This window comes from Cupressus sempervirens, chromosome 4, assembly GCF_028749045.1.
Source record: "Cupressus sempervirens isolate cs-2001-9-10 chromosome 4, ASM2874904v1, whole genome shotgun sequence".
NCBI classification, from domain to species: domain Eukaryota; kingdom Viridiplantae; phylum Streptophyta; class Pinopsida; order Cupressales; family Cupressaceae; genus Cupressus; species Cupressus sempervirens.
Window position 1 is genome coordinate 276,922,236 of NC_143121.1, and position 1,153,433 is coordinate 278,075,668.

At 33.9% G+C, this 1,153,433-nt stretch overlaps 2 protein-coding genes across 3 annotated transcripts; both read left to right on the forward strand.

Annotated features, from left to right (window-relative positions):
• Nucleotides 1-476,148: 476,148 nt before the first annotated feature.
• On the forward strand, nt 476,149-478,826 carry LOC149561080 (uncharacterized). The gene has a single exon (XM_089824953.1). It carries the CDS (start codon nt 476,323-476,325, stop codon nt 478,549-478,551), a length of 2,229 nt encoding a protein of 742 aa, XP_089681079.1. The 5' UTR covers nt 476,149-476,322; the 3' UTR covers nt 478,552-478,826.
• Nucleotides 478,827-484,479: 5,653 nt separating this feature from the next.
• LOC149561081 (uncharacterized) lies at nt 484,480-486,958 on the forward strand. Of its 2 annotated transcripts, XR_016363394.1 has the most exons (5): nt 484,480-485,978; nt 486,061-486,123; nt 486,217-486,297; nt 486,398-486,484; nt 486,854-486,958. XR_016363394.1 is itself a non-coding variant. In XM_089823745.1 (4 exons), exons 1-3 carry the CDS (start codon nt 485,932-485,934, stop codon nt 486,425-486,427), a joined length of 303 nt encoding a protein of 100 aa, XP_089679871.1. In that variant the 5' UTR covers nt 484,480-485,931; the 3' UTR covers nt 486,428-486,484; nt 486,854-486,958. The 2 variants fall into 2 exon arrangements, 1 of the variants encoding a protein (XP_089679871.1); XM_089823745.1 differs by having other exon boundaries at nt 484,480-486,123.
• The last annotated feature ends 666,475 nt before the right edge of the window (nt 486,959-1,153,433 follow it).

The window sequence follows — 1,153,433 nt, forward strand, 5'->3', positions numbered from 1 at the left end:
TAAACCTTTGAAAAATATTAGAAAAAACATTAGAAAATATTTTTAAAAACATTAGTCTTGAAAATTAGAAACAATAGAAAAATATTTTTAAATATTTTTTAAAAAAATTGTGTAGAAAATTGACTTTAGAAAAATATTTTGAATATTCATATAAATTTATTAATGTTAATGTACATGTTATTGATTTTTTAATACTTTTTAATCTTTTATGTAAGTGTATATGTTTTATTCATGTTTATGTATATGTTATTCATCTTAATGCCTTATTCATGATGTTTATGTATATGTGATTTATCTTTATGCACCTTAATCTAAACTATGTAATTAACTATATTTAATGGCATACATCTTAAGGGGACATCGTAAATTATACATAAGAATGTAGACTAAAATATACATATTTTATTTCATAGATATATCTATATATGTTAATGTTAAATGTAGACATGTGTGTTTTCAATATTCATGTTTATGTATATGTCAAATTCATCTTAATGTCTTAATATTAGAAGTGTAATCAAATGACATGTCTTAAGGGTCCAGATCCTAAATTATACATGTAAGAATGTAGATTAAAATGTATTTTTCATTTTGAACATAGATGTATGTATATCTGTTCATGGTTAAATTTAGGTCCATGTACATGTTTTCAATAAATTCACATTTTTATATGTACACATGTTAACTATTGATCTTAATTTGTCTTATAACTAAGTGTAATTAACTATATTTAATGACATGTCTTAAGGGGAGATCCTAAATTATACATAAGAATATAGATTAATTTATATTTTATTTCATAAATGTATAGGTAAATATGTTCATGTTAAATATAGACACATGTATGTTTTCAATATTCATGTTTATGTATATGTTATTATTTTTAATGCCTTAATCTAAGTATATAATTAACTATATAATTCAATGACATGTCTTAAGGGAAGATCCTAAATTATACATATATAAGAATGTAGATTAATTTGCATAGGTAAGAATATAAGATACATACATACATAAGAACATATAACTTAGAACATGTATGACCTAAAGAATACATGTTACAACATTTAATTAATAAAAGTTAATTATAAGAACATAACTTGATTATATACAAACATAAAGAATGTACATCATATAATCTAACATGTAAAGATTATATATAACTTAAATTTTAACTCTTAAATATTAATGCTAAAGAATAGTCCTAAATACTAAACTTGGTCATAATCCTAACTGCAAAACCCTAATCATAAATTATAACCCTTAATCTTAGATGCTCAACCATAACTCCTAAATCTCAATTTGAACCATAGACCTAAATGATAAACCCCGAAAATAAATAGTAAATCATAATACTTGATCCTAACTTTAATTATAAATATTAAAAATGTGTGTTAAAACCATAATCCAAAATCTTATCCCTAATACAAATCCTAACTCTCTAACCATACTTCTAACAACATGATGTAAACCCATATCCTAACCCTCTAACCATACTTCTAACAATGATGTAAACCCATAACCTAGAACCCTAATCATAAATCATAAATCATAAATGTTAAACCATGACCCTAAATACTAAACCCTAATCTTTGCACACTAAGATCCTAAAAGGTTAAATTTAAATGCTAAACTCTAATTCTAAAAGCTATAAACTAATTTTAAGTACTAAACCATAATTCTAACCCTATTCATAAATTATGGTAAACCATTATAATAGATCATAAACCCCAACGCTTATCCTAAATTATAAGCCTAAATCATAAACTTCATATGCTAAACACTTATCCTAAATTCTTAACCACATATGGACCTTAATATTAACCCCTAAATAATGCTAAATTATACTCGTATAAACTCTAACAATGTCATAACGTATCCTAAATCTTACCCTAAAATTGAACCTAATTATAACCCTTACACTAAAACCCTATTTCAAAACCTAATTGAGGTCTAATTACATAAAATTAAAACAAGTTGACCCTAATCCTAAATTATATTATTACATTTGAGATATATGAATACATAAACACATGTACATGTACATGAAGTATGACCCTTACATTTTAAATGATCTATGTAACCCAACTTGAAACCCAAACCTCAACATTATCCTTTAAGAGTAATATAAATAATTTATTACCCTAATTGAACTCTAATAATACCTCCCAAAGGATAATAAAATCTGAACAATAAATCAACTCTAACCATAACCAAACTCTCAACTTTAAAGTTAACTTCACCCTAACTATAAATCAAAGACTTTCCCTCTAATTTGCACCTTATCCTACTTGCTAACCTTAACTCTAACCTTAATTTTCCTTAAATCATAACATTAATTAAACTAATATATCCCTATTTTAACCCTAACTATAATATAATCTAAACTATAACCATAACCTTTAACCTAACCCTAACATTCATGATAACCATACCCTAAGTTGAATCCTAACTAAAACTCAATTTGAATCATAAGGACCAAAATCATAATAGCCTAGAGGTTGTTTGAACCTTAGTAGAAACATTAATAAAAAATTATTTAGCTGTCATATTAGAACTTGGACAACATATCTCGTGATAAAAGATCAATTGAGATTCTTGTAAATGATTTAAAAACTAGTTTGGATAAAAGCTTGAAAATAAGGGATTAAAAAAGGTTTAAAACTTGACTTTTTTTCCTCAAGATAACCTACACTTGAACATCTATATGAAAATTTGCAGATACATGGTTAAAAAATTGAGTGCACATGCATTGTTTATTTCATAAATCTAAATTATAAAATTTACAACATCTTTAATCAAATGATACTATTTTCACTTATTTGAAAACAACACGCATCAAAATACATTATTATATATTATGACATTGTGTTATTTCTATTTAAAGAAAATATAGAAAATCTGGCTAATTAATTTAAAACATTTTTATTTAATAATAAGTAAATATACTATTGAACTTTCTTATTATATGATTGAATGTTTATTTTGAATAAATTATTGTTAAATGAAACATAGAAAACCTAAGTTTACTTATATTATTTACTTATTATTAATTAAAAATGTGTTAAATTAGCTAGATTTTCTATATTTTCCTTATAGAAATAACGTGCAATGTCATAATATATGATAATGTATTTTAAGTGTACCTAGTAGACTTAGCTAATTTTTAATTAATAATAAGTGTATATATATATATAGCTAATTTAACACATTTTCATGTTTGAAAACTTTTATCTTGAATAAATTATTGTTAAATGAAATATGGAAAATCTAAGTTTACTTAAATTATTTACTTATTATTAATTAAAAATATGTTAAATTAGCTAGATTTTCTATATTTTCCTTATAGAAATAACGTGCAATGTCATAATATATAATAATGTATTTTAAGTGTACAGTAGACTTAGCTAATTTTTAATTAATAATAAGTAAATATATATAGTTAACTTAACACATTTTCATGTTTGAAAGTTTATTTTGAATAAATTATTGTTAAATGAAATATAGAAAATCTTTCCAAAACATGTCATAATATTGATAAACTTAGAAGATATTCTCGTGAGAAATGGATTCATGTGAATCACTACTCTTGAAACATGGGTCAATGAGATTGACTCATAAACTATATGATTAATTCCTTATAGAAATAACACAATGGACCATAATATATTAATGTATTTTCATCTAGAAAACTTAAATCAAGGTCTCATATAAATTTCAATGTTTTGAATTGCACTTCTTATAAAATTATAAAAACATTTTACTTAAATATCTAATAAGATGAACCCTTTATATTTCTTATACAATTAGTAATCAAAAGTTACAAAATAGGAGAACTATTATCTATTTTTAAAATTTTATCAGATCATATATGTCCATGTTACAAATTATCTAGACATGTGTGATGTACATTCAATTACAGGTATAATTTAAAAAAAAAAAAAAAAATTGTGTATACAATAGACAATTTAACTCTTGATGCATTTCTATAGATATGGCTTCACACAATTAGCTTGTTGTAGCTCCTAGTGTGACACCTAATGTAGTTCTTGCTACGGCTCCTACTGTAGTGTAGATTGATATGGTTCCTGTTGTAGTGCTTGATGCAGTTCCTATTCTGACTCCTCATGCAGCTTGTTGTGTTGCTCATGGTGGGGCTCATGGTGTACCTCAAGATAGGGCTCATCATACAGCTCATGTTCCAGCTCCTGTTATGGCTCCAAGTGGTGTAGGTCCTCCTGTGGCTCCTGGTGTGGCTCCTATTCTAGGTTAGGTTGCACCTACAACTCCTATTGGAGTTCCTACTGCACCACCTCCACACATTGATATCGATGCTTTATTTGCATTTTCAAAGTAGGAGGTTGGTAGACTACAACAATTTATATCGTCCTATGATGATGGTCTTTATAGAGACATATGTGCTACGATATGTAAGAGTTTATAATATCTAATAGCTAGATTTAGAGCTCACCATTCATTTACTCCTGACATATTAGCTTCCATATCTAGGTAGCTTAAGGTTAAGATTTCAAGAGATGCATCTTTTGATGACATAAGGAGGGTGGCCCCCAAAGATGTTATCAAAAGAGAGCTCTTTCCAAGATATGAGGGAGCACATGGTAGGGCAAGAGGCTACTAAGTCACACAATGCATAGATCCTATTATTGCTAGCATGATCTACCCTCAAATTTTAGCTGCACGTGGTCGTTATCCTAATAACGACCAGATACCTCTTTATTTTACACAATAGTTGTATGTTGAGTCCTGCATGGGGCTCAACATCAACTACTTGGATATTCTTGATTATTGTGGATAGGGGCATGGTTAGATCGCAGATCATGACTAGTATCATAGTGCATATTGTCTGCCACCTCTAGATGTAAGACAGTTTTTTGGATAGAGACTGCCTCCCGTGACTCCAACACATGTGCCTATTGCAAAAAGAGTTTTCATTACTTCCTAGAGGGAAGCAATTGATACTAATAGACACAATGCATCTATGACCGCTAGTATCACATCTGATTCTATTGGTTGATATATTCATAGTTGATGTCCTCGTCCACCTAGTCAACTATCTTCAGAGGCATCTAGTAGCACTTCAGGCACCTCTGATGATGCATATAGAGCTACTGGGCTACCACTACTAGGTTATGTTGGATATAATTGGTTAATTGAGTGTTGTCTTTGATGTTACAAAAATGTCATATCAGTCATTAGACAGAGTCTACCGAGCTCAGAAGGTAAGCGTAGCAGTTTACAGAGTCTACCGAGCATTGCTGAATATTACACTATAAAGTTAGCTTTTACCGAGCTAACTTGGTTAACAAAGGAAGTCTAGTGCTTACCGAGCTCACTCGGTGATAGAAGGAAACTGTACCGTGCCAGGAAGGTAGACGAAGAAAAGACAATTTTTACCGAGCTGGGAAGGTAAGCAAAGAAAAGTTAGTATTTACCGTGCTGGGAAGGTAAGCAAAGAAAAGTTAGTGTTTACCGAGCTGTGAAGGTAAGCGAAGGAAAGTCAGTGTTTACCGAGTTAACTCGGTGACCAAAGGGAATTTGCCAAAGACAGTTTCTACCGAGCTTATTCGGTCATCTATGGAAACTCGGTACTTACCGAGTTCTCCCGGTGATTGAAGGGTTGTCACAAAATTTGCTGTATTAACTGAGCTCAGTCGGTTAACACAGGAATCATTTTCTAAATAGTATTGACCAAGCAGTGTCAGCCAGTAAAGGGATTTGTTAGTTTGTAATTCTAATTATTTCTAGCCGACTATCGTATTTGTTTGATTATTGGTCAGTGATTTGAGCCGACTAAGATAATCTGTAAGGTATATATGAAAGGTCAAGTTGAGAATTCATAAGATGTAAGAGTTATGGAATAAGCAAATATTGAACATATGACCGAATGTTGAAGAAGTGTGATGAAGGATCAGATGCATTGAAGGAGCTGCAAAGTTGTATGTGATCAGCAAGGATCCAGTCAAGCATAACAGAGATCTGCAATCAACAAAGATAAGTTGCACATTATGTCAGGTCACTTCATTGTTACTTTCTAACAATTGTAGCAGTGATTTCAAATCTCTTAACAGAGTGGGTTTAATAGCCTTATTGTAAATCCTCTAACAAGGTGACAGTTCAGTTGAATTGTTCTAAAGACCTCTGACAAGGCCACTCCTAGTAGGGTGATTAAATCCACTAACAGGGTCACACCTAACAGTGTGTTTTGTAACCTTTAACCGAGTTGGCTCCTAACAGGGCTCACTTCAGAAGAGTGAAAAACAGTAACTAGTTACATGGTGGTTTTTCCCATATTGGGTTTCCACGTTAAATCTGGTGTCTCTAGTGTTCATGTTATTTCCTTTACTCATGCATGTTAGTCACATTAAATGCTTAATAAGTTAACTACACTTATATCAAGTTTCAGCATTTATCTATGTGATTACCAAGTGGCAGCAGTAACTAGAATTTAAGACATTTAAGGGAATTGTGGTAATGTTTTGTAGTAACTGATTCACCCCTCCCCTCTCAGTTACTCCACTTACATTTCCAACAATTGGTATCAGAGCTTCTGGTGCTTGCAGGAAAAGATTTCAAGGATCTAAGCTAAAGATCAGAATGTCTTACAAGAGGGAAATTCCAAGGCTTAACAGGAATAACTTCTCAGCATGGCAAGGACTGATGAGACTTCACCTAGCATCCATTGGTGATATAGGACTGAAGTACCTTGACGAAAAATATGAAGAACCAGCAGGTACACTATCTGTCAATGACATTGCTGAAAAGAAAACTCACAACATTATGATGATAGATATAGCATCTGCTCTGAGTTATGAAGAATTTGATGATATCAGGGATTGCAAAACGACTTTTGATATGTGGGAAAAGATGAAAGAAATCTATGGAGGAGATGACAATGTTAGAAGAGCCAAAGCAAAAAGTCTGAGAGGACAATTTGATCAAATGAGGATGAGAGAAGATGAGAACATTGCAAAATATGTTGAAAGGGTCAAAGCATGTGTTAGTGCAATCAAAGCATCTGAAGGAGATATCAAGGAAGAGATGGTTATAAGTAAAGTTCTCAAAACTCTACTTCCCATCTATGCAATCAGAGTTTCTGCAATTCAAGAAAGAAGATGTGAAGCAAATCATAAAATAAATCTAGAGGCCATAGTTGGAAGATTGACTGCATTTGAACTAGAAAAATTTGATAACTATGTTCCAGCTTCCAAGAACATTGAATCAGCATTTTAAGCCAAGCTTTCACTCAAGGAGAAAGGGAAAAAGAAAAAGGAATTTCAGTCAGAAAGTGAAGATGAATCAGACCAAAGTTCAAATAGTGATCTTGAAGTAATTGAAGCCCTTCTAGCAAAGAAATATTCTAGAGGTAGAGGAAAATACAAAGGTAAAGTTCCCCTAATCTGTTTCTCATGTGAAGAAGTTGGTCATATTGCTGCTAGGTGTCCAAACAAGCAGAATAAAGATGAGAAGAAAGATCACAGATGGAATAGCAAGAAAGATTTCAAATCATTCAAGGACAAAAGTAAGAAAACATGCTTTATGGCTAAAAACTCTAATGACTCTGATGATGAAGAAGAAGATGAGATTGTCTACATTGCTGTGAAAGATGAATCTGATAATGATGAGGAAATGGCACTCATTTCTCATCTAAGCAAAAATGATACATGGATCATAGATAGTGGTTGTTCTCATCACATGACTGGTGACAAAAATAAGTTTGAATATTTTGAAAACTATGATGGCGGCAATTTAAGATTTGGTAACAATGAACCTTGTTGTATAAAAGGAAGAGGAAGAATCTCTCTAACCAAGGAACTTATATGTGATAATGCCTATTGGGTAGAAGGACTAAAGCATAACTTGTTAAGTGTGGCATAGCTACTCAATAATGGATTCAAAGTAGAATTCATACATGGTAAAGAAAGACTGATGAATGGCCAAGGAAAGCTGATTGGATCAGGTACTCAAACTAAAGGTAACTTGTTTTATCTTGAACTAGGTGAATGCTCATGCTTTATTGCCCAATTTGAAGAAAGTTGGTTATGGCATAGAAGGTTGTGTCATGTAAATTTTGATAACTTGGTAAAGATAAGCAAATTCAAGAAAGTAAGAGGCATTCCTAACATAAAGAAACCTGAGGTTGGTCTATGCAAAAATTGTCAGATTGGAAAGATGGGAAAGACTAGTTTTAAAAGCAAAAACTACCAGTCTGAAGATATATTAGAAATTGTGCATACTGATCTATGTGGGCCCATTGGAATTGAAAGTTATACTGGAGAAAAATTCTTCATTCTTTTTGTTGATGATTACTCAAGAATGATGACAGTCATGTATCTAAGAAACAAATCAGAAGCATTTGAAAAATTCAAATGGTATTTGGCTAGAGTAGAAAAAGAAACAGGAAAAAGATTGAAATGCTTGAGGTCAAACAAAGGTGGAGAATTCATTTCACATGAATTCAATAACTTTTGCATTGAAAGAGGAATCAAAAGACAGGTATCTGCCCCTGGTACACCCCAGCAAAATCGAATAGATGAAAGGAGGAACAGATCTATCATTGATTGTGCAACAACCTTAATGATTGAAAAGAGCATTGCTATCAAATAATGGAAGGAAGCTATCAACACTGCAGTTCATACTTTAAACCGAGTACAGCTGAAGGACTCATTCAAGACTCCCTATGAGTTATGGTATGGCTACAAACCTAATGTAAGTTACCTAAAAGTATTTGGAAGTAAATGTTACATTTTAAAAGAATCTAGAGAAGGAAAATTTGATGTAAAAGGTGATGAAGGTATATTCTTTGGATATTCATGCAAGAGTAAGGCATATAGATGTTTGAACTTGTCTACTCACAAAGTCATAGAAAGTGCACATGTGAAAGTTGATGAGTTTGCTGAAAGAACTATAAAAGAAAGCAAAAGGGAACCAAAAGATTATAAAAGGTTTGTCTTCAGTGAACCTGATACGGTATCAGTTAATCAGGAAACTTCTACTCCCGAATCATCTGTAATCGAGTTGCAGGAAGTTCAAACCGAGCAAGCATCTACCGAGCAAGCATCTATCAAGAATTTATCTATCGAGCTAGAACAGACAGAGCCTAAAGTTGAAATGCAAGAAGATAATAATGAAATCCATTCAAAAGGAAAGGAACCTGTATTAGCAAGATATGTCAGGAGACATCATTCAACAGATCAGATCATTGGAAACAAATCTAAAGGAACCATGACAAGAAGTAAGTTGAAAAATAATTGTTTACTTGCTGATTTTGAACCTAGAAATGTCAAAGATGCATTAGGAAATGATAGTTGGATTGAGGCCATGAATGAAGAGATAGAGCAGATAGAAAAGAACAAGACATGGACTCTTATACCCAGGCCTAAAGATAAAAATGTAATTGGAACTAAGTGGGTGTTCAGAAATAAGTTGAATGAAAATTGTGAGGTGTCAAGAAACAAAGCTAGACTAGTATGCAAAGGATATGCTCAAGAAGGAATAGACTATGGAGAAACTTTTGCTCTTGTTGCAAGATTGGAAGGAGTTAGAACCTTACTTGCATATGCTGCTCATAAAGGATTCAAGGTCTATCAAATGGATGTAAAATTTGCATTTCTTAATGGTATACTTAATGAAGAAGTTTACATTGAACAACCTGAAGGTTTTGTTGATTCAGAAAAGAAGGACATGGTCTGCAAATTACATAAAGCATTGTATGGTCTAAAACAAGCCCCTAGAGCATGGTATGAAAGATTGCATAACTATCTTGTTCAGATTGGTTTTCAAAGAACTAATGATAACAGTAGCTTGTATATAAAGGAAGGACCAGATAACAAAATTGTCTTGACAGAAATATTTGTAGATGATACTGTTTTTATAGGAAATGATGATCTTTGCAAAGAATTTTCAGAACAAATGAATAAGGAATTTGAAATGTCTATGTTTGGTGAAATCAAATTCTTTGTTGGTCTTTAGATTCAGCAGAATAACAATGGTATCTACATTACTCAGTCAAAATACATCAAAGAAATACTGAAAAAGTTTGGTATGGAAGATTGTAAACCAGTTGGGACTCCCATGTGTACTGGATTGAAACTTACCAAGGAAGATAAATCAAAAGAAGTCGATCAGACATTGTATAGATCCATGATTGGAAAATTGCAGTATGTAGTTCATACTAGACCAGATATTGCCCTTGCAGTTGGTATTGTTGCAAGATTCTTAGCTAAACCAAGAGAAAATCACATGATGGAAATCAAAAGAATCATGAGATATCTGAAAGGAATAGAGGATAATGGTTTATGGTATAAATTTGGAGGTAATCTAGATTTGAGAGTGTTTACTGATGCTGATTGGGCAAGAAACCTTGATGACAGAAAAAGTACTAGTGGAGGAGCATTCTTTCTTGGAAAGAGGTTGGTTTCTTGGACAAGTAAAAAGCAAAATTGCACATCCCAATCTATAGCAGAAGCAGAGTATGTTGCTGCAGTAGTAAACTGTTCTAATATTGTTTGGTTCAAACAGTTGTTGGAAGGCATGAAGATGGAAATAAAAGAACTTGTTGTTATGTTTTGTGATAATACTAGTGCAATCAATATATCTAAGAATCCTGTGATGCATTCCAAGACCAATCACATAGCAATAAAATATCATTTTGTCAGAGAATTGGTGCAGAACAAGGAGATCAAACTGAAATATGTGCATACAAAGGAACAAATTGCTGACATATTCACAAAGCCATTACCTAAGGATGCATTCCTGTATCTCAGAGGTAAGTTAGGGGTCATTCCCCTATCTGAAGTTCACTAAAATAAAGTTTTAGTAATGCATCAACCTATGACAAGTCAAAAATCTATCAGTTGATGCAGCAGAGTATTGAAGTCATTGCATATGAATCTGTACATAAGGTACATTGTAATTCAATTGAGAGTACTTTTGGCATAAGAGCTTTTACTGTATTATATTGTCTTTGGCATGTGTTGTCAAAGAGGGAGAGTAAAATTGTAATATCTATTCTGAAATTTGTAAGCACTTGTAAAAGGAGAGCAAAAATATCATATCTTTCCTTCACAGAGGGAGATTACTGAAAGAGGGAGAGTTTCTATCTAAGAGGGAGAAGTATTATATTGTGCTGCACCAAGAGAATGACTTGTTTTCAAATTTCATTCTTCTATGACATGTTGTGTTGCCATCAATGCCAAAGAGGGAGATTGTTGGATACAATTGGTTAATTGAGTGTTGTCTTTGATGTTACACAAATGTCATATCAGTCATTAGACAGAGTCTACTGAGCTTAGAAGGTAAGCGTAGCAGTTTACAAAATCTACTGAGCGTTGCTGTATATTACACTGTAAAGTTAGCTTCTACCGAGCTAACTTGGTTAACAAAGGAAGTCCAGTGCTTACCGAGCTCACTCGGTGACAGAAGGAAACTGTACCGTGCCAGGAAGGTAGACGAAGAAAAGACAATTTTTACCGAGCTGGGAAGGTAAGCAAAGAAAAGTTAGTATTTATCGAGCTAGGAAGGTAAGCAAAGAAAAGTTAGTGTTTACCGAGCTGTGAAGGTAAGCGAAGGAAAGTCAGTGTTTATTGAGTTAACTCGGTGACCAAAGGGAATTTGGAAAAGACAGTTTCTACCGAGCTTATTCGGTCATCTATGGAAACTCAGTACTTACCGAGTTCTCCTGGCGATTGAAGGGTTGTCACAAAATTCACTGTATTAACCGAGCTCAGTCGGTTAACACAGGAATCATTTTCTAAACAGCATTGACCAAGCAGTGTCGCCCAGTAAAGGGATTTGTTAGTTTGTAATTCTAATTATTTCTAGCCAACTATCGTATTTTTTTGATTATTGGTCAGTGATTTGAGCCGACTAAGATAATCTGTAAGGTATATATGAAAGGTCAAGTTGAGAATTCATAAGATGTAAGAGTTATGGAATAAGCGAATATTGAACATATGAGCGAATGTTGAAGAAGTGTGATGAAGGATCAGATGCGTTGAAGGAGCTACAAAGTTGTATGTGATCAGCAAGGATCCAGTCAAGCATAACAGAGATCTGCAATCAGCAAAGATAAGTTGCGCATTATGTCAGGTCACTTCATTGTTACTTTCTAACAATTGTAGCAGTGATTTCAAATCTCTTAATAGAGTGGGTTTAACAGCCTTATTGTAAATCCTCTAACAAGGTGACAGTTCAGTTGAATTGTTCTAAAGATCTCTGACAAGGCCACTCCTAGCAAGGTGATTAAATCCTCTAACAGGGTCACACCTAACAGTGTGTTTTGTAACCTTTAACCGGGTTGGCTCCTAACAGGGCTCACTTCAGAAGAGTGAAAAACAATAACTAGTTACATGGTGGTTTTTCCCATATTGGGTTTCCACGTTAAATCTGGTGTCTCTAGTGTTCATGTTATTTCCTTTATGCATGCATGTTAGTCACATTAAATGCTTAATAAGTTAACTACACTTATATCAAGTTTCAGCATTTATCTATGTGATTACCAAGTGGCAGCAGTAACTAGAATTTAAGACATTTAAGGGAATTGTGCTAATGTTTTGTAGTAACTGATTCACCCCTCCCCTCTCAGCTACTCCACTTACATTTCCAACAGGTTATGTTCGTAGTCTTTCAAGACATCAGACTCAGTATTTGGAATTATATTTTTTAGAGGATATGTTGCACATTATCAGTTATATTTCTGATACACAGGGGATTCTAGTTCACTCAGTGATGGATGTTGTTAGACAACATCAGACTCCCGACATAGTTCCACAGACATAGGCCACCACACCAGTGACATACGATACACCTATGTGTAGCTCACAGAATTCAGCACTAGGCTCACAACACTCTATAAATGAGTCGAGCATATGAGTTGGAGATGTCCATATCACAGCTGAGAGTCTTGATGATTTTGGTGAGGAGTTACAAGGCCTATCTAAGATCGATACTAGTTTGAGCCTAGGTATTTCATCGTACATGGACCTATTGTTTGGATGACTTGGAAGCACTAATTCTACACCATTACCTAGCCAGTTACATAGTCCACTTCACTCAAATTTATTAGTAGTTGGACATGGTGCTAAGGGTGGTTCAGTAGGTGTCAGAGTTTCAGGCTCAGGTGCATCAATAGATGATACGATGGAATCTGTTGATCATCCTCCACCTTTGGAGGCCCAGGTACATATATAATTTACTTTTAATTTTAAATATATATATGAAATTAAAAAATATGAATTTATTAAAAAATTCAGTTCAGATATATATCTAGATATTTAATTTAATTTTTAACTATAATAAATCATGCAGGCACAGGTCACTGAGCACATGGTTACATGTAGTGTTGGTTTAGGGCATCATTTACATGAGAGAGATGATTTTATTGAGGGACCTAGTAGTGCTTAGATACTTGAGTTTTAAATAGTTTGTTTAATGTTATTTAAATGTTTCAAACTATATATATATATATATATATATATATATATATATATATATATATATATATATATATATATATATGCAAGTTCATATTTAATTTGAATGTACATGTACATGCATATATGTTTAGATAGAACTCTAATGTATGTATATGTATATATATTTGTAAGGCTTGGTTGATGTGCCTTGGCAAGAGGATGTATAGGAGACTCGATCAGAGGGTCGTTCTGTTCATATGCATCTTGAGGGGTCCCTCTAGTAGTAGATCTTTATATATTTTTTGATGCATTTATATATTGGAGATAGTTTACATACACATATGTGTATTTTAGTACCTTGATGACATACATGTATACATATGTTTAACTATTTATTTGATTATTGAGTACTTCAGTAGTTAGATGGTCACATGTATATATGAAGTTTTTTATATTTTTCTATGTACATGTATTTATTCGAGATTTATAGTTTGCATATGTATGCATTTTAGTTGTAGAGATATATTAGACCTGTAGATGTTTATTCTTGAGACATGTATATGTGTATGTGTATTATTTTTTTATAGCTATAGAACATATTTTTTTATACCTTTTCCATGACCACTCTCGAAGAAATTCCATATGTGTTTTATATTATCATTGCAATGATATCTACATAATGCATAAAATGGTCTAGATGATTTGAACTATGCGGCACATCCATCAAACCAAACATCATGTTTATCAACATTTATGTTTCTTTCTTTAAAATAAGAAATGCAGATATTGAAGCAATGTTCGACATAGTGAATGTCATGTTCTTTATCAGCACATATAGAAATGATATTCCTTTTTAATTACTTGTGCTTGAACTGTACTCTGAACAGCATCCAAATCTAACTGTGCATGTCTATATCAAACATGTACCATAATAGTGACCTGCTTAGAAAAGTAATAATCTGATTGAATTTCTTTCTAATCAACAAAGGAATTGTTCTGTACAAAATCAACAATGGATACAATCATTCCAAGTGGGAAATTATCTCTTAAAGTTCTAAACTATTGTGCTTTCTACTTTGCAAAAAACGCATAATGAATATAAGGTTGAATCAAATTCTTAAATTTGTTCATAAATGTTAGAACAGGTAACTCCTCTTCAACATATTCCATCCTTTTTGTCTCTTTTCCCAACTTTGTTTCATTTTTGACATACTTGTAACTTTTCCAATTCAATTTTTTTGTTGCATCAATAATTTCCATTTTCAAAGGAAATAGAGCCAATTCACTGCATGTTTCACATAATACTTTGATGCAATTTATTTGACCAGCTAGATCATCTATTTTGTCACATAGAATGGATGATATAAACTCACTTCTCCTACTAGGTGGAGGATCATGAAAACCATATGTGTCTTCTACAAACTTTCAAAATACCTGATAGCGGAGGTCAAACTCAATATGATGACAATAACAACATGTTTCAAACACTTTGTTTGACCTCACAAATTATGGCTTCAATTTTTCAAACAACATTTTCCCAACTTTTACATTAGAATGTTCACTACAAAATGACAAATATAACTCATGCTGTGTTGTGTTCAACCAATGCTTTGCGTGATGTTCATATTGACCAGATGAAATCCTATGCCTAATAACATCTCTACTATTTGATGAAGGATGAGTATTATCAATCCAAAATGATATGACTAAATCTTTTAATGACTCTTTAATCCTATCAAAATGAGGTGCTCTACACATGATTGCCCAATTGCCCCCCATAGTACTGTCATCGATAATTAATCTTCTCTTAACATATTTTCTTATTGTTTACCTACTAAAACCCATTTTAGACGAAATTGAAGATATTTGCTATTTTCGGTCATATTCTTATTTACAACAAACATCAACATCACTTTTCTTGCCACGGACTTATCTTTAGTTTGAGAGTATTTTCCTATGTTTCTCAAACCTTGTTTAACATTTTCAATCAGATCAGTTTGCATGCTAGAAAATCTTCTCTTCTTTGATGTTGTGTCTACACCTAACAATTTCAATCCAACTATAAAATTAAAAATAAATAAAATTAAACAATTTTCTCTTCACAATTTTCCTTTCTTGTTTCCCATTATAAAATTAAAAATAAATAAAATTTACCGCTTGTCCCAAGATAAATTTCATGCAATAATCATATAAAAATTTTAATGTACTAATGTACTTGTTGCTATCAGTAATTTTAAACTGCTTGTTAGAAGCTGACATCAATTTTTCTATTTTTCTACATGTTCACAATAAACATATCTTGTTAAATTTTTGGTGGGTGGGAAATTATAAACCATATGTTCAATGCAAACATTTGTTTGCAGCAAACATATTTTATATGTTCTCTGTGAACAAATGTTTGCTTCAAATGCTCAAAACTAAGAAAATTTTGCCCCCTTTTTCTTTTTTTTTTTTTGCTTTTTTGACACACATAATTGAAGAAGAATGATCTCCTACTATAAAATAAAAAATGTCAAAATGTGTTGCTCAGAGTAAGCTTTCCAATGACTATAATTGTAATACATATTTTAATCATTAAGACTTTCAAATATGAGTTTAACTCATCATAGGTTCATTACCGATTGAACATCAACTGACTTTGACACTTTAGGAAAATTAGTAAATTAGATCAATTTTTTTTTGAAAAATATGTAGGAAATAGCTTATTGAGATAGCTTTCTATTAAAAAAAAAGGTTATGATAAATTGACTTCAAATTATCTGTGTCAAAATGAACGTATGTCTAAATTATGATTGGTGTCACTTCAAAACTTCATGAACTATACAATATTCAACCAAAATGAATCATACCAAATGCATCCTCTAGATATTGATGTTACAAATCTAAGCCGAAAGAATTACTTCATTATCATATCTAGATAAAATGTTATGTGTGTCAAATGGACTGTCACTCTTTTAAAATATTGAATTTTATTATGTACCACTTTTTGGAGGAGATGAAATAATTGACATAAATAAAATTTTTTTTTAGATTAAAAAATATGATTACAAAGTAGGAACAAAGTGCTAAAAATCACCAGTTTATGTCATCTTAAAATTATTTATATTTTTACAGATATAGTCACTCAAATATGAGGTTTGTTGCAAAAATATTAATTTAAGTGTCAAAATTGGCCAAAAAGTGGAAGCCATTATTATGGGATCACCCACCAAACAAATAATAATGCACTTAGAGAGGAACTTAAGCATATCGGTTACACAGCTACATAAGAACCCAGCTCAGAGTGAGAAGCAGTTTAATGCATTACTTCAATCGCAAAGTCAATTAGTTGTGTTAACAATAGAAGAGGCTAATACAAGAGCCAAATTGACACAAATCCAGGCCTCTTTCACCCCACACATGGGAATCCTCTACAAAGAATTAGGCTATGTAGAAAATTATTTGAAGAAAGACCCCAACATTTCTACATTAGATGGCCTAGTTCACCTTGTAGCTAAGCTCGCCATCAAAGTGAAATCATTAGACATTGTGTGCGACAATTGGGATGCAACTATGACAATAATTATGGAAGTCCATCATTCCTTTTTGGACAAATACACTATTCATGTATAGACCCTTTTACCTAAGTGTCAAAAGGGGGAGATAAATAAGCAAGGGGAAATAGAGAAAGGGGGAGATATGAAATTTTTTGAGAAACATAATGCAGAATAGAAACAGAGCAGCATAGATTAGTTGCTAAGGCAGAGCATAAATAATACAAGTGCATTGAAGAAAAAGAGTATCAGTCAATAGAGACAAATCTAATTAGAATAGAGAATAGATTTTGGATACAGAACAGACACATTAAATTAAGGGGAATTATATATTTTGAAATTTTGAAGTTTTGTATATAAGCTGAGTCATGGTTATGTTATACTCAAGAAGATTAGATTTATTATGTATAGTCAAATGTTTTTGACACTCATGTTTAAGGGGGAGATTGTTGATCTCAGACTGGTTTAGACAAGTAAGTGTCAACACAATAAAGCTATTTACTTAGTTCATGCCAAACTAGTAAAGCATGTTGAGTATAACATACAAATGTTAGACCATGTCAAGTTGTAATGATTGCCGAGTCACTCAAGTGCCGAGCCGATAGACCATGCCAAGTGATTTAGGTGCTGAGTAACATAGTGGATGTCAAGCAGTTTAGGTGTTGACTCAAAACAGAATTAGAGTGTATGCCAAGCATAAGTCACTTCATATACCGAGTGACACAAAATTGACATATTTGTTTGTAATGTCACAAACACATACATTTTTCAGCCAACCTAAGGATAGATTATGATCTTTTGGAGATATGGATGAATCTATATGCAAATTCCCTATGCAATTACATGCAACCAATTAGAAAATTGGAAGGTTTAAGAGGCAATATGGATGAATCTCAGTCATAGACTAATATCTAGCCCTAAGTGTTCCATTCTTATTAAGGAGGACAAAACCCTAAATTTCAAAGGAGCATGAAAGGGATTGAAGGAGAAGTTTTCATGCTGAGCATTTATGGAGACATAGAAGTTGTTGAGAAGGAATGAATTGCAAAATTAGTTAGAGAAGAGTAGAGGATAGTGAGAAGGATACAATAGTGAGACATCTGATTGAGAAGGATGAAATATTCTAGTGTTTATAGGTGACCTATTATCAGGCAAGCAAGTGTCAATCGCAGGATCTATGCGAAGGAGTAAAAGTACAAAGTTCTGTCACCTTCCAAAGTGACTTATCAAAATGACTAAATTTAAGTATTTCTATCTAATTTTTTTTTTTTTCAAACATATGATCTTGATAAAATTATTCTAGCTAAGTTAGATATGGTCTCACACTCTTCCAATTTGAATTGTCTATTAAATGCATGTTTTATACTAGTTACTATCCAATTACTAAAAAAATATAATTATTTTTTAAAACTAACATTTCAATAACTCTTACTATTTATTATGATATTTTTTTAATAACATATAAACACCATTTTATAGAGCTCAAAGTCAAGAATATTCTCATATAGAGTTCATAGTGTTTTAATTAGATAAAATATATTGTAATAAAAAAATTCTACAAGTATGTATTTTAACACTCGAGAAGATGTCGATTTTGAGAAAGAAAAAAAAATTAAACAATATTAAAAAAATTAAAAACTATATGACATTCTAGAGCAGAGAGTCCTCTTCCAGAATATATAAATTTTCTTTTGTTTGGAATAGATTTATTTCAAAAAATGTGGTGGGAGTTGAAAACTATCCATTTGAATAAGATGAAATTTGAATCGTTATAAAAGAGAAAATATAGGTCTAAACCCCATTTTTCTTTTATCCTTCTAGCTACATATATTATCAAGAACATAATCTAAGATCAAAGGGAAATAAGTTTATTTCCATATAGTTTTGTGGTGGGAACTAGACTCCTAATTTCCAACATTTTTTAGCAACTAAAATTTACCTTTAAAAAATAAAAAAATATATAATTTCTTATTCCAAATAATTATTAAAAATTATAATACTAAAACTCATCCATTTCTACACTTATTATTAGTTTACTTCATTTTAAATTTTTAAATAATAATACCAATTTTATATCATTGAATATGAACACCTACACTTTTGTTAGCCTTTTTCTTTGTAAAAGGGTGACACAGGTTTGTGCTTTTACCTTGAGATATTTTAGGAGGTGATTTTAGTAAAATCTCTTAACATAGTAGTCCTAGCAAGCTCTATGAAATCCTTTAATAGGGTGCTTACTTAATTGTAAGTTAAAGTCCTCTAACAAGGCACATTTCTAACAACGTGTTGAAATCCTCTAACAAGGTGGGACTTAACAATCTTTGTAAGCCATTAATAGGGTAGGCCTTTCACAGGGAAGATCATGATTCATGGTCAAACCACTGTAACCTTCATTCGATACACTTTACAACTGTAGTAGTGAAGATTTGTGGGTGTCATCCCCAGCCCAGTTTTGCCTTCTCACATGGAGGGTTTCTGGGTAATCATATCTGGTGTCAAATGTATGATTGCTTATATGTTTACATGATTTAGTTTTTGTTTATTTACATGTTATTTCAATTTATCTATTGAATACAAGAGATGAATTTGTGGCTAAAGTTTTATGGGCTCATCTTTTAAATGCTTAGAAGTTTACTCTTTCTACTTGTAATTCCAACATTTTCCATCAATGTAACTATATGTAGATTGTTGGAAACTATAATTTGAACAATTTTTGTTTTGTCATTGATGTCAAATCTACTGATGAGACATGTTTCTATCTAATCTAAGTGTCATATCTATTTTTATTGATGAAGAGGATTTGAGAAATTGGTCATAATAGAAACACCTATAGGAAAGATTGAGTTATGAAGAGAAAGTTATAATGGACATCTGATTAGCTAGACATTGACAAACAAAAGAGATTGTTTATCTCATTGATGTAAAGCTTAACTGAGTAATAAAGTACAAGATTAAGGAATGTCAAGTGATGCTATCATCAGCCGAGCTAGAATAAGTTCTAAGAAAATTCAGTGTTGAATGAGCATCACTATTGACTGAATGATAGTTGGTACTAAGCATTACAATGATCAAGTGATTAAGTGATGACCGAGTGCAAGAATTTTGTAATTTTCAACAAATAATATTTTGAATGTATAAGAAGAATCATAATTCCTAGATGACTAGCTAAATTTCTTGGCATATGAAAATTGTGTTGAAGATAAGATTGATGAGTTGGAGCATCTAATTCTGGGTGAGGATTAGGTATCATATCTAGGATCAAATTTGTTAGATGAGAAGTTTCTAGAAATAAAGGAAGATGTACAAATACAATGAACATGATGAACCAAACTGTAAACCCTAAGAACTACAGTGATCATGAAAAATGGTGAAGCCAGAATAACCTATTTAGGGAGGTATACAGTCAATGAGATAGAGAGAGTGTCAAGAGTGAAGAAAGAGAAAGGATATGATTGTGAAGATGTTGTTGAATTTGATAAGTGAATCTAAGAAAAAAAATTATGTTTGTTGGAAGGAGAATTTTTATTGCTTGAAGGGTTGTCAGGCGATTAAAGATATAGAGTTGACAAGGGGAAACTTATCAGTGAATCAATATATGAACTAAACAAGTGATCTAAAGCTACAAAATTGAGTTAAAAACATATAGATCAAAACACAATTGTTTTCTTTCTAATAATTGTAAGTAGTTTGTACTGAAATTATTTTAAGAAAAGTTTGACCTAAAAGTTAGTAAAGGACTTAATAGCATGTGAAAGGGTAAAAGCACAAACCTATGTCACGCTTTTGTAAAGGAAAACACTAACAAAAGTATAATTGTGCATATTCAATGACATAAAAATAATATTATTATTTGGAATTTGAAAATGAAGTAAACTGATGAAATGTGTAGAAATGGTTGAAGTTTAGGATTATAATTTTTAATAATTATTTATAATAAGAAATTATATATTTTCTTAATTTTTATAGATGATTTTTTAGTTGCTAAAAAATGAAAAAAAAAAAATAGGGGTTTAGTTCCCACCACAAAACTATATGGAAATAAACCTATTTCCATTTGAACTCAGATTATGCTATAGATAAAACATATAGCTAGAACCATAAATAAATAAAAAAGACTTTAGACCTATATTTTTTCTTTTATACTGATTCAAATTTCAACTCACCTAAAATTGATAGTTTTCATCTCCCACCACATTTTTCAAAACAAATCTATTCTAACTATAAGAAAAATTATACATTTTGAAAGAAGACTCTATCTCCTCTAGAATGCCATATAATTTAATTTTTTTTTTGATATGATTTAATATTTTTTTGATTCTCAAAATTGACATCTTTTTGAGTGTTAAAATATGTGCTTGTAGAATTTTTTAATTACAATATATTATATCTAATTAAAATGCTATAAACTCTATATGAAAATATTCTTGACTTTGAGCTCTATAAAATGGTGTTTATATTTTACTTCAAAAATATCATAAAATATAGTAAGAGTTATTGAAACACCAATTTTCTAAAATAATTTTATTTCTTTAGTAATTGGATACAAACTAGTATAAAATATGCATTTAATAGTTATTTCCAATTGGAAAAGTGTGAGACCATATATAACTTAGCTATAATGAATTTATCTAGATCATATGTTTGAGAAAAAATGATTTTTGGATAGAAATACTCAAATTCAATCATTCTGATAAGTCAACCTGAAAAGTGACACAACTTTGTACATTTACCTGTAAATCATTTAGAAAGGTGACATTCTAAATGGAATGATCAAAGTCCTCTGACAAGGCCAATCCAAACAAGGTGATAAAATCATCTAACCATGTCACATTTAAAAATGTGTATTGTAATCTTTAATAGGATTGGGTCCTAGTAGAGCTCACTTTGAAAGAGTGAAAAAGATGTGAGAAATTGTTGGTGGTTTTTCTCAAATTGGGTTTCCACGTGAAATGCTAATGTCAAACTTGTGTTGAATTTTTTGTGGTGTTTTACATTTAGAAAAATATGTTATAATAGGATAGTGAATTTATAGTAATTTTTTTTTAACATTATTCAATAGAGATCAAGCTACAACAAGACAAGCATAACAATGAATGTTTAATGTTTGATTGTTCAAATGGTACTTATGGACCTTGAGTAACTGATTCACTCCGCCTTTCAATTATTCTAAACATTCTAACACACTTTTAGGTGTGACTTCATTAGAGAATTTCATCACCATATTAGGAGTGGCTTTGTTATAGGACTTAAGATCATTTCACTATTTAAATGTCACCTTGATTAAAGTATTTATAAAATGATTGTTATGTCAAACTTGATTAAAGGATTTTTACAATTATAATGATTAGAAACTAACAATAGGTTTGATTTTGTCAACGCAAACTCATTTTGTAAATTCATATTTTCATTTGGCTTAAATATTGGTTCATTAATTAGGCTTCATTAACATCTCCATCACTAATCTACTTGGAAACCCTTCAAGCAATCACACTTCACCAATATTCTCACTTCTCCTCCACTACTCTATTCTTAACAGGTTGTCCATAAAATTTCCAATAAATAATGAGCCAACCTTAGAAAACATCTCTTACACCTCCTTAAATAGGTAGTTTTGATCTTTTGCCACTTAAACACATTTGTAGAAGTTAGGGTAGATTCATTGAATATCTCCATAACTTTTTCCTTATACTCCATTCTAGAAATATCTTATTTAATCCATTAATTTGATCACTTTGAAAAATCAATTCAGGTATTAAATATGCTAGCTCAATAATCCTTATTATACACACATTTTAAATAATTAAAAAATTCATATATTTCTTCACCAAACATAATTCTTTCTTAAACTATTTTTTTTCTAACACTCGATCATCATTGTATTCTTCTACTTAGACATCATTTTGTGGCATGGTTACTATAGTTCTATCTCATTTGAATTCCATTATCTTGCTTGACAATATTTTTCACTCAACATATATTGTTTTACTGAAGTTCTACTTAAGTTCCTTAATCTTCTTCATTACTTAGTATAATTATTAAACAACAAATTATTGCGTGAAGGAATAACTTATCAAATGTCCATTGTAATTCCATCATACTTTCTCCTCATCACCCGTCAACTTCACTAGTTCATTTTGTTATCTCTATTTTCAAATCGTCTTCATCAATCAATAGATATGGCATTCAATAGTATTAGTAAATATCTCTCTAGTAGGTTTGACATCAATCACAATATAATAATTATTCCAATTGTAGTTCACAACAATATGGACCTCTTTGTAATTTATGGCAACACGTTGTAAGTTACCATGCAATCCAAAAAGTAAGCTCAATCAGATCCATATCATTAAATTTTTATTCTAAATCTCATTCATGTAATCTCTTTGGATTTCTCCCTCTATGATACCAATTATAAATTTCTTCAATGCTAACATGAATTGTAAGACTAACTGTATTGCCAACACCTCTTTCATATTTCTTCTTATAATTTAGATTCTCCCTCTTTTGACAATAATAATAACTTCTCTCTCATCTCATGGTAACTTGGAAATATCTCTCCTTCAATATCTCAATATATACTCTGCATATGGATATGAATGGTAACTTGTATAACTTCACCATATTTAACAATAATGTTGAAGACATTAACCATTCAAATATATCTCCTTTTTACTTTATTATTGTTTTAATAGAAATATCACATCTTCTATCATCAGCACCTTAACTCCTTGTAGTCACATCCTTTTATGCTTTTGTCCATCTTTTCACAACTTTTCACACCTTTAGCCAACTGCCAAACTATGACCTCCTCCATCAATGTATAATATTTTATGATCATAACGTTTGATGCAATGTTGCATCTCTTCTTAGCTTTCTTCAAATAGGGGAATAGTGCCTAAATTACCTCATAGTTAATCAAAAAAATCCTTAGGTAAAGCCTTATTGAATGTGTTAGCTATATGATACTTTATGTTCCTATATAATGTTAGGATTAACCTTAAATAGAAATAACAGTTACATGCAAATATAACCAATAGGAGAAAATATTAGATCACACAAAAGAGAACACATGACACCAAGATTTAACGTGGTTCACCCAATCCTTGGGTTGTGTCTACCAAAAACAAGTCCAATATTATTATTATCTAGTGATTACAATCCTCAATCCCTTAGAACTCAATATCATTGCAGCAAGATACAATATCACTATTACATTATGAAATCCCTAACCCTACAACTTTATACAAGATTTTTCCACTTACAACTAGAATAATTCATCCAATTAGAAAAATAGCAATCGATGCCTTTTACAATATAAGGTCATTTTTGGCTTTAGGGGGACTGCCCCTAAAAACCCCTATGGGGGCATTGCCCATCAACCCAACCTTGTATTGTGATAGGGAGTGCACTTGGGGCACTATCCTAGGACCCCACAAGGGCATTGGCCCTTAACCCCATCTTGGGGGCATTTCCCCCAAATCCCCATAGAAATAATTTGGGGAGAAAACCATGTCAAATAAACCTCTGAGCCTCATTAGCCTCCACATTACAACAATCTCCCACTTGGAGACTGATCATAGCACTGCTAAACCTATAGCTCCCACTAAAATATCAAACCACCCTAGACTCTACTATTCTTTTAATTTGTTTAGTCTAGAAGACAAACCAAAACTAAAGAGGAGTTCAGCTTCTCCCTTGTTACTACCTTGGTAAACATGTTTGCAAGATTATCATATATATATATATATATATATCTTCTCCATCTTTAACTGTCCATCATCTAAAGCTAACCAAATGAAATGGTACCACAACTATATAATTTTTGTCTTTGAATGTAGAGCTGAATTCTTTGCAAGATGAATGGTACTCTAGCTATCTGTGAACAAATAGTTATCTCTCTATGGTTGTCCCAACTCTTGCATGAAGAACTAAAGCCATATCACTTCCTTGGCTACCTCTGTAGTAGCAACATACTTTGCCTCTATAGTGGATAAAGCATTAACCTTCTGTAACCTAAAAATCTAACTTGTAATGCCCTGCCAAGGGATCAAAAAGAATTAACCTAATGTTTTACTAAGTTTGCTAAACATATTTTTTTTAAAACAAGAAAGATAATCATACACATCAAACACATAGTAGCAGAACCAATAACATGTAATCATCAATAAACATACATAACAAGTTACATTCCTTAAGGATCCCAAGACTTTAAGACACATTTAAATTTAATTAATTCCAAGTCTATCAACTACCATATCCACATGAAAGAATAATTAGAAAGTCCAAAGTCCATTTAATATACATTTGTTCCGAATGCCTCTTGGAAAATTAATTCAAAATGCTCAAACATCCATTGTACATGTCACAAGGTATGAAAGGCTTAAAAGAATATACATATGTAAAAATAGAAATACACCATCCTCTTCAAATCCATGATGCAAATGCAATACAGTAAAATAGATGAAATCATTCACCACACATGATACATCCATACATCAAAAGGATATAACATCCATCATAAAATATAACCATTCATCATAATGATCCATGAATAGAATGAAGATAAATGCCAAGAATGAATTCTCCAGCAACGGTGACCATGAACGGATCTCAATGGTAAGAGTGAAAAAGCACTACCACCCAACTGCATGGAACCTAAATGGCCCACTTCCACCATGCTGAGGAGATAGTCTCAAGTCCCAAAAAGGATATCAAATCACATGACACAGATACTCTCTAAGTCTAGGATTCCTAGAAGTATACTAACTCAAGGTTCCAACATAGATCAACATCTAGTCACAGAGGCACACAAAGACACGTAGGAATCTACTATATAAGTGGGAAAGTGTCATCGTACCAATCACGTTCAAAGTTACCCGAGCAATACCTTAGGAATCCCAAGTCCCTAGTAATCCTTGTAGCCACTACTATCCTCTCATACTAACGAGGCATACTACGAAATGCAAGGTCATAACCAGGCATTCTCTCTACTCCCATCCTAGCCTATACTAGCACTAGAGGCATGGGTGAGAACATAGAATTAATCTTATTAGGTTCATTTTACTCTCATTTAGTGCATATGTTATCACTTATTAAAACAAGTTATAATGAGTTACCTTGGCAGCCACTTAGGGCCCCGACCCTCATTGCAAGCCACTTCCTAAAACTACATATAGATTACCTACCCTAAGCTCATGAAATCACAAATCAAAGAATCATAGTAGAATCACCTTAGTCCTGTACAAGTGACTGGAAAGCATCATAAGTATAATCCATAATAATTACATTAGTTCTCTATGAGCAACTGAATAGCATCAAATGATAAATCACAATATCCATCGATTCTCCAACAAGCAACCAAAAAGTATCCCACAATATCCATTGGTTCTCAAAAAGTAACTAGAAAGTATCCCTAAATAATACTGATCAAAGACTCCAAAATGGTCAAGTCAAACATGTCACAACATGACATCATCAAGAACAAATCATCCAAAACATCTCAGTCCTCTCAAAGCGACTGAAAAGCAATAAAATATAACTGATCAATGACTCAAACATGGTTAAGTCAAGTATCTCACAACATATACCTCAGCTTCACACAAGAAAATTGGAAACCAATAACAACTAATAAAAACATCCATCATAGAGCATATCAACACATCACCATGGTTGGGTTTAGAAAGATAAAAAAAAATCATTATATCATCACAATCACATAACCCCCAAGCCCCTCTTAACAACCTAAGAATGGTCAAGCTAAAACAACCCCAACACCCCAAAACATAAACAGTACATAGAAAACATCAGAGTCTCATAGTTTGGTTGGAATGATAATATATTGTTAAATTATTTTAAGGTTTAAGTACCAATTTCATGTCTGTCTCAAGTAATAATTTTTGATAAGTAACCCTTACAATTAACCTGTTTCTATATTTAAATGATTGTATAATTACCCTATATATAATCTAAGGACAATCTTTTATTTTATTAAGTTATAAAAAAATAATTTCTTAATGATTTTAAATAAAATAATTACGACTTTATTAAAATCATTAATTATAAACTTTTAACGTCCTTAATTAAAATGTCATTAATAACTTCCATTATTAATAAATCTTATTTAAAACATATTTTATTAAATTAATTAACACTTTATCTAAATATATTACATTCATTGTTATTATATCAATTTATAAAATATTAATATAATTTAACAATTGAATTATTAATAAATAAAACATAAATTTAATTTAATTAAACTTAATTAAAAATTAAAATGCAATTTATAATATTAAAATTACACCACACTAAAAATCGAATTTGAAAGGGGCATATGCTAAAGTCTACGACTAATGTTTGCAGCACACGGCTACTGTCGTAGCCGGCCTACATTAGTAGGTATGACTGCTGACAGTAGTGTGCCTGCCAATGATATATATAAGGGGGTAGGGGGTGGTTAAGCTGCCCCTCCCCAATTTCAACTTATTATTATTATTATTTACTTACATTTTAATCACACTTTATCGATATTAAACACATCCTTTTAAAATATAATATGTAAAATTATATTAAACAATCTCTTTTTTAATATTTATTTATTTTATAAAATTTATAAATAAATAAATTCATTTAAACAATTTACTTCTTTTTTTAATATATTTTTTTTTGAAATTGATTTCATCCATCTCTAATAGAGAAACTATTATCAACCATCTAATTATTTTTTTTAAAATTAAAAAATTTCATCTTTAATTTCGAACCCTTCCCAAATTTAATCCTACTATCTTTAATCTAGGAAACAAGGGTTCTCTAATTGATTTTTTTTTTTTAATCATATTATAACAATACACTTATCATAGATTCAGAACCAAAGCATAAAAGATTCACACAATGAAATCCAGAGACTTGATTTAAACAATCACAAAGAAGACAAGAATCTAAAATTGCATAATTTAACCAGTGATCAAGCATAAGACCCTACCTGAACCTGATGCTAGCACGCAAATACCCAGAGGATTTTGCAAGAGAATTTACTCCTATCCAAGAATTTCTCTATAACAATTTTTCCAAAAATTTCCTTCAATAATTTGCTTCTCAAATTTGCGTCCAAAATTTGTCTCTTAAAATTTGTATCCAAAATGTCATTCCCAAAATTCATGTGTTTTCGAAAATGAACCTTCTAATTGTGATAAAGGGTTCTCTCTCCTTAAATCAGGGAACTAACTATACATTCACCCAAGAGAACTCTGTGTTTACAAGACTCAACTCCAAACTAATCTTTCTTTTATCCTTTCATTCACATTAAGTGAATTATTAAATTACTTTATTTAATTTTCACTTAACTTCTATTTTTAATTAATTCATTACTTTTATTCCCATGCACACTTTATGAAATTAAAATAACATTATTATTTTTACTTATTTTATCTTTTTAATTAATTTCTTTTATTTTCAACTCATGCACGCATCATGCAATCTAGAATCTTTTTAATAATTTAATATCTTTTCACTTTTGAATTTATTTTCAATGATTTAATTTGATAATTATTTATTAACATAAATCACAATAATATTTAGCATCTATTTAAAAATGAACTCTAAATATATTATTATTAAATTACATAAATATTATCACGTTCTAAATTTATACTTACAACTTTAATCTCCAAATTTAATTCTTTTTATTTAATTAATTTCTCAACTAATTAAATATAATTAAATATTAAAGATATCATATTAATTTTCCATTAAATTAAAATTACTTTAATCATTTTAATTAAACTTAATTAATAGAAAAATACTCCAAGGACTCATAAAATAACATATGAAAACCCATCATAGAAAAACACATACTGAATCAAACAAAGGGTCATAATCATGAATTAATGTCATTTGACATATTCAGAGGGTTCTCAACTTAGATAATTGTCCTAATTATCAGTTAGGACAAATGGGTAAAGGGTTTAGGATTTGGACTTAAGATTTATCTCCTGTCTCTTACCATTGAGATAATGTGATAGGGTACGCTCATCCTAGCAATTTAGGGAAGTTGATACCCGGTACCTGCAACCTGCATAAAATCCATGCATGTACATCCACAATATTCTAAGCTAAAAGGAAATGGCAGCAAGTGGTGCATCGTGTAGATCCCGACTAGCACATGTCTACAACTCCCTTCCTTAACCACATTAGAAATGCCATACATAAAGAAAAAAAACACACACACATACACATGTAGTATGGGGTAAGTATCCATAAGTCAAACACATATAATCCATCTAACTAATCATCATAAATAACTAAAAACACTGAATCATCATCATGCATACATGAAATATAGAGTACCAAGTAACCTCATCATATAATAACTAGATGTAAAACAATATCTGATAATCTCAAAACAATGCCACTAATCATAAAACATAAAACTGACATAAAAGAGTTTGGCAATGATAACTAAAATGCAACTTAGGGCTAGGCACTACATAACTCACTCCTACTCCACCAATAGTAAATACATAACCTATAGTACTCTATCTGGTATCAGTATCTCTTGCCAAATCTAAGTCAACAAAGCCCTGTAAATTAGTAGTAGAGCCCCCAAAGTGTAAAAACTTATTGGATGTACCTCTCAAATATCTCAGAATTCATTTAATTTCATTCCAATGCTCAATTCCTACATGATTCATATACCTGCTAATGACTCCCACTACATGTGCAATATCTAGCTTTGTACATAGCATAGCATACATCAAGCTTTCTATAGCTAAAGAATAAGGTACCTTGGACATCTTATGCTCCTTGGCTTGTGTCTTTGGACACATCTCCTTAGTCAACTTCAAATGACCAGGTACAGATGTGCTAACATCTTTAGCATTCTCAATAGAGAAACATTGTAACACCTTCGCAATATAATTAGCTTGAGATAATGTCAATTTCATGTTCTTCATATCTTTGCAAATCTTCATACCAAGGATTTCTTTTGCTGCCCCCAAATCCTTCTGGTGTTTTAGCCCCTTAATGTGATCCATGTTAGACCTAGCTACAAGCATATCATCAACATATAAACATAAAATAATGTAGCTGCTATCATCCAACCTCTTAAAATAAATGCAATGATCTAAATGACACCTACTATATCCATGCTCATTCATAAAACTATCAAATTTTAGATACCATTGATGAGGTGCTTGCTTCAAGCCATATAAAGTTTTCTTCAATCTAGACACTAATTTCTCCCTACCTTTGACCTCAAATCCCTATGGCTATGCTATATATAGATCTATTCATCCAAATCACCATGGAGGAAGGTTGTTTTAACATCAAGGTACTCCAAATGCAAACCTTCAATAGCTACAATACTTTAAAAAGTGTGAATAGAAGTCATTTTAACAACAGGGGTGCTACCCCTTTACCCTACCTTGGGGGTGCTGCCCCCAAATCCCCTTAAAAATAATGTGGGGAGAAAACTTAGCCAAATAAACCTCTAAGTCTGATTAGGCTCCACATCACCACATATTCCCATCTCACTTCATTTTCTTGTACTAACTCTCTCAGGTAATTATACTTTGTAGCAATATGTTTGGTCTTTGTTTGGATCACATGATTCTTAGATATGTTTATAGAACTTGTGTTATCATAAAATATCACAACTAATTCAGTAATCACTTCCCTCACACTTTTAAACAAATGGTAAATCCACACAATACTTGGACAATTAATTGTTGTAGCAACATACTCAACCTCTATCATGGATTAAAACATATGGCTTTGTTTCTTTCTTGTTCATGAAATTAGTCTCCTTCCTAGAAGTAAATTGCCTCCACTTGTATATCATTAATATTTCTAGCCCAATCAACATTTGCATAAACTTTCAACTTAAAATTTTCACTTTTCTTGTACCACAATCCATAATATTTTTTTCCTTTTAGACATCTCGATATTATTTTTATAATTATCATGTGATTTTCTCTAGGACTAGTGAAAAACCTAGCAACAATACCAACTTCTAATAAACTTTCAGGTCTTCTATGTACAATATCTTACAATTTTCCAATCATTGGCATGTATATTTTTTGATTTACCTCACTTGAATTAACATTCTTTGAAAGTTTGTAACTAGTAACCATAGGTGTTCCAATAGATCTTGAGTCTTCCATTCCAAAGGTCTTCAATATTTTCTTGATATACTTAGATTATGTAATGTTGATTCCTTTCTTCATCTAATGGACCTACAAGTCAACTAAGATTTTGATCTCTCCAAACATTGATTTCTCACATTCTTTCTTGATTTCATTAGAAAGTGATTTTCACAATAGATCATGTCCTCCAAATATGATATCATCAACAAAAAATTGAGCTAACAAAATCTTTCTCTTAGATTCACTCTTCAAGTATGGATTTCTATTGTCATTAGTTCTTGAAAAATCAATCTTCGCCAAATAATTGTTTAACCTTTCATACCAAGCTCTAAGAGCTTTCTTCAAACCATATAAATCTTTGTGTGACTTGCATACCATATTCTTCTTTCTTGGACCAATAAATCCTTCAATTCTCACATTAATAATTATGGAGGATGAACCCTATCATTCAACTTTAAGTCTAAAATTACAAACTTAGATTGTAAATTTTACAAAACTTAATATAATCTAGTTGTAAAGAAATATTGAATCTAAAAGTCTATAAGCCTAATAAATAATTATCTCCATGATTCATATGATATAAGAGTAGGTGTAAGCTAAGACCAGATGAGTCTTTGAACATGATAAAGATCAATTCAACCTAAAAGATTAAATATCACCAAGAAAGATTATGAGATATAAATTTAATCTGATAAGTTGTAAATTTAATTCATCAATTGAATTTGTACTCATTATGGATTTGTAAACTATGTAGACCTTATGAACTACACCTCTTCTTAATTTACTAAATAAATTAAACTACAACCTACCTTTTTATGCTTTATTTAGATAGTGGCTATGTAGATGTAAAAGAAAAAGTTGTGTCATGCTTTTATAAAGGAAAATGCTAAAAAAAATATAACTATTAAACTTCAATGACAAAAAACTAGTATTATTATTTAGAATTTTAAAATGAAGTAAACTAATGAAATGTGAAAAATGGATGAATTCTAGGATTATTATTTTTAATGATTATTTGGAACAAGAATTGACATATTTTCTTGATTTTTTAAGTATAATTATTTAGTTGCTAAAAAATGTTTAAAATGAGGGGTCTAGTTCCCACCACAAACTATATGAAAATAAATACTTTTTACTTTGGTCTTAGATTATGTTATAGATTAAATATATAGCTAGATTAATCAAAAATAAAAATAGGCTTTTGAGCTATATTTTCTCATTTATAACAATTCAAATTTCACCTTGCCTAAAATCGATATTTTTCATCTCCCACCACATTATTCAAAATAAATGTACTCTAACCAAAAGAAGAATTATATATTCTAGAAGAGGATTCTATCCTCTAGAATGTCATATAATTTTTATAAAAAAAATTGACAAATTTAATTCTTCTTTTTTCTTTCTCAATATCAACATCTTCTCGAGTTCTAAAATTTCTGCATGTAGTATTTTTTAATTATAATATAGTATATCTATATAAAACACTATAAACTCTATATGAGAATATTATAAAATTTGAGCTCTATAAAATGGTGTTTATATATTATTAAAAATATATCATTAAAAAGAGTAAGAGTTATTGAAACATTAGTTTTCAAAAATAATTTTATTTCTATAGTAATTGGACACAAACTAGTTTAAAACATGCATTTAATAGACATTTCCAATTTAAAAAGTGTGAAAACATATGTAACTTATCTAGAATGAATTTATCTATATCATATGTTTGGACAAAATTGACTTTTAGATAGAAATACACAAAATTATTCATTTTGATAAGTCAACCTGAAAGGTGACTCAACTTTGTACTTTTAGTATATAAAAAATTATATACATGAATAATATGAGATCAAAGTAGGTATAAGCTAGGAACATATTAGCATTCCAACTTGATAAAGATCAATTCAACTTGAAAGATTAAATATCACCAAGAAACATTCTAAGTTATAAATTTAATCTATTAAGTTGTAAATTTAATTCATGATTTGAGTTCATACTCATTACTGATTTGTAAACTATATAGGCTATGAAATGCACCTATGCTTAATCTACTGAATATAGAAAATTGCAAACCACCTTTTTATCCTTTATTTAAATAGTAGCTATGCAGATTATTTGATGATTTCTTAATGATCAAGAGTCTTTAAGATTATTTTAAAATCATATATGAATATTAATGATTAATGTGATCAGATTTCCACAATCCATCTTAGTTATGTTGATCAGTTTTCTGGATTAGATTGTGTGGAGATTTTTGTCATCAATGTTTCGAATCACACTACGTGATCCATCATCAGGATGAGAGAGCAGGAGATGCCAAATGAGTTCCACCAACACATCAATAACATTGCACCTTCTATTTCTTTCACCAAGGAGCTCGAGTCTAGCAACCAATTACCATTCCTTGATGTTCTACTCATCAAGAAGCCAGATGGCTCCCTTGGTCGCCGTGTGTTTAGAAAGGCCACACATACTGACCTGTACATTCAATCCTCCTCCCACCATCATCCGAGCCAGAAATTGGGCATTCTTAAGACCCTAGCTTTGAGGGCCCATAGGATCTGTGATGATGATCACTTAAACCTTGAGCTCAACCATCTCTGCCAGGTCTTTAAGCATAATGGCTACTCTTCAAGGCAAATTTCTAGAGCCCTCAAGCAAGCCAGGTCCCTTCACCTTGCTCCCTCGAAACCTTCCTCTTTGCCTCTCCCCCCTCGCATCTTACATGCCTCCCTCCCTTTTGTGGAAGGCATATCCCATAAGATTGCCAAGATCCTATCAAAAAATGGTCTACGTGTTGCCTTCAGACCCCTCTCCAAGATCAGGAATCATGTCCCACCTATCAAAGACCCTAGAGATAGGTTTTCTAACTCAAGGGTCTACAAGGTGGTTTGCTCCTGTGGCACCCCATATATAGGGGAAACGGGTCGCTCTTTCCACACTCGTATCAAAGAGCATGTAGCGGACATTAGGCATGATAGGGTTCATAAGTCAGCATTGGCCGAGCACTCTTTGTCTACCAAACATCACATATGTTTGGAGAATACGCAAATCATTTCCAATGAGGATAATTTTTTCAAAAGGAAACTTAAAGAAGCCATCGTAATCAACAACCACCCCATCAACCTTAATCGGGATGATGGCTGGACCCTCAACCCCTCTTGGCTTCCCATGTTGTTCTCCTAGGTCTGACACCCGTGCAGTGTGGTTTTGTTTTCCCCTTTCCCTCCTTCCCTCATTGCGTTGCTGCTCTTTCCCTGCCTTGTTTTCCTGTCCTCTTCCCTCCTTTTCTTCCGTCTTGATTGCCCTCACGGGCCGTGTTGTTTTTTCGGTCTTCTCTCTCCTCCTCCTCTCGTCAGGGGCTTTGCTTCCACTGCCTTTCTCTTTCCTTCTCTTTTTTGGTTCCTTTGTCTGATTTTCTCTTTTTAGTGTGCTTCCTTTCTTTCTTAGTTCTTTTCTTGCTTCTCTTTTCTGTTTCCCTAGCTTATCTCCTTGGTTTATTTATTTATTTATTTATTCTTTCTGGTTGTTTTTATTCTGTCCACTCATTTGTGTATTAGTGGTCTAGATGATAGGCATTTTTTCTTCTTTGCGTAGATGCTTCTAGCATATAGTATAAATATATTAGATGTGTTTGTTATTTTTATTTGTGTTAGGTGTACTTAATATTTTAGTGTTCTCCTTTGGCTTTTCATTGTCTTTATTTTTTGGTTACTTAGTTAGGTAGTTTTCCATGTTTACTCATCTAGTCAACATTTTAGCCCTTGCCTCACCTTTGGTTTTAGTTCTTATCCATTCATTAATATTTATTAGCTTCTTTGGTTTTAGTTTTCCATATATATATTAGCACATATATATTTTTTGGGTACGTTTATAAGTATGTGTACGTATATATATATATTAGCTACCCACTTGCATATGTATTGCGTGTATTACATATATTCCTCAAGTATTTGTTATATTTCTCATTATTTTCTTTTTTAGGCTTTGAAGGTGTTAGGGTATTTCTTAGTTGCGCTGATATTTTCACTTATATTTATATATAGTGTTGCATATATGCATCTATTTATATAGATATACATATATATATATATATATATATATATATATATATATATATATATATATATATATATATATATATATATATATTTATATATATATATATACATACTTATATATCTTTGTTTGTATTCTTGTATATATATATATATACATTTATATAACCTTTTTTGGCTTTGGTTGTCTTGGTCTTCGTTAATAATTTATTTATGTTTTATTTATTTATTTATTTATTTTATTTTATTTTTTTAATTTTTAATTTCTTTATTCTTTGTTCATTTCTTTTCATCTCTTTTTTAACTTTTTCTTGTGGGTTGACTTTGGTTTTAGTCTTTCCCCCCCCATTGTCTTGTTTTGTTTTTATATTGTTTTATTTATTTATTAGGTTTTCTGTTTTAACTTTGGGGTTGGTGCTTTCTTTTCTTTTCTTTTCCTGTTCTCCTATATATGGTGAGTCTTTTCTAAATCTGCTACTTACTTCATTTGGCATCTCCTGCTCTCTCATCCTGATGATGGATCACGTAGTGTGATTCGAAACTTTGATGACAAAAATCTCCACACAATCTAATCCAGAAAACTGATCAACAATATTAATGATGTTTAAAAGAAGGAAACTTTATGAGCTTAATGAATTCATAAAATATTATTTGAATCTAAACATTATAAAGTAATTTATTTTAAAAGGAAAGGTCTATGTGGTTAAACTAGGTGTATTTTATTCAAGTTTCATTCACATTTCATTATATATCTGGTTAGAAAACAAATTCAAATAGTTTTCCCACCCCTTAATTTTACAAAATTCCCTTCTTTATGTTTAAGAATTTTTGAATCTTATGGCCATGACAAGGGGAATTAGTGAGTTAGATTCTTTGTTGGATTAAGACATTAGTACCTGAGCATCAACTTTCCTTAATTAATTTAGAATTTACATATTTGACATAAAATGATTGTACTCTTAAACTAGTTTAAAAACTAGATACTATCATCTACCCTACAAAAAACAATAATGCAAAGAAAAAAAGAAGAGGAAAAAAACTCAATGTAACAAGATCTAATTGAACAGTTGAGCTACAAATCCTTTGACTCAAGGACTTCTTTTATTAATATTTATGAACATTATACAAGCATAGGGATTCAATTAATACGTCCAATAGAGAAGGACTAAAATAGTTTGAAGATTTACCTATAATATTAGGCCTAATGGAGAGATAAGTTGGACAAAGAGGGAGAGAGCTACTCAAAACTAAGATGATATTATAAACATAAGAGGACTCGAATGCCATACTAGGGCCATTAGCCAAAAAAGCTGAAGGACGGAAACAAAGACAAGAGTTAACTAAATACATCGAAAGAATAAACCGAAGCCCACTAGGAAAGAATGTATAGAATAAAACTAGGACATATATGTATGACCAGATACCAAACAGAAGCATTTGACAAGAAACCACTCATAGAGCCAAAACGAGGGCAAAGTTGAGCTAAATCACATAATAATTATTGTTGCAATGAGAGTGAAGTAGTATTAGTGAATATTTTTTGAACTACTGTCTATTTCTTACAATCATAATGCATCCTTATAGGTGAGAAGCTAAAACTTTAGCTTTAAACAATGCATTCTTGAACAACAACACAAAATTAGTAAATTTTGACATCATTTGGTACCTCAATTGGTCAAGGAAGGTTAATTATGCCCACTACTATGTATGTTCCCCATGATGAATTTTGAGAAACGTCCCTCCAAAAAAGATATAAAATATTGGAACATCTTTCATTATTATGAAAAAAAAAACTATTTCTATTGGTGAAAATCTCAATTTGTTTATTTTAAATATTATTTATATTTATGATTATTTCAAAATCATAATTTTCATGTGGAAAATATTGGTGAATATCAATAATAATATAAAGTTCATTAATGATCATAGAATATTAAAAATTAGTATTCAATATTTTTCACTTCATGGAATATCATGAGGATCGTTACATTATATTTAAATCAAAAGTCAAAACTCTATACTGGCGATATATCTAAAATGAAGCAAATAATTATGATAAGTATTGGTGAATTAATTTTTAATTTTTGCAATGATATATAATATTTAAGTGAATCAAATCTAATCATGTATCGAATATTGTGGTAAATCTTTGACTTCAAATTTTTTAATACAAAGAAATTTTTATTATAGACTAGATTAATTGGTAGTAGGAATAAAGGACAATAAAGTGCAATAACCTAAACTCTCCATCCCACTATAGTGAAATGAAATTAGCTAGTGAAAATATAAACTAAAGAAAGACATTTCACAGAATCAAAAATTGAAGGGGTGAATCACAAACTAAATAAAGGGCTTAGAATACAACTTTAGAGACCAAAAAGTGACCATAGACAATAGGTTAAAAACTAACTATAGAAAATAAACATAAATAATAACTAATTTTAGTCATTTACACAACATATATGAATAAGTTGACGGACACTCCCCCCAACTATCGTCATGTTGTTTTTCATGCTCTTTGTCCTCCTGCTATAGTCAATGCATGGATCTCTATTGCATCTCCTAATGGGTCCTCTAGGAAGTCTTAGATGACCCTATCTAAGTCTTAGGTTGATGTAGGGAGATCTAAAATTTCTTATGTAGATGTCATTGCTTTTGAGGCAAGCAATAGTGAACCTACTACAAGTCAAGGTCCTCTTTCAGCTATGCTTATCTCTATAAGTAGCCCCATTGTGATTAACTTGGATTTAGAATCTATTAATGAGATTTCAGAATATGTGGAGGATTACTCTTCTACTACCGCTATTTTTTTCATTAGGGGTTTTTGGCCCTCTCTTTCAGATTTTCATGCTTGGATTTCCAAATATTGGGAACCAATCATATCAGATTTAGTTCATATTTACACTTTGTCAATGGGGTCCTTTTATTGTGAAATTTGCAAATGTTGTATATAGGAAATCCATTCTATGTCATTTTTTCTCTTAGGAGGAGGAGCTCCCCAAGATGGCCAAACCTTGGTTGTAGGGTTTTGATCTGACTACTAAATCCTTTAATAAGATACCTTTATGGGTACGATTGTCAAAACCTTCCCCTTCACTTTTGACTAGATTCAATGATGGAGACTGTGGGGGAGGCTCTTGGAGATTTCAAATTGGTGGATTTAGAGTTTACTAATGTGTATAAGATGATGTATGCCCACATGCTTGTGGAGATTGGCGTGTCCAAGGGTCTCCTTGAACAGATTACTTTGGTTTCTCCAAATGGTTCTTGGACCTAGGTTCTTAATTATGAGGGTATTCCTTTCAGGTGTAGGAAATGTCATACAACTAGTCATCTCATTGTACGATGCTCCTCTAATAAGGTTAGACTGAAGAAATCACCTTTTTGGTGGTCGAGGGGTTTTGGGTTATCACTATAAAACTCAAAATGCTTCCAAGGATGAGGATGACAAGGATAAGTCTTCTTAGAATGATTCTTTGACTAATGTTTTTGTTGCTATCCTTGATGATATAGATGTTGTCTCTAGGGTGGGTTTGATTTAGAATGTTGATGTTGTCACTTGTTTTGCTACTCACTATGTCTAGAATTTTGTTTCTAGTGTTGACTTAGCTATCTTATCTCCTGTTGTTGTGGGTATTGAGACCCATGTTTCTTTTGCAGGGGTTTTGGGTGTTAGTAGTAAGTCTTGTTGGAATTCTTTAGAATAACTGAGAGTGGGGGTGAATTAGCTATCCAAGGTCCAGATGCACAAATAAAACTTCTCACAACTTAGTGAACTCATGCCCAAAAAACACTTAAGCTTTGTATGCTACTTTCCTAGGTCAAAACAACTTTACAAAAATGTAAACATGAAAAATAATAGATTCAATAACACATTTGACATATGGATTTTTTGTGGAAACCCAATTTGGGAAAAACCACTGGTAACATACTACTAATTCTCACTCTTCAAAAGTGATGCCCTATGAAAGGCCAATTCTGTTAAAGGTTACAAAAAACATTGTTAAACATGACTTGGTTAAGCAACTTCAATCACTCTATTAGGAGTGAGCCTTGTTAGAGGACTTTATACCATTCACTTGGAATGTCACTTGGTTAAAGGATGTAAAAATGACTATTAAATGGTCAACCTTAATCCAAAGGATTTACCCTAGATTGATACAATGATTAGAGAGTAAACAGTAAGGCTTGATTTAATAAAAAATTACAACTCACTTGTAGATTATAGATATTTTTTTTAGTCCTCCATTCTGCTTGGCTTTCACAAACTTGAGCTCTGATAGCTTGTTCACCCTTCAAGAATTCATAATCTTAAGTCTTCTTTCTTTGCTTACTAGTAACACTCTTTTATTTTTGGCCACTAAATGAACCAGATACCCTAGACTCTTCATCTTGAATAGGATTCTCACACATGACAAACTTTTCTTTTGACCAAATTCCTATATAAATAGAGATTTTAGATTTTTTTTTGTTCAACCTCAATCATCCATTTTAGTGTTGTTACAGTAACTTAAGATCATTTCTATCAATGTATTTTCATTTCCATTTAATTGATAATTCTAAATGTAGATATGGATCTCATATAAATATGAGAGGAGGAGACATGTCTCATGAAGAGATATATCTCTATAGATAATAATCATTGGTTAGTATATTTTAATACAACGAACCATATGTATAACATATATATAAATTATTATATATATAATATAATGTGTAATATATATATTATATATATAATAGTATGTAATATATATAAAGAATATTTATCTAATGATGATTTACCATTTAATGAATCTTATGAATATCAATCTAACTGAAGTACAATTTAACACTCCCTCTTAGTTAGGAAGGATTGATATAGAACATACTATGTTCTTGAGTATAAGGAGATATCATCTCACTATGATATCCCTACAATGGCATATTAGTATGAATTCATCAACACACGTATATAAATTAACATATTTAACATATGGAATTTTCTTCAACTCAATATGAGGTTAAATTTATCAACCCCCCTTTTATAAAAAGAATTGAGGCAACTACAATACATAAAATAACCACCACCTTAAGTATAGTTTATGATAGTTTTAAATTATGGTGTCCAACAAGATCCAACCAAAAGAACCATAATTCATTTTCATGGTGTCTAGGAAAATCTAGCCCAAAGAACCATGAAGGTCATCAATGTGTCCAAAAAAATCTAGCCTAAAGAACAAGGATAACCCTAACTTCAAATATTTCTATTCAAAGATAGATCAACTATAATAAAGTTGTCAATTTGAATAGGATCAGAACACAAGAAAGGTCGTCACTTTTCACAACACAAGCTTGGAAGCACAATTTTATATTCATGAATATATTAGTTAACAAATGCATTTACAAAAATGTCATACCAAGTTTACCTTTGAAGTACACAATTTTGAACTTCACAAGAGGCTCGGTAAAAATATGAACATTTTTCTCCTTTGTACTAATATAACTTAATTTGATAAGATCTCTACTAACCATATCTCTTGTATAGTGATAAGGAGTCTCAATATGCTTTACATGCTCCCATTGAGGCAACTACATACTCAACTTCAATAGAACTCAAGGCAACAACTAGTGGTTTTCTACCAAACCAAGATGTCGTAGCTTGAACCAAGACTGAAACAATAATAAACAGGAGTGCATTACTTAGAACTTCTTCTCATAGAGAGGATATCATCCATGAAGGATTGCATCTTAGAATTTCTCCCTTTGAATATCGATCTTGGGAGGTGAGGTCCTCTAGTTACTTCCACAAGAATTTCTTCCCCCAAGGATGCTTGTGAAACTCCCTCTAAATTTGATATCAATTTTCTAATTTCTTGGTGATAAGTCATCACTTCGTCATGATGTACATAGAGGTATGGGCATAAGGTAGTTACCCACGTGTATTTCTAGACTCCCTCTGAGTATCAATCTTCTAAGCTCTAGCATTGCCTTCAAAGAAGTGTCATACTTCCTCTTAATGCAGAAGAATCTCATAATCTTAATCATCAAAGATGTTTTCTTCAAAAGCCTCAATTTATCCATCTTAATCATTAGGGTCTTTAGAACTACTATCATTAGATTTAGTCTACACAATATTTGGTAGCATATGTAAAGTACAAACCTTCTTTTCCTGTATGAATATCCTCAAACATAAAGGAAAATATCAAAGTAACTATCCCTTATATTTGTATAGAATTAAAAATAAATGAATAGATAAATATAAAAGATATAAGTACTTATCTACCCATGAGGGTCATAGAATATCTCCATTTCTAAGGATGGTTCAAGTGGAAATGAAACATTTCCTATTATTGCCCCCACAATGTAAAGTTACAACTCTTATATCATTGAACACTTTCACATCACATCAAGTTTGACAATTTCTTTCTAAGTTCCAACTTGCACTTTCATATCATGTACACAAAGGGTCGGTCCATTAATATCACATAGTTAAATGAATTATAGTCCTCTTTACTATTACAATTTATCGATCATTGAAGATTCTAACACAACATGATTTACTTCCTCTAACTTAATATGATCGAGATCACTGAAGGTTGACTTAATAATATCATCTATCTATTCCCTCTCTTTTAAAGTTGCTTCCTCTAATGAAATGTTAGGCTCCATATGAATCTCAATCTCCCTCTTCTTGCAATAAAATTCTCAAAGGAAGGTGAAGGAAATAGCTCGTATAGGACATAAAGAAATGCAAAAATAAGAGAGACAACTATAATACTCCAGGATAATAATAATCAGGTATTCATCTTAATAGTTTAATATTGAATTTTTTTTATTTTGTTTTATTTTTCATTGAAACTATATAATTTTTCTATTCTTTAATGTCCAAGTGACATTCGGAATATAAATATGAGTAGCACTAATATAATACTTAACTTAGTCATTTATATAGAAAAGATCCAAAATCTTAAACTAGCACGAAGAATTTTATTCTGTTACATCAAAAATTAAAATTCACTATTATAATTGGATTTTATTTCCTCTATATTCCTAATAGAAATATTAGCAAATTCACAAAATCACTAACTCTGTTATCACAAAGTGAACTATATTCGTCATTATCTTTAAGTTCCATTCTATTTCTCATAATATTAGGAATTCACTTAAATTAATACTAATAATATTACTGATCCCTAATTTAAGTAATTTCAATATTCTCCATTTGAATTTACCTTTTATATACATGTACCTCATTACTTACCACCCCATTGGCATCAAGGACTACTATTTAATAGGATGAAACTAACATTTTCCTGTACACTATCTCCACAGTGCTTGCCAATGGTGTCCACTTTACCTCTACTATGTTTTGAGAGTCTTCCATTTATTTATAACTCTTTTTGAGAAGAAAATCATGCCTCTCCATAAATAAATATCTTTTATAATGAAGACATGATGATTTCTTTTCCCAGAATTCATTGTCGGCTTCAGTTTCACCCCTCTATACTACACATGCCTTTAGTTCCCAATTGCCCAACCTGGTGAGTGATGCATATCATTGTCTAGGAATTTGGCTCAGTTTTTTTCCTTTTTGGAATGAAGGCAACCATCATCCCTATCACATGGAAGCATCACTTGATATAAAGACTTGGCACTCCCCTATGATACAACTCGACTACAAGTTCCTTATTCTCTTCACTGTATTTTCTCATTACTTTGCCCAATATTGATAATATTTTGGGGAAGCATAAATATTTGATTATCATTTTCTATTAATCACAAGTTTCATATAATTTCTTACAGATAGGGGTAGGTCATCCGAATACTTATCGTTGACCCCATATTTCCCATTTCTCCATTCTAGAGTAACAACTATTGATTTCATATCATCTAAAACTTTTAATTCCTTAGGCTTGATTTTTGAATCAACAATGACATTTGTAATCCTTGTGTAATCTCATATGGAAATGCGAATAACATGAAGGAACCACTATCAAATAGGATAGACTAGATTAGTGGTTACTATGTGCCCAATTCAATATTCAATGAAGTGCCTACTAAACGTTGGTGGAAGTTCGCAATTGTGTACAATAGTTAAATGAATGTTGGGTAAGCTTTATTTCCTCATACCATTACATTGCAAGGTGTTGGGTACCATAAGATTAATCATGCCCAGTTTAAAAATACAAGATTATTTATGCCAACCTTTATTTTGCTCCAATGAAATTTTGAAATTTCATTGTTACCTAGGACTTTCAAGATTCACATTTGGCGTCTAACGTGAATTTGTTCTAATGTTTCAAGCACCAGTAATTTAGAGGTTTTGGAAATGAATTCTATTTTATTTCTATAGTCTCACAGATGTGGGAGGATGACTTTCTCTTATGTCTTTTCATGAGGCAGATTTAAATAGATCTAGGATGTACTCTGCCAATATACATCCTACTCATGAAGGTCATTGTAGATGTTGGTACTCTACAAACCAAGAAGTTCTTAAAACATTATTGTATTTGTTTTTATATAATCTCTCTTTCTTTCTTACATTTACAGCCTACTCTAATACCATGTTAAACTAACTTAAGATAGTTTCTGCAAATGTATTTTCATTGCCATTGTAATTGATAATTTCCAATTGCAGATTTGGATCTCATATAAATATGAGAGGAGACACGTCTCTATAAATAATCATTATTAGTTAGTATATTTTAATATAACTAACCATATGTATAACATATATATAAATTATTTTATACCTTGAATTCTATGCCACCAGCTCATCATAGTTATCTTCCAAATGCTTCAAATAATTCAAGAAAAAAAAATAGTTAGCTCAGATTCATCAAATCTACGATTTAGCATGAATAGGGACACTCGACATCAATATGTTGTCACTTTAATTCCATACTATTTTTTCACTCGGCTTCCACTTGTTCACTCAGTGAACACTAAAGTTTACTGATGCTCGATACCAACTAAACTTTACTTAGCTTACACTATTTCACTAGGCATACACTGAAACTTCACTTTTCTTGGCTCCAACTGATTTTATACTTAGGTTTCACTAACTTTTCTCAACATCTATGGTGCACATGGTCAGCCTTGGCAGACTCAATTATTCTTACTTTCTCTTCTAGACTTAATCAATGTATCCAACCCTTGCAGCCTTAAGTAGACAATCAATACACTATATCATCACTGTCTTAACAGATCTTTGTACTCATTTTTCATACCATAACTTAACCTTTGCTCTAGGTGCTCTTGTTAACATATTTCTTCAAATCCTCTTCATCAATCAAACAAATGATAGTACTCAAATTAACTAAGTACTTTTCTTACAAGCAAGTAGCAGGTTTGACATCAATGACAAAACAATGATTAAAACACTTTCTCATACTTATAGGAATCTTTTCTCAACAATATCCCTCTTTGGAATTGATGGAAACCCAATACCAACCACAATACCAAAAATAAAATAATTCCTTATATTGAAATCTCTCCCTCTATCAGCAGCTTTCATCTTCTATATAGGCTACAAAATTCTATTTTGATCAACAAACAATCAACTCTTCCTTATGACTCCATCAGTACTTTCTCCATCTTACTAGGTAGATGTATTGATTGTAGTTATTTATCCCTTTTTAGTAAACATCAGGTACACTATCTTCCTTTGAGTATATATTCCATATTTCTCATTCCTTCAAAGTATTTCTCCCTCTTTCTCACTTTGTTTGGTATTTTTTTATATCTCCCTTTTTGAAACTAATACCAAAAACTTGTCATCTCAACATGCAAATGTTTAGAAACTTCAATTTCTCCCTTGGTTGTTGTGATGTGGAGCCTAATTATACTCAAAGGTTTATTCTATGTGATTTTCTCCCCATATTATTTCTATGGGTGTTTGGGAGCAGCACCCATGTGGGGTTTGTAAAAGGTGTCAGCTGCTATTTTTCCTATTGGATGACTTATTCTAGCCCTAATTTTGTAACTAGCAAAAGCTTGTATAAAAAAGGCTTAGGCTTAGGGATTTCATAATCTAATGGTGATATTGTAGCTTCTTGCAGTAGTATTGAGCTATAAGGGATTGTAGATTGTAATCATTGGATAAAATAATAATATTGGACATGATGTTCGTGGATGTAGCCTAGGGATTGGGTGAATCACATTAAATCTTGGTATCTTGTGTTCTCTTTTATGTGATCTAATCTTTTATGGTATTGTTTGTATTTGCACAAGTAACTATTATTTTTGTCTAAGGTTAATCCTAACAAGTTGTATCAAAGTTCAAAGCCAGATGGCAGCATTTTTACTTTTTAGTGAGATTGTCATCATTTTTTAAACCAGACCATCATCATTTTTTTTAGCGATTCTCTATAGGAAGGTCTCAAATTTGAGTGGGAGTGATGGAAGACAAGGGTAAGCTAAGGGTTGAAAAGTTTAATGGGCAGAACTTTTAGTTATGAAAGATGCAAAAGGAGAACTATATTTATTAGAAGGATTTATTGAAGTTGTTGGAAGGAAAAACAAAGAATCAGGGAACTATGAAAAATGAGGACTAGGAGATAGGTAGAAAGGAACTTGGAATTATTCAATTATGCCTAGGACCATCGGTGACATTTAACATTACAAAAGCAAAGATGATAGAAGAGTTGATGCAAACCCTAGCAAAACTATATAAAAAGTCCTATGCTTCAAACAAGGTATTTCTCATGAAGCATTTATTTAATATGAAGATGACAGAAGGTGGATCTATTGTAGATCATTTAAATGAGTTTAATACTATTACTAGTTAATTATCTTCTGTGGTTATTAAATTTGATGAAGAAATTAGGGCTCTTTTGATTTTGTATTCTTTGCCTAAAAGCTAGAATCACTTGGTAATGGTTGTGAGTAATTTTGTTTCTAGATCTAACACCCTAAACTTGATGTTGTGATCAGTGCTATATTGAGTAAAGGATCTCATAAGAAAACCTCAGGTGGAACTAAATTAGGAAGTGCTTTGAACACACAAAGAAGAGGCAGAACAACTAAGAGAGGAAATATTTTAGGAAATTGTAGAAAATCAAAAGGAAAGACAAAGAGGAAGAAGTCTCAATCTAGAGGATTGAGATATTTTTGGTACTATGGTAAACTAGGCCATAAGAAGAAAGATTGTTGGACTTGAAAGAACAATGAAGGAGATAAACCAGAAGGGAACAGGGAGGCAAATGTGGTAAGTAACAAATCAAAAGAGGATGCTTTGCTTCTTTCTTTAGAAAGAATTGATGATTCATGGGTTTCAGATTGCGGTGCTTCATTTCATGCTACCTCATAGAGGTTATTTTATTGATTATGTCCAAGGAGATTTTGGGCTTGTTTATTTGGGGGATAATGAACCCTATCAGATTGTTGGAAAGGGAAAAGTTAAGATTAAGTTGTAGAATGAGAATCATTGGCTACTACATGAGGTAAGACATGTACCAAGGCTGAGTAGGAATTTAATTTTAGTAGGACAACTTGGTTATGAGGGTTGTGTAGTTACTTTTAATGATAAAAATTGTAAGGTTTCAAAAGGCACTTTATATCTTTGTTCATGGCATATTGTTCCTTCTACTTTGATTGTTTGAGAGAAAAATTAAGGTTCAAGAATAGTCGTTCTAGTTGAGCAAGGAGAACAAACAAATGCAGTATATTCTGATATAGCACTATGGCATAATAGACTTGGGCACATGAGCGAGAAAGGTATGAAAGGACTTCATTCAAAGAAATTATTACCAGGTTTGGAATATGTTCATATGGATTTTTGTGATAGTTATCTGTATGGAAACCAAGAGAGAGTGAGTTTTGTGAAGACTACGAAGGGAAAAAAAAATGAGAGATTAGAGCTCGGGCATACAAATGTATGGGGACTAGCTCAGGTATTTTCCCTTGGTACCTCTCATTATTATGTTACATTTATTTATGATGCAACTAGAAAAGTATGGGTTTATTTCTTTAGACATAAATCTTATGTATTTCATGCTTCTAAGAAATGGAAATGCTTTCTTGAAAATAAGATTGGTAAGAAATTAAAATGTCTCAGATATGATAATGGTGGTGAATATTGCAATCATGAATTCCATGATTATTGCTCCACTAATGGTATTCATAAACAGAAAACTATTCCAAGGACTCCATAGGAAAATGGAGTGGTTGAATGCATGAACATGACTATAATGGAGCATACAAGAAGCATGAGGTTACATGCAGGGTTTCCCTTAAACATGTGGGAAGAGGCTACCAATATTGTTGTATATTTGATTAAAAGAGGTTCCTCTACTCCTTTGGACTATGTTATTCTAGAGGAAGCATGGATTGGTAAGGAGATGAGTTATTCTTTACACAAAACCTTTGGTTGTGAAGCATTTTCTCATATAGATTATGACAATAGAACCAAGTTGCAAGCTAAGTTAGAGATTAATAAATTTCATTATAGGCTTTGGGATTTTGCAAACCATAAAATTGTAAGAAGGGATGCCATATTCAATGAGAAAGTGTTGTACAAAGATTTGTTGTAGCAACATGAGAAGAAATAAAATGATAAAGTAGTGCTAGATGATACTCTAAAAGATGATGTTCTAGTAGTTCCTCATGATTTGCAATAACTGCAACAAAAAATACCACACACTCCAGTGAATGTTAGATGGTTAACTGTTGAGAATGGATTGAAAAAGCTGATCAAACAAGGAGATTGTTGAAAGAGGGAGATTGTATGCTTCAATCATTGTTTTGTCACTGATGTCAAACCTGCTATTTGTTAGTAAGACAAATGCTTATAATATTTAAGTACTATCACTTAGTTGATTGATGAAGATGATTTGATCAAAAGATGTAACAATAGCACCTAGAGGAAAGGTTGAGTTATGATTATGTAATGAAGTACAAGGATTAGTTAAGATACTAATGACATGATGTATTAGTAATCTACTTAAGGTTACGAAGGTTGGTTACACTAAGAAAGTTTAGAAGAACAAGTTATACAAAGTTTATCTACCAAGCTTGACCGAGTGGATAATAGGTGCCAAGCAAAGTCAGTGCAAGCCAAGTACAAAATTAGTTGGAGCCAACTAAATGCTTAGTCTAGTGTATGTTGGGTATAGTTTAGTTGATGCTAAGCACCATTAAACTTTGGTTTGTGCCAAGTAATTTCATAGTGGATGTCATGGAATGTAGTATGTGTTGAGTATCAGAAGCCAGATAATGTTGAGCTACTGCACTATTTGAAAGATTGTGAATTTGATGAATCTGAACCGACAAGTTTGTTATCTTGGATTATGTGACCTAGGTGGAAGATAATGTTGATGACCTAGTGGCATAGAATTCAAGGTGAACCATTTTTAGGTGAATTCAAAGAGGATTCTAGGAAAATTTTCTAGAAGAGTTAAGGAATGTGGGTTATCTATACATTGTATCCTACCTAATCCATCCTAACACTAAATTAGACGATGGAGAATGAGCAAAAAAAAAAAATTACTTTCCTATTTATAGGAATGTTTGGTCAGAAGTAAAGGTTGTCATGTACGAGAACCTAAGGTAGACAAGGACTCAAGAGTCTTGCTTCACCAAGTGACCTAAGAAAAGAGTTTGCAATGGCATGTTAAGCAAGAAGGCTTAAGGAGATGAATGGTTGAAGGGTGAACAAGCTATCATAGCTGCAATATATGAAGGCCAAGAAGAATGGAGGACTAAAAAATGATCTGTAATCTGCAAATGAAGTTGTAAGTTGTATCAAATCAAAGCCTTATTGTTACTCTCTAACAATTGTGACAATCTAGGGTAAATCCATTGGATTAAGGTTGACCCAATAGTAATTTGTAAGTCCTTTAATCAGGTAACATTCCATGTGAATGGTCTAAATTCCTCTAACAAGGCTCAGTTTTGATAAGGTGATTGAAATTCTTTAACATTGTGTATTGTAACCTTTAATAGGGTTGGCCTCTCATAGAGCATCACTTTAGAAGAGTGAAAAGAGCAACATGTCACTAGTGGTTTTTCTCAAATTGGGTTTGCACGTAAATAGTTTTGTTAATTATGTTGATGAAACTATTATGTTTCATGCTTTACATTTCTACAAGTTGATTTGACAGTAACCTACAAGTTCTAAGTGATTGCTTAATCTTATGGATGCATGCATAATGAATAAATTTTTATAGGTTCACTAAGTTGTGAAAAGTTTTTTTATACATCTAGACCTTGGATAACTAATTCAACCCCCCTATTAGTTATTCTAAAGTATTCCAAGAATTGGTATTAGAGACATGTTCTTAAGAGGACTAGTTTGAAGGCACTAAAAGCACAAAGATCAAGATGTCTAAAGCATAAGTACCCAAGCTTAACAAAGATAACTTTGTTGCATGGAAAATTTTGTGAAGCTACACTTTGGAGGACTTGGAGATCATGCACAATCTTTCATCACCACTGAGCATGTTAATCTTGCTGGAGCCCCAACTACTGAAGATATGAAAATGAAGAAAGAACACAACCAAACAATGCTTGAGATTGCCTCTGCCCTAAGCTATACTAAATTTGATGATATCAAGGATCTTGATAGTGCAAAGAAAATGTGGGATGCCCTAACCACTATCTATGGAGGAGATGCAAATGTTCTAATGGCCAAAGCTGAGAGTCTAAGAGGTAAGTTAGATGATATGAGAATGGAAGAAGGTGAGAATATTTCTTAATATGTTCCTAGGATAAAAGAAGTTGTTAATGCAACAAGAGGAGCTACTGGTAAATTAAATTATGACACTTTGCTGAGTAAAGTCTTCAGGACACTGTTGCCTATATATGCTATTAGAGTTTCTAAAATTCAAGAACTAAGATGTATTCCAAGAAATGATCTATCACTTGAAGGTTTGATAGGTAGGCTCGTTGCTTTTGAGCTATCTAACTTTGATAATTACAGACTTGAGAGTATTGAATCTTCTTTCAAAGCTAAGGTATGAATAAAGGAAATTGAAGAGAAGAAAAAGAAGAAAAAGAAGAAGTATGTGACCAGTGATAGTGATACAAATGAGGAGGATGTTGAACAGATTGAAGCACTATTGTAAGAGGATTCCGCAAAGGTAAAGGAAAGTTCAAAGGTAAGTTGCCTATCATTTGTTGCAATTGCAATGAAGTTGGTCATATTGCTTCTAGATGTCTAGAAAAGAAGAACTACAGAGGTGGTGACAAATACAAAAGTAGAAAAGATGAAGAAAACAAGGACTACAAAGAAAAAAGAAAAAAGTCATGTTGCATTGCTGAAGAGGAAACAAGGGATGATTCTGATGAACATGATGAAAAAGCAGTGTATGTTACAATGAAGAATGAATTTTATGAAGATGAGGCAATTGCACTTGTTACCTATGTGAACAAGAATGATAGATGGATCATTAACAATGGATTTTCACATCACATGACTAGAGACAACCATAAGTTCATTACCCTAAATTGTTATGATGGAAATAGTCTAAGATTTGGTAATGATGCACCATCTTTGATAAAAGAAAAAGGTTCTATCAAACTCATAGATAAGATTTGATGTGACAATACTTACTATGTTGAGGGACTTAACTATAATTTGTTGAGTGTGTCACAACTAAATAAATTAGGATGTAAGTTTGAGTTTGAAAACAAGATTGCTCAAATATATGATACTAATGGGAAATTGATTGGGAAGGGTGACCAAACTAGACGTAATCTATTCTATCTTGATATAGAGGATGCTACATGTCTTGTTGTAAAATTTGATGATGTATGACTATGGCACAAGAGGCTATGTCATGTTAATTTTGATAACTTGGTTAGTATAAATAACATGAAATAAGTTAGAGGTTTTCCTAAGTTGAAGAAGCTTGATAATGTAATGTGCAAACAATGTCAGTTAGGCAAAATGACAGTCAATTTTTAAGAGTAAAATTTATACCTCTAAAGGAATATTAGAGATTGTTCATACTGACCTGTGTAGACCAATTGATGTGCAAAGCTACAAAGAAGATAAGTATATTATGCTACTTGTTGATGATTATTCTAGAATGATGATAGTTATGTTTTTGAAATAGAAATTTGATGGTTTACAAATATTTAAGTAGTAATTAGAAATATTTGGAAAGGAAATAGGTAAAATTCTGTAGAGTTTGAGATCTGACGGAGGAGGAGAATTCACATCAAATGAATTTGAGATGTTCTATAATGATAGAGGAATCAAAAGACAAACATCTACCCCCAAAACACCTCCACAAAATGGGATTGCTAAAAGGAGGAACATATCTATAATGGACTATGCTAGAACACTCATGATGGAGAAGAATGTTTCTTTTAAATACTGGAGAGAAGTTGTAAGTACACCTATCTATACCTTGAACCATGTGCAAATCAAGAAAGGTACTCATTCAACACCTATTGAACTATGGTATGTATACTCACCCAATGTGAAATATTTTAAGGTATTTGGAAGTAAGTGTTACATTATTAAAAATATCAAGAATGGTAAACTTGATGCAAAAAGTGAGGAAGGTATATTCCATAAGAAGTAAAGCTTATAAGTGTTTGAATACTAACACTAACAAAAATGTGGAAAGTGTAAATGTAAATTTTGATGAATATATAGAAGTGTATGAGGCTAAACCTATGAAAGAACTAGAAGAATACAAATCATTTGTATACTTTTATGAAGGTATACCTACTGAATAAAATGTTGTAAATCAAGCTACAAAACAACAAGTTTCAATGATTGTCAAGTCACATCCTATGAATGTTGAGTTGCATTCAAGAACTGAGATACAATTAGATGTCACGTTATAGGATAAAGTGGGTGCACATTCTGATTCTAAGATTAGTATATATGAAAGAGAAGTTGAACTACCTGACAGAGATGCACACAGTGATTCTGAAGTCATAAGGAACAAAGCAAGATTAGTTTGCAAGGGATATGTACAAGAGGAAGGAATTGACTATGGAGAGACATTCGCTCCTATTGTTAGGTTGGAAGGAGTAAAAAATCTACTTTCTTATTCTACATACAAAGGTTTCAAAGTCTATCAAATAGATATTAAATCTACATTTATGAATGGCATATTAAAGGAAGAAGTTTACATAGAATAGTTAGAAGGTTTTTTTAATGTTAACAATAAAAACATGGTATGCAAATTACACAAGGCTCTATATGGTTTGAAACAAGCACCAAGAGCATGGTATGAGAGACTTCAAAACTATCTTGTGAAGATTGGATTTGAAAGAACTGATGATAACAACAATCTATACATGAAGATAGAGAAAGGAAAAGGTATTTTTTTATCTAAATTTTTTGTTAATGATATCATATTTGAAGGTCTAGATGCTTTATGTAAGGATTTTGCAAATTAGATGAAGCAAGAATTTGAGATGACTATGTTTGGAGAGATCAAATTCTTTGTGGGTTTGTAAGTACAGTAGATGAAATGTGGTATATACATCACTCAATCAAAGTATGTTAAGGAAATATTGAAAACTTTTAGATTGGAGGATTCCAAACTAGTAAGTACACCTATAGTGACAGGACATAAGTTGTCAAAGAATGATGATTTAGCTGAGGTGAATCAAACATTGTATAGGTCTATGATTGGAAAATTGCAATATGTAGTACACAGCAGACCTAAAATTGCATTATCTGTAGGGATACTTGCAAGGTTCTCTTCTAGTCCTAGGGAGAATCATTTAATGGTTCTGAAGAGAATACTGAGACATCTTAAAGGGACAGAAGTGTTTAGACTATACTATAAGAAGAATGAAAATTTTGAATTTAGAGCCTACACTGATGCTGATTGGGTTGGAAACATTGATGAAAGAAAGAGCACCAGTGGAGGAGCATTTCTCTTAGGTAAGAGGCTACTTATATGGACTGGCAAGAAACAAAACTGCACTTCACAATCTATGTTGAAGCTGAATATGTTACTATTGTTGTAAATTGTACAAACATTGTATGTATCAAATAGCTTCTCAAAGGAATGGAGGAAGAGATCAAAAAACTAGTGATATTTTATTGTGATAATACAAGTGCTATCACTATATCAAAGAATCCAGTGATGCACACAAAGACTAAGCACATCAAAATCAAGTATCATTACTTGAGAGACTAAGTTCAAGATAAAGAGGTGAAGATGGAATATGTTAACACAAAAGAGAAAATTGTTGATATTTTCAAAAAAGTATTACCTAAGGATGCTCATGAGTATCTAAGAGGTATACTATTGGAAATATAGATGGAGTAACCCAGTTACCAAGAAAATAAATCCACAGATCCCTTGGATGTTAGATAAAACTATTTACTATTGTCACTCAATAAACATACAAAAATTGTTGTAACTCAGTAGATGTAGTGTATGTTATACTTATTACTAATCTTTAAACATTTATAGTGATTAACATGCAAGCATAAAATAAATAACATGAACACATGAGACAGTAGATTTAATGTGGAAACCCAATATGGGAAAAACCACCAAGTAAGTAGCTATTGATTTTCACTCTTCTGAAGTGAGCCCTATCAGGAGCCAACCTGGTTAAAGGTTACAAAACACACTGTTAGATGTGACCTTGTTAGAGGATTTAATCACCCTGTTAGGAGTGGCCTTGCAAGAGCTCTTTGAACAATTCAATAGAAATATCACCTTGTTAGAGGATTTATAACTGGCTGTTAAACCAACTTTACTGAGAGATTTGGAATCACTGCTACAATGGTAAGAAAGAAACAATGAAATGACCTGAATGAGATGCAAATGAATTTGTTGATTATAGATCTCTGTTCTACTTCATGCTAGATCCTTCCTGATTGAATATAACTTTACTGCTCCTCAAGGATATCTAACCATCCTTCAAATTAGCTCACACTTTCTTCTTCAAATAAGCAATACACTTGCATACTCACTCATACTATTTTAGAATCCCAACTTGACCTTTCATTTATACCATTTAGAATGTCAACTCGGTTTAATTAAAATTTACAATTACCAATAATCTTTACTGTAATTGGTTAGAATCAATACTTGAAACAATTAAACTTCATTCTTCAAATCAACAAAATCCTTCATTCGCTGACCCTACTTAGTAAACACTAATCCTAAGTGCAGCTCGACATTTATTGTATGTGGCTCAGCAGTCACTCAAAATTTTTGTTGATTTGCAACTTGATTTACAGCATCATCATCAATAGGCATACTTGCATACAAGTATACAAAATATTTTAATTCCTCTAGTTCTTTCATAGGTTCAGCCTCATGTACTTCTATATATTCAACAAATTTTACATTTGCACTTTTCACGGCTTTTTTAGTATCAATATTTCAACATTTATAAGCTGTACTTCTTGTAGAATAGCCAAGGAATATACCTTCTTCACTTTTAGCATCTACTTTACCATTCCTGAAATCTTTAAGAATATAGAACTTGCTTCCAAATACCTTAAAATATTTTAAGTTGAGTGACTATGCATACCATAGTTCAAAATGTGTTGAATGAGTACTTTTCTTGACTTTCACACAGTTCAAGTTATAGATAGATGTACTTACAACCTCTATCCATTATTTCAAAGTGACATTCTTCTCCATCATGAGTGTCCTACCATAGTCCATTACAGATCTATTCCTCCTTTCCATAATTTGATTTTGTAGAGGGGTCCTAGGTGCAAATGTTTGTCTTTTGAGTCCTCTATCATTACACAACATCTCAAAGTTATTTAATGTAAATTCTCCTCCTCTGTCAGATCTCAAACATTTATGGCTTTTGTCTTTCTCCTTCTCAACTCTTGCTAAGTACCACTTAAACATTTGGAAAGCATCAGATTTCTATTTTAGAAATATAATTGTCATCATCCTAGAAAAATCATCAACAAATAGCATAATGTACTTGTCACCCTTGTAGCTTAGCACTTCAATTGGTCCACACTGTATGAACAATCTCTAAAATTCCTCTAGAGGTGTGAGTCATACTTTTGAAGCTAGAATTTTTCATTTTGCCTAACTGACATTGTTTGCAAAATATATTGTCAGGATTCTTCAATTTATGCAAACCTCTGGCTCTTTTGATGTTATTGATACTAACCAAGTTATCAAAATTAACATTACATAACCTCTTGTGCCATAACCACACATCATCAAATTCTACAACAAGACAAGTAGCATCATTCATATAAAGATAAAACAAATTACCTCTAGTTTGATTACATTTCCCAATTAATTTTCCATCTGTATCATATATCTTAGCTATCATGTTCTCAAACTCAACCTTGTAACTTGGACTATTTAGTTGTGACACACTAAAAAAATTATAGTGAAGTCCTTCAACATAATAAGCATTATCACACATAATATTTTCTACGATTTTGATATATCCATTTCCTTTTATTAGATAGGGTGCATCATTACAAAACCTTACACTATTTCTATTATAATAATTCAAGGTAATGAACTTTCTTTTATTTCCAATCATGAGATGGGAACACCCACTATCAATGATCCATCTATCATTCTTGTTCACACAAAACACAAGTGCATTTGCCTCATCCTCATTAGATTCATTTCTCATTGCAACATACACCACTTCATCATCATGATTATCATATCCTTCTTTGGTTTACTCTTCTCTAATGTAGCAAGACTTTGTACCTTTATCTTTGTAATCTTTGATGTCTTCATCTCTTTTACTTTTGTATTTGTCTCCACTTCTATTCTACTTCTTCTATAGACATCTAGCAACAATATGACCAACCTCATTATAATTATAACACATAATAGGTAACTTACCTTTGAATTTACCTTTGCCTCTATGAAATCTCCTTGTTAGCAATGCTTCAAGTTGTTCTAGATCCTCCTCATATGTATCACTATCACTAGAAAAATATTTGACCTTCTTCTTCTTCTCTAGGTTCCTTCAATGACAGCTTAGCTTTGAAAGTAGATTCAACATTGTTATATTTGAAGTTATCATAATTAGATAGCTCAAAGGTAGTAAGCTTACCTACCAAACATTCCAAAGTTAGATTAGAACTTGGTATACATTTCAGTTCTTATATGGCAGAAACTCTAAGAGAATACATGGGCAACAATGTTCATAGTACTTTATTCAATACAACATAATCATCAATAATACCATTATCTCCTCTTATAGTATTAACAACATCTTTTATTCTAGAGAAATATTGAGCAACATTCTCACCTTCTTACATTCTTATATCATCAAACTTACCTCTAAGACTTTCAGATTTGGCTCTCAAAACATTTGTGTATCCTCTATAAATAGTGCACAAAGTATCCCACATCTTCTTTGTAGAATCAAAACACTTGATATCATTGAAATTATCATACCTTAGGGAAGAGACAATCTCCAAGATTGCTTGATTGCACCATATTCTTTCTTCTTTTTCAAATCATGAGTTGTTAGGGCTCTAGCAAGATCAACATGCTTAGTGATGATGGTAGATTGTGCATGGTCTCGAAGACCTCCTAGGTGAAGTTTCATTAGACTTTTCCATGCAGGGAAGTTGTCCTTGTTAAGCTTGGGTACCTTTCCTTTTGACATCTTGATCTTTTGCTTCTAGTACCTTGAAACTATTCCTCTTAAGAAAATGACTCTGATACCAATTGTTGGAATTCCTTAGAATAAACTTGAGGGGGGTTGAATCAGTTATCCAAGGTCCAAATATACAAATAAAACTTTTCACATCATAGTGAACCCATATCCATAAAATACTTAAACTTTGTAGGTTATTGTCCTAGGTCAAAACAACTTTACAAAAATGTAAACATCAAACATTACAAATTCAATAACACATTTAACACATGGATCTTACATGGAAACTAAATTTGGGAAAACTATTAGTAACATGCTACTAATTCTCACTCTTCTGAAGTGATGTCCTGTGAAATGCTAACCTTGTTCAAGGTTACAATACACACTATTAAATGTGACCTGGTTAAAGGATTTCAATCACCTTGTTAGGAGGATCTCTATTGCATCTCCTAGTGTATCCTCTAGGAAATTTCAAATGACCCTATCTAGGTCTTAGGTTGCTATGGGGAGATCTGTAATTTCTTATGCAGATGTGGCTACTTTTGAGGCAAGCAATGGTGGTCCTGCTGCAAGTGGGGATCCTCGTTTGGTTGTGCCTATCTCTGTAAGTATCCCAATTTTGATCAACCTAGATTTAGAAACTATTGATGAGATTTCCAAGTATGTGGAGGAGTACTCTTTTAGTTTTGCTATTTTTTGCTTTAGGGATTTTTGACCCTCTCTTCCAAATTTACATGCTTAGATTTTCAAATATTGTGAACCAATCATAGTGGATTTAGTTTAGATTTAACTTGTCAAAAGTTCTTTTATTATTGTGATATTTGCAAATGTTGCAGACAGGAAATCCATTCTATGTCATTGTTTCTCTTAGGAGGAGTAGTTCCCCCTGATTTCCAAACCTTCATTGCAGGGTTTTGATTTGACTACTAAATCCTTTGATAAGATACCTTTATGGGTAAGATTGTTGAACCTTCCCCTTCACTTTTGGCTAGATTCAGTCATGGAGGCTATGGAGGAGGATCTTGGGGATTTCAAGCTGGTGGATTTAACGTCTAATAATGTGTATAAAATGGTGTATGCCCGCATGCTTCTAAAGATTGATGTGTCCATGGGTCTCCTTAAACATATTACTTTGGCTTCTCCAAATGGTTCTTAGACCTAGGTTCTTGATTATGAGGGTATTCCTTTTAGGTCTAGGAAATGTCACAAGACTGGCTATCTCACTGCACAATGCTCCTCTGATAATGTTAGATCAAAGAAATCACCTTTTTGGTGGTTGGGAGTTTTGGATTATCACTATACAGTTCATAAAGCTCCCAAGGAAGAGGATGAAGAGGATAACTATTCTTAGAATGATTATTTGACTAATGTTTCTGTTGTTGTCCCTGATGATATAGATGTTGTCTCTAAGGTGGCTTTGATTCAAAATGTCAATGTTGTCCCTTCTTTCACTACTGACTCTGTCCAAAATTTTGTTTTTGGTGTTGACTCAACTATCTTATTTCCTATTGTTGTGGGTATTGAGGCCCATGTTTCTTCTGCAGTGTTTTGGGGATTATTAGTAGGGCTTGTTGGAATAACTAAGAGCGGGGTGAATTAGTTATCCAAGGTCTAGATGAACAAATAAAACTTTTCATAGCTTAGTGAACCCATATCCATAAAACACTTAAACTTTGTAGGTTATTTTCCTAGGTCAAAATAACTTTGCACAAATGTAAACATGAAACATAACAGATTCAATAACACATTTGACACTTGGATAGAGATTTTAGATCTTTTGTCGCTCAACCTCAATCACCCATTTTAGGGTTACATAGGATTAGATAGAATACAATGAATCTACCCACTTTTCCATTTGGTTCCTTTAGAAACTTCTTCTTAAATCCTCTTTGAATTCACCACAACATAGTTTACCTTGAATTTTGTGTCACTAGCTCATCATATTTATCTTCCACACGCTTCACACAATTAAAGAAAACAAAATAATTAGCTTATATTTGTCAAATCTATGATATAACATGAATACTCGCACTCGGCATCAATATGTTGTCACTCATCTTCCACTAGTTCACTCAATGAACACTAAAGTTTACTTATGCACACCAACTAAACTTTACTCAGCTTACATTGTTTCACTTGGCATACACTGAAACTTCAATTTTCTTGACTCAAACTGATTTTCTACTTGGCTTGCACTAACTTTTCTGAAAACCTACTGTGCACTCGATCAAGCTTGGCAAACTCAATTCTTCTTACTTGTTCTTCTAGACTTAATCAGCATATCAATTCTTTGTAGCCTTACGTAGGTAATCAATACACTATATCATCACTGTCTTAACATATCTTTGTACTTTTTTTTCATATCATAACTCACCCTTTCATCTAGGTGCTCTTGTTAACATATTTGATCAAATCCTCTTCATCAATCAAAGAAATGATAGTACTCAAATCAACTAACCAGTTGTCTTACCAACAAGTAGTAAGTTTGACATCAGTGAAAAAACAATGATTCAAACACTTTCTCATACTTATATCAATCTTTTCTCAATAGGGCTACCCTTTCCCCACTTTGGATAGTTCTGTGACCTGCCTTGGTTCTTTAGGTGTATCCTTCAATTGGTAGATGGCTGCTGAAAAGGTGGAGGTTGAATGGACTTCAACTAAATGAGAAAAAGGCAAATCCTCCAAACCTTTGTTTGATATGTCTTTACATTCTCAAAAGACTGGAACAAAATGTAAATCTTGATGGTCCTTGGTTTTATTCTAGGCTAGTTTTTAGTGCTCTTGTCAGGATCTTTGGTTTTTCCATTTAATTTGTTGGGTGGTGTTCCACAACCATATTAAGATCATTCATTGTTATATCTTTTCATCTCTTTCTACAAGATTTTAGGTCCTTTCAAAAGTTATTTTTAATTAATCAAAACATGTATGAATAAGCATTATTTGTTTATAATATAGATCATTTAGAGCTATATGAAAAAGCTAAAATGAACAAGATAATTAAGAGAAATTTATAATTTGGTGAAATAAACATATAAATAGGTTTTGCAATAATATAATATAATAAAAAGAAAAAATATCTCAAATTTTTGTTGTTGTTTCCATGTTTCTTCAAAATTCCTTGTTCTTTCAAAACATTCTTAATCCTACATCCGGTTTGTTGATCCATAATCTTATTAACTCATTACCTTCCTTTGAGTGATTTGTAAATTGTTAAATTTAGTTAAATTTGCATAGTTGATCCATGCCCAATTCACCCATCTGACATAAGAGAGGAACAATTACAATGTAGAAGAGTGTGCTTCTCCAAGCTTATCCTTAACAATGTTGAGTGTGTTTGCAACCTCAGCAGATCTTGACTAAGTTCATTGTTATCTTTTTAGGATAGTCTATGTCTATATATATATATATATATATATATATATATATATATATATATATATATATATATATATATATATATATATATATATATATATATATATATATATATATATAATTGACTCAATTTTTAATAAATTATAGTTTTTCATAAATGTAAGTTAAAATGTAATGTGTCAAATTAAGACCACTTCTATTTGGAGATCAACCCAAAATTGAAAGGATGCTAACATATAATTTGTTGGGTGATGTTCCACAACTATATTAAGATCATTCATTGTTATATCTTTTGGTCTCTTTGTGCAAGATTTCGAGTCCTTTCAAAAGTTGTTTTTACTTAATCAAAACATCTATAAATAAGTATTATTTTTTTATAATATAGATCATATAGAGCTATAGGAAAAAGTTAAAATGAACAAGATAATTAAGAGCAATTTATAATTTGGTGAAATAAACATATAAATAGGTATTGTAATAATACAATATAATTAAAAGAAAACATATCTCAAATTTTTGTAATGACATATAAAGTCTAAAAATACAAGTAGCGATATGTTTTTTTAGGTACACAAAATAACTAAGAGGTTGTAATATACTATATTTACATAGAAGGTGTTCCTATATGAACATGTTTGGCTAACTTTAAAGATTAACAAGGAGATTTGTTTAAATAAAAAAAATTAGAACAAATAAATGTTTTATTAACGATAATTCTTTTATATAAATTAAAATAAATGAAATATAAATTTTACATTTCTGACTATATTTAAAGGCAGTAAACAAAAAAATTATAGTATATAGGTAATTGCTTCGCGGCTTACTATATCTATCCCATACAAGCCGAAACTTGCATGATTAATCGATGTAAATTTAATAGTAATTGCAGGTTTATTTTAAGGACCAAATTTCCATCGTAAATCCAGATAATCGATGGAATCTAATAATGGATGTTTTCTAGTGTTGTTTGAGTGGATAAGAAGTGCGTTAATATCGACTCCACGTACGGCTGTGGAAGTCAAGAGTCTGAGGAAATGGATAAGAAGTCTAGTTATATTGTATATTTTGATAACTCTAAAAGTGGACAAAAGCCGATGCTTCCTCACTCTGATCTGTTTTGCGTTAAACACCAAATTTCCATCTTCCCTTTTCCGTGCAATGCTTTTTATTTATTTTATGTGATTATAGTCAAGATTCCTTTGGAAATACGTGAGAACAAGATGCACTGAAGATTAGAATTGATGTCATGGAACTCTCGCGGAGTGATCTTTGTATCTATCGACACCAAATTTCCATCGTGCCTTTTCCTTGGAATGCTTTTTATTTATTTAATGTGATTGTTCACATGTTGTAGTCAAGATTCCTGATAACAAGATTGACTCAAGATTATAATTGATATGACTCGAAATAATTGCACGACTCTCGACGAACAATCATTTTCACCGACGTCTGCAATTTCATGGACAATCACTTCGCATGTGGAGGTCCACAGACCCTGGAAATTCAGTGGAAAAAAGATTCACTAAAATATTACTATTACAATCAGTGATGTCACAGAAAGAAAGTCATATAAATCATAAAAAGATTAATTTTAATAAAGTTACAGCGTCCAAAATAGTTAAGTGCAATATATAAAAAGTGATGATATGATAGAATATACCAGAGCTTCCTACTGCGTGGCATGCATGATATGTATAAATAATAAACATAACATCTACAGTAGTGATATGGATATAATAGAGACATAAAACATTAAGGCTCCGTTTGGTTGGGAAAGAGGAATTTGGTTCAAAATTTTATTATTTCATAATCAGGTTTTCGAAAACCTGGTTTTGCATTTTGGGAAGACAGTGGACGGTTTGGTTGACACAGAAGATGAATATACAAATTCATATTCTGCATTTGGTTCCCAATTTAGAAATTGGAATTGGAGATGTGATTAAGTTGCCTGTTGTCCAAACCAGAGAAACCCCACAACCGTCAACCAAGAACTAAGTCAAAAGATTCGAGTTCGAGTTTGAGTTCAACTACTATGAGGTTCAGAAGAAGTTTGACAAGGTTAAAGAATGCAAAAAAAATTGACATTAAATTCGCTTTATATAATTTATTATAATATTTTTAAAATATAAGTATATCCAATCAACGATTAAAATAGATTAACATTACAACATAGATTTGAATTTTTTATAGAAGAATATCAGATTTTAAAAATAAATACAAATAAAACTGACTTTCAATTTTAAAAATATTAAATTTATAAAACAAAAATACTAATTTAATAGGAAAGAGCCTACAACACAACGGTAAATTGTGAGCCTCTTATTGAAGAGGTCTTGGGCTCGAATCTATTCACAACAACACATAATAATTAATCTTGGCTTTGGCCTCGTACCAATCCAAAAAAAAAAAACTAATTTAACCTCATTATTTTAAAAGAATAAAATCAAATGTAATGGTAATTAGTTTAACTTAAAAAAGAAAAGAAAAGAAAAGAAAACTTGAAATTATTACATTTAAAATTACAAATAAATTAAGATAATAATGAACAAACTATATTTAATATTAATATTTAGAAATTCATAAAAAAATATTAATATTTAGATATAAAAATAATACACTTATGAATAATAATAATTTTTCTTTCATACTAAATAAATTAGAAAAATCATAACATACAAATCAAAAATACGAATTGTAAAACTATAAAATAAATATTAATCCTTAAAAAAAAATGTTGATCAAACAACAACGAAGTTCTAAGTAGAACAGATAGACATAAGCAACCAAACGCCTATTTTTTGCTCCAAAACCTGGTTTTAGCCCTCATACCCTAATTTTGACCCTCGTCTTCAAGAAACCAAAGTAGTGACACAGATATAATAGAAAGATAAAACATTAAAACTTTATCCTGTCTATTCACCTTGTTAGAAGAGCTGATGAGGTGTATAGCATGTTGTGGCTGATGTCATTCATGGCATGCATAGTATTCAATACATGTTTTTTTTTAAAAGTTGTGTTTTACGAAAGGTGATGACCTTATTTGTTTGGTGGATAGTTATGTAGTTTACCCATCCACTACCCAACATTACATCATCGTAATGTGATTTCTGGTAACAACGAAAGTCATTAAATTGTCATTCCTACAAATACAAACTCTCTTGCACACCTAATAAATTTGTTACTTTGGTTTATAAATATTTTCAATGATTGATGCGTAATTCCATAGAACATTAAATTTACATCCAATTTGCCAACAACCATGGGATGAATGTTTTCAAACTTTTTTTTAATAGTACACCCTTATTTAATAAGATAGAATAAAATTTTTTGCCTCACCATCTCTATAGTTTTGAGCCCTCAAATATTTTTCTTTCTTTAATCATAGTTGGCCTTAAGAAATTTTAAAAGTAGACAAGTGCCCCATAAGAAGCATACTTTTAATACAATTTTTCTTTTACCAATGTTTAGATTTTGTCACCATGCAAAATGTTTAAATAAATGAATGTATCATGTGATGTAAGGTGACAAAATTAATCCTTATTATCCAAGCAACTACCTAAACCTCATGATTTATAAGAACTCTTTTTAAAAAGAAAAGTGTGCCTTTGGTAACCTATGATCTTTAATTTGTTGTTTACAAGTGTCTAAATATAGATTTTTTTATTAAGAAATTTGTAGTAGTTTAAAACTTTAACTTGTATAGTAGATCAATTTAATGATTATTTAATAATATATTTTAATTATCTTAAAGTTATTAATAAAAAAAAAAATTATTAGTAAAAGGATGAGGTGAAAACTTTTCTTAATAAATTACAATTATACAAAGACTTTGTTCTGTGCAAGCACTCATAGAGAAGAATGGAAATGAAAACCTCCAATCTTGCCTATGACTAGGTGCATAATAAAAAATACATAAAGCTTAAGAAGGCTTACCTCCTTAAATTACATAATCTTATTATGGCATTCACTTGCTTTGAGTGATTTGTAAATTGTTAAATTTAGTTAAATTTACATAGTTATGCCATGCCCAATCCACTCATCTAACAAAAGAGAGAAACAATAAGAATGTGATAAAGTGCCCTTCTCCACCCAAGTTATCCTTAAAATAATGTTGTGTGTGTCTGTAGCCTCAATGCATCTTGACTAAGATTATTGCAATCGATGTCACTTTGAAATAAAGTCATATAAATCATTGAACGATTAATTTTTAAAAAGTTACACTATCCAAAATAGTTAAGTGTAATATATATAAAGTGATGATATGATAGAATATACTAGAGCTTCCTATCGTATGGCCTGCATGATATGCATAAATAATAAATATAACATATTAATCAAAGTACTGCTTCAATAAGTTGAATAAGTTGAATAAGTTGGACATTGATAATGTATTGCTTCAAAGTATTCAAGAGTACAAGATTAATCAATTTACAAGCTTAATGAAGGGAGAATCTAATCACCGAGTGACTACAATATTTCCCAAGTGATGGACAAGGTAAAGAGGAACACAACGTTGCTCAAGAAAGTTAGTATAAACTAAGTTCTATGTTTCCTGAGTAAATATTATGTTTACTAAATGATAGGAGGATGAAAAAGTTTGGAAATTTGGAATCTAAGGGTAACTTGTGATGGGAATTTGGAAAGTTTGAGATGGTCTAAGGAATGATTTAAATGTTACAAGATCTCTAGCTAGGAAAATTCAAGAAGGATCTAATGATGGATACTAAATGACCATAAGGATTTCGACAATGTTCTATACATGTTATATTTTTAGAGTGTCTAGATTCATTATATGAAGTTTTTGAACATGTTAATTTTGCATGAACTTAAGATCAATATTGTTGTTTAAGATACAAACAATGGAAGGATCTAGATGCATTGAGAAAACTCTTGAAGGAGGAGAACAAGACAGTTCTTTGCTGTTGATTTCATTTTGTTGGTTAGAAATTTATTATGCTAGAATATATGGAAGAGAGTAGAATAAAGTGTGAAGTTATAGAAGGAGAAAGGAAGATTGTTGAGCCAGATGAACCAAGAAGTGAAGGAGAAAGAGAAGGCATTAAATAAGAAACTCAAAGGACAGAGTGAAAGAAGATTATAGGGAGAGATCGCATAGAGAGAGAAAAAGATTAGATACCTGAACAAGAAAAGTTAGTTGTTATTCTTAACAAACCATTTATACTATTACTATTTAATCATTATAGTGAAAAATAATGGAGGAGTCGAGTGGACCTAACAAGTCTGTAAAATCCTATATGATAACATCGATTACTGATGTTTGTAAGTCCTTTCAAGCACATGGAGCAATAAGTTCTAGATGATCTTTTGGTGAAATCCTTTAACAAGGTAACATTGCCAATGTGTAGGAGAACTTTAACAAGGTTGGCTCCTATAAAATCTCACTTTAGAAGAGTGAAAATTGAGGGTTGCCTATCCCAACTATTTTTTTCCCTTCACAAGGTTTCCAAATTAAAATCATGGTGTCAATTGTGTGATTATTATTTGTGATGCAATTTGTTTTTTATATATTTTATTTTACTAAAAGTGGGTAGTAAAAAATAAAAAGTACAAATAAGGATTGTCTCATTGTAGAGTTGTTGTTTGTGAAGGCTTGTCTCTTATCAAGTTAGTCATATGAGCTTGGCATGTTCTAATTTTAGAGGTGGATATTCATCTTGGATATATTAGCCTACCATTTGAGGCTTAGTACCATATCAAGTGTATTTATGGATTTATTGTGGATTTTTGGTGTGCAATCCTAGTATAAAAGATTTAGGCTTTCCATTGAAGACCTTAGAGGCCCTAGATGGGCTCCTCAATAGGGTCGAATAGAGCTTGCATAAGTTAGGCCCTATAGGTCAGAAGCCGAGGATCCTACAAAGTGGTTATAATAGTCAATCAAAACAATAGTTCAAAAGTCATGGCCTTCCAAAGTTGGGTTGACCAAAATGTCCAAAGTGTCAAAGATGGGTTAGGATGACTCTATATGTAATTTTAGAGTTAGTTAGTCTCATGATGTCTAGAAATTTCCTAGATAGTGTACAAATTCATATTTAAGGAATGCTCACCCATTATCTAAGACAACTCTCAATGATAGTTTGCAACTTTCTGTTGCAAATTATTTTAAGGAAGGTGCCCATGTGGGTTTTCATATTATATTTCAAAATTATGTAATTCTTCATTTCTGGCACTATTAAGAAGCCCATAAATTGTTCTTGTCAATTGTTGTTATTTCTTTATTTATGATATGTGTTTTTGGTATTAAGGGGAGAACTCTTCATTTGAGTAGGTAATAACTAAGTGATTTTATTGATATATGGTTATGCATAAATAGTGGGTGAACAATTTGAGATATTTTAACTAATAGAGTTGATTGATATTTACACTCAGTGACTGTTGTCAACATATTGGCTTGGCTTGTCCCTCGCCTATGGAGAAAATGAATGAGAAAATTGATCACAATCGTCTAATGATTGAGATTGCATCTTCTCAAAAATGATGTTGAATTTGAAGATATCAAGAAGAATGCCAATGCCAAGAAAATGTTAGATAAATTGAAACTAGTACATAGAGGAGATGATAATGTAAGAAAAGCCAAATATGAAAGTCTGAGAGGTAAGTATGATGACATGATAATGATAGAAGGAACAAATGCTACATAATATGTAAATCAAATCAATGATGGTATTAGTGCAATTAGACATGCTAGAGGAACTGCCATGGATTCTAAAATTGTAAATAATGTTCCTAGAACTTTTCTACATGTTTACGCTATTAATGTTTCTACAATTCAATAAGTAAGAACTATACCTAGAAATTGTTTGACACTTGAGAGTTTGATTTATTGGTTGACTATATTTGAGTTGACCAATTATGACAATAATGTGAATACTATGGGAAATACATTGAAGTCTTCACTGAGCATCAATAATTTAAAGAAAGAAAATAAATGTAAAGAAGGAAGTGAGACTAAAACTAAAGTTGATCTGGATAAGCTTGAAGCATTGCTTGAAAGAAGTGTAACAAGAGGTAAAGGTTTAAATAAAAAGTTAATCTTCCCTTGATCTTTCTAAAATATAATGTTGTTGGTTAGTTACCTAATGTCCCTTCAAAATAACCACTTGGTGTTACATCAATCTCAATGAAAACTAACTGTACATATTTTAAGGTTGTTCCTTGACTGGTAGCTCACAATGTTATTTTTCCCTCGACATCTATGATTTGAACAAAAACTCACATATGGAACTCCATAGACTCTTGAAATGTTGTTGAAAAAATATTCACTAAACACTCATTATTGCAATCAATGTCAATAATAGAAAGTCATATAAATCATTGAATGATTTATGTAAAAAGTTAATATTGTCCAACATAGTTAAGTGAAATAAATGATGTGGTGACATGATAGAATATCTACAAGAATCCTAATATGTTGCATGTATGATATAAATAAATATAACTACTGAAGTAGTCAGATGATATTTAATATATAGGTAAAGTATCTAAAAAGTTATAATGTCAAATTCATTAAAAAAAATAGTACTATAATATAAATGATTGAAAAAGTACCTAAATGATTGTTTAGCACCAAATTTAATTAGGTCAAAGGTGTTTCATATGTAAAATGAAGTTAATGAATATTGAGATTAATGTTTAAAATTTATGGACACATGTGCAAGATGATTAATGTGTTTTGAACCATAGATTGTTTTCTATTAGTTATCATTTGTCCATTTATTTTTCCATTTATTATTTTTTGTAATCCTTCTTTATTTGTCACTTTCTTGTGACATGGTAACTAAAAAATAAAAAATTGTACTATGAGGTAACCCATAGACCAATTTGTATCAAAATGCTCACAAAGAAAAGAAAAAGTTTTTATTTAGATGCCTAACCAAAATAAATGATGCAAAAACAACTATGTTCAATTGTGTAATTCAGAGAAACACTACTCTATTTTTTAGTATGTATTGCAACTCAAACCCATCAAGTTTAATGTTCCAAAGTTTTAAACCTTATCTCTTACATTCACCATTTTACAAAACATTATGAGGTGTATAATATGTTGTGGCTAGCATTATTTGTGGTATGTATAGTATCCAATATATAGTTTGGAACTATAATTGGAACAATTGTTATGTTGTCATTGATGTCAATTCTAATGCTTAGACATTTACTTAAATAGTACAATACCATATTAGTTTATTGATGAAAATGATTTGAAAAGAGGTATAACTAAATTCAAACTAGTCAATTTAATAAGTGATGAGGACCAAGTATGATGGAATTATAATGGGCATTTGAGAAGTTTGTCCTCAAAAAGATAATGTATTATTTAATTATTATACTAAGTAAAGAAGACAGTTTGATGAAGCATGTATGTGATAGATTTGAAACAAGTCAAGAGGCGAGGCATTACCAAGTTTCAGTTTTAGTCAGTCATTAAAGAAGAAGATTAAGGAACTTAAGTAAAAGCTAAGTAAAATAGTGTATGCTTAGTGATAAATAGCCAAGCAAGATAGTGAAAGTTGAGTGAGATAGAACAATAATCACTGAGATACATAATGATGAGCAAGAAGAAGAATATGATGATGATTGAGTATCAGAAAAATAATAGTTTGAGAGAAAATCAACTTTGGGACTGACATATTAGCATTACTGGGTTGCTCTATTTCACATGAATATCACAGTCTTATATCTCCCACTCTGGTAGCTATCACCTCAACCAATCCATGACAAAATATCTTGTATTGTTAGGGGTTCTAATGATAGTGCATCATGTTCTTGATTATTTTGATCCACTGGACATTTTGGAGTTTACTAATGCACAATATATTTTTTAGCATAAGATTAATTATTTCAATTGGTCAAAAGTTTCTAATTAAAAAATGTCAAATGATTTTCTAGTAGTTTTAACTATATTTTTCCTCTAAAATTTGATCTTTCCTCATAGTTGGAGAGAAATGTTTCTACATCAAAAGTAGAAGATGGAAATTTCCTTGCATTTTTAGTTGTTCCATATTGGTCATATTTTCCCAAAAATTGTTTTTCTTTACAGTTAGAGAAAAATGAATTGATGTTAGAAGAAAAAGAGAAAAATCTAACTGCAGTTTTAACTATACAATATAATGCCTGGAAATAAAAGAATGATACATAGGCTTTGGCAAGTTTGGTGGTTGAGATTAACAATGAATTGGATGGGATCATGACCCTAGCTCAATGGTTGAACACTTGTTGGTGATATAATTGGGAAAGGAGGAAAGGATTTAAAACAAGTCAAGAGGCTAAGCATTACCAAGTTTCAGTTTTAGTATTCAAGAAGAAGATTAAGGAACTTAAGTAAAAGATGAGTAAGATAGTTTATACTTAGTGATAAATGGCTAAGCAAGACAATGAAATTTGAGTGTGATAGAACAGTAATAACTGAGCTACACAATGATGACCAAGAAGATGAATACAATAATGATTGAGTATCAAAATAATAATAGTTTGAGAAAGAATCAATTTTGGGGCTGGCATATTTGAAATTTTGGATTAGTCAAAATAGGTGGATAAGAAGGTTTGATGAGCTAGCATATTTAATGCATGAATTTAGTTTGTTATGTGATTAAAGGAAAGAATTTAATGAGAGTTTTCTAGAATGAAGTAGAAGGGAAAAATGATGAAGAGATCCAATGAATCTAACCTAACCCTAAGATCTACATATGTGTTTAAGCATAAAAATATATAAACTACCTATTTAAGTAGGCATAAGATATGTTTTTTTAAGGTTGGTTCATTGTTGATTTCTGATTTTATGGAGAACCTATGAACAACAAAGTAGTAGAGGGGAAGTGAGAAGATTGATGAAGTGTGATATCTTTAACTCTTGCAAAGCAGATCAGTGATGGAGAAGTTAATGAAGTCTAGTCAATGAACCAAGAATTGATTCCAATAGAGATCTAAATTTACAAAATCAGTTATATTTTAATAGATCGAACCTTCTATTACGTTTTAACCATTTTGGTAGTAAGAATACTTTAATCAAGGTTGACCTAACAATACTTTTTAAAATCCTTTAATCAAGGTGACATTCTAATGGAATGATCCAAAGTCCTCTAACAAGGCCACTCCTAACAAGGTGATTAAATACTCTAATGAGGTCACACCTAATAATGCATTTTGTAACCTTTAAAATGATTGCGTCTTAACCTGTTACTTGGTATTTTTTATCGAATTGGGTTTCCACATTAAATACAGGTGTCAAACATGTGTGGATTTTTTTGTGTGATGTATACTATTTACCCTTGAGTATGTTCTATTAGTCAACACATATAATGTATAGAGAGTTAAATAGTTCGCATAATGTTAAATTGTTGATGAGTTTATATATAGACTAAGAAATTTAATGAGTTTGTTTAATTTTTTCGAAGTCAGTAAAAATTGAATTGGCACTAGTTAGTGGTAAAATGAAAGCTATGTAATAAGATGTGTGTGCTAAAATGTTGACACAATTCTATGAATCATTATATCCAAGATTTCTCAAGAATCAAGTCACAAATGGTGACTCATAGCTCTATATTCACATAGTGCAAGGGTTTATAATCGAGGTCCTCAATTTAGACCTAGTTTGTGGCCATGTAAGTTCACCATAAAATGAGAGATTCGAAGAGGAAAATAAAGAGTTCTAGTCTCCATGACCATCAAATTTGAATGCAAATCAAAATGGAAGCTATTCTATATGATAACAAAAGACGAAAGCAAACTAATCTATGAAAGGAAATGCAAATGCAAGATTATTCTATGAAAGGAAATATAAATGTAATATAACTTGCAATTGCAAGAGTAATCTAAATAGATTCCCATGGATGCATGAGAGAAGAAGACAAGAATAAAGAAGTTTCAATGTCCAAGCTCAAGTGCTCAAACTCTCCTCGAAAATCACTCTCCAAACCTACAGCATAACAATTAAATCTTGGTATCTGAAAATAAGAAGGAGAGGGCTCATTATGAAGGAAAGTGTGGAGAGGAATGCATCCTCAAGAGAAATGTGGGATAAATCCCTAAAAAGGAAAGTGAGAGGAAAAACCCCACCACTTAGAAATATGTGCAAAAAATGAATCTTTATTTATTTTTATTTGATTTATTTAATTTATTTCTTTTTTTTCATCAAAAAGAAAGTTTTAAGTAGGGCTTTATTTATTTAATTAAAAGAGGGATTTTCTTTTAAATAAGATAAGATTATTTAATTAAAAGATAAATTTTAATTAAATACGATAAAATTATTTAAATAAAAGAGTGATTTTCTTTTAATTAAATAGCATTATTTTATTTATTTAAAAGGGATTTAAAAAAAAAATTAAATAAGATTATTGATGAAATGATCAAACCTTAGAAAATATAGAAATAATTGAACTAATTAAGATTTGATCAAGAAAATTGATTTGAATTGAAACTATTGTAAGGCATTGATTCAAGAAATTGATAAATTGATTCCATCATTTGATAAATTGAAGAATGAAGGCCCATAGTCTAGGAGACCATTTTAGGGTGCATACATTTTCCCCTCTTTGAATAATGTGTGATCTTTATGGGAACAGATGCAGTCAAAGAATGTAGCTGAGGTATGAGATCGATTTGGGATCACAAAACAACATAGACGTGTAGTTGATGGATGGGAACACATTAGGAAAAAGAAAAGTTGATTGAAAAAGAGAAGGTCAACACCCCTATAAATATGTAATTGACATATCTAAGATAAGAATCTCAAGAAAGGTTGCCACAAATAGAGCAATTGATAGGATTTATAAATTTGAATCCAAGATTGAATTTTGATAGGTACTACCCCCTGTTGATCAAAATTGAAATGAGATGGAGGAGAAACAAAAAGATAATAAATTTGATCAAATCAAACTAAAGATAAGGTTCCTGATTTAAGGTGAAGAATATAAGGATCATAAAACCGAGGCAGATCATCAAGAATGAAATAGTATGCCCCAAGGTTGAATTAGAAGAAAAGAAGTGGGGTGACAGAAAATGGAAGATAGAAGTTTGGAAGAGGTGGAATGAAATGGAGAGAAATAAAAGAACTTTTCTTTAAAACAAAAGAGAATGCCCCAAAATAAATCAACTATTTAATATAGAAAATTTTGATTAAGATCATGAAAGAAGATAAGGAAATGAAGATCAAACATGACCATAGTTGATTAAAATTCCACAAGACAGATGAAGGAAAAAAACATCTAAAACTCATAATGCAACCCAGAACTGCAAATTAAAATGAAGTCTAACAATGCAAGCTACATGAAAGTAAAAAGATGTACTTTCAATAGTGCAATTGTAACATAGGATTTTGTGTTCATCATTTATTAGAGAATTTTAAGGAACTTATTTTCATCATTGGGCCATTATTAATGAACAATAAAAAATCACACAATCATCACTAGTCACAAGTGCAACTATGAAGATATGAATGCGATTTATATTGGATTGGAATGTGGAAAGATTCTAACATAAGAATCAAAGAAATAAAGGTCAAGATGACTTTGATGTTAACTTACCCAATTTAATGTAGCAAAACCACACTCACATCAATGCATAGATGTCAGGATGACCATAAGAATGACTATGCAATAATAGTCAAGGATGATGCCTAAAATCTCCTAAGTGTTTGAAGGGGACAACAAGAGAAACTCTATAGTTTCAAGACCAGACCCACAAGAAAAAAGAAAAGAAAAGCATGCCCCATGTCCAAAGTCCTCTGGATATGCATCCCAGAGAGACTTATTAGACAATGACACTCAATGAAAATAAGTAATAGTCAACACAAGGAAAAGATCTTGACATAGCTCAAGCATTAAGTGTTGTGCTTAAAAATTTAAGTGTGTTAGTAGATATTCAATTTTAAGGATAAGCATCAAATACTTAAGAGTAGGTACGATCACATGAAAAAGCTAGGTAAGACCAAACCAATAAGTATTGGAAAACTCAATTCTAGAGGTTTTATTGAAAAATACAATTGGGGTGGTGTTAAAGAAACACCATTTGTGAGGTGGCATAAAGTCTAACACATCTAAGAGACCAAAGCTAACATAGTTATGCCCCCTAGACAAAGACAAAGACCAATTCCAAATCAAGGCAACAAAAACAAGGCATGAAGGAGAAAGGCTAAGTGTCAAGGACACATGCTCAGAAACAATGGTACAAAAACATCAAGTAGCACCCTTTTCCTAGTTTTCACCACTTGGATTTTATTGCAATTTATTATTATTATTACTTTTTACCTTTTTATTTTGTGAATATTTTTTTTTTTTGGAGATACATCAAGGTGCCTATTGCTAGGTTTTCACTAAGATAGTCATTTTTTAAGGAAATTTTTTGATTTTTAGAATTTTTGACAATATATCATTTTTCGGGATTATTTTAGGATCAATAAGTATGTACAAAGGATGCCCCTAGATAGAATGGGAATTGTGGATAGAACCTCTTCAAGTGCAAGATTTTGATAGGATCAAAGAGCTGCTCTCCCACTACTGTAGATAGTAAATAAGCACTTGACCCAAAAGCTAATGTAATGATGTAAGGTCCAAGCCAATTATGTTCAAATTTTATCTTTTGATCTCCATGTTGTTGATTCTTAGGATTTTCATGTAGGACAAGATCTCCAACTTGGAATTCTCTAGGGTAAACCCTTTTGTTGAAGGTTTTGGACATGCACTTTTCATAAACCCTCATATGGTCAAATGATGTTTGATGTTTCTCAACTTGAAATTCTAACTCTTGAAGTCTCATGGCATAGTAGTCTTCATCTATAACTAGACCTTTGAGGGAAACTCTAGGTGAAGGAATCTCAACCTCTAAAGGTAACACTACTTTAGAGTCATATATAAGGGCAAAAGGAGTAGACCCGGTAGGAGTATGAATACTCATTCTATATGTCCACAAAGTCAGATTTATTTGTAAGTGCAAATCTCTACCACTCTTACAAAATGTTCTATTTATGATTTTAAGAATGGTTTTGTTTGATGCCTATGCTTGACCATGTCCTTGTGGGAAGTAAATGGAGGACCAATGTTGTTTAATCTTGAATTTATTGTAGAGTTGTTTAAGGTCTTTGGGTTTTAATTAGTCTCTATTGTTAGTGATAATCATGGAAGGCAATAAATATCGATAGATGATATGGTTCAGAATGAATAGAGAGATTGTCTTGCCCAAGGCACCAAAATGTGGAATAGCTTCTACCCATTTAGTAAAGTAATCAGTAGAGGCAATAATAAACTTGTGTCCACATAATGAGTTGGGATGAATCTTCCCAATAAGATCAAATAGCCCGCACTAAAATGACTAATGGGATATAGAAGGAATACGCTTCTTGCCTAGAGCATGTATCACGTTACAATGTTTTGACACTTTTTACATCACTTTGCGAAACCTAATGCATCAATATGCATTGTAGGCCAATAGTACCTTGCCCTAAGTAACCTTTAGGTCATGGCAAGACAATTGGAATGTCCCCTATAGATGCCCTCATGGATGTCCACTAACGCTTGGTCAGATTTTTTCCTTTTCCAAGCATCTAAGAAATGTTCCATCTAAACCCCACACATGTAAAAATAACCAAAGATAAGGTAAAGATGAGAGGAATTTTAGGTAATGTTTTAGCTTTCAGATCGGTTAAAGGTTTCAGGTATAATACCACCACAAAGGTATGAGTAAATGGCACCATAACAGAATGACTCACAACCAACAAGGGTACAAATGACATGACTTTCTTGGGAGTCATATATAGGGTGATGTAGCACTCCCACTAGGAATTCAAATCTAGATTCATGTTTCTCTAACTAAAGGAGTGAGTCAAGTTTAGCCATAGCATCAGCTGCTTTTTTTTTCTGCTTTAAAGATTTGATGAAATGTGACAAATATGAAGTATTATTTCAAGGAATCAACCATTTTCTTGTAAGATACTATTTTCTCATTTTTTGTTTGATATTCATCATTGACTTGGTTGATTACTAGATGTGAATCCCCATTGATGTGTAAGTCTATGATTCTTCATTCTATGGCCATCTTAAATCCATTTGTTAAAGCTCCATACTCAACAATGTTGTCTATACATGGGAACAATAAGTTGTAAGACTTAGGAATCATGTACCCATGAGGAGAAACAAACAACACACCAACTCGTGAACCATTTTGCATAAAGGATTCATTAAAGAACATCTTCCATATTATTTTAGTCATATACATGAGGTGTTCATTTGGGAAGTCAACTTGAATAGGTGCATTATCTTGTATTGGGAAATTAGCCAATTGATCTTCTATGGCTTGTCCTTTGATTTCTTTACACTTAATGTACTTTATGTGAAACTGTAAAAGGATCATCATCCATTTAGAAAGCCTATCGGTCAATACTTACCTAGTAAATACTTGAGTGGATATATTTTTTCTATGAGGTGTATAGTGTGCACATGCATGTAATGTCACAACTTTTGGGAAGCAAACACAATTACAAGGCAAGCTTTCTCAATGTGGTGTAGTTAACTTCATATTAAACAAGAGTGCAACTAACATAGTATATTTCTTTTTCTTTCCTATGTTCATCAAGTTAAGCTAGTAACTCCCCCAAGGAAGATTTTTTCGCTAATATATATAGAATAAGTGGTTTCCCTAGGATAGGAGACATTAAAATAGGAGGATTTGCCAATTATTTCTTGATTTAATCTATGCTCTTTTGAAAATCCTCATTGCAAACACATTTGACTCATTTGTGTATGTTCTTTTTGAAAGGTTGAGCTCTATCTGCTAACTATGAAATGAATCTCCTTATGGATTGCAAATGTCCTTGAAGGCTCGTCATTTGACTAATGTTTCTAGGAGGTGGCATGTCTATGATTTGTTGTACTTTTTTATGATCTACCTCTATTCCTCTTACTGAAATGATGAATCCTTGATAGTTTTCCAAAGGTGAAACCAAATGCTGCTTTTTAAGATTTAACCTTAATTTAAAAATTTGCATGTGATCTAGAATGACTTCTAAATCATCTAAATGTCTGTCTCTTTTCTTAGACTTGGCCAAAGTGTCATCTACATAACCTTTAATGTTTTATGCATCATGTCATGAGAAGTGGTTGTCATAGCTTGATGATAGCTGACTCTTGCATTTTTTAATCCAAAAGGCATAATGTTACAATAATAAGTACCCCATACATATGTGAATGCAATCTTTTCTTGATTGTTAGGAGCAATCTTAATCTAATTGCAAATGGAAAAACCATTTATCAAGGAATAAATCTCATAACCCATAGTCATATCCACTATCATTTTTATGCTTAGAAGTGGAAAATCATATTCTGAGCAAGCTTTGTTAAGATCTCAGAAATCTATGCATACACGAATGGATTTGTCATGTTTAGATTTATATACTATGTTTGCATTCTTCATAAGCTATAGCTCATATAAATCTACTGCTCAATAGCTTCTCTAATTCTTCTTTGAATAGAAGCGCTATGTGAAGATGCATCTTTCTCAATTTTTGTTTAATTGGTTTGACACCTAGAGTTATGGACAAGTGATGCATGATAAGATTATTATCCAACCCTGGCATATCTAAATAACTCCATGCAAAGTATAAGCTTATTTTTCTCATGGTGATAAGAACTAAGCCAAGTGTGCTATCTGTGGAACCTCATCTGTACCCAAATTGACCACTTATGTTGGTTCAATAAGCATTGAATATTTATCTTGAAAGTAGCTAGAAAGATGATCATGTACCTCATCCTTAGGCGCCTTAGAGAGGTTTTCCCCCTTGAATACGTCATTTCTTTTTACATTTTTTTGGTTCTACCATTGCCACACAATGGTTTTCTCCATCAAAACTTTTATTCCTTTTATTTTATTTTCTTTTTATTTTGTGACTAAGGTACTTGATGTCTGCATCTATCATGCTAGTAGCTGGTTCACTAGTGGAAGAGACTATAGGTTATATGCCTTTTGAGTAACATGTTATCTCATAATCATTTCAAAATGTTAAGAGCTCGGGCTCCTAATAGTGTTGGGGCCAATCAATGAGGTTATGATGAACAAGAGGTAAGTTAATGACTAGTTCAAGGTTGTTAAGGTGAATGATATAATCTCTAGTGACCAAAGAGATAGAGTCCATCAAGTATCCCACTAAGTTAACAAAATCAAGATTTGTCCTGAGAAGTGAAGAATAGTCCACTAAGGAAACATGTTGGTTCTAATATTCTAATCCTACAAGTGACTCTTTGGCTACCTCAAGTCAAGAACTATAAGTGTGGATGACATCAACATCCATGTCAACTATGGAAGGCTTTAAGAAGGAATCTCACTCAAACTCATATGAACTTGCTTTTGAACTTCGACTTGGGTGTTTACACCATGAAGGTTTGGAACATCTTGATATGGACCATTTGGTTGACACAGAAGATGAATATACAAATTCATATTCTACGTTTGGTTCCCAATTTAGAAATTGGAATTGGAGATGTGATTAAAGTTGCTCGTCATCCAAACTAGAGAAACCCCACAACCGTCAGCCAAGAACTAAGTCATAAGATTTGAGTGTGAGTTTGAGTTTGACTACTATGAGGTTTGCATGAAGTTTGACAACGTTAAAAATGCAAAAAAATTGACATTAAATTCGCTTTATATAGTTTATTATAATATTTTAAAAATATAAGTATATCCAATCAATGATTAAAATAGATTAACATTACAACATAGATTTAAATTTTTTATAGAAGAATATCACATTTTAAAAATAAATACAAATAAAACTAAATTTTAATGTTAAAAATATTAAATATATAAAACAAAAACACTAATTTAAGTGGAAAGAGCCTACAACACAATGGTAAATTGTGAACCTCTTATGAAAGAGGTCTTATGCTTGAATCTATTCACAACAACACATAATAATTAATCTTGGCTTTAGCCTCTTACCAATCCAAAAAATAAAATAAAATTTAACCTCATTATTTTAAAAGCATAAAATGAAATATATTGGTAATTAGTTTAACTTAACAAAAATAAATAAGAAAAAAATACTTGAAATTATTACATTTAAAATTACACATAAATAAAGATAATAATGAACAAACTATATTTAATATTAATAATTAGAAATTCATAAAAAAAATTAATATTTAGATATAAAATTAATACACTTATGAATAATAATAATTTTTCTTTCATACTAAATAAATTAGAAAACTCATAACATACAAAGCAAAAATACAATTTGTAAAACTATAAAATAAATATTAAACATTTTAAAAAAATGTCGATCAAACAACATCGAAGTTCTGAGTAGAACAGATAGATATAAGCAACCAAATGCCTATTTTTTGCTCCAAAACCTGGTTTTAGCCCTCATACCCTGATTTCGACCCTTGTCTTCCAGCAACCAACGTAGTGACATGGATATAATAGAGAGATAAAACATTAAAACTTTATCCTATCTATTCACCTTGTTAGAAGAGCTAATGAGGTGTATAGCATGTTGTGGCTGATGTCATTCATGGCATGCATAGTATTCAATACATTTTTGTTTTAAAAGTTGTGTTTTACCAAAGGTGATGACCTTATTTGTTTGGTGGATAGTAATGTAGTTTACCCATCCACTACCCAACATTACATCATCGTAATGTGATTTTTGCTAAGAAGGAAACTCATTGAATTGTCATTCCTACATATACAAACTCTCTTGCACACCTAATAAATTTGTTATTTTGGTTTATAAGTATTTTCAATGACTGATGCATAATTCCATAGAACATTAGATTTACATCCAATTTGCCAACAACCATGGGATGAATGTTTTCAAACTTTTTTTTAATAGTACACCCTTATTTAATAGATAACTATGTTTATTATTCCATAGTTCTTGTTTCTCTCTTTCCCTTTATATCCCATACTTAGTTGAAATATATATATATATATATACATACATACATATTATATATATATATATATATATATATATATATATATATATATATATATATATATGTATATATATATATATATATATATATATGTATATATATATATATATGTATATATATACGTATATATATATGTATATATATACGTATATATATAAATGTATATGTATATATATATATATGTATATATATACATACATATATATATACATATATATACGTATATATATACATATACTTACATATATATGTATATATACATATATATACATATATATACATATGTATATATATATATATGTATGTATGTGTATATATATATATATATATATATATATATATATAAGATTCAATAAGATAGAATAAAAGTTTTTGCCTCACCATCTCTCTAGTTTGGAGCCCTCAAATATTTTTCTTTCATTAATCATAGTTGGCCTTAAGAAATTTTAAAAGTAGACAAGTGCCCTGTAAGAAGCATGTTTTTAATACAATTTGTCTTTTACCAATGTTTAGATTTTGTCACCATGCAAAATGTCTAAATATATGAAAGTATCAGGTGACGAAAGGTGACAAAATTAATCCTTATTATCCAAGCAACTACCTAAACCTCATGATTTATAAGAACTCTTTTTAAAAAGAAAAGTGTGCCCTTGGTAACCTATGATCTTTAATTTGTTATTCACAAGTGTCTAGTATAAATGTTTTTATTAAGAAATTTGTGGTAGTTCAAAACTTTAGATTCTATAGTAGATCAATTTAATGATTATTTAATAATATATTTTAATTATCAAAAATTTATGGATAAAAAAAAAACTATTAGTAAAAGGATGAGGCCAAAAATTTTCTTAATAAATTACAATTATACAGAGACTTCATTCTGTGCAGGCACTCATAGAGAAGAATGGAAATGAAAACCTCCAATCTTCCCTATGACCAGGTGCATAATAAAAAATACATAAAGCTTAAGAAGGCTTACCTCCTTAAATTACATAATCTTATTATAGCATTCACTTGCTTTGAGTAATTTGTAAATTGTTAAATTTATTTAAATTTACATAGTTATGCCATGCCCAATCCACTCATCTAACAAAAGAGAGAAACAATAAGAATGTGATAAAGTGCCCTTCTCCACCCAAGTTATCCTTAAAATAATGTTGTGCGTGTCTATAGCCTCAATGCATCTTGACTAAGATTATTTCAATCGATGTCACTTTGAAAGAAAGTCATATAAATCAATGAACGATTAATTTTTTAAAAGTTACACTGTCCAAAATAGTTAAGTGCAATATATATAAACTGATGATATGATAGAATATACCAGAGCTTCCTATCACATGGCCTACATGATATGTATAAATAATAAATATAACATCTTAATCAAAGTATTGCTTGCAATCCTGCATGTTGCAGGGTTTTTTGGTTTCTAGTTGGGGACTTGGTCACCAAAGAAGTGGTGCTCGATCATTATTGGCTATAGTTTATTCTTTGGGAGATCGACATGCTTTAGAAGCTCAGTATACACTATAGAGCTCAACATACTCTATGATGTTCGACATGCTTTGGGACCTCAACATGCTCTATGGTGTTTAGAAAAGTCTTGGTGTTCGGCAAGGTCTTGGAGCTCAATGATGTTTGTGGAGCTTGCTAAGGTCTTGAAACTCAACAATACTTGGGAATTTACTAGTGCTCGGCTTGGTTTTGCTGACACTTGGCTTGGTCTTAGTTTTTTTTGGTGTTGACTTGTCTGTGAGCTGACTTTTGACATTTAATTTAGGTATGGGTATTTAATTTGTGTTGTAGTTGACTTGTGGCATGACCTATATTTAATGTGAGCGATTTAATTTAGTTTGTAATGCACTAGGCTGACTTCTATCTTAGGTGGGTATTAGTAAGGGGTATTGTGGAGTCCTTAGGTAGTGTGAGAAGTGTAATCATCTAGCTTTGAGAAGAGGATGAGAATTTTAAAGAGCTAGGGATGCGGCATGAGAACCAAAGGATTACTTGGTTGACCAGAGGGGATAAGTATGGATTCATCTTGTTGTTCTTATCTAGTTGTCAATTTGGATTACCTAGGATTGAGATTATAAGTTTAATCTTGTGGGATCTTGTAGAGCTGATATTGTAATTGTTGTTTTATATTTGTCCCTAACCTGGAAGGGCTTACAGCTAAGCACATTACACATAATTAGTTATTTCTATGAATAAAGAGTTGTGATATGGTATTAGATCATGGATTATTGTTTCTTGTTATTGTGTTTCCTCTATGTGGTGATTTCTTTGGGGCTTGGACATATCCTTTGGGGATTCTCCTACCTTGCACTATGTTAGGTGGTATTAGAGTGATAGTTTCCTAAGTGTGTTGATAGATCGCCGACACTATGGTAGTTTATATGAGGATGTGTAGAGAAGATTGATCTAGTGGAGCTTATTGATATTTTGGATTGGTGGATCTATTTCTTAGGATTTACAAAAAATTTAGAAGATTCATTCAAGAAGATTGGACCCTAGGGAAATTGATGATCTTAGTGATGCTATGGAGGAAAGGATCTCAGAAAAGATTAGAGCAGAGTTCAGATCTAAGATTGCATTGATGAACAGTGACATTACTACTGAAATTATGAGTGTATTAGGTGGTGTACCTAGCCATGTGGGTACTGAAGATAGCTATGAGAAAGGTGCTAAAAACTTTGAACTTAATGGATCTAGTGGTGAGGACAAATCTAATTGTGTGGAGAGACCTATTGGAACTAGGGATGGTCAATTTGCTAGACCTAGATCTGAGTTGAAACTGAAGCATAAGATGGAGGTTTATAATTTCTCAAGTACTTTAACTTGTGAATACTTGATTGATTGGATTGCTAAATTGGAAGACTAGCTTGAGCTTGAGGATATTGAGGATCCACTAAGAGTAAGGTTGTGACAAACTAAGTTGAAAGGACATGGTACTCTTTGGTGGAAAGAACTGCAAAGAGACAGAGAAGAGGAAGGTGAAATGAAGATCACTAGATGGAGGTTGATGGTGACTAAGTTGAAAGCTAAGTTCATTCCTACCAATTATGAACTTGAGTTGTTTAAAAGGTTATAAAATCTAAAGCAAAAAGATATGATTGTGAAAGATTATACTAAGGAGTTCTACAAGTCAACTATTTGGTCTAGTCATAGAGAATTGTCAAAGGAAAAGGTAGCTCGATACATTAATGGTTTGAGATTCAATATTTAGGATGAGGTTGGTATGCTAAATGTTTCTTCAGTTAAGGATGCTCATTATTATATTCTTAAGGTAGAAGATAGATTGAAGAGGAAAAGTCAAGGTAATGCTAGAGAAAAAGAGAAGTAGGATAGCTCATCAAAGTCTAAACCAAGTGTAGAAGGTTCACCAAAACCTACTAATCAGAAAAGGAGGAGAGGTGGAAGTGGGTATAGAGGTAATTATTTCAAATGTGGTAAAGAATGGCTTAAATCTTTTTAGTCTTTGCATGGCAGGACAACTGTTGTTGTGAATGAGGTTGCAGTCTAGGAAAGTCAACATGAGCAAGGAGATAGTTTGCTAGCTCGATGAGTACTAGTTGGTTAGAGGACAATGTATTCTTGTCAAAGGAATAGTTCATTTAGGACTTGTTGTAAGTGTGGTGGTAAAGTCTGCAAGGTGATTGTGGATGGTGGTAGTACTGATAACCTTGTTGCTAAGGAGATGGTTTAGAAACTTTGTTTGAAGAGAGTGATATACTCTTATCCTTATAGAATTGGTTGGTTACAAGGTGAACATGCTTTGGAAGTGAGGGAGCAATGCCTTGTTGATTTCTAGATTGGGCAGTATAAGGATCAAGTGTTGTGTGATATTGTGGAAATGAACAGTTGTCATGTGTTACTTGTTAGACCTTGTCAATATGATTGTTGGGATGTGCATAATTGTGTCAAGAATGTATTTACTATTGAGAAATATGGTAGGAAGTTTTCACTTATTCCTTTACAAAATGAAGAACTCAGTAGGAGGAACTTGAGAATTGATAGTTGAGTTGAGTAGATAGATTTTGAGAAGGTTGGAGATCAACATGGGAAGCAAACGTATAGCACACCAAAGATGGATGTGAAGATGGAGAAGAAGAATAAGAGAAAGAATGTACTAGTTGCAAACTTGGAGGATATCTATGTGAAGAACTAGTTTGGGATTTATGTGTTGAATCCCAAAAGATGTTTTTCCACTTACTAGGAAATCTTTGCAAACCTAGGTTGTCTGATGTAGGAGCATCCTAGGCTTGTTTGCAATCATGCATGTCAGAGGGTATTTTGGTTTGTATTTGGGGACTTAGTCAGCAAAGAAGTGGTGCTCAATCATTATTGGGCATAATTTATGCTCTGGGAGCATGGCATGCTCTAGGAGCTCAACATACACTATGGAGCTTGGCATGCTCTATGACATGCTTTGGGAGATCAACAGGCACTATGGTGCTCAACAACGTCTTGGAGCTTGGTGATGTCTGCAGAGCTTGGCAGGGACTTGGAGTTCAACGATACTTGGGAATTTACAGGTGCTCGACTTGGTTTTCTTAACACTTGACTTGGTCTTGTTTTTTGTTGGTGCCAATTTGTCAGTGAGCCAGCTTTTGACATTTAATTTGTGTATGGGTATTAAATTTGTGTTGTAGCTGACTTTTGTCATGACCTATATTTAATATGAGGGATTCAATTTAGTTTGTAATGCACTAGGTTGAATTGTGGCTTAGTTGGGTATAAGTAAGGGGTTTTTTGGAGTATTTAGGTATTGTGAGAAGTGTGATCATCCATCTTGGAGAAGAGGATGTGAATTTTGAAGAGTAAGGGTTGTGGCTTGAGAACCAGATAATTACTTGGTGGAATTAAGGGAATGAGTGTGGATTCTTGTTGGTGTTCTTATCCAATTGTGGATCTACACTAGCTAGGATTAAGATTGTAAGATCTTGTGGGATCTTGTAGAACTAATATTGTAATTGTTGTTTTGTATTTGGCCCTAAACTGGAATGCCTTACAACTGGGCATATTACATGTAATTAGTTATTTCTATGAATAGAGAGTTGTTATTTTGTATCAAATCATGGATTATTGTTGCTTGTTTTTGTGTTTCCACTCTGGTGATTTTCTTAGGGTTTTGACATCTCCTTTTGAGATTCTCATACCTTTAACTACATCATCATAGCCTTTGATAATGATCTTCTTGTTGGTATCTATGATGTTTTCACAATAACCCAACTCCTTAAAAAAACTCAAGGAACAAATATTAAGCCTAACACCCCACCTATCAACACATGCCTAGCACAGGTTTTGTGGATCAAGACCTCAATATGAAAAGCGAGATTGTGTGGGTTGCTCAAACCTTTATTGCCATCCTTCAAAAACGTAAGGTAATGAGGGCTAGCAATATGGTTAACCATTTTTTGGAATTGATCAATGTCTAAGTTGTTGGATACATTTGTTGCATGCAAAGCATCTTTTACGACTTTCTTGTGTCTCAGTAAGAACTCAAAGAGCTCAAAGACCAAAATATGAGCTGGGGTTATTTACAACTAATCAATATGATTATAGCTTAACTTAAGATTGATTTTTGGTTTTGAGGTGACATTCATGGATATCACTTTCTTTGGTTTACTTAGTTGACCTGAATTGTGTCCTCTAGTGACAATGGGACCTTGACTTTGTGTGACAACATTGAGAGTTTGAGAAGACATTGTAGTGTTAGCACCCATTAGCACCACAATGGGTTCTTCATAAAAGATAGGAGAAGAGTCTATGTCTAAATCACAATAGGGATTTGTACCCCTCATCATGTTGATGTTTTATTTTATGACTTTAATCACGTTGATAGTATTCTATGCATTTATGTAAGTGGAATTGACCTTATCCTTGTCATTCTTAGGTTTATAGGTTTTCTCTTTCTCTTTCTCATACTTGGGAAAAGGTTCTTTGAATGTCTTATGATCACCATTGGTGTTCAATCCATCTACCTTAAGTTTTTCAATCTCAATGAGATCTTGGATGATATGTTTGAGTTTCCAACAGTTTTCAGTATCATGTCCAATGCCATCATGAAACTTACAAAAGGGTTTTTCATCCCACTAGTATGGCTTAACATCAAGTATATAATGCTTTGCGAGATCTAAAGGATGTGCAAGGTTATTAGCACTGAGTATTTTCAAGATATCACCTAGTTTTGAAAATTGACGTGTCTCTTTCTTAGGCCTATCTTGGTATCTGATGTAGGAGCATCCAGAGGTATAAGGGAAATCCTATATCACCCAAAAAAATGTACTTACACTTAGTTTCTATTTCATGTGTTTTCATTTCTAGATACCCATTTGGGTCAAATAAAAGTTTCAACTCTCACAGTTCAACTATCAGTGTTCTAGGTTAGAGTATTTGAACACCTTGGGATACGTGTAAATTCCAAAAAAATAGGAGTATGTAATTGAGCCACCATTTTGGTTAACTATAAGGTTTAAATTGGTTGGATGATTGTAATTGTAATTTAGAGCATTCTAGAAAAAGAATCAGGTCAAAAGGCCCCACAATTTGAAAGTTATCGCAGTTTTTTGGTTTCTAGAGACCTCCTAAGAATGCTTCAAAGTTAGGTTAGGGGCATTAAATGACCTCGAATAGGGCCAAAAAATGGGGGACAAGCAAAGCTGTCCATGGGGCTATAGAGTGCTTCGAAAGCTTTCCAAAAATGTAAATAGTTCGTCAATCGGAGCTACGGTTCAAAAGTTATGCCTCCTGAAAGTTCGGTTACCATTTCTGGATTCTTCTAATTTTGTGCCGACTTCTAATGTGACTTCTGGAGCCTTCTATTTGGTCGGTGGATTCCTACTAGCACTTTCTAGAATGTATTCCTAATCCTTAACCCTCTAGGGGTCTATTTATGAACATTTTTGGCATTGTAAAAGGAAGTTCGGAGTGGAGTTTGAGAGGAGGTAGTGAAAGGAGAAATTATCTCCAGATTTATGCTATTGTAAGCCCATAGGGCATGTTTTGAAGTCTATTTTCTCTCAACTGAATGTATTAGCTTATTTACAAAGTTAATAAAATTTCCCTTTCCTATTGTGTCCATTCTGTGCTTGGGTCGTGTCTCCATCAGTATCTTGGTTTGTTCTCCTATTGATTAGATGCATTGAGTTTCATGTCTTGAACAACTCTAGACAAGTGGAGAACAACTTCCACAACTCCATTATTGACCATTGTTTTGTTCACATTCCAATGTGAGTTATTTCATTTATCCTTGTTAGGTTGTTGTTATTTTGACCACTATTGTTGTCATTGTTTCCATGTTTCACCAAAATTCCTTGTTCTTTCAAAACATTCTCAATCCTACATGTGGTTTGTTGATTGTTAAACTTATTAGCTTATTTCCTTCCTTTGAGCAATTTGTAAATTGTTAAATTTAGTTAAATTTGCATAGTTGATCCTTGCCTAATTCACCCATTGGACATAAGAGAGAAACAACTAGAATATGAAAGAGTGTGCTTCTCCAACCTTATCCTTAACAATGTTGAGTGTGTCTACAATCTCAATAGATCTTGACTAAGATCATTGTTATCTTTTTAAGATAGTCCAAATAATTACACACACACACACACACACACACACACACACATACAAGTTTCATAAATTGACTCACAATTTTAATTAATTATATTTTTTCCTAAATGTGAGTTAAAATTTAATGTGTCATATTAAGACCACTTCGATTTGGAGATCAACCCAAAATTCAAAGGATATTAACATAATTTGTTGGGTGGTGTTCCACAACTGTATTAAGATCATTCATTGTTATATCTTTTGGTCTCTTTATACAAGATTTTGGATCCTTCAAAAAGTTGTTTTTACTTAATCAAAACATGTATGAATAAGTATTATTTGTTTATAATATAGATCATTTATAACTATCTAAAAAAGTTAAAATGAAGAAGATAATTAAGAGCAATTTATAATATGGTGAAATAAACATATAAATAGGTATTGTAATAATATAATATAATTAAAAGAAAACATATCTCTAACTTTTGTAATGACATATAAAGTCTAAAAATACAAGTACTCATATGTTGTTTTAGGTAGACAAAATAGCTAAAACGTTATAATATACTATCTTTACATAGAAGGTGTTCCTACATGAACATGTTTGGCTAACTTTAAAGATCAACAAGGAGGTTTTTTTTGAAAAAATAAAAAATTAGATATAGAATAATTATTATTAAACAAATTAATTTTTTTAATAAATATAATTCTTTTTTATAAATTAAAATAAATGAAATATAAAATTTACATTTTTGACTATATTTAAAGGCAGTAAACAAAACAACTATAGTATATAGGTAATTGCTTCAGACCTTACTACCTTTATCCCATACCAGCGGAAACTTGCAGGATTAATCAATGTAAATTTAATAGTAATTGCAAGTATATTTGATTGATGATCCTAGTTTGACTATGTTGGTCTTCAGATCTATATTCTATTTTAGGGATGAAATTTTGATCTTAAATCCAAATAATGGATGAAATCTAATAATGGATGTGTTATGACAAGAAATTAACTCAAAGATGATACAATCTTACTCTATGAATTTGAACCCAGATTAGTGAAGAATGCTCTAAAAAATGAAGATTGGATTTAGGTAACGAATGAGGAAATTGATCTGATTGAGAAGAACAATACCTAGACCCTAGTTGCAAGACCAAAAGACAAAAATATTATTGAAGAAAAATGGGTTTTAAGGAATAAGTTAAATGAAAATGGTGAAGTTACAAGGAACAAGGGAAGACTAGTATGAAAAGGATATACTCAAGAAGGAGTTGATTTTAGAGAAACCTTTTGTCCTATTGAAAGACTAGAAGGACTCATATTTTTACTTGCATAATTAACCTACGAGAATTTCAAGGTGTATCAAACAAATGTCAAATCTATATTTTTAAAAGGTATACTTGAGGAGGAAGTGTATATTGAATGACCTAAAGAATTTTTGGACCCAGATAAGAAGAATATGTTATGTAAACTAAAAAAATTTCTTTATTGAATAAAACAAGCCCTAAGAGAATGGTATGAAAGACTACAAAATTATTTTTTGAAGATTGGTTTTGAAAGGACAAATGATAACAACAACCTATATTTGAAGACTAGTAAGAACAATGAAGTACTACTATCTAAATTTTTTTTTGATGAAATAACATTTGGAGGAAAAGAGGCACTTTGAAAATCATTTGTTGATGAAATGAAGAAGGAATTTGATATGTTGATATTTGGTGAAATAAAATTCTTTGTTGGATTGTGAGTATATCAAATGAATTTTGGTATTTTTATTACTCGGTGAAAATATATCAAGGAGATACTAAAGAACTTTCGAATGGAAGAATCAAGACTAGTGAGAACACCTATATCTACCAGAAATAAGTTATCTAAAAATGATGAATCTACTAATTCAAACCAGACACTATACAAATCAATGAGTGGAAAATTGCAATATGTTGTTCATAGTAGACTAGATATTGCATTAGCAGTTGGGATACTTTATAGATTTTTAGAAAATCCTAAGGAGACTCATATGATGGTAATGAAGAGGATATTGAGATATTTGAATGCTATAGAATACTATGGATTTTATTATGAGAGAAGTGATCAGTTTAAACTAAATGTATTCACTGACTATAATTGGGTAGGAAATATTGATGATAGAAAAAGAACTAGTGGAGTTGCATTCTTTCTAGGGAAGAGATTGTTGTCATGGAAAAGAAAGAAATAGAACTATATTTCCCAATCAACAGATGAAGTTGAATATGTGCCTATTGTACTAAATTGCTCAAACATTATGGGGATCAAGAAATTACTAAAAGAAATGAAAAAAGAAATTATAGATCTAGTGGTTACCTATTGTAACAACACAAGAGCTATCAACATATCAAAGAATCTAGTGACACACAGTAAGACCAAGCACATTGTTATAAAGTATCACTACTTGAGCTCAAACTAGTTCAGGAAAAAGAAATGAACTTAGAATATGTGCCCACCAAAGAACAAATTGTTGATATATTGACTAAAGCCTTACCTAAAGATGCTCATGAATATCATAGAGGTAAATTAAGGGTGATTCCCATAAGAAAAGATTCTTAAGAAGAAAAGGTGCATTGCATCAAATATGCTAATCAGAATACCTTACACATTAATGCAAAATAGTTCTACTTTAGATGATACCTAAGGTAACGAAGTTCAGTAAGGAGACTAGCCTAATAGATCAGTCATATGCATATGAAAAAATTTAGTTAGACATGCAAATATCTACATAATTCAAATGCATGAAGTAATTCAGTGTCTTTGGCATTATTCTCAAAGAGCAAGAGAATTACCAAAGAACTATGTGAAAGAGGAAAGATAGAATTACCAAAGGATTATTACAAAAGAGGGAGAGAATTATAAAAGAGAGTGATAAACCTAAGAGGGAGAGAATCATGGAAGAAAGATCTAAAAGATATGAATAATGACACAAAATGATAGATGGATTTTTCTAAAATTGTATAGATCAAAATTAGAATGAAGCTAAGGATGTTGATCACTAATGGAAGTGAAATCTTTTGGATTTCATGGTAAAAAAGCGAGAGATTTTATTCCTTCAAAGATATGAATTTAAAGATATTTTGTGGTGTTTACTATTTATCTCAGATTGGTTTTGACAGAGTGTCAACACACTAAAGCCATTTAGTTAGTTCATTCTGAACTAGTAAAGCATGTCAAGTATAACATACAAATGTTAGACTATGCTGAGTTGTAATGAGTGTCAAGTCACTCATGTGCCGAGTCACTCAAGTGCCGAGAAGATAGACCATGCCAAGTGATTTAGGTGCTAAGCATCATAGTGGATGTCAAGCAATTTAGGTGCTAAGTTAGAATAGAATTACAGTGTATGTCAAGAATCAATCACTTCATATGTTGAGTGACACAAAATTGACATTTTTGTTTGTAATGGCACAAACACATATGTAAACCATGTTTGAGCCAACCTAAGGATAGATTATGATCTTTTGGACATAAAGACAAATCTATATGTGGCTTCCCTATGCAATTACATGCAACCAATTAGAAAATGGGAAGGTTTAAGAGGAAATATGGATGAATCTTAGCTGTAGATTCATACCTAACCCTAAGTCTTTTAGTCTTCTTAAGAAGGAAAAAACCCTAAATTTCAAAGGAGTGTGAAAGGGATTGAAGGAGAAGTTTGCATGCACAAACTAAGAATTCATGGAGACTTAGAAGTTATTGAGAAGGAATGAAGTACAGAATAAGTTAGAAAAGAACAAAGGATACTGAGAAGGATACAACAGTGAGACATCTGATCAAGAAGGATCAAATATTCAAGTTTTTTGATGTGATTTGTTATTAGGAAAGTAGGTGTCAATCATAGGATCTATGCTGAGACATTTTAGTAGGCAATTTTAGTAAAATCTCTTAATAGAGTAGTCCTAGCAGGCTGTATGAAATCCTTTAATAGGGTGCTTACATAATTGTGTTGAAATCCTCTAACAAGGTGGGACTTGATAGTCTTTTTAAGCCTTTAACAAGAAAGCCCTTTCACAAGGAAGATCATGAGTCATGGTCAAACCATTGTAACCTTAATTGGATACACTTTACAACTACAATAGTGAAGATTTGTGGGTGTCATCCCCACCATAGTTTTACCTTCTCACTTGAAGGGTTTCTAGGTAATCATTTTTAGTGTCAAATGTGTGATTGCTTATATGTTTACATGATTTAGATGTATGTTCTTTATATGTTATTTTAGTTTATCTATTGAATGCATAAGATGGATGTGTGGGGAAAGTTTTATGGGCACATGTTTTAAATGTTGATTCATCACCCCCCCCCAAACCCCCCCAACTCACACCCCCCCCCCCCCCCCCCCAGCATGCTCCCCTCTTACAAGTTTACTCTATCTACTTGTAATTCCAACAATTGGTATTAGAGCTTTGTTCTTTGAAAGAGAAGCTTTGTAGCTTTGAGGAAAGATCTTGGAATTGAAGTCTACAAGTTGGGAAAGACATCTTATACTACATTAGTTGAATGAAGCTAGATATTCTTTGAAGAGTTCCTTGAAGAAAAGGAAGGAAATTGTTGTTATGAAGAATGACACACAATACAAAGAGATAGACACCACTAAGCTATTTGTAGATGGAGACTCTAGTGAATTTGATGTGTTTGTAGACCTAATGGAAAAGAACAAGATCCAAGCTAAGGAAATCAGAAATCTCAAGTTAGAACAAGAATCAAAAGCTATACTGGTATGTGAGGTGGTTAAACAAAAGAAGAAAGCCATGGAAGACAAAGCCATGATTGAAGAAGACAAAAGAATACTAGCCAATAGATTGGAAAAGAAGTCAACTGAGCTAACCAAGATTTCCAACATGCAATTGGATACTTTAAGTCAAATGATGAATGCCAACTATGAATTGAATGTCAAGGACATTGAGATAACTACATTGAAGTTGTAGAATGAACAACTACAAAATGACCTAAAGAGAGAAAAGGAATTTGCTGAAATTTTCAACAAACCAAATGAAGTTATCAAATACTTTGAGCAAATACTAAAATCCCCTAGATCTAACAATGATACATCTGCACTGGGGTATACAACCACTAAAGAGGGAGAGTCATCTAAAAGTGCTAAAGAAAGGAACAACAAAGGTAAGAACTCCAAAAAAACTTGTCATAATTGTGGTAAGAAAGGAGATATTGCTAATGTGTGCAGGAGCAAGAATACAAATTAGAATGCTAAGCCCAAGAGCATGGTTCATTGTCACAAGTGCAACAAGCAAGATCATCAGGCACATGAATGCCGAACTAGGACCATGAACACAAAAATATTTGAAGCTTATTGGTACAAGTGTGAGAAGTATGGACATAAAGCTTTTGAATGCAGATCCAAGTCTACGTGGTCATCAAACAAGAAAGAATAGGTAAGGAACAATGACAACTCTTATTACTGGGATTATTGTTAAGAATAAGGTAGAATGACCATTATTGTCAAGAATATGGACATGTTCCTAAGAATTGTGTTAGAACACACTTCAGTGGTAACTACAAAATATGGTTGAGCCAAACCACATGCTTTAGTTGTTTGAAGACTGGTCATATTAGCAACCATTGTCAAACTAGGTCAAAGACACCAAGTTGTGAATTTAATAAAGGTAAAGGCAAGGTAGATGTTGAACACATTACAGGTTAGGTGAATAAGACATGGAAGAAGAAAGATGGTTGTAGTACATCAAATGAAGAAGGGATCACTTCACCCAATGGGTCAAGAGATCACACCTCATCAAACTGAGCAAGTAAAAGGTATGTGGGATTTATACTTAGAATATTATATCATACATTAGTTCCAAAAGAAGCTAGTACTGAAAGAACTACATTACCATGAATGAAGATGCAAGATCTTGAAAATTCAAGTTAAATCTTTTAGGTTTTCATGCTATTGCCAAGCATGAAAAGTTTTCAATGGATGTCAAGTGGAATGCTAGTTGATGTCAAGCTAGTAGACTGGCTAGTAGATGCCAAGCTAGTAGTAGTTGTCGAGTGATGGTAATACCTATGGATACTAAGTGAACCTAAAATCCTCTTGATGCCAAGTTTTACAACTGTACTAGCACTAAGCATTAATTGCAAGGTTTTTGTAAGCTATATGGTTGTTTTTCACTCACTTCTCATCATTTTGAATTTGAGTAAGAGCTAAATGTGCAGAAGACAATTTAGAAGTTAGAAGTTTGATTGAAGCAACTACAATGATCTCTACAATGATTTCACTCCCATTCTTAAAATCTTAGAGGTACTTATTCACAATTTGAGCTATGCAGATTTCACTAGTAGAAACCTTAGTTTGTCTTAATGGCTTCAAGCTCAAGAAAAGGAGAAGGAAAAGAGGTCTTGAATGTATAGTTAGTTAGCAATGAGGTAAGGCAACCAAATTTCAAGGCAATTCTAGATGTTTGTTTTAAACTATACCCATCAAGCACGTTATCCATGATTCCCTCATATGTGATTATGGTTTAGGATGTTAGAAAGTGTTAGAACTACAATATAGGTGGAATTGGTGATTTACAGATAAGGGAAGCATATGAAAAATTATGTGAAAATAGTGTCTTGAAAGAAAAATTCAAAATTGTTGAAAGAAAGGGTTTGACGTCTGCCCTAGAATTCCCCAGTACTTTCAAGACTGAATGCATAAGATTAGTACTAAGAAAAATTCGTGATGGATCCCTATGGCTAGAAGGAGGGCCAATAAAGATAACTAAGAGGATAATTAACAAGATTCTTGGATACCCAACCCTAGATCAGCCAAAGAGTTTGTGGAGTGCTTCAAAAGAAGTAATATAAAAGAACATAGGTGCAAAGTGGAACAAGAATGGAATGACAAAAGACACTATCACAAATCCACTAATAAACATTTTAGTAAGGGTTATTTCTTATACAGTTTATCAATCAAGTAGATTGAACATCATACCTTGTATTGTAGTTGTTGTTGGTTAAAAAATTGTAAAGAAAGTTCATACACATGATCTAGCAGAACTCTGGCTACAACAATTGATGGAAAATCTTGGAGCTATAATGAAGACTAAGAGTGCATAGTGTAATTTTGTTTCAATTCTTGCTTGCATATTCTTTTATGTATAGAACACATTTCCATCCTTCAGTCCTTTAGGCTGGAAGACCAATAGGTCAATTGTGATGCAAATCATTGAGTTTATTGAGCAAATGGGAGATAATTTTGAAACACTCATGACAAGTTACTTCAAACATTTTAAGAAATCCATGAAAGAAAGAATGAGAATACATGTCTCATTGGTTGAGAAACATTTTCATGATATATGTTTTCTTGTAGATATTGATTATACATATGTACAAGTTTCCACACCTAGGGTAAGATGGCTAAGACCCTTGGGTTATGAAATAAATTTTGATGAAACCTTTGTAGCCATTACTACACTTCTTACTGAAGAAGTTGATAAAACAACCAAAATTTTTGGAAATTATGATGTTATGAAATCAAAATTTGAGACAGAGTTGAAGACAACCTCCACACTAATAAAGAAGGATAAACGAATGAAGAAACTTAAGGAAAAATTTGGTGAAGGTTTTGAAGAGGAAGAAGAGGAAGCTGATGAAGAGGATGAAGAGGAAGAACAAGAACAAGCTCCTCTTGCATTGACCCAAGGCATGGGTGAGGAAAAAGAAGAAGAAGAAGGTGTCAAGGGAGAAGAAGCAAATGAAGTACCAACACAGGCTGAGAAAAAGAAGAAAAAGGCTAAGGAATAGCCTTTAGCCAAAGTAGAGAAAGTTTCCAAGCCAAGTGCATCAAAGCCATTAGCACTAGCCACTAGAGCTAGAACTAGAGCCACCACTCAAAAGGCCAAGGAGAAAACCAAGCAAGCATAACAAAAAGGCCAAGAGTAGAAAAAATAGAGAAGGAGATATGTTTCTCAACCTAAGTTAGATGAAGAGAGAACTAAATCAGATGATATCAACCAATTTCAATTGGTAAGTCAAAAACCAGAATCTGATCTTGAAAATATATGTGAAAATATGAAAAGTAATGCACACCTGTCTGGTTTGAAGAATATTAATTTTGAAAAACTTGGAAGAGTGGAGAAGAATTTAGTTTAAGATGCAATATATGTAACAATGTCTAAATTCAAGAACAGTCCACTTGAATTTGACAATACTTTACCAAAGGGCCTATCTGATATTGTAGAACAAAAGTGGCATTATTGTTTAAATCTTGAAATTTTTTTTAGAGATTTAGCTTTAGCTCAAGTAATGCTAGAGCTAACAAAGGGACATATTACTAAGGTAGTTAAGAAATATGGTCTTAGGTTTGCAGCCAAATATAGAGCCCTTAGTAATCTTCAAAATAACATTAATGATGTGGTTAAAAAGTCAACCCAAATCTGGAAAATAATCTATGGGTTAACCCTTGTAAAGCAAGGTGAGGTTGATCCGTATGAAGAAAAGCATGATGACAAAGATGAAGGGAAACAAGATGAAAAGGATGATGATAAAGAAGATGATGATGATATGTAAGAAGATGAAAGAATAGATAACACTGTTGGGGAGGAACCAGTAAAGCAAGATGATGACATGACAATAGCTAAGCAACAACAAGATGAATAAAGTGTTCATGACACACAAGTGCCAAGTGTCAACCCCCCACATGACACAATTAAGTCAACTAAAACAATTATTGTTAAGGATGTTCTAGATGCTTCAGCTTAGAACATTGATTAATTAATTGTAGATGACCTAAAGAAGATATTGGACCAATCTACACTCCAAGAAAAATTATGTGAAAACCCAATCTTGGTGAGTGTAGATGAATTCCAAAAGGCAGTAACTGATTCCACAAGGGATAAGGTGAATCCACAAGAACCACCTTTTTCCATCCCTTTAGTTAACCTTTAATACAAACACTAGTAGATCCATCTACTAAGGTTGACACACTAGTGAAAGTTGACACTGTTGAGTAGAAATAGAGTGAAGCAGAGAAAGAGAAATCAGGACATATTAATGCATGTGTATCGGAAGCACAAACACAAGGTGCAAGTCCAGTTATTGTCATAGATTAGGATAAATCTGAAAAAGGTTAACAAACACTGAAGGTAAAGGAGTAGGAGGCCATTCAATCATCATTAATTTTACCAGCATTAGGCTTCTCATCTACCAAAATCATTCAAAAGTTGAACATAGAAGCTGTACCCCTACAAATTTTAGCACCAAGCTAAGGCTCTACAAAATATGACAAGGTAATTCACTATGGAGATGTAACTTTAGATGAAGAGATAGTGATTCCTAAATTTTATTATGACACAATGACAATTGATCAAATAAGAATCTTACAACAAGCACTAGAGAAGAAGAAACGCCAAAAAATGCTTAGGAAGGAGTACAGACAAAAGAAACCACTACAAGAAATTAAAGATATCTCTTAGATGCATTTAGGTTGTGTACTCCAAAATAAACCAAGTCACTATTGGAACAATTGTCAAATATTGTGGAGAGCAAGAAGACCTAGATATAAATGTCAAGCTTTTGGAATGGTGTGAAAGAAAGTTTTAGAGAAAAGTGAATGAAAAGATATCTAGTGTTATATCACTGTCACAAGTTGCTTTAGCAAATAAGATTGAGGATGTGAAGAAGGTACTTGAGAATATTTGCTCATTGTGCACCAAATTATGTGATCCCACACTCTTCACTCAAGACATCAGACAAAGAATAATGCACTTAGAGAGGAACTTAAGCATATCAGGTACACAGCTACATAAGAACCAAACTCAAAGTGAGAAGCATTTTAATGCATTGCTTCAATCACAAAGTCAATTAGCTATGTTAACAATAGAAGAGGCTAATACAAGAGCCAAATTGATAGAAATTTAGGCCTTTCTCACCCCACACATTGGAATCCTCTAAAAAGAATTAGGCTATGTAGAAAATTTGTTGAAGAAAGACCCCAACATTTCTACATTAGATGGCCTAGTTCACCTTGTAGCTGAGCTCACCATCAAAGTGAAGTCATTAGTTGTTACATGTGACAATTGGGATGTAGGGGTGAAAATAATTATGGAAGTCCATTAGTCCTTTTTGGACAAATACATTATTAGTGTATAGACCCTTTGACCTAAGTGTTAAAAAGGAGGAGATAAATAAGTAAGGGGGAGACAAAGAATGGGGGAGATAGAGTAAATAATGAAAGAGGGAGATATGCAAAATTTTGGGAAACACAATGCAAAGATAGAAATAGAGTAGTGTAGATTAGCAGCTAAGGTAGAGCATAAAGAATACAAGTGCATTGAAGACAAAGAGTACTAGTCAGTAGAGAAAAATCTACTTAGAATGGAGAATAGATTTTGGATATAGAATAGACACATTAACTCAGGGGGAATTATAAATTTTGAGGTATATAGGTTATTACAAAATTTTGAAATTTTGAAGTTTTGTATATAAGTCAAGTCATGGTTATGTTATACTTGAGAGGATTAGATTGATTATGTATAGTCAAGTGTTTTTGACACTCATGTTAAAGGGGGAGATTATTGATCTCAAATTAGTTTTGACAAGTGAGTGTCAACACACTTAAGCCATTTACTTTTTCATGTCGAACTAGTAAAGCATGCCGAGTACAACATACAAATGTTAGACTATGCCGAGTTATAATGAGTGTCGAGTCACTCATGTGTCGAGTCACTTAAGTGCCAAGCCAATAGACCATGCCGAGTGATTCAGGTACCGAGTAACATAGCGGATGTAGAGCAGTTTAGGTGCTATGTCAAAATAGAATTACAGTGTATGTCGAGCATCAATCACTTCATATGCCAAGTGACATAGAATTGAGATATTTGTTTGTAATGTCACAAACACATATGTAAACCATTTTTCAGTTGACCTAAGGATAGATTACGTTCTTTGAAAAATAAGGATGAATATATATATATATATGCAAATTCCCTATGCAATTACATTCAACCAGTTAGAAAATGGGAAGGTTTAAGAGGTAATACAGATGAATCTCAGCCTTAGATTCATATCTAACCCTAAGTCTTCTAGCCTTCTTAAGTAAGACAAAACCCTAAATTTCAAAAAAGCATGAAAAGAATTGAAGGAGAAGTTTGCAATCACAAACTGAGCATTCATGGAGACTTAGAAGTTATTGAGAAGGAATGAATTGCAAAATTAGTTAGAGAAGAACAAAAGATAGTGAGAAGGATACAACAGTGAGACATCTAATTAAGAAGGATCAAATAATCAATTGTTTAGAGGTGATTTGTTATCAGGCAAGCAACTACCAATCATAGGATCTATGCTGAGGGGTAAAAGTACAAAGTTGTGTCACCTTTTAGGCTAACTTACCGGAACGACTAAATTTCAGTATTTCTATCTAATTTTTTTTTTTTTCAAACATATTATCTTGATAAAATTAGTCTAGCTAAGTTAGATATGGTCTAACACTCTTCCAATTTGAAATGTCTACTAAATGCATGTTTTATACTAGTTACTATCCAATTACTAAATAATTATAATTTTTTTTCAAAACTAACATTTCAATAACCCTTACTATTTATTATGATATTTTTTTAATAACATATAAACAGCATTCTATAGAGCTCAAACTCAAGAATATTCTCATATAGAGTTCATAGTGTTTTAATTAGATATAATATAGTGTAATTAAAAAATTCTACAAGTATGTATTTCAACACTCAAGAAGATGTTGATTTTGAGAAAGAAAAAATATTAAATAATATAAAAAAAAATTAAAAGTTATATGACGTTCTAGAGGAGAGAGTCCTCTTCCAGAATATATAATTTTTCTTTTGGTTGGAATAGATTTATTTCAGAAAATGTGGTGGGAGATGAAAACTATCAATTTGAATAAGTTGAAATTTGAATCATTATAAAAGAGAAATTATAGGTCTAAACCCCATTTTTATGTTTTATCTTTCTAGCTACATATATTTTCTATAATATAATCTAAGATCAAAGGGAAATAAGTTTATTTTCATATAGTTTTGTGGTGGGTAAAAGGCCCCTAATTTCCAACATTTTTCAGCAAGTAAAATTTATCTTTAAAAAATAGGAAAATATATGATTTCTTATTCCAAATAATTATTAAAAATTATGATCCTAAAATTCATCCATTTCTACACATTTCATTAGTTTACTTCATTTTAAAATTCTAAATAATAATACCAATTTTATGTCATTGAATGTGAACAACTACACTTTTGTTAGCCTTTTCCTTTGTAAAAGGGTGACACATGTTTGTGCTTTTACCCTAAGACATTTAGTAGGTGATTTCAGTAAAATCTCTTAACAGAGTAGTCCTAGCAAGCTATATGAAATTCTTTAACAGGGTACTTACATAATTGTGAGTTGAAGTCCTCTAACAAGGCACACTTCTAACATTGTGTTGAAATCTTTTAACAAGGTGGGACTTCATAGTCTTTGTAAGCCTTTAACAGGGTAGGCCTTTCACAGGGTAGATCATGATTCATGGTCAAACCATTGTAACCTTAATTTGATACACTTTACAACTGCAGTAGTGAAAATTTTTGGGTGTCATCCCCAACGTAGTTTTGCCTTCTCGCTTGGAGGGTTTCTAGGTAATCATATCTGGTTTCAAATATGTGATTGCTTATATGTTTACATAATTTAGATGTATGTTCTTTACATTTTATTTCAATTTATATATTGAATGCATGAGATGGATGTGTGGTTAAAGTTTTATGGGCTCATGTTTTAAATGCTTATAAGTTTACTTTTTCTACTTGTAAGTCCAATAATTTTCATCAATGTAAATACAAGGAGATTTTTGGAAACTACAATTTGAACAATTGTTGTTTTTTCATTGATGTCAAATCTACTAATGAAACATGTTTTGTATCTAATTTAAGTGTCATATCATTTTTGATTTATGAAGAGGATTTGACAAATTGGTCATAATAGAAACACCTATATGAAAGTTTGAGTTATGAAGAGAAAGTTATAATGGACATTTGATTAGCTAGACTTTGGCAAACAAAAGTGATTTTTTATATCATTGATATAAATCTTAACTGAGTAATAAAGTACAAGATTAAGGAATGTCAAGTGATACTATTATCAATCGAGCCACAATAGGTATTGAGAAAATTTAGTGTTGAACGAGCATCACTATTAACTGAATGATAGTTAGTACTAATCATTACAATGACCAAGTGCAAGAATTTTATATTTGTTGAACAACTATATTTTGAATGTATAAGAAGAATCATAATTCTCGGATGACTATGTTAATTTCTTAGCATATGAAAATTTTGTTGAAGATAAGATTGATGAGTTGGATCATTTAATTCAAGGTGAGGATTAGGTATCATATCTAGGATCAAATTTGTTAGATGAGAAGTTTCTAGAAATGAAGGAAGATGTATAGATATAATGAACTTGACGAATCAAACTGTAAACCCTAAGATCTACAGTGATCATGAAAAATGGTGAATCCAGAATAACCTATTTAGGGAGGTATACAGTCAATGAGATAGAGAGAGTGTTTAGAGTTAAGAAAGAGAAAGGAAATTCTTGTGCAGATGTTGCTGAAGTTGATAAGTGAATATAAGAAAAAGGATTATGTTTGTTGGAAGGAGAAGTTTTATTTCTGGAAGGGTTGTTAGGAGAGTGAAGATATAGAGTTGACAAGGGGAAACTTATCAATGAATCAATATATGAACTGAATAAGTGATCTAAAGCTACAAAATTGAGTTGTAAACATACAGATCAAAACAAAATTGTTTTCTTTCTATCAATTGTAAGTAGTTTGTATTGAAATTTTTTAAAGAAAAGTTTGACCTAATATTCAGTGAAGGACTTAATAGCCTGTGTAAGGGTAAAAACACAAACCTATGTCACTCTTTTGTAAAGGAAAACACTAACAAAAGTATAACTGTTCATATTCAATGACATAAAACTAGTATTATTATTTGGAATTTGGAAATGAAGTAAACTAATGAAATCTGTAGAAATGGTTGAAGTTCAAAATTATAATTTTTAATAATTATTTGGAATAAGAAATGATATATTTTCTTAATTTTTATAGACAATTTTTTAGTTACTAAAAAAAGCTGAAAAGTAGGAGTTTAGTTCCCACCACAAAACTATATGGAAATAAAACTATTTGCATTTGAACTTAGATTATGTTATAGATAAAACAAATAGCTAGAACAATTTTTTTTTTAAAAGACTTTAGACCTATATTTTATCTTTTATAATGATTCAAATTTCAACTCACCTAAAATCGATAGTTTTCATCTCCCACCACATTTTCGAAAGCAAATCTATTCCAACTAGAAGAAAAATTCTACATTCTAAAAGAGGACTCTCTCCTCTAGAATGCCATATAATTTTTATAAATTTTTGGTATGATTTAATATTTTTTTGTTTGTCAAAATTGAAATCTTTTCGAGTGTTAAAATACATTCTTGTAGAATTTTTTAATTACAATATAATATATCTAATTAAAATGCTCTAAACTCTATATGAAATCATTCTTAACTTTGAGCTCTATAAAATGGTGTTTATATTTCACTTTAAAAATATCATAAAATATAGTATGAGTTATTGAAACACCAATTTTATGAAATAATTTTATTTCTTTAGTAATTGGATACAAACTAGTATAAAACATGCATTTAATAGTTATTTCCAATTGCAAAAGTGTGAGACCATATACAACTTAGCTATAATGAATTTATCTAGATCATATGTTTGATAAAAATTGATTTTTGGATAGAAATACTCAAATTTAGTTGTTCTGATAAGTCAACCTGAAAAGTAACACAACTTTGTACATTTACCTGTAAATCATTTAGAAAGGTGACATTCTAAATGGAATAATCAAAGTCCTCTGACAAGGCCAATCCAAACAAGGTGATAAAATAATCTAACAAAGCTCACTTGGAAAGAGTGAAAAAGATGTGAGATGTTGCTAGCTATTTTTTCCAAAATGTGTTTCCACGTAAAATGCTAATGTCAAACTTGTGTTGAATGTTTTGTGGTGTTTTACATTTAGCAAAATATGTTATAATAGGATAGTGAATTTATCGTAATTTTTTTATAGAATTATTCAATAGAGATCAAGCTATAGCAAGACAAGCATAACAATGAATGTTTAATGTTTGATTGTTCAAATGGTACTTATGGACCTTGAGTAATTGATTCACTCCCCCTTTCAATTATTCTAAACATTCTAACACACTTTTAGGTGTGATTTGGTTGGAGGATTTCATCATCATATTAGGAGTGGTTTTGTTATAGGACTTTGGATCATTTCACTATTTAAATGTCACCTTGATTAAAGTGTTTACGAAATGATTGTTATGTCAAACTTGATTAAAGGATTTTTACAGTGATAATTCTTAGAAAGTAACAACAAGTTTGATCTATTCAACAAGAACTCACTTTGTAAATTCATATTTTCATTTGGCTTAAATATTGGTTCATTGGTTAGGCTTCATTAACATCTCCATCACTAATTTTCTTTGAAACCCTTCAAGCAATCACACTTCACCAATAATCTCACTTCTCCTCCTCTTCTCTATTCTTCATAAGTTCTCCATAAAATTGCCAATCGATAATGAGCCAACCTTAGAAAACATCTCTTACACCTCTATAAATAGGTAGTTTTGATCTTTTGCCACTTAAACACATTCGTAGAAGTTAGGGTAGATTCATTGAATATCTCCATCACTTTTTCCTTATACTCCATTCTATAAATATCTTATTTAATCCATTCCTTTGGTCACATTGAAAAATCAATTCAGGTATTAAATATGCTAGCTCAATAATCCTTATTATACACGCATTTCAAATAATTTAAAAAATCATATATTTCTTCCTCAATCTTGATTCTTTCTTAAACTATTTTTTTTCTAACACTCATTCATCATTGTATTCTTCTACATAGATGTCATTTTGTGGCATGGTTTTTGTAGTTCTATCTCATTCAGATTCCATTATCTTGCTCGACAATATTTGTCACTCAACATATATTGTTTTTGTTGAAGTTCTACTTAAGTTCCTTAATCCTCTTCATTACTTATTTTAATTATTAAACAACAAATTATCTTGTAAAGGGATAACTTATCAAATGTCCATTTTAATTCCATCATACTTTCTCCTCATCACTTGTCAACTTCACTAGTTCATCTTTTTATCTCTATTTTCAAATCCTCTTCATCAATCAATAGAGATGGCATTCAATAATATCATTTCCTTGGCTGCCTCTATAATAGCAACATACTCTGCCTCTATAGTGGATAAAGCATTAACCTTTTGCAAACTAGAAACCCAACTCTCTCATACTCCACAAATAGTAAATACATAACCTCTAGTACTCCATTTGGTATCAATATCTACAATAATTTAAAAAGTGTGAATAGAAGTCATTTTAACAATAGGGGTGCTATCCCTTGACCCTATCTTGGGGGTGTTGTCCCCAAACCCCCTTAAAAAAAATATGGGGAGCAAACTGAGCCAAACAAACCTCTAAGACTGATTAGGCTCCACATCACAACATATTCCCATCTCACTTCACTGTCTTGTACTGACTCTGTCAGGTAATGATAATTGGTAGCATTATGTTTGGTCCTTGGGTTATCATAAAATATCACAAAAAATTTAGTAATCACTTCCTTCATACCTTTAAACAAATGCTAAATCCACAGAATATTTGAACAATTAATTGTTGTAGCAAAATACTCAACCTCTATCATGGATTAATACATATGGCTTTGTTTCTTTCTTGGCCATGAAATTAGTCTCCTCCTAGAAGGAAATTACCTCCACTTGTACTCTTTCTATCATCAATATTTCTAGCCCAATCAACATTTGCATAAACCTTCAACTTAAAATTTTCACTTTTCTTGTACCATAATCCATGATATTTTGTTCCTTTCAAACATCTTGGTATTCTTTTTATAATTATCATGTGATTTTCTCTAGGACTAGTGAAAAATCTAGCAACAATACCAACTTCTAATAAACTTTCAGGTCTTCTATGTACAATATCTTACAATTTTCCAATCATTGGCATGTATATTGTTTGATTTACCTCACTTGAATCATCATTCTTTGAAAGTTTGTAACTAGTAACCATAGGTGTTCCAACTGATCTTAAGTCTTCCATTCTAGACGTCTTCAATATTTCTTGATATACTTAGATTGTGTAATGTAGATTCCTTTCTTCATCTGATGAACCTGCAAGTCAACTAAGATTTTAATCTCTCCAAATGTTGATTTCTCAAATTCTTTCTTGATTTGATTAGCTGAATTTGTACTCATTACTGATTTGTAAACTATGCAGACCTTATGAATTGCACCTCTTCTTAATCTACTAAATAAATTAAACTACAAACCACCTTTTTATCCATTATTTAGATAGTGGCTATGTAGATGTAAAACAAAAACTTTGTGTCACCCTTTTATAAAGGACAATGCTTAAAAAATTATAACTATTAAACTTCAATGACATAAAACTAGTATTATTATTTAGAATTTTAAAATGAAGTAAACTAATGAAATGTGCAAAAATGGATGAAGTCTAGGATTATTATTTTTAATGATTATTTGGAAAAATAATTGACATATTTTCTTGATTTTTTAAGTATAATTATTTAGTTGCTAAAAATTGTTAAAAATGAGTGGTCTAGTTCCCACCACAAAACTATATGAAAATAAATATTTTCTCCTTTGGTCTCAGATTATGTTATAGATTAAATATATATAGCTAGATCAATCAAAAATGAAAATTGGCTTTTGACCTATATTTTCTCATTTATAACAATTCAAATTTCACCTCACCTTAAATCGATATTTTTCATCTCCCACCACATTTTTCAAAATAAATCTACTCTAACCAAAAGAAGACTTATATATTCTAGAAGATGATTCTGTCCTCTAGAATGTCATATAATTTATTTTAAAAAAAAATTGACAAAATTTACTTCTTCTTTTTTCTTTCTCAAAATCAACATCTTCTCGAGTGTTCAAATATGTACATGTAGTATTTTTTAAGTACAATATAGTATATTTGTATAAAACACTATAAACTCTATATGAGAATATTATAAAATTTGAGCTCTATAAAATGGTGTTTATATATTATTAAAAATATACCATTAAAAAGAGTAAGGGTTATTGAAACATTAGTTTTCAAAAATAATTTTATTTCTTTAGTAATTGGACATAAACTAGTGTAAAACATGCATTTAATAGACATTTCCAATTTGAAAAGTGTGAAAACATATCTAACTTATCTAGAATGAATTTATCTATATCATATGTTTGGAAATGTTAGAGTAAATTATTTATTACTCTAGCTGCTTTAGCTCTCTTAGGTGCATATAATTAATATTTTATATTAATTATATTGTGCAAACCTAGCTTTCTTTCCTTTAGGGTTTCATTCACCTTAAAAGGTTGAACTTTTGTATTTTGTTTTTCATAACTTAGAATACATTTTTTTACTCTCATATTTCTGAGAACTTCAAAGCTCTGCTTTTTCTGTTTTCTGGCTTGTCTTCATTGCAGGATATTTGCATGCAAGTGTTCTTGAGGGTCTATGAAGTTGGATTTCTCAACTTCTACATGGTATCAGAGCCTCCCTGCTGCTTCCTCATCTGAAGATTCTTGAAGCTACAATTCGCGGTCAGAAACCCCAACTTTTTCAGAGTTTTTTTCTTCAACAGGGTGAAGGGAAAATTTTTGGGGCACTTTGGGCTCAAACGAACATCGCCATTGGATCCGAAAGGCGGTTTGCAGTCAAAATACATTAAAAACTTGCTGTTTTTGGCCTCAAGGCGTCTGGGAAAAATTTTTAGCCCCTCCGAAGGTAGTACAGACAAGTTTTTCAAATTTTTTTTGTTTTTTTTTTTAAAACAGTGTTTTTTGGGCGCTCCACCCATGGGCCACCCTGGCACCACCACGCAGCCACTGGAACGTCACTCGTGCCCGGCCTGCGCTCAGCCACCTCTGGCGCAGCACAAGCGGCACCTCCCGTGCCCCACCGCCTCCAACCGGCTGCTATCGCTCCACCTCTACCAGAGGGCGCTACTGGGTTCTCCTTCTAGGTGCCTCCTCCGCTAATAAAAAGCTGGCTAACATCAGCATCTGGTAGGTGATGTCAGAAAATTGACAGTTAACGTCACTTTATGGCAAATTTTTTCGGCAGTTAGTGACGTCATTTCCTGGCACAATGATGTCAGTTACCGATTGTTGAAATCACTTTCTCGATCATCAGAAATTTTCTTGGCAATAGCCTCTGATGACCGTATGGGCGTCAAATTTAAGCCCGTGTCTATAATTTTCAGAGAGCTCTTTTTCTGGACCTACAGTTAGTGTTTTTCTCATAACATGAGCATACAGATGTAATTTTGTGATCCGAAAGAAGCGCCAGAAAGATGACTCAGAGATGGAGAGAATGGTGCTAGTTTTGTGTGATTTTGACTTCATTTAAGCTTCCAAATTTGGCATTGAAGTAGAGGCTTCTATTTTCATCTTCTCTGTATCCGAATTCTAGGTTCTTTTCTCAATTTTTGTGTTTTTTCATAGTTGTTGCTTTGGTTTTGGGAGATATTTTTTATTCGTTGTGGGGGGGAGCATTTTCTATTCTATAATTTTCTTTAGAATTAGACCCTTCTACTTCTATCTTTTCTTTCTCTCAATGTCGGATCTTTCTGTGATCCGACTTACGCTGCACAACTATCACACCTGGATAACACAGATGACCAGGCTTCTCATGTCAAGAGGCTTATGGTCCTACCTCGATGCAAACCAGCTAGCTCTTACGCACCCTTATGAGGTTCTTCAGCATAGAAACAAAATGGATGAAGCCATGGGACTGATTGCACTAAACATCTCTGATAGTCTATTGTTTCATTTGGATGGTTTGACCACTCCACGGGCTTATTGGCTCAAATTTCAGACTTTGTTTGGCCAAGTGAATGAGTTCCAGGCACTTCAACTTGATGCAGAGTTGACTTCTTTGACACCTGACAGCTTTCCCACCATTAAGGACTTCTGGATGAAGTTCAAATCTCTACGCACAGTTTTGCAGGGATGTGGTAGAAACAAAATAGATGATGTGTGTATTTTTTTGATACTCTCAAAGTTGCGAGGATAGTATCAGATCTTTTCTTCTACTTTCTACTCCACTATGGATGCCTTGGGTAATAGACATCAGATGCCCTCTTTTGAGATTTTTTGTGACAGGTTAACTCATGAGCAATCCAAGCTCACTCAGATGGATTCACTTACAGGTTCACCATCACAGGCATTACTTGCCAAGGATACACAGGAGCAGAAACCAAAGTAGATATCTGATTCCTCTTCTCAGCACTCTACTAATCCACCCTCTTCTTCTAAGAAGAAGGAGAAAAAGAAGACTGAGACTCCTTCTTGTTCCTATTGTCAAAAAGGAGCTCATAATGAAGCTCATTGTTTTCAAAAGAGATTTGATGGCTATGAGAAACAGATTGCAGATTTGCAAGCCCTTCTTCAAAAGAGCTCTATTTCATCCCCATCCTCTTCTATCTCACAGGGGTCTACTTTTCAGTCTTCTTCCACCTCTTCGACATCTTCACCAAATTTTGGATAGGGTCATGCCTTATGGGCTTCCATTGCCTTCCCTTCCCAGGTCTCTTGGATACTGTATTCTGGTGCTTCTCACCATATGGCATCTTCTCAAGAGGTCTTCTACTCTATTGAGGCTTCTCTGATCCCTCACATTCTCATGAGGAATAACACTACTCTAATAGTCTATGGGAAAGGTTCAGTTCACATTTAGGATGGCACATTCCATGATGTATTGTATGTTCCATCTCTCTCTGCAAACCTTCTCTCGATGTATCAGATTACACACAATGGATCAGGGAAGATAGTTAAGTTCACTACAGATTTAGTCTACATTTGGGATAGTGCAATAGGAGGCCTTATTGCTTTAGGGACAGTTGATCATACCACTCATCTCTACACCTTCTCGCACTTTGGTCCACCATCTCCATCATTGGAGCATACTTCTCTTTCATGAGAGCATCATGTGGTGTAGTTAGGACATGTGAACCTTTGTATTGTTCCTGAGATCACCACACCTCATTGTGTTGAAGTCTTTTCTTCTTCAACTCTGCCAGACTCTCCAGCTCCACTCATCGAGCCTTCAAGAGCACTTGTTGCAGATTCCATAGAGGATGTTCATCTCCTCTTTCATGACAGTGTCAACACACCTGCTTTTGGGATTCCTTTTCAAGATCCTCATGTCTACTCCTTTGAGCATCAGTTAGGCCTTCCTGTCATTCAGTAGTTTCCTTGTTCTGTGCCCTTGTTTCTTCTACATTGGAGTTCCATTGGTTCATTTATTTCTACAGGGACTTCATCATTCTGGGGGGGCTCTTTTGTCCCATCTCTCTCTCATGGGGGGGTTGTTTATGGTTTTGAAAGAGTCTCTTGAGCCATAAAATTCTGTTATTTTTTCAGGATGCTTATTCTATCTCTTTTTGGAGAGGGGTTTTCCCCACTGGGTTTTCTACCTTGTCTCTGGTTCATGGAGATTTCCTTGTATTGGGTACCTGATCAAGCCTTGTTGCCAGGACCCATTTTTCCTACTTTCATAGCTTTTCTAGGTTAGCTTCCTCCTAAGCTTCGCTTAACGGGGGGTGTTAGAGTAAATTATTTATTACTCTAGGCGCTTTAGGTCTCTTAGGTGCATATAATTAATATTTCACATTAATTATATTGTGCAAACCTAGCTTTCTTTCCTTTAGGGTTTCATTCACCTTAAAAGGTTGAACTTTTGTATTTTGTTTTTCATAACTTAGAATACATTTTTTTGCTCTCATATTTTTGAGAACTTCTAAGCTCTGCTTTTCCATTTTCTTGCTTCTCTTCATTGTAGGATATTTGCATTCAGGTGTTCTTGAGGGTCTGTGAAGTTGGATTTCTCAACTTTTGCATTATTGAAACATTAGTTCTCAAAAATAATTTTATTTCTTTAGTAATTGGACATAAACTAGTGTAAAACATGCATTTAATAGACATTTCCAATCTGAAAAGTGTGAAAACATATCTAACTTATCTAGAATGAATTTATCTATATCATATGTTTGGAAAAAATTAATTTTCAAATACAAATACACAAAATTATTCATTTTGATAAGTCAGCTTAAAAGTTGACTCACCTTTGTACTTTTAGTATATAAATAATTATGTACATGAATAATATGAGATCAAAGTAGGTATAAGCTAGGAACATATTAGCATTCCAACATGATAAAGATCAATTCAACTTGAAAGATAAAATATCACCAAGAAACATTTTGAGTTATACATTTAATCTATTAAGTTGTAAATTTAATTCATGATTTGAATTCATACTCATTACCGATTTGTAAACTATATAGGCTATGAACTGCACCTATGCTTAATCTACTAAATAAAGTAAACTCCAAACCACCTTTTTATCCTTTATTTAAATAGTAGCTATGCAGATTATTTGATGATTTCTTAATGATCAAGAATCTCTAAGATTATTTTAAAATCATATATGAATATTATTAATGCTTAAAAGATGGAAACTTTATGAGCTTAACGAATTCATAAAACACTATTTGAATCTAAACATTATAAAGTAATGCATTTTAAAAGGAAGGGTCTATGTGGTTAAACTAGGTGTATTTTATTCAAGTTTCATTCACATTTCATTATATATCAGGTTAGAAAATAACTTCAAATAGTTTTTCCACTGCCAAATTTGACAGAATACCCTTCTTGATGTTTAAGAATTTTTGAATCTCATGGCCATGTCAAGGGGAATTGGTGAGTTAGATTCTTTGTTGGATTAAGAGGTTAGTACCTGAGCATCAACTTTCCTTAATAAATTTAGAATTTACATATTTGACATGAAATGATTGTAATCTACTAGATATTTACATATTTAAAAAACTAGATACTATCATCTACCCTACAAAAAAAAAAAAAAATGCAAAGAAAGAAAGAAGGAAAAAAAACTCAATGTAACTACATCTAATTGAATAGTTGGGATACAAATCCATTGACTCAAGGACTTCTTTTATTAATATTTATGTACATTATACAACTGTGGGCATTCAATTAATACATCCAATAGAGTAGGACTAAAATAGTTTGATGATTTACCTATAATATTAGGCTTAATGGAGAGATAAGTTGGACAAAGAGGGAGAGAGCTACTCAAAACTAAGATGATATTATAAACATAAGAGGACCTAAATGCCATACTAGGACCATGAGCCAAAGTTGAAGGACAGAAACAAAGACAAGAGTTAACTAAAGACATCAAAAGAATAAACTAGAGCCCATTAGGAAAGAATGTATAGAATAAAAGTAGGACATAGATGTATGACTAGATACCAAACAAAAGCACTTGACAAAAAACCACTCATAGAGCCAAAATAAGGGTGAAGTTTATCTAAATTAGATAATAAGTATTGGTGCAATTGGAGTGAAGTAGTATTAGTGAATATTTTTTGGAATACTATTTATTTCTTACAACCATAATGCATCCTTATAGGTGACAAGCTAAAACCTTACCTTTAAACAATGCATTCTTGAACAACAACACAAAATTAATAAATTTTGACATCATTTGGTACCTCAATTGGTCGAGGAAGTTTAGTTATGCCAACTACTAGGTATCTTCCCCATGATAAATTTTGAGAAACGTCCCTCCAAAAAAGATATAAAATATTGGCACATCTTTCATTGTTTTGAAAAACAAAACTATTCTATTGGTGAAAATATCAATTTTTTTAATTTAAATATTATTTATATTTATGATTATTTCAAAATCATAATTTTTGTGTACAAAATATTGGTGAATATCAATAATAATATAAAGTTCATTAATCACCATAGAATATTAAAAATTAGTATTAAATATTTTTCTCTTCATGGAATATGATGAGGATCATTACATTATATTCAAATCAATAGTCAAAACTAAATATTGGTGATATATCTCAAATGAACCAAATGAATATGATAAGTATTGGTGAATTAATTTTTAATTTCTGCAATGATATATAATATTTAGTTGAATCAAATCTAATAATGTATCGAATATTGCGGTAAATCTTTGACTTTAAATTTTTTAATACAAATAAATTTTTAATATAGACTAGATTAACTAGTAGTAGGGATAAAGGACAATAAAGTGCAATAACCTAAACTCTCCATCCCACTGTAGTGAAATGAAATTAGCTAGTGAAAATATAAACTAAAGAAAGACATTTCAAGGAATCAAAAAGTGAAGGGGTGAATCACAAATTAAATAAAGTGCTTAGAATACAACTTTAGAGACCAAAAAGTGACTATAGACAATAAGCTAAAAAACTAACTATAGAAAATTTTCTTAAATAATAACTGATTTTATTCATTTACACAAAATATATGAATAAGTCCACAGACACTAGCTTCATGTTGTTTTTCATGCTCTTCATCCTCCTGTTGCAGTCAATGTGTGGATCTCTATTGCATCTCCTAATGGGTCCTTGAGGAAGTCTTAGATGACCCTATCTAGGTCTCAGGTTGATGTGGGCATATCTAAAATTTCTTATGTAGATGTCATTTATTTTGAGGCAATCAATAGTGATCCTACTACAAGTCAATGTCCTCTTTCAACTGTTCTTATCTCTGTATGTAGCCCCATTGTGATTAACCTAGATTTAGAAACTATTAATGAGACTTCCAAATATGTGGAGGATTACTCTTCTACTACTACTATTTTTTGCATTAGGGGTTTTTGGCTCTCTCTTCCAGATTTACATGCTTGGAGTTCCAAATATTGGGAACCAATCATATCAGATTTAGTTCAAATTTACCCTTTGGCAAGGGGTCTTTTCATTGTGAAATTTGCAAATGCTGTAGATAGGAAATCCATTCTATGCCATTATTTCTCTTAGGAAGAGGAGCTCCCCCAGATGGCCAAACCTTGGTTGTAGGGTTTTGGTCTAACAACTGAATCCTTTAATAAGATACCTTTATGGGTAAGATTGTCGAACCTTCCTCTTCACTTTTGATAGGATTCAGTGATGGAGACTGTGGGGGAGGCTCTTGGAGATTTCAAATTGGTGGATTTAAATTTTTCTAATGTGTATAAGATGATGTATGCCCACATGCTTGTGGAGATTGACGTGTCCAAAGGCCTCCTTGAATAGATTACTTAGGTTTCTCCAAATGGTTCTTGGACCTAGGTTCTTGATTATGAGGTTATTTCTTTCAAGTGTAGGAAATGTCATAAGACTAGCCATCTCATTGGACAATGCTCATCTGATAAGGTTAGATCGAAGAAATCACCTTTTTGGTGGTCGGGGGTTTTGGATTATCACTATATGACTTAGAAAGCTTCCAAGGATGAGGATGAGGAGGATAGGTCTTCTTAGAATGATTCTTTGACTAATTTTTTTGTTGCTATCCCTGATGATATAAATGTTGTCTCTAGGGTGGATTTGATTCAGAATGTTGATGTTGTCCCTTCTTTTTCTACTGACTATGTTTAGAATTTTGTTTCTTGTGTTGACTCGGCTATCTTATCTCTTGTTGTTGTGGGTATTAACACCCATGTTTCTTTTGCAGCATTTTTGGGTGTTAGTAGCAAGGGTTGTTGGAATTCTTTAGAATAATTGAGAGTGGCGGTGAATCAATTATCCAAGGTCTAGATGTACAAATAAAACTTTTCACAACTTAGTCAACTCATACCCATAAAACACTCAAGCTTTGTATGCTACTTGCCTATGTCAAAACAACTTTGTAGAAATGTAAACATGAAACATAATAGATTCAATAACACATTTGACACATGGATTTTAAATGGAAGCTCAATTTGGGAAAAACCACCAGTAACATACTACTAATTCTCACTCTTCGAAAGTGATACCCTATGAAAGGCCAACCCTGTTAAAGGTTACAATACACATTGTTAAACATAACTTGGTTAAATGACTTCAATCACCCTATTAGGAGTGAGCCTTATTAAAGGACTTTAGACCATTCACTAGGAATGTGACCTAGTTAAAGGATGTAAAAATGACTGTTGGGTCAACCTTAATCCAAAGGATTTACCCTAGACTGATACAATGATTAGAGAGTAAACAGAAAGGCTTGATTTAATAAAAAATTATGACTCACTTGCAGGTTATAGATATTTTTTTAAGTCCTCCATTCTACTTGACTTTCACACACTTTAGCTCCAATAGCTTGTTCACCCTTCAAGAATTCATATTCTTAACTCTTCTTTCTTTCCTTGCCAATAACACTCTTTTCTTTCTAGCCATTGGATGAAGCAAATACCCTAGACTCATCATCTTCCATAGGTTCTCACACATGACAAACTTTTCTTCTAACCAAACCTTTGTATAAACGCAGATTTTAGATCTTTTGTTGTTCAACCTCAATCATCCATTTTAGTGTTGTTAAAGTAATTTAAGATCATTTCTAAAAATTTATTTTCATTGCCATTATAATTGATAATTTCCAAATGCATATTTGGATCTCCTATAAATATGAGAGGAGGAGACATCTCTCTATAGCTAATCATCATTGGTTAGTATATTTTAATATAACTAAACATATATATATATATATATATATATATATATATATATATATATATATATATATATATATATATATATATATATATATATATATATATATATATAAAATATAAGGTGTAATATATATATTATATATAATAATATGTAATATATATAAAGAATATTTATCTAATGATGATTTACCATTTAATGAATCTTATGAATATCAATTTGACTAAACTACAATTTAACACTCCCTCTTAGTTAGGAAGGATTGATATAGAACATACTATGTTCTTGAGTATAAGGAGATATCATCTCACTATGATATCCCTAGAATGGCATATTAGTATGAATTCATCAACACACATATATAAATTAACATATTTAACAAATGGAAGTCTCGTCAACTCACTATGAGGTTAAATTTATCAACCCCCCCTTTTATAAAAAGAATTGAAGCAACTATAATACAAAAAATAACCACCACCTTAAGTGTGGTTTATGATAGTTTTAAATTAGCAAGATCCAACCCAAAGAACCATAATTGATTTTCATGGCGTCTAGCAAAATCCAACTTGAAGAACAAGGATAACCCTAACTTCAAACATTTCTATTTGAAGACAGATCAACTATAATAATGTTGTCACTTTAAATAAGATCAGAACACAAGAAAACTTGTCACCTTTCGCAAGAAAAGTCATCACTTTTCATAGAAAAAGCTTTCAAGAACAATTTTATATTCATGAATATATTAGTTAACAAATGCATCTACAAAAATGTCATACCAAGTTTACCTCTGAAGTACACAATTTTCAACTTCGCAAGAGGCTCGGTAAAAATATCAGCGTTTTGCTCCTTTTTATTAATATAACTAATTTGATAAGATCTCTACTAATCATATCTCTTATATAGTGATAAGGAGTCTTGATATGCTTCACATGCTCCCATGGAGGCAACTACATACTCAGCTTCAGTAGCACTCAAGGCAACAACTAGTGGCTATCTACTAAACCAAGATATTTTAGCTTGAACCAAGACTAAAGTAATAATAAATAGGAGTGCATTACTTAGAACTTCTTCGCATAGAGAGGATATCATCCATGAAGGATTGCATCTTAGAATTTCTTCCTCCAAGGATGCTTGTCAAACTCCCTCTAAATTTGATATCATTTTTCTAATTTCTTGGTGATAAGTCATCACTTCATCATGATGTACATAGAAGTAGGCACATGAGGTAGTTACCACACGTATTTCTAGATTCCCTCTAAGTATCAATCTTCTAATCTCAAGAATTTCCTTCAAAGAAGTGTCATACTCCCTCTTAATATAGAAGAAACTCATAATCTTAATTATCAAAGATGTTTTATTCAAGAGCCTCAATTTATCCATCTTAATCATCAGGGTCTTTCAAACTACTATCATTAGATTTATTCTACACAATATTTGATAGCATATGTAAAGTACCAACCTTCTTTTCCTGTATGAATATCCTCATACATAAAGGAAAATATCAAAGCAACTATCCCTTATATTTGTATAGAATTATAAATAAATAAATAGATAAATATAAAAGATATGAGTACTTATCTACCCATGAGGGTAATGGAATATCTAATTTTCTAAGGATGGTTCAAGTGGAAATGAAACATTGCCTATTATTCCCCTCACAATGTAAAGTTGCCACTCTAATATCATTGAACACTTTCACATCACATAAAGTTTGATGATTTTTTTCTATGTTCCAACTTGCACTTTCATACCATGTACACAAAGGGTAGGTCCATTAAGATCACATAGTTGAATGAATTATAGTCCTCTTTACTGTTACAATTTATTGATCATTGAAGATTCTAACACAACATGATTTACTCCCTGTGACTCAATATAATCGAGATCACCGAAGGTTGACATAATAATATCATCTATCTGTTCCCTCTCTTTAAAGTTTCTTCCTCTAATGAAATGTTAGGCTCCATATGAATCTCAATATCCCTCTTCTTGTAGTAAAATTCTCAAAGGAAGATGAAGGAAAATAGCTCATATAGGACATAAAGGAATACAAAAATAAGGGAGACAAATATAATACTCAAGGATAATAATAATCAGATATTCTTTTTAATAGTGTAATATTGAAATTTTATTTATTTTATTTTATTTTTCCTTGAAACTATATAATTTTTCTATTCTTTAATGTCCAAGTGACATTCAAAGTATAAATATGAGTAGCACTGATATAATACTTAACTTAGTCATTTATATAGAAAGGATCCCAAATCTTAAACTAGCATGAAGAATTCTATTCTGTTACTTCAAAAATTAAAACTCACTATCATAATTGGATTTTATTTCCTCTATATTCCTAATAGAAATATTAGAAAATTCACAATATCACTAACTCTGTTATCACAAAGTGAACTATATTCATCATTATCTTTAAGTTCCATTCTATTTCTCATAATATTAGGAATTTGTTTAAATTAATACTAAGAATATTACTAATCCCAAATTTAACTAATTTCAATATTCTCCATTTGAATTTACCTTTTATATGCATGTACCTCTTTACTTACTGCCCTGTTGACGTCAAGGATTGTTATTTGATAGGATGAAACTAACATTTTCCTCTACACTATCTCCGCAGTGGCTACCAATGGTGTCCACTTTACCTCTACCATGTGTTGAGAGTCTTTCATTTATTTATAACTCATTTCAAGAAGAAAATTATGCCATTATATATATAAATGTCTTTTATAATGAAGATGTGATGATTTATTTTCCCATAATTCATTTCCTTCAACCAGAACTCATTGTTGGCCTCAATTTCACCACTCTATACTACACATGCCTTTACTTCCTAGTTGTCCAACCTAGTGAGTGATGCATATCATTGTCTAGGAATTTGGCTCAGTTTTGTTCCTTTCTAGAATGAAGGCAACCATCGTCCCTATCACATGGAAGCATAACTTGAGATAAAGACACGACACTCCCCTATGATGCAACTCGACTACAAGTTCCTTATTCTCTTCACTATGTTTTCTCATTACTTTGCACGATATCAATAATATTTTGGGGAGGCTTAGATATTTTATTATCATTTTCTATTAATAATGAGTTTCATCTAATCACTTACAGATAGGGGTAGGTCATTCAAATACTTATCGTTGATTCCATATTTCCCATTTCTCTGTTCTAGACCAACAACTATTGATTTCATATCATCTAACCCTTAGGCTCAATTCTTGAATCAACAATGGAATTTTTAATCCTTGTGTAATCTCAAATGCAAATGCAAATAACATGAAGGAACTGCTATCAAGTAGGATTGATTAGATTAGCTATTACTATGTGCCCAATTTGATTGTCAATGAAGTGCCTATTGAATGTTGGTGGAAGTTTGTGATTGTGTACAATAGTTAAATGAATGTTGGGTAAGATTTATTTCCTCATAACACTACAGAGCAAGGTGTTGGGTACCAGAAGATTAATCATGCCTAGTTTACAAATATAAGATTATTTATGCCAACCTTTATTTTGCTCTAATGAAATTTTGAAATTTCATGCTTACCTAGGACTTTCGAGATTTGGATCTGGCCTCTAACGTGAATTTGTTCTAATGTTTCAAGCACTGATAATTTAGAGGTTTTGGAAATGAATTCTATTTTATTTCCATAGTCTTGCAGATGTGGGAGGATGACTTTCTCTGCTGTCTTTTTGCAAGGCAGATTTAATTAAATCTAGGATGTACTCTACCAACATACATCCTACTCATGAAGGTCATTGCAAATGCTAGTACTCTACAAACCAAGATGTTCTTAAAACCTTATTGTATTTATTGTTATATAATCACTCTTTCTTTCTTACATTTACAACCTACTCTAATACCATGTTAAAGTAACTTAAGATAGTTTCTACAAATGTATTTTCATTGCCATTTTAATTGATAATTTACAAATGCAGATTTGGATCTCATATAAACATGAGAGGAGGAGACATGTCTTATGAAGAGACATGTCTCTATAGCTAATCATCATTGGTTAGTATATTTTAATATAACTAACCATATATATATATATATCTAATGATGATTTACCATTTAATGAATCTTATGAATATCAATTTGACTAAACTACAATTTAAAAAGTGTTAGGTAGGATTAGGTAGAATATGATGAATCTACCCACTTTTCCATTTGGTCCCTCTAGAGACTCCTTCTTCAATCCTCTTCAAATTCCCCATAAAATGGTTTACCTTGAATTCTATGCCACCAGCTCATCATAGTTATATTCCAAATGCTTCAAACAATTCAAGAAAACAAAATAGTCAGCTCAAATTCATGAAATCTATGATTTAACATTAATAATGACACTCGACATCAATATGTTGTCACTCAAATTCCATAATGTTATGTCACTCAGCTTCCACTTGTTCACTCAGTGAACACTAAAGTTTACTAATGCTTGACACCAACTAAACTTTACTTAGCTTACACTATTTCAATCGACATAGACAAAAACTTTACTATTCTTGGCTCCAATTGATTTTCTGCTTGGCTTTCACTAACTTTTCTCGACATCTATAGTGCGCTCAATCAAGCTTGGTAGACTCAATTATTCTTACTTTCTCTTGTAGACTTAATTAATATATCCAACCCTTGCAGCCTTAAGTAGATAATCAATACACTATATCATCATTGTCTTAATAGATCTTTGTACTCATTTTTCATACCATAACTAAACCTTTGCTCTAGGTGCTCTTGTTAACATATTTCTTCAAATCCTCTTCATCAATCAAACAAATGATAGTACTCAAATTAACTAAACAGTTGTCTTACAAGCAAGTAGTAGGTTTGACATCAGTGACAAAACAATGATTAAAACACTTTCTCATACTTATATCAATCTTTTCTCAACAATATCCCTCTTTGGAATTGATGGCAACAAAATACCAACCACAATACCAAAAATAAAATAATTCCTTATATTGAAATCTCTCCCTCTATTAGTAGCTTTCATTTTCTATTTAGGCTACAAAATTTTATTATGATCAACAAACAATCAACTCTTCCATATGACTCCCTCAATACTTTCTCCATCTTACTAGGTAGATGTATTGCTTCTAGTTATTTATTGATTTTTAGTAAAGATCAGGTACACTATCTTCCTCTGAGTATATATTCCATATTTCTCATTCCTTCAAAGTATTTCTCCCTCTTTCTCACTTTCTTTGGTATCTTGTTATATCTCTCGCTTTGAAAATAATACCAAAGACTTGTCTGTTGGAAATGATCAAATTGATCATAAGAGTTGTTGGAATGATAAAGAATCTTCTCAATCATTGTTTTGTCATTGATGTCAAACTTGCTACTTGCAAAGAATGACGATTGCTTTAGTGATCCAAATACTATCAATTAGTTGATTGTCAAGGTGGTGGCAATCAATAAGATGTAACTAGAACACCTAGAGAAAGGTTGAAGTTATGATGTTGTAATGAAGTACAAGGATCAGCTAAGCCATTGATGAAAAAGTGTATTTGATAACATACTATAAGATACAAAGAAAGGGCACACTGAAACATATCAAAGAGGTAAGGTATTAGCTAAGTCTTTTACAAAGCTCAACTAAGTTTATTGGAGAGAAGGAGCCGAGAAAGCCAAGTAAGAGCCGAGTAAAATCTTAGTTCAAGCCAAGCAAGAATCAGGGAACAGGTGCCGAGTGATAACAGGTGCCGAGTGATAACAAGTGCCGAGTGCAATAGGTGCCGAGTGATAACAAGTGCCGAGTGCAACAGGTGCCAAGTGATAACAAGTGCCAAGTGCAACATGTGCCGAGTGATACAATTTTGTTCAAGTGCTGAGCTATCCAAGAAACAAGCATGTTCCGAGCACCAGTAACTAAATAATGCCAAGTTGCTGCATTATTTAGAAAATCGAAGATTCACTAGATCTAAGCCGACAAGATTGTTACTTAGAAGTTTTTAAATTAAAAGGAAGATAAGAATGATGAGCTGGTGTCACATAATACCATGTAGAACATTTTTGAGGATACAGCTGGCGAAGTTTCTAGAAGAGAACAAGATATGGGGTAGATACATTGTATCCTACCTAATCTACTTTTGAAACCCTAAAATTAGAGAGGGAGAATTGAGTGGCAAAGGAAAATCAGACTTGTATATAAGAAGAAATAAGTTAATGGAAAAAAAAGTGGAAGAAAATATACAGGATGAGAGAGAGAGGTGGTCAAGCATAAAAGCATGAAGTGCTGAAGGAGGTGCTAAGGAAAAGATAGCACAGGAACTCTATTTGCAGAAATGACCACAAGGATGTTTGCATTGACAGAATGAGTAAGAAGACTCAAGGAGATGAAGCTTGAGAAGAAGACAAGCAATCAGAGCTGAAGTGATTAAAGTCAAGCATAAGGATTGAACTGGAAGTGTGATCTGAAATCTGCAAAGTATGTTGTAAGTTATATCAGATCAAAAGATCATTATTGTTACTTTCTAGAAATTGTAACAGTTAGTTTAGATCCTATGGACTTAGGTTGGTTTGATAACCATGAGATAAATCCTTTAATAGGGTGACATTCCAAGTGAATGTTCTAAAGTCCTTTAACCAGGCCCATTCCTAACAGTTTGGTGAAATCCTCTAACAAGGTCACATTTAATAGTGTGTTGTAGGCCTTTAACGGGGCAAGATTTTAACAGGGCATCACTTCAGAAGAGTGAGAATCAAGTAGCATGTTACTGGTGGTTTTTCCCAAATTGGGTTTCCAAGTAAATCATTGTGTCATGTGTTGATCTTGCATATTTTATCTTTGCATGTTGATTTACAGTAATTTGCTTATATGACTGTTTTAAGTTTGAACAGATGAAAAGGGTATAAAAGTATTAGAAAGGTATTAATTGGGCATTTTGGACCTTGAATAACTAATTCACCCCCCCTCTTAATTATTCTAAAGAATTCTAACAATTGGTATCAGAGTTGGACTACTGATTTAGTTTAAAGGGACTACTAGCAGAAAAGATCAAAATGCCAAAGAGAGAAGTTCCCAAGCTCAACAAAGACAACTTTGTTGCATGGCAAAGTTTGATGAAGCTACATCTTGGATCCATAGGAGATTATGCCCAAAATTTAATTGTTACTGAACATGTCAATCCAACAGGTGCTCCTACTGCAGAAGATATGAAAAACAAGCAAGAACATAACCAGACAATGTTGGAGATTGCCTCTGCACTCAGCTATGCTGAATTTGATGATATCAAAAGATGTCACTGTGCATTCAAAATGTGGAAAGCCCTATCAGACATCTATGGAGGACATCAAAATGTACAAAGAGCAAAAAGAGAAAGTCTCAAAGGAAAGTTTGATGATATGAAAATGGAGAAAAATTAGAACAATGCTCAGTATGGTGCAATAATAAAGGAAGTGGTAAGTGCAATAAGATGTTTGGGTGGTCAATTGGATGAAGATACTGTTAATAGTAAGTACTTGAGAACCTTGCTCCCTATCTATGCTATTAGAGTATCAGCAATACAGGAACTAAGATGTGTGCCAGGAAACAATCTAAGCTTTGAAGGTATCATAGGAAGACTCACTGTATTTGAGTTATCTAACTTTGACAACTATAGACCTAATAATGTTGAATCTGCTTTCAAGGCCAAGCTATCACTGAAAGATGCTGAACAGGTGAAATTTAAGAAGGGAAGAAAGATGAAATATGTATCTAGTGATAGAAGCACAAATGAGGAAGATGTGGATCAATTGGAAGCTTTACTAGCTAGAAGATTTCACAGAGGTAAAGGAAAATTCAAAGGTAAGATGCCTATCATTCGTTTCAATTGCAATGAAGTAGGTTATATTGCTGCTAGGTGCCCACAGAAAAAGGATTCCAAGGAAGGCGACAAGTATAAGTACAAAAAAGATGATGACAAGAGAGATTACAAAGAAAAAGGTAAGAAGTGTTACATTGTTGAAGAAAATTCTGATGACAATGATGATGAAGTTGTTTATGTAGCCATGAAGGACCAATCTGATGAAGAAGAAGCCATAGCACTGGTGACATGTATAGACAAGAATGACAGATGGATCATAGACAGTGGATGCTCACATCACATGACAGGAGACAAAAGTGAGTTTTTTAACTTTACTCAGTATGATGGAAATAGTGTTAGATTTGGTAATGATGCTCCATGTCAAATCAAAGGAAAAGGTTCTATTAAACTCACAAAACAAATCTCATGTGATAATGCATACTATGTTGAAGGATTAAACTACAATTTGTTGAGTGTCTCACAGTTGGGCAATATAGGATGCAAAGTGGAATTTGGAAACAAAACTGCAAAAATCTATGATACTGATGGTAAACTAATAGGAAAAGGAGATCAAACAAGGAGTAATTTTTTTTACCTTGATATGGATAATGTTTCTTGTTTTATTGCAAAATTTGATGATGAATGGTTATGGCATAGAAGATTATGTCATGTCAACTTTGACAATCTAGTCAACATTAGTAAAATGAAGAAAGTCAGAGGTTTACCAAAACTGAAGAAGCTTGATAATATCATGTGCAAACAGTGTCATCTATGAAAGATGACAAAGTCAAGTTTCAAAACCAAAACTATACATCTAAAGAAATACTTGAGTTAGTTCACACTGACTTATGCGGTCCAATGGAAATGCAAAGCTATAGAGGAGACAAATATATAATGTTATTTATTGATGACTATTCCAGGATGATGACTGTTATGTCTTAAAACAAAAATCTGATGCTTTTCAAATGTTTAAATGGTATGTGGCTAGAGTTGAAAAGAAAACAGGAAAAAGCTTGAAATGCCTAAGATCAGATAGAGGTGGTGAATTTACATCAAATGAATTCGAGATATTCTATAATGACAAAGGAATCAAAAAGACAAACGTCAGCTCCTAGAACTCCCCCACAAAATGGAATTGCTGAAAGAAGAAATAGATCTGTGATTGACTGTGCCAAAACATTAATGATGGAAAAGACTATTTCTCTAAAATACTGGAGAGAAGCTGTAAGTGTAGCTGTTCATACACTGAACCGAGTAAAAATCAAGAAAGGTACAAATGCAACACCTTTTGAATTATGGTATGGTCAGTCACCCAATGTAAAACATTTCAAAGTGTTTGGTTGTAAATGCTTTATCCTTAAAGATGTTAGAAATGGAAAATTTGATGCAAAAAGTGATGAAGGTATATTTCTTGGTTACTCCACAAGAAGTAAGGCATATAAGTGTTTGAATGTTAACACTAACAAAATTGTGGAAAGTGCAAATGTAAATTTTGATGAGCACACAGAAGTTCAAGCTGAAGAACCAAAGAAAATGGAAGAATACAGAACCTTTGTGTATTCTTATGAAGGAATGACTGTTGATGAGGATGATGTCAATCGAATTGAAACTCAACAACAAGTATCAGTCTTAGCCGAGTCTCAACCAGTGAATGCCTAGTTGCATTCAGAAGTTGAGTTGCAGAATGAAGGAAATAGACAATTTGATTCTGAAGTCAGTTCACATGATGAAGAACAACTTGACAATGAAGAGCATAGTGATCCTGAATCTGAAAGATCAAACATAGAAAACAGGACAGAGGAAAGATTATCCAAATATGTAAAAAGACATCACCCTGCTGAACAAATAATTGGTGACAAAGATGCAAGACCAATGACAAGGAACAGACTAAGACATGAATCATGTCTGATCAGCAAATTTGAACCAAAGATAGTATATGGTGCATTACAAGATGATGACTGGTATAAAGCTATGGAAGAAGAAATTGATCAAATAAAGAAAAACAAAACCTGGAGTTTGGTTCCCAGACCAACTGACAAGAATGTGATTGGCACCAAATGGGTATTCAGGAACAAGCTAGATGAGAATGGTGAGATTACCAGAAACAAAGCTAGACTAGTATGCAAGGGTTATGCTCAAGAAGAAGGAATAGACTATGGAGAAACATTTGCTCCTGTTGCTAGAATGGAAGGAGTAAGAACCTTACTTGCATTACCTACAAAAATTTTAAAGTCTATTAGATGGATGTAAAATCTGCTTTCTTAAATGGTATACTAGAAGAAGAAGTCTACATTGAACAACCAGAAGGATTTGTTGATGAAAACAATAGAGATATGGTGTGTAAACTACACAAAGCACTCTATGGTTTGAAACAAGCACCAAGAGCATGGTATGAGAGACTTCACAAGTATCTAGTGCAAATTGAATTTGAAAGAACAGATGACAATAGCAACATGTACATCAAAGCAGAAGAAGGTAAAGACATTATTGTATCTAAAATTTTTGTGGATGACATAGTATTTGGTGGTAAGGAAGTACTTTGCAAAGGCTTTGCTGAAAAAATGAAACATGAATTTGAGATGTCTATGTTTGGAGAAATCAAATTTTTTGTTGGATTGCAAGTACATCAACTCAAACATGGGATATTTATTACACAATCAAAGTACATCAAAGAGATTGTTAAAATGTTTGGACTGGAGGAATCCAAACCAGTCAGCACACCAATGGCCACAGGAAATAAGTTGTCCAAAAATGACGAGTCAGCTAAAGTCAATCAAACAATGTATAGATCCATGATTGGAAAACTTCAATATGTTGTACACAGTAGACCAGACATACCTTTAGTAGTTGGAATAGTGGCTAGGTTCTCTGCTAATCCTAAAGAAAATCATCTCATAGCAGTTAAAAGAATAATGAGATATCTTAAAGGAACTGATGACTTTGGTCTATACTACAAGAAGAATGAGAAGTTTGAACTCAATGCATATACAAATGCAGACTGGTGAGGAAACATTGATGATAGAAAAAGCACAAGTGGAGGTGCATTATTCCTAGGCAAAAGGCTAGTTACCTGGACTAGCAAGAAACAAACATGCACATCCTAGTCTACTGCAGAGTCAGAATATGTGGCCACTGCAGTCAATTGCACAAACATTGTATGGCTCACACATCTATTGAATGGAATGAAAGAAGAGGTAACAAAACCTATGATATTGTATTGTGATAATACAAGTGCTATAAACATATCCAAAAATCCAGTTATGCATGCAAAAACCAAGCATATCGCAATCAAGTATCATTATGTCAAAGAATTGGTATAAACAAGTAAAACTGGAATACATTCACACAAAGGAACAAATGGCAGATATCTTCACCAAACCATTTCCCAAGGATGCTTATGAATATCTTAGAGGCAAGTTGGGGGTAATGCCCCTAACTCAAGCAGTTTAAGGCAACAAGGAAGCTGCCTTGCATCAACAGGAATAAATCATTGAAATAGTAACAGGTTGATGCAAAGGATGACAGCAGGAACAGAAACTCCAAATCAGTCACAAGCATGGTGACAGAGGGAGAAAGACAACAAGAAGCCAAAGCTTATATTTTGCATAATAAAGATGCCACATCTTTGGCATTTATGTCAAAGAGGGAGAAATATGCTAGAACCTAATCAATACAAAGAAAGAGGGATATATATATGAAAGAGGGTGATATATGTGATCAGTAGTGAAAGTAGTGAAAATGCAATAGCAAAGAAACATAGCAGACAACATATACAATCTTGGTGGTAACTAAGTTGATTAATTGATCAGTTTGGTTTGCCATCAATGCCAAAGAGGGAGATTGTTGGAAATGATTGAATTGATCATAAGAATTGTTGGAATGATAAAGAATCTTCTCAATCATTGTTTTGTCATTGATGTCAAACTTGCTACTTGCAAAGAATGACAATTGCTTTAGTGATCCAAATACTATCAATTAGTTGATTGTCAAGGTGGTGGCAATCAATAAGATGTAACTAGAACACCTAGAGAAAGGTTGAAGTTATGATGTTATAATGAAGTACAAGGATCAGCTAAGCCATTGATGAAAAAGTGTATTTGATAACATACTATAAGATACAAAGAAAGGGCACACTAAAACATATCAAAGAGGTAAGGTATTAGCTAAGTCTTTTACAAAGCTCAACTAAGTTTATTGGAGAGAAGGAGCCAAGCAAGCCAAGTAAGAGCCGAGTAAAATCCAAGTTCAAGCCGAGCAAGAATCAGGTAACAGGTGCCGAGTGATAACAGGTGCCGAGTGATAACAAGTGCCAAGTGCAACATGTGCCGAGTGATATAGTTTTGTTCAAGTGCCGAGCTATCCAAGAAACAAGCATGTGCCGAGCACCAGTAACTAAATAATACCGAGTTGCTACATTATTTAGAAAATCGAAGATTCACCAGATCTAAGCCAATAAGATTGTTACTTAGAAGTTTGTAAATTAAAAGGAAGATAAGAATGTTGAGCTGGTGGCATAGAACACCATGTAGAACATTTTTGAGGATACAGCTGGCGAAGTTTCTAAAAGAGAACAAGATATGGGGTAGATACATTGTATCCTACCTAATCTATTTTTGAAACCCTAAAATTAGAGAGGGAGAATTGAGCGGCAAAGGAAAATCAGACTTGTATATAAGAAGAAATAAGTTAATAGAAAAAAAAGTGGAAGAAAATATATAGGATGAGAGAAAGAGGTGGTCAAGCATAAAAGCATGAAGTGCTGAAGGAGGTGCTAAGGAAAAGATAGCACAGGAACTCTGTTTGGAGAAATGACCACAAGGATGTTTGCATTGACAGAATGAGTAAGAAGACTCAAGGAGACGAAGCTTGAGAAGAAGACAAGCAATCAGAGCTAAAGTGATTAAAGTCAAGCATAAGGATTGAACTGGAAGTGTGATCTGAAATTTGCAAAGTATGTTGTAAGTTATATCAAATCAAAAGATCATTATTGTTACTTTCTAGCAATTGTAGCAGTTAGTTTAAATCCTATGGACTTAGGTTGGTTTGATAACCATGAGATAAATCCTTTAACAGGGTGACATTCTAAGTGAATGTTCTAAAGTCCTTTAACCAGGCCCATTCCTAACAGTTTGGTGAAATCCTCTAACAAGGTCACATTTAATAGTGTGTTGTAGGCCTTTAACAGGGCAGGCTTTTAACATGGCATCACTTCAGAAGAGTGAGAATCAAGTAGCATGTTACTGGTGGTTTTTCCCAAATTGGGTTTCCACGTAAATCATTGTGTCATGTGTTGATCTTGCATATTTTATCTTTGCATGTAGATTTACAGTAATTTTCTTATATGACTATTTTAAGTTTAAATAGATGAAAAGGGTATAAAAGTATTAGAAAGGTATTAATAGGGCATTTTGGACCTTGAATAACTAATTCACCCCCCTTCTCAGTTATTCTAAAGAATTCTAACATTGTCATCTCAACATGTAGATGTTTAGCAACTTCAATTTCTCCCTTAGTTGTTGTGATGTGGAGCCTAATCAGACTCAAAGGTTTATTCTATGTGGTTTTCTTCCCATATTGTTTCTATGGGGGTTTGGGAGAAACGCCCATGTGGGGTCCTATTGTAAAAGATATTGGCTGCTATTTTTCCTATTAGACAACTTATTCTAGTCCTAATTTTGTAAGCAACAAAAGATTGTATAAGAAAGACTTAGGCTTAGGGATTTCATAATCTAATGGTGATTTTGTAGCTTCTTGTAGTGGTATTGAGCTATAATGGATTTTGGATTGTAATCACTGGATAATAATAATAATATTGGATTTGATGTTGGTGGACATAGCCTAGGGATTGGGTGAATCATGTTAAATCTTGGTATTTTCTGTTCTCTTTTATGTGATCTACTATTTTTTGGTATTAGTTATATTTTCACATGTAACTATTATTTATGTCTAAGATTAATCCTAACAAGTGGTATCAAAGTTAGATGGTCATCATTTTTATTTTTTAGCCAGATTGTCATCATTTTTTTAACTAGACTGTCATCATTTTTTTTACTGATTCTCTGTAGGAAGGTCTCAGGGTTGAGTGGGAGCAATGGAAGACAAGGGTAAGTTGAGGGTTGATAAGTTTAATGGGTAGAACTTTCAGTTATGAAAGATGCAAATGGAGGACTATCTTTATTAGAAGGATTTATGGAAGTTGTTGGTAGGAAAAACCAAGAATCAGGGAACTATGACAAATGAGGACTAGGAGATAGATAGAAAGGCACTTGGAAGCATTCGATTATGCCTGGCACCATTGGTGGCATTTAACATTACAAAAGAAAAGATGATAGAAGAGTTGATGCAAACCCTACCAAAACTATATGAAAAGTCCTATGCTTCAAACAAGCTATTTCTCATGAAGTGTTTATTAAATTTGATTATTAAATTTGATTAAGAAATTAGGGCTCTCTTGATCTTTTGTTCTTTTCCTAAAAGCTAGAATTTCTTGGTAATGATTGTGAGTAATTTTGTGTCTAGATCTAATACCCTAAATTTGATGATGTGATCGGTATTATTTTGAGTGAAAAAACTCATAGGAAAACCTCAAGTGGAACTAAATCAAGAAGTTTGTTGAACACACAAAGAAGAGGCAAAATGAATGAGAGAGCAAATATTTCTAAAAATTGTAGGAAATCGGGAGGAAAGTCAAAGGGGAAGAGGTCTCAATCCAGAGGACTGAGATATTGCTAGTATCGTGGTAAATGAGAGCATATGAAGAAAGATTGCTAGACTCAAAAGAACAATGAAGGAGATAAACCAAAAGGGAACAAGGAGGCAAATGTGGTAAGTAACAAATCTAAAGAGGACACTTTGCTTCTTTCTTTAGAAAGAATCGATGATTTATGGATTTTAGATTATGGTGCTTCATTTCATGCTACCTAATAGATGTTATTTTATTGATTATGTCCAAGGGGATTTTGGGCTTGTTTATTTGAGGGATAATGAATCCTGTGAGATTTTTCGAAAGGGAAAAGTTAAGATTAAGTTGCAAAATAGAAATCATTGGATACTACATGAGGTAAGACGTGTACCAAACCTGAGTAGGAATTTAATTTTAGTAGGGCAACTTAGTGATAAGGGTTGTGTAGTTACTTTAAATGATAAAAATTGGAAGGTTTCAAAAAATTCCCTTGTAATAGAAAAAGGTGTGAAAGTAGGCACCTTATATCTTTGTTCATGGCATATTGTTCCTTCCACTTTGATTGTTTGAGAGAAAAATTAAGGTTCAGGAATAGTTGTTGTAATTGAGCAAGGAAAACAAACAAATGTTGTAGATTCTGATATAGCGTTATGGCACAAAAGACTTGGGCACATGAGTGAGAAAGGTACAAAAGTAATTCATTCAAAACAAAATTTACCAGGTTTGGAATATGTTAATATGGATTTTTGTGATAGTTGTGTGTATGGAAACTAAAAGAGACTGAGTTTTGTGAAGACTAGGAAGGAAAAGAAAAGTGAGAGATTAGAGCTGGGCCATACAAATGTATGGAGACCAACAGGGGAACTTTCCCTTGGTGCCTCTCATTATTATGTTACATTTATTTATTATGAAACTAGAAAATTATGGGTTTATTTCTTTAGACATAAATCTTATGCATTTCAAGCTTCTTGAAAATGGAAATGCCTATCTAAAAATGAGAATGGTAAGAAATTAAAATGTCTCGAATATGATAATGGTGGTGAGTATTGTAGTCATGAATTTGAAGATTATTGTTCCACTAATGGTATTCAAAGACAAAAAACTATTCCAAGGACTTCATAGGAAAATGGAGTGGTTGAACACATGAACAGGACTATAATGGAGCACACAAGAAGCATGAGGTTGCATGCAGGGTTGCCCTTAAACATGTGGAAAGAGGCTGTCAATATTGTTGTATATTTGATTAAAAGAGGTCCCTCTACTCCTTTGGGCTATGATATTCTAGAGGAAGCATGAATTGGTAAGAAGGTGAGTTATTCTTTACTCAAAACCTTCAGTTGTGAAGCATTTGCTCATATAGATTCTAACAATAGAACCAAGCTAGAAGGTAAGTCAAGGAAATGTTTATTTATTGGATATGGCATTAATAATTTTGGTTATAGGCTTTGGGATTTTGGAAATCATAAAATTGTAAGAATGGATGTCATATTCAATGAGAAAGTGTTGCAAAAAGATCTGTTGTAGCAACATGAGAAGAAAGAAAATGATTATGTAGTGTTGGATGATACTCAAAAAGATGATGTTGTAGTAGTTCCTCATGATTTGCAACAACAAATAGCACACACTCTAGTGAATGTTAGACGGACAACTATCGAGAATAGATTGAAGAAGCTAATCAAACAAGGAGATTATTGAAAGAGGGAGATTATATGCTTCAATCATTATTTTTTCACTAATGTCAAACCTGCTATTTGTTGGTAATAAAAATGCTTATAGTACGATCACTTATTTGATTGATGAAGAGGATTTGATCAAAAGATGTAACAATAGCACCTAGAGGAAAGGTTGAGTTATGATTATGTAATAAAGAACAAGGATTAGTTAAGATAGTGATGACATGATGTATTGGTAATCTACGTAAGGTTACAAAGGCTGGTTACACTAAGAAAGTTCAGAAGAACAAGTTATACAAAGTTTGTCTGCCAAGCTTGACTGAGTGGATAGTAGGTGCCCAGCAATGTCAGTACAAATCGAGTAGAAAATTAGTTGGAGCAGAGTATAGTTTAGTTGATGCCGAGCACTAGTAACTTTAGTCCATGCCAAGTAATTTCACATTGGATGTCATGCAATGCAGTATGTGTTGAGCATCAGAAGCTAGATAATGCTGAGCTATTGCATTATTTGAAAGATCATGAATTTGATGAATCTAAGCTGACAAGTTTGTTTTCCTGGATTCTATGAGCTAGGTAGAAGATAAGGTTGATGAGTTGGTGGCATAGAATTCAAGGTGTACCATTTTTAGGTGAATTCAAAGAGGATACTAGAAGAAGTTTCTAGAAGAGATATGAAATGTGGGGTAGATACATTGTATCCTACCTAATCCATCCTAACCCTAAATTGGTCGATGGAGAATGAGCGGCAAAAAGATATTAATTTCCTATTTATAGGAATGCCTAGTCAAAAGCAAAGGTTGTCATGTACAAGAACCTAAGGAAGACAAGGACTAAAGGGTTTTGCTTCACCAAGTGACCTAAGAGAACAGTCTACAATGGCATGTTAAGCAATAAGGCTTAAGGAGATGAATGCTTGAAGGGTGAACAAGCTATCATAGCTGCAATATATGAAGGCCAAGAAGAATGGAGGACTGAATAATGATTGGTAATCTACAAATGAAGCTATAAGTTGTATTAGATCAAAGCTTTACTGTTACTCTCTAACAATTGTATCAGTCTAGGGCAAATCTTTGGATTAAGGTTGACCTAATAGTCATCTGTAAATCCTTTAACTGGGTAACATTCCAATTGAATGGTCTAAATTCCTCTAACAAGGCTCACTTCTAACAAGGTGATTGAAATCATTTAATAGTGTCACATTTAACAATGTATATTGTAAGCTTTAACAGGTTTGGCCTTTCATAGGGCATCACTTTAGAAGAGTGAAAAGAGTAGCATGTTATTGGTGGTTTTTCTCAAATTGGGTTTACACATAAAACATTGTGTCAAGTTTGTTGATGAACCTATTATGTTTCATGCTTTATATTTCTGCAAGTTGATTTGACAGTAACCTATAAGTTTTAACTGATTGCATAATCTTATGGATGCATGCATAATGAATATATTTGTATGGGTTCACTAAGCTGTGAAAAGTTTTATTTATACATCTCGACCTTGGATAACTGATTCACCCCCCCTCTCAATCATTCTAAAGTATTCCAACAATTGGTATCAGAGGCATATTCTTAAGAGGACTAGTTTGAAGGCACTAAAAGCACAAAGATCAAAATGTCTAAAGGAGAAGTACCAAGCTTAACTTAGATAACTTTGTTTCATGGAAAATTTTGCAATGCTACACCTTGGAGGACTTGGAGATCATGCACAATATTCTATCACCACTGAGCATGTTAATCTTTTTGGAGCCCCAACTATAGAGGATATGAAAAAGAAGAAATAACACAACCAGACAATGCTTGAGATTGCCTCTGCCCTAAGCTATACTGAATTTTATGATATCAAGGGTCTTGATAGTGCAAAGAAAATGTGGGATGCCCTAACCACTATCTATGGAGTAGATGCAAATGTTCAAAGAGCTAAAGCTGAGAGTCTCAAAGGAAAGTTTGATCATATGAGAATGGAAGAAGGTGAGAATATTGCTCAATATGTTGCTAGGATAAAAGAAGTTGTTAATGAAATAAGAGGAGCTACTGGTAAATTAGATGATGACACAGTGTGAGTAAAGTTTTGAGGACACTATTGCCTATATATGCTATTAGATTTTTTGCAATTCAAGAACTAAGATGTATTCTAGGACTTGAATATTTGGTAGGTAGGCTCACTACTTTTGAGCTATCTAACTTTGATAATTATATACTTGAGAGTATTGAATCTACTTTCAAAGCTAAGGTATGATTAAAGGAACTCGAAGAGAAGAAAAAGAAGAAGTATGTGTCTAGTGACAATGATAGAGATGAGGAGGATGTTGAACAGATTGAAGCACTACAGGTAAGAAGATTCCACAAAGGTAAAGGAAAGTTCAAAGGTAAGTTGCCTATCATTTGTTGCAATTGCAATGAGGTTGGTCATATTGTTGCTAGATGTATATAGAAGAAGAACTACAAAGGTGGTGACAAATACAAAAGTAGAAGAGATGAAGATAGCAAGGACTACAAAGAAAAAGGCAAAAAGTCATGATGCATTGTTGAACAGGAAACAAGGGATAATTCTGATGAACATGATGAAGAAGTGGTATATGTTGCAATGGTGAATGAATTTGATGAAGATGAGGCAATTGCACTTATGACTTGTGTGAACAAGAATGATAGATGGATCATTAATAGTGGATGTTCACATCACATGATTGGAGACAAAAGTAATTTCATTACCCTAAATTGTTATGATGGAAATAGTCTAAGATTTGGTAAGGATGCACCATGTTTGATAAAAAGAAAAGGTTCTATCAAACTCACATATAAGATTTTATGTGACAATGCTTACTATGTTGAGGGACTTAACTATAATTTGTTGAGTGTGTCACAACTAAATAAATTAGGATGTAAGGTTGAGTTTGAAAACAAGATTGCTAAGATATATGAAATTAATGGGAAATTGATTGGAAAGGGTGATCAAACTAGAAGTAATCTATTCTATCTTGATATAGAGGATGCTACATGTCTTGTTGTAAAATTTGATGATGTATGGCTATGGCACAAGAGGTTATGTCATGTTAATTTTGATAACTTGGTTAGTATCAATAACATGAAGAAAGTTAGAGGATTTCCTAAGTTGAAGAAGCCTAATAATGTAATGTGCAAACAATGTCAGTTAGGCAAAATGGCAATCAAGTTTTAAGAGTAAAATTTATATCTCTAAAGGAATACTAGAGATTGTTCATACCGACTTGTGTAGACCAATTGATGTGCAAAGCTACAAAGGAGATAAGTATATTATGCTACTTGTTGATGATTATTCTAGAATGATGATAGTTATGTTTTTGAAATAGAAATTTGATGGTTTCCAAATGTTTAAGTGGTATTTAGTAAGAGTTGAAAAGGAAATAGATAAAAGTTTGAAGTGTTTGAGATCTAATAAAGGAGGAGAATTCACACAAAATTAATTTGAGATGTTCTGTAATGATAGAGGAATCAAAATATAGACATCTGCCCTTAGAACACCTCCACAAAATGGGATTGTTGAAAGGAGGAAGAGATCTATAATGGACTGTGTTAGAACACTCATGATGGACAAGAATGTTTCTTTGAAATAGTGGAGAGAAGTTGTAAGTACAACTATCTATACCTTGAACCGTGCACAAATCAAGAAAGGTAGTCATTCAACAGATATCGAACTGTGGTTTGGATACTCACCCAATGTGAAATATTTTAAGGTATTTGGAAGTAAGTGTTACATTTTTAAAGATGTTAGGAATGGTAAACTTGATGCAAAAAGTGAGGAAGGTATATTCCTAGGATGTTCCACAAGAAAGACAAAATGATGAAACAAGAGCTAAGCCAAGATTGTCTAAATATGTGAAGAGACATCATCTTGTTGCTCAATCATTGAAGATAAAGATACTAATCCAATGAAAAGAAATAGACCAAGAAATGATACATGTTTGTTGAGCATGAAGGAACCCAAATCAATGACAAATGCATTAGTAAGGCCATGGAAGAAGAGATTGAACAAATTGAGAAAAACAAAACATTTAGTCTAGCTCGTAGACCAAAAGACAAAAATGTGATTGGCACTGAGTGGGTCTTTAGAAACAAAATAGATGAAAATGGTGAAGTCGCAAGGAACAAAGAAAGATTAGTTTGCAAGGGATTTGCACAAGAGGAAGGAATTGACTATGGAGAGACATTTGCTCTTGTTGCTAAGTTGGAAGGAGTAAGAACTATACTTTCTTATTCTGCATACAAAGGTTTCAAAGTCTATCAGATGGATATTCAATCTACATTTTTGAATGTTACATTAGAGGAAAAGGTTTACATAGAATAGTCAGAAGGTTTTTTGAATGTTAACAATAAGAACATGGTATGTAGATTACACAAGGATTTATATGGTTTGAAACAAGCACCTATAGAATGGTATGAGAGACTTGATAACTATCTTCTGAAGATTGAATTTGAAAGGACTGATGATAACAAAAATCTATACATGAAGATAGAGAAAGGAAAAGGTATTTTTTTATCTAAAATTTGTGTTGATGATATCATATTTGGAGGTCAAGATGATTTATGCAAGGATTTTGCAAATCATATGAAGCAAGAATTCAAGAGACGTCTATGTTTGGAGAGATCAAGTTCTTTGTGGGTTTGCAAGTATACTAGATGAACTATGGTATATACATCACTCAGTCAAAGTATGTCAAGGAAATATTGAAAACTTTTGGATTGGAGGATTCCAAACTAGTAAGTACACCTATAGTGACAGGACATAAGTTGCCAAAGAATGATGATTCAATTGAGGTGAATCAAACATTGTACAGGTCTATGATTGGAAAATTGCAATATGTATTCATAGAAGACCTGACATTTCATTATCACTAGGGATACTTGCAAGGTTCTCTGTTAATCCTAGGGAGAATCATTTAATGGTTGTGAAGAGAATAATGAGATATCTTAAAGGGATAGAAGATTTTGGACTATACTATAAGAAGAATGAAATATTTGAATTGAGAGCCTACACTGATGTTGATTGGGTTGGAAAAATTGATGACAGAAGGAGCACTAGTGGAGGAGCATTTTTCTTAGGTAAGAGGCTAGTTACATGGACTAGCAAGAAAAAAAACTATACTTTACAATCTATTGTTGAAGCTAAATATGTTGCTATTGTTGTAAATTGGACAAACATTGTATGAATCAAATAGCTACTCAAAGAAATGAAGGAAGAGATCATAGAACTAGTGATACTTTATTGTGATAATACAAGTGCTATCAATATATCAAAGAATCTAGTGATGCAAACAAAGACTAAGCACATAAAAATAAGGCATCATTACTTGAGAGACTTAGATCAAGATAAAGAGGTGAAGATGGAATATGTTAACATGAAAGATTGTTGATATCTTCAGGAAAGCATTACCTAAGGATGCTTAAGAGTATCTAAGAGGTAAACTATTGGAAATATAGATGGAGTAAATAAGAGTGGGGGTGAATCAGTTACCACAAAAAAAAATCCACAGATCCCTTGGATGTTAGAAAAAACTATTTACTGCTCTCACTTAGTAAACATATAGAATTTTCTATAACTCGGTAGATATAGTGTATGTTATACTTATTCCTAATCTTTAAATGTTTATAGTGATTAACATGCAAGCATAAAAGAATAACATGAACACATGAGATAATAGATTTAACATGGAAACCCAATATGGGAAAAAGCACCAAGTTTCACTCTTCTGAAGTGAGCCCTATTAGGAGCCAACCTGGTTAAAGGTTACGAAACACACTATTAGGTGTGACCTTGTTAGAGGATTTAATCACCCTATTAGGAGTGGCCTTGCAAGAGGTCTTTAAATAATTCAATGGAACTATCACCTTGTTAGAGGATTTACAATTGGCTGGTCAACCAACTCTGCTAAGAGATTTTGGAATCACTACTACAATGGTAATAAAGTAACAGTGAAATGACTTGAATGAGATGCAACTAAATTTTTTAATTACAGATCTCTATTTTGCTTCACACTAGATCCTTCCTAATCAAATATAACTTTGCTGCTCCTCAAAGATATCTTACCATCATTCAAATTCGCTCACACTTTCTTCTTCATACAATCAATATGCTTGTATACTCACTCATACTCTTTTAGAATCCCAACTTGACCTTCCATTTATACCATTGAGATTATCAGGTCAGCTCAATTACAACTTACAATTACCAATAATCATTACCTTAGTCAGGTAGAATCAAGACTTGAAATGATTAAACTTCATTTCTCAAATTAAAAAAATCCTCCATTTCTTGAACTTGCAAAAACCTTTGGAAACCGATTGAACTCAGTAAACACTAACTTCTAACTAACTTTCCTTCATTAACCATGAGAGCTTGGTAGACACTACTTTCTACCACATTTTCCTTCAACACCCAAGAGAGCATGATAGACACTATCTACATAGAGTAATTTCCAGGAATGCTTAGTACACAATGAAAATTGCCTTATTGGCCAATAAAGCTCGGTACACACTATTTTCCAATTGATATGACATTTGTGTAACATCAAAGACAACACACAATTAGACAATTGAATCCAAAAATCTCCCTCTTTGGCATTGATGGCAACACATGTTATAGCATAATCAAATTTGAAAACAAGTCTTTTGCTGACAGAAATTTTCTCCCTCTTAGATTTTATGCCAAAAACTTCTCTAATGCAATAATCTCCCTCTGTAAAGGAATTACATAGCTTCTTCTTCAAAGTAAAATCTTCCTCAAACAAATTTTAGAAAGATATGATAGTAAAATCTCCCCCTTTGACAACACATGCTAAAGACACACATACCAAATGAGTATCAATGTACCTTGAGTACTGATTCATATGCAATGTTCCCTTGACTATGCTACATCAACTGATAGATGTTCAACTTGGTTCCTATTGATGCATTACTAAAAATTTATTTTAGTGAGTTTTAGATAGGAGAATGACACCTAAATTACCTCTTAAATACAAGAATGCATCATTAGTTAATGGCTTGGTGAATATGTCTGCAATATGTTCTTTTGTATGAACAAATTCCAATCTGATTTCTTTCTCTTGCATCAATTCTCCGACAAAGTGATATTTTATAGCAATATGCTTGGTTTTGGAATGCATCATTAGATTCTTTGATATGTTAATTGCACTTGTATTATCACAAAACATGACAACTAGTTCTTTGATCTCAACTTCATGCCTTCCAACAATTGTTTAAGCCAAACAATATTAGAACAGTTCACTGCTGCTGCAACATACTCTGCTTTTGTTATAGATTTGGATATACAATTTTGCCTTTTGCTTGTCCAAGATACCAACCTTTTTCAAAGAAAGAATGCTCCACCTCTTGTACTCTTTCTGTCATCAATGTTTCCTGCCCAATTAGAATTAGTAAACACTTTTAAGTCCATATTTTCACCAAGTTTATACCATAAGCCATAATCTTCAGTGACTTTCAAGTATCTCAAGATCCTTTTGAATGCCATCATATGATTTTCTCTAGGTTTTGCCAAGAATCTTGCCACTATACCAACTGCAAGAGCAATATCAGGCCTTGTATGAACTACATACTATAATTTTCTAATCATTGATCTATATAAGGTCTGATCTAGCTCTTTTGAATCATCATATTTGGTAACCTTTAGTCTAGTACACATGGGGGTTCCAACTGGTTTTGAATCTTCCATACCAAACTTCTTGAGTATCTCCTTGATGTACTAAGACTGAGTGATGTAGATACCATTCTTGCTTTGCTAAATCTAAAGACCAATAAAGAACTTAATCTCTCCAAACATAGACATTTCGAATTCATTATTCATTTGCTCTAAATATTCTTTGAATATATCATCATTTCCTGTAACTAAAGTATCATGCACAAATATTTTTGCTAGAACAATCTTGTTGTCTGGTCCTTCTTTGATGTACAAACTACTATTATCATTAGTTCTCTAGAAACCAATTTGAATAAGATAGTTATGGAATCTCTCATACCATGCTCTAGGAGCTTGTTGTACACAATGTCCCTTTTGTCTGGATCAACAAAACCTTTAGGTTGTTTAATGTAGACCTTTTCATCAAGAATACCATTGAGAAATGCAGATTTAACATGCATCTGATATAGCTTAAATCCTTTATGTGCTACATTTGCAAGTAAGCTCCTCACACCTTCCAATCTTGCAACAGGAGCAGAAGTTTCACCATAATCAATTCCTTCTTCTTGAGAGTAACCTTTATATACCAATCTAGATTTGTTTCTTGATACCTTACCATCTTAATTCAACTTATTCCTTAATACCTATTTTATTCCAATCACATTTTTATCTTTAGGCCTAGGTACAAGAGTCTAGGTTTTGTTCTTCTGTATTTGCTCTATCTCTTCATTCATAGCCTCAATCCAACTTTCATTTTCCAATGCATCTCTGACATTTCTAGGTTCAAAATTAGCAAGTAAACATGTACCTTTTAGCTTACTTCTTGTCATAGTACCTTCTAATTTATCTCCAATAATCTGATCTGGTGCATGATGCCTCTTGACATACTTGGCCAATATAGATTCCTTTCCTTTTGAATGAAATGCATTCTCATCCTTTTGAACTTCAACTTTAGGTTTTGGTTCCTCAGACTTAGTACACATTGGTTTAGTAGCTTCAAAATGTGATTCGGGTCCTTGTTACTTGGTTTCAACTTCTTGCAACTCGAAGACTAAGGAGGACACAAGAGTAGAAGTCTCTTCATTTACAGATGTGTTTGGCAATGTATTAGGTTCAATGTAAACAAATCTCCTGTAATCTTCTGGTTCCTTTTTGCTTTCTTCCTCAATCCTTTCTCCAAACTCATCAACTTTCACATGTGCACTTTCTATGATTTTTTGAGTAGACAAATTCAAACATCTATATGCCTTAGTCTTGCAAGAATATCCTAAAAATATACCTTCATCACCTTTCACATCAAATTTTCCTTTTCTAGATACTTTCAAGATGTAACATTTACTTCCAAATACTTTCAGGTAGCTTACATTGGGTTTATAGCAATACCATAACTCATAGGGGGTTTTGAATGAGTCCTTCTTCAACTGTACTAGGTTTAAGGTATGAACTACAATGCTAATAGCTTCATTCCAGTATTTGATAGTAATCTTCTTCTCAATCATTAGAATCCTTGCACAATCCATGATAGATCTATTTTTCCTTTTAGCTATTCCATTCAGCTTGGGAGTTCCACAGCTGATACCTATCTTTTGATTCCTCTTTCAATGAAAAAGTTATTGAATTCATTAGAGATGAATTCACCACATCTATCTAATCTCAATCATTTCAATCTTTTCCCTGTTTCCTTCTCTACTCTTGCCAAATACCATTTGAACTTCTCAAATGCTTCTAACTTCTCTCTCAAATACATAACAAGCATCATTCTAGAGTAGTCATCAACAAAAAGAATGAAGATTTTTTCTCCAATATAGCTTTCTATACCAATAGGTCCACACAAATTAGTATGCACAATTTCCAAGATATCTTTAGACTGATAGTTTTTTCTTTTAAAACTAGTCTTTCTCATCTTGTCAATTTGACAATTTTTGCATACACCAACATCAGGCTTCTTCAAACTAGGAATGCCTCTTACTTTCTGAATTTTCTTATTTTCACCATGTTATCAAAATTTACATGACAAAACCTTCTATGCCATAACCAAATTTCTTCAACTTGAGCAATAAAAAATGAGCACTCACTAAGATCAAGCTAAAACAAGTTACCTTTTTGTTTGTTTGCCTGATCTAATCAATTTTGCCTTGTCATTCAACAGTCTTGCTTTGCCATGCATGAATTCCACCTTGAATCCAATGTTGATTAGATGTGCCACACCCAATAAATTATGTTTTATTCCTTCAACCCAATAGGCATTATCACATACAAGTGTTTTGGTTAATGATATTTGTCCTCTTCCTTTTATGCAACAAGGTTCATTGTTTCCAAATCTTACACTACCACCATCATAGTCTTCAAAGTGTTCAAACTTTGTTTTGTCACCAGTCATATGATGTGAATATCCATTGTCTATGATTCATGTATCATTTTTTCTCACATGAGAGATAAGTGTCATTTAATCTTCTTCATCATCATTAGATTCATATTTCATAGCAATGTAAACTATTTCATCTTCACTATTATCAGAATCCTTAGCCATAAAACATGTCTTCTTACCTTTGTCCTTGAATGATTTGAAATCTTTGAAATCCTTCTTTTCATCCTCACTTGCTTTGTTTGGGCACCTAGCAGCAATATGATCAATTTCTTCACATGAGAGACAGATTAGGGGAACTTTATCTTTGTATTTTCCTCTGCCTCTAGAATATTTCCTTGCAAGTAGAGCTTCAACAATTTCAAGATCACTATTAGAACTTTCCTCTAATTCTTCTTCACTTTTTGATTGAGTATCCTTTATTTTCTTTCCCTTTTCTTTAAGTAAAGCTTGGCCTCAAATGCAAACTAAAAATTCTTGGAAGCTAGAACATAATTGTCATAGTTATCTAGCTCAAAGATTGTCAATCTTCTTACTAAGGTATCCAAACTTATCTTATGATTTGTCTCACACTTTCTTTCTTGAATTGTAGATAGTCTAATTGCATAAATGGGAAGCAATGTTCTAAGAATTTTACTTACAACTATTTCTTCCTTGATCTCTCCTCAAGAAGCTTTGATTGTACTAACACTTACTTTGATCCTTTCAACATATTTGGCAATGTTTTCATCCTTTCTTATTCTCATTTGATCAAATTGTTCTCTAAGGCTTTCTATTTTGGCTCTCCTCACATTGTCATTACCACCATAGATATCTTTTAGCTTGTTCCATATTTTAAAGTTAGTTTTACAATGCTTGATATCATCAAATTCCTCATAACTTAGAGTAGATGCAATGTCTATCATCATGGTGTTATGAGTCTTTTTCTTAGCAATGTCACCAATAGATAATGTACCCAAAGGAGTTGTGTATTCTTCATTGAGGTATTTCAATCCTAAATTGCCAATAGAAGCTAGATGAAGTCTCATGAGACCCTTCCATGCTGAAAAGTTATCTCAAATAAGCCTTGGAATTTCTCTCTTGTAAGACATCTTGATCTTTAGCTTAGGTCCTTGAAACTTTTCCTACAAACAAAAAAAGCTTTGATACCAATTGTTAGAAATATAGATGGACTAACTGAGAGGGGGGGTGAATCAGTTATCATAAAAACAAATCCATAGATCCCTTGGATGTCAGATAAAACTATTTATTGTTGTCACTAGGTAAACATGCAAAAATTGCTATAACTCGGTAGATGTAGTATATGTTATACTTATTACTGATCTTTAAACATTTATAGTCATTAACATGAAAACATAAAAGAAATAACATGAACACATGAGATAGTAGATTTAATGTGGAAACCTAATATGAGAAAAACCACCAAGTATTTAGCTATTGATTTTCACTCTTCTGAAGTGAGCCCTGTTAGGAGCCAACCTGGTTAAAGGTTACAAAACACACTATTAGGTGTGACCTTGTTAGAGGATTTAATCACCTTGTCAAGAGTGGCCTTGCAAGAGGTTTTTGAACAATTCAATGGAACTATCACCTTGTTAGAGGATTTACAATTGGCTGGTAAACCAACTCTGCTATGAGATTTTGGAATCACTACTACCATGGTAAGAAAGTAACAATGAAATGACCTGAATGAGATGCAACTAAATTTTTGATTACAAATCTCTATTTTGCTTCATGCTAGATCCTTCTTGATCATTTATAACTTTTCTTCTCCTCGAGGATATCTGACCATTCTTCAAATTCGCTCACACTTTATTCTTCAAACATCAATACACTTGCATACTCACTCATACTCTTTTAGAATTTCAACTTTAGCTTTAATTTATACCATTCAAAATATCAAGTTGGCTCAATTACAACTTACAACTACCAATAATCATTACCTTAGTTGGCTAGAATCAATACTTGAAACAATTAAACATCAGTTCTCAAATCAACAAAATCCTTCATTGGTCCACCCTACTTCTTAAACACTAATCCTAAAATGATCTCCTATGTTAACTAACCGAAGCTTGGTTAACACTGCAAATTTGTGAAAACCTTTGGAAATCAAGTGAACTCGGTAAACACTAAATTTTGACTAACTTTCCTTCGTTAACCATGAGAGCATGGTAGACACTACATTTTGCCACATTTTCCTTCGATGCTCGAGTGAGCTCAGTAGACACTATCTATGCACAGTAATTTCTAGGAATGCTTGATAGACAAGGGAAATTGCCCTGCTAACCTACTGAGCTCGATAAGCATTGTCTGCCAATCGATATGACATTTGTGTAACATCAGAGACAACACACAATTAGGCAATAGAATCCAACATAAACTATGCGTGATACCCCTATCAAAGGCTATCTAAGTAATAAGAGGAGTGCCCTACATCCAACAAGTTGAATTTCATATTATACAAATTGATTCAATGGATCTTATTTTAGGAGCTACCTAAAGTAATCAAAGAGTTGAAACTTCATCAGTCACAAGCAAGGTGATAGAGGGAGAAACTGAATAAACTAAAAAGCTTATATGTACATGGTTAAGATGACATGTTTTTTGCATAAGTCTTTGGCATTTTTGTCCAAGAGGGAGATAACATTTTTTGATCAATAGTACAATTACTGATCATGGGAGATAATTGTTGATATTGTTGATCAGAGTGAGGGAGATAGAGAAAGAGATAGAGAAATATATGAAAGAGGGAGAAATCCTAATCTACCTAGTAAGAGGGAGCAATAAGAAGAAACTCAGAGGGAATTATAAGAAAGAGCTTTATAACCTATTCAGAAAATGGATGTTGTTGATAGAGGAAGAGATTTCAATACAAGGAATTATTTTCCTTTTGGTATTGTCTTACTATTTTAACCTATTCAGTTTGGTTGAACAAAGGTGTTTATCATCTGGTTGATTTGGTTGATAAGATTGGTTTGTCATTAATGCCAAAGAGGGAGATAGTTAAGAATAGATTAAAGAAGCTAATCAAGGAAGGAGATTGATGAAAGATGGAGATTGTATGCTTCAATCATTGTTTTGTCACTAATGTCAAACCTGATATTTGTCGGTATGACAACTACTTATAAGATTTAAGTACTATCACTTAGTTGATTAATGAAGAGGATTTGATCAAAAGATGTAACAATAGAACCTAGAGGAAAGGTTGAGTTATGATTATGTAATGAACTACAAGGATCAATTAAGACAGTGATGACATGATGTATTGATAATCTACTTAAGGTTACAAAGGCTAGTTACACTGAGAAAGTTTAGAAGAACAAGTTATACAAAGTTTGTCTGCCAAGCTTGACCGAGTGGATAGTAGGTGTCGAGAAAAGTCAGTGCAAGCTAAGCAAAAAATTAGTTTGAGCTGAGTAAATGCTTATTGTAGTGAATGCCAAGTAGAATAGTGGATGCTGAGCAAAGTTTAGTTGATCCTGAGCACCAACGAACTTTAGTACGTGCCAAGTAATTTCATAGTGGATGTTGTGCAATGCAATATCTACCGAGCATCAGAAGCCAAATAATGTTGAGCTACTACATTATTTGAAGGATCATGAATTTGATGAATCTGAGCTAACAAGTTTCTTTTCATAGACTATGTGACGCAGGTCAAAGATAAAGTTGATGAGTTGGTGGCACAGAATTTAAGGTGAACCATTTTTACGTGAATTCAAAGAGTATTCTGGGAGAACTTTGTAGAAAAGATATGGAATGTGTGGTAGATACATTGTATCCTACCTAATCCATCCTAACCCTAAATTAGATGATGAAGAGTGAGCAGCAAAAGGATCTTAATTTCCTATTTATACGAATGGCTCATTAGGAGCAACGGTTGTCATGTGCAAGAACTAAAGGAATACAAGGAGTCAAGTGTTTTTCTTCATCAAGTGACCTAAGAGAAATTTTTGCAATGGCATGTTCAGCAAGAAGGCTTAAGGAGATGAATGCTTGAAGGATGAACAAGCTATCAGAGCTACAATGTATGAAGGCCAAGCAGAATGGAGGACTGAACAGTGATTTGTAATTTACAAATGAGGTTGTAATTTGTATCAAATTAAAGCCTTACTATTACTTTCTAACAATTGTATCAGTCTAGGGTAAATCCTTTGGATTAAGGTTGACCTAACAACCATTTGTAAATCCTTTAATTGGGTGACATTTCAAGTGAATAGTCTAAAGTCCTCTAACAAGGCTCACTTCTAACAAGGTGATTGAAATCCTTTAATAGGGTCACATTTAATAGTGTGTATTATAACCTTTAATAGGGTTGGCCTTTTATAGGGCATCACTTTAGAAGAGTGAAAAGAGTAGCATGTTATTGTTGGGTTTTCCCAAATTGGGTTTCCACATAAATTATTGTGTCAAGCTTATTGATGAATCTGTGTTGTTTCATGCTTTATATTTTTGCAAGTTGATTTGACAATAACCTACAACTTTTAAGTGATTGTATAATCTTATGGATGCATGCATAATGGATAAAGTTTTATGGGTTCACTAAGCTATCACAAGTTTTATTTATACATCTGGACATCTAGACCTTGGATAACTAATTCACCCACCCCCCTCCCCCCCCCCCCCCCCCCCCCAGTTTTATGCACGAACATGGATATAGTAGGTGTCATTCAAATAATTATGTTTATTTTAAGAGGTTGGAGAATGATAGCTATATTATTTTATTTTTATATGTTGATGATATGCTTGTAGTTGGGTCTAAAATAGGTCACATTAAGGTGTTAAAAGAATAGTTAGCACATTCATTTTCTATGAAGGATTTGGGGGTAGAAAATCAAATCCTTCATATGAATATTTGTAGAGATAGGAAGAATAGGAAATTGACATTATCTTAGGCTGATTATATTGCGAAGATATTGTAACATTTCTCTATGGAGAATGCTAAATATGTTAGCACACTTTTACTTGGTCATTTGATGTTGACCAAGGAGATGTGTCCCAAGACATAAGAAGAGTAGGATAAGATGTTTAAGGTACCTTATGCTTCAATTGTAGGAAGTTTCATGTATTTTATTGTATATACTAGGCCAGATATTGCACATGCAGTGGGAGTTGTTAGCAGGTATATGATTCATCAAAGAATTGAGCATTGGAATGCAGTTAAATGGATTATCCAATATTTTAGAGGAACATCCTATAAGTATTTAAATTTTGGGGGCTCTACTACTAATTTATAGGGCTATGTTCACTCAGATTTCATAGGAGATATTGATACCAAGCAGAGTACTATAGGTTATTTATTTACTATTCGTGGGGTAATAGTGAGTTAGGTTTCTCAATTACAGAAGGTTAATGCTCTATCCACTATAGAGGCAGAGTATGTTTTTGCTATAGATGCAACTAAGAAGATGATATGATTTTAGTTCTTCATGGAAGAATTTGGACACCCACAGAGGGATAATTATTTATTCATAGATAGCTAGAGTGTCATTCATCTTGCAAAGAATTCAGCTTTGTATTCAAAGAAAAAACACATATAGTTGTGGTACCATTTCATTCAGTTCATTTTGGATAATGGATAGTTAAAGCTGGAGAAGATACATATAGATGACAATCTAGCTAATAAGTTTACAAAGGTACTGACAAGGGAGAAGCTAAACTCCTCTTCAACTTCAGTTGGTCTTCTCGACTGAACAAAATAAAAGAATAGTAGAGTCTAGGGTGGCTTGATATATTCAGGTGGGAGCTACAGGTTTAGAAATGCTATGATCAGTTTCCAATGGAAGGTTATTATTGTGGAGTCTGATCAGTCTCCAAGTGGGAGATCATTGTAATTCAACCCTAGTTTACCTCTTAGATACTGATGAGAATCCTTATGTAATTCTTTTGTGAAGATATCATCTATCTACTCTTTTGTATTCACATATTCCATCTTCACTTCTTTGTCTCAAACTAACGCTCTAAAGAAATGATACTTGATTGCAATGTGCTTAGTCTTTGTGTGGATTGTTCTTGGATATATTTATAAAGCTTGTATTATCACAATAAAGTACCATCGCATTAGTGTTTTCCTCCTTCACTCCTTTGAGTAGTTGTTTGATCCATATAATGTTTGTACAATTTACTGTAGCAACAACATATTTAGTCTTAGCAGAAGATTGAGATATACAATTTTGTTTCTTGCTAGTCCATGTAACTAGTCTCTTTCCTAAGAAAATTGCTCCTCCACTACTAATCTTTTTGTCATCAATATTTCAAGCCCAAACAACATTAATGTAGGCTGTCAACTTATATTTATCATTTTTCTTGTAGTATAGATCATAATCTTATGTTCCTTTCAGATATCTCATAATTCTCTTAACAACCATCAAATGATTCTACTTAGGATTAGCAAAGAATCTTGCAACTATCCCAATAGATAATGCAATGTTGAGTTTACTATGTACTACATATTGCAATTTGTCAATCATAGACCTATATAATGTTTGATTCACATCATCTAGCTCATCATTCTTTGACAACTTGTGTCATGTCACCATAGGTGTGCTAACTAGTTTTGAATCTTCTAATACAAAAAGTCTCAATATTTCCTTCACATACTTAGATTGAGTGATGTATATACCATATTGCATCTAATATACTTGCAAACCAATAAAGAACTTTATTTCTCCAAACATAAACATCTCAAATAACTTTTTCATTTTATTTGCAAATGCCTTACATAATCTATCTTGACCCCTAAATATGATATCATCAACAAATCTTTAAGATAGTAAAATACCTCTAGCATTTTTTGTCTTCAAGCATAGATTGTTGTTATCATCAGTCCTTTCAAATCAAAACTTCAAAATATAATTGTGAAGTTTCTCATATCATGCTCTTGGGGCTTGCTTTAAACCATATAAAGCTTTATGTACTATACATATCATGTTCTTATTGTTAGCAATAACAAATCCTTCCGATTATTCTTTATAAATCTATTCTTCTAATATATCATTCAAAAATGTTCACTTCACATCTATTTGATAAACTTTGAAACCGTAGTATGTAGAGTAAGAAAATGGAGTTCTTACTCCTTCCAATCTTGCAACATGGGTGAATGTTTCTCCATAATCCATTCCTTCTTCTTGTGCATATCCTTTGCAAACTAATCTTGACTTATTCCTTCTGACTTCACCATTCTCATCTAACTTGTTTTTGTACATCCACTTGGTTTCTATAGCATTCTTATCTTCTAGTCTGAGAACTAGAGTCCATCTCTTGTTCTTCTCATTCTGTTCAATCTCTTCTTTCATGGCTTTACTCCATTCCTCATTTTATAAGGAATCTTTCACTATTTTAAGTTCATCCATGCTTAGTAAACATGTATCACTTCTCATTTTGTTCCTTGTCATTGGTCTAACATCTTTTCTCAAATAACAACTTTTCATCTAGTTTACCATTCTTGAAATCTCTAAGAATATAGAACTTGCTTTCAAATACCTTAAAATATTTTACATTGGGTGACTATGCATATCATAATTCAAAAGGTGTTGAATGAGTACCTTTATTGACTTTCACATGGTTCAAGGTATAGACAAATGTACTTACAACCTCTCTCCATTATTTCAAGGTGACATTATTCTCCATCATGAGTGTCCTACCATAGGCCATTACAAATCTATTCCTCATTTCAGCAATTTGATTTTGTGGAGGGGTCCTAGGTCCAAATGTTTGTCTTTTGATTCCTCTATCATTACACAACATCTCAAACTTATTTGATGTAAATTCTCCTCCTCTATCAAATCTAAAACATTTCTAGCTTTCGCCTTTCTCCTTCTCAACTCTTACTAAGTACCACATAAATATTTGGAAAGCATCATATTTCTATTTCAGAAACATAATTGTCATCATCCTAGAATAATCATCAACATATAGCATAATGTACTTGTCACCCTTGTAGCTTTGCACTTCAATTGATCCACATAAGTCAATATGAAAAGTCTCTAGAATTCCTTTAGAGGTGTAAGTCATACTTTTGAAGCTAGACTTTTTCATTTTGCCTAACTGACATTGTTTGCAGAATATATTGTTAGGATTCTTCAATTTATGGAAACCTATGACTCTTTTGATGTTATCGATACTAACCAAGTTATCAAAATTAACATTACATAACCTCTTGTGCCATAACCACACATCATCAAATTCTACAACAAGACAAGTAGCATCATTCATATGAAGATAAAACAAATTATCTCTAGTTTGATTACCTTTCCCAATTAGTTTTCCATCAGTATCATATATCTTAGCTATCTTGTTCTCAAACTCAACCTTACAACTTGGACTATTTAGTTGTGACACACTCAAAAAATTATAGTGAAGTCCTTAAACATAATAAGCATTGTCACACATAATCTTTTCTACAATTTTGATAGATCCTTTTCCTTTTATTAGATAGGGTGCATCATTACAAAACCTTACACTATTTCTATTATAATAATTCAAGGTAATGAACTTACTTTTATTTCTAATCATGAGATGGGAACACTCACTATCAATGATCCATCCATCATTCTTGTTCAAACAAGACTTGAGTGCAATTGCCTCATCCTCATCAGATTCTTTTTTCATTGCAACATACACCACTTTTTCATCATGATCATCAGATCCTTCTTTGGTTTGCTCTTCTACAATGTAGCAAGACTTCTTACATTTGTCTTTGTAATCTTTGATGCCTTCATGTCTTTTAGTTTTGTATTTCTCTCTACTTCTATTATTCTTCTTCTCGAGACATCTAGCAACAATATGACCAACCTCATTGCAATTATAACACATGATAGGTAACTTATCTTTGAATTTACCTTTGCCTCTATGGAATCTCCTTGTTAGCAATGCTTCAAGTTGTTCTACATCCTCCTCATATGTATCACTATCACTAGAAAAATATTTGACCTTCATCTTCTTCTCTGGGTTCCTTCAATGAGAGCTTAGCTTTGAAGGTGGATTTAACATTGTCTTATTTGAAGTTATCATAATTAGATAGCTCAAAGGCAGTAAGCCTACCTACCAAACCTTCTAGAGTCAGATTAGAACTTGGTATACATCTCGGTTCTTATATGGTAGAAACTCTAAGAGAATAGATGGGAAAAAATGTTCATAGTACTTTACTCAATACAACATCATCATCAATAAAACTATTATCTCCTCTTATAGAATTAACAACATCATTTATTCTAAAGCAATAGTGAGAAACATTCTCACCTTCTTACATTCCTATATCATAGAACTTACCTCTAAAACTTTCAAATTTGGCTCTCAAAAAATTTGTGTATCCTTTATAAATAGTGCACAGAGTATCCCACATCTTCTTTGTAGAATCAAAACCCTTGATGTCATTAAAATTAACATACCTTAGGGAAGAGACAATCTCCAAGATTGCCTGATTGCACTATGTTCTTTCTTCTTTTTTAGATCATTAACTATTAGGGCTCCAGTAGGATCAACATGCTTAGTGATGATGGTAGATTGTGCATGGTCTCCAAGACCTCCTATGTGAAGCTTCATTAGACTTTGCCATGCAAGGAACTTGTCATTGTTAAGATTGGGTACCTCTTTTTTTGACATCTTGATCTTTTGCTTCTAGTACCTTCAAACTAGTCCTCTTAAGCAGATGACTCTAATACCAATTGTTGGAATTCCTTAGAGTAAACTTGAGGGGGGGTGAATCAGTTATAATATGTCTAGATATACAAATAAAACTTTTCACATCTTAGTGAACCCATATCCATAAAATAATTAAATTTTGTAGGTTATTGTTCTAGGTCAAAACAACTTTGCAAAAATGTAAATACAAAACATAAAAAATTCAATAACACATTTTACACATGGATCATACATGGAAACTGAATTTTGGAAAAATAACTAGTAACATGCTACTAATTCTCACTCTTTGAAGTGATGTCCTATGAAATGCTAACCCTGTTAAAGGTTACAATACACACTGCTAAATGTGACCTGGTTAAAGGATTTCAATCACCTTGTTAGGAGGATCTTTCTTGCATCTCCTAGTGGGTCCTCTAGGAAGTCTCAGATGACCCTATCTAGGTCTTAGGTTGCTATGGGGAGATCTACAATTTCTTATACAGATGTGGCTACTTTTGAGGCAAGCAATGGTGTTCTTGCTACAAATAGGGATCCTTGTTCGGTTGTGCCTATCTCTATACGTAGTCCCATTGTGATTAACCTAGATTTAGAAAGTATTGATGAAATTTCGAAATATGTGGAGTACATGCTCGGATTTCCAAATATTGTGAACCAATCATATTGGATTTAGTTCAGATTTAACTTTTCAAAAGTGGTTTTATTATTATGAAATTTGCAAATGCTGCAAATAGGAAATTCGTTCTATGTCATTGTTTCTCTTAAGAGGAGCAGTTCCCCCTAATTGCCAAACCTTCGTTGCAGGGTTTTGATCTGACTACTGAATCCTTTAATAAGATACCTTTATGGGTAAGATTGTTGAACCTTCCCCTTCACTTTTGGCTAGATTCAGCCTTGGAGGCTATGGAGGAGGATCTTGGGGATTTCAAGCTGGTGGATTTAAAGTCTACTAATGTGTATAAAATGATATATGTCTGCATGCTTCTAGAGATTAACGTGGACAAGGGTTTCCCTAAACATATTACTTTGGCTTCTCCAAATGGCTCTGGGATCTAGGTTCTTGATTATGAGGGTATTCCTTTCAGGTCTAGGAAACATAATAAGACTAGTTATCTCACCGCACGATGCTCCTTTGATAAGATTAGATCGAAGAAATCACCTTTTTGGTGGTTGGAGGTTTTGGATTATCACTATACAATTCATAAAGCTCCCAAGGATGAGGATGAGGAGACTAACTCTTCTCATAATGGTTCTTTGACTGATGTTTCTGTCGATGTCCCTGATGATGTAGATGTTGTCTCTAAGGTGGCTTTGATTCAAAATGTCAATGGTGTCCCTTCTTTCACTACTAACTCTATCTAGAATTTTGTTTTTGGTGTTGATTCAATTGTCTTATTTCCTATTGTTCTGGATATCGAGGCCCATGCTTCTTCTACAGTATTTTGGGGGCTAGTAGTAGGGCTTGTTGGAATAACTAAGAGGGGGTGAATTAGTTATCCAACATCCAGATGTACAAATAAAACTTTTCACAGCTTAGTGAACCCATATCCATAAAACACTTAAATTGTGTAGGTTATTTTCGTATGTCGAAATAACTTTGAACAAATGTAAACATGAAACATAACAGGTTCAATAACACATTTGAAACCTAGATTTTATGTGGAAACCCAATTTGGGAAAAACAACTAGTAACATGCTACCAATTCTCACTCTTCTAAAGTGATGTCCTATGAAAGGCCAACCCTGTTAAAGATTACAATATGCACTGTTAAATATGACCTCATCAAAGGATTCTCAATCATGCTATTAGGAGTGAGCCATTTTAGAGGACTTTATACCATTCACTTGGAATGTCACCTGGTTAAAGGATTTACAAATGACTATTAGGTCAACCTTAATCCAAAGGATTTACCCTAGACTGATACAATGATTAAAGAGTAAATATTAAGGCTTGATCTGAAAAAAATTACAACTATCTTCCATACTATAGATCTTTGTCTTAGTCCTCCATTCTACTTGGTTTTCACACACTTCATCTCTGATAGCTTGTTTACCCTTCAAGAATTCATACTCTTATGCCTTTTTTCTTTTCTTGCCAATAATGGTCTCTTCTATTTGGCCACTAAATGAAGCAAATACCCTAGACTCCTTGTCTTCCTTAGGTTGTTTCACATGAAAGCCTTTTCTTCTGACTAGCTCTCTCTATGAATAGAGATTTTAGATCCTTTTTTGTTCAACCTCAATCATCCATTCTAGGGTTACGTGGGATTAGGTAGAATGCAATGAATCTACCCACTTTTCCATTTGGTTCCTCTAGAAACTTCTTCTTCAATCCTCTTTGAATTCACCACAAAATAGTTTACCTTGAATTTTGTGTCATTAGCTCATCACATTTATCTTCCACACGCTTCACACAATTAAAGAAAATAAAAAAGTCAGCTCATATTTGTCAAATCTATGATTTAACATGAATACTGGCACTTGACATCAATATGTTGTCACTCAGCTTCCACTAGTTCACTCGATGAACACTAAAGTTTATTGATGCTCAGTACCAACTAAACTTTACTCGGCTTACATTGTTTCACTTGGCATACATTGAAACTTCACTTTTCTCGGCTCAAACTGATTTCTATTTGGTTTGCACTAACTTTGCTCAACACCTACTGTGCACTCAATCAAGCTTGACAAACTCAATTCTTCTTATTTGTTCTTCTAGACTAAATCAATGTATCCAACCTTTGTAGCCTTAAGTAGATAATCAATACACTATATCATCACTATCTTAATAGATCTTTGTACTCTTTCATCTAGTTGCTCTTGTTAACATATTTGATCAAATCCTCTTCATCAATCAAACAAATCATAGTACTCAAATCAACTAAGAAGTTGTCTTACCAGTAAGTAGTCAGTTTGACATTAGTGACAAAACAATGATTCCAACACTTTCTCATACTTATATCAATCATTTCTCAATAGGGCTACCCTTTCCCCACTTTGGATAGTTGTGCAACCTTCCCTGGTTCTTTAGGTGTATCTTTGAATTGGCAGATGGCTACTGAAAAGGTGGACATTGAATGGACTTCAATTAAATGAAAAAAAAGGAAAATCCTCCAAACCTTTGTTTGATATGTCTTTACATTCTCAAAAGACTGGACCAAAATGTAAATCTTGATGGTCCTTGGTTTTATTTTGGGCTGGTTTTTAGTGATCTTTTTGGGACCTTTGGTTTTTCCATTTAATTTGTTGGGTGTTGTTCCACAACTGTATTAAGATCATTCATTGTTATATCTTTTGGTCTCTTTGTACAAGATTTTAGGTCCTTTCAAAAGTTGTTTTTACTTAATGAAAAAATGTATGAATAAGTACTATTTGTTTACAATATAGATCATTTAGAGCTATATGAAAAAGTTAAAATAAACAAGATAATTAGGAGCAAATTATAATTTGGTGAAATAAACATATAAATAGGTATTGTAATAATATAATATAATTAAAAGAAAAAATATCTCAAATTTTTGTTGTTGTTTCCATGTTTCATCAAAATTCCTTGTTTTTTCAAAACATTCTTAATCTTACGTGCGGTTTGTTGATCCATAATCTTATTAGCTCATTGCCTTCCTTTGAGCGATTTGTAAATTGTTAAATTTGCATAGTGGATACATGTCCAATTCACCCATTTGACATAAGAGAGGAACAATTAGAATGTAAAAGAGTGTACTTCTCCAGCCTTAACAATGTTAAGTGTGTTTGCAACCTCAACAGATCTTGACTAAGATCATTGTTATCTTTTTAGGATAGTCTATATATATATATAATTGACTCACTTTTTAATTAATTATAGTTTTTCCAAAATGTAAGTTAAAATGTAATGTGTCATATTAAGACCACTTCTATTTGGAGATCAACCCAAAATTGAAAGCATACTAACATATAATTTGTTGGGTGATGTTCCACAACTGTATTAAGATCATTCATTGTTATATCTTTTGGTCTCTTTGTGTAAGGTTTTGAGTCCTTTCAAAAGTTGTTTTTACTTAATCAAAACATGTATGAATAAGTATTATTTGTTTATAATATAGATCATTTAGAGCTATATGAAAAAGTTAAAATGAACAAAATAATTAAGAGCAATTTATAATTTGGTGAAATAAACATATAAATAGGTATTGTAATAATATAATATAATGAAAAGAAAACATATCTCAATTTTTTGTAATGACATATAAAGAATAAAAATACAAGTAGCCATATACTATATTTACATAGAAGGTGTTCCTATATGAACATGTTTGGCTAACTTTAAAGATCAACAAGGAGGTCTCTTTAAATATAAAAAATTAGAACAAATGAATTTTTTAATAACTATAATTCTTTTATATAAATTAAAATAAATGAAATATAAATTTTACATTTCTGACTAGATTTAAAGGCAATAAACAAAACAACTATAGTATATAGGTAATTGCTTCACGACTTACCATATCTATCCCATACAAGCCAAAACTTGCACGATTAATCGATGTAAATTTAATAGTAATTGTAGGTCAATAAAGGATGAAATTTCCATCGTAAATCAAGATAATCAATGGAATCTAATAATGGATGTTTTCTACTGTTGTTTGAGTGGATAAGAAGTGCGTTAATATCGACTCCACGTACGGCTGTGGAAGTCAAGAGTCTGAGGAAATGGATAAGAAGTCTAGTTATATTGTATATTTTGATAACTCTAAAAGTGGACAAAAGCCGATGCTTCCTCACTCTGATCTGTTTTGCGTTAAACACCAAATTTCCGTCTTCCCTTTTCCGTGCAATGATTTTTATATATTTTATCTGATTATAGTCAAGATTCCTTTGGAAATACGTGAGAACAAGATGCACTGAAGATTAGAATTGATGTCCTGGAACTGTCGCGGAGTGATCTTTGTATCTATCGACTCTACGTACGTCTGTGAAATGACAAAACAATAACATCGTCTGCGGAGGTCAACATCAGTCTGTGGAAATAACTTTTAAAAATCTCACTAAATTTAACAATTACTATTTAGTTTGAAGTAACTTTGTATAAGATATTAAAATATCATACTTCGCGAAAGGAAAATAATCTTTACCATTCTATCAAATCACAGTCCAAAATTTACAGGGAAGATTAAAAAATCATAAATTTGATTGACAGAAGACGGTTTGTTTCTACTGGAGCGAGGGCATACGGAATGCTTGATGTGACTGACGACTGACATACGACAGGTGGATGCTATGGGGTGGCATGGATGCAGATGGCTATCCATGGCAATGGGCACTGGCTAGCCGGTGCAAATATTCTACTATTTAGTTTTGAAAAGAATTGATTGGTCTTTAGATCGGATGTATTCTATTAAAGGACGAAATTTCTATCCTAAATCCAGACAATTGATGTAATCTAATGATGGATGTTTTCTAGTGTTGTTTGACTGTTAGAGCAAAGCGTTAATATTCACTCTTCGTACGTCTGTGAAATGACAAAACAATAACATCGTCTGTGGAAGTCAAGTTATATTATATATTGCTGATCTGCTGTATTGTGTTAGACACCAAATTTCCATCTTCCCTTTTCCGTGGAATGCTTTTTATTTTATTTAATGTTGTAGTCAAGATTCCTGAGAACAAGATGGACTCAAGATTATAATTGCACGACTCTTGACGAACAATCATTTTCACCGACGTCTGCAATTTCACGAACAATCACTTCACATGTGGAAGTCCACAGACCCTGGAAATTCAGTGGAAAAAAGATTCACTAAAATATTACTATTACAATCAATGATGTCACTGAAAGAAAGTCATATAAATCATAAAAAGATTAATTTTAAACAAGTTACAGCGTCCAAAATAGTTAAGTGCAATATATATAATGTGGTGATATGATAGAATATACAAGAGCTTCCTACTGGGTGGCATGCATGATATGTATAAATAATAAACATAACATCTAAAGTAGTGACATGCATATAATAGAGACATAAAACATTAAGGCTCTGTTTGGTTCGAAAAGAGGAATTTGGGTCAAAACTTTATTATTTCATAATCAGGTTTTTGAAAATCTGCTTTTGCATTTTGGGAAGATAGTGGATCATTTGGTTGACACAAGATGAATATACAAATTCATATTCTGCGTTTGGTTGCCAATTTAGAAATTGGAATTAGAGATGTGATTAAAGTTGCCCATCGTCCAAACCAGAGAAACCCCACAACCGTCGGCCAAGAACTAAGTCACAAGAATATCATATTTTAAAAATAAATACAAATAAAACTGAATTTTAATTTTTAAAATATTAAATTTTTGAAACAAAAAATTCTAATTTAACCTCATCATTTTAAAAGCTTAAAACAAAATGTATTGGCAATTCAATTTAACTTAAAAAAATTAAATAAATAATAAATAAGAAAAAAATACTTGAATTTATTACATTTAAAATTACACATAAATTAAAATAATAATGAATAAACTATATTTAATATTAATATTTAGAAATTCATTAAAAAGAAATATATTTAGCTATAAAATTAATACACTTACAAATAATAATAATTTTTCTTTCATACTAAATAAATTAGAAAACTCATTACATACAAAGCAAAAATATGAATTGCAAAACTATAAAATAAACATTAAAGATTAAATAAAATGTCCATTAAGCAACAAGAAAGTTATAAGTAGAATGGATAGATATAAGCAGCCAAATGTCTATTTTTTGCTCCAAAACCTGGTTTTAGCCCTGATACCCCGATTTTGACCCTCATCTTCCGACAACCAAAGTAGTGACATGGATATAATAGAGAGAAAAAACATTAAAACTTTATCCCATCTATTCACCTTGTTAGAAGAGCTAATGAGGTGTATAGCATGTTGTGGTTGACTTCATTCATGGCATGCATAGTATTTTAATACATGTTTGTTTTAAAAGTTGTCTTTTACCAAAGGCGATGACCTTATTTGTTTGGTGGATAGTTATGTAGTTTACCCATCCACTATTCAACGTTACATCATCGTAATGTGATTTCCGCTAAGACGGAAAGTCATTGAATTGTCATTCCTACAAATACAAACTCTCTTGCACACCTAATAAATTTGTTATTTTGGGTTATAAATATTTTCACTGACTAACCTGTAATTCCATGGAACATTAAATTTACATCCAATTTTCCAACAACCATGGGATGAATGTTTTCAAACTTTTTTTTAACAATACACCCTTATTTAATAGATAGTTCTATGTTAAATATTATTCCATAGTTCTTGTTTCTCTCTTTCCCTTTATATCCCATACTTAGTTGAAATATATATATATATATATATATATATATATATATGATATCTTAGATTCAATAAGATAGAATATAAGTTTTTTCCTCGCCATATCTCTAGTTTTGAGCCCTCAAATATTTTTCTTTCTTTAATCATAGTTGGCCTTAAAAAAATTTAAAAGTAGACAAGTGCCCCATAAGAAGCATATTTTTAATACAAGTTGTCTTTTACCAATGTTTAGATTGTGTCACCATCCAAAATGTCTAAATAAATGAATGTATCATGTGACATAAGGTAACAAAATTAATCCTTATTATCCAACCAACTACCTAAGCCTCAAGATTTATAAGAACTCTTTTTAAGAAGTAAAGTGTGCCCTTTTTAACCTATGATTTTTAATTTGTTGTTTACAAGTATCTAAATATAGATTTTTTATTAAGAAATTTGTAGTAGTTCAAAACTTTAACTTGTATAGTAGATCAATTTAATGATTATTTAATAATATATTTTAATTATCTAAAAGTTATTTATAAAAAATAATAATTAGTAAAAGGATGAGGCCAAAACTTTTCTTAATAAATTACAATTATACACAGACTTCGTTCTGTGTAAGCACTCATAGAGAAGAATGGAAAAGAAAACCTCTAATCTTGCCTATGACCAGGTGCATAATAAAAAATACATAAAGCTTAAGACGGCTTACCTCCTTAAATTACATAATCTTATTAGGGCATTCACTTGCTTTGAGCGATCTGTAAATTGTTAAATTTAGTTAAATTTACATAGTTATGCCATGACCAATACACTCATCTAACAAAAGAGAGAAACAATAAGAATGTGATAGAGTGCCCTTCTCCACCCAAGTTATCCTTAAGAATGTTGAGTGTGTCTGTAGGCTCAATGCATCTTGACTAAGATTATTGCAATCGATGTCACTTTCAAAGAAAGTCATATAAATCATTGAACCATTAATTTTTAAAAAGTTACACTATCTAAAATAGTTAAGTACAAAATATATAAAGTAAAGATATGATAGAATATACCAAAGCTTCCTATTGCATGGCTTGCATGATATGTATAAATAATAAATATAACATCTTAATCAAAGTGTTGTTTCAATAAGTTGAATAAGTTGGACATTGATAATGTATTGCTTCAAAGTATTCAAGATTACAATATTAATCAATTTAAAGGCTTAATGAAGGGAGAATCTAATCACTGAGTGACTACAATATTTCCCAAGTGATGGACAAGATAAAAAGGAACACAACATTGATCAAGAAAGTTAGTATTAACTAAGTTCTATATTTCTCAAGTAAATATTATGTTTACTAAATGATAGGAGGATGAAAAAGTTTGGAAATTTGGAATCTAAGGCTAACTTGTGATGGGAATTTGGAAATTTTGAGATGTTCTAAGGAATGATTTAAATGTTGTTACAAGATCTTTGGCTAGGAAAATTCAAGAAGGATCTAATGATGGATACTAAATGACCATAAGGATTTGGACAATGTTCTATACATGTTATATTTTTAAAGTGTCTAGATTCATTATATGATGTTTTTGAATATGTTAATTTTGCATGAACTTAAGATCAATATTGTTATTTAAGATGCAAACAATGGAAGGATCTAGAAGCATTGAGAAAACTCTTTAAGGAGGAGAACAAGACAGTTCTTTGTTGTTGATTTCATTTTGTTGGTTAGAAGTTTATTATGCTAGAGAATATGGAAGAGAGTAGATTAAAGTGTGAAGTTGAAGAAGGAGAAAGAAAGATTGTTGAGCCAGATGAACCGAGAAGTGGAAGGAGAAAGAGAAGGCTGTTGGAAATATTCAGGATGAAATGTGTTACTGAGAGGGGAGGGGTGAATCAGTAACATATAAAATTTTATGCATTTTATTCATCATTCATTCATCTAATCTACTGCATAAATGAAAGATCAATCATTCATAACACATGAACACAATGATTTGGTGACCTAGAAACCTGCCAATTAGAAAGTAAAACTGGGGTGCGGATGATGCCCACAAAACTTCATTACTGCAGTATGAAGTTGGCTGGTTAAGGCTTACAATGATCACTTCTGGTGATCTGCCCTGTTAGGAGCAAGTAGGACTGCTAGATCCACCTTGTTAGAGGATTTTGCAAACATCCAGTGAAGTATGCACTCTATTAGGAGATTTACAAAAGATTGTTAAGTCTACCTTGTTAAAGGATTTAAAAAAACTGATTCACCTGTTAGGATGAAACAGTGGATCTACTTACAACTTGTTTGCTGATAAGATCCTTTTGCATTGATCACCTGATGTGATAGATATAACTTTTTTGCTCCTTATGCTAACCTTGCTGTATTCCTTTTGCTCTGCTGCTGATTGCAATACCTTCTTCACATGCGAATAATACTTTCTTATTTCATGCCAATATGTTCATATTCCTATTCATATATCAAAAATGATATCATACATTACATATATACCATTCCAATATTTTACAGTTACAAGGTCAACCAAAACACAAGTGAACAAAACATTACTGAGTCGGCCCATTAGTAAACTCGGGTTCACTGAACTGACTCGGTGACCTTCTGATACTTAGCATCCACTACGTTACTCGACATCGTCATGCACTCAATAGAAGTAGAGACTCGGTTCATACTAGTCACAGAACATTGCTTGGAACTTGGTAGCCATTGGTGACTCGGTAGATGTAGTGTTACTCGGTAGAAACTATCTTCTTCGTTTACCTTGCTTAGCTCAGTAAACACTGAATCCTTTGTTTACCTTTTTCACTCGGTAAACTCTTATGTTCTTTGATTCACTCGGTAAAAACTATTGTACTTCCTTTACCTTTTTCACTCGGTATCTTCTAGAATGCTCGGTGAGAACTGTTTACCTGTTGAACTTCTCATTCAGTCGGTATCTTTTGGAATGCTCGGTGAGAACTGTTTACCTGCTAAACTTATAAGGTAACCACTGAATGCTCGGTATATACTTGAGACTAAGTGATGAGCAAGATAAGTATTCAGGAGAGAATAAGTGTTTGCACTAATGACAAATATATCATAATTCCAACAATCTCCCCCTTTGGCATTAGTGACAAAAACACTTATGAGTAAAAACTTATTGTACAAAATCTTATGTACTGATTTACATATATCTCCCCCATACAATATGTTCGGAGTATTTACAGATATCTCTATCTTTTCTAACTCTATCTTCCCCTCTAAACTCTATCTCCCCCTTTAAACTCTATCTCCCCCTTTTTGACAATAATGCCAAATTAAGCAATATATATTTACATAGAGACACCAAAATGGGAGATGAATTCAGAATGTACCTTGAGAATAAGAACCAAAGTCTTATCCCAATTTTCTTGCAAAATTTTGTAGGAGGAGAGTGCTATTTGAACTTCTATGGAAAGTTCAATCATATGATCTGCAACTGAGAAATTATTGTCATGGATCAATGCTTTGGAGTGGACAATGTGTTTCTGCATTGTGTCCATGATAGGAAGGATCATATTCTGGATGTCTATTAGGGTAGACCTATTCCTTGCTTCCTCTCTCAGCAATTTTGCCTATTTTTCTAACAAAAATTTGATTCAGAGATGATGGGATGAACTTGAATTGGGATCAAGTTGCAATATTCGGGCACTGCCCTTCATATCCTCATCAATTTTATTTTATTTTTCTTTGATCTCCTTTTTGTACTCGGTAACATCACAAAGTTTGGCAAATAGTGAAGTTACATTATTAAAAGAATTTTCAAAATTGGCCAAAACTGTAGACAATTCTACCTATTTTATTGCAATGTGCTCAAGCACCTTATTATCAAATTTCCTTTCAACCTTCTCAATTAATTTTTCTTCACCGGAGGTGTCCTCATTGAATTTATTTACAACATCTTCTAATTGAATCAAAATGTGTTGAGTAGAGTCTACTTCAACACCTATAGCCTCTGTAATAATGTTCTTGGCATCCTCTATTATTTTGTATTCCTTATCCCTTTCAGATCTTAACTACTTCTATGTAGCCTTCATCTCTATTAATTGACTAGCATACCTCATTTCTTCAATGGTAGCATTTTCATAGTCAATTTTTGGAATAACTATATCTGTGTCTAAATCAATTTCTTCTTGTATTTCCTTTCCAGTTAGCAAAAGTCTTAATGGTTGCTTTTGTTTGACTTCGATGGTCATTGGTTTAATCTTAGGAATAGACACAATAGTAGAGATGGAAGGGCTAGTAGCAAAAACTAGGATAGGACTTGAAGAATGAATGCCAATAGAAGTATTTACCGGATCTAGAATACTTCCCAAAAATGATGATATACTCGTTATAGCAGTATCTGAACTAGTTATCCTTGAAGTAGATGCAGATAATGTTGTCAAAATTGCTGGAACTGACAAAATTGTAGAACTTACTGATGTGTCACCTAATGATATTGGAACAGAGGAGGCTGGCTTGGTGACTAAAGAAGAGGGTTGCAGCTCAGTAGATGAAGTGGTAGACACTTCCACTGATGATGCCTAGAGTTGTGAAGTGGCAGGTGTAGATGATAAATCTGATGAAGATGTTATCAAACCTGCGGAAGCTGACTCCAACCTTGATGATGTGATAGTTTTAGGTGGAGAGTGAGGAAGAGATGCAATGACTGCTGCTGCAATTTTTACTAGATCATCTTCCTCCTTATTTTCTTCTTCAGCTTCTTCCTCTTTTTCTTCCTTGTCTTCCTCCATTAATGCATGCAGCTCTCCTGGTGAGACTGTGATGGATGGAGAGGCAGTTGTATCATCACTGTCACTGCTGTCATCATCCTAGATTTCTACTGGATCTTCACTGGGCTTATGCACATGATAGATAGTTTTCCACATGTTTGTTGCATCATTTACAACATGCTCAATGTCTTTTATTAAAATCAAACAAGTGTGGAATCTGATCATCATTTTGCTTTCATGAATTTTCATTGCAGCCTTTATTTTTGCTCCAATGAGATTTGGTTGAAGGTTTTTTAGAGATTGCTCATAGATATCTTTGACCGATTTGGTGGTTGTTTCCCATCTTGGTTGCAATCTCTCTAGTAGTTCCTTGGAGATTTGAGAGGCAAGCTGGTCTGGGGAGTATTTCCATTTTCCCATCTTGGAGAGTACCAGTTCCTCTATTTGCATTTTCTTAGCATCTGTTCTTTTTTCAAATTTCAAAGCTTTGAAATTTGTGATGCCTACCCCTTCTTCCAATTGTTTGAGCCTTTCCTCAAATGTGAGTGGAGGTCTGACCAGTACAGGTTCCTATTTTCCTTTTCTGATCCTCCTTGAGAATACTGCAGTAGGCGTCTTCTTAGGTTTGGTAATGGTTACCTTACCTTTCTTCTTTAGAGGTTCTACTTTTGCAGATTCTTGTTGTTCTTCTTCTTCTCCTCCTCCTTCTTCTTCATCATCTTCTTCATCCACGCCTTTACCTTCAGTTAGCATAAGAGGACCAGTAGCAGTTTTCATTTTGGCTATCTTCCTCTTGCCTTTGCTTATTGCCTGAGGTAGCTTGATTTCAAGCTCTATTCTGGCCTTTGCTTCATCATAGGTTCCAAAGGCAGGAATGTTGGGGATACCTAGTTCATTGACCAGTGCCTCAATGATATCTCTTGCATCATCAATATTTAATTCATAAGGCAATGGTTTTACCCATGCCACTCGAGGTATGACGGCCTGTATGTACACATGATCACAGTCATTTATGAAACAGATATCATCTTTGTAATCCTCGACAAGCTTAGGAGGAATTCTGAACCTGTTATTCATCCTTTCCTTGAAATCTTCAAAATAGTTATCCCTAACTTTGTCAAAATTTTCACCCATTTCTGTTATGAACTCATTAATCTGATATAAAATTGGAGTGTCTTTCCTCCATACTACAGATCCTTTTGAGGGAAAAAACTTTTGTACATAAAAGAATAAACAAATTAACAAAGAACCAAATTTACAGGGGTTATTCTTGGAAGTCCTTATGCTTTCCATATTTTTATTCAACTATCTTAACAGCAATTCTGACAAATCAAATTCAAGATTTTTCTTTACAATCTTAAATGCTAAATCCACAGCTTCACACGGTACACTATTTAATTTGCTGGAACTGTATAACTTATATGCAATCACATAAATGCCAAATCTGAGTTCTACGTCAGATATATTGTTAAGCTTTAGTCCTCTACCATCCCACTCTGCTAGGGTTTGCTTCTGTAACTCATCCCGACCTAGGGTTTTAGTGGTTTTAGCTTTGCTTAGCATAGGAAAACCTGTGATTTTATGAATCATCTTTTTGGTTAACAATACGGGTTGTTCCAACCACAACTAACCATTATGAACATGGCTCAGAACATATCTAACCCATTTAACCTGGAAACTTCTTGGTAGGTGCGGAATATGGGTCAAGCCTTTTTCTTCTAGGTGATTGTGCTCAGGTTTTAGGGCTCCATTAACAAACAATTGACCTAGGGCATTATCCATATCTAATGTAACAATTTCTTGAACAACACATTTGAAATGAGTGCAAATATCATTAACAAGAAGTACCTTAGGAGGGATTTTCAATTGAGCTCCATGAATGTCAAGTGATTCTGCAACTGCGGGCACTACCTTGAATTTTGGGGCTTTCCATTCAACTCCTTTTACGAGTATTTCAAAACCCTTCTTCACCTTGCTGCTACTAGTGCTTGCGGATGCCATTGATGCTCGATGGATGAAAATATTTTCAAACAATTACTTCATAGGAATTTTGCTTCAAATCGCTTGGCATGCAACTGGAAATCCTTTTTGCTCTGAGAATTTTAAGTCGCGGTGGAAAATGAAATCGAATTCTGCCCTTTTTAATGAAATATTGTCATTAAGGCTCGGTACGAAGGTAGATGAGATGACATAGTGTGTGCCAGTCTATCATTGAAATACTCGGTAGAACCTTGCAACTCGGTGGACTAATAAAATCTTTGATACTCCCGACCTAGCTCGGTAAGGTCTTTAGTCAGCCTTGCTCGGTATATGCAACTTGGTGATTGATACCATTTCTATGATCCATGTATCTGAAATACTGTATTGATCATTTGCACCCATTTTATAATCTGGAACTGTTTAAGATGTGGCTAGAAGATGCAATTCCTGAGTCTTCTTAAGTCTCAATTGGAAATGATGGAGTCACCCACTTCTTGAGTGACATGATCATTATTTGAACTATCTTGATCGGTAGATTTAGGAATCCACTGTTGTCTCATTTGCTTTCGAATGTTATTAGCTTTTTCTTTCTTTTCATCTTCAATTCTTCCAGTATTCATGCAATTTTTAGCTATATGACCAAGTTCAGTACATGTGTAACATCTTATGGTTGTATCCTTCTTTCTTAGATGATGTCTTGCATAGTTTATCCCGATGTGTCCATATTCTCCACAATAGTGACATCTGCACCAGGTATTGTAGTCCCAACCAAATATTGCTTTGATAATTTGTTTTGCTAGATTAAATGCCTTTGATTTGAATTGAGATGCCTTGTGACCTAATTTCTTGCATTTGTGACATTTGCCTTCAAATTTTTGTTTTTCTTTGGATTCATTAGCTTTGCGACCATATTGATTGCAGTTGAAGCATTTGCCATTGAATTTTGCCTTTCCATTACTCCAACATTTGTTTGATGTATGACCTATCTTACCATAGTGATTACAAGTAGTCCTTTGATTTCTTTGAGCACCTTGTTTGGAAGTTTCACCTTCTTCCTTGTAACCAAGTCCAGCTTTGCCTTTTTGTCTATGAAGATTTTGCTCACTTAGTTGATTTAATTGAGTCATGTCTGCTTGTGATTTTATCATTCTCTCATTGACTTCCTTTTTAGTGTTTAGGTCATTTTCCAAACTTTCATTGATTTGTCTTTCAGATCTCAAGTCACTTTTTAAGCTTTCATTAATTTGTCTTTCAGTGATCAGATCATTCCTCATGTCTTCATTTTTAGATCTCAAATTCATAATTGCTTCATTTGCATTGGAAAGTTGATTTATAAGATCTTGATGCTGAAGGGATTGACTATTTCTTACCTCTAAGTCTTCATTTGCCTTGTTTCTTTGTTCCAAGACTTCACATAGCCTGATTGATTGGATTGCTTGTTCTCTTTTGAGTTTTCTTACTTCTTCCTGCGAGGAACCATTCTTTGCCAGGAGTTCCTTGATTGCCTCATTAGCTTCATTTGAACTACTTGAAGGTAAAAGGTCTTCAATCCTTTCTTCAACATACTGATGATCATTCATTTGTCTTGCAAGTTCCTTCCTTCTTTTCAGGGATTGAGAAAGATGCTCCTTAGCTTCTTTGAGTTGAGCCATGATCATTTCCAGATCTAACTTTTCATTTTCAATAGCTTTGTCAAGTTTGAATATCTCCATTGCTCTTGATCTTTACTCAAGCTGTCAAACTTTTTCCTGTGAACCAAATGCTCTGATACCAATTGTTGGAAATATTCAGGATGAAATGTGTTACTGAGAGGGTAGGGGTGAATCAGTAACATATAAAATTTTATGCATTTTATTCATCATTCATTCATCTAATCTACTCCATAAATGAAAGATCAATCATTCATAACACATGAACATAATGATTTGGTGACCCAGAAACCTTCCAATTAGAAAGTAAAACTGGGGTGGGGATGATGCCCACAAAACTTCGTTACTGCAATATGAAGTTGGTCGGTTAAGGCTTACAATGATCACATCTAGTGATCTGCCCTGTTAGGAGCAAGTAGGACTGCTAGATCCACCTTGTTAGAGGATTTTACAATCATCCAGTGAAGTATGCACTCTATTAGGAGATTTACAAAAGACTGTTAAGTCTACCTTGTTGAAGGATTTAAACAAATGATTCACCTGTTAGGATGAAACAGTGGATTTACTTACAACTTGTTTTCTGATAAGATCCTTTTGCATTGATCACCTGATGTGATAGATATAACTTTTCTGCTCCTTATGCTGACCTTGATGTATTCCTTTTGCTCTGCTGCTAATTGCAATACCTTCTTCACATGCGAATAATACTTTCTTATTTCATGCCAATATGTTCAGATTCCTATTCATATATCAAAAATGATATCATACATTACATATATACCATTCCAATATTTTACAGTTACAAGGTCAGCCAAAACACAAGTGAACAAAACATTACTGAGTTGGCCCATTAGTAAACTCGGGTTCACTGAACTGACTCGGTGACCTTCTGATACTCGGCATCCACTACGTTACTCGACATCGTCATGCACTCGCTAGAAGTAGAGACTTGGTTCATACTAGTCACAGAACATTTCTTAGAACTCGGTAGCCATTGGTGACTCAGTAGATGTAGTGTTACTCGGTAGAAACTATCTTCTTCATTTACCTTGCTTAGCTCGGTAAGCATTGAATCCTTTGTTTACCTTTTTCACTCAGTAAACTCTTCTATTCTTCGATTCACTCGGTAAACACTACTAAACTTCCTTTACCTTTTTCACTCGATATCTTTTGGAATGCTCGGTGAGAACTGTGTACCTATTGAACTTCTCATTCAGTCGGTATCTTCTGGAATGCTCTGTGAGAACTGTTTACCTGCTGAACTTATAAGGTAACCACTGAATGCTCGGTATATACTTGAGACTAAGTGATGAGCAAGATAAGCATTCAGGATAGAATAAGTGTTTGCACTAATGAAAAATATATCATAATTCCAACAAAGGAATTAAATAAGAAAGTCAAAGTATGGAGTGAAAGAAGATTATAGTGAGAGATCACATAGAGAAAGAAAAAGAATAGATACCTGAACAAGAAAAGTTAGTTTTTATTCTTAACAAACCATTTATACTATTACTATTTAATCATTATAGTGAAAAATAATGGAGAAGTTGAGTGGACCTAACAAGTCTTTAAAATCCTATATGATAACATCGATTACTGATGTTTGTAAGTCCTTTAAATCATATGACTCTTTTTAGTTAGGCACATGGAGTGATAAGGTCTAGATGATCTCTTGGTGAAATCCTTTAACAACGTAACATTACCAATGTGTAGGAAAACTTTAACAAGGTTGGCTCCTATAAAATCTCACTTTAGAAGAGTGAAAATTTTGGGTTGCCTATCCCAACTATTTTTTTCCCTTCACAAGGTTTCCAAATTAAAATCATGGTGTAAATTGTGTGATTATTATTTGTGATGCAAGTTGTTTTATATTTATTTTAGTTTACTACAAGTGGGTAGTAAAAAAATAAAAACTACAAATAAGGATTGTCTCACTGTAGAGTTGTTGTTTGTGAAGGCTTGTCTCTTATCAAGTTAGTCATACGAGCTTGGCATGTTCTAAATTTAGGGGTGGATATTCATCTTGGATATATCAACCTACCATTTGAGGCTTAGTACTATATCACATGTATTTATGGATTTATTGTGGATTTTTAGTGTGCAATTCTAGTATAAAAGATTTATGCTTACCATTGAAGACCTTAGAGGCCCTAGATGAGCTCCTCAATAGGGTCGAATAGAGCTTGCATAAGTTAGGACCTATAGATCAGAAGCTAAGGATCTTGCAAAGTGGTTATAATAGTCAATCAAAACAATAGTTCAAAAGTCATGGCCTTCCAAAGTTGGTTCCACCAAAATGTCCAATTCAAGTGTCAAAGGTGTGTCAAGATGACACTATATGTAATTTTAGAGTTAGTCAGTCTCATGATGTCTAAAAACTTCCTAGATAGTGTACAAATTCATATTTAAGTAATGCTCGCATATTATCTAGGACAACTCTCAATGATAGTTCGCATCTTTGAGTTGCAAATTATTTTAAGGAAGATGCCCATGTGGGTTTTCAGATTATATTTAAAATTATGTAATTCTCCATTTTTGGCACTATTAAGAAGCCCATAATTTATTCTTTCCAATTGTTGTTATTTCTTTATTTATGATATGTGTTTGTGGTATTAAGGGGAGAAATCCTCATTTGAGTAGGTAATAACTAAGTGATTTTACTGATACATGGTTATGAATAAATAGTGAGCGAACAATTTGAGATATTTTAATTCATAGAGTTGATTGATATTTACACCGAGTGATTGTTGTCAAAGTTTATGATGTTATATTGATATTCAAAATATTTGAACGGAATGTATAATAATTGAACATAAGTTATTCACCTCATAGTTATCTAATAATTTGGTATCAAAGTTGAGTCCTTGGAAAAAATTATAGGAAATTTGACCTAAAGATTGAAGATGTATAAGAGGGATGTGCCAAAGATAAACAACTAGAAATTTTCCTCATGGGAAGATTGAATAAAGTTGCATATTTTTGGTATTAGGGATGATCTCACATAATGGATGGAGAATAAATATACTAGCTTGGCTTGTCCCTCGACTATGGAGAAAATGAATGACAAAAATGATCACAATCATTTAATGATTCAGATTGCATCTCCTCAGAATGATATTGAATTTGAAGATATCAAGAAGAATGCCAATGCCGAGAAAATTTCAAATAAATTGAAACTAGTACATAGAGGAGATGATAATGTAAGAAGAGCCAAATATGAAAGTCTTAGAGGTAAGTATGATGACATGGGAATGATAGAAGGAAAAAATACTACATAATATGTAAATCAAATCAAGGATGGTATTAGTGCAATTAGACTTGCTAGAGGAATTGCCATGGATTCTAAAATTGTAAGCAAGGTTCTTAGAACTCTTCTACATGTTTATGCTATTGATGTTTCTACAATTCAATAAGTAAGAACTATACCTAGAAATTGTTTGACACTTGAGAGTTTGATTTTTTGGTTGACTATATTTGAGTTGACCAATTATGACAATAATGTGAATACTATGGGAAATACATTGAAGACTTCACTAAGCATCAATAATTCAAAGAAAGAAAAGAAAAGTAACGAAGGAAGTGAGACTAAAATTGAAATTGATCTAGATAAGCTTGAAGCATTGCTTGAAAGAATTGTAACAAGAGGTAAAGGTTTAAATAAAAAGGTAAGCTTCCCTTGATCTATTTAAAATATAATGTTGTTGGTCAGTTAACTACCAAATGTCCCTTCAAAATAACCGCTTGGTGTTAAATCAATCTCGATGAACACTAACTACACATATTTTAAGGTTGTACCTCAACTAGTAGCTCACAATGCTATTTTTCACTCGACATCTATGATTTGAACAAAAACTCACATATGGAACTCCATAGACTGTCGAAATGTTGTTGAAAAAATATTCACTAAAGGATCATTATTTCAATCAATGTCACTAAAAGAAAGTCATATAAATCATTGAATGATTTATGTAAAAAGTTAATAGTTTCTAACATAGTTAAGTGAAATAAATAATGTGGTTATATGATAGAATATCTGAAGGAATCCTAATATTTTGCATGTATGATATATAAAAATATAACTACTGAAGTAGTGAGATGATATTTAATATATAGGTAAAGTATCTAAAAAGTTATAATGTCAAATTCATTAAAACAATAGTACTATAATATACATGATTGAAAAAGTACCTAACCGATTGCTTAGCACCAAATTTAATTAGGTCAAAGGAGTTTCATATGTAAAATGAAGTTCATGAATATTGAGATTAATGTTTAAAATTTATGGAGACATGTGTGAGATGATTAATGTGTTGTGAACCATTGATTGTTTTCAATTAGTTATCATTTTCCCTTTTATTTTTCCATTTATTGTTTTTTGTAATCCTTCTTTATTTGTCACTTTCTTGTGCCATGATATCTAAAAAATAAGAAGTTGTACTATGAGTTAACCCATAGAACAATTTGAATCAAAGTGCTCACAAAGAAAAGACAAAGTTTTTATCTAGATGCCTAACCAAAAAAAATGATGCAAAAACAACTATGTTGACTTGTATAATTCAGGGAAACACTAGCCTATTTTTAGTATGTATTGCAACTCAAACCCATCAAGTTTGATGTTCCAAACATTAAAACCTTATCTCTTCCGTTCACCATATTACAAAACATAATGATGCATATAACATGTTGTGGCTGACATTATTCATGGTATGCATAGTATCCAATATATAGTTTGGAACTATAATTGGAACAATTGTTATGTTGTCACTGATGTCAATTCTAATGGATAGACATTTACTTAAATATTTGAATACCATATTAGTTTATTGATGAAAAGGATTTGAAAAGAGAGATAACTAAATTCAAAGTAGTGAATTTAATAAGTGATGAGGACCAAGTATGATGGAATTATAATGGGCATTTGAGAAGTCTATCCTCGAAAAAAGGATGTATTATTTAACTATTATACTAAGTAAAGAAGATAGTTTGATGAAGCATGTATGTGAAAGATTTGAAACAAGTCAAGAGGCTAGGCATTACCAAGTTTTAGTTGTAGTCAGTCATTAAAGAAGAAGATTAAGGAACTTAAGTAAAAGCTAAGTAAAATAGTGTATGCTTTGTGATAAATAGCCAAGCAAGATAGTGAAAGATGAGTGAGATAGAACAATAATGACTAAGATACACAATGATGACCAACAAGAAGAATATGATGATGATTGAGTATCAAAAAAATAATAGTTTGAGAAAGAATCAAGTTTGGGACTGACATATTGGCATTACTAAGTTGCTCTATTTCATGTGAATATTGCACTCTTATATCTCCCACCCTAGTAGCTATCTCCTCAAGCAGTCCACAAAAAAATATCTTGTATTGTTAGGGGTTCTAGTAATAGTGCATCATGTTCTTGATTATTTTGATCCACTAGAAATTTTGGAGTTTACTAATGCACAATATATTTTATAGCCTAAGATTAATTATTTGAATTGGTCAAAAGTTTCTAATTAAAAAATATCAAATGATTTTCTAGTAGTTTTAACTATATTTTTCCTCTAAAATTTGATCTTTCTTCGCAGTTGGAGAAAAATGTTTCTGCATCAAAAGTAGAAGATGAAAATTTCCTTGCAGTTTTAGTTGTTCCGTATTGCTCGTCTTTTCCTAAAAATTGGTTTTATTTGCAGTTAGAGAAAAATGTGTTGATGTCAGAAGAAAAAGAGAAAAATCTAATTTTAGTTTTAATTGTACAATATAATGCACAGAAATAAAAGAATGATACATAGGCTTTGGCAGGTTTGGTGGTTGAGATTAACAATGAATTGGACGAGATCATGACTGTAGCTCAATGGTTGAACAGTTGTTGGTGATATAATTGTGAAAGGAAGAAAGGATTTGAAACAAGTCAAGAGGGTAAGCATTACCAAGTTTTAGTTTTAGTTAGTCATTAAAGAAGAAGATTAAGGAACTTAAGTAAAAGATGAGTAAAATAGTGTATGCTTATTGATAAATAGCTAAGCAAGACAATGAAAGCTGAGTGAGATAGAACAATAATAACTGAGCTACACAATGATGACCAAGAAGATGAATACAATGATGATTGAGTGAGAATAACAATAGTTTGAGAAAGAATTAATTTTGGGACTAGTGAATTTTTGGATTAGTAAAAAAAGGTTGAGAAGAAGGATGGATGAGCTAGCATATTTAATGCATGAATTCAGTTTGTTATGTGATTAAAGGAAAGGATTTAATGAGAAGTTTCTAGAATGCAGTAGAAGGGAAAGATGATGAAGAGATTCAATGAATCTAACCTAACCCTAAGATCTACATATGTGTTTAAGGGTAAAAATATATAAAATGCCTATTTAAGTAGGCATAAGATATGTTTTTTAAGGTTGGTTCATTGTTTATTTCTGATTTTATGGAGAACCTATGAAGAACAAAGTAGTAGAGGGGAAGTGAGAAGATTGATGAAGTGTGAAATCTTTAACTATTGCAAAGCAGATCAATGATGGAGAAGTTAATGAAGCCTAGTCAATGAATAGCGAATTGATTCCAATGGAGATCTAAATTTACAAAATGAGTTATATTGCAATAGATCAAACCTTCTATTACATTCTAACCATTCTAGTAGTAAGAATACTTTAATCAAGGTTGACCTAACAGTCATTTTTTATATCCTTTAATCAAGGTGACATTCTAATGGAATGATTCAAAGTCCTCTAACAAGGCCACTGCTAACAAGGTGATTAAATACTCTAACAAGATCACACCTAATAATGCATTTTGTAACCTTTAACATGATTGGATCTTAACCTGTTACTTGGTGTTTTTTATCGAATTGGGTTTCCACATTAAATACTGGTGTCAAACATGTGTGGATGTTTCTATGTGATGCATACTATTTACCCTTGATTATTTTCTATTAGTCAACACATATAATGAATAGAGAGGTAAATAGTTAACATAATGTTAAATTGTTGATGAGTTTCTTTATAGACTAAGGAGTTTAATGAGTTTGTTTATTTTTTTTAAAGTCAGTAAAAATTGAATTGGCACTAGTTAGTGGTAAAATGAAAAGTAGTGGTAAAATGAAAAGTATTTAATAAGATGTGTGTGCTAAAATGTTGACACAATTCTATGAATCATTATATCCAAGATTGCTCAAGAATCAGGTCATAAATGGTGACTCATAGCTCTCTATTCATAAAGTGCAGGGTTTATAATGGAGGTCCTCAATTTAGACCTAGTTTGTGGCCATGTAAGTTCACCACAAAATGAGAGATTCAAATAGGAAGCTAAAGAGTTCTAGTCTCCATGATCATCAAATATGAATGCAGATCGAAATGGAAGCTATTCTATATGATAACAATGCATGAAATAAAACTAATCTATGAAAGGAAATGCAAATGCAAGATTATTCTATGAAAGGAAATATAAATCTAATATAACTTGCAACTACAAGAGTAATCTAAATAGATTCCCATGGATGCATGAGAGAAGAAGACAAGAAAAAATAAATTGCAATGTCCAAGCTCAAGTGCTCAAACCTTCCTCGAAAATCACTCTCCAAACTTGCAACATAACAATAAAATCTTGATATCTAAAAATGAGAAGGAGAGGACTCCTTATGAAGGAAAGTGTGGAGAGGAATGCATCCTAAACAAAAATGTGAGATAAATTCCTAAAAAGGAAAGTGAGAGGGAAAAGCCCACCACTTGGAAATATGTGCAAAAAATTAATCTTTATTTATTTACATTTGATTTATTTAATTTATTTCTTTTTTCATCAAAAAGAGAGTTTTAAGTAGGGATTTATTTATTTGATTAAAAGACAGATTTTCTTTTAAATAAGATAAGATTATTTAATTAAAAAAGAATTTTTTTTAATAGGTAATTAGCCAAAGACTTGATTATTTATCATTTATTTATTATTATTTGTGAAGATTAATTATTATCATTTGTTAAACTTGAGTAGTTTTGAACCCAAGACCTCCCCAGTGAGAGGCTCACAACTTACCATTGTGTTGTAGGCTCTTGCCTTTTTTATAAAATATTAAAGGGATTTTATTGTTTTTTTTTAATTAATAAGAGGCCAAAGCCAAGATTAATTATTATGTTCATTATTATTATTTTTTAAGCGCGAGTAGATTCTAACTCAAGACCTCTTCGATAATAGACTCACAATTTACTGTTGTGTTGTAGCTTCTTGCCTAATTAAAAGAGAAATTTTAATTTAATAAGATAAAATTATTCAATTAAAAGAGAGATTTTCTTTTAATTAAATAATGTTTTTTTTAAATTTAAAAGGGATGTTTCCTTTTAATTAAATAATATTATTGATGAAATGATCAAACCTTGGGAAATATAGAAATAATTGAACTAATTAAGATTTGATCAAGAAAATTGATTTGAATTGAAAATATTGTAAGGCATTGATTCAAGAAATTGATAAATTGATTCCATCATTTGATAAATTGAAGAATGAGGGCCCATAGTCTAAGCAACCATTTTAGGGTGCACAAATTTGCCCCTCTTTGAATAATGTGTGACTTTTATGGGAATAGATACAATCAAAGAATGTAGTTGAAGTATGAGATTGACTTGGGATTACAAAACAACATAGACATGCGATCGACGAATGGGAACACATTAGGAAAAATAAAAGATGATTGAAAAAGTGAAGGTCAACAGCACTATAAATAGGAAATTGACATGTTCGAGATAAGAATTTGTGTTCATAATTTATTAGAGAATGTTAAGGAAATTATTTTCATCATTGGGCCATTATTAATGAACATCAAAAAATCACACAATCATCACTAGTCACAAGCGCAACTATGAAGATATGAATGTGATTTATATTGGATTGGAATGTGGAAAGATTCTAACATAAGAATCAAAGACATAAAGGTCAAGATGACTTTGTTGTTAGCTTACCCAATTTAGTGTAGTGAAACCATGCTCGCATCAATGCATAGATGTCAGGATGACCATAAGAATGACTATGTAATAATAGTCAAGGATGATGTCCGAAATCTCCTAAGTGTTTCAAGGGGACAACAAGAGACACTCTTGAGTTTCAAGACCACACCCACAAGAAAAAAGAAAATAAAATCATGCCCCATGTCCCAAGTCCTCTAGATAGGCATCCCAAAGAGACTTATTAGACAATGACACTCAATGAAAATAAGTAATAGTCACCACACAAAGAAAAGATCATAGCATAGCTCAAGCATTAAGTGTTGTGTTAAAAAATTTAAGTGTGTTAATTGATATTCAATTTTAAGGATAAGGATCAAATACTTAAGAGTAGGTATGATCACATGAAAAAATTGGGTAAGAACAAACCATTAAGTATTCAAAAACACAATGCCAAGGGTTATATTGAAAAATACAGTTGGGGTGGTGTTATAGAAACACCATTTGTGAGGTGTCATAAAGTCTAACACATCCAAGAGACCAAAGCTAACATAGTTATGCCCCCTAGACATAGACAAAGACCAATTCCAAATCAAGGCAATAAAGACAAGGCATGAAGGAGAAAGGCTAAGTGTCAAGGACACATGCTAAGAAACAAGGGTGCAAAAACATCAAGTAGCACCCTTTTCCTAGTTTTCACCACTTGGATTTTATTGCAATTTATTTTTATTATTATGTTTTACATTTATTTTTTGGAATATATAATTTTTTTGGAGATACATCAAGGTGCCTATTGCTAGGTTTTCACTAAGATGGTCATTTTTTTAGGAAAATTTTTTATTTTTAGACTTTTTGACAATATATCATTTTTTGGGATTTTTTTAGGATCAATAAGTATGTACAAAGGATGCCCCTAGATAGAATGGGCATTGTAGATAGAACTTCTTCAAGTGCATGAGATTGATAGGATCAAGGAGCTACTCTCCCACTGCTATAGATAGTAAATAAGCACCTGACCCAAAAGATGATGTAATGATGTAAGGTCCAAGCCAATTAGGTTCAAATTTTCCCTTTTGATCTCCATGTTGTTGATTCTTAGGATTTTCATGTAGGACGAGATCTCCAACTTGGAATTCTCTAGGGTAAACCCTTCTGTTGAAGGCTTTGGACATACGCTTTTCATAAACCCTCATATGGTCAAATGATGTTTGACATTTCTCATCTTGAAGTTCTAACTCTTGAAGTCTCATGGCACAGTAGTCTTTGTCTATAACTAGACCTTTGAGGGAAACTCTAGGTGAAGGAATCTCAGCCTCTAAAGGTAACACTACTTTAGAGTCATATATAAGGGCAAAAGGAGTAGACCCAATAGGAGTACAGATACACGTTATATGTGTCCACAAAGTTAGATTTATCTGTAAGTACAAATCTCTACAACTCTTACAAAATGTTCTATCTAGGATTTTAAGAATGGTTTTGTTTGATACCTTTGCTTGACCATTTCCTTGTGGGAAGTAAATGGATGACCAATATTGTTTAATCTTGAATTTATTGTAGAGTTTTTTTAAGGTCTTTTTTATTTAATTAGCCTCTATTGTTAGTGATAATCATGGAAGGAAATAAATATCGATAGATGATATGGTTCAAAATGAATAGAGAGACTATCTTGCGCAAGGCACCAAAAGGTGGAACAACTTCTACCCATTTAGTGAAGTAATCAGTAGCAGTGATAATAAAATTGTGTTCGCGTAATGAGTTGGGATGAATCTTCCCAACAAGATCAAAGGCCCAACACTGAAATGGCTAATGAGATATACAAGGAAATAGCTTCCTACCTAGAGCGTGTATCACATTACAATGTTTTGACACATTTTAGATCACTTTGCAAAACCTACTGCATAAATCTACAGTGTAGGCCAATAGTACCCTACCCTAAGTAACCTTTAGGTCATGGCAAGAAATTTGGAATGTCCCCTATAGATGCCCTCATGGGTGTCAACTAACACTTGGTCAGATTCTTCCTTTTCTAAGGATCTAAGAAGTGTTCCATCTAGACCCCTCCTATGTACAAATAACCAAAGATAAGGGAATGAGGAGAGGAATTTTAGGTAAGGTTTTAGCATTCAGATCAGTTAAAGGTTTCATGTATAATGCCATCACAAAGGTATGAGTAAATGACACCATAACGGGATGACTCACAACCAAAAAGGGTACAAATGACATGACTTTCTTGGGAGTCATAGATAGGGTGATGTAGTGCTTCCACCAAGAATTCAAATTTGGATTCATGTTTCCACTTTAGAGATTTTTTGAAATGTGACAAATGTGAAGTATTATTTAAAGGAATCAACCATTTTCTTGTAAAGTACCATTTTCTCATTTTTTGTTTGATATTCGTCATTGACTTGGTTGATTACCAGATGTGAATCCCCATTGATGTGTAACTCTATGATTCTTCATTCTATGGCCATCTTAAGTCCATTTGTTAAAGCTCCATACTCAAAAATGTTGTTTGTACATGAGAACAATAAGTTGTAAGACTTAAGAATCATGTACTCATGAGGAGAAACAAACAACACACCAACATCTGATTCATCTTGTTCTAAATTTGCAACTGTCTCATGAGTGACTAGACTATCTAAATCTCTTGAAAGGAGATTAGTGGTAGGGATTGAATCTTCACACATATCTTGTTGATTTGTCAAATTAGGTATGTATTCTGGTACACCTTCATTGTGTGACTCATCAAGAATAGTAGTAGTGTTCTTTTTGTGATTCACAAATCCTATGCCATACGTGTCCTTAGACTTGCATCCAAAATGAGCATGATCAAGGGATTTAGCTCTTGCATCAAATATGTGACTAAGAGGTCCATGTCTAGGATAGCCCATCTATTTAGAAAAAAGTATACCCTCTTTCATAAGCCTTAGGAGAGGGAGAAAATTTCTCATTGTGCATCTATTTCTCTTCTCTAAAAATCCAGTCTCTAACAATCATCTCTTCTTCCTCATATTGAATAGACATTGAAGATTCTAAAAATATTCCAAATAAAGTCATAGCTAAAGAGGAAGGTCTCATTTATTGTGAAGGATTTCCATAAGACCTAGGTGAAACTCATAGTGTTGTGAGTGAGTTGAGTTGATACCCCCCATGCCAAGGTCTATTGACTTGAACTTGTCTTTACATTCAACTAAGGTTGCATCAAAGTCTTCTGCTTCTTTGTTTAGGGGAATATGAGTACTCACTTAAATAGTGTTAATAGATAAAGTGTTATCCCTAGGTATACAAATCTGTATTCCATTGTAAGGGAACTTAACACACTGATGAAAGGTAGATGGCACTGCTTGCATGTTATCAATCCATGGTTTACTGAGTAAGATATTGTACACAAGGGGATTAGCATCAACCACTTGGAATAAATTTTTTTTTTTCAATACGGCCAATCATAATAGGAAGGATGACCAACCCATTGGAACTTCTTTCCACCTCATCATTTGATGTAGGAGCATCCTATGCTTGCTTGCAATCCTACATGTTGCAGGGTTTTTTGGTTTCTAGTTGGGAACTTGGTCACCAAAAAAGTGGTGGTCAATCATTATTGGGTATAGTCTATTCTTTGGGAGCTTGGCATGCTCTGGAAGCTCGGTATACACTATAAAGCTCAACATGCTCTATCATATTTAACATGCTCTGGGACCTCAGCATGCACTGTGGTGTTCGTCAAGGTCTTGGAGTTTAATGATGTCTATGGAGCTTGAGAAGATCTTGAATCTCAACAATACTTGGGAATTTACTAGTGCTTGGCTTGGTTTTGGTTTTTGTTTCTGTTAAGTTGTCTATGAGCTAACTTTTGACATTTAATTTATGTATGGGTATTTAATTTGTGTTGTAGCTGACTTGTGGCATGACCTATATTTAATGTGAGGGATTTAATTTAGTTTGTAATGCACTAAGCTAACTTCTATCCTAGTTGGGTATTAGTAAGGTGTTTGTGGAGTCTTTAGCTAGTGTGAGAAGTGTGATCATCTAGCTTTGAGAGGAGGATGATAATTTTAAAGAGCTAGGGCTATGGCTTGAGAACTAGAGGATTACTTGGCAAACCTGAGGTATAAATGTAGATTCATGTTGTTGTTCTTATTTAGTTGTGGATCTAGACTAGCTAGGATTGAGATCATAAGTTGAACCTTGTGGGATCTTGTAGAACTGATATTGTAATTGTTGTTTTATATTTTTTCCTAACCTGGAAGGCCTTACAACCGAGCATATTACACATAATCAGTTATTTCTACAAATAAAGAGTTGTGATATGGTATCAGATCATGGATTATTGTTCCTTGTTATTGTGTTTCTCTATGTGGTGATTTGTTTGGGGCTTGGACATATCCTTTAGGGATTCTATTGCCTTGCACTATGTTAGGTGGTATCATAGTGAGGGTTTCCTAAGTGTGTTGATAGATCGTCGATGCTAAGGTAGTTTACATGAGGATTTGTAGAGAAGATTGATCTAGTCGAGCTGATTGATATTCTGGATTGGTGGACCTATTTCTTAGTGTTTATAAAAAAAATTGGAAGATGCATCCAAGAATATTGGACCCTAGGGAAATTGATGATCTTAGTGATGCTATGGAGGAAAGGATCTTGGAAAAGATTAGAGAAGAGTTCAAATCTGAGATTGCATTGATGAATAGTGACATTATTGCTGAAATTGTGAGTGCATTAGGTGGTGCACCTAGCCATGTGGGTACAGAAGATAGCTATGAGAAAGGTGCCAAAAACATTGAACTTAATGGATCTAGTGGTGAGGAAAAAACTAATCATGTGGAGAGACCTATTTGAACTAGGGATGTTCAGTTTGGTAGACCTAGATCTGAGTTGAAGCTAATGCGTAAGATGGAGGTTTCTAATTTCTCAAGTACTTTGACTTGTGAATAATTAATTAATTGGATTGCTGAATTGGAAGACTACTTTGAGCTTGAGGATATTGAGGATTGACTAAGAGTAAGGTTGGCATAGCCTAGGTTGAAAGGACATGGTGCTCTTTGGTTGAAAGAACTGCAAAGACATAGAGAAGAGGAAGGTGAAATGAAGATCACTAGATGGAGGTTGATGGTGACTAAGTTGAAAGCTAAGTTCATTCCTTCCAATTATGAACTTGAGTTGTTTAAAAGGTTATAGAATTTGAAGCAAGAAGATATGATTGTGAAAGATTATATTGAGGAGTTCTAGAAGTTAACTACTTGGTCTGGTCATAGAGAATTGTCAAAGGAAAAGGTAGCTTGATACATTAATGGTTTGAGTTTCAATATTTAGGATGAGGTTGGCATGCTAAATATGTCTTCTATTGAGGATGCTTATTAGTATGTTCTTAAGGTAAAAAATAACTTGAAGAGGAAAAATCAAGGTAATGCTAGAGAAAAAGAGAAGTAGGATAGGTCAGCAAAAGCTAAACCAAGTGTAGAAGGTGAACCAAAACCTACTGATCAGAAGAGGAGGAGAGGTGGAAGTGGGTTTAGAGGTAATTATTTTAAATGTGGTAAAGAAGGGCATAGAACTTTTTAGTGTCTGCATGGTAGGACAACTATTGTTGTGAATGAGGTTGTAGTCTAGGAAGGTCAGCCTAAGCAAGGAGAGAGTTTGCTAGCTTGATGAGTACTGGTTGGTTAGAGGATACTATATTCTTGTTAGAGGAATAGTTTGTTCAAGATGTATTGTAAGTGTGGTGGTAAACTCTGCAAGGTGATTGTGGATGGTTGTAGTAATGATAACCTTGTTGCTAAGGAGATGGTTTAAAAAAAATTTTTGAAGAGAGTGAGATACTCTTATCCTTATAGAATTGGTTGGTTGCAAGGTCAACATGCTTTGAAAGTGAGGGAGCAATGTCTTGTTGATTTCCAGATTGGGTTGTATAAGGATCAAGTGTTGTGTGATATTGTGGAAATGAATAGTTTTCATGTGTTACTTGTTAGACCTTGGTAGTATGATTGCAGGGTTGTGCATGATTGTGTCAAGAATGTGTTTACTATTGAGAAAGGTGGTAGGAAGTTTTCACTTATTCCTTTACAGAATGAAGAACTCATTAGAAGGAACCTAAGTATTGATAGTTGAGTTGAGTAAAAAAATTCTAAGAAGGTTGGAAATCAAGATGGGAAGTAAACTCATAGCACACCAAAGATGGATTTGAAGGTGTAGAAGAAGAACAAGAGAAAGAATGTACAAGATTCAAACTTGGAGGATATCTATGTGAAGAACCAGTTTGGGATTTATCTGTTGAATCCCAAAAGATGTTCTTCCACTTACTAGGACATTTTTGCAAACTTGAGGTGTCTGATATAGGAGCATCCTTGACTTGTTTGCAATCCTTCATGTTGGAGTGTATTTTGGTTTCTAGTTAGGGACTCAGTCACTAAAGAATTGGTGCTCAATCATTATTGGGCATAATTTATGCTCTGGGGGCATGGTATGCTCTAGGAGCTTGACATACACTATGGAGCCTGGCATGTTGTATGATGCTTGACATGCTTTGGGAGATCAACAAGCACTATGGTGCTCAGTAATTTCTTGCAGCTTGATGATATCTTTAGAGCTTGGCAAGGTCTTGGAGCTCAGCGATACTTGGGAATTTACTAGTGCTCGAGTTGGTTTTCCAGATGCTCAACTTGGTCTTTTTTTCTATTGGTGCCAATTTGTTAGTGAGCCAACTTTTGACATTTAATTTATGTATGGGTATTTAATTTGTGTTATAGCTAACTTGTGGCATGACCTATATTTAATGTGAGGGATTTAATTTAGTTTTTAATGTAGTAGGCTAAATTGTGGCTTAGTTGGGTATAAGTAAGGGGTTTTGTGGAGTATTTAGTAGTGTGAGAAGTGTGATCATCCATCTTGGAGAAGAGGGTGCAAATTTTGAAGAGCTAGGGTTGTGGCTTGAGAACGAGATGATTACTTGGTGGAACTGAGGGTACAAGTATAGATTCTTGTTGGTGTTCTTATCCAGTTGTGGATCTGCACTAGGTGGGATTAAGATCATAAGATCTTGTGGGATCTTGCAGAACTAATATTGTAATTTTTTTGTTGTATTTGGCCCTAACCTAGAATGCCTTAGAAATGGGCATATTGCATGTAATTAGTTATCTCTATGAATAGATAGTTGTGATTTTGTATCAAATCATGGATTATTTTTTCTTGTTGTTGTGTTTCCACTCTGGTGATTTTCTTAGGTTTTGGACATCTCCTTTGGAGTTTCTCCTACCTTGAACTGCATCATCATAGGCTTTGATAATGATATTTTTGCTAGTATCTATGACTTTTTCACAATAACCCAACTCCTTAAAAAGGCTCAAGGAAAAAATATTAATCCTATCACCCCACCTATCAACACATGCCTAACATAAGTTTTGTGGATCAGGACCTCAATATGAAGAGCTAGATTGTGTGGGTTGCTCAAAGCTTTATCGTCATACTCTCAAAAGGTAAGGTAATGAGGGCTAGCAATATGGTTAACGATTTTTTGGAATTTATTAATGTCTAAGTTGTTGGAGATGTTTTTTGCATGCAATACATCCTTTAGGACTTTCTTGTGTCTTGGGAACAACTCTAAGAGCTCAAAGATCAAAATATGAGCTGGGGTTGTTTACAACTGATCGACATGATTATAGCTCGACTTAGGATTGACTTTTGGTTTTGAAGTGACATTCGTGGATACCACTTTCTTTGGTTTACTTGGTTGACCTGAACTGTGTCGTCTAGTGACAATGGGACCTTGACTTTGTGTGACAACATTGAGAGTTTGAGATGACATTCTAGAGTTAGCATGCCTTAGCACCACAATAGGTTCTTCATCAAAGATAGGAGAAGAGTCTATGTCTAAATCACCATAGGGATTTATACCCCTCATCATGTTGATGTTTTATTCTATGCATCTATGTAAGTGTAATTGACCTCATCCTTGTCATTCTTAGATTTTGAGGTTTTCCCTTTCTCTTTCTGATACTTGGGAAAAGGTTCTTTGAATGTCTTATGATCAGCGTTGGTGTTCAATCCATCTACCTTAAGTTTTCCATTCTCAATGAGATCTTGGATGATATGTTTGAGTTCCCAATAGTTTTCAATATCATGTCCAATGCCATCATGAAACTTACAAAAGGTATTTTCATCCCACTAATATGGCTTAACATCAGGTATATAATGCTTTGTGAGATCTTAAGGATGCACAAGGTTCTTAGTAGTGAGTATTTTCAAGATATCCTGATATGAATCACCTAGTTTTGAAAATTGAAGTGTCTCTTTCTTAAGCCTATCTTGGTATCTTGGTTTGTTCTCTCATTGATTAGATGCATTGGTATCACACATGCACACACACACACACACACACACACACACACACACACACACACACACAGATATGTGTGTGTGTGTGTGTGTGTGTGTGTGTGTGTGTGTCTGTATATGTATATGTATATGTATATGTATATGTATATGTATATGTATGTATGTATGTATGTATGTATGTATCTTTTAGAAAAGTTTTGCAAATTGACTCACAATTTTAATTAATTATAGTTTTTTGTAAATGTGAGTTAAAATGTAATGTGTCATATTAAGACTACTTCTATTTGGAGATCAAACCCAAATTGAAAGGATACTAACATATAATTTGTTGGGCATTGTTCCACAACTGTATTAAGATCATTCATTGTTATATCTTTTGGTCTCTTTATAAAAGGTTTTGGGTCCTTCAAAAAGTTATTTTTGCTTAATCAAAACATGTATGAATAAGTATTATTTGTTTATAATATAGATCATTTAGAGCTATCTAAAAATGTTAAAATCAACAAGATAATTAGGAGCAATTTATAATATGGTGAAATAAACATATAAGTAGGTATTGTAACAATATAATATAAATAAAAGAAAACATATCTCTAATTTCTCTAATGACATATAAAGTCTAAAAATACAACTAGTCATATGTTGTTTTAGGTAGACAAAATAGCTAGAAGGTTATAATATACTATCTTTACATAGAAGGTGTTCCTATATGAACATGTTTGGCTAACTTTAAAGATCAACAAGGAGTTTTTTTTAATTTTTTTTTTAATTTTTTAATTTTTTAATTAGATATAATTATTAAACAAATGAACATTTTAATAACTATAAATCTTTTATATAAATTAAAATAAATGAAATATAAAGTTTACATTTCTGACTATATTTAAAGGTAGTAAACAAAACAACTATAGTATATAGGTAATTGCTTCAGGGCTTACTATCTCTATCTGATACAAGCCAAAAATTGAAGGATTAATCGATGTAAATTTAATAGTATTTGCAAGTATATTTGATTGATGATCTCAGTTCAACAATGTTGGTCTTCAGATTTGTATTGTATTTTAAGGATGAAATTTTGATAATAAATCCAAATAATCGATGGAATCTAATAATGGATGTGTTATGACAAGAAATAAAATCAAAGATGATACAATCTTACTTTGTGAATTTGAACCCAAATTTGTGAAGGATGCTCTAGAAAATGAAGATTGGATTCAGGAAATGAATGAGGAAATTGATTAGATTGAGAAAAACAATACCTAGTCCCTAGTTCCAAGGCCAAAAGACAAAAATATTATTGAAAAAAAATGGGTTTTAAGGAATAAGCTAAATGAAAATGGTGAAGTTACAAGGTACAAGGAAAGACTAGTATGCAAAGGATATACTCAAGAAGGAGTTGATTTTGGATTAAAAAAATTCCTATGGAAAGACTAGAAGGACTCATATTTCTACATGCATATTCAACCTACAAGAATTTTAAGGTATATCAAATAGATTTCAAATCTATATTTCTAAAAGGTATACTTGAGGAAGAAGTGTATATTGAACAACCTAAAGAATTTGGGGACCCAGATAAGAAGAATATGGTATGTAAACTAAGAATTTTATCTCCTTATTGATTAAAACAAGCCCCAAGAGAATGGTATGGAAGACTACATAATTATTTTTTGAAGATTAGTTTTGGAAGGACAAATGATAACAAAAACCTATATTTGAAGACTAGTAAGAACAATGAAGTACTGCTATTTGATTTTTTTTTTTGGATGAAGTAATATTTGGAGGAAATGAAGGCTTTGTAAAACATTTGCTGATGAAATGAAGAAGGAATTTGAAATGTCAATATTTGGTGAAATAAAAAATTTTGTTGGATTGCAAGTATATCAAATGAAGTTTGATATTTTTATTACTCGGTACAAATATATCAAGGAGATACTAAAGAACTTTGGAATGGAAGAATCAAGACTAGTGAGAACACCTATATCTACCAGACATAAGTTATCTAAAAATGATGAATCTACTAATGCAAACTTGACACTATACAAATCAATGATTAGAAAACTACAATATGTTGTTAAAATAGTAGACTAGATATTGCATTAGCAGTTGGGATACTTGCTAGATATTTAGAAAATCCTAAGGAGACTCATATGATGGCAATGAAGAGGATATTGAGATATTTGAATGCTACAGAACATTATGAATTGTATTATGAGAGAAGTGATAAGTTTAAACTAAAGGTATTCACTAACTATAATTGGGCACGTAATATTGATGATAGAAAAAGAACTAGTGGAGGTGCATTCTTTCTAGGAAAGAGATTGGTGTCATGGAAAAGAAAGAAATAGAATTGTATTTCCCAATCAATAGCTAAAGTTGAATATGTGCCTATTGTAGTAAACTACTCAAACATTATGTGGATCAAGAAATTACTAAAATAAATGAAAGAAGAAATTATAGATCTAGTGGTTACCTATTGTGATAACACAAGTGCTATCAACATATCAAAGAATCTAGTGATGCACACTAAGACCAAGCACATTGTTATAAAGTATCACTACTTGACCTCAAACTAGTTTAAGAAAAAGAAGTGAACTTAGAATATGTTCCCACCAAAGAGCAAACTACTGATATGTTCACTAAAGCCTAACCTAAAAATGCTCATGAATATCATAGAGGTAAATTAAGGGTGATTCCCATAAGAAAAGAAACTTAAGAAGAAAAGGTCCATTGCATCAAATATGATAATCAGAATAGCTTACACATTAATGCAAAACAATTCTACTTTAGGAGATGCCTAAGGTAGTGAATTTTAGTAAGGAGACTAGCCTAATAGATTAGTCATATGCATATGAAAAAAATTAGTCAGACTTGCAAATATCTACATAATTCAAATGCATGAAGTAATTCAGTGTCTTTGGCATTATTGTCAAAGAGCAAGAGAATTACTGAAGAACTATGTCAAAGAGGAAAAATAGAATTACCAAAGGATTATTACAAAAGAGGGAGAGAATTATAAAAGAGAGTGGTAAACCTAAGAGGGAGAGAATCATGGAAGACAGATCTGAAAGATATGAATAATGACACAAAATGATAGATGGATTTTTCTAAAATTGCATAGATAAGAATCAGAATGAAGCTAAGGATGTTGATCACTAATGGAAGTGAAATCTTTTGGATTTCATGGTAACAAAGAGGGAGATTGTATTCCTTCAAATATATGAATTTTAACATATTTTGTGATGTTTCCTATTGATCTCAGATTGGTTTTGACAAGTGAGTGTCAGTGTAGTTAAGCCATTTACTTAGTTCATGCGGAACTAGTAAAGCATTTTGAGTACAACATACAAATGTTAGACCATGTTGAGTTGTAATGAGTGTCAAGTCACTCATGTGCCAAGTCACTAAAGTGTCCAGTAGATAGACCATGCCGAGTGATTCAGGTGCTGAGTAACATAGTGGATGCTGAGTAGTTTAGGTGCTGAGTCAGACTAGAATTATAGTATATGTCGAGCATCAATCACTTTATATGCTAAGTGACACAGAATTGAAATATTTGTTTTTAATGGCACAAACACATATGTAAACCATTTTTGAGCCAACCTAAGGATAGCTTATGATGTTTTAGAGATAAGGACGAATCTATCTATGGATTCCCTATGCAATTACATGCAACCAATTAGAAAATGGGAAGGTTTAAGAGGCAATATGGATGAATCTTAGCTATAGATTTGCACCTAACCCTAAGTCTTCTAGTCTTCCTAAGGAGGAAGAAACCCTAAATTTCAAAGGAGTGTGAAAGGGATTGAAGGAGAAGTTTGCAGGTACAAACTAAGAATTCATGGAGACTTAGAAGTTATTGAGAAGGAATGAATTGCAAAATTAGTTAGAGAATAATAAAGGATAGTGAGAAGGATACAACAATGAGACATTTGATTGAGAAGGATCAAATATTCAAGTTTTTAGAGGTGATTTTTTATTAGGCAAGCAAGTGTCAATCACAGGATCTATGTTGAGACATTTTAGCACTTAATAGAGTAGTCCTAGTAGGCTATATTAAATCCTATAACAGGGTGCTTACTTAATTGTGAGTTGAAGTCCTCTGACAAGGCACACTTCTAATAAGGTGTTGAAATCCTCTAACAAGGCGGGACTTAACAGTCTTTGTAAGCATTTTATAGGGCAAGCCTTTAACATGGTAGATCATGATTCATGGTTAAACCATTGTAACCTTAATTGGATACACTTTACATATGCAATAGTGAAGATTTGTGGGTGTTATCCTTGCCCTAGTTTTACCTTCTCACTTGAAGGGTTTCTGGGTAATCATATCTAGTGTCAAATGTGTGATTTCTTATATGTTTACATGATTTAGATGTATGTGCTTTACATGTTATTTTAGTTTATCTATAGAGTGCATGAGATGGATGTGTGGTGAAAGTTTTATGGGCTCATGTTTTAAATGTTGATTCACCCCCCTTCCCCCCTCTTGAAAGTTTACTCTTTCTACTTGTAATTCCAATAATTTGTATCAGAGCTTTGTTCTTTGAAAGAGAAGCTTTGTAGCTTTGAGGAAAGATCTTGAAATGGAAGTCTACAAGTTAGGAAAGACTATTGATGACTAGGAGATTGAAATATATCTTATACTACATCAGTTGAATGAAGCTAGAGATGCTTTGAAGAGTTCCTTAAAGAGAGGGAAAGAAATTGCTATTGCAAAGAATGACACACAATACAAAGAGATAGACACCTCTAAGCTATTTGTAGATGGAGACTCCAATGAATTTGATGTGGTAGTTGTAGACCTAATGGAAAAAAACAAGATCCAAGCTAAGGAAATCATAAATCTCAAGTTAGAACAAGAATCACAAGCCATACTAGTATGTGAGGTGGTTGAACAAAAGAAGAAAGCCATGGAAGACAAAGCCATGATTGAAGAAGACAAAAGAATCCTAGCCAACAGACTAGAAGAGAAGTCAACTGAGCTAACCAAGATTTTCAACATGCAATTGGATACTTTAAGTCAAATGATGAATGTTAACTATGAATTGAATGTCAAGGACATTGAGGTAACTACATTGAAGTTGCAGAATGAACAACTACAGAATGACCTAAAGAGAGAAATGGAATTTTCTCAAAGTTTCAACAAACCAAATGAAGTTATCAAATACTTTGAGCAACTATTGAAATCCCCTAGATCTAACAATGATACATCTGGACTAGGATATACAACCACTAAAGAAGGAGTGTCATCTAAAAGTGTTGAAGAAAGAAACAACAAAGGTAAGAACTCCAAACCAATTTTTCATAATTGTGGTAAGAAAGGACATAATACTAATGTGTGCAAGAGCAAGAATACAAATTAGAATGCTAAGCCTAAGAGCATGGTTCATTGTCACGAGTGCAACAAGCAAGGTCATCAAGCATGCATGAATGTCAAACCAGGACTATGAACAAACAAAGATTTGAAGATTATTGCTATAAGTGTTAGAAGTATGGACATAAAGCTTTTGAATGTAGATCCAAGTCTGTGTGGTCATCAAACAAGCAAGCAAAGGTAAGGAACAATGGAAACTCTTATTACTCGGATTATTTTCAAGAATAAGGTACAGTGGCAATTATTGTCAAGAACATGGACATGTTCCTAAGAATTGTATTAGAACACACTTCAATAGTAACTAGAAAAGATGGTTGAGTCAAACCACATGCTTTAGTTGTTTGAAGACTGGTCATATTAGCAAGCATTTTCCAACTAGGTGAAAGACACCAAGTTGTGAATTTGATAAAAGTAAAGGCAAGGCAGATGTTGAACACATCAGAGGTGAGATGAATAAGATATGGAAGAAGAAAGATGGTTGCAGTACATCAAATGAAGAAGGGATCACTTTACCCAATGGGTCAAGTGTTTCACACATCATCAAACTAAGCAAGTAAAAGGTATGTGGGATTGATACTTAGAATATTATATCATACATTAGTTACACAAGAAACTAGTATTGAAAGGACTACATGAGCATGAATGAAGATGCAAGGTGTTGTTGAAAATTCAAGTTAAATCTTTTAAGTTTTCATGTTGTTGCTGAGCATGAAAAGTTTTCAATGGATGCCTAGTGGATTCCTAGTTAATGCCAAGTTAGTAGACTAGCTAGTAGATGCCAAGCTAGTAGTAGTTGTCAAGTGATGCTAATACCTATGGATGCTGAGTGAACCTAAAATCTTGTTGATGCCAAGTTTTACAACTGTACAAGCACTAAGCATTAATTGCAAGATTTTTGTACGGTATATAGTTGTTTTTCACTCACTTATCATCATTTCAAATTTGAGCAAGAGCTAAAGGTGCAAAAGGTGATTCAAAAGTCAAAAGTTTGTTCGAACCAACTACAAATATTTCTACAATGATTTCACTCTGATTCTTCGAATCTCAAAGGTATTTATTCAAAAGCTGAGCTATGTAGATTTCATTGGTAGAAACCTTAATTTGTCTTAATGACTTCAAGCTCAATAAAAGTAGAAGGAAAAGAGATCTTGAATGTATAGTTAGTTAGCAGTGAGGTAACGCAACCAGATTTCAATGCAATTTCAAATGTTTCTTATAAACTAGACCCATCAAGCACGTTATCCATGATTCCCCTAACTGTGATTATGGTTTAGGATGTTAGAAAGTGTTATAACTATAGGATAGGTGGAATTGATGATTTAGAGATAAGGGAAGCATACAAAAAATTATGCAAAAATAGTGTCTTGAAATTGGCATTCAAAATTTTTGAAAGAAAGGGTTTGACATGTGCCCTAGAATTCCCTACTACTTTCAAGACAGAATGGATAAGATTATTACTAAGCAAAATTCATGATGCATCCCTATGGCTAGAAGGGGGGCCAATAAAGATAACTAAGAGGATAATTAATAGGGTTCTTAGATACCCAACCCTAGATCAGTCGAAGACTCTACAGAGTGATTCAAAAGAATCAATCTAAGAGAACACAAGTGCAAAGTGGAACAAGCGTGGAATGCCAATAGACACTATCACAGCTCTGCTAATAAACTTTGTAGTAAGGGTTATTTCTTATAAGTTTTATCAATCAAGCAGATTGAATAGCGTACCTTGTGTTGTAGTTGATGTTGGTTACAAAATTGTGAAGAAAGATCATACATATGATCTAGTAGAACTCTAGCTACAACAATTGATGGAAAATCCTGGAGCAATAGCAAAGAGTAAGTTTGCACAGCTTAATTTTGGTTCAATTCTTGTTTGCATATTCTTTTATGTGTAGAACACATTTCCATCTTTTGTTCCTTTAAGATAGAAAATGAGTAGGTCAATTGTGGTGCAAATCAATGAGTTTATTGAGCAGATGGGAGATAATTTTGAAACACTCATGACAAGTTACTTTGAAGATTCAAAGAAATCCTTGGAAGAAAGAATGAGAACACATGTCTCATTGGTTGAGAAACATTTTCATGATATATGTTTTCTTGTAGATTTTGATTATACATGTGTACAAGTTGCCACACCTATGGTAAGATGGTTAAGACCCTTGGGTTATGAAACAAACTTTGATAAAACCTCTACAACCATTACTACACTTCTTGCTGAAGAAGTTGATAAAACAACCAAAATTTTTGGAAATTATGATGTTATGAAATCAAAAGTTGAGATGGAGTTGAAAACAACCTCCACACTAAAAAAGAAGGATAAACTAATGAAGAAACATAAGGAAAAATTTGGTGAAGGTGTTGAATAGGAAGAAGAGGATGAAGAGGAAGAACAAGAACAAGCTCCTCTTGCATTGACCCAAGGCATGGGTAAGGAAAAAGAAGAAGAAGAAGGTGTCGATGGAGAAGAAGAAAATGAAGCACCAGCATAGGTTTATTAAAAGAAGAGAAAGGCTAAGGAACAACCTATAGGCAAAGAAAAGAAAGTTTCCAAGCCAAGTCCAACAAAGCCATCAACACCTACCACCAGACCAAGCACTAGAGCTACCACTTAAAAGGCCGAGGACAAAACCAAGCATGCAAAACAATAAGGCCAAGAGTAGAAAAAGTAGAGAAGGAGATATGTTGCTCAACCTGAGTCAGATGAAGAGAGAACTAAATCAGATGATATCAATCAATTTCAAGTGGTAAGTCACAAACTAGAATCTGATGTTGAAAATATATGTGAAAATATCAGAAGTAATGCACATTTGTCTGGTTTGAAGAATATTAATTTTGAAAAACTTGGAAGAGAGGAGAAGAATTTAGTTGAAGAGGTAGTATATGCAACAATGTCTAAATTCAAGAACAATCCACTTGGATTTGACAATACTTTACCAAAGGGCTTATTTGATATTGTAGAACAAAAGTGTCATTATTGTTTAAATCCTGAAAAAAAATTAGAGAGTAAGCTTTAGCTCAAGTAATATCAGAGCTAAAAAAGGGACATATTACTAAGGCATTTAAGAAATATGATCTTTGGTTTGCACACAAATATAGAGCCCTTGGTAATCTTCAAAATAACATTGACAATGTGGTTAAAAAGTCAACCCAAATCTGGAAAATAATCTACGGGTTAACCGTTGTAAAGCAAGGTGAGGTTGATCCCTTTGAAGAAAAGAAGGATGAAAAAGATGAAGGGAAACAAGATGAAAAGGATGATGCTAAAGAAGATGATGCTGATATCCAAGAAGATGAAAGAATAGATAACACTGTTGGGGAGAAACCAATAAAGCAAGATGATGACACAACAATAGCTAAGCAGGATCAAGATGAAAAAAGTGTTTAGGACACACAAGTGTCAAGTGTTAGCCCCCCACATGCAACAATTAAGTCAACTAAATGATTACTATTAAGGATGTTCCTGATGCTTTAGCTCAGAACATCAATTAATTAATTATAGATGACTTGAAGAAGATGTTGGACCAGTCTACACTCCAAGCAAAATTATGTGAAAACCCAATCTTGGTGAGTGTAGATGAACTCCAAAAGGTAGTAACTAATTCCACCAGGGATAAGGTGAATTGACAAGAACCACCTTCTGCAATCCCTTCAATTACTCAAGTGCAACCTTTAATACAAACACTAATAGATCTATCTACTAAGGTTGACACACTAGTGAAAGTTGACACTATTGAGCAGAAAGTTGACACTATTGTCATAGATTAGGATAAATCTAAAGAAGGTGAACAAACACCAAAGGTAAAGGAGTAGGAGGTCATTCAAGCATTGGTAATTTTACCAACATTAGGTTCTTCACCTACTAAAATCCTTTAGATTCTGAACATAGAAGTTGTACCCCTATAGATTTCAGCACCAAGCTCAAGCTCTACAAAAGATGATTAGGTAATTCACTATGGAGATGTAACTTTAGATGAAGAGATAGTGATTCCTATATTTGATTATGACACAATGTCGACAATTGATCAACTAAGAATTTTACAATAAGCACTAGAGAAGAAGAAACACCAAGAAATGCTTAGGAAGGAGTATAGATGAAGGCAAGCACTACAAGAAATTAAAGATACCTTTTAGATGTATTTAGCTTGCCTACTCTAGAAGAAACAAAGCCACTATTGGAACAATTATTAGATATTGTGGAGAAGGTTAATAATGAAGACCTAGATACAAGTGTCAAACTTTTGGAATGGTCTGAGAGAAAGTTTCAGGGAAAAGTGAATGAAAAGATATCTAGTGATATAGCATTGTCATGAGTTGCTTTAGCAAATAAGGTTGACGATGTGAAGAAGGTACTTGAGAATATTTTCTCATTGTACATCAAATTGTGTGATCCCACACTTTTCACTCAAGACACTAGGGTGAACCCACAATAATGGGTTCCCCTTCAGTGGGATGAAGAAAATGGAAAAAATTTGCAAAACACAAAATCAAGTTTATCATATGTTCGCAATGAACATACTAAATATCTTCACTGCAAACATATATTAAAATTATGTTCATAGTGTACATATTAATATATAATTATGTATGTTCACTACGAACATACGTAATTAATATGTTCGAAGAGAACATCCAAAATGTCAATTTTTGGAGTTTAAAAGCGTCGTTGTAACCCTTTTTTGTTAGATTTTATGGCATTAATTGTTCACTCAAGCGTTCAAGAAAACATGTGCTCTTTGTTAGTGTCATCCTATCATTTTCCTTCAGATTCTCCTCTTCAGGTATGTCTATATAATATTATTTCAATATTTTTTACATTTTTAATGTTTTGAAAACATTTTTTAATGTTTTCAAAGCATATTTTAATGTTAATTTAATATTTTTATTGTTTATTTATATTAAACTTAATTATATTAATTTAGAAAATATTAGAAAAATATTAGATACAAACATTAGAAAACAAATTTAGAAAACATTATAAAAAAAATTAATTTAAAACAAAATTAGAAAACATTAGAAAAAATATTAGAAAAACATTAGAAAAAACATAAGAAAAACATTAAAAAATTTATAATAATATAAATTTTAGAAAACAAATTTAGAAAATTTTTAGGAAAAACATTAGAAAAAACATTAGAAAAACATTAGAAAATTTATAATAGTATAAAATTTAGAAAAACATTAGAAAAAATATTAGAAAAACATTAAAAAAAATTAAAAAATTTATAATAATATAACATATTAGAAAACAAATTTAGAAAAACATTAGAAAAGCATTAGAAAATATATTTAAAAATAATAATTTAGAATTTTATATTAGAAAACTACAAGAAAATAAATTAGGATTTAAACATTAGAAAAATATTAGAAAAAACATTAGAAAATATTTTAAAAAGCATTACTCTTGAAAATTAGAAAACATTAGAAAAATATTTTAAAATAATTTTAAAAAATAGTGTAGAAAATGAACTTTCAAAAAATATTTTCAATATTCATATAAATTTATTAATATTAATGTGCATGTTATTGTTAGAATCTGAAAAGATTAATAACCCAGAAAACTAGTGCAAAGAGTAAATATCTAAACTATGAATGCAAATGATACAAAATCAAAATAGCATCATAGAGTTAGTCTCCAAGAGAGTAATGCAAATGCTGGAAGCAAAATAGCATTAAGAGGATGCAAAAATAAGAGATCCAAATACAAGCCAGGTAGCATGCTTATATAGGCTAGGAAGAGGGAGGAGGTGGCAACACCAACCAATGAGGAGCAACCATCTATCAGACTAAAGATAGCAAAGTATCTTCCTAAGATAGCTAATCGATGCTCACATGTAGGAAGGTGACACGTCACAACCATTCACCTAATAAGACATGCTTTATAAACCTAAGCGAAATTATTAAAAGTTTAGGAAAAACCTAGCAAAATAGGAAAAATAAAAAAACTACACTAACACCCCCCCATAAGCGAAGCTTAGGTGGATGCTAACCTAGCAAAGCTATGAAAGCAAGAAAATGGGTCCCAGAAACAAGGCCTGATCATGTACCCAATACAAGAAAAAGAACTAGATGAAGGAAACTAAGCCTCCAATCTAGGAAATGTCCCAAAGAGAGAAACAAAAAAGAGCATGAAGCATCTCCGAAGCATGAAGCTGCAAACTCTGTCAAAATGTTGATCTGTAGAACCTCCATGGAAATAGAAGGCATGAACCATCAACCAAAGAAGCATAGAACAACAAGTGAACCCCCCCATAATTTTGAACAGGGAGAGGGGTGACAGGAACACTGAAATGCAATGCCAATAACATCTGCAAGAAGAAGAATCAGGAACGCCAATAGTGCAATAGAAGTACAAGCACAGGATAAAGGGCAGTGTCACCGACACACTGCATGGGCTAATGTCGTGGAAAAAAAATTCACTTGACAAAGGTGGATGAGCACAAAATGGCAAAACATCATGACCCCCCATGGCACTTTATAACTGAGTGCGAGTACAGACAAACACAAGGTGTACAAGATCCCAGATATGCAAAAGTAGGCACTTTATCTCAGTGCATTTACAGAAAAAGGAATGCAACAGAATAGAAGCATACAATGCTCAAAAGTCAGAAAGAAGAGTGAGCCAAAATAACAGAAGAAGAGATTCCAGGACCTGTAGAATCCAAGTAATCCGCCAGAGTGCGAAAGTGCAAAACTCGGAGAAGAAAGAACCTGGAGTAGAATCTGGATAAAAGATCTCTGTAACTGAATAATTCATAGAACCAGCTTTCCAGTGATATCTAGCGAGCCCAGAAAAGAGTCCGAATGAGTGAGATATGGCTCCCGGAAGGTAAAATAGAACATCTGGCTTTGACTGCCAAAATAGGCAACCAGACTGTAGCAAAAATCAAAAACACCTGTACCATCATCTCCATCTCAGAACCATCTTTTTGATGCATTTTTTGGATCGAAAAAATACGTTTGTATGCTCAAGTTATAAAAGAAAAACCGACAGGGCCTCCTCATGAAGAGCATATGCTAAAAGTGAAACTTGGGCACAATAATCAAGAAAACATATAGTACCACTGCGATCTACTCAAAAAATATGCACTTTCAAAAAAAGAATCACCTCAATACGAGGTCGTATGAGAAAGTTATGATCCTCCGAAGTTTCCAAAATGAGAACTGTGCACAGTCACGGCTGAGAATCTGCAATTTCTGAAGAATTCATGCATGAAAATAAAAAACCAGCTCCACTAGTGGATAGAGCACAAAAAAATAGCCAAGTTCATAACAAGAATCATCAAAATTGGAGTCCGTATGAGCAAGAACGAGACATTTAAAAATTGCATTCAAATCTGCGACTGCCAACGGAGAGGGGTATCGCTGTAGCTTTGCATGCTCGATTCTGAAAAATATACAGCTTGCATGCAAAATCTAAAAGATACCCAGATGGTTTTTCGGGGCTGCAAACAAAACCCAAAAAGCGTTTTTCTTGCTGATAAACAGAAGATGTTGCTGTGGTGTAAATCAGACGTCTTTAACAATAAAAAATGGCTCTAAAAATCAGAAAATGACCCCAGGAACCAAAATATGACATGCAAATGCTGGATTAGCTTCTTAAGTCCATCAATGGCATGCTGGAACCTGCAAAACTGATTGAAAACTCCAAATATGCAAGCTGGTTGTCAGATTTGAGATTGAAACCCCAGAGAAAAACTGTTTTTGTCAAAACTTTTCTGATTCTCAGGATCATCCAAAGATGCAAGAGAAGAGCATACTTCATTTTTCAAAAAACTACAATAAAGTTTATTTGCCCCCCTCGAATCTCTCAAATAAGGAAACTAAAAGCTACTCTTGCACATAGAAAAGCTCTGATACCATGTTAGAATCTGAAAAGATTAATAACCCAGAAAACTAGTGCAAAGAGTAAATATCTAAACTATGAATGCAAATGATACAAAATCAAAATAACATCATAGAGTTAGTCTCCAAGAGAGTAATGCAAATGCTGGAAGCAAAATAGCATTAAGAGGATGCAAAAATAAGAGATCCAAATACAAGCCAGGTAGCATGCTTATATAGGCTAGGAAGAGGGAGGAGGTGGCAACACCAACCAATGAGAAGCAACCATCTATCAGACTAAAGATAGCAAAGTATCTTCCTAAGATAGCTAATGGATGCTCACATGTAGGAACGTGACACCTCATAACCATTCACCTAATAAGACATGCTTTATTAACCTAAGCGAGATTATTAAAAGTTTAGGAAAAACCTAGCAAAATAGGAAAAATAAAAAAACTACACTAACAATTATTGGTTTTTTTAATACATCTTAATCGTTTATGTTGGTGGATATGTTTTATTCATGTTTTTGTATATTTTATTCATCCTAATGCCTTATTCATGATGTTTATGTGTATGTTATTCATCTTTATGAACCTTAATCTAAACTATGTAATTAACTATGTTTAATGGCATACATCTTAAGGGGAGATCATAAATTATACATAAGAATGCAGATTAAAATATACATATTTTATTTCATAGATAAATGTATATATGGTAATGTTAAATGTAGACACGTATGTTTTCAATATTCATGTTTGTGTATATGTCAAATTCATCTTAATGTCTTCATCTTAGAAGTGTAATCAAATGACATGTCTTAAAGGTCCAGATCTTAAATTATACATGTAAGAATGTAGATTAAAATATATATTTTATTTTGAACATAGATGTATGTATATTTTTTCATGGTTAAAAGTAGGTCCATGTACATGTTTTCAATAAATTCACATTTTTATATGTACACATGTTAACTATTGATCTTAATTTGTCTTATAACTAAATGTAATTAACTATATTTAATGACATGTCTTAAGGGGAGATCCTAAATTATACATAAGAATGTAGATTAATGTATATTTTATTTCATAAATGTACATGTAAATATGTTCATGTTAAATATAGACACATGTATGTTTTCAATATTCATGTTTATGTATATGTTATTATTTTTAATGCCTTAATCTAAGTATATAATTAACTATATAATTCAATGACATGTCTTCAGGGGAGATCCTAAATTGTACATAGATAAGAATGTAGATTAATTTGCATAGGTAGGAATATAACATACATACATACATAAGAACATATAACTTAGAACATGTATGACCTGATGAATACATGTTACAACATTTAATTAATAAAAGTTAATTATAAGAACATAACTTGATTATATACAAACATAAAGAATGTACATCATATAATCTAACATGTAAAGAATATATATAACTTGAATTTTAACTCTTAAACCTTAATGCTAAACAATAGTCCTAAATACTAAACCTGGTCATAATCCTAACTGCAAAACCATGATCATAAATTATAGCCCCTAATCTTAGATGCTCAACCATAACTCCTAAATCTCAATTTGAACCATAGACCTAAATGATAAACCCAAACATTAAATAGTAAATCATAATACTTGAACCTAACTTTAATTATAAATATTAAAACTGTGTTTTAAAACCATAATCCAAAATCTTATCCCTAATACAAATCCTAACCTTCTAACCATACTTCTAACAACATGATGTAAGTCCATATCCTAACCCTCTAACCATACTTCTAACAATGATGTAAACCCATAACCTAGAACCCTAATCATAATCATAAATCATAATTGTTAAACCATGACCCTAAATACTAAACCCTAATCTTCGTACAGTAAGATCCTAAAATGTTAAATTTAAATGCTAAACTCTAATTCTAAAAGCTATAAACTAATTTTAAATACTAAACCATAATTCTAACCCTAATCATAAATTATGTAAACCATTATACTATATGATAAGCCCCAACCCTTATCCTAAATTATAAGCCCTAATCATAATCCTATCCATAAATTTTAACCCTAATACAAACCATAACCCTAAAAATAATACTAATGGCAATGTCAACCCATATCCTAACCCTATAAATAATACTAATAGAAATTTAAACCCATACCCTAATCCTAATCATAACTATAACCCTAAAACCTAAATGCTAAAGCCTAATACTAACCCTAATTGATAGACTATAATTTGTACTCCTAACCTCTGACCATGATCCTAACCCTAATATTGGTCTCAATCCTAAATCATAGCGCTAACCATAATCCTAATTCTAACCCTAAACCTTAACCAAAATAATTATCCAAACCCTAACCCTAACCTTGATTTTAAAATTTAATTTCTAAACCCTTATTATAAATGATAATTTACCCTAAATCATAATCTTGAACCAAATCATAAACTTCATATGCTAAAAATTTATCCTAAATTCTTAACCACATGTGGACCTTAATATTAACCCCTAAATAATGCTAAATTATACTCGTATAAACCCTAACAATGCCATAACCTATCCTAAATCTTACCCTAAAATTTAGCCTAATTATAACCCTTACACTAAAACCCTATTTAAAAACCTAATTGAGGCCTAACTTACATAAAATTAAATCAAGTTGACCCTAATCCTAAATTATATTATTACATTTGAGATACATGCATACATAAACACATGTACATGTACATGAAGTATGACCCTTACATTTTAAATGATCTATGTAACCCAACTTGAAACCTAAACCTCAACATTATCCTTTAAGAGTAATATAAATAATTTATTACCCTAATTGAACTCTAATAATACCCCCCAAAGTATAATAAAATCCTAATAATAAATTAACTCTAACCATAACCAAACTCTCAACTTTAAAGTTATCTTCAACCCTAACTATAAATCAAAGACTTTCCCTCTAATTTGCACCTTATCCTACTTGCTAACCTTAACTCTAACATTAATTTTCCTTAAATCATAACATTAATTAAACTAATATATCCCTATCATAACCCTAACTATAATCTAAACTATAACCATAACCTTTAACCCAACCCTAACATTCATGATCATCATACCCTAATTTGAATCCTAGCATAAGCTCAATTCGAATCATAAGGACCAAAATCATAAAAGCCCAAAGGTTGTTTGAACCTTAGTAGAAACATTAATAAAAAAATATTTAGCCATCATATTAGACCTTGGACATATCTCATGATAAAAGATCAATTGAGATTCTTGTGAATGATTTAAAAACTAGTTTGGATAAAAGCTTGAAAATAAGGGATTAAAAAAGGTTCAAAAGTTGACCTTTTTTTTTTCCTCAAGATAACCTAAACTTGAATTTCATAATTTGGAGATAAATGGTTAAAAAAATAGTATGATAAAAAATTGAGTGCACATGCATTTTTTATTTCATAAATCTAAATTATAAAATTTTGAACATCTTTAATCAAATGATACTATTTTCATTTATTTGAAAAAAACACACATTAAAATACATTATTATATATTATGACATTGTGTTATTTCTATTTAAGGAAAATATATAAAATCTAGCTAATTAATTTAACAGATTTTTAATTAATAATAAGTAAATATATTATTGAACTTTCTTATTATATGATTGAAAGTTTATTTTGAATAAATTATTGTTAAATGAAACATAGAAAATCTAACTTTGCTTATATTATTCACTTATTATATTTGCTTATTATTAATTAAAAATGTGTTAAATTAGCTAAATTTTCTATATTTTCCTTATAGAAATAATGTGCAATGTCATAATATATAATAATGTATTTTAAGTGTACTTGGTAGACTTAGCTAATTTTTAATTGATAATAAGTAAATATATAGCTAATTTAACACATTTTCAAGTTTGAAAACTTTTATCTTGAATAAATTATTGTTAAATGAAATATAGAAAATCTAAGTTTACTTATATTATTTACTTATAATTATATTTACTTATTATTAATTAAAAATGTGTTAAATTAGCTAGATTTTCTATATTTTCCTTATAGAAATAACATGCAATGTCATAATATATAATAATGTATTTTAAGTGTATAATAGACTTAGCTAATTTTTAATTAATAATAAGTAAATATATATAGTTAATTTAACACATTTTCATGTTTGAAAGTTTATTTTGAATAAATTATTGTTAAATGAAATATAGAAAATCTTTTCAAAACATGTCATAATATTGATAAACTTAGAAGACATTCTTGTGAGAAATGGATTCATATGAATCACTTCTCTTGAAACATGGGTCAATGAGATTAACTCATAAACTATATGATTAATTCCTTATAGAAATAACACAATGGACCATAATATATCAATGTATTTTAATCTAGAAAACATAAATCAATGTCTCATATAAATTTCAATGTTTTGAATTGCACTTCTTAGAAAATTATAGAAATATATTACTTAAATATCTAATAAGATGAACCCTTTATATTTCTTATACAATTAGTAATCAAAAGTTACAAAATAGGAAAACAATTTTCTATTTTTAAAATTTTATTAGATCATATATGTACATGTTACAGATTATCTAGACATGTGTGATGTACATTCAATTACATGTATTATTTTTAATTAAAAATAAAAAATTGTGTGTATAGTAGATAGTTTAGCTCTTGATACATTTCTACATATATGGCTTCACATGATCAGCTTGCTATAGCTCCTAGTGCTGCACCTAATGCAGTTCCTACTGCAGGTCTTGTTGTGGCACTTGCTACAGCATAGGTTGATGTGGTTCGTATTGCAACACCTAATGCAGTTCCTGTTCCGACTCCTCATGTAGCTCATCATGTTTCTTGTGGTGGGGTTCATGTTGTAGCTCATGGTGGGGCTCGTGGTGTACCTCTAGATAGGGCTCATTGTGCGGCTCATGTTCCAGTTCCTGGTGTGGCTCCAAGTGGTGTACGTCCTACCATGGCTCTTGGTATGGCTCCTGTTCCAGGTCAGGCTGCACCTACAGCTCCTGCTAGAGTTCCTGCTGCTCCAGCTCCATGCATCAATATCGATGCTTTATTTGAATTTTCAAAGTAGGAGGTTGGTAGACTACAATAGCCTATATCATCCTCTGATGATGGTCTTTATAGAGACATATGTGCTACGATATGTAGGAGTTTACAGGATCTGATAGCTAGATTTAGAACTCACCATTCATTTACTCCTGACATGTTAGCTTTCACTATTTATTTGATTATTGATTACTTCACTAGTTAGATGGTCACATGTATATATGAAGTTTTTTATATTTTTCTACATACATGTATTTATTCAAGATTTACAATTTGCATATGTATGCATTTTAGTTGTAGAGATATATTAGATCTGTAGATGTTTATTCTTGAGACGTGTATATGTGTATATGTGTATTTATTTTTTATTATAGCTATAGAACATGATCTTGAGACGTGTACATGTATATATACATGTGTGTTATTTTTTTTTATAGTACTTATAGTAGAACATTCTTCATCAATAAGATTATAGCTGTTAAACTTTAGATTTTGTTGTCATCATCATAAAATAATGAAATTAACTTCTCTAAATATAGGTACTTCAATAGTTAAATATTCAAAGAATTTTCAAATTGATCTATGAACCTAATTTAAAATTTTGAAAAAGAATAATAATTTAAATAGGGTGATTGAATTGAATTAATATAGGTGTTTAAAACTACTAAATTAACCCATATGATTTAGATTATAAATTTACAACATTATATTTAATTGTAATCTTTATATGAAATAAACAATTAGAAGGACTAAAGATACATAAATTTGGTAAATCAATTAGTCCCTGAATAAAGATGCAAATTTGTTATATCAATTAGTAGGAAGTTAGAAAGATACATATTTCTTTAATTATCAATTACTATCCTGCTAAAGATAAATATTAGTTTACGTGGATAAAAATATGTTATTTAGGTAAGCCAATACATTATTTTAGAAAACTTTTACAAAATATAATATTTAAAAGCATATTAATCTATATCAAGTTGTTAAATTATTAAATTCATCCATGGTACAATTAATTTATTGTTAAATTATATAGTTTTTCAATAAACTAATGATAATGAAGAACTTATGATCATACAATTAAAATCACATTTAATTCAAGATGAAATTCACTAGTTTTAAAAGAAATTGATATTTAAGAATTGTAACATATTAAATTATTTTTGTTACATATCTATAGATAATGATTGTGTATGTTTGAACTAACTTAGCCTATTTTTATCAAGTTGTTAAATTATTAAATTCATCCATGGTACAATTAATTTATTATTAAATTATATAGTTTTTAATAAATTAATGATAATTAAAAAATTATGATCGTACAATTAAAACACATTTAATTCAAGATGAAATTCAATAGTTTGAAAAGAAGTTGATATTTAAGAATTGTAACATATTAAATTATTTTTGATACATATCTATAGATAATGATTGTGTAAGTTTGAACTAACTTAGCCTATTTATATCAAGTTGTTAAATTATTAAATTCATCCATGTACAATTAATATTATTAATTTATATAGTTTTTTAATTAACTAATGATAACTAAGACTACATATGATCGTACAATTAAAAACACATTTAATTCAAGATGAAATTCAATAGTTTGAAAAGAAGTTGATATTCAAATTATTATAAAATAAATCTCAAATGTCAGTTCAACCATGATGTACACTTATAACATGTAATATCTTCTCATGATCTTCATTGTCTAGTCTCCACTTGCGACGTGCATGCTTAACTTTGACTAGATGTAGACAAAGCCCAGTAGATGTTTATTCTTGAGACATGTATATGTGTATGTGTATTATTTTTTTATAGCTATAGAACATGATCTTGAGATTTGTACATGTATATATACATATGTGTTATTTTTTTTTATAGTACTTATAGTAGAACATTCTTCATCAATAAGATTATAGCTTTTAAACTTTAGATTTTATTGTCATCATTACAAAATAATGAAATTAACTTGTCTAAATATAGGTACTTCAATAATTAAATATTCAAAGAATTTCCAAATTGATCTATGAACCTAATTTAAAATTTTGAAAAAGAATAATAATTTAAAGAGGGTGATTGAATTCAATTAATATAGGTACTTAAAACTAATAAATTAACCCAAATGATTTAGATTATAAATTTGAAATATTATATTTAATTGTAATCATTATATGAAATAAACAATTAGAAGGACTGAAGATACATAAATTTGGTAAATCAATTAGTGCCTGAATAAAGATGCAATATTGTTATATCAATTAGTAGGAAATTAGAAAGATACATATTTTTTAAATTATCAATTACCGACCTGCTAAAGATAAATATTAGTTTATGTGGATAAAAATATGTTAATTAGGTAAGCCATTACATTATTTTAAAAAACTTTTACAAAATATAATATTTAAAAGCATATTAATCTATATCAAGTTGTTAAATTATTAAATTCATCCATAGTAGAATTAATTTATTATTAAATTATATAGTTTTTCAATAAACTAATGATAATTAAGAAGTTATGATCGTACAATTAAAGACACATTTAATTCAAGATGAAATCTAATAGTTTGAAAAGAAATTGATATTTAAGAATTATAACATATTAAATTATTTTTGATACATATCTATAGATAATGATTGTGTAAGTTCAAACAAACTTAGCCTATTTTTATCAAGTTGTTAAATTATTAAATTCATCCATGGTACAATTAATTTATTATTAAATTATATAGTTTTTTAATAAAATAATGATAATTAAGAATTTATGATCGTATAATAAAAAACACATTTAATTCAAGATGAAATTCAATAGTTTGAAAAGAAGTTAATATTTAAGAATCGTAACATATTAAATTATTTTTTATACATATCTATAGATAATTATTCTGTAAGTTCGAACTAACTTAGCCTATTTATATCAAGTTGTTAAATTATTAAATTCATCCATGGTACAATTAATATTATTAATTTATATAGTTTTTTAATTAACTAATGATAACTAATACTATGATCGTACAATTAAAAACACATTTAATTCAAGATGAAATTCAATAGTTTGAAAATAAGTTGATAATCAAATTATTATAAAATTAATCTCAAATGTTAGTTCGACCATGATGTACACTTATAACGTGTAATATCTTCTCATGATCTTCATTGTCTAGTCTCCACTTGCGACGTGCATGCTTAACTTTGACTGGATGTAGACAAAGCCCAATAGCAATGACCAGGTGGTTGTATTGTAAAACCTTGTTGTTAGGTTGATAATCAAAAAAGTGTATTCCATGTTAGACTATTTTTTCTTGCTTCAAATATATTCCCTCTATCACAACAGAACCTGCAACACAAATATAAGTATTTTAAAATTTGATAAATATAAAGTTACCAATATATATATATATATATATATATATATATATATATATATATATATATATATATATATATATATATATATATATATATATATATATATATATATATATATATATATATATATATATATATATATATATATATATATATATATATATATATATATATATCTAAAGTTATCTATGGGGAACAAAATTCCATCACTTTCTTCAAGGTCATATAACTTTGTCCTCTCTACAGTACATCACAATAATTAATAACTGACACCTTCATAATTTGCAGGCTCATTAATCATTGCAAAGATATCTCCTACATAACAAGTATACATGTGTTTGTGTATAGTACATATATAAGATAGTTCTAATTAATTTTTATGATGCTTACCCACTTTTACCAATCTAGAGATATGATCATAATCATTAGAAATCAATGGAATATCATCAAAATTTTCATCATCTTTATCAAATATATCAGTAACATCAAGTGGTACTGAAATCCATGCACCTGTATATCCACATGCTTGATTGATGCATTCTTCATAATCTTCATAAATGCAGCTATCACAAAAACATGAATATTTTCTTATCTTCAATGTCCAATTGCAATTATCTATACTCATGATTGAATGTAAGGAATGTGTGTTTTCTATCCTCTTGCAACTATGCATGTTTTTTCTATTAACACCTAAAAGTTCATTAAATTGAAAATATGGACAAATTAAATTTAAACTTCAATGAATTGAAAAATAAAACTTAACAATTAAATTTTATAGCTTAATTGCATAAAAATTAAATAGATGTACACATCCATACCTATTATCTCCCAAAAGACTCTATATGGTACCTGTCAACTCATTGTTGATGATGACCCTACCTCAACTAATGTAAAATGTGTCTTACACCATTCAACAACATCATGTGCATCATTTAAACGAACTCCCTAATAATTCATTTGATACTTTTGCTGAGCACATTTGATCCACAGTCCAACACCATCATGTTCACCTTTTCCATGACCACTTTTGAAGAAATTCCATATGTGTTTTGTATTCTCATTGCGATGATATCTACATAATGCATAAAATGGTCTAGATGATTTGAACTGTGCGACACACCCATCAAACCAAACATAATTTTTATCAACATTTATGTTTCTTTCTTTCAAATAAGAAAAGAAGATATTGAAGCAATGTTCAACATAGTGAATGTCATGTTCTTTATCATCACTTATATAGAAATGATATTCCTTTTTAATTACTCATGCTTGAACTGTACTCTGAACACCATCCAAATCTAACTATGCATGTCTATAAAAAATATGTACCAAAATAGTGACCTACTTAAAAAAGTAATAATATGATTGCATTGCTTTGTAATGAACAAAGGAATACTTCTCTGCAAAATCAACAACTAATACAATTGTTCCAAGTGGGAAATTATCTCTCAAAGTTTGAAACTATTATGCCTGCCACTTTGCAAAAAACGTGTGATGAATATAAGGTTGAATCAAATTCTTAAATTTGTTCATAAATGTTAGAATAGGTAACTCCTCTTCAACATATTCCAACGTTTTTGTCTCTTTTCCCAACTTTGTTTCATTCTTGACATACTTCTAACTTTTTCAATTCAATTTTTTTATTGCATCAATATTTTCCATTTTCAAAGGAAATAGAGCCAATTCACCGCATGTTTCACATAATCCTTTGATGCAATTTATTTGACCAGCTGGATCATCTATTTTGTCACAAAGAACGGATGATATAAATTCACTTCTCCTACTAGGAGGAGTAGCATGAAAACCATATGTTTCTTTTACAAACTTTCAAAATACTTGATAGTGGAGATCAAACTCAATATGATGATGACAACAACATGTTTCAAACACTTTGTTGGACTTCACAAAGTATGGCTTCAATTTTGCAAACAAAATTTGCCCAAATTTTACATTAGGATGTTCACTACAAAAAAAACACATATAACTCATGTTGTGTTGTGTCCAACCAATGTTTTGTGTGATGTTCATATTGACCAGATGCAATCCTATGCTTGATAACATCTCTGCTATTTGATCAAGGATGATTGTTATCAATCCAAAATGATATAAACAAATCTTTTAATGACTCTTCAATCCTATTAGAATGAGGTGCTCTACACATGATTGTGCAATTGTCCTCCATAGTACTATCGTCCATGTTTTCCTACTAAAACCCATTTCAGATGAAATTGAAGATATTTGTCTATTTTGGATCATATTCTTATTTACAACAGACATCAACATCACTTTTCTTGCCACGGAATTATCTTTAAAATTTTCAATCAGATCAGTTTGCATGCTAGAAATTCTTCTCTTCTTTGATGTTGTGTCTACACCTAACAATTTGAATGCTTCTTGCAACTTCTTTTGTGTAAGAAAAAGTGAAAGTAACTAAGCTTGTTCAAGTGTTTCAGTGTTATCAAATTGAGTCATAATTTCTCTTATCTTCTTATTCATTGACCTTTTCTTAGACAAACTTAATGGTTCAACAACAGTTGCAAGTCTTCTCAATTTATCCACATCCACTTTAAGTAAATGATCTAATTTTTTTGAAGAAATAGCATTCTTTACAGATTGAGCAATATTTAGAAGTTCATCCATACCAGCTCCTACACCTGATCCCGACCCTTCTCTAATTGTTCTTACTAGAATTTCTACAGGGAGAAATCTTGAGATTTCTCCAACATCCATTGTTTGAGATTCTACAGGGAAAGATTCTAACCCTTCTCTAACCTCTATTATTTGAACCTCTGTAGGGAGTGATCTTGATTGATGTAACACCCCAACCTTGCTTTCAAACCCCAAGCTTTCTTAGGGCTTCCTTAGGTCATTCACCTGACCCACTAGGGCTTCTACACACCCTATGCTTCCTAGGATCTTGCTCAAGAGATCCTATTCCTTCAGTTGGAGGCACACCAACAAAGTAACATCATTGCTCACTAGCCTTCCCCAGTCCACCATCAACCCTCAAGTCCACCTAGACCTCCAGGGGTGCTAACTAGTCATCTATGGTGTCTTTGGACTCCTTGTAACATCCAAGATCCCAAAAACTTCTGATTTAATGGGCACATTCAACCCACAAGGCTTCAAACACCAAAATGCTCCAAAAAGGCTACTAGGGATTAGCCCTCCTAAATAGCCGGCAACAAGATTTCTTGGAAAAATTCTTAACAACCCTGCAAAAAATTATATTTATGGATACCCTTTTCGGAGTACCTGAAGATTCTGTAATTTTCCAACCCTCAAACTATCCATACAACCAAAGTACAAAATTTGGCTAAAATGAGGATTTCAAAGGCTTTATTGCTGTTGTGATATAAAACCACCTTCGAAAAAATTCCAAGACCTCTCCCTTGGACTGGAGCAAGGTTAGACCTTCTCCTTAATCACTATGTAGCCGGATTGAGGCATTTGCACTCTCAATCCCCTCCATAGCTTGTTTTTCCGACTGTGATCCCTAGCCAAGTTGCATTTGGATTGCCTAGGGCATCACTTTAAAAATGCTTGCTGATGCTTCCAAGGGCCCTCCTTCCTGGTACATAATATACATGGACCTTAGTTCCAAATCCCAAAATACCAGAGGTTTCCAATGGTGAGAAGAGGCCCTAAGATCCCATTTTCTAAGTGCAACCTTGTTTAGATCAGCAACTTGGCAAGAACAAAAAGATTTTCTAAACTAATAAAAAACGAATTGAAATGATTAAACAAACACTACAAAAAGATGAAAAACAATATTTCAGAACTTTTCCAACACAAAAATCAGGCCATTCAATCCTCCTCTATTAAAAATGCCTTCAAATGCATAAAACCGGCAACAAAACACTTGCACAATTCGTACAAAATGCAAAACCAACTTGTCCAACCCATGAAAATGGTTTTCTTCACCTTTTTAAAGGCTCCTCCATCAGTTACATAACTTTTCTAAATAGTTAGGACATTGCAAACTCAAAAAAAATGCAAAAGGTTGCTTTTTGCAAGAAAATGTTGTCATGACAACTTGACAACATTTTAGCAACTTTTGTTCTAAATGGAGTTAGACCTCCAAATTTGGAACAAAGACCAAGTAGGCATATAATATGAATAAAATGACTTCAAATAAACTATTTAAAGCCATTGGAACCTTTCTAGACCATTTTAGCCTTTACCGGACCTAAGTCACCTAGTTGACAATAGTCGGCAACTTCTAGCAACTTGGTCACTTTGGGTCTTGCCAAGTCTCCTAAACACACCTAAGGACCACATAGGACCTATTATTAGAATAGTGATGTGGCTAGCATCACTACAAGACAAAAATAAGGAAATACCTAGGTTTCACCCTTAGCCTGACTAGGTGCTCCTGCACCATACTCCCCCCTCCAACAAAGAACTCAAGGTGGATCAGTTTGCAACAAATCAAGAGGTATGCCAACCTTCTTGAACTCTATCTCAGCAACCCATGTAGCCTCTGAAACTGGTTTTTCCTTCCATTTGATGAGGTGTTCCATGTACACCTTGTGCCTTGTAATCTTCTTTACCCTTGAGTCTACTACCCTTTCTACCTCCAACTTGTTGTTTATAGGTGCTGCAGCAGGTTCAAGATCTTCATGAACATTTGGAATGATCTGAGATGAGTCATGTTTGTATGGCACCAAGTCTTGCACATTAAAAATAGGGGATATGCCCAAATCGGAAGGTAAATCTACCTTATAGGCATTTGCTCCATATTTAGCCAATATCTTGCAAGGCCCTACCCTCTTCATCTGTAGCTTGGTAGGAATACCTTTTTGAAGCCTTGCTTTGTTCAAATGGACCATCACATAGTCCCCAATAGCAAACTGAACATCCTTCTTCTTTTCATCCACCTTGGCTTTGAGTTTTAGAGTGTTGTCTTGGATAGTCTTCTTGACTTGCTCCTGAATCCCTTTCATGGTTTGTACAAAGTCTTCAGCTTGACCACTAATCTAATCCATTTTTCCAAGACACCTTAGTTCACACACACCTCTTGGATGCATGCCATAAACAATTTCAAAAGGACTCTTTTCGGTAGTCATATTCTTGCTATCATTGTAGGCATATTCCGCTTGTGAGATGATAACATTCCAAGCCTGACCATACTCCTTAGTTAGGCACCTAAGAAGGTTACCTAAAGTCCTATTAACCACCTCAGTTTGACCATCAATTTGAGGATGGTAAGCTGAACCAAAAGACATGTTAGTGCCAAGCTTCTTCCATAAAGTCTTCCAAAAGTGACTCATGAATTTCACATCTCGATCCGACACAATGCTTAATGGAAGTCCATGAATCCTTACAACCTCTTTGAAAAACAAATGACCTATATGACTTGCATCATTAGTTGTCTTACATGGAATGAAATGCCCCATTTTACTGAATCTATCAACAACAACATAGATGCTATCATATCCTTGCTTAGTTTTAGGCAAAGCTACAACAAAATCCATACTTACACAATCCCATGGCCAGTTGGGAATTGGTAGAGGCTGATAAAGACCTGCATTGCTCATTCCTCCTTTTGCCTTCATACACACCATGCATTGCTCCACATACTTGGTTACATCTTTGACCAATTTAGGCCAATAATAGAACCTTTGCACTAGTTCTATTGTCTTGCTGATACCAAAATGCCCACTCAAGCTGCCATTATGCTTCTATTGTATTAGGTTCTCTCTCATGGAACCTCTTGGAACACACAACTGATTACCCTTGAAAAGTAATCCATTTTGCAATGTGAATTCTAAAAATTTTCTATGGAAGTGATTCTCAAAATCAGTACATACCTTGTATGCATCAGCAAAGTCACTGTCTTCTTTATAGAGGTCCTTAAAACACTCTATTCCAATGCTTTGGAGTTGAATCTCTTGAACAGTCAAGACTCTTCTACTTAAAGCATCAGCAACCTTATTCAATTGCCCCTTTTTACGCTTTATGGTGAAGGTAAAAGCTTTCAAATACTCCATCCATTTCAAGTGCCTATTACTTAGCTTCTCTTGTGTATTAATATAACTAAGGGCTTGGTTATCAGTAAAAACAACAAAATCTTTAGGCAGCAAATAGTGTCTCCACTTCCTAAGACACTGGACTAAGGCATACAATTCTAGATCATAGGATGAGTATTTCTTCTTGGCTTCATTTAGCTTCTCACTATAGAAGGCAACTGGTCTACCTTCTTGACTCAACACCCCACCCACTGCTAGGCCACTTGCATCACACTCTAAGGTGAACAACTTTTCAAAGCTAGGCAATTTTAGGATGGGTTGAGTAGCTGCTTGTTTTTTCAACATATCAAATGACTTTTCAGCTTCTAAGCTCCACCTAAACTTGGACTTAACTACCCCCTTTATGGTATCAAGTAAGGGTGCACAAATACCACTAAAATTTCTAATGAATTTCCTATAAAATTGGGACAATCCATGGAAGCTTCTTACCTCAGTGCTAGTGGTAGGTGTAGGCCAACTTAGGATAGCAGCAACTTTCTCCTTGTCCATCTTCAAGGTTCCTTTAGACACCACAAAGCCTAGATACACCAACTCTTGTTTGAAGAAGTCACACTTCTCAAGGTTGATAGCTAGCTTCTCCTCATGAAGCCTCTCCAAAACTTCTTCTACATGCTTGACATGTTCCTCTTTGGTCTTGCTGTAGATGAGGATATCATCCAAGTACAACACCACAAATCTGCCTGTGAAGTCTTTGAGCACTTCATTCATGAGCCTCATGAATGTGCTAGGGGCATTGGGAAGACCAAATGGCATCACAAGCCATTCATAAAGACCATCAGTAGTCTTAAATGTTGTCTTCCATTCATCTCCCTCCTTTATTTTGATTTGGTGATACCCACTTTTCAAGTCCAACTTAGTGAAATACATAGCACCTCCTAGACAATCCATAAGATCTTCAATTCTTGGAATAGGAAACCTATACTTGATTGTAATGTGGTTAATGGCCCTTGAGTTAGTACACAACCTCCATTTTCCTCCCTTCTTGGATGCCAAAACCACTAGGACTGCACAAGGACTTATGCTCTTTTGGATCAGACCTTGGTCCATCAACTCTTGGACTTGTCTTGCCACTTCAAGGTTCTGATCTAGAGTGAGCTTATAGGCTGCCTTATTAGGCAAAGAGGCACTTGGTACAAAGTCAATTTGATGACTTATAACCCTCCTAGGAGGTAGTGTAGCTGGGGTACCATCACTCACTATATCCTTATACTTTTCAAGCAAAGTTTGGACTTCAACCGGTAAGGGTTCCTTGACTGATTTTCCTTCATTAGTGGACTTCAATATCACTGCAAATCCTTGGCTCTCCTTATGCTTAAGGTCTTTTACAAACTCTTTCTCTCCACATAGCAGCACACTAGGTAATTGGGACAGTGGTTCTTCCCCTTCCAACAAAGACTGAATTTTGAAAGTCTTGGCTCCTTTTTTGAATGTTATGGCATTAGCCCTTCCATCATACACCACCTCCCTATCAAATTTCCATGGCCTCCCTAGAAAAAGATGACAAGAATCCATTGGCAAAATATCACACAACAATCGGTCCTTATATCCTGCAATTGAGAAGTCCACCCATGCTTGCTTGCTCATTTACTAGGATGCTTTGCCCTTTGTTAAGCCATGTGACCTTGTAAGGGTTGTCATGAGGTATCTTCTTCAGTTTGATCTTTGTAATAGCCTCCTCTGATATTAAATTATCAGTTGATCTGGAATCAACCACCACCTTGCATACTTTTCCGAGGATCTTACACTTGATCCTAAACAATGCCCTCCTATGTCTAGGCTCATCAGGAGCTGGTTGCTTGATCAGCACCCTCCTAAACATGAGGTTCTCACCTTTTTCAGACTCAATATGGTCTATATCAGCATCCTTGCAACTTGTATTATCTTCTTGTGCATATGCTAGCCTTTTATCTTGGCTTGAGGAAGAGGGTTTGTCTAGGCACCTATAAGCAGGATGGCCTAGTTGACCACAATTGTAACACTTCATTGTTGCAAAGTAAGAGCTGCTCCTACCTCCTCTACCCCTTCTTGATCCTCCTTGATTGCCTCTCCCTCTATTATAACCACCTCTTGAAGAGTGGTCACTAGTTTGCTCCATGGGTTTGCTTTCTCCTTGGTTCTTTTGATCACTACCTTTGCCTTGGTAGCCTCCTCTTTGATTTTTCTGATTTCTGCCTTTGCCTCTATCTTTGAAGTTAGAATATCCTTTCCTCTTGTTCGTTTCTTCTACCTTCAAAGCTAGCTAATGACATCTTTGGACAGTGGTAGGGGCCCATAAGCTAAGCTCCTCTTGAATGTTCCACTTCAAGCCACCGAGATACCTTGCCACCTTGAGTGACTCCTCTTCTTGCTTCTTGGATCTCAAAAACAACCTCTAAAATTCTTCAGTATAGGAGGTCACATCAAGATCTTTTTTCTTCAGTCCTTGCCTTTTTTTATGGAGTTGGATCTCAAAGTCTTCAGGTAGGAAGTTCTCCTTGATTTTGCTTGCCATAGCACTCCAATTTGCAATTGGATTCTTTCCCATGCTGACTCTTTCATCTTGTAAATACTTCCACCATGTTAAGGCTGAGCCTCTAAGCCTTGACTTAGGCACCTTAACCTTTTGTGCCTCTGAGATACCCTCACACTCAAAGTGGTTCTCCATACCCTCTAACCAATCCATAACTGCATCAATATCCATCTTACCACTAAAAAGTGGAACTCCTTCCAAGGCTTTACCTCCCAAGGCTTTGATTGCCTTCAAGAAAGGTTCTTCTTGCAAGATAGGATTAGGTTCAGGTATGATTTCTTCCTCTACTACCTTCTTACCCTTCCCATCTTCTTCTTCTTCCCTTTTCCTAGCTTCCTCTGCAACTGCATCCAGTTTTTGCTTCACCTCTTCCAGTGCTTCTTCAAGAAGCCAGTTTCTTTCCTTTTGTTCATTAACTTCTTTGGCTAACTCCACATTAGTCACCATCATAGATTCTCCTATTGATTCTTCAGTAGCTTCAAGCATCTACTACCTTTTCCCAAATCTTTAACTTTCTCTGATACCACTCTGATGTAACACCCCAACCTTGCTTTCAAACCCCAAGCTTTCTCAGGGCTTCCTTAGGTCATTCACCTGACCCACTTCTAAACACCCTACACTTCCTAGGATCTTGCTCAAGAGATCCTATTCCTTCAGTTGGAGGCACACCAACAAAGTAACATCATTGCTCACTAGCCTTCCCCAGTCCACCATCAACCCTCAAGTCCACCTAGACCTCCAAGGGTGCTAACTAGTCATCTATGGTTTCTTTGGACTCCTTCTAACATCCAAGATCCCAAACAATTCTGATTTAATGGGCACATTCAACCCACAAGGCTTCAAACACCAAAATGCTCCAAAAAGGCTACTAGGAATTAGCCCTCCTAAATAGCCGGCAACAAGATTTCTTGGAAAACTTCTTAACAACCCTGCAAACAAATTATATTTATGGATACCCTTTTCGGTGTACCTAAAGATTCTATAATTTTCCAACCCTCAAACTATCCATACAACCAAAGTACAAAATTTGGCTAAAATGAGGATTTCAAAGGCTTTATCGCTGTTGTGATAGAAAACCACCTTGGAAAATGTTCCAAGACCTCTCCCTTGGACTGGAGCAAGGTTAGACATTCTCCTTAATTTCTGTGTAGCCAGATTGAGGCATTTGCACTCTCAATCCCCTCCATAGCTTGTTTTTCCAACTGTGATCCCTCGCCAAGTTGCATTTGGGTTGCCTAGGGAATCAATTTAAAAATGCTTGCTAATGCTTCCAAGGGCCCTCCTTCCTGGTACATAATATACATGGACCTTAGTTCCAAATTGCAAAATACCAGAGGTTTCCAATGGTGGGAAGAGGCCCTAAGATCCCATTTTCTAAGTGCAACCTTGTTCAGATCAGCAACTTGGCAAGAACAAAAAGATTTTCTAAACTAATACAAAACGAATTGAAATGATCAAACAAACACTACAACAAGATGAAAAAAAATATTTCAGAACTTTTCCAACACAAAAATCAGGCCATTCAATCCTCCTCTATTAAAAATGCTTTCAAATGCATAAAACCGGCAACAAAACACTTGCACAATTCGTACAAAATGCAAAACCAACTTGTCCAACCCATGAAAATGGTTTTCCTCACCTTTTTAAAGGCTCCTCCATCAGTTCCATAACTGTTCTAAACAGTTAGGACGTTGCAAACTCAAAAAAAATGCAAAAAGTTGCTTTTTGCAAGAAAATGTTGTCATGACAACATGACAACATTTTAGCAACTTTTGTTCTAAATGGAGTTAGACCTCCAAATTTGGAACAAAGACCAAGTAGACATATAATATGAATAAAATGACTTCAAATAAACTATTCAAAGCCACTAGAACCTTTCTAGACCATTTTAGCCTTTATCGGACCTAAGTCACCTAGTTGACAATAGTCGGCAACTTCTAGCAACTTGGTCACTTTGGGTCTTGCCAAGTCTCCTAAACACACCTAAGGACCACATAGGACCTATTATTAGAATAGTGATGTGGATAGCATCACTACAAGCCAAAAATAAGGAAATACCTAGGTTTCACCCTTAGCCTGCCTAGGTGCTCCTGCACCATTGATCCTTCTTCAAAATTCATTATTTGAGATTCTCTAGGGAGTGTTTCTGACCTCTCTCCCATCTACACTTCTACTTATGTTGAGCCTTCTTCAACATTTCCTTCACCTTGTTTAATTCAATGATAATGTTTCACAGTCTTTGGAAGATTTCTTTGTTCTGCTTCATCAGATCTCTTTCTTGCATATTTGCTTTGCCTTCCTTTATTGTTTCCCATTATAAAATCAAAAAAAAAAATATTTACTCCGTACCTCAAGATAAATTTTGTGCAATAATCATATAAAATTTTTTTTGTATGGATTTACTTGTTGTTGTCAGTATTTTTAAACTGCTTCTCAGAAGCTGACGTCAAGTTTTTTGTTTTTCTACATATTTGCGCAAACACAATAAAATAGATATGTTCGTAGCAAACATATATTGTTAAATTTTTGGTGGCTGGGAAATTATACCGTGTATGTTCGATGCAAACATTTGTTCACAATGAACATTTTTTCGCAACGAACATATTTTATATGTTCGCTGTGAACAAATGTTTGCTGTGAACTCCCAAAACTAAGAAAATTTTGCCCCCTTTTTCTTAATTTTTTTTGTGCTCTTTTGATACCCATAATTGTAGAAGAATGATCTCCTACTATAAAATAAAAAATGTCAAAATTTTCTACTCGAACCAAGCTTTCCAATGACTATAATTGTAATACATATTTTAATCATTAAGACTTTCAAATATGAGTTTAACTCATCATAGGTTCATTACCGATTGAACATCAATCGACTTTGACACTTCAAGAAAATTAGTAAATTAGGTCAATTTCTTTTGAAAAAAATGTAGGAAATAGGTTATTGAGATAGCTTTCTATTCAAAAAAAAAGAAAAAGGTTTATGATAAATTGACTTCAAATTATCTATGTCAAAATGAACGTATGTCTGAATTATGATTGGTGTCACTTCAAAACTTCATAAACTATACAATATTCAACCAAAATGAATCAAACCAAATGCATCCTCTAGATATTGATATTACAAATCTAATGCTGAAAGAATTACTTCATTATCATTTCTAGATAAAAATTTATGTGTGTCAAACGAACTATCACTCTTTTAAAATATTGAATTTTATTATGTACCACTTTTCGAAGGAGATGAAATAATTGACATAAATAATTATTATTTTTAGATTAAAAAATATGGTTACAAAGTAGGAACAGAGTACTAAAAATCCCTAGTTTATGTCATCTTGAAATTATTTATAGTTTTAGAGATATAGTCACTCAAATGTGAGGTTTTTTGCAAAAATATTGATTTCAGTGTCAAAATTGGCCAGAAAGTGGAACCCATTATTGTGGGATCACCCACAGACAAAGAATAATGTACTCAAAGAGGAACTTAAGTATATTGGGTACACAGCTACATAAGAACCCAGCTCAAAGTGAGAAGCATTTTAATGCATTACTTCAATCACAAAGTCAATTAGTTGTGTTAACAACAGAAGAGGCTAATACAAGAGCCAAATTGACACAAATTCAGGCCTCTCTCACCCCACACATGGGAGTCCTCTACAAAGAATTAGGCTATGTAGAAAATTTATTGAAGAAAGACCCCAACATTTCTACATCAGATGGCCTAGTTCACCTTGTAGCCAAGCTCACGATCAAAGTGAAGTCATTAGATGTTGCACATGACAATTGGAATGTAGCTGTGAAAATAATTATGGAAGTCCATCATTCCTTTTTGGACAAATACACTATTCATGTATAGACACTTTGACCTAAGTGTCAAAAGGGGGAGATAAATAGGGAGATAAATAAGCAAGGGGGAGATAGAGAAAGGGGGAGACAGAGTAAATAATGAAAGGGGGAGTAAATAATACCAATTTTATGTCATTGAATGTGAAAAACTACACTTTTGTTAGCCTTTTGCTTCATAAAAGGTTGACATAGGTTTGTGCTTTTACCCTGAGACATTTTAGCAGGTGATTTTAGTAAAATCTCTTAACACAGTACTCCTAGCAAGCTATATGAAATTCTTTGACATGGTGCTTACTTAATTGCAAGTTAAAGTCCTCTAACAAGGGACACTTCTAACAGGGTATTGAAATCCTCTAACAAGGTGAGACTTAAGAGTCTTTGTAAGCCTTTAATAGGGCAAGCCTTTCACAGGACAGATCATGATTCATGGTCAAACCATTGTAACTTTAATTTGATACACTTTACAACTCCATTAGTGAAGATTTGTGGGTGTCATCCCCAACCCAGTTTTGCCTTCTCACTTGGAGGGTTTCTGGGTAATCATATCTGGTGTCAAATATGTGATTGCTTATATGTTTATATGATTTAGATGTATGTTCTTTACATGTTATTTCAATTTATCTATTGAATGCATGAGATGGATGTGTGGTTAAATTTTTATGGGCCCATGTTTTAAATGCTTAGAAGTTTACTCTTTCTAGTTGTAATTCCAACATTTTCCATCAATGTAACTACATGAACATTGTTGGAAACTACAATTTGAACAATTGTTGTTTTGTCATTGATGTCAAATCTACTGATGAGACATGTTTCTATCTAATCTAAGTGTCATATCTATTTTGATTGATGAAGAGGATTTGAGAAATTGGTCATAACAAAAACACTTATAGGAAAGATTGAGTTATGAAGAGAAAGTTATAATGGACATTTGATTAGCTAGACTTTGACAAATAAAAGTGATTGTTTATATCATTGATGTAAAACTTAAATGAGTAATAAAGTACAAGATTAAGGTATGTCAAGTGATGCTATTATTAGCCGAGCCACAATAAGTTTTGAGAAAATTCAGTGTTGAATGAGCATCACTATTGACCGAATGATAGTTGGTACTAAGCATTACAATGACTGAGTGATTAAGTGACAACTGAGAGCAACAATTTTATAATTGTCAAGAAACTATATTTTGAAAGTATAAGAAGAATCATAATTCCCAGATGATTGGGCTAATTTCTTAGCATATGAAAATTGTGTTGAAGATAAGATTGATGAGTTGGAGCATTTAATTCAAGGTGAGGATTAGGTATCATATCTAGGATCAAATTTGTTAGATGAGAAGTTTCTAGAAATGAAGGAAGATGTACAGATACAATGAAGTTGATGAACCAAATTATAAACCCTAAGATCTATAGTGATCATGAAAAATGGTGAAGCCCTATTTAGGGAGGTATATAGTCAATGAGATAGAAAGAGTTTCAAGAGTGAAGAAAGAGAAAGGAAATGCTTGTGCAGATGTTGCTGACGTTGATAAGTGAATCTAAGAAAAAGGATTATGTTTGTTGGAAGGAGAAGTTTTATTTCTTGAAGGGTTGTCATGCGAGGGAAGATATAGAGTTGACAAGGGGAAACTTATTAGTGAATCAATATATGAACTAAACAAGTGATCTAAAGCTACAATATTGAGTTGTAAACATATAGATCAAAACATGATTGTTTTCTTTCTAACAATTGTAAGTAGTTTGTATTGAAATCCTTTTAAGAAATGTTTGACCTAATAGTCAGTGAAGGACTTAATAGCCTATGTAAGGGTAAAAGCACAAACCTATGTCACCCTTTTGTAAAAGAAAATGCTAACAAAAGTATAACTGTTCATATTCAATGACATAAAACTAGTATTATTATTTGGACTTTGAAAATGAAGTAAACTAATGAAATGTGTAGAAATGGTTGAAGTTTAGGATTATAATTGTTAATAATTATTTGGAATAAGAAATTATATATTTTCTTAATTTTTATAGATAATTTTTTAGTTGCTAAAAAATTTTGAAAAATAGGGGTTTAGTTCCCATCACAAAACTATATGGAAATAAACCTATTTCCATTTGTGAACTCATATTATGTTATAGATAAAACATATAGATAGAACCAAAAAAAAAAAGACTTTAAACCTATATTTTTTCTTTTATAGTGATTCAAATTTCAACTCACCTATAATCGATAATTTTCATCTCCCACCACATTTTCCAAAACAAATCTATTCTAACCAGAAGAAAAATTATACATTTTGAAAGAGGACTCTCTCCTTTAGAACGCCATTTGATTTTTAATTTTTGTTGATATGATTTAATATTCTTTTTTTCTCAAAATTGACATCTTTTTGAGTGTTAAAATATGTGCTTGTATAATTTTTTAATTAGAATATACTATATCTAATTAAAATGCTATAAACTCTATATGAAAATATTCTTCACTTTGAGCTCTATAAAATGGTGTTTATATTTTACTTTAAAAATATCATAAAATATAGTAAGAGTTGTTGAAACACCAATTTTTTGAAATAATTTTATTTCTTTAGTAATTGGATACAAACTAGTATAAAACATGCATTTAATAGTTATTTCCAATTGAAAAAGTGTGAGACCATATATAACTTAGCTATAATGAATTTATCTAGATCATATGTTTGAGAAAAATTGATTTTTGGATAGAAATACTCAAATTTAGTCATTTTGATAAGTCAACCTGAAATGTGACACAACTTTGTACATTTACCTGTAAATCATTTAGAAAGGTGACCTGACAGGGCCAATCCAAACAAGGTGATAAAATCATCTAACCATGTCACATTTAACAATGTGTATTGTAATATTTAATATGATTGGCTCCTAGCAGAGCTCACTTTGAAAAACTGAAAAAGATGTAAGATGTTGCTGGTGGTTTTTCCCAAATTGGGTTTCCACGTAAAATGCTAATGTCAAACCTGTGTTGAATTTTTTGTGGTGTTTTACATTTAGCAAAATATGTTATAATAGGATAGTAAATTTATAGTAAATTTTTTTTAGCATTATTGAATAGAGATCAAGCTACAGCAAGACAAGCATAACAATGAATGTTTAATGTTTAATTGTTCAAATGGTACTTATGGACCTTGAGTAACTGATTCACTTCCCCTTTCAATTATTCTAGACATTCTAACACATTTTTAGGTGTGACTTGGTTAAAGGATGTCATCACCGTATTAGAAGTGGCTTTGTTATAGGACTTTGGATCATTTCACTATTTAAATGTCGCCTTCATTAAAGTATTTACGAAATGATTGTTATGTCAAATTTGGTTAAAGGATTTTTATAGTGATAGTGCTTAGAAAGTAACAACAGGTTTGATCTGTTCAACAAGAACTCATTTTATAAATTCATATTTTCATTTGGCTTAAATATTGGTTCATTGATTAGGCTTTATTAACATCTCCATCACTAATCTGCTTGGAAACCCTTCAAGCAATCACACTTCACCAATAATATCACTTCTGCTCCACTACACTATTCTTCACAAGTTCTCCATAAAATTGCCAATAAACAATGAGCCAACCCTAGAGAACATCTCGTACACCTCCTTAAATATGTAGTTTTGATCTTTTGCCACATTTGTAGAAGTTAGGGTAGATTCATTGAATATCTCCGTCACTTTTTCCTTATACTCCATTCTAGAAATATCGTATTTAATCCATTCCTTTGATCAATTTGAAAAATCAATTCAGGTATTAAATATGCTAGCTCAATAATCCTTATTATACACACATTTTAAATAATTAAAAAATTCATATATTTCTTCATCAAACTTGATTCTTTCTTAAACTATTTTTTTCTAACACTTGGTCATCATTGTATTCTTCTACTTACACATCATTTTGTGGCATGGTTACTATAGTTCTATCTCATTCGGATTCCATTTTCTTGCTTGACAATATTTGTCACTCAACATATATTGTTTTACTGAAGTTCTACTTAAGTTCCTTAATCTTCTTCATTACTTAGTATAATTGTTAAACAACAAATTATCTTGTAAAGGGATAACTTATCAAATGTCCATTGTAATTCCATCATACTTTCTCCTCATCACTCTACAACTTCACTAGTTCATCTTGTTATCTGTATTTTCAAATCCTCTTCATCAATCAATAGATATGGCATTCAATAGTATTAATAAATATCTCTCTAGTAGGTTTGACATCAATGACAATATAACAATTATTCCAATTGTAGGTCACAAAAATATGGACCTCTTTGTAATTGATGGCAACACCTTGTAAGTTACCATACAATCCAAAAAGTAAGCTCAATCATATCCATATCATTAAATTTTTATTCTAAATCTCATTCATGTAATCTCTTTGGATTTCTCTGTCTATGATACAAATTGTAAATTTCTTCAATGCTAACATGAATTGTAATATTGACTGTATTGGCAACACCTCTTTCATATTTCTTCTTCTAATTGAGATTCTCCCTCTTTTGAAAATAATAATAACTTCTCTCTCATCTCATGGTAACTTGGAAATATCTCTCCTTCAATATCTCAACATATAATCTCCATATGGATATGAATGGTAACTTGTATAACTTTGCCATATTTGACAATAATGTTGAAGACATTAACCATTCAAATATATCTCATTTTTACTTTATTATTGTTTGATAGAAATATCACATCTTCTATCATCAACACCTTGACTCCTTGTAGTCACATCCTTTTATGCTTTTGTCCATCTTTTCACAACTTTTCACACCTTTAGCCAACTGCAAAACTATGACCTCCTCCATCAATTTATAACACTTTATGATCATAACGTTTGATGCATTGTTGCATCTCTTCTTAGCTTTCTTCAAATAGGGGAATAGTGTCTAAATTACCTCATAGTTAATAAAAAACATCCTTAGGTAAAGCCTTATAAAATTTATTAGCTATATGATACTTTGTGTTCACATATAATGTTAGGATTAACCTCAGACATAAATAATAGTTACATGCAAATATAACCAATAATAGAAAATACTAGATTGCACAAAAGAGAACACAAGATTTAATGTGGTTCATGCAATCCCTAGGCTCAGTCTACCAAAAAAATTCCAATATTATTATTATCTAGTGATTACAATCCACAATCCCTTAGAACTCAATATCATTGCAACAAGAGACAATATCACTATTACATTGTGAAATCCCTAACCCTAGGGGTTTTTACAAGATTTCTCCACTTACAAAATTAGGGCTAGAATAAGTCATCCAATAGGAAAAATAATAGTCAACAACTTTTACAATATAAGGTCATTTTGGCTTTAGGGGCACTGCCCTTGAAAACCCCCATGGGGGCATTGCCCCTTGACCCATCTTGGGGACATTTCCCCCTAATCTCCACAGAAATAATTTGGGGAGAAAACCACACCGAATAAACCTCTGAGTCTAATTAGCCTCCACATTACAACAATCTTCCACTTGGAGACTGATCATAGAACTGCTAAATGTATAGCTCCCACTAGAATGTCAAACCACCCTAGACTCTATTGTTCTTTTATTTTATTCAGTCTAGAAGACAAACCAAAGCTGAAGAGGAGTTCAACTTCTCACTTGTTACTAATTTGGTAAACATTTCTGCAAGATTATCATCCATATATATCTTCTCCATCTCTAATAGTCCATCATCCAAAACTAACCAAATGAAATGGTACCACAACTATATATTTTTTGTCTTTGAATGTAGAGCTGAATTCTTTGCAAGATGAATGGCACTCTGGCTATTTGTGAACAAATACTTATCTCTCTATGGTTGTCCCAACTCTTGCATGAAGAACTGAAGCCATATCACTTCCTTGGCTACCTCTATAGTAGCAACATACTTTGCCTCTATAGTGGATAAAGCATTAACCTTATGTAACCTAGAAACCCAACTCACTCCTGCTCCACCAATAGTAAATACATATCCTGTAGTACTCCATCTGGTATTAGTATCTCCTACCAAAGTTGAGTCAACATAGCCCTGTAAATTAGTATTAGAGCCCCCAAAGTGTCAAAACTTATTGGATGTACCTCTCAAATATCTAAGAATCCATTTAATTGCATTCCAATGCTCAATTCCTAGATGACTCATATACCTGCTAATGACTCCCACTACATGTGCAATATCTAGCCTTGTACATAGCATAGCATACATAAAACTTTCTATAGCTAAAGAATAAGGTACCTTGGATATCTTATGCTCCTTGTCTTGTGTCTTTGGACACATCTCCTTAGTCAACTTCAAATGACCAGGTAAAGATGTGTTGACATCTTTAGCATTCTCCATAGAGAAACATTGCAACAGCTTCGCAATATAATTAGCTTGAGACAATGTCAATTTCATGTTCTTCATATCTTTGTAAATCTTCATTCCAAGGATTTCTTTTGCTGCCCCAAAATCCTTTTGGTGTTTCAGCCCCTTAATGTGATCCATGTTAGACCTAGCTACAAGCATATCATCAACATATAAACATAAAAAATTGCAGCTGCTATCATCTGACCTCTTAAAATAAACACAATTATTTGAATGACACCTACTGTATCCATTCTCATGCATAAAACCATCAAATTTCAAATACCATTGCTGAGGTGCTTGCCTCAAGCCATATAAAGTTTTCTTCAATCTAGACACTAAGTTCTTCCTACCTTTGACCTCAAATCCCTCTTGCTATGCTATATATAGATTTATTCATCCAAATCACCATGAAGGAAGGTTGTTTTAACATCAAGCTGCTCCAAATGCATATCTTTAGTAGCTACAATACTTAAAAAAGTGTGAATAGAAGTCATTTTAACAACAAGAGTGCTACGCCTTGACCCTATCTTGGGGGTGTTGCCCCCAAACCCCCTTAAAAATAATGTGGGGAGAAAACTGAGCTGAATAAACCTCTAAGTCTAATTAGGCTCCACATCACAACATATTCCCATCTCACTTCATTTTCTTGCACTAACTCTCTCCGGTAATGATAGTTGGTAGCAATATGTTTGGTCTTCGCTTGCATCTCATGATTCTTAGATATGTTTATAGAACTTGTGTTATCATAAAATATCACAACAAATTTAGAAATCACTTCCTTTACACCTTCAAACAAATGCTAAATCCACACAATACTTGAACAATTAATTGTTTTAGCAACATACTCAACTTCTATTATGGATTAAAACATATGGCTTTGTTTCTTTCTTATCTATGAAATTAATCTCCTTCCTAAAAGGAAATTGCCTCCACTTGTACTCTATATCATCAATATTTCTAGCCCAATCAACATTTGTGTAAACCTTCAACTTAAAATTTACACTTTTCTTGTACCACAATCCATAATATTTTGTTCCTTTTAGACATCTCAGTATTCCTTTTATAATTATCATGCGATTTTCTCTAGGACTAGTGAAAAATCTAGCAACAATATCAACTTCTAATAAACTTTCAGGTCTCCTATGTACAATATCTTACAATTTTCCAATCATTGGCATGTATATTGTTTGATTTACCTCACTTGAATCATCATTCTTTGAAATTTTGTAACTAGTAACCATAGGTGTTCCAATAGATCTTGAGTCTTCCATTCCAAAGGTCTTCAATATTTTCTTGATATACTTAGATTGTGTAATGTTGATTCCTTTCTTCATCTGATGAACCTGCAAGTCAACTAAGATTTTGATCTCTCCAAACATTGATTTCTCACATTCTTTCTTGACTTCATTGATTTGCACAATAGATCATGTCCTCCAAATATGATATCATCAGCAAAAATTGAGCTAACAAAATCTTTCTCTTAGATTCACTCTTCAAGTATGGATTTCTATTGTCATTAGTTCTTGAAAAATCAATCTTCACCAAATAATTGTTTAACCTTTCATACCAAGCTCTAGGAGCTTTCTTCAAACCATATAAATCTTTGTGTGACTTGCATACCACATTCTTGTTTCTTGGACTGATAAATCCTTCAATTCTCACATTAATAATTATGGAGGATGAACCCTATCATTTAACTTTAAGTCTAAATTTACAAATTCAGATTGTAAATTTTGCAAATCTTAATATAATCTATTCACAAGAATTGACATATTGTCTTGATTTTTTAAGTATAATTATTTAGTTGTTAAAACATGATAAAAATGAGGGGTCTAGTTCCCACCACAAAACTATATGAAAATAAATATTTTCTCCTTTGGTCTTATATTATGTTATAGATTAAATATATAGCTATATCAATCAAAAATAAAAATTGGCTTTTGACCTATATTTTCTCATTTATAACATTTCAGATTTCACCTCACCTGAAATCGATATTTTTCATCTCCCACCTCATTTTTCAAAATAAATCTACTCTAACAAAAACAAGAATTATATATTGTAGAAGAGGATTCTATCCTCTAGAATGTCATATAATTTTTAAAAAAAAAAAAAAGACAAAATTTACTTCTTTTTTCTTTCTCAAAATCAACATCTTCTCGAGTGTTAAAATATCTAAATGTAGTATTTTTTAATTACAATATAGTATATCTATATAAAACACTATAAACTCTATATGAGAATATTATAAAATTTGAGCTCTATAAAATGGTGTTTATATATTATTAAAAATATATCATTAAAAAGAGTAAGAGTTATTGAAACATTAGTTTTCAAAAGTAATTTTATTTCTTTAGTAATTGGACACAAACTAGTGTAAAACATGCATTTAATAGATATTTCCAATTTGAAAAGTGTGAAAACATATCTAACTTATCTAGAATAAATTTATCTATATCATATGTTTGGACAAAATTGATTTTTATATAGAAATACAAAAAATTATTCATTTTGATAAGTCAGCCTGAAAGGTTACTCAACTTTGTACTTTTAGTATATAAATAATTATGTACATGAATAATATGAGATCAAAGTAGGTATAAGCTAGGAACATATTAGCATTCCAACATGATAAAGATCAATTTAACTTGAAAGATTAAATATCACCAAGAAACATTCTAAGTTAAAAATTTAATCTATTAATTTGTAAATTTAATTCATGATTTGAATTTATACTCATTACTGATTTGTAAACTATATAGGCTATGAACTGCAACTATGCTTAATCTATTGAATAAAGTAAATTGCAAACCATCTTTTAATCCTTTATGTAAATAGTAGCTATGTAGATTATTTGATGATTTCATAATGATCAAGAGTCTTTAAGATTATTTTAAAATCATATATTAATATTATTGATGCTTAAAAGATGGAAACTTTATGAACTTAACAAATTCATAAAATACTATTTGAATATAAACATTATAAAGTAATGCATTTTAATAGGAAGGGTCTATGTGGTTAAACTAGGTGTATTTTGTTCAAGTCTCATTCACATTTCATTATATATCTGGTTATAAAATAAATTCAAAAGGTTTTTCCACCCCTGAATTTGACAAAATATCCTTCTTTATGTTTAAGAATTTTTGAATCTTATGCCCATGACAAGGGGAATTTGTGAGTTATATTCTTTGTTGGATTAAGAGGTTAGTACTTGAGCATCAACTTTCCTTAATTAATTTGGAATTTACATATTTGACATAAAATGATTGCAATCTTAAACTAGTTTAAAAACTAGATACTATCATCTACCCTACGAAAAACAATAATGCAAAGAAAAAAAGAAGGAAAAAAAACTCAACGTAACTGGATCTAATTGAATAGTTGAGCAACAAATCCTTTGACTCAAAGACTTCTTTTATTAATATTTATGTACATTATACAAGAATAGGGATTCGATTAATATATCTAATAGAGAAGGACTAAAATAGTTTGAAGATTTACCTATAATATTAGGCCTAATGGAGAGATAAGTTCGGCAAAGAGGGAGAGAGCTACTCAAAACTAAGATGATATTATAAACATAAGAGGACCTAAATGCCATACTAGGGCCATAAGCCAAAGCCAAAGGATAGAAACAAAGACAAGAGTTAACTAAAGACATCAAAAGAATAAACCAAAGCCCACTAGGAAAGAATGTATAGAATAAAACTAGGACATAGATGTATGACCAGATACCAAACAGAAGCACTTGACAAAAAACCACTCATAGAGCCAAAATGAGGGAAAATTTTATCTAAATTAGATAATAATTATTGGTGCAATGGGAGTGAAGTAGTATTAGTGAATTTTTTTGGACTACTATCTATTTCTTACAATCATAATGCATCCTTATAGGTGAGAAGCTAAAACCTTAGCTTTAAACAATGCATTCTTGAACAACAACACAAAATTAGTAAATTTTGACATTATTTGGTACCTCAATTGGTTGAGAAAGGTTAGTTATGCCCACTACTATGTATCTTCCCCATGGTAAATTTTGAGAAACATCCCTCTAAAAAAGATATAAAATATTGGCATATCTTTCATTATTATGAAAAACAAAACTATTTCTATTGGTGAAAATCTCAATTTGTTTATTTTAAATATTATTTATATTTAGGATTATTTCAAAATCATGATTTTTAGGTGGAAAATATTGGTGAATATCAATAATAATATAAAGTTCATTAATCACCATAGAAAATTAAAAATTAGTATTAAATATTTTTTGCTTCATGGAATATGATGAGGATCGTTACATTATATTTAAATCAATAGTCAAAACTAAAAATTGGTGATATATCTCAAATGAAGAAAATAATTATGATAAGTATTGGTGAATTAATTTTTAATTTCTGCAATGATATATAATATTTAGGTGAATCAAATCTAATCATGTATCAAATATTGTGCTAAATCTTTGACTTCAAATTTTCTAATACAAATAAATTATTATTATAGACTAGATTAATTGGTAGTAGGGGTAAAGGAAAATAAAGTGCAATAACCTAAACTCTCCATCCTACTATAGTGAAATGAAATTAGCTAGTGAAAATATAAACTAAAGAAAGACATTTCAGGGAATCAAAAAGTGAAGGGGTGAATCACAAACTAAATAAAGGGCTTAGAATACAACTTCATAGACCAAAAAGTAACCATAGAAAATAAGCTAAAAGACTAACTATAGAAAATAAACTTAAATAATAACTAATTTTAGTCATTTACACAACATATATGAATAAATCCATGGACACTACCCCCAACTATCTTCATGTTGTTTTTCATGCTCTTCGTCCTCCTACTATAGTCAATACATGGACCTCTATTGCATCTCCTGATGGGTCCTCTAGGAAGTCTTAGACGACCCTATCTAGGTCTTAGGTTGATGTGGGGAGATCTAAAATTTCTTATGTAGATGTTATTTCTTTTGAGGCAAGCAATAGTGAGCCTACTACAAGTAAAGGTCCTCTTTTAGTTGTGCTTATCTCTATAAGTAGCCCCATTGTGATTAACCTAGATTTAGAAACTATTAATGAGATTTCCAAATATGTGGAGGATTACTCTTCTACTACTACTATTTTTTGCATTAGGGGTTTTTGGCCCTCTCTTCCAGATTTAGATGGTTGGATTTCCAAATATTGGGAACCAATCTTATCGAATTTAGTTTAGATTTACCCTTTGGCAAGGGGTCTTTTTAGTATAAAATTTGCAAATGCTGTAGATAGGAAATCCATTATGTGTCATTTTTTCTCTTAGGAGGAAGAGCTCTCCAAGATGGCCAAACCTTGGTTGTAGGGTTTTGATCCGACTACTAAATCCTTTTATAAGATACCTTTATGGGTAAGATTATCGAACCTTCCCCTTCACTTTTGATTGGATTCAATGATGGAGACTGTGGGGGAGGCTCTTGGAGATATCAAATTAGTGGATTTAGAGTTTAATAATGTTTATAAGATGATGTATGCTCGCATGCTTGTGGAGATTGACGTGTCCAAGTGTCTCCTTGAATAGATTACTTTGGTTTCTCCAAATGGTTCTTGGACCTAGGTTCTTAATTATGAGGTTATTCCTTTCAAGTGTAGGAAATGTAATAAGACTAGCCATCTCATTGTATGATGCTCCTTTGATAAGGTTAGACTCAAGAAATCATATTTTTGGTAGTCGAGGATTTTGGGTTATCACTGTACAACTCAAAAAGCTTCCAAGGATGAGGATGACAAGAATAAGTCTTCTCAGAATGATTCTTTGACTAATGTTTCTATTGCTATCCTTGATGATATAAATGTTGTCTCTATGGTGGGTTTGATTTATAATGTTGATGTTGTCACTTCTTTTGCTACTGACTATATCTAGAATTTTGTTTCTAGTGTTGACTCAGCTATCTTATCTCCTGTTGTTGTGGGTATTGAGACCCATGTTTCTTTTACAGGGTTTTTGGGCATTAGTAGTAAGGCTTTTTGGAATTCTTTAGAATAACTAAGAGTGGGGGTGAATTAGTTATCCAAGGTCTAGATTTACAAATAAAAATTTTCACAACTTAGTGAACTCATACCCATAAAACACTTCAGCTTTGTATGTTACTCGCCTAGGTCAAAACAACTTTGCAGAAATGTAAACATGAAACATAATAGATTCAATAACACATTTGACACATGGATTTTTTGTGGAAACCCAATTTGGGAAAAACCACCAGTAACATACTACCAATTCTCACTCTTCAAAAGTGATGCCCTATGAAAGGCCAACCCTATTAAAGATTACAATACACATTGTTAAACATGACTTGGTTAAACAACTTCAATCACCCTATTAGGAGTGAGCCTTGTTAGAGGAATTTATACCATTCACTAGGAATGTCACCCGTTTAAAGGATGTAAAAATAACTATTAGGTCAACCTTAATCCAAAGGATTTACCCTAGACTGATACAATGATTAGAGAGTAAACAATAAGGCTTGATTTAATAAAAAATTACAACTCACTTGTAGATTATAGATATTTTTTTAGTCCTCCATTCTGCTTGGCTTTCACACACTTTAGCTCTAATATCTTATTCACGCTTCAAGCATTCATACTCTTAAGTCTTCTTTCTTTGCTTGCCCATAATACTCTTTTCTTTTTGGCCACTGAATGAAGCAAATACCCTAGACATGTCATCTTCCATAGGTTCTCACACATGAAAAACTTTTCTTTCGAAGAAATCCTGTATAAATAGAGATTTTATATATTTTGTTGTTCAACCTCAATCATCCATTTTAGTGTTGTTATAGTAACTTAAGATCATTTTTGCAAATATATTTTCATTTCCATTTAATTGATAATTTCTAAATGTAGATTTGGATCTCATATAAATATGAGAGGAGCAGACATGTCTCATGAAGAGATGTGTCTCTATAGCCAATCATCATTGGTTAGTATATTTTAATATAACTAACCATTTATATAACATATATATAATAATATATATATATATATATATATATATATATATATATATATATAATATAATGTGTAATATATATTATATATATAATAATATGTAATATATATAAAGAATATTTATCTAATGATGATTTACCATTTAATGAATCTTATGAATATCAATCTGACTGAACTACAATTTAACACTCCCTCTTATTTAGGAAGGATTGATATAGAACATACTATCAGTTCTTGAGTATAAGGTATATCAGTATGAATTTATCAACACACATATATAAATTAACATATTTAACATATGGAATTTTCTTCAACTCAATATGAGGTTAAATTTATCAACCACCCTTTTATAAAAAGAATTGAAGCAACCACCTCAAGTCTGGTTTATGATAGTTTTAAATTATGGTGTCTAGCAAGATCCAACCTAAAGAACCATAATTGATTTTCATGGTGTCTGGGAAAATCTGGACCAAAGAACCATGAAGGTCATGAATGTGTCAGGCAAAATGCAACCCAAAGAACAAGGATAACCCTAACTTCAAATATTTCTATTTGAAGACAAATCAACTATAATAAAGTTGTCACTTTAAATAGGATCAAAACACAAGAAAGGTCATCACCTTTCACAAGAAAAATTGTCACTTTTCACAACACAAGCTTGCAAGCACAATTTTATATTCATGAATATATTAGTTAACAAATGCATTTACAAAAATTTCATACCAAGTTTACCTCTGAAGTACATAATTTTCAACTTCGCAAGAGGCTTGGTAAAAATATCAGCATTTTACTCCTTTGTACTGATATAACTTAATTTGATAAGATATATGCTAACCATATCTCTTATATAGTGATAAGGTGTCTCGATATGCTTCACATGCTCCCATGGAGGCAACTAAATACTCAGCTTCAGTTGAACTCAAAGCAACAACTAGTGGTTTTCTACTAAACCAAGATATCATAGCTTGAACCAAGACTGAAGCAATAATAAATATGAGTGTATTACTTAGAACTTCTTCTCATAGAGATGATATCATCCATGAAGGATTGCATCTCAAAATTTCTTCCTCTGAATATCAATCCTGGGATGTCATGTCCTCTAGTTACTTCCACAAGAATTTATTCCCCTAAGGATGCTTGTCAAACTCCCTCTAAATTTGATATCAATTTTCTAATTTCTTGGTGATAAGCATCACTTCATCATGATGTACATAGAGGTAGGCACACGAGGCAGCTACCCACATACATTTCTAGACTCCCTCTGAGTATCAATCTTTTAAGCTCTAGCATTTCCTTTGAAGAAGTATCATACTCCCTCTTAATGTAGAAGAATCTCATAATCTTAATCATTAAAGATGTTTTCTGTAGGAGCCTCAATTTATCCATCTTAATCATTAGGGTCTTTAGAACTACTATCATTAGATTTAGTCTACATAATATTTGGTAGTGTATGTAAAGTATCGACCTCCTTTTCCTATATGAATATCCTCAAACATAAAGGAAAATATCAAAGCAACTATCCCTTATATTTGTATAGAATTAAAAATAAATGAATAGTTAAATATAAAAAATAGAAGTACTTAACTACCCATGAGGGTCATGGAATATCTCCTCTTCTAAGGATGGTTCAAGTGGAAATGAAACATTTCCTATTATTGCCCCCACAATGTAAAGTTACCACTCTTATATCATTGAACACTTTCACATCACATTAAGTTTGACAATTTCTTTCTAAGTTCCAATTTTCACTTTCATATCATGTACACAAAGGGTAGGTCCATTAAGATCACATAGTTAAATGAATTATAGTCCTCTTTATTATTACAATTTATTGATCATTGAAGATTCTAACACAACATGATTTACTCCCTCTAACTCAATATGATCGAGATCATCGAAGGTTGACTTAATAATATCATCTATCTGCTGTTGGAATTATAGATGGAGTAACTGAGAGGCTAGGGTGAATCAGTTACCACAAAAAAAATTCCACAAATCCCTTAGATGTCTTAAAATTTAATTACTACTGTCACTTAGTAGCCACATGGGAAAATGTTGTAACTTGGTAGATTAACTTGTTACTAATCTTTAAACATTCACAATTATTAACATGCATGCAAAAGAAAATAACAAGAACACAAGAAAAACAAGATTTAACATGGAAACCCAATATGGGAAAAACCACCAAGTAACTAGCTATCAATTTTCACTCTTCTGAAGAGAGCGCTATTAGGAACCAACCCTGTTAAAGGTTACAAAACACACTATTAGAGGATTTAATCACCCTACTAGGAGTGGCCTTGATAGAGGACTTTAGAAAAATTCAATGGAACTGTCCACCTTATTAGAGGATTTACAAAATGGCTGTTAGACGAATTCTGTTAAGAGATTTAGGAATTACTACTACAATGGTTAGAACGTAACAATAAGTGACTTGAATAAGATGCAAGTAAACTTTTGCTGATACAAATCTCTTCTTTTCTTCAATAGATCCTCACTGATCAAATGCAACTCTATTGCTCCTCAAGGATAGCTGATCCTTCTTCGAAATTTGCTCACAATTCTTCTTCACAATCCACTCACTTGCATACTCATTCATTCATACCTCCATCCATACATTTGAGAACACAACTTGACCTTTTATTTATACATTACAAATTGTCAAGTCGGCTCAAATATAGGTTACATTTACCAATAAACCATAAATCAGTCAACTACAAACATTACATTAAACAAATAAACTTTATTCCAAAAATAATGATATCCTTCATTGGTTGACTGTGCTCGGTAAACATTGCTCCAGAAAATGATTTCTAGTGTTAACCAAGTGAAGCTTGACAAACACTACAAACTCTACAAAATCCTTTGGAGACCGAGTGAACTTTGTAAAACGTAACTTTCCTTCGCTAACCTTGTGAGCTTAGTAGAAACTAATTTCCCTTCCCTAACCTTCCTAGCTTGGTAGAAACTGATTTCTACCACAGAAGCCTTCAACGCCCAAGTGAGCTTTGTGGAAACTTTCTTCATGGTGTAATCTCTAGAAATGCTCAGTAGACTCTACAATTCGCTTTGCTAACCTTCTGAGATTAGTAGACTCTATCGTTTGCCTTGTTGACCAACTAAGCTCAGTAGACTCTAACTGATAACTAATATGACATTTGTGCAACATCAAAGACAACACACAATTGAACAATTGTATCCAAAAATCTCCCTCTTTAGCATTGATGGCAACACAACATGTCATAGTAGAATGAAATTTGAAAACAAGTCTTTTTCTGATAGAATGCTTCTCCCTCTTACGTTTCATTCCACAAATTTCTTACATATAGTAATCTACCTTTATGAAGGAATTACATGGCTTCTATGCAAACATCAAACTCTTCATAAATAGATTCAAATTTCAAAAAGATATCACAGTATACTCTCCCTCTTTCACAACACATGCCAAAGACAACACAAACCAAATGAATACCAATGTACCTTATATACAGATTCTTATGCAATATTTTCACGATTATTATGCATCAACTAAAAGTCCTTCAACCTTGATATCTATTGATGCATCACTATAACTTCATTTTAGTGAGATTTAGATAGGGGAATGACCCCTAACTTACCTCTTAGATACAAAAATGCATCCTTAGGTAAAGGCTTTGTGAATATGTCAGCAATTTGTTCTTTTGTATGAACATATTCCAATCTAATCTCCTTATCCTACACCAATTCTCTGACAAAGTGATACTTTATTGCAATGTACTTGGTTTTTTAATGCATCACTAGATTTTTAGATATGTTGATTGCACTTGAATTATCACAAAACATAACAACAGGTTCTTTTATTTCTTCCTTCATACCTTCCAATAACTATTTGAACTAAAAAATATTAGAATAGTTTACTACTACTGCAACATATTCTGCTTTTGCTATGGATTGGGATGTACAATTATTCTTTTTACTTGTCCAAGAAACCAACCTCTTTCTAAGAAAGAAAGATCCTCCACTTGTACTCTTTTTTTCATTAATGTTTCCTACCCAATCTGCATTAGTAAAAACTTTCAAATCTAGATTACCTCCAAATTTGTACCATAATCCATAATCTTGAGTGCCTTTCAAATATCTCATGATTCTTTTGATTGCCATCATGTGATTTTCTCTTGGTTTTGCTGAAAATCTTGCTACAATACCAACTGCAAGGGCAATATATGGCCTTGTATGCACTACATACTACAAGTTTCCAATGATAGATCTATACAATGTCTGATCTACCTCCTTTGATTCATCATCCTTCGTAAGTTTCAATCCAATAAACATAGGAGTTCCAACTAGTTTGTAGTCTTCCATACCAAACTTTTTTAGTATCTCCTTAATGTATTTAGATTGAGTGATGTAAATGCCATTCTTACTCTACTGAATTTGAAGACCAACAAAGAATTTGATCTCACCAAACATTGACATTTCAAATTCCTTGTTCATTTGTTCTAAAATTCTTTGCAAAGATCATCATTTCCTGTGAACAAAGTATCATCCACAAATATTTTTGCCAAGACAATGTTATTATCTAGTACTTCTTTGATATACAAGCTATTGTTATCATTACTTCTTTGAAAACTAATTTGTATATGATAGTTATGCAATCTTTCATACCATGCTCTAGGGGCTTGTTTCTGACCATACAATGCTTTATGTAATTTGTAGACTATGTACTTCTTGTCTAGACCAGTAAAAGCTTTAGGAAAATCAATGTAAACTTCTTCATCTAGTATACCATTGAGAAACGTCGACTTGACATCCATCTGATAAACCTTAAACCCTTTGTATGCAGCATATGCAAGTAAGGTCCTAACACCTTGCAAACTTGCAACAAGAGAAAAAGTCTCTCCATAGTCTATTCCTTCTTCTTGAGAGTATCCTTTGCATACCAATCTAGCTTTGTTCCTTGATACCTTACCATCTTCATTCAACTTATTTCTAAATACAAACTTAGTTCCAATCACATATTTATCTTTAGGCCTGGGTACAAGAGTTCATGTTTTGTTTTTCTCTATCTACTCTATATCTTTATTCATAGCCTCAATCCAACATTCATTTTCTAATGCATGTTTGACATTTTTAGGTTCAAAATCAGCAATTAAACAAGTACCTTTCAACTTACTTCTCATCATAGTACCTTTAGATTTATCTCCAATGATCTGATCTAGTGCATGATGTCTCCTTACATACTTAGCTAATATAGGTTACTTGCCTTTTGAACACTTTGCATTCTCATCCTCTTGTGTTTCAACTTTAGGTTCTAGCTAATTTGTCTACTACTTGAGTCCTTCAGACTTAGTAGGCATTGGCTTGGTAGCATCAAAATGTGACTCAGGTTCTTGTAGCTTAGTTTGAACTTCCTACGACTCAGTTACTGAAGACTCAAGAGTAGAAGATTTTTGATTGACAGGTGTATCTAGCACCGTATCAAGTTCAATGAAAATAAATCTCCTGTAGTCTTCTAGTTCCATTTTGCTTTCTTCTTTAGTTCTTTCTACAAACTCATCAACTTTCACAGGTGCACTTCTATGACTTTATGAGTAGACAAATTCAAACATCTATATGCTTTACTTTTGCAAGAATAACCCAAAAATATTCATTCATCACCCTTCACATTAAATTTACCTTTTCTATATTCTTTCAAAATGTAACATTTGCTTCCAAATACTTTTAGTTAGCTTACATTGAGTTTGTAGCCATACCATAACTCATAGGGGTTTTTTAATGTGTCCTTCTTTAGTTATACTTGGTTCAAGGTATGAACTACAATGCTGATAGCTTCCTTCAAATATTTGATAGCAATGCTCTTTTCAATCATTAGGGTTCTTGCACAGTCCATGATAGATCTATTCCTTCTTTCAGCTATTCCATTTTTCTCAGGAGTTTCAGGGGTTGATACTTGTCTTTTGATTCCTCGTTCAATACAAAAGTTATTGAACTCATGGGAAATGAATTCACCACCATTGTAAAACCTCAAGCATTTCAATCTTTTACTTGTTTCCTTCTCTACTCTGGCCAAATACCATTTGAACTTCTCAAATGCTTCTGATTTCTCTCTCAGGTACATGACATTTATCATTCTTGAGTAATCATCAACAATAAGAATGAAGAATTTTTCACTAGTATAGCTTTCAATTCCAATAGGTCCACACAAATTAGTATGCACAATTTTTGAAACTCTTCAGACTGATAGTTCTTACTTTTAAAACTAATCTTCTCTATCTTGCCAATTTGACAATTCTTGCATAGACCAACCTCAAGTTTCTTTATGTTAGGAATGCCTCTTACTTTCTTGAATTTACTTATTTTCACCAAGTTATCAAAGTTCACATGACACAACCTCCTATGCCATAACCAACTTTCTTCAATTTGAGCAATAAATCATGAACATTCACCAAGTTCAAGATAAAATAAGTTACCTTTTGTTTGGGTGCCTGATCTAATCAGTTTTCCTTTGTTATCCAGCAATCTTGCTTTTCCAGCATGAATTCTACTTTGAATCCATTATCAAGTAGCTGTGCCACACTTAATAGATTGTTTTTTAGTCCTTCTATCGAATATGCATTATCACATACAAGCTCTTTGGTTAGTGAGATTCTTCCTCTTCCTTTTATGCAACAAGGTTCATTATTATCAAACCTCATACTAGCACCATCATAGTCTTCAAAATGTTCAAACTTAGTTTTATCTCCAGTCATATGATGAGAGCAACCACTATCTATAATCCATATATCATTTTTGCTCACATGAGAAATAAGTTCCATTTCCTCATTATTATCAAACTCATCTTTTATAGAAATGTAAACAATTTCATCTTCTTCTTCATCATCAGAATTATTAGAATTCTTAGCCATAAAACATGTTTTCTTACCTTTGTCCTTAAATGATTTGAAGTCTTTCTTGCCATTGCACTTGTGACCTTTCTTCTCATCCTTGTTCTACTTATTTGGACACCTAGCAACAATATATCCAATTTCTTCACAAGAAAAATGGATTAGAGGAACCTTATGTTTGTATTTTCCTTTGCCTCTTGAGTATTTCCTTACTAGTAGAGCGTCAACTACCTCAAGATCACTATTAGAACTTTGTTTTGATTCTTCTTCACTTTCTGACTAAGAATCCTTTATCTTCTTGCCTTTCTCCTTGAGTGAAATTTTGGCTTCAAATGTTGATTCAATGTTCTTGGTAGCTGGAACATAGTTATCATAGTTATCTAGCTCAAATGTAGTCAATCTTCCAACTATGGCTTCTAAATTTATCTTATGATTTGCTTCACATCTTCTTTCTTGAATTCCAAAAACCCTGATTGCATAAATGGGAACTAATGTTCTAAGAACTTTACTTATAACTATTTCCTCTTTGATATCCCCTCCAGAAGCTTTGATTACACTAACACTTGCTTTGACTCTTTCATGTTCAAATTTTGCAATGTTTTCATCCTCTCTTATCCTCATATAATCATATTGACCTCTTAAACTTTCTACTTTGGCTCTTCTCATATTATCATCTTCTCCATAGATTTCCTTAAGCTTGTTCCACATTTCAAAGGCAGTTTTGTAGTCCTTGACATCATCAAATTCTTTATAGCTTAGGGTAGATGCAATGTCTATCATCATGATATTATGAGTCTTCTTCTCAGCAATGTCATTTGCAGATAATGTACAAGTAGGAGTTACATATGCTTCATCTAGATATTTTAGTCTTGTATCTCCAATGGAAGCTAGATGGAGTCTCATGACACCTTGCCATGCTGAAAAGTTATCCTTGTTAAGCCTTGGAATTTCCCTCTTGTAAGACATCCTAACCTTTAGCTTAGATCCTTGAAATCCTTTTTGCAAGCACCAAAAGCTCTGATGCCAATTGTTGGAATTATAGATAGAGTAACTAAGAGGGGTGGGGGGGTCTGAATCAACTACCACAAAAGAATTCCATAGATCCCTTAAATGTCTTAAAATTTAATTACTACTATCACTCAATAGCCACATAGGAAAATGATGTAACTTGGTAGATTAACTTGTTACTAATCTTTAAACATTCACAATTATTAATATGCATGCAAAATAAAGTAACACGAACACAAGAGATTCCAGATTTAACATGGAAATCCAATATGGGAAAAACCACCAAGTATCTAGCTACCAATTTTCACTCTTCTAAAGTGGGCCTTGTTAGGAGCCAACCCTATTAAATGTTATGAAACACACTATTAGGTGTGATCCTATTAGAGGATTTAATCACCCTGTTAGGAGTGATCTTGCTAGAGGACTTTAGAACACTTTAATGGAACTATCCACCTTGTTAGAGGATTTACAAAATGGTTATTAAACCAACTCTGTTAAAAGATTTAGGAATTACTGCTACAATGGTGAGAAAGTAACAATAAGTGACCTGAATGAGATGCAACTAAATTTTTTTGATATAGATCTTTTCTCTACTTCAATAGATCCTTACTAGTCGAATACAATTCTATTGCTCCTCAAGGATATCTGATCCTTCTTCAAAATTCACTCACACTTCTTCTTCGCAATCCACTCACTTGCATACTCATTCATTCATACCTCCATCCATACATTTAAAAACACAACTTGACCTTTTATTTATACATTAAAAAATTTCAAGTCGGCTCAAATATAGGTTATATTTACCAATAAACCATACATTAGTTGGCTACAAAATTATATTAAACAAATAAACTTTATTCCCAAAACAATGAAATCCTTCATTGGCCGACCATGCTCGGTCAGTAAATACTCCTCTAGAAAATGATTTCCAGTGTTAACTAAGTGAAGCCCAATAAACACAACAAACTGTGCAAAATCCTTTGGAGACTGAGTGAACTCAGTAAAAACTTTCCTTTGCTGACGTTGTGAGCTCAGTAGAAACTAATTTCCCTTCGCTGACCTTGCTAGCTTGGTAGAAATTGATTTTTTCCATAGAATCCTTTAGTGCTTCAGTGAGCTCAGTGGAAATTGTCTTTATAGTGTAACCTCTAGAAACACTCAGTAGGCTTGGTAATTCTCTTTGCTAACCTTCTGAGCTTTTTAGACTCTATCTTTTGCCTTGCTGACCAACTGAACTCGGTAGACTCTGACTGATAACTGATATGACATTTGTGTAACATCAAAGACAACACACAATTGAACAATTGTATCAAACATCTACTCCTTCTATTTTAAAGTTGCTTCCTCTAATGAAATGTTAGGCTCCATATGAATTTCAATCTCCCTCTTCTTGGAATAAAATTCTCAAAGGAAGATGAAGGAAAATAGCTCATATAGGACATAAAGGAATAAAAAAAGAGAGACAACTATAATACTCAAGGATAATAATAATCAAATATTCATCTTAATAGTGTAATATTGAATTTTTATTTATTTTATTTTATTTTTCCTTGAAACTATATAATTTTTCTAATCTTTAATGTCCAAGTGACATTCAAAATATAAATATGAGTAGCACTAATATAATACTTAACTTGGTCATTTATATAGAAAAGATCCCAAATCTTAAACTAGCACGAATAATTTTATTCTATTACTTCAAAAATTAAAATTCACTATAATAATTGGATTTTATTTCCTCTATATTCCTAATAGAAATATTAGCAAATTCACAAAATCACTAACTCTGTTATCACAAAGTGAACTATATTCATCATTATCTTTAAGTTCCATTCTATTTCTCATAGTATTAGGAATTCATTTAAATTAATACTAAGAATATTACTGATCCCTAATTTAACTAATTTCAATATTCTCCATTTGAATTTACCTTTTATATGCATTTACCTCATTACTTACTACCCCATTGGCATCAAGGACTATTATTTGATAGGATGAAACTAACATTTTCCTCTACACTATCTCCATAGTGCTTGCCAATGGTGTCCACTTTACATCTGGTACATGTTGAGAGTCTTCCATTTATATATAACTCTTTTTGAGAGGAAAATCATGCCTCTCTATAAATAAATATCTTTTATAATTAAGACGTGATGATTTCTTTTCCCAAAATTCATTGTTGGCTTTGATTTCACCCCTCGATACTATGCATGCCTTTAGTTCCCAGTTGCCCAACACGGTGAGTGATGCATATCATTGTCTAGGAATTTGGCTTAGTTTTGTTCCTTTTTGGAATGAAGGAAACCATCATCCCTATCACGTGGAAGCATCACTTGAGATAAAGACTCAGCACTCCCCTATGATACAACTCAACTATAAGTTCCTTATTCTCTTCACTATGTTTTCTCATTACTTTGCATGATATCGATAATATTTTGGGGAAGATTAAATATTTGATTATCATTTTCTATTAATCACAAGTTTCATATAATCACTTATAGATAGGGGTAGGTCATCTGAATACTTATCGTTGACTCCATATTTCTCATTTCTCCATTCTAGACCAACAACTATTGATTTCATATCGTCTAACCCTTTTAATTCCTTAGGCTCAATTCTTGAATCAATAATGGCATTTGTAATCCTTGTGTAATCTCATATGGAAATGAAAATAACATGAAGGAACCACTATCGAATAGGATTGATTAGATTAGTGGTTACTATGTGCCCAATTTGATTGTCAATGAAGTGCCTACTGAACATTGGTGGAAGTTCGTGATTATGTACAATAGTTGAATGAATGTTGGGTAAGCTTTATTTCCTCATAACATTACATAGCAAGGTGTTGGGTACCATAAGATTAATCATGCCCAATTTACAAATACAAGATTATTTATGTCGACCTTCATTTCGCTCCAACAAAATTTTGAAAATTCAAGGTTACCCAGGACTTTCAAGATTTAGATTTGGCCTCTAACATGAATTTGTTCTAATGTTTCAAGCACCGATAATTTAGAGGTTCTGGAAATGAATTCTATTTTATTTCCATAGTCTTGCAAATGTGGGAGGATTACTTTCTCTAATGTCTTTTCATGAGGCTGATTTAAATAGATCTATGATGTACTCTGCCAACATATGTCCTACTCATGAACATCATTGCAGATGTTGGTACTCTACAAACTGGGATGTTCTTAAAACATGATTGTATTTGGTGTTATATAATCTCTCTTTCTTTCTTACATTTACAGCATGCTCTGATACCATGTTAAACTTACTTAAGATAGTTTCTACAAATGTATTTTCATTGCCATTGTAATTGATAAGTTCCAATTGCATATTTGGATCTCATATAAATATGAGAGGAGGAGACATGTCTCTATAGCTAATCATCATTGGTTAGTATATTTTAATATAACTAACCATATATATATATATATATATATATATATATATAATATTTATCTAATGATGATTTACCATTTAATGAATCTTATGAATATCAATCTGACTGAACTACAATTTAACAAGTGTTAGATAGGATTAGGTAGAATATGATGAATCTACCAATTTTTCCATTTGGATCCTCTAGAAACTCCTTCTTCAATCTTCTTTGAATTCTCCACAAAATGGTTTGCCTTGAATTCTATGCCACAAGCTCTCATAGTTATCTTCCAAATGCTTCAAAAAATTCAAGAAAATAAAATAGTCAGCTCAGATTCATCAAATCTACGATTTAAAATGGATAGTGACACTCGACATCAATATGTTGTCATTCAAATTCCACACTGTTATGTCATTTGGCTTCCACTTGTTCACTCAATGAACACTAAAGTTTACTGATGCTCGACACCAAATAAACTTTACTCAGCTTACACTATTTCACTCGGCATACATAGAAACTTCACTTTTCTTGGCTCCAACTAATTTTCCACTTAGGTTTCACTAACTTTTCTCAACATCTATGGTGCACTCAGTCAGGCTTGGCAGACTCAGTTATTCTTACTTTCTCTTCTAGACTTAATCAATGTATCCAATCATTGCAGCCTTAAGTAGATAATCAATACACTATATCATCACTGTCTTAACATATCTTTGTACTCATTTTTATTACCATGACTTAACCTTTACTCTAGGTGCTCTTGTTAACATATTTCTTCAAATCCTCTTCATCATTGTGACAAATGATAGTACTCAAATTAACTAAGCAGTTGTCTTACAAGCAAGTAGCAGGTTTGATATCAGTGACAAAACAATGATTAAAACATTTTCTCAACAATATCCCTTTTTGGAATTGATGGTGACCCAATACCAACCACAATAACAAAAATAAAATAATTCCTTATATTGAAATCTCTCCCTCTATTAGCAACTTTCATCTTCTATATAGTCTACAAAATTCTATTCTGATCAATAGACAATCAATTCTTCCTTATGACTCCCTCAATACTTTCTCCATCTTACTAGGTAGATGTATTGCTTGTGTTTATTTATCCTTTTTTAGTAAACATCAGGTACACTATCTTCCTTTGAGTATATATTCCATATTTCTCCCTCTTTCTCACTTCATTTGGTATTTTTTTATATCTCCTTCTTTGAAAATAATACCAAAAACTTGTCATCTCAACATGTAGATGTTTAGCAACTTCAATATATCCCTCAATTGTTGTGATGTACAGCCTAATCAGACTCAAAGGTTTATTCTATGTGGTTTTCTCCCCATATTATTTCTGTAGGGGTTTGGGAGCGATGCCCATTCAGTGTCCTATTGTAAAAGGTGTCGGCTACTATTTTTCCTATTGGATGACTTATTCTATCCTTAATTTTGTAAGCAGCAAAAGCTTGTATAAAAAAGGCTTAGGGTTAGGGATTTCATAATCTAATGGTGATATTGTAGCTTCTTGCAATGGTATTGAGCTATAAGGGATTTCAGATTGTAATCACTAGATAATAATAATAATATTGGACTTGATGTTGGTGGAGGTAGCCTAGGGATTGGGTGAATCACATTAAATCTTGGTATCTTGTGTTCTCTTTTATGTGATCTACTATTTTCTATTATTGGTTACATTTGCACATGTAACTATTATTTATGTCTAAGGTTAATCCTAACAAGTGGTATCAAAGCTAGACGGTCATCATTTTTTATTTTTTATCCAAAATGTCATCATCTTTTTAACTAAACTATCATCATGTTTTTTTTAGTGATTCTCTATAGGAAGGTCTCATAGTTGAGTGGGAATCTCAAAGTTGAGTGGAAGTGATGGAAGAAAAGGGTAAGCTAAGGGTTGACAAGTTTAATGGGCAGAACTTTCAGTTATGAAAGATGAAAATGGAGGACTATCTTTATTGGAAGGATTTATGGAAGTCGTTGGTAGGAAAAACAAAGAATTAGGGAACTATAACAAATGAAGACTAGGAGATAGATAGAAAGGCACTTGGAAGCATTTGATTATGCCTAGCATCATCGGTGACATTTAACATTACAAAAGAAAAGATGATAGAAGAGTTAATGCAAACCCTAGCAAAACTATATGAAAAGTCCTATGCTTCAAATAGGGTATTTCTCATGAAGGATTTATTTAATATGAAGGTGATAGAAGGTGGATCTATTGCAAATAATTTAAATGAGTTTAATACTATTACTAGTTAGTTATCTTTTGTGGTTATTAAAATTGATGAAGAAATTAGGGCTCTCTTGATTTTGTGTTCTTTGCCTAAAAGCTGGAATCACTTGGTAATGGTTGTGAGTAATTTTGTTTCTGGATCTAACACCCTAAATTTGATGATGTGATCAGTGTTATTTTGAGTGAAAAAAATCATAGGGAAACCTCAGGTAGAACTAAATCAGGAAGTGCTTTGAACACACAAAGAAGAGGTAGAACAACTGCGAGAGGAAATATTTTTGAAAATTGTAGAAAATCAAGAGGAAAGTCAAAGGGGAAGAGGTCTCAATCCAGAGGACTGAGATATTGTTGGTACTATGGCAAACTAGGGCATAAGAAGAAAGATTGTTGGACTTGAAAGAACAATGAAGGAGATAAACCAGAAGGTAACAAGGAGGCAAATGTTGTAAGTAACAAATCCAAAGAGGATGCTTTGCTTCTTTCTTTAGAAAGAATTGATGATTCATGGGTTTTAGATTATGGTGCTTCATTTAATGCTACCTCATAGAGGTTATTTTATTGATTATGTCCAAGGGGATTTTGGGCTTGTTTATTTTGGGGATAATGAACCCTGTCATATTGTTGGAAAGGGAAAAGTTAAGATTAAGTTGCAGAATGAGAATCATTGGCTACTATGTGCGGTAAGACATGTACCAAGGTTGAGTAGGAATTTAATTTTAGTAGGACAACTTGGTGATGAGAGTTGTGTAGTTACTTTTAATGATAAAAATTGTAAGGTTTCAAAAGGTTCTCTTGTAGTAGAAAAAGGTGTGAAAGTGGGCACCTTAAATCTTTGTTCATGGCATATTGTTGCTTCTACTTTGATTGTTTGAGAAAAAAATTAAGGTTCAAGAACAATTGTTCCAGTTGAGTAGGGAGAACAAACAAGTGTTGTAGATTTTGATATAGCACTATGGCACAATAGACTTGGACACATGAGCAAGAAAGGTATGAAAGGACATCATTCAATTAATTTTTACCAGGTTTGAAATATGTTAACACATGGATTTTTGTGATAGTTGTGTGTATGGAAACCAAGAGAGAGTGAGTTTTGTGAAGACTAGGAAGGAAAAGAAAAATGAGAGATTAGAGCTCGCACATAAAAATGTGTGGGACTAGCTCAGGTATGTTCCCTTAGTGCCTCTCATTATTATGTTACATTTATTTATGATGCAACTAGAAAAGTATGAGTTTATTTCTTTAGACATAAAACTTATGTATTTGAAGCTTCTAAGAAATGGAAATGCTTTCTTGAAAATGAGATTGGTAAGAAATTAAAATGTCTCATATATGATAATGGTGGTGAGTATTACAGTGATGAATTCGAAGATTATTGCTCCACTAATGGTATTCATAGATAGAAAACTATTCCAAAGACTCCATAGGAAAATGGAATGGTTGAACACATGAATAATACTATAATGGAGCATACAAGAAGCATGAGGTTGTATGTAGGGTTGCCCTTAAATGTTTGGGAAAAGGCTGTCAATATTGTTGTATATTTGATTAAAAGAGGTCCCTTTACTCCTTTGGGCTATGTTATTCTAGAGGAAGCATGGATTGGTAAGAAGGTGAGTTATTATTTACTCAAAACCTTTGGTTGTGAAGCATTTACTCATATAGATTCTATCAATATAACCAAGTTGCAAGCTAAGTCAAAGAAATGTGTATTTGTTGCATATGGCATAAATAAATTTGGTTATAGGATTTGAGATTTTTTAGATTATAAAACTGTAAGAAGGGATGTCATATTCAATGAGAAAGTGTTGTACAAAGATCTGTTGTAGCAACATGAGAAGAAAGAAAATGATTATATAGTGCTAGATAATACTCTAAAAGATGATGTTCTAGTAGTTCCTCGTGATTTGCAACAATTGCAACAACAAGTACCACACAGTCCAGTGAATGTTAGATGGTCAAATGTTGAGAATAGATTGAAGAAGCTAATCATACAAGGAGATTATTGAAAGAGGGAGATTGTATGCTTCAATCATTGTTTTGTCACTAATGTCAAACTTGCTATTTGTTAGTAAGACAAATGCTCATAATATTTAAGTACTACCACTTAGTTGATTGATGAAGAGGATTTGATCAAAAGATGTAACAATAGCACCTAGAGGAAAGGTTGAGTTATGATTATGTAATGAAGTACAAGGATTAGTTAAGATAGTGATGACATGATGTATTGGTAATCTACTTAAGGTTACAAAGGTTGGTTACACTATGAAAGTTTAGAAGAACAAGTTATAAAAAGTTTGTCTACCAAGCTTGACTATGTGGATAGTAGGTGCCAAGCAAAGTCAGTGCAAGCCAAGTAGAAAATTAGTTGGAGTCAAGTAAATGCTTAGTCTAGTTTATGCCAAGCAGAATAATGGATGCCGAGTATAGTTTAGTTGATGTTGAGCACTAGTGAGCTTTAGTTTGTGCCAAGAAATTTCATAGTGGATGTCATGCAATGCAGTATGTGCTAAGCATCAGAAGCCAAATAATGCTGAGCTATTGCATTATTTGAAAGATTGTGAATTCGATGAATCTGAGCTGACAAGTTTATTTTCTTGGACTGTGTGACCCAGGTGGAAGATAAGGTTGATAAGATGGTGGCATAGAATTCAAGGTGAACTATTTTTAGGTGAATTCAAAGAGGATTCTAGGAGGATTTTCTAAAACAAATATGGAATGTGGGGTATCTATACATTATATCCTACCTAATCCATCCTAACACTAAATTGGATGATGGACAATGAGCAGAAAAAAGATATTAATTTCCTATTTAGAGGAATGGTTGGTCAGAAGAAAAGGTTATCACGTATGAGGAGATAAGGTAGACAAGGACTCAAGAGTTTTTCTTCACCAAGTGACCTAAGAGAAGAGTTTGCAATGGCATGTTAAGCACAAATGCTTAAGGAGATGAATGCTTGAAGGTTGAACAAGCTATCATAGCTACAATATATGAAGGCCAAGAAGAATGGAGGACTAAACAATGATCTATAATATACAAATGAAGTTGTAAGTTGTATTAGATCAAAGCCTTACTATTACTCTCTAACAATTGTAACAGTCTAGGGTAAATCCTTTGGATTAAGGTTGACCTAATAGTCATTTGTAAGTCTTTTAACCAGGTAACGTTCCAAGTGAATGGTCTAAATTCCTCTAAAGAGGCTCACTTCTAATAGACTTATTGAAATCCTTTAACAATGTGTATTGTAACCTTTAACAAGGTTGGCCTTTCATAGGGCATCACTTCAGAAGAGTCAAAAGAGTAGCATGTTACTGGTAGTTTTTGTCAAATTGGGTTTGCACATAAATTAGTGTTAAGTGTGTTGTTGAACATATTATGTTTTGTGTTTTACATTTCTACAAGTTGATTTGACAATAATCTACAAGTTTTAAGTGATGGCATGATCTTATGGATGCATGCATAATGAATAATTTTTTATAGCTTCACTAAGCTGTGAAAAGTTATTTTTATACATCTGGACCTTGGATAATTGATTCGCCCCCCCTCTTAGTTATTCTGAAGTATTCCAAGAATTGGTATCAAAGACATATTCATAAGAGGACTAATTTGAAGGAACTAAACGTACAAAGATCAAGATGTCTAAAGGATAAGTACCCAAGCTTAATAGAGATAACCTTGTTGCATAGAAAATTTTATGGAGCTACACCTTGGAGGACTTGGAGATCATGCACAATCTCCCATCACCACTGAGCATGTTAATCTTGCTAGAGCCCCAACTACTGAGGATATGAAAAAGAAGAAAGAACACAACTGGACAATGCTTGAAGCTGCCTCTACCCTAAGCTATATTGAATTTGATGATATCAAGGATCTCGATTGTGCAAAGAAAATGTGGGATGCCCCAACCACTATATATAGAGGAGATTGAAATTTTATAATAGCCAAAGCTGAGAGTCTTAGAGGTAATTTTGATAATATGTGAATGGAAGAAGGTGAGAATATTGCTCAATATGTTGCTAGGATAAAAGAATTTGTTAATGCAATAAGAGGAGCTACTAGTAAATTAAATGATGACATTGTGCTGAGTAATGTCTTAAGGATACTATTTCTTATATATGCTATTAGAGTTTCTGCAATTCAAGAACTAAGATGTATTCCAAGAAATGATCTATCACCTGAAGGTTTGGTAGGTAGGTTCATTGCTTTTGAGCTATCTAAATTTGATAATTATAGACTTGAGACTATTGAATCTACTTTCAAAGCTAAGGTATGATTAAAGGAAGATGAAGAGAAGAAAAAGAAGAAAAAGAAGAAGTATGTGTCTAGTGATAGTGATACAGGTGAGGAGGATGTTGAACAGCTTGAAGCACTACTGTAAGAAGGTTTCACAAAGGTAAAGAAAATTTTAATGTAATTTTCCTATCATTAGTTGCAATTTCAATGAGGTTGGTCATATTGCTACTAGATGTCTACAGAAGAAGAACTACAGAGGTGGTGACAAATACAAAAGTAGAAGAGATGAAGACAACAAGGACTACAAAGAAAAAAGCAAAAAGTCATGCTATATTGCTGAAGAGGGAATGAGGGATGATTCTGATGAATATGATGATGAAGTGGTGTATGTTGCAATGAACAATGAATCTAGTGAGGATGAGGCAATTACACCTGTAACATGTGTGAACAAGAATGATAGATGGATTAGTAATAGTGGATGTTTACATCACATGACTAGAGACAAAAGTAAGTTCATTACCCTAAATTGTTATGATATAAATAGTCTAAGATTTGGTAATGATGCACCATGTTTGATAAAAGGAAAAAGTTCTATCAAACTCACAGATAAGATTTTATGTGACAATACTTACTATGTTGAGGGACATATCTATAATTTGTTGAGTGTGTTACAACTAAATAATTTAGGATGTAAGGTTGAGTTTGAAAACAAGATTGCTAAGATATATGATACTAATGGGAAATTTATTGGAAAGGGTGATCAAACTAGAAGTAATCTATTCTATCTTGATATAAAGGATGCTACATGTCTTGTTGTAAAATGTGATGATGTATAGCTATGACACAAGAGGTTATCTCATGTTAATTTTGATAACTTGGTTAGTATCAATAACATGAAGAAAATTAGAGGTTTTCCTAAGTTGAAGAAGCCTGATAATGTAATGTGTAGACAATGTCAGTTAGGCAAAATGACAGTCAAATTTTATGAGTAAAATTTATACCTCTAAAGGAATACTAGAGATTGTTCATACTACCTTGTGTGGACCAATTGATGTGCAAAGCTACAAAGGAGGTAAGTATATTATGCTACTTGTTGATGATTACTCTAGAATGATGATAGTTATGTTTTTGAAATAGAAATTTGATGGTTTCCAAATTTTTAAGTGGTATTTAGCAAGAGTTGAAAAGAAAACTAGTAAAAGTCTAAAGTGTTTGAGATCTAACAGAGGAGGAGAATTCACATCAAATGAATTTTAGATGTTCTGTAATGATAGAGGAATCAAAAGATAAACATCTGCCCCTAAAACACCTCCACAAAACGGGATTGCTCAAAGGAGGAACATATCTATAATGGATTGTTCTAGAACACTCATGATGGAGAAGAATATTTCTTTGAAATACTGGAGAGAAGTTGTAAGTACACTTGTTTATACCTTGAACCATGTGCAAATCAAGAAAGGTACTCATTCAACACCTATTGAACTATCGTATGGATACTCACCCAATGTGAAATATTTAAAGGTATTTGAAAGTAAGTGTTACATTCCTAAAATGCCAAGAATGGTAAATTTGATGCAAAAAGTGAGGAAGGTATATTCTTAGGATATTCCATAAGAAGTAAAGCTTATAAGTGTTTGTATACTAACACTAACAAAATTGTGGAAAGTGCAGATGTAAATTTTGATGAATATATAAAGTGTATGAAGCTAAACCCATGAAAGAACTAGAAGAATGAAAATCATTTGTATACTTTTATGAAGGTATACCTACTGAAGAAAATGTTGTAAATAAAGCTACAAACCAATAGCAAGTTTCAGTGATTGCCGATTCACATCTTATGAATGTCGAGTTGCATTCAGGAACTGAGATACAATTAGATGTTGAGATATAAAATAAAGTGGGTGCACATTCTGATTGTAAGATTAGTGTACATGAAAGAGAAGTTGAACTACTTAATAGAGATGCACACAGTGATTCTGAAGTCACAAGGAACAAAGCAAGATTAGTTTACAAGGGATATGCACAAGAGGAAGGAATAGACTATGGAGAGACATTCGCTCTTGTTGTTAGGTTGGAAGGAGTAAGAACTCTACTTTCTTTTTCTACATACAAAGGTTCCAAAGTCTATCAAATGGATATTAAATCTACATTTCTAAATGGAATATTAGAGGAAGATGTTTACATAGAATAGTCAAAAGGTTTTTTTTAATGTTAACAATAAAAACATGGTATGTAGATTACACAAGGCTCTATATGGTTTGAAACAAGCACCGAGAACATGGTATGAGAGACTTCATAACTATCTTGTGAAGATTGGATTTGAAAGGACTGATGATAACAATAATCTGTACATGAAGATAGAGAAAGGAAAAGGTATTTTTTTTAATCTAATTTTTTTTTTAATGATATCATATTTCTTGGTCAAGATGCTTTATGTAAGGATTTTGCAAATCAAATGAAGGAAGAATTTGGGATGACTATGTTTGGACAGATCAAGTTCTTTGTGGGTTTGCAAGTATACCAGATTAAATATGGTATATACATCACTCAGTCAAAGTATGTGAAGGAAATATTGAAAACTTTTGGATTGGAGGATTCAAAACTAGTAATTACACCTATAGTTATAGGACATAAGTTGTCAAAGAATGATGATTCATTTGAGGTGAATCAAACATTATATAGGTCTATGATTGGAAAATTACAATATGTAGTACATAGCAGACTTGAAATTGCATTATCTGTAGGGATACTTGCAAGTGTCTCTTCTAATCATAGGGAGAATCATTTAATGGCTATGAAGAGAATAATGAGATATCTTAAAGGGATAGAAGAGTTTGGACTATACTATAAGAAGAATGAAAAATTTGAATTGAGAGCCTACATTGATGTTGATTGGATTGGAAACATTGATGATGGAAAGAGCACTAGTGGAGGAGCATTTCTTTTAGGTAAGAGGTTAGTTACATGGACTAGCAAGAAATAAAATTTCAGTTCACAATCTATTGTTGAAGTTGAATATGTTAATATTGTTGTAAATTGTACAAACATTATATGGATCAAATAGCTACTCAAAGGAATAAAGGAAGAGATCACAGAATGAGTGATACTTTATTATGATAATACAAGTGCTATCAATATATCAAAGAATCCAGTGATACACACAAAGACTAAGCACATCAAAATCAAGTATCATTACTTGAGAGACTTTTTTCAAGATAAAGAGGTGAAGATGGAATATGTTAACACAAAAGAAAAATTGTTGATATCTTCACAAAAGCATTACCTAAGGATGCTCATGAGTATCTAAGAGTTAAACTATTGGAAATATAGATGGAGTAACTAAAAGAGGATGTGAATTAGTTATCCCAAAAACAAATCATAGATCCCTTGGATGTCAGATAAAACTATTTACTACTGTCACTTGGTAAACATACAAACATTGTTGTTACTCAGTAGATGTAGCGTATGTTTTACTTATTACTTATCTTTAAACATTTATAGTGATTAACATGCAAGCATAAAAGAAATAACATGAACACATAAGACAACAGATTTAACGTGGAAACCTAATATGGAAAAACCCACCAAGTAACTAGCTACTGATTTTCACTTTTCTAAAGTGAGCCCTATTAGGAGCCAACCTAGTTAAAGGTTACAAAACACACTGTTAAGTATGACCTTGTTAGAGAATTTAATCACCCTATTAGGAGTGGCCTTGAAAGAGGTCTTTGAACAATTCAATGGAACTATCACCTTGTTAGAGGATTTACAACTGGCTATTAAACCAACTCTGCTAAGAGATTTTGGAATCACTACTACAATGGTAAGAAAGTAACAATGAAATGACCTAAATGAGATGCAACTGAATTTTCTAATTATAAATCTCTATTCTACTTCATGCTAGATCCTCCTTGATTGAATATAATTTTTTTGCTCCTCTTGGATATCTGATCATCCTTCAAATTAGTTCACACTTTCTTCTTCAAACAATCAATACACTTGCATACTCACTCATACTCTTTTAGAATCTCAACTTGACCTTTCATTTATACCATTCAAAATGTCAAGTTAGCTCAATTACAACTTACAATTACCAATAATCTGTACCTTAGTCGGCTAGAATCAATACTTAAACAATTAAACTTCATTTCTCAAATCAACAAAATTCTTCATTGGCTGACCCTACTCAATAAATACTAATCCTGAAATGATCTCCTGTGTTAACTGACCAAACCCTGGTTAACACCATGAACTTGCAAAAAGCTTTGGAAATTGAGTGAACTCAGTAAACACTAACTTCTGACAAACTTTCCTTCGTTAACCATGAGAGCTCGGTAGACACTACTTTCTGCCACATTTTCCTTTGATGCCTAACTAAGCTCGGTAGACACTGTCTATGCAGAGTGATTTCTAAGAATGTTTGGTAGACAAGTAAAATCGCCTTACTAACCAACTGAACTCATTAAGCACTATCTACCAACTGATATGACATTTGTGTAACATCAAAGACAATAAACAATTAGATAATTGAATCCAACAATCTCTCTCTTTAGCATTGATGGCAACACAACATGTTATAGAACAATGAAATTTGAAAACAAGTCTTCTCTGATAGAAACTTCCTCCCTCTTATATTTTATGCCACAAGCTTCTCTATTGCGATAATCTCCCTCTATGAAGGAATTACATAGATTCTTCTTCAAAGTAAACTCTTCCTCAAACAAATTTCAAAAAGATATGACAATAACTCTCCCTCTTTGACAACACATGCCAAAGATAACACATACCAAATGAGTATCAATCTACCTTGAGTATTGATTCATATGCAATATTCCCTTGACTATGTTGCATCAACTGATAGATCTTCAACTTGGTTCCTATTGATGCATCACTAAAACTTTATTTTAGTGAGCTTCAAATAGGGGAATGACCCCTAAGTTACCTCTTAGATACAAGAATGCATCCTTAGGTAATGGCTTGGTGAATATGTCTACAATCTATTCTTTTGTATGGATATATTCCAATCTGATTTATTTGTCTTGCACCAATTCTCTGATAAAGTGATATTTTATAGCAATATGCTTGGTTTTGGAATGCATCACTGGATTCTTTGATATGTTAATTGCACTTGTATTATCAAAAAACATGACAATTGGTTCTTTGATCTCAACCTTCATGCCTTCCAACAACTATTTAAACCAAATAATATTAGAATAGTTCACTGTTGCTGCAACATACTCTACTTTTGCTATAGATTGGGATGTGCAATTTTTCTTTTTGCTTGTCCAGGATACCAACCTTTTTCCAACAAAGAATGCTACACCACTTGTACTCTTTCTATCATCAATGTTTCCTACCCAATCAACATCAATTAACACTTTTAAGTCCAAATTTACTCTAATTTTATACCATAAACCATAATCATCAGTGCCTTTCAAGTATCTCAAGCTACTTTTGATTGCCATCATATGATTTTCTTTGGGTTTTTTTGAGAATCTTACCACTATACCAACTGCAAGAGCAATATCAGGCCTTGTATGAACTACATACTATAATTTTTCAATCATTGATCTATATAAGGTCTGATCTACCTCTTTTAAATCATCATCTTTGGTAAGCTTTAGTCCAATACACATGGAGGTTCCAACTAGTTTTGAATCTTCCATACCAAACTTCTTGAGTATCTCCTTGTTATACATAAACTGAGTGATGTAGATACCATTCTTGCTCTACTAAACTTGAAGACCAAAAAAGAACTTAATCTCTCCATACATGGAAATTTGAAATTCTTTGTTCATTTGCTTTGAAAATTCTTTATGTAGATCATCATTACATATAAACAAAGTATCATCCAAAAATATTTCTGCCAAAACAATCTTGTTGTCTGGTCATTACTTGATGTACAGACTACTGTTATCATTAATTCTCTAGAAACCAATATAAATAAGATAGTTATGTAATCTCTCATACCGTGTTCTAGGAGCTTGTTTTAGACCATACAATGCCTTGTGTAATTTGCAGACCATGTCCCTTTTGTCTAGATCAACAAAACCTTCAGGTTGTTCAATGTACACTTCTTCATCAAGAATACTATTGAGAAATATAGATTTAGCATCCATTTGATATACTTTAAATCCTTTATGTGTTGCATATGCAAGTAAGGTCCTGACACCTTCCAATCTTGCAACAGATGCAAAAGTTTCACCATAATCAATTCTCACTTCATGAGAGTAGCCTTTACATACCAATCTAGCTTTGTTTCTTGATACCTTACCATCTTAATTCAACTTATTCCCTTATACCTATTTTATTCCAATCACATTTTTATCTTTAGGCCTAGGTACAAGAGTCTAGGTTTTGTTCTTCTGTATTTGCTCTATCTCTTCATTCATAGCCTCAATCCAACTTTCATTTTCCAATGCATCTCTGACATTTCTAGGTTCAAAATCAACAAGTAAACATGTATCTTTTAGCTTAATTCTTGTCATAGTACCTTCTAATTTATCTCCATTAATTTGATCTGGTGCATGATGCCTCCTGACATACTTGGCCAATATAGGTTCCTTTCTTTTTCAATGAATTGCATTGTCATCCTCTTGAACTTCAACTTTAGGTTATAGTTGCTCAGACTCGGTAGGCATTGGCTTGGTAGCTTCAGAATGTGACTCGGGTCCTTGTGAATCGATTTGAACTTCTTGCAACTCAGTGACTTAGGAGGACTCAAGAGTAGAAGTCTCTTGATTTACAAATCTCTCTGGCATTGTATCAGGTCCAATGTAAAAAAATCTCCTATAATTTTTCGGTTCCTTTTTTCTTTCTTCTTCAGTCCTTTCTGCAAACTCATCAACTTTCACATGTGCACTTTGTATGATTTTATAAGTAGACAAATTCAAACATCTATATGCCTTACTCTTGAAAGAATATCTTAAAAATATACCTTCATCACCTTTCACATCAAATTTTCCTTTTATAGATTGTTTCAAGATGTAACATTTACTTCCAAATACTTTCAGGTAGCTTACATTAGGTTTATAGCCATACCATAACTCATAGGGGGTTTTGAATGAGTCCTTCTTCAACTATACTTGGTTTAAGTTATGAACTATAGTGCTAATAGGTACCTTTCAGTATTTGATAGAAATGTTCTTTTCAGTCATTAGAGTCCTTGCAAAATCCATGATAGATCTATTTCTCCTTTCAGCTATTCCATTTTTCTTGGAAGTTCTAGGGGCTAACACCTATCTTTTGATTCCTCTTTCAATGAAAAAGTTATTAAATTCATTAGAGATGAATTCACCACCTCTATCTAATCTCAAGCATTTCAATGTTTTTCCTATTTCCTTCTCTACTCTTGCAAAATACCATTTGAACTTCTCAAATGCTTATGACTTCTCTCTCAAATACATAAGAGTCATCAACAAAAAGAATGAATTTTTTTCTCCAGTATAGCTTTCTATACCAATAGGTCCACACAAATTAGTATGCAAAATTTCCAAGATATCTTCAGACTAATAGTTTTTTCTTTTAATACTAGTCTTTCTCATCTTGCCAATCTAACAATTCTTGCATAAACCAACATTAGGTTTCTTCAAACTAGGAATGCCTCTTACTTTCCTGAATTTTCTTATTTTCACCATGTTATCAAAATCCACATGACATAACCTTCTGTTCCATAACCAAATTTCTTCGAATTGAGCAATAAAACATGAGCACTCACCAAGATCAAGTTAAACAAGTTACCTTTTGTTTGTTTGCTTGATCCAATCAGTTTTCCTTTGTCATTCAATAGTCTTGCCTTGCCATGCATGAATTCCACCTTGAATCCAATGTTGATTAGTTGTGCCACACTCAACAAATTATATTTTAGTCCTTCAACCCAATAGGCATTATCACATACAAGTTCTTTGGTTAATGAGCTTTGTCCTCTTCCTTTTATGCAACAAGGTTCATTGTTTCCAAATCTTACACTACCACCATCATAGTCTTCAAAGTGTTCAAACTTTGTTTTTTCACTAGTCATATGATGTGAATATCCACTATTTATGATCCATGTATCATTTTTTCTCACATGAGAGATAAGTGCCATCTTATCTTCTTCATCATCATCAAATTCATCTTTCATAGCAATGTAAACTCTTTTATCTTCACTATTATCAAAATCCTAAACCATAAAACATGTCTTCTTACCTTTTTCCTTGAATGATTTGAAATTTTTGAAATCCTTCTTGCCATTGCACTTGTGACCTTTCTTTTCATCCTTGCTTGCTTTGTTTGGGCACCTAGCGGCAATATGACAAATTTCTTCACATGAGAAACAAATTAGGGCAACTTTACCTTTATATTTTCCTCTACCTCTAGAATATTTCCTTGCATGTAGAGCTTCAACAACTTCAATATCACTGTTAGAACTTTCCTTTGATTCTTCTTCACTTTTTGATTGAGTATCCTTTATTTTCTTGCCTTTTTCTTTAAGTGAAAGCTTGGACTCAAATGCAAATTTAATATTCTTGGAAGTTGGAACATAATTGTCATACTTATCTAGCTCAAAGGCTATCAATCTTCATACTAAGGTATCCAAAGTTATCTTATGATTTGTCTCACACTTTCTTTCTTGAATTGTTTATACTGTAATTGCATAAATGGGAAGCATTGTTCTAAGAACTTTACTTACAACTGTTTCTTCCTTGATCTTTCCTCTAGAAGCTTTGATTACACTCACACTTGCTTTGATCCTTTCAACATATTTGGCAACGTTTTCATCCTCTCTCATTCTCATCTAATCAAATTGTCCTCTAAGGCTTTCTGCTTTGGCCCTCTTCACATTGTCATCACCACCATATATATCTTTTAGCTTGTTCCACATTTCAAAGGTAGTTTTACAGTCCTTGATATCATCAAATTCCTCATAGCTTAGAGCAGATGCAACATCTATCACCATCGTGTTATGAGTCTTTTTTTTAGCAATGTCACCAACAGATAATTTACTCGAAGGAGTTGTGTATTCTTCATTGAGGTATTTCAATCATGAATCACCAATAGAAGCCAAATGAAGTCTCATGAGACCTTGCCATGTTAAAAAGTTATCACTGCTAAGCCTTGGAATTTCTTTCTTGTAAGACATCCTAATCTTTAGCTTAGGTCCTTCAAATATTTCCTATAAGCACCAAAAGCATTGATACCAATTGTTGGAAATATAAATGGAGTAACTGAGAGAGGTGGTGAATCAATTACCACAAAAATAAATCCACAAATCCCTTCGATGTTAGATAAAACTATTTATTGTTGTCACTTGGTAAACATATAGAAATTGTTGTAACTCAATAGATGCATCATATGTTATACTTATTACTAATATTTAAACATTTATAGTGATTAACATGCAAGCATAAAAGAAACAACATGAACACATGAGATAACAGATTGAACGTGGAAATCCAATATGGGAAAAACCACCAAGTAACTAGCTACTGATTTTCACTCTTCTAAAGTGAGCCCTGTTAGGAGCTAACCTAGTTAAAGATTACAAAAAAAATTGTTAGGTGTGACCTTCTTAGAGGATTTAATTACCCTATTAGCAGTGGCCTTACAAGATGTCTTTGAACAATTCAATGGAACTATCACCTTGTTAGAGGATTTACAGCTAGATGTTAAACCAACTCTACTAAGAGATTTTGAAATCACTACTACAATGGTAAGAAAGTAACAATGAAATGACCTGAATGAGCTGCAACTAAATTTTTTGATTACAAATCTTTGTTCTACTTCATGCTAGATTCTTCCTAATTGAGTATAACTTTGCTACTTCTCCAAGATATCTAACCATACTTCAAATTTCTCACACTTTGTTCTTCAAACAATCAATACACTTGCATACTCGCTCATACTTTTTTAGAATCCCAACTTGACCTTTCATTTATACCATTCAGATTATTGAGTTGGCTCAATTACAACTTACAATTACCAATAATAATTACCTCATTCAACTAGAATCAATCCTTGAAATAGTTAAACTTCATTTCTGAAATCAACAAAATCCTTCATTGGTCAACCCTGCTCGGTAAACACTAATCCTGAAATGATCTCTTGTGTTAACTGAATGAAGCTTGGTTAACACCATGAACTTGCAAAAACCTTTGGAAACCAAGTGAACTCGGTAAGCACTAACTTTTGACTAACTTTCCTTCATTAACCATGAGAGCTCGGTAGACACTACTTTCTGCCACATTTTCCTTTGATGCCCGAGTGAGCTTGGTAGACACTATCTATGCAGAGTAATTTCTATGAATGCTCAATAAATAAGAAAAATTGCCTTTCTGAACAATTGAGCTTAGTAAGCACTGTCTGCCAACTGATATGACATTTTTGTAACATCAAAGACAACACATAATTAGACAATTGAATCCAACATAAACTAGGGGTGACGCCCCTATCAAAGGCTATCTAAGTAACAAGAGGAGTGTCTTGCATCAAAGAAGTTGAATTTCATATGATACAAATTGATGTAGTGGATCTTACTTTAGGAGCTACCTAAAGTAATCAAAGAGCTAAAACTTCAAATCAGTCACAAGCAAGGTGATAGAGGGAGAAACTGAAGAAATTGAAAAGCTTATATTTGCATGGTTAAGATGACATGTTTTTGGCATAAGTCTTTAGCATTGTTGTGAAAGAGGGAGATAATATTTTTTGATCAACAGTATAATTACTGATCAAGGGAGATAATTGTTGATATTTCTGATCAGAGGGAGATAGAGAAAGAGATAGAGAAATACAAGAAAGAGGGAGAAATCCTAATCTACCTAGTAAGAGGGAGTAATAAGAAGAAACTCAAAGGGAGTTATAAAAAAGAGTTTTGTAACCTATTTAGAAGATGAATGTTGCTAATAGAGGGAGAGATTTCAATACAAGGAATTATTTTCCTTTTGGTATTGTCTTACTATTTTATTCTAGTTAGTTTGGTTGAACAAAGGTGTTTACAATCTGGTTGATTTGGTTGATCAGATTGGTTTGTCATCAATGCTAAAGAGGGAGATTGTTAAGAATAGATTGAAGAAGCTAATCAAAGGAGGAGATTGATGAAAGATGGATATTGTATGCTTTAATCATTGTTTTTTCACTAATGTCAAACCTGCTATTTGTTAGTAAGACAACTACTTATAAGATTTAAGTACTATCACTTAGTTGATTGATGAAGAAGATTTGATCAAAAGATGTAACAATAGCACCTAGAGGAAAGGTTGAGTTATGATTATGTAATGAAGTACAAAGATTGATTTAGATAGTGATGACATGATGTATTGATAATCTACTTAAGGTTACAAAGGATAGTTACACTAACAATTTTTAGAAGAACAAGTTATACAAATTTTGTCTACCAAACTTGATCGAGTGGATAGTAGGTGTCGAGAAAAGTTAGTACAAGATGAGGAGAAAATTAGTTGAAGTCGAGTAAATGCTTATTCTAGTGAATGCCAAGTAGAATAGTGGATGTCTAGTAAAGTTTAGTTGATGCCGAGCACCAGTAAACTTTAGTTCATTCCAAGTAATTTCATAGTGCATGTCGTGCAATGTAGTATGTGCCGAGCATCAGAAGCTAGAGAATGTCGAGCTGCTACATTATTTGAAAGATCATGAATTTGATGAATCTGAGCTGACAAGTTTATTTTCTTGGATTGTGTGAGCTAGGTGGGATAAGGTTGATGAGTTGGTGGCATAGAATTCAAGGTAAACCAGTTTAAGGAAAATTCAAAGAGGATTCTAGGAGAAGTTTCTAGAAGAGATATGGAATGTGTGGTAGATACATTGTATCCTACCTAATCTATCCTAGCCCTAAATTGGATGATGGAGAATTAGGGGCAAAAAATCTTAATTTCCTATTTATACGAATGGATCATCAGGAGCAAAGGTTGTCATGTGTGAGAACCTAAAGAAGACAAGGAGTCAAGTGTTTTGCTTCATCAAGTGACCTAAGAGAAAATTTTGGAATGGCATGTTAAGAAAGAAGGCTTAAGGAGATGAATGCTTGAAGGGTGAACAATCTATCAGAGCTAAAATGTATGAAGGCCAAATAGAATGGAGGATTGAATAGTGATCTATAATCTACAAATGAAGTTGTAAGTTGTATCAGATTAAAGCCTTACTGTTACTCTCTAACAATTGTATCATTCTAGGGTAAATCCTTTCGATTAAGGTTGACCTAATAGTCATTTGTAAATCCTTTAACCAGGTGACATTCCAAGTGAATATTCTAAAATCCTCTAACAAGGCTCACTTCTAATAGGGTGATTGAAATCCTTTAATAGGGTCACATTTAATAGTGTGTATTGTAACCTTTAACAAGGTTGGCCTTTCACAGGGCATCACTTTAGAAGAGTGAAAAGAGTAGCATGTTACTAGTGGTTTTTCCCAAATTGAGTTTCCACATAGATTATTGTGTCAAGTTTTTTGATGAATCTGTGATGTTTCATGCTTTACATTTTTGCAAGATGATTTCACAGTAACCTACAACTTTTAAGTGATTGCATAATCTTATGAATGCATGCATAATGAATAAAGTTTTATGGATTCACTAAGCTATGAAAAGTTTGTTTTATACATATGGACCTTAGATAACTGATTCAACCCCCCACCCCCCCTCCTCTTAGTTTAATGCATGAACATGGATATAGTAGGTGTCATTCAAATCATTATGTTTATTTTAAGAGGTCAGATGATGACAACTACATTATTTTATGTTTATATGTTGATGATATGCTTTTAGTTGGGTCTAACATAGATCACATTAAGGTGTTAAAAGAATAGTTAGAACATCCATTTTCTATTAAGGATTTGGGGTAACCAAAAAAAATCCTTAGTATGAAGATTTGTAGAGATAGGAAGAATAGGAAATTGACATTATCTTAGGCTGATTATATTGTGAACATATTGCAACGTTTCTCTATGGAGAATGCTAAATATTTCAGTACACCTTTACCTGGTCATTTGAAGTTGACCAAGGAGATGTGTCCCAAGACATAAGAAGAGGAGGATAAGATGTTTAAATTACCTTATGCTTTAGTTGTAGGAAGCTTCATGTATCCTATGGTATCTACTAGGCTAGATACTATACATGCAGTGGGAGTTGTTAGCACATATATGACTCATCCTAGAATTGAGCATTGGAATATAGTTAAATGGACTATCTGATATTTTAGAAGAACATCTAGTAAGTGTTTACATTTTGGGGGCTCTGCTACTAATTTATAGGGCTATGTTGACTTAGATTTTGTAGGGCATATTGATACCAGGAAAAGTACTACAGGTTATTTATTTACTATTAGTGGGGCAATAGCGAGTTAGGTTTCCAAGTTACAAAATCTTAATGCTCTATCCACTATAGAGGAAAAGTATGTTTTTGCTATAGAGGTAGCTAAGAAGATGATATGACTTCAATTCTTCATGGAAGAATTTGGACACCCACGGAGGGATGATTATTTGTTCATAGATAGCTAGATTGTCATTCATCTTGCAAAGAATCTAGCTCTACATTCAAAGACGAAACACATACAATTGTGGTACCATTTCATTTAGTTCATTTTGGATAATGGATAGTTAACGCTAGAGAAGATACATATAGATGACAATCTAGTAGATATGTTTACAAAGGTAGTGACAAGGGAGAAGCTAAACTCTTGTTCAACTTTAGTTGGTCTTCTCGACTAAACAAAATAAAAGAATAGTAGAGTCTAGGGTGGTTTGATATATTTGAGTGGGAGCTATAGGTTTAGCAATGCTACAATTAGTGTCCAATGAGAAATTATTGTGGAGTTTGATCAGTCTCCAAGTGGGAGATCATTGTGATGTGCAACTTAATCAGACTTGGAGGTTTATTCGACATGGTTTTCTCCCCATATTATTTCTATGGAGTTTTAGGGGTAGTGCCCCTAAGACAAGGTTAGGGGCAATGCCCCTGTGGGGTCCTGTGGCAACACCCCAGGTACACTACTTATCATAGTATGTAGTGGGGTCGATGGGGAATGCCCTAGTGGGGGTGTTGGGGGCAATGTCCTTGAAAAAAAAAATGCGCTTATATTGTAAAAGGCATCGGCTACTATTTTTCCTACTGGATGACTTATTTTAGCCCGAATTTTGTAAGGGATAAAAGCTTGTATAAAAAAGGCTTAGTGTTAGGGATTTCATAATGTAATGGTGATATTGTAGCTTCTTGCGGTGGTATTGAGATGTAAGGGATTGTGGAATGTAATCACTAGATAATAATAATATTGGACTTGTTGGTGGATGTAGACCAGAGATTGGGTGAACCACATTAAATCTTGGTGTCTTGTGTTCTCTTTTATGTGATCTACTATTTTCTAGTATTGATTATATTTGCATATAACTATTATTTTCTTGTATTAAAAATGCTTAGGGTTAGGGATTTCATAATGTAATGGTGATATTGTTGCTTCTTGCGACAGTATTGAGCTAGAAGGGATTGCAAATTGTAATCACTAGATAATAATAATATTGGACTTGCTATTGGTGGATGTAGCCCAGGGATTGCGTGAACCACATTAAATCTCGGTGCCTTGTGTTCTCCTTTGTGCGATCTACTATTTTTTGGTATTGTTTATATTTTCATGTAACTATTATTTTTGTCTGAGGTTAATCCTAACATCTGTCACCTCACTTGTGACTGTATATCAGCTAATTTCAAATCCATCATTACTTTAGGCATCTACTAAAGTAATATCCACTACATCAAGTTGTAAGATACAACATTCATCTTCTTTGATGCAAGGCACTACTCATGATTTTAAAGTAGCCTAGGAAAGGGGTATCAACCCTAGTTTACATCTTACATACTCATGAGAATCATTACATAATTCTTTTTTGAAGATATCATCTATATACACTTTTGTATTCACATATTTCATCTTCACTTCTTTGTCTTGAACTAACACTGTCAAGAAATGACACTTGATTTCAATGTGCTTAGTCTTTGTGTGCTTCAAAGGGTTCTTGGATATATTTATAGAGCTTGTATTATCACAATAAAGTACCATAGGGTTAATACTTTCCTCCATTCCTTTGAGTAGTTTTTTGATCCATATAATGTTTGTACAATTTACTGTAGCAACAACATATTCAATCTCAATAGTAGAGTGAGATATGCAATTGTGTTTCTTGCTAGTCCATCTAACTAGTCTCTTTCCTAAGAAAATTGCTTCTCTACTACTACTCTTTCTATCATCAATATTTCAATCCCAATCAACATCAGTGTAGGATCTCAGCTTATATTTCTTATTTTCCTTGTAGTATAGATCATAATCTTATGTTCCTTTGAGATATCTCATAATCCTCTTAACAACCATCAAATGATTCTCCTTAGGATTAGTAAAGAATCTTGCAACTATTCCAATAGATAATGCAATGTCAGGTTTACAATGTACTACATATTGCAATTTGTCAATCATAGACCTATACAATGTTTGATTCACATCATCTAAATCATCATACTTTGACAACTTGTGTCATGTCACCATAGGTGTGTTAATTGGTTTTGAATCTTCTAATCCAAAAAAATTCAATATTTCCTTCACATACTTAGATTGAGTGATGTATATACCATATTGCATCTGATATACTTGCAAACCAACAAAGAACTTGATTTCTCCAAACATAAGCATCTCAAATAATTTCTTCATTTTATTTGTAAATGCCTTACATAATCTATCTTGACATCCAAATATGATATCATCAAAAAACCTTTAAGATAGTAAAATACCTCTACCTTATTTTGTCTTGAAGTACAGATTGTTGTTATCATTAGTCCTTTCAAATCCAATTTTCAAAAGATAATTGTGAAGTTTCACATACCATGCTCTTGGGGCTTGCCTTAAGCCATATAAAGCTTTATGTAGTATACATGTCATGTTCTTATTGTTAGCATCAAAAAATCCTTTTGGTTGTTCTTTGTAAATCTATTCTTCTAATATATCATTCAGAAATGTTCACTTTACATCTATTTGATATACTTTGAAACCTTTGTATGTAGAGTAAGAAAGTGAAGTTCTTGCTCCTTCCAATCTCACAACATGGGTAAATGTTTCTCCATAATCTATTCCTTCTTCTTGTGCATATTCTTTGCAAACTAATCTTGAATTATTCCTTGTGACTTCACCGTTATCATCTAACTTGTTTTTGTACAACCACTTAGTTTTCATCACATTCTTGTCTTCTGGTCGTAGAACTAAAGTCCATGTCTTGTTCTCCTCAATCTCTTCAATCTCTTCTTTCATGGCTTTACTCCAGTCCTCATTTTATAAGGCATCTTTCACTATTTTAAGTTCATGCAAGCTTAGCAAACATGTATCAATTCTCATTTTGTTCCTTGTCATTGGTCTAACATCTTTATCTCCAACAATTTGTATAGCAGAGTGATGTCATTTGACATATTTTGACAATCTTGGTTATGTTCTATTTTCCTCATTAGGTCTATCAACTTTTGAATCACTATGTACATCTCTATCAAGTAATTCAACATCTCTCTCATGTACACTAATCTTAGAATTAGAATGTGCCTCATCTTCATTCAGCAACTCGGCACATGACTGAAGCTCGATCCCTAAATGTAACTCGACATTTAGTGTATGTGGCTTGGTAGTCACTCAAACTTGTTGTTGATTTGCAACTTGATTTACAACATTGTCATCAGTAGGCATACTTTCATAAAAGTATACAAAAGATTTTTATTCCTCTAGTTCTTTCATAGGTTCAGCCTCATGTACTTCTATATATTGATCAAATTTCACATTTGCACTTTTAACAACTTTTTTAGTATTAGTATTTAAACACTAATAATCTTTACTTGTTGTAGAATAGCCAAGGAATATACCTTCTCCACTTTTAGCATTTACTTTACCATTCCTAAAATCTTTAAGAATATAGAACTTACTTCCAAATATCTTAAAATATTTTACATTGAGTGACTATGCATACCATAATTCAAAAGGTGTTGAATGAGTACCTTTATTGAATTTCACATGGTTCAAGGTATAGACAGATGTACTTACAACCACTCTCCATTATTTCAAAGTGAGATTCTTCTCCATCACGAGTGGTCTACCATAGTCCATTACAGATCTGTTCCTCCTTTCAATAATTTGATTTTGTGGAGGGGTCCTAGGTGCAAATGGTTGTCTTTTGATTCCTTTATCATTACACAACATCTCAAAATTATTTAATGTAAATTCTCCTCCTCTATCAGGTCTCAAACATTTTTGGCTTTTTCCTTTCTCCTTCTCAAGTCTTGCTAAGTACCACTTAAACATTTGGAAAGCATCAAATTTCTATTTTAGAAACATAATTGTCATCATCCTAGAATTATCATCAACAAATAGCATAATGTACTTGTCACCCTTGTAGCTTTGCACTTCAATTGGTCCACACAGTATGAACAATCTCTAGAATTCCTTTAGAGGTGTGAGTCATACTTTTGAAGCTAGACTTTTTTATTTTGCCTAACTGACATTGTTTTCAAAATATATTATCAGGATTCTTCAATTTATGCAAACCTTTGACTCTTTTGATGTTCTTGATATTAACCAAGTTATCCAAATTAACATTACATAACCTCTTGTGCCATAACCACACATCATCAAATTCTACAACAAGACAAATAGCATCATTCATATCAAGATAACACAAATTACCTCTAGTTTGATTACCTTTCCCAATTAGTTTTCCATGAGTATCATATATCTTACCTATCTTATTCTCAAACTCAACCTTGTAACTTGGACTATTCAGTTGTGAGACACTCAAAAAATTATACTGAAGTCCTTCAACATAATAAGCAGTGTCCCACGTAATATTTTCTACAATTTTAATAGATCTATTTCCTTTTATCAGATAGGGTACATCATTACAAAACCTTACACTATTTCTATCATAATAATTCAAGGTAATGAACTTACTTTTATTTCCAATCATGAGATGGGAACACACACTATCAATGATCCATCTATCATTCTTGTTCACACAAGACACGAGTGCAGTTGCCTCATCCTCATCAGATTCATTTTTCATTGCAACATACACCACTTCATCATCATGATCATCAGATCCTTCTTTGGTTTCCTCTTCTGCAATGTAGCAAGACTTCGTACCTTTGTCTTTGTAATCTTTGATGTCTTCATCTCTTTTACTTTTGTATTTGTCTCCACCTCTATAATTCTTCTTCTCTAGACATCTAGCAACAATATGGCCAACCTCATTACAATTATAACACATGATAGGTAACTTACCTTTGAATTTACCTTTGCCTCTATGAAATCTCCTTGTTAGCAATGCTTCAAGTTGTTCTAGATCCTCCTCATATGTATCACTGTCACTGCAAAAATATTTGACCTTCTTCTTCTTCTCTAGGTTCCTTTAATGATAGCTTAGCTTTGAAAGTAGATTCAACATTGTCAGATTTGAAGTTATCATAATTAGATATCTCAAAGGTAGTAAGCTTACCTACCAAACCTTCTAGAGTTAGATTAGAATTTGCTATAGATCTCAGTTCTTATATGGCAGAAACTATAAGAGAATACATGGGAAACAATGTTCATAGTACTTTACTCAATACAACATAATCATCAATAATACTATTATCTCCTCTTATAGCATTAACAACATCTTTTATTCTAGAGTAATATTGAACAACATTCTCACCTTCTTACATTCTTATATCATCGAACTTACCTGTAAGACTTTTAGATTTCAAAACATTTGTGTATCCTCTATAAATAGTGCACAGAGTATCCCACATCTTCTTTGTAGAATCAAAACCCTTGATATCATTGAAATTAGCATAGCTTAGGGAAGAGACAATCTCCAAGATTACTTGATTGCACCATATTCTTTCTTCTTTTTCAAATCATGAGCTGTTAGGGCTCCATCAAGATCAACATGCTTAGTGATGATGGTAGATTGTGCATGGTCTCCAAGACTATGTAGGTGAAGCTTCATCAGACTTTGCCATGTAGGAAAGTTGTCCTTCTTAAGCTTGGGTACCTCTCTTTTTGACGTCTTGATCTTTTGCTTCTAGTACCTTCAAACTAGTCCTCTTAAGAAAATGACTTTGATACCAATTTTTTTTATTCCTTAGAATAAACTTGATGGGGGTTGAATTAGTTATCCAAGGTCCAGATATAAAAATAAAACTTTTCGCATCTTAGTGAACCCATATCCATAAAATACTTAAACTTTGTAGGTTATTGTCCTAGGTCAAAACAACTTTGCAGAAATGTAAACATGAAACATAACAAATTCAATAACACATTTAACACATGGATCTTACATGGAAACTGAATTTGGGAAAAACTACTAGTAACATGCTACTAATTCTCACTCTTCTAGAGTGATGTCCTATGAAATGCTAACCCTATTAAGGGTTACAATACACATTGTTAAATGTGACCTGGTTAAAGGATTTCAATCACCTTGTTAGGAGTGAGCATTGTTAGGAGGATATTTGTTGCATCTCCTAGTGGGTCCTCTAGGAAGTTTCAGATGACCATATCTAGGTCTTAGGTTGCTATGGGGAGATCTTCAATTTCTTATGCAGATGTAGCTACTTTTGAGGCAAGCAATGGTGGTCCTACTACAAGTGGGGATCCTCATTTGGTTGTACCTATCTCTATAAGTAGGCCAATTGTGATTAACCTAGATTTAGAAACTATTGATGAGATTTCCAAATATGTGGAGTACTTTTCTACTTCTGCTATTTTTTGCTTTAGGGGTTTTTGACCCCTTCTTCTAAATTTACATGCTTGGATTTCCAAATATTGTGAAACAATCATATTGGATTTAGTTCAGATTTAACTTGTCAAAAGTGCTTTTATTATTGTGATATTTACAAATGCTACAGGCAAGAAATCCATTCTAAGTCATTGTTTCTCTTAGGAGGATTAGTTCCCCTTGATTGCCAAACCTTCATTCTAGGGTATTGATCTGACTACTGAATCCTTTAGTAAGATACCTTTATGGGTAAGATTGTTGAACCTTCCCCTTCACTTTTGGCTAGATTTAGTCATGGAGGCTATGGAGGAGGATCTTGGGGATTTCAAGCTGGTGGATTTAAAGTCTAATAATTTGTATAAAATGATGTATGCTCGCATGCTTCTAAAGATTGACATGTCAAAGGGTCTCCTTGAATAGATTGCTTTGGCTTCTCCAAATGGTTCTTGGACCTAGATTCTTGATTATGAGGGTATTCCTTTTAGGTCTAGGAAATGTTATAAGACTGGCTATCTCATCACACAATGCTCCTCTGATAATGTTAGATCAAATAAATCACCTTTTTGATGGTTGGGGGTTTTGGATTATCACTATACAATTCATAAAGCTCCCAAGGAAGAGGATGAGGAGCATAACTCTTCTCAGAATTATTCTTTGATTGATGTTTCTATTGCTATCCCTAATGATATAGATGTTGTCTCTAAGGTGGCTTTGATTCAAAATGTCAATGCTATCCCTTCTTTCACTATTGACTCTATCCAAAATTTTATTTTTTGGTGTCGATTCAACTGTCTTATTTCCTATTGTTGTGGGTATTGAGGCCCATGTTTCTTCTATAGTGTTTTGAGGTTTTGTAGTAGGGCTTGTTGGAATAACTAAGAGGGAGATGAATTAGTTATCCAAGGTATAGATGTACAAATAAAACTTTTCACATCTTAGTGAACCCATATCCATAAAACACTTAAACTTTTTAGGTTATTTTCCTAGGTTGGAATAACTTTGCACAAATGTAAACATGAAACTTAACAGATTCAATAACACATTTGACACCAAGATAGAGATTTTAGATATTTTTTCATTCAACCTCAATCATCCATTTTAGGGTTACATAGTATTAGGTAGAATACAATGAATCTACCTGCTTTTCCACTAGGTTCCTCTAGAAACTTCTTCTTAAATCCTCTTTGAATTCATCACAAAATAGTTTACCTTGAATTCTGTCTCACTAGCTCATCACATTAATTTTCCACACACTTCACACTATTAAAGAAAACAAAATAGTCGGCTCATATTTGTCAAATCTATGATTTAACATGACTACTGGCACTTGACATCAATATGTTGTCACTCAACTTCCACTAGTTCACTCAATGAACACTAAAGTTTACTTATGCTCGGCACCAACTAAACTTTACTCAGCTTACATAGTTTCATTGGCATACACTGAAAATTCACTTTTCTTGGCTCAAACTGATTTTCTACTTGGCTTGCACTAACTTTTCTCAACGCCTACTATGCACTCAGTCAAGTTTGATAAACTCAATTCTTCTTACTTGTTCTTCTAGACTTAATCAATGTATCCAATCTTTGTAGCCTTGAGTAGATAATCAATACACTATATCATCACTTTCTTAATAGATCTGTGTACTCTTTTTTCATACCATAACTCAACCTTTCATCTAGGCACTCTTGTTAACATATTTTATCAAATCATCTTCATCAATCAAACAAATGCTAGTACTCAAATCAACTAAGCAGTTGTCTTACTAGCAAGTAGCGGGTTTGACATTAGTGACAAAATAATTATTCAAACACTTTCTCATACTTATATCAATCTTCTCTTAATAGGGCTACCCTTTCCCCACTTTGGATAGCTGTGTGACCTGCCCTGGTTCTTTAGGTGTATCTTTGAATTGGTAGATGGCTGCTGAAAAGGTGGAGGTTGAATGGACTTCGACTAAATGAGAAAAAGGCAAATCCTCCAAACCTTTGTTTGATATATCTTTGCGTTCTCAAAAGACTGGAGCAAAATGTAAATCTTGATGGACCTTGGTTTTATTATGGGTTGGTTTTTAGCGCTCTTGTTGGGATCTTTGGTTTTTCCATTTAATTTGCTGGGTGGTGTTCCAGAACTATATTAAGATCATTCATTGTTATGTCTTTTGGTCTCTTTCTACAAGATTTTAGGTCCTTTCAAAAGTTATTTTTAATTAATCAAAACATGTATGAATAAGTTTTTTTTTTTAATAATATAGATCATTTAGAGCTATATGAAAAAGTTAAAATGAACAAGATAATTAAGAGCAATTTATAATTTGGTGAAATAAATATATAAATAGGTATTGTAATAATATAATATAATTAAAAGAAAAAACATCTCAAATTTTTTTGGTTGTTTCCATGTTTCATCAAAATTCCTTGTTCTTTCAAAACATTCTCAATCCTACATATGGTTTGTTGATCCATAGTCTTATTAACTCATTGCCTTCCTCTAAGTGATTTGTAAATTGTTAAATTTAGTTAAATTTGCATAGTTGATCCATGCCCAATTCACCCATCTGACATAAGAGAGGAACAATTACAATGTAGAAGATTGTGCTTCTCCAGCCTTATCCTTAACAATGTTGAGTGTGTTTGTAACCTCAATAGATCTTGACTAAGATCATTGTTATCTATATAGGATAGTCTATATATATATATATATATATATATATATATATATATATATATATATATATATATATATATATATAGTTTTTCCTAAATGTAAGTTAAAATGTAATGTGTCATATTAAGACCACTTCTATTCAGAGATCAACCCAAAATTGAAAGGATACTAACGTATAATTTTTTGGGTGATGTTCCACAACTAAATTAAGATCATTCATTGTTATATCTTTTGGTCTCTTTATGCAAGGTTTCGAGTTCTTTCAAAAGTTGTTTTTACTTAATCAAAACATGTATGAATAAGTATTATTTGTTTATAATATAGATCATATAGAGCTATAGGAAAAAGTTAAAATGAACAAGATAATTAAGAACAATTTATAATTTGGTGAAATAAACATATAAACAGGTATTGTAATAATATAATATAATAAAAAGAAAACATATCTCAAATTTTTGTAATGACATATAAATTCTTAAAATACAAGTAGCCATATGTTATTTTAGGTAGACAAAATAACTAAAAGGTTGTAATATACTATATTTACATAGAAGGTGTTCCCATATGAACATATTTGGCTAACTTTAAAGATCAACAAGGAGGTTTGTTTAAATAAAAAAATTAGAACAAATGAATGTTTTAATAACTATAATTCTTTTATATAAATTAAAATAAATGAAATATAAATTTTACATTTCAGGTCCATTCAAAAGTTCCTTTTACTTAATCAAAACATGTATGAATAAGTATTATTTGTTTCTAATATAGATCATTTAGAGCTATATGAAAAAGTTAAAATGAACAAGATAATTAAGAGCAATTTATAATTTGGTGAAATAAACATATAAATGGGTATTGTAATAATATAATATAATTAAAAGAAAAAATATCTCAAATTTTTGTAATGACATATAAAGTTTAAAAATACAAGTAGCCATATGTTGTTTTAGGTAGATAAAATAGCTAAAAGATTATATTATACTATATTTAAATAGAAGGTGTTCCTATATGAACATGTTTGACTAACTTAAAAGATCGACAAAGAGGTTTTTTTCAAAAAAAAATAGATATAGAGTAATTATTATTAAACACATGAATATTTTAATAACCATAATTCTTTTATATAAATTAAAATAAATGAAATATAAATTTTACATTTCTGACTATATTTAAAGGCAGTAAACAAAACAACTATAGTATATAGGTAATTGCTTCGCGGCTTACTATATCTATCCCATACAAGCCGAAACTTGCATGATTAATCGAGGTAAATTTAATAGTAATTGCAGGTCTATTTTAAGGACGAAATCTCCATCGTAAATCCAGATAATCGATGGAATCTAATAATAAGAAGTGCGTTAATATCGACTCTGAGGAAATGGATAAGAAGTCTAGTTATATTGTATATTTTGATAACTCTAAAAGTGAACAAAAGCCGATCCTTCCTCACGCTGATCTGTTTTGCGTTAAACACCAAATTTCCATCTTCCCTTTTCCGTGCAAAGCTTTTTATTTATTTTATGTGATTGTTCACATGTAGTCAAGATTCCTGAGAACAAGATGGACTCAAGATTATAATTGATATGACTCAAAATAATTGCTCGACTCTCGATGAACAATCATTTTCACCGACGTCTGCAATTTCATGAACAATCACTTCGCATGTGGAAGTCCACAGACCCTGGTAATTTAGTGGAAAAAAGATTCACTAAAATATTACTATTACAATCAGTGATGTCACTGAAAGAAAGTCATATAAATCATAAAAAGATTAATTTTAATAAAGTTACAGCTTCCAAAATTGTTAAATGCAATATATATAAAGTGATGATATGATAGAATATACCACAGCTTTCTACTGCGTGGCATGCATGATGTGTATAGATAATAAACATAACATCTAAAGTAGTGACATGGATATAATAGAGACATAAAACATTAAGACTCTTTTGGTTGGGAAAGAGGAGTTTGGGTCAAAACTCTATTACCTCATAATCAGGTTTTCAAAAACCTAGTTTTGCATTTTGGTAAGATAGTGGACCATTTGGTTGACATAGAAGATGAATACACAAATTTATATTCTGCATTTGGTTGCCAATTTAGAAATTGGAACTATAGATGTGATTAAAGTTGCCTGCCGTCCAAACCAGAGAAACCCCACAAGCGTCAGCCAAAAACTAAGTCACAAAAATATCGCATTTTAAAAATAAATACAAATAAAACTGATTTTTAATTTAAAAAATATTAAATTTATAAAACAAGAAAAATACTAATTTATCCTCATCATTTTAAAAGCATAAATAAAAATGTATTGGTAATTCAGTTTAACTTAACAAAATTAAATAAATAATAAGTAAGAAAAAAAACTTGAATTTATTACATTTAAAATTACACATAAATTAAAATAATAATGAATAAAATATATTTAATATTAATATTTAGAAATTCATAAAAAAATTAATATTTAGATATAAAATTAATACACTTACGAATAATAATAATTTTTCTTTCATACTAAATAAATTAGAAAACTCATAACATACAAAGCAAAACTACGAATTGTAAAACTATAAAATAAACATTAAACATTAAAAAAAAATGTTTATCAAACAACACCGAAGTTCTAAATAGAACGGATAGATATAATGAACACATAACAAACATAGAAAATCACCTAGCAAAAAACCTCCAAAAAATCATCGACCCCACAATTTTATTAAAAAACATTCATGAAACTCAAAACAAGGTTTTAATTTCAAATTCCACCTTTTTGTAGAAGACACATCATCCAATTTTTCCCAAAAATTGGAAGATGAAAGTGAAAATTGGGTTATAAATTTAAGCAACCAAACGCCTATTTTTTTCTTCAAAACCTAGTTTTAGCCCTCATAACCTGATTTTGGCCCTCGTCTTCTAGCAACCAAAGTAGTGACATGGATATAATATAGAGATAAAACATTAACACTTTATCCCATCCATTCATATTGTTAGAAGAACTAATGAGGTGTATAGCATGTTGTGGTTGACGTCATTCATGGCATGCATAGTATTCAATACATGTTTGTTTTAAAAGTTGTGTTTTGCCAAAGGCGATGACCTTATTCTTTCAGTGGATAGTTCTATAGTTTACCCATCCACTACCCGACATTACATCATTGTAATGTGATTTCCACTAAAATGGAAACTCATTGAATTGTCATTCCTACAAATAGAAACTCTCTTGCACACCTAATAAATTTGTTATTTTCCATTATAAATATTTTCAATGACCAACGTGTTATTCTATAGAACATTAAATTTACATCCAATTTGCCAACAACCATGTGATGAATTTTTTCAAACCTATTTTTAATAGTACACCCTTGCTTAATAGATAACTATGTTTATTATTCCATAGTTCTTGTTTCTCTCTTTTCCTTTATATCCCATACTTAGTTGGTATATATATGATATCTTAGATTCAATAGGATAGAATATCAGTTTTTGCCTCATCATCTCTCTAGTTTTGAGCCCTCAAATATTTTTCTTTCTTTAATAAGAGTTGGCCTTAAGAAATTTTAAAAGTAGACAAGTGCCCCATAAGAAGAATATTTTTAATACAACTTGTCTTTTACGAATGTGTAAATTTTGTCAGCGTGCAAAATGTTGAAATAAATGAATGTATCATGTGATGTAAGGTGACAAAATTAATCCTTATTATCCAACCAACTACCTAAACCTCATGATTTATAAGAACTCTTTTTAAAAAGTGAAGTGTGCCCTTAGTAACCTATGATTTTTAATTTGTTGTTTAGAAGAGTCCAAATATAGATATTTTATTAAGAAATTTGTAATAGTTCAAAACTCTAACTTGTATAGTAGATCAATGTAATGATTATTTAATAATATATTTTAATTATCTAAAAGGTATTGATAAATTTTTTTATTAGTAAAAGGATGAGGCCAAAACTTTTCTTAATAAATTACAATTATACACAAACTTTATTCTATGCAGGCACTCATAGAGAAGAATGGAGAAGAAAACCTCCAATCTTGCCTATGACCAAGTGCAAAATACAAAATACATAAAGCTTATGAAGGCATATCTCCTTAAATTACATTATCTTGTTAGGGCATTCACTTTCTTTGACTGATTTGTAAATTGTTAAATTTAGTTAAATTTACATAGTTATGCCATGTCGAATCCACTTATCTAACAAAAGAGATAAACAATAAGAATGTGACAGAGTGCCCTTCTCCATCCTAGTTATCCTTAATAATTTTAAGTGTATTTGTAGTCTCAATGCATCTTGACTAAGATCAATTCCAAAAAGAGCTCAGTAGGAAAAAATTGATGGAAGAGACAAAAATGTGTTTAGAGATGAGGATTAAATCTTGAGAGCCAAGTTTGATGACATGAAAATGGAAGAAGGTTAAACTATTGCATAGTATTGCAGCCAAATCAAAGAAATTATGAATGGTATCAGAGGAGCTAAATGAGACATATCTAATGAGATAGTGATAACAAAGGTATTAATGAATTTACTTCCTATTTATGAAATTAAACTATTTTTAATTCTAGAATTGAGATGTACACCTAGTAATGATTTCACCTTGAATAGTGTGATTGATAGACTCACAACATTTGAATTGTCAATTTTTAATAATTACACACAATCTACTATTTGTTGTATTTTCAAGTCACAACTAACCCTTGAAGGATATGAGAGAAAGAAGAAGAGCAGGCATGTGGATAGTGATGGCTAGTTAGATGATGATCTTGATGATGTTGAAATATTATTGGCTAGAATGCTACCAAGTGAAAAGTAAAATACAAAAGTAAACTTTGTATTATTTGTTTTACATGTAACGGAGTTGGTCATATTGCTACAAGATTACTTGATAGATATGAGAAGGAAGAAAGGAAGGAAAAAAAATAGAAACAAAGTTGAGGAAAAAAAAACAAATGAGGGAAAGGTAAGAAATATTGTTACATTGCTAAAGAAGATGGTTTAGATAGTGAGTCTAATGATAATGATGAAGAAGTTGTGTATGTTTCAATGGAAGACGAATTTGATGAGGATGAGAAAAAGTTATTGATTTCACACGTGAATAAGAATGACAAATAGATAGTTGATATTGGTTGTTCCCATCATATGATTGGTAATACAAGTAAGCTTCAAAATCTAGAGCATTATAACAGAAGTAGTGGTAAGTTTAAAAATGATGCACCATATTATGTGAAAGGAAAAGGATCAATTATATTGAATGTGAAAATACATATTGGGTTGATGGTTTGAAGTATAGCTTGTTGAGTGTTCCACAATTGAACAATTTAGGCTACTGGGTTGAATTTAAATTTATGATGCTACTGGTGAACTAATTTGAACTGGTGATCAAACAAGAGTTAACTTGTTCTATCTAGACCTATATGATGACACTTGTTTATTTTCACAATTAGAGCATATATGGTTATGTAGTAAGAGGCTATGGTATGTTAACTTTGATAATTTGGTGAGCACTAGTAAGATGAGAAGACTAGGAGGATTACCAAGACTAAGAAAACTTGATAAAGTGAAATACAAAGCTATTACGGTGATAAGTACTTTATTTTGTTTGTTGATTATTTCTCTAGAATGATGACTATAATCTTGCTTAAAGAAAAATATGATTCATGTTTCAAATATTTAAGTGGTATTTAGCTAGAGTTGAGAGGGAAACATGAAAGATTCTAAAATGTTTGAGATCAAATAGAGGAGGTGAGTTCAAATCAAATGGGTTCGATACATTCAAAAATGGTAAAGGAATCAAGAGACAAATGAGTGCACTAAGGACTCCGCCATAGAATGGAATATCTTAAAGAAGGAATCAATCAATCATGGACTATATAAGGACAATGATGATGGAGAAGAATGTTTTACCAAATTACTGGAGAGAAGTTGTAAGTACTATAGTCTATGCTTTAAAATCCATACAAGTCAGGAAAGCTATAAACAAAACACCTTTTGAATTATGGTATATGTATGCACCTAATGTGAACTATTTTAAAGATTTTGGTAGTGAATGTTATATATTGAAGGATGCAATGAGAGGAAAACTTGATGCGAAAAGTGATGAAGGTATATTCTATAGGTATTTCACTAAAAGAAAGGCATATAAGTGTTTGAATTATAACACTAAAAAAATTATACAAAGTACAAATGTCAGAGTTGACGAATTTATAGAAAAGAATGAGTAGAAATACAAGACTCAACCTAGAGATTACAAAAACATTTTTCACATCTATGAAGGAGAACCTAGTACAATACCTGAACCATAGAAAGAAGTTGTTGAGCATTAACATCTAGGCATTTTTTAGGTTCAACATAAGAGCTCTATCAAGTATCAATAGGATACCAAGCAACATTATTTAGGAACCAAGTCATAGACAATCAAAACTAACCATTAGAGAGATGATACCAACCATTAGACAGACAATGTTGAGTTGCTTCTTGAGATACCTGATGAATATAAAGAGATCGAACTTAGCAAAATTCCACAAGAACAAAAAAAAAAACCTAAACCTATGGGTATGTGTAGGATCATGGCATGCCAAAAAGTGGTGATCTAAAAAATGTGTAGTTCTGAAATGGCTCAATGCATTTCAAAATCTATCATGACTTTTTTCCCACCCATCTTGATACCAAACCAAAATATAAATACCTTTATAAGACCTAGTATTTCTTTGGATACCAAGCCTACACGGTCAACTTTAAAAATGTCTCAAAAACATGTTTTTGGCCTATTATTGTATGTATTTTACTTCAAACATGTGTTTGATGACTTTGTTTTCACCCAAATTTGATGACATGAAAATGGTTTCTTTAGAATGTTTTTATCTTTACATAAATGTAATGTTTGTCAAATTACAAGTTAAGAAAGTAATTATTATTCATTTTCTCATGGAGTTACGAATAAAGTGTTGATTGACACACTAATTGAAAAACATATTTAACTTTTGAACGGTATGACACTTTTTAAATCCAAAATCCAAAAGACACATCATTATATACTTATTCTACTATAAGCAAAATAAAAGAAAAAATAAATTTTGTAAAGTTTTGAATTAGTTAAGATGGTCAGACACGTGAGTTTTTTTATTCTAAAAATACTATAGTAGAAAATTCATAATTGATTTTTTATTTGGAATAAAAATACCCAAAAATATGTGTCACATTCGAGCATGAGTCTACTTCTTATATGTAGAATCTAATAAAAAATAAATCATTGGATATTGATTAAGGTGGTTAGACATACACCTATTTCTTATTTTTGTCCTAAATTTTTTATACTATTGCATTACAATTCAAAATTTTGACCAATCAATTTTTTCTTTCTTTAGATAAGGCCTAGTAGTTTAGAAACTAAATTCAATTTCCTATAGATTCTTTTCTTAAAACATTTTGATTGAAAGTTCATAAAAAGTTTAAATTGGCACGTCAAGTTGGCATAACCCTGATTTGCTAATTTTTGAATGCCACTTAAGGGCACAGTTTGGCTGACCATGATCCTACACATACCCCTACACTAGAAAAGTATTTAAGAAGATAGCATGCACCAAAACAAATCATTAGCAACAAGTAATCAGGATTCATGACAAGAATTAAATTGGAAAATGGCACATGTTTACTCTATGAGTTTAAACCAAGAATAATTAAAGATGATTTGGAAAATTAAGATTTTATAAAGGAAATGGATGATTAGATCAATCAAATAGAAACTAATAAGACATGGGAATTCATACCTAGACAAGAGTACAAGAATGTAATTGGAATAAATGAGAAAGGTGAAGTCACAACAAACAAGGCAAGACTAGTTTGTAAGGGATATGCACAAATAGAAGGAAATGACTAATGAGAAAAATTTTCTCCACTTGCAAGGCTTGAAGGAGCGAGAAATTTTCTTTCATATGCTTCTTAGAGGAATTTGAAGGTATATAAAATGGATCTTAACTTTGTACTTTTGAATGGAATCCTAAAAGAAGAAGTCTACATTGATAAGTGACCCACATTTTTTTTTAGGCATGAATTCCTTCACATTATCAAATTCAGCATAACTTAGGAAAGATGAAAGACATTTCATCATTTTATTGTTCTCCTTCTTTCTATTGTATTATTTTCCTGCCCAAAAAGACATATATAAGGACACTTAAGGGATTAATTTTCATAGGTCATCTCATCTCATTGATGATATCTCATCATTAAGACATTCAACCATTCAAGATAAGGAGTTCAAGCATTCAAGAAAGAAAGCATGTTTTCTTTATGCATTTAAGGACTCTTTATGGGTATTTCCTCTTCTAGATATATGATTTTTTTGGCCATCAAGGGAGGAGATATATAGTAAGGAATTTATTATCTTCTTCATTGATTCATATTTACATCCATGGCTCCATGATGTGGTTATGGTAGATACATTATAATTGCAGAGATATCCTACATCCTTCGTACCAAATTCAAGATCTACAACATACATCACACCAAATCCTTATTAAGAAGAGTTTTCCATGAGAAAGGTTAGGAGCAACAAGGATTACATATTTTGAGCGTACTATTTGGAGATTGATTGTAAAACTACATCAAATTGGTTGTAAGACATCTTCCCAAGTTCATCTAGTCCTTCAATCTCAGATTCTAAGGAGATTTCTAGGTTTTGTTGCTTTTATCATTTCATTCTAAGATCTGTGGATGAATATTCAAATATAGTTTAGATCTATGATTTTTTGAGAAAAATTTATCTTCCTCTATCCATTATAATGTGAGTCTTTAGTATTTATTTTCCTCTCATATATTTACCCTAGATTTACATCTTAATTGAACTGATTGACTTTACATAACACTTAGATTTACCTTATTTAAGAAATTAATTAGTTCAATTCCATATTCAAATTATCCTAGTAAGGGCCTAAGAGAGTATATTTCCTTGTATTGTGTTCCTCTTTATAATTAAGATCTAGTATTAGATCCTTTCTTCCTTTAGGTCCTAGCTAATCTATTTTGAATCATAAGTAAAATCATACTTGGGGATTCCTCTTTTTCACTCACATACATATTTGAATGGCTTAGTGACCCCATAAAGTGGAAATCTATATCTTGTATGCACCCTAAAATGGTCGCATACACTATAGGCCCTCACTTTTCAATTTACCAGATGATGAAATCAATTTGTCAATTTCCCAAATCAATGTCTTACAATATTTTCATTTCAAATCAATTCTCCTGATCAAATCATAATTAATTCAATTATTTCAATATTTTCTAAGGTTTAATCATTTCATCAATAATCTTATTTAATTAAAAGAAAATATCTCTTTTAAATAAACAAATAATCTTAATAAATTAAAATGTAATCTCTCTTTAAAATAAATGATTGTATCTTATTTAATTAAAATCTCTTTTTTAATTAAATAATTTTAACTTATTTAATTAAAATCTCTCTTTTAATTAAATAATCTTATCTTGTTTAAAATACAATCCATCGTTTAATCAAATAAATAAATCCCCACTTATAGCTCTTTTTTTGATGAAAAAAGAAATAAATCAAATAAATCAAATAAAAATAAATAAAGATTCTTTGTCAGCACTATTGTGATGTCAAGCCTAATCAAACTTAGAGGTTTATTTGGCATGGTTTTCTCCCCATATTATTGCTATTGGGGTTTGGGGGTAGCGCCCCCAAGACAGGGTCAAGGGGCAGTACCCCTACAGGATCCTAGGGTAGCACCCCAAGTGTGCTCCCTATCACAATATAAGGTGGGGTCAAGGGGCAATGCCCCATTGAGGTTTTTTTGGGACAACACTCCTGAAGCCAAAAATGACCTTATATTGTAAAACGCATTAGCTACTATTTTCCTATTGGATGACATAATCTAGCCCTAATTTTGTAAGAAATAAAAGCTTGTATGAAAAGGCCTAGGATTAAGGATTTCATAAAGTAATGGTGTTATTGTAGCTTCCTTCGGTGATATTGAGCTATAAGGGATTATGGATTGTACTTACTAGATAATAATAATATAGGACTTGTTGTTGGTGGACGTAGCCCAAGGATTGGGTGAATGATGTTAAATCTTGGTGTCTTGTGTTCTCTTTTATGTGATCTACTATTTGTTGGTATTTGTTATATTTGCATGTAACTATTACTTCTATCTAAGGTTAATCCTAACAAGTGGTATTAGAGCTAGGTTAGTGGTAAAAGGATTTGCACAAAAAAAGTGCATTGATTTTGATGAGATATTTTCTCCTATTGTTAAAATGACTTCTATTCACACTATTTTAAGTATTGTGGCTACTAAAGATTTGTATTTGGAGTGTCTTGATGTCAAAACAACCTTACTTCATGGTGATTTGGATGAAGAGATCTATATGGCCCAACCACAGTGATTTGATGTCAAAGGTAAGGAGAACTTAGTATGCAGATTGAAGAAAAGTTTATATAGCTTGAAGCAAGCACCTCATCAATGGTATCTAAAATTTGACAATTGTATGCATGAGAACGAATATAGTAGGTTTCATTTAGATCATTGTGTTTACTTTGCGAGGTTGGATGATGACAACTACATTCTTTCATGTGTATATATTGATGATATGCTTGTAGTTGGGTCTAACATGGATCACATTATGGGGTTAAAAGAACAATTAGCAGATCATTTTCTATGAGGGATTTGGGGGCAGCAAAAAAAATCCCTGGTATCAAGATATGTAGAGATAGGAAGAACAAGAAATTGACATTATCTTAGGCTAATTATATTGTGAAGCTGTTGCAATGTTTCTCTATAGAGAATGCTAAAGCCCTTAGCACTATTTTAGCTTGTCATTTGAAGTTAAGTAAGAAGATGTGTCCTAAGACACAAGAAGAGGAGGATAAGATATCAAGGTACCTTATGCTTCAGTTGTAGGAAGCTTGATGTATGCTATGGTATGTACTAGGCCAGACATTGCACATATAGTGGTATTCGTTAGCATGTATATGAATCATATAGGAATTGAGCATTGGAATGCAGTAGAGTAGATTCTTAGATATTTGAAAGGTACATATAGTAAGTGTTTACACTTTGGGGGCTCTACCATTTATTTACAGGGCTATGTTGACTCAAATTTGGTAGGGGATATTGATACTAGGTGGAGTACTATAGGTTATGTATTTGCTATTGGTGGGGAAGGAGTGAGCTGGGTTTCTCAATTATAGAAGGTTAATGCTTTATCCACTACAGAGGTAGAGTATGTTGCTACTATAGAGGAAGTCAAGGAGATGATATGGCTTTAGTTCGTCATGGAAGAATTGGGACACCCCACAAAGAGATAATTATTTGTTTACAGATAGCCTAATTGCCATTCATTTTGTAAAGAATTCAGCTCTACATTCAAAGGCAAAGCACATAGAGTTGCGGTATCATTTCATTAGCTCAATTTTGCATGATGGATAATAAAGCTAGAGAAGATAAATATAGATGACAATCCAATAGATATATTTACAAATGTAGTGACAAGTGAGAAGTTGAACTCCTCTTCAATGTTGGTTGGTCTTCTTGACTAAAAAAAATAAAAGAATAGTAGAGTCTAGGATTCTTTGATATATTCTAGTGGGAGCTATATGTTTAATAGCGTTATGATCGGTCTATAAGTGAGAGGCTATTATTCTAGAGTTTTATTAGTCTCCAAGTGGCAGATTTTTGTGATGTGGAGCCTAATTAGACATAGAGGTTTATTTGGTGTGGATTTCTCCCCATATTAATTTTATGGGGGTTAGGGGGCAGCACCCCAAGTGTGCTCCCTATCACAATATACCGTGGGGGTGAGGGGTAATGCCCCTATGGGGGTTTTTAAGGGCAACACCCCCAAAGAAAAAAATGACCTTATATTGTAAAAGGTGTCAGTTACTATTTTCCTATTAGATGACTTATTTTAGCCCTAATTTTGTAGGTGGCAAAAGCTTGTATAAAAAAGGCTTAGGGTTAGGGATTTCATAATGTAATGGTGACATTGTAGCTTCTTGTAGTAGTATTGAGTTGTAAGGGATTGTGGATTGTAATCACTAGATAATAATAATATTGGACTTGTTGTTTATGGATGTAGCCCAGGGATTAGGTGAACACTTTTGTAGGGGTTTTTGGGGGTGGTGCCGCCGAAGCCAAAAATGACCTTATATTGTAAAAGACATCGACTGCTATTTTCCTATTGAATGACTTAGTCTAGCCCTAATTTTGTAAGTGGCAAAAGCTTGTATAAAAAGGCTTAGGGTTAGGGATTTCATAATGCAATAGTGATATTGTAGTTTCTTGCGATGGTATTGAGCTGTAAGGGATTGTGGATTGTAATCATTGGATAATAATAATATTTCACTTGTTGTTAGTGAACATAGACCAAGGATTGGGTGAACTACATTAAATCTTGGTGTCTTGTGTTTTCTCTTATGTGATCTACTATTTTCTAGTATTGGTTATATTTACATGTAACTATTATTTTTGTCTAATGTTAATCCTAACAAGCACACATTTCTAAGTGGTGAGAATTTTCCTCTCACTTGCATTTTTAGGGATATAGCCCACATTTCTCTTGAGGATGCATTCCTCTCCATACTTTCCTTTATAAGGAGCCCTCTCCTCATTTTTAGAGGTCAAGATTTTATTGTTATACTGTAGGATTGGAGAGCAATTTTGGAGGAGAGTTTGAGCACTTGAGCTTGCAGATTGCAACTTCTTTTTTCATGTCTACTTCTCTCATGCATCCATGGTAATGCATTTAGGTTACTATTGCATTTGCATATTAGATTATATTTGTATTTACTTTCATAGAATAATCTTGCATTTGCATTTTCTTTCACAGATTAGTTTGATTTCATGCATTTTTATCATATATAATAGCTTCCATTTTCATTTGCATGCATATTTGATGGTCTTGTAGACTAGCATTTTTTATTTTCCTCTTTGAATCTCTCATTTTATGCTATGTACTTCCATGGCCACAAACTAGGTGTCAACTGAGGGCCTCCATTATATACCCTTTCTCTCCATGAAATGAGGGCTATGGGTCTCCATTTGAGACCTTATTCTTGAGAAATCTTGGATATAATGATTCATAGAAGTGTGTCAAAATTTTAGCACACATTTTTGGCACCCATATTGTGACAACCCACCTGTACATGGTGGCTTTGGTTATTTTTAGAGCTAATCCCCTTTTGTAGATTTGTCTGGAGATGAAAACCCTAGATTTTAAAAGATTTTACCATATCTACCAAATGGCTTGAATGTTTGGTCTAAATTTTGTTTTCTAGGTTGGCCACATATCAGAGAAGCTTTAGTAAAAAACTCAAATTTTTTTGAGGTATTGTGAATTTTTTTATAATTATTTCTTTATTTTTCATTAAAACTGATTTTTTGCACAAATCAGATTTTTTTTTTGAAAATTTTTACAGTTTTGGAAAGGTCTTTAACTTCTATAGTGGGTACATTTTTTGTGTTTCAAATTTGGACACAATATTATAGATGATTTGGTTGATTTATGAGAACTAGTCTATTTTTTAAAAATGGCTCCATAGGGCGAAAATGAAAAGATCTTTTTAAAATTTTGACATTTTTAGAAATCTCTCTATTTTTTAATAGGGATCTCTTTTCTACATTTAGGGTTTGGGATCCAAATTCATGTCATATAGGTCCAATCTTGTTGACTAGGTCAAAAATTTTAAAATTAAGAAAAGGACATTTAATGATTAGCTTGCACTTATTTTTCACATTTTTAATACATGATATTAGTTTTCATTTGGATTATTTGCTTGTTATTATTGCTCCTAACATTTGATTTTCATAGTAGACGAGATATGCATTATTTGTTGTGACAGTGGCAAGATTTTCAGCAAACCGAAGAGAAAATCATCTTATGGCTATAAAGAGAATAATGAGGTATTTGAAAGGTATAGATGATTTAGGTTTATACTACAAGAGGACTGAAAATTTTGATTTGAAGGCCTACATTGATGTAGATTGGGGAGGTAATATAGATGATAGAAAAAATACCAATGGAGGAGCACTTTTCTTAGGTAAAAGATTAGTCACTTGGACTAGCAAAAAGAAAAGTTGTACATCATAGTCCACAGCTAAAGCTAAGTATGTAGCTATTTCTATCAATTGCACCAATATTGTATGGATCAAGCACCTATTGAAAGGTATGAAGGAAGAGATAATTGAACATGTGATACTCTATTGTGATAACACAAGTTTCATCAACATATTAACGAATCTTGTAATGCATGCCAAAACAAAGCACATTGCAATTAAGTATCACTATTTAAGAGAACTAGTGGATGACAAACAAGTGAAGATGGAATATGTCAACACAAAGGAATAAATTGATGACATCTTCACAAAACCATTACCTAAAGATGCATTTGAATATCTTAGAGGTAAGTTAGGGGTAATACCCCTAACCAAGGCCGCTTAAGTAATAGCAAGACTGCCCTACATCAAATGAGTTGATTATTGAAATGATATAAGTTGATGTAGAGGATACTTATTTTAGGTTTTTCTTGAAGTAATCAAAGTACTGAAATTCCAAATAAGTCACAAACAAGGGGATAGAAGGATAAATTGGAGTTCTTGTTAATGTTACACTTGCATGTTAAGATGCTAAAAAAATTTGTCTTTGGCATTTATGTCAAAGAGGGAGAAATAGCAGAAACTGATCAAATCTAGAAGATCAAAGTGAGATAGCAAAAACTAATCAGATCATGAAGTGGGAGAAATAGTAGATCAGATATATAAAGGGAGAAACAACACAGAGGGAGATATGGAAGGACAAAGTAGAAGCAAAGAAATCAAGATGACAGATATCAGAGGGAGCAGATCAGAGGAATTAGTATGTATCAGCAAAGAGGGAGATATGAAAATTAACAAGTTTTCTTTTTGGAATTTGACTTACTATTTTAGCCTAGTTAGCATTTTGATAACTTGTTTGATCAATTTGATTTGGTTGATCAGATTAGTTTTCCATCCATGCCAAAGAGGGAAATTGTTGAAATTATATTGAAAAGATAATTATTGAAGAAGTAAAGAAAGAAGATTGTTGATAAAGATTGTTTTCGCTCATTGTTTCATCACTGATGTCAAACCTACTATTTACTGGAATGACAATTTCTTATAAGATCCAAGTACTATCACTTAGTTTATTGATGAAGAGGATTTAATCAATAAGTTGTAACAAAAGCCCCTAAGGAAAAGGTTGAGTTATGGTTTTGTAATGAAGCGCAAAGATCAGTTGAGACAATGGTAAAAAGAATTATTGACAATATACTTGAAGATGAAGAGGTTGGCCACACTTAGAAACTTTAGAAGAATAAGTTGTAACAAGGCTATCTGTAGAGCTTAACTAAATTCATTAGTGGGTGCCAAGAAAGTTACTTCATGCTGAGAAGATTATTAGTAAGTGTTGAGCAAATGCAAAGTTTAGTGTATGCCAAGTGGAATAGAAGGAGCTGAGTGAAACTGAAGATGTTGAGCAAGTTCATGTGCTGAGTTAGACATAGGTGTCAAGCATTAGTAAAAATTATTTGATGTCGAGTGAATCCTTAGTAGGTGTCGAATAACATAGTATGTGCCAAGTGTTAGAAAGTCAATAGTGCTGAGCTGCTACATTATTTGAAAAGTCAAAGATTTGCCAAATCTCAGCTAACAAGTTTGTTACCTTGAAGTTTGTGAACCCGATGGAAGATAAGGATGCTTAGCTAGTGGTATAGAATTCTAGGTGAACCATTTTTGGGAAAATTTAAAAGGATTCTACATGATAATTATAGAAGGAACAAGATAAGGCATAGATACATTGTATCCTACCTAATCCACTCAAACCCTAAAATAAGAGAGGGAAGAAAAGAGAAAAAAAAGTATTCTAGACTTCTATTTAAGGAGTCATAGGTCATAAAGCAAGGGGTTGGTTAGAGAGAGAGCATGTAGTGTCAAGGATAAGGCATTGAGAAGGAAGAGAGTATAGAGAGTTTTCTTCGATAGGTGCCCACAAAAGCAATTGCATTGGCAGAATGAGCATGGAGACTCAGCAAGACAAAGCTTAAAGGGAAGACAAGTTGTCAAAGCTACAAAGACTAAAAGTCAAGAAAGTTTGTGAACTAAACTATGATCTAAAATCTGCAAGTTATGTTGTGAGTTGTATCAAGTCAAAAGTCCTTATTGTTACTCTCTAGCAATTGCAATACTTAGGAAAAATCTTATGGACTTAGGTTGGTTTAATAGCCATGTTATAAATCCTTTTACAGGGTGACATTCCGAGTGAATGTTCTAAAGTCCTTTAACCAGGCTCACTTCTAATAGGGTGGTTGAAATCCCTTAACTAGGTCACATTTAACAATGTGTTGTAGCCTTTAATAGGACATCACTTTAGAAGAGTGAGAAAGGAGTTGCATGTTACTGGTGGTTTTTCCCAATTTGGGTTTCCACATAAATCACTGTGTTATGTGTTGATCTTTTGTGTTTTATTTATGCATGTTGATTTTATAGTAACTTGCTAAGATGATGTTTAAGCTTGGATGCATGTATAGTTTAATGGGCTCACTACACTTAGTGAACAAGTTTTATTAGGGCATTTGGACCTTGCACAACTGATTCACCCCCCTCTCGATTATTCTAAAGAATTTCTAACACTCGACATACACTAAATAGTAAAACTATGAAAATTTGTGTAATATCAAAGACAATACACAATTAATCACTTATTTTAATAAAAAATCACCCTCTTTGGAATTGATGGCAACTCACCATGTCATAATACAATGAAATTTTAGAGAAAAATAATAGTAAGGATAATATCCTTAGTTTCATTCAGATTCTCGTCCATGATCACTCCCTCCATTAGTGTGAACTCTGCCTAACTTCAATTTTCTCCCTCTATGAGCAAACTTTGTCTTCAACATCTTCTTCTGATAGAAAACTCTACCTCTTTGACATCTTCAAACAAATTTTTTGTGATAAGTATACTCTCCCTCTTAAGAAAATTTATATGATATTACACAACAAACTCTCCATCTTTGACATCTTATGCAAAGACAATAATCAGTGAATATCAATGTACCTTATGTACAAATTCATATGCAATCTATTCTATTATTACTACATCAACTGACTAATCTTGAACATGCTCTAGTTGATTCATCACTAAACTTCATATAGTGAGCTTTAGATAGGGTAATAACCCCTAACTTACCTCTTAGATGCAAAAATGCATCCTTAGGTAATGACTTAGTGAATATGTCTACAATTTTTTCTTTGGTATTCACATGTTCCAATCTTACCTCTTTATCTTGCACTGATTCTCTTGGAAAATGATATTTCATTGCAATGTGTTTGGTCTTGGTATGCATCACAGGATTCTTTGATGTATTAATTGCACTAGTGTTATCATAGAAGATAACCACTAGATCCTTGATCTCTACCTTCATACCTACCAACAGTTGCTTGAAGCAAACAACATTGGAACAATTAACTATTGCTGCAACATACTCTGCCTTTGGTGTGGACTAAGAAATGCAATTCTCCTTCTTATTTGTCCAAGACACTAGTCTTTTACCAAGAAAGATTGCTCCACCATTGGTGCTCTTCCTATAATCAATACTTCTACCCAAATCAACATCTATAATGACTTTCAAATCTAAACTACCTCCTTTCTTGCACCATAATTTGTATTCTTCAGTACCCTTCAAATACCTCATGATTCTATTGATTTCCACCGTATGATTTTCTTTAGGATTTGATGAGAATCTTTCCACCATACCAACTGCTAATGCAATATCAGGCCTTGTACACACTACATATTTCATTTCTCCAATTATTGATCTATATGTGGTTTGATCTACCTCCTTGGAATCATCATTCTTTGAAAGCTTATGTCTAGTAGACATAGGTATTCCAACCGATCTTGAATCTTCCATTCCAAACTTGTTTAGTAGCTCCTTGATATATTTAAATTGAGTAATGTAGATACCATCTCTCTTCTACTAAATTTTTAATCGAACAAAGAATTCTATTTCTCCAAACATGGACATCTCAAATTCTTTACTCATCTCTTCTAAAAAAGTTTTTCATAAATCATCATTTCTAGTAAACAATGTATCATCCACAAAGATTTCTACCAACACAATCTTCTTATCTAGTCTTTCTTTGATATATAGAATGTTGTTATCATTTTTCCTTTGAAAACCAATCTTTATCAAGTAGTTATGAAGTCTTTTATACCGGGCTCTAGGAGCTTGCTTGAGACCATACAATGTTTTGTGCAGTTTACAAATCATATCCTTTTTTATAGGATCTAAAAAACCTTTAGGTTGTTCTATGTAAACTCCCTCTTCAAGAATTCCATTCAAAAATGCAAATTTCACATACATTTGATAAATTTTAAAACCTCTATGTGCAACATAACAAATTAAAGTCCTAACACCTTATAATCTTGCAATAGGATCTTGTCCTAACCCAAGTGTAACCTTAATGAGTTGAGTACACCCTTAGCATCTTGTCACTCAGATATGGATATGAGTTACACAATGACTCAATGAGTGAGGGAAGAAATGGATAAATGTCTTAATGACATATTTGAAAAACATAGAGATACTATTTCATTTGGTAGTCCCTCCCATGAAAATCGATTAGTCTCACACCTTATCTCAACTAGATATCTGGATGCACACCAAAGGATGGAAAGAGATAAGAGGAAAGCCTATCAAGAAGAATAATAACAACATGAAGACTAAGATGATGAACCTTATAGAACTCATTTGAATGCAACATACACCAATGACTTGTTTAGACATTCAAGAGCTTGTTCACTGCTCAAAACAACTTAAATATACATGAGTGAAAGACTTAAGAAAATTGACCATGAAAAGAAATCCTTCCTAGAGGGTGTGTGCACAATCATGGTCAACCAAACTATGCCCTTAAGTCACAATGAAAAATCAACAAATCAAGGTTATGTCAAATTGACATGGAATTTTCAACTTGTTATGAAATTTCTATCAAAAATTGGATAGAAAAGAAGAAGTTGAATTTACTTTCTAAACTACTAGGCCTTATGCAAAAAAAATAGAAATTGAGTAGTCAAAATTTTTAATTTTAATGCAATAGTAAAAAAAATTTAGGATAAAAATAAGAAGTAGACATATGTCTAACCATCTTAAGCAAAATCAAATGATAATATTTTTAATAAGACTCTAGATATAAGAATTAGACTCATTCACAAATGTGACACATATTTTTGGATATTTTTATTCTAAATAATTAATTAATTATTAATTTTTTACTATAGTATTTTTGGAATAAAAAACTCTTGTGTCTGACCACCTTAACTAATTCAAAACTCTGCAAAATTTTAATTTTCCTTTTTTTCCCTTATAGGAGAAGAAGCATAGAATGCGGTGCATCTTTTGGGTTTTAAAAATATTTTATCATTCAAAAGTTATAGTTTTCTTTAAAATCAGTCTGTCAATCAACACTTTATACATAGCTCCATTAGAAAATAAGTAGTAATTACTTATTGAACTCATAATTTGATAGACATTACATCTATGGAAAGATAAGAACATTCTTAGGAAACCATTTTCATTTCATCAAGTTTGGGTCAAAAAATTGTCAACTACATGTTTGAAGTATAAAACATACAAGAATAGGCCAAAAGCACATTTTCAAAACATTTTTTAAGTTTGCCATGTAGGGTTGCTATCTAAAGATATAATAGGCCTTATAAAGATATTAGTTTTTGGGTTTGGTATTAGGATGGGTGGGAAAAAAGTTGGAATAGATTTTAAAATGTGTTGAGGCATTTCAGAACTACATATGTTTCAGGTCACTACTTTTTGGCACACCATGATCCTGCACATACCCTAGATGAATAAGCTAAAAAGGAAGAGCAATTTAGACTCTTAGAGTTGGAGAGAAAAACCTTGTTGGAGATAAAAAGGAAATTCTACCATGATGAGCAAGAGAGACTCTTGGCTCAACAACTTAATGATCAATTTAGCAACATGCGTATGGGTGGTGGAAACAACTATCCTCCATCCACCCCTCCTAAGACTCCATGAAGTGGAAGACATTCAAGAACACCTTCACAATCTCCTAGGCCTAAAAGAAGGAGGGCTTCAAGAAATGATCATTATATGAGACAAACACCTCTTAGAAATTCAAGACAACCTTCACAACATGCTCATAATGTTTGACAATATGGGGAAAGTAGCTTGAGTGTTGATCTCAACTCCCAAGACTTCACAAAGATACAACAAGAACCACTCTTCTAGAAGTATGTGGAGAGATACTTAGAGAAAAACAAAGACAAGTTCCTAGAGAGTTTAATAAACAAGGGTGCTAGAGTCCCGTACAACTTTGATGTGGACAAGAAGATTAAGAAGTAAGGTCCATCTCAAGAAGAAGAGATCAACTAAATTAAAAGTATGATGGAAAAGATGTTGGCACCCAAGAGCTCATTCTCACTTGAATCAACTTTTTCTATTCCTTTTGAAAAAAGTGTTAACATGAAAGAATTCCCTAGAAAGGTTGAGATCCCTCAATATGACAAGTATGAAAGGAATGGAGATCTAAATGATCATGTGCATATTTTCTATATCATGATTTTTGAGTTCCATCAAGATTATTTGTACATCACAAGATTGTTCCCAAGGAGTCTTAAAGGTCAAGAAATGGAATGGTTCATCAACATAACTCCCCTCATTAAACTTTCAAAGTGCTCATCCATAGATTTTTCCAACATTTTGCATACAACCTTTCAAGGTCTATAACCATGTTGGACGTATGCAACTTAAAGAAAAATCAAGGGGAATTCTTTGTCACTTTCTTGCAAAGGTGGAGGAGACAATGCTCTTGCTACTCTAGGACCATCCCTAAAAATGAGACGATTGACATCCTTATTAGTAACTTGGTTCTTTAAATGTGGTAGGAAGTAAGGAAGATGGTTTTTGATTCCTTTGACACCATGGTTGAACCCGCATGTAGGATTGAGGATGTTTTGAAAGAACAAGGAAATTTGATGAAACATGGAAACAAAAAAAACAACAATGGTCAAAATAAAAACATACCTAACAAGGATAAAGGAAATAACTCACATTGGAATAGGAACAAAGAAGTGGTCAATGATGGATTTGTTGACTCCTCCAAACCCAACGGTCAAGTTGTTCTCCACTTGTCTAGAGCTATTCAAGCCATGAAACTCAATGCATATAATCAATAGGAGAACATACCAAGATACCAAATTAGGCCTAATAAATAGACACATAAATTTTAAAAGTTGGGTGATTCATATGAAGATATCTTGAAAATACTCACTGCTAACAACCTTGTGCATCCTTAAGATCTTACAAAGCATTATATACCTGATGTTAAGCCACATTGGTGGGATGAAAAGACCTTTTGTAAGTTTCACGATGACATTGGACATGATATTAAAAATTGTTGGAAACTCAAACATATCATCCAAGATCTCAAAGAGAATGGAAAAATTAAGGTAGATGGATCGAACACCAATGCTGATCATAATGGTATTCAAAGAATCTTTTCCCAAGTATGAAAAAGAGAAAGGGGAAACCTCTAAACCTAAGAATGACAAGGATGAGGTCAATTACACTTACATAGATGCATAGAATACTATCAACATGCTTGAAGTCATAGAATAAAAAATCAACATGATTAGGGGTACAGATCCCCATGGTTATGATTTAGACATAGACTCTTCTCCTATCTTTGATGAAGAACCTGTTGTAGTGCTAAGGGGTCCTAACTCTAGAATGTCTGATCCAGTGGTGTAGGGCCAATCTTGTATCACCCAAAAAATGCTTAGAAATAGTATCTTTTTAATATGTTTTCATTTCTAGATACCCATTTGGGTCAAATAAAGGTTCCAACTCTCACAATTCCACTATTAGTGTTCTGGGTTAGAGTTTTTAAGCACCTTGAGATATGTGTAAATGCCAAAAAATAGGACTATGTAATTGAGCCACAATTATGGTGAATTAGAGGGTGTAAATTAGAGGGATGGTTATATTTGTAATTTAAAACACTCTAGAAAAAGAATCAGGTTAAAAGGCTTCAAAGTTAGAAAGTTATTGCAATTTTTCGATTTCTAGAGAACTCCTAAGAGCACTTCAAAGTCAAATATGCGGCACTAAATGGCCTTGTATGGTTCTGAAAATGGGGGAAGAGAAAATTTGGTCCATAGGGCTGTAAAGAACTTTGAAAGCTTTTTGAAAATGTAAACGGTTCGTCAATCGGAGTTACGGTTCAAAAGTTATGCCTCTCGTAAGTTGGACTACCATTTTTGGATTCTTCTAATGTGATTTTTGGAACCTTCTATTTTGGTGGTGGATGCCAATTGGCATGTTCTAGAATGTATTCCTAAACCTAAACCATTTGGGGTTTATTTAAGAGCATTTTTGGCATTGCAAAGGCAACTTTTAGTGGAGTTAGAGAGAAGGTACTATGTGGAGGATTTCTTTCTCCAGAATCATACTGTAGTAAGCCCATAGGAAATTTTTCATTGATAATAATATTTCCCTTTTTTTGTCCGTTCATTATGGTCTTTGGATGTGTCTCCATCAAGTGGTATCAAAGTAGGTTTTCTTGAGTGTGTAGACAAAGCATCGAGTGTGAGGCAGTTAGCTCAATGTGTTACGACCTAGCATTCAGGAGAAGTTAAGTTTGGTTAGAATGACTAGCATTGAAGAGGCATACTAGTTTGCCCTATGAGTTGAGGAGAAGCTAAATAAAAGGTTTGAAGGAAGGAAAAGAGGGTGTGGTCTAGGAGGAAGGGGTGACAGTAGGCCATCTGGAGGCTGAAATGAGACCCAAAAGAAAAATGATGTGGCTACTAGCAGAAATCAAAGAAATGAGGGTTTCAACTGCTCCTATGATCAAAACTTTTGAGATCAAAGAGGAAGAGGTAGAGGATGTGGAAAAGGATTAGGAAGAGGAGCCTTCCATGGTACCTATTTTCATTTAAATGAAGAAGGTCATTGTGCCTTTAAATGCCCTCAATGATAAGGAAGGATAGATAGGAGATCTGATGGTCAAGCAATGGTTTCTCATGTGGATGAAGATGCACAATCATTGCATTCTAAGGATGTAGAAAGGGGAGAAGTTATCCTAAATAAAAGGATCTTACTAAGGGGTGAGACTTAACCTGGATGAAGGAGGAGTTTCTTTTGTACCAAGTGCAAGTGCGAGGATAAGTGTTGTGATGTGATTATTGATAGTGGCAGCACTAACAACCTAGTATCCGAGGAGATAGTCTCTAAGCTAAAACTCAAAAGGAAGAAACAACCCCAACCCTATCAGATTGCTTGGGTGAAGGATGATCATAAAGTCTTGGTTAGTGAATAGTGTTTGGTGAAGTTCAAGATTGGGAGTTACCATGATGAAGTTCTTTGTGACATTATTCCAATGGCTGTCTTCCCTTTATTGTTGGGAAGACTATTCCAATTTGACAGACATGATGTACACGATGGTCGTGCATATACATACTCTTTGACAAAGGATGGAGTTTGCCACAAATTGAAGCCCATGATAAAGGAAGCTGAGAAGGTATGTAGTAGTGCTAGGATATGTCTTGTTGATGGAAGAAATTTTTTGGATGGTATGAAACACCAGTGTATGTGTTATGCTTTGATTCCTAGAAAAGATAAAGAAGGTAGTAGTGAAATTCCACATGAAGTTTTAGGCCACTAGGAGCTAAATAGAAAAGTTCAAGAGCTATTGAGGAAGGGTTTGATTTGAGAGAGTGGAGAATGTGCAAAGACTCTCAAGCTATAAATAGAATAACCATCAAGTATTAGTTTCCTCTACCAAGAATGGATGATCTTATGGACTATTTGAGTGGGGCTCAATACTTCACAAAGATAGATATCAAGAGTGGCTATCACCAGATATGGATATGAGAGGGAGATGAGTGGAAGACTACATTCAAAACCAAGGAGGGTCTATATGAGTGGTTAGTCATGCCTTTTGGACTGACCAATGCGGCAAGCACCTTCATGCGGCTTATGAATGAGGTACTAAAGAAATTCTTGGGAAAATTTTTTATTGTCTATTTGGATGAACATTTATTGCACATTCGGAGAGTCCTTGAAAGGTTGAGGGAAGAGAAAATGTTGATTAATTTGAAGAAGTGTAGCTTTGTTAAAAAGGAGTTAGTCTACTTGGGGTTTTTTGTATCATCTAAGGGTCTCAAAATGGATCTAGAGAAGGTAAAAGCCATCTTCGAAGGGCCTACTCCAAGGTTTGCTACTGAAGTGAGATCATTTCATGGTTTGGTTAGTTTCTACAAAAAGTTCATTAAGAATTTTAGTGGCATATGTGCACCCCTGACTTAAACAATAAGGGGGGATAGGAAAGAGTTCAAGTGGACTACAATAGCTGCAAGGAGTTTTAAATTGTTGAAGAAGAAGGTGACAGAGCAACCTATGTTGGCACTTCTAGATTTCAGTAAAGTGTTCCAGGTATATTGTGATGCTAGTGGTAGTGCTATTAGGGCTATATTGAGCCATGAAGGTAAGCCTATTGCATATTTTAGTGAAAAATTGAATGATGCAAAGAAGAAGTATTTTGTTTATGATCAGGAGTTCTATGCAATCATTCAAGCCTTAAAGAAATGGAGGCATTATTTATTTCCAAAAGAATTTGTTTTGTATACTGATCACCAGGCATTGCAGTACCTAAATAGGCAAGGTAAATTGAACCAAAGACATATGAAGTGGGTAGAGTTCTTGTAGAACTATACATTTGTGTTGAAACATAAAAGTGGAAGGTCTAATAGGGTTGTAGATGCATTGAGTAGGAGACAATTATTGCTTACAATAATGTAGGTTGAAGTGGTTGGGTTTGATGAACTCAAGAATCTGTACCCTCAGGATCCTGATTTTGCTAAAGCATGGAAGGTTTCCAAAGAACCTATTATTGTAGAGTTCTTGTAGAGCTATACATTTGTGTTGAAACATAAAAGTGGAAGGTCTAATAGGGTTGTCGATGCATTGAGTAGGAGACAATTGTTGCTTACAATAATGTAGGTTGAAGTGGTTGGGTTTGATGAACTCAAGAATCTATACCCTGAGGATCCTGATTTTGTTAAAGCATGGAAGGCTTGAAAAGAACCTATTATTGTAGACAGAACTAGGTTGCTAGATTATTTGGTTCAGGATGGTCTGATGTTCTTGTAGAGTTCTTGTAGAAGTCGGTAGAGTTCTTGTAGAGCTATACATTTGTGTTGAAACATAAAAGTGGAAGGTCTAATAGGGTTGTCGATGCATTGAGTAGGAGACAATTGTTGCTTACAATAATGTAGGTTGAAGTGGTTGGGTTTGATGAACTCAAGAATCTGTACCCTGAGGATCTTGATTTTGCTAAAGCATGGAAGGCTTGCAAAGAACCTATTATTGTAGACAGAACTAGGTTGCTAGATTATTTGATTCAGGATGGTATGATGTTCAAGGATAGTCAATTATGCATTCCAAGGAGTCTCATGAGGGAAAACTTGATCAAAGAGAAACATAGTGGGGGAATGACAGGACACTTTGGTTGAGATAAGATCATTTCCATTCTTAGAGAACATTATTTTTGGGCTCAAATGTCACAAGACGTGAAGAAATTTGTGCAGAGTTGTTAAGTATGTCAAGCAGCCAAAGTATTTAGTCACAATACTAGACTTTATCAGCCATTACCTATTCCATCAAGGCCTTGGGAGGACATAAGTATGGATTTTGTTCTTGGATTGCTAAGGACACAAAGGGGTAATGACTCAATATTTGTGGTGGTTGATAGGTTCTCCAAGATGGCACATTTCATCCCATGTCACAAGACTCATGATGTTGTACATATTGCAGATTTATTTTTCAGAGAGGTGGTGAGACTACATGGTCTCGCAAAGACTACATGGTCTCCCAAAGAGACTGACAGAGATACTAAATTTGTGGGATATTTTTGGAGGACTTTATGGAAGAACTTGAGGATAGAATTGAGGTTCAGTTCTATACATCATCTGTAGTTTTTTGGACAAACTAAAGTGGTAAATAGAAGTTTGGGCAATTTGCTGAGGTGTTTAGTGGGAGATAAGCCCAAGGGGTGGGATCTGATTCTACCACAAGCAGAATTTACTTACAATAAATCTGTAAACATGAGTACTGGTAGATCACCATTCCAAATTGTGTATGGAAGTAGCCCAAGGACTACACAAAAATTGAGGAAGATGGATCAAGGGGAGAGGAAAAGTGCCAAGGCAAAAGAATTTGCTGAACGTATGAAGCAGCTACATGAGGAGGTCCATGCACACATTACCAAGATGAATCAACAGTATAAAACTAGAGTTGATCAAAGGAGGAGACATAAGGAGTTCCAAGTAGGGGATATGGTTATGGTACACTTATGAAAGGAATGGTTTCCGGTGGGTACTTACAACAAGCTAAAGATGAACAAAATTGGCCCCTATAAAATTATGAAGAAACATGACTCGGGAAATGAATATGAGGTGGAGTTACCAGATGGGACTCATATTTCTCCTATCTTCAACATTGCAAACTTAACAAAATATCATGATGATGGCATAGATGAGGGTTTGATGCTAGAACCATGTCCAATTCCTACCTCTAAGAAGGAGGAGATAGAAGAGATTCTGGATAGTCATGTGGGCAGGAGTACTCGAATTAGGCAATATGAAGAGTACCTGGAGAAGTGGAAAGGATGACCAATAGAGGAATCAAGTTGGATATCAACAACAAAGGTTGCCCATTTGGGTTTTCCTCTACCATAAAGTGACAGGGTCACTTTTCAATCTACCTTGGGTGTCTGATGCAGGAGCATCCAGTGGTGTAAGGGCAATCCTATATCACCCAAAAATATTCTTCAAAATAGTTTATGTTTAATGTGTTTCCATTTCTGGATACCCATTTAGGTCAAATAAATGTTCCAACTCTCACAATTCCACTATTAGTGTTCTGGGTTAGAGTTTTTAAGCACCTTGGGATACGTGTAAATGTCAAAAAAATAGGACTACATAATTGAACCATAATTATGGCGAGTTAGAGGGTGTAAATTGGATAGATGGTTATATTTGTAATTTAAAACACTCCAAAGAAGGAATCAGGTCAAAAGGCTTCACAGTTAGAAAGTTATTGCAAATTTTTTATTTTTGGAGACCTCCTAAGAGCGCTTAATAGTCAGATATGGGACACTAAATGGCCTTTTATGGTGCCAAAAAATGGGGGATAAGCAAAGCTGGTCCATAGGGCTCTAGAGCACTTCAAGAGCTTTCGAAAAATATAAACGATTCATCAATCAGAGTTACGGTTCGAAAGTTATGCCTCTCGGAAGTTGGAATACCATTTCTAGATTCTTATAATTTTACACCAACTTCTAATGTGATTTTTGGAACCTTCTATTTTGGTGGTGGATGCTAACTGGCATGTTCTAGAATGTATTCCTAACCCTAAACCATTTGGGGCTTATTTAAGAGCATTTTTGGCATTGTAAAGGTATCTTTCAGTGGAGTTAGAGAGAAGGTACTATGTGGAGGATTGCTTTCTCCAGAATCATACTGTTGTAATCCCATAGGGGCATTTTTCATTAATAATAATATTTCCCTTTTTCTATGTGTTCATTCTAGTCTTTTAATCTGTCTCCATCAATGTGATCTCAAACTCTCAATGTTGTGGCACAAATTCAAGGTCCCATTGTCACTAGAGAACATAGTTTAGGTCAACCAAGTAAACCAAAGTAAGTGGCATCCAAGAATGTCACTTCAAAACCAATAGTCAATCCCAAGTCTAGATATAATCATGTTGATCAGTTGTAAAGAACCCTAGCTCATATTTTGATATTTAAACTCTTAGAGTTGTCTCTAAGACACAAGCAAGCCTTGAAAGATGCTTTGCATGCAACAAACATCTCCAACAACTTAGATGTTGATCAATTCTAAAACATGGTTAACCATATCACTAGCCCTCATTACCTTACCTTTTCAAAGGATGATGATAAAGCTATAAGCCACCAACACTATCTCACTCTTCATATTGAGGTCATGATCCACAAAACTTGTGCTAGGTGCATGTTGATAAATGGGGTGTTGGACTTAATATTTGTTCCTTGAGTCTTTTTAAGGAGTTGGGTTATTGTGAAAAAGTGATAGATACCAGAAAAAGATCATTATCAAAGCCTATGATGACATATTTCAAGGCAAGAGAATCCTCAAAGTAGATGTCCAAACCCCCAGAAAATCACCACACAATGGAAACAAAACAACAATAAAAAATAATCCAAGATCTAATACCAAATCACAACTCTCTATTCATAGAAATAACTGTTTACATGCAATATTTTTGATTGTAAGGCATTCCAAGGTAAGGCCAATTACAAAACAACAATTACAATATATGTTCTAAAAAGATCCCACAAGATCTAACTTGGAATCTTAATCCCAACTAGTCCAGATCTACAATTTAATAAGAACACCAACAAGAATCCACACTTGTACCCTCAAGTCCACCAAGTAATGCTCTAGTTTTCAAGCCACTGCCCTAGCTCTTCAAAATTTACATCATCTTCTCCAAGCTGGATGATCACACTTCTCATGCTACCTAAAGACTCCACAAAAACCCTTACTTATTCCCAACTAAGCCACAAGTTGGTCTAGTCCATTACAAACTAGATTAAATCCCTCACATTAAATATAGGTCATGCCACAAGTCAGCTAAAAACAAATTAAATAACCACACAAAGATTAAATGTAAAAACTTGGCTCACAAATAGCTTGGCACCAATAGAAAACAAGACCAAGCTGAGTGTCAGCAAAACCAAGCTAAGCACTACTAAATTCCCAGGTATTGCTAAGCTCCAAGGCCCTCCTGAGCTCCATAGACATCATTGAGCTTCAAGACCTTGTCAAACACCAAGGCCTTGCTGAACACCATAGTGCATGTTGATCTCCCAAAGCATGTCAAGCATCATAGAGCATGCTAAGCTCCATAGCGTATGTCAAGATCCCAGAGCATGCCAAGATCCCATAGCATAAACTATGCCCAATAACAGCCAAATGCCACTTCTTTAGTGACTAAGTCCCCAACTAGAAACTGAAACACCCTTCAACATGAAGGATTGCATGCAAGAATAGGACGCTCCTACGTTAGACACCCTAGGTTCAAAATGATGTTCTAGTAAGTGGAAGAACATCTTATGGGATTCAACAGATAAATCCCAAACTAGTTCTTCACATAGATATCCTCCAAGTCTTTAACTTGTACATTCTTTCCCTTGTTTTTCTTCTACTTCTTCACATCCATCTTCAATGTGCTATAGGTTATGTTCCCACGTTGATCTCCAATCTTCTCAAGATCTATCAGCTCAACTTGGCTACCATTACTCAAATTCCTCCTATTGAGTTCTTCATTCTATAAAGGAATAAGGGAAAACTTCCTGCCACCTTTCTCAACAGTTAATACATTCTTGATACAATCATGCACAACTCAGTTTATCCTTTGCCAAACTATCCTGCTTCTCTTTTTCTCTTGAATTATTTTGAATTTTCCTCTTCAACTTACCTTCTTCCTTAAGAACATACTAATAAGCATCCTCAACTGAAGAAATATTTAGCATGCCAACCTCATCCTAAATATTGAATCTCAAACCATTAATGTACCAAGCTGCCTTTTCCTTTGACAATTCTCTATAACCAAACTAAATAGTTAACTTGTAAAACTCCTCGATATAATCTTTCATGGTCATATCTTCCTACTTCAAATACTACAACATTTTAAACAACTCAAATTCATAATCAATAGGAATGAACTTAGCTTCCAACTTACTTACCATCAACCTCCATCTAGTGATCTTCATTTCACCTTCCTCTTCTCTGTCTCTTTGTAGTTCTTTCCACTGAAGAGCAACATGTCCTTTCAACTTAGTGTATGCCAACCTTACTCTAAGGAGATCCTCAATATCCTCAAGATCAAAGTACTCTTTGAATTCAGCAACCCAATCAATTAGGTTTTCATGAGTCAAAGTACTTGAGAAATTAGAAAAATCCATCTTATGCTTCAGCTTCAACTGAGATCTAGGTCTAGCAAACTGACCATCCATAGTTCCAAGAGGTCTTTGCACATGATTAGTGTTGTCCTCAACACTAGATCCATTAATTTAAAATTCTTCAACACCTTTCCCATAACTACTTTTAGTAGCCACATGGCTAGATACACTAGCTAATGCACTTTCAATTTCAACAATCATGACCCTCTTCATCAATGTACTCTTAGATCTGAACTCTGCTCTAATATTTTTTGAGATATTTTCTTCCATAGCATCACTAAGATCATTAATTTCCCTAGGGTCTAATCTTCTTGGAGGTATCTCCCAAAAATTTTGTCAACCCTAAGAAATAGATCCACCAATCCAAAATAACAATTAGCTCCACTAGATCAATCTTCTCTGTAAATCCTCATGTAAACTACCTTAGTTTTGACAATCTATCACAACACTGAGGAAACCTTCACTTTGATACCACCTAACATAAGGTAGGAGAATCCCCAACGGATATGTCCAAACCCCCAATAAATCATCAGATAGCTAAAACACAATAACAAACAACAACAATTGAAGATTTGATACCATATCATAACTCTTTATTCATAGAAATAATTGATTATGTGTAATATGCCTGGCTATAAGACCTTCCAAGTTAGGGCCAAATACAAAACAATAATTACAATATTAGTTCTACAAGATCCCATAAGATCCAACTTACAATCACAATCCTAGCCAGTCCAGATCCACAATTGGATAAGAACACCAAGAAAAATCCACACTTGTACCCTTAGGTCCACCAAGTAATCCTTCGGTTCTCAAGCCATAGCCTTAGCTCTTCAAAAATTTCATTCCCTTCTCCAAGCTGGATGATCACACTACTCACACTACCTAAAGACTCCACAAAACCCCTTACTTATACCCAACTAAGCCACAAGTCCACCTGTGCATTACAAACTAAATTAAATCCCTCACATTAAATATAGGTCATACCACAATTCAGCTACAACATAAATTAACTAAAAAAATAGAAATTAGATGTCAAAAGTCAGCTCATAGACAACTTAGCACCAATAGAAATCAAGACCAAGCTAAGTGTAAGCAAAATGAAGCTAAGCACCAATAAATTCTCGAGTATCATCAAGCTTCAAGACCTTGCTAAGCTCCAAGATCTTGCCAAACACCACAATGCATGTGGAGGTCCCCGAGCATGTTGAGCATCATAAAGCATACTGAGCTCCATAGTGTATGCCAAATTTCCAAAGCATGCCAAGCTTCCAAAGCATAAAATAGGCCCAATAATGATCGAGCACCACTTCTTTGGTGACTGAGTCCCCTATTAGAAACCTAAAAACCCTCCAACATGTAAGATTGCAAGCAAGACTAGGATTCTCCTACATCATATGATGAGGTGGAAAGAACTTCCAAAGGCTTGGTCATCCTTCCAATTAGGATTAGCCCTGTTGAAAAAGAAATTTTAGTCCAACTGGTTGATGCTAGTCCCCTTGTGTAAAATATCTTACTCGGTAGATAGTCGATTCATGATATGAAAGTAGTGTCATCTACTTTCCATCAGTGTGTTAAGTTCCCTTACAATATAATACATATTTATATACCTAGGGATAACACTTTATCTATTAACACAATTTCAGCAAGTGCTCATATTCCCCTAAACAAACAAGTAGAAGACTTTGATGCAACCTTAGCTCAATGTAAAGACAAGTTCAAGTCAGTAGACCTTGGCATGGGTAGGTATCAACTCAACTCACTTGCAGCACTACAAGTTTTACCTAGGTCTTATGGAAGGCCTTGACAAGAAATGAGACCATCCTCTTTAGCTATGACTTTATTTGGAATGTTTTTAGAGTCTTTAGTGCCTATTCAAGATGAGAAAGAAGAGATGACTATTAGAGACTAGATTTTTAGAGAAGAGAAATACATGCACAACAAGAAATTTTCTCCATCTCCTAAGGTTTATGGAAGAGAGTATACTTTTCTCAAATATATGGGCTATCATAGACATGGTCCTCTTAGTCACATATTGGATGCTAGAGTCAAACCCCTTGATCATGCTCCTTTTGGATGCAAGTCTAAGGAGATGTATGGCCTAGGATCTATGAATCACAACAATAACAGTACTCCTATTCTTGATTAGTTGCATAGTGAAGATGAACTAGAATACTTACCTAATTTGAAAAACCAACAAGATATGTGTGAATATTTTTTCCCTTCCACTAATCTCTTTTCATGAGATTTAGATAGTCTAGTCATTCAGAATATAGTTGCAAGCTTAGAACAAGATGAATCAGATGTAGAAGATCCTATCAAAGAATCTCAATAAAATAATCTTATTTGTTTGATAGAAAGAGAAGGTGTTACCCTTTATGACAATAGAAATTCCACAACAAGATGTTCCAAACCTTCATGGTGTAAACATCCAAGTTGAAGTTTAGAAACAAGTCCACACTAATAGTTCTTGACCCAAGGTAGCCAACATGTCACTTTTAAGATTAGAAGATTTGAACCCACATGTTTCCTTAGTGGACGATTCTTCACTTGTTAAGACAAATCCCAATTTGGGTAAATTAGAGAGATACTTGATGGAATCTACCTCTTCGATCACCAGAGCCGATATCATTCACCTTAACAACCTTGAACCAGTCATAAACTTACCTCTTGTTCACCCTAACATAATTGATTGGCCCCAACTCTATCAAGAACCTAAGCTCTTAATGTTTTGAAATGATTATGAGAGAACATGTTACTTTAATGGAATTGAACCTATAGTATCTTTCACCAGTGAATTGACTACTAGCATGACAAAGCCAAACATCAAGTACCTTAGTCATAAAATAAAAAGAAAAAAAAAGAAAAAAGAATAGAAGTTCTGATGGAGAAAACTTCTATATGGAGATGTCAGAACTGAAAAAAGCAAAAAGAAATGACGTATTCAAGGGGGGAAACCTCTCTGAGGCATCTAAGGATGAGGTAATTGTTCATCTTTCTAGCTACTTTTAAGATAAATATGCAGTGCTTATTGAAACAACACAATTAGTCAATTTGGGTACAGATTTGGCTCTATAGATAGCACACTTGGCTCAGTTCTTGTCACCACAAGGAAAAAAATCTTATACTAAGTTATTAAAGAAAAAGAAGATCAAATTTTCATGGACTTATTTAGATATGCTAGGTTTGGAAAATAATATTATCATGCATCACTTGTCGATAGCTCTAGGTGTCAAACCAATTAAATAGAAATTGAGAAAGATGCATCCTCACATAGCTTTCCTAGTCAAAGAAGAATTAGAAAAACTATTGAGTGTTGGATTTATATGAGCTATAGTTTATGCAGGATGGATCTCAAATATAGTACATGTATAGAAACATAAAACATCCATTCGTGTATGCATAGATTTATGAGATCTTAAAATAGCTTGCCCAAAAGATGATTTTCCACTTCTAAGCATAGGCATGATAGTGGATATGACTATGGGTTATGAGATTTATTCCTTGATGGATACCTTTTCTGTTTACAATTAGATTGAAATTTCTCTTGTAGATCAAGAAAAGATTGCATTCACATGTGTATGGGATACTTATTGTTGGAACATTATGTCTTTTGGATTAAAAAATAAAAGAGCCACCTATCATCGGGCTATGACAACCAATTTTCATGACATGATGCATAAAATCATGGAAGATTATGTGGATAACACCTTGGCCAAGTCTAAGAAAAGAGACACACACTTAGATGATTTAGAAGTCATTCTAGATCATATGGAACAAAGTGTAAATTTTGATTCACCTTTGGAAAAATCCTGGGATTCATCATTTCAGTATGAGGAATAGAGGTAGACCCTAAAAATGTCCAAGAAATCATAAACATGACACCTCCTAGAAACATTAGACAAATGAGGAATCTTCAAGGACATCTTCAATCCATAGGGAGATTCATTTCAGAGACGGAAGATATAGCTCAACCTTTCAAAAACAACTTACACAAAGGAGTCAAATGCATTTGGAATGAGGATTGTCAAAAGAGCATAGATCAAATCAATAAATAATTGGAAAATCCTCCTATTTTAATGCCTCCTATCCTAGGGAAACCACTTATTCTATGCATTTCAGCAAAAAAATCTTCCTTGGGGGAATTACTAGCTCAACTTGATCAACATGGGAAAGAAAGAGAAATATACTACATTAGTTGCACTCTTGTTTCATATGAGGTTAACTACATGAGCATTGAGAAATATTTCCTTGTAGTTGTGTTTGCTTCCCAAAAGTTGTGACATTAAATGATTCCATACACTATACACCTCATAGAAGAAATAGATCCACATAAGTATTTGCTAGGTAAGGTTACCCTCATCGGTAGGCTTTCTAAATGGATGATGATCCTTTCAAAGTTTGACATAGAGTACATTGACCATAAGGAAATAAAAGGACAAGGTGTAGAATATGAATTGGATGATTTTCCAATACAAGATAATGCACCTATTCAAGTTGACATCCTAGATGAACACCTCATATGTATGACTGAAATAATATGGAAGATGTTCTCTGATGGATACTTTATGAAAAATGATTTAGAAGCTAGTGTGGTTTTTGTTTCTCCTCATGGGTACATGATTCCTAATTCTTACAACTTATTGTTCCCATGTAAAAAAAACATTGCTAAGTATGGATCTTTAACAAATGGACTTAAGAGGGCCATAGAATGGAAAATCACAAAATTACACATCTATGGTGATTCACATCTAGTAATCAACCAAGTCAATGATGAATATCGAATAAAAATTTAGAAAATGGTTGATTCCTTGAAATAATACTTTACATTTGTCATGTTTCAGCAAATCTCTAAAAGAAAAAAAAGAATCAAGTTGATGTTATGGCTACACTTGCTTTACTCCTTCAATTACATAAATAAGAATCTAGATTTGAATTCTTGGTGGAAGAACTACATCACCCTATCTATGACTCCCAAGAAAGTCATGCCATTTGTACCCTTGCTAGTTGTGAGTCATCTCATTATAGTGCCATTTACTTATACCTTTGTGATGGCATTATACTGGAAACCTTTAACATATCTAAATGCTAAAACCTTACCCAAAATGCCTCTTACCATTCCCTTATCTTTGGTGATTTGTATAGAAGGGGTCTAGATGGAACACTTCTTAGATGCTTAGAAAAGGAAGAATCTGGCCAAGTGTTAGTTGACATCCACGAGGGCATTTGTGGGGAACATTCCAATGGTCTTTCCATGACCTGAAGGTTACTTAGGGTAAGGTATTATTGGCCTGTAATGCATATTGATACAACAGGTTTTGCAAAGTGATGTAAAAAGTGTCAAAACATGGTAACCTAATATATGTTCTAGGCAGAGAGCTTATTCCTTCTATATCTCATTGGCCATTTTAGTGTTGGGCCTTTGATCTTCTTGGGAAGATTCATCCCAACTCATTAGGTGGACACAAGTTTATTATCACTACTACAGATTAGTTCACTGAATGGGTAGAAGTTATCCCACTTTCTATTGCCTTAGGCAAGACAGTGTCTCTATTCATTCTGAACCATATCATCTATCGATATGGAGTGCCTTCTATGATTATCACTAACAAAAAAGGCCAATTAAAAATAAAGACCATAAACAACTCTGCAATAAATTCAAGATCAAACAATATTGGTCCTCCATTTACTTCTCACAGGGAAATGGTCAAGCAGAGGCATCAAACAAAACCATTCTTAAAATCCTAGATAGAATATTTTGTAAGAGTGGTAGAGATTGGCACTTATAGATAAATCTAGCTCTGTGGGCATATAGAATGAGTATTCATACTCCTACTGAGGCTACTCATTTTTCCCTTATATATGACTTTGAAGTAGTGTTACCTTTAGAGGTTGAGATTCCTTCATGTAGAATTTCCTTGAAAGGTCTAGCTACAAATGAAGACTATTTCACCATGAGACTTCAAGAGTTAGAGCTTCTAGATAAGAAATGTCAAACATCATTTGACCATATAAGGGTTTATCAAAAGCATATGTCCAAAGTCTTCAACAAAAGGATTCACCCTAGAGAATTCCAAGTGGGAGATCTTGTCCTACATGAAAATCCTAAAATTCAACAACATAGAGATCAAAAGGGAAAATTTGAACCTAATTGGCTTGGATCTTACATCATTACATTAGGTTTTGGGTCAGATGCTTATTTACTGTCTACAGTAGTGGGAGAGCAACTCCCTAATCCTATTAATATCTTGCACCTAAAGAAATTATATCCATGATGCTCATTCTGTCTAGGGGCATTCTTTATACATACTTATTGATCCTAAAAAAATTCGAAAAGAATGATATATTGTCAAAAAAATTAAAAATTAAAAAATCTCCTGAAAAAATGACTATCTTAGTGAAAACCTAGCAATAGGCACCTCGATTTATCTCCAAAAAAATTATATATTCTAGAAAAAATGAAAAGAAAATAATACAATAAAATTTCAATAAAATCCAAGTGGTGAAAACTAGAAATAGGTTCTACTTGAGGCCTTTGTAACCTTGTTTCTTAGTGTGTGTCCTCGACACTTAGCCTTTTTCCATCATACCTTGTCTTTGTTGCCTTGGTTTGGAATTGGTCTTTGTCTTTTTCTAGGGGGCATAACTATGTTAGCTTTGGTATCTTGGATGCATTAGTCTTTATGACACCTCACAAATGGTGTTTCTTTAACACCACCCCAACTATATTTTTCAATACAACCCCTGGCATCGAGTTTTTTTCAATACTTATCAGTTTGGTCTTACCAAATTTTGTCATATGATCATACCTACTCTTAAGCACTTGATCCTTATCCTCAAAACTTTGTATCAATTAACACACTTAAGTTTTTAAATACAACACTTAATGCTTGAGCTATGTCTTGATCTTTTCTTTATGTGCTGGTTGTTACTTATTTTCATTGAGTGTTGTTGTCTAATAAGTCTCTCTGGTATGCATATCTAGAGGAATTGGGACATGGGGCATGTTTTTATTTTCTTTTTTCTTGTGGGTGTGGTCTTGAAACTCTAGAGTGTTTCTTTTTGTCCCCTTGAAACACTTAGGAGATTTTAGGCATCATCCTTGAATGTTATTGTATAGTCTTTCTTATGGTCATCCCAATATCTATGCCTTGATGCAAGTGCGATATTGCTACATTGAATTGGGTAAGCTAACATCAAAGTCATCTTGACCTTTATTTCTTTGATTCTTATGTTAGAATATTTCCACATTCCAATTTGATATAAATCACATTCATATCCTCATAGTTGCACTTGTGACTAGTGATGATTGTGTGATTTTTCAATGTTCATTAATAATGTCTCAATGATGAAAATAAGTTCCTTAACATACTCTAATGAATGTTGAACACAAAATCCTATGTTACAATTGCTCTATTGCAAGTGCACCTTTGTATTTTCATGTAGCTTGCATTGTTAGACATCATGTTAATTTGCATTTTTAGGGTACAATATGAGTTTGAGAGGGTTTTTTTCCTTCATCTGTCTTGTGGAATTTTAATCAAATGTGGTCATGTTTTGATCTTCATTTCCTTATATTCTTTCTTGATCTCAATCAAAATTTTCTATCTTAAATAGTTGATTGATTTTGGGGCATTCTCTTTCTTCTCTCCATTTCATTCCACCTCTTCCAAACTTCTATCTTCCATTTTCTTTCACCCCACTTCTTTTCTTCTAATTAAACTTTGGGGCATAATCTTTCATGCTTGATGATCTACCTTGGTTCTGTGATCCTTGTATCATTCATCTTACATCAAGAACCTTATCTTTAGTTTGATTTGATCAAATTTATCAATTTTGTGTTTCTCCTCTATTTCATTTTGATTTTGATCACCAAGGGGCAGTAACTATCAAAATTCAATTATTGATTTAGCTTTATCAATCCTATCAATTGCTCCACTTGAGGAAACCTTGCTTGAGATCCTTATCTTGGACATGTAAATTACCTATTTACAAGGGTACAAACCTTGTCTTTTTCAATCATCTTTTCTTTGTCCTGATGTGTTCCCATTTGTTGATCACCTATCTATGTTGTTTTGTGATCCCAAATTGATCTCACACTTCAACTACATTCTTTGACTACATGTGTTCCTATAAAGATCACACATTAGTCAAAGAGGGGCAAATGTATGCACCCTAAAATGGCCTCTTTGACTATGGGCTCTCATTCTTAATTTTATCAAATGATAGAATCAATTTATTAATTTATTGAATGAATGCCTTACAATATTTTGAATTCAAATCAATTTTCTTGATCAAATCTTAATTAATTAAATTATTTCAATATTTCCTAAATTTTGATTATTTCATCAATAATCTTATTTAATTAAAAGAAAATCTCTCTCTTAATTAAATAATTTTATGTTATTTAATTGAAATATTTCTTCAAATTAAATACTCTTATCTTATTTAAAAGAAAATCCCACTTTTAATTAAATAAATAAATCCCTACTTAAAGTTGTCTTTTTGATGAAAAACAAAATAAATTAAATAAATCAAATAAAAATAAATAAAGATTCCTTTTTTGCACATATTTCTAAATGGTGGGCTTTTTCCTCTCACTTTCCTGTTTAGGGATTTATCCAATGTTTCTCTTGAGGATGCATTTCTCTCCACACTTTCCTTTATAAGGAGCCCTCTCCTTCTCACTTTTAGAGATCAAGATTTTACTGTTATGCTGCAAGTTTGGAGAGCAATTCTAGAGGAGAGTTTGAGCACTTGAGCTTGGACATTGCAACTTCTTTTTGCTTGTCTTCTTCTCTCATGCATCCATGAGAATCCATTTAGATTACTCTTGCAGTTGCATGTGATGTTAGATTTATATTTCCTTTCATAGAATAATCTTGCATTTGCATATCCTTTCATATATTAGTTTTCTTTCATGCATTGTTATCATATAGAATAGCTTCCATTTTGATTTGCATGCATATTTGATGATCATGGAGACTAGCACTCTTTCTTTTCCTCCTTGAATCTCTCATTTTATGATGAACTTACATGGGCACAAACTAGGTCTAAACTAAGGGCCTCCATTATAAACCCTTACACTCCATGAATAGAGAGCTATGAGTCACCATTTGAGACCTCATTCTTTAGCAAGCTTGGATATATTGATTCATAGAAGTGTGTCAACATTTTAGCACATATGTCTTATTAAATAGTTTTCATTTTACCACTAACTAGTGCTAATTAAATTTTTACTAACTTCAAAAAACTTTAAAAAACTCATTAAACTACTCATCTATATAGAAACTCATCAATGATTTAACATTATGTTCACTATTTAACTCTCTATTCATTATATGTATTAACTAATAGAACATACTCAACGGTAAATAGTATGCATCACATAGAAACATCCACACATATCTAACACTACTATTTAATGTGGAAATCCAATTTGGGAAACAATACCAAGTAATAGGCTACCACATTTTACTCTTCTAAAGTGAGTTCAATTAAGACCCAACCATGTTAAAGGTTACAAAATGCACTATTAGGTGTGACCTAGTTAGAGTATTTAATCACCCTATTAGGACAAGCCTTGTTAGAGGACTTTTGATCATTCCATTAAAATGTCACCATAATTAAAGGATTTTAAAAATGACTATTAGGTCAACCTTGATTAAAGTATTCTTACTACCAAAATGGTTAGAATGTAACAGAAGGTTTGATCTATGAAAATATAACTCATTTTGTAAATTCAAATCTTCATTAGACTCAATTCCATCACTAATATGCTTTGCAACCATTCAAGATATCACACTTCATCAATCTCCTCACATCCCCTCCACTACTTTTTTCTTCATAGATTCTCCATAAAATCAGCAATCTACAATTAACCAACCTTAAAAAACATATCTTATGCCTACTTAAATAGGTAGTTTTGATATTTTTATGCTTAAACACATCTGTAGATCTTAGGGTTAGGTTAGACTCATTAAATCACTCCATCATTTTTCCCTTCTACTCCTCTCTAGAAAATTCTCATTAAATCTTTTCCTTTAATCACATAACAAACTGAATTCATGCATTAAATAATCTATCTTACCAATCCTTATCATCCACTTATTTTGACTAATCTGAAAATTCAAATATGCCATCCCCAAAATTGATTCTTTCTCAAACTATTATTATTCTAATACTCAATCATCATTGTATTCATCTTCTTGGTCATCATTGCGTAGCTCAATTATTAATATTCTATCTCACTCAACTTTCACTATCTTGCTTAGCTATTTATCACTAAGCATACACTATTTTAGTCACCTTTTACTTAAGTTCATTAATATTCTTCTTTAATGATTGACTGAAACTGAAACTTGGTAATGCTTCCCCTCTTGACTTGTTTCAAATCCTTTCTTCCTTTCCTAATTATATCACCAACAAGTGTTCAACTATTGAGCTGGGGTCATGATCCTATCCAATTCATTGTTAATCTCAACTGCTAAACTTGCCAAAGCATATTTATCATTCTTGGGAAAAGACAAGCACTATGGAACAACAAAAACTACAAGGAAATTTTCATCTTCTACTTTTGGTGGAGAAAAATTCTTCTCCAACTACTAAGAAAGACCAAATTTTAGATGAAAAATATAGTTAAAAATACTAGAAAATCCTCTGATATTTTTTAATTAGAAAATTTTGACAAATTCAAATAATTAATCTTAAGCTAAAAATATATTGTGCATCAATATACTCCAAAATATCCAATGGATTGAAATAACCAAGAACACGACACACTATCACTTGAACCCCTAACAATACAAGACATTTTGTTGTGGACTGGTTGAGGAGATAGCTACTAGAGCGCGAGATATAAGAGAAGGATATTCACATGAAATAGAACAACTCAGTAATGCTAATATGTCAGTCCAAACCTTGTTTCTTTCTCAAAATTTTTTTTTTTTTATACTCAATCATCATCATATTCTTCTTCTTGGTCATCATTGCATAGCTTATTGATTATTGTTCTATCTCACTCAAATTTCACTATCTTGCTTGGCTATTTATCACCAAGCATAGACTATTTTAGTCAACTTTTACTTAAGTTCCTTAATCTTCTTCTTTAATGACTGACTACAACTAAAACTTGGTAATGCCTAGATTCTTGAGTTGTTTCAAATCTTTCACATGCATGCTTCATCAAACTATCTTCTTTACTTAGTATAATAATTAAATAATACATTATCTTTTTTAGGACAAACTTCTCAAATGCCCATTATAATTCCATCATACTTGGTCCTCATCACTCATTAAATTCACTAGTTTGAATTTAGTTATCTCTCTTTTCAAATCCTCTTCATCAAAAGCTAATATGATATTTTATTGTGTAAGTAAATGTATCTCCATTAGAATTGATATGAATGACAACATAACAATTGTTCCAATTATATTTCTGAACTATATATTGGATACTATGCATGCCATGAATTAATTCAGCCATAATATGCTATACATCTCATAATTTTTTGCAATACAGTGAATGGAAGAGATAAGGTTTTGATGTTTGGAACATCAAACTTGATGGGTTTGAGTTGCAATACATACTAAATAATAGACTAGTGGTTCCTTGAATTATACAATTCAACATAGTTTTTTATGCATCATTTTTTAGTTAGGCATGTAGATAAAAAATTGTTCTTTTCTTTATGAGTACTTTGATTCAAATTGGTCTATGGGTTAACTCATAGTACAAATTCCTTTTTTTTAGTTATCATGTCACAAGAAAGTGACAAATAAAGAAGAATTGCACAAAACAATAAATGGAAAAATAAAAAGACAAATGATAACTAATAGAAAACAATCAATGGTTCAAAACACATTAATCATCTCGCACATGTCTCCATAAATTTTAAACATTAATCTATATATTCATGGAATTCATTTTACATATGAGACACATTTGACCTAATTAAATTTGGTGCTAAACATTTGTCTAGGTACATTTTTAATCACGTATACTATAGTACTATTTTTTTAATGAATTTCACATTACAACATTTTAGATACTTTACCTATATATTAAATTTCATCTCAGTACTTCAGTAGTTATATTTATATATATCATGCATGCCACATATTAATATTCTTGTATATATTCTATCATATCACCACGTTATTTATTTCACTTAACTATGTTGGGCACTATTAAGTTTTTACATAAATCATTCAATGATTTATATGACTTTCTTTTAGTGACATTGATTACAATAATGATACTTTAGTGAATATTTTTTCAACAACATTTCGAGAATTTATGGAGTTCCATGTGTGAGTTTTTGTTCAAATCATAGATGTTGAGTGAAAAATAGCGTTGGGAACTACCAGTCAAGGAACAACCTTAAAATATGTACAACTAGTGTTCACTGAGATTGATGTAACACCAAGAAGTTATTTTGAAGGGACATTTGGTAATTAACTAACCAAACACATTATATTTTAAATAGATCAAGTGAAGCTTACCTTTTTATTTAAACCTTTACCTCTTGTTACACTTCTTTCAACCGATGCTTCAAGCTCATCCAGATCAGCTTCAATTTTAGTCTCACTTTCTTCTTTACATTGCTTTTCTTTCTTTGAATTATTGATGCTTAGTGAAGGCTTAAATGCATTTCCCATAGGATTCACATTATTATCATAATTTTTCAACTCAAATATAGTCAACCAACAAATCAAACACTCAAGTGCCAAACAATTTCTAGGTATAGTTATTACTTACTGAATTGTAGAAACATCAATAGCATGAATAGGTAGAAGAGTTCTAAGAACATTGCTTACAATTTTAGAATCCATGGTAGTTCCTCCAACAAGTCTAATTGCACTAATACCATCCTTGATTCAATTTACATATTATGTAGCATTTTTTCCTTCTATCATTCTCATGTCATCGTACTTACCTCTAACACATTCATATTTGGCCCTTCTTACATTATCATCTCCTCTATGTACTAGTTTTAATTTATCCCACATTTTCTTAGCATTGGCACACTTGTTGATATCTTCAAATTCAACATCATTTTGAGAAGATGTAATCTTAATCATTAGATGATTGTGATTATTTTTCTATTTCATTTTCTCCATAATCAAGGGACAAGCCAAGCAACTTCATTCAGTCTTCCCATGAGCAAACTTTCTAGTTGTATATCTTTGGCACCTCCCTCTTATATATCTTCAATCTTTAGCTCAAATTTCTTTTAATTTCTCTTTCAAGGACTCAACTTTGATATCAAATCATTAGATAACTAAGAGATGAGTAACTTATGTTCAAATATTTCAATATCAATAAAACATCATAAACTTTGACAACAATCACTCAGTGTAAATATCAATCAACTCTATGAATTAAAATATCTCAAATTATTTGATCACTATTTATGCATAACCAAGTATCATTAAAATCACTTAGCTATTACCTACTCAGATGAAGAGTTCTCCCCTTTATACCACAAACACATATCATAAATAAAGAAATAATAACAATTGGCAAGAACAAATTATGGGCTTCTTAATAGTGCCACAAAGGCAGAATTACATAATCCTGAAATATAATATGAAAACCCACATGGACACCTTCCTTTAAATAATTTGCAACACAAATTTGTGAACTATGATAGAGAGTTGTCCTGGATAATGTGTGAGCATTCCTTAAATATGAATGTGTACACTACCTAGGAATTTTTTGGACATCAAACCCTAACCTGTGAGACTAACTAACTCTAAAATTGCATATAGAGTCATCCTAAAACACCTTTTACACTTACTTTGGAAATTTTGGTCGACCCAACTTTGGAAGGCCATGACTTTTGAACTATTGTTTTGATTGACTATTATAACCAGTTTTTAAGATCCTCATTTTTTGATCTATAGGGCCTAACTTATGCAAGCTCTATTCGATCCTATTTAGGAGCTCATCTAGGGCCTCTAAGGCCTTCAATGGAAATCTTGAAACTTTTATATGAGAAATCCACATCAAAAATCCACAATAAATCCATAAATACACATGATATGGTACTAAGCCTCAAATGGTAGGCTGATATATCCAAGATGAACATCCACCTCTGTAATGAGACAATCCTTATTCATAGTTTTTATTTTTTTATTACCCACTTGTAGTAAACTAAAATATATATAAAACAACTTACATTACAAATAATAATCACACAATTGACACCATGATTTTAATTTAGAAGCCTCATGAAGGGAAAAATAATAGCTTGGATAGGCAACCCAAAATTTTCACACTTCTAAAATGAGTTTTTATAAGAGCCAACCTTGTTAAAGTTTTCCTACACGTCGCTAATTTTACCTTATTAGAGGATTTCACCAAAAGATCATCTAAAACTTATCATTGGATGTGCTTGACTAAAAAGAATGGTATTATTTAAAGGACTTACAAACATCACTAATCAATGTTATCATATAGGATTTTATAGACTTGTTAGGTCCACTTGACTCCTCCATTATTTTTCACTACAATGGTTAAATAGTAATAGTATAAATGGTTTGTTAAGAATAACAACTAACTTTTCTTGTTTAGGTATCTATTATTTTTCTTTCTCTATGTGATCTCTCACTATAATCTTCTTTTACTCTGTCCTTTGACTTTATTAATTAATGCCTTCTCTTTCTCCTTCCACTTCTTGGTTCATTTGGCTCAACAATCTTCCTTTCTCCTTCTTCAAATTCACACTTTAATCTCCTCTCTTCCATATGATTTCCAACTCTAGCATAATAAATTTCTAACCAACAAAATAAAATCAATAGCGAAGAACTATCTTGTTCTCCTCCTTAAAGAGTTTTCTCAATGCTTCTAGATCCTTCCATCATTTTCCTCTTAAACAACATTGTTGATCTTAAGTTCATTCAAATTGACATATTCAAAAACTTCATATAATGAATCTAGACACTCTAAAAATATAACATGTATAGAACATTGTCAAAATCCTTATGGTCATTTAGTATCCATCATTAGATCCTTCTTGAATTTTCCCAGCTAGAGATCTTGTAATAACATTTTACTCATTCCTTAGACCATCTCAAATTTTCCAAATTCCCATCACACGTTATCCTTAGATTCCAAATTTCAAAACTTTTTCATCCTCCTATCATTTAGTAAACAGAATATTTACTCAGGAAACATAGAACTCAATTAGTACTAACTTTCTTGAGCAATGTTGTGTTCCTCTTTACCTTTTCCATCACTTGGGAAATAATATAGTCACTTAGTGATTAGATTCTTCCTTCTTTAAGCTTGTAAATTGATTAAGCTTGTACTCTTGAATACTTTGAAGCAATACATTATCAATGTCCAACTTATTCAACTTATAAAACTTATTGAAGCAATAGTTTGATTAAGATGTTATGTTTATTATTTATACATATCATGCATGGCATGCTTTAGGAAGCTCTAGTATATTATATCATATCATCACTTTATATATATTGTACTTAACTATTTTGGACAGTGTAACTTTTTAAAAATTAATCATTCAATGATTTATACGACTTTCTTTCAAAGTGACATTGATTCCAATAATCTTAGTCAAGATGCATTGAGGCTACAAAAACTCTCAACATTATTAAGGATAACTTGGGTGGAGAAGGGCATTCTATAACATTTTTATTGTTTCTCGCTTTTGTTAGATGAATGGATTGGGCATGGCATAACTATGTAAATTTAACTAAATTTAACAATTTACAAATAGCTCAAAGCAAGTGAATGTCCAAATAAGATTATGTAATTTAAGGAAGTGTGCCTTATTAAGCTTTATGTATTTTTTATTATGCACTTGGTCATAGGCAAAATTGGAGGTTTTCTTCTCCATTCTTCTATACGAGTATCTGCACAAAATGAAGTCTATGTATAATTATAATTTATTAAGAAAATTTTTGGCCTCATCCTTTTCCTAATTTTTTTTTATCAATACCTTTTAGATAATTAAAATATATTACTAAATAATCATTAAATTTATCTACTATACAAGTTAAATTTTTGAACTGCTAGAAATTTCTTAATAAAAAAATCTACATTTGGACACTTCTAAACAAAAAATTAAAAATCATAGGTTACCAAGGGCACACCTCACTTTTTAAAAAGAGTTCTTATAAATCATGAGGTTTAGGTAGTTGGTTGGATAATAAGGATTAATTTTGTCACCATACGTCACATGATACATTCATTTATTAGACATTTTGCATGGTGACACAATCTAAACGTTGGTAAAAGACAAGTTGTATTAAAAATATGCTCCTTATGGGGCACTTGTCTACTTTTTAAAATTTCTTAAGGCCAACTATGGTTAAAGAAAGAAAAATATTTGAGGGCTCAAAACTAGAGATATGGTGAGGCAAAAAATCATATTCTATCTTATTGAATCTAAGATATCATATATATATGAACTAAGTATGGGATATAAAGGGAAAGAGAGAAACAACAACTATGGAATAATAAACATAGTTATCTATTAAATAAAAGGTGTACTATTAATAAAAAAGTTCGAAAACATTCATCCCATGGTTGTTGGCAAATTGGATATAAATTTAATGTTCTATGGAATAATGCATCAATCATTGAAAATATTTATGACCCAAAATAAAAAATTTATTAGGTGTGCAAGAGAGTTTGTATTTGTAGGAATGACAATTCAATGACTTGCCTTCTCAATGAAAATCACATTATGATGATGTAATGTTGGGTAGTGAATGGGTAAACTATAGAACTATCCAAACAAATAAGGTCATCACCTTTGGTAAAACACAACTTTTAAAACAAACATGTATTGAATACTATGCGTGCCATGAATGATATCGGCTACAACATGCTATACACCTCATTAGCTCTTCTAACAAGGTGAATGGATGGGATAAAGTTTTAATGTTTTATCTCTCTATTATATCCATATCACTACTTTGGTTGCTGGAAGACGAGGGCAAAAATCAGGTTTTCGAGCAAAAAATGGACGTTTGGTTGCTTAAATTTATAACCTGGTTTTCACTTTTGTCTTCCAATTTTTGGCCAAAATTGGATGATGCGTCTTCCACAAAAAGGTGGAATGTGAAAGTAAAACCCAGTTTTGACTTTTATGAATTTTTTCTTAATAAAATCGCAGGGTCTACAATTTTTTGGGGTTTTTTTATTGGGCAAGTTTCTATGTTTGTTATGTGTTCATTATATCTATTCGTTCTACTTAGAACTTCGGTGTTGTTTGATCAACATTTTTTTTTAATGTTTAATGTTTATTTTATAGTTTTACAATTTGTATTTTTGCTTTGTATGTTATGAGTTTTAAAGAAAAATTATTATTATTCATAAGTGCATTAATTTTAGATCTAATTTTTTTTATGAATTTCTAAATATTAATATTAAATATAGCTTATTCATTATTATTTTAATTAATGTTTAATTTTTAATGTAATAAATTCAAGTCTTTTTTTCTTATTTATTACTTATTTAATTTTGTTATGTTAAATGGAATTACTAATACATTTCATTTTATGCTTTTAAAATGATGAGGTTAAATTAGTATCTTTTGTTTTATAAATTTAATATTTTTAAAATTAAAACTTAGTTTTAATTTCATCTCCAATTCCAATTTCTAAATTGGCAACCAAACACAGAATATGAATTTGTATATTCATCTTTTGTGTCAACCAAACAGTCCACTCTCTTCCCAAAACACAAAACTGGGTTTTCATAATATACACTTAGTGTTATCAAAATATACATTTCCTTAGACTCTTGACTTCCATAGATGATGTTATCATTTTGTCATTTCATAGCCATACATGGAGTTGATATTAACACTCTGCGCTACCACTCAAACAACAATAGAAAACATCCATTATTAGATTCCATCGATTATTTGGATTTACGATGGAAATTTCATCCTTAAAATAGAATATAGATCTGAAGACCAACGTTGTGGAACTGGGATCATCAATCAAATAGACCTGTAATTACTGTTAAATTTTTAGCGATTAAAACATTCATTTGTTTAATAATAATTATTCTATATCTAATTTGTTTTTTTTAATTACCTCCTTGTTGATCTTTAAAGTTAGCCAAACATATTCATATAGGAACACCTTCTATGTAGATATAGTATATTATAACCTTTTAGCTATTTTGTCTACCTAAAACAGCATATGTCTACTTGTAATTTTAGACTTTATATGTCATTACAAAAATTTGAGATATTTTTTCTTTTAATTATATTATATTATTACAATACCTATTTATATGTTTATTTCACCTAATTGAAAAGTGCTCTTAATTATCTTGTTCATTTTAACTCTTTCATATAGCTCTAGATGATCTATATTATAAATAAATAATACTTATTCAAACATGTTTGATTAAGTAAAAACAACATTTGAAAGGACCCAAAACCTTGTACAAAAGACCAAAAGATATAGAAATGAATGGTCTTAATATAGTTGTGAAACACCACCCAACAAATTAGAGAGAAAAACAATTTTTTCTTTTAGTTGAAGTCCATTGAACCTCCACTTTTTTAGCAGCCATTTGCCAATTCAAAGATAAACCTGAAGAACCAGGGTAGGCCACACAACTATCCAAAGGTGGGATTGGGTAGCCCTATTGAGAAAAGATTGATATAAGTATGAGAAAGTGTTTGAGTCATTATTTTGTCACTAATGTCAAGCCTTCTACTTGCTAGTAAGATAACTACTTAGTTGATTTGAGTACTATCATTTGTTTGATTAATGAAGAGGATTTGATCAAATATGTTAACAAGAGCACCTAGATGAAAGGTTGAGTTATGGTATGAAAAAGGAGTAAAAAGATCTATTAAGAAAATGATGATATAGTTTATTGATTATCTACTTAAGGCTGCAAAGGTTGGATACACTAATTAAGTTTAGAAGAACAAGTAAGAAGAATTGAGTCTACCAAGCTTGATCGAGTGCATAGTAGGTGTCCAGCAAAGTTAGTGCAAGCCAAGCAGAAAATTAGTTCGAGCCAAGAAAAGTGAAGTTTTAGTGTATGCCAAGTGAAACAATGTAAGCTAAGTAAAGTTTAGTTGGTGCCAAGCATAAGTAAACTTTAGTGTTCATGGACTGAACTAATGGAAGCCGATTGAAAGAATAGTATGGAAGTTGAGTGATAACATATTGATGCCGAGTGCTTGTATTCATGTTAAATCATATATTTGATGAATTTGAGCCAACTATTTTATTTTCTTGAATTGTGTGGAGTGTGCGGAAGATAACTGTGATGAGCTAGTGACACAAAATTTAAGGTAAACAATTTTGTAGTGAATTCAAAGAGGATTAAAGAAGAAGTTTCTAGAGGAATCAAATGGAAAAGTGGGTAGATTCATTGTATTCTACCTAATCCTACCTAACCCTAAAATGGATGATTTAGGTTGAACAAAAAAAGATCTAAAATCTCTATTCATAGAGAGAGCTGGTCAAAAGAAAAGGTTATCATGTGCGAGAACCCAAGGAAGATGAGGAGTTTAGTGTATTTGCTTCATTTAGTGGTCAAATAGAAGAGACTATTATTGGCGAGGAAAGCAATAAGGCTTAAGAGTATGAATTATTGAAGAGTGAACAAGCTATTGGAGATGAAGTGTGTGAAATCTAAACAAAATGGAGGACTAAAAGAGAGATCTGTAATATGCAAGTGAGTTCTAATATGTTATCAAATCAAACCTTACTGTTTACTTTGTAATCATTGCATTAGTCTAGGGTAAATAATTTGGATTAAGGTTGACCTAACAGTCATTTGTAAATCATTTAACTGGGTGACATTCCAAGTGAATGGTATAAAGTCCTCTAACAAGGCTCACTCCTAACAAGGTGATTGAAATCCTTTAACCAGGTCACATTTAGCAGTGTATATTGTAACCTTTAACAAGGTTGGCCTTTCATAGGACATCACTTTAGAAGAGTGAGAATTAGTAGAATGTTACTGGTGGCTTTTCCCAAAATGGGTTTCCATGTAAAATCTAGGTGTGAAATGTGTTATTGAATTTTTTATGTTTCATGTTTACTTTTTTTGCAAAGTTGTTTTGACCTAGGATAGTAACCTACAAAGTTTCAGTGTTTTATGGATATGGGTTCACTAAGCTATGAAAAGTTTAATTTGTATATCTGGATCTTGGATAACTAATTCAAATCCCCTCTTAGTTATTCTATGGAATTTCAACAAGCCCTACTACTAACCCCCAAAAACCCCATAGAAGAGACATGGGTCTCAATACACACAACAACAAGAGATAGGATAGTTGAATCAACACCAAAAATAAAATTTTGGATAGAGTCAGTAGCAAAGGAAGGGACAACATCAATATTCTTAATCAAAGTTTCCTTAGAGACAACATCTATATCATTAGGGACAACAACAAAAACATCAATCAAAGAATCATTGTGAGAAGAGCTATCCTCATCATCATCATCCTTGGGAGCTTTATGAATAGTATAGTGATAATCCAAATCCCCCAACTACCAAAAAGGTGATTTCTTCAATCTAACCTTATTAGAGGAACATCATGCAACAAGATAGCCAGTCTTATGACATTTCCTAGACCTGGAAGGAATACCCTCATAATCAAGAACCTGGGTCCAAGAACCATTTGGAGAAGCCAAAGTAATATGTTCAGGGAGACCCTTGGACACATCAATCTCCACAAGCATGTGGGCATATGCCATTTTATACACATTAGTAGACTCTAAATCCACTAGTTTGAAATCCCCAAGAGCCTCCCCCATAGCCTCCATGAATGAATCTAGCCAAAAGTGAAGGGAAAGATTTAACAATTTTACACATAAAGGTATCTTATTAAAGGATTTAGTAGTCAGATCAAAACCCTACAACCAAGGTTTGGCAATCAGGGGGAACTACACCTCCTAAGAGAAAGAATGACATTGAATGGATTTCCTATCTACAACATTTGCGAATTTCACAATTACAAAAGCCTTTGCATGTGTTGAATTTGAACTAAATCTAATATGATTAGTTCTCAATATTTAGAAAACCAAGCATGTAGATTCAAAAGAGAGGGTCAAAAACCCATAAAGCAAAAAAAAAAGCAGAAGTAGAAGAGTAATCCTCCACATGTTTGGAAATCTCATCAATAGTTTTTGAATCTAGGTTAATCACAATGGGACAACTTATGGAAATAGGCACATCTGAATGAGGACCCCTACTTACAGCAAGACCACCATTGCTTGGCTCAAAAGTAACCACATCTGCATAAGAAATTGCAAATCTCACTGTAGAAACCTAAGACCTAGTGTCTGAGACTTCCAAGAGGACCCACTAGGATATGTAATAAAGATCCTCCTAACAAGGTGATTGAAATCTTTTAACTAGGTCACATTTACCAGTGTGTATTGTAACCTATAATGGGGTTATCCTTTCATAGGATATCACTTTAGAAGCATGAGAATTAGTTGAATATTACTAGTGGTTTTTCCCAAATTAGGTTTCCACATAAAATCTAGGTGTGAAATGTGTTATTGAATTTGTTATGTTTCATGTTTACATTATTGCAAATTTGTTTTGACCTAGGACAATAACCTATAAAGTTTAAGTGTTTTATGGATATGGGTTCAGTAAGATGTGGAAAGTTTTATTTGTGCATCTGGACCTTGGATAACTGATTCAACCCAACTCTTAGTTATTCTAAGGAATTCCAACAATTGGTATTAGATTCATCTACTTAAGAGGACTTGTTTGAAGGTACTAGAAGTAAAAGATCCAGATGTCAAAAAGAGAGGTACCCAAGCTTAACATGGATAAACTTCCTACATGGAAAACTCTGATGAAGCTTCACCTAGAAGGTCTTGGAGACCATGCACAATCTACCATCATCATTAAGCATGTTGATCTCGCTAGAGCCCTAATTGCTAATGATCTAAAGAAGAGAAAACATGGTACAATTAGGCAATGTTGGAGATTGTCTCTGCCCTAAGGTATGTTAAGTTCAATGATATCAAGGGTTATGTTTGTGCAAATAAGATGTGGGATACTCTATGCAGTATTTATAGAGGAGACACAAATGTTTTGAGAACCAAATCCTAAAGTCTTAGAGGTAAGTTTGATGATAAGAGAATGCAAGAAGGTTAGAATGTTGCTCAATATTGCTCTAGAATAAAAGATGTTGCAAATACTATAAGAGGAGCTAATGGTATTATTGATGATGATACTGTATTGATTAAAGTACTAAGAACATTGTTGACCATTTATGCTCTTAGAGTTTCTCCCATAAAAGAATCGAGATGTATACCAAGTTCTAATTTGACTCTAGAAGGTTTGGTAGCTAGGCTTAGTACCTTTGAGCTATCTAATTATGATAACTTCAAATATGACAATGTTGAATCTACTTTCAAAGCTACGTAGTCATTGAAGGAACCTAAAGAGAAGAAGAAGAAAGTCAAATATGTTTCTAGCAACATCGATACAAATGAGGAGGATGTACAACAACTTGAAGTTGTGCTAGCAAGGAGATTTCACAAAGGGAAAGGTAAGTTACAAAAGTAAAAGAGATGAAGACATAAAATATTACAAAGACAAAGGCATAGAGTCTTGTTGCATTGCAGAAGAGGAAAACAAAGAAGGATTTGGTGATCATGATGATGAAGTGGTGTATGTTACAATGAAAATTGAATCTGATGAGGATGAGGCAACTACACTAGTGTCTTTTGTGAACAAGACTGATAGATGGATTATTGATAGTGGGTGTTCCCATCACATGACTGGAGATTAAAATAAGCTCACTAACTTGAACTATTATGATGGAAATAGAGTAAGGTTTGGAAATGATGCACCCTGTCTAATAAAAGGGAAAGGATGTATCAAAATCATAGAAAAGATTATGTTTGACAATGCTTATTATGCTGAAGGACTTCACTAAATTTGTTGAGTGTGTCATAATTGAATGGTTCAAGTTGCAAGGCTAAGTTTTAGAACAAGATAGCTAAGATATATTATATTGATGGAAAACTAATCGGGAAAGGTAATCAAACTAGAGGTAATCTATTTTATCTTGATATGAATGATGCTACTTGTCTTGTTGTGGAATTTGATGATGTGTCGTTATGGCACAAGAGGTTTTGTCATGTTAATTTTGATAACTTGGTTAGTATCAATAACATCAAAAGAGTTAGAGGTTTGCATAAATTGAAGAATCCTAATAATATATTTTGTAAACAATGTCAATTAGGTAAAATGACAAAGTCTAGCTTCAAAAGTAAGACTCACACCTCTAATGGAATTTTGGAGATTGTTCATATTGACTTATGTGGACCAATTGAAGTGAAAAGCTACAAGGATGACAAGTAAATTATGCTATTTGTTGATGATTATTCTAGGATGATGATAATTATTTTTTTGAAACAAAAATCTAATGCTTTTCAAATGTGTAAGTGTCACTTAGCAAGACTTGAGAAGGAGATAGGCAAAAGCCTAAAATGTTTGACATCTGATAGAGGAGGAGAATTTACATCAAATAAGTTTGAGATGTTGTGTAATGATAGAGGAATCAAAAGACACACATTTGCAACTAGGACCCCTCCATATAATGGAATTATTGAAAGGAGGAATAGATCTATAATGGAATATGTGAGGACACTCATGATGGAGAAAGAATGTCACTTTGAAATACATGAGAGAGGTTGTAAGTACATATGTCTATACCTTGAACCATGTGCAAGTCAAAAAAAGTACTCATTCAACAGCTTTTTTATTGTCGTATGGATAGTCACCCAATGTAAAATATTTTAAGGTATTTGGAAGCAAGTTCTATATTCTTAAAGATTTTAGGAATGGTAAATTAGATGCTAAAAGTGAAGAAGGTATATTCCTTGGCTATTCTGCAAGAAGTAAAGCTTAGTGTTTAAATACTAACACTAAAAAAGTTGTGGAAAGTGAAAATGTGAAATTTGATGAATATACTGAGGCACATGAGACTAAACCTATGAAAGAACTAGAGGAACAAAAATATTTTGTATACTTTCATGAAGGTATGCCAACTAATGAAGATGTTGTAAATCATGTTTCAAATCAACAACAAGTTTCAATGACTGTTGAGCCACATACAATTAATGTCGAGTTGCATTCAGGGACTGAGCTATAGTTAGGCGTTGAGTTGTAGACTGAAGCTAGGGCATATTCTAATTCTATGATTAGTGAACATGAGAGAGATGTTGAATTACCTAATAGAGATGTAAATAGTGATTCAAAATTTGATAGACCAAATGAGGAAAATAGAGCAGAACCAAGATTGTCAAAATATGTCAAAGGACATCACCCTACTGCACAAATTATTGGAGATAAAGATGTTAGAACAATGATACATGTTTGCTGAGCTTGTATGAACTTAAAATAGTGAGTGATGCCTTATAAAATAAGCACTAGAGTAAAGCCATGAAAGAAGAGATTAAACAAATTGAGAAGAACAAGACATGGACTCTAGTTCTTAGACCAGAAGAAAAGAATGTGATAGGAACCAAGTGGGTGTATAGAAACAAGTTAGATGAGAATGGTGAAGTCACAAGGAATAAGTCAAGATTAGTTTGCGAAGGATATGTAGAAGAAGAAGGGATATACTATGGAGAAACATTCACCCATGTTGCAAGATTGGAAGGAGTAAGAACTCTGCTTGTTGACTCTGCATACAAAGGTGTAAAAGTTTATCAAATGGATGTGAAGTCAAAAATTCTAAATGGTATATTAGAAGAATAGGTTTACATAGAACAACTATAAGGATTTGTCGATGCTAACAACAAGAACATGGTATGTAGATGACATAAAGCTTTATATGGTTTAAAGAATGCCTCAAGAGCATGGTATGAGAAACTTCACAACTATCTTGTGAAAATTTGATTTGAAAGGACTCATGATAACAACAATCTGTACTTGAAGACAAAAAAAAGGTAGAGGTATTTTATTATCTTAAAAATTTGTTGATGATATCATATTTGGAGGTCAAGATGGATTATGTAAGGCATTTGCAAATAAAATGAAGAAAGAATTTGAGATGTCTATGTTTGGAGAAATCAAGTTCTTTGTTGTTTTGCAAGTATATCAGATGCAATATGGTATATACATCACTCAGTCTAAGTATGTGAACGAAATATTGAATTTTTGTCATATCTCCATTTTAAGATAGAATTTTAATAATTATTAGATAACACAATGTTATTAAATAAATAATAAAGTTATATTAGGACTAATACTAAATTATAAAATAAGAAAATAATAATTATTTGATCTATATTTTTATTAAAATAATATATAGTATGATATTTTAAACAATTAAAAACAATAATTAAATTTCAATGATTAAAGAAATAAATAAAATTAAATACAAGAGACAATATTGTAGAAAGTGTATTAAATTTCTAAATAGAATTTAATAATAGATAATAATAAACACAAGTAAGTAAGTAAGTAAATAATATAACATAGAATGATATAAATTAACTAAATCTAATGAATAGTCAAGAGAGATTTAACAAATAGACATGATTCCTTAAAATTAAGATATAAAAAGGAGGAGAGTTTATTTTAGAGAGGGAAGAAAGGAAGATGAGAAGAGAGGAGTTCAAAAAGGAAAAATGGAAGAGGAAAGTAATATCATGAAGAAAATAAGTAAGTGACTTTTTGAAAAGGTATGAATGATATTGAAAGGATGTGAACTTTTGAAAGGGTCACAATTATGAATGGTTGTGACTCTTCGAAAAATATTTTGATTATAAAGTATTGGGATTTTTCCAAAGGATTTTAGTTATGAAGTGTTGTGATTTTTCAAAGGATTTGTATAATGAAAGGTTGTGACTCTTGGAAAAGAAAAATGGTAATAAGTTAAACATTTATTATTTTAAATGTTGTTTAGTATTAATTATGATAATAATGAGGTAACATAATTATATAGAAATATCAAGGTAATAAGAATGTAGATTTTATTTCATTTGACATAATTAAATAAAAGAAATAAACATCTAATCAATATAATTGATTAAGAAATGATAATGACTTGAAAAAATCCCAAGAATTACATTTAGTAAGAGCAGAGGTGGGTAAGAGGGTAGAAGCTGAATCCTAACGCAAGAGGAGGGGAAAATGCCCTCTTGAGTTTAGGATTTTCGAGCCATGGAACCCCACCACAATGTTCGAGGACTGAGGTATGGTATAGAAACTAGGCATGGTGAAGATGAGAGGCTTACATTTGAAAGGCAAGGACCTAGGGTATTGTTAAGCCTTTAATGTATTGTCTTGGCCCAGTCTTTGGATGACCTAGCCTATACGTACAATGTAATAGTCTGGAAAGAGAAAAGAAAATATAAAAGAAAAAGAAGAAGAAAAGAATATATAAAGAATCATGTTATTTTAATACAATAATAAAACTAGGACTGATTATCTGGAATGTACAGGGTAATTTGATAAGTCCTTACAAGGAGGGACATTACAATTTTTTTGGATTAGAAGATTCAAAACCAGTTAGCACACCTATGGTGACATGACACAAGTTGTCAAAGAATGATTATTCAGATGATGTGAATCAAACATTATACAGGTCTATGATTGACAAATTGCAATATGTAGTACATAGAAGACCCGAAATTGCATTATCTATTGGGATAGTTGCAAGATTATCTACTAATCCTAAGGAGAATCAATTGATGGTTGTTAAGAGAATTATGAGATATCTGAAAGGAACAAAAGATTATGGTCTATAATACAAGAAAAATTAGAAATTTGAGTTGAGAGCCTACACTAAATGTTGAGTGGGCTAGAAATATTGATGATAGAAAGACTACTAGTGGAGAAGAAATTTTCTTAGGAGAGAAACTAGTTACATGGATTAGCAAGAAACAAAATTATATATCTTAATCTATTATTGAGGCTAAATATGTTGTTGCTATAGTAAATTGTACAAACATTGTATGGATCAAACAACTACTCAAGGGAATGATAATACAAGCTCTATAAATATATCCAAGAACCCTTTGATGCACATAAAGACTAAGCACATAGCAATCAAGTGTCACTACTTTAGTGCATTAGTTTAAGACAAAGAAGTGAAGATGGAATATGTGCATACAAAAGGGCAGATAGACGATATCTTAATAAAAAAATTACCTAAGGATTCTCATGAGTATCTAAGAGTTAAAATAGGGTTGATACCCCTATCCAAAGCTACCTAAAAAGCATGAGTAGTGCCCCACATCAACTAAGATGAATGTTGTATCTTACAACTTGATGTAGTGGATATTACTTTAGGAGATGCCTAATGTAATGATGAAACTTAAATTAGTTGATATATAGTAAAAAGTGAGGTGACACGTTAGGATTAACCTCATATAGAAATAATAGTTACATGCAAATATAACCAATACTAGAAAATAGTAGATCACATAAAATAGAACACAAGACACCAAGATTTAATGTGGTTCACCCAATTCATGGGCTATGTCCACCAACAAGTCCAATATTATTATTATCCAGTGATTATAATCCACAATCCATTACAGCTCAATACAACCATAAGAAGCTACAATATAACCATTACATTATGAAATCCCTAACCCTAAGCCTTTTTTGTATAAGTTTTTGCCACTAACAAAATTAGGGCTATAATAAGTCATCCAATAGGAAAAATAGCAGCTCACACCTTTTGTAATAGGACCATGTAGGGGCACTACCCCCAAACCCCCATAGAAATAATATGGGGATAAAATTGTGCCGAATAAACCTTTGAGAATGATTAGGCTCCACATTACAACAACAGAGAGATAAAATAAAGTTGCTAAACATCTACATGTTGAGATGACAAGTCTTTGGCATTGTTTTCAAAGAGGGATATATAACAAAATACCATGCAAAAAAATTAAGAAAGGAGAAATATTTTGAAAGAATGAGAAATATGGAATATCTACTCAACGGAAGATAGTGTACTTGATGTTTACTAGAAAGGGAGAAATGACTACAAGAAATACATCTACTTAGTAAGAGGGAAAAAGTACTGACGGATCCATAAGGAAGAGTTGATTGTCTGTTGATCAAAACAAAATTTTGTAGCCTATATAAAAGATGAAAGATGCTGATAGAGGGAGAGATTTCAATACAAGGAATTACTTTATTTTTGGTATTGGTTTGCCATCAATTCCAAAGAGGGATATTGTTGAGAAAAGATTGATATAAGTATGAGAAAGTGTTTCAATCATTATTTTGTCTTTGATGTCAAACTTGCTACTTGCTGGTAAGACAATTTCTTAGTTGATTTTAGTAGTATCATTTGTTTGATTGATGAAGAAGATTTGATCAAATGTGTTAACAAGAGCACTTGGAGGAAAAGTTAAGTTATGGTATGAAAAATGTGTATAGAGATCTATTAAGACAGTGATGATACAGTGTATTGATTATCTACTTAAGGCTACAAAGGCTGGATACATTGATTAGTTCTAGAAGAGAAAGTAAGAATAACTGAGTTTTCCATGCTTGACTAAGTGCACCATAGATCCTGAGAAAAGTGAGTGAAAGCAGAGCACAAAATTAGTTGGAGTTCAGAAAATTGAAGTTTCAGTGTATGCCAAGGGAAATAGTATAAGATGAGTAAATTTTAGTTGGTGTCGAGCATCAGTAAACTTTAGTGTTCACTGAGTGAACTAGTGGAAGCTGAGTGAAAGAACAATGTGGAATCCAAGTGACAACATATTGATGCCAAGTGCTTGTATTCATGTTAAATCATAGATTTGATGAATCTGAGCTAACAATTTTGTTTTCTTTAATTGTGTGAAGCATGTGGAAGATAACTGTGATGAATTGGTGGCACAAAATTTAAGGTAAACCATTTTGTGGGGAATTCAAATAAGAGAGAAGAAGAAGTTTCTGGAGGTACCAAATAAAAAAGTGGGTAGATTCATAGAGAGAGTTGCTCAGAAGAAAAGTTTCTCATGTGTAAGAACTTAAGGAAGAAAAGGAGTCTAGGGTATTTGCTTCATTCAATAGCTAAAAAGAAGAGACTATTATTGGCAAGTAAAGAAAGAAAGCTTAAGTGTATGAATGCTTGAAGGGTCAATAAGCTATTAGAACTGAAGTGTGTGAAAGCTAAGCAGAATGGAGAACTGAAACAAAGATCTATATTCTACAAGTGAGATATATTTTTTTATCAGATCAAGCCTTATTGTTTACTCTATAAGCGTTGTATTAGTCTACGGTAAATCCTTTGGATTAAGGTTGATTGAGCAATCATTTTTAAATCCTTTAACCAGAAGAAATTCAAAGTGAATGGTCTAAAGTCCTCTAACAAGGCTCACTTCTAATAGGATGATTGAAGTTCTTTAACCAAGTAACATTTAACAATGTGTATTGTAACCTCTAACAAGATTGGTCTTTCACAAGGCATTACTTTCGAAGAGTGAGAATTAGTAGTATGTTACTGGTGGTTTTTCCCAAATTTGGTTTCCACATAAAATCCATGTATCAAATGTGTTATTGAATCTATTATGTTTCATGTTTACATTTCTACAAAGTTGTTTTGACCTAGGACAATAACCTACAAAGTTTAAGTGTTTTATGGATATGAATTCACTAAGCTATGAAAAGTTTTATTTGTACATCTAAACCTTGGATAAGTGATTTAGCAACCCCCCCCCCCCCTCTTAGTTATTCTAAATAATTCTAACAAGTCATACTAGTAACACCCAAAACCCACCACAAAAGAAACATGGGCCTCAATACCCACAACAATAGAAGATAAGATAGTTGAATCAACACCAAAAACAAAATTCTAGACATATTCAATAGCAAAAGAAGGGACAACATCAACATTCTAAATCAAATTTGCCTTAGAGACAAGATCTATATCATCAAGGATTGTAACAGAAACATCAGTTAAAGAATCATTCTGAGAAGACCTATCCTCCTCATTCCCCATCCTTGGAAGCTTTCAGAGCTATATAGTGATAATCCAAAACCCCCAACCACCAAAAAGGTGATTTCTTTGATCTAACCTTACCAAAGGAGCACTGTATAGTGAGATGGATAGTCTTATGACATTTTCTACACCTAAAAGGAATACCCTCATAATCAAGAACCTAGGTCTAAGAACCATTTGGAGAATCCAAAGTAATATTTTCAAGGAGACCCTTGGACACATCAATCTCCACAAGTATGTGGGCATAAATCATCTTATACACATTACTAAACTCTATATCCACTAATTTGAAATCTCAAAGAGCCTCCCCTACAACCTCCATCACTGAATCTAGTCAAAAGTGAAGGGGAAGGTTCCACAATGTTACACATAAAGGTATCTTATTAAAGGATTTAGTAGTTAGAACAAAACCCTAGAACAAAGGTTTGGCCATCAGGGGGAACTACTCCTCCTAAGAGAAATAGTGGCACAAAATGGATTTCCTATCTACAACATTTGAAAATTTCACAATAAAAGAACCCTTGCCAAAGGGTAAATATGAACTAAATCCAATATGATTGGTTCCCAATATTTAGAAATCCAAGCATGTAAATCCGGAAGAGAGGGCCAAAAACCCCTAAAGTGAAAAATAGCAGCAGTAGAAGAGTAATCCTCCACATATTTGGAAATCTCATTAATAGTTTCTAATCTAGGTTAAACATAATGGGGCTACCTATAGAATAAGCATAGTTGAAAGAGGGCCCTAACTTGTAGCAGGTTCACTATTGCTTGCCTCAAAATCAACTACTTCTACATAAGAAATTGAAGATCTCCCCATGAGACCTTGATAGGGCCATCTAAGACTTCCTAGAGGACCTACTAGGAGATGCAATAGAGGTATTGCACTGGCTACATCAGGAGGATAGAGAGCATGAAAAATAGCATGAGGATGGTGGGTGGGAGTGTCCATAGACTTATTCATATATGTTGTGTAAATGACTAAAATTATTTATTATTTAAGTTTATTTTCTATAGTTATTTTTTTAGCTTATTGTCTATAGTCACCTCTTACTCTTTGATGTTGTATTCCAAGCCCTTTATTTAGTTTTTATTTACCCCTTCACTTCTTTATTCCCTTAAATGTATTTGTTTAGTTTATATTTTCACTTGCTAATTCCATTTCACTACAACAGAATGGATATTTTAGGTCATTCCACTTTATTGTCCTTTACCCCTACTACCAATTAATCTAGTCTATCATAAAAATTCTTTTGAATTAAAAAAAATTAAACTCAAAGATTTACAACAATATTCGACACATGATTAGATTTGATTTACCTAAATATTATATATCATTGGAGAAATTAAAGATTAGTTCACCAATACTTATCATATTTATTTGTTTCTTTTGAGATATATCATCAATATTTAGTTTTGACTATTGATTTAAATATAATGTAATGATCCTCATCATATTCCATGAAGCAAAAAATATTTAATACTAATTTTTAATATTCTATGGTGATGAATGAACTTTATATTATTATTGATATTCACTAATATTTTCTACATAAAATTTATGATTTTGAAATAATCATTAATATAAATAATACATTTAAAATAAAGAAATTAAGATTTTCACAAATAGAAATAGTTTTTTTTTTCAAAATAATGAAATATTAGCCAATATTTTATATCTTTTTTTGGAGGTGCATTTTTGAAAATTTACCATGGGGAAGATACATAGTAGTGGGTATAACTAACCTTCCTCAACCAATTGAGGTGCCAAATGATGTCAAAATTTCTTGATTTTGTGTTGTTGTTCAAGAATGCATTGTTTAAAGCTAAGGTTTTTTAGCTTCTCACCAATAACGATGCATTACGATTGTAACAAATAAATAGTTGTCCAAAAAATATTCATTGATACTACTTCACTCCCATTGCACCAATAATCATTATCTAATTCAGATAAACTTCGCCCTCATTCTAGCTCTATGAGTGGTTTTTTGTCAAGTGCTTTTGTTTGGTATCTAGTCATACATCTATATCCTAGTTTTATTCTATACATTCTTACCTAGTGGGCTCTAGTTTATTCTTTTGATGTCTTTAGTTAACTCTTGCCTTTGTTTGTGTCCATTAGCTTTGGCTCATGGCCCTAGTATGGCATTTTGGTCCTCTTATGTTTATAACATCATCTTAGTTTTGAGTAGATTTCTCCCTCTTTGTCCAACTTAGCTCTCCCTTAGGCCTAATATTATAGGTAAATCCTAAAACTATTTTAGTCCTTCTCTTTTGGATAGATTAATCGAATTCCTGCACTTATATAATGTACCTAAATATTAAAAAAAGAATTCCTTGAGTCAAAGGATTTTTAGCTCAATTGTTTAATTAGATCTAGTTATGTTGAGGTTTTCTTTTTATTTCTTTCTTTGAATTTTATTTTTTTAGGGTAGATGATAGTATCTAGTTTTTTTTAACTAGTTTAAGATTACAATCATTTTGTGTCAAACATGTAAATTCTAAATTAATTAAGGAAAGTTGATGCTCAGGTACTAACCTCTTAATCTAACAAAGAATCGAATTCACCAATTCGCCTTGTCATGGCCATTAGATTGAAAAATTCTTAAACATAAAGAAGGGTATTTTGTCAAATTTAGGGGTAGAAAAACTATTTGAATTTATTTTCTAACTGGATATATAATGAAATGTGAATGAACCTTGAATAAAATACACCTAGTTTAACCACATATTCCTTTTCAAATACATTACTTTATAATTTTTTGATTCAAATAGTATTTTATGAATTCACTAAGCTCATATAGTTTCCATCTTTAAGCATCAATAATATTCATATATGATTTTAAAATAATCATAAAGACTCTTGATCATTGATAAATCATTGAATAATCTACATAGCTACTATTTAAATAAAGGATAAAAAGGTGGTTTGTAGTTTACTTTATTCAATAGATTACGTAGAGGTGTAGTTCATAGCCTATTTAGTTTACAAATAAGTAATGAGTATGAATTCAAATCTTGAATTAAATTTGCAACTTAGCAGATTAAATTTATAACTCAAAATGTTTCTTGGCGATATTTAATCTTTCAAGTTGAATTGATCTTTATCATGTTGGAATGCTAATATGTTCCTAGCTTATACCTGCCTTAATCTCATATTACTCATGTACATAATTATTTATATGCTAAAAGTACAAAGTTGAGTCACCTTTCAAGTTGACTTATCAAAATGAATAAATTTAAGTATTTCTATCTAAAAATCAATTTTGTCCAAACATATGATATAGATAAATTCATTCTAGATAAGTTAGATATGTTTTCACACTTTTTAGATTTGAAATTTCTATTAAATGCATGTGTTACATTAGTTTGTGTCCAATTACTAAAGAAATAAAATTATTTTAGAAAATTAATATTTCAATAACTCTTACTCTTTTTAATGATATTTTTTTAACAATTTATAAACACCACTTTATAGACCTCAAAGTTTATAATATTCTCATATATATTTTATAGTGTTTTACATAGATATAGTATATTGTAATTACAAAAGACTACATGTACATATTTTAACACTCGAGAAGATGTTAATTTTGAGAAAGAAAAGAAAAAAATAAATTTTGTCAAAAAATATTATAAATTATATGACGTTCTAGAGGAGAGAATCCTCTTCTAGAATATATAATTCTTCTTTTGGCTAGAGTAGATTTATTCTTAAAATGTGGTGGGAGATGAAAATATAGATTTTAGGTGACATGAAATTTGAATTGTTATAAAGGAGAAAATATAGGTCAAAAGACCATTTTTATTTTCGATTGATCTAGCTATATATTTAATCTATAACATAATCTGAGATCAAAGGAGAAAATATTTATGTTCATATAGCTTTGTGGTGGGAACTAGACCCTTCATTTTTTAACATTTTTTAGCAACTAAATAATTATCCTTAAAAAATCAAGAAAATAGGTCAATTCTTGTTCCAAATAATCATTAAAAATAATAATCCTGGACTTCATCCATTTCTACACATTTCATTAGTTTACTTAATTTTAAAATTCTAAATAATAATACTAGTTTTATGTCATTGAAGTTTAATAGTTATAAGTTTTTAGCATTTTCCTTTATAAAAGGGTGACACAAATTTTTTCTTTTACATCTACATAGCCACTATCTAAATATAGGATAAAAAGGTGGTTTGCAGCTTACTTTATTTAGTAGATTAAGAAGAGGTGTAGTTCATAAGGTCTACATAGTTTACAAATGAGTAATGATTACACATTCAGTTCATGAATTAAATTTACAACTTAACAGATTAAATTTATAACTCATAATCTTTCTTGGTGATATTTAATCTTTCAGGTTGAATTGATCTTTATCATGTTGGAATGCTCATTTGGTCTTAGCTTATGCCTACTTTTATCTCATTTGATTCATGGACACAATTATTTATTATGCTTATAGACTTTTAGACTCAAGATTTATTTACAAATAGATTATATTAAGTTTTGCAAAGTTTACAATATGAGTTTGTAAATTTGGACTTAAGGTTAAATAATAGGGTTCATCATCCATAATTGTGAGACTTGAACAATTTATTGGTCAAAGAAAGAAGAATGTGGTATTCAAGTCACACAAAGATTTATATGGTTTGAAGAAAGCTCCTAGAGCTTGGTATGAAAGGTTAAACAATTATTTGGTGAAGATTGATTTTTCAAGAACTAATGACAATAGAAATCCATACTTGAAGAGTGAATCTAAGAGAAGATATTGTTAGCTTAATTTTTTGTTGATGATATCATATTTGGAGAACATGATCTGTTGTGCAAATCATTTTCTAATGAAATCAATAAATAATTTGAGAAATCAATGTTTGGAGAGATCAAAACCTTTGCTGATTTATAAGTTTATCAAATGAAGAAAGGAATCTAAATTACACAATCTAAGCATATCAAGAAAATATTGAAGACCCTTTGGAATGGAAGACTCAAGATCAATTGGAACACATATGGTTACTAGTTACAAACTTTCAAAGAATGATGATTCAGATGAGGTAAATCAAACATTATACATGCCAATGATTGGAAAATTGTAGGATATTGTACATAGAAGACCTAAAAATTTATTCGAAGTTGGTATTGTCGCTAGATTTTTTATTAGTCCTAGACAAAATGACATGATAGTTATAAAAAGAATACTAAGATGTGTGAATGGAAGAAACTATTATGGATTGTGGTAGAAGAAAAGTGGAATATTTGAGTTGAAGGTTTACGCAAATGCTGATTGGGCTAGAAAGATTGATGATAGAAAGAGTACAAGTGGAGGCACTTTCTTTCTAGAAAGGAGACTAATTTCATGGACAAGAAAGAAACAAAACTATATCTTTTAATCCATGATAGAGGTTGAGTATGTTGCTACAACAATTAATTGTTCAAATACTGTGTGGATTTAGCATTTGTTTAAAGGTATGAAGGAAGAAATTATTGAATTTGTTGTGATATATTATGATAACACAAGTTCTATAAACATATCTAAGAATCATGTGATACAAACAAAGACCAAACAAATTGCTATCAAGTATCATTACTTGAGACAGTTAGTACAATACAATGAAGTGAGATAGGAATATGTTGTAATGTGGAGCCTAATTAGACTCAGAGGTTTATTGAATGTGGTTTTCTCCCCACATTATTTTTACGGGGGTTTGGGGGTAGCGCCCTTATTGTTAAAATGACTTCTATTCACATTGTTTTAAGTATTGTAGCTACCAAAGATTTGCATTTGGAGTAGCTTGATGTTAAAACAACCTTCCTTCATGGTGATTTGGATGAAGAGATCTATATATGACACAAGCACAGGGATTTAAGGTTAAAGGTAGGGAGAACTTAGTGTGCAATTTGACAAAAAAATTATATGGCTTGAAGCAAGCACCTCAGCAATGGTATCTGAAATTTGATAGTTTTATGCATGAGCATGGATATATTAGGTGTCATTCATTTCATTGTGTTTATTTTAAGAGGTTGGATGATAGAAACTACATTATTTTATATTTGTATGTTGATGATATGGTTGTAGCTGGGTCCAACATGGATCACATTAAGGGGTTGAAATGCCAGTTAGCACATGCATTTTCTATGAAGGATTTGGGGGCGTTGGGACTCAAAATTGAAACCTTGATTTTGAATACCATTCTAAAAATCAAGCCCCACAAGTTCTTTTTAATGCATGTGTACCTAACTATCCTTTTGAAGCCTAAGAGGTGTTTAATGTTTCTAAGACCTTGCATTTAGTATGTATATACATTGTATGAAGATAAGTTTCCATTTCAAGTCATTCTGTGCCATTCTGTTTTCAACAATGTCCAAATCTGCATTTTTGCCTAAGTGTCAAAAAATGATAGGAGGCCTAGTTTGCATTTGAATATCTTGCACCCAGTATCATTTCATGACTCGCCATTTTGGAAGTGTTTAGTATCCATATCAAATAACTTATTTTTAGATTTTGAGTCTTTTTGATATGTTTTGACTAGGTTTTGAAACCTTCAAAGTCAGTTGTTTATTATTGTCATGCCGATGCAAATTGTTCAAAATTCTAGGAGGCCCTATTTGACTTGTTATAACTTTGACTCAGTTGACCAAAATGAGAAAACTCTTATTGCATTGCATTTTAGAGGTTAGAGACTTGCTATGTTTCAATTTTGAGCTTATGATGAATCCGTTTGATCAATTTTTGAACGTGATTGCAAATGCAATTTGTAAAGTTTTGTTGGTGTCATAAAGTGTAGATTAGTTGATACCCTTCTTCATGATGTCATATATCTAAATCCATGATAGATGAGATTGAATGGATTGTACCATTGCATTCCACACTAAATATTCCTTAAGTGTGCAAGTTTGGAAGTCTTAACAAATCCATCTGCACACTTTCCTAGGTCCATTCCATTTTCAAAAATCACTTTTCTCCCAAAGTTCCTAGTCCTACAAATCTGAGTAACCCACTTTGACCATTTTCCAAATGCATCCAGTTATCCATCATGAGCTTAAATCCTATATTTATATTCTCCTTGTGCTAGTGAACCAACACCCCACTTTTGGTTTCCCTAATTATCAATTTGCCTTGTTTTTGAAGCCAAATCCAAATGAGTTTTATGGTTTTCTGACATGTTTTCTTGCAAGCAGTTCTGAGAGGGCAACTTTGAGAGTCAATATCATTTGATTGAGAATTTGTCATGAGACAAGATTAAACATGGTGCAAGAATGTGGAATAGAGAATCAGTGCATCTATTTTCAAAGCCCAATCAAGTGTTTTGGTCAGTTTTTAAATCTAGTCAAAGGACCTTCTAGCACTAAATTGACAATTTGCATATTAATCGTAAAATGAGTTTTAATTGATTGTTCAGTGGTCAAAATTGATTCTAATTAGTATGATGGGTTCAATGGATTAGTTTGGAATATCAGTTGTTCAAAAACAAAAAAAAATTTAGCCGACCCATTTTGGGCCTAGCTAAATTCATCAAATTATTAAAAGGGGTGAAATATTCTTGGTCTGAAGGATTTCATCAAAGTATGCACTTATCATCAAGTATTTTTGCACAAGATGCTTTGATTTTTTCTTTAAAGTTCTAGAAGAATTGATGAAATCAAATGTTAATATACAATATCAATGAAAGATTAGATTGTGGGATTAGAATGTCAATAAGATCAAAGACATCATGTTATGGTATTGATTGTGTAAACAAGCAATCAAGAATTTCAAGTGGAAAACCTAGGAGGAGTCAATATAATATCTCCACACATCCCACGAATCATATTTGTAAAAAACTAAGGACATTGGAAACAATCCATTTGTTTCTTGTACAAACATGTGCTCACCATGATCTAAAGGAGGGGACTGATCTTAGGAAAAAGACATATCCGTTTTGGACCAACCACAGTCTATTTGAAAATGGTGCTCTATCCCATTTTCCTTTTACACAGCACTCCTCAAATCATCATTCCCAACTTTGATCTATGCTTCTATACGTGCGTGGACTCATATTTTCAACCATAGGTCTTCACTACTCAAGTTTTCTCTCTGTAACCCATATATCGGACTTTGCAAATGGATGAATGGATATCTGAAATTAGTGCAGGTTGTAGCCAGCGTCAACAGCCCATTCCTTAGAAAAATGGAAGCATTTGTTAATGTTGTCTTTGGCAATGGTGAGGCACTTGTGGTGGATGTTTGTTGTGAGGAAATGAGTATAGGAGGTAATGCAATTCGTCCTCTTAGTTGTTGATTTCTGAGTTAAACGTCAGATGGAAAAGAAATTTTACATGAGAAAGGGAAGACGTGGCTTTGCCCTAAGTAACCCATGCTGGAGCAGTGAGAAGAGGATAGAGCCCTAATTGCACCAGCATTTGCAACATTTCAAAATGGATTGACACCATGATATTGAAGTATGGAAGGGTTCTTCCCGCACTCCTTCCCAATCCGCCTGCACGTTGCTACTGAGATGGAGAGTTTCAAAGTGCACGAGAGATTAGAGACAGCAAAGGAATAGGAAGTTCTGCATAGGGTAGCACCAAGGAATAAAGGGGAAGAAATGGGAGTGAATTTTGAATTCTAATGCCAGTAGTGTGCACAATATTCTTAGGCGGAACCAAACATCTTTCCACAAGCACATGTTTTGTGCATTAGAGGAATTCCAACTTGTGAGTGACATAGTGGGATCGGATGAGATGGCGTTCTGAAAGAAAGAAGACCTCGCAGGTTCCCCTCATGAAAATGAGTTCTCGCAAAAGAAGAGTTTGCATCCATTGTAGGGTTATGTAACCCTATGACACTAGAAGGGTACTCCACATCCAGTTCAAATTCGCAGTAAAAAACAATGTAAAAACATTGTCCCACATGCATTGTGGTGCTGTTCTTTCTAATGTTTAAATATAACCATACTCACACTGTATATTATGTATTAAGACAATGCATTTTGAAGACAAATCTTGGCACTTGGAGCCCATTGTGAGCTATAGGCAACTTGTCATAAATTTTGATGAACACATGCAAACCAAAGATGTTGATGTGAACCTCGAGCACGCAAACCAAAGATGTTGATGTCGACCTCGAGAATGAATCGGAAAATGACAAGTGGCATTGACATGGCAAAGGAAGGATGAATTAGGAAGTGACACATGGCAAGAAGGCCCCAGCTTGGTGTCGGTTCTTGTGTGCTAATGTGGCACAAGGGGGATACATGTCACGAAGGCGCATCCTCACATGCACAGTCAGCACCTACTGACTGTAATGCAGGAATGCGCCTAGATGCCATGTGGTAGTGGGCCCCAATCAGGGGTGAGGTGGCAGATGATAGTCAAGCATTGATGGGGTAGTCTAAGAGCTAGTGAGAGGTTGACATGTAGTGGTCACCAATCAACCTATCAGAGGGTGCCATGTTGCACTTGGGTGGAGGATGATGTGGCAGATGCCAACCAATGGCATGCTACCATGTGTTAAAAAAAGTCAAACTCAGTTGACCCAAAATGCATAAGTGAGGGAAAAAATCAAAAATGATAAAAAAGTAATTTTTAATTATTTTATCCAAAATTCACGTGCAGGGTTTTAAATTTTTAAAAAGATATAACCTAAAGTCTTAACTTAAAGAAATATATAAATTTTTGCATAAAATTTAAAGATGCAAGTGCTAACTAGAGAGCCTTAATTGAACCTATTTTTCAAAATGATATTCTAAGAGTTTATGGTAAGAAAATATAGAAGTATTATATATCGCCGGAATTGGGAGAGAATGAACTTTTTGTTTCTAGAGTTTATTTTCATACATGAAACCATCTTCTCAAGTTATACAAGGGTTTCTCCCAAATACCATATTTGCAGCCACATTTAGGTATTGAAGTTTAGATTTTTTTTCTAGTAGGGTGATGACTTGAATGTGTGTAAAAGATAGGGAAAATGTAGTCAAGTCAGTTGAATCTAGATATTATCAACATTTCATGATGCATTTCAGATATTTGAGTAACATAAGGGTTTTCATCATTCATAAGAGATATTTCCAAGTTTGCTATAGAATAATGATGAAAACCATATCAGATTTCATGGGTAGAAAGAGGAAAGAAATTTTTACAACTGTAGGGAATGAACATTCAAGTGGACAAATGTCACTTCCAAATGAGATCTGTGATTTCATTCTTCTTCTATATCTTTCTCTTTCTCATTTATGGTGGTAGTTGGCAGTTTTCACTATGAAACTAGTTGATTCTAATCTTGAGTTTTCTCAGATCTGTGAGACCAAGGGTTCCAATTTTGAACATTTTTCGCTACTATGATACCATTTTCTTCAATAATTCTGCTTGTAATGAACAACAAGAAATAAGAATATAGATAGTTTTGATCTATTAGACAGTTTTACATTTCAATTTCATGCATCTTATTGTATTTGTTTCAAAGAAATGAATGAAAATGCAACAATAAGTTAATCTTCATTCTGATATCTTGTCTCCCATTCATGTTGCTTGTGATCTTTTATGTTTTGTAAACAAAGAGTATGAAACTCAATTGTAGTCTGTTGGTTGTATATGTTAATTTATTTTTCTTATAACTCAAGGAGTTACGTAAATGTTTGATTTATCATCATAGGATTGTAGATCTCATAAAAGGATAGGTCAAGTATGAGGTTCAAAAAGATGCAGATGTCTAATTCACAAAGTGAATAGATAGATCAAGAAGTCTTGATGTATGGGATATGTCAATTACTTTTAAGGATGTGTGTTAGGGGTTTGTGTGATTGCCCAATAGATAAGGCACTGATAAGTTATAGGATTAGAATGCTATGTTGTTCATGTCATGCTTTACTAAAATCAACATCAAATTAATCAAATATGCTTACCTTTAAAGTTCAATGAATTGAAAAGGATGCCCTCACTTAGCTTATCAATTTCTTTGGCCATGTTATTAGCTATTCCATATCTGAAATCTTTGCATAAGTATTAGAAGACTAAGGGTTTTATCTACATTGTTAGATTCAAGTGTATGCTTTAGCACTGGTACCATATAAGTGAATTTCAGGTCCACCCACCTAGGTTTTGTAGAGCCTGAAGTAGAAGAAGGGTCAAGCCTTATATTTGGCCTCGTGTCTGAAAGGGTATGTTGAAGATGGGAAGTAGTTGCCCCTAGATGTATCTTGTCTCATCAAGGTAATTTGAAACTAAGATGTTTCAAAACACCAAAATGGGGCAGCAAAATAAATCCTTGTTATGAAGATTTGTAGAGATAGGAAGAACATAAAATTAACATTATCTCATGCTGATTATATCGTGAAGGTGTTGCTACATTTCTCTATGGAGAATGCTAATGCTGTTAGCACATATTTACTTGGTCATTTGAAGTTGACTAAGGAGATGTGACCAAAGACACAAGGTGAGGAGGATAAGATGTCCAAGGCACCCTATTCTTCACTTGTAGGAAGCTTGATGTATGCTATGGTATGTAGAAGGCCAGATATTGAACATGTAGTGGGAATTGTTAGCAGGTATATGAGTCATCTAGGAATTTAGCATTGAAATGCAATTAAATGGATTCTCAGATATTTGAGGAGTACATCCGATGAGGGTTTACACTTTTGGTTCTCTACTACTAATTTACACGGCCATGTTGACTTAGATTTGGTATGAGATATTGATATCAGGCAGATTACTACAAGTTATGTATTTACTGTTGGTGAAGCAGGAGTGAGTTGGGTTTCTAGGTTGCAGAAAGTTAGTGCTTTATCCACTATAGAGATAGAGTATGTTGCTTCTATAAAGGTAGCCAAGGAGATGATATGGCTTTAGTTCTTCATGGAAAAGTTGGGACATCCATGAGGGATAAGTATTTGTTCACAGATAGCTAGAGTGCCATTCATCTTGCAAAGAATTCAGCTTTGCATTCAAAGACAAAACACATACAGTTGCAGTACCATTTCATTCAATCAGTTTTGGATGATGGAGAGTTAAAGCTGGAGAAGATATATATAGATGATAATCCCTTAGATATTTTTACCAAGGTGGTAACAAGGTAGAAATTGAACTCCTCTTTAGCTTTGGTTGGTCTTTGATACTGAATAGAATAAAAGAACAACATAGTCCAGGGTGGTTTGATATTCTAGGGGGAGTTATAGGTTTAGCAGTTCTATGATCAGTCTCCAAGTGGGAGATTGTTGTGAAGTGGAGCCTAATTAGACTTAGAGGTTTATTCAACATTGTTTTTGTTAGAAACAATAGTCCACCAAGATAACTGAGAGAGTGGGGGGAGGGTGAATCAATTATCTAACAATTAAAACATTTATCTTCTTTAAACAAACTTAACCATTCAACCAAAGTAAACAATAACCATAATAAGATGCACATACACCAGATATGTTGACTAGGGAGACCCTTGATCAAAGGGAGAACCCTAGTGGGAATGATGCCCACAAGATGATGTACTAATATAAATATTCCTTGTTAGAGGATGGAACTTGTTATGAGTCTATTACAACATTTAGTGCATATGAGTCCCTTTTAGGATAATTTGAATCCCTATTAGGAGATTCCAACCCTATTAGTAGTTGTGCCAACCCTGTTAAGAGTTGTGGTACAATGTATGCAAGATGAGCCCACTGCCCAAACATACAATTTCAACTACAAGAAGAGCTCACTGCTCAAACATACAATTTATTGTTATGTTCTTCTTTCCTTCATTCTATCAATTAAACTAATCACTGTCAAACCTTGTACACTAGGTCACAAACCTCAGTTTCAAATATCAAACCTTGGCAATGAAGTTTCCTTCACTTCTGCTTTGCCCTACTCAACTTTGCATTCTGCTCTCTCTACTACTTACAATCAATCCAAATCCATACCATATGATAAAGGAAAATGTCCTTCCTTTATACCGAGTCCATAAAATAATTCCCTAAGTCAGCTGTTAGACCTTCTCAATTAATCATTATAGGACCACATCAGGAACACGTTACACTTAGTGATAACATTAATCTTTTGTCTTGGAACTTGAATATCTTTCTATATACATAATATCATTAGGAACAAACTTAGCCACTTCATCACCAACATGTCTTCTTTATATCCTCAACCTTGATTCTCAGAATAATAATTATTCTAAGAGATATAACAAGCTTACTAGAACATGCCTTTGTAAACTCTATCTCAGAACAAACACCACCAAAACTTACATAACTTCTTCTAGACTTATCATTTCTTCTTCCAATGCTAACTACATATACTATATACTCAGTTGTGTCTCCCATAACCTCAAATAGTTAGAATACTCAACTAGCCATCCATACCAACTTAATCTTTCTATTGTTCTTATGTCAGATACCACAGAAAATTGCTATGTTGACATCAATGACAAGTTGAGTCATGAATGTAACATATCATCATAGTAACATATCTATAATATTCCCCTATAGGAATATCATCAGCATTCATGCTTCCAAAAATATCTCAACAATTTTCTCCCCACATTATTTCTATAGAGGTTTGGGGGCAGTGCCCCTACAGGGTCCTAGGGCAGCACCCCAGGTGAACTCCCTATCACAATATAGGGTGGGGTCGACAAGCAATGCCCCCACTAGGGTTTATGGGGGCAGCACCCCTGAAGCCAAAAATGACCTTATATTGTAAAAGGTGTTGGCTATTGTTTTTTCTACTAGATGACTTATTCTAGCCCTAATTTTGTAAGTGGCAAAAGCTTGTATAAAAAGGCTTAGGCTTAGGGATTTCATAATGTAATGGTGATATTGTATCTTCTTGTGGCGGTATTAAGCTATAAGGTATTATAGATTGTAATCACTAGATAATAATAATATTGGAATTGTTGTTGCTAGATGTAGCCCAAAGATTAGTTGAATCACGTTAAATTTTGGTGTCTTTTGTTCTCTTCTATGCAATCTATTATTTTCTGATATTGGTTATATTTGTATGTAACTATTATTTCTATCTAAAATTAACCCTTACAGAATATGTGAACACAAGGGATCCAAGGTGTTTTTTAGTGGCTAATATTCGCAAATTGCTAATTTTAGAAATTTTTGGCTAGTAATTTGGCTAATAATTTAAGATTTGACTCAACCCAAATTGTCATAGTTTTATAAAATTTAGTTCTAGAATATTTAAAATTGCTCAATAATTTATTTTATTGAAAAGTTTAAACTCAAACATTCACCACAATATTCGATACATGATTAGATTTGAGTCACCTAAATATTATATATTATTGGAGAAATTAAATTGAATTAGCCAATAATTATCATAATTATTAGTTACTTTAAGGATATATCACCAATAATTTTTTTTCACTATTGATTTAAAGTATATGTAACAATCCTCATAATATTCGATGAGGTAAAAAAATTGTTCAATTTTTATTTGTAATATTCCAAGGTCATTAATGAACTTCCTATTATTATCAATTGAGATTCGTTAATATTTTATATAGAAAAAATATGATTTAGGGTAAAAGTACAAAGTTGTGTCACCTTTCAGGATGACTTATCAGAATGACTGAATTTGAGTACTTCTATCTAAAATTCATTTTTTTAGAACATATGATCTAGATAAATTTATTCTAGCTAATTTATATATGGTCTCACACTTTTCCAATTAGAAATGTTTATTAAATGTGTGTTTTATACTAGTTTGTCTCCAATTACTAAAGAAATAAAATTATTTCAGAAAAGTGGCATTTCAATAACTCTTACTATTTTTTATGATTTTTTTAAATAATATATAAACACCATTTTATAGAGCTCAGAGTCAAGAATAATCTCATCTAGAGTTTATAGTGTTTTAATTAGATATAGTATATTGAAATTAAAAAATTCCACAACCATGTATTTTAAATCATATAAAAAAAATCTAAAATTTATATGGTGTTCTAGAACAGAGAATTCTCTTCTAGAATGTATAAATTTTATCCTAGGTAGAATAGATTTTTTTTGAAAAATATTAATCATATTTAGAATGAAAAATTGAGAGATTCACCAATATAATTTTTTATCTTCGAAATAACAAATGATTTGCCTATATTTTATATCATTTTTTAGAGGTGGCTTTCTTAAACTTTACCCTGCAAGGGATCATATAGCTAATACATTTAGTAAGGCTTTTCCTAAGGATGTTTTTGATTACCTATAAGGTAATTTAGGGGCCATTCCCCTATTTGAAGGAAGATAGGAAGAGATGCAACATTGTATCAAATGTTATGATCATAATATGTTATACATTGATGGAGGCTTAGGTCATAGTTTATCACTTAACTAAAGGTGTGAAAAGTTGTTAAAAAATGGACAAAAGCATAAAAATATGTGACGACAAGGAGTCATGGTGCTGATGATAGAAGATGTGATATTTTATCTCAAACAATAAAAAAGTAAAAATGAGATATATTTGAATGGTTAATGTCTTCAACATTATTGTCAAATATGGTGAAGTTATACAAGTTACCATTCATATCCATATGGAGAGTATATGTTAAGATATCGAAGGAGAGATATTGCCAAGTTACCATGAGATGAGAGAGAAGTTATTATTATTGTCAAAATAGGGAGAATCTCAATTAAAAAAAGAAATATGACAGAGGTGTTGTCAATATAGTTAGTATTACAATTGATGTTAGAATTGAAGAAATTTACAATTGGTATCATAGAGGGAGAAATACAAAGAGATTACATGAATGAGATTTGGAATGAAACTTTAAGGATATGGATATGATTGAGCTTACTTTTTGGATTGTATGGTAACTTAAGAGGTGTTGCCATAAATTTCAAAGAAGTCTATATTGTTGGGAACTATAATTGGAATAATTGTTATATTGTCATTGATGTCAAACCTACTAGAGAGATATTTACTAATAGTATTGAATGCCATATCTATTGATTGATGAAGAGGATTTGAAAATAGAGATAACTAGATGAACTAGTGAAGTTGACAAGTGATGAGGAGAAATTATGATGGAATTACAATGAAAATTTGATGAGTTATCCCTTTATAAGATAATTTTTTGTTTACTAATTATACTATGTAATGAAGAAGATTAAGGAACTTAAGTAGAACTTGAGTAAAACAATATATGTTGAATGACAAATATTGTTGAGCAAGATAATGGAATCTAAATGAGATAGAAATGCAGTAACTAGGCCATACAATGTCATCTAAGTAGAAGAACATAGTGATGACACAGTGCAAGAAAAAAAATTGTTTAAATGAGATATTTCTAAAATGGAGTATAACGACAAAGTGATGGAGATATTCAATGAATCTATCCTAACTTCTACAAATCTGTTTAAGTGGTAAAAGATCAAAAATACCTATTTAAGGAGGTGTAAGAGATGTTTTCTAAGGTTGGCTCATTACTTATTAGAAATTTTATGGAGAACCTATGAAGAACAGAGTAGTGGAGGAGAAGTGAGAAGATTGGTGAAGTGTGATTGCTCGAAGGGTTTCCAAGTAAATCAGTGATAGAGATGTTAATGAAGCCTAATCAATGAATAAATAAGCCAAATGAAAATATGAATTCAAAAAGTGATTTATCTTTGAATAGATCAAACATGTTGTTACATTCTAAGCATTATCACTATAAAAATCCTATAATCAATTTTGACGTAACAATCATTTTGTAAATACTTTAATTAAGGTGACATTTTAGTTGAATGATCAAAAGTCCTATAACAAAGCCACTCCTAATAGGGTGATTAAATCCTCTAACCAGGTCACACCTAGAAGTGTATTAGAATGTTTAGAATAATTGAAAGGGGGAGTGAATCTATTACGCAAGGTCCATAAGTAGCATTTGAACAATCACACATTAAAAATTTGTGTTGTTCTGCTTGTCTTGTTGTAGCTTGATCCCTATTGAATAATGCTACAAAAAATTACTAGAAATTTACAATCCTATTGTTAGTAAATAGATTTTTCCTTCAACAATAAATACAACACATTATTCAATATGCTCAACAAGAAAGAAAAAACTTACTAACAGTTGGATAAATTATCATTAATTGATAACTCTCCTCTAAATTGAGAGGTAAAACTCCCTCATAAAACACATATAGTGAATAACAACATGTATCCTTAACCTGAAGACACTAAATGGATTTTTTGACATTCATCAATCACCATGAGATGAATGCAATTATAAGATTAATAAGTTGATAATGAGAGAAAAGCCAACAAACAACCATAGGACTATCTACCAAGTCTTTCACAGTACAAAGAAAATTATGGAGATTAGATCACTTGTTCCACAAATTGGAAATTTTTCAACAAACTATTTTACAAACATGCACATCTTTGACATAATACTACAAGATCATATCCTAGAATAAAAAGAGAAACAACTATATAATTGATTTCAATTAGAAAAATAAATATTTAGACCTCAAGATCTAATATGAAATATTTCTCTTTATTTCAAAGAAATGTAACAAAATAACTATAGAATCATTTTGTCCCTACCAGTACAATCAAATTGTAGGAAAATAAGCTAATTATCCTAATTTATTTGTTACAAAATAGAACTATCTTCTACCTATAGTAGCTATAGAACTTGCAGACTAGAAATGAAGAACCTCCACTACATCTAAAACTTGCACTAGATAACGCATTTGGGTTGTGTTTAGGTTTCTATAACCATTTCTTGAAAATCATTTTAATCATTCTCGTGAATAATCCTCTTCTTATCACTTTAGAATATTTAATAGTTGAGCCATTTTAAAGTTTCATAAATAATAACAAATCTATTTACCAAATATAAAATGAATCCCATGTGCATTCTTGGATAGGTGGCATTATATGCTGGTAACAAATTTTTATGATATGAATATCAAGATTTAACTGTGTGATTTTGAGTCAAACTCATGGACCCATGTTTCATGAGTAGTGATTCGAAATGAATCTATCTCTCATGAGAATAAATGGAACTTTTAGCACTCATTGGATCTAGGTGATGCTCACAGGGGTGAAGCACCTGGACTTCCCAAGAGGTCACCCATCCTAGTACTACTCCAGCCTGAGCGCGCTTAACTAAAGAGTTTCCTCCATAGTTAAACCCAAAGCTTGCAACCCCATTTGAAAAACCTTCACCAAGTGTTGTGCCTTATGAACCATTCATTAGAAATCCCCTTAAGCTCATCAATTGATAAGTAGGAGATAATTTCCACAGCAAGTCAAATTATGATATGAATATCAGGATTTAACTGTGTGATTTTGAGTCAAACTCATTGACCCATGTTTCATGAATAGTGATTCAACATGAATCTATCTCTCATGAGAATAAATGGAACACTTAACACTCATTAGATCTAGGTAATGCTCATAGGGGTGAAGCACCGAGACTTCCCGGGAGGTCACCCATCCGAGTACTACTCCAGCATGAGTGCGCTTAACTACAAAATTTCCTCCATAGTTAAACCCAAAGCTTGCAACCCCATTTATTCTAAGTGTTCCATTTATTCTCATGAGAGATGGATTCATGTTGAATCACTACTCATGAAACATGGGTCAATGAGTTTGACTCAAAATCACACAGTTAAATCCTGATATTCATATCATAATTTGACTTGCTATGGAAATTATCTCCTACTTATGAATTAATGAGCTTAAGGGGCTTTCTAATGAATGGTTCATAAGGCACAACACTTGGTGAAGGTTTTGCAAATGGGGTTGCAAGCTTTGGGTTTAACTATGAGGAAACTCTATAGTTAAGCGATCTCAGGCTGGAGTGAGTAGTACTGGGATGGGTGACCTCCCGGGAAGTCTTGGTGCTTCACCCCTATGAGCATCACCTAGATCCAATGAGTGCTAAGTGTTCCATTTATTCTCATGAGAGATGGATTCATGTTGAATCACTACTCATGAAACACGGGTCAATGAGTTTGACTCAAAATCACACAATTAAATCCTGATATTCATATCATAATTTGACTTGCTATGGAAATTATCTCCTACTTATCAACAAATTTTTGTCATGATCTTGTGACTGTCATTGGTAATTTATATGCTGTTGCACTTAAATAGTCATAACTTTTGATCTGTGATGAATTTTATTAAATGGCTTGAAGAGAATCTAGATAATTACGTTTCCTTAAACATATCCAAAATTTAGCTCAATTCAACAGTTGGATTAAAAGTTGTGGCACCTGCAACATGACTATTTTTGACTACAACACATTTGAACTTGCTGGTATGTTGATAGACTAGCATACAATCCATTATAACTTTTGACCTTGGCCAACTTTTGAAGATCGCTTCAGTAAAGTTTTAGAAAACTTGATTTTGGACAACATTATATCCAAAATTCAATAAGATCCAATGGTGGAGCTAAATGTTATGCCCGCCACATTCTAACTGTTAGTTTTTTTATTCTAATAGAAATCTATGGTTATAGGGTGTATTAAAACTATAACAACATATACAACAATACCTACACTTGAATCACATGTTGGAGTTTTCCTACTGTATATATCATTATCCACCACCACCTTTTGACCTTAGATCTTGGACTTTGAGAAACTTATAACTTTGAATTGAACATTGCACTTTTCACGGATGATCTTTGGGATTTTGAAATTGAACTTGAACTAACTTGAAGGTTCAACTTCAACTTTCCCATATGCGAATAGTAATACTAATAACTAGGAGAATGACTGACCTACTTTTAACATTTCACTAATAACTTGAAGTTGAACTTGAGCTAGCTGGAAGGTTTGACTTCAACTTTGACACTCGAAAGTGCATTGTGAAACCATTGAACTTGAGCTATTGTATCAAGATTGAATTTTGATATTGAATTGAGCATGGATTCTGAACTTTGCTTGTTCATTTCAATCTTTTTTGTTTGAACCATTTGAACTTCGAACTTGAACTTTGACTTTGTAGACTCGAACATGAACTTGAACTTTGAAAATTTTGATTCAAGTTCAAGTTCAATCTAGTCTTAGAATGCTAACTCTTTCACAAATTAATCTTTTACAAGGACAATGTTAGTCATAGAAATTCACAAGGCATCAAAAAAATTGGAGGATCTTTTCCCACAAGACTGCCTCTTAAAGTTTGAAATTTAAGTGTTGTAAACAGCCTAACAACTAGCTTTGACTAGGGATGTGGGCTAGAAGGGACACAAAGAATCCAAGAATCTCTAGTAAATGACCAGTGCTTATCCATTGGGAATAGAATCATTAAAGCCTAGAGGATAGAGGAACTTCTTGCAAAGAGGAGTGAAAGACAAAGAGAACACCAAAACACCACAAGAAAGAAAAAAAACCAACCAACTACACTAAACACCACAAAAATCTCAGAGAGAAAAAATATTTACAAATATACATAGGTGAGAAAAAATTGCCACAGAATTAGACCTGAGGAAAAACTTATACGAAGCCATTTACTAGTTGTGAGAAGAAAGAGCCCTTTCTAAAAAATGAATAGCACCGACATGGTGCAATCCAACACCACTTCAATTTGAAAACTCTCCATCTTGGTATCTTAGACTAATCATGCATAGGAACCTTATCAACTAGTCATTACGTCCAAAGAGCCACTCTCATCATAAAATTCTGAGTTTTTCCAGGCACATTGCAAAGAATTTCCAAGTCCTTTTCCAACAATCCACTAAAATAAACCTTGTTCAAAAATTTCTAAAGTAGGGATTATTTCATTTTCAGTAAACATACTCTTGGGATCAACACAAGCAAGAAGCTTTTCAGAATTCAAAACGCCCTCAAGATAGAAGTGAGCCTTTCCAAGCATAGAGTCCATCTCAATCAGGACAAATCCATCATCCTTTGTTGTTAATAAGTTTGAGAGCTCTTTATCTAAAACAAAGGAATTAAAAAAGCTTATACCCTGAGTTTTCATGAGAGCAATTCCTTCCTTGTTTGCCGGGAGAAAGTGAGAAAACACTTCTTCACTGTGAGATCATGTGTTTATTGAAACCTTCCATGGTCTTTGTGGCTTTCCTTGTAGTATACCTACGTCAATGTTCTCCATGCCAAAGAGAAATAAATAGTCTTTCCCACCCGAAGGTGATTCTTACATTCGGAAAAGAGGGTTTTCTCTAACAATGATATCCTCATGGAACCCTATTGGAAGGTATAACAGGTTAAGCTCATTCCAAGTCCACTTATCATCCAACTCTTCAAACTTTTTTTTTGTCTCACTTACTAATCTATCGATTGTTTGTAGAGTATCTCGTTTACTTGAGCATGTGAGTGGTTTTCCCTTTTGGGAATCCTTGCTATCTTGAATGAATGTGATTGTCTCTAATTCTTGAAGATTTCCTAGTTGGGGTCTAACCTTAGGCTACAAATCATCATTTGAGCCTATTAAGTAGTACTTCACAAGAGTGTACAAGTCCTATTATTCCTTTTGTATTTCAAGTTGACAACATTTCCCTCAAGATGATGAGTCATGGAATAAAAAGGTTTCATATTCTACCTCTCCATCAGCTTGATAGATGCCCTTTGCTTCTTCTTCATGAATCCTTCTTTTGTCATATGGATCTGCCATGCATTCTTGATTAATGTTGATGGCTAGAACTGCATTAAGAAATTCAAAAGAAAAAGATTCAAAACTAGGTGAGAGGTAGCCATTAGTAAGATTGCATTCAACTCATCTTTAGCTGACTCTTCCTCTATAGGAGGCATACTTAGATTCATCAGATCATTTGATTGGGAATGATCTTTATTATCCTTAATGTGTGGGTAGCAACATTCTATCATATTAAAGGAGTTATTTTCTTCATGTATGACCTTTTTAGAATCTTCATCTTAATATTCAACACATAGGTGGTATGCTCCTATTGTATTAGGAGGATTTCTTTCAAATAAAGGAGGCATTACCAAATCTTTAGCATCAAAGATTGTCATAATTTGACAGTTAGAAATAAAGGGTGTTGGTTTTACTATTTTGAGGAAAAGCCTTTTCATTCTGTGTTTTACCTCTAGATGATACTGTTGTTCGTAGAGGAAAATTATTTTCTATGAAGGTTTATCACTTGTATGCTCATCTTCTAATTTCAAATCTAGACTTGAGACTTTTGCAATGTTGTCTTGTTGAAACCAACCAGATAAAAATAAATCATCTTTAATTTTAATAGCCTCCTACTTAGCAATTTCAATGTCATGTATCTTACTACTTTTGAGATGAAATTTGACTTCTGGATGCAATGCTACAATAAAGATCGACAATAATTTAGATTAGCTAGGCTGGTCAACTTGTGGAATTTTTGTCAAGGTTTGGGTGAATCAATCCACAAAGCTTCTTATCTCTTCATCCTCTTCTTTCTAAATTTTCAAGAGTTGGCATAATAGGGAAACCACATTGACTACTAGTTTAAATCTCACGAGGAATTTATTTTCTAGCACAGTCCAACCAATGATGCACCCATCTTCCAAATGCTGAAACCAAACAACGACATCATCAATAAGGGATTTAACAAATAGGCAGACATAAACATCTTCTTCTAAAACACCAAGAAGCCTGCAGGCTATATTAAATGCTTGAATCTAGCTTTCAAGACCTTGATCACCTTTAACAACATACTTAGGAAAGTATTTCTTTGACCTGTTGGGCATGATTGTGAGATGAGGTAGACCAAAGGGACCAAAATGTGGCAGCCATGATTGAGTCATAGCCAATGCCATGTTTATACTAGACTTCTTTTACCCAAAAGATCAGAGTCACCAACCTCCACCTCAGGGAGGTAACCTTCAAATACCCAAGGAAAGGAAATGTTAGAAATAGATAATAGTAAGAGGGGGGGGGGGGGGGGGGGGGGTGTGGGGTGAATCAATATTTTCAATGTTTTTACCCACAACTGAATATTATTAATTACTTTATCATGTACATAAGAAAATAAACCAATAATTCTGAATAGTGTAAATGACCATACACAAAGAGAGATCATGACACCATATTTTGTTAACTAGAAAAACCCTGGCCAAGGGAAAACCTTAGTGGGGATGGAACCCACTAGATGATTCACTATATGAAGAATCAGGTTAAGGATATTGACCTATTAGGAGTCTCTAAAGCATGTATAGTGTCTCGAGTCCCTGTTAGGAGACTAGGCCTTATTAGAAGCCTCAACCCTATCAGGAGTTGCTTCAACCCTATTAGGATTTGGTGAACCATATACACATGCATGCAAGAAGAGCCCACTGCCCTAACATGCAAATTTACAATAAGTTCTTCATGAAATAGGTATACATACAATACCGAGTTATTTGTTGTACTTTGCAAATCTTTTGATTGATGATTCTTCACACAAAAGTGAATACGCACATATTAGTCTACATCATATCTTTGCATCACAAAACAAAGTATCACATTCACTTATCACTCACATTTCACAAGATCATATTAACTCCGCATTTACTAATCATCAAATCATCATCCAAATGCTCACAGTTCTTTTTTTGACTTTGCAAATAATGTTCTTTACTTATACAAAACATTTTAGTAAACTCTTCCTTAATCGACTCATATAACATCATTAGAGTCAGCTCAACAAGAAATTATAACTCAAAAAAATAAAACAAATTGTTGAACTTATTCTGTTGATATGCTCTATTTTGTGCTCTGTCATTACCGCACCAATAGTTCTTTCATAACACAAACTTGGTTGACTGTATAGACATGTGCACTAGTATATGTCATCATTATAAAATCATGCATCTCTGGTCAACTATGCAAGAGAATATTCCAAGGGAATATTTTGTAATCATCAAAACTGTACCATTGTTGTAACACTGTCTAATACTTGGACAATTTTCTTCTACAACTGAATGAGGCTAATCTGTAAAAAACTATGTTGCCATAAATGAAAGCCATAGCTTACCTTATCTGATTGATTGGACATTTTTTCAACAATCTCCCCCTTTGGAATTGATGGCAATATTTTGATAAAAATTGGCTAAGTCCCAAAACATGTAGTCATGCCAATCAAAGAAAATAGCCATAACATAAAAATATTAAAAACATTTGTATAATTTATATTATGAAAGATTACATACCTTATAACTTCCTATTACAACTTATTTCTCCCCCTTATATATTATACATATTATAGTATAATTTTCCATATATCTCCCCCTTTGACATCAATGGCAAAGGTATCAAAAGGACTCCCAAAATCTGGTAGTTGCATATCAAAACTTGGAAAAACAATTGCTAAAATTGGTCTACAACTGCTCAAATTGTTTCTTCCAACTATCCTTCAGTGCATCAGATACACTGATAAGTGCACATAAAGCATATGCTGCCAATTCTGCTACATTCAAGTCTGTAGCCACAAACTTGTCATACAAAGATTTTGTAGACAAGCATTCTTGCAATTGATTTTCCAATAAAGCTATTTGAGGGAATAAATGTACTCTTAAAAGAGTGAACCTCTTTAGAATTTTCTCCTTCTCTACTTGTATTTTCTTTTATATTATCATGAAGTAGCTGAATTATATGCTCAATGGTGTCCACTTTTTGATTTTACTTCAAAAAGTTGTCAGTGGTTGTCTGAAGCTCAGTCACTTTGTTCTTGATCTGATCATCATATTCTTTCAGATAAATGTATGCTAAGTTGCACTTAGCATATGCATGTTTTCCTTCCTCTATGAACTACCTTAGTCCTCTAATACACATATTCAAGGTTTCTATATCATTTCTCATGTTAGTAAACATGGTGTTTAGAAGCTTACCATCGTGCTCATCCTGTGCTTGAATGGTAGCCACATTCATGAGTGTAGTGAACTCATCATCAAAAGCCTTGCACAAAATTGTTGCACGCTATTGAATATCTATTGGCATGTTAACAGGGCTTACTACCTTTTCCATCTTATGCAAAACTGTGATCAACATTTTCTCAATTGACTTAACTGATTTCTTCTTCTCAAGAATTTTGCTCAAGGACGATATAAGATTCTTCACTTCATCTTCTTCATCAAATTGAGCTATAGCTACTGTTGTTGTTATTTGGGTAGGAGGAGTGGAAGTTCCTACTACTACTATTCCTATTAAAGGCACACTTGAGATACCTGCTTCAGTACCAATTTCCATATTCTATGTGACTTCCTTAGTAGTTCATGATTGTCTTCATTGTCAGAGCTAATATAATCCACAACATTTCCAACAATGCTAGCACTAAAATCCTTGAATGGAACCTCTAACTTGTTAACAGTCACTTTGGTGTTGTGTACTTGCATAGAGTCACTAACAATAGTGATCTGTGGAAGAGAGCTTGGTGTAGCTACTAGTTTAGTACTGTGAGGAGGGTTGTAAGCTGTAGGACTATCTTCCTTTATTTGCACACTCTCCTTGGGTGTCTAGCTGGCTTCCTCTAGCTGTGCATTAGCTTCAGGCTTTAGGATTCACTCTTCTATCTATGCACATAATGGACATGAAAGAAACTATAGCCTCCTGAGTTTCTTTAGTGACTTCCTCATAACTTCCTCCCATAATAAGAATGGATCTTTTCTTATGCCTTAGTAATGGCGCTATACCTTTCAAAATTTCTTTTATCTCTTCTTCACTATTTACAGAGCATAAATTTCTCACCATGTTTATTCTTATCTATTTATCTTCTTCTATAACTTTGCTCTTCCTATTTAGCAATCTATTGTACAAATCTTCTGCTATTTTCCCTTTTATAGTATCAAACCTCTTATCTTTTAAGATCATGTTTCTAACCAAAATATTTTCTAGCTATCTCCTATCCATGTTGTTATATAAGTCATAGTATTTATTTAACTATACAAAATTGTTATCATTAATAATTTTCATGTTAAGGTTTTCTACTTTTGGCTTCCATGCTTTGTGTCTTGCTAACGTCTTAACTTCTTGATCAGCTACTTCAACTAGTCTATCAGTAGTCTCTGCCTCAGTTCCAGATGAGCTAATCTATATATTTTTTTCTCCTTTTCCTTTGGCCACTAATAGTATGCTTTACTTTCCTTTTAGGAGGGGTTGTGATTCTTGCGGACTTTCTTGTAGCAGATGTTTCCTCTATCTTTACTGGTTTTCTTTGTGGTTGTTGCTATGCAACTACTACATAAGACATAGAAGGAGTTTGCGCACTTGTTTGGGAAACTATGACCTCTTCAGTAGGTCCTACCACTACAATGGGTGTAGGAGTTAATAGCTCAGTTTGGCCACTGGCCTTCAGTTCCATAGCTATTCCCTTTACCTCATCAAACTCTTTCCTTGTCATTCCAGATTCTTTCAAGATAGAATCAAAAGCTTTCTCTAAATTTTTCTTGGAGTCCTTCATAATTTTACTAGTTTTCACTTCTCTCATTTTATTTGAATATTTTCCCCATCTGGGACTGTTAGAATCAACTTCAAAATGAAGGATTATCTATGCATACCCTTCAATTAGATCCTCACTCATCTCATATCCCATAGGTTCAATAAATTTCACCTAAGGAACTACTACCTCCATGCATGTAAAATCTGTCTCAACCATGAAACATAACTCATCCTTGTATTTTTCCACTAGTGTTGAAGGTATTCTATAACTTTTCTTCATTTATGTTTTAAAAGACTTCATGATCCTATCCAAGTTACTGTCTCTAACTACTTTAGATCTTGACATATAAGCTCGAGTGATCTTTTACATAGCACACTCATTTTTATTCCAAATTGTGATACCAGGAAACTTCTTGATAGCATAGAAAAATATGTGTGTTACAAGGCATTCAAATTTGAACACTGCACTTCTTGATTTCTTGATTCTCAAGATTTTATCCAATAGTTGTGTTCTGATAATATCACACATGTTCACTTCTTCACCTCTTACTGCAAGGTAAGTTGCATGAAGAAATCCTATAGGGATTGAATCTATTCTTGATCCATGATTATACATGTAATCCAAAATTTTGTAAATAAGTCTCACTCCATCATCTTGGATTGACTTGACTTTCATGTTCCTTCCATCAAAATATGTGTTGAGATTTTACTCAACAATTTTGTACACATTCTTGATGTTTACTAGCTTGCTACCTTGATTACTCAATCTTGTGACCTTGTGAATTAGGTCATTGTCAATGCTAATGATAGAATCTCTGAGCCATAGAAGATCATCATGTACTCTGCTAAGGATTATTCTTGTCCAATCATTATTATCAAAATCCATGTAGAACATATGCTTAACTGGGTTAAGACATTCTAGATATCTATGTTCAAATCTCAATGATAAATCATTGTTGCACATATTCTCCAAATCCTTGTGAATCTCTAAATCACCTATACTCTCAATCTTGTAGTGAATATAACCTCTAATATCTTCCATATGAAGAACATTTTCTAGTACTCGTGAAAATTCTCCAAGGGGGTCATCGAGCAAAGAAACAAATGGGTGTTCCTTGAAAATGTACCTAGGCCTATTGCTTACATTATTAACTTCTTTCCTTGCCATTCTTGAAGGATTATGCTCAATATTTCAAAAAAGTACCTCAAATTTGTGTACTAGGGTTTTTGACAACTTCACATGCTTACAAGGCTCTTTAATTATCCAAATCTTGCCTCAATGTCACACACAAACTTCACACAAGTAAATGTTGTATGCAAGTTAGTTCATGTCCTTTAAATATTTCACAATCTGTACTGTGCAATAAATGCATATTTGCCACTAGTTTAGTATATTGTCTCTGTGCAATAGAGAGTTTGATCCTTTTATATATCCTCATCTTGATCATGTCAAGCAATGTGCACTTTTCTGTAGACTTATTTCAATGTCTAATACCTACTATTAACTGTGCAACCCTTAATACCTTCTCTAGCATCAGTTATCAACAACTAATACTCTATTCCACTAAGAATGCTCAATTTTGGTGAGAGGAGTCACAGATAATAAGTGACTTCATTGTCTTGTTAGGTGCATTTTCTATAGCTATATGAGAGCTTTCTAGTTCATTTTCCTTCACAAATAATTCCTTCAATTCATTTGGATGTTCTTTTACTTCATGTCTTCTCTTGTTCCTTCTGTAATTTTGATTCCTATTTAGATCTCTTCTATCCATTTTGTAAAACCTCACTGTGTGTCCAAAGTTGTTGCACGACTGACATACAGGTACATCTCATTTCTATTCATTTAGTTTTTCATCATGTGTTCTAAAATTCCTTATAGTGTGTCCATGACTATTGCATCTATAGCAAATAATCTATCTTCTTTCTTCACTTTCATTACTGTGAGATCTTCTTTTGGTTCCTGCATGGTTAGTATTCCTATGCATCCTACTATTTGCATTGTCATTATCAAATTTAGGTTTCTTTTAATCTACTACATAATGACCATATCCATGACAATTATGACAATAAAATTTTGAAATAGGTTTGAAAGACTTACCTTCGCAATCGGATTCAGTGTCTTTAGGTTCATCACACTAGGCAAAAGATTCCTTTCTTTTGGTAACTATATCTTGATCAGATTCCTTGACTTTCTCAGAGTGAGCAACATCCACTCTGTCTTTAGATGTATCATCTATCTTGATTAGGTCCTTATTGACTTCAAGAGTATTAGGTTCTTTTGTTTCAATAGGTTTCTTGGTGGATTGACCAAGAAAGAATCCAAGTCCAGTCTTAACATAACTAGGTCTTTGCACACATATTTGTTCTTCAATTTTATCAATGCTAGTCTATAGTTTCTCAAGTTGTTGTTTGGTTTGTATCAACTCACCTTTCACAATGGTGTCTTATTTCTCTAATTCTACATGTTTTAACTAAATAGATTCTAGTTCCAATGTTACCTTGCTTAACTAGGATCTTAGATTTGCATTTTCAACTTTTATTTCAGAGTCAATCTTTCCTCCATTTTTCTTAAGACTCAGCTTAAGTTCAACTATCTTTAACTCATGTTTTAGGATCTCATTTTATTTCTTTAGATCTTCAATGTCATCATCGCTAGTTTGATTAGTAGGTCCTTTCTATTTTAGGTCATCTATTTTGTCCTTCAATTCACCAATGTAGGCTTTTGCATCCTGATATCTATCTTTGAGGCCATCTCTTTCATCAGTAAGAAGATCAATCTATTCTAGTGCTTCTTCAAGATTTTCTTTAGTTGTTCCATATCCATAGGGATCTTATTTAAGCTATTAAGCCTCTTTTGAATAGCCAAGCTTTGATACCAATTGTTAGAAATATATAATACTGAGGGGGGGTGGGGTGGTGAATCAGTATTTTCAATCTTTTTACCCACAACTGAATAATATTAATTACTTTATCATGTGCATACGAAAATAAACAAACAATGTTGAATAGTGTAAACAACCATACACAAAGAGAGATGATGACATGATATTTTGTTAACTATGGAAGTCGTGGCCAAGGGAAAACTCAGATGGGGATGGAATCCACTAGGTGATTCACTATATAAAGAATCCAATTAAGGATATTGACCCTATTAGGAATCTATAAAGCATGTATAGTGTGTCGAGTCCCTATAAGGAGACTAGGCCTTATTAGAAGCCTCAACCCTCTTAGGAGTTGCTTTAACCCTGTTAGGAGTTGATGAAACATATACAAATGTGTGCAAGAAGAGCCCACTACCCTAACATGCAACTTTACAATAAGTTCTTCAAGAAATAGGTATACATAGAATACTAAGTTATTTTTTGTACTTCACAAATCTTTTGATTGATGACTCTTCACAAAAAAGTGACTACACACATATTAGTTTACATCATATCCTTAGATCATAAAACAAAGTATCACATTTACTTTTTACTTGCATTTCACAAGATCATATCGACTCCACATTTACAAATCATCGAATCATCATCCACATGCTCACACTTTTTTTTTTGACTTCGCAAATAAAGTTCTTTTCTTCTACAAATTTTTTTAGTAAATTCTTCCTTAGTCAGCTCATATAACATCATTAGAGTTGGCTCAACAAGAAATTATAACTCGAAACAATAAATCAAACTGTTGAATGTATTCTACTAATATGCTCTATTCTACGCTGTGTCATTACTGCATCACTAATTCTTTCATAACACAAACTCAATTGACTATATAGACATGTGCATTGGTATATGTCCCCATTATGATTTCATGCATCTCTGGTCAACTACTCAAGAGAATATTCCAAGGGAGTATTTTGTTATCATCAAAATTGTCCTATTGCTGTAACACTGTCTGATACTTAGACAATTTTCTTTTGTAACTAAATGAGGCTAATCTACAAAACAAATATGTTGCCATAAATGACAACCATAACTTACCTTATCTAATTGATTGGACATATTGCCAACAAGAAAGTAGTGGAACTTTTTTTTCTTTCACCAATAGAGTCACCAAAAATTGTAAGTAAACAAATTTGTCCTTCAACAAGAAATACAAGACATGACTCAATATGCTTGACAAGAAACACAAAACTTACCAATAGTTGGACAAGTTATCATTAATTGATAACTTGTCTTTGAATTGAGAGGTCTAGCTCCCTTATAAAAGATATATAGTGAATAACAACATGTTTCTTTAACTTGAAGACACAAAAGGGATTTTTTGATACTCATCCATCACCATGAGATGAAAGCGATTATAAGATTGATAAGTTGATAATGAGAGAAAACCCAGCAAACAACCATAGGACTATCTATCAAGTCTTTCACATTATAGAAAAAATTGAGGAGATTACATGACTTGTTCTACAAATTCCAAATTTGTCAACCAACTATTTTACAAACATGCACATCTTTGACATAATACTGCAAGACCGTATCCTAGAATTAGAAAGAAACAACTATAAATTGATTTCAATTAGAAAAATAAATATTCAGACCTCAAGATATGATATGAAATATTTCTCTTTATTTCAAAGAAGTGTAACAAAATAACTATAGAATCATTTTGTCCCTGCCACTACAACCAAATTACAGCAAAATAAGCTAATTCTCCTTATCTCTCTATTAAAAACTAAAACTATCTTCTCCCTATAGCAACTGTAGAACTTGCAGACTAGAAAAGAAGAACCTCCATTACATCTAAAACCTACAATAAATAATGCCTTTGGGTTGTGTTTCAGTTTCTATAACCATTTCTTGAAAATCATTTTAATCATTCTTGTGAATAATCCTCTTCTTATCACTTTAGATTATTTAAAAGTTGAGCCATTTTAAAGTTTCATAAATTATAAAAAATCTATTTACCAAATTTAAAATAAATCCCATGTGCATTCTTGGACAGGTGGCATATGCTGGTAACAAATTATTGTCATGATCTTGTGACTATCATAGGTAATTTATATACTACTACACTTAAACAGTCATAAATTTTGATCAGTGATGAATTTTACAAAACCACTTGGAGAGAATTTAGATAATTAGGTTTCCTCAAAAATATATGATATTCAACTCAATTCAATGGTTGGATTAAAATTTGTGGCCCCAACAACATGACTATTTTTCTGACTGCAACACATTTGTATTTACTTGTATGTTGATAAACCAACATATAGTCCATTATAACTTTTGACCTTGGACAAATTTTGAAGATCACTTTAGTAAAGATTTAGAAATCTTGATTTTGGAAAACAAAACCAAAATTCAATAAGATCTAATGGTGGAGCTAAAAGTTATGCCCTCCGCATTGTGATTTTTTTTATACTAATAGAAATTGTTGTTACACACAGTATTAAAACTATAAAAACATATACAACATTACCTGAACATGAATCACATGTTGGCATTTTCCTGTTGTATGTCTCATTATCCACCACCACCTTCTCAACTTGGATCTTGGACTTCTGAGCAACTTATAACTTTGAATTGAACATTGCACTTTGCACTGACGATTTTAGGATTTTTAACTTGAACTTGAAGTTGTAGTTGAACTGAGCCATAGGTTCAACTCCAACTTTCCCATATGGGAATAGGAAGGTTGATAACTAGGAGAATGACTAACCTACTTTTAACATTTCACGCTAGTGATAGAACTTGAAGTTGAACTTGAACTTGCTGGAAGGTTCAACTTCAACTTTGATAGTCGAAAGTGCATTATGAAACCACTAAACTTGAACTATTGAATCAAGACTAAATTTTGATATTGAGTTGAACATGGATTCTAAACATTTTTTCTCCATTTCAATCTTTTTTATTTGAACCATTTTAACTTTGAACTTGAACTTTGACTCTGTAGACTCGAACATGACCTTGAAGTTGAAGTTGAACTTTCAAAATTTTGGTTCAAGTTCAAGTTCAATTTAGTCTAAGAACATTGTCTTTTTCAAAAATTAATCTTTTACAAGGACAATTTTAGCCATAGAAATTCACAAGGCATCAAAGAAATTGGAGGATTTTCTCTCACAAGACTGCCTCTGAAAGTTTGAAATTTGGGTGTTGAAAGTAGGCTAACATCTATTATAACATATTTTGCTAAATGTAAAACTCCACAAAACATTCAACATAGGTTTGACATTAGCATTTTACATGGAAACCCAATTTGGGGAAAACCAACAGCATCTCACAAATTTTTCACTCTTTCAAAGTGAGCTTTGGTAGGAGCCAATCCTATTAAAGGTTACAATACACATTGTTAAATGTAACCTGGTTAGATGATTTTATCACCCTATTAGGATTGGCCTCAAGTCCAAGGAATTTGATCATTCCATTTAGAATGTCACCTTTCTAAATGATTTACATAGGCTATTAAGTCCTTCACTAATTGTTAGGTCAAACTTTTATTAAAAGGATTTCAATATAAAGTACTTACAATTCTTAGAAAGAAAACAATTGGGTTTTGATCTATATGTTTACAACTCAATTTTATAGCTTCAAATCACTTGTTTAGTTCATATATTGATTCACTGATAAGTTCCTCCTTGTCAACTTTATCTCTTCACTTGATTGACAACCCTTTGAGTAATAAATCTTCTCCTTCCAACAAAAATAAGCCTTTTTCTTAGATTCACTTGTCAACTTTAGCAACATCTACACAAGCATTTCGTTTCTCTTTCTGCGCTCTCAAGACTCTGTCTATCTCATTGACTGTATACCTCCTTAAATAGGCTATTCTGGCTTCACCATTTTTCATGATCACTGTAGATCTTATAGACCTTCACAATTTGGTACATCAAGTTCATTCTATATGTACATTTTCCTTCATTTCTAGAAACTTATCATCCATCAAATTTGATCCTAGATATGATACCTAATCCTCACCTTGGATTAAATGATCCAACTCATCAACCTTAGCTTCAACATAGTTTTCATATGGTAAGAAATTAACCAAGTCATCTGAAGATTATGATTCTTCTTATACATTAAAAATATAGTTACTCGATAATTACAAAATTCTTGCACTCAGTCATCACTTAATCACTCGATCATTGTAATTCTCAGTACCAACTATCATTCAGTCAATAGTGATCCTCATTCAACAATAAATTTTCTGAAAACTTATTATAGCTCGGTTGACACTAGCATCACTTGATATTCCCTAATCATGTACTTTATTGCTTAGTTAAGCTTTACGTCAATGATCTAAACAATCACTTTTATTTGTCAAAGTCTAACTAATCAAATTTCCATTATAACTTTCTTTTCATAACTCAATCTTTCCTATAGGTGTTTCTATTATGACCAATTTCCCAAATCCTCTTCATCAATCAAAATAGACATGACATTTAGATTAGATAGAAACATGTCTTATCACTATATTTGACATCAATTACAAAACAACAATTGTTCAAATTTTAGTTTCCAACAATCTCCCTCAATTTACATTGATGGGAACACCAAAAAATATCTTACAATCCATATCTTTGAAGGAATATAATCTCCCTCTTTGTTACCATGAAATCCAAAATATTTCACTTCCATTAGTGATAAACATCCTTAGTTTCATTTTGATTCTTAGCTATGCAATTTTAGAAAACTCCCTCTATCATTTTTTGTCATTGTTCATATCTTTGAAATCTTTCTTCCATGATTCTCTCCCTCTTATGTTTACCTCTTTCTTTTGTATTTCTCTCCCTCTTTTGTAATAATCCTTTGGTAATTATATTTTCCCTCTTTGACATAGCTCTTTAGTAATTCTCTCCCTCTTTGACAATAATGCCAAAGGCACTAAATTACTTCATGCATTTGAATTATGTAGATATTTGCATGTCTAACTAAAATTTTTCATATGTATATGACTGATCTATTAGGCTATTTTCCTTGCTAATCTTCACTAGCTTAGGCATCTCCTAAAGTAGAACTATTTTGCATCAATGTGTAAGGTATTTTGGTTAGAATATTTGATGCAATACATGTTTTCTTCTTAAGTTTCTTTTCTTAGAGGGATCACCCTTAATTTACCTCTATGATATTCATGAGCATCTTTAGGTAAGGATTTAGTGAATATATTAGCAATTTGTTCTATGGTGGACACATATTCTAAGTTCACTTCTTTGTCTTGAACTAGTTCGAGCTCAAGCAGTGATACTTGATAGCAATGTTCTTAGTCTTAGTGTGCATCACTGGATTCTTTGATATGTTGATAGAACTTGTGTTATCACAATAGATAAATTTTGGACCTATAATTTCTTCTTTCATTTATTTTAGTAATTTCTTGATCTGCATAATGTTTGAGCAATTTACTACAATAGGCACATATTCAACTTCAATTGTTGATTGGTAAATACAGTTCTACTTCTTGCTTGTCTATTATTGGATACAATTGATTAATTGTGTGTTTTCTTTGATGTTACACAAATGTCATATCAATTTTAGTTAGTATATACTGAGTTCACTTGGGCAATGAAGACAATTTTCTCTGTCTACCAAACATTCTTGTGTTTGCCTAGTTATGAAGGTAGTGTCTACTGAGTTCACTCGAGTGCCAAAGGAAAGTCTACTGAATATGAGTGTTAACTGAGCTCACTCAGTTAATGAAGGAAAATTTGGATGGAATCAGTGTTAATCAAGCACACTCGGTTACCAAAGGATCTATGAGAATACGTAGTGTTAACCGAGATTTTGTTGGTTAACACAGGAAATCGTTTCTAAGTTAGTGCCTACTGAGTAGGGTTGGCTAATTAAGAATTTTCTTGTTTTGGCATATTAAACTTATTTAATTTATCTATTGGTTCTAGCTGAATAAGATGATGAATATTAATTATTCTAAGTTGTATTTGAGCCAACTTAACAATGTGAATGATATAAGGTCAAGTTGTGAATGTAATATATTTGAGTGTGTGGAATTAATTGAAGATCTGATAATGAGTAGAGGAAGTGAAGGATAAGCAAAATATCCTTGTGGAGTTGAAAAGATATACTCCATTGTAGCAGTGATCTAAATCTCTTAACAGAGTTAGCTTAACAATTATTTGTAAATCCTCTACCAAGGTGGTAGTTCTATTGAATTGTCTTAAGACCTCTAACAAGGCCACTCCCAATAGGGTGATTAAATCTTCTAATAGGGTGACACCTAACAATGTGTTTCTTAACCTTTAACATGGTTGGCTCCTAACAGGGCTCAATTCAGAAGAGTGAAAACAATAACTAGTTGCAATTGGTGGTTTTTCCAAATTAGGTTTCCAAATTAAATCTTGGTGTCAAATGTGTTCATGCTATTTAATTTTATATGTTCACAACTAAGTTAAAGTAATAGTCATCACAGATAATATCTAAATATTTTCATGTTTATTTTTACCAAGAAATCATAGTGTTTACTGAGTTAGAACATTTCTTTGTTTGTCAAGCATCAGCAGTACTTAGTTTTTAGAGTTTTTTTTTGTAGTAACTAATTCAAGCCTCCCATCTCAGTTATTCCTCTTATATTTCCAACAATTGGTATGAGAGATTTTGGAGCTTGCAGAGAAGGTTTCAAGGACCTAAGCTAAAGATCAAGATTTCTTACAGAAGAGAGATTCCCAAGTTGAATAGAGACAATTTTGCAGCATGCAAAGGACTAATGAGATTACATTTAGCTACCATCAGTAATTTAGGATGCAAATATCTTGATATTGAATAAAAGACTCCCACTGGAACATTATTAGTTGAAGATATTTCTGAAAAGAAGAACCATAACATCATGATGATTGATAATGCTTCTGCTCTCATATATGTTGAATTTGATGAAATAAAAGATTGCAAGACCGCTCATGACATGTGGACTAAATTGAAAGATATCTATGGAGGAGATGACAATGTAAGAAGAGCTAAGACTGAAATTCTTAGAGGTCATTTTGATCATATGAGAATGAGAGAAGATGAGAACATTGCAAAATATGTGGAAAGAATCAAAGAAAGTGTGAGTGCTATCAAGGCATCTGAAGGAGACATTGAAGAGAAAATAGTTGTAACCAAGGTATTTAGAACTCTTCTTCATATTTATTCAATTATAGTGTCTATAATTCAAGAGATGAGATATGATCTAAATTGTAAAATGTCTTTGGATACTCTAGTTGGAAGATTGACGGCCTTTGAGTTAGATAATTTTGATAACTATGTTCCTAGTTCAAAAATTATTGAGTCTGCATTTAAGCTAAACTCTCACTCAAGAAAAAGGATAAGAAATAAAAGTCTAGTCAATCAGGAAGTGAAGAAGAAGAATCAAAAGAAAGTTCAGATAGTGATCTTGAAGTTGTTCAAGCCCTAGTTGCAATAAAATATTCCAAAGTCAGAGGAAAGTACAATGGTAAAGTTCCTCTCCTTTTATTTTCTTGTGAAGAAGTTGGTCACATTGCTACAAGGTGTCCAAATAAAGAAAACAAAGATGAAAATAAAAGTAATAAGTACAAAGGAAAGAAGAATTTCAAGAACTACAAGAACCACAAGGATAGAGGCAAGAAATCTTGTTTTATGGCTAAAGATTCTGATTACAGTGAAGATGAAATGGTATATATTGTTGTAAAGGATGAATCTGATGATGAAGGAGATAAGATTGCACTTATCTCTCATGTTAGCAAAAATGATACATGGATTATTGATAGTGACTACTCACATCATATGACTAGAGATAAAACAAAATTTGAGAATATGGAACCTTATGATGGAGGTATTGTGAGATTTGGAAACAATGAACCTTGTTGCATAAAAGGTAAATGGCATATCTCATTGACAAATGAACTTGTATGTGACAATGCTTATTAGGTTTAGGGATTAAAGAATAATCTATTGAGTGTGGCACAATTGAACAACATTGGATTCAAGGTAGAATTCATAAGAGGCAAGGCCAAACTACTAGATGGAAAAGGAAATCTAGTTGGACCTAGCAAGCAAACAAAAGGTAATCTATTTTATCTTGATCTCAGTGAAAGTTCATGTTTTATTGATCAAGTAGAAGAAAGATAGTTATGGTACAAAATACTATGTCATGTAAACTTTGATAATTTGGTTAAGATTAGAAAACATAAGAGAGTAAGAGGTCTTTCCAGTTTGAAGAAACCTGACATGGGTCTATGCAAGAATTGTCAAATTGGTAAGATGGGAAAGACTAGTTTCAAAAGCAAAAACTATCAGTTTGAAGAAGTCTTAGAGATTGTTTGTATTGACTTATGTGGTCCTATTGGAATAGAGAGTTACAATGGAGAAAAATATTTTTATTCTTTTTGTTGATGATTATTCTAGAATGATGATTGTAATGTACTTGAAAGAAAAATTTGAACCTTTTCAATAGTTTAAGTGGTATCTAGCAAGAGTTAAAAAAGAAACTAGAAGGAAATTAAAATGTTTGAGATTAGGTAGAGTTGGTCAATTCATCTCCAATGAATTCAATAATTTCTACAATGAAAGAAGAATCAAAAGACAAATATTAGCCCTTGGTACACCTCAGAAAAATGGTATAGCTGAAGGAAGGAATAGATCCATCATGGATTGTGCAAGAACATTGATGATTAAAAATAATGTTGCTATCAAATACTAGAAAGAAGCTATCAGCATTGCAGGTCATACCTTGAACAGAGCGTAGTTGAAGAAAGACTCAAAACAAACTCCTTATGAACTATGGTATGGCTACAAATCTAATGTAAGTTACTTGAAAGTATTTGGTAGCAAATGTTATATCTTGAAAGAATATAGAAAAGGAAAATTTGATGTAAAAGGTGATGAAGGCATGTTTCTAGGATATTCATACAAAAGTAAAGCATACAAATGTTTGAATATGTCTACTCATAAAATCATAGAAAGTGCAAATCTGAGAATTGATGAGTTTGCAAAATGGAGTAAAGAAGAAAGCAACAAAGAGCCAAAGGATTATAGAGGATTAATTTACTATGAACCTGATACTTTGCCAATAACATCTAAAGGAAATGAGACTTCACCTCCTGAGTCCCCAAAATCTCCAATAGTTACTGAGTTGCATATAGTGCAACCTAAGTCATAGTCTGAAGGACCCGAGTTGTAGTTAGAGACTACCAAGCTAGTTCAAACTAAGTTCGATGGACCCAAGCCTGACATTGAAGTTCATGATGAAATTAGTGAAAGTCATTCATTATACAAAGTGTCTATGTTAGCAAGATATGTTAGAAAGCATCATGCACCTAATCAGATCATTGGACACAAATCTGATGGAATAATTACAAGAAGTAAATTGAAAGGTACGTGTTTATTTGCTGAATTTGAACCTAAAAATGTTAAAGATGCATTGGATAATGAAATTTGGGTTAAGACAATGAATGAATAAATAGAAGAGATTGAGAAGAACAAAACTTGGACTCTTGTTCCTAGACCCAAGGATAAAAATGTAATTGGCACAAAATGGGTGTTTAGAAATAAGTTGAATTAAGATGGAGAAGTTTCAAGAAACAAAGCAAGACTAGTATGTAAAGGCTATTTTCAAGAAGAAGGTATTGATTATGGTGAAATTTTTGCTCTTATTGCAGGATTAGAAGGTGTTAGAATTTTACTAGCATATGCAACACATAGAGGATTTAAAGTATATCAAATGGATGTTAAATCTACATTCTTGAATGGAATTCTGAATGAGGAAGTCTACATTGAGCAACTAGAAGCTTTTGTAGATCCTAGCAAGAGAGACATGGTTTTCAAACTACACAAAGCATTATATGGTCTCAAAAAAGTTCCCAGAGCTTGGTATGAAATACTACATAATTATCTAGTATAGATTGGTTTTCAAAGAATAAATGATAACAATAGCTTGTATATCAAAGAAGGACCAGATAAGAAGATTGTATCGGGAGAAATATTTATTGATGAGACTTTATTCACAAGAAATGATAACTTATGCAAGACACTATAAGAAGAAATGAGTAAAGAATTTGAAATGTCTATGTTTGGTGAGATAAAATTCTTTGTTGGATTGTAGATATAGTAGAAAAAAGATGGTATCTTCATCACTCAATCCAAGTATATCAAGGAGATATTGAAGAAATTTGGAATGGAAGATCCAAGGTCTGTTGGAACTCTTATGTCTACTAGACATAAGCTTTCCAAAAAAAATGATTCCAAGGTAGTAGATTAGACCACATATAGATCAATGATTGGAAAATTGTAGTACATAGTGCATACATAGCCTGATATTGCATTAGTTGTTGGTATGGTGGAAATATTCTTAGCAAATCCCACAGAGATCAAGAGAATCATGAGATATCTGAAAGGTACTAAAGAGGATGGTTTATGGTACAAACTTGGAGGCAATTTGGACTTGAAAGTTTTTAGTAATGTTGATTGGGTAGGAAGTATTGATGACAAAAAAAGAACTGGTGGTGAAGCATTCTTTCTTGGTAAAAGACTAGTATCTTGGACAAGCAAGAAGCAAAATTGCACAACTCAATCCACAATAGAGGTAGAATATGTGGTAGCAATAGTTATTTGTTCAAATATTGTTAGGTTCAAACAACTATTGGTAGGTATGATGATAGAGATCAAGGATCCAGTTATCATATATTGTGATAACACCAGTGCAATCAATATATCAAATAACCCAGTGATGCATTCTAAAACTAAGCACATTTCTATAAAATATCACTTCTTAAGACAATTGGTGCAAGATAAAGACATCAGACTAGAATATGTGAATACAAAAGAACAGATTGTAGACATATTCACCAAGCCATTACCTAAGGATGAATTTTTGTATCTAAGAGGTAAGCTAGGGGTCACTCCCATATTAGAAGCTCACTAAAGGAAATTTAGTGATGCATCAATCAAAGCATGTTGAAGATCAATCAGTTGATGCAGAATTCACAAGGGCACACTGCATATGAATTAGTACTTGAGGTACATTAATATTAATAGAGTTGTTATCTTTGGCATGTGTTGTCAAATAGGGAGAAGTTTACTATCATATCTTATAAGAAATTTCTCTAAGAGGGAGAAGTTTACAGTAAGAGGGAGAAGTTTGAAAAGTTTTCTATTATAGAAACTTTATGAAGAAATATCTAAGAGGGAGAATGAACTTGGAAAGAAGTTGTGGCAAACAAAATTTTTTTAACAGAGAGAGAAATTTGAATGTAGGAAAGAGCTCACATTGATAGAGGAAGTTCTTATGGATGAGAATTAGAATGAAACTAAGGATATGTTCCTTACTTTATTCTTTGCCCTAGAAATTCCATTGTGCTATGACATGTTGTGTTGCCATCAATGCGAAAGAGGGAGATTGTTGGATAAAATTGATTAATTGTGTGTTTTCTTTGATGCTACATAAATTTCATATCAATTTCAGTTAGTATATACTGAGCTTACTCGGGTCTGAAGATAGTTTTCTTTGTCTACCAAGCGTTCCTGTGTTTGCCTAGTTTAGAAGGCAGTGTCTACCAAGTTCACTCAAGCACCAAAGGAAAGTCTGCTAAAGATGAGTGTTAACCAAGCCCACTCAGTTACCAAAGGATCTATGAGAATATGAAATGTTAATCGAGCTTCTTTTGGTTAACACAAGAAATCATTTCTAAGTTAGTACCTACCAAGCTAGATTAGCTAATGAAGGATTTTCTTGTTTTGGCATATTAAGCTTAATTAATTTATCTATTGGTTCTAGCCGACTGAGATGATGAATATTAATTATTCCAAGTTGTATTTGAGTTGAATTGAAAATGTGAATGATATAAGTATAAGGTCAAGTTGTAAATGTAATATATCTAAATGTGTGGAACAAATTGAAGATTTGATAATGAGTATAGGAAGTGAAGGATAAGTAGAATATCCTTCTAAAGCTAAAAAGATATATTCAATTAGGAAGGATCAAGTACAAGCCAAAACAAAGATATATATTTAGAAATTTAGTTGCATTCAAATCAAGCCATCTCATTGTTACTCTCTAACCATTGTACTAGTGATCTAAATCTCTTAACAGAGTTAGCTTAACAGCTGTTTGTAAATCCTTTAACAAGGTGGCAGTTCTATTAAATTTCCTTAAGACCTCTAACAAGGCCACTCCTAATAGGGTGATTAAATCCTTTAATAGTGTCACACCTAATAGTGTGTTTTGTTACCTTTAATAGGGTTGGGTCCTAAGAGGGCTCACTTTAGAAGAGTGAAAATAATAACTAGTTACAATTGGTGGTTTTCCAAATTGGGTTTCCATGTTAAATCTTGGTGTCAAATGTGTTCATTCTATTTACTTTTATATGTTTGCAACTAAGTTAAAGTAATAGTGATCATAGATAATATCTAAATATTTGCATGTTAATGTTTACTAAGCAATCATAGTGTTTACCAAATTACAACATTTCTTTGTTGGCCGAGCATCAACAATATTCAATTTTTAGAGTTTATTTTTGTACTAACATCTATGGGATTTGGGATTTATTTTAGTAGTAACTAATTAATCCTTCCTCTCTTAGTTACTCCTCTTATATTTCCAACAGTCCATGACACCAATCTCTTTCCTAGAAGGAATGCACCTCCACTAGTTCATTTTTTGTAATCAATATTTCCTTCCCAATTATAGTTAGTGAATACCTTTAGTTTAAACCTATCACTTCTCTCATAATACAATCCATATTCTTCTATAGCATTGAAATACCTTAATATACTCTTCATTTCCATCATATGATTCTCCTTAGGATTTTTAAAAAATCTAGCAACTATCCCATCTGCTAATGCAATATCTAGTCTACTATGAACAACATATTGTAATTTTCCAATCATTGATTTGTATAGTGTCTAGTTCGAATCAGTAGATTTATCATTAATTAAGTCCGATAGACATAGGTGTTCTTAATAGTCTTGATTCAAGTTCCAAATTTCTTTAGTATCTCCTTGATATATTTGCACGGAGTAATAAAAATACCAAACTTCATTTGATATACTTGCAATCCAACAAAGAATTTTATTTCATCAAATATTAACATTTCAAATTCCTTGTTCATTTCATCAACAAATGATTTGCAAATTTCTTCTTTTCTTCCAAATATTATGTCATCAACAAAAATTTTAGATAGTAGTACTTCATTGTTCTTACTAGTCTTCAAATATAGGTTGTTGTTATCATTTGTCCTTTCAAATTCAATCTTTAACAAATAATTGTGTACTCTTTCATACCATGCTTTTGTGGCTTGTTTTAATCAATAAAGAGATTTATTTAGTTTACATACCATATTCTTCTTATCTAGGTCCACAAATTCTTTAGGTTGTTCAATATACACTTCTTCCTCAAGTATACCTTTTAGAAATGCAGATTTGACATCGATTTGATATACCTTGAAATTCTTGTAGGCTAAGTATGCAAGTAGAAATATGATTCCTTCTAGATTTTCCATAGGAATTTTTTTTTCTCCAAAATCAACTCCTTCGTGAGTATATCCTTTGCATACTAGTCTTTCCTTGTTTTGTGTAACTTCACCATTTTCATTTAGCTTATTCCTAAGAACTCATTTTGTCTCAATAATATTTTTATCTTTTGGTCCTGGAACAAGGGTCTAGGTATTGTTCTTCTCAATCTGATCAATTTCCTCATTCATTGCCTGAATCCAATATTCATTTTCTAGAGCATCCTTCATTGATTTGGGTTCAAATTGACAAAACAAGATTGTATCATCTTTTAGTTCTTTCTTGTCATAACACTAGATTATACATCTCCAATGATTTTATTAGGTTTGTGATGTCTTCTTACAAACTTGGTTAGTTGAGGCGGTTTCCTTCTCTTCTCTTCAATAGGTTCATCTTGAAAGATAATCCTAGGCTTGTTTTCTCTTTCTTGTTTAGGTTCTGGTCCAGGTTCTACATGCTTGGCATATTTGGTCTAATGGTTAGAATTTCCAATTTGTGACTAGACATCTTTAGTGTGTTTCTCAACACGCATTATCTATTGCTCGACAACTTGTTATTGTACCTCCATATTCCCTATCTGTTGGAGAACTGCAGCTTTATTTGCATATTTAGTAGGAGTTCTTAGAGAATCATCATTCACATAGATGAATGAGTTGTAATATTTAGGTTCTTCCTTACAGATAAGATCTTTAAATGTATAGCATTTACTTCTAAAGATCTTGAAATATTTTACATTAGGGGCATATCCATATCACTTGAAGATTTGAATGGCATCATATACTTATCTCCACAAAAGCTTTGAACATGAATAGGTCTACATAGGTCAGTATGAACCAGTTCTAAAATATCACTAGATGTGTACATTTTTCTCTTGAAACTATACTTAGTCATTTTTCTTAATTGACATTTTTTACACATAGCACTATTAGGCTTCATTAGTGTTTGAAACCCTCTTACTTTCTAAATTTTACTAATATTCACCAAATTGTCAAAGTTTACATGACACAACCTTTTGTGCGATAACCAAAAATCTTGTTGTTGTGCAAATAAACATTTCTCATTAGATAAATATAGATAGAACAAGTTACCTCTTGTCTAATCACAAGTTCTAATCAGATTTTCATCAACATCATATATATTGGCCTTCGTGTGATAGAATTCAACTTTGTATCCTAATTTTTTTAGCTATGAAAAACCCAATAGATTATAGTTAAGTTCTTCCACGTAGTAAAATATTGGTCTTAGAATGTTCTTGAATTTTGAGTGTCAACACACTTAACCAATTCAACCATATATGCCGAGTACACAATGTATGTTGAGTGAGTTATATTAGTTGTTGAGTTAGAATCTTAATAGGTGTCAAGTCACAGTTCATGCCGAGCAAGACAGAGTGTAGTATGTGCCAAGTGATTTAGGAATATTCATGTGCTAAGCAACACAGAGTGTAATAGGTGCCAAGAAATCCAAAAAAGTAACATGTTCTAAGCAATATGTGAACATTCATGTGTCGAGCACTAGTAATATAGTATGTGCCAACTAACACAGAATCAGCATAATAGTTTGTGCCTTCATAAACTCAGATGTAAAACCATTTTTGCATGACTCACAAAGGGATAAGAAGATAAGATCAAGCCTTTACATTTACCTATGCAATCTGCATGCAACCAATTAGAAAAGTGGAGAAGGCATGCAACCGATGAGAAAAATGCAAAGTAGGAGTGGGAATTTGAGATTCAATATGGATCGTAGATCCATACCTAACCCTAAGTCTTCACAATCTTTAAAAGGAGGTCAAAAACTCCATTGCATGTTGGAGAGAGAATAGTGTATGGGGAGACTATAGTGAAATTCAGTGTGAAGAAGGAAAGACTTAGAGGAATAGAGCAGCAATTTCATATCCAATTGATTAGAACAGAATAAGGGACAAGAGACACGATCACATATTAGATCTCAAAGGATCAAGATCAAAGAGAGAAGATTGACTGCCTGGATTCAGTGATTAGAGATTGCATATTGTCAGGTTCATTGTTCTAATATTTTCTTGCCATTGTATTAGATGTTGAAATCCTATATTGATAGGTTAGCTTCATAGCTAGGTAGGAGAACCTTTGGAGAAGGTGATTGAAAATCCTATGTATTAGGTGGCTTTAACAACCTATTGTAAATCCTTTAATAGGGTGACACTTCATGTAAAGGTTTTTTTATAAATCCTCTAACCAGGTCACTATTGACATAGTGTAAAGCCTTTAATGGGGTAGGCCTTTCATAGGGTAGACCATCAGAAGTTGTTGAATACTTATTGCTGCAATAGTTTTTTTTTTGGTGTCATCCCCACCCTAGTTTTACCTTCTTATTCCTGGAGGGTTACTAGGTTACCAAATCTCTTGTGTCATGTGTTGATGCATGCTTTCATTTCATGCTCATTTATATGTTTACTTGCATGCAATTTTCTTTTTAGTTATGTGATTTAAAGGATAGAAATGGGGTTAAAAGTGTTGTACTTCTAATTCACCCCCCTCTCAGAAGTACTCTTCCCATTTGAACATTCCAACAATTGGTATCAAAGCTATTGGTTCTCACAAGGAGAAGCCTAACAGCTTGGAGAAAAAGATCAGGAGATGGAAGTCTTCAAACTTTGGAAGATTATTGACAATCAAGTGATTGATGTGCATCTCACTCTACACAAGGTAGAGGAAGCTAGAGAGGAACTAAGAAAATCCTTGAAAAGAAGAAAGGACATAGCCATAGCTGAGAATGACACACACTACAAGGAGATTGACACCACACAAGTATTTGCCAATGGAGATTCTAAGGAGTTTGATGTAGCAATAGCATAATTGATAAATAAAAATAAAACTCAAGTAGAAGAGATAAGATCTCTTAAAATGGAACAATAATCACAAGCCATGATGCTATGTGAAATAACTGAACAAAAGAAGAGAGCAATTGAGGATAGAGCTATGCTTGAGGATGAAAAAAGAAACCTTGCAAACAAACTTGAGGAGAGGTCCATAGAACTCACAAAGATCTCCAACATGCAGTTGGATACACTTAGTCAGATGATGAATGCTCATCATGAGCTAAACATGAAAGACATTGAGATCTCTACCCTAAAAATGCAGAATGAACAATTGCAAAATGAGTTGAAAAGAGAAAAAGAGATAGTAGAGAGCTTCAACAAGTCAAGCGAAGCCATCAAACACTTTGAGCAGTTGCTTAAATCACCAAGATCAATCAATGACACTTCAAGACTAGGATTCACAAGTATTGAAGAAGGTGAAACATCAAAGAGTGTTGAGCAAAGGAGTGACAAAGGTAAGAACTATAAACCCACTTGTCATTTCTATAATAAAAAGGGGCACACTACTAATGTTTGTTGGAGTAGAAAGACTAGTCAGGAGGACACATCCAAAAACAAAGGTTATTGTCACAAGTGTAACATGCAAGGACACTCAATACAAGACTACAAAACCAAGACCATGAGGAAACCAAGATTTTATGGTCACTACTACAACTACAAAAGGTACGGACATAGAGCTTTTGGGTGCAGATCAAAGCCTATGTGGACACCTAATTAGCCTGGAAGGAGAAACATCTACACAGACCACTACAATTTGGATTACAATACTAGGAAAAGTTGTCACTACTATTAGAAATATGGTCATGTTCCTCAGAACTACATAAGAACACACTTCAAGGGAAATTTTAGTAGGTGGTTAAGCCAAACCATATGTTTTAGTTGCTTGAAGATAGGACATGTCAACAAGTATTGCCCAACAAAGGCCAAGGCACTTGAGTCAAAAGTCAACAAGGGTAAAGAAAATGTTGATGTAGAACACATTAGGGTAGAAATGAAAAAGACATAGCAAAGAATAGATGGATCAAGTACATCCAATGGAGATATCACTTCACCCAAGAGGTCAAGTGATCAAACTTCATTAAATTAAGCGCAAGACAGGTACATGGGGCCGATATATATATAAAGATGTATCATACATCAACCCAAAAGAACAAAAAAATGCTGCCAAGAAGAAATCTACATGAGAAAAGATGTCAGGTTAAAAATTGAAAATTTTGTAGAAGATGCCAAGCTAGAAAGTCTAGTTGATGCCGAATGAGATATGTTTGTGGCTACCGAGTAAACAAAAAATAGTGGATGCTGAGTGTATAGCTATAAGAACTATGCAATAAATGCTAGGTTTTGAGCCTAATCAACTTGAAAAGCAATCACTTTCAAGCATTCGAACACAGAGTGAAAATGAGAAGAGCAAAGAGGAGATCAAACATATATTTAACAGTGATTCACACTGATCTCAACAACAATTCAACCTAAACTCTTTGATTAAAAAGTATTTCATCAAGTGCTGAGCTACACAGTTTTTGAAAGTTTATTTAAATATTAAACCCTAGTTTGGTCAAGATGGCATCTTGGTCTAAAACCACAAATGGAAAGGATACTCATGAAGTCCAACTTGTCAGTAATGAGGTTAAGCAACCAGAATTTAAACCCATTCCCAAGGTCATGTTTAAAAATGACCTAGCTAGTGCTTTGTCAATCATTCCAAACAAATTAGTAATGGTCCAAGATGTCAGGAAATGTTATAACTATAAGATTGGAGCCATAGGTGACCTAGAAATTCTCAATGTCTTTTAAAAGCTATGTGACAAAGGTATAGTGAAGGATGAGTTCTCAGTATTTGAGAACAAGGGTTTAACTAATGCCCTAGTTTTCCCCATTGTATTTAAGACTGAATGGGTTCATATAGTGTTGATTTGAATTCATGATGGATCATTTTGGTTAGAAATAGGGCTAGTGAAGATCACAAAGAAAATTGTTCATAGGGTTACTAGATTCCCAACCCTAGATCGGCCTAAGACCCTGAGGAATGACAAAAGGGAGAACATAGAGAAAAAAATTGGTGCCAAATGGAACAATAAGGAAATTTCCATTGACACCATCATTGAACCCCCACTTGATTTTTCTATCAGAGTCATATCTCACAAATTCTATCAATCAAGTGAACTAAACAGCATGCCATGTATAGCAGTAGATGTTGCATACAAAGTTGTGAAGAAGGACCACACTTATGATCTAGTAGAGCTCATGCTACAACAAATCAATGAAAATTTGGGAGCCATAAGGAGATCTAAAGGAGCTCAATGAAAATTTGGATCAGTGTTGGTTTGCATATTTTTCTATGTCATGAAAGAATTTCCATCAATTGGAAAGGTAAATTGGAATCCTAACAAGACAATTGTCACACAAGTCAATGAGTTTATTGAGCAAATGGGAGACAATTTTGACGCTCAGATGACAAGCTACTTTGAGGACTTCAAGACGTCCATCAAATAAAGGATGAGGATACCAGTATCACTAGTTGAGTAGCATTTAAATGACATTTTTTTCTTGGTTGACATAGATTACACGTACATCCAAGCCATGTTACCTAGACTATGATGGCTTAGGCCACTTGGATATGAGATTGATGTAGACCAAGCTTTAGCTACAATCATTGCTTTACTTGCAAAGGAGATAGACAAGGCTAGAAAACCCTTTGGGACTTATGATATTGTCAAATCTAGGGTGGTAACAGATTTGAAGACAACCTCTATAGTGGAGAAGAAGGACAAAATGATAAGAAAGCTCAAGGAAAGATTTGGAGCTGATATAGAAACAACAAGCACTGCAACAGATGAAGATGAAGCAAAGAGTGAACAAGAAGAAGACGAACCAAGGCAAGGGCCATTGGAATTGACGTAGGGCCTAGGAGAGGACAAAGAAGAAGTTGTTGAAGAAGAAGAAGTCAAGGAAGCACCCACCAAAGCCAAAGCCACCAAAAGGAAAGCCAAAACTCAGCTTGCATCCCAACCAAAGGAAAAGAAGGGGACAAAACCCATTGCAGTCAAAACAAAGAAGCCTACTACAAGGGCTACCACCAAGGCTACAACTCAAAAGGAAAAAGATGAAGCCAAAGAGAAGAATAAAGCCACAAAGAAAACTGGTGAAGAACCAAGGAAGAGAAGGAAATATGTTTCCCAACCAGACTCAGATGAAGAAAGAATAGAGTCAGATGACAATAGCTAGTTTAGAGTGGTAAGTCATCCCTCCAAGTCTGCCATTGACAAGTTATGTGTAAATATTAGAAAAGAGAACTTGAATGGTTTAAAGACTATAGACTTTAATAAGTTCAATAAAGAAAAGAAAAATAAAATAGAGGAACCAATGTATGCAATGATGGTCGAATAAAAACACACACCTCAAGAGTTAGATAGTACAATGCCCAAGGAGCTATACAAGATAGTTGAAGATAAGTGGCATTTTTGTTTACAAATGGAAAAGGAGATAAGAGAATCAACCCTAGCTAGAGTGCTACTAGACCTAACTAAAGGTCAAATAGCTAAGGAAAATAAAAGGCATAATAGAAAATTTTCTCCTAAATATAGAGCATTTTGCATCCTCCAAAATAAGATAGAGGATGTTGTAAATAAATCCACAAAATTGTGGAAGTCAATATACAAGAAAAATGATGATGTATTTGACGAGGAATATAAGCCAGAGGCCAGCTCAAAGCGAAAAGAATCAAAAGGGACAATAGAGAAAGAGGAATAGAAGAAAGATGAAGAGGAGAAGAAAGGTGAGGAAGGAAGAGTAGAAGAGGAAGTAAATAGGGAGGAAGAAGAAGAGAATATAGCTAAAGGAGAGGAAAAATCATTAGATGAATATGAAGAACAAAGTGTGCAAGACACACAAATGCCACCTCCTAGCCCTCCTTATGCCACCATCACACCTGTAGAGACCATAAAAATAAAGGATGTTATTGACACTTCATGTCAAAACATCAACCTTTGACTGTAGAGGATCTCTCAAAGATCCTTGATCAATCTACACAACAAGCTCATCTATGTACAAACCCAGTGTTAATCAATGTTGATGAGTTAAACAAGGAAGTAGTAGATCTAAAAGAAGTAAAGGTGCAAACACAAGAATCACCTTCAACCTTTGATGCTACTAAAATCCTACTACTTCCACCACCATCTCCACCAAAAGTAGTAAGTGATGCACTTCAGATGCTGAGTATAGCAATAGGGGAAGATACATGAAGACAAGAACAGTAAATAGGTTCACCCCTAGCAATTGTCACTGATAAAGGGAAATCAGAAGAAAAGAAGGAAGAAATAAGAGATGAGGAGCAAGATACAATATAGACATTGGTTGAATTACCAAAAATTGGTACTCCCACTCAAATTATTTAGAAGCTGAGCACTGATATGATATCAATACAAGTTCAAACACTAGGCTCAAGCTCTAGGAAGGTAGATAGGATACTTCACTATGGAGATCCTGAACTTGATGAAGAGATCATCATTCCCTCCTGTGAATCCAACACCCTCACCATAGAAAAGATAAATGAAATACAAGGTGCACTGGATGGGAGAAAGAGACAAGAAGTATTGAGAAGAGAATACAACTATAGGCAAACATTGAATGAGATAAAGGACATCTTCATGGATGCATTTAGCTTGCAGTCACCAGTTGAAATAAGGCCTATAATAGAACAACTATCAGATATAGTTGACCATGTGACTAATGTAGAGCATGATAGAAATGTAAAATTAATGGAATGGTCAAAAAGAAAATTCTATGGAAAAGTAAATGATAAAATATCAAATAATATAACATTAGCACAAGTTGAATTGGCTAAGAAACTAAAAAGAGTGAAAATTGTACTTGGTAACACTTTTTCATTGTACAACAAACTGTGTGATTTTTCCAACTTCACACAAGAGACTTGCCAAAGAATAATGAGCTTGGAAAGAAATCTCAAGATTTCTAGCATGCAACTTCCAACAAATCTAGCTCAGAGTGAGAAGCATTTTGCACAAATACTTCAGACACAAAGGGAATTAGCTATATTAACAACAGAGGAGGAAAACATAAGGGTAAAATTGATGCAAATCTAGTCTTCCATAAACCCACACTTAGAGGTCTTCCACAATGAGCAAGCATACACAGAAATAGTCCTAAAGAAATATCCAAATCTTTCTACCCTAGATGGACTTGTGCACCTTGCTATAGAAACTACCATCCAACACAAGTCACTGGACATTGCATTAGAGAATTGGGATGTAGCTCTGAAGATACTCCTAGAGGTAAATAGTACATTTTTGGCTAAGTATGGTATTACTCCTTAGAACCCTTTGACATCAGTGTCAAAAGGGGGAGATATATACATTAGGGGGAGATATGTATATATGGGGAGATATATGGAGATATATGAAGAATACCAAATTTTGATAATTTTGATTACATTGTTTCATTCATTTTGGGAATAAAGTGGAAAGTTTGTAGCTAGCCAAAAAGGGGGAGACAAGAAATGAGACAAATTGAGGGGGAGATGTAAAATTTTGACAAGCATGTGTAAAATAGATTTGAAATAGGGAACTCATACAGATTAGATATAGTATATAGGCAAGCAGAACAGGAACAAGATAAAGGATAGAGAGAATCAAGCACAAAAACACATAATTTTAGTTTCAAGAATGGACTAGGCATAATCAACTTAGGGGGAGTCATAAGGCATATTGTTGCTCACAAAATTTTGAACAATTTTTGAAATTTTTCCTACATGTCAAGCAAGAATAAAGAATGTACTCAATCAGATCAATTCATTAATGCATAGTTAAGTGTTTTTGACACTCATGTCAAAGGGGGAGATTTTTGGTCTTAGAATGGTCTTGATATTCGAGTGTCAACACACTTAACCAATTCCACTATATATGTCAAGTACATTATGTATGTCAAGTGAGTTATAGTAGTTGCAAAGTCAAAATCTTAACAAGCGCCAAGTCATATTTCATGCCGAGCAAGAAAGAGTGTAGTATGTGTTGAGTGATTTAGGAATATTCATGTGCCAAGCAACATAGAGTGTAATAGGTGCCAAGAAATCTAGAAATGTAACATGTGTTGAGCAATACAGGAACATTCATGTGTCAAGCACCAATAATATAATATGTGCCAAGTAACACAAAATTAGCATAATAGTTTGTGCCTTCACAAACTAAAATGTAAAACCATTTTTGCATGACTCATGAAGGGATAAGAAGATAAGATCAAGCCTTCACATTTACCTATGCAATCTACATGTAGCCAATTAGAAAAGTTGAGAAGGCATGCAACCAATGAGAAAAATGCAAGGTATGAGCAGGAATTTGAGATTCAATATGGATCGTAGATCCATACCTAACCCTAAGTCTTCACAATATTTTAAAAAAGGTCAAATACTCCATTGCATGTGTGAGAGAGAATAGTGTATGGGGAGACTATAATGAAATTCAGTTTGAAGAATGAAAGACTTAGAGGAATAGAGCAACAATTTCATATCTAGTTGATCAGAACAAAACAAGGGACAAGAGACACGATCACATATCAGATCTTAGAGGATCAAGATTAGAGAGAGTAGATTGAGTGCCTAAGTTTAGCAATTAGAGATTACATATTGTCAGGTTCATTGTTCTAATACTTTCTTTCCATTGTATTAGATGTTGAAATCCTATATTGATAGGTTAGCTTAATAGCTAGGTAGGAGAACCTTTGGAGAAGGTGATTACAAATCCTATGTATTAGGTGGGTTTAACAACCTATTGTAAATCCTTTAATAGGGCGACACTTCATGTAAAGTGTTTTATAAATCCTCTAACCATGTCACTATTAATAGAGTGTAAAGCCTTTAACAGGGCAGACCATCAGAAGTGGTTGAATACTTATTGTTGCAGTAATTTTTTTGTGGGTGTCATCCCCACCCTAGTCTTACCTTCTTATTCCTTGAGGGTTTATGGGTTACCAAATCTCTTGTGTCATGTGTTGATGCATGCTTTTATTTTATGTTCATTTATACTTTTACCTGCATGCAATTTGCTTTTAAGTTATGTGATTTAAGGGATAGAAAAAGGGTTAAAAGTATTGTAGTTCCGATTCACCCCACACCCCCGCACACCCCCCACCCCCCCCCCCCCCCCCCCCCCTTCTCTTAAAAATACTCTTCCCATTTGAACATTCCAACATAAACATTTTCACACTTGATTTTGTCAATCAATTGAATTATTCCTTTATCTTTGACAACACATGGAATATTATTACCAAACTTAACACATCCACCTTTGTATAGTCCAATATCTTCAAATTTGTTTTTATCACCAGTTCACTATCCTATTATAGTAGATTTTTCTAAATATAAAACATGTAAATGGTAAAAAATACAAAAAATTCAACGCAAGTTTGACATTAGGATTTTACATGGAAATCCAATTTGGGAAAAACCACCAACAACATGTCACCATTTTTCACTCTTTCGAAGTGAGCTCTATTAGGAGTGAACCCTGTTAAAGGTTACAATACACACTATTAAATGTGACCTAATTAGAGGATTTAATCATCCTATTAGGAGTATCCTTGTTAGAGGAATTTGATCATTCCATTTAGAACATCACCTTTCTAAGGGGTTTGTGGAGGTTGTTAAGTCCTTCAATGACTACTAGGTCAACCTTTGATTAAAATGATTTCAATACAAGTTGTTTACAATTATTAGAAAGAAAATGCAATAGGTTTGATCTGTATGTTTACAACTCACTTTTTTAATTTTAGATCACTTGTTTAGTTCATATGTTGATTCACTGATAAGTTCCCCCTTGTCAACTTCGTCTCTTAATTTGCTCAGCGACCCTTCAAGAAGTCAATCTTCTCCTTCCAACAAACTTAATTATTTTTCTCATATTTACTTATCAATGTCAGCATCATTTCATTTCTCTTGCTTCACTCTCCACACACTCTCTCTCTCATTTACTCTATACCTCCTTAAATTGGTGATTCTAGATTTTCCATTTTTCATGATCACCATAGATCTTAGGGTTTACAATTTGGTTCATCAGGCTCATTGTATCTATCCATCTCCCTTCTTTTCTAGAAACATCTCATCCATCAAATTTGATCTTAGATATGATGGCTAATGCTCATGTTGAATTAAATGATCCAACTCATCAATCTTATCTTCAACACAATTTCAATATCACAAGAAATCAACTGAGTTGACTAGAATTCACTATTCTTCTTATACATACCAAATACTATTACTCGATAATTACAAAATTATGGCACTCAATCATCACTTAGTCTCTCGATCATTGTAACACTCAACACCAACTATCACTTGGTCAATACTTATGCTTAGTGAACACTAAATTCTCTTGGTACTTACTATGGCCCAATTGACACTAGCATTACTCGTTATTCCTTAATCTTGTACTTTATTGCTTAGTTAAGCTTTACATCAATGATATAAATAGTTACTTTGGTTTGTCCAAGTCTAACTAATCAAATGCCCATTCTAACTTTGTCTCCATAACTCAAGCTTTCTTCTATGTGCTTTTGTTATGAATAATTTCTCAAATCCTCTTCACCAATCAAAATACATATGACACTTAGATCAGATAGTAACATGTTGCATGAGTAGATTTGACATCAATGAAAAAACAATAATTATTCCAATTGTATTTTCCAACATTGTGTACTCTGTAACCTTTAACAGGGTTGTCTATTAAACAAGCTTACTTCAAAAGAGTAAAAAGTGGTAGCATGTTACTTGGTGTCTTTTTCCAAATTGGTTTCCACGTTAAATAATGGTGTCAAAAATGTGTCAATTTTTATGTGGGATGCATGTTATTTATTGTTGATTATTTTCTATTAGTCAATATATATACTAAATAGAGAGTTGAATAGTGAAAAAAAATGTAAAATTGTTGATGAGTTTCTATATAGATCAAATTTTTGAAGTATATAGATAGCAGCAAAGAGAGATGGAGGGCTGACCCCAAAGTACAAAAAGGATGAAAGATCAGTTGGAGGTTACCTCCCTATCATCAAACCAATACTTATTTTATCCTTCAAAAAACTAACATATTTCATAACAGCCCTAACAAAATTAGTCCTACTATGATCAAGTAGATAAATAGGAAAAGTATTCTAGCAGTAAAAAAACATACTACTACCATCAGTCGAGCAATTAAATGTATACAAATAATAAAAATCCTCATAGGGAATCAAGTTTAGATTACCCAATATCATTAAAGAAAAAAGAAAAACAACCAACTAGGCTAACTTCCCTCCTTCTTATCTAGTTCCTCAACATCCTTCACTTCAAGTCCATCCCTAACCATAGTCACCCCTCCTCCTTGATAGGTTTTTCCAAGAGGGTCTTCATCCAGTCCTCTACCAAGAAGTCATATATGGAGAGGGAAGTCTCACTTTCCTTGCCTAGGTCCTTTACATCCTTGTTCACCTTTTAAAAGTAAAGGGCGGTAGCTAAGGAATGCACCACTTTAGTTAAGAACTCAACCAAGGTTTCAAATATTTAACAAATTCTAGTATGATTATCTTTGAAATCCTTCATTGGCTATTCAAGTTTTCTAGGTCAAGCCTTGCAATGACTTTTCTCATGGCTATGTTTTCCTTTCTTTCCCACCAATTTAGGAGTTTCCCTCATGGGGGAAGTAATTTCCTCACCACCATATATAGCTAGGTAAGGGTTAGCCTCCAAGGTATCAAAAATATGGGAGGGGCTAGGAGGATTGGAACTAGACTTCTTGCCAATGTCCTGGTGGGTTTTCTTCTTCTTAGGGGGTTTAATGTAACTTTCAGTAGACTCTGAGCTAAGGACCTATTTGGGAGGAGACTTAAACTTATCTAATTGGAGGCATTTTCTAGATCTACAAGCACTCTATTTTTTCTTCCTAGTATCTATGTCAGAGTCTATGAGACTAATTTTGACCTCAGGAGTGGGGATTTTCTAGATTTTTTTATGGTTAGGCCTAGGGCTAGGGTCAAGGGAGACTTGGGGGGTAGTAGTAGCTAGAGGGTTAACTAGTAGTGGTAGGTTTTAGGCAAGGTGATGGGTATACAACTTGTTCATGAGACCCTTGTGGATGAGATAAAATGGTTCTCCCTCCTCCTTCTTTCTCCTTGCCTTGAAAATACTATCTTCAAAAGAATTCAACAAAAGGAACAGAAAAGAGATTTGATCTAGATTTCTAAAATGATTAAGGATAGGGAAATGCTAAAAATAAAGTAGCTAAATGAATCCTCCTAAGTAATGTATCTGATAATAGCATAGTAGATGATGTCCTAGGGGTTAGGGAGGTGTTCCCTAGAAAACTCATCTCGAATATAGACTGATTCATCATTAAACTTGAAGAATTTCTACAAGCTAGTTTCAAATGAGCTTATTTGTGCCAGTTCTTTCCACCCATGGGAAACCCACTGACCCTAGTAATAAGATCCGTAGGGATTTCAAAACTCATCACATTAATGACCACCCTTTTGTCATTCTACAAATTGAAATATTGCATAGAGATGTTTTCCTGATGTTTTATCATCCCTTCCATAAAGGTTAATAGGTCACCCTTCCATAGACAAATAGTCACCACTTAACTCTATCAAATGTACTCCTATAGTTAAATAGGTTCAATATGATTATTGGTGCACATACCACCACCCAACATAACCACCAACTCTTCTAATTTTTCCACCAACTCCTCTAAATTCTCTAACATCATTGTGTTGTAGGTAAGATAGTTTTTAGAAGTTAAATAATTTTTATATACTTAAGATGCAAATGTAGAGGTAGTAGAAAGATATCATAAGGCCATAAGGTCTCCCAAAGCCCAAAAAATCTCTTTCCACGGTATGTGTTAATTTTCCCTTTCTTTCCATAATCACTCAATGCCAGCTATAAATTTAGTGGGGTATGAGCAAGGAGTCATGATTATCTTTTTCAATTAGTTTTTTGAATCTAACAAAATCCATTACCTTCGTCCTTTTTTGTAAATATATAACATTTATGGAGAGGAGATCATAAAAGTCTATCCACATATAATCTTTCTAACTGTAAACTTTATGAGACAATTTGCTTTCTCACCCACACAAAAACAAATTGAAGACATGTCGATTGGTTTGATTATGTTGGAATTCTTTAGAATAACTGGGGTGTAGGGGAAATAAATTAGTTATCCAAGGTCTAGTTTTACTAATAAAACATTTACCATCATACATGCATCCATAAGATTATGCAATAACTTAAGACTTGCAACTTACTATCAAATCAATTTGTAGAAATGTAAGGCATGAAACATAACAAATTCAGCAACACACATAACACATTGATTTAAGTGGAAACCCAATTTGGGAAAAACTACCAGTAACATGCTTTCACTTTTCACTCTTCTAAAGTGATGACCTATGAAAGGCCAACCCTGTTAAAGGTTACAATACACACTGTTAAGTATGATCTTGTATAAAGATTTCAATCACCCTATTATAAGTGTTCCTTTTTAGAGGACTTAAGGTCATTTACTTGGAATTCCAACTTGTTAAAGGATTTACAAATGACTGTTAATTCAACCTTAACCCAAAGGATTTACCTAAACTAATTACAATTGCTAGAGAGTAACAGTAAGGTTTGATCTTATACAAACTTACAACTATATTTGTAGATTTCAGATCTCATTGTTAGTCCTCCATTTTGCTTGTCTTATACTCATTGCAACTCTAATAGCTTGTTCAACCTTCAAACATTCATCTCCTTAAGCCTGCTTTCTTATTATGTCATTGCAGACTCTTCTCGTAGGTCACTTGATGATGCAAAACCCTTATCTATTCTTCTCCCTTAGGTTCTCACCTATGAAAAACTTTGCTTCATGACCAGGCATTCCTTATAAAGGAAATTAAGATATTTTGTGGCTCACTCTCCATTATTCAAATTAGGGTTAAGATGGATTAGGTAGGATACAATTTATTTACCCGATATCTTGTCTATTCTAGAAACTTCCTCTAGAATCTACTTTGCACTTGCCTCAAAATGGTTTACCTAGAATTTTGTCCCACCAACCCATCATCCTTATCTTCCACCTAGTTCACAAAATCCAAGAAAACAAACTTTTCAGCTTAGAGTCATCGAATTCATGATCTTTTAAATAATGTAGCAGCTCGACACTATCAAACTTTTGATGTTGGGCACACACTGGGTTACTCGGCATAGACTAAAGTTTACTAGTTCTCAAAACATGGTAAACTTTACTTGGCACTAACTAAATTGCTTGACATCTATTAGAATTTGCATTTACTTGGCACTAACTAATTTTTTGCTCGGCTTGCACTGACTTTTCTCAACACCTACTATCCACTCAGTCAAGCTTAGCAGACAAACTTTGTATCACATGTTCTTCTATTCTTTCTAAATGTAGCCAACATTTGTAACCTCAAGTAGATAACCAATACATCATATTACCATTGTCTTAACCGATCCTTGTACCTCATTACATTAACATAACTCAACCTTTCCTCTAGGTGTTGTTACATCTTATTGATCAAATCCTCTTCATCAATCAACTCAGTGATAGTACTTGGATCTATAAGAAATTGTCTTACTAGAAAATAATGAGTCTATCAAGTTTGACATCAATGAAAAAATAATAATTGAAACATATAATAAGCTCCCTCATAACAATGTTTTCCATACACTAATCTTTAAAATTAGATTTCAACAAATTATTCATACACCAGTGTTAGAAGTACATTCATGTTCCCTCATAGCAACATTAGGTATAGACAGTATTACATGTATAGACAATATTTCAAATCAAGATTCTTCTCCATCATGAGTGTCCTAGCACAATCCATTATAGATATGTTCCTCCTTTCAGCAATACCATTCTATGGAGGGGTTCTTGGTGTCGATGTCTACCTTTTGATTCCTCTGTCATTACAGTACATCTCAAAGTCACATGATGTGAATTCTCCTCCTTTATTTGATCTCAAGAACTTTAGACTCTTAACTTTTTCTTTCTCAACTCTTGCTAAGTACTACTTAAACATTTTAAAAACATCAAATTTTTGTTTTAGAAACATAATTGTCATCATTCTAGAATAGTCTTCAACAAACAACATAATGTACTTATCACCTTTGTAACTTTTCACATCTATTGGTCCACACATGTCAGTATGAACAATCTCAAGTATTTCCTTAGAGGTGTATGTTTTACTCTAAAAACTAGGCTTTGTCATTTTGTCTAGCTGACATTGTTTGCACATTATATTGTTAGGTTTCTTTAGTTTAGGGAAACCTCTAACTTTCTTCATGTTATAGATGCTAACCAAGTTATCAAAGTTAACATGACATAAACTCTTGTGCCATAGCCATATGTAATCAAATTTAACAAATAGACAAGTAACATCCTCTATATGAAGGTAGAATAGATTTCCTCTAGTTTGATCACCCTTTCCAATCAATTTATCATTAGTATCAAATATCTTAGTAGTCTTATTCAAAAATTCAACCTTACATCTTGAGTTATTCGGTTGTGACACACTCAAAGGATTATAGTTCAGTCCTTCAACATAGTAAGCATTGTCACATGAAATCTTCTCTAAGTTTGACGGAACCTTTTCCTTTTATTAAACATGGTGCATCATTACCAAATCTTACACTATTTTCTATTGGAAATATTCAAGATATGATAGGTTACTGAGAGAGGAGGGGTGAATTAGTAACCTTAAATTTGTTTGCTAATTTACCACACATCCATCTATACTACTAAATGCATATATTCTGAAACATAAAAAAATCATTTCACAAGTGAACAAGATATTTAGTAACCCATAAACCTTCCAAATAGAAAGTAAAACTGGGGTGGGGATGATACCCACAAAACTTCAATACTGCAGTATAAAGTTGGCTAGTTAAGGCTTACATTGACCACTTCTAGTGATCTACCCTATTAGGAGCACAAAGGACTACTAGGTCCACCTTGTTAGAGGATTTGCAAACATACAATGAAGTATGCACTCTGTTAGAAGATTTGTACAATGACTATTAAGTCTACCTTATTAGAGGATTTGAAAAATTTGATTCACCTATTAGGATGAAGCAGTGGATCTGCTTGCAACTGATTGCTAATAAGATCCCTTATGTACTGATCACCTCATGTGATGGATATAACTTTTCAGTCTCTGAATTGACCTTGCTATGTACCTTGAACTGCTGCTAATGATCTTTCGCATATACTTCACATTACTCTGCAATTTCTACTCATTCCATGCAACAGACATACATACATGATATCTTACAATACATCTTACATATATACCTTTCAATCTTACAAGATTACAAGGTCGACCCAATAGTAAATAACTTGGGTTCACTGAACTGACTCAGTGACCTTCTAATACTCAATGTCCACTACATTACTCAACATCATCATGCACTTGGTAGAAATGAAGGCTCAATCCATACTAATCACTCGATGTAGTTCTGAACTCAGTAACCAGTGGTGACTCGGTAGATGTAGTGTCACTCGGTAGATACTGTATACTAAGTTTACCTTGCTTCATTCAGTAAACAGTGAATCTTCCATTGCTTAGTTTGCACTAAATCTTCATGACACAAATTATCTGTTCAGTAGACATTGTGAAGCATGGTAGATATTGAGAAGCTTGATAGACACTGCTGGACTTAACATTGTTTGAATTTTCTTGTTAGCCACTATTTTCTCAGCGTAAACTACTGAAGTACTAAGTTTACAAGGTAACCACTCAATGCTCAGTAAGCATACAGAATTGAGTAAGTGTTGTCACTAATTAAAAAATAATAATAATGCCAACAATCTCCCCCTTTGGCATTAATGACAAAAACACTTATGAAAGAAAATTGACGTTCTAATTTATTCTGCTATTTACATATCTTACATGTCTCACATATCTCACATATCTCCCCCATATGGCATGCATAGCTTTTATCTATACAGTGTCTCTCTTATTCCTTATTCATCTCATATTCCCAATGTCAACAATCTTATCTTCCCTGCCAACAATCCTATCTCCCCCTTTTTGACAATAATGCCAAAGAATGTATATACAATAAATTCAAATTGAGACACCTAAATGTGAGAGAAAATTTGAGTGTACCTTGAGAATAAGAGACAATGTCTTATCCCAATTGTCTTGCAAAATCTTGAAGGTGGAGAGAGCCACTTGAACTTCTGCAGAAAGTTCAATCATATGATCTGCTATTGAAAAATTGCTTTCATGAATCAATATTTTTGAGTAGGCAATGTGTTTTTGCATTTGATCCATGACTGGAAGAATCATATTTTGAATGTCAATTAGTGTAGACCAGATTCTAGCTTCTTCTCTGAGTAACTCTACCTGCATTTTGGACAAAAATTTCACCTTTGTGTGATGGGATGAGCTTGAACTATGGTCAAGCTGCAACTTTTGAGCGTTGTCCTTCATTTCCACATCTAATTTGTTCAATTTTTCTTTGAATTCCTTAGTGAACTCAGTAACATCACAGAGCTTTCCAAAAAGTGATATTACATTTGTGAACGCTTGCTCAAGATTGCTCAAGATTGAGGTTAATTCAACTTGTTTTATTGCAATGTACTAAGCAATGTGCTCAAGCACTTTATTATCAAATTTCTTTTCTTCCTTTTCAATGAGTTTCTCTTGTCTAGAGGTGTCTTCATTGAACTTATCTATAGCTTCTTCTAATTGCAACAAAATGTGTTGAGATGAATCAACATCAACACCAATAGCTTCAATAATTATGTTTCTAGAATTTTCTATTATAGTATATTCTCTATCTCTCTCTTCTCTTAGTTGCTTCTACCTTGCCTTCTGCTCTAAAAGCTGGCTAACCATTCTCATCTCACTGGCTGAGGCATTTTCCAAGTCTATCTTTGGAATAAAGATTTCTGTATCCAAATCTATATCTTCATCAATTTGTTTTCCAATAAGCAGAAGTTTTACAGGATTTTTCGGTTTTAATTCTATGCTTACTTCCTTGGATTTGGAATCAGAGACAATAGTTGACATAGATGGACTGGCAGAAAATACTTGAATAGATGCAATTGGAGGAAAGCTGAGAGAAGTACCATTTGAATCCAAAATTGGTGTGCTTCCCAAAAATGATGTACAAATAGGTAGTGTATAGGTTGGAATATACACAGTTGGATTAGACAAAATTGTAGAAAGAACTGTAGAACTTAGTATACATTGATTAGAGTAGGTTGAAATAGTTGATGATGCAGTGACTAATTGCTTGGGTGCTAATGGAGAAGGCTGGAGCTTGGTAGATGAAGTAATGGTTACTTCTATAGATGATGCCCAAAGCTATGGGGAAGCAAGAGTAGATGATGTTTCTGATGTGGTCAATCCTGCTGAAGCTATCTCCAACCCTGATCATGTTGCAATCTTAGGTGGACAGTGAGGAAGGGAAGTAATGACTTGTGCTGCAATCTTCATTGGATCATCCTCTTCATCCTCTTCCTCCTTGTCTTCCTCTTCAACTTCTTCCCCTTTTTCTTCATCATCAGACCTTAGTGCTTGATCATCACTAGCACTTGGAGTGTTGTCATCTCCTTCATCACTACTTGTGCCATCATCATCCTTGATTACCACTAGATCATTATTGGGCTTGTATAGATGATAGATGTTCTTCCACATGTTTATTGCATCTCTGACAACATGCTCAATGTCCTTGATTAAAATTAAACATGTGTGAAATCTGATCATCATTTTGCCTTCGTTGTTCTTCATTGCTGCCTTGATTTCTACCTCAGTAAGACTCGATAGAAGATTCTTCAAGGATTGCACATATATGTCCTTGGCTATTTGGGTGGCTAACTCCCACCTTAGTTGCAATCTTACAAATAGCTCTTTGGAGATCTAAGGGGCAATCTGGTCTAGGGATTATTTCCATTTTCCCATCTTATTAAGTACCAGTTCCTCAATCTGCATTTTCTCTACATCAGTCCTTGTTTCAAATTTCAATGCTTTGAAATTTGTGATGCTAGCTCCCTCTTCCATTTGTTTCAATCTCTCTTCGAAGGTAAGTTGGGGCTTGCTAAATACTACTTCATCCTTATTCTTGCCTTTACATCTTCTTATGAAAATAGCTATGGAGGCCTTTGGGGGTTTTGTGATGATAACCCTACCTTTCTTCTTTGCAAGTTTTGCCTCCTTCTCTAATTCTTCTTCTTCCTTTTTTGTTTCCTGCTCTTCTTCTTCATCCTCACCTTTTCCCTTAGTAATCATTAAAGGCTCGGTAGTAGTTTTCAACTTGGCAACCTTTCTCTTACCTTTACTGATTACTTGTGGAAGTTTGATTTCCAATTCTATTCTAGCTTTAGCCTCATCATAGGTTCCAAAAATTGGTTGCTTGGGATCTATTGGCTCATTTACCAGTGCTTCAATAATATCCTTGGTTTCATCAATGTTTACCTCATAAGGTAGAGGTTTTACCCATGCAACTTGGGGCCTGACTGCCTGAATATATACTCTATCATATTCAACCATAAAACAAACATCATCTTTGTAATCTTCAACAAGTTTAGGAGGGATTCTGAACCTATTGTTCATCCTTTCCTTGAAGACATCAAAAATAGTTGTCCATTATACTGTCAAAATTGACACCCATTTCTGCTATAAACTCATTAATCTGATAAAGAATGGGGACATCCTTTCTCCATACCACAGAACCTTTGGAGGGAAAGAATTTTTGTACATAGAAGAATAAACATGTCAACAATGATCCAAATTTATAGGGGTTATTCTTGGACGATCAGATACTGTCCATTTTTTTTCAGTTGTTTTAACATTAGGTCAAACAATTCATACTCCAAATTCTTCTTCACAACCTTGAATGCCAGGTCTACGGCCTAACATGGCACACTGTTTAATGGGCTTGAACTATAGATCTTGTGAGCTATCACATGAATTCCATATCTAAGTTCAACGTCAGTAACTGTGCTAAGTTTTAAGCCTTTGCTATCCAACTCAGCTAGGGTTTTCGTAGATTTGGCTTTGTTGAGTATGGGAAGGCCAGTAATCTTGTGAATCATCTTCTTAGTGATTAGTACAAGTTGCTCCAGCCATAGTTGACCATTGTGAACATGGCTAAGAATGTATTTGATCCATTTTATTTGGAAGCTTCTTGGCATATGGGAGATGTGTGTCAACCCTTTTGTCTCCAGATGTTTATGTTCAGGTTTTAGAGAGCCACTAAAACACATTTCTTCTAATGTGCTATCCATTTCTAGGGTTCCTATTTCTTGAATAGAACATTTGAAATGAGTTTGGATATCATTGATTAAAAGTACCTTTGGTGGTATCTGTGATTGTGTGCCATTAGGGTCTAGTGCCTCTGCTACTATGAGAACCAACTTGATGTTTAGTGCTTTCCATTCTATGCCCTTGACCAATATTTTTTATTCACATTTCACCTTGCCAGTGGTTGTGCTTGTGGAAGCCATTGTTTCTTGGTAAGTGATGGAAATCTTCAAAAAAACTTCTTTATCTACAAATTCGCTTGAAATCGCTTTGAAATCACTTCAATGCACTTGGAACTCTTTTAGCTTTGAGAATACAATGAAAATGAAGCTGAATTTTGTCCATTTTGATAAAAATTCACCATTAATGCTAGGTACCATGTTGTCATAGTGCATGACAGACTGTCATCCACTAACCTAACTTGGCATGAGTATCAACTCAAAAGACAAACAAAATTCTCTTTTACTCCCAACCTCACTCAGTAAAATCTTTAACTATTTTGCTTGGTAGAAAGATAAGTTTTGTGAGATCCCGGTGTATCTGCAATACTAATTGGATCATTTTTCTTTCCTTACATTTCTTGGAACTGCTTATGATTTCCTTGATGAGTACAGCTCCAACACATTCTTACGAATTTAGTTTGAGGGGATGGAGTCACCTGCTTCTTGAGTGACTTCACTTCCATGATTTGAGCCTACATCTTTAGTGGATTTAAGAATCCATTATTGCTTCATTTGTTTCCTTATGTTTTCAACCCTTGCTTTCTTTTCATCTTCAGTTTTACCTATATTCATGTAGTTTTTAGCTATATGATTGAGTTTAGTGCATGTATAACACCTTATAGTAGTGTCCTTCTTCCTTAGGTGATGTCTTGCACAATTTATACCAATGTGTCCATATTCTCCACAATAATGACATCTGCACCAAGTATTGTAGTTCCATCCAAATATTGCCTTTACAAGTTGTTCAGTTGGATTAAATGTTTTGGATCTGCATTGGGATGCCTTGAGACCATGCTTTTTGCATTTGTGATAATTACCTTCAAATTTTTGTTTCTCCTTGCATTCATTGGCTTTGTGACCATGCTGATCTCAGTTATAGCACTTTCCTTTGAATTTTGCTTTTCCATTGCTCCAACATTTGTTTGATGTGTGACCAATTTTTTCACAATGATTGCATGAGGGTTTTAGATTCCTTTATGCACCTTGCTTGGAAGATTCACCTTGCTCTTCATTGTATCCAAGTCCTACTTTATCATTTTGCTTATGAAGATTATGCTCATTTTGCTAAATTAGTTGATTCATGTCTTCATGTGACTTCATCATTCTTTCATTGATTTGTTTTTTAGTATTTAGGTCACTCTTTAATTTTTCAGCAATTTTCTTTTCACATCTCAGTTCTCTTAGTATTCTTTCATTAATTTCCCTTTCACTATTTAGATCACTTCTTATTCTTTCATTCTGTGCTTTGAGATTCTTGATTTCTTCATTTTCTCCGAAGATTTGATCCATGAGGTCTTCATGCTGATTGGATTGATTATTTCTTGCCTCCAAGTCTTCATTTTCCTTGTTTCTTTGTTCCAAAACTTCACATAGCCTAATTGATTGGATTTCTTGTTTTTTTTTAAGTTTTCTTACTTCTTCCTACAGAGAGCCATTCTTTGCTAGGAGTTCCTTGATTGCCTCATTAGCTTCATCTGAGCTACTTGATGGTAAAAGGTATTCAAACTTTTCTTCAACATATTGATGTTCATTCATTTGTCTTGCAAGTTCCTTCCTTCTCTTCAAGGATTGAGAAACATGCTCCTTTGCTTCTTTGAGTTGAGCCATGGCCATTTCCAGATCTAGCTTTTCATTTTCAATTGCCTTGTCTAGTTTGAATATCTCCATCTATCCTTAGATCTTTGCTCAAGCTACTAAACTTTTATCCTGACAACCACAAAGCTCTGATACCAATTGTTGGAAATATTTAGGATATGACAAGTTACTAAGAGGGGAGGGGTGAATTAGCAACCTTAAAACTTTTTGCTAATTTACCACACATCCATCCATACTACTGCATGCATAAATTCTGAAACATAAAACAATCATTACACAAGTGAACACAATATTTGGTGACCCAGAAACCTTCCAAATAGAAAGTAAAACTAGGTTGGGGATGATACCCACAAAACCTCAATACTGCAGTATAAAGTTGGTTGGTTAAGGCTTACATTGACCACTTCTGGTGATCTACCCTGTTACGAGCACAAAGGATTGCTACGTCTAGCTTGTTAAAGGATTTGCAAACATACAATGAAGTATGCACTCTGTTAGGAGATTTGTATAAAGACTGTTAAGTCCACCTTGTTAGACGATTTGAAAATTTTGATTCACCTATTAGGATGAAGTAGTCGATCTACTTGCAACTGATTACTGATGAGATCCCTTATGCATTAATCACCTCATGTGATGGATATAACTTTTTAGTCTCTGAATTGACCTTGCTATGTAACTTGAACTGTTGCTAATGATCTTTTGCATATACTTCACATTACTTCACAATTTCTACTCATTCCATGCATCATACATACATAAATGATATCTTACAATACATCTTATATATATATATATATATATATACCTTTCAATCTTACAAGATTACAAGGTTGGCCAAAATACAAGTAAACAAATACATTACAAAGTTGGCCCAATGGTAAATAACTTGGGTTGACTGAACTGACTCGGTGACCTTCTGATACTCGGTGTCAACTGCATTACTCGACATTGTCATGCACTCGGTAGAAGTGAAGGCTCGGTCCATACTAATCACTCAATGTAGTTCTGAACTCGATAACCACTAGTGACTCAGTAGATGTAGTGTAACTCGGTAGATACTGTATACTAAGTTTACCTTGCTTCACTTGGTAAACATTGAATCTTTCATCGCTCGGTTTGCACTGAATCTTCATGACACAAATTATCTGTTGGGTAGACACTATGAAGCACGGTAGATACTAAGAAGCTCGGTAGACACTACTAGACTTCACATTGTCTAAATTTTCTTGGAAGCCACTGTCTACTTGGTGTAAACTACTAAACTGCTAAGTTTATAAGGTAACCACTTGATGCTCGGTAAGCATACAAAATTGAGTAAGTGTTGTAACTAATGACAAAGTAATCATAATGCCAAAAATTTCCATCATAACAATTTAGGGTAATGAACTTACTTTTGTCTCTAGTCATGTGATGTGAACATCCATCTATCATTCTTATTCACACATGTCACAAGTGCAATTTCCTCATTTTCATTAGATTCATCATTCATTGTAATATATACCACTTCATCATCATGATCATCAAAATCATCCATAGTATCCTTTTTAGCAATGTAGCATGACTTCTTTCCTTTTTCTTTGTAGTCCTTGTTGTTATCATCTCTTCTATTCTTGTATTTATCATCATCTTTATTGTTCTTGCTCTGTGGATATCTAGCAGCAATATGACCAACTTCACTACAATTGAAACAAATGATGGGTCACTTACCTTTTAACTTGCCTTTTCCTCTATGAAATCTTCTTTCCAAAAATGCTTAAAGATGATCAACATCTTCCTCATCAGTGTCACTATCACTAGATACACATTTTTCCTTTCTCCTCTTCTTCTGCTTGTAGGGCTCTTCAAAATCCTTTAACAATAGTTTAGGTTTGAAAGAAAATTCGAGAGCTTTAGGTTTGTAATTATCAAAGTTAGATAGCTCAAAAGTAGTGATTCTACCTACCAGACCTTCAAGGATTAGGTCATTTCTTGCAATACATCTTAATTCTTGAATTGTAGAAACTCTAATAGCATAGACAAGCAACAATGTCCTCAAGACTTTACTTAACACAATATCATCATCTATCTGACTAGTAGCACCTTTTATTACACTAACAACTTCTTTTATCCTAGCAACATATTGAGCAATGTTTTCACCTTCTTCCATTCTCATTTCATCAAACTTACCTCTAAGACTTTCAAATTTGGCTCTTTGTACATTATTGTCTCCTCCATAAATAGTGGTCAGGGCATCCCACATCTTCTTTGCAGTGTTATAGCCTTTTATATCATCAAATTTAGTATAGATTAGGGAAGAGGCAATATTGAACATTAACTAATTGTGTTCTTTCTTTTTCTTCAAATCCTTAGTAATTAGGGCTTCAATAGGATCAACATGTTCAATATCAATGGTAGTTTGCATGTGATCTCCAATACCTCCAAGGTGTACCTTCATCAAAATTTTCCATGCAAGAAAGTTATCTCTGTTGAGCTTGGGTACATCTCTTTTTGACATCTTGATCTTTGTGCTTCTAGTACCTTCAAAGTAGTCTTCCTAAGAAGATGGCTCTGATACCAATTGTTGGAATTCTTTAGAATAATTGAGACGGGGGGGGAGGGGGGTTGAATCAGTTATCCAAGGTCTAGATGTACTAATAAAACTTTTCACAACTTAGTGAACCCATAAAACATTTACCATCATGCATGCATCCATAAGATTATGCAATAACTTAAAAATTGAAACTTATTGTCAAATCAATTTGTAGAAATGTAAAGCATGAAACATGAAAGATTCAAAAACATGCATAACACAATGATTTACTTGGAAACCCAATTTGGGAAAAACCACCAATAACATGGTACCACTTTTCACTCTTCTGAAGTGATGCCCTATGAAAGGCCAATCTTGTTAAAGGTTACAATACACGTTGTTAATTGTGACCCTGTTAGAAGTGAGCCTTGTTAGAGGACTTAAGGTCATTCACTTGGAATGATACCATATTAAAGGATTTAAAAATGACTATTAAGTCAACCTTAATCCAAAGGATTCACCTAAACTGTTTACAATTGCTAGAGAGTAATAGTAAGGCTTGATCTGATACAAACTTACAACTATACTAGCAGATTTTAGATCTCAGTGTTAGTCTTCCAGTCTACTTGGCTTATACTCATTGCAACTCTAATAGCTTATTCAACCTTCAAGCATTCATCTCCTTAAGGTTTCTTTCTTATTATGCCATTCTAGACTATTCTCTTAGGTCACTTGATGAAGCAAAACCCTTATCTCTTCTTCTCCCTTAGGTTATCGCCTATGAAAAAAATTTCTTTATGACCTAGCATTCCTTATAAAGGAAATTAAGATATTTTGTGCCTCAATCTCCATCATCCAAATTAGGGTTAAGATGGATTAGGTAGGATAGAATGTATCTACCCCATATCTTGTCTATTCTAGAAACTTCCTCTAGAATCCACTTTGAATTTGCCTCAAAATGGTTTACCTAGAATTTTGTGCCACCAACTCATCATCCTTATCTTCCACTTGGTTCAAAATATCCAAGAAAATAAACTTGTCAGCTCAGCTTCATTGAATTCATGATCTTTTAAATAATGTAGTAGTTTAGCACTATCAAACATCTAATGCTTAACACATATTGGGTTACTTGGCATCAACTAAAGTTTACTAGTGCTTGGCACCTACTAAACTTTACTAGCCACTAACTAACTTGCTTGGCATCCATTAGAATTTTTATTTACTTGGCACTAACTGATTTTCTACTCAGCTTGCACTAACTTTTCTCGACACCTACTGTCCACTCGATCAAGCTTAGCTAACAAACTTTGTATCACATGTTCTTCTATTATTTCTAAGTGTAGCCAACATTTTTAACCTCAAGTAGATAATCAATACATCATGTTACCACTATCTTAACTAATCCTTGTACTTCATTCAATTAACATAACTCAACCTTTCCTCTAGGTGTTGTTGTTACATCTTATTGATCAAATCCTCTTCATCAATCAATTAAGTGATAATACTTGGATCTATATGCAATTGTCATACTAGAAAACAATGAGTTTATTAGGTTTGACATTAGTGAGAAAATAATGATTGAAACATATAGCAATCTCCCTCATAACAATCTTTTCCATACATTGATCTTTTCAATTAGATTTCAATAGATTATTCATACAATAGTGTTAGAAGTACATTAATGTTCCATCAATAGTTTAGTTGATGATGGAATTAGGCTAATGTCCTCCCATTTAGTTAGCCTTGTGCCACTACATCTCAATTAAGTAAAGCCAACTCATAAACCATGCCATCAGCTTCACAGTAAAAATGATCTACCTAGATTTGCTAGTATTCCTTGATCACTTTACAAATTTCCTCAATTAGCACATTGATTTCTCAACTACCCTAAATGACCCCTTTATCAGCTTTCATAAAATTTAACATCACATCCCCCTCAACCATAAACCTATTAATTCCAGATTTCCTCACGAGTATCAATCCACATAGAAGAGGCAAGGCTTCAACTTCATTATTTGAGCCACCTCCATAGTTATATATACCAAGTTGTTTGATGAATTTGTTTAAGTTGTTTGTTTTTAGTAAAAGTTGGATTGGTACATCTAGAGCTAAGGCTAATGGATTTGACCTCCCCTCGCTTAGTTCTTTTAACAGATATATATGTTTTAAAATTTTTACTTTATCAAAGATGATTGCCTCATTTGTTTCATGTAGAGTGTTGTAGTTTACCTACCCACCACCCAACATTGCATCATCATTGTTGGTCTTATAATGGTTTTGACATTTGAGTGTCAACACACTTTATCACTTTCTACATATAGAAGTCGAGTACACTATGTATGCTGAGCATTATATAGGTGTCGAGTCATAGTTGATGCCGAAAAAGTCAGAACGCTTCATATGCCAAGTGTGCCAGAGTCATATATGTGTCGAGCAAACCATGATAGTACATGCACTAAACACTAGTAGTCCAGTATGTGCTAAGTAACATAGAATCAACATATGAGTTTATGCCTTCACAAACTCAGATATAAACCATTTTTGGAGCTAACATAGAAGGATTTCAAAGGAGAATAAGGATAAGAATGAATCTTGTATATTTTCTATGCATTTAGCATGCACCCAATCAAAATAATGGAGAAGGCATGCAACTGATGAGAAAAATGCAAGGAATGAGAGGGAATTCAAGATTCAATATGGATCATAGATCCATACCTAACCCTAAGTCTACAAAGTCTTTATAAGAAGGCTTAGACCCCATGATTTTAAGTTGATGAAGAGAAGTTAAGGAAGTTGCTAAGTAGATAGCAAAGTTGCAGAACAGAGTAAAATAATAGGGGCATCACAGACTTAGTGAATTGAACAACAATTACACATCTAGTCAATTAGAATAGTACAAGGGATACGATTAGATATCAGATCAAGTAAGGATCACATCAGAATGAGTAGATCTAGTACCTAAAATTAGCAATTGAAGATTGCAAGCAATTAGGTCAAAGGTTTCTAATACTCTTTAGCAATTGTATTAGATAGTGAAAACCCTATGTTGATAGGTTACCTTAATAGCTATTTTGTAGATCCTTTGAAGAGGTGACTGAATCCTTTAACAGGGTGACACTTCATGTAAAGTGTTTTTTTAAAATCCTTTAAACAGGTCACTATTGACATAGTGTAAAGCCTTTAACAGGGTAGGCCTTTCAAAGGGCAGACCACCAGAAGTGGTCAAACAATTATTGCTGGAGTGATTTTGTGGGTATCATCCCCACCCCAATTTTACCTTCTTATTCTTGGAGGGTTTTTGGGTTACCAAAATCTGGTGTCATGTGTTTACTTTATGTTTATTTAATATGTTGACATGCATGTAGTTTACTTTCAGTCATTTGTTTTAAAGGATTTTAAAAGGTTAAAAGTGCATTGCATCTGATTCATCCCCCCTCGCTCTCAGAAGTATTCTTCCCATTTGAATATTCCAACAATCATAATGTGATCATTTTGTGGCTCATACAAAAGTAATGGTGGCAAACTACTTATCTTTAGGTTTTCTATAACAAATTATTTTTGTTGAAAACATAAGTCATTACATTATCATTGCTACAAAAACCTCTCTTGTACACCTAATAAATTTGATACTTTCAGGTATAAATATGTTCTATGATAGACATGTTATCTTATAGAGCATTAAATATATGTCCAATTTTGCAACAACCAAGGGATGAAAGTTTTAAACTCTTTCAGAATTATATCCTTATTTAATTAAAAAAAATTATAGTGTACTATATTTATAGTGTACAATATGACTTTTCACTTCACCATCTCTCTAGTTTTTAGCCATTGAATATTTATCTTCTTGAATGGATGAATGTATCATGTAATGTAAGGCATTAAAATAGTCCTTACTATCCAACCAACTACCTAAACCTCGTTATTTATAACATTTTGAAAAAAGTGAATATGCCTTTGGTAACCTATGATTCTTAATTTGTTGTTTAGAAGTATCCAAATATAGAGTATTTTATTAAAACAAAATTAGTAGTTCAAGGTTTTAAATAGTATCATAGATCAATTTAATGATCATTTCATAATAGATTTTAATTATCTTAAAGATATTGATAAATTTTATGTTTCATATCTCTATTCTTCTCTTTGTTCAACAATTTGAACATCATTCTACAAATCATTTTTAGTTTCAAAGAAAACTTCAACATTTTCTCTAACACGTTTGGGATTATCTTCTTCTTCATCAAATATATAATCCAACATTATTCCTTTAACTCCAAATTTTTCATCCCTTTTCACATTTTCACACTCATAATTGTCTTAGTTCTCTGATTAAAAACATAAATAAGATTTTCTTTTCAATCCATAACCATGGAACATAACTTCATCACTTCTTTTATCAAACTTACCAATATCATCATCTCTCATTATGTTGCACTTACCTCTAAATTTTTTGAAATATTTCACTAAAGGTGCATGTCCAAACCATAATTCATAGGTAGTCTTGTTTGTATGTTTTTTATGTATAATTGTTCATGGTGTATACTATTGTGTTGATTACTTCTCCTCAAAATGTCTTGGATACATCATTCTCAAACATCATTACTCTTGTTGCTTCAGTTGCAGACCTATTTCTTTTTTGAACAATCTTATTTTTCTTAGGAGCCTTAGGTGTGGATAGTTGTCTCTTAATACCATTTTCTTCAAAAAACATATTAAACTCTTTAGAAGTAAACTCTCCACCTTATTTGATCTCAAAAAAATTATGTTTACACAAAATTCATTCTCAACTATAATCTTGAACAACTTAAACTTTTTAGATGCCTTAGATTTTTCCTTAAGAAATGCTACCCACATCATTCTAGTGAAATGACCAACAAAAATCATAAATTACCTTTCACCATAGAATCCTCTTGTCATGGTAGGACCAACCAAAAATGTATGAATAATCTCTAATTTCTCTAAGGTAGTGAACTTCTTACTAGGAAAGGAAACTTTTTTCTACTTAGCCATAACACATTATTTGCAAACAACATTAGTAGGTTTCATGATTCTAGGTAGATCTCTAATGAAAAATGTACTACTACACTTCATAATATTGTTAAAGTTTATATGACCAAAAATTATATGCCATAACCAACTATTATCCACCTTTGTAACCAAACAACTCATCTTTGTAGGTTTCAATTAGAAAATGTTACCATTAGATCTTGTACCAATTGTAATCAACTTACCATATTTATCCTTGATAATTCATGCCTTCTCTATGAATTACAATTGATAACCTTTATCAACCAAGTATCAAACACTCAATAGGTTATGCTTTAATCTATCAACAAAATTAACATCATTAGTTTTATTCTTTCCATCAAGAGTAATATATCCTATTCTAATGATATGACAACTTGCATTATTCCTGACTCTAACAGTTCCTCCATCATGATTTCTAAACTTAACAAACTTATTCATATCTCTAGTCATATGGTGTGAACACCCACTGTCCGTAATCCAATCATATGGCTTTTTCTTCTCTAATTTATTTTTCTAGATTTTCTTCTTTTATATTCAAAAATCCTAATTCTTCATCACTTTCAACTCTTTCTTTAGACTCATCATCTTCATTTGCATACAAACAATCTCTAGATCTTCTAGACTTGAAATTATTCATATACTTTTTCTCTCTTTGAGGACGTTTAGAAGAATAATGACCAAATTTACTACAAGTATAACATTTAAAAATTCTCTTGCCATCTAGTTCTCTTCTTACAAGTAGGGAAATTCCTTCTTCAATTCTTCTATCCTCCTCAAATTCAGATATGTTGCTATTAGCATAGTCTTGACTAGTGCTTGTACTTCTTGATAAAGAAGGGTTAACACTTTATGCACTAAAGGTTGTCTCCACTCTAGGAAAATCTCTTGATTACTTATATCTTGCTTCTGCTACTTCCAAACTTCTAAGCAGGGTATCACTAACTCAATCATCTATCATGTTTGTTTGAGTGGTGGTATCAAAGTTTTCAAGATCTTCCATATAGCCTAGTCCTATATTTTGAATCCATTGCAAGACTTAATATCTACAATGATTTCTGATATTCGACCAATATAGCTTCTTATAGATTCATCTTCCATCATTCTAGCATCTTGAAACAAACATATCCAATTCTATAATCTAATTCTTTTAGCATGTGCATCACCTTCAAATGCAGTTTTTAAGGATTCCCAAAATTGGTGGGATGTTTCTAAGGATATTACTTGACTATATTCATTATTAGGAAGAGCTAACATTAATTCTTCTTAAGCAAGCATATTGCACATAAAAAGATCCCTTTCAGCTTTACTGCATTCCTCAAGTTTTTTTTCTTCCACAATCTTCTTATTATTTTTTGTCATCAGCCAATATCCTAGACTGATACATATCAAATTAGTCTTAATTTTATCCTTCCAATTTTCATAGTTGACTCCATCAAATTTAGGACTTTCTTTTCTGAAGTGAAGTACCATTGATCTCCTAAGGCTCTTAATATTTTTCTTCAAGGACCTGATGCTCTAATACTAATTGCTAGAAAGTAAAGTCCACCAATATAATTGAGGACATTGGGGGTGTGTGAATCAATTATCCAACTATAAAATACATATCAACATTATTAATCCTCAAGCATGTGAACAATATATTAAAAAACCATAAGATGATATACATACACAATAACAACAAATATGTTAACTAGAGAAAGCCTTGATCAAAGGGAAAACGTCAATGGGAATGGTACCAACAAAATGATTTACTCATATAAATATTCCTTGTAAAAGGATGGACTATGTTAGGAGCTATTGACATAAATTTAGTATGTACTAGTCCTTATTAGGAGACATTGAATCCCTGTTAGAAGTGACCCACTATCCAAACTGATTCAGGGCAAGACCACCAAACTTAGTGTCCAATTCTCTTTGTATTATTCCTTGCAGAATAATAGAAATCAATAACTTGAACTCCTCTGTCCTCTAGGCTAGACCAATCATGTTCTAATCTCAATACCAGATCAACAACTTTACATCCAAATAATCCCTTTGATCTCTTCCACACATTTACCTAATACTTAGCATATCACATTTGAATATCATATCTTAAAACATAGAAAATATCCATCCTTTATACCATATCCTCAAAAGAATTCCTTGATTTTTCCTTGAGGCTTTCCAAATTAATTGTAATAGGACCACATTAAGATAATACAATTATTTTACAATTACATAACACTATTGGCTCATAGTCTTTAAAATTTTCCACACGTGTGACCTTAAACCTTGCGCACTTATTGACATCATCATGAGGTTTCCTACTATCACAATCTAACTACATGCATCATGATTATATCCCTATTAAGAGTTACAAATAAATGATCAAAAACTACTTATTAGGTAATCTTTCTACTTACTAAATTCTGTAAATCAAGCATATCTTATACATGCCTTTGACTCTCTATATGTGTAGTTATCCACATCATCAAGATATAGTGTTGCACCCATCCTTAAGTAGGCTTGACTTGATTATTAATACACATGCCATGTGACCTCATTAATTGTCTATTAATTTGCGAGTCTTCATAGAAATAATTGTATGTTAACATGAATGACAAACATAGTCATAAATGCAACATGTGAATCATGTACATGCTATCTCCAATTATTAAGATACTCCCACAAAGGAATACCATCAACACTAATGCTAATAGAAGAGAGGAGAAATAAAGAGGAAGGAAGGATATAGAAAGAGAGGAGATATAAATAGAAGAGAGAAATAGAAAGTGATGAAAGAGTAAGCTTGAGAAGAGAGAAAGAGAGGAAAGAGAAAGAGGAAGGGAGGAGAAAGAAAGATGGGACATACAAAGACAAAAGGAGAAGAGAGAAAGGGAGGAGAGAGAAAGAGAAAAAAATGATAGGGGGAAAAAGAGGAGAGAAAAGGACACGATCGAGTATAAGAGAAGCTGAATGAGGATTTTTAGGTTTTCTAAGTTTAGGATTTATAACATAGGCTTTTTTGCATGTTGAGATTTTTTTATTGTTTTACCTAATGTTAATGCTTTTTTATTGGTTTATGTAATGTTAATAATTTTCTTTTCTATCTATAATTTACATTCTTATATTATTATTATTATAGTTTATGTCTTCAAGTATCAATTGAACCTAAATAGTTTATGTTTTCAAGTTTAAATTGAACCTATAATTTACATTTTTGTTAATAGTTTCTATATTTTGTGTTTCATATATTAAGTTTATAAAAAAAACATTTTTTTAAATAAAATGCGAGGAGATTATAAATACTTAAAATAAACATAATTAATGAGGAATAAAAACTATAAAATATGCTAACTTTTTGAAACTTTTAAACAACAAGCAATGAAAAATTAAAATTAAAAATAACTAAACATACCAGTATGTCAAAAAAAAAAAGTTGGAGGGGTAGGGGTTGTCTGTAATGTAGAAGAAATTGGGTTCTTGTCCCCTTAAACATGTAATGATATTTTTACTAAGAATAAAATGATAAAAAGTGGGTTAAAAATTAGTTTTAATACTTTTTGCAATCGGCCACCCAATTAGCTTTAGGAAACCTATGAATTGGGAGATCAATTTAGAAGTTGGGAATATAATTTTTAAATATGGATCTATTTCCTAAACCTAATTTGGTACACTATTCTAAAGAAGTCTCATTCCAATCAGCAAACTTCTATAGATTTGTGACTCAAATTTGTGCTCTTATTAGAAAGTTGACTTCTAAGAGATATAATGAGAATATAAGAATATGGTGAAGGTGTCAGTTATTACTTTCAAAGATTTGAGAGTTGAATTAAAAAAAAATCAAGGATCAAAAATATAATATAACCAATGAATAATTTATTAAGGGGATCTTGAAAATATTATTAGACATTTATGGTGATAAGGATTTGGCTAATATAAAAGTGTATGATGCAAGAAAAAATTAATAAAGAATAATTTTCTTGTACTTTGTTGACAATTGTGATGAGAAATTTGAAAACAACTTTAAAATAACAAAAATTTGAGGAAGAACTTGATGATGATGGAGATGAAGAAGAACTTGAAGCTAATTTTGCAAGAATATTGAGAAAAGGTATCAGAAAAGTACAAAGGCATTTTACCCATAAAATTATTTAGATGTAGTAAGGTTCAATATTTTGATACTAGATGTCTGCACAAGGGCCCTATAATTTTTTTGAAAGATTTAATAAAAGAGGACTATTCTTTGAAAGATGATGAAAGTATTTTAGATGATGAGCTAAATGGTAAACATTTCCTATTTCATGCCGAAGACAAAAAGAAAGATGCTATATGTAAGATTGACATCTATTTTAGTTTTCGTCATCATGTGGTTGGAGAAGACAGAAAAAAAACTACACTTGAAAAATATAGTGTTGGTCTTAATAGATTTAGTGATCAAAAAGTAGATTATACTATTAGTAGAGTTTTTTTTTTAAATTGAAAATATTATCATTGAAAATATTTACTTTGTGAAGGGTTTATATTTTAATCTATTGAGTGTTGGATATATGTGTGAAAATGCTCATGATTTCATTTTCAAGAATGAATAGCCTAAGATTGCGAAGAGATTTAGTGAGTTGATCATAATTGATAAGAGGAAAGGCAAGAACATGTATCATTTAGAAGGAACTATTTAAAGATTATTTATATCCTAGATTGATGATACCTAGCATTAGCATAGAGGGATGTGTCATATTTATTTTGAAAACTTGGCAAGGATCATTTGTACACAATTTGTTTAGAAAACTATCAAGAGTATGGAAACAAGAAAATACTAATTGCAAAGGATGTCAAGAAGGAAGGTGTATGAGAATTTTTTTTAAGGAAAAGATCATTCATCTACTAGAGTATTGAATATTTTGCATACTAACATCTACAATCCCACAAGAAAAAGAGGCTTTCTTCATGAAATTTGTTTCATGCTATTCAATGATAATTATTATAGATTCACTTGACTTATATTTTGGAGTGTAAAATCAGAAGTGTTTGATAAGTTCAAGATTTCCAAGGGTACAATAGAAAATGAATGTGACCTAAAATAATTACTTTTTTTAGATCTGATAGCTCAATGGATAACTCGATTTTGATGATTTTGAAAGAGGTTGTGAAAAGTATGGAATTAGAAGATAGTTATTATTACAACTTCATTAAAAAGGTTACATACAAGAAAAAGATTGCAATACATTTTATGAACCTTTACATGGAAGAGAACTAGCTATTAAATATTACATGATATTTGGAAGAAAATACTATATTTGAAAATATGAAGACAATTTGGGAAAGTTTGAAAATAGATTTGATGGCTCCACAGATAAAGCATATCAGTGTTACAATTAAAGGCTTAACAAAGTTGTGATAAGTATAAAAGTGAAGTTGATGAAATAATAGAAGGACGTAAAGATGAATAAAGGTGCATATACATACCTTTCTTTACAGGTACGACAACAAAGTATGTATTGAGGAATCATTATGAGAAACATATTATTGGTGATTAGATAAAGAGATTTGTTATTGGAGTAACAAAATAAAAGAACAAGCTTTGTACTACTTCCTTACAAAATTTGAACTAAAACAAGTTGAAGAAGTTTTAAATGATTAGAGTTAGACTAGAGAAATGAGGGAAGAGATAAATTATATATTAAAATAAAAGAATATGATCAAAACTAAATGGCTTTTCAAAAATAAGATAGATTAAAGGGAAAAGTGACCTAAGAAATAAAGCTTAACTAAATGCAAAGTATATTCCTAAATTAATGGAATTGATTTTGATGAGACCTACAAATATATTGTATCGATGGATTCTATTAAAAGAAAATTGGCAACTATATATTTCAAAAAATTGAAGTTGTATTAAATCGACGTCAAATCTACATTTTTTAATGGTGACCTATAGGAAGAGGTTTTTTTTGAATAGTGGAAGTTTTAGAACAAATAAAATATAGATGTAGCTTAGAAATTAAAGAAGACACTTTATTGATTGAAGTAGATACCTAGGGGCTTATATGGATTGTTAGGAAAATATTATCACACAAAGGACTATGAGTATATCAAAAAACCCTAAAATGCATTGCAAAATGATGCATATTGACCCTAAACATCACTTTATCAAAGAGGAAGTTGAGGCATGAGAAGTTTGATTGGAGTATGTACCAAAAAAGAAGTATAAAATACACATATTTACTAAACCTTTGGCATATACATTTCACTTCAGAAGAACCAATTATCTAACTACATGCAATATTAATATAGATTATTTACATAGAATAAGTCATATCTTAAAATCATTTAGCCAAAAAGAAGTATAAGTAATTATTAAGTTCAAGAAGACAAAATAAAGTTAGATATATCAATTTCAGTTAGGAACAACCATTTATCTAACTACATACAAGATTAATATGGATAATTCATATAGCTTAGGTCATGTATGATCTCTATTCATTTGGCCAAACACAAAGTATAAGGATAAATTTAGAATCATTTGACAAGTTCAAGAAGAGAAAAAAAAGTTAGCATAGGAACATCATAAACATACTCTTTAAACCATATAGAAGTATCTAGAAGACCTTGACAGAAGTACACACATGAAAGAAATATATAAAATAAAGCTAATCGAAAATAAGATTTTTAGATGGCAAAGGTGTATGCCATTGCACAATAGAGATGAAAGAATAAAACTACTATCTCATACCATCTATTCAACAAAAAATCCTTGAATAGTTTGATATGTTTATCATAGTCTTGATCAAGCATATTTATATTTGACCTATTGAGTATCTTTATTGTATAGTCTATCACATTAAATATGTTCAATTGACCAAATAAATTTAAATATATATTATACATTTCATGCATGTGTTAATTGAGTATAGGGAGTAGAATACAACTATCAAAGTTTGTGTTCCATTCTTTCATTGAATTATCTTCACCATTAAATCCTCAATGAAAGAAGGATGATTCAAACTCCTCTCCTAAATTGTTAGTAAACATCATATATTCTTTTTTGATTTACAAATGATACATGTGATGTTACTAGAGAAACTAACCTATCTTAGGTTTTTTAAATTCTCCTTGAAGATCTTAGACCATTGACCATTGTCTCTTATATGTAATTTAACGGTTACATAATTACATCATTCTATAGAACCCCTTTTTCAACAACTTCAAATTGAACTCCACTTTTGTTTGAATAGTGGTAACCTTTTTGATAGATTTCTATCTATGCAACATTATACACAAATTGGCTATATAATTTACAATCAATTCCTAGGCTATCATTAAAAAATTGAGCTCCAATTCTTTTTTCAATGAAACATTTAGTTGTTGTGCAAGCAATAACTCTCTATCTGCATATTCTCTCCTAGTGTTAACATTTGGTTTTCACTGATATCGATATAGTTATAACTAGTTTCATATCCTTGTCCCAATCTCTTGTGGTCTACTAGTGCAGTAATATCTACGAAAAAATTAGTTTGTCGTAGATTAGGTGTATTATTGGCTACATATTAATTACATTTAATCACCGATAACCTATACTTTTAATATTGTTCATGAAAATTGAATGAGAATTAATTGTTTTACCAATACATATCTCTATGTATTTTCTGGATCATCTTGGTGATTGAACGAAGCTTTTATTTTACATCAATCTTTTGAAAAAGATCTGGACTACTTTGGTCCAAATAATTTTTCTTAGCATATTCATCACATCTATTGGAAATGAATATCATGGTAGTGAACTTTAGTGTACTTGACGACCATTGCATTTATCATAGTGGTGTATTTCATCTTAAACCTATTTTGGCTTAATGGTTTATGGGAGGAGTGTCGAATATATTTATTTATTTCAAGATGTGTTAGCAAGTGAGAAATCAAGAAAGCGAGTGTAAGTATCTCGCCATATTTTTGGTAGCGCATTCATACATTCAATGAATGTATTGAGTAATTAGACAAGTTGATCACGGTGGTACATATAGTTCTTAGCTTTATAGTTTTTTGTGGTCTATTTTGGTTTCAATTTTCATTCTATTGAAAGTGATCCTTTGTATCGGTAGTGAGCCTTTCTATATTTGATGTGTGGCTATTCAGGCATTTAACCTAGTGGGAGTAGGTCCTTTATTGAGGAACTTAGGATTGCTGTAATAAATCAGCTATTTAGTGTCACCTTAATTGGTTTTGGCATACATTTCATGAGAAATGGCTTCTTTATAGCCTTTCCCAAGCTGCATTTTCCACTTGTAAATCATATTGTGTCACTGTACTTGTTCTTTTAATGTTTTTTTTTGATGGTATATTGTTCTTCTTTGACCAAAATATCCTAAGTAGTAATGGATTATATACTTACCAATAGTTGGAAAAAGTTTAATTGCTTGTGCATAAATAACCTATTCACACCCTCTCCGATCTTATTTGTCCTATTCAACATTGGGAGATCAAGAACACCCAATGAAATTGAAAATCTCCAATCTCAACTTGAAAGCTAGAGGGTTCAAATACATATAGCCTAGAGTATACATTAAATGGCCAAAAGTACGCATATATTGCATTTCAAATGCAAAAGTTTTTGAGTGTTGGCCTCATTTGGTTGGCCTTTTTGTCTACGGGGTGGTCCAATGTATGTGATATTCTTGGATTTCGTTTTATACCGTATCATATTCTTATTTTGTATTTTATTTTTCATGGTAATAGTTCCAAATGTATTATTTTTAATTTAATAACTTTATTGTGCCTTTTTTAATATATAGATCAAATTTCACCTTAAGAATTTAGCAAATAAATTAACTAAAATGCATGTAATTTATTCTCTTCTTTAAATATTATATTATGCAAATATGATTCTACTAATTTATAGTTTTCTTATTTTGTTGTTCAAAGAGATATATATTCATTATATAAGATTATTTATATCTTTTAATCAATAAGACAATCTAAAACATTTAGAGCCAGTATAACTCTACAATTATTCAATCCCATTTAACTTTCCAATTTCAAAAACTAAATTATAGTATTAAATATTAAAGGATTAGTACTATAAATGTTTGATTACATTAGGTATGTTTTGAAGTATAATTATGATCTCTCTCCCTCTCTCTCTCTCTGTAGGATATTTATTTTGCATAATAAAATTACATATGAAGACATGAATTATGATTTTATCCATTACTATCCATTTCATGCTTCACACTCTTCTATACAATTGTACCCTAGGAGAACATTGATATAGGATATCTAAGAAATCTCATCTAACCTTCATCACATGATAAAATATATGAATGATAACTATAAGTTTATTCAATGAGAGAAAACTAAAATCAGTATCTTGTGTCACCATTTTATAAAGAAAAAGGATCCCAGAACATAAACTATTAAACTTGAATGACATAAACATGGTATTTGTATTTAGAATCCGGAGATGATATAAACTAATGAAATGTTTAAAATTGGATGAATTTTATTCCTATATATTTTTTAAAATAGCATCAATGCATTCATGTTTTAATATTTTGAAGTCCTTTTTATAACTGCAAAAAATATAGGGTGTAGTTCAAATCAAACAAGTATATGCAAGTCATTTTTTTAAAATCTAATTTGAAAATTTGTTTAAGACATCATGCATAGCTAGGGAAATTTTGTATTAGTTTTTTGTGTATATTTACATTTTTATAAGTACTCAACATCGACGTTATCAGAATCCAACAATTTCCTCCTCCCATCAAGTCTTCCCTATCAAATCTACACCTTTTTATTAAAAAAATACATATTCTTGAAGAGAACTCTCTCGTCTAGAGATAACTGTAGATATTTTACTTTTTTGATATGATTTACTATTTTTTTCTTCCTTTTTGAGGGAGAAAAATGTTAAAATACTTGTTGATCTCTCTAAAAAGAATTTCCTATTAGTGTCAAACACTTAGTCATATACAAGGTAGAGTTGGTACGTCATCATTACGACTGAGTCACTCTATACAGGCCAAGTCATGTATTTGTAAATACTTATAAATAATTCTTTGTATGCCCAACTATATAGGAGCCGAGAAAGTATTTGGTCAGTGAATATTTCTATATAAGCCAAGTTCAATAAATGTTGAATAAATAGAGCATATGGATGTCAAGTCATACAGAAGAAGCCAAGTTATTTAAGATTGAGTATCAATGGGAAGGATAGTTATGACCAAGCATCAGAGACACTATGTGTCGAGTAACATAGTGTGAACAAAAATAAACAAAATAGTACAAACTTTGAGGTAAGATCATTTTGAGCTGACACATAATTAAATTTTAATGATTGTAGAGTTTTTTAACATGGTTGTTATGCATTTTGACATGGATCATTGATCCCTATGAAGGTGGGATAACCAATTAGATGAAGAGGCAAAAAGTGTAACATCTAGATCATTGATCTTATTCTAGAAGACCCTAAATATGTCTTTATAAAGGCATAGCCAAACCCTCTATTATGTGGAGTTTGTCTGCACATGAAGAGCAAGGAAGTGAAGTATTGTACAAAAGAAATAGTTATGGGATGCTACTTGAGAAAGTTGTGAAGTAACAAAATTTAGTGACCTATTAAAGTAGTGAAGGACAAAGTAAAGATATATCAGATAAGAGATCAGATCAGAGATTAGAAAGAGGAGATTTGTAATCAACATTGTAAGTACACACTAAAGGATCAAGTACTAAATCATTTTGGCTAACTAAATTAGGGTAAATCTCTTAACTAAGTGGTCCTAATAGGCCTATGTAAATCTCTTAATAGATTATTTACTTCATTGTACATGTTAAATCCCTTAATCAAGGTAGACCTAATAGTCTTTATAAATATCCTAACACGGAAGACACCTTGTAGGGTAGATAAGTATCTTTAAGTGATCAAATTTGTAGTCTTAACAGGTTAACTTTGTTACTGTAGTAGTGAAGATTTGGGGTTGTCATCCCTAGGTCAGGCCACAATAATGATTCCCACTTTTTGGCCAACTTTGACATTGAAATGGATATTTTTAAAACAAATTTCATTTTCAAATGCGTATTACTAAAAAACTGTAAAGAATTTGAAGATGATGTAAACAAGTTCTTTTTACCATTTTCTTTCTAGTTTTAACAAAAAAAAAAATTAATTTTTTTAAAAATTCAATTGAAGTCCATTTTTCCATCTTTGAGAAGTGGTTTATATGAAAATCAACATTTTCAAAGAGTGATGAGTCATTTGATCAAGATAACTTTTAAAAAAATGATAATGACAAAATTCTTTCAAGGATAGAATAGTAACATCAATATCTAGAAATTTTAGTTGGTTTCATTCAATTTCATTAAAAAATATAGATGTTATTCAGTGCCAAAGTGACACTAATGATAATTTACACATAGCTTTTTTTTTATCAATATAATTTGATTTGTATTTATCAAAATCAATTTTTCTTAATTTTATAGAAACGTAACACACATACCTTTGATGGACATATTTTTGAAATTTTTTACTTTCTCATTATCTATTTTTTCCAAAGCTTCAAATAGAGATTTGTGAAATCGCCAGACAACCTATATTTAATAAAACTAAAAGTAAAACATCATGGTAAACACAATATATACTAAACATATAGTCATTGGAAAGCTCATTCAGAGTACAATCATTTTCTATATGTAGTTTCACAATATGGACCTATTTATCCCTTGTTTAAACCCTCAAAAGTGAAAATTTGAAAGAAATTTTAGTAAGTTTGTAAAAATTCCAATTTTGGGACCTTCAAATGAAGGGGAAGCTTTGAATGAAGCCATTGGAGAGGCTTCAAATGAAGGGTATTCATTTGAATCCCCCTAAGGGGTTATTTGGGTGGCCCTAAGGGGGTTTGAACGAAGCCCCTTGGCCCACTTTTTACCCACCTATTAGCCCCAAGGGGGTTGAAATGAAGCCCCCTTTCCCACTTTTTGGCCACCTATTGGCCATGGGGCCTTTACTCGAAGCCCTAAGGCTTTGTTCAAAGTCCCTTGTGGCAGTTGGCACAACGGGTTTTGGAAAAAGCCTATGGCTTTGAATGAAGCCCCATGGGCCATGACTTCGAACAAAGTGTTAGGGGGGCTTCATTTGAAATATAGGTTTCATTTGAAGCCCCTAGAAGATGATTTTCCTACTTTTCATCCGATTTCTTCTTGATAAAAAGTGTGAACCATTATTAAGTCCTTACCCACCCCCGCTTCCCCCCCCCCACCCACCTTTGTTTTACCTTCACCTTGGAGGGTTTCTGGGTAATTAAAATCGTTGTGTTATGTGTTTATATTTTTCATCTTGATGTATGTGATACATAGATAAATCTATTACATAATTTAAAGTTTTAATTTATGTTATGTATAGTATAGATATGAGATAGATAATGTGGTGAATATAGTCAGGTTGTTTTAAAGGTTAAAGTTTTAGTGATCTTGATTTGCCCCCCACCTCTCTTAGTATCTGAGTTTCCCAAGAAACTTCCAACAATTGGCATTAGAGAAGAGCTCTTAAAAGGATTTTAACAACTTAAGAGTTGAGATGTTGGAGATGGAGGCTTACTAATTTGGAAATTTCATTGATGATCAAATGATTGACATCCAACTCATAGAGTAACAAATTAAAATAGAAAGAGAGGAATTAAAGATATCCCTAATAAAATGAAAGGATATGTCTATTCAATAGAATGACACACTCAGTCAAGAAGCTAACACCCAAGGATTTCTAAATAATGGAAGTTCAAGTAAAAGTGATGTAGCTACTAAAGATCTATTGGAAAGAATAGTATCTTGAATGAAGAAGTCAGAGCATTGAGAAGAGAACATGAAATGCAATCAATAATGTTATATGAGGTAACTAAAGAAAAGAAGAAATGTGAAGAAGATAAATTTGCATGTGAAGAAGACAAAATAAAAATGGCTACTAGACTTGAAGAAAGGTCATTCGATATACAAAATCTTACAAACACTCAATTAGACATGACGAATCAACTAATGCTTGCAAATCAAGAACTGAATAGGAGAGACATGGAGATAGAAAATTTGAGATCACAAAGTGATCAGCCAAGTAAGGAGCTAAGATCTAAGAAGGAACTCTTGGAAAGGATGAACAAACCTAATGAAGTATATTATAAGATATTTTGAAGAAATGATGAGATCACCTAGGTCATCTAGTGACACCTTTGGATTGGGTAATATAAAGCACCATTCATCTACTAAAGAAATAGTATCATCCAAAAATGGAGAGAAAAGAAATGCAAAACCATTTAATGAAAGCCTATGTGCTATCATTGTCGTGAAACTAGACACACAAAAAATATTTGCAGAAAAAATATTAGTAAGTAAAACCCTAAAACCTAAGTTTACTGGTAATTATTTTAATTGCAAGAAATAGGGTCATCAAGAACATGAATATAGATCAAAGGTGAGAAATACATCTATTGCACCTATATTTGAAGGATATTTCTACAATTATTAAAATTATAGATATAGAGGGGTAAGTGCAAGAAGTTAGGTCTCAATTCTCCAAAAGTTTGTGGACTGAGATTGTGCTCTTTTAGAAATGGGTACCCATTTTAGGCTCGGGCACCTGATCCAAAATTTAAAAACAGGCACTCGTTTTTTTTTTAAATTAGGTACCCATTTTTGAAAACATAAAAATATTATATTTTTTAGAAATAGGTACCCATTTCTAAAAATTGAAAAAAAAATTGGGGGAGTTTTTAAATGTCAATTTGACTTTTTTAAAACAAGTACCCATTTTTCAAATTTCAAATAACGGGTGCCCGTTTCTTACTACATTGGGTGGCATTTTTTTTTTCCTACCTTGGATTTTGGTTTGGGATAGGCTTGGTGAGACCAAGCCTATGCCTTGACCTCTTAAGATTTGGCTAAGGTACTGAACTAACAAATTCACGCCTTGCCATAATTTTTAGAGGGTCTTCTCGATCAAATTTTTTTATGAAACAAAAACTCATCAGAGCTCTTACTATCCTAATTTCAGAAATATAAATTTTATAGTACTATGATTATATTTACTATTTTTGCATTATTTTTTAATGAAAGGTGGTACCTAAATGTAAAATAGTGAAGTTGACTAAAACTATAATAACTTTTTTATTTTATAATTTTTCTTAAATTAATTTATATTTCATTAATCTACGTACAATTCTTTTGAGGTTAAGAAAAATAAATTTTGAAAAAAGTGAAATTTTGATCAAATTATGGTGTCTGTACATGGAAGGTTTTAAAATTTACCTTTATAGCCAATTAATAATTAATAATAATAAAATTATGCAAAAAAAATTAAGTAAAAATATTCTCGTCAATCTTAGGTGTATTAGGTAACTCCCTTTAAAATAATTTATGAAAAGTCATTTATTTGTGTCAAGTTATGGTGTTCGTACATGAGTGTGGTATGGTCTAGAAATAGGCATTTTGAAAAAGTAGTTTTTAAAGATCCATACAAAAAAAAAATCTATCATATGGGTACACAAATAAATTACATATCCAAAAATTAGATTTTGAACATTAAATTTTTTATTTCTAAAGTTTTTTTATATTCAATCTCTAAATGCCTCAAACTTTGACATCAATTGACAAGAAATTTAAAAAATTGGAAAAACACTTCCACTTTTTGCCCAAAAGTGAGACCCAACTTCTTGCACTTACCCAGAGCACATGAATTTAGATCACATGAAAATTCTTACTGGACAACCAAAAGCCAAGATAAGCCACCTAAGATAGGTAACTCTTACAATTGGGATTACAATAAATGGTATAATTGTCATTATTGTGGAGACTATGGTCATATTCTAGAAGATGGCATAAGAACAAATTTCAGAGGTAATTACAAGAACTGGTTAAATGGAAGCATAGTTTGGTTTAGTTGTCACAAGGTTGAACATGTGAGTACTAGCACCAAATAATTAACATATCAAGGGAAAAGGAAAAGTGGATGTAGAACACACAAAGGAGATGAATCAAACCTAGAAGATAAAGGTAGAAACCAGAAGCAATGGAATAAACAAACTTGAGATCACCCACTCCAATAGAGAAGGTGACCACACTATCTCAAATCAATCAAGAAAGATATGTAAGAAAATGTGTATTCAATGACTTACCTTACATTAGTTCCTAAGATAAATTGTGCCAAAGTTCACATCTACATAGGAGAAGATGTATTAGAATGTATAAACATGGAAAGTGTGAAATCTCTTACATTATTGGGTGTTCAGCATCTATAATATTTTATATATTGACCAAGCATTGCAATATGCACTAAGTAACCACAATGAAAAAACTAATGTAAAGGTCAAGTTAGATGGTATTGACCAAGCTATATAATGGAGACTAAGTTAAAAATGTAATGATGACCAAAATAGCTAGATTACACCTAACTAAGCATGAAAAATTTATGAGAGCCCTAATTTTAATGAATGAAGGTGCATATCAAAATTTTGAAAGCATTAGACACACCTTTCATTCATATTTTAGAGCCTAAGTGATTTGAGAAAACTATGAAGAGAATTCTAAGGTGCTTAAAACTAGATTTAAAGATTGAAGTGTGATCGAGTATTGATTATTAGTTGTATCAATTTTTTCAAAAAGAATATGAAAAAGCCCTAATGCAAATATCACATCATCATCATTATTAGTGGTGAAGAATCAAGGAGAAGAGGTAAGAAATGTTCAATTGGTAAAGAGTGACACTTGTCCTCCACCTAAATAGCATGCTATTCCTAAAATTGCTATGAAATGGGTGCATTATCATCAATACCACCTAAGGTTATTATGATTCACAATGTATGGAGTTGTTATATGTGTAAAATTAGTGAGCTAGGAGATTATTGAATTCATCTTCCATACCAAAAGTTGTGTGTTGCATTGGAATGTTCAAAATGGGAAGACTACTTCTAAGAGAGTGGGGGGGGGGGGTGAATCAGAAGTACCACACTTTTAACCTTTTTCAATCCTTTAAACTGATAAACAAATTGCATGCATGTGAACATATAAAATAACACAAAGTAAATCACATGTAATAACACATAACACCAGAATTGATAACCTAGAAACCCTCTAGGAATAAGAAGGTAAAACTGGAGTGGGGATGATACCCACAAAAATTACTGCAACAATCAATGTTCAACCACTTCTGATGGTTTTCCCTATGAAAGACCTACCCTATTAAAGGCTTTACATTGTGTCAATAGTGACCTAGTTAGTGGATTTTCTAAAACACTTTACATTAAGTGTCACCCTATTAAAGGATTTACAATACACTATTAAACCCACGTAATACATAGGATTTTCAATCACCTTCTCCAAAGGTTCCCCTACCTAGCTGTTAAGCTAACCTATCAATATAGGATTTCAGCATCTAAAACAATGGTAAGAAAGTATTAGAACATTTGACCCGATAGTATGGAATCTCTAATTGCTAGATTTAGGCACTTGATCTTCTCTCTCTGATCTTGATCCTCTAAGATTTGATGTCTAATTGTGTTCCTTGCCCCTTGTGTTGTTCTGATCAATTGGATATGAAATTGTTGCTTTGTTCCTCCAAGTTTTCCCTTCTTCACACTAAAATTCTGCTATAATATCCCCATAAACTGTTCTCTACCTCTTATGAAATGGAGTATTCAACCTCCTTTTAAAGAATGCAAAGACTTAGGGTTAGGTATGGATCTACAATCCATGTTGAATCTCAAATTGTTGGTCATACCTTGCATTTTTCTCATTGCTTGCATGCCTTCACCATTTTTTTGATTGGCTACATGTAGGTCTCATAGGGAATGTGAAAGATTCATCCTTATCCTTTTTCTCCTTTGAAATCTTTCAATGTCAGCTCCAAAAATGGTTTACATTTGAGTTTTTGAGGGCACAAACTCATATGCAGATTCTGTGTTACTCAACACATATTGGACTACTGGTGCTCAACACATACTATCCTAGATTTCTCAGCACTAACTACACTCTATCTTGCTTGGCACATATGTGATTCTGGCTCACTCGGCATATACTGCATTTTTTCTTTCTTGGTATCAACTATGACTCGGCACCTATATATCACTTGACACTTATATACTGCTCGACACACATTGTGGCTCGGCATACACAGTGTACTCAGCTTCAATACAAAAAGTGATTAAGTATGTTGAAACTTAAATGTCAAAACTAAGGACTAACAATCTGCCCTTTTGACACGAGTGTCAAAAAAACTTAACTAATCATTTCTATTCTATCCTTATGAGTGCCTTATCTACAAAATTTCAAAATTTGTTCAAAATAACTTAACTCCACCTGAGTTGATTTGTGCCTTGTCATTCTTGTAACCAAAATTTTGTGCTGACTGTGCCTGATACTCTGTCTTCTATCATGTACGTATATTCTATACCTGTGTCTCTATATCTATTTTTATCAGAGCTTATGGAATTTTAGCATTTACATCAGAGCTATTTTTGATATGAGTGCCAAAATTTCAAAATTTAGTGTCTCCCCCTCTCGGCTATCAAAATTTATAGGCATTCTCCCCCTTATCTTATGTCTTCATCAAAATACCATATCTTCCTTAAACATATATCTCCCCCTTTATTAATTCTCCCCCTTTTTTGACACTAATGTCAAAGGATTCTAAGGAGTAATATCGTATTTAGCCAAAAAAATATTGTTTACCTCCATTATTGTTTTCAGAGCTACATCCCAATTCTCCAAAGCTATGTCAAGTGACTTGTGCTAGATGATAGTCTCTATAGCAAGGTGTACAAGTCCATCAAGGGTAGAAAGATTTGGATGATTCTATAATACTACCTTAGCATAAAAAATTTCCTTGTGTAGGAATTTTAAATGAGGGGTTATGGAGGATTGGATCTGCATCAATTTAGCCTTAATATTTTCCTACTCTACTATTTGTATAGCTAACACCCTTTGTGTGTGAAGTGATTCTATAAAATGCTTCTCACTCTGAGCTAGATCTCTAGGTAATTACATGCTAGATATTTTCAAGTTCCTTTCCAAGCTCATTATTCTTGGATTAGTTTCTTGTGTGAAATTTGAAAAGTCACACAACTTCCTATACAATGAAAAAATGTTTTCAAGAACAATTTTGGCCCTATCTATTGTCTTGGCCAACTCTACCTATTCAAGTGCAATTCCACTTGATATATTCTCATTAACCATTCCTTGAAACTTTCTTTCTAACCATTCCATGAGTTTAACAATGGTGTCCTAGTCCTCATTTGTCACTTGGTCAAGTATGTCTGATAGTTTCTCAATTATTGGCTTTCCTTCATCTGGTGATTGCAAGCTGAAGGCATCCATGAAGATGTCCTGGATATCATGAAGAGCTTGCTTGTGTTTAAACACTTTCCTCAATATTTCCTACCTCATCCTTCTATCCAATTTATTTTTCATTTTAGTCATTTGTGCTATTGTGATAGGTTTGGAATCATAGGAGGGTATCACAATCTCTTCATCTAATTCAAGGTCTCCATAGTGAAGTACCCGAACTCAACCCTGGAGTTGAAAATTGCAAGGGAATAGCATCAGTGCTCAGCTTCTGAATGGTCTTAGTAGGAGTTCTAGTCTTTGGTAATTCTACCAATGTCTAAATGGCGGCCTTCTCCTTTTCTTTTGCTGCATCTTCCTTTTCTTTTAATTTCCTCTCCTCTGCACTCAGCATCTGATCATTGTCATTTGTTACACTTGGTGGAGCTGGTGGTGGCAGCATCAAAGTTTTAGTTCTAGTAGCAATGTATGTAAAAGGTTGTTCCTTTGGCTTCACCTTTTCTCTTTGTGGTGCTGCTACTACTCTTTGTAGTTCATCTACACTCACAATTACAGGGCTTGTACGCAATTATGCCTATAGAGTAGATTGGTGAAGGATCTTTGAGAGATCCTCTGTAGTAGGTGGATTGATGTTCTGAGCCATCTTGTTAGTAACATCCTCTATGATTACTATCTCTACAGGTGTAGTGGTTACATGAGGTGGACTGGGAGGTGGCAATTATGTGTCTTGCAGACTTTGTTCATCTTATTGCTTCTGGTCAGCTATTGCCATAGTTTCCTCTCCCTTAGCTAGTTCCTCCTCTTCTTTCTCCTTATTCTCCTCTTCTCCTTTCTCTTCCTCACATTTATTTGACTCTTCCTTCTTTTCTTCTTCCTTTTCTTGCTCCTCTACTTTTTGCTCTTTTGCCCTTTTATTGGCACTAGTTTCTACCTTATTGGTTTCCTCCACCTTATCATCATTAATCTTGTAAATTTTTTTCCATATCTATGTAGATTTATTTACAAAATCTTCAACTTTATTTTGAAAAATGCAAAAGGCTCTGTATTTGGGTGCAAATTTCCCACTATGTTTCTTGTTTGCCTTGGTTATTTGAGCCCTTTTCACATCAAGCTTCACTTGATCTAGTGTAGATTCTCTGATCTCCCTTTCCATCTTTAAACAATAATGCCATTTATGCTCAACTATCCCATATAGTTCTTTTGGTATAGTATTATTAAGCTCTAGAGGTGTGTTCTTGAATTCTACCATCATGGCATACACAGATTCCTCTATTTTATTCTGCTCTTCCCCACTGAGCTTATTAAAATTGAGAGACTTTAAATCATTTAAATCTGCATTTTTAATCTTATTACAAAGCTTATCAATTGTAGATTTTGGAGGATGGCTTACCACTTTAAATTGGCTTATGTCCTGGGATTCTATCCTTTCATCATCTGTATTTGGTTGAGCCACGTATCTTCTTCTTTTCTTGGGCTCTTTAGTTGGCTGTGCAATAGTTTTCTTGTTTTCCTTTACTGCCTCATTGGCCCTTTGAGTTGATGCTCTTGTTATGGCCCTTGTTGCTGCTAGCTTAGCTGGAGCTAGCTTGGTTGGAGCTTGCTTTGTGACCTTCTTAGGCTTTGGCTAAGTTGTAGGCTAAGTTTTTGCCTTTCTCTTCTTCTACTTGATAGGTGTAAGTGCTTCCTCAAAACCTTCCTCTTTGTCTTCTCCTTGGCCTTGTGTCGGCTCAACTTCCCCTTGTCCTTGCTCTTCTTCTTCTTCACTATCTCCTTCTATTTCTTCTACTTCTTCTTCTCCTGCTTCACCTTCAATGTTTGCCCCAAATGTCTTCTTTATTTTTCTTACCATTTTATCCTTCTTTTTGATAATTGAAGCAATTTTCAACTCAATCTCTACTTTGGACTTAACAACATCATAAGTCCCAAAGTGAGGAGCATTCTTGTCAAATTCTTTTGCTAGCAATGTTGTGATTGCTGCTGAGGCTTCATCAACATCAAGTTCATATCATAATGGCCTTAGCCATCTTACCCTTAGTATTGTTTCTTGAAAGTAGGTGAAATCAATAACAACCAAGAAACATATATCATTGACATGTTTCTCAACTAATGAGACTGGTATCCTAATCCTTTGCTTCATAGACTTCTTAAAGTCTTTGAAATAGCTTGTCATCTAGGCTTCAAAATTATCTTCCAGTTGATCAATAAACTCATTGATTTGGGTGACTGCTGACTTGTTAGAATTCTAGTTCACCTTCCCAATTGAAGGGAATTCTTCCATCGCATAAAAGAATATGCACATGAGAATTGAGCCAAATTTTCATTGTACACCTTTTGATCTCCTTATAGCTCCTAGGTTCTCATTGATTTGCTACAACATGAGTTCTGCTAGATCATAGGTGTGATCTTTCTTCACCAACTTATATGCCACATCAATAGCTATGTAAGGTACACTATTTAGTCTACTAGATTGATAGAATTTATGTGAAATTACCCTCATAGAAAAGTCAAGTAGGGGTTTAGTCATAGTTTCAATGGTCATTCCCCTATTGTTCCATTTTTCTCTAGTATTCTTTTCAATTACTTCTTTTCTATCACTTCTCAAAGTCTTTGGCTGATCTAGGGTTGGAAGACCAGTAACCTTATGCACAATCCTCTTTGTAATGTTGATAGGTCCTCTCTCTAGCCAAAGATATCCATCATGAATTCAACTCAAAATAATGCAAATCTATTATGTTTTGAACACTGTAGGGAAAACTAAGGTTTTGGTAAGACCCTTCTTCTCAATAATTTGAAACTCGTCTTTCAATATTCCATTGTCACACAACTTATCATAGGCATTGAATATTTCTAAATCACCTATGGCACCAATTTTACAATTGTAGCAATTTCTTACATCTTGAATCATGACAGCTTTGGATGCAATGATAGATAATGCACCGGCTAGGTCATTTTTATAGGCAACCTTGGGTATTGGCCTAAATTCAGGCTATTGAACTTCATTACTAACTAGTTGAATCTCATGATCTTCCTTAGCCTTAGGGTTTCTAGAGTGAGAGGCCATTTTACGAAACTAGAGCTTTAAAATGTATTAAAAATTGAAACTCTGCATAGCTCGACACTTGATAAATACCTTTGAATTGATGAGTTTTTTTTGAACTGCTATTGGAATTGATGCAAATGATTGTAAGGTAGCTGCTTAATCACCTCTTTGCTCTTCTCATGTTTTCTCTTCATTTAAATTGCATAAAAATGGATAAAAATCAACCTTATACCTGTCAAAGACCTAGCATTAAATGCTTCATGCTTGCAGCTATAAAACTTAGCACTTGAAGTATTCAGTATGACTCAACTCCCATTGTAGTTCATTTACTCAGCCTCCACTAGACTTCTACTTCACACGGCTTCAAGTATCAACTCGATAGCTATTGGAAACTTGGCATCCATTAGAGCTTCACTCGACATCTAAGGGTAACTCAGCAACTTCTTCAAAATTTCTCTTGGCATCTTTCTCATGCAAATTTCTTCCTTGTGGTACTTCTTTATTCTTTGGAATTGATGTATGATTTGACTTTGTATATCAATCCCATACACTTTTCTTTTGCTTAGTTGGACGAAGTGTGATCATTTGACCTCTTGGGTGAAGTGATCCCTCCATTAGATGTGTTGCACTCATCTTTCTTCTTCCATGTCTTGTTCATTTGTCCTCCTATTTGTTCAACATCAACCTTCTCTTTTCCTTTTTTGACTTTTTTCTTGGGTGCTCTTGACTTTGTTGAGCAATTCTTACTGATATGACTAGTCTTTAAGCAACTGAAACATGTAGTTTGGCTTAACCATCTATTGTAGCTTCCCTTAAAATGTGTTCTAATGCAATTCTCAGGGATGTGTCCATACTCCTAACAATAATGATAGCTATACCTTGTGTTGTAATCCCAGTTGTAGTGATGTGGATGATTGGTTCTTCTTAAAGGCTAATTAGGTGTCCACATAGGCTTTGATCTACACACAAATGATCTATGTCCATATTTCTTGCAATTATAGCAGTGACCTTCAAATCTTGGTATTCTCATAGTCTTGGTTCTACATTCATGTGCTTGATGTCCCTTCTTTTTGCACTTATGACAAAATGTTTGAATTGGTGGGATTATTATGTTGATGATTATTCCTACTCCTACACACATTAGAGGCATGTCCCTTTTTACCATATAAATGACAAGTAGGTTTAGTATTCTTACCTTTGTTATTCCCTTCTTTTGCAGTCTTGGATGATTCTCCTTGTTTAGTGATGGTGTAGCCAAGTCCTAAAGTGTCATTACTAACCCTTGGTGATTTCAGTAATTGCTCAAAATACTCGATAGCCTCATTGGTTTTGTTATAGCTTTTTTCTATTTATTTCTCTCTTTTTAATTGATTCTACAATTGTTCATTTTGCAACTTTAGAGTGGAAATTTCAATGTCCTTCATGTTTAGTTCATGATGAGCATTCATCATTTGGCTTAAGGTGTCTAGCTGCATGTTTGAGATCTTTTCAAATTCAATTGTCTTTTCCTCTAGTCTATTGGTAAGATTTCTCTTGTCATCTTCTATCATGGCTTTGTCTTCAATGGCTCTTTTCTTTTGTTCAGTCACTTCACAAAGCATTATGGCTTGTGATTCTTGTTCAAGCTTAAGCAATCTGATTTCTGCAGCTTGTGCTCTATTTTTCTCCATTAGTTCTATTATTGCTACATCAAATTCCTTGGAATCTCCATTGGAAAACACTTGTGTGGTATCAATCTCCTTGTAGTGTATGTCATTTTTAGCTATGGATATCTCCTTTCTTCTTTTTAAGGATTCTCTTAGTTCCTCTCTAGCTTCTTCCACTTTGTGTAGAGCTAGTTGCACATTAATGACCTGATAGTCTATGATCTTCCTAAGTTCGAAGACTTCCATTCTTCAAAACTTTTCTCTAAGCTATTAGGCTTCTCCTTTTGAGAACCTTTGCTCTAATACCAATTGTTGGAATGTTAAAAATGGTAAGAGTACTTCTGGGGGGGGGGGGCGCTGTTGAATCAGAAGTACCACACTTTTAACCTTTTTCAATCCTTTAAACTGAAAAACAAATTGCATGCATGTAAACATATAAAAGAACATAAAGTAAATCAGATGTAATAACACATAACACCAGAATTGACAACCTAGAAAACCTCCAAGAATAAGAAGGTAAAATTGGGGTTGGGATGATACCCACAAAAATCACTATAGCAATCAATGGTCAACCACTTCTGATGGTTTTCCCTGTGAAAGTCTTGCCCTATTAAAGGCTTTACACTATGTCAATAGTGACCTGGTTAGAGGATTTTACAAAAGACTTTACATGAAGTGTCACCCTATTAAAGGATTTACAATAGGCTGTTAAACCCACCTAATACATAGGATTTTCAATCACCTTCTCCAAAGGTTCTCCTACCTAGCTGTTAAGCTAACCTATCAATATAGGATTTCAACATCTAATACAATGGTAAGAATGTATTAGAACATTTGACCTGATAGTATGTAATCTTTAATTACTGGATTCAGGAACTTGATCTGCTCTCTCTATCCTTGATCCTCTAAGATCTAATGTTTGATCATGGTCATTGTCCCTTATGTTGTTCTAATCAACTGGATATGAAATTTCTGATCTATTCCTCCAAGTCTTTCCTTCTTCACACTAATTTTTTTTTTTAATCTCCCCATATATTTTTCTCTACCTCTTATGAAATGGAGTATTTGACTTCCTTTTAAAGAATGCGAAGTCTTAGGGTTAGGTATGGATCTATGATCCATATTGAATCTCAAATTCCTACTCATTCCCTACATTTTTCTCATTGGTTGCATGCCTTCACCATTTTTCTGATTGGTTGTATGCAGGTCTCATAGGGAATGTGAAGGATTCATCCTTATCCTTTTTCTCCTTCAAAATATCTCTATGATGGCTCCAAAAAAAGTTTACATCTGAGTTTGTGAGGGCACAAACTCATATGCAAATTCTGTGTTACTCGACACATATTGGACTATTGGTGCTCAGCACATACTATCCTGGATTGCGCCGCACATTTATGATTTTGGCTCATTCAACATGTATACTGCATTTTGGCTTGCTTGGCATCAATTGTGACTCAACACCTGTATATCACTCATCACTTATATACTACTCGACACCTGTTGAAATGCTAGCTCGACACACACTATGGATCAACATACATAGTGTACTCACCTTCAATACAAAAAGTGATTAAGTGTGTTGACAGTCAAATGTAAAAACTATCTAAGGACTAATGTGATGAAGGAGTATTGAAGGATGAGTTATAGATTGTTGAGAGGAGAGGGTTAATGCATGCCCTAGATTTTTTGAGAAATTTTAAAATTGAATCAATCAAGGTTGTATTGATTTGAATTTGTGACATGGTGTTATGGCTAGAGAATAGACTAGTCAAAAATAAAAAAGAAGGTTATTAATGCTGACATATGATACCCAACATTTGATAAAAAGAAGACTATGTGATGCCAGAGAAAAGAAGCAGTGTAGGAAAATACCAAGACCGAGTGGAATAGACATGACATGCATATTTTAATCATCACTAATCCATTGATTTAGTTTGTGGTGAGAGTGATTGCACACATATTCTATGACTCAAACTGATTGAACACTGTGATGTATATGGTTGTAGATCAGGCTTGGAAGATTGATATGAAAGAGCTAAAATATGATCTTGTTGAGCTCTAATGCTGATAACTTGCAGAGAACCTATTATCATTAAGGAATACTAAAAATTCAATGTGTAAGTTTGGATCAGTAGTAATATGTATTTTCTTTTATATACAAAGTTATTTTCCTACTATTGGCAATATTATGTGGGAGAAATTGTGGCTTCACAATAGATGTCCCATTTTTTACTTTGAAAATGGGGACCCCTTTTTTTCAACTCATGGAAGCTTGTTCGTCAAAATAGGGTATCTTTCAAGGTGCCTCGAGGACTGGAAATTTTACAGTTTGGATTTAGGAGTCAAGTTAGTTAGCATCATTTTTAACCCCTAACATGAGTATAATGATTTTATCTTTTGTGTAGGTCATCATGGAATCCTCATCATCCATAGCACTTACAATCGTATTACATGTGCATTTTCAAAATAGGAAACTTGGGGTTTCAGATAGAAGTAGGAGCTCAATTTTATGACAATGTTGGGCTATAAAGCTGGTATAAATCATCAAAAAAGTAAAAACAAGTATAATAGAGTGCTCCCAGACCTTGTCTAGGAAAATCATAGAAATTATTTTCAAAACTAGGAACTTCAATTTTTTCGTGAATTGAGCACCTTGCACAACTCGCTAAAGGTTCACAAGGTATGCAATTTGAAGATTTGGTGAATGAATTGTCTGTAAAGATGCACTTTTCACAAGGTCCACTTTTACAAGGTGCTCTTTTTGAAAGGTGCACTTTTTGATTGTGCACTTTTTGAAATGTGTGCTTTTTAAAGGTGTGCTTTGTCTAGGTACACTTTTTGAAGGTGCACTTTTCACAAGGTGCACTTTTTGAAGGTGCAGTTTTCAAAAGGTACACAAAGTGCATAGGTGTGCAAAGTGCATAGGTGCACATTGGAATTTTGAATATGCATAAGTTGGAGGGCTTGAAAAGGTTCTTGATGTGTGAAGGTGCGCAATTCTAAAGTCTTGATGATTCCTAAGGTATCAAATATGTTGTAGGTGTGCAATTTGAGAAAGTTTTGAATAGAAATTGGATTGAATCATCAAAAAGATAAAAATAAGTAAACTAGAATTATCTAAAACCCCATTTGAGTAAAACCTTGAAACCATTTTTAAAATTGAGAATTTTAGCTTTTTGTTGGAGAATTCAACACTTTATGCACTAACCTGAAGGTGCATAGGTGTACAATTTGAAGACTTAATTAATGAATTTTATTTAAAGGTGCAAAGGTGCACATACATAAAATATCCAAAGGTCCTCAAGGTCCCCAACATTGCCATGACTTTCTCATCTTCTACAACAACTAAGATCACAGTCAAACCCATGACTTTCAAGTTCCAAGGTATGCCTAAAAAGTTTCACTTCATGATTTTTAGGTAAGTGAGGAAAAAGTATGAAGATTTAGACTTATTAGCTTCTCAAAAATCACCTCTGGCATCCAAAATTTCAAAGGGAAACATTCACACATCATTTTGGTTGAAGATCAATAAAACCTGGACGATGGAAACTGAAAATTGTGGAGTAAGAAAAATTTTCACTTTTGGAAAATTGTGGGGTTAGAAAAATTGTCAGATTGAAACATTGTTGAGTTAGAAAAATTCTCACCTTGGAAAATTGTAGAGTTAAAAGAATTCTCCCTCTTGGAAATTTGTGGATTTAGAAAAACTCTCACTCTTGGAAAATTATTGAGTTAGAAGAAATCCTCACCTTGAAAATTTGTGGAGTTAGAAAAGTTCCCCCTTTGGAAAATTGTGGAGTTCGAAAAATTCTCACCTTGAAAAATTGTGGAGTTAGAAAAATTCTCCCTTTTGGAAATTTTGTGGAGTTAGAAAAAATCTGTCAATTTTTTTGTCCTGCCATCAAGGTGTACTTTTTATAGGTACACTTTTTGAAGGTGCACATTTTACAGGTGCACCAAATCAAGAGGTGTGCCAATTTTTTTGAAGAATAAGTAGTGGAAAGACAGTTATGGTTTGATTCCATCCTCCCAACCCCATCAACAAATATAAGTGACAAGATAAAGGGGGATAAAAAGAAAGAAATTTCAGAGTTCAAGGAATTCAAAGGGAGATGAGAAAGATAATGAAGGATACTTAAAAATGATAAAATTAGAGATGAAGAGCTTGGATGAAGAAAAAAAGTAAGATGAAAGGTATCAAATGCACCATCATACTATTTGATTCTATTAGTGTCAAACACTTAGTCATATATACAAGGTAGAGTTCGTCGGTCATCACTGTGACTGAGTCACTCTATATAGGCTGAGTCATGTATTTGTAAATACTTGTAAATAATCTTGTGTATGTTGAGATCTATAGGAGTCGATCAAGTATTTTCTCACTAAGTATTCCTATATAAATCGAGTTTAGTAAATGTAGAGTAAATAGATCATATGGATGACGAGTCATATAAAAGGAGTCGAGTATATTATGGCTAATTATTAGCAAGAACAACAATTATGAACTACCATCAAAGATAGAATGTGTTAACAGAGTGTGAAGAAAAATGTCTGAAATGATACAACTTTGAGATAAACCATTTTTGAGCCGACACATAAATAACATTTAATGATCATAGACTTTGTTATAATGGTTGTTACACATTTTGATGTGGATCACCGATTCCTATGAAGGTGGGATAACCAATCAGAGAATGGGGCAAAAAGGGTAACATCTAGATAACTGATCTTATTCTAGAAGGCTCTATAGATGTCTTTATAAGGGAAGATTCAAACACTATTTTATGTACAATGTGTATGCGAGTGAAGAGTAAGGAAGAAAAGTGTTCGGCAAAGGAATTAGGTTCTGGATGCTACAAGAGAAAGTTGTGGAGTAGCATTGTTTAGTGACCTAGTAAAGCAGAGAAGGACAAAGTAAACATATATCATATAAGAAACCAAATCAAAGATTATAAAGATGAGATTCATAGTCACCATTGTAAGTGCAAATCAAAGGACAAGGTACTGAATAATTTTGGCCAAGTTAATTAGGGTAAATCTCTTAATAGAGTGGTCCTAACAAACCTATCTAAATCTCTTAATAGAGTCTGTACTTCATTGTAATTGTTAAATCCTTTAATCAAGGTAGATGTTACAATAATTGTAAAGCTCCTAACAAGGAAGACCCCTTACAAGGTAGATCATCAAAAGTGATCAAATTTGTAGTCCTATCAGGCTCACTTTGTTACTATAGTAGTAAATAGTTGTGCGTGGGTAAAAGCACAAACAAGTGTCACCCTTTTCTAAAGGAAAGGGATATAAAAAGTATAACTGTTCACCTTCAATGACATAAAATTGGTATTATTATTTTGAATTTGAAAATGAAGTAAACAAATGAAATGTGTAGAAATGGATGAAGTTTAGGATTATACATTTTAATAATTATTTGGAATAAGAAATTATATATGTTCCTAATCTTTTTAGATAATTTTTTAGCTACTAAAAAATATTAAAACTTAGGGGTCTAGTTCCCACCACAAAACTATATAGAAATAAACTTATTTCCCTTTGATCTCAGACTAAGTTATAGATAACATATATAGCTAGAACAATAAAAAATTAAAATTAGCTTTAGACCTATATTTTCTCTTTTATAATGATTCAAATTTAAACTCACCTAAAATTGATAGTTTTCATCTCCCACCAGATTTTTCAAAACAAAACTATTCTAACCTAAAGAAAAATTATACATTCTAGAAGATGACACTCTCCTTTAGAATGTCATATCATTTTTAATTTTTTTTATATGATGTAATATTTTTTTCTTTCTCAAACTCAACATTTTTTTGAGTGTTAAAATATGCACTTTTAGAATTCTTTAATTACAATATACTATATCTAATTAAAACACTATAAACTCTAGATGAGAATATTCTTGACTCCGAGCTCTATAAAATGGTGTTTATATGTTATTAAAAAACTATATTAAAAAATAGTAAGAGTTATTGAAATGCTACTTTTCTAAAATAATTTTATTTCTTTAGTAATTGGATATAAACTAGTATAAAACATGCATTTAATAGACATTTCCAATTGGAAAAGTGTAAGATCGTATATAACATAGCTTGAATGAATTTATTTAGATCACATGTTTGAACAAAATTGAGTTTTAGATAAACATACTCAAATTCAATCATTCTAAAATGTTACCCTGAAAGGTGAAACAACTTTGTACTTTTACTAGTGTGTCATCCTGACCCTAGTTTTACCTTCACCTAGGAGGATTTCAGGGTAACCAAAATCTTTGTGTTATGTGTTTACATTTTCATGTTTATGGATGTAATACATAGTTAAATATATTACAACATTTTAATTTTTTATGTTATACATAATCTAGACATTGTTGAAAATTAGCTAATGAAGATATGTAATTGTTGTCATTTATGAAAACACATGATGTACATGCTTGTAGAAAACCTTGGAAATAAAAATACTTAGCTTTTGGTACCCAGAAAATTGTCTAAGTATGAAATTGGTTTACTACATTGTATTGTTTTGTATGTAACTTGTTATTGACATCATATTGAGATTAGCGAAGTTAGATGGAGACAATATACACATTAATGATGACATGTATAACCTCAAAAATTAGTACAGACTATACAGATAAGAGATATTCATGTTTTACTAGTGAAACAAAATAATAGAATTAAAGGTAAAGGAATTATTTTGTTTACAAAATAATTACTTGACCAATTAGGGCTGGCATCCTAGATGGTTACTCAAAGTTGGAAAAGTATATTATGGTTCTAGCTGACCTAGCAACAATTTTTGAAAAGGCATGGTATTTATGCAAAGGACATCTTGTGAATTCAAATGTGAAAAAGCATGCATTTTGTATTGTGATAAGTGATATGCGAACTTTCATGAAAGTGATATAAGCAAAGTTTTGAGAACTTGATTTTGTGATCCAAGATCGAGTTGTGATCAGAGATCAATCAAGAAAGAAGTTACAACACCTATATATCTGGAAGAATAATTACTTGTGTGGGAAATGAGCTCTTCTTGTAATTGGAAGTGCATGTTTGGGCAATGAGCTCTTCTTGCATCTAATGTACTACAATTCCTAACAAGGTTGGAATCTCCTAATAGGGTAGATCCTCTAATAAGGAACATATATATCAATATATTTTCTAGTGGGTATCATCCCCACCAGGGTTTTCCCTTTTCCAAGGTTTCCCTAGTTAACAAAATATGGTGTTATGAGTTATCTTTGTGCATGGTTACTATTACTGTTCAACATTACTTGTTTACTCTCTTATGTATGATTCAAAAAAATGAATAATATCCAATTGGTGACTAAAATTTTTATATTACTAATTCACCGCACCCCCCCCCCCCCCCCCCCCCTCTTAGTAATTCCCATTTCTAACAATTAGTATCAAAGCACAGTTACTCAGAAGAGGCTTAACAACTTGAATAAGATCCCTATGGATATGGAATAGTTGATGAAGAACCTTGAAGAAGCACTTGAACAAATTGATCTCATTACTAAAGAAAGAGATGAGTTGAAAGATAGAAATGAAGAATCCAAAGTATATATTGGACAACTAAAGGACAAGATTGAACATCTCAAATCCAATCCTAAATCTACTGAATCTGAAACTAGTGATGATGATTATTCGAAACTAAAGATAGAGTACAAGATCTTGAAGCATGAATTGAAGATTACCAATCTAAAGTTAAGTTTTAAGAGTGACCCTAAAAAATTTGAATATGATTTGAAGACTAAAAATTCAGATCTTAGAGCAAGTCTAGCAAAGAAGGCATCTAAGTTTGAAACATTGAAAGAAGATCATGAGGAACTTCATAAGTACAATGCTTTTGTGAAAGGTGAACTAATCAGTGCACGAAACAACTTGAAAAGCTTCATTCTAGTAGAGAAAAGCTTGATGATTCAATGTCAATACATAGACCTACTTATGATAAGACTGGTCTTGGTTATTTGTTTAACATATCTACAAAGAAACCTAAAAATAGATCAGATCTGAAAGAGAAAGATAAATTTGATGATAAGATTGAATCTAGTCAATCTTCTGATAAACCTAAATAAGTTGGACAAGACAAGGAAGTTGAAATATTGGATGAGGGAAAGCAAGTGGAATCTCCTAAGGAAGCCAAGTATGGATTTAGAGGTAAGTCTTTTTCATGTAATGCAATAGGTCATATGAAAAGAGATTGTACAAATAAGTCATTTAATCATGTTACAAATTTTTATTGTCATAATTGTCATGGTATGGGTCATAGAGAAATTGATTGTAGGAAACCAAAATATGATAATGATAGAAGGAATAGTAGAATGTTTGGAAATACTAATCCTGCAGATAGAAGAAGATCTAACAAGAGGAAGGAAGGCAGATGGTGCATTATAAGTGTAACAACTTTGGACACATAGCTCATAATTGTCATGCACCTATTGATTAGTAGAATCCTAGAAGTGGAACCCTAGTATTTTAGTTATGCAAAAACTTTGGGCATACAACAAAGTATTCTAGAATGGACAGAAACTTTAGAGATAGAAGGAACAATGGAAGAAACTTCGAAAACAAAAGGAACAATTGAAGAAATTTTGGAAATGACAGAAGGAATCATGAAGAAAAATCTATAACTAAGAAAGACAATTGGGAGAAACTAAATGTTGTTAGTGAACTTTGAGATGAACTTAATGAGTAATTTGTGAAGGGATTGAATATTTTTGAAGAAAAGTTAGATGATGCAGAGACATGAAGATTGAAGTCAATAATCGAGTTTGATTCAACTAAGTTGAATTAAGCTTGTTCATTGCACAAAAATTTGAAACTTCATTTAGAGATCAAACTAGAAGTAGAAAAGTTGGGAAAAGGTGTACCGAGATAATTTTAGACTATAGCTAAGCTCACTTGCAATTTGGAGCTTATTAGAACTTGTTATGAAGGAATTAAGAGTTACTATTATTATAGAGAAAGTTAATTCTATAGTAGAAGATCAAAATTATGTCTTTATAGAGAATTTCATGAAGCAAAGATTCTTGGATCATTGTTATGATGAAAGGAAGCTATGGTATACTTTGGGTAGTATTTGAAGATCAAACAAAGATTTCAAAAAGACATTTAATTTCAAAATGTAATTAACAACTTTTCAGTGTTTACAAATTACATAATTAATGAAAGTATGAATTGAGTGAATAAAAAGGAGTACAAACTTGATTACCACTTCATTGTGATCACATCAGAAGAATAGACCACTCAGAAGTGACTTGACAAGGTGATTTTGAACTAAACCTTATTTTAGAAACATGTATTTTATTGTTTCTCTGCAAAATTTCTTTGATAAATTTTATATTTGATAAAATCATGGATATGTCAGTAGTTCATAATGTTTTGAATTAGGAGAGACTGAAATTAAAAATTGTTTCTGTGAAAACCATAGAAGGAAACCCTAATTCAACATTATTTATCACTCTGAACAACATAGTGTATTTGGAAGATGTAGGAAGTTATCTTAATAGAAAATTTGAAACTATTAGGGGTGAGTATATGAATATAGATATGCAAGTTTTCTTTAACCATGATATGTTAGTAAAGCCTAGATTTAAACATTTGAAAGAACTAGACCTTTTCAAATGTCATTTCTACCATGAACTTGATACTAAAGAATGAACACAGATTATACTAAGTAGAATTCATGATGGAAATTTATGGATGGAAGACAATGTAGTTGACATTTCAGCCAACCTTATTCATGAGGTAACTATTCTTAGGAAACAAGGTCCTATACCTATAGGTGAGAAATTAGTTAAGAAGAAGGTTGAGACCTACACTAAAGTAGTTTTGAATGGAAAGGTCATGATGATCAACACCATTAAACAAGATGATGTAAGATTCCTAAGTAGAATGATGGCCTATTCTATATTTCCAAGTTCTAAAATTGATGAATTATCAATGGGATTCATCCATGTAGTCTATAAAATTTGTGTTGAGAAAGAAAAGTCAATCTAGTGAAATTCTGAGAGTGCAACTCCTTGAAAACTTAGAGAAGATCAATAGGACCAAGAATGGTGTGTTTAGATTTTAGTCGTTGATCAATCATATATTCTTTCATGTACTTAAGATATTTTAATACTTATCAATTATAGAGATTATGGGTAGTGAGAGATGTACCATGGAAAATATCACATGTGTATGTAGAAGACATCCAACAAACAAAATCTTGGATGGTGGAAATTTGATCATGAAAACATTTCAGAATGGGATGAAACAAAGATTCAGAATTGCACCTACAATTGAAGAAATATTCAAAGATGATATATGTATTATAGTTGATACAAATTTAACTCATATTCAAGCAATAGAACTTGATGTAGGAGCATCCTGGGTGTAAGAGCAATCTTGCATCACCCCAAAAAATATTTTTATTTCAGTCTTTTCTATTTTAATAAGGATTAGTAGACAGGGTGGTTACTATTTATGGGAACTTGTTATTTTTACTAAGTCTCTCATATGAGCTCAAAATGTTATCATTTTCAACATGAAGGTTCATTTTAGAGTTGTAAGCCTACCATAAAAATTGCATTGCTCAAGGATAAGTATCAGAGAAGTTATTATGGATTTTCAATGGAGAAATTTGAAGAAAAAAATTCAGGCTCACTGTTGAGGCCTTATAGTGGCTCGATGAGGTCCAAAAACTCGATAGAAAGGCACTAGCATTGTTCCAAGCCTATAGATCAGAAGCTAGCATTTCATAAAAGTGTTTATAATAGCCAATCGGAGCAACAATTCATGAGTTATGGCCTTTCAAAGATTGGCTACCCAAAATATCTAAAAAATTTATCAAAGATGTATTTGGCTGACTCTATATGTATTTTTAGGGTCCGTCAGCCCTAGGTATTAAGTATCACTATTTAGAACCTTCTCAGGTGCCATAAAATTGCCTATTTAAGAGGCTCAAACATTGGCTAGGACAACTTTGGGTGGTAGTTCATAGCTTAGTCTTGCAGATTAATGTAATGAAGGTGCCCATGTGGGTCAACATATTTTACTTATGAATTTTGTAATTTTGAATTTGTGGCACAAATAAGAAGTCCATATTGTGTTCCCACATTTGTTTTTGTTTCTTTTTTTCTATTATGTGTTTATGGTACTAAGCAGAGCACCCTTCATCAAGTGTTATCAAAGCTAGAGTTCTTGAGTGTGTTCACAAATTGTCGACTGTGAGGCAGTTCACACTAAGACTGTGATTTGGGCTGAGCATGTAGATAGATCGTCGATTGTGAGGTTGTTTGCACTAGGGTTTAACCAGAAATGCAAAAATACCTCCACTAAGAGAGTGTGGCAAAAAAGTTGTAGGTGTTACACCTAAAGGTTTTAGAGCCCTCTAATGACAAATGCAAGCATTGGAAGAACAAATGTGTAGAGGAATAAATCATCCGGTAAAAGATGAAAGTGTGCATGAGGACAAAGTAGAAGAAAATGTCAAAGCAGAGACAATTCTAAACCCAAAGGAAGAAAGGCATTTTAGGGCCATCTCCAAGATTGGCAAATGACCTAAGGTTGAGGTTTCCACATTTTTGGGAAATCTTAACCTAGAGGAACTGATCGATTGGATCAATGAACTAGAGTACTTTGAGTATGAAGATATTGATGATCCTCATAGGGTCAAGTTTGCAAAGGTGAAACAAAAGGGACATGTGAAGATCTAGTGGCAGGAGGTTTAGTTTGAGTGAAATAGAAAGGTAAAGGAAAAAATCACTAGACAATTCATTCTTATTAATTATGAGATTGATTTGTTGAAGAAAATGCAAGGGTTGTAGCAAGCAGGAAAATCTATTCAAGAGTATACCAAAGAGTTGTGCAGAGTTCTCGTTAGAACTGGCCATGTAGAAGCTAATAAGGAGAAAGTGACCTATTATCTTTATGGGTTAAGGCCAAGTATTTAGGATGAGCTTAGTCTAGTTCAAATGATTAGTATTGAGGAGGCATACCAATTTTCCCTAAAAGTTGAGGAGAAGTCCTAGTTATGATGCAAGAGCATCCTAGGTTTACTTTGCAATCTTGCATTTTTTGTTCTTTCTGACAATTTTTGCCAAGTTCTTAGTGGATGCCAAGTCATTCATGTGGATACCAAGTTCCCTTGGTTGTTGAGTGAATTCCTTTGATTGCTGAGTTAATTCTTTCGGTTGCTAAGTGATTCCTTTGGTTGTCAAGTTTCTTTGGTTGCCGAGTGGTTTCTTTGGATGTTGAGTAATTCTTGTGGATGCCAAGTTCCTTGGGTTGCCGAGTGAGTTCTTTGGTTGCTGATTATTGGAGGGTTTCGAGTTTGCAGTTGTTGCTAAGTGTTTCCTTTGGATGTTGAGCTCATGTGGATGCCGACTACCAATTTTTGTAAAGTCTTCATTTGTTGAGTTATCTATGACCAGTTCTAGTTCGAGCCGACTTTGCTCCAATTTAAATTTAGTTTAGGTAGTTTTATCTATTGTGAGATGACTTGTGGCTGCACATGCATTTAATATAGGATTTCATCTTGTGTTGGGTCAACTTGTGGCCGCACTTTAATTTAAGAAGGTCTTGGACTAACTTTTAGGTAGATTTTAAGATTGGTAGAACTTAGGGGGTTCTGAAGAAAAGCTATGTATCTAGAAGTGCTAACTTATAATCTATTTTTGTAATTGGTCATAACCTTGAAGGCCTTACAATTTGGCATGTATGTTGTTTACTTGATGAATCAATAAAGTTATCTTGTTCTCTCACCTTGGTGTTGAATGTGTGTTGTGTTTTCCACTATGTAACTCTTGCAGGTCAATTTGGATAGTTGGGTGTACTCTAGGCCCTGGTTGTTCTCTTCCTCCCTACATTAGGTGGTATCAAAGCTTGAGGTTCATCCTTGTTGTGAATGGATCATGTAGAACCCTGATTCAAATTAGGGTTGTAGGGGTGTAGATCTATGGATTTGACCTATAACTTGTAAAGGTTTACAATCTTACAGGAACTTGATTTGTAAAGATGGTTTGAGGTAGAGGAAATGTTGATAATGCAATATTGGATACATTGAGACAAATTGCAGCTAGATTAGATGTTGTTGAGATAGCCTAGAGGAGAGGATCACATCTAGATGATGTAAGTGATGATGAAGCAGTAGCACCAAACCCTAATCTAGAACCTAAAGATGGCCAAGATGAAGCAAGATTGCTAAGAGTATTGTCTAGAGCAAATACAAAGCCTACTATGGAAGTTGTTCACTATGATGGAAAGTTAGATACTAATGTTGTGTTAGATTAGATCTCTAACATGGAGAAGTTTTTTGAGTATGAAAATAGTCCTAATAATAGAAAGGTGAAGATTTGTATTACTAGGTTGAAAGGTCATACCTCATTGTGGTGGGAACATTTGCAAACTTATAGACAAAGGAGAGGAAAGGAAAAGATTAGAACTTGGGCGAAGATGGTGAGCAAGGTAAAGAACAAATTCCTTCTTGCTGATTACTAGGTTAGCTTGTTCAAAAAGATGTAAAATTTTAGACAAAGAGACATGAGTGTGAAAGAGTGTAATGAGGAATTCTATAGGTTTGACATCAAATCTGGACATGTGGATGATGATGTTGAGAAAATTGCAAGATACATAAATGGATTGAGATCTGGAATTCAAGATGAGATAAGTTTTGTGAAGTTAGAAAGTGTGGAAGAAGCATAACAATATTCCTTGAAAGATAAGGAGATCTTGATAAAGAAGCATGAACAAAGACAAAGAGGTAGAGGTGGTAGATTATAGAGAGGCAGAGGTAGATCTTATGGTGAAAGTGGCAAATCTAACAATTTTGTATAGGATAAAGGCAAATCTGAGTGGAAGAATGATGACAAAGGTAAGACTGAATGGAAAAGTGGTAACTCTTACCAAGGAGGTACTGGTTCCTACCAAGGAAGAGGTAATTATTATTCTAGAGGTGGCTTTCATGGTAATTGTTTCATATGTGGTAAAGGACATAGATCTTTTGAATGTAGATCCTCTGAAGGTGGGCAAGGTAATATAAATTCTATGATTCAAGGAGATAATGAGGGTTTTCCAAGTGGACCTGAGGCTAGTGAAAATTTGATGGTGAGAAGAACCTTATGTAATAAGGGAAGTGAAGAGGAACTTGTTTTAAGGAGAATTCTTTTCAAGACTAGATGTAAGATGGTTGGAAAATACTACAAGGTGATCATTCATAGTGGAAATTCTACAAATTTGGCATCAGAAGAGTTGGTTACAAAGTTGTAGTTGTAGAGGTTGAAACATCCTAAACCCTATCATGTTTCATGGATCAAAGATGAGCATAAGATATTTGTAAGTGAGCAATGTGTTGTGAAATTCAAGATGATAGATATGCTATACATGATGGAAGACCGAATCAATATACACTTGGGGTGAATGGGAGGAAACAAATATTGTTGCCTTTGATTTAAAGTCCAGATGACTTTAATTGTACTACAATAAAAATTTGGATGGTGAATGGAAAAAAATTTGAAAAAAGAGTAAAAAAGAGTCAAGTCTATTTTGCTATAATTCCCAGAAGACTAAGTGTTGGTAGTAATGACTAAGTGACAAATGGTAGTATTGAACGAGTACCAGAAGACATTATAGAATTGTTGAATGAGTATAAAGAGATTTTTGCAGAGGATATACCTAATGGTTAACCTCCAATGAGAAGTATAAGTCATTGTATAGATGTAATTCCTAGAGCTAGTTTGCTAAACAAAGCACCATATAGATTGACACCTACAAAGAATGAAGAACTTAATAGACAAGTGCATGAATTATTGGAGAAAGGTTTGATCAGAGAAATTTTTAGTCCATGTGTTGTACTTGTTGTATTAGCACCTAAGAATAATGGAGAATGGAGAATGTGTACTGATTTCAGAGCTATTAACAAGATAATAGTGAAATATAGGTTTCCTATGTCGAGGATGGATGACATAATGGACTTTTTGAGTGGGGAAAAGTATTTTACTAAGATTGATTTGAAGAGTGGTTATCATCATATTAGAATCAGAGAAGGTGATAAATGGAAGATTGATTTCAAGACAAAAGATGGTTTGTATGAATGGTTTCTTATGTCTTTTGGTTTGACTAATGCACCTAGTACTTTCATGAGGTTGATGAATGAAGTTTTGAAAAGATTATTGGGTAAGTTTGTGATTATTTATTTGGATGACATTTTGATATTTAGTAAGACTAAGGAAGAATATCTTGAGCATATTAGACAAGTATTACAGAGATTGAAAGAAGAGAAGTTGATGATTAATCTAAAAAGGTGTTCTTTTATGCAAGAGAAGTTTGTGTATTTGGGATTTGTGATTTCAATTGATGGTTTGAGAATGGACCCAGAGAAGGTTAAAGCAATTTTGGAATAGCCTACACCTGAGAATGTGGGTGAGGTAAGATCATTTCATGGTTTGGCTCATTTTTACAAAAATTTTATAAAGAATTCCTGTGTTGTTTGTAATGCTATGACTAAGACAATGAGAGGAGATAAAAAGGAATTCAAGTGGACACATGGAGCTGATAATAGTTTTGATACTTTGAAACAAAAGGTTGTTGAGTTACCTATATTGGCTTTGCCTAATTTCAATAAGGTATTTCAAGTTGAATGTGATGCAAGTGGTAGTGCAATAGGATCTATATTAAGTCAAGAAGGTAAACCTATTGCTTTCTTTAGTGAGAAATTGAATGATGCTAAAAGGAAGTATTATTATATGATCAAGAGTTTTATGCTATTTTTCAAGCCCTAAAGAAGTGGAGACATTATTTTATTCCTAAGGATTTTGTGTTGTATATTGATCATAAAGCCTTACAATACTTGGGAAGTCAACATAAATTGAATCAGAGACATATGAAGTGGGTTGAGTACTTGGAGAGTATCACATTTGTAATTAAGCATAAGAGTGGAGTTTCTAACAGAGTTGCTGATGCATTTAGTAGAAGATGTTCTTTGTTGACTAAAATGAATATTAAAGTTCTTCATTTTGATGACATCAAAGAGTTGTATGATACTGATCCTAATTTTTCTGAGGTGTGGAGAGAGTGCAGAGCACAAAATCTAATAGATCACATGAGTATGATGAGTATTTCATTCAAGAAGGTATGTTGTTTAAAGGTATTCAGTTGTGTATTTCTAAAATTTCTATGGGGTTGAATTGGATTAAGGAAAAGCATAGTGGTGGATTGGCTAGACATTTTGGAATTGACAAGACATTGAGTTTGTTGAAAGAAAATTATTATTGGCCAAAAATTTATAAGGATGCTTAGAAATTTGTGAAAAGTTGTCGAGTTTGTCAAGTTGAAAAAGGAGGAAGTCAAAATATTGGTTTGTATACACCTATTTTTGTTCTTGAGAAACCTTGGAATGACATTAGCATGGATTTTGTTCTTGGATTGCCTACAACTATGAAAGGGTATGATTCTATATTTTTTGTAGTGGATAAATTTTCTAAAATGGTTCATTTCATACCATGAAAGAAGACATCAGATGTTGAGCATATTACTAAAATTTTCTTTAAAGACATTGTGAGATTGCATGGATTACCAAGAAGTACTATTTCTGTCAAAGATAGTAAGTTTGTTGGTTGGAAGACTTTGTGGAAGAACATGGGTATTGAGTTGAAATATAGTTCTACATTCCATCTACAAATAGATGGATAGATAGAGGTTGTGAATAGAATCTTGGGTAATTTGTTGAGATTTTTAGTTGGGAATAAGCCAAATAATTGGGAGATGGTATTGGCACAAGCTAAATTTGCATATAGTAATTCTATGAATAGGAGTATATTGAAGATATCTTTTGAGATTATTTCTGGAATGCAGCCTAGAGGAGTATCAGATTTGAGGGATATTGTTGGTGAGGAAAAGAGAAGTGCTATAAGAGAAAAATTTGCTCATTTTATGGAGTCTTTGCATAAGGAAGTGAAGTTGAGGTTGGAACAAAGTAATCAAAAGTATAAGGAGAATGTTGATAAGTCCAAAAGACATCATGTTTTTGAAGTTGGTGATGAGGTGATGATTCATTTCAAGAAAGAAAAATTTCTTGTTGGAACATACAATAAGTTGAAGATGAAGAAGTTTGGACCTTGTAAGATCTTGAAGAAATTTGACAGTGGTAATGCATATGAACTTGAGTTACATGATGACATGGATATATCCCCTATATCCAATGTTGCTAATTTGTATGAGTATCATGAGTAAGATGATGAAGTTGTTGTATCAGAAGATTATCCTAAGAAGAAGATTGAGGAGGTTGATAAGATATTGGATCAGAGAGTTGGTAAGAGTACAAGAGGAAAAGATTATTATGAGTATTTGGTATAATGAAAGAATAAAGCAATTGAAGATGCTACATGGATTCCTCAATCTGAGTTGGATTCAGCTCAAGTTGTGACATTTACATGATTCAGGAGAATCATTTCTCCAACCCTGGTTGTCTAATGTAGGAACATCCTAGGTTTCCTTTGTAATCCTACATTTTTTGTTCTTTTTTATAGTTGTTGCTGAGTTCTTAGTGGATGCTGATTCATTCCTATGGATGCTGAGTTCCTTTGGTTTTTGAGTGAATTCCTTTGGTTGCCAAGTGAATTCCTTTAGCTGCCAAGTGATTCCTTTAGTTTCCAAGTGGTTTCTTTGGATGTAGAGTCATTCCTATGGATGTCGAGTTCCTTTGGTTGTTGAGTGAATTATTTGGTTGCCGAGCATTAGAGGATGTCAAGTTTGTGGTTTCTACCGAGTGATTCCTTTGGATGCCAAGCTTGTGTGGATGTTAAGTGCCAATTTTCGTGAAGTCTTCATTTGTCGAGTCATCTGTGTCTGGTTCCAGTTTGGGTAGACTTTGATTGCATTTAAATTTAGTTTAGGTAGGTTTATTTTCTATGAGTCGACTTGTGGCTATGCATGCATTTAATATAGGATTTGATCTTGTGATGTGCTGACTTGTGGCCACACTTGTATTTAAGAAGATCTTGGACTGAGTTTGAGGCAGATTTTAAGATTGGTAGAACTTAAGGGGTTGTGAAGAAAAGCTATGTATATGGAAGTACAAAATTATAATATATTTTTATAATTGGCCATAACCTAGAAGGCCTTACAGTTGGGCATATATGCATTTTACTTGATGAATCAATAAAGTTATCTTGTTCTCTCTCCTTGGTGTTGTATGTGTGTTGTGTTTTCCACTATGTAACACTTGTAGGTCAATTTGGATAGTTGGGTGTGCTCTAGGCCCTAGTTTTTCTCTTCCTCCTTGTGTCAAGTTAATAGAAGAGTCTTGTTGAGTGATGAGAATGAACCTGATCAAAGAAGGAGCTTGTTTCACACAACGTGTAGGTGTGAAGATAAGTGTTGTGATGTGATCATTGATGGTGGAAGTACTGACAGTCTTGTGGCATATACGATGGTCACAATGTTGAAGCTAAAGATGTGGGAACACCCATGTCCATACCATATTGCTTGGGTGCAAGATGAATACAAGGTCATCGTCAATGAGTAGTGTTCAGTGAAATTCAAGATTGGAAGCTACTAGAAAAAGGTGCTATGTGATATCATGCCTATGGACATATGTCATATGTTGTTGGGTAGGCCATAGTAGTTTAACAAGCATGCTATAAAGATGGGCAAGAAAATACCCACACTCTAACCAAGGATGTAATGAAACATAAATTGAAACTATTGAAGGATAAAGAAGAAAAGGTATGTAGTGCTACCAGAATATGTTTTGTTGATGGGAAAGAGTTTCTCAAAGGTATGAAGTTTGAGAATATGTGTCCTGTTATAATTCCAAAAGATAGTAAAGAAGAAGTAGAGGAGGTACCTACAAAAGTTGTAGATATGTTGGGAGATTTTTTTGATATTGTATTAGATAATGTATTTGATGGATTGTCCCCAATGAGGAAGATCAGTCACCAAATGGATTTGGTTCCAGGAGCCAATTTGCCAAACAAGGTAGTGCACAAAATGACACCAGGAAAAAGTGAAGAGTTGAACATTCAAGTTCATGAGTTATTACAGAAGGGTTAATTTGAGAGATTCTGAGTCCATGTGTCATACCAGCTGTATTAGCACCAAAGAAGAATGGAGAATGGAGGATGTGCATAGATTCTCATGCTATCAACAAGATCAAAATTAAGTAAAAGTTTCCATTGCCAAGAATGGACGATATTATGGACTATTTGAGTGGAGTTGAGTATTTCACAATGATAGATAGGAAGAGTGGATACCATTAGATTTGCATCAGAGAAGGTGATGAGTGGAAGACTGCTTTAAAGACCAAAGAAGGACTATATGATTGGTTAGTCATGACTTTTGGGTTAACCAATGCACCAAACACTTTCATGCAGTTCACGAATGAGGTACTGAAGGATTTTTTGGGTAAGTTTTTTATTGTTTACCTAGATGATATATTGATCTTTAGTAAGACATTGGAGGAGCATTTGATCCATACTCAGAAAGTGTTTGATAAGTTAAGGGAAGTAAAGTTGTTGATAAACTTGAAGAAGTGTAGTTTCGTAAAAGGAGTTAGTGTACCTGGGATTTTATTGTCTTAGATGAAGGTCTGAAAATGGACCCAGAGAAAGTGAAGGCTATCCTTGAATGGCCTACTCCACGGAGTGTGACAGAGCTAAGATCTTTTCATGGACTAGCATTTTTACAGAAAGTACATAAGAGGTTTTAGCAAAATTTGTTGACCCCTGACTGAAACAATGAGAGGGGATAGGAAAGAATTTAAGTGGACTATAGGAGAAAATAAGAGATTTAATATGTTGAAAAAAAAAGTTACTAAGCAGCCTATTTTAGCACTTCCTAATTTTAACAAGGTGTTTCAAGTAGACTGTGATGGTAGTGGTACTCCAATAGGAGTAGTTATGAACCAAGAAGGTATACCTGTTGCTTATTTCAGTGAGAAATTGAAGGATGCAAAAACAAAATATTTTGTATTTGATCAGGAATTTTATGCAATAGTTCAAGCATTGAAGAAGTGGAGACACTATCTTCTTCCTAAGGAGTTTGTTTTGTATACTGATCATCAAGCTTTGCAATATTTAAATAGTTAAGGAAAATTGAACGTAAGGCATTTGAAGTGGGTTGAGGTTTTGTAGAGTTATACATTTTCTTTGAAACACATGAGCTAAAAGTCTAAAGTTGCAGATGCTCTTAGTAGAATACAATTTTTGCTGGCAAAAATGCAAATAAAGGTGGTTAGGTTTAAGGAACTCAATACTTTGTATCCAAATGATCCTAATTTTGGTGAAGCATGGAAGGTGTTGGCGCTCAAAATTGCATTCTCATTTTCAGCGTCCATTTCAAACTTTGAGTTGAATCAAGCCCCATAAATGCACATGTACCCGACTATCAAGTTGAGGTCCCTAAGGTGTTTAACATTTCTAACACCCTGCATTCAACCTGTCTAAGTGTTTCATGATGATATATTCCCATTTTGAGCCATTTTGTGAAGTCCTATTTTGAGCATTTGTCAAATCTGCATTTTACCCTCAGTGTCAAACAGCGATAGGAGGCCATGTTTGCAATTGAATATCTCTCAACCAAAAAAAATTTAGGACTCACCACTTTGGGAGTGTCTAGTACCCATACCTGAGAACCTATATTTCAAATTTTGAGTCATTTCGAGTCTGTTTGCCTAGGTTTTTAATCCCTCATAGTTGGTCAGTTACTATATTCATGCTTTGGCAATTTACACATAGTTCTTGGAAGCCCTGTTTGACAAGTTATAACTTTTGACCAGTTGACCCAAATATTGAAATTCCTATTGCATTGTATTGTAGACGTCAGAGACTTGTTATGTTTCAAGTTTTAGCTTTTGACGAATCTGTTTGATCAGTTCTCGAATGCAATTCCAAATGGAATTTTTATCTTTTTGCTGGTATCAATACTTGCAGATTGCTTGGTAGCCCTGTTCATGATGTTATAACTTGAAATCCATGATAGGTGAGATTGAATGGATTGTACCCCTATGTTTTCTTTTGAAAATACTTTAAGTGTGTCAGTTTGCATGTCATGACAAATCCATTTGCACACTTTTTCGGGTCAATTCCATTTGCAAAAATCCCTTTTCTATCACTATTTCTAGTTTGTAAAGTCTAAGTAGCCCACTTTGACTGATTGCCATTTGTGTCTTGTTATTTGTCATGAGCCTAAATGAAAAATCCATAATGTCCTCATGACAAAGAATCGATGTCCCAATTTTCGTACACTCAAGTGTCTATTTACCATGTTTTCAAAGTCAAAACCGAACCTAGTTTGTTGTTTTTTGACTTGTTTACTTGCAGGTAATTCCAAATTTGACGAAAAATATCTTTCAACTGGAAATTTTTCATGAGACAAGATTCGATAGGGTAAAAGCATGTGGAATCGAGAGCCAGTGTGCTAGTTTTCAGAGCTCAATCAGGTGTTTTGGTTAGCTTTTAAGGCTAGTCAACAGACCTCCTGGTGCAAATTTGACATTCTGCAAAAAGTGGGCAAATGAGTTTTAAACGATCAATCAATGTTCAAATTTGAGTTTTAATCAGTATCAGATTGACCAATAGGTCAGTTTTGCATTTTAGTTGTTCGAAAACAGAAAAAAAATTTAGTCGGACCCACTTGGGGCCCGACTAATTTCACCAAGCTATTATGGCATCTAGATTATTTCAAATGTGGAATAGTTCTAAGTGGTATTTTCAAGGCTATTGAAATGTGTGATTGTTGCCTTATAGAGACATATGAGGATGGAAATGTTGCAGCTTCATCACATCATAAGATTGTGGATCGTATAGTAATGCTCAAGCTAACAGTAATAGCAAACATTTGGAAAACTTAAGGGTATGGTAGCTATAGTGGTTAGTTCCAATGATATGAAATGAATTGTCTCTTGTTTACTTAAGAAGGTTTAATATTATTTTGTCATGTTTCCCGAGTATTGAAAATTGCTTCGAGCTTTTGATAACCCTCATCATTTTGAACTATGGTTGTGTCTTGGATGAATCACCCTTTCATCCTGAAGTTTCATATCACTTAAGTAAACTATTGTAAGATAGTGACATCCCGAATAGTTTGACTCAAAGAAACCCTACACATATTAGATTCAAAAATTGAACATTGTTAATCTATTTCCTTCCTCCAAATATCACGCCATAGCCATGATCATGTCTCTACAAAAAGAGAAAGCTACGATGCAAATGGAGGCATTACAATACCAAAGGATGATGGAGGAGCAAACAAAATATGATCAATATACTTTGAAACTAATGATTGAAACCCTTGTGAAAAGAAAATGGAAGCCCACGCATGTTAAGAGGGAAGTGTGTAGCGCCCCCCCCCACCACACTAAGCAAAAGATAGAGGTTTAAAGGAGATGGGATAATAGTTCACGGGGAATGAAATTAATTGATTGTAAACAAAGCAGCTTCACACTGCAAACAAAGGAGAGTCATAGATTCAAAGCAGTCACACGCATTATAAGGGAGCTCATGATTTAAAAGTATGAAGTCACCAAGTCTAAACACAAAGAAGCCACCATGAAGCAACTTTCAAAATAAAAAGATCATTCACGTGATAAGAGGAAAATGTTGCAAGAAAACAGAGCAAGAAAACCCATTCCTTTTTTTAAAACAAAAGGATATGTTGCACACGAGTTGGAGGAAAGCTTGCGTAGACAGAGGCAAGAGCAAGTTGTAAAAAGCCAATGATCAGAGGTAAATAGCAAGAACCCATAGCAACATAAGGGAAGTTCCAAATGCCACCAATAGCAAGCAAGCACATTTAAGGAAAGATCCGCAAGTCTAAAAAATAGGAGGCTCCTAGATATGCTGGATCAACAAAAATGCCCACATGCAAAGGGTCGGGATGAACTATGCAGAGGCATTAATCCCACATTGCCCATGTGAAGGGTATTTTCGCTATTTAAAAACCATTATACACATAAGTTAGTGTGTCCAAAAAAAAGAAGCTTCTTGTAAAGGCAAGTGTGCGTTGGTGGACCCCATAGCCGATGGACAGCCAGATGATGATGCAAAATTTTTTTAGACAAACCAACATGCGTGTTGAGGTGGCGAGTTCAAATCAAGTGCACACGATGTTGACACGTGGCCAAAATCTAGGTGGGTACATGCCTGCAACATAAAGATGTGAAGAAGTTAAAAAGTGTGAGAATGCAGGATCATGCCATGTGGCAGTGGTTCCCAACTATCGACAAGGTGGCGAAGACAAGCAGATCAAGAATGACACATAGGATCGTGACACGTGTCACGAACCAATGGTCAGCGCATGCCCGCTTCCCAGATTTTCTCAACCATTAAGAAATGCGAGCATGCAGGTGATCAACATGTGGCAGTGTGGTCCCGACTGGTGATGAGGTGACATGTGGCGTAGTTTGATGGTCAGAGCCAATAAGATGATGACAAGTGGCATTACCCTATTGATTGAGGAGATATGAAGAGTTTTTCTATAAAAAAAAAAAAAATTGTTCCTACACGTTCATGCCATTTTGAAAGATTTGTTTTAAAATGTTGAATTTCTATAGTTCAAACTATAGGGTATTTAAAATTTTTCAATTTCATTCTTTATTTGTGGAACTGTGAATGGGAGCTTGAAACTTTAGAGGACCATATCTAGAGCGATTTTTATTGAAAATGGACACTCCAATATACCACCAGAACTGTGAGAACCTGAATTTTCCAAATATGAAGTCATTTTATGCACAAGTCTTCACCGGTTTGCACGATAGGCCAATTTGTAAAATCTGAGGCATTGGTGGCAGAACAAGCAAATTTGATCATCAAGCATCAAAGTTGATTAGAGGGATGTTTTAAAAGGCTTGTTGGGATCTGAATGTTAAGAAAATCATCCTTAAGCCATTTTCTTGCATTCCTAAAGGTCATATAACTGATTTTCACTTTTTACTTGGAGTCCAAATGCGACATCAGGAATCAGTTATATTTTTAACCAAATATCTGATATTCTTTATGCTTCTAAGAGCTAGAATCAAGGGGATTTGATTTTTAGTTACAGAGAGAAAGTAGAGAGAGGCTTTTGATCTTCTTAGGAAGGAATTTAGAGGGGACACTTGTCAGTTGTAGATTCAATCTGAGAATCGCCCTCTTGATATTTATTTCTTTCTTCTTCTCTTTTGGGGGGTTGGAAAATTTGAAAAGTTTCTTTGGTATGAAGATAGTTAGTAGGACTAGCCCTAGAATTGAGGTATTTTGAATGGAAGACCTAGGATGTGCTAGTTCCAGACCATGACGCTTTGCTTTGGCTATGATACCCCCTTGCCATCCCATCAGTTTCTCATTCCCACCATTTTATCTCTTGTATGACAACATCTATTATTGTACAGTCTAGTTTATTAGGTTATTTGTGAGTCATTTCATGTATTTTCATGTGTTATTTCAAGGAAATTAATACAGTGAGTAGCAGGTGTTTAGTTTCAGTCTAAATCTTGTCTCCTTTCTTAGTTGATCTGTGATGTTTTATGGTCTTTGAATAAAGATCCTAGATCATAAGTGGAGTCCCTTAAGGTTGTATGTTGCTTCATTTTTGCTTGTAATTCAAGGAATTATGTAACTGCTTCAGAGATTTAACCGGGTTGTAGTATTATTGAGGGGGATATCAGGTAAGAATGAGATTTAGATCGAACATTGATGTCTATTTACAAGGTGGATGGATAGATCATATATCTGAATATATAAATAACTATCAAATATCCAAATAACATGAGGGAGATTCGTGAATTTGCCCAATGGATAAGGCACTGATCAGCTATAGGGTCATTAAGTTGTTTTGTATACATGGTTTTCATCCACTTTCCCCACCCACATAAAATCAAATCAAATTCAAATCATCTTTACATTTTATGTTGAAGACCTAGAATAGTAACATTTGCCCTCACTCAGCTTATGAGATTCATAGATCTATATTTAGCTATTGTAGATTGATGTTATTTCATGAGTTACTAGGAGATATAAGGGTTTTCATGTGCTTAATAGATTCAGGGATATTTTTTTAGACTGGTACGGTATCATTTGAATCTGAGGTCTACCCACCTAGGTTTAGCAGAGCTTGAAGTAGAAGAAGGATCATGCCTTATAGTTGGCCTGTTGTCAAAAATGTTATGTTGAAAATGGGAGTTAGCTGCCCCTAGATATGTTAGTTTCTCAGTGGGATAAGTGAAAACCTAGTAACGTTTTCAAACACCAACAAAATGGTGACTCTACCGGGGAGATAAGATGGCAATACATCTTGTTAAAAGGGCAATACTTCAGTCCTATTTTTCAGTGTGGTTTTGCCCATTCGAGTCACCAACAAAATGGCGACTCTGATGGGGAATGTATTGAATCTATGTGATGGACAAACCTTGAGAATTTGAAGAAGATTCAATACATCAAAAAAGTGTTGCTACAACAGTGAGGTTGTGAGGTGTTTTCCATATCCTTGCTGAAATTCATGCACCCTAGTAAGTTTTATCCCTGGATAGCAGTATGTTGTGAAATTGGATGAAAATTGTGTGCTATGACTGTTATACATCTATCTTCAATTAGTTCAGTTTACAAATGCTGTTGAGAAAGTTCAGAGTCAAGAATTGATTTATAAAGTGTAAATTCTTTTCAAGATGATAATGATCTGCAAGTTTCTCCTACATTAAAGGTTTGGTTCAGATTTGTCAAGTGACATATTATGTGACAAAGTGTGAGTGGCGACTCTCAAATCTCTGTACCAGTTTGTTCCTAGTTGATTTCATTGCAAAATTTTGAAGGACCTTTAGTTGTATGGGCAGATCAGAAGGTTTTGATAGTCTCTTGGAAAGGAGTCTCAAATTCTTGATAAGTTTTAAGTGTTGTTTGAAATCTACTATTACAAAGAATTGAAGTGTAAAAATAGATCACAGTAGTGATTATTTCATTCCTATTGAAAAGAGGTGGCAGCTCCACAAAGTTTTGACCAGTGGTGTGAAGGAATTTCAGTCTTGCACCTAGGCCAAATGAGCAGATCGAAGTTCAGCATCAGCACTTGAGGTATTTTGGTTTTCATGTTTTCTTTTGATGGAAGTCAAGTGTTTAAAAAAGTTGCCTCTATTCAGTGATTTTCAGCACTAGAAGAAAGAGGTAGAAATTTCGTTCTATAATGGAGTCAGACCTCAGATCTGAGATTAGTTTGCCAAATTCTCAGAGTTTAGAAACTGTGAATAATAACATTGCTATGTTGAATACAATGGTCTACAAAAGGATTGTCAATCTTATAAGAATTGAGGTAGGAAATACTCAAGGTTTAAATGTCAAACATTGTTATTTAAGGCTTAAGTCAATAATCAGTAAGATGCCTTTTCATTGTAGACCTGAGGAATCTTCCCTACCTAGTATTTTCTTTGGTGTTCTAGTACCCGATTCAGTCAATTGGCCAGCACCTATAAGATTACAAAGGTTTTTGCAAATTGAACGATTCATTGAGGAGATGGAAAATGATGATTATAGATTTCATGTTATGTCTTATGATGATAATGAGTTTGTTGAAAGTCAAGGTAGTAATGAATACAATGAGTCCATAGAGAAAGATAATCTGTCTTCCGAATGTGAAGAGAAGGATTCAAATGCAAGTGAATCAGGTAATTGCAATCAGCATAATGAAGATGGATATGAAAGTGAAAATAAATTTTGTTACAGTGAATATGAAGTTGAGCAATTATGTAACAACAGTAAGGGTAATGATTGCTATGATAAGAATGAATATTGTAACAATTCTAATTTTCTACATTGTTATACTAATGATCTTGTTGTTGTAAGTTCTTCATGTTATCCAGATGATAATCATAGCCATGAGAAGATTTGTGAGGCAGTCTTCTTGAGCCCTGATGAAATCTCTGTTTTGTTGGCTCGTGATTTTGAAAAGCAAGTGTTTCTAAGGATCTTCATATTTTCTGTCATAATGTTTCTTCGTTCAGTCAAGTTACTTCCCCAAAGTTTGATGTAGAAAGAGATGTGGAATCCGAACAACCCTTATCAGATTTTGGAGGTGTAGATGACAGTACCTCAATTGTCTTTGCACATGACGATTTTTTAGATGTGGGGAATGTTAATGAAGGGAAGGTTAATGCTGTTTGAAATTCTTTCTATGTTGATCTTGCTGAACATTGTTTTGATGTTTCATATGATGAGGAGGAAAGTAGTGAATATTGTCAATCAAATGATAGATTTTCTTTATACACTGATAAATCTTCTAAATATAAGTTCAAGGTTTATTCTGACATTTAGTTAGATGAAGAAAATGATTGTGATCAACATAGTTTAGATCAACACTTTCAGAATGAGTTTTCATGTTTGGTAACTAATCAATTGTTTGAAGAATGTGAAGAGGTTTCAGCGAAGGATAAATCTGATTCGATGAGTAATAAGGTTGCAAGTAGGCAACAATCAGATTTCAAACACTCTTTGCAGCCGGAGACACAAGGTGAGTTGCATGTTTTTGGTACATGCAACTTGGTGAATGATGTAGATTATGAAGTTTTTGTGTTTCCGATCAGCATGCATGAATCATCATTGGATTTTGATTCTTAGTTTAGTATATGTAGTCATGAGCATGCTGATGTGTTTTCTCACAGTGAGCATGAAGGTGAAGAAAGTATGTCTGATTTTTATATGCACTATGAAGATGATGATAGTTTTGTTTTGCCTAATGAGCTGATTGCAAATGTTGATGTGATGGGTGAAACAAATGGAAATGAGAATTTCAGTTTACCTTAGGAGAATGTAAATGAAAACTAAGTGTATGATAGAGGTAAGGAGTTCTGAAACTTTTATGTGGCCTGGGGCCATCACTTGTACATAGTTAGAGTAGTTTCTCGGTTTTCAATAAAGTTGTTTGAGAGAAGTTTTGAAGTTTTCAGGAGTGGTCTACTTCTTCTAGAGATCTGAATCCTTGCCATGCCCACAAGGGACATGCATCCCCAGACAGAGCCACTATTGGCGCTCAAAATTGCGTTCTCATTTTGAGCGTCCATTTGAAACTTTGAGTTGAATCAAGCCCCATAAATGCACATGTACCCAGTTGTCAAGTTGAGGCCCCTAAGGTTTTTAATGTTTCTCACTCCCTGCATTCAACCTATCTAAGTGTTTCATGATGATATATTGCCATTCTCAGCCATTTCGTGAAGTCCTGTTTTGAGCATTTGTCAAATCTGCATTTTACCCTGTGCGTCAAACAACAATATGAGGCCATGTTTGTGATTGAATGTCTCGCACCCAAAAATGTTTTAGGACTGACTACTTTGGGAGTGTCTAGTGTCCATACCTAAGAGCCTATGTTTCACATTTCAAGTTGTTTCGAGTCCGTTTGCCTAGGTTTTGAATCCCTCAAAGTTGGTCAGTTACTGTTTTCATGCTTTTGCAATTTGCACATAGTTCTGAGAAGCCTTGTTTGACAAGTTATAACTTTTGACGAATTGACCCAAATGTTGAAATTGCTATTGAATTGTATTGTAGACATCAGAGACTTGTTATGTTTCAAGTTTCAGCTTTTGACGAATCCATTTGATCAGTTTTTGAACGCGATTCCAAATGGAATTTTTATCTTCTTGCTGATATCAGTACTTGCAGATTGTTTGGTAGCCCTGTTCGTGATGTTATAACTTGAAATTTGTGATAGGTGAGATTTAATGGATTGTACCATTGTGTTGTCTTACAAAAATAATTTAAGTGTGTCAGTTTGCAAGTCATGACGAATCCATTTGCACACTTTTTTGGGTCAATTCCATTTGCAAAAATCCCTTTTCTGTCACTATTTCCAGTTTGTAAAATCTGAGTAGCCCATTTTGACTGATTGCCATTTGCGTCCTATTATTCTTCATGAGCTCAAATCATAGATCCACAATGTCCTCATGACAGAGAATCAATGTCCCAATTTTCGCACCCTCAAGTGTCTGTTTACCCAGTTTTCAAAGCCAAATCTGAACCCAGTTTCGTTTTCTCTGACTTGTTTGCTTGCAAGTAATTCTGAGAAGGAAACTTTGACGGCGAATATCTTTCAACTTGGAATTCGTCATGAGATGAGATTCGACGGGGTAAAAGTATGTGCAATAGAGAGCCAGTGTGCCAGTTTTCATAGCTCGATCAGTTGTTTTGGTTAGTTTTTAAGGCTAGGCAACAGACCTCGTTGCGCAAATTTGACAGTTTGCAAAAAGTGGGTAAATGAGTTTTAAATGATCAATCAATGTTCAAATTCGAGTTTTAATTAGTATCAGATTGTTCAATAGGTGAGTTTTGCATTTCAGTTCTTCGAAAACAAAAACAAAAAATTAGCCGGACCCACTTGGGGCCCGACTAATTTCACCAAGCTGTTATGGCATCCAGATTATTTCAAATGTGGAATAGTTTTAAGTGGTATTTGCAAGGCTATTGAAATGCGTGATTGTTGCCTTATAGAGACATATGAGGATGGAAATGTTGCAGCTTCATCACATCATAAGATTGTGGATTGTATAGTAATGCTCAAGCTAACAGTAATAGCAGACATTTGAAAAACTTAAGGGTATGGTCAGTTCCAATGATATGAAACGAATTGTCTCTTGTTTACTTAAGAAGGTTTCATATTATCGTGTCATGTTGCCCGAGTATTGAAAATTGCTTCGAGCTTTTGATAACCCTCATCATTTTGAACTATGGTTGTGTCTTGGATGAATCATCCTGAAGTTTCATAACACTTAAGTAAACTGTTGTGAGATAGTGACATCCAAAATAGTTTTACTCAAAGAATCCCTGCACATACTAGATTCAAAAATTGAACATTGTTAATCTATTGCCCTCCTCCAAATATCATGCCATAGCCATGATCACGTCTCTACAAAAAGAGAAAGCTACGATGCAAATGGAGGCATTACAATATCAAAGGATGATGGAGTAGAAAACAGAATATGATCAATATACTTTCCAACTAATGATTGAAACCCTTGTGAAAAGAAAATGGAAGCCCACGCATGTTAAGAGGGAAGTGTGCAGCCCCCCACCCCCCCCCCCCCCCCCCCCGCACCCTCGCTAAGGAAAAGGCAGAGGTTTAAAGACGATGGGATAATAGTTCATGGGGAACAAAATTAATTGATTGTAAACAAAGGAGCTTCACACTGCAAATAAAGGAGAGTCACAGATTCAAAGTAGTCACATGCATTATGAGGGAGCTCATGATTTAAAAGGATGAAGTCGCCAAGTCTGAACACAAAGAAGCCACCATGAAGCAGCTTTCTAAATAAAAAGATCATTCACGCGATAAGAGGGAAATGTTACAAGAAAACAGAGCAAGAAAAAAGGATATGTTGTGGACCAACTGGAGGAAAGCTTGCGCAGACAGAGGCAAGAGAAAGTTGTAAAAAGCCAATGATCAGACGTAAATAGCAAGAATCCGCAGCAACATAAGGGAAGTTCCAAATGCCGCCAATAGCAAGCAAGCATATTTAAGGAAAAATTTGCGAGTCTAAAAAATAGGAGGCTCCCAAATATGCTGCCTCAATAGAAACGCCCACATGCAAAGGGCCGGGATGAACTATGCAGAGGCATTGATCCCACATCGCCCATGTGAAGGGTATTTCGCTATTTAAAAACCATTACGCACGCATCGTAGTGTATTAGAAAAAGAGAGAAGCTTCTTGTAAGGCAAGTGTGCGCTGGTGGACCCCATAGCCGATGGACAGATAACTGATGATGCAAAAACTTTTTAGACAAACCAATGGGCGCGCTGAGGTGACGAGTTTCAAATCAAGCGCACATGATGTTGACATGTGGCCAAAATCTGCGGTGGGCACATGCACACAACATAAAAAAGTGATGAATTTAAAAAGTGCTGGAATGTGGGATCGTGCCATGTGGTAGCGGGTCCAACCCGCTTCCCAGAATTGCTCAACCATTAGGAAATGTGGACATGTGGGTGATCAACATGTGGCGTAGTTTGATAGTCAAATTCAATAAGATGATGACAAGTGGCATTGCCTTATTGACTGAGGAGATATGAAATTTTTTTCTAAAAAAATTATTAAAAAAATTGTTCCTGCACGTTAATTCCATTTTGAAAGATTTGTTTTAAAATGTTAAATTTCTATAGTTCAAACTATAGGATATTTAAAATTTTTCAATTTCATTCTTTATTTGTGGAACTGTGAATGGGAGCTTGAAACTTCAGAGGACCATATCCAGAGCGATTTTTATTGAAAATGGATGCTCCAATATACCACCGAAATAGGGAGAACCTGAATTTTCCAAATATGAAGTCAGTTTATGCACAGGTCTTGACTGGTTGCACTGTAGCCCAATTTGTAAAATCAGAGGCATTGGTGGAAAAACAGGCAAATTTGATCATCAAGCATCAAAGTTGGTTAGAGGGCTATTTTTAAAGGCTTGTTGGGATCTGAATGTTAACAAAATCATCCTTAAGCCATTTTCTTGCATTCCTAAACATATAACAGATTTTCACTTTTTACTTGGAGTACAAATGCGACATCAGGACTCAGTTATATTTTTTACCAAATATCTGATATTCTTTATGCTTCTAAGAGCTAGAATCAAGGGGATTTGATTTTCAGTTACAAAGAGAAAGTAGAGAGAGGCTTTTGATCTTCTTAGGAAGGAATTTAGAGGGGACACTTGTCAGTTGTAGATTAATTCTGAGAATTTCCCTCTTGATATTTATTTCTTTCTTCTTCTCTTTTGGGGGTTTGGAAAATTTGGAAAGTTTCTCTAGTATGAAGATAGTTAGTAGGACTGGCCCTGGAATTGAGGTGTTCTGAATGGAAGACCTAGGATGTGCTAGTTCCAGACCATGAAGCTTTGCTTTGGTTGTGAGTGATTTCATGTATTTTCATGTGTTATTTCGAGGAAATTAATACAGTGAGCGGCAGGTGTTTAGTTTAAGTCTAAATCTTGTCTCCTTTCTCAGTTGATCTGTGATGTTTTATGGTCTTTGAACAAAGAGCCTAGATCATAAGTGTAGTCCCTTAAGGCTATATGTTCCTTCATTGTTGCTTGTAATTTAAGGAATTATGTAAATGCTTCAAAGATTTAATAGGGTTGTAGTTTTATTGAGGGGGATATCAGGTAAGAATGAGATTTAGATCGAACATTATGTCTATTTACAAGGTGAATGGATAGATCATATATCTGAATATATAAATAAGTATCAGATATCCAAATAACATGAGGGAGATTCATGAATTTGCCCAATGGATTAGGCACTGATCAGCTACAGGGTCATTAAGTTGTTGTCTATACATGGTTTTCATCCACTTTCCCCACCCACATAAAATCAAATCAAATTCAAATCATCTTTACATTTTATGTTGAAGAGCTAGAATAGTAATGCCCTCGCTCAGCTTATGAGATTCATAGATCTGCATTTAGCTATTGTAGATTTATGTTATTTCATGAGTTACTAAGAGATATAAGGGTTTTCATCTGCTTAATAGATTATGGGATATGTTTTTACACTGGTATAGTATCATTTGAATCTGTGGTCTACCCACCTATGTTTAGTAGAGCCTGAAGTAGAAGAAGGGTCATGCCTTATAGTTGGTCTGTAGTTCGAAATGGCATGTTGAAAATGGGTGTTAGCTACCCCTAGATATGTCAATTTCTCAGTGGGATAATTAAAAACCTGGTAACATTTTAAAACACCAACAAAATGATGACTCTGCTGGGGAGATAAGATAGCAATACATCTTGTTAACAGGACAAGAACCTTTGGTGTAAATTGAATACTTCAGTCCTATTTTTCAGTATGGTTTTGCTCATCCGAGTCACCAACAAAATGGCGACTCTGCTGGGGAATGTATTGAATCTATGTGATGGACAAACCTTGAGAATTTGAAGACGATTCAATACATCAAAAAAGTGTTGCTACAACAGTGGGGTTGTGAGGTGTTTTCCATATCCTTGCTGAAATTCATGCACCCTAGTAAGTTTTATCCCTGGACAACAGTATGTTGTGAAATTGGATGAAAATTGTGTGCTATGACTGTTATAGGTCTATCTTCAATTAGTTCAGTTTACAAATGTTGTTGAGAAAGTTAAAAGTCAAGAATTGATTTATAAAGTGTAAATTCTTTTTAAGATGATAATGATCTGCAAGTTTCTCCTACATTGAAGGTTTGGTTCAGATTTGTCAAGTGACAAATTATGTTTTATTTCTCACAAAGTGTGAGTGGTGATTCTAAAATCTCTATACAGTTTGTTCCTAGTTGATTTCATTGCAAAATTTTGAAGCGCCTTTAGTTGTATGGGCAGATCAGAAGCTTTTGATAGTCTCTTAGAAAGGAGTCTCAAATTCTTGATAAGTTTTAAGTGTTGTTTGCAATCTGCTGTTACAAAGAATTGAAGTGTGAAAGCTGATCACAGTAGTGATTATTTCATTCGTCTTGAAAAGAGGTGGTGGCTCTACAAAGTTTTGACCAGTGGTGTGAAGGAATTTCAGTCCTGCACCTAGGCCAAATCAGCAGATCGAAGTTTAGCATCAACACTTGAGGTATTTTGGTTTTCATGTTTTCTTTTCATGGAAGTCAAGTGTTTAAAAAAGTTGTCTCTATTCAGTGATTTTCAGCACTAGAAGAAAGAGGTAGAAATTTTGTTCTATAATGGAGTCAGATCTGAGATCTGAGATTAGTTTACCAAATTTTGAGAGTTTAGAAACTGTGAATAATAACTTTGCTATGTTGAATAAAATGGTCTACAAAAGTATTGTCAATCTTATAAGAATTGAGGTAGGAAATACTCAAGGTTTAAATGTCGAACAATGTTATTTAAAGCTTAAGTCATTAATCAGTAAGATACCTTTTTGTTGTAGACTTGAGGAATCTTTCCTACATAGTATTTTCCTTGATATTCTAGTACCCGATTCAATCAATTGGCCAGCACTTATAAGATTTCAAAGTTTTTTGCAAATTGAAAGATTCATTGAGGAGATGGAAAATGATGATTATAGATTTCATGTTATGTCTTCTGATGATAATGAGTGTGCTGAAATTCAAGGTAGTAATGAATACAATGAGTCTATACAGAAAGATAATATGTCTTTTGAATGTGAAGAGAAGGATTCAAATGCAAGTGAATCGGGTAATTGCAATCAGCATAATGAAGATGGATATGAAAGTGAAAATAAATTTTGTTACAGTGAGTATGAAGTTGAGGAATTATGTAACAACAGTAAGGGTAATGATTGCTATGATAAGAATTAAATTTGTAACAATTCTGATTTTCTAGATTGCTATACTAATGATCTTGTTGTTGTAAGTTCTTTATGTTATCCGGATGATAATCACAGCCGGGAGAAGATTTGTGAGGGAGTCTTCTTGAGCCCTGATGAAATCTCTATTTTGTTGGCTTGTGATTTTGAAAAGCAAGTAAGTGTTTTTAAGGATTTTCATATTTTCCGTCATAGTATTTCTTCATTCAGTCAAGTTACTTCGCCAAAGTTTGATGTAGAAAGAGATGTGGAATCCAAGCAACCCTTATCAGATTTTGGAGGTGTAGATGAAAGTACCTCAAATGTCTTTGCACATGACGATTTGTTGGATGTGGGGAATGTTAATGAAGGGAAGGTTAATATTGTTTCAGATTCTTTCTATGTTGATCTTGCTGAACATTGTTTTGATGTTTCATATGACGAGGAGGAAAATAGTGAATATTGTTAATCAGATTATAGATTTTATTTATATGCTAATAACTCTTGTAAAGATAAGTTCAAGGTTTATTCCGACATTCAGTTAGATGAAGAAAATGATTGTGATCAGCATAGTTTAGATCAACACTTTCAGAATGAGTTTTCATGTTTGGTAACTAATCAATTGTTTGAAGAATGTGAAGAGGTTTCAGCGAAGCATAAATCTGATTCGATGAGTAACAGGGTTGCAAGTAGGAAATAATTAGATTTCAAACACTCTTTGTAGCTGGAGACACAAGGTGAGTTGCAAGTTTTTGGTACATGCAACTTGGTGAATGATGTAGATTAAAGTTTTTGTGGTTCCAATCAACATGCATGAATCATCGTTGGATTTTGATTCTCAGTTTAGTTTGTGTAGTCATGAGCATGCTGATGTTTTTTCTCATAGTGAGCATGAAGGTGAAGAAAGTATGTCTGATTTTTATATGCACTATGAAGATAAGGATAGTTTTATTTTACCTAATGAGCTGATTGCAAATGTTGATGTGCTAGGTGAAACAAATGGAAATGAGAATTTCAGTTTACCTTAGTAGAATGTAAATGAAAATCAAGTGTATGATAGAGGTAAGGATTTTTGAAACTTTTTGGTGGCCCGGGGCCATCGCTTGTACATAGTTAGAGTAGTTTCCCTATTTTTAATAAAGCTATTTGAGAGAAGTTTTGAAGTTTTCAGGAGTGGTATGCTTCTTCCAGAGATCTGAATCCTTTCCATGCCCACAAGGGACATGCATCCCCAAACAGAGCCACTGTTGGCACTCAAAATTGCGTTCTCAGTTTATGAGATTCATAGATCTACATTGAGCTATTGTAGATTGATGTTATTTCATGAGTTACTAGGAGATATAAGGGTGTTCATCTGCTTAATAGATTCAAGGATATGTTTTTACACTGGTACGGTATCATTTGAATCTAAGGTCTACTCGCCAAGGTTTAGTAGAGCCTGAAGTAGAAGAAAGGTTGTGCCTTATAGTTGGCCTATTGTCAGAAATGGCATGTTGAAAATGAGAGTTAGCTTGCCCTAGATATGTCTATTTCTCAGTGGGATAATTGAAAACCTGGGAATGTTTTCAAACACCAATAGAAGGATTGTATAGAACCTGTTACACTTGATAGGACAAAGTGGTTGGATTTGATGATGGAGGAGAGTATGTTGTTTAAAGAAAGCTAGTTGTGCATTCCTAGAAGTTCAATGAGAGAGGATCTAATTAAGGAGAAGCATATTGGAGGAGTAGTTGGACATTTTGTTAGAGATAAGACCATTTCTTTGGTTGCTAAGAATTATTACTAGACACAATTGCAGCAATATGTGAAGAAGTTTGTACAAAGTTGCAGAGTATGTCAGATGGCGAAAGGAGTGAAGTAGAATAAATAGTTGTTTCAGCCATTACCTATACCAGAGATGCTGTGGGAGGATGTCAGCATGGATTTTGTTCTTGGATTATCAAGGACACATCAAGAGCATAATTTTATTTTTGTGGTGGTTGAAAAGTTTTCAAAGATGGTACATTTTATCCTTGCAAGAAGACTAGTAATGTTGTTCATGTAGAAGAATTATTTTTCAGAGAAGAGGTGAGACTGCATGGTTTGCCAAAGTGTATAGTTTCAAATCGAGATACCAAATTTGTTGAATAATTTTGGCATACATTGTGGAAGAAGTTGAAGAAATATTTGAATTTTAGTTCATCACATCATCCACAGATTGATGAATAGGCAGAAGTTGTGAATCACACTTTGGGAAACTTGTTGAGATGTTCAGTTGGAGGCAAGCCAAAAGGATGGGATATGATTTTACCATAGGTGGAATTTTCATATAATAATTTTGTCAACAGGTGTACTGGTAAATCACCATTCCAGATTGTATATGGGAGTAGTCCTAGAAATGCTTCTGAATTGAGGAAATTGGATAAAGGAGAGATAAGTAGTGTTGAAGCAGAAGAATTTGTTGAACATTTGAAGAACATCCATGAGGAGTTGAGGAAACACATTATAAAGATGAATACACAGTACAAAGCTAATGCTGATGTGAAAAATAGGTATAAGGAATTTTGGATTGGAGATGAAGTCATGGTTCATTTGAGAAATGAGCGTTTTCCAATGGGTACATATAATAAGCTGATAGAGATAAAGTTGCAGAAGCACAATAGAGTATTTTGGTAGCTAGTTTGGCCACAAAGGAGATTGAGGAGATACTAGATAGTCATCTTGGAAAAAGCATAAGGAATAGAACTTATGAGGAATATTTGGTCAAATGGAAAGGGAGGCTAGTAGAGGATTCATCATGGCTAGCAAGGGAGGAGGTTAACCATCTTGGTTTTCCTTTGAATACCTAAGACATGATGGAGTCACTTCTCAAATTAACCTGAATGTCTAATGTAGGAGCATCCTGGGTGTAAGAGCAATCTTGCATCACCCAAAAAAAAAAAAATTATTTCAGTCTTTTCTATTTTAATAAGGACTAGTAGATAGGGTGGTTACTATTTGCATGGGAACTTTCTATTTTTAGTAAGTCTCTCATACGAGCTTAGAATGTTGTCATTTTCTACATGAAAGTTCATTTTAGAGTAGTAAGCCTACCATAAAAATCTCATTGCTCAAGCATAAGTTTTAGAGAAGTTATTGGAGATTTTCAATGGAAAATTTTGTACAAAAAAATTTTAGGCTCATAGTTGGAGGCCTTAGAGTTCCTGGATGAGGTCTGAAAACTCGATGGAAAGGTACTAGTGCCATTCCAAGCCTATAGATTAGGAGTTGGAATTTATGAACAGTGGTTATAATAGCCAATTAGAGCAACTGTTCATGAGTTATAGCCTTTCAAAGTTGTGCTACCCAAAATATCTAAAATAATTGTCAAAGATGCATTTTCCTGACTCTATATGTATTGTTAGGGTCCATCAGCCCTATGTATTAAGTTTCATTGTCTAGAACCTTCTTGGGTGACATAAAATTGCTTATTTAAGAAAGTCTCGAACATTGTCTAAGATAGCTCTGGGTGGTAGTTCACAACTTAGTCTTGCAGATTACTATAATGAAGGCACCTATGTGGGTCACCATATTGTACTTATGAATTCTATAATTTTGCATTTGTGGTGCAAATAAGAAGTCCATATTTTGTTCTCACATTTATTGTTGTTTCTTTGTTTCTGTTATGTTGTTATGGTATTAAGGGGAGCACCCTTCATCAGAACCTCAAGAAACATTCCTTGATCCCTTAGGTTATGAGTTAAATGATGATGTAGCAATTGGATATATTAATCTATTATTGAGTACAGATTTGGGACATATGAAGATATTGCCTAGTCAGCTCATCAAGCATCTTTAGACAAAGCATCTCACAAAAAGATTGAGACACTAATGAAGAAAGCTCTAATAGAGGATGGTATGATAGAAAGTGAGTCACAAGCAGTTAGACAGACAATGAAATAAGGAATAATGTATGTGCAACCACTATCAGTTGGTGACACAGGGAGAAAGAAGAACAACCAGAGCCTAGGGCACACCCAACTATCCTAATCAACCTGCCAGAGTTACACTGTGGAAAACACAACACAAAATACAACACCAAGGAGAGAGAACAAGAATATCTTTATTGATTCATCAAAATATTGGCATACATACCTAGCTGTAAGGCCTTCTGGGTTATGACCAATTAGCAATAGATTCAAATCTAGATAACCAACTTCAAGTTTGTATCTTCTACTTCTGCCTCTAAGTTCTCTAAGTTCTACTCTTAATCTAAGCCTAAGCACTCTATTTATACTTGCAAAAAAAACTTGCCAAAAGATTCTAGAACATTACATAATAGAAAGGCCGATGGTCAACACGCATTCCTAAACAAGATCATATCATTAAATTCACAATCAAAATTAAATACACAAGTCGATTCCCACTAAGAACCAAAAACGTAGACAACTCAGAACACACTGGATAACTCGACATCAACTATAAATTAGCAACTTGGCATCAACTAGAAATTGGCAACTCAGAGTCAATTGGAAACTAGAACTTGGCATCAACTAGAAATTAGGAACTTGGCATCAACTAGAAACTGGCAACTCGGCATCAACTTGAAACTAGCACTCGGCATCAACTAAAAATTGGCAACTCGACATTAACTAGAAACTGGCAACTTGACATCAACTAGAAATTGTCAACTTGGCATCAACTGATAGAATGAACAAAAGTGCAAGATTAAAAGGAAACCCAGGATGCTCCTATGTCAAACAACTAGGGTTGGAAGAAATGATTCTCTTGAGTCATGCAAGTGTTACAACTTGAGCTGAATCCAACTCAGATTGAGAACTCCATGTAGCATCTTCAACTAGTCTATTGTTCCACTTCACCAAATATTCATAGTAGTCTTTTATCGACTCTCTGATCCAATATCTTTGAACCTCTTCAATCTACGTCTTAGGATAATCATTAGGTACAAAAACTTTATTATCTAACTCATGATACTTATATAAATCAGCAACATTGAATAGAGGATATATATCCATGTCATCAGGTAACTCAACTTCATAAGCATTACCACTGTCAAACTTCTTCAAAGTCTTACAAGGTCCAAATTTCTTCATCTTTAGCTTACTGTATGTTCATACTGAGAATCTTCCTTTCTTCAAATGAGCCATCACCTCATCCCCAACTTCAAAAACATGATGTCTTTTAGACTTATCAGTATTCTCCTTATACTTTTGATTACTTTGTTCCAACCTCAACTTCACTTCCTTATGCAAAGACTCCATAAAATCAACAAATTCTTCTCCTGCAGCGCTTCTCTTTTCTTCACCAACAACATCTCTCAAATTTGATATACCTCTAGGATGCATTCTAGTAACAATCTCAAAAGGTGTTTTCCCTATAATCCTATTCGTAGAATTATTATATGAAAACTTAGCGTGTGCTAACACTACTTCCCAATTGCTTGGCTTATCTCCAACTAAACATCTTAACAAATTAACCAAGATTCTATTCACAACCTCTATCTTTCCATCTGTCTATGGATGGAATGTAGAGATAAACTTCAATTTAGTACCCATCTTCCACAAAGTCTTCCAAAAATAACCAACAAACTTACTGTCTCTGTCAAAAATAATACTTCTTGGTAATCTATGCAATCTCACAATTTATTTAAAGAAATGTTCAACAACATGCTTAGTATCTGATGTCTTCTTACATGGTATGAAATGAGCAATCTTAGAAAAAAATTCCTTGACAACAAATATAGAATCATACCCCTTCACTATCTTAGGAAATCCAAGAACAAAATCCATACCCATGTCACTCCAAGGTTTCTTAGGAACAACAATAGGTGTATAAAAACCAATATTCTGACTTACTCCTTTTGGAACTTGACAAACTTCACAACTCTTCACAAATTTTTGAACATCCTTATACACTTGTGGCCAATAATATTTCTCTTTCAGCAAACTCAATGTCTTATCAATTCCAAAATGTCTAGCTAATCCACCGCTATGCTTTTCCTTAATCAGATTCAACCTCATAGAACTTCTAGGAATACACAACTGGATACATTTGAACAACGTACCTTCTTGAATGAAATATTCATGATACTTACTTATGTGATCTATTAGATTTGATGCTCTACACTCTCTCTATGCCTCAGAAAAATTAGTATCAACATCATACAACTCTTTTGTTTCATCAAAACCAAGAACTTCAACCTTCATTTCAGTCAACAAAGAACATCTTCTACTCAATGCATCAACAACTCTATTATTGACTCCAGTCTTATGCTTGATCACAAATGTAAAACTTTGCAAGTACTCAATTGACTTTATACATCTTTGATTCAAGTTATGTTGACTTCCCAAGTATTGTAAAGCTTTATGATCAGTATACAACACAATCTCCTTAGGAATCAAATAGTGTCTCCACTTCTTCAAAGCATGAACAATACCATAAAACTCTTGATCATACACAGAATACTTCCTTTTAGCATCATTCAACTTTTCACTAAAGAAAGCATTAGGCTTACCTTCTTGACTTAATACAACTCATATTGCATTACCACTTGCATCACATGCAACTTGAAATACTTTGTTGAAATCAAGCAAAGCCAATATCAGTAATTCAACAACCTTTTGTTTCAAAGTCTAAAAACTCTTATCAGCTCCATGTGTCCACTTGGATTCCTTTTTATCTCCCCTCATTGTCTCAGTCATAGCATTGCAAACAACACTGAAATTCTTTATAAACATTCTATAAATACTAGCCAAACCATGAAATGATCTTACCTCACCCACATTCTCAAGTGTAGGCCATTCCAAAATTGCTTTAACCTTCTCAGGATCCATCCTAAATCCATCAGCTCAAATTACAAATTCCAAATATGCAATCTCCTCTTGCATAAAAGAACACTTTTTCAAATTAATCAACAACTTTTCCTCTTTCAAGCTTAGCAATACTTGTCTAATATGCTCAAGATGGTTTTCCTTAGTCCTATTGAATATGAGAATATCATCCAAATAAAAAATCACAAACTTACCCAAAAATATTTTCAAAACTTCATTCATCAACCTCATGAAAGTACTAGGTGCATTAGTCAAACCAAAAGGCATAACTAACCATTCATACAAACCATCTTTTGTCTTGAAAGTAGTCTTCCATTCATCACCTTCTTTGATTTTGACCTGATGATAGCCACTCTTCAAATCAATCTTGGTAAAATACTTTTCTTCACTCAAACAATCCATTATGTCATCCATCCTCGGCATAGGAAACCTCTATTTCACTATTATCTTGTTAATGGCTCTAGAATCAGTTCACATTCTCCATTCTCTATTCTTTTTAGGTGCTAATATAGTAGACCTATATGGCACATGGAGTCAAGCTTTCTCTAATCAAACCATTCTACAACAACTCATGCACTTGTCTACTAAGTTCTTCATTCTCTGTAGGTGTCAATCTATATCGTGCTTTGTTTGGAAAACTAGCTCCGAGAATCTGATCCATACAATGACTTATACTACTTACTAGAGGTAAACCATTAGGAATATCATCAACAATAATTTCTTTATACTCATTCAACAATTTTGTAATTTCTACTAGTACTCGGACATAACTATCTGCTATCACTCGGTCATTATTAGCTTCTATTGCTCAGTCATTACTACCAACACTCGGTCCTCTAGGAACAATGGAAAAATAGACTTGATTCTTTTTTATTTCCTTTTCAAATTGTTTCCCATTTACCATGCAAATTTTTATAGCTATAGGTATAGCAATGTTTGTTTCTTCCCATTCACCCAAAGAGTGTATTGATTCAATCTTCCATCATGCACAACATATCTATAATATTGCCAAGGTCTATGCAAAAAAATATGACAACAATCCATGGACATAATATCACACAAAACTTCATCAAAGTAATGTCCAATTTTGAACTTCACAAGGCATTGCTCACTTACCAATATCATATGCTCATTTTTGATCCATGAAACATGATAAGGTTTGAGATGTTTTAGACTCTACAACTACAAGTTTGTAACCAGCTCTTTTGATGTCAAATTTTTAGAACTTCCACTATTAATGATCAGTTTGCAGTATTTTCCTGCCATCTTACATCTTGTCTTGAAAAGACTTCTCCTTAAAATATGTTCCTCATCACCTCCCTGATTACATAAAGTTCTTCTCACCATTTTTTTTTCTCCAGCCTTAGGTCCACTAGGTGAACCCTCATCATCTCCTTGAATCATAGATTTCTGTTAACTTGCCTACTTTCAAAGGATCTAAATTCAAAAGATCTATGTCCTTCTTTACCACATTTAAAATAATTACCATGAAAACCACCTCTAGAATAAGAATCACCTCTTCCTCAGTCAGAACTACAACCTCCTCAGTAAGAGTTACCACTTTTCCATTCGATCTTGCCTTTGTCATCATTTTTTCATTCAGAGTTGCTCTTATCTTGCAAAAAAATGTTAAATCTGCCACCTTCACCATAAGATCTTCCTTTTCCTCTCTGGAATCTACCACCTCTACCTCTTTTTCTTTTTTCATGCTTCTTTGTCAAGATCTCCTTAGCTTTCAAGGCATATTGATATGCTTCTTCCACACTTTCTAATTTCACAAAACTTATTTCATCTTGTATTCCAGATCTCAATCCATTAATGTACCTTGATATTTTCTCAACATCATCATCCACATGTCTAGATCTGACGTCCAATCTATAGAATTCCTCACTATACTCCTTCACACTCATGTCTCTTTGTGTCAAATTTTGCATCTTTCTCAACAAACTAATCTGGTAATTGGTAGGAAGGAATTTGTTCTAAGTTACCTTGCTTAGAATTTTCACCCAAGTTCTAATCTTTTCCTTTCCTCTCCTTTGTCTATCAGTTTGCAAATTTTCCCTCCACAGTGAGGCATGACCTTTCAACGTCGTAACTACAATCTTCACAATCCTATTATCAGGAATATTTTCATACTCAAAGTACTTCTGCATATCAGAGATCCAATCCAATATAGCATTGGTGTCCAATCTCCCATCATAAGGAACAACTTCCATAGTAGGCTTTGAATTTTCTCTAGACAATACTCTCAACAATCTAGCTTCATCTTGGTCTTCTTCAAGTTCTCGATTAGGGTTTGGTGCTACTGCTTCATTATCACTCACATCATCAAGATGTGCTCCTCTCCTCTAGGTTATCTCCACAACATCTAATCTAGCTACAATCTATCTCAAAGTATCCAAGATAACATCATCAGCATTTCCTCTACCTCGAACCATCTTCACAAATCAAGTTCCTAGAAGATCGCAACCCTCTGTAAGTTATAGGTCAAATCCACAGATCTACTACCCTACAACCAAATCCAAATTAGGGTTCTACACGATCCAATCTTCACAAGGATGAACCTCAAGCTCTAATACCAACTAACACAGGGAGAAAGAAGAACAACTAGGGCCTAGGGCACACCTAGTTGTCCCAATCATCCTACTAGAGTTACACATCAAAAAACACAACACAAAATATAGCACCAAGGAGAGAGAACATGAACATCTTTATTGATTCATCAAAATATCAGCATACATGTCTAGCTGTAAGGCCTTCTGGGTTACAACCAATTACCAATAGATTCAAATCCAGAAAATCAACTTCAATTTCAGATCTACTTCCTCCTCTAAGTTCTCTAAGTTGTGCTCTTAATCTAAGCCTAACCACTCTATTTATACTTCCCAAAATGGCTTACCAAAAGATTCTAGAACATTACATAATAGAAAGGTCAACCTCAAGATTGTCAAGACTCATTCCTAAACAAGATCCTATCATTAAATTCATGATCAAAATTAAATACAAAAGTTGGTTCCCACTAAGAACCAAAAACACAGACAACCCAACGCACACTGGATAACTTGGCATCAGCTAGAAACTAACAACTTGGCATCAACTGGAAATTTGAAACTTGGCATCAACCTAAAACTAGCAACTCGACATCAACTGGAAACTAGCACCTCAACATCAATTGGAAATTGGCAACTTAGAATCAATTGGAAACTGGCAACTTGACATCAACTGGAAACTGGCACTCGGCATCAACCTGAAACTAGCAACTTTGCATCAACTAGAAATTGGCAACTCGATATCAACTGGAAACTGGCAACTCGACATCAACTAGAAACTAGGAACTCGGCATCAACTAGAAACTGGGAACTTGGCATCAACTTGTAGAATGAACAAAAGTGGAGGATTAAAAGGAAACCCAGGATGCTCTTGCGTCAGTTGGGAAACTATTTGGTTTGTCTATTGCAGAGATACCTTTAGAATAGAGCATTCCATATGCTACAGTATCAACTGAACAACCAAGTGAGCTGAAAAGAAAATCAGAAAGATTAGTGGAAGTTGTGACTACCAAAACTAAAAGAGTTGAGCAATAGGTTACTACACTAGGTAAAAGACATAAGTCATTGTTGACAATTGTGGAATCTAGTGAAGAAGAACAAGAAGAACAAGAAGTTAAATAGGTAGAGAAAGCTACTATTTCTAAACAGTTAGTAGGGAAAGCAAGGAAACCTTGGAAGCTGAAGATCAAGAAGATCAACTCAACCAGTGCAAATGAAGGGAAATTTGTTTAGATGAACAAATTTTATGATCTATATATAATGATATCGAGAAAGACCAAATTGATATCTCTACTGCGAGATATATAATTGCTAATAATCTAAAACTTAAGGATATTGAAGGCACAATAAATCAGGAAGTCAATGATAGACTTATAGAGAAGAAAGCACTAGCTCAGGAAGAGGATATAAAACTTCAAAAGTCTATGATAAGGACAATATGCAAAATAAATGATGTGGAAGATGTCAAGAAATTGTTGAACAATCTGGCACCTTACTTGAGGAACAAGGTGAGACCATTTCTATTTAAGGTGGGTGAGAAGGATAAAATAAGGAGTGAAACAGCTATAACTATTAGTCATATGATGATAGAATCAAAGGCAACACCTTCACTTGCACCTAAAACTTTGGTACTGACACTATGTAGATTAACTAGAGCAATGTTACTATTAACATTGATGACACTAACCCTTTTGAGAGTTTCAAATAGCTTGAATCTCAAGCTGAGGTTATTCAAGATCAATTGAAACTAATTGAAGAGGAAAAGAGGCAATTAGGGGTAGAAAAGAGAAAAATTGAAGAAGCCAAGCTGAAATTGCTTGTAGAAGAAATGAAAAGAAGAGTTGAGGAAGAAAAGAAAAGAAGAGTTGAGGAAGAGAAGAAAACAATAGATGGGGAAGAAAAGAAAGAGAAGGAAATAAATGAAAAGGAAGAGAAAGAGAAAGAAGAGAGAAGAAATAAGGAGGTAGCAGAGAAGAAGCAAAGGGAAGATGAAACTAAACCATCCAGTTCATATACTCCACTTTCTCTTGCTAGCCTAACAAGTGATGATGGTCAAACTGACTTGATCTCATCTTTGACAAAACTCATTGAGAAGAACAGAAAATTAAAAAGCTTACAAAGAACCTTAATGGAGGTAACTGATAGATTACACAGTACTCTAGTAGTCAAGCATATAGAGGTAGATCCCGAGTAGAGGGTACAAGTAGTGCTAAAGCCTTTTGATGAGGAATTTATGAATTTATTGAATGTTGCAGAATCCAAGGCCCAAATTTCTCATGATGCTAATCTATTTAGCCCCATTTGTCAGAACATCAAGAATGATTTGCTAAGTCTTGATACTTGTATCAAGGAACTTCATAGATGTTAACAAGATGGAAAGGTATTGTACATTAAGTGTACTTTATCTCATAAGTTAACCAAGGATTTTGACAGTAAAATTGAAGAAAAGTTGAATGAGCTAGAAGCTCTATCAAGCTAGATACAACAACCTTCCAACAAAGATGATGACTTTGAAGGACAAGTGGCCGGTGTTCATAGTGATATCATGAAACTAGAATTTTAGAAAGATAAAAATTTTAAGAGATTATTTGAATTCAGAGAGTCTATTGCTCTAAAGATATCATCTATTGAGAGATAGTTGGAGGAATGTGTCAAAACCAAGGACACCTATTCAAATTTCTTATACTCCAATCTGAATGCACTTGAGATTGCATCATATGCCCTATGTGCAATTCACACTTCTACTAAAACAACCAAGGATACATGGGTAAAAGGTTTAAATAGTTTCAAGGCAAGTTTTAATGATTGAACGAAGATATTATCAGCCTAAGGCAGATGAATAGAATTTTTTTTACAACAGATGAACAATTTTTGACAATTTTTGACATTCTGACCTTTGTCATTGATGTCAAAGGGGGACAAGATGCATAAGAAAATTATAAATAAGGTAAGGTATAAAATCATATAGAAAGGGGGAGTATACGTACGATGGATAAGTTGTAAAAGATGATTAATGTATTGATACTATAATGTTTTGGACAAGTTTTTTTTACTTAGCCAATTTTCCCTATTTTGTTGCCATCAATGCCAAAGGGGGAGATTGTTGACAATTGGCTAATGAAGATATATAATTGTTGTCATTTATAGAAAAAAAAATGATGTAAATGCTTGTAGAAAATCTTGAAAATAAAGATACTTAGCTTTTGGTACCTAGAAAATTGTCTAAGTATGAAATTGGTTTACAATAATGTATTGTACAAGTGTATGTAACTTGTTACTAATATCATATTATGATTAGTGAAGTTAGATGGAGATATTATAAATGTTGATGATGATGTGATGTGTATAACCCTCGAAATCAATACAAATTATATGAAAAAGAGATATTCGCATTTTACTAGTGAAACAAAACAACAAAATTAAAGCTAAAGGAATTAGTTTGTTTAAAAAATAATTACTTGACCAATTAGGGTTGACATCCTAGATGTTTACTCTAAGTTGGAAATGTATATTATGGTCTTAGCTGACCTAGCAGCAATTTGTGAAAAGGCATGGTATTTATGGAAAGGACATCTTGTGAATTCAAATGTTAAGAAGTATGTATTTTGTATTGTGATAAGTGATATGTGAACTTTTGTGGAAGCGATATATACAAAATTTTGAGAACCTAATTTTGTGATTTGAGATTGAGCTATGATCAAAAATCAGCCAAGAAAGAAGTTACAACACCTATATATCCGAAAGACTAATTACTTGTTTGGGTAGTGACCTCTTCTTGTAATTGGTAGTGCATGTTTGGGTAGTGAGCTCTTTTTACACCTACTATACAAAAACTCCTAATAGGGTTGGAATCTCCTAATAGGGACTCAAAGTCTCCTAACAGGGACTCTCTATATTGAATTTTCCCATTGACTCCTAATAGGGTCCATCCTCTAACAAGGAACATATATATTAGTATATTATCTAGTGGGTATCATCTCCACCCAAGTTTTCTCTTGGCCAGGGTTTCCCTAATTAAAAAAATATGGTGTTATGAGTTATCTTTGTACATGGTTACTGTTACTTTTCAACATTACTTATTTACTCTCTTATGTATGGTTCAAAGTAATAAATAATATCTCGTTGGCGACTAAAGTTTGTAGATTACTAATTCACCCCCCTCCCTCTCAGTAATTCCTATTTCTAACAGATATGAGATGGATAATGTGGTGAATGCAATTAGGTTGTTTTAAAGGTTGATGTCTTAGTGACCCTAATTCATCCCACCCCCCACTCCTCTCAGTATCTCAGTTTCCCAATAAACTTCCAAAAATACCTACTTATAGTAAATTTTAAATTATAACATATTATAACTAATCAAAACAATATGAAAGTCATATAATGATGATATTAACACTAGGATCTATAAATGGTATTTTTAGTTTTTGAAAAAAAATGATTTTTGGCAGAGAAATGAGATTTGAACAAAATAGGTTTAGAGATCCTAAAATGTGACATAGATCTAGGCTTTTTCCCATAGTGTAAACTAAATTAGAGTGTTTTCTTCATTTAATATTTTGATTCCATTTACAACCAAGGAAGGCACACCATTGTCCACCTATAATTATTTCCTTGAAAGATGATTTTTATCTAGTAGAATTTACTCTTTGGGTTGTTAGAGAATATATAGTCCCTAATTTTATACCCAAGCCTCAAAGGATCCCTTTATATCATTTTCATTGGATTCTTCTTGATTTCTTCAAACTAATTCTATTGTGTGTCTTCATGATAATTAGGGCTTAGTAAATTTCACCCGCATAGAAAAATTAAATGTATTACTAAAATTTCTCATTCCAAAATTTAAAACACCTAATCTAAATATTCAAATTCTTATTAAATAATATCTAGTTCTTATATTAATAATACTAAATTTTATTTTAGAAAAAATATATGATTGGTGTTAAAATTTGTAAGTGCCATCTAACTATAGGGGTTATAAATTTGTTCATTTATAATAGGCACCTACCCTACAAGGTTAGGGATCTATTGATATTTAAACATGTATGTGCTCTAACTAGTGGCATAAACTCATTAGGAACATTCAAAGGTTAAACTACAATAATAAATTCCACAATTACCATTAGAAGTGCACCAAAGTTATCATTCTTTGAGGTATGAAACTTAAAATTTAAATGTTTACATTGACCTTCTCATTTGTGGTTCTTAATCAATCAAGTGATCTATTTGTGGTTCTTTCTACTATAGCTTGATTACCTTTATTTTTGTTTTTTTATTTCATAGTTTTATCCCAGTCCCCTAAATTAAACGACCAGTCTCGGTATATTATTTTTATAAATGTATCAACGTAAACAAAAATCCATCTTCAATTACATACCTTTCCCCTAGGTTACCTACATCTACACTAATTCTAAATAGGAAAAATGAATAACATCTAAATGTATTTCTTTCTAACTAGCTTTTATGTAGATTGTCTATTGGGTATGGAAAAATTTCTAGGCATTTTTTTTGAGACAATTTCCCTATAGTTCTTACCCGCATGAGAAGCTTGAATTTTAAAATAGTCCATGTTGACCATTTTCTTGTTCACTTATTTTAATCTAAGCCCTAATTTATTATCATGTCACCCTTGACTCATGTATCCAAATAAAAATTCATTTCATACAAATAGAGTGATTTGAAAGCATATACATCAAAGCTTTGTTTGATTTTTCCTTGTTTTCACTACCTTATGTTGGTTCATCATGGCTTATCTTATTACTACATCAGATTAAGAGTTTCCACCCTTTCATTTTATTATCATTATATCCCTTATTAAATAATGTTGGTTTACATGGACTATGCTATCAATATGGTTAATACATCTGTATTAGTCTTTAAATATTGATAACAAATTGTAATGATATTTCTCTTCAACCTGATCCATTAGTTCTAATTTTGTAATCATTGAAGATTGTGCTATTCTAATCGTGTATCTTTTCCTTCATCCTTTTTTCTATAGTTGGCATATTGAATGATGATAGATTTTCATGCTTGAGATGGTGGCTACTAGGGATTTATTGGAGGCATCTTGATGGAGGAATGGAGCATGTTGGAGATTCATGTTGTTTAATGTATGGACATGATGTTGTGTATTATTGGTTGAGCCTTGGGCAACACATAAATTGACTTATTATAAGTTCACACTTAAATATCAATTTAGCTTACATATACATAGATGATATGGTTGAACACACTATAAAGTTGTTTTGGACCACTTAAGATGTTGTATTATAAACATTAATTATTAATTTACGTGTTAGAGACAAAATAATTATTAATACTCAACAAATATTTAATAAAGCAAAAACTTGGTATCCAATATAAATTTAAGGGTCAATGATTTTATTTTTACATAATTTTGTGACATGTAGTAATACTTCATTACTTGGTTATATTTGAATGAGCAGTAGCATATATCAAAAAATATGTGTTTATTAAATAAGTTTGGCTATGTGCATAGTTTTTCATATTATTGTCTCTTTCTAAGTGTATATGTAAAACATAAATGTGATATGTGCATTCATGCTTGGACATATGATTGATGCTTTAAGGGAGATTTGAAAGTTGAGAATTCCCCTCTTCAAAGTCTTGTAAACATGTATCAGTTATATACATTTATGAAAAAATAACTATTTAAAATGTCAAATGAATCTTCTTAAATTTTTAGACATTGTTAAATACAACATAAATGAGTGTTGTCAATTACTAAGTATGATTGCAAAGTAAAAGCTTACAAGTTAGAAAAATGAAAAAGAAAAAGAAAATTTGTATATATTAAATTTTAAAATAGTAAATAAACATATAAACAAATACAATAAAAATATTCAAATGATATAAACTGGTATAATCTTCTTAAACATTCAATAAAATAAAGCATTTAGCATGCACATGCTAATTTAAACATTACATCTAGATTTAAACCTGACCATATGCTTTTGGTAAGGACCGTTTGACTGCCAAGATAGAAATATAAGACTAAGAATTGTTTCTGGAATCTGTTTGGGAATTCCCAGTGAAAGAGTCTGTCCCAGCAGTCAAAGGTAATTGGCGGTGCTTTTGAAAATAAGACGCTTAGCTTAAAAACTCGATTTATAAACAGGCCGATGTGGGTAAACATTGAGTAAAGGAAGAGAAGAGTAGAAAGGGAAATTGCGTGTTTGTTTCAACTGCAGGTATGGATGTACACGCTTTGAAGGATTTGGCCCTTCGAATTCCACTTGACTGGTTAATAGGAGTACTGGTGCTAACTAGCATGCTGCTTCAGATTCTTCTGGTTGTTTGTGGTGCTCGTAGATATCGAAGCTCGAATCCAATTTTGCGGTTCATTGTGTGGGTTGCTTACATTTCTGCTGATGCAATTGCTATCTCTGCATTGGGTACCATGATGCATTATGCTCGTAATGAAACATATGGTATATGGGCTCCTCTCTTGCTCGTTCATCTTGGAGGTCCGGATGCAATCACTGCTTACTCTCCAGCTGACAACGAGCTCTGGTTAAGACATGGTTTTTATATGCTCTATCATGTTTCACTTGCAGTATATGTAATATATGTATCAGCATTTACAGGATATCTACTCTGGGCATCCATTCTTGTACAAATTGCGGGTTTTTGCAAGTATGCTGAAAGGACTGTTGCATTAGCATTTGCCAGCTACTCTCAGATAGTTAATTCTACTCAGCCAATTGATATGATAATGAAGCATGAAGAAGAGATAGCACGGGAAGTGAGTAGTGGAATGGAGATAGCAGCGCCGACTGTGAATTCTGAAGAAAATATAGTGAAGGAAGTGAATAGTAAACTTGAAAGTTACATTTACCCGGTCATGGGGGAGAAGATTCTTTACGATAAGCTTCAGAACGAGAGGTACGAATATACAAGCTGGAAATCTTTGCTGCAAGGAAATGGTATAGTCACCATTAAAGATGTCTGCGAACATGAGGTTAATAGAGCAACGGATGACTACATGCTCTGTTTGTCTTATGCATTGTTTAAGTTGTATAAGCGCAGGTTCGTGGGTCTTTACTTCAATGAAGGGCCTCGACAAAAAACCAGAAGACTGTTTCTTAATGACCATCTGACCGCTCACAAGTTGTTCAAAATAGTGGAGATGGAATTAAAGTTCGTGTATGATTTTCTGTTCTCTAAGTCAAGTCTCACAGCATTCAGTCTATATGGAGCACTTAGGCGCTTTCTCAGCGCCTGTTTCCTAGCCGTTGCTGGCTTTCTGATTTTCAGTAAGATCAAAGAGGATATATTCCAGCGAGTGCAAAGAACCATAATGTATGTTCTCCTTTCTGTAGCGTTTTTCATGGAGATTTATCACCTGTGTAGAATTATTCTGTCCGATTGGGCTATGGTGCGGTTGATTTGCATGAAGGTTCAACATAAAGGTCACCACATCTGCATTATAACCAAGAACATTATTGCTTTACTCGGGAAAGTTAGGATGATGCTTGGAGATCAGTACTGGAGTAACCAGATCCATCAGTACAGTATGATAGATACCTGCTTAAAGACAAGGTCCTCCCACGTATGGAAATTGCCTGATAGTTTTGTAAGTACTTACATTAGAAATAAACATATCGAGAGGATGTCTGTACCAGATGATCTGAAAGAATTCATCTTTAAAAAACTGAAAGATCTGTGTCCCCCAGAAGAAGAAATTGCAAGATGCAGAGAAAGGGTGTATGCCCCTCATCAGTGCTTATTTGAAAATAAATATGCCTCAGACCTGCAGTGGATGTCAGAAATGGACCTGGACAACGTCATTTTGGCATTGCATATAGCTACCGCAATTTGCGAGCATGAGGGAAAAGAGGATAGCCGAAATTTCAATGTGAGTACAATTCTATCAAGGTATTGTGCATATCTTCTGTTGTCCCATCCCAATCTTTTGCCTCTCCACCCGGACACCGCAAGGATGGCTTACATGAAACTTCATCGCGAGCTTGTGAAAGGTAAGTACAGAAATGTCAAGGAGCTGAACAAAGTATTCAGAACAGAAAGCAAGCTAGGCAAAGGCACAAAACTAGCTCGCAAGCTGCTTAAGATAGAAACGAGAGAAAAGATGTGGGAATTGTTAGCTGATTACTGGGCTGCTTTGTTGTTATATATTGCTGTCTATAACAAAGCTGAGTTCCATGCACAGTGCCTTGTTACTGGGGGGCAATTTTTGACTCAATTGTGGGTGTTGCTAGGTCACATGGGGTGTGGAGAACAATCCGACTCTGCTGTGACTAAGAAAGTTGAGGACAAAACCATCAAGGAGAAAGAAGATGAGGATAGCAGAAGAAAAGATGAAAGAAAGAGCGAGGAAAACAAATGGAGGAAAAATGTAAAACAGGTAAGGAGACAGGAATTGAAAAGGTCAAAATTACAGATTGGAACAGTTAGTGTTTAGGTGGGCTAAAGGTTAACGTACTACTACCAAATGTTATCTAAAGAGGGGAACTATACTAGGGGTAAAGTTCATGAAGTCACCTGTAAAGTCTGCTTCTAAATGTTTAGTAATAGTGCACTTGGGAGTTGTTTTCTTAGGTCTCTAGTTTATGCTAAAGGTTTTCCTCACATTATCAATCTTGAAACGAGGAATTTAGAACAGCACGATATGTATTTCCGAATGTTTCATTTCTAATGTTATCTATCTTCAGATGTTATGTATGACAAATTTTCCAATTTCTAGTGTTGTTTTCTTAGTACAAAGATCTATATTCATTCTTATTAGTCCTTGTCGCAGAACTAATGTTTTTGTCAAACTTTTCCATTTAATCGTATTTCATCTTGGAATATTTAATATATTTTTGGTTGACCCATGCCCACCTACCAATCTGACATCCCGTATCCAGCTCCAACAGTCATATGCATTTACGGTGGTAGGTGAGTTCAAATTTGGAAAAGAGGGGGAAATTTTAAGTGGACAGCAGGAAGACAAAAGAGAGGGAATGTCATTCATTCCATAACCATTCATTCGTTCTCATACAGAGTCAGAGTTTTTGCAGCAGTAGCAGCAGAGAACGTTTCTTTGATTATTTTGTGCAGTAGCACTTATGAGAGTTTGTCCTATTGAAGCAGTCATTGCTCTAGGTCTTTTGTATGCAACTATACTTGCTGCAAGTTTATTTCATGCGCAACAGTTGTAGTTAGTTGTAGTTTTTACATTTATGTTATGTAATAGTTCATTTATGGTTAATAGAAAGCAAGCAAACAATCTTGCATACTTCCTGCCTATTGCACTTGTGTTGTCTCCTTCCTTGTTTATTCCGTTGGGTTCTTGGTCTGAGGCAAAATAGAGCAACACTCTATTCTTACTTTTTACATTTGTTGTGGAATGTTGTTTGTGTTTTTCGTGTGGATTAACACGCTACTGCGATGGGTGTTAACCTTACTCAGCATGCTCTTGGTTTGTTAACATACTACCATGACAGGTGTTAACATTACTTGGCATGCTCTTAGTTTGTGCATGTGCTGAGTAGGTTCTTTGACGATCGAGTGTTTTGGTCCTTCATTGGCCGAGTCGTGTGGGGTTAACACACAAGTTATCCTCCTATTTTGAAATATTTTACATGGTATCAAAGCTGATTGCTCCTACATCCTTGTGAGTTTGGGCATTCTTTTTTCAAGGTATTTAAGTTTATTCTGTAGGAGACATGGCATGAGATGCAGGAAAGGTATGGGAGTAGCCACTGTCCTTTAATGGACAAAATTATGACATTTGGGCAAAGAAAATGAAAAACATAATGGTAGCTAATGATTTGTGGGAGTTTGTAGTTATTGGGTTCAATGATGTGATAGACCCAGCTCAATATGTGGCCCTCACCAACAATCAAAAGACTCAGTTGAAGGAGTCAAGGAGAAAGGATGCTAAGACATTTAGTCTGATTGAGGTAGCAATGACGGAGACAATCTTCGCCAAGATTGCAGCAGCAAATTATGCAAAGGAAGCATGGGATATGCATGAGACGAACTTCAAGGGGACTGATAAGGTTAGAGTAGTGAAACTACAACAAATCAAAAGGGAATTTGAGAGCCTTCAGAGAAAAGACAATGAACCCATTGCAGAGTTCAGCTCACGAATCTCCAGTTTGATAAACCAGCTTAAATCAAATGGAGAATATTATGAAGAGTAGAGGATTGTGGAAAAGATATTGAGGAGTTTACCTCATAAATATGACAATCTTGTGATGATCATTGAGGAGGCAAAGGACCTCACCACTTTGACAATGGATGAGTTGATGGGTATTCTCCAAACCTATGAGTAGTGGATAAACAAATCAACAACAGCTTCCGAAGAGTAGTCTTTCAAGGCTCAAGAGAATTCAAGAGGTAGGGGGAAAGGAAAAAATGGCTCCAGTAGAGGCTCAAGAACTAGAGGTCGTGGAAGGAATGGTCAAAGGAATGCTAGTGCAGAAAGCTTAGGATTAGCAAGCAACCAAGAGGGAGCAAGCACCTCTTAAAATAGCTCTAAAGGAGGTAAGAAGAACTACAACTCTGATAGGAGCAATGTTGAATGCTACTACTATCATAAGTATCGGCACTATGCTAGTGAATGCTAGAAAAAACAAGATGATTAGTCAAAGAAAAATACAAATGTGGCTAATGTAAACAATCCCGCAGCCTTCATCGTGTGTAACATTGGTGAAGAAGGCAATGCTGAAGTATGGTATTTGGACAACGGTTGTAGCAACCACATGAGTGCTAATGAAAGTTTATTTTCTTTCATTGATAAGACTTTTAAGTCTGAAATTAAGATGGGAAATAATGGAACCATTCTCATAGTGGGCAAAGGATCTATCATGGTCGACATAAGCAAGGTGAGAAGGAGATACAAAATGTATATTTTGCCCCTGGTATGAAGCACAACTTGATGAGTGTTGGACAACTCATTCAAAATGGATACAAGGTGCTGATGAAAAATGACAAGTGTGTCATTCATGAGAAGGATGGGAGTAATAGATTACTTGCATTAGTCTAAATGACAAAGAATTGGATGTTTCCTTTGAGGATAGAGACATACTTCTCTTCTAAATTCAATGTTGCACCTCCCAAGCATGCATGTACAATAGTACATCAACAATCAACTCTTAGGAGTATAATTGAAGACCCCTCCAAGCTTTGGCATCTAACATATGGATATCTTGGCTTTGCTGGTTTAAATTTGTTGTCCAAGAAAAGAATGATAGATGGTTTGCCAAGCATAGTAGATTCATATGACAAGTGCGAGGCTTGCATTTTGGGTAAGCAACATAGGCTTCCCTTTAATTCTGGAAATTCTAGAAGGGCTAGAGCACTATTAGAGTTGGTGCATTTTGATTTAGTAGGCCCTATGCAAACTACTTCTATTGTGGGGAGTACTTATTTTATGACACTCATAGATGATTTTAGTCATAGGACATAGGTGTATTTTTGTAAAGAAAATCTGAAGCATTTAATAAATTTGTTGAATTTAAAGCATTGGCTGAAAAGGAATGTGGAAATTATATTAAGGTCATTAGGTTGGATAGAGGAGGGGAGTATACCTCCAATTTGTTTGTAAATTTTTGTAGGCGGAATGACATAAAGAAAGAGCTTACAACCAATTATACTTTGTAGGAAAATGGAGTGGTTGAGAGAAAAAATAGGACCATTGTTGAAATGGCTAGAAGAATGATGAAAGAAAAAGGGCTCCTAACTAAATATTGGGGAGGAGCTATAGCAATAGTAATATATTTGATAAATAGGAGTCCCACAAAGTTAGTTAGTGACAAAATTTCTCTTGAGGTTTGGTCAAAGAAAAAATATATAGTTGAACACTTGAGGGTGTTCAGATGTGTAGCATATGCACATGTGCCAAAGGAACAAAGGCAAAAGCTAGATGACAAAGGTGTGAAGTGTATCTTCATGGGTTATAGCTCAAAATCAAAAGCTTATAGGTTATATGATCCAATCACCAAGAAGATCATCATTTCAAGAGATGTGGAGTTTCTTGAAAACCAGTCATGGGATGGCTTGGTTAATATATCTTCAAGCACTTCAAGCAAAGTGCCAAGTATTGATGAGGAAGAGGAAGACATTGGTGATGAGTAGGATGATGGAGTAGCAAATATTGATGATTGCAAAGAAAGTAAAAAAGGCAAGAAACAAATGATAGTCAGAGATTCAGCCCCAGATAGCTCTAGATAGCTTCAGATTGGTGTACAAAATGTATAGAAAAGTAGCAACAATACTAAAAATTTAGATCCCACTCTCACCTCCCTATTATGAAGAAAGACTAAGAGTCTAAGGGAGATATACCAAGATGAAAGGTATGAGGAAGATTATGATGAGTGTTAATTTTGCATTATTTTCTCATAGTGATCTAATTTACTTTGAAGAAGTTATGAAAGAAGAAAAATGGTGTAATGCCATGGATGAGGAAATAGATGCTATTGAGAGAAACGAAACATGGGAGTTAACTACTTTGTCTCCAAAGAAGCAAGTAATTGGAGTAAAATGGGTTTACAAGACCAAGTGCAATGTTGAAGGAAAAATAGTTAGGCATAAGGCACATTCAATGGTCAAAGGCTATAAACAACAATATGGAAGAGACTATGATGAGACATATGCTTCAGTTGCAAGAATGGAAACCATGTGTGCTGTCATAGCAATTGTAGCCCAACATAAATGGAAGGTATATCAAATGGATGTGAAGTTCACCTTCTTGAATGGTGTATTGAAAGAAGAGGTTTATGTGGAGCAACTACCTTGTTATGAAGTTTTAGGTGAAGAACAAAAGATGTATAGATTGAAGAGAGCTCTTTATGGGATCAAGCAAGCTCCACATGAATGGTATAGTAGGATTGACTCATATTTGATGAGCAATGACTTTAGCAAAAGTGACGGTGAGCCCACTCTCTATATCAAGGCAGCAAATGATAAAGTGTTGATTGTTGTCTTGTATATAGATGATTTAATCTTCACCAAAAATGATAATTTTCTAATTGGCGAGTTCAAAGAGGCCATGAAGAATGAGTTTGAGATGACAGATCTAGGTCTCTTGAAGTAGTTTTTAGGCATAGAAGTAAAACAAATGCATGATGGCATCTTCATCTCTCAAGAAAAGTATGCAAGGTAGATCTTGGAAAGATTCAAAATGAAGAATAGTAATTTAGCCCCAACACAAATAGCAGTAGATCTAAAGTTGAGCAAGGAAGATTGCACCAAAAGTGTGAATCCAACACTATAAAAAAGTATGGTTGGAAGCTTAATATATTTGATGGCAACTCGGCTTGACATAATGCATGCAGTAAGTTTGATTTCTAGATTTATGGAAACACCAAAGGATTTCCATTGGCAAGCGAGAAAGAGGATCCTAAGGTATGTGAATGGTACCAAGGGATTTGGGATTTTGTATAATGTAGGTAATGATTTTAAGTTGGTTGATCATACAGATAGTGATTGGGCTAGAAGTTTAGATGATAGGAAGAGCACTTCTAGATACATGTTCCATATGGGCATCCAAGAAGCAACCTATTGTTGCTCAATCTACAACATAGGCCAAATACATAGCAGCAAATGCAGTAGCATGTCAAGCTATTTGGTTAATGAGGATCTTGATAGATTTAAAAGAAAGGCAAGAGGATGGCACCACAATATTTTGTGACAACATCTCCTCAATTGCACTATCTAAGAATCCAATCTTCCATGGGAGAAGTAAGCACATAGAGATTAGATATCATTTCATTAGAGAGTTGGTGGAGAATGGAGATGGGTATGTGCAGGATCATGGTGTGCCAAAAAGTGGCAATGTGAAAAAAATAGAGTTTGAACACGTCTAAAAGTGCTTCAAAATCTGCTTTGACTTTTTTCCACCTATCTAGGTACCAACCCTGGAAGGAAAGGCTAAGCGTTATCAGATATCCAATATTATCGGATATCCGATTATATATCGGATATGCAATAATCATATAAAATTATTATTATTATATTATAATAATATAAAAATATTATTATTATTATTATATTATAATCATATAATATTGTAAAATAATAATATTATTATATTATAATAATATAATATAATATAATACATTATAATAATAATATTATATTATATTAATATAATAATATAATATAATATTTTATATTATAATATATATTAATGTAATAATATATATATATAATATAATATAAAAATATATAAAATATAATATAATATAATAATATTATATTATAATAATATAATATAATATAAAATATAATATAATGTAATATCTTATATATAAAATATCATATAAAATATAAGATATATGTTATATGTTATATATGTTATAGCTTATATATAAAATATAAGATATGTGGCGGATCAGATATCTGATATAATATCGGATATCTGATATCTGTGACATTACATAAAAAAAGACCAGACCCGCAGGCCCTTATTTCTCATATTTTGGGGGCTAGTATTAGCGCGCGATCGGATATCGGATGTTAAGGTATGTTTTTTTATTTTTTTAACTCATTTTTAATCTAAATTCAATAGATTTTAGCATGATTTTTTTTGTTTTAGTTGAATCTAGGGTTTTTTTTGAAAAAAAAAGGTTAAAATTAAGGTTTTTTTAAATATATATTACGTTTTGCAATTCAATAGGAATGGCTGATTAGAATGATGACACTGAGGCAAGGAATAATATTCCTCATAACCCCCCACCAAATGATCCTGTACCCCCACAAAACCATCCACCAAACGATCCTCTACCCCCTCAAAACCCTCCTCGAATCGAGGATTTGATAAATGAAAATCTCACCGAGTTGAGAGGTTTGCATAGAACATATAATAATGTACCCGCATTGGCTCCTATGTTATCCATGTTAAACACCATAGTGGATAACATTGAAACCCTTACAAACTAACAAAATGTCACTCTTCATTGGCATGATCAAATGCACGAGATGTTTGATGATGGTTTGGATTATGATGAGGTTGCAGCCCTCAACATAAGCAAAGATGATTTGGCTAGCCTTTTTGCGAACCCGAAAATGGGTTTACCAGTTGACCCAAAAAAATCTAAACTATCGATTAAATGGTGCACAAATGACGCCATACGTACAAACTTTTGGAATTGCTGGTGGATGGTCTTTGATATCCCTCCACATGGAAATTTAGACATACCATTTTATTTCCTTAGAAAATTATATGCTGAATTTGTGTTGAAACTTAAAGTGAACTATTGGAGCATGAAGCCCAACATGGGCTTAGGACTAGGTGCTCTTCAGGATAGACCCTCTTCCCAGTGGAAAAAAGCTGGCACTTTTGTTCCTCGCACTGATATCTCCCCTCCTCCTCGAGTGCAGCATCTAGATATTATGATAGAGGCTAGCTCTCAGACCATCAGAGCCATTCATAGGCTAAGTAGCCTAATGATATCTCAAGCTAGGTCAGTCCTACCTCCTTGTGTTGATGATGCTGGTGCCAGTTCATCATTGGCTAGCTCATCACACATTTGTGTGCCTCACACTTGCATTACGTGCAAGAATATTTGCCTGGGTCCTATAGGTGATCTTCCTGAGTATCATTTTGTATTAGACAAGGATACACCAAACACACAGGCAGAGGCTACATACCCTAATACAAGAGAGGAGGGGAATGCAGAGGCACAGACTCCTTCAATGTTGGTACATCTATATTTTTTTTGTTATGACATATGTGATTTAAAGTTAATTTTTATAATAGAGTAATTTTAATTTTTAAGCCATATTGACTTTTATATGTATGTGATCTTCATTCATGTTTAGTTGATGACCGAGGAGGAGCTCAAATAGATTGATGATGCCACACTCTTGGCCATTTCATTTGGCCTTGAGACATCTACGGTACATTATGTTGTGTTCGCATTTTTTTTTTCTATTTGATATTGTAGCATGTATGGTTGCTAATCTTTCTTTTATCTTGCAGGTAGCACCTATCCTAGGGGGACAAAGTGTGAGGGATGAGCTAGCACACATTGACAAAGGAAAGGTAATTAGGCGCTTTCTATTTGATTAAATATCGATGCATTCTTGTAAAATGTTTGTGGTAATCCCATTTAATTACATTCTTTATTGTATATAGGGCATCGCTACTGGTGATGAGCCTATACAGATTCTACGTCATAGACCATCAGGGATTTCCATTTGCACTGAGAGCCCCATTGTATGTATAAGTATCATTTATTTTTTATTATCTTTATCTTCATAAATAAATTCAAAACTAATTTTTGTGATATTAACAACTACTATTTTGTATCTCATAGGAGACTCCTAGTGCACATGAGGTCCGATAGGAGAGTTATGTAGATTTGATGACAAAGCCACTCACTCCTGAGGAGGAGCATACAATAGTAAGTTGTAGTTTGAATTCATGATTAAATATGTTATAAATTTAGCATGCTATGAATTATAATTTTATAGTTTAAATTGTAGATTCATCTGACAAAGGTATTTGAACATATACAACCCACAATCAGAGAGGTACCAACATTTTGTATTCGCTTCTGGGTTTGATTGTGTATGTTTTTTTAACATCAACATTTCGGAGAATCCTAACTGGTACAGGAGGTCGACGAGAGAGTTATTTATTATGAAATTTTGATAGTATTAATCTCCATGACAAAAAAGATCATTGTGCATTTGAGTAATTCAATGTTAGATACGTAGAATCATATAAATTTAGTAGTCTAACTTTGGGTTTTCCTTTTTTGTTTATGTAGGAGGCATCTGATCCACTTAGTCCAGCAAAGAGGCTACATTTTGATCATCCACCAGCACCCTAGGATAGTATAGTTGTCATAGGATGCATCATGAGACATTTGGAGATGGCATATGCCACATTGTATATAGAAACATTGATATTATACACATTTTGATGGCATGATCAGCCACATTTTGTATATGGATCTATGTATTTTGATATATATTTGAGTACTTTGTCTATGGATACATGATCTTTGATATATAATTGTGTAAAATTTTATCTATAGATACATATATTTTGATATATATTTTTGTCATTTATGTGCACAATGATATACATATTAATTTAGTATCTAGTATTGTTCAATTTATCGTGGATCATGTGTATTGTTCATGTTTATGGAATATCATTAATTTTGATTATGTTTGCTATATTCGATTCAAATGCAATAATTTTTTAATAACATTTTAACAACCTTTATTATCAAATTAGGATGCAATATATAATTTGAAGTGCTATCATGACATAAACACACTTGTCAATCTCCTACACAAGGTTCAAATAACCCCAAATTTGATTTTAAACTCCACCTTCAACCTTGAAACTAACTCTTGGCTTCTATTCCCAACTACCAAGTCATTCATGGATTCATAATCTTTGATAACTAGCACTTCACTTTGTTACTATCCTCATACTCAAACTTTTCAATTTCAACATAACTTCAAAATATCTCAACTTAAGAGACTTGACTGGACAGTTCATCGATAGCCCTCATGAGCTCCGACTTATTTTAGGCCTCATCATCACCATCTTGTAGCATCCAATGGTTCATTGATAGCCCTCACGAGCTCTGAGTTATGACCCTCAAAATATCAACCTCAAAATGCACTTAAAGCACCTTGGAGACTCCTTGGTATGGGGTGGTCGTGGACGATGGATGGTCTCCGTGGCCAGAACAAGGGTATCACTAAGGTTCACCCACCCACTTAGAACTAATAGCACTAACAATTCGATGCCAAGATCAGCAGTTTCAAAGTTACACTGTGGTGCACCTATGAACTGAGGCACACTATGAGTTTTGACATCCAGCGAGATCGCTGTGCCGAATAAAAATGGAATGTGATCTCTCAAAAATGAGATAGGTTATTTTAGGCCTCAACATCACCATCCTGTAGCATTCAACGGTTCATTGATAGCCCTCATCAGCTCTAAGTTATGACCCTCGAAATATTGACCTCAAAATGCACTTAGAGCACCTTGGAGACTCCTCAGTATGGGGTGGCCGCAAATGATGGATGGTCTCCGTGGCCAGAACAAGGGTGTCACTAAGGTTCACCTGCCCACCCAGAGCTAATGGCGCTGATGATTCGATGTCAAGATCAACGGTTTCAAAGTTACGCAGTGGTGCACCTATGAACTAAGGCACACTACAAGTTTTGGCATCGAGCGAGATCGCTGTGCAGAATGCAAATGGAATGTGATATCTCAAAAATGAGATAGGGTTTTTTAGGCCTCACCATCACCATCCTTTAGCATTCAACGATTCATTGATAGCGCTCACGAGCTCTAAGTTATGACCCTCAAAATATCGACCTCAAAATGCACTTAGAGCACCTTGGAGACTCCTCGATATGGGTTGGCCGCAGATGATGGATGGTCTCCGTGGCTAGAACAAGGATGTCATTAAGGTTCACCCACCCACCCAGAGCTAATGGCACTAACAATTCGATGCCAAGATCAATGGTTTCAAAGTCACACTATGGTGCACCTATGAATTGAGACACACTGCGAGTTTTGGCATCGAGCGAGATCACTGTGCCGAATGCAAATGGAATGTGATCTCTCAAAAATGAGATAGGTTATTTTAGGCCTTAATATCACCGTCTTGTAGCATTTGACATTTCATTGATAGCCCTCAAGAGGTCCGAGTTATGACCCTCGAAAGATCGACCTCGAAATGCACTTAGAGCACCTTGGAGACTCCTCGGTACGGGGTGGCTGCAAATGATGGATGGTCTCCATGGCTAAAAAAAGGGTGAAACTAGGGTTCACCCACCCATCCAGAGCTAATGACACTGATGATTTGATGCCAAGATCAGCAGTTTCAAAGTTACATTGCGGTGCACCTATGAACTGAGGTACACTACAAGTTTTGGCATCGAGCGAGATTGCTATGCTGAATCCAAACAGAATGTGATCTCTCGAAAATAAGATATATTATTTTAGGTCTTAGCATCACTGTCTTGTAGCATTTAACAATTCATCAATAGCCCTCATGAGGTCCGAGTTATGACCATCGAAAGATCGATGTCGAAAGGCACTTAGAGCACCTTGGAGACTCCTTGGTACAGGGTGGCCGCAGACGATGGATAGTCTCCATGGCCAAAACAAGGGTGTGACTAGGGTTCACCCACCCACCCGAAGCTAATGGCGCTGACGATTTGATGCCAAGATCATCGGTTTCAAAGTTATGTTGTGGTGCACCTATGAACTAAGGCACACTACAAGTTTTGGCATTGAGGGAGATCGCTGTGCCGAATGCAAATGTAACGCGATCTCTCAAAAATGAGATAGGTTATTTTAGGCCTCAGCATCACCATCCTATAACATTTGACAGCTCATTGATAACTATCACGAGCTCTGAGCTATGATCCTAAGAATATCGACCTCAAAAGGCACTTAGAGCACCTTGGAGACTCCTCGGTACAGGGTGGCCACGGATGATGGATGGTCTCCATGGATAGAATAAGGGTGTGACTAGGGTTCACCTACCCATCCATAGCTAATGGCCCTGACAATTCGATGCCAAGATCAACGGTTTCAAAGTTACGCTGTGGTGCACCTATGAACTAAGGCACACTGCGAGTTTTGGCATCAAGCGAGATCATTGTGTCGAATCCAAACGGAATGTGATGTCTCAAAAATGAGATAGATTATTTTAGGTCTCAACATCACCATCCTGTAGCATTTGACAGTTCATCAATAGCCCTCACGAGGTCCAAGTTATGACCATCGAAAGATCAACCTCGAAATGCACTTAGAGCACCTTGGAGACTCCTCAGTATGAGGTGGCCGCAAATGATGGATGGTCTCCATGGTCAAAACAAGGGTGTGACTAGGGTTCACCCGCCCATCCTGACTTAATGGCACTGACGATTCGATGCCAAGAGCAGGGGTTTCAAAGTTACGCTATGGTGCATCTATGAACTGAGGCACACTATGAGTTTTGGCATCGAGCGAGATCATTGTGCCGAATGCAAATGGAATGTGATCTCTTGAAAATGAGATAGGTTATTTTAGGCCTCAACATCACTGTCCTATAGAATTCGATAGTACATCAATAGCCATCACGAGCTCTGAACTATGACCCTCATAATATCGACCTCAAAAGGCACTTAGAGAACCATGGAGACTCCTCGGTACGTGGTGGCCACAAATGATGGATGGTCTCTGTGGCCAGAATAAGGGTGTGACTAGGGTTCACCCGCCCACCCAGAGCTAATGGTGCTGATGATTCGATGCCAAGATTAGCGGTTTCAAACTTACGCTGTGGTGCACCTATGAACTAAGGCACACTGGGTGTTTTGGCATCGAGCGAGATCGCTTTGCCAAATCCAAATGGAATGTGATCTCTCAAAAATGAGATAGGTTACTTTAGGTCTTAGCATCACCATCTTGTAGCATTCAATAGTTCATCAATAACCCTCACAAGGTCCGAGTTACGACCATCGAAAGATCTACCTCGAAATGTACTTAGAGCACTTTGGAGACTCCTCGGTACAGGGTAGTCGCAAATGATGGATGGTCTCCATGGTTAGAAAAAGGGTGTAACTAGGGTTCACTCACCCATCCAAAGCTAATGGCACTAACAATTGGATGCCAAGATCGGTGGTTTCAAAGTTATGCTGTGATGCACCTATGAACTAAGGCACATCGCGAGTTTTGGCATCGAGCAAGATCACTATGCCGAATCTAAATGGAATGTGATCTCTCAAAAATAAGATAGTTTATTTTAGGCATTAGCATCAGTGTCCTATAGCATTTGATAGTTCATCGATAGCCCTCACGAGCTTCAAGTTATGACCCTTGAAAGATCGACCTCGAAATACACTTAGAGCACCTTGGAGACTCATCGGTACAGGGTAGCTGCAAATGATGGATGGTCTCTGTGGCCAGAACAAGGGTGTGACTAGGGTTCACCTGCCCATCCAGAGCCAATGGCGCTGATGATTCAATGTCAAGATCAACGGTTTCAAAGTTACGCTGTCGTGCAACTATGAACTAAGGCACACTGCAAGTTTTGGCATCGTGCGAGATCGTTGTGCCGAATCCAAATGGAATGTGATCTCTTGAAAATGAGATTGGTTATTTTAGGCCTCAACACAACTATCCTATAGTGTTTGACAGTTTATCGATAGCCCTTACGAGCTTCGAGTTATGACCCTCAAAAGATCAACCTCAAAATGCACTTAGAGAACCTTGGGGACTCCTTGGCATGAGGTGGCCGCGAATGACAGAGGGTCTCCGTGGCTACAAAAAGTGTGTCACTAGGGTTCACCCACACACTTGGAGCTAATGGCACTGACGATTCAAATAGTTCTAGCCGTTAGGAGTTAGATTTTGAAAAGTTGTCAAGAAAATTGCAAAAGTTGCTAAGCAACTTTTTGCAATTTTTGCGCTAAGACAAGTTTTATTGCAAATTTGATTGCAAATGGACTCTACAAACTCCTAGGGACCCTAATAATGTTCTAAACATCTAGACTTACCTAAAAAACATGGAATTTACCAAAAATCCACTTTATTGGACCAATTGATGGCCAAGGCTTATAGTTGCACCATGGGGTCTTGTGTCCATTACAAATGTGCATGGTCACTGGGAGATCATTAGATCTATCCCTAGACCTTATTACATCAAGAAAAGAAAAATGATTAGGTTCTTTGCACTAGTGTTCCCTATATTTCGTAAAATTTAAACTATGGAGTTTCCCTCGTAAATGCTCATGTAGTCGGTACATTCAAGATTTAAATTTTCTAAAGCAATAAGCTAAATTTTAAGTGACTTATTGAATGTTTCAACTTATGAAATGACTTGAGATTATTATGAGACCTTATTAGAACCTATCTAATGACTCACTTACCCTATGCAAACCTAGACATTACTAAAGTTCAAATCTCATTGTCCTTTACAACTTTTCAATATGAAAGTCTTTCAAAACACTATACAATATTATGACTCTTTATGCTTTCAAATGCCATGATTGGTTGCAAAATGGAAGAAATCAAGTATTCTAATTGTTCATCTATACTTTCTAGATTTTTCTTATTTGATTAGTTTGATAAAAATAGTTTTAATAATAATGTCAGCTTTATGTCAAATAAGAAAAATACCAAACTTGTAATAAGATATCCGCAAGCAATTATCTTTCATATAGTTATAAATGCTCTTAAAATTGTCCTTATAGCCTTGTATCACATGAAAATATGATTTGCAAGAACATGTTCAATATCTTCCTCTTATAATTCCTTGCAAAGAACCTACCAAAATACAAATTAGAATGTGCAACTAATTTAACCTGTCTTTTTCATTATTACAAAAACCATATACAAAAAAAGTTCACATTTTACATCATAATACATCATAAATCTTAGGAATTCTCCCCAATACCACACCCCCCCCCGCCCCCCCCAACTTTTCATGATGTACCTACATTCCAATATCATAAAAAAATTAGTACCTTATTGTATTAAACAAGATAATCATCAATTCATTGAATCATTATGAAGAAAATAACATAAGAAGTAAATATACCTAGTCAAGTGTTCCAATAGGGTCCTCTCTCTGTTTTAGGGTCTCCAACAGGGCTTCATGATCAACATTAGCAATAGTAAAAAGTTCTTTTACTTTTGGTCTTCCTTGATGCTTCAACAACTTTACATTTGTTGCTATAATAAGATGCAAATATATGAGAATTATTTTGTGCTTCTGATAGTCTTCGAATGCAGGAATTATGTTCCTTCTAAGCATGTATATCCGCAGCCATATTCCAGTGACAACCACTAAACCAGTAGGATATGTGAATCAATCATCATCTGTGATCAATTGTGCAAGTTTTTGTTTACATCTTACACAACGTGCTAACCAATAATCAAATTTCTCATCATTCCCTTGTGGTGCAACCAATGCAAAGACATGTCCTGGCTGAAGTACATCTGATAGATGGTTATGCTCAAGTGAACTTTCCATGTCATCATTTTTGATAGAGGATATGATAAAAAATGGAGTAAGATAATGTGGAGCCCATGTGTCCACCCACTCACTTGACTCACAGTGATCCCAATCACACTGAAAACAACTAGGACAAAAGAAAGCTAGCTATCGTGTCCAAATGGTGCATGTACTAGAATCAGAGCTCCAGAATGAATGCATTTTTTATGAGTCTCTCACTATAGCACAATCTGATCTATCAGCTACGGACCCTTCCTTAACCAACCAAAAGAACCTGCGTACCACTGAATCAAGAGTCCCCCCCTATGATAATGCTAAACTACACCAATCAACAATGCTACGAGCAACAAGAAGCTCTGCTGCTGAAATCTTTAGTTGCTCCTTGATTAGAGCTCTCTTCACACATGCCCCCACTCCATCATGTTCCCCTTTTCCATGGCCAAACTCAAAAAAACTCAAAATATGATGCACCCCTCTATCTACGTGCATCCTACACAACTAATAAAACATGCGAGCATTCTTGAATTGACCTGTACAGTTATCTGACCAAATGATATGTCTATCCATAAAAATTGCATGCTCATGTAAGAATCAAAATAATTCTCAAAATAATGTTGTACAAACTCGTGAGAGTGAGATCTATCATCACTCATATAAAAATGATACTCTCTAATAATCTTCTGATTATCTTCTACACTATCAGGGGCATTTCCATATGTTATATGAACAAAAATAGCAATCTGAATAGAGTTGTAATACTGAGATTGTGTCTCATTTTGAGGTTGTAATGTGTAGTTCTCAGCAAAATCAACAACTGATATAATAGTACCAATGGGAAAAGTCTCCTTGCATTTTCTAAACTGTTCATCCAACCACTGAGACCTATGACTATATCTTGCATACTTGTAAAAAATATTTGCCTTGAAATTTGAAATAAAACTACCCACACTGATATCTTTTCCAACCAATTCACATCTAGAGCTCTCATCTCCACTCTTCAATGTGTATTTCATCATTTCGTATACCTTTTTTTTCACTATTGTCTTTCCAAAATCTTGTTTGCACCCCTCATGGAAACATGTGTCAAACTTGGATAAGCCACCACATTCTGAACACTCTTCATTTAAGAAAGCATTTCTATAAAAGAAACAACCATCAACTCTATGACATAAAAGTTGATCTAGAGAGTCTCTTGATGATTTTGGAAGCCCACTAGCACCACAATCCTCCAACATTTCTTTACTATGCAAAATAGAATGGATGTAGCGTAATAGTTCATAGTGCATAGAAAATTCAACATGATATTTGCAACAACATGTATTTCTAATTTTGAGTGGCACACAATAAAATGGCTTTTGAATTTTAAGTGGCACACAATAAAATGGCTTCAAAAATTCAAAAGCCCTTTGTGATATATGAAGACTTGGATGACTCTCTCTAAATTGTTTGAACAACATAGTTTGACTTACCTCCAAATAGTGTTTAGGATGTGGCGTGCGGTCTTTGATGCCAATTCTCAACTTTAACACATCTTTAGCATTGGGTGATACTCATGAGTTAAAGTGCCAAAATTGTGTAATTTCTTCCTTCACATCATCAAATAGCTTCTTATCAAAACATGAAAGTCTCCCACCAAATGCCCACGTTTCATTTTGAAGAGGATCATCAATTTTCTCTCATCGACTAAGTGCTCTTCTCAAAGTGGTACAATTTAGATTCAAATCAATACAAGTTTGTCTCATATATCTACCCTTTCTCAAATGATGACTTACCAAAGATGTTGTAATAACCCTTTGCGCTGCTATTTTTTCCAATGCTATTGAGAGCACTAAAAAGATTCTTCACAATAATGACATTTCTTTCCAACTTTTTATTGACACGAATCTTTAGTTTGGAAATCATAGGTCTCATCTTTTCCATTTTTAATAAGTGCATGAAAATCTGACATTGCTCTAATTTTTTCCCTTCCAAACTAGTAATAATCATTTCATCAATTTCAATTATACATTTTTGGTGTTTTAGAACCTTCATGTTGATTATAATTAGGAGATATGTAAGGTTCTTGTGCATTAGGTTCCTGTGCATTGTTATGTTTGACATGGTCAATTATGCAATTTGGATTATGACATGGTAGGATTTCGTATTCAAAATTTTCATTTTCTAAATTTTCAATTTCGGCATTATCATTTTCAATAGGTACATTTTCATTCCCCAGCTGTACATATTCATTATCTGACTCTATGATTTCACCTTCGACTAATTTATCGTCAACCTGACTGATATTTAGCATACCTTGTCATTTTCTTCAGTGTTCCATTTTTATCCCTTTCCCTATATGCCGCAATGTCTTCATTGGATATCTTCCTTTTGCGTTTAGCCTTTCGATGACTGCTACTCCCCATTCAGATGACACTATCGAACACCTAATGTTATATTTTTGAACTTTTTTCAAATGGTTGTGTCCCAAAATGTGACTTTTTGTAAAACCCATGAAAAAACATCAAAAAGTGATGTTGTCGGGTCTGCAGGGACAGGGAATATGTTGAAAATTGATGCTAGTAATATTGGATATCCAATTTCAAATCAGATATCTGACATAGGGACTTTTGGAGGGAACCCCGAGTTTGGGAGTTATAGTTTATGATTTATAAATTATTCAAGGTATATTACTATGTAAAGATGTATTATAATATATTATATATATAATAATGTAACGTGAACATATAACATATAATCTATTAATATATAATAATATATTATGTTATTCTTATTATAATCCATAAATATAATTTATATTATTATTATTTTTCCTATATTTTTATTAAATATAATAATATACTATATTATATATGTATGTATGTATGTATGTTATTAATATATATTATTATTATAATCTATAATATATTATTATTACTATGAGTTATGTTATCAATATATAATAATATATTATCTTATTAGTATTATAATCTATAAATATAATATATATATTAATATATATGTCCCTAGGGGTCCTAGGACCCCTAGGGACATATCAGAATGCTTAATATGGGTCAAAGAGGGTCACAGCTTAACCTATGACCCCCTTCGACCCATTACATGACGACATATGTCCCTAGGGGTCCTAAGACCTCTAAGGACATATTAGAATCATTCAAATGGGTCAAAGGGGGTCATAGGTTGACCTATGACCGCCTTCGATCCATTAAATGAGGACATATGTCCCTAGGGGTCCGACATATTAGAATAATTTAAATGGGTCAAAGGGGGTCATAGGTTGACCTATGAAACCCTTTGACACATTAAATGAGGACATATGTCCTTAGGGGTCCTAGGACCCCTAGGGACATAACAAAATGATTCTTATGGGTCAAAGGGGGTCATAGGTTGACGTATGACCCCATTTGACCAATTACATGATGACATATGTCCCTAGGGGTCCTAGGACTCCTAGGGACATATTAGTATCGTTGAAAAGGGTCAAAGGGGGTCATAGGTTAACCTATGTAACCGTTCGACCCATTAAATGATGACATATGTCCCTAGGGGTCCTAGGACCCTTAAGAACATAATAGAATAATTTTTATGGGTCAAACGAGGTCATAGGTTGACCTATGACCCCACTCGACCCATTACATGATGACATATCTCCCTAGGGGTACAAGGACCCCTTAGGATATATTAGAATCATTCATATGGGTCAAAATGGGTCATATGTTGACCTATGACCCCATTCAACCCATTAGATGATGACATATGTCCATAGGGGTCCTAGGACCCCTAGGGACATATTAGAATGCTTCATATGGGTCAAAGAGGGTCATAGGTTTACCTATGACCCCCTTCAATCCATTAAATGATGACATATGTCCCTAAGGGTCCTAGTACACCTAGGGACATATTAGAATTGTTCTTGTAGATCAAAGGGGAACATAGGTTGAGCTATGACCCCTTCGACCAATTACATGATGACATATGTCCCTAGGGACATATGTTGTTATGTAATGGGTGGAAGGGGGTCATAGGTCAACCTATGAGCCTCTTTGACCCATATGAAGCATTCTAATATGTCCCTAGGGTTCCTAGGACCCCTATGGACATATGTCATCATCTAATGGGTTGAAGGGGGTCATAGGTCATCCTATGACCCTCTTTGACCCATATGAATGATTCTAATATGTCCTCAGGGGTCTTAAGACCCCTAGGGACATATGTTGTCATTTAATGGGTTGAAGGGGGTCATAGGTAAACCTATGACCCCGTTTGACCCATATGAAGTGTTCTAATATGTCCCTAGGGGTCCTAGGACCTCTATGAACATATGTCGTGATTTAATGGGTCGAAGGGAGCCATAGGTTAAATTATGACCCCCTTTGACCCATAAGAATGATTCTAATATGTCCCTAGGGGTAGTAAGACCCCTAGGGACATATGTCCTCATTTAATGAATTGAAAGGGGTCATAGGTAACCCTATGACCCCCTTTGACCATTAAGAACAATTCTAAAATTTCTTTAGGGACATATGTCATCATGTAACGGGTCGCAGGGGGTCATAGGTCAACCTATGACCCCGTTTGACCCATAAGAAGCATTCTAATATGTCCCTAGGGGTCATACGACCCCTAGGGACATTTTTCATCATGTAATGGTTGAAGGGGGTCATAGGTCAACCTATCACCCCTTTTGACTCATAAGAACGATTCTAGTATGTCCCAAGGGGTCCTAGGGCCCCTAGGGACATGTGTCATCATTTAAAGGGTCGAAGGGGGTCATGGGTCACCCTATGACCCCATTTAACAAATCAGAATGATTTTAATATGTCCTTAGGGGTCCTAGGACCCCTAGGGACATATGTCATCACTTAATGGGTCAAAGAGGGTCATAGGTCAACCTATGACCCCCTTTGACCAATATGAAGCATTCTAATATGTCTCTAGGGGTCCTAGGACCCCTATGGACATATGTTATCATCTAATGAGTCGAAGGGGTTGATAGATCAAACTATGACCCCCTTTGACCCATATGAATGATTCTAATATGTCTTGAGGGGTCCTAGGACCCCTCGGGACATATGTCATCATTTAATGTGTTGAAGGGGTCATAGGTCAACCTATGACCCCCTTTGACTCATATTAAGCATTCTAATATGTCCCGAGGTGTCCTAGGACCCCTGGGGACATATGTCATTATTTAATGGGTTGAAGGGGGTCATAGGTCAACCTATGAGCCCCTTTGACCCATATTTTATATTCTAATATGTCCCTAGGGGTCCTAGGACCCCTATGGACATATGTTGTCATCTAATGGGTCAAAGGGGGTCATAGATCAACCTATGACCCCCTTTGACCCATATGAATGATTCTAATATGTCCTGAGAGGTCTTAGGACCCTTGGGGACATATGTAATCATTTAATGGGTTGAAGGGGGTCATATGTCACAATATGACCTTCTTTGACCCATAAGAACGATTCTAATATGTCTGTAGGGGTTGTAGGACCCATAGGGACATATGTCATCATTTAATGTGTTGAAGGACCTCACAGGTCAACCTATGACCCTCTTTGACCCATATGAAGCATTCTAATATGTCTTTAGGGGTCTTGATACCTCAATGGACATATGTCATCATCTAATGGGTTGAAGGACCTATGACCCCCTTTGACCCATATGAATGATTCTAATATGTCTCGAGGGGTCCTAGGACCCCTAGGGACATATGTCATCATTTAATGGGTTGAACGGTGTCATAGGTCAACCTATGACCCCCTTTGACCCATATGAAGCATTCTAATATGTCCCTAGGGGTCCTAGGGCACCTATGAACATATGTCATCATTTAATGGGTTGAAGGGAGTCATAGGTTAACCTTTGACCCCCTTTGACCCATAAGAATGATTCTAATATGTTCCTAGGGGTCCTAGGAACTTTAGGGACATATGTCATCATTTAATGGGTCGAAGGCAGTCATAGATCACCCTATGACCCCCTTTGACCCATAAGAATGATTCTAATATGTCCCTAGGACCCCTAGGGACATATGTCATCATGTAATGGATCAAAGGGGGTCATAGGCTGTCAAAACAACCTATGAACCCCTTTGACCCATAAGAAGCATTCTAATATGTCCCTAGGGTTCCATAACTCATAGGGACATATGGTGACATGTTATGGTCAAAGGTACCTATGACCCCCTTTGACCCATAAGAAAGATTCTAATACGTCCCTAGAACCCCTCGGGACATATGTCATCATTTAATGGGTTGAGGGGGTCAAATGTCACCCTATGACCCCCTTTGACCAATAAGAATCATTTTAATATGTCCCTAGGGGTCCTAGGACCCCTAGGGACATATGTCATCATTTAATGGGTTGAAGGGGGTCATAGGTTAACCTATGACCCCCTTTGACCCATATGAAGCATTCGAATATGTCCCTAGGGGTCCTAGGACCCCTATGGACATATGTCATGATCTAATGGGTCGAAGAGGGTCATAGGTCAACCTATGACCCCCTTTGACCCATATGAAAGATTCTAATATGTCCCAAGGGGTCTTAGGACCCCTGGGGACATATGTCATAATTTAATGGGTTGAAGGGGGTCATAGGTGAACCTATGACCCCATTTGACCCATATGAAGCATTCTAATATGTCCCTAGGGGTCCTAGGACCCCTATGGACATATGTCATCATTCAATGGGTCGAAGGGAATCATAGCTTAACCTATGACCCCCTTTGACTCATAAGAACGATTTTAATATGTCCTTAAGGGTCCTAGGACCCCTAGGACATATGTCGTTATTTAATGTGTCGAAGGGGGTCATAGGTCACCCTATGACCCCCTTTGACTCATAAGAATGATTCTAATATGTTCGTAGGGGACCTAGGACCCCTAGGGATATATGTCATCATGTAATGGGTCGAAGTGGGTCATAGTTCAACCTATGACCACACTTGACCCATAAGAAACATTCTAATATGTCCCTAGTGGTCTTAGGACCCCTAGGGACATATGTCGTCATGTAATGATCCCACAAGAACGATTCTAATATGTCCTGAGGGGTCCTAAGACCCCCGGGGACATATGTCGTCATTTAATGGGTCGAAGGGGGTCATAGGTCACCCTATGACCCCCTTTAACCAATAAGAATGATTCTAATATTTTCCAAGGGGTCTGAGGACCCCTTGGGACATATGTCATCATTTAAAGTGTTGAAGGGGGTCATAGGTCAACCTATGACCCCTTTTGATCCATATGAAGCATTCTAATATGTCCCTTGGGGTCCTAGGACCCCTATGGACATATGTCGTCATGTGATGGGTCAAAGGGAGTCATAGGTTAACCTATGACCCCCTTTGACCCATAAGAATGGTTCTAATATGTCCCTTGGGGTCCTAGGACCCCTAGGGAAATATGTCATCATTTAATGGGTCGAATGGGGCCATAGGTCACCCTATGACCCACTTTGACCCATAAGAACAATTCTAATATGTTGCTAGGGTTCCTAAGACCCCAAGAGACATATATCATCATGTAATGGGTGAAAGGGGGTCATAGGTCAACATATGACCCCCTTTGACCCATAAGAAGCATTCTAATATGTCCCTTAGGGTCTTAGGACCCCTAGGGACATATGTCATCATGTAACGGTGAAAGGGCATCATAGGTCAACCTGTGATCCCCTTTGACCCATAAGAACAATTCTAATATGTCCCTAAGGGTCCTAGGACCGCTAAGGGCATATGTCATCATTTAATGGGTCGAAGGGGGTCATAGGTCACCTTATGACCCCCTTTAACCTATAAGAACGTTTCTAATATGTCCCTAGGGGTCCTAGGATCCCTAAGAACATATGTCGTCATTTAATGGGTCGAAGGGGGTCATAGGTCTTCGACCCATATGAAGCATTCTAATATGTCCTTTGAGGTCCTAGGACCCCTTCGGACATATGTCGTGATCTAATGGGTCGAAGGGGGTCATAGGTCAACCTATGACCCCCTTTGACCCATATCAACAATTCTAATATGTTCTTAGGGGTCTTAGGACCCCTGGGGACATATGTCGTCATTTAATTGGTTGAAGAGTGTCATAGGTCAACCGATGACCCCCTTTGACCCATATGAAGCATTCACTATGTCCTTAAGGGTCCTAGGACCCCTATGGACATATGTCATAATTTAATGGGTCGAACAGAGTAATAGGTTAACCTATGACCCCCTTTGACCCATAAGAACAATTGTAATATGTCCCTAGGGGTTCTAGGATCCCTAGGGACATATGTCATCATTTAATGTGTCGAAAGGGGTCATAGGTCAACCTATGACCCCCTTTGACCCATAAGAATGATGCTAATATTTCACTAGGATGCCTATGGACATATGTCATCATTTAATGGGTCAAAAGGAGTCATAGGTTAACCTATAACCCCCTTTCACCCATAAGAATGATTCTAATATGTCACTAGGGGTCCTAGGACCCCTAGGGACATATCTTGCCATTTAATGAGTTGAAGGGGTTCATAGGTCAACCTATGACTCCCTTTTAGCCATATTAACGATTCTAATATGTCCCTAGGGGTCCTAAGACCCTTAGGGACATATGTCATCATGTAATGGGTCGAAGGGGGTCATAGGTTGACCTATGACCCCCTTTGATCCATATGAATGATTCTAATATGTCCTTAAGGGTCTTAGGACTCCAAGAGAAATATGTCATCATCTAATGAGTCGAACTATATGAACGATTCTAATTTGTCCCGAAGAGTCTTAGGACCGCTGGGCACATATGTCATCATGTAATGGGTCGAAGGGGGTCATAGGTCAACCTATGACCCCCTTTGACCCAGAAAAATGATTCTAATATGTCCCAAGGGGTCCTCGGACCCCTTGTAACATATGTTATCATTTAATGGGTTGAAGGGGTTCATAGGTCAACCCATGACCCCCTTTGACCCATATGAACAATTCTAATATGTCCCTAGGGGTCCTAGGACCCCTAGGGACATATGTCATCAGTTAATGAGTCAAAGGGAGTTATAGGTTAACCTATGACCTCCTTTGACCCATATGAGCGATTCTAATATGTCCCTAGGGGTCTTAGGACCCCTAGATAGAAATTTCGTCATCTAATGTGTTGAAGGGGGTCATAGGTTGACCTATGACCCCCTTTGACCCATAAGAACAATTCTAATATGTCCCTAGGGGTCCTAGGACCCCTAGGGACATATGTCGTCATGTAATGGGTCGAATGGGGTCATAGGTCAACCTATGACCCCCTTTTGACCAATAAGAATGATTCTAATATGTCCCTAAGGGTCCTAGGACCCCTTGGGACATATGTCATCATTTAGTGGGTCGAAGGGGGTCATAGGTCAACCTATGACCCCCTTTGACCCATAAGAATGATTCTAATATGTTCTGAGGTGTCCTAGGACCCCTGGGGAGATATGACGTCATTTGATTGGTGACCTATGACCCCCCTTGGACCCATAAGAATAATTCTAAGATGTCCCTAGGGGTCCTAGGGAAATGTGTCATCATTTAATGGGTCGAAGGGGTTCATAAGTCAATGTATGACCCCCTTTGACCCATAAGATTAATACTAATACATATATATATTATATTAATATATAATATTAATATATTATCTTAGTATTATAATTTCTAATATATATATTAATATATTAATAGATTATAATACTAATAAGATTTTATATATATATATTTATAGATTATAATACTGATAATATAATATATATATTATTTATTAATCTATGTTATATATATATTAATATATATGTATTAATATATATATATATATATATATATATATATAATATTAATTTATTATAATACTAATATATATATACTAATAATAATAATAATAATAATAATAAGAATAACATAATACATTATTATATATTAATAGATTATATGTTATATCTTTACATTATGTTATTATATATATATATATATATATATATATATTATAATATATTTTTACATTGTAATATAAGTCAAATAATATATAAGTTATAATGTATAACTCACAAACTCGTTTTCCCTCTAAAATTTATTAAGATTTCAAATTTCCCTCCAAACATGGCTTGGTGGTTCACCAAGCCATATCAGATATCCGATTAGGCTTGGTGTTTACCAAGCCTACCCGGTCAACCCAAAAGATGTGTTTGAGGAGGGTTTTAGTGATACTCAGACTTCTGGTAGCCATCTGAAAATGTTATTTTGATCAAAATTGAATGAAACAAAAAGGGTTTTTTAATATCGCTCTTGAGATTCATCGATATAATTTCTGTCAAATTCTAAGTTCGATAATTATTTATTAGTTAATTATCAATGAAGATTATTGTAAAGTGTTGATTGACATACTAATAAAAAAATAGCTATAACTTTCAAATGGTATAACATTTTTAAAATCTAAAAGTTGTGTCACATTCTATGCTTCGCCTAGTATAAGAAAAAAATAAAAACATTTAAATTTGGTTAGATTTTCTATTAGTTAAGGTGGTTAGACACGGGACTTCTTTTTTTTCGAAAAAGTTTTGGTAGAAAATTCATATTTAATTATTTATTTGGGATAAAAATACCAAAAAATATACCTCACATCCGAGCATGAGTCTACTTTTCATATCTATAATTATATTTAAAAAATATTATTATTTTATTTTGATTAAGGTTGTCAGACATACACCTACTTTTTATTTTCACCCTGAAATTTATGTAGTAATGTATTAAAATCTAAACTTTTGACCAATCAATTATTTTTTTCTCCTGATAAGGCATATTAGTTTAGAAACTACATTCAATTTCCTATAGATTATTTTCTTACAAATTTTTGATATAAAGTCCATAACCACTTTAAAATTATGTGTCAAGTTGTCATAACCCTGATTTGCTGATTTTTCACTGTGACCTAAGGCCATAGTTTGGTACACCATGATCCTGCACATACCTAGATATCAAAATGGAATTTTTTAAGTCTAAGTAGAATTTAATAGACATATTCACTAAGCCTTTGGGCATTGAAACTTTTGTGCACCAAAGAAAGAGTCTTGGTGTAATTGGTTTGGATCAGTATTGATCCTTATTTCATTGGCTTAGGAAAAAGGGGGAGTGTTGGAATATTTAATATATTTTTGGTTGTCCCATGCCCACCTACCAACTTAGCATTCTTTGTCCAGCTCCAACAGTCATATGCATTTACCATGGTAGGTGAGTTCAAATTTAGGAAAGAGGGGGAAATTTTTTGTGGACAACAAGAAGACAAAAGAGAGGGAATGTCATTCATTCCATAACCATTCATTCATTCTCATACATAATCAGAGTTTTTGCAGCAACAATAGTAGCAGAGAATGTTTCTTTGAGTATTGTGTGCAGTAGCACTTGTGAGAGTTTGTCTTGTTAAAATAGTCATTGCTCTAGGTCTTTTGTATGCAACTATACTTGGTGCAAGTTTATTTCATGCACAATAGTTGTAGTTAGTTGTAGTTTTTACATTTATGTTATGTAATAGTTCATTTCTAGTTAATAGAAAGCAAGCAAACAATCTTGCATACCTCTTGCCTATTGCACTTGTGTTGTCTCCTTCCTTGTTTATTCTACTATGTTCTTGGTCTTAGACAAAACTAAGCAGCACTTTGTTATTTTTGTTTGTGTTTTTTGCATGGGTTAACATGCTACCACAATGGGTGTTAACATTACTTGGCATGCTCTTGGTTTTTTAACATTACTTGGCATGCTCTTGGTTTGTACATGTGCCAAGTAGGTTCTTTGATGACTAAGTGTTTTGGTCCTTCATTGTCTGAGTTGTGTGGGGTCAACACGCAGGTTATCCCCTTGTTTTGAAATTTTTTACATTTTGAGAGTTAAAAAAACTTAGAAACAATCCCACATAATAAACATAGGTGATCCATCCAATTTGCAGCATTCATATTGGTCTCGAACGATTTTAGTTGTAGACTTTTTTATTTTTCTGACAAAGTTCCAAAAAAAAAAGCCTATCAAGAAGTGGCATAAATTTGACATGTTCTCTGTATAATATAGTGTGCATGGATTTGCATGCTCCTCACATTGGTATTATAATCGTAATTACATTTCCTAAATACAAGAGTGACTCTTCTCTTTGCAATACACACAATGCATCCCCAATTATTGCAAAGACTATGAAAAGAATAGATGACTAGTGGAAACCAACCAAAAACTTCATACTATTCATGTGATAAATCTCACAACTGCTCTAGTCCCTCAGTTGTAACTCTAATTCTCCAATCTTGTATCCTTATATGAAGAAGACAATACAAGATATAGCATGGTTCAAAAAAACACTGCCTACAAGGAATAATTATATTAATGAAGAACTGATATATTACATGGGTTGCACACAACCTTTATAAAGAGTTTTATGAATTTAAAGAGTTGAAGGAGAACAAATAGTTAGTGAAGGTTGGGCTTCATATCCCAACAAACTCCTTTGTGAAGTCCAACTAGTACACCCATGTGCATTAGCATCCCTACTTCTCATTTTGAATTTTAGAAAATAAGAAGACTTAGAGATGATCTCAAGATTTCCAAACTTTGCACCAATACACTCCTAATGAGCCTTCTCCACATTAGAATAGAATTAAGAAAGAGTCGATCTCTCTCTAAGATTTTCATCTTTCTCAAAGTTGTCTGGTTCTAGAACATGGTATTCCATTACCATGCTTGAATCTGCCATGCAAGCCTTGGTGAGGACCTCCTTCAAATCTTGAATATCAGTAATGTTTTTGCTGACATTCCTTACAATGACCCCAACACCAAAAACACTACTATTATTCCTTGAAGCGAACATTCCTGATGATTGTAACTATGGAGATATTCCAAACACTTACTTGTAATTGAATCCTTCACAGTTTTCAACCATGAGTAGAGTCTACAGGTTCCCATAGTCTCTTTTGCTCTAGTCACGGATGATATAATCCAATGGCCTAGTTAAATATCCATCTTGCTTGGCCTTGTACCCATTCGACCAACTCACATAAAATCTACTATGATATGTGGGGTTGTAGTCCACATCAAAATTTAGATCAAAGAAAGCTTCCCCTATTTGATAACTTTGTGTATGGTCAATACACCCACATAGTAGCAAATACTGAAACCAGTTTTCTGCAATGAAAGTAGTATTCAGAAGACTGCACATTAAAGAATCAAGAACTACCTGCAGCTATGCAAAAATTCTTGAAGGGGAATGAGAACACCCTAGAAAGTCATTTGAGATTAGTAGGCATATCTTGTATCCAATAGTTCCTTGAACAACTTATAATAAGCAAATACAAGTGCATACTACTATGTCATAAAAGTGGAAACAAGCATAGTTGATTTCCCATAATTAAAACCTTAAAGGAAAGTGATTGCAATTTACAGATCTAAATAAATTTCAATAACATTACAACATACATATTATTATTCTACAATCATGAAACTAGAAGAATGAGACAAAATAGAGAACACATATATACGTGGGGAAAACCTTTCCAAGTAAAAAACCCAACCCTCCAAACCATCAAACTAATATAATATTCAACAACAAGTTACAATACATTTTAGCCTTCATGTGGAGACTTACATCTTGCTATATTCTAGAGAAGATCTGCTAGCATAACCCAATGCAAATAACTTCTCCTCTCTCTCTTAATTCTCTATAACAATGCTTTGTACTTATAGGGTTTTCATAAAAGAGGAAACAATTTCTAAAGTGTCTACATTCAACACATCTACAAATTTATTATGCACAATAATTCCATAAAAACAAAGCATAAGAGAATAAATCATCAAAAAAATAGAAGCTTTCTATTTTTCTACTCCAATTCTTTTCTTGTGGAAGAATCTAACTTCATCTAGCAACTTTTCAAGAAAGCACAAATAAAAAAATAAATCATGGTAAGGCTAAGTCACATTATCCCAACAATCTCCCACCTGATGAAGACCTTACAAGATTCAAACTGATGAAACTATGTCATAACAACCATCCATGAAACGACATAAATCATAACATATGCTCTCGTGCTCCAACTAGACACCTACCCAAATAACACAAGCATAAGATCCATATGATAAAAAAAGCTACACACTATTTCCATCACTCTGTTGCACTCATGAGCTACACTAAAGTACATAGAAAATATCAACTTCTTAGCCCAACAAAACTGTGAAGTCATCCTCTAGAAAACAAGATAAAACATTTGCCAAAATAACAACCAAACTAATTTGTCCAATCCAACTGATAAACCCACAAGACTAAAAATAACATCCATAGTAAATGTTAACCCATACAATCACCCATACCTCAAACATATCCAACACTATAAAATTCATGCAAACAACATAAACAACCCATAAACTGCAACCTCAAGCTATATATGCAAACTAGTTGATGAAGACCAAACACATACAAGAACTTTCACTGCATGGGTAATGTTAAATCTAAATATCAAAAGCATATTGAGTCTACTGATAAAACACAAAGAAAGTGCAAGCATGTAGTACCAAGGACCATCCATAAAGACATGCAAATCTTGTCACAAAAACACTTCGAGAAACATCTCTCTCATCCAATCTTCACAACTCTCCCATGTTCTCCACATCCAACAAAGAATAGAGATAAAGGAACCAGCTTGTCTCATAGAAAAAAATGAAGTACAAGTGATAACAAATGACCACAAAAGAGTGACCACCATAGCTCCAACAGATCTCAAAAACAATGTTATGTGTACCAAAACATCCAAGAAGATAACGAAGACCAAAGAAAGAAACCACAAATCATAGGCATGTAGCATGTCCTTCTAGAAATACTTCTAAAAGTCAACTATGTCAAGTATGATCTCCTTCACAACCCTAGAGAAAAGCCACAACAATATCAAAAAAATTTCAACCTCAAGAGATCAAACATAAGATGGTATCATGAATTTACATGGATGTAAGCCTCTCAAAGAAGATCAAACAACTACATTTCCCATTTAAATAAATCTGCCCACTACAATCTCCTATTGTCATCATAAATGAAAATACCTAAAGGAGATAACCATATTATCCATCTCTCACAATGAATCCTCTAGAACCATCTTACCATAGCTCAAGATCCATGAATATGAAAGAAAAGATAAAGCACCTGAAGGTAACATTGGGAAATACTTCTCAAGTGATAAATTGTTGAGTAGACCAAGAGTAAGGAATGAGAATTCTCCTCAAAGATATACAACTCACCATGTGACTTATCCAAGAACAATCTCCTCATATTTCTCTTTTGAACTCATGTCCAACAATGGTGTAGGCTCCTCAGACTTTCTGTTGAAATCTCATCAAGAGTATACATCTCAACAACATGTCTATCATCTCAAGAAAAATCTAGCCTCACCTAAGTCTTCAAGTATCCACAAGCACCTATAATCAATCACTCCATGCAAAACTCCACTGCAACATAGCACTATCATGAAGTATCAAGCAAATGGTCAAAGTACTCAATATCAAGAAACTAAACCAAGATCAATGCCAAAGCTCCAACCATGGAATTAGGAATGTAAAAATGACATCATGATCTAAACCATCTCCTCCAAAGAGATAACATACTCCATGTGATCGTATCAAATAACCATATCATGTCACAACTCTAAATTGGTAATAAAGAGAAAAACATCACATAAAAGACACCATGATAACATATCAAATAAAAGCATATAAAACATCTCTACCAGGGACCCCTTGAATCCTAAAGATGTCAACATCTCCAATCACAAGAAGATACCATCTCCAACTAGTAAACCAATAAATGTGCAAGACCCTTCTGCAACAATAGGATCTAAGGCATCCTCCAACATCTACAACACTAAAGAAGATCATCCATGACCAGATGATTAAAAAATAAAGCCACTACTAAACCTCCCACTAAAACATGATATGGAGTTATCTAAGCATATGGCACAACATCCTCCAAATTTGGAAATCATCTAGGCCCATACATCACACTAAGTGAAACCAAGATCTCAACACTAAGGAAATTCACCATGCTATAAGACTCAATAAATAATTATCCAAGTACTCAAATATCATCCTCCTCTCATCCTAAAGTAACCACACAAATACACAAGTGGCCAAAAATAAGGCCAGCTAATAAGTTTGCACCAAGACTAAATCAAATCTGGTGGATATAGAAAGTCCACATCCAAGTTATCACACTACAATTAAATGGGTGGCCTATCCACCTGACTGCATAACTTGTAGATCCAAACATTGCAACATGGAAACCCACTGTCACATTAGTTACATGTACAAATGAGATCAAAGAGAATAATCATATAGAAAACATGACTCAAACACCAAATCAAGCATAAATCTGATTTGCCAATCATGTCCACATCGAGCACCATAGTCTAGGAATCCAACAAAGCATCACCACAGAAATGTTGAGTGACTAATCATGTACCAAAATCTCCATGTAGAGAAAGAAAAAAACCTCTCACCATGCACAAAGAATGCATGCATGTAGAACTACAACTATCTCATATGGTATAACTCTAAAGGAATAAGAGTAAATAAAATAGCTCTTCAGTAGATCCACAAAAAACCACAAGTTTTTATTTAAGCATGTAAAACCTGCAAAAAAATTGTGTTTAAGAACACCATGCACATCCACACCCACTTCTCATCTGAAAGATTCAAAAGTTTGAAAAAACACCAAACTGTTGAACCCAAAATAATGAATTTTCATAGATGAGCATCATCACAGATTTTTAAGGAAAATCTATAAACCCCTCAGATCCAATGAACAAGAATCCAATCCATGCATGTATAAGAATCCAAGAGGAAGGAATAGTATAGGAACTCTAGGCCCACTTATAGACCAATTCCATAGTCACTACTAGTACATGCATCTAAGAGAGATAGGCTATCTAGAAGCTTCCAAATCATCCAATGATCAACTCCATAACCACTATGCATTTTAGGTAACAAAAGAGACACCTTCAAATACCCATGCATCAAGAGTTAATATGTTGTCAACCAAAAGCTCTAGATCAATTTGATTTCAACATGACCAACTCTATTTTTTCTATCTTCACCATCCTTCAAGAAATGTATATTGTTTCCTCTAAAAAAAAATCAACTGCAAGACTTTGACTCATCAAAGGATTAATTATTAGTCAATTTCTTCAAAACAAACTTCTTCAAGCTCTACAAGGTAAGAAATCTTAATAGAAGAAATATCCAGAACTAGAAACACTATGAATCATCAAATGCAAGCAAAATGCAATTCACAAACCTGGCTTGGATACCAATTGAAGGGAAATGAGAGCACCCCAGAAAGTCATATGAGATTAGTATACACATCTTGTATCCAATAGTTCCTTGAACAACTTCTAATAACCAAATACAAGTGCATACTACTATGTCATAAAAGTGGAAACAAACGTAGTTGATTTCCCATAGTTAAAAACTTAAAGGAATGTGATTGTTATTTAATGATCTAAATAAATTTCAGTAGCATTACAACATACAGATTATTATTCGACAATCATGAAACTAAAAGAATGAGACAGAATAGAGAACACATATATACGTGGGGAAAACCTTTCCAAGTAAAAGACCCCACCCTCCAAACCATCAAGCTAATGTATTATTTAGCAAAAAGTTACAATACAATTTTAGCCTTCACATGGATATTTACATCTTGCTCCATTCTAGAGAAAATTTGGTAGCATAACCCTATGCAAATAATGTCTCCTTTCTCTCTTAATTCTCTACAACAATGCTTTGTACTTATAGAGTTTTCATACAAGAGGAAACAATTTCTAAAGTGTCTACATTCAAAATATCTACAAATTATTTTAGAAACTTTCTTATGCACAACCCTTGTATAAAAACAAAGCATAAGAGAATAAATTGCCAAAAAATAGAAGCTTTCTATTTTTCTACTCCATGTCTTTTCTTGTGGAAGAATCGAGCTTCATTTAGCAACTTTCCAAGAAAGCACAAAAAAAGAAATAAATCGTGGTATGGCCAAGTCACCTTATCCCAACAATTCTTTCCAGTGTGCCTTTGAAAGAGTCATAGTCTAATTGAGTGCCAAGTGAATTTTTGGCTATGGGCATAAGACAATATTGGTTACTTGCAACCATATGAGTGTCTAATAGGCTCTCCATATATTGGGGTTCAAAAAAGCTCTACCTACTTCCACACACAAGAGCACAAGATAAATCATGGTTACAAGAACACAAGATATATCATGATTCAACAAAAATCTACCTATGTTCACTTTCATGCAGGTAATAACTATGTTAATGAAGAATTGATATGTTACATGTGTTGCACACAACCTTCATAAAGAGATTTATGAATATGAAGAGTCAATGGAGAATGAATAGTCAGTGACGGTTGGACTTCATATCCTAATAGTAACTTTATATAATTAGAAAATTGAACATTAAGAATACAAAGCATAAAATAGATTAAATGAAGAGATTACTTATTTTTTCTATTGAGAACAACATAAGAAATGCATATTTATACACAAATTACAACTTACTACTCGCCTATAAAACCAAAAACAAACTAGAATTGTTGATAGAAAACTAGAACTATGAACAAATCACCGATTCTGTACAAGCTCCTATTAGAACTCAAACTATGACTCACTATTTGATGATTTTTTCTGAAACTCCCCCTTAATCAACATAAGAATTAAGATGCACTCCTAACATATCTCTACATTTTAAAAACTTTGTTTTTTCGAATGGCTTAGTGAATACACAAGCCACAATATCATTTGTATTCCAATATTGTAGTTCTATTTCTTGAGACTAAACTTTCTGTTTTACAAAATGACGTTGAGTTTAAATGTGCTTTGATCTTGCATGATAAACTAGATTATTGGCTAGCTTGATTGTACTTTGATTTTGACATTTGATTGGAGTAAGTGCATTTTTCTTTTGTCCCATATCTTCAAGAATTATCCTTAGCCAAATTACTTCACAAATAGCATTTCACAAAGCTTTGTACTCAGCTTCAGTAGATGAAAGAGAAATAGTTTGTTGCTTCTTGCTGGTCCAAGAAACAATGCTTGGTCCTATGTTTAATGCATAACTAGTTGTTGATTTACGATTATCTGGATCTCCGGCTCAATCAAAATCAGAGTAACTTGTCAACTCAACATTCAAATGGTTAGTATATTCAATGCCAAAAGATATGTTCCCTTATTAGTATCAAAGAACTTTTTGGCTATATTCCAATGAACCTCAAGAGGATTAGCCATCAATTGACTAAGTATGCTTACAAAATATGAAATATTAGGTCTTGTATGTTGACATTCCAATCATGTTTGTTATTAGTGACATACAGTTATTCAGATTATAAGTTCATACCAAGCATATTGTATAGTTAACAGTGTTAGCCAAGCATTTCAATTGTTATCAAGCTTCACAGCTATTACTAAGTCCTTTGGACATATTCTAGTTTGCACTAAGCAGTTACTACAAAGTTGAAGTTAGTAGTGTAAATCAAGCATCTTAGGTATGCCAAGTTTACCAGTACAAATTGAGTTGTATAGTGGTTACTGAGTTTCTAGTTCATGTGATATGAGTCAAGTGTTAACCAAGCTATTTAGTGTTAACCAATTAACTTAGTCTATTCTGAGCTCATAGAGAAGCTAGTGTTGACTTAGCTATACAGTGAGAATGAAGTGATTCAGTTTATATGCTGAGTTTCACATTATTTGCCGAGTCACTAGTGCGAACCGAGTTCAAGACTACTTGGAAGTGATCAGTATGGACCGAGCTTCTATGTCTATCGAGTGAATGATGATGCCAAATATTGATAGTGGATATAGAGTAGTAGAACCTCATCGAGTCAGTCCTTAGAACTTGAGTTTCTACACTTTGGTTGACTTTGTACTATTTGTGTAAACTTGTATTGTGGCAGAATTTGTAATTGTGTAATTGGATTGGTATATATGTAATGTATTGTATCACATCAAAATCATCAAAGATAAGTAATGTAATCATCAGAGAAGAGTAGAAGAGTGAATTACAAAGGCTACAATATTATAAGGAGTAGCAAAGATTTATTAGTCACAACAAGGTGATTTGTACACTCAAAGAAATCTCATTTAGCAATCCAAGTTGCAGATCAAGGATCAACTACTACTTCATTCTAATAGGTGGATCAGTAAAATCCATTAACAAGGTAGACACAACAGTCTTCTATAAATCTCTTTATCGAGTGCATACTTCATTGTATGTTTGTAAATCCTTTTGCAAGGTGGACCTAGCAGTCCTTATTGCTCCTAATAGGGGAGATCATCATAAGTGTTCATTGTAAGCCTTAACAGGCCAACTTTATACTGTAGTACTAAATCTTGTGGGTATCATCTCCACCCTAGTTTTACTTTCTATCTGGAAGGTTTATGGGTCACCAAATCTTGTGTGTTAAATTGTTATGTATGCTTTCATGTTTTTAGTTTCTCATGAATACAGTTAGATCAAAATTCACAAAAAGGATTAATTGCTAGTCAAGTTAAAGTTTTATTGGTTATTAATTCACCCCTCCCCTCCTAGTAACTTAGCCTATTATTATATTTCCAACAATTGGTATCAGAGATTTGTGGTTCTTAGAGAAAATTTTAACAGCTTGAGAAAAGATCAAAGGCTATGGAGGTATTCAAACTTGATAAGGCTATTGAAAATGAGAAGCTAGATTTGGAATTGGCCATTGGACAACTCAAGAAAGAAAAAGAGAAACTCTCTCAATTCCTAAAAAGAAGAAAAGATCTTGCAATCTAGATGAATGATTCACTCTATATTGAAGAAAGAATTGAAGACATCCATTCGAGCAATTCAGATGAAGCTGATGAAGCAATCAAAGAACTAGTGGAAAAGAATAATACTCTTCAAGAAGAAGAAAATTAAGAAGAGAGTGAGAAATTCAGTTAGTAAGATTGTGTGAATTCATGGAAAAGAAAAACAAGAGAAGAGAAGAGATAGAAGGAAAGAACAATGAAATTCAGCACCTATCCCTTCAGCAAACAGACTTCATTCATCAACTCACCAATGCAAATGAAGAAATTATGAACCTAAGATTAGAAAATGAAAGATTGCAAAATGATCTAAACACTAAAAAGAAAACCATTGAAAGAATGATGAAATCTCAAGTAGACATGAATCAGTTAAATGAGCAAAGTCATTTCAGAAAAAAGGGAAAAGCATGAATTGGATACATAGAAGAAGGTGAATCATCCAAGCAAGGAGCTCAAAAGAATAAACCTACTTGCAATCACTGTGGTAAGATAGGTCATACATCAAATAGATGTTGGAGCAATGGGAAAGAAAAATTCAATGGAAAATGCTACAATTGTAATCAACATGGACATAGAGAAAATGAATGCAAAGAGAAACCAAAATTTCAAAGAAAATGTCACAAATGTAAGAAGCATGGGCACAAGTCACCAGAATGCAAAACAAAGATATTTAATCTAGCAGAACAAATTGTGAAAGCTATATTTGGTTGGAACTATAACACTTTGTGCATATTTCATTAATGTGGAGAATTTGAACACAATGGAATGAATTGTGTAAGGCATCACATGAGAAAAAGATACACTACCAAAAGATGTTTCATTTGTATAGAACTTGGTCATCTTGCCAAGAACTATGTGAATACTAGAAGAATTGAAGATGAAAAGAAGGCAAAAGATGATAATATCATAAAGCATATGAGACAACAAAGGGTTCCAAAGTCTATCAAGAATGAAATTCCAAACAACGATGATCAGGTCACTCAAGAATTGGTTGACTTCACTATTTCCACTTGATTTCTTAAAGGAGGATTAGAACTAGGCTACTAAAGAAGACATCTAAATCAGTTCTAGTTGACATAACAAAAGATCCATATCATCATTCAAAGATTCATAGGGATCATTGAGTAAGAAATACCAATTACAACCTAGCTACCTTCCTTACCGAGCAAGGTCGGGCTATAGACTCTACCGAGCGAGGTTAGGAGTAACTAAGTTTTATATTATTACCAAGTCATGGAAAAATCCATCGAGTATTCAATGAAAAATAAAGTGGATGATAGTCTATCAATTTGATCTAACATTTTTACCAGGCATTTATGGAGAATTTTGATAAAAGGACTGAAATTGAAGTCATTTTTCACTGTGAATTTTCAAGCTATTTGTGTAGAGCAATCTTCAAGAGCATTCAAGAAATTTGAGTGAATTGTTACCAAAGTTTTTGGATTCTCTCAAACCCTACCAAGTGAAGATGACAACTACCAACAATAAAGAAAAATGAGGTTTAGACATGTTTGTTTATGGTGTAGAATGGAAGGCACCAAATTTCAAGCTCACTCCTATTGTTGCAGAAACCCTAGATTTGAGTGGAGTGCAGTCACAAATCCCTCCCAAGGTACTATTGATTAATGATATCTACTTTCATTTCAAATGTACTATAGAAGATATATGAACACTATAAATGGATGAATGTTTAAAGGAGTTATGTGTTGATGGTGTATTAAAAATTGAGCATCAATATCTCGAGGCTAAAGGTTTAACTCATATTCCTCACATGCCACAAAATTTCCAAGTGAAATTGATAAGATACATCCTCAATTGTGTGCATAATAGTCAGTTGTGGTTGAAGAAACCAATTTTGATCACAAAGAAGATAATGCACAGGATCATTGGTCTCCCAATGTTGGTAAAAGCTAAAATGACTAAAACCCTAGGTTAGGTTAAACTGGAAAAGAAAACCCTAGCCGAATGGGATGGAAGGGGTATGAAGATTAGCAGTGTGATAGATATGGCACTAAAGTTTGGTATTCATATCATAGCGCACAAGATCTACAGTTCAAGCAGGTTGAATAGTGTGTCATGTGAAGCTGTAGACCTGGCTTACAAGGTAGTCAAGAATAACCTTTCTCTTGACCTTGCCAAGCTACTATTGAATCAATTCAACAAGAACAAGGAAAGCATCAAGACATCAAAGATCAATCCATGTAAGTTTGGCTCACTATTGACATGTTTATTATTCTATGTTCAAAAATTCTTTCCATCAAAATGTACTATTGTTTGGAGGAAAGATGTGCTAGTACTCTATCAGATTCATGAGTACATTGTTGAGATGGGAGAAAATTATACAAGTATCATGGACAATTATTTTGATGCATTCAAGGAGAAAATGAACAAAAAATTCCAAATCCCTAGGAAACTAGTTGAGGACTATAAAGATGAAGTTTTTTTTGTGGTAGATAGTGAAAAGGTATACATTCAGGCAGTTAGGCCTAGAATTGCATGGTTAAAACCTCTAGGATATGAGGTGAACATTGATGAAATAAAAGATATAATTGAGGCACTAATAAATGAGCCAATAGACCCCAAAGTAGCATATTTTGGCACATATGATAAGGCTAAGGTTAAGATAGAACTAGAGATTAAGCTCCCTCAAGTAGTTAACAAAGGGAAAAAAAGTTCCACTCTCCTATTGATCGAGAGAAAAGGTGAAGATGAAGAAGCAGAGCATAAAGAATCAGAGGAAGAGGAGCAATTGAAGAAGAAGGGTAAGGTAATCATTACCAAGCTTGCCAAAACATCCATTGCTATGTTCACAAGGAGATCCTCTAGAAAGAAAGTAGATACATAAGGAGGAGACATAATTTTTAAGAGGTCACCACCCACATTTGAGGAAAAGATGAAAGAAATGGAATCAGGTGCAGGCATCACGAGCTTCAAATCACTCAAGTATGAATCTAGGACTGCTGATGAGTAGAAGAAAGAATATATATTGATATCTAAGATGGGTGAGTGGAAGTACTCACCTGATCAACTTGCTCAACAGATTCTTGATGCATTAATGAACAAAATCAAACCAAGATGGGAACATGCAATGCAAACTACAAATGATATTCATGAGCAAACCTTAAGGAAAATTTTGCTGAATTTGAATGACAAGGAAGTGAAAGAATCTTTAAAGAAAAATGAAGAAAAGTTAACATTAAGATTCAATACTTGTCCTATTTTGTTGAATGAAATAGAGCATGTTGTGAAGAATGCCACAAACACATGGAAAAATGTCTATCTTCTTCACAAACCAAGTGATTTTATAGTTAGTATAAGTGACAAGGGTGATGATGGTCATCAAGAAAAAGATGATGACAAAGATGATGAAGAGGTAACTCATTTTGATAATGTTGATGATGAAGAGGAACTGGAGCAAGAGGCTACCGAGGAAGATGGCACAAGATGTTGAGGAAACTGACCCAGTTAAGATTGTTGTAGTGGTCATAGCCTCACTTCCTCATTCTCCAAGAAAAACTTTGATAACATCAAGCATGAATATCCAATCAATATTTGCACCCATCCAGCTTAGCACATCATTGACTGAAGTGCCAAACACTTCATCTACTGACCTGCAAGTTCTACCCTCTACATCAATTTTGGCTACAATAGGTATTCCTAGAACTAGTATATCAATGAGTGCAATATCCATTTTTGTAGAAAGTCCTACTATTTCAACTATCATTTCCATTCCTAGTACACAAGAAATAAGTGCAAGGATGGTTGAGACCAAGCCTCAACCGAGCAAAAACTTTTTTGAGTAAAGGCAAAGACGAGGAAGATGATATAGATCTTGATGAGGAGATTGTCATTCCAAAATGGGACATCTCAAATCTAACTCTAGATTAGATGCAAACCTTTGGTGAACTTCTTGAAAAGAAAACAAAGAAACAAAGGTTGAGAGAAGAAAGAAATAAGGAGTTCAAGATCATTGAGGATGCAAAGAACATTCTAACAGAGGCTATAGGCATAGTGGTTGATACTTCTCAACCAATTTTGTATCAGTTGGCAGAGGCAATCCATAAATACAATGAAGATTTGGATGAATAGGATAAATTATTCCAGAGAGTTGAGAAAATTTTTTAGAGTAAAGTTTGAGAACTTATTGCTCAATAGATTGCCATTCACCAAGTAGAGCTATCTACTATTTTGGGCTCTCTAGAAACCTCTTGCACTAATGTTTCATTACTTTTTGGTAAGTTATGTGATATATCAATTTTCACAGAAGAAATAAAAGACAAATTGTCTAAAATTGATGAAGATCTGAAGGCAAGTGCACAGAAGTTGTAGCTTGGCCCAAGTTCTAGCTTTACTCACTTCAATAGGATCAGATTTTTGACAAATAAGTAGGCATAATTGCTCAAAGAAGAAGCAAGAATCAGATCTTCTTTGAGAGATATCCAGAATATGATTCTCCCTAACATGGATGCACTGTAGAAGCATATTGCATATTCAAAAACTACCATCAGTGAAAATAATTTCTCTATTGCAAACCACATAATTGAATTGTCAGAAGAAGTGTAGGTGGCATTGCACACATGCAAGGTCTTGGAAGAGAATTGGGACAAGACTTTGGCACTCATACTAAAGGTACATTCAGACTTCTTGTCTCATTTTGGCATTAATGTCAAAAAGGGGGAGAAACAATAGGAGAAGTTATAAGGTGATATAAGGGGGAGAAGATGTGAAAACATTGGATAAAATGTAAAAGGAGAGAAAATTGAAAGAAAATTGTAGTTTGTAGAGAAAATGTACATCGTATGTCTAGTATAATATATATTATGTATGGGGGAGAATTACCATGTACATAAATGTATCCTTTACAAAACCAATTTTGAAAAATCTCAAAAAAAGTTACTCTACCGAGTTGGCAACATAAGGTGACAGATAATTTAGTTTTGATTGATAAGTGTTTTTGTCACTAATGCTAAAGGAGGAGATTGTTGACATTCCAATCATGTTTGTTTTTAGTGACATACACTTATATAGATTATAAGTTCATACCGATCATATTGTATAGTTAACAGAGTTAAACAAGCATTTCAGTTGTTACTGAGCTCTGTAGTTGCTATCAAGTCCTTTGGATAGATTCTAGTTTACACTGAGAAATTACTAAAACATTGAAGATGAACAGTGTAAACTGAGCATCACAGTGTATGTTGAGTTCACCAGTGCAAACCGAGTTGTACAATGGTTACCAAGTTCAAAGTTTATATGATATGAGTCTAGTGTTAATCGAGCTACTCAATGTTAACCAAGTGACTTAGTGTATGCTAACCTCATACAGAATCGAGTGTTGACCAAGCTATATAGTGAGAATCAAACGATTCAGTTTATATGTTGAGTTTCATGTAGTGCCTACCCTTGTTCACATATTTTCTAGACATATTATTGCTATTATTATCAGACTATGATAGACTAGCTTTATGTTAATGGATTAGTGATATTGTTTTGACACTATCAGACATTATGTTATGGATTCAGTTGTTATATGATGAGATCATTTAGACTTTACATTTCATGTATGTATGATGATTATTATATTGTTTTCAGTTATTGTTGATGATTATCTAGATGGTTTATTATCTCATGTGTTTTATTATGGATACCTACCCCATACTTGCATGCGTATGGTGTGCATGTTTTCTTATTGTATGGTGTTTCTGATGTGGTTAAGGAAGGGAGTCGTAGTCACCTGCTTAGTCGGGATCTACATGATGCACCACTTCCTGCCATTGCCTGTTTAGCTTAGCACTATATATATTGTATGTACATGCATGGTTTCTCTGCAGGTTGCAGGTACCGGGTATCGACTTCCCTGAATTGCCAGGATGAGCGTACCCTATTATACTATCTCAATGATAAGAGAGGGGAGATAAATTCTCAAGTCCAAATCCCAAACCCTAAAACCATTTGTCCTAGTGAGTTAGGACAAGTATCAGAGTTGAGTACCCACCGAATATGTCGGATGACATATTTCGTGATTTTTAACCCTTTAGACTGATTTTGTATGAATCGTCCTATGATGGGTTTTCATATTTTATCTTGGAGGTCTATGGTGAATTTTCTATTAATTAAGTCTCAACAAATAGATTCAATTAATAAATTAATTATTTGAGAAAATTAAATATCATGATCTTTGATATTTTGATTATAATTAATTAAAGGAGAATTAATTGAGAGAAAAGAATTAAATAAAAAGAAAGTTAGAAATTAAAATAAATAATAATTATAAAATACCAATAAATTAATAAACAAATAATAATAATAAAAGTTATAAAAATTAAAATAAAAGTTATAAAATTAAAATGGGAGTTATAAATATTTAAATGGAAATTATTTAAAAAGTATATTGGAGTTATAAGCTTGCATGAGAATTAACGCATTTCTCTATTTCTCATGTGTCAACAACAAGGGGGTTAGTGCATCAATTAAGCACATGGTGTCTACAACCCTATGGCTCATCAAAAAGGTTGGAAAAGACCCAAGCTTAGTTGGAGACACCTTCCAGCTGTTTCTAGAAGCATTCTAGAGGTTTCCTGAGAGCTCTTTATATTCAGGGCATCCTTAGAAGCTTAGACATAGCGTGGATAGCGTGGATAGCATGGAGAACAATTGGAGCATTGGAGGACTCGAGAATTCTGAAGAAGGGAGCTTGCTCTGTGGGTTTTCTGAGGAAGAGTGAATTAGCATCATAATTCGGGTAGATTCTAGTGATTTTACTTATGCTATTTCCGCATCTTGCTTTCCCTGTCTTCTTAGTGTCTTCCATATGTCTTCTGAGGAATTTCATATTTCTATTGTATACATTCTCAATTTGAGTAGTTATTTTGTTTGAGAATTCTATATGCATAGATCTGAAAAGGAAAACTGGACTAGGGTTTTAAATTCATGGCCAAATCCGTTAGATTAATATTTGGATAAATTTGTGATTTAGAGACTTATAGAAAAATTTTGAGAATTGAAATTTACATATATTTATATTTCCAAATCTGAATACATATATATGTATATATGTCTAAACTCTACACACACACACACACACACACACACACACACACACACACACATATATACATATATACTTTAATATATATATATATATACATATGTATATATACATCTATATATTAATAAAAATTTGAATATCATTTACAGCGAGCGAATGACGCATCGCTATGAGGGAATGCGTTTTAATGAAGCGCAAATATAATTATAATCTTTGGGCGGGGGGACGTGTTTTCCCACCCCGCCGGTGGAAATTGCCATAGTAAACCGGCGGCACCGCAGTGTACCTGCGGTCTGTAGTGTACCTGCGACCACAGCGTACCCTGCGATCCATAGGTGTTACTTACATATGTTTTGTATAAAGTTTTTTAACATTGTTTTATATAAATGAAATCGTATTTCATTTCGGTTTTCATATGATATTTGGATTCAATCGAAATTAATGTTATTTGATTTTTTTTTATAAATCGCGATAAAAATAAATATTTATATATTATATATGTATGTATATATATATTTAAATATAAATATATGTATATGTATATATGTAATATGTAAATATGTTATTTATAAATTTAAATTATTTGATAAAATATTTAAGAGTTCAACTTTTTGAATAATTTGTAATTTTATAATTTAACTATTAAGATTTAATTAATAGATTAAATTATAAAATATATGAAATTTAATTGTTAGTTTGGTGGGGGACGTTTTCAATCAAAGTTTATAAATGAAAGATGTTTTTTTTAAGAATACTTGTAATCATCCAAAACGTATAAATGTTCCTCCACTCATTCTTTAAAATTGGGAAACGTAAACCGAGACTTTTGCATTTGAATTCAAATTTGAAAACTTAGCAAAACTAAAACATGTGTTTACATTGTGTATTCTTTATGCTATGTTTTGGGTTTTGGGTTGACTAGTGTTGACCAGTTATAGGATGTCTACCAGAGGCTTGGGGGTTATGTGATTGTGATGTCATGATGATGTTTTATTCTCGATCTTTAAAAACCCAACCATGATTATGTGATGGAATGCTCTATGTATTGGTTGTGATTACTGATTGTTAAAGTTGAGATTCTTATGTTGAGACCCTTGACTTAACCATTATTTTTGGTCATCGATCAATTATCCTTGGTTATATTCTAGTCACCATGATGGGATTGATATGTGCATTTATTCTTAATGATGTCATGTTGTGACATGTTTGACTCAACCATTTTGGAGTTTTCGATCAGTATGATTTTGAGATATTCTTGGTTGCTTGTTGAGAACCAATGGATATGGTGATTTATCTTGAGATATATTTTGATTATTGAGAACCAATGAATACTTTGATTATCAGTGATACTTCAGTTGCCAATAGAGAGCTGTTGTGGTTAAGATTTTCTATGGATGTTGCTCATGGAGATTTGATGCTTTTATGCATATTTGATGATTTTATCATGGATATTTGATGATTCTTATTGTGGATATTTGATGTTTTTATTATGGATTTTCTTGATGATTTATGATACCATGAGCATTAGGGTAGGATATCTGCATGTAGTGTCGGGAAGTGGCTTGCAATGGGGGCTGGGGCCCTAAGAGGCTGCCAGGGTAACTCATTGTAAGTTGGATTAATAAGTGATAACATTCACACTTAATACTAATTGAATGAACCTAAAAAGATAAGAGTTTTGGATCTCGCCCATGCCTTGAGTGCTTGTATAGGCTAGGATGGGAGTAGTGAGAATGCATGGTTGTGACCTTGCATATAGTATGCCTTGTCAGTATGAGAGGATACTAGTGGCCGCATGAGATCTGTATGGACCCGTGGAGTTTAGCTAACTACCAGGGTAACTTGTATGAGATAAATGCGATGACACTTTCCCACTTGCATAGTAGGTTATTACATGTCATTGTGTGCCTCTGGGAAGTAGATGTCAGTTGTTTTGTGATTGGAACCTTTGAGTTAGTATACTTTTAGGATTCTTGGACTTTAGAGACTTGTGCTATGTGATTTTGATAGCCTATTTGGGACTTGAGATTATCTCCTCAGCATGGTGGAAGTGGACCACTTAGGTACCATGCGGTCAGGTGGTAGTGTATTTTCCACTCTTATCATTTGAGATTCATTGAGACATCATGGCTGAAGCGTCCTTCGTGATGGTGGATATGTATCCTTTCATTGATGATTAGCATATGTTAGATGATGTTATCTTATGTTAGATTACTTTCTACATATGATGTTGTATTTATTAGGAGTGACATTCCTACTATGTTAATACCGATGATCTCTTCGGTGATTTGGGATGTTACACACGGAGGGATGGCTAGGGCCCACAATGGTCTAATGATGCTATTAACAGTTGGGAGGAACTGTGCACTTAGTTTATTTTGTTTGATCTTATGATGGATGTATATGACTTCTATGATGATGTATCATGTGTATCATGTGATTATCTTTGCTTTGATGTATCATGGATTAGAAAATGACGATGTACCTTATTTCACATATGTATATTCTTTTAAGCCTTCATACCCTGTAGATGTACAGTGGATGATTGTGCATTCTGGAATGTAATTTAGAAAGGACATTTGTACATTGGACTTATCATTATTATTTCATGTGGATGTTGTACTAGATGGAAACATGTATGTAATTCACGTTAAGGGATCTTAAAGAATGTAATCTATTAAGTATGTTATGTTTATTTTTAGATGGACATTGCTATTGCTTCCATTATTGTGAATAAGTTATATGTGGTATTTAATTTTATGTTATTTTTTAAATTAAAAAATAATGTTACCAAACTTAGTGAAATTCTAGGTTAATTCTTTGGATCCCTTGGCGGGGCATTACATTTCATAGTATTCATTGAGTCAATAGTGTAGACCGAGTTCAAGACTTCTTGGAAGTTATCAGGATGGACCAAGCTTCTACATATACTAAGTGCATGATGATGTTGAATATTGATAGTGGATGCCAAGTATCAAAACCTCACTGTGTCAGTCTTTACAACCCAAGTTTCTACACTTTGGCCAACTTTTTAATTTTTCTATAAACTTGTATTGTCGCTGACTTTGTAATTGTGTAATTGGATTGGCATATATGTAATGTATTGCATCACATCCAAATCATCAAAGATAAGTAATGTAATCATCACAGAAGAGAAAAAGAGAGAATTACAAAGGCTAGAGTAGTATGAGGAGCAACAAAGATTTATCAGTTATAGCAAGGTGATTTTTACTCTCAGAGAAATCTCATTCAACAAACCAAGTTGCAGATCAGAGATCAGGTACTACTTCATCCTAACATGTGGATTAGTCAAATCCTTTAACAAGGTAGACCTAACAGTCTTGTGTAAATCTCTTTACCAAGTACATACTTCCTTGTATGTTTGTAAATCCTTTTGCAAGGTGGACCTAGGAGTCCTTATTGCTCCTAGCTGGCTAGATCATTAGAAGTGATCATTGTAAGCCTTAACAGGCCAACTTTATATTGCAGTACTAAAGCTTGTGGGTATCATCCCTGTTAGATTCTGGTGACTAATTAGGAAAGTACTGAACATACTCCATAATTTTTTTTGGGTACTATTCATAGATTCATCATTCGTAGATTCGCCACCAAAGTTATGGCTAACATGTTATAACCCTAAAGTGGTTTAATAATTGTATAAAAGGGCTTAGGGTTAGGGATTGTTTAATAGTGTGATGTGAAATTGGTTCTTGTGGTGGTGTTGAGCTATAAGGGATTACAAATTGTAATCAGGTTGTAATCACTGGATTGTAATAAGATCCGACTTTCTATTTAGTGGACGTAGCCCAAGGATTGGGTGAACCATGTTAAATCTTGGTGCCTTGTGTTCATTTTCTATTTGATCTATTATTTTTTTTTATTGGTTATATTTGCATTTAGTTTTTATTTTTGTCCACGGTTTTATCCTAACAATCCCCACCTCAATTTTACTTTCTATTTGGAAGGTTTCTTGGTCACCAAATCTTGTGAGTCAAAGTGTTGTGTACACTTTCATGTTTTTAGTTTCTCATGCATGCAGTTAGATTAGAATTCATAAAAAGGACTAATTTCTAGTCAAGTTAATGTTTTATTAGTTACTAATTCACCCCTCCCCTCTTAGTGACTTAGCCTATTATTATATTTTCAACACTTTTAGTGGTCAAGTAGTTTATACTCCCCACCATCTACCTATACAATGTCCAATTGACTTCTGAAGTGTCACTATTGCAAGAGAGCTTGAAATTTTGTTCCAATGGAGTACATGTTACTTTACACTCTTGTATATTAAACTTTTGGATAAACTTATTTGCATACTCATGTTGAGCAATCAAAGGTGATACAGTGCAAGGTAGGAGAATCCCCAAAGGATATGTCCTAGCCCTCAACAAATAGGCATATATAGTAGAAACACAGAAACAATGCAAGATCTAATATCAAATCACAACTCTTTATTCATAAAATAATTGATTACATGTAGTGTGTCAGGCTATAAGGTCTTCCGGATTACTACCAAATACAAAGCAAGTAATAGTTCTACAAGATCCCTGAAGATCCCATCCAAACCCTAGCTACTCCAAATCCACACTCTGGTAGAAATTTCCAAGGATGATGCAAACTGGTGCTCGCAAGCCCACCAACCAATCTCCTTATTTCATAAGCCTGAACTACTAGATCCTCTCAAAATTTGCTTCTCTACCACCTCCCCTTGTCCAAGATGGATGAATAATGACTAAAGACTTCACAATACCCCCTACTTATACCCAACTAAGCCACAAGTCAGCCTAGTAAGCTACAAATTAAATATCTCTTACTTTAAATACTTAAAGAGCCACAAATTAGCCTCGAACAAAAAATAAATTAAAAATGCCTTAAAGGCTTACAATACTTATTAAATATATTAAAATTTATTAACCAATACCCAAATAGGTCCACTAAACTCCACCAAAATCCCTCCAACATGCAAGATGACCAACTACCCTAGGATGCTGCTACATTAGATTCCCCAGGTGTGAAAAGATGTTCTCAATAGCTGAAAGAATATCTTCTAGGATTCAACACAAAAATCCCAAACTGGTTCTTCACATACATGTCCGCCAAGTCTTCAACTTGTATGCTCTTTCCCTTTCTCTTCTTCGACTTCTTCATCTCCATCCGCAATGCTCCACACATTTTCTATCTGTACTGATCACTAACCCTTTCAGAATCTACCAACTCAACTTGGCTACCAATACTCAACTTCATCCTACCGAACTCTTTATTCTACAAAGGAATCACATAAAAATTCCTGCCACCTTTCTCAATAGTAAACACATTCTTGACACAATCATTCATAGCCTTGCAATCATACTACCAAGGTCTACCAAGAAACACATGACAACTATACATGTCCACAATATCACACAACACTTGATCCTTATACTACCCAATCTGGAAATCAACAAGGCACTGCTCCCTTACTTCCAAAGCATGCTCACTTCTTAACTAGCCAAGCTTATAAGGATAAGATTTCTCACTATCTTCAAACCAAGTTTCTAAACCATCTCCTTAATGAAAAGGTTATCAATACTACCACCATCCATAATCATATTGCATACTTTACCACAAACTTACAATGAGTCCTAAACAAATTACTCCTCTGATAAAATTCCAATGTCCTCTGATCAACCAGTATTCACCAAGCTAGAATACTCTCTCCTTGCCTAGGTTAATTGTCCTCAACTTCATTCATAACTACACCTCTTTTGTCACTAGCATTCTATGCACACTCATAAGATCTAAGCCCTTCTTCATCGCATCTAAATCAAGTACCCTTAAAGTTACCTCTACCTATCCTTCTCTTTTGATCAACAGGTTTTGGTTCATCTTCTGGACTTGATTTAGCCTTTGCTCAATAGTCCTACTTCTCCTTCCCTCGGTAACTACCTTGATTCTTCCTTTTTAACTTTTCTTCTTCTCTCAAAGCTTACTGATAAGCATCCTCAATCGAAGAAATATTTAACATACCAACCTCATCCTAAATATTGAATCTCAAACCATTAATATATGAAGCTGGCTTCTCTTTTGACAATTCTCTATGCCCAGACCTAATAGTCAACTTGTAGAGCTCCTATGTATAATCTTTCATAATCTTATCCATCTATTTTAGATTCTGCAACCTCTTAAAAAATGCAAGTTCATAATTAATTAGTAGGAATGAACTTAGCTTTCAATTTATTTACCATCAACCTCCATCTAGTGATTTTCATTTCACCTTCCTCCTCTTTGTCTCTTTGCAGTTCCTTCCACCAAAGACCAGCATGTCCCTTAAACTTAGTTTGTGCCAACCTTACTCTGAGTGGATCCTCAATATCCTCAAGTTGAAAGTAGTCTTCCAATTCACCAATCCAATCAATCAGGTCTTCCAGATTTGAAGTACCTAAAAAATTAGAAACCTCCATCTTATGCTTCAACTTCAACTTAGATCCTAGTCTAGAAATCTGACCAACCCTATTTCCCATAGGTCTCTCCACATGGTTAGTTTTTTCCTCACCATTCGATTGAGAAACTTAAAAATTTCAAAAACTTCTCCATAACCATATTCAGTACCCTCATGCCAAAGTACACCACCTAAAGCACTCACAATTTTAGTAATCATGTCACTCTTCATCAATATAGTCTCACATCAAAATTATGGTTTAATCTTCTCCAAGATCCTTTCCTCCACAACATCACTAAGATCATCAATTTCTCTAAGGTCCAATATTCTTGGAGGCATCTTCCAAGATTTTTGGAAACCCTCTGAGATCAAGATCTTGGTGCAAACTACTCTAACCTCGGTGCTTAGTCTACACACTCAGGAACAACCTCTGCTTTGATACCACTTGATGTAGTGCTAGGTAGGAGAATCTTTAAAGGATATATCCTATCCCTAAGCAAATAAGCATATAGCAGAAATGCAAAAACAATGCAAGATTTGATATCAAATCAAAACTCTTTATTTATAAAAATAATTGATTACGTGAAATATTTCCAGTTGTAAGGCCTTCCTTGTTATAGCCACATACAAAGCAATTAATAATTCTACAAGATCCCTTAAGATCCCATCCAAACACTAGCTAGTCTAGATCCACACTCTGGTGGAAATCTCCAAGGAAGATCCAAACTGGTTCTCACAAGCCCACCAAGAAATATCCTTGTTTCCCAAGCCTCAACTACTATTTCCTCTCAAAATTCACTTCTCTACCACCTACTCTTCTCCAAGATAGATGAATAATGACTAAATACTTCACATGATACCCCTACTTATACCCAACTAAGCCACAAGTCAGCCAAGTAAGCTACAAATTAAATATCCCTTGCATTAAATACTTGAAGAGCCACAAGTCGGCCTCCAACATAAATTAAATATCAAATTCCTTAAATGCTTAAAATAATTATTAAATACATTAAAATTAATTAACCAAGACCCAAATATATCCACTCAACTCTACTAAAATTGCTCCAACATGGAGGATGACAAACTACCCCTGTTACAGTTTATACCTTGACTCTTGAATTGCATAATGGCTAGTGGACAACAAAGATGTTAACAATATAAAGGGATGGTGTAGTAATCTATCAAAGATCCTTGAATTTAAAGGCACAACTCCCTTTTACATGCAAGATTTGCAATGAATTTGTTTTTAAGTTTATGGGGTAAGCTCTTAACCAGAGAGACGAAGAGGTCAATAATGAGATTGTTCAACACTTCAAATGACCTAGACAATTTTATAAATAAGGACTAACATGTAGCATGCAATCTACTCTAAGTTGAATGAAAGGATAGAAATATGCAATGCTACCTATGACAATGACAGAGGAGAAGGAATGACTAAATAGGTAATTCTTGGATTGCTGAATTAACTAAGATTAGATAGTACCCAGACTGTCCACTTTTTAGATACTTCCTTAATCAAATTCCAGACTTCTAATATGATCCACTAAACACATATGAACTATAATGCACAATACAAGGAAAGGAAAACTTCCTATGATGAAGAAAGTAAAACTTATAATCCACTAAGATGAATGAAATAAAATCAAGTTTACTTGCAATCATTCAAATTTTAGTTACATCACATTCATTCCAAACATCACAAATAACCAAGTGAACAACAAAATTAGCATGTACACTCAGAGTCACACATAGTAGTCCTAGCTATAGGGGTTCACCCACAAATAACTTTTTCAATTTGATTAACTTATCAAAAAGTTGCACATATAGGCCTCTTCAAAATTGCTAGTTACAGTTGACAACTTCAATGATGAGCATCTCTAAATAAAAAAGGCTTAAAATAGGACATGACTAATTCATTGTCCATTATGAAGTCTAATATTACTGAGGAAATACGAAAAAATGGCTACAAAGTGAGAGATGAGAAAGAGAAGACAAAATGTCAAATGTTTGAAAGGAATGTAAGAGCATCATGCTTTCTTCAAAGTCATTACCTTAGCTCTATAGGCCTTCATTGCATCCATTACCTTATCCAATTCTACGACACTTGGAATTATGATATAGTCAACTTGAATCATCAAGTAGTCATGCATCCCTATCAACCCATCCACTCTAGCAACCTTTGATTGGAACTTTTTCGATGCCCTCCTTAAGATAGCATTTTTCATTAAGAGCTCCTAGATTTTCAACATCTACAAATTGAATGGATCAGAGACCTCATCAATGAATGCTATGAACTTGGTCTTGATCTGCTTGATGTCTACCAATTGGCCATTGCCTAATACATATGACTTTGTGTGCAACACTTTCAAGCATTCAAAGATTTTCTGTATGACCTTCTACACGAGGTCATGTACATCTTTAAGCTCATTTATAGATCAGACATAGCTTTTTTCCATGAACTCCAAACATTGTTTTCAATAAAAAAATGACTCTTGGCCTATCTTGAGGATCTCATGAGAGATGGAAACATTAGTCTGCATATCGATCACCTCTTGCAATAGTGCCAATTTCTCTCTCAGTCTATCTACTATATTTTGTATGATTTTCTAATGGTTAGAAGATGACTCATCAATTTTTCCACATCAAATAATAGATTTCCTGAATTCTCAATTAGTGGGGAACCTCGGGCCTTCATCTAATCAATCCATGATCAACTAATTTTCCCAAATTGATTCTCTTGTTCTAGCTTCAGGAGTAGGTTCTTGTTCTATTTGGCATTTGGGTAAAATGTGCTAGTTGAAGTGATTCTAAGTGAGGACTAGAGGAATTCCATTAGCTCTTTGTTCAAGGGTTGAGCACCTCTCTCTCCATCGTTAGTTCATCTAGCCTATCCTCAATCCTTTCATTGGTTAACTTCCATATGTTTACCATGGAGTCATGGACATGAATACCAATGTTCACCATGCTGATTTGAAAGTCATTAGGAGTAAGCTCATGGAACTTTCTCTCTTTCAGAGGCTATACTATCTCTATGAGCCTGTGGCTAGTAGAGGCATTGGTAGTAAATGTTGCTACATATTTTTGTTTCTTTGCCTTCTTCTATGGAAGTTGAGAATAATTTGCCTATGTGATAAGGTCCTTGGATGGGATAGCTTCTTCATACCTCCATTTCTTCCAATCAATGGTCTCCTCCAACCATGAATTGGTGGAGAGGACGTTGATCGTACACTACAAGGAAGTAGGATCAAAGAGCTTTTTGGCCATTAGGAGTCTTATTTCTCTAAGAAGTAGTAACTTTTGCTACTAAGAGGGCTAGAGTATCTCCCTACTATGATGTGTCCTATTCTTAATGGTCAATGGGGTTAGTGTCACCATCCATATTGATGACTTAGGCATGGGAGACATGCTTAACTACTAACTTTTCTTACTCTTGCTCTTTTTATTTTTCCTTGTCCCTTTCCTTCTCCTAAACTTATCCCATATCTAGAAGAGATCCACCTCCACAAGTAGGAGTGATTGGAACATTCTTCACTAGAGGCAAGTCTCTTCCTTGGCCTATGGACTGAGCTAAGCCCACATATGTTGAAGTGGCAGTGGTGGTGGGCGTTACTGCACTTGATTGGGTGGTTCTAGAAGCCACCCTAATAGTGGAGCCTATGCTTCCCATTCTTTTCTTTCTTTCTCACATCCACTCCACCCATTGGTTCATCCTCTTTTTAATTCTATGCATTAGGATCTCCATGGTATCAATAATAGAACTTGTAGGTGGGGTAGACATAATGGGAGTGAGTTTAATCTACTCATAGGGAAAAACATGCATATATAAACCATCATCTACAAGATCATAAACATCAATAGAGTCATTATATAATTTAATCTCATCAATTGTCAATTGGGACCAAAACTTCTCCTAGGTTTGATATTCAATGAGATAGCTAACCCAAAAGTCTTCAATGTCTGTCACATGTCTATAGACATGTCCCAACTTCTAATGATCTTTCACAAAGTTGACAAGGTCATACTGAAGCTTGATAATCTCATAATCAACCAATTTTATCTTACTTTCAAATCTCTTGACTAGATTCCAAAAATAGGATCTAGGGGCACAACAATAGTGTCCAACAACTATTGGGAAGGAAATTTTGGCTATCTTTTTCACATTTGAACACAAGGTGTTCACTTCAAGTATTTTCTAATGTAATTCAACAAGAACAACCTTGTCCTCAGGGTACCTAGGGAGTCTTTTTGGAAAACTATCAAAACAACCAATCCATAGGTAGGACAAACTATCAAACTGGGTGAAAGAATATCTAGACTTGCTAATAGCCAAAATTATTTTGGGTGAAAATCATCTCTCAGGATAGCCTTGCAAGTCTCAGCACAATCTCATTGTGAACAGGTCATATACTTTCATATACTTCTCAAAGGTCCTCTATAGTGAAGGTATGGGTAGAACTCATACAACCTTGTATTTTCATTGTAGTCCTCAGTTCTTGGAAGATTTGGCCATAGGTGATGACAAGATAGAAGATATATATCAAGTGTGAAGACATGTAAAATTACTTGAATGCCTTTTCTAAATCTAACCACAATGCAAGCTCATCGCATATTATTTGGGCCCAATCAATCTAAAATCCCTCAGCACAAATGGCTTGCACTAGGAAGAAATGATGTTCAATGAATTTGAGTATCTCTTCCTTTCCTTTGATTCTCACTAGTAGTGCTAGGATATCAATGATTTTCCTCTTCTAATTGGTCCCATAGAGGGTTTTTGGCATCTTTCTTTTATTATAACAAGGAGTTTGGAACTAGATCCTTTGCACATCTTCCCTCCTCAATTTTTTCTTCTCATTAAACAATAATGCAGAGGAATCAAAGTAAATATCATAGTATTCCTCCTTTACAGGTATGCCAAATGAAGATTCCATCAAAGTCATCTTAATCAAGAGAAGGATAGACTAGTCAGGAAGCATAATTTTTCTCATTTCCTAATTATATCTATCAATGCATTACCTCACTAGCTCTCAAGCCTACACACCCATGGAAAATTTGATAACTTCCACCAATCCACTCTCTTTCAACTTTTGGGTAATCAGATGGATTGGTTGAGAATTAAACCTTCTGTGAAGACTACCCAAATTGTAGAACTTGAATGACGTTTCAGTTAGACCCTTTAGCTCACTTTTAAGGCCTATAATATTATCATAACCTATTGCTCTTATTTCCATTTGATATGATTTTAAAAGGATCCGCTTCTCGATAAATAGTCATTTAAAATGACGAAGAGACAAATTTGAAGTGATTTTGATGAAATAGATGAAAAAATTGAACATTGGTACCACACGAATAAAATGAAGCTCAACCAATAACTATAATGGTAGGATTTTTAATAAATTCTTTCTATTTTGATGCACATAAAGATTTATAAATCTGAAAGCCATTTAACTTAAAAAGTTTATAGTAACGTGATATGCCACTTAATGAACCAAGGGTTTTTGGTTTAACTTAAAGTGCCATTGTTTACTTCAAGATCCTGTATGATAACTTTTGTATATGGAGGGGAGAACATAGATTTGCTTTTCTATAAACCCATCTTTCCTTTGATTTATAAACATAGTGTGGGGGATGATCCTTTGATACCTTACGCACTTCATTTTGTTATTCTCCAGATTGAACATTCAACACTTTATTTTGTTTATGTCAGGGTTGCATCTTTTAGGAATCTCCATGGAATATTTGCATATCATGGGCACTTTTCCTTTATTTCTAAAGTTCTTCAGGGAAGTAGCTTTTTATACTTCCTATGGATAGAAAACCCCTTTGAAGGTAGCATTTTTTAGAAGAAGGAAAAACAAGAGAGCATTTTCCTTTTGGCTTAATTTGATAGCTTGAGATAAAACTTTGACCATGCATCTTTTCTTATAGGCTTAGATAATTATCAATATTGTTCTTGGGTTCCATTTAATGAATTAAAGCTTTGAATTGTGCACAACCAATGCTAACTTCATAAACAAAATTGAATGATTTCATTTACATCAGAAAGTAGCTCGTAACTCACAAACTCGGTCCTCTTCATAAAAGTGAATGTCACCTCAAAAGTTTTACTCAGGACCTTCATAACTTTGACTTGAACTTTCCTAGATCTTTTCATCATAGTTTAAGAAAGTGTATATCAGTAAACACTGTCATGAATTTTCACTTCGGGTATATGCTTAATGAACTTTGCCAAGTCAGATAGCTAGCTGAATTACTTGGGAATCCAAAGGAGATGGACATGCTGCTATAAGATAGAAGTTATAGAAATAAGGAGAACACACTTCTCATCATGAAAACACTTTAAAAAAATCCCAACTAAACCTAAAACACCTAAACCCCAAATGCATTAAAATGACAAGAAACCCACATGGAGGGATAGGAAATGGTAAAGAAAGGGAGAAGCACAAAATGTGCAGAGTGGGAGCTTTGGGAATTTGATGAGAAGTGAGTCACCTAAAGGCTACTTTGATGTGTAATCTTGAATAGAATCACAAAAAAAGCAAGAACTATAGATTCACAAGGGAAAAATTGAATGTTGGCAGCACATACAAAGAAAGAAAAATAATATGCTTATGTTCATCATTCGTTATTTGCAAATTTGAATCATTTTTAGTTATGATATATCCTTGTTGAAAGCATATTTTATCATTTTACTCATACCATGATCTCAATGCTTGTTTAAGACCATATAATGCCTTTTTTAGTTTACATACCAAATGCTCTTTTGATTGTTTTACAAAACCTTTAGGTTGAAGAAGAAAATTTTCCTCTCTTAAATCACAATTTAAAAATGATGATTTAACATCTATTTTATGAAGAACCAAATCAAATTTAGTAGCAAGTACAGTCATTATTCTAATAGTATTCATTTTAGCTATTGGTGCAAAAGTATCTTCATAATCAATTTCCACCTTTTGTGAGTACCCTTTTGCAACTAATCTAGCTTTAAATTTATCAATAGTGTCATCAATATTGAAATTTTCTTTTAACAACCATTTATAGCCAATAGGAATTTTATTTTTTGGTAATTCATGTAGTTCCCAAGTTTCATTAGTCAAAATTGAAACATATTCTTCATGCACTCCATTAATCCATTCTTTATGATTCTTAGCTTCTTCACAATTTTGAGGTTTATCTACACTCATTATTTGAGTCATTATACCATAAAAATTATACCTAATCGGTGCCTTGATTTTCCTTGTAGATATTCTTATTGCTTCATTATTGGATGGAGTGGTCTCAGCTTGGCTTGTCTCATGCCCACTTTGATCGTGAGTTTGTTGATCTACAATATCTAAACTTTCATTGTCTTCTTCAAGTAGTTTCAATGAAATTGTTTTGTCCATATTTTCTTCATCATGAACATCACATGTAAATTCATGAATTATAACATCTCCACTAGAAAATAGCTTATGAGTAGTAGGATTATACACCATGTAGGCCTTGTAATCAATACAATAACCAATAAATATACATTTTAATGACTTTGCATCAAGTTTCCTTCTATTCTCTTTTGGAATATGACAATATGCCTTACTTCTAAAAATTCTCAAATCACTAACAATTGGCTTAATTCTAAGAGAAGCTTCATGAATAGGGAGTTTTGTTTGCAAGATACTTGGTAGGTCTTCTATTAAGTAAATACATGGTTGTATTAACTACTTCAGCCCACACATTATTAGGGATTTTTAAAAAAAAAAATTAGCATACTCCTAGCATATTCAACGATTGTTCTATTTTTACTTTCAACTACACCATTTTGTTTTGGACTATGGGCAATCATCAATAGATATAAGAAAGTAAGATGCTCTCCCAAGTGATTGAGTTTTCATCAGACCAACAACATCTGAATACACTAATTCAAGAATAGTTCTTTCCTTTACATTAGTTTTTATTGAAAATTAATTTCTATATTGTTTTCCTAATGTACATCCATCATAGCTGGTTTTTTCATCCTTAAATATTAGAAGATCTTGCACCATCTCTTTCCTTTGTAGAAAAATCAAATCTTTTAAATTTAGATGACCATACCACTTATGCCATAGCTTTTTAGTAGATAGACAAGTAGAAGTCAATGCATGATGATGTTTTGTACTGATATTAAGTTTATTCAAATTTGCTATCCCGATTCCTTCATAAATCACATTATTTTGATTTTTTTTATCTTTAACTTTGTAAACTGCCTTCAAGAACTCAACTTTTAGACCTTGATTAGTAATTTATGAAACTAAAATCAAATTCTTTTTAATACTTGGGACATACGTAATGTTCAAAAGTTGTTTTAAATGGCCATTAGGTAACTGTACACTTATATCACCACATCCTTTTACATCATGTGACCTATTATCCCCTAAATATATCTTTCTACCATCACCATTCTCTTCAAAAAATTTAAATCAACTTTTATGGGTTGACATGTAAAATGGTGCTTCTAAATCTATAAACCAATCATTACAATCAATTGATTAAGCTAAAAGAGAAAACTTAGAAACAAATAGTTTTAAATGATGAAGGTTTTCACTTATTGTATCTTGATGACCATTCACAAAATATACTTCATATTTGTTGTTTTTTGACTCATTATATTTATTTTTCCAACATTCATAAGCATAATAGACAAACTTTCCATAGTAATTATAATTACCATTTTTCTTCATATTTGATTTAGAGGATACACCTTCATGATACTTCTTTTTATCGTGAAATTTTTTACCTTCTTTATTCTTTGGCCATTATTTTTCCATGAAAGCTAAATCCATGCTCTAAAATCTATTATCCACATTCTTCTTCATTTCTTCTTCTTCTTCTAGAAGGATACCTACCAAATTCTCAAAGAAGGACCATTTTCTCTTGTAGCCAAACTAGTAATAAATACTTGATAATCATTCACCATTTCATTCAAAGTAATAGTAACTAAATCACTACTTAAAATTGATTCACCAATGTTCGCTAATTTATCCCTTAAAGCCTTGATCCTCCATAAATAAATGCTAACATTTTATTTTCTTCTATTTTAATTGAAAGTAACTTTGTCTTTAAAAACAAAATCCCATTTGTATTTCTAATCTCATACAAACCTTTTACGGAATTCCATGTATCAATGGAAGTAGTGTTGTCCCTTATATGAGGGATGATAGAGTCTTTTATAAACATTCATAAAAGGATCTTGGCTTAGCTTTCTCTTTTCTCCCAATCTTGAACATCATTAGGAGGTGTATTAAGCTTAGCCTTAGATCCATTTACAATGGTCCAAACATTATATCCTTATGTTAGGGTCAACATCTTAAACTTCCAATTAACATAATTGGAACCATCTAACTGATTTGACTGATTTGGATAAGAATTAGATAAACTTGTCATTTTTTGAAGTAACTAAAGAACAACAAATAATGAAAATTTACCAGTCCTTTAACCCAAATCAAATTGCTAAACATATACTGGTAGCAAATTTTGAGCAAGTCAACTCAAACATGGCTTCTTCAAAGCTGCTTTCCATTTCTAGAAGGATGGATTAGACCTCTTTCTTTATGAACTACTTTTAGAACATTATCAACAAAGGTTGCACTAAGCAGGAGACAATACCAAAGGGTATTACAAAATTCCTATGCTTTGATACCAAATTAGAAAATAGAACAACAAGAATAAAAAGCATAAAATAGAGAAATGAAGAGCTCACTGATTTTGTCTATTGAGAATAACATAAGAAAGGCATATTTTTACATAAACTACAACCAACGACTCTCCTATCAAACTAGAAAAAAACTCTACATTTGTGTATGACTAATTGATAACAAACTAAGCCTTATTAACAACAAACTAGAACTATGAACAGATCACCAGTTCTTTACAGACTCCTATTTGAATTTAAAGTATGACTCACTACTTGTTGATTTATTCAAAAACATATATTATCAGTCCTCTTCTATAGCTTCTCAAAAAAAATCTTAAAGAAAATTGATAGATGCAGATGTAAAAGAGTGCATTCAGATCTAGAATGATTGTCTTCAAAGCTTCTAATATTTCAATCTATGATTTTTCCTTTTTAATATTGATAGTAAGTTCAAATTAGGTGTTTGAAAATCCATCTATTATAATATTTTTCTAGTTTTACACACCATGTTAAGGAAAGGTCAAAAAACTATGACACTTGATTTGTATGTTATGCATCCTCATTTAAGAAAGTTTAAATATTAAATACTTTCTTGTTTGATCATAACTAGTTTTTTTAATTACATAATGCATGTACACATTAGGAAAGGAGGGGATATGGTTTGGAGCATACTAAATTTTTTCATCTATATATTTTCAACCCTTATCCTCATTACTATTTTATGTCTCTACTCTTAGCTCAAAATATTTTGAGCCTATCTATTAATCAATTTTCATGGCTGGTTTGTGTTTTGACATTCTTGCTGACATATTCCAATATTGATGAGAATATTCTCCTACTTATCATACTCTAGCCTCCTTAATTCATAGTTTTATCTATTAACATTCATTATCTATGCTTCCTTAGAAGAATTTACTCTAAAGTGGTTTCGAAGAGGGTTGTACATGTAGTGGTCTAGACTAAATAGCACAATTTGAAAGCATAGTACATCTTACATTTTTTGTCTCTATTTCCAACAGTTATTTCATCATTATTTATAATCTTAATTAATTGGTGTTGAAATTTTTTTAAGGGAATTTTTTTGAAGTTGTATTATTGTCTCTATATATTACACATTTATACTAATCTATGTTTTTTCCAATAAAAAAAAGATTCAAAATAGTATTTTTTATTTGAATAGTTCTATACTGATAGTAATTTATGTGCTCTAAAATGAGCTGAATCAGCCTTGTGTTTTATCTTCTCTTAAATACTTTGCATGTGTTCTCAATAAGATTCATCTATCCCTTGTAGTGTAAATATACTATTGGACCTTAGTGTAAGGAGATTCTTGCAGAAGTTGTAAAATTTAGCTTCACTTCTACCAAATGTATTTCCTCAAATGTTTCTAAGGCCTTCTTAACAATTTGTTTTTCTTGGATATCAATCAATCACATATTTCCTGCAAGATTTTGTTGAGACATTTTGTAGAAAAATTCATTTGTAATATATATGCTCAGAAAAATTTAAGGAAAGTAGTTTTATAGGGTTGGTTAATAAATATTTGGTCATTCTATGCACTTTTATTGCTTGAATAGAGGAAATTCCCTACAACATAGATATAGGTGTCAAAAATTATAGAAATAGCAATTTCTCTTTATGTTCCCATTATTGATCTAAACAATTTTTGGAGCCATTGTTATCCTCATTTATTTTGTTTCCAAAGGTTAGTTTAATCTTCTTACTTCTTAAATATCAATTATCTTAATAAGAGGAACTTGAAAACTTGACACATCTTGGTATTTTGATTTTTTTCTCCTCTTGCTAATATTTTGGCATTGAGATTTTCTTAGGAGAGGTCAACCATAGTGATGAACTTTCTCTTAGTTTTCTTAACAAAGATCATTCCTCCAATAGAGAAAAGATAATATTTCTTAAGGAGACCCACTATATTGTGCATTCTTACCACTGCAACTATAGAAGCAAGAATAGTATATGGACTAGTGATAGTGTCTTTTACATTTTGGGTTAAGATTCAAAACCACTTTCTATTATAGAATTCAAGGACTCTATTTTTCATATGAAATAAAATTGAACATGTGACATCTATTTTAGATTTACCAATTCCACTTAAATCTATCCATTGTGCTTCCATGAGAATTTACTTTGATAATTTAATTTGTAAGCATTGTTGGTCATTAATTTCTTGCCAAAAAGAAAAAAAATCTTAATACATAGAGATAATATCCTTGTCTATTGAGGTCAATAGACCAATATACTTTATGGGAGCATAAAGTAATATATTGATCATGTCATGCTTTGAGTTCTGATGTGTCATCCACAAACACACCTTTTGTCTACCTTTCCATAGATACAGACTAGAGATGCATGTGACCTTATTTTAATATTTAATATTTCATTAATTTGGGTAGAAATAAAGAAAGAATAAAATATAAGATAAAAGACAATAGTCTAATATACCCAAAAACACCCAACAAATTTATATTGTCTCCTACAAAAGTGGATATATATATATAGGGCTTTGAAGTTCTATATTTTTCATATTTAATATTAAACTCAAAATACATGTCCAAAATATAGTTGGTAGAGGGGGTATATCTAGAAAACATTGGAAGGTATTGGAGGTTTATCTTTTAAATGTGGTTATTGGAAGTGGTTGATTGTTCTAAATAGTCAATAGTAGTAGGTAGAAATTATAAACACAAATTCTCCCTCCTAATTTCTATCATTAATTACATCAAAGTTACTATATTCATTTTGCCTCTTTATATTTTAAATTCTTCTTGTGGTAGTGCCTTTGTATATAAATATCAATTGATCTTCAAATTTCAATGTTCCAAGTTTATTTCTCCATTGTATACTAACTCTTAAATAAAATAATAACTAGTATCAATGTTCTTTGTGCTTTTGAGAAAAAAAATTCTTTGACAATGTAATAGCCAAATTTTTATCACAATAGATGGTAGTGTACTCCTCATTCTCATTAATTAGACCCTTCAAGACTCTTTGTATCAATAATCCTTGACATGTTGTTGATGTACCTACTAAATATTCTACTTTAGCTAAAGAAATAGTCACTATAGGTTAACTCTTTTTATTATATACATAAAAATAATACTGATGTACCTTTTATATATGTTTGATTCTCATTTAACAACACTTATTAAAAGATGGAAATGATAACCATATATACTCTTTCTATCATCAATACCCCTTGCAAAGTCAATATCTTTATATCCAACCAACTGAAAATCATCTAAAGTAAATTACATTATGCAATAACTTTTAATCCCTATAATGTAACTCAATATTCCCCTTATTTTGTGCCAATTCGATTTCATAAGTGAGTTCATTAATCTAGAAATCATACTCACCCCTTACATAATTTTTAATCAACCAAATCTTCTAAATATAGCTGTGTCAAAGCTGATCTCATCATCTTCTCTACATAGATCTACACTTATTTCTATAGGTGCAAAAACTATACAATAATTTACCATTTTGAACCTTTTGAAATCATTTTTTGAATATCTACTTTGACAAATAAATACACCTTTTCCATTATGCAATTTTAATTGAAGGAAAATATTTCATCATTTGCAAATCTATCATCTCAAATTCCTTCTCTATTTCTCATTTAAACATGTCAATTAAAAGTTAGATGTAAAGACAAATAGGCAACATATAAGAAAACAATTAAAATCTAACCTTTCTCATTGATCTTGATGTATAGTTTTCTACCACTATTGGTTCTATTGAATCTAATTTTTATTTCCTATGAATTAGTGCCTTCTTTCTTTAATTTATAAAGTGTCTTCTTAATCCTATAGACTTTATCTTCAAATAATTTTATCTAATAAATAGTGGTTGTTTCACATAAACTACATATTTACAATATTCATTCAAAAAGGGTGATTTAATAAACCACCCAATTTTTTTGAGATGCAATAGGTAGTACTATTGTAATCGTATCATGTCTAGTTAAGGGTAGAACAATTCATTATTATCAACTCCATATTCTTGCACAAACCCTTTATCTAATAATGAAAAGGTTATCAATTATAGTTAAAGGAATCATTAATTATATTATTTCTTGGCTTTTGGGTTGTCTTTCCTTTTCATTTCCCTTTAAGATTATTCCTTTTTAGATTTCTTTGAGTGCCCACTTTCCTTCAACTTCATTAAATTAAACTAGATAGAGGTGGGGAGTTAAAGATTAACACCAAGGTCTAATAGATTATTCAAAATATGCTTATGAGACAATATGTGTAAGGTATGTAGGGTTTCAAACTTGAATTATCTCAAAAAAGGGTGGAATCTTTGGAGGATGGCATGGTCACTGTAGGTAGAGTTTCCTTATTGGTGACCCAAGTCACTATTATTGTAACTCCAAAGTTGAGTTTTGAGGGATTAGAAATTTTTGGGATGACCAAATATACCTTGAAAATGATTTATGGATTTTCTTAGATCTATAGAAGATTTTTTTAACTCTACATAGTAGTTTCAATCATGAGCAATTGTCACATAATTGGGAACTAATAGGAAAAAATATTGTCAAGTTTGTTACTCTCATAGGAAGGTACAAGCTCTTCAATTTTTTATATTTTTCCTATGCTTAACCACATTAATATGAATGTTGTTTTATTTCCCTTACTCAATATTCTCATGTTTCTCACTTTCTATTAACAAAGATAAAGTTAAGAGTGGATCCCCTCTTCACTAAAGTTTACTTTTTTGGGTCTATGAGTTTCACAACATTTTGACCCCTCAAGAAAATGTAATGCCCCGCTCGGATATCCTTGGAAAAAGGATTCAATATAAGCCAAGATATATATTTTTTACAAGTACGAATGCACATGACAACATCATAAAATGATCACAAAGATCACAACGTAAGACTTTACCAACAACCTCAACAACCAATGGATCTCCCAACACCACTGCCTTACTGACACACACAAACAAAGAAATGAAACCAAAGATGACCATAGAACAAGGAACCTCAGATCTATCAAAGCATGGAAAATTAAGTAAACCCAAAGCGTACTCAAAAGACCAAATTGTGTTCCCCAAAAAATAGTGTAGATGTTCCCTATTTTTCACGCAAGGAAACACAACTGACAAATTTTTGCACAAGGATGTACTCCTCCACATGAGGATGTACAACAAGCCAAACAAGGACTTACTTGGCCCATTAGCCAAAACACCCCAAACTGGTGTTGGGTTTCTTGCGAGAATGCACTATAAGCCACATGAGGAAACCCAACACACCAGGTGAGCTTATGCATTCTCACATGAGAAAGTACAATTTTGCATGAGGATACAAAATAACAAGTGAGAAAATGTAAAGATAAAAATCTAGGGAATGAATTTCCTCCACACCAAGGAGTATATGATCCACAAATTGAGGCAAAGACACTCGAAGCAAATAACTGAAAGATGGAAATTGAATCTAACCATCTAACATAGTAGTGAAGGGAAATAATTGAAAGAAACATCACAATGTACTTAAATAACAAACGAAGTGCATAGTTCCTCCCAACCAAAATAGCATTATGAGACCTTGAAAGCCCTAGCCATCCCCCACGCGTAACATGCCAAACTGCCAACTAGATAGTCAGAGTTGTCTTATAAGGACATCACTACTAAAGTGTAATAACATCATTAGAATAGGAAATCTAACATGCTTAACCAAAAGCAATAGATACTCCAACTAAGAAGATAATATCATCTATCATATGCTAAAAATCATAAAAAGGGAATGCATCAAATAAACTAACATCATCTAAACATGATATCCAACCATTCCAATGAAAGCATAAATCACAAGAAAGCATACTCTAGAACCCAAAGTGCCAAGTGAAAACATCCAACAATAGTCACACTAGGACAATAGACCATCTCTATACACTAGTCCCCAACAATGGTGAAGGTAGCTATGCCTCCCAACCACATGAAACCTATAGGTCCACTCTTGCTATGCTGATGGAGATAATGATCCATCAATAAACACACAAAAGCACAACGTCCATGGCTAACACTCATGAGACACAATAATGATGAAAGAAACCAAGATCATGAAACCATGCAAGTACAATAGGCCCTAGTCAAACACTCAATGGTCTACTACATAGGGGTTGACATCATGGAGAGTCAATTGGCATTGACAAGTCCAAGCTAGTATTGGCAGCTCAAACTTCCCAATGGAAGGAGCACATCGTAAACATTTTTATTATCTTAAGTTTTATTACCACTCACACATTTTATTTAGTTATCACTTGATTAAAGCTCCCTCTACCAACCTATGGTGCCATTATCGCTAGGCTGTGAGATAGATGCCCACTCCATGTGCTACCCTACCCTACCCATTCTCATCCAACAATGAGTTCCCATAGGCATGCATATTCCCAACCCAACTTCAATGATCATAACTTGTAAAATTACCCCAGAAGATCGAGCCCTATAAGTCACCCGACAAATGTACCTACATGTACTCGCATGAAACACACCACCATCATGAAGATCATAACACAAGGACAAGATGAGGACGTAAGAAAAATATCACTCAACCAAAAAAAAACTCAAGAAGATGGATTCTACACAAATTCCAAGAAACAATAAAAACATGCATCATAAAACTCACTCAACCGGCCTCAATCTAGGAGTATGGATTCTACACAAATTTGATTGATGCAATAAAACCAAACATCATGAACTCACTAAACTAGCCTCAATCTAGGAGGATGGATTCTACATGAATCCAAGTGTCCATGAAATAATAACAAGGGTCCAAAAGAAACAATAGCACCATGTATAAAAGCACTCAAATGAACACAAAGTTAGGAGTACGGATGTAGCACGCATCCCAGTGCAAATATAAAAGTACAAAAATGGCTTGAAAAACATCATATAGATAGTTCAAGTCCATGACCAACATCATGCCAAGAAAACCTAAGAAAACTAGGTAGCACACAAATCGAGGTGAAAACCCTTAAAATTGGAAAACTTCAAACTTAAAACCCATTTGGTCTTTGGGCACAAAAGCCATGAAAATATAATAAAATATGGGTTTGGAGTCCGTATGCAAAAACAACTAGCATAAAGGTGCAAAACAACAAACCCTCATCCTAAAAAAGAGGGAAATGGAGAAAAAATAAAATAGGAGAGCCCTACCTCACAACCAAAAGGGAAAAATGTGAATTTGAACCATAAAATAAAAATCCCACACAAGTAGCCAAAAATCATGGCAATCCATGGTCTCCTCGAACTGGATCCAATAAGACTGATCTCACAATGATCTCACACCCGTAGCTCCCACAACAAACATAATAGTAAATCCTCATGAAGGGGATTTTGGGTTTTACTCTCAAACTTTCTAATTCCAAAGTGAGAAGTGAGGAATTAATTTCCTTTTTCAATACTTATTCACATTTTGAGTGAATAATCGATTAGGGAAAATAACTAGCCAACCTAGTTAAACCCCAAATTGACCCAAATGAAAATAGGCTATTGAATTGATCTATGGAAAAGCTACTAGAAATTAAAATAAAATAAAATAAAATAAAATAAAATAAAATAAAATAAATGCTAAAAACACCAAAATCATAGAATTCCATAACAACCATCACAACAATGAGAACCTCTAAATGCACAGACACACTCACATGTCTAGTCACATAATGCAAATAAGTCCACACAAGTACGACATTGGTTAATATGAATAGTTGAATCACTAACTCCATGTGCACTGCTAGGGATATAAATCCTGCACACTAAAATACACGATTAAGTGCAATTTCGTATAATAACTTAGCCAAAGCAATAAATGCATTAAATCACCTAATTTAAACATTTATTCAATTATACTAAAATAACCTATTTACATCACTCATGCTTGCATATAGCATAATGAAGCAAGAATCAAGTAAATAATGATAGCATTAAATCCCTCATATAACATAATTAGAGATATGTCAAAATACTGGATAACCAGATATTATCATAAAACACACTATTCTATGCGTGAATATGTGGCTTTTGCTAACACACACACTTCAACACGGTCCTTCTTTGTGGATTCATCCCAGAATGAACATTGGATTGTTCATCCGAAAATCAACCGGCAAGGCGACCTGTTGCCTTCTATCTAAAGGGAATTGCTTGTTAGATATCCTTAGATTTGAGGTGTTAAGCAACCAGACCCTCTAAGAATGAAGGATTTAAGAAATGAAATTAATCTATATGATTGTGCAGATTAATCTAGAATGGAGTATGCACGTTTAATCTAAGAACATGTAAAAGAAATTATACTAAATGTATGCATATTATGCTAAATGAGAATTAAACTAACAATGAAAATCTTATGAAAATAAGGAGCTCAAATGAATGCACAATCCAGCAGCAATTCAATGCAAATTCTCATTCAACCTCTCTCCAATATGAAGAGATGAGGGTCTCTTAAATAGACTTTCCTGGAATCCATCAACGGTTGAGATCAATTTCAATCAATAGTCAAGATTAAAGGCGAAGTTTAGTCATAAAGGAAGATTCCCAAATTAAAGGGAGTTAACTGATTCAATTTGAGTAAAATAAGGAGTTAACTAATTTAACTCATTTTTGATCAATAGTGAACTAGAAATTTCCTTTTTTGAACTGAAGAGAGATTTTGGTGAGATAATTACCTTTTCTATTTAATTAAATAATCTTTTAATTAATTAGAGACACTTTTCTTATTTAATTAAATAATTTCATTTAATTAATTAGAAATGGCTTCCCATTTAATTAAATAACTTTGTTTAATTAATTAGAAGTAAGTACTCCATTTAATTAAATAATTTTGTTTAATTAATTAAAATAAACACATTTATTAAATTAAATAAATTTAATTCCATAGTACATTAGCCTTAAGATATAATTTAATTTAATTAAAGTATAAATACTTAGTAATTAAATTAAATATTAATCAATAAGTTTAATGTGACTAATATGAGTAAATACTATAGGAATTAAATAATAAGCATGATGAATGCAGATTAGGGTTTTATGCATCTGACAATTAAGTCAAGTAGCGAATAGCAGTATGAGAATTGTCTATTAGAATAGGACTTAGAATTGATTAGAAATAGACCAAAATCGGTATCATGGCAATTAGCCAATTTTGGGGTATTACATTTTACCCCTCTTTGAATGAATGTGCAAGCAACACGTTCAATTCAAAGAAAATCAGAAAGCATGATGCGAAGATGAGATTGGTTTTGAAGGTGATGACATGGAGACCAATTGATAAGCTTTTAAGGACCATCTCTAGAACAAAGCTTAATCCTAAGGAATCCAAGTAGAGCACTTAGATACCTAAGATTGATAGCATTTAAAAGACTATCTCCAGAACAGAGCATAATCTTTAAGGATCCAGATAGAACATCTAGATACCTGAAATTGATAAGCATTTAAAAAGTTTCTTCAGAATGAAGTTTAACCTTTAAGGATCCAGATAGAACACCTAGATACCTGAGAGTGATAGCATTTAGAAGACTATCTCCAGAACAGAGCATAACCTTCAAGGATCCAGATAGAACACCTAGATACTTGAAATTGATAAAAGATAACAAGGTCCAATCATGAGTCATAGAATCATCCCCAGAACAAGGCTTGATCCTCAGGAGTTGGGGTTTAGCCTGTCCCAATACCTGTCCATCAAACTCTGAGAAGAGCTGTTATAAGGTTGATCAATTGATAAAAAGATAAGATTGATGACAAAGATGCCAGATAGAAGGGAACAAGATGCCCCAAGTGATGAGATGCCCCAAGTGACGAGGACATGAGATGAGAACGAGATGCCACAAGCACTAAGTATTCAATGATGAAATCATCCTGCCCCCTCGGGAGTGAAATCAAAAGATGACACACCAGAAATAGATGTGAAGCAGTAGAAGAAATCTGAGATTTAATAGAATCTAGAAGAGATCAGAACGATTGAAAGAAGATTCAGAGTTGATTTAAAATGATTGCGAAGTTGCAAAGACCAAGGTTGACCAAAAGTTGAATAGATGTAGCCATAGTTGACGTAAGTTGACTATTTTCAAAATGAATTTTGAAAATATGGAGAATGTAAAGTTGAAAGGATCCAAAGAATCACAAAGTATCAGAAAGATGTGGGCTACATAAGCGTTCGATCGCATCGGTCTCCAAAATTTTAAAACACATTTTTGAGGCTCTTAAGTGTGTCAAATTTTGAATTTGATCTTGAAAATGGATCCAAAACAGTCATTTTAGCTAGGGGTGTGATTTTTGAGCGAATCCGAGCACTTTGAAAAATTTGGTCAACAGCTATATAAGGGCTGGAGGGGTCATTTTCAATTCATTTTTGCATTTGTCTTCTATTGATTTGAGCTCTGAGAGAGACATGGCAGTCAGCGTGAGACATCATCAATTTGAGCGCTCTAGACGTCATAGCTACCCCGTAGACTATGGACCACCGGTGAGTCGTTGATTTCCTTCCTTTTTACTTTTGTTTTCACGCATTTTGAGGTCATTTATTGCACGTTTTAGCATGTTTTTGCACATTTTTAGGGGGTCCAATTTCTTTGCGCGAAGAAACAAGGTTAGCTGTTTCTTCATGCATGGCGGTGAGGATCTTCGTGCAGGAGACATTATGTTTTGCGTGAAGAAAGAGATTCTTCAAGCGAGGTGATTCGGTTCTCGCACAAAATCCTCTTTTCTCATGCAGACAGTGATTTCTTCACGTGAGCAGCTCCTTTTTCACACGAATACGTGATTCTTGGTGTGAATAAATAATATTTTTGGGTGAAATTGATAGAATTTTGCACGAGATTTCATGAATTTGGCACGAAATTCCATGACAGTTATGTATAAAAGTTTGATTTTCGCACTTAAAAATTGCATTTTAATTAGTTTTGGTGCATCGTTTCGACTTGGTACTAATCATTTCATTTGTTGTTTGTTGTTGTGCGTGCAAGAGTCTTTTGATGATGTTTCATTCAGGTCTCATTTCCCACCATATGGGGAGTTATTGCAGAGTCTTAATGATGCAGATTGGGCTCACATTGCCCGATTGGGTTTGTCCTCTCTATGTCAAATTCCAGCCGTGATGGTGAATCACGGCTTACTCACAACTTTGGTGGAGCATTTCCATTTAGAGACGAACACCTTCCACTTGCCGATGGGCGAGATGACCATCACTCCGGAGGACATCTGGAGGATTTTGAGGATTCCTTTCCATGGCACTCGGGTGGTTTACGATACAGTGCCCCGATTTGGGACAGAGGCACTATCTATTATGTTCGGGAGAGAGTTACCGAGGGGCAGAGCCATCAGCTAGGATGAGCTGATGCATACCTATGGACCCACACACAGGTTGGCATCCGTGTTGGGTATATTCTTGAGCTACTTCTTATGTCCTGACAGAGGATAGCATGGGTTGGAGTGTGGATGGGGTGCCATGCTTCACAGGATGCTGGAGGCACCAGAGATCTTCAAGTGGGGTCAGTGCATGTTAGCCCACCTTTTCCATGAGATGCATGAGGTTGTCTTCCATAAGAAGAAGACCATGGTAGCAGGGGTTTATGTATTGCAGATCTAGGCCTGGGAGCATCTTCCCATATGTCGACCAATTTTTGAGGATGCCAGAGAGCTGATGGAGCCCTACATATGCAGCTATCGAGGGCATATTACCGAGGCCCACCTGGGTAATACTAAGCACTGGCGGACGCATCTTGATGACCTGGTGTCCGTTGTATGGCGACCCTAGAGAGAGACAGAGGACTGAGATGATGCCCCTAGAGAGCTGCCATGGATGTTTAGTTCTTGACCTTTGGTGGGCAGGATGACATCAGTGATCGAGAGATTTATTATCTCACAAGTGTGGCGGCAGTATGGCCATCCCCTTGACATTTCACATGAGTACTGTGCCTATGCCAGGGCACAGAAGGATGTTGAGCGGGGATGGCCACCATGGATGGATCCAGGGCGATCTATGATAGATATCCGCAGTTTAGGTATAGTTCAGTGGGACTACCTGCCAGAGGTAGTAGATGCAGGGATGATGCCTACATATTAGGCATTTTTGATCGGCCATCTGTTCCCATGCTTCACAGATCCGCTAGGGATGGTAGGGCAGGTACAGAGACAGGTGCCCCAGCAGTAGTAGGCACAGCCACAGATTTTGCCATAGGTCCAGCACCGGGTATAGCAGATGCCTATTCCCCCACATCAGATGAGATCAGACCCAGGTGCTGGGGCGCAGTGGGGCAGGACACATTCAGTGGAGGAGGTAGAGGACAGAGGAGCAAGCCCCTCAGCAGGAGGCTCTATAGCAGCAGGTGACACCATAGCCATAGGCACCTCCTTAGCAGCAGGCACCAGAGATGGCAGACAAGGACATGCAAGATCAGTCGGCAGGTGGGGTGCAGGACATGGTGTGGCAGTATCGAGAGCCGGTTCGTCATGCCTCCTGATAGTTGGGAGAGTTGTAGATTGCAGTGGTGGTCTAGGATGCACAGTTAGTAGAGCGACAGTGAGACACTGATCTTTGGAGAGAGCATGCCGAGATGGCAGAGCAGAGATTAGAGTTGGCGCAGGATGAGATTCGCTTCCAGTCAGCTCGGGCAGTGTATTATTATGCTGCATATACCAGCACCGTGCCTGATGAGACACTTCAGATGCAGCGATATTCTCAGTATGCGTGAGAGTCTGGGGGTGCACAACCTCCTATTAGGCCAGATATGCCACCACCGCCTCTGCCACCTGCTACCCCTGCGCCTCCTGCTCCTCTTGGAGGCGAGGGTTCGGGATAGAGTTAGGCACTCTATGCCTAATTTTTTTTTATCCCTAGCTATGTATTGATTGGTGTGCTAGCACCACATGTATCATTTTTGATCGATTGCGCTCGAGTAGCGCACATTTTTTTGTATTGACCTATTCTTTTGATATATATATATATACGAGATTTTGAGCCAAGTATTCCTGTGTACATGTCATTGTCTATTTTGTTTTACTTTGATGTACATGAGATGTATGTTGTACTTAGATAGAATGCATATGTATGAATTGACATCTCATGTAGTGTTGCATATTTTTGCTTGACAGTCATACGTATTCCATTGAGGAGTGTGAATCGACGAACCAAATGCTTGTATAGTCATGGAGGAATCTGATGCATGTGGAGTATGAATAGAATGACCATTGAATTACATGCTTATGCAAATGAACTATGTAATGCAAGACTATGTTAAATGCAACCCTAGATCTGGTTACCAAGCCTCGACGATTTATCATCACTAGATTTAAAATAAAGCTCATATATTATACAATTCCCATTGACATTGCAATCATGGAAATATGAATATAACATACGTTATTGGCTTGTTGGGATTAAATGTAAGCATTTGAGGCACAAGAAGCCAGAATAACTAGAACATTTGCCCCTTTTAATGTAGCAAGTTAACATAAGCATCAAAGCATAAATGCTAGGATGACCTGAATGTTGCTTGCATGACAGGCACACCAAACACACGGGGGATCCCTCTTATGCTAAGTACTCAATATTCATTCTGTCTGCAATGACCCTTGCATTTGTAACCTGAGACAAAAGTGTGCTAGATATACTCACAGTGACCCGTACGTTCACTTAATAGGATGAGTATCAGTATGTACTATAGCATGAAGAGTTCACTCCAACAAAAAAGGACAAGAACCAATGTCATTGACATATCTGTATAAAAGGAGTCGAGGTACACACGACCATCCAATATGAGATGGAGGCTCTTATAGTGGACAACCCTCTTATAGGAATAGATCAACTTATTAGAACTAAACTGTAGATAGAAAGCAAAGAAAAGATCATGCCCCCAGTCATTACTTCTCTAGTTGAAGATGACATCATCGAGTTGCTCGAGGAGATATGATAAAGCAAAAACAAAGAAAACAAAGAAAAAGCTTAGCATATCCAAACAAGTATATCATTTTTGAGTTCAATGTTTTGGAATTGATGTCAAGTGTCAATGTCGAGAATAAATTTGAAAGAAATCTCTTCAGTAGGGTGACAACAGTAGGCAGACGTAGTCAGAATGACTGGTGACTGAGGTCAAAGAGGAATCTTCACGATGAAGAACCTAAGAAGGACTGAGCGACAGTAGGCAGACACAGCCAGGACGACTGGTGACTGACGTAAGAGAGATCTTCCATAAAGGAATTTGGAGACATAACCCAAGCAACGGTAGGCAGACACAACTGAAACAACTGGTGACCGTTGTGAAAGAGATTCTATGAGGAGAATCTCGAAAAAGTGACACTTGCAACAGTAGGTAGACGTAGTGAGGACCACTGGTGACTGTCGCGAAGGAGATTCTATGAGGAGAATCTCAAAATGAGTGACACTAGCGACAGTAGGCAGATGCAGTGAGGACCACTGGTGACTGTTGAGAAGGAGATTCTATGAGAAGAATCTCAAAAAGAGTGACACTAGCAACAGTAGGCAGATGCAGTGAGAACCACTGGTGACTGTCGCGAAGGAGATTCTATGAGGAGAATCTCAAAAAGAGTAACACTAGCGATAGTAGGCAGATGTAGTGAGAACCACCGGTGACTATCGCGAAGGAGATTCTATGAGGAGAATCTCAAAAATAGTGACACTAGGGGGGAATGCCCCTGAGCTGTGACAAGAATCAATCCATGGATACATCAGTAGGAAAAGCAGGAAAGCGAAAGCATGAAAGTGATTGTATCGAAAGCTTGAAGATGCACTGCAAGATGGAGCGTTGGGAACAAGAGGCACCTGTTTACCAGGTTTTCACCTTCTTGGCAAAATTTTTCTTTTTTTGCTACCATGATGCCTATTTCCAAGTTTTCACCAATGGCACTTTTCTTGTTTTTCAATTTTTTTGTATTTTTCTCTTTTTGATTTTTTTTTGTATTTTTGAGATTTTTCACTTTTTTTGGTGTTACCAAGGCGCCTATTGCTAGGTTTTCCCTAGGGTAACAATTTTTTAGGACTTTTTCCGATTTTTAGATTTTTTTTTTTAGGACATATAGATATGTACAGAGAGCTTCCTGAGATTAAATCAACTGTAAAACCGCTTTAGGTGGAGAGTGTTGATAGGCTCTTTAAACATTTCTCCTTCAGTTGTGGAAAGCTGATAGGCACCAGATCCATATACTGTAGTAATGATGTAAGGACCTAGCCAATTTGGTTCAAACTTTCCCTTTTGCATTTGTTGTTGTTGATTCTTAGGGTTCTCTCTCAGAACGAGGTCACCCAGCTAGAAGTCACATGGCCTGATTCTTCGATTGTAGCTTCATGCCATTCTTTGTTGATATGCTCATAAATGATCACATGCCACTTGTCGTCGTTCATCTAGTAACACAAGCTCTAGAAGCTGAGCTATCATGTAGTCATCATTAGTGATAAGGCCTTTCATAGATATTCTCAAGGTAGGAATCTCGACCTCTATTGGAAGCACAGCATCCGCCCTATACACCAACGTAAAAGGAGTTGTGCCTATTGGAGTTCTAATGCTTGTCCTATATGCCCACAGAGCTGGATTGATCTAGAGATGCTAGTCTCTCCCTGATTTGCAAACTGTATGATGAAGAATTTTGAGGATCGCCTTATTTGATGCCTCAGCTTGGCCATTACCCTGGGGGTAATAAATGGAAGACCAATGTTGTGTGATCTTGAATTTCTTGCACAGTTCCTTAAGGTCTTTATTCTTGAACTATCCTCCATTGTCAATAATGATTGAGGAAGGTACACCATATCTACAGATGATGTAGTTTGTTATGAAAAGTGCTACAGTTTTGCCATCAGCAACTGTGAGAGGGACTGCCTCTACCCATTTCATGAAATAATCTGTAGCCGTGATAATGAACTTATGTCCATTGAAAGAGGTTGGATGAATCTGCCCCACCAAGTCAAAGGCCCATTGTTGAAATGGCCATGTTGTAGTAGAGGGAATCAGCTCTTTGGCTGGAGCGTGAATGAGATTCCCGAGTAGCTGACATTGCTTTCAGGATCTAGCATACTTAATAGCTTCTTGCTCCATTTTAGGCCAATAGTAACCAGCACGAAGGAGTTTGCGAGCTAGTGTCAGGCCATTGGAATGAGATCCGCAAATGCCTTCGTGAACATCAATTAGTGCGCATTTGGACTCGTTAGGTTCTAAACACCTAAGGAGTGTTCCATCGAGACCTTTCCTATACAGATCATTAGCAATAATGACATAATGTGAATCATTACAGATTAGGTAATATTTCTCATTCTGGGTCAGACCTTTCGAAATGGTTTGATTATGAAGGTAGGAATAGATGTGATGGTAGCGAGATGATTCTTGTCCTATAATAGAATAGATCATCTTGGAAACAGGTGTGTCATAGGCTGGATAGTGTAACGCTTCCACCAAGAACTCATGTCGAATATCATTTTCTAGCATTTGTAGCAAGGAGGCCAGAGTGGCCATGGCATCAGCCGCTTTATTATCTGCGTGTGGAACTTGTTGGAAGGTGATGTGTGCAAAATACTTCATCAATTCATCAACCATGCATTTGTAAGGAATTAGTTTCTCATCCTTTGTTTGATACACATCATTTACTTGGTTGATAACAAGCTGAGAGTCACCAAAGATGTCCAACTGATCTACTCTCCATTCAGTTGTAATTTTCATACCATTGATCAAAGCTTCATATTCAGCAATGTTATTTGTACAAGGAAACAAAATCTTGTACTATTTGGGCAATGAGTATCTCTGTGGTGTAATGAAGAGTAATCCAGCACCTGATCCTTGTTGTCTGAAGGACCCATCGAAGAACATAACCCATGTATGGTGAGTGAGTGTTAGAATTGACTCATCTGGGAAATCAATGTTTGTTGGTAGAAGACTCTGTATGGGTGCCTCGGCTAGCTGGTCTGCAATTGCCTATCCCTTTATAGCTTTGCGTTCAACATATTGGATGTCAAACTCACTTAGTATCATGACCCATTTAGCCAATCTTCCTATGAGAGCTGCCTTACTAAGCAAGTACTTTAATGGATCTATTTTAGCCACAAGCCGTGTAGTGTGGGCAAACATGTAGTGTCTCAACTTCTGGGAAGCAAAGACAACTACCAAGCAAGCTTTCTCAATAATACTGTAGTTTTTCTCATAAGATACCAATGTTTGGCTCAAGTAATAAATATTTCTTTCTTTTTTGTCATTGTCTTCCTAAGCCAACAGGATTCCCAAAGATGTTTCAGTGGCTGAAATGTATAAAAGAAAAGGCTTCCCATGCATAGGAGGCATCAGGATTGGTGGATTGACAAGATATTGTTTGATCTGTGTTAAGCTTTGCTCACAATCTTGGCTCTAATTGAATTTCACACCCTTATGTAAGGTCTCTGTGAAGGGTCATGATTTATCTGCCAACTGTGAGATAAACCTGCGAATAGATTGGAGCCTTCCTTGTAGTCCTCTCATCTGACTGATGTTCCAAGGTGGTGGCATGTCCATTATTGCTTGTACTTTTTTTGGATCTACTTCAATTCCTTTTGCAGAAACAATATATCCTAACAATTTTTCTGATGTGACACCAAATGCGCATTTCTTAGGATTGAGCCGAAGACTAAATTTTTCCATACGATCTAGGATGGGACCCAAATCTTGTAGATGAGTATTGCATTTAGCACTTTTGACCAAGGTATCATCAACGTAGTCCTCCACGGTTCTATGCATCATGTAATGAAAATTTTTAGTAATAGCCCGTTGATATGTAGCACCAGCATTCTTTAAATCAAATGGGATCGCATTCCAACAAAAGGTTCCCCATGCGCATGTGAAAGCCATTTTCTCTTGATCTTCTGGCACAATATTTATCTGATTGTATCCTGAAAAACCATCCATAAGTGAGTACATCTCATAGCCAGCCATCATGTCCACGATCATATCAATATTAGGGAGCAGAAAGTCATCTTTAAGACATGCCAAGTTAAGATCACGAAAGTCTGTACAAACCCTGATAGATTTATCATGCTTGGAAATAGGAACAATATTGGATATCCATTCAGCATAATCAATTGCACGGATGAAACCAGCCTTCAGAAGTTTCTCCAATTTAGCTTTGACGAGCAATGCAACGTGAGGGTGCATTTTCCAAAGCTTTTGTTTAACTGGTTTGATGGCTGGTGCTATGGACAAGTGATGCATGATAAGATTAGGATCCAATCCTGGCATGTCAGAATATGTCCAGGCAAAATTTATTTTCTTTTCCTTGAAAAAGGCAATGAATTGTTCCTTCTCTTCAGGTGACAATGACTATGCCAGATGTATCACATGAGGATATTCTTCTGTGCCCAGGTTAATTGGCTGCGTCGGCTCTATTAACACTGACAATCTCTCCTAAAAGTGACTGGGAAGGACATCAAATATCTCATCCGCGGGCACCTCAGAGAGGTTTTCACCCTTGGATACGTCTTTTGTTTTTACTTTTTTGGGATCCAACACTGCCACAATGTGGTTTTCACCATCGGACCTCTTGTATTTTTTCCTTTTAATTGTGTGACTGAGATATTTGATGTCGGCCTTAGTCATGTTGACACTCTGCTCATTGGTGGAAGACATTATAGGTTCGATAGCATTTAGGTAACAGGCGAGAGCATAGTCATTCTGGAACGTGGGGACTTCGTTAGATGCATTGGGGTTCCAGTCTATAAGCTTAGGATGTGCGAGTGAGAGAGTAGTGGCTAGTTTAATTGCGTTCACAGTATAGTCATTAAGTGCGTAGACCATTAATTTGAGACCTACGGTGACCTCATCCACAGGTGTATTCAAATGTCTCAGAATACTAACGTCAGGAATTAATGACTCTAGGAAACTAGTTGGATCAGACCCCCATGACCTAACCCTAGATGTTTCACCCACTTTGATTCGATTTTCATAGACATGCACTTGGTCAATGTCTTTATCAGTAGTAGCTTCTGAGAGATTGTCAAACTCATATTCATGAGAATCGGTGCTACATGGTGAGAGACTATAGAACTCCCCAACAGTGATAGGGACATACTCTCCTTCAGCCTCTGGATTCTTACACAAATACTCAATACGACATGACTGACTAGATTCTCCCTTTTCTGAATGATATTTGAGTTGCTTAGTATTGTCCTCAGAAGAATCACTAGTATCAGCCATAGTGCTAACACGTGGCACAAAGTCATCTAGCTCAGCAAAGAATTTATCGAGATCATAAGGAATAGGATGAGGGTAGGAATCCTCATCATCAGATTCTTCCTCTCGAGTACCTGAATTAGATTGTGACTCATTTTCAGATAAAATCTCAGGTATGGGTATGAATTTATTGGATCCCAAATGGAAAGGAACCTTCTTAAACCCTAGGCCAGTTGTGTCACTATTGCTTCAAGCTATTGCTTTGATAGGATCTATTAGGCCATTGTTATTGCACCCAATAGGGCCAGTTCCCTTGTAACCAAAATGCTTCATAAGCCTAAGACTAGGTCCATATTTCTTAGGAGTGATTTCTCGAGCTTGTTCTATTAGGTCCACTGGAGCCTCTTCTTTGTAAAGCCATGCAGCAATGGCTCTATTTTCACTTTCATCTTCTAAGGGAACTGTAGGCTTGACAAAATAGCCATTAAACTTGGTCTGAGGTGTCAGCATGAATGGCTTCTTTACTTCAGAGGGCCTCCCATAATGTCGAGGGGACTCTGGAAGAGATGTTAATGACAACACTAGTTCCATGTGGTACTCTCCCATACTAGTTTCTTTCAGTTTAAATGACCGCTCAATTTGTTTCAGCTTATTGTCGTGACAATCAGTAGATTCACAGTTAGCAGGGATGAAAGTTTCAGCAGCTTTGAGCATATTCTAGGTGTAGCTAGTAGTGGCAGGAATAGTAACTTCAGAGCTATGAAATGGGAATTTAATGCATTGGTGGCATGTGGATGGCACAACGTGCATCTCATGTATCCATGGCCATCCCAACAAAATGTTGTAGGCTAAGGGAATGTCAAGCACTTGACAGGTGACATCCCTTTCGACAAGATCGATGTGAATTGGTAAAATCACAAGACCTAGTGAATTTCGTTCTACTTCATCATATGCTTTAATAGTGATCTTTCATCGAGGATCAACAGAGTCCTTAGAATAATCCAATTATCTAAGTAGAGCAGCAGAGACAATATTTAGGCTAGCATCATTGTCAATGAGTACCCGACAAACACATGTCTAGTGGATCATAACCTCAATGTGTAGAGGCTGATTGTGTGGGAGATTCAGCGAGTTGTCATCCTCCTTAGAGAAGGTCATAAGATATGGTGAGGTTAGGTGACCTACCATGGATTGAAATTGCTCAAGATCAAGATCTTGAGGAACGTTTGCCTCAGTGAGGGCTTTATCCAGAATTCGCCTGTGAGCAGGCGAGATTTTAAGTAGCTCAAATATGGAAATGTGAGCATTAGTTCATTTTAGCTGATTGAGAACACTATAACTGGTTGTAGTCAAGTTCATTGTGTATTTTGCACCTTTACCGGGTGGACCAGCAAGGGCTTTGTCTTTGTGTTGTTCAAGATTTGAAGTAGGAGGTGCAGGGCCTTTGAGCACCAACTTCGCATGAGAGTGAGTAATAGCGTTAGCACAGTGTTGTGAAGAGGCATTATCCATCTTATTGGAAGTAGGGCCTCTCAAGACAAATGGTGTCTTGGGTTTTTCGTTATCTTGCTTGCCCTTTATGGTAATAAGGTTGCAGTATTCAGAATCTACAGGTTCAACCATGTGAATGACATTGTCATCATTGGAATATGTATAGTTGACCTTATTGTAGGGTTCTGGTCTCAAAGTCTCTCCTTTTTCATAAGCTAGGAAAGGCTCTTTGAATGCCTTGTGGTCCGAGTTTTTGTTATGTCCATCTACCACAAGATCACCAACATCAACCATGTCTTGGACTTTATGACGCAAGTTTATACAATTGCTAGTTTTGTGTCCCTTTTTTTGGTGATACTCATAAAATGAGGTCTCATTCCACCATGGTGGACAAGGTTGTGGATCGTAGGGATGAGGGTTATCCATTGGTGAGATAAGCTTGTGTTGTAGCAATGTTTTGTAAACTACATCCAAAGGTTCTCCCAAAGGTGTATACTCTCGCTTGGGTCATGTTGTCCATGAGTTTCTCGATTTTTTCCCAGATGTCTTATTGTCAGGGAGAGGCTTCTCAACATTTTTAGCCACTTTGAGGCAGTCTGTGAGATTAAATGTCATTTTAGCAGGTTTGGGTGTGACATTGTTAACAACCCCAGCATGTACAATTTCTCAATTTTTGTTGACATGTTTGGTTTTATCCCTGTTGGAAGTGGAACCTTGTTTTGTGTCTCTTTGAAGAGTGAGCTCACCTTTCTTGACCATAAATTCTTCGATATGAATAGCCTATGTAATCATGTCTTCAAAGGTACGTGGACCTTGTAGTTGGACTCTATACCCGAAATCAGGTAAGAGGTTATCAGTGAAAATGTCAAGCTTCTCCATTTCTGGAATTTTACAGGAATACTTAGTGTATAGTTGTCTCCATCGTTGGAGGAAAGTGAGAAAAGGCTCGCCAAACTTTTGTTTAAGGTTGCATAGATCTTGGATATTGACAGGGTGTTGAATGTTATGAGAATATTGCTGAACAAATGAATTGGCAATTTTGTCAAACGTCTTGATACCAGGAGGTAAATGTGAGAACCACTCCAAAGCCTGACCACCTAGGCTTCTAGGGAGTAAATGCATGAGGTTCGTTTGATTGTGTATCAACTCCATAGACAGAGCACCAAATTTCCACAAGTGATCTTGGGGATCAGCAGTACCAAAGTACTTGTCATATTTGGGTAGTTCTATGCCTCGTGGGAAAGGCGGCATGTTTATACTTTTGTCAAATGGAAATGAACAAAGAGTGTCCAATGTGTATGTCTTTGTGGGTTTCTCTTTCTCTTGCATCATCTGAGCCATTTGGTCTTGCATAATTTTTAATTTTTTTTGGAGTTTGGAGGTCTTAGTTTCTTCTTCAGTTTTGACAATGGTTTCTACATTGAAATAAGAAGGTAACTTTGCTCCCTCTTGGGCAAGTTTGAGAAAGTATTTTCTTTCTCTTCGTTGATTAGGATTCCTATGACCTTCTGAAAGTTTTTGTCTCTTTGACATTTTTCTATGTGTTCAGGGAGGATTTCCACCTCTTCTTGTTCCTCATCAGTGTCATATTATTTCTCTTTCTGTTTGTCATCCCTAGGTGGTTGATATCGACTATGACTACCCTATTCAGCTTCATGATTAGTCATTGTAGGAATGTGTTTAGTTTCAGTGTTCTGTGTTTCAAAAGGGTCTCTGGAGAAAGGATCATACATTGTGTTTGGGAATGTAGGACCTCTACCTGTCTCAGTATCCTCTTGGTAAAAAGGATTTCTAATCTGTTGCAAATTGGAAAATGTTTGTTGAACTCGAGATGACCTGGCAGGTGAGGGAGATCGTGAAGATGCCTCACTAGCCAAACTGGATATAGATTGTGTAACGAAAGGTAAGCAACCTCTGCTGTGATTATGACCCCTAGCATGACCACATTTAAGGTTATTGGGATAAAACACGTTGCCGCTTTTGGTTGTGATAGTCATAGACAAGGACAAGAAGCTAGAACCTGGACAAGGACTACCCTAAGACTGAGTCTCAAAAAGGACAAGATAATAGAAAGAATGTTGTTCACTATGGCACAAATGGTCTAATTTAAAGGCTAGAATAGCCAGATATTATGACCAATACGACACAAAGTATGACAAGCATTAAGACAAGGACCAAAAAAAATACTTATGAGACGAGACTAGTCAAGGCATAAGACACAAGTCTTCAGCTAAGTGAAGTGTCGCCATTTCAAGACTATTTGCAAATAGAGAGCGATAAATGGCTATAGAAAAGGATAGTGTGCAGGCCAGAGATAGCAAAAATAGATCCAAATTGTTAATGCTGATACAAAGTCTCGCGCGAAAAACCTTTACGGGTCAAGCGAAGAAGTTTCTCAGGGCATGCAAAGAAGTTTCTATCTCGCGCGAAGGTCAGTAACATCAGTTTAATTTTGTGCGAAGAAGTTCATAGGTCTGTGCAAAGACTGATAATAAAAATTTAATTTCACGCGAGAACAAAATGATTTCATGTGAGGACTAGATGATTTTGCGCAAGACCAAAATGATTTCACATGAGAAGGCAGACTAGTTTTACAACAACAACTAATTTTGACAAAAATTTTGATCATTTTAGTAACCAAGCAAATAAACAGGCAAGTAGAACAGCAAGAAAGTAATTTCAAGCATGTCTGAAAACAATGAGCGAGGGAAAAAGCAACCTTGCGCATGAATAATCAAGTGACTTAGTTTTTGCTAATCCCTAAGAGAGATATTTGTGTATGTTTTCAAAGAGTTTTGCAATCATTGCACACATTCCTAGAAAATGAAAAAGTTTGGCCTCTCTAAGGTTTTTAGTAATGGTTTGACTCTGCAACTTTTATGACTCACAGGGGTGACCTCCAATCCCAGCGCACTGAGGTTTTGACACAGTCTGAGAACTTAATCTTCAAGAGCTGCTGGGGAGATCTGACAACCCACAATGAACCACACCCATGAAGATTTCTTCCACAAGGACATTTATATAGCGGTTGTCACTACCACGTCAAAAATGGCTATTATCGCTTGAGGTTCCGTCAACACAGTTTTCCCTATAGAGGGATTGTCTGCTACGGTTAACCCTCTCTAAAGGTGACCAACTCACAATAGTGTACCACAAGGGGACTTAGCTTCCAGATCCAAGGTTTTTGACACCTTTTCACTTTTAGCCCAATCAAAACAGACAGATTAATCCAACATGCTAAACTAAGAGTATCTCTTAAAGATCTATGATATCAACTCTTAGTGATCTATCAACCTCTCCAGAGAAAGGATGCCTTAATCAACAAGTTGAAGATTCATCTATCTGCAAGATGCTCAAAGTATCCTCCCCACCTACAAGGAATCCATCTTAGAGAGGAGTTTCACTAGGAACCCACTCCCTCAAGATCCACGAATAGTGTTCATGGGGGGCTTAATTACTATCTGTGTACAAATGTTAATTCCTGAAAGAAAATCTATCCAAAAGAAATCAAAGAGCACAAGGTGGTACACTTAATGCTTTAACTAATGTGAGGTGATTCTAAAGATGTGGAACATTTAACCCCTCACACAAGCCCAAATGAGTCCACAACTCAGAAACTAGTGAGTTCTAGAAAGCACAAAAGGGTTGCCTTGTGGAGCCTTTAATGCTTCTGTCCTGTAGACCCATCCCCCTTTAACGTGGTGCTGATCTTGTAACCACAGGGTGGAATGAGGGGTCGGTGGATTAGCGAGTCCAATAACCCAAGATAGCTAATTAGATCTATCACTAATAACTAAGCCTGCTAAATGAATACTAATAGAGATCACAACCTACTATCAAATTATGCGTGTGTTATAAAATGAGAACATGGAAGGAAATACACACAAGCTTGACACAAGAGATGTTCATTTTAGCTCCAAATGAAGTGTTATCAGTTAAAGAGAATTACCTGGTAATCCTCGCAATGCGCTTGGTAGATGTTTTACCTATTTTTAGCAACTTTACCATGCTTTTCCAATTGTCCCGCAAACCGCTCTTATGTTGTTCCAGGAAATCAGAAAACACAAAAAAACTAGAAACAGTGAGCAGTTAGCAGAAAAACAAGAAAACACAAAAATCAATGCAAAAATATCCTCTGTCAGCAGAGTCTCGCGCGAAATTGCTTACAGTCTTCGCAAAGAAGTTTTACGACCTGCACGAAATTATATTACAGCTCGTGCAAAGAAACAGGTGCCGCACAAAGTTTCATGCGCCCAGGAACTTTCTCACGCGATGTGGGAAGAATCTTTGCACGAAGATTCTAGATCCTCGTGCAAAAATGAATAGTCTCGCGCGAAGATTCCTGAATCTGTATGGAACAGTACGGACAGAGAACAAAAAAATGATAAAAAAAATACATAAAGAGGCCAAAAAAATTGATTTTTGAGCCCCGCGATGGGCGCCAAAAATGCATGCATGAATTTGTGGCCTCTGCTAACACACACACTTCAACACGGTTCTTCTTTGCGGATTCATCCCAGAATGAACATTGGATTGTTCATCTAAAAATTAGCCGACAAAGTGACCTGTTGCCTTCTATCTAAAGGGAATTTCTTGTTAGATATCCTCAGATTTGAGGTGTTAAGCAACCAGACCCTCTAAGAATGAAGGATTTAAGAAATGAAATTAATCTATATGATTGTGCAGATTAATCTATAATGGAGTATGCACGTTTAATCTAAGAACATGTAAAAGAAATTATACTAAATGTATGCATATTATGCTAAATGAGAATTAAACTAACAATGAAAATCTTATGAAAATAAGGAGCTCAAATGAATGCACAATCCAGCAGCAATTCAATGCAAATTCTCATTCAACCTCTCTCCAAAATGAAGAGATGAGGGTCTCTTAAATAGACTTTGCTAGAATCCATCAACGGTTGAGATCGATTTCAATCAATGGTCAGGATTAAAGGTGAAGTTCAATCATAAAGGAAGATTCCCAAATTAAAGGGAGTTAACTGATTCAATTTGAGTAAAATAAGGAGTTAACTGATTTAACTCATTTTTGATCAATAGTGAACTGAAAATTTTCTTTTTTGAACTGAAGAGAGATTTTGGTGAGATATTTAATTTAATAAAATGAGATATGCTCTCATAATTACCTTTTCTATTTAATTAAATAATCTTTTAATTAATTAGAGACACTTTTCTTATTTAATTAAATAATTTCATTTAATTAATTAGGAATGGCTTCCCATTTAATTAAATAACTTTGTTTAATTAATTAGAAGTAAGTACTCCATTTAATTAAATAATTTTATTTAATTAATTAAAATAGACACATTTATTAAATTAAATAAATTTAATTCCATAGTACATTAGCCTTAAGATATAATTTAATTTAATTAAAGTATAAATACTTAGTAATTAAATTAAATATTAATCAATAAGTTTAATGTGACTAATATGAGTAAATACTATAGGAATTAAATAATAAGCATGATGAATGCAGATTAGGGTTTTCTACATCTGACAATTAAGTCAAGTAGCGAATAGCAGTATGAGAATTGTCTATTAGAATAGGACTTAGAATTGATTAGAAATAGACCAGAATCAGTATCATGGCAATGAGCCAATTTTGGGGTATTACAACTATCATATGACAATAGCATCATCATGCAATATGATCAACTGAATAATATAGTAGTCTAATATTTATGATACTAAAATCAAGTATAACATCCGACCCTCAGGTCATCTCAAATGTAAAACATAGAATGAGTAGCAAGTATCTCTCAAATCAAAATATAACAAGGTAAATATCTGCAATACATAACCAGTGAATCCAACATGGACAGTCCATTTCTAATTATTTAATTATTTAACAATGGATGTTTAAAAAACATGAAAAAGCTCTTAAAACACATACGTGGACATAGTCATAAGCATGAGTACACACTGCTACAGGAACCTAGTCTAGTGTAGTAGAGTAATAGTACACAGTGCAATCTCTACACATATCCTAGGGTAATCATGAAACAACATCATGATACCACCTCAATCCTAGTGTCCACTAGCACAAACCTCAGTGAACCATAAATAACATCATGATCTCATAAATCAGCCATAAGCATAATCAAAGGAACTGATATATAGTAACATAAATCCAATCACCTCAAGGGTGTAGACCACTCATGGTCCTAATCAAAATCACTCACCAAACAAGATCATCAAGGTTGCATCCTTCATGATGAATTAAAAAAATAAAATGGGAGAGGTACTACATCATCCCCCCCAAAGATCAGGCTTACTCCTAGAAGCCTACAACCCAAGAATAGAAATCAAACATAACACATACAAAATCAAAATTGAACAAACACAATGACTCACTGACATCTTCACAAGTCCTACCAAATCACTCCAACATTCCCAAACCATCTTGTCAACCCCTGGATAGGTTAACCACAAGAGAATAGGTGTCACACTGACACAAGGTCCTCCAAGAACGAACATCCTATGAACTAGGAAAACCCATCTATCCATAAAGTCAGCAATATAAGATTAGGAAAAACCCACTCTACCTTGTCAACGGGTACCCAACTACAATATACACCTACCATATGACCTCAACACAAGGTTAAAACACTATGAACTTCCAACAAGAGTTGGAATAATGGGGAATAACAATCCCAAAATTCCCAAGAGTACTATCATGCCTCACATGATCATCCTTGAATCCATATAAACTCACCCTTTGAACATAGAGGATGATGATTTACCAACAAAATTTCTCACTCCACAAGGATACTTACCAAAACTAATCACCAAGTCTAGGAGCACTTAGTCTCTATGATACAAAAGGTTCAACTATCACTAGAAACTCAGGTTACATAACTCAACCAGACAAGATATCACCTTTCCACAAGGTTGCAAAGAATATCATTAGTGGAAAAAATCAAGTAATAACTTCATACCAACTCATAATATGGTAACATGTGTCCAATGATACCATGTCCCTCCAACAACATGTTGAGAATACTACACCCAACCTACCACTAAACTCAAACTCTAGCCTCAAGTCAATGGTCAATGAGAAACTTGACTGAGATAATCCTCTTGAAGATATAAGGTTAGGGAGAAAAAAACTATAGAGCATTAGGGCTTGGAGGGAGTCTCTCTCAAACTCTCCACTAGATTAACCCAAGACACATTAGGGAATCTCACAATTCCACCAACCATGAAAATACTCATCCAACACAACTAAGCTACATGCATAACCATGCTAGCCTATTTTATCAAGGGAGAAAAGGATACAGAGATGTGCCAAAGTCAATGTCAAAAAAGGAGAATCTCGACTCACCAAAAAGATCGAGTCACTTTCAAATGACAAGGCAACATCAACCTCAAACAAGGAATGCTCATAGTCGACACTTCTTCTCACAAAGGTAGGATGATCCTATATGGAACATAAAAGAAATTATATTAGGAAGGCTTATTAACTTCTCCTTAAGAATAACATGAAGGTTTAAACTTTTCCAACGGCCATAGATATGATATGTCATGATTGAATTGGCCTGTAGTTGATAAAGGGTACATGGGACATCAATCATCATCTTTAGAAGTGCAAAAGAGATGCTTGTTGTTCCCCAAGAAATATTTTGCATTAGCATAGTCTTGTAAGAATTTTCTCATCAAACCAGGCAAGAAAACACATGACCATTTTTTTCTCATGTGCAAATTTCAAAACAACACAAAAATTGCCTCCACTCTGAAGGCCATAACTTTCACATTCGGACTCCTATTGATTCCATTCAGAAAGAGCTAGAAAGATATTGATGAGGCCCAAATCATGATGAATGTTAGAGAGTTATAAGACCTAGGTGTTTGAATCATCACTCAAGATAAAACATCATAGGCAACTCAAACTGTCTCGGTTACCAAGACAAGCAACAGATGAAACATTCAAAACAACCCAAGAACACACATGCCCAAAATGACATAAGACATGAAATGAAAGGCAATTCACACACTGAAACCATCATTACTTCTCTTTTATAATTTCATTAGCTAAACATAACACAAGCAATAATGAAAAATGAAACTAAAAGGATTTCAAAGTAAGGGTTCAAGTGTCACTTACCATAAAACAAGTACATATCTTTTCAAATTTCTTTCCAAAATAACATCGAGTTTAATCATCATTTAAACTATCCAATTATGATAACAACTTGAAGAGGGAAAAAATTTAGACAAAATGAACACAACAAAAAAAAAATTCTATTATGTGAAATAAGAAGCTATTACATGCATTAGAGTAAAAAGTTACTTAGCTACATTCCATATGGGCTACAATATTATCTAATTTTGGGGAAAAACCCTTCTCATAGTACCTTTTTCCTAACTCCACCAAAAACTACCTTTACACATGAATAATGGTCCTTAAGTATACTATCTTAGGTTTATGTTTAGGAACACAATTAAAATTTTGATGTGTGGCAATTGCAACCAAAGTGGAAGTTCGATAATTCAAATTAGAAGCTAGCGTAAAAAAATTGTTTCATAAAAAGTTGTTCAACTTCTAAGAGTTGTCCAACTTTAGAAAGCTCTCTTAGCATTCTATAGCTCTATTGATGGCTAATGGTCATTCTCCAATTTTTAGGGCTATAAGAGGTCATTTAGTGCCTTAAATGTGACTTTTAATGTTTTTTAGGAGATCTCTCAACAAATTAAAACTACAATGACCTTTAAAATCTAAAACTTTTGACTTCATTTTTTTTGGAGTGTTTGAAATTTCAAGTACAACCTTATCTCCAAATTCCACCATCTAACTTTTCATAATTATGAATCTACAACAAAATAACCATTTTTCTACATTTGCACACATCTTGAGGTGTTTCAAAATAATACTAATAAAAAAGTAGCAATGGAAAATAAAGAATTTGAATTCTTATTTTTTCAAAATGGATATAAAAATAAATAAATGATATATAATCTATTTTAAACATATTTTTTGGTGATACAAGATTTCCTTTGCACTGCAAGATACTCTGGCACCAAACACCCAAGGTAGTTTGAGAGGTGACCGTTTCACATCTCAATTGTTTGCGGAAGACCCAAAAACTCAATCTACACTTTAGATAATCAAGTTAAGTGTTCTATAAATTATCTTTTCTACTCCACAAGATACGACTGATGCTACCTATATATAGTACTCCTTTCCATATGGCTATCAAGAATTTCCTCAATCTTCTCCTTTTGAGAGGTACAATTTGGGTAGTATTCTAGCATCAGCTCCTCCTCCTTACCATCTTCATGATCATTTTTCAATATATAATCTTCAAATTAGGGGAAATATGGATTCCATCTAGAAAATCCACCTTATATACATTTCTTGAATGATATTTCTTCAAAATCTTGTAGGGGAAAAATTTATTTAGCTTCAACTTGTTTTAGGTTCCCATTAGAAACTATCCATTTCTAAAGTACAAAATAGTAGACTTTCATTCAAATGATATTCTAACACACTTCCTTATGAAGGGTTTTTACACATCCAACAAAGTCCCCTGGCTTAGCACTAGTCTTACTTCATTTCTCCATCTTTAAAAATTATGGTGTAGTCATTTGACACCTCCCATATATGATTTGTAATGGTGACCTAGCAATATTCCTATTCACAGAATTATTCTAAGAAAATTCCTCTTGTGGAAAAAAATATCTCATCCCTTTAGATTATTATGTATTAAAAACCTCTATATATTAGTGGGAATAATGTTCACTACTTCAATTCTCCAATTAGTTTGTGAGTGACGTGTAGAACTAAAATTCAACTTTGTCTTGAACTTCTTCCACAAGTTTCTCAAAAAATATGAAAACAACTTTGCATCATGGTTTAAAAGTCACTCTTTGGAAGACCATATAACCTCAGTAGTTGATGCAAAAAATGAGGTAAGGGGAGAAGCATAAGAGGAATAAAATCAACCTAAATCAACCAACATCCCCCTTCCCACTTTTGCACATAGAAGCTATGTTAAAAATAATTGTTCAATTGTATATTATCTTTGATGTTACACAAGATGCCATATCTTTACCAATCAATGTCTTTTGAGTTCACTCAGGTGATGAGGATAGTTTCGTATGTCTATCAAGAATTCTAGTGTTTGTCAAGTTTAGAAAATAGTGTCTACTAAGTTGACTCAGGCACCAAAGAGAAGTTTACACAAGTTCACTCGGTTGACAAAGGAAGGTTGGTATGGAACCAATGTTAACCAAGATCACATGGTTATTAAAGGAAGTTTACCAAGTTGTAGTGTTAAATAAGATCTCTTGATTAACACAAGAAAATCATTTTAGAGTTAGTGTCTACTAAGCTGGGTTGGCTAACAAATGATTTTCTCATTTTAGCATATTGATTTTAATGGATTTTTTTGTTGGTTCTAGCTGATTGAAGAGTTAAATATTAATTATTTTAATTTGTGTTCAAGCCGACTTGACAATGCATATGATATAGTATAAGGTCAAGTTGAGGATTAAATGTGTGAGAATGTGTAGAAGATAAGAAGATTCTTAGAGGAAGTTAATTGGAAGTCATTGTTACTCTCTAAACATTGTAGTAGTGAATCAAATCTCTTAATAGAGTTATCCTAACAACTATTTTTAAATCCTCTAACAAGGTGGCATTTCTAGACTAAAATGTCTAAAGAACTCTAACAATGCCACTCCTAATAGGGTGACTAAATCCTTTAATAGGGTCACACCTAATAGTGTGTTTTGTAACCTTTTGTAGGGTTGGCTCCTAACATGGATCAATTTAGTAGAGTGAAAAAAATAACTAGTTGTAATTGGTGATTTTTCCCAAATTGGGTTTCCAAGTTTAATATCGGTGTCACTTATTTTTATGCTATTTTTTTTTATGTGTATGAAACTAATTTAATTAAGGTTAATCACCCTTAATATCATAAGATCTGAATGTTTAGTATTTACCGAGTTACAGTTGATATTTCAATACTTCCCAAGTGATACTAAATTTTTAGTGTTAAGTGAGTGACTCTGTGTTAATCAAGTGACAACAGTAACTTAGTTTCAATAGAGTTTGTGTTTTGATTTTTATTGACATCTAAGGGATATGGGATGTATTTTGTGGTAACTAAATCACAGTTCCCATCTTAGTTACTCTTCTATTTCCAACATGTTGTATTAGAGCATTTGGTTCTTGTAGAGAAGATTTCAAGGACCTAAGCTAAAGATCAAGGTGTCTTACAAAAGAGAGATTCCCAAGTTGAACAAATATAACATCGAGGCATGATAGGAACTTATGAAGCTACATTTGGCAACTGTCAATGACTTAGGTCTAAAATATTATAACACCAAGTATGTAGCTGCTACTGGAACTTTGTCTATTAAAGAAATTTCAAAAAAAAAGAATCATAATATAATGATGATTGACAATGCATCTACTCTTAATTATGCTAAATTTGATGAGGTCAAAGACTGTGCTAATGCTCATGTAATATGGGTCAAGCTAAAAGATATCTATAGAGGTGATGATAATATGAGAGGAGCCAAGGAAAAGAGCTTAAGAGGCTAGTTTGATCATATGGGAATGAGAGAGGATGAAAACATTGCAAAATATAGTGAAAGATCAAAGCTAGTGTCAGTATAATCAGAGCCACTAGAGGCAAAATTGATGATGTCATCTTTGGTCTTGTTTTCACTTCAATATTATTTGAATATATTTCTAAGTGAATGTTCCAGGTTCCCTTTGTGAGAATTAGGGTTTGGAATTTTTAATTTTTGTTAATCCTAGAAGAATCCTAATTTAAATTTCACTAAAGGTTGCCCTAGAAATCCTTGGGCTTATGTTTGCATAGCATGCCTTTTCAAAAAAGGAGTGTGTGGGAAAAATATTTTAAAATACAACTTCTATTACTTCTCAGGCACCCTTTAAATTTTTTTTTGCATTATCTAATGTTTCCTAAGTCTCCAAAATAATTCCTTAACCTAATCTTTCATTTTATTTTTCCACAGGTTTATGTTCTTATTTGAAAATCAATTGAATAATGATAACCCTTGATCTTGCTTAGGATGAAGGGCTGTCGCTATGTCACCATAAGAAATCACATGCTTTTTATTCCTAGTGACATAGTGACCAAGCAATATTCACCTATAGGACCCAGTCAATAAAGGTACGAGGTTTTAAGCATGAAGTCTATACCATCAAATCATCTCTAGATAGACGATGGTCACTTTTTTGCGATGGAAAATCACAAGGTTTTTACACTTGGCAGCATAGTGACAACTCGCCACATGGATATGTGGCAAGACCAACCTTTGAAGGTAGTGTCATAATTTACATGGCATTAACTAGATGTCAAGCTATTAGGCTATCAGATGCCATGAAGGATTCATATTAAAGGAAGTGGAATGTTGATCCCCACCATCAAATATTCCCAAGATTGACAGTGGTCGCTTTTTTGCTAGTGAGAGTTGCAAGAAATTTAGCCTTTGTGACATAGTAACCAAAAGAAAATATTGTGGGCCCAATTGTTTTATAACAAAATTATCATATGAGTTTTACTGTCTGACGCATGGATCATCAACAATGGTTGCTATGTCACCAATGGGAGTTGCTCGAATTTTACCCTTGGTGACATTGCGAGAGCATGACATATGTCCAGAGGCACAAGTGGGTCCAATGTAGGTCACCAATAGTGAACGAAGAAGCTTATGTAGAAGGATTTAATTGGATTGACTTCCAACTTGGAGGGTTGAAGCTAAGTCATTAAAGGTTTTATTCCTTAATCATCAGATTTGAAATTTGAAAGGTGGTGCCACTCTATTTCTTTGCCACCCATTTGTGAGAATTAAAGCTCCCTGTGTGAAGTAAAACCAAGAACATAGTGTAGACAGTTGAGATTTTCTTCATTGCAAATGCATGTCTAATTTTCTTAGAGCTAGAACTTGTTGAAGAGCTATTTTCCTGCCTGGTTAAACTATGAAGAACTTTCTATATCAGCAATTCACTGCAAAATTCAAAAATAAAAAAATAGGAGAGCCAAGTAAGTACCCCAGTCCAAATATAGTTCAAAGAATTCTAGTTTTTCTACATTATTATCAAACATGCATCCAAAGAAGGGTTTCTTGGGAAAAGTAGAATATGCCAGTAGAAATATACATGATGATTTCCTAGAACAATTAAGTGAATCCACAAATGAATCAGCCCAAATGAAAAAATTAATTCCTATAAACCCTATACTCTAGATTGTAGATGGTTTGTATGATAATTGGAATTGGACTAGGGATGCCATAACCTCTAAAATAAGTCTCAAATTGTTCTAAAAATAGTTCATAGAAAGGAAATTGTTTGCCCCCCATGGAAATATTTGGAACTTTGATTTAGGATAGCTAGTAGTCCCTGGAGTTTTCATGGATTCATACCTTCTTATAGTAGTGGCCCTAAATTATGACCCAGTAGCCAACATGGTGAGGAGAATAGATGGGGAGTGTTTGATTAAAATCACTGCAAAAGAGATTCAAGAGGTTTTTGGATTGGAGCCAACCATAGATTACCATGAGATCATTGACTTGCAGGGATTGGAAAAGGAGTATTTGTCTAGAAAAGATCAAATTAGACAAGATGCATTGAGAGGATATTTGGCCACAATCGGTAATTTGACTTTTGTGAAGACATCAACTAAAGAGCCTTTCAAGAAGTAGTTTTTCAATACTAGGGCCATTGATATTTACATGAGTTTATGTAGAGTTTTTGGTGAGGATGAACAAGATTTAATGCCAATAAAATTCATGTATATGATGACACAGATCTCTTCTTTTGGTATGGATATAATTTTTTATTTTTCCTCCTATTTAGCAAAGGAAATTCACATAGGTCTGTTTGGAATTACAAAGGGGAAAATTGAAAAAACATTTGGCCACTATTCATTGTTGATGCATATGTTCTTGTTTAAAGGGGTTACTTACTTTTAAAAAGAAATGGTATTAAATAGAGAGTATGAGGGAGAAGCTCTGCTAGTCCAATTATGGAGTGCAAATATGACCTATGATGTAGAAGAGGCCAACTTTGTGATATTTAATAGATACTTCACATCTAGGTTGAGGAGCCTTATATTAAGGGACAATCCCAAAATACCTAAGGCATTGTTGGATTTTATTAGGCCTATGGACAACCCTGCTAGTTTGAAGGTTCCTACAATTGGGTAGCTATCATACCCTACCATGTGTCTATAATTTTTAGACTATATGTACTCCAAGGGACTCCCCATGTACTTCCTTACCAAGTACCTTCGAAGGTGGGAATAGCTGAAATGCTATGGTAGATACGTGGATTGGAGGAAGCACAATTGACTAGATAGTCTAGGCGCTCAATTTTCCCATCTTGCACAGTTGTTGACTAGTTCATAATCACCAAGGGTGGTTGGTTCTTTCCCTAAAAATTCTTAAAACCCTACAAAATGGTTGTCTCCCATGATCATTTCAATTTTGATATTTTTCAGACAAAGGACTAAGACTTGTGCCAAGGATCATCAATCCTACTTCCCTAAAGACATAATAAGAAATGAATTCTCTCTTTATGAGCAAGAGATAAAGAAGGAGAAGTGGAGAGTTTATTACAAGGTTCTAGAATTTATTAATTGTTTTTATAAAGACTATAAGCCTTTGAAGGATGCCAAGATAGAGGTAGATAAAATAAATAAATTGATGATCACTTTTCAAGAGATCTCTTGATTAGGCCCAAGATGTCATGGAAAATTTATCTTTTACCCCTGCAGTAGGATTAGGGTAGCTAGTTATTTAGAGGAGACCTTGCTACAATATCATTCAGAATAAAAGGTCTAAAATTGACAAAGGTAAATAGATAGTTGGATCAACTAGTGTTGTTATGGAGGAGAGGCCTAATGAGCCCATGCCCAAGAGGCAAAATATAGAAGATAAATAGGTGCCCCAAATAGAGGAGTACTCACCAACCCAGTCCCCACTACATATCAGAGATTAACAACTCGCTAAGGAGAAAATGGCACAATTGGGATCCCGAGGGGCAGTTTTTATTACTGCTTCAAAACTAGAAGAAGGGAATCCTCAAAAACCTCCCATGCCAACCCTTGAATTAATTGTTGCTGATTACAAAGGAAGGGAGTTAGACCCTATTGTAAAACAAGATAGTCATGAATTTATTTCTCATGACAACTTTATTAAATCAAGGGATTTTATCAATTTGCATGTAGGACCAATATTGAATTGATTGAAGAAAGATGCAATAAGACAAAGGCTCCTGAGATGGAAGAGGCTCCCATACAAGACCAAATAAAAGATGAGATGATGTAATAGTTTAAGAGCTTGACCCCTGAAGGGGGAAGAAAAATGATAAAATCATCCAAGGTCTTGCTTTTGCCAAATTGGGACATTGATGATGCAATGGTTTTTAATTATGTTACCAAGAAGTTGAATGTAGATGAAAAGGTGAAAAAGTAGCTAAAAGGTGCCAAATTTAGTGAAGATCATGCTACATTAGTTATCTAGTCTATGAGAAAAGGATCTAGAGCTAGCTCCTCTTAGCCTGATGATACTGACTTGATTGGAAATTTAATTATAAAAAGGCTAGAAGATACTCCAAATGAAGAAGTCACAAAGCTAAATGTTAGAATATCCAACCTCACCCTAGCCACATCCCCGAGGGAGAAAAAGGATAGATTATAGCTATAAGAAAAATATGAAAAAGTTTTAGTAGCTTATAATAAAGAAGTCTAGAAAATGATAGAACTTGAGAATAAGTTGATGGGGCACCAAGGAAAGTCTATGAGCCCAAGAATTACTTATCCTCATCCACTAGTGGAGCCTTTTAAATCCACTCTTATAGAAATTCCAGACAAACCATAGAGACCTCAATATTATATTGCATAGGATTTTGAAGAAGAAAAGAGCAAACTATGGGCATTGCATGCCCAATATGAGGATAGGTTGAGGAAATAAATTTTATATTTGGTTGATAAAATTGGTTCGTGAACATTCTATGAGAAATTGGGAAAGATAGTAAACATATGCGATGAGCTTAAAGTAAGTGATGATCCTCTAAAGACAATTGTGAATAAATGGAACAGAAGGGACAAAGATGTCACTCTTATGTGTTTTTTAGTTATCAGTTTATCTTATGAACAAATAGAAAGAAATTTGGACTTAACAAATGATCTCTCCAATTTTGATAATAAGAGAATTGCATTGAAAAGAATAATCATAAATTATATTAACAAATTAAAGAGTAGAAACTTTGAACTCTTCCCACATGCCCTAGATAGAAAGGATAAGTTGAAGAATAAAGAGGAATGGGCCCAAGAATTGGATGGCCTATTATGCCTTAGGATGAATAGGGTCATAAATGAGAATGGACATGTATCCTGGGAAAATACAGCTAAAGAATTTGTTAAAGTGCAAATATTTTACGATTCTTTGAGAGAAGATTTTATTGAAATTGATAAATTAGGAGAATATGTAATGAAGAAACAACATGAGATTGTGAATTTTAATTGGCCAGATGACACACTTTTTGACAAGTTGATGGTAGATTTTATTCATGCAAAGTAGTTGGAGCTTGATGAAACTAATGATGATGAAATGGAACAAGATGAATTGCAAAAAAATGACACATCAATAAAAGTAGAAGACGACAGAGATAAGAAACCAATTGCAGTTACAAGCACAGATGCCCAAACAAATGACTTGGCAATAGGACAATCAAATGTGATTGTCAATCTGTTAGTACAAGATGACATGGATGGAGAGTCCCAGGTTAAGCTTAGCTTTCAAGTATCAGAACAGGGCACATTACATGCAAGTCCAATGGCCACATGCTCTAAGGAATGATTATTATGATAGACACAATCACAAACTCCTTAGTGAAGAGTACAATAGAAGTGGTCCCACAAAAGAACACTCATGATGTAAACCATTATGTTGCACCAATTTTTGTCTTTTATGATAGTAACTTTTGTAAATATCTTTCTATTTTAAGGACAACTATCAGTACTCTTTAGGCCTAAAGCATGTTGCATCTCACACTATATAAGTGAGATTCCAAGGCCAGAGAAAGGGTTCAAACTATTGTATAACTTTTAGTTTTGCTAGTCTTATTCGATCTAGTCCTTGATGAAAGTTTTATGATGTATTTTCTTAGCGAATTTGAAGATACATTAGCTTTGAAGGATTAGATTGTCTTGCCTTGGGTTTTTTGAGTATCATTCCAATGTTATATAACTTTCAAAGAGAATTAATACAAAGATGAATCACCATAATATATTTTTTCTCTGAATCTTGTCTCCATTGTTATTGAATGGTTATTTTGAGGTTGTATGGGCAAAGCTTGTTTAATTTAATGCAACAAGGATAGGTTGTATGACAGTTCACTATTGCTTTTAATTCAATGGATTAAGTAAATGATTCAGTTAATGTGATAGGATTTCTAGGTAGTAAGAAGGATATGCATAAGAATAAGTTTTAGGGAAGATTACTGATAATATTGATTGTAATGTAATCAATTAGGTCAAAATAGTTGGATAGACTATGAATCCCAATGTATGAGGCATTGATCAATTATTTTAGTTAGCATACGAAGATATCATGGATAAGTATCAAGAAAAATCTAAAAATAAAAATCAATTTTACTTTAAATGTATGAAGAGTATCATAGCTGGTCAATACTTGTTTGCATTTAATCTTTGTGTTTTAGTTAGCTATTGTCAGCCAGAATTACTTGTAAATCTGAGAATAATTATAAACAATTTTCTATAGGGGATAAATATTATAATAGAATGTCATTGAATGAATTCAATGTGAAGATAGTATCAAGCTTCAAATATTTTATCCCTTAGGCACACCTACATTGGTTTTGTAGAGCCAAAAGAGTAGAAAATCTTTTTGATTTTGTTGAAGTTGGGTCCTGATCTGAAGACCGTCTAGTTGATCATGGGAAGTAGCTAATCGTTAGGTTATTTTGATCTTCATCATCTTGGTATTAGGTATTTTTTTACTTGGTAGTTTAAAAGCACTAATAGTCACAATGGTCAATAAGGTACTCAAAACTCTTCTTCCTATCTATGTAATTAGAGTATAAGCTATTTAGAAAATGGGATGTGATCCCAAGAATGACATAACTTTGGATACACTAGTAGGAAGGTTGACAAATTTTGAGTTGGATAACTATTCCAACTATGTTCCTAGCTCCAAAAGTATTGAGTATGCATTTGAAGCTAAGATTTCACAAAAATTAAAGGAAGCAAATATAAAGGAAAACAATCTGAAAGTGAAAAAGAAGACAGTTGTGATAGTGATCTTGAAGTCATTGAAGCTCTACTTCCAAGTAGATATCCCAAAGGAGAAGGAAAGTATAAAGGTAAAATTTCTTTAATCTATTTTTCTTATGAAGAAATTGGTCATATTGCTGCAAGGTGTCCAAACAGACAAGGAAAAGAAGTAAAGAAGAGCAACAAGTACAAAGGTAAGAAGGATTTCAAAAATTACAAGGACAATAAGGGTAAAGGTGCGAAGTATTATTTCATGGCTAAAGATTTTGATAGTAGTGATGATGATAAAATGGTTTATATTTCTCTAAAAGATGACGAAGATGATAAGATGACACTTATTTCTCATGTTAGTAAAAATTATACATGGATTATTGATAGTGATTATTCTCAACAAAGTTTGACCAAATGGAATAGTATGATGGTTTGAGTATCGATTTGGAAATAATGACTATTGTTGTATAAAAGAAAAAGGTTGTATTGTTAGAAATAGATAATACTAAGAGAAGGGGGGGAGGGGGGTGAATCGGTATTGTACAATATTTTTCCCAAAACTAAATATTGTTAATTAATTTATAACTTGCATATGAAAGTAAATCAACAATGTTGAACAATAAATATAACCATGTACATAGAGAACTCATAACACCATTATTTGTTAACTAGGAAAACCTTGGCCAAAGGAAAACCTTGGTGGGGATGATACCCACTAGATGATCCAATAAACAATAGGATTCTGTTAAGCATATTGACCCTGTTAGGAGTCTATAAAATACATATACTATCTTGAGTCCTTGGTAGAGGACTAGGCCTTGTTAGAATCCTTGACTCTATTAGGAGTTTTTACAACCCTGTTAGCAGTTGATAGATCAAATACAATGTATGCAAGAAGAGCCCACTACCCTAACATGTATTTATACAATTCAGTTCATCACAAGAATAAATATACATACAGTAATTTCTCATTGTTGTACTTTTCACTTCTTTTGATCAAACATCAGATCTCACATCATATAAGGCTCACATATATTTCGTATAGTTCATATAATATTTCACATATCATACAACTTACACTTCTACTATGCAAGACAAGATCTTTACTTATACCTTGCATATTAGCAAATTGTTGCTCAGTTCGCCTTCATGTTTTCACATGCTTGACATAATATAAAGTAACTTATGGAATAATGTCCACATAGTTGGTTCATCATGATTTATTAATTATTTGTTACCAAAATAATTCCTCAAGCCATACAACTCTGATTACTGGTATGCTCTATTATTCTCTATTGAATACTCATACTAGTGTTTCAATTGTAACTCACACCATACTATCCATACACACCTACACATTTACATCTGTCCTTATGACACTATCATAGAGATTTCCTAAATTGCACATAAGCTAACTCTCAATGAAATGTCTAACACTTAAATAATTTCCTAACTCTAAATGCAGAAATGAAATGTTGAATACAAGTTGCCATAAATGGCAACTATTAAGACATCTATATGACCATATTGTCAACAATCTCCCCCTTTGGAATTGATGGAAAAATTTGGAAAATTTTGGTAAGTCCCAAAATGATTTCATACATAATAATAAATAAATAAAAGTAACTACACAAAACTTGCCTTCAAACCATTACAATTTTATTCATGTTTTGAGGGATCTTTACATTCCTTATCACTCTTTTACATTGATACATAACTGTACTATCAGTTACATATTTAATATACAATTTAAAACTACACAATATTCTTTTACATATTATTCCCCCTTTGACATCAATGATAAAGGTGACAAAAACAATATCAACAAAAATTGGGTGTCTTGGTGCTGATCAAATTGTTATCCTAGAAAATTAAACTGCATAAACAGGTTTCAATATTTTCACTTCCTTCTTCTAGTTCTCCTTCATTGTATCTCAAATACTAATTAGTGCACATAGTTCATAAGATGCCACTTCAATTGCACTCAAGTTCGTATAGGAAAACTTTTCATAGAAAGTCTTTTTAGTAAGACATTCCTCCGATTGCTCTATAAAATGCTTATCTTTGCTAACAAAATTTCTCTAAGACTAGAGAATCTCTTGTTTCCTTCTCCTTCTTAGATTCCAATCTTTTGATTACACTATGGATGTTATCCACTTCTATTCTAGACTCTTCAGTGCTAGTCTTTGGGAGTTATAGTTTCATAGCAAGTGATTCAAGTCCACTCATATTTCCTTTTATCTAACTCTCAAAGTCTATGAGGTACTTGTATGATAGTGCACACTATCGATACAACCTTTTTCCTCCATCAATTTTTCTCTCAAGTTCTTGATGCTTGCACCAAGTTCTTTTAAGTCATTCCTCACACTGGTGCACACTGCATCAAATAGTGTTGCATCATGCTTAGCCTATGCTTGCACTAAAGCTACTTCTTCTAAAGTTGTGAAATCTCCATCAAAGATCTTCACCAACTCCTTAGCCTTTAACTACAAGTCTAGATTGGCTACAGTTGTAGTATCTATCTTCTGCATTCTATCCAAGACTTCAGTTAATGTCTTGTCTAAAAACTACTAATTTATTCTTCTAAAATAACTCGGTCAGTGAGCTCATCAATCCTTGTTGATTTTCATCATCTGATGACACTGATACTATTTCCATTGCTTCTACTACTAGATTTACTATAGAAATAAAAGTAACTAGTTTCTATTTTACTTTCTTCTTTTCCTCCTCTTCTTTCTTCTTCTCTTCTTCTTCATCATCATTAGAGCTAGAGTATTTTTTTATATTGATGATACTGTCAACAATATTTTCTCCATATCCTACAAATGGATTCTCCTTTGCATCTATAGCTATGTGTGTACTATGCACTTGCATGGATTCAATACCCATAACAATATGCAATGGTGAGAGTGTATGTTATGCCTCTTTTGCTTCTTTATCATTACTAGAAGGTATATTGGCTTGCACATACACTTGGCTATCAGGCTTTGACTGGAACTCACCTCTTGCATTGTACACATGAACTTTACAATTGCATCCTCTATTACTTTTCTTACATCCTCAAAATTTCCTCCCATGAGAAGAATTACTCTTCTTTTTTTCCTCATCAAGGGATCAATGCCCTTCAAAATTTTGTCTAAGTGCTCCTTAGAGTCAACCTCACACAGTTTATTTATCATTGTGATCTTTAAACTTAGATCTTCTTCTAATACTCTCTTCTTCCTATTTATTAACCTATTATATAGGTCTTCAGGTGTCTTATTCTAAACATTCTCAAACTTCTTATACCTCAAAATCATGTTCCTTACACTAACATTTTCAAATTTCATCATATCCAAATTACTATAAAAACTATAATCTTTGTTTAACTATACAAAATTGTCATCATTAATTATTTGCATGTTTAGGTTCTCTACCTTTGCTTTCCATGCTCTCTTTCAAGCTGTTGTTTTTCCTTCCTATGCATCTTGCACTATAGATCTAACTCCAACTTCATCCTTAGAACTTTTAGATTCACTTACTTGCATCATTTTCCTCCTCTTCCTTGGTGTAATGGTTGTCTTCTTGACCCTTTTCTTTGTGGATGGTGTAGGTTCTTGCTGAACCTTTCCCAATGTCTTTGACTTTCTCTATGCAATAGGTGCTTCCACCTCTAGCCGCCTCTTAGGTTGATCACCTCTTACTCTAACTTGTTGCACTGGTGCAACTATTGAATATGGTGAATTGGGGGTCAGCACACATGGTTATGATATAGTCACACCTTTTGAAGGTCCTACAATGGCAATAGGAGTTGGTGGAATCACTTCAATCTCTCTTGCTTTCATCTTTAGTGCAATTTCTTTGACTTCATTAAATTCTTCTCTAGTTATGCCTGATTCCTTAAGGCTGGAATTTATCACCTTTTCCACTTTCCTCTTACTTTCCTTACTATGGAGCTCTAACCGAACTATTATCATTTTCTCCTCATAAGCTCTCTATTTAGGGTGCTGTGTGTCCTTTTCTAATTGGAGTATAATTTGTGCATATCCTTCTATGAGCTTTCCTCTCATCTCATATCCCATGGGTTCTATGAACTTAACCCTTTGTACCACAGCTTCCATACAAGTATTGTCTATTTCCACCATGAAACATAATTCATCCTTGTAATTTTCTACCATAAAAGGAGGTATTCTATACCTCTATTTCATTTTTTACTAAAACCTTTTCATCATGCTGCCAATGTCATCATCTCTGTCATTCTCTAACTTTGATTAGTAGTGTTGAGTCACCATTTTCATTGTGCACTTGTTGCTATCTCAATTTTTCATTCCAAGAATTTTTTTTGTAGCATACAAAAATAAATGCATTAGTAGGGACTCAAATCTAAAAATTGTACTCTTTGTTTTCTTAACTTTGGCAATGTTATCCAACAATTGCAATATGATAATCTCACATAGATTAGCTTTTCTCCCTTGAACTTCATTACATAAGCCACATACAAAAATACAATTGGTACTGAGTTAACCCTTTATCCATGGTTGAACTTTTACCCTAATACCTTGCATAATAACTTTACTCCATTGTCTTGAATGAAGTCTAGTTTCATGTTTCTTCCATCAAAATTTGTATTCATGTTTTTCTCCACCATCTTCCTAATATTCTTCGCATTAAAAGGATTCTAGCCCTCATTACTCAATCCTATGACCTTATGAATTAGGTCATTATCAATAACTATCTTCACATCACATAGCCATAACATAACATTGTGTACCTTACTGAGAATGATTTGGGTCCAATTGTGATTATCAAACTTTGTATAAAACATATACTTCACTAGAATAAAGCCACCTAGGTGTGCATCCTTAGACTTCAAGGTTAGGTCATTGTTAAACATGACTCCTAAGTCTTGATGAATATCATCGTCACCTATGTTTTCTATGTTGTAGTAGATATAACATCTAATATCCTCAACATGAAGCACATTCTCTAGAAATTGCAAAAATGTGCTCAATGGGTCATCCAAAAGTGAAAAAAATGGATGTTTCTCGAATTGATACCATGGTCTAGCACTCACATCATAAACATTCTAACTAGCCATTGAATTGTAACTATAAGCACTAAAAAATCTGATTCAAGCTTCATAAAATACATTAAAATCACATTTTAGGACTTCTACAACTTTTTGCTTCACAAGCTTCTCTTCACACTTCAATTCTCTATCAAATTTCTCTTTTATTCACTATCAATTTACTCTTCAATTCACTCAAGACACTTTAGATGAACAAATGGTACACACAATCTATTTGCATTCTTTAAATCATTTCAAATCACATTGTGTATTAAATAAACATCTACAAAAAATTCAAATACCATCTCTATTTACCAGTAAGCTTGATTTCTCAATTCCTACTTAGTACAACCATATCTAAATTTGTGCACTTGACCATAGCTTCCTCTCTATTTCCTTTACCTTCACAGCTTAATTCAAATAGGATGAATCACAAACAATCTTTGACTTAAACTTCCCTTGAGGTGCATCAAAGAACTATTCTTCTAAAACTGTACAAGATCTTTCTTGATTACAATATTTCACAAATGCTTCCTTGAATTCATTATCATGTTCCTTAATTCCTTCCTTCTCACTATTGTTACTATCATTTTGACTTCTTCTGCCATTCCTATTATTGTTCCTCCTATTATTAGGATTCCTGTTAAAGTTCCTTCTTTCTATTCTACAAAATATTCTTGTGTGTCCAAAGTTATTGCATAACTGACATATAGGTGCATTTCTCGTCTAGTTGGTTCTATTATAATTCTCAAGTGCACTGCAATTCCTTGCAATGTGTCCAAGATTGTTACACTTGTAATACACAATCTTCTTTCTTTCACTATTAGGGATATCATCATCATTGCATCTACTCTAGGATCTAGCTCTTTCATTACCTAAAGGGTTAGTATTCCTAAACATTCTAGTATTCCCATTATTACCATAAAATTTAGGTTTCTTACATTCTACTACCTTATGCCCATAACCATGACAATTATAATAATAGAAATTAGTTATAGGTTTACAAGACTTACCTATGCAATCTCTCTTCATATATCTAACTTCATTACATATAAAGATCTACCTCTGAATTCAACTTCTTTAGATGACTAGATCATATTTTTGATTAGTTTCCTTGTGGGTTTCTACAATGGGATCTGGTTCTTTCCTTATAATCTCAAATTTCTTTGTTGACTTTTCTCCAATAAGGTATCCAAGACCTATCTTGTCATAAGAGGGTCTCTAGTAAAATTTTTTTTTATCAATCTTTTCAAAACTTGTATAAGGTTTCTCTAATTGCTTCTTGGCTTGTGTCAACTCTCCTTTCACATTAATGTTTTACTTGTTCAACTCAGCATGTTCTATCTTAATATAATCTAATTTGAATGGAACTTGAATCAACTAGGATCTAAGGTTTGCATTCTTAGATTTTAGATCAAGTTCACATTTACTGGCATTAGTCTTAAGACTCAAGTAAAGTTCAATAATTTTCAACTTGTGTTTCAAGATCTCATTTTATTTCTTGATATTTTCTACCTCATCATTGTCACTAGTATGGAAAATTGATTCTTGATCAAATTTTAGATCATCAATATCATCTTTCAGTTTTCCAATGTAAATGTTTTCATCTTCATACCTATTTTTTAGGTTATCTCTTTCTTCAGTAAGAAGGTTAATATGTTCAAGAGCATTCTACAATATTTTTCCCACAACTAAATATTGTTGATTACTTTATAACTTGCATATGAAAGTAAACCAACAATCCTAAATAGTAAATATAACCATCAACATAGAAAACTCATGACACCATTATTTGTTAACTAGTGAAACCTTGGCCAAGGGAAAACCATAGTGGGGATGATACTCACTAGATGATTCACTAAACAATAGGATCATGTTAAGGATATTGACCCTATTAGGAGTCTATGAAATACATATAGTGTCTCAAGTCCTTGTTAGAGGACAAGGTCTTGTTAGAAGCATCAAATCTATTAGCAGTTCTTTTAACCCTATTAAGAGTTGATATATCAAATACAATGTATGCAAGAAGAGCACACTACCATAACATGCATTTATATAATTCAGTTCTTCACAAGAATGGATATACATACAATACTTTCTCACTATTGTAATTCACACTTATTATAATCAAACATCAAATCTTGCATCACATAAGGCTTGCGCATCTTTCACATAGCTTGTACAATAGTTCTCATATCATACAACTTACTCTTCTACTATGCAAGATAATATCTTTACTTATACCTTGCATATTAGCAAATCTCTTCTCACTTAGCCTTCTTGTCTTCACACACTTGACATAATATAAAATAACTTATGCAATAACATCAACATAGTCAGCTCATAATGACTTATTAATTATTTTGTTACCAAAATAATTTCTTAAGTCATACAACTCTGATTGCTAGTATGTTATGTTCTTCTCTATTAAATACCCATACTAGTATTTCAATAGTAACTCTTGTTGTTGGCATAAATCATTATGACACTATCATAGATTTTTCCTCAACTATGGATAAGGTAACTCTCAATGAGTCATTCACAGACATCTCATTTGTTTTTTTATTGTTGCAAGTTGTCTAACACTTAGATAATTTTCTAACTCTAAATGCAAAAATGAAATGTTGAATACATGTTGCCATATATGAAAACTATCAAGACATCTATCTAACCATATTTCCAACATGTATTTCACTTACCAATGAACTCAAATGTGACAATGCCTACTAGGTTGAAGGACTAAAGAATAATCAAATGAGTGTGGTACAGTTGAATAACATTGGATTCAAGGTAGAATTAATGAATGAGAAGGCCAAGTTGATGGATGGAAAAGGAAATCTAGCTGGGTCTGGTAATCAAATGTAAGATAAGTTATTCTACCTAGATCTAAGTGAAAGTTCATGTTTTGTTACACAAGTGAAAGAAAGGTTGTTATGGAATAAAAGACTATGTCATGTGAACTTTGATAACTTGATCAAGATAAGAAAAAACAAAAGGGTGAGAGGTATTCCTAGTCTAAGGAAACCTGATATAGGCATGTGCAAAAATTGTCAAATTGGAAAGATGGGAAAGAAAAGTTTCAAAAGAAAGAACAATCATTTTTAAGAAGTCTTGGAGTTGGTTGATATAGACCTTTGTGGAGCTATTGACATAGAGAGCTACAATGGAGATAATTATTTCATTTTATTTTTTGATGATTATATTAGGATGATGACAATAATGTATTTGAAAGATAAGTTTGAAGCTTTTGAAAAGTTCAAGTTGTATCTAGCTAGAGTTGAGAATGAAACTAGAAAGAAACTAAAGTGTTTAATGTTGGATAGATGAGGAGAATTCATCTCAAATGAATTCAATAAATTCTACATTGAGAAAGGAATCAAAAGACAAGTATCAACCCTTGGTACACCTCAACAAATGGTATAGCAAAAAGAAGGAATAGATTTATCATAGATTATGCAAGGACCCTAATGATAGAAAAGAATGTTGCAATAAAATATTACAAAGAAGAATTCAGTAGAGAAATTCAGACCTTAAATAGAGTACAATTGAAGAAAGGCTCAAATTACACTCCTTATAAACTATGGTATGGCTATAAACCCAATGTAAGTTACTTGAAAGTCTTTCATAGAAAATGTTATATCTTGAAGGAGACTAGAAAATTTTATATCTTGAATGAGACTAGGAAAGGTAAATTTGATTTCAATAGTGATGAACACATATTCCTAGGATACTCCAATAGAAGTAAAGCATACAAATGTTTGAATCTAACTACTCATAAGATCTTAGAAAGTACACATATGAAGATTGATGAGTTTGCAGAAAAGAGTGAAGAAGATAGCAACAAAGATATTGAAGACTACAAAAAGTTTGTTTACTTTGAACCTGATACATTGTCTAATGCAATTGGAAGTCAAAAAACTTCACCTCCCACATCCCCAAAATCTCTAGAAGCACCCAAGTTGCAACTAGTACAACTTGAGTCATAATCTGAAGGACTCGAGTCATAGTCTGAAGGACCTGAGTCATAGACAATGGGACTTGAGCATGATGTAGAAGATCATGGTGAAGCAAGTGAAACAATCTATAAGTTAAAAGTACCTATACTTGCAAGATATGTTAGAAGGCACCATGCACATGAACAAATAATTGGAGACAAGTTAGAAGGTACATTGACAAGGAACAAATTGAAAGATACCTATTTGCTTACTAAATTTGAACCTAGAACTATTAAAGATGCTTTGGATAATGAAAGTTGGATTGAAGTAATGAATGAAGAGATAGAACAAATAGAAAGCAATAAGACATGGACTCTTGTTCCTAGACCTAAGGATAAGAATGTAATTGGCACAAAATGGGCATCGATAAATAAGTTGAATGAAGATGGAGAAGTTTCAAGAAACAAAGAAAGGTTAGTATGCAAAGTTTATTCTCAAAAGGAAGGTATTGATTATGCTGAAACTTTTTCTCCTGTTGCAACATTAGAAGGTATTAGGACTCTACTTGCTTATTCTATTAATAATGGATTCAAAGTGTATCAGATGGATGTGAAATCTAAATTCTTGAATGGAATTCTAGAAGAAGAAGACTACATTGAGAAACCTAAAGGTTTTGTAGATCCTAGCAAAAAGTACATGGTTTTTAAACTACACAAAGCATTATATTGTCTCAAAAAAGCTCCTAGAGCTTGGTATGAAAGACTTCATATTTATTTGATGAAGATTTTTTTTCAAAGGACTAATGACAATGATAGTCTATCCATCAAAGAAGGACCAGAGAAGGAGATATTGCTGGTAGAAATCTTTGTAGACGATATACTATTAACTAGTTATGATGACTTATTTAAATCTTTTTCTAAAGAAATGATCAAGGAATTTGACATGTCAATGTTTGGAGGGATCAAATTCTTTGTTTTCTTACAGAATGGAAGAAAGATGGTATCTACTTTACTCAATCTAAATCTATCAAGGAGATACTAAAGAAGTTTGGAATGGAGGATTCTAGACTAGTTGGAACACCTATGTCTACTAGAAAAGCTTTCCAAAAATGATGATTATAAGGAGGTAGATCAAACCACATATAGATCCATGATTGGAAAACTTTAGTATGTAGTGAATACTAGGCCTGATATTGCTCTAGCAATTGGTATGGTTGAAAAATGTTCAATTGATGCTAAAGAAAATCATATGATGGAAATAAAGAGAATCATGAGGTATCTAAACCGTACTGAAGATTATGGATTATGGTACATGAAAGGAGGCAAATTTGATTTGAAATGCTTCACTGATACTAATTCTATAGGAATTATTGATGACATGAAGAGCACCAGTGGTAGAGCATTCTTTCTTGGTAAGAGACTAGTGTCTTAGACAAGTATGAAGCCAAATTGCATCTCTCAGTCTACAACAGATGCAGAATATGTTGCAGAAAAAATCAATTGTTCCAATGTTTTTTAGTTCAAGCAAGTATTGGTAGGTATGAAGGTATAAATCAAGGATCTAGTTTTTATCTTTGGTTAGAATACCAATGCAATTAATATGTAAAAGAATCATGTGATGCATATCAAGACCAAGCACATTGCAATAAAATATCATGTTTTGAGAGAATTTGTTCAAGGAAAAGAGGTGAGATTGGAATATGTGAATACTAAGGAACAAATTATAGATATATCCACAAAGCCATTACCTAAGGATGCATTTTTGTATCTAAGAGGTAAGCTAGGGGTTATTCCCCTATCTAAATCTCTCTAAAACAACATTTAGTGATGCATCAATTGAGTATTCTTGAAGATCAGTCAAGTTGATGCAATAATGAAAGGGAAGATTGCATATGAATCTATACATCAGGTACATTGAAATTCTTTGAATATTGTCTTTTGCATACGATGTCAAAGAGGGAGACTTTGATATAATAGCTAGAAATTTTGTAAAGGAAGAGTTTGCTAAATCAAAGAATTTTTTGTAAATGTTTGAATATGTCAAAGAGGAAGAGTTTGATGTAGAGTAAACATGGAGAGTTTTTTGACATAGGGATAAACTAAAATTAGTGGGAGAGATTGATATCAGAAGGAACTCACACTGATAGAGGGAGTTCTCATTGATGAGAATTAGAATCCAACTAAGGATATTATCCTTACTTTTATTTTTCTCTAAAAAATTCATTATATTATGGCATGTTGTGTTACCATCAATGTCAAAGAGGGAGATTGTTGAAATAAAATTTTCAATTATATATTGTATTTAATGTTACATAAAATGTCATATCTTTACCAATTAATGTCTATTGGGCTCACTTGAACGATCAAGATAGTTTCTTGTGTCTGCTGAGCATTTCAGTGTTTTCCAAGTATGGAAGATAGTGTCTACCGAGTTCACTCAGGAACCAAAGAGAAGTTCATAGAAGTTCAATGTTAACTAGGCTCACTTAGTTAACAAAGGAAACTATGTATGGTGTAATGAAACTTGCAACAAATAATATAACCATTTCCACATAACCCATAATAGATCTAAAATAAACACGCAATTGAAATTCACATGCAAGAGAATACATAACATACCCACAAAAATTGTGACACAAGATATACCTTGGGAAACCCTCATTGAGGGACAAAACCTAGCCTCCAAAAGCATCAATCATCATGTATTATTTAGCAAAAATACAATTGTAATACAACTATGGAACCCTTAAAATTCATAGCAACAACCAAGCAATCTATGTGAACATGCATGGATCCACACATCCCATGCTATGCTTCCAACCTTCACAAATGCTCCCTTGGCTAACCTATCAAGCCTTGTCCCACTCGACTCTTTATCTTTTTGCCTGATGTCTTAACTCTAGAACTACCCTTGTGGTTGCTTGTATAGTATCAAGTCCCACAAAAACTACCAAGTGGTATTACATAAACCTTGTACTAAAACCATGTGCTACCTAACCCATTGACCCCACATTTAGTATTGGAAATTCAATTCTTTTCCCTAATATTAAATAATTACATGAAATATTATTACAATTTTACAATAGAACTCATCAAGTATATCCCATGGGAATCTTTACAATCCCTCCTAGCACATCCACCATCATGGATCAAAGTATATGAAGTGCTCCATCTTGGTACCCACAACAAAATCAAAGTATCAAGCATCTCAAACATGAATGATCTCACTTCCTATTATGTCATTGCCACAAAACATACATAGAAGCCATCCAAAGAGAAAGCCACCCAACTTGTCACATTAGAAGATCATAAAATCTTGTACCAACTAAAATTCTAGGCACAAAAACCTGATCCAAATTTAATCACATGTATCCATAGTTGTCAAAATATCTATAGCTAAAATAATGCCCAGAGAAAGTGCCAAACCCATCCAGCTATACATACCTCCAAAGGTAGACCAAGTGAATCTTACATCATCAACATATCCAATTTGTAACTAGAAATCACAAGTCTAAAGAATAATACCTACCACATATATACCAAGAAGCTCCAACTGCAAAAGATAATGTCAAATCTATAACCAATCCACTCACAACATCTCAAAGATGTGAATCCATATAGTATCAAGGACATAAAAAATACATAAACCAATAATGTATAAAAACAACTCTCATAAAAAATCTCCAACAGTCTCCCAAGCTCTCCAAAACAAATAGAGGAAAGAGATAAAGGAATAACCATGTCATCTCTCACATGACATACATGAGCATGAACCAATGATCACAATTTCTAACCAATCTCAAATCCAATGTAAGAAAAATTGAACATCTAGGAAGATAACCAAGACTAAAGAGAAACCATGCAAATCATAACTTGTATCATGTCCTTCTACACACACCTCTAGATGTAAATTGTGCCAGTATGATCTCCTCCATAAAACCCCAACCAATAAGCCTCAACAACACCTAAACCATACTATATAGCTAATCATGGATGTAAGCTTCTCACAAAAAGATCGAACTCATAAACTATTCCTAATCCAAGGAATATGTCGTATATAAAACAATCTCCCAAACTCAACCAACATAAAAACATATGTAGATGGAGATAACCAATGCTAAACCATCTCTCAAATGAACCAATGAGAACTAACTCATGTATCATAGCTCAAGATCCATATCCATGAAAGACGAGCATAAACATAATGCACCTAAGAGAAGTAATGAGCTATACCTCTCAAGTAGAAAACCACCAAGTAGACCAAGAGTAGTGAATGAGAATTTTTATCAAGATATCAAACTCTCCAACCAAGACTCATTTAAGAACAATATCCTCTCAAGTCCATATCAGGTGAATGCCCCTCAGAATTCTTTCTGAAACCAAATAATTATCCCAACAAATAATTCTCTAATCCAAGAGAAATCAACATCACCACCATCTTGAAGTATCCATGAGCACTTGTAGCCAATTAATCAATGCCAACTCCAAATGCAACATAGTAATACCATGAATCATCCAACAAATGATCAATGTACTCAATACCAAGAAACTAAATCAAGATCAATGTCAAACTTCCAACCATGGCCTCAAGAACATAAACATGACAACATGATCTAACCATCTCAACCAAAGAGATAGCATGCTCTATATGAACATACTATAACATGTCACAACTCTAGACGTGTATCAAGAGGAAACCATGACATACAAATGAAACCATCCTAATACCAAGGATAACATGTCAAATGAAAGCATATACCACACCTTTAACAAGAATCTCATGAGTCCTCAAGATGCAACCATCTCCACACACCATGAAGATAACCAAGAAACCCATGAGTCCTCAAGATCTAACCATCTTCACACACCATGAAGATAACCAAGTGCACCAGGCAAATGTTAAAGATGCTTATGCAATAATAGGATCTAAGACAAATCTCCAACATCTACAAACACTCAATAAATATATCAATGCCAAAAAAAGAACTCCCACTCAACAATGGCACCAAGGCATCATAAAACCCATCTCCTACATGAAGATCCCATAGGTCTACACTCACACAACCAAAGTGCTAGTACCAAGTGAAACCAAGATATCTGAACCAAGAAGATACAAACCAAACCAGGAAATGATCTTGCACTATCACCCCATCACTATTACAAGCTCCCACTAAACTGTGTATCCAATCTATCCATGACATTATGATGAAAAAAAAATCATCCTCTAACCATGAGAGTCAACCAAGGCATCAAACTATCAAAGAACTCAAAGTGCACATCATGAACTCCTCAAGAGAAACCAAATAACCATGATCCTCAACTAAATGTTGGAAATAATCAAGACTAACAAGGTTATAGAGAGGGGAGGGGTGAATCAGTAACTCTAAAACTTTAAATCAATTCAGCATAATAACATATTCACCATTCATCCATCTAATCTACTATATGCATGAAAAGATAAACATTCATAACACATGAACACACTGATTTGGTGACCCAGAAACCTTCCAATTAGAAAGTAAAACTGGGGTGGGGATGATGCCAACAAAACTTTGTTACTGCAGTAGAAGTTTGTCGATTAAGGCTTACAATGATCACTTCTGATGATCTGCCCTGTTAGGAGCAAGTAGGATTGCTAGATCTACCTTATCAGAGGATTTATAAACATACAATGAAGTATGCACTCTGTTAGGAGATTTACAAAAGACTGTTAAGTCTACCTTGTTAAAGTATTTACAAACTGATTCACCTATTAGGATGAAGCAGTGGATCTGGTTACAACTAATTGCTGATAAGATCCTTTATGCATTGATCACCTGATGTGACAGATATAACTTTTCTACTTCTATGTTGACCTTGTTGTATTCCTCTGTTCTACTGTTGATTCACTTTCACTCTTCTCAAAATATTGCAATACAATATCATACAACTATATGCAACAAATCATCATCTATTACAAATGATATGATACATTACATATATATCATTCCAATATTTACACTTGTCAAGGTCAGCCAAACACAAGTGAACAAAACATTACTGAGTCGGCCAGATAGTAGAAAACTCAGGTTCCTCAAATTGACTCAGTGACCTTCTGATACTCAGCATCCACTAAAATACACTGCATCATCATGCACTCAGTAAGAGTAGAAGCATGGTCCATACTAATCACTCTAAGTAGCTTGGAACTTAGTAACCATTGGTGGCTCGGTGAATATTGTGTCACTCGGTAAAAACTAAATCTTTTGATTACCTTCTTTACTTGGTAAACACTAATTCCTTCATTTACCTTGATCACTCGGTAAACACTAAGTCCTTCTTTTACCTTGATCACTCGGTAAAAACTAAGTCCTTTTTTTACCTTGATCACTCAGTAAACACTAAGTTCCTTCATTTACCTTGATCACTCGGTAAACACTGATTTGAATTGATGACTCAGTGAACATTGAGAACTTGGTAAACACTGCTGAACTGCCCATATGCTCAGTTTCCAAAAGAATGCTTGGTATAAACTATAGACTAAGTGATGAGCTCGATAAGCATTCAGAATCAAATAAGTGTTGTAACTAATGACAAATATATCATAATTCCAACAATCTCCCCCTTTGGCATTAGTGACAAAAACACTTATGAGCGAAAACTTATATACAATATCTGACATTCTGACTTTTGATTCTACTTGAATATACATGGCTTCCTTACATATAACTCCCCCATACACTATACAAAAGGTATTTACATGAGTTATATGACTTTTATTCACAGTATCTCTTTGTCCCTTTTGTACATTTATCTCACCAATATCTCTTTCTGAGTATCTCTTTCTCCCCCTTTTTGACAATAATGCTAAAGAATAAAATAATGTATTTACATAGAGACACCAAAATGTGAGATAAACTCAGAATGTACCTTGAGAATGAGTTGTAGAGTCTTATCCCAATTCTCTTGCAAGATTTTTCATGTGGATAGAGCTACTTGAACTTTTGCGGAAAGTCCAATCACATGGTCTGTAACAGAGAAATTGTTGTCATGGATCAATGTTTTGGAGTATGCAATATGTTTCTGCATTGTGTCCATGATAGGAAGAATCATGTTCTAGATATCTAGCAGTGTAGACCAAATCCTTCCTTCTTCTCTAAGCAACTCTACCTGCTTCTCTGAAAAAAATTTGATCCTGAGGTGATGAGATGAGCTTGAAGTGGGGTCAAGCTTCAGCTTTTGTGTACTAACCTTCAGATCCTCATCTATCTTATTTAGTTTCTCTCTTATCTCCTTAGTATACTCAGTAACATCACAAATCTTAGCAAAAATAGATTTTACATTAGTAAAAGAATTTTCAATGTTAGCCAAAACTGTGGTTAATTCAACCTGGTTTATTGCTATATGCTGAGCAATGTGCTCAAGCACCTTATTATCAAACTTCTTTTCTGCCTTCTCCATAACCTTTTCTTGACCAGAGATATCCTCATTGAATTTATTAACTGCCTCTTCTAATTGTAACAAAATGTGTTGAGAAGTATCAATATCAACACCTATAGCCTCAGTAATAATATTCTTTGCTCCTTCAATAATATTAAACTCTCTATCTCTCTCATTCCTTAGTTGTTTCTGCCTTGCCTTTAGTTCTATAAACTGACTGAGCAGTATCTGTATCTATCTTGGGAATGACAATTTCATTATCCAAGTCTACATCCTCATCCACTGTCTTTCTTGTAAGAAATTTTTTTAATGGAGTCCTTGGTTTTTCTGCTGTACTAACATCTTTGCCTTTGAAAACAGAGACAATGGTTGATGAGGCTGGGCTGGCTCTCAATACTGGCATAGGACCAACTAAAGGAAGACTGAGAGAGGGGCTAAATGTTTCCAAAATTGATATACCTCCCAAAATTGATGTGCATACCAGAATATTCATAATTGGAGAACTCACTTGTGCAAAAATTGGTGCTAAAGTAGCTGATGTTGACCAACTTGGAGAGAAAACTGGTAAACTTACAGTACATACTGCAAGAGGATTTGATAAGCCTTGTTTGGTTGCTGTTGCAGTGGATGACTCGGTAACTGAAGAAGTTGTCTGTAGCTCGGTAGATGAAGTGCTTGGCACTTGCATTAGGAATACCTGGAGCTGGGAGGAGACTGGTGAAGATTGAGCAATTGATGTGGCTATAGCACTCATAATCTCACTAGTGGAAGCTGTCTCTATAGTAACAGATTTTGGTGGAGTGTGAGGAAGAGATGCAATGACTATTGCTGCAATTTTCACTAGGTCATTCTCCTCTTTGTCTTCCTCATCAGCTTCTTCCTCCTTTTCTTCTTCGTCCTTCTCCTTCATCAGATCTTGAAGATCTTCATCAGTTACATTCATGGAGATGGAATCATTACCTTGCTCATCATTCATATCATCACTGTCATCATCCTTGATTTCAATAGGTTCATCACTTGGCTTATGCAGTTTATAAGTATCAATCAAAACATCAGTTGCATTCTTAACAACTGGTTCAATATTCTTTAACAATATGAGACATGTATTGAATCTCATATTCATTCTTCCTTCCTGATCCTTCATTGCCTTTTTTATTTCTGCATCTGTTAGGCTAGGTACTAGTTCTCTCAATTTTTGTTAAAAAATGTCTTTAACAGTTTGCTCAGTGTTCTCCCATCTTATCTTTATTTTATCAAACAATATTGCAGGAATTTGGGAGACAAATTGGTCTAGGGAGAATTTCCAAGTTCCCAACTTCTCCATTACCAGATCTTCAATTTCTTTTTGCTCAGTAGGACTCCTGGATTCATACTTTAAGGCTTTAAAGTTGCTGATTCCTGCACCAATCCTGAGTTGTTTTAGCCTATCTTCAAATGTGAGAGGAGGCTTGCTAAACACAACTTCACTTTCCTTTTTCCCTTTCCTTGTTCTTCTTGTTAATACTGCCTGAGGTTTGGTAATGATTACCCTACCTTTCTTCTTCACAAGCTTTGCCTCCTTTTCTGGTTCCTCTTCTTCAGATTCTCTTTCTTCTACATCTTCATCTTTTCCCTCAGTAAGCATTAGAGGTCTAGTGTCAGTTTTCAATTTGGCAATTTTTCTCTTTCCTTTGTTAATTGCCTGAAGCAGCTTGATTTCAAGTTCAATTCTTGCTTTTGCCTCATCATACGTACCGAATGATAGAATATTGGGAATAGCTAGCTCATTCACCAGTGCCTCAATAATATCTCTTGCTTCATCAATATTCAGCACATAAGGCAATGGTTTTACCCATGCCACTCGAGGTATGACTGCCTGTATATACACTTTGTCACAGTCAACCATGAAACATATATCTTCCTTATAGTCTTCAACAAGTTAAGGGGGAATTCTAAACCTGTTGTTCGTTCTCTCCTTGAAATCTTCAAAATAGTTATCCATTACCTTATCAAAATTTTCACCCATTTCTACAATGAATTCATTAATCTGATACAAAATTGGAACAACCTTTCTCCATACTACTGTACCTTTAGAAGGGAAAAACTTTTTGTACATAGAAAAATAAACAAACTAACAAAGAACCAAATTTACAGGGTTTGGTCTTTGAGGTCCTTATACTGTCTATTGGTGTTTTTTTACCTTTTAAAAGGTGCTAAAACTATTAAGCAACAAAAATGCTTAATACCAAAGTGATAGTACATACACAATCTAAAGAATAGCCTATTCTTGTTAACAACTGCATATGTGAGGTATTTGGACCCAACTTCAATAAAACCATAGATGGTTTTCTACTCTTTTGGTTCTGCAAAACTAGGGTGGGTGTACCCAGGGATGATTCAAAAATGAAATAAATGTATGAGAATTATTCTTAGTTTCATTCTGATTCTCATTTCAAGATCCTTAAACACATACATAATTCTTACTAGCTTGATAAACACATCCCATAAATAGATATGGCCAAGAAATCTTCTATAGATCTACAGATTTTTTTGACAACAGTGGCTAATTGAAGCTAAGACATTCCATGCAGACAAGTGCTGGCTAACTTTGAAAATCTACAGGAAATAAATGTAAAATTTGATTTGATGATGCATTCGAAAAAACCATTTATAATATACTTTTCCTTCAGCTGAAATAACTTGATCAGTGCCTAATCCATCAGGGTTCAGAGTCTATAGCAAATTATTAGATCTAGTTTGTTGCTTTACAACAAATTCTATCAGCAATTCTTATCAAAATTTATCATTCAAAATCCTTTTCAATACCTGAGAAATCTCATCACATTCATCAAAGCCTTTATTTAATCCATTGAATTAACAGCAATGATAAATAGATATACACCCTACAACATCAAGGTATCTAAGTATTTAAAAGGAGACAAAATTCAGAAAGAAATGATATGGAGACAATTCATAATTTGTATTCATTTCCTTTGAAAATGGTATATCCTTTACAGTAGACTCAGAATGGCCTTTAGAAAGAAAACACAGCTCATTCTACATTCATCTATTCTTAGAGAATTCACGAAAAAAATATATTACAAACTTCCTTTCAAATTGTTTGGACCAAAAACCAGACTAAGCATAATACTTAAAAGATAGGATTTGGCCCCTTCTTTAGCCTTGGGATCTCACTTAAATAGTGTGAGATGCAACAAGCTTCAGGCTAAAGACAAATGACAGGTGTCCTTCTAAAAGAAAAGGATCTCACCTACAATTCTGTCAAAAAGACAAGAACAAAATAACAGAAAGGTTAATTACAACAAACATTCCTTGGTGGGTCCCTTTCTATTATGCTTCTTAGTTGTTGAGACAAAAAATATGATCTGATCTTATAATCATTCTTTATCTTTGGAGTACATAACCATGAGGTCTGAAAGTGATGTATCATCTTCTGTTACCTGCAAACTCACTTTGATCTGGGGATCTTCCATGTCTTCATTGCTAATTACAAGGGTAACTATTACTTTTGCATCTTCTTCCTCATTTTCTCCTGACATCTATTCCGTAAACTAATTTTTCCATTCATTAAAAGCATCATCATCTGGCCAATCAAAACTTAGAGCTTCTCTTTGTATCTTTATTAAAGAATTTGCATTTTCTTCTAAATCATCAAATTCTTTTTTCATAGCAGTATAAAACAACTATTTTTTACTAGCTCTTCATTTGTCTTTGCCCAAAACCAATGGCCAGTCTCACTGATGATGTTTATTATTCTGTCATTGAATAACTCATCCATTTCTCTTTTCCATTTTTTCTTTTCCTTTACTGTATTAACAGATTCTAAAGCACAAGGAAATAGGGTGAATTTTTTAGCAATATATTTTGAAAAACAGAGTGTTAATCTTCTCTGTAAAGAATCTCTTTCATCCTCAAAATTTTCTAGCTTATTCAATAGATCAAAAATCTTCTCAACTTGATGATAAGGCATTTGGACTATAGATATACATATGATTGTAATATCATTATTTCTCTCCCTCCATTTTTGCGCAAGAGAAACTAGTCCATCCTTTTCTTTATTCAACTCATCCATGAGGGTTACAATCCTTGTCAACTGATCATAAAAGGTTGATCATTGTATTTTATCCCTCAAATATACCACACCTTGCTTCAATTTTTCTTCCTGTTGATTTCTAAATTCTATCTGCCATTCATGTAATTTGGTTTTTTCTGCTACAAAGTCCTCTGCAGTATAGAATTGGGGCCTTTCAGGGGTGTCAGGTATTTCAATGATAGGGGTTGATCCAACAGATGACCGTGAAGGGTATACAATTCTCAGTGTACTGGATTCTCCCACCTTTCTTTTCCCAAGTATCTTCTCCAATTGAGATACCCTATTTTATAGCTCAATTCTCTTTTTTACTTCTTGATTGTAAGCATCCACCACTATTTCATACTTACTATGCAAATTAATCATTTCCTTTTCTTCTTTTTCTGTAGTGGCCAAGGAAAATTTAGAATAATCCACATTCATGTGAGCTGCCTGTACATTTGAAGTATCAGCGACCCTCTTCACAATGATACTCCCTGTTAGTCCTGAATCATCAGGCTATGATGAAGTAGTCCTGGATCCTCTTCTTAGTGACCACATAACAAGGGAAGCTTGATCATTACTGAATGTTGTTCCCAAGAATTCCTCTTTATCTGGATCCTGTAAATCTAAATTATTTGACATAGAATTAAAAATTAAGGCATCAACAATATCCCAATTGGGCAATAATAAAATATTTGCATTTTTCACCATCTGTCTACCCTCGTCAGGGGTTATATTCTGGAACTCTTGTATCATTTGTTCCTTTATTTGATTTTGAATGGAGGCCTCATCCATTTCTGGATGCTCTGCTTTCATATTCCTACACCTTTGTTCAAAAATGTGCATGTTTACCCTCCATGCAAACTGATGGAAAGCCCTAGATTTTACAAAACTGTTATCAGACAAAAATTGTTGACTAGATTGTTCCAAAATAGGGTCCAATTCCCTTCCTCTAAAATCTGCTACAGTTAATTCAAAACTTGGCACAGGAGGCTCCTGGGGGTTCCCTTCATCAATTTCTACTTGAGTAACAAAAACTCCTCCTTGTGACCCCATTTGTTCAATTTGCTCATTGGTGAGCTACTCTTCCTCAATTCTCATTGGAGTTTGAGAAGGCAAGTAACCTTCATCAGGGGATTCCTCTTCCCTTATTATTTTTCTTTTTTTGGGAGAAGGTTCAGGGGGTCTTTCTTCAAAGACAGTATTAGTAGATTCAATTACCTATTTTTCTTTGTTTACAATGGGCATCTGCTCCCGAATAACAGTATATCCTATCTTCTTTCGCACAACCAGTGGACCCAATCCTATGTTGGGAGTGAAACCCAATCTTCTCATAACTTCTCTAGCTATATCTGAAAAATAATCAATAAAATGTTTTTTCTTCTCATTCATTACCTCTATTATTTCTGAGAATGTATTCATGAGCTTATTTATCCTATCTGCATGGGTCGCAGCATTACTAAGAGGATTGTAATCTTTGTCAAAACAATTAATAAACTCCAAAACTTTTGAATAGACTCTCCATTTTTCTTTCTTTATTTCTTTCTCCTGGAGAGAATATTCATTCCTTATTATATCTTCAGGGAAATAGAATTCATGCGGACTTGGACGAAGCTTGATCCTATGTCTAAGAGCAGAGTTAAAGAAATCTTCTGTGTCACAAAGACGAGCATGAGATACTTCCATCTTGTACCGATCCAAAATTTTGTGGAGAAAGATCCACCCTTCTTTAGTTATTACAAATTGGTGAGCTACAGTGCAAGTAGGAAAAATTGATCCTGTTCCCCTTTTGTGCAAAAAGGTCTCCTCCACTCCTCCCAACTGCCATAAAAATTCAGCTATCCCTACCTTTAAAGGTACCTGATAGGGTAGTACATGGGGTGTCCCTTTGAATTCATAGACCCTAATGATAGTTGAGACTGGATATGGGATGATATCTCCCCAATTATGTGAAACTTTTAAACTATGGGGCCTGTCCATAGGCCTAACAAGATGCATTAGTGCCTTAGGAATTCTGGGATTGTCACTTAATATGAGGCGTTTTAGTTTAGAAGCAAAGTGCCTATCAAATCTAACAAAACTAGCATTTTTTGCTTCCCCAATCATGTCTGCACTCCACAATTGAACTGGTAGTGCCTCCCCCTCTTGTTCCCTATTTAAAACCATTTCTTTACTGAAATACGTAACCCCTTTAAAAAGAAACAGATGCATCAATAGGGAGTACTGACCCCAAACCTTTTCCACCTTTCCCTTTGCAATCCCCACCAATCCATCGTGAATCTCATTAGCCAAGTAAGATGCAAAATCAAAAATTATTTCTACACCGAAAGAGGAGATTTGGGTGATCATATACATTAAGCTCACCGAAATAAAATCTTCTTCGCCCTCTCCGAAAACTCTGCACAGGGTCCTGTATATCTCTACTGCCCTAGCATTAAAACATGATTTCTTGAAAGGTTCTTTAGAAGATGATGTTATTGTTGGTAGGTTTCCAATTTTTCCTATGTGGGCTTTCAGTGCACCTTCTCTAACTACATCCTTTTTGGACATATATTCTTTTTCTAACTCTATCAAGTTAATGGGCACATGATACCTAGTGAGAGGTCCCAGTCTGAAAACTTTCCTAATTTCTTCTGGACTGATAGTAATTAAAACCTCACCATCCATTCTTCTCACTACCTTAGTGGCTTGATTGTAACTTTTTGCTACAGCTTCAAGCAAGTCATAATCCATAAACACACTGGGAACAACAAGCTTTCCAAGATTAAAATTCCATATATTGGCATGAGGGGCATATAATTTCCTTTCTACGAACCATTTTTTGAACAAACTCAAACCAGTTTGAGAAGTTTGAGCATCTTGAACCCAATTACCCTTATCGTACAATCCATCAGCTATCCTTAGCCTAGGGTTCAATGATGTTAACCTTTTGACTTGCATTGTCTCTACAGTAGACTCAGGAAGCAACTCAAGCAAATCATCATGCACATTCCTATCCAAATAGTTTATTGCACCTGAAAATCCCTTCTTTGGAGGCATCTTGGACTATCTTTTAGAATTGAAAAGCTTACGAAGATTATGGTAGTACTACTTACTTGAATTCTGTCTTTGTTTTCCTCTGTATTTCTACATACTTTCTACGAATAGACAACTTCACGATTTCTACCAGACTTTGGCACACTTTCCTTCAGTAATTATTTCTACACAAGAATGGCTCCAAATCTTTGCTCGCGTAAGATGAAATTGATGAACTCTCTCTCTATTATACTCTGTTATTTCTCATGGATGAAGCTTTCTTGTCTAATTAATACAGAGAGTGGCACTACATTCTGTGTTTAAAAATGCACTGTCAATTTTCAAAGATCCTACGATCATGTGATACAGAGAGAACAACTAGGAGTTGCATTTGACATGTTAGTCAATTTACCCAATGAGAACTTACCACATATAGCATTCTTTCCTTAATGGCACTTATACCTGGACCCACTGACAACTGAGAACATGTGTCAACATGTCGCTACTTCGTTATGCATAAAGAACGAGCACCTTGCCATAGTGAAGCGGCGACAATCGTCGATCTGATCCAAAATTGGTCAAAAGATATGTTACTAGGCTTGTTAAGAAAGAAGGCGGTGGGCCCTACTCGTTATATCGCTATAAGTATCCCCCTTGCAACTCTTCATAGCGAGAAGACGATAGCTGTTGATCATATACTTAATCAAGGGTGAGGAAACTGCACGAAGTCTTCTGATTTTATACTCGCTATGTCGTAGAGCTTAAAAGGCATGCAATTTTTCAAAGCAAGGTAGCGAGGACCATTGATTCCATTCCATTCTGACGTTCAGGATCTCTTTGTACATTCGATCAGAAGGGTATTGATGAAAATACGAAATTTTGCATAGTTGGCGCCTGTCAAGATTTTACTGCAGTCTTAAATTGTGACCCCATGTCACCCAAGGTTCCGCTGACCTTCAAATTTCTCGAGCCTCGCTAACTGGCTAACGGTGAAGCATCTGATTTTTTCAATAGCGAGGTAGCGAGCTCCGGCACTTAAATGAATTTCGTGTCGGAAAATGCAAGGGGCATCCGGTAATCATTTCTGTTATTTAAACTGCTTCTGACACACCACCTAATTAAATCATGGTACCAGCGAAATGCAACGTCACCACCTCTTAGTTTCACGGGGCCTCACTACTTCGCTAACGGCGAAGTGTTTGATTTTTTCGATAGCAAAGTAACGACAATGGTAGATCTACTAGGATCAGATGGCTGAGAAAAAGAGAAGAAAGGTGTCTCGGGGAAACAGAAGATAGAAAGCGATAGAATATTCTTCTCATTTGAAAATTCAAAATTTCGTGCCCAAGAATTCATGAATTGAAAGAACGTAGGGTTTTCATAAGTTTTTTCCCTTAAAAATTTTGCTAATGGATGGATTATCCAGAAATCCTATGTTTCACTTAGAAAATAAAAAATCTGACTTTTCTACAATTGAACCGAAGTCTTTTGTTACACAAAAAGTCAGACCAACACTATCCATGTTCTTATTTAGCTGTTTCAATAGCACATCTGCTAGGTCAAACTCCATGTTCTTCTTTACAACCTTATAGGCTAAGTCCACAGCCTCATAGGGCACACTATTCAATCTGCTGGAACTATACATCTTATATGCAATTACACTAATTCCAAATCATAGCTCTATATCTGATACATTGTTAAGTTTTAGTCCTCTGCCATCCCATTCAGCTAGGGTTAACTTCTAAAGTTCATCCCGACTTAGGGTTTTAGTGGTTTTGGATTTTCTCAACATAGGTAAACCCGTGATTCTGTGAATCATCTTCTTTGTAATCAGAACGGGTTGCTCTAACCATAGTTGACCATTATGCACACAACTTAAAATGTATCTTATGCATTTCATTTGAATTTTTCTTGGTAAGTGCAGGATATGGGTCAAACATTTGTTTTCCAGATGCTTGTGCTTGGGTTTGAGGGTTCCATCCACACATAACTCAGCTAGGGCATTATCCATATCTAATGTCCCTATCTCTTGAACAGTGCATTTTAAATGAGTATGAATGTCGTTTATAAGTAGTACCTTTGGTGGAATTTTTTATTGAGCTCCATGCGGGTTGAGTGATTCAGCTATGGCAGGAATGAGCTTGAAGCTAGGTGCTTTCCATTCGACTCCCTTCACAAGCATTTCAAAGCCTCTCTTTGCCTTGCTACTGCTGGTGCTTGCGGATGACATTGCTACTCAGTGAGTGAATGATTTCGTAAAACAAATTCTTCACTAGAGAATCACTTCAAATCGCTTGAACTCACTTGCGTGCTCTTGGAAATCTCTTTGCTCTGTATATTCTAAATTCGTGGTGAAGAATGAGATCAAATTTTTCCTTTTTGATGAAAAATATTCCATTAATGCTCAGGTATGAAGGTAGCTGAGATGACCTAGGGTTTTTCAAATAGTTACCGACTTACTCGGTAAACCTTGCAACTTGGTGAACAAACAAAACCTTTCATATTCCCAACCTAGCTCGGTTAAGTCTGAGACAAACCTTGCTCGGTAGATGCATCACAGTGAACTATGTCTTGTATCTAAAATACTGATTTGTTATTTGCACTCCTTCATTCTGGAATTGCTTAGGATTTGGCTTGAAGATGCAGTCACTGATCCTCCTTAATGAGTCTAATTAGAAATGGTGGAGTCACCCACTTCTTGAGTGACATTTCCATCATTTGAACTTTCTAGTTTGGTAGATTTAGGAATCCACTGTTGTCTCATCTTTTTTCAAATGTCATCAGCTCTGGCTTTCTTTTCATCTTCAACTCTTCCTATGTTCATGCAATTCTTGGATATATGACCAAGTTCAGTACATGTATAGCATCTTATGGTAGTATCTTTCTTCCTTAGGTGATGCCTTGTACAGTTTACTCCAATGTGTCCAAATTCTCCACAATAGTGACATCTGCACCAAGTATTGTAGTCTCAACCAAATAATGCTTTGAAAATTTGTTCTGCTAGATTGAATGATTTAGATCTACACTCGGATGCCTTGTGACCTTGTTTCTTGCATTTGTGACATTTGCCTTCAAATTTTGGTTTCTCTTTGCATTCATTGGCTTTGTGATCATGCTGATTGCAATTGTAGCATTTACCATTGAATTTTCCTTTTACATTGCTCCAACATCTATTAGATGTATGACCTAACTTACCACAGTGATTGTAAGTAGGTCTTTGATTCTTTTGGGCACCTTGTTTGGAAGATTCACCTTCTTCTTTGTATCCAAGGCCTGCTTTACCTTTTTGTCTATGAAGATTCTGCTCATTTTGCTGAATCAATTGATCCACATCTGTTTGAGATTTTATCATCCTTTCATTGACTTTCTTTTCAACATTTAAGTCATTTTCCAAACTTTCATTGATTTGTCTTTTAGATCTCAGATCACTTTGTAAGCTTGCATTGATTTGTCTTTCAGTGATTAAATCATTTCTAAAACTTTCATTCTCAGATCTTAGATTCATAATTTCTTCATTTGCATTAGATAGTTGACCTACAAGATTTTCATGCTAAAGGAATTGATTATTTCTTACCTCTAGGTGTTCATTTTCCTTGTTTCTTTGTTCCAAAACTTCACATAGCCTGATTGATTGGATTTCATGTTCTCTTTTAAGCTTCCTTACTTCTTTCTGCAGAGAACAATTCTTTGCTAGGAATTCCTTGATTGCTTCATTAGCTTCATTTGAACTGCTTGATGGTAAAAGGTCTTCAATCTTTTCTTCAACATATTGATGATCATTCATTTGTCTTGCAAGTTCCTTCCTTCTCTTTAGAGATTGAGAAAGATGCTCCTTTGCTTCTTTGAGTTGAGCCATGGCCATTTCCAAACCTAGCTTTTCATTCTCAATAGATTTGTCAAGTCTGAATATCTCCATTGTCCTTGATCTTTGCTCAAGCTGTCAAACTTTATCCCGAGAACCACAAATCTCTGATACCAATTGTTGGAAATAATCAAGACTAACAAGGCTACTGAGAGGGGAGGGGTGAATCAGTAACTCTAAAACTTTAAATCAATTCAGCATAATAACATATTCACCATTCATCCATCTAATCTACTGTATGCATGAAAAGATAAACATTCATAACACATGAACACACTAATTTGGTGACCAAGAAACCTTCCAATTAGAAAGTAAAACTGGGGTGGGGATGATGCCCACAAAAATTTGTTACTACAGTAGAAGTTGGCCAATTAAGGCTTACAATGATCACTTCTGATGATCTGCCCTGTTAGGAGCAAGTAGGATTGCTAGATCCACCTTATTAGAGGATTTACAAACATACAATGAAGTATGCACTCTGTTATGAGATTTACAAAAGACTATTAAGTCTACCCTGTTAAAGGATTTACAAACTGATTAACCTATTAGGATGAAGCAGTGGATCTGGTTACAAGTGATTACTGATAACATCCTTTATGCATTGATCACCTGATGTGACAGATATAACTTTTTTACTTCTATGTTGACCTTGTTATATTCCTCTGTTCTATTGCTGATTCGCTTTCACTCTTCTAAAAATATTGCAATACAATATCATACAACTATATGCAACAACTCATCATCTATTACAAATGATATGATACATTACATATATATCATTCCAATATTTAAACTTGGCAAGGTTGGCCAAACACAAGTGAACAAAACATTACTGAGTCAGCCAGATAGTAGAAAACTCGAGTTCCTCAAACTGACTCAGTGACCTTCTGATACTCGGCATCCACTACAATACACTGCATCGTCATGCACTCGGTAAGAGTAGAAGCACGGTCCATACTAATCACTCTAAGAAGCTTGGAACTTGGTAACCATTGGTGAATCGGTGAATATTGTGTCACTCGGTAAAAACTAAATCCTTTGATTACCTTCTTTACTTGGTAAACACTTATTCCTTCATTTACCTTGATCACTCCGTAAACACTAAGTCCTTCATTTACTTTGATCACTCGATAAACACTAAGTCCTTCGTTTACCTTGATCACTCGGTAAACACTAAGTCCTTTGTTTACCTTGATCACTCGGTAAACATTGATTTCAACTGATGACTCGGTGAACACTAAGAGCTTGGTAAACACTATTGAACAACCCATATGCTCGGTAGAAAAAATAGACTGAGTGATGAGCTCGGTAAGCATTCAGAATCGAATAAGTGTTGTAACTAATGAAAAATATATCATAATTCCAACACTAATAAGATGTACCACCATAACCAAATTATAAATCCAAACCAATGAACATCAAGGATGTACTTGTATAACCAATCATGTCGTACCAAAATCCATGGCACAATGATCACATCCATGAACTGAGCATCTATCTCTCAATATGTCCAACTTGTTAGCATAAAATAGTCAACCACAATCATCCACCATGACTATACCTAGTAACAATATCTCATCCCTTCTACATGAAGAAAAATCATCAAATCATGTGACTTAGGAAATATAAAACCCAAAATCCAAGCAACCAATATAAATATGCATCAATAATGAAAGATCAATGGGTAAAGACAACCCATAAATAAGCTACAAATGCAACCTATAAGTATAAACTACTTACAAAACTGCACAACTTATAGACATAACAAGTCATCATACATATCCATGTTGGAAATATTCAAGACTATGCTAGGTTACTTAGAGGGGAAGGGTGAATCAGTAACCTCTAAAACTTTATCAATTTCTACACTTTATAGCAATATACCAATTGCCATTTACTATCCTAATTTGCATCCATGAGAAACTAAAAACATAAAACATTCATAACACTTGAACACAATAATTTGGTTACCAAGAAACCTTCCAAATGGAAAGTAAAACTAGGGTGGGGATGATATGCTCTCAGTAAAGATATTTATGAAAAATTGTTAAGCCTACCTTGTTAAATGATTTGAACTTCATCACCTGTTAGGATGAAACAATAGATCTTTGACTTACAAATGGATTATTGATAGAGATTCCTTAATTATGTTGATCACCTTTCTATGATAGATATGTCTTTTTTGTTTCTTGAACTATTATAGCCTTTGTAATTCACTTTTCTACTATTTTTATTATTACATTACATTCCATGCAACTTACTTCTCTTCTTTTCATACATTGGATGTGATACAAAACATTACTTATATATCAATCCAATAAAACAATTACAAAGTCAACTAATAATACATGTTAACACCAATATTATAAAGTCGGCCCATATGAAGACACTCAGGTTCTGAAGACTGACTTGGTGAAGTTCTAATACTCAGCACCTACTATTATTACTTGGCATCCTCATGCACTCGGTAAAAGTAGAAGGTCCATACTAATCATCTCAAAGTAGTCTTGAACTTAGTCTACATTGGTGACTCAGTAGATACTATGTCACTTGGCATAAACTAAATTACTAGTTTACAATGACTTCACTCAGTAAACACTAACTTTGCATATATCTCGGTTAACATTAGCTTCGCATCACATGAATTACTAGCTTGGTAGAAACTACAAAGCTCGCTAACCATTGAAGTTCTCAAGTTGAACTACTAGACTTCACACTGCCTACTTTTGCTTAGTTTGAACTGCTGCACTTCACACTAACCCAGTTCCCTTGGTAACCACTAGAATGCTCAGTGGCCACTAGGAATTAGTCCAAAAGAATTGGTAGCAACTATAGAACTCGGTGGCTACTAAATTACATGGAAAACATTATAGATTTTTCAATAAGCTTAGTAGCTATACAAAATTTGAATAAGTGTTGTCACTAATAACAAAATTGACTGATATGTCAACAATCTTCCCCTTTGGCATTAGTGACAAAAACACTTGTTAGCCAAAACTTATATACATCACCTTGTAATACTTAGCTAGGTAATGTATACTATTTTTGAGAGTTTTCAAAAAAATTCTTTGTAAGTATATACATTATACTATACAACATATCTACAAAATTCTCTTCTGCTATATACATTTTCTCCCTTTGTATGATTCTCTCCCATACAATATATATAGTCTCACTATACATAGTCTCTGCCCCTTTTTGACAATAATTCCAATGATTTATTCAAAACATATTTACTCAAGACTTATTTACATGGAGACATCAAAATAAGATAGAAACTCAAAGTGTACCTTAAGAATAAGTGCCAGAGTTTTATCCTAGTTTTCTTGCAAAATTTTGCATGTATGTAGAGCAATTTGAACTTCTACAGAGAGTTCTATCATGTGATCTACAATAGAGAAGTTGATATCATGGATAAAGGTTTTTGAATAAACAATATGTTTCTGCATTGTATCCATGATAGGAAGGATCATATTTTGAATATCTATCAATGTAGACCTAATCCTTGCTTCTTCTCTCAACAACTCTACCTACATGTCTGATAGAAATATGATATTCATATGATGTGCAGAGCTTGAACTTGAGTCAAGTTGCAATTGTTATGCACTAGCTTTCAGATCCTCGTCAATCTTTGTCAATTTTCTCTTTATCTCCTTTGTGAACTTGGTAACATCACACAACTTTCCAAAAAGTGATGTCACATTGGTGCAAGAGGTTTCAAGGTTGGTAAAAATTGAGGAAATCTCCAATTGATATATAGCAATTTGCTAAGCAATGTGCTCAAGCACTTTATTGTCAAATTTCTTCTCTACTTTCTCAATTAACTTATCTTGACCACTAGTGTCTTCATTAAAATTTTTGCTACCTTATCTAATTGTAATAAAATAAGTTGAGAAGAATCCACCTCAATACCTATTGCCTCAAATAAAATATTCTTGGCATCATCTATAATTTTATATTCCCTATTGCTCTCCTCTCTTAATTTCTTTTGTTTTGCCTTCTTTTGGAGGATTTCACCAACTACATGCATTTGATCTACAGTAAGATTATAAAAGTCCCATTTGGGAATTTCTATCTCCTCATCTAGATCTATATCCTCTTCTATCTCTTTTCCTCTACTCAAAAATATTGTACTAAGTTGAGCAATGGGTTCAACTATCCTTATACTTAATGTCTTTGAATTCGAGATGGAAACAATTGTAGATATACTAGGACTTTCTGTGAAAATTGATATAGTTCTAACTAATGGAATACTAACAGTATTGCTTGTTAAATCCAAAAATATAGAAGTCATATCCGAAGTATCCATTATTGAAGTAGACAAAATTGTAGTATCCAAAATTGAAGTACTTACTGCTAAAGAGCTCAAAATTGTGGAAGATGATGTATTCATTGCTAATTATTGCAACTTAGGAGCTAAAGAAGAGGGAGGCTATAACTTGGTAGATGAAGTGGTAGCCACTTCTATCAATGATTTGTTGAGCTGAATAGGGGCAAAGATTGACTCGACATTTGAAGTTCCTGTAGTTGTCACAATCAAACTTGCTGAAACTATCTCCATGCTTGGTGTGGCTACTAGTTTGGCTACAGAGTGAGGAAGTGAAGCAATGACTACCATAGCTATCTTGACTGGGTTAGTCTCCTCATCATCTTGCTTGGCTTCCTTAGTAGATTCTTCCTCTTTATCTTTTTCATCCTCCTTCATGAGTTCTTGACAATCAATTGTGACAAATTGAGTGGATTCATCATCATCTTCTTTATCCTTGTCACCATCATCATCATCATCTTTGATTTCCACTAGCTGATCACTTAGTTGGTGAAGATGATAGACATTTTTCCAAGTATTTATTGCATTCCTTACAAAATATTTAGTGTCTTTCATCAGAACTAAACACTTATTGAATTTGAGTGTCATTTTGTTCTCATTGTCCTTCAATGACTTGTTCACCTCAGCATCTGTCAAGGTTGGTACCAATTGTCTTAAGGTTTGTGCATAAATATCTTTGATAGTTGCTTTGGTTTTCTCCCATCTTACCTTGATTTTATCTAATAAGATGTTTGGGATTTGAGAAGTTAGCTGATCAAGTGAGTATTTCCATTGGCCCATTTTATCCATGACCAGGTCTTCAATTTGTTTCTACTCTACCTTTATTCTAGTTTCATATTTGAGATCTTTGAAGTTGGTTACACCAGTTCCTTCTCTCCATTCCTTGAGTCTATCCTCAAATGTAGGTGGAGGTTGGCTAAATATGATCTCACTACTTCCTTTCTTCCTTGATCTTCTTGTGAACACTACAGTGGATGGCTTAGGTGGCTTGGTGATGATCACCTTGCCTTTCTTCTTTAGGGGTTCTTCTTCCTCTTTAGACTCATCATCATCCTCTACTTCATCTATGTCTTCTCCTTTGCCCTTGGTTAACATAAGAGGTGTGCTAGATATTAGCTTTGCTATCCTCTTCTTGCCTTTATTAACTGCTTCGGGGAGCTTTATCTCCAGTTCTATTCTTGTCTTTGCTTCATCATAGGTTCCAAAGTGTGGTGCCTTTGGATCAACAAGTTCATTAACTAGAGCTTCAATAATATCCTTTTCTTCATTAATATTTACCTCATAGGGAAGAGGTTTCACCCATACAAACTTGAGTTTAACTAACTGAATGTAGACTCTGTCACTGTGTACCATGAAATAAATATCAACTTTGTAATCCTTAACGAACTTCTTAGGTATTCTAAATTTGTTATTCATCTTCTCCTTCAAAACATCAAAGTAATTATCCATAATACTAACATAGTTCTCTCCCATTTCAGAGATGTATTCATTAATTTTCTACAATACAGGTACATCTTTTCTCCATATTGTTGTGCCTTTGGAAGGGAATAACTTCTTAGGAGGAATCTTTGATTGAGCTTCACTTGGCTTGAGGGTTTCTACAATCGCGGGCACAAGTTTAAAATTTGGGGCTTTCCACTCTACTCCTTGGACCAACATCTCAGACCCTTTCTTTGCTTTGCTATTGGATGCCATGATTACTTGGTAAATTATGAAAACCTTGAAACCTTGCTGCAAATTCACTTGAAGTTGATTGTTCACACTATAAATCTCTTCTTTCCAATAGCTCTTTGATTTCATGGTGAAAAATGAATTTTATTTCATGCTTTTTGTTAAAACTTTTCCATTAATGCTAGATACAAAGGTAGCTAGGTTGACATCATGCTTGATAGGCTGTCATCCACTATCTTGTACTGATCACTCGATAGAGAATTCGTGACTTGATAGCTGAAGTATGTCTTATTAATCCTAAATTTTCTTAGTAGAGTCCATGACCCAACCATACTCAGTAGAAGATAACTTTGTGATAACTGATACCAATCTTCCTTAGTGATTCTTTTGTTTCATGAATACTGATTTGGATGTTTGTCACCTTTCAATTGGAACTGTTTGAATGTGATCTTGATACCATAGTTCCAGTTCTCCTTTGGAAACCTAGTTGGGAATGGTGGAGTCACCCACTTCTTGAGTGACATGACCATCATTGCTTGGACTAGTATCCTCGGCAAACTTAGGAATCCATTGTTGTCTCATCTACTTCCTAATGTCATCTGCTCTTGCCTATTTATCATCTTCAATCTTACTTGTATTCATACAGTTCTTGGAAATATGACCAACTTTTGTACAAATGAAACATCTTATAGTAGAATCTCTTTTCCTCAAGTGATGTTTTGTACAATTCATACCAATGTTTCCATATTCACCATAGTAATGACATCTACACCAAGTGTTGTAGTCCCAACCAAATATTGCTTTCATAATTTTCTCTATTGGATTAAATAACTTAGTTCTACATTTTAATGCATTGTGACCTTGTTTCTCGCACTTATGACACTTGCCCTCAAATTTTGGTTTCTCTTTGCATTCATTAGCCTTGTGACCATGCTGACTACAATTATAGCATTTTCCATTGAATTTTTCTTTACCATTACTCCAAAATTTGTTTGAAGTATGACCTAACTTACCACAATGATTGCAAGTAGGTCTTTGATTCTTTTGAGTACCTTATTTTGAAGATTCACCTGCTTCTTAGTATCCTATTCCTACTTTTCCCTTTTTCCTATAGAGGTTTTTCACATTTAGTTGATCCATGTCTGCTTGAGATTTCATCATTTTCTCATTGATTTTCTTCTCAGAGTTTAGGTCATTTCTCAATCCTTCATTGATTTGTCTTTCAGATTTTAGATCATTTTTCATTCTTTCATTGATTTGCCTTTTAGAATTTAGATCATTTCTAATTATATCATTTTCAAATCTTAGACTCATGATTTACTCATTTGCATTGGGGATCTGATCAATAAGGTTTATTTGCTGAAGGGATTGATTCTGGATTTCATTGTTCCTTCCATCTATCTCATCTTTCATCTTGTTTCTTTGTTCCAAGATTTCACATAACCTTACTGACTAAATCTCTTATTCTCTTTTTAGCTTTCTTACTTCTTGTAGGGAACCAGTCTTCTCTAGGAGTTCTTTGATTTCATCATTTGCTTCATTCAAGCTATTTGAAGGGAAAAAATCTTCAATTCTTTCTTCAGCATAGAGATGATCATTCGTTTGATTTGCAAGATCTTTTCTTCTTTTTAGGATATGGGAATGTTGCTCCTTAGCTTTCTTAAGTTGGGCAATGGCCATTTCCAGATCCAACTTTTCATTGTCAATGGCTTTTCAAGTCTGAATAACTCCATTTCTTTGATCTTTTCTAAAGTTGTTAAAATTTCTCATGAGAACCACAATGCTCTGATACTAATTGTTGGAAATATTCAAGATTATGCTAGGTTAGTAAGAGGGGAGGGGTGAATCAGTATCTTCTAAAACTTTATCAATTTAAACACTTTATAGCAATATACCAATTATCATTTACTAATTTCATTTGCATGCATGCGAAACTAAAAACATAAAGCATTCATAAAACTTGAACACAACAATTTGGTGACGCAGAAACCTTCAAAATAGAAAGTAAAATTGGGGAGGGGATGATACCCACAAAACTTCAATGCTGGAGCATAAAGTTGGCCTATTAAGGCTTCCATTAATCACTTATGATGATCTACCCTATTAGGAGCAATTAGGATTTCTAGGTCAACCTTGTGAAAGGATTTACAAACATATAATGAAGTATGCACTCAACAAAGAGATTTATGAAAGACTGTTAAGTCTACCTTGTTAAAGGATTTGAATTGAATCACCTGTTAGGATAAAACTGTAGATTTCTAACTTACAAATGGATTGCTGATAGAGATTCCTTGATTGTGTTGATCACCTTTCTTTGATAGATATATGTCTTTGCTACTTCTTGAATTTTTGTAGCCCTTGTAATTTTCTTTTTTGCTCTTCTAATTATTACATTACATTCCATGCATGTTACTTCTCATCTTTCATACATTGGATGTGATACAAAACATTACTTATATATCAATCCAATAAAACAATTACAAAGTCAGCTAACAATACAAGTTAACACCAATATTACAAAGTTGGCCCATATGAAGACACTCAGGTTCTAAAGACTGACTTGGTGAAGTTCTAATACTTGGCACCTACTATCATTACTAGACATTATCATGCACTCAGTAGAAGTAGAAGCTCAGTCCATACTAATCATCTCAAAGTAGTCTTGAACTCAGTATACACTGGTGACTTAGTAGATACTCTGTCACTTGACATAAATTAAATTACTAGTTGACCATGACTTCACTTAGTAAATACTAACTTCGCACATGGCTTGGTTAACACTAGTTTCAAATCACATGAATTGCTAGCTTGGTAGAAACTACAAAGCTTGGTAACCACTAAAGTGCTCGGTTTGAATTACTAGACTTCAAACTGGCTGATTCTACTTGGTTTGAACTATTGTACTTCACACTAACTAAATTTCCTTAGTAACCATTGGAATGCTCTGTGACCACTAGGAATTAGTCCACAAGACTCGGTAGCTACTATAGAACTCAATGGCTACTGAATTACATGGAAAACAATATAGATTGTTCAATAAGCTTGGTAGCCATACAAAATCTGAATAAGTGTTGTCACTAATAACAAACTTGATTGATATGTCAACAATCAAAACCAAACACTGATAACCATATCATCATGAGACTAATCTAAAATATGAACCTAGTATACAATGACATCAAATCTTAAATTTCCAAACATACAATGTCATAAACTCACAATGCTACCATAGTTAATATATACCATAAACTATTTAGATTAATATATCACCAAATAAATCATGCAAAACCTACACTAAATTTGAACCAATATGAAGAGCTCTCCAAGAGCTTTCCATTAACTATTCAAAGTCTAAAATATGACTCTTTGTGCCCAAGTTATGCCCTAAATTGTGCTCAAAATATACAACATCTTACTTTCAGGCTCTTAAAACTTGACAAAATGTCAAAATCATAGAACCAAAGCTACACCAAGTTGTAGTGCTTTAGATTAGCTTTCCAATGCCTATAATAAGTTTGAAATTTGATATTCTGAGCAAAAGTTATGGCCATTTCACTAAGACAATCATTTTACAATTTTCACTACAATGTTTTTTTTTGTGATGAAAATTGTGACAGGATTAAATTTGATGGCCATCACAGGCTAAAATCAAAAAATATTTGCATTTTCTCTTTACATGGCCAAACTAAGGCACAATATATATCAAAATTTATGGAAACATCAACCTAGATCCAATGGAAAGGTTTGTTTTTGCCCAGAAGATCATTTCTCCAACCTCCCCTTAAAACCCTAATTTAAATGAAACATCCTACAAAAACCTTTTGTCCAACTATTTCACATGCCCAAAATATACCAATATCCTATCATAACAGCAAACCTAAAACCCTTAGATCTGTAATAAACAACCACTTGTAACAAAACTTGCAACAAAGAATATAATCATTTCCACATGACCCATAATAGATTTGAAATAAACATGCAATTGAAATTCACATGCAAGAAAATAGACAACATACCACAAAAATTGTGACACAAGCTATACCCTAGGAACATTCATTGGAGGGAATGACCTAGCCTCCAAAAACATCCATTACCATGTACTATTCAACAAAAACACTATTGCAATACAACTATGGAAGCCTTCAAAGCCATAGCCACAACCAAGAAATATATGTAAACAAGCATGAATACAAACATCCCATGCCATGCTTCCAACCTTCACAAATGCTCCCTTGGCTAACATGTCAAGCCTTGTCCTGCTTGACTCTTTCCCTTTTTGCCATCTATCTTGACTCTACAACTACCCTTGTGGTTGCTTATAGAGTATCTGTTAACAATTGGCTATATGTAGTGATATAATTTTTGTCATTAATGGAAACAGATGATGTATAGTGTATTGTTTTGATGTATAACTTGTTTATATGATGTTATTTGAGAGAGAGAGAGGTCAAATGGAAATAGTATACATATTGATGATGATGTGTATAATGTTGGACATCAGTATGGACAATACAGAAAAGAGATATTCGTGATTTACCAATGAATAGAATAACATAATTAAAGGTAAAGAAAGTTTTGTTTTTTACAAAATAATTACTTAACCAATTAGGGCCAACATCCTAGATGTTTACTCTAAGTTGGAAAGTATATTGTCGTCTTAGCCAACTGAGCAACAATTTGTGAAAAGGCATGGTATTTATGCAAAGGATATCTTGTGGGATTAAGTGTGCAAGTGATGTACATTTTGATGTAAAAGAAGTGACATGCAAAATTTTTGTGAAGTGATATATGAAAAGTTTTTGATAATCAATTTTTTTGATCCGAGATCGAGATGAGGTCACAGATCAACCAAGAAGAAGGTACAATACCTATACATCTATATTTGAGGAACCTAAAGTTTAGTTACTTGTTTGGGTAGTGAGCTCTTCCTATAATTGAAAGTACATGTTTGAGTAGTGATCTCTTCTTGGATCCATTGTACTAGAACTCCTAATAGGGTTAGAATCTCCTAATAGGGATTCAAAGTCTCCTAATAGGGACTCCTATGTACTGAATGTTTTTATAGACTCTTAATAGGGTCCATCCTATAACAAGGAACATTTATATTAGTATGTCATCTAGGGGGTATCATCCCCACTAGGGTTTTCCCTTGGCTGAGGTTCCCTAGTTAACAAAATATGATGTTATGAGTTCTCTTTATGCATGGTTATTATTGTTGTTCAACATTGCTTGTTTACATTCTTATGCATGGTTCAAAGTAACAAATAATATCCAATCGGTGACAAAATTTTGTAGAATACTAGTTCAATCCCCTCTCTTAGTATTCCCTATTTTAAGGATTCATGGGAGAAAGGTATGAATAGTTTGAAGGAAAATTTTGATGATTGTATGACGATAATAGCAGCGTGAGGCAACAAGGCAGGAACTTTGACAGATTTTGATTTTTTTAAAAAAATTTTTACCTTTTTTACTGATGTCAAAGGGGGAGAAGTTGTAGAAGAAAATTGTATAGTAATTTATGTATGTAGTAATCATATCGAAGGGAGGAGCATTTGTAAAATGAAGTATATGTAATGTAATAAATGATAACTATTGTAAGTTTTGGTAAAGTTTTGTCACTTAGCCAATGTTCCTTACTGTGTTGCCATCAATGCCAAAGGGGGAGATTGTTGACAATTGGCTATATGTAGTGATGTAAGTTTTGTCATTAATGGAAAAACATGATGTACATGTTGTAGAAAACATTGGAAATAAAGATACCTAGCTTTTGGTACTTAGAAAATTGTCTAAGTATGAAACTGGTTTATAGTAGCATATTGTTTTGATGTATAACTTATTTATATGATGTTATTTGGGAGAGAGAGGTAAGATAGAAATAGTATACATATTGATGATGATGTGTATAACCTTGGACATCACTATAGATAGTACAAAAAAAAATTCATAATTTACCAGTCAACAAAACAATCAAATTAAATGTAAAGGAATTATTTTGTTTACAAAATAATTACTTGATCAATTAGGGTTGACATCCTAGATGTTTACTCTAGGTTTGAAAAGTATATTGTGGTCTTAGCTAACCAAGAAGCAATTTGTGAAAAGACATGGTATTTATGAAAAGGATATCTTGCGAGATTAAGTGTGCAAGTGATGGGCTTTTTGATTTAAAAAGGTGACATGTGAACTTTTTGTGAAGCAATAGATGTGAATTTTATGAGAACCTATTTTTGTGATCTGAGATTGAGCCAAGGTCAAAGATCAACTGAGAAGAGGGTACAACACCTATACATTTGTATTTGAGGAACCTAAAGTTTAGTTACTTGTTTGGGCAGTGAGCTCTTCCTATAATTGAAAGTGCATGTTTGGGCAATGAGATCATTTTGCATCCATTGTACTACAACTCCTAATAGGGATTCAAAGTCTCTTAACAACGACTCCTATGTACTGAATTTTTTTATAGACATATAATAGGGCCCATCCTCTAACAAGGAACACTTATATTAGTACATCATCTAGTGGGTATCATCCCCACCAAGCTTTTCCCTAGCCAGGCTTTCCCTAGTTAACAAAATATGGTGTTATGAGTTCTCTTTATGCATGGTTATTATTATTATTCAACATTTCTTGTTTACTTTCTTATCCATGGTTCAAAGTAAAAAATAATATCTATTTGGCAACAAAAGTATGTAAAATACTGATTCACATAGCCTCCCATCTCAGTATTCCCTATTTATAATAGTATTAAGTCCCACAAAAACCACCAAGTGGTATTAAATAAACCATGTGCTAAAACCATGTGCTACCTAACCCGTTGCCCCACATTTAATATTGGAAATTTAATTCTTTTCCCCACTATTAAATAATTACATGAAATATTATCACAATATTACAATACAACTCATCAAGTATTGTTGAAAGAATTGATTAATTGTGTATTGTCTTTGATGTTACACAAAATGTCATATCATTACCAGTCAATGTATTCCAAGTTCACTTAGGCATTGAAGATAGTTTTCTATGTCTATCAAACATTCTAGAGTTTTCCTAGTTTAGAAGACAATATCTACCAAGTTCACTCGAGGGCCAAAGAAAAGTTTGTGGAAGATGAGTGTTAATTGAGATCACTCAGTTAATAAGGGAAATATTGGGTGGAACTATTGTTAACCAAGCTCACTCGATTAATAAAGGAACTTTGTGAATATGTAGTGTTGACTAAGTTTACTTGGTTAACACCATAAAATCATTTCTAAGTTAGAATCTATAGAGTAGGGTCGGCTACCAAAGGATTTTATTGTTTTGGCATATTAAGTTCAAATTGATTTGTCTATTGTCTCTAGCTAACTGAGGAGATGAATATTATTTTTTCTAAGTTTTATTCTAGTCGAGTTGACAATATGAAAGATATAAATATAAGGTCAAGTAGAGAATTAGAAAGAGTGAGTGCATGGAAGATAATTGAATATTTGATGATGCTAAGAGGAAGCGAATTAGAAGGATAAGCTGAATATCCTCGTGGAGCTAAAAAGATATATTTGACCAAGAAGGATCAAGTATACAAGCCAGAATTGAGATCTATAATCACCAATTTAGTTGCATCTAAAGTCAGGTCATCTCATTGTTACTCTCTAACCATTGTAGTAGTGATCTAAATCTCTTAATAGAGTTGTCTTAACAGCTATTTGTAAATCCTCTAACAAGGTGGCATTTCTATTGAATTGTACAAAGAACTCTAACAAGGCAACTCCTAATAGGGTGATTAAGTCCTCTAATAGGGTCACACCTAATAGTGTGTTTTGTAACCTTTAACAGGGTTGGCTTCTAATAGGCCTCACTTCAAAAGAGTGAAAATTGGTAACTAGTTGCAATTGGTGGTTTTTCCCAAATTGGGTTTCCACGTTAAATCTTGGTGTCAAGTGTGTTCATGTTATTTCTCTTATATGTTTGAAACTAAGTTAAAGTAACATTAATCAAAGATAATATATTAAACCTTTTCATGTTAATTATTTGTCAAGCATTTTAAGTGTCTAGTGAGTTACAATATTTTTGTGTGTTTACTGAGCATTAGTAGAATTCAATTTTTAGAGTTTATTTTGTACTGACATCTAAGGGATCTAGGATTTATTTTTGTAGTAACTGATTCACCCCTCCCCTCTCAATTACTCCTCTTCTATTTTCAACAATATTCCATGGCAATCTTTACATGTTACATGTCCATCTCGGTGCAACATTACATAATAAAATAAAATAATACAATCTAGAAATATTATGCAATCTATGCAACACCCATTATCTCGACATATGGAACCTATGTTAACTGAGCTCACTCGGTTATGAAAGGAATTTTATGAAGCTGCAACATTAACCAAGTTTACTTGGTTAGCATAGAAAAATCATTTCAAAGGTAGTGTCTATCAATTTGGGTTGTCTAACAAAGGATTTTCTTATTTTGGAATATTGAGTTTAATGGATTTGTTTGTTGGTTCTAGAAAACTAAAGAGATGAATTTTAATTATTACAACTTGTATTCAAGCTGACCGGACAATGTATATGATATAATTATAAGGTCAAATTAAGGATTGTATGTGTGAGAATGTGTGGAGGATAAGAGGATTCTTAGAGGAAGTGAGTTGGAAGGATAAGAAAAATATCCTTGTTGGCCTACAAAGATTTCTCTAATTAGGAAGGATCAAGTATTCAATCCAGGATTTAGATCTAAATCAACAAAAATAGTTGTATCAGTAATTAGTTCAAGTCATTGTTACTCTCTAACCATTGTACTAGTGAATCAAATCTCTTAACAGAGTTATCCTAACAACTATTTTAAAATCCTCTAAAAGGTAGCATTTCTAGATTGAATTGTCTAAAGACCTCTTACAAGGTCACTCCTAATAGGGTGATGAAATCCTTTAATAGGGTCACACCTAATAGTATGTTTTGCATCCTTTAATAGGGTTGGCTACTAATAGATCTCACTTTAGAAGAGTGAAAAAAACTAACTAGTTGCAATTAGTGGTTTTTTCCAAACTAGATTTCCATGTTAAATCTTGGTGTCACTTGTGTTCATGCTATTTATTTTATATGTATGAAACTAGGTTAATTAAAGTTAATGAAACTTAATATCATAAGATATGAATGTTTCATATTTACTAATTTATAGTCAATATTTTGGTACTTGTTGAGTGATAGTAAATTGTTAGTGTTAATTGAGTGACAATAGTAACTCAGTTTCAACAAAGTTTGTGTTTTTATTTGCATTGACATCTAAGGGATTTAGGATTTATTTTTTTGATAACTATTTCACCCTTCTCAATTACCCCTCTTATATTTCTAACAAGATACACATTGATTAATGAAACCACATAAAATACAAGTCCAGATAAAGAAACCATTAAATGCCTAGTTGTGAGGCCTTCCAAGTTGAGACCTTATACAAAATAATAAGTATACATTCTCAGAGCCTTAGCTCACATCCTATATCTTCTATATTTTATTTTTATCATTCATATTTTATCAAATGGTACCTTTCTTATCATTTTTGTTAGAAATTTGATTGAAAAGATCATTGTAAGAAGAAGATTGATTGCAAAGAGGGAGATTGTTAATAGAGAATTTTTTTCAATCATTGTTTTGTCACTAATGTCAAACCTACTATTTTTTGGAATGAAAAAATACTTATAAGATCCAAGTACTATCACTTGGTTGATTGATGAAGAGGATTTAATTAATAAGATGTAACAAAAGTACCTAAGGGAAAGGTTGGTTTGTGGTTTTGAAATGAAGTGCAAGGATTAGTTAAGAAATAATTTATTGACAAAATTCTTGAAGATATAAAGGTTGGCCACACTTAGAAACTTAATAAGTATAAGGTGTAACAAGGTTGACTACCAAGCTCAACTAAGTTCATTAGTAAGTGCCAAGAAAGCTAGTTCATGTCGAGTAGATTTTCAATTGGAGCCGACCAAATGAAAAATCTAGTGTGTGTCGAGTGAAATAGAAGAAGACAAGTAAAGATCAGGTGCTGAGTAAGAAGTAGATGCCAAGTAAGTAACAAGTGTTGAGTGCCAGTAAAACTTAGTGAATGCTGAGTGAGTTCGCAGTTGATGCTAAGTAACATAGTATGTGTTGAGCACTAGAGTTTCAATAGTGTTGAGTTGCTACTTTATGGAAAAGTCAAAAGATTTCCAGATCTAAGCTAACAAAGGTGGTTACCTTGAATTTTGTGAACTAGATGGAGGATAAGGATGATGAGCTGGAGGCACAAAATTTTATGTAAACCCTCTTTGGGTGAATTCAAGAGGATTCTTCATGATGTTTCTAGAAGGAACAAAATATGGGTTAGATTATATGAATCCTACCTAATCCATCTAAGGGTAAAAGCACAGATCTATGTCACCATTTGTGATACCAAAACCTATTTTGGTCAAATCTCAATTCTCTATCAAAACTCATTTTTTTTCAAAAACTAAAAATACACTTTTATAGATCTCAAATTCAATATCATCATTATATAAATTTTTTAGTGTTTTGATTAGTTATAATATGTTATAATATCAAAGTATTATAAGTTGATGTTTTAACATTTCAGAAGATGCTCCCTCGAAAAAGGAAAAAAAATAACAAATCATATCAAAAAAATTTAAAAATTATATTTATCTCTAAAGGAGAGAATCCTCTTCATGAATATATAATTTTTTTTCAAGAAGGTATAGATTTGATAGGAAAGTTTTGACGAGAGGAAAAAACTATTGGATTCTGATAAGGTCGAACTTGAATACTTATAACAAAGAAAATATACATCAAAAATAATTATTTCTTTTTTTGTGCACTAGTTATACATGTCATCTATAAGATATTTTCAAATTAGAAAAAATAAAAGATGATTTACATATACTTGTTTGACGGGAACTACACCCTATATTTTTTACAGTTAAAAAAGGGACATCAAAATAAAATAAAATAAATAAATTCCTACTAAAAAAAATTATAAAAATTATAGGCATAAAATTCATCCAATTCTACACATTTCATCAGTTTACATCATCTTCATATTTTAGACACAAATACCATTTTTTTGTCACTAATGTTGAACTGTCACATTCTGATATCACGTTTCTTTATAAAAGGTGATACAGGTTTGTGCTTTTACCCCTGAACTAAAATTAAAGGAGGGAAGAATCGAGAAGGAAAGAGGATACTAAACTTCTATTTAAGGATTCATAGACCAAGAAGCAAGAGTTGTCGATGTGCCAACTTGCGAAGTGGTTGAAGGGTGTCAAGGTAAAGGCATCAAGGAGAAGGATGAATAGAGCATAGAGACTCTATGATAAGCGGTCCAAGAGAGATGATTGCACTAGTACATTGAGCATAATGACTCAAGGAGACAAAGCTTGAAGAGGAGGATAAGCTGTTAGAGCTACAAAGACTGAAAGCCAGGAAAATTGTGAAGAGCTGAACAAAGATCTTAAATTTGCAAGACAAGTTGTGAATTGTAATTAGGTCAAAACCCCTTATTGTTACTCTCTAGCAATTGTATCAATTAGGGTAAAATCCTATGGGCTTAGGTTGGTTTAATAGCCATTTGTAAATCCTTTAATAGGGTGGCATTCCAAGTAAATGTTCTAAAGTCCTCTAACTAGGTTCACTTCTAACATGGTGCTTAAATCCTTTAACCAGGTCACATTTAACAGTGTGTTGTAGCCTTTAATATGGTAGGCCTTTTACAGGGCATCACTTCAGAAGAGTGAGAATTGAGTAGCATGTTACTAGTGTTTTTACTCAAATTGGGTTTCTACATAAATCACTGTGTTATATTTTGATTCTTCATGCATTATGCTTGCATGTTGATTTATAGCAACTTGCTAAGTAGGAAAATTTTAAGCTAGGATGAATGAACAATTTGATGGGCACACTTTACTTGATGAAAAAGTTTAATTGGACATTTAGACCTTGAATAACTAATTCAACCCCCCTCTTAGTTATTCTAAATCATTTCTAACAATTGGTATTAGAGCCATCTTCTAATTTAGTTTAAAGGTACTAGAAGTAGAAAGATCAAGATGCCCAATAGAGAAGTTCCCAAGCTCAACAGAGATAACTTCACTACATGGAAAAGTCTAATGAATTTGCACCTTGGATTAATAGGTGACTATACAAAAAACCTCAATTGGAGTGGAACATGTAGATCCAGCTACACCTCTTTCTGTAGATGATTTGAGCAAAAGGAAGAAGCACAATTAGGCAATGTTGGAGATTGCCTCTGCACTCAACTATGCTAAATTTGATGACATCAAGGGATGTGAATCTACATTGAAGCTGTGCAAAGCCCTATCACATATCAATGGAGGAGATCAAAATTTTCAAAGAGAAAAAAGAGAAAACCTTAGAGGAAATTTTGATGACATGAAAATGGAGGAAGGTGAGAATGCTGCTCAATATGCCACAAGAATGAAAGAAGTGGTAAGTGCAATAAGAAGTTTGGGTGGTCAATTGGAAGATGATACTGTTAATAGCAAATACTTAAGAACCCAACTTCATATCTATGCTATTAGTGTCTTAGCCATCTAGGAGTTGAGATGTGTACTAGGAAATGCACTAACCTTTGATTGGATAATAGAAAGACTCACTGCATTTGAATTGTCCAATTTTGCGAACTACAGACCTGAGAATCTTGAATATTCTTTCAAGGCCAAGCTGACATTAAAAGACATCGACGAGGTGAAATCAAAGAAAAAGAAAAAGGGAAAATATACATCTAGTGATAGCAACATATATGAGGAAGATGTAGAAAAATTGAAAGCATTATTGGCTAGAAGATTTCATAGAGGCAAAGGTAGATTCAAAGGTAAGCTACCTATCATTTGTTTTAATTGCAATGAAGTAGGTCATATTGCTGCAAGGTGTACATAGAAGAAGAACTAAAAAGAAGGAAACATGTACATGAACAAAAGAGATGATGATAGTAGAGATTAAAAGGAAAAAGGAAAAAGATGCTACATTGTTGAAGAGGATTATGATGAAAATGATGATGAAGATGAGGCGATAGCACTAGTAACCTATGTGAACAAAAATGACCTGTAGATAATAGATAGTGGATGCTCACATCACATGATATGAGATAGAATTAATTTTATTACCTTTACTTAGTATAATGGAAATATTGTTAGATTTGGTAACGATGCTCCATGTCAAATCAAAGGAAAAGGTTTTATTAAACTTATAGAGAAAATCTCATGTGATAATGCATACTATGTTGAGGGATTGAACTACAACTTACTAAGTGTATCATAGTTAGGCAATGTAAGTTGCAAAGTAGAATTTGGAAACAAAATTGCCAAAATCTATGACATTGATTGAAATCTGATAGGAAAAGGTGAACAAACTAGGAGTAATCTGTTTTACCTAGATATGGAAGATGCAGCCTATCTTATTGTTAAACTTGATCATGTGTGGCTATGACATAAAAGGTTGTGTCACGTTAACTTTGATAATTTGATTAGTATCATAAAAAAGAAGAAAGTCAGAGGTTTGCCAAAATTGAAGAAGCCTTAAAACACAATGTGCAAACAATGTCAACTAGGGAAGATGACTAAGTCAAGTTTCAAAATTAAAACCTACACTTCCATAGAAGTATTAGAGTTAGTCCATGCAGTCTTATGTGGCCCAATAGAAGTACAAAGCTACCAAGGAGATAGATATATAATGTTTTTTGTAGATGACTACTCCAAGATGATGACTGCTATGTTCCTAAAGTAAAAATCTGATGCATTTCAAATGTTCAAGTGGTATTTGGCCAGAGTGGAGAAGGAAACAGGAAAGAATCTAAAGTGCCTGAGATCAGATAGAGGAGGAGAGTTTACATGAAAAGAATTTGAGACATTTTGAAATGACAAAGGTATTAAAAGACAAACATCAACACCAAGAACTCCACCACAGAATGGCATTGTAGAGAGAAGGAATAAATCAATAATAGACTATGCAAGAAGATTAATGATGGAGAAAAATGTTGCTCTAAAGTACTAGAGAGAAGCTATAAGTACTGTTGTTTACACCTTGAATCGAGTCCAAGTTAAGAAAGGTACAAATGCAACACCTTTTGAATTGTGGTATGGTCAGTCACCTAATGTAAAACATTTCAAAGTATTTGGTTGTAAATGCTATATTCTTAAAGATACTATAAATGGAAAGATTGATGCAAAAAGTGATGAAGGCATATTCCTCGGATACTCCACTAGAAGAAAAGCATATAAGTGTTCAAATAACAATACTAAAAAGATTGTGGAGAGTGCAAATGTAAATTTTGATGAGCATGCAGAAGTCCAAGTTGATGAATCTAAGGAACCAGAAGAGTACAGATCCTTTATATACTTCTATGAAGGAATGCCTATTGAAGATGAAGCTGCCAATCAAGTTGGGAATCAACAAGAAGTTATAGTATCAGTCAAGTCACAACTAGTGAATGTCGAGATACATCTAGAAGCTGAGTTGCAAGATGAAAAAAATGCACATTCTAACTCTGAGAATAGTACACATGGAAGATAAGGTGAAAGACTTGAAAATGATGTGCATGGTGACTCTGAAGCTAAAGGACCAAACATGGAAAGAAGGACAGAACTAATAGTATCAAGATATGTGAAAAGACATCACCCTATAGAGAAAATCATTGGTGACAAGGATGCAAGACCAATGACAAGGAACAAATTAAGAAATGAATCATGTTTGATGAACAAGATTGAACCTAAAACAATGATAGATGCACTACAAGATGGTGACTAGTATAAAGCCATGAAAGAAGAGATAAAACAGATTAAGAAAAACAAAACCTGGACTCTAGTTCCTAGACCAACTGATAAAAATGTAATTGGTACCAAGTGGGTATTTAGGAAAAAACTTGATGAGAATGGTGAGATCAAAGGAAATAAGGCTAGACTAGTTTGCAAAGGTTATGATTATGGAGGAAATAAGAAGAAGGACTAGATTATGGGGAAAAATTTTCCCCTATTGCAAGAATGGAAGCAGTAAGAACATTACTTGCATATACTACCTACAAAGGTTTTGAAGTCTATCAGATGGATGTAAAGTCTGCTTTTCTGAATGGTATACTGGAAGAGGAAGTCTACATTGAACAACTAGAGGGATTTATTGATGACAACAACAAGGATATGGTTTGCAAATTGCATAAAACGCTCTATGGTTTTAAGCAAGCACCTAAAGCATGGTATGAGAGATTGCACAAATATTTTGTGAAAATAGGATTTGAGAAAATAGATGACAACAACAACTTGTATATCAAGGAAGGAAAAGGTAAAGATATTTTGATATCTAAGATCTTTTTGATGATATAATATTTGGAGGAAAAGAGGTTCTATGCAAAGATTTTACTGATAAGATGAAACATGAGTTTGAGATGTTAATGTTCAGAGAAATATATTTTTTTGTTGGATTGCAAGTACATCAACTAAAGTATGGCATATTTGTGACCCAATCAAAATATATTAAGGAGATACTTAAGAAATTTGGGCTAGAAGATTCAAAACTAGTCAATACACCATTGTAATAGGATATAAGCTATCCAAGAATGATGAATCTGCTAAAGTGAATCATACATTGTATAGATCAATGATTGGAAAGCTGTAGTATGTTGTGCATTGTAGACTAGACATTGCATTAGCAGTTGGAATAGTGGCAATATTTTCTAAAAATCAAGAGAAAATTATCTTATGGAAGTAAAAAGAATATTGAGATACTTAAAACAAACTAATGACTTTGGCTTATATTACACAAGGAGTGAAAAGTTTGAGTTGAGAGCCTACACTAATGCCAACTGGGGAGGAAATATTGATGATAGAAAGAGCACTAGTGGAGGAGCACTTTTCTTAGGAAAAAGATTGACTACTTGGAATAGCAAAAAGAAAAGTTGCACCTCACAGTCCACAGTAAAAGCTGAGTATGTTACAGCTTCTATCAATTGAACTAATATTGTATGGATCAAACATTTATTGCAAGGAATGAAGGAAGAGGTAACTGAACCTATGATACTCTATTGTGATAACATAAGTGCCATCAACATATCAAAGAACCCTATGATGCATGCTAAAACAAAGCATATTTCAATTAAGTATCACTATGTAAGAGAATTGGTGGAGGGTAAGCAAGTGAAAATGGAATATGTTAGTTCAAAGGAATAGATTGCTGACATTTTCACAAAAGCACTACCTAAAGATGCATTTGAATATCTTAGAGGTAAGTTAGGGATGATACCCCTAGCCACAACTAATTAGGTAACAACAAGGATTGCCCTCTGTCATGCCTGACCACTACTTCTGTTCAATTGCATTTTAAGACTTTACTATTTGGAGTTCATTTTAGTAGATATGTTGTCTTTCATTGGAGAACTTGGTTATATTTCTGTGTCATTTGGAACTCAAGACTTGCTGAACGTATTCTCTATTTTGAACTATTATATTAGTTTTGGAGATTACTTAGGATTTCATGATTTGAAACTGGTATATATATATATATTTATAATTGCATGTTGTTGGTAACAATTATGTTTTTTTTATATATTTCAAATCGGTGGTAAACTGCATTCTGTGTTAGAATAGATTGGAAAGAAAAGTTTTAAATTGTATGTTAATATGCTCTATGTGTTTGGAACTTGTCTTTGAATTCACATATGTATGACTGAGAAGGGATTGAATTATTGCATATCACCCTATGTTGGTTTTGATTACATGACGTATATTTACTTGTTGTCATAACTGCAGATGGCATTTCTTATATACTTGTGCTTGAAAAGGTTTAAATACCCTAGGTTGAAAGTGGCATAAAAATTTTCTATTTTTTTTTTAAAAATAATAATAAATAAAATAATAAAATAGGTTTGAATATCTCTTTTAGCAAGTAACCCTAGATGAGTTTCGAATGCTTTGAAAAGGTATTATGTTCATTGTTTTAAAAGCCATATATGGTGGTGGCAAATAGACTGTCATGTGTACTCGGTAGTGAAGTGTCTCAGTTGTATTAAATACTTATTTATGAGAAATTATTATATTGAAGCCAGGTCAGCCATTTCTTTTGGGTTAAGTTTTCTTTTGGTTGAGTTCGAGCCAGAATCTGGGCCGCATTGCTCTGTATGTTATGCATCTGTGATGTTAGTTGCTATGAAACGGCATCATGGAGGAATTAGTTGGAAGAGAAGTCAAGTTTTTGAAGCCGAGCATTGTTTGGGTTCTCCCTATCAATCATTATCTTTCTCTTGCATATCGGTGTTCCTAGTTTTTGAAGTGTGCTTTTGATTTGGGGCTTTGGCAGTGAGTTTATTTGCAGAGTTTTGTATCGAGCATTTTGGGAACTTACTGTGACTTGACGTAGGGGGCATTTCCTAACCTATTCCCTTATTGTTATTTGCATGTTAATTGTTGTGTGAAGGAAATAATAGATACTGTAGTTTTAAAATGTATCAATACCCAAGTATGGGTGTATGCAGGATTGGGCATATAGTGTTGAGTTCTGTATATATCCATATTTGGATATGGGTTATATATCTATTTACATGTATTGTTGTCTGCTTCTAGGTTTAGTTGTTGTTTTAATTAAAATGGTTTCTATTCTCGGTTTTATAAAAATTGAGGTCTTTTGTGTGTTTCATTTTCGTATATAATGTTGACATTTTGTCATATGATTGCCATATGACTTACGACACAGTTACATTTTGAAATGTCTTTAGCTTGGGCTCAGGTCTTATCGTAAAATAGAGTTTGTCTTGCGAGAAAATATATATTTATATACGGGTGCAAATTTGAGTTCGACCCACAGTGACCGTATAAAATGTGGGTTTAAAATAAAAGTCTTGATTGGTTTTAGAGTATTATGATACCTTAGAACATAGGTAAACTGTTGAGCAATTATGTGAAACCAAAGGCAAGCATTTGGTCGAATAGTTAGCATGAAACATGGATAATGTTGTTTTACCTATTATCGGTATGATGTTATTATGTGTTTTGAAAGATTGTCAACAGTCGATGCTATGGAGATTTATGGTGTTCGAATTTCTTGTTAACTGTTATGGTAATTATAAGATATTGGAAAACTTAGTTATTGCTGTTATTAACATCGATTATGACATTATATCAAACAGTTAAGGGAGAGAGAGTTCCAATTAAGTAGAAAACTTGATGCGACAACATAAATTACTTACTATTAATATGGATATTGTTTTTAGTAAGGAATTATGAATAAATATTTAACTTAGATTTAGTAGTTGAATAAGCATGATGTCTGTTGTGAATGGTTATCGAGGGCAGCATTATATGAATAAGAAACTCTAAACTATTAGAGATAACATAGTGATAGCATAATTTACCATTAAAATGTGATGGAAAACTAGGTCATATTTAACTGATGTTTTTAGATATTATTCATAACTGTATAAGGTAATATTTGATAAACAAAGACATTGATAGTTGTTGTTGTTTCAATAACTACATGGTCATTATGTGAATAGCCAGTATGCATCTTATGGTATAGTGATTTTACATTCTAAATTGCTATTGGATATTGGCATTCTGAAAGTCACATTGCATTTTGTGAATCGTATTTTAAATTGATTTCAGATATTATGTCTTTATATGCTGTTGTAGTTAAAATTTGGTGGTGGCTTATTGTTAAACATCGGTGTAACTTCAATAGACACTTGCATTTTAATAACCTCGTTAATGGTCATTTGTTAAGCATTGACTGTACTTAGTTTCTGTTATGTTTAATTTTGATTATGAAGTGTCTTAATAGCATTTATGGATCATTTTGACATAAGATGTTTGAAACAGAATTCGTTTATTATAAAGATGTATTTCAATTCATAATTGAAATAGAAAGTTGTTTCGTGTATGAGGCAGATTTATGATATATGTTTGATGATATGTCAATTAAAGCAAGAATATCATATGAGCATTATTTTATTATCTTGGTCATTTCGAAAGATAAGTTTAGTTATTATAATAGTAGGAATAAGTAGTATAGTACTATGACTGGTAAATATCATTAAACTAATGTATCAGTTTAGTTATATTTACAAGAACGTAATATTGTAGTATTTATTTTTGTTGTTACAATAGTCTAAGTTTACTTTTGAATTTGGTAGTAAAAGATGAGATTTTCAAAAGATGAAGAATGTAATATCATGAGAAAACTGACTTGTTTTTCATAGCTTGTGCATTCTTAGAATATCTGTTTGATGTGTATTTTAAGGATAGCTGTAATGAATGTATATTGAGGTGGCTGAATATCGATTTATCCTATTCAGTTAACTAATTCAGTGATAACTTTAAAATGAATTGGGTGGGTTAATTACACATAAAAGATAATTGGCCTTACCTATGAGTTAAACCTATATGGTTAAGTATGGAGAACAAGGCATATCTCTATTCTGTCGTTGACAAGTATAATAGAGAATATTGTTATGTGATGACTATGAGCATACCATACATGGATGCAAAGTCTTAGTGCCATAATGATGACACCTCAGTATATATATGATTCATTTATGGGTTATTCTTAGTGCAAGTTTAATTTTGCATTGATAAGTAAATGTTTACTTCTTGCATATTAATTATGGAACTGCACTATGTTAAAGTGAACTAGATATCTGCATTATGGTTATGTATATGTTTGTTCTAACATGTATACAGTTGGATTACGGTTTTCAACTCAATGTGTATTGAGCCCTCTTTTTGTGTTGTGTTGCATTTCTGTGTGTTTTCCAGGTGCTCCAAGTCGTTTAGCAAGTAGCTAAACATGATTTTTGTAGTTACTTCTTGAAAATAGCATTTAGGGTCCCTATGTTGGACATAGGTGTTTAGAAATGATATTGTACTTCATTGTTGTACTGAACTCTATATGTATTCACATTATAATGGATATGTACTTTGATGATATCATCTTTCATTTTGAGGTTTTTAGATTGAGAGTGATTCAATCTATGTATTTGTACTTGTAATAAGTTGATTTAATAAAAAAATGTTACATTTATTATTCTTGGTCTTGGTTTTCAAATCTTTTGGTTTTGTTTAGCGTAGCATTACATTTGCTATCAGAGCACGGTTGAAATAATTGAGACTCTTGGGTTATAGAGTTTAGCTTGTTATCAATGCGTTATTAACTGTTAGTTGTTTTTTGGTTGCTATCGTGCCTCCTGTCACTAGAGGAACTCGAGGACACAACATTCCTGAGGATAACCTTGCTGGTAGAGGCAGAGGTAGGGGCAGAGGCTGTGGTAGAGCTCCTAGGCACTAGAATGATGCTGGGGTTGGAAACAACCAGGATAATCAGGCAGACCAAGCTATGGTACTTCAGAGGATTCTAGAACATCTCGATAATATTGAGACTAACAATCAGATTCCTAATGGGGGAGCGAATGATAGGAGACCTCTTGTGCAAGGTATTAACCTTCCTGTAGAGGATGATCCAGTGGCAAGAGCTCAACTCAAGGATCTTTCCAAGATGAAAGGATCATTATTTTATGGTACAAAATAGGGTACAGCAACAGAATCTTGGCTACTAAATATTGAGCAATGCTTTGTCTTACATTGTTACTTGAGTAACGTAAAGGTAAGATGGATGGTTATGCATTTGAGGGGATTTGGTTCCTTGTGGTGGGAACAGGAGTTGGAGAAGCTGGGAATTGATATTTCTCTAGCTACTTGGGAGCTCTTTGTAGAGAATTTCAAGGAGAGTTTCATGTCTGAATATTGGCATCAAGCCCTTGCAGAAGAGTTCTTTCAGATTATGCAGTCTGGCTCTACAGTGGAAGCTTATGAACGTAGGTTCTATGAGCTTAAGAAGTTTTTTGGGTGGGTTGAAAATGATAAGGCCATGATACAACACTTCATTAGAGGAATTATACCCAAGATTGGGGAGGAAGTGAGAACTTTCAGACCTTTAACTATGCAGGAAGCTTCAGAGCGAGCAAAGCTGATTGAGATGAAGTCTGGATATCATGGGGCTTCATACAAAACTAGCATGAATCCACCTACTCCGGATGTCAGTAAGAGTCAAAAGCCTCCTTAGAGTAGTTCAAAGTCAGGATTTTCAGGTGGAAAATTCAAGAAGAGGAAGTTTGATAAGGATTCCAAGGGTTCAGAATGGCCTAGACCATCTCAACCACCTCAAAGTGTACAGAGTAATAAGCCATTTCCTAATCCTTCTATTCAAAACATGGGATTCAAGAAATCTGTTGAGTGTTTTCATTATGGACAGTTAGGTCATTATCAGTCGCAGTGCCCTAACTGGGATAAGTTGAAGGTTGGACCTAAGCTAGCTAGGTCGAAAGCGACAATTGGTGATTCTGCCAGGAACCATCATATTTTTGCAACTTTGGATCAGAAGCAAGCCGAACACTAGAACATGATTATTGAAGCTCAGGGAAATACTCAAGGTATGAAAGTATCTATCTTATTTGACTCTGGGGCTATAGACTCATTTATTTCTTCTGCTTTAGTTGCATATAGTGGAATACCTATGGTTAGGGCAAGGAACAGATGGCAAGTGGAGTTAGCGTCAGGTTCTAGGGTGAATGCGGATATTGTTGCTCCTGACTATAAGATTCAAATGAAATCTTTTACTACTTCAGCGAACCTTAGGGTTATACCTTTAGGATCGTATGACATAGTTTTGGATATGGATTGGTTAGAACAGCATCAAGCCGTTATGGATTGCAAGGATAAGAGAATTCATTGCGTAGATGATCTTGGATCTGCTAGAGTTATTGCTAGAATCATGAGACCCATCTCTTTGCAGACAATTTCTACCAAGCAATTGGCAAGGTGTGCTCGAAAAGGCTGCAGTTTGTTTGCCATTTTGGTAAACGACTTAGAAGATTCTGTAGTTAGAGGTGCTTCTCTCGATCATCCAGTCTTGCAGAGTTTTTTGGATGTTTTTGTTGAGGAGATTCCTGGAATACCTCCAAGAAGAGAAATTGATTTTCTAATCGATTTAGTGCCAGGAATGGAACCAATTTCCAAGACTCCATACAGGATGACAGCTCAAGAGCTAGTTGAACTTAAATTTTAGTTGGAGAAGCTTTTGGAGAAAGGTTTGATTTGTCCTAGTGTTTCGCCATGGGGTGCTCCAGTAATCTTTGTCAAGAAGAAAGACAGTTCCTTAAGACTTTGTATCAATTATAGACAGTTAAACAAGGTCACTATTAAGAATAGGTATCCTTTGCCTAGAATTGATGACTTGTTTGACCAAGTCAAGGGTGCCCGAGTCTTTTCGAAGATTGATCTGAAATTTGGGTATCATTAACTTAGAATCTAGGAAGCTGATATTTACAAGACAACTTTTCGTACCAGGTATGGGCACTATGAATTCATAGTAGTACCTTTTGGGTTAACAAATGCACCTTTTGTCTTTATGAGCCTAATGAATGATGTGTTTAGAACTTACCTAGACAAGTTCATAGTGGTATTTCTAGATGATATTTTAGTGTATTCTAACTCTGTTGAGGAGCACGAGCATCATTTAGAGCAAGTTTTGGAATGCCTTCGTAGGAACAGACTGTATGCCAATCCTGAGAAGTATGAATTCTTCGAATCAGAGATTTGTTACTTAGGACATATTATTTTAGGGGATGGAATTTCTATAGATCCATCCAAAATTTGGGCTATTGTTGATTGGCTAGCACCTACGAATGTGTCAGAGGTTCGAAGTTTCATGGGCTTAGCAAGCTATTACTGCAAATTTGTGTCAAATTTCTCCAGAATAGCACATCCTATCACATCTCTTCAGAGAAAAGGGAAGAAATTTGTGTGGACTGATGAATGCGAGGTAGAATTTCAGAGACTTAAGGAATGTTTGACCAGTGCACCAGTTCTGGTGGTCCCTGATTCAGCTAAGGAGTTTGTGGTTTGTACTGATGCATCTTTAGATGGCGTAGGGGCAGTATTGATGCAAGATGGATGTGTTATAACTTATGAGTCCAGAAAGCTAAAGAGTCATGAGGTGATCTACCCTACTCATGATCTCGAACTTGTTGTGATTATGCATGCTTCGACCAAGTGGCAACATTTTCTTCTGGGACAATGATTTGAGTTACATTCTGATCACCATAGCCTTCAGTATCTTTTCACACAACCAGACCTCAATGCTAGGTAGCAAAGATGGATGGAGTTCTTGTGTGAATACGACTTCGAGATTAGATATGTGCAAGGGAAGGAGAATGTGGTTGCTGATGCACTTAGTAGAAGGTGACATTAATTATCTTCTTTGATCCTAACAGTGGATCTTAAGGATAAGATTTTATAGAACCTTTCCATAGATCATTGGTTTCAGGATGTTAAGGCTTTTATGGATAGTGGCAGTGTCTTGGAAGGATGTTTTGAGGGGTATTCAGTGAATTCTAAAGGTTTTCTGCTATATAGAGGAAGTGTGTACGTTCTTGAGTTGGGAGATTTGAGAAATCTGGTTATGTTTGAGGCCCACAAAGCACCATATTCGGCACATCTAGGTGTAAGGAAAATGCATGCTAACCTTAAGAAGCATTACTGTTGGCCTGGAATGAATAGAGACATAGCAAATTTTGTGGCTCATTGTTTGGAATGTCAGTGGGTTAAGGCTAAACATCAGCACCCTACGGGATTATTGCAGCCACATAGTATTCCAGAATGGAAATGGGATACCATTTCTATAGATTTTATTACTGGATTGCCTATTACAGCTCATAGGCATGATGCTATTATGGTGGTAGTGGATCATTTTTCTAAGGTTGCCCACTTTATTCCTGTTAGATCATCCTATAATGCAGCAACAGTTGCAAAGATATATATGGAACAGATAGTTAAGTTGCATGGAATTCCTAAAAAGATTATTTCTGATAGGGATCTAGTGTTTACTTCTTCTCTTTGGAAATCCATGCAGTGAGAGTTAGGTACTCAGCTGAATTTTAGTTCAGCTTATCACCCAAAGATAGACGGACAAACTGAACGTGTCAACCAGATTCTGGAAGACATGCTTAGGATGTACGTAATGGATAGACAGAATAAATGGGAGGAGTATCTACATTTGGTAGAATTTTCTTATAATAATGGATATCACAGTTCCATAGGTATGGCACCATTTCAAGCATTGTATGGTATACCTTGTAGGACGCCTCTTAGTTGGGATAATTTGGAAGACAGGACTCTTTTAGGACCTAATTTGTTGCAAGATTTGGAGTAGCAGGTTAAGAGGATTAGAGAGCACCTTATTACTACTCAAGATAGACAAAAGAAATATGTTGATGAGCATAGAATTGACCGTCAATTCTTGGTTGGGGATAAAGTGTTTCTCTGAGTAAGGCCACATAAAAGTCCAATTTGTTATGGAAAAGGTCCAAGTTAGCACCTCGATTTGTAGGTCCATTTGAAATTCTGGAACGGATTGGACCCGTTGCCTACAAACTTACCTTGTCATCGAGTCTTTCATGCATACATAATGTATTTCATGTTTTAGTTTTTCTTAAGTATATACCTGATATTGCTCACGTGCTTGATTATTAAAATTTGCAGATTTTGGATGGTCAAATCATGCTAGAACCAGTGCAGATCATGCAAAGCAGAACTATGAGTTTAAGAGGAAGAGAAATAAGACAAGTAAAGGTCCTATGGGACCCTAATGATGAAACATCTGCTACATGGGAGGACACTGAAATAATGAGAGCAGCTCATCCGCACTTGTTTGTTAACTTCCAGGAGAAAGTCGAATCCTAGTGGGGGAGGGTGTCATGCCTGACCACTACTTCTGTTCAACTACATTTTAAGACTTTACTATTTGGAGTTCATTTCAGTAGATATGTTTTTGATAAGGTAAACAGGTTTTAAGGGGTCCTGAAACCCATAAGTTTAACAACAAGAAAGGCTGAAAATAAGCGAAAAAATGCCCAGCCAAAACATAAGCTTTACGGCTGAAAATAAGCCCAAAGGCCCAGCCCGAAACAACTGCCCACTAAAAAGGCCAGAGAACCAACCAGAAAAATAGAGACCAGACAAAAAGCCAAAGCCAGGAGAAACAAAAACCTAAGGACAGAGACCCAACCTAGCAGACTACTTCTCCATCTCGAGCATGGTCTGGGCAGCTTCGGTGCACTCTTGTTGCTCTTCTGCCTTATGATCCTGGGCGTTCATCAAATCTTGCTCCATAGTGCTGTCCTTGGCTTTATCCACATCCAACCTATCTTTGTCTCTATTCTGTTTATCATCTTCCTCCATCTGGTTCCTGTCTTTGAGATTTTCTAAGAGAGAGAGGATGTTGTCGTTGATCGAAGCGAGGAGGGAGATCATTTGACTTGCCAGGTTGTGATTGTAGTTCTCAATATTTTTTACTCTCCTCTCCATCAGAGTCTCCCAGCTGTTCTGGTCGCCTTGGCTTTCTGCACTTGTCTTGCTCTTGATTTTTTCCATTTGGGAAACCCTATCTCTGACATCCTCAAGCTCATGGAAAAGCCATTTAATTGATCTGAAGTTGTCGATCATGCTATTGCGGGCATTGTTCAACAGATTCATGCCCGTTTCTCTTGCATTATCAGAAATAGCCACCATAGCCGGGTTAATTAGCTCATTGAGTCTAGGCTTCTCGAGGTCGTCCACCAGGAGTTGGGGGTTCATCGCCTCTCTGTAGATTCCCATAGTGGTCATTCTCACATTGAAGTTCTTCCAAGCCTTCCTTCTGTTATTAACTTGCACTTCCCCCTCAATCTGTCCAGAGTTGTCATTTTCCTCCAAAGGAGGCTGAGGATGTATAGGGGAGAGGGGAATGGGCAGAGAATCCTTTCCCTGACTACTGGAGCGCTCCATGCTCTCTCCCTCCCTCTTCTGTCTTTTTCTCAGTTTCTCCACATCCAGCTCCTCCTTCGAAACCTTGTCAAAATCATCAGTATCCATTTCCTCCTCCACCTTAGCAGAGCCAGTTTTAGCTGGGGTATGACCTCTAGGGCTCTTTCTGCTGGGTAATTTGATAGAGGGGTAATCCTTTGTATGGCTTTTAGTCTTCTTACCCGAATGCTCAAAAACCTCATCAGAGCTGATGCTCTCGACATCGTCGAAATCTGAGGAAAAACTGGAGCTGCTCTTGTCAACATCCGCCCCCTGGATAGGGTTTTTGCTAATGGTTTGAGCGTGGAAATGCTCATGAATCAGAAGCAGAAGACCCTCATGCAGGGCCGGGTTGATGGTAGCTTTCTTTTTAAAACTAGAAATGGCCTTGTTCATCGAGTTAAAAAGATAATACGGGAAGGAGATCTTACTACCATGGCGAAAATGATTCAGAATCACAAAATGGTGAGTCCTAACCCTATCAAACCTGGGGTCTAGGGTTATATATTCAATGACAGTGTAGAGAACATACCTCCAGAGCTTCTTTATAGTATTTGTTACAAAAAACGTCTCTTTCTTGCCCAGCTTGTTCAGCTCTTCATTATTTTTCACAAAATCCTTGATTGCATTAGAAGACATCTTCTTGTCTCTGAAGAATTTATGCCCCTCCATCGGAATCCCCGTGACTTCAGCAACCACATCCTCAGTCATTTGAAAGTAGACCCCGTTCACCTTAACCTTACCATTATTCCACGAATTCACCATGCTGTTAGTGATCTCAGGGTCCAAGCCATGAAGTTTCTCGAAGAAATTAGTAACCCCACCCTTTTCCAGCTCTCTCCAAACTTTGGCCTTGTTCTTCCACTTCTGAACTTCCCCCACCGGCTCCTTTCTGCTCCTCTCACCCGTCATGTTTACCTGATCAACTTCCACAATTCTCATGAACTCTGAACTGTGCAAGTTATTTGCATTCAAAAAAATGGTGATGTTTCTTTTATGATACCCGTGAATATACCCCTTTCTGAAAATAATGGTATCATCCTTTTGAACATGTCAAAATGTCAGAGGAAACCCCTTTTGCTGGTGAAAATCACGATGCCAATAATGGCACTTACTATTTATTAAGCAATCTTTATTATCCATAATTGCATTAGATTTGAGCCATCCTTCCCAAGATTTTATCTTGGTCGATAAGCAACTTTGCCTCCGTCGAAAAATCTTTTCCGGCATGCCAGGTCAGATTATTGGTGGCGTTAACCCCTTTATTAGCAAACCAATCAGCGACTGGGTTTGCCTCTCTATAAACATGAGTGACGTGGACCTTATCGAACTTTGTGAGAGTGGCACAAGTCTCAGCAATTATGTTCGCAATCGTCCATGAGGGAGGGGAAATACCATTAATGGTATTAATAATGTTTTTGGAGTCCCCCTCAAGCCAGAGTTTAGTAATCCCGGCTTCAAAAGCCAACTTGACCACCTTACTCGCAGCTCTTGCTTCAGCCAGATGAATAGTCTGGATTCCCAGCGGGGAAGCAAAGGCAGCTATTCCCTCCCCATAGCTATTTCTTATGATTCCACCGCAACCTGAAGGGCCTGGGTTACCCTTAGAAGCCCCATCAAAGTTGGCTTTTGACCAACCATCTGGGGGGAGAAGCCAGCTAGCATCCTGCCTTTTGAGGTTCCTGTCTTTTTCTTTAGCTATCTTTCTGTCCCCTTCTTCTTCTTCTTCCTCCTTCAGCACTTGGAGATTTTCCTTTATATTCTTCGAGACCTTCCTGCCAAGGATTATAGCCGGCTCCTCTCTGTCTCTAAATATTCTATTATTCCTTTCCTTCCAAATTCCCAAGCAAAAATGGGGTAAAATCCAGTCCGAGTGATCCTGCCGACCAGCAATCTTACAAAGACCTTTCCACTGATGGAAAAAATCCATGAGATTATCCGATTTGCACCAGAGGGTTTTATTATCATGTGTGATGACATTCCACACCTCCCTGGCATAGTCACATAAGATGAAAATGTGATTTCCAGTCTCAGCCTGATTCTTACACAAGGGACATCTACTGGGCATAACATGTCCTCGCTTCATGAGATTGTCATGAGTAAGGATTTTGTTCTGAAGAGCCAGCCAGTAAAAAATGTTAATCTTTGGAGTGAGACCCAGAATCCAAGCCTGCGCCCAAGGGGCCTTCTCTTTTAAGCTCCAAAGGGAATTATAGCCTGAGGCAATAGAGTATCTTCCATTGGGATTATCCCTCCAGACCAACTCATCCCCCAAATTGATAGGAATCATGGAATTGAGCATAAGCATTATAGGAGTCAAGTCCTTAGAGATGAGGGATAGGTCACTCCATTCCTGGCCATTCCAATAATCACAAACTTTGGACCCAATTTGATCAGTAAAAGCTTGCATCCATCTCTCAAAAATAGGGTTATTGATAAGTGGATCTTGGGAAAGCCATCTATCTGACCAGAACTGGATGTCCTTCCCATTTCCCAATTTCCATGATATCCTGGCCTTAGCCAGGTCCCTGGCTTTCATGATCCCATTCCAAATGTTCAATCCTTTTGGGATATCTTCATTAAAAAGGGTGAAAAGAAGAGTGGGTCTTCTAAGGTACTTGTTTACCAGGGTGTCCCTCCATTCACCGGTGCTACTGAAGATCCGCCATATTTGTTTAGCTAGGAGAGCCTTATTGAGGTGGGTGATCTTTCTAATGCCCAGACCTCCGTACCTCTTAGGGAGGCAAACCTTCTCCCAAGCAACAAGAGGGTATCTTTTCTTCCCTTCATTACCATTCCAAAGGAAGTCTCTCTGGATTTTCTCCATTCTTTCAGCTATTTTCCCCGGAATTCCAAAGAGGCTCAGGGCGTAGATTGACAGATTTTGAAGAGAAGATTTGACTAAGAGGCATTTCCCCGCTTGACTAAGAGAGACCCCTTTCCAACCAGCCATCTTCCTGTTGAATCTGTCCAAAATACCATTCCAAAAAGACTCCGGGGGTGAGGATCCCAAAGGGAGACCAAGATAGGTAGAGGGGAAAGAGCCTACCCCACAACCCAGAATCCTGGCGATTTTTCTTTGTCTAACCTCAGAGGTGTTGATGAAAAAGAGCGAGATTTTGTTCCAATTAATCAGCTGACCCGTCCCACTAGAGTAAGTATCAAGAATCTTCTTCAGGGCTCTAGCTTCTTTGACAGAAGCTTCCCCCCCCAAGATAGTATCGTCAACAAATTGCTGATGAGTGAAGGGAACGCAATTAGAGGAGGGAAGGATCCCTTTGATGCAAGCCTCATGCTTTCTACAGTCTATAATCCTTCCTAAGCATTCAGCTAAAATGATGAACAAAATGGGCGAAAGGGGGTCTCCTTGTCTGAGGCCTCTGGAAGGTTTGAAAAAATTAGAAGGGACTCCATTAAGCAGAACAGCCAAGGAGGAGGTGGACACCAATTGAGAGATAATTTTGCAAACTTTACTGTCAAAGCCAAAAGTCGAGAGGACCTTCCCAAGGAGAGACCAGTCCACCCTGTCATAAGCTTTAGAAAGATCTAGTTTGAGAAACATACCTTCCCGTTTGGATGCCACAAGAGAGTGGATGACTTCGTGCACCATCTGGACAGAATCCAAAATTTGTCTCCCTGGAACAAAACCCGATTGATGCTGCGAGATTATCATGGGCAAGATCTTGAGCATTCTTAAAGTGAGAACTTTAGAGATGATCTTGTAGAGTGAGTTGCACAGACTAATAGGTCTAAAGTTGTTCAACGAGTCCGCCCTAGGGGATTTAGGAATGAGAACCACAAAAGTCGAGTTTAGCTCCTTGAGAATAGATTTGGCTCCAAAGAATTCCTGGACAGCCTGAACAACCTCTCCCATGATCACCGGCCAGAACCTTTGGAAGAAAAAAGTGAGAAAACCGTCCGGGCTTGGAGCCTTGTCAGCAGGCAGAGAAAAGAGAGCCTCTCTAACTTCCGAAGCATTAGGAATAGCACAGAGCTGTTTATTATGGATAGGTTGAATGAGCTGAGGGATACAATGTAACAAATCCTCCTAGTCCAAATTGGAAAGCATTGGGTCCTTAGAGAGAAGGCTAGAGAAAAAGGAAATAGCTTCTTCCGAGATGGCACATTCTTCAGTTAACAGCTCCTGCCCCTTTCTGATACCATAGATCCTGTTACTAGCACGGTGCTTGAGGGTGGTTAGGTGAAAAAACTTAGTGTTCTGATCTCCTTCCTTTAGCCAGGTGATCCTCGATCTTTGCCTCCAAAATTTTTCTTCCTTATTAATAATGTTATGAATTTCAGACAAGGTCTTGAGCTCCAAAACCCTGTTGGTCTCAGTGTAACCTTCCTTCTGAATGCAATCTTGGATAATAGTTAGATTATCAAATAACTCTTTCTTTTCATGGAAGATATGACCAAAATCAGACTTGTTCCAAATTTTAATCATCCTCTTCACATTGCTAAGTTTTCTGGTGACTCTGAACATGGCTGAGCCCTCCACCTCTATCCCCCACCATTTCTTGATATTATCCAGGAGGTCAGGGTGAGAGGTTCACATTTTCTCAAACCTGAAAGGATGGTATCTCCTGTGTACCAGAGGGGAAACTAAAAGAGAAATGGAAGAGTGGTCTGAACCAATTCTGGGAAGCAGAGATAGTCTGCAGCTGAAAGATTGAAGCCAGTTCGAAGATATAAGAGCCCTATCCAGCCTAACCTGAATGCAATCATGGCCTTTTCTCTTGTTTGACCAGGTAAAGGATCCGCCCTTAAGCTCTACGTCCATAAGGGCCAGATTATTTATGAAGTTAGAAAGATCCTGTTTACTTTCCCAATCCGGGGGCATACCTCCCTTTTTCTCTTTATCTTCTAGTGGTGTATTAAAGTCTCCCATGATTATACCTTTCTTAATGTCACAATCTTGCACCATATTACCAACTTTGGTCCAGAAGTTTTTTCTATCTCTCTTATTATTGGGGGCATAAATATTCACTAAAAACCAAGAATCATTGGTGTGCAAATGTTGAACTCTGCAGAAAAGAATGTTATCTTCATCATACTCAGCTACTAAATTGAAATACTTATCATTGAAAAGTAACAGCAGTCCTCCAGACGCTCCTTCAGAGTTAGAGGCTATGCCCTTCATGCTATTGTTGAACTTAATATTTTCCATCCTTTCCTTCTTCATTTTAGTTTCCTGGATTAGAAACACATCAGGCCTTTGGTCCCTTATCATATTTCTAATAACTTCTTGCTTGTGGATTCCATTGAGTCCACGAATATTACAAGAAAAGATCTTCATGATTTAACTACTGAACATGCTTCTTGGATGGTGCGCTGTGTACCATCCTTAATGTTTCTTCTGGCTTCCTCTTTCCTGATTTCATTCTTGTTTTTCCTTCCCACTAGGTTAGATTTGTGGTCGAGATCAGCCTTGGCCATGCTTCTAGTAGAAGGGGGAGATACCGGAGAAGGGTCATTGCTATTCTTCTTCTTTCTACTCCTGACTTCTGTCCAGGGATTCTCTTCTCCCTCTAGTCCTTTGTCCAGCCAAGCATCAATTCTCGCCAAATCTTCCATTGTCGATGCAGACAGCCTCTCTATGATTCTGTTTACTGTTGAAGGGGGGGGACAACACACCGGGTTAGGGTCCTGGGACATGGGTTCCCCCTCCTTTAGTTCTTCCATGGAGTTCGAGACAAAGGATAGTTTCAAGTCATCCTCCTGAGAATCCAGAGGGGGAAGAGTCATATTTTCACCTGTCTCCTCAGGTTTCTTCTCAGATTCCTTTGCATTGGGGAGAGGTGTTGAATCGTCTTTCACTCCTTTCTCTTCTCCCCCTCCTACATTTCCAGTCGCCCGAGGAGGCCCTGATTCCTCTTGGGGCGCATTAGGAGCAGTATTTGTTTTTCCTTCTGCCTCTCCATTTGCCTTGACTTGCGATGCTTTTTTCCTCCATTCTTTTTTGGGATCTAGAGAATCTTTTATCCCCCCTTGTGGACGAGCCTTTCCCACCATACTCTTCCCTTTGAAAAGTGGGCATGATCCAGCCTTGTGGCCAGCCTTCTTACAATGGAAACAAGCAAAAGGCACACTTTCATAGTCAATCTTTTGAGATCTGTTTCCCAGACAAGATTGTAGTTCTAAAACTTGAGGCATGTCCTGGCCTTCGATGACTCCTACACAGATTCTTGCATAGTTCAATATTTTCTTAGCTGCTGTGACAGGGTCAATGGAGAGGAGCTCTCCAAATGTCCTGGCTATGCCATCAAAGACATCCTCATGCCAATATTCCAAAGGAAGTTCCGGAAGTCTTAACCAAACTGGAACCTGAGATTGGAAATCATTGTTCAAATCCAAGTTGGATGTCCATTTTTGCAATATTAGGTTGGATCTGCCCAAAGACCAGCTCCCAGCACATAGTATACGGGAAAAATCTTTCGAGCAAGAGAACTCGAAAGACAGGAAGCCTTTGGCCATAGCAGTCACTTCTACATGCCCTTTAAGGTCCCATTTTCTCTTGGTAAATGTCCTCACTACATCAATATTAGGTCTTGGCCCTACAAATTTTCCTACCAGAGTGTTCGCCATGCTTAGGATATTGTGGTCAATAATTTCCCTAGGGATTTCCAGAGCAAAAATACCTTTCTCCTTATCAGATTTGTCAATGACTTTTGGGAAAGACGATTTACCTGATGGTTTTATCCCGAATAGATTCGACCAGCGTCCCCATGCCCCAGACGGCCCACTGCCCACATGGGGGGGAGGGGGAATCTTCTCACCTGGATGGGGCATCATAACCCATGGGTCCCCATCCTTTGAGGCATCCTCATCTTTCCCCTCTGTTTCTGCCCTGCGCTTGTTGCATGCCTTGCTGCATGCCCTCCTGCAGACGTGCTCTCCTGTCTCCCGCCTTTCTCTAGATTCGAAACAACGTGATTCGAATTGCAGTTCCCGCCCGCTCCATCCCTCTCTCTCACCGTGCCCATCTTTTTAACCATTTCAGTAGATATGTTGTCTTTCATTACAGAACTTGGTTATATTTTTGTTTCATTTGGAACTCGAGACTTGCTGAACGTATTCTCTATTATGAACTATTATATTAGTTTTGGAGATTACTTAGGATTTCATGATTTGAAACTGGTATACTTATATATATATATATATATATATATTTATTTATTTATTTATTTATAATTGCATTTTGTTAGTAACAATTATGTTTTTTTTATATTTAAAATTGGTGGTAAACTGCATTCTGTGTTAGAATAGATTGGAAAGAAAAGTTTTAAATTGTATGTTAATATGCTCTATGTTTTTGGAACTTGTCTTTGAATTCACGTATGTGTGACTGAGAAGGGATTGAATTATTGCATATCGCCCTATGTTGGTTTTGTTGGATAAAAATGTTAATTGTGTATTGTCTTTGATGTTACACAAATGTCATATCAGCCATCAGACAGTGTCTACCAAGCTCAGATAGTCAGCAAATCAATTTACAATGTCTACCGAGCTCAAACGGTCAGCAAAGCAATTTACAGTGTCTACCAAGCTCAGACGGTCAACAAAGCAATTTATAGTGTCTACCGAGCGGTCCTGAACATTACATAGTAAGTTACCTCTTACCGAGCTCACTCGGGTATCAAAGGATTTTGTAGTAGAAAGTTAATGTTAATTGAGCTCCCACGGTTAACAAAGAAAAATTCAATGTCTATCGAGTTCACTCAGTCATTGAAGAGAAAGTTAGCTTTTATCGAGCTCACTCGATAAATGAAGGAAGGTCAGTGCTTACCGAGTTAACTCGATCTCCGAAGGAAGTTGCAAGGTTTGTAGTGTTTACTAAGCTTCACTTGGTTAACACTGGGGAAACCATTCTGGAGCAGTGGTCACCGAGCTAGGTCAGGTAGTGAAGAATTTTATTGTTCTAAAAGAATTAAGTTTAAGTGTTTTTTGCAATGTTTGCAGCCGACTGATTTAATGTTTTTCAGTTATTGTAACTTGTAATTGAGCCAACTTGACAATCTGTAAGGTATATATGAAAGGTGAAGTTGTGAATTCAAATTATGAAAGTGTGGATGCATAAGAGTGTGAATGCATGGATGTAAATGGAATGAGAAAATGTTGAGGAAGGATTAGATATCCTTAAGGAGCTGCAAAGTTGTATTTGATCAATGAGGATCTAGTGAAGCAGAATAGAGATCTATATTCAGCAAAGATAAGTTGCATATATTTCAGATCACTTTATTTTTCCTTTCTAATCATTGTAACAGTGATTCAAAATCTCTTAACAGAGTTGGTTTGACAGCCATTTTGTAAATCCTCTAACAAGGTGACAATTCAGTTGAATTGTCCTTAAGACCTTCAACCAGGCCACTCCTTACAGGGTGATTAAATCTTCTAATAGGGTCACACCTAATAGTGTGTTTTGTAACCTTTAACAGGGTTGGCTCCTAATAGGGCTCACTTCAGAAGAGTGAAAATTGGTAACTAGTTATTTGGTGGTTTTTCCCAAATTGGGTTTCCACGTTAAATCTAGTGTCTCTTTTGTTCATGTTATTTCATTTATGCATGCATGTTATCACTTTAAATGCTTATTAAGTTATTAGAACATTTATCAAGTTTCAGCATTTATTTGTGTGGTTACCGAGTGTCAGCAGCAGCTATATTTTAAGACATCTAAGGATCTGTGGATTTATTTTTGTGGTAACTGATTCACCCCTCCCCTCTTAGTTACTCCATCTCTATTTCCAATAATTGGTATCAGAGCTTTTGTTGATTGCAGAAAAGATTTCAAGGATCTAAGCAAAAGATCAGGATGTCTTACAAGAGGGAAATTCCAAGGCTTAACAGGAATAACTTCTCAGCATGGCAAGGGTTGATGAGACTTCATTTAGCTTCTATTGGAGATACAAGACTAAAATACCTTGATGAAAAATATGCAGAACCAGCTGGTACACTATCTATCAATGACATTGTTGAAAAGAAGACTCACAACATTATGATGATAGATATAGCATCTGCTCTGAGTTATAAAGAATTTGATGATATCAAGGACTACAAATCTGCTTTTGAAATGTGGGAAAAGCTGAAAGAGATCTATGGAGGAGATGATAATGTTAAAAGAGCCAAAGCAGAAAGTCTGAGAGGACAATTTGATCAAATGAGAATGAGAGAGGATGAAAACATTTCCAAATATGTTGAAAGAGTTAAAGCATATGTCAGTGCAATCAAAGCTTCTGGAGGAGATATCAATGAAGAGACAGTCATAAGTAAAGTTCTCAGAACATTACTACCAATCTATGCAATTAGAGTTTCTGAAATTCAAGAAAGAAGATGTGAAGCAAATCATAAAATAAATCTAGAGGCTATAGTTGGAAGATTGACTGCATTTGAACTGGACAACTTTGATAACTATGTTCCAGCTTCCAAGAACATTGAATCAACATTTGAAGCCAAGCTTTCACTCAGGGAAAACAATAAAAAGAAAAAGGAATCTTGGTCAGAAGTGAAGATGAATCAGACCAAAGTTCAAATAGTGATCTTGAAGTGATTGAAGCTCTACTAGCAAGGAAATATTCTAAAGGTAGAGGAAAATACAAAGGTAAAGTACCTCTAATCTACTTTTCATGTGAAGAAGTTGGTCATATTGCTGCTAGATGCCCAAACAAGCAAAACAAAGATGAGAAGAAAGGATACAAGTTCAATGGCAAGAAAGACTTCAGATCATTGAAAGATAAAGGTAAGAAAACATGTTTTATGGCTAAAGATTCTAATGATTCTAATGATGAAGAAGAAGATGAAATCATCTAGATTACTGTGAAAGATGAATCTGATAATGATGAGGAAATGGCACTCATTTCTCATATGAGAAAAAATGATACATGGATCATAGATAGTGGTTGTTCTCATCACATGACTTGTGACAAAACTAAGTTTGAATACTTTGAAAACTATGATGGTGGTAGTGTAAGATTTTGTAACAATGAACCTTGTTGTATAAAAGGAAGAGGGAGAATCTCTCTAACCAAAGAACTTATATGTGATAATGCCTATTGGGTAGAAGGACTAAAACATAATTTGTTAAGTGTGGCACAACTACTTAATAATAGATTCAAAGTAGAATTCATGCATGGTAAAGGAAGACTGTTGGATGGCAAAGGAAAGCTGATTGGATCAGGTACTCAAACTTAAGGTAACTTGTTCTATCTCGAATTAGGTGAATGTTCATGTTTCATTTCTCAAGTTGAAGAAAGTTGGTTATGGAATAAAAGGTTGTGTCATGTAAATTTTGATAATTTGGTAAAAAAAAGAAAATTCAAGAAAGTAAGAGGCATTCCTAACATAAAGAAACCTGAGGTCGGTCTATGCAAAAATTGTCAGATTGGAAAGATGGGAAAGACTAGTCTTAAAAGTAAAAACTATTAGTCTAAAGATATATTAGAAATTGTGCATACTGATTTATGTGGACCCATTGGAATTGAAAGCTATACTGGAGAAAAGTTCTTCATTCTTTTTGTTGATGATTACTCAAGAATGATGACAGTCATGTATCTAAGAAACAAATCAGAAGCATTTAAAAAGTTCAAATGGTATTTGGCAAGAGTAGAAAAGGAAACAGGGAAAAGATTAAAATGCTTAAGGTCAGACAAAGGTGGAGAATTCATTTCACGTGAGTTTAATAACTTTTGCATTGAAAGAGGAATCAAAAGACAGGTATCATCCCCTGGAACACCCTAGCAAAATGCAATAGCTAAAAGAAGGAATAGATCCATCATGGATTGTGCAAGAACTTTAATGATTGAAAAGAGCATTGTAGTTTATACCCTGAACCAAGTATAGCTGAAGAAAGAATCATTCAAAACCCCCTATGAGTTATGAAAGGACTGAAGAAGAAAGAAAAAGGGAACCAGAAGATTATAAAAAGTTTGTCTTCATTGAACCTGATATGGTACCAGTTACATCAGAGAATCAGGAATCTTCTACTCCCGAGTCATCTGTAACTGAGTTATAGGAAGTTCAAACTAAGCCACAACAAAGCGAGTTGAATTCAATATATACCGAGCAAGTATCTACTGAGCAAGTGTCTACCGAGCAAGAGTGTACCGAGAAAACATCTACTGAGAAAATATCTATGGCGCCAGAATAGACAGAACTTGAAGTTGAAATGCAAGAGGATAATAATGAAATTCATTCCAAAGGAAAGGAACCTGTATTAGCTAAGTATGTCAGGAGACATCATTCAACAGATTAGATCATTGGAGATAAATTTGAAGGAACCATGACAAGAAATAAGTTGAAAGGTACTTGTTTACTTGCTGATTTTGAACCTAGAAATATCAAAGATGCATTGGGAAATGATAGTTGGATTGAGGCTATGAATGAAGAGATAATGCAGATAGAGAAAAACAAGACATGGACTCTTGTACCCTGACCTAAAGACAAAAATGTGATTGGAACTAAGTGAGTATTCAGAAACAAGTTGGATGAAGATGGTAAGGTATCGAAAAACAAAGCTAGACTAGTATGCAAAGGATATGCTCAAGAAGAAGGAATAGACTATGGAGAAACTTTTGCTCCTGTTGCAAGATTGGAAGGAGTCAGAACCTTACTAGCATATGCTGCTCACAAAGGATTCAAAGTTTATCAGATGGATGTCAAGTCAGCATTCCTCAATGGAATACTAGATGAAGAGGTTTACATTGAACAACCTTAAGGTTTTGTTGATCCAGACAAGAAGAACATGGTCTGCAAATTACACAAGGCACTACATGGTCTGAAACAAGCCCCTAGAGCATGGCATGAAAGATTGAATAACTATCTTATTCAGATTGGTTTTCAAAGAACTAATGATAATAGTAGCTTGTATATTAAGGAAGGACTAGATAATAAGATTGCCTTGGTAGAAATATTTGTAGATGATACTGTTTTCACAGGGAATGATGATCTTTGCAAAGAATTCTCAGAACAAATGAACAAGGAATTTGAAATGTCTGTGTTTGGAGAGATCAAATTATTTGTTGGTCTTCAAATTCAATAGAATAAAAATGGTATCTACATCACTCAATCAAAATACATCAAGGAGATATTGAAATTTTTTGGAATGGAAGATTGTAAACCAGTTGGGACTCCTATGTGTACCGGATTAAAACTTACCAAGGAAGATGAATCAAAAGAAGTAGATCAAACATTGTATAGATCTATGATTGGAAAGTTGTAGTATGTAGTTCATATTAGGCCAGATATTGCCCTTGCAGTTGGTATTGTAGCAAGATTCTCAGCAAAACCAAGAGAAAATCACATTATGGAAATCAAAAGAATAATGAGATATTTGAAAGGAACTAAAGCGTATGGTTTATGGTATAAGTTTGGAGGTAATTTGGATTTGAAAGTGTTTACTGATGCTGATTGGGCAGGAAACCTTGATGACAGAAAAAGTACAAGTGGAGGTGCATTCTTTCTTGGAAAGAGGTTGGTTTCTTGGACAAGAAAAAAGCAAAATTGTACATCCCAATCTACAGCAAAGGCAGAGTATGTTGCTGTAGCAGTAAACTATTCTAATATTGTTTGGTTTAAACAGTTGTTGGAAGGCATGAAGATGAAAATCAAAGAACTTGTTGTTATGTTCTGTGATAATACAAGTGCAATGAACATATCTAAGAATCTAGTGATGCATTCCAAAACCAAGCACATTGCAATAAAATATCATTTTGTCAGAGAATTGGTGTAAGATAAGGAGATCAAATTGGAATATGTTCATACAAAGGAACAAATTGTTGACATATTCACAAAGCCATTACCTAAGGATGCATTCTTGTATCTAAGAGGTAAGTTAGGGATCACTCCCCTATCTTAAGTTCACTAAAATAAAATTTTAGTGATGCATCAAATCATACTAGGTTGAAGATCCATCAGTTGATGCAGCATAATCAGGAAATATTGCATATGAATGAGAACTAAAGGTACACTGAAATTTATTTGAGTTGAGTTGTCTTTGGCATATGTTGTCAAAGAGGGAGAGTTTCACTATCATATCTCTCTGAAATTTGTTTAAAGAGATTGCTATGTAATTCCTTCATAGAGGGAGATTACTGTAAGAGGGAGAGTTTTCTATCTTAGAGGGAGAATTGTTCTGTTGACATGTTGTTTTGCCATATAAGAGAAAGACTTTTTTTCAAATTTCATTCTGCTATGACATGTTGTGTTGCCATCAATGCCAAAGAGGGAGATTGTTGGATACAATTGTTAATTGTGTATTGTCTTTGATGTTACACAAATGTCATATCAGCCATAAGACAGTGTCTATCGAGCTCAGACAGTCAGCAAAGCAATTTACAATGTCTACCAAGCTTAGATGGTCAACAAAGATTTTTACAGTGTCTACCAATCTCAGACAGTCAGCAAAGCAATTTATAGTGTCTACCGAGCATTCCTAAACATTACACAGTAAGTTAGCTCTTACCGAGCTCACTCGAGCATCAAAGAATTTTGTAGCAGAAAGTTAATTTTAACCGAGCTCCCATAGTTATCAAAGGAAAATTCAATGTCTACCAAGTTCACTTAGTCATCGAAGAGAAAGTTAGCTTTTACCAAGCTCACTCGGTAAACGAAGGAAGGTCAGTGTTTACCGAGTTAACTCAGTCTCCAAAGGAAGTTGCAAGGTTTGTAGTGTTTACCGAGCTTCACTTGGTTAACACTGGGGAAACCATTCTGGAGCAGTGGTCATCGAGCTGGGTCGGGCAGTGAAGAATTTTATTGTTCTAAAAGAATTAAGTTTAAGTGTTTTGTGCAATGTTTGCAGCCGACTGATTTAATGTTTTTTAGTTATTGTGACTTGTAATTGAGCCGACTTGACAATCTGTAAGGTATATATGAAAGGTGAAGTTGTGAATTCAAATTATGAAAGTGTGGATGCATAAGAGTGTGAATGCATGGATGTAAATGGAATGAGCAAATGTTGAGGAAGGATTAGATATCCTTAAGGAGCTGCAAAGTTCTATTCGATCAGTGAGGATCTAGTGAAGCAGAACAAAGATCTATATTCAGCAAAGATAAGTTGCATATATTTGAGATCACTTCATTGTTGCTTTCTAATCATTGTAACAGTGATTCAAAATCTCTTAACAGAGTTGGTTTGACAGCCATTTTGTAAATCCTCTAACAAGGTGACAATTCAGTTGAATTGTTCGTAAGACCTTCAACCAAGCCACTCCTTACAGGGTGATTAAATCCTCTAACAGGGTCACACCTAATAGTGTGTTTTGTAACCTTTAACAGGGTTGGCTCCTAACAGGGCTCACCTCAGAAGAGTGAAAATTGGTAACTAGTTACTTGGTGGTTTTTCCCAAATTGGGTTTCCACATTAAATCTGGTGTCTCTTGTGTTCATGTTATTTCATTTATGCATGCATGTTATCACTTTAAATGCTTAATAAGTTATCAGGAAATTCTATCAAGTTTCAGCATTTATTTATGTGGTTACCGAGTGTCAGCAGCAGCTATATTTTAAGACATCTAAGGATCTTTGGATTTATTTTTGTGGTAACTAATTCACCCCTCCCCTCTCAGTTACTCCATCTCTATTTCCAACAGGTTTTGTTTACATGATGTATATTAACTTTTTGTCATAACTGTAGATGGCATTGATTATATACTTGTGTTTGAAAAGGTTTAAATACCCTAGGTTGAAAGTGGCATAAAAATTTTCTATTTTCTTTAAAAAAATAATAATAATAAAAATAATAAAATAGGTTTAAATATCTCTTTTAGCAAGTAACCCTAGATGGGTTTCGAATGCTTTGAAAAGGTAATATGTTCATTGTTTTAAAAGCCATATATGGCGGTGGCAAATAGACTGTCATGTGTACTCAGTAGTGAAGTGTCTCAGTTGTATTAAATGCTTACTTATGAGGAATTATTACATTGAAGCCAGGTCGGCCATTTCTTTTGGGTTAGGTTTTCTTTTGGTTGAGTTCTAGCCAAAATCTGGGCCGCATTGCTTTGTATGTTATGCATCTGTGATGTTAGTTGCTATGAAACGGCATCATGGAGGAATTAGTCAGAAGAGCAGTCGTGTTTATGAAGCCGAGCATTGTTTGGGTTCTCCCTATCAATCATTATCTTTCTCTTGCATATCTGTGTTACTAGTTTTGGAAGTGTGCTTTTGATTTGGGGCTTTGGCAGCGCGTTTATTTGCTGAGTTTTGTATCGAGCATTTTGGGAACTTACTGTGACTTGAGGTAGGGGGCATTTCCTAACCTATTCCCTTATTGTTATTTGCATGTTAATTGCTGTGTGAAGGAAATAATAGATACTGTAGTTTTAAAATGTATCAATACCCAAGTATGGGTGTATGCAGGATTGGGCATATAGTGCCGAGTTTTGTATATATCCATATTTGGATATGGGTTATATATCTATTTACATGTATTGCTATCCGCTTCTGGGTTTTGTTGTTGTTTTAATCAAAATGGTTTCTATTCTCAGTTTTATAAAAATTGAGGTCTTTTGTGTGTTTCATTTTCGTATATAATGTTGACATTTTGTCATTTGATTGTCATATGACTTACGACACAGTTACATTTTGAAATGTCTTTAGCTTGGGCTCGGGTCCTATCGTAAAATAGAGTTTGTCTTGTGAGAAAATATATATTTATATACAGGTGCAAATTTGAGTTCGACCCACAGTGACCGTATAAAACACGGGTTTAAAATAAAAGTCTTGAATGGTTTTAGAGTAGTATGATACCTTAGAACATAGGTAAACTGTCGACCAATTATGCGAAACCAAGGGCAAGCATTTGGTCGAATAGTTAGCATGAAACATGGATAATGTTGTTTTAGCTATTATCGGTATGATGTTATTATGTGTTTTGAAAGATTGTGAACAATCAATGCTATGGAGATTTATGGTGTTCAAATTTCTTGTTAACTATTATGGTAATTATAGGATATTGGAAAACTTAGTTATCGTTGTTATTAACATCGGTTGTGACATTATATCAAATAGTTAAGGGAGAGAGAGTTCGAATCAAGTAGAAAACTTGATGCGATAGCATAAATTACTTACTATTAATATGGATATTGTTTTTAGTAAGGAATTATGAATAAATATTTAACTTAGATTTAGTAGTTGAATAAGCATGATGTCTATTGTGAATGGTTATCGAGGGCAGCATTATAGGAATAAGAAACTCGAAACTATTAGAGATAACATAGTGATAGCATAATTTACCATTAAAATGTGATGGAAAACTAGGTCATATTTAACTGATGTTTTTAGATATTATTCACAACTGTATAAGGTAATATTTGATAAACAAAGACATTGATAGTTGCTGTTGTTTCAATAACTACATGGCCATTATGTGAACAGCCAGTATGCATCTTATGGTATAGGGATTTTACATTCTAAATTGCTATTGGATATTGGCATGCTGAAAGTCACATTGCATTTTGTGAATCGTATTTTAAATTGATTTAAGATATTATGTCTTTATATGCTGTTTTAGTTAAAATTGGGTGGTGGCTTATTGTTAAACAACGGTGTAGCTTCAATAGACACTTGCATTTTAATAACCTCGTTAATGGTCATTTGTTAAGCATTGACTATACTTAGTTTCTATTATGTTTAATTTAGATTATGAAGTGTCTTAATAGAATTTATGGATCGTTTTGACATAAGATGTTTGAAACAGAATTCGTTTATTATAAAGATGTAATTCAGTTCATAATTGAAATAGAAAGTTGTTTCATGTATGAGGCAGATTTATGATATATGTTTGATGATATGTCAATTAAAGCAAGAATATCATATGAGCATTGTTTTATTAACTTGGTCATTTTGAAAGATAAGTTTAGTTATTATAACAGTAGGAATAAGTAGTATAGTACTATGATTGGTAAATATCATTAAACTGATGTATCAGTTTAGTTATATTTACGAGAACATAATATTGTAGTATTTATTTCTGTTATTAAAATAGTCGAAGTTTACTTTTGAATTTGGCAATAAAAGATGAGATTTTCAAAAGATGAAGAATGTAATATCATGAGAAAACTGACTTGTTTTTCATAACTTGTGCATTCTTAGAATATCTATTTGATGTGTATTTTAAGGATAGCTGTAATGAACGTGTATCGAGGTGTCTAAATATCAATTTATCCTATTCATTTAACTAATTCAGTGATAACTTTAAAATGAATTGGGTGGGTTAATTACACATAAAAGATAATTGGCCTTACCTATGACTTAAACCTATATGGTTAAGGATAGAGAACAAGGCATATCTCTATTCTCTCGTTGACAAGTATAATAGAGAATACTATTATGTGATGACTATGAGCATACCATACATGGATGCAGAATCTTAGTGCCATAACGATGACACCTCAATATATATATGATTCATTTACGAGTTATTCTTAGAGAGAGTTTAATTTTGCATTGATAAGTAAATGTTTACTTATTGCATATTAATTATGGAACTGCACTATGTTAAAGATAACCAGATATCTACATTATGGTTATGTATATGTTTGTTCTAACGTGTATGCAGTTGGATTATGCTTTTCAACTCAGTGTGTACTAAGCCCTCTTTTTGTGTTGTGTTGCATTTCTGTTTGGTTTCCAGGTGCTCCAAGTCGTTTAGCAAGTAGCTAAAGATGATTGTTGCAGTTACTTCTTGAAAACAAGATTTAGGGTCCCTATGTTGGACATAGGTGTTTAGAAATGATATTGTACTTCATTGTTGTATTGAACTCTGTATGTATTCACATTATAATGGATATGTACTTTGATGATATCATCTTTCATTTTGAGGTTTTCAGATTGAGAGTGATTCAATCTGTGTATTTGTACTTGTAATAAGTTGATTTAATAAAAAAAATGTTACGTTCATTATTCTTGGTCTTGGTTTTCAAATATTTTGGTTTTGTCTAGTGTAGCATTACACCCTTCATCAAATGATTTGATTTTTGAAATATTACATTTATGTAGAGGATACTTTAGGATTTTTACCTAAAGTAATAAAAATTCCTGAAGTTCCAAATCACTCACAAAGTAAGGTGACAAAGGGAGAAATTGAAGTACCTGTAAATGCTATACTTGCATGTTAAGATGCTGAGATAATATGTTTTGGCATTGTTGTCAAAGAGGGAGAAAGAGAAAAAAACTGATCAACAACATTTGAGGAGAAAGAGAAAAGAGCAGAAACTAATCAAATTTAACAATTAGAACAAAATTGAGAAAGAATGAAAGAGGGAGTTAAAAGTAGCACAAGAAAAAAGTAAACAATGTAAAGAAAAAGGAAACAATAGCTAAGAGGGAGAAACAAAAGTAAATTAATCAGGACAATAGATCACCGAGGGAGAAGTGAAAAATTGATGGTAACATATTTTTCTTTTTGGTATTTGACTTACTATTCTAACCTAGTTAGCATTCTAACAACATGGTTGAATAGTTTGGTCAAATGGTTAATCTGTTTGGTTTTCCATCAATGCCAAGGAGGGAGATTGTTAGAAATCTAATTGAAAAGATCATTGTAAGAAGAAGATTGATTGCAAAGAGGGAGATTGTCAATAGAGAATCTTTTTAAATCATTCTTTTTTCTCTGATATCAAACCTGTTATTTGTTGGAATGACAAACAGCTTATAAGATCCAAGTACAATCACTTAGTTGATTGATGAAGAGGATTTAATCAATAAGATGTAACAAAAGTACCTAAGGGAAAGGTTGAGTTATGGTTTTGAAATGAAGTTCAAGGATTAGTTAAGAAAATGATAAAATGATGTATTGATAATATACTCAAAGATACAGAGGTTGGCCACACTTAGAAACTTAAGAAATATAAGGTGTAACAAGGTTGACTACAAGCTAGTTCATGCCGAGAAAATTTTTAGTTGGAGCTAAGAAAATGAAAAATCTAGTTTGTCTTGAGTGAAATAGAAGGAGCTAAATAAAGATCAGGTGCTAAGTAAGAAGTAGATGTTGAGTAAGAAACAAGTGCTAAGTGCTAGTAAAACTTAGTGCATGTTGAGTGAGTTCACAGTTGATGTCGAGTAACACAGTATGTGCCAAGCACCAGAGTTTCAATAGTGTCGAGTTGCTACATTATGAAAAAGTTAAAAGATCACCAGATCTAAGCTAACAATTTTGTTACCTTGAATTTTGTGAACTAGATGGAGGATAAGGATGATGAGCTGGAGGCACAAAATTTTATGTAAACCTTCTTTGGGAAAATTCAAGAGGATTCTTCATAATGTTTCTAGAAGGAACAAAATATGCATTAGATTCAATGAATCCTACCTAATCCATCCAAACTAAAATTAAAAGAGGGAATAATTGAGTGGGAAATAGGATTCTAGGCTTTTATTTAAGGAGTCACAGACCAAGAAGCAAGAGTTGCTAGTGTGCCAAATTGTGAAGTGGTTGAAGGGTGTCAAAGTAAAGGCATCAAGGAGAAGGAAGAATAGTGGACAGAGACTCTACTTTGATAAGCAATTAGAGAGAGATGATTGCACTGGTACATTGAGCATGATGACTCAAGGAGACAAATCTTGAAGAGGAGGACAAGTTTTCAAACTTGCAGAGACTGAAAGCCAGGAAAATTGTGAAGAGTTGAATAGAGATCTGAAATCTGCAAGATAAGTTGTGAATTGTAATTAGGTCAAAATCCCTTATTGTTACTCTCTAGAAATTTTATTAGTTAGGGTAAAATCCTATGGACTTATGTTGGTTTAGCAACCATTTGTAAATCCTTAATAGGGTGGCATTCCAAGTGAGTGTTCTAAAGTCCTCTAACCAGGCTCACTTCTAATACGGTGGTTAAATGCTATAACTAGATCACATTCAATAGTGTGTTGTAGCCTTTAACAGGGAAAACCTTTTAGAGAGCATTACTTTAGAAGAGTGAGAATTGAGTAGCATTTTATTGGTGGTTTTTCCCAAATTGGGTTTGCACATAAATCATTGTGTTATGTGTTGATTCTTCATGTGTTATGCTTGCATGTTGATTTACAGTAACTTGCTAAGTAGGAAAAGTTTAAGCTTGGATGAATGAATAGTTTCATGGGCAAACTTTACTTGATGAAAAATTTTAATTGGACATTTAGACCTTGAATAACTGATTTACACCCCCTCTTAGTTATTCTAAAGCATTTATAAAAATTTCTACATCTATCCAAGCTTCTTTAATAGCAAGATAACCCACAAGTTGGCTAGTCAAACATTTAATTGAAATATAGGTCCTTACCTGGAGGAGTAAACCAAAATCCACAAAAACATAAATATGAATTGATGCACACTTTAATTTAGGTCCACATGTTTGTTAGGAGTCAGCTCCTAACTACAAAAGGTGCCACATAATCAATAGAAACCACTCCAATCAGATCAACATATTGTATAAGATGAAAGTAATAGGGAAATAGGATTGAAAAGAATGAAAAACACCTTGAATATATAGAACATAAGAATTTGTTAAATTAGTAAAAGGTTCAAGAATAGGTCCTCAATATGTTGATAATTATGCATAACATGAAAAAAAACCAACAATTACTACTTCATGATCAGAAAACTTGTACAAAAATAATGGAATATTTCTTATTAATGCAAGACTTCTTAAAGACCCAAGTGTTGGAAACTATAATTGGAATAACAATTGTATTTTCATTGATGTCAAATCTATTAATGAGACATGCATCTATATGATCTTAATGCCATATATCTATTTGATTAATGAAGAGGATCTGAGAAAGTTATCATAGCAAAAGAACCTAGAGGAAAGTTCAGTTATGGAAAGGAAGCTACAATGGAAATTTGATTAGTTAGGCTTTGATAAGAGAGAGTGATTATTGAAATCGTGTTGATATTCAAGCCTTGAAAATTCAAGTAAAGATAGATCAGTTATGTTAAGATTGAGTAATCAAAAGAGTAAAAGATCAAGGAACTTTGGAGTTCATGCGGAGTGACGCTAGTTTCAATCAAGCCATAGTAAGTGCCAAGAAAATTTGTTGTTGACTGAGCATCAGTATTGGCCAAGAAAATTGTATTGGTGCCAAGCTAGAAATTCTATTACTGAGAAACTCAGTGATGAACAAGTGTTAGAACTTAGAAGTGACTGTGTGACAATATTTTTAATGTATATGAGAAATCATGATTTCAAGATCGTTTAGTTGATTTCTTGGGCTATGAAAACCATGTTGAAGATAAAATTGATGAGTTGGATCATTTAATTCAAGAAGATGATTAGGTAAGGTATCTAATGAATGGATTTCAATGTGAATTTTCTAGAAAAGAGATGGAGTCCACTAGATACAATGAATCTTCTGGATGACATCGAGAACCCTAAGTTCTATAGTAATTATGGAAAACAAGAAAGGAAAATATTTGCCTATTTAAGGAGGTATAGAAATGAAATTTAGAGAGAGCATGAATGAGATATGTGAAGAAGAGAATAGAGAATTGAATCTGTGTGTGTTTCTAATAAGATGGAACAAAATCAATGAAGTTGATAAGAAAATCTAAGTAGAAGGCTTAAGTTTATTGTGAACAGAAGGGTGAATTTTTGAAGGGTTGCTAAAAAAATCAAGGATAGAGGTGACAAGGAAGGCTTATCAAAGAATCAAGACATGAACTAAAAAAAGATTTGATAATGGAAAGTGAGTTGTAATCATACTGATCAAATCCTATAATTTTCTATCTAATCATTGTAAACAATTTACATATCAAAATCCCTTTAATCAAAGGTTGACCTCACAGTCATTGAAGGACTTAGTACTCTATGTAAATCCTTTATTGAGGTGACATTCTAATGGAATTCTCTTAAGTCTTCTAGCAAGGCCACTCCTAATAGGGTGATTAAATCCTCTAAAAAGGTCAATTTTAACAATGTATATTGTAACAATTAATAGTGTTGATTCCTAATAGGGCCCACTTTAGAAGAGTGAAAAATGGGTGACATCTTGCTAATGGTTTTTTTGAAATTGGGTTTCCACGATAAATTCTAGTGTCAAACTTACGTTGAATGTCTTATGGTTTTTCATATTTTAAATATTTACATGCAACAAAGTCTATTATCTTAGGATAGTGAACTAATAGTTAAGATTATTATTTAAATTATAGTAGAGACTGAGTTATAGTAGGCTAAGTAGAACATATAATGTTTAATTTTTTATTGTTCAAATGGTAATTATGGATCTTGAGTAATTGATTGACACCCTCTCCCCCCGCCCCAATCCCCTGTCCCTCTTATTTATTCTAAACATTAGAACAATTCATATAAGAGAACTAGTTCTTGTCAAAACAATTGTAAAGGTATTTAAGGATAATGATAATGAATCACAAAAGGAAGGTACAAAAGATGAACAAGGAAAAATTTCTTGCATGGAAAACATTGATGGGGCTACATATATATAGTATTAGTGATGCTGTAATAAAATTTGTGGACAATGAATATGTGAAGATAACAATTATTTCTCTAACTATTAAACAATTTAAGGAAAGGCAAGAACACAATTAGGCGATGTTGGATATTGCTTTAGACCTAAGCTATTCCAAGTTTGATGACATAAAAAATTGTTATAGTGCACAACAAATGTGGGATAGATTGAAGACCATACATGGAGGAAATGACAATGTCTTAATAAACAAATCAAAGAGCTTGAGAGAGAAAAAAATGATGTAAGGCAAGAACATAATACAATATTGCACAAGAGTCAAGGAAGTTGTCAATGCTATTTGACGTGCAAGTGGAGAGATTAAAGATAAAATAGTGATACACAATTTATTGAGAAATCTACTTCCTATTTATGTCATTAGAGTTCTTGCAATACAAGATTTCAAATGTACTCTAGGTAAAAATTTATCTTTGGAAGTTGTAATTGGTAGACTTACTACTTTTGAGATGTCTAATTTTGATAACTACACCTTCTATTGTTGAATCTTCTTTTAAGTCACAACTGCTGCAGTAGCAGAGCGGAAAATATGATAAGTAATGTTTTACGTTTTGTGTGTGTTTTAAATTTAAATGTTGTAATAATGTCCTATGATGTGGTGGCATAAATGGAGGAGTGAAATGATAAACTCTCCAATTATAGCCACTTAGGACCATGTGTGTTTGTTTTAGTGGAGTTAGTAGTGTGCAATGATTTAAGAATCTAATCATATCCTAAAAAAGGACAGATAGTTGGCAGCAGGAATATTCATAATTTTTGAAACAGTCTCCTATTCTTGGATAGGGACATTTCATATTCTTTATTTAGGGAGTCAGTTTTTAGAGAGGAAGAAAAGGGAAAAAGACAAGTTTTAGTTTTGGGTCGAATTCAGTATGTTTGCAGAAATTAGTCTTAGTGCGTGGGTAATATCTCCTAAATGCACTGTTGGATTTTCATGAATCTTGGATATGTTATTATAGGCCTAATTACGCCCATCTTCACTAGAGCGATCAAAGAGTTTTGATCTGGTTCAAAAGTTATACATGTCTGTTCACGGGTCTATCTAGAGACAGCAAGAAGCAATGTTTTGCAGAAAAATGTACTCTGATGCATGGTCAATATCTTGAGTTTGAACCATTGGATTTCTCTAAAAAAATTATATGTTGTTTGAAACCTAGTTATGCCAAATCTAAATGGTTGGATTGAGTAAATATTTTCTAGTTTGAAAGGTATTCATGTCTGAGTGCAGGTCTATCCGGAGGCAGCAAGAAGATATTTTGGGGGATTTATTTTTAAAGTTTTGTTTATTGAATCTGATTTTAGTGTGTGATCCTGAAGGTTGTAGATGCCCCTTGAAGCAACTCAGTTGAGTGATTGATTCCTCCTGAGTTTTTCAAGGTGTGGCTCTGCATCAACAACTAGTTCATAGCAAGAGAAAAGGAAAACATTTGAATAGTGATAGTGATAGTTCTAATGATGAAATTGATGCACTTATTGCAAAAAGATTTGAAAGAGGAAGAGGTAAATACAGAAGTAAATAACCTATTATTATTTTTCATGCAATAAGGTTGGTCATATATCTGAATAATGTCCTGATAAAGAAATAAAGGATGAGAGAAAAGAAAGCAAGTACATAGGAAGGATATATGAGAAAGACTTAAAGAAGAACAAGGATTACAAACATAAGAAATATTGTTATATTGTTCAAGAAGAAATAGACAATGAATATGAAATTAATTATAATGAGATTTTTTATGTTTTTATGAAAGAAGATGAGAAAACTTCTTTAATTTCATATGTGAACAAAAGTGACAAATGAATAATTGATAGTGGATGTTCTAATCATATGACTAGTTAAAGAAATAAACTTGAGTACATTGGACCATACAAGGCTGGCTATGTCAAATTTGGTAATGATATTCTATGTTTTGTGAAAGGTAAAATTATAATTCAATTGACTACCAAAATAATTTGTGACAATGTTTACTTGGTAGAAGGACCCAACTATAATATTTTGAGTGTTTGATAGTTAAATAAATTTGGATACAGAGTTGAATTTCGTCACAGAAAGGCCAAGTTATATGATGTTGATTGGAAGTTATTATCAGATAAGAGGTAATGTGTTCTATCTAGATTTATCCAATTAGACATGTTTGTTTTCACAACAAGAAGATGTTTGGTTATGGCACAAGAGGTTATGTCATGTAAAATTTGACAATTTGGTGAGTATTAGTAAAATAAAGATATTAAGCAAGTTGTCAAAACTAAAGAATCCTGATAATGGTATGTGTAAAAAATGTCAATTAGGAAAAATGATAAAGTGATGGGGACACAACCCAACAACAAAATAGATACAATAGAAAGGGGAATTATATTAACTGAGAAAATATGCCAGTACAAATAGTGCAGAGAAAATAAACTTCAAAACATGCCCTGCGGGCTTACAATAGCATAAATCTGGAGAATATTTCTCCTTTTAGCACCTCCTCTCAAGCTCCAATCCGAACTGCCTTTTACAATGCCAAAAATCTCCTTAAATAGACCCCGGAGGGTTAAGGACTAGGAGTACATTCTAGAAAGTGCTAGTAGGCATCCACCGACAAAACAAAAGGTTCCAGAAGCCGTGTTAGAAGTCGGTGCAAATCTAGAAGAATCCAGAAACGGTAGCCGAACTTTCGGGAGGCATAACTTTTGAACCGTAGCTCCGATTGACGAACCGTTTACATTTTCGGAAAGCTCTCGAAGCGCTCTATAGCCCTATGGAACAGCTTCACTCATCCCCCATTTTTTGACCCTTTTCGAGGTCATTTAATGCCCCAAACTTGACTTTGAAGCATTCTTAGGAGGTCTCAAAAACCCGAAAAATTGCAATAACTTTCAAACCGTGGGGCCTTTTGACCTGATTCTTTTTTTGGAATGCTCTAAATATCAATTACATTCATCTGGCCAAGTCGTACCTTCTAGGTCACCAAAATGATGGTCAAATTGCATGCTCCTATTTTTTCGGGATTTTCAAATGCACTGATAGTTGAACTATGAGAGTTGGATCCTTTATTTGAGCCAAATGGGTATCCAAAAATGTAAAGACATAAAATAGAAACTAAGTCTAAGTACATTTTTTGGGTGACACAAGATTGCCCTTATACCTCTGGATGCTCTTGCATCATAAAGTCTAGTTTCAAGAGAAAAACATACACATCTCGTGATATGTTGGAGTTGGTTTATACTGACCTGTGTGGACCTATTGATGTTCAAATATATTGTAAAGATAAGTATTTCATTCTATTTTTTGATGACTATTCTAGGATGATGACAATGATGTTTCTCATAGCTAAATCTAATGCTTTTTAGTTATGTAAGTGGTATTTAGCAAGAGTTCAAAAAAAAATAGGGAGGAGTCTAAAGTGTTTGATATCTTATAGAGTTGATGAATTCATTTCCAATGAGTTCAACACATTTTGCAATGATAGAGGAATTTAAAGACATATGTTAGCATCAAGGACTCCTCCTCAAAGTTGGATAGCTGAAAGAGAAACATATCAATAATGGGCTATACTAGAATATTGATCACACAAATATTGGATAGAGGATATGAGCACTATTGTCTATACCTTAAATAGATTACAAGTCAAGAAATGTACAAATGCTACACCTTTTGAACAATGGTATGGTTATGATCCTAATGTGACTTATTTCAAAATCTTTGGAAGGAAATGCTACATATTTAAAGATAATAGGAATGGAAAAATTGATGCAAAGAGTGATGAAGCTATATTCCTAGGATATTCCACCAAGAGTAAAGCTCATAAGTGTTTGAACTGTAACACTAACAAAGTTGTGGAAAGTAGAAATGTGAAATTTGATGTGTTTCTAGAAAGAAATAATGTTGAATGTAAAAAATAACCTAGATTATAGTACATTCATATATGAAGATGATGACACTCCAAGCACTCCTACTAAAAAATAAAATAAAGTTGTGGTTCACAACAAAAAAAGAATGTCAAGATACAATGATAGGTTATCGCGAAATAGATAGTGGGTGTTGATCAACATGCAAAAGATGCTAAGTCATAGACAAGAAATGTCAACCATTAGACAAACAATGCTAAGAATGCAAAATTAGAACTAGAACTTGAACCAAGAAGAAATAATGAGCTTGAAATCAATTTTCAAGATGAACCTATTGAAGAACAAGTAGAGCGATCATACTAGCCAAGAATGTAAGAAGACATCATAAACCTTAAAAAATTATTGGAGATGTAGAATCAAGTTTAATGACAAGAGAAGGACTCAGAGATGATAAATGTTTACTTTTTGAATTTGACATCAAATCATTAAAGGATGCTCTAGGAAATGAAGATTTGATCTAGGAACTAAATGAAAATATTAAATTTTTTTGAGAAATATAACACTTGGAACCCAGTACCTAGACAAAAGGACAAAATTATTATTGGAACAAAGTGGGTTTGTAAGAATAAGTTGAAAGAGAAAGTTGAAGTCACAAGGAATAAAGACAAAATGGTAAGCAATGGACATGCTCAAGAAGAATGCATTGACTATGGAGAAACTTTTTCTCATGTTGTAAGACTAGAAGGAGTCAGAACTTTTCTTGCATATTCAGCCTACAAAAAATTTAAGCTATATCACATTGATGTCAAATCCACATTTCTTAATAGTATGCTTGAGGAAGAAGTATATATATATATATATATATATATATATATAAACTTAAAGAATTTGTGGATTTAGACAAGAAGAATATGGTATGTAAACTAAACAAATCTATATATGGATTCAATACAAGAGCATGTTGCGTCATGAATAAAAAGGGTGTGTGAGAACACATTTAGATTCTTCTTTGAGTTTCTAGTAGTGTATGGATCTAGACTAGCTAGGGTTTGGATTAGATCTTGAGGGATCTTGCAAAACTGTTACTTTCTTTGTATTTGGCCATAACTGGTAAGGCCTTATAGCCTAGCACATTGCATGTAATTAGTTATTTTATAAAAAAAGAGTTATGTTTTGTATCAGATCTTATATGTTGTGTTGTTTTTTTTTGTGTGGTTATTTTTTGGGGGCTAGGAGATCTCCTTTGGAGATTCTCTTGCCTTGCATTGCATCAAGTGGTATTAGAGCACAGTTCTTTGTGAGTGTATAGATCAATCACCAAAGTTGAGGTAGTTTTCATAGGACCTTGGGTTGAGAGGAGTTGATCTGAGAAAATCTTAATCTTTTGGTGGATTGTTCTATGTGGAGTCGTAAATAAATTATTTGTGAGGTGGTAGACAATGGTTTTGACTTGCAATTGTAGAGAACTTGCAGATGGAATGATGGATGTGAATATGGAAGGTTGATCTTGTTGTGGTATGATTGAAGAGAGTTTGAGTGATGTGTATTGCTGACCTATGTTCTTGGACTTATGATTTATTCCAGGTTATTCATTTGAGGTTGCAGGTTGTGATCTGAGTTGCCAACAATTTAGGTTTGTTAGATGGTGCATGGGAAAGATTTGTCGTAGAGGTTTTACAAAGATCTTGGAAGATGTTTCTAAGAATATTAGACCCTGGGATGATAGTGAATATTTGTAATATAGTGGATACAAGGACTAATGAGATGATTCCTCAGGTGGAAGTTGGTGTGGATGCTACTTTTTCTAAAAGAGTTGAGAAATAGAAGAAGGAAGTTGTATGGTACTAAAGTTGGAGTCTCTCGATCTGGAAGAGATTTGTCTATCTAGTTAGAAGACTTATTTGAGAGAGAAGAAGGCATGGCAAGGTTGAGGTGCAATTTTATTTTATTTATTAGCTAGTGGAGTGTGATGTGAAACCTGAAGAGAAACTTGCCGATGTTGCTGAAGAGATTCCTAACCTTATTGATGTTAGGATGGAGACTTATTTTCATGATTAGTTGGTTATTTCTGACATGGAAATTGTAGAGAACTTGGTCATGGATAATTAGGTTTTTGTGGATGGGGAGTTGGATTTTGGATTTTACTGGTGTAGATTCACTCGTTGCTGATGTGGTTCATAATCTACATGATACTGTAGATTTGTGTGTTCCTAATTTGCCAATGTTACATGGATTGTTCATGAAGAATTATGGTCAATTTGTTTGTGGGAGTGATCATTTTGATTAGGTTACTAAGATTCATTTGATTCCAATGTTTGTATGGATAAAGATGGATGGTTGGTGTACACATTTTTTCTTTTTTCTAGGATGGATTGGAAATCTTTGGTGAAGTTGAAGTTGGTTGGAGAAATTTCTTTTGGCATCAAAGTATGGCACATACTTTTCTATCTACCTAGGGAGTCTGATGCAGGACCATCTTTCCTCTCAAATAAAAAGGGGGTGTCAATAAAATTTATTAAAAAGGCAAAAAAACTACAATAATACAAAAATAAAAATAAAAAAATGGAAGAAAACTAGACATACAAAGTAAAAAAAAATTAGAGGGAATTTTTTTTTTTTAATTATGGAAAAAAGGAGAAAAATGCTTTTTATTTACCAAGGTGCATGGGTGGCATGAAAATAAAAATAAGAAAAATGGTTTTCATTCCATTTATTGAGGTGTGTAGGTGGAATTTTAGAAGTTTGTTGAAAGTTCCTTAAATCATGCATTTAATATTTTTTGGGCAACATGGTGGTGCTTGGTTGTAATTGAGTGGAAATTTAATATTTGTTGTAAGGCAGTTGTATTTTTCCTTAAATTCCACATTGGTTGTCTTCATAACATCTTGGGTGGTAAATGCCTATTTAAGAAAGGCATATGAGCATTTTTAATCAAGCTCTCAAAGTGTGATCTCTTCAATGTAGAAGATTGGAGAAGAGGATGAAGTAGAGGAGTGAAGTTTGAGAAGAGCTAGTAGCTACAGCTTGTGACACAAGTAGATTGCTTGGGGGCTTGTGAGCACAACTTTACATTCTTCTTTGAGTTTATACCAGTGTGTAGATATAGACTAGTTAGGTTTTGGATTGGATCTTCAGGGATCTTGAAAAAATATTACTTTCTTTGTATTTGGCCATAACTGGGAAGGCCTTAAAGCCTAATACATTGCATGCAATCAATTATTTTATGAATAAAGAGTTGTATTTGGTATCATATCTTATATCTTTTTTTTCGTTTCTATTGTGTGGTTATTTGATAGGGGTTAGGACATATCCTTTGGATATTCTCCTATCTTGCACTACAACAGGATTGAAATAAGCACCAAGAGCATGTTATGAAAGACTTCCTAATTACTTAGTGAAGATTAGTTTTGAAAGGAAAAATGATAACAATAATCTATACTTGAAGACTAGTAAGAATAATGAATTACTACTATTTGAAATCTTTGTTGATAACATTATATTTGGAGGCAATGAACCATTACGAAAATCATGTGTTGATGAAATGAAGAAGGAATTTGAAATGTCAATGTTTCATGAAATCAAATTCTTTGTTGGTTTGCATGTATATCAAATAAAGTTTGGTATTTTTATTACTTAGTCCAAATATATCAAGGAGATACTATTTTAGGTTGGAGTGGAAGAGTCAAGACCATTGAGCACGCCTATGTATATATAACATAATTTATATAAAAAGGATGAATCAGCTGATGTTAACCAAACACTATATAGATCAATGGTTAGAAAATTGCAATATGTTGTTTAGTACACCTAATATTGCATTAGTTTTTGAAATAGTTGCTATATTTTAGAAAAGCCTAAGGAGAATCATATGATGGTAGTGAAAAGGATATTGATATATCTAAAAGGTACAAAAGATTATGGATTCTATTACAAAAGGAGTGCTATATTCAAATTGAAGGTATTCACTAACTCTAATTGGGTAGGAACTATTGGTGATAGAAAAAGAACTAGTAGAGGTGCATTCTTTCTAGGAAAATTATTGGTTTCATAGACAAGAAAGAAACATAACTATATTTTCCAATCAATAGCCAAGGGCAAGTACGATGAAGTTGTACCAAGTTTCTCAAAGATTGCATGGATCAAAAAATTATTGAAAGGAATAAAGCAAGAAATTACATATCTAGTGGTTATCTATTGTGATAATACAAGTGCTATCAAACTATCAAATAATTTTGTTATTCACACAAAAAAAAAGCACATTACTATCAAGTATCACTATGTGAGAGAACTAGTTCAAGAAGAAATGAAGTTAGAATATGTACAAACAAAAGAAAAAATTGCTGACATGTTCACTAAAGCCTTACCTAAAGATGCTCATAAATATCCTAGGGGTAAACTAGGGGTGATTCCCCTAAGTAAAGAAACTTAAGAAGAAATTATGCATTGTATCAAATTTGCTAACCAAAATACCTTACACATTCATGAAAATAATTCTAGTTTAGGAGGTTCCCAATGTAGTCAAGTATAGACAGAGACATAGACCATCGTAATACATCAGTCATATATAGATGAAAAAATTCAGCATTGACACATACTTATATAATAATAAAAATGTATGAAGAAAATAAAGCCATAAGAGCTAGTGTAAAAGGGAGAGATACTAGAGAGATTTGAGAGATACATAATGTAAAAGGGAGAGATTTAAATAGAACTAGAGAGTATGCATACAAGAGGTTGTCTGAACTCAAAACCAAGAGGGAGTTTCATAAATTATATGGATGAGAATCATAATGAAATTAAGGATATTCGTCACTTATGAAAGTGAAATATTTTGGATTGCGTGGTAACTAAGAGGGATATTATATTCCTATAGAGAAAAATATTGAGGTGTTTCCATAAATGAAAAAGAGGGAGATTGTTGGAAACTACAATTGAAATAATTGTTGTACTATCGTCGATGTTAAATCTATTGATTAAACATTTTGCTATTTGATCTAAATATCATATCAATTTGGTTGATGAAGATTATTTCAAAAATATATAACAAAAGAACCAAGAGGAAAGATTAAACTATGAAAAGGAAGCTATAATGGACATTTGATTAGTTAGACTTTGATAAGACAAAGTGATTATTTAAATCATGTTCATTTTCAAGCCTTGACAATGCAAGTAAAGATAGATCATTTATGTTAAGATTGAATCAGAAAAAAAGTAAAGATAAAAGAACTTTAGAGTTCATGTTGAATGGTGATAATGTAAACTAAGGCACATTAAGTGCTGAGAAATTTTTTTGTTGACTAAGTATAAGTACTGGTCAAGAAAACTATTTTGATTCCAAGCTAGAAGTTCTATAGAGACCAAGTAGCTAAGTGATGACTGAGTGTTCAAAACATAGTAATGGCTAAGTGATAGTATTTTGAATGTGTATGAGAAATTATGATTTCCAGTTGACTTACTTAATTTATTGGGATATGGAAAGCATGTCAAAGATATTATTGATGAGTTGGCACATTTAATTCAAGGAAAGGATTAGGCAAGATACCTAATGAATGGATTTCATGACAAGTTTCTAGAAAAGGGATAGATTCAAACATTTACAATGAATCTTTTGGATCAACCCTAAGATCTATGATGATTAAATAAAATGGAAAAGGACCAAAATTGCCTATTTAAGGAGGTATGGAGATGAACTCTAGAGAGAGCATGAATGAATAATGTGAAGAAGAGAATAGACAAGAGAATATGTCTGCATTTCTAGTAAGATACAAAAAAGATGGTGAGGTTGATAAGAAGATCTAAGAAGAAGGCTTCAGTTTTTTACTAAGAGAAGAGTGAAGGCTTGAAGGGTTGCCAGGAAAATTAAAGATAGAGATTACAAGGAAGGCTTATCATAGAATCAGCAGATGAACTCAACATAAATATGAAACTACATAGTGAGTTGTAATCATACATATCAAATCCTACTATTTTCTTTCTAATAACTATAAGCATTTTGTATTAACATCCTCTTAATCAAAGGTTGACCTAAGATTCATTCAAGGACTTAATAGTCTCTATAAATTACTTAGAAAGGTGACATTCTAATAGAATTTTCTAAAGTCCTCTGATAAGGCCACTCCTAATAGGGTGATTAAATCCTCTAACCAGGTAACATTTAATAGTGTGTATTGTAACATTTAACAGGGTGAGCTCCTAATAGGGCTCACTTTAGAAGAGTAAAAAATTGGTGACATATTGCTAGTGGTTTTTCCCAAATTGGGTTTCAATGTTAAATCCTAGTGCCAAATATGTGTTAACTATCTTATCGTGTTTCATATTTTGAATATTTACATCCAGCAAAGTCTATTCTCTGAAGACACTGAACTACTAGTTAAAATTGTTATTTATATTATACTAGAGACTGAGTTACAACAAATTAAGAATAACATATAATGTTTAATGTTTGATTGTTCAAATGACACTTATGGACCTTGAGTAACTAAATCTATGTACTTGGGAAATGGTTTTAGAATAGGTCCACAATATACTGATAATTGCACATGACATGAAAAAAAAGCAATAACGACTACTTCATGATTGCTAGAATGGTACAAAAACCATGAATTTTTTTTTTGTTGATGCAAGATTGGTTGAAGATGTTGGAAATCTAATTGAAAAGATCATTGTAAGAAGAAATTTGAGGAAGATTGTTGTTAGAGAATGTTTTCAATCATTGTTTTATCATTGATGCTGAACAAATTATTTGTTGGAATGAAAATTTCTTATAAGATCAAAGTACTATCACTTGGTTGATTAATGAAGAGGATTTAATGAATAAGATGTAACAAAAGTAACTAAGGGAAAGGTTGAGTTATGGTTTTGTAATGAACTAGAAGGATCAATTAAGACATTGAAAAAATGATGTATTGACAATATACTTGAAGATATAGAAGTTGGCCACACTTAGAAACATTAGAAGTTTAAGTTGTAACAAGGTTGATTGCAAAGCTTGACTAAGTTCATTAGTGTGTGTCAAGCAAGCTAGTTGGAGTCGAGTAAATTTTTAGTTGGAGCCAAGCAAATGAAAAATCTAGTGTGTGCTAAGTAAAATAGAAGGAACTGAGTGAAGATCAAGTGCCGAGTAAGAAGTAGATGCCAAGAAAGTAACAAGTGTTGAGTGCTAGTAAAACTTAGTATGTGTCAAGCACCAATTTAGTAGATGTCAAGTAACATAGAATGTGTCGAGTGCCAGTTTTCAATAGTGCTGAGCTGCTACATTATTGCAAAAGTCGAAAGATAATCGAATCTAAGCTGACATGGTTGTTACCTAGAATTTTGTGAATGCGATTGACGATAAGGATGATGAGCTAGAGGCACAGAACTTTATGTAAACCATTTTAAGGTGAATTCAAGAGGATTCTTCAAGATGATTCTAGAAGGAACAATATGTGGGTTAGATTCAATGAATCCTACCTAATCCATGCGAATTGAAATTAAAGGAGGGAAGAATCAAGTGGGAAAGAAGATTCTAGATTTCTATTTAAGGAATCATAGACCAAGAAGCTAGTGTTGCTAGAGTGCCAAATTACAAAGTGGTTGAAGGGTTTCAAGGAGAAGGAAGAACAGAGTATAGAGACTCTGATTCAACAAGTGGTCAGAGAGAGATGATTGCACTAGTATATTGATCATGAAAAATCAAGGAGATAAAGCTTGAAGAGGAGGACAAGCTGTCAGTGCTGCATAGACAAAAGCTAGGCAAATTGAGAAGAGTTGAAAAGTGATCTAAAATCTACAAGATAAGTTGTGTATTGTAATAATATCAAGGCACCTTATTGTTACTCTCTAGCTATTGTATCAATTAGGGTTAAATCCTATGGACTTAGGTTGGCTTAATAGTGATTTGTAAATCTTTTAACAAGGTGACATTCCAAGTGAATTTTCTAAATTCTTTTGACGAGGCCTACTTCTAACAGTGTGGTTAAATCCTTTAACTAGGTCACATTTAACAATGTGTTGTAGCCTTTAACAGGGAAAGCCTTTCACATGGCATCAATTCATAAGAGTGAGAATGGAGTAGCATGTTACTAGTGGTTTTTCCCAAATTGGGTTTCCACATAAATTATTGTGTTATGTGTTGATTCCTCATGTGTTATGATTGCATGTTGATTTATAGTAACTTGCTAAGTAGGAAAAGTTTATGCTTGAATGAACTAATAGTTCAATGGGCACACTTTATTTGAAGAAAAAGTTTATTTGGGCATTTTGAACTTAAATAATTGATTCACCCCACCTCTTAGTTATTCTAAAAAATTTCTAACAATTGGTATCAGAGCCATTTGATAATTTAGTTTTAAGGTACTAGAAGTAGGAAGATCAAGATGTTGAAGAGAGAAGTTCCCAAGCTTAAGCGAGATAACTTTGTTGCATGGAAAAGTCTAATGAAGCTACAACTTGGATCAATAGGTGATGGCAAAAACCTCAATTGAAGTGGAACATGCAGACCCAACTGGACCCCACTCTACAGGTGACTTAAGCAAAATGAAGGAACACATTAGGCAATGTTGGAGATTGTCTCTGCACTCAACTATGTTGAATTTTATGACATCAAGGGATTTGACACTACATTCAAGATGTGGAGAGCCCTATCAAATATTAATGGAGGAGATCAGAATGTTCAAATAGCAGAAAGAGAAAGCCTCAGAGGTAAGTTTGATGACATGAAAATGGAGGAAGGTGAGAATACTACTAAATATGCACTAGTACATTTGAGGTCATTTTTTGACCAAAAATTTTCACCATCTATTAAAATGTTTTAGATTGGTCGAAATATGGAAGGAAAAATCTCTCTTTTTTTAAATCCATGCCCGTGTTGGTCCAAATTTTGACCAACACTTAGTTGAACATGTTAAAATGAAAAAGGGTTTCGGCTGCCCATTTCATTGTTTTGTTAAATTAAGAGGCGGTAGATTAGTGCTTGTTGGTGCATGCAGAGGATGGGAGGTATATGGCTCATAGGACATGTGCATCTCGATTTAGATTTGAATATGCTTGGGCAACGAGGTCAACAAAATCTATATTCGATCTTGAAACTGTATCCACCTTCACTGTCTCTACTACTACCTTTGCCTCTGTTCACTAAACCTTTTCTCCTATCTTTCTCGTCTCCCCTGGTTTCAAAGATTCTATGTAGCGCGCGCGGGGGAGCTGCACAAGTAATTTACGAGAAGAGGTAGAAATCAAGGAAGAGGCAAGGAATCAAGGTACTTATCACATTTTTCTACCATTTTTTGCTCAATCTTAGCCATGGCACCCATTAGGTCATTTTGAACAAAGTTTTCTCTGCAATCTCTTTAGCAATTTCTGCCACATGTATATCACACTTCATTGCCAATTGATGCTTTCCTATGTATTAGCACCTAATTTTCTTAATCAACTTGCTACATAAACTTTGCTAACTCTTCCAGATTCTATAACATGACCTATCACACTAAACCACCCCCACACAGTATTTACAAAAGACCGTCATGCGTAACTCAACTCTAGGGTTTCAACACAAACAAAAAAATCATATTTTCTAGAGTAGACACAGCAATTTCATAAGCATTCAAACAGTGTCAAGATACTACGTTAGTCTTTCAAAAGGTTTATTGGACTCCAAATTGCTAATATGTTGAGGCTCATGTATGGTTAAGAAGAACAAAAATATCTCCTATATCATTTTGGACATTTATGGAGTCTTGGAGTCGTGTGATCAATGAGTTGATATTGTTGTACATCAAGGGTCTAATACACCAAGATGATGGAAATGAACTTAAACTTATTCATCTATCAATTAGAATTGCTCCATTTTTCTGATCTATGTGCTACAAATCCTATGCATTCAAGGTATGATACATTGAGATGTTAGAAGGGAACTCAAGCTTGATGGACTGTGAAGTCTGATTTGTAGTTTCTGTGAGCTATTATCATCCAAAAAAATACCCCCTTTCATTCATCTATCCATGAGCTATTTCTTGTGATTGTGATTGTGATTGAGCTTGTAACTCAATGACCTACTTTGGTTGCTAGTGTAGTTTTAGTCTTTTGCTTACTTAGATTCACTCCTCTATCACAACTTAATGTCCTCAAATCTTATTTGATATACTAATAGATTAGATCTAACAGAGTAAATATTATTCTAAATAGAATAGGAAAAGGTGGATTATAATTAATGAGGACTGTCCTCAACATTTAGTTTCCAAATATAATTTTCAAGCCTCTTGGAGCATGCAAGGGAAGAAGCTGACATAGCTTATGAAATTATGCTATGATCTTATTCTAAGAAACCAATTTTTTTTGAGGTTGGACACCAAACATATTACCTCAGAACCATGTTCATGGTTGATAAGGAACTGTTAGAAAAGATTTCTCAACATATTCATTTTGTTAGAAAAGAGTCAATGCACACAAAAATTCATCAATGCACATAAAAATTCAAAAATCATTCCTAATGGATATAGAAAAATAATTAAATAAGGGGGATATGATCATATTGTGTGAATTATGAAGATAGATATTGGAACCCTTAATATGAACTAATATACTACTATAACCTTGTTAACATGTTTTTTTTTTTCTATTGTAGATGATCTGTGATTCAGCCACATTGTTCTTCGGCGTTGAGATTTCGGTCATGTTCGTAGTTCATAGATCAAAATTTACAATTATTTTTGACTGATCTTTGAAGGATTCATAGATTAATTTACAATATTTTCAATAATCTTCAAGGGCTTCAAAAAAAAATTCACTTTGTGTGATCTTTGAAGGAATCAAAGATAAAGTCATGATATTTTCAGTTATCTTTGAAGACTTCATAGATAGATATGTCAAATTTTCCTAAGTTCAAAGATTTCAGAATTTATGTATTTGATAGAAGGATAAATCCCATGGTATAATTATATTGTTAGTATCTATTTTCTCAGAAACTAATTAGAGAGGAGTATATCATTGAATATATAGATTTTAATGGTTTAAAATGAAATTCCATGTGGATGCATGGCTAGGATTGATATGATGCTTGGATATCCAAAACATCTCAGGGACAGGGGTATTGCAAAATGTAATGACACACAAAATGATTACCTAGAGAATCAATATTAATAAAGGAGTGAAAGTCTCAATTAACAAGAGTAACAAACCATGTCTAATAAGGATAAGATTGAAAACTAAGAAAAGATGACAACTAAAAGAATAAAATAATTTTCCAATCAACTAGAATGTTAAAAACTTTCAGCAAATCCAATCTAATTGGATAAAATGACTCACCTCTAGATTTTTGAAGCAATGCTAGAATAGAGCAATGCTCCCACCACCCATAACACCCATTCAAAATGCAATTCAAACCTACCAAGACTATAAACCTTACAGAAAATCCAATGCAAATGGATATTGGGTCCACCCCTGAACCTCATTTAAAGCTCAAAAGAAATTATACATAACCCAATTCTCTCCCATTATACCTACATAATCAAAATAAAAATTAAAACAAAACATTAAGATCAAGATTCAAGGATATGGAAGTCAAATCACAAAAAAAACATTTATAATAAAAACTGAAACTATAATCTTCTCCAATTCGGATATGTATCTACCAAAGGATTGAGTCCACAACATAGCTCTTTTGCTTTATAAAATATTATCCAAACCAAAACTACTCTCATAAGGAAGATAGGGCTCAACCTTTTAGACCAATAATTACATGGAAATGTATGTGAAATGTTTGATCCTATAACCCACTTCAATTTCCTAATCATTTTTTTTTGTTCTCTCTCATAAGATTTGGCAGACATTTAATGGTTTTGTGTCTGGATGAACTAATTTTAGAAGTTTACATTACAATATTTGTGAAATTATCCTTCCAAAATTGAGAAGGAATTCCATTTACAAGAGAGAATCTTGGGTGAATCTATCCACTTCTTTATAGTAGCTATCTTTATCTAAAGGAATCTGGCAACAAAGAAAACTTGAGGAAATATCACCCTTGTACAAATGGCTTTATGTCTTTAATATCTTGATTTGATTGTACAAAAAGCTAAGTTATCAGTTTGGCACTCATAGTCCCTAGATATGTGTCTGATATAAAGGTTATTTGAGATCCAGTTCGGTATAGTAATGCCTACGGGTTAAACCCAGCAAACTCAAAATGAACTGAGTTGGCCCCTCTCTGGAAGAATGCCTTTATATATCATCTTAAAATGAAAAGATGTTTTGTTTGCCCAGAAAATCTTCTTTAATGCTTTGCTCATGCTTTTGTATAGACTATTTATAAGGCATTCTTCCTTGGCTAGGTAGGAGCTAATAAAGCCCTACTGTATTTAGTTGTCTACTATCAAAGAGTCTTCCCCAAATCATGCCTTTTTCTACTATGTGTCATCGAATTATTTTCATTATCATTGTTTTTGTTTTTATATTTCAATATGTGCAAATGGAATATATATAGACATGATGCAACATAAAGTACTGCAAGCAAGATCTTGGTGGGAATTAGTACAGTAGGGTGTCAAATAGTGCCTGACAGGTTGTGATGTGTGTTGGAGAGTTAGAAAGTGCTTAAAACACTTTATGCCCTCTTGAACTTCTCAATCAAACCAAGAGTAGCTTTTTCAAAATTGGACCATTGAAAATAGATAAATACAATGGAATTTTGTATGAACCAATTTTAATTATATTTAGGATTATGAAATAGACAACAAATGGTTGTGGGCGTCATTTCTTAACCTTGTTATTAGAGTAGCAATAGTAGAGTTTTGTATCTTCCACTCACTATCAGGCTTTTAACTATCCAAGGGCAAATAGGCAAGAGAAGCCATTGATAAGGCATTGAAAGATATCATTCAAAAGCCTTGTAGCATGGAAGGAGTAGATTGTGAAGACTTCTAGAAATTCTATTGGTTTATCAAATGACATACGCTGTTACTATCAGACATACTTTTCTCCAGTGGATGAGAAGTAGAAATCCTTAAGACATATCCTAAAGTTGGATCTCATATGCTAGATCCAATATGGATGAGAAAAAAGAGTCAACTTCCCTTAGTAATGGCAATCCTCTCATCACTTTCCCATACGCCCCTTGAGTTTTGTTTTCAAAGTGTTTCTTCTTAATAATTAGTAGGTAATTTTTCATGTTTTGATGGGAATTGTGCCATTTAACTAATAGTTCCCACATGGAGTGCCTACCAAATTGCATGCAGGCTTTTTATTTTCATCTTTTGAAGTTTTACCTATATGGGTGCATGTGTAGTTTTTATTGTGCATGAGAGTCCCTCATACAAGACCTCAAGGGGATCATTTTTAAGTTTTTTGAGTTAGTAACTCTAAACTTTTGATCCTCTTTCTTCTCCTTTACCAGGTTCTTCAAGATTCCAAAATATCTTGGGCTAACCCCACTCTAGCATGTCCTAACTCCTACTTGGTTCAGAGACCTAACTCATTTTTATATGTGTCTTCCTCTTACTACTCCATTTGTAGGTTGTAAACAAATCATCCTTCTTCCACCAATGAGTCATTCCATTCAAGAAAGACCATGTATGACGATATCAATGCATAAAAAAATAGGGAGACAATTGCTAGACTGTGGTCTAACTTAAAAAGAAAAGGTGATGGAAAATTTTATTGTCCTTGCAAAATGTGTAAGGGCTTAGAGACTCGAAGATATCTAATCACAACAGCTGAGCAACATTGTAGGCAACATGGTCACATTGAAGGGGGAAATGAGTATCGCCCATTGGTATGTAATTTAATAGTTTATAAATTACATAAGATATGATTTGATGATGACATCATGGTCATGGTTAATATAAGGTCATCATTTTCATATAGGTCAACATCCCTGAGTTTCATGTTATAGACCATGACAATTCAGAGAAAGCGGATTTCCAAACGAGGGAACATGGAGGTGTGAATATTGAACTAGAAGGTAATGATACCATGGAAGAAGACCAGGATGATGAAGATCATGATGAACAAAATGATCACAATGATCAAGATGATGATGATGCAGAGCTTGATGTACCTTTACTTGAGAAGGCACACTAGTCCCTATATGAAGGCTCCAAAACAACTCTTCTTGCCGCTGTATTGCTATTGGTGAACTTCTTAGTTATGAATGGTTTATCCAACATAGCAATGACACGTATGTTAAGGTATGCCATCTTATTTCATTATTTTACTCATAGTTCCCTTACAATTAACATTAGGTTCATGTAGCAATTAATATTATTTAAATTAAGAAATTATATTTTTGGTCGTAGGTTGATAGGTGAGTGTTTGTTACCACCATCAAACATTCTACCTCGCGCATACTGAGAATTATTTGCCATTATGAAAGATGTTGAAATGGAGTATCAAACAATACATGCATGTTCAAACGATCATATTATATATCATAAACAACATGAATTTGCAACACAATGCCCTACTTGTCATATCAGTAGATATCAATTAGATCGATTAACAAAAAAGGTGTCTCACAAGGTTCTTCAACATATTCCCATTATTCCACATCTACAATGATTATTCAAGTGCAATAGCTTAGCACAATTTATGGATTACCATGCACGCAATAGAAGTCAGGATGAAATTATGCGAATGCCTATAGATGGTTCAGCATTTAAGGAAATAGAGGGAAAATGGCCACACTTTAAAGAAGAACCTTGTAATCTCAAGCTTTCATTGGCAGCAGACGGTGTCAATCCTTATGGAGAGATGAGATCTACTTACTCGGTGTGGCATATTTTTGTTATCAACAATAACATACCTCCTTAGTTGTCCATAAAGAGAGAACACATAATGCTAACACTGATTTTTCCAGGTATTTTTGATTTAGTGGTCATCTAAATTAATTTATTATTACTAATCCATCAAATGGTCAAAATAATTATGTAATGTTTTTGCTCATTCAACTAGGTTAGTACCAAGTTAAAGATATCAACGTATATATTGAACCCCTTATCGATGAGTTGGTGGTGTTATGGAATGGGGTTACTATGTATGACATTTTTAGACCAATAGGACAAAGACAATTTCAATTTCATGCACTGCTTGTATGGACAATACATGATGCCCTTGGGCTAACACATTTTTGTGGTATGTTCTCTTCTTGACACGTCTTTTTTGGTATGTAAAAGTTAACACATTTAATCCAATTATACACGATCTTGTAGGTCTTCAGACAAAGGGTAAATTTGCATGTCTAGTTTGTGGTCCAAAGACGAAATCTCGTCATTCAAAAAGTTTTAGAAAGTAGGTGTTTGATGAGAATAGAAACTTTTTGCACAGAAATCATAAGTACCGAATTACCAAAAAACATCTTTTCAATGGTCTAGAAGAGACTACGTCAAAGCCACAGAGACTGACACCTCGCCTATGGAAGTTGGCATACAATAAAATAAATTGTCGAGGTAATGTCATTCCATTTTATGTTTTTTGTTTCAAATTTATATTTTGATATTGTGTTTTGTTTACTGATGATGTGATTGATGCTTGTGAAGGTCGTCAAGACATCAATGACCAACTTCCAAAAGGACTAAAAATTTATCCTACGTAATTTACTAGGTTGCCGTACTATGAGCAACTCCCAATTATTTATTTGTTTGATCCTATGCATATTGGAAAGAATGTAGCAGAGACATTATGCAAAATCTTGGATGGAAGGCGTGACAAAGATCAAATTGTCAAAACTTGTAGTGACATTGAAGAATCCAACCATCCACTAAAAAATGGCATTCGATCAAATAACAATGGAGACCAGATTGATACAAGTGCCCATAGTTGGTTATTGTCAGAGCAGTAGAGCAATGCTATAAAAGAAGTCATAAAAAAAATACGATTTCCCACAGGATTTGCTGCAAACATAAACAATGTCATATCAAATAAAAGTGAATTTGGGCTAGGGTTGAAAACACATGATTGGCATACATTTATTAAGGTAATTCATGTTATTTTGTATTCACTATATATTTATATACTGCATGTAGTTTCAATTGCATTTTTTTATAAAATATTGACAAGATCATTTTACAAATATTGCAGTACGTTCTACCTCTATCTCTCCCATGCCACTTCACCAAAAATGTCAAACAGGTTATATATGATCTTGGAAAATACATGAGGTGGTTGTCATCTAAAGAAATCAATAAAGAAGATATAAAATATTGGAAGAGAAAAATTCCTCTTCTGATGTGTGAAATGCAAAAGTGTCTACCTCCAAGTTTTTTCAATGCACAAGAACACTACCTCATACATCAAGTTGAGGGGATTAAATTGTGTGGACCTGTACCAACTAGGTCAATGTGGATGGTTGAGAGGCACTTGAAATTTTTGAAAGGCTTGGTTCGATAGAGAGCACATCCTGAGGGTTCTATGGTGGAGGGATATATGGTATACCAAACCATGGTGTACATTAGTGAATATCTTCCTAAGTTTGTAGCAAAGATCCATGTAGATCATATTCGGGATCCCAACTCAATTAACAAATTCGAAGGGGAGTACTTGATGGGAAAAGGTAGATCGAGGAAAGTGAGAGGTAAATCTAAGATGTTATTGTAGTTAATTAATTCTTATAAATCTTCAATATAAGTTATTTTTAATTGGTGTTTTTTTTTTAAATAGGTGGTCGAGAGTGGGATGCAATACATTTGTATATTGAAAACAATATTGATTGGATGATGGAATGGATTGAACGATGTCAACAAAATGGTTGCTCATTAACATGGGAAGGTGTTGCTTCATTGGTTACAGAAGCTCATCGTAATGGAGATTCCAATGTTATGTCAATGGTAGTTGATCTAGTAAAGGGTTTAAGAGATGGAGAGGTATGTAGAAATTTATTAATGATCATAACTCCATGTATGTTTCGTATCAACTTATGATGCAAATAATTTACACACACTTCAAAAATTGTAGGTCAAGCACCACAAAGCTATGTACTATCATGGTCACAAATTTTTCATAAAAAGGTTGGATGACACAAAGAAAACTTGTGATTCTGGGATAACTGCAGTTTTCGAGGTCACCAATATATCATCTAGAAACGACATACATCCTCAACAATCTCAAAATCAATACTATGGCATCTTGGATGATATAATTGAGTGTGAATTTAATACCTTCAAAGTAGTTCTATTCATTTTCAAATGGTATAGGTTACAACTAAATCAAAATGATCTAGATAGAATGGTTATTCAACATGATAATGGATTTACAATGATCAATACAAGGTCATTTGAGCCAATTGGAGATGAGCCCTATGTTCTTCCAAGCCAATGTGAGCAAGTCTTTTACTCAGAGGTTTCACATAAATAGGGTTGGTTATTTGTTGTTAGACATGATCCAAGAGGAAGGCCGATAAAGTATAATGTTATGGAAGAAGAAGATATTAAAGATGATGAAGAAGCAGATGATGAAGATCAAGATGATGGTGATGAAGATGATGGTGATGGTGATGATGATGATGATGATGATGATGGTGATGATGATTATGATGGCGATGGTGATGATGGCGATGGTGATGATGGCGATGATGATGGTGATGATGGTGATGATGATGGCGATGATGATGGTGATGATGGCGATGATGATGATGATGATGATGATGATGATGATGATGATGATGATGAAGATAATCAATGACTACAAATGTCATCACCCCTTCTATTGATGATCTTGCATTCCATATATAAGGTAAATTTGTTCATGTTTACGATGTTGCATATTGTTCATGTTGTCTTCTAAGTTATTTGTAGCATACACATATCATGTAATTTTTAGCTAACTTAATATAAATGATTAACATATGCAGGAAATTTGGTTACATATTTATTGTGTTCATTTGTAATGATTACAACATGTGTTATTTGTAGTTACCAATGTTTATGTTGTGTCTGATTATGACCCTTTTGCAAATAGTCAATTGACTACAGGTACATCATCACCCCTTCTGTTGATGATCTTGCATTCTATATATAAGGGAAATTTGTTCATGTTTGCAATGTTGCCTATTGTTCATGTTGTCTTCTAAGTTATTTGTAGCAAACGTGTATCATGTAATTTTTAGCTAACTTAGGGTAACTGATTAACATATTCAAGAAATTTGATTACATATTTATTGTGTTCATTTCTAATGATTACAAAATATGTTATTTATAATTACCAATTTTTATATTATGTCTGATTGTCACCCTTTTTGTAAATAATCGACTACAGGAAATTTGACTCGTTTGGCATGGATTGTGCACAATGACATGGATTAGCAGGTATAAGTCAATAAATAGACATAATTTTCTTATATTCTTCTTATTTATCATTGAGCACGTATGTTATAAATAGACATATTATATAATCATATAATGTATATATAGACAAAGAAGGTCCGTATAGAAATATAATTGTATAATCAATTTCAACTTACTACATTTTATATTTGTCACTTTCACTTTCCATTTGATGGATTGCAGGACCCACCAAATAGGTACTTGTCAGATCTATCTACATCGAATGAGGAAAATGAGGAACTAGTAGATGAAAGCTCTACATGTAGTATGGCTAAAATAGGGAGATCAACTAGAGGTCAAAAGAATAGAAAAAAAATTGATAAACACATGCAATTTTTCCTTGCTAATGGAGGGTCATGTTCTTATGATGATGAGACCAAAGTTGACATCAAGTTTCCCTTTTGGTACTCACACATTGAGAAAGAATGGGTACCCAATGAGCTACCTCCAATTAACACAGATTTTTGTGTTAATGAGAGGATATATCACATTGCTCCATCCTCATTACATGGTTTGGGCCTATTTTCCATGGATGGGATAAAGGTATGTTACAAAAAAGTTGTCGAATTGTTCAAGTATGTCGGTCCATGTTACAATTACAATGATTGGATGTGGATTGTTCAATATGAAAAAAATATGTGTAGGTATGGGGTATCAGCTAATTATATACAATAGAAAGAAAATGATCAAAGTGAAAGATTTGCTATGTACATTGATGGGAGACCAAAAGCAATAGGTAATATTGCAAGTTTTATAAATAGTACACGACCTTCTTCAACTAGTAAGCAACTCAATTGCATATTTGAGGCACGTGAGGGGAATGAAGTTTTTGTTTGTACAATAAAATCAATAAGTGCAGGGGAAGAGCTGCTAATTGATTACCATTTAAATCGCATAGATACAAACAAAGTTACTATCATGAGGGTTGTAAGTACTATTTACCATTTTGTTAATAAGTTTTTTTTTGTTTTCTATTGCTTTCAGTTAGCTGAATTTTTTATGTTTAATCTTTGTGATAGGATGATATGGATCCGACAGATGATAGAGGTCACCAGGATGCTACTCCCACCCCTTCTTCAACGAGGGTAAACCTTTTTGAAATTGTACAAATTAGATAGTTGAAAAATGTTATATTATTACGTTATTTTATTTACGGTGTAAGTACTATTTACCATTTTGTTAATAAGTTTTTTTTTGCTGTCTATTGCTATCAGTTAGCTGAATTTTTTATGTTTAATCTTTGTGATAGGACGATATGGATCTGACAGATGATAGAGGTCACCAAGATGCTACTCCCACCCCTTCTTCAGTGAGGGTAAACCTTTTTGAAATTGTACAAATTAGATAGTTGAAAAATGTTATATTATTATGTTATTTTTTTACGATTTTTTGTTTTTATGATAGTTTTACTGATATTCCTCTCACAATTTGATGTTCAGGATAAGGGTAAAGTAGCATCAGTAAGTACCGAGCCACTAGCTATGCCTTCTAATGAGGATATTGCTAAAACTCACAATTTCATAAAAATGTTGAAGATATTTTTAAAAAAAATTAATTTAGAAGAAATGAAAATTTTGGATGAGGCAAATATGGAATCCAAGGAGATGATGAAGAGGCTATTAGATTTGAGAGTGCAAGATCATCGTTATGAAGTAAGCTCCAATGAATATTTAGTTATAACAAAAGTTCAATAAAGATTTATATTTTATAATCTTTTATGTTGTGAAGTAAAATATGTAGTATGTGCAAAAATACTTTATTGATGCAATTTTTTTTAAGAGTTGTAAGATACTTTAACTACTAAATTCTTGTTATATAGGAATTTTTGGCAACTGATCCACAACTTGGTCAAGGACAACACGGTGAGGCCGGTAGTAGCAGAGCTCTGACTGCCACTGGTAAAATAATCTTTTAGTTGATAAGTTAGAAGGAATGTTTTATTTCGAACATTCAAAACTTCTTAACTCTTACTTTTATTATTTGAGAATGTCTTTGCTAACAATGTATTGTTCAAGTCATCCAATGCAGGAGACTCCTACGAGGTTGACAGACACCCGTATGAGATTTTCAACTGCAATATCGGAAAGAAGGGGACGTCTAGCTGGTAAATCCTTGTTTTGCTATATTTGGTTTTGTGTTAATTATGAGTTGATAATATGTACTTTAATCTTGGCATGCATCACATAGTGTATTTTTTTTTATGGTAGGAGATGCACCATCTGGTACGCTACCAAATGCAAATCATAGTGCATGTATTGGTGATAATTCATCATCATTTCCTAGAGCTACCCATATTTCTAGCACGGGAGCTATGCAGACATCGTTGTTGATTGACGATAATGAATCAATGCCTTTGAATGTCCTAAGATTCTAGGTACTTTAAATAATTATTTTTTATATTGTAATAAGAATTTTCTTGCAAGACGTAAACATGATAGGAAGTGGTGAATGCAAGGGCTTTTGATGTGGAGTGATGCCTCATGACCTTCTTTAGTATGTTGTATTGTGCAAGTTATTTAATTATTCTGGAATTCCTTTTTATTAGGGGTTTGGTAGGATCATCTGAATTATCAATGACCTTTTGTCTATGCTAGTAATTCTCTAGTTTAGTAATTCGGTACATTGCAATTTCATGCTTTCAATAGAAGATACTAACCAATCTTTCTATATAGAACCAAAAGTAGGAGTCTTCTTTCATATTCAATGTTTAGTTTTCAATGATTTCCCACATTATTGCTATTGCCTATTAGAGTTTTAGAGTGCTCACTTTTAGCTTCACTGTCTATTTTAGCAATATTTGTTTTCCATAATATCCTAGGTATGATCAGTGACAACATGAATTAAGAATGACAAAAAATGAAGGCCATGGCAAGTTATATGTATTATGCACTATATTTTTTGTCAAGGTATACCGATTAATATAGTCACAGTACATTTTTTAGTTTCAAAACATCAGAAACAGAACCCTTGTAGAGTTTGACTGGTTTTAGACATTTTTATATTTTTTCCAAACTTCTTTTTTGTTCAATTTTGGTCAAGTTGATCCTCCAACCCTGAAATAGATCACTAAAAAGATGAAATGTATCTCATTTTATGTATTTTTTATTCACTATGAAAAGTATTCTTTGCATGATTCATTTTAATGGTTCTTACTATTAATTATCCTATGACATTTTTTGCAGGAAATGATACATTTTATAGGAGGCTTTATGACCTCACGCTGAGAAGATTCGGGCCCACCATACGTAAAAGGTGGAACATCATAACTGAACTAATTTTATCCCACTATTTTTTTTCATATCATTAATTGGTGCAACATTTTTCCTTTAATTCGGGTCTTTTCTTATACTAGCTATATCTAACAATATTGTGTTTTTTCTTAAAAGGTGGAACTACCAAGATCAAAAATTAAAAGATGAGCTCATCAAAGATATAGAGCATGAGTTTGGTAGTAATATTTTTTATCATAAGAAATTGTTACAAAAAGCTTCTAGACATCTTAAGGTTGTGAGGGACACATATAGAAAGAGCCTCGTCCTAAACCTGAAGTACGAGCGTCCTCCCTTTGTTTCAGTGAGGAACTGGAATGAGTTCATTTTGGATGCAAAGTCCGAAAAGGTATGCAATAGTATTAACTACTAGTACATTAATGAGAAAATTTAGGGTTCAACTTCAGTATCAGCAATTTCAACTAGCTTAATTTAATCTATCTATTGATGAAAGATATGTAATTCATATGCTGACACAATTGCTTATAAATCTCAATCTCAATCTGGGCATAAATCCTACATAAGTGTGAGGCCTCACCCAGACCTAGTATAGCCCGGATGTTTTATGTACATTTTGATATTTGAGACCTTGATATTTTGATAGATCTAGATGGATAGTGGATTTTCCTTATCTATGGACTTGATGCTATAGTAGTGTCTTACATTGTTATATGCATAAAGAACCTGTTATTGTATAGGAAATATTTGAAGATATTTGGGTGCAGTCTTATGATATGATATTATTAGATTTTGATGCAATGTAAAATGTCAATTTTTTTATGAAGATATTCAGTGTATGGATGTATATTAATTTGATTATGATGCTTATGACATGCACAATTTGATACCTTAACATTTTGAGTGGAATAAATTGAAGGGGTAAGAAAGGATATTTAATTTGAATTATACTCATATGGACATTATTGTTATTTTCATTTACATTATGCATGTTTATTTGATTCCTTGGACTACTGATGCTCAAGTTTGATGTGCAAGAAGAGGAACCATTGAAACTTAATAGGGAAACAAGGTATAGACATATGTTTAATGACTCTGCCAAGGTGAATCTTTCTAAGGTTCGTAAACCTCATTGTGATGTGCTTATTTCATGAATGTGTGATGTATGTGTGTGGTATGTTTCTCATGTGTAGATTTTGAATGTGTCATGGGTGACGTTTTAGTGCATTTTGTGTGTGTCACTTGACACTTGTACTTGTTATGTGAAATGACATTTATTCGTCAATGGATCATGTGGCCACCTTGTTCTATGTTATATGCCTTAATTGAGGAATTTGATTATTGCCTTAGGTAGAAGAGGACAAGGTTATCACCTTTGGAAAAAAAAATTGAAATTTGAATTACCTAGCTTTAGGAGGGTCATAAAGTAACTTTAAGGTAAATTGTGATTAAAATTAACCCTACCCATGTTAGTAGTATAGGTTAGGGAGTTATTAATGACCTCTATGGTGTCTAGTGGACCTAAGAGACCCCATGAAAATGACATTCTTCATTGAATCCGAAAATAAGAGGGTTATAAATAGAGGCATGGCTAAATTGAACCTCACTTGGCCACTCTCTACCTTTAGTGTAATGATCCCATTTTAGCAGTTGACCAAGTGTGTGTGCGTTAGCCTTGTTCTACATGGTCCTGAGGGCTAACGAAGGGTTTAATGGGATCTTGGAGTGTTTTGGCCAAGTCATTTCCAGTTTGGGCCAAAACAAAGTTGATTTACTCAGTTTCAGGCATACTTACTATTTTTAGTAAGTCGGCAGGACACGGTGCAGGTCAATTTTGGTGATTCGATTCGATACTCCTCGATGAGAGCTTTTCGATGAGCTATCACTCTCATTATTCGAAGTCCGATTGCTAATACATTTTAATGCTTGAAATTTTATTAAAGTAACATCTAATTTAATTGTAAAATATTAAAGTGTTACTTTAATATTTATTTTATGGTGATGTGTAACCAAGGGATACATAAGGGGTATTTTAATATATGTTTTATATATTACACATCTTTTATCCCACATTGCCCATATGAGTTGAGCGGACCCTTGGAAATAGAATAAAAGGAAGCATTTGTGGCTTCATTAGACAGGTTGAATATGAGAAGAAATTGGTGTGTGAGTTGCAACTTCGTTCTTGGCATTTGAGGACGTTTATCCTCTCTTGTAACATTCTAGATGTCATTCCCTTGGGGTTTGGCCTTTGGAATTCTTTGTTATCGACTTCATTAGCAGGCAGTTTAGTTGCATTTCTAGCTATAGGTAGATTTGGTAATTTGCTCATTATCTTCTTCACTACTTGTCTGACGCTTATGCCACTTTGAGGGAATGATATTACGAAGGTAGCGGACTGATTGAAGGACAAAGTACTGTAGCAACAAGTTCAAAAGCATGGGCTGGAGTATTATGTCAATAATGCTGAAGCAATTAGTGAGTTGATAAATCTGCCATGTATTTGCTTTTATGAATTCTAAAAATAAGATTTTATTCGCAGAAGTTCATTTCCACTTTGCATATTATTGTAGTTTCTTTCTTGTTTATGTTGTATGATACCAATTCCATGCACAAAACACAATAGACAAATAAACTTTTGATTTCTGGAGTTATAAGGGGTTTAAAACATTAAATGGAGAAACAAGAGGTTGAATGCAAACTATTTGACATAATTCCTTTCAGCAATTTGGTTTAGTTTTTTGGACATACAGGGGTTTCCATTACAGTGGTATCAGAGCTATAAGTCCTACCATCCTGTGGAGGTCTTATAAGGAATTTGAAACAGCCGGATAGAGGGAAAAAGTGTTTGACAAAATGTCAAAAAACTAAAATCAGAAATAAATAAAAAACACAGGCTAAGCATTTATGTTTGAGCATGCGATAGGGGTCTTATAATTTTCACAATACTAGAGCAAGACAAAAGAGGATTTCAGACTTGCAAAGCAAACAATCTAGTACATCTGTGCAGGTGGACATTGAATCCAACCATACAGACATAGAGGAGATATTCTTTGATCAGGACAACAATATGGGTGATCGAGATGACAGGAATACAAGATTAGGCGGAGGCGGGAATGCTGGTCCAGATCAAGGGGAGGTAATGTTCAGACAGTTACTAGATACATTAGAGCAGGGGCAACGTATGCAACAGGAGCAGAATAGGTGACTGGATATGATGTTGCAGCTTATGGCTAGACAGATGCGCATCAACATTGACGATTTGTATGTTGCTCCAGAGCAGAAGGTAGTTGATTCCTCAAGTGGGATCGAGACACGTATAGAGCTAGCTAGTTATGATGTTGGTGATATGGGTGTTTTAGTGGAATCAGTAGAAACATGTGTGCAAAGTTAGGAGACCACATTTGAAGCTTTGTCGAGAGATGGTGCTGCAATAATAGCAGGATTAGGAGAACATGAGGATACTATCATATCAGCAACCACTTATGTGTCAGTTGAACCATCCAATGAGGAGTTTAATGATATACATGCAGTGGTTGATGTATTTTCTAATGAAGCCACACAAGTTGTTGATTATGAGTTTTCATCAACTACAAATTTGGTTCAGTTTTCTATTGCAGCAGTTAATGTTGTTCCTATGTCCATATATTTTGATGCGACAACACCTATTGTTGATACAATTAGCATGAGTACATATGGTTCAGCTATAGCTACATCTTTTTCAATGCATGATGGTGATAATATGCATTCCAGACCAATATATATTATGTGGATGGATACAAGAAAGAAAATGTTTCATAGATCTTCTATGGAGTTTCCTTATGGTGACATTCTAACTTCATCAGCACAAGTTTTGAATGCTAGGCTATAGATGATGCGGGTTTCCAGTTGGTTTAACTTCCATATGAATATCACACATTACTTCAATTGGGATCCAGGCGGAGGTTGGAGTTCATTATGTTACTTAATTGCTTGAGGACAAGCAATTTCAAGGAGGGCGGATTTGTAATGATCCCATTTTAGTAGTTGACCAAGTGTGTGTGCGTTAGCCTTGTTCTACATGGTCTCGAGGGCTAATGAAGGGTTTAATGGGATCCTGGAGTGTTTTGGCCTAGTCATTTCCAGTTTGGGCCAAAACAAAGTTGATTTACTCAGTTTCAGGCATACTTACTATTTTTAATAAGTTGGCAGGACACAGTGTAGGTCAATTTTGGTGATTGGATTTGATACTCCTCGATGAGAGCTTTCCGATGAGCTATCACTCACATTATTCGAAGTTCGATTGCTAATACATTTTAATGCCTGAAGTTTTATTAAAGTAACGTCTAATTTAATTGTAAAATATTAAAGTGTTACTTTAATATTTATTTTATGGTGATGTGTACCCAAGGGAGACATAAGGGGTATTTTAATATATGTTTTATATATTACACATCTTTTATCCCACATTGCCCATATGAGTTGAGCGGACCCTTGGAAATAGAATAAAAGGAAGCATTTGTGGCTTCATTAGACAGGTTGAATATGAGAAGAAATTGGTGTGTGAGTTGCAGCTCCGTTCTTGGCATTTGAGGACATTTATCCTCTCTTGTAACATTCTAGATGTCATTCCCTTGGGGTTTGGCCTTTGGAATTCTTTGTTATCGGCTTCATTATCAGGCAGTTTAGTTGCATTTCCAGCTACAGGCAGATTTGGTAATTTGCTCATATCTTCTTCACTACTTGTCTGACGCTTATGCCACTTTGAGGGAATGATATTACGAAGGTAGCAAACTGATTGAAGGACAAAGTACTGTAGCAGCAAGTTCAAAAGCATGGGCTGGAGTATTATGTCAATAATGCTGAAGCAATTAGTGAGTTGATAAATTTGCCATGTATTTGGTTTTATGAATTCTGAAAATAACATTTTATTGGCAGCAGTTCATTTCCACTTTGCATATTATTGTAGTTTATTTCTTTTTTATGTTGTATGATACCAATTCCATGCACAAAACACAACAAACAAATAAACTTTTTATTTCCGGAGTTATAAGGGGTTTAAAACATTAAACGGAGAAACAAGAGGTTGAATGCAAACTATTTGACATAATTCCTTTCAGCAATTTGGTTTAGTTTTTGGGACATTCAGGGGTGCCCATTTCATTTAGAGACTAATAGGGTTGGAAGAAGGAGGAGGGAGCTCTACCATAATTATTCATTACCTTGCTTGGAGGAAGGTTGGTATCATGATCCATGAAGCTTCTTCATTCTTCATGTAGATTAGAAATGGTGTCCTTCATTTCATGATGGGATTGTGGTGTCTTGTGAGCTATTTGTGAATAAATCTTTTTTGTGTGTTTCATGTCAGTAGTGTTGTGTGAGTCTTTCTTTTATTTTGTTGTTTCATGTTATATGTCTTGTGAATTGGGTGTGAGGCATCACTCACCCTTGGGAGGGAAGAGATGCCTAGGGTGAAGGGGTTAGTTGGGCTCACACATGTAGTTGAGGAATACTCCCTTGTGTGGAGATGGTTGTATATGTTCTATGGAATGTGAATTATCTTGCTCACTTGCATCTTGGGAGGTATAAGGAGGAATGTAGAAGGGATGATGTTGGTTGCCCCAAAAAGGAATTTTGATCTTGAAAGAGATGTGTATTTTGTGAATGAAGGCTATGCAGAGCCCACCTTCACCCTATTCTTGATTCATTTGTTGAATCTTTGTGCAAAGCATTGGGATGGGATGTGTTGAGAGTATATTGTGTAAATCCTATCAATTTACTGTGAATATGCATGGAATGTGAATGTGTAGCATGAAATCATTTATGCCTTATTTCCTCGAGCTCGGTGGGTGGCCTCCTTGAGGCCTAGGTTGGGAGGTGAGCCTCCATGGTTCCCAATTTGTCTTTCTTTTGTAGGTTCTCACTTGAAGAGTTTGGAAATTTGATGATTAAGAAGTTTATTATTTGCATGGAGAAAGACACTTTTATGGTTGGTGTTAAAAAGGGGAAGTGAGCTCCATCTTATGATGAGCCTTCATTGTGTAGCAATGTGTTGTTAGTGGCTTTATGTAGAGAGGTTTTGCGATATCTTGTTGTATGATTCTTCATTGTGTATTTTGATTAATGTTTTCCACCACCTTGTGATTATTTGATATTGTGTTGATGATGTTTAATTGTTGCTTAAGCTTGGAATGTGCTGAAGATACTTTTATCTTATCAGAATTGCATGAACATAAACATTTGACACCTCTAATTTCTCAAGTTCTAGGAAAATTGTTCAGTTGGTTGATGATCAATATTGAATTTAACCTTGTTGTAAAATGTGCATTGCATAACATTATATTTGGATTATAGCTTGAAATATGAAATTGTATGTCACTAGAAATTTACTGAATAATAAAGTTATGAAATTTTACTTGTGATGATTTCATAAAGTTTCATATTAGTGTTTCCTTGCAATTAGAATTAGATAGCAAATAGATAGTTGTTAGATGTTATAGTTGCTTATTAGAAAAGGAAATTGTAACTCTTCATGATATAGTAGTTCAGCTCTAATGCCTTTTAAATGACCATAGAATTTGTATGGAAAGAATTAGTCTAATTAGTTCAGCTTAAAGAAGTGTTGTAGGTGCATAAAACTCTCTAGAAAATGTATGCAAAACAAACAATTAAAGTTTTCCAAGTTACTATTAGCTATCATTATGTTATCAAATATAGTTTATAGGTATTGGTCACATTAAGTAGTGATAAGGAAGTAATATAAATGCTTAAGTCAAATTCTCTTTCTCCATGGGCGACCAGGGCATTAATGGAATGTCGGGCATTATTATTTTAAAGAAAAAAACAATAATAAAATACAAGTGGGGATGGTCACATCCCCACCCACTTCCCTAGGTTGAAGGGAGAAAGTATATATCTATTAAACTACACAAAAGGAAACTAATTCAAATTACCACAAGCCTTGGAAAAGACTTCCCCATATTTAAGTCGCCTACATCTTGCAAAAAACTCATTAAATGTGGTTGATGAATTGTCAAGTTGAGTTCTATCTTCTGCATACCACCAAGTCAATGCAAAACCACGTGAGCAGTAAAACAAGGAATGGCGACCATGCAGAAAGGTAGGTGATAAGTTTAATGTTAAACAAGACTAAGACCTTAACATACCTCCTTATTTCAAACATGATTTTCTCCTTCCTTGGCACCTAGTCCTAGGCATGGAGGAATTAAGATTATCTAGGTCCTACTCCCACTCACGCCTAGAAGTACATATCAAACACGTGGCAGCAAGGGGTTTAAGACATAAAACTTAAGAGCAGCCAAGGAACAAGTGAAGAGTTTAATAAAGTTTGTTTTATTTGAAGTTTATAAATAATGTTTTGTTTGAAGTTTATAAATAATGTTTTGTTGAAGTTTAAAAATAATGTTTTATTTGAAGTTTAGACATAATATATATAATATATGTAAGGATGAACTTTGGGCCTTGTTTAGTTATCTTAAATGTGAATTTGAAAATTTAGGCTTAAAATACTTTAATTTAATTGCTTTTGAATTGTAGTTATTTGGAGTCACTTTAGAAATTAAGGAATATTCATCTTTTAGATTATAGTCATGTAATAATGATATTTAATATAAAAAATAAAAATAAATTTAAAAAATGATATAGCATCTTCTCGTCACAACTTTGGAACCGTCATTAGTGTAATAAAACAAATTGAATACCACTCGTATAATTTGGGAAAACTAATATAGAGTAAGAACCAAAAAAAAAAAAAAAAATTGTTATGTTTTGCCTTGTATAATGTTGGCATGACAATAAGATATAACTGACACAACTGCTTATAATCCTAAATTCATATGCTGACACAATTGCTTATAAATCTCAATCTCAATGCCGACACAACTGTATATATCTAAATCTGGGCATAAATCCTACATAAGATATAAATAGTACGCTTATAACTTCACATATAGCTATATTATGTCTTGAAACTATAGTAATGCTCAACTACATGTACCATAGTTATATGTGTTAGTAGTATAGGTGATAAATGATATTCAGTAATTGTAATGACAAGTACAATTTTTTTGAAAAACTTTGCAAGAATTTTACTAATGGTCAGTCTCCTAAAAGTAATAAGCATCATGTTCAATGCCAGAAACACAAGTTAATGACAACAATCATGTTCCTATCTTTGAGGACTGACAACAACCCTTGTAGATTTATATTTATTGGTATTGTGGAGAGATGATCTAGCCTACACTAGGTAAGACAAACTATTTGAGACTTCATTTGGATGACATGATGTATGTTACCTATAGACCATGGCTAGGCATAGAGCCATAAGATGATGTCTTCTCCTAGATAGGATTCATGTTGGTATCTTAGCCACTGAATGGTCATTCTTCATTGAACATAGAGAGATTTCCACTAACCCATGTCTAGAGACAGTTTGACTATCAATATAGTATATGAAAGGAGTACTATAGTTACACCTGCTTCACCAAGGAGATAAAGAAAGGTTGTTCTCCTAGATTGGACCCAATTAGATGTATGGAAGATGTTAGTGGCCTTACCATTTATAGGTGGGACTACTTTCTAGATGCAGTGAATGATGGTGTCACTCCCTAGTACATAGAGCATTTGGCCACACATTCATTTCCTCATATAACTGATCCTATAGGGGTAGTTTATCAGGCACCACACCCTGATGTTCAGCAACCACAAGAACATCCTTTGAGGGAGGAGAGACCATTATAATGGCCACTGGTAGTTCTTGTTACAATTCCTTCTCATACTGTTAGATTGGATCTTAGATTGAGCAACAATGAATAGGCACATAGGCCTACTCATGTGAGAACTCACAGAGAGATGAGCACCATGGGTGTAGTAGGAGGTGATGCAAGGAGACATAGGGTAGAGGAGCCACCACAATAGGATGTGGGTGGAGGAGGGGATGATGACATGCCAAATTAGCCTCCATAGGTTTCACCCATAGGAGATGTATTAGCACAGACTCAAGATTCTCTATGACATGTGAGTGAGAGATTGATGACTTCTTAGAGGTAGGTGGGCAAGTTATAGGTGAAAGTTATAGTTAGAGATGCATGACTAGCTAAAAGAGGGGAATTGTGAGATAGTAGATCTATGGTCTGAGATCATAGAGCTAAAGAGATAGATAGAGTTAGAGCAATATGAGACCTGCAATCATACCTCTCAGGTTGCTCATTATAATGTAGTATATGAAAATGCAGTACCTCTAGCTCAACATGTCTCAAGGTTCTTTGATTATGCTTGAGCTTTTGATGGTGTAGTGCCTCCTACACGTGCAAATGTTACTCCTCCTCCTAGTGATGAGGGGGAAGGTTGTAGTTAGGTCCATCCTATCTTTTGTTCCTTTTTGTATCTTTATATTTATCATGAGATTCATTGTATATTTGATGTATCATTTTGAGACTTGAGATATTGATAGTGCTCTAATTAGCACTTAGTTTTGATCTTTTGATTGTATCACCCCTCTGACATGTCAATGATATATATATATATATATGATGCTGGATGCGAATTGTCCACTCTTAGAAAACATTAGAATTATTAATTGTAGTTTGCCCAATAAGATAATGGTGAGCTTCTGTTTACCTAAATGTCTCTATTTGGAAACTGACACTCAACTTCTGGAACATTTTGCAAAAGTGAAATCAATCAGGAAAATCACCTATTCTAATGATGAAGATTTTTCCAATGTCAAATTTCTACAATGCTTTCCTTATTTGGAGGATTTGTGCATGCATTCTCCATTATTGGTTGTGTCCCCTACGATTGTAAGCATTTATGTTATTTTAATCTACATGAAAGCATTTGCTTGCAAGCATTTAAAGTTATGAATTTTTTTTTGGAAAACTCTAACCCAAATTTCATTCTTATAAATAATGCTAATAATTTCTGCTATTTCTTTCCACTCTATGAAATTTACTATTTCTTAAACTCTTATACCTTAGTTATAGGATCAAAATTATGTGGCATTATTAAAGCGAATGGTTTAAACATGATCACATACTCATTTTCTTAATTTCTATAGTAAAAGTGTTAAAGTTGACTTTTTTATTTTTTTCTATCCTTAATTCTTCTTTTACTATGTGACTTTTAAGAATAGTTGAAGCTTATCTAAATAGTTTTCTATCCAACTGTCAGGTTTGAAATCGTTTGTTGTGGATGTAGACTATACGAAACATCCTCCAAACTATGATGTAACATTTTTTATCTTCTCAAACATTCTGAATGGTGCTCCACTACTAGAAGTAATCAACATAAACATAGATTAAGACAAGTCTTAAGTCATGAGTCTTCTACTCGAACAATGCTAGGTAGTTCCTGTTAGTTACTAGTTATCTTAGCAAATCAGTGGGGATTTTGTTTCAATTACAACCACCATTTATAAAATCAGTTCCATGTAGTGTGGAGGCTAAAGAAGCACTTGATGCACAAAGGTGATGTCTTTTAAATTGAAAACAAAAAAATACTTACTTTTCAGCTATGGGTAAAAAGGAATGCTACTAAAACAATCTAAAATCTGACATTCGCCCTCAAGTTTATACCTGTTGCAGCCTTGGGGATAAAAACACTTTGAGTGTGGAACCTATGGATACTCTGCAGGACATCAAGAACTAGTGGTTCCTCCATGAAGCCCCCCCCTCCCCCCGCACCCCCCCCCAAATTTACCAAATATGTTCACATCCCATTCAACTAAATTGACTTATCTTTGATGGAAAAAAAATTTAATCTATAAAATCTACTAGCTGTTTGAACTTTTAGCTTATCATTTACTTTGTGTGACAATGGATAATATAGACTGTCAAAATTGATGTGTAATTTTATGGAGAGGCATGTCAGAATATGGATAAATACTTAGCATGAACTCCATGGATAAATAGCATGATTTCACATGTCAATTAAAGGTATGATGCTATAATTTCTTCCCTTTTTTCATATTTTTGGTGGAACATGCTACTTTATGCTAAAACCTTCATACCAATATATAATAATCCACTATTTAGTACTGATCTTTATATCTATATCATCTAACATATTTCAAACTTTTCATCGGTTGCAGGACACATCAAAGGCAACAAAGGTGAGGCTGAAAAAGGTTGGGCAGCACAAACTTGGCCTTGGGGGATATTCGAAAATCAAAGCATGTGTTGTAAGTAGCAATAAATGAATTGCAAAGAAAAATTATTTATAAAATGCAAATAATTTTGTTAATTAATAAAAAATGCAGGGCACTAATTTTAATCTGGAGGCCACAGAAGAACACAAAAAATTGCCTTCAAGCAAGGCTATGCAACGGTGGCTGAATGCCTAGGGAAAACTTACATTGCCCCAATCAAATAGTCTCTTGCATCATGTGCACGGGTAAATATGCCAATATATATATTAGAAATTGAATACTTGATCAAAAATTTATTTGATAATAATGTGCACGACATTGCAATACAACCTATTAATCATGACGTAGATCATACGCAGCATCACGAAGCCCCTGATGTGTATTGTACTATCAATGGAGGTGCTCATTTGTTATTTAAAACAAATTATATAATTATTAATACAATTTAACATCTTTAATTGAACTTGGTGTAACCTTTTTGTGTTGAGGATATAGAATCATGTCGTGTTGAATGAGTGCCGAAGGATGTTCAGACTAATCAATAGGTAGATCATGTCGCACATTCAGGTAAAGAAAATCTATGTTTTTTTCTTTTAAATTAATTTTTTGATTTATAGTTCTTTTACTTAAATAAAAACTCGTAATTCACTAATATAAAATGGTGCAAATTTAACTCATGAAGTACTTGTTATTGCAGAGGACCCCGTTTGGTGCAATGGCCTCATGATGTTCCTGAACGGATGAGGAGGAGACGTGTTAGAACCAGTAGAGGAGTGGGATGATGAGGACATTGATATTCCTCTTAGAAATTTTATGAAAAAAATAAATGACAAGAAAGCAAAAAATATATGATTATTCATGAATGACTTACTGTTGAATATTGTTAATGAATATTATTCATTAATGTTGGGTGTTGATGAATATTGTGTTAATGAATTATTCATGAATGACTTACTCTTGAATTATTCATGAATGTTGTGTGTTTATGAATTTTATGTGTTAATGAATGTTATCATGTGATTATAATGATTGAATGTTATATTTCAAAAATGGATGAATTGAATGTTATTAAATGTTAATGGGGAATTTAGAGTGATGTTGGGGGGGGTGGAGGAGGGGCCAAATGAGCTTCCACCTTCACGTGGTTGGCCCTGTTAAGTAGAGAATATTTAACTATTCTCAAAACCAAGTGAAGCTCAAACTTTAAAGATAAGCTTATAGTTAATAGTGACAACCAATTAGCAATTCGAAATGAAGTTCTTCATTATAGGTACCTTTTTAGTTTTTAAAGCACGATATCATGTTTTAATATTGTATAGTTTTTTTTTTTCTTAAGTTAAGGTATTCTTTTACTATAACAACATAATTTATGACCATTTTAGTAACTATTCTAACATCGCTTTATGACAAATCCTGTTTTGGCAAAGATGGCAATATGTGTGCTGTCTATTCCTTGGGAGATTGGATTGCATAGGTCTGTATCTCAACATCAACATGGCAAATGGGGTGAAATTACACTTTCCTTAGTCGTGGTTGCATACCTACTGCACTCTTTCATTTGAAAAATGAATAGAAATACCATATCTAGTAGCTTCTTTATGTTGTATTCATTTATTGGTAATGATTCAATGTCATGCCATTTGATGGTAGCTTCTAGAGTTTCATTTAGTTGTAAGGTGTGTCTTATGTTTTCAAGTTTGTATACTCCATTTGGTAGTTTGGTATTAATTGATGATGTCTGGGATCTTCTACCTTCACTGTAGTCTTCATCATCATCCAACTTGTTGTTTGGTATTTTCCATGTTATCCTCTATTTCCATGGTCTTTAGCATGGTTGTGTATTTTATCTATCTAGTTCAAAGACTCTATGTGCCTAAGGTGGAAGCCATTTAGAACTAATAGTTGGAGAGATCGTGTTTCCCCCTATAAAACTAGAAAATGTCACAAGTTTAAGGTCAAGAAGGAAGAAGTCGTAACATTTTGAGTAGAAAAATATGCTTAAAATTACATATTTAGTTGATTCTTTGGTGAAGTTTCTTATTTCAATTCAATTGATTTTGGTTGTCAACCGAATTCCTAACACCAATGAATATTGTATTTCAGTGCTACATTTTCATAGGGATACAAGTAAAATGATAATTGACTATTATTTATATTTGAGAATTTGTGTTGTGCCTTACTATGATCCTCTGATAATAGAGGAGAAATCAATATGAATTTGTTTCTCATGTCCCATGTTGGATGCTTCTTCTTGTGTAACTAACCACTTTTGATGTGGGTTATGAATTCTGATGCTAGTATGCTGTTACACTGCCATTTATTATAGAGTAGATATAATAAGTATCTTTGAATATACTATAAGGATCTCTAATCATGAGTAAAGTAGTATTACATAACGTAGATCTAAACTCAAAATTCATGATGTTTTCCACTTTGGAGAAAGAGGAGAACTTAATATACTCGTAACACACCCCATCAGAAGAGATCCATTGGATGATTTTTGTTGGGTTTGACTCTCCTGGTGTAGCGCTAAGCTAGGCTTCTAGGTGCTAGGATATTTTCTCTTGTTGGTGGTTCTAGACCCACTGAATGCTCTAGATAATTGTCTGTCAAATTTTGGTTGAAGGAGCTATGCTTGGGCTATCAAGTCTTATGCAAAGTTTGTCCTATTTTGTGGTGATAACATGGACTTTTATCAGTGTAGAAGTATGGTCTATAAATTCTTAGAGTCTCTAGTGCCTCTAAGATTTACACCATTGGGTGACTAATTCTTTGAAGTCCCTAATGTTTGGTGACATTGAGCTATACCTATGTGAGTTATGTTCTGGTTTTCCTTCCTCATCTTCAGTTCACTTTTGTGAGTTGTTTTGCATGAGGCCATTGGAAATTCCCTTTGCTAGTTCCTAAAATTGGATGGATCTAGTACAATTTTGGGCTATTCTATGTTTGTATTCTAGTTAAAATAGAGATCTCTCCACTTCAATCATGGTTTATGAGAGGCCATGGGTGAAGCATTGAATATGAGGGTTTTCCATTTTGTTGTAGAGATTGCATCTCTATAGGATACATGCCTAATGATTGCCATTTTGTGTTGGATAGGTGTTGTCACTTGATGGAGGGCCGTGAAAAATGACCATTTGACAATTAGAGCTTCTGATTTTGTTTTAGATTTTCCTTTTGAGGACTTTTTTTTCTAATGAAGAAGAAACTTTTTTTGATTATATTGATGCTTCTCATGCTATTGGTCTAAGCTAGACTTCTATCGCTTCCATTCTTGTCACAATTTTGGATGTTAGACCGTATTTTAGGTGTGATGCCCGCTAGCCTTGTGGCCTATGTTGTTGAAGTTACTACTCCCACTTCTGTTTTGAACAAAATTCTACTAATAATGCTGACTCTTAAATAATCACTCTTGGGCCTTGTTGACAGGTTGTAGTGGGGTTTCCTTTGTTGCAATCCTAACAATAGTGTTGCTTAGACTTTTGTCCAAGTGCATAGGAAGAGGTTTTTTTTGTTGTGTTGTTGATGCCCTATGTTTATGCTTTCATCCCTTATTTGTGTAAAGGTTAACAACCCCTTGTTTTGGCTGTTATCAAAAAACAACATATCAATATCATCCTATCAGATTGAACAATACTAGACGAGTAATGATACTATCTTGAAAAATACAAGAAGCCAAGACTACAATATACACTCGTGTGATGAAGCAAATAAAATACTTCCAACAATAATTAGTCAGAACTATCAAAGTGAATTTTTAGGATTGTATAAACACAATTAGAAAATGGATCCAGAAGATTTCATTTCTTTCTCATGGAAACTTTGGTTATTATGTGTAAAATTGGCTTCATTCTTTTAACAATTATTTTCATGTTATCCATAGAATTTTTTTTATCATTTAAGTTTCTTATTCTTGCAAGATGAACTATGAGATGTAGTGTTACTTGTGTTTGCAAATAAGTAGGATATTCCCAATGCAATGAATGCTACAGAGATCATGAAAAACTTGGGTTGCATTCTCTTAGGCAGCGACACTTGTTAGTATTACATTCTTTATAATTTTTAGTATTAAAAATTTTAGATACTAATCATCTATTATGCTGCACTATTTCTACTTTGCATATAGTTTATCATCACTCTAGTAAATGAGAAAAAAATTGGAATGTTAAGTGTTGCTTGTGAAACAGCTTGTATCGTGTCCTAAGGTATATACAAAGCATCTGTGATAGTTTTTTAGAAATAAATCCTTATATTTTAGTTCTTATTGGTTTTGTTTTATTTTGCAGGTTTGAAAGATGACAACGGAATAGGGTTCAAGAATTTTGTATTACAAAAACGTCTTATTTCTTTATTGATACAGTAAGATTGAGGAGGTAAAAATTTAGTTTTGATGCATACTCATATGTAGGATGCAAACTTATTTTGATGTGACATTATGTGTGTTCTCTTTCACATTTTACTATCAATTTTCTATCCAATTTAATGACCCAAAACTATTGAGAAAAACTGTGAAGGTCACAATTGCTATTAAAATCTTGTACTGCCTTTTTATGTTTATCGCTTACCTATTTGCAACTCCACAATCGATATTGACACTCTCTTGCCCTCACTGTGCAACTAAACTACTTTAGTTTTATTGGTGCAACTGAACTACAAGTGCCTTCTATGTTCTTGACAAATCGTAAGCTTTTAACTTTTGCGAAGCCATTACGGATGCAAATGAACAACTGGTGAGGTGGCAATTTTAAGGCAATTTTTTGTTTCTATAATGTACAGTTTAATTGCTAGAAATATTTCATCTAGATTGTTAATTGATAGATTGTTAACTTTTCATGTCATTTTCTACTTTGGTTGGGTAGTTCTCGTTGCATTTGTAAATCGTAAATCTTGCTATTGTCTTTAGCCTAATGACAGTTTGGTATTACATCCAGGGCGATAACATAGTTGACTTAAAACTTTGCATTAAAGAAAACATCAAGGGATAATATTTGAATTGTGGATATTTGTAAATTATGTTGATTTTAGACATAGTTATAGTTATAGTTATACATGTGCTCTTATGATGATGTGATTGGGACTGTAAGTTTTTTTGTCACGTTTATTTGTTTGAAAAATAGATGAAATTATTGGCTTTCATTCCTGATAAATAATTCTTTCCTAATTTTATTCTTCCCTACAGGAACCAAAATTTAGATGCGCTGTGCCAATTATTGCAAAGGCTTTGCTCTCATAGGATCCTTTTAAACTACACAAAATTTGAGTTGTAAAGCATAATTGCTCAGTGGAGACTCAGGATATCGTGCACATTTCTTCCTCCTTCCCATTGTTTTGTATGAAATAAATCATGTGACAAACGAAACAATGGTGTGGAGGTAGAAATGTGCACAATACCTTGACTCATGCACTGAGCAATTACACTTTAGAATCAAGTTTTGTGCAGTTTAGAAGGCTCCTATGAGAGCAAAGCTTTTACAATAACTGGGATAGCTCATCAAAATTTCGACATATCTTGGTCTCAATTTTGACACAAATGTAAATAAGAATTGGTATTTTGGTCACCAAACTGGTCGCCTTTGACATCGCTTGTATGGCACCAGCATAGAAAAGTAAGGTTTTTTTGTCACAATTTCAACGCCAAATTGGTGTAGGTTTACGTCAAAATTTTGACCAGCGGCGCCTGCAAATGAGGAAATAACAGTTTAGCTTGGACTAGGGAAATCGATGAAATTCGCATTAGTAAGTCCACTTTTATGAAGATAAAATTTTGATGCAGAATGTATGTGGAAAAAAATCAACCAAAAAAGACCAACATCAAGCTTGGTCACCTTATCAACCTACTCTTGTCAAAATTTCAACCTTTTCCCGTCGAAATTTAGGCCTAAATTTACTAGTGATGCTACTAGAAAGAAAGAAGTGGTAAGTGTTATAAGAAGTTTAGGTGGTGAATTGGAAGATGATACTATTAATAGAAAATACTTAAGAACACAACTCCCTATCTATGTTATTAGAGTTTTAGCCATCTAGGAGTTGAGATGTGTAGCAGGAAATGCACTAACTTTTGAAGAGATAGTAGGAAGACTCATTGCATTTGAATTGTCCAATTTTGACAACTACAAACCTGAGAATATTGAATCTACTTTCAAGGCCAAGTTGACATTGAAAGACACTGAGGATGTGAAATCAAAGAAGAAGAAGGGAAGACATGCGTCCAATGACAGAAACACTGATGAGGAAGATGTGGAAGAATTGGAAGCATTATTCGCAAGAATATTTCATAGACACAAAGGTAAATTCAAAGGTAAGTTTCCTATCATTTTTTTTAAACTACAATAAAGTAGGTCACATTCTTGCAAGGTGTACACAAAAGAAGAACTACAAGGAAGGAAAAAAGTATAAGAACAAAAGAGAAGATGGTAGCAGAGATTACAAGGACAAAAGAAAAATGCTACATTATTGAAGATGATTCAGATGAGAATGATGATGAAGTAGTCTATGTAGCCATGAAGGATGAATTAGATGAAGATGAGGCAACAATGATGGTAACCTATGTGAAAAAGAATGACAAGTGGATTATAGACAATGGATGCTCACATCACACAACAAGAGATAGAAGTTCATTACCTTTACTCAATACAATGGAAATAGTGTTAGATTTGGTAATGATGCTCCATGTCAAATCAAAGGAAAAGGTTTTATTAAGCTCACAAAGAAAATCTCATGTGATAATGCATACTATGTTGAAGGATTGAACTAGAATCTACTAAGTGTATCATAGTTAGGCAATGTAAGTTGCAAAGTAGAATTTGGAAACAAAACTACCAAGATCTATGACACTAAAGAAAATCTGATAGGTAAAGGTGAAAAAACTAGTAGTAATCTATTTTACCTAGATATGAAAGATGCAACATGTCTTACTATTAAATTTGATGATGTGTGGCTATGGCATAAAAGACTATGTCATGTTAATTTTGATAACCTATTTAGCATCAAAAAAATGAAGAAATTCAGGGGATTTCCAAAATTGCAAAAGCCTAAAAACACAATGTGCAAACAATGTCAACTAGGAAAGATGACTAGGTCAAGTTTCAAAAGAAAAACCTACAAATCTAAAGAAGTATTAGAACTAGTCCATACAGACTTATGTGGTCCAATAGAAGTCCAAAGCTACCAAGGAGACAAATATATAATGTTATTTGTAGATGATTATTCCAAGATGATAAATACTATGTTCTTGAAACAAATATCTGATGCATTTCAAATGTTTAAGCAGTATTTGGCAAGAGTGGAGAAAGAAATAGGAAAGAGTCTAAAGTGCCTAAGATTAGATAGAGGAGGAGAGTTTACATCAAAAGAATTTGAGACATTTTTCAATGACAAAGGTATTATAAGACAAACATCAGCACCAAGAACTCCACCATAGAATGGCATTGCTGAAAGAAGGAATAGATTAGTGATAGACTATGCAAGAACTTTAATGATGGAGAAAAATGTTGCTCTGAAGTACTGAGAGAAGCTTTAAGTATTGTTGTTTACACCCTAAATTGAGTCCAAGTTAAGAAAGGTACAAATGCAACACCTTTTGAACTATGGTATGGTCACTCACCTAATGTAAAACATTTCAGAGTATTTGGTTGTAAATGCTATATTGTTAAAGATACTAGAAATGGAAAGTTTGATGCAAAGAGTGATTAAGGCATATTCCTTGGATACTCCACTAGAAGCAAAGCATATAAGTCTTAGAATACTAACACTAACAAGATCATGGAGAGTGTGAATGTAAATTTTGATGAGCATGCAGAAGTCCAAATTGATGAATCTAAGAAGCCAGAAGAGTAAAAATCCTTTGTATACTTCTATGAAGGAATGCCTATTGAAGATGAAGCTACAAATCAAGTTGGAAATTAGAAAGAAGTCTTAGTATCAGCTGAGTCACAACCAGTGAATGCCAAATTGCATTCAGAAGCTAAGTTATAGAATGAAAATAATGCTCATTCTGACTCTGAGAATAGTACACATGAAAGAGGTGGTGAAATACTTGACAATGATGAGCATAGTGATACTGAAGCTGGAGGATCAATCATGGAAAGAAGGATAGAACCAAGACTATCTAAATATGTGAAAAGACATCACCCTAAAGAAAAAATCATTGGTGACAAGGATGTCGAACTAATGACAAGGAATAGACTAAGAAATGAATCATGTCTGATGAGCAAGATTGAACCTAAGATAGTGAATGATGCACTGCAAGATGATGACTAGTATAAAGCTATGAAAGAGAAGATAGAATAGATTAAGAAAAATAAAACCTGGACCCTTGTTCCTAGACTAGCTAATAAGAATGTAATTGGTACAAAGTGGGTGTTTAGGAACAAACTTGATGAGAATGGTGAGATCACAAGAAACAAGGCTAGATTAGTCTACAAAGGTTATGCAAAAGAAGAAGAATTGGATTATGGGGAAATATTTTTGCCTTGTTGTAAGAATGGAAGGTGTAAGAACTCTACTTGCAAATGCTACATACAAAGGTTTCAAAGTCTACCAAATGGATGTAAAGTTTACTTTTTTGAATGGTATACTAGAAGAGGAACTTTACATTGAACAACCAGAGGGATTTGTTGATGACAACAAGAAGGATATGGTTTGAAGCAAGAATGTAGAGCACGGTATGAGAGACTTCATAAATATCTTGTGAAGATAGGATTTGAGAAAATAGATGACAACAACAACCTATATATCAAGGAAGAAAAAGGTAAAGGTATGTTGATATCTAAGATCTTTTTTGATGATATAATATTTGGAGAAAAAGAGATTCTTTGCAAAGATTTTGCTGACCTGATGAAACATGAGTTTGAGATGTCAATGTTTGGAGAAATCAAATTCTTTGTTGGATTGCAAGTATATCAACTAAAGCATGGCATATTTGTGACCCATTGAAAATATATCAAGGAGATACTCAAGAAATTTTGATTAGAAGATTCAAAACCTATCAGTATACAAATGGCAATAGGACATAAGTTATCCAAGAATAATGAATCTGCTAAAGTGAATCAGACATTGTATAGATCAATGATTGGAAAGCTGCATTATGTTGTGCATAGTAGACCAAACATTGCATTATCTATTGGGATAGTGGCAAGATTTTTTGCAAATCCAAGAGAAAATCATCAGATGGCAATAAAAAGGATATTGAGATATTTAAAAGGAACTGATGACTTTGGGTTATATTACAAGAGCAGTGTAAAATTAGAGTAGAGAGCCTATACTGATGTTGATTGGGGAGGAAATATGGATGATAGAAAAAGCACCAGTGGAGAAGCACTTTTCTTAGGGAAAAAATTGATTACATGGACTAGCAAAAAGAAAATTTGTACCTCACAGCCCATAGCTAAAGCTGAGTATGTTGTAGCTACTATCAATTGCACCAATATTGTATGGATCAAACAATTGTTGCAAGGTATGGAGGAAAAGCTAATTGAACCTATGATACTCTATTGTGATAACACAAGTGCTATCAACATATCCAAGAACCCTATGATGCATGCTAAAATGAAGCATATTGTAATTAAGTATCATTATGTAAGAGAATTGCTGGAAGATAAGCAAGTGAAAATGGAATATGTTAGTTCAAAGGAACAAATTTGTGATATCTTCACAAAAGCCCTACCTAAAGATGCATTTGAATATCTTAGAGGTAAGTTAGGGGTGATACCCCTAGCTACAGCTACATAAGTATCAGCAAGGATTTCCCTGCATCAAATAAGATTGATTGTTGAACTATTATGTTGATGGAGAGGATACTTACTTTAGGATTTTGCATCAAGTAATCAAAGTACAGAAGATCCAAATCAGTCACAAGTAAGGTGACAGAGGGATAAATTGAAGTACCTACAAATGCTATACTTGCATGTCAAGATGCTAAGATAATATGTCTTTGGCATTGTTGTCAAAGAGGGAGATAAGTGAAACTGATTAAGAGGGAGATAAAGAATATAAAGATAAAGAGCAAAAACTAATCAACAACATGTGAGGATAAAGAGCAAAGAGAAAAAATTGACAAAGAGCTAGAATAGTGTAAAGGAAGAGGAAATAGTAGTTAAGAGGGAAAAATAGAAATAAAGTAACTTGGAATGCAGATCATAGATGGAGAAGTGAAAACTAATGGAAACATATTTCTTTTTGGTATTTGACTTACTATTCTAACTTTGGTTGAATAGTTTGGTCTGATGGTTAAATCAGTTTGGTTTGCCATCAATGCCAAAGAGGGAGATTGTTGGAAATTTGATTGAAAAGATCATTGTAAGAAGTTTGAGGAAGATTGTTGTTAGAGAATGTTTTCAATCATTGTTTTGTCATTGATGTCAAACTAGTTATTTTCTAGAATGACAATTGCTTATAAGATCCAAGTACTATCACATAGTTGATTAATGAAGAGGATTTAATCAATAAGATTTAACAAAAGTACCTAAGGGAAAGGTTGAGTTATGGTATTGTAATGAAGTGCAATGATCAGTTAAGACACCGTTAAATTGATGTATTGACAATATACTTGTAGATATAGAGGTTGGCCACACTTAGAAACATTAGAAGTTTAAGTTGTAACAAGGTTGATTACAAAGCTTTACTAAGTTCATTAGTGAGTGCCAAGAAAGCTAGTTGGAGCTGAGAAAATATTAAGTTGGAACTAAGAAAATGAAAAATCTAGCGTGTGCTGAGTAAAATAGAAGGAGCCAAGTGAAGATGAAGTGCCAAGTAAGAAGTAGATGTTGAGAAAGCAACAAATGTCGAGTGCCAATAAAACTTAGTATGTGTCGAGCACCAGTTTAGTAGATGTCGAGTAACATAGAATGTGCCAAGTGCTAGTTTTCAATAGTGCTAAGCTGCTGTATTTTTGGAAAAGTCAAAAGATCACTGAATCTAAGCCAACATGTTTGTTACCTAGAATTTTTTGAATGAGATGGAGGATAAGGAAGTTGAGCTGGAGGCATGGAACTTTATGTAAATCATTTTAAGTTGAATTCAAGAGGATTCTTCAAGATGTTTCTAGAAGGAACAAAATGTGGGTTAGATTTAATGAATCCTACCTAATCTATGAAAATTGAAATTGAAGGAGGGAATAATTGAGTAGGAAAGAGGATTCTATAGTTCTATTTAAGGAATCATAGACCAAGAAGCTAGAGTTTCTATTGTGCCAAATTGTGAAGTGGTTGAAAGGTTTCAAGGAGAAGGAAGAATAGAGTAAAGAGACTCTACTTTGACAAGTAGTTAGAGAGAGATGATTGCACTAGTATACTGAGCATGACAACTCAAGGAGATAAAGCTTGAAGAGGAATACAAGTTGTCAAAGTTGTAGAGACAGAAGCCAAGAAAATTGAGAAGAGTTGAAAAGTGATCTAAAATCTACAAGATAAGTTGTGTATTGTAATCAGATCAAAGCACCTTATAGTTACTCTCTAGCAATTGTATTGGTTAGGGTTAAATCCTATGGACTTAGGTTAGTTTAATAGACATTTGTAAATCCTTTAATAGGGTGGCATTCCAAGTGAATGTTCTAAAGTCATCTAACTAGACCCACTTCTAACAGAGTAGTTAAATCCTTTAACGAGGCCACATTTAACAATGTGTTGTAGCCTTTAACAGGGCAGGCCTTTCATAGGGCATCACTTTAGAAGAGTGAGAATGGAGTAGCATGTTACTGGTATTTTTTCCCAAATTTGATTTCCATATAAATCATTGTGTTATGTGTTGATTCTTCATGTGTTATGATTGCATGTTGATTTATAGTAACTTGCTAAGTAGGAAAAGTTTATGCTTGGATGAATCTATAGTTTAATGGGCACACTTTATTTGAAGAAAAAGTTTGATTGGACATTTAGAACTTGAATAACTAATTCACCCCCCCTCTCAGTTATTCTAAAGCATTTCTAATAGAAGATGAAAGATGTTCCCCTATCAAACACCTAGGGTTAATCAAGAATTGATGTAAATATTAAGCATGATTGATATTTCAACCTAAATCATAAAGATCCATCTTAGCTTGTGTAATCCACAAACTATCTTCAATTGGTTTGTCTTTGCACTAAACTAGGTATTCTTTTCAATGTTTTCCCTTGGTTCTTTTTCTTACTCAGCTAGTCAAGATCTTCTCAATGCTATCTATCTTCTTTCTAGGATAATTCAAGTTAATTTTATGCTTATCATCCTATCCAAACAATTCAAATATGTCTACAATGTTGAATGTATATGAAATATCAAAATTTTCTAGTATTTCAACTTCAAAAGGATTTTCACTATCAAACATTCCCAAAATTTTACACAGACATATAGCATCTTAAAATGGAAGGACTTCCATGTTAAGAGTGTTTAGCCCTTCGAGTAAGTGGTTTGAGGTCATGTCAAGAACCTTTAATGGGACTTTGCATGGATTTGGTTATTTTTCCCCTATTTTCCTTCTCTCCCTCCATTTCCAACCTCTTCCTGATGAATTTCTCTATGATTCTAAGGATTTCAACTTTTTGGTTCAAGGATAACCTGAAGGGTCATAGTTGACCTCAACCCTGACCTAGTTCAAGGACAACCTTAACCTTGACCTAGGGAAAGTTTGACCTCATTCTTGAACCCAGGTCCAATCTTTAATTTCTTGGAGTTTTGGGATATCAAGATTTAGAACGTTTCTTTTTTCCACTTTGGGTTCAATTGTTTTTGTATTTTAGAATGGTAGACTCCTAAATTACATTTAATCTAGGTCTATTTCTAAGGGTTAAGGCTAATTGGGATTTAACACTCCCATGTCAACCTTCTCTAGAAGTTTGTGCCCTAGTTCTCTATATAAGGAAGCCTTCTTCCCTCATTTTAAGATTCATTATCTATAACACATAAATGACTATCTACTTGCTATGAGTGATTACATACTTTTAATAAGGAGATATCATCAAGCATCCATTTTCAACTGAGCAAGCATTCTGTCATTCAAGTATTCAAGTTTTCCATTGAAGATCAAGGATTGAAGCATTCAAGCCTTTGAAGGGATTTGTTTCAAGCATTTAAGATTTATCATTCAAAACCCTAGAGCTAACCATCATGGTGCTATGATCTTCCTTTAAGATCCTTTGTTTGTCATCAAGATCTATTCATACTTATTTCAAAGTGGATTCTAAGAATACAATCATGGAGGTTTTGATTTACATTTGTTAATGTTATGTTCAAGCTTTCATATCATTATAATTGTTTACATTTCAAATTCAACTGCATATCTATTGAATATCATAGCTTCATTGTTAGATTTATTTCTTCTACTTTCTAGCATTCTTTATTTCAATTCCATTATTAAGGTTGATTCCAAGTTGGGGTTTGACCAAGGAAAATTCCTCATCCAAACAATAGAATCATTTTTTTCTTGAAGACACAGGTTTGTAACAATGAATTAAAGTGTAGATTTGGATACCCTTTTCGTTGAACTTGCAAGATCTTTGAACAAAAATTTTGTCAGAGTACTGCAAGTGAAGGTTGACTTTTTGTGGCACAATTATGGCCCAGGGTAAGATTATGCCCCTTTATGATAATAATGTAGACTATATGATATAATATGATAACTAAACAAGGTTATAAAGGTTTAGGGCTTTGAGTTAATGAACATGGTATTATGTATCCTGTTCATATACCCTCTAAACTAAATTTACATGGTGTTGGCTATTATAAATCTCAAGTTGAGGAAGGTGATGTTAATAATCATCCTCCTCTTCATAAACTTCTCCCTACACCTACTTTAGATAACTTTGATATTCATCAAGAGGTAAATAAATAGGTGCATCTTGAATTAATGAATTCCCAAAAAGAAAATTTAAACCTATACTGAAAGATGCCTTATCTAAGAACAAATTTCCTTTTCATTATCATAATATGCACTTACTTGCTAATTTTAGACATTTCAAATTGTATGGTCGTGAACAATTTTCTTCAAGAATTATATCTCACTCTCGTGCAGTTTTACATCTCCTTCATAATTTTGATATTGGGGATTCCCCTCCTTTTGATATAACATATCATATATCTCTTCTTCTCTTGTCTATGGACTAGAGGGAAAGAGGTGTATATCCATCTAGTCTCTTTGGATCCATTAGGCTTTTTGATTTCGGCTTAATTTGTAATTTTTCTTCCTATTCTCTATGATACTATGTTCAAGATATCCTATCTATGACATTTCTTTTGCAAAGGTATCTGTTGTCTTTCTCCTTGGGGGGAAATGTTCTTTTTTGCTTTCTATTTGTCTAGGTAACTCCTTTCTTTAGCTTAGTGGCATTTTTTTATATTGCAATATTATTTCTTCATAAAAACCAATGTTTTGACTATGGATAATCTTTTTATATGAGAGGTTTTTGTCCTAGGTCATCACCTCTTATTTATGTTGCAAATATTGTTCTTTATAAACTCTTACCCTTTCATTAATGTTAGAGTTGTTTTCCTTGTTCCAAAGATTCATCTTCCTCTTTTTTATAGGGGGCTAGATGATGGAATCTTTGATCCCACTTGGTTTATCTTTGAAAGATGATATTTTATGTAAGAAGAACTCCTCTATGGTGGGGTTCTTGTTGATAAGATCTCTTTCTTTGAGGATCATTTTTCCATAAGTGACATGTCCTTTTCATGATTATCCATGCTCTTGGATGTAGGGGTCAATATCCCTTGCTAAGAATATTGTATGCATTCTTGCTAAACATGATATCTCCTTCCCTTGTGAAGTAGGTATCCTCTTACTCTTTCTTATCCTATCTCATCGATAGCCATGATAAAGAGGGGGGAATATATAGGGTGTCCCTTGTACTATAGTTTTTTTATTTGTATGCTAAATATTGGAAGGTAATGCACATAAGTTGTTAAATCTAGAAGATACACACATTTTTCAATTTTTAATATGTTAAATCCGATGGGGGTAATACACATAAGTCCCTAAATCCTGAAGAGACACAGATTACTAAATCCTCTTAAGGTAATGCACATAAGTTGCTAAATCCTAAATAGGTATGCATTTTTGAATTTTTCAATCTGCTAAATCTTTTGAATGTAATATACATATGTTGCTAAATCCCAAGGAGACACGTATTTCATATTCATAGTGATACAAGCAGATGGATATGTGGGTATTCTAGAGGCTGTCAAAAGATGCATTACAATTGCAAGCATAGTTTATGGGTGAACTATTAGGTTTGGCCACCTATTGGGCTCTTCCTCTCTTTTGGTGATTCATGGTAAGTTGGGCATCTTACTGGGCAAGGTAATCAGTTCTTCTTTTCTTTCTTTTTGCTTTCATGCTAGTAGGACTTCATCATGAAACTATGTTATTTATAGTGTTGCTCTTGTCTTTCTTATGTAAGCATTTTTATTTTTATGACATCTTTCCAAATATGATATTAGTATAAGAAATATTTCTTAGCAAGGTTTCTTGTGGTAGTTGATTTGGGTTTGTTTTAGTACTAACCCCTCTTTTGTGTCTTTTATCTTTGTTTTTGTTTTTGTTTATTTTTGCACCCTTGTGAATATATGTTGAGTTCAAATCCTTAGCCTAGGGGCTTGTTTCCTTACCTAAGTGTTATTTTATCTCATTGTTAATCCACTAGGATCTCTTCTTTCTTCTCCTTTACCAAGAGTTTGCATTGAATCCATACTCCTACTAAAGTTGGGGCTAAATGTATCAATTTAAAATGGAAGCACTTCCATATTAAGATTGTTTAACCCTCTGAGTCAGTGGTCTAGTGTCATTTCAAGTACCTTAAATGGGTATTTTCATGGATTTGGATGTTTTTCCCCTATTCAACTTCTCTCCCTCCATTTCCATCCTTTCTAACAAATTTCTCTTTGAATCTGAGGATTTTCACTTTCTGGGTCAAGGATCATGTTAAGGATCAAGGTCAACATTGACCTTACCCTAGTTCAAGAATGACATCAACCCTGACCTAGGGAATGGTTGACCTCATCCTTGACACTAGGTCCAATTTTTAAGTTTCAGGATATCAGGCTTTGGAAAGTTTCTTCTTCTTTTTTAATTTTTGGTTCAGCTATTTTGGCTTTTGGAATGGTACAATCTTCAATTAAATTTAATATAGGTCAATTTATAGGGGCTAATGTTAATTTCAATTTAATACTCCCATGTCATGCTTCCCTAGAAATTTGAGCTCTAGATCTCTATATAAGGAAGTCATATTCCCTAATTTTGAGATCCATGATCTATCACACACAAATGACTATCTACTTACTATGAGTGATTAGTTATTTTAAATAAGGAGATATCATAGAGCATCCATTTTCAAGTGAGAAAGAATTCTATGATTCAATTATCAAGTTTTCCATTGAAGATCAAGGATTGAAGCATTCAAGCATTTGAAGGGATTTGCTTTAAACATTCAAGATTTATCATTCAAAACCCTAGATTTAACCATCATGATGGTGTGATCTTCCTTCAAGATCCTTTCTTTATCTTCAAGATCTATTCATACTTCTTTCAAGGTGGATTTTAAGAATACAATCATGAAGGTTTTGATTTACATTTGTTAATGTTATGTTCAAGCTTTCATATCAATATACTTGTTTACATTTCAAAAACAATTGCATATCTGTTGAATATTATAGATTCATTGTTAAATTTACTTGTACTCCTTGCTAGAATTCTTTATTTCAATTCCATTATTAAGGTTGATTCTAAATTGGGGTTTGACCAAGGAAAACCCCTCATCCAAATCCTAAAACTATTTTTTCTTGCAAACACAAGTGTGGAACAATAAATTAAAGTGCATATTTTGATACCCTTTTTGTCAAACTTGTTGGATCCTCAAACATAAATATCATCAGAGTAGTGATGGTCAAGGTCAACTTTTTGGGCCATAATTGTGTCTTGGGGTAAGATTGTATCCCTTTATCTGGGTCAAGGTCAATCTACCTTCAAAAGGAAAAAAGTTGTTGGGTGATGCGACACGCTCCCCTGCCCACAGGTGGTTAATTATGTGGTGTTCCATGTTCACTAACAGTCATGGCTTTTGGTGCAACGGTAAATGGGCCCAACAATTGGTATCAGAGCCTGGTTTTGGCTTGGTCATGGGTTCAAATCTCCCCGGTGCCTTCCTGACCTGCATAAGCACCTGGTATGCGCGTCGAGGGGGAGATTTTTGGGTGATGCGACATGCTCCCCTGCCCACAGGTGGTTAATTATGTGGTGTTCCATGTTCACTAATAGTCATGGCTTTTGGTGCAACGGTAAATGGGCCCAACAAAAGTTTTCTCAATTTTCTCTGCCTCAATATTTCCAATAAAGAACATGTTGCCAAATTCCCCAAAATTGTACATAGACTTCATAAATCAACATTTTCCAAATTTACTCAACTCCAATATGAGTATTTTTCTTCTATTTATTCAAGATTTCAAGTACTTACCTTTCAATAGGAAGACCATATAATCTTTTCTTTTCTTCATATTCTCTATTGGTTAATCCATTTCTGCATTGATCACTTCCTTGTGGTTAATCAATGTGGATCATTCAAATCTTTTGGGAATTAGGGTTGAGAATATGACATATTTTCTTCCTATTCAGAACCAAATTTCTTCTTCTTTAATATACTATATGTACCAACTAGAAATATGTTTTTCTTTAAGTGAATCATGACATTTTTCCATATTTAAAAGACTTAATTATCCTCTTCCTATCATCTATCTATTTATATTACAGATTACTATCCTACAATTGTATTTTAACTTGCTCATGTAGAGCCTTCATTAAGTCTACAAAATCCTTAGCTTCAACATGTCTCTTTTTTTCAAAGTTTAGATCTCTCAATTCACTAGTTGCTTTAGGATTGATTCCAACATTAACCTCAAAATGTGTCGTCTTTACTATCTTGTTTACACAATTATTATATACAAAATATTCTTGTGTCAAAATTAAATCCCAATTAGGTGGATTTTCTCCAATCAAACATCTCAAAAATTTACTTAAACTTTTGATCACAAATTTAGTGTTTCCATCTATCTTGCCGGTGTTTAAAAACTACGAGACAACAAGACCTAATGTCAAGGTTTAGAAGATAAAACTCAGTCTAAGTGTAGCTATCTCCTATATTCAACTAGAAATTCTTTAGATCTAGACCAACTTCAATAGAATCAAAGGGATTCTCTACATTTTTGGTTCTGTAGGACCGAGGCGTGTGCACCTTAGGGATGAAAATGACTAGATATTTGATACTTTCTTCACACTTCACTCACTAATATTATTTCTTCATATCTACCCCTTATAGAAATTAATGGTTAGAGTTATTAGCTTTGCAAATAATCATTGGTGATAGGAGCTACCTATAACATATAGAGAACTATTGCAAATAAGTGTTGACTAGCAATTAAACTCTTCATACAATGAAGTAAAATTTGATTTGATTTAATTTTTTTCTTTGTGCAACTATATAAATTCTTCAATATGTATCTAAACTGATGATCAATGCCTTAATCCATTGTTACACATAGTCTATTTAGAAAAACTTTGGCCTATTTAATTGCTTTACAATTAATTTTATCAATAGCCAACCCTAACCCCTATTCTTATGAATATCCTTCTTTTATGACTAGAAATCCTATCAATTTATTGAAGCATTTACTTAATTCCTTGAATTAAAAGAAATAGAAAATTGATATACAACCTATCCTAGTTGCATTAAATTGTATGAACCTTTCTCATTCAATCCCAACACAACCAACATACAAAAATGGAGACAAAATTTAGAGACACAGATATGGAAATTTTTTCCTTTGTATTAATCTTCCTTGAAAACAATACATTGATTGGTGTAACTCAAGAATAACTCAAAATATGATGAAATGTCATTCACAAATCACTAGTATTCCTTGATTGCAAAATTGAATAACACATACAATATTGACACAAAATCTTAATTCGATTGAATGTAAAATAGCATAACACTAAAAATTACATAGATTTGGGACATCAACTCCACATCTTCAAAATGCTTTTCTAGGAGGGATTGAAAGAAGCTTAAAATGGGAGGACACTTGCCAAAAAACTATTGTAAAAAAAATACAAAGATATTTTATCCTATTACATTACAAACATTCTTTGTACTTGACCAGAACTCTAAGATATAGTTACAAAACTAGCAAGTGGCACTTTCAGCAGGTGTCTTCAACCTAATTCCCTTTGTCATTAAGCAGCCTATCATTGTCCTTGCCTTTTCATTTTCTTTTTGTCTTTCCTTCCTATAACTACATAACTGATTTTCCTAGCCATTGTCAACAGATGGTATAGCTTTTATATCAGTAATGACTTTCCAAATGGAAATAGGTGTGTCTACATTAGGCCAGGTAACATTCATAACTGCATCTAGTTTATCAATTTGTTTGTTCCACTTATCATTTATTATTTCCCTAACCTCTATAGTTACTTTTGACATTTCTGACTCTAACTTGTAGAGCATGTCAATTAAATTGTATACCATTGTCACAACTACCTCATTACTATAGTAAGCTAAAAATCTAGAATTGTTTACTATATTCTCAAAAGTAGATGACCATTGTACCTAGTCTTTTACTCCATCATCATTCAAAATTGTAGGCACAAAATTTGGTGTTCGTATAGAAGTTTCTTTCATCTTATTCTAAATTTGCTGCAACTTTCCATTGAAGAATCCATTTAGATCCTTAACCTTATGGATCATCTTTCTAGTATATATAATTTTCACCTTTGGAAAATCTTTCTTTTTAGCCAAAGGAGGTACAAGATTTTAAAATAATTGGATATATATAGACCCCATGTAGTAAAGAGAGGAGATAATAGGGCATCTGCATCTAAACATTTGTACTCTGCTCCCTACAGAAAAAGATAATTGCTATGTACATTCTAGGAGACCTACTTTACTACATTTATTTTATCAATCAACAAGTTCTTGATTTTTCTAATTTCTATTGCCTTGCCTGGTTCCACATCCCTTTCCTCATCCACATCCATAATCTCACCTGATGCCTCCCCTATCTCAGATACTCGGCCTTCTATTTGGATGCCTTGTTCTTTAGCCTCTGTAGCCAATTTGACAGTATCCTTTAATGGTTCTACCTCATTTTATAATCTGAGGGTTTTTTGCTATAAGACATAAGTCTTTTGCATTTCTTCCTCAAAGCTCCTCCTAGTTTTGATGAATCTTTCATAAGCACCTTCTAAATATGCTTTACAGGTATCAATCTTACTGTTGCCCAAAAGAGCTAATAAAATATTCATCCCATATATTTGGATTCTAGAGGTGGAATGTACATTCCAAAAGATATCATTCCCTCTTGGTGATTCTTTGATTTCCATTAAAGTGGGCTTCTAGTCCTCTAGAGCTAAACTCCATATTACCATTGCTTGGGCATCAATATTATATCTTGAGGCTCTCGATTCTCCCAACTAATTTTCATCTTCAAATGAAATTGATCTCTCCTCTCTTCTCATTTGATCTAGTAGAAAAGATGAACTGATATCCCATCCTAAGAAAACTATCATGCCACTTATTTTTAACAAATCCCTTACATCTTCCATAGTGAGGGTTTCATGAGAAGGATCATATTCTTGTAGTTTCTACACTACCTCATTAGAATCAGCAGACTTCATTTGTAGAGATAATTTGTTCTATTTTATTTTAAACAAGAAACTTTTAAATTCATCAGATTTCATGAAGTTTTCATTACCCATAACTTCATTGGCTTCAATGATTCTATCAATCATTTCAACTTGCAATTATTGTTTCTTTGCCCTATGTTCATCCTCTAACCCCTAAGATACCAAATATCTCCTCCTAACATTATCAAAATACTGACTGCCCCTTGGTAGAATTTGTAAGGCCTTTTGCTGAGCCTTTTGTGGTATTTCCACCATCTTCTACATTTTTTATTTGTTGTACACAGTGTGAACTCTCAGACCGATCCTCTTAATCATCAAAAACTTCAACATCTATAAATTCATCAAAATAGTCAGGATCAACCTTCTTTCTAATTTCCTTGGTGACTTATGCTAATATCTCATCAAAATTATCAACACACTTATCTAGTTTTGACTAGTAGTCATCCTCGGGATAGAATCCTTTAAAGGAAGAATCTTCTTTTCTCATCTCCTATTCAAAACTCATGACTTCTCTATACTTAATTATTCTCTCATTGCAAACATCCTCATTTAGCCTATAAAAAATGACATCTTCTTCCCATAGAGGTGTTGTGGGAGGCAAATTGTATCCCCTCATATTCTTTAGGGTATGTTTGACTACATTATAGGGATCCTACATCATGGCTGGCCTAGTTGGAAATTTATAGTTTCTCAAAAATGAATTAGTTTCATCAATAGCATTTTTACCTATTTCAAAGTCTTCTACCTTAGTGTATCTACACAAAAATTTTCCTTCCTTGACATTTTTGCCTATGTTTTCTCTATTCAATGACATCAATTGCCAGAATACTTCTATAAACCCTAGTCTCTTAGGGACATATTTGGGTATGATATGGGGTGGCTAAGGGCACCTAGTGATGTAGTGTAGGGTAGGAGAATCCCCAAAGGAGATGTCCTAGCCCCCAAATATAAAACCACATAGTTGAAACACAACAACAAGAAACAACAATGCAAGATCCAATACCAAATTACAATACTTGATTTATAAATAGATAACTAATTACATGTAATGTGCCAGGCTATAAGGCCTTCCTAGTTATGGTAAAATACAAAGCAAGTAATAGTTTTGCAAGATCCCTCAAGATCCAATCCAAAACCTAGCTAGTCAAGATCCATACTCTGGTAGAAACTCCCAAGGAAGATCTCAACTTGTGCTCACCAAGCAATCTCCTTATTTTCCAAGCTGCAGCTACTAGCTCTTCTTAAAATTTGCTCTTCCAAGCTCCTCTACTTCTCCATGATGGATGAATAATGACCAAATATTTCCCCAAAACTCCTAATTATACCAATATAAGCCACAAGTTGGCCCAAAACACAAATTAAATACAAATACACAAATTAAATGCCACAAGTTGGCCTCCAACAAAAATTAAATGCCCAAAATCAATATTTGAGTAAAATCATGATATCTCTTAGCTCTGAATGAATTAGAACTCACACTTTGAATCATAGTTATTAATCTAGGCCCTCTTCAATCTCTCTAAATTGCATCTTCTAATTTTTTGTGGAAAATTAGATACATGGCCTGCAACAGACACCAAATTCCTAAGCAAGGTTGAGCTCCTCCCAGACCTTGTTGAGCAACCAAATACGATGCTGAGAAACCAAGACCATGTCAAGCAACCAAAGACCATGTTGAGCAACCAAGACTATGCTAAGCTCCAAGACCATGCTGAGGTCCTAGATCATGCCAAGCTCCATAGACCATGCCAAGCTCCCTAAGTATGATGAGCTCCTAGAGCATGCCGAGCACCAATCCAAGAACCCTCCAAAGCAACTACTGAGCCTCCTCCCATGAATGCCAAAGTAGTCACCAAGAAAACCCAAGATGCTCCTGCATGACCCAGAAGTTCTTACGACAATATACTCCTCAAACAAGAATACACTTCCCCAATCATGCATTAATTGTTTACCATCATTATCACACAATTTAGGTTTAACTACCTTTCTAACACTTCTCAGGACTCTATCATTTACCAACCCTATCATTTTCAATACTAGATGCACAAAATCATTATAAAAAGAAATAATATTGGAATATGGGTGGAACCTTTTCCATACCCTTGTCCATCTCTGTACTAGTAATCTTTCTCCCCACTCCTCTATGCATTCGAGGAAACTTTGATCAAATGAATCAACATTCTTGAATAGGATCAAATGCATGATCATTGAATAATGGGCGAACCTAAAGTTATCCAGTTGCCCTTATCGTGCTACACTAATCTCCTCATGGATTTTTTCAATGATATATTCTAAAAAATCATACCCAACATTATGATTCAGATTTTGGATGTTGAGTGCATTGACATAATGTGCTCCTAGGGCACTCATGGTTCCATCTGAACCTAGGGCTTTGTTGATACCAAAGAAAGTATTTTGAAAATACATCTAGAAGAAATAAAGGGGCATAAGTAAATCCACCTCCTTCTTCTTTGGAATGTCTTCCTTATCCTTATTTGACATAGGAATGTGTATGGTCATTGCCCTACCCATGTAAAATTTCTTACAATTTCTAAAGTTTTCATTAAATTTCTCTATGTCAATTGGCAGTGACATAGGACCTACCAAGTCAAATGCTTTGATCAATGTTTCTTTATCCAAGGATAGGAAAATACTTCTATCCTTTTAGTGTAATGAATTGCTAATCAGATTATAACATTTGATTAATACCTTTACCATGTCCACATCCACAAATACTTCTAGCATTATCAACTTACCTAGATTTCCAACATAAGGGTTGCAAAATGGAACCTTTTAAGTTCTATTCTTTAAGAATTACTACAATAATTCATATCCATTTCTATCAAGAACCTCTACATCTCTACAAAAGACATCTGGATCTTTGAAAGTATGGTCATTTATAGATAGGGCATTAGATAAACAAGGAAAAATGTGTATCCATTCTTTTACGAATGTGCTAGGGCTTTTTGGTTGTGTAGTAGGGTTGTTGAACACTAGTGTGATTGGTTCTCCTTCTCCCTAAGCCATTTCTTCAATTAATTCAGTCAATTCTATATGCTATATGCTCAAAAATCACTCTACAACTCAAAATTTGCACAAAAAACTGAAACAATTTTGAAACTAGTAATGAAAACTCTATGCTTCTTCTAATTTATTTGTTTTTGTAATAGGAGTGTGGCATTTATGGAAATTAAATCAGCACACTTCAAAACTTATCAATCATAAAAAAGTTGGCCAAACCTTAGCTATTTATATTTCATACTTCTAGCTTATCTTCTCTTTATTTGCTAAGACATGGCCATTAAAACTTCTTTTATGCTTTAAAACTACAAGCTGCGATGATTGAATAGCCATGTGATTGCTTGTTTGGCACAATTTTGATTCTTCTCTTATTTCTAGATATGACCATGCAAACAAGGTTATCTTTTACTATATCACAACCTTGTATCTTATCTCTTTAACTATTAACTCTAGCTTGTGATGTTGCAATTTCCCTTGTTTGTTTCTTTGCAGCTTCTTTTTACTTTACCTCTCTAACTGTTGCGATCTGGCAATGAGCTCTTTATTTAACATTTTGCACCTTTGTTGTAGTTTAGCCCTTAACATATTTTCTACTTGGGATCCTGTGATGCTTCACATATCCACCTTATCACTCCCTTGCAAACATCAGTAACAATGTATAATTTAACTGTGTGATGTTGCGCCAAGCTTTTTCTTTGACTACTACTCCATCCCTCTCAACATCACAACTTAACTATCTAACTAAATATGAAACCGTGTGAGAGTGTGATAAACATCTTTAACTACAACAACTTCTTTGTTTGCACATTCACATCATTATTTCTTTACATTAATTTTTGACCCTTGAAGATGCAATTTTTGTTTTGTTTGATTGTCACCTCTTTGTGCAACTTCACAAAAAACATCTTAATTGTTATTTAAACCCTTGTGAACTTGCGCTGACCTTTAACCTTAACTATTCTAAACTTAACTCTCAAGTTTGCAAATTCAAAATTATAACTATAGTTAAACCTTGTGACAGTGCAATGCTAAGCATTCACCACTTTAAATCTTTTACTTAGATTAAGCCACAAACTCAAGCGACTTTGTGATAGTCTAGAACTTAACTACATGGAAACTTAATTGCTCAATCACAACATAATCTATCACTTTGCTTCATACCCATGCAAAAGAGTGATAAACATTTCTTTTGACTACAAGATATATTTTGTGGCTTTGCAAGTTATAATACTTCTTCATGAATTAACTATATGATCATGCGAATAGGGTTTTAACTTGACTATCTTCTTCTTATCTTTGATTTGTAGCTTAAACTCCTAACTTAGCAAGTAACCCTACAAAGGCATGATTTCAAGCTTTCATTGCCTTGATACATTAACCTAAGTTTCTTCTTAACCATTTGCAAAGATGCAATAGTCTTAACTCTTAACTTCCACTACCTTTTCATAACCTCGCTACTCAATCTTCACACTTTATCTAACAATCTATGATGTTGCGTTGATACTTTCTGCTAATTGTTTCTTTATATTCACACAGTCACAACTTAAAATATACACAATGATTTCTAGCATGTGACCTTGCGATGACTATTTGAAACCTAACCTTTTCATCTTTATCATAGCATCACAACTTGAATTCCCTTAAGCTAGAAATGACTTGAGATCACGTGCTCTTCATTATTTTTCTCATTCACACCTCTAACATGATTGTTAACAATAAGTTATGTGAAGTCACACTCAGTTAAGAATAGACCATTTTTCCTCCTTGCAACCTTAAACATGATTAGTGAGAAAAACATGGCAATGTTGTGAATAAAGAGACTTCACAATGTCACAACTTAAAGGACATAAAAGGTCATGATAGACAAAATCAGTATTAGTTCAAAAAATTAGGAATATAAAGATTTAAGATTTAAGATTTTTCATATATCCCTATTTTTAATTTGAAAATAAATTTTGAATGAACTCAGTTGACCTAAAAGATAATACTTTTCCTTAGGGTTTTTTTCTTGAGGGTTAACACAATTCTCAAAAACCCTATGCATGAAAAACATAATTCTTCCTAATTTTCATAGAATTTTCACAAAAACTAGGTATGTGAAAAAGTAGACCATCTATGGCTTTGTCTAGGGATGATGTATAACTTGTATCCATGCAAGAATGCATAATTTCTGGTAGAAGCATACCACACACTTGAAATACATGACAACTCTGAAAGACAAACAACACGGGAAAAACACTGCAAAAGGGAAAAATAGACTGCACAAGGATATATATAAAAATTATAGAATACACAGGGAACCCTAAACTATTGTTTATGGAAACAATTAATTATTTTAAGAAAAATGCCTATTTAAGATTTATCCATGAATTGGCAGCTCAAGAATGTATCCAGATAGTTCTCTTATGAAATATTGGTCTTCACTTATATTACCATGGATCTAACAAGGAACAAGCCAAATGAGATCAAATTTACCATGCTTGCCTTTGTCTTCAAGTCTAGTATTGCACAATAAAGCTAACTCTTCAGGTTGGAAATTCCTATCTGATGCTTTTGTATAATAGAAATATTTCATCTGTGCCTGTAGTTTTGCATTTTGTGTAGAAGAATTAGGATAAACTTTAAGAAACCCCCTCTAGAAAAAGATATAAATTATTGGGGAATCTTTCATTATTTTGAAAAACCAAATTGTTTTTATTGTCGAATCTCTTAATTTTTTTATTTTAAATATTATCTACATTGGAAATTATTTTGGAATCATAATTTTTGAGTAGAAAATATTGGCGAATCTCAATAATAATAGGAAGTTCACTAATCATCACGGAATATTACAAATCAAAATTGAACATGTTTTATCTCAAAGAAATTATGAGGATAATTACATTATATTTTAAACAAATATTGAAAACTAAATATTGGTAATATATCCCTAAAGTAACTAATAATTATGATAATTATAGGTGAATTAATTTTAATTTCTTTGATTATATAATATTTAGGTGAATCACATCTAATCATGTATCGAATATTGTGGTGAATCTTTGAGTTTAGAATTTTTAATAAAATAAATTATTGAGTGATCTTGAATATTTTAGAACTAAATTTAATAAAAATGTGGTGATTTAGGTTGCATTAAATCTTAAATTATTAGCCAAATTACTAGCAAAAAAAGTTTAAAATTCACAAAATTACAAATATTCACCACTAAAAAACACCCTAAGAAGCATCCGTCCTTGTTTCATCCAATTGTAAGATATCCATTCTCAGTTGCATATCATCAACAATATCTTCATTATAAAACTAGATGAACTTATACATCTCACTTAGATTGTTCTAAGGAAATCTTGCCTGGATCCCATATACAAAATCAAATTGGGCACAACCAATAGCCTTTTTCATTGTAACCATATCTTCGCATAATGCCAAAGGTAATTTGTAATTCTAGGCTTTCTTGGTTTCTCCTAAAATCCTCTTGATGATCTTGAGAAATCTTTTATTGATGGATTTGGCATGACCATTCCCTTGGTGATGGTAAGGTGATGGCATAGAGTCAGTAATGCCATATTTCTTGCAAAATTTTGTGTACTCATCTAATCTAAAGCACATAACATTTCTAGTGAATATTTTTTCTAGTCACCCTAATCTGATAATGATGTTATTCAATATGAAGTTGACTACCACTTTTCTTGTTGCATTCCTAGTAGGAATTACTTCTACCCACTTTTAAAAATAATTAGTGGCAACAAGAATCCAAGAATTTTGTCCACTGGATTTGTTTGAGCTATCACCAATGAAATCAATACCCCACTGCTAGAAAGGCACTTGCACCTCCACTAGTTTCAATGAAAGATTTCTAGAAAATTTCAACTTTCCACTAAATCTCTAACATGCATCACACTTCTTTACTAACTCATGTGCATCTTTGAACAATGTAGGCTACTAGAAGCTAGACCTAAGGATCTTGTGGGCTATTTTTTTTACCATGTAATGACTCCCACACACTCCCTCATGCATGTCGCTCAAAATCTTCCTTGATTCTTCTTCATTTGCACAATTTAGAAGAAGACCTTCCATGTCTCTCAACCATAACTGACCCCTAACAATAATATATCTAATGGCTTGCAAATGCAAAGCCCTCTTCTGATATTATGCCTCTCCTAATGGAGCCTTCATATACTATAGGTAGAAGATTATACCTTTGTACCAATCACAACTATCCATGTCACACAAACAAATTCTACAGCCATCATCAAGTTGATTAATCTAGTTTGCTTCAAGTTTATCCTTTTCCATTAGCTTGGAAAGGCCTTGACCTCTAACCAACTTGGGAATTTGAATATCAATGTTAAATTCTTGGATCCTATTGACACATCTATATCTTTTCCTCTATACCTATTGCTATGAGTAGATGTCTTTCACTGTAGCGCTTGGAACAAATGCAATTACAGTGGCTCCCATTAAATAACATCTAAATGCCTTTATTTGTTTAACCAATGTATATGCTTATTTTTTATTTATATCATTCTTGAGTTCTGCAGCTTGCAAAGACTTTCTGAAAAATGTAATTGGATGTTCAAATCCTTCTTCATTCTCTTGCAAAAAGACAACAACAACTATATGAAATGAGGCAAAAGAAAAGACGTGCATAGGCTTTGAATAATTTGGAGCTCTCAAAATAGGGGCCTTTTTAATTTCTTTCTTAATCTCATGGAAAGATACATTGGTTCTTCACCCCATTTAATCTTTGAACCCTTTTTTAGAATTTTAGAAATAGGCCTACTTATTTCGGCAAAGTTGGCAAAAATTCTTCTAAGAAAAATTATCTACCCAAAGAATGATTGAATACCCTTTACACTCTTTGGTTTTTGAATTTTATCTATTGCTTCTACTCTCTTAGGATCAATTATGACTCCTTCTTTTAATCCAACTAAGTGGCCCAATAGCTTACCCTCTATAACAACAAATGCACATTTTCTACAATTCAAAGACAATCCAAACTTTAAAGCTCTGATGAATACCTTCTCAAGGTGCATACAATGATCATTTTCATCTTTTGTGTAAGCAGTTAAGTCATCCTAGTAAACTACTAGAAAATTTTCAATTATATCTTTCAAGACTACATCCATAGCTCTTTGAAAGGTATCACCATCATTTGTTAAGACAAATTGCATTCTACTATAGACATAAGTTCCCCAAGGTGTTATAAATTTAGTCTTATATTGCTTTGATTCTTTTACAACCACTTGGTTATAGCCTAAGAACCCATCCATCATAGACATGAGTTCTGATCTAGTAACCTTCTATAGCATCACCTCCATATTAGGTAAGCCATAATTATCTTTCAATGAAAATACTTTTAAGTTTTTGAAATCAACACATAACCTTATATCTCCATTCTTCTTCCTAATAGGAACCAAATTTGACACCCAAGATGAATGCCTTGTACATTTGATAATCCCAGAATCTCTTAGCTTTATTGACTCTTCCTATATCTTGGGTGTAGGAGTAGGATTGATTGCCCTATGCTTCTTTCTAAAAGGTTTGGCTCCCTCTTTCAGTAGAACTTCATGTTGAAAGAGATCCTCTCTATCTGCTTTCAAGTCATCATAAGACTAGGCAAATACATGCTTATATTTTCTTAACAAGCCAATCAATTCTTGTCTAATCTTGGGGGCTCATTTTTTACCAGTATATACCTTCTTATGTGCTTCATTAGTCCCCAAAATTACCTCTTCTAGATCATTGGCACTAGACTATTTGTTTTCTATCTTGGATCTAGCATGACTGTCCAAGACAATTTCCAAAAAATATAACCCTTTTGGGATCCTATTGGTTTTCAACAAAACCTCTTGTTCAAACACAATTTAATTTCCATCAATGTTCTTTACATAGGTTGCACAGTGAATTTCTTGTCCCCAAAATTGGTCTTCATAGTTTAGAAAATTTATTATATCCTTGTCTTCTTCAAAGACTTGTCAATTCTCAATGTTATCAGTAATAGATGCCCTATTTTGTATTTCAATCTCTGACACACCAGAAAATGATATGTCATGTAGCTTAATAGCTACATTAGCTAATAAATTAGCCATCTTTTTTTTATTTCTATCCATTGAAGAGATACCAAAGGCATCAAATGCTTCTATTTGGTCCCAAATAAATTTCCGATATTATTTGAACCTTTTGTTCTTGGATGCATATGTCTTCTTAATTTGAGACACAACTAATTTAGAGTCAACAATAACATGCAACTTCTTAATTCCATGGCTAGTTACAACTTTTAATCCTAGTACAAGTGCTTCATACTCTTCTATGTTATTGGTACATGAAATTTTTAGGGCAAATCAATATCTAAATGCATTTTTCTCTAGACATATAAATAATACTCTAGCTCCTTATCCTTCCTTATACCTTGCTCCATCAAAACACATAGTCCACATGTTTTGTGAATCTATGCAACTTGCTACCTCTTGTGCAATCAGTGGTGGTAGCTTCTCAACCTCTTGATTAACCACTTCAATTCTAAATGCATTAACATCTATATCCAAGAAAGATATAGCATCTTTGTCAACACTATCCTCAAAAACATAACTAACCCTTGGCTATCTATCAATCTTTATAGCTTTTTTGCCTATATGGAAAGTAGCATATGATAGGTCACACTCCAGGCTACCTCCCATTACAAAAAATCATTTCCTAGAGAGTCTTATTTCATAGTGGCAAGGAATATCAACTACAAGAACTATCATGGTCAACTCAACATCAAGATATGCAGCTAGTCTAAAGGGTAATGCATTAAGTGTGCCTATGATAGACACTTCCCTTGCATCCATTGCTTTGCACCTACCCTATTTGCTATCTACCTCTAATCCAAGGGCTTACATAACTTTTAAAAGGCATAATAGTATTTGATGCCCTAGAGTCAATCATGTAACTCTTTAGAATTCTAGCATTTATTACCAAACTAATGAAAAAAGGATTAATGTCTTGTAAATAAGCTATAGATGAGTTATCCAAATACATCTAGGGTATTTGGGACATGATTCCTTTATCTTCTAATATGAGGGGTGTTTGCTACATGAATATGGATTCTTGCTCAATAACATTCTTATTTCCTGTCCCATTCAACCAAGAAAGAGCCTTATTTTTATGTTATTCTATTCTAAAAAATTCAGACAAGGGAGCTTTTATAGTGATCTGAGATAACATGGATATCATGTGAACAAGATCATAAATAGTATATTTAACAAAAATACCTAGAGCTACTAGTGTTTGAATAGTATGCCCTACCACTTGCTTGATGACATTAAGTTATGATTTATTTTCTTGCATAGTAGCTTTGACTATTTCAACTGCTTGAAACTATACTTTCTTCTTGGGCTCCCACTTTTTCCTCTTACCATCCTTAACTTTATCTGTTACTGTATTATCAGTCATATTATGAGTAATATCCTTAATAAAGATGGCAAATGGTTTACCAGTATCATTATTGACAACTTTGTTTCTCATATTGTAATTACTATGCACTTGGGATATCATCTTTACAGTGATCTTCTCAATCTCTTCTCTAGATGGTTATCTCAAGTTTACATGATCTACAACTTACAATGTAGTGCATACCTTGTTCTCATCATGATCTTCATCATCTAAAAATACTTGCTAATGATATGATTGATGAAAACTTATCTAACTTGTAACATCATTTTAAGGTTCTTCCAATTTAGACTCCTCACCATCATCACACAAATTTACCATGTTGCAACCTACATCATCATGATCCTTTTCTTCCTCTCCTTCTTCACTTTGTTCATGTTCATTTGCAACAAAAGACAGAGCCAATGCACAATAATTAGTGGAGTGGGGGGATTGCTATACAATACACCATGGTACATGATCTATCATCTTTACTGAGTTTCTTTTTAAGGGATTTGGTGTACCTTTTACCTTAGTTCCTTGAGCAAGATTGGGAATAGGTTTTCCATCCTTCCACTAAGTAGGATATGATAGTTTTGCATTCTAGGTTGCCTATTATAGTGATTATTGAACTGAGGCTTATCACTAGAATTCTACATATTAGCATTATTTTATGATGGATTCATGTTCTTTAGAAGAGTTAATACCTAAACCACTGTATCTTCTTCAGGATTCTTACCTATAACATACTTTTCAGCCTCTTCCTTATTATTTTTTGGATTAAACAATTTGGGGTCATCTATTCTTCCCATCTTACCAAAGGCTCTTCTATTATTCTCAATATTTATTGCCATCTTGTAAGCATATCTTAGGGTCCTAGGATCCTTTTTCCTAAGTATACAGACCATCTTACTATCAAATGCATTAAAGTATGTAGCAAGATAGACGTCCTGTCCTAATCTCATCACTTGGAAAAGCTTGTGCATCCCCTTTTAAAATCTCACAATGAAATCAAATGTGGATTCATTAGAGCTCTTCTTGATATTGTTAAATTCATTCAACATGAAACCAACATTCATATTATCTCTATATTTCTCCTTAAATAGCTCCTCTAAGTCACTTCATGAACTTACACTATCATTGAGCAATCTCCTAAACCAATCCGTACCATCTTCTATCAATGAATGAACAAACAATTTCATCACCACATCCTCATGTTCTACTTCATAATCATTAAGCATGTCAAAAAAATTTCTTAGGTGCTCTTCACTGAATATAGCATTGTTACCTGAGAATTTAATGACCTTATCTTTGATATCATTGGAAAAGGGGTGTGGGAATCTTAGAATTTCTAGAAAATAAATCTACTTATATTTTTACATATATATAGGTCTTCTCTGAAAACTAGTTGCATTTGATGTAATTGCTACAACTACTTGGTTTTGGATAGGGATTTGAAGCTATTGAATTTGCTGACCAACATGGATTTGACTACTTGTGGTAGAAAATGAGGCAAGGGGTGACTGAGAGATATTTTGGCTTGGTATTACAAGTACATTATGTATAGAGGGTACAACTTGTGAGGACATATTAGGCCATGAAGCTAAAGCAAAATTACTTTTAATAAATTGTATCTTTCTTCTAGTCTCGACTACTTGTGCTTCATTTTCAAAATTTTCAAGCTCTTTGGCTAAATCCCCCCTCTCCTTCTTAGCCTTTTCTAAATCTAAATCAAGTTTAGACATGAAAGGATTTGTAGATTTGTTTGAGATAGCTTGAGGCTCATTTAATTGAGACCATACCACCTTCTATTTTCCCTTATCAGAGGCTTTTAGAGTCATAACTATAAGTTCTAGTTGAAAGGGTTTGTAGGGCTAGACTTGAGATATAACATGTCCTTCTCTTTGATTTAGGAGGTTTTCTTGTTCATGAACCTTATACTTTAAACTATTAATATCTCTAAAGAGGTCAGAATGTAGAACAAACGTTCTTTCTTCTAGTTTCTTATTATGTTCTTTCAAAATGCCATTCCTCTTTAAGTTGATTATCTCTCTCAATGAGAGGATTTAAGGTGGCTTGTTCTTTCTCCTTCCCTTAATGAATGCATTTGGTATCTTCTTCTACAAACCTTCTCTTAAGGACTTCTATTTGTGAATATACTTCTTTTGGATTTGTAGAAGTGGCTTTTGAACCAACTGGCTCATCCAGATCTATGAGGTTTGTCTCTACATATGAAACTTTCCTAGAATTGAAAGCAGTGTCCATAACATTCATATATCCCATTATATGGTTCATTTCTCTAATCACATATGGTCTACAAGGAATATTCCCTATAGAAGACACATTTTTCTCATGATAAAATCTTTCTTCTTATAGTGAGGTGGAAAACATTTCTCCTAGGAGTCTAGTGGCTTTTGACTCATAATTCAAAGAAGAAGATCATCTCTTTACCACATGCTGGTATTAAGAGTGTATTAAAACACTACCACTAGGTTTCCAGGCGAGATTAGGATCTAATTTATTTTTGGTTTGGTTTCTCCTTCCTACCTAAGGTAAGTCAATGTATAATGGAACTTTCAGATTGGCCCTTGTAAATGCTCATGTGTTTTTCCTCTTGTCTGCCATTTTAAAAATCACTTGAAAATATAGTGCTAGCTTCAAAAACTTGACTGAGTCACCACCGTATTAAGGTTAAAATATATAAAATGGCTTTGGGATTTGAGAAAATATCATGGAAATAGTTAAAATAGACCTAACATAAAAGGGTCAATCATAAAAACTCTTGAGAGTACAACTTTTGCAAGGATAGTATACGTCAACATGCTCCTATGGTATTGGGAATTTTGTAGATTCTCAAGGTTTGTCTCTATAAAAGTCCAATACAACATGGACAAGATATAAGAGAAAATGAAAGTAGACATATGATAGTACACCAAAGATGTATGTTGTAACTCTTTTTGCCTAACATAAGTATCACTGTCCATCCCATTCTTGATAATGGACCAATGAATGTCTACCACTTGTAGCTTAACAACCTCTTTCTGCTTGACAACATTCTTAAAAACTTGTAGATTCCAAATTTTGATCTGCTCCTTGACATGCTTCAATTTATTGGCAAATTGATGCATTTTAGATTGTAGAGCAAAAGGAGCATTGATCCACCATTGCTTTAAAAGTGGAAGAAAATGTGGGTGGCACAACCACATACTTTCAAATTTAACTGATGACTTATGTTGATTCTAATCTATAGATGCAGATTGATCAATGTTTATGGAAATTGGAAAATGGTCAAACTCTAGTGCAGACAATATCTCTGAGTGAAAACAAAAATTGCCTAATTTCCAATCATGAGAAAAAAGAAATCTGTCCAATCTGACTGCAATTTGTGCAAAACTAGATCTCCTATTTGTCTATGTAAACTTTCCATTACAGGGTTGAATATCCATTAAATCATTGTTCTCAACAAATTGAGAAAAATCTTGAATGGTTTTAATGGGTGGGCAAATACCACCAACTTTCTCATTTTGATTCAAGATCGCACGAAAATCACCCCCAAGAATGACTTGGTGAGAGTTTTGAGATTGAAATAACATTACTAAGTGATCCCATGTTTTCACCTTTTCTTGAGTTGGGGTAGGACCATAAACATTAAACAAAGTAAAAGAGACATCAAAGTCTAGCACCTACAACATTTCCAATTAGCTTGTTGTTGAATAAGATGTCCATGAATTGTTAATGGGCTCCAAAGGACAACAAGACCCCTAGAGGCACCCATGCTAGGAGAATGTACTGAGGACCACCTTGGCCATTTGGCCAATGATTTTTGAAATGTTTCTTGTGATAAATTTGTCTCTTGTAATAGCATTTATGCCTCTAACATTCCATGATGCAATTTTCATTGTTGACAAGGAAAATTGGTTGTTCTCCTCATCACTCTCTTGTTGACAACAAATTTTTCATCTAGTGCAGTCTGATTACCTGAGGTAATCTCAATCTTGGTCTTTGAACCCTTCGGGCACCCTCTAGATTTGGGTGTTTTGGAGGTCTGAAGACACAGAGAAGGAGACTAAACAATGGAGAAAGTGTGTTGAATATCAAAATTTGTAAATTTTTTATGAAGACTAGATTCAAGTTGATCCTTAAAAACATTAGGTTCCTTCAAAGTAATCTCTTGAAAATGAAACTTTGACCGATTGGCTACCTAAAAAAAATAGAGTCCTCCAAGTTGTTTGGGGTACTTTGAGATTGAGACTTAGTTTGATCCTTATCAATATTAAGTTCCCTCAAACTTATCTCTTCCAAATGAAAATCCAAATTACTTTCCACTTGTTGCAAAATACTCTTCTTGACACCTAGTGGATCCAAGTCAATGCATGAATCCAATATCGAATCCATTTTATCTGCTTGGCTTGGAGTTTTGATATCTTTTACAATCTTGCAACTAGGTGATTTCTTCTAGTCAATTTGACTATTCCAATACTAAAATTCTTTGAGTAACACATCTAGGTCACTATTTTCTTGGTTTACTTTATTAAATCCTTCCTTAGCAATACCAAATGCTATATTGATAGCAATTGTAGAAGCAATTTGATCTCTAATTTGAAGAGCTTTCCAATTAGCATATTGGCTTTTGGATAGATCATTTGTTTTGTAACAAACCAATGACATATCTGAATGTGAATGGCTCGAGTTGTCTTAATCTAGGACATGCCTAGAAGACTTTAAAGCCAGTAGATCATGGGAATTTTTCTTTCTAGCTAGCAAACATTGTATATATGGGAACACCAACTGTAAAAATATCGATAGTTTGGATGCAATGGAAAGATCCAAACTCTAGTTACTTGCTAGAATCTAAGCACACTAAGAAGAAGCCATAGTACCCTTATCATGGATTAGATTAGAGGGATCATTTTGGGCACATAAATTAGGATCAGTGCTATAATTTTGGCATACTTCTTGGACCTTGTTGATTGAATCTTGACATTGTGTATTAAAATGTCCCACTCTATCTTGAAACTGTTGAACTATTTGCTCATTTTGAATTATGATTGACTGGTCCCATGAGACCCATTGAGAATTTATAATTATATGAGAGGGAAGAGGCTGTTGTATATCTAGCAAAAAATAGACTCTCACATTCCAATGTGGTCAATCATAAGGAATAAGATCATGTAGTAAAAAAATTCCTAATTTTTTTGCAAGAATTTCAATAATCTCGGGATCCTTATACTTAAGATGTAAAGAGGGGAGGGATATCAAATGTGGCATAAAAGGAATTTGAAGAGATTGAGATTTGAAATTAGGGATCCAAATTAAAGTGTATAATCTAGATCCACAACAAAACCAACCCTTTTGTTTATGCACCAGATCTCTAGAAGCTTTTGATTCAAAAATATCTATAAAACATTTTGATTCAGAATCAATATAAATGATATCGCTTAACTCTGGCTGAGAGTTAGATGAAAACTTACCAATTAAAGTACTTTCCTAAAGTAGCCCAATAGAGTTTTGTAACATGTGGCTAGGGAGTGTGATCATCAACCTATTAGTACCATGTGTGCCTTTTGAAATGGGATCAACCACCACTTGCTTCCTTATCCGTTTTTGTTGTTTCTTAGATGGTATGAGGGGGGCTCTAGGAGGAACCTGAATATCTTTAGCTTCCTTATCAGCTTGAGTAGACTTAGAACCATCAAAACCATGATATCCATCCATAAATGTATGGGGCAGATTTGCAGAAGGATCCTAACCTAAATCCTTATCATGGGTTGTGGTTGGTTGAGACTAAAATGTTGGTTCAAAAGGAAACCCTTGAAAAATATCAAAAAATGGTTGTTTCTGATTAGATCCATTCTTTTGGTTTTGTTCTAATTGCTTCTTATATGGGAGAGACTTGGTCTTGTGCCTGTTTTGTGACAAATGGTGTTGATCCCATTTTGTGGCCTACTTTGAGGACTTGATCTTGGATGCAACTTGTACCGATTGATGTTGTACTCATTTTGAAGCCTACTTTGATGATTCTCCTTTCTCAAAGGTCGAACTATGCCTAGTTCATAATTTTTCCCCAGGTTTTTATTGACATGCATCACTTTCCACCACATTCCCTCAAAATATTGATTTTTCATCTGAATATAAGTGGGTTGGAGGTGTTAGAAATGTAAGAGGAGTATTTGAGAGGGGATGGGTGAATTATTTACCACCAAAAGAAAAATGCCTTTTTCCTTTAGATGTCAATAAAAAGTTCTATTGATCATGCAATAATGAATTTCTTGGTTACCATTAGAATTTTACTTTTACTTGATTAATAAAACAATCTTAAGATTTATTAAACCAATTAAACCTTTAGTAAATTAGTTGTAGAAACTTAAAGATAATAAAATAACATGAACACATATGACACAAACATTTAACATGTAAATGTAATTTAGGAAAAACCACCTTGCAACTAGTCACAATAATTTTAACTCATCTGAAGTGACCTTTATTAGGAGCCAACCCTATTATAGGCTATAAAACATACTATTAACTATGACCTTGTTAAAGGATATAGATCACCCTCTTAGGATTTTTCTAGTAATAAGTCTTCAAACAAGTTGTCATCAAATATCATTTCCTAAGGGAATTGGCTCAAGACAAAGAGGTGAGATAGTAATATGTGAACACTAAGGACAAAATAGTAGATATATCTACGAAATATTTACTTAAGGATTCGTGGATGTATCTAAGAGGTAAACTAGGGTTCATTCACCTATCCAATGCTCACTGAAAGGAAATGATAGTTAGACATCAACTAAGATCCATTGAAGATTAGTAAACTTTATGCAGAGTGTTACACTTCAGCTGTGAAATTTAATGAATATTACATTTGAATTAATAGAAAGGTGCATTGTAATTTCAATTTTTTTATCCTTTTGTAGTTGATGTCAAAGAGGGATATTTTAGTGTCAACATGGAAGATCAGTTTCAATGAGAGAGAGGGAGAGTCTTGATAGAGTGTATAGCTAAGAGGGAGAAAATTAGAAGTAGAGCAATTACATGAAATCAGTAGAGACCAATTAAAGAAGAATCTTAGAGGGAGTTTTTATGGATAAGAATCAGAATGAAACTAAGGATATTATATAATTGTTGGTGTTGCCATCAATGTCAAAGAGGGAGATTGTTGGAAATAATTAATCAAATTTATGTTATCATCAATGTTTACACAAAGGTTAGTATAGATCAAACAATATTGGGTTTTGAGTATAAATGTTTTATAACTGAGTATTAACTAAGAAATTAGGTAACAAAGAGTTTCTAGTTTAATTGAGGAGTGTGTTAATGATAGGATTGTTCCTTGCAATATTGACTGAGTGGTCAAGCATCAAAGGCTTGCAGTATTGATTGAGTGGATGGGTAATGAAGAATTCACAGTGTCAATTAAATGTTTAGTTCTAATGTTGATCAAGTGATAATAGATGAAATTGTAAACTATTATATTATTTGAGGCCAAATACTCTAATATTTGTTGATGTTCTGAAAGGTTATTCAAGCCTACTTTTCCTATCTTATGATATATAAGAAATGTTAGGTTGTGAGCATTTGAAAAAAAAATCTTGAATATGAAGAAGATGGATATGTGATCTAAAGAAAGCCATAGTAGGATAGTGTGAAAGATAAGCTACAAAGAAACATATAGAGCTCAAGAATAGCAATCTCAATTAGCAAATAAAGTTTCTTTGTAAATCTGGTCAAATTGCTAGTTCTTTCTAACCATTATAGCAATAAAAAAAATCTTCATAGAGTTGAATTAATAGTGATTTTTAAAATCCTCTATCAAGGTGGCATTTCATGATTCAAGAATTTAAAGATCTCTAACCATGATGATCTAAATCCTTTAACAAGGTCATACTACTTAATAGTATGTTTTGTAACCTTTGATAGGGTTCACTCCTAATAGGGCTCACTTCAGAAGAGTGTAAATTATTGTTACTAGTTGCTAGGTGGTTTTTCCCAAATTTGATGTCCATGTTAAATATTGGTGTCAACTATGTTCATGTTATATTCTCATGCTTTAAGTTTCTACAACTAATTTACTATTAGAGTAAATAATTAATTATTAATTATTTATTCTATTTACTTAATCTTACTTAGGTAAATTCATTTCATTTATTAGTTGTAGTCTAGGATTTTGTTATAAGTTGTTGACAATACGAGAGTTTATTCTCTCCTAAGTCATACTTATCCTCTTAGCTTGTTCAAGAACTTTCCCCCTCATGTAAATGTATGCTTAGTTGTCACACTTATCTCCTAGCATCTTCTAACTTGTTCTAGGAGATTCCTTGAGCTCTTTATATTCAGGCTCCCTCATTGTATTTTCATCATCACATTCAACATATTGTAAATAAATATTTTCTTGTGTTTGCATATCTTGTTGTCTCTCATGTCCGTTTAGGGTTTTTCCCTAGCTCCATGCTCTTCTCTCCATGGCTTCCCTTTAACAGGTTATTGCATATAGGTGATCTTGGGCATCTTTGGATTTGGATTTCATCAACTCCAACATTGTATCAGAGCCTTCCTACTACTACTTTGTTGAAGGATTTTTGAAGCCATGATTTGAAGTCACAAACCCTAGTTTGTTTGTGCATTTTTTCTTCAAATAATGGGAACAATGAATTTTTGGAGCACTTTGGATCCAAACAGACATTTTCATTGGATCCAAAAGACTGTTTACAGTCAAGATTCATAAAAAACTTTTCAATTTTGGAGATAGAGCTCCAGGAGGCAAAAAGGTTTTAGGTGCAGGGCTCTTTGTACGGTCGTATGGACATTTTTGGCAATTTTTTTTAAAAAAAAATTAATTCAGGCAACACCACCACAACGCTGACTAGTAACCACTATGGGGCCACCCACACTCCACCAACATCTCACTAACGTCAGCTACACCACCATTGCTATGCCCGACCTCCTCTGCAGCTCACGGGCCACCATTTCTAGTGGCACCTCCAAGCTACGCCAACCTTTGTCACTGCCTCCACCAGCTGAGCAAACACTATCTCACCACTCCAACATTTGATCTTTGCCCCAACCTTGCTCACTTCATTAGTAGCATAGTTGGCCTTCTTTTGAGCCCAGTTGACAGTGTCAGCTAGTGCGGGGGTGACACGTGGCCCCTGCCATGTCACCCCTGCCACGTCAAACTTTGAAATGTGGCTACCACGTGGACCTGCCACATGGCATGCCACGTGGCTTCTTTTTGTTGTGATGGCTATTGGGCCACGAAATTTAAGCCAATGATTTGTTGACATTAGCATGACATTAGCACTGCATCATCCACCTCTTGTACATCTCCAAGGTCCTTTTTGATTGACCTTCAATTTTTTAGCTATAACTTGATCATACAGAGGTTTTTTTCCGATCTGAAAGAAGTGCCAAAAATTTGGTTCTAAGATGGAGACATTGGTGTAGGTAGTTAGAGGTTTTGATGTAGTTTTGTTATCCATTTTTTTAGTTGAAGTCCAAAGTTCTATTTTTGACTCCAACAAGCTTATCTTTTGCGTCCCATGTCAGTTTTTTGAAAACTTTATATTTTTGGAAAGCTAGTTTTGTCACCTTTTCAGAAATGTAGTCTTTTTCCTTAGATTTTGGTCCATGCTCTTTCTATCATATTTTTGGCATTTTTTCTATATGGTGGATATCTTGGGTGTTTTAGGTTCGAGGATCATTTTCCTAGCATAGTTTCTTTTGTTTTGGGCTATCCTATCTTTTGTGTCAGCTTTATTTCTATTTTGATCATTGTAGACATCATTTGTAAGCACTTTTGTATAGACACTGAGATAAAGTGTCACTTTTGCATTTCAGATTCATGAACATTTTTTTTGAGTTAGTTATACATGCACTATTTTTTATAAAGCACCATGGGGGTGATAGTTGTTTGTTGTTTTAGGCCTTTTCCCTTTGTCAAGTGAGTGTCCCTTCCATGACATTAGACCCATGTAGCATCATTATGACTGTGTCTTTATAGGTGTTTGTACCTCTTCCTCTCTCGTCATTCTTGGTCCGTCTACAGAAATACTTTGGCCCATCTTCTCAGTTGCTTGTCATCTCACCCTGTTTGCATTAAGGGGGAGTTATGTTATTGTTCTAATGCATCCTTGGTTCAATGGGTTGATAGTGCACGAACTATGTATTCAGTGGTTGATCCTATATACGAGGCGATTGTAGTGGCTAGCTACCTATGCATTTTGGTGAGATGGATCATCTACCATATAGACATGCTCGATTCGTGCCATCTTCTTCCTTGGTGGTACTTCAAATCAGCAATTTGTAGTTTCTTTCTGATGGCAAATTTTGTGGCTTCTTTATGCTTTATTGATGTTCTTCATGATCACTTTTTGTTCCTATTTTTGGGGACATTCCCCTTGTTGGAGGCTTCTTCAGTTCTTCACTAGGTTACCTCTTTTTGGGGGAGGGTTTTTCCCACATGGTTTTCTCTCTTTCCTCATTTTCAGAGGTTACATCTTTTGCATTTGTACATGGGTACCTAACATGGCCTTGTTGCTAGGACCCATTTCTACATTTCTTAGTTTTGTGAGCTTAAGATATTTCCCTAAGTTGCACTTTAAGGGGGGTGTTAGAGTAAATAATTAATTATTAATTATTTATTCTATTTACTTAAGCTTACTTAGGTAAATGCATTTCATTTATTAGTTTTAGTCTAAAAGTTTGTTATAAGTTGTTGACAATACAAGAGTTTTTTCTCTCCTAAGTCATACTTATCCTCTCACCTTGTTCAAGGACTTTCCACCTCATGTGGATGTTTTCTTAGTTGTCACACTTATCTCCTAGCATCTTCTAGCTTGTTCTAGGAGATTCCTTGAGCTCTTTATATTTGGGCTCACTCATTGTATTTTCATCATCACATTCAGCATATTGTAAATACATATTTTCTTGTGTTTGCATATCTTGTTGTCTCTCATGTCCATTTAAGGTTTTTCCCTAGCTCCATGCTCTTCTCTCCTTGGCTTCCCTTTGACAGGTTATTACATGCAGGTGATCTTGGCCATCTTTAGAGTTAGATTTCATCAACTCCAACATTTACTAAAGGTTAAATCAGTTTACTAAATCTTAAGATTTATTTTTTAACCAAGTAATAGTAAAATTATAATGTTAACTGAGAAATTTAGTATTGCATGATCAAAGGAAGTTTGTATTGAAATATAAGGGAAAATGTACTTATTTTTGTGGTAACTAATTCACCTCTTTGTTGGCATTATTTTTTATTTGTCATAGTGACAACACTTAATCGACTCTAAATGCTTACCATTCTCATCACTCAGTCTACAATTTATACCATGCATTCAATGGTTACCTTGTAAGCTTAGCAGTTAAACAGTTCACACCGAGCATTCCTGAAGCTACCAAGTGTATATACTACTTTAGTATGTTAGAAACACTAAATTAAAACAATAAAAAAGCATTTGCATACTAATTTAACATAACTTCATGAGAGACAAAGTGAAGTCCTCAAATGAGAATATGAGCCATGGATAGGCTCTCTCAATGAGGCTGATCACTTGATGTAGAGGTGTGTCTAATAGCTAAGATGGCTTGATTATGTATGTATGCTCAAATGCTCAAATGGGCTTCAATGGAGGATTTTTGATAGATTTTGGTGAATGGATTTGATGTAAAGAAATGGCTTCTCAAAATGGCATTATGGCTTTACTTTCTAGATTGTGTTGTTTTTGCAAAGGGGAAGGATCCAATTTATAGGCAAGAGGCTTGAGGGATGGAGGGCTAAGATGGAAGGAAAGGAGAAAGCTTATGGAGGGCTCAGATTGAATGAGAGGAGAGCATATGGATTGTGCTTCCTTACAACCAATCAGGGAGTGACACATGTCATAGGGTGAGAGGATGGAGGAAAGGGCAAGGATGAGTCAACAAAGGAGGCTCAAGGGATAATATCTTCATAAAGACCCTTCATAAGTCCTTTGTAAGAGCATTGAAGGAGAGTGTAAGAGATATTTGAGGGTCATTTATGTTGGAGGGTGAGGAATTTCGACTTGGGTTGGATTAGGAAGGTTTTAAGCTTGCTTAGGATTGTGCAAATGATTAGAGGATGGATTAGGATGGTTTAGGATTAGCTTAGGGATAGGCAAGTGGATGGCGATAAATGAGGGTGGGTGAAGGAGGAGATATTTGTTAACTTTGGCTTGGGTTAGCAAGTCTTAACCCATGTTTAGGGAATGTGACAAGGTTAGGAGGCGATTAGGATTAGGATTAAAGATAAGGATTGACATCTTCTAGAAGAGTCTAGGCTTTGGATGAGGATGAAGACTTTCTAGAAGAGTCTAGAAATTCCTAGGATGAGGATAAAAAAGTTTTTTAGAAAATAAATAAAATTTTATTTATTTCAAGGGTTTGGGTTGAGGAGATATTTATTAAAACATTTTTAATAAACATGAGGATTAATATTTAATCTTAATTAAATATTTTGAGTTGGGATTAGGGATAAGAAATGATGGGATTAGCCTTTAATTGAAATTAAAGAAGGATTAGAAGATTTTGGAAGAGGTTAGTGGTCTTAGGGAAATTGGCCAAGTTTTGGGCAAAAAATAAATTATTTATTTGTTTTGGGATTTTTGGTCAATTTATTAATTAAATAATTAATAAATAAGGAAATAATGTTTAAATAAAATTTAAACATTTTTGGGAGGGATTCCTTAATTAAATATTTTTAATTAAGATAAAGGGATTTAATGACATACAAAATTAATTAATTAATTAAATAAATAATTAATTAATAAATGATGATGACATCGGAGACTTTTTTTAGAAAATAAAAATATTTTGTTTTTTAAATGATTTTTAGGTGTCTACATTTTGCCCCTCTTTGATGTAATGCCGCAAGTGGCATGGCATCAAAGATAAGAAAATAAGATGCCCAAGGCTAGAGCAGAAGAGGAGAGAATGGACTGCGAGATGCCCCCTCAAGAAGTCGATGGGGAGAGAAAGCAAGGCTCGACGGCTTCTTGAAAAGTACAAGAATCTTGGCAGGTGGGAGGACAAAGAGTGGCTTAGGAGAAGAGGTTTAGTTAGCTCAAACTCTCACTATGGGAGAATGATAAAGGGAAAAATCAGTGGCACAAGAGTAGATAAGCTTATGACTTTTAGGATTGGGGGGAGGATGAAGGAGCAGAGCGATATAAAAAGGAATCTAGGATAGGGAGATGGATGATGGGATGATAAAGCTGATGCAACAGGATTTCAAAGAGCTAGATTGGTGAGAGATGGGTTTCGGAGATCCCTAGGACTAGGATTGTGGATCTTGAAAGATGAGGCTTGGTGGATTGATTTGATTGGTGTATCCAAAGACTAGGATTGTGGATCCCTAAAGCTAAGAGTGATGATTGATTCAAAGAGATACTGATGCATAAGCTGGGGTAGAAGAGACATATGCTAGATATGGATGGAGAATAATGGAGATGAAGGTATTCCATTGAAGCTTTTTGAGCAGGGGGATGCTTCAAAGAGAAGTACCACCATGTAGTTGAGCACTAGATTTGATATAGGATTGTTGGTTAATTGCCAAGGTTACCAAGAACATCAAGGCCTTTTCACCAACTGTCTAGAGGACTGACAAACTTGACTCAAAATAAATACGCAAGGATTGCCCCAGTAGCACACATGAATCCTAGAGGAAGCAACATGGAACTGACACTGGGTAATGCACAAGCAGAAAAGAAAAATAAACAAAAGACCTGATCAAAACCTTACGCTCAGATTGCCCCATTGATGTATACCATGATATGGCAGATCGTGGCAACCTTGAGGAGGGAACAAAAAGATTGCTTGGAAAAGATACTTCAAAACCCAAAGGGAAGACTCCAAATCAAAAAAAAGTGAAAATAAAAAAGAGAACCATTTGCCAATGAGATGGGTAGGATGAGGTATTGACGGACCAAGATCAGACATGAGGAAAGCTATATCCTACAAGGATCTATTAGAGAGCACCTAAGCTGATGGATCTGGATGAGTGATGTGTCTGGCAAGCTGAACTAAAAAGGATAACACTTTGGTGATAGGAGATCTAGTTAAAGGATGCATTGGAATAGCTAACCAAGGGTTGTGCAATGTGTGCAAGATGCTGATCAAGGATGAACTAACACAAAAGTTGGATAGATACAATGGTACTAAGCTAAAGAGGATGTACAAGCTGAGAGACCAAGATATGTTACAAATGTACAAGGTTGTTCATATTTGGGTTTTGTTAGATGGAAATGTTTTAGAGTGTGTTGGATGGATAGTTGGATAATTTGATGGTTTTGTGAAAAGCTTAAGGAAAATGGGATTCTTTTTGTGCATGTGATAGGATACAAACTAGAATACAAGATTATTTACAAGCTAGAATATGGTACAAGTTTTGAACAAGATTTGGATATACAAGCTATGATACAAGGGATGATACAAGATTTACAAGGTATGATACAAGATTTGGTACAAGATTCACAAGCTGAGGTACAAGATTTACAAGTTTTACAAGAGGTATTTACAAGTTTTATTAGATGTTGGATATTTGGTTGGAACACCAAAGGAACAAGCAAGTTTTTTATGAGATGGTGAGTGGATGGATGAGGGATAGGATAGTGATAGATAATGGATTAGTCTTAGTACAAAAGGCACTTGAATTACCAGGTTTTCACCAAGGTACCTATCCAAGGTGCTTGAATTGCCAAGTTTTCACCATTGGACGCTTATTTCTCTTTACTATTTTTTTTTGTATTTTTCAAAAGCTAGGTATACCAAGGATCTTCAAGCATAGAACTTCTTGAGATGAATGATGTTAATAGGATCATTCAAGAGTTCTCCTTTCGGTGTAGATAGCTGATAGGCTCCAGAGCCAAAGGAGGCAGTGACAACATAAGGGCCAAGCCATGTAGGTTCAAACTTGCCTTTCTTTTCTCGATCGGCTTGGACTTTCATATTTTCTTTGAGGACCATGTGGCTCAGCTGAAAGTGTCAGGGACGAACCTTCTTATTGACATTCCTTTTGAGACAAGATTGATAGACTATGAGGCGATCATAGGTGTGTTGTTGCTTCTCGTCTAGGAGATCTAGTTGGGTGAGCCGAGCTACTCTATATTCTTCATCTGATATTTGCCCTTGCAAAGATATGCACAAGGAGGGAAGTTCAACCTCTATGGGTAGTACCACTTCGGCACCATAGACTAGGGAGTATGGAGTTGTTCCTATGGATGTATGGAAGGAGGTTAAATAGGCACATAGGGTTGGATTTATTTGTAGGTTTCAATTGCAGCCAGAATCATTGACAACTTTCTTTAGGATCTTGAGGAGGGTTTTCTTAGTTGCCTCTGTCTGGCCGTTACCTTGTGGGAAATATGGGCTAGAAAAGCGGTGATGGATGCGAAGGGAAGTGCATAATTCTTCCATGTTGAGATTTTCAAAGTTACCTCCGTTGGTCGGTGAAGATGGTGGATGGGATGCCAAATCGGCAAACAATGTGGTACAAGATGAACTTGGAGACCTGAACTCCTGTAGCTGAGACTAGGGGGACTACTTCCACCCATTTAGTGAAATAGTCTATAGCTATTATTATCCATTTATGTCCATCAGATGAGAGAGGTGTGATAGTTCCAACTAGATCAAGGCCCCAAAATGCAAAGGGCCAAGGTGGTGCAATAGGCTGTAGATCTTGTGTTGGAGCATGCACAAGATTGGCATGCTGCTGACATGGGAGACATTTTCTATCAAAGTCACAAGAGTCTTCTTCGATGGTAGGCCAATAGTAGCCTGCTCTAACGATTTTTCATGTTAGGACAATACCACTCATGTGGGCACTGTAAAGTTTGAAGTGTACTTCTTTTAACACCATCGCGACCTTGTTTTGGTCTAAACACCTAGAGAGAGTATCGTGATAACCTCGACGATATAGGGTATTGGCTATGATGACATAGCGGGATGATTTTTGGATGAGGATTTAGCGTTGGGTTCGTGTGAGGTGAGGGGATATGATACCATCTTTAAGGTAAGCGTGGATTTCATGGTACCAAGGGGATTGAGGACCAACCAAGATGCAAACATGATTTGAATCCTCATTTGCATAGGCGGGTGTGAGGAGCTGCTCGACTAAAAACTCATACTGCGTACCCACTTGGGGAATTTCCAAGAGTGAACCGATAGTAGCCATAGCGTCCGTTGCTTTGTTCTGCATTTGAGGCACTTGTATAAAATGAAGCTTTGTAAAATGTTGGGTTAGCTGATCAACTAGCTCTTTGTAGGGTAATAGTTTTTCATCTTTGGTTTGATATTCATTTAGGACTTGCTTGATGATGAGCTGAGAATCGCCACAGATTTGTAACTCAGTGATGTTCCATTCTGCGGCTATCTTTAATCCTGCTATGAGAGCCTCATATTTAGCTATATTGTTGGTGCTAGGGAATTATAGCTTAAAAGCTTTTGGAATGTAATCTCCTTGAGGTGTGACCAAAAATATTCTTGCCCCTAATCGATGAGATGTGTATGAGCCATCAAAATAAAGTTTCCGTGGGGGCTATTCTTCAATTAGACAAATATGTTCATCTAGAAATTATGTGATCAAAGGATATGTATCTACTACAGTTGTATTAGCTAGGTGATCTGCTATAGCTTTCCCTTTGATTACCTTTCTGTCCACATACTGGATGTCAAATTCGCTAAGGAGCATAACCCATTTGGCCAAACGGCCTGTAAGTGCTGTTCTAGAGAGCATATACTTGAGAGGATCAATTTTGGATACTAGCTAGACAGTATGACTTAGCATGTAGTGGCGAAACTTTTGAGTTGAGAAAACAACTGCCAAACAAGCTTTTTCAATAGGAGTGTAATTGAGTTCATAACCAACTAGGGTTCTACTGATATAGTAGATGGCTCTTTCTCTGCTGTAGTCATCATGCTATGCTAGAAGTGCCCCTAGAGCAATAGGTGTTGCTGATATGTACAAGATGAAGGGACGACCAGGAATTGGTGGAACCAAGATAGGGGGATTGGTGAGATACTGCTTGAGCTGATCGAAGCTACGTTGACATAAAGAATCCCACTTGAAGTTCTCATCTTTCTTTAGTAGATGTGTAAATGGCGTACACTTATCTGCAAGCTGGGAGATGAAGTGCCAGATAGATTGAAGTTTTCCCTGATGTGTACGAAGCTATCACAGTGTTTGGGGAGGAGGCATTTTTAAGATAGCCTTGACCTTCTTGGGGTCGATCTCTATACCTCGTTTAGAAACTATAAAGCCTAGAAGCTTGCCAGATGTGACCCCAAAGACACATTTCTTGGGATTCAGCATGAGATGATATTTGGCTAACCTATGAAAGACGTTCTCTAGGTCAACAAGATGATCCATGAAGGTGTGAGATTTAACCAAGATATCATCCACATAATCCTCCAAAATGCTATGGATAAGATCATGGAAAATGGTTGTCATAGCTCTTTGATAGGTAGCCCCAGAATTCTTTAGGCAAAAAGGCATCATGTTTTAGCAAAAGGTTCCCGAAGGGGTAGTGAATGTTGTCTTATGCTGAGCCTCTTTTGTAATCTTGATTTGATTATACCCAGAAAATCCATCCATGAGGGACAAAATTTCATGTCCAGCTATAAGGTCTACAATCATATCTATGTTGGGTAAGGGAAAATCATCTTTTGGAAAAGCTTTGTTAAGATCTCTGAAATTAGTGCAGATTTTGATGTCACTAGAAGGCTTAGTGACGGGGATCATGTTGGAGATCCACTCTGAGTAGTAGATAGGTCGGATAACCTTAGTAGCTAACATTCTTTCTGATTTATCTTTGACTAGTAATGCCACCTTGGGGTGCATTTTTCTAAGCTTTTGTCTAACGGGCCTGATCTTTGGATCGACTGCAAGATGATGAACTACAAGCTTTGGATCAAGTCTTGGCATGTCTTGATATGACCATGCAAATTGGCCAATGTTCTCTCTTAAGACCTCAAAGAGGACATCAGCTTGGTCTTGCGATAGGGATGCAACAATGTGAACAAGTCTGGGGATCTCTAAAGAACTGATGTTGACTTCTCTAGTATCCTCAATTAGAATAAAAGACACCTCTGGTTGATTATCTTGAGGAGCCAATGCTAAATCCTCATGTTCTGCTTGCGACTCTAGATTTTCTCACTGAGGGGCTCTCTTCACTGCCTGAGCTAGTCTCAGATTCACCTTAGTTCCAGTTTTGGGTGTATCGAAACTAGGTTGGGGATTTTCTCCAAAATACCCCTTGAGATATAGCTTAAAGATATAGGCACAATCTGGCTTTGTTTTCTTGTGAGGAATTTCGGCTCCCATTAATCTTAGAAGTGCTTCCTCTGATGTGAACTCATCAATGTGTATGACACTTGGTTGGTCCCAATCTACGAGTTCCGGGTGAGCGAGTGGTAGGTCGATGAAATGGATGGATAGTTCTTGGAGAATAGAGACTCCTAGGGAGATTTGGTCTGGGATACCATCGTAGGCTCTCTTTTTGACTTCCTCCAAAATTTCTTCGATTTCTACAAGGTCACAGTGGATGTTCAAAAAAGCATGACCGTCCATATTGGTGCCCCTAGTTGTGGGTATGCCAAAGCCTAGACCTAACTTCTTATCCTATTTGTGTGCTTCGATGGGACACTGCATGCCTCTTTCCTCTGGTCCTAGACCACCACCTTGATAGTTCCATTTTTTAGTGATGAGCTTATGTTCTTGGGGATACTTCTGGCTAAAGTGATCAAGGTGTGCTTGATTTCTTGGAGGTGCATCCTTATGTAACCAATTGTTGATATCCAGAGTGAGCTCCTCATGAAGAGGGATTCTTGGGGATACAAAGGTTGTTGGGCCAAGCTGTGTATATCAAGGAGGTAGAGTCTCCTTGGGTCTATGATATGTGGGCCATCCATGGGTGCGTGGATCAAGTGGCAATGCACCAACTGCAAATGCATCAGACAGGCTATACTCTCCACAACCGTTGTTGTTGATCTTTAGGGTAGATAGGGTGGAGGTGAGGATGGTTTCTAGGTCATTACAGGTGTTGGATGAAGTGGCGATGGATTGGCTGATTTTGATGCCAGGGCAATGGTTTGTATATGAGGCTTCAACTGCATTGCAATAAGCAAAGGGTTTTGGATCGACATGGATGGTCACTTCAGTGCCCTAATGCAGAAATTTGAGGCACTGATGATATGTGGGTGGCACAACCTTCATGGCATGGATCCATGGGCATCCAAGGAGGATGTTAAATGGTAGGTTTATATCAACAACATGGCAAATTGATTCCTGGATGGCCGGCCCAACCTTGATGGGTAGCAAAACTATTCTCTCTATGGTTCTCTCCAGATTATCATAAACTTTAATGGTGATAACCTAATTGATGATATCTGCCTCAATATACCCAGCTTGTTTTATGAATTTTAGGGTGCAAATATTTAAGGCTGATCCATTATCTATCATTACTCTTTTTATGGAAAAATTGGATACCATAATGGCTATGCGAAGTGGAAGAGTGTGATCTGGCTCGACCATGAGTATGTCAGTGGGCTTGAATGATAAGGCACATGAGGATGAAAGGTGTCCAAAAAGATTATGAAAATCAGTCGCATTGATATCCGAAGGGACACGAGATTCTATGAGAGCACTATCAAGGATCTTTGTACATAGGACTAGTGCAGAGAATGTCTAAAATGGAGATTTGGGCTGCCATGTTCCCAAGGTGTTCCAAGATATTGTACTAGCTTTTTGATGGAGTTGATGATGTTGCTGGGGTTGATAGTGCTGATGGGACTGATGGGGCTGCAATGTTCAATCGCGCTCTTCGAGTGGTGACTATACACTCATTGTTTGGGCCTTGGATATTGATAACATTGACAGAAGGCTCTTTCTTAGATATACAACCTATGAGGCTACCATAGTCTATGTAGGATGAATTGTGGTCATTGTTCTTCCCATGCTATTAGTTTGGCTGGCAGTTGTTGGTGTTGTTGTTGTTGGTTTGGATGGGTGCTTTTCCAAGATTTCAGTTGTTGTGAGGAGGAAAAGCATTTTGATAGATCTGCAAGCCTGCATTGGGAGAGGTTTGTGCTCCAACTGTGATTTCTTTTCGATCAATGAGGTCCTGCACATTATCTTTCAGCTTCATGCATCTGAGGGTGGTGTTCCCTTTCACCTTATGAAACTTGCAATACTCATTGTCTCTATACCATGCAGCTTTGGATTGGCCTGGGTCGATTTGCTGGGTAGGAGGAAATTTGATGAGGTTTTCCTTGACTAATCTCTCAAAAATGACATCCAATGGCTCACCAAGGGGTGTATAGTTTTGAGGTGCATGTGTGAACTTGGGCTTTGGTCTTGCAGCTACATTGATGGCATTAGCTTGATTGTTAGACCCTTGAAAGTTGGGCTTTGGATTGTGGCTTTGAAAGCTTTGTTGATTCTGCTTTTGGTTGTTGATAGCCTATTGATTGTTTGGTTGATAAGGTGGGTTGGACTGATTTTGGAAAGGACCAACAATATTCACATGTCTGGTGTCAGTGACCCCATCTGTTGCAACATGCTTGTTTTTTTTCCAATACCTAGACTTGTCATTTGAATGTGTTTGATTTTGGTTGGCTTCCTTGTAAATCTTGACCACACCATCTTTAATGAGTCCTTGCTCAAGGATCATTCCTTTTTCTTTGATATCTTTGTAGGTCTGAAAATAGTTCATGGTCATGTGGTGAGCTAAGCTGGGATGGGCATTATCAATAAACATTTTCACCAAATGGCGCTCTGCCAGGGTGCAAGATATGCGGGTGGTAAGGGTTTTCCATCTTTGCAGATATTCACCAAGACTTTCTCCACCTTTTTGCTTAGTGTGGACAAGATCAACCACTGATAATTCTGTCTCAACAAGATGGGCATATTGGGCTACAAATGCCTCAAACAATTCAGCAAAGTTTTTGATTGTGCCATATGGGATTCTATAAAACCATTCAAGAGCTAGTCCAGCCAAACTTTTGGGGAAGAGGCACAAAAGGAAGATGTCACTGTATGCCACTTCTTGGCAGTGCATGTAAAATTCTTTGATATGTGTGATAGGGTCTCCTTTTCCTCTAAATTTGTCAGACTTGGGTATCTCAAAGTGTTTGGGAAATGGTGTCATGGTAATGGCTCTGTCAAATGGGTAAGGACACACATTCTCAAACTTGAAGGTTTTTGGGTCATTTCCCTCCTAGATGTTCTTCAAAGCTGTCTTCATGGCTTCCCATTCTGAATTAATGGGTGATGGTTGTGGTGCGTCCATTGTAGGAGCACTTTGAGGGAGATATGCGCTGAATGTTGCAATTGAATATGGATGGCTTTGAGGTATGGGCTAGTAGGGATTGTACATGGCTTGGGCAACTGAATGGTGGATGATGGGTTGCTGAGGTGCAGGTGGCACATATTGTTGCATGTGTTGTGAGGCTTGCTGTTAATATTTGATTTGAGGTTGGGATTGAGGAACATAAGCTAGTTGTAGGATAAATGGATTGCTTTGTGGAGGTAAGTTATAAGATAGTTGTGAAGCTTGGGGAAAGGATCAGGGAGCTTGTGGAACTTGACTTTGGATTTGAGGAGTTTGACCAATATATGTGGGTTGTGCCCCCATTTGGGAGGGTATTTTCATGGCAAAAGAGGCCAAGTAATTGGTGGTTGGTGGTAATGGATTTCCTCCTAGAAGTGGCATAGAAAAATAGTTAGTAATAGGAGGTAATGGATTAGTTGGTGGTGGAGGTGGTGGGAATTGAAATCTTGGAAATGGAACAGATGGGGTTTGATAGCTTGGTGGCTAGATTTGAAAGCTTGGTAGAGTGGTGGCAAGAGCTTGGGTCACTTGAGATCTTGGTAGAACATTGGTAGTAGCTTGTGGGGTTTGATAGCTTTGTGGAGTGAGGGCAGTAGCTTGTGGATTTGTGGCTGATGGCACTAAGCTCCAAGGACCTAGTGAAAATGATGGAATTGTGCTCGGAGCTGAGGTAAACAAGCTGGGGGTGATGAAAGGTTGATTACTTGGCCCCATGGGTGGCATCCTAGTTGTATATTGCTGAGGTTGGCCAAAGATGCTAGCACTTATTTGGGAGATGGGTGGATTTGGAAGGCTAGGTTGGAGAGCAGCAGCAGCAATAGTGAAGGCAGTGAATGATGAGGTGTTCTGGGCAAAGGGGGTTTGGGATGGAGTGGTATGGACCAATGGTGGAGTGGTGGTAGCTGGATTGGCTTGCGGAATGGGGATTTCAACTTGAGTGGAGGCTGGTATGTTTGGGTCTGCTAGATCATATGAGGTGGGTTGAGGCTCTTCTTTTGGTATATACAAAGAATGATTTGGATCGTAAGAGCCTATGGGTGGTGGAAGCTTCCCAAACAGAGGGTGAGAAAGATCTAATAAGGGAAGAGGTCTTCCAAAATCAAAGGCTCCTATGTTGTCCCTCTGAAAGTTTGCCATGATTGTTTCTTTGTTCTTGTCTATAATGGCGTTCACCAATACTGCATTTCCTGGTTGGTTCATGAAAGCTTCAATATTAGTAGGTGATGGTATAGCATTCTCTGGGCTGAAGGATGGTTGAGTGCTCAAGGGGAGCGATGCTGTCTGATCCAAATGATAGGGCTCCATTGTTTTCTTCTTCTTCTTGGCTAAGCGAGTGATGGGTGGCATGAAAATTTTCCTAGGGATGAGGTGCAACAATGTTGATGGATGCAAAGGGGGGAGGCTTTTCTATGCAAATGATTTCCTAGGTTGAGGCAAAGCTATATGACAAACCTAAGGAAGACTAGATTGGGGGTTCTAACTTCAAAGATATGTTGCCAAAGCATGAAAGGTCTACTTTCCTATGTGCAAGCTTGGTGGTGATTGTGTCAACTTAAGGATAGACTGATGATCCCTTAGGAAAAATATGAGATTGACCACATGTGGATCCCAACCATTAGCTCAAGGTGATGAGGGATGAAAAGTGACAAGACTAGATTACCCTAGACAAATCTCTGTCAGAGGGATAACCTTGGTGAGACTAGTGGATTTGCAAGATGATAGGAAAAACAAGTTCTGGCAATGTGACAACAATTTTGTAGGCTTGGATGTGAAATTTTTGATTGCTGGCTAGATGGTTTGGTTCTAAGGCAAGGAACTAAATGAGATGGATGAGCTAAAATGCTTAAAGGGATAGCCTAGAATGGATGGGTTTCCTACAAAGATGACTCTAAAGTGAAACTTATGCAAGAAGATATGGAGAAACAAGGGGGCCTAATCATAGAAATCATGCTTAGTTGGTAAGACATAAGCAGGGTTAACTCCTAGATGTTTGCTAAATCTGATAGTGCGATCTAACCAGGCATCTTGAAGGGCTTTGTCGGTAGCTTTGTCTTCTACTTTGTAGAGTTTGGTAATTCGAGGGCTTGGTTTTACTTCCTTTCTCTTGGCTTAAATTTCTTGGTATACCTGAGATGGCTTGAGTTTGGCTTTGTGAAACTTCTGTTTGGGTTTGGGTTGTTCTGACATAAATTCCTGAATCTATTTGGCTTTGAGAGAATGTGGTTGTTTTGCTTCAACTTTGTTCAACTTCATAAATAGGCAGTGACTACGCTAAGTGTGCCCTATGCTAGGATTGACTGAGTTTGGAAAACATTCATTCAACAAGTAAAAGATCAAGCAATAGATAGGAACAACTAGATAGAATTTTTGATTCTCAAAAGATAGTAACTGTGCCATGGAGTGTGTATATTCTACAAATGTTTCGATCAGTCACTTCAAACACATTAACATCCTAGATGGTTATCTACAAGGCTGACATTTGGTTTAGCTAGGGAGTCCTCGATATACCCAAGGTATGTAAGGCCCAAATCCGTAGATGAAACCAAAACAATGTCACACAGCCAAGAGGACTGGTAACCCACTTCTCCTCTTTCACTTCTCAAGGGTATAAAGTTCCTTGAGGCTTAGCCCGAGTGATAGAATTTTGATCCCAAGAGAGGTGTCTTTGGATTCACCTTCCGATCTTTATACTCCACTGGAACGCTGGAGTTGAGGTCATCCCAAGGGGTGATGAAATCCCCAATCAGGCCTCCTAAAAGCCAAGACAAGATTTTGGATCCTAATCTTATGCACCCAAGATGGCCTCGAAAGACGACAAGAGGAGAGAAGACTTGGATGATCTTGGGCTAAAAGACAGAGTTCTTTTCCAACTGACGCTTTAAGTTTTCTAATCTAGACCTTTTGAAAACACACATGATTTAAGATGCAAAGGTTCAATTCCAATTTGAAATGCATCAACAAAAGAGAAGTGATCAAAGAATGAATACACCAAGAAGATTTAGGGTCAACAAAAAGTAAACTCGTGCACTCGAAGGCCCTCTATGTCAAGTGTCAATTAATTTTCTTTAAGGCATTCAAGATTGAGTGTGAGTTTGTTTTAAGCCCAAAACAAAGATGTGTGTAAAGCTTGATTTCAAGCGCACGCCCAGAGGCCTTCCACATCAAGATTTGTTCAATTTTTATGCCCAAATGAAGTGTTAGCGAGACTAATGTGCATTCAAGAAATTTTCTATCTTAGAAAAACCAATAAAAACTCAAGTGAGTGGAATTCAATTTTTGTGGAGAACTTAACACCTTCTTAGGTAGACCCATCCCCATATATGATGCTGATATTGGAACCAATGGTTAGAATGATAGGTGATTAAAGAGGCTGAGTCCAACAACAAATTCACTCAAAGTGTCTTTATTTGATTTTATAACTTAGAAAGTTTCTAAAATGTGGATTCTTTTTATATCCCAAAAGATGATTATTTGATCTATGGCATTCAAGATTGGATTTTTTGTTTTAATCATGCATTCATAAAAAAAAAAAAAAACTTGATTTTAATCCATGGCACTCAAGAGTGATTTTAGCAACATGCATTCAAAGAAAAGTGATCAAATATTCAAGTTTTTTCCTTTGAGCATTCAAGATTGAGATTTTGTGTGTTGTTTTAAGAACTTTGAAGTGCTTTGTTTTAAACTTAGATCATTCAAGATTGTTTTGGACTCAAAAGTGAAAATGACTCTTTGGACTTTGGTTTTCATTCAAGATTTTGTGTTCTAGTTTGCATGTTTTAAGCCTAAAAAAATGATATTCCTAGATTGTTTTGATGTATGAAAAACCTAGAAAACATTCAAGATTTTGCAACAAGACATTTGTTTGGAACAAATAGCAAAGCTTTTAGGACAATTTTGGCAACCATTTAGGACTCTTAGTTTTCATGAGATTTTTAAAAGAACTTTAAAATATTTGCAAATGAGGTTCATTTTATCCTTGATTGATGCTTTGAGTTTGATTTAGATTTTAGTGTGCACTTAGTGTTGATTTTGAACCTTTTGAAATGAAAACTTGAAGTTCTTTTTAAATTTCCAAAAATGAAGTGTTCCTAACTTTGCATGAATGCATCTAAAACCTTGATGTTGCAAGGATGCAAATGATTGGATTGGTTTAGTTTCACTTGTTAAAAGATTTTATTTTATTTTTGCAATTTTTTAGTTTTTAATGGATTTAAGTATGATTTGGGGATTCATTTTAAGCACTTAAAAAAAGTGTGTATGATTTTGCTTCCTTAAAAAAAAAAGGCCAAGATCCCTCAAGAAGAAGAAGAAGAATATAGACAAGAAGAGGAAGAAGAATTCCAAGTGCTCCGTCCACCTATAAGTTTGAAAAATCTGCAAACACTATGAGATAGACTATGAGTTCCTTTGTCTTCTTCATGCTCATGTGGACCTGCAAAACCAATTTATACAATCCTACCAATCACAAAAACAAGCAAAATTAGCCAAAATTAGCAAATGACATAAAAAACATGACTAAAAAAGCTAATGAAGATGACCCATGCAGGGTTCCACCGGGCATGCCAAAATGTATATGCTACTTTAGTATGTTAGAAACACTAAACTAAAACAATCAAAAAGCATTTGCATACTAATTTAACATAACTTCATGAGAGACAAAGTGAAGTCCTCAAATGAGAATATGAGCCATGGATAGGCTCTCTCACTGAGGATGATCACTTGATGTAGAGGTGTGTCTAATAGCTAAGATGGCTTGATTATGTATGTATGCTCAAATGCTCAAATGGGCTTCAATGGAGGATTTTTGATAGATTTTGGTGAATGGATTTGATGTAAAAAAATGGCTTCTCAAAATGGCATTATGGCTTTACTTTCTAGATTGTGTTGTTTTTGCAAAGGGGAAGGATCCAATTTATAGGCAAGAGGCTTGAGGGATGGAGGGCTCAGATTGAATGAGAGGAGAGCACATGGATTGTGCTTCCTTACAGCCAATCAAGGAGTGACACATGTCACAGGGTGAGAGGATGGAGGAAAGGGCAAGGATGAGTCAACAAAGGAGGCTCGAGGGATAATATCTTCATAAAGACCCTTCATAAGTGCTTTGTAAGAGCATTGAAGGAGAGTGTAAGAGATATTTGAGGGTCATTTATGTTGGAGGGTGAGGAATTTCGACTTGGGTTGGATTAGGAAGGTTTTAAGCTTGCTTAGGATTATGCAAATGATTAGAGGATGGATTAGGATGGTTTAGGATTAGCTTAGGGATAGGCAAGTGGATGGCAATAAATGAGGGTGGGTGAAGGAGGAGATATTTGTTAACTTTTGCTTGGGTTAGCAAGTCTTGACCCATGTTTAGGGAATGTGACAAGGTTAGGAGACGATTAGGATTAGGATTAAAGATAAGGATTGACATCTTCTAGAAGAGTCTAGGCTTTGGATGAGGATGAAGACTTTCTAGAAGAGTCTAGAAATTCCTAGGATGAGGATAAAAAAGGTTTTTTAGAAAATAAATAAAATTTTATTTATTTCAAGGGTTTGGGTTGAGGAGATATTTATTAAAACATTTTTAATAAACATGAGGATTAATATTTAATCTTAATTAAATATTTTGAGTTGGGATTAGGGATAGGAAATGATGGGATTAGCCTTTAATTGAAATTAAAGAAGGATTAGAAGATTTTGGAAGAGGTTAGTGGTCTTAGGGAAATTGGCCAAGTTTTGGGCAAAAAATAAATTATTTATTTGTTTTGGGATTTTTGGTCAATTTATTAATTAAATAATTAATAAATAAGGAAATAATGTTTAAATAAAATTTAAACATTTTTGGGAGGGATTCCTTAATTAAATATTTTTAATTAAGAGAAAGGGATTTAATGTCATACAAAATTAATTAATTAATTAAATAATTAATTAATTAATAAATGATGATGTCATCAGGGACTTTTTTGAAAAAATAAAAATAAATTATTTTCTAAAGAATTTTTAGGTGTCTACACCAAGTGAATGTCCAGTTCAACTGTGGCTACCAAGCTTCACAGTATCTACCAAGTTATTAGTTTGCATCACATGAAGTTAATTTCTACTGAGATATGGATGTGTGGTGTTTACCAAGTGAAGCAAGGTAAACTCAGTGTGCAATATCTACCGAGTGACACTACATCTACCAAGTCACCAGTGGTCACAAAGTTCAGAACTACTCTCAGTGATTAGTATGGAGTGAGCGTTCACCTCTACTAAGTGCATGACAATGCCATGTAATGCAGTGGACATATCAAAAGGTCATCGATATAGGTCAGTGAACCTAAGTTATTTACTATTGGGCCGACTTTGTAATGTGTTGTTCACTTGTGTTTTGGCCGATCTTGTAGTTTTGTAAATTTGGAAGGTATATATGTAAGGTGTATTATAAGATATCATTTGTATTAAGCAATAGAAAAGTAATGTGAAGGGCTTTTTGAGAAGTACATGTGAAGGATTATCAGCAGCAGTTCAAGGAATACAACAAGGTCAATATAGAGGCAGAAAAGTTATATCCATCACATAAGGTGATCAGTGCATAAAGGATCTTATCAGAATCAGTTGTTAGTAGATCCACTACTTCATCTTAATAGGTGAATCAATTTCCAAATCCTTTAACAAGGTAGACTTAACAGTCTTTGTATAAATCTCTTAACTCTCTAAGAAGGTGGACCTAGTAGTCCTTTGTGCTCCTAATAGAGCAGATAACCAAAAGTGGTCAATGTAAGCCTTAACAAGCCAACTTTATGCTACAATAGTGAAGTTTTGTGGGTATCATCCCCACCCCAATTTTACTTTCTATTTGGAAGGTTTCTAGGTCACCAAAATATTGTGATGAATGTTTTATCTTTTAGTATTAATTCATGCAGTAGCATAGATTGATTTGTGTTAAATTTAAAAGGAATAATTCTAAAGTTACTAATTCACCCCTCCCCTCTCAGTAACTTGTCATATCTTGAATATTTCCAACAATTGGTATCAGAGCATTGTGATTCTAAGGATAAAAGTTTAATAGCTTGAGCGAAGATCTAAGGACAAATGGAGATAGTCAGACTTGACAAGGCAATTAAAAATGAAAGGCTAGATCTAAATATGGCCATAGCTCAACTCAAAGAAGCAGAGGAGCATCTTTCCCCATCCCTGAAAAGAAGGAAGGAACTTGCAAGAAAAATGGATGACCATTAGTATGTTGAAGAAAGTTACTGCTAGCAAAGAATGGCTCTCTTCAAGAAGAAGGAAACTCGAAAGAGAACAAGAAATTCAATCAATTAGGCTATGTGAAATTTAGGAACAAAGGAATAAGGCAAATGAAGACTGGGAGGCAAGAAACAATGAAGAACATAATCAATCCAATCAGCTTGAAGACCTCATTGATCAAATCACTAGAGAAAATGAAGAAATCAAGATTCTCAAAGCACAGAATGAAAGAATAAGAAGTGATCTAAATGATGAAAGAGAAATTAATGAAAGAATAATGAGAGAACTGAGACATGAAAAGAAAATCATTGAAAAATTGAATGTTGAAATCACAAGAAGACTTGAATCAATTGAATCAGCAAAATGAGCAGAATCTTCATAGGAAAAAAGGTAAAGCAAGACTTGGATACAATGAAGAACAAGGTGAATCTTCCAAGCAAGGTGCAAAGAGGAATAAAAAACCATCATGCAATCATTGTGGGAAAATTGGTCATATATCAAACAAATGTTGGAGCAATGAAAAAGAAAAATTCAATGGAAAGTGCTACGACTACAATCAACATGGTCACAAAGCTAACAAATGCAATGAGAAATCAAAATTTGAAGATAAATGTCACAAATGGAAAAAGCATGGTCACAAGGAATCTCAATGTAGATCCAAATCATTCAATCTAGTTGAACAACTTGTAAAGGCAATGTTTGGATGGGACTACAATACTTGGTGTAGATGTCATTATTGTGGAGAATATGGACACACTAGCATAAATTGTGCAAGGCATCACCTCAGAAAGAAGGATACTTCTATAAGGTGTTACACATGTACTAAACTTGATTATTTAGCCAAAAACTATATTAATATAGGAAAAGTCGAAGATGAAAAGAAAGTAAGGGCTGACAACATAAGTAAACAAATGAGGCAACAATGGATTCCTAAATCTACTAAGGATACAAGCTCAAATCATGAAAGTGAAGTCACTCAAGAAGTGCGTGAATCCATCCCCTCAAACTAAATTCCTAAGAATGTGTTGGAGCTGTACTCAGCAAGAAAATCATAAGAAGTTCCAACAAATAGGAGGAATGCAAATGATCCAATTAGTATTCTAGATACACAAGGATCACAGAAAGGTTATCTTTTGCTGAGTTGCATCAAACTCCACCAAGGAAAGTTGGTTGAAGACCTTACAGAGTGAGGTCAAGAGTAAAAGGAATTTGGTTCATCTGTAGAGTTGATACTCTTACCGAGTTAGGTTAGTGGATGATAATCTATCACACACTACATCAGTATGGTACCCAATATTAATGGAAACATTTTATCAAAAAGGGCAGAATTTGGCTCCATTTTTCACCACATCTTTAGTAATCTTAGAGCAAAGATATTTCTAGGTGCACTCAAGAAATTCCAAGTGATTTTGAGAAAATTTGTAGCTAAGGAATTTTTTTGAAAATTTCTATCACTTATCGAGCAACAATGGCATATGGAAGCACTAGAAACAACAAGGAAAATAGGGGATCAAAGATGTTGCTCAAGGGTGTAGAGTGGAAAGCACCAAATTTGAAGAAAGTTCCAGTAGTGCCCAAGGCACTCGACCCTAATGGTGCGCAATCACAAATTCCACCAAAGGTACTTCTAATTAATGATATCTGCACTCATTTTATGTGTTTAGTTTAAGAGATAGGAACCCTAGAAATGGATAGTGCTTTAGAAGAAATGTGTTTTGATGGCTCATTGAAACCTTAGCACAAGCACTTAGAAACAAAAGGGTTGACACACATATCAAACCTACCAAGAAGCTTTCAAATAAAATGGATTAGGTATATTCTTAGCCACGTACACAATGGTTAGTTATGGTTGTAGCAGCCTATATTGATCACCAAAAAAATGATTCACAAGATTACTAGCTTTCCCATTCTTACCAAAGAAAAAACCACCAAAACCCTAGGTCAAGATGAACTCCAGAAGAAAACCATAGCTGAGTGGGATGGTAGAGGTTTTAAAATTAGTACTGTTACTAATGTCGAGTTGAGGTTTAGAATTCATGTAATTGTTGACAAAATTTGTAGTTCCAATTGTTTAAATAGTGTGCCATGTGAGGCAGTGGACTTAACATTCAAAGTCATGAAGAAAAACATGGAATTTGACCTGTCAGAGCTACTACTGAAGCAACTAAACAAGAATATGGACAACATCAATTCATCAAAGAACAATCCTTGCAAATTTGGTTCTCTTTTGATGTGTCTTTTCTTTTATGTACCAAAATTATTTTCATCCAAAGGTTCTATCATATGGAGAAAGGATGTTCCCATTTTGTATTAGATAAATGAGTTTATTACACAAATGGGTGTAAGCTTTGATAGTATAATGGACAATTATTTTGAATATTTCAAAGAAATAATGAACTACAGGTTCAGGATTCCTCCTAAAATTGTTGAGGATTATAAAGATGATGTATGTTTCATGGTAGACTATGATAGAGTATACATTCAAGAAGGCAAGCCTTGAGTTGCATGGGTGAAACCTCTCCCTTATGAGGTCAATATTGATGAAACTAGGGACATCATTGAAGCACAGGTACATAAGCCTATAGATCCCAAGCAATCGGTCTTTGGCACATATGATGAGGCAAAATCCAGAATTGAATTGGAAATCAAGCTACCTCAAGCAATCAACAAATGGAAGAGGAAGATTACTAAGATGAAATCTACCACTGGTCCCTTAATGCTTACCTAGAGAAAAGGAGAGGATGAAGAAGAGGATCAAGAAAAAGAAGATGAAGAGAAAGAATTAGAAAAGGAGGTAGAGCCAGTGAAGAAGAAAGGAAGGGTTATCATTACTAAACCTCCAAAGGCCTCCATAGTTGTTTTCACCAAGAGAGGAAAAGGAAAAGATAAAGGTGAAATAGATGGAAGATAAACCTAGCATTAGAAACTTGAAGGCTTTAAAGTTTGAAACCAGAACTATTGCTGAGAAGATGTAGATTGAGGAGCTGGTACTCACCAAAATGGGAAAGAGGAAGTGTTCCCCAGACCAAATTTCTCCTTAGATCTCAAAAGAATTATTAGTAAGATTGCAACCAAGATGGGAGTTAGCTGTACAGACAGCTAAGGACATCTATGAACAAATCTTGAGGAAACTATTGTCAAATCTTACTGAGGAAAAAGTAAAGGTAGCCATGAAGAATAATGAAGGTAAAATGATGATCAGATTCCACACATGTTTGATTTTAATTAAGGACATTAAGCATGTTGTAAGAGATGCAACAAACATGTGGAAGATTATGTATCATCTGCATAAGCCTAGTGATGATCTACTTGAGATCAAGGATCATGATGGTGATAGTGATGATGAAGATGATGATATCACTCCATGTGCTACTGTTGATGTTGAAGACTATCAGGCACTAAGGGCTAATGATGAAGAGAAAGGGGAAGAAGCTAAAGAGGAAGACAAGGAGGAAGAGGATGAAGAAGATGATCCAATGAAGATTGCAGCAAAAGTCATTTCTTCCCTTCCTCACTCTCCACCTAAGCTACCAACATCATCAGGGTTGGAGTCAGCTTCAGAAGGATTGATTGCATCTACATTAGAAATATCATCTACTCCTGCCACCTCATAGCTCCAGGTATCTCCAATGCAAGTATTACTTACTTCATCTACCAAGCTACAACCCTATTCATCATCACCTAATCAATACATCATATTAACGTGCATAGCTTTCAGTTCCACAATTGTATCAACTTCTTTTGCACCATGTAAAGTAAGTCTACCGATTCATTCTACAATTTTGTCTACCACAGCTCTAACTGCACCAATTTTTGTTCCAGTTAGTTCTTCAACTGTAAATATTCCAGCTTGTACATTACCTATTGTTACATAATTTTTAGGAGGCACATCAATTTTGGATACACTTGGAACTTCTCTCAGTTTTCCTCTAGTTGGACCAATTCAAGTCTTTTCTACTAGTCCAACTACATCAACTGTTATTTCTATTTCTAAATCCAAGGAAGTAAGCACTGAAGTAAAACCAAAGACTCTTTTAAAAATTCTACTTACTTGTAAGGCAATTGATGAAGATATAGACTTGGATAAATAAATTATTATCCCCAAGATAGATTTGGAGATTGCTTCAGCCAACAAAATGAGATTGGTCAGTCAGCTTTTAGAGAAAAAGGCAAGGTAGAAGTAGCTAAGAGAAGAGAGGGACAGAGAATTCACAATAATCGAGAATGCAAAAAAAACATAATTATTGAAGATATAGGTGTTGATGTTGATCCGTCTGAGCACATTTGTTACAATTAGAAGAGGCTATAAATAAGTTCAATGAGAACACTTATGGGCAAAAGAAGCTCATTGAAAAGGTAGAGAAGAAATTTGTCAATAAGGTGCTTGAGCACATTGCAATAAATCAAGTAGAATTATCCACAATTTTGAGCAACCTTGAACAATCCTTTACAACCGTAACATTACTTTTTGGAAAACTTTGTGATTTCACCGAGTATACCAAGGATATTAAGGAAAAATTAAATAATATTGGTGTGGACATGAAGGCTAGTGCTCAAAAGTTATAGCTTGACCCTAGTTCAAGCTCATCACATCACATGAAGGTGATTTTTTTGTCAGAAATGCAGGCATAGCTACTTAGAGAGGAAGCCTAGATTAGGTCTATAGTGATTGACATCCAGAATATGATTCTTCTAGTTATGGACCAAATGCATAAACATATTGCTTATTCAAAAACATTGATCCAAGATGACAATTTTTCTATAGCAGATCATATGATTGAATTTTCTACAGAAGTTCAAGTGGCACTCTCCACCTACAAAATTTTGCAAGATAATTGGGATAAAACATTGGCTCTTATTCTCAAGGTACACTTTAAGTTTCTATCAAATTTTAGTGTCTCTATTTGAATTTATTGTATATACTCTTTGGCATTATTATCAAAAAGGGGGAGTAAAGAGACTTGTGGAGAAATAAGGAAAAAAATACATTGATATATGTATAGATAAAAGCTATGTATATATTATGCCAAATGTATGGGGGAGATATGTAAGATATGTATATACAACAGCTTTACAAAGATCAATTTTGAAAAATCAAAATCAGAATGTCAATGAACATAAGTTTTGGCTCATAAGTGTTTTTGTCACTAATGCCAAAGGGGGAGATTGTTGGCATTATTTTGTATTTTTCATAGTGATAACACTTACTTGATTCTGAATGCATACCAAGCTCATCACTCAGTCCATAGTTTATACCAAGCATTCAATGGTTACCTTGTAAGCTTAGCAGTTAAATAGTTCACACTTAGCATTCCTAAAGCTAACGAGTGAATGTGCAGTTCAACTATGGTTACTGAGTGCATGATGATCTCATATAATGTAGTGGATGTTGAGTATCAAAAGGTCATCGAGTCAGCTCAGTGAACCTAAGTTATTTACTATTGGGCTAACTTTGTAATGTGTTGTTCACTTGTGTTTTGGCCGACCTTGCAATTTTGTAAATTTGAAAGGTATATATGTAAGGTGTATTGTAAGATACCATTTGTATTAAGCAATAGAAAAGTAATGTGAAGTGATTTTTGAGAACTACATGCAAAGGATTATCAGTAGCAGTTCAAGGAATATAGCAAGGTCAATACAGAGGCAAAAAATTTATATACATCACATAAGGTGATCAATGCATAAAGGATCTTATCAGCAATCAATTTCTAAATACTTTAACAAGGTAGACTTAACAATCTTTTTATAAATCTCTTAACCAAGTGCATACTTCATTGTATGTTTGTAAATCCTCTAACAAGGTGGACCTAGTAGTCCTTTGTGCTCCAAACAGGGCAGATCACCACAAGTGGTCAATGTAAGCCTTAACAAGCCAACTTTAGGCTGCAATAGTGAAGTTTTGTGGGTATCATCCCCACCCCAATTTTACTTTCTATTTGGAAGGTTTCTGGGTCAGCAAAATATTGTGTTCTTTTATGTGATGAATGTTTTATCTGTCAGTATTAATGCATGCAGTAGCATAGATTGATTTGTGGTAAATTTAAAAATAAGAATTTTAAAGTTACTAATTCACCCATCCCCTCTCAGTAACTTGCCATATCTTGAATATTTCCAACAATTGGTATCAGAGCATTGTGGTTCTTAGGAAAATTTTTAACAACTTGAGCAAAGATCTAAGGACAAATGGAGATAGTCAGACTTGACAAGGCAATTGAAAATGAAAAGCTAGATCTAAAGATGGCCATAGCTCAACTCAAAAGAAGGAAGGAACTTGCAAGACAAATGGATGACCATCAGCATGTTGAACAAAAGATTGAAATTTTTTTCCCATCGAGCAGCTCAGATGAAGCAAATGAGGTAATCAAGGAACTCCTAGCAAAGAATGGCTCTCTACAACAAGAAGTAAGGAAACTCAAAAGAGAACAAGAAATGATTTGTTAAATGATTTTAATGAACTTAAAATTATTATTTTTCATTACCAATTCATTTTTTAAAACTTTATTGATTAATGTGGCCTAATTAGGCTGATTAATCCATTTATTTTGTGAAAATTTGAAACTGTTGCGGAATTCTCATTTTCTCCACATCATTTGTAGTTTTACTGTTTGAGCTCGAGTGATATGATCATTAAAATACCATAGTAATCTAAGAAAACTAAGAATTTTGAAGCAAAGAGTGTGCAATTTCCAATGGAAGTGAATTACAAACATATATAAAGTCAAATTTGTGCAATGAACAAATTGCTACTTGAAATAGTAAAGATCACTTGATAATAGTATATATATCGATGTAAGTACTAGTATTTTTATGTGATTGATTATTGTGTTCTAATTTGGAAGAAATTATGCATTGAAATTGATGTCAGTGGATTGGTAGGAGAAGCAATGTAATATTCAAAATATCTTCAAAACCTTACAAAAGTAGCAATGTTATATTTTCATGCACCAATTTTAAAACATTTCACTTACAAAAAAATATTTTTGCATTGAATGTAATGAATGTATTAGTAAATTTAATGATGCACATGAACTTTTAGACTGTAGGATTTAGACAAATATCATTATAAAATGCTTGAAACTCCTTGTACTTGTTAATTTTTTTAAAGGCACCTTATGGCTCTGAAGGGTAAGAACTGAAACCCAAATTATCCCATTTATTCTAGAACCACAAATCACTTATCCAGCCTAATTTTAACTAAAACAATAGGTTTTGAAACCCCAATAACTCTACAAGTATGCAAAGTCAACTTTGACCTTCAACTATGCCTATTAGCTTAATTAGCTCCCCAATGTTGTCATCTTGTATTTTTCCCCAACATTTCCCAAAACATTAGAAAAATAAATTGTATATTTGGATACCCATGTCATGCCCAAACTACGAGGGAAAAATACATAATTTTTTTTTTAATTAATAATTAGAATTCTCTAAGTTTGAAGTGATTGTGATAATAGTTTAAGTATAGGTTCTCTACGTTACGTCTAAAGTTTAAAAACTCTTGTGGATGAATACATCGTTAAGATTTGATTCTCTCGTTATTAGGTTGATATCGAAAAAGGTTATGATATTACATTAACTTATAATGATATGCGAAAATTTCTTAAATAACAATGTACATGAATTTGGGTTTAAAATTAATTGTAAAATCTAATCAAATAAATCCCCCATTAAACTTATTTTAAATAGGCAATTTAACCTTTCTATACTTTATGTAATTAGGACGAACTAAAACAATTATAACAATTAAAAAACAAAAACACTACTATCAATATTTAAATTTAATGTTTTGAAAGTGAAACTTTAAACTAGACATAAATTTAATTAACTAACTAATATAATTTAAAAACTAACTAAATCTAAAACATGCTAAAACAAAAATTAATACTACTCCAAATAGCATTAACTAAAACTTATTAAATGTAAATTTAATTTAAAAAAAATATCAACTACTAAATTTAACTAATCATTTAATTAAAACTTCTAAAATAATTAACCAACTAAATTAATTAAAACTAAACTAACTAAATCTAAACTTAATTAAATTCAAACTAACTAACTATCTTTTTAAACAAAAACTATATAATATAAAAAAAAACTAAATTAACATCACATAACATCTATTTAACTTAATAAATTTTAAACTAACTTACTAACACTATGACTCAAACTTAATTCATAATTCTACAAATCATACTAATAAATTAAATTATATATAAAACTTACTAATTAAAAGTGTTAACAATAACAAAAGTAACTATCTATAATAACATATTCTAAACTTATTTAAATTAGACAAATAATACTAACACATAATTAACCCCTATTACTAACTAACAAACCTACATCACCCACCCCCTAAACTCTCTTCCCAACCAATGTGACCCACGTCACATCTCCCCCCATCCCATCCCTCCATGCGCTTCCCCAAGCACTAGGCGCTCTGCCCAAAGTGCTGCGCAGGCTAGGTTTTAAACAAACATGCAGAGGCCTAAAACAAAGCGCAAACCAAGACAGGTGAGAGACCAAGATGCAAGGAACAAACATTAAATTTTTTTTTAATCCATCTCCAAGGTCAGCAAAATTTATGGAGGGACAGGGGGTGACATCATCTTTTATGATGACAAAAAGACTTTTGCAAAAATAAAACATTTTTAAACCTGCCTTTTCAAACTGACGTCCAATGGAGAAAGTTAAGCAATAAAGACAATAAAGTTTTATAGGTAAATCTAGGATATTTAGAATATTAGATATTAGTATTATGTTTCTTTAGTTATTCAAATTCATTTTATTGATTATTTATTTTGAATTTAAATTTGAAACAAGGAATCAATAGAGAATATTCTCTGTTCCACAAACAAATTAATTTCCTTCCTCCATGCAAAATCCAGAGAGCATTTTGCTCTTGGGGGAATTTTTTTTTGTGAAGCTTTATTTTTCTAATTATAGATTACAAAGTGATGTATATTTTTATTTTTTTTATTTTTAACAAGGAGTATATTAATTGAATGGATTTATAACATGGAGTTAATAATCGTGTCACAATAATGCATGATTAATTTGATCTCCTAATAACTTGGATTGAAATAAATCAACCTTAGCCTTTATCCTTTCCTCAACATAGTTTTCACATATAACATATAAGGAAAACTTGAAAAATTTGCTTAATTAAACCATCATCATATCATCATATTTCTGATGTGCATCCATCTAAATTAAAATTACGATTAAATCACATGATAAACAATTATACTCAAACACCAATTTTATTGGCAAACCTGATTCAAAGGCTCAACCAGGAAAGAACCAGGAAGAAAACCCAGCTTTGTCGCCATTACAACAAATTTTGAAATACAAATACATAGGATATCAATCCCAAATTTCAACAATTTAATTGAATTTTCTTCATGACCCTCATCAAGGGATTCATGACAATTTTTGCAACAGATTTCTAGAACCATGGAGGGAACAAAATCTGATCAGGTGACCACAAGCATGACCAAGAACAACTCAAACATGCATATTCATACAAGGTTTTCACAATAGGATTCACAATGAATCAACACTAGAGAAAGGTGTATTTTTCCAACAGGAGATGTCAAACACAACACCAAACCAGGTGCCCAATCGGGGCTATAAATCAAGAACTTTCGTTCTTCCATTCTTACATGCCAAACTCATACATGGTTTGTGCTGATAGGTAGGGGCCCATAACACCCTATCCTCTCTCCCTCTTCTCATCCTGAGAAGAGACTCTACACTATTGGAGTCCAACTAAAAGGACCTTTCTTGAAATTGGCCACTTCTGCCCTCTCCAAGGGTGAGTAATCCCAAAACACCCATGCAAGAAAAACTCAAAATTCAAACATAACAAGAAAAGAAAACATTCAAAAGAACATGGTTTTCAAATCTTCCCAACATACCCACAATTATACAAGCATTCAACCAACAACAAGGTAGCATAAGAAATAAACAAACATGAAAATCTGTACAAGGGAGATGAGAATTCCTACCTGCACAAAGAGGTAATGGAAAATGAACAAGTTTGAGTAGAGCTTTTCCCTTCCTTGCTTCAATCTTCCAAGATTCCTCTCTAAATGTAGAGATTGGGTAACAACCTCAACTACTCCAAGAAGGGCCTCTAAATAAGCCTCAAACTCAACCACCAAAAGGATCCATAACTTCTCCCACCCACTTACAATTCTTGAAACTCCTAACTCAACCCACACTACGGTTAATCACTAAGTGGAGGTGAGGTGAGACAACTCATGGTAGCCATAGTCAATTTTCGCACAAAGGCAAAAAGAGACTTTTTGAGTGATCTCAAAAGTCAATAAAAGGGGCTTAGGGGTTGGAAAAGACCCCCAACCCATACCCATACCCCTTGGGTATAAAAATTTCATATTTTAAAGCCTAAGGAATAGGTTTGGAGCCAAAAAAAAGTTAGGAATTAATTAGGACCAAATAACAACTCTAAAATGTAGATTAAGCACGAATTCGGATTAAGGGTGACTAAACTCGATTAAGAACCCAATTAGCAAACTGACACTAACTTAAACTGACTTAGGTCCAGAGGTTACACAACTAACCCTAGCTAGCATGAAGAAGAACATAAAAAATTCACGAGTGTCAAGTGACACTAAAGAAACATAGTTACGAACATTAACATTTACTGATCACATAAGGATACATACATACATCTCACAATTAAAATACTTGAATTACGAACAACAAGGTTTCCAAAATTAGCACATAGAGATCAGTTCTGTTCCTCCATCAGTTTCCTTGACTAAAATATTTGCACACTCATTGCACACATTAGTAGTCCCATAAAATCACATGTACATATATACACATGCGTCATAAATTCACATAAATTGAAACATACATCAATCAGGGTTTCTTTCATCCTACTTAATTCTTAACCATTTAAAATCACTTAAATCAAAGTATCAATCCTATATTTACTGATTTCATCAACATACATATACATAAAACATTAAATGACAAACATCAAATATCTGAAAATAACATCACACAACATAAAATAATATAATATGCTCAAAGCATTAGATAATGTCTCAGCATCTCGAGTCGTGAGTATCAAAATGATAAAGTAACAACTAGGGCTACGAAGGGTCAGGGAGAGGCCTCACAACCCATTTTTATTCTCTAAAACATATAAAAATATTAGGTAGGGTTGTTTACAATTGTGTCTCCTCTATTATACTATGGGCCTCTTTCTAAGCATAAAAATCCATCCATTTACAAATAAAATATAAGAAGTACTTATTCCCTAATCCTATAGCTTGGTACAATATTGCAATATCATCCCAAACTAAGGCTTTTTCAACTTATTGGAATCCAATAACTCTATATATATGCATTCTATGATACCCTCACCAAACAAGCTGAAAATGAGTGTTTTCTAGAAAACCCCCTTTCCCAAAACTTATGAAAATTACCCAAGGTTACTACTATTGAAATCTAATTGAAAAGATCATATGATGGAAATGATTGTTAGCAGGGAGATGGTTATATGTTTCAATCATAGTTTTGTCACTGATGTCAAACTTGATAAACTCATTGTTTGATGGTAAGACAATTGCTTATAGACTCAAGTACTATCACTTAGTTGATTGATGAAGAGGATTTGATCAATAGATGTAACAACAACACCTAGAGGAAAGGTTGAGTTATGCTTATGTAATGAAGTACAAGGATCAGTTAAGAAAGTGATAACTTGATGTATTGATTATCTACTTGAGGTTACAAATATTGGCTATACTTAGAAAGAAAAGAAGAACATGTGATACAAAATTTGTCTGCTAAGCTTGACCTAGTGGATAGAAGGAGCCAAGCAAAGTTAGTGCAAGCCAAGCAAAAAATTAGTTAGTGCTGAGAAAATGAAAATTCTAATGGATGTCGAGAAAGTTAGTTCATGCTAAGTAAAGTTAGTAGGTGTCGAGCACTAGTAAACTTTAGCTGATGCTGAGTGATTTTGTAGTGGATGCCAACTAACCCAATGTGTGTCGAGCATCAAGAATGAGATAGTGCCAAGTTGCTGCATTATTTAAAATATTGTGAATTTGATGAATCTGAGCCAACAAGTTTGCTTTCTTGAATTTTGTGAACAAGGTGGAAGATAAGGATGATGAGCTAGTGGCACAAAATTCAAGGTATATCATTTTGAGGTGAATTCAAAGTGGATTCTAGAGAAACTTTCTAGAATAGACAAGATACGGGGTAGATACATTGTATCCTACCAAACCCATCTTAACCCTAATTTGGATGACAGAGAATGAGCTGCAAAATTTCTTAATTTCCTTTATAAGGAATGTTTGGTCATGTTAAGCAAGAAGACTAGAGGAGATGAATCCTTGAAGGGTGAACAAGTTATCAAAGTTGCAAAGTGTTTAAGACAAGAAAAATGGAGGACTGAGACTGAGATCTAGAATCTACAAGTATAGTTGTAAGTTTGTATCAGATCAAGCCTTACTATTACTCTCTAGCAATTGTAATCAGTTTAGGTAAATATTTTGGATTAAGGTTGACTTAACAGTCATTTGTAAATCCTTTAATAGGGTTGCATTCCAAGTGAATGGCCTAAAGTCCTCTAACAAGGCTCACTTCTAACAGGGTCAATGAAATCCTTTAACAGGGTCACATTTAATAGTTTATATTGTAACCTTTAATAGGGTTGGCCTTTCATAGGGCATCACCTCAGAAGAGTGAAAAAGTGGTAGCATGTTATTGGTAGTTTTTTCCCAAATTGGGTTTCCGCATAAATCATTGTGTTATGTGTGTTGTTGAATGTGTTATGTTTCATGCTTTACATTTCTGCAAATTGATTTGACAATAAGCTGCAAGATTTAAGTTATTTTATTTTCCAATAGATGTATGCATATGTGTAAATTTTTTATGAACTCACTAAGATGTGAAAAGTTTTATTTGTACATCTAGAACTTGGATAATTGATTCACCCCCCCTTTTATTTATTCTAAATAATTCCAACAATTTGTATCAGAGTCATCTGCTTAAGAGGACTAGTTTGAAGGTACGAGGAGCGTAAAGATCAAGATGTCAAAAAGAGATGTACCCAAGCTCAATAGAGATAACTTCCCTGCATGGAAAAGTCTAATGAAGCTACACCTTTGAGGTATTGGAGGTCATGCACAAACTACCATTGATGTGGAACATGTTGATCTAGCAGGGTGCCCTAACTGCTGATGATTTGAAGAAAAAGAAAGAACACAACCAAGCGATGTTGGAGATTACCTCTACCCTAAGCTATGTTGAATTTGATGATATCAAAGGCTGTGACTCTACAAAGAAAATGTGGGATTTCCTAACCAATAACTATGGAGGAGACAAGAATGTTCAAAAAGCTAAATTTGAAAATCTTAGAGGTAAGTTTGATGACATGAGAATGGAAGAAGGTGAGAATATTGCTCAATATGTTGCTAGGATAAAAGAAGTTGTGAGGGCATTAAGAAGTGCTACTAGTAAAATAGATGATGATGCTATGTTAAGTAAAGTCTTGAGGACATTGCTCCCTGTCTATGCTATTAGAGTTTTTGTAGTTCAAGAACTAAGATGTATGCCAGGAAATGATTCAATCCTTGAAGGTCTAGTAGGTAGACTCACTGCTTTTGAGCTATCTAACTTTGATAATTACAAACCTGAAGCTCTTGAATCTTCTTTCAAAGCTAAACTACTATTGAAGGATTTTGTACAGCCTTACAAGAAAAATAAGAGGAGAAAGTAAAAATGTGTATCTAGTGATAGTGATATTGATGAGGAAGATGTTGATCATCTTGAAGTATTTTTGGAAAGAAGATTCCACAGAGGAAAAGGCAAGGTCAAAGGTAAGTTACCCATCATTTTTTTTAATTGCAATAAGGTTGGTAATATTGCTGCTAGATTTCCACAGAAGAAGAACTATAAAGGTGGTGACAAATACAAGAGTAGAAGAGAAGATAACAACAAGGACTACAGACACAAAGGAAAGAATTCATGCTACATTGTTGAAGAGGATACTATGGATGATTCTGATGATCATGATGATGAAGTGTATTTTGCAATGAAGGATGAATCTGATGAAGATGAGGCAACTGCACTTGTGACATATGTGAAAAAGAATGACAAATGGATCATTGATAGTGGGTGCTCACATCACATGACTGGAGATAAAAGTAAGTTCATTACCTTAAATTGTTATGAAGGAAGTAGTGTAATATTTGTTAATGATGCACCATGTTTTATAAAAGGAAAAGCTTACATCAAACTCATAGACAATATTTCATGTGGGAATGCTTACTTTGTTGAAAGACTGAATTATAATCTCTTGATTGTGTCTCAACTGAATAATTTGGGATGTAAGGTTGAATTTGTGAATAAGGCTATTAAGATATTTGATACTAATGGAAATATGATTGGAAGGGTGATCAAAATAGTGGAAATCTATTCTATCTTGATATAGATGATGTTACTTGTCTAATTGTAAAATATGATGATTGATGGCTATGGCACAAGAGGCTATGTCATGTTAACTTTGATAACTTGGTTAGTATTAGTAACATGAAGAAAGTAAGAGGTTTTCCTAAATTGAAGAAACCTGACAATACAATGTGCAAACAATGTCAGCTAGGCAAAATGACAAAGTCAAAATTTAAGAGTAAAAATTATACTTCTAAAGAAATACTTGAGATTGTTCATACTAACTTGTGTGGACCAATAGATGTGCAAAGCTATAAAGGAGATAGGTACATTATGTTGATTGTTGATTATTATTCTAGAATGATGACAATTATATTTCTGAAATAGAAATTTGATTCTTTTCAAATGCTCAAGTGGTACTTAGCAAGAGTTGAGAAAGAAATAGGTAAGTGTCTAAAGTGCTTAAGATCTGATAGAGGACAAGAATTCACATCACATGAGTTTTAGATGTTCTATAATGATAGAGGAATCAAAAGATAGACATCTGCACATAGAACCCCTCCACAAAATGGAATTTCTGAAAGGAGTAACAAGTCTATAATGGACTATGCTAGGACACTCATGATGGAGAAGAATTTTTCTTTGAAATACAAGAGAGAAGCTATAAGTAAAAGTGTCTATACCTTGAACCAGGTGCAAGTCAAGAAAGGTACTCAAACAACATGTTTTGAACTATGGTATGGATACTCACAACATGTAAAATATTTTAAGGTATTTGGAAGAAAATGTTACATTCTTAAAGATTTCAGGAATGGTAAAATTGATGCAAAAAGTGAAGAAGAAATATTCCTTGGTTACTCCACAAGAAGTAAAGCTTATGTGTTTAAATACTAACATTAACAAAATTGTGCAAAGTGCAAATGTGAACTTTGATGAATATATAGAAGTACATGAAGCTAAACCTATGAAAGAACTAGAAGTATACAAATCATTTGTATATTTTTATGAATGTATGCCTACAGAAGAAGATGCTACAAATCAAGCTACAAATTAGGAACAAGTTTTAGTGACTGCTGAGTCACATCTTGTGAATGCTAAGTTATATTCAAGAAATGATTTACATTCAGATGCCGAGTCAAAAAATAGAGAGAATGCACATTTTGACTCTAAAGTTTTTGGAAATGAAAGAAATATTGAGATACCTAATAGAGATGCACATAGTGATTCTGAAGCTGAGAGAGAGAATGAAGAAACAATAACTAAACCAAGATTGTCTAAATATGTCAAGAGACATCATCTTGTAGATCAAATCATTGGAGACAAAGTTGTTAGGCCAATGACAAGAAACATATTGAGAAGTGATACATATTTTCTAAGCATAAAGGAGCCCAAAATAATCAAATATGCATTAGAAAATGATGATTGGTACAAGGCCATGAAAGAAGAGATTGAACAAATTCAAGAGAAAAAAACATGGAGTCTAGTTCTTAGATTAGAGGACAAAAATGTGATTGGTACCAAATGGGTACTTAGAAACAAGCTAGATGAAAATAGTGAAGTGACAAGAAACAAAACAAGATTAGTTTGGAAGGGATATGCACAAGAAGAAGGAATTCACTATGGTGAAACATTTTCCCCTGTTGCAACAATGGAAGGAGTAAGAACTCTATTTGCTTACTCTACATACAAAGGTTTTAAGGTCTATCAAATGGATGTTAAGTTTGCATTTCTAAATGGCATATTAGAGGAAGAAGTTTACATAGAATAGCCAAAAGGATTTCTTCATGTTAACAATAAGAACATGGTATAAAGGCTTCACAAAGCTTTATATGGTTTAAAACAAGCACCAAGAGCATGGTATGAGAGACTTCATAACTATCTTGTCAAGATTGGATTTGAAAGGACTGATGATAACAACAATCTGTACACAAAGATAGATAAATGCAAAGGTATTTAAATATCTAAATTTTTTGTTGATGATATCATATTTGGAGGTCAAGATGCTTTATGCAAGGATTTTTCAAATCAGATGAAGAAAGAATTTGAGATTTCTATGTTTGGAGAGATCAAATATTTTGTGGGTTTGCAAGTATATCAGATGAAATACGGTATATACATCACTCAGTCAAAATATGTGAAAGAGATTCCAAACCAGTAAGTACACCTATGGTGATAGCCCACAAATTGTCAAAGAATGATGATTCAACTAAGAGGAATCAAACATTATATAGGTCTATGACTGGAAAATTGTAATATGTTGTACATAGTAGACTTGACATTTCATTATCTGTAGGGATAGTTGCAAGATGCTTTTCTGATCCTAGGGAGAATCATTTAATTGCTATGAAGAGAATAATGAGCTATCTAAAAGGAACATAAGAATTTGATCTATACTACAAGAAAAATGAAAAATTTGAATTAAGAGCCTATATTGATGGTGATTGGGCTAGAAATATTGTTGATAGAAAGAGCACCAGTGGAGGAGCATTTTTCTTAGGCAAGAGACTAGTTTCATGGACTAGTAAGAAAAAAAATTTCACAACACAATCTACTACTAAATCTGAATATGTTGCTGCTATTGTAAATTGTACAAATATTATATGGATCAAAAAAATACTCAAAGGAATGAAGGAGGAGATCATAGAGCTAGTGATACTTTACTGTGCTAATACAAATACTATAAACATATCAAAGGACCTAGTTATGCATGCAAAAACTAAGCACATTGCAATCAAATATCATTATGTAAGAGAATTGGTTGAAGATAAAGAGGTGAATATGGAATATGTTAACACAAAAGAGAAAATTGCTGATATCTTCACAAAAGCATTACCTGAGGATGCTCATGAATAACTAAGAGGTAAACTAGGGGTGATACCCCTATCTAAGGCTATCTAAGTAACAAAAGGAATGCCCTGCATCAAACTAGTTGATTGACATATGTTACACATTGATGTAGAGGATCTTACTTTAGCATACGCCTAAAGTAAACAAAGAGTGGAAATTTCCATAATAGTCACTAGTAAGGTGACAAAGGGAGTCATTGAGAAATTGGAGACATTACACAAATATATATTTGCATGATAAGATGCAAAGATGATATATGTCTTTGGCATTGTTGTCAAAGAGGGAGATAGTGCATAAACTAATTAGAACAAGAGGAACAAGATGCTGATATCTAGAAGTTGCTGATAGAGGGAATAAGAGGAATAAGATGCTAATATCCAGAAGCTATTGATAGAATAAAGAAGTTATTGTTATGTTGATCAGAAAGGGAGATAGAAAGAATAATACAAGAAAGAGAGAGAAATCTTGATCTACATAGTAAGAGGGAGATACAAGTGAATACACTTAGAGGGAGTTATAAGTAAGAGTTTTTTTAACCTAATCAGAAGATGGAAGTTGCTGATAGAGGGAGAAATGCTAGTACAAAATTTATTTTTGGTATTGTCTTACTATTTTAACCCAGTTATATTAATTGAACAAGATGTTCATCATTTGATTTATTTTTGGGTTTATTAGTTTGGTTTGCCATCAACGCAAAAGAGGGAGATTGTTGAAATTTGATTGAAAAGATCATATGATGGAAAAGATTATTATGAGCAAGATTTTAATATGTTTCAATCATTTATTTTTCATTGATGTCAAACCTGATAAACTCATTGTTTGTTGGTAAGACAATTACTTATAGATTCAAGTACTATCACTTAGTTAATTGATGAAGAGGATTTGATCAATTTTAGAGGAAAGGTTGAGTTATTCTCATGTAATGAAGTACAAGGATTAGTTAAGATAGTGGTAACATGATGTATTGATTATCTACTTGAGGTTACAAATGTTGGCTACACTTAGAAATAAAAGAAGAACATGTGATACAAAATCTATCTGCTAAGCTTGACCGAGTCGATAGAAGGAGTCGAGCAGAAAATTAGTCAGTGGCAAGAAAATAAAAATTTGAATGGATGCTAAACAAGTTAGTTAGTGTTGAGTAAAGTTTAATAGGTGCCAAGCATTAGTAAACTTTAGTTGATGCCGAGTGATTTTGTAGTTGATGCCAAGCAACCCAGTTTGTGCTAAGCATCAGGAATGATATAGTGCCAAGCTATTGCATTATTTAAAAGATTGTGAATTTGATGAATTTGAGCTGACAAGTTTATTTTTTTGAATTTTGTGAACTAGGTTGAAGATAAGGATGATGATCCAGTGGCACAAAATTCTAGGTAAACCATTTTGAGGTGAATTCAAAGTGGATATTAGAGGAAGTTTCTAGAATAGACAAGATATGGGGTAGATACATTGTATCCTACCTAACCCATCTTAACCTTAATTTGGTTGATGGAGAATAAGCCACAAAATATCATAATTTCCTTTATAAGGAATGTTTGGTCATGAAGCAAAGGTTGTCATGAGCAAGAACTTAAGGGAGAAGAAAAGATAAGGGGTTTTTCTTCATTAAGTTACCTAGGAGAAGAGTCTTCGATGGCATGTTAAGCAAGAAGGCTTAATGAGATGAATGCTTGAAGAGTGAAAAAGATATTATAGATGCAAAGAGTTTAAGCCAAGTAGAATGGAGGATTGACATTGAGATCTAAAATTTATAAGTATAGTTGTAAGTTTGTATCAGATCAAACCTTAATGTTACTCTCTAGCAATTCTAATCAATTTAGGTAAATTGTTTGGATTAAGGTTGACTTAACATTAATTTATAAATCCTTTAATAGGATGGCATTTGAACTGAATGGCCTAAAGTCCTTTAACTAGGCTCACTTCTAATAGGGTGATTGAAATCCTTTAATAGGGTCACACTTAATAGTGTGTATTGTAACCTTTAATAGGCTTAGCCTTTCATAGGGCATCACTTTAGAAGAGTGAAAAAGTGGTTGCATGTTACCGGTGGTTTTTTCTGAAATTGGGTTTCCATGTAAATCATTGTGTTATGTGTTTCTAAATCTATTATGTTTGATGCTTTACATTTTTGCAAATTGATTTGACAGTAAGCTACAAGTTTTAAGTTATTGCATAATCTAATGGATGTATGCATATTTGTAAATGTTTTATGGGTTCACAAAGATGTGGAAAGCTTTATTTTTTAAATTTGGACCTTGGATAACTAATTCACCCCCCACTCTTAGTTATTCTAAAGAATTCCAACAACTACATCTTTTCCTTGACTTAATTAATCAATAAAAACCATAAAATAATTCCTTCCTTCAAACATATCTCTCATTGCTATAGCCTTGGCTCATTTTTCATGCACCTTTCTCATTACTATAGATCCTAAAATGGGGGCCATAATTGTACAGCAAGGACATGGTCCAAAAAATTCCAATCCATTTTTTGATATGTTGTATATATATTAAAAATGGTTGTCTGAAAATGTAATTTAGTTATGAATTTTTTTGGATAATTTGTGATAAAAAGGGAAAAAATAGTTAGGGGTTGTCTTAATTTGAGAAAAACTAGGCCTACAAGGAGAAATTTGGAATTGAAGGATAGAACCCCTACCTAAAAGGCTAACGATTATTGGAAAACTTCTTATTAGGAACAAAAAGGTGATGCAAACCATTTGGAGCATTGGTTAACTAATAATTTGAGTTTTACTTTAGTATATTAATTTTTTAATTTCATTTTACATTTCTAGGTTAGAGACTGCCATTAATATGTTTTGTACCTTATTCTCTTAATTGAAGATTGTAGCTACAATAGTGATCTTTATCTCTTATTTAACATGCAATCAATTTGTGATTGATAGGTTTAGTATTTTGAAAGAAAAATGTTTCCCTTACTTCTTGTAGTAGTGGATCTTATGGATTTTAAATTATCGATGGATTTATTAATCATTTATATGAGTTGTAAATTGGATCTAAATGTAGAATGATTTGAAGAGTCTAATTTTTTTTTCTTGGATGAATAGGACTTGTGTGAGGTTTCATTTTTCTTTGCATCAATTAATAAACCCTAAAATGGGGAGAGTGACGAGGAGAAACATGTATTATAGTGTACCATGGCTGTAGGAACCATACACAAGGAGCCATATGTAATGGATTAAAGGAAGGGTCTAAGATAGTGGTTTGTTTGAAGTATTTATTGTTTGTTATACACTATTTGAGGATCATGTAAGTTTTTGAGGATTGTAGACATATATGATATATATTATAGTCTAACAAGGTTTTAGGATACTATGCACAAGAAAACATGTGCAATGGATCATAGAAGATTCTAAGATTATCTTATATAGTTACATAGGAAAGTTAAGTTGGGTACAAGTCCAATCACATCGATTTATATGAAGTATTAATACTTATATATAGATATTTTTAGGGTGGTAGAAACATCTTGAATGTTGTAGATGGATAGGATAGTTATTAACATCCAAGAAGTAACTGATTAATGTAAGGTTTAAAAGTAAGGTGTTTGATGAAAGATGGGTATTAGGATTTTTCTCATGATATCTAAAGGAAAAAGGATTGTAAGAGTTGATATAGGGAATAGGGGAAAGGTCAGAGTCATTTTTAAGAAGTTTGTGTATCATACCAAGATGTTTGTTGGAAATATGAGTTAGGCAAGATTACTGGTAGGGGAGAGGTGAATCAAGAACCAATAAAACTTAATCTTATCTTAGCAATTAATCCTTTAGATAATATTCTAATCTAATTGCATGCATGAAAGAATGAAAGAAAATAAACATTCATAGGAATTTGACACAAGATATAGTGACCCAGGAACCTTCCAAATAGAAAGTAAAATTGGCATAGGGATGATACCCACAAGCTTTAGTACTATAGTATAAAGTTGGCCTTTTAATGCTTACAACTGATCACTTCTGATAATTTTCCTTGTTAGGAGAAATAAGGACTACAAGGTCCACCTTGCAATGAAGTATGAACTCAATTATGAGATTTAGCAAAGACTATTAAGTCTACCTTGGTAAAGGATTTGACTAATCCACCTATTAGGATGAACCAATGGCTGATATTTGATCTGTGACTCTAATTTTTTGGTTGAGATTCCTTGAATTGTAATGATCACCTTGTATTCATAGATAAACCTTTGTTGTCCCTTATAATTCTTGTATCCTTCTTAGTTTTCACTTCTAATCATCATATACTCTTCACATCTCTCATTTGGATGTGATGAAATGCATTACACATATACCAATCTAGATCACAACTTATTGGAGTCGGCTATAATACAAGTTTCACCAAAATCCACAAAGTCGGCCCAAGTGTTGTAACTCAGGTTTCAAAGACAAACTCAGTGATGTTTTGATACTTGAAAACCACTATCATCACTCAAAATTTTTTGGCACTTGGTTGATAGAGAGGCTCAGTTCATACTGATCACTTCCAAGTAGGTTGAACTCAGTAAGCACTGTGTGACTTGGTGAACACTGTGAAACTTGGCATATACTGAATCACTCGATTGACACTCCATGGCTCGGTCAACACTAGATTCACATTTCTAACACTGTGAGCTTGATAGACACTTGAGAACATGGTTAATGCTAAATAACTTGGTTAACACTGTTTAACTCAATTGACACTATGAAGTTTAATTAGCACTAGAGCTTCTATTAGTTGCACTAAACAACTCGATCGACACTATTATTCTTGTCATGAACTGTACATAGGTTCTGAAGCTGAGTGGAAAATGAGAAACTTGGTAGAAACTTTATATTGACTAAGTGTGAGTTAGTAATAGACAAATTGATCTTAATGTTAACAACCTCCCCCTTTGGCATTAGTAACAAAAATAATTATCATCTCAAAAATTGAATATTCAAAATTGCAAGTCAAAACATTCTTTTATCACCATTCTGTGTCTACAACTTAGTGACATACTCTATTTTTGAGATTTTTCAAAATTTCTTTTGTAAAAGATGTTTTCTACTTATATATTCATGTATCTTGTATAATACTATACTGCTTCCCCATACATATATTATTTACATATCTTTACATATACTTCTCACTCTTTATACAAATATACATTCATCTATACTTCTTCCCCTTTTTGACATCAATGCCAAAGTTGTATACTATATGTTAATACTAAAATGCTATAAGAATTCAGAGTGAACCTTCAAGATTAATGCCATTGTCTTGTCCCAATTTTCCTATAACACCTTACTTGCATGCAATGAAATCTAAACTTCTACTAATAACTCCATCATATGATCAGCTATGGAGAAGTTACTATCATGGATGAGTGTCTTAGCATGTGTAGTGTATGTTTGCAATGGACCCATGTTTGGAAGAATCATGCCTTAGATTTCCACAAGTGTGGCCCTAATCCTAGGTTCTTCCCTTAATAATTATGCTTGCAAATTTGTCATAAATTTGATCTTTGAAATAATGAGCTTAACAATTGGTGTGTACTTGCCTTCATGTCTTCATCTATCCTTGATAGTTTATCTTTAATTCCTTGTGTGAAGGAAGATTATCATACAACTTAACAAATAATGAAGTGACATTATTTATAGATGTCTCCAATGAAAAAAAAATAGTAGACAATAGTACTTCGTTTATTGCAATTTTCTACACCACTTGTTCCAATACCTTGTTCTCAAACTTTCTTTATGCTCTTTGTAGAAAATTATCCCGTCCATTCAAGTCTTCATTGAATTTTCTGGATGACTTCTCCTAACTGGTCCAAAATAGGGTGAGTAATATCAACCTCAATACTAAGTGCATTTACAAATTTGTCCTTTATATCTTCAAGCACTTGGGTTTTCTTTATTTTCTCTTCTCTAAGCTTTTGTTGATTAGCTCTCTTCTGCAATAATTCTCCTAGGGTATTCATTTTATCAAGAGTGAAGGTAGAGATATCCCAATTTGGAATAACTATATCCTCATCTAGACCAATTTCTTCTTCTTTACCCTTACCCTTATTTGAAAATTTAGTACTCAGTTGTGACTTGTTCTCAACTATAATTGTACTAACTATGGATACATGTAGAATAGAAACAATAGTAGAAAATAAGGAGCTAGCAAAAAATGTAGATATGACACTAATTGTAGAAATACTTTGTTGTTTCATGAATAAACCTAATGATGGAGGCACATTTTTCTTGGTAGATGAAGTGCTAGCCACTTTAGTCAATGGAATACTTAGTTGAATAGGTCTTAAGCTTGGTTGGGTTCATGGTGTTGTAGTGGTACCAATAACCAACTTGGTAGAAGCTTTCTTTGAGCCAGACTGTACTAAGGATTTTCTTAGAGAATGAGGAAATGAGGCCATTACTACTACTACAATCTTCACTACATCAGTTTCCTCAGTGCTTTGAATCTCTGGAAGACTTCCTCCAGTAGCTTCCTGTTCTTCCTCCTCATCATCCATATTTACATCATCTACTTCATCATCATCATCTTTTTCATCAACATGAACATTGAAATCACTAGGTTGATGTAACTTGTAAATGATTTTCCATATAGTTGTGGCTTCCTTCACTATATATTCTATGTCTTTTATCAATATCAAGCAAGTATTCATCTTGAGAGTGAACTTTTGTTCATTCTCCTTCAAAGATTCTTTCACATCCTTTTCATTGTGAATCGACATGACTTACCTCAGAGTCTATTTAAAGATGTCTTTTTTAGTCTTTTGTGTGTTGGTCTGATTTTTCACAATGCAGAGATTAAGGGAAAATTTAGTGAAAAATCATTTAAGTCTTTAAAATGTTGCAGATTTGGGTTTTGTTCCTTGTATTTTCAAATCCTTAGATTTGCCCTAGTTTTGAAAAAACCCTTAAAGTATTTTTAGAGAAATGTTTTAATGATATATTTTTCCACCTAAGGAAGGGCTTGCGCAAGCATGGGTTCATTTTAATATTTTTTAAACCTTATGTGGCCGTGCTTGGTTTGAAAATTGCTTAATCATTTTATTTGAAAATGCCTTTGATAATGCCAAGTTGTTACAATCATTGATCTTGTTCAAATTAATGGGTATCGCATGCACACAATTTTGATATTCAAGGTTTTTAAATAATGTGGGCATGCGACTTGGTGACACGTAGCCTTTACCTTTCTAAATTCCAATGAATCATAAATTGTTAGGAACTTTTGCAAGTTTTTCAGTACTTTTGCGCACATTCTAATTTTCTCGTGATATCATTGATGGAGTCACCGACAGAGATATGCAGTTTATCACCAAGAAGCATCAGCCATTGATTTCATTTGAATCAAGGGCTAGCACTTTCCCGCAAGAAGGAGATGCTCATCAAATAAATAATGCGGGGAAGCAAATTTTTGACGTGTGGAAAGGTTTGACAAGATGGGCCCACCATTCTCAAGGATGGATGTCTTCCGTGGCAAGTGTCAGACAAGTTGGGATGATTAGAGATTTTTGATTTGTCACTATGATCAACATGGTGATAAGGATGCTTGATTTTTTAACCATTGATCTATCAGAGATTAAAGGCCAGCGCATGCATGCATTTTGAATATGCACGAAAGATAAATAATGTGGGCAAGCAGAAATTGGACAAGTGGCAAGGTGGGGTCGGATAAGTTTTAAATTATATGTTGCAATGTGCCACACTGAAAAATAATTGCTGATGTGTACTGTTAGATGCGCCACTGAAGAGGTTTGACTGCCAAATGGAAGTAAAGATTTATCAGCTATAGATCTTTCAAAGATCTATGGTTAGTGCAATCCCACATTATGAACCTGCAAGTAAGATAAGAAAAGAAGGAATGTGCCTTTGCGGCACGTGTCATAGTGGGGCTAGATTATGGAAAAATGCAGAAGTCACGCCATGTGGTCTGCCACTTGTGCTTAGCTAGAGCTACTTATGATGTGTGCTCAAAAGGTGTCAAAAATAAATACAATAGTTAGAACACATAGATTAAAAGTAGTCATGTCATTGGCCCAAGTGGATGATGCAAGCGTAGAATGAAGAGTTGTTTCTGATCTTTCATCTTATCCTGATCAACGAAAGGCGCTTTCCCACAATTTGAATTTGAGTGAATTTTAAGAAAAGAAAGAATGCACCATGTAGACACGTGTCCATGGTGACATCTAAATTTTTAACTCAAAAGCTCTGTAGGGCATAATCAGTGTTGCCATAGATCTTTTGAAGATCGACGGCTGGTACAAACTTGCAATTTGAAAATGCTCATTAGATAAGAAAAGTGGGAATGCGCCAACACGACATGTGGACTGAATGATATCAAGTAGTTTCTCACTAAGAAGAAGATATGGGATCTGCTGGCATGGAATGTTGTCAGAAGGCATGAACTCATATGGAGGTTTCTTATTGATTAGTACAACTAACTGGTTTTTTATTAGAAAATGAATTAGTCTGATTGTTGATCTTGTCTTGATCAATGAATGATGCTTCCCCACAATTCTAAGATGCAAGGAATTTAAATAATGCGGGCAAGTGCTATTGTGACACGTAGCCTTGTTTTAAAAGCCATAAAGCTTGTTTCTTTTTAAATCAGAGCTGTCAGATCAGGTTAAAATCTATTGATGGGATTCAAACTTGGGTGCAAATTGGAGTTAACGATTACTGAGAGTAAATATGATTCAGATTTTATGTGTGCGATTTCAATGTATGAAAAGAACCCATGATCTCACCATTAATGAATCACCATAGCGCAGAAAGAACATCAGGGCATAAAAAATTTTCAGAGCTAGGACACAAAAATTCTAAGCTAGTGCTCGAGTAAAATTGCAGAAGATGTCACAGAGTGTAGAAGTGTGAGTTGTCATGGGTAAGTACTCTGTGACTTTCTAAGAAATTCAAAGTATCTGCTATAGCAAAATTTCTAGGGTTTTATTCAAAACGCTTCCCCAGAAAGAATTCACTGGGCAAACAAATTATTTGAAACATTCTGTGCATGATGACTTTCTTGAACAATTCCCCTTGTCAGGGCATGAGATAACTAAGGGGAGAGAACTCATTCCAAAAAATCCAAGAGTAGTTGTAGCAGAAGGTTTTTATGACAAAGCTAATTGGGTAAGAGATGCCCAGGTTTCTATGGGGGGTCTGGATTTGTTTAAGAAATGGTTTTTAGAGTGAAAACTAGACACTCCTATGAGCAATGTTTGGGAGTTCGATATTGGTAAATTAACAGTCCCCATAGTTTTCTTTGATAGTGATTTGTTGATGGATCTCGCAAACAAATATGATCCAATTACAGGGTGGGTAAAAAACCATGGTGGAGTGAATCTGTTTAGGGTTTTTCCTGAATTCTTTAGTGAGGTCTTCAACCTCAATCCTAACCATGCTGTGCATGAAAATATTGATATGGATGACCTTCAGGAAAGGTATGGTGCACAAAGGATCTACCTAAGAACAGGGCTACTGTAGGAGCATGCTACTAAAATTGGCACCTTGCCTGTGATTACAGCCAGTACCCTAGAGCCATTGTTGAGAGGACATTTCAATCTAAGAGCTCAAGCACTGTATTTTTCTCTTTGCAAGATTTCTAGGATAGATGAAGGTGATCAAATTCCAGGTTCTATTGTCCTTATAATGGCTCAAACCCTTCAATTTGGAATGAGTACTATTTTGGATTTTGCTACTTTTCATGCAAAAGAAATTCACAATGGCCTGGTGGGGATAGCAAGGGGAAAAGTAGACAAACCATTCTGTTAGTATTCATTGCTTATGCATGGATGCTTATAGAAGGGATTCACCTTTTTCTCCAAGGCTATGGAGCTGGAAACAACCAGGGATGGGGAGAGGAATCTAGTGCAACTGTGGAGTGTAGATATGACTTCAGAAGCTACAGATGCCAACTATGTGAAATTTGATAGATGCTTTGCTTCGAAGCTTAGGTTGCTTTTGAAAGGTGATAGCCCCAGAATTCCACAAGCATTGTTGGAATTGATTAGACCTAAAGACCATGCACAAGGATTATTGGTTAATCATAATTGGGGGGATATAATCCCTTATAATGTTTCAACTGTGATAAGAGTATATGGTTTTGTGGGAAAACCCCATGTGTTGCCCTTTCATGTGCCCTTGAAGATAGGGATTGCTGAGCTCTTATGGAAGATAGGCATTATAGATGATAGGGAATTGTCTAAGAAAAGCACCTTCTTTCCAATTGTTAATGTAGTGCATGATTTTGTTTTTGTCAGAAAAGGGTGGAAGCACCTTAATTTATTTTTGGACAAATATAACATGGTAGAGTCTCATGCCAGATTCATTGATCCTAAAGGATAATATGACCTGTTAAAGGAGAGGGTGAAAGCTTCTAATATGGTACATCAAGTATACTATCAAGAAGACATAATAAGAAATGTTCTCACATTGCAGGAACAAGAAGTGAGGAAAGAGAAATGGATAGTTTTCAGTAAGACCTTAGAATTCATTAATGCTTTTGACCCCTAGTATGACCCATTGAAAGATAAGAAATAATAGGGGGCTAAAATGCAAGAATTAATGAATAATTTTGCTGTAATAATTCAAACCATGAATGAAAAGAAAGCTATGTATGTTGAGACACATCCAGAAAAGGTTGCAAAAGTACAAAGAAGGATAAGTAGTAGAAATGTGGTAGCTCCTGGCCAATATACATTGCAGAGAAGGACAGGTTATGTCATGATTCAAAATGTGCAATAGGCACGCCCCCATTAGAAGCCAAGGTCAAGAAGTCCATCTGCAGCCAGCTCTCCAAAAAGGCTAAAATTAGAGGAGGGGTCTTCTTCTTCTCAAAAGGAACAATACTCCCCAAGCCAGTCCCCAATCCAGATAGATGATGAAGCATCTCTAAGGGAACAACTTAGACAAATGGGTGGAGAAGGGGATGTGATTGTTACTTCTATGGATTTGGATGTTGGAGAGCCACAAGAACCTCCTACACCTTCCTTGGACCTAACAATTGCTAATTACCAAGGTAAGGAAATCGACCCAATAGTTGCCCAAGCTTATGAAAGATTTGTTAATGATGAAAATTTTGTAAAATCTAGGGATTTTGCTCAATTTTTGTGGAGATTAAATATGAGAAATTTTGAGAAAGCCTGTGAGAAATTTAAGTTTGAGCAACCAGATAAACCTGATCCAGTTATCAAGGAAGAGGTGAAATCAAAAATTTTAAATGATTTTGCCCAGTTTACTCCTAAAGCTAGGAGGCAAATAGTTAGGCAGTCAGGAGTCCTCCTTCTATCGAAATGGGATATAGCAAATGCTATTGTTTTTTATTCAATAAGGAAGCAAAAGGATGTTCAACTAAGGACTGCTAAAGAAATATTACAGGCTCATAGAGGAGTCAAATTTAGTGATAACCACCAAGCCCTTGTTATGTGGTCCATGGAAAAGAGGTAAAATACCAAGATGCATGAGATTCCCACTGCAAAGCATACTGGTACATTGACAGTATTCAGGGCTAGTGAGGTAAGTAGTAGGCAAGTAATTGGGATGGCATCAGAGATGCTAAAATTTGGTGGCATGGTGTCTTTCCAAGAAGAAGAAATTTTTTTCCAACTCAATGCTAGATTTGAGGAGGTATTGAAGGCATATGAGGAGAGGGGTATGCAAATACAGTCATTGGAAAATAAACTAGTCCAAATGGAGAAGATTCTTGGGGAAAGAAAAATAGGAGAGACTTGTAAACCTAGGATTGCATACCCCCCAAGGCCACCTCTTGAACCCTTCAAGTCTACTCCAATTATTGAGATACCTGATACTCCAGAGAGACCTCAATTCTATACTGCAGATGATTTTGAAGAAGACAAGAATAAGTTGTATGCCATGCATGTAGAGCTTAATAATCAACATGAAGAAAAATTGAGGCACGATATTATGTATGTAATAGACAGGATAGAGTGGCCCACATTATTTGATCAATTATCAAGGATTTCAATAATCAAGGATGAATTAAAGAAAAATGAAGCTATATTTAGACCCATTGTACAGAAGTGGATAGAGAGAAATTCAAATATCACTGCTATGTGTATATCTATTATTCATCTAATATATCATCAGATAGAATGAATTTTTGACTTACTAAATAAGTTGCAGGATTTTGATGATAAACAAGATTCTTTCTGCAGAAGATTAACTAATTCTCTTTCCAAGTATTTTGTGGAAAAAATTGATTTATTCCCTTGTGCCCTAAAGTCAGTTGATAAAATAAAGGAAAAGGAGGAATGGAAGAGGGAGCTAGATGAAGCCTTCTGTGAGAGAATAAATAAGGTTATAAATGAAGCGGGCCATCTGTTGTGGGCAATAACAAATGAGGAGTTGGTTAAAGTTTAGATGTTTTATAACTCCATCCGAAAAGAATTGGTTAATATGGAGGCAATTGAAAATTTCTTGATAATTGTACAAAGAGAAGTTATGAATTTTAATTAGCCAGATGATATTGTTTATAATGAGTGGAAGGACAAATTCATGTCTACAGAGCAGATGTCAGAAGATGATGAGGTAAAAGATCATGCAAGTGTAACTCTTACTTTAACAGTCGATGATAAAGATAGAGAAAATCCCCAAGTTAAAGTAAACTTGCAGATAACTGAAGGAGACACGTCACTTTTAAGCCTCATGGTCACTTATTCTGAGGAATTAGATGGACAAAAGAATCAAATTATTGTGTTATGCCAATTCCAGAGGATGTAACAGAAAGGGCCTACAAAAGGAATGTTTGATGTAAAACTTTTTGTATTACTCACATTTTTGTCATCTTGTGATAAGTGTATGTAAATGTTTCTTGTAAAAGACACCTGTCACTTTCTCTTAGCCTAAAGCTTGTTGCATCTCACACTATTTAAGTGAGATTAAAAGGCTAGAGAATGGTCTGAATTCTATTTTGCTAAGTGATATGCTTAGTCTATTTTTGGTTGATTGTATTGAGTAAAAATTGGTGGTGTATTTTCTCTATCAGATCTTGAGAATACATGAATATAGAATGATATGTGTTTCTTTCTGAAGGTCATTTTGAGTTTACTGTAAATTGTATACAATTTTCAAGGAAAATGAATACAAATTATGAACTATCCCCATATCTTTTCTTTCTAAACTTTGTATCCTTTTGATTATTTGGTTATCTTGATGTTGTATAGGTAAAGGCTTGTGCAATTGAATGCAATCCAGTTAGGTTGTATATCTGTTTATCATTGCTATTAATTCAATGGATTAAGTAAAAGCTCTGATGAATATGATAAGATTGTTGTAGTAGGGGAAAGGATTTTGAATGATGATTTTTTATAAGAATTGCTGATGAAATTTGTTGTAAGGCAACAAATTAGATCTAGAAATTTGTAGTAGACTCTGAGCCCCAATGGATTAGGCACTAATCAAATTTGATCCAGCTGAAGGAGAAATATGTCACAAATGGTTGTCAAAAATGAAGAATTAAATCAATTTTAATTTTATTTCATGTAGATCTTAAAAGTTGGACAGTACTTGTCTGCACGAAATATTTTAGCTTCAGTTAGCCAGTATTGCTGAGAACACCTATAGATTTATAGAAGAATTTTTGGCCATATCTGCTATATGGGATGTGTTTATCAACTTATCAAGAATTGTGTATGTATTTGAGGATTTGAGATGAGAATCAGAATGAAACTAAAAATAATCCTCATACAATTTTCCCATTCTTGAATCATCCCTGGGTATACCCACCTTAGTTTTGTAGTGCCAAAAGAGTAGAAAACCACCCTTGGTTTTGTTGAAGTTGGGCCCAAATGCTTTGCACATGCAATTGTTAATAAGAATTGGCTAGTTTTTAGATTTTGTGAGTACTATCATCTTGGTATCAAGCATTTTTTTTCTCAGAAGTTTTAAAACACCAACATTGTGCATGGTCCCATTTAGGCTTTATTACTAGCATAATCTCATTAGGAAATTTCTAAGGAAGCTCATTAGGAGAATACTTTCATTTTCCTAGATTGGTCATAACAACATCTTCAATCTATCTTTTCTCATATGCATTCCTTGATTCATACTTGAGGAATAAACATGCCATGCTAGTTCCCTCTTCCAATTTCTTTAACTTGTCTTGAAGTGTAGGTGTAGACTTTTTGAAGATAATCTGCTCAACATCCTCTTCACCTAACTTCATTTTCTTTTTGGACTTTGGTGCCCTTCTTATGAAAATAGCAGTAGATGACTTAGTAGGTATGGTTATGATAACCTTACCTTTCTTCCTTATAGGCTCTTCTTCCTCAAATTTGGTTTCCTCATCTTCATCCTCTACATCATCTTCTTCCATATCATCACTTTTTTCTTCTATCAATAGGATAGTAGAACTTGTTTGTTTTAGTTTTGCTATCCTCTTTCTCCCTTTGTCAACTGCTTGAGGAAGCTTAATTTCAAGTTCTATTCTTTTCTTGGCTTCTTCATAAGTCCCAAAATAAGGTGTTTTAGGATCCATAGGCTCATTCATAATTGTCTCAATGATATCTTTGGTGTCATCAATGTTAACCTCACACTCCAAAGGTTTAACCCATGCCACTCTAGGTCTGACTTCTTGAATATACACTTTGTCAAAGTCCATTATGAAACATATATCATCCTTGTCATCTTCTACAAGCTTCTTAGGTATCCTATATCTATTTTTCATCCTCTCTTTGAATGATTCAAAGTAGTTATCAATGATGCTATCAAAATTTTCACCCATTTCTAATATATACTCATTTTATTTATATAAAATAGGGACATCTTTTCTCCAAACTACTATACCTTTGGAAGGGAAGAATTTTTGCACAAAGAAGAATAAACAAGCCAAGAGTGAACCAAAATTACATGGACTATTCTTGGAACCTCTGAAGCTCCCCAAGTTCTTATTGAACTGATTCAATAACAACTTAGCAAGGTCAAATGCCATGTTATTCTTCACCACCTTGAGAGCTAGATCAACTGCCTTACATGCCACATTGATCAAACAACTAGAGTTGTAGATCTTATGAGCAATCACATAAATTAAAAACTTTAGTTCCATATCTATGATTCTACAAATCTTCACTCCTCTAACATCCCACCTGGTAAGAGTTCACTTCACTATTCAACCTGACCTAGGGTTTTGGTTGCTTTGGCTTTGTTAAAAATTAGAAGACCAGTGATTCTGTGAATCATTTTCTTTAGGTTTCTCCAACCATAACTATCCATTATGCAAATGACTCATAATATATCTTATCCATTTTTCCTAGAAGACTCTTGGCATATGTGATATGCGTGTCAAGCCCTTGGCTTCCAAATGTTGATGCTCAAGTTTTAGAACATCATTCATTGATAACTCATTCAATGCTTCATTCATTTGATGAATTCATATCTCTTGAATGTAATAGTGATAATATGAAAAAATATCATGCATAAGAAATAACTTGGGAAGAATTTGTTATTGTGAACCCGATGGGTCAAGTGCTTCTACAACTTTTGGACTCAACTTGAAGTTTGTTGCCTTGCAATTGACTCCTCAAACCAACATTTCAGACCCTTTCTTGTCTTTACTGTTGGAAGACACTATGGTAAATGGATTGATATAAGTATGAGAATATGATTCAATCATTATTTTTTCACTAATGTTAAACCAGCTACTTGTTGGAAAGATAACTACTTAGATGATTTGAGTACTATCATTTGATTGATTAATGAAGAGGATTTGATCAAATGAGGAAAAAATAGCACCTAGAGGAAAGGTTGAGTTATGATATGGAAAAGGAGTACAAAGATAAGTTAAGATAGTGATATTATAGTGAATTAATTATCTACTTTAGATTGTAGAGGATAAATACACTGATTAAGTTTAGAAGAACATGTAAAACAAATTGTGTCCACCAAGCTTAACAATCTGCACAGTAGGTGTTGAGGAAAGTTAGTGTAAGCCAAGCAAAAAATTACTTGGAGATGAGAAAAGTAAAATTCCAATGTATGTTTAGTGATACATTATAAGCTGAGTAAATTTTAGTTGATGAAGAGCACCAGTAAACTTTAGTTCGTACCAAGTGATTTTATAGTGGATGTTGAGCAATGTAGTCTATTCTTAGCATTAGAAGCAAGTTAATGTCGAGAGTCAACATTATGACCAAGATTGTGAATTCAATAAATCTGAGCTAACAAGTTTAATTTCTTGGATTTTGCAAACTATGTACAAGATAAGCTTGATGAGCATGTGGCACAGAATTCATGATGAACCATTTTGAGGCAAATTCAAAGAGCATCAAAGGAGGAGTTTCTAGAAGGGAATAAAAGGAAAGGATAGGTAGATTCATTGAATCCTACCTAATCCTACCTAACCCTAATATGGATGATGGAGAATGAATAGAAAAGATCCAATTTCTCTTTCTAAGGTGATAGAAGGCATGAAACAATAATTGGCATGTCTAAGAATCCAAGAAAGACAAGGAGTCTAGGGTGTTGTTTCATATGGTGGCTAAACTATTGAGTCAACAATTAGCATGCAAACTAAGAGGACTTAAGGGTATAGATTCTTGAAGGGTGAACAAGTTGTCATAGTTGAAGTGTGTGAAAGCCAAGTAGAATGGTGGACTGAAACATAGATCTATAATCTGCAAATTGAGTTGTAAGTTGTTATTAGATCAAGCATTGTTGCTACATTCTAATCATTCTATCAGTCTAGGGTAAATCCTTTGGATTAAGGTTGACCTAATAGTCATTTGTATATCCTTCAGCTACGTGACATTCCAAGTTAATGATCTAAAATCCTCTAACAGGGGTCACTCCTAACAAGGTGATTGAAATCCTCTAACCACGTCACATTTAACAGTCTGCATTATAACCTTTAACAAGGTTGGCCTTTCACAGGACATCACATCAGAAGAGTCAGAATTAATAGCATGTTACTGGTGTTTCTTCCCAAATTGGGTTTCTACATAAAATAATTGTGTTAAATGTGCTATTGAATCTATTATGTTTCATGCTTACATTTCTACAAAGTTGATTTAACAAAAACCTACAAGTTGAAGTAAATGTATGATCTAATAGATGCATGCATGATGAATATGTGTTATGGATATGGGTTCACCAAGTTGTGAAAACTTTTATTTCTACATCTGGACCTTGGATAATGTTGCCTCACTTTTCACCACATACCAATTTTGGAAAGTGGAGATTAGCTTGTATTGTTTTTAGTTTAGTTGAGTCAGTTGTTCCTTTTCTTTCCGCAAGTAATAAGTATCTCCATCGGGTTTCCATCTTTACCTTTTCTTGCATTGTATGGTTGGGTGGGTTTTGTTTATCATCATGAATCTTTGGGGTAGTTTAGGACCTTGCTCGATGGAGATTCTTAAATTATTTTTGAACTTACTCACAAGTCATTTTGTTTCAAACTTATAGAAAGTTAGACTGGCAAAAAATTCAATTTCATCTTCTCCTTGGTGATTTTCATACCCCGAAGGTGAAACTCCATTGAGATTCCTAAATATGATTCTTGAGCTTAAATGAAAAGAAAATTATGTTATGAATAGATCATTCAATTATTGCCATTTTTTTGCTATGGGAACCTCTCAAAACTCACTAAGATGACTAAAAAGGGGGACAGTGGAAAACTCAGAAACTGCTTCTCCTCTGCAGGTTTCGAACCAAGAAGTAAGTTTTTCGAAAAAGAGTTTGTAAAAGAATTAAGTGAGCCAGTGGGTCCCACCTTTCACTTGTGAAGTCATGTTTATATTTTCTAAAGGATTAAAGTAAAGTGATTAGGGTAGAGAAAGTAAAACAATGGGCATTGGCAAAAAATCAAGTTTCTTCTTCTCCATAGCGGGTTTTTGCACCCCGAAGGTGAAACTCTGCAGGGATCCATAAATGCTATTTGTAGGCTAAAAAAAGGAAAGGTAAGCCATATTATGGATGAATCATTCAAATATTATCATGTTTTCATAGTGGGAATCATTCAGACCTCATCAGGATGATTAGGATAAGCATCAACGAAAAACTCAGAAATAACTTCACCTTTGGCGGGTTTCGAACCAAGAAGTAAGTTTTCCAAAAAGGCCTAAATAGAAGGACAAAGTTATTGGTGGGTCCAATTTTTTGTTGGCGAAGCCTTCTTTATGTTTTCTGAAGGCTTATATTAAAGTGCTTAAGGAAGAAAAGGTAAAGTGAAAGCTTAAGTGGAAAAATGGAAATTGCCTTCTCCATTGCGGGTTTTCTACCCTCGAAACTAGTATTCCACATCTAATGAAAAATTGCTACTACAAGCATCGTAAGTGTTTGAATAGATCATAGGATGTGTCTGGGAAAAAAAATTGTAAGGATATTTTGAGCAAAATCTAGCCAAGCGAATTTTTCTTCAGGGGGTACTCCATTCTTGATTTTGTGAAACTGGGTGAAAATGGAAATGTAAGTCAATAATAAAGGAGAGTTATTGTTGGGCCAACAAAAAAAGTGAAATAATAAGGAGAAATTTGTTAGAACCCTTACATTTACTAACCCAATGGGTTTATCCTTAAATTCGCTCGTGTGGCGCAAATTATGAAATTTAACGGGAAGATCAAGGGTTTTCATATAAATAAGAACATAACAGAATTTCAAATCAACGCTTTACTGCTATACTATTATATTGAGTAGTGCTTCCGAGAAATTTCAAAGTTTGGGGTTCATTTTCTTACATTATCACAATTGTTGAATTTCTATCATTCTATATCAGGAAAGATGGCATCAAGATTCTTCGATTTTGATGGGCTGGGTGGAATGAAGTCAACATGGCACAGTATCTTTGATACTTCACTACATTTCTTTGATATGCAAGATTTTTAGAGAAGGCTGAGAACTAAGCCAACTCACCCTATAATGGAGAAGCTTCGAGGAAGTGGACTGGTGGAAGCATCCGGGTGTCTTGTCACAGTACAAGCTCCAGAACTAATTGTGGAATGTATCAATCATTACAACCTGGACAATAAGAATATCCTATTGCCTGATCAAATAGTATTAATTTCAATTGATAGGAAAGTGGAGGTGAATTGTCTATGGATTATAGAATGAGAGGAGTTCTCTAAGCTAAAAATTGGAGGAGCCATGTCCGAATTCTCCGTGAAGAAGATGGTGTTGTGGAAGGAGATCATGAGATCCTGGTTCCAAAAGCCTAGAGGGGCAAAGAGTAAGGTCCCTAAAAACCTGTTTGGCATGGATCTTAAGCCCAAAATTGTGGATATTTTGGTCCTCTTGCATCAACTAAAAGGTGAGGTAGAAGCATTCAATTTTATAGAACAATACTTCTTTATGGTGCAAATTATCTGCGTAGACACATAGTATGTTAACTAGGCATATGAAGTTAGTGAACATCTTTCTAGGGCTCTTAGTGCAGCTAAGTTTTATAATTGATTTTATGTCATCTTTCTTGATATATATGTTGGCTTCCCTAAAACTGTGGCTGAGACTCCCCAGAATAGAGAATTTTCTCGAAAATGTAAAAAGTTATGAATTTTATCCACGCTTGCAGTTATAGAATAGCTATGTAGAGTATATTCGGGTTAATGATGCATTTACTATGAGAATCTGCAGGGAACTTCAAGGGTGTCTAGAGTTGAGGTTCAGCCCAGATGCAATGGCAGTCATCAGCCAGTTTGGCTAATTTTTTATTCAATTCTCATCTTTTTCTTATTTGCCTCTTGTAGCGTTTAACAGATTTCCCCTGAAGCTGCCCAAATATCTGGATGATATGACCGTGCTCATCAAGGTCTTCAGGAAAGCAATTCAGGTAAATGTGCTAAGGACTAGTTTGAAGAAAAAGGGATATGAATTTCCCATAAAAGTTGGAGCATACAGTTGTGATTCCTGATTAGATGCGAAGAACATACTCAAAGCATTTGAGAACAAATATAGACTGGAGGAGTATGAAGTGATAAGGCCCATGTTTGATCCAAATGGGTATGCTATAGATGTGCTTCAAATTGGGAGCATCATCAAACATGTAACTACTATAAAAGATTACTGGGTTGATTGCAAAGATGAGCTAGAGAGCTGAGACTGTGCCTTTGCTAGACTCACAATAGAACAAATAAAGACATATGGCATTAACTTAGAGGGGGAAGGGCTAGAGGATGATGGGAAAAATATGTATAGTAATACATATTTGACCAAATTGAGAAATACTCCAATTAGTTTTGATGTTATGATGGCTCAGATTATCAAAAGAACCGGGAAATGGGTCGAGTGGACAAAAAAAAAGGGCCAGAGTAGGAGCAAGACTACTCAACCTTCACTAACCATTGCTACTCCCACTTCTTCTCAAAGTGCCATGTCTAGTGCTGCAACTTCAGCTGCTCTAGGACCTGCTCAATCTATAGGAGGAGGTGACCAACCCTCGAAGAAGAAAATTTCAATAGCTCCAACTTGCCAAGGTGGTCCTCTACTAGTTATTGGAGCCCAAGGTAGTACCAAAGAAAAGAGGACTTAAGAGCCAAAAGATGGTGTTACTACTCTAGTTTCACCTCCTCATGTTGTCGCTACTCCATCTCCTCATCATAGCCCTACTCCATCTACAAGCACTCCCCATTTGAAGCTGACTGGTTCCCCCATTTAGATAGTAGAGATCGAGGATGAATAGAGTAGTAGCATCGAATCCACTGAATCTAATGAAGCCACAAGGAAAACTCAAGAGCAAGAGAAAGTCCTAATTTCTTCTAGGATTCTACTTCAGGATCCTAAGAATCCATCTTCTGCTACTTTAGCACCAGTGACTCTGGTGAGGAAGAAGATGTTCAGTATAGAATCACTTGGGGCTGCTTCTAAAGTAATCAACATAGAATCCTGGCTAGAAGATACTCTAGAGAGGAAGAGAGAGAGGAAAGAGGATAGTATCCCTTGTAGCGAAAGCTAAGAAGCAAAAGACTTTATCAATACTTGGGCAAGATCTAGAAATAGGACACTTAACAATGGAGGTAGTAAAGTAAAATAAAGCAGGGAGAATTGAGGACATGACACAATAGATTTCACTCTACATTTGATTGATCTCAGAGAGGCTAGGAATGATACAAAGGTGGGCCTATGGAGATCAAGTAACCAGGTGATAGAAGAACAATTGGAGAACCTCAAATTGTCAAAAATCAGAATGAAAGCCGAGATTGAAGAATTGAAAAGATTCATTAGGAAATTAGTTGTTCCATTGGCAACCATTACTGGTGTGCCCGCTACTAAGAACCCTACTACAGAAGAAGTGCAAGCCTAAATCTTACATCTTCAAAAGGATAGGCATTTTGGCTAGATCAAAAAAGAATGGATTGAGAAACTCAATGCAGATGGAGCTATTCTGATTGATTGAATTGGAAATGTTATCCTTCGATTGGAAATTGAGAACGATAATATCACTTCTAATCACAACATTTTGGCTGCAAAAAAGGAAAGGTGTGACGAATGTATTTCTCTCTTGAATATGGTCATCCAAATGAAGGAAAAAGAGGTAGTTGAAGCAAATATTTTGAAGAAGGGTACTAAGCCTCTATTCGAATGGCTTCAAAACATGCAATTCAAGTAGGAGATGATTCAAGAGGCCAAAGAAGGACTCAAAGAAACAAAGGAAAAGGTGAAGAAGATCCAAGACATAGCATTTGAACTCATGCGAGGATTACACACTGACCCATGAAATAGTGGGCAAGGAAAAGCTCTCATTGGGGTAGAAGTAATGAAAAATAGCTTCTCGACATACTTGAGTAATCTATCTGGAATGACTTCAAGCGGTCAAAATAGAGTGGTAGAGTTGCAGATGCTTGGTGGATATGTACATTTGGCAGCTAGAGAATTAACAAGTCAGCTAAATGCAATAAAGGAGTTGGCTTGGGAGCATTCAAAGTGGCTCTTAAGATTCACTAATGTACATGTGCTTAGTCATCGAGAAATGATCCCAATTATAGTGGCTGCCAAAACATATAGGGCGAAAACTAAGAAGGGAAAGAAGTCTAAGTAATTCATTTGATACTCCCTTTTCATTCTCTGATGTAAATTTTACAAATTTTGTAAATTTTGTAAAATGACAAATTGGCATCTTGCCATTTGTCATCCTTAGAAGATGAACTAATTAAAATTCCTATTGTAATGGTGATCTATCAACTCTATATGTATGAAGTTGAATGATTAATGAAAGGTCAGAATTTTTTTGGTGTGAAGTACTATTTGTTGCAGAGACAATTGAATGGTATTTTATTTCAATCATTTTCCATTCCAATACGTATTGTGATTATTTAGTATTTCGTTTCTGTTTTACAGAGAACTAAGGAGGAACAGAGTTTCATTTCCCCTATTTTCTAGAATACAAATGAATGTAATAAGTATTGTTATAATTCATTTGACGAAAGGATTCTGTTAGTTTTTCCTGATTCATCAGTTGTAGTTTAGATCTAAATTTCAACTTATTCTAGTCTTATGCGAATAGATTTATGGATTCATAAGAGATGTGGATACGTGAATCTATTTTAGTATTTAGAAGTCTTTCTTGCCTAAATTAAGTTCTAGTTAGGCTTAATTTGGTTTGTCTCTTCTACTCTTGGGTTAAGAGCATACCCCACATTAGTTTTAGGAATAAAACATAATTCCTTGAACATCATTCACATAGGGAGCTGTACCTACCAATTCAAAGAGAAGCCAGTAATCAGAGAATGGCTTTTCAACTATTGTAAATAGATATTGTTCATCATTCAGGCATTAGGAGTCATATCTTCACAAGAAACAAGAGAGGACAAATCTGTTTACCAACAAATTTTTGGCGACTTTACTGGGAAGATGAATAGTTGCTTGACCAGAAAGCCTATGTCATGAGGGAAAATGGTACTACCTCATGAAAACATAATCCCAGTGCTCCAACCTAACCTTGGTTTTCAAGATGACCAAGAGGACATAATTTCATCTCTGAACACATTTATTTGGAGGCATAGAAAGAACACTGAACATTATCAGAATGCTAGCTAGGTATTAGAGGAAGAAGAAAGAAGAGTTGAAGCCTTTGAAAGAGCTGTTCAAAGGAGAGATATCTAGGGAGAAGAAAGACAATTAAGATAGTAAGCCTAGAGTTAAACTATACCTAGCATCTTGGAACAATTTAGGTTCCTCAGAAGTACCAAAGAATAGGGTGGGCAAGATTCCACGTTTGACAAACTAATAGAGCTCAATTTTCTTATTTTAGAAGTTTCAAAGCAGAAAGGTGAAGGTAAAAGTGAGAGTAGACCCCCTTCCCCTATTAGAAATCAAGATGCCAACACTTTGCATTCCACTTTTCAAGTGTTAGCACTTCATGGAGTTACTACACCTCTAGTTGTTAACTTTCCACCATATACTACTAGACCAATCATGGTTGTTCCATGGACCACGGCAACAGGGCTGTTAGCACTAAATGCTTATCATCCACTCCTAGCTGGTTCAAGGAAGAATTTCCCTAAATTCTCAAGTGATGGGAAAGTCACTACAGATGAACACATTAAAGCCTTCTTTGCGGCTACCCATATATTAGGGGTGGGACATGAAGATGTTGTTGTAAGATTGTTCATAGAGACCCTTACAGATAATGTAGCAAACATGTTTTATCATTTAGTTGGTGGTTCAATAATGGATTGGGACACGATGAGAACTAAATTTGAAGCCAGATTTAAAACTGCACAAGATGAACATGCCTTTCTAACATAGTTGACTTCAATTAAGAAGCAACCAACTATGAGCATGAGGGATTTCATTTCCAATTTCAATAAGATTAATAGCAAAATTCCTACTACTGATAGACCCACACCTGGCAATCTAAAAAAATTCTTTATTAGTGCTATGCCTCTAGATATCAATTATGATCTAAGAAGAGCATGCCCCACTGATCTAGCTAACGCACAGAAGAAAGCTATTGAATGTGAGGATGACTTAATTTCTGTAAGAAAATGGAAATGAGAACTTCAAACTAAAGGGAGTTCTAGTAATACCACATCATCAGAAGAGATGATTCAAAAGTTGTCTAATGAGCTAGTAGCGATGAAAAAGTAGTTACCTAGATTCAACAACTCTTATCAACGAAATTACCAAAACTCACCAAGAAGAACCAAAGAAAGTAGATTTTCATAGCTTACAGGTTCACAACCTAGATTGCAAATTGAAGCAGCACCAAAAAAAGGAAATATATGCATTTTTCATTTGACCACAAATTATGACAGTGAGAATTGTTCGGAGACTATTCGTATGATGCAATTCTTATCTACTAATGAATTAAATATTGCAACTCCATGTTTAGAACCTGATTCTTGTTCAAATGGAGACTCTGGAAATTTATTTTTAGAATACAAATCAGATTCTGAATCAAAAGGTGAGTGTTATGCAACCATTGATGGAACTTCATACACAGTACTTACCCATGGACAAAGGATGAAGAATCAAGCCTCTAGTCATACTCATAGAGACAACTCCAGTCCTTCTATGAGTAAGGTACATATTGATCAAGAAACATCCACTTCACAGATGGGTAAGGACAAGACATCTTTTGATTTCATTCAATTTTGTGAAGAGTCAAAAGTTCAAATTTCCACTATTGATTATTTAAAGTCACATCCTTTCGAGTTAAAGAGATTAGTTGATAGATGTAAAGGAGGTACCTCGAACTTGAATCATAATGTGACTATTGAAATTGAAGATGAAACCTTAATATCTGGCTTGTTTAATCAAGAAGGTTCTACTATTTTAGCAACCTTCCCTGGACAAAAACCTAAACCTTTTCATATTTCATTGTACATCAATGGATGTAAACTTAGTAATTACATAATAGATTCAGGTGCATCAAATAATGTTATGCCATATTCTGTAGCTAAAGCCTTGGGACTAAATCTTACTAAAGTGCATGGGAGATGTTATTCTATGGATGCCAAACAAGTCCCTCTACTTGGATAGATCAAAGATGCTCAAGTAGCCTTAGCTTCACATCCAGAAAAGAAACTCTTATTGACTATCCTAGTAGCTGATATTCCAGCAAGCTATGGACTCCTATTAAGTAGAATTTTTTGTCGAGACTTGGGAGGAGAAATAAAATTGGATTGGTCTCAAGTAGTGATACCTAATGGGAATAAGAAGGTCAAATTAGAACTTGAAGAAAAAGAAAAGTTCACAGTTTTGAAATCAAATGAACCTAAGGCTCAAATTCTATATCAAGAACTGGAAATCAGCAACTATATGTTGTTTACTGAAGAAGGTATGAATGAACAAATAGATGAAAATCCAAGTGATAAAATTCCCAATGAAAACAAAGATGTACCAGGTATATGGACACTTGAATTTGATAGAAGTTGTACCTCTTCAGGATCTGGAGCAAGTGTAGTATTGATATCCCCAGAAGGAGAACCTGAACCTCTGGCTTTCAAATTGGAATTTGGGAATAATAATATTACTATGGAATATGAGGCCTTATTACTGGAAATAATGTCAATAAAGGAAAGAGGGATAAATATTTTAAAAGCTCAAGGTGATGCTGAGCTTATTGTGAAGCAAATAAAAGGGCAGTATTCTATTAAAAACCATAAGCTTAAAAATTATAGGAACAGAGTTTGGGATGAGATCGAAGGTTTGGATGCTTTTTCTATTGAAGCAGTTCCAAGGGAGATGAATACCAAAGCTGACTCCTTAGCATTTTCTACCTCTTTCTTGTTTCCTTATCTAGATTTCAAAGATAAGAAGTACTAGATCAAAATTGTATATCAATCTGCCATCCCAGATAACATAGAATCTTGGCAAGTCTTCATTGATGACAAGTCTAGTTTTGAGCATGAGTCCAGTGGAAGTGATCATGAAAGCTCTGATGTAATTGAGAAATGAGGTCAAAATGGAGAAGTTTTTCTGAAAGGTAACACTTTTCTTCCATATTTTGTGGCTTTAGAAAAAAATTTTAATAGACATGATGCTTACATAAAGCAAAAGAGAGGGGAAAAGGGACCTACCACAAGTGAATATGAAGGAGCTAACATCGGAGATATTCATAATCCCAAACTGATTAACATAGCGAAGTGCTATTCACCTGAAGAAAAGGAGGCCACAAAGAATCTATTTATGTAGTATAGAGATGTTTTTTCTTGGAGTTATGAAGATTTGAAAAGTTATAAAAATGGGAAAGTAAAACATGAGATCCCACTGAAGCCTGATGCAACCCCTTTCTGACATAAACAAAGGAATTAGAATCCTAAAGTTGTAGATGCCATTTTTCGGGAGGTAGATAAGATGCTGAAGGTGAGGATAATTTATCCCATTCACCACTCCACCTGGGTAGCCAATATAGTACCCATCAGAAAGAAGAATGGAGAGATAAGGATCTATGTTGATTTTTGCAATTTGAACCAGGCATCCTTGGAAGAAAACTTTTCTCTTCCTAATATGGACTATTTATTGCAAAAAGTGGTGGGATCTGAAATGATGTCTATACTTGATGGCTTCTCAGGTTCTGATCAGATTGGAGTAGAGGAGAAGGATCAACATAAGACAACATTCACTACCCCTTGGGGTACATTTGCATATCACAGAATGCCTTTTGGGCTTATCAATGTTGGTGCTACATTCCAAAGGTGCATGAGTAAGAAATTTGCTGATTTGAAAGACCAAATCATAGTCATATATCTAGATGATCTCACCATGTTCTCAAGAAAAAGAAAAGATCATATGGAAGATTTAAGGAAAGTACTACAGAGGTGCAGAGAGCATGAAATATCTCTTAACCCAAAGAAGTCAGTTTTCTGTGTGATAGAAGGAAAGCTTTTGGGTCATATAGTGTCCCAGGAAGGCATTAGAATTGACTTTGAAAGAGTAGAGGCTATTCAGAGATTGAGTCTACCCTCAAACAAAATAGTGGTTAAGTCATTTTTTGGACAGGTAAATTTTCTCAGAAGATTTGTGCCTGATTTCATAGAAACTACTAAACATATAATAGATATGATGAAAGTAAATTCAAATTTTAAATGGAATGAGGTGGGAAAGCAAGCCTTTCAAGATATAAAAATTACTATTGCACATACCCTAGTTTTGAGTCATCCAAATTATAAATGAGATTTCTTTATTTATTGTTATGCTTCTAAGCATACTTTATCTGCAATATTAATGCAAGATAATGATGAAGGGGTACAAGCTCCTATAGCTTTTATGAGCATACCTTTGAAAAATCATGAACTAAAGTATTCACAAATTTAGAAGCATTCTTATGCAGTAGTCAGAGCACTTAAGAATTTTTGGTTTTATATCTTACATTCACACTCTGTCGTCTTTTTCCCAGATGTAGCAGTAAAAAGTGTACTAACACAACAGGAAGTAGGTTGCAATGTCAGAGGAGCATGGGTAGCAAAGATACAGGAATATGATATTGAGATTAAACCTACCAAGTTGATAAGAGGGAATGCTCTATGCAAGGCAATTGCAGAAAAAAAAACTACTAGAAAGTCAGAAGAATCAGATGAAAAACAATTGGTGTTAGTTGTAGGTCTCTGCGATCCATGGTTTGAAAACATCTCTTCCCTATTAACGTATGATGAATGTATAGAGGGCCTAAATGCAAAGCAAAGAAGATATCTAAAACTAAAAGTGGCTAATTATGTCATTTGGGATGATAAACTTTACAAAAGGGCTATTGATGGTACTTTCCTTAGGTGTGTAGATAAGCAGTAGCAAGAAAAGTTGTTGAAGACATTTCATGATGAAGCTTGTGGTGGACATTTATCTTCTTCAGTAACAACATTTAAAATACTAAGGCAATGTTATTACTGGCCTAGGATATTTAAAGATGCATATGCTTGGGTAGAAAAGTGTGAAAAGTGCAAAATGTTCTCTTGACGTCCCAAACTAGCTACCCTACCATTGAGACCTGTTATCATAGAAGGGTCTTTTCAACAATGGGGCCTTGATTTTATTGGTCCTATTAATCCCATGTCTGGTGCTAGTCATCAATATATTATTAACACAACTGATTACTTGACTAAATGGGTAGAAGCTAAGGTTACAAAGAAGACTACTTCTGAGGGGTTGCGTGAATTCATAAAAGAAAACATTTTGGTTAGGTTTAGTGTTCCTATTATGTTAGTGATGGATAATGCATCTTATTTTTCTTCAATCAAGATTACTAATTTGTATTTTGAGTATGGGATCACCGTTGGTCATTCATCTAATTATTTCCCTCAGGGGAATAGACAGGAAAAATCTAGCAATAAGAATTTAATTAATATTGTTAAGAAGCTAGTCTCAGATAGTCTAAAAAATTGGCACAAAAAGATTCATGAGGCACTCTGGGCCGATAGAGTAACACCTAAGAGGGCAATTGGTATATCCCCTTTTGAATTGGTTTATGGAACTAAAGCCAATCTACCTCTACCTCTGGAGTTAGCAATGAACAAGCTCAGAATAGTAATTGAGGATGATGTCTATAAAGATGGTCTAGAGAAGAGGATCCTATATCTGAGTAAACTTGAAGAAGAAAGAAGAGAAATTGTTGACCAAATTACACAGCATCAGATGCGAGTGATTGAACTATTTGATAAGAGAACAAGACTGAGTAAATTCATGGTAGGAGATAGTGTGCTACTTTGGGACAAGAGAAAGGCTCCGAAAGGAATGCATAAGAAGTTTGATGCTCTATGGAAAGGCCCATTCAGAATTCATCAAATATTTGAGAATAATTCTTTCAAATTGGCTTATGAGGATGGTGAAGTACTTCCCCTGACTTACAATGGTTAGGATTTGAAGCTCTATCAAGTTTCAAATTGAAAATAGGTAACCCCTGTAGTGTACTATAGTTAGATTTAGTGTCTTGTGTGTGCCTTAGTTAGCCTTTTTCCTTCTGTTCTATTTTCTTTGCACCTTGTTTTGTTTTAGCTTTTGTTGTGTTGCCACCTTTTATATCTTGTTGCGAAACTAGAGATTTTGAGTTCCTCGCTTGGGTATACTCTACCCAAGCCCCCAGTCAGAGCTAGTTGTTACCTCACTTTTCACCACATACCAATTTTGCAAAGTGGAGATTAGCTTGTATTGTTTTTAGTTTAGTCGAGTCGGTTGCCCTTTTTCTTTCTGCAAGTAATAAGTATCTACATCGGGTTTCCATCTTTCCCTTTTCTCGCATTGTATGGCCAGGTGGGTTTTGTTTATCATCATGAATCTTTGGGGTAGTTTAGGACCTTGCTTGATGGAGATTCTTAAATTATTTTTGAACTTACTCACAAGTCATTTTTTTTCGAACTTATAGAAAGTTGGACTGGTGGAAAATCTAGTTTCATCTTCTCCCTTGCGATTTTCGCACCCCGAAGGTGAAACTCTGTCGAGATTCCTAAATGTGATTCTTGAGCTTAAATGAAGAGATGAAAATTATGTTATGGATAGATCATTCAATTGTTTCCATTTTTTCTCTATGGGAACCTTTCAAAACTCACTAAGATGATTAAAAAGAGGAACAACGAAAAACTCAAAAATGGCTTCTCCTCTGCAGGTTTCGAACCAAGAAGTAAGTTTTTTGAAAAAGTGTTTGTAAAAGAATTAAGTGAGCCAGTGGGTCCCACCTTTCACATGCAAAGTTGGTTTTATATTTTCCAAAGGCTTAAAGTGATTAGGGCAGAGAAATTAAAACAATGGGCATTGGCAAAAACTCAAGTTTCTTCTTCTCCATAGCGAGTTTTCGCACCCCAAAGGTGAAACTCTGCAGGGATCCATAAATGCTATTTGTAGGATGAAACAAGGAAAGGTAAGCCATATTATGGATGAATCGTTCAAATATTATCATGTTTTCATAGTGGGAATCACTCAAAACTCATCAGGATGATTAGGATAAGCATCGACGGAAAACTCAGAAATAGCTTCTCCTCTGGCGGGTTTCGAACCAAGAAGTAAGTTTTTTGAAAAGCCCTAAATAGAAGGGTAAAGTTATTGGTGGGCCCCATTTTTTGCTGGAAAAGCCTTCTTTATGTTTTTCAAAGGCTTATAGAAAAGTTCTTAAGGCAGAAAAGGTAAAGCAAAAGCTTAAGTGGAAAAATGGAAATTTCCTTCTCCATTGCAAGTTTTCTACCCTCAAAGCCAGTATTTCGCATCTAATGAAAAATTGCTACTGCAAGCATGGTAAGTGTTTGAATAGATCATAGGATGTGTCTGGGACCAAAATGGAAGCAAATTAGTGAAATTTGTAAGGATATTTTGAGCAGAATCTAGCCAAGCAAATTTTTCTTTAGGTGGTACTCCGTTCTTGATTTTCTGAAACTGGGTGAAAACAGAAAGGTAAGTTAGTAATAAAGGAGAGTTGTCATTGGGCCAACAATAATAGTTAAATGACAAGGAGAAATCCGTTAGAACCCTTACATTTACTAACCCAATGGATTTATCCTTAAAGTCACTTGTGTGGCGCAAATTATGAAATTTAGCGGGCAGATCAAGGGTTTTCATATAAAGAAGAACATAACAGAATTTCAAATCACCACTTTACTGTTATAGTACTATATTGAATAGTGCTTCTGAGAAACTTCAAAGTTTAGGGTTCATTTTCTTACATTATCACAATTGTTGAATTTATATCATTCTATATCAGGAAAGATGGCATATGGATTCTCCGGTTTTGATGGGCTGGGTGGAATCAAGTCAACATGGTAGAGTATCTCTTATACTTCACTACATATCTTTGATATGCAAGATTTTCAGAGAAGGCTAAGAACTGAGCCGACTCACCCTATAATGGAGAAGCTCTGACGAAGTGGACTAGTGGAAGCAGTCAAGTTTCCTATCACAGTACAAGCTCTGAAACTAATTGTGGAATGTCTCAATCATTACAACCCAGACACCAAGTAGATCCTATTGCCTGATCAAATGATATTGATTTCAATTGATAGGCAAGTGGTGGTGAATTGTCTGTGGATTCCAGAATGAGAGTTCTTTGAGCTAACAATCAGAGGAGCCATGTCTGAATTCTCCCTAAAGAAGATGGTGTGGTGAAAGGAGATCATGAATTCCTAGTTCCAAAAGCCCAGAGGGGCAAAGAGTAAGGTCCCTAAAACCCTATTTGGCATGGATCTTAAGCCCAAAACTGTGGATATTTTGGTCCTCTTGCATTGAATAAAAGGTGAGGTAGAAGCATTCAATTTTATAGAACAATACTTCTTTATGGTGCAAATTATCTACTCAGACACACATTATGTTGATTGGGCATATGAAGTTAGTGAACATCTTTCTAGGGCTCTCAGTGTAGCTAAGTTTTATAATTCATTTTATATGTTATCTTTCTTAATATATATACATTGGCTTCCCTACAATTGTGGCCAAGACTCCCTAGAATATAGAATTTTCCTGAAAATGTAAAAAGTTATGAGTTTTATCCATGCCTGTAGTTACAGAATAGCTATGTGGAGTATATCCGGGTTAATGATGCATTTTCTATGAGAATTTGCAAGGAACTTCAAGGGTGTCTAGAGCGGAGGTTCAGCCCAGAAGCGATGGCGGTCATTAGCCAGTTTGGTTGTTATTCTATTCAATTCTCATCTTTTTCTTATTTGCGTCTTGCAGCGTTTGATAAATTTCCCCTGAACCTACCTAGATATCCAGATGATATGATCGTGCTCATCGAGGTCGTTAGGCAAGCAATTCAAGTAAATGTGCTAAGCACTAGTTTGAAGAAAAAGGGATATGAATTTCCCATAAAAGTTGGAGCATACAGTTGTGAGTCCCGATTAGATGCGAAGAACATACTCAAAGCATTCAAGAACAAATACAGACTGGAGGAGTATGAAGTGATAAGGCCCATGTTTGATCCAAATGGGTATGCTAGAGATGTGCCTCAAATTGGGAGCATCATCAAACATGTAACTACTATAGAAGATTATTGGGCTGATTGCAAAGATGAGCTAGAGAGTTGAGACCGTGCCTTTGCTAGACTCACAATAGAACAAATAAAGACATATGGCATTAACTTAGAGGTGGAAGGGCTAGAGGATGATGAGAAAAATATGTATAGTAATACATATTTGACCAAATTGAGAAATACTCCAATCAGTTCTGAGCCATATGTCGATGTGGAGGAAGACCTTGATGTTATGATGGCGCAGATTATCAAAAGAACCAGGAAATGGGTCGAGTGGATAGAAAAAAATGGCCAGAGTAGGAGTAAGACTACTCAACCTTCACCAGCCGCTACTACTCCCACTTCTTCTCAAAGTTCCACACCTACTGCTACAACTTCAATTGCTCCAAGACCTGCTCAATCTGCAAGAGGAGGTGACCAACCCCCGAAGAAGAAAATTTCAATAGCTCCAACTTGCCAAGGTGGTCCTCTACCAGTTATTGGAGCCCAAGCTAGCACCGAAGAAAAGAGGACTGAATAGCTGAAAGATGGTGTTACTACTCCAGTTTCACCTCCTCATGTGGCTGCTACTCCATCTCCTCATCATAGCCCTACTCCATCTGCAAGCGCTCCCCTTTTGATGTCGACTAGTTCCCCCATTTAGATAGTAGAGATCAAGGATGAACGGAGCAGTAGCAGTGAATCCACTGAATCTAATGAAGCTACAAGGAAAACTCAAGAGCAAGAGAAAGTCTCAAGTTCTTCTAGGCTTCTATTTTAGGATCCTAAGAATCCATTTTCTACTACTTCAGTGCCAGTGACTCTGGTGAGGAAGAAGATGTTTAGTATAGAATCACTTGGGGCTGCTTCTAAAGTAATCAGCATAGAATCTTGGCTAGAAGATACTCTAGAAAGGAAGAGAAAGAGGAAAGAGGAGAGTATCCTTGTAAAGGATACAGTGTCTCAAGAAGTTTTCCCTAGATCTATAGTAGCAAATGCTAAGAAGCAAAAGACTTTATCAATACTTGGGCAAGATCTAGAAATAGGACACTTAACAATGGAGGTAGCAAAGCCAAATAAACCAAGGAGAATTGAGGACATGACACCTGAAAATTTCACTCTACATTCAATTGATCTCGAAAAGGCTAGGCATGATATAAAGGTGGGCCTATGGAGATCAAGTAACCAGGTGATAGAAGAACAATTGGAGAACCTCAAATTGTCAAAAATTAGAATGAAAGATGAGATTGAAGAATTGAAAAGATATATCAGACAATTAGTTGTTCCATTGGTAACCATTACTGGCATGCCTACTACTAAGAACCCTACTAAAGAAGAAGTGCAAGCCTTCATCTCACACCTTCAAAAGGATAGGCATTTTGGCCAGATCGGAAAAGAATGGATTGAGAAACTCAATGCAGATGGAGCCATTCTGATTGATCAAATTTGAAATGTTATCCTTCTATTGGAAATTGAGAAGGATAATATCACTTCTAATCACAACATTTTGGCCACAAAAAAGGCAAGGTGTGATGAATGTATTTCTCTCCTAAATATGGTCATCCAAATGAAGGCAAAAGAGGTAGTTGACGAAAATATTTTGAAGAAGTGGACTGAGCCTCTATTCGAATTGCTTCAAAACATGCAATTCAAGCAGAAGATGATTCAAGAGGCCGAAGAAGGACTCAAAGAAACAAAGGAAAAGGTGAAGAAGATCCAAGATAGAGCATTTGAACTCATGCAAGGATTACACACTGACCCACAAAATAGTGGGCAAGGAAAAGCTCTTATTGGGGTAGAAGTAATGAAAAATAACTTCTCCACATACTTGAGTAATCTATCTGGAATGACTTCAAGTGGTCAAAATAGAGTGGTAGAGTTGCAGATGCTTGGTGGATATGTACATGTGGAAGCTGGAGAATTGATAAGTCAGTTAAATGCAATAAAGGAGTTAGCTTGGGAGCATTCAAATGGGCTCTTAAGATTCACTAATGTACATGTTCCTAGTCACGAAGAAATGATCACAATTATAGTGGCTACCAAAACATATAGGGCAAAAATTGAGAAGGGAAAGAAGTCTAAGTAATTCATTCGACACTCACTTTTAATTCTCTGATGTAAATTTTGGAAATTTTGTAAATTTTGTAAAACAATAAATTGGCATCTTGCCATTTGTCATCCTTAGAAGATGAACCGATTAAAATTCCTATTGTAATGATCATCTCTCAACTCTATATGTATGAAGTTGAATGATTAATGAAAGGTCAAAATTTTTTGTGTGAAGTACTATTTTTTGCAGAGATAATTGAAATGTATTTTATTTCAATCATTTTATGTTCTAGTACGTATTGGGATTATTTAGTATTTCCTTTCTGTTTTACAGAGAACTAAGGAAGAACATAGTTTCATTTCCCCTGTTTTCCAGAATACAAATGAATGTAATAAGTATTCTTATAATTCGTTTGACGAAAGGATTCTGTTAGTTTTTCCCAATTCATCAGTTGTAGTTTAGATCTGAATTTCAACTTATTCTAGTCTTATGCGAATATATTTATGGATTCATAAGAGGTGTGGATATGTGAATCTGTTTTAGTATTTAGAAGTCTTTCTTGCCTAAATTAAGTTCTAGTTAGGCTTAATTTGGTTTTCCTCTTCCGCTCTCAGGTTAAGAGCATACCCCACATTAGTTTTAGGAATAAAACATAGTTCCTTGAACATCATTCACATAGGGAGTTGTACCTACCAATTCATAGAGAAGCCAGTAATCAGAGAATGGCTTTTCAACTATTTTAAATAGATAGTGTTCATCATTTAGGCATTAAAAGTCATATCTTCACAAGAAACAAGAGAGGACAAATTTGTTTACCAATAGATTTTTTGTGACTCTACTGGTAAGACGAATAGTCGCTTGACTAGAAAGCCTATGTCATGAGGGAAAATGTTACTACCTCATGAAAACATAATCCCAGTGCTCCAACCCAACCTTTGTTTTCAGGATGACCGAGGGGAAATAATTTCATCTCTAAACACATTTGTTTGGAGGCATAGAAGGAACACTAAACATTATCAGAATGCTAGCTAGGTATAGGAGGAAGAAGAAAGAAGAGCTGAAGCCTTTGAAAGAGCTATTTAAAGGAGAGATATCCAGAGAGTAGAAAGAAAATTAAGATAGTAATCCTAGACTTAAACTATACCTAGCATCCTGGAACAATTTAGGTTCCTCAGAAGTACCAAAGAACAAGGTAGGCAAGATTCCACCTTTGACAAACTAATAGAGCTCGATTTTCCTATTTTAGAAGTTCCAAAGAAAAAAGGTGAAGGTAAAAGTCAGAGTAGACCTGCTTCCCCTATTGGAAATCAAGACGCCAACACTTCGCATTCCACTTGTCAAGTGTTATCACTTCATGGAGTTACTACACCTCCAGTTGTTAACTTTCTGCCATATACTGGTAGACCAATCATGGCTGCTCCATGGACCGTGGCAATAGGGCCATTAGCACTAAATTCTTATCATCCACTCCCAGCTGGTTCAAGGAAGAATTTCCCTAAGTTCTTAGGTGATGGGAAAGTCACTACAAATGAACACATTAAAACCTTCTTTGCGGCTACCCATATATTAGGGGTGGGTCATGAAGATGTTGTTGTAAGATTCATCTATTGTAGTTTAAATCTGAATTTCAACTTATTCTAGTCTTATGGGAATATATTTATGGATTCATAAGAGGTCTGGATACATGAATCTGTTTCAGTATTTAGAAGTCTTTCTTGCCTGAATTAAGTTCTAGTTAGGCTTAATTTGGTTTGCCTCTTCTGCTCTCCAGTTAAGAGCATACCCCGCATTAGTTTTAGGAAGAAAAACATAATTCCTTGAACATCATTCACACAGGGAGCTGTACCTACCAATTTAGAGAGAATCTAGTAATCAGAGAATGGCTTTTCAACTGTTGTAAATAGATATTGTTCATCATTCAGGCATTAAGAGTTATATCTTGACAAGAATCAAGAGAGGTCAAATTTGTTTACCAACAGATAAGTAATTCACCCTCCTCTAAATTGTTTTAAAGAATTCCAACACTTGGTATAAGAGCAATTTTCTTGAGTGGACTAGTTTGAAGGTGTTGGTGTTTGAAACTACTGAGCAACAAAATGCTCAATATCACAGTGAAATTACTCACACAATCTAAGGATTAGCCAATTCCTAGTCGCAATTACATGAATAAACCACTTTGACCCAACTTCAACAAAATGAAAAATGGTTTTCTACTCTTTAGGGTTTGCTATACCAAGGCAAGTACACCTAGGGATGATTCTAATGTAAACTATGCTATGAAATTATCTTAGTTTCATTTTGATTCTCATCTTTTACCCTCAGGCACACACAATTTATCAATTTTCTCTAAAAGCTTCTCAAATCTATATGCATCCCCTATAAGAAGATCTTGTTATAAATCTCCTATAGTTTACAAGTATTCCTTGAATTAGTGGCTATCTAAGATTCAGAAAACTATATGCAAATGAGTGGTAACTAGCATTTGTAACTTTAAACAAAATGGAATGAAATGGTTTTGATTTTTCTTTAAAAGTGATTTGATATGTAGCAGCAGAATTCACCCTTTCCCATTTCTGACTCATGTGACTAGTGCCTTATCCATTGGGCAAAAAATTGACTACTGGCAGGAGATCTAATTCAAATAACTTGCAAATGAATAAATCAATTGTAATCACCCATTTCCCTTCTTATGAAATATCCCTTTTATAAGCTCACAAACCCTACTGATTCACTGAAGCATTTCCATAATTCCTTGAATTATAAGCAACAATAAAATGAGTATACAACCCATCCAAATTGCATTTAGCCAATTAAACCTTATTTAAGTGACTTCAAAGTAAACAAATTCATAAAATAGAGACAAAAATTGATGACACAAATATAGTGTTAATACTCCTTTGTATTATCCTTTTGAATGACTAAAACAATAACTAATAGAATTCAAAGAAAAGCATAAAACATCTTGTTGATTTTGTCATTTCAATATCACTAGAGAGTACAAGTGGAAGCAAACTCAAAACAAGTACATACTATTGGACTGACTATCTATACTTTTCTTGAGAAACACAAAAATTATACAAGTTTTCACACCATCACATTGCCTTGAAAACTCATTTATATAGACATGAGTTGCAACAAGAAAAGGGAAAATGTGATTGACAAGTGTCCCTCAAAAAGATATTTACATACACCTATAACAAAAAGACAAAACTATGAATAACAGAAAGATTGGTACATTGAAAATCCTTTTGTACATCTGCTTCTATTGTTCCCTTTGGAAAGACAAAAATACCATGATCAAATTCCTTTAACATTTTGGTTCCTCAGGATAGGTGGCTATCAAATGTGATAGTGATGAGTCATCTCCTGCTACCTGAGGATTCTCTTTGTCTTTATCATCAAGAGAAGAGGTGACTTCTACTTTTGTACCTTCTCCTTCATTATCATCCTCAACCTCATCATCTCCTTTTGTCTAATCTGGTGCTGATGTGTCAATGATCTACACCTCACCTTTCAATTCTTCATCATCATCAGTACCACCATCTTGTAATTGCTCATCAGAAGTAATATCTGCCATCTAGGTGTTAAATTGTGCATCATCAAGCTAGCTGAACTGTAGGATATCATTTTGCTTCTTTAAAATATAGTTAGCCTAATTTTCAAGACCAACAAACTCTTGTCTCAAATAATCAAAATATAACTAGACTTTAACCAATTCCTTTGTCATGATGGCCCACCAGGCATGTCCCTTTTCATTTACAACTTTATTTATCCTTATGCAGAACAGGTCATCTAGTTCTTTACTCCATGCATCTTTATGTTTCAATTTACCTTTTCTATCCAAGGCACAAGGAAACAAATCAAATTATTTATTCTTGTACTTGCTTAAATTAGAAAAAAATTTCAGTTGCAGAGCAATTCTCCTATTATCAAAATCTGACAGGTCATTAGCAACATCATACATTTTTTCAATATGGTCATGGGAAGACCTTATAACTGAATAACATAAAAGGGTGATTTCTTTCTCCCTTTTTCTCCACTTATTAACAATAGGCTTGAGGGTTTCATCATGGGTTTTTAGTTCCTCCCATATTCTTGTTACTCTTGCCAACTGATCATGGAACAAGGGCCGTTCAATTTTATCTACTAAATACATTAGGGCATTTCTAAGCTTATCCTCATATTTCATATTTAACTATACATGTAAGGCCCATAGCTTGCTTTTCTCTTCTTCAAAATCCTTAGCTGTGTAATATTCTAGCCTTTGAGGTGTGTCTGGTATTTCTACAAGGGGGTTGATTTAAAAGGTTCCACTAGAAGATGGGGGTATGTTATTCTTGGCTTGGTAGACTTCCCCATTAACTTGTCTTCAAGCTCATTTCTCCTTTTTACCTCCTTATTATAGGCCTCAAGAATTGTTTCATATTTATTCTATACCATGAACATAGCATATTCCTCCTTCCTAGTAGTGGGCAAAAGAAATTTGGATGAATCCACATTCCAGTGTGCTGCCTGCACATGTGAAGTATCAGCAACCCTTCTTATAATTATGTTTCCCATCAATCCAGACTCATCTAATTTTGATTGTGTGGCTCTAGATCCTCTTGTTAATGACCAACTAACCAATGCATCTTGATCCTCAACAAATGTAGTGCCCCTAAAATCCTTTTCATTGTGATCTTGTAAATTCAATTTATTTGAAACAGAACTGAAAACTAAGGCATCAACAATATCCCAATTTGGTAACAATAAAATGTTAGATGCCTTGACCATTTTCCTCCCCTCCTTAGGGCTTATATTCTAAAATTCTTTCATCATTTATTCTATAGTTTTTTTCTGGATGGAAGCTTCATCCATTTTTGGATGCTCTATTTTTAAGCTTTTGCATCTCTCTTCCAAATATCCATGTTTTCCCTCCATGCAAACTACTAGAAAGCTTGAGATCTCATGAAACTGTCATCAGCAAAAAATTGATGACTTGCTTATTATAGGATAGGGTCCAATTCCCTGCCTCTATAGTTTACTACTATTAGATCAAAACTCAGGAGGGGAGGTTCTGGAGGGTTTCCCTCATCTAATTTCACTTGAGTAATAAAAATAACTCCTTGTGATCCCATTTGTTCAACCTGCTCACCAGTGAGCTATTCTTCTCCAATCTTCAAAGGGGATTGAGTTCATGAATATTCCTTAATCTGAGGCCTCTCTACTTTCATTACCTTCTACCTCTTGGGACTAGGTTTTTTAGGTCTCTCCTCTTGGGCTATACTGGTGGATCCCATTATTTTCTTGCCCTTATCTATAGGAGCCCTTTTATTTTGAATTATAGTGTAACCAGACATATTTTGTACAATTATTTGACCAACTCCTATATAAGGAGTGAAAGCCAACCTCCTCATGACTTCTCTGGTATTATCAGGATAAGAATCAATAAAAAATTGTTTCTTCTAATTCATAGCTTCCATTATTTTAGGGAAGTTATTCATGAACTTATTTATTTTGTCAGCCTCTATATTAACATTATCTAAAGGACTATATTTCTAATCAAAATAAACTCTCCATTTTTCTTTTTTAGTTTCCTACTCTTGCAATGAGAATTCATTCCTTATAATGTCCTCTAGATAATATGAATCATGTTTGACCTATCCCAGCTTAATTCTATGCTTGAAGGTATGACTAAAAAATCCCTCAGAATCAAAAAAATGGGGATAGGTGACAACCATCATATACTGATCAAAAATTTTATGCAAAAAGAGCCAACCCCCTTTGGTAATCACAAACTAATGGGCCACTCTATAGGTAGGGAAAATTGACCCTAGTTTCCTTTTCAACAGAAACATTTCTTCTACTCCTCCTAATTGCCACAAAACATCAACCATTCCTACCTTGAACAGTACTTGGTAAGGCAAGACATGAGGACTCCCTTTAAAACCATAGATTTTGAAAATCATAGAAACAAGGTAAGGAATGATATCTCCCCAATTGTGTGAAATTTTCAAGCCATGGGGTTCATCCATAGCCCCGAGGAGGTTCATTAATACCTTAGGGATCCTAGGATTGTCAGTCAATGTGAGGCATCTCAATTTAGAAGCAAAATACCTATCAAATCTAACAAAACTGGCATTATTTGCATCCCAGGTCATATCTATGCTCCACAACTAGACTGGCAATGCTTCTCCATTCTTCTCTCTATTCATTTCCATCTCATTACCAAAATATGTCACCCCCTTGAACAAGAACATATGCATCAATAGAGAATAGTGGCCAAAATTTTTCTCCACTTTGCCCTTCGCAATTCTAACTAAACCGATATGAATTTCTTCAACCAAAAAGGAGGAAAAATCAAAGACAACATCTACACCAAAAGAAGAAATTTGAACCATCATATACATAAGGCCAATGGGCATGATATCTTTATCATCTTCACCAAAAACATGGCACATGGTCCTGTATATCTCTACAACCTAGGAAGTGAAAAGACTCTTCTTAAAAGGTTCTCTAGAGGTTGTAGTAATTAGTGGTAGAGTTCCTATTGTACCAATGTGTGCCCTTAGTGCACCTCCCCTAATTACATCCTTCTTTGCTTTGTATTCATTTTCTAGTTCTGGCAGATTGATTGGCACATGGTAATCTGACAATGGTTCTAGGTGAAAAACCTCTCTAATTTCTTCAAGACTAATTGAGATTAGAGGCATACCATCATTTCTTCTCACCACCCTAATAGCTTGGTCATAATTCTTGGTAATGGCTTCAAGAAAATCATAATCCATGAAAACACTTGGAACTACTAGCTTTCCCAAATTAAAATTTTAGACATTAGCATGCGGGGCAAACAAATTCCTTTCTGAAAACCACTTTTAAAACAAGACAAGACTAGTTTGAGTAGTTATTGAATCCCTAACCCAATTCCCCTTGTCATTTAAGCCATCAACAATTGTAAGCCTAGGGTTTAAGGAAAACAATTTTTTAACTTGCACAGGTTCAGTGGTGGATTCTGGGAGTAATTCTAACAAATCCTCATGAACATTCCTATCCATATAATTAACTTGCCCAAAAAATACTTTCTTAGGAGTCATCTTGGTCATAATGAAAGGAACTGGAATGCTACAGAGGTTGTAATATGAGTACTTACTTGGTTTTCCAAACTTGTTCTTCTATGAACCTTTGCAATTGCCTTCGAATAAATGAGGAATCGCTTCACATCTTTACTAGGCTTAACACAATACAATCAATAGGCTCTTGTGCTTAGAAAATGTGAAATCTTTATTTGAGTGAGACTACAAGTGATGAAATCTCCTATATTATACTCTATTTTTGTCACACATGAAGCTTTCATTCATCATAAATGCACAAAATAGAGAAACAAAGTGGCACCATACATCCTTTTAAATTTGCGTTGTCGATCCTTGAAAACTCCTACGATCACGAAATAAAAATTGGGCTGACTCACATTTCCTCTTAACATGTTGGTGGTCAACCAAATAAAATAACTCCATTTGTACCTTTCCTCTAATGCTGGCATTTCAAACTGGGCCCATGGATGACTAAGGACATGTGTCATCAACTCGCTACCTCGCTATACATAACTTTTGAGCACCTTTCTATATTGAGCTAGTGATAACCATTGATTTTGCTTTGATCATGTGGCAGACATCTGATACAACCCTTAAGAGAATAATGGTGGGTCCCTCACTTACTAGCTTGCTATACATAATTTTTGCACATCTTTCCATAGCGAGTTACTGAGTATCCTCAATTTATGCTTGATCTGACGATTTAGAATCATTTACATGTTCTATGCATGGGGAGTGGGTCCAAGATACTGCTATCACTGAGCTAGCTTAACATGTTGGCACACATATATATTATTTAATTTATAATGACATCATTTTTCCTTGACTCTATCATGTTTGTCATTTTTAGGCATGACGCTACCTCGCTATTGTTGAAAATTACAAACTTTCCAATAGAGACATAACAAGCTCTGGTGGAGTCAAAACTTTCGGCCTATAAATGCTAAGTAGGATGCCACCATGTCATTTAATCTACACAACTCATTTTTTATGAAGTACTTGTTTGGGGCCCATCTCTTTTAAAATTTCCATTACATCACAACCTTTTGACTAGTCGCTACCTCGCTATCGGTGAAAACACCAACTTCTCAACTAGCGAGATAGTGACTTTTGGCGTAATCAAAACTCTGGTGACAGAGAACAAAAGCACATTGATTGAAATTTTTTTTAATTAATACTGGTGTCAGAGAAGGTGGTCATGCATATTTATGAACTTGCATGGGAATTTGTGCAATCACATTAGTTTTTAAAAAAGGTTGCCGCTTCCTTTAAAATTCGGGCACTTGCTATGTCGCTATCGGCAAGTCGCATAGATTTTTTTTATAGTGACTTAGCGAGTCACCGAAGAACTTCAATTCTGGTGACACCATTTGTGAATTCTTCCTTGTGCATCCTTTCTGACACTAAAAATCCTAGGAGATAGCACGTGACCATAATGCCTTCATATTAATACAATTTTTTCGGCACCAGACTTCACTTTCAACACTAGGACATAGTTCTCTGATGGTCACTACATCGCTATAGGAAACATCTGTCGATTCTAAAAAGATCCAACAATGGGATAAGATTTTTCAAAAGGACTCAACAATGACCTCGACATAGGTGGGAAAGAATATTCAGTTGATGTTAAGACTTTCGTACCAAAATAAGATTTAAAAGGCAAGCCCTAGGGTTTTACAAAGATTTTAAAAGATACCAAAAATATGAGACCAAAACCTACAACCCTAGGACCTAATAAAATAACTCACATCTAATTTTTTCACCATGATTATAAGAAAAATTAATATGTAAAAAATTAGACCAACAATGGCTCTGTCTAGGGATGATAGACTACTTGAGTCTATGCAAGAATTCAGAATCTTTGGGAGAGTAGACCACATACTTGGTATAGGGATGACAACTTTTCAGAGAGCATAGGGCAACACACAAAAATAGGAAACAAGAAACCAAACTATACAGAGAAAATATTTACATGGATTTACAAAATATACAGAATGTATAGGAAAACCAAGAACCCTAAAACTATTGTTCACGGAAAATAGATACTTTTAAGAAAAGTACCTCTTTAAGAATTTTCCATGAACTAGAAATTCAAGAATACCTCTAGTTATTTCCTTCAAAAATTATGAATCTTCTCCATTTTTATCACAAATGTTATATGGGCCAAGCCAGATTGGGTCAAATTTACCATTCTTTCCTTTATCTTCCAATCTAGCATTCCAAATCAATACCATGTCACCTATTTCAAATTTCCTATTAGTGGATCTTTTTTCATATAAATGCTTCATTTGTGATTGCAACTTGGCAGTTTGAACAACAGATTCTCTCCTTGTTTCTTCTAGTTGCAATATATCATCCATTTTGAGTTGCATCTCATCAATGATATCATCTTCATACAATTGAACAAATCTATACATCTCTTTGAGGTTATTTTGTGGAAGTCTAGCCTGTATACCATAGACCAAATCAAATGGGGCACATCCAATGGCCTTTTTCACAATATATCAGCCCACATAGCTAATGGAAACTTTGAGTCCCAAGCCATCTTGTTTTCTCCTAAGATCCTCTTGATAATTTTTATTATACTCTTATTACTTGACTCTTCTTGGCTATTCCCTTGGGGATGATAAGGTGAGGATGTATATTTTGTAATGCCATATTTCCTACAGAATTCTTTATACTCATTAGATCTAAAACACATAGCATTATCAGTTATTATCTTCTGTGGACAACCAAATCTGGTTATAATATTATTTAAAATAAAGTTGATCACCACTTTTCTTGTTGCATTCTTGGTAGGGATTGGTTCCACCCATTTAGCGAAATAATCAGTAGCCACTAGGATCCAAGAATGTCCACCACTGGATTTATTTGAAATCTCACCTATGAAATCAATTCCCCATTATTGAAATGGTGCTTGTACTTCTATAGTTCTTAGTGGTAAATTTCCAAAAAAAATCAACTTTCCCTTAAATCTTTGACAAGTATCACATATTTTCACAAATTCATGAGCATCTTTGAAAAGTGTTGGCCACCAAAATCTAGCTCTCAGGATTTTATGGGCAGTAGTTTTTGCCATATAGTGACCACCACATACACCTTCATGCATTTCTTTTAGGATCCTTTTAGACTCATTTTCATCTAAACACTTCAAAAAATCCCTTCCATATTTCTCCACCATAATTGACCATGTACTATAACATACCTTATAGCCTACAACTTGAGGGAACTTTTTTGGTTATCTATTAGCTCTGATGGAGATTTCATGTTTTGCAAATAATAAATTATGTCTTTGTACCAGTCAGAGATATCCATATCACAAAGATTTTCTTTGCAACTGTCATCAAGTTGATTAATTTGGTTTGCCTCTAGATTAGCTTTTGTCATCAACTTAGCCAAACCTTGACCCCTAACTAGTTTAGTAATTTGAATATCAATGTTAAACTCTTGTATCCTATTATTCCATCTATGCCTCTTACCAAATACCTCATGTTCTGAAATGATGTCCTTCATAGAAGTAGTAGGAACAAAAGCAATGACAGTAGCTCCCATCAAGTAACACCTAAAAACTTTCACCCCTTTTACTAGTGCATATGCCTATTTTTCATTGATGTCATACTTGAGTTTTGTTGCTTGCAAAGACTTGCTGAAGAGTGCAATAGGTTGCTCGTAACCTTCTTCATTTTTCTGTAACAATGCTGCACCAATAGTGTGAAATGAGGCAAAATAAAATATATGCATTGGTTTGCCATAATCAGGATCTCTAAGAATAGGGGCATCTTTAATAGTTTGTTTAATTTTCTGAAATGCAATACTAGGTTCACCATCCCATTTTATATCATATCCTTTCTTTAGCATTCTTGATATATGCCTACTAATTTTTGCAAAATTTGTCACAAATCTCCTAAGAAAATTAATCTATCCAAAGAATGACTAGATGCCTTTAACACTCTTGGGTTTCTGAAATTTATCTATTATGTTTACCCTTTGAAGGTCAATCCTTACTCCATGCTTGCCAACTAGATGTCCTAACAATTTTCCTTCAGTGACACCAAAGTTACATTTCCTTGGATTTAAAGATATTCCATATTTAAGGGCTTTGATAAATACCTTTTCTAAGTGCATACAATGATCATTTTCATCCTTGGAGTAAGCACTAAGGTCATCATGATACACAACCAAAAATTTGTCAATAATATCAGCAAAAGCCACATCCATGGCCCTTTGGAAAGTAGCTCCAGCATTAGAAAGCCCAAAAGGCATCCTGACATAAAAATAAGTACCCCATGGAGTAGTGAAAGAAGTTTTAAACTATTCTAATTCTTTAAGAACTACTTGATTATAACCTAAAAACCCATCCATCATTGACATAAGCCCTGAGTTAGTGACCCTTTGCAACATGGCTTCCATATTTGGCAATCCATAATTATCTTTTAAGGAAGATATATTGAGATTCCTGAAGTCAACACATAACCTTATGTCTCCATTTTTCTTCCTGACAGGAACTAAATTGGATACCCTAGAAGAATGTGTGATAGGCTTTTTGATCCCAGCATCTGTTAACTTAATCAATTCTTCTTGCATTTTGGGAGCCAAGGTTGGATTTATTGGCCTTTGTTTTGTCTAAAAGGCTTAGCATCTAGTTTCAAAGGGACTTAATGTTGAAAGAGATCTTCCCTATATGCCTTTAGATCATCATATGACCATGAAAACACATGTCTATACTTCCTTAGCAGGTCTATTAGATCTTTCCTAATTTTAGGAGGCAATTTATTACCAATATATACCTTTTTAGGTATTTACAGAGTTCCCAAGTTCATCTCCTCTAAATCCTTGACATTATACCCACTATTGTCCATTTGTGACCTATCTTGGTTGTCAAAAATAGTTTCTAAAACAACTAGACCCTTTAGAATTTTATTTCTCTTCAATTGTACAACTTCCTGCCCAAAAATTGTATGTTTTCCGTATACATTTTCTACATAAGCTAAACAATCAATTTCTTGTCCTGACAACGTATGCTCACAATTCAAAAATCTTAGAATATCCTTATCATCTTGAAACACTTGCTAGTTTTGAACATTATCAAGGACAGAGGGTCTAGTTTGAAGCTCAATTTTAGACACACCAAGAAATGTGATATCACTAGGTTTTATTTCTATGTTTGTCAATAAATCTGCCATTTTATTATTTTTCATATCCTTCCAAATTATACTAAATGCATTAAAACATTCGATCATGTCCCACATTGCATTTCTGTACTATTTCAATCTTTTATTCTTTGACACATAAGTATTTCTTACTTGGGATACCACCAATTCAAAATCTTCTACAACATGTAAACACTTTATCCCATGCTTATGAGCTAATCTAAGACCTAACATTAAAGCCTCATATTTTGCTATATTGTTAGTACAAGGGAAGCTTAAAGTAAAGGAGAATTTGTATGTTACCCTTGCTGGAGATATCAACAAAATTCCTGCAACAGATCCATCTTTGCAACATGCACCATCAAAAAACATAGTCCATAGATCATCCTTGTCTATTTTTGTGTCAACTTCCATTTCCATCTGATACTTATGCTTATATTTTTTCAAAGTTAGGACCTTAACTCTAAATGCATTAATATCTGTATGCACAAAATTTGTCATATTGTCTTCTACATCTTCCTCTATCATGTATATACTTTTAGGCTTCTTATTGGCTTTTATCAAATTCCCCTTAATATTATAAGTAGCAAATGACAAATCACACTATAGACACCCACCCATAGCAACACTCCATTTTCTTGATAATAACATGGCATACTGAGGTGGAATGTCAACAACCAATACACTCATACTAAGTTCTTTGTTAGGGTAGGTTGTTAATCTATATGGAAAAGAGTTTATAGTGCCTATGACTGTCACTTCTCTTTTATCCATAACACAACATCTTCCTTGAGTTGTATCCACTTTTAATCCTAATTCCTTCATTATTTCAAAAGGTATCATAGTGTTGGAAGCACCAGAATCAATCATGCAATTTTTTAATGTTTTACCATTTACTAAAATGCTCAAGAAAAATGGTTCAACATTTCCCAAACACTGATTTATAGAATTATCCAAAAATATTTGAGGAATTTGAGAGACAACTCCTTCAGGTTCATTGTCCTTTACTTCTTCTTTAGTTCTTTCTTTGGGACTGTGATTTTCATTACAATCTTTACTTACCCTTACATCAGTATTTCCCAACCATGCTATAGTTTTATATCAGTGTTAAGGGATTCTTAGCAATTTAGATAATGGAACCTGAATAGTAATATGAGACAAAATAGCAAGCATATCTATGGAAGAACCAAGAGGATCATCATTAGTCACATTCCTTTTCTCATCTTGTTCATCCAAAATGTTCAGAGCATTTTGATGATTCTTATCATATTTTGTGATGATCTTTGATACCTTCTCATCTGTTTTTCCGGGGACACTATTTGAAAACTCCATATCTTTAGGATTTCCTCCTTTCTTTTGTTCCCACCTTCTATTAGGAATTTTAACCTTCATAGCAGGAGCTTCTTTAGGTTTCACAATTTCCCCCTTCTTAGGATCAGCCCCTTTCATGAAGATAGTCGCTACCTTATTACTTTCATCTCTCTGAGTCATGTTTCTAGTCTAAACCTAAGCTATCATATTAGTAGTAATTTGATCAATATCTTCCCTATAAGGTTTCCTTAGTGTTACTTCATCTTTTGCATTTACCATGTTACACACATTGTCCTCCACATCACTTTCATCAGAAAATACTTGTTGTTGTATGACATTTTGAAACTGTCTTTGGTCATACACATCTTTGTCATAATCTTCATAGTTAGAATAATGTGATTCAAACACATTGCATCCTACATCATCATTATTTCCTTCTTTCTCATGACGCTTTCCTACTACAGTTTGATTTCCTGGGAATGACAATGCTACTGCACAAGATTCAGGGGAATGGGGTAATTGATATGCAAAAAACCAAGTAGGTTTAGCAGCAAACTCAGTATCATCTACCAAATTTATAGAATTTTTTGACAAAGGCTTAGGGGTCACCTTGTTTTTTTTGTTCTTGGGAGGAGGGATACTAGGCTAACCATCCTTCCAAGTATTGTTATAAGGGAAATTTTGTAGCCTATTTTGTCTATTGAAATTTTATTGATAGGGGACCCTATTGTCAGTGGGGTTCCTATCATTCTTCATCTAAGGAAGGTTAAGACCTTTTATAGCATTTAGAATCTGACTCACTTCACTAGGCTCTTTCTTTGTTCCTCCTATGGCTTTATTTTCTTCCTTTCTATTTCCCTTATTCCCAAATAACCTGGGATCATCTCTTTTGCTTTCTAATCTCCTTGAAATCCTCAAATTATTTTCTATATTAATGGCAATCCTTAAAGCATCTCTTAAGGTCCTAGGCTCTTTATCCCTAAGTTGGTATGCCATTTTACCATCAAAAGCATTTAGATAAGTGATCAGACATACCTTTTCATCAATTCGCATGTCTTGCATTAGCTTGTACATCCTTTTCTAAAATCTAGTGTCAAATTTAGTGATAGATTCATTAGGCAACCTCTTAATATTATTGAATTCACTCAAAATATAGCTCTAGTTTTTCTTGTCACCATATTGCTCTTTGAAACAATACTCAATATCTTTCCAATCAACAATAGACAATTCAAGAAGTCTTTGGAACCACTCTCTAGGATCTTTAATTAATGACTGCATAAACAACTTCATAATGACATCTTCAACTTCAACCTCAAAATCGCTCATCATATCAAGAAAACTTCTCAAATGGTCCTCACAAGAAATAGCATTATTTCCATCAAATCTAAGCAATATTTTCCTCATTTCTTGTGGGATAGAATTTGGAAAACTAGGGATTCCATCAAAACATATTTGCCTATAGCCTTCTAATTGAACATGTCTTCTTTGTAAATCAATCTTGGGGTGATTAGCATTGTCTTTCTTAGTATTATTCATAGTATTACTAGTGCTAACATCACCAATAGATTTGTTAAGATCTACTTTTAGTGAAGATGAAAACAAGAAAGAAATAGGTACCTTAGTAGTATTCTGATTTGCATCATTAGATCCATCATCATCTGTAGGCATAGTTGTAGACTACTTCTTGGTATTTTCCAAGAACCTAATCTTGTTGTTGATCTCAGCTATAGTAGCCTCATTTTCAGCAATCTCCAATCTCTTAGCTAAAGCATCTCTTTCTTTCTTTCTCTTTTCCAATTCAATATCAAAGAGTGACATAGAATCATGGATCTGAACTATCTTCACTGGCTCATTGATCTTAATACCAATCTCCTTTTGTTTTCCTTTGTCCTTAGCCCCTACAACAGGTTCCACATCCTTTACTCTATTGTTATCAACTTCTAGAGCAATATATTTCTTAATCTATTGTATTACAGGTCCCTCTAGATTCATTTTTTGAGTTTCCAGCAAATTCTTCTCTTGCCTCTTAAGTTGTTCAACTTGTCCCACAATCTTAGACTACTATGCACTAGCTACTATCTCATTTTTCTTCTTTAGAGCAGCAATTTGCCTTAGTAATTATTGTTTTTCTACGTAGTTCTTCTTAATCACTTCTTCTCTTTCCTTTTGAAATCTCCTATTAATAGCTTCTTGCTTAGCAAGTTGTGCTTTCAAAATTTCATTCTCATCATGATCACGCATAGTGAACGCAGACCCAGATGTTTTCTCATCATTAAAACTTTCAGGTTCTAAGTGTCTAGGTTTGACCTTTTTAGGGGAATAATCTGACATGAAAGGGTTTGTACTACACTGGAAAAGATTATTACTAGTCCTATCCTCAAGACTAAATACATGTGGTTGCACAATCTTCTCCTGGCATATCATTTTAGGGGTATTATAGAAATCATCATCAAACAAACCTGGATGAGATCTTGGACCTTTGGAGAAAGGCACTTTTTCAACAGTACAATGGTGAGCATTATCTTTCCCTACTAGTTTCTCCTGTGAATAGCTTCCTTTCTACATCTGATTTCCCTTCACAATCCAATTCTATCTTCCTCTAGGAGAGAGATCAGTTTGTAATTTGATTCCTAGGTTCTTCCTCAGATTTGCATGTGTATTTCTTTTATTCTCCATAATTTTGGATAACAATTTTCAAAAAACTGACACTGGTTAGCCGTTTGAGTCGCCACCCACCCTATCAGAATGGGAATAAATTTGTTGAGTGCATAACCAAAATTACTTCACTTAATAGTTTCAAGCAAAATGTAAATAACTTTCAAACCCACAGGAATCTTCTCATGAAATATCTGCAACTCTACCAAAGGGGACACAGATCTCTAATAATTCTCTATTTATGACAACACTAAGTGTAATTCCCCAGCAGAGTCACCATTTTAATGGTGTTTGAAACTACTGAGCAAAAAAGTGCTCAATATCATAGTGAAATTACTCACACAATCTAAGGATTAGCCAATTCCTAGTAGCAATTACATGAATAAACCACTTTGACCCAACTTCAACAAAACCAAAAATGGTTTTCTACTCTTTAGGCTCTACTAAACCAAGGCAGGTATACCTAGGGATGATTCTAATGTAAACTATGGTATGAAATTATCTTAGTTTCATTCTGATGCTCATCTTTTTCCCTCACGCACATACACAGTTTATCAATTTTCTCTAAAAGCTTCTCAAATATATATGCATCCCCTATAAGCAGATCTGGTTATAAATCTCCTATAGTTTACAAGTATTCCTGGAATTAGTGGCTATCCAAGACTCAGAAAACTATATGCAAATGAATGGTAACCAACATTTGTAACTTTAAACAAAATGGAATGAAATGGTTTTGATTTTTTTTTTTAAATGATTTGATATGTAGTAGCAGAATTCACCCTTGCCCATTTTTGACTCATGTGACCAGTACCTTATCCATTGGGTAGAAAATTGACTATTGGCAGGAGATCTAATTCAAATAAATTGCAAATGAATAAGACAATTGTAATTACCCATTTCCCTTCTTATTAAATATCCCTTTTATAAGCTCACAAACCCTACTCATTCACTGAAGCATTTCCATAATTCCTTGAATTATAAGGAACAATAAAATGAGCATACAACCCATCCAGATTGCATTTAGCCAGTTAAACCTTATTTAAATGACTTGAAAGTAAACAAACTCATAAAATGGAGACATAAATTGGTGACACAAATATAGTGTTAATACCCCTTTGTATTATCCTTTTGAATGACTAATACAATAACCAATAGAATTCAAAGAAAAGCCTCAAACATCTTGCTGATTCTGTCATTTCAATATCACTAGAGAGTACAAGTGGAAGAAAACTCAAAACAACTACATACTATTGGATAGAGTGTCTGTACTTTTCTTGAGAAACACAAAAATTATACAAGTTGTTAGACCATCACATTACCTTGAAAACTCATTTATATAGACATGAGTTGCAACAAGAAAAGGGAAAATGTGATTGACATGTGTCTCTCAAAAAGATATTTACATACACCTATAACAAAAAGACAAAACTATGAATAAAAAAAAGAATGGTACATTGAAAATCCTTTTGCGGGTCCACTTATGTTATTCCCTTTTGAAAGACAAAAATACTATGATCAGATTCCTTTAGCATTCTGGTTCCTCGAGATAGGTGGCTATCAAATGTGACAGTGATGAATCATCTCCTACTACATGAGGATTCTCTTTGTCTTTATGATCAACGATAGAGGTGGCTTCTACTTTTGTACCTTCTTCTTCATTATCATCCTCCACCTCATCATCTCCTTTTGTCTGATCTGCTGCTGATGTGTCAATGCTTTGCACCTCACCTTTCAATTCTTCATCATCATCTATACCACCTTCTTCTAACTACTCATTAGAAGTAATATCTGCCATCGAGGTGTTAAACTATGCATCATTAGGCCAGCTAAATTGCAGGATATCATCTTGCTTCTTTAATATATAGTTAGCCTCATTTTCAAGACCAACAAACTCTTGTCTCAAAGAATCAAAAAATAACTGGACTTTTAACCAATTCCTCTGTCATGATGGTCCACTGGTCAAGCATGTCCCTTTTTGTTTACAACTTTATTTATCCTTATGCAGAACAAGTCATCTAGTTCTTTACTCCATGCATCTTTATTTTTCAATTTACTTTTTCTATCCAAGGCATAAGGAAACAAATCAAATTTTTGAATCTCGTACTTGCTTAAATAAGAAACAATTTTCATTTGCAGAGAAATTCTCCTGTTATCCAAATCTGACAGGTCATTAGCAACATCATACATTTTTTCAATATGGTCATGGGAAGACCTTATAACTGAATAACATAAAAGGGTGATTTATTTCTCCCTCTTTCCCCACTTATTAACTATAGGTTTGAGGGTTTCATCATGGGTTTTTAGTTCCTCCCATATGCTTGTTACTATTGCCAATTGATCATAGACCAAAGGCCATTCAATTTTATCTACTAAATACATTAAGGCCTTTCCAAGCTTATCCTCATATTGCATATTTAACTCTACATGTAAGGCCCATAGCTTTTTTTTCTCTTCTTCAAAATCCTCAGCTGTGTAATATTCTGGCCTTTGAGGTGTGTCCAGTATTTCTACAAGCGGGGTGGATTTAAAAGGTTCCACTGGAGGACACGGGTATGTTATTCTTGGCTTGGTAGACTTCCCCATTAGCTTGTCTTCAAGCTCAATTCTCCTTTTTACCTACTTATTATAGGCCTCAAGAATTTTTTCATTTTTATTCTATAACTTGAACATAGTATGTTCCTCCTTCCTAGTAGTGGCCAAAAGAAATTTTGATGAATCCAAATTCCAGTGTGCTGCCTGCACATGTGAAGTATCAGCAACCCTTCGTACAATTATGTTTCCCATCAATCCAGACTGATCTAATTTTGATGACATGGCTCTAAATCCTCTTATTAATGACTAACTGACCAATGTAGCTTGATCCTCAACAAATGTAGTGCCCATAAAATCCTTTTCATTATGATCTTGCAAATTCAATTTATTTGAAACATAACTGAAAACTAAGGCATCAGCAATATCCCAATTTGGTAACAATAAAATGTTAGATGCCTTGACCATTTTCCTCCCCTCCTCAGGGCTTATATTCTAAAATTATTTTATCATATCTTCTTTAGTTTTTTTCTAGATGGAAGCTTCATTCATTTCTAGATACTCTATTTTTAAGCTTTTGCATCTCTCTTCAAAAATATCCATGTTTTCCCTCCATGCAAACTGCTGGAAGCTCGAGATCTCATGAAACTATCACCAGCCAAAAATTGATGCCTTGCCTATTCTAACACAAGGTCCAATTCCCTTCCTCTATAGTATGCTACTATTAGATCCAAACTTGGGAGGGGAGGTTCTTGAGGGTTGCCCTCATCTAATTCCACTTGAGTAATTAAAATACCTCCCTATTATCCCATCTGTTGAATCTACTCACCAGTGAGCTGTTCTTCTCCAATCCTCAAAGGGGATTGAGTGGGTGAAGATTCTTCAATTTGATGCCTCTCTTCTTTCATTACCTTCTACCTCTTGGCACTAGGTTCATTAGGTCTCTCCTCTTGGGCTATACTAGTGGATCCCATTATTTTCTTGCCCTTATCCATAGGAGCCCTTTTATTTTGAATTATAGTGTAACTAGGCTTCTTTTGTACAATTATTTGACCAGCTCCTATATTAGGAGTGAAAGCCAACCTCCTCATGAATTCTTTGGCCTTATCAGGATAAGAATAAATAAAAAAAATTTCCTTCTCATTCATAGCTTCCATTATTTTAGGGAAGTTATTAATGAGCTTACTTATTCTGTTAGCCATTGTATTAACATTATCTAAAGGAGTATATTTCTGATCAAAACAATGAATGAATTCTAGGACCTGGGAATAAACTTTCCATTTTTCTTTTTTAGTTTCCTGCTACTGCAATGAGAATTCATTCCTTATAATGTCCTTTGGATAATATGAATCATATTTTATCTATCCTAGCTTAATTCTATGCCTCAATGTCGGATAAAAAAATCCCTCAGAATCACAAAAATAGGGATGGGAGACAACCATCATATATTGATCCAAAATTTTATGCAAAAGAGCCATCCCCCTTTAGTAATCACAAATTGATGGGTCACTATGCAGGTAGGGAAAATTCACTCTAGTTTCCTTTTCAACAGAAACATTTCTTCTACTCCTCCTAATTGCCACAAAACTTCAGCCATTCCTACCTTGAAAGGTACTTGGTAAGGCAAGACATGAGGACTCCCTTTAAAACCATAGATTCTAAAAACTGTAGAAATAGGGTAAGGAATGATATCTCCTCAACTGTGTGAAAATTTCAAGCTATGGGGTTTGTCCATAGGCCTAAGGATGTTCATTAATACCTTAGGGATCCTGGGATTGTCATTCAATATGAGGCATGTCAATTTAGAAGCAAAATACCTATCAAATCTGACAAAACTAGCATTATTTGCATCCTAGGTCATATTTGTGCTCCACAACTAGCCTAGAAATGCTTCCTCATTCTCATCTCCATTCATTTCCATCTCATTACCAAAATATGTCACCCCCTTGAACAAGAACATATGCATTAATAAAGAATAGTGGCCAGGAGTTTTCTCCACTTTTCCCTTTACAATTTCAACTAAACCAGTATGAATTTCTTCAGCCAAAAAGGAGGCAAAATCAAAGATAAAATCTACACCAAAAGAAGCAATTTGAACCATCATATACATAAGGCCAATAGGCACGAAATCTTTCTTATCTTCACCAAAAACACGGCACAGGGTCCTGTATATCTCTACATGCTAGGAAGTAAAAAGACTCTTCTTAAAAGGTTCTCTTGAGGTTGTAGTAATTATTGGTAGAGTTCCTATTGTACCAATGTGTGCCCTCAGTGCACCTCCCCTAATTACATCCTTCTTTGGTTTGTATTCATTTTCTAGTTCTGGCAGATTGATTGGCATATGGTAATCTGACAATGGTTCTAGGTGAAAGACCTCTCTAATTTCTCTAGGACTAATTGAGATCAGAGGCACCCCATCATTTCTTCTCACCACCCTAATAGATTGGTCATAATTCTTGGTAATGGCTTCAAGAAAATCATAATCCATGAAAACACTTGGAACTACTAGCTTTCCCAAATCAAAATTCTAGACATTAGCATGTGGGAAAAACAAATTCCTCTCTGAAAACCACTTTTTAAACAAGACAAGACTAGTTTGAGTAGTTGTTGCATCCCTAACCTAGTTCCCCTTGTCATATAAGCCATTAGTAATTTTAAGCCTAGGGTTTAAGGAAATTAATTTTTTAATTTGTGTAGGTTCAGTGGTGGATTCTGGGAGTAATTCTAACAAATCGTCATGAACATTCCTATCCATATAATTAACTTGCCCATAAAATGCTTTCTTAGGAGGCATCTTGATCATAATGAAAGGAACTAGAATGCCATAGATGTTGTAATATGAGTACTTACTTGATTTTGAAAAATTTTTCTTCTCTGAACCTCTGTGATTGCTCTTGAACAAATGAGTTATCACTTCACATCTTTACCAGGCTTAACACAATACAATCAATAGGCTCTTGTGCTCAGAAAACATGAAATCTTTGTTTGAGTGAGACTGGAAGTGATGAAATCTCCTACATTATACTCTATTTTTCTCACACATGAAGCTTTTATTCATCATAAATGCACAAAATAGAGAAATAGTGTGGCACCATACTTTCTTTTAAATTTGTGTTGTCAATTTTTGAAAATTGCTATGATCACATAATGAAAACTGGGCTAACTCACATTTCCTCTTAACACACTAGCAATCAACCCAATAAAATAACTTCATTTGTACCTTTCCTCTAATGCTAGCATTTCAAACTAGGCCCATGGATGACTACGGACACGTGTCATCAACTCACTACCTCGCTATACATAACTTTTGAGCACCTTTCTATAGCAAGCTAGCGATCACCATTGATTGTGCTTTGATCCTGTGGCACACATTTGATACAACCCTTAAGAGAACAATGGTGGGTTCCTAACTTGCTAGCTTGCTATACATAAGTTTCGCACATCTTTCCATAGCAAGTTAACAAGTATTGTTGATTTATGCTTGATCTGATGATTTAGAATCATTTACATGATGTATGCATGTGGAGTGGGTCCAAGATACTACTGTCGCTAAGCTGACTTAACATGCTGGCACACATATATATTATTTAATTTCTAATGAAATCATTTTTCCTTGACTCTACCATGTTTTTCATTTTCAAGCATGTTGCTACCTTGCTACCGACAAAAATAAAAAACTTCCCAGTAGCGACATAGCAAGCTCTGGCGGAGTCAAAACTTCTAGCCTATAAATGCTAAGTAGGATGCTATCATGTCATTTAATTTGGAACACTCATTTTTGATGAATCACTTATTTGGGGCCCATCTCTTTTAAAATTTCCATTACATCACAACCTTTTGACTAGTCGCTACTGGTGAAAACACCAGCTTCCTAGCTAGTGAGATAGTGACTTTCGACAGGGTCAAAAATCTGGTGATATAGAACAAATACACATTGATTGAAAATATGTCAATTAATACTAGTGTCAGAGAAGGTGGTCATGTATATTTATGAAATTGCATTGGAATTTTCATGATCACATTAGTTTTTTAGAAAATTGCTGCTTCCTTTAAAATTTGGGCACTCGCTATGTCGCTACCAGTAGGTCGCATAGATTTCTTGATAGCAACTTAGCGAGTCACTGGAGAAACTTCAATTCCAGTGACACCATTTGCAAATTCCTCCTCGTGCATCCTTTCTAACACTGACAATCTTGGGAGATAGCATGTGACCATAATGCCTTCATATTAATACAAATTTTTTGGCACCAGACTTCACTTTCAGCACTAGGACATAGTTCTTTGATGGTCGCTACATCGCTATAGGAAACAACCTCACAACTTTCTATAGTGAGTACGCAACATCCGTTGATTCTAACAAGATCCAACGGCAGGATAAGATTTTTCAAAAGGACTCAAAAATGACCTTGATGTAGGTGGGAAAGAATATTCAGTTGCTATTAAGACTTTCATGCCAAAATAAGATTTAAAATGCAAGACCTAGGGTTTTACATAGATTTTAAAAGATATCAAAAATATGAGACCAAAACCTAAAACCCTAGGACCTAACAAAAGAACTCACATCTAATTTTTTCACCATGATTCTAAGAAAAATTAATATGTAAAAAATTAGACCAATAAAAGGTACTAGAAGCAAAAGATCAAGATGTCAAAAAGAGAGGTACCCAAGATTAAGTTTGATGAAACTAGACCTATGAGGTCTTGGAGATTATGCACAATCTACCATCACCATAGAGCATGTTGATCCTGCTAAAGCATTAACTGTTGAAGATCTAAAAAAGAAGAAATAACATAACCAGGAAATGTTGTAGATTTCCTCTACCCTAAGTTATGTCGAGTTTGATGATATCAAGGACTGTGATAGTGTAAAGAAAATGTGGGATACGATTCACACTATTTATGGAGGAGACACAAATTTTTAAAGAGCAAAATCTGAAAGTCTTAGGGTTAAGTTTGATGATATAAGAATGCAAGAAGGTGATAATATTTCTCAATATTTTTCTAGGATAAAAGATGTTGTTAATGCAATAAGAGAATCTAATGGTAAGATAGATGATGAAACTATGTTGAGTAAATTTTTGAGAATACTATTGCCCATTTATGCTATTAGTGTTTCTGCAATACAAGAACTAAGATGTATACCAAGTTCAAATCTGATTCTTAAAGGTTTGTGAGGTAGGCTCATTACTTTTGAGCTATCTAATTTTGATGATTTCAAATTTGACAATGTTGAATCTATTTTCAAAGCCAAGCTATCATTAAAGGAACCTAATGAGAAGAAGAACAAGAAGAAGAAAAAGGTAAAATTTGTTTCTAGTGATAGTGATATAGATGAGGAAAATGTAGAACAACTTGAAGCACTAATAGCATGGAAATTTCATCTAGGTAAAAGAAAATTCAAAGGTAAGTTACCTATCACATGTTTTAATTGCAATGAGGTTGGTCATATTGCTGCTAAATATCTAGAGAAGGAAAATTACAGAGGCGGAGATAAGTACAAAAGTAGAAGAGCTAAAGACATCAAAGCTTAGAAAGACAAAGGCAAGAAGTCTTGCTACATTTCTAAAGAAGAAACTAAAAATGGATTTGATGATCATGATGATGAAGTGGTGTATGTTGCAATGAAGGACGATTCTGATGAGGATGAGGCAACTGCACTAGTGTCATGTGTGAAGAAGAACGACAAATGGATCATTGACAATGGATTTTCACATCACATGATTGAAGATAAAAGTAAGTTCATTACCTTGAATTATTATGATTGGAATGGCGTAAGGTTTGGTAATGATGCACTATTTGATAAAAGGAAAAGGTTCTATAAAACTCATAAAAAAGATTTCATGTCACAATGCTTACTATGTTGAAGGACTTAACTATAATTTGTGGAATGTGTCACAACTGAATAGTTCAGGTTGTAAGGTTGAGTTTGAGAACAAGATTGCTAAGATATATGATATTGATGGAAAACTAATTGGAAAAGGTGATAAAACTAGAGGTAACCTATTCTACCTTGATATAGATGATGCTACTTGTTTAGTTGTAGAATTTGATGATGTGTGGCTATGGCACAAGAGGTTATGTCATGTTAATTTTAATAACTTGGTTAGTATCAGTAACATGAGAAGAGTCAAAGGTTTTCCTAAGTTGAAGAAACCTGACAATATAATTTGCAAGCAATGTTAGTTAGGGAAAATGACAATGTCAAGCTTTAAGAGTAAGACTCATACATCTAAATAAATTTTAGAGATTGTTCATATTGACTTGTATGGACCAATTGATGTGCAAAGCTACAAAGAAGATAAGTACATTATGCTATTTGTTGATGATTATTGTAGAGTTATGATAGCTATATTTTTTAAATAAAAATTTGACGCTTTCCAGATGTTTAAGTGGTACTTAGCAAGAGTTGAGAAGGAAACATGTAAAAGTCTAAAATGTTTTAGAGTTGACAGAGGAATGAGAATTTACATCAAATGAGTTTGAGATTTTTTGTAATGATAAAGGAATCAAAAGATAGAAATTTTCCCCTAGAACTCCTCTAGAAAACAAAATTGTTGAAAGGAGGACTAGATCTATAATGGACTATGCTAGGAAACTCATGATGGAGAAGAATGTTGCTTTGAAGTACTTGAGAGAAGCAATAAGTAAATTTGTCTATACCTTGAGCTATGTGCAAGTCAAGAAAGGTACTCATTCAACACCTTTTGAACTATGGTATGGATACTCACCTAATGTAAAATATTTTAAGCTATTTGGAAGCAAGTGTTATATTCTCAAGGATTTTAAGAACGGTAATTTTGATGCAAAAAGTGAAGAAGGTATATTCCTTGGCTATTCCATAAGAAGTAAATCTTATAAGTGTTTAAATACTAACACTAACAAGGTTTTGGAAAGTGAAAATGTGAAATTTGATGAAAATACAAAAGTATATGAGGCTAAACCTATGGCAGAACCAGAGGAATACAAATCATTTGTATACTTTTATGAAGGTATGCTTGCTGATGAAGATGATGTAAATCAAGTTGCAAATCAATAACAAGTTTCAGTGACTGTCAATCACATACTATAAATGTCAAGTTGTATTCTACAATCAAGGTACAATCAGGTGTTGAGTTATAGAATGAGGTTGAGGCACATTCTGATTCTGAGATTAGTATACATAAAAGAGATGTTGAACTACCTAATAGTGATGCACATAATGATTTAGAAGTTGAGAGAAAAAATAAGGAAAATAGAGCAGAACCTAGATTGTCAAAGTATGTCAAGAGACATCATCCCGTAGCACAAATCATTGGAAATAAAGATATTATACCAATGAAAAAGAACAAGCTGAAAAATGATACATGTTTCATGAACCTACAATAGCGAAAGATGTCTTAGAATATGTCAACTGGAGTAAAGCCAGGAAAGAAGAAATTGAAATTTTTTTGAAAAATAAGACATGGACTCTAGTTCCTAGACCAAAAGATTAAAATGAGATTGGCATGAAGTTGATGTAAAAAATCAAGTTAGATGAAAATGGTGAAGTCATAAGGAACAAGGAAACAATAGTTTGTAAAGGATATGCACAAGAAGGAGGGATAGACTATGGAGAAACATTCTCCCCTATTGCAAGATTGGAAGGAGTAAGAACTATGCATGCTTAACCTACATTCAAAGGTTTCAAAATTTATCAAATGGATATTAACTCTATATTTGCAAGTACATTAGACAAAATATGGTATATACATCACTCAATCAAAATATGTAAAGGAGTTATTAAATTTTTTTGGATTGGAAGATTCCAAGCCAATAAGCACACCTATGATGGCATGACATAAATTGTCAAAGAATAATGATTCAACTGAGGTGAATCAAACATTGCATAGGTCTATTATTGGCAAATTACAATATGTAGTACACAACAAACTTGATATTGCATTATCTATTGGGATAGTTGCAAGATTTTATGCTAATTTCACTTGGAGAATCATTTGATGGTTGTTAAAAGAATAATGAGATATCTAAAAGGAACAAAATACTATGGACTACACTATAAGAAAAAAGAGAAATTTGAATAAAAAACCTACACTAATGCTAATTGGGATAGAAATATTGATGACAAAAAGAGTACTAGTGGAGGAGCATTTTTCTTACGAAAAAGGCTAGTTACATGGACTCAAAAGAAAGAAAACTACATATCTTAATCTACTGGTGAAGTTGAATATGTTGTTGCTATAGTAAATTGTACAAACATTGTATGGAACAAACAACTACTCAAAGGTATGAAGGAGGAAATCATTGAACCTCTGATACTTATTGTGATAATGCAAGTGCTATAAATATATCAAAGAATCATGTGATGCCTATGTAAAGGCTAAACACATTGCAATCAAGTATCATTAGTTAAGAGACTTAGTTCAAGATAAAGAGGTGAGGATGGAATATGTTAACACAAAACAACAAATAGTTGATATCTTCACAAAAGCATTACCTAAGTATTCTTATGAGTATCTAAGAGGTAAATTAGGGGTGATATCCCTAGCAAAGGCTATTTAAGAAGCATGAGAAGTGTCCTGCATCAAACAAGATGATTTACATATGTTACACATTGACACAGTGGATCTTACTTTAGGAGCTACCTAAAGTAATCAAAGAGCTGGAGCTACAAATTGATCACAAGATAGGTCACAGAGGGAGAAACTATAAATGTTCATATCTACATATTAAGATGACAATTTTCTTTGCCATTGTTATCAAAGAGGGAGAAAGAAAAAGAAAGAGAGAAATCCAACAATCCAGAAAGAGGAGATTATAGAAGATACAAGGAAAAAGCAATCCAGGGGAGATAGAAGAAACATAGTATATCTACTCAAAGGGAGATATAAGAACTGATCAAGAGGGAGTCATAAGGATGAGTTGATTGTCTATTGATCATAATAAAATTTTGTAACCTATACAAAAGATGAAATTTGCTGATAGAGGGAGAGATTTCAATGCACAGAATTATTTTCTTTTTGGTGTTATTGTTCATTGTACTAATTAAGTTTGGTTAGCCATCAATGCCAAAGAGGGAGATTGTCGAAAATTGATTGATACAAGTATGAGAATATGTTTCAATAATTATTTTATCATTGATGTCAAAATTGCTACTTGCTAGTAAGATAATTGCTAAGATGATTTGAGTACTATCATTTGTTTGATTGATGAAGACGATTTTCTCAAATGAGGTAACAATAGCACCTAGAGGAAAGGTTGAGTTATGATATGGAAAATGAGTACAAAGATAAGTTAATATAGTGATATTATAGTGCATTGATTATCTACTTTTGGTTGCAAAGGATGGATACACTAATTAATTTCAAAAGAAAAAGTAAAACAAATTGTGTCTACCAAGCTTAACAATTAGCATAGTAGGTACCAAGGAAAGTTACTATAAGTAGAGTACAAAATTAGCTGGAGTTGAGAAAATTCAAATTCTACTGCATGTTGAGTGATACATGTTGGAATTCTTTAGACTATCTGGGGGGTGAATCAGTTATCCAAGGCCCAGATGTATAAATAAAACTTTTCATAGCTTAGTGAACCCATAAAAAATTTATCATCATTCATGCATCCATAAGATTATACAATCACTTAAAGCTTGTAGGTTACTATCAAATGAATTTGCAGAAATATAAACATGAAACATAATAGGCTCAACAACACATTTGACAGAATGGTTTATGTGGAAATCCAATTTGTGAAAACCACCAATAACATGTGACTCATTTTTTCACTCTTCTAAAGTGATGCCCTGTGAAAGGCCAACCCTATTAAAGGTTACAATAAAGACTGCTAAATGTGACCCTATTAAAGGATTTCAATCACCCTATTAGGAGTGAGCCTTGTTGGAGGACTTTAGACCATTCACTTGGAATGTCACCTAGTTAAAGGATTTATAAATGACTATTAGGTTAACCTTAATCCAAAGGATTTACCCTAGAATGATACAATTATTAGAGAGTAACAATAAGGCTTGATCTAATAACAACTTACAACTCCATTTTCAAATTATAGATCTCTGTTTCAGTACTCCATTCTGCTTGGTTTTCACACATTTCAACTCTAATAGCTTGTTCACCCTTCAAGCATCCATACCCTTAAGCCTTCTTTCTTAACATGCCAATGTATACTCTCAATTAGGTCATTGAATGAAGCAATATCCTTGACTCCTTGTCTTCCTTAGGTTCTCACACATGACAACCCTTGCTTCTGACCAACCATACCTTTAAATAGAGAATTAGGATTTTTTTCATTCATTCTCCATCATCCAATTTAGGGTTAGGAAAGATTAGGAAGGGTTCAAGAAATCTACCGCTCATTCCATTTTATTTCTAGAAACTTCTCCTTCAATTCTCTTTGAATTTGTCTCAAAATGGTTTACCATGAATTCTATGACACCAACTCATCAATCTTATCTTCCACTTGGTTCATACAATCCAAGAAAACAAACTTGTTAGCTCATATCCATTGAATTCAAGATCTTTCTAATAATGTTGGCACTTGGAATTAACTTTCTTCCAATGCTCGACACAAATTGCATTGCTCAACATCCTCTAATAAAGCACTCAACACGAACTAAAGTTTACTAGTGATCAACATCATCTAAACTTTATTCGACATCCACTACTTTGCTTGGCATACACTAAAATATAATTTTACTTGGCTTCAACTAAATTTCTACTCAGCTTGAACTAACTTTTCTTAGTACCTACTATCCATTTGGTCAAGCTTGGTAGACAAAGTTTTTTCAACTTGTTCTTCTAAACTTGCTTAGTGTAACCAACCTTTGAAACCTTAAGAAGATTAACAATACACTATGATATTATTGCCTTAGTTGATTCTTGTACTCATTTTCAATATCATAACTCAACCTTTCCTCTAGGTACTATTGTTACATTTTTTTGATCAAATCCTCTTCATCAATCAAATAAGTGATAGTACTTAAATCATATAAGTAGTTGTCTTACTGAAAAAATAATAGGTTTGACATCAGTGACAAAACAATGATTGTAACACATTTATCACACTTGTATCATTTTGTTTTTAACAATCTCCTTCTTAATAATACAATGTAAGCCAAGTGAAGTTTAGTTGATGCCGAGCACAAGTAAACTTTAGTTCATGTTGAGTGATTTGATAGTGGATGTCAGGCAATGCAATATGTACAGGGAATTAGAAGCAAGTTACTACTAAGTGGAATAATTATAAACAAGATTATGAATTCAATGAATCTAAGCTGACAAGTTTGATTTCTTGGATTGTGTGAACCATCTAGAAGATAATCTTGATGAGATGGTGGCACAAAATTCAAGATGAAACTTTTTGAGGAAAATTTAAAGAGGATTGAAGGAAAAGTTTCTAGAAGGGAATAAAATGAAAAGATGGGTAGATTCATTGAATCCTACCTAATCCTACCTAATCCTAAAATGGACGATGGCTGATAAACAACAAAAGATCTAATTTCTCTTTGTAAGGGGATACAATGCATGAAACAACAGTTGGCATGTGCAAGAACCTAGGAAAGACAAGGAATCTAGGGTGTTTTTTCATATGATGACCAAACTATAGAGTCTACAATTGGTATGCAAAGTAACAATAATTAAGGGCATGGATGCTTAAAGGGTGAGCAATCTATTAGAGCTAAACTGTGTGAAAGCCAAGCATAATGGAGGACTGAAATAGAGATCTATAATCTACAAAGTGAGTTGTAAGATATTATGATATCAAGCCTTAATATTACTTTCTAATTATTATATGAGTTTAGCATAAATCCTTTGGATTAAGGTTGACCTAAAAGTCATTTTAAAATCATTTACCTAGGTGATATTGCAAGTGAATAATCTAAAGTCCTCTAACAAGGCTCCCTTCTAATAGGGTGATTGAAATCCTCTAACCATGTTGTTGGTCTGACTTTTTCTGCAGTAAAAATTTTTTTAGTTAAACCATAGAAAAGTCAGATGTTCTATGTCTAAGTGAAGCATAGGGTTTTGGATAAACCATCTATAAGAAATAATCGCCATATAAGCCCTATATTCATCCCTATTCATAAATGGTCGGGCGCAAAATTTTCAAATTTCAAAAGAGGCGAATATGCTTTCATATTCCTTTTCCTTTCTCCCGGGTTACCTTTCTTCCTATTTGTCCCAACCGTCGGATCTGATTAGATCTACCACTGGCGTTACCTCGCTATTGAGAATTGCATGCTCATTAAGTATAGCGAGATAGCGAGTATTGAGTTTTTTAAGCGGTGGGACCATGAAGTGAAGATGCAGCGATCGGAGATTTGCTTATTAAATGTTTTATTGTGCAGGTACACTTTGCAATTCGCCATCCAAAAAAAAAAAAAAGGGGAGAGGGACCCACTAGAATATCTGACATCAGAGCCGGAATGTTGATTTTTCTGGAAGTTCTGCCACCTCGCTATTGGAAAATTCAGGCACTTCACCGTTAGCGAAGTAGCGAGGCCACGTGAAAATCTAAAAATGATGACATTGCATCTTGCTTGTATCATAATTACACCAAGTGGCATGACCAGTCATAAATACCGTTGTCAGAATCAATTTTAATTAACAGAAGTAATTACTGGGTAACCCTTGCATTTTCCGGCACGGAATCCTTTTAAGTGCCGAAGCTCGCTACCTCGCTATCGGAAAATTGAGGTGCTTCACCGTTAGCGAGTTAGCGAGGCCCCGTAAAATGGAAAAAGATCGGCAAGATCTTTGATGACGTGTAATGACAGATGACTGTGATAAATTTTGACATGTGCCAGCTATGTAGAGATCCGATTCTCATTAATACCTATCTGACTAAGTGTACAAGAAATCTTGAACGTCAGCTTGAAGTGGATCAACGGAGCTCGCTACCTCGCTATGAAGAGTTGCAAGGAAGATAATTACAACGACATAGCGAGTTGGGCCAGCTGCCTTCTTTCTTAAGAAGTCCTATAGCGTATCTTTCGATCATTTCTTGATCCGATCAACGGTTGTTGCCGCCTCGTCATGGCAAGGTGCTTGTTCTTTATGCATAATGAAGTAGCGACATGCTGACACGTGTTCTCCGTCGTCAGTGGGTCTAAATGTAAGCGCCATCAAAAGAAAGAATTCTGTATGTGGCAAGCTCTCATTGGGTAAAATAACTGACATGGCAAATATAACTCCTAGTTGTTCTCTTTGTACCGCATGATCGTAGGATCTTTGAAGATCAACGACGCAGTTTTAAATAAAAAATGTAGTGCCACTCTCTATATTAATTAGACAAGAAAGCTTCGTCCATGAGGAAAAATAGAGTATAATACAGAGAGATTGCATCAGTTTCATTTCACGCGAGAAAAGATTTGAAGCCATTCTTGTGCAGAAGCCATTACTGAAAGAAAAGCGTGCCAAGGTTTGATAAAAAATTGTCAAGTTATCTGTTTGCGGAAATTTTGCAGGAATACAAAGGAGAATTGAGACAGAATTCAAGTAAGTAAAACTGCCATCATCTTCGTGAGCTTTTAAGTTTTAAAAAGGATAGCCCAAGATGCCTCCTAAGAAGGGATTTACAGGTGCAGTAAACTACCTGGATAGAAATGTGCATGATGATTTGCTTGAGTTACTTCCTGAATCTACTGTAGAAACGGTGCAAGTTAAGAGGTTAACCTCACTCAACCCTAGGCTTAGGGTAGCTGATGGATTGTATGATAAGGGTAATTGGGTCCGAGATGCTCAAACTTCTCAAACTGGTTTGAGTTTATTCAAAAAATGGTTTGCGAAAAGGAAGTTATATGCCCCTCATGCCAATATATGGAATTTTGATCTTGGGAAGCTTGTTGTCCCCAGCGTGTTTATGGATTTTGACCTGCTTGAAGCTATAGCAAAAAACTATGACCAAGCCACTAAGGTAGTGAGAAGAATAGATGGTGAGGCTTTAGTTACCATCAGTCCCGAGGAGATTAGGAAGGTTTTCAGTCTGGGACCCCTCACCATGTATCATGTGCCCATTAATCTGATAGATTTAGAAAAAGAATATATATCCAAGAGGGATGTAGTTAGACAGGGTGCACTGAAAGCCCACATAGGCCGAATTGGAGGCCTCCCAACCATAACATCATCTTCTAAAGAACCCTTCAAGAAATCATGTTTTAATGCCAGGGCAGTGGAGATATATAGGACCCTGTGCAGAGTCTTTGGAGAGGGCGAAGAAGATTTTATTCCGGTGAGCTTCATGTATATGATCACCCAAATCTCTTCTTTTGGTGTGGAAATAATTTTTGATTTTGCATCTTACTTGGAAAATGAGATTCATCATGGATTGGTGGGGATTGCACAGGGCAAGGTGGAAAAGGTTTGGGGTCAGTATTCTTTACTGATGCATATGTTTCTTTTTAAAGGGGCCACTTATTTTGGTAAAGAAATGGTTTTAAATAGAGAACAAGAAGGGGAAGCACTGCCAGTCCAATTATGGAGTGCAGACATGACCTGGGAAGCAGAAAATGCCAGCTTTGTTAGATTTGATAGGCACTTTGCCTCCAAACTAAGGTGCCTCATATTGAGTGACAATCCCAGAATCCCTAAGGCATTAATGCACCTTGTCAGGCCTATGGACAAAACCCATAATCTAAAAGTTTCACATAATTGGGGAGATATTATCCCATATTCAGTCTCAACGGTCATCAGGGTCTATGGATTCAAAGGAACACCCCATGTGTTACCCTATCAGGTACCTTTAAAGGTAGGGATAGCTGAATTTTTGTGGCAGTTGGGAGGAGTGGAGGAGGCCTTTTTGCACAAAAGGGGGACAGGATCAATTTTTCCTACTTGTACTATAGCCCACCAGTTTGTGATAACTAAAGAAGGGTGGGTCTTTCTCCATAAAATTTTGGATCAATATAAAATGGCAGTGTCTCACTCTCGTTTTTGTGATACAGAAGGTTTCTTTAACTCTACCCTTAGATTGAGAATCAAGCTTCGTCCAGTTCAGCATGAATTCTATTTTCCTGAAGATATAATAAGAAATGAATACTCTCTCCATGAGCAAGAAATAAAGAAAGAAAAATGGAGAGTCTATTCAAAAGTTTTGGAATTCATTAATTGTTTTGACAAAGATTTCAGTCCTCTTAGTAATGCTGCAAACAATGCAGATAAAATACATAAGCTCATGAGTACTTTGTCTGAGATAATGGAAGTAATGAATGAGAAGAAACAACATTTTATTAATTCTTTTCCAGATAAAGCCAGAGAAATTATGAGAAAATTGGGTTTCACCCCCAACATTGGAATAGGTCCACTGGTGGTATGGAAGAAAACAGGATATACTATTGTCCGACAGCAGGTGCCCGTTGTGCATAAAGAAAAACAGATAGTTGAATCCACCAGCACTGTCCTAGAAGAAAGACCCCCTGAACCTTCTCCCAAAAGAAGGAGAATAATAAGGGAGGAAGAATCCCCTGATGAAAGTGGCTCACCTTCTCAAACCCCAATAAGAATTGAGGAAGAACAGCTCACCAATGAGCAATTCGAACAAATGGGGTCACAAGGAGAAATTTTTGTTACACAAGCAGAGATTGATGAAGGGAACCCTCAGGAACCCCCTGTACCAAGTTTTGAATTAACTACAGCAAATTTCAGAGGAAGGGAATTGGACCCTATTTTGGAACAAGCCAGTCAACATTTTTTATCTGATAACAATTTTGTAAGATCTAGGGCTTTCCATCAGTTTGCGTGGAGAGTAAACATGCACATTTTTGAGCAAAGGTGTAATAATATGAAAGCAGAACATCCAGAAATGGATGAGACCTCCATTCAAAATCTAATAAAGGAACAAATGGTGCAAGAGTTCCAAAATATAACCCCTGATGAGGGAAGACAGATGGTAAAAAATGCTAATGTTTTATTATTGCCCAATTGGGACATTGCTGACGCATTAATTTTTAATTCTGTTTCAAATAATTTAGGACTCCAGGATCCAAATAAAGAGGAATTCTTGGGTACAACATTCAGCAATGATCAAGCTACCCTTGTTATGTGGTCCCTGAGAAGAGGATCCAGAATTACTTCATCACATCCTGATGATTCAGGATTAACAGGGAGTATCATTGTAAGAAGAGTTGCTGACACTTCGAATGTACAGGCAGCCCACATGAATGTGGATTATTCTAAATTTGCCCTGGCTACTACGGAAAGAGGAGAGAGGGAAATGATTGATATGCATAATAAATATGAAATAGTGATGGAAGCCTATAACCAAGAGGTAAAAAGGAGAATTGAGTTAGAAAACAGGGTATCTCAATTAGAAAAGGTACTTGGAAAGAGAAAAGTGGGAGAATCCAGTACACTAAGAATTGCATATCCCCCACAGTCATCTGTGGGATTAACCCCTATTATTGAGATACCTGACACTCCTGAAAGACCCCAATTCTATACTACAGAGGAATTTGAAGCAGAAAAAACCAAATTACATGAGTGGCAGATAGAATTTAGAAATCAGCAAGAAGAGAAATGGAGGCAGGGTGTGACATATTTGAGGGATAAAATACAATGGTCAAATTTTTATGATCAGTTGACAAGGATTGTAACCCTCATGGATGAGTTAAATAAAGAAAAGAATGGACTAGATTCTCTTGCACAGAAGTGGAGACAGAGAAATAATGATGTTACAATTATCTGTATATCTACAGTTCAAATGCCTTATCATCAGGTTGAAAGGATTTTTGATTTATTGAATCAATTAGATAATTTTGAAAATAAAAGAGATTCTTTACAGAGAAAATTGATACTCTGTTTTTCAAAATATCTTGCTAAAAAATTCACCCTATTTCCTTGTGCCTTAGAATCTGTTGATACAGTAAAGGAAAAAGACAAATGGAAAAAGGAAATGGATGAATTATTCGATAACAGAATAACAAACATCATCAGTGAGACTGGCCATTGGTTTTGGGCAAAGACAAACGAAGAGCTGGTAAAAATACAATTATATTATGCTGATATAAGAAAAGAATTCGATGATTTAGAAGAAAATGCCAATTCTTTAATAAAGATACAGGGAGAAACCCTAAGTTTTGATTGGCCAGATGATGATACTTTTAACAGATGGAAAGATCAGTTTAGTGAACAGATGTCAGGAGACGATGACGAGGAAGATGTAAGAGTAATAGTTACTTTTGTAGTCAGAAATGATGACATAGAAAATCCCCAGGTTAAAGTGAGTTTGCATGTAACAGAAGATGATACATCACTTACAGACCTTATGGGTATGTACTCTGAAGATGAGGAATGATTGTGAGAGCAGATCATAACAACCAAGAAGCATAACAGAAAGGGACACGCCAAGAAGTGCTGTTGTAATCAACCTTTCTGTTATTCTTGTTTTTGTTTTTTAAAAGAAGGACACCTATCACCTTTTGTAGCCTAAAGCTTGTTGCATCTCACATTATTTAAGTGAGATCCCAAGGCTAAAGATGGGTCCGAATTTGGTTTTCACTAAGTATTATGCTTAGTTCTGTTTTTGGTCCAAACATTTTGGGAAAGAAATTTATAGTATACTTTTTCTGTCAAAATTTCTGAGATATGGATGAATGTAGAAAGAACTGTGGTTCTTCTCTGAAGGTTTTTCCGGGTCTTTTGTAAAGGATATACCATTTTCAAAGGAAATGAATACAAATTATGAACTGTCCCCATATCTGTTCTTCTCTGAATTTTGTCTCCTTTTTTAATACTTAGCTACCTTGATGTTGTGTGAGTAAAAGCTTATGCAATTGATTCCAATATAGTAAGACTGTACATCCATTTGTTATTGCTGTTAATTCAATGGATTAAATAAAGGCTCTGATGAATGTGATGAGGTTGCTTGGGTGTTAATAAGGATTTTTGAATGATAAATTCTGGTAAGAATTGCTGATGAAAATTCGTTGCAAGGCAACAAATTAGATCTAAGAATTTACTTGACTCTGAATTCCCAATGGATTAGGCACTGATCGAAAGTATTTCAGCCAAAAGAGAAGTATATTATAACTAGCTTTTTCAAAATACATCATAAAATCAATTTTCACTTATCTTTCCTGTAAGATTTTCAAAGTTGGCCAGCACTTGCCTGCATGGATTGTTTTAGCTTCATTTAGCCATTGTTGTTGGAAACATCTGCAGAGCTATAGAAGATTTCTTGGCCATATCTGTTCAAGGAATGTGTTTATCAGTTATTTACGTATATGTTTGAGGATTTAGAGATGAGAATCAAAATAAAACTAAGAATAATTCTCATACAATTATTCCATCTTTGAACCATCCCCGAGTGCACCTGCCCTGGTTTTTACAGAGCCAAAAGAGTAGAAAACCGTCTAAGGTTTTGTTGGAGTTGGGCCCTAGTACTTTGCATATGCAAGTGATAATGAGAATTGGCTATTCTTTAGGTTGTGTATGTACTGATATCTAGGTACTAAGCCTTTTGTCGCCTAGTAGTTTTAGCACTGTTAACATCAAAATAAAACACCAACACATGTCTCATTTAATAGTGTGCATTGTAACCCTTTAATAGGGTTGTCCTTTCACAGGGCATCAATTTAGAAGAGTGAGAATTAGTAGCATGTTACTAGCCATTTTTCCCAAATTGTGTTGCCTCGTAAAATCATTCTATTAAATGTGTTATTGAATCTGTTATGTTTCATGCTTACATTTCTATAAAGTTGATTTGAAAGTAACCTACAAGTTTGAGTGAATGTGTGATCTAATTGATGCATGAATGATGAATATATTTTATGCACATTGGTTCACTAAGTTGTGGAAAGTTCTATTTATACATCTAGACCTTGGATAACTGATTCACCCCCCCCCCCGTTATTCTACAATATTCCAACATACCGAATGCTTAGTAGGGTTTCTAAAAACTTTGAAAATACTTCAACAAAAAATGCTCAAGTTTCTTCAGGGCTCTAAAATCATTCTAGACTAATAGCTCTAGAAATTCATGGTGAAACAATGACATTAATTTCTCCCTTTTGACAAATTTCCTCTTTTCAATTACCATTAATGCTTGGTATGTTTACTCACTTAGTGATAGGTTGTCATCCAGTGCCTTTCAACATTTAATGCTTGGTAGACATTGATAGCTTGGCAGAATAATTATTTCTCGATAGAGTCTTCAAAAAATTGGTCTCCACATACAATACTTTCATGTATCTTGACCTTGCTTGGCAAGGTCTCATGACCTGACCTAGCTCGGTAAGGTCTTCAATTTTTGCAACGACTCAGTGATCCTTTGACACAGTGCAAGGTATGAGAATCCTTAAAGGAGTTGTCCAAGCCCCTAGCTATACAACCACATAGTGGAAATACAACAACAAGAAGTTACAATTCAAGATTTGATACCAAATCACAACTCTTTATTTAAAAAAAATTGTTACATGCAATGTGTCGGGCTGTAAGGCGTTCTCGAATATGGCCAAATATAATAGAAATTACAATAACAGTTCTGCAAGATCCCTCAAGATCCAATCCAAACCCAAGCTAGTCTAGACCACACTATGGTAGAAACCCTAGGAAGATCTCAACTTGTGCTCACAAGCCCACAAAAAAATCTCCTTGTTTCCCAAGCCGCAACTACTAGCTCTTCTCCAAATTTGATCTTCCAAGCTCCTCTACTTCTCCACGATGGCTTAATAATGAATAAATACTTCCCCACAACCCCTATTTATACCAATCTAAGCCACAAGTTGACCAAGAACACAAATGAAAAGCAAATACATAAATTAAATGCCACAAGTCGGCCTCCTACAATAGTTAAATTTCCAAAATCGATGTCTTAGTAAAATCATGATATCTCCTAGCTCTTGATGAATTATGACTCGAGCTCCAAACTGTAGTTAGTAACCTAGGCCCTCTTCCATCCTTGAAATTTTCATTCTCTAATTAATTACAAAAAATTAGATACATGGCCTACAATAGGCACCAAATTCCTAAGAAAAGTCAAGCTCCTCCCAGACCATGCCGAGTAACGAAGACCATGCCGAGTAACCAAGACCATGCTGAGCAACCAAAGACCATGCCAAGAAAAAAAGACCATGCCAAGTAACCAAGACCATGTTGAGCAACCAAAGACCATGCCGAGTAACCAAGACCATGCTGAGCAACCAAAGACCATGCCGAGTAATCAAGACCATGCCGAGAAACCAAGACTAGGTCAAGCTCCATAGACCATGCCAAGCTCCAAAGACCATGTTGAGTCCTATAAACCTTCCTAAGCTCCATAAAACCATGCTAAGCTCCCAAGACCATGCACAAAAAATTTCCAAGCTTCCACAACACAACCAAATCTCTCCAAACATGTAGGATTGCAAGAAAACCCAAGATGCTCCTGCATCAAGCACCCCAACTTCAAAAAGATGTTCTTAATAGATGGAAGAACATCTTTTGGGATTCAAAACATAAATCCCGAGTTGGTTCTTCACATACATATCCTCCAAGTCTTCAACTTGCACACTCTTTCCTTTGTTCTTCTTCTACTTCTTCACATCCATCTTACGTGTGCTATAGGTCTACTTTCCACATTGATTTCCAACCCTCCTAGAATCTACCATCTCAACTTAGCTGCCAATACTTAAGTTCCTCCTATCGAGCTCTTTATTCTGTAAAGGAATCAGGGAAAACTTCCTGCCACCTTTCTCAATAGTAAACACATTCTTGACACAATCATGCATGGCCCATCAATCATACTGCCAAGGTCTACCTAGCAATACATGACAACTGTTCATGTCCACAATATCACACAACACTTGATCCTTAAACTACCCAATCTAAAAATCAACAAGGCATTGATCCCTCACTTCCAAAGCACGCTCACCTTGCAACCAGCCAATTCTATAAGGATAAGGATGTCTCATTATCTTCAAACCAGGTTTTTGAACCATCTCTTCAGCAACAAGGTTATCAGTACTACCACCATCCACAATCACTTTCTAGACTTTACCACCAGACATACAACAAGTCCTAAACAAACTAGTCCTCTGACAAGAATCCAATGTCCTCTCACCAACCAATACTCATCGAGCCAACAGACTTTCTCCTTTTTTAGGCTGACTATCTTGGAGTTCAACCTCATTTACAATAGCAACTATCCTACCAATTGGAAATTCAAAAGATCTATGCCCTTCTTGACCGCACTTAAAACAATTACCTCTGAATCCACCTCCACCTACCCTTCTTTTCTATTCAATAGGTTTTGGTTCACCTTCTACTTTTGGTTTAGCTTGTGCAAAACTATCTTGCTTCTCCTTCCCTTGGGAACTACCTTGATTTTTCCTCTTTAGCTTCTCCTCTCATCTCAAAGCATACTAATAAGCATCCTCAACTGAAGAAATATTTAGCATACCAACCTCATCTTGAGTATTGAATCTTAAACCATTAATATACTAAGCTACCTTCTCCTTTGACAATTCTCTATGACTAGATTGAATAGTCAACTTGTAGAAATCCTCTGTATAATCCTTCACATACATATCTTTCTGCTTCAAGTTCTGCAATCTCTTAAAAAACTCAAGTTTATAATCAGCATGAATGAACTTAGCCTTCAACTTAGTCACCATGAACCTCCATCTAGTGATCTTCATTTCACCTTCCTCTTCTCTATCTCTTTGCAATTCTCTCCACCAAAGAGCAGCATGCCCCTTTAGTTTAGTTTGTGCCAACCTTACTCTAAGTGGATCCTCAATATCCTCAAGCTCAAAGTAATTTTTCAATTCACCAATCCAATCAATCAGGTCTTTAGGATTCAAAGTACCTGAGATATTAAAAACCTCCATCTTATGCTTCAACTTTAACTAAGATCTAGGTCTAGCAAACTAACCAGCCCTAGTTACAATAGGTCTCTCCACATGATCAGTTTTGTCCTCACCACTAGATCTAGCAATTTCAAAATCTTCAGAAACTTCCTCATAACCATCTTCAGTACCCACATGCCTAGGTACACCACATAAAGCACTCACAATTTCAACAATCATGTCCAATGTTATCTAAGATCTGAACTCTGCTCTAATCTCCTCTATTTTAGATCTGAAATCTTCTTTAACCTTCTCTAAGATCCTTTCTTCCACAACATAATCAATCTCCTTAGGATCCAATCTCTTTGGAGGCATCTTCCCAAATTATAGGAAACCGTAAGCAACAAATCCACTAACCAAAAATACAATCAGCCGCAAGATCAATCTTCGCCAACCTAGGTCTTGGTGCAAACTGCCTCAGCTTCAGCAATCGATTTACATACTCAGGAACAACCTTCACTCTGATACCACTTGACACATTGCAAGGTAGGAGAATCCCCAAAGGATTTTTCCAAGCCCCTATCTATATAACCACATAGAAAAAATATAACGTAAAGAAGTAACAATGCAAGATCTGATACCAAATCACAACTCTTTATTTATAAAACAATTGTTGCATGCAATATGCTAGGCTGTAAGGCCTTCCCAGTTATGGTGAAATACAATAGAAATTACAATAATAGTTCTACAAGATCCCTCAAGATCTAATCCAAACCCAAGCTAGTCTAGACCACACTTTGGTAGAAACCCCAGGAAGATCTCAATTTGTGCTTGCAAGCACACCAAGCAATCTCCTTGTTTACCAAGCCACAGCTACTAGCTCTTCTCCAAATTTTCTCTTCCAAGCTCCTCTACTTCTCCATGATGGCTGAATAATGACTTAAGACTTCCCCACAACTCCTAATTATACCAATCTAAGACACAAGTCAGCCTAGAACACAAATGAAAAACAAATACATAAATTAAATGCCACAAGTTGGCCTCCTACAACAATTAAATTCCCAAAATTGATGTCTTAGTAAAATTGTGATATCTCCTTGTTTCAGATGAATTGGAGCTAGAGCATCGAACCATAGTTAGTACTCTAGGCCCTCTTCCATCCTTGAAATTTTCATCCTCTAACTCATTTTAGAAAATTAGATATGTTTCCTAAAATAGGCACCAAATTCCAAAGAAAAGTTGAGCTCCTCCCAGACCATGCCGAGTGACCAAAGACCATGCCAAGTAACGAAGACCATGCCAAGTAACCAAGACCATTTCAAGCAACAAAAGACCATGCCAAATAAGCAAGACCATACTGAGTAACCAAGACCATGCTGAGCAACCAAAGACCATGTCGAGTAACCAAGACCATGCCAAGCAACCAAAGACCATGCTGAGTAACCAAGACCATGTCGAGAAACCAAGAATAGGCCGAGCTCCATAGACCATGCTAAGTCCTATAGACCTTATCGAGATCCATAGACCATGCAAAGCTCCCAAGACCATGTTGAGCTCACAGAGCATGCTGAGAAATAGAAAATACCAAGCTTCCACAACACTTAACCAAATCCCTCCAAACATGCAAGATTGCAACAAAACCCAAGATGCTCCTACATCATCCTTGTGCATATTGAATGCTGATATGGATCTCTTATTTTTGCTAGCTAGAACCTATGAGGGATGTTTACTTCAGAATCTCAATTCCTATTATTCCCATAGGGATTCAAGTTGAAATGCTTGAGTCACCCAACTCTTGACTGACATCTACTTCATGACTTGGGCTTGCATTCTTAGGAGATTTTGGTATCCATTGCTACTTCATCTATTTTGTAATATTGTCAGCCTTGGGTTCCTTTTCATCTTCAATTCTTCCTGTGTTTATATAGTTCTTGGAGAGATGTCCAAGTTCTATACAAATGAAACATCTTTTAGTGGTATCTCTTTTCCTAATCTAGTGTTTTACATAGTTTTCTCTAGTGTGCCCAAATTCACCATAGTAGTGGCACCTACATCATGTCTTTTAGTCCCATCCAAGTACTGCTTTCACAATTTGTTATGTTGGATTTAATTTTTGAGTTTTCATTCAAAATATTTGTGTCCTTATTTACTACAACTATAGAATTTTCCTTCAAACATAGATTTCTCCTTGCATTCACTTGCTCTATCTCCATGCTTATTGTAGTTGTAGCATTTTCCATTAAATTTTTCTTTAACATCACTCCAAAATTTGTTTGATGTATGACCTATCCTACCCCAATGATTGCAAATAGGTCTTTGATTCTTTTGAGCTCCTTACTTAGATAATACACCTTCTTCTATGTATCCTATTCAGGCTTTATCTTTGTGACTATACTAATTTTTTCATTCAACTGATTCATACTTTCTTGAGATTTCATCATCCTTTCATTGGTTTTCTTTTTAGTGTTTAGATGATTCATCAATCTTTCATTTTATGATCTTAGATTTATGAGTTCTTCATTTGCACTACTGAGTTGATCAATGAAGTTTTCTTGCTGAAGGGAAAGATGTTGAATTTCATTGTTCTTTTCTTCTATCTCTTCTTTGGCTTTGTTTTTTTTCCTCCATTACTTCACATAATTTGACTAATTGAATTTATTGTTCTCCTTTTAGCTTTCTAACTTCTTCTAGAAGATTGGAATTATTTTATAATAGGTCTTTGATTACTTCATTAGCTTCATCTAAATTTATTTTTGGATTTATATCTTCAATTATTTCTTCAGTATAGAGATTTTCATTCATTTGTATTGCAAGATCTCTCCTTCTTTTCAATGATTAAGAGATTTTGTCCTTTTCTTTCTTTAGTTGCCCAATGGAAAATTCAAGAGCCAACTCTTTATTGTCAATAGCCTTATCTATCATGTATACCTCCATTGCCTCTGATCTTTGCTCAAGCTATTAAACTTCTTCTCTGAGAATCACAAAGCTCTGATACTAATTGTTGGAAATATGAGGTAGGAAAGGTTACTAAGAGGGGAGGGTTGAATCAGGAACTAATAAAACTTAATCTTATTTCACAAATTAATCCTTCATATAATAATGTAATCTAGCTGCATTCATGAAGGAATGAGAGAAAATAAATATTCATAGCATTTTGACACAAGATATGGTGACCCAAAAACCTTCCAAATAGAAAGTAAAACTAGGGTGGGCATGATACCCACAATATTGAGCACAATAGTATAAATTTGGCATGTTAAGGTGTACAAGTGATCACTTCTAATGATTTTCCCTATTAGGAGCAATAAGGACTATGAGGTCCACCTTGTGAAAGGATTCAAAAAACATACAATGAAGAATGCACATGGTTAGGATATTTAGCAAAGAATTTTAAGTCTACTCTGGTAAAGGATTTGACTGATGCATCTGTTAGGATGAAATAGTGGCTAATTTCTGATTTGCAACTCTGATTTATTGGCTGAGATTCCTTGAATTGTAATGACTACCTTGCTGTGATAGAAAAATCTTTGTTGTCCCTTATACTTCTTTTAGCCTTCTTAATTAACACTTCTTCCAATCATATACTCTTTACATCTCCTATTTGGATATGATACAAAGCATTACATATATACCAGTCTAGATCATAGCTTACTGGAGTTAGCTAGAATACAAGTTTCACCAAAATCCAAAAAGTCATTCCAACTACTATAATCAGGTTCTAAAGACAAACTCAATGGTGTTATGATACTCAAAAACCACTATCAACACTCGAAATCATCTAGCACTCAGTTGGTGAAAGGGTTCAGTTCATACTGATCACTTCCAAGTAGCTTGAACTCAATCAACACTGTGAAACTTGACATATACCGAATCACTCAGTTGACACTCCATAGCCTAGTCAACACTATATTTAGATGACTAACATTATGAGCTTAGTAGACACTAGAGAACATGGTTAACACTAAATAACTTAGTTAACACTGTTTAACTTAGTTGACACTGTGAAGCTCGGTTAACACTAGAGTTTCCATTACTTGCACTGAACAACTTGGTAGACACTGCTATACTTGGCATGAAATGTACATAGGTTAAGAAGCTTGGTAGAAACTGCAAAAATTATTAGCAACTGTATATTGACTAAGTGTGAGTCACTAATAGATAAATTGACCTTAATGTCAATAATTATATCATGTAATCAGAATTGGGTTATCATTCTTGGAGTTAGAGTTCATGATATCAATGGAAATGAATGGTGAGTGTTTTAGAGGATTAGAGAGGGTGAAATGTGATCTCAAGTATTTTTAAGAAGGTTGTATAGTGTCATTATGTTATAGGGTGTTAGGAGAAGATTGTTAAGTAGTAAGCGAAAAAGGATTTTCTCTATTTTATATGATTAATAGTTGATCTATTCCTTATCATTATGGAAAATGGTCGCTCATAATAGAGTCTATGAAATCATTAGTCTTGACTTTTGGGAGTAACTATAACCATTAACATTCTAAGAACATAGTAAAATAATATCTAATCATATAGCAAGATTAATCCTTGAGCAAACTCTTGTTAATATGGTGATATGTTGTCAATAGGAAGAAGAGTAGTTCTAATAAATATTGTTGGCAACCATAAGGGATGTTTGTGTTTGATTAATTATTTTCTTAAGAAAATAATGATATTAGGTTATTTTAATTTATTTTATCTAATGGAAGAAGAGACCAAAAATAAAGTGTACTTGATTCCTATAAGAAAAATATTGAATGGTAAATATTATTATTTTCTAGACCATGATAGTAAATAGTTGTTGAGGTATTTGTTGGGTATGAATCCTAATTATTCTAGATAGTTAAATGAACTAATGAGTTGTGAAGATAGGGAAGTTGATATACATAAGGTAAGGACATTATTAATATAAATCTGAGGTATTATTGATGATCCATAAATGGTAGATTGAGTTAAGTATTCATATAGAGAGTGAAGAGGATTAGTGTTGTTATGAAATACGACCATAATAACCTTGTACAAATATTGTGAATATTGTCTATTTGAAGATGATTAAATGATAGGATTTAGTATGATTACTTATTAGACTAAGGAAATGAAGTGAAACTAATTTATTAATGGTGATAAGTTTTTTTAATGATTGAATATGCCTCAAAATGTAATAACCTGATTAAAGGATTTGAAGATTTGGTTGAGTACTCCATAACCCCACAAGAAAGTTGGATTCATTGTATTATTCTTAACAAAGAGTCCCATTAAAATATCCCAGTTAGATATCCTACAAAATTAACTTTTTGGATGGATAAAAATTCATATAAATTAGGCTATCACAGGATTTTATAAAGAGTGGTGACATTTAACCTTTATGACATCTCATTACTTCATTTCTTATTGAGATGGATAACATCTATTCATTGTGTCATTCAAACTACAATACATGTCTACCTTGTAGCACCCAAATGTCCATGTGTCTATTTATTTTGCTACAATTCCACTTGGTTATCAATAGAAAGGATTTCTAAAATTCAATTAGGATTCCCACTTTTTGAATTATAAGTTTATCTACAAGAACTGTATTTAGGATTTGTTACATTTCATCAAAATATGTCTAATTCTACAAGCATCCATTACTCTTAGTTCTTGTGTGATACACACCAAAACTAACTCTCCATCAATCCAGAAGCCATTATAAAAAATATGGAGCCATATTATCTAGAAATTAACCATATATTATCTCTAGCATTGGAAATTGTTATCATGGCCATATACATGAGCAACCATGAAAGTCACTGTCATAGAAGAAAACAAAGAATATAATAATGAGAAAACCTTCTTCAATATTGGTGGAAAAAAGAAATGATAAAAGTGAATGCATCTCAAATAAATAAAGGGAAGCATGTGATTTCAAGATTTAAGATTTCAACTTGGAAAGCTTAGCTTTAGATAATAAAATATGTTTGAAGTGTTGTCTTCTCTTGATGCAGCCAAAATTCCTGAAATAATTAACAAAAACACAAGAGAGAAAAAGCACAAAAAAAAAGAAAATAGAACTCCTAATTAATCTCTATTCATCTTCCCAATTCTCTCCCCCAATTCCCTCTCCTCTAAAATGAGAGGAAATACAAATTTAAATACAAATCCAAAATTACCATTTTCGACAATTTTTTTCAAAAAATCATTTTTTTGCCATTTTTGGTATGTTTTGAAAACAACTTTAAAAAAACTATTTTTTTTTGTGAAGCTTTTTCAAAGTGAGCTAAGATGAACTGCCAACTAACATTCAAAATTGGAAGTAATATTTTGAGGCTATTAATAAAAATTAACTTTCTAATAATTAAGAAAAACATTATAAGCTTTAAAAATTACTAAAAAATCCTCCATCATAAAGCCACTAAAAGCTCTTGTATCATTCTCCTCTATTTGAAAGAACATAGCTCCTACAAGTTATTTTCGAATGTGTATAGTTCCTTTTTTGGAACTTTTCCTTTCATGTATCAAACATTGATTTTATTGACTCAGAGGAATGCAAGTTTGTTCTTTCTTCTTGGTCTTCCAATTTTTTTACATTTTATCATTCATCTTTGCAACCACCACTGGATCTATCTTCCTCTTATTTTTCTTAACCCATATTCTACTCAACATCTTCTCAGCCTTTAAAATAAAAAATTCCATTTCTTTTATTTAAAACTTTGTACCATAATCATTTATATCTTCAACACATCCACCATTGCCACAATTAACATAATACCTTTGGAAACATTGATATACCTCATTAACAAAGAAATCTGAAACATCTTCATTATAAAAATCAATATAAACAACCATTTTTGTTTGCTCATTCTGAACATAATGCTGAAAATGACAAAAAGATTCTTCTACGACTATGTTTATCTTGGCTTCTTCAATTCTTGATGTCAAAATAGTCATTGGTAAACACATCACTTCATTTCTTAGCTCTTCCTTGATTTTTTGTGTCTCTTCTTTCCTTTACTTCTTCTAAATAATCTTCTGAATTGGCCATGTGATCTTCTTCTTGACTAGTAGACCTACCATTTTTGCATTTCTAAGTCCATTAGCTTTCTTAATTGTTGAAAACTTTGTTGTAATTGTCTTAACATTTCTTTCACCTCTAATCACCTCATCTCTTCATCATTCTTTTTCCTCTCTTCCTCTTTTATTTTATTTTCTTCTTTCCTCTTCTGTAAATACTTCATCAATAAATCTAGCTCTTCAAACGAGTCCATCCTTTTCCACAACTGGATCTTTTCTCTTTTCTACCTCAATTTTTAGAAACTAGTTCCTCTTCTTAACCTACAAAAACATAGATTCATAACCACACAAATAAAAAAAAAAAAATTTCTCAAACCTTCTGAGCTCTGATACCAGATGATGCAGCCAAAATTCTTCAAATAATTAATAGAAACATAAGAGAGAAAGAGCACAAAAAAAAAACTCCAAATTAATCTTTATTCATCTTCCCAATTCTCTCCCCCAATTCCCCCTCTTCTAAAATGAGAGGAAATACAAATTTAAATACAAATTTGAAATCACCATTTTTGACTATTTTTTCAACAAAAAAAAATTCCATTTTTGATTAATTTTTAAAACAACTCGAAAAAAGATGATTTTTTTCATGAAGCTTCCTCAAAGTGAGTTAAAATGAACTGCCAACTAATATTTGAAACTAGAAGGAATATTTTGAGGTAATTCATAAAAATGAACTTTCTAAAAAAATTAAGAAAAACATTAAAAGCTTTAAAAACTACTAAAAACTCCTCCATCATAAAGCCACTAAAAGCTCTTGTGTCATTCTCCTCTATTTGAAAGAACATAGCTCCTACAAGTTATTTTTGAATGTGTATAGTTCCTTTTTTGGAACTTTTCCTTTCATGTATCAAACATTGATTTTATTGACTCAGAGGAATGCAAGTTTGTTCTTTCTTCTTGGTCTTCCAATTTTTTTACATTTTATCATTTATCTTTGCAACCACCACTGGATCTATCTTCCTCTTATTTTTCTTAACCCATATTCTACTCAACATCTTCTCAGCCTTTAAAATAAAAAATTCCATTTCTTTTATTTAAAACTTTGTACCATAATCATTTATATCTTCAACACATCCACCATTGCCACAATTAACATAATACCTTTGGAAACATTGATATACCTCATTAACAAAGAAATCTGAAACATCTTCATTATAACAATCAATATAAACAACCATTTTTGTTTGCTCATTCTGAACATAATGCTGAAAATGACAAAAATATTCTTCTACGACTATGTTTATCTTGGCTTCTTCAATTCTTGATGTCAAAATAGTCATTGGTAAACACACCATTTCATTTCTTAGCTCTTCCTTGATTTTTTGTGTCTCTTCTTTCCTTTACTTCTTCTAAATAATCTTCTGAATTGGCCATGTGATCTTCTTCTTGACTAGTAGACCTACCATTTTTGCATTTCTAAGTCCATTAGGTTTCTTAATTGTTGAAAAATTTGTTGTAATTGTCTTAACATTTCTTTCACCTCTAATCACCTCATCTCTTCATCATTCTTTTTCCTCTCTTCCTCTTTTATTTTATTTTCTTCTTTCCTCTTCTGTAAATACTTCATCAATAAATCTAGCTCTTCAAACGACTCCATCCTTTTCCACAACTGGATCTTTTCTCTTTTCTACCTCGATTTTTAGAAACTAGTTCCTCTTCTTAACCTACAAAAACATAGATTCATAACCACACAAATAAATAAAAAAAAATTTCCCAAACCTTCTGAGCTCTGATACCAGATGATGCAGCCAAAATTCTTCAAATAATTAATAGAAACATAAGAGAGAAAGAGCACAAAAAAAAAACTCCAACTTAATCTTTATTCATCTTCCCAATTCTCTCCCCCAATTCCCCCTCCTCTAAAATGAGAGGAAATACAAATTTAAATACAAATTGGAAATCACCATTTTTGACTATTTTTTCAACAAAAAAAAATTCCATTTTTGATTAATTTTTAAAACAACTCGAAAAAAGATGATTTTTTTCATGAAGCTTCCTCAAAGTGAGTTAAAATGAACTGCCAACTAATATTTGAAACTGGAAGGAATATTTTGAGGTAATTCATAAAAATGAACTTTCTAAAAAAATTAAGAAAAACATTAAAAGCTTTAAAAACTACTAAAAACTCCTCCATCATCAAGCCACTAAAAGCTCTTGCATCATGTCTTCAATGATATCGATGTCTTATATATTTAGCAAAATAATATCAATAGTCAATCCAAACCCTTGGATAGTAATCAAGATCTTGATAGAAATAACTAAACTCTTACATTTTAAATAAATTTTCTTTGCTTTATGAATAGAAAATTTGTAAACATCAAGTGTTGAATGCCAGTTCATATCATTAAAAAATAAAAGGCACAATTGAGGGGAAAATATAAGGAGAAGAAGAAGATAGATGACCAAACCTATTTATGTTTTGAAGGAGGTTGTAATAGCCAATGATGAAGTCTTTCTTAAGTCATATTTTTTCTTTAGAAACTTTGGAAACCCCTTCAAACACGAGCTAAAACACCACCAAATTGTTGATTGAACTTCAACTCTAGAGTAAAAAAACATTTGAACTAATAGGAATTCCATACTTAGATTCATAAAATCACAACATTTACAACATAAACAACCCCAAAATTTTCATAACAAACACATAAATGCCCAAAAATTACTGTAAAATGCACAGACCACTAGATAAACTAATGCTAAAAAAATATAATAGTATGTAGGTTTAGTTATCTTTTACTAATGTCCTACTATATAATTTTTTTGTACAAATATAATCATTTCTATTCATATTTTATTTTTTATTAACTTCGCATTTTTTTAGTTTCACTTTATTTTATTTTATTTTTAACTTACAAATTTTCTTCTTATTTTTTAATCTTTTACTTTCTTCTTTATTTGTGGATGAAAATGCACACACACACACACACACACACACACACACACACACACACACACACACACACACACACACACACACACATATTTCTTGGAAATATAAGAGTAACTGAGAGGGGAGGGGTGAATCAATTTCTACAAAAATAAATAGCTAATCTCTTGGATATCAACACAAAACATAAACTCTACTAAAAATATTGATTCTCAATAAACACATAGGAAACTATCTTCATCACCTAGGTCAGCTCAGCATACACTAACTAACAAAGATAGGACATTTTGTGTAACATCAAAGACAATACACAATTAACCAATTGTATTCAACAATCTCCCTTTTTGGCATTGATGGAAACACAGCATGTCATAATACAAAGAAATTTTAGAGAAAAATAGTAGTAAGGAAAATATCCTTAATTCCATTATGATTCTCATCCATAAGAACTCCCTCTATCAGTGTGAACTCCTTCTACCTTTAGTTTATCCCTTTGTTAGCAAACTTTGTCTTCAACATCTTCTTCTAATAGAAAACTCCCTCCTTTTGATATTAAACCAAGTTCTTCTTCTGATGAACTCTCCCTTTTTGACATCTTCAAGAAAAATATCTATTATATCAAACACACAAACTTCTCCCTCTTTGACATGTCATGCCAAAGACAATATTCAATGAATATCAATATACTTGATGTACTAATTCATATGCATTCTACCATCTTCAATATTGTATCAACTAACTAATCTTCAACATGCACTAGTTGATGCATTAGTAAACTTCATTTAGTGAGATTCAGATAGGGGAATAGCCCCTAACTTACCTTGTAGATACAAAAATGTATCCTTGGACAATGGCTTAGTGAATATGTCTACAATTTTTTCTTTAGTATTCACATATTCCAATCTTACATCTTTATCTTGTACCAATTCTCTTAGAAAATGATATTTTATAGCAATGTTCTTAGTCTTAGTATGCATCATAGGATTCTTTGATATATTAATTGCATTGGTGTTGTCACAAAAGATAGCAACTGGATCCTTGATCTCTACCTTCATACCTACCAACAATTGTTTGAACCAAACAAAATTGGAGCAATTAATTGCTACTACCACATATTATGCTTCTATTGTAGGCTGAGAAATGAAATTCTACTTCTTACTTGTTGAAGACACTAGTCTTTTACCAAGAAAGAATGGTCAACCACTAGTGCTCTTCCTGTCATCAACATTTCCTTCCCAATCAACATTTGTGAAGGCTTTTAAATCTAGAGTGACCTTTTTTTGTACAATAATCCATAGTCTTGAGTACTTTTCAGATACCTCACGATTCTCTCATTTTCCATCGTATGGTTTTTTTAAGGATTTTATGAGAATCTTGCCACAATACTAATTGCTAATGCAATATCAGGCCTTGTGTGCACTACATATTGTAGTTTTCCAATCATTGATTTGTATGTGGTTTGATCTACCTCCTTAGAATCATCATTTTTGGAAATCTAATGTCTAGTATACATAGGTGTTCCAACTAATCTTGAATCTTCCAATCCAAACTTCTTTAGTATATCCTTGATATATTTGGATTGAGTAATGTAGATACCATCTTTCTTCTATTGAATCTTTAATCGAACAAAGAATTTTATCTCTCCAAACATAGACATCTCAAATTATTTACTCATCTCTTCTGAATTTTTTTTGCACAAGTCATCATTTCCAATAAACAATATGTCATCCACAAATATTTCTGCCAATACAATCTTCTCGTATGGTCCTCCTTTGATATATAGGATGTTTTTATTAGTTGTCCTTTGAAAAAAAATCTTCATCAAGTAGTTATGAAGTGTTCCATACCCATCTCTAGGAGCTTTCTTGAGACCATACAATGCTTTGTGCAATTTACAAACCATATCCTTTTTCCTAGGATATATAAAACCTTTAGGTTGTTCTCTGTAAACTTCCTCTTCAAGAATTCCATTCAAGAATTTAGATTTTAGATACATTTGATGACCTTTAAATTGTCAATGTGCAACTTAAGCAAGTAAAGTTCTAACATATTCTAATCTTGCAATAGGAGAAAATTTTTCAACATAATCAATACATTCTTCTTTAGAATAACCTTTGCATACTAACTATTGTGGTTTCACAACACATGCTCCATTTTGAGTCACAAAATGGGGACACCCTAGTTTAACAATTCCCTTTGAGGCATCTAGTCCAAAGCCTTGGTCATTTTGGACCTACTCCTAGGTCCAAGTCAAATGTTGACCTCTGATTGGGAAGGGTCGGGCAATCAAACAGAGAAAAAATGTCAAGTTTAGGACTTCATGTGTGCTAGTGCGCAAAACTAGCTTTTGGGGGGAAAAATCCATTGTCTTGTCTATTTTGACTAGTGCTGACCAAATTTTTGATAGTTTGAGTCTTATGGAGTCCTCTTTTAATTCTTCCAAGATGAGATAACTAATGTTTTCTTCTTTGTGTAGATAAAAAAGACATCCTTATCTTGTTGAGGTCATAACTTTTGACCTAGAGCTCATAATTCAAAACTGTTTATACTGTTGGAAAGAATAATTAAAAATCTAATTTCAATCCCAAAAATAGGGAGTGTTTAGCTACCCAATTGTAGGGATTTATGAAAGTTTCAACTTGAAATTTTGAGCAGAAGACCTCTTAAAAAGGTAGTTAAAAACACCTAGAAAATCTTCTTTAAAAAAATGGAAAATTTTCAAACATTTGATGGTTCTAGATAATTTAGATCACATGGTCTTTGACCAAGAAGGATCAGGTAGTCAAAGAGAAGAAAACATCAAGGAATTGACTTCACAGTAGATGGAGATGTGCATAACACGAAGGTGCAGAAGTGCGCATAACACAAAAGTGTGGTGCATAACATGCATGTGCATAGATCATCATAGCATCTTTATTATCAAAAATAATACAGATCTCACCTTAGTTGGTAATGTTAACCTTCAAAGGAGTCACACATAAGTTTTGATTCATGAATTTACACTGAAGATCAAAGATACAAAGGTTGGACACATGAACTAGAACAAGTTCCTCATCGTATGCAACTATGAATGACAAGATTCAACACAAGTGCCTTGGGATTTTAAATAGAAGAAGTAGAAGGAATCCAAATATATGGAAATATTTGGCTATAAAGACTGTATAAATCATCAAAAAAGGGAAAATTAAGTATACTAGAGTGCTCCCAGACCTCATCTCAGAAAAACCCAGAAACCATTTTCAGAACTAAGAACTTTATTTTTTGGTGAAATGAGCACCTTGCACAAATTTCATACTGGTGTGCAAGGTGTGCTACTCCAAAGGTGTGCCAAAATTTTTGAACAAGTTAGAGGTGCACTGATAGTTAATTTCCAGTTCCAAATTTAGAGCTTTCCTTGCACTGAAAACACATTCTAAAGGTAGTTCAACTCCTAGAAACATTTAGAGAAGGCCAAACTTCCATTTTTAGAGCTTCTAGTGACTCTAAGATCTAGTTGGATCTTCCTTTTTCTTATCTACTTCATCTTTCTTTGTTTTAAGACATGTAGAGGCTCATGCACCCATTAATTGATATAAACAAGGGTGGGGGCTTACTTAGCACCATTTAAAGAGTCAATTTGTATATAATTAGCTTTTTTTTATTAGCTTTTAAGCATATGTTTGCATTAAGAGATCTCTCATTCTCAACAAAAATTGAGGAGATGATTTCTTATAAATTCAAGAATATAATATGTATTCCAGACTGCTATTTTGAAGCAATAATATATGTTATTGGTGCTCTCATTCTGAGTGTAGTTATTCTTGCTAGAGTGTATTATTTTTGTGGATTCTTATTCATGATAATAATGGAGCCAATAGTTTTCTTGTGTTGATTTGATTGTGTGATATTTTAGTTTTGGTGTTTTTCATGTGTTGAAAAATTTTGTTGAGACACATAGTTGGAGAAGTGATCACCCTATTGTTCCTACATAGCTTCTCATCTTGCATGAGTGCACACTTTTTGCGGCCTTACAATTTGATAAGAAGTGAAACATCTTTTGGTTTTACTAAATTCCCCTTGATGATTGCATCAGTGAATTTGAGGAAGTGCTTCTCTGACTTTCATTGGTTTCCTATCTAATCTTTTCAATAATTTAACTCACATATGTGTTGTTACCATGGTTTGTGTCTATTTGGAATTTCCCTTTAATGCTATTTTCTTTCATCTCTCATTACTTTATCTTCATTATTTTCTTTGCTAACCCTTGGTTAAATTAGGATTTCATATACTTGAATTGTTAGATTACATTCATTTAAAAATAGAGAATACCAAACACATATCTTTTCTTTATGGTTTATTTTGTAACAGCTAGTAGATTGATCATCTTATTTGAAATTTCTTTCCACTAGCAAAAGCCTCTTTGTGAATAAAAATGTTTATCTTCAATTGAGTAGATTTTAGTAGGTCATAAGATCTCTTAGAACCTTGGAGTTCATCCTAGATCAACTTTTCAAGAGAGTAGTTTGAAAGAATTCATTCCATTAAGCATCATGCAAATAATAGCTCAACACTAACCTTGCTTTGTTTCTTGAAACTTCTCCATCTTCATTCAACTTATTTTTGAAAACCCACTTTGTGCCAATAACATTCTTATCCTTGGGTCTAGGAACAAGAGTCCAGGTCTTATTCCTCTCTATCTATTCTATCTCTTCATTCATAGCTTCAATCCAACTCTCATTATCCAAAGAATATTTAACTAATCTAGGTTCAAATTTAGTAAGAAAACATGTACCTTACAATTTTTTTCTTGTCATTGTACCATCTAACTTGTCTCCAATGATTTGATTAGGTGCATGGTGGCTTCTGACATATCTTGCTAACATAGGTACTTTAGATTTGGAATTTTTTCCACTAGCCTCACCATGATCTTCTATATCAAGCTTGGGTCCCACTATCTGTGACTCAAGTCCTTTAGAGTCAGTATGTTCTGGCTACAACTCAGTTGCCTCAGATTGCAACTCGAGTCCTTTAGACTATGACTCAGATTCCATTGGTTGCAACCTGAGTGCTTCTGGAGATTTTGGATCCTTGGGAGGTGAGGCCTCCTAACTTCCAATTAGATTTTCAATGTATTAGGTTAATAGTAAATAAACCTTTTGTAATCCTTAGTTTCTTTGCTGCTATCTTCTTCACTCTTTTCTACAAACTCATCAATTCTCACATGTGCATTTTCTATGATCTTATGAGTACATAAATTCAAACATTTATAAGCTTTACTTCTATTGGAGTATCCTAGTAATATACCTTCATCACATTTGACATCAAATTTACCTTTCCTAGTCTCTTTTAGAATATAACATTTACTACCAAATACTTTCAAGCAACTTACATTGGGTTTGTAGTCATACCATAGTTTGTAAGGAGTTTGATTTGAGTCTTTCTTCAGCTATACTTTTTTCAAAGTATGCACTATAGTAATGATTGCTTCTTTACAATATTTGATTGCAACATTCCTTTCTATCATCAAAGTTCTTGCACAATCCATGTTGGATCTATTACATCTTTTAGCTATATCATTTTGCTGAGGTGTACTAGGAGCTGATACTTGTTCTTAAATTCCTTTTTTAGTCCAAAATTTATTGAATTCATTGGAGATGAATTCACCACCTCTATCTGATCTCAAACACTTCAGTTTCTTTTACTAGACTCACCAGACACCACTTAAACTTTTGAAAAGCTTCTAACTTATCTTTTAAATATATTAGAATCATCATTCTAGAATAATCATCAACAAAATGAATAAAATAGTTATCTCCACATAAATCTATATTAACTAGCTCCAAGAATTCTTCAGAATGGTAGTTATTTATTTTGAAAATTGTTTTTCCCATCATACCAATTTGACAATTTTTGCATAGGCCCATATTAGGTCTCCTCAAACTAGGAATACCTCTCATTCTTTTTTTATGTCTTATCTTTATTATATTATCAAAGTTCACATGACATAACCTTTTATTCCATAACCAACTTTATTCTACTTGAGCAATGAAACATGAACTTTCACTGAGATCTATGTAGAATAGATTACCTTTGCTTTGTTTACTAGACCCAGCTAGATTTCCTTTTCCATCTAGCAACTTTCCCTTCCCATTCATGAATTCTACCTTGAATCCAATGTTATACAACTATGCCACACTCATTATGTTATGCTTTAGTCCTTCAACCCAATAAGCATTATCACATCTAAGCTCATTGGTTAGTGAGATACAACCTTTTCCCTTTATGCAACATGGTTCATTGTTTCCAAATCTCACACTTCCACCATCATAATGTTCCATATGCCCAAACTTTGTTTTGTCACCAGTCATATGATATGAGCATCCACTACCAATAATCCATGTATCATTTTTTCTAAAATGAGAGATAAGTGTCATTTTATCTCCTTCATTATCAAATTCATCTTTTACAACAATATAGACCATTTTATCATCTTCACTATTATTAGAATCTTTAGCCATAAAACAAGATTTCTTACATTTTTCCTTGTAGTCCTTGAAGTTCTTGAAACCCTTCTTGCCTTTGAGTTGCTATGCTTATTTTCATCTTTTTCTTCTCTATTTGGACATCTTGTAGCAATGTTTCCAACTTCTTCACAAGAGAAATAGATCAAAGGACTTTTACCTTTGTACTTTCCTTTTCCTTTGGGATACCTTCTTGCAAGTAATGCATCGATGGCTTCAAGATCAGTGTTAAAACTCACTTTCTTTTCACTTTCAGATTGTTTTCTATTTGATATTATTACTTTCTTCTTGAGTGATACCTTGGCTTCAAATTCATATGCAAGATTGCTAGAACTAGGAGTATGATTATCATATTTATCTAGTTCAAATGCAGTCAATCTTCCAACTAGAACATCCAAAGTTATCTTAGTATCTAGATCACATCTCATCTCTGGAATAGTAGAAACTCTGATTGCATAAATAGGAAGAAGGGTTCTACTTACCTTGCTTACCACTATTACATCTTCAATTGTTCCTCCAAGGGCTTTAATAGCACTGACACTGGCTTTGATTCTCTAAACTTATTTTATAATGTTTTCATCCTTTCTGATCTTCATCTAATCAAACTAATCTCTCAAGATTTCTGCCTTAGCTCTTTTTACATTATCGTCGCCTCCATAGATATCCTTCAATTTGTTCCACATCTCATGAGCAATAACATACCCTTTGACCTCATCAAATTCAACATAGGTAAGAGCTAATGTTGTGTCAATCATCATAATGTTATGATTTTTCTTTTTAACAATTTGTTCCACTGTCAATGTTCTAGTAGGAGCCTTGTAAACATTTTCTAGATACTTCAAACTTGAATCAATGATGGTTGCCAAGTGAAACTTCATAAGTTCATGCCATGTCTTGAAGTTATCTTTGTTCAGCTTGGGAATCTCTCTTCTGTAAGACACCCTAATCTTTAGCTTAGGTTCTTGAAACCTTATCTACTAGTACCAAGAAGCTCTGATACCAGTTGTTGGTAATATAAGAGGAGTAACTGAGAGGGGAGAGGTGAATCAATGACTACAAAAATAAATCCTAGATCCCTTAGATGTCAGCATAGAACATAAACTCTATTAAAAATACTAATGCTTCGTAAACACACAAGAAACTATCTTTATCACCCAAAGGAGCTTGACATACACTAACTGAAAAAGATATGACATTTTGTGTAACATCAAAGATAATACAGAATTAACCAATTGTATTCAACAATATATATATATATATATATATATATCTGTGTGTGTGTGTGTGTGTACACATATATCTATACATACATACATACATATATATATGTATATGTAGATATATGTATGTATATATATATATGTACATATCTATACATATACATATACATATATATATACATACATATATCTACATATATATATATATATATATATGTATATATATGTATATGTATATATATGTAGATATATGTATATATATCTACATACATATATCTACATATATATATACATACATATATACATACATACATACATACATGCATACATACATACATACATACATACACACACATATATATATATAAACACATAGATATATATATAAATATATATTGATGCAACGAGAGCAAGAATAACTAGGTCCAAAGGTACAACCAACAATACAAAACAAACCTTCCAGAGTTAACAGAATGGCAACAACCACAAAAAGAGAACAACGCCAAAGAGAGAGAGAGAGAGACAAAACAATTTTCTTTTATTGATTCATTAAATGATCAACATACATCTCTAGCTGTAAGTCCTTCAAGGTTATGACAAGAAATGTGATATCCCCAATCTCAGAGGTCAAATAACAAAATGATTAATATAATATTTACTATATTATTACTATGATAATATTTACTATTAATAAATGAATATAATTACCAAATAAATATTAATATTGCTACATAATTATATAATATCATTTGTTGTTAAATCAATACAATCTAATATATTATTAATATAATACTATATTAAACATTTATCTGTCTAATAATATATTAAATAAGTGTTGTTATAATATTATAACAAAAAAATATTATAAACATTACAATTATAAAAGTAATGAACATATGATAATATTTTATTATCACACTTTTAATGTAAGAGTATATAATTAATATAATTTGATAATTATAATTACATACCATTAGTAATAAATTTAAGTGAAATTGAAATATATACTATTTTAAAGTAAAAAAATATGCAAATAATGGAGAGCTATGTCATTTAACCTATACTCATATATTAGAATGAAAGAATACCAACAGAGGGGGGATATGGATGAGAGAGCAAAAACTACCAAAAACAAAGGAGGCATCAACAAAAGGAAATCCAAGTTAATATTTGGAGAGATATTGCAGAAAGACAAGTATAAAGTCATGGCAAGTGACACACTTCCCTAATACTCAAAACATAGAAGCCAAAATAGAAGATAATCTGATACTCAGGACATTACATCATTCAATTCATTGTTGAGTTGGGTGATATTACCATTGGTGTTCAGACTCATATAGCAATGGGTTTTTGCATTAAAAGGTGTAAGAATAAGATTGATGCTGAGGTTTACCAATTTATTGTTACTCATTTGCAAAATTCCAGTCTAATATCAAGGGTATTTCTTCTGTGTTTGCCTTGAATTTTCTGCGATTGGGAGCTCACTGTGACAACTCTTTATATGTGGTTTTTATTTACAAGTTATAAGTTGAAAGGTGTCATTGTGAGATTCCAATGACATGCTGTGATCTTCAGTATTGGGCAGTGTTGACCTTATGATAGTTGCAACTAAACTTGGTACTACTGTGATAAAGCACCATTCATAGACAAACCATTATTGAGTGGATTAGTTGATTATAGTTGTATAATATTCATATCTAAAGAAAGGCATATTGCTAAAAGTAAAAGGTTTTCATTTCATATAAATACATATTTGTGTACAAAATTCACTATTATAGAAAGATCCAATCACCCAATATATATTTAATCCCTCAAATCCAGGATGCCGATAAATGGAAATTAAATATATTCTTACAAGTGATCTAACCTACATATTCAATTACATAAGCTTGTATCAATCATATTAGATAACATAATAAGGTTTGAATAAGAGAAAAAGGTTTTTGGAAAAGTGCCTTGAAAAGAAATTGTCCCAAATTTACAAACTATACCATGGGGGACATTATAGTGGTATCAAAGCATCGATCTTGCCATCCTGTGAGTGAAGGCTTATGGAAACTTACGAGAGAAGGACAAATAAAACTACAATGAATGACATAGAAAATGAAGTGAGAACATATATGGAGAAAACTAACCAGACCAACCAAACTATATTGAATCAAATGGAGAAATCAAATCAAGCCCTCTTGCAAGCATTACAGAACATGGGGAACTCCATTAATAACCTAAGGAATAACTCTTCCCATGAGAAAGATATGAGTTCAAATGAAGCAGATGTTAATGAGTCATCATCATCTAGAAAGACATCCCTTCTTACCTAGAGAAGAAACTCAAAGGGAAGAAGAGGGAATAAACCAACCTATCAATAGCACAATGGAGAATGCAAGAGCCTATGCCAACCTTGAACCAGAAATTAGGGAACTCATAACTTTTGCAGAGTTTTGTGAGGGTCAAAAAACATGAAGTTCCTAAAAGAAAAAGAAGATATGTTAATAAAGATCTGAAACACAAGGTAAACAAAATGATATTGCCCAACTTTGATGGGTCAAGAAAAATGACAGCCCATGCTTGGCTTCAAAAATTAAACACATATTTTACTCTTAGCCCAATGATGGAGGAAGATACACTCCAATTTTCTATACTCCACTTAGAAGGTATGGAACATGAATGGTGGCACAATGGGTTTCTCTCCTTAGGACATCAAAACATAAACTCATATCAAGAATTCTCCCAAAAATTGATCAAACGATTTAGCCAAGTTGAGCCTGAATGGTACTTCAAAGAACTAACCCATTTAAAGTAGTATGACATAGTGGAAGAATTCTCTGATGAATTCCAAAAACTTGTAGTCATGGTTCCAGATTTATCTCAAAAGAGGCTTACATACTTATCTATTCAAGGCCTAAAGGATTCTATCAAAAATATAGTTAATCCATTAGAACCTCAAACAGTGGAAGAAGCCATTCAGAAGGCTAGAAAAGTGGAATCTAATTCATCAAAAGAAAGATCTAAGAGTTTCTCAACTAAGATGAAGCATAAAAATGAAGACTTGCACAAAGACCAAAAAGAGAAAGAATGTTATTTTTGCAAAGAGAAATGGAGCAGAGGACACCAATGCCTGAGTTAGGAGGCCCAAAAGCAAAAGGAGGATAATTTGAAGAAAGACATATGTTTTAGATGCAGATGCCCTTGGGAACTTGGACATAAATATGACAAGAAAAGTCAACTCCATCAAATAGAAGAAATGCATGAAATAAATAATGAAGAGGCTTTAGAACAAGAGTGTGAACAGTGATCAAAAGAGGATGTGGGGCTAGAGAATCATTGAAGCTTCAAGGAAGTTCAACTTTTTAGGAAGTGTAAATATCAAACAATACATATATGTACATATTTTTATGATTATTAATAAAATTTTAGTATTTAAAATTAAATAAAAGGAAAGAGTGGCAATTAAGAGAGAATTTCTAATGACACCCTATTCGTAGCACCTTCCTAAGAGGGCAATAAGGGAGAATAGCTAGGGAACCCTATTGCAGTGGTATGTAGAGAGAATCGTGGTCAGGAACCCTATTACTCTATAATCAAGGAAGAACTGCTAGAGTACCCTATTGCATAATTAATTAAGGGAGAATAGCTAGGGCACCCTATTGCAGTAGTATGTAGGGAGAACTGTGGTCAGGACACCCTATTACTCTGTAATCAAGGTAGAACCACCTGAGCACCCTATCATAGGAATAGTTGAGGGAGAACCCCTGAGGCACCCTATCATAGTGATGGTGAAGGGAGAACTACTAGCAGGGAACCCTACTACACTATGATTATGGGAGAACTGTTAAGGCACCCCACTACAAAGAAAATATTTTAGAAATTTTTGGAAAGAGTTAAAGAGTTTACCAAAATCTATAAGGGTTACTCATCAAGACTTGACATGGACCGAAAGAAGAGCAAGAAATACCTAATACATCAAACATAAGTTTTTGCCTTTTCTTTGAATAATTCTCAGTACTTTGTAATACAATTTTTTTCTAATATATGTCATTCTAATCTCAAGTTACTTGTCCCAGGATCATCGAAGTGGATATCAACATAGTATGCAATCTTTCATATTGAAGATTTGAATTGCTTAAGGACAATCAATCTTGGGTAGGATGGACTGTGATATCCCCAATCTCAGAGGTCAAATAACATAATGATTAATATAATATTTAAATAATAAAATCAATTATTACTATAATAATATTTAATATTAATAAATGAATATAATTACCAAATAAATATGAATATTGCTACACACTTATATAATATCATTTGTTGTTGAATCAATATAATATAATATATTATTAATATAAGACTATATTAAACATTTATCTGTGTAATAATATATTAAATAAGTGTTATTATAATATTGTAACAAACAAATATTATAAACATTACAATTATAAAAGTAATGAACATATGATAATATTTTATTATCATACTTTTAATGTAAGAGTATATAATTAATATAATTTGATATAAAAAAAAATTTAAATGCACCTAGCAAACTTTTTAACGTGACCGATAGCGCTGGCGCGAGACGCCCACCGGTACCACAAGTAAACGCTTTGACCTGGAGCTATGAACCAGTGAGGCCACAAACAGGGGACCTCATCCCTATGAGATTTGAACCTGGATGGCAAGGATAACAACACAACAACTTAACCATCACAACATGCCACTATTGGCTATATAATTTGATAATTATAATTACATACCATTAGTAATAAATTTAAGTGAAATTGAACTATATACTATTTTAATGTAAACAAATATGCAAATATTGAAGAGCTGCATCATTTAACCTATACTCATATATTAGAATGAAAGAATGTCGACAGACGACGGATATGGACGGCAGAGGAAAAACTACCAAACATGAAGGAGGCATTGACAAAAGGAAATCCAAGTTAATATTTGGAGAGATATTGAACAGAGACAAGTATAAACTCATGGCAAGTGACAAGCTTCCCTAATACTCGGAACATAGAAGCCAAAATAGAAGATAATCTGATACTCGAGACATTACAGCATTCAATTCATTTCTCAGCTAGGTGATATTACCATTGGCATTCAGACTCATATACCAATGAGTGTTTGCATTGAAGGGTGTAGGAATAAGATTGACATTGAGGTTTACCAATTTATTGTTACTCGTATGCAAAATTCCAGTATGATATCAAGGGTATTTCTTCTATGTTTGCCTTGAATTCGCTGTGATTGGGAGCTCACTATGACAACTCTTTGTATGTGGTTTTTATTTACAAGTTATAAGCTGAAAGGTGTCATTGTGAGATGCCAATGATATGCTGTGATCTTCAGTATTGGGCAGTGTTGACCTTATGATAGTTGCAACTAAACTTGGTACTACTGTGATAAAGCACCATTCATAGAAAAACTATTATTGAGCAGATAAGTTGATTATAACTATATAATATCCATATCTAAAGAAAGACATATTGCTAAAAGTAAAATGTTGTCATTTCATATAAATACATATTTGTGTAAAGAATCCACCAGTATAGAAAGATCCAATCACCCAATATATATTTAATCCCTCAAATCTAGGATGTCGATAAATTGAAATTAAATATATTCTTACAAGTGATCTAACCTACCTATTCAATTGCATAAGCTTCTATCAATCATATTAGATAACATAATAAGGTTTGAAGAAGAGAAAAAGTTTTCTAGAAAAGTGCCTTGAAAAGAAATTGTCCCAAATTTACAAACTATACCAAGGAGGACATTACAAGAAACAAAATACATTCTAGATCCAAGATCCAACTTCACATTTGCACTTCCAGATATGTATGCATCAAACTTGTACAATCCTCCAAAATTTAAGCTTGAGGCAGTTCTTGTGCATATTGGAACAAGTCAAGTTCAGATTAGTTTGGAGTTGATCGCAAGAAGCAATGAGCAGTTCTATTTTGTGGAGTTGGTCTCAAGATAGATTGGGTGAAATCATGGTAGAATTGAACACAGGGTGTTTTAGATAGATCTAAGGGAAGCAAGGTATAACATGGCTAATCCTGACAGTCAAAATGATTTGGACCAGGTCTAGACCCAACATACCGATGCAAGGAGTAAGACTCTAAAACACCATGGCTAGTTGTTATCACACGATGCAAGATTGGATGCATTAGAGACTTGTAACTCAGAGGATAGGTTGGAAGAGAAGGTGAATGTTGAGATGACTAGTCTTGGTGAACAGACTGAGTCTTTGAGGGAAGAGGTTCATTCTTTAAGAGATAGTCATAAGATCTACCATTCACTGATACAAGTGGGACGACAAGGTAGCAAGTCTTCTAGGATTGGTGAGTACAATGGAGATCATGGAAACACCATCCTAGATAACTTCTTCTAGGATGTGGAGGAGTATGTAGCAAGTTCACCAAAATTAAGTGATGAAGTTCAAGTCAAAGAGGTGATGCCACATTTGACAGGAAGTGCTAAGTTGTGGTGGAGGACACATCAGTCAGATTTGCATGCCAGAAAGCTAATAAAGGATATCAAGAATTGGGAAGACTTGAAGAAGGCTTTGTGGGATCAGTTTAGGCCAAGAAATTTGGATTGGATCATCTAGATGAGAATGGAGAACTTGAAGCAGAATGGCACCATTTGAGACTATGTCAAGGCATTTCAAGTGTTGGAAATGGAGTGCACTAAGTTGGGCGATTTTGAATGTTTGTACCTATTCACTAAAGGTTTTCAACCTTGGGAAAATGAGGAGATCAAACATCAAAAAGTTCAAACTCTTTTTTAGGTGATGATGGTAGCACATGGTTTGCTTGATTACAAATGAGACATTGCTAGAGGATTTGGGAAAGCATGTGAGAACCATGGGAAACAATTTTGTTGGAATGATAAGAAGGGAAACTCTCATAACCATGAAGGCAAGTAGAAAGGAAAGAAAAAGAAATAAAAGATAAATGATAAAGGCAACACTAAGAAGAAAAAGGCATCCCCAAAAAACAAAAAGAGTTGAGACTTGGGTTGTTTCATTTGCAACCAAATTGATTACTGGGTGAGAGAATGTCTAGATAGGAGCATGATCAATGTGATTTTGGGAGAAGAAGCTAAGATGCCAAGTATGAGTACTTTGCAACTTCTCAACTTGATGCATAATTTACCAAGTGCATCCAAGGCTAATCAACATGAGTTATGTTATTTGTAGACCTTCTTTGGGGGAAGAAAAGTAATGGAAATGGTTGACTCATAGGCAATACATAAGTACATTTTGGCAAGATAGGCTAAGAGGCTTGGCCTTAAGATGGAAGAAACATCAACTCAATTCAAGGCAATCACTACATTGGCAAAGAAAGTTAGTGGAGACATCTACAAGGAGATCATCTAAGTTGGATCTTGGAAAGGAACGATGGACTTGGTTTCCATTGACATGGATGAGTTTGATTTGATCCTTGGGCAGGAGTTCCTAAGGATGGTGTCAGTAACAATGGTTCCATAGTTGAATTGTATTTTGTACTTGATCTAGTGAGGCCTTGGTTGATACTTATGGTGAAGATTAGGAATGGAGAAAGGGGATTTAATGTATTGAGTGCAAAATAAATCTATAAGAACAATTAGGATGATTTGTACTTAGCCACTTTGCTTGGAGGATGGGATGAAGGAGAGTCATCATTGGCCTCCGACACCATAGTTGTTCAAGATTTTCTACTATAATACATGGATCTCATGCCTGAGAGGTTGCCATTAGTTTTGCCACCATGAAGACATGTGGATCATAGGATTGAGCTGAAGGAAGCAGCTAGACCACCTATGAAAGCATTGTACCACCTTTAAAGACTAGAGATGGTTGAGCTAACCTAAGACAATGAGTGAAAGAATAGCTAGGGCCAAAGGCACACCCAGCAATCCAAACCAACCTTGCAAAGTCAACACAATAGAAGTGAACACACAAAGGGTACAACACCATGGAGAGAGAGAGAGAGAGAGAGAGAGAGAGAGAGAGAGAGAGAGAGAGAGAGAGAGAGAGAGAGAGAGAGAGAGAGAGAGAGAGAGAACAACACTTTTATTGATCCAAATCTAACTTCACATTTGCACTCCTAGACACATATGAAATAGACTTTCTCAGTCCTCGCAAAACTCTACCAAACATCTCTTTTTGAAAATTTGCTCTAACTCTAAGCCTAAACACCCTATTTATGCTTGCTAAAATGCCTTACAGAAGATTCTATAACATTAAAAAACATAAAGGCCAACCCTCAAATGTTTTGAACACATCCCAAGAAAATATCTTTTCATAAATGTCATAATCAGAATTGATCCTGCAAGTTGATTCTGATAAAAAATTTAGTAAACTCATCCAAAATGCTGACACTCAGCATTAACAAGAAATCTTGGTACATGAAGAATCACTTGGCACATGAAGGATAGATCAGCACACACTATAGAGTGAGATGGGATAACACACTAACCCAAGTGTTAACATGACATGGGATAACTTCAACTTGGCTTAAACTGAAAAATTACTAGCACTTGACAATTGCTGTAACTCAAAAACAACTGGAAGAATGAACACAAATGAGCATGATAACATGTCAACCTAGGATGCTCCTACATCAAACAACTAGGGTAGAAAGAAATGATTCTCCTAGATCATTGAGATGTCACAACCTGAGCTGAATCCAACTCAGATTGAGAAATCCATGTAGCATCTTCAACTAGTCTATTCTTCCACTTTACCAAATATTGATAGTACTATTTTCCTCTTGTGCTTTTAACAACTCTTTGATCCAATATCTGTTTAACCTCTTCAATTTTCTTCTTGGAATAATCATCAGGTACAACAACTTCATCACCTAACTCATGATACTTATATAGATCAACAACATTAAATATAGGAGATATATCCATGTCATTAGGTAACTCAACTTCATAAGCATTTCCACTATCAAACTTCCTCAAGATCTTACAATGTCCAAACTTCTTCATCTTTACCTTACTATATGTTCCAACTCAAAATCTCCCTTTCTTCAAATGTACCATAACCTCATCACCAACTTCAAAATATATGAAGTCTTCTAGACTTATCTCCATTCTCCTTGTACTTCTAATTACTTTGTTCCAACTTTAGCTTCACTTCCTTATGTAAAGACCCCATAAAATCAAAAAATTCTTCTCCTATAGCAGTTCTCTTCTCTTCACTAGTAACATCCCTTAAATGTGATACTCCTCTAGGCTTCATTCCAATAAAAATATCAAAAGGTGTCTTCCTTGTACTTCTATTCATAGAATTATTATATGCAAACTCAGCTTGTGCCAATACCATCTCCTAATTATGTGGTTCATCTCCAACTAAGCATCTCATCAAATTACCCAAGCTTCTATTCACAACCTCTATCTATCCATCAGTCTGTCGATGTAATGTAGAACTAAATTTTAATTCAATACCCATCTTTGTCCACAAAGTCTTCCAAAAATAACCAACAAACTTATTGTCTCTATCCGAAATAATACATCTTGGTAATACATGCAATCTAACAATCTCTTTGAAGAAAAATTTAGCAACATGCTTAGCATCTGATGTCTTCTTACATGGTATAAAATGAGCCATTTTAGAAAAACTATCCAAAAAAACAAATATATAATCATACCCCTTTACTGTTTTAGGCAATCAAAGAACAAAATCCATACTAATGTCACTCCAAGGTTTCTCAGGAATAAAAATAGGTGTATACAATCCAATATTCTAACTTACTCCTTTTGCAACTTGACAACCTCCAAAACTCTTCACAAAATTTTCAACATCCTTATACATCTGTGGCTAATAATATTTTCCTTTACCAAACTCAATGTCTTATCAATTCCAAAATGTCTAGAAAATCTACTACTATGATTTTCCTTAATCAGATTCAACCTCATAGAACTTCTAAGAATATGCAATTGAATACCTTTGAACAACCTACCTTCTTGAATGAAATATTCATCATACTTACTGATGTGATCTATCAGATTTGGTTATCTCCACTCTCTCCATGCCTCAAAAAAATTAGGATCGACATCATACAACTCTTTCATTTCATCAAAACCAAGAACTTCAATCTTCAATTTAGTCAACAAAGAACATCTTTTATTCAATGCATCTACAATGATGTTAGTAACTCCACTCTTATGCTTGGTCACAAATGTAAAACTCTGCAAATACTCAACCCACTTCATATGTCTTTAGTAAAATTTATGTTGACTTCCCAAGTACTATAAAGCTTTATGATTAGTATACAACACAAAATCCTTAGGAATCAAATAATGTCTCCACTTCTTCAAAGCTTGAACAATAGCATAAAACTCTTGATCATACACAAAATAATTCCTTTTAGAATCATTCAATTTCTCACTAAAGAAAGAAACATGTTTACCTTCTTGGCTCAATACAACTCCTATTGCACTACCACTTGCATACATTCAACTTGAAATACCTTATTGAAATTAGGCAAAGCCAATACATGTAACTCAACAACCTTTTGTTTCAAAGTCTCAAAACTCTTATCAGATCCATGTGTCCACTTGGATTCCTTTTTATCTCCTCTCATTGTCTCAGTCATAACATTACAAACAACACTAAAATTCTTTATAAACTTCCTATAGAAAATAGTCAAACCATGAAATGATCTTGCCTCACCCACATTCTTAGCTGTAGGCCATTTCAAAATTGCTTTAACCTTCTTAGGATATATTCTCAAACCATTAGCTAAAATCACAAATCCTAAGTACACAATCTCTTCTTGCATAAAAGAACACTTTTTTAGATTAATCATCAACTTCTCCTCTTTCAACCTCTACAACACTTCTCTAGCATACTCAAGATGTTCTTCCTTAGCCTTACTAAATATCAAAATATCATCCAAATAAATAATCATAAACTTACCCAAAAATCTTTTCAAAACTTCATTCACCAACCTCATGAAAGTACTAGGTGCATTAGTCAAACCAAAAGACATAACCAACCATTCATGCAAACTATCTTTTGTCTTAAAAGTAGTCTTCCATTCATCTCCTTCTCTAATTCTAATATGATGATAGCCACTTTTCAAATCAATCTTGATAAAATAGTTTTCTCCACTCAAACAACCCATTATGTGATCCATCCTCGGCATAGGAAACCTATATTTCATAGTGATCTTGTTAATAGCTCTAGAATCAATAGACATTATCCATTCTCCATTCTCCATTCTTCTTAGGTACCAATACAATAGGTACAATAGATAGACTCAAAATTTCTCTGACCAAACCTTTCTAGAGAAATTCATGCACTTGCCTATTAAGTTCTTCATTTTCTGTAGCTATCAATCTATATGGTGCTTTGTTCAGAAAACTAGTTCCAGGAATCAAATCCATACAATGACTTATACTTCTCACCAGATGTAAACCATTAGGAATATCCTTAGCAACAATATCCTTATATTTGTTTAGGAATTCTATAATTTCTCCTGGTACTTGGTTACCACTATCTATTCTCACTCGGTCATTACTACCCAAACTCGGTCCTCTAGGAATTATGGAAAAATAGACTTCATTCTTCGTCACTTCTTTTTCAAATTGCTTTCCATTAATCATGTAAACTTTTATTATAGTACAAGTAACCTCATCTAGAATTTCATTCAAAGGCAACAATATTTGCTTCTTTCCATTCACCCAAAGAGTATATTGATTCAATCTTCCATCATGTACAACATATCTATCATACTACAAAGGTATACCCAACAAAATATGACAACAATCCATAGGCATAATATCACACAATACTTCATCAAAGTAATGTCCAATTTTGAACTTCAAAACACATTGTTCACTTACGAATATCTTATGCTCATCTTTTATCCATGAAACATGATAGGGTTTGAGATGCTTCAACCTCTACAACTACAACTTTGTAACCAACTCTTTTAATGCCAAATTTGTAGCACTTCCACTATCAATGTGTTGGATACAATTCACTAATTGTGTATTATCCTTGATGTTACACAAATCTCATATAATTGGTAGTTAGTGTGTGCCGAGCTCACCCAAGTAGTAAAGATAGGTTTTTGTGTCTACCAAGTGTTCCTATTCAGAAGACAGTGTCTACCAAGTTCAGTTGGGTGTTGAAGGAAAGCCTGCAGAAGTTAAGTGTTAACCGAGCCAACGCGGTTAATGAAGGAAAAGTTGAATGGAACAAGTGCAAACCAACCTCACTTAGTTACCAAAGGATTGGTGCAAATTATTAGGAATAAGGTGTCTCAACCTTGGATAATTCCTATTCATTATTATTTGTTTTGTAAAAAGTATTTCTTGCAAATAATGTTGATGTGTCGGCATTTGAATTGTCTATAAGGAGATCATAGTTAAAATGGTTATGACGGATTCCTATGACACATAAGAGCTATGTTAGGAAGATTCAGTGACAGGTGAACACATGTGGCAACTGATAAATTTTTTTGGAGTTCCTATTTTCTGGGAGAATGGTAAAACCCTAATATGGTTTACCTTTGGGAGTAGCCCTAAAAGTGAAGTACATGTTATAAGCGTTTTTAGGGTTGTGAAGAGATGATGTGAAAAAGGTTTTTTGTTGGTATTCCAAGTTGCTACTGGAGTCTTCTATTGTTGATGTTGAACTTTCATTGCAAGTGTATTGTAACCTTGTGTTGAAGATAATACATTGTATAGGTTCTGAAGGGGTGGGGCTTTTTTATCGAAAGGTATTTCCCCACCGGCAAATCTTTGTGTTATGTGTTTCTTTGTCTGTCTATTTTTTGTATGCATGGTTGGCTGCAATATTGTTGTTTACATGATATTGAATCTGTAAGTGTAGAAGATTTTAATAGGATTTGCACCATACTTTCCTTATGAGATTAGTGTAGGAAGCTATTTCCGCACCTGAGTTTTCTTACAAGTGGTATCAGAGCTTGATCAAATTTTGATCCTAGTTGTTGGGTAGGGTTTTTTGAGCTAATCTCAAGTTGAGTGGGAGTCTTGTGCAGAGCATCCTGAATCTTATTTTTAGATTGAGATGGCGAGTTCATCATATGGAAGAATGGAGGTGGAGAAATTTAATGGCACTAATTTTGAGTTGTGGAAACTCAAGATGGAAGACATGTTGGAAGATCGTGACCTATGGGAAGAAACTTCAAATGCTACAAGACTAGAAACTGTAGCTCAAGCAAATGGGGATATAAAAGACCATAAAGCTAAGGGTCTCATAAGACTCTATTTAACCGATGCAGTCCTTCTAAATGTTCTAGATGAGAAAACCGCATATAGTCCGTGGGAAAGACTTGGGGCCGTGTATCAGGCCAAATCTTTGGTGAACAAGTTGTTCCTGAGTAAGAAGTTGTACTCTCTATGAATGGAGGAAGGTGAATCCTTAATAGATCATTTAAATGCATTTAATCTGCTGGCTGAACAGTTGACATCAGCTGGTGTCAAGTTAGAGGAGCAAGATCATTGCTACACACTTTTGTGTTCTTTATCAGATTCATGGGACCATCTTGTGATGGCTCTCAAAAGCACGTTAGTCACTTTCAAAATGGATGTTGTGGTGTCTTCACTGCTATCAGAGGAGATGCAGAGAAAGGCTTCCGTTTCAAAAAAAGAAGCCCTTGCTGTTCGTGGGAGATCCACGAAAAGAGGGAAGAAAAATGACAATAAGTCTGACAATAAGGGTAGATCCAAATCTCGTGGGAAGTCAAAGACTTCCAATAAGTCCAAGGAAAAATGTTGGAACTGTGATAAATCTGGGCACTTCCATAAAGACTACAAAGAGCCAAAGAAGAAGAAGAAAGCCTCAGATTCTGGTTCTGAAAAATCTCAAGAAGATGGTGATGCTTTCATTGCAGCCTTGGCAGCACATGCATCTGATGATGTGTGGTTGATTGACTCAGGTGCTTCTTTCCACATGACCTCTCATCAAAGCTGGTTCTCAAAGTATGAAGTTTTCGATGGTGGAAAGGTGTACTTGGGTGATGATTCTCACCTAAAGATAGTTGGATGCGGAAGGGTCACTATCAAATTTCCTGATGGATGAGTAAAGGGAATCAATGGAGTTATGTACATTCCAAGTTTGGCATGAAACCTATTATCTGTAAGTATGCTGAATGATGTAGGTGTGCAAGTTGTTCTTTCTAAAGATGGATGTAAGATGATGAGAGGAGCTATGGTGCTTGCTAAGGGCACTAGGAGAGGTACTTTGTTTCAGCTTGATGCATACATTTCTCAATGTAATAGTTCTTTTGTTTCAAAGAAGAGAGCAGCTATCACTTCATCCCCACCATTTGAATGAGCAGTAAAGAAGATTGTGGTTAGTGGTTCTGATGGTAGTGCAACAAGTGTGCCTAAGGGTGCAAACACTTTGGAAGGAAAGCTTCCTATAGAAAAGACAATGTTGTGCCATATGAGATTTGGCCACATTGGTGAGAAGGGTCTCAGAACCCTGAAAAATAAAAATCTCGTTGAGCGGTTAAATGATTGAAATCTCAAGTTCGAATTCTGTAAACACTGTGTCTATGGTAAACAAATTGTGTTCAATTTTACTCTAGTTCTCACAAATCTTCTAATGTTTTGGATCTTATTTATTCTGATGTATTTGGTCCTGTAAAAGTTCCTTCAATCTCCAAGTTTGTATTTTTTGTATCTTTCATAGATGATTATAGTAGAAGGACATGGATTTATTTCCTTAAAAGTAAGACACAAGTCTTTAGTCAATTCAAGGAATTTAAAGCCCTCGTAGAGAATCAGACTAGTAAGAAGATTAAGTGTGCGAGAACTGACAATGGTGGTGAGTTTTTCTCAACAGAGTTTGAATAGTTCTGTAAAGAACAAGGTATTGAGAGGCATAAGACAACTCCTTATACCCTAGAGCAAAATGGAGTTGCAAAGAGAATGAACAGGACACTGATGGAGAAGGCTAGGAGTATGCTTAGTGGAACTAGTTTAGAACAAAGGTTCTAGGCCGAAGCTGTGGCTACTACTTGCTATCTAGTTAACAGATCTCCTACATCAGCCCTTGTTGGTAAGAAACCCATGGAGGTGTGGTCTGGTAAGAAGCCTTCAATTAGACATCTTCATGTTTTTGGTTGTGAAGCTTATGCACATGTTCCAAAGGAGAAAAGATCTAAGTTGGAAAAAAAAGCTGTTAAATGTATTTTCATTGGGTATAGTGCTGGTGTGAAAGGATACAAGCTTTGGGATCTTGTGACTAGTAAGGTGTTGTTTAGTAGAAATGTTATTATTAGAGAGCTAACATCTTCTCCTATTGTGCTACAACCAGATGAAAAAGAAAAGGAAAAAGATGATGTTTAGTTGCCTCCTACCCCTGAGAAGAATGAACAGAGAGACCATGTTGGGTCTAATGATGAGGAGAGCTCTAGTAGCTCTGATAGTTCAGAAGAAGAGGAAGAACAACCTCAAACTCAACCCTTGAGGAGATCCATGAGAGAAAGAAAGCAACCAGAAAGGTTTGGTTATTCTATGTTACATTCCAATTGTGCTTTTTCTTTGATTACCAACACTGATGAGCCTAGATCTGTGAAAGAGGCTTTGAGCATGGAAGATGCAGGTTCCTGGATTGAGGCTATGGATGATGAGATGGCTTCATTAGAGAAAAACAAAACTTGGGACCTTGTACCTTTTCCTAAAGGGAGAAAATCTGTTGGCTGTAAATGGGTGTTCAAAAAAAAAATTTTGTGCAGATGGCAATGTTGAAAGGTACAAAGCTAGATTGGTTGCAAAGGGGTATTCACAGGTAGAGGGAATAGATTATGGTGAAATATTCTCTCCTGTTGCAAAGTTGACATCCATTAGATTTATGCTATCTCTTGCTGCATCATATGATTTAGAGATAGAACAGATGGATGTGAAGACAACTTTCCTTCATGGTGATTTGGAGGAAGAGATTTATATGTCTCAGCCTGAGCACTACATTGTTAAAGGTAAAGAATCCTTAGTTTTCAGATTAAAGAAATCTCTATATGGTTTGAAGCAATCTCCTAGGATGTGGTACCTTAAGTTTGATGCCTTTGTGTTGTCAATTGGATTTGTAAGATTGAAATTAGATCATTGTGTTTATTTCAGAGTTGAAAATGATCACCTTCTTATTGTTGCATTATATGTTGATGATATGTTGCTATTTGGGAAGGGTAAGGGTATGATTTCTGATTTTAAATCTTAGTTGTTAGCACTATTTGAGATGAAAGATCTTGGGGCAGCTAGGTACATCTTGGGTATGGAAATTAGTAGAGACAGGTCTAACAGAAAACTTTGGTTGAGTCAGAGTAAGTATGTGAAGTTTGTGTTGGACAGGTTCAGCATGGCAAATTGTAGACCACTATGTGTTCCTATTTCTGTGGGAACAAAGTTATCTGTAGATGATTGTCCAAAATCTCCTAGTGAGGTGGAGGACATGAGGAGAGTACCTTATGCTAGTGTAGTTGGCAGTCTTATGTATGCTATGGTCTGTACTAGACCAGAAATTGCCCAAGCAATGGGAGTCCTAAGTTAGTTTATGGCTAATCCTGGATGGGTACATTGGGATGCAGTTAAGCGAGTATTCAGTTATTTGAGGGGTACATCAGATTACTCCATATGTTATCATGGAAACTCTTCTGGATCTTTGCATTCAGTTTGTATTCATGGGTTTGTTGATTCAGATTGGGCATGTGATATTGACCGCAGGAGATCAAACAGTGCTTATGTGTTCACTATGTTTGGTGGTGCCATCAGTTGGATGAGCAAGCGACAACCTATGGTTTCTTTGTCCACTATAGAAGCTGAGTACATGGCTACTACTCATGCTTGTAAGGAATCCATTTGGCTTAAGAGATTGTGTTTTGATGTTGGTGTTGATGCATAACAGATTACTATTTAGTGTGATAGTCAGAGTGCTATTTGCCTTGCAAAGAATCCAACTTTCCATGCCAGAACGAAGCACATTGATGTGCAATTTCACTTTGTGAGAGATATGGTGGAAGATGGAAAGGTAAATTTGGAGAAGGTAGATACTATGAAGAATGTTGCAGATGCATTAACGAAACCAGTGGGCACTGAGAAGTTTAGATGGTGTTTGGAATCTATGGGCCTTTTGGCCTATAGCAGTTAGTTCTTGTTGCTCTTACAAGGTGTTCGACAAGTGGGAGAATGTTAGAAGTAAGGTGTCTCAACCTTGGATAATTCCTATTCATTATTTTTTTTTTTGTAAAAAGTATTTCTTGCAAATAATGTTGATGTGTCAGCATCTTGAATTGTGTATAAGGAGATCATAGCTAAAACGGTTATGACGGATTCCTATGACACGTAAGAGCTATGTTAGGAAGATTCAATGACAGGTGAAGACATGTGGCAACTGATAAATTTTTTTGGGGTTCCTATTTTCTCAGAGAATGGTAAAACCCTAATACGGTTTACCTTTGGGAGTAGCCCTAAAAGTGAAGCGCATGTTATAAGCATTTTTTCGGGTTGTGAAGAGATGATGCGAAAAAGGTTTTTTGTTGGTACTGCAAGTTGCTACTGGAGTCTTCTGTTGTCGATGTTGAACTTGCATTGCAAGTGTATTGTAACCTTGTGTTGAAGATAATACAATGTGCAGGTTCTGAAGGGGTGGGGTTGTTTTACCAAAACGTTTTTCCCCACCGGCAAAGCTTTGTGTTATGTGTTTCTTTCTCTGTCTATTTTCTGTATGCATGGTTGGCTACAATATTGTTGTTTACATGATATTGAATCTGTAAGTGTAGAAAATTTTAATAGGATTTACACCATACTTTCCTTATGAGATTAGTGTAGGAAGTTGTTTCCGCACCTGAGTTTCCTTACACAAATATGCAGTGTTAATCGAGTTTCAATTGGTTAATAGAGGAAATTGTTTCTGAGTTAGTGTCTACCAAGCTAGGTTGGCTAACGAAGGATTTTCTTGTTTTGGCATATTAATCTTAATTAATTTATCTATTGGTTCTAGTTGACTAAGACAATCTTTATTAATTATTCGAAGTTGTATTTGAGATGACTTGACAATATGAAAGATATAAGTTAAGGTCAAGTTGTGGATTCAAAGAGAGTGTGTGTGAGTATGAATTGAAGATTTAATGATGAAGAGAGGAAGAAAATTTAAAGGATAAATAGAATATCCTTGAGGAGAGGAAAAGATATATTCGATCAAAAAGGATCAAGTACAAGCCAGAACAGAGATCTGTAATTAGCGGTTCGGTTTCATTCAAATTAGGTCATCTCTATTGGGTACAATTGTTCAAATTATGTGTTGTCCTTGATGTCACACAAGTGTCATATTAGTCATCAGACAGTGTCTATCGAGCTCAGAAGGTCAGCAAGGCAAATGATAGTGTCTACAGAGCTCAGAAGGTTAGCAAGGCAAAACATAGTATCTACCGAGCTCACTCGGTCATCAAAAGAAATGTGGCAGAAATAGTTCTTACTAAGCTCACACATTCATCAAAGGTAATGTGGTAGAAATATTTCTTACCAAGCTCTCATGAAGGAATTCAGCTCTTACCGAGTAAATTCGGTAGCCAAAGGATTTTACAGATATTGCAATGTTAACCGAGTCAAGAAGGTCAACTCAGGAAATTTCTAGAAGTAGTATTTACCAAGCAGAGTCAGCCAGTATAGGATTTCATTATTTTATGAAATAACACTTATTTATTTAGAGTAATATCTTTAGCCGACTAATGTATGGTTTATTGGTAAATGTATCATGTAAATGGGCCGACTTGACAATCTAAATGGTATAAGTAAGAGGTCAAGTTGCAAATTCTAAGTTTATAGATGTGTGGCATTGATATAATATGAGGACTGATTAGTGTGGAAGCAAATTGGAAGGATGATCAGAGATCATTGAAGAGCAACAAAGCTATATTTGGTCAAGGAGGATCTAATGATGCTGAACAAAGACTTGTAGGCAAAAAATTCAGTTGTATCTTGTTCAGGTCAATTCATTGTTGCTTTCTAACCATTCTAGCAGTGATTTCAAATCTCTTAACAGAGTTGGTTTAATAGCCATTTTGTAAATCCTCTAACAAATTGACAGTTTAGTTGAATTGTTCTAAAGACCTCTAGCAAGGACACTCCTAACAAGGTGATTAAATCCTCTAACAGGGTCACACCTAATAGTGTTTATTGTAACCTTTAATAGGGTTGGCTCCTAATAGGGCTCACTTCAGAAGAGTGAAAAATTGGTGACTAGTTACTTGGTGGTTTTTCCCATATTGGGTTTCCACGTTAAATCTTGTGTCTCTTGTGTTCATTTTATTTAACTTTTACATACATATTAAGAACTATGAATGTTAAATAGTAGCCACAATAAATAAGCATTAAAGACATCTAAGGGATCTACGGATTAATTTTTGTGATAACTAATTCACCCCCCCCCCCCCCCCCCCATTCTCAGTTACTCTATCTTTATCCCAACAATTGGTATTAGAGCTCTTGGTGCTTGCAAGAAAAGATTTCAAGGATCTAAGCCAAAGGTCCGGATGTCTTATAAAAGGGAAATTCCAAGACTTAACAGGGACAATTTCTTAGCATGGCAAGGGTTGATGAGACGTCATCTAGCTTCTATTGGAGATACAAGACTAAAGTACCTTGATGAAAAATATGCAGAACCTGCTGGTACATTATCTGTCAATGATATTTCTGGAAAGAAGATCCACAACAATATGATGATAGATATAGCATCTACTTTGAGTTATGAAGAATTTGATGACATCAAGGACTACAAATCTCCCTTTGAAATGTGGAACAAGATGAAAGAAATCTATGGAGGAGATGATAAAGTAAGAAGAGCCAAAGCAGAAAGTCTAAAAGGACAAATTGATCAAATGAGGATGAGAGAGGATGAAAACATTGCAAAATATGTTGAAAACATTAAAGCACGTGTTAGTGCAATCAAAGCATCTGGAGGAGATATCAAGGAAGAGATAGTTATAAGTAAAGTACTTAGAACTCTACTTTCCATTTATTCAATCAGAGTCTTTGCAATTCAAGAAAGAAGATGTGAAGCAAATCATAAGATAAATCTAGAAGCTATAGTTGGAAGATTGACTGTATTTGAGCTAGACAACTATGACAATTATGTTGCAGCTGCCAAAAACATTGAATCAGCATTTGAAGCCAACCTTTCACTCAAAGAAAAGGGAAGAAAGCTAACAGATCCTTAATAAAATAGTGATGAAGAATCAGAACAAAGTTTAGATAGTGATCTTGAAGTGGTTGAAGCTCTGCTAGCAAGGAAATATTCAAGAGGCAAAGGAAAATACAATGGTAAGGTTCCTCTAATCTATTTTTCTTGTGAATAAATTGGACATATTGCTGCTAGGTGCCCAAATAAGGAAAACAAGGATGAGAAGAAAGGTCACAAATACAATGGCAAGAGAGACTTCAAATCATTCAAGGATAAAGGTAAGAAAACATGTTTTATGGCTAAAGATTCTAATGATTCTGATGATGGAGAAGAAGATGAAATTGTCTACATTGCTATGAAAGATGTGTCTGATAATGATGAGGAAATGGCACTTATTTCTCATATGACCATAAATGATACATGGATCATAGACAATGGTTGTTCTCATCACATGATTGGTGATAAAACTAAGTTTGAACACTTTGAAGACTATGATGGTGGCAGTGTAAGATTTGGTAACAATGAACCTTGTTGTATAAGAGGAAAAGGAAGAATCTCACTAACCAAGGAACTTGTATGTGATAATGCATATTGGGTAGAAGGACTAAAGCATAATTTGTTGAGTGTGGCACAACTACTCAATAATGGATTCAAAGTAGAATTTATGCATGGAAAAGCAAGATTACTGAATGGTAGACGAAAGCTGATTGGATTAGGCACTAAAACAAAAAGTAACTTATTTTATCTTGAACTTGGTGAATGTTCATGTTTTATTGCTCAAATTGAAGAAAATTGGTTATGGCATAGAAGGTTGTGTCATGTAAACTTCGACAACTTGGTAAAGATAAGTAAATTCAAGAAAGTAAGAGGCATTCCTAACATCAAGAAACTTGACGTTGGTCTATGCAAAAAATGTCAAATTGGAAAAATGAGAAAAATTAGTTTCAAGAGAAAGAACTATCAGTTTGAAGAAGTTCTAGAAATTGTGCATACTGATTTGCGTGGACCTATTGGCATTCAAAGTTATACTAGTGAGAAATTTTTCATTCTTTTTGTTGATGATTATTCAGGAATGATGATTGTCATGTACCTAAGAGAGAAATCAGAGGCATTCAAAAAATTCAAATGATATTTGGCCAGAGTGGAAAAGGAAATAGGAAAAAGACTAAAATGTTTAAGGTCTAACAGAGGTGGTGAATTTATTTCACATGAATTCAATAAATTTTGCATTGAAAGGGGAATCAAAAGATAGGTCTTAGCACCAGGAACACCTGAACAAAATGGAATAGCTGAAAGAAGGAATAGATCTATCATGGACTGTGCAAGAACCTTAATGATTGAAAAGAGCATTGCTATCAAATACTGGAAGGAAGCTATTAGCACTGCAGTTCATACCTTAAACCGAGTATAGCTGAAAAAGGACTGATTCAAAACTCCCTATGAATTATGGTATGGCTACAAACCCAATATAAGTTATCTAAAAGTATTTGGAAGCAAATGTTACATTTTGAAAGAATCTAGAAAAGGTAAATTTGATGTAAAGGGTGATGAAGGAATATTTTTGGAATATTCTTGCAAAAGTAAAGCATATAGATGTTTGAATTTGTCTACTCACAAAGTTATAAAAAGTGCAAATGTGAATGTTGATGAGTTTGCAGAAAGATCTGAAGAAGAAAGAAAAAGGGTACCTGAAGACTACAAGAGATTTTTTTACATTGAACCGGATATAGTGCCAAGTATACCAGTTAATCAAGAATCCTCAACTCCAGAAACTTTAGTTACCGAGTCACAGGAAGTTCAAATTGAGCTAATGCCTCCCGAGTTGCAAGAACTTGAGTTGCAAGAATCTAAGTTGCAAACAGAAGCTACTGAATCAACATCTACTAAGCCCAAGCAACTAGATCTAGGACAAGAAGTTGAGATGCAGAATGATAACAATGGAAGTCATTCAAAAGGCAAGGAGCCCATGTTAGCCAAGTATGTCAGAAAGCATCATGCACCAGATCAATTCATTGCAGATAAATCAGAAGGAATAATGACAAGAAGTAAGTTGAAAGGCACTTGTTTTCTTACTGATTTTGAACCTAGAAATATCAAAGATGCATTAGAAAATGAAAATTGGATTGAAGCTATGAATGAAGATATAGAACAAATAGAGAAAAACAAAACATGGACTCTTGTACCTAGACCTAAAGATAAAAATGTGATTGGAACTAAGTGGCTATTCAAAAACAAGTTAAATGAAGATGGTAATGTCTTAAGGAACAAAGCTAGACTAGTATACAAAGGATACTCTCAAGAAAAAGGTATAGATTATGGAGAAACTTTTGCTCCTGTTGCAAGATTGGAAGGTGTTAGAACCTTACTTACATATGCCGCATACAAAGGATTCAAAGTTTATCAAATGTATGTCAAGTCACCATTTCTCAATGGCATAATAAATGAAGAGGTTTAAATTGAATACCCTAAAGGTTTTGTTGATCAAAACAAGAAAGACATGGTCTACAAACTTCATAAAGCATTATATGGTCTGAAACAAGCCCCTAGAGCATGGTATGAAAGATTGCATAACTATCTTATTCGGATTGGTTTTCAAAGGACTAATGATCGCAGTAGTTTGTACATAAAGGAAGGACTAGATAATAAAATTGTTTAGGCAAAAATATTTGTAGATGATACTTTGTTCACAGGAAATGATGATCTTTTCAAAGAATTTTCAGAACAAATGAACAAGGAATTTGAAATGTCAATTTTTGGTGAAATCAAATTCTTTGTTGGTCTTCAAATTCAACAAATTAAGAATGGCATCTACATCACTCAATCTAAATACAACAAGGAGATACTAAAAAAGTTTGGTATGGAAGACTGTAAACCAGTTGGGACTCCTATGTGTACTGGATTGAAACTTACCAAAGATGATGAATCTAAGGAAGTAGATCAGACATTGTATACATCTATGATTGGAAAGTTGCAGTATGTAGTACATACAAGACTAGACATTGCACTTGTGGTAGGAATTGTAGCAAGATTCTCAACAAAACCAAAAGAAAATCACATGATGCCAATCAAAAGAATCATGAGATACTTAAAAGGAACTAAAGAATATGGATTATTGTATAAACTTGGAGGAAATATGGATTTAAAGGTGTTCACTGATGCAGATTGGGCAAGAAATATTGATGACAGAAAGAGCACAAGTGGAGGAGCTTTCTTTTTTGGAAAAAGGTTGCTTTCTTGGATAAGTAAAAAGTAGAATTGTACATCTCAATCTACAGTAGAGGCTGAATATATTGTAGCAGCAATAAATTGCTCAAACATTGTATGGTTTAAACAATTATTGGAAGGTATGAAGCAAGAAATCAAAGAACCTATTGTTATGTTTTGTGATAACACAAGTGCAATTAACATCTCCAAGAATCCAATGATGCATTCAAAAACCAAGCATATTGCCATAAAGTGTCACTTTGTTAGAGAATTGGTGCAAGAAAAAGAAATAAGATTGGAATATGTCCATACAAAGGAACAAATTGCTGACATATTCACAAATCCTTTACCTAAGGATGCATTCTTGTATCGTAGAGGTAAGTTAGGGGTCATTCTCCTATCTGAAGATCACTAAAATATAGTTCTAGTGATGTATCAATAGAAATGGAATTGAAAATCAATCAGTTGATACACCAAACCAATGAAGACATTGCATATGAATTAGTACATCAAGTACAAGGCTATTCAACTATTTTGAGTTGTCTCTGGCATGTGTTGTCAAAGAGGGAGAGTATACTGTCATATACTATACTATCATATCTTTTTGAAATTTGTAAAATAAAATAAGAGTTTGTGTAAAAGGGAGAGATTATTATGAAAGAGGGAATTTGTTGTATTTAAAGAAGAAAGTGAAGTATTTTGTTAGTAAAAGACTTGTTTTCAAATTTCATTCTGCTATGACAAGTTGTGTTGCCATCAATGTCAAAGAGGGAGATTGTTGGATACAATTGTTCAAATTATGTGTTGTCTTTGATGTCACACAAATGTCATATCAGTCATCAGATAGTATCTACCAAACTCAGAAGGTTGACAAGGAAAAGGACAGTGTCTACTGAGCTCAGAAGGTCAGAAAGGCAAAAGACAGTATCTACTGAGCTCACTCAGTCATCAAAGGAAATGTGGCAGAAATAGTTCTTCCCAAGCTCACTTGGTCATCAAAGGGAATGTGGCAGAAATAGTTCTTATCGAGCTCTCATGAAATAATTCAATTCTTACCGAGTAAATTTGGTAGCCAAAGGATTTTATAGATATTGCAATGTTAACCGAGTCAAAAAGGTTAACTCTATTGGAGTCGAGGAAAGCCAACTCCGAAGATGCCCAAGATCACCTGCATGCGAGAACCTGTCAAAGAGAAGCCATAGAAGGGGAGGAGCATGGAGCTAGGGTAAAAACCCTAAATGAACATGAGAGCCAAAAATGAAAACACAATAAGAATGTATTTACAATAAGAAATGACTTGATGAAAATACAAAGAGGGAGCCCGAATATAAAGAGCTCATGGAAGCTTGTAGAACAAGCTAGAAAGTGGTAGAAGATAAGTGTGACAACAAGAAGGGAACAAACTCCCATGTTGTCACCAACTAACCACAACATGCATTAAATATTAAATATAAAATAAATGCATGAACCTAAGTAAGCTTAAGCAATAGAATAAATAATTAAATATTTATTATTTACTCTAACACCCCCCCTTAAGTGCAACTTAGGGAAATGCCTTAAGCTCACAAAGCTAAGATGAAATGCATGATGGGTCCTGGCAACGAGGCCATGTTAGGCACCCAAGTACAATGCAAGAAGATGCAACCTCTGTAAGTGGGGAAAGAGAGAAAACCACATGGGAAAACCCCTCCCCCAAAAAGAGGTAAGAACCTAGTGAAGAGTTGAAGAAGTCTCCAACTAGGGAAATTGTCCCCTAAAACAGGAACAAGAGTGATCATGTAGAAAGTAGCATCATTGATGCATGAAGAAGCCGAAAATTTATCAAACTACTAATCTGAAGAACCTCCATGGAAGAAGAAGGCACGAACTGAGCATGTCTATATGGTAGATGATCCATCTCACCGAAATGCATAGGTAGCGAGCCACTGCAATCGCCTTGTACATAGGATCAACCACTGAATACATTGTTCACGATATCGAACCATCGAACCATTTATACATTAGAACAAAAACATATCCCCCCTTAATGCAGATGGGGTGTGATGACAGGCAACTAAGAAGGTGAGCCAAAATCTCTTGTAAATAAACCAAGAACGAGGAGAGAGGACAAGAGGTACAGACACCAATAAAGACACAGTCTAACTGACTCTGCATGGGGCTAATGTCATGGAAGGGACACTCACTTGACAAAGGAAGAATGCCTAAAATAGCAAAAAATAATCCCCCCCATGGTGCTTTATGAAATAGTTCATGTACAACTGACTCAAAGCAATGTTCATGAATTCTAGAGTGCAAAAGTGATAGTTTATCTTAGTGTGAAATAAAGAAGTACTTCAAAATGATAGCTACAATGATTAGAACTAAAAAAGAGCTGTAACAAAAGAAAGTACAGCTGAAAAGAAAGAAAACCATGCCAGGAAAACGATCCTCGGGCTTAAAACGCTCAAAATATCCACCATAGAGCTAAAATGCCAAAACTATGATAGAAAGAGTAGAGGCCAAAAACAAAGAAAAAGGACTACATTTCTGAAAAGTACACAGAACCAGCTTTCCATAAATATAAAGTTTTCAAAAAAATGACATGGGATGCTAAAGATATGCATGTTGGAGTCAAAAATAGGACTTCAGACTTCAACAGAAAAAAAGGGCAATAAAAAAGCATCAAAACCAAACAATACCTTCACCAATGTCTCTGTCTCGGAACTAGCTTTTTGGTGCTTCTTTCGGATCGAAAAAATATCTCCGTATGCAAAAGTTATGGCCAAAAAACCACAAGTAGGTCCAAAAGAGAACTTGAAGAAGAGTGCAAGCAAGGATGCTGATGCAGCGATGATGTCATGCTGACATAAGTAGTACCTAGGATTAAATTTGATGGCCTTTGACCCGTCACAGCAAAAAAGAGTGCCACGTGGTAGATCCACGTGGCAGCCACATGGTAAAATCGACGTGGCAGGGGTGATGTGGCAGGTCCACATGGCAAGGTGCCACGTGGTGCCCAGGCCACATGTCACCCCCACAGTGGCTACAAACGCTGACAGATCTGCAGAGCTGGCAAGCGGAGGGGAAGCAGAAATCACTGGCGCAGTGGAGCGGGAGGCGGAAGTTGATGGGTGGAGGTGGTCGCAGGGCGGCACCAGAGTGGCCCGCGGGCAGCGGACGGGAGGTTGCTGCCCCGGGGTGGCGCTGCCGGTTGCAGCCCCTACGAACTGCACGCAGGTGGCACGGTGGTGGCCTCGTGGTGGCATGGCGGCAGTGCTCTAATTTTTATTTTTTAAAAAAATTTTCAAGCCCTGCGTCCGTACGATCCGTACAGCAACGACCCTGGAGGCTTCAAAAAATCTCCAAAATTGCCCTGTGTCCAAAATCGAAAAGCTTTATACGAATCTTGACTGCAAATGGCCTTTCGAATCCAATGGTGATGACCGTTTGAGTTGAAAGTGCTCTAAAAATTTGTTGATCCCTCGATTTGAAGAAAAAATGCATAAACAAACTAGGGTTTGTGACTTCAAATCACGACTTCAAAATTCTTCAATGAAGCTGCAGCAGGAAGGCTCTAATACCATGTTGGAGTCGAGGAAAGCCAACTCTGAAGATGTTCAAGATCACCTGCATGCAAGAACCTATCAAAGAGAAGCCATAGAAGGGGAGGAGCATGGTGCAAGGGTAAAAACCCTAAACGGACATGAGAGCCAAAAAAGCAAACACAATAAGAATGTATTTTCAATAAGAAATGACTTGATGAAAATACAAAAAGGGAGCTCGAATATAAAGAGCTCATGGAAGCTTGTAGAACAAGCTGAAAAGTGGTAGAAGATAAGTGTGACAACAAGAATGGAACAAACTCTTCTGTTGTCACCAACTAACCACAACATGCATTAAATATTAAATATTAAATAAATGCATGAACCTAAGTAAGCTTAAGCAATAGAATAAATAATTACATATTAATTATTTACTCTAACAAACTCAAAAAATTTTTGGAAGTAGTATTTACAAAGTAGGGTCAGCCAGGAAAGGATTTCATTGTTTTATGAAATAACACTTATTTATTTAGAGTAATATCTGTAGCCAACTGATGTATGGTTTATTGGTAAATGTAACATGTTAATGGGCTAACTTGACAATCTGAATGGTATAAGTAAGAGGTCAAGTTGTGAATTCTAAGTTTATGGATGTGTAGAATTGATATAATATGAGGACTAATTAGTGTGGAAGTGAATTGGAAGGATGATTAGAGATCATTGAGGAGAAACAAAGCTATATTTGATCAAAGAGGATCTAATGATGCTGAATAGAGACCTGTAGCTAGCAAATTCAGTTTTATCTTGTTCAAGTCAATCCATTGTTGCTTTCTACCCATTGTAGCAGTGATTTCAAATCTCTTAACAAAGTTGGTTTAACAGCCATTTTGTAAATCCTCTAACAAAGTGACAGTTCAATTGAATTGTTCTAAAGACCTCTAGCGAGACCACTCCTAACAGGGTGATTAAATCCTCTAACAGGGTCACACCTAACAGTGTGTATTGTAACCTTTAACAGGGTTGGTTCCTAATAGGGCTCACTTCAGAAAAGTAAAAAATTGGTGACTAGTTACTTGGTGGTTTTTCCCATATTGGGTTTCCACATTAAATCTTGTGTCTCTTGGGTTCATTTTATTTAACTTTTGCATACATATTAAGAATTATGAATGCTAAATAGTATTAGCAGTAAATAAGCATTAAAGACATCTAAGGGATCTACAGATTAATTTTTTTGATAGCTTATTTAACACACCCCCCCAACTCAGTTACTCTATCTTTATCCCAACACATCTTATTGTTACTATCTAACCATTGTAGCAGTGATCTAAATCTCTTTAAAAAGTTGGCTTAACAACTATTTGTAAATCCTCTAGCAAGGTGGCAGTTCTATTGAATTGTCTCAAGATCTCTAACAAGGCCACTCCTAACAAGGTGATTAAACCCTCTATCAGGGTCACACCTAATAGTGTGGTTTGTAACCTTTAACAGGGTTGGTTCCTAATAGGGCTCACTTCAGAAGAGTGAAAATAGTAACTAGTTGCAATTGGTGGTTTTCCCAAATTGGGTTTTGACGTTAAATTCTTGTGTCAAATGCGTTCATGCTATTTAATTTTATATGTTTTCAATTAAGTTAAAGTAATGGTAATCATAGATTACATCTAAATTTTTGCATGTTAATACTTACCAAGCATAAATTAGTTCTTACTGAGTTACAACATTTTATGTGTTTTTGACGAGCATCAACAGTATTTAGTTCTCTGACTTTATTTTTTACTAACATCTAAGGGATTTGGGATTTATTTTAGTGGTAATTGATTCACCCCTCCCCTCTCAGTTACTCTTCTTATATTTATAACAACTAGTATTAGAGCTTTTGGTGCTTTCAGAGAAGGTTTCAAGTACCTAAACTAAAGATCAAGATGTCATACATAAGAGAGATTCCCAAGCTGAACAAAGATAATTTTGTAGCATGGCAAGGACTTGCGAGATTGCATTTGGCTATCATTAGTGATTCAATATGAAAATATCTTGATGCAGAATACAAGATTCCCATGGGAACATTATTAGTTGAAGATATTCTTGAAAAGAAGAGTCATAACATAATGATGATTGATATTGAATCTGCTCTTAGATATGCTAGATTTGATGAAGTTAAATATTGATAAATTTCCCATGACATGCGGACCAAACTAAAAGACATATATGGAGGAGATGACAATGTAAGAAGAGCTAAGGTTGAAAGTCTTCGAGGCCATTTTGATCAGATGAAAATGAGAGAAGATGAGAATATTACAAAATATGTGGAAAGGATCAAAGCAAGTGCAAGTGCAATCAAAGCATGCAGAGGAGACATTGAAGAGAAAATAGTAGTAAGCAAGGTAGTTAGAACTCTTCTTCCTATTTGTGCAATTAGAGTATGTATTATTCAATATATGCGATGTGATCCAAACAATAAAATATCTTTGGATGCTCTAGTTGGAAGAATGACTACTTTTGAGTTAGATAACTCTGACAACTATGTTCCTAGTTCAAAAGTTATTGTGTCTGCATTTCAAGCTAAAATTTCACCTGAGAAAAATGGTAAAAAATCAAAGCCCAGTTAATAAGTAAGTGAAGAAGAAGAATTAGAAGAAAGTTCAAATAGTGATCTTGAAGTTGTTGAAGCCCTACTTGCAAGAAAGTACTCCAAAGGTAGAGGAAAGTACAAACATAAAGTTCCTCTGATCTACTTTCCTTGTGAAAAAGTTGGTCACATTCCTGCAAGGTATCCAAATAGAGTAAACAAAGATGAAAAGAAAAGCAATAAGCACAAAGGTGAGAAGGATTTCAAGAACTACAAGGACAAAGTTAGGAAATCTTGTTTTATGGCTAAAGATTCTGATAAAAATGAAAATGAAATGGTATAGATTGCTATAAATGATGAATCTAATGATGAAGTAGATAAGATGGTACTTATCTCTCATGTTAGCAAAAATGATACATGGATTATTGATAGTGGCTACTTATATAATATGACTAGAGATAAAACAAAATTTGAGAACATGAAACCTTATGCTAGAGGTAGTGTGAGATTTGGAAATAATGAACCTTGTTGCATAAAAGGAAAAGGGTGTATCTCATTAACCAATGAACTTGTATGTGACAATGCTTATTGGGTTGAAGGATTAAAGCATAATCTATTGAGTGTGGCATAGCTGAACAACATTGGATTCACGGTAGAATTCATGAATGGCAAGGCTAAACTACTATATGGAAAATGAAATCTAGTTGGATCTGGTAAGCAAACAAAAGGTAATCTATTTTATCCTAATCTTAGTGAGTGTTCATGTTTTATTGCTCAAATAGAAGAAATCTTCTTATGGCACAAAAGAATATGTCATGTAAACTTTGATAATCTGGTTAAGATAATCAAACATAGGAGAGTAAGAGGTATTCCAAGTTTGAAGAAACCTGATATGGGTTTATGCAAAAATTGCCAAATTGGTAAGATGGGAAAGACTAGTTTCAAAAGAAAAAACTTTCCGTCTGAGGAGGTCTTACAAATTATGTATACTGACTTATGTGAACCTATTTTAATAGAGAGTTATAGTGGTTAAATTTTTTTCATTCTTTTTGTTGATGATTATTCTAGAATGATGACTATAATGTGCTTAAAAGAAAAATTGGAAGCTTTTCAAAAATTCAAGTGGTATCTAGCAAGATTAGAATAAGAAACTGGAAAGAGATTGAAATGTTTAAGATCAAACAGAGGTGGTGAATTCATCTCCAATGAATTCGATAATTTTTGCATTGAGAGAGGAAATAAAAGACAAGTATCAGCCCCTAGTACACCATAGTAGAATGGTATAGCTAAAAGAAGGAACATATCCATCATGGATTGTGCAAGCACATTGATGATAGAAAAGAGTGTTGCTATAAAATACTGCAAGGAAGCTATCAGCACTATAGTTCATAACTTGAATAGAGTATAGTTGAAGAAAGACTCAAGCAAACTCCTTATGAACTATGGTATGGCTACAAACCTAATGTAAGCTACTTGAAGGTATTTGGTAGCAAATGTTATATCTTAGAAGAATCAAGAAAAAGAAAATTTGATGTAAAAGGTGATGAAGACATATTTCTACGATATTCCTATAGAAGAAAATCATACAAATGTTTGAATCTATCTACTCTTAAAATCATAGAAAGTGCACATGTTAGATTTTATGAGTTTGTAGAAAAGAGTGAAGAAGAAAGAAGCAAAGAGCCAGAGGATTACAGAAGATTTTTTTACTATGAACTTGATACCTTGCCAAATCTATCTGAAAGAAAGGGGGATTCACCCCGCAAGTCCTCAAAATCTCCAATAGTTAGATAGTGCAACCTGAGTCGTAATCTAAAGGACCCAAGTCATAGTCAAAGGCTACCAAACTAGTTCAAACTGAGTCCAATGGACCCGAGCCTAACATTGAAGTTCATGATGAAAATAGTGGAACTCATTATGAATCCAAAGAACCTGTGTTCACAGGATATGTTAGAAGGCATCATGCACCCAATCAAATCATTGGAGACAAATCTGATTGAACAATGACAAGGAAAAAATTAAAAGGTACATGTTTACATGTTGAATTTTAACCAAGAAATATTAAAGATGAATTGGATAATGAAAGTTGGGCTATGGTGCGGGTTTCATAATGCACACCCCATTTCCTCAAGAAATGGGGACCCCCTAATTTATTTTTTGGTTTTCCAAAGCCTTACTCCAAGGTCCTATTCTTTTTGAGGTCTTGTTTGGTATTTTAGTTCATGTTCAGATCTTGACTGAAAAGCCTAGTTGTCAAGAAAAAAGTCATTGGAGAAAATGAGTCCTTTAAAAAAATAAAAAGCACACTAGCACACCTCCCTGGGTGTGCTAATGCACCAAATGATAAGGAGGAAAGTTTCTTGTTTTAGTGTACACTAGCATAGCTCCACAACACCCAAGGAGCCAGGATCTATATAATCCCAACCCCCTTAGAGCTTCTCACTTGACATTTTTGCATCCTCTGGAGCTTTGAAACTACATCACCACACCCCTGTTGGTGCGCTATCTCTGCCCTCCCTCCTACAAAGCATAGACACAAACTAAGTTAAAATAAATGAAAATAAGGTGTGCATCAGTGCACTTGTCTAGGTGCATTGATATGAACCTTATTTCTCACAAAGGAACTTAAAACATGAAACAAAAAAAACACAAAAGCTGGGCATCAACACACTTGATGAGGTGTGCTAATGCACACCTTTTGCTTCATAAAAACCTTCACAAAACCTTTTAAGGAGGAAAGCATAAGTGCCTATGTCAAAAATGAGGTGCGCATTTGTGCACCCCATGAAGTGCACTGATGCACACCCCATTATATGTAAATTACTAAGAAAATGGGCACACCAGGCGCACCTACTAGGTGCACTAGGTGTGCTAATTTTTAATTTTTTTTTGCATTCTAAAGGTTTAAATAAGGTTTTCTAGTGTTTTTGAACGGTCTAGGTTTTTGGGTTTTTCCTAGGATGATATTAGGGTATAATTCATTTATTTCTTTTTCATTTTCAAGCTAATGGATGTCTTTTTGTTTAGATATAATGGCATCCTCCTCATCTTCCCTTGGCAAGAAAATAGCACAAAAACAAGTTATATTCAAGTTCTAGGGTGTTCCTCCAAAATCACGCTTTCAAGATGAAAATTTGGAAATTAGGGATACATATTTGCAACATATAGGTTTGAGGGAATTCTTAAAGATATGCAACAAACCAACTGAGAGGTCTAAAATTGTCTCTGCCCTAGTCTGATCAGGGCTCATCAATGCAACATCACACCCCATGTCAATGCAATCTTCAGAACTAATCATGACACTTGCAAAACACTTTGTTCCTAAGGAGAGGGTTGTGAAGAGCATAACATAAGAAATTTTTCTTGATCTCCAACCAAATAATATCAGGAAAGTATTCCATCTCCCATGGGCAGATCAATTCATTGACCTTACCTATGAGCAAGTAGAAAGATGGTATTAAGAACACATTGAAGAGGCTTCTAAAATCATTCAATCATCATACCTTATAGAGAAGACTCTAATGGGAAAGAAAATTGGAAAAGTAGACATGGTGAGAGGGTACATGAAAGAAGCAATTGGATACTCGATCATACTCTTGAGTACGGTTATGGGTTTGCTAACAACAAGATACTTGAACATCTTCATGGTGCACTTTAATGAGACAATAAAGAAAGAAAAAATGCCACTTGTTTAGGCTTACACTTTGAGAAATAATTTGTGTGAACAATTGGTGGTGGCATAGAACAAAAGGAGATTTTACATGACATCATAGTTGGTGTACTTGTAAGCTATGAGAGCTACAAATTATCCAAGCCTCTACAAGAAGGGTAATATGCAGGATGCCAATGCATAGTCATATATTGTCTATCCTCAGTTAGTAAAGAAGAGGCTTTTAGAGTAGAGCAAAGAATATCGAATTTTTAATGATGCCTTCATATTTTCTATTATCTAATTCATAGAAGGGGATTATGTGAACAAATTATCAGATCATACAGTGGCACAAATATTACTTGTCAGGGCTTATTATATCCAATTCAGGGAATTTACATATCTAAGGGTGGTAGATACAATCATTAGCCCCAAAAAGCTCCCAATGTATCCCAGTGACAGATTAATTCTCTTGGAGGTTTCCTAACAACTCTTGTCTGCATATGATAGAGTGAGAAAGCAACATAAAACATGTTGGACATGGTCTTTAACTATAGGACCCTTTCAGGTAGATTGGAAGCAAGATATTTTGTCTTTTGAATGTGAATGGGATCAATATCCTTAGAAGAGTATAATTCTCCATGACCATATTTTGACAATATCGGGAGAGTGTAGTATTTAGCAAGCAAAGCATTCAACCATGAAGAAGCCATTGAAGACCATTGGATGAATGTGACAAATGAAAATAATATCCAAATCGGGGACTATTTTAGGATGACTTTGTATCTAGTAGAGAAGGCCTTGAAGATAAAGGTGCCATTAAAGATTGTGCAACAAGACTCAGAGGAGTTGCTTCATCCATTGTTTAAAAGGAATAAGAATGGTGATAGGCCTATAATGAATGTTGAGATTGACAAGGAAGAAAATTGGGATATTAATCACTAGGCAAGGCATGTCATAAATTTGACAAATGAATGGATCAAAAGATCTTTTAGACTAGATCTGATTCCTAAAATAGTGGTCTTCCATGCAAAAGCCCATCTAGCCGAAGGAAGAGGACCAAAGGTCACAATCCCTACATTTGTAGCTCAGTTTCTAGTAAGGCCTAAAATGGTTAACCAACTTGATAGGAAATTTGGTTATTATCGAGCTCAAAAGGGTAAAGGTAAGGGGAAAAGGAGAAGGAATTATCCTCAACAAGTTGAACCTAAAGAGGGAGAAATGTTGGCACCTCCACAACAAGGAGAGAAAAACATACAGGGGCTAGAAAATGTAGAGGTCGTACAAGCTCAAGGAGATCTCCAAGTACTACCAATTGCACCAAGCTGAACAGAGGTAGGAACTAAGATACAAGAAGTTTCCCCACCTTGACAAGAAGAACAAGCCTCCCCTTTCGCACCTAAAAGGGAAGAAAGATCAAGACTCTAGTCAAAAAGTGGTAGAAGGTGATCAAGAAAGTAAGTCCTATCCCATCAATCCTTGAACCTATTCCTAAAGAAGATGAAGAAGAGGATGATGAGGATAATGTACTTTTGAATAAGAGGACCCAACTTGCTAAAGCCATAGAAGAGGAATGGAGAAGAAGCTCAACAATCACACTACCACCCATTCCTAAGTAGGTCATTCAATCTACAACATCTAAGGATGAAATGAAACAATGGATTGATGAGTATGATTTTGGGGGGACTAATGTCTTGAAGGTGTTAGATTTGGATTTCATGCTTATTGGCACTGAATTGGTGGGAGCCAAGATCAGAGATACCCCAACCAATCAACCTCAATAGGAGGATTGGAATCAAATGCCACCAAAACCAAAAGGTCCTAAAATTACTCCTTCATCTCTACTACTAGTCACATTCTCTATAGATAAAGTTTTTTCTACTCCTCTGCCACCAAACATAGAAGAAGAACAAGTTTGAGAAGAACAGGAGGAAGAGCCACAAGTGTCAACTGATGAAGTGTCTAAAGAAGGACAAATGGTTGAATATCCTCAGCAGACTTCCCAAGACACCAAGGTGAGGATTGTAGGTTCTACTAATACAGAAGCTCCCAGTGTAGATCCATCATAGAAGGAAAAGACTCCAAAGAGGAGAAATAAGGGAAAGAGAATAGCTGAAATAACTCCTTCATCCTCAAAAGGCAAAACCTCAGTAGAATGTATCCCTAGATGGTTGTGAAAATAAATGATACAAAATAAGAAGTACCAATTCAATGTAGATGAGGAGGATATGATAGAATTAATTGAGGTTCTTAGGAAACCTAGGTCACCATCAAAGGATTCAAGAGCATTAGCTTTTACCAATAGTGACTAGAACTAGGATTTGTTTGCACAAGTGGTTATCCCTCCCCTAGATACATAAGTAGAAGATATTGAATCCATTCTTAGAATTCTTTTGAACAACTAAGAGGGAGGGAGGATGAATCAGTTATCCAAGGTTGAGATGTACAAATAAAACTTTTCACAACTTAGTGAACCCATAAAACTTTTACCATTATGCATGCCTCGATAAGATTATGCAGTAACTTAAAACTTGCAGCTTATTGTTAAATCAGTTTGCAAAAATGTAAAGCATGAAACATAATAGATTCAACAACACACATAACATAATGATTTATGTAGAAACCCAATTTGGGAAAAACCACCAGTAACATGCTACCACTTTTTCACTCTTTTGAAGTGATTCCTTGTGAGAGGCCAACCCTATTAAAGGTTACAATATTCACTATTAAGTGTGACACTATTAAAGGATTTCAATCACCCTATTAGAAGTGAGCCTTGTTAGAGGACTATGGTCACTCACTTAAAATGGCACCCTATTAAATGATTTAGAAATGCATGTTAGGTCAACCTTAATCCAAAGGATTTATCCTAGACTGATGCGATTGTTAGAGAGTAACAGAAGAGCTTTGATCTGATACAACTTACAACTTCACTTGTAGATTATAGATCTCTATTTAGTCCTCCATTCTACTTGGCATTCATACTTTGCAGCTGTGATAGCTTGTTCACCCTTCAAGCATTCATCTCCTAAAGCCTTCTTTCTTAACATACCATAGTAGACTCTTCTCTTAGGTCACTTGATAAAGAAAAATCCCTTTGACCTCTTGTCTCCCTTGGGTTCTCACATATGACAACCTTTTCTTTATGACTAGACATTCCTTATATAGGAAATTAAGATCTTTAGCTATTCATTCTCCATCGTCCAAATTAGGGTTAAGATGGGTTAGGTAGGATACAATGTATCTACCCCATATGTTGTCTTATTCTAGAAACTTTCTCTAAAATCCACTTGAATTCAACCAAAAATGATTTACCTAGAATTTTGTGCCACTAGCTCAGCATCTTTATCTTCCACCTAGTTCACAAAATCCAAACAAACAAACTTGTTGGCTCAGGTTCATCAAATTTGTGATCTTTGAAATAATGTAACAGATCAGCACATACTATGTTACTCAGCATCCACTAGAAAATCACTCAGCATCAACTAAAGTTTACTGGAGCTTGGCACCTACTAAAATTTACTTGGCACTAACTAAATTACTTGGCATCCATTAGAATTTGCATTTACTCAGCACTAACTAATTTTTTGCTCAGCTTGCACTAACTTTGCTTGGCACCTACTATTCACTTAGTCAAGCTTATTAGAAAAATTTTGTATTACATGTTCGTCTATTCTTTCTAAGTGTAGCCAACATTTGTAATCTTAAGTAGATAATCAATGCATCATGTTACCACTGTCTTAACTGATCCTTGTGCTTAATTACATAAGCATAACTCAACCTTTCCTCTAGGTGTTGTTGTTACCTCTTATTGATCAAATCCTCTTCATCAATCAACTAAGTGATAGTACTTGAATCTATAAGCAATTTTCTTACCAATAAATAGTAGGTTTGACATCAATGACAAAATAATGATTGAAACATATAACAATCTCCCTCATAAAAATCTTTCTCCTATAATGATCTTTTCAATTAGTTTTCAACAATCTCCCTCTTTGGCTTTGATGGCAAACCAAACTAATCAACCAAAAAATGATCAAATGATGAACATATGTTCAATCAATCAAACTTTTTTTAAATAGTAAGACAATACCAAAAAGAAATTTTGTATCAACATTTGTATTAGCATTACTCCCTCTATCAACAACTTCCATCTTTTAATTAGGTTACAAAAACTTGTGCATATAACTCCTTTTGAGTTTCTTCACTTACATCTACCTCTTAGTAGGTAGATCAGGATTGCTCCTTCTTTTGTGTACTATTCTTCTATCTCCCTTTCTGATCAGCAACAATCTTTCTTGATCTTTCTTGATTATTTTAGTACATATTCTCCCTCTTTGACAACAATTCCAAAAACATATAGCAAAAACTTTGTCATCTATAATACATGCAGATATGAACTTGTTCAATGTCTCTAGCTTCTCCAATTGCTCCCTCTATCACCTTACTAGTGATTGATTTAGAAATTTCAGCTCTATGAATACTTTAGGCAACTCCTAAAGTAAGATCCTTTGCATCAATTTATAATATTTTGACAATCAACTATTTTCATGCAACACACTCCTTTCTTACTTAGATAGCCTTAGATAGGGATATCACCCTTATTTTACCTCTTAGATACTCATGAGCTTCCTTAAGTAGTACTTTTGTGAAGATATTAGCAATTTTCTCCTTTGTGTTAACATATTCCAACTTCACCTCTTTATCTTGAACTAGCTCTCTTACATAATAATACTTGATTACAATGTGCTTAGTCTTTGTATGCATCACTAGATTCTTAAATATGTTTATAGCACTAGTACTCTCATAGTAAAGTGTTACAGGTTCTGTGATCTCTTCGTCATTCCTTTGAGTAGTTGTTTGAGCCATGTAATGTTTGTACAATTTAAAGTAGTAGCAACATATTCAGCTTCCACTGTAGATTGTGATGTGTAGTTTTGTTCTTACTAGTCCATGTAATTAGCCTTTTGCCTAAGAAAAATGCTCCTCCACTGTTGCTCTTTCTTTCATCAATATTTCTAGCCTAGTCAGCATTAGTGTAGGCTCTCAATTAAAATTGCTCATCCTTCTTATAGTATAGACCAAACTCCTATGTTCCTTTCAGATATCTCATTATTCTCTTCATAGCCATTGAGTAATTCTTCCTAGGATTAGTAGGGAATCTTGCAATTATCCCTACCGATAATGCAATGTCAGGTCTGTTGTGTACTATATATTATAATTTTTCAATCATAGACCTATACAATGTTTGATTCACCTTATCTGAATCATTATTCTTTGATAATTTGTGTGTTGTCACCATAGATGTACTTACTAGTTTGGAATCCTCCATTCTAAAAGTCTTCAATATCTCTTTCACATATTTTTCCTGACTAATGTATATACCATATTTCATCTGATATACTTGCAAACACACAAAAATTTGATCTCTCCAAACATAAACATTTCAAATTCTTGCTTCATCTAATTTGTAAAGTCCTTAGATAAAGCATCTTGACCTCCAAATATGATATAATCAACAAAAATTTTAGATATCAAAATACCTTAGCCTTTATCTATCTTCATGTATAGATTGCCATTACCACTAGTCCTTTCAAATCCAATCTTCACAAGATAGCTATGAAGTCTCACATACCATGCTCTTAGTGCTTTCTTCAAACCATATAGAGCTTTGTGCAGTTTGCATACCATGTCATTATTGTTAACATCAACAAAACCTTCTAGCTTTTCTATGTAAACTTCTTCTTGTAGTATGCCATTCAAAAATGTAGATTTAACTTCCATCTAATAAACCTTAAAACCTTTGTATGTAGAGTATGCAAGTAGAGTTCTTACTCCTTCCATTCTTGCAACAGGGGCAAATGTTTCTTCATAGTCAATTCCTTCTTCTTGTGAATATCCTTTGCAAACTAGTCATTTTTTGTTTCTTATCACTTCACCATTCTCATCTAGCTTGTTTCTAAATACCCACTTGGTGCCAATCACATTTTTTTCTTCTAGTCTAGGAACTAGACTCCATGTTTAGTTCTTCTAAATTTGTTCAATCTCTTCTTGCATGGCCTTGTACCAATCATCATCTTCTAATGCATCTTTTACTATTTTGGGTTCCTTCATGCTTAGAAAACATGTTTCACTTCTCAGTCTATTTCTTGTCATTGGCCGAGCATCTTTTTTTCAATGATTTTTTTAGTAGGATGATGTCTCTTGACATATTTAGACAATCTTGGCTCAGATCTTGTTCCTTCATTCTATCTCTCAGCTTTAGAATCACTATGTCTATATTTGTTTGGTATCTCAACATTTCTTTTATGTACACAAACTTCATAATTAGAATGTACATTCACTTCATTCTATAACTCAGCATCTAAATGTAGCTTGGTTCCTGAATGTAACTCAACATTCATAGGATGTGACTCGACAGTCACTAAAACTTGTTGTTGGTTTTCAACTTGATTTGCAACATCTTCTTCAGTAGGTATTCCTTAATAAAAGTATACAAATGATTTGTATTCTTCCAGTTCTTTAATAGGTTTAGCCTCATGCACTTCTATATATTCATCGAAGTTCACATTTACACTTTCCACAACTTTGTTAGTGTTAGTTTTCAAACACTTGTAAGCTTTACTTCTTGTGGAGTAACCAAGGAATATACCTTCTTCACTTTTTGCATCATGTTTTCCAATCCTATCATCTTTAAGAATGTAACATTTTCTTCCAAATACCTTAAAATATTTAACATTTGGTAAGTATCCATACCATAATTCAAAAGGTCTTGTTTGACTACCTTTCTTGACTTGTACATGGTTCAAGGTATAGAGGGTTGTAAATATAGCTTCTCTCCATTATTTCAAAGAAACATTCTTCTCCATCATGAGTGTCCTAGCACAGTCCATTATAGAGTTGTTCCTCCTTTCAACGATTCCATTTTGTGGAAGGGTTCTAGGTGTAGATGTCTATCATTTGATTCCTTTGTCATTATAGAACATCTCAAACTCATGTGATGTGAATTCTCCTCCTCTATTTGATCTTAAGCACTTCAAAAATACTTGACTTATGCAAAATTTAGTTATCTCGTTTTTGGGCATGAATTAGAAAAAAACTTGTTTTCATTTTGTCAACAAATAAAGGTGTAGGAAAGATGGCTGAGCGGTTCAAGGCATAGCATTGGAACTGCTATGCAGGCTTCTGTTTATCGAGGGTTCAAATCCCTCTCTTTCCATATATTTGTATTCTTTTTTGCATCATTTTATCATTAATCTAAACCGAATATGATGCTTTCATTTTCCCACAATCTCCTTCCATTTTGGGGTAGAGAAAAAAATATTGAAAAAAAAAAGAAATATTTAATTGAATAACAATGACATTGTTATGTAACATACAAAGGAACAGATGTGCATAAATCCTTTCTTTTCATTCCCTTTACACTGAGAATAATTTAAACTTGACAGGAATAGTATTCTAGGACCAACAATTCATTAATCTTCAAACCAATATGCTTATTATCTATTATTTTTTTTACTAATCCACTCTACTGTTGCTAAATATCTATTTCTTTCTCAACTCTTGCTAAATATTGCTTGAACATTTGGAAAGCATCAGATTTCTATTTCAAAAATATAATTGTCATCATTCTAGAATAATCATCAACAAATAACATAATATGCTTGTCCCTTTTGTAGCTTTGCACATCTATTCATCAACACAAGTCAATATGAACAATCTCAAGTATTTCCTTAGAGGTATAAGTTTTACTCTTAAAACTTGACTTTTTCATTTTTCCTAGCTAACATTATTTGCACATTGTATTGTCAGGTTTCTTCAATTTAGGAAAACTTCTAACTTTCTTCTTGTTACTAATAGTAAGCAAGTTATCAAAGTTAACATGATGTAACCTCTTGTACCATAGCCATACATCATCAAATTTAACAACTAGACAAGTAGCATCCTCTATATCAAGGTAGAATAGATTACCTCTAGTTTGATCACCATTTCCAATTAGTTCACCATCAATATCAAATATCTTAGCAGTCTTATTCACAAATTCAACCTTACACCCTGAGTTATTTAGTCATGACACACTTAAAAGATTATAGTTTAATCCTTCATAAGCATTGTTAGATGAAATCTTGTTTGTGAGTTTGATGGAACTGTTTCCTTTTATTAAACATGGTGCATCATTACCAAATCTTACTCTATTTGCTTCATAAAAATTTAGGGTAATGAACTTACTTGTGTCTCTAGTCATGTGATGTGAGCACCCACTGTCAATGATCCATCTATCATTCTTGTTCACACATGTTACAAGTGCAGTTGCCTCATCTTCATCAGATTCACCCTTCATAGCAACATACAACACTTCATCATCATGATCATCAGAATCAACCATAGTATCCTCTTCAGCAATGTAGCATAACTTGTTTCCTTTATCTTTGTAGTCCTTATTGTTCTCATCTCTTTGAATCTTGTATTTGTCACCACCTTTATAGTTCTTCTTCTATGGAAACCTAGTAGAAATATGACCAACCTCATCACAATTTAAATAAATGATAGGTAACATACCTTTGAACTTGTCTTTGCCTCTATGGAATCTTCTTGCCATAAATGCTTCAAGATGATCAACATCTTCCTCATCAATTTCACTGTCACTAGACACACATTTTACCTTTCTCCTCTTCTTTTTCTTGATGAGCTCTTTAGAATCCTTCAACAATAGTTTAGCTTTGAAAGAAGATTCAAGACCTCAGGTTTGTAATTATCAAAGTTAGACAGTTCAAAAGAAGTGAGTCTACCTACCAGACCTACAAGGGTTAGATCATTTCCTAGAATACTTGTTAGTTCTTGAATTTGTAGAAACTCTAATAGTATAAACATGTAGTAATGTCCTTGATACTCTACTTAACACAGTATCATCATCTATTTGACCAGTAGCACATTTTATTGCACTTACAACTTCTTTTATCCTAGCAACATTTTGAGAAGAGCAATATTCTCACCTTCTCCTATTCTCCTATAATCAAACTTACCTCTGAGACTTCCAAATTTGGCTCTTTAAACATTCTTGTCTGCTCCATAGATGGTGGTCAGGGCATCCCACATTTTCTTTGCAGTGTCATAGCCTTTGATATCATAAAATTTGGCATAGCCTAGGGTAGAGGCAATCTCCAACATTGCCTAATTATGTTCTTTCATTTTCTTCATATCTTCAATAGTTAGAGCACCTGTTGGATAAACATGTTCCACATCAATGGTAGTTTGTGCATGATCTCCAATTCCTCCAAGGTGTAGCATCACCAAACTTTTCCATGTAGGGAAGTTATCTCTGTTGAGCTTGGGAACATCTCTTCTTGACATCTTGATCTTTGGGCTTCTAGTACCTTCAAACTAGTCCTTTTAAGCAACCAATGCTCTGATACCAATTGTTAGAATTAATTTGAACAATTGAGAGGGGAAGGGGGGGGGGGGGTGGTGGTGAATCAGTTATCCAAGGTCCAAATGTACAAATAAAACTTTTTACAGCTTAGTGAACCCATAAAATATTTACCATTATGCATGCATCCATAAGATTATACAATAACTTAAAACTTGCAGCTTACTGCAAAATCAATTTGTAACAATGTAAAGCATGAAACATAACAAATTTAGCAACACACATAACATAATGATTTATGTGGAAACCCAATTTGGGAAAAACCATCAGTAACATGCTACCACTTTTTCACTCTTTTGAAGTGATGCCTTGTGAGAGGCCAACCCTATTAAAGGTCACAATACACATTGTTAACTATAACCCTATGAAAGGATTTCAATCACCCTATTAGAAGTGAACCTTTTTAGAGGACATTAGGACATTCATTTAGAATGCCACCCTAATAAAGGATTTACAAATGACTGTTAGGTCAACCTTAATCCAAATTATTTACCCTAGATTGATACAATTGTTAGAGAGTAATAGTAGAGGTTTAATCTGATACAACTTACAACTTCACTTACAGATCATAGATCTCTATTCAGTCCTCCATTCTAGTTGGCCTTCATACTTTGTAGCTTTGATAACTTGTTCACCCTTAGGGAATTCATCTACTTAAGCCTTCTTGCTTAGCATACCATTGCAAACTCTTTTTCTTAGGTCACTTGACAAAGAAAAACCCCTTTGACCTTTTGTCTCCCTTGGGTTCTCATATATGACAACCTTTGCTTCATGAATAGACATTCCTTATATAGGAAATTAAGATCTTTAGCTATTCATTCTCCATCATCCATATTAGGGTTAAGATGGGTTAGGTAGGATACAATGTATTTACCCTATATCTTGTCTTATTCTAGAAACTTCCTCTAGAATCAACTTGAATTTGAATAAAAATTATTTACCTAGAATTCTGTATTGCCAGATCATCATCCTTATCTTCCACCTAGTTCACAAAATCCATAAAAACAAACTTGTCAGCTTAGATTAATCAAAATTATGATCTTTGAAATAATGCAGCAGCTCAACATTATCATACTTCTAATGCTCGACACATACTATGTTACTCATCATCCACTACAAAATCACTCAGCATCAACTAAATTTTACTGGTGCTCGGCACTTACTAAACTTTCCTCAGCACTAACTAACTTGCTCGACATCCATTAGAATTTGCATTTACTCGGCACTAACTAATTTTCTACTTGACTTGCACTAATTTTTGTCAGCACCTACTATCCACTCAGTCAAGTTTAGCTAACAAATTTTGTATTACATGCTCTTCTATTCTTTCTAAGTGTAGCCAACATTTGTAACCTTAAGTAGATAATCAATGCATCATGTTACCACTATCATAATTGATCCTTGTACTTCATTACATAAGCATAACTCAACCTTTCCTCTAGGTGTTGTTGTTACCTCTTATTGATAAAATAATGATTGAAACATATAACAATCTCCCTCATAACAATCCTTCTCATACAATGATATTTTCAATTAGTTTTCAACATCCACATGACTATCAAATCAAAGAGGTTATTCTTGGAAAAACTACATTAATGGACACAGCTAAGTTGATGGTTACAATGGGAATGAAGGAAGTATTCAATAGTTTGGAATAGGAAGGGGCAAATCTAATAACACTTTGAAGATGAAATGAAATTGTAAAGGGATACTTAACCAAATTTGTTCATCCCTTAGATCCTGAACATCTAGAAGAGACTTTGAATTCAGTACTAGAGAGAAGAGATAGGGGTATTGGCCAACTGGATCCATTTTTGAATGCCTGTCAGCAATGGTAGGAAAGTTTTGAGGAGAAGAGTGTACTAATTATCAAAGGGAACCTTGAATTATTACATGTTATGTAAGAGAATGTAGATAAGATGGTAGCAATTTTGAACCAATATTTTGGCTTAATGGATGAGGTGCATACCTAGGGAAAGGATCTATAGGCATTACAGGCAATAAAAGGCTAGAGGTATCAGATGCTCATGGATATATATATATATATATATATATATATATATATATATATAGTTGATGAGTTGGATAAGCTAGATGATTGGATTGAGAAGATAGCAGATAGTAATAAAGTAATGGAATCATTATACATGGAGATCCATAGGCTCAAGGACCAAGCCTGAGAGCAAATTTTTGAAGCTAAGAAACACTATAGTGATGCATGTCTAGACATTTTTGAAGATGATGGATGGGAGAAATTAATGTCTAATGATGAAGATATTCAGCAGGCATTTAGAATAGAGGAAGCTTTGTTGGAGCTTGACACAAAACTTAGGGATTTCACTAAAACCTGTATAGAAGTAGATAACTATTGGTAGAAAGTAAAGGATAAATATAATGCCTTAGATTTACTAGTTTTAGCATAGGTCACTAAGATAATAGAGAAATTCAAAGGAAAATATCCAGATATAGCTCTAGGATAAAGGGGAACAAAACCCAGAAGCCAAAATTTCATTTCTGACACTTGGTAAAATTTTGTATTTTGTGTTGAGGTGCACTATTGCGCTACTGCACCAGGTGTGCTGGTGGAATTTTGGCAATAGTGTTCTGGAAGATTTTAAATTATTGAAAGGTCCACTTATTCTTAGGTGCACTGACATATAACTGCTAGTTCCAAAATTAGAGCTTTCCATGCATCAAAAATGCATTCTAACCGTAGTTTAACTCTAACAGATGGGGAGCTTCTATTTTTGGCACTTCTAAACACTCCTACATCAACTAAAGGCTCTCTTCTTTTTATTTTCTTATAATTTCTTTGTGTTATGACTTGTAAAGGCTCATGCATCCAATTAATGATACAAAAATGGATGGAGTCCTACTAAGCACCAGTTGGATATGTAGTTTGTATATAATTAGCTTGTTTTATTAATTTAGAAGCATATGATTGCATAAATATATCTCTCACTCTCAACACAAATTTAGGAGATGATTTCTTACAAATTCAAGATTCTAATATGTAATCAAGGCCATCATTATTTTGCAATAATATATGCTTTTGGTGCTCGCATTTGGAGTGTAGTGATTCTTGGCTAATTGTGTTATATTTTGTGAATGTATGTTCATGGAATGTGATTGAGCCAAAAGTTTATTACTTTGTTTCTAGTTGTGCAATCTTTTAATTCTGGTGTTTTCTATGGGTCTACAAATTTTGCTGACGTATCTAGTTTGAGAATAGATCACCATATTGTTACTTCATAGCTTTTTGTCTCACATGACCACACTTTCTATGGCCTTGCAATCTAATGAATAGTCAAACATCATACGGTTACTAAATTTTCCATTGATGATTGCATCAATGGAATTAAGGAAGTACTACTCCTACTTTCATTGGTTACCTATGGATCTTTTTTGAAATATTAACTCCTAGACATGTTATTTCCATAGTTTATGTCCATTAGGATTTACTTTTCTTGTTATTTTCTTAAACTTCTTGTCACCCTATCTTTATAATTTTCTTTATTAACCCCTTCGTTAGATTAGGAATTCATATAGTTGCATTATTTGATTTCATTCATTAAAAAAGAAAAATATAAAAACATAGTTCTTTTTGTGTGTGTTTTATTCTTTTGACAGGAAGAAGATTCTACATCTCATCTGAAGTTATCAGAACTAGCAAAGGCATCCTCGTGAACATTCACATTTATCTTTAGCTGAGTGGATTCCAGTAGGTCACAAGATCACTTAGTTGATCCTCAGATTATCTTTCAAGAGAGGAGTTCGAAAGGATTCCTACTATTAGGCATTGTGCAAAATGACAGCTCAACAGGTTGAAGCAATGAATGAAGAAATAAAATAGATTGAGAAGAACTTGGACTATTGTTCCTAGATCCAAGGATAAAAATGTAATTGGCACAAAGTGGGTGTTTAGAAATAAGCTGAATGAAGATGGAGAAGCTTCAAGAAACAAGCAAAGACTAGTATGTAAAGACTATTCTCAAGAAGAAGGTATTGATTATGGTGAAACATTTGCTCCTGTTGGAAGATTAGAAGGTGTTAGAAATTTACTAGCATATGCAGCACACAGAGGATTTAAATTATATCAAATGGACATTAAATAAGTATTCTTGAATGGAATTCTTGATGAAGAAGTCTACATTGAACAACCAAAAGGTTTTTTAGATTCTAGCAAAAGAGACATGGTTTGCAAATTACACAAAGCATTACATGGTCTCAACTAAGCTCCTAGAGCTTAGTATGAAAGACTACATAACTATTTGGTATAGATTGGTTTTCAAAGAACAAATGATAACAACAATCTATATATCAAAGAGGGACTAGATAAGAAGATTGTATTGGTAGCAATATTATTTGATGATACTCTAAGTTTTGAAGGTATAGTGGGTAGACTGACTGCATTTGAGTTATCTAACTTTGACAACTACAGACCTGAGAATGTTGAATCTGATTTCAAGGCCAAGCTATCACTGAAAGATGTTGAACATGTGAAATCAAAGAAGGGATGAAAAATGAAATATTTATCCAGTGATAGTAGCACTGATGAGGAAGATGTGGAACAATTGGAAGCATTGCTAGCTAGAAGATTTCACAGAGGCAAAGGAAAATTCAAAGGTAATATGCCTATCATTTGTTTCAATTGCAATGAAGTAGGTCATATTGCTGCAAGATGTACACAGAAAAAGGATTACAAGGAAGGCAATAAGTACAAATACAGAAGGGGAGATGATAAGAGAGATTACAAAGACAAAGGCAAGAAGTGTTATATTATTGAAGAAAATTCTAATGATAATGATGATGAAGTTGTTTATGTAGCCATGAAGGACCAATCTAATGAAGAAGAGCCTACAACACTAGTAACATATATGAACAAGAATGACAGATGGATCATAGACAGTGGATGCTCACATCACATGACAGGAGACAAAAGTAAGTTTGTTGACTTTACTTAGTATGATGGAAATAGTGTTAGATTTGGTAATGATGCTCCATGTCAAATAAAAGGAAAAGGTTCCATTAAGCTCATAGAGAAAATCTCATGTGATAATGCATACTATGTTGAAGGATTAAACTACAATTTGCTGAGTGTCTCACAGTTAGGCAATGTAGGATGCAAAGTAGAATTTGGAAACAAAACTACAAAAATCTATGATACTGATGGTAAACTGATATGAAAAGGAGATCAAACAAGAAGTAATCTATTTTACCTTGATATGGATGATGATTCTTGTTTTGTTGCAAAATTTGATGATGAATGGTTATGGCATAGAAGGCTATGTCATGTCAACTTTGACAATCTGGTCAATATCAGTAAAATGAAGAAAGTCAGAGGTTTACCAAAATTGAATAAGCCTGATAATATCATGTGCAAACAATGTCAGTTAGGAAAGATGACAAAGTTAAGTTTCAAAAGAAAAAACTATACATCTAAAGAAGTACTTGAATTAGTTCATATTGACTTATGTGGTCCAATAGAAATACAAAGCTACAAAGGAGATAAATATATAATGTTGTTTGTTGATGACTATTCCAGAATGATGACTATTATGTTCTTGAAGAAAAAATTTGATGCTTTTCAAAAGTTTAAGTGGTATGTGGCTAGAGTTGAAAAGGAAACAAGAAAGAGTTTGAAATGTCTGAGATCAGACAGAGGTGGTGAATTCACATCAAATGAATTTGAGATATTTTGTAATGACAAAGGGATCAAGAGACAAACATCAGCTCCTAGAACACCCCCACAGAATGGAATTGCTGAAAGAAGAAATAGATCTGTGATTGACTGTGCTCGAACATTAATGATGGAAAAGACTGTTGCTCTAAAATACTGGAGAGAAGCTATAAGTGTAGTTGTTCATACACTGAACTGAGTACAAGTCAAGAAAGGTACTAGTGCAACACTTTTGAATTATGGTATGGTCACTCACCCAATGTGAAACATTTCAAAGTATTTGGCTGCAAATTCTTTATTCTTAAAGATGCCAGAAATGGAAAATTTGATGCAAAAAGTGATGAAGGCATATTCCTTGGTTACTCCACTAGAAGTAAAGCATATAAGTGTTTGAATACTAACACTAACAAAATTGTGGAAAGTGCAAATGTAAACTTTGATGAGCATACAGAAGTCCAAGCTAAAGAACCAAAGAGAATGGATGAATATAGAACCTTTGTGTATTCTTATGAAGGAATTATTGTTGACGAGGATATTGTCAATCAAATTTAAACTCAACAAAAAAATTTAGTTTCAGCCGAGTCACAACCAGTGAATGCCAAGTTGCATTCAGAAGCCGAGTTACAGAATGAAGAAAATGCACAATCTAATCCTGAAGTCAGTACACATGAAAGAGATGAAGAAAAACCTGATAATGAAGTGCATAGTGATCCTAAATCTGAAAGATCAAACATGGAAACAAGGATAGAACCAAGATTATCCAAATATGTAAAAAGACATCACCCTGCTGAACAGATAATTGGTGACAAAGATGCAAGACAAATGACAAGGAATAGACTAAGACATGAATCATGTCTAATCAGAAAATTTGAACCTAAGACAATATATGTTGCATTATAAGATGATGACTGGTATAAAGCTATGGAAGAAGAGATTGATCAAATAAAGAAGAACAAAACATAGAGTTTGGTTCCCAGACCAACTGACAAGAATGTGATTGGTACCAAGTGGGTATTCAGAAATAAGCTATATGAAAATGGTGAGATTACTAGTAATAAAGCTAGACTAGTATGTAAGGGTTATGCTCAAGAAGAAAAAATAGACTATGGGGAAACATTTGCCCCTGTTGCTAGAATGGAAGGAGTAAGAACTTTACTTGCATATGCTGCATATAAAGGTTTTAAAGTCTATCAGATGGATGTAAAGTCTGCTTTTCTAAATGGTATATTGGAAGAAGAAGTCTATATTGAACAACCAGAGGAGTTTGTTGATGAGAACAACATGGATATGATTTGTAAATTACATAAGCACTCTATGGTTTGAAACAAGCACCCAGAGCATGGTATGAGAGACTTCACAAGTATCTAGTGCAAATAGGATTTGAAAAGACTAATGATAACAAAAACATGTACATCAAATCAGAATTAGGTAAGGATATTATTATATCTAAAATCTTTGTGGATGCCATAGTTTTTGGAGGAAAGGAAGTGCTTTGCAAAGGTTTTGCTGACAAAATGAAACATGAGTTTGAGATGTCTATGTTTGGAGAGATCAAATTTTTTGTTGGATTGCAAGTACATCAACTAAAACATGGTATATTTGTGACACAATCAAAATACATCAAAGAGATACTTAAAATGTTTGGATTGGAGGAATCCAAACCAGTCAGCACACCAATGGCAACTGGAAATAAGCTATCCAAAAATGATGAATCAACTAAAGTCAATCAAATAATGTACAGATCCATGATTAGAAAACTACAATATGTTGTACATAGTAGACCAGACATAGCATTAGCAGTTGGAATAGTAGCCAAATTCTCTACTAATCCCAAAGAAAATCATCTCATTGAAGTAAAAAGAATAATGAGGTATCTCAAAGGAATTGATAACTTTGGTCTATATTACAAAAAGAATGAGAAGTTTGAACTCAATGCATATACAGATGCAGATTGGGGAGGCAACATTGATGAAAAAAAAAAGCACAAGTGGAGGTGCATTATTTTGAGGCAAAAGGCTAGTTACCTGGACTAGCAAGAAATAAGCATGCACATCCCAGTCCACTGCAGAATCAGAATATGTGGTAGCAGCAGTCAATTGTACAAACATTGTGTGTCTCACACATCTATTGAAAGGAATGAAAGAAGAAGTAACTAAACCTGTGATATTGTATTGTGATAATACAAGTGATATAAACATATCCAAGAATCCAGTAATGCATGCAAAAACCAAGCACATTGCAATCAAGTGTCACTATGTCAGAGAATTGGTAGAAGACAAACAAGTGAAGTTGGAGTACATTCATACAAAGGAATAGACTGCAGATATCTTCACCAAACCATTGCCCAAGGATGCTTATGAATATCTTAGAGGCAAGTTAAGAGTAAAGCCCCTAACTCAAGCAGATTAAAGCAACAAGGAAGCTGCCCTGCATCAATAGGAATAAATCATTGAAATATCTGAAGAATGATGCAGAGGATGACAGCAGGAGCAGAAACTCCAAATCAGTCACAAGCATGGTGATAGAGGGAGAAAACATGAGATGCAAAAGCTTATCTTTCGCATGTTAAAGATGCTACATCTTTGGCATTTATGTCAAAGAGGGAGAAATATGCAGAAACTGATCAATAAAAAATAGAGGGAGATATATATATGTGTGTGTGTGTGTGTGTGTGTGTGTGTGTGTGTGTGTGTGTGTGTGTGTGTGTGTGAAAGAGGGAGATTAATGGAGAAACTGAAAGATATATATGAGATCAGTAGTAAGGATGCAGCAGTCAAGAAGAAAGAAACAAAAAGTAGTAGAAAACATATACAATCTTGGTGGTAACTAAGTTGATCAATTATTGATTAGTTTGGTTTGCCATCAGTGCCAAAGAGGAAGATTGTTGAAAATGATTGAAAAGATCATGAGGGAAATTGTTGGAAATGATCATATGGAACTGGTAAAGAATGTTCTCAATCATTTTTTTTTCATTGATGTCAAACTTGCTACTTGCAGGAAAGACAATTGCTTTAGTGATACAAATACTATCACATAGTTGATTGACAAGGAGGAGGCAATCAATAATATGTAACTAGAACACCTAGAGGAAGGTTGAAGTTATGATGGTGTAATGAAGTATAAGGATCAGCTAAGCCATTGATCAAATAATGTATTGATGACATACTCTAAGACATAGAGAATGGGCACACTGAAACATATCAAATATGTAAGGTTTTAGCTAAGTCATTTGTAAAGCCTAACTAGTTCATTAGAGAGAGGGAGCCGAGCAAGCTAGTAAATGCCGAACAGATTCCTAGTTGAAGTTGAGCAAGTTCAACTTCAGTAAGTGCCGAGCAAAAACAAGCGCTGAGCAAAAACAAGTGCCGAGCAAATACAAGTGCCAAGAAAATACAGGTGCCGAGTAAGAATCAAGTGCCAAGCAGATACAGGTACTGAGCAAATACAAGTTTCGAGCAACACAGAGATGCCGAGCATCAGTAAACCAATAGTGGTGAGTTGCTGCATTATTTCAAAGATTGAAGATTTGCCAGATCTAAGCTGAAAAATTTGTTATCTAGAAGTCTATGAATTAAATAGATGATAAAATCGATGAGCCGGTGGCACAAAACACCATGTAGAACATTTTTAGAGAATACAATTGGACTCTAGATGAAGATAAGAGCAAGATATGGGGTAGATACATTGTATCCTACCTAATCCTTTTGAAACCCTAAAATTGGAGAGGGAGAATCAAGCAGCAAAGGAAAATTAGATTTCTATTTAAGGAGTCATAAGGTCATGAAGCAAGATAGAGAGGAGAAGGTGGTCAAGCATGAAGTGCTGAAGAAGGTGCTAAGAAGAAGAAAACACAGAAACTCTATTTCGATAAATGACCACAAGGATGATTGCATTGGCATGATGAGTAAGAAGACTCAAGGAGATGAAGCTTGAGATGACAAGCTATCAGAGCTGAAGTGATTAAAATCCAAGCAAAGGATTGAATTGAAGTGAGATTTGAAATCTACAAGATATGTTGTAAGTTGTATCAGATCAAAAAGCTATTATAGTTACTCTCTAGCAATTGTAACAGTTAATTTAAATCCTATGGAATTAGGTTGGTTTAATAGCCATCCTATACATCCTTTAACAGGGTGACATTCCAAGTAAATGTTCCAAAGTCCTTTGATCAGGCCCATTCCTAACAGTATGGTGAATCCTCTAACAAGGTCACATTTAACAGTGTGTTGTAAGCCTTTAACAGGGCAGGCTTTTAACAGGGCATCACTTTAGAAGAGTGAGAATCAAGTAGCATGTTACTGGTGGTTTTTCCCAAATTGGGTTTTCACATAAATCATTGTGTCATGTGTTGATCTTGCATGTTTTATTTATGCATGTTGATTTGCTGTAACTTGCTAAGTCGATTGATTTAAGCTTGGATGGATGAAAAGTTTATGGGCTCACTATAATTAGTGAAAAAGTATTATTAGGGCATTTTGACCTTGGATAACTGATTCACCCCCCCTCTCAGTTATTCTAAAGAATTCTAATAGTGTTAACTAATTTTTAGTTGGTTAACACAATATATTGTTTTTGAGTTAGTGTCTACCGAGTCGGGTTGGCTAACAAAGGATTTTCTTGTTTCAACATATTAACCTTAATTAATTTATCTACTAGTTCTAGCTGACTAAGATGATGATTATAAATTATTCTAAGTTGTATTTGAGATGACTTGATAGTATAAAAGATATAAGTATAAGGTTAAGTTGTAGATTCAAAGAGAGTGTTTGATAATGAATTGAAGATTTAATGATAAAAAGAGGAAGTGAATTTGAAGGATAAGTAGAATATCCTTGAGGAGCAGAAAAGATATATTCAATCAAAAAGGATCAAGTACAAGCTAGAACATAGATCTATAATCAGTAATTTAGTTTCATTCAAATCAGTTCATCATATTGTTACTCTCTAACCATTGTAGCAGTGATCTAAATATCTTAACAGAGTTGGCTTAAAAACTATTTTTAAATCCTCTAGCAAGGTGGTAGTTCTATTGAATTGTTTCAAGACCTATAACAAGGCCACTCCTAATAGGGTGATTAAATCCTCTAATAGGGTCACACCTACAAAATTTTTTTGTAACCTTAAATAGGGTTGGCTCCTAATAGGGCTCACTTTAGAAGAGTGAAAATAGTAACTAGTTGCAATTGGCGGTTTCCCCAAATTGGGTTTTCACGTTAAATCCTGATGTCAAATATGTTAATGCTATTTACTTTTATATGTTTGCAACTAAGTTAAAGTAATATTAATCATAGATAACATCTAAAGTTTTGCATGTTAATACTTACCAAGCATGAATCAGTTCTTAACGAGTTACAACTTTTTATGTGTGTTTGTCAAGCATCAGTAGTATTAAGTTCTCTAACTTTATTTTGTACTAACATCTAAGGGATCTGGGATTTATTTTTGTGGTAACTAATTCATCCCTCCCCTCTTAGTTACTCCTCTTATATTTTCAACACAATGATCACCTTGCAATATTTTCCAACCATCTTATATTTGGTCTTGAAAAGACTTCTTCTAAGGATAGGTTCCCCATCGCTTCCCTTATTACATAAGCATCTTCTCACCATTAAATTTTCACTAGCCTTAGGTCCACTTAGTGAACTCTCAATGTCTTCTTGAATCACAACATTTATATTACCTTGCCCACTTTCAGAGAATCTACATTCAAAAGATCTATGCCCTTCTTTACCACATCTAGAACAATTACCATGGAAACCACCTCTAGAATAAGAATTACCTCTTCCTTGGTATGAACTACTAGATTTCCATTCATTCTTTTCATTTTCATCATTCTTCCATTTAAATTTTCCTTTATCCTACAGAAAACTATCAGATCTACCACCTTCACTATAAGATCTACCTCTACTTCTTTGGAATCTACCACCTCTATCTCTTTGTCTTTGTTCATGCTTCTTTGTCAAGAGCTCCTTAGCTTTCAAGGCATATTAATATGCTTCTTCCAAACTTTCAAATTTCAAAAAACTTAGCTCATCTTGGATTCCTAATCTCAATCCATTTAGATATCTCACAATTTTCTCAACATCATCATCCACATGTCTAGATCTGATGTCTAATCTATAGAATTCCTCAGTATAGTCTTTCATAATCATGTCTCTTTGTCTCAATTTTTTTTTTACTTAACAAGCTAAATTGGTAATCAGCTAGAAGGAATTTGTTCTTTACCTTGTTTATCATCTTTGGAAAAGTCTTGATCTTCTCCTTTCCTCTCCTTTGTTTATCAATTTTCAAATGCTCCCACCATAGTGAAGCATGACCTTTCAGACTAGTAATTGCAAGTTTCACCTTCCTATTATTAGGAGTATTTTCATACTCAAAGAACTTCTCCATATCAGAGATCCAATTCAACAAAGCATTCATGTTCAATTTCCCATCATAAGGAACAACTTCTACAATAGGCTTCGAATGTGTCCTAGACAATACTCTTAGAAATATTTCCTCATCTTGATCTTCTTTAAGTTCTAAATTAGGGTTTGATGATACTACTTCATCATTACTCACATCCTCAAGATGCCCTCCTCTCCTCTCGGATGTCTCCACAACATCTAATTTGGCTGCAATTGGTCTCAATGTATGCAATATTGCATTATGAATTTTTTCTCTACCTCAAACCATCTTTACAAATTAGGTTCCTGGAAGATCGTAACCCTCTGCAAGTTATAGGTCAAATCTATAGATCTACAACTGTATAGCCAAATCCACTTAGGGTTCTACATGATCCAATCTCCAAAAGGACAAAACTCAAGCTTTGATACCACCTAATACAAGGAGGGAAAGAATAACTTGGGCCAAAGGCACACCCAAAATCCAAACCAACCTTGTAGAGTTAACACAATGAAAGCAAATAAACAAAGAGCACAACACCACATAGAGAGATTACAACACTTTTATGTCCAGATACAAATACATTTAAGATCCAAGGTCTAGCTTCACATTCACACTCCTAGATACATATGCAACCGACTTTTTGAGTCCTCCCAATTCTCTACCAAAAATCTCTTTTCAAAAATCTACTCTAACTTTAAGCGTAAACACCATATTTATGCTTACAAAAATAGCTAATAGAAGATTCTAGAACATTACAAAACATAAAGGCTAACCCTAAAATGGTTTGTAGACATCCCAAGACAAGATCTTATCATAAATGTCACAATCAAAATTAATCCCAAAAGTCGGCTCTCATCAAAAATGCAAAAAACTCGTCCAAAATCCTGACACTCAACATCAACAGGAACAATCAACACATGAATGATCACTCAACACATGAAGGATAGCTCGACACACACTCTGGAACTTGGCACACACTATAGAGTGAGATGGGATAACATGCTAACCTAAGTGTTAACATGACGTGGGATAACTTCAACTCGTCTTAAACTACAAAATTACTGGCACTCGGCAATTGTTGCAACTTGACAATGACTGCAACTCAGCAACAACTAGCAGAATGAACACAAATGAGTAGAGTAACGCGTCAACCAAGGATGCTCCTGCATCATATATATACATATATACATATATATATATACACACACGATATATATATGTGTATATATATGTATGTATATGTATATTTATTTATTTATTTATTTATATATGTATATACATATATATACATATATATACATTTACATATGTATATATATATACATACATACATATATATGTATGTATATGTATATATATATATATGTATATGTATATATATGTATATAAATATAAATATATATGTATATATATAGACACACATACACAAAAATACAAAAAAATATAAAATTAAATCATTTGATAGTATGATACTTTATCATTATCGATCAAGATAAATAGTAAATGTTAATTTATAGTTCACAAATATTCAAATAAACTATATCATAGACGTCTATGTTAAAAATTCAAATATTTAAATTAATAATAAATATAATATTAAAAAAAATTAAATAATCAATAATTGATGAACAATATAAAATAAGTTAATATGAATATAATAATATAATATTACAAATGCTAAATAATTAATATTAATAATAATATAATCAGATTAATATCATTTCTATTTATATATATATATTCCCACTAGGATATAAAATCATTTCAATTGTGATATAATGATAGGATCCAATCACTTGTTTAGTATTAATTTTTGTTGTTTTTATAGTTTTTTGGGAAACTTTATAATTATATTAGTAATAATAACTTGTTCAAAATGGCTACCCAAGAAAAATGAGTAAAGAAAAACTTCAGTCATTGTCTGATACAAAAATGGTGTAGAAAATGAAATATTGCATCTAGAGAGAGTATCTATCAATACCAATGAATCTTTTCATTTTGAATCTGAATACAACACATTGTGATTACAAAGAGCCCAAGCCTAGTATGATTACAATTCATTTTTTTTTGTCAAAGACAACACCAAGAGCCAAGCCAAAAAATATTTTAAAAGTTTTCATTTTTCATCTTCATCCAAAACTCCAAATTAGACAATGATATAAGAAAAAATCCATTCGGTGCAAATGCAATCTAGGACCCTGAACTGCAAACAATATCTCAAAAGAACAAGTGAGATCCATAAAAGTAAAACATGTGAAATCAAAAAGAAGTCATGATTCACTATCAAATAATATTTGAGAAGGGACTCAATAGGATTCTAAACATATTCTTTTGTCATAACATTAACCAAGTGGGAGAAATCAAGGAGACTAAGTGTGAAAATAAGAGTTAATATAAACCCCATTAGTACCCAAACTATATAGACAATTGGCTAATAGATTGCCTTCTCTATAAGCATGCTTCTAATATTCAAAAATTGAATCAAGAAGAGACCATACTTGATGTAATATATAATTTATGGACCAATTATAGACATGATGTATAATACAAACATTAAGTATAATGATCAATCCCCTTCAAATGTAACTTAGATATAGAAAGTGATTGTTTAGGTTCGAAACCAAAAAGAATGGCCTAGACATCAGCTTTCTTATTAATAATTTGAGGGAGAGGAGATGATATTGGTGCAATCAAATGGCCTTTAAAGTCGCTAATGACTATGACATAGCTAGAGTTACCTGGATTTCCCCTAAAGGTCCCATGAAAATTGAGTTTGTAATAACCCTCACTTGGGGAAATCTACTTGGTTTATGCTTGAATGAGAGGAATCTTGGATGGACAAAATGGAGTAGGAAGATGAGGAAAAAGTAAAACCTTCCACCGATGAATAATATAGCCATCCCAAGGAGAAAATATATGTTTACCATTATATTTACTTAGTGAACAATTAACAAGCTCAAAAACTGATTTCTCTAATGCTACCAAAAACTAAGTGATTGGAGATAATGTCTATCTAATAATTCTCTTGTTTCTCTACCACCCAATTGTCCATAATACATATCTAGGCATGCACTTACAAAGACATAAAAACATTGATTTTGAATGTAGAACTTGTGATATGTGGATATATTTCTTCCATAACTTGTGTATAGACAACACGATTAAAGGGATTAGAAATTTTCAACATATAAAGTTAGTGGCTAGTTAAAATTATTTTCTTTAATGCAATCCATGTAAAGCATCCTACTTTTGGCAGAACTGAAATGTTTGAATATAATTTAAAAGAATGATATGTGGTCTAATTAAACTAATTATGTTGGAGAGCTAAGTATCTTTGTTTAACAAAGTATTTACCATCTTTAGATGGAACACAAAAGAGACAATCTAGTTGGTTAAATGTAAAAACTTTCCTATCAGCTAATATTTGTTAGAAAGAAGCAACCTAATTATGGGATATAGGAAAAATTGTGGGATCTTTTTGAATGACTAGTCCTATTAATCTATGAATAAATGACATATAATATGAAAAACATGTCCCCAAATCTTGATTCACTTTGTTGAGAAATATTGTAAGGAATCCATAGTTCCAAAGGGGGGTACCCATTCCAAAAATCAAAGCAAAAATTGACACTATCCTAGTTGTTCACTTACCAAGATATGAATGTAGTAATAACTTCTCAAAGGGCCATCATGAAATCTCAAATGATAGAGCCCTTTGGCAGGTCCAAGATAATAAAAAACCTAGAAGGATCTAGGTTATTAAAATATTTCTCTTATAAAAGGCAATACCATTTTGCAGAGGATTTTTCATCTTGTGGTTTTATCTAGTGACTAAATTAGTCACTTATTTTTTCACCTAGAACTATACATTTCAAAGATATAGTTCAAGTGAACAGTTTTAGTCATGTAATTAAAAGTTGTAGTGGGGTGACTAATCATTTTAGTCACATAGTCATCTATTTTACAAAATGTACTAGTATACTATCCCTAGGGAAGTATTTATAGTTGAGTTTTATAGTATCAAGGGATTTCTAAGAATAAAGGGCATGTGAATAGGTGGTTTAGCCAAATATTCTTTTATTTGAGAAAGTCTTCTTAGATTAAAATGATCATTCCACACACATGTAGATCCCTGGTGTGCATTCTTATTGAATGGTTTAGACCTATTAGCTAGCTAAGAGATAAAATTCTTAATGAATTATAGAAATCCTTGAAGACTTGTAAATTAACTTATGTTTATAGAAGGTGGCATTTATACTATAGAACACACTTTCTCTGGGTCAACTTCTATTCCCTTAGAGGATATGATGTATTCTAGTAATTTTACAATAGTGATAACAAAACCACACACTTAGGATTGAGCCTAAGCTCAAATTGTTCCATGCAGTCCAAGAACAAACTCAACTCATCTAAATGAGTGCTTCTTTGTTTGGAATCATCTTGGGTGTTGTGAAGATAATCTTTAATATTTTTTTGCATTATATTATTAGGCTTTATTTTCATATCTCATTGATAGGTAGAAAAGATAGTCTTTAGTCCATAAGGCATACTACTCATTAATTTATATCATTACTTTTATCATGAGCTACAAGGTAAGAAATATTCTTTCAAATTTGATCTTTACTAGAGTCCTTTATATCTGACTCATCAAATTCATTTTTTCTTGAAGTGAATTCCCCTATCCTTTTCCACCAGAGAAACTCAAATAGGGAGAAAAATAAGACCTTTGGAAGAATGTTCAAGCTCATTATCAAAATTTATTATGATCTTGCACCTAGGATCAATGATAAATCAAAATGGTCTCAATAGTTGAACAACATTGAAGGAGATAATATTTAACCTCACACCATTGTCTATCAACACTCATATGAATCAATGTAATGGATTTGGACTTTGATGTGTAATGCAAGGTTGTGAGGATGGCTAAGTGATTTATAATCTTCTTCAAAAAATATAAGGTCATATAGAGAAAATATATAATTCACCATGGGTTGGAACTTATCCACATAAATATTAGTAGGGACACTAACTATGTATAGAGCCTTTTCTAGGATCCTCTTGTATGAAGGAGATAGCTCTAGTAACTCCAAGATAAATATTTGAGGGGGGATTAGTTATAATTGGATAAAAAGATCATAAGTAGGCTTAGTAGTGGTAGAATCTTTATTAGATTATGTAGCTTGTTTAGGATTATCTACAACCTTTAGGACAACCTTGGAATGACCTCTGGTGATAAAATTTAGGCTTTTACTAAAGGAGGAGGAGGAGCATATGATAGAAAGTGAAACCATAGTTATATTGTCATCAAATTGATGGTAAGAATCACAAGTTTTCAAAATCACTTTAGGCATTTTTTCATCAATAACATAGTCTGGTTCCTCATTGAATTTAGGCCCCATTATGTAGATACTCTCCTCAATATATTCAAGCATGTTTATTAAATTATGAGTGTTAATGTAAGTACAGTTTATATTTGCATCATTATAAATTTCTTGTTTTCTTTTGAATTTCCCCCCTTCTCATAATGTGCAATAGGATCATTGAAAGATTTATGATTAGTGTTCCAAACCAATCCATTAGTGACAACACTAACCCTGCCATTGAGATTGTGTATCACATATTTAAGCTTAGGACAATTATATGTAGTATGGTCCTTATTTCTATGGTATTTGCAATAACGATCATATCTCCATCAAGGAGGATTTCTAGTGGGATCATAGGGTCCCGAATTACTGGGAAGTGTAATAAGATTATTATCAAGAAATGTCTTTAAGATCACATCATATGAATTAGCCAATGGAGTGAAGTTACATTTAATCTTTCTAGAGTTTGTGAAACTAGAATTGCCATAGGTATAGGAATTGTTGGAATCATCTTCTATTGTAACCTCTTTTTTTTCGATATAAAGGATAGCATTATCAAAGTTGAAAGTATGTTCCTTAGTCTAAGTTACATCAACAACATCATCAACAACAACAAACTTATTCTAGTTCTATGCTTTTCCCTTGTCCTTATTATTTCGAATGCCATTTTTTTTGTTTAGCACTATATCCCCCTTCTCTATAGAAACATCCTTAATATGATTAGAACTCTCAATCATTTCATTGAATATGGTGAAAACTTGTTTCCTAAGATCATAGTATAACTTAGGCATAAGACTGCTAATAAAGATATCAATGTTTTCATTTTTAGAGATTTGAGGGGAATACCTAGAGTTTAATCTTCTACACATTTGAAAGTATATAAATAAAGGTTTCTTTTTTTATGTTTTATGTTAAATAAGTCTAGCATGGTAATGGGATGTTTTATGTTGTATGAGTAATGTTGAACAAACCTTTACACATGTTCATCAAACATATCGTTGCCCAAGTTTTAGTCATATCATTTTGTTTCAGGGTTTGAAGTTGATGCATGAGCATCTCAAGTTGCACTAATATCCTACATATTTTAAATTTTCTTAGTTTCTATCAAGTTGAAAAGTCTTGTATTGCTGAGGTCTCATTTGTTGATGAGTATTTAGTTGATGCTAAGCTTCTTGGTTGATGCCAAGTTTATAGTTGCCGCCAAGTGTCTTTGGTTTCCAAGTGTTCTTTGCTTGTTGAGTCATCCTTTGGATGTTGAGTTGATGTGGTTTCTATCTTCATTTGGATGCCAGTTTGTTTGGATGTGGATTGTCAATATTTTGTGGAATTTTTGTTTTCCAAGTGATCTATTTGTAGTTTCCTATTGAGGCCGACCTTTGAATTAAATTTAGAGATAGATATATGCTAAAAGCCAACTTGTAGCTTAGCCTAGCATTTAATATGAGATTTTATTTAGTTGTATTTGCAACAATCTAACTTGTGGCCATGCATGTATTTAAGAGACCTCAGTTAGAGTCTTAAGGGTAACTTAGAGAGAGTGAGAGAGAAAAATACGAAGTTTGATCATTGAAGATTGTAACTGAAATTTATATGTGGTCGTAACCCAGAAGGCCTTACAATTGGGCAAGTAATTAGATCTTTGGATGAATATGTGAATGAATTCTTTTACTTTCTCTATCTCCCAAGTTGTTTGTATTTGTTTTTATTTCTACTTTGTTGACTCTATGTAGTTGGTTTCAATAGTTGGGTGTACCTTTGGCCTTGGTTGTTCACTTTCCTTACATCAAGTTGTATCGGAGCATAAGATTTGTCCTTTTGGAGATTGGATTGTGTAGAACCCTAACTGAATTGGTTGTGGGGTAGCAATCTGAGGATTTGACCTACAACTTATAGAGGGTTACAACCTTGTAGGAATCAAATTTGAAAGTGGTTTGAGGTAGAGGAAATGCTGATAATGCAATATTGGATACATTGAGACAAATTAAAGCCAGATTAGATATTGTGGAGACAACCTAGATGAGAGGAGCACATATTGATGATGTAAGTGATGATGAAGTAGTAGCACCAAACCCTAATCTAGAACTTGAAGAAGATCAAGATGACATGAGGTTGTTCAGAGTATTATCTAGGGAAAATTCAAAACCTATTGTAGAAGTTGTTCCTTATAATAGGAAATCAGACACCAATGTTGTGTTGCATTGGATCTCTGAAATGGAAAAGTTCTTTGAGCATGAAAAAACTCCTGATAATAGGATGGTGAAAATTGCAGTTACAAGCTTGAAAGGTCATGGTTTGCTATGGTGGGAGCATTTGCAAACTGATAGACAAAGGAGAGGAAAGGAGAAAATGAGAACTTAGGTGAAAATGTTGGGCAAGGTAAAGAATAAAATCCTTCCAGCTAATTACCAAGTTAGCTTGTTGAGAAAGATGCAAAAGTTGGGACAAAGAGACATGACTATGAAGGATTATACTAAGGAATTCTATAGATTGGACATCAAATCTGGACATATGGATGATGACGTTGAGAAAATTGCAAGGTACATAAATGGATTAAGATATGGAATTCAAGATGAGATTTGTTTTGTGAAATTGGAAAGTGTGGAGGAAGCATACCAATATGCCTTGAAAGCTAAGGAGATCTTGACAAAGAAGGATGGACAAAGACAAAGAGGTAGAGGAGGTAGATTCCAGAGAGGTGAAGGTAGATCTTATGGAGAAGGTGGCAAATTTGACAATTTTGTGCAAGATAACTATAAATCTAAATGGAAGAATGATGACAAAGGCAAGACCAAGTGGAAAGGTGGTAATTATTATTGAGAAGGTACTATTTCTTGCTAAGGAAGAGGTAATTCTTCTTCTAGAGGTGGATTTTGTGGTAATTATTTCAAATGTGGTAAAGAAGGGCATAGATCCTCTAAAAGTGGGCAAGGTAACCTAAATGTTGTGATTCAAGGAGATATTGAGGGTTCACCAAGTGGACCTAAGGCTGGAGAAAATTTGGTGGTGAGAAAAACCTTATGTAATAAGGGAAGTGATGAGGAGCCTATTTTAAGGAGAAGTCTTTTCAAAACTAGATGTAAGATGGCTGAAAAATGTTGCAAGGTAATCATTGACAATGAAATTTCTACAAATTTGGCATTAGAAGAGCTAGTTAAAAGGTTGTAGTTGCAAGGACTGAAGCATCCTAAAACCTATCATGTTTCATGGATTAAAGATGAGTATAAGATATTGGTAAGTGAGCAATGCCTTATGAAGTTCAAGATTGGACATTACATTGATGAAGTTTTGTGTGATATTATGGCTATGGATTGTTGTCATATTCTACTGGGTAGACGTTGGAAATAAGATAGATATGCTATACCTAATGAAAGAATGAATCAATATACTCTTTGGGTGAATGGGAATTTGAAAATATTGCTGCCTTTGATTGAAAGTCTAGATGAGGTTAATTGTACTACTATGAGAATTTGCATGGTTAATGGGAAATAATTTGAAAAATAAATGAAAAAGAATCAAATATGTTTTACTATAATTCCAAGGAGACTGAGTTGTGTCAATAGCAACCAAGTGCTAGAAAATAGTGTTAATTGAGTGCCAATTAGTGGTGATTAAGTGACAATAGAATTTGGTAGTATTGGCTAAGTACTGGTAGAAATTAAAAGTTTGTTGAATGTGTATAAAGATATTATTTTAGAGGATATGCTCAATGGTTTACCACCAATAAGGAGTACAAGTCATTGTATGGTCTAATTCCTCCAGCTTTTTTGCCAAATAAAGCACCATATAGATTGACACCTATAGAGAATGAAGAACTTAATAGACAAGTGCATGAGTTGTTGTAGAAAGGATTGATCAGAGAAAGTTTGAGTTCATTATTTGAGTGGAGCAAAGTATTTTTCCAAGATTGATTTAAAGAGTGGCTATCATCATATCAAAATCAGAGAAGCTGATGAGTGGAAGACTGCTTTTAAGACAAAAGATGGTTTGTATGAATTGTTGGTTATGCCTTTTGGTTTAAATAATGCACCTAGTACTTTCATGAGGTTAATGAATGAAGTTTTGAAAAGATTCTTGGGTAAGTTTGTTATTCTTTATTTGGATGACATTTTGATATTTAGTAAGACTAAGGAAGAACATCTTGAGCATGTTAGACAACTATTGTAGAGATTGAAAGAGGAGAAGTTGATGATTAATTTAAAAAGTGTTCTTTTATGCAAGAAGAGATTGTGTATTTGGGATTTGTGATTTTTTGCTAATGGTTTGAAGATGGATCCAGGGAAGGTTAAAGTAATTTTGGAATGGCCTATACCTAAGAATGTGGGTGAGCTAAGATCATTTCATGGTTTGGCTAGTTTTTACAAAAAGTTTATAAGGAATTTCAGTTCCATTTGTAATGCTATGACTAAGACAATGAGTGGAGATAAAAAGGAATTCATGTAAACACATAGAGCTGATAAGATTTTTGAGACTTTGAAACAAAAGGTTTTTGAGTTTCCTATATTGTCTTTGCCTAATTTCAATAAGGTATTTCAAGTTGAATGTGAAGCAAGTGGTAGTGCAATAGGAGCTCTATTGATTCAAGAAGGTAAACCTATTGCTTTCTTTAGTGGGAAGTTGAATGATGCTAAAAGGAAGTATTATGTGTATGATCAAGAATTTTATGGTTTTCTTCAAGCATTGAAGAAGTGGAGACAATATTTGATTCCTAAGGAGTTTTTGTTGTATACTAATAATAAAGCTTTACAATACTTAGGAAGTCATCATAAATTGAATCAGAGACATATGAAGTGGGTTGAGTATTTGTAAAGTTTCACATTTGCTACTAATAGAGTTGTTGATGCATTCAATAGAAGACATTCTTTATTGACTGAGATGAAGGTTGAAGTTCTTGAATTTGATTAAATGAAAGAGTTGTATGATACTGATCCTAATTTTTTTGAGACATGGAGAGAGTGCAGAGAACCAAATCTAACAAATCACATAAGTAGGTATGATGAATATTTCATTCAAGAAGATATGTCATTCAAAGGAATTAAGTTGTGTATACCTAGAAATTCTATGAGAGTTAATTGAATTAAAAAAAAGCATAGTGGTGGATTGGTTGGACATTTTGGAATTGATAAGACATTGAGTTTTCTAAAGGAGAAGTATTACTAGCCACAAATATATAAGGATGAAAAAAATTGTAAGGAGTTGGCGAGTTTGCCAAGTTTCAAAAGGATTAAGTCAAAACACTGGTTTGTACACATCTATTATTGTTCCTGAGAAACCATGGAGTGACATCAGTATAGATTTTGTTCTTAGATTTCCTAAAATAGTTAAATGGTATGATTCTATATTTTGTGTTATGGATAGATTTTATAACATGACACATTTCATACCTTGTAAGAAGACATCAAATGTTGAGCATGTTGCTAAACTTTTCTTCAAAGAAATTGTGAGATTGCATGGATTACCCAAAAGTATTATTTCTGACAGAGTTAGTAAGGTTTTTGGTTATTTTTTGAAGACTTTGTGGAAGAAGATAGGTACTGTATTGAACCTTAGTTCTACATTCCATCCATAGATAGATGGACAGATAGAGGTTGTTAATAGAAGCTTGGGTAACTTATTAAGATGTTTAGTTGGAGATAAGCCAAGTAATTGGGAGATGGTATTAGGACAAGCTAAGTTTGCATATAATAATTATGTGAATATGAGTATAGGAAAAACACTTTTTGAGATTGTTACAGCAATGCAACCTAAAGGATTATCAGATTTGAGGGATGTTGCTAGTCAAGAAAAGAGAAGTGTTGCAGGGGAAGAATTTTTTGATTTTATGGAGTCCTTGCATAAGGAAGTAAAATTGAGGATAGAACAAAGTAATCAAAAGTATAAGGAGAGTGTTGAAAAGTCTAGAAGACATCATATTTTTGGAGTTGATGAAGAGGTGATGGTTCAGTTGAAGAAAGGAAGATTTTGTATTGGACCATATAGTGAGATGAAAATGAATTTTGGACCTTATAAGATCTTAAGGAAGCTTGATAGTGGTAATGCTTATGAAGTTGAGTTCCCTGATGACATGGATATATCTCCTATATTCAGTGTTTCTGATCTATATAAATATCATGAGTGAGAAGATGAAGTGGGTGCATCAGATGATTATCCTAAGAAGAAGATTGAAGAAGTCAAACAGATACTAGAGCAAAGAGTTGATAAAAGCACAAGAGGGAAAGAATACTATGAGTATTTGGTGAAATGGAAAAATAGACCTAGTGAAGATGCTACATGGATTTCTCAATCTAAGTTAGATTCATATCGAGTTGTGGCATCTTAATGATTCGGGAGAATCATTTCTTTCTACCCTGGTTGTCTGATGCAAGAGCATCTCGGGTTGTACTACTATCTTGCATGTTTTGAGTTTTCTTAGTTTTTTTCAAGTTGCAAAGTCTTGCATTGATGAGTTCTCAGTTTTTGTTGAGCATTTAGTAGATATCAAGCTTCCTAGTTAATGCCAAGTTTACGGTTTTTGCTGAATGACTTTGGTTTTTGAGTGTTCTTTGGTTGCTGAGTCATCCTTTTGATGCCAATTTCATGTGGTTTCCAAGTTCATTTGGATGCCAAGGGTTAACATTTCATAGAATCTTCATTTGTCAAGTTGTCTGTGTGTGGGTTCCTATTAAGGCCAATCTTTGCATATAATTTAGAGATAGATATCCACTACAAGCTGACTTGTGGCTTAGCCTAGAATTTAATATGATAGTTTACTTAGTTGTATTTGTAGCAGGCCAACTTGTGGTCATGCATGTATTGAAGAGACCTTGGTTAGAGTCTTAAGGGTAACTTAGAGAGAGTGAGAGAGCATAATGCAAAGTTTGATCATCAAATATTGTAATTGAAATTTATATGTGGTTATAACCCAAAAGGCCTTACAATTGTACATGTAATTAGATCTTTGGATGAATATATGAATGAATGCTTTTACTTCCTCTATCTCCCAAGTTATTTGTATTTGTTGTTATTTCTACTATATTGACTCTATATAGATGGTTTGAATAGCTAGGTGTGCCTTTGGCCCTAGTTGTTCACTCTCCTTGTGTCAGAAGTTAAGTCAAGTGTCAATGTATTGAGTCTAAGTATAGATTCCCCATAGGATGACATTTTTTCTCATCCTCCCTTTCAGATAACTTAGTGTGGGAATCATGTGAGCTATACATTAGTTCTTCGCTAGGTGATTTTTTTTTGGAAGCATTGGTTATGTGTTTTCCTAATGAGAAGAAGGACTAAATGTTTCTAATGATTCATAATTCCTTTCTCCTGATAATGTCTAGGACAAGATTCATGTTGAGAAGCAGTTCTTTATGAAAGCATTTCTTCATCTCTGAAAGTTTCTACCTCCATGGTCAAATATCTATATTTAGAGAAGGATACATTTTCACAAATATATATGGAGGAAATGTAGAAGAGAACATTGAATACTCAAGTTGAAGATTGATATATAGATGGTGGGAATAGTTTAGAATCAAGTTTAGTTGAATTAAATACATAATGAATGCTTGAAAATGCAAAAATGGTGAAGGAATCAAGTCAAAGGTGGTATGACTCTTTTGGAAATAAAATCAATGGCTTAGATGAAAATCAAAATAAAAGACATGGTGGATAAAAGTCAAATTAATAAAATAATGCATGTCATTAGCCAGTTGACAAGTCAAATAGTTTGAAGAAAGATTGCAAGTCATGTATGTTCTCAGCCACCTGATTAAAATAGATCTATGATTCTCATTGTGTCGCTATAAAAAGTTGATCGATCTTTAAGTAAAGTGACATGACGTGTGTCTCAATGGGTCTATCACATTCTACAAAGTACAGATAAGTTAAAGTCAGATCTTTTATGCAATGAAGTGATGCCATGTGTATGCCACAATGTACCTAGTTGTAAAGGTGGACTCAAGGTGCGAAAAAAAGAAATGAAAAATCATTTTATTACCATCATTGGATTTAGATGGATCCACCATCGTTGTTATATCACTATAAAAAGTTCCTTGGCCATTATTTTATTTGACAAAGAGATAGTTCAAAACATGTAGAAGGAGGAACCCACAGTGGAAATTATCAAGGAAGGTCTTAAAATTTAATCATGATCATTGATTTAACATCAATGATTAGAATTTGAAAATGCAGTGACCATTGGAAAATGAAAAAAGTAGTTTGGTGTGAAATAGTAGAAAAAATGAAGAATAAATGATTTTCACAGAGTTTTCTAAAGATTGTAGGAAGCCGAATGTTCATTGTGTGCTCTAGAAGCACCATGGATTAAAAATAAGCAATGAAGATGCCATGTCTTGGTATGACAGGACAATTTCATATTGCTTTTCCTTTTTCTGTGATTGTTCCTCTACCAAAACTAAGAACTAATAAAGAACTATAAATATAACTTCATTGGACATAGAATGGATTAGAAAAATTGAGAGTGAAGGGTTCTATAATTCAAATTACATTATTTTCTTTTCATGTTTTGTGGTCCATGGATTAGACAGTTTTGTGTTTAGAGCTGAAAGATAGTTGTGTATGATCCTATAAATAATCAGATGGATTACACTTTGTTTTGATATTTCTAGTTCAGTAATTCCAATTGTTGTTTGATATACAATTATGTTTCTTCTTTTGATAGTTTCACACATGCTAAATACTTTCATTGGGAATTAAAGAATGATGTATGTGAATCTATTTGATACTTGTTGAATTCCATTTCAGTCAGATCTAATAGATAAAGCAATTCCACTTGCCTTCATATGTAAAGTTCTTTCCTTCCCACTTCTACATTTAGATGAGAATTTTTCATTTAGAATAGAATTACAAGTTGGAGGATATCAAGATAATCTACTGCAATCATTCCATTGAGTGTGATAGGTTATTCATATACTTCTTGCATGAATTTTTTGAGCCTACAAACATTTTGGTTATCCTTTATTGCTCTCATGTTAAGAGCTTATATTATCAAGAATTTTTTTATCATATAAAGACATATTCATTACATATTATTGCAAGAATCATAGGGGGTTGTACCTAATCAATTCAGTGGGAAGTGATAGGATACATACACTAACCCATTTGTTGGTAACCATCCTTTCATTTCTCCAGACATTGGGTATCCAAGAGTCAAGATTATGAAATCTAATAGGAGAAGAAACTATTAACCAATAGTTTTTGGTGACTCTACTATTGGAATTACTTTAGAATAACTAAGGGTGAGGGAGGTGAAGTAGTTATTGAAGGTCTAGATGTAAAAATAAAAATTTTCATAGCTTAGTGAACCAATAAAAAAATTCATACTCATGCATACATCCAAATTAATATGCAATCATTCAAAACTTGTAGCTTACTGTCAAATCAATTTACAGAAATGTAAAGCATGAAACATAATAGATTCATCAAAACACATAGCACAATGATTTATGCGAAAACATAATTTTGGAAAAATCACCAGTAACATGCTACTCTATTTTCACTTTTCTTAAGTGATGTCTTGTGAAAGGTCAACCCTATTAAAGGTTACAATACACACTGCTAAATGTGACCCTATTAAAGGATTTCAATCACCTTGTTAGAAGTGAGCCTTGTTAGAGGGCTTTAGGCCATTCACTTAGAATTCCACACTATTAAAGAATTTATTAATGACTGTTAGGTCAACCTTAATCCAAAGGATTTTCCCTAGATTGATACAATTGTTAGAGAGTAACAATAGAGCTTTTCTCTAATACATCTTACAACTTCTCTTGCAGATTACAGATATCTATTTAGTCCTCCATTTTGCTTGGCCTTCATACTTTGTAGCTCTAATAGCTTGTTCACCCTTCAAGCATTCATCTCCTTAAGCCTTCTTACTTAACCTACCATTGCAGACTCTTCTCTTAGGTCACCTAATGAAGCAAAACCCTATGACCTCTTATCTCCCTTGGGTTCTCACACATGACAACCTTGCTTCATGACCAACCATTCCTATAAATAGGAAATTAAGATATTTTTCCACTCATTCTCCATCATCCAAATTAGGTTTAAGATGGGTTAGGTAGGATACAATGTATCTACCCCTATATCATCTATTCTAGAAACTTCCTCTAGAATCCACTTTAAATTTGCTTGAAAATGATTTACCTATATTTCTATGCTACCAGCTCATCATCCTTATCTTCCACTTAGTTTAGAAAATCCAAGAAAAAAACCTTTTTGACTCAGATTCATCAAATTCATGATCTTTAAAATAATGTAGCAACTCAACATTATCAATCTTCTGATGCTTGACACACACTGTGTTACTTGTCATTCTCGATGAAATCACCCAGTATCAACTAAAGTTTACTGGTGCTTGACACCCACTAAACTTTTATTGACACTAACTATTTTTCTTAGTATCCACTAGAACTTGTATTTACTTGGCTCTGACTGATTTTCTTCTCAGCTTGCACTAACTTTGCTCAGCACCTACTATCCACTTGGTCAAGCTTGGTAGACAAACTTTGTATCATATGTTCTTCTAGTCATTCTAGGTGTAGCCAATATTTGTAACCTCAAGTAGATAATCAATGCATCATGTTACTGTATGCACCCTAAAATGGTCGCCTAGACTATGAGCCCCCATTATTCAATTTATCAATTTATCAAATTTCTTGAATCAATGGTTTGCAATATTTTATTAAATCAATTCAAATCAATTTCCTTGATAAAATTCAATTATTTTATTTCTAAGGTTGATCATTTTATCCTAAGTCTTATTTAATTAAAAAAAAATCTCCTCTTTTAATTAAATAAAATAAGTCTCCATTTAATTAAAAGAAAACCTCTCTTTTAATTAAATAATTCATCCACATTTAATTAATTAAGAGAAAAACCCCTCTTTTAATTTAATTAAATATCTCCTATTTAATTAAAAGAACTTGCTCCCTTTTAATTAAATGAAAATCCCACTTAAATATCTCTTGTTGATGGAAAGGGAAATAAAATAAATTCTTTTATTTAATTTCTACACTTAAATGCACATATTTCTAAGTGGGACTTATCTTTTCACTTTCTTCTCAACCACTCCTCTTTTCTCATTGGTGGAATTTCCTCTCACATGGATCAAACTCTATTATCCCATATTGGTTGTGAGAAGCCTCTCACCTCCATAATTTCCTTTATAAGGGAGAGCCCTCTCCTCATTTTAGGAAGGGATGATTATGCTATTGTTATGCTGTAGGGTTGGAGAGCAAATTTTGAAGAAGGAGTTTTGAATGCTAAAGCTTTTTGTGGAGAACTTCTATCTTCTTGTCTCATTCTCTCTTGCACCCATGGCTTTCATCATGGGCTTTTATCATTTGCATTTGCATATTAGTTTAGAGTCATATTTTCTTTCATAGATTAGATCTTACTTTCATAGATTAGATCTTGCATTCATAGATTAGATCTTGCATTGTTTTGCATTGTTATCATTTAGATTAGCTTGCATCTTCATTTTCATACATATTTGATGATCATGGAGACTAGCACTCTTGTTTTTCCTCTTTGAATCTCTCATTTCATAGTGTACTTGCATGAACACAAACTAGGTCAAGTTGAGGGCCTCCATTACAAACCCTTGCACTCCATGAATAGAGAGCTATGAGTCGCCATTCGAGACCTCATTCTTGAGTAATCTTGAATATAATGATTCATAGAAGTGTGCTCACATTTTAGGCATACATTTTTGGCGCCCACCGTGGGGCTCAAAAATCAATTTTTTCGCCTCTTGCTGCATTTTTAAAAATCATTTTCGTGTTTTCTATATGTACTATTCCATACAGAATTGGGAATCTTCGCGCGAGACTGTTCTTTTTTCACGTGAGGATCCAAAATCTTCGCATGAAGATTCTTTCCGCATCATGCGAGAAAAGTTCTTGTGCACGCGAAATTTTGCACGACACCTGTTTCTTCACGCGGGCCGAAAATGATTTCACGTGGGCTACGAACAATTTTGCATGAACTGTTAGGAATTTCGCGCGAAACTCTGCTAATAGAAGCTGTTCTTGCATTGATTTTCATTTTTTTTTGGTTTTTCTGCTAACTGCTCACTGTTTCTGGCTTTTTTATGTTTTCTAATTTTTGGAATAGCATAACAACAGTTTGCGGGACAATTGGAAAAGCATGACAAAAGTTGCTAAAAATAGGTAAACCATCTACTAAGCGCATTGCAAGGATTACTAGGTATTTCTCTTTGACTGATAACATTTCATTTGGACTTAAAACGAACATCTCTTGTGTCAAGCTTATGTGTATTTCCTTCCATGCTCTCATTTTACAACACATGCATGCATAATTTGATACTAGGTTGTGATCTCCATTAGTTTTCATTTAGCAGGCTTAGTTGCTTGTGATAGATCTAATTAGCTATCTTGGGTTATTGGACTCGCTAATCTGCCGGCCCCTCATTTCTGCCCTGTGGTTGCAAGATCAGAGCCATATTAAAGGGGAGGGGTCTATAGGAAAGAAGCGTTAAATGCTCCACAAGGAAACCCTTTTGTGCTTTCTAGAACTCACTGGTTTCTGAGTTGTGGACTCATTTTGGCTTGTGTGAGGGGTTAAATGTTCCACATCTTTGGACTCACCTCGCATTACTTGAAGCGTTAAGTGTACCACCTTGTGCTCTTTGATCGCTTTTGGATAGATTTTCTTTTGGGAATTAACATCTGTACACACATAGTAATTAGGCCTCATGAAAACTATTCATGGATCTTGAGAGAGTGGGTTCCTAGTGAAACTCCTCTCTACGACGGATTCCTTGTAGGTGGGGAGGATACTTTGAGCATCTCGCAGATACATGAATCTTCAACTTGTTGATTGAGGCATCCTTTCTCCAGAGAGGTTGATAGATCACTGGGAGTTGATATCATAGATCTTTAAGAGATACTCTTAGTTTAGCATGTCAGATTAATCTATCTGCTTTGATTGGGCTAAAAGTGAAAAGGTGTCAAAACCTTGAATCTAGAAGCTAAGTCCCCTTGTGGTACACTATTGTGAGTCAGTCACCTTTAGAGAGGGTTAACCATAGCAGACAATCCCTCTACAGGGCAAACTGCATTTACGGAACCTCAAGTGATAATAGCCATTTTTGCCATGGTAGTGACAACCGCTATATAAATGTCCTTGTGGAAGAAATATCCACGCGTGTGGCTCATTGTGGGTTGTCAGATCTCCCCAGCAGCTCTTGAAGATTAAGTTCTTAGACTGTTTCAAAACCTCGGTGCGCCGGGATTGGAGGTCACCCCTGTGAGTCATAAAAGTTGCAGACTCAAACCATTACTAAAAACCTTAGAAAGGCCAACTTTTATTTTCTAGGGATGTATGCATGATTGCAAAACCTTTTGAAAACATACACAATAGCTCTCCTAGGGATTAGCTCAAATTAAGTCACTTGATTGTTCATGTGCAAGGTTGCTTTTGCCCTTGCTCATTATTTTTTAGATGTGCTTGATATCACCTGCTTGCTATTCTACGTGCCTGTTTATCTGCTTGCTTACTAAAAATAATCAAAATCTGCCCAATCTATCCAAATAGTCCAAAAATCTTGTCAAAATTAGTTGCCTTTGTAAAACTGGTTTGCCTTCTTGCATGAAATCATTTGGGTCTCACACGAAATTATATGGTCCTCGTGTGAAATCATCCTCTCCTCGCGTGAAATTAAACTGCTTTCATGCATCTTCACGCGAAGTCATTTTGTCCTCGCGTGAAATTAAACATTGTCATTAACCTTTGTGCAAGCCAAAAACATCTTTGTGCGGCCTGTAAAACTTCTTCGCGCGGCCTGTAAAATTTCTCGTGTGAGACTTTGTACTAGCATTGCCAATTTGTGTCTACTTTAGCTATCTACGGCCTGTACGCCATCTTTTTTTGTGTCCTTTTTTCGTTCTCTATCTGAAAACAGTCTCAAACAGTGGCATCCTGCTTAGCTAATGACTTGTGATCCATACTTTAACTAGTGTTGTCTCTTAGTTATCTTGCTCTTGTCCTTTAGTGCTTGTTGTACTCTGTGTCATGATATTCATAATCTTTGGCTGTTCTAGCCTTCAAATCAAACTATTTGTAGCTTAGTATATTGCACTCTTATCTTGCTTTTTTGAGACTACATTCTAGTGTGGTCCTTGTCTAAGCTTTTTCTTTATGTCATTGTCTATGACTTTGGCAACTTGACTTATGTTCTAAAACTGGGCTATCACTACTTGAAACATAGTACATCAAAATGGCTAACAACTAATGTGCTAAATCCAATATTCCTAGTGAGGAAGAAAAACTACTTATTGCAAACATGAAGCAACAAATCCAATCAATGAATGCTCAACTTCAAAGACTAAAAGAAGAGGAAAACACATCATCGAACAAATTCTCCTTTAGAGAAATTTTCCCTTCCTCCTATGACAGCCAAAAATCACATTCTTGTGATCTTGAATCCAAGACATCTGAGAACACTTTAAAAACACCCAAGAAATCTAGGAATATCTTTGAAGAAAAACCTTGGGAACCTAAACCAAAGCGTGATTTCACACCTTTGGGAAAATCTTATGAATTAAACTTGGAAGAACTTCTTGAAGAGAAACTCATTACTTTACCTAAGCTCACTTTGGTGGGAGTTTCCTTTATGAGTAACTATTGTGCCTATCATAGACATAATTTACATAAAACTTCACATTGTAAGGATCTCAAAAACAAGATCCAAGATCTCTTTGACAATGGCATAATTCAAAAATCTAAGCTCTCTGCTACAAAAGATTCTACTCTCAAGAAGGATCAGCATAATGAAACCATGTCTAGTAATGGTTCAAATGCAACTTCTACTTCTTCCAACATACATTCACCTTCTAAAGTGTCCAATCTTTCCAACACATACTCACCAAACAAAGAACTCACTACTCCCCTAGTTGACTATGTGTATCCTCAAGGATTGCCTTTAAAGGAAACTCAAGCTAATCTTAACTTAGCTACAAACCTCTCCCATACTACACAAAGAAAAGATCCAAAATCTCCATGTGTTGCTCCTCCTATTATCCCCACTCCAACTATTCCTCCATTGTCCCTTCAAGAGCCTGTTATGGAGACTCTAGAAATATATTCGAATATAGATTCAGATACTCCCTCATCCTTGGATTTGGTTTCATGTCAAGAGGACAACTTAAATGATGAATAAGCAAGTGTTGATCAAGACCAAGATTCCTTCATCCCCTTTCAAGTCTTCCAAGATCTTGTGCCTCCATCTCAAGAGCCACATAGTCCTCCATCTCCCATGTCATGCACCTCTACTAAGCAAGATCAAGATATTCCTTCCACCATCGTTAAGGAGATTATAAAAGACCAAGAGAAGGATACTTTTCCTAGGTTACCCAAAATTCCTTTTGAAGAGGAAAGTTTTCCCTCGCTCTCTTATTCTACCTTGCTACATTCACTTCAAAACTATTCTCAAGCTTTAAATACTCCTTTCAAAGGTATTTCTCCTATAACAGTTACTCATAAATCTATTGATGACTTTGGTCATATTGCTCACTCTAAAGACACTGATATCCATACTCATGGTCTGTTCACATCTTCTAAATCTATCCTTGGTCCCTACCCATCTAAGCTAAAACCTTCAAGTCTTCCATCCATATTGGGACCTTATGTTCCTCTCTCTCCTACTTCCACTCTTAGCTCATTCCAAGTTCCTCCTACCCTACCCCAAGAATCAACAACAGAGAGTACAAAAGGGAAAGTTTGAACCAAACTGGCTAGGTCCTTACATCATTAATGTAGTATATGGATCTGGTGCCTATCAACTTTCAACAACCGAAGGAGAAGTTCTTAAAGAACCTCTCAACACTCTCCACCTAAAGTAGTTTTACAGTTGATCTTATCAACAAGCTCTTTCTACATATCTATATGTCCTGAAAAAAATCTAAAAATTAGAAAAAGTCCTAAAAAAAAATTGTTACCCTGGTGAAAACCTAGTAATAGGCACCTTGGTAACACCAAAAAAAGTGAAAATCTCAAACATACAAAAAAATTCAAAAAGAGAAAAATACAACAAAAATTGAGAAACAAGAATAGTGCCATTGATGAAAACCTGGAAATAGGCATCATGGTAGCAAAAAAAAGAGAATTTTGCCAAGAAGGTGAAAACCTAGTAAACAGGTGCCTCTTATTCCCCATGCTCCATCTTGCAACGCACCTTCAGGCTTTCTGTACAGTCACTTTCATGCTTTTTCTTTCCTAATTTTCCTACTTTCTGCTCATGTATCCATGGATTGAGTCTTGTCACAGCTCGGGGGCATTTCCCCTTTAAGTGTCACTCTTTTTGAGATTCTCCTCATAGAATCTCCTTCACGACAGTCACCAGTGGTCCTCACTATGTCTGCCAACTGTCACTAGTGTCACTCTTTTTGAGATTCTCCTCATAGAATATCCTTCGTGATAGTCACCAGTGGTCCTCACTGCATCTTCCTACTGTCGCTAGTAGCACACTTTTTGAGATTCTCCTCATACAATCTCCTTCACGACAGTCACTAGTGATCCTCACTGTGTCTGCCTACTGTCACCAGTGTCACTCTTTTTGAGATTCTCCTCATAGAATCTCCTTCACGACAGTCACCAGTGGTCCTCATTGCATCTACCTACTATTGCTAGTGTCCCTCATTTTCAAAGATTCTCCTCATAGAATCTCTTTTGCAATAGTCACCTATTATTTCAGCTGTGTCTGTCTACTGTTGCTTGGGTCACGTCTCCAAATTCCTTTATGGAAGATCTCTCTTGCATCAATCACCAGTCATCTTGGCTGTGTCTATCTACTATTGCTCAGTCCTTCTTAGGTTCTTCATCGTGAAGATTGCTCTTTGACCTCAATCACCAGTGGTTCTCACTACGTCTGCCTACTATCGTCACCCTACTGAAGAGATTTCTTTCAAACATGTTCTGGACACTGACACTTGACATCAATCCAAAAACATTGAACTCAAAAATGATATAATTGTTTGGATATTCTGAGCATTTTCTTTGTTTCCTTTTGTTTTTCTTTATCATACTGCCTTGATAAACTTGATGATGTCATCTTTGACTAGAGAAGCAATGACTAGGGGCTTGATCTTTTCTTTGCTTTCTGTTTGCGATTTAGTTCCAATTAATTGACATATTCCTATAAGAGGGGTATCCACTATAAGAGCCTTCATCTCGTATTGGATGGCCGTGTGTACCTCGACTCCTTTTATACGAATACGCCAATAACGTTGGTTCTTCTCCTTATTTTTTGGAGTGAACTCTTCATGCTATAGTAAATATTGATACTCGTCCTGCTAAGTGAATGTATGGATCACTACGAGTATATCTAGCACACTTCTGTCTCAGGTTACGAACGTAAGGGTCATTGCGGATAGAATGAATATTAAATACTTAGCATAAGAGGGATCTCCCATGCGTTTGGTGTGCTTGTTACACAAGCAACATTCAGGTCATCCTAGCGTTTATGCTTTGATGCTTATGTTAACTTGCTAAATTAAAAGGGACAAATGTTCTGGTCATTCTGGCTTCTTGTGCCTCGAATGCTTACATTTAATCCTAACAAACCAATAATGTAAGTTATATTCATATTTCCATGATTGCAATGTCAGTGGGAATTGTATGACCTATGAGCTTTGTTCTTTATACGGTGATGATTAAATATTGAGGCTTGGTAACTAGACCTAGGGTTGCATTTAACATAGTCTCGCATTGCATCCTTGACTTGTATAAGCATGCGATTCAATTGAAAATCTACTTCCACCTTCTCTGATGACGGATTGCTGATCTCTTCAAAGGATCATGTTCTTTTACAAACTACACAAATGATCGATTAATCACTCTTTTGGCTACTTTGGCTACTCAGAACCCATTTTTTGAGATCAAATTCAAAATCTGACACACTTAAATGGCTCAAAAATGCAGTTTAGAATTTTGTGCAATCCAAATTCTTTTGATACTTTGTGATTCTTGGCATCTTTTCAACTCAAACATGGACTTTTGGACCTCAAAATCACTTCAGATCAACTTCCAAATTTCTCTAGATCATTTATGATCTCTTCATATTTCCTCGGATCATTCTGATCTCTTCAATTTCTTCAAGATCATTTTTGATCTCTTCATATTTCCTTATATCGTTCTGATCTCTTCAATTTCTTCAAGATCATTTATGATCTCTTCATATTTCCTCAGCTCGTTCTCATCTCTTCAATATCTTCTGATCATTATGATCTCTTCATCTTTTCTTTAGATTTTTTTGATCTCTTCTACATTCTATTGAATCTCAAATTTGATATACTACTTCACATCATATTTCTGGTGTGTCATCTTTCGATTTCACTCTTGAGGGGGCAGGATGATTACATCATTGAATACTTATTGCTCGGGGCATCTGGTTCCCATCTTATGTCCTCATCACTTGGGGCATCTCATCACTCGGGGCATCTTGTTCCCTTCTATCTGGCATCTTTTCCATATATCTTATCTTTTCATCAATTGATCAACCTTATAACAGCTCTTCTCAGAGTTTGATGGATAGGTATTGGGACAGTCTAAACCCTGACTCCTGAGGATCAAGCCTCATTTTGGGGATGATTCTACGACTCATGATTGGACCTTGTTATCTTTTATCAATCTCAGGTATCTAGGTGTTCTATCTGGATCCTTGAAGGTTAAGCTTTGTTCTGGAGATAATCTTCTAAATGCTTTCAATCTTGGGTATCTAGGTGTTCTATCTAGATCCTTGAAGGTTAAGCTCCGTTCTGGAGATAATCTTCTAAATTCTTTCAATCTTGAGTATCTAGGTGTTTTATCTGGATCCTTGAAGGTTAAGCTCCATTCTGGAGATAATCTTCTAAATGTTTTCAATCTTAGGTATCTAGGTGTTCTATTTGGATCCTTGAAGGTTATGCTCCGTTCTAGAGATAATCTTCTAAATGCTTTCAATCTTAGCTATCTAGGTGTTCTATCTGGATCCTTGAAGGTTAAACTCCGTTCTGGAGATAATCTTCTAAATGCTTTCAATCTCAGGTATCTAGGTGTTCTATCTGGATCCTTGAAAGTTAAGCTTTGTTTTGGAGATAATCTTATAAATGCTTTCAATCTTAGGTATCTAGGTGTTCTATCTGGATCCTTGAAGGTTAAACTCCGTTCTGGAGATAATCTTCTAAATGCTTATCAATCTTAGGTATCTAGGTGCTCTGCTTGGATTCCTTGGGATTAAGATCTATTCTAGAGATAGTCCTTAAAAGCTTATCAATTGGTCTTTGTATCATCAACTTCAGAACCAATCCTTAAATGTATGCCATTTAATAAATACACCTATCTTGATTAATTAAATGTAATTATTTAATTAAATGGGAAAGGTATCTTCATAGTTGCACTTGTGACTAGTGATGATTGTGTGATTTTTTTGATATCCGTTAATAATGGCCCAATGATGAAAATAAGTTCTTTTACATTCTTTAATGAATGATGAACACAAAATCCTATGTTACAGTTGCTCTTTTGCAAGTACACCATTGCATTTTCATGTAGCTTGCATTATTAGACTTCATGTTAGTTTGCATTTTTAGGCTGCATTATGCATTTGAGAGGGTTCTCCCTTCACCTTTATTGTGGACTTGTTAATCAACTATGGTCATGTTTTGATATTCATTTCCTTATCTTCTTTCATGAGCTCAATCGAAATTCCTATCTTAAACAGTTGATTGATTTTGGGGCATTTTCTTTTCTTCTTTATGTCTCTTTCCATATCTTCCAAATTTCTACCTTCCATTCACTTTCACCCCACTTCTTTTCTTCTAAATCACCTTTGGGGCATACTATTTCATGCTTGATCATCTACCTTAGTTTTTTGATTCTTATATCTTTCATCTTATATCAAGAACCTTATCTTTTGTTTGATTTAATCAAATTTATCAATTTGTTGTCTCTCCTCTATCTCATTTCGATTTCGATCATGAGGGGGCAATAATTATCAACTTCAATCTTTGATTCAATTTCTTACTTTGACTACATGTGTTCCCAAATCGATCACACATTAGTCAAAGAGGGGCAAATGTATGCACCCTAAAATGGTCGCCTAGACTATGGGCCCCCATTATTCAATTTATCAATTTATCAAATTTCTTGAATCAATGGTTTGCAATATTTTATTAAATCAATTCAAATCAATTTCCTTGATCAAATTCAATTATTTTATTTCTAAGGTTGATCATTTTATCCTAATTCTTATTTAATTAAAAGAAAATCTCCTATTTTAATTAAATAAAACAAGTCTCCATTTAATTAAAAGAAAACCTTTCTTTTAATTAAATAATTTATCCACATTTAATTAATTAAGAGAAAAACCCCTCTTTTAATTTAATTAAATATCTCCTATTTAATTAAAAGAACTTGCTCCCTTTTAATTAAATGAAAATCCCACTTAAATATCTCTTGTTGATGGAAAGGGAAATAAAATAAATTCTTTTATTTAATTTCTACACTTAAATGCACATATTTCTAAGTGGGACTTATCTTTTCACTTTCTTCTCAACCACTCCTCTTTTCTCATTGGTTGAATTTTGTCTCACATGGATCAAACTCTATTATCCCATATTGGTTGTGAGAAGCCTCTCACCTCCATAATTTCCTTTATAAGGGAGAGCCCTCTCCTCATTTTAGGAAGGGATGATTATGCTATTGTTATGCTACAGGGTTGGAGAGCAAATTTTGAAGAAGGAGTTTTGAATGCTAAAGCTTTTTGTGGAGAACTTCTATCTTCTTGTCTCATTCTCTCTTGCACCCATGGCTTTCATCATGGGCTTTTATCATTTGCATTTGCATATTAGTTTAGAGTCATATTTGCTTTCATAGATTAGATCTTGCATTATTTTGCATGGTTATCATTTAGATTAGTTTGCATCTTCATTTTCATACATATTTGATGATCATGGAGACTAGCACTCTTGTTTTTCCTCTTTGAATCTCTTGTTTCATGGTGTACTTGCATGGGCACAAACTAGGTCAAGCTGAGGGCCTCCATTACAAACCCTTGCACTCCATGAATAGAGAGCTACGAGTCGCCATTCAAGACCTCATTCTTGAGTAATCTTGAATATAATGATTCATAGAAGTGTGCTCACATTTTAGGCATACAGTTACCACTATCTTAACTAATCCTTGTACTTCATTACATAAGCTTAACTCAAGCTTTCCTCTATGTGTTTTCGTTACCTCTTATTGATCAAATCCTCTTGATCAATCAAGTAAGTGATAGTACTTGAATCTGTAAGCAATTGTCTTACCAACAAATAGTAGGTTTGACATATGTGACAAAACAATAATTGAAACACATAAAAATATCCCTTATAAAAATGATCTTTCCAATCATATTTCAACAATCTCCCTCTTTGGCATTGATGGCAAACCAAACTGATCAACCAAGTCAATCAAATGATGAACATCTCGTTCAAAAACTAACTTAGTTAAAATAGTAAGACAATACCAAAAAGAAAACTTGTATCAGTATTACTCCCTCTATTAGAAATGTCTATCTACTCATTAGATTACAAAAACTCTTACTGATAACTCCCTCTGAGTTTCTTCTTTTATCTCCCTCTTACTAGGTAGATCAACTCCCTCTTTGTTGTATAATTCTCTATCTCCTTTTTCATACTTGTGTTCCTCTCTTATCAACAATATCAACATAACATCAACCTCTTGTCAACAATCTTTGGATGTCTCCCTCTTTAGTAATATTGTTGATCAGCAACATTATCTCCCTCTTATGATGACCTTTCTTCTAATTTCACCCTCTTATCTCTTGCACTCGATTAGTTTAATGTACTTTCTCCCTGTTTGACAATAATGCCAAAGGCATATACCAAAAAAAACTTTGTCATCTTTAATACATGCAGATATAGGATTTTGTAGTTTCTTTAGCTTCTCCTTTTGTCACCTTTCTATGTGAAAAATTAGAAGTTCTAGCTCTGTGAATACTTTAGGCAGCTCCTAAACTAAGATCCTCTGCATCAACTTGTATTATTTGACAATCAACTTTTTTGATGTAGGGTAGTCCTCTTATTTCTTATATAGCCTTTGATAGGGGGATCACCCCTAGTTTACCTCTTAGATACTCATGAGCATCCTTAGGTAATGGTTTTGTGAAGATATTAGCAATTTGTGCCTTTGTGTTAACATATTCCATCTTCAACACTTTATCTTGAACTAGCTCTCTCACATAATGATACTTGATTGAAATGTATGTAGTTTTTGTATGCATCACTGGATTCTTCAATATATTGATAGCATTTGCATTATCACAATAAAGTATCATGGGTTCTGTGATCTCTTCCTTCATTCCTTTGAGTAGCTCTTTAATCCATACAATATTTGTGTAGTTGATAGAAATAACAACATATTTTGCTTTAGTAGTAGATTAGGAAGTATAACTCTAGTTCTTACTAGTCCATGTAACTAGTCTTTTACCTAAGAAAAATGCTCCTCCACTAGTGCTCTTTCTATCATCAATGTTTCCAGCCTAATCAACATCATTGTAGGCTCTAAATTCAAACATTTCATTCTTCTTGTAGTATAGACCAAACTCTTTTGTTCCTTTCAAATATCTCATTATTCTCTTCACATCCATTAAATGATTCTCCCTAGGATTAGTAGAGAATCTTGCAACTATCCGTATAGATAATGCAATGCCAGGTTTGCTATGTACTACATATTGCAATTTTCCAATCATAGACCTATACAATGTTTGATTCACCTTAGCTGAATCATCATTCTTTGATAATTTCTATGTTTTCACCATAGACGTACTTACTGATTCTGAATCCTCCGATCCAAATGTCTTCAATATCTCTCTAACATGTTTTGACTGGGTGATGTATATACCATATTTCATCTTATATACTTGCAAACCCACAAAAAAATTGATCTCTCCAAACATAGACATTTCAAATTCTTGCTTCATCTAATTTGCAAAGTTCTTTCACTTCATCATTCTCATCTAGCTTGTTTCTAAATACCCACTTTGTGCTAATCACATTTTTGTCTTCTAGTCTAGGAACTAGACTCCATGTTTTGTTCTTCTCATATTGTTCAATCTCTTCTTTAATGGTTTTACTCTAGTCCACATCTTGTAATGCATCTTTTATTGTTTTAGGTTCCTTCATGCTTAAGAAACATGATTCAATTCTCAATCCATTTCTTGTCATAGGCCTAGCATCTTTGTTTCCAATGATTTGATCTGCAGGACGATGTCTCTTGACGTATTTAGATATTCTTGGCTTAGCTCTTATTTCTTTATTTTGTCTCTTAGCTTCAGAATCACTGTGTACATTTTTGTCAAGTGTCTCAACATCTCTTTCATGTCCACCAACTTCAGAGTCAAAATGTGCATTCACTTTATTCTATAACTCGACATCTGAATGTGGCTCGATTTCTGAATGTAATTCGACATTCACAAGATGTGACTCAGCAATCACTAAAACTTGTTGTTGGCCTCCAACTTGATTATCAACATCTCCTTCAGTATTCATTCCTTCATAAAAGTATACAAATGATTTGTATTCTTTTGGTTCTTTCATAGGTTCAACCTCTTATACTCCTATATATTCATCAAAGCTCACATTTTGCACTTTCCACAACTTTGTTAGTGTGAGTATTTAAACACTTATAAGCTTTACTTCTTGTGGAGTAACCAAAGAATATACCCTCCTCACATTTTGAATTAAGCTTTACATTCCTAACATCTTAAAGAATGTAATACTTACTTCCAAATACCTTAAATTATTTCACATTGAGTGAGTGTCTATACCATAATTCAAAAGGTGTAGAATGAGTACCTTTCTTGACTTCCACACAATTCAAAGTATAGAAAAATGTACTTATAGCTTCTCTCTAGTATATCAAAGCAACATTCTTCTCCATCATGAGTGTTCTAGCGTAGTCCATTATAGACATATTTCTTCTTTCAACTATTCCATTTTTTGGAGGGGTTCTAGGTGTAGATGTCTATCTTTTGATTCCTTTGTCATTACAAAATATCTCAAACTCATTTGATGTGAATTCTCCTCCCCTATTTGATCTCAAGTATTTCAAACTCTTACTTGTCTATTTCTCAACTCTTGCTAAGTACCACTTAAACATTTGAAAAACATCAGATTTTTGTTTTAGAAACATAACTATCATCATTCTAGAATAATCATCAACAAATAGCATAATGTACTTGTCTCCTTTATAGCTTTGCACATCAATTGTTCCACACAAGTTGGTATGAAAAATCTCAAGTATATCTTTAGAGGTATAAGCTTTACTTTTAAAGCTTGACTTTGTCATTTTACCTAGCTAACATTGTTCGCATATTGTGTTGTTAGGTTTTTTCAACTTAGGCAATCCTCCAACTTTCTTCAAGTTACTAATACTATCCAAGTTATCAAAATTAACATGACATAACCTCTTGTGCCATATCCATATATCATCAAATCTTACAACAAGAAAAGTAGCATCCTCTATATCTAGATAGAATAGATTACTTCTAGTTTGATCACCTTTTCCAATCAACTTTCCATCAGTATCATATATCTTAGCAATCTTGTTTCAAATTCAACCTTACAACTCAAATTATTCAATTGTGACATGCTTAAAAAGTTATTATTTAATACTTCAACATAGTAAGCATTGTCACATGAAATCTTGTCTGCAAGTTTGATAGAACCTTTTCCTTTTATCACTCATGGTGCATCATTACCAAATCTTACACTGTTTCCTTCATAACAATTTAAGGTAATGAACTCACTTTTGTCTTCAGTCATATGATGTGTGCATCAACTATCAATGATACATATATCATTTTTGTTCACACAAGTCATAAGTGTAGTTGCCTCATCTTCATTAGATTTGTCCTTCATTGAAATATACACCACTTCAACATCATTTATATTAGAATCATCCTTTCCTTCTTCTTCAGCAATGTAGCATGACTTCTTGCCTTTTTCTTTGTAATCTCTACTATCATATTCTCTTTTGTTTCTATCCTTGTCACCACCTCTATAGTTCTTCTTCTACAAACATCTTGCAGCAATATGACCAACTTCATTGCAATTGAAAAAAATGATGGATAACTTACCTTTGAACTTGCCTTTTCCTCTATGGAATCTTCTTGCCAGTAGTGCTTCCAATTGTTCAACATCTTCCTCATCTGTATCACTATCACTAGACACATACTTTATCTTTCTCCTCTTCTTTTGCTTAAGTTCTTTAGAGTCCTTCAATAATAACTTCACTTTGAATGTAGATTCAAGACTTTCAGGTTTATAGTTATCAAAGTTAGATAGCTCAAAAGCAATGAGTCTACCTTCCAGACCTTGAAGGGTTAGATTATTTCTTGCAATACATCTTAGTTCTTAAATTGCAAAAACTCTAATATCATAAATAGGTAGTAATGTCCTTAAGACTTTACTTAACATAGTATCATCATTTAATTGTCTAATAGCACCTTTTATTGCACTCACAACTTCTTTTATCCTAGCAACATATTGAGCAATATTCTCACCTTCTTCCATTCTCATGTCATCAAACTTACATCTGAGACTCTCAGATTTGGCTCTTTGTACATTGTTGTCTCCTCCATATATAGTGGTTAGTGCATCCCACATTTTCTTTGTAATATCACAACCTTTTATATCATCAAATTCAACATAGCTTAGGGCAAAGGCAATCTCCAACATCACTTGGTTGTGTTCTTTCTTTTTCTTCATATCCTTAGTAGTTAGGGCTCTTGTTGGATCAACATTTTCCACTTCAATGGTAGTTTTTGCATGATCTCCAAGTTCTTCAAGGTGTAGCTTCATCAATATTTTCCATCCAAGAAAGTTATCTCAGTTGAGCTTGGGTACATCTTTTTTTGACATCTTGATCTTGTTGGTCTCAAATTGGTTTTGAAAATTGAGTGTTAACACACTTAAGAAATTTCTATGTTGATGCCAAGTATAATATAGATGCCAAGCTATAGTATGTGCTGAGCCACAAATTCAATAGGTTCCAATTTATTCAAATGTTGAGCAGATAGACAGTGCTAAGAAAGTTTCAAGTGTCGAGTAAAAATTGATGCTGAGCCATTATATGTGCCAAGCAAGACAAAACTTCTATATGTGCCAAGAATCAATAATTAGTAAGTGTCGAGTAACACAGTATCAACATATGAGTTTGTGCCTTCACAAACTTAGATGTAAACCATTTTTGGAGCCAACACAAGATGAATCTCGAAGGATTAAGAGATAAGATCAAATCTTTTTAATTTCCTATGCAATCAGCATGCAACCAATCGGAAAAATGGAAATATTTGAGCGAGAAAGATGGATGAATCTCAATCATAGATTTGTACCTAACCCTAAGTCATGAAATATTTATAATGAGGTCAAAACCCCATAATTCAAGTGTGGGTAAGAGAGAGTATGGTACATAAATGCAAGGAGAGAATGCTAGAAAAGTTTGAATGGGTGTAAAGACTTAGAAGAAGGAGAGCATTGCAAAATCAAGTCATCAAAACATGGTATCAACACTTCAAATAGAGTTATATCAAATCAAGAAGGATCAAATTAGATTGAATAGAACAAGGATCTGAAATCTACAATTAAGGATTGTAAGCTATTAGGTCATTACATTCTACTATACTTTCTAGCCATTGTATTAGGAGAATGAAAATCCTATGATGATATGTTGGTTTAAAAACCATATTGTAAATCCTTTAACATGGTGACATTCCAAGCGAATATTTGTAAATCCTTTAGATAGGTCACTTTTAATAGGGTGTTGAGCCTTTAACAGGGTAGGCCTTTCATAGGGTAGATCATTGATGATGGTCAAACTTTGTAACCCTGACAAGTTACATATTGCTATAGTGATAAGTTGTGGGTGTCATCCCCACCCTAGTTTTACCTTCTCATTTTGGAGGGTTTCTAGGTGATCAAATATTGTGTTATCTATTTTCAAGCATGTCTTTTCCTTCATGTTATTCAGATATATTAGATGCTTGTGATTGATTTTAGTTAAATAGTTTTAGAGGTTAAAGTTTAGTTCTTCTGATTCACACCCCCTCCCCCCCTCTCAGAAGTATTCTTCCCACTTGTAAATTCCAACAATTGGTATTAGAGCTGGTTCTTGGAAGGAGAAGCCTTACAACTTGGAGAAAAAAATCTAGAAATGGAAGTCTACAAACTTGGGAAGATCATAGAAATCTAGGAGACTGAGATACATCTCATTCTATACTCTCTAGAAGAACCCAGGGAAGAATTGAAGAAATTCTTAAAAAGAAGAAGGGAGATTGTCATAGCTGAGAATGATACATAGTACAAGGAGATTGACACCTCAAAAGTGTTTTTAAATGGAGATTCCAAGGAATTTGATGCAGCAATAGTGGATATGATGGAGAAGAATAGAGCTCAAGTAGAAGGAATCAAAACTCTCAAGATTGAACAAGAATCACAAACCATAATGCTTTGTGAAGTGACTGAATAGAATAAAAGAGCCATTGAAGATAAAGCTATGATAGAAGATGATAAGAGAAACCTTGCTAACAAATTGGAGGAAAATTCAAATTAGCTTTCAAGAATTTCCAACATGTAGCTAGATACCCTAAGCCTGATGATGAATGCCCATCATGAGTTGAATGTTAAGGACATTGAGATCTCCACACTAAAGGTGCAAAATGAAAAACTACAAAATGACTTGAGAAGAGAGAAGGAAATTGCAAAAAGCTTAAGCAAACCTAACAAAGCTATCAAGTACTCTGAATAGCTATTGAAATCACCAAGATCCAACAATGACACTTTAGGACTAGGATACACTAGCACTGAAGAAGGAAAGTCATCCAAGACTGTAAAAGAAAGAAATAAAAGGTAAGAACACAAAAACCACTTGTCAATTTTGTGGTAAAAAGGGACATACCTCTAATGTGTGCAAGATTAAGAATGCCAATCAACATGACAAATCTGAACACATAGGTCATTGTCACAAGTGCAATAAACAGGGTCATCAAGCACATGACTACAGGGCTAGAACTATCAAGACACAAAGATTTGAAGGCTAGTGCTAAAATTGCAAGAAGTGTGGACATAGAGCTTTTGAATGTAGATCAAATCCTATTTTGACACCAAATCAACTAGAAAAGACAAATAGTTGTGGACATCACTACAATTGGGACTACAATACTAGGCATAGTTGTCACTACTGTCAAGAGTATGGACACATTCTAGAGAACTACTTAAGAACACATTTTAGTGGAAGCTATAGCATATGGTTGATCCAAAATACATGCTTTAATTGTTTGAAGATTGGACATATCAGCAAAAACTACCCAACTAGGTCAAAGGCACCAAATTCAGAATTCAACGAAGGAAAAGGTAAAGTTGATGTTGAACACATCAAAGAAGAAAGATGGAAGTAGCACATCCAATGAAGAGATCACTTCACCCAGAAGGTTAAGTGATCACACTTTATCCAACTAAGAAAAAGAGAGTGTGTGGAATTGATATACAAAGCTTTATCATACATCAGTTCTAAGACAAGTGAGTATTGACAAGGATAGATCAACATGAATAGAGATGCAAAGTTAAAAATTCAAAATTTTCACATTGTTTCCAAGTAAGGAAAGTTGTCTTCAGATGCTAAGTAAAATTCTAGAACATACCAAGTTGTCTTCCAAAGTCAGTAGAAGCCGACTGATTAGTTGCAGTCTAGTTAGTAGTGGATGCAATGAAGGGAAATTCCAATATATGCTGAGTGATTGGAAAAAAATGGAAGCCGAGTAAAGAAAAATAGATTAAGGAGCTGAGTTGATAGCTATAAATACATTAAGCATTAAATACTATGAAACAAGGGTATATGATCACATTTTGAATCATTTTCCACCATCGCAAGCAAAAAGAAAAGATGAGAAGAGCACAGAATGATTTCCAAGCAAAGAATCAAGCATTTGAGTAGATTTCAACATAGATTTAGCATAGTTTCTTTGAATTCAAGGTATTTATACTTGTGATGAGCTAGAAAATTTTGAAATATTTTCATGTTTAAACCCTAGTTTGAAGAAATGGCCTCTAGCTCTAGATAACCTAAAGATAAAGATCCATTTGAAGTCCAATTAGTAAGTAATGAAGTTAAGCAACTCAATTTTAGACCTATCCTTGAAGTTGTGTATAAGAATGACCCTACCAGAGCTTTATCCATGATTCCTCCTAAGGTTGTAATGGTTCAAGATGTTAGAAGATGCTATAACTTTAAGATTGATGCTATTGGACATATGGAAATCAGGGAGGCATATGATAGATTGTGCAAGAATGGAGTCTTCAAAGATGACTTCCAAATCATTGAAAAGAAGGGCTTAACTCGTGCCCTAGATTTTCCTACTATTTTAAAAACTGAATGGATCAGAATTGTGTTAACTAGGATACATGATGGTAGTTTCTGGTTGGAAGATGGACTATTCAAAATCTCAAAAAGAATTATTCATAGGGTGACCAGGTATCCAACCCTAGAATGGCCCAAAACACTGAGGAGTGACTCAAAAGAAGCAATTGAGAAGAATAATGGAGCTAAGTGGAACAAGAGAGGCATGACCATTGATAACATTAAGGATCCTCTTGATAAATTTGTTGTTAGAGTCATTTCTCACAAATTTTACCAATCAAGATGACTCAATAGTGTTCCCTATATTGCAATAGACATTGGTCACAAAATTGTTAAGAAGGATCATACTTATGATCTAGCTGAACTAAAACTACAACAGATTATGGATAATTTAAGAGCTATAAGAAGAACAAAGGGAGCTCAATGTAAATTTGGAGAAATTTTGATATGTATATTCTTCTATGTATATAATGAATTCCCCTCTTATGGAAAGATAAGCTGGAAAACCATCAAGTCAATAGTAGCACAACTCAATGAATACATAGAACGAATGGGAGCCAATTTTGAGACAATCATGACTAGTTATTTTGAAGATTTCAAGAAGTCTATGAAATAGAGACTAAGGATACATATTTCATTAGTTGAGAAACACATAAAGGATATATTATTTCTTGTTGATATTGATTAAACCTACATCTAAGCAACCATACCAAGGGTAAGATGGCTTAGGCCACTTGGTTATGAGATAAATATTGATGAGGCATCTGTCGATAATAACATTGCTTGCAAAGGAAATAGATAAAAGTTCCAAACCCTTTGGCACCTATAATGTTGTAAGATCTAACGTGAATATGGAATTGAAAATTACTTCAACACTAAAGAAAAAGGACAAATTATTGAAGAAGCTTAAGGCCAAATTTGGAGAAGGGGCTATACAAGTAGAGGAAGAAGAAGATGAGGATAAAGAAGAATAGGGCCAGGGGTCACTAGCAATAACCCAAGGCATGGGTGAAGATGTTGAAGAATAAGAAGGTGCCAAGGAAGAAGAGGAAGCATCTAAGGTAGAGCCTAAGAAGAGGAAAGCAAAGAAATAGCCTACTGCTCAGCCCAAAGGCAAGAAGAAACTTGCCAAGCCTAGCCCAGCAAAACCTACCACTAGGATAGCTACAAGGGCCACAACAAAGGTTCCCAAGGAACAAGAAAAAAAGAAATCCATAGAGTAGGGAGGACATCAAAGAAGAAGTAGAGAAGAAAGTATGTGGCACCTCCTAAATCAGATCAGGAGAGGACAAAGTCTGATGACATCAGTCAATTTAGAGTGGTAAGTCACGCCACTAAGTCTGATTTGGAGAATATATGTGATAATATAAGAGATAATGTAGAATTTTCTAGGTTGAAAAGTATTGATTTTGATAAGTTGACTAGAGAAAAATAGAACATAGTGGATGAATCAATTTACACTATGATGGCAAAGTTCAAGAATACTCCACTTGAACTAGATAATACTATGCCTAAGGAGTTATATTCCATTGTAGAAAATAAATGGCATTATTGCCTAAACATGGAAAAGGAAATAAGAGAGTCAACATTGGCTTGTGTGATGTCTAAACTCACAAAAGGCCAAATTAGCAAAGTTAATAAGAAACATGGGAGAAAACTTGCACCCAACTATAGAGCCTTTAGCATATTGTAGAATAAAATTGAAGAAGTTGTGAAGAAGTCCACTCTAATGTGGAAACTAATCTATGGCATCACAACTATAAAGGAAGGATAAGAAGATCCCTTTGATAGAAGGAACAATGATGAAGAAGAAGATGAAAATGATAAGGAGAAAGAAGGAGAAAAAGATAAGGAAGATGTTACAGTGGAGAAAGACATACAAGAGAGTGAAAAGGCAACTATTGAATAGTAGCAATAGGAATAGAGTGTGCTAGAAACATAATTGCCTCCACCAAGTCCTCCATATGTAACTCCCACACTTGTATAAATAGTAATTGTAAAGGATGTTCCTAACACTTCTAGTTAGAACATAAACCCATTGGTTGTAGAGGATCTTAGAAAGATCCTTCAGCAGACTAATTTACAATCATAGCTATGTACCAATCCAATCTTGGTTAGTGTGGAGGAACTTTAGAAAGTTGTAGCTAAGATTACAGAGGAGAAGGTGAATACACAAGAACCACCTTCACATATTCCAATAGCAATAAGTGGACAACCACAAGAGCAAGCAACACAAGATGCACTAGCTAGGGTTGATTCCATGATCATGATAACTTCAACTATCGAGGAGCCATCAAAAGGAGAAAATATGACCAAAGGATATCTTTGTTCCTACAACATAAGGACAAGGTACACCACCTTAGATCATAATAATTGATCAAGGTAGAAAAAAAGAGGAGGAGAACCCTAAGGTGAAAGAACAAGAGGCAATACAAACATTTGTCAATTTTCCTACAGCTGAGACTCCCACATGAACAACACAACAACCAAGCACTAATGCAATACCATTTTAGATATCAGCACCAAGCTTGAGCTCTACTAAGGTTGAAAGGGTACTTCACTATGGAGACCTTGCCCTTGATCAAGAGATAGTCATTCCCAGGTATGACTATGAAACCATGAACATAGACTAGATTAATGAAGTGCAAGAGGCACTAGAGAAGAAGAAGAAACTAGAGATACTCAGAAATGAGTATAAACAAAGGCAAGATTTCGTTGAAATCAAAGACATGTTTTCAGATGCATTCAGCTGGCAAGTACTTGATGAAACCAAGCCCATAATCGAGCAATTAGCCAGTATAGTGGACCAGGTATAGAATGAAGACCTAGACACAAATGCAAAATTACTAGAATGGTCTAAAAAGAAATTCCAAATGAAAATGAATGAATGCATATCAAGTGAAATAAAACTAACACAAGTGGAGCTGGCAAAGAAGGTTGAATAGGTAAAAGTAGTACTTGAGAACATATTCTCATTATACTCCAAATTGTGTGATCCATCAATTTTCACACAAGAGACCAGCCAAAAGATAATGAGCTTGGATAGGAACTTGAAAATACAAGTATGAAACTACCCAAGAATCTAGCTCAGAGTGAGAAGCATTTTGTGTTAACACTTCACACTCAAAAGGAACTAGCTATGCTAATAGCAGATGAGGCAAACAAGGCCAAGTTAATATAAATACAGTCTACTATAACCCCTCACATGGAAGTTTTGCACAAAGAACTAGCCTATGTAGAGAATGTATTGAAGAAAGATTCCAATCATTTTACATTGGAAGGCCTAGTACACCTTACAATAGAGATAGTCATCTAGCTTAAAGCACTAGAAATTGCATTAGACAATTGGGATGTTGCTCTGAAGATCATAATGGAGGTAAACAAATACTTTTTGGCTAAGTATTCAATTAATGCATAGAACACTTTGACATAAGTGTCACAAAGGGGGAGATAACAAATAAAAAAAATTGGGGGAGATATAAACTAGAGGAGATAATAAAATTTTGAGTTTTGAGGAGAAGATAAAACTAGATAAGGAGATAAAGCCAAAAGGTTGCAAAAACTACAAGGGAAGATATGAAAAAGTGGAAGTAAAAATAAAGTAGAAAAAAATAGGGAAGACAAGGGAAGGAATGACGAGGTAGAGATAAAGAGTATCAAAATAATCAACATGAGATAAATCCAACATAAGGAGTTTTGGATACAGAAATGGCACATCAGCTCAGGGGGAGTTACAAATTTTGAGGTATCTAGTCTTCTAAAAAAATTTGAACAATTTTTTGAAATTTTGTACATATGTCAAACGAGATGTATATTATACTCATTAAGATCATATTCATAATATTTAGTTAAGTGTTTTTGACACTTATGTCAAAGGGGGAGATTGTTGGTCTTAGATTGGTTTTGACAATTGAGTGTCAACACACTTAAGAAATTTCTAAGTTGATGATGAGTATAATATAGATGCTGAGCTATAGTATGTGCTAAGCCAAAAATTCAATAGGTATCGAGTTATTCAGATGCTAAGTAGATAGATAGTACCAAGAAAGTTTCAAGTGTCACTTGACAATTGATGTCGAGCTAGTATATGTGCTGAGCAAGACTGAATTTCTATATGTGCCAAGCATCTGTAATCAATAAGTGCCAAGTAACATAGAATTGACATAAGAATTTATGCCCTCAGAAACTCAGATGTAAACCATTTTTGGAGCTGACACAAGATGAATCTCAAAGGATTAAGAGATAAGATCAAATCTTTTTAATTTCCTATGTAATCAACATGCAACCGTTAAAAAAAATGGAAATATTTGAGTGGGAAAGATGGATGAATCTCAATTGTAGATTTATACCTAACCCTTAGTTATGAAATCTTTATAAGGACATTGAAACCAAATAATTCAAGTGTGTGTAAGAGAGAATATGGTACAAAAATGAAAGGAGAGAATGCTAGAAAAGTTTGAAGGGGTGTAAAGATAGAAGAAAGAGAGCACTACAGAATCAAGTTATTAGAATAGTGTATCAGTATGTTGAATAGAGTTATATTAGATCAAGAAGGATTAGATCAGATTGGATAGAACAAGGATATGAAATCAACAATTGAGGATTGTAAGCTATGAGGTCATCATATTCTACTATACTTTCTAGCCATTGTATTGGGAGAATGAAAATCCTATGATGATAGGTTCGTCTAATAGCCATATTGTAAATCCTTTAGATAGGTTACTTTTAACAAGGTGTTGAGCCTTTAAGAGGGCAAGCCTTTCATAGGGTAGATCATTGATGATGGTCAAACTTTGTAACCTTGACAAGTTACATATTATTGCAATGATAAGTTGTGGGTGTCATCTCCATCCCAATTTTACCTTCTCATTTTGGAGGGTTTCTGGGTGATCAAATATTGTGTTATCTATTTTCATGCATGTCTTTTCCTTTATCTTAATTAGATGTGTTAGATGCATGTGATTTATTTTAGTTAAATATTTTTAGAGATTAAATTTTTGTACTTCTAATTCACCCCCCCTCTCAGAATTATTCTTCCCACTTCTAAATTCCAACAGATCTTTGTGCTTCTAGTACCTTCAAACTAGTCCTCTTAAGTAGATGGCTATGATACCAATTGTTGTAATTACTTTATAATAATTGAGAGGGTGGGTGAATCAATTATCCAAGGTCCAAATGTACAAATAAAACATTTCATAGCTTAGTGAACCTTTAAAAAATTCATACTCATTCTTACATCCAAATGAATATGCAATCATTCAAAACTTGCAGCTTACTATCAAATCAATTTGCAAAAATGTAAAGCATGAAACATAATAGATTCATCAACACACATAAAACAATGATTTACGTGGAAACCCAATTTGGGAAAAACCACCAGTAACATGCTACTCCATTTTCAGTCTTCTTAAGTGATGCCCTGTGAAAGGCCAACCCTATTAAAGGTTACAATACACACTGTTAAATGTGACCCTATTAAAGGATTTAAATCACCTTGTTAGAAGTGAGCCTTGTTAGAGGACTTTAGGAAATTCACTTAGAATTCCACCCTATTAAAATATTTACTAATGACTATTAGGTCAACCTTAATCCAAAGGATTTACCCTAGACTGATACAATTGTTAGAGAGTAATAGTAGAGCTTTTATTTGATACAACTTCTCTTGCAGATTATAGATCTCTATTCACTCATCCATTCTGGTTGGCCTTTATACTTTGTAGCTCTAATAATTTTTTCACCCTTCAAGCGTTGATCTCCTTAACCCTACTTGATTAACATACCATTGCAGACTCTTCTCTTAGGTCACTTGATGAAGCAAAACCCTATGACCTTTTGTCTCCCTTGGGTTCTCGCATATCACAGCCTTGCTTCATGACTAGCCATTGTTATAAATAAGAAATTAAGATATTTTTCTCCTCATTCTCCATCATCCAAATTAGGTTTTAGGTAGGTTAGGTAGGATACAATGTATCTACCCCATATCATGTCTATTCTAGAAACTTTCTCTGGAATCCACTTTGAATTCACCTCAGAACTATTTACCTAGAATTCTGTGCCACCAGCTCATCATCCTTATCTTCTAGCTAGTTCATAAAATCCAAGAAAATAGACTTGTGGGCTCATATTCATCAAATTCATGATCTTTAAAATAATGCAACAGCTCAGCATTATTAATCTTCTAATGCTCGACGCACACTATGTTACTTGACATCCTCTATGAAATCACTCAGCAATTGTTAAATTTTATTGGTGCTCGGAACCTACTAAACTTTACTCAACAGTAACTATTTTTCTTGGCATCTACTAGAATTTGCATTTACTTCTCTCCAATTGATTTTCTACTCAGCTTTCACTAACTTTTCTCGACAACTACTATCCACTCGGTCAAGCATGGCAGACACACTTTGTATCATATGTTCCTCTAGTCATTTTAAGTCTAGCCAACATTTGTAACCTCAAGTAGATAATCAATGGATCATGTTATCACTATCTTAACTGATCCTTGTACTTCATTACATAAGCATAACTCAACCTTTCCTCTAGGTGCTATTGTTACCTCTTATTGATCAAATCCTCTTCATCAATCAACTAAGTGATAATACTTGAATCTATAAGCAATTGTCTTACCAACAAATAGCAGGTTTGACATCAAGGACAAAATAGTGATTGAAACATGTAACAATCTCCCTCATAATACTCTTTCTCATAACAATGATCTTTTCAATCAGATTTCAACATCTACTAGGGAAATTCAAAATTAAAATTTTGATGAATTTCCCTTCATAATTAGTTACACTCTAAACTATATATTTGAGTTGCAAGAAAGGACTTGTGGTGTTTAGGTGTTTTCCCTAAGAACTTGATATCAATTTTACAGCAACAACCTGCTGAAGAAGAGGAGTAAATTCAAAGTTGAAGACTTGTAAGATAAATTTGAAAAACATGTTTTATCTAAACATTTGATACACTTTGGATTCTAAATATACTAGGAGTGCCAAGGAGAAATGAAAGATTGACCCAATATATGAAGAGCTCAAGAAGGATAACTTTCCTATCCCAGAAGACCTTTGTAGAAGAGGAAGAGCACATGCAAGGGAATCTCTTCCTTCTATTTTTGATGTTTTTTTGTTGATTGGTACCACTATTGCTATATTTTTTATTTTTCAAACAAATCAAATCATTGTACCAATAGTGAAGCCAAAACCATGGGGAAATGCTATTGGTCCTCTTGCCCTTGGGGCTAATAATGATTTTCCAAGAGCATCAAGGAAGGATTTCCCAAGATTTAATTGTGATGGTACCACCTCTATAGAACAACACTTAGGTACTTTCCATAAGACTTGTGGTGTAGTGAATCCTCAACATGTGGTTGTTAGAGTGCTTGTAGATACACTTGTGGATAATGCTATTGATTGGTTTCAAGGCATACCTGCAGAATGCATCACAAATTGGAACACCATGAAACAAAGGTTTGAGGAAAGATAAAAAAGAAAAGAAGATGCAAAAACCTTTTTATTACAATTGGCACAAATAAAGAAAGAATCCTTAGTTTCTAGGAGAGATTTCAATGAAAAATTCAATAAACTTCTCAAAAGAATTCCTATTGCAAGTGTATGTACTGGTGATAATAAGAAAAATTTCTACATTAGCTCCATGCCACATGATCTAGGATACCATATTAGAAGAGAAAATGTAGCCAACTTGCAAGTTTCCCAAACACTAGTTGTGGAGATTGAGGATGACATGCTAGCCTCTAGTAAGTGGAAAAGAGAGCTTCAATCTGGAACTCTGAGCAATACATCTAGTACTTCCAATACTATAGAAACTATGCTTCAAAAATTGTCTAATGAGCTTATTTCATTGAAAAACAAGTAAATAGGCCTACTTATCAACCTCATCAAGAAAGTTATAGAAATCCAAATGTAGGTAAAGCTTTGCAAATATCACCTATTCAACAGAGATTAGCAATTGAATCTACTCTAAAAAGACAAAATATTTGTGATTTTCACTTAAGAAAAGATCATGATGGAGATACATGTGTTGATATGATTAAATATAGATAGATGGTGGAAAAAAAAGAACAAACAATCGAATATCCTAAAAGTGAGGATGATCATGCTCCTTGTGGTGACTCTAAAAATTATTTCTTGGAGTATGAATCAGATTTAGAAATAGGAGGTGATTGTTTTTCTACTCTAGAAGGACCTTAGTTGACAGTAATGACCAGAGCTCAGAACAATAGAAATTAGAAAAACAACTCAATTCATGTCAAGAATAATGCACCATCAAATAAATTTAACAAAGACAGTGGCATAATAACTTCATCTTCACAAAAGGAGTGAAAAGGTAACTCTACTAATTCCATTGACATAGTACAATATTGTGAAGAAACAAGAATTCAAATATCTCCATTGGATTATCTAAAATCTAATCCTAATGAATAGAAAAGATTAGTTCAGCATTGCAATAGTAAAGAGATAGATCATGCTAATATTAATGTAGTGCACCAATATTATAGTCAAAGGAACCAACAAATATAAATATATATTTTTTCTTTTGCAATGAAAGCATTTTTATTTTTTTTATTTTTTAATTTATTTATTTTCCTTTATCTACAATATTGGTGTACACTACTACAATACATTTAACTAACTTCACTAACCACTTTAGTTCCTTCCAACTAGAACATTATTTGAAATTCTAACATAATGTCTTTATAACCAAATGTAGCAATTTCAAATGGAGACACATTTTCTCTTAGAATCATTTTAGAAACAAAAACATAACAACTTTACTCATTTCTATATACTATAGAATAGTGTATGATATATAAATTTCTTAAATCACTGAATGTAGCAACATATCAACAAGTACAGTCCACTTATACAATCCACTTATACAATTTCCAGCTTACAAGTTGTCATAAAACACAAGACTGGGGGTTACCCAAGGGTGACTCTCCCTAATACAATAAGAAATCACTTGGAAGTATGTTTTTGCTGCACATGAAAATAAGACAACATCCTTCTTCTCTTCAAGTCTTCAATCCATAGATCACAACCTGCAGTACAACACACACAAACAAGCCCATGGTACTCTCCTCCCAACCTTAGGCCTTTTAAAGGCCACCCCCGAGCAGGGAGAACCTTGACTAGGTGGACATACATTACTAACAACCATTTACCACACAATGCTCACATTACAAAACTGTTCACACATTTTACAGTTGACAAATAAACCACAAAAATTCCCAACCAAGGTAGACCACTTAGGATCACATGTAGATCCATCTCAAGGGGTAAGGGTGGAAAATGAATGTTGGGGAGACTCCACCTACAACTATGCCTTCATTAGGCTATACATTTTATACACATGCCTTCACAAGGCAACCCAATACCACATACATGCCCTCACATGGCATCTTTACAATACTTATAACTCCAGCAAGGTGGCATATGGGGCCCATAACACCCATATGGCATCCCTCTCCTACTCTAGGAGAGACTCTCACCCAACACATTACCTATGCACCCCTTACCCTCACAAGGCTCTCTTTCCCTCCCAAGAGATGAGACTCACCTTGTCACACCCAAAACAGAAAACTGCAACAAGAACATATGAATTCACAATACACACATACACCAAAACTGAAACATGATCCCTCAACCTTACACAACACAACATTACAACACACCATATTACAACTACATTACAGAAAACTCACATGCATAACACAATAAAAATAAACTACTTGACAACAAGCTTTCATAGCAAGGGTACATAAGGTTACCAACCTGGTTTCCAAGCAAATTTGAGCTCCCTCTCTTTTTACCAGCAATCCTCCTCCTAAGCTATCTTCTTCCCCTTGTTTTTCCCTTTTTTCCAAAATTTTACCCCACTTAGATTCTTTTTCCAAAAATTCTCCCCCCCCCCAAGAACTCTCCAACCCACTCTCTCTCAAGAATGTTTTCTTTTGATGCTTAAGTTTCCAAATTCGGCCAACTTGGGAATCCACAATTTTTGGGTGCTCTTTTCAATGCCTAGGGAAGCTTATAATACTTAAAAATGCCCCTACCCCCTAGGTATATCATATGGGCTTTAAAATAAGGCCTCAAACTACCCCTAGGGATGGTGTAAACCTCCTAGAAATTCACAAAAGGTGTGCATTCGACCTAGCATTCAAAGAATCCCTCTTGGACCCATAAATACACCTAGGGAAAAGAAATCCTACCAAACCACTCCTTGGTTCACTCAACCACCTACCATCCCACTAAGCATGCTACAAAAGGAGAACATGTGTCAAGTGACACCACAATACACACAACACACTTGGCAAGCCATCAAGAAAAACAAATTTACTTTTATAGAATCACAATAATACACACAAATTGGTTTTACAAATAAAATACAAGGGTAAAAAGGTTATACCCTCCTTAGGGTTAACCTTGGTTTTTCCAAACACCTAGCAAGGTTCTCCATAAATCCATGGGCTTCTTTCCTGCACACTTATTGCAAATATCAGTAGTCCAAGAATAAGGTGATAAAATGATAATGTAAATATAAATCACATAGATTCTATCATCAATGAATAACATAACTAATATGAAATATGTATTTCCATTCATATCACATTACACACTTCACATTTGTAGCAATTCTCTAATCTAGATAGTAAAACATTATGATCATTTATTCTTACAGAAAATTATGGAATTAATCTACCTTAAGCAATGCATCAAATATAATATAAGTATACAATTCTAGTTTATTCAAATGATACATGAATTCTTAATGTTACTCTAAATATGCTAAGACATGATAATCTAGCACCATATGGAGACCACAATTCAAAAATCAAACATTCACTTGAGTATAACATAAGCTTTAATCATGACATATGGATCATCAAGAAGGTAAGTAAGCATATCTGAATAACATCATAAAAACTACATAGAATATTAGTGTCCTAGTAACATCATAAGGAATAATCATATAGCCTAATGATATAGGTATCAATGTCCCAATAACATAACATGAAATAAAATAGTCTAAGGATCAAAATGTCAATGTCCATAGTGGGTAATAGTGTGTCATCTAGAGTCTAACTATCAAAGTCCAAAAGAAACAAAATGTCAATAGTGTTATGATGGTCGGGGCGGGACATGACAATTAATGTCAATGTTGAACATCATAGTAATGCTAGGACTAGTGGAGCTTCTTTTGATAATGAAGATTATGCAATTCCTAGAATATTTCAAGAAGAAGAATCTACCATTTTAGCCACATTCCCAAATGAGAAACCATATCTTTTTTATATTTCTTTTTTCATCAATGGAAATAAATTGAGTAACTACATCATAGATTTAGGAACCTTTGATAATGTGATGCCTACTTTTGTTAAAAAATCTTTAAGACTCCCATTGACTAAGACTTTTGGTAGATACTACTCAATGGATACTAAAAAAGTGCCATTCCTAAGATAGATTAAAGATGCTCAAGTTTCCCTTATTTCTTACCACTCAAAGATTGAAACTTACTATTCTAGTAGCATCATAATAAGGCTAGCACTAGTGGAGCTTTTTTTGATAATGAATATTTTCAATTCCTAGAGTATTTCAAGAAGAAGAATCTACCATTTTAGACACATTCCCAAATAAGAAACTAGATCCTTTTTATATTTCTTTGTTCATCAATGGAAATAGATTGAGTAACTACATCATAGATTTAGGAACCTTTGATAATGTGATGCCTACTTTTGTAACAAAATCTTTAAGACTCCCATTGACTAAGACTTTTGGTAGATACTACTCAATGGATGCTAAACAAGTGTCATTCCTAAGATAGATTAAAGATGATCAATTTTTCCTTATTTCTCACCACTCAGAGATTGAAACTTACTATTCTAGTAGCATCATAATAAGGCTAGCACTAGTGGAGCTTCTTTTGATAATGAATATTTTAAATTCCTAGACTATTTCAAGAAGAAGAATCTACCATTTTAGCCACATGCCCAAATGAGAAACCAAATCCTTTTTGTATTTCTTTGTTCATCAATAGAAATAGATTGAGTAACTGCATTATAGATTTAGGAGCCTTTGATAATGTGATGTCTAGTTCTGTTGCAAAATATTTAGGACTCCCATTGAATAAGACTTTTGGTAGATACTACTCAATGGATTCCAAACAAGTGTCATTGCTAGGATAGATTAAAGATGCTCAAGTTGCCCTTGCTGCTCACCCCTCTAAGACATTAGAACTTACTATTCTAGTAGCAGACATCCCTGTAAGCTATGGAATGCTCTTGAGTAGAATTTTTTGCAAAGACTTAGAGGGAGAAATAAAATTAGATTGGTCTAGTGCCACTACACAAGTTGGAGACAAAAAGATGAAGCTAGAACCATAAGAGAAAGAAAAATTCACTATTTTGAAATTAGATGATCTTAGATCCCAAATCTTTTATCATGAAAAGTAGTTTATCAATTATATATTGTTCTCTCATACCCTTGAGATCTTATAAAAATTGGAACAAAATAAAGGTGATCAATTGTGGACCCTAGGATTTGATGGTAGTTGTGCAAATGTTGGATCAAGTGTAGGTGTGGTGTTGATATCACCTGATCGAGAAATGACTTGTTTTTCTTATAAATTGGATTTCAAAAACACTAATAATACTACAAAGTATGAAGCTCTTCTCCTTGGAATAATGGCAGCAAAACAAAAAGGAGTTAAGATTCTTAAAGCATAATGAGATGCAAATTTGGTAGTAAGACAAATAAGATATTAGTATGTAGTTAGGAATTCAAGATTGAAGAACTAATGTAATAAGGTGTGGGATGAAATTGAGAGTTGTGATGCTTTCTCAATTTTGTTGGTGTCTAGAGAATTCAATTCAAGAGCTGATTCCCTAGTGGCCTCTACATCATTGCTCTTACCTCATCCTGATTTCAAAGATCAGGTTTATAAGGTAGAAGTTCTATTTAGGCCCAATGTTCCTCATAATGAAGATTTATGGTAGGTGTTTCAAGATAATAAACAAATAATCAAATTTATTGAAGGAGAAGATCCTTTTGAATATTTGTATTTTGAAGGAAGCACTAATGGAAAAAGTGATGATTCAGTGGTAGGAGATAAAAAGAAGATAGGATTTGATGTGGTTCTATTGAAAGGTAACAAGATTCCATCTCATTTAATGTCTTTAGAAAAAAAAATTGATAAGCATGATGCATATATAAAGAGAGAAAGAGATAAGAAAGAAAAGACCTATGGTGAATATGATGGAATCAACATAGGGACAAAAGTCAATCCAAAAATGATAAACATAGGTAAGTGTTGCACACCAGAGGTGAGAGTAGAAATTAGAAAAGTGCTTGTTGAATTTCAAGATGCATTTTCTTGGAGTTATGAAGACCTGAAGAATTTCATGATTGGAAAGTTTAAACATGAGATCCCTTTCAAACAAGATGCAACACCATTCAGGCAGAAGAAGAGAAATTATAACCCTATAGTTGAAGGGGCAATCTTCAAGGAGATTGAGAAAATTCTTGAGGCCATGATTATATACCCTATTCATCATTCCACTTGGGTTGCCAATATTGTGCCAGTGAGGAAAAAGAATGGAGAGATAAGGATTTGTGTAGATTTTAGAAATCTAAATCAAACCTCACTAAAGGATAACTTTTCTCTCCCTAATATGGATAATATTTTGGAGACTATTGCAAGATCAGAGATGATGTCCTTATTAGATGGATTTTGATAGATATAATCAAATTTAGGTTGATGAAGAAAATCAGTTCAAGACTAAATTTACCACACCATGGGTTATATTTGCATACAATAGAATGCCTTTTGGCTTAATCAAAGTAAGGGAAACTTTTCAAAGTGGAATGAATTTTGCTTTTGAAGGTTTGAAAGATAGAATTATTGTCATATATCTTGATGATTTGATAGTCTTTTCTAAGAAGAGAAAAGATCATATAAAAGATTTAAGAAAAGTGTTGCAAAGATGTAAAGATCATGGTATCTCATTGAATCCAAAGAAATCAGTATTTTGTGTTACAGAAGGAAAGTTGCTTGGTCATATTGTATCTCAAGAAGTAGTGAAGATTGATCCAAATAGGGTTAGAGATATTCAACAATTAAGTCTATCATTGAGTAAAACTGGAGTGAAGTCCTTTGTCCAGGTAAATTTATTGAGAATATTTATTCCTGATTTCTCTGAAATAGTGAAATGTATAGTTGATATGATTAAAGGAAATCAAAAATTCAAATGGAGTGATGTTGGTAAAAGGGGTTCTCAAGAAATAAAGGGTGTCATCACCAAAGCCCCTGTGCTTTTCCATCCTAACCATACTAAAGAGTTCATCATTTATTGTTATGCCTCATAACATACTATGTCAACTATATTGATGAAAGAAAATAAAGAGAGAATAAAGAGAGAATAGAAGACCCAATTGCTTTCATGAGTATACCATTGAAGAATCATGAATTGAGATACTGACAGATTGAAAACCATGCCTATGTAGTAGTAAGGGCTCTTAAAATTTTTAGGTTTTATGTAGTGCATCCTCATTTAGTGATATATGTGCCAGATCCTATAGTGAAAACTATTTTGACACAACAAGAAATTGGTTATAACAATAGAGGAGTGTGGATAGAAAAAATCCAAGAATATGATATAAAAATAAAGGCAACCAAATTTGTAAGAGGGAATGCACATTGTAAAGCCTTAGCAAAGGATCATCAATGCAAAGAAGAAGGCACTCCAATGGTTCTTATTGTAAGTCTTCAAGATCCCTGATTCTCAAACATTTCCTATTTTCTAATGTATGGTGAATGCCCTGAGGGACTAAATGCTAAACAAAGAAGGGATCTCAAAAAAAAGGCCTTGAAATATGTTATCCATGATGATGTCTTATACAAAAGACCCATTGATGGAACATTTCTAAGATGTGTAGATAAAGAGTAGCAGGTGAAGTTGTTAAGGTATTTTCATGATGAAGCATGTGGAGGACATTTTTCTTCTACTGTCACTACATTCAAAATTTTGAGACAATGTTATTATTAGCCTAGTATGTTTAAGGATTCTTATAAATGGGTGGCTAATTGTGAGAAGTGTAAAATATTTACTGGTAAAACTCAGCTTGTTGCTTTGCCTCTTAGGCCAGTAATAACTAAAGCTCCTTTCCATCAATGGGGTTTAGATTTTATAGGCCCAATTAATCCATCTTCTAGTCAAGGACATTCATATATACTGACTATCATAGATTACTTCAGTAAATGGGTTGAAGGTAAACCAATGAAGAAGACTTCCTCAAAAGTGGTATGTGAGTTTCTCAAAGAACATATTTTGGTGAGGTTTGGAGTTCCTATGAAATTAGTAATGGATAATGCATCTTACTTTTCTTCCTTGGACATAATTGAATTTTTTTATGATAATAGTATTCAAGTTGGAAATTCCTCTGATTATTTCCCTCAAGGAAATGGGCAGGCTAACTCTAGTAATAAAAACCTAACTAATATTTTGAAGAAATTGGTCTCATACAATTAGAAAGGTTGGCATAAGAAAATTCATGATGCTTTATGGGCTAATAGAACCACACCTAAAAGAGCTATAGGTATTTCACCTTTTGAATTATTCTATGGAGTGGAAGCTAATTTTTCAATACCTCTAGAACTTGTTGCATGTAAATTAAAGACTACAATTGAGGAATATGTCTTTAAAGATGGATTAGAGAAGAGGATCTTGTATCTTACTAAAATACAAGAAGAGATATTAGAGATGGTTGACAAGATTAATGAACATCAGGGAAGGATAAAAAATGGTTTGATGGAAGAGAAAGGCCTAAAAAAATTTTGGAAGGTGACTTGGTGTTGTTATGGGATAAGAGACATGAGCTAAGAGGTATGCATTCTAAGTTCTAGTATTTGTGGAGAGGATCTTTTCAGATTGCACAAGTGAATCAAAATAATTCTTTCAAATTGGCATATCCCACTAGAGAAATCCTACCATGTTCTTATAATGGGTAGGATCTAAAGTTGTATCAAGTGCAAAATTGAAAATAGGTAACCCCTGTATAATAGTTTAGATAGGTAGGTTTCCTTTTCTTGCATTTTCTTAGTTTAGTTTATTTTTTCCCTTGGGTAGTTCCTTGCTACTTTCTTTTTTTATCCGCTTCTTTTAGTTCCCATGTTGTCACCCTTTGTGAAGAACTAGAGATTGCTTGGATCGTTTCAAGAATTATCTTGCTTAAATATGTAGACAAAGCCAACTATTGCCCATGTTTCAATCATGTCATTTTGTTTTATGGTTTGAAGTTATGTCAAGTGTCAATATATTGAGTATGATTATAGATTACCCATAGGATGGCCTTTCTTCTCATCCTTCGTTTGAGATAACCTGGTGCAGGAATCATATGAGGCATACATTAATTCTTGGCTAGGTGATTAGGTTTTTTGAAGGGTTTGTTATGTATTTTCCTAATGAGAAGAAGGTCTAAATGTTTCAAATGATTCATAATTCCTTGCTCCTAATCATGTCTAAGATAAGATTCCTGTTGAGAAGCAATTCTTTATGAAACCATTTCTTCATCTCTAAAAGTTTCTAACTCCATGGTCAAAGATCTATATTTAGAGAATGAATGCTTGAAAATGTAGAAATGGCAAGGGAATCAAGTCAAAGGTGGTATGACTCTTTTGGAAAAAAAATTGATGGCTCAAATAAAAATCATAATAAACTATGTGGTGGAGAAAATGAAACTGAATAAAAGACTGCATGTCATTAGTCAGTTGAGAAGTCAAATAGTTTAAAGAAAGACTCTAGGTTATGTATTTTCTTAGCCACCCGATTAAAACATATCTATGATTCTCACTGTGTTGCTATAAAAATTTGATCAATTTTTAAGTAAACTAACATAGAAAGGGAATGACATGTGTCTCAATGGGCCCGTCACATTCTATAGAGTATAGATAAGTCAAAGTTAGATCCTTCATGCAAAGAGGTGATGCCACATGTATGCCATGATGTACCTAGTTGGAAAGGTGGACCTGAGCTACAAAAAAAAAGAAATGTAACATTGTTTTATTACCACTATTAGATTGAGATGGATCCATCATCATCACTATTTCACTATAAAAAGTTTCTTAGCCATTATTTTATGCATGAAAGTGATAGTTCAACACATGTACAAGAAGGAACCTATGGTGGAAATTATAAAGGAAGGCCTTAATGTTTAAACACGATCATTGATTTAACATCAATGGTTAGAATTTGAAAATTTAGTGACCATTGGAATACAAAATAAGTAGTTTGACATGAAACAATAGAAAAGATGAAGAATAAATGATTTTCATAGAGTGTTTTGAAGATTTTAGGAAGATGAATGGTCATCATGTATTCTAGAAGCACCATGGATTTAGAATCAGCAATGAAGAAGATGCCACGTGTTCATATGACTGGACAATTTCATACTACTTTTACTTTTTTCTATGACTATTGCTCTAGCGGAATTAAGAGCTAATGAAGAACTATAAATGTAACTTTATTGGACATAGCATAGGTTGGCAAAATTAGTGAATGGTTTTGTAATTCCATTTACAATATTTTTCTTTTCATGTTTTATGGTCCATGCATTAGATAGTTTTGCAATTAGAGATGAAAGACATATGTGTATGACTCTATAAATAATCATATGGATTCCACTTCATTTTGACATTTGTAGTTCAATAATTCCAGTTGTTGTTTCATATGTAATTTTGTTTCTTTTGTTGATAGTTTTATACATGCTAAATAGTTTCATTGTAAATTAAAGAATGATTAGTGTGAATCTATTTGATACTTGTTGAATTCCATTTTAGTCAGGTCTAATAGATAAAGAAATTCTATTTGCCTTCATATGTAAAGTTCATTCATTCCCACTTTTGCATTTAGATAAGTAATTTTCATTTAGAATAGAATTAGAAATTGGAGGATATGAAGATAATCTAGTGCAATCATTCCATTGGGTGTTATAGGTTATTCATATACTTCTTTCCTAAATTGTATGTACCTACAAACAATTTGGTTATCCTTTATTGCTCTTAGGTTAAGAGCTTATAATATCAAGAGTTTCTGATCATATAAAGACATACTCATTGAATATTATTGCAACAATCATAGGGAGTTGTGTGTAATCAATTCAGAGGCCAGTGATAGGATACATACATTGACCCATTTGTTGGTAAACATCCTTGTGTTTCTCCAAACATTGGGTATCAAAGAGTCAATATTATCAAATCTAATAGGAGAACAAACTATTAACCAACACATATTAAAAGGAGGGGAGAGTTTAGTGAACTAGTCCATGACATGTCCATTCAAGCTCCTTCAAAAGAGCCTCATGAGATATGAGTCTTCATGAATATAAAATTTACTAACATAATCATGTGGGTCACTATTTCAATCAAATTTTGCATATTTGGGAACCTCTATATCCCTTGGGAATGACATCATGTAAATAATGGTTTCAAAATGTAGAGAACATATGGTTTGAACAAATGAGGTTTTAGGATATGTTGGTGTTTTTCAACTATTTAAGTAATAAGATACTTAATACCAAGATGAAAAAGATCACAATAATCTAAGGATCAACTACTTCCTATAAACAATTATATATGCTTCATATCTGGACCCAACTTCAACAAAATAAAGATAGATTTTCTGCTCTTTAGGCTCTACAAAACCAAGGTGGCTATACCTAAGGGATGGAAGATTTTCAATCTGATACAACACACATTCTTTACTCATTCCATGACAATTCACAACAATACTCATCGCTTATAGAAGATTTGGTCACAATTCTTTTCAACTTTACAAATATTTATAGTCAATAGTAGCTAATTAAGACTCATAAATTATATGTAAATAAGTGCTGAGTAGCTTTGATACTATTCAAATAGTAAAGTAAAGTTGATTTTTATTTTAGACTTGGTGTTTATTCATGATTTCTCTATCTGTAGAATGAATCAACTAGATCAGTGCCTCATCCATTCGGATTTAAAGTCTACTTCAATTTATAGATCTAATTGATTGCATTACAACCAATACTATCAGCAATTCTTTTTAAACTTCATTCTTATAGAAATCCTTCCTATTACCATAGAAACCCTATCAGATTCACTAAAGCATTTACTTAGTTCATTGAATCAATAGCAATAATGAATTGACATACAACCTAAAGTGAAATGCATTCAATTGGACAAACTTTGCTTATGCAACATCAAAATAACTAGGTAATAACAATGGAGATGAAATTCAACAAGAACACATATGGGGACAGTTCATCTTTGTATTATTTTCCTTTGAAAATTGTATATAATGGAAATAACTTAGAATAACTCAAGAAAAGACATTAGAATTATGTAACATTAATGTATTCTTAGAAATTGCAGAGAAAATATATCACAAGGTTTTCATCAGTAACTGGACCGACCAATATTCAGTATAGACTAAAATTATACAATAAATTAGACCCCCTGGAATCTCACTTATATAGAGTGAGATGCATCAAGCTTCAGGCTTAGAGAACTTACAACTGTCCTATAGACAAAAGATTTTTACAATTGTTGTTGTCATAAAAGAAAAAATTTTGTGTAATAGAAAAGACTTTACATCACAATATTCCTTTGGTGGGGCTATTTTCTATTTACACCTTTTAGCATACTACAAACTCCATGATTGGTTCCTTTATCACTCTAATTCATCAAAGTATGTAGACATTAGGCTTGCCAATGATGAATTCTACTTTATTGTCTTCTGCTTTACTTCAATTTGAGGCTCTTCACTATCATTATCATAAACTATCAAAATAACAGTTACTAGTGAATCCTCTTCTGCCACATCATTAGCTGGGACCATGGTGCTTTCTTCTTGAATTGGTTGCTCCTCTTTGTCTTGCCTTGCATGTTCTGATGTGTCATCCATTTGGTTTTCTTCCTAACTAGCAATCATAAATGGTTGTTCTATTTCTATTATTGGGGGCAATTTCTTTGCTTTTCTTTCTTCTTCTATGACATCAATTAATTGATCCCCTTCTTGGACCACCCTTTCTTCTTCTGTTGCCACCTGTTTTGCATATAAAAGTGTTCCTTCCATTTATTGAATATAGTATAATTAGGCCAATCAAAATTTAGGATTTCTCACTACTTTTTTATTACATAGTCTCCTATTTTCTTTATTTCATCAATATCCTTTCTAACATCATTATAGAACAATTGCACTTTGATATATTCTTCATTAGTCTTTGCCCACAGTACATGTACCCTTTGATTAATAACCTCATTCATTCTATGGCATAACAAATTGTCTATTTCTTTTCACCATTCTTCTTTTCCTTTTATTTTATCAATCCTTTTAAATGCACTAGGAAAAAAGTCAAATTTCTCTCCTATATATTTAGAAAGACAAATCGTTATTTTCTTTTGAATAGAGACCCTTTTCTCCTCAAACTCAGACAAGTCACTAGTTATTACAAAAGGTTTTTCTATCTTCTCACTTGGTAGATGGATAATGTAGATACACATGAGAGTGATGTCATTACTCCTTGCATTCCATTTTTGCACAATGGGCTTCAGGGTATCCTCATCCCTTCTTATTTCATCCGACATTCCTATGATCTCTATCAACTAATCATGGAAAGCTAGCTAGTCAATATTGTCTACTAGATAAAAATTATTTTCATGAGTTTTTCTTCATATTGATTTATTCAATTCAACATGTAATTCATATAATTTATTCTTTTCCTTGTCAAAATCCTTTGCAATGTAGAACATTGGCCTCTGTGGAGTATAACAATTGGTGTGGATTTAAATGGATCAACTGGGGGATGAGGAGGGTATGCAATTCTTGGTCTACTGGACTCCCCTACTTTCCTTTTCCCAAGCTATTTTTCCACTTGGGATACTTGGTTTTCTAGTAGCTTTATCTTTTTTCCTCTCTCTTCATATGCATTGAGTTCTATGAACTTAACCTTCTCTTTATCAGCTACCATAGTCCCAAAGGATAGAATTTCTTGAGCCATCTTGCTGACATCTCCACTGTGTACTTCATCAGCTCTATATACTGTAAGAGTACGAGTATGTTCAGCACTTGAAATTTCTTGCATCTTGGTCTTGTTCCTTTTTTCAATGGAACAAATGACCAGGGCTTGGTGATCATTACTAAATTTCACCCCTCTATATGCTTGTACAATTTCTTCTTCAATTTTATATTGCACATCTTTCTCTTTTCTAATAGAATCAAAAATCATAGCATTAGCTATGTCCCACTCTGGCAGCACCAAAACTCCTAATTCTCTAACCATATTTCTTTCAGCCTCAGGTGTTAGCTAGGTAAAACCTCTAAAAATGTAGCCTTTACCTTGTCCTCAATTTTAGAGTCCAATTTGTTTGGTTTCTCTATTTTCATTGCTTTCCACTTTTCCTCAAAATTTCCTATATTGCTTCTCCATAAAAATTGTGCAAAGGCCCTAAACTTAACAAAATTTTCATCATTTATAAATTTCGAAGATGCTTGTGCAATGATAAGATCAATCTCCTTACCTTTGTAATCAGCAACAATGAGGTCAAAAGATGGCACAAGAGGCTCCTCAAGCACTCCTCTCTCTATATAAATAGTAGTGACAGTGATGTCTCCCTCCCCTCCCATTTTCTTCAATTGCTCTCTTAGGGATGATTCATCATCTATTCTAAGTGGGGATTAGGATGGTGAATACTCTTCAGCATGAGAAGAGGATCCCTCTTCTAACCTCTATCTCTTGGGTGCATTAGTGTTAGGTGGACTCTCTGATCTTGGCCTTTTGTAGGAGGGAATGTGTTGTATATTCTATGTTACAATATATCTAGCCCTCCTCTGTAGTGTATACTAGCCTAGAGTAACCACCATTTTTCTTTTTATCTTTTTCTCCACCTGTACAAACTTATCATGATATGCCTTGATCAGGCTACTCTTGTTCTCATTTAAAGCTTGCATTATTATAGAAAAATTATTCATCAGTGTGTCCATTTTGGCCCCCCAATACGTCTTATCTACCAAGGGGTTATAATTGGGCTCAAAGGCATTGATGAATTCTAAAACTTTGCTAAAAAATATCCATTTTTCTTTTCTAACTTCCTATTCTTGTAATGAAAAAATATTTCTAATAATGTCTTTTGAGAAGTACACATTTTGTATAATAGCCTTAGCTTTGGTACTTTCCCTTAAGAGTTCACAGAATCCCTTTGAATTGATGTATCTTGCATGGGATTGGGGCATGTGATATCTATCCAAAAATAAATTTATATTCCTCCATCCTTTTCAAACAAAAACAAATCATGTGCCATAGTAACAATAGGGAAGAATGTGCCTTTACCTTTTCCCATTATATCCCTTTCTTCAATTGTTCTAATCTGCCATAGCAATTATGCAATTCCTATTTTCAAAGGCACATGAAAAGGTAAAACATGAGGTTTTCCCAAGAAACCATAGACCCTAATTATAGTGGAAATAGGGTATGGGAGTGTATCTCCCCAATTATGACTAACCAGAAGCCCCTTGGCATGGTCCCTAGGTCTTATCAATTCTAGCAAAGGTTGTGGAATTCTAGGGCTATCTCCCTTTAGAAGCAATCTAAGCCTTGAAGCAAAGTACCTATCAAATCTAACATAACTGGCATATGTGACTTCCCAAGTTATGTCAGCACTCCATAACTGAACCAGGAGTTTCTCTCCATGCCTTTCCAATTCCAAATTTATCACCTTGGAGAAAAAGGTTACTCCCTTGTAAAGAGAAATGTGCATTAATAAGGAATACCAAGAAAAAGGTCTATTCACCTTACCTTGAGATATCCCAACTAATCCATTATGAATTTCCTCATATAGGAAAGTAGAAAAATCAAGAATTGTGCTCATTCCAAACTGCAAAGTTTGAGCCATAATAAGAACAATAGAACCTTGGATGTGATCCTACTCACCCATCGCAAATATTTTGCAAAGAGTGAAATATAGGGCTTGGGCTCTAGGATTAAAATATTTTTTCATCAATGGTTTAGGGATGCTTGGTGTAACTAGGGGTAATGACCCAACTCTCAAATATAACCTGTGTGCATCATTTCTCACCTAAAATTCTTCCATATCAATTTCCTCATGGATTGCATGGTTGGGGTTGAGCTTAAATACTTCACTAATTAAGGTAGGTGAAACCCTAAAGATATTATCCCTAGCATCATTTTTTATAATTTTAGTAATAGGGTCATATTTCTTGGCCATATCAGCTAATAGGTCATTGTCAAAAAATACCCTAGGAACAACCAATTTGCTAATGTCAAACTCCCAAACATTACTTCATGGGGTATCCAAATTATGCTTTGAAAACCATTTCTTAAATAGATCTAAACCCCCTACTAAAACTTGAGCATCCCTCACCCAATTGGCTCTATCATAAAAACCATCAACTATAACCAGCTTGGAATTTTCTGGAATAAGGTCTCTTCCCTTTGTTATCTCATTCACAAAAAAAGCAATTGTTCCAAAAAATCATCATGAACAACCCTTTTGAGGTAGTTCTTCTAGCTAGAAAATTCCTTTTGAGGAAGCATTTTAAATTTAAGCTTGGCACAATTACAATTATTTAATTCTTAGAGGTTTTCAAACTACTTACCCATTATCTCCTGCTGAATTTTCTTAGTGAATTTCTCTGCAAACTATTGAAAACCCTCAAAGAATTTTATGCCCTAGCTCTAGAGATATTTGTGCTCTGAAAATTATGCAATTTTTGTGACTCAATAATGGTGAATTTGCAAGTTATATCACTGCATTAAGGTCGCATGAAGGAATTCTAAGCACATTAATTATTCTTTAGCCATTATTTTTAATGTTGCACTCTAGATTTGAAACTCACCAATTGATCTCACAACATCTAATGGTTTTATTTGAAATAGAAAAAGCCTTTTAAAATTTTAAATTTTTTGCCATGTGTCAAATGGGTGCTTCCCCACTTTAGGTAATTTCCTTGCATCTTGATGATGTAGTGAAGCATCGATCATCAATCTTCCAAAGATCGATGATCGTGAAAATCATTGTTCTTTTACAATTGAGACTTTATAAAATGTGGCCCCACTAGCACACACATTTCTAACCTGGCATGTACATCGTATACTTCACCAATTATTGCACTTGAGTTCATCAGATCTTTCCAACTTGGCATGACTCAGAAACTCTATTATAACTTGGTCCCACTATGCCACACGATGCATAGGTGTTTGCCCGCAATACTTAAAGTTTAGTCATTTTATCAATGTGGCTAAGCGCTACTTTCTGATCTCACTTTTGATCGATGGTTTAATAAGATCACATCCCTTCAGGACCTAATCACCACTAACAATCAATGAAATACTTCCTTTATGTGCCAGCATGTCTAACAACTACTATGGTAGAAACTTCATTAATGCATTTGATAAACATGGGTCCATGACATCACCATGTGCCATGCATCCTATTGGTACTTCCATGCAATATGTAACTGTCATGCATTTTCTTATAGTAGGTAAGTGCTATCCATTGATCTTACCAAGATAAACGGTGCCTCAAGATTGAATGCAAAGCAACCCCATTGAATGAGTCAACCAATAACATCATTAGAAAATGGAACATGCACTTGCAGGTACTGACAACTCTAAAAAAGTTTCTAACAGAATTTGACAAACTCTAGTCTTTGTGGTGCATTAAGTGTTCACTATCAGCAAGGGCTACGTGGCACATAGGTGCTTGCCTGCTTTAGCTAAAAACCTTTCTTTTCTTCTTTGTGGTGATGCGCTAATCATTGACCCTGGAGAGATTGATGGTCAACCACAATAGATTACCATAGTCAAAAAGATTAATAAACACTTAAGAAATGTAACTGCGGTTAGAAGTGAGCTTAAAATGGATTTTTTTCATGAAAAATAATAAAGTAATCTTTTGTGAAAAGAAAACTTAGGGCAATCTTATCCCACCTAATTTCGTTTGAAATGTTATTTTCAAAAATTTCAAAGGTTAGGGGAAAATGAACAAGGGTTTTAGGGTTTTAAATAAATTCTTACCCAAGGTTTTTACCTAATATCAAGATTTTAATATATCCTTAGGGTTTTTCACTACTGGATGCAACAACACATAGATGACGAAAAACCAGACCAACAAGATTTTCCTTCTCCATTTAAATGTGTTGAATTTGATTTCATAACTCTTGAAATTATTTCTTTGTAAGCTCACTCTTTTTTGGTTCTATCTTTTGATTAATTTTTTACATATCAAATTTGTGGGGTATTATCCAATATCTATTTGTCATAAATGTAAACTAATTATACCCATTTTTTTCTAATGCCTGGAGCATGATTCTTTGTAGACATTCATCTTGTTGGAACCTAATGAGATCTTCACTAGTAACTTCATTGTCTACTTTACTCTCATTATTTGAAGGTTATGATCATCTAGGTGGTGATACATATCCCTCAATACATGACCTTGGGGTTCTTGGAGGATCATTATTGCCATTAATTATAAAGTGTGCATAATTTTAAAAGGGGTTGCTAAAGGTAGCATTATCATTTTGATTCTCAAAGTTATATCTATAAGTGTTCCCAAATCCTTGAGTCTTGTTTTAAGAAGAATTATTTTCTTTATTAGCATGTGAGACTATCCTAGAAGGTTGTGAAGGATATGAAAGTTATAACTTCATTGTCTACTGGACTCTCATGATGTGAAGGTTCTGAGCAACTAGATGGTTATACATATCCCTCAACATGTGACCTTTGGGCACTTGGAGGAGCATTATTTCCATTGTTTCCAAAGTTTGCATGATTTTAAAATAGGTTACTAAATTTAGTATTAGAATTTTGATTATCAAATTTATATGTATAACTATAATTACCAAAGCCTTGAGTGTTGTTTTTATAAGTATTATTTTCTTCATGAGAATGTGCAACTATCCTAGAATTTATGTGTCTAGATTTTACATGTTTTTCTTTCTCTATTCTAGAATGTTTATCTTGATTGGTCATTTTCTCTCTTTCAATGTTTTTTCTCTTGATATGAAAGAACACTTTTAAGAGGCAAAGTCTCTCCTCTTGATTCATAGTAAAAAAAACATTGTTTTCAACTCTAGTTGTATCAAGTAGGGTATTAAAGGAAGTATTAAAGTGACTAATCGAATTGTACCAAGTAGAAGACTTTTCTTCCTCAAATTTGTGAAAATATGTTCACCCTCAAATTTTTTCTTATGTGGATGCCTAGTTGGAGATGCTAATTATTCAGAACTAAAGAAGGATGGCTGCCTTGACCAAATTGTAACCTAGTTGTAAGTGACATGTAATAGAAAGTTTTTATCTTAATGACATTACACAAAACACTTGGGATTAAACTTTTTTAACTTAGTGTGTTGACTTTTCAAGAAGTTTAGTAAGCATAATAGCTTGTGAAAAATGTCCAAGCAATGTATGCCACTAGTGACTCAAGTTGAGGGCTAGGAAAGAAGCCCAATAAAAAAATAAGAAAAGAAGTAAAATAAATGGTCTTGACAAGTGAACACTATATGAACTAAAGTATTCATTGAAGAAAATAGTAGCATGCATTTTCGATATGCAATTTTTTTGGAAATTAAGTAAATTGTGTTCTGCAATTAGGGTTTCATGTATGTTATTGTAATGTTTCAAAAAATAAAACCATACATTGCTAAGTTTGTGCATTATGATATTTCTAACTTTTTATTTAATATCTAAGGTCATGAAAGTATTCCAATCATGTATCCTATCCTTCACCAAGAATAATTCTATCCCATAATTAACCTTTATATTACCTTATATCCTTTTGATAAGTGGGAAATTGTAAGCTTAATTAAAAATATTTTTAACATATTTTTGAACTTACAGTCTAGGCTTGAGTGTGGAATGGTAGGTTGGATTTCAAAGTCTTCAGATGTTACATCCTAAAGATCAAGCATAAAGTCGTAAGATTCATTTGTCAAGTTTTTTTTACCTTAGGCTTATGTTGAAAGCATATCACCATAGGTCTGTTTTCCAAAGGTTTACAAGGATCCCTGATCATATGGTCTAAAGGTAGAGTGTAGAAGCATAAATTATATCATGAAGGGAAAGTAAAGTATTTAAACAATACATGAAAGGTGAAGGCATAATATCACAAGCCATAATTTTCAAGTTAAAATGTGTATATAGTCTTATGATGAAGTGTTTGACATGTAGGTATAGAGAAGTTGGGCATGTCATGTTTAAATTCTCCAGAGATATGATCAATGAGAGATCAAAAGGTTGTAGAAAGAAATGAAAATACCTCCAATGCTATGGTAAGTACTAGTTGTACTATTGGGAGGTCAAGTTAAAAGGTAAGATTGATGTCTCTAGAGTTATGACAAACTATTGATTAAGTATCACCGTATGATCATGGTTAAAGTAAAGATGAAAAATTTAGGTCTCTGATCTTATGATAAAATTTGAAGCATAAGGTTGTAAGTTAAATAAGGAAGGCTCCCGATGGTATGGATACTACTGATCATGAGATTATAAGATATATAAAAGAAGTTTATTATGTTATGCAAGAGTATTATAAATAACCCACATAAGTTTGCAGCTTAAAACAAAACATGGTAGATCATATCTTTGATGCTTTGATAAACTACTAAGTGTAAGATTTGAGAGTTGATTTGTTCACATATACAATGTTATGAAAGGTCAAAATTCCAACAAAGTATGAGATCAGAAAACCTAATATTTTCCCTAAGCTAGAAAAGGACAAAGGGTCTAGCCAATTAAAATTTTGAAAGCATGAAGTAAAAGCCACTTAAATGGATATTCAAGTGAACATTTTTTGAAGTGAAATTTAAGTTACAGATTTGATATCCTTGTGCATGCTAACAATTAAGGAAATCAATGAGGTTGATGAAGCACATATATGCATAAATACATTCTTTGAGGGTATGTCTAGAATCATGGTGCGCAAAAAGGTGGCGATCTAAAAAATCTATACTTATGAAATATCTAAAACCATTTCAAAACCTATTCAAACTTTTTTTCCACCCAACCTGATACTAAATGAAAATAATTAATATATTTATAAGGTCTACTATATCTTTTGATACGAAACCTATATGGACAACTTTAAAATCATCCTAAAAAAATGATTTTGGCCTATTTTTATGTGATTTTTACTTCAAACATGTAGCTGACGACTCTTTCTTCACCAAAATTTGATGAAATGAAAAGGGTTTCTTAAGGATATTCTTATCTATCCATAAATGTAAGGTTTGTCAATTATGAGTTTGGTAAGTAATTATTTCTAATTTTCTAATGGAGTTACATATAAAGTGCTGACAAACACACTACTTGAAAAAAAACTATAACTTTGTAATGGTACAACATTTTTTAAATCCAAAAGATGCATCACATTCTATGTTTCTTCTACTATAAGGAATAAAAATGAAAAATTGAATTTTGTAGAGTTTTGAATTAGTTAAGGTGTTTAGACACAAGAGCTTTTTAATTCCAAAAATACTAAAGTCAAAAATTAATTATTAATTATTAATTTAGAAAAAAATACCCAAAAATATGTGTCACATCCAGGCATGATTCTACTACTTATATCTATAATATTATTAAAAAAATTATCATTTGAGTTTTATTAAGGTGGTCAGACATACGTCTACTTCTTATTTTTGTTGTAAAATTTTTGTAATATTGCATTAAAATTGAAAATTTTGACCAATCAATTTTTATTATTTTGAGATTAGTCCTAGTACTTTAGAAACTAGATTCAATTTTTTAGAGATTCTTTTCTCTCAACTTTTTGATGTAAAGTTAATAACAAGTAGAAAATTGCACGTCAAGTTGACATAACCCTGATTTCTTGATTTTTTATTGCCACTTAAGAGCATAGCTTGGTTGACCATGATCCTAGACATACCCTTGAGAAACAAAAAGGTACATGTTGCTAATAAAACAAGGTTTATTAAGCTCTTGAATTTTTAGATATACTAAATTGCTATGTATTCTATAGGAAAAGTTACAAAATCAGAGACTTTATTGTACAAAATTTGTGTACAATGGAGGTCATAGAAGTGGAATCTAAGAATATAGGAGTTCCTGAGACTTTGACATCAAAGACAAGAAATACAAGGTTGAAAAATAGATGAAATTGTTCCCTGAGTCATGAAATGCTAACTTACCAAATGACCATGACTTTAGAGATCCATATGCTTTTTGTAGAGATACATTTTTTCCCAATACCAATGGATATGAATTATTCTTGTTTTTCTATAGAAACAAATTTGAGAAGGCACCAACTTCATACCCATAAAGGATGAATCTTGTGAAGCTTATAATTTTAGAGGTATGTATTCATGTGGACTTGATAAAAGCCCTAATAAATTCATATAATCATGTGCTAAAATCTTTCCACAAGTATGATAAAAATATTCTATGCACACTTGATTGTTCTTCGTTTATTGAAGCTTTTGGCCTTGTCAGCCAAATAAGTGTGTTGATTGACATTGATGAGCTTGAGAAGAAATTCAAAGAGAATAAAATTTTCTACACTAGAAAGGTGATCATCCACCATATTGCTTCTAACCTAAAATCAAAGAGCAATATTTTGAAGAAGGTAGATAAGATGCTCCATGTGGAAAAATTCACAAACCATTTCTAGAAAATAGTCTATGGTTTGCATAAGGAATTAGGAAGTGATAGTTCTGAGGTGGTGTATGGTTCAATCTATATTATCTCCCTAGATGTGTAAGGCCCCTTTTATAACATGAAATATGATTATATAGGGTATTTTATCAAGATGATGAAAGAAGAGAATAAAGTAGTACAGAGAAGAGAATTGGGAAATTTCAAGTTCCATCATTATTCACTGTCAATGAGACTGATACTATATAAGAATGTTGGGTAGCTCCTTCTTGATTTTATTGACCAAACATCAGATGAGAATGGAGATCTACCAGTGTGGCAATAGACATAGGTATGGTACAAGCATTACCATTATTATGATTCCTTGTCTTTCTTCAATAAATTCAATTATGTAATAATGCTCGAGTGTTGAACTACTAGTTGACTAGAGCCCCTAATGTTTTGAAGAGGTTAATGAGGCCAACGTTCCCACCAAATAACATAAAAATTGATCACAATTGGGGTGATGTGTTCTTATTCCAATAATTTTTAGTCATAAGAGTTTAGGCTTCTCCCAAGACTCCCCATATACTACCAAAGTATATTCTTCCTAGGCTATTCATAATAGAATTTGTGTGGCAACTAATTTTGATTGATAGGGTGTACCTAAGACCTAAACTACATAAAGGAACCTTCTTTTGTAGGTGCTTCAGGATAGGGGATCTTTCAATTATTCGAAAGGATTCTCTTGACCAAATTCATGAGTATCTAAGACACTATAATTCATCTACTACCCCTTATAGGATTTATGATCTTAAGGGTTTTGTTAGGCATGCTCTAAATGAGATTAAAAATGACACATTTCCAAATAAAAAAGAGTTTCCAATTGCAAATCTAGTTACAAATATTGAACATGAAGGGGAGACTTATGAGAGATTAGTAAAATATGAAGCTATAATGAGGGTGGGGAAGGAGCTGAAGAGAATGGATCCAAACTTCAAGGGTTTTTTCCTAAAAACATCATATCCCTATAGAATGAAGGAGCTCTTTGAAAATTATTTCCACATCATGTCATAAATTCCACAAGATCCTGAGGGTTGATGGAGGTACGCTCTTCTACCACTGACAAAGGTATACTCTGATACCACTTGATGGGGACAACAACCCAAGCACAAAATGGACACAACAGGAAAGGGAAAATTTTATTAATTGTGAAAATATGCTAGTACACTTGGTGTAGAGAAAAAAACTCCAAAACATGCCCTAAGGGCTTACAATAGCATAAATCTAGAGATAAATTCTTCTCCCAGTACCTCCACTCTAAACTGCCTTTTACAATGCCAGAAATGTTCTTAAATAGACCCCGAAGGGTTAAGGATTAGGAATACATTCTAGAAAGTACTAGTTGGCATGCACCGACCAAATAGAAGGCTCCAAAAGTCACATTAGAAGTTGGTACAAAATTAGAAGAATCTAGAAATGGTAACCGAACTTCCGGGAGGCATAACTTTTGAACCGTAGCTCCAATTGACGAACCGTTTACATTTTCGGAAAGCTCTCAAAGCGCTCTATAGCCCTATGGACCAACTTCACTTGCCCCCCATTTTTTGGCCCTATTTGAGGTCATTTAATGCCCATAACCTGACTTTGAAGCATTCTTAGGAGGTCTCCAAAAATTGAAAAACTGTGATATCTTTCAAACCATGGGGCCTTTTGACTTGATTCTTTTTCTGGAATGCTCTAAATTATAATTACAATCATCTAACCAATTTACACCTTCCAGTTCACCAAAATGATGACTCAATTACATAATCCTATTTTTCTGGCATTTACACTTATCCCAAGGTGATTAAAAACTCTAACCCAAAACACTAATAGTGGAACTATGAGAGTTGGAACCTTTATTTGACCCAAATGGGTATCCAAAAATGAAAACACATGAAATAGAACCTAACTCTAAGTACATTTTTTTGGGTGACACAGGATTGCCCTTATACCTCTGGATGCTCCTGCATCAAGGGTGAAAAGGGGAGAGTAAACCATCATTCCCTAGAACTAGATGTTGTCTTGGAAGTGAGAGATGATGAACTTGTTAAATCTACATGAGTGGCAGAAGGAAACAAAAGATAAAAGGTTATGCATATGCCTAGCTAATTGAAGGACATGACTCTATAGTTGATACCAAATAGAGAAAATATATTGCTAATATGATATAGAACTACCTACAACATAGAGTGGTATTAGTAGAGAGATGTTTGATCAACTTACAATTGATAGATGTTAGTTTGGATGATTGAATAATCCAAGCTAAAAAATTTATTGAAGATGATGAGTTCATTAAATCAAAAAAGTTTAAAAATTTCTTGTATATGGTAATACAAAATCAATTAACATTGAATCTCAAGCTAGAGGAATTAAAGAAAAAATGAAAGGATACTATTGAAAAGCTATTAGTCTATGACCCTAAAAGTGAGCAGATCACCTGTGTTGAGGCCAAAGACCTTGTACAAATAAGTGGTATGCCTCTAGTAATTGTTTTGGATATAGAAAAGGCTTTTTTACTAGATTAGATTAGGGGGTAGGTAAAATTAATATCATCTGAAGCATGTTGTAGAGGGGAACAAGATTCAACATAGATTCAAATACCTTGGTTGCATGAAGCATGGCACAAAATATATACAATCCAAAATTAATGGATTTGCAAACACAACACAAGGGACTTCCATAGTGTGGATATTGGATAATACCAAACGTAAAGTGCTTTTAAGTGCTCTAAAACATTTTGTATTAATGAATTAGGCCAAAGTTGATCAAATTGAGATGAGATTGGCTAAAAAATTTAGAGACAACATTGATGCAAGAAATCTTTGAGGAAGAGCTCAAAAAAGCTATGTATATGAGTAGAGAATAAAAGAGCCTGAGGTAAGAACTTGGTAATTGGAAAGATAAGTTGCATCATTAAGGGAAAAAATAAAAGATATGGAGGAGAACAAAGAAGAAGTAAGAATTGAAGAGCTAAAAAAGGCCACTAAAGAAGTAGAAACTCAAATAATAAAAGGAATGCAAAAAAGTTCTAAGCCTCGAGTTATCACAATGGAGGTTGAAACACCTTAGTAAAAAAATCAATCAAAGGTAACTATGTTGGAAGGTGTAGTGAATCATAGGACAAGTGTCTTAAAAAGAATTTGTCAGTGGGAACATAGTATTATTATTTCATTATAAAATGCTAAGAAAAATTATGATGAAGCATTAGCAAGGATATCACTAATTTTAAACCAATGGGGACCATATGTAAAATTATTTAAGAGATTGATTGTTTTAATGGCTAAGAAGCTAGATTTGCCAAAAATAATATTCATAGTGAAAGAGGATATGGAAGCTATGAAAGAGTTGATCATGTTTTTCATTAGAAAATTTCACCAAATTCAAAGTAAAGTAAAAATAATTCCTTAAGGAATTGATTCTTTTGTTCCATCAATTCTAGATAATGATAATAAGTTAAAGGATTGGCAAGAGTGGTCAAATTCTAACATTGGAAAGGGTGATAGATATTTTAGGGAGATGTTGATGAGCTAGATTTTAATGATTTAATTGATTCTCTTTTTATTGTGGAAACTAATATGAATCAGTTTGTAATTGAATCAATAGCTATTATAGATGCCAGATGGAAAAAATCAATTAGTGATTGGAAATGGTCAAGGGCACTAAATAGGCCAGAAAAAGAGAGATCTACATTTGGGAAGCAGTTGGATAGATTAAAGTCTTTCTGACAAGAAGAAGTTAGATGATAGCTGGTGGATACAAAAAGGGAAAAATAGAGAGAGGAAAAATATCATAATAGGTTATCTTACTTTTGCATTGTGTTGTGAACACACCCACAAAAAAAATCAAGACTATACCTAAAAATTTCATGCCAACTTGCAAATTTTGAATTGTTCCTTTTCTTTATTTGTTTAAGTTGCAAAGAATTTTTTTTAAGGAGAATATTTTTCTTTCTTTGTAACTACTTGAGAGTCATGTGTTGACATTTGTCCTCCCGTGTGAAGCTTCTTACAATCCTTATTCTATAAAAAAAATTTAAAGATGTGGAGTGAGGGTTTGAATTTTGACTCATTTTAATATTAATATCATTTTAAAGTTAGTCCATGGTTTATTCCTTATTTATGATGTTATAACTTGTGTTCTTACAATTTCAAAAATTAAAACAAAGATAAGTTTTCATTCTTTGTTATATTATGAATCCTATATCTTTGATATGTCATTCTCAATAATATTAATACAAATGGAAGTTCTGGGACACCTCTATTTTCTGAATTTTGTCTCCTCTTTATGTGTTTATCACTCAGAGAATAAATGAACAACGTTCAATTTATTTGAAAGCAATTTAGAAAAATTGTATATTACTTCATTACTACTTTTAATTAAAGGAGTTAATTAAATTCTTCTATGAAGTGATTAGTTTATTGATGTGTGGAAGGGATATTGTAAGTATGGAATTTAGGGTTTAACAGCTAATACATTTTATTTCAAGTCAATTATATAGATCTAACTCAATGATGTGACTGTATTGTAGCAATGGATTAACAAAATGGCCAAGATTATAGAATCAATAAAGATGGTCATAACTTACATTAAATCATTTATTTCAAATTAAAGTCAATTTATGATATTTATGGAGATGAAGTTCAATATTATTCATCAGTTATTGCAAAATTTTAATAGATTTTAGTTGGCTACTATAATCTTGTTATCGATTGCAGTTTAAAGAAGTCTTAAATACCAAATCTTTGTTAGAAAAAATAGTTCACCAAGATAACTGAAAGGAGGGGCGGGGGGTTGGGGGGGTGAATCAATTATCCAACAATTAAAACATTTATCTTCCTTAAAAAAACCTAACCATTTAACCAAAGTAAACAACAACCATAATAAGATGCACATAGATAGTTATACTAGATATGTTAACTAGGGAAATCCTTGATCAGAGGGAAAATTTTAGTGGGAATGATGCACACAAGATGATGTACTAATATAAATATTCCTTGTTATAGGATGGACACTATTAGGATTCTATTACAACATTCAATACATATGAGCCCCTATTAGGAGATTTTCAATCCCTGTTTGGAGATTCCAACCCTATAAGCAGTTGTGGTACAATGTATGCAAGAAGTGCTCATTGCCCAAACATGCAATTTCAACTACAAGAAGAGCTCACTACTCAAACATGCAATTTACTATTATGTTCTTCTTTCCTTTGTTCTATCAACCAAACCAATCACTATTAGACCTTGTAGACCAAGTCATGTACCTTGGATCCAAATATCAAACCTCAGATCAATCAGCAAAACCTTGGCAATGAATTTTCCTTCACTTCAACTCTGCTCAACTTGACATTCCTCTCTCTCTATTGTTTACAATCACTTCTCATTAATTTAATTCCATCTTATATGATAAAGGAAAATGTCCTTCCTTTATATTGAGTCCATAAAAAAATTCCCTGAGTTGGCTGTTAGACCTTCTAAATTAATCATTATAGGACCACATTAAGAACATGTTACACTTAGTGATAGCATTAATCTTCCACCTTGCAACTTGAATATCTTTCTGTACATGTAATTTTATGACGAGAAAACTTAGCCACATAATCACCAACATTTCTTCTTTACATCATCAACCTCAATTCTCATAATAACAAGTCTGTTATGAGATATAACAAGTTTACTAGAACATACCTCTGTAAACTCTATCTCAAAATAGACATCGCACAAAACTTACATGATTTCTTCGAAAATTATCATTTTTTATCTGACATTAACTACATATACTAGATAGAGTTATCATTTTTTTATCTGACATTAACTACATATACTAGATACTCTGAAATGTCTCCCATAACCTAGAATAGTGAGAATACTCAACTAGTCATCTGTACCAACTTCATGTTTCCATTGTTCTTCTGTCAAATACCATAGAAGATTGCTCTGTTGCATGAATGAAAAACATAGTCATGACTATAACATATCATCATAGTAACATATCTACAATACTCCCCCATAGGAATATCATTAGCATTCATGCTTCTAACAATCTCTCAACAATCTCCCCCTTTGGCATTGATGGCAACATAGATGAAAAACATCTAGTTCCAATAATAAAAAAAAGAATGTTAATATTCTTTTTCAAATCCTCTTCATCAGTCATTCTCCCCCATTGATATAGCTTAATGTGATGTCTATTAAACTATCATTCTATGTTGTACTTCTTCCAAATATTTTGTACTTATTCTTACTTGTCTTTGCTTCTCCCTATGATGTTTTTCGTTATGATGTTTTTCATGTCAAACTTCTCCCCCATTGACATCAATGTCAAAGGTTTTAACAACCATAAAACCTAGAAACAATTGATTCTTACTTATGTCAAGTGTCCAAAGACACTGTTCAAAACAACATCCAACAAGAGTCCTACATGACTTTGTCCATCACAGATCCTCCCCCATACAAGAAGCATTACCATTATGTCCAAACAATAATGGTGCTTTTTTACATTCAACTGATGCACTCTTACATCATCTACTCTAATGTAGGAAGGGGCATAACCCCTAGCATACCTCAAAAATACTCAAAAGTCTCTTTGGGAAGAGGCTTAGTGAATATATCTGCAATCTTTTCTTTAGTGTTCACATACTCCAATCTAATTTTCTTTCTTGCAACTTTTTCTCTCAAAATGTGATACCTAATAGAAATGTGCTTGGTCTTCAAATGCAACACTAGATTCTTAGACATATTTACTATGTTTGTGTTGTCACAATATATGACAATAGGTTCACTGATTTCTATCCTTATATCCTTCAACATCTTCTTCATCCAAACAACTTGATTGCAATTATTTGTTGCTGCAACATATTCTACTTCCATTGTACTTTGTGATGTACAATTTTTCTTCTTGCTTAGCGAAGAAACCAATCTTCCTCCAAGAAAGAAGGCTCCACCACTAGTGATCTTTCTATCATCCATAGAGCCTGCCCAATCATCATCAATATAAGCTCACTTAGAGTAAAATCATTAGATCTATCATACCACAATCTGAACTCAAATGTTCATTTTAGATATCTAAATATCCTCTTGACTATTGCATAATGTTCTTTTCTGGGATTGGCTTGAAATCTTGCAACAATTCCAACTACATTTTCTATATCTAGCCTTGTATGAGTCATATATTGCAATCCTCTAATCATAGATCTGTACTTCTTCTGCTCAACAATAGGTGTCTCATCCTTTGTAGATAACTTGTGTCCAGTTACCATAGGTGTTCCAATGGGTTTACATGTTTCCAAACCAAACCTTTTTAGTAAATCCTTCAAGTACATAGTCTAAGAAATAAAGATTCCTTCTTTATTTTGTACAATCTATAACCCTAGAAAATATTTCATTTCTCTTATCATACTCATCTCAAATTCTTTCTTGATCTCTTTAGCAAATTTGTCACTTTCATCATCATTTCCTCCAAATATGATATCATCAACAAATATCACCAAAATCATCAAACCAAAAACAATTTATTTCCAATATAGATTACTATCTACTATACCTTTGCTATATCCAAGTTTTGTCAAATGTTTATCCAACCTTGCATACTAGGTTCTAGGTGCTTGCTTTAAGCCATATAATGTCTTCTTCTATCTACATACTATGTCCTTATCATCTATCAAAGCACAACCTTCAAGTTGCTCAATGTACACTTCTTCTTCAAGCTCTCCATTCAAAAATGATGAGTTAGCATCCATCTTATACACTTTGAATTTATTTTGTGCTACATAGGCTAATTATAATCTTACTACTTCTATTCTAGCCAGTAGAGCATAGGTCTCATCATAGTCTATTCCTTCTTACTATGAGAAACCTTTACATATAATTCTTTCTTTGTTCCTTACAACTTTTCCTTGTTCATTCATCTTGTTCCTAAATACCCATTTACTTCCTATCACATTCTTGTATGTTGGTCTAGGGACTAATTCCCATGTCTCATTCATTACTATTTGATCTAATTCCTCTTTCATAGCTTGTTTCCAATGATAATCTTTGCATGCTTCATCTACATTCTTAGTTTCAACTTGAGATATCAAACATAGTTCTTCATTGACTTTTCTTCTTTTCATCACACCTTTATCTTTGCTTCTGATGATTTGCTCAAATGGGTGAGTCTTTATCATATTCTTTCCTAAAGTAGGAGTTGCTATCTCAACTCTTCGCTCTATTGAAGGTTTCAAGCTTTGTTCTTGCCTTGGCTCTCCTTTATTCTACAAAGAATTGTTAGTCTCAAGAAATACTTCAACATTCCTTGGCTTAGTAACAACATCATCATCTGAATTGTAATCAATTATTCTCTCTTGTATCCTAAATTTCTCATCAATTCTCACATTTGCACTTTCCATAATAGTCTTAGTTCTTAGATTCTAACATCTATAAGCCTTGCTTTTCAATGAATAACCAAGAAACACACCTTCATCACTTCTAGCATCAAACTTACCAATATCATCATCTCTTTTGATATAACACTTACTACCAAAAATTCTGAAATACTTAACTGCAGGTGAGTGACTAAACCATAGTTCATAAGGGTCTTGTTTGTGTCTTTCCTAACTTGCACTCTATTCATAGTGTAGATTGTTGTATTCATAGAATCTCTCCAAAAAATCTTGGATACATAATTGTTAGCTAACATATCTCTTGTTTTTTTTGTAACTAACTTGTTCCTTCTCTCTGTAATGCCATTGTAGTTAGGGGTTCTTATAGCTAATGACTGTCTTTTGATTCCATTTTCTTCACAAAACATGTTAAACTTATTTGAATTAAATTTACCTAATCTATCTGATATTAAAAATTTAATCTTCATACCATATTAATTCACAACTCTATTCTTGAATATCTTAAACTTATCAAATGCCTTAGATTTCTCTTTAAGAAATGCAACCCATATCAATCTAGAAAAGTCATCAACTAGAATTATAAAAAAACCTTTCACCATAGAAACCTTTAGTCTTTCTAAGACCATTAAGATATGTGTGTATAATCTCCAATTTTACTATAGTAGTTAACTTCTTCTTGGGAAAAGAAGTTTTGTTATGCTTTGTCAACACACATTCCTTGCAAATTGTGTTAGTAGGCTTTACAATCTTAGGATAATCTCTAACTATAAACATACTACTAGTCTTCACTATACTATCAAAGTTTATAGTACAAAATCTCTTATGCCATAACAAACTATCATCTACCTTTGCAGCCAAACATTTCATTTTAGTAGGATTCAACTAAAATACATTACCTCTAGATCAAGTTCCTATTCCAATTACCTTTCCATATTTATCTTTGATTATGCATGTCTTGTCTGTGAACTACAATTGATAACCTTTTTCCACTAGTTGTCCAACACTCAAAAGATTGTGCTTTAAACCATCAAAAAAATATACATCCTTAGTGTTAGTTTTACCATCAAGAGTTATAGATCCAATACCTTTAACTTGGCATGTTGCATTGTTTCCAACTCTAACAATGCCTCCATCTTGACTTTTGAAGTTAACAAACTTGTTCATGTCACTAGTCATATGATGTGAACAACCACTATCAATTATCCAATTTGATTTCTTTTCAACATGTGACACCAAAGCTACTTTCTCTGGACATTCTTCTTAAATTGCCACAAATCCAATTTCATCATCACTAACACTTACTACTTGTTCATCAAAATAATTTTCTTCATTTTCATACAAACACTCTCTATCTCTTCTAGGTTTGTAATTTCTTTTATATTTTTTTCTCTCTGTTAGGACACTTAGATCCATAATGACCATATTAATTACAAGTCCAACATTTACAGATTTTCTTAATTCCTTTTTCTCTTATGAGAAGGACTACTCCTTCTTCAATCTTTTTGTCCTCCTTAGATTTGCTACTACTAGCAAAATCTGCTCTAGCACTTGCACTCCTTGATAAACTAGGTCGAATATTCAAGGCATTGAAAGTTGTTTCAGTTCTGGTTAATTCTCTGGATTGTCTAAGCTCATTCTCAATTGCTTCAAGACTTCCAAGCAATGTTTCCTTTGTGAAATCTTTGGTACAAGATATCAACAACTATATCATTTGAACTATGGCTTAAATGGTGGTGTTAAGCTCTTCAATATCTTCCACATAATGTTTTCATCTTCTTCGATTCCTCATTGAGATCTAATACTTGCAATAGTTTTTGATATTCTACCTACAAATGTTCTTACAGGTTCATCTTTCATCATTTTAGCATCTTGAAATGCGCAAATCCAACATTTTAGCCTCAATTTCTTAGAATTTTCATCACCTTCAAAACTTTTTTTCAAAGCTTTCCAAATCAAATGAGATGTAGGAAGTGATTTTACCTGATTGTATTTCATTTTAGGAAGTGCAGTCAATAGTGCTTCTCTAGCTCTCATGTCTCACATAAAAATATCTCTTTCATCCTCAGTATAATTTTCCAAATCATTTTCAGCAATGATTGTCTTCACTAATTTTGTCAAGATCCAATATCTTGGAACCATAGAAAACATATGTGGCTTCATCTTTTCCTTCTAGCTATCATAATTTGATCCGTCAAACTTTGGACTATCTTTCCTAAACATACTCGCCATGGATCTACTAAAGTTATTAAAATTTAACTTCAACGACCTAACACTCTGATACGAATTTTTAGAAACAATAGTCCACCAAGATAACTAAGAGGTTGGGGGGTGAATTAGTTATCCGAAAATTTAAACATTTATCTTCCTTAAAAAAAATTAACCATTCAACCAAAGAAAACAATAACTATAATAAGATGCACATAGACAATTACACTAGATATGTTAACTTGGGAAACCCTTGATTAGAAGGAAAACTCTAGTGGGAATGGTGCCCACAAGATGATGTACTAATATGAATATTTCATGTTAGAGGATAGACCCTATTAGGAGTCTATTACTATTAAAAATGCTTTAGAATAATTGAGAGGGGGGGTGAATCAGTTACTTTAAAATCAAGCTAAACATTCAAGATAAACCTTCATCTTAACAAGTTACTATAAAATCAACATGCAGGAATAAGACATAAAAGATCAACACATAACGCAATGATTTACATGGAAACCCAATTTTGGAAAAACTAGTAGTAACATGCTACTGTTTTTTCACTCTTCTGAAGCAATGCCCTATGAAAGGCCTTCCCTATTAAAGGTTACAAAACACATTCTTAAATATGACTCAGTTAAGGGATTTCAACCACCTTGTTAGAAGTGAGTCTGGTTAAAGGACTTTAGAATGTTCACTTAGAATGTCACCCTATTAAAGGATTTACAACATGGCTGTTAAACCAACCTAAGTCCATAGGATTTTTCCACAAATGATACAATTGCTAGAGAGTAACAATATGGTCTTTTAACTTGATACAACTCACAACATAACTTGTAGATTTTGGATCACAATTCAGTTCACAAAATTGCTTGACTTTCAGTCTCTGCAACTCTGATAGCTTGTCCTCTTTTCAAGCTTTGTCTCCTTGAATTTTGATGTTTGTTATGCCAATGCAATCACCTCTGTATTCAACTATCAAAGTAGACTCTTTGTACTCTCTTCCTTCTCAATGTCTTCTCCTTGACACCATATACTTTCTCTAACCAACCACTCTTGCTTCTTGACCTGTGACTCCTTAAATAGAAGTCTAGAATACTTTTGCTACTCTATTCTTGCTGCTCTTATTTTAGGATTCAAACGGATTAGGTAGGATACTATGTATCTACCCCTTATCTTGTTTCTTCTAGAATCATCATGTAGAATCCTCCCATATTCACCCAAAAATGGTTCACCTAGAATTCTGTGCCACTAGCTCAACATTCTTATCTTCCATCTGTTCACAAACTTCAAGGTAACAAACTTGTCAGCTTAGATTTGGTGAAACTTTGACTATTCAAATAATGTAGTAGCTCAGCACTATCAACTTCCTGATGCTTGGAACATACTATGTTACTTGGCACCTATTGTGGATTCACTTGACATCAACTAAGTTTTACTGATGCTTGACACCTATTACATTTTTTCTAGCTCAACACATGACTTGCTCAACACTTACTAATAATCTACTCGGCATGAACTAACTTGCTCAGCACCCACTAATGAATTTAGTCAAGCTTTGTAGATAGCTTTGTTACAACTTATTCTTCTAAAGTTTCTAAGTGTGGCCAACCTCTTCATCTTCAAGTATATTATCAATGCATCATTTTACCATTGTCTTAATGAATCCTTGTACTTCATTACAAAACCATAACTCAATATTTCCCTTAGGTTCTTTTGTTACATCTTATTGATTAAATCCTCTTCATCAATCAACTAAGTGATAGTACTTGGATCTTATAAGCAATTATCATTCTAGCAAATAACAGCTTTGACATCAATGACAAAACAATGATTGAAAATATTCTTTATCAACAACCTCCTTCTTTGCTTCTTCAATAATGATCTTTTCAATCAGATTTCAACAATCTCCCTCTTTGGTATTGATGGAAAAACAAATTGATCAACCAAGTTATCAAAATGCTAACTAGGTGAAAACAATAAGTCAAATGCCAAAAAGAAAACTTTGTTTCCAAAATTCATTCATTCTATCAGCAACATTGAATTTCTTATGACTCTCTCTAAATTTTGTAAGTAACTCCCTCTTTCAATTTATTTAGGGATATCATGTTTGTTGATACATTTTCTTCTCCTTTTTTTCGTTCTACTCCCTTTCTGATCTTGTTATCCTTATTGATTCTTGTTTGTGTTGTTTTCTCCCTTTTAGCTACTATTTCTTTTCTCCTTCCTTTCTGCTATTTCTTCCTTTTTTCTATAGCTTTCCACTTTGATCACTTTGCTATTTCTCCCTCTACACATTTGATTTCGTAGATTTGATTAGTTTATGCTATTTCACACTCTTTGACAACAATGCCAAAGACATATTGTTTCAGCATCTTATCATGCAAGTGTAGCATTTACAAGAACTCCAATTTCTCCCTTTGTCACCTTGCTTGTGACTTATATTGTAATTTCAATACTTTGATTACTTTAGGAAAAACCTAAAGTAAGTGTCCTCTGCATCAACTTATATCATTTCAACAATCAACTCATTTGATGCTGGGCAGTCTTGTTGTTACTTAAGTAGGCTTGGTTAGGGGTATCACCCCTAACTTACCTCTAAGATATTCAAATGCATCTTTAGGTAATGGTTTTGAGAAGATGTCAACAATTTTCTCCTTTGTGTTGATATATTCTATCTTCACTTGTTTATCTTTCACCAGTTCTCTTACATAGTGATACTTAATTGCAATGTGCTTTGTTTTGGCATGCATCACAAGATTCTTTGATATGTTGATGGTACTTGTGTTATCACAATAGAGTATCATAGGTTCACTTATCTCTTCCTTCACTTCTTTCAAAAGGTGTATGATCCATACAATATTGGTTTAGTTGATAGTAGCAGCAACATACTCAGCTTCAACTATGGACTATGATGTACAACTTTTCTTTTTGCTAGTCCAAGTGACTAATATTTTACATAAGAAGATTGTTCCTCCACTGGTACTTTTTCTGTCATCTATTTTACCTCCCCAATCTACATCAGCGTAGGCATTCAAATAAAACTTTTCAGTCCTCTTGTAGTATAAACCAAAATCATATGTTCCTTTTAGGTAACTCTTTATTCTTTTTACTACCATAAGATGATTTTCTCTTGGGTCTGTAGAAAATGTTGCCACTATTCCAATAGATAATGCAATGTCTAGTCTACTGTGTACAACATATTGTAGCTTTCCAATCATTGATATGTACATTGTCTCATTTACTTCAGTTGACTCATCATTCTTGGATAACTTATGTCCTATTACCATTGGTGTACTATTCAATTTTGAATCTTCTATGCCAAAAGTTTTGAGTATCTCCTTGATATATTTTGATTGAGTCACAAATATGCCATGTTTCAATTGATGTACTTGCAATCCAAAAAAGAATTTGATTTCTCCAAACATTTACATCTCAAACTCATGTTTCATCTGATCAGCAAAAAAATTTCATAGGGCATTTTTTCTTCCAAATATTATATCATCAAAAAAGATCTTAGACATCAAAATATCTTCACCTTTTTCTTCCTTCATATATAGGTTTCTATTGTCATCTATATTCTCAAATCCTATTTTAATAAGATATTTGTGAAGTCCCTCATACCATGTTGTAGGTGCTTGTTTCAAACCATAGAGTGCTTTATGCAAGTTGCAAACCATATCCTTGTTCTTCTCATCAACAAATCCCTCTAGTTGTTCAATATAGACTTCCTCTACTAGTATGCCATTCGAAAAATAATACTTTACATCATTTTGGTAGACTTTAAATCCTTTATAGGTAGAATATGCAAGTAGAGTTCTCACTCCTTCCATTCTTGCAATAGGGGCAAATATTTCTCCATAGTCCAGTCCTTCTTCTTATGCATAACCTTTACAAACTAATTTAGCTTTATTTCTTGTGATCTCACCATTCTCATCTAGCTTGTTCCTAAATACCCACTTGGTACCAATCACATTCTTATTAGTTGGTCCTGGAACTAAAGTCCAAGTTTTGTTCTTCTCCATCTGATCAATCTCTTTTTCCATAGCTTTACACTAGTCATCATCTAGTAGTGCATCTTTTACTATTTCGGGTTCAATTTTTCTCAGCAAACATGATTCATTTCTTTGTCTATTCCTTGTCATTGTTTTGGCTTTTTTGTCACCAATTATTTATTTAGTAGGGTGATGTCTTCTCACATACTTGGAAAACCTTGGTTCTATCCTTGTTTCCATGTTTGGTCTTTCAGCTTCAGAGTCACTATGCACGTCTCTTTTAGGTAACTCTACATCTCTTCCATGTGTACTAACTTCAAAGAAAAAATGTGCATTGTCTTCATTCTGCAACTCACCTTCTGACTGTAGCTTGACATTCACTGGGTGTGACTTGGCTGAAACTAAAACTTGTTGTTGATTCCCCACTTGATTGACAACTTCTTCTTTAGTAGGCATTCCTTCATAGAAGTATACAAAGGTTCTATATTCTTCTAGTTTCTTGGATTCTTCAACTTGAACTTTAGTAGGTTCATCAAAGTTTACATTTGTACTCTCCACAATTTTGTTAGTGTTAGTATTTAAACACTTATATGCTTTACTTCTAGTGGATTATCCAAGGAATATGCCTTCATCACTCTTTGCATCAAACTTACCATTTCTAGAATCTTTAATAATATAGCACTTACAACGAAATACTTTGAAATGTTTTATATTGGGTGAGTGACCATATTGTAATTCAAAAGGTGTTGCATTTGTACCTTTCTTGATTTGTACTCAACTCAGAGTTTAGACAGCTATACTTATAGCTTCTCTCCAATACTTTAGAGAAACATTATTTTCCATCATCAATGTTTTGGCATAGTTTATCATTGATCTATGTCTTCTCTCAGCAATTCCATTCTATGAGGGGGTTCTAGGTGCTGATGTTTGTATCTTGATTCCTTTGTCATTGCAAAATGTCTCAAATTCATTTGATGTGAACTCTTCTCCTTTGTCCAATCTCAAGAACTTCAAACTCTTCCTTGTTTCCTTCTCAACCCTCACCAAATTCCACTTAAACATTTGAAATGTGTCAGATTTTTTTTTTAAGAATATGGCAATCATCATCCTAGAGTAGTGATAAATAAACAAAATGATATATCTATCTCCATTGTAACTTTTCACTTCTATTGGGCCACATAAATTAGTATTGACCAACTCTAGTACCTATTTAGAAGTATAGGTTTTGTTTTTAAAACTTGACTTGGTCCTCTTTCCTAGCTGAAATTGTTTGCACATTGTATTGTCAGGCTTCTTCAGGTTGGGTAAACCTCTAACTTTCTTCATTTTGTTGATGTTAATTAGATTATCAAAGTTGACATGACATAGCCTTTTATACCATAGCCACACATCATCAAATCTTACAATAAAATAGACAACATCTTCCATATCTAGGTAAAATAGATTACTTTTAGTTTGGTCTCCTTTTCCATTTAGATTTACATCAGTGTTATAGATTTTTGTAGTTTTACAAATTATAGTTCAATCCTTCAACATAATATTCATTATCACATGAAATTTTCTCTACAAGCTTAATGGAACCTTTTCCTTTGATTTAACATGGAGCATCATTTTCAAATCTAACACTATTTCTGTCATACTGAGTAAAGTAATAGACTTACTTTTGTCTCCTATTATGTGATGTGAGGACCCACTATCTATGATCCACCTATAATTCTTGTTTACAGGTTACCAATGTTGTTGGCTTGTCTTCATCTAACTAATCCTTCATGGCTACATGGACTACCCCTTCAATGTTGTTGGCTTGTCTTCATCTAACTGATTCTTCAACAATGTAGCACTTTTTGTCTTTGTCTTTGTAATCTTTGTTATCATCTTCTCTTCTACTCTTATGCTTGTTTCCTTCTCTGTAGTTCTTTTTCTATGTGCACCTTGCAGCAATATGTTCTACTTCATTGCAATTAAAAAAAATGATAGGTAGCTTACGTTTGAATTTACCTTTGCCTTTGTGAAATCTTCTAGCCAGTAATGCTACCAATTGTTCCACATCTTCTTCACCTATGTTATTGTCACTCGATGCATATTTTGTCTTTCTTCCCTCTTCTTTGGTTTCACTTCTTCAGTATCTTTTAACAATAGCTTAGCCTTGAAAGAAGGTTCAACATTCTTAGGTTTGTAGTTATCAAAGTTGCATAACTAAAATGCAGTAAGTCATCCCACTACATCTTCAAAATTTATATTATTTCTTGGTATGCATCTTAGCTCTTGGATGGTTGATACTCTAATAGCATAGATGGGGAGCAAGGTTCTTAAAAAATTTCTATTGACAGTATCATCATCTAAATGACCACTTAGACTTCTTATTGCACTTACTACTTCCTTTATTCTAGAGACATATTCAACAATGTTCTCACCTTCCTCCATTCCCATGTCATCAATTTTTTCTCTAAGGCTTTCTCTTTTTTCTCTTTGAACATTTTGATCTCCTCCATAAATATCTAACAAGGCTTTCCACATTATGAATGCAGAGTTACATCCCTTGATGTCATCAAATTCAGCATAGTTGAGGGTAGAGACAATCTCCAACATTGCTTGATTATGTTCCTTCTTTTTATTCATATCTTTTGTTGTAGGAGCACTGGCTAGATCAACATGTTCTACTTCAATTGAGGTTTTTGCATGATCAAGATGAAAATTCATTAAACCTTTCCATGTAACAAAGTTATCTATGTTGAGCTTGGGAACTTCTCTCTTGGGCATTTGATCTTTTTTGCTTCTAGTACATTTAAAAAAAATCAGCATATGGCTCTGATACCAATTGTTAGAAATGATTTAGAATAGCTAAGAGGGGGAGTAAATCAGTTATGCAAGGTCCAATTGCCCTAATAATTTTTTTTCACTAACTATAGTGATCCCATTCAACTAACCATGCATCCAAGCTAAACATTCATCTTCACAAGTTACTATAAAATCAACATACAGGAATAAGACATAAAGGATCAACACATAACATAGTGATTTACGTGGAAACCTAGTTTTGGAAAAACCACCAGTAACATGCTACTCCTTTCTCACTCTTCTAAAGTGATGCCCTATGAAAGGCCTGCCCCATTAAAGGCTACAAAACACATTGTTAAATGTGACCTCATTAAGGGATTTCAACCACCCTGTTAGAAGTGAGCTTGGTTAAAGGACTTTAAAACATTCACTTGAAATGTCACCCTGTTAAAGGATTTACAACATGGTTGTTAAACCAACCTAAGTCAATAGGATTTTTCCCTAACTAATAAAATAGCTAGAGAGTAACAATAAGGGCTTTTGACATGATACAACTCACAACATAACTTACAAAATTTTGGATCACAATTTAGTTCACAAATTTGCTTGTCTTTCAGTCTTTACAACTCTAATAGCTTGTCCTCCTTTCAAGCTTTGTCTCCTTGAGTTTCCATGCTTATTGTGCCAATGTAATCACCTTTTTGGTCACCTATCAAAGTAGAGTCTCTGTACTCTCTTCCTTCTCAATGTCTTCTCCTCAACATCATATACTTTCTCTGACCAGCCACTCTTGCTTCTTGACCTATGACTCCTTAAATAGATGTGTAGAATACTTTTCCTACTCTATTCTTCCCGCTCTTATTTTATGGTTCAAATGGATTAGGTAGAATATGATGTATCTAACCCTTATCTTGTTTCTTCTAGAATCATCATGTAGAATCCCCCTGCATTCACCCAAAAATGGTTCACCTAGAATTCTCTACCACCAGCTCAACATCCTTATCTTCTATCTGGTTCACAAACTTCAAGGTAACAAACTTGTTGGCTTAGATTTAGCAAATCTTTGACTTTTCAAATAATGTAGTAGCTCCCTACTATTGACTTCATGATGCTCGACACATAATGTGTTAGTTGGCACCTACTATGGATTCACTCAGAATCAACTAAGTTTTACTGATGCTCGACACCTATTACATTTTGTCTAGCTTGGCACTTGAACTTACCTTTTGTTTCACTCGACACACACTGGATTTTTCATTTACTTGAAACTTACTGATAATCTACTCAGCATGAACTAACTTTCTCGGCACCCACTAATGAATTTAGTCAAGCTTTATAGACAACTTTTTTACAACTTATTCTTCTAAAGTTTCTAAGTGTGACCAACCTCCTCATCTTCAAGTATATTGTCAATACACCATTTTACCATTGTCTTAATAGATCCTTATACTTCATTACAAAATCATAACTCAACCTTTTCATTAGGTGCTTTTGTTACATCTTATTGATTAAATCATCTTCATCAATCAACTAAGTGATAGTACTTGGATCTTCTAAGCAATTGTCATTCCAACAAATAGCAGGTTTGACATCAGTGACAAAACAATTATTGAAAACATTCTTTATCAACAATCTCCTTCTTTTCTTCTTCAATAATTATATTTTCAATCAAATTTCAACAATTACAACATTCAATAATATGAGTCCTTTTTAGGAGATTCCAACCTTGTTAGGAGTTGTTCTATAATGTATTCAAGAAGAGCCCATTGCCCAAAGATGCAATTTCAACTACAAGAAGAGTGCAATGCTCAAACATGCAATTTATTTTTATGTTCATCTTTCCTTTGTTATTTCAACCAAATCAATCATTATCAAACCTTGTAGACTAGGTCATGAATGTCATATCCAAATATCAGACCTTAGATCACTCAGCAAAACTTCAACAATGAATTTTCCTTCACTTTAGCTTTGCTTTGCTCAACTTCACATTCCACTCTCTTTCCTACTTACAATCACTTCTCATTAATTCAATTCCATTTGATATGATAAAGGAAAATATCCTTCCTTTATATTGAGTCTATTAAAAAATTCCATGAGTTGGCTATTAGACCTTCTTAATCAATCATTACAGGACCACATTAAGAACACGTTACACTTAGCGATAACATTAATCTTTTGCCTTGTAACATGATTATTTTTCTGTACACATGATATTATGAAAAGTGAACTTATCTACATCATCACCAACATGTCTTCTTCACATCCTAAACCTTGATTCTCAGAATAACAACTTTGCTAAGAGATATAACAAGTTTTCTAGAACATGCCTCTGTAAACTCTATTTTATAACAGACATCACCAAAACTTACATAACTTCTTCAAGACTTATCATTTTTTCATCCAACATCAATTGCATATACTAGATACTCAAAATTTTCTCCGATAACCTTAGATAGTTAGAATACTCAACTAGTTGTCTATACAAACTTGATCTTTTTGTTGTTCTTTTGTCAGATACCACAGAAGATTGTTATGTTGACATCAATGACAAACATAATCATGAATGTAACATATCATCATAGAAACATATCTACAATATTCCCGCATAGGAATATCATTAGCATTCATGCTTACAATAATCACTCAACAATATTCTATAAGGTATTTCTAGTGTGATAATGTTTAGAAATGGTTTAGATCCCTAGGTCACCCAACTTGGTTAGCAAAACCTAAAGAGTAGAAGAAATTATTTGTTAGAATATATAGTCCACCAATATAACTGAGACCAGGGTCATGAATCAATTATCCAACTAATATAAAAATTATCAACCTTATTAAACTTTAACCATATCAGAAGCCATAACAAGATACTCATATGCAATAAAACTTGATATGTTAACTAGGAAAACCCTTGATCAAAGGGAAAACCCTGGTTTGGGTGGTACCCACGAGATGGTGTACTAATATAAATATTCCTTGTTAGATGATGGACCCTATTAGGAGTTTATTAATACATTTAGTACAGATGAGGAGTCTATTAATACATTTAGTACATATGAGTCCCTTTTAGGAGTCTTTGAATCCTTGTTAGGAGATTCCAACCCTGTTAGGAGTTGTGGAAGACAACTGTACCCACTGGCCAAATAGCTTAAAGGTTAAGACCATTGAACCCACTGTCTAAACGATCTCCATGTTATTCCTCGAAGAATAATGGAAATGACTTGTCCTTCTTCCCTCTATCTTTGTCCTATCAACTATACTCCTGCTCCTTTAGATCTTGTAACTAGATCAAAAAAATTGAATCCAATAATCCCTTGGATCGCTTACACACATTTACCAAACACTCTTCTTCTTTTCACACTTTCAACTTCATACAATAGTGGACACTTTACAAACAAGGAAAACATATTTCCTTTATACCATATCTTAACAATAATTCCTTGAGTCAACCTTAAGGATTTCCCAATTAATTATAATAAGATAATTAATTAATTATAATTACAATAACAATTGGGGTTGCAAGCTTTGGGCTTAACCATGGAGGAAACTCTGTAGTTAAGTGCACTTAGGCTAGAGTAGTACTGGGATGGGTGATCTCCTAGGAAGTCCCCATGCTTCACCCCTATGAGCATCACCTAGATCTAAGGAGTGCTAAGTTCTCCATTTATTCTCATGAGAGATGGATTCAAGTTGAATCACTACTCATGAAACATGGGTCAATGAGTTTGACTCAAAAATCACATAGTTAAATCCTAATAGCAATATCAGAATTTGACTTGTTGTCAAAATTGTCCCCTACTTATCAATTTATGAGCTTAAGGGGCTTTCTAATGAATGGTTCATAAGGCACAACACTTGGTGAAGGTTTTGCAAATGTGTTTGCAAGCTTTGGGTTTAACCATGGAGGAAACTTTGTAGTTAAGTGCGCTTAGGCTGGAGTAGTACTGGGATGGGTGACCTCCCAGGAAGTCTCAGTGCTTCACCCCTATGAGCATCACCTAGATCCAATGAGTGCTAAGCATTCCATTTATTCTTATGAGAGATGGATTCAAGTTGAATCACTACTCATGAAACATGGGTCAATGAGTTTGACTCAAAAATCACATAGTTAAATCCTAATAGCAATATCATAATTTGACTTGCTGTGGAAATTATCTCCTACTTATCATACAATAGCATTGTTGGCTTAAAATCTATTCAAAAATTCTTACATGCAATACTAGATCTTACACACTCACTAAGGTCACTATAAAAATATCTTGTGTGACTGACTAACAGCACATTTCTTCGTTGCATCTTAGATGTAAGATAGAAAACAAACATCAAAATGTTGTTCTCCAATACTGTGTGTTTGTACTGATTTCAATAAATTAGGTACAACTTCCATACATCTTTGACTTAGACTCTACCCACATAACCATGTCATTAAGACATAGTCTAGAATATACTCTTAACTGCACATCACTAGAAAATCAAACCATTGTCTATACCAATAAGGTGTATGTCTTCTACTCTAGCACACTTCATATTCTTACTGCTATATTGACATCAATAACAAATATAATCATGAATACAACAATTGAATACTCTCCAATGCTTAGGATACTCCCCTAATGTAGTATCATTTGAATTCACACTAACAATATCCCCCTTTGGCATTGATGACAACATAGATGAAAAAACATCTACATTCCAAGAATACCAAACTAGTGCTCTATTGCTATTGCTATCATCTTTTGAAATCCTCTTCATCAATTTGAAATCCTCTAGAACACTTCTTTGTTAACCATGTTCTAGATCAACATCATGAGTTATTCTCTAAACAAATTCTTCTTCTTTAGGATCAGCGAAAATTGTTCACATTAAACAACTAATCATGTCTATCTTCCCCATAGAGATATTCATCTTGCTTCTTTAAATGAATCTTTCTAAATCTCCCTAATAAATGCTTAGGAGATATTTTTCATGCATATTTTCCACCATTGATACTAATTTCAAAGGCATCGATATTACAAAATACCAATTGTTAAACACCAATAATTCTTAATACACTGATCCATGTCTTCAACTAGCTAGAGTGTCCAAAGACACTATTCAATACCAAATACCAAGAGTCCTCAATGACTCATCTCATCATAGATACTTCCCCATACAGGAAGCATCACCATTTAGTCTAGTCTAACAATGGTGCTTTGTACTACTAGTCTCATGCCCTTACCACATCATCTACTTAGAAGTAGGTACAAGCATAACCCCATGCATAGCTCTCAGGTACTTAAATATATATTTAGGTAAGGTCTTTGTAAAGATATATACAATCTGATCTTTAGTACTCAAATATTCCAAATTGATCGCCTTTTCTCCTACCTTGTCTCTTAGCACATGATACTTAACAGATATATGCTTAGTCTTAGAATGCACTACAATATTTTTAGACATACTCTTTGTACTTGTGTTATTACAATAAATGATAACAAATTTTGCAAACTCAATCCCAATATCCTTTAGCATCTACTTCATCCACATAACTTGGTTATAGTTGTTTACTATTACAACATACTCTACCTAACTTGTACTCTACAAAATACAATCTTGCTTCTTGCTTACCCAAGAAACCAATCTTCCTCCAAGAAAGAATGCTCCACCAGTGGTGCTCTTTCTATCATCCATACCACCATCCAAATCCACATTATTATATGCACAAAGAGTAAAATCACTTCATCTATCATACCCAATTCCATAGTCAAATGTTCCTTTCAAACATCTAAATATCCTCTTTACTACTACAAATTGATACTCCTTAGGATCAGCTTGAAATCTATCTACAATCCTAACTACATTTTCTATATCATCTAGTATGTGTTAGATATTCTAATCCTCCAATCATGGATCTATGTTTATTCTTCTTAATTGTAGGCTTTTCTTCATTGCTAGATAACTTGTGACTTGTTATCATTGGTGTACCAATAGGTTTACAACTTTCCAATCCAAATCTCTTTAACAAGTCTTTTAAATACTTAATTTGTGAAATGAAAATACCATCATTGTTATGCACAATCCATACTCCTATGAAAAACTTCATTTCTCCTATAATACTCATTTCAAACTCATTCTTCATCTCTTCAAAAAATTTATCACTTTTGTCATCATTACCTCCAAATATTATGTCATCAACAAATATTACTATGATAAATAAATAAATATTAACTTCTTTTAGATACAATTTACCATCTGTCATACCTTTAACAAATCTAAGCTTTGTCAAATACTTATCCAACCTTGCATACCAAGTTCTAGGCACTTGCTTCAGACTATATAGATGTTTCTTCAGTCTGCATACCATCTCTTTTTCTTCTATTTGAGGGAATCCTTTTGGCTGCTCAATGTGTACCTCTGCTTCAAGTTCTACATTCAAAAATGATGAGTTGACATCCATCTTATGTACATTGAACTTCTTATTATCTACTTATGCCAAGAACATTCTTACTCCTTCCATTTTGGCTACAAGTGGATATGTCTCCTCATACTCTATGCCTTCTTTCTATGAATATCCCTTGCATACAAGTCTATCCTTGTTTCACACAACTTCTCCTTGTTCATTCATCTTATTTCTAAATACCCATTTGTTTCCTATCATATTCTTGTCTTTAGATCTAGGAACTAATTTCAATGTTTCATTCTTTACAATCTGATCTAATTCTTCCTTCATTGCTTGAATCCAATGATCATCTTTACATGCTTCATCTACACTCTTATGTTTAACTTGATAAATTCCACATATCTCTTCATTTACTCTATTTTTTGTAATCACACCTTTGTCTTTTCTTCCAATTATCTATCCATGAGGTTGATTCTTTGTCATATTTCAATTTAGGGGTAGGAGTTGACATCTCAACTCTTATCTTATCTCTAGGTTCATCTCTCATCTTTTCTCAACTATTATCACATATTCTATAGATCATTGTTAGTCTCAAAGAAAACTCGTGCATTTTTCTAACAATTCCATAATTATCTTTTTCTTCATCTAAATTATAATCTACCATTTTTTCCTTAGTTCAAAAATTTTCATCAATCCTTAAATTTACACATTCAACTATTGTCTTAGTCCTATAGTTAAAACATCTTTATGCCTTGCTTTTCAATGAATAACCAAGAAACTATTAGAATATATAGTCCACTCATATAACTGACAGAGGGGGGTGTTGAATTAGTCATCCAACTATTATTACAATCATCAACCTTAAACAAACTTAACCACATGAGTGATATAAATTGAATCCAAAAAAAATACTCATACATAATCAATACAAGATATGTTAACTAGGGAAACCCTCGATCAAAGGGAAAGCACTAGTGGGGATGCTACTAATAAGATGATGTACTAATATAAATATTCCTTGTTAGAGGATAGACCTTGTTAGGATTCTATTACAACATTTAATACATGTGAGTCCCTATTAGGAGACTTTGAATTTTGGTACGGAGATTTCAACCCTACTAGGAGTTGTGGAGGAAAACTAGACCCACTGGCCAAATAGCTTCAAAGTTAAGACAAATGAACCCATTGTCCAATTGATCTCAGTATTATTCCTTGTAGAATAATAGAACTGAAATGTACTTCCTTCCTTTGTCTCTATCCTATCAACCAGACTTCTACTCCTTTAGATCTTGTAACCAGATCTCATATTGCACATCCAATAATGCCTTGGACCAGTTACTCACATCCTTTCAATGCTCTACTCCTTTTCACACTTTGAACTACTTCTCAGCGATTATCTTCACACTTGGATCCTTGGATACCCTTACAATCAAGAAAAACATCTTTCCTTTATACCACATCTTCATAATAATTTCTTGAGTTGGCCTTGAGGCTTTCCCAACTAATTAAAATAAGATAATTAATTAATTCATAATTACAATAGCATTGTCAACTCACAATCTATATAAAACATCACACATGCCATATTAGGGCTCATGTGCTTGCTGACATCACCATGTGACTATCTTCTATCACTATGTGACTACACACTTCTTCATCACAAATTAGATGAAAGATATCAATCAATCATCAAAACATTGTTTTCTAGTACTTTTTTTCTATACTGCTCTTAATAATCAAGTTCTATTTCCATACACCATCAACTTAAACTTTGTGCACTTAACCACATTATGAGGAAATAGTCTAGAACATGTCCTTAACTGCACATCACCATGTAATCAGACCATTTTCTGTACCATTAAGATCTCTAACTTATGTTATCCTAGTTTTCAGAAGAACACTAATGTTGAAATCAATGACAAACATAGTTATTAGTGCAACATATCAATACTCTCCAATGCTTATGATACTCTCCTGATGTAGTATCATTAGTATTAATGCTAACAGAAACATACCTTCATCACTTCTTCGATCAAACTTACCAATGTTTTCATCTCTCTTAATGTAACATTTTCTCCCAAATATTTTGAAATACTTAACTAATGGTCAATATCCAAACCATAATTCATAAGGTTTCTTTCTCATACCTTTTTTGATATATATTCTATTTAGAGTGTACACTGATGTATTGATTTCTTCTCTCCAGAATGTCTTAGAAACATCATTCTCCAATGACATTATGATTTCTACTAATAATTTATTTCTTCTTTCAGCAATACCATTCTTCTTATGTGTTCTAGGTGAGGATAGTTGTCTTTTGATTCCATTCTCTTCACAAAATATTTTAAATTCTCTAGAGGTGAACTCTCCTCCTCTATCTTATCTCAAACACTTTATCTTAATACCATATTCATTCTCAACTCTATTCTTAAATATCTTAAACTTTTCAAAAGATTCAGATTTTTGTTTAAGAAATGCTACCCAGACCATTCTAGTGAAATCATTAACAAAAGTAATAAAATACCTTTCACCATAAAATCCTCTTGTTCTTCAAGGTCCACTCAGATCTATGTGAATGATCTCCATCTTCTTAGTTGTAGTAAACTTCTTGCCAAGAAAATATACTTTCTTCTATTTAGCCAAAATAAATTCTTTGCAAACAACATTAGTAGGCTTTCTTATCTTAGGAAAATCTCTGACAATAATTGTGATACTAACTTTCACAATATCATCAAAATTTATTTGACATAGTCTTCTATACAACAACCAACTATTGTCCACTTTATCTACCAAACATATCAATTTGGTAGGATTCAACTGAAATACATAACCTTTGGATCTTGTCCCTATTCCAATCATATTACCATCTTTGTCTTTGGTAATGCAGGTCATCTCAGTGAATTGCAACTAATAACCCTTAGGCACTAGTGATCCTACATTAAACAAATTATACTTCAATCCATTAATGAAATAAACATCGTCAATGATAGTTTACCATCAAGACTAATAGATCCAATTCTTGTTATATGACAAGTTGCATTGTTACCAACTCTAACAATACCTCCATCATGATTCCTAAACTTAGAAAACTTATTCATATCACCAATCATGTAATGTGAACAACCACTATCACTTATCCAATCATATTTCTTTTCAAATTGGGAAATTAGAGCTCTCTCTTTTCTAATCCAATCATCATCTTCACTTGCATACAAACAATTTCTATCCCTTTTAGGCTTGAACTTTCCCTTATACTTTTTCTCTCTTTTAGGACATTTAGATGCATAATGTCCAAATTCATCACAAGTCCAACATTTAAATATTTTCTTACCATCTTTTCTCTTCTCACAAGAAGGATTATACCTTCCTCAATCTTCTTGTCTTCATTAGATTTTCTGCTACTAGCAAAAAATCCATGTGTGCTTGTACTCCTTGTCAGATAAGATCAAATGTTGAGGGCACTAAAAGATATTTTCACTCTTACTAGATGTCTATACTATCATATCTACTTCTGCAGCTTCTAATCTTCCAAGAAACATTTCCTTGGTAAAATCCTTGGTGTAAGGTATCAATAGTTGAATCATCTGAGCTACTTTCTTGAATGGTGCATCAAAATTTTCAAGATCTTTCATACTACCTCATTTTCTTCATTGGTTCCACCATGAGATAGAATTTTTGCAGCAAATTCTAATATTCTACTAATATATCTTCTTACATATTCATCTTCCATCATTTTAGCATCTTGAAATGCACAAATCCAATTATACAATCTAACTCTTTCTTCATATATATCACCTTTCGAATTAACTTCTAATTGTTTACAAATTTCATGAGGAATTTGATGTCTTCTTACCTGACTATATTTTTATCAGGAAGAGATGACAATAATGCTTCTCTTTCTCTCATCTTGCACATGAAAAGATCTCTTTGCACCTCACTACACTCTTCAAGCTTATCTTCTTTTACAATGTCCTTCTTGCATTTTTTCAAAAACCAATATCCTTGACCCATGCATAGAAGATGAGTCTTCATCCTCTCCTTCCAACTATCATAGTTGGACACATAAAATCTAGGACTATCCTTTCTAAAAATATTCTCCATCGATCTCCCAAAGTTGTTAAGCTTATCCTTTAAGTTCTAGATGCTCTGATACGAACTGTTAGAATATATAGTCTACCAACGTAATTGAGAGGAGGGGAGGGGGGGGTGGGGCAGTAATTAGTTATCCAACTAATATCATATTTATTAACCTTATTGTTGAGATATCATTTTGCATGATGCTTAACAACAAGAATCCTTTTGAACTCATCTCTTGAAAAGCTAATCTGATATCAACTCCAAGGTTTTAGGTGATCTTGCAACCTACTAGAATCTGCTCAGTTTGAAGATAAACATGTTTGTTCAAAGTGATGCATTTTCTAGTTCTAACCAATTTCAAATAAGATGTTCAATTTGCTTGCTATTTCAAAATTAACCACAAATGAGATACATTTTTGGTATTTTATGTCTTATAATAAATACAATCTAAAAATGCAACTATATGAATTCCTAATTTAAGAAAGTTTTAGCAAAGCAAATAATGAAGATAAAGTAATGAGAAATGAAATAAAATAGCATGAAAGTCAAATAACTAATGGACATAAACCATAGTAACAACACATCTACGAGTTAAATCGTTGAAAAGATCAGTAGGAAACTAATGAAAATAGGAGCAATGCTTCCTCAAATCAACTGATGCAATCATTAATGGGAATTTATTATAAAGAAAAATAATCTTCACTTCTCATCAAATTGGAAGGCCATGGAAAGTGTGCTCATGTGAGACAAGAAGCTACATAGCAACAATAGGGTGATCTCTTCTCCAACTCAGTACATTAGTGAAATTTGTCAACATGTGGAAAATACTAAAACCAAAAGATCACACAATCAAATCAACAAAAAAAAACCATTGGCTCCATTATTATCATGAATAAGAATCCACAAAAATAACACACTCTAACAAGAACAAATACACTCAGAGTGAGAGCACCAATAACATATATTATAGAATCAAAAGAATAACCTAGTATACATGTTACATTCCTTAATTTATAAGAAATCATCTCCTCAATTTGTGTTGAGAGTGAGAGGTCACTTAATGAAAACATTTTCTTCTAAACTAATAAAAAAAATCTAATTATATACAAACTAACTCTCTAAATAGTGTTAAGTAAGACTCCACCATTGTTTATATCAATTAATGGGTGCATGAGCCTTTACATGACTTAAGAAAATTAAAGAAGTAGATAAGAATAAGGAACCTATAAGAGTATTTAAGAGTCAATAGAAGCTCAAAAAATGGAATCTTGACCTTCTTTAAATGTTTTTAGGAATTAAACTACCTTCAGAATGCATTTCAGGTGAATGAAAAGTTCTAAATTAACAATTGGTAGTTAACTATTAGCACACTATCACTTTTTCAAAAATTTTACTCCACCTCTAGAATAGTGCACCTTGTAGACCTTGCACACCTTGGTGACAGGTTGAAAAAATCCAAAATTTACCCAAGTGTCAAAATTGAAATTCTAGGTTCTTAGTTTTCTTCCCCTTTATGCTAGAGCTATGTCTGGAAGTTAGCTCTTGAATTTTTCTATAATCTCCATCACTTGGTTAAAATCAAGAAAATATGGAGCATCATATTTATGATTGACCATTTCCCAATAATTATTGACATCCATTCGAGTCTCTGCAAAATCACCAAGTCTAGTGTCTAGTTGTAACAATACCTCTTCAGTCTTAAATGCTTGCCTAATACCTTCATCAGACAAAGCATCCACAAAAGTTCTTTGGAATTTTTTGACCATTTATTACATTGACTTGAGCTTTATTTTTTACTCATCTTCAAAAATCTCAAGAGAAATAAAATCATAATAGCTCTCTGCTTCCAAAATGATCTCTTGAGTTTGGTCTTTTAACTTCTAAATGTCTTCATGTAGTGCATCCATGGCCTTATTTTTTGTGTGTATCTTCTCAATCCAATTTCTAGTTTATCCAACTCTTTCAAAATATATACATGCATGAGAGTGTGATATCTTTGACCATTTATTGTTGTAACAACATTAAAGTCCCTAGCCTAGGACTACACTTCATCCATCAAACCAAAACCTTGGCTAACTATAGATACTAGCTTCTCTGCACTAGACTAAATGTAATGTAATAGGTTCAAATTACCCTATATTATCTCTACACAATTATTCTCAAAACTATCATGCCATCATTCACATGCTCCCGGATCAACCTACACATTTCCTTTATCTTTAGTTTCCAATGTTGCAGCACAAGTAGTTCTGGGTGATCTTGGTCCAAAGGGCCTACAATTTCATGCAGATAGCCTCTTAGAAGCTCATTCTATTTATGCAACATCACCAATTTAGACTCATTTCTGTCTAATTTCCTAAACCCCCCCTTGATGCCCATAGTGATCAATAGTTTAGCTGTGTCTACCATCAACATTCCTAATAGGAATTCTTTAATCTAATAGTCCTGAGGAGTCAAGTCTTTGGTATCTACATGTGGAGAAGGGATGGATATATGGGAAAGTAAGTCCTGGTCTTTATTCTTCATTATGAAGGCCAATTATTGCACATCACTCTTAGGTGGCTCATGCGTCTTCATTGCTTTTACCAGCTCATCCATACTCTCCTTAAGAAGCACATCCAACTACCTCTTTTTCCAAATCATAACCTCCCTCTTCAGCCATATTGGTGTAGTTCCCATAGGAGACATATATTTAGCTAAAGAGGATGTTTGCACTACTGGCCCTTTACCCTTATTAGTCCTTTCTAGAATCTTCTCCTTCTGAGAGAGATCTACATTGGGAGTCTCTATATCTATTATAGTCAAATTCCTTAACTCTGTATCTTGAGAAGTTTTTTGAGGTTCTTCAAGTATCGATCCCTCCTTGATACTTCATTGGCTAGCCTCTATTCAATCTCTTCTTCAGGTACTACTTGTTGTTGTCCTTCAATGACAAGAGGAAGTTGAGTGACTGAGCCTTTGTGCAAGAAAGACAAGTCATGAAATGGTGGTGGTGATGTACCTAGAGACCCTTATGGTAGAGGTGGCATTTGGTTCTAATCCTCCCCCAAAGGTTGGTTCATGGGTGTATCTCCTATCTTGTCATCCACCATTTTAGTTCCCATGGGCATAAAAATGAAATCATAAATGTTGAAAATATTTGTTTCTTTCCCTTCCTTAGTGTCAATCCACTGTAGCTACTCATCTTCAAAAGTTGTACCTTGAAGAGCTTCCTTAGGAATGGATGGTAGCATCACAATGGACCTTCATCTTCTTTCTTCTTGAGCAGCCCTAGCTAAACAAGTCCTCTAACTCAAGAAGAGATTAACTTATTCATCTTCTTTATCTTATTCCTCAGGAATGGTTTTAGGAATTAAAGGAATGGGAATAACTTTCTTTTTTAATCCCCCCTTCGTGTCCATTTCATAGTAGGTCCAACCTTAGCATTCTTAGTAGCTAAAAGAGTGGCCTCTTCATCTTGTCCAACTGGTGACACCACTTATACTTCCTTCTCAGGTTGTTGCTCCTATTAATATTCCTACAAGAGCACTTCTATCATATCTTATGCTTTAGTTGCCTCTTCATCTTGAGGCTCTTCAGCTTTGAGCTCATCTTGCTTTGGAGAATCTCTTTTCCTCTTATTCTAACCTTTATCTTCTCTAAAGTAGCTAACACTCCTATCATATTGATATACCATTTCTGACCTAACTAGAGATTGAGCATGGAAGGTTGGTATTGTAACTTTTGTAACTTTATGCTTAACTAAGCATGATGTGTCTTGAAAGGTAATAGTTTGTGGAAATGGTTTGATGGTAAAAGAATTCTTGATCCTATCCCTTGTCAACTAAATTATGTGCCTAGCCCTATATTTTCATCCTTGTCAATCTTTGTGTTCATAATCAGCCTATCATATATCTTGTCTCAGTTATACAAAGGATCCAAGACATCTTGAGTGTCTTGTTGAACATCCTTGAGTAGAACCTTTATCATTAACACACTCCCTACCAGATATAGAGTCATCCTACAATATTCTCTTATTAGGATATCATAGTCATCTATTGTGTTCATCCAATAATCTTCAATGGCATCTTCATGCACAAACTGCTCCCCTACCAAATGCTAAACTTTGCCAATATTGTCAAAATAGGGACAAGGGTAGCTATAATATTCCAAGGGATATCAATTCCAATCTAACTTAAAAGTCATGATATACTACTTCTTCTTTACATCAAATGCACATATAGTACTAGGCCATACCCATGTCTTCTTATGTTATTTTCTCACTCTATCATATGTAGATGTGAGTTGCCTTGCAATCTCTAATAAAATGAGCCTATTCGATGGATATCTTTAGAGTTTTTTTAGATTCACTATCATACTAACTACCCTTAGGTAAGTGAATGTTTTAAACTAGATGTAATAGCCACCGATCTCTATAATCCTTTCTGCTACCTCTACTAACATCCTCTTAGCATAATCACCCTTTATGAATCTGTTGATTGCAAATATGAAAGCATCATTCACTATCCAAAATTCCTTCCTGTAATCTAAGAGTGGTTAAAAGTACACTAAATATGATTTAATGTAAAACTTACGATCAGCTTTAACTCCTACCAACTATTCATCTAAGTTTTTACTTAGTATTATCACCCAATCAATTGACATTTTGGTTGTTCTAATGGTCTCTATGAGATGGACCATCCATATGTGAAGATGCCTAAGTGTCGATAGAGCCATTTTTTAGCTCAAAAGTGCAATGACATATCTAATGTCATGTTTCATATATCCCCTAGTCATGTCTACCTTTTTGGCTTTGCATTCCATCAATGTTTTATCAATAAAAAAATGATGCTTGTATGATCTATGTGGTCTTTTTTTCGTACTCCCTATACCATATTTTTGCTTGATGATAAGTTATCTTCACATGTTGATCAGCTTTTAGGAGATGGAAAACTTTCCCAATGTTCCTCAATCTTAGGTATAGGACTATCTCCCCTGTGACACTTTTGACAAGTATTTCTTTGGACACATAGTTCTTAGCCAGAGTCATAATGAGCTTAGAAGACTACATTGATTTGGGATGTGATGTGACATTGACCAATCCTAATTTGATAAGTGTTAACACTATCAAGGACCTCTCTTTAGGCTTATTCAATAGTACAAGGAATTTATTTCATTCTCTTTGTCCCAACTCAGTATCTCTGATCTCTGAATGATTATCTTGAAAATATGATTTCTTTAGTTCACCTTGAAACTTGAAGAAAATGGGTTTCAGAGAAATCTTTTTAGCAACTGAGAATGATGAGGAAGTCATTTTACCTGTAGAAAAAAAAATCATTACAATAGAGAAGTGAAAATTAAACCGTTAAAAAACCCTAAATAATAATAATAATCCCAGAACACCAAAGCTTAAGAAAAACCACTAAAAACCCCCTTAAAATCTCTAGAAAGAAATTTAGTGAACCTTGCACACCTTGATAGGTGCACTAGGTTCTCTTAATGACTCTAAAATAGTCATTTTGTGCATAGTTGCACACCTCCATAGCTGCACACCCTTATGGAGTTCACGCATGCACATTTGTGCACAGTGCACATTTTTCGCAATGTGCATGAAGGGGGACAAAGTTAATTTTCAAAATGCTACATTTGTGCACATGTGCACCTTGATGGGGTACAGACGTATGCAACCTTATAGATAGGTCTTTATGTTAAAGGAAGAAAATTGTTCACACATATGTACCTTGAGAAGGTGTGCATCTATACACCATTACCTTAGGAGTGTTTGTGCCAAGTTGAGTTTGAAAGGTGTGCATAGGTGCACCTTGGATAGGTGTGAATATGTGCACCTTTCACTTAGGTATTTTAACATTAGTTTAGGATTTGTGTTATTTAGCTTTATTAGAACACATACAGGTATGCACATGTGCATCTTGAATAGGTGGGCATGCACACACCTCTGATGACTTCGTCTTTTGTGTGTGTGTAGGCTATTAGAGTGTCACACCTTTAGAGGTGTGGAGGTGTGGTTGTCGATGGTGATGAGAGAATAATGGAGAGAACGGGAGGAGGTCCTTGGATTTTATAAGGCTAGGATAGTGCACACCCTTTGGAGGTGTGTACCACCAAAGGTTCACAGGTGTGCATTTCCAAAGGGAGATAGAAGCACATTTGTACACCTATTCAAGGTGCACATGTTCTCTAGGTGTGCTAGCAACCACCTTGGCACAAAATCATCCATTCTACTCAAATTTTCTATTTTTGACTACTAGGTTTCTTAGTTAGAGGATTAGGGCTTCACCCAAACTCTAGGTAGAGTCCCAAAAAAAACTCATGCTCTAGACTAGGGGGTTAGAATTTATAGGAGAAATGGGGCATACATTGTGAAGGCAAAACATATAGCCCCAACAATAGGGAAGAAATGACAAAGGTATTCCTTCATGAACAAGAATTCTTCTAATATGTGTCAAATACCAACTCAATCTCAAACACTACAAGCATATTTTGAGTTGCTTCATAGTCAAAATTTAAGAATACCAAATCTCTAAGCTCAGTATGTTCTTGGTGTATTCATTTCTCTCAATGTCTCAGATGTAATCTATCATGAGCTTCTAGTAACTTGGAGAAAATATTTCATCCCACTAGTCCATTCATCAAGAATCCTCACAAAACATGTTTATCAATCACTTATCTAACCAAATGAGAGAATCCATTCTAATGGATCTTTACAAGTTATCATCCTTTTACATTTGAGATCCTGAGTAATCTTTTGAATTTTTCTTCATAGAGCTCGCATGTTTATTCTTGCATGAAACAATTTGTATAGATACTAGATTGCCATTTTGGAGTGTGTATTCCTACTGCCAAGTTACCTTTCTTAGACTATTTTGAATATTTCATTCCTAACACCACCTTTCCCTTTTTTTAATTTTATTTTTGTACCCTGACCATGCTTAGATTGTGTGGTCAAGGCATTGGTGTCATATTTTAGATTATTTATTTATTTTATATCCTATGTATTCCTCTTTTAAGAACTTTATGGAAAATCTCATGTCAAACAATGACCTTAGCAATTTCTTGAAAATGACCTTTTATTTGAACTAGTAGGCTTCAGACTATCCCTGACTGTCATCAACCTTGATTTGAAAACACCAAGATAGTCAATCTTTTAAATTTGCAAAGTAATGAGAACTATTGATCTGCAATTCTAATTTCAAGATTGAAATTTTTCTATTGCTACAAGTAACATCCATTCTTTAGTTGGTACAAGAAAAAAAATTATCTGAATGCTTTGACAAAGAAATATCTCTTCCCAAAAGTTGAAACTAGAAAGACTGGTTTATGAAATATGCCAAGATATAATCTTGATTTTGTTGGCTCCTAATTTAACAATGTTTTTATAACCAAGTATACATGGTAAGATTGCATCTATGGGCAGCTATCTCCTATAACAGACATAATTCATCAAGAACCCATGCCAACTATAAGGCTACACTCCTTCTTCACTTTAGGCTCTGCAAAACCTAGGTGAGTGTACCTCTTAAGATTTGATTATGTGACTAGTGCAATGATCATAATTAGGATCTAGGATAACAAATGGAACCCCTAAATCTTCTATACTTGACCAAGAAATCATAAGCATGGAATAGCTAATAGCATGACTTGTGAAACTGGTAAGCTAAGTGTGGGTTAAACTTTGAAAAACTTTCAACATAAAAGGGAAAATTGATTTATTATGTTGATAACAACAAGATCTAGGTATGAGCAGAAAATCCTAGTGATCCTATCTCTGATCAGTGCCTTATCTATTGGGAAATTACATGAGTTATAACCATACATCTTTTGGAAATCTTTGACATAATTCCTACATCAAGATCCCTGATATATCTTTCACCTTGTGAATAAACATCTGCTTTAGATTTGAATCTCATACTCAAATTATCCCATCACAAAATCTGCAAACCCTATGATAAACACCAAGCAATTACATGGCTCTTTGTTCCACCAATAAGACATTTCAACAACATACAATTCTAAGAAAATTGCAACCTAATTTATTCTCTTTATTCACCAACTAGAAAAGATTGCAAATCCATGACTAGGAGACAATATTCAAATTGAATTCAAAACCCATTATTCTTCTTATTCATCTCCTTGAGACAAATACATGAAAAGATGTATAGAAACAATTCAATAATCACCGAACAAATCAGAACTATCTATATAAAACTCAAATTGCTATTCAATACAAGAGAGAAATGTTGGGTGTGTGGCTTTCATAGCCTAAGTAGAGCTCCTTAGAACAAGAAATTGAAAACCAACCAACAACCTTTTTCAGAGAAGAAGATAGAATATGTATGAAGAGGGCAATTCTTGGATTGAATTTGTAATCGACATATGTCCCTTCAGAAGTCTCCCTCAAGAAGCTAAAAGGAATCTCACTACCTGCTCTCCTCAACTGCTAGAATCAAATCCTTTTATTTTGACTCTCAAAGGCATCAAATATCTCAAAAACCTAATGATGAAAGAACATAACTAATTCTGATGTTAAAATGCACTCAAGGTAAAAAGTGAAAATTAGTTAAAATGGACTCAAGAATACAAGAAAACTGATTAAAATCAATTTTCTTCACCTTTACATTTCACCAAGCCTTTATATTTTCCTCATGACCAATTCTGATGATCAATGATGAATTTTGGTCATTCTATTGAGAATGCCCTAAGAATCACAAATTGGCTTACATATTGAACCAATGAGCAACTTTAGTTAGCGACATAGTGAATACCGCGTGATCTACCATGTGTCACCATCTCATCATTTGTTTTGTGATATTGCCACATAATCATGGGGGCATCTTCATTTAAAATTATTTCATCATCATCCAGTCAAAATTTTGGGTTATTGTGCCACCTAGCCATAGCAGACCCCACACGCATGAGCATTGGCTCTTTAAAAGCACTGCTTTTAGACACTAAACAAAGTGTGTGCAATAGTATTTAAAGATGTAAAAGTTTCCTAACCCATCCAATGTTGGATTAAAAACTCTGGAAGCATTCCTCTTCCTTCCATGGTCTGCTAGCATGAGGCTCCTTTGTTCTTGCTTAGCATAGGGTCTTTGAACATGTGGGTCTCTGGATACATCCCTGCAGGTTTCTTAAAGGCTGTAGCTTCTTCTATGCATGAGGTTCTCTTTTTATTTTCCTGAGATCTTTTATTAGCTAAGTCATTTTTGTCTACTCTTCAAATAGCTTTATGTGTGAAGGTTTTGACTATGTTTCTCAATATGATTGCATGTTCATTAACTAGAGCCTCCTTTTCTTCATGTCATGAGCTTATTTGATGTGCAGATTCATCTCACATTAACCATGGCGTCTTTAAAATGGCTCTCCCATTGCTTAGCGTGTTCTACTCTCACCGGCTACTCTTTTTTCATGTGTGGAGTCTCATCTATACCTAAAGCCTTTGACTATTGTGACTCCCATTTACTGTGTGAATGCTCCTTTGCTATGTTACAGGCTGCTCTTTGGTTTTTGTTGCTTATACTGGCCATTTTCTTCTAAATCTATTATTTTCTTGAATTTCTAAACTCATTTCTGTGAAGCTTGAAAAGGATTCCAAATCAAAAGATGATATGACTACATTTTGTTCTGACCTTCAAATCAGTATCTTGCTAGACTTTTGAAACTAGGAGGTTTTGGATATGGGATTGAAACATACTCCATGTCCCGATGTCATTGATTCATAAGAATTTTGGACCTTTTCTCACCAAAAAAGGAATTTCTTCTATTCATAGCATGGAAAAGGTTAGTCCATCCCCAAATTCCAATTCAACATCTAGACCATGCATGTCACCTTTACTGCCATGAGCCAGTTTGCTGAATTCACCAACATTCCCTAGATTATTCTTTCATTATAGATCACAAAGCATTATAGTTAGGAAAGGACTATTGAGATCTTCATACATGAAGATTTGATTTCCACCATGAACAATAGCATGATTATCACTATGTTCATGTAATTCATCTACATTTGTATTTGAGGAAACTACAATCTCCTCCTCAAGAAGATTGGAAACCTGAATGATTGGAAAAATCAAGATATCTTGTTGTTCATATAGTGCAACTATAGAGTACTCTAGGCCTTGTTGCTCAGAAGTATGAGATTTAGTCATGGGTGCCCTCCTTCTTGTAGTTCTAACAAGAAAATAAAGAACTTTGAACTTTGAATCTATCATCTTTGGACCATAGTGAATGGTGCTGAATGATGACTATGTTTTCCTCATTTCACCAGTGAACTTTATAGCATCAAAGGATCCCATTGAATCATCAATACTCTCTCCATGTTTGAGAAGAACCAAAACACCTTTATCCTCTTTTTTCTATGGCCACCAGCAATGCAACTCTTGTGAATGACCACTTGCATTATTTATGTGAACCATGGGGGATATCAAGACTGAGAAGCCATCCTCACTCTATTTGGAAACATCAATGACAACTAATGATCCTAAAGCTCTCTTTTGGCTTATGTGAGATATTATGTTTGTCATTATTTTAGTGACTCCATGATCTTCCAATGATACTTGAACTAGAGTTAATGAAGCCATGCTAGACTTAAAAAGTTTGAATGTCATCTCTTTAAGACTTTCCAAATGCAAGCCTCTTCTTGATGTTCCCATAAACAAGAATAGCTTCAAAATATTGTACTAAACTTTTTGAAATGGTCGAGCTTACATAACAAAAGACCTTAAAAATATTGCACTATGAACAGGAACATTGAAACATCACAACTTTACATTTCATAGTCCAAGCTATTAAGATTATTTTTACTTCTCAAAACCAACTCAATCCACTCCATATTATTTGGTATGATACCATTAGTTAGGCCCCAAGTGGGTCTGGCTAAAAACAAATTCATTTCCAAACAACTAAAATCTCATATTGATATATTCACTATCTGATACTCGTTGGAATTGAATTTGAGCACTAATTGATCCTTAAAACTCATTTTTACCCTTTACTGCCAACTACCATTTTTGCATCAGGAGGTCTGTTGTCTGGCCTTAAAAACTGACCCAAACACCTAATCGGGCTCTGGAATCTGACCCACTGATTCTCTATTCCACACATTTTTACCCTATCAAATACTGTCTCATTATGAATTTGAGGTCAAAATATATTGACCATAAAAGAGACCCATTCAAAAAAGCCTACAAGCAAACATGTTAGAAAACAATAAATTGGGTTTGGATTTGGCTTTAAAAATTGGGCAAGCTAACACTTGGGAGAAAAAAAAATTGGGGTGTTGGTTTTCTTTCATGAGGGGAATATGGATCTATGATTTGGGCTCATGAAAAATAATTGGGCACATTTGGCAAGCAGTCAAAGTAGGCTACTCGAATTTGCTGACTAGAAACAATGACAGAAAAAAAAATTTTGCAAATGGAATTGACCTGGAAAAGTGTGCAAATGGATTCATCATGACTTGAAAATTAGCACACTTAAAGTATTTTCAGAGGAAAATGTAGTGGTAAAATCCATTTTATCTAGGCAATCATGTATCTTGAGATATAACATCACAAATAGGTGTACTAATCAATCTACACATACTGACACTAGTGAAAAGTTAGAAATTGCGTCGAGAATCGCATTTGAAAACTGATCAAACGGATTCGTCATAAGTTGAAACTTGAAACATAACAAGTCACTAACCTCTAAAATGCAACAAAAAAGGAATTTTAGCATTTTGGTCAACTCGATCAAAATTATAACACATCAAATAGGGCCTTCTAGAATTCTGAGCAATTCACATCAGCATTAAATTAACAAACAACAAACTTTGAGGGATTCAAAACTTAGTCAAACAGATTCAAAATGACTCAAAATTTGAAAAATAGGCTCTTAGGCATGGACACTAAACACTCCCAAAGTGGAAAATCACAAAACATTTCTGGGTACGAGATATTCACTTGCAAACAAGGCCTTCTATCAATGTTTGACACAGGTGAAAATGCAATTTCAACAAATGCTCGAAATGGGACTTCACGAAATGGCTTGAAATCTCAATTTAACTTCATGGAATGCATAGACGCACTAAATAAAAGGTTCTAGAAGCATTAAACACCTCATGGGGCTCAAACGTACAATCAGGTACATGTGCATTTAAAATCTTTTATAGGACTCAATTTCTTTAATATTGCTCAAAATTTGGGCTACAATTTTGAGTGCCAATAGTGCCTCTATCTAGTGATGCATGCCCCTTGTAGGCATGGAAAGGATTTAGATCTCTGGAAGAAGTAGACCATACACCTGAATTTCAAAAACTCCTCTTGCACAGCTTTATTGAAAGAATGGAAACAACTACCACTACTATATACAAACAATGGCGCTGGGCTAGTGAACTTTCTCACAACCTTTACCTCTGTCAAAAACCTGATTCTCATCTAAGCATGCATGAGGTAAGCTAGAATCATTATTCATATCAATCTTTCCAATCAGATCAATATTCTAAAAAAACTCATTCAGCAAAACTAAATCTAAACCTTGACTTTCACAATGTACATAAAAATTTGATTCACTCTCCACAACTCGCACATCATGAAAGTTATGATCAGCATGCTTATAACTATCAGACTCAAACTAAAAAATCTCTTCATTTAATGAATCATGCATGCTATTAATCTCAAATATGAATGCATCATATTCAACATGCAGAAAAGGATCACTCATACATTCAAATTGTATATCCTTTTACATAACTAGAGGATACTCAAATGAAAAATCTGACTAGTACTCACATATGTTATCAATCTTTGAATCTAAAACTAATCTGGAGTCCTTCAATGGTTCTTCATAATAAAAAAATGAATCAGTCTTTGCATTAGAAAGTTCATCATAAAAAACGCTACAAGGCGCACACAAATTTTCAAAAACACCTTCATCAAACACCTTGTTCTCATTCTCATGAGATGCAATCTCATCAATTCTTTCACCATCATACTCGGGAGAAGAACATTCTGATTTCTCATAATAGTAAGATAAAGCATTAGTATTAAGATCATTCTCAACTACATCTGAAAGTTCTATGTCTTCTTCAAACAAGGGGTTAATAATTCCATGTAGTGATCCTTGTTGAACATCTTGACAAAAAATGGGTTGATTGTTATCACAATCTTCATCATATAAAGAATTATCATACACTTTGAAACCATTACCCAATGTATTGTCACAAACACTTGCAAGATATGAAGAAAAATTAGAACTACATGAAGACTCATTTTCTTCTCCATCAATGGAAAATATAAAAATTAAATCAATGCTATTCTCATTGTCTTCATCAAGGTAACTCAAATGTCTTGGAAACCAATCATCATTAAGTGCTAATGCATTAACCTCATAATCATTAGTATACTTTTGGTTATTACTACATGTATCTTCAAGAAATTTATCTACACAATTAATCAATTCATCCTTATAGATAATCTCTTTGTCTTCAGATTGTGTAGAAAATTCTTCTTCATCTCTTTCAAGCTTAAGCTGATTTGCATAATTCTAAACTGGAAATTCATTTTCAGATTTAGGAGCATTACTCATACCTTTACTAGCAAGAGAGTAGCAACTTCCATAATTGTTTTCTTCTTCCATTTGCATCTGATTCACATGAAGACACAGATATGCTATCATTATCTTCTTCTTGACTCAAGCAAAATTTCTCATCATCAGCTTTATATGATGCTTCTTTACAATATGCTAGATTAGCAAATTTACCCTCATCACTTGATGCATAACTTTCAGCTTCTTTATCCTTATACTAAATTGAACATATTTCCTCTTCATGATCAGTTATGTTTTCAACATGAAGAAATTCAACATTAGAAAAAGAGACCACTGCATTTATATTTTTCCTATGTACTTCATCAAGTGAAATAACTTTATCTTTTGCTGATGTAATACTTGAAACACATGCACTATTTTCAACAAGGAAAGAATCTACTCTTCTTTTCAACAAAGAATCTTCAGCTACACATGTTTTTAATTCTAAAATTTCAGCAAGATCTTTTACAATAGCAGGGGTACACCTTCTTATAACTCCATATTTTAAATTGCATTCAATATCCATTTCAATTTCATAGGCTTGATATAGACTTTGTGGTTGTTTATCCCCTAGTAAGAAACCCATCTTCTGGCCCAATGCACCCAAATAAATATCTAAACAAATTTGATCATGGGGCCTATAATTTTCAGGGATATCCATTAATGTTTTAGAAAATCTATTATTAAATCTTGGGATTGACTCATCTTGTTCAATCTAAATTTCCATCAGTCTATCCAACATTAATTTTATATCTACCCACCCATCAGATTATTTAATGAAAGACAAACTTAACTCATCCCATGAAGAAATTGAAGCTACAATCAAGCATGAGAACCAATCTCTTTCATCTTTTTTGAGAGACTACACAAATAACCTCATCCAATGATCTTCATGGCACACATCAAAGTCATACATCAAGTGAAAAAAAACTTGGACATGCTTCTTCACTGATTGGGACTGGTTCCTATTAAATTTGGGAAAATACTCTCTGATTCCATTAGGGATCTTATTTGGGAAACCAGGTATGCCATCATAACAAAATGGCACGTATCCTTTGATAAGAGAATTCAGACGAACATCCATTGCTGGTTGCAACTTTTGTACTGATACATTTAGTAATTTTCAAAACCAATAATAGAACATATATGAAATTATAAGTAACTTTCTCTTATCACTTAACTGATCTAACATTCTTCACACATTTTTCCTTCTTTTAATGACAAAATTATTTAATAAGAACCATGTGAACACACAAAATGTTAAATGGGGAATACCTAGAATGTCTTTGCTGAATGTTATTGATTACTTCACAACTGACTAAAATCTGAAACAAATCTTCACATCTCAAGTTCTTTCAAACACAGAGTCACCACCTCTTTATAGAGGACACAAATTTTAATTACTAATCTTTTATTGAAACATCATCAGATTCTGAGCATTCCTCACAACAAAGTCACACATGTTTTCAATGACATTTAAACAACAAAAAACTCTAGGTAATACTTTCAAATCTAAAAACAACTTTCAAATTATTACACTTATGAGACTCTTCCCCAAACTGAAATTAGCAAGACTCTGGGATACTCTAAATGTTAACCTTGTTTCATCCCTAGTGGAGTCACCATTTTTTGGCTCTAGCGGATTATGTGATCTAATGGATGATTTTGAATCAGCAAAGACATTCTAGGTATTCCCCATTTAGTGTTTTGTGTGTTCACATGGTTCTTATTAAATAATTTTGTCATTAAAAGAAGGATAGATGTGTGAAGAATGTTAGATCGGTTAAGTGATAAGAGAATGTTACTTATAATTGCATAGATGTTCTGTTACTGGTTTTGAAAATTACTAAATGTATAAGTACAAAAGTTGCAACCAGCAATGGATGTTCATATGAATTCTTTTATCAAAGGATACGTGCCATTTTGTTATGATGGCATACCTGGTTTCAAAAATAAGATCCTTGATAGAATCAGAGAGTATTTGCCCAAATTTAATAGAAACCAGTCCCAATCAGCAAGGAAGCACATCCAAGGTTTTTTTGACTTGATGTATGACTTTGATGTGTGCCATGAAGATCTATGGATGAGGTTGTTTGTGTAGTCTCTAAAAGGAGATGAAAGATATTGGTTCTCTTGCTTGCTTGTAGCTTCAATTTCTTCATGGGATGAGTTAGGTTCATCTTTCATTGAACAATTTGATGGGTGGGTAGATATAAAATTAATGTTGGATAGATTGATGGAAATTTAGATTGAACAAGATGAGTCAATCCAAAGATTTAATAGTAGATTTTCTAAAACATTAATGGATATCCGTAGAAATTATAGGCCCCATGATCAAATTTGTTTAGTAATTTATTTGGATGCATTGGCCAGAAGATGGGTTTCTTACTGAGGGATAAACAACCATAAAGTCTATATCAGGCCTATGAAATTGCAATGGATATTGAATGCGATTTAAAATATGGAGTTATAAGAAGGCGTACCCCTACTATTGTAAAAGATCTTGCTGAAATTTCAGAATTAAAAACACATGTAGCTGAAGATTCTTTCCTTGTTTAAAATAGTGCATGTGTTTCTAGTATTACATCAGTAGAAGATAAAGTTAGTTGACTTGATGAAGTACATACGAAAAATATAAATGCAGTGGTCTCTTTTCCTAATGTTGAATTGTTTCATGTTGAAAACATTACTGATCACAAAGAGAAATATGTTCAATTCAGTATAAGGACAAAGAAGCTGAAAGTTATGCATCAAGTGATGAGGATGAATTTGCTGATCCAACATATTGTGAAGAAGCATCATATGAAGCTGATGATGAGAAATTTTGCTCGAGTCAAGAAGAAGATTATGATAGAATTGTGCATCTTCATGTGAATCAGATGCAAATTGGGAAGAAGAAAGAAATGTTGGAAGTTGCCACTCTCTTGCTAGTAAATGCATGAGTAATGTTCCTAAATCTGAAAATGAATTTCCAATTTAGAATTATGCAAATCAGCTTAAGGTTGAAAGAGATGAAGAAGAATTGTCTACACAATCCGAAGACAAAGAGATATCTATAAGGATAGATAGATTGATTGTGTAGATAAATGTCTTGAAGATAGATGTAGTAGTAACTAGTAGTATACTAATGATTCTAAGGTTAATGCATCAACACTTAATGATGATTGGTTTCCAAGACATTTGAGTTACCGTGATGAAGACAATGAGAATGACATTGATTTAATTTTTATATGCTCCGTTGATGGAGAAGAAAATGAGTCTTCATGTAGTTCTGATTTTTCTTCATATGCTACAAGTGTTTAAAATTCCACAGAAAGGAAAAATTCTCTTGTCTTTTTCCTCATTGCAACCAAGTTAGCCACCCATGTAGAATGGCGAATGGGGAAGATGATCTTAGCAACAAGATATTTCTTGACTTCTTTCACTATCAATGGTTCAATAATGACATTAATAGGTCTTTTCCTTTATCAGAAAGGTTTGACATCTGGTTTCAATGGAATGTCATGTGTGATCATATCAAGATCGTACATTTTGAGTTCTTCAAAACTCCAAGCAATGACATCTTTGTACTCACTAAGAAATTATATCATATCTTCCCTTTCCTAAGTGTTGCATGCCTTTCCAACCCTTACCATTTTAGGGTCTTCATCAAGAACCAAATTATATGAATTGCATTCCTCGATCCCTTTTTCTTTGACCATTCTCTTTCTAAGTGCTAGTTCATCATGATCAAAGATATGCTCCAGCTCAACCATCCCCTTAGGGATAGTGTTGGTTTTCCAATTGAGGATTCCATCTTCATCTTCAGGTTTTTCATCTAGAGTATCATCAATATCTTTCCCTTTAAAATGGTCATTGCACATGATAAATTCAAGCATGTGTTGGTCATCATAGAAAGCTTGGAAGTTTTTAATGTTGTTTGGGATAGATGGGGCAGAAACCAATTCTATTGAAAATATTTTCAATTTTGTTATCTCGATGGGTTGTAATACACTAGTTGAAATTGTCAGGGCATTTGCTACCATGTTTCTCCTTCTGGGGATGGACTTTAAGTTCAAATATTCAAATTCATCCATTATATCACATACTCTTTTTCTATAAGCAATTAATCTCCTGTCATTGCAAGAATAAATTGATTTCACTTGTCTAGTCACTAACTAGGAGTCTCCTTTGATTATGAGAGCTTTGACTCCCTTCTCTAATGTGAAGAGATGTCCAAAAATCAAGGCTTCATACTCTGCAAAACTATTAGTATATCTAAATTGTAATCGATATGCTGCATAAAAAGACCTACTTTTGGGTTGATTAATTCAATACCTTCAATAGCTCCTAATTTGCATTTAGAGTCATCAAACCTAAGTCTCTTGATTGGTTCTTCTTTGGGCTTCCTAGACATATGCTTGTTCATTTGTAGCTTTTCTTTTACTTAAAAGGATTGTTTCTTTGGGATCTATTGTAATCTCTCACACAGTGGGCTTAATGATTTTTTATTGTTTATCTTTGATATTGGGGACGTATGCTTTTCTTTCTGATCTTGAATTTCCCCAATCAATTTTGTAATTTTGTCAATTTTAGGCTTATGATGAACGACTACCAAAATCCAACCCTAACCTTTTTTGAAACATCTCCTTTCTTCGATCTTAATCATTCTTGGTGGAGGAGAAGAAAAACCTCCACCATATGAAGAGGTATCACTATATGATGCATTGAGATCTTCTACCTCTTCTCTATCTTTCCCAATGGCTTTAGATATGTATGTGGAACTTGGATTTTCTATTGGTACTTCTTTTGGAATGTGGTTACTCTTTATTTCCATTATTTGAGTTAATACCCGAGCAACCACTTCTTGGCAATGTGAACATTCAAACTTTGAATGACTAATTTTGTGCATTCTACAAAATTCAGGAAGGAGAAACACACTTGGGTTTGATTCTTCACCTAGGCATTCTAAGTTTGCCACAATGCTATCTATGAACTACATGATGATCTCTTCTTTTGGGATTGGAATCATGGTCCTTTCATTTCAATTATTTGATGCTTTAGTTGAAGTTGTATCAAAAGCTATCACTTGGGAAGAGCCTAAATCAAATGATAGAAATGCCACCTCATTTGGTGCATTGTATTCTATAATCATCATTTTCAATTTTGTCTCAACATCAATCTTGATCTAATTATTCAACTATTTCAAAGGTAGCCACAACTAACAAAAATCAATTAAAAACCATCCTCTTAAGCATTTTGTCCACTCTCTACTTAGTAGCAATACATATTTTTTAGAAATTTCAACCACATGTATATCTATGATGCCTTGAATTCAAGGGTCAATTTTCAACTATATATGAACATATTTAAAAACTCCAATAACCTTCACTTCCATTTTTTTGAATTCTATCACTATTTGATTAGATGGATGAGGAGTGACTACTAACCTTTTTGCTATCAAAAGTGGCATAACATTACAAGAAGCTCCTAAATCAATTAAGAAATTATGAAGATTCTTCCTATGTATTTTGATGTTGAAAAAAAAGGGAGGCATCTCAACCTTGTCATTAAACATAGTTGGCATGGCCTCCAAAGCATTAACTTGTTGTGACACCATCTTTTGATAGACAATATTCACAATAGGGGTTGCCTTTATATGATTGAGAGTATTCATTAGTGCTTCACACTGATTAGGAAAATTTTGTAGCATGTCAAACATGGACATGCTAGCCTTTTTTCATTTCAAATCTTCCACTACACTATACTTTTTAGTAGACCATGTGAGATTCTTCAAGATTGTAGGAACATTTCTTTGGTTCTGATTTTGTTGTCCTCCATATGGGGGTCTGATAGATACTGGATTGTTACTTACTCTTGGATCTGGAGGAGTTAGTTGTAATGTGGGAGGAATACCATCCGTCATGGGTTCCTTTCAACTTCACAAATTATAGGTTTTTCAATTATCATTCTAGAAAGAAAACACTTCTTTAGGGTGATATCTGGTTCTTGATTTAATGGAATAGAAAATTATTTGTTAGCTTGTTGTTCTATTCCTATGTTTTGTGAAGAATCATAAGATTCTAGCAACATGGCATTGAATTGTATAGGAGCCTCCTTACTATTTCCCTATGAATTTTGATTCACTTGCTAATTTCCATTTTAATATGAGCCATCATTGTTAGGTACATTCTAATTATTGTCATACTGGTTGATGCCCACATATTGGGCATTGTTGTTGTTATTATTTGCAGGAGTGCTTCCATTGTTTGGATGAGTATTCCATTCTTGATTTTGTCTTTCAAAACCATTTTTGCAATTAGTAGGATTGGAAAAATTTCCTCCATTATTGTTTCCTTTATTGTTATTTCCTACAATGTTGTTTCCACTAAAATTTCTATTGTAGTTTTGACTATAATTGTTTTTTTTGTAGGGACTAACATTTGTTCTCTTAAATTTGTTATTCTATCCTTGTGACAACCTCAAATAGATCAGCTCATTGGTATTTTGAGACATGGTTTTCTTCATTTTCCCAAGCTTAGATGCAACATCATTTTTTGTTTCTATGGATTCTACTAACTTTTTCTCAAAGAAAGAAGCTTTTGGAGGTTAATATCCTGGGTATGTTATTGTTGGAACTTGTGGATCGGGTGCCTGTTGTAGTGGAGTTTGATTCATTGGTATGAATTAGTTAGGCATTACTAGTGCTCCAATAAGATATGTTAGTATTGTGGTAATAGCTCTAGCTAGGGGCATTAATCCTCCTCCATTAGGATTGCCTTTTTTCATGAAGGTAATTGCTTCCAAGAAGAAATTTTCCAATGTGTTGATATTTGTTGCAAGAAGTTTACTTAGGAAAATAGTCGTAAGATGGTCCATAGAATTTGGATAAATCTAAATCATGATTTCAATTAGTATAGTGTATGTTGTTTCCAGCTTATGATATGTCATATGAAAGTGATGATTGAAGTGTTAAACCATTTTAGTTGGGTCCCTTTTTATTCATATGAATTGATGATGTATCATAGCTAGATTGTTGAAAGTTTTGAATTTTTCCAAGAACAATATTTTGAAAGTGCCCTAGTCTTTGATGCATCTTGGTAGTAAATTGATGTACCAATTAAATGAAACTTCTCCCAATGAGTATGGGAATAAGTGAAGAACTAAATTATCATTAGCAATTTTATTTTGGTTGCAAATTTATTTGAAAACCTTGATGTGATCTTTAGTTGTTCTTGTCACTCCATAGATGAAACTTGTGAAAAATTTCTCAAGATTCTTAGGATGGTCATTCAGTAACCCTATCAAGTTAATTGGTGAGTCTACAAAATTTGTGAAAAAGATCATTGGTGGAACAACAAGTGGCTGGTTCAGAGGTGGAACTAAGGAAGATGACAAAATGTTGAATAGAATTGAAAGAATTATGAAAAATCCTTTGTCACTATTAGGCTTAGGAAAATGACCGAGTTCTAAAAACTCTAGCTCACTATCTGAATATCTTAAACCTGTTGGAAGATTTTTACTAGCATGAATACTGATGATATTCCTATGGGGAAATATTATAGATATGTTACATTCATGATTGAGTTTGTCATTGATGTCAACATACCAATTTTTTGTAGTATCTGATAGAAGAACAATGGAAAGATCAAGTTGGTATGAATAGCTAGTTAAGTATTCTAACTACCTAAGGTTATGGGAGATATTTTTGAGTATATAGCATATAAAGTTAATGTTAGAAGAAGAAATCATAAGTCTAGAAGAAGTTATGTAAGTTTTGGTGATGTTTGTTCTAAGATAGAGTTTACAGTGGCATGTTTTGGTAAAAAAATGATATCTCTTAGCAGAGTTTATATTCTAAAGATCTAGGTTAAGGACATGAAGAAGACATGTTGATGATGATGTGGCTAAGCCTGCTCATCATAATATTGTGTGTATAGAAAGTTATTCAAGTTGCAAGGTGGAAGATCAATGTTATCACTAAGTGTAACATGTTCTTAATGTGGTCCTATAATAATTAATTGAGAAGGTCTAACAATCAACTTAGGGAATTTATTTGAGGACTTGATATAAAGGAATGACATTTTCCTTTATCATGTAGTGTATGAGATGATATGATCTTATGAATGATGATAATAAATAGAGAGTATGGAATGTGAAGTGGAGCAGAACAGTGTAGAAGTGAAGGAAACTTTATTTCCAAGGTTTTGCTAAGTGATCTAAGGTTCAATATTTGGATCCAAAGTTTGTGACTTAGTCTACAAGGTTTGATAGTGATTAGTTTGGTTGATAGAATAAAGGAAAGAGGAAGATAATAGTAAATTACTTGTTTGAGTAGTGAGCTCTTCTTGTAGTTGAAATTGCATGTTTGGATAGTGGGCTCATCTTGCATACATTATACTACAACTCCTAATAGGGTTAGAATCTTCTAATAAGGATTTAAAGTCTCCTAAAAGGGACTCATTGTACTAAATGTTATAATAGACTCCTAATAGGTTCCATCCTCTAGGAAGGAATATTTATATTAGTACATCATCTTGTGGACATCATTCCCACTAGGATTTTTGCTTTGATCAAGGATTTCCCTAGTCAATATATTTTGTGTAATTGTCTATGTGCATTTTATTATGGTTGCTATTTCCCTTGGTTGTTTAAAGAAAGTATATATTTTAATTGAAAGATAATTAATTCATCACCCCACCCTCTTAGTTATCTTGGTGGACTATTGTTTCTAACAATTGGTATTAGAGCATTAGGTCCTTGAAGGAAAATTTTAACAACTTTGGGAGATCCATGATGAACATGTTTAGGAAAGATAGTCCAAAGTTTGATGGAAAAAATCATGACTACTATAAGGAAAAGATGAAGACACATTTGTTGTGTATGGGTCAAGAATATTGGATCTTGACTAAATCAGTGAAAATAATCATTGCTGAAAATGATTTGGAAATTTGCACCGAGGCAAAAAAAGATCTTTTCATGTGTGACATGAGACATAGTGAAGCACTATTGACTGCACTTTATAAAATTGAGTACAATTAGGTAAAATCACTTACTACTTCACATTTAATTTGCAAAGATTTGGAAAATAGTTTTGAAGGTGATGCACTTTCAAAGAAGTTCAAGCTACAAAGTTGGATTTGTGTGTTTCAAGATACTAAAATGATGGAAGATGAATCTATAAGAACATATATAGGTAGGATATCATAAATTATTGTAGGTATCAAAGCTCAAGGATGAACCAAAGAAGATGATGGGGTTATATGGAAGATATTGAAGACACTAACATCACCATTTAAGTCACAAGTTCAAATGATACAGTTGTTGATATCTTGTACCAAAGATTTCATAAAGGAGACATTGCTTGGAAGACTTGAAGTAGTTGAGAATGACCTTAGATAGTCTAGAGAACTAACCATAATAGAGATAGCTTTTAGTGCCTTGAATATTTGACCTAATTTATCAAGAAGCAAAAGTGCTATATAAACTTTTCTACCAGTGGCAGATATGAGGAGGACCGAAAGATTGAAGATGGAGTAGCCCTTTTGGTAAAAAGAGAAAAAGAAGTTAAGAAAATCTTTCAATGTTGGACTTGTGATGAATATCATCATTATGTATCTAAGTTTCCTAAAAGAGAAAAAAAAGTATAAATGAAATTAAAAGGGTAGAAAAGATAGAGAGTTTTTGTATGCAAATGAAGATAATGATTATGATGGACAAGCATTAAGTGCTAGTGATGATGAAACTGGATTTGTGGCAATTAAAGAAGAAAGTCTTGAAAAGGTAGCATGGTGTCATAGGTTGAGAAGAAATTTAATTGGATGACTGATAGTGGTTGTTCATATCACATGACTGGTGACATGAACAATTTTTTGCCTTCAAAAGTTAGGATGGATGAATTGTTAGAGTTTGCAAATAATGCAATATGCCAAGTTAAAGGTATTGGATATATAACTCTTGATGGTAAAACTAACACTGAGGATGTATACATTGTTGATGGTTTAAAGCATAATCTTTTGAGTGTTGGACAACTAGTAGACAAAGGTTATTAGTTGTAGTTCACAAAAAGGACATGCATGATTAGAGATAAAATGGAAAGGTAATTGGAACATGAACTAGATCTAGAGGTAATGTATTTCAGTTGAATCCTATTGAAATGATGTGTTTGGTTGCAAATGTAGATGATAGTTGGTTATGTCATAAGATATTTTTTCATATAAATTATTAAAGTATTGTGAGGACTAGTAGAGTGTTTGCAGTTAGAGATTTGCCAAAGATTTTAAAGCCTACTAACACAATTTGCAAGGAGTGTGTTTTGGCTAAGAATAAAATAAGTTTTTTTCCAAGCAAGAAGTTTACCACTATAGAAAAGTTGGAGATTGTACACACAGACCTCAACATTCCTACCAAGACTAAAGGATTCTATGGTGAAGGATATTTTATGATTCTAGTTGATGACTTTTTTAGAATGATGTGGATTGCATTTCTTAAAGAGAAATTTGAGGCATTTGATAAGTTTAAGATATTCAAGAATAGGGTTGAGAATGAATCTTCTTTGAAGATTAAATGTTTAAGATCAGATAGAGGAGGATAATTTATTTCGAATGAGTTTAACATCTTTTGTGAAGACAATGGAATTATAAGACAGTTATTAGCTCCAAGAACTCTTGAATAGAATGGCGTTGCAGAAAGAAGGAACAAGTTAGTCACATAAGCTACAAGAGCTATTTTAGAAGAGAGTGATGTATCCAAGACATTTTGGAGAGAAGTTATGAATACAATAGTCTACACTATGAATAGAGTGCAAGTCAAGAAAGACAAAAAGATGAAACCTTATGAACTGTGGTTTGGTCACTCACCTACAGTTAAGTATTTCAAATTTTTTGGGAAGAAGTGTTATATCAAAAGAGATGATGATATTGGTAAGTTTGATACTAGAAGTGATGAAGGTATGTTTCTTGGTTATTATTTCAAAAGCTAGGCTTATAGTTGTTATAATTAGAGAAATAAGACTATTATGGAAAGTGAAAATGTGAGAATTGATGAGAAATTTAGGATACAAGAGAGAATAGTTGATTACAATTCAGATGATGATGTTGTTAGTAAGCCAAGGAATGATGAAGTATTTCTCGAGACTAAAAAATATTTGTAGAATGAAGGGGAGCCAAGGAAGGAACAATGCTTAGAACCTTAAGTAGAGCAAAGAGTTGAGATAACAACTCCTACTTCAAGAAAGAATATGATAAAGAATCACCCATCTAAATAGATCCTCGAAAGAAAATACAAAGGTGTAATGACAAGAAGCAAAATAAATGAAGAACTATGCTTGATATCTCAAGTTGAGCCTAACAATGTAGATGAAGCATGTAAAGATGATTACTGGAAATAAGCTATGAAAGAGGAATTGGATCAAATTGTAAAGAATGAGACATCTGAATTGCTCACTGGACCAATAGAAAAGGATGTGATAGGAACTAAATGGGTATTCAAAAACAAGATGAATGAATAAGGCCAAGTTGTAAGAAAAAAAGAAATATTGGTATGTAAAGGTTACTCATGGAAAGAAGGAATATATTATGATGAAACTTATGCTCTAGTGCCTAGAATAGAAGTAGTAAGATTATTCTTAGCCTATGCAATAGACAAGAAATTCAAAGTATATCAGATGGATGTCAAGTCAACATTTTTGAATCGAGAACTTGAAGAAGTATACATTGAGCAACCTAAAGGATGTCCTTTGATAGATGACAAGGATATAGTATGCGAATTCAGGAAATCATTGAATGGATTGAAGCAAGCACATAGAACATGGTATGCAAGGTTGGACAAACATTTGACAAAACTTGGATTGAGCAAAGGTATGGTAGATAGTAATCTATATTGGAAAGAAATTGATGATGGTTTGATGATTTTGGTAATATTTGTTGATGACATCATACTTGGAAGAAATGATGAAGAAAGTGAGAAGTTTGTAGAAGTGATGAAGAAAGAATTTGAGATGACTATGATAGGAGAGATGAAATATTTCCTAGGATTTCAGATTGTACATAATAAAGAAGGAATCTTTATTTCTCAGACTAAGTACTTGAAAGATTTAATGAAAAGGTTTGGTTTGGAAGCATTTAAACCCATTGGAATACCTATAGTAACTGGAAACAAGTTATCTACAAAGGATGAGACACCTACTATTGGGCAAAAAAACTACAGATCTATGATCTGAGGATTGCAATATCTGACTCACACAAGCCCCAATATAGCAAATGTTATTGGAATTTTTGCAAGATTCCAAGCTAATCCTAGAGAAACACATTATGTAGAAATAAAAAGTATACTTAGATATCTAAGGAACATCAGAGTATGGATTATGGTATGAAATATCTAATAATTTCACTCTAAGTTCTTATACTAATGTAGATTGGTTAGGCAGTATGGATGACAAAAAAAGCACCAGCAGAGGAGCCTTCTTTCTTGGAGGAAGATTGGTTTCTTGGTTAAACAAGAAGTAGGATTGCACATCACAGAGTATAGCGGAAGAAGAGTATGTTGCAATAGAAAATAATTGCAATCAAGTCATTTGGATGAATCAGATGCTAAAGGATATAAGGATAGAAATCAGTGAACCTATTGTCATACATTGTGACAACACAAGCAAAGTAAACATGTGTAAGAATCTAGTGTTGCATTTGAGGACTAAGAACATTTCTATCAAGTACCATATGTTGAGAGAGAAAGTTGTAGAAAAGGAAATCTGATTGAGGTATGTAGGCACTAAAGAGGAGTTTGAAGATATTTTCACTAAGCCTCTTCCCAAAGAGACTTTTGAGTATTTGTGAGATATGCTTGGGGTTATGCCACTTCCTACATTAGAATAGAAGATACAAGACTGCATCAATCTAGGGTGACAGAGCACCATTGATTTTCCAGACTGAATGGTGATGCTTCTTGTATGGGGGAGTATCTATGATAGGACAGAGTCATCTAAGACTCTTGTTGGATATTATTTTGAATAGTTTCTTTTGACACTCGAGCTAAGTAAGTATTAGTTGTTGCAGAGTTTAATGTAAAGATGTTGGTTGTTGAAAACTTTGACATTGGTGTCAATGAGGAAGAATATTGCATCAGAAACATTATGCTAAGGAAGATGTTTGGCATAAGCATATCATGGAATTACAATGAGGTATATCAATGGGGGAGAATGATTGATGAAGAGGATTTGAAAAAGAAGATTAACAATCTTTTGTTGGTATTCTTGGAACTAGATATTTTTCATCTATGTTGCCATCAACACCAAATGGGGAGATTATTAGAAGATTGTTGCAAGCATGAATGTTGATCATATTCCTATGGGGGAGTATTGTAGATATGTTACTATGATGATATGTCACATTCATGACTAAATTTTTCATTGATGTCAACATAGCAATTTTTTGTTGTATCTAAGAGAAGAACATTGGAAAGATCAGGTTCATATGGATAGATAGTTAATTATTCTAACTACCTGAGGTTATGGGAGATACTTATGAGTATCTAACATATGTAGTTAATGTCACAAGAAGAAAGGATAACTCTAGAAGAAGTTATGTAAGTTTTGTTGATGTCTCTTTTGAGATAGAGTTTATAGAGGCATATTCTAGTAAACTTGTTATATCTCTTAGAAGAGTTGATATTCTAAGGATTGAGGTTGAGGACATGAAGAAGACATGTTGGTGATGACAAGGCTAAGCTTTCTTATCATAATATTGTGTGTATGGAAAGTTATTCAAGTTGTAAGGTGGAAGATCAATGTTATCGCTAAGTGTAACATGTTCTTAATGTAGTCGTATAATAGTTAACAAAGAAGTTCTGACAGCCGACTTGAGGAATTGATTTGAGGACTTGGTATAAAGGAAAGACATTTTACTTTATCTTCTAATCTATGAGATAATATGATTTTATGATTGATGATAAGAAGCAGAGAGTATGAAATGTGAAGTTGAGAAAAATAGTGCAGAAGTGAATTAAACTTCATTGCTAAGGTTTTGTTGAGTGATCTGAGGTTTAATATTTGGATCGAAAGTTTGTGACCTAGTCTACAAAGTTTGACAATGATTGGTTCATTTGAAAAAACAAATGAAAGAGGAAGATAATAGTAAATTACTTGTTTGAGAAGTGAGCTCTTCTTGTAGTTGAATTTACATGTTTGGGCAATGGGCTCATCTTGCATACATTGTACTACAACTCCTAACAGGGACTCAAAGTCTCCTAATAGGGACTCATTATACTAAATTTTGTAATAGACTCCTAACAGGGTCCATCCTCTAATAAGGAATATTTATATTAGTACATCATCTTATGGGCATCATTCCCACTAGGGTTTTCGCTCTGATCAAGGGTTTCCCTAGTTAACATATCTGATGTAATTGTCTATGTGCATTTTATTATGGTTGTTTTTTACCTTGGTTGAATGGTTAAGTTTGTTTAAATAAGATAGATGTTTTACTTGTTAGATAACTGATTCACCCCCACTCTCCCTCTTAGTTATCTTGGTGGACTATTGTTTCTAACAAAACCTTGTTGAAACAAGAATGTTAGTTTGGGATCTTCTAGTTTGTGTCAATTATGGAAAAAGTGCACCTCTATAGAATCATACTATCTAAAAAATATGGACCACCTTGCACAACTTCAGACAGTGATAGACAAAAAATTTTCTGAACTTGTAAATTTTTTTGAATTTTGAATGGTTCAAGGCCCTCCTTCAAGCACTGCTTCTATTGAGTTGTCATTTTTCCTGATGATTAACAACATGAATCCTTTCTAACTGCTCCCTTGAAAAGCTAATCTGGGATCAACTCCAATGTTCTGGGTGATCTTGTGACCTACTTGAATCTACTTAGTTAACTATAAGTGTGTTTGTTCACATGGGGGCCTTTGTTGGTTCTGACCAATTTTAGATATGTTCAATCTACTTGATATTTCAAAATTAACCATGAAAGAGATATATTTTTGGTATTTTATGTTTTATAATGAATGCAATCTAACAATGCAACTATATGAATTCCTAATTTAACCAAGTGTTAGCAAAGAAAATAACAAAGATAAGGTAATAAGAAATGAAAGTAAATAGCATAAGAGGGAAATTCCTAATAGATATAAACCATGGTAAAAACATGTATATGAGTTAAATCATTGTAAAGATCAAGTAGGAAACTAATGAAATTTGGAGCAGCACTTCCTCAAATCCACTGGTGTAATCATCAATGAGACTTTAGTATAGGCTAAAACATGTTTCACTTCTTATCAAATCAAAAGGCCACAAAAAGTGTGCTCATGCTAGACAAGAAAGCATGTATGAACAATAAGGTGATCTCTTCTCTAGCTTGGTACATCAACAAAATTCATCAACATGCGAAAAAAACTAGAACTAAAAGATTCCACAATAAAATCAACACAACACAAACCATTGTCTCTATTATTATCATCAACAAGAATCCACAATAAATAACATACTTCGAAAAGAATAACTACACTCTGAATCAAAGCACTAATAGCATATATTATTGCATCAAAATAATGGCCTAGAATATAAGTTACATTCCTGAATTTATAAGAAATCATTTCCTCAATTTGTGTTGAGAGTGAGAGGTCTCTAAATGCAAACATATGCTTCTAAACTAATAAACAAACTAACTCTCTAAATGGTGCTAAGTAGGACTCCACCTTAGTATATATTGATTAATGGGTGCATGAGCCTTTACATGACTTAAAACCAGTGAAAGAAGAAGCAGATAAGAAGGAAGCTATAAGAGGATCTGAGAGTTACTAGAAGCTCTAAAAATGGAAGCTCAACCTTCTCTAAACATTTGTATGAGTTAAACTATTCTTAGAATGCATTTTTGGTGCATGGAAAGCTCTCAATTAGAACCTGGTAGTTATCTATCGGTGCACTATCACTTCTTCAAATAATCTGACAAACCTTTGGAATAGTTCACCTTGCGCACCATGGTGGGAGGTTCAAAAAATTAAAAAATTTCCCAAGTGTCAAAACTAAAATTCTAGCTTCTGGGTTTTTTTGTCTTTGGGCCAAAGCTGTGTGTAGATGTTTGCTCTTGAATTTCTCTATAATCTCTATCACTTGGATAAAATTAGGAAAATATAGAGCCTCATATTTATGCTTGACTGCTTGCCAATAATTACTAACATCCATTCGAGCCTCCTCAAAATTGTCAAGTCTAGTGTCTAGTTCTAAAAATACATTTTTAGTCTTAAATGCTTGCCTAATATCTTCATTAGATGAAGTGTCCTCGAAAGTTCTTCAAAAATTTTCAAGCATGGATTACACTGACATGAGCTTTGTTTTCAACTCATCTTCAAAAATTTCAAGGGCAATAGTATCATAATACCTCTTTGCTTGAAATTTTTTCTCTTCACTCTAATCTTTTAAATTCTCAATATCATCACAAAGTCCTTCCATGACCTTATTTCCCACATCTAACTTCTCAATCAAATATTATAGTTTATCCAAATCTTTTGCAGTATATACATCCATGAGAGTATGATATCTTTGACCCTTTATTGCTATCAAAAATTTATGGTCCTTAGCCCAGGTTTGCACTTCATCCATCAAACCAAAATCTTGGTTGACCATAGATACCAAATTATTTGCACTAGACTAAATGTAATGTAACAAGTTTATATTACCCTATATTATCTCTACACCTTTCTTCTCAAAACTATCACACCATTTATGACATACTCCCAAAAATGAATCAACCTACACATTCCCTTTATCTTTCTTTTCCAATGCCACAACAAGAGTAAGTTTTGGGTGATCTTGGTCCAAAGGGCCTACATTTTCATGTACATAGCCACTTAGAAGCCCATTCTATTTTCCCAATGTTACCAATTAGGACTCATTTATGTCTAAGTATCTAAACAACTCCTTGATGCCTATAGTGATCATCACATTAGTTGTGTCTACTATGCACTTTCCTAACAAGACTTCTTTAATCTATTAGTCCTTAGGAGTCAATTCTTTGATATCAGTATGTCGAGGACAGATAGCTATATGGGAAAGTAATTCTTGGTCTTTATTCTTAATTATGAAGGCCAATTTTTGTGCATCACCTATAGGTGGCTTAGGCTTCTTGATTTCTTTTATCAGATCATCCATACTCTCCTCAAGAGTCATATGCAATTAACTCTTTTTCTAAATCATAACCTCCCTCTTCAGCCATATTGGTGTAGTACCCATGGGAGACATATATTTAGCTGAAGAGGAGGGTTGCACTACTGGACCTTTACCCTTATCACTCCTTTATGAGGTCTTCTCCTTCTAAGAGAGATCTACATTGGGAGTCATTGTATCTATTGTAGCCAAATTCCTTGCCTCTATACCTTGAGAAGTTTCTTGAGGTTCTTTAGTTATTTGTCCTTGCTCTGATACTTTATCAACTAGCTTTTGTTCTAGCTCTTCTTCAAACACTACTTGTTCTTGTCCTTCAATGACATAAGGAAGAGGAGTGACTAAGCCTTTGTCCAAGAAAGACAAGTCCTAAAATGGTTATGGCGATGTACCCATAGGCCCTTGTGGTAGAGGTGGAATTTGGTTCCAATCCTCCCCCAAAGGTTTCTTTGTGGGTGTATCTCGTATCTTGTCACCCACCATTTTATTTCCCATAGGCATAAAATTGAATCAAAAATGTTGAAAATGTTTGTTTCTTTCCCTTCCTAAGCATTAATCTACTACAACTTCTCATCTTCACAAATGGTAACCTGAATAGGTTACTGTTGGTCATTTTTGCCTTCCCGCCAGAATCACCACATTTGAATTCAACGTAGTAACATTCACAAGTTTTAAATATTCAAATATTCAAAAAGGGCACAAAATACCTTATGCTAACCTGATAATATTTCTTTCCCTGTGCATTTTAATGTTTCTACAGGCCCACAAGTCCCTATCGTTGGATCGAGATAGATCAACGGTTGGTGCTATCTCACTATGGGAAGTTGCATGTTGTTTTGCCATAGCGACATAGTGCCTTTTGGCTGCGTGGCTGGTGGGTCCTCCTTTTCCTTATTGGTTCTCCAGTGCTATGTTTTGATAGATCCATGGTGGGTACTATGGCTCTATCAAAAAACCTATTTTCCTCACCATTAGTGACATAGCACCCAGATGGAAAGTGATACTACGGCGACATCAGAAGGAGGGTGGGTCCCAAGTATGCCCCATCGTATATCAGTGATGAAATTTTGCACACATTCGTAGTTGGTCAATTTTTATCATTGGCTAAGGTATGACTGTGTAGAATGTGGGTCCTACTTCCCTTGGCAGGCCACAAATGAGGACTTGTCAAATAGGTTGCCATGTGGCAAGTTCTTATTGGTTGGTACACTTATAGGTCGGATCCATCTTGCTCACTGCCAAATCTCAAAAAATCAATGGTGGGCGCTATCTCGCTATGGAAAGTTGCAAGGATATTACCCATAGTGACATAGCACCTCGGCGATGTGTGGCAAGGTGGGGCCAAGTATTATGAAACCATAGGGATGGTACCAGTTCGGGCCGAGTCGGATGCCAGGTGTGCTTAGTTGGTTTGTGGGCCCAAAATTTTTAAGGAGATAGCGTAGTAATATGACAAGTCTTCATGATTTTCATATCAGTCTAAATCCATGGTGGGCACTATCTTGCTATGGGAAATTGCTCGAAGGATATGCATAGCAACATAGCACCTCGGTGACATGTGTCCCAGTGGGTCCAGTAGAGGCTGTAACAGTTAGATGCATTGGCAGTTAATGTGACCGTTGCAGTTGGAGTTTGAGGGATGGCACAGTTAGTAATGAAAGAGGTAGTCAACATAGGAGGACCTGTGGGGTGCAAAAATGAAATAAGCTCGTTGGTCCAAGTGGCTCATCCTGCTTGCAATTTTAGTTTGACTCATTGACTTGTTGATTCATGAGCCAAAATGATGGAAAACTAGGATTATCTTGCAAATCTAATCTCTGTAATCAATCCCAACCAACCCAGAATGAATACGAAACAAAGAGGAACACTCTACCCCCCAATCCAACCTATCTACTTGGTCAGAGCACAATTATAGCGCCGCCTCTGTCTTCTCAAGGCCCTATTTTAATTAACAGTCAGATTTCTTCAGATCCCCATGATTGTTCTTGGCAGAGCCTTGATGGTGGTGGTTGCAGGATAGTTTTGGAGGGAAAATCTTAGTTATGCCTGAACTATAAAGGCAATTTTTGTGAATTTTGTAAAGGTTGACCTTTCTGTGTTTTCTCTGTTACTGCTCTGCAGATTCTTAGTGTAAATTCCCGTATGCCTCTAAACTACATGATTCCCTATCTTATCTCTTTCAGCCATTGGTATGAAAGTGCAAGAACTCTGTGCCTCTTACTAGTGCTTTGTAGAGATCTATGATCTGCATGACTATATCTCCTTGGCCTATGAATAATAATATAAGTGAATCTCTCTTTCCTTGTGTCATTCATCTTGGTCTTCTGATCTACATGTGATTATTAGATTAAAGCAAGTCTGAATGTGTATATCCTTAGTTTCTTTCTAGTTCAATAGTGCATATATGGGCAGAGTTTTGGTCTGAACACTCTATTTTGGTGCATCACCTCTTTAGATTAGATTAGGTAGATTTGCTTTCATGCTCTCCTTCTCCCTTTTCCTCTCCAAGAGTAGTTAGGTGCATCCTGATAGTAAGAGGAAGTCGGCCTTCTCTGGAGACTCAACCTCATAGTTCAAGTCCCACAGCTTGGAGGTTGTTTCCATGTTTCACTAGGTTGTCCTCATGCATAGGCTTTGGACAAGGGTGCAGACTTCAGTGACAACATTTTTTGGCACGCCTGGTGGGACAAATTTTCTAAAGATTTCAAGTCTACTAGTGTCAAGAAGAAAGATTTCAAGATCAATACTAAGGAGATAGTTCTGGCCTCAGTATTCAGGCCTTCAAAGGGTTCATTCTTCCAAGGACTTGGCAAATCTAAACTTCAAATACATCTGTTTCCAGACCAAATTTGCAAGAATTCATGCCCAAAGCTGAAACAAGGGCATCTTCTAGAGGTAAGTTTTAGTATCAAGAGCTTTCATTTTCAAACCCTAGAAGAAGGAAGACTAGAATATCTTTATCACTAGTTAGGAGTGCAATAGTAACAAATATACCTACAAGATCTATCTCTACTCCTCCTACTGTTAGATCTCAACCTAGACTGCCATCAATACATATCAATAGATCACTTGTCTATATGGCATTGCCTAGAGCTCATACTTTTGCCACCTTTAATGGTGGGAGCCCTCTCTTATTAGCCAAAAGACATGACATACCGGTAGCTACCCTCAAAAGTATACCAAAGTTTACTGGTGAAACTTCTATCTCTCCCTCAAAAAACATTCAAGAGGTTGCAAATGTCTGCAATATCCATGGTATTATAGAGGATGATGTTACAGTTAGGCTCCTAGCCTCATCCTTGAAAGGAAAAGCACTAAAATGGTATAGAGGTTTAGCTCATGGTTCTATAACAAATTGGGATGGATTAGGAGTAGGATTGTGCAAACATTTTTAGGATAAAAGTGACTATTTGTCACTTTTAGAGCAGTTGACTACTATAAAAAGAGCCCCCCATGAATGTATGACTGATTTTAATTATATATTTCAAAAGACATGGGATAGAATACCTACTTCAGTGAAGCCTACCCCTGGTAATGCCTTCTTGCATTACCTCAGAGCTTTTAACAGTGATATTGCCACTACAATTCAAACTATGGGAGGAGATAATTTACCTAATGCTTATGACATAGCAATAATATCAGAGAACATCCTAATACAAGGAGGTAAACTGGCTCCAAGGCCTCCTATGCCCTTCTTTCCTGATGTTCCAAATCATCAACCAGCAATGGCTCCTCTTCCCACAACTTCTACATCACAATCCCTTGTCTCAATCCCTCAAGCTTCCACATCTTCAAATGGGATAGATGAAATCAAAGAGATGATGCAATCTCTGATGCAAAACATGGATACAAGAGAAAAGAACCTAGAGAAAAGATTGCAAGATTATGGGAAGAAGCTGGAGGATAACTCCTCTATGATGCAGAAAGTAAGCAACAAGGTGGTGACTTTAGAAAGACAGCAAGCTCAAGGTAGTAAGCCTCATCAATTGTAATATCAAACTCCAAGCAGTGGTAGGCCTCCAAATACTAATCATTGGAACAATTCTTTTTATTAGAATAGGTAGGGTGGCCATGCTTCAACCTCAAATGTAAACCAATGTAGGGCCATAGTCCCTCAAAACAATATGGCTCAAGATCAAGATTTTTGTCCCTCTTGTAACTACTCCTACTCCTATTGTATGTGTCAGAAGGCTAAATCTTTTATGGCTTTGACAGCCCAAGAACCTGCAGCAAAACAATCATACAAGGAGGACCAATCTAAAGATGCCTCAGATATGCAAAGACAGGGTGATTTCTCTTTTATGAATCATCAGATGGAGGAGCATTGTAATGTAAACTAGGATTCCATTGCTCATAACACTAGAAGCAAAAGAAGAGCTATGGAAGACGCTATCCCTCCTCCCAAGTAGGCCTCAACTTCAAATGCAATATCTCATGAGCAAGAAGCAAATAATCAATCAAGTACCTTTCAGCAGCAAAGGAAAAATCATGACAAAAAGGATGCAAGTGATCCTCAGGTTATTCCATCTCAACCTCATACAATTGCAGCTCCCAAGGGTTCTACCAAAACACCTGCTATGCCACTTAGTTTGGTAGAGCAAATGAAGAAGACAAATGTGAATATCTCCATGTGGGATACTATTGCTACTATACCCATGCAAAAGAGGTTGTTGCAGCAAGAATTGGAAAGAATTGAACCAAAGGATTAGACACTCAGCATGGAAAGTGCCACAAGCCTAGTACAACCATCAAGGGAGGTAGAAACAAGTAAAAAGGTTAAACCTCCTCCATTCTATGTTTCTCTAATTATATGGGGCAAACTAGTCCATAATTGCATGATTGATTCAGGGGCTAGTAGTTTAGTGATGCCTAGGTGTGTTGCTAATGCTTTGGGAATGAAATATGAGCCCATTGTTAGGGATGTATTACAATTGGATGGTAATACTTTCAAGACTATAGGGATCCTTAGGAATGTGGAGATGGCCTTACATGCATGCCCTGGTTGTACTGTAACCCAAGATATCTCTATTGCTAAGGTTAAGCCATATTTTTCCATCTTTCTGTCAAGAGACTTTACTACCCAAATAGGTGGTTTAATATCTTATGATTGGTCATATATGTCTTTCAAGATGAGATATGGAGCTAATGCTTCAATCAGAGCAGAGCCTCAAGCCCTCCATCATACTGAATCTTACACCCCCAACCCCATCAACATGAATTGCCCTATTCTGGAGATGGATGAGAATGACATAGTGAATGAGGCTACCACTCCCCTAGCAGAGGTACCTAATTTTTTCTTGGATGAATGGGATAATGTGTATCAATTTGACCCTATGTCAGAAACCCTTGAGACAGGTCTCAGTACATATTGTATATTGGAGAAAGATGCTCTAGTTCCCAATATTGTGGGTACTAAAGAAGATATGAGTGGGATATGGAGTATGTACTTTGATGGATCAAGGAATAAAAATAGATCAGGGGCTGGTGCGATGTTAATTTCTCCTGTGCAAGTAAGGTACTACTTCTCCTTTAGGCTCCAGTTCAATTGCACTAATAATGTGGCTGAGTACAAATCCTTGATTCAAGGTCTCCTACTTGCTCAAAAAAGAGGAATTCAAGCCTTAAGGGTGTATGGAGATAGTGAGTTGGTGGTTAGTCAAGTGAGGAATCAAAATACCACCAAGAATGGTTTGCTCAAGTCTTATAAAAATAGGGTATGGGATTTTCTTGAAGGTTTCAATGCATTTAATTTTCAAAGCATCCCTAGGAAAGAAAACAGACATGCTGATAGACTTGAAGAAAAGAAAGAGCAACAAATCAGGGTGGTAGTAAGGCCTTCCATCCCTGAGAATAACACCCATTGGTAGGTGTTTGAATCTGATGAGCAAATTGTCAGCTTCTTGCATAATGAAGCAAAATTTTTAGGCAGGAACCAGTTGAGATAGCAGGATTAGTATGGTGATCAGATCATTCATCTCAGTTCTATCAAACTGCCTAAGGGTCTCATTACCTTAGAAAGTATTTTTAATCTTGATGATCAAGCAAGAGGTAGGGCCATGAACCTAGTTGCTGATGAAGATGACTACACTCCAGTCATGATTGCTGATGGAAATTCCTTAAACATGGGGAAGGTATGTTCTGAAATTGAACAAGAAAATTTTATTCATCTATGTCAAGAATTTAATGATGTATTTGCTTGGACATATGATGACTTAAAGGGATTTGACCCAAGGTTGTTTAAGCATACCATATATTTAATTAATGATGTAAAACTAGTAAGACAAAAATAGAGACCAGTGAATCCTAAAATTGAACCCTTAATGAGAAAGGAGTTATCCAAATTGATTGAGGCCCACATAATTTTCCCTATCAAACACTCATCATGGGTAGCAAACCTTGTCCTTGTTAGGAAGAAGAATAGAGAAATTACATTGTGTGTGGACTTTAGGGACCTTAACCAAGCTTCCCTTAAAGATCACCATCCTTTCCCTTCTATGGAGTAGATTTTGTCCAAGGTTAGTGGTTCAAAGAGATTTTCATTTCTTGATGGATTTTTAGGCTACAATCAAGTGCTGGTTAAAGAGTCTGATAGGTACAAGACTTCATTTACCACTAAATGAGGTACCTATGCTTATTGTAAGATGCCATTTGGGCTAACCAATGTAGGTGCTACATTTTAGAAGGCAATGGAGATGGCCTTCAAAAGATTGATTGACAAGTTTGTCTTAGTTTACCTTGATGATATCACTGTGTATTCAAAGGATGTAGAAGATCATTTTGATAATCTAAGACAGGTATTTCTAAGATGTAGAGAGTTTGGGGTTTCCCTTAACCCAAGAAAGTGTGTCTTTGCTACTAATCGAGGAAAATTATTAGGACATATTGTATCAGAGGATGGCTTAACCATTGATCCAGAGAGAACAAAAGCAATACTTTCCCTCCCTCTATCTAAACACAAGAAAGGGCTGCAAATTTTCCTAGGCAGGATAATTTTTTTGAGAAGATTTATTCCAAATCTTGCTACCATGGTGAAACCTCTTACAACTATGCTCAAGAAAGGTATGGTCTTTGCATGGACCAAGGCAGCCATAGCATCGACCCCTACTCTGATGAATCCAAATTTTGAGAAAGATTTCATCCTTTATACCCTAGGTGGTGAGTCAAGCATTTCTGCTGTCCTGACTCAAAGAAATGATAAAGGTGACGAGTAGCCCATAGCTTTCTTTAGTGAAGGGCTTAAAGCATATGAAGATAAATATAGCTATGTAGAGAAGTAAGCCCTTGCAGTCATCAGAGCTTTAAAGAAATTTAGACACCTCCTATCTCATAATAAGATTCATTTGTTAGTACCCCATGTGAGTGTGAAGGATTTCCTTCTGAGCAAAGATATTAGTGAGAAAAGAGCTGGCTGGATTACTAAAGTGATGGAATATGATATTGACATTCAGATTACCAAGCTAGTAAGAGGGAGAGGGTTGTGTAAATAGATGTTATCATCTCAAGAACTTGATGAGGAATCTGGTATGATACTGACAGAGCAACAAGAGGTAATAAATAGCGACCCAAGGAGTTGGATGGATGATATGATGAATTTCTTATTAGGCAATGGATACCCTCAAGGATTAGATAGAACTAAAAGGAGACATTATAGATTACAGTCAAATCCTTATGTCATAGTTGATGGTATCCTTTTTAGGAAAGATTTTAATGGAGCCCTATTAAGATGCATTGATACAGACTAGGCTGAAAGAATGATCAAAGAACTGCATGATGGTCCTGATGGTGGTCACTTTTCAGCAAGGACAACTACAATGAAGATCATGAGGGATGGTTATTACTGGCCATCTTTGTTTCATGATTGTCATAAGTATGTGAGGAAGTGTGAAAAATGTGTCTTCTTCTCTAGCAAACAAAGACTTGCAGCTCTTCCCCTTCATCCTATTCAGGTGGACCAGCCTTTTGCTCAATGGGGATTGGATTTCATAGGCCCTATCAATCCTCCTTCTAATTCAGGTCACAAATAGATTTTAGCTGCTATAGATTACTTCACTAGATGGACATAGGTAGTTGCATTTAAGGATGCCACTGAATCTTCATTTGTTGAGTTCCTTGATGGAATTGTGACCAAGTTTGGTGCCCCTTCAACCATTATTTTAGATAATGCTAAGTCTTTTGTTGGAGCTTAGATTTTTGCATGGGTAGTGGACCATATATCTATTTGAGCACATCCTCAAATTATTACCCCCAGGGTAATGGTTTGGCTGAGTCCTCCAACAAGAACTTGATTAGGATCATGAAAAGGACAATAGAAGATAACCAGATGTGTTGGCATAAAAAACTAAAGACTACACTGTGGGCTGACAGAATAATGCCTAAAAGGTCAATAGGGAATTCACCATTTGTGTTAGTCTATGGCAGAGAAGCAAGGCTTCCAATTTCATTGGAGTTCCCATCCCTAGAGCTAGCTCATTAGCTAGAGTTGATTGAAGATGATACCATGATAGTAAGAATGGCAGAGTTGATGGAGCTGGAAGAGAAGAGAAGTAAAGCCATGTAGACCCTAGAGACACACCAGCAGTAGGTAAAAAAGAGTTTTGACAAAAAGGCTAGGGTTAGGACTTTCAGAGAAGGTGATTTAGTTTTGAAATGGGATGCAGATAGGGAAAAACCTGGAAGACACTCAAATTTTGATGCATTATGGAGTGGTCCCTATTTGATTATTAGTTGCAACCAGGCCAATGCTTTCCAATTAAGTAAGCCTGGTGGTGAAATTTTGCCCATCCCAGTCAATGGGATTTATCTCAAACCATGCTTCTGATGAAGGTTGAAGGTTTCATGTATATAATTAGAGTAGTTTCCTTTTCAGCTTTTCTTGTTTTCCAAGAAGTGCACGAGCACAAGCTATTTCTTTGAGAGATAGCCAATTTTCTCAAAGTTTTGTGGTTGTAGAAGGAAGGTTTCATCTCCGGTTCCAGTTGTAGAGACAAGGGTTTCAAGGTTTTTCTCTGAGATGTAGGGTTAGGGTTTCATAGTATACATAGGATCCACATCTTTTTGACTCTATAGCCCAATGGATGCATGAGGTCACTGGTCTATGCATAGCTGGCTTGTGTCCCCTCTAAGTCACCAAATTTGTTGGTCATTTTTGCCTTCCCGTGAGAATCACCACATTTGAATTCAACGTAGTAACGTTCACAAGTTTTAAATATTCAAATATTCAAAAAGGGTACAAAATACCTTATGCTAACCTGATAATATTTCTTTCCCTGTACATTTTAATGTTTCTACGGGCCCGCAAGTCTCTATCGTCGGATTGAGATAGATCAATGGTTAGCACTATCTCGCTATGGGAAGTTGCATGTTGTTTTTCCATAGCGACATAGCACCTTTTGGCTACATGGCTGGTGGGTCCTCCTTTTCCTTGTTGTTTCTCCGATGCTGGGTTTTGATAGATCTATGATGGGCGCTATGGTGCTATCAAAAAATTTATATTCCTCGCTGTTAGTGACATAGCACCCAGATGGAAAGTGATACTGCAGTGACATCAGAAGCAGGGTGGGTCCCAAGTATGCCCTGTTGGATATCAGTGATGAAATTTGGCACACATTGGCAGTTGGTCAATTTTTTTCGTTGGCTAAGGTATGACTGTGTAGAATGTGGGTCCTACTTCCCTTGGTGGGCTGCAAGCGAGGACTTGTTACACAGGTTGGTACATGGCCAGTTCTTATTGGTTGGCACACTGATAGGTCGAATCCATCTTGCTTGCCGCTAGATCTCAAAAAATCAATGGTGGGCGCTATCTCGCTATGGAAAGTTGCAAGGATATTACCCATAGTGACATAGCGCCTCGACGATGTGTGACAGGGTGGGGACAAGTATTATGAAACCACAAAGATGGTACCAATTCGGGCTGAGTCGGATGCCAGGTGTGCTGAGTTGGTTCGTGGGCCCAGAAGTTTTAAGGAGATAGCGCAGTAATATGGTGAGTCTTCATGATCATTAGATCAGTCTAAATCCACGGTGGGCACTATCTCACTATGGGAAATTTCTCGAAGGATACACATAGTGACATAGCACCTCGGTGACATGTGTCCTAGTGGGTCCGGTAGAGGTAGTAATGGTTAGATGTATTGGTAGTTAATGTGATCGTCGCAGTTGGAGTTTGAGGGATGGTGCAGTTAGTAATGAAAGAGGTGGTCAACTCGGGAAGACCCGCGGGGTGGCAAAATGAAATAAGCTCATTGGTCCACGTGGCTCGTCCTACTTGCAATTTTAGTTTGACTCATTGACTTGCTAATTCATGAGCCAAAATGATGGAAAACCAAGATTATCTTGCGAATCGGATCTCTGTAATCAATCCCAAACAACCCAGAATGAATACGAAACAAAGAGGAACACTCTATCCCCTGATCCAACCTATCTACTTGGTCAAAGCACAGTTATAGTGCTGGCTCTGTCTTCTCAAGGCCCTATTTTAGTTAATAGTCAGATTTTGTGGTACCAAAAGCTATACTTAGATCAAATTTCTTCAGATCCCCATGATTGTTCTTGGCAGAGCCTTGATGGCAGTGGTTGCAGGATAGTTTTGGAGGGAAAATCTCAGTTATGCCTGAACTATAAAGGCAATTTTTGTGAATTCTTGTTCATACAAGGGAACTTGTGTAATACCCCAAATTTGGCTCATTGCCATGATAACCAATTTTGGTCTATTCTGATCAACCCTAAATTCCTATTCTAATAGGCAATTCTTATTGTTATTTTTGCTACTTGACTTAATTGTCAAATCCAAAAACCCTAATCTACATTAAGCATGCTACTTGTTTAATTTCTTAAGTATTGACTTGAATTAGTCACATTAAACCTAATAATTAATATTTAATTTAATTTAAAGTGTTTATACTTTAATTAAATTAAATTATATCCTAAGGCTAATGTACTAAGGAATTTAAAATATTTAATTTAATAATTATGCTTACTTTAATTAATTGAATGAGATTATTCAATTAAATGGGAAAAGCAATTATGAGGTCATATCTCACTTTATTAAATTAAATAATATCTTCAAAATCTTCTATTTTGTTCCAAAATGGGAACTTTGAGTGAACTATCTCTTGAATTGGAATTAATTTAGTTACCTTGTTCTCACACTCATAAAAAGCTTAGTTAACTACTTATCACACTCAGATTTGAAAAAGTTAACTTCACCTGCACAAGGAAGTTTCCATTTCAACTGAATCTTCTCTTTGATCCTAACCGTTAATCTAAGTTGATCTTAATTGTTGATGGAGTTTGGGATTTCTATATAAGGGACTTTCAATCCCTCATTATAGAGGTTGGAATTTGAATGGTATTGAATTATTGTTGAATTGAGTACTTGCTTTGCTTTCTAGCTTTCACATTGCTATCACTTTAAAAAAATTATTTAGATTAAAGATGCATACATTTAGCTTAGATATATTTTGTTTCTTAGATAAATTTCTTGCATTTCCATATAGATTAATTGCATACTCATATACTTTGCATAAACCCTTCATTCTAGAAAGGTGTGGTTGCCTGCATCTCGATCTGAGAGTACAATACGCAAAATCCTTCTAGTTAGAAGGCAACAAGTCATACTGTCAGGTGTCTTGGGTAAATGATACCATGTTTATCCCAAGATGATGACATAGGTAATGACCACATTGAAGTGTGTGTGAAGTCCGAGGGGACATTTTCGCATATACAACTTGTCCAATATCTTGAGCTTGAGACACATCTTCACCTTGACGGTCTTCAGCTGTGGGCTTAGCCTTCTTTGGGGAATCTCTTTTCCTCTCATTCTTTTCTTTATCTACTCTAAAGGAGCCAACATCCCTATCCTATTAATATACCATTTTTGGCCTAACTAGAGATTGAGTAGGGAAAGTTGGTACTGTAACTTTTGCACCTTTACCCTTAACTAGGCATGATGTGGCTTAATAGGTAATAGTCTGTGAAATTGGGTCAAGGTTAAAAGGCTTCTTGATCTAATCCCTTTTCAATTGAATTATGTGCCTAGCCCTATTATTAATATCTACATTTTCATCTCTTCCAATCTATGTTCTCATAATTGACCTATCATATATCTTGTCTCAGTTATACAAGGGATCTAAGACATCATGAGTGTCTTGTTGAACAACCTTGAGTAGGACCTTTATCTTTAAGGTGATCCCAAATAGATATAGAATCATCCTACAATTATCCCTTATTCCAATATCATAGTCACTTATTGTGTTCATCCAATGATCTTCGATGGAATCTTCGTGCAAAACTACTTTTGTGCCAAATGCCAAACTCTACCAATTTTGTCGAAATAGGGACAAGGGGAGTTGTAATCTTCCAAGGGATATTGATCCCACTCTGAATCAAAAGTTATGATATCCTACTTCTACTTTACCTCAAATGCACCTGTAGTAATAAATCATACCCATGTCTTCTTATGTTATTTTCACACTCAATCATATGCAGATGTGAGTTGTCTTGCAATCTCCAATAAAATGAGCCTATCAAATGGATATCTCAAGTGTTTCTTCAGATTCACCATCATACTAGCTACCCTTAGGTAAGTGAATGTTTTAAACTAAATATAATAGGCACCGATCTTTGCAATCCTTTGTGCTACCTCCACTAACATCCTCTTAGCATAATCACCCTCTATGAATTAGATAATTGTAGATATGAAATCATCATTCACTATCTAGAATTCCTTGTTCTAATCTAAGTGATTCTTCCTTTCCAACTGAGGATATACTACAAAGGCCAAGCATTGGCATCTTGCATGCTTCCCTTCTTGCATAGTCCTAGTTAGTTAATTGTCCTTACCACCAATAAATACACCAAATATGATGTCATGTAAAACTTGGGGTTGGCTTTAACTCCTACTAGTTGCTCATCTAAGTTTTCACTTAGTATTATGATCCAATTAAATGACATTTTGGTTGTTCTAATGGTCTCTATGAAATGGACCATCCAAATGTGAACATGCTCAGCTGTCAGTGTAATACCCTAAAATTAGCACATTACCATGCTAAACCAATTATGGTCTATTTAGTCAATCCTAAGTCCTATTTTACTAGGCAATTATAATTCTAATAATCGGTACTTGACCTAAATGTCAAATGCAAAAAATCCCTAATCTGTATTAATTACAGTCCTTATTTAATTCCTATGTATTTACTCAAATTAGCTACATTAAACCTATTAATTAAGTTTAATTTAATTATAAGTCTTCATACTTTAATTAAATTAAAATTACATTTTTAGCTAATGTACAAACGAATTAAATGTATTTGATTTAATAAGATATATCCTCATTTTAATTTATTGAATTTAATTATTCAGTTAATCAAGATTATTCATTTATGAGGTCATATTCAATTTTGTTAAAATAAATATACTCTCCAAATTCTCTCTTCAGTTAAGAAATGGAAACTCTGAGTCAAATGGAATTGGAAATGGAATTAATTTAGTTAACTCTTTCTCACACTCAGAAGAGAATCCGTTAACTCTCCATGACACTTAGAATTAAATCAGTTAACTCCATCTGCATAAGGAAGTTTCCATTCCAACTAAATCTCATTTCTAATCTCAACTATCTATTCTATTTGATCTTGACCATTGATCAATTCTATAATTTTATTTAAGAAGCCTTCAATTCCTCATTATAGAGATTAACAATTGAATTGCAATTAACTTATGCTGAATTAATCACTCAAGAATTTACTTCCATAGCATTGATATTCTAGCATAATAATCTCATTCTAGTTTTAAAATGCATACCTTTAGTATAATTTGCTCCTTTTATTTCTAGATTAATTGCATACATTTAGCTTTAAGTTTGCATATCATCTAGCTTAAATAAATCCTTCATTCTAGATGTCTTGTTGCTAGCTTCTTAGTCTAAGAGTAATAGCATAATCAATCTAGTTAGAAGGAAATAGATCAAACTATTGGACATCTTGGATGAACAATCCCATGTTTAATTTGGGATGATCTCTAAGATAATGATCATGTTGAAGTGTGTGTGAAGATCAGAGTCCACATTTCTTGCATACATTTCTACTGCCCACTGTAGCACCCAGAAATTAAGTTTCTAGCCTCATTTGTTCCCTTGTTCTTCTTATTTTAATATTCTATCACTATCCTTCGTATGGTACTCCAATTTCTTGCGCGAAAAATCTCATTCTTGTTCAAGGAAACTAAGATTTTGCTCCCTTTTACTACACTTCCTTGAGTGAAGAAGTGTATAATTGCATGATTTATTTTGTAGTACATGCCATTTTCTCATGTGGGCGTATGCAAGATTTTGTACAAAATTCAACATCAGTAATTGCAAAATGCAGCATTTAGATTCTATTTTTATCATGATGATTTAACTAACAGTTGTTTCTAAAGCAGTTTCATTTTTAATTTCTGATTTTCAATAGCTTAACAGTGGTTTATAGGATGCTTATCAAAGAAACCTTATTAAAAACCCTAGAAACAATACTGACTGTTTGATTGTGAGATGTTTGTCGAACATACGCATGTCAAAGAATATGTTCAAATCCACTAAAATATCATTCTTTCTTTACTACTTTCATACACATAGTTTATTAGGGCTTGTGAACTTTATAGGGCTCTAGAAAAAGGAATAGGGGAGTATGGTCTTTACTACTTGGAAGTGATGCCTAAGAGTAAATTAGAAGACTAGACGCCTTCAAAAGATGGTACCTGAGGGAGGCAAGAAAGTTAGTGGTTCTCCTGTATGTGTGTTTTTTATGAAAGGATGATGACTTCCTTTTGTTAGTTTAGTTTTTTTATTTCCTAGTCAGTTATTTATTTTTCCCTTTATTGCTACACTTTTAATAATCTTGCTTAGGTTAATAAAATATGTCTTATTTAGAAAGTGGTTGTGAGGTGTCACCTTCCTACATGTGAGCATCCATTAGCTATCTCAGGAAGATACTTTTCTATCTTTAGTCTAATAGATGGTTACTCCTCATTGGTTGGTGTTTCCACCTCCTCCCTCTTCCTAGTCTATATAAGCATGCTACCTAGATTGTATTTGGGATCGATTTCTTTTGCATCCTCTTAATGCTATTTTGCTTTTTGTATTTGCAATACTCTCTTGGAGACTAACTCTATGTTGCTATTATGATTTTATATCATTTGCATTCATAGTTTAGATATCGATTATTTGCACTAGTTTTCTAGGTTATCAATCTTTGCAAATTCTAACATGGTATCAGAGCTTTTCTACGTGCAAGAGTAGATTTTAGTTTCCTTATTTGAGAGATTCGGGGGGAGAGGAGGGGGGCTAATAAATTTTATTTTAGTTTTATAAAAATGAAGTATGCTCTTCTCTTGCATCTTTCGATGATCTTGAGAATTAGAAAAGTTTTAACAAAAACATTTTTCTCTCTGGGGTTTCAATCTCAAATCTTACAACCAACGTGCATATTTGGAGTTTTCAATTAGTATTGCAGGTTCTAGCATGTCATTGATGGACTTAGGAAGCTAATCCAGCATTTTCATGTCATATTTTGGTTGTTGGGATCGTTTCTTGATTTTTGGAGTAGTTTTTTACTATTAAAGGCATCTGATTTACACTATAGCAACATCTTTTGTACATCAACAAGAAAATCGCTTTCTGGGTTTTGTTCGCAGCACCAGAAAACTATCTGAGTATCTTTTAGATTTTGCATGAAAGCTCTATATTTTGTAGAATTGAGCATGGAAAGTTACAGCCATACCCCTCTCCATTGGTAGTCGTAGATTTTAACGCAGTTTTCAAATGTCTCATTCTTGCTCATACGGACTCCTATTTTGATGATTCTTGTTATGACCTTGGCTTTTTTTTGTGTTCTATCCACTAGTGGAGTTGTTTTTTGATTTTCATGCATGAATTCATCATAAATTGCAAATTCTCGACGCTAACTATGCACAATTCTCATTTTGGAAACTTCAGAGGATCATAACTTTCTCATACAACATCATATCAGGGTGATTCTTTTTTTGAAAGTACATGATTTTTTGAGTAGATCACATTGGTGCTATTTTTTTTCCTTGATTATTGTGCCCAAATTTCAGTTTCAGCATATGCTCTTCATGAGGGTTTGTAATGCATTGAAATCAAGACCACTAAGTATTTCTTTCTAGTGGTAGTTGTAAATGCACTAAAATAAAGTGCCAAATAATATTTCTTTGGGGGGGTTCTTTGATTGAGTAAAAAGGGGGGGCATTGTCGTGGTTGGATTCTCTTTTTTTTCTTCATCATGGATCAAACAAATATGCCCATCCTAACTCCATACAATTACTTTGAGTGTAAATCACGCATGACAATTCACATTGATTTCTCCTGATGAGGCATATGGAACATTGTGTTTGTCTGTTTCTCCTAATTTTCTATTTCACATTGAATCTTTCAATACACCAAATGAAATATCGTTAACGCTACAAACACTATTTGGTACACAAGATTCAATGAGGGGTCATATGTTGGAAAATGAACTAATTAGTTCAAGTCCAGGCAATTTCAACAAAATCTAGGATTTCTTCACTAAATTAAAGTCACTAAGGTTGCAGTTAAAAAAATGTGGAATTGAAAAGAAAGATGAACAACTGATTCTTAGTATTCTCTCTAAGCTAAGTTCAAAATATTCTGTGTTTCTCTCCACCTTCTATGCTACTAAGGGTGCACTTGATACTCAATTCACCATGCCATCTTTAGATGATTTTTCTATCAATCTCACTTGAGAATAAGACAAGCTAATCAAGATGAGTACTCTTAAGTTCTCTAAGTCACATGCCTTAGCTGCCAACCAAGGTACAAAAGAACAAAAAGGACAAAGTAGTAACAACAATAGTAAGGATGACAAAAAAAATAATAGTGAGGAAAAGAAGGATCAGATATTGGTTTCTTCAAAAGTAACTATTGATACCCCATCTTCCAAGGGCGATAAGCCTAAGAAAGAAAAGGTCAAATGTGCCTATTGTAAAAGACTTGGTCATGATGAACATAAATGTTTGAAGAAACAAATTGATAACTTGACATACATTCTTGAGAAGAATAATATCAGTGTTCCTGAGTCTATCAAACAAAGTTCTAATGAAAGGTTTAACAAGGAAAAAGAAAATAGCAAGGGGAAAGAAAAGGGCAAGGCCCTTGTTTTAGTTGCTTCCTCACCATCCACTTGGATTCTTGATTCGGGTGCTTCACACCACATGGCTTCATCTAAGGAAGAACTTGCATCCTTGGAACCATGTACTATGCCCTCCATTTTGATGGGTGATGACACTCTTGTTGAGCTGTGTGGGAGAGGGTTTGTTGATGTGGGGGATGGCACATTCCATGATATTCTTTGTGTACCCTCATTTTCAACTAATCTCTTATCGGTATACCAGATCACTCACACAGGTTTAGAAAAGTGGGTTGAGTTCACTCCTGAGTCAATGGAGATACGTGAGTTGCATAGTTACTCTATAGTTGTAGTTGGAAGAGTAGATCATCAATCACAACTCTATCTATTTTCTCACTTTGTTCCTGATCCTCCATCTATTTTTCTCACTCACTCTAATTATGTGAGTAAATTATGGCATGAGTAGTTTGGCCATATTAACTTTTGTTATTTGCATTAGCTCAACTAGTAGAGCATGGTCATAGGGTTGCCTTTGGTTCAGTTCTCAAGTGATGTTTTCTAAGGTTTCATTCTTGGTAAGCATCCTAAGGAAAAGTTTGACAAAAGTAAGGCATGGAGAGCTTCACAGATACTAGAGTTAGTTCACTGTGATTTGGCTGGTCCATTTCAACATCCTTCTTTTAGCAGGGCAAGATATGTCCTCACATTCATTGATGACTTTTCTTGATATACTTGGGTTTACTTTCTGAAATAGAAGTAAGAGGTATTTGATCATTTTCAGGACATCAAAATTTATGTAGAGAAGCAATTCGAGAAACCCATCAAAGTTTTGCACATAGACAATGGTGGTGAGTATGTCAACCATCGGTTTGAAAGATTTTGTACTTCAGAGGGGATTTATTTACAACATTCAGTTCCATACAATCCTCAATAGAATGGTGTTGAAGAATGAAAGAATATATCCTTGTAGGAAATGGCAAACTGTATGATTCACTCTAGATCTCTTACACCACAGTATTGGGCAGAAGCCATTAACTGTGCTTGTTATATCCAAAACTGTGTTCCTCACTAAGCCTTGAAGGGAGTTACTCCTTTTGAAGCTTGGAATGGTCGAAAACCATCAGTTAAGCACTTTTGAGTTTTTGGCTCTCCTGCATTGGCCCACATTCCTATAGAGAAATGCAAGGCCTTGGATCTATAGAGAAAACCTTGAACATTTGTAGGTTATCCTGATGGTATGAAGGGTTATTGGTTGCTCCACCCTACTACACATGAGTTGTTCATTGAGAGGAGTGTTTAGTTTGAGGAGGGACCTTCAATCTCCCTTTCTATCACTTCTCCAACTCCTTCTACTTTGACATTAGAGTCACTTGGAATACATGACAACTCTTATCATGGGTTAGATTCACTTGAATAGTCTTCCACCTCCACTTCTGATGCAGAGAGTGATATAGAGGACCCACTTCCTTCCTCTCCTAGTCATCATTCATAGGTTGGTGATTCTCCTCCAAATTCTTGATCTTATAATCTACTTTGGGCTAGATAGACCTTACAGTTTGCAGGTGATTAGGTTGGGGATCCATCAGACACCAGAAGAACTCATTCACAATTCCAGGATGCTCCACATGTCTTCATTGCTATTGCCTTTGATCCACAGTCCTTTCATGAGGATTCTGGTATTCCTGAGTGGGATACAACTATGCAGGAAGAGTATAGTTCCTTGATGAGGAACCACACTTGGGATCTTGTCCCTCTTCCTAAGGGAAGAAAACTTGTTCGATGTAAGTGGATCTATCGAACAAAATTTGCAGCAAATGGGTCAGTTGACAAACACAAGGCTCATTTGGTTGCTAAAGGATTCTCCCAAGTTCCTGGGATTGACTACTCTGAGACTTTTTTTCCAGTTGCCCAAATGAATTCCATTCAACTTATTCTTGCCATTGCTGTAGGTAATCATTGGGAAGTACATTAGATGGATGTGAAGAGTGCTTTTATTCAAGGTGACCTTCATGAGGAGATCTACATGGAGCAGCCATAGGGTTTCCTTCAATATTCTTCACTTGTGTGCCATCTTCAAAAGTCTCTCTATGGCCTCAAATAGGCTCCTTGGGCCTGGTATGCCAAGATGGACTCCTTTCTTGTATCAGTTGGGTTCACTCGGTGCCATCCTGATCCTAATGTCTACATTCTAAAACAAGGTGATTCACTCCTATTTTTTGTTTTGTATGTTGATGACTTGCTGATCACAGGAAGTTCTTCACCCAACATTAAGGCTATCAAAGTTTCCCTTCAAGATAGTTTCTTGATGATTGACTTGGGCTTATTGCATTACTTTCTTGCGATTGAGATCTTTCAGTCTCCTTCTGGGATCACCATCACACAGTCCAAGTATGCTCTAGATTTAATCTCAAGGTTTCATATGGCTGACTATAAGCCTACTCTGACTCCCTTCCTTTTTGGAGTCAAACTTGAGGCTCAGTGTTCTTCTCCACTTGTTGATGGAACCTTGTATCGACAACTTGTTGGGAGTCTTATTTATTTGACTTGTACAAGACCTGACATCTCATATGTTTTAGGCATGGTCTCTCGATTCATGCAGGAGCCTCATGAGCTACACTAGAAAGTAGCTAAGTGGATCCTTCACTACATTCATGGGTCTCATAGTTATGGGATTCACTATATAGCAGGTATTGAGCTTGATTTGGTGGGCTACATAGATTCAGATTGGGCAGGTGATTCTTAGGATTGCAAGTCTACTTTAGGTTGCAACTTCTCACTTGGTTTTGGTCATATTTGTTGGTCGAGAAAGAAGTAGTCTGCTATTGCTCTATCTTCTACTAAGGCTGAGTATCGGGGGGCTATGAATTCCACCACTTAGGCAATTTGGCTTCAACATCTTCTCACTGAGTTTGGTATCTAGATCAAATAGCCATCAATCATATTTTGTGACAACCAGAGTGCCATTCAAATCTCATGAAATCCGGTCCATCATCAACGAACCAAACACATTGAGATCCACATGCACTACATCTGGGAGCTCATCCATGGTCATGTCATTGACCTTCACTATTGTCTGACATCCAAATAGGTTGCTGATATCTTCACCAAAACCTTCACTAAGAGCAAGTTCCTTCATTTGTGAGCTTTCCTAGGGGTGCAAGATGCTTCATATTTTGGGGGGGGGGGCTCTTCCTCTCACTTGGAGTCCTGATTATTTTTTCGGAGTCCCTTCTCTCAGTTGTGGGGGAATTTTATGTACATGGGTACCTCATCAGGCCTAACTTGTCAGGACCCATTTCTCCATCCATCTAAGCTTCACTTATGGGGGGGTGTTAGTGTAGTTTTTTTATATCCTAGTGGGTTATTTATTTTTCCTTTTATTGCTACACTTTTAATAATCTTGCTTAGGTTAATAAAGCATGTCTTATTTAGAAAGTGGTTGCGAGATGTCACCTTCCTACATGTGAGCATCCATTGGCTATCTTAGGAAGATACTTTGCTATCTTTAGTTTGATAGATGGTTGCTCCTCATTGGTTAGTTTTTCCACCTCCTCCCTCTTCCTAGTCTATATAAGCATGGTACTTGGCTTGTATTTGGGATCTATTTATTTTGCATCCTCTTAATGCTATTTTGCTTCCAGTATTTGCAGTACTCTCTTGAAGACTAACTCTATGTTGCTATTATGATTTTATATTATTTTAATTCATAGTTTAGATATCTATTATTTGCACTAGTTTTTTGGATTATCAATCTTTTTAGATTCTAACACCTTTTAGGAAATCAAAATCTTGAGAAAAGATAAGTTGGGATTAATAAACTAACTCAGTGATGAACACGTTTTGCATGTTTGGGTAAGGTGACAAGGTAGAGGAGTATGCTCTTTCCCCTTGTGGAAAATCAAAAACTTGGACCCTTAGATCTAACCCACCAGTCTAAGTTAACCATTTAGAGGGCCTACTAGAGGGATCCAACCTCCAGGAATGACCCAAGTGAGCACACTTCTTTTGCCAAAGATTCCAACTCAGTATAATAAAGAATATTTGTTGAGTGAAAGACTCCAAATCCATGTTAATTTCCTCTTCTTCATTCTGATATCACATATGAAGAAGAGGCCCTATCTGTTGCAATGGTTAGCGTTGACCCCAGTCTTGCTAGTCAAGTGTGTTCACTTTTAGATGCTAGTGTGGGCTACTGGACTCAACTTTTTTTATGAAGCCATTGGGGGTTAATATGAATAGAATCCAAGTAAAAACCTCTAGTTAGTTGCTACTAGGTTCACCTCCAAAAGGGGGCATAATATTTGTGCAAGCAAGGGAAAGAATCTCTCCTATAGATACTCACCATAGGCATGTACCTAAACATTAGATGGTGGTATACGCACTTGACCCCTGCCGCAAGGGTGTTCATTTAGTGTATATGTTATTGAGTCCTAGGAATACACCAAAAACACAAGTACCCTCTAGTTGGGTGACATGGCTATGTGAGGTGAACGCATGCACATAAATTGTGAGACAAAAGTTTTGCTTCCTGTACCATTTTTGGTTTTAGGGATAAAGTGTGTCTTTTTTTACTCTTTAAACTTTTCCATATCTGTCAAACAAAAAAAAGATCAAGGCTCCCTCATCCCTCCAAGGTTCTTCATCCTTGGTTGGATTGTTTGTGACTACTACTTGCTTCCAATGTCTGAAAACAACTTTTTATTTGAAAACCAAAATGATGTCCAAAAATTGAAAACTATGCTAATATCTACTTGAAACTTGTAAACATAATCAACCTTCTATTTAGAACTATCAAAACCATTAAAAATCTCTCTGAGTTCAGTCAATAACTTTTGATCTATCCCTTTTCTCACGTCTAGTTCTATGAATTTTCACAAGAGAAAACTCCTTGTTAGCACTTCCTCATGGGGTTCTCTGCACTTCCTCACACAACTCTATGAATCTCTACACAAGATTTTGCCAAAAACTTTATATTAATGCTAAAATCCTATCTTTTTGTCAAACTATCAAATCCTTGCATGGCTCTGTGCAAGTCCTTGCATGAGAAAATTGGTTCAAATTTGTTGTTATGAAAATTCACCTTGTTCATTGTGCTTTCTCATGTGATTCCCTGCAAATCCTCATGTAGGATCTTGTTTTGAAACTGTCAAACTGTTATGTCAGCATTATTTGCACTCCAAGTCTAATCTATGTCTACAACATTTGATCACTTCTTCGTCTATAAAGAGTGTCAAAATGTGACTTCTTGCTTAGTTGAAAACTTGCAATCTACATGTGAACTAGTCTCCTCACTCAATTATCTTGCTTTGTCCTTTTTTGTTTGTCATACTTTGTGTCACGATAGTCATAACTCTTGGCTATTCTGGTCATTACTCAAATGACTCATACCTAAGTATACAACAATCTTATCTCACTTTGAGGCTACATTTTATGTGTTCCTTGTCTAGGCTTGTGCCTTTTGTCATTGTCTATGACTATGGCAACAAGGAGTGGAAATGTGTTTTATCCCCATAGACTTAGATGAGGTAGAGCTAGGGGTCATAATTGTGGTAGGGGACACTTCTCAGTTTATACATAGTCTATCTCTAGTACATCTAATGAGGAGTCATTATGATCTCCTTCACTTGTTAGATCACCTCATGTTTAGAGAATGTTTTCCATAAACTTACAGAAAATTAGGAATCCCTTGTATCAAGAGGATCTTGAAACTAGCAAAGGTCATACATCTCCAAAAAACATAGTTGAATTCTTATTCAGATGACCTTATCAACCAACATACACTAAAACTTATCACATTCCTAATGTTGGCTCCTAATTTAATAGTTTTGAAATAACCAAGAAACCAGACCAATATATCTAAGGCTAGAAAATTCCTATGATGGATGCACCTAACTACAATTTTGGGCCAACTATAAGACATAACTCCTCCTTCACTTTAGGCTCTGCAAGACATAGGTAGGTTAACCTTGAGGTTTTGATATATGGTACCAGTGCAATTTAAACATAAATCTAAACCTATTAATAGTAGATGAAATCCCTTTTATCTTCTAATACTTATGCAATGACATAGGAATGAAATAGCTACAAATCATAACATATGAACCCATTAGCTAAGTGAGGGTTAATTCCTTTTAGCCCACTATAAAATTTGAAATACTAAATTTATTTTATTAAAATGATTTGTGCAAATAACTTTCACCTCAGCTTGCATCTAATTTAGTCATCAATGCCTTATCTATTGGGACACAAAGTCATTACCAACAGGATGACCTAACTTGATTGCTTTACAATCAAGTTTGTCAACTGAAATTCCCATATTCCATTCTTATGAAATATCCCCTCCATACACGTAGAAACCCTATAAAATCATTGAAGCATTTACTTAACTCCTTCAATCAAAAGAAACAACGGATCTGATACACAACTCATCCAAGATGTCTAAAATCAAATGAACCTTATTCACTCAATCTCAAAGCTAATAGCATATAAAGTATTAGGAGAAAAAATAAGAAAATCCAAATAATTCATTGTAAATCCCCTATTTTATTTATCCTTAGGAAGACCAAATATATTCAACTGGTAATACTAAATGAAATTCAAGATAAGTCACATGATCTATCATCAAGTTTCCATTATCTTAGAATAACAATACATGAAATGAAAAGAAAATCTACACAAGAGTGGATGTGTGGCCTTCACTACTAGAGCTCAGCTCAATTAGATAGGAAGTAAAACTAGCAACAACTTGGTCTCATAGTAGCAACTAGAACCCTGCTGGTTTCCCGAGAGAAAACTACCAACCCCTACAATAAGAAAGAAAGAGAATGATATAGAAGAAAGAATTCCCATATCTGATCTAAGAAGGACATGTGTCCACTTAAAATTCCATCTCCTAGTAGTTGCAAAAACCTCTTTCAGCTTTCTACCCATCTAATATGATATGGTTTTCATCATTTTTCTGTAACAAACTTGTAAATATATCTATTGAATGATGAAAACCTTTATGCAACAAAAATATCTAAAAGACCTCATGAAATGTTGAAGGAATTGAGGTTTAACTAGTTTGAAAGTGACCCAATTCGACCCCAACTACATTTTTACCATGATTTATCAAGCCTATAACTGCATTTTCAATTTTTGCCCATTTCACTAAGAAGGCCCCAAATTTTACATTTCTACCTATAGCTACTTCTAGCAAATACCTGCACAAAATCTAACTATAAAAATGGAAAGTTTGTTTCTTCCTAGTTCCAACGGTATATTATAAATGCCAATTCTGGACAAAAATCATGCCCCTGAGACTGATTTGAAATTCTAGCTCCCGAACTGAACAAAGCATTAAAATGAAAATTTTTAAATTTTATATAGTATAAACTATATAAAACATTTAAATTATTCAAATCTTTTTAAAATCATCCATTGAAAGCTTGGGATTTTTATTTTTATTTTATATTTCATTTTCTCTTTTTCCACTTGTCCACTTCTTATTTTCTAATTGTACCTGGGTGGGCCCCACATCATATTATGCATTTGAAATATTTTAATTTTATGAGTCTAAGATATTACGATGGAATCATAACATCATAGCTCATAAACCTAATGTTCTCGACCACATGAAAAGATTACACTTTGAATCAATTTTTGTAATATCAAGGCTTAAACCCTTTGTTTTACAACCTTATGACATGGGCCATGTCGTAGCATCTCCTCAATAATTTTTGACTTCCCTAACCTCATCACAACCATTAAATTGTAACATCTTACCATTGAAATTCTCCATTTACAACCTCATGACATTCTTGGACCATCGTATCATCGTATCCCTTTATTCATCATCTCCCAATCCTCTGAAATATTATGAGAGATCACACACATCGTAACATCATGAGTCCTTGATTCTGCCACCTTGATCTCCTGACTAGACACTCAAGGCACAAAATGTTAAAATTTAATTGACTTTGGTTAGCTAGATAGATGGACCTCTCCACATACTCACTATGCCTGTCATGAGGAAACATGTCTTTTGAAGACAACTTACTATTGCATGTGTGCAATTTTAAATAGGTGAAGTCTTCCCCAACCTTGCCAATGTGGGATTTCAAACTTGAGCCTATGCCTTCATTTTACAAAGTCTAGGGAAAGCATCTGGAGTATTTCTTAGTTGATGTACTTTGGAGATTCCACTCCCTCTCCTTGTCCTTTTGTGTGAATGGCCTCTCATGTTGTGGCTCCCTCCTCTTTCACACCTTGGATGTTCTGTACAACATGGATGCCACCACTCTTTTTTTGTGTGTGTGGGTACCCTATGTTTAGCATGGACCTTGCCCTGCCTCCTGCGTGGAACACCTGGTTTCATCTTCAACTAGCTGCTACCATGGATTTCATTGTTGTGCCTCAACCTTGCACTTCTCAAAAACTATAGTCTCCAAATATTTTCCTATGTGAGGGCTCTCTAGTGTTTCTCTCCTGTAATGTAGGGCTCCTCTTACATGTTGTGGGTGCCCCAACTTTGTCTTGATACATTGGTCCTTCTGACTTCTCCTTTGATGCCATGGATGTTGGAGCTTGTAGATTTTGCCTTTGGCCTGGACACCCCACTGATGTTACGACCTTGTCCTCTCATGAATGGACATTATAAACATTGTGGATCGCTCTGGCTTCATTTATGTAGCAATACCTACACACTCTGCTATCTTCCCCAACTTGCCTCCTCCATTGCTTAAAACTTATCACATGTTGAAAAGGGTGACATATGAGCACCAAGGAAGACATGAACTAAGAAAAGCAGTTTTCCCTCCCTATTGAAATTGTCAAAAGTACTGACCCCCACCACTATGTTTTCACCATGAAAAATATCACTTTGATAAGGTTTGGGGATTTATTTCTCAATTTAAAACTCAAACTTCCTACTCAAAACTTTGACTTACACATATTTTCATCAATCTGATGAAAATAGTTGGGCCCTAAAGTGGGTTCGGCTAAAAAATAATTCATTTTTGAATAAATGATATGAAAATTGATCCATCGACCTTCTCAAACTGATTGGAATCCAATTTGAGCATCAAATCATCATTAAGACTCATTTTAAATCATTTTTGCAACACTATGAAATTTGTGTTAGGAGGCCTATTGCTTGGCTTTAAAAAATGACATAAACACTGTAACGCCCCGCCAAGGGATCCAAAAGAATTAACCTAAAGTTTCACTAAGTTTGCTAAACATTTTTTTTTTTTTTTTAAGTAAGAATGAATAGCATACACATCAAACACATAGTAGCGGAAGCAATAACATGTAATCATCGACAACCATACATTGCAAGTTACATTTCTTAAAGATCCCAAGACGTTGAGTCACGTTTAAATTTAATTAAATCTAAGTCTAACAACTATCACATACATATGAAAGAATAATCAGAAAGTCCGATGTCCATAATATACATTTGTTCCAAATGCCTCTTGGCAAATTAATTCGGAATGCTCAATCATCCACTGTACAAGTCACAGGGTATGAAAGGCTTAAAAGAATATACATATGTAAAGATAAAGATACAACATCCTCAAATCCATGATACAAGGTACAGTAAAAATATATGAAACTATTCACCATACATGATACATCCATACATCCATAATGATAAAACATTTATCATAAAATCTAACCATCCATCATAATAATCCAAGAACATAGTGAAGGTAAAAGCCAATCACGAAATCTCCAGCCACGGTGACCATGGAATGGATCTCAATGGTAAGAGTAAAAGCACTACCACCCGACCGCGTGGAACCTAAATGGTCCACTCCCACCGCGCTGAGGAGATAGTCTCAAGTCCCAAATAGGATAACAAAACCTATAATCATAAATACTCTCTAAGTCCAGGAAATCCTATAAGTATGCTAACTCAAGGGTTCCTAAAAAGATCGACATCTAAATCCCAGAGGTACCACAAGACACGTAGGAAACCTAATATGCAAGCGGGAAAGTGTCATCGCAAAAGTCACGTAGAAGTTACTTGAGCAATCCCTTAGGAATCTCGGGTCCCTACTGATCCCTGCGGCCACTAGTATCCTCTCGTACTGACGAGGCATACTATGGAGTGCAAGGTCATAACCAAGCGTTCTCTCTACCCCATCCTAGTCTGTACTAGCACTCAAGGCATGGGAGAGAACATACAATTATCTTATTAGGTTCATTTTCCCTTATTTAGTGTAAATGTTTTCACTTATTAAAACAACTTACAATGGGTTACTCCAGGCAGCCTCTTAGGGCCCCGATCCCCATTGCAAGCCACTTCCCGACTCTACACATAGATAACCTACCCTAGGCTCATGAAATCACAAATCAAGAATCATAATAAAATCACCTCAGTCCTATACAAGCAACTGAAAAACATCATAAAAGATAAGCCACAAAATTACATCAGTTCTTCATGAGCAACAGATAAGCATCCAATAATAATCATATGATCACGACAGTTCTCTATCAGCAACTGAAGGCATCAATGATAAATCACAAAATCCAATGGTTCTCCAATGAGCAACCAGAAAGTAACCCAATAGTAAATTACAATACTGATCGAAGACTCCAAAATGGTCAAGTCAAAACATGACATCATCAAGAACATAACAACACTTCAGTCCTCTCAAGCAACCGAAAAGCAATCCAAGTATAACTGATCAAGACTCAAAAATGGTTATCAAATATAACTGATCGATGACTCCAAAATGGTTAAGTCAAGTATCTCAAATACGTACATCTCAGCTTCACACAAGGAAACTGGAAAGCAATAACAAACAGTAAATACATCCATCATAGAGCATACTATCACATTACTAGGGTTGGGTTTAAAAGATCGAGATCAAAACCAACATAACATCACATTCACATGATCCCCGAGCCTCTGGTAACAACCTGAACTGGTCAAGCTAATACAACCCCAAGAACCCCAAAACACAAACAACATACATAAAACAGAACATAGGTATCAAGTTTTGGTTTGATTAATAATATACTATTGAGTTAATGTAATGTTTCAGTTTTAGTTTCAAGGTATGATTCAAGTTCAAAATATTTCTAGATAACCCTACAAGTTGACCCAATCACTTGTTCGAATGAAACTAGAATTACCCTCCCATCATGTTTTAAATCAATAATATAATTTTACAATTTTATCAAATAATATCCATTATTAATTAACTTTAATTAAACTAATTTTAATTAAATTAATTAATAATTATTGATCAAAATGCTTATATTAATATTTTCATTAATTATCAATTTATTAATATTTGACCAAAAATTATTAATAAATTAATAATTACAAAAAAAATATATTAAAATGCATCGATATTTAAATTAACAACTAATAATAAAAACTATCAATAAATATAATAATAAATTTACATTATAAAACTTATTAATAAAGTATTATTAATTAATAATATATTTAATATTAAAATCTATTAATAAATTTATTAAATAATAATAAATTTATTTATAAATCATATTAATTAAAAAGTTATCTAATTATAATAACTTTATATTATATAACCTTTCCTTAAAAAAAAACATTTACAATACGTAAGCTTATAAAAAAATTTTTAAAAAGAAACTTTAATCGTATATTAATTAATAAGAGTTTATTAAAACTTTTAAAATATCTAAATTAAAACTTTATGAACCGTTAACATCTACTTTACTAAAGTATTAATAACAATTCTATTTACACAAACTTTGAATGTATTCCGCTGGCCCTTTAATATAGCCGCAGGGTATAATACACATGGTGCCGCTAGCGGATTTAAAAGGTAAGTTTATGGAGTAAGTTATTTTGTTTTATATATATATATATATATATATATATATATATATATATATATATATATATATATATATATATATATATATATATATATATATATATATATATATATATATATATATATATATTTAAAATATTAAAACAATGTGTAAAACTTATTTATTATAAATACTTTCAAATCCATTCTCTTTCATAAAAATGTGTGTTTCGTTTTATTTTTAAGTTTCTATAATAATAATTTGAATAAATAATATTTTTTTATTTTTTTTATTTTTTTAAAATTTAATTAATTTTATTTTCACTTTTAAAAATATTAACAAATATAATGTGATAGAGGAAATATTAACCATTCAAGTTTTTAATTTCTTATTTTCTTTTTCTAGATTTCAAACCCTCCCTGTTTTAAGTAAAATTTCATTTTTCCTATGGACAAAGTTTCAAATTGATTTATTTTTCCAATTCTCATATACAGATGAAATATGACATAATATCATAGAGTTCATAACAAGAGAGCGAATGATTCATTCATAAATACCCAACAATTCTTTTTTAACAATCACGAAGAAGACAAGAAAATATAATTGCATAATTATTCAGTGGTCAAAGCACAAGACTCTACCTCAATCTGATGCTAACACGTAACCAATCGAGAATTGTGAGAAGATTCGCTTCCACAAATTTGCATCCAGATTCGTCCCTAAAAATTTCTCTCCCCAAAATTCGTGTCCAATCTTCCTGTCCCCAGAAATGAACCTTCCATGTTGTGATAAGCAAATTTTCTCCTCAAATCGGGGCACTAATTGTGCGTTCACCCGAGAAGACTCTTTGCACAACTAAGTTAACTCCAAATTAACTTTTCTTATCTTTTCTTTTAATTTGCATTCATCTTTTATGCACATTAAGTTGAATTATTAAATAACTTTATTTAATATTCCACTTGACTTCTATTTTTAATCTTTATTACTTTTAATCTCATGCGCACTTTATGAAATTAAAGTAACATTATTATTTTCACTTATTTTATCTTTTAATAAATTTCTTTTATTTAATCTTATGCATAAGTCATGCGAACTAGAATCTTTTATTAAATAATTATATTTTCACTTTTTAAATTATTTTAGAAACTAAATTGATAAAAATATTTATTAACTCAAATAATAATAATATTTAGCATTTATTTAAAAATGAACTCTAAATATATTATTATTAAATTAACTAAATATTATCACGTTCTAAATTATCCTTAAACTTTTATCTCCAAATTTAATTCTTTTTATTTAATTAATTTCTCAATTAATTAAATATAATCAAATATTAAATTATCATAATAATCTTCTATTAAATTAAATCATTAATTAATCGTTTTAATTAATTTCTTTTATATTTAAACTCATGTTTAGATCATGCGATCTAGAAACCTTTAATAATTTAATATCTTTTCCACTTTTAATTTATTTAAGAAACTTTAATTGATAAAATATTTATTAATTCAATTAATAATAATATTTAGCATTTATTTAAAAATGAACTCTAAATATATATTATTATTAAATTAAATAAATATTATCACATTCTAAAATTATACTTAAAACTTTTATTTCCAAATTTAATTCTTTTTATTTAATTAATTTCTTAATTAATTAAATATAATTAAATATTAAAATATCATAATAATTTTCTATTAAATTAAATCATTAATTAATCCTTTTAATTAAACTTAATTAATAGAAAATACATCAAGGACTCATAAAGCAACATATGAAAACCCATCATAGAAGAACACATACTAAATCAAACAAAAAGGGTTATAATCACGAAATAACATCATTTGATGCATTCGGAGGGTACTTAACTCAGATACTTGTCCTAATTATCAATTAGGACAATTGGCTAAAGGGTTTAGGATTTGGACTTAAGAGTTTATCTCCGCTCTCTTACCATTGAGATAAAGCGATAGGGTACGCTCATCCTGGCAATTCAGGGAAGTCGATACCCGGTACCTGCAACCTGCATAAAATTCACGCATGTACAGACACAATATTCTAAGCTAAACAGACAATGGCAGGAAGTGGTGCATCGTGTAGATCCCGACTAGCAGGTGACTACGACTCCCTTCCTTAACCACATCAGAAACACCATACATAAAGAAAACAAACACGCACACCATACACATGCAGTATGGGGTAAGTATCCATAAGAAAGCACGTGTGATAATAAACCATATAACTAATCATCATTGATAATTGAAAACATTGAATAATCATCATACATGCATGAAATATAGAGTACCAAGTCATCTCATCATATAATAAATTGAGTGTAAAACAACATCTGATAATCTCTAAAATAATAATACTAATCATCAAACATAAATTGGCCTAAAAGAGTTTGGCAATGATGACAGAAATGCGACTTAGGGGCAGGCACTACAAACACCTGGTCGGGCTTCGAAACTCTGGACCTATGTTCTCTCTGACACATTCAACAAGCTTGCCAAATCTCATCACATGATGACATCAAGGTCAAAAAACATCGACCTCTAAAGTTGCATACTTGAAATTGCCTACAGAAACATGTCAGAAAACTGAAAAATGCATTTTGTTTTGGCTTTGAAAACTAGGCAAACAGGCACTTGAGGTTTTGGAAACTGGGGCATTAGTTCATTTCCATGAGGGGAATATAATTCTATGATTTGAACTCATGGAAAATCATAGGATGCATTTGGTGAATGTCAAAATTTGGCTATCTAGATTTGCATGACTAGGAACATCGGCAAAAAAGTGTTTTTTACAAATGGAATGGCCCTAGGAAACTGCGTAGATAGATTCATCAAAGTTTACAAATTGGTACACTTGAAGTATTTTCAGATTAAAATGTAGGGGAACAAATCACTCAATCCAAGAAATTACATATTTAAAGATATTACATCTTAAACAGGGCTCCTGACCATTCAGCATCTCTGATTTCTAGTGAAACTTTATAAATTGCAAACAAAATCACATTTGAAAGTTGATCAAATAGATTCATCATAAGCTCAAAACCAAAGCATAGAAAGCCTCTGACCCCAAAAATATAATGGAAAAGTAATTTTCTTATTTGGGTCAACTAGTCAAAAGTTATAACTTATCAAACAGGGCTACTTGAAATTATGAACAATATGTAGATTTATAATAGAGGTAACTGACCAAATTTGAGACATTCAAAACCTAGTCAAAATATGTCAAAACAACTTGAAACTTGGAAAATAGGTTCTTTGATATGAATATTAAACATTCTCAAAGTGGAAAGTCACAAAACATAATTGGGTAAAAGATATTCAAAGGCAAACATACCCTCCTATCACTCTTTGACACTTGGCAAAAAGTGCAGAACTGAAGATTACTCAAAATGGGACTTTGTAGAATGGCTCATAAAGGTAGTTTATCTTCATGGGATGCATAGACGCACTAAATAAAGGGTGTTAGAAACATTTAACAGCTCTTAGGCCTCAAATGGATAGCCAGGTACATGTACATCAAAAAAGTGCTTAAGGGCTTAAATTTTCTCAATGGCACTCAGAATTGGGGTTTCAATTTTGAGTCCCAACACCTAAAATGGCTGATCAAGACCCAAAAAATGGAGAACATAGTGGACAAAAAAATTTCCAAAGGAATGAAATATGTAAAGAACCTTTTACTGATGAGAATGAGGAAAATGAAGAGATATGTCTTGAAGAGGGAGAAATAGAAATATTTTCTCAAACTCACTCAAGAGGGAGACAAGCTACCTCATCACTTTAATGCCAAATGAATCATTACACCTAAAGAGGAAATTGAAACATATAAGTTGCAAAAACGATTGAAGATCATGCAAGAATAGTTAGCCCAAATGATGCATGATAAAGACAAATCTACAAAAACATACACCTTAGACACTCTTTGACCATTCCCATTTGATAAGAGTATAGACATGTCTCCTTTTCCAAGAGGAGTTGAGTTACCCAAGTACAATAAATGCTTTGGAACATATAATTTGCAAGAATTTGGTGCCTTGTCTATGGAATTTATGCATAATTAGACATATCTCATGTGTCTATTCCCATGAAGTCTAGGTGGTTAAGCCATGGAATAGTTTTTACAGTTTCCTATTGGTATCAAAATGTTTGATGAGATCGCTAATATATTTCTTCAAGAGTACTCCCAAAAAATACAACATCTAGTTAACATACGAGTCTTTTGTAACCTTAAATAGAAATTTTGGGAACCTTTCCTCACATTCCTTCAGAGATGGAGACAAATTTACACCAAATATTCATGAAAATTTCCTAAAACAAAAAAACATGATATCTTCACTAATAATATTTTACCCTAAACCCTAAACCCTTCAAAAGAACACCAAACAAGGATCAACCTCTAATAAGGACAAATCTATGTATGTGAACAAGAATCGAGAGGTGGTACATGATGGGGTCATTGACACCATTACTCCTAAGCCTACTAAAGCAGCTTTCAATCTTTAAAAAAATCTCAATGCATCTAAAAACATTGAAAAACCTCCTTCTAATAACAAGACATTTGGAAATAAACCAAAGAACTCATCTTGGGTTACACACCAAAAATGAGAATATACATCTCTTGATGAACCTTTGGATGTGGTCTATAAGACCTTGCTATAAAACAAGCTCATTTCTCCATTGGATAACTCTTGTCCTTATGATTAACAACCATGACCTTCATGGTAGAATGAAGCTACATTTTGAGAATATCACCAGAACAAAGGTCACAAAAGCGGCAATTGCATCAACCCGTGTCACAAAGTTGAAGATTTAATTTACGATGGTGACATTGTTGTGAATGGACATAACAAGAACTTAGATCACAAGGCTTTCAAGGAACCATTCCCATCTTATGAAAAAGGAGAAAACTCAAAAAAAAAATCTCATAACAAGATCAACTATAAGTACTCTAATGATGATGAGATAGTCCACATGCTTGAACTAGTGGATATTGAGTATTGTGACATTATCACCATCAAGGGAAAACAAGACAATGCTAAACCTAAGACACCATTTTTCTTAAGGGGCCATACATCCAATACATCTGACAATGAACCATCACAATCTTATGCTAGTGTTGTTATGCATTCTCATGATAGGATAATACTCAAAGACCTTGCGCCTTCTTCTCCTGATTTAGAACAACACAAAGAAAAACCTCTTACTGGTCCATCTAACAAAGGAAAAAGAGTTAAAACATAGTTTATAGGTACTAGCTATAGTATCCTTGATCAATTACAATGAACAAATGCTTAAATCATGATCTTTGAATTGCTCATAATTTGATCTGCTCATAGGAAGATTCTCGACAAAGCCCTCACTAAGGAAAATATACCAAAAGATCTTGATATTGATAGATTCTAATCTATAATAGGTCATCTGAGCTCACCTTACTATATCTCCTTCTCTGCAAAGGATGGTAATTCACTAAATTATCTACATAACAAACTACTACATATTGAAGTCATGATACACCAGAAACATGTCCACCATGTGCTCATTGATAATGAAGCTAGTTTAAACATTGTCTATGCTGCTTTGCTCATACGATTAGGCTATTTTGAAGACTCCATTGACCCTTGTTGCAAGATAACCATCATGGCATATGACAAAGTCAAGTGCAAATCCTTGGGTCTTGTGGTATTGCCTCTCTAAGTTGGTCATATAGAAAAAGATGTCACTTGTCAAGTCCTTGATATCCCATTAGCATAAAACATCCTACTAGGGAGACCATGAATACATGAAATGCGATCTGTGCCCTCAACTTACCATCAATGTGTAAAGTTTCCATTTCATGGCTCTGAACTCACCATACCTACAAATACTAGCTATACTTGTAACATGTTGAAATTTTTTGAAAGCTTTGTACCTGCTAATAGGGAGACTATAGACTATCATGATAATAAGCTAAAACAAATCAGTCATTCAAGTTGAAAGAAAATAGGATGGGTGAATATGGCATAGAACTAGTTCTATCTTTGACATCTCTTCCTAAGTCTCCTTGTCATTATGGGAGACCATCTGAAGCGAAGAGACCTTTTGTGTTGAAATCTCAAACTAAGTACAATGGTAGCTTTGTTAAAGCTAGTGTACCTCTCAAGGAGGAAGATGAAAACAGGGCCATTGCTAAATGGATATACAAAGAGGAAACTCCAATTGACCTCACAGAGAAATCTCATGAAATTACTACTAAAAATTATGGTCTAGGTCTTAAACTCATGAAATTCTTTGGCTACAAGGGGAATGGTCTGATTGGATGCAACAAAAATGGTCTAACTGATCCTATCAAAGTGATAGCTAGAAGGTCTCAAGATACATCCAGTCTAGGCTTCAAGAAGATTCTCTTCCATCTAGGGATTAACAAATTTATACTAGAACCTGAAAGCTCATTTGACCATGAGGATGATGTTGATGATGAGGATCCTTATCCTTATCCAATTCCAATTGATCTTGCTAAATTCTTTGTAGAACCAAATGATTTTGGACCATGTGTCAGCACCACAGATACTAATAGTGATTCTTCTAATAACACTATTGATTCTCCTCATATTCAACAAGAACAAGGAGATTCTATTCATGCTTTAGTTATTCAATATCTTTGTAAAAATCTAGATTGTGAAGGATAATTTATCGATATTACTATTAGGGAATTCTACAGGCTGTCCCCATGTAGCATAGATTCTCAAGAGTATAAATTTGACTCTCTCTTAGAAGCACATACAGACAAAGATATTGATGAAGTTCATGTCTATCAAAATCTACTTGAAGTAGGTGAATCATCAAGGGTTGGGTCAGACGAGTCTCATTTAACTAGTCTCATCGAGTCTTTGATTAATGATGGTATAACTAGAGGGTATTCAAACACACTTGTCAATGAGTTCATTCTAGGTCTTGATTTGCTTGTCCATGCATTTGATGATTATAATTTGAACACTATTGAACCCACCACATCTCTTTCACTCACCTATCTGAAGCTCATATACTAGAATTCCAATGCATCTAGTGAAGTCCCTACATTCCAGAATGACTATGCTCTTACCTATTATTTAAAACTTGTTGAACTTGTAATGTTTTCCACCAATGAACAAAGTGTCAACATGACTGAAGCTGACATCAAATATCTTAGTCACACAATAAAAAAGAAAAGAAATAGGTCTGATGGTGAAAACCACATTGTGGCAATATCAAAACCTAAAATAGTAAAAATAGAAGACATATCCAAAGGTGAAAACCTCTCCAAGGTGCCTACGAATGAGATATGTGTTGCACTTTCTACTCATTTTTAGGAAAGATCATCAATGTCGATATAAGTAAAATAGTCAATCAACTGGGTAACAAAGGAACAACCTCACATCATACATCTTACATAGTCACTATCTCCAAAAGAAAAAGAGGAATTCTTTTCCTTTTTCCAAGAGAAAAAGATAAATTTTGTGTGGACATACTTAGACATGCCAAGCTTAGACTTTGATCTCATATTGCACCATTTATCTATTATGGAAATAGTTAAACCAGTCAAACAAAAAATTAGAAGAATGCATCCTCATGTTGCATTACTTGTCAAAGCTAAACTGGAAAAGCTACTGAATGTTGGTTTCATCTATGCTATTTATTACGCTGAATGGATATCAAACATTGTTCTAGTTTCAAACATGAAAAATCTATCAGAGCCTATATGGATTTCTGAGAGTTGAACTTAGCATGTCCAAAGGATGATTTTATACTCCCCAACATTGATATAATAGTGGATTTGACAATAGGATATGAAATGTACTCACTCATGGATAGATTTTCTAGTTTTAATTAGATCAAAATTACACTAGAAGATTAGGAAAAGATTGCTTTCACTTGTGCATGAGGAACCTTCTATTGGAATGTGATGGGATTTGGTGTAACATCTGAGAAATTCAATTTGAGACTTAACCTCAAGAAATGTGCATTTGGTGTAACATCTAGGAAATTACTTGGTTACATTGTGTCTACAAAAGGAATCAAGGATGATCCAGAGAAAGTTCAAGCAATCATGGACATGTCTCCACCCTTTAATATTAGTCAGATGAGGGGCTTACAAGGAAGACTTCAATCCATTCATAGATTCATCTCACAGCTTGTGGATAGGTCACAACCTTTTACCAAGATTCTACATAAAGGCGTGGAATACAACTAGAGCCAAGATTATGATCAGAGTCTAACATAGATAAATAAATACCTTGATAATCCATTGATCTTGATTCCTCCTATCTATAGAAAGCCTCTTATTTTATATATCTTAGCAACAAAGTCATCTCTTAGTATCTTGCTTGCTCAAGAAGACAATGATAACAAGGAAAGAACTATTTACTAACTGAGTCCCATGCTATTTTCTTATGAAATGAATTATAGCATCATTGAGAAGGATTTCTTAGTAGTTTTCTTTGCTTCCCAAAAGTTGAGACAATACATGCTCACTCAGACTACATGACTGGTTGCTAAAATTGATCCACTAAAGTACTTACTCAACAAGGCAGCTCTAACAAGAAGGTTAGCTATATGGGTCATGATATTAAGCAAGTTTGACATTCAATATGTTGAAAGAAAGGCTATCAAAGGACAAGAAATTGCCAATCAATTAGTAAAAGCACCAATGTAGAGTCTTCTTCCACTAAAAATTGACTTCCCTAATGAATCAATTCTAATGCTCACACACCAAACTTGGGTGATGTTCTTTGATGGCTCATTCACACAACAGGGATCTAGTGTTAGGCTCTTACTCATAACACCACATAGGTATTCAAAGCCTAAGGCGTACAAGATTTTTTTTTCTTGTACAAACAATATTGCAAAATATGAAGCCTTGATTAATGGCATGAAGATTTTAGTTGAATGGAGAGTAGATGAATTAAACATCTTTGGTGATTCACAACTCATAATCAACTAGGTTAATGATGTATATTAGATGAAGGATGAGAAATTGATACCTTATAAATGCATGGTGGATGACTTCAAGAAATACTTTGCTCATATCACTTTTCAAAAAATTCCTTGGGTAGACAACAAAGTGACTGACGCAATGGCTACTCTTGCTTCCATGTTATAGATGCTAGAGAATGATCTTCAACACGAGTTCCTAGTGGAAATGTTACTGTACACTACCTATAATTCCTCTTAATCTTGGAAGATTTGTTCTATTGTAGGAAATGACTTGTCCCACTACCACCATATATATTCTTACTAGCATGACCAAACCATCCCAAAAAATCTAACCCAAAATGAAAAATGTCACCTTATCTGCAATGATTCATGGTATGTTACTATTGCTGATGACTTGTTTAGGAGAGGTCTCTATGGAACACTCCTTAGGTGTCTAGAACATAATGATTCCAAACATGCATAATCACTATACATGAGGGCATTTCTGGATCTCACTCTAATAGCTTGACACTAGCTCATAAACTTATTAGAGCTAGTTACTATTGGTCGAATATGGAGTAAGAGGCAATCAAATACACCAAGTCCTGCAAACAATGCCAGCTCCATGGAAATCTAATTCATGCTCTAGCTAGGGAGCTAATTCCATCTATCATGTTGTGGCCATTCCAACAATGGGCCTTTGATCTTGTGGGTCAGATTCACCTATCTTCTTCAAATGTACACAAGTTCATCATTATAGCTATAGATTCCTTCACTAAGTGGGTAGAGGTAGTCCCTCTCTCTATAGCTAATGGAAAAACTACAACATCATTCATTATGAATTACATCATATGCAGGTATGGTGTACCTTCCTTCATCATTACTGATAATGAAGGACAGTTTAAAAAAAAAGATCTCAAGGAGTTATGCAAAAGGTTCAAATTTTTGCAACATTTGTCTTCTATTTATTACCCCAGGGTAATGGTCAAGCGCAGGCATCCAACAAGGAAATCCTTAAGATCTTCCATCATATAGTTAACAAATCTAGAAGGGATTAGCACATTTAGATTAATTTGGCTATGTGGGCTTACTGAACAAGTATCAGAACTCCAATGGGTACAACACCCTTTGCTTTGCTATATAGAGTGGATGTTGTGCTTCCAATTGAGGTTGAGATTCATACTTTGAGAATCTCCATGAAGGGCCTCATTACTGATGATGAATAAATAATATCTTGACTTTAAGAGCTAGAATTCTTGGATGAACATCAACAAGTGGCATGTGATCATCTTTAAGCCTATCAACAGTGTATGTCTAGAAGCTACAATAAGAAAGCTAAACCACGTGACTTCCAACTAGGTGATCTCATTCTAAGAGAAAACCCTAAGAATTAGAAACAACAGGTATAGAAAGGAAATGTTGAAACCAACTGGCTTGGTCCATACATAGCTACTGTAGTGTTTGGATGTGGTGCTTACCAACTTTCTATAGCTGAGGGAGAGGTGCTCAAGGAGCCCATCAATACTCTCCATCTAAAGAATTTCTACAATTGATTTGATTTCAAATGCTCTCAATATATACTTAAAAGTCCTAAAAAAATCATTATCTTGGTGAAAACCTAGCAATAGGCACCTTGGTAGTACCAAAAAAATTCAAAAAAGAGAAAAATACAAAAAAAGAGAAAAATACAAAAATACAAAAAAAATTGAAAAACAAAAAAAAGTGCCATTGATGAAATCCTGGCAAACAGGCATCATGGTAGCAAAAAAAAATCTCTGCCAAGAAGGTGAGAACCTGGTAAACAAGTTCCTATTGTTTCAAATGCTATATCTTGCAGCAAATCTTTTGACTACTATATAGTTGCTTTCCTACTTTAATTTTCTGCTTTCTCTCATGTATTCATAGATTGAATCTTGTTATAACTCAAGGGAAACACCCTATAGTGTCATAGGAATCTCTCTCATGTCAGTCACTAGTTGTTCTAACTATGTCTTCCTACTATCACTAGTGTCACTTTTGAGATTCCTCTCACAGAAGATCTCTCACGTTAGTCACTAGTTGTTATAACTACATCTACCTACTATTGCTAGTGTCACTTTTGAGATTCCGTTCATGGAAGATCTATCACGACAGTCACCAATTTTTCTAACTATATCTACCTACTATCACTCATGTCACTTTTGAGATTCCTCTCATGAAAGATCTCTCATGTCAGTCACCAATTGTTCTAATTGTGTCTGCTTATTGTCGCTTGTTAACTTTTGAGATTCCTCTCATAGAAGATCTCTCTTGTGTCATTCACTAGTTGTTCTAACTTTGTCTACCTACTATCGCTCATGTCACTTTTGAGATTCCTCTCATGGAAGATCCCTCTTGCATTAGTCACTAGTTGTCCTAACTATGTCTATCTATTGTCACTTAGTTTCCTACTAAGGTTCTTCTTACTAAAGATTCCTCTTTAACTTTAGCCACCAGTTTTTCTAACTATGTCTGTCTACTATTGTCACTCTACTAAAGAGATTTCTTTCATATATGTTTTGAACATTGACACTTGACATCAATCCTATAACACATAAAATAAACTCAAAACAATGAATTTTTTTGGGATATGTCAAGCTTTTCTATGTTTGTTTTTCTTTTGCTTTATCATGTGTCTTTAAGAAACTTTATGATGTCACTTTTGACTAGAGAAGTGAGGACTAGGGGCATGATCTTTTCTTTATTTTATGTTTCATGGTTTAGTTCAAATGATCTAAAGCATCCATATAAAAGGGGTGTCCACTATAAGAGTCTATATCTCATATTGGATGGTCACGTGTACCTTGACTCATTTTATATGGACCCTTCATTGAGGTTGGTTCTTCTCCTTGCTTGTTGGAGTGAACTCATTATGCTACAGTAAATATTGATACTCATCCTATTGAGTGAATGTATAGGTTATTATGAGTATACCCAACACACTTCTATCTTAGGTTATGAATGCAAGGGTCATTGCGGATAGAATACTTACTAACTACTTAGCATAAGAAGAATCTCTCATGTGTCTACTGTGTCTGCATACAAAAAACATTTTGGTCATCCTAGAATTTATGCTCTGATGCTTATGTTAGCTTGCTACATTAAAAGGGACAAATGTTTGGGTCATTCTAGCTTCTTATGCCTCTAATTCTTACATTTGATCCCAATAAAACTAGAATAGGTGTCATATTCATATTCTGATGATTACAATGTCAATGAGAATTGTATGACAATTGGGATTTAGCAAAATGCTAAGTGATGATAATTGTCGAAGCTTGGTAACTAGACTTAGGGTTGCATATAGCATAGGAGTGCATTGCATAAGCACATGGTTTTATCACTAATCTACTTGCATCCTTTATGATGAGGGAGTGTGAATTTTTTCAAAGTATCATGTTTTCTTCATGACTACACAAGCGTTCGGTTCTTTGGTTCATCCTATCGATCTTCATGCAATACCTATCACTATCAACAAAATGGAACATTGCATGAGATGTTAGTTCATTCACATTATGCATTTCACATTCATAATTTCATGATTCATCTCACCTATAGTATATTCATACATCATATAAAATTTGCATTCATACTCATAAGCATAAACATCTCATGTACAACAAACCATAAAGAAAGAAAGATGACACGTGTCAAGATAATCCAATCAAAAATCTCATATATATTTGTGAAGCCAATGGTATACATCACTACAAAATTGAATGCTACCTGAGCTCTATCGATCTCAATATAATACAAACTGGTGCTGGCACACCAATCGATACATAGTTACAAAAAATTTGGAAGAAAGTAAGCTAACTATGTCCCTCTCCCTCATCTCTAGCTAGCAAAGGAGGAGGAGGGGGCATATGTGGTCTCACTAGAGGCTATGCACCTCTTGACTCTCTCGTATACTAGGAAAATTGGGGCACCTTCTCTACCTCATTTGGCGCTACTGCAATATATACTATACAATAGTATGCTACCCTCACTGACTATAGTCAAATCTCATCCTACTATTGTTCTGATCTATGAGCCTCTCACTCCGGCTACTCTCATAAGCCATAGACCTCTCAATCCTACTCTGATATCCTTGTGTCTCTCATAGTGAGGTATATATGCATCTCTTCTAGCTGTCAATGTGCTATCCTCACTCAATCTCTAGATCTCCTAAGGTCATCTTTAAATCTGTGCCAAGATATCTCTACCTTGTGGCTCAATAGTAGACTGATCCTGCATCTCCTCATCTCCTGTTACTTGCTTCATCTACTAGCCTAGCTACTCCTCTATGTGAGGCCTCTATGCATCTCCTTTGATGGCTCCTAAGGATCCCATCTCACCGCAAGGGAATCTATGCCCTATCCCACTACCACCAACATTTGGATCTATTCCCATCTATCGAGGAGGAATAGGAATCTATTAAGTCCTCTATCTTAGTCTCTCTTGTTATGCCTATTTTGGTGGTGGTTGTGGTGTTTGCACTATCTTTATGGGTACAATCATCACCACTGGGTATGTGAATCAAGGGACGGGATGACTCGTAAAGTGTGCCTGATATGCTAGAGTCATCCCCACATCCGCTACTGCTAGCATGTAGTCCCACTGCGTCGTCACTAGGGTATGCACATTGATCTTCAACTAACACTAATCTAATCTAACTTACCACCCATGATATAAATCTATCTTGAACCTAGCATATGAGTAGTACTCTTATGAGATGTCCAGTGCTCAACCATACTATCGCTAGACTCACGTCAATGGGAATCTCTCTATAACCTACATAGAGTGACCAATCAGTGGTCAAGATAAAAACATATATCCCAACTCTATGGGTGCATCATCCCAAGCCTCTATCTACCTCCACAATCTCCACACCACTGCTACTAGGTCATCTAGCCAACCTCTCTACTACTTAGTCTTCCCCAAAGTTGTTTGGGTCAACTAACCTCAATATCTACATATATATGACTCTAGAGATTGTATCTCATTTGTAAAAATGGGTCCCATCATGGGAAAATTCTCCCATGCCCATACCTAAAGAACATAGACCCCAGTGGCCATACTCTTCTTCTCATGATAAAAAATCTCATGCATCTCATGGAACATATGGGTGAGCATACACTGACCCCATCTGTATTGCTCGGGTGCCTCTAGCATATCTACAACATATGTTCCCATCCACACTCAAGTTGATGATGGCCTCTATCAGGCATCATTAAGAGGCTAATGAGTATCCCCAATATCATGGCCAACATGTGGGTGGGACCATAGGTATGCACTAGCTCATCCTAGGTGATGCCTTTGAACATGATAAGATCTTCTTGGAAAATGGCCCTTAGTGCCTCTATACCAATCCATGGAATTATTTCATATACTACCCATGCCCAATGGAATGAAATCCATAGTATCCTATAAATGTCCTCTAGAGTGATTGTCATCTCTCCCTAGGGAAAATGGAAATGCTCAACTAGTATTGTTAATAGGTGGTGATTCACCAGCAATGCGAGAATCCAAAAAAGATATCACAATTTGAATGCATCAATGTGTGCCATGTCAACATCATTAGGCTATCATAAGAAGGATCTATAAGGAAGATAATGCAATCTAAATCTGACATCAAGAAAGCTAACCTAAACACATGAAAACAATAGGCAAACTATTAGTCTTAGATAGGCAAAAATGACAAATGAAAGCATGAAATATCAACAATGAAATCAATCTTCAAACATTAAATTTTGTGATTTACACTAGATTTTCACACAAGACTTTATATTCTTGCATTAGCTAGCACATTTTTGCTCGAGGAAACACATTTTCATGTGATAATTCACAAAACAACTAGTGAAATAACAAGTTAGTTTAGGGTTTCTTGTGCAAGAGATGGGTATCCTCCGCATGAGGAAACCCATAAAACCCAACAAAGAAGTAATAGCTCGGTACTTCTTCATGCAAAAGGATATTGGAGTTGCACAAGGAACGACATCCTTGCATGAGAACCAACATGAAAAATTGAAAAATACCTTAAAATCATGCCAAAATGTCTCAAAACTTGAAAATAACTCAATTCAAAGCAAGATTATTGATGACTCACTGGAGGTTCGTAGTTCGTTGGCCTACTATGTCACTTGGAGCACTCAAAATGATGCATACACATGGGGACCACCATCTTTCTCCTTAGAGCTCTCTTCTCCACAAAAGACAAAAGCACAAATGAATTGAAAATGACCCTTTGGGCCCTTATATAGGTTTTTGACCTAATTTTTTAAAGTGCTTCAATTGGCATGAAAATCACCCCGTTGGTTAATTTGGCTAATGTGAACTCATTTTTGGGATCAAATTTGAATTCTGACCCACTTAAATAGCTCAAAATTGCAATTTAAAATTTTGGGACTGACATAATTGATTGCTTGCACAGTCCAATTTTTATGATACTTTGTGAATCTTGGAATCTTTTCAAATCATGTTTTCTTCAAATTTTCCAAATTTCTAAAAAAAGCCAACTCAAGTCAACTTTGGTCAAACTTGGTCTTTTGGACCTCAAAATCACTTTGAATTGACTCTAATTTTCTTCAAATCCTTTAGATCTCTTCTACATTAAATTTTGAATCTCATATTTCTTCAGTATCTCTCAATATACTACTTTGCATCACTTTTTTGGTGTGTTATCTTTTGATTTCTCTCCCGAAGGGGGCAAGATGATTACATCATTGAATCTTTCAAAACTAGCTTCAACTCAATCTAAATCTTATGTCCTCATCACTTAGGGCATCTCATCACTCAAGCCATTTTCTTCCCCTCTATCTGGCATCGTATGTCATTTATATCATCTTTGGATCAGTTGATCACACTTATAACAATTCTTGTCATAGTTCGATGGATAGGTATTGGGATAGTCTTACCCAGACTCTTGAGGATTAAGCATCATTCTGGGGATGATTCTATGACTCATGATAGGTCTTGTTATCTTTTATGGACCTATATTCAGATGTTCTATTTGGACTCTAGGGGATTAAGCTCCGTTTTGGAGATAATTCCAAGTTCTTGCTAGGGTTTAAGCTTCATTCTAGAAATAATTCCAAAATCTTGCTAAGGATTAAGCTTCATTCTAGAGATAATCCTAACTATTGCTAAGAATTAAGCTCTATTCTAGAGACAATTCTAAGCTCTTGCTTTAGATCACTATTCAATGGATAGGTATCGGGACAGTCTAATCGTGACTCTTGAAGATTGAGCCTCGTTCTGGGGATGATTCTATGAGTTGTGATAAATCTTGTCATCTTCAAATGGACAAGTATCAAGATAGTCTAACCTTGACTCCTAAGAATTGATTCTCATCCTAGGAACAATTCTGTGAAGTTTGAAAACCTTTGTTCCATCAATCTCGATATCTAGGTGTCTATTTGGATCCCCTAAGGTCAAGCTTCATTCTGGAGATAACCTTAAAAATCTTATCAATTGTTTTTTGTGTCATCAATCTAATAACCGATCTCAGCACATATCAATATCTAGGTGTTCTATCTAGATTCCCTAAGGTTAAGCTTCATTCTAGAGAGCCTTAAAAGGCTTATCAATTGGTCTCTCCATCATCAATTTTGGAATCAATCTCATTTCTTGATCTATTCTTCATACTTTTGATTTCTTTGAATCAAACATGCTGCTCAAACATTCATTCAAAGAGAGCAAATGTAATACACCAAAATTGGCACATTACCATGCTAAACCAATTTTGTTCTATTTAGTCAATCCTAAGTCATATTTTACTAGGCAATTCTGATTCTGATAATTGCTACTTGACCTAAGTATCAAGGGCAAAAAATACCTAATTTGTATTCATTACAATCCTTATTTAATTCTTAAGTATTGACTCAAATTAGCTTCATTAAACCTATTAATTAAGTTTAATTTACCTATAAGTCTTCATACTTTAATTAAAATTAAAATTACCTTTTTAGCTAACATTCAAGGGAATTAAATATATTTGATTTAAAAAGATATATCCTCATTTTAATTTATTGAATTTATTTATTCAATTAATTAAGATTATTATGCATTTATGAGGTCATTTTCAATTTTGTTAAATTAAATATACTCTTCGAATTCTCTCTTTAGTTCATAAATGGAAACTTTGAGTGAATAGGAATTGGAAATGGAATTAATTCAGTTAACTCTCTCTCTCACTCAAAAGACAATCGGTTAACTTCATCAACACAAGGAAGTTCCCATTCCAACTAAATCTCATTTCCAATCTCAACTGTCTATTGTATTTGATCTTGACCATTGATTGATTCTAGAATTCTATTTAAAAAGCCTTCAATTCCTCATTATAGAGGCTAACAATTGAACTGGATCAAACTTATGATGAATTAATCACTCAAGCATTTACTTCCATAGCATTGTTATTCTAGCATAATAATCTCATTCTAGTTTTAAAATGCATACATTTAGTATAATTTTCTCTCTTTTATTGTATATCATCTAGCTAGAATAAATCCTTCATTCTAGATGTCTCGTTGCTAGCTTCTCAATCTAAGAGCAATAGCATAATCAATCTAGTTAGAAGGTAGCAGATCAAATTTTTGGATATCTCAGATGAATAATCTCATGTTTATTCTAGGATGATCTCTGAGATAATGATCATGTTGAAGTGTGTGTGAAGATTGAGGCCCACATTTCTCACATATAGTAGATAGACCCATATTTCCTCTCAAAAGTATAATGACATATCCCATGTCATCTTTCATATATCCCCTAGTCATGTCTACCTTTCCTACTCTATGTCCCATTGGTGTTATATCAATAAAAAATTATGATTGTATGATCTTTTTGGCCTTGTTTTCATTCTCACTATACCATCATTCTTCTTGATGATACATTATCTTCACATATTGATCAGCTCTTGGGAGATGGAAAAATTTCTCAAGGTTCCTTAGTCTTAGGTCTAGGACTATCTCCCATATGACACTTTGGAAAAATATTTCTTCATCAACATAGTTCTTAGCTTGAGTCATAATAAGCTTAGAAGACTGCATTGATATGGGATGTGATGTGACATTCACCAACCCTAATCTGATAAGTTCTGACACCATCAAGGGCCTCTCTTTAGGCTTATTTTAGAGTACAAGGAATGCATTTTAGTCTACATGTCCTAACTCAGTATCCCTGATCTTTGAATGATTATTGTGAAACCATGATTTCTTTGGTGCACCTTGAAACTTGAAGACAACAAGTTTTAGAGAAATCTTTTCAGAAAGTGAGGATGATGAGGAACCCATTTTATTTACACAAAATAGAAAATCATCAATTTAAAAAAGTAACCCTAAACAAACCCTTAATGACAAAATATCAAAGCTAGAACACCAAAATTTAAGGAAAACCACTTAAATCCCCTTAAAAGATCTTGAAAGAAATTTAGTGCACCTTGTGCACTTTGATAGGTGTGCTAGGTGCACTTAATGACTCTAAGATAGTCATTCTATGTGCAGTTGCACACCTGCATAGGTGTGCACCCTTATGGAGTGTGCACATGCGTATGTGCACTATTACACACATTTATTGCAATGTGCATGAAGGGGGACCAAGTTAATTTTCAAAATGCTAAGGGTGCACACATGCACACCCTGATTGGGTGCGCATCTGTGCACCCTTATACTTAGATTTGTATGTTAAGGTTAGAAAATGGTGCACACATCCACACCTTCAGAAGGTGCACATCTACACACCATTACCTTAGGAGCATTTTTTCTAGGTTCAGTTTGAAAGGTGCACACATATGAACCTTGGATAGGTGCGCATGTGTGCACCTTTCACTTAGGTTTTCTTAGCATTAGTTTAGGATTTGTGTTAGTTAGGTTTATTAGCACAAATGAAGGTGCACACATGCATACCTCAAATCGGTTCACATGTCTTCACCTTTGATGACTTTTCTATTTGTGTGTAGAGGCTGGTGGAGTTTCATACCTTTAGAGGTGTCAAGGTGTGGTTGTCGATAGTGATGAGAGAATAATGGAGAGAAGAGGAGGCAGTCTTAGGATTTTATAGGCCTAGTTTAGTGCACACCCTTTGGAGGTGTACACCTACACATGTGTGTAGGTGTGCATCTCTAAAGGGAGATAGAAGTGGACTTGCACCACTAGCGCACTTGGTCACCTATTCAAGGTGTGCATGTGCACTATGTGTGCTAGTGAACACCTTGGCACAAATTAATCCTTTCTTCTCAAATTTTCCATTTTTGACTATTGGGTTTCTTAGTTAGAGGACTAGGGCTTGACCCAGACTCTATCTAGAGTCCCAAAAATGACTCAGGCCCCAGACTAGTGGTCTAGGAAAATTAAAAACAATTACTAGAGGGTCTCCATTTCTAGGAGAAATGGGGTATGTTTTGTGAAGCCACAACACTTATTAAACTTTAAACATATCAAAAAAAATAATAGGATACTCATACACAATAACACCATATATTTTAACTAGGGAAACCCTTGATTAGAGGGAAAATGTTGGTGGGGATGGTACCCACAACATGATGTACTAATATAAATATTCTTTGTTATAGGATGAACCCTATTAGGAGGCTATGAATACATTCAATACATATGAGTCCTTGTTCGGAGATTCCAAGCCTATTAGGAGTTGGGGAAGATAGATGGACCCATTGCCCAAATAGATTCAAGGTTAAGACCAATGAACCCATTATCCAAATGATCTCTATATTATTCCTTCTATAATAATAGAAACAAATTTTCTTTCCTTCCTCTATCTCTATCCTATCAATTAGACTTCTGCTCCTTCAGATCTTTTAACCACATCACAAAACTTGCATCCAATAATTTGTTGGATTGCTTACAAACGTTTACAAAATGCTCTACTCCTTTTCACACTTCCCACTTCATACAAAAATTGACACTTTAAAAACAAAGAAAACATCTTTCCTTTATACCATATCTTCAAAATAGTTCCTTGAGTTGGCCTTAAGGATTTCCTAATTAATTATAATAATTTAATTAATTAATTACAATTACAATAGCATTGTCGGATCACATTTTGTACCAAACTTGTGTGATACTAGCACTTGCACACTCACTAATGTCACCATACAACTGTGTTTTGTCACTAGCTGACTACACATTTCTTCATTTCATCTTTGATGTAAGATAGAAAATAAACATCAGAATGATGTTCTTAAATAATTTGTTTATGTGTTGTTCTCAATAAATCAAGTAAAAATTTGGTATGTCTTCAACTTAGACTTTGCACACTTAACCACATCACCAAGACATAGTCTAGAACATGTCCTTAACTATGCATCACCATAAAATCAAACCATTGTCTATTCCCAAAGGACTTTTTCTACTACTTTGGTACTCTTCACAATCTTACTACTATGTTGACATCAATGACAAATACAGTCATAAATGCAACATGTCAATACTCTAGAATGCTTATGATACTCCCCCAAAGTTGCATCATTATCATTCATGCTAACATTATTACCTTGCTAGTTGGTCCTAATCCAAATAGCATGTGCCAGTCATGGGAAGTATCAAAACCCTAGGTATCATAATATTTTTAGTCTTCTAGTACTATTAAATTAGAACTCCAATAAAATGGAAACTCTATTAGGGGCTACTACTAAATAATTTCTTATTTGTAATCATATTTGTTAGTTCTTAGTCCTATTTATTAGAGAGAAATGTTATATATCCAAGTATTTCTTTTATGAGTATATTTTAGTGAAGTTATCCTAGTGCACTAGTCAATAGGTGACTAAATATTTTGAGAATTTGGTTCTCTCAAAATCATATTCCCATAGATAGTAGGTGGCAACTCAAAGGTTAAAAAAATAGTGTCAAATATTAGTTTGAAGAAATTAATACAAGAAAGAAAATTCAAGAATATGTTAGGAATAATCCTAATGTTGATCTCCAAGGAGAACTTCCACCTAGAAGAAAAAAGGGTTGGTAAAAAAAGAAGAATGAATCATCAGTTGTACCAGATCCTATGGAACATGTTAAAACTAGTAAGCATTCAAATCATTCTCTTAGTGATAAAGGATCATCTTATAAGAGTTTCAAGTCAATTACTGAACTTTTTTATGATAATTGATGTGATACGTAAGAAGTCATAGGTTTGGAAAAGTTGATTTATCATAATCCATCAAACAAGGAACAAAGGAGAAGTAGTAATTTGTTCCATACCAACAAAATGTTAGCATGAATACTGATTGTATTTTTTTAGGGGAGTATCCTAAGCATTAGAGAGCATGTGGGAGTATTAACATGTTGCATTTATGACTATGTTTTTCATTGATGTCAACATAATAGTAATTATGTGAAGATGGGCAAAACAACAAACTAAGATTTTGGTCACATGGACAAAATTTTGATGATTAGGTGATGAGAAGTTAGGGACATGTTCCATAGAATGTCTTGATGACAAGGTTATGTTTGCATAGCTTAACTCAAAGACATACAAAAGTTATAAATCATTTACAGAGAACAATAGAAAAATAGAGTACCCAAGAAGAAGTTTCATATGATTGCATATTATCTTCTAATAGATATATAATATGGATATGCAAAGTTAGACAATGATACATGACAATATAATGATGATATCAGTGAGTTCCCAATTCTTGAAGTTGCATATGTACAAAGTCGTGTACACTGTCAGCTAATAGTGCTACGTGGTTGTAAAATAATTAATTGTATTCTTGTGCTCCTATTATAATTAATTGGGAAAGCCTCAAGATCAGCCCAAGAAATTATTTTGAATACATGGTATAAAAGAAAGATATTTTCCTTCTTTAGGGAAAGTGTGAAGAAAAGTAGAGTATTTGGTAAATGTGAGTAAGTAATCCAAGGGATTATTGGATGCAAAGTTCATCATTTGGTATAGAGATCAGAAGGAGTAAAAGCCTACTTAATAGGACAAAGAAAGAGGAAGGAGTAGTATAGTTCAATTCTATTATTCTACAAGGAATAATACAAAGCTCATTTCAAAAGTGGGTTCATTGGTCTTTCCCCTAAAGCTTATTGGATAGTGGGTCCAACTATCTTCTACAACTCCTAATAGGGTTGCCGCAACTCCATACAGAGTTGGAATCTCCTAACATGGATTGAAAGGTTCCTAATAGGGACTTATATGTACTCAATGTTTTCATAGACTCCTAACAAGGTCCATTCTCTAACAAGGAATATTTATATTAGTACATCATCTTATGGGTACCATCCTGATCAAGGTTTTTCCTCTGATCAAGGGATTCCCTCGTTAACATATGTGGTGTTATTATACATTAGAATATTGTTATGATTCCTAATTATATTGCTTATATGGTTAAGATTTAATAAGCTTGATAATAGTGATATTAGTTGCATAAGTGATTCACCTCCCCCTCTCAGTTATATTGGTGGACTATATATTCTAACAATTGGCATCAGAGACTCAAGTCATTAAAGGGAAAGCTTAATAGCTTCAGGAGATCAATGTCAAGTCATTTTAGAAAGGATAGTCCTAAGTTTTATGGGGTTAACTATGACAACTTGAAGGATAATTAACATAAAAATAAAGTAACCAAGTGAAATAATGAAACATCTATACAAGATATTAAAATAGTAAACATTTCTAAAATCACATGCTCACTTATACCAATGGAAGTCTTACAAACACTTCCAAAGATCACCATGCACAAAACCACTACTTACAACTATAAATCACACTAATTATGAGAATACACAAGGAGAGATGTTCTTTAAGCCAAAAGAACTATTTAAAACATGAATGTAAATGATATTGCTATAGTGAGTATTGTAGATATGTTATCATGATGATATGTTACATTCATGACTGTATTTTTCATTGATGTCAAGATAGTTTTTTGTTGTATCTGATAGAAGAACAATGGAAAGATCAAGTTGGTATAAACATATCATGGCATATAGTTAGTAGCAAGGTTAAAGGGAGATACTACTAAGTGTCTAGTATATATAGCTAAGCTTGGGAGCACAAGATATTATGTCTGGAAGAAGTTATGCAAGATTTGGTAAAGACTATTCTAAGATAGAGTTTACAAAGGCATGTTCTGGTAAACATGTTATATCTCTTAGTAGAGTTGTTATTCTGAGAAGCCAAAGTTAAAATTTGAAGAAGACATGTTGGTGATGACATGGCTAAGTTTAATCATCATAATATTATGTGTATGGAAAGAGATTTTTAAGTTGCGAGCTGGAAGATTAATGTTATCACTAAGTGTAATGTGTTGTTAATGTGGTCCTATAATAATTAATTGAGAAGATCTAACCACTAACTTAGGGAACTATTTTATGGATTTGATATAAAGGAAGGAAATTTTCCTTTATCATAAGTGTGGATGTGTATCCAAGAGAAGTGATTGTAAGCAATACAAAGAGTAGAATGTGAAGTTGAGTAGACCAGAACAGAAGTGAAGGAAACTTCATTGTCGAGGTTTTATTGAGTGATCTAAAGTTGGATACTTGGATATGAGGTCTATGACCTAGTCTAAAAGGTCTAAGAGTGATTGGTTTGGTTGATAGAACATAAGAAAGAGGAACTTAATAGTAAATTATTTGTTTGTTCAGTGAGCTCTTCTTGTAATTAAAAATTACATGTTTGGGCAATGGGCTCCTCTTGTATACATTGCACTAAAACTCCTAATAGGGTTGGAATCTCCTAACAAGGATTAAAAGTCTCATAACAAGGACTCATATGTACTAAATTTTATAATAAAATTCTAATAGGGTCCATCTTCTAACAAGGAATATTTATATTAGTACATCATCTTGTGGGCATCATTCCCACCAGGGTTTTCCCTATGATCAACAATTTACCTAGTTAACATATCTAGTGTAATTATCTATGTGCATCTTATTATGGTTGCTATTTAATATGGTTGAATGGACAAGATTGTTTAAGGTTGATAAATGTTTTAATTATTGGATAACTTGTTCACCCCCCCTTCCCCACCCCCATCTTAGTTATCTTGGTGGAATATTGTTTCTAAGAATTGGTATCAGAGCATGAGGTCCTTGAAGATAAAGTTTAACAAGTTTGAGAGATCCATTGCAAGAATATTCAAGAAATATAGTCTAAAGTTTGATGGAACAAATTATGATAGCTAGAAGGAAAAGATGAAGACACATATGTTGTGTATGGGTCCACGATATTGGATCTTGACAAAATCAACAAAGGCAATCATTGCTGAAAAAGATTTGGAAATTTGTACCATGGAAGAAAGAGATATTTTTATGTGCAACATGAGAGCTACAGAAGTACTATTGACTTCACTTCCTAAAATTGAATACAATTAGGTAAAGTCACTTGTTACTTCACATTTGATTTGGAAAGCTTTGGGAACTAGTTTTGAAGGTGGTGAACATTTTAAGAAGTTAAGGCTACAAAGTTGGATTTGTGCATTTCAGGATGCTAAAATGATGAAGATGAATTTGTAAGTATATATGTAGGTAGGATATCAAAAATTAATGCAAGTATTAGATCTCAAGGAGGAACCAAAGAAGATGATGAGGTGATATTAAAGATATTAAAGAGCTTAACACCACCATTTAAGTGAGTAGTTCAAATGATACTATTGTTGATATCTTCTACCAAAATTTTCACAAAGGAGACATTGCTTTGAAGAGTTGAAGTAGTTGAGAATGAGCTTAGATAGTCTGAAGAACTAACTAGAATGGAAACAACCTTCAGTGCCTTGAATATTTGACCTAGTTTATCAAGGAGCGCAAGTGTTAGAGGAGACCTTGCTAGCAACAATAGATTTGATGAGGATGGAAATATTGAAGAAAGAAAAGCCCTTTTGGTAAGAAGAGAAAAAGATGATAAGAAAATATTTAAATGTTGGACTTGTAATGAATTTGCTGACTATGCATATAAGTGTCCTAAAAGAGAGAAAAAGTATAGAGGAAATTTCAAACCTAGAAGAGATAGAGAATGTTTGTATGCAAATGAAGAATATGATTTTGATGAACAAGCAAAAAGTGCTAGTGATGATGAAATTGGATTTGTAGCTATTAAAGAATAAATTCTAGAGAAAGTAGATTTGGTGTCATAGGTTGAAAAGAAATCAGTTTGGATAATTGACAATAGTTGTGCACATCATATGACTGGTGATATGAACAAGTTTGTTGACTTCAAAAGTTGGGATGGAGGCATTGTCAGAGTTGGAAACAATGGAGCATGCCAAGTTAAAGTTATTGAATCTACAATTCTTGATGGAAAAGCTGACACTAAGGATGTATATTTTGTTGATGGTTTGAAGCATAATCTTTTGAGTGTTGGACAACTAGTGGATAAAGGTTATCAGTTGCAGTTCACAGAAAAGATATGCATGATAAGACACAAAGATGGAAAGGTAATTGGAAAATGAACTAGATATAGAGGTAATGTATTCTAGTTGAATCCTACTAAAATGGCATGTTTGGTTGCAAAGGTAGATGATAGTTGGTTATGGCATAAGAGATTTTGTCATATAAACTTTGAGAGTATTGTGAAGACCAGTAGTATGTTCATAGTTTGAGATTTTTCTAACATTGTAAGACCTACTAACACATTTTGCTAGGAATGTGTTTTGACAAAGCATAACAGAACTTCTCTTCCTAACAAGAAGTTACTAAGACAAAAAAATTGGAGATTATACACACAAATCTTAGTTGTACTATGAAGACTAAAGGATTCTATGGTGAAAGGTATTTTATAATTTTAGTTGATGACTTTTCTAGAATGATGTGGATTGCATTGCTTAAAGAGAAATCTAAGGCATATGATAAGCTCAAGATATTTAAGAATAGAGTTGAGAATGAATCAAGCATGAAGATTAAATGTTTAAGATCAAATAGAGGAGGAGATTTTACATTAAATGAGTTTAATATCTTTTGTGAAGCTAATAGAATAAAAAGATAGTTATCAGCTCTGAGAACCCCTGAATAAAACGGTATAGTAGAGAGTACAAATAGGTTAGTGAAAAAAGTATCAAGAGCTATGTTAGCTAAGAATGATGTATCTAGGATTTTTTAGAGAGAACATGCGAATACAACAGTCTAAACTATCAATAGAGTGAAAGTCAGGAAAGACATAAACAAGACCCCTTATGAACTGTGGTTTGGTCACTCACCTATAGCTAAGTATTTTAGAATTTTTGGGAATAAGTGTTATATCAAAAGAGATGATGATATTAGTAAGTTTGATTCTAGAAGTGATGAAGGTATCTTTCTTGGTTATTCATTGAAAAGAAAGGATTATAGATTTTATAATCTGAGAACTAAGACTATTATGGAAAGAGAAAATGTTAGAGTTGATGAGAAATTTAGGATACTAGAAAGAATAATTGATTACAATTCAGATGATGTTGTTGTTACTAAACCAAGGAATGATGAAGTATTTCTTAAGACTAACAATGATTTGCTGAATGAAGGAGAGCCAAGGTAGGAACAAAGCTCAGAACCTTTAGTAGAGCTAAGAGTTGAGATAGAAACTCTTACTTTGGGTAAGAATATGACAAAGAATCATCCACCTAAGTAGATCATTGAAAGCAGAGATAAAGGTGTGATGACAAGAAGAAAATTCAATGAAGAACTATGTTTGATATCTTAAGTTGAACCTAAGAATGCAAATGAAGCATGTAAAGATGATAATTGGAAAAAAGATTTTAAAGAAGAAATATTGGATAAGATAGTAAAGAATGAGACATGGGAATTGGTCCATAGACCAATAGATAAGAATGTGAAAGGAACTAAATGGGTATTCAGAAACAAGATGAATGAACAAGGAAAAGTTGTAAGGAACAAGGCAAGATTGGTATGTAAAGGTTACTCACAACAAGAAGGAATATGTTGGAAATATTCAAGATGTGACAAGTTACTGAGAGGGGAGGGGTGAATTAGTAACTTTAAAACTCTTCTTTCAAATTCACCATAAATCCATCTATGCTACTGCATACATTAGTACTAAAAGATAAAACATTCATCACATAAGAGAACACAATATTTTGGTAACCTAGAAACCTTCCAAATAGAAAGTAAAACTAGTGTGGGGATGATACCCACAAAACTTGACTACTATAGCACAAAGTTGGCCTATTAAGGCTTACATTGACCACGTCTAGTGATCTGCCTTGTTAGGAGCACAAAGGACTGTCAGGTCCACCTTGTTAGAGGATTTACAAAATATAATGAAGTATGGACTCAGTTAAGAGATTTATACAAAGACTATTAAGTCCACCCTGTTAAAGGATTTAGAAACTGATTCACCTATTAGGATGAAGTAGTGGATCTACTTACAACTAATTGCTGATAAGATCGTTTATGCATTGATCACCTTATATGATGGATATGACTTTTTCCTTCTATATTGACCTTGCTGAATTCCTTAAACTACTACTGATAATTCTTCGCCTGTACTTCTCAAAAAAAATTCATAGTACTTAAATAATAATTCAATACAATGATATCTTACAATAAATCTTACATATCTACCTTTCCAATTTACAAAATTGCAAGGTCAGCTAAAACACAAGTGAACAACACATTACAAAATTGGCCCAATAGTAAATAACTCGAGTTCACCGAACTGACTCGGTGACCTTCTAATACTCGGCATGCATTGCATTACACAATATCATCATACACTTGGTAGAAGTGAAGGTTCAGTCCATACTAATCACTCGATGTAGTTCTAAACTCGGTGACCACTCATGACTTGGTAGATACTGCATGCTGAGTTTACCTTGCTTCACTTGGTAAACACTAAATCTCTATGACACAAGCTTATTACTCAGTAGACACTATGAAGCATGGTAGAAACTAAGAAGCTTGGTAGACACTATTGGTCTTCACATTTCTTGTATTCACTTGATAGCCACTTTTTTGCTCAGTGTAAACTACTGAATACTTCAAACCCTAGTTAACACTAGAATGCTTAGTGAGTGTAGGAAGCTGAGTGCTGAGCTCGGTAGCTATACTGATATAGATAAGTGTTGTCACTAATGGCAGTATTAACTTAATGCCAATAATCTCCCCCTTTGGCATTAGTGACAAAACACTTATAAGCCAAAATATATGTACACAATCTGACTCATTGAATTTAGATTTTTACAAATTGATCTTTGTAAAGTTGTTGCATATACATTTCTACATATATCTCCTTGATGACACATAATGTATATACAAATATACTTATGTAAATATAGCTATACACATATACATACTAACTCTATTGAGTGTTATCTCCCCCTTTTACTAATACTAATATCTCTCCTTATATACAGTGTTTCGCTCCTTTTTGTTTATATTGATATCTCTCCCCCTTTTTGATAGTAATGACAAAGGGCTACATATACTATCTATATAGTTACACCAAAATGAGATAAAAATACTTGATGTACCTTGAGAATAAGTGCAAATGAGTTATCCCAATTCTCTTACAAAATTTGGCAAGTGAAGAGAGAAATTTGAACTTCTCTTGATAATTTGATCATGTGATCAGCCACTGAGAAATTCTAATCCTGGACCAATGTTTTGTAGTGAGCAATATGTTTCTGCATTGTATCCATTATTGGCAAGACCATGTTCTAAATATCAATCAAGTTTTCCCTTATTCTTGCTTCTTCTCTTAGAAGTCCTACTTGCATGTCTACCAGATTTTTCACCTTGGTGTGATGAGAGGAGCTGGAGGAGGGGTCAGCCTACAACTTTGATGCACTTGATTGCATATCCACATCAATCCTTTTTAGCTTCTCCTTTATTTCTTTAGTAAAATTGGAGACATCAAAAAGTTTGGCAAAAAGTGATGTTGAACTATTAAAAGAATTTGCAAAATTACCCAAAAATGTGGACAACTCAACTTGGTTGATTATAATCTGTTAAGCAATATACTCTAGCACCTTGCTATTGAACTTCCTTTCAGCCTTTTCAGTTAGTTTCACTTCTCTGGAAGAGTCCTCATTATATTTCTGTATAGCCTCTTCTAACTGAATCAAAATGTGGAGTGGAATCTACTTCAACACCTATAGCTTTTGTAATTATATTCTTGGCATTTTCAATTATTCTATACTCCTTGTCCCTTTTATACCTTAACTACTTCTATGTAGCTTTCATCTCTATGAGTTGACTTGCTAGCCTCATCTCTTCAATAGTAGTAGTCTCATAGTCAATCTTAGGTATTACTATCTCTATGTCTAAGTCAATGTCTTCTTCAATTTCCTTTCCAATGATCATAAGTTTCAATGGTTGCCTTTGTTTTACTTCAGTGATTATCGGTTTGACCTTTGGAATAGACACAATAGTGGAGATAGAAGGGCTAGTAGTGAAAAAAGGGATAGGGCTTAAGGATTGAATTCCAATAGGAGTACTAATTGAATCAAAAACTAAAACACTTACCAAAAATGGTGCCACACTTGGTAGAATACCCATAGAAATATCTGAACTAACTAGAATCAAAGTGGATGTAGATAATGCTAATGGAAACAAAAATTTATACCTAACTAGAATTGATGAAGACAAAATTGTAGAACTTACTGTTGCAATTACTAATGATGCAGGAGGAGAGGGAGCTAACTCGATAGCTGAAGAAGTAACAGTCAGCTTAGTAGATGAAGTGCTTAACACTTCTATTGTAGGCAATTAGAGCTAGGAGGTGGTTGGTGAAGATTGAGACATTGATGTTACTATTGTGCTCACAATCTCACTAGTAGAAGCTAACTCCATAGATGTGATAGTTGTGGTGGAGTGTGAGGAAGAGATGCAATTTCTTCGGCTACTATCCTGACCGGATCATTTTCATTCTTTTCTTCCTCTTCTACTTCTTCCTCCTTCTCTTCCTCTTCCTTCTCCTCCATTAGAGCATGCAATTCTCTTGCTATTACTATAATTCAAGAGGTATTGACATCATCATCATCATCATCATTGTTCTTGTCACTGCTGTCATCATCTTTAATTTCAACATTTTCTTCTGATGGCTTGTTGAGATGATATATATCTCTCCAAATGTCTAAGGCATGTGTAACCACTAATTCATTATTCTTTCTTAATATGAAGTGTGTCTTAAGATTTATAATCATTCTATCTTCATGATCTTTTAATGCCTTCTTCACTTCTATATCAGTCAGATTTGGTACCAACTATCTTAGCTATTGTTCAAAGATGTCCTTTACAGTTTGTACTCTCTCATCTGACTTTGATTTTAGCAAAAAGATTTGCATGGATTTGAGGTTGCATTTGTGTAGGGGACTATTTCCAAATACCCATCTTTTCCACAACTAAGTCCTCAATCTCTTTTTTCTTAGCTAGAGTCCGAGTCTCATATTTGAGAACTTTGAAGTTTCAAATTCCTACTCCAACTATTTGCTATTTCATCCTTTCCTCAAATGTAGGTGCAAAGTAGATAAATAATGGTTCAGTTTTACCTTTCCTTGTTCTCCTAGTGAACACTAAAGTTGGTTGCTTATAAGGTTTGGTTATAATCACTATACCTTTCTTCCTTGCTAGTTCCTCTTTTTCTAATTCTTCTTCTTCTTCTTCTAGCCTTGCCCTCGGTAAGCATTAGAGGACCTTTAGTTGTCTTTGATTAGGAAATTCTCTTTTTGTCTCTACTGAGAGCTTGAGAAATCTTAATACTAAGCTCTACCCTCTTCTTGGCTTCCTCATATGTGCCAAATGTAGGAAGATTAGAATTGGCTAGCTCATTTAGTAATGCCTCAATGATGTCTCTAGCTTCATTAATGTTAATTTCATAAGGAAATGGTTTTACCCATGCCACTCTTGTTATGACTACTTGAATGTGCACTCTCTCATAGTCCACCATGAAACATATATCATCCTTGTAGTCTTCTAAAAGCTTGGGTGGGATTCAAAATCTATTGTTCATTTTCTCTTTGAATGCATCACAATAGTTATCCAACACCCTTTCTAAATTTTCATCCATTTCTTCAATAAATTCATTTATCTGATAAATAATAGGGGTGTCTTTCCTCCATACGACTGTGCCCTTAGATGGAAAGAATTTTTGAACATAAAAGAATAAGAAAATAAGAAATGAACCAAACTTTAAGGAATTGTTCTTGTAAGTCTTCACACTTTCAATGTTTTCGTCCAATGGCTTTAGTAACACATCTGACAGATCAAATTCAAGGTTCTTCTTTATAACCTTGTATGCTAGGTCAACTACCTCACAAGGAATGTTGTTCGACCGACTTGAGCTGTAGATCTTGTGTACAATGATGTGGATGCCAAACCTAAGCTATATGTTAGTGACATTGTTTATTTTCAAAGCTCTACCATCCCACTTAGCTAGGGTTTTCTTTTGTAGTTCCTCCCGACCTAGGGTTTTGGTTGTCTTAGCTTTGCTTAGTATTGGCAGATCCATAACCCTATATATCATCTTCTTTGTAATCAAAATGGGTTGCTCCAACCATAATTTTCCACTGTGGAATTGACTCAATATATACCTTATCAATTTTACTTGGAAATTTCATGGCATGTGAGGAATATGAGTTAATCCTTTCATTTCCAAATGCTTATGCTCGAGTTTCAAAACTCTGTCAACACACATTTTAGCTAGGGCATTATCCATTTCTAATGTCCCTAATTCTTGAAAAATACATTTAAAATGAGTTCTTATGTCATTAATTGGGAGTACCTTTGATGGGATTTGTGATTGAGCGCTGTAGGGATCAAGTGATTCAGCAGTGGTCGAAATGAGCTTGAAGTTTGGTGTTTTCCATTCAATGCCCTTAACCAACATTTTGGAACCCTTCTTTGGTTTAGTGCTACTTCCACTGGTAGATGCCATCACTACTTGGTAGATGATAGAATTCATGTAGATCACACTTCTAAATCACTCAAAAACACTATAATTCTCTTTCAAATCACTCTGCTCTTTGAATGCTGAGAATGTAGTGAAAAATGAAGTCGAAATTGCCCTTTTGTTGAGAAATTTTCATTAATGCTTAGTGCCATAATGAAAAAGTGCATGAAAGACTATCATCTACTGACCTAACTTGAAAAGAGTATCAACTCAACAAACAAACAAAATTTCCTTTATTCCTGACCTCGCTCAGTAAGGTCTTCAACAAACTTTCCTCGATGGAGTCTGATGCAACTTGGTAAAAGATAACCTTTATGTGATCCTTGTTTATCTAGAATACTGATTGGATCATTTGCATTCCTCTTATTTGTTGGAACTGGTTATGATTTTCTTATTGAGTATAGCTCCAACACATTCTTAAGAATTTACCTTAAGGAGATGGAGTCACCCACTTCTTGAGTGACTTCACTTCCATGATTTGAGATTGTATCCTCGGTAGATATAGGAATCCATTGCTGCCTCATTTGTTTCCTTATGTTATTAGCCCTTGCTTTCTTTTCATCTTCAACTTTGATTATATTCATGCAGTTTTTAGCTATATGACCGAGTTTAGTGCATGCATAACACCTTATAGTAGTATCCTTCTTTCTTAGGTGATGGTTTGCATAATTTATGCTAGTGTGTCCATATTCTCCACAATAATGGCATCTACACTAGGTATTGTAGTCCCATCCGAATATTGCCTTTACAAGTTGTTTAGTTGGATTGAATGATTTGAAACTACATTGAGATGCCTTGTGACCATGCTTTTTGCATTTGTGACATTTACCTTCAAATTTTTGTTTCTCCTTGCATTCATTAGCTTTGTGACCATGCTAATTGTAGTTGTAGCATTTTCCATTTAATTTTTCTTTTCCATTGCTCCAACATTTGTTTGATGTATGACCAATTTTCCCACAATGATTTCATGAGGGCTTTTTATTCCTTTTTGCACCTTGCTTGGAAGATTCACCTTCTTGTTCATTGTATCCAAGTCCTACTTTACCTTTTTGCCTATGAAGATTTTGCTGATTTTGCTAATTCAATTGATTCGTGTCTTCTTGTGATTTCATCATTCTCTCATTGATTTGTTTTTTAGTATTTAGGTCATTCATCAATTTTTCAATGATTTCCTTTTCAGATTTCAGTTCTCTCATTATTCTTTCATTAATTTCCCTTTCATAATTTAGATAATTTCTTATTCTTTCATTCTGTGCTTTGAGAATCCTGATTTCTTCATTTGCTTGAGTGATTTGATCAATAAGGTCTTCATGCTGATTGGATTGATTTTGTTCTTCATTGTTTCTTGCCTCCAACTCTTCATTTTCCTTAATCCTTTGTTCCATAATCTCACATAGCCTGATTGATTGAATTTCTTGTTCTCTTTTGAGTTTCCTTACTTCTTCTTGTAGAGAGCCATTCTTTGCTAGGAGTTCTTTGATTGCCTCATTGGCTTCATTTGAACTGCTTGATGGGGAAAGGTCTTCAATCTTTTCTTCAACATAATAATGGTCATTCAGTTGTCTTGCAAGTTCCTTCCTTCCTTTTAGGGATTGGGAAGGATGTTCTTTTGCTTCCTTGAGTTGAGCTATGGCCATCTCTAGATCTAGCTTTTCATTTTCAATTGCCTTGTCAAGTCTAAATATCTCCATTTGTCCTTAGATCTTTGTTCAAGCCATTAGACTTTATCCTAAGAACCACAAAGCTCTGATACCAATTGTTGAAAATATCCAATATGTGACAAGTTACTGAGAGGGGAGGGGTGAATTAGTAACTTTAAAACTCTTCTTTTAAATTTTCCATAAATCCATCTATGCTACTGCATACATTAGTACTGAAAGATAAAACATTCATCACACAAGAGAACACAATGTTTTGGTAACCCAGAAACCTTCCAAATAGAAAGTAAAACATGGGTGGGGATGATACCCACAAAACTTCACTACTATAGCACAAAGTTGGCCTGTTAAGGCTTATATTGACCACTTCTGGCGATCTGCCCTATTAGGAGCACAAATGACTACTAGGTCCACCTTGTTAGAGGATTTACAAACATATAATGAAGTATGAACTCAGTTAAGAGATTTATACAAAGATTGTTAAGTTCACCCTATTAAAGAATTTAGAAATTGATTCACCTATTAGGATGAAGTAGTGGATCTACTTACAACTGATTGCTGATAAGATCCTTTACGCACTGATCACCTTATGTGATGGATATGACTTTTCTGCTTCTATATTGACCTTGCTAAATTCTTTAAACTACTGCTGATAATTCTTCACATGCACTTCTCAAAAACACTTCATAGTACTTCAATAATAATTCAATATAATGGTACCTTACAATACATCTTACACATATACTTTTCCAATTTACAAAATTGCAAGGTCAGCTAAAACACAAGTGAACAACACATTACAAAGTTGGCCCAATACTAAATAACTTGGGTTCACTAAACTAACTTGGTGACCTTTTGATACTCACCATCCACTGCATTACATGGCATCATCATGCACTCGGTAGAAGTGAAGTCTCGATCCGTACTAATCACTTAATGTAGTTCTAAACTCAATGACCACTAGTGACTCGGTAGATGTAGTGTCACTTTGTAGATACTGCATGGTGAGCTTACCTTGCTTCACTTAGTAAACACTACTTCTTCCAACACTCGATTTACACTGAATCTCCATGACACAAAATTAGTGCTCGATAGACACTGTGAAGCATGGTAGACACTGAGAAGCTCGATAGACATTGTTGGTCTTCACATTTCTTGCATTCACTTAGTAGCCACTATTCTTCTTAGTGTAAACTACTAAATACTTCGAAGCTTGGTTAACACTAGAATGCTCTATGAGTGTAGGAAACTGAGTGTTGAGCTTGATAGCTATACTGATATAGATAAGTGTTATCACTAATGGCAATGCTAAGTTAATGCCTACATGAATAGACTATGATGAGACATATGTTCCTATGCAAAGAATAGAAAAGTAAGGTTATTTAGCCTATACAACACATAAGAAATTCAAAGTATATTAGATGGATGCCAAATCAACATTTCAGAATGGAGAACTTGAAGAAGAGGTGTACATAGAGAATCTTGAAGGTTGTCCTTTGACAGATGTTAAGGACATAGTATGCAGATTGAAGAAAGCATTGTATGGCTTGAAGTAAGAACCTAGAACTTGGTATGCAAGGTTGGACAAGCATTTAATAAAACTTGGATATAGCAAGGATATGGTAAATAGTAATTTGTATTAGAAATAAATTGAATATGGATTAATGATTTTGGTAATATTTGGTAATAATATCATATTTGGAGGAAATGATGATGAAAGTGACAAGTTTGTACAAGAAATGAAGAAGGAATTTGAAATGAGCATGATAGGAGAGATGAAATATTTTATAGAATTATAGATTGTAAAGGATCAAGAAGGCATCTTTATTTCTTAGACTAAGTATTTGAAGGATTTAGTAAAAATATTTGGTTTGGAAACATGTAAACTCATTTGAACAACTATGGTAATTGGACACATGTTATCCACAAAGGATGAAACACCTACTGTTGAGTAGAAGAAGTATGGATCTATGATCCAAGGATTGTAATATCTGACTCACACAAGGCTGGATATAGAAAATGCAGTTAGAATTTTTGCAAGATTCCAAGCTAATCTTAGAGAAGCATATTATGTAGTAGTCAAAAGGATATTTAGATACCTGAAAGGAACACTAGAGTTCAAAATTGTGGTATGATAGATCGAATGATTTCAATCTAACTACTTATATTAATGTTGATTGGGCAGGTAATACAGATGAAAAAAAGAGCACGAGTGGCAGAGCATTCTTTCTTGGAGGAAGATTAGACTCTTGGCTAAGAAAGAAGTAGGCTTGTACCTCACAAAGTATAACAACAGTAGAATATTTTGCAAGAAAAAACAATTTCAATCAAGTTGTTTGGATGAAGTAGATGTTGAAGGATACAAGGATAGAAATTAGTGAACCTATTGTCATACATTGTGACAATACAAGCATAGTAAATATATCCAAGAATCGAGTGTTGCATTCAAAGAACAAGCACATTTCTATTAAGTATTACATATTGAGAAAGAAAGTTGCAGAAAAGGAAATTAGATTGGAGTATGTGAGCACTAAAGAGAAGATTGTAGATATCTTCACTAAGCCTCTTCCCAAGGAGACTTTTTAGTATTTGCAAGGTATTCTAGGGGTTATGTCCCTTCCTAAATTAGAGTAGAAGATGCAAGAGTGCATCTATCCAGTGTAAAAGATAAGCATTGTTTGTCTGGACTAAATGTTGATGCTTCCTATATAGGGGAGTATATGTGATGGATAGTGTCATCCAGGACTCTTGTTGGATGTTGTTTTGAATAGTGTCTTTGGAAACTTGAGCTAGTAGGAATTAGTTGTTGTAGAGATTATTGGTTTTTGAAAACCTTGACATTGATGTCAATGGGGGAGAAGTTCTACATGAGAAATAATGAAAAGACAAGTAAGAACAAGTACAACATGTTTAGGGGAAGTTTAGAATAACAATAGTTTTGGAGAAGTACAACACAGAAAAATAGAAACCACATTCAAGTATATCATTGGGCGAGAATGATTGATGAAGAGGATTTTAAAAGAAACATTAATAGTCTTTTGCAGTTGGTATTCTTGGAACTAGATGTTCTTCATCTATATTGTCATCAATGCCAAAGGGGGAGATTTTTTGAAGCATGAATGCTAATGATTTTTCCTATGGGAGATTACTGTAGATATGATATCATGATGATATGTTACATTTATGATTATGTCTATGATTGATGTCAACGTAGCAATTTTTAGTGGTATCTAATAGAAGAACAGTGGAAAGATCAAGTTGGTTCGGAAAGATTGTGCCATATATTTAGTAGCAAGGTTAAATGGAGATACTACTAATTGTCTAGTATATGCATCTAACCTTGGAAAGATAAGATATTAAGTGTGAAAGAAGTTATGCAAGTTTTGATAAAGACTATTTTGAGATAGAGTTTACAGAGGCATGCTCTAGTAAACTTGGTATATCTCTTAGCAAATTTGTTATTCTAAGAAGCCAAAGTTAAAGATGTGAAGAAGACATGTTGGTGATAACATGACTAAGTTTTATTATCATAATATTACATGTAAAAAAAGATATTCATGTTGCAAGGTAGAAGATTAATGTGGTGTTCTTAATGTGGTCCTATAATAATTAATTGAGAAGGTCTAATAGCCAAATCAGGGAAATGTTTTATGGATTTGATATAAAGAAAAGAAATTTTCCTTTATCATAAGTGTGGATGTGTATTGAAGAGAAGTGATTGTAAGCGGTACAAAGAGCAGAATGCAAAGTTGAGCAAAGTAGAGCGAAAGTGAAGCAAACTTCATTTCTGAGGTTTTATTGAGTAATTCAAAATTAGATACTTGGATGCCAGGTTTGTGACCTAGTCTAAAAGGTCTAAAAGTGATTGGTTTGGTTGACAGAATAGAGGAAAGAGAAACTTAACAATAAATTGCTTGCTTGTGTAGGGAGCTCTTCTTGTAATTGAAATTACATGTTTGGGCAGTGGGATCTTCTTGCATACATTGCACTACAACTCCTAACATGGTTAGCACAACTCCTAATAGGCTTGGAATCTCCTAATAGAGATTCAAAGTCTCCTAATAGGGACTCATATGTACTAAATGTTGTAATAGACTTCTAACAGGGTCCATTCTCTAACAAGGAATATTTATATTAGTACATCATCTTGTGGGGATAATTCCCCTTGGGGTTTTCTCTTTGATCAATGGTTTCTCTAGTTAACATATTTTGGTGTAATTATCTATGTGCATCTTGGTATGGTTGTTGTTTAATTTGGTTGAATGAACAAGATTGTTTAAGGTTGATAAATGTTTTAATTGTTGGATAACTGATTCACTGCCCCACCCCCTCTCAGTTATCTTTGTGGACTATTATTTCTAACAAGAACAAGATCCTACCATGATTAAACATACATGCCCATTTCTCACTAACTAGATCATAATCAAGAATTATATGCAAAGACCATCAAACAATCATGCACAAGATGAGGGCTCATGGTTAGAACCACTCATCTACATGACACTAGGCTAAAAGGAAAATCATGAATACTAAAATTGGCTAAGTACAGAATCCAAAAGCTCTAAAATCTAAGTAAGTCTGAATTCCTAAAGTCTTGAGATTTTATAGATTTTTTATTTGAACTTGGATAGGTCTAGAACGTATCTGAAATGAAGTTATAGATAAAATATATCTTAAGTATAAGTTTCATTCTCTTCTTCATTTAAGTAGAAGAAGAATAAGAGTGCATGAAGAAGATAATGCCACTTATAATTAAATTATATATTTAATATATAGGAAGCAAGAACCCCCAAAAGGGTACCCAAATCTCCTTCAAGAATACTTCTTGCAAGTTGGAAAGTACCGATTATCTGGCTGAGTAGGTTTTCACACAAACATTATGTTGGTGTTTTAAAACTACCAAGCAACAAAATACTTGATACCAAGACAATGAAGAACAACTTAGTCTAAGGGTTAGCTATTTCCTATGTTCAACAAAGAAATCTTCAGATCTAGACCCAACTTCACCAAAATCACAAGGATTTTCTACTCTTTAGGTTCTGCAAAACCAAGGCAAGTGCACCTAAGGGATAAAAGGGTTCAATAATAGATATTACATTTACACTTCACTCACTTACTAATATTATTTCACAATACTTATCCCTTATAGCAGATATTTGGCCACAATTATTCTTAGATTTACAAATAATTTTGGGTTATAGTAGCTCCCCACAATACACAGAGATTAAATGCAAACAAGTGCTGACCAACTATTAAATTCTTCATACATTAAAGTAAAATTGATTTGATTTTTGAAACTTTTCTTGATGCAAATCTATGATCTCTTCACATGCAAACTAAATAAATGATCAGTACCTCATCCATTGGCATTCAGAGTCTACTCAACAATTTTGACCTAAACAATTGCATTACAATCAATATTATCAACAATTTACCCTTAACCTTATTCTTATGCGTATACTTCTTACTAACTACAAATCCTATCACCCTACTGAAGCATTTACTTAAATATTTGAATTAAAAAAATAGCAAATTGATATACAACCAATCCTAGTTGCATTAAATTGAATAAGCCTTGCTCATACAATCTCAAGATAACCAACTAATAATAATGGAGACAAGATTTAGATAAAATAGATATGGGTGTAACTCTCCTTTGTATTAATTTTTATTGAGAATCAAAAAACACTGATGTCAAACTCAAAACAATTTTGGACAAGACAACATAATCCTTCAATGTTAATGTATTCTCAAATTTTCAAAGAAAAATACATCACAAAATTAACATCAAGAATACTGGACCAAATGTAAGCCTAGCATAATACTAAAAATTACATAAGAGTTTGAGTTTTCTCTAGTGTTGGGATCTCATTTACATAGCATGAGATGCGACAAGCTTCAGGATTAGAGAAGAATGACAAATATCCTTAAGATAGAAATATATTACATACAAAAATCTTACTATCATAATAAGACCTAAATTTTTCCAACATAATGTTTACATTATAAATCTTCCTTTTGTGGAGCCACTTCTACTACAACTTCCTTTTGCTGAGGAGCTTGACTTGATGATTGACCTAGATTTAGTTGTTGTTACTCAGGCTATGTGACCCTTTGATTTTCCTATGGTGGACCATGTTATAATATTTGAAAACTAATTCTAACTCATGGCTCTCCCTCTAGGTCATCATGACCTGATAAGCCAATAGTTACACTTGATTCTTTTACTACCAAATCATTAGTTTGACTAACCACCTCTGTCATTGCAAATGACTGATCTTCTTCTCTTTTTCCTGGTGCACTTATGATTTGTAATTCATCTAGGTCTGCACCACTTTTATTAGTTTCTTCAAATGTTAATTGATTTGATTGGGAAAGATCTACCATCCATTTGTTAAAAAGTGCATCATCTGGCCAGTTAAAGTTCAAAATTTCTTGTTTCATCCTCAAGATTTCTTCTCACAACTTCTCAATTTCATTAAAATCATTTTTGAAAGAATTAAAAAATATTTGAACCTTAACAACTTCCTTAGTTGTTTTAGCAAACCGAATGTGGCTCTTTTCATTGATGATTTTATTTAATTTGAGGCACATTAATTCATCTAACTCTTTTTCCAATTCTTCTTTATCTTTCAAAATGTCTACGGCCTTAAATGCATGAGCAAAAAGTTCAAAATTTTCACTAAGATACTTTGAGAAATAATTAATGATCCTCCTCTACAAATAAACTCTATTATTATCAAAATCAAAAAGGTTGTTAGTCATGTCAAAAAATTTCTCTATCTATTCACAAGGACCAATGACTAAACAACATAGAATTGTGACATCATTGTCCCTACTCCTCCATTTTTTGGCAATTGGCTTCAAGAGGGCTTCATTATTTTTCAAATCATCCCATATATTCATTAATTTTGACAACTTATCATAAAAAATAGGCCATTCTACCATATTCACCAAATACATAATAGGGTTTCTTAATTTATTTTCATATTGGACATCTAGCCCCATATGTAATGACCAAATTTTAGCTCTTTCTTCTTCCAACTCTTCAGCTATGCATAATTAGAGTCCCTATGGGGTAGATGGTATTTATACAAGGGGGTTTGACTTGAAAGGTTCAATCAGATGATGAGGAGGATAAGTAATCATGGGTTTTCTTGTCTATCCCCTATGTCCTATTATTTTATTCTCAAGTTCAATTCCTTTCTAAACTTCCTTATTATAGGAATCTAGAACCTATTCGTATTTTTCTTGTAATTCCAATTTTTGTCTTTTCTCCTTTCTTGTAGTGGCTAATGTGAGGTTAGTTGTTTCAACATTTAATTCTATGGCCTCATCATTCAGAGTATCTTCTACCCTCTTAACAATCAAATTTCCAACCAATCCAATATCATCAAGTTGAGAAAAACTAGATCTTGATCCTCATGTTAGAAACCAGATTACTAAAGCAACATGATGTTCACTAAAATTAGCACCTCTAAGTCCTCTTTCCACCTTTTCCTCGGCATTTAGCTTCTTTCTGATAGTGTTAAATGCCATTACATCTATGATAACCCAATTTGGCGAAAGAAAAACTCCAGATGATTTAATTATTCTCCTTCCCTCTTCAAGAGTCAAATTTATGAATTCTTGCATCATTTCATCATTTATTTCATCTTGTATAACTATGTCCTCTTTTTATGGATGCTCTCTATTTCTCTTGTTACATCTTTCTTCAAAATTTCCAATATTAGTTCTCTGAGCAAATTGGAAGAAGACTCGTGATTTGACAAAATTGTCATCTAATAGAAACTCATTATTGGATTGTTGCACTATAGGGTCTAATTCTTTCCATGTATAATTAGTTGCAGTTAATTCAAGGCTAGGCATGGGAGGCTCCTAGAGATTTCCTTCCTCCAATTCTATAGCAGTAATAAATACCTCCCCTTGGGAAACTAATTGTTTAATTTTCTCTCTAGTGAGTTTTTCCTCTCCTATATGCAAGGGAGATTAAGAAGGTGTATAATATTCTATTTGTGAAATCTGTTTCTCTTCTATATTCTTCCTCTTAGGTCTTGTCTCCTTAGGGCTTTCTTCCAAAGTAGCACTAGTTGATCTGACTATGTTCTCTCCTTTATTAGTTGCATTATCTCTGTCCTTGATTATGCTATAACCAGGCCTCCTTTGGATGATCAATTGTCCTAATCCTACTATAGGAGTAAAAGAAAACTTCTTCACAACCTCCCTTTCTTTGTCAAGATAAGTATTGATGAGAACAATCTTCATTTCATTCATTGAATCCATGATCTTTGAGAAGGTGACCATTAATTTGTTCACTCTATCTGCTGATGTATTTGCATCTTTTAATGGGCTATAATCCTTATCAAAATAATAAATGAATTCTAAAACCCTAGAATAGACTCTTCATTTTTATTTTTTTTGATTTCTTATTTTTAGAGAGAAAATTCATTCCTTATTACATCCTCAAGGAAAAGAAATTGATGCTTGTGAGCACTAGTCTTGGACCTCTATCTAAATACCTCAAAAAATCCTTCACTATCATTAAATCTAGCATGGGAGACTACCATTTTGTATGGGTTTAGAATCTTGTACAAAATAAACCAACCACCCTTTCTGATTATAAATTGATGAGTTACTGTGCAGGATGGGAAAATAGAGCCTCTTGACCTACTAGTCAGTTCTGCCTCCACCAAATGACCTAGTTGTCATAAAATCTTAGCTATTCCTACCTTAAGAGGTCCCTAGTAGGGTAGCACATGTGGAGTTCCTTGGAATCCATATACTCTAAATACTATTGACACTAGATACGGTATAATATCTAACCAATTATGGGAAAGTTTCAAATTGCTAGGGTTATCCATAGGCCTGATGAAGTCTAACAATTCCTTGGGTGTCCTGGGATTATCTTTTAATAACATGATCCTTAGTCTAGATGTAAAATATCTATCAAACCTCACAAAATTGGCATCCTCTACATTCCAAGTCATATCCTCACTCCACAATTGGAATGGTAGAGATTCTCCATCATGTTCTCTTGTTAACACCATCTCTTTCTCAAAAAATGTGACACCTTTATACAAAAATATATGCATTAACAAAGAGTAAAAGAAAAAGGTCTTCTTAATTTTCCCTTTAGAAATTCCAATCAAGCCTACATGAATTTCTTCACCTAGAAAAGATGTAAAATGAAAGATAATATTAACTCCAAAGAAAGAAATCTGCACCATCATATACATGAACTTAACTGGCACAAATTCATGTTCATCTTCACCAAAAACCTTGCACAAAGTTGTATATATATATATATATATATATATAGCCCTAGAATTGAAAACATTTTTCGTAAAAGGCTCTTTGGTTGAAGCTGTGATGAAGGTTAGGTTTCTAATTGTAGCCAAATGCCCTCTTAGTGCTCCTTGCCTAATTTGATCCTTGCAAGACAAATATTCCTTTTCCAATCCCTAAAAATCATTAACCTCATGATAATCTATTCTAGGATCCATTCCAAAGATTGCTTGTATTTCTTCCATAGTAATCTTCACTAGGCATTCTCCATTTATTCCCCTCACCATCCTAGCTATTGGATCATAATTTTGGGATACAATAGTGAGGAGGTGTGAATCCATGAGGACTCTAGGAACTACTAGCTTGCCTAGCTCAAAATTATAAATATTTCCATGTGGGGAAAATAATTTCCTCTCTCAAAACCATTTTTTGAATAATTGTATCCCTATTTTAGAAGTCATGCAATCCTGAATCGAATTCCCTTTTACAAATAAACCATTTTCAACTTGCAACCTAGTGTTTATGGGAACTAATTTCTATATCTAGGAGGACTCATTGGTAGATTCATTCAATTGATCTAATAAATCATTGTGAATATTCCTATTAACATATTTGACCTTCCCAAAAAAACTGTTCTTTAGAGGTAGATTGAATGATAACAAAGAAAATACTAGAATTCTTATTTTATATGCATATGAAGGTACCTACTTAGCCTTTTCACTTCTTCTCTGAACACTGCAATAGATTTTTGTCATAGGAAAATTTCTCAACTTAACAAGGTGAAAAAATGTTTTTTTCGACAAGTACTAGGTTCCAAGAATTTAGAAAATCTATTGTTAGAAATAGGGAATGCTGAGAGGTAGGTGTTAATCAGTATTCCACAAACTTTTGTCACCCACTAGATATTATTAATTACTTTGAACCATGCATAAGAAAGTAAACAAGTAATGCTGAATAGTAATAATAACCATGCATACAGAGAACTCATAAGACCATATTTTTTTAACTAGGAAAACCTTGGCCAAGGGAAAACCCTAGTGGGGGTGATACCCACTAGATAATATACTCATATATTTGTTCCTTGTTAGAGGATGGACCCTATGAGGAGTCAATGAGAAAATTCAGTAGAGAAAGTCCCTGTTAGGAGACTTTGAATCCCTTTAAGGAGATTTGAACCCTCTTAGGAGTTGTAGTATAGTAGATGCAAGAAGATTTCACTACCCAAACTTGCACTTCCAATTACAAGAAGAGCTCACTGCCCAAAAAAGTAATTATTTTTTAGGTATATAGATGTTGTATCCAGATCATGAAATTAGTTTCTCAAAAGCTTCACATATATCGCTTCACAAAAAGTTCGCATATCACTTATCACAATTCAATTGCACACTTCTTCTCATAAGATATCCTTTTTTATAAATATTGTGCTTTCTCACAAATTGTTGCTAGGTTGGCTAAGACCACAATATACTTTTCCAACTTAGAGTAAACATCTAGGATGTCATCCCTAATTGGTCAAGTATTTATTTTGTAAACAAAATAATTCCTTTCCTTTAATTCCGTTGCTCTATTTCACTTGGTAAATCATGAATGTCTCATTTTCATATTCTCTATACTGATATCCAATGTTATACACATCATCATCAACATGTATACTATCTCCATCAAACTTTTCTAGTCATAATATGATGTCAAAAATATTTTACATATAAAACAATGTACTATTGTAAACCATCTTCATACTTAGACAATTTGCTGAGTACCAAAAGCTAAGTATCTTTATTACCGAGGCTTTCTGCAAGTAAGTACATCATGGGTTTCCATTAATGAAAAAATTATATCACTACATATAGCTAATTGTCAAAAATCTCCCCCTTTGGCATTAATGGCAAAAAGGTAAGGAAAATTAGCTAAGTGACAAAAACTTAACACAAACTTACAATACTTATACTATTACATTATAAATGATCAATTACTCAATTGCTTGCCCTTTGGGTATGATTGCTATATACATAACTTACTACACAATTTTCTTGTGCAAGTTCTCCCCCTTTGCCATCAATGAAAAGGTTAGAGAATCCAAAAACTATCAAAAAATTTGTTTCATCGATGTCAAAACACTGTCTTGCTTCCTTAAGCTATTAAAATCTTCATGCAATCATCAAAATTTGCCTTCAAACTATTCATACCTTTCTCCCATGTGTCATTTTCTTCTTCAGTAGTAGTGAACATTTCACATAAGGAATATGATGCAATCTCAACTAAATTAAGTTCAAAGTAGGTGAAGTTTGCATAAGTGTCTTTTTCTTTGACACACTCTTCCAACTGTCTTTCCATGACCGATATCTTTATAGCAATAGACTCTTTGAATTCTGATAGTCTTCTCAAAATTAGTTCCTTTTAAGTTCCAATTTCTTGATGTGATGGAGACACAACCAAAGACCAAAATGAACACACATGAAAAGGGAAATATTATTATCAATGAAAAATTCCCTTTGGGATTAAAATAGTATGATTCTAGAAAAAGAAATCCTCCACATAGTACCTTCTCTCTAACTCCACTAAGAACTGCCTTTACAATGCTAGAAATATTCTTAAATAGACCCTAATTCATTTAGGGTTAGGAATACATTCTAGAATACACCAGTTGGCATCCACTGCCAAAACAGAAGGTTTTAGAAGTCACTTTAGAAGTCAATATAAAATTAGAAGAATCCAGAAATGGTAGTCCAACTTTCGGGAGGCATAACTTTTGAACTGGGACTCCAATTGACAAACTGTTTACATTTTTGGAAAGTTCTCAAAGCACTCTACAGCCCTGTGGACCAAGCACTCTATAGCCCTATGGACCAAATTCACTCATCTCTAATTTTTTGGCCCTATACAAGGCTATTTAGTGCCCCATTTTTTACTTTGAAGTGCTTTTAGGAGGTCTTCCGAAAACATAAAACTGCAATAACTTTCTAACCATAAAGTCTTTTAACCTGATCATTTTTTCTAGAGCGCTTAAAATTAAAAGTAAATTACACCTTCTAACTCATCATAATTTTGGCTCTATTACAAAATAACCCATTTTCTACATTTGCATGTATCTGAAGGTGCTTAAAAACTCTAACCTAGAAAACTAATAGTGGAACTATGAGAGTTAGAACCTTTATTTGACCCAAATAGGTATCCAGGAATAAAAACACATTAAACAGAAACTATCTCTAAGAAATTTTTTTTTGGTGATACAGGATTTCCCTTACACCACTACATGCTCTTGCATCAAACACCCAAGGTGGATTGAAAAGTGACCCTATCACTTTATGGTAGAGGAAAACCCAAATGGGCAACCTCTATTGCTGATACTCAATTTGAGTCCTCTATTGGTCATCCTTTCCACTTTACCAGGTTGTTGGAAATATACATGAAGTAACTAAGAGGAGAGGGGTGAATCAGTTACCACAAAAATAAAACCACAGATCCTTGAGATGTCTTAATATTTAATCACTGTTGATACTCGGTAGCAATTTAGATAAATGCTGAAACCTTGTAGATGTGTTGTTAACTTATTAAGCATTCAAAGTGATTAACGTGTATGAATAAAAGGAATAACATGAACACAAGTGACACCGGATTTAACGTGGAAACCCAATATTGAAAAAACCACCAAGTAACTAGTCACCAATTTTTCACTCTTCTGAAGTGAGCCCTGTTAGGAGCCAACCCTGTTAAAGGTTACAAATACACACTATTAGGCGTGACCTTGTTAGAGGATTTAAGCACCCTGTTAGGAGTGGCCTGGTTAGAGGTCTTTAGAACAATTCAACTAAACTGTCACATTGTTAGAGGATTTACAAAATGGCTGTTAAACCAACTCTATAAAGAGATTCTGGATTCATTGTTAAAATGATTAGAAAGAAACAATAAACTGACCTAAATGATATGCAACTTATCTTTTGCTGATTACAGATCTCTTTTATGCTTTACTAGATCCTTACTGATCGAATACAACTTTACAGCTCCTACAGGATATTTAATCCTTCATCAAAATTTGCTCAACATTTGCTTATTCCATCCTCATCCATATATTCACTCTCACGCTTGAATTCACAACTTAAACATCTATATATACCTTTCAAATTATCAAGTCGGCTCAAATATAAGTTACAACGACTGAAAAAATCATTACATCAGTTGGCTACATTTATTGAATGAAACAATTGAACTTAATATCAAAACAATAAAATCCTTCGCTGGCCAACCCAATTTGGTAATCACTGCTCCAGAATGGTTTTCTAGTGTTAACCAAGTGAAGCTTGGTAAACATTGCAAACCCTGCAAAAATCCTTCAGAGATCGAGTGAACTTGGTTAGCACTGATCTTCCTTTGTTGACCTTGTGGGCTCGGTAGAAGCTAACTTTCTGCCACATTTCCTTTGATGACCGAGTGAGCTCGGTAGACATTAACTTTTCTTCGTTAACCTTGGGAGCTTGGTTAACACTAACTTTCTGCTACACAATCCTTTGATGCCCGAGTGAGCTCGGTAGACATTAACTTCTCTTTGTTAACCTTGGGAGCTCAGTTAACACTGACTTTCTACTACACAATCCTTTGATGCTAGAGTGAGCTTGGTAGACATTAACTTTTCTGTGTAATGTTCAGTAACATTTGGTAGACACTGTAAATTGCTTTGTTGATCATCTGAGCTTGGTAGACTCTGTTTGATTACTGATATGAAATTTTTGTAACATAAAAGACAATACACAATTAACAATTGTATCCAATAATCTCTCTCTTTGGCATTGATGGCAACACAACATGTCATAGTAGAATGAAATTTGAAAACAAGTCCCTTTTTTTTTTTTTTTTTTTGAACAATTTTCTCTATTAGATAGAAAACTCTCCCTCTTTTAGTAATCTCCCTCTGTGAAGTAATTACATAGCAAACTCTTCCTCTCAAACAAATTTCAGAAAGATATGATAGTAAAACTCTCCCTCTTTGACAACACATGCCAAACACAACACAACTCAAATGAATTTTAATGTATCTTTAGTACTAATTCATATGCAATATTTCTTGATTATGTTGCATCAACTGATAGATTTTCAACTTGGTATGTGTTGATGCATCACTAAAACTTCATTTTAGTGAACTTCAGATAGGGGAGTGACCCCTAACTTACCTCTTAGATATAAAAATGCATCCTTAGGTAATGGATTTGTGAATATGTTAGCAATTTGTTCCTTTTTATTGGCATATTCCAATCTGATCTCCTTATCTTGCACCAATTCTCTGACAAAATGATATTTTATTGCAATGTGCTTGGTTTTGGAGTGCATCACTGGATTCTTAGATATGTTGATTGCACTTGTATTATAATAGAACATAACAAATGGTTCTTTGATTTCCACCTTCATGCCTTCCAACAACTGTTTAAACCAAACAATATTAGAACAGTTTACTGCTGCAACAACATACTCTGCCTCTGCTGTAGATTGGGATGTACAATTCTGCTTTTTGCTTGTCCAACAAACCAACCTCTTTCCAAGAAAGAATGGTCCTCCACTGGTACTTTTTTTGTCATCAAGGTTTCCTGCCCAATCAGCATTAATAAACACTTTCAAATCTAGATTACCTCCAAATTTGTACCATAAACCATAATCTTTAGTTCCTTTCAAATATCTCATTATTCTTTTGATTGCCATCATGTGATTTTCTCTTGGTTTTGCTGAAAATCTTGCTACAATACCAACTGCAAGGGCAATATCTGGCCTAGTATGAACTACATACTGCAACTTTCCAATCATAGATCTATACAATGTTTGATCTACTTCTTTTGATTGACCTTCCTTGGTAAGTTTTAATCCAGTACACATAGGAGTCCCAACTAGTTTACAGTCTTCCATACCAAACTTTTTCAATATCTCCTTGATGTATTTTGATTGAGTGATGTAGATACCATTTTTATTCTGCTAAATTTGAAGACCAACAAAGAATTTGATCTCACCAAACATAGACATTTCAAATTCCTTGTTCATTTTCTCTGAAAATTCTTTGCAAAGATCATCATTCCCTATGAAAATAGTATCATCTACAAATATTTCTGCCAAGACAATCTTATTATCTGGTCCTTCCTTTATATACAAGCTGCTGTTATCATTAGTTCTTTGAAAACCAATCTGAATAAGATAGTTATGCAATCTTTCATACCATGCTCTAGGGGCTTGTTTCAGACCATACAATGCCTTGTGTAATTTGCAGACCATGTTCTTCTTTTCTAAATCAACAAAACCTTCAGGTTGTTCAATGTAAACCTCTTCATCCAGTATACCATTGACGAATGTTGACTTGACATCCATCTGATAAACTTTGAATCCTTTGTGAGCAGCATATGCAAGTAAGGTTCTGACTCCTTCCAATCTTGCAATAGGAGAAAAAGTTTCTCCATAGTCTATTCCTTCTTCTTGAGCATATCCTTTGCATACTAGTCTAGCTTTGTTTCTTGATACCTTACCATCTTCAGTCAACTTGTTTCTGAATATCCACTTTGTTCCAATCACTTTTTTATCTTTAGGCCTGGTACAAGAGTCCATGTCTTATTTTTCTCTATCTGCTCTATCTCTTCATTCATAGCCTCAATTCAACTATCATTTCCCAATGCATCTTTGATATTTCTAGGTTCAAAATCAGCAAGTAAACAAGTACCTTTCAAATTACTTCTTGTCATGGTTCCTTCAGGTTTGTCTCCAATGATCTAATCTGCTGAATGATGTCTCCTAACATATTTTTCTAATACAGGTTCCTTTCCTTTTGAATGAATTTTATTGTTATCCTCTTGCACTTCAACTTCAGGTTTGAGCTGTTTTGGCTCGGTAGATATTGGTTCGGGTCCTTTAGACTTGGTAGACACTTGCTCAGTAGCATCTGAACATAACTTGGTTTGCTGTAGCTTGGTTTGAACTTCCTGTAACTCGGTTACTGATGAATCGAGAGTAGAAGATTCTTGATTGACTGGTACTATATCAGGTTCAATGAAAACAAACCTTCTATAATCTTATGGTTCCCTTTTGCTTTCTTCTTCAATCCTTTATGCAAACTCATCAACTTTCACATGTGCACTTTCTATGACTTTTTAAGTAGACAAGTTCAAACATCTATATGCTTTACTTTTGTAGGAGTATCCCAAAAATATTCTTTCGTCACTTTTCACATCAAATTTTCCTTTTCTAGATTCTTTCAAAATGTAACATTTACTTTCAAATACTTTTAGATAACTTACATTAGGTTTATAGCCATACCATAGCTCATAGGGAGTTTTGAATGAGTCCTTTTTTAGTTGTACTCGGTTCAAGGTATGAACTGCAGTGCTCATAACTTCCTTCCAATATTTGATAGCAATGCTCTTTTCAATCATTAAGGTTCTTGCACAATCCATGATAGATCTATTCCTCCTTTCAGCTGTTCCATTTTTCTCAGGAGTTCCAGGGGCTGATACCTATCTTTTGATTCCTCTTTCAATGCAAAAGTTATTGAACTCATGTGAAATGAATTCTCCACCTCTGTCTGACCTCAAGCATTTCAATCTTTTCCCTATTTTCTTTTCTACTTTGGCCAAATACCATTTGAATTTCTCAAATGCTTCTGATTTGTTCCTTAGATACATGACAATCATCATTCTTGAGTAATCATAAAAAAAAATAATGAAGAACTTTTCTCCAGTATAGCTTTCAATTCCAATGGGTCCACATAAATCAGTATGCACAATTTCTAATATATCTTTAGACTGATAGTTTTTACTTTTAAAACTAGTCTTTCCAATTTTACCAATCTGACAATTCTTGCATAGACTAACCTCGAGTTTCTTTATGTTAGGAATGCCTCTTACTTTCTTGAATTTGCTTATCTTCACCAAATTATCAAAATTGACATGACACAACCTTTTATGCCATAACCAACTTTCTTCAACTTGAGCAATAAAACATGAACATTCACCTAGTTCAAGATAGAACAAGTTACCTTTAGTTTGAGTGCCTGATCCAATCAGCTTTCCTTGGTTATTCAATAGTCTTGCTTTTCCATGCATGAATTCCACCTTGAATCCAATATTGAGTAACTGTGCCACACTTAACAAATTATGTTTGAGACCTTCAACCCAATAGGCATTATCACATATAAGTTCTTTGGTTAGAGAGATTCTTCCTCTTCCTTTTATGTAATGAGGTTCATTATTACCAAACCTTACACTACCAACATCATAGTCTTCAAAATGTTCAAACTTAATTTTATCACCGGTCATATGATGAGAGTAACCACTATCTATAATCCATGTATCATTTTTGCTCATATGAGAAATGAGTGCCATTTCCTCATCATTATCAGACTCATCTTTCACAGCAATGTAGACAATTTCATCTTCTTCTTCATCATTAGAATCATTAGAATCTTTAGCCATAAAACATGTTTTCTTACCTTTATCCTTGAATGATTTGAAGTCTTTCTTGCCATTGTACTTGTAACCTTTCTTCTCATCTTTGTTCTGCTTGTTTGGGCACCTAGCAGCAATATGACCAACTTCTTCACATGAAAAATAGATTAGAGGAACTTTACCTTTATATTTTCCTCTCCCTCTAGATTTTTTCCTTGCTAGTAGAGCTTCAATCACTTCAAGATCACTATCTAAACTTTGGTCTAATTCATCTTGACTTTCTGACTGAGATTCCTTTTTCTTTTTTCTTTTCTCCTTGAGTGAAAGCTTGGCTTCAAATGTTGATTCAATGTTCTTGGAAGCTAGAACATAGTTGTCAAATTTGTCTAGTTCAAATGCAGCTAATCTTCCAACTATGGCCTCTAGATTTATTTTATGATTTGCTTCACATCTTCTTTCTTGAATTGCAGAGACTCTAATTGCATAAATGAGTAATAATGTTCTAAGAACTTTACTTATAACTGTCTCCTCCTTGATATCTCCTCCAGATGCTTTGATTGCACTAACACATGCTTTGACTCTTTCAACATATTTGGCATTGTTTTCATCTTCTCTCATTTTCATTTGATCAAACTGTCCTCTCAGACTTTTTGCTTTGGCTCTTCTTACGTTATCATCTCCTCCATGGATTTCTTTTAGCTTTTCCCACATTTCAAAGGCAAATTTGCAGTCCTTGATGTCATCAAATTCTTCATAACTCAGAGCAAGTGTTATATCTATCATCATAATGTTGTAGGTCTTCTTTTCAGCAATATCATTGACAGATAGTGTACCAGCTGGTTCTGCATATTTTTCATCAAGGTATTTTAGTCCTCTATCTCCAATAGAAGCTAGATGAAGTCTCATCAACCCTTGCCATGCTGAGAAGTTGTCCCTGTTAAGTCTTCAAATTTCCCTCTTATAAGACATCCTGATCTTTGTCTTAGATCCTTGAAATCTTATCCTGTAAGCACCAAAAGCTCTGATAGCAATTGTTGGAAATATAGATGAAATAACTGAGAGGGGAGGGGTGAATCAGTTACCAAAAAAATAAAACAACAGATCCTTGAGATGTCTTAATATTTAATCACTATTGATACTCAGTAGCCACTTAGATAAATGCTAAAACCTTGTAGATGTGTTGTTAACTTATTAAGCATTCAAAGTGATTAACATTTATGAATAAAAGGAATAACATGAACACAAGTGACACCAGATTTAACGTGGAAACCCAATATGGGAAAAACCACAAAGTAACTAGTCACCAATTTTTCACTCTTCTGAAGTGGTCCTTGTTAGGAGCCAACCCTGTTAAAGGTTACAAATACACACTGTTAGGTGTGACCTTGTTAGAGGATTTAATCACCCTGTTAGGACTAGCCTGGTTAGAGGTCTTTAGAACAATTCAACTGAACTATCACCTTGTTAGAGGATTTACAAAATGGCTGTTAAACCAACTTTGTAAAGAGATTCTAGATTCACTGTTACAATGATTAGAAAGCAACAATGAAGTTACCTGAATGATATGCAACTTATCTTTTGTTGATTAGAGATCTCTGTTATGCTTTACTGGATCCTTACTGATCATATACAACTTTGCAACTCCTCCAGGATATTTAATCCTTCATCAAAATTTTCTCAACATTTGCTTATTCCTACTCATCCATATATTCACTCTCACGCTTGAATTCACAACTTGAACATCTATATATACCTTTTAGATTATCAAGTCAGCTCAAATATAAGTTACAACAACTGAAAAAATTATTACATAAGTTGGCTACATTTATTGCACGAAAAAATTGAACTTAATATCAAAACAATAAAATCCTTCGCCGGCCGACCCAGTTCGGTAACCACTACTCCAGAATGGTTTTATAGTGTTAACCAAGTGAAGCTTGGTAAACATTGCAAACCTTGCAAAAATTCTTTGGAGATCGAGTGAACTTGGTTAGCACTGATCTTCCTTTGCTGACCTTGTGAGCTCGGTAGAAGCTAATTTTTTGCCACATTTCCTTTGATGACTGAGTGAGCTCGGTAGACATTAAATTTTCTTCGTTAACCTTGGGAGCTTGGTTAACACTAACTTTCTGCTACAAAATCCTTTGATGCCCGAGTGAGCTCGATAGACATTAACTTTTCTTTGTTAACCTTGGGAGCTCGGTTAACACTAACTTTTTGCTACAGAATTCTTTGATGCCCGAGTGAGCTCAGTAGACATTAACTTTTCTATGTAATGTTCAGGAATGTTTGGTAGACACTGTAAATTGCTTTGTTGATCATCTGATGACTGATATGACATTTTTGTAACATCAAAGACAATACGCAATTAAAAATTGTATCCAACATAGGTACTCTTCATACTGCCTATTTTTGGTACTCTTACCCACACAATTTTCTAGAATCACTTGTATCTCCTCCTTCTTAGAAGTAGGAATTGGACATGGCTCCAACATCAATCCCTCATCTGCACCATCATCATGATATTCTATTAAGTCTGTAATGTTGAAGATATGAGAAATGTGAATCCCATCTAGCAACTCTACCTCATATGCATTTCTTGAGTCATGTTTCCTCAAAATTTTACAAGGACCGAATTTCTTCATCTTCAGCTTGTTGTAAGTACCCACTGGAAACCATTCCTTTTGTAAGTGTGCCATAACCATATCTCCTACTTGGAATTCCTTATGTCTCCTCCTTTGATTTTCCCTAGCTTTATACTCTTGATTCATCTTGGTGATGTGTGCATGGACCTCCTCATGTAGGCTCTTGATATGTTTAGCAAATTCTTCTACCTCGACACTTGTCCTCTCCCCTTACTCCATCTCCCTCAATTCTAGTGTAGTCCTTGGACTACTTCCATAGATAATTTGGAATGGTGATCTATAAGTACTCCTATTTATAAAATTATTGTAAGCAAATTCTGCTTGTGGTAGAATCAAATCGCATCCCTTGGGCTTATCTCCCAGTAAACACCTTAGCGAATTGCCCAAATTTCTATTTACCACTTCGGTTTGTCCGTCAAACTATGGATGATGTGTAGAACTGAACCTCAAATTTTTCCTCAACTTTTTCCATAATGTCCTCTAGAAATACCCCACAAATTTAGGACCTCTTTCAGAAACAATACTCTTTGGGAGACCATGTAGTCTCACCACCTCTCTCAAAAAAAAATCTACAATATGTACAGCATCATGAGTCTTGTGGCATGGAATGAAATGTGCCATCTTGGAGAACCTATCAACCACCAAAAATACTGAGTCATCACCCCTTTTTGTCCTCGGCAATCCAAGAACAAAATCCATAATTATGTCCTCCCAAGGCTTTGATGGAACAGGCAATGGCTGATAAAGTCCACTATTGTGACTAAATCCTTTGGTTGCTTGACATACTTGACAACTCTATAGAAATTTCTTCACATCTTGTGACATTTGAGGCCAAAAATAATGTTCTCAAAGAATGGCAATGGTCTTATCTCAACCAAAGTTACTACCATTCCCACATTGTGTTTCTCTTTGATCAAGTTTTCCCTCATGGAACTCCTTGGAATGCATAATTGACTTCCCTTGAACAACATATCATCCTGAATCAAATAATCTAGCCACCTAGTTCTATCTATAGTAACAGGTTCTTTACAAGCCTTCCATGCTTCAGCAAAATTAGGATCCTCAGGATACAGATTCTTGAGTTCATCAAACCCAACCACTTCAACCTACATTATTGTAATCAACAACTATCTCCTACTCAATGCATCTACAACCCTATTAGATCTTCCACTACTATGTTTCAACACAAATGTATAGCTCTGCATGAACTCTACCCACTTCATATCTCTCTGGTTTAATTTACCTTGGCTATTTAGGTACTTCAATGCCTAGTGATTAGTATACAAGATTGTAAGAATTTGGCTTAGGCCAAAATTCACCCAAGAACTAAAGAACTTAACACAAGCACACAGTAGACCAAAATAGATAGAGTATGATTAGAATGATGATATTCATTCAATAACCACTTAGCCTACTTAAGAGTACACTAGGAAAGCCTGTATATAAAGGCCTCAGGAGAGCTTCTAGAATGCATAGAAGTTAGCAACATGATAAGTCATACAACCAGACACATGTCCACAAGATATGGGTTATCCTCCATTGAGCATGGGAATAAGTGTGATGATGTGAGGATAAGCCTACAATGGTGTAGCATGCAAATCAGTGGTGTAGATAACATGTGCTAAATGAGGAGTGTGGATAACTGTGTTGTCAACATGACAACTTAGTGAATGATGCATACTCTTGTGTTGTAGACACCATGTGCATAATTAGAGTTGCGTAACTCAATGAGAGTACACAAACTCCTAAGTTTTTCACTTAAAATAATAATAAAATAATGCAAAATAATTAATTAATGCATTAACCTAAGTAAACTTAAGTGTAATAAGTAAATACTTATTTACACCAACACCCCCCCTTAAGTGCAACTTAGGGGAATGCCCTTATGCTTACAAAATCTAGGATGAAATGCAATATGGGTCCTGGCTACTAGGTCATGTTAGGTATTCATGTACATAATGATATGCAATCTCCCATAAAGTGAGGAAAGAGGGAAAACCTCATGGGAAACACCCTCCCCCAAAAAGAGAGATAAATAGGGATGCATGGATGGATGGAGTAATCAAGACCCCCCCATTATGACATACATCCAGTATATACATAAGAGAATGATGAGAAGAGGAAGAGAGATAGGAAAAGCTTCCCCCCCAAAGAAGAATGCCGAACAGTGACTGCTCCGATGAAGAAGCTAATCGAAGACTGCATAATGGTTTTTCTCCCCTTAGGAAGAAACAATGCCAAAGGTACAAATGAGATGCTTCTACTGTGTATGGAAAGAATCCCATGAATAAGTAATGTCTCTAAAAATTGCTCAATTGGCTAAAGAACTTGTCCCAAAGAATTGTCTGTCCATGCAACTGATGAAGAACCCTGCTGCAATTGCTGATCATAAGTATCCACAATCACTACAACCTATGATGATTGATCATGTAGAGAATGAACAAGAGAGCCTAGAACCCTCGTGACAACTAAAGAAGGTACTTTTGCATCAAGAAGAAGAGGTAGATCATGAATATTGTCCCCCAAATCTATCACTAAACCTGTATCTGGAAGACTGGATGTACCCAGTTGTTCTAGACCTATCACTGTGGTTATGTATGCATGTGGACTGAACTGATGAAGTGACCTCTCACTGTAACTATCAATAGAACCCCACGTATCTAAATCTATTGAAGCACTATCGCTGGAATCACTATCAATTTCCACACTGTATGATGTGTGAAGAGGAGTAGAGGACAAGCTTGGTGAACTTTCCTCAAAGTGTACATCCTTCTCCACAAATATTTGTTGTGTCTCAGGATCTAGAAATCTATATGCCTTCACACTGTCTTCATAACCAATGAAGGTACAAGGCCAAGGTGACTATGCCTTGCATCCCTTGGAAGATCTCTTTGCCCATGCAGGACAACCGAAGACTCTGAAGTGTGTCACAATAGGTTTTCTACCGCACCATGCCTCAAAAGGAATTTTGCAATCTAAGGCTGGATGAGGAGAACAATTAAGAATGTGAGTGGCACTAGAGATTTCTTTGACTTCTAATGATGGATCTAGAGACTTGGCATGAATCATGCAACTTTTGATAGAATTAAGAGTTTGGATCCTCAATGCTGTAACATCTATCTTATGTAGACTGAATGCTGAAGGAGTCTGAAGATCAATGCCCTCATGTCTACAGAAGTCCATAATTCTTCTATTTAGATCCATGTTTCCATTGTCCATTCAGAGTACTTTGATGGCCTTTCTAGATTTTTTTTTACATGAGCCTTGAAGGCTAGAAATGTGTCCAACACTTCTTTTTTGCTATGCAGAAAGTAGACCCAAGTGAATCTTGAAAAGTCATAAACTAAGGTGAGTATGTAGTGACCCTAGCTGAATGCAAAAGGACCTGCTAATACTATGTGAACTATTTGCAGAATACTTGTTGCTCTTGAAAACTTCCCTCTTTGTAACTTTCCCTCTGGATGCATATCCACTGAATCTATTGAACATTCACCCTTAGAAAAGTTGATTTGAGGTGGACCTTTCACCATTCAGTATGTGCAAAGCTGCTGAAGATAGCGGTAATTGAGATGACCATACCACTCATGCCATAATTGCATGTTTGAATTGGATTGAGATAACAAGGCCTTTGAAGAAGAGTTGGGTACAAAATGAGAGAAAGAGTACAACCTTTTGTTATCATTCACCTTTCCCACTGCAACCAAGGAATTGTCTTTAAGTATGTGCACCTGAACCAAGTCTGGAAGGAATTCAACTCTATGTCCATCTCCAAGTTGAGTGATTTGGTAGATTGATAGGAGATTCGAACTTAGGTTTGGAACATAGAGAACCTCTTGAAACTCTCCATTTTCCATTTCCACATTTCTTTTTCCTTCAACTTCCATTTTTCTATCATCCCCCATGAAGATGTATGGTACCTTTGAGTGATTCAATGAAGAAAAATCCTCCTTTGAAGAAGCCATGTGATATGAGGCACCTGAGTCAATTATCCATTCCTTTTAAGAGTTTGTATTAGCCATGAGTGCTTGCCCTTTGCCCCTAGAATCTAAAGATGACCCTTTATCCTTATAAGCATTAGGCAATGGACCATTATGTTTCTTCATGATGTGAGTCAACTCATTAATCTTCTTGATATAACACTCATGCTCTTCATGACACAATTTCCTACAATAAGCACATTTCTTCTTCTCCTTATTGTTGTCCCCCTTCTTGTTGGAATTCGAGGACTTGCCTTGTTGATTGGATTGTGGTGTTGTCTTTTCTACATCCTCAAATTTATCCTTCTTCCATTTCTTCTTACCCTTTCCTTTATTTGAAGATTGACCAACTGAATGTTGAGAACCCTCATTGGCCACCAATGCTTTGGACTGAGCTGATTTGAGAATCCCCATTGATTTCAATTTCTTTTCTTCATCATCCAATAGTTTAGCATATTCATCAAAAATGACTTTCTTGTAGGCAAACCCTAAGGTAGTCTTTGAGGTGCTAAAAGAAGATATAAATGTGGAATATTTTGATGGCAGCTTGTTATGAATGAGATAGATCAATCTGTCATCTTTTATAGAATTCCCAAAATCAGTAAAATTTGTCCTTAATTCATTCACCTTGATGATGAAATCTTGTATTGAGTCATATGACTTAGGATTTTGGGAAACAAGCTCATCTTCTATTTTGAAAACATCCTCTTTAGACACTTTACCATATAGGCTTTCGAGGGTATCCCAAGCTTGCTTGGATGTAGTACACTTCTTGATTTGATACACGATCTTATCATCTACCCCCAAACATATATCACCTTGGGATTTCTTATTCATTGCTACCCATGCTGAAATATAACTATCTAAAATTTTATCACCTGCTGGTTTAGGAAGAGTACCATCTACATATTGTGAAACTCCATTATGCATTAAGTGATACCACATTTTGATTGACCACGAAGCACAGTTATAAGGAGTTAATTTAGGAAACTTAAAGTTTCTCATAATGCAAAAAATAAAAGAAAAGTGTAGAAAAGAGAGAACACAACACCAAGAACCCCCCCCCCCCCCCCCCTCCCCTTTTCACTAAATCAAGAAACCCGCGCAAAATAGATGATTTGGGCACTTTATTAGTAGTGCGATTACAATGGGCCACTTGCCAATTTTGGCCTTTTTGGACTTTTGATTTTGCTTATTACAACCTCTTAATAGAGTACAAATCTGGAACTTTACAATGTGCTACAATTCTGAAGCATTGCAAAGTAAAGAAAGGCCCTATTGTTGAAAGTGACACTTTTGTCTACAAAACCATATAATTTGATACTAGATCTAGAAAGTAGACAAAAAATAATGCACTTTCAAGAAAAATAGAACCTATTTTCGACTCCAAATGTGCCCATACGGAGCATTTGAAGTTGCAAAATGCAGGATTATGCAGGTACAATCACCAAAAAATGCAATTTCTAAAAAATCCATGCCCCAAAACCAAAAAATAGCAGCACCACTAAAAAATTTAGAAAATTTTACCTAACTTCAAAAAAATTGCACCTAATTTGGAGTCCGAATGTGCGAGTTATGTCCTCCAAAAGTCAGACTACAAAATCCAAAATGAATCTGGAGAGGGGTTTCATCAGCGAATAATGGGGTTATATTTGATGGTCATACAACCATCTCAATAGTTCAAATTTTTCTAGAAATGATTTCTAGATGGGCATCAAATTTAATGTACTAAATATGATGACGCCAACAAATCCTTGGCCATTGGTGATGTCAGCATCGCATCACAATGATGTCAACAGTATGGAAATGACATGTGTCCAACCTGGGTGTCAGTATGAAAGTATGACATGGATTCCTTGCTATCATAGATGCTTGTGTAAGAAGATCAATCAGTAGGTGATTGTATAGGAGTTGATGTAAGTAGCCTATGTGGCAGATTTCCACATGTCAAGCGCAGGGATTTAACAATTGCATATACCCTGTAGTGAAGATTCCTTCCAAGAAATGATGGACCTACTAGAGATGACATAGTGAGTGGAATATGCCAAACAGTGCTCAAATTCTCACTATCATTGCTGGTGCTATGAAGGCGTGCCAAATTTTTTAAAATGATGTCGAAGATCCTTTTTCCCGATGCCGTGATGTGGGGAAATATCCCACATTCATGGGTTAGGCGTTGAGTGCACTTTTTAAAAGAAAACTACCATGGATGCAATGTGAATGGCAAGGCTGTCAGGAAATGAGGTTCGGGCCATGGTGAAACGTTCCAAAATTTATGTTACCACTGGTTGGAATTCTCACGATCAACTTTCACCCTATATAGGCAAATTTATAGTCAATCTTCACCGAATCGATGCTCCAGACACAATGGTGAGGTCAGATCCAGCTCTAAACACTCCCAATTTCTACAGATCCTCTAAATTCATGTTGAGGTACTAAAGCAAGAACAATCTCAAATGGCTATGTGATGGGAATCTCCCTCAAAGCTCTGATACCATGTAAGAATTTGGTTTAGGCTAGAATTCACCCAAGAACTAAAGAACTCAACACAAGCACACAGTAGAGCAAAATAGATAGAGTATGATCAAGATGACGATATTCATTCAATAACTGCTTAGCCTACTTGAGAGTACACTAGGAGTGCCTATATATAAAGGCCTCAAAAGAGCTTCTAGAATGCATAGAAGTTAGCAACATGATAAGTCATACAACTAGGCACATGTCCACAAGATATGGGTTATCCTCAATTGAGCACGGGAATAAGTGCATTGATGTGAGAATAAGCCTACAATGGTGTAGCATGTAAATCAGTGGTGTAGACAACATGTGCTAAATGAGGAGTGCGGATAACTATGTTGTCAACATGACAACTTAGTAAATGATGCATACTCCTGTGTTGTAGACACCATGTGCATAATTAGAGTTGCGTAACTTGATAAGAGTACACAAACTCCTAAGTGTCTCACCTAAAATAATAATAAAATAATGCATTAACCTAAGTAAACTTAAGTAAGTGTAATAAGTAAATACTTATTTAAATCAACAAAGACAAATTCTTTTGGCAATAAATAATGCCTCCATTTCTTTAAGGATTGAATGATTGCATAGAACTCTTGATCATAAATAGAGTACTTCTTCTTTGCATCATTCATCTTTTCACTAAAATATGCAATAGGCTTACCTTCTTGGATCAATACAACCCTAATAGTACAACCACTAGCATCACAATCTACCTGGAGCACTTTACTAAAATTAGAAAGTGCCGACATAGGTTGTTCTATCACCTTCTTCTTCAATACTTCAAAACTCCTTGCAACTGTTGTAGTCCACTTGAACTCTTTCCTATCCCTCCTTATTGTTTCTATCAAGGGTGCGCATATGCCTCTGAAATTCTTAATGAACTTCCTGTAGAAACTAATTAGACCACGAAATGAACTCACCTTAGTAGTAGGCCATTCCAAGATGGCCTTTACCTTCTTTGGATCCATTTTGAGACCTTCAAATGATACAACAAACCCCAAGTAGACTAACTCTTTTTTTAAAAAGCTAAATTTCTTCAAATTAATCAAAATTTTCTCTTCCCTCAACCTTTCAAGGACACTATGAATATACAATAAATGTTCATCCAAGGTCTTACTAAAAATTAAAATATCATCCAAATAGACAATAACAAATTTTCCAAAGAACTTCTTTAGTACCTCATTCATAAGCCACATGAAGGTGCTTGGCACAGTGGTCTATCCAAAGGGCATGACTAACCGCTCATATAGACCATCCTTGGTCTTGAATGCAGTCTTCCACTCATCTCCCTCTCATATTCATATTTGGTGATAGCCATTCTTGAGATCTATCTTTGTGAAGTACTAAGCTCCACTCAAGCAATTCATAAGATCATCCATTCTTGGCAAAGGAAACTGATACTTGATGGTTATTCTATTTATAGCTTGAGAGTATGTGCACATTCTCCACTCTCCATTCTTCTTTGGTGCTAGTACTATAGGTACTGCACATGGACCCAAGCTCTCTCAAATCAAATCCTTCCTTAATAGCTCCTGAACTTGTCTATTTAGCTCCTCAGTTTCAATAGGAGTCATCCTATGAGTAGCCTTGTTAGACAAACTAGCTCAAGGGATTAGATCTATCTAATGATTGATCTGCCTTACTGGTGGGAACACTTTTGGAACATTATCAAAGATGAGATCTCCATACTCACTTAATAAGTCCGAAACTTCAAGTGGAATTTCACTACTACCTTCTTTATCTCTTCTAGGAATCAAAGCATAACATATCCACTGATGTTTCATACCATCCAAAAAAATTCTTCCATCAATAAGACATATCCTAGCACTAATTCATAACTTTTCACCTTCCTTTACCAAGGGCTTTAGTTTCTGGTGAATGCCATCCTTTGTCAAAGAGTATGTATTTGCATGACCATCATCAACAACATGTCTATCAAATTTCCATGGTCTTCCTACCAATAAATGATATACATCAATTGGAATAATGTCACAGAGAACTTCATCATGGTAACTCCCAATCTTGAACTTTACCAAACACAATTCACTAATCAGGACCTTATGATCATCCTTCACCCAAGTAATCTGATAGGGTTGGGGGTGTTTCTCCCTATTGAGATTTAGCTTAGAGACCATTTCCTTAGACACCAAGTTGCTAGTGTTGCCACCATCAACAATCACATCACAACACTTATCCTCGCACTTACACTTGGTACGAAACAAACTCCTCCTTTTTCTAGGTTCAATCTCACTGCTTAGTAAGACCTTTCATTTACGAGAACCTCTCCTCCTTCTGCATCCATAGAATGTGATGACTATGCATCCTCATCCACATTAGCAGCCCTTTCTTGACCATCAACTCTCCTATCTATCCTTCCTTGTCATTGAGGTCATTCAAATGCACAATGACCTTCTTCATTGCAATGAAAATAGGTACCATAGAAGCCTCCTCTTCCTAAACCTTGTCCACATGCTTTACCTCTTCCTCTCTGATCTCCAAGATTTTGATCATGGGAGAGGTTGAAACCATCATTCCTATGGTTTCTGCTAGTACCCACATCTTCATTTTTCTTCTAAGTCTCATTTCAGCCCCCAAATGACATACCACCGCCCCTTCTTCCTTGACCACACCCTCTTCAATGCTAGTCATTCCAACAAGACCTGACTCCTCCAGAATGCTAGGTCATAATCCACCGAGGTAACTAGCAACCTTCTCCTTATTAGCCTCTACATGCCCTAACCTAATAAGAAGTCGGTAAAATTCCTCTATATATTCCTGGATAGATTTTCATGCTTGCTTTAACCCTTGCATTTTCTTGAACAAATCAAGCTCGTAATTAACAGGAATGAACTGCTTCTTTATTTTGTCCACCTTGTGATTTTATCCTTTCCTCTTCTATTCCTTTCTAGTTGAACCTCTTGCCACCAGATTTTGGCATGGCCTTTCATTTTGGCCTTTCAAAATTTAACCCTCTCTAGGTCTTTGATATCCTCATACTCAAAATACTCCTCTAGTTCATTAATCCAATCAATCAACTCATCCGGGTTTAGGGTTCCTAAAAATATACCCACATCAATTTTAGCTCTTTTCCCAAGCTTATAAATGGCCCTGAAAAGCCTTTCCTCTACCTAATTTAGGACTTATTCTTTACCTTCCCCTTCGTATCCAATATTTTCTTCTTCTTCATTTTCTTCCTCAGTTTCATTTCCTGCGGCAACATTCGGTCCTCTACTAATTTGCTCCTGCAATGCTTGAAGTGTCTCGAGAGGGCTCTAACCTTAGGAGTAACAAGTTTGGCCCTTCCATAGAATTCCCTTCATGGAGGCATCTTCTTATCTGAAACCCACAACCACACAGTCCTAGTGCAAATAGCCTCACAGTCGGTGCTCTATCTACACACTTAAGAAAACCTGCTCTGATACCACTTGATGGAGACACAATTAAAGACCACAATGAACACATAGGAAAAGGGAAATATTATTATCAATGAAAAAATCCCTTTGGGCTTACAACAATATGATTCTAGAGAAAGAAATCCTCCACACAGTACCTTCTCTCTAACTCCACTAAGAATTGCCTTTATAATGCCAAAAATGTTCTTAAATAGACCCCAATTCATTTAGGGTTAGGAATAAATTTTAGAATATGCCACTTGGCATCAACTACCAAAATAGAAGGTTCCATAAGTCATGTTAGAAGTAGGTATAAAATTACAAGAATCTGAAAATGACAATCCAACTTCCAAGAGGCGTAACTTTTGAACCAAGACTCTGATTGACAAACTTTTTACATTTCCAGAAAGCTCTTGAAGTTCTCTATAGTGCTATGGACCAGCTTCACTCGTCCCCCATTTTTTGGCCCTATACAAGGCTTTTTAGTGCCCATATGTGACTCTAAAGCACTCTTAGGAGGTCTCCAAGAAACTCAAAACTGTAATAACTTTCTAACCATAAAGTCTTTTGACCTACTACTTTTTCTAGAGTACTTAAAATTACAAGTATAATCATCCCTCCAAATTATGCTTTCTAACTCATCACAATTTTGGCTCTATTACTAAATAACCCATTTTCAACATTTACACATATCCCAAGGTGCTTAAAAACTCTAACCTAATAAACTAATAGTGGAACTGTGAGAGTTGGAACCTTTATTTGACCCAAATGAGTATCCAAAAATAAAAACACATTAAACAGAAACTATCCCTAAGCATGCTTTTTTTTGGTGATACAGGATTGCCCTTACACCACTAGATGCTCCTGCATCATTATGTCTATGTGAACACTAGAAACTTATCCTTCCAATTCATCAACTCTGCAAGAGGGTTGATGTATCTGAGTAGTTAGAGCTTCAAGCTCACTCAACTTCCCTTGAATCTTTTTATCCACATCTTTGGTCAACTTATGAGATAAAGTGCAATTGATGTACAATACCTTCCCAACTTGTTGACACCTTCAGACTTCCTTGATAAAAGTATCAGGACTCATCAAATCATTCTTTATATTCTGATAAATGGTACTAAAAAGATTAGCGTCATATGAAGTTTGAGTCTTAGACTCATCAACATTTAATAAATTTGTAAATTCATAATCAAAAGATTTCACAACTACTTCAGCTCTCTGTTTGGGATCTGCTTTAGTGTGTTTGGCTATGAGGGTGTTATGCAATCTATCGGTCACCTCCATTAATGCTCTTTGTAGAATTTTGACCTTTTTGTTCTTCTCAAACAATTTTTTCAAAGATGAGATCAAGTTATATTGATCATCATCATCACCTGTAAGGTTTGCAAGAGATAGAGGAGACTATGAGCTAGATGCTTTCGCTTCATTTTCATTTTCTGCTCTACTACCTTCTTAGACGTTCTCTATTTTTCTTCCTTCTCTTCTCTTTCTTTCTTTTCTCTTTCTTCCTTTTCTTTTGCTTCCTCTTTCCTCCTTCTATCTTCTTTCCACTTCTTTTCCTCTTCAATTAGTTTTAGCTTGGTTTCTTCAATCTTTTTCTTTTCTGCTTCAAGTTGTCTTTTCTCTTCTTCAATCTATCTTAATTGATCTCGAATATCTTTAGAGAGGGGCTTAAGCTGATTGAACAGGTCTTCATTAATGTTCATAATAACATTTGTATAATCAATCTACATAGTATCACCACTTATTGATATTTCTGAAGTTTTCTTTATAGTTGAAGGTTATGTTTTTAACTCACTTATCATTTGATTGATGGTTGCTATAGTTTTTCTTCTAATAACATTATTTTCTCCTCCCATGAATAGAAATGGCCTCATCTTACTTCACAAATAAGGTGCTAGTTTCTTCATCAATTTCTTGATTTCATCTTCATCATCAATCTTGCACATTGTTCTTAGCATAAACTTCTGAAGTTCCATGTCCTCTCCATGAACTTGTGCCTTCTTAGCTATAAGTCTATCATAGACTTTCTAATTCATCATGCCTTTAATAATCTCAAGTTTTAAGTGATTGAGAATCATATATCTCATAGTAGAGATATCAATTTGTTCTTTCTCCATATCATTGTATAAATCATAAAACTTATTCATATATACAAAGTTCCCATCATTAAAAATAGTTGTGCTAATCTTTCCTATCTTAGGTTTCTAGGGTTACCTTGATTTACCTACTAGCTACTTTGAAACAGTGACTTTCTCTGGCTATTTGTCTTCTTGTTCCTCTTCTTCTTCATCATCACTGGAGTCTTCAATTGTCAACAATGTCTTTTTTCTCTTTTTTAGTCTAGTAGCTTGCTGCTTAACTCTTTTACACTTTTGAGTCTCTACCAATCTTTTAGACTTCCTCTTAGGTTTACTTGGTAGCTTGATTAATACAATAGCATATGGAATGCTCTATTCTAAAGGATTTTTTGTAATAGATACACCAGATGCTTGGCCAATTGATAGAGGTCTCACATAAAACACAACTTATTGACCAGTTTATTTTAGTCTAGAGATTGTTTGTCTCATTGCTTGAGATTCTTCTTTAGACATACCAGCCTCAAATAATGTTTTCTTCATTATAGATGCAATCTTCTTATTAGATGCCTTTTCTAATGATGCCTAGTAGGTTGACTATGTTATCTCTTCATATGTTCTAAATCTTTATGATGCTCAATCAATAACGGATTTCATCATTAAATCAATATAACTGATAGCTACTTAATCACTTAATTCATATCCTAGGGGCTCCAAAAATGTTTCCCTAGGTTCCACTACTTAAATGTAGGTAAAATCATTATCCACCATAACAAATATATCACTCTTGAATCTATCAACAATTGTAGGGGCAATTATGAATCTCTTATTCATTTCATTCTAAAATGTCCTCATAATAAAAATTTTCTTGTCCAAGATTTTCTTTGTTGGATGCCTTCTGCACACATCTGTTATCTTGTCCATAGTGCATCTTTCACTACTCATAATATTAGTAACTGATAAAAATGGAAGTCTCTTAAGTACATGAAAGAATATATGATTAATCAAAGACTAGAATTTGAATACACCATTCCTAATTCTCTTAATCTTCTCTAACTTATCAAGAAGTTGTACTCATAGAATCTCACTTAGATTCACTCGTTCTTTCTCAACACATATCTTATAAGCTGCATAAATGAATCATGTTGGTCCAACTCATCATTCTTAGACCTTTCACACATAGAATATGCAATAATTCTACTCAATAATCTTGTCATGCCCAAAATATTGGGGCAAAACAAACACAATTTTTTTTATTATAAATAATTTAACTTAAGTGCACTAAGTTGATAAGGCAAAGTTCAGAAAAAACAAAGGTACTCAGAAGACGAATAGCCGACCTCTTATCGATACTTTAATATTACAATACAGTTTGAAGCCCATCAAATAGGAATAAATTGTTCACTATTAAATCGCTTAATTAAAATAAACAACTAATTTCATTAAATTTAAAGATCTAACACCTTATTAGTTTAATTAACTCTCTTTTAAAATATTACTTCCTTAGAACAATGATAACGTAATTTACAATCATTTTAGGACCTAGTAACTTTAATCAATAAAAATTTGTTAGATGAAAAATCAAATAACAATCTAACTCATTGATTTGGATGTCCAACTGTTATCAACTAAATATTCAAATTATTTTAAATAACACATTACTGTAATAACATCCTTCAAATAATTACATAGACTTTTTTTTGATAACAAATTATTTGAATCTATAATCTACTAATTAACTTTAATTTATACTAAAATTCAATTTAACTAACACTATATATCTATCATCATGATATTTAAAACTATCTAATTAATGAATTAAATAAAACAACTAACCTTTCTACAATGTATTAAACTAATATTAGATAATACTACCTCTTTTTTTTCATCGCAATCAATAATAAATTAACCTAACACAAAAATATTCAATTACTAACCAACCATAAATCAAATATTATTCTAGCTAACAACTTAAATTAATTTCCAATATTTACCTATACTAATTATCACTAAGATTAATTTAACTGAAATTATAACTGTTATTATAACCAAATAACTATATAACCATTAGTAAAACCTTTAAAATATATAACTTGATTACTTAACAACATATCTATAAAACCATCTAACTCAAAACTTTAATAGCAAAATAAATAATTCAAACAAATTAACATTATTAATACATAAATTTACTAGTGTTAAAATCTACACATATAAATTAATATATATATATATATATATATATTTCAAAAAAAACTTCAAACAATCATAAACTATCATAACTAAAACTAGCCAATATATATTTAACTCAAAGGAAATACTACAAACCTATAGTTTCAAATTTAATATAATACAAGACTAGACTAAACAATATATCCAACCCACTAAACAACTAATCTAAACCTACTCTACACTTACCTAGACTAACCCCTTTACCATGTGAAACATGTCACAATTCCCCCTCACCAACACATGGATGCCTTCCAAGGCAACTCCCATGCAGGCCAAGTCAAAAAGGACACAGGTTTAAAGAATTTGGGGAAAGTGGTACACCAGGTCTGAAGGGAAGAAATAAAGGTGGAAGGGGTGATTAGGCCAAACACTCATAAACTTGTTTCAACAAAAATTTGCACTAATCCCAATTGCTAACATGACTTTTATGATAGTCTAGCCATGGGGGCACATGATCCCAGGATTACTTGGTGGAGAAATTTGCATGGGCAAGGACAAGAGGTTTTGAAAATAAAGGGAAGTTCCAATTTCCATTTATTGCTAAGTTGACTTGAAAGCCCAATTGATTAACTTGAAAAGAAAAAATAAGTATATTTCAACCTAACCCACATGGCATTCGTAGGCACCTCTGACACGATGGATTTGGGTATGTGGGAGGCTCGAGTAATCAAGGAAGCCCTAAACACACCTCGGTAGGATGAGTGGGGTGGAGTTAAGAACAAGGGGAAAGGGTGGTGTAAAAATGATTTAAAGTTTATTAGGTGAGTTCATAGCATAGAGATATTTCTTAAATATAAATATTACCTTCAAGCCAACATTATTATTTTTTATATACGAGGAATTTGAATAAAGGTTTTTAAAAGGAGAATCAAGAGGGGAATATGCTCTATTTCCAATGGGACTTTATTTTGTATCCCCATACAAACTCCAGGGAGCAAATTGCTCCTGGGGTTGAACATATTTTTTTTACCAATAATTTTCTAAGTGTTGGTGTTCTTCTTTTTTGTCATGTTTTTCTTTCTATTAGTAATCTAGTGTTTGATTGATTACCTTTAAACTTACATAAAATCTATTTGTTTCAACACTTGCTTTCCTAAGTCATACATTATAATGACAGGATATATATATATATATGTATATATATGTATATATATGTATATATATGTATATATATATATATATGTATATATGTATATATATATATATATATATGTATATATATGTATATATATGTATATATATGTATATATATATATCTATATACATATATATACATATATATGTATATATATATATATACATATATATACATATATATATATATATATATATATATATATATATATATATATATATATATATATTTGCATCATTCGTTTTTAATACAATGAGATGTATACTTCTTTTGTGTCTAATTTGATTAGCCTCAACATAGTTTAACAAGGAAGATGGTAACTTTATTATCCTCAATGTAGGATTATTTACTTCCTCCTAATACATGTGACATTGAATTGAAAGAAAAAACTTCAACATATCCAATTACTTTCCTTAACATATTTGTAAATTGAAGATTGCATAATTCGAAAGCATCATCATTAAATCCACTTTTTTCACACTCATATGCATCAATTGAACAACATAAGATACAATGCAAGGAGATTTTCTCAATCTTTTCTCTCTATTAATTAACGTGGTTCAAGGCTCCATCAGGAAATCTAACCAGTAAGAAAACCTAACATCCTTGCCAATACATCAAAATTTAAATACATTTTGCATAATGTTACAATTCAAATGAACTCTCTTGTAGGTCTTTCACAAGAGATCCTTTCCAATATCTTCAATGCATCAAGGGATCATGGAAAAGATGAGAATTGACCCAAAGGTAAAACAACATAATATGATGAACAATTCAAGCATGCATCCCCAACCCAGTTTTGCACAATAGGTTCAACATTGAACTAGACTACCAGGGAGGTGGATTTTTTCAATAGGAGATGTCAATCACCATACCATAACATAGCCCTTTCGGGGCTAAAACTTGAGAACTTTTTTTCTTCTACAAATTCCCTTTCGAGGCCTATACAACAAGGATTTTCATTCCTTCCCTTCTTCAAGAATTTAAATTTTCAAACATGGTATGTGATGACAAGTAGGGGCCCATAACACCCTACCCTCTTTCCCTCTTCTCACCATGAGAGGAGACTCTACACTATTGAGGTCCAACTAAGGCCCTTCCCCCATACATGGCCACTTCTTCCCTATCCATGGGTGAGTAATGCCAAAACAATCCCCATGAAATCCCCTCAAAGTTCCAAAGCAAAGCATAAGAATGACATCCAAGAAAAAGTTAAGTTCCCTCCCAAACAACCTCAACACACATACAAGCAATACTAAGAACAACACAATCCCTTACGCATGAATTAAAGCATGAACAATAAGAAGAACATGATCAAAAGATTGAAGAACCCTAACTTCACAAAAAGTTATGGTAAAATGACAAGTTGAGAAGAGCTTTTCCTTCTTTTCCTTCAATCTTGAAACTTCTCTCTAAAACTAGAGATTGGGTAACAACCCCAAAAATTCTCCAAAATGCCTCTAAATATGATCCTAACTCAATTAGACTTTAGGTAACTCCAAGGTCAAGTTTGAGTCACCAACTCATGAAGGAGACAAATCAATTTTCGCAATCAACCAAAAGTAGGGTTTTTGAGTGACCCTAAAAGTCAACCAAAGAGGCTAAGGGGGTGGAAAGTACTCCCAACCCATACCCTTACCCCTAGGGTACTTAAATTTAATGTTTTTAGGCCTTAAAGACTTAATAGAAACCAAAAAAAATCTATGAGAATAGTAAGACCCAATAACAACCTTTAAGGAAGACAATGCAAAATAGCACAAATTAGCAAGGGGTTCAATTTTGTCTTTCCATTAGATTTCCTAGCTAACTATCCTGCACACTCATTGCACACATTAGTAGCTTAAGAAATGACATGCATATATGTAAATTACATATTAGGAAAATCATGTAAATTAAAAACATCCATTTTTCTAATAATCAATTGTTCATCTCATTTTACTCATATTTTTGACCATTAAAATTGTATAATCAAAGTGTTAGTTCTACATTCACTTACTTCATCATCATGCCTGTTCATAGAGCAATAAATGATGAAATCAAATATTTAAAGGTAAAGCATCACACATCATAAAATAGCATAATAATGTTCGGTTCATCAAATAATGTCTCAACATATCGAGTCATGAGTATCCAAATAATAATGTATCCACTATGCTACAATGGGTTGGGGCGAGGCCTCACATCCTCCTCAACTAGGTATGAACTTCCTCCTAGAGTTCATAAAAAAGATATGGGTACTGAGATCACATCTGTGTCACATCCTCCCATAAAGTTGTAACCTCATCTTAGCAATGCCACTAGACCCTAACCTGGTCCAGCTCTCAACCTCAAAGTGTTAGGGTCTGTCAGGAAATAATACATATAGGCTCCATCACTAACTGGCCATCTGACTCCACCTGTAAAGCATCCCAATCTATAATATGAGAATCATCATAAATGTATCCTCTAAGTACTGAAATATGAAACACATCGTGGATGCATGACAGGCTAGGTGGCAGGGCTAAATAGTAGCCAACTGGTCCTATCGTCTCTAGGATCTCAAATAGTCCAACGAACTGGGGTGCCAACTTAAAGCCCTTTCTGAATTGAATTAGACTCTTGTGTAGCCACACCCTCAAGAACACTCTATCTCCAACCTGATACTCTCGATCTATCTTCTTTGCATTAGCATACTTCTTTTGTCGATCTTGTGCCTCTCTTAGGCACTGTCTAATCAGGATCACCTGCTGCTCCATCTCCTTAACTAACTAAGGTCCAATAGATATCTGATCCTCAATCCTATCCCAGCTCAAGGGCATCTTTTAAGGTCTTCCATACAAGGCCTCATAAGCGGGCATACCTATGGAGGAATGGTGCCCATTGTAATAGGCAAACTTGACAAGATGTAGGTATTCGTCCCACTTTACCTGATGGTCCATCAGGTACATATGTAACATGTCCTCCAAAATCTGATTCACTTGCTTGGTTTGACCATCAGTCTAAGGATGGTACATTGTACTAAAACTAATCTTAGTGCCCAATTCTGCTTGCAATTCTCTCTAAAAAGATGAAGTGAACAATGAGTCCTTATCAGAGATGATATTACGGAGAACATGATGGAGTCTGAAAATATCCTGCAAAAACACTTGAACTATGTTCCATGCTATGTATGTAGTATGCACGGGAGAAAAATGGGTAACATTGGTCAACATGTCAACTATCACCAAAATGGCATCATGGCAATGAGATGACAAAGGGAGACCAACAATAAGATCCATAGATATAGCATCCCACTTCCACTCTGCAATCTCATGAGGCTAAAGGAGCCCACCAGGATGACGATGCTCTACCTTCACCCTCTAAGACTTGAGGCATCTTGCAACTATGTTAGAAATCTACACTCTCATGCCTGGCCAATGATACAACTATCTCAAATCTACATGTAACTTCTTAACATTGGGGTGTGCTGCATAAGGTGCTCTATGAGCCTCAAGTATAACGAGCTTGTGCAAACCCCCAATGGAAGGTGCATACATACATCCTCTATGAAGAAAGAGTCCATCAGACTCTAAAGAATACTCTAAATACTTCCCTTCCAAGGGTCTCTGAGCATGCACCACATGACTAACCTCTACATAAAGCTCGTTTGCTGGCAAGCACTGTAGAATCTGCTCTCTCAAATCAGTGCTAGTATCATGGATTAAAGCTCATGGCACCTTCAAATTAAGGAATCTACAACTACATTCTCCTTTCCCTTGATGTAATGAATATCAAAATCATACTCACAAAGGAACTCCATCCACCTTCTCTGTCTAGCATTAAGGTTTGGCTATGTAAATATGTACTCCAAGCTCTAGTGGTTAGAATGAAGCTCAAATCTATGACCTAGAAGGAAGTGTCACCACCTCACTAAAGCATGATCTACTACTGCAAGCTCTATGTCATGCATAGGGTAATTAAGTTCATGACTTCAACTTCCTAGACTCAAAGGAATTAGGTCAGCCATCTTGCATAAGAACTGCCCCTATACCATCCAAAGATGCATCAGTGCACACCACGAAATTCGCAGATGGGTTTGGTACTGCAAGAATCAATGCAATCGTGAGGGCTCTCTTGAGCTCTTGAAAAGCTCTCTCACACTTATCTATCCACTCATACTTCTTTCCCTTCCTTTGAAGAGATATGATTGGGTGTGCCAATCTAGAGAATCCTACAATGAAGCATCAACAATAGCCTACTAGTCGCATAAAGCTCCTCACCTCAGTGACACTAGTGGGTGTTGGCCAATCCATGATGACCCTAATCTTTGATGGGTCTACTGAGACCCCATCGCCTGATATGACATGACCCAGATAATGTAACTCAGGTCTAAAGAATACGCACTTTGACAAGCTACCAAACAACTGATTATCCCTCAACTTCTACAATACATGTCTCAGGTGCTCTTTGTGCTCCTTCTCATCATGAGAATATATCAAGATGTCATCCAAGAAAACAACCAAAAAATTATCCAAAAAGGTACAAAATACTCCATTCATGATGCTCATGAATACAGCTAGAGCATTTGTGAGGCCAAATGGTACCACGGTGAACTTGTAGTGACCATACTTAGTATGGAATGTAGTCTTAGGGAAATCACTATCCACAATCCTCAATTGATGGTAACCTGACTTAAGATCAATCTTTGAAAATACTTGAGCACCCTACAATTGATCAAAGAGATCATCAATCCTAGGAAGAGGGTATCAGTTCTTGATGGTTACTTTGTTTAACTGCCGATAATCAAAACACAACCTTAGTGATCCATCTTTCTTCTTAACGAAGATCACTGGTGCACCCCAAGGTGACACACTAGGTCGAATATGCCCCTTCTCCAAGATTTCCTCCAACTAAATCTTTAATTCACTAAGCTCATCAGTAGTCATCTTGTACAATGCTCTCGATACTAGCTCCACTCCTGGCACAAGATCAATATGAAAATCCACTACTCTAGGTGGAGGTCTACCAAGGAGCTCTGAAGGAAAAACATCTACAAACTCCTGCAATACTGGAAAATCATTGAGGGATGGCTCCCCCTTTGAATCTTCCTCCCTCTCACTGATGGTCATAAGGAACAACTGACATCCCTTTTGCATGCACCATCTAAGCTGCATAGTGGAAATCATACGAAGGCATATGGGTCTCTTTACCCCAATGATCACTTTGGAGATACCATCCTCATCCACACATTCTACCCTCTTCTATCGACAATCCATCTTGGTGCTATGGGCATAAAGCCAATCCATGCCAAGAACAACATCATAAGAACCTACAGGGGTAATGTGTAGATCAGACATTGTGGACATGTCTCCAATCTGAATCGGGCAATTATGCACCATGGAACTAACACTCTAGCTCCTGAGGCTAACTCTACCTCCCAACCAACATCCTTCCTAACTGCCACCAGCCTACAACACTCCATAACATAAGGAGATATAAATGAATTAGTAGCTCCAAAATCAAATCAAATAGTAACCATGCTACCCTATATAATACCTATAGCCTCAATAACTGTAGCCTAATGTTCAGTCTGGATATTATCAACCGCTACAAAAACTCCATGGGATCTACCCAAGTCACCAACTGTCAGCTCTAAAAATGCCCATCTCTAACCACTGGATGACTATCCCTATGGACACTCTCTTGCTATATGACCCATGCCACCACAAGTGTAGCATGGTCCTCATGTGTAAGATCATGCACCCTATGATCCAGACTATTGTGGGCCTCGTAACCTGCTAGATCCACTGAAACCACCCCTAGAAGACTGCTGAGTCTTCACTAACTATGACTGTGGGACCTATACTTTCTAATTCTGCTTGGGACTCTATGAATGTCACTGCTTGGGCTTGGAGCCCTGATAACACTGTGAGGGTTTGTGTTGCTTCTGTTACTGGGGTTTCTACTGTTGAGACTGTTGGCCCTTAGAGGACCCTACTGTGTAGTTCTGATTTCCCTTCCAAGGGGGTTTCTGTTGGGTAGAGTTTTGGTTCTGTGTCTGATCTCGTGACTCTTGTCTACCCCAAGTATCCTCTACAACTAGTGCTACCTCAACTTTATGTCTAAAAGTAGTAGGGAATGCCAAACATACTGGACCTTGTAGTGAGAAATTCAGACTCATGATGAATCGATGCACTCGTTGTTTCTCATCCTTCATGTACTCGACATATGAAAGGAGCTCGAGAAGTCTACTCTCATACTGAGCTACTGTGAGACCCCTCTGATATAGAAAATGAAACTCCTAAATTTGCTTATGCCTGAAGTGCTCAGACAAGTACCTCTCTCTGAATCTCGCTAAGAATGACTCGCATGTGAGGGTATCCATGCTCACTCCTCCTATAATCTCCTCCTAATTATAGGAGGCATCTCCTCTCATCTGATGAACTACTACAAGTGCCTTTAGATTACTCCCATAAGGACATAATCCAAAGCATCGCTAAAGACTCTATAACCAGGCCTCTACTACTGTCCCCTCTGTGGATCCAGTAAAGAGTGGTGGTCTGAGTCATATCAACTTTCTGATATGATCTCTTATATGTCTAGGAGGTCTATCGAGTGCTAGTCCTCTCTAATGAATTGACTCACCCTCATGCTCACCTTGCCTCTCCACCTGCCTCAGTGGGGGACTCCTACTCCTCTCTCTACCTCTGACCCTACCTCCTCCAAGATCCTGTGCTTCCCCTTTGAGAATTTTTTTCCCTGGCTATACTATAGGTGCTATCCTCTGCTAGACTATGCCAATCAATTTTTGGAGGGTGTCCAAAATTCCCTGGTTTGGGTTTAGTGGTGGAGGTGGTGGTGGTCCATCCTCCCGTCCTGCTCTACCACCTCTTGCACTACAACCTCTACCTTGATGGTTGCTTCATGTAACAGGAGGCATCCTACATAATTAAAATTTTAGTTAAGTTCAGAAGCATAATGGTTTTAGGTTCCTAGTGTTGAAACACGGGCTCTAATACAAAAATATCATGCCCAAAATATAGGGACAAAACACACACAATTTTTTTTAAATAAATAATTTAAATTAAGTGCACTAAGTTGATAAGGCTAAGTTCAGATAAAAACAAAGTTACCTAGAAGACGGATACCTGACATCCTATCGATACTTTAATATTATAATACAATTTGAAGCCAATCAAATAGGAATAGATTGTTCACTATTAAATCAATTAATTAAAATAAACAACTAATTTCATTAAATTTAAAGATCTAACACCTTATTAGTTTAATTAACTCTCTTTTAAAATATTACTTCCTTAGAACAATGATAACGTAATTTACAATCATGTTAGGACCTAGTAACTTTAATCAATAAAAATCTATTAGATGGAAAATCAAATAACAATCTAACTCGTCTGTTTGGATGTCAAACTATTATCAACTAAATATTTGAATCATTTAAAATAACACATTACTGTAATAACATCCTTCAAATAATTACATACACTTTGTTTTGATAACGAATTATTTGAATCTATAATCTACCAATTAACTTTAATTTATACTAAAGTTCAACTTAACTAACACTATATTTCTATCATCATGATATTTAAAACTATCTCCTTAACGAATTAAATAAATCAATGAACCTTTCTACAACGTATTAAACTAATATTAGATACTACTTCCTTTTTTTTTTTCATCGTAATCAATAATAAATTAACCTAACACTTTAATATTCAATTACTAACCAACCATAAATTGAATATTATTTTAGCTAACCACTTAAAACAATTTCCAATATTTACCGATACTAATTATCACTAAGATTAATTTAACTGAAATTATAAATGTTATTATAACCAAATAACTATATAACCATTGCTAAAACCTTTACAATATAAAACTTGATTACATAACAACATATCTATAAAACCATCTAACTCAAAACTTTAATAGAAAAATAAATAATTTAAACAAATTAACATTATTAATACCTAAATTTACTAGTGTTAAAATCTAAACATACAAATTAATATATATATTTCAAAAAAAACTTAAAACAATCATAAACCACCATAACTAAAACTAACCAATATATATTTAACTCAAAGGAAATACTACAAACATATAGTTTCAAATTTAATATAATACAAGACTAAAGTAAACAATATATCCAACCCACTAAACAACTAATCTAAACCTACTCTATACTTACCTAGATTAACCCCTTTACCATGTGACACATGTCACAATTCCCCTCCCCAACACATGGATGCCTTCCACGGCAACTCCCACACAGCCCAAGTAAAATAGGACACAGGTTTAAAGAATTTGGGGAAAGTGGTACATGAGGTCTGAAGGGAAGACATAAAAGTGGAAGGGATGATTAGGTCAAACACTCATAAACTTGTTTCAACCAAAATTTGCACTAACTCCAACTCCTGACATGACTCTTATGATAGTTTGGCCATGGGGACACATGATCCCAGGATTACTTGCTAGAGAAATTTGCAGGGGCAAGGACAAGAGGTTTTGAAAATAAAGGCAAGCTGCAATTTCCATTTATTTCTAAGTTGACTTTAAAGCCCAATTCATTAAGTTGAAAAGAAAAAATAAGTATAGTTCAACCTGCCCCTACATGGCATTTGCAGGCACCTCTAACATGAATGATTTGGGTGTGTGGCAGGCTTGAGTAATCAAGGAAGCCCTGACCACACCTAGGTAGGATGAGTTGGGTGGAGTTAAGAACAAGGGGAAAGGGTGGTGCAATAATGATTTAAAGTTTATTAGGTGAGTTCATAGCATAGGGATATTTCTTACATATAAATATTACCTTCAAGCCAACTTTATTATTTTTTATATATGAGGAATTTGAATAAAGGTTTTTAAAAGGAGATTCAGGAGGGGAATATGCTTCGTTGCCAATGGGACTTTATTTTGTATCCCCATAAAAACTCCAGCAAGCAAATTTCTCCTGTGGGTGAACATATTTTTTTTTACCAATAATTTTCTAAGTGTTGGTCTTCTTCTTTTTTGTCAATGTTTTTCTTTCTATGAGTAATCTATTTTTTGATTGATTACCTTTAAACTTACATAAGCTCTATTTGTTTTAAGACTTTCTCTCCTAAGTCATACATTATAATGCAAGGAAATATATATATATATATATATATATATATATTTGCATCATTCTATTTGAATACAATGAGATGTATACTTCTTTTGTGTCTAATTTGATTAGCCTCAACATAGTTTAACAAGGAAGGTGATAAATTTATTATCCTCAATGTAGAATTATTTACTTTCTCCTAATACATATGACATTGAATTGAAAGAAAAAACTTCAACATATCCAATTACTTTCCTAACATATTTGCAAATTGAAGATTGCATAATTCGGAAACATCATTGTTAAATCCACTTTTTTCACACTCATATGCATCAGTTGAACACCATAAGATACAATGCAAGGAGGTTTTCTCAATCTTTTCCCTCTATTAAATAACCTAGTTCAAGGCTCCATCAAGAAATAACCTGTAAGAAAAACTGACATCCTTGCCAATACATGAAAATTTAAATACATTTTGCATAATGTTACAATTCAAATGAATTCTCTTCTAGGTCTTTCACAAGAGATCCTTTCCAATATCTTCAATGTATCAAGGGAATCATGGAAAAGATGAGAACTGACTGGGAGGTAAAACAACATAATATGATGAACAATTCAACCATGCATCCCCAACATAATTTTGCACAATAGGTTCAACATTTAACCTGACTAGTGGGGAGGTGGATTTTCTCAATAGGAGACGTCAATCACCATACCATAACATAGCACTTTTGAGGTTAAAACTCAAGAACTTTTTTTCTTCTACAAATGCCCTTTCGAGGCCAATATAACAAGGATTTTCATTCCTTCCCTTCTTCAAGAATTCAAATTTTCAAACATGGTATGTGATGACAAGTAGGGGCCCATAACACCCTACCCTCTTTCCCTCTTCTCACCATGAGAGGAGACTCTACACTATTGAGGTCAAACTAAGGCCCTTCCCCCATACATGGACACTTCTTCCCTATCCAAGGGTGAGTAATGCCAAAACAATCCCCTTGAAATCCCCTCAAAGTTCCAAAGAAAAGCATAAGAATGACATCCAAGAACAAGTTAAGATCCCTCCCAAACAACCTCAACACACATACAAGCAATACAAAGAACAACACAATGCCTTATGGATGAATCAAAGCATGAACAATAAGAAGAACATTATCAAAAGAGTGAAGAACCCTACCTTCACAAAAAGTTATGGTAAAATGACGAGTTGAGAAGAGTTTTTCCTTCCTTTCCTTCAATCTTGAAACTTCTCTCTAAAACTAGAGATTGGGTAAAAACCCCAAAACTTCTCCAAAATGCCTCTAAATATGATCCTAACTCAACCAGACTTTAGGTAACCCCAAGGTGGAGTTTGAGTCACCAAATCATGAAGGAGACAAATCAAGTTGCACAATCAACCAAAAGTAGGGTTTTTGAGTGACCCTAAAAGTCAACCAAAGAGGCTAAGAGGGTGGAAAGTACTCCCAACACATACCCTTACCCCTAGGGTACTTAAATTTAATGTTTTTATGCCTTAAAGACTTAATAGAAACCAAAAAAAATCTAGGAGAATAGTAAGACCCAATAACAACCTTTAAGGAAGACAATGCAAAATAGCACAAATTAGCAAAGGGTTCAATTCCATCTTTCCATTAGATTTCCCAGCTAACTATCTCGCACACTCATTACACACATCAGTAGCTCAAGAAATGGGATTCATATATGTAAATTATGTATTAGGAAAATTATGTAAATCAAAAACATCCAATTTTCTAATAATCAATTGTTCACCTCATTCTACTCATATTTTTTACCATTAAAATTGCATAATCAAAGTGTTAGTTCTACATTCATTTACTTCATCATCATGCATGTTCATAGAGCATTAAATGATGAAATCAAATATCTAAAGGTAAAGCATCACACATCATAAAATAGCATAATAATGTTCGGTGCATCAAATATTTTCCTGACATATTAAGTCATGAGTATCAAAATAATAATGTATCCACTATGCTATGATGGGTTAGGGTGAGGCCTCACAAATCTTACATCATGTTGTCGGATGGTGCTAATCACCATTTCTTTACCATTGTAAACTGCCTTCATATAATTTTCAACCTTTTTCTTAACTAATTTCTCACCTATAGGTACACTCCCTTGTTTGCTAAGACTAGTGACTTCACGAATAAGGTTGTTAGAGATGTCAACTACATTGTCTCTCATCCAAATCATTCCATTATGAATTCTTCTTAATATGATCTGTGTCATCCTTCTATATCAAGTTTGTAGTAAAAATGATATTTGAGTAAGGCTATGTCTTTCAGATGCTCATATTCAGGCTTAATAGTCATATCATGATTTAAAACAATTTCCATATCCTTGTTCATAAACTCACTTCCAATAGTTTCAAACTTACTACATAGATAGCTTCCTATATCTTCGAATAACACTATATTGTTTAGAGTAATTGATAAGGTTTAAATAGGGTTTTCCTTTAGAGTTTTGTAGGAGCAATCTTTAATTTGGGTCTCTCAACATTTTCAACATTCAGAACAACTGACATACCCATGATTACACCAAACATAAATTTATCAAAGACTTGTTGTGCAGAGAACAATAAAATACCTTTTTCGGAGCAGGGTTTTGCATGAAATCACTTTTTCCAAATTTTCTCTAGGTTCTTTGAGCTTCTAAGATGATTGCAATGTATAAATAATCATGTTTTTCCTCATTTTATTCATCTAGAACTTGCATTAATTACGTACTTCTCTCAACTGAAAAAGTTGTTTATTTCACTCTGAATGAAATATCTACTCAAGATCAATTGTTTGATCTTTGAATGCTATCCAAGGTTTACCATAGCTTTTGTTGATCATGAAAATGCTCGAAAAAACTTTTCTCCTCAAAATTTTCTATGGAAACATAGATTTCATCTTCTGTCACATAGTAAGCTTTCTTTGTTATAATAGTAACACTTATTTCCTTTGTAACTTGTTTTAATAAGCTCCAAATTGTAAGCAAGCTAATCTATAGTTCAAACTCATTAAGATACATCTTCTCTCATCTTTTCTATGAGTAGCTCAATCTCTAAATGAAGTTTCCAATTCTGATGTTGTAAGCAAGCTTAGTTCAACTTGGTTGAATGAAACTCAATTACTGACTTTGGTTTTCTTGTCTTAGAATCATCTAACTTTTCTTCTAAAATATATAATCCCTTTACAAATTCCTCATTAAGTTATTCTCAAATTTCATTGACTATATATGTTTTTCTCCATTGTCTTTCTTAGTTCTGGACTTACTTTTATGATTCCTTCTATCATTCCCAAAGTTCCTTCCATTGTTACTTCTATTTCCATAATTTCTTCCATTATTCCTTCTATCATTTCCAAGGTTCCTTCCATTGTTACTTCTATTTTTGAAGTTTCTTCCATTATTCCTTTTGTTCATTCTACAATACTTTGCTATATGTTTGAAGTTGTTGCATAACTAACATACTGGGGTTCTGCCTCTAGGATTTTGTTGATCAATCGGTGCTTGAAAATTCTGAGCTATGTGTCAAAATTTGTTACACTTATAACACATGATCTGCTTCTTTTCTTCATAAGGTCTTCTTTCTCTTGATGTTCTTTCCTTATATCTTCTTCTATCTATGGGGTTAGTGTTTCTAGATGTTCTACTATTTTTTTTATCATTATCATATTTAGGTTTCCTACAATCAGTTGCGTTATAACAAATACCATGACAATAATGATAGTAACATTTTGTAACATGATTAAATGATTTATGTGTAAAATCTCTTTTCATATGACCTACTTCACTACCTGAAAAACATTTACCTCTAAATTCATACTTGGTTTCCCTAGGAGATTCCACTTGCTAAGGTTCCTCCAATTTCTCAATTTCATTTTCTTGTCCAACTTCTTTGGATTTATCAGAAGGATTCAATATTTTCATTAGATTTATCTTTCCCTTTCAGATATGATTTACTTTCAGGTTTCTTTGCAAACATGTTAAATAGATAACCAAGACTAATCTTATCATAGGTAGGTCTTTGTATAGACATAGATTCATCGATCTTTTCTTTGCTAGTGTAAAGATTTTCAAGTTTTTGCTTGCATTGAGTTAGTTCACCTTTCAAAATAGTCTTGTACTTATGAAGTTCTTCATGATCTTCTTTCAATGTTTCAAATTCAAATGTCTTCTTTGGTAGACTCACTCTAAGATCTGAACTTTTAGTCTTCAAATCAAATTCAATTTTGCTAGGATAATTCCTCAAACTTAACTTTAGATTGGTAATCTTCAATTTATGCTTCAAGATCTTGTACTCTTTTCAATTTTGAATATTCATCATCACCAGTAGATTCATGCTTCACTTTGAGATGTTCAATTTTGTCCTTTAGTTGTCAAATGTATGCTTTTGAGTCTTCATATCTATCCTTCAACTTATCTCTTTCTCCAGTAAGGAGATCAATTTTTTCAAGTGCTTCTTCAATGTTCTTCAACAACTATTCCATATCCATAGGGATTTTACTCAAGCTATTAAGCCTCTTCTGAGTAACTGTGCTCTGATACCAATCATTAGAAATAGGGAGTATCAAGAGGGGGGGAGGGGGGTGAATCAGTATTCTACAAACTTTTGTCCCCAACTAGATATTATTAATTACATTGAACCATGCATAAGAAAGTAAACAAGTAACACTAAATAGTGATAATAACCATGCATAGAGAGAACTCATAACACCATATGTTAACTAGGGAAACCCTGGCCAAGGGAAAAGAATGGTGGGGATGATACCCACTAGATAATATACTGATATATATGTTCCTTGTTAGAGCATGGACCCTATTAGAAGTCAATGAGAAAATTCAATATAGAGAGTCTCTATTAGGATACTTTGAATCCCTATTAGGAGAGTCCAACCCTGTTATGAGTTGTAGTATAGTAGATGCAAGAAGAGCTCACTGCCCAAACATGCACTTCCAATTACAAGATGAGTTCACTACCTAAACAAGTAATTAGTCTTTAGGTATATAGATGTTGTATTCTCTTTCTTGACTGATCTTTGACCTCATCTCAATCTCAGATCACAAAATTAGGTTCCCAAAAACTTCACATATATCACTTCACAAAAATTTTGCATATCACTTATCATAGTTCAATTGCACACTTCTTCGTAAGATATCCTTTGTATAAATATGTTTCCTTTTCACAAATTTTTGCCAAGTTAGCTAAGACCACAATATACTTTTCCAACTTAGAGTGAACATCTAGGATGTCAGCCCTAATTGGTCAAGTAATTATTTTATTAAAAAGAAAAATTCCTTTCCTTTAATTCCATTGTTCTATTTCACTTGGTAAATTGTGAATATCTATTTTTTGTACTATTTTTAGTGATGTCCGAGGTTATACACGTCATCATCAACATGTATACTATCTCCATCTATCTTTGCTGGTCATAATATGACATTAGGAACATTTTACATATAAAATAATGTACTATTGTAAACCAATTTCATACTTAGACAATTTTTTTAGTACGAAAAGTTAAGTATCTTTATTACTGAGGTTTTCTGCAACTAACTACATCATGTGTTTCCATTAATGATAACAATGACATCACTACATATAGACAATTGTCAACATCTATTTGCAGGACAAAATTCTCAACCTTCTTCACTATATTTCATGTATTAGCTCACACAAGGAGCTTTTAATTCCCATAAATGGCCACAGAGAGGAAAGAGAGTGGCATTCCGTTTTAGTTTGAAAAAAGGCCACCGATTTAATAAATTCTAATGAAAATTAGGAAATAAAATAAAATCTTACTTATCTTCA

Coding starts and splice junctions, on each gene's coding strand:
- LOC149561080 (XM_089824953.1), top strand. CDS start 476,323: ATGGATGTACACGCTTTGAAGGATTTGGCCCTTCGAATTCCACTTGAC.
- LOC149561081 (XM_089823745.1), top strand. CDS start 485,932: ATGATGCCACACTCTTGGCCATTTCATTTGGCCTTGAGACATCTACGG. Junction 486,124..486,216: donor CACACATTGACAAAGGAAAG/GTAATTAGGCGC, acceptor TATTGTATATAG/GGCATCGCTACTGGTGATGA. Junction 486,298..486,397: donor TTTGCACTGAGAGCCCCATT/GTATGTATAAGT, acceptor TGTATCTCATAG/GAGACTCCTAGTGCACATGA.